Source organism: Australozyma saopauloensis, chromosome 2, assembly GCF_035610405.1.
Source record: "Australozyma saopauloensis chromosome 2, complete sequence".
NCBI lineage: Eukaryota > Fungi > Ascomycota > Pichiomycetes > Serinales > Metschnikowiaceae > Australozyma > Australozyma saopauloensis.
This window is the reverse complement of record NC_086132.1, coordinates 412,132-1,492,640: the sequence shown is the minus strand read 5'-3', so window position 1 is coordinate 1,492,640 and position 1,080,509 is coordinate 412,132. Positions and strand designations below refer to the sequence as shown.

The window sequence follows — 1,080,509 nt, the reverse complement described above, 5'->3', positions numbered from 1 at the left end:
GAATTCGGCAAGAGCATTGGCCTTCAAGGCTTCCGTGATGATTGGCGCCAAACTGTCAAGATATGCTTCTGAATCGAGGGAGCTCAGAAAGAGATCTGACTCCTGAAGCAACAAGTTTTTTAAGTCTACAGTGTCATTTTCTTCGTTCTCATCATTTGTGCGACCATTGGATCCGTTTGCCGAAACCTTTACTGGAGCCATTCTGCCGCAGAGTAGGTGTTGGTACTGTTTTGGTATTAGGTGGAAAACTCGGGGGTATAACCATGCACCGAGAAAATGAACATCGTACCAAAAAAAGCTGCGATTGCGAAATCACGCAAGTGGGAAAATCCGCCCCTATTTATATATTTTTCTTCCTTAAACCCCGCAATTGCTTTCCCCCAGTATTCCTCCTGCTGCCACTGTTTCCCTCCGTTCCTCCTGGCTATATAGCTGCTCCCTCCCCACTTATCTCACACTCCCTACTACTCCCACTAGGATTCGCTGACTTACCATCATGGGCAACAACGTGTTGATAGTTGGGCCTCCTATGACCGGGAAAGTCGCAATTGCGCAATTGATCACCAAAGACCTCGACTCCTCCACCATTTCCTCCGATTCCCACAGCGGTTTGGTGTACAAACATACTGTCACCACCAAGTACTTCAAAGCCGAGGTGAACATTCTCATCGAGGAGTATCCCGATAAGAGAACCCCAGAAACTACCCCCGAGCAACTTCTCGCTGATCTCGACTCGTTCCGCAAGGAGTTTAGCAAGGATGAGTACAAAACACTCAGAGACGAGTTGGAGGGCATTCTTTTCACGTTGAACTTGGAGCAGTGGAAGGGGAAGGATTTGCAGCATGCCCTTGATCTGTTTGAGTCAATTCGGAACTTGTTCGATGAGCATGACCTCTTCTATGCGGTGGTAGGCAACGGCAAGAACTTGACCCAGGAGGAGTTGGACGAGGTGGAAGACGAGGCGGTGCAGTTCGGGTTCGAGTTTGTGGACACGGGACTCAGCGGCGAAAACGAGTACCGCGAGAAGATTGGACAGGACAGACTTGTGGACTTGTTTGAGTGCCATGAGTGGTCCGATATCGTCAGCGACCCCGCACGGAACTTGCAGCCTGACGATGCAAGCCAAATGGGTGAGAGTCTTTTGGGTGAGAAACAGGTTGCACTTGACGAGTTGCTTGAGAAGGTCAAGTCGCAGCGCGAGAAGGTAAAGGATCTTGAGCCAGCAGAGAAACAACAAGTGGTTCAGGCTTTTGTCAATGACATCATGGAGCACATCTAGGCGCCTCCTTTCTTTCTCGATGCTGCAAGGCACAAGTCGCGCAAGCCCTGGAAATGAAGCTATGATTTACGAGCTACGAATAACGTTTATACTTTTTATGTACTGCCAATGACACGATACTTCCTTTGATGATTACTATATACACTAGCGGCCTCTGAACATCATATACTCAGGACGCTTGGACTCTTGGATGTTGGTCCATTTCTTGGTGGGTCTCTTTTTCATGACATCCAAGTAGTTGATGGGCTCGGGCTTGTCAATGACAGCTGTTGGCGACACACGCACCTGCGACTGCTTGTTGACAATCTCAAATGTTCCGGGCAATCTTCTGGCAGCAGCAACGAAGGCCATCTTGGAGACATGGTCATGCACATCTCCTTTGATCTCGAACAACACCTTACCAGTAGGAACACGACAGGCCCAGTACTCGAACGCACCTTTACCCTTACCCATTCTGGTCTGGTTACCCTTGACACACACAGCAATGTTACAGATGAAACGGGTCACCAAGGAGGCACCAGTACCTCTGAGCACACGGGTGATTGTTTTGTCTGCTTCTTTTAGTTGGAGAGCCGACATTCTAACACCGTTGGACTTCAAACGCAAGCCAACCTCACCGAATTCTACAGAGTTTCCCTTGATGGAGCCACCGGTACGCACGCTCACTCTACCCTTGAATTGCTTTCTTATTCTCTTGTATCTTGGAGCATATTCGTGAGTGTATCTTTTGGCGATGGTAGGGATCGCAGATTGGAAGGGAGAAGATGGGAGCAGCAGGAAAAGCGACGGGCGCGCTTGTGCAAGGGGCATGGGCCCTCTCAAGCCGTTGAATAGCGTTCTGGCCCACATTTCAGCAGAAGAAGAGAAGTAGGTTGGAGCTAGGTAGTAGTGGGTTACTTGTGGACAGGAAAAGTGAAAAATGTATCTGGGGGTGGATCAATATGTGTGTCGTCTCAGTTATGGCGAAGGTAGCAAGAATTACTTTAGGAGTTTATTAATCTGTATGTTTTTATTTTCCTTGTAATTGAATTTTGGGTCCACATCTTCGTTCAAACCTTAGTTATGGAGTTCTGATTGTATGTCTTCCACAAAGGACGCTTCTGGACCCAACTAACTGTTTACCTGAAGTTGACAAAAATGAACTGAATGAAACGGTTTTTTGCTATCAAAAATTAGATTTAAGTGTCTCCACTTCGATTGACAAAGGAGGCTTTCGGCAATACAAGGGTGCAAGAAAGAGTATTTGTAAATTCCATCTAACGTCAAAGAGAAAGAGGATTCGCTTTAATTTAATCATTTTCATTTATTTTGATTTATTATCAGTTCTCGAGAGACTAACGCTAGCGCTTAGCGAATCTCCACTTGGAATGTATTTACAAGGTCTCCCTCCACATTGGAGTGGATTTTATTAATTTCAGCATTGGTCAAGGTTCTCTCCATCGACTGGTAGTGGATACTGTAGCATTGCGATTTCTTGCCTGTCTTTGGATGTTCAAACTCGTCCTTGAGAACGACGCTTTCAATAAGGTCTCCTCCATGAGCACGAACGATTTCCATCAAGTCATTAGTGTGCAAAGCATTATCTCCATTTACCCAGTAACTCACGTCTCTTCTGACTCCAGGATACTTAGAAAAAGGTTGGAAGGTTGAAATCTGGCCCTCCAGGAACTGCTTGCCGAATCTCTCGTCGCGGGACCAGAAAAGACGAATGTCAGGAATGCCAAAGAGCAACATAGCGATTCTATCAAGACCAATACCAAACGCCCATCCTAATCTATCCTCAGGAAGACCTGAGTTGAGCAAAACTTGTTGCTGTACTAAACCACATCCACAACATTCGAGCCATTCGCCCTTCCACCAAACCTCAATTTCCCATGATGGCGACGTCCAAGGAAAGTATGCCTCCACCCAACGCACCTTTAAAGGCTCGTTCAAGTACTCTTCGGTTGAGCCAGCCTTGATGGCTGATTTCTTAGCCTCTTCGAAAACCAAATTGACCAAATACTCTAGAGTTTTCTTCAAGTGCGTGGAGATCAATCTAACTTCGTTGTCCGACATGTAAGTTTGTTTAGGGTTCTCGACGTTGAATGGAGCATCTCTGAACGGATCCTCTACAATGATTTCCGTAGGGGGAATTGCCGCAATGTCGTTTTCTAGTTGTTTCTCTAAGTCCTTTGTGTTTTTAGACCAAAGTCTGGCACCTTCCATTTGATGGAAAGCCGGATAGTGTGTTCTATCGATTTCGTCTCTTCTATAGACATCCGCCGTGATGAAGTATCCCGGAGTCTCACATTCTTGGAAACACTCATGCTCGTGTGCAGACGTGTGTGTTCTCAAAAGGTGCTCTTTGTTCAAGTAGTACGTGTCCAGCTTGGACCGGCCAGGGTGATCTTGTGGGAACCCAAGAACATCAAAGTTCTGGAAAGTAGTCACAGTTGGACGGAAGTTGTTGTAGAAAGTATAGCCCAAACCTCGGAAGTTCTTCTCTATTAGGTCACGGAGAATTCCGATTGGATGGTTTGGATCTTGGTGAAGCTGTCTTTCGGTAAGACTCAAGATCTGAGGTGGAACATTGGTCCATTCGTCTGTTTTGTACAGCTTTCCGTCCAAATCGATGGTCGGTGGATACTTGGACACGTGCCTGACAAAGTTGAAGGCTGTCCGCCGTGTTAGACCAAACACACGTTGGGATTGCGTGAGCATTGGTTAGGTTGAATGAGTGTGGTATTGGTGTAGTATGTACTAGTGCGGTGATAGTGTGGTACTAGTGCGCCGGAAATAAGGGAGATAAGTTTGGTGATCAATTGGAGATTATTCAAATGTTAAAATTTTTGGTGGATCAAACAGCTTTGTTAATTTCTGTCGATGTTGATCGATTTCCTGTTCATTTCCACCTAGACTCGTTGTTGAGAGATACCATTGTGTTAGTGTCTATTCTATAATTATATCACCATGTCTCTTGTATGTAGCGGCCGCCATTTTCCATGTCTAGCAAGTATTGTTCTGGATCTGTAACACTGCCTCTGAGGATCTCTACAAGTGTAATCCTGACTTGTCGAGGCATGTTTCCACTGGACCCACAAACAAACACTATTGCTTTTTCATCAACAATGAGTGAGCGCACTAAATCCTTCTCAGCGAACAAGCGATCTTGAACGTATTTGTGTTTCGCTCCAGCTTCTCTTGATACAGCGTTGTAAACTTGTAACGTAGACAGCTGTACTAAAGGCTCCCACACTGACTGAAACAAGTAGTCTTTTTGTGTCTCCCTGAACCCCTGGAATAAAACCAAAGAGCGATTGCCTGCCTCTTTTTCAATTAATGACTTCATAGGTGCAATGCCTGTTCCGGGCGCTATCATTAGGACTGGTGGTTTCTCCAGCAAGTCGTCCCCAAAAGAAATGTTTGATAAATGCACGGAAAAGACCAATGGAGTTCCAGGTTGCAACTGCTTTAGCCACTTGGTGCACAATCCCCGTCTTATTCTGCGTAGCATTGTCTTGTATTCTACAATTGCAACAGCGATTTCTACAGAGTTCGGGCTGGGCTTGGAGGCAATCAGAAATAAGCGCACCTTGATAAGAGGAATGAGATCCACAATGTACTCGACCGGGATCTTAAGATTGGTCTCAAACTCCATTATGGTTTCCAAGATCAGTCGTCTTGGCCTGTTAGCATAATCATATAAGTCCTCGCTTTCTTCCAATTTACTGAAGTCGTACAATTTTTCTTTTTCACGCTTGCCATCGTCAGTTGAATCATCAACAAAGTGGAACAAAAGGCCGAAGAATGTTCTTCGAGGAATGGAACTCACATCCAAATGGTACTTGATGAGGTTCCGAAGAGTCATGTGCTCTTGTGATATAAGGCCTCCCTCCACTTCAACATCCGAGGAGATTTTCAAGGGTTTATCGGCTACAGCAAGCCAGTGTGGCTGCAGTTGCAACAAAAGCTCCACACTACGGTCATCGTTGGGAGGGTACAATGCAAGGGTGTCACCGGGAGAATACAGCAAAACGGAGTCTGATTCGATCACAATGTGTCTTACGTCCTGGAAATGGTCTGCCGCCGTGATTCTGTGGTTTTCAAGGACTCTTCCTCTGTGTAGATTCAGAGAGCGAGTCAATGCAAGATCTTCGCCGGAGGCGACATCGGCCGAGTCCGGAGAAACGTCAATTTTGTATTCCGGAGGGAGAAGTGTATGGTCATCTATTTGAAAGAGTCTTGGGAACTGGCCGGTGAGCGCAGGGACCAACTTCTCGACCCACTCGGCAAAGTAGCCGTCAATGCCCTCGGGAGACATCTCGTCACTCTCGCATCTAGCGCTGAGTTCTGTACATCCCAATTGAAGAAGTCTCGTGTGAATTTTCTTGATTGCAAAGTTAAATTTCGGGTATGATGAGTCACCAAGGCCAAACGTTGTAAATTTGACATGGTTCAAAAGATCCTTTGGCAAGCGCTTCCGCAAAAGAAACTTGATGAATTTCTGCAGGTTTCTAGGAAACTCGCCCTGGCCCGTCGTTGAGCAGAGAACAATCAAGTATCGGGTCTCTGTAACGAGCTTTCTGGGGTCATATTCGTCTAATGAAGAGACCGTTGGTCTGAGGGAGTAGTACCGTAGCTTTCTGCCAAGGTAGTGGGCAAAATCCTGTGCATTTCCTGTTTCGCTTCCATACAAGATGGTGACACTGTTGGGAGGTGGGTTCGTGTCAGACATACTCTTTGGTGGAAATTGTGGAGTCTGTAGTGAGATATTTCATACGAGCAAGGGTAGAGGTAGAACAGAGTCATCTGGCATAGATGAGAGAAATGTTCTAGGGAAATTTAAATCTTTTGAATGTTTTGCTTTAGAAAGTCTTAGCTATTTATTAGTTGGGTGTGATACTAATTGATTTGATGTTTCCTCGACCTTTGGATCTGACTACTGAACGATACCTATCCGGTACCATAAACGCATATTATATAAATTTTGAAGATTTGATTAACAAAAAAATATCACTCAGATTCGAGATCTTTCAGAATTACTCTTTCTGTTTGATGAAGTCACCTATTCTCCATACTAATTCACCATCACCTACAATAATGGTACAGTCATATCGCATACTTACTAGAACAATACACAACCACTACGTAAAACTACTTGAAAATGAAAATTTATTGATTTTTCCAAAAACTTATATTCTCATTTCACTTTTCGAAATTATCACTCAATCTCCAATCTACCCCATACATCTCCTCCCATCCTCTTGTTCCTCCACACAAGACCATCAACAACGAACACTATCATGGTAAGGGTCAAGCGTGCAGCCTCCGAAATGGACCAAACAGGCAAGTCTGGCCTAGACGCCATGTTGCGCAATGTGCTCGACCGTGTCCAGGAGTTGTCCACCGAAGACGAGTCGAGACTCCTCTCGTCTGCATTCATAAAGCTTCCACCCAAGAAGGTGTATCCTGATTACTATGCGTTGATAGAGCAGCCGATCTCGCTCTTTGAGATTCTGCGCAAAGTCACAAAGGGCGGCTATCGAGACGCGGCGCTGTTTGTTGCGGACTTCACACTTATGTATGAGAATGCCCTTCGGTATAACGACCCGACCTCCTGGATTGTCCAGGACGCGCGTCAAATCTTAGATTATGTAGAGGCCAATGTGGACACTGCTGCGCTTGCTGTGGGAGCTGCTTCTTCGGAGCCTGATCTCAACGAGTTGCGTCAGATGTGTTTGGGCATATTGGAGGAAGTGATTGAGCACCTGTTCCCAGACGACGGAGTGCTCAGTGGGCCGTTTATGTATAATGTCGATCCTGAGGAGTACCCCGAATACTACACCATCATCGAGCATCCAACATCTTTTGAGCAGGTGAAAGAAGAGGTCAATGGACTGTTGTTCTCTGCCAGTGCTACGCTCGCTGATAACTTGTCCGCCTTCTACAACGAAGTGGACCTCATTTTCGTAAATGCGCAAACGTACAACGATCCATCTGCCTTAATTTTCGAGGATCTGAGAAAATTGCTGCAGGTGTTCAACGAGAAGTACGCTGCTTTGGAACTCAGCTTGCTTGGTGAACTGCACCCTGCTTTGAAGTTCAGAGGAAAGGGCCCCAAAGAACCTACAACGAAACTCAAATTGACATTCAAGGGAAAAACTGAGTCGCCCGGCCCTGAAGACTTCTCGTATGGTGATGATGCTCCAAAGAAGAAGAGGGGCAGGAAACCTAAGAAAGTGGTCGAAGAAGAACAAAGACAAGCTGCGCTCGAGGCTCAGCTCAAAAGAGAAGCCGAGGGTGGATACGACTCCGAAGATGAGTATGACAACGGCCTGTTTGGCGCTTTCGAAGCGCACGCCATGGGTAAGCATTTTACCATACCACCAAAAGAGAGTGTGTTCATCAGGAAAGTTGGCTTCAGTTCGAACCAAAATGTCACTAATCAAATTTTGAGCGCAGTTGGTTCCCAACCATACGCTGCCCCCAGCAAAGCTGAGATCACTAGAAGACAGTTCTTCCCAAAAGCACCTGTTTCCAATGCTGCAACTTTCTTCGATTACCAATTTGAAACCCTTGGGTTCTCTTCCAAAGCCTATTCTATTACGCTACCTCAGGATGCTACTCCAATTGTTTCAATGAAGGTTGCATTGCATGAGTTCATATACAACTTGAAGAAAAATGATTTAGTGGATGGCCAAGGCTATCTCAAGGGTAGGGCAGAAGAAGATTTTATGGCCTCTCTTTTTGTGAATGATGAAGAAGTTGGGGGAGGAGTCGAAGTCAATGAAGAGATTGATCCAACTGACAATCGCACAAAGCTTCTCAGCTTGTCATATGATCTTAAGCTCAGCTATGGTCTCAATATCGTCAACTTTGAGTTGAGGCTTTCCCCAACTTTGGCCAAAACTCTAAGAAAACGGAAGGGCAATCTGGAGTCCACGGAGCTTGCCGGTCGCCATACCAGACATCAATTGCAACAACTAAAACTCCATTGGGAAATGGAAAAGTTCACACTCTACGTCATCTCTCTCAGTCCCTAGGGCCCTAATATCGCTCATTAAAATGTACATTACTTACCAATACAAAAACTGGAAAACACCACACCAAGTATCTCTTCTACGCCCACAGCGTCTCCTGTGATTTTGCCAATGCCTTCAACAGCGCCGCGTAGACATTCGGCAGCAAGAACAACATCGTCTGAATCGCTCCACTGGCGAAACTCTTCCAAGCTATAAATAACGTCATTCTGTAGCAAGTCTAACGCTCTTGCCGAAATGACAACTGGATCACTTTCTGTTGACAACGAGAGCTCCTTGAATCGGGCTACAAGCTGATCACGCAATGCGTCTAAACCTGTTCCCGAAAGACACGATATTGGGTAGATACAATTAGGGTCTACTGAGAGATCTGCAGCAAATTTGCTCTGTATCTCAGTAGTGTCGATATTTTCCCACAAATCTATTTTGTTCACCACTATTAGAATTGGTTTTCCCGTCTCTTGTAGCAAAGAAATATGTTTTCGGAACTCATCGTTAATTTCTTCGGGACCAGAGAGAACAGCCACAATCAAGTCTCGCAGCACAGCATGGAGCTTTGCCCTCCGGATACCTTCTTGTTCGATGGCGCTGGCTTCCAGTAGATCACGAATGCCCGCTGTATCGCCAACAATCACTTTATACCCGGATATGTCCATAGCGACATCAATGATATCCCTGGTTGTACCGGCCTCGTCTGAGACAATTGCAAGGTCACTACTACCTAGCTCATTGAGTAACGACAGCTTGCCAGCATTGGGAGGTCCTGTCAAACAGACACCTATTCCACTCCGCAAAATTTCGGAGCCCTTAACCCTCTTGCAGTAATCTTTAATCTCGAGTATTAGGGATTCAATGTTCAGGTCTACCTGTTTGATAAGTTGCGAGGTTTCCTCCAAATCGTGTTCCTCCCCAAAATCAATAACTGTCGTGATAAGCGCCACATTGTTGACAATATCGGAGCGCCATCTCTGCATGAGTTTTTTGGTATTTCCCGAGAGAGAATCCATCGCGCCCAAACGCTGCGTCTCGGTTTCTGCATCTATTAGCTCTCGTATTCCCTCAACTTCTGTCAAATCTAGTCTTCCGTTCATGAAAGCTCTCCTCGAGAATTCACCTTGTTCGGCATATCGGATCAATACGCCATCCTTGGGGCTATGTAGTTTACCGATTGCATCTAATACAGCTTTGACAATGGCAGTTCCACCATGGAGGTGAAGCTCCAAAGAATCCTCGCCAGTATAAGATTTAGGGCCATTGAAGTAAAGAGTAACAGCGTGATCTAAAACACCTTGTTTGCCATAGAGCTTGCGCAAACTGGCCTGTCTGGGTACTGGCGGCAATCGGCTTTTTGTCAAGTTATGATAAATGTGCTTACTGTGAGAGCCCAGTATCCGAACCACACCAATTGCCGCTCTACCCGGTTTAGTAGAAAGGGCAAAAATGGTCGACGACATCTGTTTCTGCGTGCTGAAGCTTTTTCAGGATCTTTGATCTGGTTTATTCGATTTTATGTGGGGTAGAGATGAGCATCGCGCACTATCGTTATCGTGAGACTCTACTACATTAGAATTGAAGACGACTTTGATTTAAATTTCGCATTACTTTGTTTCTACTAATTATTCACTGGCAAGTCTAAGTAATTAAAATGTTCAGGCTGCGTCAATTCCATACATGTCTGTTTCTCAGGCATGAGAATCCATTAGGCTTGCCTAAAACGGGTAAACCTCCAACGATGCCTCGGGCTTCATTGGGGTTGCCGACTCGCCAGAAAATACAAAATGTCAAAAAGGTTATTCTTGTTTCTTCTGCCAAGGGCGGCGTTGGCAAATCAACTGTGGCAGTCAACACCGCTTTGGCTCTACAGCGCCTAGGGAAACCAACAGGTATCCTCGATGTTGACATCTTTGGTCCCTCTATACCACGGCTTTTGAAATTGAGCGGCGAACCACGTCTTAGTGATTCGGGAAAGCTCCTTCCATTAACAAACTATGGTCTTCCATCCATGTCCATGGGCTTTTTGGTCCCCGCTGAAAATGCAGTAGTGTGGAGAGGACTTATGGTAATGAAGGCACTACAACAACTCTTGTTTGAGGTTGAGTGGCCCCAGCTAGAATATCTAGTCATTGATATGCCTCCAGGTACCGGAGACACCCAACTCACCATTGGACAACAGCTCAAAGTTGACGGTGCAGTCATCGTTTCGACACCTCAAGACATAGCTTTGATCGATGCCGTCAAAGGCATTGCCATGTTTGAAAAAGTCAAGATTCCAATATTGGGCTTGGTTCAAAACATGAACTACTTCATATGTCCAAATTGTCTGCATGAGTCTCACATTTTCGGAAATGAAGGAGCAAGGAAGGAAGCCGAGAAACATGGGCTTTCTGTTTTGGGCTCAATCCCTCTCAACGAAAAAATTTGCATGAACTCTGATGCTGGCAAACCTATTGTTGTGTCCGAACCGGATTCCCAATTGGCGGAGTCTTATATCAACATTGCCAAGTCCATTGATGCCTCTTTTTCGGGCTAGATGTTTGAGGCCCAGCGATTCTCAAAGCCAATTCCTCAACATATTGAGTCATCATTTCATGAAATGAGCACTATCACTATGACAACAGCTCCTACGATAGATGAGAGCTCTTTTCGAGGTATGGCTCCGTTGTTCTCTGCGGTTTCTGCTCCATAGTTGAATATTGTTCCGTTCCATGCGCTTCCAAATAGCAGGCGGTGTGCTTTTACCTCATCGTCACGGCTGTCTGCATGATTATGAAAAACGCCATCAAATACCTTCAGAAAGAATCCGGTATTCTTGGTCTGTTCTTGCCTTTCTGTTTCCAGGTCTCCCTCCATCAAATACCTGAGACGAGGATATACCCTTTGTATGTATTTAGCCGTATCCTCGTCGCTTTGTCTCTCGAATGTAGGATCCGACATTAGAATAGCATCAAGTGAGTCAATACTCGTGGAACTATTGGTGAGACCTGTGGTTTCATTTGATTTAGAGTGCTCTGGGTTGAGTGGTAACTCCTTTGGAACCTTGAGGCTGGAAGCCAGAACAACTTCTTTTCTGCTATTAGTCTTCCTTGCCTTACTCTTCAGGTGAAGTTTCTTTTGTAGTGATGTAATGATACCTTTGTCGTCAATATAGTTTGTAACATAGTCGACTTTCTTGTTCAGGATGTTTTCAAGTATAGGTTCTTCAATAGCGTTCTTCGAGACCTGAGGAGTTTTCTGATGTTCTTTGTCGGCCGATTCTACCCAAGGTCTCAATGGTCCTCTAGAAGAACTCTTTGCAGAGTCCTTATTCAGCTCTTCAGTCCCCTTTTGAATTGGATCCTCCTCTTCACCTCCTGACACTACCAGAAAACTAGCACTAGGATCGCGATACTCATTGTAATTCTTTTCTATTTTTTTCTTGATCGCAGGCCTTCGATACTGTATTTTCATAGAATTGATTTCACGTAGTCCTCGGTGCTTAGGTCTCTGAGTTTCAACCTCCTCATCTTGATTATCTGGCAATTGAGCCGGTGTATTGGTTGCAGAGGCTTCTTCCTTACCTTTGGGACCCTGAAGTTGACCATCGAGGAAGTCAGACTGAATGGAAGCTAATTTCGTTAAACCTGGGATTGCTTCCATGGAAGGTATATTCAAGCTTTCATCCCGATCACGATCTGAAGTATTTGAAATCGAATCTTCATAAGGATTGCTTTCAGAGATTATGTCAATAATACTGTCATTAGGAAATTTGTCTGTATCTTCTGCCTCATCTGTGTCGATATTGGTAGGTTCTACAGCCAAAGGAACCTCTGGATCCTCAACGCTTGCATCAGAGGATTGAAAAAGGGAGGACACTTTTACTGTATCTTTTAAATCAAATTCTTCATCATCAATGCTTGCCTCGGTGCACGGTATCTCCGATCCATCTTCATCAATGGTTGGGAAGTCATTTGTGTCACTAGAATCAGGTATTATCCCTTCAGAGTGTCTGAGAACGTCTTTAAAAATTTGCAAATGGTCACGAAAACGGGCTTGAGAATCCGAATTCGCGACTGCTTGACTGACAGCCATCATGGATATTAATATTGTTGATGTCTTCATCAATAAGCAAGAGTATGGACTAGTGCACAAAAAGGGGACCAAAGCAGATTCATCATCTCAGCACCGTGCATGCATACACCAAAAGCATCAAAAGGTTTCTTGATAAGAAAAGAAATCATATTTAGTACTGTCAATCTCTACGCAATCTCATAAAACCTACTTATTACTTCCTAAACCCCGAATTTGCAGCCAAGATCTGAGACATCAATGACACCCAGAGATCCACTCACAGGAAGCGGCTGATATGTGATTTCAAGGCAAGAATGTACTCAATCCAAGAGACCGCTCCAATGGATAGCTCAAATTCCGCCAATAAATTGTTTCCGATCTCTTGGCTCGAAATTCATAACCCCAGTGACTGCTTAAGTAATCTGCGTGTGCTTAAAATAAATACCCCTGAGTGAAACACTGCATGAGTTCTCCACAGGGGCTCCTGAATTAAAAATAGCGATTCCACCAAATGCGACTAGCTGCATGGAACTTTCAGAATTAATTTCCATCTTTTCAATTTTGCCTCGTAATTCTTTTTTCTAGTACGTCATCGCTGTTTTTTGGGGGAGTGCCATTATCACGTGGCACTCTCCATACTATCAACGTAATCATCATAACAATTCGAATCACCCATGACTTCGGTTGCAGAACGTATTCCTCCGCAGGAAACGAGCCTTCATAACGCTGCAGACATCACCTATGACGAGAAAGACGATGCTTCATACGTAATGTCCGAGAGTGAAGCAGAGATTTCTCTGGTTTCTGACTACGATATGACCGAAGATTACGACAAACTGGCCTTTTTACATGTTGACGACGAGTTGGCAGAGGACCACGCACTCCTAACAGAAACACACGGTGAGTCCGGTGGCGAAAACACCGAGAATGAACTGAAAAAAAATGATTCGGGAGCTGCCAGTGGCATTGTAGATTTCCTAATAAGACACGAAATCCCAAGAAAGGTTTTCCATTCCTTACATGGCTTCGAGACTCTTGGGCTCTACATTCTCGGCTGGACGAAGTTCGATGCTGCCAGAGTGGTCTGGTCTCTCTTCGCGTTGGTGTTTGCAAATGATGTGATCAGACTCAACTTTCCAAGCTTCAATGAGAGTGTGTTGCCGTTTTTCCGCCATTTTATGAGAGATCACGAGGCTAAGCTGTGGAACGGTGTTGTTTTCTACTTGGCCGGTGCCGGTCTCGTTCTTTCTTTTGCCCCTAAAGATATTGCCGTCATGAGTATTATGCTCTTGAGTTGGGCAGACACTGCCGCCTCCACGGTTGGTAGGGCTTTTGGCAAATATACCCCATCTGTCGGTAAGGGCAAGTCTTTGGCCGGCTGCTTGGCCAGCGCTTTGACCGGATTGTGTGTGTGCTACTTCTTCTATGGCTACGTGGTTCCTACATACCCTGATGTGAATCGTCCTGATGAGTTGTTGTGGAGCGCTGAGACTTCGCGCTTGAACATTCATGTTTACGCCTTGATCACCGCCATCATCACATCCTTTTCCGAGCTGGTCAATATTGGTGAGATTGACGACAACTTCACCATCCCTGTGTTATGTGCGCTTGGTCTCTCTGCCGTCGCATACGCCGCCAAGTTTTAATATTATTATTGCCACGAGGCGAAATATGTCTCAAATTTTTGCACTTGGTTGGCCGTTCGTTTAGTAACTAGGACTTTCATAGATTGGGCTCTGTCTGGCCCAAGCCATACCGAATATACATCATACCCAGTAATTCAGGCAATTCTGAAGTTTCTACAATTAAAATTTAATTATTCACTAGAACTCACCCAAGTTTTGGGGGACTAGAATGGTATTTAGTCCTCGTATAGTTGAATGCCGTTGGGTGATGGTAGCCGCATAGAATTGGACAACACACTTTTGGAGCAGCAGTAGCTGGTAAACGCTTGAATTTTAAGACTTCATTGTTATGAGGAGCCTTGGAGCTCTTGGTTGCAATAGTTTTGTGGTAATTCCAGAGAAATACAGTGATTGAAAGGACAGAGCTATAGAATCACCAAGGTTCATCCACTACGAAGTGATCCAAATAAATTGGAAGATCGTTTTGTGCCGATGTCTAGCTTTACTATCGAAGACTCGCACTGCAATACTACCGGCTCCGGGCTAAAATTGATACGTTCTAGTAATACCAAAGAAACTGCTTTTCTATTTGGAATTAGTCTGAAGATCCTCCAATGGTAATGGCTGCAAATTTTGACTTTGGCCATGGTTGACCGTAACTACCTTGGTCTACATCCATGGCCTAACCGCCAGGGTTTGGACAAAGATATTTAAAGACATAATAGCTGCGCCAATGAACATGAAAATAAATCGGTATTGATTAGCCAATTAATTTCATCAGTCTTCGGCATGACAATTAATGAGAGTACCAATTGACAAACTACAAATGATCCCAACAGAGAGAAAAACAACGCGATCAAAACGAAAAAAAGTAAAAGCGCTCTGTTTCCGATTTTTCTGTAACACTTACATGCGCCATGTCTACGGGTGCGATGCGCAATGGTGAAGGGCAACAATTCCGTCTTGTCTTCTTTGGTCCTGCTTACGTCAGCTTGACACAAAGTGGCCCACCCACGAATTCAGAAAGCAAAACACCGCCGAAACACAATTTTATATAACAATAAAAAATCTCAGGTAGTAAAAGCGAATTGTCACTCTCGAAAAGATCCCATACCCCACTTTCCAGAAACCCCAGGGATCTTCTTTATCAATACTCGAACTGTACGCAGCCGCACCTAGAAGAGGCATTGCGTCTGACTCAGCACTGTATGCTGAGCCCCATCCGCTCGGGTCGGAGACGGAGATTATGGTTTCCGAGGGGCGCCTAGTGAATAAAATCAATACGTTCAGGCACCGCGAGAGACGCTGACTAATTTTGACAGCGGAAATTCCGTCGCCTCCCAGAAATTCCATCCCGTCCAAGAAATTACCCACTGGACCGCCCTTCATAGTGTCGCACTACATGCCTGTTGTATGGAGATCTCGCAATGATCATCGCAGTAGGTCCAGTCCACACCCAAAGACATGGAAGCATTTTTGCAATGACATTTACACAAATTAACAAACCACCAAAATATTTGAATCTACCAACCATTTCTGGAAGGCGAACGCAGGAGTGCACCCGCGCACGAGTACGGAGCTACACTCATATCGGGCTTTGATCCGCCAGACAATTCTCTCCGCTATGTCCGCGCATGAATTTTGCAAGGCTCACACTGACACATATAAGCAGGCTGTTGCCCCCATAGAATAGCAGCAAGCTAATTCCAGTGAGACCACTTTTTTTTTACGCCCTCCAAATTAATACAAATACACCTGTGGCCGCACCCCAATTCGCTGCCACATTAATTAATCTCCTTTGCTGCTTTAGAGACTCACTACTGCTACTCATCCTATATAAGCCTAGACTATACAGTTACGATGAACAACGTCAAACCGCAGAAACGTCTTCTAACGCCGTTTCTCCTGAAAAAGGTCCCGCCCGTGCCTGAAGAAAATGAGCGGCGCCAATTCCCCCGCAGAGTGAACATCTTCTCCAAGGTCTTCTTCTGGTGGGTGCTTCCCGTCATGAGTGTCGGATATAAGCGGACGGTGGTCGAACAGGATATGTTCGTGCTCACCGACGACTTGAAGGTCGAAACAATCGCTGCGCGGTTCGAGGCGAACTTGGCGGCAATGGTGCTGAAGTACCGCGCGAAACATATCGCTCTCAAGGCCAAACAGAGAGCTGCATTGGAAGCGACCGGTGCTCATGCTGCTCCCGCCGTGAAGGCCGAAGGTAAGGATGCAAGCATTGAGCCCGAATCGAGTGCCAGCGACACTAGCAATCTCAGCTCCAAAGACAGGGACTTGATGGATCCTGAGAAAGACTTCGATGACTTCAAGCTTCCAAAGTACATCGTGGGATATGCTCTTCTACAGACGTTTGCGTTCCAGTATGGCCTTGCATGCTTCTTCTTGATGTTGTCAGGTGTCGCCTCGACTTGTACGCCTTTGCTTACGAGAAAATTGATCACTTATGTCGAGTTGAAAGCTCTTGGCCTCGAAGAGTCTGTAGGCCAGGGCGTTGGAATGGCCATTGGCTCTGCGCTCTTGGTCGGTACCATTGGTATTTTGTTTAATCACAGTTTCCAATTCTCGATGATGACTGGTGCTCAGGTGAAGGCTGTTTTGACCAAGGCTTTGCTAGACAAATCCTTCCGGTTGAGCGGCAAAGCCCGTCTTGAATTCCCAACATCCCGTATCACCTCTATCATGGGTACGGATTTGGCTAGAGTTGACATGGCGCTTGGCTTCCAACCCTTTATCCTCACATTTCCCGTTACGATGGCAATCTCCATCGGAATCTTGTGCCATTACATTGGTGCACCAGCCATGGTCGGTGTGGGCCTCGCCTTTGTGTTCTTGATTTTGACAATGCTTTTCACTGCAAAGCTATTCATGTACCGTAGATCGGCCAACTTCTTCACTGATGGCAGAGTCAAATACGTCAAGGAAGTCTTGAACAACTTGAAGATGATCAAGTACTACACTTGGGAAGAGCCTTACTTCGACCGCATCAAAGACTGTAGAGACAAGGAGATGAAGATCATTTACACCATGCAAGTTGCGAGAAACTTGATCATTGCAGTTTTTTCGTCGTTGACATCATTTGCTTCATTGTCTTCTTTCTTGGTCTTGTATGCAACAGGCGCTCGTAAAACTGAAAACCCAGCCACAATTTTTGCATCTCTTTCGTTGTTCAACGTTTTGTCTCAACAAGTTTTCATGTTGCCAATTGCCCTTGCTACCGCTTCTGATGCAATCATTGGTGTGGCCAGATCAGGCGAAGTTCTTTCAGCTGAAGAAATTGATCCAGAGGCGACTGCCACTGAAGCAAGCCCTGAAGTCAAGGCCTTGATGGATGCTGAAGGACTTGCCATTCGGGTCCAAAATGCTTCTTTTGCCTGGGAAGCAAAGAACCCGGTTGCTCTTGATACTTCATCAGCCGATAAAGTTGACAGTGCCGACCCTTCGACAGAAGAGAAAGTTGCAGAAAATGAAAGTCTCGAGGCAATTTCAATTTCTCAGTTGAAGTCCATCAGTTTATCCGTGAAGAAGGGTGAGTTTGTTGCAATTACTGGTCTCATCGGATCTGGTAAGTCTTCCTTGCTCAATGCTCTCGCAGGTTTCATGAAACGTACTAATGGAAATGTTAGTGTGAATGGAAATCTTCTTATGTGTGGAGCTCCATGGGTTCAGAACACTACCGTGAAAGATAACATTGTTTTCGGAAATGAGCTCCTCGAACAAAAATACAAAGATGTCATCTACGCCTGCTCGTTGGAAAGCGATGTCGAAATTCTTCCCGCTGGTGATCAGACCGAAATTGGAGAAAGAGGTATCACTCTCTCTGGTGGACAGAAAGCAAGAATTAATTTGGCGAGAGCTGTTTATGCTGACAATGACATCATCTTGTTGGATGATGTCTTGAGTGCTGTTGATGCTAGAGTTGGAAAGCATATAATGAAGTACTGTCTCATGGGTCTCTTGAAAGAAAAGACCAGAATTTTGGCCACTCACCAGTTATCACTCATCGGTACTGCTGACAGGGTCATCTTCATGAACGGCGACGGCACTATTGACTTCGGTACTATTACTGAGCTCAAGGAAAGAAGTGACGGTTTCAGAACTTTGATGGCCTACAACGCTGAACATGAGAAGAAGGAGAATGAGGATGCTGAGGAGACTGTTGAGGATACCGTCGAGGAGGATAGAGAGTTTATTGTCAAGCAGTTGAGCAGGCAACCTACTGTTCGAGACGAAGAGGAAGAGCATCATAACTACCAAGTCAACGAAGATCAGGATGGTAAGTTGATAGATGAAGAAAGAAAGGCTGAAAATAAGATCAAGTGGACCGTGTACAAGAACTTCATCAAATACGGTTCGGGAATTTTCAAGCACTATACGTCGGTTCCGATCATCGTGCTTATCACAATCCTTGCCGTGTTCTGTCAATTGTTCACTAATACTTGGTTGTCATTCTGGACCGAACGTAAATTTCCAGACCGTTCCAATGGTTTTTACATTGGTATTTACGTCATGTTCACTTTTATTGCCTTTTTCCTTTTGTGTGCTGAATTCTGGTTAGTTGCTTACATCGTCAACGAAGCTGCTGTATCATTGAACGTGAAAGCGGTCAAACGTGTTTTGCGTGTTCCAATGTCTTACATGGACACCACTCCAATGGGAAGAGTGCTCAATAGATTCACAAAAGACACCGATGTTATTGACAATGAAATTGGAACTCAGTTGAGAATGTTGATTTACTTCATTTCCACGATCATCGGTATCTTGGTATTGTGTGTTATTTACCTTCCATGGTTTGCATTGGCTATTCCACCTTTGGGGGCTATCTTCATTGCTGTTGCAAACTATTACCAAGCGTCTGCAAGAGAGGTGAAGCGTTTGGAAGCTACTCAAAGATCATTGGTGTACAACAACTTCAATGAGACTCTTAGTGGTATGGATACCCTTAAAGCTCTCAAAAAGGAAGACATGTTCCTTGACAAAAACTCTAGACTTATTAACAAGATGAACGAAGCTTACTACTTCACTATCGCAAACCAACGTTGGTTGGCCATCCAACTTGATATGGTTGCTTGTGTCATGGTCCTTTTGGTCGCATTTCTCTGTGTGTTCCGTGTCTTCCGTATCACTGCTGCATCTGTGGGTTTGCTTTTGTCTTATATTCTCCAGATCGCTTCTCAGTTGTCCATGGTTGTTCGTATGTACACTCAGGTCGAGAATGAGATGAATTCTGTCGAAAGAGTTTGTGAATATGCTTTCGATTTGCCTCAAGAAGCGCCTGAGGTGATCACTGAGACAACACCTCGCCCTACATGGCCAGAGCAAGGAATGATCAGGTTTGAGAATGCGTCGTTGGCATATAGACCCGGTTTACCTTTGGTTTTGAACAAGTTGAACATGGATGTCAGGCCAGCCGAAAAAATTGGTATCTGCGGACGTACCGGAGCAGGAAAATCATCGATCATGACAGCTCTCTTCCGTTTGGCCGAATTATCTGAGGGAACGATTGAAATTGATGGTGTTGATATTGCTACTCTTGGTTTGAAGAGTTTGCGCTCCCAGCTTTCAATTATTCCTCAGGATCCGGTTTTATTTGCGGGAACTGTTCGCAAAAATTTGGATCCTTTTGACAGCAGCACTGATGAGGAATTATGGAACGCCCTCGCTAGAGCAGGGTTGATTGAAAGGGAGCAACTCGAGTTTGTCAAGACTCAAGATCCTAATAGCGAAGATTTGCACAAATTCCACTTGAGCAGAACAGTTGAGGATGATGGTATTAATTTCTCATTGGGAGAGAGGCAACTTATCTCTTTTGCCCGTGCTCTTGTACGTGGCTCCAAAATCTTGATTCTTGATGAAGCAACCTCGTCGGTGGACTACGAGACGGATAGCAAAATCCAGGATACAATTGTGAGAGAGTTCTCTCACTGCACCATTTTGTGCATTGCTCACAGATTAAAAACAATCATTAATTACGATCGTATCGTTGTTTTGGACAAGGGTAAGATTGTGGAGTTTGACACTCCATTGAACTTGTTTAAATCTCGCGGATCGATTTTCCAACAAATGTGTGAGAAATCTAACATAGCTGAAAGTGATTTCCGCCTTCATTGATGGCGTATCAAGATATACTTTATAGATTGGTCTCGGTAATATAAATTCGAAGGAAGGAATGGAACACAATTTCGTAGTTTGGTCATAAATCTATAAGTTATTAAATATATACTTCTTGGAGTTTAGTTTTACTTCATTTTCTTCTTGTAGTCTGCAAAAGAGAGCTTTTTCACCACCAGTGGCTTATGCTCTGTAATAGAAGCTTCTTTCTGTTCCGATTGCGTGGCCAACGGAGAATTTTCCTTTGAATGAGCTGGTTTTGATACAAGAGGTGTTGTGATTTCATGAGCTGGCTTACTATCAGTCTGAATTTTGGGCGAGCGATCATTCTGTGACGGCTCTTTTGCTGGTCTAAGGACTTGCATAACTTGCTCTCGGATACTTGCAAGAACATCATTCGTTAGCGGCACTGAAATTTTTGAAGAATCCAAAACAATTTCTGGTCCTATTTCTGATTGAGAACCAGGCACTACTTTCGGACTGTTTACTCCGAACTTCTTGCTTTGGGTCAATATCTTCACACGAGGTGGGATCTTCGTTTCCCGCGTATTAACGCTCAAATGCCCTTCTTTCACTTCGTTCAGAGTTTCAGAGTCAACAGCATCATCTTGAATAAGGTCATCTTCGTTCTTCTCCTGTATGCCAAAATACTGAACCAGAAGAGCGTTCTCTCGCTGTTTCAATCTTTCTTGCCATGATACAAATTGTCGTCTGTTTGTTGGAAGCACCAAGTCGTCTTTAGACTTGTTTGAAGACGTGTTGATGAGACTGGATGCCTTGCGAGTAGATCGTAATAGGTACGAGGTGGCTTTTTTGACCTTGAAAATTGGACACTGAGAATTGACAGCAGTAGTATTACAAGCACATTCAACAAAGTTTAACATTGTGTTGACCCCAGTCACAAGAATGTTCTTTTCTTCTTCATTGAAATCATCGAACTTTTTGTTTTCTTTAACATCGCCGTCTATTCCTGTTTTGAGCATGTCTTTTATGGGATGGGAATCATCCCATTCCCAGTTGAGTCTTAGCTCTTCCTCAAGATCTTCTCCCTTAAGCTCAATGGGACGAGTCGTGACGATCAAAAATCTGAATGTGTTAAGGTCAGAGATATACACGGGTTTGATCTCACAGTTGGCCGTTCTGGAACACGATTTGCGAATGAACCGAGACTCGTTACCTTCATATCGAGAGTCAATCACAATCGAAACAGATTCATTATCTGAGGACAGGGCTAGGTCAATTCTCACAACCTTGGGTTTCATAGTACCCCAAACCGAGTACTGGTTGACTCTATTTCTCATGTACAGCTCGAGAAAATCTAGTTCTCCCAAGTACTCAATGATTGGAGTACCCACTGGCACGACATTTTCGCCTCCTCGAAGCGGGTTCATATCTGTAATATAAAGACTCTCTTTGGAAATGCCCGCAAACTTTTGCTTCGGATTCTCGCTGTAAGGTTTAACTCTGAGAGAAAATTTATTGAAGCCCTTACCCCGTCTGTAATCACCTTTCTCTTGAGCCTGTTTCTGAAGATTTGGAAGAATCATATAACATAGCCTGATTGTTTCAAATTGGGAACTTGACATCTTTTCAATGGGACTGGAGTTACTTAACAACTCCAGTACAGATGACCCAAATTTTTGCAATTCAAGTTTGACATCAGTGGTCTTGAAATCATTTTCAGTGAGTTTATAGTAAATACTCTGGTATGATTCAGCAGTGACACCATCCTCCAAAAGCGGATTGTCCTTATTATTGATCTCAAATGCAATGACAGCACTAGTGTTAGGGGATGCAGTAGATAATAAATTTGCAGTGGATTTGCGCTTTTCGTTGGCTACTCGTTCAGCAGGAACCTTGGCATCTTTTTCAGAACGACGGCGCTTTCTGGAATCATCATTTCCTCCATTCAGAGTTTTGCGTTTAGGTGTCGGTGGCTCAGGTTCATTCTGATTTTCGCTCTCAAGCCTGCGGGCTGTCTCCGCTCTGCAAATTGAGGCATCGAATTTGTTCCACTTATTCTTGTCACAGTAATAGCACTTATACTCATCCTCTGGAACTTCGTCACTTGTCTTAAACCCCATGCAAGAGCAATGTTGCCATCTGAAGCAAATATCGCACTGGATTGTAAATCCATCATCTTCGTTGATTTCGCAAATGCATCCGATGATACCAGCATCAGGTTCAACTTTGTAAGAAGCTAAGGGAGGACATATGAAAGAATCCGGAGAATCTTTTGACGCCTTCGCAGACGTCCTGCCTGTACTTTTCCGTCCGCCCAGCTTTTGTGTTTTGGTTTCGAGACTGATGTGAGGCGGAAGAGGCTCGTTTTTCACAGACTCTCCGGTCTCGGATTCGGGTTCGATATCAGTTTTATTCTCATCCAATTCAACATCTGTGGCGGATGGGTCTTCCTTTTTGATATCATGAAGTTCCAAATCTGTCTTTTTCAGATCAGAATTTCTTCTCAAAGGTAAAGGAATGTCTGCCGCTGCTGCTAATGCTGCTGCCGCAATCTTGGCATTGTCTGTTCTTCTCTCTCGAGACTCTACGTTGATGCCACGCGCTAGGGCGACGTTTAGGCTAGCAGGAGGGCTGTGGTTTGAGACAGGCTGGTGCCGGTACTGGTGGGACCCCTCGGAAGAAGTTCTCTTGTGTATCAGGTGAAATGTTCCTTGTACTGGTACATTTGCATACCTTGGTGATAAATTCAACTTTTGGGCTGGGTCTGAGGCCGAGCTGACATCCTTGGGCGAGAGAGTGCGGTACCTAGTTCTGAATGTGGCTTCAGGAGGACCATACTCAGGGGCAACAACAGGCATTTGTTGGTGACCCTCTGGCAATTGCGGATGTTGGCGCACTACGCCATACGGATACTGTGGATGGATGGGTGGCATCTTATACTCCACATTAGGTCCTGGATACATTTGCTGCGCCGGTGCGTTTGCAGGAACATGGCCAGGAAAGGCGTGCTGGGAAACATATGGAGGATGAAGTCCCTGCTCTGGGTACGGTTGTAGCCGGGTTGTCGGAACGGCTGCTTCAGCATGCATAGGCGGGAGAAGAGGTTGAGGCTCAGTCGCCAGCAGAGACAGTGTTACAAATGTAGATGCCACAGGATACGCCAGCATTGCCGAATTGGCCGAGCCAGCACTGTGGAGAGGAGTTCGCTCAGAAACCAGGCTCGTTCGTTTCTCAGAAGTTACAGCAGCAGGCGAATCAGCAACAGCAGCAGAGGGCTGCGACTCCGAGGCTGAGCCAGGCAGACCCGTTCCCGGAGATGCCTGCCGCGCCGCTGCTGTGGCAAACATGAGAAGAGTGGAGGCATCCGCTAGAAGCTGTTGATCTTCATTTTTTTCGCTCATGAGGAACAGGCAGGGTGTAGAGGCCGGGGTCCGGAGTATGACTGTATCAGCAGGTTGTGCCGTGAAGATTGCTTTTGTTTTTGGCTATGAAGGAGCGTGGAGTAAGGATGATTTTGGGTAGTTTCTGGTATGCTTGGTGTCGTAAAGAGTAGGTGTATTGTAGTAGGTGCAGGTCTCCTAACTCACTAAACGAGAGACAAACAACGATCTAAGAATAGGTGAACGTGAATATATGCAGAGCGGATTTATGGGGCTGAAGGCGATGAGTTTTTGTTGGCTGTTTGAGGTTGTTTATTTGTGTTTATGCTTTGGTTTGTTGTATTTTCTAATGGTAAGCCAGCCGTGTTTCTAACTTTGGAATGAAATTGAGACCGTTGGCCGAATTGGCTGCGCTATACGAAAAAAGACTGCCTGGATATTTTTCAGAAAACTTTTTAAGACAATAGAACAGCGATAAATTCTTTGAACTAATTACAAATAATAGGTGAAAAATTCTGGATTGGAAGGTTCTCTGTGACTTTTGCTTCCCAACTGGAACTACTGCTAGGAACATAAGAATTTTTTTGTGGGACACAGATTTAAGACCAAGAATATTGGTTTTCTTTTTGTTTTGGAAAAACAAACCCAGGTGGTTTAAACGTGCCATCAGATGTCACAAACACTGTCTCTAACACAGTTGGGTCTACAAGACTACCAGGCTCTGAACATAGCCATTTCTGAAATAAGAATATGAAATAGAGATTAATAAGGACAAACATTTACTCAGAAATGCTTCACTGGGAAGTTCTCCTCCAAACCTCGTACAATCAATCATCCAGGCAATTGAGACACTGTTCACCACTAACGCCCTCAAAGCAACAACAACCATCACATTTCCCTACAAACCGTACCCTAGTGGCACACATAGCTACGTGATTCTCTTCATTATGTGTATTCGTGTATCCTAGCTATCCTAGTCCCGTCCTTATATATGTACATGAACAGATGAATTTACCGACGGGCCTGCGGCACAGCACCTATGCCGACGGTTTCTCCTCAGTTTCGCTGAGTTTCTGTAGGTATTCGAGCTCCTTCTTCAACAGATCCATCGCATAGTAGACCTTCGACTGCAAGTAAAACGAGTTACCTTGCTCCTTTGAGTTGACCTCAAAGAGATATTTGTACTTTTTGTCGATCTCCTCCATATTCAACTTGGAACGGTCGATATCCAAGATCTTGAGGGCCTCGTCTACGGGGATTCCTCCTACAGATCTTTGTTTCGAAGCACCAGTGGCTTGAGCAGCAGCACTGGCCTTGGCAGCTTCCTTGTAAGCCAGAGTAAAGGCGCGGCCGAAGACGGTGGCACCGGTAATCAACACTCTGGTGATTAATCTGTAAGCCATAGCGGATGTGATGGAGATATGTCACAGTTGTGGATTGGAGATGAAGGGCGAGAGGAGATCTATGAGCAGGTCACGTGACCTGGGGTGAATTTTTCAGATTTGCCAGTTTCACATCATATATCTTCAGATAGCATTCTGACGACCTTGTGCTAGGGACTCTGTGCTGGGACAGAACAAATAACTTAGTTTATGTATAGCGATTAATCTCTAGTATCTGCTTCCATCGCTTTCGCGAATGAACTCAGAACACTTAAGAGGATCAACACTCCAGAATTAAATACAATGAACCTACGAAGGAATGTAGCATCGGGTATTAATCTAAAGCCACAACTGGACAGAGTCCAATGATCATTAGAACTAATCTAATACCCTAAAAATGCAAAGCTCTAAAAGACCGAAACGAAGTGTATACTGTGGCCATTCTGTTAAAAAGGTCAGGATACGCTTAGCTGAACGTCAAACCCAAGTCACACAATCACTAACGTGGTGCAGTTAAGGTAGGACTAAGGTCTCTATGTAGTGTGCCAAAGGCACAAGTTATACTTAATAAAGTTTAGTATAACCACTACTGATGTGGTTAAGAAAACCCTGGAGCTGGGACTCGCGCCTTACTTATACTTTTTCAGCTGTGGTCGGGTAATCGGCATTGTGTACAGGAACTGTCAGGGCAAAATCAACTGAATTTGCAGCCATTGAATGGAGATTTGACTGAGTACATTAGAGTATTCATCCACTGAGTATTACTTTTGATGGTGTAATTTTGCTTTAAGGAGAGGATAAACTCTTTTAAAACTCTATGAATTGTGTGCTACTACAATGATATGTAAATGAAATTTGAGGTCGAAATTCGATGAGTCGAGTTGTTTCTGCGATAATCTTCTCGAGTATTCATGACCATTGGATTGGAATTACACTTTTTTCTGTTTGTTCGTCGTTTTGGTCGGTGGGTTATCTCTATCGACAGTTATTGTAAGCTAACAACCAGATTCATGGGCCTGCAAATCCGGTGAATTATTCTCGAAGATCAAAACGTCAGACTTTAGTAAATTACTTTGAAGAACTTGAGCTAACGGTTCAAATTGATTATACTGAAGGACTGGGGTTAAGCAACTCTTTCCTGGTTTCTTCATGTCCAAATTATGATAGGTGATCGACTAAAAAAGGTTCATTGTGTCTGAACCATGAAAATTTTATTATACATAATTATAACAACATAAATCTATCCATCTTTATTGTTTCATTTGTTGGATACCATTTGTTGATTTGAGTTTCAAAGTGTGCACTCCCGATGCTCATCACATCGATTTCAGCAGTCAAGTAAAACTACCAAATGTCATCAAGCAAGCCTGAGAGTGTGGAAGGCCTTTTACTGTGGCTCAGCGAAAATGCATTTTGGAATTCAGACCTTTTGGAGATAAAGGAGTCCAAATTTGGCGGTGTGGGTGTGTTTTGGGCCTTGGGACCGGATCAAGATCCTGAAAATGACAATCTTCTTCTAAGAATACCAAAGCTGGCAGTGTTGTCGCCTAAAAACTCGTTTCTTTATACTCTCTTAATTGACTACGAGCCAAAAACAACTGAGATTGACTTGAGTGAGGGGATGCATTCATTGGTTCTCACCTTCATCTACGAGAAGTCATTGCGCGAGCAATCACCTTGGCATTCATATTTTGAATCTTTTTCTGATGATGCAACCGCTGTTCCAGTGTGTTTGTGGACGGAAGCTGAAAAATCAGCCCTCTATAACTCAGAGTGTGACCTTCTAGGCATGCTAGATGCCGCAGAATTGGCCAACTTCTATCTCGAGTGTGTAGCATTTGCAAAAGAAAATCAAGCCTTTGTGCCAATTCCTGATATTTTGAAATCTTCGCGGGACGGAGTGGAGGAATTATCGAAGGAGGAACTTCAGGCTGGCCTCTTGAAGTTTGGCGCTTGTGTTCAGAGTGTGATCTCTAGGGCATTCACGATAGATAGGTTCTACGGACTCTCATTAGTTCCGGGAGCTGATCTCTTTAATCATCTCTCTCCAATCATGGTGGGTGATTCTGCAATCACAAGGGAGAACGTTCATTTTGTATGTGATGACGCCGACGATCTATGCCCCGAATGTGGTGAGCATGGTTGTCTGCACCTAGAAGCGGATGATGAAAGTGATTCTGAAGACATTGAGGGCGAGGAACTACCAGAGGAAGATGGAGACGATGAGGAAAGCGAGCACGAACAAGAAGACGAACAAGAAGATGAACACGAACACGAACACAAAATACCTAGTCACAAAGACAAATCGAATGGCTCTCATAAGCATCCTGTTGAGCACGAAGTAGATGCGCCTTCCTTGACGGAAATCACAATGGCTTTCGTTGAGGAATTAGAGAATGGCGAGAAATCGGAAACTGATTTGGACGACGAAGAGGTGTCTACACTTTCCTTGAGCGAGAATGAGGAATTTGACGACGAGGAAAGGCCAACTGTTGAATCTGTCAAACATGAATTGGCCGCCGAACTCGAGGACGGCTCGAAATGTTGCGACATTGCACTCATGAAACCGGCAGAAGAATCATATGGCTATGAGCTCTTCAATACTTACGGTAACAATTTGTCCAACCCTTACTTGTTGCAAAGGTATGGTTTTATCTGTCCAGATAATGTGAACGTCTCATGCAACTTGAGCATTCCCATGTTCGCTCATCTCAAGAAGGAGCGTGCAAGTGCAAAGAAGAAAAAGCAATTGAAAGCAAAGCTTGACTGGTATGAAGAAGTTGGTTTTGATCTCTGCAATGATGCTTGCGCTAAAATAATTATGCTGGAGTCTCGCGATCACGACCACGACCACGACCACGATCATGATCATGATGAGGAGGACGGCGATTGTTGCAGTGAAGAGCCCGAAATTGACTTGGCCGATACATGGCAGCTTTCGCCTCGGATTGGTTCAGACGCAAAGCCGACGTTGCAGACTGTGGCCCTTGTACATCTCTTGACGCTCCCATTCAAAGAGTTTGAGCTGCAGCTAGTAGAGTGCAGCAGTCAACGGAAACTCGAGAAAAGAGTGGAAAGTATGTTGGTAGCCAAGCCCTTGAACAAAGCAGAGGAGGCAATCATAAAAACATGGATTATAGAGAGATTGCGTCGGTACAAGTCTTCTCAAGAATTGGCTGGCCCTAGAGGTGAGATGATCTCAGCCATGATCCAAGAGGAGAAAAAACTTCTCCTCAATGCATCTTCTAAACTCAAATGAATGGATTTTACATAGACATATTCCAAAGTTTGGTAAATTAACGTATTACACACATACATTATCAGATCTACTCTAGTAATCTCTAATACAGTGACGTTTTCAGACCGGATAAGCACTAAAAGACATCTGATAAAATTTAAATGAATGCTCTGGAAATGTTTTGGTGTCAAATCCCCTTTTTTTTTATTAGTTTTGTTTCGCCATCGATTCCCATTTTCCAGTACTATATCTATAGTGGCAATGCGCTACTTGCAGCCACTAGATACCCCAAGTTTCATTCATGAGTGACGAATACGACAGCTATGAATCAGATCTCAGCTTCGAGTTTGAAGAGGAGGGATATTCAAGTGAAGAGACAGAATCCCAGGACTCGCCCGGCTCCAATGGATCTCCGGCCTCGGAATCGACCTCTCCCAATGCTCTTTGTAAGTTGACTTATAGGTCATTTCCTATGCTGTCATTCATAGAGGAAAATTTCATCGCAAAGGCACAGGATCTCCGATCGCTGTTCCTCCCGGATTTTTCTGTAGATCAGCTTCTCATCATGCTCCAATATAAGAATTGGCTGAAGCTGGAGGTGTTAAGTGACTACTACGACAACTGGCCCAAGTTCCGCGAGGCTTGCGGTCTCTGTGAAGAATCAGGCCATGAACGTTTCAAAACAGTCAAGGACTTTATGTGTCCTGTTTGTTGTGAATCTGGCGATCTTCAGGTCTTCTCGTTGCAGTGCAATCATGAGTATTGCAGCACCTGCTACCGCACCTATGTAGAGACAACGGCACTTCATGGTGCAATTGTGCGATGTATAGAGCCGCTGTGCAATCTCGCCGTTCTACATCTGGATATCGTGTCTTTAATTAACATGCTGCCCACCGGCGTGTCACTAACAGAGGAGTTACAGAAACTTGATCTCAAAAAGAACGATGAAACCGATGGAGATGAGAAAGAAGACTCTGATACGGATCTGCTGTCGCTGGAGAGTTCCGAAACGAATAGAAATGATCCATCTCCTTTTCATGTGACGGCAGACCTGTACTTCGATGTTTTCGACTTCTCAAAGACATTGACTTCAACTGATGGCCTAGATCATCTGAACGATGTCAATCCCCTTTTGAACTCACCAGCATTGTTACAGGCAGCTCGTATCTCTGTCGATTCCAGATTCAAGAAGTTTTCTTGGTGTCCTGCGCTGGACTGCCCTAGCGTGGTTCAATTAGAAACGTTCGTCAACAAAACTGATTCAAACCAAAAGCAAGAGTCTCGTCTCTCAAAGGTTCCTATCGTGGCTTGTTTCAAATCTCACGAGTTTTGTTTTAATTGCCGCTTTGAAAACCATCTCCCGAGTCCTTGTTGGCTTGCCGAGAAGTGGATCAAGAAATGCTCAGATGACTCGGAAACGCTCAACTGGCTCCAGGCACATACACAAGGTTGTCCTGAATGTCTGGCTTTGATTGAAAAAAATGGTGGCTGTAATCATGTTGTTTGTCGCAAATGCCAATACGAATTTTGCTGGATTTGTTTCGGCCCATGGTCTGAGCACAAATCGAGTTTTTGGCAATGCAACCGTTTCGTTCCAGAAGAAGTCAAAGAAACCGAGCTGAACAAGTCAAAGCATCTACTCTCCCTAAGCCGTTATCTACATTACTATCAGAGATTTGCCGCCCACCAGATCTCGATGGCTGGTGACTATAAGACGCTCGGCACTATCCATGCACACATGCTTAATTACATGAAATACACCTCTTTCACAGAGAGAAACAGCATATCATGGAATGACATACAATACCTCTCAGACTCCTACAAGGGCCTATGTGCTGGTAGAAAAACGCTTATGTGGTCTTATGCGTTTGCATTTTACTTGTGTCCAAATAATTTCTCAACAATTTTTGAGTCAATGCAAGATTTTCTCAATGACACAGTTGAAAAGCTATCGCAACTCTTAGAACAATTGAAGCTGATGCAACCATCTAAGACTCTGCGGGTTTTGATCGCTAATAAGCGAGAGAAATTTGTCGAGCTTACAGCCTTGGTTCTTCAAAGACGTCGTATGTTAATTGACTGCGCCAATTCGGGAATTGAAAAGGGAGATCTTGTGTTCTTGCAAACATCATAAATGCAGAACGCTACATGAGAATCTGTCGTTGTGTATTATTTCCTTATAGATCAGACCATATAATGGTTTCGTCTTCGTGCAGTTCGGTCAAAAACAACCATAATGTGGCAAAAAAAAATATATGCTGAGATTGATTGACCGATGCACATTGCCGAGTTTGTCAAGGCATTTTGACAACCTTGTGGATTACACAGGGCTCACATTTAACTGGTGCAGTCTCAGCCTGCAGGCCATACATGATAAGAGCGATACTGGTGTTCGCTTCTACACACAGGACGATATCGGAGAGATTTAAACTACTTATTTCATCGACGATCACACACCAACACCTCGCTACTCCCAGCTTCTTCTGCTTCCCATAGTATTTCGCAAATCTCATGTTGGTGCACTCGGAAGAACGTGGCAGGTCCGCGTCTCGACCAGGAATCGTACACCAACATTCTGGCACACCGACAATACACCGCAGTTTTTCTGAACGACCTGCCACGTCTATCGCTTCTAACTCAACCGTGGATAGCAGAAACCCAGATACTCTCAGATTATCCGTGCTTCGAAATGAGCATCGGAGAGGGAGTTCGCGTGCTACTGTTGATATCGGTAGATCAAATGCTCATGCCAATCCCCCGAACAAGAATATACCCATGGTATCCGACCACGTGAAGGCGGTCCATTGGAACTCATTTGCGATGAATAAACCGAAGGAAAAGACTGATTCGATTACATGTGATTCGCCGCCGAAGGAGCCTAAGCAGAACATCAAGTGGAGTATTTCTCCCTTGACGAAACTAGAAAAGATGCATGGAGCTCTGGCCACACTTCCTGCGGCACATGATACACTCACAAATTCCATGGACAGTACAGACAATCGATTTGTCGACTTGAATCGTGGAAACCATTCCTTCAAGAGTTCCTTACATCTGAAAGGGGCTCAAGATGAGGCTCAAAGCAGTCTCAATGACTCCTTGAGTAGTCTATCGCAAGAAAGTGAGAACAGTATTGACGAGGAGCGTGCTGCTACTGACGATTTGGACACATCCGCCAGATTCACTCCCGATGAGATAGACACCGCTGCAACAGACATTGAGGCACCCTCGTCTGTGATTGACTTCATGAAGGAGATAACAGAAACACTGTCCACCCGATATATACCCGACATAGTGCCAGCCGCGACACGATTCACCTCAACCAGAACACAGCAAAAATTGCTAGATTTGAAGCACCTCATGCAAGAGGAAGAGCCGCAGAGTAGCTCGCCATTTGCCAATCTGCTTGACTATGCGACAAAAATACAGAACGAAGCTATTCTCGCTGAGTGGAATCAGATCAGGCATCGATTTTCAAGCTACGTCTCTACTAATTCAAAAAAGACCATTACGTGCCAGGCCGGTGTGTTGGGATCTCTACGTCGATGTCGAGATAACGGATTCTATGGGAACAACAATGAACACTGTATAAAGAGCGAAGAAAAGGATCTTTTCTTGAAGAAGCTATGGTTCAAAGAGCAATTCCCTAGTCCCGATTTCCAATCCGAAACAACGCCGGAGCCATCCACAGAGCCACCGCTGGTAAACTCACCCGGCAACTATTCCCTCATGGCTAAGAGCGTGATGTTCAACAGACAGCGCACAGAGTATGACACTTAACTAATGAATAACCTAGTGAGTGTGGTCTCTCCATAAAATTCGACAATCAAACAAAACACAGCATAGTTAACGAGCATCTCATATAGACCAACCTACTATAAATTAATATAACTACGATCATAGAATAAACGGTGACCAAAGTGGTAACTTCAATGCATAATTCTAAAGTTAGTATAAGTTAAAGACCTTCAGTATTTTCTACTATCAATTAGACAACTCTTCACGCCCGGAGGTCAGTTGTCCCTATCTGTAAATTCATCATTTTGGTCGGTTTACATACGGTTTTGGAAGGAAAAGATGGTACTGTTTGAAAAAAATTCATGTCTCGCAAATATATAGTCCCGGTGCACGGGTGTGTAGATTAGGGCTACTACAAAAGTATCTTAGTTAAGATAAACGATAGAGATTTGAAAAGCCGTGTATATCGCGAAAAACGGCATTTGCTGCAGATTCAAAGTTTGATCAATTATTAGATTCATTCATTCCTAGTGTGACTGTTACCATACACTGATTGTTTTGTTCAAGGCCAGAACGAGAACTCTGAACAAATGAAAATTCTGTTGCAAACATTGCTCAAATCTCAAGAACACATATGCATTTTTGTTGTCAATTTATATTGAGAGATTTTGTCTCACCGATGTCTTGCACAGCGTTGAGTATCTCATTCCTTGATCCGTACTCTTCGCCCGATTCGGCATATGGACCAGTTATCTATATTATCTTTCACAGTGCACTCAAATATCCACAAAAAGCATAGTGGCCCGGACCCCAAGACCACTTCTATATATATATTCAATTTCTCGTAAGCGCCGTATACCCCATGTTTCATCTAGCTCTGTCGCTATACAATCAGTACACAAGGCGAGAGCAGTACAACGTCTTGATTCTAGGACTCGACAATGCGGGAAAGACCACATTTCTAGAGCATTTGAGATTACTCTATCCGCAGCCCAACGAGTCCTCCGACAGCCGAAAGAAACGGGTTCTTTCTAGCTCTGTTGGAGCCGAGGAAGATACTTCAAGTATTATCAAATCGAAACGGATACTCCCCACTGTGGGCCAAAACACAACCACCATTCGCTTCAAACACAGTACCGAGTCTCTGTCGTCAGCGAACAAACTCAATTTGAAATTTTGGGATTTGGGGGGCCAGAAATCACTCCGGTCGATGTGGTCCAGATACTACCGGTCATGCCACGGAATTATATTTATAATCGATTCTACAGACACGGAGCGGTTCCAGGAATGTTATGAAACGCTCATGGAAATCGCCAATGATTCGACTTGGGCCATGGACGGAAATTCCAGTGTACCGATTCTCATGTTGGCCAACAAGCAGGACTTGCCACAAGCGGTGGATCTCGTAGCTTTGAAAACTGGAGTGTTTATTGAAGTTGTCAGTAGTCTCGAGGCCACAGACCTGAAGTTATTGCCAGTTTCGGTCCTTGAGAACCAGGGACTACGGGAGAGTTTGGAATGGCTAGTGACTAGGCTCATGTATAACAAGGGCAATCGACCCCCAGAGTACCGGTAAGATCAGGCAAATGCTTTTTTACTTCACTTTTTCTTTTTTCGATAGAAATTTGGTGCATACCTTCAATTAATCTGTTTGCAGGAACTGATCGAATCTACTAAATTGGGATTCCTTAGGATGATTCGATAAAAGCATGCATCGCCACTCTGACTGATTTATTGCTGTCTCATCTTGCAATCATTAAAACCTCATTGCAGAAATTTTGGCAGTTTTGATTGTTGATTGGTAGATTCTGCTTTAAAATGTCCCTTTTTCACTCTCCTTTAATATGCATATCTGGGGCTAATTAGTCCATAAAAGGGTTGGGCCTGGCACTCGTACACGACTATCCCCCTATGTCTCTAAAGTAACACGGCTGATTCAATTCACCTCCAATTTTCAGCAACTCTGTTGGCCGTTCCACACTTTTGTCATTACTAACCTTGCATTACACTGATGACGTACCTCATTACTCATGAATCTCTACCACCACAATCCCTACATAGAATGTGAAACATCTACCACAGATGTTCCATGTGCCGTAATTCTGCGTTTCACCTGTGATTATTACCCCTGGGGTAGCAATCAGTTCTATTTTTGCAGGGTTCCATACATGATGTGCCTGCAGGAATGGGTGCAATTGCTCGGAGATCTAATGTATAAAGATGGTCAGATTGCCGCCAACATCGATATGCTAAACCAAGATCTTTTTTTGATTTAATTCAACAATACATTATGGTAATGACATCCACAGCCCATCAATCTAGCCTGTCTAGTGGCTTTGCCGCCAATGCTACACAGCCAGTTGTAGATGCCATGTATAAGCTAGGCTACAAGGATGCTCAATCGGACAGTGCAAAACATGCCAAAGAAAGCAAAAACGAGAAAAATGACAAAATTGCAAAAGATGATGGAGCCTCGATTTCCAGTGATGAGGCTGTAAAAAACAAATCTTTGCTTCCATTCGGAAGAAAAAAGAGCAAGAAAAAGGACAAGCATGGCGAAAAAGCAAGCCCAGAGGGTAAAACAAGTGCTGACGCTTTGAAAGGAAGCCATATTGATGCTACCCAGATTCATGCAAGCTCCAATGGTCGTGTCGTTTCTTCCCCACCCAAGGTATCTAGAATACCCATTTCCAAATCTTACGGTGGAGATTTTTCAAACGGCAAGGACCCTGTTGACTTGACTCAAGGCGGCACTCCAATTGAGAATTCTGATCCACAATACAGCAATGTGTCTAAGACTGTTGATGGAGAAGGCGCCTTTTTTGATCCAAGAGACACACAAGGTGGTGTGTACAAGGAACATAGGCCATCGTCTGAGCATCAGGATGATACGCTCGTCAAATCGAGCCACAAAGATCCCCAAACCATTGTACCCGGTGGTGTTGCCATAGGTGAGTACGGGAAGCATTCTGAGGCCACCCAAGCAGAGCTCAAGAACAAGTACACCAATGAACCTGCCACCTCACTGGCCGGAATTGGCCTGTTCTCGAAGGAGGACCAAAAAGAATTGGAAACTGAACTTTACAACGCTGGGCGTCGTCAAGGTGCGGAGGATTCTAAGTCTAAGAACGATGGAAGTTCGAACAAGAAGTTGCTTGGTATTAAGAAGTTGTTTGGTGCTGGTCACAGTAAAGAGGAGAACGCTGAGCCTAAATCGAATGAGAGCAACCACAACCGTGGTACGGCCTCCACTCGCGATGAAAACCATCACGCTGTAGGCTCCGATTTGTCCGCGACCCACGGAAAATCTACTAGCCCCACAAGTACTTCTCAATCCTCGAGCACAAAGCAAACTTTGGGCCAAAAGCTTTATGATACAGGTTTGGAGCATGGAATCAAAGATAAGAAAAGATATCTTGACGGAACAGGAGAGACTAGCACAAACACTTTGGGATCTCAATCTCACTCTTCCGACAGAAAAGGTGAGGATTCAACTAACCGTGCTATCGCCGACTCTTCGAATGTTCTGAAGCAAAACGAGCTCGGTCTGTCTTCGGTTGCCAGAACCACTGGAGAGCCCAAGACCCTGAATGCTGTTCAAGTTGACACCCAAAAATTCTATGATGCAGGGGTCGCTCATGGTAAGAAGGATCAAAAGAGCTCTACAAGCCGTAGCGCTGACTCTTCATCTCCCAGTTCCTCTTCGGACGATTCTCGCGGGAAGGGACGCAGTCTTGGTCAGAAACTTTACGATACCGGATTAATTCACGGTATTAAGGAGGCTAAGAAGCAAGAGGCTACAAGCTCCAGTGTCAGTGGCTCAAAGAAATCTGACGACACCCACTCCAAAGAGAACAAAAGCTTTTACGAGGCTGGTCTTCAACAGGGATTGAAAGACGGCTGCCATCAGCATACAGCCAGTGGAGCTTCCACTTCAGGAGTTACCGACAGCGCAAAGCCTTCTAGCCAAAAGCAAACTGGAAGTGATGATGTTGTCTCCTCTCGAAACTTGCATGACAATAAGGAAAAGCAGTTCTCCACGCCTCAACATTCTACTTCCACCAATGATAATAGAACTGAGGGCTCAGTTCTTTCCGCTGTAGAGAAATCAGCTCTTTACGAAGCTGGTGTTGCTCAAGCGATCAAAGACTCGCAGAAGTCACCAACTCACAAGTCGGTAGACGATGCCACAAAGAGAAACAAGAATTTGCACGACATCGAGACTCCTCAACTCTCTGAGCCACATGATTCTACACATGAAAAGACTTGGACCGAGCTGATCTTGTCTGCTGTCGGTGTGACTGGTCTTGGTGGCGCCCACGATGCCAACGATTCGTTGTCTCAGTCCCAGCAATCAGCAATTCCTACCAGTAGAGAGAAGACTGATGCTGTTGGCGTGAAATCTGCCGAGCAATATAGCACGGATGACTCAGCTCAAGGTAAGACCTGGACCGAACTGATTTTGTCTGCTGTTGGTGTGGGAGGAACCGGTACAGGTGCAGCAGCGGTTGGTGGTGCTCAAGTGCCCAAAAGCTCTCAAGCTCAAGACCAGAAGTTGTACGATGCTGGGCTTGCGCAAGGTGTCAAAGACCAAATGAATCATATCAATTCTCAGGGAGCTGCTTCTGCTTCCCGCACAGGTGTTACTCAAGACACTCGTGGAAATTCCGATAGTATCCAAAACGTAAGCCACAGTGCTACTTCTGGCAATGCAAAGGATCAGATTCAAGCACTTGGCACTTTGGACCCTGCTGCCCAGCCTACAACTGTAAAGTCTCACACCCATGAGTCTACCACTCAAGGTGCACCTACAGGAACTGTATTTGATGAGAAGTTCTACGAAGCAGGACATGCCAAGGGTCAACAAGAAAAGCGCGCTGTTGAGGACCATGCTGGACTCGCTTCTAAGACTCATGAAAGCAACGCTGGCTCCTCTGACTTCAATAAGGGTCATAGTTCCAGAGGTACGGAGGGACAAAATCAATCTCTGACCATCAATGCTTCTGAGAGCAAGGCACATAAGGAGGACCACGAGGTTAACAAATCTGTTTACAACCCAGCTGGAATTCAAGGTGCCATTGAGGAGTTGACTAAAGGCAATGCTTCAAGCCACATGCCTGGCGCTTATGGTGCTGAGAAGTAAATGCCGAATATCTTTATGATTCTCTACTTTTGTTTTTATGAAATGTTTTTTCTATTCTGAAGGACCAATTTTATAAGTTTATAAATGCCATATTAAGTCAAGTGTTTGTTCGTAGCTATACACCAAGCAAGAACAGAACTAAGAAAATCTATAGAGAAATACAATAGCCTTTCGATCACCCTCTTACGACTACCTCAAAAAATTAAAATTCACATTCCTTTTCGAAGGACATTTGGTTGGCTGCAAATTGCATAGCAAACACCCGTGCCCCCCACATCTATACGTGTCTCCTACAGATCCACACCTCCAACCACACTTCTCATAGAAACACATACACACACAATGGCAGAAGAAGAAAAGGTGGAGCAGATTGTCAGAATCTCCCTTTACACGCCGCTCATCTACGTGGCTGTTATGGTCACCGCATTCGTCATCTTTTCGGTCCAATACAAGCGCCACAGATTCCAGAAGTTAATACAAACAGAGTCTCTTTTCGGGCACAACTACACAACAGACTTATACTTGACCCTCAAGGACAAATACTATGACAAGTCATTGGCCAAAGATGAACGCCCTCCTGAGAAAGCAGTCAAGGCTGCCTTGTTGAGAAGAGCCGTGGAGGCCATTCGTAGATCATTGAAGTTGAAGGAGAACGAGACCGTGTTCAATAAGTTGTACCAAGACGGACTCATTGGAGATGACATTTTCAAGCAGTACGAGCTACAGAACAAGATCCAGCAGGTGGAGTTGAACGAGATTGTGGCTGAATGCCAACAGTTCAGCAAAGAGTGGCCGGAGAAGTTTTTCCCTGTTGCGCAAGAGATTTGTTTCAATGAAGCTTTGAGAAGAAGACTCAATTCCATGGATGCTCGCGGTGAGAAATTGGTGGAGATGTGGAGCTACTACGTTGACCAGACCGAAGCAAAGTAGAGGGGTTCGGCCGAAAGCTCCCCTGGGCGTGGATGCGATGCATTGGAATGATGACATAGATAATGAAAGAGCAAAGAATATGTACTGGTTAAAAGCTTCGCTGCCTCTTTCAGTGTCGGGTTCTTGGAAATGTAATATACATATACATAGAGTACCGAGTATGCGGTGTAGCCTCTACGTAACAGATAGAAAACAATACTGTATTTTCAGAATCCCTCGCTCGACAATCGAATTCTTCACTAAAAAAAGTATCTCATAATATCGTTCGTATTTTTCGTTTGGGTTTGTTTGATTTTCCAAATCTCCTGCTTCCATGCCTACACATCTACGCATCTACACACTACTTCACACATACCATACCTCGTAGTAGGAGAAATACTGTTTCCAAAAACCTCACACCCCATTGTCCATACCACATCCCATCACATCGTATCGCATCTCATCGCTCATCCTACGTCACCCTTAAACTGCATCCCAACAATTAACCACCAATTGACTCATTCCACATGTTCCACAGGCATTCTCGCAATAAACTGGGCAGTTCTCCCATTCCAAAAGACGCCCTGCCCCGCCAACCGAAACTGGGGTCTGCGTCGCCCAACCCCATGAATGCAATGCCCCGTCAAAACACAAATCAGCCGCCCGTAGACCCGCGGCGGATCATCGTAGATCACATCATCAAAGACTGCTACTCCAAGTACGAAACTATCAACGGCGAGCGGGTTCCCGAAATCAAATATAACACCCACTTAAATGCGCGCGAGTATTCGCAATATCCGCAGCGGCCTCCTCCAGATGGCTTGTCTCCGGCCCAGATCGGCCAGGTGAAGAGTCGTATTCTTGTAGTGTGCACCAAGCATTCAGGCAGAGTTCTTCTACAGAAGGGTAAATACAACGATGATAAGCGCATTTACCAGATTGGCCGCACGTGGGACCTAGAGGAGCTTAAATGCATCAATAGATTGGGGCCCGACTCCTTGATCTTGCTGTTGAACAAGGACTACTACTGGCGTTCTGGTGAGGGCCGTGAACGTATGCATACTTTTATTCATCATTTGGTGCTCATATACCACAAATTCACTGGGCGGTATCCCGAACTTCGCGGGATCACGTTGGCCGAACTCGGTATGGGCGGTAGCCTGAAGAGCCCGCCGAAACAATCTGTAGAACATAGGCCTCCTCCTCCACCTCCGCAGCCAAAGGTCCGGGACCAGGCTGCGATCTATCGCGACTTGGATTTCACAGCCAACGGCAAACTCCCGATGAAGCCAATGCAGGTAATGGACGTTGACCGTCCACTGAAGACTGCAGCTCAGGCAGTCGTAGCCCAACATGAAATCACCACCATAAGCTCGCCAAACCGCAGCAAGTTTCTACAGGATGCTTTTTTCAACTCGCCCTCTGCTGAAACTCGCGAGCTGCAACAACAATCGCTGGTACCCGTGGTAGCAGCTGCCACGGCTGCAACTACCGCTGCTGCAACTGCCGCTGCTTTGGGTACTGCGGCCGTCATTTCAAAATCCGCGCAGCCACCATCGAGCCAAACGATGCCAAAAGTTAGATCTTCCGAGTCAGCGTCGGCTATTCCATTCCCAAAAGCAAGATCCAAACCTTCTTCCCCGGAACGTCCTATGGCCAAGGCAATAACGGTTGAGACTACACAAGAGACCTCTACTTCTGCTACAGGAGCTGATGGATCTGAAACAGATCTTACGTTTACGCGAAACAAGTCAATCGGGCCAACTCCAAACCTTGCTCATTCTCCTTCGAAGTCAGTCAACCCTCTTGAGAGACAGTTGACTCAAGAGAATGCCATAGAGAGGCGTGGTATCCTGCTGCCACTTAGAAAATCCACTACCATAGAAGACTACCAAGCAGAAGAAGCAACACTTCTGGATGCATCCTCGGGTGAGAAGCCTCTTGCTAATTTGAGGCTGGGCCGCGAGTCAATGAGAAGTTCAAGGCCTCCGAGCACAATTAATGATTCTGCTATTGATTCATCGATTAGAGAGATTGAGGATTTTATGGACTCACAATTTGGCTCTCAAAGGAAATTTGAACCCGGTCACAGAAAGAATGTGCTGCTGCAATTCCGGGCGGAGGATTTTGAAGATGCTGCAAGCAGCTTCTCGGCCGGATCTAGCTTGATGGAGAAGGCTGCTACTCCTGTTTCAGAAGTCGAATCTGTATCAGCTTCATCATACAAGTTACAAACTGATCCTGAAGTTGACGAGCTACTTGATGAGATTGGCTGGAAGGTGACCGAAAGCAGTGAAGTGCTCTCTAACCAATTGACAAAAGAGCTCTCACGAATGAAACGTAAGAATGTGGCAGAGCTCATTAACATGGATTACGGAAAAGACAAGTTATCGAATGAAGGAAAAGTTTCTGCGGATGAAGTTTCAAATTTGATCTATGTTTTCAAAAAGATGGAGGTCGGCTTTCAAAAAATTGCTCCTCAAATAAGTGACTTAGAAAGAAATTCAAAGGGATTGCAAGTTGAGGCTGTCAATAACAAAATTCTCTTTAACGACCTTAATGAGATTTTGAACAAGGTCAAAGTCAATACCTCAGATCTACAGCTTGTTTCAAATTACAATGACTTTGATGATTTGTCTCAAATTCCTCTTCTTGAATTGAAACTAGTCGCTTTATTCGATGCTTTGAGAGCCATCGCACCTAAAGACTCTGGTGATGGCCTTGGCCAAATGAAAGCATTGAAGCAATATCAAGAAAGGTATGAAATGGTCTCGTCCTCGTTCATTTCAAGATTTGCGGCTTTCATTCATGAAAAATTTTCTGCTTGCATCGCCCTTCTCAGCAAGGACATCGACAACCTTTTCCCTCGCACGATACTCACTTCTCTCTCGGAATTGACTTACTACATCGGAGTCGGTTTTTTTGTCAAGAATATTTCTGAGACAGATGCTCAAACCCTAAATGACAATTTCAACCTGCTTCTCATTGACTTTTTGTCCAAATATTTCGTGTCGCGACTTAAACTTGCAAAGGATAGTCAGAAGTCAAAGGCGTCGAACAGATTGTCGCAGGGATTCGAGTCCATTGATGGCCTTGGAAAGAGAAGATCTTCTCGTTTCGGTTCCACCAGGTTGATCTCACGATTATCTACTGGAACAGAGGAGCAGGTGAAAACTAAGGCCCCACCTGTTGTGGAACTGGGCAAAGAGACAACTTACGACCCTCGTACAATCATGCGCATGGTACAAGAGAATCGTGAGTTAATTTTGGTGTTGCAATTTTTCTGCTGCAACTTCTTTCATTCAAATTTCACCGACGAGTTTTCGGAGTTTATTAAGAGCAATACCTTCGATGATCGAGTGGCATACTTCAAATCTCCTGATGTATACCTGATTGACTACAAGATCAACTCCAATGAATTACTTCAGAACATGACCGCTGTGTTTGGAAGTTACATAAACAAGTTTGTCAAGACATTTACGCCAGCCGATTTGCAGGTGCCTCAGTTATTGATTGAACTTTATAAATTATTGTCAGACGCAAGGGCTCAGTATCAGGACTTTGTGGCATACAGTTTCTTGAGAAAATTGATTGATCGTTATAAGAACATCTGGCTCAAATTCGTGGCCAACAATGTTTCTGTTTTACAGAATTCGGATATTAGGGCCAAGAGCCTGCTCTTGCCTGGAGTCAAAAACTTGAATGTGATCATTTTAACCACAGAAACCACGCTACAGGATAATAATGTGGACGCAGAGGATGAAAATACCAGTGAAGTGTTGCAGATGATCAGCGACTCCTACAGACAATTGACCGATGCCATTGTTGATCTTTTTGGACGGGAGGATCCATTGCTCAAGTACAATTCTCACGACGAAAAGGAGAGAGCCCATCGGAATGTTGCAATCCTTCAAAACTTATTCTCGGTGTTGCAGCAATTGGAGGGGTTCAATAGTACCCCAACCACTCTTGCCATGCGTGAGAGTTTGGATCCGGTGTTCCAGAGGGTACAGAACGAGTACATCAAGTATTTGCTTCATCGTTTCTTTGGCAAAATGTTGGATTTTGTGACCACCAATACTGAAGCCGACGTCAATGCAAAGAAAAAAGATAGCAAGATTCTCATCAAAGCTCTAGCATCTTCCCATTCCCAGAAGGAGATGACCGCCAAGGTGTCCGAAATACACCATAAACTCGAAAGACACTTCCTCACCTCCAACACCGTCTCAGAGCACGATCTCTTAGCATTGATGTGGAAGAGCACCGAGAGCCAGGTAGTAGAGTTATTCCTGAAATTTTTGGGCTATGCCAGAGCCATTGACAGGGATGTCGATGAATGTGTAACGGTTCCTGCTATACGAAACCTATTCAAGAGCACCCGATGAGCACAGAGCCCGGGATTCTAATCATATACCGCATGCATAAGAGCGTATTTAGTGATTATGTAATAAATACCATTAAATTCTAAATTTTAAGTATTCCAATTTCTACTCTACAACAATTTCCCTGAATAAAGCATGTCACCTAATACCCATAAGCCCAGAGAAGAATAAAAATCAGAGAAAGCGAATTGCCTCATGGGACCAAAAAAAACAAAAACTTCAAAATATTAATACAGCCCACAGCCAATTAGAACAGACCATTTTTCCCCATATTCCTCCCATTCCTGTTTCCTTCAGTTACAAATGACAGACCACAGGCGTGCCCCCACCATGCGCGCCCACCAATCACCGCCCGCGCTTCTCGCTATGGGAATGGCCCCATGGCTCCCAGCCCGGCAGGCAGATAAAGAGGAAAAATCTCATCTACCAAACACTCCCTTAACAGCTAGACTGAGTGCATAACACCACGTAGATTCTCCCTCCTGACCCAAAACAGCAACGCAAGGGACTATTATTGTGTGAACAGTGCTCGCAACCTCAAAAAAAAACATATATATACGCCATGCTTCGCCAAACTTTCGCCAGATCTATTCGCTTCAACTCCACCGTGGCCAAGACCGCTCCTAGAGCTTTGTCCAACGCCTACGTCAACCAATTGGAGGCCAGATGGGAGACTTTGCCTCAGGCCGACCAATCTGCTTTGATAAATGACTTGAAGGAGAGAATGAAGATCTCTTGGGGTGAGTTGACCCCAGCCGAGAAGAAGGCTGCTTACTACATCTCTTACGGTGAGTGGGGCCCACGTGCTCCATTGTACTCTCCAGGTGACAAGTCCAAGGTTTTCTGGGGTACCATGATTGGTATGTTCGCTGGTTTGGTCATCTTCGTTGGTCTTAAAACTTTCGCAGGCTCTAAGTCCGTGACGATGAACAGAGAGTGGCACGAGAAGTCCGACGAGTACTTGAAGTCTCAAAACGCCAACCCCTTCACTGGTTACTCGCAAGTGCAGTAAGCGGCCGGCTTGGGCGTCAGATATTCATCTTCAATCTAGCATTCGTCCCTTTTGGGGCATAAATTTTCAAATCGAATGAACAAATTGGTATACTTTGTAGACTAGACGGCTTTGTGCGTCATAATCTAGGGGAATTTGTCCTTGCTAGTTTGATCTGGTGGACATTCTCGATGACTGAGGTAGAAAGTAGCAATTGTAGATGAGACGTGTCTGAGGAAGCCTGCGACAGATGACGGACGAAATCTGGGTAATTAGTTGATTATGTATGAATTAGATTGCTAAGGATGTTTGTAAAATTTCGTTTGCGTGCTTTGATACGATTGTGAGGATTCGTCGCCGTACTTAACTGTTACAACTAATGCAAATGACATCACAAAAGGTCCCAATTCAGATCAACCGATTTTTGAAGTCAATAAATACACATCATTTTCCCGTATTTTGGGCTTCTCAGTCATATGAAGATAAACTGCAAGCTACGAAGCTAGACCTATAACCTGAGATCACTGATACATGACATCTTTATATAATTGGCACGATAACGCTTATAATCGCAAGTCTACAGTTGCTAAGTTGCATTTCTTATTGTTCTCATTATTTATACATGTCAATGGCGCCTCACCAGGAGACACCACGACCACAAGAATCACATTAAACGTCTAGGTCATCTTTATCACGTTGTGAGAGGATCCAACTCTTCGTCATTGGGTCCAAACTCTCCTTCAAAAATGGTTGCTCCTGCCTTTCGTCTTGTTTCAATCTCAACGCACTCGGGTCGAGAAAGAATCTCGCTTGCAGTAAGTCGTTCGAAAGGATTGGGCTTCAACATCAACGCCACCAAACTATCCAAGTTTCGTGAGTTGTCGACGAGGAATTCAGGGGCGCCTTTTGGAATGATATCCCGCAAATTCTCAATGGGTTTGTTGCCTCCAGCCGTGGCCATGCCCGCTGAAAGCGTCTCACTCGTTGTTCCTTGTTTGCTCGAGGGATTTGAGTTACTCTTGCCCATGTTGAAGATGCTATTAGGATGCAAAGAATTTAGAGATGAGGTATATGAAGTGAGCGAGGAGAAGTTACGATGATGTAAGAAGTCGCTGATATTGTCGCTAGACAATTTTCCAGCATCACTTAAATCTCCGCTTCGAAGCTTTCTCCATGGCGTTCCATTTCCTGGCAAGACAATGTTTGTTGCAATTTCCAATATGATCAAACCGACACTGAAAATATCTGCAAATGGTGTGTAGATCTTCTCGTTAATGAGTTCAGGTGCAATGTAATTACGGTCTCCCTCCAAATCAAAGTCTTTCTCCAAAATTGGAAGCTTTGTTGAAAGTCCAAAGTCTCCTATCTTCAAGCTTCCCTCGAATGTGATGAAAATATTAGCGGGCTTTAAGTCGAGATGTAAGTAGTTCTTCAGGTGAATGAATTTGAGACCAGATATAATCTCAATGAGGATTTTCCAAACTCGGAACTCATCCATTTTATAGCTCTTGTGCTCTTCCAAAAAGTCATACAAGGACCCGCCCTCGCAAAATTCGGTCATGATGTAGTAGTAGTTATTGTAATTCCAAGCCTCAATAAAGATCACCAAATTCTCTTTACCTCCCTCGATTTCCATTTCTTCATCTTTAATGGAGGTAAGGACTTTCAAGGCTTCTATTTCCCGCAAGATTGCTTTGCGCTCGTGGCTTCCAGCGACAGGTTTTTTTGTCCTTTTGATAGCAAATTTTTCATTACCAAAATTGCACTCAAAAGCTACCGAGAATTGGCCACATCCAATGTAAGAGATGTTTTGTTTCCCGAACTTCTCCATTAAATACTCATCCACTTGGTCTTTAGAAGTTACCAATTTGGAACTCGCCTCCTTTGCCAATTTCTCCTCTGTATTGATGCGGCCGGTATTAAGAAGATTAAGTGTTGCCTGCAGCGAGATCAAGGTATCAGAAGGGGCATGCAGAATTGGGGTGCAAGGTTCATCTTTCTCCCTGGGAAGTAGAGTATCCGAGTGGTTAGTTGAACGAGTACGGTAAATGAGTGGATGTGCTCCTCTGGAGCTCAGCTTCGTTGGTGTTTCGGGCACAGGGTCCTCGCACTCAACGTCAGACAGAATTAGCAAATTATAGTCTGGATCTTTTTGCGCAGATGAAACTGTTGGAAATTTGAAAAAGGAGGAGTTTGAATCATTTGAGTGTGTATAATTTGCGTTTCTACCAACCTCAATAGAATGATCATGACTCAAAAAGCTATCCTCATCAAAATCAAATGGCCTCATTTTTTCTTTCTTCATCATAAGAAGGGGGTTCTTCTTCATTGGAGTCTCCGGTGGTAGCTTTTTTGTAGTTCCTGCGAATGAACTCTTCTTGACAAGGCCAGTCGACTCAAAGGCAATTTGTAGTGGCTTCACAGACTTGTAAGAAGGCTTTTTAGTGGGTTGACTATTGGAGCGAGGAGTGTTTTCCTTGTCATCATACGGCTCAAAACTAGGGATTATAGCCGACGCGGAATTGTTACGCTGTTTCTTTGCAGTTGTAGGCTCAAGCGAGTTGCTATCCTGATGGATCTGAAACGTATGAGAAGACTTTCTCACGCGCAGCGGCGATTCATCCATTAAGATCGAGTTGTATGGATCGTAGACATGATTCTTCAATGGTGACGAGGATCCCTTGAATTTCAAATTTGGACTCTTGAAGATCTTGCGGAAGTTGAAGTCTCTCTTGCGTGACGGAGAGTCTGCGGACTGTGATCGTAGAGGAGAAGTCACGCGAATCTTATTCGAGTTTTTGAACAATTTTTTTTCGTTTTTGACCGGCGAGATAGCATCGAGGACAGCTTTGAACTTACCGTTTTGGCTGGGCGAAGGCGATTGACTAACGAGTTTGTGCGGACGCTTGAACTTGTTGAATGGAGTTGTTCGCAGCGACAGCGATGCAGATGATGACGTTTGTTTGCCCTCTACTGTTACTTCTCCAGGAGACAAGTTGGAGTCGATCGACAAGTTGAAGTACTTGAAAGACCGTTTGAGAAGAGGCTTTGTAGCTAGTTTAGGAGGTTCATTCACGACCTGCTCAGATTGTGTTGGGAGTTGGTCCTCTACAGGCTCTACATCCGACAAGTCGTCGAAGTCTTCGTGGAGTTCGAGCGGGTCATCGGCATCGTCGATCACTAGGGTGCTGGTGCGCAAGGCGAAGGGCGGGCTCTTGTTGTGCAGCTTCTTCAGTTTGAACTCCTCGGTGTCGTCCAAAATCAACGAGTTGAACGAACGCGAGAAGTGCTCGTTTGTGAAGTAGTCCAACTCGTTGTGATGGAACGTCTTGTGGGACGAGATGCGCTCGATAACCGGGGACGAGTCGCCACCGGCCGACGGAGAATGCAGAGGCGTCTCGCGGGTGGCACTACGGGTGGATTGCTGTGAGCGTCGCTTCATGGTGTGTGTGTTTTGATGCTAAGGGGAACAGAGGGTATAATGACGAGAGATGCAAGGGTCTAGCAGGGATCAGGGGCAAAGAATGAAGAGAGAAAAAAAGAACGGAAGACAGTTGATGTGTAAACGGCGATCTTCTAACAGAATCACGGGCTGTTTGTCGCTTCTATGTGTAGTAAAGACGGGCCGTAGAAAAGGAACCAGAAAACAGAAGACAGAAAACAGGAGTCGGAAGTCGGAAACCAGACGGGCCGCAGCGAGGCACAAGACAGCAACAGGTGCGTGTGTGCGAATAGAAGTGTGCGGGAGGTGTCCTCTTTTCCGGCGCTAACCTATGCCAGCGGATGTGGATGTTGTTTTCTGTTGGAGGTGCGTAGTTACTTGGAGCAGGTAAACAGGGAGTAGGTAGTAGGATGCGTCCGGAGGAGCGACCAGACAGGACCAAGGGAGCCAACAGAACAAGCAGGTGCGGGTTTAGGAGGGAGAAGATAAATTGGCAATGAAGCTACTGTTTTTTTAGGGTAAAAAAAAAAAATTCGAAACCTTTGTTTTGGAAATTGGGGTCCAACTCCACTATCTCTCTGTTCCTACTGTTCTGGGGAGGTACCTCAGCTGGTTGGGTGGGCCCTGAGAAGTGTCCTGCAGGCAGCACCGGGCGCGAGGGTAAACACAGGGGTATAAACAAACGCGGCCGCGGCAGCCTGCAGACAGACGGTTGTCTGGGAAATGCATCTGAGTCTGAGTATGTGAGTGTGGGCGAAAATGGAAGCAGTGGTCTGGCGAAGATCGTTGGGAGAAAAAAAAGAAAGAGGGGTTGAGAACCTTCTTTTCTGTGTGTTCGCCAAATTTACTGATCTTTTATACTTTATTTTCGTGGTGGTGTTTGTGATTCTCTCTCATCCGTGTGTCTTGCCGTAGGCTCTTGAACACATTCCCGAATCTCCAAATACACACTCGATGTCGCGATTCTGTCTATGGACTGCCGATCCTCATCAATGGGGAAGGTTTAGGTAGCTTGTGGTGGCAGAACGGCCAAGATAGACTGGGAGCGAAATTCGGCAGAAAAGCTGTCTGCCGTATTGCGTTTCGCTGTGCGCGTCAACGTCGGTTTCGGCCAATGGATGTTTCTGGATGGTCGTGGTTCGTTTCGAGAACAATAGAAAACAGACACACGGGCAAGGATTTGAGTTTGACTTTCGAGTTCCAGTTTCGAGATAGACTTTCAAGATTAGGTTTCGAGAATCAGATTGAAGTTTCATTTCGGCAACTCCAACAAAATCTGTTTCTGTTTCTGTTTCTGTTTCTGTTTCACTTGTGGAACATATTTCAAGGCTGCCTCTGGGTGCAAATTGTATCCTCCATTGAATGTCTCACAAAGGGATCGGGTATCATAAACAAATCATCCCTCTGTCTTGAGTCTCTCATGCGTGTCTCAATTTTTTCTTCATTCGTCAGCTAGAAACCCTCAGAAACCGAAAACGTCTCCAAAGTGTATGCTGGGACAAGTGTCAAGCACTTGAAACAAATTTGTCCATATTGATGGCACAACGTCAAGCCCTACACAGGCCCGCCGTTGACCACCTACTGAATTACTGCATTGAGAAATTACTCCTAAAGCCGCCCCATAGAACTCTGCGACCATAACTCCGACACAAAACGCCCCGATTTCGGAGACAGCCACAATTGCCGCCCATCCAAAATGGCGCATCCGCTCTCAGCCGCGCGCCACTTTGGCGCGGCAGGACGGGTACATCGTTGCTGACTTTCGCGCGGCCTCCCATTGGCCAGATCTGGGAATCTGGAGATGGCCCAAGTTTGGGTGCGCTTGCGCTACATCTTTGCGGTGATGATTTTTGGTGAGTGCGATCAACTGAAAATTGTTCTACCTCGTCCTCTTCATTGTCTCGCCGCCATCATTGACCTTTGTTGCATAGATTTCCCGTCTTTTCCACGCTTCGTATTCAGGTATTTAGAATAGCATCCGATCCAGGTCCGCGGCCTGTGTGCAGAGCACTAATACACTTATACATCCATCGAGGTGCTACCCCAGTACTTTTACATATACAGCCACCCACACTAATTAATTAAATTCCAGCGTCGGTGAACCATAGCATCTCATAGAGTATCGTCTCGAACCTGGACTTTTCACATTTTGCAACGATATTCATCCCTCTTTGCCTCGCTTGTTGCCCTCTTTCTCTCTCTCTTAGAGTCTCACCACCCCTAACCCTACTGCTCTTCTGCGTCATCCCTTTCTTGCTAAGCTCACTCACATCTTCGTAAATCTCCATCTGCGGGAATGAATGCAAAACTACAATTCTAATGTCTCCAGTTGCTCCCCCTGAATCCCTGCTGGAACACATTTCCGCTAGCATCACTCATACTGCAACCTCACAGATACATCTGGCAGACCCGCCACCGGCCATGGAACAATCTCCGCCTCAAAGTATAAAAAGAGAGCCGTCGCCGCTACGAGAACACGAGGAATTGCCGCCTCAGAGTGCGCTGGTGAATGCTCTCGGCGACCACAAGACGGCCATGGATGAAGAAATGGCGGTCGTAGAAGACAGCGACCAGAATGTCTGCTCGAACTGTACTACCACCACCACCCCATTATGGCGCAGGGCGCCCGATGGCACCCTCATATGTAATGCGTGCGGTCTCTACCTACGATCCAACCACCATCACAGACCGGTCAACTTGAAGCGACCGCCCAACACTGTTGCAGTGAAAGCTCAGGGTGGCTCGTGTAAAGGTGATGGTTCGTGTAATGGAATGGGTGGCTCGCCGGCGTGCGAGGGCTGTCCTGCTTTCGATAATCGCATGTTTACGCGCTGCCAGGGCAGCTCAACCTCCAAGCCCACTGTCGGTGAGACATCCAAAGTAAAAGGAGATCTGGATGGACAGTTGGCGGTGGCCTGCTTCAACTGCCACAGCACCATCACTCCGTTGTGGCGCCGAGACGATATCGGCAATACAATTTGCAATGCCTGTGGCTTGTACTTCAAGTTGCATGGCAAACACCGTCCCATTAAAATGAAAAGGGACACTATTAAACGTAGAAAGAGAACACCTAACCTATACAAGAAGCTGGACCCCTCGACGGGATCCCATTCAAGAAGCAATTCCAACGAAAAATTGTCGGGAAGTGAGACTGCCGATCTGTCTGTCATTGACAGTGAAAGCTCTCCTAGCCGGGCGCTGCATTTCGATAAAGGGCATCATTCGCGTCCTTCTTCGACCACTCCAACTCAATCAAACTCTCCGTACTACCATATTTCTCCACCAGGCCAGGGCCAATACACCAACGTCTATTCTCCTCCTCAAACTCGTCCTATTGGAAACGGACCAGCCTCCACGAATTTGGTAGCAGCCCAAACACCTTTAATCCAGTACAATGCTAGTGGTCAGCCCCTCTCCTCGTACTATCCACCATACATTGGCCATGGAAGGATGCCGAACGGTCCTGGTCCTCTTCCTGGTCCTCCACCCTCTAGACCATACGTATCGCTGACACAGAGTCTCGCCATGCCACGCGCAATTAGCCCTCAATTTCTTGATCAGTCAGGAAGGCATTTACCGAGAGCTGCTTTGGAATCTGAGAAGAAGCAGACTATATCACGCGAAGCTGCATCTCAAATGCAGCCAACACTCAAAAATTCCGATCAGGCAGATACCACACGCAGAGTTCCGATTTCGCATTATTTATCCAGTCAGACAATGGATTCTTCCAGCGAGATCAAAGGTGCTCAAAATGTCGGTATTGAACCCAAGTCTGGCTTGTCGTTCTCAGTTTCACCATCTCCTCCAGTCTCTGTGACTTCCACACCTTCTAGACTAGCAGACACCTCTGAACTGAAGAATTCGGAGACAGAGCAAAACAACGAAAGTAACAAAGGTAATATCGCCCCTATTGCAGTCGATTTCACGTCAGCATTCCAGATCAAAAAGCCGAAAGTGAGGTCTATAGATGACTTGCTTAATTAGGTAGCTTGGCTGCAAATTTATGTACATCTTTTCCTGCATGTGGATCACGTGCCCTTGAACAATCCCTATGTGTTTGAAGAATCGATAAGAGATGCAATTGAGGCTTACTCATCTATTTATTCTCTAACTATGACGGTTGATGATTCGTTTTCAAGAAAAATAAAGGATGTTGCAGCTGGCTTCATTGGTGGCATGACGCAAGTGCTCATTGGCCAACCAGCTGACCTTGTTAAGATCCGTCTTCAGACTTCTCCTACACCTACGACATCAAGTGAAGTAATTAAGCTGGTTTTGAAAAAAGAGGGTCCTTTGGCCTTTTATAAAGGAACCCTCGCGCCACTCTTTGGAGTTGGAGCTTGTGTGTCTTTGCAATTTTATGGCTTCCATGAAACAAAACGTCAGCTCTTAAAACATTCCGGAACCAGTCAACTTCTGCTCTGGCCGCAGACATATATTGCAGGAGCTATGGCCGGAATTGTCAATACACCCATTACTGCGCCAGTGGAACAATTGCGTATTTTGAGTCAAGCAAACACGAAATCTCTTTCCTTAGTCGAAACTGTGAGAGGCATTTATAAAGCACAGGGATTTAAGGGGATTTACCGTGGTAGCGCAATTACTCTCCTCCGTGAAAGTCAGGCCTACGGAGTCTGGTTCCTTACTTATGAGACGCTTATTGCATACATTCAACGCACAAGAGGATACAATCGGAGAGAGGATATCACCACCCCAGAACTTCTTTTAGCTGGAGCGTTGTCCGGAAACGCATTATGGCTTAGTAGTTATCCATTGGACGTCATAAAGAGTAATATTCAAAGTGATGGCTTTGGTGCTGAGTCTAAATACAAGGGCCGTATTTCCTTAGCGACTAAGGCTATTTGGGCCAGTGGAGGCGCTCGAGGTTTTTGGAAGGGAATCGTGCCATGTTTGATCAGAGCATTTCCTTGCAGCGCTGGTACGTTTGCAGCTGTGGAGACCGCTTTGAGGGTGATGGGTTAATAGACTTGAATATTTAATTTACGAGATAGATGAGTTTTTTCACAGAAAAGTTGTGCTGCGCAAATTATAAATGCTGAGACGGGATATATAGAATTTTAGCTTCAGCTAAGGCCTATGTTGGTAGAATGGTTTTGTACTTTGTGTTTGTTCTTTTTTCTTCTTTTGAAGATTAATAGCAGAATTCGAAAACGTATGGCATCCACTTGGTTTCAACCAAGAACAAACAAAAATAATTCCCTTTTCTATTGTCTCTCACAAATTCAATTGATATACCTCTGCCAACACTATGACCAAGCTACCTAATTTAAGGATCAACACCTGCCTTGTGTTCTTATTAAAATCCAAAAACAAAGAGAAGAGAAAGAGAGAGAGACATAAAAATTCACCAAGAGCCCAATCTTCTAAAATTTGATTGACACTTATATACTTCAAATTGAAAATTCAAAGTCCAAAGATCTTGAATTTCTGCATCATCATCTTTATCTAATCACTGTATACCGTTCTAGATTGCTATCAAACCACTAAGCTGAACAATGATGGCATCTAGAAACATTGGCTTGAGAGCCCTTCAGCAAAAAAGGACCATTTTCGGATGGTTGTCACAGAATAAAATGATCTATCCTCCAAGTCCCAGTCAAATCTCAACGAAAAATAGATTATTCCCAACATACATTGATCACCCCACCGAATTAGGCACAATTGTGTTGGACAAGGATCCATTGATTCTTAATTTTACCATCCCAGGTGACAAGAAGTGCAATGAGGTTACACAGGCACTATACGACATTCTCGGGGACTCGAAACGGTACCCCTTCGACGGAGCAAAACCAGTCAGTATGGCTTCAATTGCATGCGACTCTCCTGGCGGCAAGGAGCTCCAGTTGCAATATGTGGTCAATAACATTCCAACATTAGTGCTTTTGAAGAAGCAGATGGTCATGGACTCGTACGTTCCCAAGCCGGGTCCCGATGTGCACAAAGAGGTGATGAAGTTCGTGAAAAGTATATACTAGTAGGCGAAAATGAATGAATGAATGAGAATCTATGGTACAAAGATATTTACAGGGTACTCTCACACAGACCTATGCGTCGGGAATTCTATAACTCGTTAGCGACTGAACTACTCCCAACCATCCTTCCAGCGCTTTTTCCATAAATCGCAGTCAAACTTTGGTTTTCCAAGCTTCACATTAACCTCATTGTGTGCATTGCACAACCACTTTCCGAATTTGTCTTGAGTGGTGGTATCTGGCTCATTCGTCTGAACATAGCCTCTAAAATCCTCAGCGCAAAACCAGCAAGGATAGAAGTTGCCAAATAATTTGACAAACTGCTTCAAGTCCGCTTGCTCCTTGCTGGTAGGTTCCTCGGGATACGTAGCGGCTATCAGGTGGAGAAGGGTCCATGTCGATTTGCCGAGTTGTTCTACATCAGGAGGGTCAGTTTGTTCATACGGAGCGGACAGAGGCTCTTCCAGGACCGCAGGAGTTTTAGTATGGGGTACTGCCTCTGTCTTTTTGGCGGGTGTGGGCTTCGGATGCTTACCAGTGGCCATCTGAAAGTCTAGGAGAGTATTACATGAACGACATCTGATAGATTAGTATCCGTCAATGAGTAATTCTTCGAGAAAAGTGTACATACGGTTTACCATCTTTGTCCAAAATGATTTTGCGGCCTGTGATTGGAGATATCAGCAGCGATTGTTGTTCAACTGTCATTTCCCGAGGTATCGAACTTGATTACTAGTGGCAAGATCAGAGGGTGGTGATAAGAAATAGAGGCAATAAATGCCGTGATCAAAAAGGAAGGAAAAAAAAACTAGAATGCGAGTGAGTGATGTGATTTGCTACTTCAGTACTTAATTAAAATTTTGTTCTATTATTTAAAGTCCTATAAGTTGTTCTTTGAATATGCGGTACCTAATTCAAGGTATGTGATCAGTGTAATCTAATTCTGACCACACAGAGGGAATCGTAAAGGCCAAGCGAGAAACGTCAAGTTTTTTTTTCTAGGCAACAGCTCCTTCGCATCCTGTCGTCATATCTCACTGTTGTAGGCTCTCGATGTATGCTGTTCTCTGCTTCACCAACTCATCACACAAGTCCCCCACGATCTTGGTCTCGATTCCATTGCGAGACTTGTAGAACTCGCTCAAATCGTACTGGATTCCGTAGTCCTGCTCGTAGTCCCATGCCTGCGCAATCATCTCAAATTTATCGATGTCTTTCACGTATCTGGCCTCGGGACACAGAATGTTCTCGTAAGCCAACCAGAGCTCTTTCATCTCGCGGGCAAAACGCGGGCTGTAACCTTCGATCAATGCCACCAAATAGTCAATGGTTTCCTCCTCCCGACGATGTTTCTCGGCCTTGGTGACGCCTCCGAATGGAGTGATGTCTCCAACCAAACTCTCAGCGATGTCATGAACCAAGGCTATTTTCACACATTTGTCGATGGAAACCTCTTCTGCTGGTAACGCCATGGCAATCAAGGACATTCTGTACATGTGGTCGGAAATGCTCTCGACCTTGGCGACTGGAATCCCCTTATCGACCCATCCAGTTCTGGGCTGAGTCTTCAAAAGACGCAAGATTTGGGTAAATGCGAGCATGCTGTTGATGGGCTGCTGGGACCGAATGAGGGCCTGGACCCGTTCCGGGATGTGGTCGGCGGGTTTCCAGACGTGTTGTGTCATTTGTGGTTTGTTTACGTGATTGATGTGGAGGAAACAATGAGAAGAAGTGCAGAATGAGCGGCCGGTGATACAAGCAGGATGCGGCTTGAAAATCCGCCACTTTAATAATGAATGTCTCGCAGCAGATAGCATGACTTCTGCAACTTTTTCGTAGAGCCCAATTACTTAAAACTATCAGTGTTTCCGGGTCGGTACTATCTCATCGCTGTAATAAACTACTTCCATCGATGAACGATGGACAAACAAGAATTCGAGCCAGCGGCCTCAAATGTGCTTACAGAAGTCTACAACGCATTATACAGATGAACGTGGATTATAGTGACTATTAAAACAGGAGTTGAAGGCCACTTAAGCAATCAATTCAACAACACCACCAACGGCTCTAATCTTCTCCTCAGCCAACTTGGAGACAAATCTGGCCTTGACAATGATTGGGACGTTTGGCAATTGACCCTTACCCAAAACCTTACCGTAACCGTGGGCCAAGGTGTCGATGACTGGGGCAGCAGAAGCGTTAGAGGACTTGAGGTACTCGTCTCTCTTCTCCTCCTCAACCAAAGACCACAACTTGTCCAAGTTGACTTGTGGCTTCCAGAAGTGGTTTCTTTGCTTGTGGAAGTATCTCATACCGACCTTACCGAAGAAACCAGGGTGGAACTTGTCCATGTTGGATCTGTGGTGTTGCAAACCACCGGCCTTACCACGACCACCGGGGTGCTTTCTGTGCTTACCGACTCTACCCTTACCGGCTGTTTGTTAGTATAATGATCTTTTTATGTTTGGGGTTGGATGGTCTCAAAGAAGGGGGGAACGGTGGTCAACTGAAAAATCTTCAGTGCCAATGACATATGCGGTAAAAAAGCATTCGTGATTACAGTGATATCAATGAAGGTCAAGTATTTCGAATATGCTGCTTTGTCTGCTTCTCATAGGACGTTTGCAGTCAAAACATTATTGTGCTTGATATTTTTCAGTCATCTCATTTGATCTGGTCAACCGGTGAAAAGCCACCGTTTCTTACATTGAGTATTATCATCAGCTGTTGTTTAAAACATACCGGAAACGTTTCCTCTGTGCTTTCTGGTCTTGGTTAATCTGGTTGGCATTGCTGGAGTAGATTAAACTTCGATGATGAGAGTGTCAATTTTTTCTCGCACACTTGGGAGGGACCATCCGGGAGGGTGTGCTGTCTGCAGGCAACTGGTGTGATGGCAGTCGCATTGGACAGGCAGTATAGGGGTTGAGCCCTAGCCATGGTCACGTGCAGAGTATAGAATTGGCTGCAAATGAAGTTTCAAGCAAAGGAGCTTGTTTTTCAGATGGCTTGATTTTCAAGATTAGACCGAGTATGTCTTCAAGGTTAATTAAGTGAAGTTGTTTGCTGCGATATTGGAGTGTCTTTAGTTAGCCTTGATCATTGAACTTTGGTTGAATTGACTTACACAATTCAGACCACTGAAGAAGGATGAATTAAAACCCAGCCCTGTTCTGTTGACACTTTATTAGACGATTATTAAGATTGATTTAGTTTGTTCTGTTCGTCATGCAACGGATGCATATGCTCTAGAAGATCACTATTCCGAAGCAGCAGACATACTCATGATAATCAGTTTACATAAAATTAATTTCTTGCTATCTTGCTGCCTTAATAACTTATTTTGATACATGTCTTGATGTTGAAAAATTGAAAAATAGATAATGACTGCAAAGTGACTGCAAAGCATAAGTAGAGACGGAAGAGAGTAAGTGGCATAGAGCAATACCAAGACGCCGGCAAATAAATCTGATCGAATCATAGTCATCAGTTTAGGTTTCTCCCTTACTGACTCTATCGCTTCTATCTATGATTAAGTTCGACACAACGTAAAACAATCAATGAGGGCCTTGAGCCCAAACCTCTTCGTAACTGTGCTTACCCTTCGTTTCTGGGACAAATCTTTGCACGAATAAAAATGTGAGGATACACATTACAGCAAAGATGTAATAGACGCCAGCGCCTATCCAGGAATTCTTGAGAATTGGGAACAAGAAACCCACGACAAAGGTGGCCACCCAGTTCATGGTCACACCCCAACTTTGCGCTGGAGCCTTTGCCTTCTGTTGAGTGACTTCACCGACTAAAAGGAATGGAATAGGGCCAAGTCCGACAGCAAAAAAGGTGATGTACACGAAGGTTCCCACCACCGAAAATAAGGCATTCTTGGTGCTGATTCCATAACCAAGTAAAACTGCGGAAATGCCCATCATCAGCACTGAAGTCTTAAGTAGTGGTTTCCTTCCTAATCTGTCGATCAATGGGGCTGAAGCGAAGGTCACAACAGCATTGACGATAGAGATCAAGCAATTAATGAAGATAGCAGCGTCCGGGAAAATGCTGATTAATACCGAGACACCATAGAATATAATTGAATTGATACCACAAAACTGTTGGAATACCAAGATTCCCGTGGCGACCAAACGAGAATTCTTGTACTCCAGCAGGCGGAGATATTCAGTCAACGTTACTGTTGAAGAGCCAGATGTAGCACGAGAACTCTCATCTGAGAGCAAAGATTCCTCGTCTCCTACTCCTCCACTCTTCCAACTATTGACTTCATTTCTGGAGTCCGAGTACTCACCACCACGAAGGGAATGAAGGACCTTGAAGGCATCCACGGCCTTTCCATTGTTGTACAACCATACCGGAGATTCATCCATGTACGAGAGAATGAGGCAAAAGTTGATGGCGGCAATGACCGATCCAGTCAATAAAAGGTACCTCCAGGAATTGTTTGTGCAAAGCCACAAGGCCAACACCTGAGTGAGTAGAATTCCAACGTTGATTGAGACTTGGTTCATCAGACCAAGAAAGCCCTTGTACTGGTCTGGTGCAATTTCGTTGATCATCAACAGGGTGACCACAATAGCAGATCCTGCGCCTATTCCGGCTATGAAACGGCCAGCAAGAAGAACCGCAAAGGAATTGGCCGTTGCGTTCAAAAACGAGCCAACAAAAAATATCACATTGTGGAACAAGGTTGTTCTTTTGCGTCCGATCTTATCTGCTATGGTTCCCACATAGAAGGACCCGATAAGGCCTCCAATACTGAAGATAGAGGTGACCAAGCCGATTTGTTCACTAGATAAAGTAATGCATTTCTTAAAACCATGTGAGCCAAAGAACGTTTTCTTGTACTTAGTGTTTCCAGGCACTGAAAGGGCGCAGGAGAGAATGGCCTGGGGAGAGTTCAATTCCGCCATATGGTAGCCAAATTGAAGGGATCCAAGGGCCACAATTGCAACTGTTGCAATGAGCTTGGCGGTGAGAGCCCCTTTAACCATGATTGTAGGTGGTGAAAGGTGCAATTGAGTGGAGAAGTGTGGGGTTTTGCGATAAGCGGTGAGAGATAGTGAGAGGTAGGAGGTGGACTTGCCGATGTGTATCTTCGATGATCACGCTTACCGGAGGAAACAATGTCAAAATCACAGATTTTTTTGCTTTTAATTGATTATGAAGTATCGATTTTTTTTTCAATTATCGCAGGATTTACTTTCCAAATGCAAATGGGTTGAGTAAGTTTGCATTCGAGCTAGTCTAAGGTTAGTAGAACCGGATTCGCCAACAAGAAAATATATAATCATATTAACTTCCCTTTTTTTTTCTTGATCAATGGAAACCTACAGAATCCAATAATTACATATTCTGAGTGTCTGGTGGCGTTTCTGTCTTGAAAGCACTGGCAACACACTTTCTGGTCTACATCGATCTCTAGAGAGAGAGTCTTTTTTCCCCCTTATAAACGCGATTCTTCATATTAATTTCCCTTCAATTCTGTTGGTCTATTCCAATTCCTTCTAATTTTTACCCATTTTCACTTTCTGCCCATCCCCAGTCTTCACTTGATTTCTCTTCCTGCCTGTGACCAGTACTCACTAAAACTACCTGGCGTAAAGTCAAATATATATCATCAAGGGCCCTTCAAGCACCGATTCATAATCAGCAACTTCCACTACAGACTAGTCTCGCAGCTGAAGTACAAATTGTCTCCAGATAGAGTTTAATCGCGTATCCTAGTCATTCCTATATCTTCCATAACTTTCGTTCCTTCAAACAACAGCACGAACATCAAACACACACACAATGAGCAAGCGAGGAACTCTCCCCTACTCCTACCAAGATCTTTTTCCCCAGTCTGGATCGAATTCCAAAGAGCAGGGCGCTCCGAGCTCAATTGCCGGTAGTTCCTTCTCGGAAGTGATACGGAATAACAACCAATTCACCCCTGCAAGGAACTCTCAATCAGGGGCAGATGGCAGATCTACCAATTGGAAACGGATGCTCAGACGTCTATTCCGTCCTCGTACGCTTGACTTCGAGAATGCCGTCTGGGAGATCTACTACCTTGTGGTCAACCCTAAGAAAATGTTCCGCAACAATTACACCTACAAAAGTAATGGACGCAACTCGTATCTGCGGGACGATCCATCCTTTCTCATTCTTCTTACAGCATTGCTTTTTGTGAGTGCCATAGCATGGGGTGCTACCTATAAAAGTACCTTCTGGGAGGTTATCAAGGTCATATTCAACATGGTGGTGTTCGACTTTTTCGTGCTGGGAATCATTTTTGCGACCATTCTGTGGTTTGTAGCTAACAAACTATTCAACCCTCAATTTTCCTGGAGGAATGTGTTTGCAAACACGGCCAAGTACAGTGTCAATTACATTGATTGGGCCTTCTGCTTTGACATCCACTGCAACTCCTTCTTCATAATCATGTGTTTGCTCTACGCTTTGCAGTTTTTCTTGCTTCCTGTTCTCATGCACGAAAAATCCTTCTTGGCCGTTCTTTTCGGAAACACGTTATACTTTGGTGCAATCGGACACTACTTTGTCATCACCTTCTATGGTTTCAACTCTTTGCCCATGATCGGCAACTCCTATTACACTCGATCTGCCACCGGATCAACTCCTGCTAAAATTCTACAGCTCACGATTTTAGCTGGTGTCTTGCCCGTCATTGCCCTCATCTGGCTCTTGAGCATTATTTTGAGGTATAACATTTGCTACATAATGGTCACTAAATATTTTAAGTAGTAATAACGATACACCACCCTCATTCAATTAGAAAAGTCAGAGCCTATTAGAATCTGTCTAACTACACTTTAGATGAAGTAAGTCTCATCCTATTGCTATATCACAAAAGTTCTCCGACTTGTTCTAATCTTTCCGATGCTGCTTTGATTCTCATGCTGGTTCTGTTACTCAATTCGTAATCCCCAATATCACTGACAGTCTCAGCCTTCTTAAGCCAAGAAAGACTCTCTTGTATGGCATGAGCGCTATTTGTTTGGTAGTCTTGCTTCCAAGCAAAAATTGCACGCTCATACAATGCAGTTGGGTACAAGTATGGTGAGTATGTCATTTTGGTAAACTTGAGAGGAGTGCCTGGGACATCTTGAGTGATATATTTGGACATCACTTCCGTCTCCAAAAGATCGATACCGGCTTGAACGTTTCCGAGCTTGCCAAGACAAACACTCTGGAAAAAGATTCTTGTCATTGCTTCATCCATCGTTTCTTCAAACTTTGCATGTGGACCTGCCGAGAACTTCAACATACGATTCGACAACTCCACGTCTTTAGTTGGCATTCTGTTGTACCCGTTCCAGAAGTAAACGAGTTCATGAATCAATGAAGTTCCCACACATTCTATGTACAGAAGTTTCGTGGTCTGCTGGCGAGTCTCAATTTGCTTCGTCTTTCTCAATACGAACTTATCAAAAGGCATCTGCTTATTGCTTCCGCCTATACCTCCTTTTTTAGGAGCATTGTCGCCGTGTCCAGCGACATATGTTGGAGCTAACTTCAAGTAATGGTCCGCCTTTTCTGCGTAAAACTCAAGCTGGGTATGTTTCTCATCTTCAGATGCATATTGAATGACATCGCTTTTGATCATTCTCCATTTCTCCAAATAGCAAGAACCTGCCATGAACAAGTAAACGGCAGGGGACCAAGAACTGATTTCCAATAATCTGCAAAAATCACGGGCAGCGTTGTCATAGTCGTGGATGAATGCATAAAACATAGCTCTGTCAAAAGTAAGCAAAGATTCAACTTGTTCCATTCTAATCTCAGTCGAAGGGTCATCAGTAAAAGACTGCATTGACTTCACGGCCTCTTCCATCTGCCCTTGTGCAGCTAACATACGGCCCTCTTGAAGTAGCCATAATGCGTTGTGTGGAAAGAGCATCCGAGCCTTTCTGAGTAGTTGTGGAGTATACAAGCTGGGATTTTTCACGACAATCTCGAGCTGAGCCTCAGAAATAGTGGAACGATCTGAGATGTCTAAGATACTTGAAACAGAGGCATCGTCATGACCGGGCAATTGGAAACCGGTATCAATGAATTGCATTGGACCATCGTAAAACACCAAGAGACAAAGCAATGCTAAATCTCCATGGATATTTCTAGCGGTAATACTGGTACGCCAAAGCATCTTCAACCCGACCATTCTGTTGCCTTTGAAGCCAACAATTGACAAGACTCTACCAATAGTAGGAGGAATGAGGGACAAGACAACCTGCAAGATTCCAAAGCAGAGCTGAACACCGGAATGAATGAACTCATCAATAGTTGATACATGCAAATGCGAGTCTGCAGCCACGGAGTGGCTGGTGCTGGTCTCGGAGGAGACAATGGATTCGGAGTAGCCCTCTTTCAAGGGAGTTCCAGCTCTAGAGATATTAATTTTGATTGAAGCTTCGTCAATTCCACTCGTCTTGTGAAAATCAGTCTTTTCATTTTCGGCGGACTCAAAACTATCATTCGCGTCTGAGAAATCTTCATCTGCTTCTGGTTCGGAAGATTTTAGCTCTGGCGGAGTGTTCTGGATGATGGTTTTCTCATTAGCAAAAGAAGCGTTTGCAGATGGGTTCGTTGCAGTTCGAGAAATATTCGAAGCAGGGTTTAATGAGCTTACCAGGCGAGCGTTGGCGTTGTATGAAGACAGATCGTCCCTGAAAAAATTCACCTGGGATCCAGCCTGGCTCGCGCTGATGCCTTCAATACGTCTCTTACGCATTTGGTAGACCTGCTCCAAATTCTTCATGAGACTGATTTCCTCAGGAAGAGAGGTTGACGAAGCACTGGTCGGAAGCTCGAATCCAGGAAGGTCGACCGAGCTGACAGACGAGTTGAGCGCCTGTTTTCTGAACTTGGCCAAATTCTTATTGAAAAGAGGCTCCAGCTCCTTGATTTTGCGGTATGTCGAATCGAGGATCTGATACGCACGACGCAACTTCATGAGTGCCTTAGCTTGCTCGACCATTCCATTATTCTCTTGTAAGAGCATAATCAATGCATTGAGAAGAGTCAGCTCAGCATATGTCACCTGGAACTCTGTGCCGGGCGGATATATGTGCGACGTGCTGATGTTTTTTTTTTGGTTGTGTTTTGAGTGCGACAACGACGCTTCCTCAGCGTCGGAGAGAGTCTTATGAGCCCTGCTCATGACCTCCGTTTCGAAGCCCAAGGTGGCTTCGATAAATTGCATCACACCCATTGCCAAAGGGAAAATGGCGCCGGGATCATCGCAGTTCTGCGAGTGCTCTTTGTGCTTTGACTTCAAGAGTTCTGTTCCCTCCTGGTTCCTGTCGTCAAGCAACAAGTCCATTGCCTGGAGCGCAATTTCGAAATCATGGACTTGCAGAAGAACCTTTTGATGCGTTTTTGGGTCGGACGCCGGTGGTGCGGGCAGCGACGAAATGGAGAGAAGCAGTGCTTTATTCCTCAAGCTCTTGAGCATGGTGTATAGTTGCGAATGCCAATTTGCCAGAGAGTTAGGATGCAGCCAGGATGGTCAAGGGGAAGTTTTATGGGACTTTGGTACAAAAACAATCAATTAAACAGTATTACCTTGGTAACGTGAAGTGTGAGGAAAAATAGAAGTGTGAAAGATAGGGGATCCACATGCATCAGCTGACCCTTATCAGCTGACAGTGTGCGACAAGTGGACCAACTGGGATACGAGAGCGTGTGGGGAAAGGGAGGCATGGATGGGGTATAGGGTATTGATGAGATGACTTAAATTGTGTATTTTTTTTTCTCTTAGAAATCATTAAGAATGGATTAGTTCTCTGTATTTTTTTTATTTTCTTATTTTTTCGTTATGTTGCAATGGAAGATTGAATACGCTTACGTGTACGGCATTAATGATGAGAAGTAACCTGTGAAATAGAATCGAATCTAAATAGAAAAAGTTCGATCTTCAGATCTGTTGGATTTAGACTAATTCGTGGGCTAAATCTCAAATAAGGATGATGTGATGACTCAGATCGAGGATAAGCAATTTTTTCCAGATTCAGATCCATCTCCTGGGATTCACGTCAACGATAAATGCAAGATGTTCTGTGTGCTACCTTGAAGCATCGCTACTGCCATGAAAAAATAGTTGATGCCTCAGTAAATGAGCTACCAAATGGGTTTTGTTGTGGTTAATATTTGCTGATCCACAAGCTTAAGACGTCATCCAAAGACTCGAACTGAAACATGATGTCCTGTCATTAAAGTGTTTGAAGCCTGTCATTTCAAAGGTCAATCCTCGTGTATTTAGGACGTGCTACCTCATTCATGCGAAAGACGCGATTAATTCAGCCGCTTCCATTTAGGCGCCAGGGTTAGACGCGTGCGAAAAGACGTTATGACCCAAACAAACAACCTTCGTAGGCGCGGCAAAAAATGCTAGGCACCCTAACCGACGAAGATTTCCTTTATTGAGGTGGGCAGATTTTCTGAAGGGGTTATGAAATATCGAGTGGAATGTTGGGGAAATTGATGAGGGAATAGGTTGCCATGGTTGCGAAACAGAATGAAATAGGGGAGTATGAGAATCGGTGGTAGGAGGTAGGGGGTATGAGAATCGGTGGTAGGAGGTAGGGGGTATGAGAGAAACAGGTTCATAGTAATCATTGTGATGCAACGTATAAAAGTTGCGAAAGGTAAAGACAAATTTTTTTGCTTGGAATGAATCGTCTCACTTTTATTTACTTTTACGTTTAATTATTGGTTTGTCTTTTCTTTTGAAGCTATCCATGGCAATTCCTAGCGAGAGTGTCCTGTCAAGCCATTCCCAACCTCTCTGTAGCCTAATTATTCCGGATGGTGGTCCCTTACATAACTGTGCATGAAGTATGAGGTGTGTAGAGTGGACCCATTGAGTAAACTAAATCACTCGACGAATGAAATGTATACCTGCATTGCTTTTGGAAAAAAAAAGGCAATTTAAACTACGAATATTAGCTAACATGTGTTTCTTTTCATTTTTAATTGCGTTCGCATAAGCTAATTCCAAACGAGCCTTTCACTGTGCCTATGCCTCACCATGCCTCACAATGCCTGTCCTGTTGCAGGTGTCAACTAGCGCAGGTACCACTGACACCGGGTCGCGGGTGACACTAGGTCCCAGGTAGACCTTCAAATATATTGATCGTAGATTTTATTTAATGAAAAATAATGCAGCGGTGAGGTATTCTTATGATTGTTGTCAAAAATTAGAGTTCTCGTATCTGGTTAGAATATTTGTAGATGCATATGCGACCTTCTCCCAAACAAGAATTATTGGGTCCGTTGTGAGCGCAAACTAACCTAACTACCTTGGCCCCAATTTCGTCACGAGCCATGATGTACGTACAAGGTGCCCCATCGATGAGAGGCGAGCACGTTGATCCAGGTAGTGTTACTATGCAATTTAGTCGTGAATTATCTAGTTTATACACCAGAGAATCAATCACGATTCCCAATCTAGCAGAAGACGCGTCTTTGATTTAGCCAAAACCGTGACTTCTTGTCGTCATCTTGATTGATTTCACGCCTCAGCTCAATTCCCAAACCCATGTTATGCAGATGCAGCCCTGCGCACACTGGTCGCGCTGAAGCGTGTTTGTAACTGTCCCACTCCATAGACCCTGAAAGAGTCCCTCCGCGAAAAAGTAAAACGATCAAAAAAACGGCGAGCAAGTGGCAGAAGCTAATCAACCCCAGACTCCCCCGTCCTGCGCTTGTCAAACCGAATCAGACCCTACCAAGCATGCTGGTTTCCTTTCAGGGCCCATGCCAGCACTTTCAGGGCCCTGGGCATCATGCAGTAAAGGGTGCCACCACTCAATCTGTAACAAATACCCGCCGCGCGCCTGCACTGGCTACGGTTAGCAAGATCACAAACCGATTGGGAATAACTCAGTTCAGGGGGGTTTATAGTGGAGGAAATAGTATATAAAGGGCGGTTTTCCTCCCCGATCTAGAGGATTTTTAAAATCACTAAACCTTTCTTGATCTCATTTCCAACTCTCCTACTCTCTTTTCACAATGAAGCTCTCGTTTTCTCTCCTTGTGTCCTTGGCTGCAGTGATTGATGCTGCTGCCATCAGTTATGCACTGACTACCACCGACGTCGTATACATCACTCATTACACTACCGAGTCATATTTTACTGAGCCTCCAAGCACCTCGGATTTGTCTCTGGTTGCAACGCTGGACGTTCCAACTACCACCTCGACCACTCCTGATGCTGCTACCACTCCTTCTACCACAGACGCTACTACTCCTACGTCTCAGGCTCCTACCACTTCTGCTGCTCCAACTACTTCTGCTGCTCCAACTACCCCTGCTGCTCCTACAACAACCTCCACTTCGTCTACGTCGACCACTCCTCCTGCTACTCCAGCAGCCTCTCCTTCCCCAATTCCTAGAGACAACAATTTGAACACTTTCCAATCCGACATTTTGAATGAGCACAATGCTAAGAGAGCCTTGCATGGTGTTGCTCCATTGACTTGGAACCCAACTTTGGCTCAATACGCTGCTGACTACGCTGCTAACCACTTTAGTTGTGACAATGTTCAATTGATCCACTCTGGTGGCCCTTACGGTGAGAACTTGGCTGCCGGTTACGTTGGCGGCAAGTCTCCAGTCGATGCTTGGTACGGTGAGATCTCTCAATATGACTACAACCACCCCGACTTTTCGCCAGCCACTGGTCACTTTACTCAAGTCGTCTGGAAGGGTACTTCTGAGCTCGGATGCGCCTATGTCACTTGTAACAACGCTTGGAGACAATACACCATCTGTGAGTACCAAGAACCAGGTAACTGGCTCGGAGAGTTCGCAGAGAATGTCTTGCCTTTGGTCTAATCCTCAGCATGATAAGTATATAAAATTATGGGTAATTAACATCGGGTTCGTTTTTTTGAGTATATCTGTAGCTACTGGCATATAATCGCTTCAAATTAATGTACTGTATATCGAGTACCATCCTCCATCACCCGATGCATACACCATCCCAATGTGGCATGCCAGCTTCTACCTGCACTCCTGCCAAAGTACCCTGCTACCAAAACGGGAAAATAACCTGCCAAAACTAGACGAAACCGTTAAATACCAGATGACTAGCCGATTTAGTAATGTTTATTCCTGATATTTTAGTCAAAGTGCTGGTTAATTAGAAAAGCTTGCTTTCAAATTATTTCGTCACTTAACACACCTTATTTCGACTTGGAGTTGTATCTAAATTGATGTAGCCAGCCCTCAGATGAGATTTGAATCTCCGTAAGAAGTGATAATCCACTTCCAGACGATTCCAGATCAGCGCATGCAGCAAATCAAAACAACTCCTATTAAATAACTTCTACGACATAATCATTAGAATGCATGTATTTCATATTCTGCCATGAATTATAATAAATTTATAAATGTTCGCTTCAATCAGATTTGAGTGACGAAAGCATTTACTGCTTCAAGAGAGCTTGGAAAGCACCCTTGGATGGCTTAGCCTTGGACTTCTCGACCTTGATGGAACCGAGCTTTTGCTCAGAGTAGATCTTGGCGTAAGGGTTCAATCTCAACAAGACTTGCTTGTTCTTCAATGGGTTTTTCTTCAAGACGTGAGGTCTCTTGGTGTCCTTTGGACCAGCGGCGGAGACAACAGCTTGAATCTCAGCGGAGTTGATCAAAGTACCAACATCGGTGGTAGCAACGATGTTAGATGGCAAAGAGTAACCAGACTTAGAAGACTTGGTGTTCTCGGAACCGTAGACAGAGTCCAAAGCCTCGAAAGCACCTTGGGTCCAGATAACGAATCTACCCAAGTGAGCACCAGGAGCCAATTGCAAAAGACCCAATCTGGAGACGTGAGCAGCATCAACACCTGGGATGTTTCTCAAAGCCTTGGTGATACCGTTGTCGTTAGCGTAGACAACCAATGGACCCTTCTTTTGGGTGAATCTTCTGTTTCTCAACTTACCCTTACCAGCTCTCAACTTCTTAGACTTGAGGACTCTGACAATGTCCTTGTTGGCACCGACAGCCTTCAAGACAGCAACAGCGTCCTTAGTCTTGGTGACAGACTCGAAGTCGTTGGAGACAACCAATGGCAACTCCTCGACTTGCTCGACTCTGTGACCTCTAGCCAAAACCAAAGAGGTGACACCAGAAGCAGCGATAGCAGAAGCGGTAGCGTAACGCTTCTCGTTCTGGTTCACCTTGACGTGCCATCTTCTCCAGACCTTGGTTGGAGCGAACATACGACCACCTCTACACATGTTACCGAAAGCAGCTTGGCCGGCACGGTGGGTACCACCACCACCAACTCTTGGAATTCTGGCAACAGCACGACCAGTACCCCAGGACTCAGCGGAGGTTTGGTGACCAGCCTTCTCGGAGACAGCGTAAGCTTGTCTCTTGTTCTTGTTAACTCTGGTGAAAACAGATTGAACAATGTCAGCTCTGATTGGAGCAGCGAAAACAGCTGGGGTAGACAACTGGGTGTTGGTCTTCTCACCAGTGGCGGAAATGACGGAAACTTGAGGACGGGACATTTGTAAAAAAGGTGTAGTTGGGGAAGTAGTGAAGAGTGAAAAATTTTTTGAGGATGTAGGAGAGTGCGATATTGTCACGTGATGTAGTTCTCTTCTATATGCCGGGTTGTTAGGGCTGTTGGTGAACCTAGCTTAAGCTGATGCCAAAATAAAGGTGGGAAATAAATCCTAGAGAAGCGGAACAAAAAAAGGTAAAAGTCATTCAACTATGCTTTTAAAAAAAATCGAGAGATGTGTTAGATCGTTGAGATGGGGTCACTGATTTGTAGAGTTCATTTGTTTTTTTGTATGTTGTTGCCAGTTTGTTTGAAATGTTAGAAACAAGAATTGTTAGTGACAATACCATTATTCTCGAGATTAGAAAATTGAGCTTATCGAGCAAAACCCGGCAATAGAGGTAAAGAATAATACGAAATCAAGAAAGCTAATGAATACAAAGGCTTAAGGCGCTACTTGCTTGGATACGACTTATTTTCGAGATCTGTAGCTGCCCCAAGAAACCTTGAAGTCAGGATCTCTAATCAAAAAATTATACAGAACAAATTCAAAGTAAAAAGGGCAATTGTATTTACAAAGTCAAAAATTCAAATGCATACCGCATGAAACAATCTCGTCCAGCCAAAAGATCTGGAACAGGTGTTCTGCAGACCTACATTCTAATTCTTACTCGGGCCAGGTATTCTTATTGACCATCTCTGAGAGCAGAAGCCTCTGCCACAGTTGCCCATTTCTTGGTATGAGCCACATTCTTACAGACAACAGAGACATCAAAGACACTCCAATAGATCAGACAACAATCCGCTGCAAGGCGATTAAAATAAATTACGTCAAACGTGAAGAGATTTCTTTTTACAGGCTATTCCTACTCGCTGGGTCAAATTATTATTACAGTTTCCTGCAGAATAGCCAGTTCATCAGTGATGTCATGGGGAAAATCACTACCATGAAGGAACTCCTCTACATAATACCAAACCTCCTATTGTGTGGTTCAGGCTAGACATTTGTTGAGTTGCTTACATCAGATAAGCTTCGTTTGTTTCAGGCCGCGGACGCAATCTTTTGGCCGAGTTTATTTTGTGTTGTCGAACCACAACTATTTTAAGTCGTTATCGTTGAGACAATTGTATTCTGCATGTAGCTAGAGAACTTCTCAGACCTATTTTCCTCCATGATTTCGCAGTGCAATGGCGTACAGGCTCTCCTTGAAAGTCGACCTACTCTGATATCAAATACCCAAAGGCGGCAGCCGGCGAATTGCGGGCCGTTGCGCGCAGCGCGTATGCTCTGTCAGTGTATGCACCGAAGCAGTCCTCTTGAGTCAATAGCTGAGTCAAGGTGATTACAGGTAGCATGCATGGCTATTGGACTGATATTGGGCCATGAGAAATGACGTAGTGGTGGATAACTGGATAGTTGGGTAAGGTGAGACAATATCTTTGCGCGAACCTAGGAAGACATGAGCCCATGCAAATACGTCTGAAATGGTGACGGGAACGAGAAATCAAATTCATCTACAAATATATCAGTAAATATTATGCATTGAATCATTATCACTGCTCTGGATATTGCAATTTTGAAAATCGGCATCTCATCTCCTATGCCCCACCATGCCCCTCTACTTATTAGGTACCAACTGCGCACAGCAAATTACTCACCTCCATACATATTTGAAAAAGAAGAAAAATGCCCAGCATAGTTTACGAACAAATCAAAGAACAAAAATAGCCAAAGAGAACAAACCCTTTATTCCGGTCTCGTTCATGTACGAGCGACCTCGAAGCTGAAACCGTTGAAGAACTAGCCCTGCACCGACCTCTGCCCGCCCTGCAGTGGCCCTATCGCTACTGCACCCACCAGCTGCATCACCACCGACGTAATCACTGTAGTCTCTATCCTTACCAACGTTTCGCCGATGCAGGCGGTGACACAAATCCAGTCGGTCCCCAAGATTTTTGCATGGCCTAATCACATATAAGACCGACTGTTCCGCCCGTAGTGGTTTGATGCCTCTTCTTCTCTTTTCATCTAACACACTCAGACACCCGCGCTTCTCGAAGTTACACACGAAGTCGTTCGCCTCCAGCTTGTATCATTTTTCGTTCAAGTTGTCGTCTACACTCATCACCAATCGTGCCCTTTCGCCGTCGTCGCCACTGTCCTCTTTGGCGTCTTTCCTAGGTTCTTCTCCTCTCCGTCCTCTCAGTCTTACACGTTCAGCCATGGGTCGTGAAAACATTATGCAATATCAGTTGGAACATGACCACGAAACGGACATTCCGCAGGTCTCCACTGAAACTTTGGTTCCACCAAAGACCCCTGTCAAGCCAGCCACTAGTCACAACAATGGTCCTTTCACCTTGCTGAAAGAGTCCACAATGCAAGACTTTTTGGCTAACAACAGATACTTCGTGGACTCTGTGCGTCACAACCACTCCAACCAGATCTTTGATCTCAACGGAAAGGGCCAATCGCCTCACACTTTGTGGCTCGGATGCTCCGACTCTCGCGCTGGTGAGCTGTGCTTGGCCACCTTGCCTGGTGAGATCTTCACACACAGAAACATTGCCAACATTGTCAATGCCAACGACTTGTCACTGCAGGGTGCTATTCAGTTCGCTGTCGATGTCCTCAAGGTTAGAAAAATCATTGTTTGCGGTCACACTGACTGTGGTGGTGTCTGGGCTTCTTTGTCCAACAAACGTATCGGAGGTGTCCTCGACTTGTGGCTCAACCCAATTCGTCACATCCGTGCCGCCAACAGAGAGATCTTAGACAAACTCAAGGACAATCCAAAGGAGCGTGCCAAGAAGCTTGCCGAGCTCAATGTCATTGCCTCTGTTTTGGCTTTGAAGCGTCACCCTAGTGCTCTGAACGCTTTGAAGAAGGGCGAGATCGAGGTCTGGGGTATGATGTACGATGTAGGTACTGGCTACCTTTCCGAACTCGAGATCCCAGCTGATGAGTTTGAGGATCTTTTCCACGTGTCCGACGACCACGAGGATGAGCACAACCCTCACTAAATGTGTTAGGGAACCTTAACAAGGGAAGAATCATGGAAATTGCACGGCGAAATAGGGGCCAGGACTCGATCAGTCATTCGTGACTTCAGTTCCTAACTACTATTGATTTAACTTTCTGGGTAGAAAGTTCGGAGAACCATAGATGGGGTATTATTTAATCAGCATGTATATACGCAAAGAAATGCAGCTATATTCGGAACAAAATTTTAATAACTAGTAAAATCTACAAGTAGCTTTGTTAAAAATATCGATTGCCATTTGATCCATGTTTATGAAATCCTATTTACGTGGTATCCCACTTCAAGTTGAATCTGCCCTCAGACACTTCATAGTCCTCAATAGCCTGGATAACCTCCTCCACGGTATTGGCAACCTTGATAATTTCTCCGTTTTTAGTTGAAACGAACTCCGAATCGATAGAGTCTTGAATGAACTTCAAGAAGTTGTCGTAGAAGCCATTCATGTTGTAGATCACGATTGGCTTGCTGTGAATGTTCAACTGGTGCCAAGTGACCACTTCCATCAATTCCTCCATGGTTCCGTACCCACCAGGCAAGGCCACAAATGCATCAGCTTCCTGACCCATCATCCTCTTACGTGTGTGCATGTCCTTGACCAAAGTGGTCTTTCCATAAGCACTCGAGTCAGGAATGGGAGTAGATCCATCGTGGTTGTTGATGCCCTTTTTCAATTTTTCGTTGACCTCTTCGTCCGTAGTTCTCTCTCTGCTGATAAGGGCATCAGGTATGATACCATGAACGTAGCCGCCATTGGAGGCGCAACCTCTAGCAACGGCACCCATAAGGCCGGTAGTACCACCTCCATATACCAATCCCCAATTTTTTTTAGCAAGAAGGTGTCCGAGCTTGTATGAGTCTTCGGCAAAGGCCGGTTTGTTGCCAAAAGAAGATCCACAGAAGACACAGAGTTTCTTTTCAGGAGTTTGAGTCATGATGAAAATGCAATTGGTAAGATGAATTAAATATGCTTGTTGAAGTTTGTTTGTGTATGTTTTTTTCACTTCAGTTGCTTAGTAGTAGTGTTAAACAAAAAAAGAATGTGTTGTCGATCTGAAACTAGGTCGTGGGGTACATGCACTTAATAAATGGATGGCGAGGGCGAGTATGCAAGGTGAGTGAGTCAGTTGGACGACGACGCGGGGCAAATAAATGATTTTGTGGTGACGAGAGTCGTACAATTGAGCAAATTGTTTTTGTCGCAGAAACTTCTTTTTAAGAAAACTCCCGAAATGTTGCAGATTCTGTCTCAACTTATACCCTGAGAACTCCGCGGATGGCCCGTCTTATCAGTGGTAGATAAGAGATGCCCCGCAGCAAGAAGATGAGATGCGGAGGCTTGATGTCACAAGATAACCGAATTGACTATTTGCGAGATATTTCCAACCAAATCTGTCGAGTGTTTGCGTTAAATTGAGCCTTTGAGGTTGGAGTGCAATCATAGATCGATCCAGCTTACTGATAAGGATAAGAGTATTAAGGTAAGATAGGAGCATGCCATTTTTAATACAAGAAATCAAAAGAATAAAGAGGACATTTAAGTGTTGAAGAAATTCAATTCTCCAGAAAATTGAATCGAACTGAATGAATGTTCTTAGACTTAGCTCAAGGGTAATACTTATCCTGGAAAGACTCCAATGGGACCTCATGCAAACACGATAGAGACTTCCGCCAACGCCAACACTAATACGCCAATTTTTCAGGGTTTAAAATTGAAGGGGCCCGATTCTTCCATAATGTCTCACTTTTGTCGCCCGTCCCTTCTAAATCACGTCCTGTCGTTATCTTGACGCATAGACACGCATCTCTGTACATGCAGCCCTGGGCGCACCTAGGAAACTTTAACGTCCAGCGGTAGATGGGACATAGATTTCCGGCAGCAGATCTATTCATTTCTTCTGTATTTTTTCTTATTCCTTTCTTTGTGATAATGAGAAGCTACAAATTGCGGCCAGTGTCGATGGCTTCTGTGCCCTCTCTGAACACAGATACACCCAAAACCTCTATGGAATTTGACTCCAACGCGCTGGACGCGGAGTCTTTGAGCACAATTCATACTGAGGTCACCTCTCTCGCGTCAAAAGAAGGTTTGAAGACAAGCGACCTTGAAAGGGAGGCTCGTGCATTGAAATTGGCCATATCTTACTCCTCCCAGGTCCTCCATTGTGTGAAAGATATGTCTCATCAAGAGGACGAGGAGATTCTATTAATGTTGGAGTCACTTGTTGGAGACATCGAGCGGAGTGTTCCTTATAACACGTACAAAGTACCCATACGACGTCTTTTACAAGCGCCACGATGAAATTGCGGCCCATGAAAGCCATAATTCCGAATCATTAAACGGAGCCGGTCTCCTTTAATTGTCAGTATATATTTCACATATGTAGCCCCCCTAATTTAACGTATTAATGCACGTATCAATGTGAGATGCAACACGGTGCAAGATAGGAACGAAGACAAAGTGATTGAAATCTTCTGCTGAGCAACCTTCAATTTTAGAAAAGGCTACATTTCTCGAAGATGAAGTGCTTTGGTCTGTTCTACCACTATTCAATGTCAAGCTATCCATAACCTAAAAATACTTTCACCACAAATGACCAACTCACGGCAAAACATAAAATAGAAGAAACTAAAGAAATTCCAAATTTAACATAGCCGCCTACATTCTCCAATGTTTTTCGTAATCTATACTTACTCTCTTTAATCGCCACTACCCTTATCTCGCCACAGTGCGAGTGACCCAGCTACTATCTTAAATCATGCCCGTTTCTGCTAAAGACATTCAGACAAACCTCAACAATGTCTCATCATATCTAGAACAGCTCCGCGACAATATCGAAGATAGAAGCAGACTCACTAAGCTCAAGCTAACGCCGTCGCAGGCAGATAACTTAGAAATCGTTGAGGTGCTATCCCGAATCAAACGTACTCTCACGTTCCTCAATGAAGACATCGCTGGCGACAACATCAAGAGGTTCGGTCCCGAGTATTCCGAATTGGTGGAGGAATTCCGCCAGTTGATGGCCGAGTTGGCTTCGGATGCCTATCTCGATGCTAGTGAGTATGAATATTCAAAGCCATTGAAGAGCGAGGACACCGTGAGGAAAAGCGTCCGCTTCAAAGATTACGATGCAGAGGATGATGAAAATACCCAAATGCGCAACGAGCTCATGGGCACTGCGACCAACAACTTCAAGCCATATCGAGATGAAGAGGACCGCAACACCCTTCTGTCTGTAGATACCACCAACCAGGAGCTTTTTGCACAGCATCAACAGCAGATGTTGGAACAGGACCAGAACTTGGATCTGCTCCACCGTTCCATTGTCAATCAGCACTCAATGGGAGTAGGAATAGGACAGGAACTTGATGAGCATCTTATAGTGCTTGGTGATCTAGAAAGAGGAGCAGACCAATCTTTGTCAAGGGTTCAGCGCGCCACGACCGGAGTCAATGAATTCCGCAGAAAAGTTGCTGAAAATGGTAGCTTGACCACTATCATTGTCTTGACAGTTATTCTCATATTGTTATTGGTGGTGTTGAACTGAGGATCTGCTCATATCAGACCCATAAAGTGCCAAAGAGTAGTCACTTATTAAACTGCGATCATGGTTCGATGTCCTTGACCTTACAATTATATGGCCCAAGAAGTATCATTCAGTTCTCCTCGTAAACAAATGCTATAATATTAATACATAAATGAAAAGCAACACATATATCCATTGGGCAAAATTGCACCGATTGCGAGTTAGCGAAGATTAGAAGCTCGGTTGTATCTAAAGAGCTACAGTGCGTTTTGGTAAAAAGAAGGTGCTCGGCGGACGATGACTGATGAAGCCTGATTTCATTCATGTCACAAAAATTTCAGATCCAGTTTCTCCATTCCATCACATATCGAATATGTTTTTGCCTGAGGTAAGGTTTCGAGTACTGCGTCGACGCATACAGAAAACCAGCACTATGGTTTGGTTCACGCTAATGGCAGAGGATTTCAAATAGAATATCAGTCGGCTAAAAAAGAAAGCTTCATCAATTGAACCAAAGAGACTTGTCTCTCTGAAATTCAGTATTGGGCCACGACTGTTTCTGGAGGTAAAAGCTGCATACATGAGCTTAGAAGTTGAAGTCATCATTTTCCTCCTCTGATTCACTGAAAAACCAGATGAAGACACAAATGTCCGAGTACACAATCAAACCACCAGTGATACTCATGACCAACGAGCCCAAATCTATCAACCAGCAGTGGTACAACATCAAAGGAAGAGCCACACCACTCACGATCAAGAGCCCAGTGAAGAACTTTGCAAACTCCTGTAATGGCAGAGGAGTGTTGGCATGATCATTACTGAATGTCAAGAAGTCGTCTCTATTATTCTCAATGGATGACAGAATAATGTTAGGCAAAGGGGCCACCAAAAAGACGGCTATGACCCAGAGAGGAAGCCAATTGTTGTAGAGAGCACAGGAAAGGAGGATTAGAAGAAAGCCGAATGCGAGAAATGCCGAGAGAAAGATGATTTTGTTGAGCGGATTCATGATGGATGTGAGACTATTATGTGAGACTACTATGTGAGATTGATAATGAGGAGATAAACGAGGTTGTCCCTGGAGTAGGTGCCAGACAATTTTAGAAAAGAAAAAATTGCAATAATTCCGTTCAACGCCATCCATGATTTTCTTGAATGCGGCGCATTTTTTGATTTTAGTATTTTGGTGGATGGAGGTGAGTTACTACCTAGCCTTTGTACAATATAAACTGATATCTCAGATGCTCTGACTGAATGATCTGCAATAAAGAAATTAATTCGTAACTATATACTCGTAAAAATAAATCAAACTGGAGGCGCTGCGCCAAAGACGCGAACCTTAAGACCAGAACCAGCCCTTCTTGTCATCACCTCTTTGTGACTTCTCCTCAACAGTCTCCCAAGTAGAAGCGCCAATAGCTTTTTTCTTGGTGACTGTGTTGGTCACAGACAGACCATCAGGGAAGTACTCAGTCTTGTGCTCAGTCATGATTATTTGATTAGTCTCTGGATCGGTGGTGGTAGTGCTTCCAGAGCTCCAACTGATTGGCTTATCATCCCGTGGCAATTCTGAGGCAGAAGCGATGTTTAAATTAGTTTCGGGGGACTTTCTCTCAAAACGTCTTTGGAAACGTTGTTTTCTCTCCTCGCGAGCCTCCTCACGACGTTGACGTTCAGCCTCAAAGGCGATGTTCTTCCATCTCATCAAATCATCGAATTGCTTGAAAAAAATACCCTTCTCACCAAGATCAATGGCCCCACTAGAATCGGCGCGGACGTTACTGGAGGCTCTTTCGAAGTCTTCCTTGGTAAGGAGCTGGTTGGCTAAGTTGGCCTGCTTGTAATCCAAGAACTTGGGTGGCACTGCACTATTGGGGAACAAACATCTCCAAGTGCCCCTAGAGTCCCATAAAGATAATCCGTTGTTGTTCATACACTTGTTGTATTCACGAGCTGTTGGAGTGCTATGGGAGTAGAGACCATAAGGTGTCTCAGCACCGCCATCATTAAAGACATCGAGGAAGGAGAAGGGACGCACCAATTGAGGTTCTGCAGAGTCAACACCGCTCGAGCCTGTTCTCGTTTGGTAGGGCTTGTTGAAATAGGTGCCGACCTCTTTCTGCATGGAGTTTACCATATCAGACCAGTTGTCCTTCTCTGCAGCAGTGAATTCTCTGGTGTGGGCCATCATTCTTTTTGTCTTCTCGGCGAGATGGTCAGAGACATGGTTGACTTTGTTGAAAAAGTTGTCAATTTGCTCGTCGTACGAAGAGTTGAGAGACTGGTCTTCAGATTCCTTATCTTTTCTGAAGCGACACATTGTGGGAATTGCGAGCGCGGGTAGGATGTTTATATGGACAATCTATTGAGTTGAGTAATGGCCAATTGTGCAATTGCAATTTAGTCTGTGGTTAGCTTATCTTCTTGTAGGTGTGATTTATGGATATATCTGAGAGTGACTTGGGCTGGGGTAGGGTTTATATATGTGCGTGTGTGTGTAAGAGGCAGGGAGTGTGTGGCGGCGAAGGCAAACCAAAAGTGACAGGTACAAACGGACCCGTTCAAACGGAAAAATCCGGAACACAAGATATGCGTCGCAATTAAAGAAAGGGATATTTCGATTGTTTGAATATTTTTAAGAATGCTCAAAATGCTTCAATGGCTATGAGTTCATCCAGTGATCTGTCGAATCGAGTTTTATCGAATACTGTGAGAGATCGGTATCAGGTACATCGAAGGATTTAGGCACTGCGACCTGAATAGTTAGAATTGTTCCGGAACAAGATGGGCGGTGGCAAAAGGCGACCAGAAAAACACAATTCGGGCAAAAGACGCAGCAAGATTTTGCAAATTATTGGAGAAAAAAATGGAAATTTAGATGTTTAAATGTTCTAAAATTGCTTGGATGAACGGGATCAATTCTGTGGAAAGTGAGTATTCTACAGTATCCTGCTCCAATTCTACAACTCTCAAATCCGATATAAAATAAGTGGTAGGTGCTCTATGAGACAGCGCCGACGGACATATAACCGATTTGGGTTGATGACCTTCGGAACCGACACTAGGCCATTCAGTTGCGGAAGCAGAATTCATGCGCGGCCCCTTGAAAGGATTTACGGCACAAGTATTCTGGCTGATTTCGAGCCGTATTCGTTAATAATTTTGACTTGTTCCACTTGTATCTTGGGCTGTACTCTGACCCTTCTGATCAACTAACGACTACAGAAATAATACATGCCCGAAAGAAGGCAGTTTCGGGGAAATTGAGCCAGAAAGTTCATGGCCTGGATTGATGACTTAAAATAAATTGATAAACTGAATAAGTGACTATAAATCGATATGCAAAGCGCTGCCAAATGAAGGAATTAGTTTTGGAAATTGATGATAGCGACAATATGATGATCCTTAATGAACAAAGAAATGAGTGTGAAAAAGAAAATAATGTAAAAAAAAGCAAGCGAGAAACCTTCGCTTTCCGTCCCCGCCCGGATTCGTGAGTATCGAGATAAATAAACTAATGCAATTGTGTCCACGGCAACATTGGGGAGGCAGCTCAATTAACTTTGCAGATTCTGCTTATACTGGGAGTATTCCTGGCGTTTTCCTCCAAATAAATGTTGCTGCAAAAACTGGCCTCCCATCCTCTTGTTCTGGCCATTCTCATACTGTCCCTGTTGTCTGGAGAATGTATTCTGGAGGTGATTTTGGGCATGGCCTAACCCATTCTGCGCGTAAGAATTATATCCTAATTTCTCATCTCCCATGGGCTTCACGTTATTGTAAGTATGTAGATTGTCCATCTTGTGACTGGCCATGTTAGGAGACATTCCAAGATTGAGATTTTTGTTCATGTCCGGATATTTGTTATAAGTAGTTTGAGGGGCACCGGGGATGAGCGGCAAAAATTCCGCATCTGAGATACTGTCAAACAGCTTGTGAAGATAGAACTGCTGGAGCTGTCTTCTATGGATGTTAGCCTTGGACTGAGGGCCTTGCGGTTGTCCGTTCATGGCCTGGGAATTATGAAGGTGCAGTAAATTCTGCAGAATTTGTCTCGTTTGCGAGTGGATGCCAGATGGAGTGCGAGTTTGTCTGTTAAGTTGAGCCATGGGAGGTGTAGTTGAAAAATTTGCGGCCATTCCTTGGGTGTGCATGAGTACCTGATCTGCAAAACGGTTTTGGCGACGGAGAGGGAAAAAGAAACGAGGGAGAGGACTTGGTATAAAACACTCAGCGGAATGAATTCAGCAAATACTTTCCGGAATAATTGATATATGAATGAGATTGGAATTATGGTATTACTTTAAATTGGGTAACATTGAGTGAAACCCATTGTTCCCACTATCTCAGATGGATGGTGACAGGTGAAGAAAGCGAGAACGCAGAAGCACCGACATCTTCAGTTTTGCCGCCCGCTTATATTTTATTTCTTCACACAGCATGAATCAAAACTAAAAATTCGGATTGGACTCTAAAAAATTGGGAACGCAGACCTTTCCTGCGCTTAGATCCACTTCACTCTTTATACTTGTATCTATAAGCGTAGATCTCAATGATTGTCTCATCTTCGCTACGATGTATAGTGAAAAATATCAAATTCAGCACGAGAAATGATACCAGAGGATATGCCCATACGTTTCTAAAAGGCAGATCACCTCTTAGTCCAAGCAAGAATACCATTCATCCCCGCAAACCTGTCAGAACAAGATTTGCGCCATCTCCAACGGGACTGCTACACTTAGGTTCTCTTCGAACTGCACTTTACAACTTCCTACTAGCCAAACAAACAAAGGGACAATTCGTGCTCCGATTGGAGGACACAGATCAAACTAGAGTAGTTCCTGGCGCAGAAGAGAACGTCTACGAGGCTTTGAAATGGGCGGGAATTGATGCGGACGAGTCTCCTGTTGTTGGCGGACCGTATGGTCCATATAAGCAGTCTGAAAGAGCGGCTATTTACAAGGAGTACGTGGATATTTTGCTCAGTAAGGGCCTAGCATACAAGTGCTACTGTTCAAAAGACCGCTTGATCAGCCTTCGAGAATCTGCGCACAAACTTCAGCCACCAACTACCGTGACCTATGACCGTAAATGTCTTCACGACCAATCACAAGGGCTCGAAAGTTCCGATTACGTGGTGAGATTCAAGTCACCGGACGTTTATCCAATCACTGAGGATCTTAAGCGCGGTAAGCTAGACATTCAACCGCAATACAACCAACAAGATCGTAGATTCGATGACTTCGTCATCATGAAGCTGGATGGCTTGCCAACTTATCACTTTGCCAATGTCATTGATGACCATCTCATGAAGATAGACTACGTAATCCGAGGCGAGGAATGGCTTACATCTACCCCCAAGCACTTAGCTTTATACCAGGCGTTTGGATGGGAGCCTCCAAAGTTCGTGCATGTGCCTCTTTTGACCAGTTTGGATGAGAAAAAGCTTTCGAAAAGACACGGCGACGTTGGTGTGTTTGCCTTTAGAGATAAAGGAGTAGTGCCTCAAGCACTTGTCAACTTCGTTGCGTTGTTTGGCTGGTCTCCTAAAAGAGCCACGAACAAGGCCATGAAAGAGGTCTTGACCCTACCTGAAATGATAGAGAGATTCAGACTTGACGATATGACAAAGGGTAACACGAAGGTGAGTGACTCAAAGCTCTGGTTTTTCAACAGATCACACCTCCGGTCTTTTCCTGTACTGTCAAGTCAATTGCAAGAATTGACAGAATTGACTTTTGATGATTTTGCAGAGCAGGTCAGTGGATCATTTGACAAAGACTACTACAAAAAATGTCTTGCTGCTACCTTCGGTCATATAGACAAACCCTCTGATGTTGTAAAAGAGCACCCTTACTTTTTTGAGGATGTCGATTACAGTGGAATTGACGTCTCGCAAAATCAATATATGTTGAAAATTCTCGAGGCCGCCAGAAATGAACTTATTCTAGAAAGAAAACCAGCAAGTGTTCCAGCATTGAAAGAACTCCTACCTGGTCAATCTGCTAAAGAAATTAATGAGAGTTTACGATTCGCACTCACTGGCCCAGTCCACGGCGTTAAGATTCATGATATTGTGGAGATCATTGGCAATGAAAAGTATTTACAACGGTTGGAAAATGCTATTGGATATCTTGAAAGTCACAAAGGTAAATAGAGTACAAGCTTGTATATATTAAAAGATAAAGGCTTCACAAGCCCTTACGCTTCCACAGAATATTTTTTGTGCATGTCTAGATATTCACCACCAGAACTGGAATCACTTTGGAGGAAGGGGCCAGTGAAAATACAGTGCACAGCCATATCTGGGTGGTAGTACAACCCCGTCAACAACTTCGGAGTAACCAAAAAGTACTGAGAGCTATCAGAGGTGCAAGCAGTCTTGACCAAATACTTATGGGTCTGTTTCTCATTTTTCGGATCCATACCTTGGTTTATCTCGTCCACAATTCTGATTGGCGCGTTGGTAAGTCCCTGCAATGACATGATAAAGAAAATTGTCGAAACAGCTCTCTCTCCACCAGACTGAGACTGGTGATCCAAGACTTTGAGTTCCGAATTCTCCCTGAATTTCACAAGAATCTCTAACTTCCAGTCTTTGAATCGATCGGCTTTCACCAATTCAACTTGACCATCACTAGCAACAGCAACAAATCTCTTCTGGAAAGAGCGGGAGATCTGCTCCACAATTTGAGCAAGCTCTTCCGCCCACGGAATGCATATTTTTTGAACTCTAGCTTCTATATCTGACTTCTTTCTTTGCATAATTGGTAATTGAGTTTCGGCATTCTCCAAATCGATTTTCTTGGACAGCAAAAGTGCAAGGGTTCCATGGTCAATATTAGGAAGAACAGATATTTCGTCCTCCAAACGTTCGATTGTTTGTAGAACAAATTGCTCGGTAAGTGTTCCTTGCGAATTATACTTTTCAGCAAACTCTCTCACAGCCTCCCTTTCCTCTCCAACGAGATTCTGCTCTCGAATCTCATTTGCAGCACTTCCTTTCTTGTGCTCATCATACTTACTTTTTGCTTCAAGATACTGCCGCTGAAGCAATTCTTCTTTTTTGTCTAACTCTTTACGGATACTTTGGTAGGTCAATGCCTTGTTCTCCAGCTGTTGACGAAGAAGCTCAGTTTTTTTCACCTCTATTTTGTGTTGAGAGAGTTCTTCGACCTGTTTGGCGATATCTGCAACTAGACGGGCAGATTCGAGGTACTTTTGAATGAGGCTTCCTTCCGCCTGCGAAATTTGGTCGCCATAATCCTCGTTCGTTTTTCTTTGAAGAGTCAGAATTCTAGACTCTTTATGGCTGAGAGTATCTTCAAGTTTCAATTTAGTCTCTTTCTGTTTCTTCAAGGCTCTAACCAGTTTGTCGAGATCTTTGAGTTCGCTATCAGCCACATTGATTCTTGCGGCCAAACCCTCTTGCGAGGAAAGCAATTGCTTTCGTTGTTCTGTCAATGATACAACGTTTTCTCGCAAAGTTTGAATGCGCTTGCTAATCTCTTTTTTTAGCTCCTCAGTCAAACCATCGGCGGCCATAAGTTGCGCCTCCGCGATATTCTCTGTGTTGTAGAAGATCTGCCGAGAGCCATGTTTCGAACGACCTACCAGAAACAAGCTATTCTCGATTGCAAATCGAGCGTTCTTCATACCTGGTAACAGTGTAACAAAGTCAAGATACTCTCGAGTCAGTTCTTCGCTAATGGGCTTCAGAGCGACGGGGATTATGTGAATGAAGCACCTTTGTTTCAAACAGCGGATTACTGATTCTGGCCCCGTTATAAAATCAGAAAGACACCCATCAAACCCTAGTCTTGCGAGCAAGTCCTTTGGAATTCTTGCCTCTGGATTTTTTTTGGTAACAACTCTCATGGGAACATTCGCGTCTGTAGGAAGGATCTTAGACACTGCCTGATAATCTTCGTTGTTGTCAAAAAACAAGGCAAACAAAGACATGTTGTCAACAATCTTCTCAAAGTACTTAGCGTATCTGCTATCAGTGACATGACACGAAATGACTGGCGCTTCATAATATCGGAGACCCAATTTTTGTTTCTCTTTTCGAAGCAAAGAATGCGCCTTGTACGACATTTCCATTATCTCTCGACGGTATCTTGTTCCTGTAGATCTCAAGACCTCTAACCTCTCATTGCTCGTTAGCTTTTTGTGCTCCTCTCTCATGCGATTTTCCCGAGATTCGATTTCCCTGCCGAGTGCGTTTGATTGAAATTTCACTGTATCCAATTCCTCTGCAAGGCTTGATTTTTCATTGTACTTTTCCAGCCGCTGAAGCTCCAAGGACGACAACTCCTCTTCATCTACCACCTTGATGCCATTTAAGTCTCGTAGTATCTTATCTCGTTCTTCAAGCGTATTACTCAATTCAAGTTTCTCGTTCTCTGTGCGAAACCGTAGATTATTAATTGTGTTCTTGCACTCGCCAATCTGAGTTTTGATCTCAGAAAGCTGGGATGTAGAGGTGGAAGTTTTCTGCGTCATCAAAAAAACTTGGTGGTTCAATTCTGACAATTGCTCATCCAAAGCCTTAGTGCATTCAACTGCATCACGAGCAAGAGAGGCGAGCGGTTTGACATTGTGGTTGAACTCTAGTAGAGTGTTCTTTGCGTTGTCACGTACTAGTTTCAAATTAGCCATCAGATTCCTCAAGTCCTGAAGCTTTGCATAGGGAAGAAGTTTTTTGTGGAGGCCAATCTCTCGGGACTTGACTTCATACTCTCTGAATCTTTCTGCCTCACGAGCATATTTGTCAACGTCGTCTTTCAAGCCATTAATGTACTCTTCAGCCGAATCAAGTTTTTCAGTGACCTCGACTAGAGACTTGTCTAAATCTATAAGGAGCTCGTGTTTCTGTATTAGGGTGTTATCACCGATTGTACGCTCCATCTCGAGAAGAAGCTTCTCTGGCGAGAGTGATGCAAATTCTGCAACACGTTCTTGTGGCAAGAAATGACACAAATTGTCTAGTTGGATGTTTAAGCTCTTCACAAGTCTAGATACCAGGGCCAACTCCGAAGAAACACCGTCGATCTCCCATTTGGACTTTGTCAGTTTAAGCGTGAGAGTTCGTTCGATGACGACGGGCTGCTTATCCGGGCCAGCTGATAAAGTGATTTCGATTCTGCTTTCCTTCTCTCCAGACTTGATCATTGAATCAAGCGATTTCCGGCGGATCAATTCCAACTTTCCTCCCAAACCCAAACAAACCGCTGCAACAAACGTTGACTTTCCCGAGCCATTGGGTCCTATGATCATATTCAAAGATGGTGATAGATTAAAGACTCCATAGTTGTATGTGGTGAAGTTCCAGACTCGTAGTCTGATGATATTTCCAGCCTTGAAATTGTGCGCCATGTTAGAAAGCGTAGGACCATTGGGCTTTCGCCTTTTGGCCGATGGCGGTTGTAGAGACAGGGTCATGGTGTTGTATTAGGAGCACATTAGTTATGTAAATACAGAGGTGCGTGTATGGTATATATAGAGAAGAGGTTGGGAAGCGAGATGAGATAAGATCAAGAGAAGAGAATTTCGAAGATACTCAATTTACGAATGCTCATGACAAATACTAAGGTTAAGTACTTGTGCTGTTTTAAATTATGAAATTTGCTGTTGAATTATTAGAGTTAATGGATCCAGCTTGACAATTGAGAGGAAAGTAAGGGTGTTAACCACTATGTCCGCATGGGAAGGCAAGAAAAGCGACCCATAAATTAGATCAAGTGGAAAGAAATCTAAGAAAACGAAGATTAATTATCGATGAGGTATCAGAAAAACAAAAAAAGATTGCAGCACCACAATTTCACACATGGTCTCCCACTGCATTACTCAGTGTGGCTCTAAGTGGCTTGACTAACGTTGATCGGACGGGAAACAGTATTTTCCACTTGATATGGCCGCAACCGAAAGTTGATTATCTTTGTTAACTATGATCAGATAAAGTATGAGTAGTACCTCTTCAAGCTTAGCTCTCTCTTGTCATCTTTTAAATTGAGTGTATTCTGCTCTTAACTTGTCCTGCTCAAATAATCATATCTCACAAGCTTTATGGAATGTGTACTGACTACCATTTGGCAAAAATCTACACTTGGCTCAAATCCAAGAAAACCAAGGTAAAATTAATATAGTTTGAGAGTTCAGAGCATATTACTTAATTTCCTTATTCGGATACACTCATCGATTATCTACCATTTCGATCCCAGGCCTCTGTGTTGTGGAACACTGCATACGGCGCGCCCTTGTTTACAGAATTGTATCTGTTCAGTACAGCTACTACTCTCTAAATGGTACGTAAACGGCCCAAAAGAACGTATTTGAAGGATGATCTATGTCAAATATGACGTCACAAACGCAAACACATTCGTCCTTCAAGAAATCACTTTGTACTCCTACTAACCTCAGTCGAACAACAAAACATACAAAGACGCTTTTGCTCTCTTCGACAAGAAAGCCACCGGCAAGATCCCAATCGAGCACTTGGGTGACTTGTTGAGAGCCATTGGCCAAAACCCAACCTTGGCTGAGATCGCTGAGTTACAAGAATCTGTTGGCCTGAACGAATTTGACTTTGAGACCTACGAGAAGATCATCAACAGACCAGATGGCTTCAAGCCCTTGGGCCTTCCTGAGGACTTTGTCAAGGGCTTCCAGGTTTTTGACAAGGAGCACACCGGCTTCATTGGTGTTGGTGAGTTGCGTTATGTGTTGACCACTGTGGGCGAGAAGTTGACCGATGCCGAGTTCGACGAGTTGTTGAAGGGCGTTAATGTGACTGCTGAGGGCGAGATTGACTATGTTGCTTTCGTCAAGTCGATCTTGGATCAATAAACTAATACCCGTCAATACTATAAATGAATATGAGGACAAGAGGTGGTGTAAGTAAGCGAAATGAGCTTGTTAAACTCGTAGAAGGAACTAAGTTCTACAAAGGTAGTATAAATTTACAGTGGTTTTTGATATGGGTTTGTCAGATTTACAGAGTCAATTCATACTGGTGATCTTGTCTCATGAATTGTTATTTACCATCAATAGCCCAAATATCCCAACGTTCATCAATTCAGTAAGAAAGCGTCTCTCAAATAAATCGACCTCTGCTGTAGTTGGATAAATTAATAATTTATTTCATTATTTGGTCAAACTTGTCAACCACCACTTAACTCACCTCTTTGACCTCACCTTTATCTATCCCACAATCTCAACTGAAATATTCGTTAAATACAACCAAAGCGTGTCTACTCGAACCACGTTCATAATAATACCTATATTGACAGCTCATAGCAGTCGTTAGCATTAATATGTCTGATCCAGAGCTCATAAACGAGAGGCTTCATCTCAAACCAAAAGATAGAATTGCCGTCATTGCAACTGTGGGGGGAATGATCGGAGCAGCCCTGGGGCTATATGACGGCATCAAGCTAACTTCTCTTCGATACCTCACTGAAAATGCCCATAGATTACCGAAAACAGTGGGTGGATGGTACTTCTACCACAAGAAAAAGAACTATGTGATGATCTTCGGTGGGTGCCGAGAGGCAGTGCGGACAGGAATCAAGTACTCTGCATTTGTGACATCTTTTTTTGGCTTCGAAGCTGGGTTGGATTATGTGAGAGGAACTACTGACTTTCTCAATACCACTGTCTCTGGACTAACGTTGACGTATTTGTACGGGAGCTATATGAAAATGAGCCGAGTGCAGAAAGCAAAATTTGTAAAGAAGGGCACAGGGATGGCTTGCGCTCTAGGTTTGATGCAAGACTTCTTGATTTATAAGCGTGGTGGGCAGAAGTGGTACTACAACTGGAAAGACTTGGCCTTGTAAACGACTGAGCAAATTGGCATGTACATATTAATACAATTAAAGATAATCGAGCACTTTGGAGGACTATTCCTCGTCCTCGTCATCATCTTCGAGGTTCATTGGATATTTTAGAAGCACGGCAGCACCAGTGAGACGCTCCAACTGCTCTCCCGACTCATGAAGGGTAGAGAACACGAAAACCTCGCCACCCAGATTTTTAACCTCCTCACTGAGCGCAATGTAATGTTTTCGGGCTGCAATGTCATCGCTGCGGAATAAGGAGTCGGTCAACATCAAGTACTTGACAGCCCCAAGCTCCACCGCCTTGGCAACCTCTTTGGGACCGTACCACGCCCTATCATCGTCCTCGTTCAAATTCCTTTGGAAATCCTCGAAAACCGCAGCCTCGCGAGCAAATTTGGTATCATTGAGGTTCTTCTGCACCAGTGGGTCTTTGAGGACCTCCTCAAGGCCTTGTAGATACCCAGTAGAAGAATGCACCACCAAAAGCTTGGACTTGTTTTTTAGGATGACCTTGTTGTCTTCTTTCACGGCCGCATCCAAAATGGCCTTCTGCAATGCCGCAGCGGTGAAGCCAGGCGACGCAAGAATGATCACCTTCAATTTTTCAAAGTCGAAGTTTCTGGAGACAGTGGCCTGAACCATGTCCAAAAACTTGGCAATTGATTTATCATGCGCGCTTCCACCCGCATCTCGACTCTTCCGTGGGATCGCCTTCTCGATCTTGTTCCTAAGAACCGTCATTGTGTCTGTGACCAAGCACAAGTGAGCAACACCTTCTTGGAGGACCACAGCTCCAACCTCTGCCTTCTTTTCGACAGAAGATGCAGCCAAGACAATCCCATAACTGATGTCATCCCATTCCGCCTTGTTGATCTTCAATTTCTTGTTCAATTGCACTTCTGCAGTGTGGTAACTCTGGTTGGGCACGTACTCGTTCTGTTCGACCGTCTTACCTCTTATGCGCATCACCTCATCGGACGGAACGTAGTCAACGCTCTCTACAGCGAGCTTCAAATGGACATGGACACGTTCGGCCTTGCCTCCTTCTGTTTTCTTGACGTTTCTGACTGTCAGAAGCTCGACCATGTCTCCCTTTTGGATAAGATTGTAGAGTTGCCACAAGTCTTCCTTGTCCTGGGGGATGAGGGAGAGCGAGCCACTCTTGTCTTTTTCTAGGGCTATTGTTTTATCGAGGAGTTTCATTTGTGGATTTGTGTGTGAATGTATGTAGTTCTCTTCGATGAGGTTACTTGAGTAAGATGATCTCACAGTGGTAACCAGTAACAAGATAGGTAAAATAATACGAGGATAAATTGCTATTTTTACGGATAAACTTTTTTCAACTAGAGTTGTCTGATTGTAATTTCTTCTAAATTTTATACTAATTTTATTCTGCGTTGATGTCTTTTCTGAAGCTGTTCTCTACACTTATGTAGACTTGTATTCGTCCTTCTTTCGTTTATTATATACTATGGACAACACCTTTTGTTGCCTCAAATGAACTTCTCTATAACTACTTGACATCGGCCTTGACAATGGTGCTGTTCTTACAAAGCTCGCCCTTGGCGTTGACCAACTTAGCAGGTGCCTTACCCTCCTCGGTGTAAGTGACCTCGAAGTTTTCAGTGGTGGAGAAACCTGGTTGGACGGTCTCCCATACCTTCTTCTTAGGGTTCAATTGCTTCTCTGGCTCCGAGTTGAAGCCCTCAAAGAAGATCTTGTCACCTGGCTTGGAGCCGGCTGGTGGGTTAACGAACTCAACAGTCTCCTCGTTAGAAGCACACAAGACCATGGCACAGGACTTCACACCTCTCATGGTGACTGGCTTCAAGTTAGCTACACAGACAACGTATCTTTCTTGCATGTCCTCCAATGGAATGTACTTGACCAAACCAGAACAAACAGTTCTTGGGCCCTCTTCATCACCCATGTCAATGGTGGACATGTACAAAGAGTCGGCGTTAGGGTGCTTAACAGCTTTTTGAATGAAACCAACTCTGAAGTCGATCATACCTGGGGTTGGGGGAGCAGCTGGAGCCTGCTTGGCCTGTTGTTCAGCCTTAGCCTTAGCCTTAGCCTCCTTCTTAGCCTTAGCAGCCTCGGCCTTGGCCTTCTTCTCCTCCTCAGTTGGAGCTTGGCCCTTTCCAGCAGCCTTCTTGGACTCGTCGGCGGCTACTTCCTTCTTGGAAGCAGGCTCAGCGGCCTTACCACCAGCGGCAGCAGCAGCGGCAGCAGCAGGCTTCTTCTTCTCCTTGATTTCTCTTGGAACCTCAGCATCCAAGTTGACTTTCAAAGACTCTTCTGCTGGAACCTCAACAAGGACGTTTTGGACAAGGTCAGTCCATCTCAATATGTGTCTGAACTTGGCAAGCTCCTCGGCAGATTTCCATTGGGAGGCGATAGGAAGAACGTTAACGAAAACGTCCAAGTCAGCCTTGGCTGGAGTGTTACCGGTGACAAAGGTCTTGTTCTTCAAGTTTGTGTTCAAGGTCTCCAAAGACTCAGGTTCACTGAAACGAGTGGAAAGAGTTTGGAACTGGGAGGCCAAGGCCTTTCCCTCATTGGACAATTCTGGGAAAGCCGAGTCGAGTGCCTTGGAGACGTCTTTGAGAGGAAGCTTCGTAAATTTGGAGAGGAATGAAGCCATTTTGTGTGGTGGTGGTTGAGGGTTATGACGGTTTGATCTATGCTACGAAAATTTGGTAGCGCTGGTCACGTGAGCCGGCTGCAAAACGAGTGTCTTGTAATTTGAGGGGCAGATATTGAATAATTAAAAGGGAAAAGGTATTGTCTGGAAGGAGCTTATAAATGATTAAATGAAATCGAACTTTTTTTTTGATATTTTCATTTATGTATTGACTGATGCAGCGCCAATGGCTGAGAACCTGACGAAACCTAGTCAACTGGGAAACAATGGTTCGCCGATGGAAATTCTTACACAAGCAGTAGTTAAAATTCACTGAAGAGATCAATTAACGAAGTACACCATTGGATGTTTGCATTCGTCCTCAAAACACTTGTCGAAGTAGATGGTCAATTTCACGCATTCATCGTAGACATCAAGTATCACAAATATTGTATAACACTATGCCCTGGGATTTAGTTTCCAACAACTAAATCGAATTTCAAAAGAATCAGAGGCATACATAGTAGTGTCTCTTAGTGTGTGTCAGAATCAGTCCTAAGGACGGAAAGAAAGGTACCACTCAAAGTAGAGCCCAAACAAAATTGGGATAAAATTTATCCATACATTATTGTCTAATAGGATGAAACAAAATTTCATCATCATCAGCATCATCATCATCCCCTCAACTTGTTCTATTCCAATACACCCTGTACCCCAGTATCTGACGGCACACTGGTTTAGTAATCTCCGAGACTAGTCGCACGACTCACATAACTCAACCAGTCTACAAATTGTTGCCATGGCGCCGGAAAGACTGGCTGCAAAGCCCGTATGTATACCTGTTGCTGGAGTTTCATTGCTCGGTGGTATCTGTGCTCCGCTGTTATCCGAACTATCCACCTAAAGTCCGACTTGACTGAGTCTATGCTGCTACAATACAATAGAAATCATCAAGAAGGCCTCGCGACAAGATATTAAAACAGAAACCTTGGATTTGTGCGATGCAAGATTGTTTCTTGCTTGTCTTTGTATTGTCTATTCCTGATTCCATCTTGTTAGAGTGGCCTTCATCTCATTTCAGAACCAGTTTGGACCCCACTTTAATAGCAGATCACTTTGTTTTCAGTGCAATTGATATCATTTTTGCATGATACTAACTACAGAAAAGGAAGAAAATAGCCTGGGCTTGCAATCATTGCCATAAGGCTCATATGACATGCGATGCTTCTCGTCCCTGTCAACGATGCGTTCAGAAGGGCCTCGCCGACTCGTGCGAAGATGCACCCCGTAAAAAGAAAAAATACATGCTTGATATACCGCCCGAGCTTCTACTGCGACTGCGTTCGAATGAAAGTGAACAGCCTGAAGACATGTATAACATGGGCCTTTCCCAAAGCTACAACGCAGATATAAAGGACCAGAAAAAACAATTGGAAACACTGGAAACAACAGACTTCCCTCAGGCTACTATGTTTCAACACAGCGACTCGCTCCCGAACTACCTACTACATAACCCTCAGCCGTTATTCCAAAGCAATAGAAACATCCCGGTTGAAGGATACATCCATCAGCCTGAGTACACACCAAATACCAATCTAGCGGTCAAATCGGAAGACCAAGCTTTGGCACCCCCAATGACAATCCAAGATCAGCTGGTAAATCAGATCCAAGCCCGCACAAAGCCACATAAACATGCGCAGCCGCAGCAGGAGAAGAAACGAACCAATTTTCTTTCATCCGCGGCAGATTTAGAGTACTCTACCTTGTCCAGCATTCTTCAGGAAAATGTACTCGGGTTCAATGCAAACCACTCGGCAACCTCTACAGAGGGCACACCGAACTCGATGATAATGTCTCCTGCGATATCACCACATGGTTATAACATGACTAAACACTCCCCATCTACTCTTGCAAATAACAACTACACTGCGGATACAAACCAGCATCATGAAAATGGTCGCAATGCCTCAGATGCATTCCCGACCGATGACACGCCCTCCTTCGATCCGAAAATCAATCAATTTCAGCTTGGATTTACATACAGACACCCAAATGTCTTATTTCCCCGCGTTGTTGACCTTTTGTTAAAATCGGCTGACATGTTTCGCCCCTCGCATCCGAATCTGCATCCGTCATTTACCATCGGAGTATCTCAAAGCGATCACATCAATGACCGCAGCGAAGGACTTCAGTTCAAAGAACCAGAGGAAATCTATGCTCGCGTCACAAAGCCATTTCTGTACACACCCGGCTTCCACAAGTTAATCGCATATCTACGGAGTCGGTTCTCAAAAGATAAATTGGTGAAAATGGCTGAATCTATGGCTGTCTATAGACCGTCATTCATTGCATGTATCAACTCCCTCCGTGAGTCTGATTTAATTTTTATGGAGCAGTGTTTTCAGAGGACCCTATTGACATACGATAATTTCATCAAAATCAGTGGCACACCCACGATTGTGTGGCGTAGAACCGGTGAGATTGTCTATGTTGGAAAGGAATTTACCATCTTAACTGGCTGGACTCAGCAACAACTCTTGGGTCCAAAGCCGACCTTCATAGTTGAATTGTTGGATGACCAATCCGTGGTGGAATACTTCCAATTATTCTCGAAAATCGCTTTCGGAGACTTCTTGGGAGCAACTATGACTGAATGCACCCTACTCACTCCTAACAGCGATGTTAAGATCAGAACAGGCTGTATATGGACCCTTAAGCGAGATGTTTTCGGGATTCCAATGATGATTATTGGTAACTTCTTGCCGATTGTTTAAAAAATTTACGATAAGAAATGACGAGTTTGGAATATTTTTATAGATTGAATGAATACTTAGAAAATACTTTGGTGGCCCTTCGTCATTGCAAATTTGGACTTCAGGGTCCAAAACCAAGGAAAGGAGCCAGGAGTCCCGCTACTTGACGATACAAATGAAGCTCCAGAAAATTAGACAAAAATTGGTCTAATTCAAAACTCAAACTCTATCATTCCACAACTTGACTTCTATTTTTACCCATTCATTCCAGAATAATCAGATACACTATTCCTCACCCCACACACAGGGCTGGTACATTCCGTATTCCTACTACAACCACAATGTCTTTCTCATTTCCCAAAATCAATTTCCAGGCAATCCAGGAATCGATTGGCAAGGTTGACTTGGACGCCATCTCCAAGTCTATCCAGAACTCGAACCCTGGTAAAGCCGTCTCAGAGTACTCTGAACATTTGATGGAGTCTATTCAACCACTCACAGCCAAAACACAAACCCTTATCTCGACCCAGGTGGCCCAGATCCAACAATTGGCTACTGCACACGCGGAGTCTGGCGTAGAGATTAGCGAATTGCCAGAAGATTACGTGCTTTTGGAGAAGAACTGCGACATTCTTTTGAAATTGTACACGGACTTGATCCACTACACTGACGAGACATATGCTACACCCAGCTACGACTTTCCACCAGGAAACTCTGCTTTTTCCAAGTTGAAGGAGACCAATGTCAGCCTGATGTTCACAAACAAGTTGAATCAATTGAAGAACGTTGCCACTCCGCAGGACATGGAGAAGGTGCTTTTGGGTCAACAGGTCGACACTCCAGCCGAGTCTGACTCTGCTCAAATACAGGTGACACCAGCCGTTCTTCCTAAGACATTGTATGGCCGTCTTGCCCACATCACTTCCGAACATAGCCGCGAGCTTTCTGAATCCGGTAGCGCTTTGGGATTTGCCTTGTTGCAAGTTTCATCCGCATATGTTGAAATTGCTTCTGCCCGCTTGGATCAGGACAAGGCTATCATGACTGGTTTCAACTCTCAATTGGTGGCTGTCTTGAACGACCAGTTCATCAAAGTCAATGAGTTGCGCAAGAAGGTCTACGCAGCCCGCTCTGAATTCGATGTGTACAGAGCCAGTGCTCAGGAAGAAGAGGAGGATGAGAAGCTCATTGAGAAGGAAGATGAGTTTGTGAGCGCCATTGAAGTAGCTGTGGTTGAGATGAGAAAGCTTTTGACTCCTTCCACGAATGTCAATCTTCTCAAAGTTTTCGCACAGGCACAGAAGGACTTCTTCGACATGGCCAGTGCTAGACTTGGTGGCTTGATCACTGAGTTGGGAAAGGTCGAGTTGAAGGAGGATGAGTAGTAGAAGTTTATTATTTTGAATAATTTGATACAATTTAAATTGGATATGTGTAAATCTGGGTTTGATTGCACGATCCAAGTCCCGGAAACTAGATGAATTGCATTCGCATGGTCAATTTGTCGTTTCTTGAAGCAATTACACAGAGTTTAAGAACATGACTTTTATGTTAATGAAAAATTAAACAACGTAAAGTTTGTCGATTATCTTCCTGTTTCTTAGTACTGTACATTTTTTTTTTAATTTAGTATTATGTTTTTATGGTCTCCACCATTTTCGCTGTAAACTGCGATTCATCTTGAATATTAAAATAATACGTCAATGAATTGAATGACAAAGGCAATCCCGAATACACTCAATGGATAAACGAAATGTTTCTAACAAGGCCAGTCTAGTCGAGCCAATCATCCGTCACCGAGTCCAGGACTCATTGTTTTACAAGCAATATCTACATCTCACAAACGAACAAACCATCCTATCAGTGATTGCGGAGCACGTACATTTCATCGGAGGTACAGATTCAAACAACAGACCTAGTCCCTTTTTATGCTCATTAGTGAGGCTTTTGGAAATTGAACCTTCTAAAGAAATATTGGAGTTATATCTTACGCAGAATGGATACAATGAGTTTAAGTACTTAACCGCCATGACGCTTCTATATTGCCGAATGGTCACGGGCAGCACGTTTTTCAGTTTCTTCGATCGATACATAACGGATTATCGCAAACTACGCTTTCAAGACAAAAGCTTTCGCCTTGTTGATGGAGTGCCAATACACTACTCTATCAAATGCATGGACGAATGGGTTGACGATCTTGTGGAACAAGAACGCATAGTCGACATCAAAATTCCGTATTTGGCACCTCGACTGTTCTATGTTGAGCGAGGAGAGGTCTCAGAGAGGGTGTATGGTGTCGCTGACGAGGATTCGAATCCACCAGAAAATGAAAGCGCAGCCAGTAGCGAGTACGAGAGTGACAGTGATTAGGAGATGGATTTGGCATTCAAGCTCATTCCTATATTCATGATAGTTTTTGAGTTCAGCGCTTACAAGCTTACGCCTTCATTCATGATAGTATTCGAGCCCAGCGCTGAGTCTCTGCGATCCTAAGCTAAACGCGTCGAAACACGTAACTCTAAGCGAATAATTCATTATAGAATAACGGAAGAACAACTGTTGGTTGAACTTTGATTTCTACTAATAATCATAAATTTCATCTCATCAGGTACGTACCAATTCACATACAGCATAGACCACACATCCCTTCAAACCTTTTCAGAAAAAAAATAAAAAAAACCGTACACATACTAGAGCAACTCATCTTACAATTAAGGCGTACTTAATAATTTCAAACACCAAAAAGATCCTTGTTCCCGCAGGCCCTTTCCATGGCAGGGTCCTAATTACACTTTCTATACTTGGCACACCCACACGATCTCATTTCAGACCACTATTGGACCTTGCTAATCCAATCATTCCCCGTCTATTCTCCCCAAATAGGTATATGGCCAGATACACAAGTACATATTGCCTGCCGTTCCAGTCATTCTTTCCACAGTTCCCCTTCCACTCTGGTTCCTTTCGTTGATCGACCTAAACTCCCTCTTTTATTGAATAAGCATACACACATACTATGGCCATCACAGAACTCAACCTGCAAAGCAATGCCTCCGTGCGTTCAGTTCAAGGCGCTTCCCGCACAAAAATCATCTCTGTGGTTTTGCTTTTCCTACTCTCAGTAGCAAGCTTTGTTGCACAAACCGAGTTCACCAGTCAAGCTTATTTGTTGGGATTTGAAGAGCCAATCATAATGTTGACGGCAACTCACGGGTCCTGGTGGGTTTTGTGGCCATTGCAGGTGCTTACCGTGGCCATTTACCGGACCATTCAGAAAGCAAGAAACCCTCTGAGTTCCCGCAAGGCTCCCACCGACGCCAACGCGCTCTTGCTGGACTTTGAGCAGCTTGTTGAGCAGACGAATGCCCTGGCTAGAGATATGCGGAACCCTACCGCCTCGTTTGAGATGTCAAGACGTCCAGAGGAACAACCCACATCTCTCTACAAGTACTTCAAGAAGTCGATTGTGAAACAGATTCACAATGTATACCACACAAGCATTTTGATTTATGAGGCCAATGTCAACCAGGACACTTCGACCCATAACTTGGATGTCTTGGTGTCTAAGAATAATCGTATCTCCAACTCTTCAGCTATCTGGAAGTGCGTCTCCCAATTTATTTCTACACCTGCCTTTAGATATGTCTTCATCAAATCTGCAATCGTGTCTTTTGTCGTCAACATTGCAGGATTTATGTGGCACGCAGCCATGTCATTAACTTACGCTTCGGATGTCACCGCCATTTACAACTGTTCTGCATTCACAGCCTATGCGTTCGCAATTCCTATTCTCAATGAGAAGTTCTCTTGGTTGAAAGCATCTTCTGTCGTCATTGCTGTGTCGGGTGTGTTCATTGTTGCTTATTCTGGAGCTGATAGCGAAGACCTGAATGACCAATACCCATACAGACTCTGGGGTAATATCTTCATCACCATTGGCGCTATTCTCTACGGTTACTACGAGGTGATCTACAAAAAATACGTCTGTATTGCTGATCATTTGTCTAAGGTCATCACCGCTCGTAGACAGGTGACTTTTGCAAATTTTGCGATGGGATTGATCAGTATCATCACATTTATTACACTTGTACCTCTCTTATTTCTTTTGGATATCACCAAAGTTAAAACGTTCAACTTGTTTGGATATGGTGAACATACCAAGGAAATTTGGATTTACATACTCTGCTCTATGCTCTGCAACCTTCTTTTCTCTGTCCTGTTTTTATCATTGATGGCTCTTACGAATCCAGTCTTATCCTCTGTGAGTTCCCTTGTTACAATCTTTGTAACTGGTATTGTCGAATGGATCCTTTTTGACAATGCATTGGGACCAAAACAAATATTAGGTAATTCATTGGTGATTGTCGGATTTGTTGTTTTAACCATTGCATCTTGGAATGAAATTAGTGAGGGTAAAGACGAGGATGAGATGGAGACAGCAAGTTTGTACTCTTTCGCTGCAAGTGAAAACACCATTCAAGCTTAATTAATTGGCCCCCTAAAAGAACGGAAGCTAATTTGTACAACAACTGATTTTTAAAAAGAATGCACACTATGTATTGGAAAACACAGGTAGTCATTATAAAGTTCTATTAATTCATCTAAACGTTATTTATGCATCATTTAATTTGACGCCTCCTCGCAATGGCTTCACAATCCGTAAATTAAGTCCCATCTTTGGTGACCCGGGTGATCCCTGAACAAAATTTGCCCGATGGCCAGTATTTTTCTCTGGAGTTCTATGGAAAATGTCGTCGTGTTCAATCGAATCCTGCGTCAGATCCATATCAAAAGAATCTTCCGCAAAACCCTTCGAAGTCTCATGGAACTTCTGAGCATCAAACTTATCCTTGAGAATTTTAAGTTTATTCTCAAAATGATAACTTTCTCGATTGACCTGCTCTTGCTGCTCTGATACCAACTCACGAAGCTTATCGATCTTTACTCCACGAGTTTTTATTATTTTTTCACTGATCTGCAAATGCTTTCGAAGATTAGTATTGATGAGCTCAACATCACTGAGTTTGTCATTGAGTTTGTAGAGCGCACATTCTAGCTTGAAGAGTTTCAGATCTTCATTGTGCTGGGAAGTGAGGCTAGCCATTTTGAGTTGGAGAAGCTCTTGTTCGAGCAGAGATATCTTTTCGTCCTTTCGCTTTAATTCATCTTGAAAAGACACCATGTTTTCATTACTGCGCATCGGCAGCATCGAGTATCGCAGGCCATTGAAGCTTGAGTTGGATGATTTGTGTCTAACGTGCAGAGGAGTTACCGCGCCAGTACTTTGTAAGCTATTGGCATCTTCGACTGTGAGTTTGCCTTTTGACTGATATTGTTCAAGTTGTTCTTCGAGGTATTTGTTTCTTTTTTCGAGTAAAGAAATGCGACCTTTTAGCTGATCAACGCTGAGCTCAGTATTTATGTGGACAGAATTCCTGATTTTCTTCGCGCGACTTCCAAAACGAAGAGTGGAAAGCGTTTCATAATAAGAGCCGGAAGCCGGCGATATGTTTATGATTAAAGTTGTTCGTGAGTTTCCTCCAAGTGACTCTTGAAGGATTCTGGTGAGCTTGGAGTCGCGGTATGGAACGTGATTGACCTTAGGGTCCGTTAAAGAGTTGATCACAAGCCCGAGGACGGAAAGTGACAAGTTAATTTTCTTTGTCTCCTCTAGCGTGATGCCAGTGGCACCTGAGCGATCGACCTTTTCGGAGCCAGCCAAGTCAACCAAAAACAAGCTGCTACGACGAATTTCACCGCTCGTGACATCTTTTTGTGTAAGGATAATCTGCAGAATAGCATGCGAGCGGGAAGAGTCTGTGTTCATATTGGTAGAGGCCGTTCTTCTATTCTTGCAACCTTGTTTGAGAACAGAGGCCATTTCAGACGAGGACGACACAAAAGCTTGTGATAGACCACGTACATGGATACCGTTCAATTTGTCCTCGTGAATTAAGAAATCTTTTGGTTGGGGGTCGAGCAAATCGAAAATGTGTTCCTTATACACTTCCATCATAGAGAGTCCTACGGTATACTCCACTTCATCGGAGCTTTGAAGAATGTGCGTGAATATGTTTTCGGCTACTCGAGGTATAATACCCCTATCGAGATCATTGCCATCACCTGGCCCCATCATTGTATGTGATTTGCCAGCTCCGGTTTGGCCATACGCTAGAATGGTTCCATTGAACCCCTTGAACAAATCGGCCAAGGTCTTTTGTCCCACCGACGCATAAATATCTTCCTGTGTTGCATGTTCATCGAATACCGAGTCATAAGTAAAAACATTGGGCGTCTCTTTCTCTTGTAGACATACTGTCTTATCATCCACAGCTTCTATGAGTCGAGTTTCTCTTAGCGCTTCAGTTTCTGTGAGTGGTCTCACGCGGCAAACAACACGGACTCTTGTCGCTAGACTCACCTCTGAAGCAGGAGCTGCGATTGTGAACGGATCTGTTTTTGGAGTTTGGGGAGACGAGGCAATGGAGGTATCCATGGCGAAGATCTTGGGAAAATAGTGGAAAGAAGTGAATTAGTCAGAGAAAAGGATTAGTGAAGAAGGGAAATTAGTATGATATATATGAGATTGGTCTAAACTGGTTGGAATTATGCACACATGTGTGCTCCTTATAGGGGATGCTAGGGGACTGTGTATGTATGGATGTTTACATGAGATGATGCATGTACACAGAGGAGATAAAGAAATACAAGCGATTTTTATTTTGAGATCAGATATCTTAAATTGAACAGTATTAATTTAGGCGATTTGGCGTGAAGATACAATCTATACTCTCGTATTTGTCCCTTCTATAGATTGGGTTCTTGGCTGATGCCATGAACATGAACCAAAAAGGAACTTAAGGAAATGAAGGGCAGATATCCTTAGAGCTCAATAGAAGTTACAAAGGGTTTTCTGAAGCACTGAGGGTCCAAAAAAGGAAGCCCGATGCGGGGCTCGAACCCGCAACCTTTTGATTGACCTTATGATGTTTAAGAGTCAAATGCTCTACCGATTGAGCTAACCAGGCATTTCTTGTTGAGTGGAAAACACTAGTTTAATTAGACCAATTAGAAGTAAAATGTCTTAACACTTAAAAAAAAAATCAAGACTGCACTTTCTTACCAAGCTATATCGATCTCTGTTGCTTCTACAATCAATCTAAAAAGATTTTTATTAGCTAGAAAAGACGTTGAAATAATTCTATAATATTATAGGGTTGAAACAAATGGCATGAAAGAACTCAATACAACAAACGGGTGGCAATTTTGTATGGAGTTTGTTCTAGCTGCTCATACAAAGACTTGATGTCAGAGATGTCGACATCGGAAATGTCGGTCATCAAGTATGCAACGTCACCACGAGAGTCGGTAAATTGTTTCTCAATGTTGTGGTTCGACAAAATGTTGTTGACAGTCTTCAAGACACCTGGAACGTTCTGGTGAATGTACAACACTCTGACAGAGTTGGCTTGGTCCAAGTCCAAGTCTCTCAAAGCAACCTCTGGGAAGTTAACAGCACCAATGGAGTTACCCTCGTTGATGTACTTGGTCAAGGCGCTACTGACCTCGATACCGATGGCAGATTGAGCCTCCTCAGTGGAACCACCAATGTGAGGAGTCAAGATGACGTTTCTCAAGGAGCACAACTCCTCAGCGAAGCCGTTCAATTCGTTGGAGAAAAGACCCTCACCGTTCTTAGCTGGTTCGTGTGGGTAGACGTCGAGGGCAGCACCAGCAATCTTGCCGGCCTTCATGGCCTCAACCAAAGCAGGGATGTCGACAACGGTACCTCTGGAAGCGTTGATGACGTAAGCACCATCCTTCATGGCAGCGAATTGTGGAGTGGACAACAAGTTCTTTGTCTCAGCGGTGGCAGGAACGTGCAAGGTGACGAAGTCAGCTCTTTGCAACAACTCGTCCAAAGTGTCGACTTGCTTGGAGTTACCCAAAGCCATGATCATGGTGACGTCGTAGTAGATGACGTTCATACCCATAGCCTCAGCCAACACAGACAATTGGGAACCAATGTGACCGTAACCCACAATACCCAAAGTCTTACCACGGATCTCCCAACACTTGGCCGAGACCTTGTTCCAGGTACCAGTGTGCAACTCAATGGATCTATCACCCAATTGTCTGGCCAAAGTGATGATTTCAGCAATGACCAACTCAGCCACGGATCTGGAGTTGGAGAATGGCGAGTTGAAGACAGCAATACCAGACTTGGCGGCGTACTCCAAGTCAACCTGGTTGGTACCGATACAGAAACATCCAACAACAACCAAGTTCTTGGCGTGCTTCAAGATCTTCTCGGTCAACTTGGTCTTCGAACGAATACCCACGGCGTGAACGTCTCTGATCTTCTCGATCAACTCCTCCTCAGGCAAAGAGGACTTGTAGAACTCGACCTGGTAACCCTGGTTCTTGAAGACGTCGATGGCAGTGGCGTTGACGTTCTCCAACAACAAGATCTTGATATCTCCGGTGGAGAATGGCTTCAAGGCCTTGGAAGTCTTGTGGGACAAGGTGTTGTACTGGCTCAAGTAAGATTGAGTGGGAGAGGTCGAAACAGCGTTCTGAGAACCGCTCTCGTTGAAGCTCATGGCTCTCTTGAAGGTGGAGGCGATGTCTTGAGGATTGGACATTGTGAAGTGTTTTTTTGGTGGTAGTAACAAGGACTTGCCAAAGGATATATATGTGTAATTGGGTTACTCACAATTTTCATTGACGCTAGTCACGTGCAGTTTGCCAAAAAATGAGCAGACATCTAGGGGAACCCCTGAGAATTGCCTCGGGACGGAATTTTCCGGAAAGCTTTTTTCATTTCTGTTTGGATTGAGGTTTTTAGTTTGTGAATTTTTGATTTCTGCTAATTGTAGGTGTTTTATAGTGGGGTTGGCGCTCTGCTTTGTGTGTTTAGTGTGGACTACTAATTAATTAGATGAAGGATCTCAGTCAGATTCGGACAGGCTCACCGAGCCGGAATCTGGTGTGCGGGACGACTAATTTGATGTAGGGGTAATCTTGACTCGTGTAAGTGAAAGAAGGTTATGAGCAAAATTGGGCGATTGACGCTTATACTTGACACATCTAAATTGTTCATGCTTCACAGAAGACTTCTGAACCAGGTAGGTCAGAGAGCAAAACGTAGAAGCAACAAAGGGAATTATGAATTGGTCTAGAAACATTTGAACAAAATCAAGTCCTCTTGAAATTCACTGAAAGTTCAAAATTGTGATGAGAATAAGGTCAGTCTTACAGCGGTGCGTTTAGAGAATGACTACAAGAACAAGAATCAGAATTTGAGATTTTGCGAAGAACAAAAAATTAAATAGACGTCGACATCGTCGTTTTCGATCTTGGGCCAAAGACGACGAAAAAGCTCCATAGTCCACAGAATCGGGAACCCTCCACCTCAAAGCCAGTGCAACAACCAGTAGCAGTAATGATGCTACCCTTCTCAAACCAATATAGATACCGTATGAACTACGCAGTTGTGCAACTACCGTTACTTCCGTTGAAAAAGAGACTGCACTGAATAGCACAATTGCGCCGACTATTTAACTTCAATCAAAAAAATATAATATTGAAAAAAACTTACATAGTAAAGACGAACAATTCCCTTTTTCATGTGTCCTCAGATCTCACTCGGGGTCCACACCCGTGCACCAATCTCTCTCTCCCCGTACTTAGTGGCGGCGAGCAAAAACCACCTCCCAACTCCACTTATCCAATACATACTCAATGGCATTGGTAACCGCAGCCCCGTACCTCGCGTTGCTCTCAGAGCATGACCCGAGCTTAAAGTCCCATGCCCTCACCTCGCTCAATGGCGTTGCTCACCAGCTTTGGGCGGAAATCGCCAACAACTTGGTAGACCTCGAGGAACTCTCCGAGGACGACGCCTTCGCCAACCACAACTTGGCTGCGCTTGTCATTTCCAAGGTGTACTACAACTTGGGCGATTTCGAGTCTGCAGTCAAATACGCGCTTCGCTCTGGCCCCGAGTTTGACGTCGAGGAGAAGAGTCAGTATGTGGAAACCATTGTTTCTCACTGCATTGACTTGTACATCGTAGAGTCCAGCAAGGCCTATATTCTGCAAAACGCTGCCGAGCCTGATAAGAGACTCTTGGCTGTGTTCGAGCATATGGTCCACAAGTGCCTCAAAGCAGGAGATGTGAAGCTTGCCTTGGGCATTGCCTTGGAGAGTTATCGGTTGGACATTGTGGGCAGTATTCTCAGCTCTGAGTTGGCCAAAGATGAGGAGGTTGGCAGCCTGCTAATTACTTATGTGTTGCTGAGTGCCAAGCAAGTTCTTCCAAATGCCTCGTTCCGCACTGAAGTGTTGCAAGCTTTGTTTGCGCAGTTGGAAGCACAAGAAAACCCCGACTTCTTCACAATCTTCCGCATTCTTGTCCAATTGAATGATGCACAATTGGCCGCCCGCGTGTTCCGTACTCTCGTCCACGAGGGTAAGTCTTTGGTAGCTTACCAGGGTGCTTTTGACTTGGTCAATTCCGCCTCCCAGGAACTTCTTGTGAATGTCACTGAGACCCTCTCCAAAGACGAGAAGTTCGACTCCACTGATCCTGTGGCCAAGCGTTTGCTACATATATTGTCAGGTGTGCCAACTTGCGACTTGAACATCACATTTCTTCACAACAACAAGAGCATTGATGTGTCCATTTTGAACACGAGTAAAAGCTTGTTGGATGGTCGCAATTCTATTTTCCACTCCGCAATCACCTTCTCCAACGCATACATGCACATGGGTACCACTGACGACTCATTCTTCCGCAAGAACTTGGAGTGGTTGAACAAAGCATGCAACTGGTCCAAGTTTTCTGCCACCGCTGCATTGGGTGTCATTCACAAGGGTAACTTGTCCCAAGGCTTGAGCATTTTGAAACCATACTTGCCAGAAACAACTGGTTCTCCATACACGAAGGGTGGTTCATTGTTTGCTCTTGGCCTCATTTTTGCCGGCCATGGCAGAAGTACGCTTGACTACCTTAAGAAGTTTGTTCTCGAACATGGCAATGCTGCTGGAAGCATGGACTCAGATGTCATGTTGCATGGTGCCTGTCTCGGGTGCGGTGTTGCTGGTATGGGCTGCAATAGCGAGAGCCTCTACGAAGCTTTGAAGGTCGTCCTTTACTCGGACTCTGCTGTCTCTGGTCAGGCAGCTGGTTTGGCTATGGGATTAGTCATGCTCGGATCCGGTAATGCCGAGGCAATCAATGATATGTTCACATATGCTCAAGAGACTCAACACGAGCACATCATTCGCGGCTTGGCCGTGGGTATTGCTTTACTCAATTTCGGTAGAGAAGATGAGGCAATGGGCATCATTGATAAACTCTTGGACCAAGAACACCCAATTTTGAGATATGGTGGTGTATTCACTCTCTCGTTGGCTTACGCCGGTACAGGAAACAATGAAGCCATCAAAAAATTGTTGCACTTTGCTGTCTCTGATCCATCTGATGATGTTCGTAGAGCATCTGTCCTCGGTCTTGGATTCTTGTTGATTCGCGACCACACCGCTGCTCCTCAAATCGTCGAATTGTTGTCTCAATCTCACAACCCGCATGTTCGTTATGGTACGGCCATGGCCTTGGGAATTGCTTGTGGTGGAAGAGCTCTCCCAGCTGCATTGGAGGTTTTGGAGCCATTGACTAAAGATTCCGTCGACTTTGTTCGTCAAGGTGCTTTGCAAGCTTCGGCAATGATTTTGATCCAGCAAAACGAGACAGTCTATCCTAAGGTAAAGGATTTCCACAAGTTGTACCTGGATACCATCAAGAACAAGCACGAAGACGCTTTAGCCAAATTCGGAGCCACTCTTGCCCAAGGTATCATCGATGCTGGTGGCAGAAATGTGACCATCAACTTGGAGAACCCAACTACCAACACATTAAATGTCAAAGCTGTCGTCGGACTTGCGATTTTTGCCCAATCATGGTTCTGGTATCCATTTGCTCATTTCCTCTCGCTCTCATTCACACCAACTGCCATCATTGGTGTTAATTCCGACCTCAAAGTGCCAAAGTTTGACTTGAATGTCCAGAGTAAGCCAGAATATTTCCAATACCCTCCCAAGGTTGAGGAGGCTAAGGAGAAGCAACCAGACAAAATCACAAAGGCTGTCTTGTCGACTACAATCAGGGCTAAAGCCAGAGCCAAGAAGCAACAGGCTAAGAAATCCAAGGATGAGAAAGAAGATGCAATGGAGGTTGACGCACCAAAAGCGGATGAAAACAAAAGTAAAACATCTACAGGAAAGGATGAAGCTTCGAGCAAGCCCGAGGAAAAGGACGAGAAATCTAATGCACCAAAAGTTACTTCATTTGAGCCTAACACCATCAGATACCTGAAAGTGCCATACAAGATCAGTAATTTTTCGAGGGTCTTGCCAAACCAAGCTAATTTTGTATCATTCTCAAAGGATGAAAGGTTTGTGCCAATTAGAAAGTTCCGGGGTGCCGGAGGTATAATTGTACTCGCTGATACAAAGCCTGGAGAGCCAGTGGAGATTATCAAGACTGTCAGACAAATGAACATCACCGAGGCTCCTCTTCCAGAACCGTTTACCTTGAGCGGTGAGGATTTGGTAGATGATATTGAGTAATGCGCTACATTTGAATGATATATATAAAACGAATTTGCAATAGAAAAAAAAAGGTCTATGAATCACGAGCAGGACAGGTAAGATTCAATCCGAGTTCTAAACTCTAGTTTGTAGCACATTTTCCACGGCATTAAACCTACCATAATCTCCTTAAAAGAATTATAAAAGCACGAGACACGAAACAACACAACATACATGACTGATCTCAGAATGGTATACTCTGGAAATTTCAGAAACCATATGCATTCAAAAGTTCGGAATTCGTTAAGTTCCGGAATTTCGCATTTCGAAAGCAGAACACAGACAACTTAACAGGACCAGAAACAAAAATTGCAAACAAAAAAAATCCACGAAATAATAAGCACACACTTCGTACGTATTATCCCAACACTGCAATAATTTCTGTAGCAACATCCCAGGATCACTGCCAAATCACAATTCCGTCGCATCTCAGATCCAAGACCCTGGACCACAACTTGCCAAGGTATGCCACGCGCAACTTATGCACACCGGGATGGCGCTCGAATCCAAGGAAAGCTTATCTGCCTTATCCCCCAATATTCTCCAATGCATACCAGCAACGCACATTCTAGCTAAGAAATCCGGCCGATTTTTCGTTCTTTTGTTTCTCAATCGTTGTGTTTCCAAGCGCCTGCTAATTGCTACCCGATCTGTCAAGTCCCACGGTGTTGATCTGATATTCATCTAAGAGAAGATCCACCAGCTATTAAGCTATTTACTAGTCATTCAACTTCCAAAAATGCCATCCGAATCTCTCCTACCAAATGCCATAGGAGCATTGGTCGACGATGGTATCCATATCACCTGGCGCTTGTCCAATGAAACGACGTCTCTGTCGTATATCTGCTGGCCGGCTGCAACGGAAGAGGTGTCTCATATTCCATACCACAGCATAGTGTGGTGCTCGCCAGTGGCGGACACAGAAGACGTGTTCGAGATCAGCTATGTGACGCTCATCAGCAAACTCCACAAAATGAAACTGATCTTCGTCCAGCTCTCAGAGGCAGGCTACCAGAGCAGCGAACGGTGTGCTTCTCAGATACTCAGTGCCGCGTATACTGGTAGTTTCCACCAGCCGCGGATTCTTCTTTTGCTCAATACGAAGGGTGGAAAGGGCGATGGTGCGGCTATTTACAAGAGCCAGATAGAACCTATATTGCGTGCTGCTCGCACCCAGTTCACTTGCATCGAAACAACCCATTCCAAGCATGCCATGCAGATCGGACAGGAGGTGGACATTTCCAAATACGACATTGTCGCGTGCTGCTCAGGTGATGGTATACCGCACGAATTTATCAATGGTTTGTACAAACGTCAAGATAGCGCCGACGCATTCAACAAACTTGCTGTGACCCAACTCCCTTGCGGGTCTGGTAACGCGTTCTCCTTGAGCACATATGGAACATGCGATTCCGGATTGGCTACGCTTGAAATGCTCAAGCTGTCAACAATGAAGATGGACGTCATGTTGTTACAACAAAGAGACAACACTTTCCTTTCCTTTTTGTCCCAGGCGTACGGCGCCATCGCAGATTCCGACATTGGAACCGAGCATCTCCGGTGGATGGGCCCGGTACGCTTCGAGTTGGGCCTTGCCTACAAAGTGTTCACCAAGGCAAGGTATCCGTGCGACTTGTACGTGAAGTACGCTATTGAGAACAAGCAGCAGATCAAGGACCACTTCAGGCTGTACAATAAGTATCAGGATTCCAAAGTCACCACAGAAGTCTTAGAGGTGACGTCTGAAGAATTGCGCTCCAAGTATCCATCAATCACTTCGTCGATTCCAGATGATTGGAAGGCTCTTCCCTCCCAAGAAATGGACAACTTGAGCATTTTTTACGTCGGAAACATGCCCTATGTCCTGACAGATGCACAGTTCTTTCCTGCTGCGATTCCCGACGATGGGTGCATGGATCTATTACTATTCAACAGTAAGATGTCTGTTCTAGACTATACCAACCTTCTTCTCAACGTGTCGAATGGTGGCCATGTCCACCACGATGAGGTGCGTCACGCAAAGGTCACTGCTTATCGTTTAGTTCCTCGTGTAGATCCAAAACACCATTACATTTCGATTGATGGAGAGTCTTTTCCTGTGGAACCTATACAAGTCGAGGTGCTCCCCAAGGTACTCACAGTGCTTCTGAAAGATAAATCGTACGTCGAAACGCGATTCGGAGAACACTAACGAAAATTCTCATCGTGGCGGAGTTCAGCCTCATCATCTCTTCAAACCAAGATGCGTCTCAAGAATTGCCTAAGCCTTCACACTTATTAGCTCGTCCTAGATGCAAACCCGGAACATGTACTACAAAGAGTGACGATTTTGAGCCTTGTATGGTGTCCAACAATGGGTATCTCTTGAGAATGGGTTTTCGCCATGATTACCAGATTGGGTTCAATGGCTGCAAAATTATAGTTCGTATTCTCCTTGCGGCTCATTCTACGACGAAAGTAGCCGCCATTCCGCCATATTCCGCAGTCCTTACCTTATTTGAGCACCCACCTGTGTCTAGACTGGTGTCTCGTTCCTCCAGGCGCACTACTGCATTTTCGGCAGAGCTTCCTGACTCCGAGGGGAAGCACCGTCATGATTGACGGATACATCAGCAGAGAAAAAAGGGGCGGTTCGGTAGTCTGGTCCCAAGCCAATTTGTTTTTTCTCCGCCCAGGCTGCAATTGGTCGACCTCAACGTTTCCATGACTTACTAACCAAACCGGTTTTCTGAGTCCCATTCTTGCTGCAGGACCTGCAGGATGCTTGCTTTCCGGAGACTACCTGCCATGCTTCTCTTAACAAAAATTAATTGCACCCACTGCCCCACATAGTAATACACAGGATATGCACAGGATGTAAAGCGAACAAGATTCGAAGCTCCAGCAATTGTCAGACATTATTCTTGGTCCACGACCTCTTTTTTCTTCAACTTTATATTGGCTTTTCCCGGCGCAACCCCCTTTATATACCGCCAGTGTTCCTCCACATTTTCCCCCATTTTTCCCCAGAATACCCTTCGTATCTACTCCGATCGGAACAACTTACTCTTTAGTGCATCCTATCGCATCCTGACTCATTCGTAGCTAGGATCCCCCTCCCCAACCCGAATTCTCGGTGGCAAAACTAATTTTGATTCCGGGACCAAATTATCCTCGTGTATATATTTAGGACGCATCCTGTTCACAGAATCCAGTTCGTTTTTTATATCTACACATCATCATGGGTAGTTTTTCACTATATAAGCTCAAAGATAGCTTTATGCGTAGACTGTCAGAGCCACTGCTGTCTCTGATACTGCCGACGGGCCAGTTCCTGTCGACACCCGTAGAAAGACGAAATTCCAATGCTGCGATCTTTTCCGTTGACTCAGTTAACTCCGGCAGTTTGAGTGCGGTCATGAGACGGGCTGAGCTGGTAGATCGGATGCTGAGCCGACTGAGGTCGCGCAGCGTATCGAAGAAAGAAGCGAAGAAACTTATACGACAGGAAACATCATATGTCATTCTCCGAAAACTCATGCATATTCTAGAGGACTCGGGGGTCCACATGCCGATATCCTTGGATACCACCGTGACTGGAACCTCAGCCTCGTCCTCTCTAAAAGTCCACATTGCCAACTCCAGCGACTGCGTGTATTTGCCGGCGGCACGTTCTAATGTATCCATTTTGGATGAAGGCGAGCCGGAGCCGGACGAGAATCTGTCTGCCGACCTCCAAGATACGGAGACAATTGTACCGGAGGGCGGCTCGGGAGCCAATTTGCAAGAAAGAAGTAGAGATTTTGCCTCCTCGAACTATCTTATCAGTGATATTGATGCAGAATCCCTGATCCCTCATCTATTCGCTGTGATTATAGAGGTGGAAAATGAGAACTTGCAGTTGGGCTCCGTACGCGTGGAGCTTCTGTCCCAAGTTGAAACTGAGTGGACTGACCAAGCCAACGGCAGCATTTTCCCACAGAGAGAGATCTACAGCATTGCCTCGCATACATGGAATTTGAACCTTGACGAGGCAGACTACTTCATCAGCAATGTCAATTCGAACGACCGCAGCGATAAACGTACAACATCTGAAGACCTAGCTAAGCGCAACGTGTTCTATCGCTTGAACGAACCGTTGGATCTTAGAAATGGCCCAGAGATTGCCCCAAACTCTGTTGTTCATGATCATAAAGCTGGTCTTTATCTTTTTTTACTTCCCATAATTCTTCCCAGCAACATACCCGCCACCGTTAGATCGATTCATGGCTCACTTAAACATCAATTATCAATTGAAACACCAATTGAAAATCCTCACCTGTTGCGCAAAGGTGCAGCCAAAGCCACCTACGAATTGCCAATGGTGAGAACTCCACCTTCGCTTGCAAATTCTATTTCTGATAAACCCATTCATATCAGCAGAGTGTGGAACGACGCTTTGCATTACACCATCACTTTCCCTCGCAAATATATTTCTTTGGGATCAGAGCATATCATTAATGTCAAACTTATTCCGATGGCGAAAAACGTTGTATTGAAACGAGTCAAATTCAATATCTTGGAGCGCACAACATATTTGTCACTGGACTCTAGAGAAGCCTACGAGTATGACGGTGAATCCAATTGTGTATCCAAGATGAGAGGATTGAAGCCAAAAGATAGAGTGATTCCCTTGTGTGAATTGAGAACCAAGGAGAAGAAACCAAACTATACAATTGCGGAACCTTTTAAATCAGAGGTCATTAAGTGTAAAGACAACAATTTACTCAATGCGTGTTACGAAACAAGTTCCAAATCTCAAGATTCGGATGAAGTCTTCATTTCTTCACCTGTTGACGTCAATGTCGCTTTGCCCTTCCTCACTTCCACTGCGGATAAGGTGCTATTGACTTCTTCTTCTGATTTGGAAAGATCAAGATCGATTGATATGACTTCACGGAATAATTCTGTTTCGAAGGCTGACTTAGACTTGAACCCGGATGTTATCTCCTCTCCTGTAATAGGGTCTTTGGAGACTCAAGTGATTCATCAAGGAAGCCCAACTGCTACCTCGAAGAGAAGCAACATTAAGGTTAATTCATCCTCTTTTGCCTCCGCGACGGATATCAACATCAGCGAGGGCTCAACGGTGGCTTCAAAGGCACTTTCTCCCGACTCCAATTTTAAGCATATTCAAATTAGTCATCGTTTGCAAGTGGCATTTAGGGTTTCTAAGCCTGACATGAAAGACCGTGGTAGGATTCATCACTACGAGATTGTCGTCGATACCCCTCTTGTTTTGCTCAGTTCAAAATGCAATGAAGCGTCGGTGCAGTTGCCACATTACGAGGCCCAAAGTGCGGCTTTGGAAACAATGCCAATGGCAGACAGAGATGTTAGCTTCCGCATCCCTCAGTATAACAACAACGGAGTTTCCATTCGACAATTGAGTTTCGAGGACGAAGAGCGTCTTCCTTCATTTGAAGAGGCCGTGTCAGGCACACCTTCACCACGTCGCAAGCTTTCGGTTTCATCAGACAACCAAGTTCCCTCTTTCAATCTTGATACGTTTAAGGATCCAGCGCCTGCTTACAACTCAAGGGCACCATCGTATAGGGCAAGACCATCGCTTTCACCATTGTCCTATGATAGAGTAGGTGCAAACGAGCGGGCAATGCACTCTAGGCAGCAGTCCTCGACTTCCAGCTCTGACCTGTCCAGCTTTGAATTATCTGGGATGAGTCGTGGCGGGACGCTGTCTAGCCTAGAATCCTTGCTGGAGCAACCTGTGAACAAGGTGAGCATTGACACCGCTCTTTGTGAGAATTTCCAAGGAATGAATTGCCATACTTAGATTTTAAATGCATAATAGATTCGATTCTAAATCAAATTTTGAAGTTAAGCACTAGAACCAATTGTAGCCCTCGTTTCTCGTACCAGAAAGTAGTTTAGTGAATCTTGTCATGGGTAGTAATCGAAATTCCAGCAAGAACAATTCATAGTCGATTTAACTAAAACCATCAATATCATATTTCTCTCAGACTCTCAGAGTTTTTGTATTTACGATAAAACACTCGTCACAAGTCAATCTTCAAACCTCAGATTTCGCAACCGTTGTATGTGCATACCAGTCAACCCTGTATACCTTGCTTGCATATTTCGTTTACCTACTTAGAACCACTTATTAATTTCTGAAACCTGATTGGCATGTCGCTCGTTCCAAAAAATGGAAAAGTGGCCGTTGTTGGTGCTGGTATCTCCGGGCTCTGTTACAGTTACTTCTTGCGCAAACTCCGACCTGATGTACATGTTCTGATCTTCGAAAGCGCTCTGGAGCCTGGAGGATGGATTAAAACACTCCAATTGCAAGATAAGCAAGATGTTGTTCGTTTGGAGAAGGGACCCCGTACTTTGAGGGGAGTGAGTGATGGTACGCTTCTCATTGTGGATATAATGAGACAATTGCAGCTTGAGAAAGAGGTGGAAGTAATGAAGGCTTCGTCAAATGCAAATAGGAAGTGGTTGCTAGATGGGTCCAACAAATTGGTCCAGGTGCCTAATTCGATTCCCCTGTTCTTGAAGTTTCTCGCGAGCGATGTGACTGATGGAGCGGTGACAGGTACCATTACAGAGCCATTTAGAAAACCTTCGAAGGAAGGTGGTGACGAGTCCATCGAATCATTTATTCTGAGAAGATTTGGCTCTCCTCAAATGGCCAACAATATCATAAGTGCTATTATGCATGGAATTTATAGTGGTGACGTAGCTAAGCTAAGTGTCAACACAACATTGCCAGCTTTAGCCGAGCTCGAAAAAACCCATGGCCTGGTTGTCAAAGCAGGTTTATCAAAAATGTTCGGTAAGAAAGTTCCAAAAGTATTGAATCCGGTGTTGCGTGAGTATGAGGAATGGGTTTCTCCGGGTGCTAATCTTGAACAAATGTCTGCGGACCTAAAGAAATTCCCAATCTTGAGACTTCGTAGTGGTCTACAGACATTTCCAAAGGCTTTAGCCGAATATCTCAGTCATGATACTGGAGTCACATTACATTTCAACACTAAAGTTACAGCCGTTGATCTTAAGAACTGCGCCTTAGATCATACTGGTGATGGATCCAGAGCGCAGTTTGACCACATAAGATTCAATGCCGGATTCAAAACACTACAAAGTATCACAAATGTTGCAGACGAAACAGCTATGAAAGGATTCCAAGATGTTGAGTATTCCACGATCTTCCTTGCGAACATTTACACGAAACTGAAAAAGTTGATTCCAAAAGAACTTGAAGGCTTTGGATTCTTGGTCCCAAAGAAAAACAAAAACCCCGAAGGTCTTTTAGGCGTTATTTACGACTCTTGTACAGAGACAGATGGCCAGAATTTCTTCGACGAAAGCTCCAAGCCCGCAGAATCATATACAAAGCTTACTCTCATGATGGGCGGTCATTTCTACAATGAGCGGGGAATTCCCTCTACGAGCGGAAGCTTGAGAGCAGCCAAGTCAGTGTTGGAGAACATTCTAGGTTTTGACACCAGCAAGTTCAATATAATTCTACGTGACGAGGCTAACACGGAAGACAAGACTATTTCATTGAATGATGATGATCTTCTCATCTCGTACAACCTCCACAGAGACTGTATACCTCTCTACAATGTGGGTTTCTCTGAAAACGTCTCTAGTGTCGTTAATTGGGTTGGTATGGAATCACACGGGAAAGTCACTTTGGGCGGACCAAACATGGGCAAGCTAGGAATCCCTGACTGCGTTGTCAACGAATTCGAAGCTGCCTTTAGAGCTAAATAATCCTTTACGAATAATGTCACGAACAATATCACAAATAGTCCGTAGTATCAATGAGCCACTAGCTATCTTCAGTTTCAGCTATTGCCTTCTCCGCAACCTCTATTATTTTCGACTTGCTTTTCGCATATTCTATTATGATCTTCTTTCCACAGATAGTGTGTTCGTTAAGTGCCTTTATTGCGTAAGCAGCAGCCTGCTTGCTTTCAAGAATTACATGTGCCTGGCCTTTGAGTTTCATGTTGATATCGAATACTTCTCCATAGGTGGAGAATAGGAGATATAGTGTATGTTTTAGGATTCTTCTGTTGACTTTATCGCTGAGATTGCGTATATAGAGTGTCTGCTGAACTTCCAGCCTTGGTTTTTTGTTTGCAGACACACCGTCTTCTGCTGGCCGTTTGAGTGGTTTAGTCGGTAGGTTTTCCATGGCTTGGTGTGGTTATAATGAATGACTATGTATTGTAGTTGTGAAGAGGATGTATGTGAGATATCTTGCATAATCCAACAATACAGTAAAAGTTGAATATAATATTGGCATTAATTACAGAAAATTTAGAACATTTTGGACTTTAAATTTTCAACTACACACAATTATTTTCAAAGTAGTTTATTCAGTTGTATTTGTTGAGCATTTCAGTATAGGGAATTGAAACATGTAAAGACTACCTTAACTCCTATTTCTGATGCTCTATTTACAGTTTTCTTGAGCAATGAGATTTTGTAGGCGATCTTCAAATTCTGTTTCCTCTAGTCTCTCCACCAACTCGGCAAACTTAGTTCCAGCCATGAATCCGGGAAGATCATGAATCAGATGACCGCAGCGATGATCGGTGACACGATTCTGCGAGTAATTATAGGTCCTGATTTTGTCGGACCGATCAGTCGTTGTCACTTGATCCGTTCGAAGCTTCTTCTGTTCGGCGACCTCTTTCTCTCTCTCGAGTTGAGCGAGACGGGCCCTCAAAATCGAAAAAGCTTTCGCTTTGTTCCGCGGCTGAGATCTCTCGTCCTGTTGCATGACCGTGATACCTGTGGGCAAATGCACGATTCTGACAGCAGAGTCTGTAGTGTTAACGTGCTGCCCTCCTTTTCCACCAGCACGCATTGTATCAATTCTAATCTCGCTGGGAGAAAACTGTCTTTCATCATCAGCGAGCGATTGCTCTGTACCCTCAGAGATCTTAGGTAAGACCACCACAGCAGCGGTAGATGTATGGATCCGTCCCTTAACCTCTGTTGCAGGCACTCTCTGTACTCTATGGACACCACTTTCATGACGGAGTATATTATAAGCGCCTGGCGCATCAATACTGATGATCGCCTCATTCATGAAGCCGGCACTATTTTCTCCCTCGCTAACTATCGTATGTGGCCACCGATTGAAATGGGCAATTGCAATGTACATGTTAAGTAAATCTTTAGTGAAGATGGCCGCCTCACTACCTCCAACACCTGGTCTGAGTTCTAGTATTGCGGGTTTATCACTGTGCTTGAGAACAGGGAGAAGACGTTTCTGAACGTTTTGACTACATGCTTGAAGCAGAGGCACAAGGGTTTCGATTTCTGACTCTGCCTCGCTAATAAGCTCCGCGTCTGTCTCCTCATTTACAATATCGACCAATCCCTTGAGGTTCTCCAAGTCTCTAACGTAGCTGTTGTATAGGTCTAGAACTATGGAAACGTTCGAGAATTTGATGGAGGTTTCCTGGTCAAAAGCACCCAGGCTCATTTGCTTCTCCAAATCTTCAAATTCGTTACTGAGATTCTCTGCTCTTTTCAATAGAAGAGGATGCATTGGCTCGAAATACTGATCTACAGTGACAGTCGCATTATAGCGATGAGCGATGATTTGTGGCATCTTGACCACTAGATTTGTGACCCTTGCAGGCGATCTAGATTTCTGCAACTGAGATAGAAGGCGGATCATGGTATTGGTTCTTCAGGCTCTCAAAAGAGTGGACTTTTCTGATTGAAACCAGAAATTTGCGAAGCAATATATACAAGAAAAGAAACGAGATTTCAGCAAAAAACCAGAATATAAAAATCAAACGGCCTCTTATCGTCTATGTACAAAAATGGTCAATGGCAGATGTGGTTGATACTCATTTTTCAGTGCGAGTACTGACTACTGCACTCCACTTATCAGTAACCATGTCTGCACTGGCCATTCCCATCTCCAAAGACGACTTTGAGCAGGCCATTTCCGAATTGCCCGATGATGCGCTCTTCACTGTGAAACTGGAATTGGAGACGGCTTTGCTGAAGTTGTCAGAAACGAATGATTTGCTAGAGGCAGAACTTCCCGAGGCCAATGCTGATGATCGAGTGATATACACGGAGGCAATTGAGGAGAATTTGCCGGTGATCAAGAGTAAGAATGAGCGGTTGGAGATTTTGAAATTTGAGATGAAAGTGAGGGGGCTTTTGAAGTAGAGTTTAGTCAGCGATAACTACGGAACACACTACGCCAAAATTGGGTAGGCTAAATTACAAATAGCTTGATGAGAGTTGAATCGAGAGATCAATTGATTAAATTTGATAGCAAAAGGTGCCTTTTTTCGAATATATACAAGTTTGGGTCGTTGCAAATTAGGTACCGGTACACTATTTGTCGCCTCTGTCAACGGTGTTCATCTTTGATCCCAAAAGTTTTTTGAGGAACGGCTTCTCATCAAGTCGCATTGGATCCTCTGGCCGCTTGCATATCAACATCCATGTTGAGCCAAAATGGGCGTGCTTCTCGTAGGTAATGTCCAAGCCAGCATCCTCAACAATCTCACCAATGTCTAGGTTCCATCTGCAACCCCATGTTTTCATTCTTTTCTCCGATCTGAAGTCCAAATGATTGTTCAAGAAGTCGTAGTGGGTTCTTCCGTGCTCTAGGAGGATCAATCTTCCGCCAGGCTTCAAAACCCTTGTCATGTTGCGTAAAGCTTTTACGGGATCTTCGTATGCACAGAGTCCGAAGGCTTCAATCACAGTATCATACTGATGCGGATTGAGCGTATCCATGTTTTCGGCCTTTCCCACAGCAAATGCGGCTTTTCTGTAGTTTGGATATTTTTCTCTAAACTTCTTCTGACAAATCTCAACCATTCGAGGTGCTGAGTCCATGTACGTAATCGAGTCTATTTTTCCCAGCGGATTAAAGTATGGAATGTTTCTTCCTGTACCACATGCAACTTCCAAGACATGACCTTCTGCCTTGTTCATAAGCCATTTTCTTCTCATACCCATGAGGATACCCCGTTCTTCCCACTTCAATGAGTCGTCATACTCGGCAGCGATATCATCGAATAGATCAGTGGTGTCCAGAGCGGGTTGGATTTTAGGATTAGTCAGGTTTGTGAGAGGTCCCTCGGGTGTCTCCTCCATGAGCATTTCGATAGTGCTCGTCTTTACTGCAGCCTTGCCAGACAAACCATCACTGGAATCCTCCGAAACACCAGCAATGACTACTTTTTTAACCTCTTGCTTCGAGTACCATTCCTCTAAGTCCTCCGGGGTAGGGTCATATAATTCTAGGGTCTCTAAAGTTCCATTCTTCAAGAGCTCTCTGCGCATCTTTGTGTAAAGCTCGAACTTCTTCTCCTCTCTAGGCTTCAATTTAATTCCTGAAGTCAATTTGAGTTTCAAAAACTCGTACTCCGACAAGCTTGAGCGGTCTTCATGATACTTGCGGCGGATCTTCTTCAAGTGTTTCTCTTCTTTGTACTTATCATTCATGTAGTAATACAACGCTATCAACAACACAGCGAACATTCCGACGTAGTACTTGGTCATCATTTTTTTGAACTCGGTGGTTTGGAAGTACTGGGCCCATTGTTGAGTCTTAGGAAGCGATTTGAGACGACGAGCTTCTAGGTTCTCAGCCTTATTGATATCAAAGCGATCAGCGTAAGTTCTGAGAGGCACAAGGTTGATTCCGGAACGGCCTAGGACACGAGCAGTGGATCTCGGCACTAGAGTCCTGGCAACTTTACTTCCCAATAATGCCTGACGAAACATAATGGGAGATCGGTTGGTGGTGTAATTTCGCACCCAATACACTTATATGGAGTAATGTAAGTGTGAGCTCACGAACGGCTAAAGAAAGTGGAATTGACAAAATGAAAATAGTTTTTTTTCGGAGTTTTCTCCTTAAAATCAGATTTTCAATTCATAGATTCGGATGGTGGCTTTTTGTGTCCTGAAGGTATGGCAGCATGAAGTGATGAGGGGTCAGTTCTGTATTGAGATTTAGACAGAAGGCCAACTTGTATAATCTGGATTTTTTGATTGACAAAAAATTTAACGTAGCATTGTTTGAGGCGGTCGTGTCTGTTTTCGCCATGAGTGGATCCGTTAAAAGACGTTACGGACCAAGGAGTATGGCAATTGTGAGCAGTGAGTCTAAGCAATATCGATACAAAAAGCAGAACCAATTTTTCGTAGCCTTCCTTGATAAATGGAGCCCGGACTTCTTTTGTCCTCTAACGTTTCGATCTACGCCCTGATCTTCTTACAAAGTAACCAACAAAACCATTGTTGCAGTACCTTGTTAGTTCTAGATAAAATCAATTAGTTCTTTTTCTCTAAGGCAGAATGTGATAGTGAACAAAAAATATCCATTGTGTATGAACTGAAATGGAGCATGGTCATATCAGATTCGACTCAATGTCACTACTCTCAAACGCAATTGATCCTAAAATTCAAAAAATAAATCGTAATCAAACTTCAAAATATATATGTCTCTTTTAGTCCCTCCTCATCTTCTCAAAAATTTACATGTCTTACCTTCCCCCACAGATCTCTATAACCCATATTCGCACACCTACAAAGGCAAAGTCCACCTACCACCATGTCCAAATCAATTGAAATAATAGAGGCCGCCCGCGTCGCCGAGGCCCAAAAACGCTATGACGAAGCAGAGGAGAAATACTACACTGTCATCAATAGCAAGCTTGAGCTGGAGGAACAAACACAGAAGAACCGATTCTTGCAAGACCAAGAGACTGCAATCCTCGAATTGGGACAAGTGTTCCAGACCCAAAAGTCCGCTGACAAGTTGAAGCAATTAATAGACAATAGTAGAGCAGCCCTCGGCCATTTTGCCAAGTCGAAAACGGCGAAGATCGTCAAGACATTGGTGGAGTATTTCGACGAGATCCCAGACTCCTTGGATGCTCAGATTGCTGCCATTCGCGAGTCAATTGAGTGGGCCGTGAACAGCAAGTTGTCGTTCTTGAGACAGCAGTTGCAGCTCAAGTTGTCGGCAAAGTTGTATGAGCGTGGTTTGTACCAGGAGGGTTTGAAGATCATTACTGGTTTGTTGAGAGAATACAAAAAGTTGGATGACAAATCGTCCTTGTTGGAGGTGCAGTTGGTGGAGTCACAGATATATCATGCATTGCGCAACATTCCGAAGTCGAAGGCTGCTTTGACTAGTGCTAGAACTTCTGCCAACTCTATCTTCTGTCCCACCTTGTTGCAGGCAGAGCTTGACTGTCAGAGTGGTATTTTGAACGCTGAGGATAAGGACTACAAGACGGCATTTTCTTACTTTTACGAATCGTTCGAGGGTTACAACTCCCAGAATGACCCCCGTGCTATTGTCGTCTTGAAGTACATGTTGTTGACAAAAATCATGTTGAACTTGATCGACGACGTGAACGTGCTTTTGAATAACAAAAATGTCGTCAAGTACCAATCCCGCGATATCGACGCCATGCGTGCCATCTCAACTGCCTACGCAAACCGCTCCTTGAAGGAGTTTGAGGCTGCCTTGTTGACCTACGCAACTGAATTGAGATCGGACCAGATCATTAAGAACCACTTCAATGCTTTGTACGACAACTTGTTGGAGCAAAATTTGTTAAAGATTATCGAGTCTTACAGCGTCGTGGAATTGTCTCATATTTCGAAGGTTATCGGCTTGAACGTTCAACAGGTTGAAGGCAAGTTGTCCCAAATGATTCTAGATAAGGTCTTTTACGGTGTTCTTGACCAAGGAAACGGATGGTTGGTGATCTATGATCAGCCAAGAAAGGATGCTTCTTACGAGGCTGCTTTGGACCTCGTTAAAAATATGTCTGGTGTGGTGGACTTGTTGTACGAAAAGGCATCTGCTTTAAATTAGAATACACACTTAGGTAAAAATCCCCTTGGTTCCTTTTTCCAATGCTACCATTGCAACTTCGCCAGCTAGAGAGACAAACTCACTGATCCGACCACAGCTAATGAAACAGTGGAGGAAATCATTGTCTCTGTCATTTGCAACCTCATTGACCAATGAGAGTGCTTGTTGCATGTATTTCCAGTCACGAATTCTGCACTGCTGTAACACTTGTAAGAGTTCGATCAACATGTATGGCACGTATAGCGAGCGCATTTCTCTGTACATTTGAACACGTCCATCGTCAGCGCAGTGTTTGATAGCATCCTGTAACCAACTCAGGATGAAAGCGCGCAAGTTCAGAGTGATTTTCTCGATTGAGTTTTCAACATCCTTAGACATCCAGAAATTGTCGTTTTTAGAACTAATAAACTCTTTCCATTCGTCAAGGTAGTTCAAACATTGGCCAAACTTATCATATTGGAGAAGTTCCTCTTTGTCAGCATCAGTCACTAATGTTGGAACTTCGCCTCCCTCAATAGACTGTAATTGAATGGTTGAATCGTAGCTCTTTAATAATGCTTTGAAATTTTTGCCCTTGGCGAATTCTTTAATTGCTCTTAAGCGACCGGTTTGAAGAAATCTCTGAAAGATGGTGCGCGTGGCTATTATTCCATCTTCGTACATTTGATTTTCGTAGAACCATTCAACAGATTGAGAAAGCTTACGGTCCACATCATCAATCTCATCGGAGTTCAATTGGATATCCTGCAAAGGCTCGTAATGTGCCAGAGTATCAGTCATTACTCTTTCAACAGTCCTCTTCAAGACATTATGGATTTTAGATTCATATTGGTCACCCACATCTTCTGTGGTAGAACTGAAGGGTGTTCCATTTTCGTTGAAAGCAGAAATCCCAAGTTTTCTGAGAATATCAAGCTGTCTGTTACGCTTCTCTGAGTCAACAATTGTGGTGAGGAAAATTGAGTAGCATTCGCGAACATCCTTTTCGTCTGGAATGAAAGAAAGGTAGATTGGGACAAGGTCATCAAGGCCAGATTCTGACAATTTTGATATGTACTTGGTGATAATTTTTGTTGGTGCCTTTGAACCTTCATCGATGCCCAAGGTAACTGATACGACAGCCAAGTGTGCCAATACTCGTAGTATGTGCTTATCATCAACAATGTGCGAGTCGGTGGACTTGAATGAGTTGTGAAGGAAGAGAATCAATTGATCTATGATCACGCTTCCCATAATTACACGAAATGGGTTTTTGCTCTTCGCAGTTATAGAAGTTGAACTCTGCAACGTATTCAAGATACTGTTGACATCTTGATGTTGTGGAACAGGGAACGTGATGCTTGGTATGGAAGGGTCAAGATCGCTCGAGGACTTGGAGGAACTTTTCAACAATCCGCGTAAATGAAAGTTTAGAAGCTGGTTGACATAAAGAAGCATGTGTGTCTCCCAAGTTGTGGATTCTTTGATATTCCTCGAGATATCGCTGCCACTAAGGTATGTATAGATGAGCGCTTCATTAGGAGAAATTCTGGGATCTTTGGCAAGCTTTGCAACTGTTTGATACCACAAGTACTTGTGCTTGATACCAGAAGGTTCTGAGACGACGATTGATTCGTCCTCATCGATATCCATGCCAGAATCGCCAACATCATCAATTACAGGGTCAATGAAGTCTTGGAACGCACCAATGAGGATGATAGACAAGGTAAAGTTTCCAGACTTGGCTGCATAGTCGATAGCCTCTTGGTTTCTTCCACTGAGAAGAAGGTCGTAGATCACCGCAAAATTAGTGTCATCTTTATGAGCGTCTTGATTAGTGATCTTTCCATTTGAGCGTAAGGGAGCGTCCGAGTCCAAATGCTCTACCAAGTCTGCTTGGTTCGTAGACGCAAGTGAAGCCAATGCCCTATTCTCTATCGCAACTTTAGTGCTTGTCCACTTCAGCTCTTGGATGGGTTCCAGAGTGACGACAACATCTGGGGAGTTTTCCTGTAGCCACTGAAGTATAAGAACGAGTTCTTGGATCTTTGGGTTGTTCTTCAAGTATGCGTCGCGTTTGGAAGCAAATGAAGCATATTGTGGTTGGCTAGCAACATCGCTTGGCGGAGAGAGTCTATACGAGTAAAGTATGTTTACAAGATGCCACAACTTAGTTTCTAAATCCCAGCTCTCGAATTCTTGCAACTCGTTCGGGTGTTCTTGGTTAATTGCCAACGCTCTCTCAGCAGAAATGGAAATGAAGTTCTGGATCACATCAAAGGGACTGGCTGCAGCACCCGAGAGTTGGTAGTTTTCCAAAACCTTGGCGAATTGAGCCTCTGGCGATTCTAGAAGGACCCCAGCATTGGATGTTGTGTCGTTCATTGGAGATGCTGGTGTATGGTTTGTGTGGATGAAGAGTAAATAAGATACGACACCCGTGCCTCCGATGTTGGGGAGACTGATTGGAAGTGTACAAAAGTATATAGTTGATAAATTGAAATTAGTTGATTAGTTTTGGATTGTCAATATTTTGGTAAATTTATCTTGGTATTGGTATCGGATAGAACTACACTATGATCACTCTTTGAGTACTGTTCCATACTCAGTGAGGGCCATCTGCCAAACTTCTAGTTGAAAGATACAGAAAACAAAATTTGGAAAGTGGTAAGGTTAAGAGACATTCATCTATCCAAATGTGGTTGACTCATTTTCCGTATGAAAAGCTCAATCATATATATGCAAAGGATATTTCAACCCACCTTTAAACACAACAAAGTGTATCACAAACTGAAAGAGTGAAATTTTTTTGACCTGTTCTATTCTATTATTTCTCCTCAACTATTCAATTCTTTCTACTTTTCGGGAAAGTCACATTGGCTTTTTCATCTGACATCACAAAGGTCAAGTGACCACTTACCCATAAGACACTAAGAAAGAGAGAGAGCATACGCAAAACTTGGAACAAACCATACTGTCTATAATAGTGTAAATCAGAAAAATTTCCTGAGAATTCATTAAGATCTTCTTTATTTTCGCCTATTGTTTCCGCACTTCAACAACACTTACCAGTTCTACCTGTCAGTTATCTTATCGCGCCCCCTCATAATCTCCACTGTTATCTCCATACTTGCCTCTTCAGTCAAACACATCAATTAGGGTTTGCTGATACTCTGTAGCTAATTGAAACACACTGCGATTGATACTGTTCTGTTGCGGTTCTCACTCCTAATTTCCATCAATATTCCACTGATATTTCTGGTTCTCGGAGCGCTGAACATTCTATAGGATCAAGCCATAATTCTCAGCGCAAACGATAGCCTACAATTGACTGATCCAACAATCGCAATTTCGTGAACACAAGCGAGGCTAGATAAATCTCAGACCACGCTCATCTTCTTTACGACCATTCACAAGCAATGTCTCAACAAGGCTCCAGACGAGGATCCGCAATATTCGAGGAGGAGGACAATAGTCCTTTCCCGCAAACACAAATTTCGGAACTCATCAAAAGCCCCAACTTTCCTGAAGCTAATGCGTCCGCAGAGGCTGGGTCCAATAGTTCGGTTTCGGGAGCCGGGGTGGATCAGCGTGAAGCTTCTGGACTTATCCAGTCATTGAGCGCACAATCTGATTTGAGGGATTCTGAGGATAAGTCAGACGAGCCCGACGATCAGGATCTTATATTGTTCAATAGTGAGCGCGACAATTATAACGCAGTGAATATAAACCACGAAAGCAGAGTGGTCAAGATTCTTTCTTCTGAAAGTCCGGTGGAGATACAAATAAGTGAGGCTGGTAAGTCAAACGAAGGGATGGCCAACTCCCTGAAAAAGTATATTGTCTACACAATCAAACTAATACAGTCTGACGGCATCAAAGAGGAGATCCAGACCCGCAGGCGCTATTCTGACTTTGAAAGCCTACGAGACATACTTAACAAAATCTTTCCGTTGATTGTAATACCTCCCATACCTCCTAAGAACTACTTTGCGCTCAACGTATGGAATGGATTGGTGGGAAGCAATGGTGCAGCTTCCCCTACAGGCCCTCCAGAGAATCTGAATACTGAAGGAACTCTGATTGCTGGAGGCCTCAATGCCTACTCCTATATTAATTCAAAGTACTTGAACAAAGGACGTCTAGTTGAGCACAGGAAGCGCCTTCTTGCAAACTTTCTCAACAATTGCCTACGCATCAGACAGATCCGCAATTTGGGGTTTTTTGCTAAATTTTTAGACCCCACTGCAAACTGGTCTGATGAGGTTTCTCTTATTCTGGGTCAGCTACCTAAGCTGATCTATCAACTGAACCCCGAGAATGGCCTCAAGACAGAGGCAATTTATAAGGATCTTCCTCTTCCCGTTTCTCAGAACGCTTTGGGGTTGTCGTTTCTGAAGGCAAGCAAATTTGCACAAAAAACGTCTCAGATGCTCGGTAATGCTACCTCAGATATTGTGAACGCTGCTAGTGCTTCAACTACGGAATCAACGCAATCTAAAGAATCTTCTCCTGACTCAGTTGTACCGACTGACCAGGTAATGCGGCCATCTGATTTAGATGAAATCAACAAGAAAATTATGGGCAATCTTTTGGGGCTATCCAACGATTATGTTGAACTCGGTGTGGTTTTGAATCTGATATCCCTAGGTGTTGTTGAATCCTCCAAGGCTAAAGACGTAAAAGACTCCGATCTGGAAGATACTACTAAATTGGACTTTATCTTTGACAAAATTGGAATGGCCTTTGATAGGTCTTACCTCACACTCAACTCACTAATGAGTGAGCTTGAGACGAAGTTCTCGGAACCATTGGGCGAGGCGGTTCAATATAGTTCAGTCCTCAATTCCGTTAAGAAATTCAAGGAAAAGAAATTAAAGCAACAGAGCCTAATTGAGGTTGAGCTCAAAGATAAACGGAAGGATCTTTCTGATAAGATGAGATCAGAATTAGACGCTACCAAGCGTGACCAAGAAAACACTCCAACAAATAAGGGCGAAAGAGAGAGTTGGTCAAAAGGCGGATTTATGTCGAAGATGAGCTCTTTGAAGAAAATTACAGATTATGTTTCAACTATGATCGATCAAACTCCTGAATTGACACGGAAGGAGAAAATCACTCAGCTTCAGAAGCGAATTGTGGTTCTAGAGAAATGTCAAAACATCATGATGGAAGATCTCGCGTACATCACTTGTGAGCTTGATAGAAACCAGGGTATCTTCAAACAAAAGGAGTTAATAACAATTCTCCTGATACTACGAAGCTACAACCAGGTATTTGTTTCCTGGGCTCGCAAAAATCTAGAGATCTGGGAAGAGATCAGAGAAGAGATTGAAAAAACTGAGTTTTAATCGAAATAATTTATAAATGAGTATCCCAAACACCCTTTTTGTGTGACGTACTTATGCTTTGGATATTTCGCTCAAATATCTCAAAACTGCAGGCCGTGGCTGCACGATGTTCTTATATCTGGCCATATCATCTGGAAACTTCAGCAAAGTTCCACTTAAACGAGCCGCGACCTCAGGGTCCTCTTTGAGTTGGCTCAATGGGTGCAAATACGTTCTGATTGTGAAAACTGTCGCTTTTGTCTTGGGCATTTTGATGAGCACCTGTCTCTCACTTCTGTAATGGACCTGATTGTCAAAGTCTAGATCTTCATAAGGAATAGGGCGATCAAGCTCTTCCTGCGTCAAGTGATAACCCTTGTTGGCATCATCAACATACAACTTTTTGTGTGTTTGAATTGAGAAATTCGATCTGCTCACAAATTCACCGGGCTTGAGTCTGTCGAAGAACCTATTCATGGATGTTTTGAGCTTCTCTTCATAGCCAGGAATTGGGCCGTGTATGCAAGTTAAAGGTTGATTGAATTTTTCGATTGGATCGAACCCAGCAGCAAAGGCAAACACACCGGCCTTAAAAAAGTATTCTGTTCCATATGGTTCGTCTTTCTTGGTGGGATCAGGCAAAAGAATGATGAAATCTTCCTCAATGGTTCTAGTCAAAGCAATCAATAGTGACTCTGGATCGTCGACGCCCTCCGATGTGGCAGGGATATACTCCTCTGTAATTTTGTTGTAAATTTGATCTTCCGATTTGATGAAATACATGGGATACTTGTCGCACATGTACTTCGTAACTATGTCATAGAACTCGCGTATGGCAGAGTTTCCCTCTTCACTGGTGAAGACAGTACTTCTGCGTAAGTCTTTATCAGGAGCGTAGTCAGGATGCGAGTTTGTCACAATCCTTGTTTTTTCATTGATTCTGTCGAGATAAGTATCCTCAATGAGGAGCCAGTCCTTAGCTTCAAGAAACTTGATACCCATTGTCAATTTGTACTCGCTATCCTTGAAGGGATATGACTTCAATGGCTTTTCAGTCAGCCAATCAAAATCTTCTCTGACTGCTTCCACATTGATTTTGTCAGATTTTCCTTTTGTCTTAAATTCGGACTTTTCTTTAATATTAATTTTGACCTTTTCTGATCCGCCATCGTTTGACTTTGCTTTGTTGCTCTTGATGAGATATCCACTCAAGACAAGGAAAGCAACCACGAGGCCCACATCCTTCAAGTCCAAAGAATTGAAAAAATCCATTTCGGATCCGCAGTGTCTAAAACAAAGCGGAATCTAATCAATATATGTCTATGAGATAACCTGCATACACCAGAAGGATAACAGCGGGGCCTGCAGCCAATCGCCGGGTTGCCTATTCGGGGCTGATTAAGAGCACCCTTGGTCGGGGATGAATACCAAATAGAGTGTGTATCGGAGAGTTGATTCCATCAATGGATGATGAAACACAATTTTTTCTAGTCGAAAAAAAGACCTCTGTGCCACCATTGGACCTAAGTTGTGCAATGGCTTTTTCCGGTTTTTATTAGGGTGTTTGTGTGCTCATTAAGCAAGTTTCTCTTGTATGAGGTGGAATCGTCGTTCCGAGAAAATTGCCTGAGGCGGCCAAGAAATGGTGCATATTTGTGTCTCCGATTATTCGAATCCGCAGCTGTCGCCATCTTCGAGTTCCGATACTGTATGACCATCTTGTTAGTTGTTATCTCTGACCATTGGATGGCGGCTCATTTCAGTTTGTTTTGTGACTCTCGGTTCCATCACATTCAAAATTAATGTGCTCGGTATTTCTGACCATATTGGTTTCCCATTGTGGGAGTTTGGAATGCTCAAAAAGTACCGTAGAGCCGAAATTGCGTAATTGATCCCTAAATGATACCATAATCCACACAGGGACCATTGTCTAGGTCATTAAACTCGGCCAAAATTCAGAAACACAAAAATCTGGATGCTGATCTTAAAAATTTGTAGGAAAAAAGTTGTTTATTATTGTATTTCGACTATCTCTCCATATTTGTATAATGCATTCATCTCATCGAGCTCATCGCGCATCTCACTAGTCAATCATGTCAGCCGCTGTACTTAGATGCCTCGATAAGGAGCAGCTTCGTACTGTAGCTCTCAGTCTGGTTGACGGAATTTACAAATCAGCTGAAAGTTTGGAGGTCCTATGTCTGATCGTGTCTCTCTTGGATGACAAGGATAGGAACGAGATCAAACCAAAGTTGATCGAATTCTTGCTTTTGGCGTCCACAGAAGGAAACCAAGTTTGGACTGAATCCTCTCTCTTGTTTATTCAGGACACTCCCTCGCTTTTGAAGCCTGTAATTGCTCACATTGCCGCTCTTTTAGAGGTAGAGACAACCTTCAAGTTCAACTTTGTCCAAAAGATCTCACTTGAAAGCAACAACAATGCCAATCGTGGAGACGATGCGTTGGAAACGGATCAGATTTTACACATCTTTCTGTTCTTGTCTCAATTGTTCACCGCTGAGATCATCAACAAGTCCCCGGATATCAATCAGCTTGACCGAATCCTCTCCAATTTCCTAGGACACAAGGATGAGTCAATTGCCCTAGAGTGCTCCAAACTTTTGAGGTGGAGAATTGATTCAATATGTCAAGAGAGCCTTGCGGATGAGACATCTGAGGAGTATTATTGGAGCTTAATTTGGGCATTGAAGGATTCGGCATCCAGTAAAATTCACGAATCCAATGCTGCGATTATGTGGCTCCGAATTCTCGCAAATTCGCATATGATGCTTCGCGCCGACAAATTCTTTCAAGAAAACATTATCAATCAGGAGTTTTACTGGCAACTTTTGCAGGATGGCTTGGCGAGCACTTCCCATGAGCATCGGAAATTCAGCTTGTCAATTCTCCAATACTCGGTCAAGCTGATTGACTCTTGCATTTCAACAGAGATTTTCACATGGGACACTCTGAAATCCGATCAATTGTTGCGTGAATGGAGTAGGTACACCACCTTGTATGAAATTCTTGGTGTCGATACCTCGCTTCATCAATTACAAGCTGCTACAAATGACATTTTGTACCTTATGAGCCCCGAATCTTTGGTGCATGCTTCGTGGGGATACTGTCTATTGTCCACAGGCTTTCAAGCATCTATGGACTCTGTCCGCAAAGCCACGGCAGCAATCTTGTTGGACTTAGATGAGTCAAGCTTTCAGTCCCTCAAATATGGCCTTCCTTTTTACGAAAAGCAATTCTTGCCCTATATGATGCTTTCGCGTCATTTCAGTGTCAGACGTGTCCATTCTTCTACTAACTCCATTCATTGTGAGTATGGAGCGAGGTTTTCTGAGTTTCTCTCTTCGGTTATCAAAAGTATTGAAAGTTTAGACGAAAAGGCCAGCTTTGTCCGCTCGACATTAAGGGTCCTCATCGCGACAAAGGACTCCTTTGATGCAGTTAAGATTTACACCACTTGGGGTGTTGTAAAGGGCCTAGACAGTCTTCGGGCACTAAAACCCGGTTTTGATGATTCACTCTTGATCGAACTATTCGATAGTCCCACTGAAGGTGAACTTTATCAAAAAGTGATCCAAAGTTTGAATTTGAGACTTGTACTCGCTCTCGATGTCAGCAATGCTAACCAAGCTGTTGATATTTTGCTGAAGTTCGTCAATCACAACGGATACCAAATTTTCTGTGATAATATTCCGCGCATCAAACAGTATCTTGAATCACAACAAATTGCAGATGAGGCCCTACTCGAAGTGTTAGAGTCAGAAATCTCTTTGACCGAAGCGATAGTCTCGTTGAAGTTGATGACATCTCCAAATAACGCATTGCCATCAATGTTAAACGATTTAAAATTACGATATGGTGATTTGATAGTTACGAGAATGGTCGAAGTCGGGTTCAAATCAAATGAATTAAAGAATCTTTGGTGCTCGATTCTTTCTTCCGCATTGAACGGCTCGGTTTCCATCGATGTCTACGAGTCTTTGGTCGAGGGTATGAAATACTGCTCTCCCACGGAATCTTTATCTTTGGGATCCTTGTGGTCAAACATAGTCTCATCATTACATGCTCCATCTGCCTCCAATGTTATCCAAGTGCTTGCCAGACAACGTTTGTTTAATGCTGTGCTTCAGGCGACCGGTCCTCAGGATGTCCTGATAACCATAGATGAGATCACTGACCTATTACAATCCTCTTTTAAAAATACATCAGAGTTGGCGCAGGCTATAGCTGGCTTCTATAAGCTCAAAAAGAACATTTTTGGGGAACTTCACCACTCGCTTTTCCTCTTGGTTTCTGAATCAGGCATTCCTAGGTCCGATGTTGCGGGTATCTTGTCCGCGTTGCATTTCGAATCAACACATACATTAACTTTGACTTCAATTTGCTCAATCATAAAGCAAATGTTCGACAAAGAAGTCACTAACCCGGAACAAATCGTAAGTATCGCTGAACAACTTCTTTGCACTGTTCAAAGTTTGAACGAAGATCGGTTCAAGCTTGAGGATCGGAAAGCTCATAATCTCCTCATTGAGGTTTTTCTTCACCCATTCTTATTAAGCAGAATAGAATATGTTCCCGAGTTAAACCACTGCGAATTACAATTTGCAAACATCATAATTGAAAATGCATATGCAAGACGAGGATTGCTTCCTAGGTATTTTGAATGTCTCATACAATTTCAAACTTCATCTCAGGCTTGTTTTGAAGCTTTACCATTTATTGTCGAAGTTTTGATGAAGGCCATGACACTCCGTCAGTTGAGTAATAGTGTATTCAACATTGAAGGTATCATTGGCAAATTGTTCGACGAGAACTTATCTGCAAGTGAATCAAATGATCTCTATTTTGACATTTATGGACCAGAGGAGGTAGCTTACAATGCTAATTTGTATGCAATTGTTAACTCGTTCAAGTCTCAGGCGACTGCTCAGAGAATGATGGAAGCATGCTTAACAGAGCCATCTCCACTTATTATTTCTGATACAGTCAGCTCAAATGATGGAAATGAGGAATACTCCCGTTGTCAAATTGCAAAAATTATCGTTTCAGTCTTGAATACTCTCGACCTAGAATCATCAAGTACCACAAACCTTCCGAAATTATTTGATCTTGTTGAAAATGAACCAAGTCCTTTGGTCCGAATTTATCTAGAGTGGGCTATTGCATATCATTTGGTACACTATCCACAACTTGTTGAAATGGTATTTGATAAACTATTGGCGCTACTCAAAAGACATGAGCTGCGACCTGTCGTTGTTACCATCTATGAAAAGATTCTCTTTTTGGCTATACAATCAATGGAGCCCGACAATGAGCTGATTTACATCTCCAAATTAATTAGCGTTGTTATTCCCGCTGCAGCTACAAATAAGGCAGTGACAAGACATTTTTCAATGTCTTTGGCTATATCAATCTATGAAGAAATTAACAAAAAGAAGCTCAATCTCAACCCTGAGCTTTTGGCTATTGTTGAGAATATGTACTCCAATGCAATTGCAACAAACGCGTTCTCTCAATTTCGCAGTGGCAGCTCTTGTCTCTGGGATGTTATTGGCGATCTTGATCTTGTCCATGTCTCAGGTGGTTTGTTAGTTGAGCTCAATAATCGTGAGGTTGAGCATGTTACTTGTGAAGAATTTGAAAAATATCTTAGCAGCAGTGCTATCAACAATCTGAATATCCCAATCGGCAAACCAAGAGATTCTCAATGGTCTGCAAGCAAAACAGAATCTGAGGAACCAGCTTTCAGTGAACAGAGCCAGAAGAAACTGTCGCCTCTACAAACAAAAAGTGGAGCTTGGAGCACTGTCATGGATGTTGACAAGAAGACGGAGCTCGCAGATATTGTTAGAAGTGATTTGATCGTGGTCGCTTCCCTTGTCGACAAACCACCGAACTTGGGCGGTATTTGCAGACTTTGCGATGTTCTAGGAGCTGGTCTACTTACACTCCATGATAAGAAGGTAAAAGAGCATCCACAATTCAAGAATGTGGCAGTCACTGCTGACCACTGGATGCCAATGACTGAAGTTAAACCAGAGCAGATTGTCACTTATTTACGAGAGAAAAAGGCAGAAGGCTACACTTTAATGGGGTTGGAACAAACTGACAAGTCAGTTGTGCTCGACAGCAAACTTGAATTTCCGAAGAAGACGTTGATTTTGTTGGGCCGTGAGAAGGAAGGAATTCCGGGAGAACTATTAGCTGAATTGGATTTATGCGTGGAAATTAAACAGGTGGGTGTGATTCGGTCTATGAATATCCAAACCGCCACTGCAGTGATCGTGCATGCATACTCATCGCAAAACTGCTAGCTATGAAGTAAAATCTAGAAAATGGATTGGGTTCTGTCTTCCTTATCTTGCTTGTCCAAAGTATCCAAGGCATCCACAATAGAGGAAAGATGTCCCTTCAAAAGGTCAACAGTAGATATGAGCAAGGCAGGGGTAAAGCCTTTGAAGTTAGAATTGTTGGAGTTTGTAGCAAGATTGAGGTTAGTGATAGGGGCAATGCATTTCTTTTCAGAGTAGCCAATTAAGAGGCCATTTTCGAGGACTTGTTCCTCAGTTTCTGATGGGTCAACAAACACATTCTCGCCAACGATACCAACAGTAATGTACAAAGGAGGAGAGAAACTCTCGGTTTTAAAGAATTCAGCGAGGTACTGCGCTTTTTCCCAGTCGTCTGAAAATGTAGGCTGTTCTTCTACCTGCGAATCGTCTACCTCACTCACGAGCAAAGGTAATCTGGTTGATTTGAGAGCCAAGTATGAAGCCATCGTAGCAAGAGTCAAGGGATATGATGAATGACTAACAATGATACAGTCAAGAAATAGCTTGTAAGAATATTTGGCGGTAAGCTTCAATTTCTCACAGGGGAAGTTCTTCATGTACAAGTCCGTCAAACTGAACTTCAAGTTAGAAACAAAATTTGAGTCATCTCTGTAGCCGCTCACATCCACATCCCATTCAATGAGATTGGCTTCCTTTTCCGAAAGAACAACCTTTGACTTCACACTCACAATACATTCACTGCCATCTGCAATTCTGATTCTTGCAGATCCATTGGATCCAGGTAAGAAGTCCGTGGTAGCTTCTAGTGGACGGAACTGTAAGGGCGTACGACCATCTGGCCGTATAGGGTCCTTTTGACACAAGGAGTCGTATATGTATGAACGTTCAGCTGGAGATAATAGCATTGGAGTTGTAGATGAGATGGAGATGAGGGATGAGTAGTGAAGGCTATCGGAAGATGGAGAGATGATAGGAATATATAGTTAAGAGAAAAACAAATGAATTTCTTTTTAGTTTTTTAAATCTCTCAATTCATTGTTCAGAAAATAATTTCCATTTTGTTCTGTTGTTTCCTATGAGTTCCTTTGAAGTAACAACACAGATGATTCAGCAATGGAATTCTTGGAGTCTTGATATACTCATTGTGATTTTTAGCTTGAATTTCACAAAGTGGGTCTAATTTACCTTCAAATATTTTACAACATATTCTAGTGACTATATTTCTTCGAGATACAATAGTTTCACGACTGGAGACCATTGTTTTCACTAGAGTTAAAATTCATTTATAACGCCGAGCAAGCAAGTTCTCTGTTCTATTTTGTAGAGGTTTCGCTACTCTCTTTTTTTTGTTTGTCGTTGCTGCTCATCTCCATTTCCATCTCCTCCTTCTATCTTGATTTCCATGTATCTATCCTGCACTCACAACTACTAGAACACTAAACATAATGACCTCTTTGGCCCAAAATGGTACCGAATCGTCGGACCCGGCTTGGTTCCAGACCACTAACAAAAAGGTTGTCTCAAACCACCTTTCGCTGAAGAAAAGACTCGGGTTTCAGCTCAGTGCTGTTGCTGGAAAGAAAGATTCGAAGACAAACAACAGTGACCCCACAAAAAGCGTGAGTCAATCGGAATTCAACGTTGTATCTTTTGGAACAAAATCTCACAAAAACTCCATCGCGGGCGCTGACACCCTGTTGATGCTCCAGAACGGAGACGATACCGTCTTGGAAACTGACGACATTCCTCTTTATAACAACAGCGAGGATCTCCCGCCCGCCAGATCATTGTACGACTTGAATGATGAAGTCATGATATCATTGAATAGACCAGTTCAGCACACCGAATCTTTCATCAATAAGGATCCTCGCAAGTATGTAAACGTATTCTCGAAAGAGGAGTTGCCTACAAAACTGGAGGAGGAGAAGAATAGTTTGAAGAACTCACTTCTGAACAGTGAAGCTGCAGTTTTGGTGTTTGGGTACCCAGAACACATGGCCAACCAAGTCATCGCCCGTTTTCTGGAGTTGGGAACTGTTTTGGAGAAGTTCGAGGCCGCTAAAGAATCTGGATCCACTACTAGACATACTCTCTCCACATTTGCCGGCTCCTTCCCACAAGCAATGGAGGCATCCAAGAATGATTCGCGCGTGGTACCAATTTTCAGTGGTCATTCATGGGTCAAAATAACCTACGATAATCCAGCATCTGCTCTTGATGCATTGCAAGAATCTGGTTCTGTTTTCAATGGCGTTCTTATAGGAGTTATTCCATACACAAAAGAAGCTGTCGAGAAATTACTGAAAAGAAAATTAGCGTTGCTGGAGGATATCGGTAGTGGTGTCTCCGCTTTCTCTAATACTGCTAACCCAAAGGGTGACAACGGCATTCTTGGTGACAAAAGCGAATTACAATCTGCATACTCGAAACGACTTGATATCAAGGATGGTAGTGGCTTGTTTTTGACTTCTCAAAACAACAACACAACTGCCGCTAAAGGAGATCCTAAAGCAAATCAAAACTTGGGCTTGTGGGGTTCTATTTCTAACTACCTATTCGGATTCCACGACCTTTAATGTATTAATATATAACTAACAGACAATATAGAGTTCTTTCTCAGAATTGTTTTTTGTTCAATGCCACGGCCTTTTCGATGGTGACGGACTTCTTTGTGGTGACAGCTGTCTACTAGACCTGCTTGGAGAAAGCTGCGTTCTCTGGTCGAAAGATAAATTTGTTCCATATGGGAATCTGGTGGGCGAACGTAGTGGAGACTGCATTTGTGATGATTGTCTTGAGAAAGAGTCGTAGCCTTTTGAAAAGGTATCATAGCCCCGCGAAAAGGTATCATTTCTGTAGGACTCGTTGTGTTTCCTATATGGAGTTGATTGTGCGATCTTGACGTAAGGTGTTAGGCTGTCGTTATACATCATATGACTATTATCCGCTGGATATCTTCTGGGCAATGGGCCAGATGCAAAAGAGTCTGTTCTCTTTGATGGCGAAGGAGATCTGTTCTCGATGTTGGCTCTGGCGAGGATGTCAGCCCGAACAGTTTTATGGCGCCTGCCGTTAAGATCATGAGTCACAAAAACATTTTCGTCTTGCAAATGTCCGACCACATCATCGTGCACAATATCTTCAGGAAGAGCCATTGGTCCACAGGTTGCGTCAACGATAGCATTCTTTTGTAAGACACAAGTCTTTGGTATGACATACTTGCGGTTGTACTCATTGAATGTTTCTTGGTAAACAATTTGCTTATCCGAAACGAGTTGGAAGAACTTGTGAACCACGTAAAAAGCGGAGAGATTGAACAAGGTGACAATAACAATGATCTTCCAAAAGGATACAGAGGACGATATGAGCCAAATAGCAGCCAAAACAACGGGAGAAAGCGAGCACGAGAGGTATAGCGAGAAGGGACTCGGGTCCCATACTTTGAGAACCCAAATAGGCTTTTCTATGTATTGGTCGGGAGAAGGGTCCAAGTGAGAATCCTCTGTTTCCAGCTCAGTTTCGTAAAACAGGTGCTCCTCGAAATAAGCAAGAATGCCCAGGAAAATGCCTTTTTGTGGCCCATGCGCCAAGTTTTGTTTCACCACATTGGATCCTTTGGGCTTAGGAAGTCTGGTGGACAGATTGAGCAAAGAGTAGCTTCTCACAGAGTACACTACAGTGACTACATTGATGATAGAAAACATCACAATGGCCCCCAACAAGAAATTGAGCACCCACAACAAGTTTCCGCTGGCAGCACGCTTGGGCATGAATGACCCTGTGAAGTCATTTGCTGTGCTGGAGTCGCTAGCACCAAAGTTGCCATGAACTGCTCGAGCCATGACCAGCTGGTAGGTAAGAAGATCAGTTTTGAAAACAGAATTGTCACGTCTATTATTTGACGACTGGTAATGGTTCGAGACTTTACAAAGAACCATAAAAAAGTAACATACAGCTGTTCCTATGGGAAGAGACTGTGGTACATAGCTATCCCAGTCAATTGAGAGTCTTGCTTCGTTGATGGAAAGGAGAAGATCAAAGGGATATGAAGTTATGCGTTCCCATAGCGGCTGCTTTCTTATTAGTCTGCGGCGAGCCATATCGGAATGATATTAGAGGAATACAGTGTAAGTATGTTATTGTAGATATCTGCAGGTTGTCTATTTAGATTTAATTTGGGGTTAAGTTGAGGATCAAAAAATGTGAGAGACCAAAATCTAAAATGCGTTTAACAATTATGGACTTACAAATTATCTTTTGGTTCAGAAACAGAGCCAGATTTGGAATTAATATTCTGAATGGTCGCCTCGCAAAGTGTGTGTTGGAGATTGTTTGTACCTAAGATACTGGCTACAGCAGAGATAAGTTTTTTATAATTGCGTTCCTGGATCACTGAATGTTATCTAATAGATTTGAATTTCTTCAATATTTTTGTTTAATTTACCTTTTGTTGCCTCACTATATAGCTCTCACTTCACCATTGTCATCATCAGTACTGACTAGACGTGCATACTTCTAAAGGTAAACATTACCCAAACTATCTTATATCACATCCAAACCGGGCCCAATTTGGGGACTAGACTATTCACTTCACTGATTTGACTCCTAGGACTATTAAAGAGTCTACTGTTACTTTAAGCAATTCTATCTTCCTGCCACTCAATCACTCTACTATATGATATATGACAGACTACACCTTTAGTGAAGCAAGAAGGCAGAACCAGGTCCTAAAAGATCAAGCATATTCTCTCATGAATAATCTGAATTTCGGGAAGTCGCCGCCAAAGTCGCGTTCGCAGATAAAACTATCTCCTTCAAAGCGAAGTCCAAGAAAAGCTCCAAAATTGCCCTACGAAGACACATTGGATCCTCATGGGAGCACGTCACCGCCAAGAAAACCTCATCTGGAATCTCCCACTCGCAATCAATTACGGTCTGTCTCCCAATCCAACTTCTTCGACGAGTTCAAGGAGAAAGTCTACGAGATCAGAAATACTCAGTATAGCCCTCAAAAGATACGTGATAATGAAAGAAGAGATGCATTTGCTCCAAGTAAACGGAGCGAGGACCTCTTTCTTCTGAAGATTGAGCGCCAAAATGAGCGCGTCGACGAATTGGAGGCTACAGTGAGGCAACTCAAACTACAGAACTTACAACTTGAGCTATCAAATGAGTCCTTGAGGGCGAGGGCAGATGGTGACAAGGGAGATCTTAGAAGATTGAAACAAGAACTTGAACAAAAAGAAAGTCAATTGAGGCATGACTACGAGGTAAAAGAACGTCATCTCAGACAGGAATTTGACCAGAGAGAACGAAAAATGAGGCAACAGTGGGAGATTCTGCAACAAGCTCAAAGTTCGGGCAGAGATTTTCTGGTCTATCTGCCACAGCAGCAGCCCCTTCTCCCTCGCCAAACGGCCAAGCCACAAACAGTGGCCAATGGGCTGCAGCTGAGTTTCGCGCAGAAAAATCGTTCAGGACAACTCGAATTGGAGAATGAGATCTTACGTAAGGATGTCCGGCAGCTCAATGCACGCCTTGATGCATCAAATGCGCTACGCACGAACCACACATTGAAACTACGTGCGAAACTCGCAACAAGCATGGACATAATTCGATATTATGTGAACAAGGATGAGGAACCAAACGAATGGTATGATTTTGGTGACTCTACGCAAGAGCTACTATTAGGCGAAACATCACAGACAATGGAACTACTAAAAGAACTTGCTCCACGCCGCACGGAGAAACGCAAAAGTCTCCGAGCATACTGTACTGCAGTACTATTCATAGTTCGTATGAAAAAGGATGCGTCTGGCCGGAACCTTTCAGACCAAATATCGGAAACAAGATAGGGTTATGTTCTCGTGTCAAGCCTGAATGTAATAAGCTGATGTCTGCTTGTTCGTTACATGCATGATTAGTGCTTTTACTCAAAATGATCTCATCTTTGAGGTTGTGCATTGGAGAATCCGGAGCACCGAAGATTTAATACGTCATAGAGAAGGTGAGGCTGGCTTGGTTCTGTAGTGGAGCATTTTCACAATCAACTTGCAGTGATACCACATACTTTTTTGCAGCTATTTAATACATAGTCATCCATAAAGTCATCCTAAACCGAAAGTAGAAACTGTTATATAGTTTGGAGAATTGAGACTCGTTTCAATGGAGGGACTCCACCAGACGAAATCAAACTTTCCACAAATTAATCTTTCCATGGAGTAGCATGCAATGGAACATGGGGTGGATTGCGCGAACATTTGATCCAATGCATCTGCATTGCCAAGTGCTGTAGTATTTCTTCGGAAAGATTTTTTTTGAACATTCCACCAAGAGAACACCGTTTAAGTATTGCATGTTGACGCATCAGTGACGTCGTAATGCATGATCAAAGAATATCGTGACTGTCCAAAATTGGCGAAAGATCTGGATCCCAAGATGCTGTCGCGTGATTTCGCAAGTTGATATTGAGAAATGACCCAAAAATCAACACTTCGTCATTTCTAAGTAGTCAAAGCAATCTTGGAATATTGTAGACATGGGTAATAGCGCTTTCTATTTTGTGGGGGTATAAGGCTACACTATACTGCAGAATGAGCTGTGTACCTGCATTGGCGAGGAAGTGCCACTTTAAGCGCGCATGCATACTTTCCACCAGTTCTCAATTCGAGAGGTCATCTAGGCCAGAGCCATTTGACAGGGCCTAGAATTGACCGGAGCGGAAAACGCAAACCAACCAACCGATTTTGCGTGTGAATAGTTTGTCGTTTCAATTGTGTACGTTTTCCGTACTTGTGATTAGTTGGGATTGTTTGTTTCACGGATTTTTTGACCATTCTTGAGCTAAGAATAGGTCAGTAGGGGAATTGCAACCATATTCCAGAGGCTCCGATGGACAGACTCGGTGTGTTCAAGGATAACTCCGAGTATAAGTCCGGAAATGACAAATCAAAAAAAAAAATTGAGAGGACATTTTCTAAATTCCGCGACTATCATGTCACATTTCAAAAGTTGGTTTTGCAGAACCGCCTCTTATATCTGAGCCCCTGAGCATTCATCAGGGAAAATCTATTCCTCAGGGACCACAACCGAGTTGCGACTTTTGTCTCCACCCATAGTTTTCAACTCGACACCTATCTACGTCATAGTAACGATACCTGACATATGCATTAAGAATTTGGTCCGGGTTGACCTAGCCAGATTTCACAACCATCTCCTAAAAAAATTTGTTATATCCGTCTACGTAACCCCGAGTTAAATCTTCATATGCTTCATCACTGGTTCCTGTGACCTGCACCGGCGGTTGCATGCCCTGTGCCAAGTTTAGAGCTGGTGACCTGCCGGTAAGAACGGCTATATGATGTGCTACCGATATATATATATATATATCGGTGTGATGGTCCTTGCCACCACTCTTCGATAATTTAAGTTCGGACGCTTTACAAAGATAAGAATTCCGAAAACGCTGGATTCTCTGTCCTCAGCCCCTGTCATTTCTTCAGCAGTTCATACCCCCCTCCCCTACACACACTCTGATTATTCCCGTATTTCTAGCATGATCAAGCCTCCATACCCAAGTATATCCACCACCAACAACACATCCGAACAAGTCAACTCCTCATCCATTCATTATTCCGAATCGCCTCGTACGCTGAACAGTACATTCGATGCACCCACCGCAGAAGAATTCATAAAGTTCCAAAATACGCTTCGATCCACTTCGTGCCGCAAGACCAGCTTAGACCGTTCCGTCAGTCCCAAACTGGACAGAAGACCTTTCAAAGGGGCCCCTGTCGTCATTTCCAAGGACACGAAACCACGTTTTCCACGCTCGCCAATGTCGGCTTCGATTTCTCTGATACCGTTGCCGGTCACTGTGCTGCCTGTGGATGCTACAGATACAGAAGCAGTGTTGCAATTCATAAATGCTACAGATACCCTTGTAGTAGACGTGCGTCCGTTCAATGCCTACTCAACACTGCGCTTGGCTGAAGCAATCAATATTTGCCTTCCTAGCACGTTGCTCAAAAGAGCGAGCTTTGATTTGGCCCATGTAGTGAACGCTAGCACAATTTCGCAAACACTCAAAGACACACTTCTTTCAAAGGGAATGCATTTTAAAATTCTTGTCTATGATCAAGCCAGCGCTGCGCAAAAGATATCATTGCAACTTTACCATACCGTCCTGAAATTTCTTGAGGGCGACTCCTTCCTGGTTGCCTACCTAGATGGCGGCTTTGAGGCTGTCGATGATTCTTTGAAAGAAACCATGCCCACACTGCCTGTCAAGTCTCCTGTATACCCTCGGTCTACTCTGCCACGAAGCGACCAATTTTCAGACTCAAGTGACGGAATGGAAAACATTCCTTTTTTGACTGGTTTCACCCTTCCAACTGCTACCAACTCGGATGTTAAGTTACTCGATTCGATTAAAAAAACCTTGCCTCGCATTGACACGAACGTCAAATACACTCATCACTTCAAGTTCCCTGAAAACTTTGCCGAAAAAAAAGATAAGTTGCCCGGATGGCTTCGATTCATTGCAGAAAGCTACGGCAAAGAAAATTGCAACCAGGAAATTGTTAATCATTTGAATGAGCGGTTTAATCGCTTGGAGGCATCTGAGCAAGTTCGTTTATCGCTTGCGATTAATAACACCGATGGAATTGCTCAGCGCTCAAGTTGCACTTCTCTCCATGATTCTTCAGGGTACGGAACTCCTTCAGAGTTGTGTCCTTGTTGTGATGACATTACCTACACAATTCCAAAAGGAGTGGAGTACGGTTACAAAAACAGATACAAGAATGTCTGGCCTTATGAGCACTCCCGTGTTCGTTTGAAGCATTCGCCATCCTGTAGAACTACGACACATGATGACTACTTTAACGCAAACTACATTCACTTCGACGAGTTATCCGACAACAGGTACATTGCCACACAAAACCCTTTGGAAGCTACCAACGAAGACTTCTGGAACGCTGTCTGGTCCAATGGCGTCCAAGCAATTGTATGCTTGGATAACTCAAAATCTTTGCACACCACTAAGTACTACGAGGAGGATAGTCAATACCAGAACCTCTCAATCCATATTGAGCTGGCTGAGGAGCACACTGGGTTTACCTTTCGTAAAATTAGCATAAAGAAGCACGAAGAGGTACGTACGTTGTATCACTTTGCATACACCGACTGGCCCGACTTCGGCACTCCAGATGATTTGAACACCGTTGTGAACATGATGAAGTTGAAAGACGAGGTCTTGAGCCAGGAACGTATTGAAAACGATCAGATCAGATCTTGGGAGGTGCTTGTCCACTGCTCCGCGGGCTGTGGTAGAACTGGATGCTTTATCACACTTGATATGGTGGCAAGTCTGTTTGAGAACCTGAGCGATAAGGCGCTTGATCCGTGGGGCAGCGAAGATTTAATTTACAAGTCTGTTCAATTCCAAAGACAACAGAGAATCTCCATGGTTCAAAACTTAGGGCAATTTATTTTCTGTTACGAAAGTGTCTTGAGCTATATATTGGAGGATATGGTATAACGCTGGTTCGTTTACCATTGTCCCAAAAAAAATGATATGTATATCACTAAAGCATTTTATGTAAGTCATAGATTTAACAATAATTAAGACAAAAGACACGGATTGGCTGTGATTGAGTTTTATTAGGAGTGCCAGATCAGGATTCACCGTGTATACAACGCACCCTAAAACGATCTACAATTGAAAGCTTCTAGGTACAGCCAAAGAAGAGGCAAATACAATATCTCATTATTTCGCGCAGTCGAAGCCTCATCACTCTCCATCCTAAAAAATTACGAGAAGACAGATTGCATGACTTGTATATAGATCGGTCCCTACCACTCAATTACTCTTCTGCGTCCCAATTAGGTCACCACTTACATGGACCTGAAACTCAAGGCTTTACTATATATATCGCGTATAATGTCCGCTCGACGTCAATCTTCTGCATCCAGCTACGAAAGCTTACTACGACCAGACATAACCAAAAGTCTTCAGACAATGCTAGCCACAACCCCAATCGCAGAAGACTTCTATCTTTGTGACACCACCGTATCTCAAAAAGAGACAGAGGAGGAAATTAAGGAAATCTATTTGAGCATTCTCAACTCCTCCGAGGAAAGCATCGTTGAGACTAAATCAAAGACCTCCAAATTGCTCGATGCAATTGCAAATGAGCCCATTACCGAAAATGGCGAACCATCTTCTGATGAGCTATCGCATTTTGACCAGACCCTTCATGTGGATTTGCATCTCCGCTACATTGAACATTTTCTAAACAATCCACTTCCAGAGGGCTTTTTCTCGTTGGATTGCAACCATGGCTGGATGATTTACTGGCTTCTAAATGCCTATAGCGTGTTACTGGATGGTGAAGTTCCAGAGCACCTCAAAAAGCCCATATCTGCCAAAATTATGCTGCTTGTGATTGATGAAGGCCGCGGTGGTATTGCTGGTGGACCCCAGGGTCAAATTGGCCATGCAGCCTCTACATATGCATCCGTGTTGGCATTGGTGCTCATTGGCGATTTCGACTCGTTGGCCTTGATCAAAAAAGGCCTTCACCAGTGGTTCCTTTCATTGAAAGCTCCGAATGGCTCATTTGTAATGCACAAGGGCGGCGAAAGCGACGCCCGTTCTACATACTGTGTGCTCTCCGTAGCCGCGCTACTCAATATCCTCACAAACGAGCTCTTGGAAGGAGCCTCTGGCTTCCTTCTCTCATGTCAATCTTATGAGGGTGGTTTTGCTGGCGTACCCAATACCGAAGCTCATGGTGGATATACCTTCTGCGCTTTGGCAGCCCTTTACTTAACACCGGATGGTTTTAGGGACATAAATATGGAGTCTCTTCTTCGGTGGTTATCAGCACGCCAACTTTCATTAGAAGGTGGCTTTTCAGGAAGAACGAATAAGTTGGTCGATTCGTGCTACAGTTTCTGGGTCGGAGGCTCATTCGCGCTTCTTGAGGCATATCTTGACCAGGCCACTTTGTTTAATAGACCTGCCCTTACATCATATATCTTGAACTGTTGCCAGGATGATAAGCGTGGTGGTCTCCGTGACAAGCCTAGTACGAGAGCTGATTTCTACCACACCAATTATGCTCTCTGCGGCTTGAGCATTGCTGAGCATCAATTTGTTCGAGACGGACTATATAACTTTGTAACTAAGGATTGTTTGGAAGGTTCTGTTCTGACGATTGGAGTCAACCCTATCTTTGGCATTCCCACTATGCTGGTGTCTCATTGTCTCGCATACTTCAACGCAACCGCCAACTAAGAATCTACCTCTTACCTAATAAAACTCTAATCCCTCAATTCAAACCAAAAAAAAAAATTAGAATCAAAAATGAATGCGATTTCTGTGGATCGAACACAGGACCTCCAGATCTTCAGTCTGACGCTCTCCCAACTGAGCTAAAACCGCTTAGAACCCATGCCGGGACTCGAACCCGGAATCTTTTGATTAGAAGTCAAATGCGCTAACCATTACGCCACACAGGCGGTTCTTGACAGTGAATTTTTGATGCTTTATACAACAGCTAAACTTAAATTTTCTCTTCAGGTTTAGATTTATTTATGTTATTTTCTATTTCTTGTCACCTATGAATAACTCGTATCAGTCACCCTCTTTGGCTTTCGATTGAATCTAACCATTTTCAAACCCTCTAAGATTTGCTAGATGAGAGTAGCTTACTCTAAGTCAGGAAGAGTTCCCATCGACTGGGCAATGGCTCTCATGAAACTAATGTATCTCTCAATATCTTCTTTAGTTTTCAAGTAGTCTTTAATTGGGCGGATTCTGAGTTGCTCTCTCTTTTCCTTTTTTGGCTTGTTGTGGGACATCTGACACATTTCTTTCGGTACGTCAATGCCCATCAAGCTATACAAGAAGATGAATTTGTCGGTATCCTTGACGAGGACATCACTATCACCACCATGTTTTAACATTTCGGTAGCGTACTTGGGCTCACCACAGAAGCAGGCTTCAATATCAAATCCATGAGCTTCTAATTTGCCGAAAATTTCTTCGATGATACCTGTGAAGTACTTCTTTGGAAAATCGGTCTCGATCACTTCAGGAATATCATCAAGGTCATACTCTCTGAGTTGCGAAGGAGTAAGTGATTGAGTTGCGGCCAATCTCCCGGTCTGGGTTGTTGGCTCGGTTGGAAGGGCTGCTGCAACGGCAAAGGTAGTCAAAAGCACTGGAAAGAGTTTCATCTTGATATATGTTAATGTCAATTTTGTAGGTCTTCAAAGCAATATTCAGAACTCGGGCCTTTATAGGTGCTGGCTGATGTCGATCCTGGCGATCTTTGAGACTAAGCCCGTGATTTCAGGCATCAGCGCAATTCGGATTTACAACGGGACTGCTAATCCATCCTCAAGATGAATTCAATGAGAGCTGGAATGTTTCTGTATCGAATCTATACATCAAGCATGGCACATGCTTTTTTAGGGAACGAAAACCAATGAGGCTAGACGAATAAAATCTACGAATTTATACCCTGATGAATTTGATCTCCTGACTTCTTTTGCAGATCTGTCAATTGCAATGTCAAACAACTTCTTGTACTTGCAGATTAGAGTGTGATCTGCCACGACACATTGTTGTGAAAGAAAGATCTTCATTATCCCTCGAATTTTGAAAAAAAAAAGAAGAATTCGCTCAATTTCAATACGGGTCTTTTGCCGTGGTATGATAGGACCTTAACTCACATCGTGTGACAACCTCTGTTTCACTCTCCACTTTCTCGACTGCATTCAGGTCTGAAATTATTCAACTCTAACTCAAACACAGAAATGCCTAGACTCAGCAACAAAGAGTTTTTGACCAAACTTGAAAGTGACTTGAAAGAAAACGCTGGGTCGTCTTCCATTTATCTTACTCAAAAACGTCTTGTTGCGTCCCTAGAGTCTGCACCCAAAGATCAATTGACAGACTTGTCTTCCAATGTGGTTCAACATCCAGATACGTACAGCAAGAACACTCGCCTGTACTCGGTATTGATAAGATGCACAAGAGGTACAAGTGATTCCAAAATCTCAACCGTGGTCGAGCCCGAAAACCTAAGTATGTTCTGGAATGACTACACCACAGTATTAAAAGCTGGCTTCGGGGGATTGAGAAAGAAGGATAAGAAGAAGAAGCAAAAGGTTACAAAGGCTTAAATATCGGGACATATGATGTAATGATATACTCTATCTCCTTTAGTTGTCTTCCATGCTTTCAACCATAAGCAAACCGCTCGGAGTAATGAAAGGGACATCTTTAACTAGAGTTGTAAGTGGATACTCATTCAATGAAGACCTAGGTGGAACAGACGAAGTGAGCCGGCACTTGTAGTCCCGAGCCTGCTTGTTAAAGAGGGACTGTGCTTCTTCATCGGAGAGAAGCACCTCATAATGAGAATTCAACATATTTCTAATCGACAACTCCACGTAGGTAAATAAATCCTCTATGCTCGACTCCTGAGAGAAGTTAAGTGTAACTCGCTGGCCATTCTCAAATTTGAACGCAACACGCAGTGTAGGTGAAGTCGCCTCTCCAGCAACGATCCGAAGTATATGAGGCTGGCGCCATTTCAAATATTTCACTAGTAGCTCTTCTTTCTCTTTCCGCATCTTCTTGAGCTTATCCTGTTGAAGCGACTTTTGGAAGTTTTCTTGTTGTGTGCGGCGCAACTGTTCCTCAGCTAGCCGCTCCCGTAGCTCAGCACGGATGAGAGCCAATTCAGGCTCGTACCTCATCATTTTCTTGACAAATTTGCTGTGAATCAAAGCCCCCACGTCTGCAGAGTCACGGATCCCTCCTTGTATTTTCAGAACCAATGAAATTCTGGCTGCTTCCTTTGTTGGACCCTCTGGTGTCATTTTTGTTGCTCTCGTCAAGCAAAGGAGGCCTAACATGGGGAATTTGCTGATGTTGAGATTTGTGGCAAGCTGGTAAGCCTCTGCCTGTGCAACATCACCACCCCAGATAATGGTTTTTTCGGTATCCGATACGAGTTCATTGAATTTCTTGTTGGTGATAACCTTTTCAAAAAGCGATTTGGAACCCTCCGTGTGCGAATTGGTCAAGTATACAAAGAGAAACTTTGCCCTTGTGTTGGCCATGTACAACGCCAGGCTGTAGCTACCTTGGAAAAACGGCGGGAGGTTTGTAACAGCCTGGCCTGGAAAACTTGGCTGTTGCTGTTGTGTAATTGGGAGGTTTTCTTCGAGTTCCGCTACAAATTGCTCTGCTCTCCTTATGGGATCGTTCAATAATGCAGAAGTGGCTCTCACATCAGAGCTACTTTCGCGAGGTTTATCAAGCACATAGAGTGTCTTGAATAAAAGAGAGAGAACGGACATTAGTGCTCTTACACAAAGAGCTAGTGGTGTGATAAGAATGTAGTTGACTTGTTTAGATACTTGCACATACCACGACAGCTCTTGTCTAGGAGATGAAGGGTAATTGCCTGGCATCTGTTGTGGTTGCGGCAGTGACTGCCGAAGTCGAGAGAATTGAGATCTCAACAAATCCATTATGGAGTTAGGAGAAGTCGTTTGGTATACTGATAGTCGGTAGATACGAAGTTGTGGGGTGTGTAGTAGAATATGGAGATACTCGTTCAATCAAATTTTCTAGCAAGATCAAGAGAATTAATGTTTTTATGGTTGAGGGGTGATTTTTTTCCTCCAATTAATTTTCGTCAATCAAGTGTTTTGATTCAGCTGATATACGTGAATGGCTAGTGAAACAAAGAAGATGACTGATAAGAAATCGAGTAGCGACCGAAAAGGCATGTTCTAATCAATTCTAAAAAAGCAACCTCAGCTATTGTGTTGAACAGATTTCTGGTTTAAAGTTAAGTTTTTGAGTCCGTGTGATTTGTATTTCACAAGCAACTACTCGAATTCCACGATAAATCACAAATTGGTTGTTGTTCATGAAATTGAAAGCTTAGAGTAAAATCACGATTAAAAAGATTACTATTGATAAGAAAAAGCAGATACTCAAAACCTTAACAAATAATGAAATCTTTGAACCCTTGCCCTAACTAGCTTTGTTGCTTATCGGCCTATCTAAGTCTATCTACTTCAAAAATAATCCTTAAATCCGAATAACTGATGAGATCCAAACGAAAGCAAAAAAAATAAAAATAACTCTCTCTCTACAGCACCACGTTGTTTTTTAAATTAATCTTGATGAACTTATTTTTAGCTCTTCAACGTGTACCATGATACGCTCCCTTTATCTTATCAATGCTCGCTTTCTCGAAATACAACATACAATTAACTACTATAGACACTCGTTTCCCAAAGGCAATAGAGACCAATTAAGAGACTATCGAGCGACAGAAACCGATAAAGACCAGAAATCCGAGAATTAAAATCATCTGGACCTTGTGTTCTCTCCATTCTCTCTCTTTTTCCTCTGTCTTTGGGTATGGCCGACGATCATAAAGCCGCAAGACTCGTGGCTCTCATTGCGTCTGTATTCATTTCGCTTGTAGCGGGAACACCATATCTCTACGGTGTTTATTCGCCTCAATTGGTTCAGAAAGTGGGTCTTCTGGCTTCAGATGCAGCAACTATATCAGTGGCAGTGAACATAGGTTCAGGCACAGGCGGACTTCCAGCAGGAATTTTGATAGACCGCGCGGGCCCGCAGATTGCCATTCTTGTGGGCTCTACATGTATCTTCCTAGGCTACTTCTCGTTGAATTACATCTACGTGCATGAGATTGGTAGTCTCTTGCTCATTTGCATCCTGATGGTATTCATGGGATTTGGTTCGGTGACGAGTTTTTTTGCTGGACTCAAAGCTGCACAAGCAAACTTTCCAGATAATAGGGGTACCGCTGGTGCTTTGCCAATAGGCGCGTATGGCTTGTCTGCTACGGTGTTCTCCATTGTTGCAGCGCGGTTCTTTGATGGACAATCCGGCAAATTGCTCGCGTTCTTAGCCTTTTTCAATGGTTCTGTAGCCTTTGTTGGCTCTTTCTTTGTGCATGTCTACCCTATGTCCCCATTAGTGACTCTGACCTCTGCGTTATGTCTTTCAGAGATGAACGAAGATACCCCCCGAAGTGTAAAAAGAAAAGCTTCATTGGCCGGCTCTTTTTCTTTTTGGGGTATAGGAACTCGCCTGCGGGAACCATCTTTTGTCCAGCTTCCATCTGGAGACACCTCGGCCGAGGCAGCTAGAAAGCCCAATAGCCAAGGACTCTCCTTGTATTCGTCTGCGAATGATCTGAAAGCCATCATTGATAGTGAAGAAGAATCAAGTGCGTCTGAATTAACCGTCGCTGACACGAGCTCACGAAGCTTGCCGATTGCTCCAACCCCAGTGATGCTGCCTGGGCCTAGCGATCCTAAGGGTACCTTGGAGGTCATTCAAGACTTATTGCGCGACAAAACATACATGATTCATTTCTGCATTCTCTCCTTAAGCAGCGGCATCTGTCAAATGTACATTTATACAGTTGGTTTTATCGTGACGGCTCAATTTGAACACAACCATCTACAAGGTTCACCGGCGACCTTGCAAGCTCTTCAAGTCTCTACCATATCATTGGCATCCTTTGGAGGAAGGGTCACTGGTGGTCTTTTCTCAGACTTTCTTCACAAAAATCTCAGGGCACAACGTCAATGGGTAGTCGTGGGTGCAATCACTTTGACCTTTCTTACTCAGTTCCTAGTAATGACATCCAACACAATTCACCTTGTCACACTTGCATCTCTATTCACCGGAGGAGCCTACGGCTTGCTCTATGGATGTTATCCTGCCATCATCGCCGACCATTGTGGAACCGAGTATTTCACAACTGCTTGGGGATTAGGATGTTGTGGCCCCCTTCTTATTCTTTTCAGTTTGGAAAAGGTCTTTGGCAGCATCTATGATAGCCACTCTCAAAATGGTGTTTGCGCAGTCGGTAATAAATGTTATGAAGGTGCGTTCCAGGTGAGCTCGTTTCTATGTGTTGCTGCTGCATTAGTCACAGGGACAATGATGTATAAAAAGAGAAGTGATAGCGGGTGAAAGACAAATATTCAGATAATGCAAAGATAGATAGTGATTATGTACAGAAACTATAAAGCTTAATAATGATTGTTTAAATGTGTCATGGAGTTCAAGAAAGAAGAGCCTGTCAACTTTACTCCACAGAATAAATACTCTCGAGGTCGATCTCTTCCACGAAGCTGACTCTGATATTGATTTTTTCGAGCATGTCACTGAAATATTTCGAGCTAAGCTCGGCATTTTTCATTTCCTTCTCTAGGTTTTCTTTCTCCACACTTCTCTTGTCAAGACTCGTCTGGAAATTGTTCATAACTTGTCTGGAGGGGTAGTTCAAGACCAGACGGCATTCTCTAGAAATTCTGTCTGCATTGACATGAGCATAGTCCAACTTCATGACCTGCTTCTTCAATTTGCGTGCTTGCTTCCTTGGATAGGCATTTGGAATATCGCTGATTAAGTACAAGAGGGTAAAGCCACCAGCACCCAAAATGATAGGCATGATAGCATGTTTGGCAACACTGGGTTTGACAATAGTCGATAATGAATATGCTTTACTCAATAAAGCACCCGTTGTTATAACTTTAGTTGACGCATAGACAGTTTGTAATGTGAGCTGTTGAGGAACAACTTCTCTGATAGAATTAACGGAAGTGGGAATATGGCTGATAAGTCCAGCTGGAGAGATGAATGACAACTGGTCTGAGACTCCGGATATAAAGTCTTTCGGAATACCGAGCCACATAAGAACAGACTCAAGAGATGGATCGAAAAAATCCATGAAATCAACCAGGTCATCCAAGCTTCTTTTAATGTGATCCCTTTTTCTGGTGAACATGAGATCTGGCTTAAACGTCTTATCCGTGAGGAATTCATCGCCTAAGGTAGACTTGCCCAACTTGATGATGTCATTCACTGCTTCTTCCGTAGAGATTTTTGCACGCTCTTCGCTCATTTGGACTGACAGAACAATGGTATCGATCATCTTCCTCTGCGTTTCTTTGGCATACTCGTAAGCATATTGCAATCCAGAGTAAGGAACAACTTGCTCGGAACCGAAGTTTTCCACTGTGTCCAAAATTTCTGTTCTGGTATTGTCATAAACCAGAGTGGCAGTCTTCTCGATCATTCGATGAATTCTATCTCCAACAGAAAGCGACTCCTGAACCATTCTATCGAACTTTGGACCAATCGTTTTGTTGAGCACGCCTTTCATGCGGTCTTGCTCCTGAACATAAATTCTCTTGTTCACCTCTGACAAGGATTTTAGATCTCCTAGCAAATTTAAAAGATAGTTCTTGGCTGGAAGAAGCTTTGAAATGGATCTTTTATCCAAAATGAATCGGCGAAGAGCTGCATCCAAATGGTCGAAATTTGGATCAGCAAACTCGGGGTAGTTGCCATCAGGATCGTTATCGCCTGGACCGTCACCGCCTCCTGGATGCAGAAGTGCATCAGAGGAACTAACAAAGTGAACAAAGTCGGCCGCGTTCTTGTGCGTGTCAGGAGATAGATTTTTCACTTGGGCAAGAATCTTGGCTTTGCATTTCTCCTTGTCACGAATGTTGTCAAAACGGTTCACAACAATAAAGACATATCTCTTCTCTGCAGCAGCAGCAGCAATGAATTCTTTTGCTGACAAAGTAAAATGGTTTTCAGCATTGACAACGAAAACCACCAAATCAATCTCTTCTTGGCGTGAAAACACTTGTGTTGTTTGATAAGAGTCCATGTTTAAACCAGGCGCATCGATAAGGCGAATGTCAATTACCCCATTTCCTAGTAAGCTTTGCTCGGCGCTACGATAATCTAGCACATAGACCTTGAGAAGGCTATATTTATCGCACTCGTAGACAAGGTCTTCAAGTTTACTGATAGGGTGTCTCTCATAGGAGGACTCATCACGCTGATTGTACTCACAACCAATAGGAATAGCATGTACCTCTTCGATTCCTTTATTTTCGGTTTTGGCATCAATGACCTCGCAGAAGATAGATGTGCATGGTTGCTGATCTTCAGGAAGCACCTTGCGTCTTAACAATGCATTGCAGAACGTAGATTTACCTGCATTCAAATCTCCAGTTACAAAAACTTTGGAGGAGGTATCATCGACCCTATCCTTCAAGTTCATTAGGTATTTGATTTGCAGGGAGAGTTTTTGGTCGAGCAAAGTCGAGATGGTCTTCTTGTCCAATGATGTAAGAATGTCCTTGTTGTGACCCATCTGCAAGCCTAATTTCAACACTTTGAAGTCCAGTGGGGCTAGAAGCGAGTCGAGCGGAGCCTTTTCTACAGTCTTCTGGACAACTTTGCGGTCCAGCAGCTTATTTCTTACGAGCGCCAAGTGGGCCTGTGGAGAATTGAGCAAGACATTCTCAGCGTCACCACTTTCGGTAGGGAAAAAAATCGGCCTGACCTTGTTCTCCTGAACGAGCTCACACAAAAGATCAATGGTATGGTGGATTGCCTGGTCCAAGGACGCTCTGTTCTCATTGAAGTACATCTGTTTGAGCGATGCCTGGAAAGCTGGGCTGCTCATACTCGATTGACGAGGCTTGCGCAGTTTCGAAGAGCTACCAGAACCTGAAGACAGACTGTTGCCTAGATCACCATCGAAGAGAGTGTTCGCATTTGTAGTAAGCAGACCCTCTTGTGGCACATACATCATCGAAGGGACGTTGTCCGGAGAATAGAGGGTTGCAGCGTCACTATCATCGTTTGAGTAGTCATCTGGCGACTTTTTAGGTCCAGGTTTATCTAGGGGAGACATTTTATTTGTGGTCTTTGAGTTGTGGAGTAGTGCAAATAGTAGTAGAGGCACAGATGCAGTGCGAGGATATAGTGGCAAGGCAACAACAAGATGAGGGCAAGTGGCGTGAGGTCAAAAATTAGTCGCTGTAGAAATCGAATTATAGTGAATAGATTTAATTCTCAAATGATTGGATTTGCAACGTGAGCAGTATTTTTGTTTGTAAACTGGGAGTTGGGTTACACAAGAGGAACGCCATGGGTAAATTGCCAAGCAAAGATAATCCGAAACTGACAATTGAAAGTATTTACATATCAAGTTTCGGGAAATCGGTTTATATTGTCTCCGGAATTGTTGTGCATTTCGAAGAGACAGAATATTTCCACCAAATGCCATAAAGCAGAGAGACACGATGAGGCATGACAGAAAAAGAATTATCGAGATGCAAATGCCGTGGTGTTTTCAAAATAGTGATGAAGAATCTCATGTAACGTTTTGGCGTTAGAAATTGATCGTAAGCAGCTGTGTTTGGCATTTTCCTTGTCGTTTGTTTGTATAGTCGGAAGAGAACTTTTTGAAGAATGCAAAGTGATCGACCTCAATTGCCAAGATAAACTATTTTACTCAAAATGGCTGTCTGTTTTGAAAATTCCAGCTGTCCTTCTTACCGACTCCCCAAATTTTCGAATGAATTTGTCGATCTCCAACGTATTCCAAAGAAATTTAATTGCACCCATCTACTCGAAAAGTTTTTCAGCGAAAAGCTGTCTAAATCTTCATAGAATTTCGAATATTACGTGTCCGGACCTGAGATATGGTCGCCAAACTTCGAAAGATGAAGCAGGTAATACACACTATAATAATTCTCCTAGCGTGGATTTAATCCGCATTCTCTTTTACTCAAACGCTTAAAGAATCGGTGCCACTCTGACTCCCTGATTTTAATCATGACCATCGCTAAGATTAACGTAGTAAATACATTTGTGATTCTCATCAATCCTCGCTATCAATCAACTAAGCCCTGCGCATAAAGCTGTCAAATCATTTGATTTCCTGCACACCGTTCATTTAGAATCTTGAAAGTGAATGAGGTACCCAAGCACTAGGTTAAAAGTGAATTTTTTTCATCAAATGTGAGACACCCTTTAAAAATGTTAATTTGGTCTAGCTTGGAATGGCAGCTCAAACAATTCTTTCGGTTTTACCAATAGCCATGAATCACATAATAACTGAACCATAACACCAGTACACCATGTAGATACCACTTTCTGATCTCCGACCTAATAAACGACAGTCAGCAAGACAAATAGCCATTTCATTTAAACCCAATGGCAAAAAAGTAAAGCTTACCTGAAACATACTCACTAGAAGATACCTCTGTCCAATATACTGAAGAAATGGCTCTGGATAACTCTCTGAAGCTCATTGCTCACGCTCTAGCCAGTTTCAAGAAGGTGATCGAAGCCGATACAGATGTATCGACAATAGACCTCGGTCTCTTGGAAAACCTCAATACGAATCAATTTCTCAATTACATCAAGTTAGAGCAAGACATCACCAATATTGAAACGGAGTCTGAACGGGCAGACCTTCTACAGGCAGAATTCAATTCACTATTAGAAGATCTAGCGCAAATAGAGAAGCAAGCCGAAACATTAGATCGTATCGGACAAGAAGCGCTTGTTATGCTAGATCTGTTGGAGGAGAAGCAGGGTATAAAGTGACCGAATAATTTGTTAATCGGAGCGTGATGAATACTACGGCTGTAAAACTTAATGATGTTTAATCCTAAAATGCTTCCTGTCTATCTGATCAATTGTGTTGTCTTCCACATAACGGTCCATTCAGATATGAACAGAAATTGGCAAAAGTATTGGAAGCAATATTAATCTAGTTTCTGAAGACTTGAATTTCCGATACTTTATGCGGCTTTGTGGTATGCTGACCCAGGATATTTTAGTATGGCCATAATTGATATGGCCGACCTAAAATCGGATCTTATATGACTGAGATCGAATTCTTCGTCTAAAATGATTTTTTAAACTACTTCTGGAATCAAGGATGCAATTTCTTCTCCCTCAACCAATTCTTCATGCGATTGCTGTTGCACTTGTTGCAGCAGACCTCGCACAGGGTCATCCTGTGACTTCTGTCAATTCAAGGGGCAAAGAACGTTCTGTAAACACAATGTCTACAGAAGTTATGAGTCAACCTTTGATGCCAGATACCGCAGCCTATGCCAATGTAAACTTAGCACAGAATGAGGTCGTTTCTGTGGGAAGCCAAAACGTGCCAAGTGATGCTCTTGAAGTCAAGAGCCCCCTTAGCGATAAAGCAGAAGCTCAATTCTTTGGTGGGTTTTTGCGGAAGATCTTCAAAAAGAAGAAAAAGCCGGAGCCAGTGCCAGAATATGGTACCGAAGAAGATACAGAATGGGAGACCGATGCTGAATCTATTGGAGCAGAAGGGCCTGCTTATTCTGAGTCGGACACATTTGGGCTCGACTTCGGCGCCGACTTTGACTTTTCTCTTGAAGATCCACAAGATATGAGAGAATACTTCGAAAAGGCATACTATGAAAAGCAAAAAGCATCGGACGATGAGTATCATGACTACTTTAATGTTCTTGACGACATTTCTCAGTATGCTGACGATGAATATGATGACGAAGGACTCAAGGCTCAGGATGAAGAGGAAACATTCTCTCACCTGGTAGGGGAAAGGGCTGTTGCCGGACTGACAAGAAACCGTGCTGAGAATGCAGTTCCCAACAAAGCAATGATGGCCGACTCTGAAATTGAATCGAAAAAGTTCATTCAATTTCCGGAGACGAATGCAGAAAAGATTGCCGCAACACTTACATCTGACATTGTCGAGGATAGCCAACCAAAGGAAAAACTATGCAGAGTTCGAATGGCGCTAAGGCAGAACGCAAATTGAGAAAACTGTTACCACTGAACCGTAAATTGCGAGCAACAAGATCTACCGAGGGCGATAGTAGCGACAGTGAAGATAGCGACGATGAAGGAGACGGTCAAATTAAAAACTCACCTACGACTGTATCGGTCGCGCGTCCTAGTATCCATCCCAACCCAACAAACATACCTCAAGAGAGAGTAATTGGTCATCCAATTGACCGGACTCCTGCAATTCCAACGCAGCCTGCCTCACTCTCTCCAGCACAGCCCACTGGACTGTCTGGGACACATTCAATTCAGAACTCCACATCTACGTTATTTTTCAGGTCTTCTGATGCACAAGAGTTGATGAGACCCTCAATTTTGTGTTTAGTGGCCTTGGTTGGAGTCACTCTCCTTTGAGGATTTGAAAAATGCTCAAGGTTCCAGAGTCAATCGAAATAAAATTGAATAAAATAAATTTTTTAATGGGCTACTTCATGATCCATATTAAAACTCTAAACTATTTAGCAATTATGCATTTTGGACTTTGTTATCGCTCACCTGTGTGTATTGATCTGGCCTTCGGCTACTATGAAAGTGTATTCACCTGATAACACAAAAGGCAAAAACAACGAGAGTCACCGTCGTGTCACGATTCATAAAGGGAGCCGATTTTGGGAGTTTTTCATCTAAAATGAAGCCATTTTTCATTCTCTTTTTCCTACTTACCTTGTGCAATGGGATGCAAAGAATGCCTAGGTTGTCCCACAAAGATGCCAAAAATCAGAGTGAAGAAATTCAGAGTCTAGACTTTGGTAAAGATTTATTGAATTTCATACAAAGCTACCAGAAAGTCAATAAAAATGTATCAATCGCTTCACAGGATCCAACAATTGCACATAAAAGCTCCAAAGACAGAGTCAATGAACTAGATAGGTCCGTATCTGCCGCAGGAGTAGGAGAATCGTCATACATTTATGGAGGTGGACAAAAATACGACAATTACGGTCGGCGCTTAAGTGAAACCTCAGAATTTAAGATCAACACAGGCTTCAATATTGGGCTTCGTTGGCGGCCAATTCGGACGAAGCAAAAGATCAAAAAAGTACTCTTTTTTTTGCCTAAGCAGTTTCTTAGTAAAACGAAACACTATTTGGATAAGATCGGAAGTACGAAAGGAGACGGAGAGTATTATGAGAGCTTCGAAGAAGACTACAAAGAAAATTATGACTACGACGATGATTATGAAGAATATGAAAGCTATTCTGGCTATGAACGCTATGAGGATGACAGCACTGAGGCGCACACTGTCAAGATTCAGCGCCTCAACATTGGGACAATACCAACTCAAAAAACGCCAAATTTCCGGGACTCGTTGATTGCGAGATTGGAAGACCATGCGTTTTTTCCACAAAGCCTTGAGTATTCCTCGCCAAGGGGAACACTTCTCTCTCCCACAGAGCACAGTCAAGAAGATGCTTTTCAATCGCTGAGCGTCCCCTCAGATCCTAGGACGTTTGAAAATGATGTGACATACGTGCCCAAACCTGAATCGGGATCATCACGGAACAGTGAAAATAGGGACGATAACGCTAGCTTTGATTCCGAACACAGTGCTGGAGACGGGACCGATGATACAATGCATGCCCCAATACCACTTACATCAACAGATGGCGCTATATCGATGCTCGAGACCCTTGAGCCTGACTATGTTCTTGTCGCCACGTCCATTCTTGTGAACAAGATTTGCGACCATATGCCTAACCATTTCCGTAGTGATCCTCAGGAAATCGGGAAAATGGAGGAGATTCTGGTGGTGGTGTTCGATGATCCCGTGCAAGCGCCCAAGGGTAGGTTTACAAGTCGAATAGATCAACATGTCTTCTTTCCAGGAGACCCATTGTTTTCTTCGGCGCACCGTCAAACTTGGGCAACAGTTGGCGTGCTCATTTGGCCATTTCTTGCTGCCACACTCTTGAATTGAAATCTAGGACTCTTGGAGAGCATTGAGACGTTGCTGCATCTCGAGTAACAACTCCTCATCCTCTCCCTCTGATACAGGCTCGGGCTCTTGTTGAGGCAACTCCGCCGAGGGAACCTCCGTTTCGATCTTAGAAAACTTGTCTTCTGTCAAGCTCTGGATAATCTTGTTGACCTCTTCCTGGGACTCTTCCTCCAATTCCTCGTCTATGTCTAGGTCAACCATGTCATCCATCATCTCATTTATAATTCCTGCTTTCATTAATTCTTTACCCAACTCTTGCATTGTGCCGGTAATCATTCCCAATTGAATGACCAGGTTAACCTCCTTCATGATGACAGTCGATGTTTGAAGAGAGTTGGTCAACTTTCTCATTTGCCATTGTTCATTGATAGCCATTGTGATGGATTCAAGTCGTGTTTTTGACAAATGAAGTTTCTGATGTTGACGAGTGATATTAATGAGCTCACGAGCATACAACTTCGCACTCTTCAAGTCGCCGCTTTTGGCAGCCTTCTTCACCATGCCTTCTGTTTTGCGTTTCAACGGCTGAAGCTGGTTCAAGGAACGTTCGAGTTCTCGTTTGTTTTTACGAAGCAACGAGTTAATCTTTCTCATCTGGAGTTAGTATATACGCTCATTGGTCAGCAGTGGCTCATATCGATGACTGTGTCTACGTACTTGTTCTTTGGGATCAGGGCCCCATATGGCCTTTTTGATATAATCCATGTCTACTATGGGGTATGTGAAGAAGGTGAAAGCACAGGCAATTCGGAATTAGACGCAATTGTGTATTGTGGAGGTAGAGAGCGAATACCGTTAGGGTGTGATAGCCGTTGTGAAGTGTATGAGTTCTATGGAGATAAGCATACACTGCGCGAATGTCATTTTCGACCAATACTGGAGAACAACAGCAGGGGAAAAAGTCGGCGAAGTTGCGATTCCGCAGAATGTATTTTTTCTAATAAGTTTAGATATAAGAAAGTCATTATTTGAAGATTTTGGCAATTTGCGTTTACAAACCTTTCCAGTCAAACGTAGAAAACGTAGTATGTCACATATCCGCCTGGGCCTCTAGAAATCAGAGTATGAGACTAATTTAGAGGGTTCAATTGTTTTGTTAGGAAAATTTCACTATGTGAGATCTGCACTCAAACTTTTCAAAGTGTATATATTATTCCGCGGGTATCATCAGAACCAAAACCACTACGAAGGCTGTCTTCAGAGCATACGGCTAGCATTTTGCAGCAAAAGAAAACCTGAATTATTTTGCAATCTCCAAAATGCTCTTTACTTCTTTCTTGTAAATCTCCATCCATTCTGATGCGGGAAGTTACTAATTATAGACACCGATGGTGGCGCATCTAAGTCACTGCCTCCTCTCCTATATAAAGTGGCTGAATTCCACCCCAACTGATAACAGAGTTACTACACCAACTATTTCTCAAAATATGATTTCTGTGGCCTTTAAGGATGCGGCTATGCCCAGCACCACCTCCAAGGTGCTTTTGTGTCTTCTTGCCCTCTTCATTCCGCCATTACCCATCTATCTTATGACCTTTCCAAAGAGTAAGGTCAACACCAGGGAGTTCTGGATCTCGCTCATTTTTACCGTGCTTTTATTCGGTGTGGGCGCTTTGTACACCATCTATTTTATTTTGGTGATGTTTCCTGATGCTCGTCTTACGCACTCGTACTATAATGCATCAGACGTTGAAAACCAGGAGGAGGAGAATGGCGACAGTCGTAACTGCCAATGTAACGAGGCCACTCCAGTTTCTCCCTCAACCGCCACTCCTCAATTTTCTGAAGATGCTGCCCATGAGGAAGCTGAGCCTTTGCTTCCCGCGTACAACGAAATCGCTCCTAATTCGACTCAGTACAAGGCTGACTCTAAGAGTAGCGACAACAAGGTACAACGCTAGATAAAGCTGTGGTCCTATTTTTTCTATTCTTCTTTTGTTTTTACCTTTAGTTATGATAAATGCTATTAAACCGCCACAGTATTGGATGCCGATGCTGAGACATCTGTTACATCAAGTGTGATTGTATTCACGGCAGAAGCAACCAAATCTATTCATTATTTTCAATCCTTAAATATCTCGATAATACAACTTTGCGTTACGACATTATGACCATGGCCTTGGCGGCAAAACCCTCAAGGTGGAAGATAGCCTTCAGTCCCAAACTCAAACGTTCGTCAAAAACGGCCGCGGTTTCCATAAGCTCTCTGCAGTGGCTAGTCTCAGATGACGCCAACTCTAGAGCAAGTGTTTTTAGTATGAGACGCGAGGGAATACAATGTGAGAGAAGCTCGTAGAAAGTCACTCTCAACTTGGCCAAGTTGGCAACGCTCTTATCGCGACGCAATGACAGCGCGATGTTTTGAATAATCACCTCCCAATCTAACACAATAGTGGCAGAGCTCAAGTTGTCCACGTTTAACAGCTCCAGCTGCATGGATATCGTCTCGAAGGTCAACATACTACGGCGCAAGTTTTGAGCTGATCCACGGGCGACAGCATCAACATACTTCCTCAATTTCTCAGGATCATTGGAAGAAAATTTGACCGATTCTTTCAGGGCAATGTGCAACAATATGTCCCCGATCTCTTTCACAGATGGCGCAGGTACCCGCACCAACAATGTTCTGGACTTGATGGGAGCAATGATATTGGAGATATTGTTACAAACCATAATAAGTCGAATATTGGCCGAGTACTTTTCCATGGTTCTTCTCAATGCAGCCTGCGCATCTCGACTCAAGGAATCGGCTTCGTTGATGATCACAACCTTGAACCGATGTTTTACTCCGTTTTTGCCAGGATTGGAGAAGTCCACCTGTTCTGTTGACGCAACGTCCTTCAACAAATCCTGGATAACAACTCTATCGTTGTTTCCCATGTCAGAGGGTGTGATCTCCAAATGGTATGGTGAACTGAGCACATTGAATTCTAGCTTCTTGCTGCTGGCATTGGTGAACGTTTTTACGTCGATCTTCAACTTTTCCACCGAAGCTCCAAACAATTCGTTGAGAGTAGCATAGATTCTGGTTTTCTTGCCTGCTCCGCTAGGCCCATATACAAGAAGATGGGGGAAATCTCCGGTTGCAGCTAGAGATTTGAGCGAGTCTGTAATTTGTGGATGAAATGTGAGTTGTCCGAATTTTTTGGGACGGTATTTGTCGACCCACAAGGACATTGTATCGTATTGATGATGGTTTGTAGGTGAGTGGTGAGAGTAGGTCTTTTCGGTGGGACGCGTAGTTTCGATTGGAAATTTAGTCGAGTATGAAGATGAATTAAACGGTGGTGATTTTGAAATGTTTAAAATTACAACGCAGATTTTAAAACCAAGTTCTTTCTTGGCTCGTGTTTATTTTATTTCCTTCTTAACATCTGGGACGAATCTTTTCTACTCTGTTGAACAGTGTAGGTAGACTCTTTAAAGTAGAACACGAAAAGTTGTAATTATGAAATATACTGATTAATACAATCTTAAACCCATGCCATTTTTATCACTCATTTTCATTCATTGCTTCCTATTTATTGAAGTACTTTCTTGGCTTCTTCTAGCCTACTGTCTCTTGCAATGTTTTGTCGAACCAAAAGAATCTGATCAATATCTTATCACGCTAGCTCAATTGAGTCATAGCTCATATTGAACTTGATTGCGTGCGCATTTAAAAGGAAAAAGGAGCTCTCACTTTGAACGCAATATGGTTTGTAACAAAGATAACCAGTCTCTCCTTCAAACCTTTGGCTTCAGTCTGAGGAAATGAGTTGGGCACTCGTATCCGCCAGGGTTCTTATCCAAGTATTGCTGATGGTAGTCCTCGGCATCAAACCATTTGGCTAATGGCTCAATTTCGGTGACGATCGGCAGATTTGGATACCACTCCTTTTGAAAGTAGTCTCTCACTTCCTTTGCAACAGCAAGGTCTTCATCAGAACTAGTGTAGATTCCGGATCTATATTGTGTGCCAACATCTGGTCCTTGTGCATTAACAGTGGTTGGGTCATGAATTCTAAAGAAAATCTCGATGATCTCCTTGATGTTCAAAACGCTTGGGTCGTATGTGAGCTGAACGGCCTCAGTAAAGCCGGTTGAGCCACTACATACCTTTTTGTAGTCCACGCTATCGTAAGATGGAGACCCATTGGCATATCCCACCTTTGCTCCAACTAATCCTTTTCCTTGGAAATGTCTAGCAAATACTCTTTCGACACCCCAGAAACAGCCTGCAGCCAAGGTAATTACTTTTGTTGAAGCCATTGTAAACTTTCTATGAGAAGAACCTAGTGGTGTTAATTACTTGCTTAGTGACCTCCCCAGGTTTGCCATTCAAATCATGGCACGTCACGTGATTTTGCAGCCAAAAGATGAATTTCCCGGTTGCAGCGACCACACCAATGAGAGAATGCGAGGAATTGAAGAAAACAAAATTAGCTCCTTCTTTTGAATCCAAAAATGCTGCTCATTCTCCGTGGCTTTTCTGGTGCGTCTTCTGTTCCAGTGGTGGCGGTGCTGGCCTCTGTTCTGATGCTACTCACGGAGGCCTTTCTATCAATTTTTGGAGGGTCGGTCTTTCCTTCCCTCCTTTTAAGTCCAGTGACCCAGGATTTCTTTTCTGATTTTGGAGTCTCTGGATGAATGTCTTTTGTACCCCTTGTGGACGAGCGAGAAACTGTATCGCCAATAGGATCAATATGGTCAGGAGCATTGCTTTTCTTGGGATAGCTTTCACCCTTCGTTGCAAGTGTATCCGATTGATCCTGGAAATGGCTATGGGAGTGGACTGTATCTGGTGTGCCAACTGATACGGGGTTGATACTGTTCGAAAATACTCCTGGAGTAGCTTCTGTGGCAACAGAGTAGTCGTCACCATTGTACAAGCCATTTACATCTATGCCGAAATCGAGGCCATCTTCTTGCATAGCTGTGTCAAGCTTCTCGTAGAATAACATGTAAGCGGTGGCCAAGCCAGGGCCATTGCCAAAGAATCGAAGAACGTACCACTCATCCACAAGCTCAACAGTCTCATCATCAAACAAAAACCAAAGGCCAGCTTCGTTTTTGCACAACGCAACGTAGTGACCGTGCGTGGGGCCGCCTCCAATATGAATCACCAATGCGTAGAGACCATACAAAGAAAACCCATCACTTTTTGAGGCATTGTTACCACTCGTCGTAGTGTTGAAGAGTCGAAGACGCATAGGATACAGAATAGAGTCGAAGAGTTTGACCATGCTGTCAATTTTGTCGTCATACTTAAAACGCTTAAAATTGATGACAAGTACCTCTGGCGTTTTCTTCAATTTGATAGTTTTGACAGCCTCTTGTAATGATCTGCATGTATTACAGTAGAACTTGTTCTGGTGATTGAGCGTCTCCAGTTTTGAGAAATTGTTCAAAGAGAATGTGAGGGAGTACGCGCTCTCACCGGATGGTACATCAATTGATAAGTCGAGAAAGGTCTCGTCTTTTGAGGTAACAGTCTCACAATACAAGCATTTTGTTTCGTTGGTAATGAGTCCCTGAAATATATCGGTACACCAATTCTGTTTCTGAGAGGTTTCGATATTCAATGTTTCTATAATTTCGTTGATCATGTAGTTGCAGAACTCGTGTGCATCGTGATGCATATTCGCTTGTCTGAAGAGGTAATTACGCTCCTTGAGTTTGTTCACGAAGAACAGAGGTGAAACAACACCAATTTGCGAATCGCTTTCTACCATCCCTGCAAACATATCTTGCAATGCGTACAAGAAGGCCAGTTCGCTCAGAGTACCCGAGTTGGGAGAGATCAGACTATCTAAATTAACGATTGGGCCGTTCACCAAAGCAGACCGTTTGCGCTGGTCCACGGAAGGATTTGGCAGGAATGGGTTTATCGGCAATGCCAATCCAGGTTCGGGATGCGGAATACCAACGGCAATGTAGTTGGATCTAGTGGTAACTGGTCCAGGATCCAATGGGCTAGACATTTGAGCCACATTCAGATCTAAAAGCGCTGTTGCAGCGGTCGAGTTATCGCTTGAATTAGCAGGTGTAGCTGCAATTGATGGTCTGGTAACGAGCAATTCTAGACCATGGAAGTCCTTGTTCTTTTTGATGATAAGCTGCTGCTCGATCGTCAAGGAGGGACACTGCGCTGCCTCGAGAATATATCCAAGTTTTCGATATGTTGTGTTAAGGATGTGATCCTCGGAATGGATGTTTTGAGTTGAGTTGCCGAACTTTCCAAAGAGTGAGTTCCGTAGCGAGGGTCTTACTGGGCCAGTGGCGCCAGTGCCGCCATTTTCAGCCGGGACTAGCGGCTTACCTTGCTCCTTAAGTCTTTTGGCCAACAATTGTTCGTACTTTGTTGTATACACATGTGGATTTGCCCCGGGGACGGAAGTGTATGGTTCGTGGGAAACAACGTTATACGAAAGAAGCAGATGGCGGAATTTTTTCGTATAGAAGAGACATTGAAGAATAGAGTTACAGTAGCACGTGTTACCAAAATTTTCCATGCCGAAAAGCTTCAGACTCCCGGCATTTGGTGAGAGTTCTGTCATGGCAGTGGTGTTGGTAATACAGTAGAGGTGATTAATTACCCAGATTAGGAGACTCACCTTGATAAGGAAAACCAGTAGATGGGAAAAAAAGTGAATTCATAAGTTGAAGTTCAACAGAAGAAATTCAAAATAAGATTTTCGCGAATAGCTGTACTTTAGCTTTTTCAACAAGATAGTCCTCCTGTCTTTGAGATTACTTTGCATGGTTTCAAATGATGTAAATGTAGTATTGTTTTGTCTGACATTAATATGCCAGATTCGATATGCTAATTCTATAAAATGAAATCCTTCCATGGATATGATTCTAGGCCCACTTTCCGACAAGTGCCATGAATACAGTTCCCAACAAAAACATACCATATGCGAGAACCAACCACCCAAGCTTCGCCTCTCTTAAGTCGGCATCTATCAAGAAGTCTCTGGCCATAAATTCAATCAAACAACTGTAAATAAGTAAACCAGAGCAAAAGCCATCAAAAACACCAACTACGATCAAAGAAGTTCCATCGTTGTTGGAGTAGAGATGACGAACACCCAAGCCAGCAGCAATTCCGATAGGTGTCGTCAAACTGTAAGCGAGTGAGAGGTACCAAGGGAAGCGACGCATCTTGTGCGGCCATTTGGCTGTTGCAAACCTTGCACCGAGTCCAAGACCTTCAAAGAATTGATGGAAGGAGATGGCTATGAAAAGAGTAATGAATTGCTCTCCAGCAACTGCCAACGAGAGTCCCACAAAAACAGAGTGGAAGATGATACCAAATTCAAGAAGAAAAATGTTGAAGATTTTTTGGAAGGCAGTCTGTTCTTCTGCGGTGGTGGGTTGATCAATGGTAGACTCGAGAACTGAGGCCAGGTCTTTTCTGGGCAATGTGCCTGCTTCTTTGTTATGTCTGGAGACAACTGATACGTCCGAAAGATCTTCCTCGATCTCTTGTTGCAAGTCGTTTGCACCAGAGGCATGACTGCCCAGAGGATGTAGTCCAGCTTCGAGGTCGTTTGAACGAGGAGCGGCAGTCTCCAGCGACATACTGTTTCTCAAAGAGCCATTTTTCGTTCTATCGTAGCAAATGATTCCATTCTCGCATTCCCCATCATCAGATGAATTTTCGGCCAAAAGAGCGTCTTTTCTAGTCTTTATATCCATGAGTCTCTGAGTAATTACTTCGATAGAGAACATCGTGAAAGCGCCCATTAAGGCAAGTGCCGAACCCCACAGATATTCTTTAAAGAATTCACTGATACATGGACTGGCAAAACTGTCATTGGACTCTCCTAGAAGATGGATGAAAGCTGTGGCTAGAATGACTCCACTACCGAAGTAGCGGGCCACGAAGATGATCCAACTGGGCACACCAATACGCTGGTATTTGATGGCAAGAATGGGTGAAAACGACCCGGCAGCAGAAACGACAAGAAGTACGAAAATCGACGCTATACGAGCCTTCATATTCTGACCATCGAAGGTCTTTTCACAGTCCGTGGTGATCATTTTCTATAGTTATAGAGCTATATTGGCGAAATTATAATGAGCAAAAATGCTTTTCGAAAAGAAGAACCAACCAAAAACTATCTTGTAAAATGTGTCTCAGTTTCACCCTATGAGTCTAATGGTTGAAACGGCTGGGTGTTAGGATAGACGTGAGACTTTTGAGTTCAGCGCAATCAAACAATGGCAATTCTTTTTGTTTTCTATTGATTTTCTTTCAAATGAAAAGTTCTGCTTTTGAATCTTGATTTTCTCCGAACTTAAACTCCAAAAAAGAAGTGTAGTTACGTATAATTAGCGAAACGCAGAAATATGTAGTCTTCCGGGTTAGGAGCACCTGAAAGTCTTGGCTTTCTATTCCGTGAACCCGGGGGTAATGTGGATGGGAGATGCGATGAGGTTCGGGTTGGCGGCGGTTTTTCCGTTCCCACACATTAAAAGCAAAAAAATTCCCGATTTATTGGACTTTGAGTTGATATAACGGCTGTGCTCTATTCATGGGCGTCTGCATAGAATTAAGAGGATTTGCATTCTCGATGCGAGCAAAAATAAAACCAAAAAAAGATGCGCAAGCCCGGAATCGAACCGGGGGCCCAACGATGGCAACGTTGGATTTTACCACTAAACCACTTGCGCTTCCTTGAAAATTGAAAGCTGGTACTTTTACAATCTCTACATATTTTGTAACTCTTCTCGTAACTACCATCAAACATGAAATCTACAAGGTGCACGTATTCATTGGCAAGTTTGAATTGTATAAATGCTGCAATATAATCATGCAGTCGGCAGAACTTTATTTGAATTAGTGGAGGCCAGCTAGACACCAATTGAGTTAAACATCATGAAAAACATACTCATGCAATCATGCGGCCTGTGAATACTTGTGTCTAAAATCGGCATATTCTTCATATGTAGCGCCGACCTTGACACCTTCATAACGGACAAGCCTCATTGAATGTATCTCGAGCGCGGACTCGTAGAACTCAATCGTTTTCTCGAGAGGAACACCACGATACCCAGCCTTTTGCAACAAGTTCCACAACGTCTCAACGTGATCCCATTCCTGCTCCTCCGCAACCAGAGGCAAAAACGTACCCAGATGTGTCCGGTTCTCTATCTTGAACAGGACCTTCAATCCATGTGTGCCAATTGTCCAATCTTGCGGATCATTAATGGCCACGAAATTATCCAAAATTGTAATTCCTACCGACAATTGGGAGATCTCCAGCACAGAAATCGGCTGAAACCGCTCGTCATCAAATGCGCTAATGAGAGCATACTTGGAAACTCCCTCTTCGAGTGGTAAAGCCGAGAATGTACCGATACAACCTCTGAGCTTTCCGTTTTTATTCCATGTAACAAACAAGGGGGCATCAACTGGGTACGCACCTTTTTTTGTGCCCAAAAACTTATTGATCTCGGCAATTTTGAGTGGACGAGTTTCGGTTAGCTTATTGACAATAGACTCGAAGGCCAAAAATGCGAGAGAAGACGACATGATGTCAATGGCCGGGATGGGTATAGGGTTTTGTTGAATAATTCCAGATCCAAGTTTGTAAATGGAAATAAAGGCGGTCTTGAAGGACTAGAACTGTGGATGTAGACTGAAAGTGAATACTTATCGGTCACTCCTAGGGCCTATCTACAGGCAAAAATGGGGTGACTAGAATTACTGACATAATTGAATTTTTTGAATTATGGCCGAACAGACCTAAATAGAATTCAAGAGAAGATCAAATCTGTATCATATTGAGTTATTTTGGCAGAGAGTAACGAAGGCCTTTTCTGTGAGGTATTAGGAGTGCAATATTCCAGAACGATGCATCTATAAAATCTGGCACAAATGAAATTGCTCTTCCGTATTTCAGGCCATTAAAGTAGATCGCAGGCAAGAGTGCCGCAGATGTACAATTCTTTGAGCTCTGGTGTCAGGCCGCCTTCCAAGAGAGCTGTGGTCAAATTCAGAACCGTTGATGACGTGTCGTTCGTTCTGCTTATGAAGCCACTTACTTTGAGGGTCTCAAGTCTTGGCGGAAATGCTTTGACAAGGGATTCGGTAGGAAAAGTAAAGTAGTTTCCGGTGAGGTCAAGGACTCTGACACTGGCGGGAAATGGTGTCAAAACCTCCAACAAGTTGCGTGACAAATCTAATTCAGCGACATTTTGAAATAACCGACTTTCATCAAGAAATTCATAGCTAGCCAAAAGATTTCCAGAGAGATTGACCTGTTTCAATTTGTAACTTTGGTGTGTATTGGAGACAGGGAGAGTGAGACTCATAAGATTGTTGTTTGAGAGGTCTAGAGAGCGCAATGACGTCAAGTTTTCATAAATGAAAGAATGCTTGGTGAGGTTCTGAAGCAGGTTGTTCGAAAGATTGAGTTGCTCGAGTCCGTCTGGGAATCTCACTGTAGCCAAATGCATATCCGTCAAGTGATTGTAGGATAGATTCAAGACTCTTAATCCTTGGCAGCAAAAGCAGCCGTTGTCTTCCACAAAGTGCTTTAGAAGATTGTTGGAGTTGAATAAATGTAACAGTAAGCTCTCGACGGCTATCTCAGAGTTGACACTCAAAAACTCAGCCATACCTAGCTCCAACTCGTTTCCCCTTCTTTTTGGTGAATTGAGTTTTATTCCAGGAGCATACTTAATTGTAAAGCGGACATTAAGGTGAGCCATGCAAAGAGGCTGAAAAATAGACTTGAGGAAGTCATTTTCGAGAGCTACGTTCTCCACTAGAATCAACCGGATATTAAAGTTCCTGGTAAAACACTGGAGGACACCCAAGTAGCGCTGGAATAGAAACGATGTGAAAGCCAAAGTTTGCTGATAATTCGTAAAATCGAAAAATGCTACCGTGATCTCGGCGGGACAGATGCTTATGTTGTGTTCCAACAAGTAGTCAAGCTCGGAAAATGATATTGACGCCAACTGTGCATTATTACTGAGAATCACCTGGCGGTCATAGTACTTAGCAGTGAGCGCCAAATGTTGAATTTTGAGAAATTCAGCGTTGGAAGTCTCACTTAATGGCTGCAAATTCTGAAGAGAGAAGAGGTAATCTAAGTCGCTGGGCTCTAGAAACGTGAGCGTGTGCTTTTGCAACTCCGTTGGTAGGGAAAAGAAAACCTCCATGATATCACTGTGGAATGGAAAAAAAAAAATGGTTGAGTTGCACTGATTGTGGTTGTGCGTTGTGCGTCTTGTGATAACTACCACAGTCACTGAACTGTGGTCTATTCTGCTGAGGGTGGTTAATGAGACGTGCAAGCAAAAATATGCAATTGAATAATGACTGATATTTCACGGACTATGTATTGGGATCATGATTGCCTCCCCTCAACATTATTCCTGTGTTGCTTATCTTATCCGTATGTGCGGCTAAAGTGAGACAGCGCATGAAAAAGAAAGAAAAGGGGAAGGATGGATCCCTCGGAGTAGAAGCCACCGATACAAGACGCGGAGTAGTAGCGAAGGCGAGCAAACGATTTTGGAATTTGGCTCCGAAATTTTAAGATGGATTAACCTAAATATTTCATATTCGTCGTTTCTGCCTTGTGAGGATTGATGCTATACTAATTCTAACCTCTTCAAAGTGTCACAAAGATTTTGTGGTAGATTGTATTGAAGTCTAAGATTTAGAATAATTGGAACAATTCTAATTACATCCCTCCTCAGTTTCTCGATACTAGGCAGTCAGCTCGCTGTCAGTCAAGTGATCTAAACCAGTCACGAAAAGAAGTAGACCATCATAGCTGCGATTAATTGCTCCTGGACAAAATCGCTTGTTCCTTCAATTTTCTCTTTCTATTACGGCTTCTGTTTTATTCCAGGAAAATGGCCTCAGTCAATTTCCGTGCCCCCACGCTAATGCATACTCTATTCAGTACCTGAACTATCAACAACCAGCGCTCACTTCCAAACAATGGGACTCTGTTTGTCTTGTCTAAAGCCAGAAGTCGATGACGGAGGCTATGACGAACGCACGTCCTTGCTAAACGACAGTCGCTACGCGGACGAGGAGTACCAGAATGCACTCTTGAGACAACAACAGCGCCAAAGCGAGCTCTCAGTCATTGTCAATGACTTGAGCGAAAACTTGATTGATGTTTCTACATTCCTTACATCTAATGGCGATGGTAGCCGTGCTGCCACGCCTCAGGTGATCGAAAACTTTGCTAGTGAAGAGGACTTCGATCAAACCTCGCCCGCTCTTCCTTCAGCAGGTCTGGAGACAAAAGAGAAACACTATCCGAAGGTTTGGAGTGTGGAGGAGAAAATACAACTCTTGCGGGATGTTGCTGAGGAGAATCTCAAGTGTGAACTTGTGGCTCCTAAGGATGCCTTATACGTAGAACTTTAAGCCTATCAGCGACATTCTAATGGCAATGCATAGATACTGAGAACTTCTGAATTGAAATCCAGTTAAAAACTGGGGTCTTGAAGATTTCAAAGGGGCTCTGTGTTAGATTTTGGCTCTTTTACGACCCAAACCTCCTACGATGGGCATTCTCTGGAAGCGTAAGCAGATTTTCCAAAATATTTCCGGGTGCTTGTGTGTATTTGATTGAGCTGTAATCGCCCAGCTTCCATCGTTTTGCTTGTTGGCTTTGATACGATCAAATGCAATCTGGCAAAAAATCAGATCAATACATAGATTTAAACATTACAAACGAAGTTGGACTTCTAATAAATCTGCTACATTTTTCATTATTTTTCTTACATCTTCTTCTCGGGGATCATTTGTATTTTGGTTCCTCTCCGCGTATCGGTCCACTTTATCGACCTATACAGGCTCACTTAGTTGCAAATTGATCACCTAAAATGGATCACGTTGATCGAATTACCTCTAGATTGCAAGCCCTAGATTCCTGGTTTGAAGCCAGACTCTCTCAGTACGAGTTTGGCCAGGTATTGGTTCACAATTCTGTGTCGAAGTACATCACAGCCGTTTTGTTTTTCCTAGTTATTGCCATAGTCTCTTATGAAACCTTCTACTGGTCAGGAATATATCTTGGACTTTGGGAATACCACGCACAGGAGATATTCAAAGAAGTTCCCATTCATTGTGCACATGTTTATGTCAGGGTCAACTTCACCAAGAGTGAGAACGAGGACAAAGTCAGAGAGCTCTATCAGATCAAAAAGAAAAATAGGTACAATGTCATGGAATGGACCGTACCAAAGAGCACCGAGAGGGAAATGTTTCTCTTGAAAGACTTTGTCAAGTATCATTTTGAATTCAGTCCAGAGGACTTCGAAGAAAACCCGGATCCGGAGTTTGGATCCACAATTGAGCATCTCAGAAAACGAGTTTTGACGACGGTGACCACTTCGCCTGTTTATGAAAAGTATTTGAAGGATCTGACTGTTACTCACAACGACGTAGTGGTCTTCAATAACAAGTATGATGAGGTCAAAAAGGAGTTAGACAAAGCATACTTGAGCAAAATCCATATCGAGACAGGAAACGTCATTGACTGTGTCGTCTTAATATAGGGAGAGTGTAGTAATAAAGTTGAAAGCACCAGTATTTGTTTATTCTGGCCAACGAAACACAATAGGCAGGTGAACACCAGTGGGAGAAGCGTCGGCATTGTGCAGCCTATGCTCCTTCACTTTACGTTCAGTTGCGAGCCAGAGAACAGCGATTCGTTCCAATTGTGATCTGAGTATCTGTTTTTTTGTGACTGTCACCTGTTCAGCGTCTGTCTCGCGGACGTCTGTTGAAAGCGTATCTACCTCCTCACCTTGCAAGCCGGGAATTTGCAATGCATCGCTTTTCAACTGAAAGGGTTCGTCGTCATCGCTGGAATCCATGTCAACATCATCCCCAGCTAGCGTTGCCTCGCGCAAATTCTTGAGATTAGACACAGAGTACTCAGTGGATACACCATTGTAATTAATACCCACCAGGTTATCATTTAGATCCAAAATAGCACGATTAACCTCTCTGTAGCATTGCCGACGTAGAGATAAATCAAAGAGCTGTCTGAGTTTAGGCGGAAGCTCCACAAGCTCGTCTAATGGCTTTTCAGGATCGAAGTCAAAGCATAAGAGACTCATGGTAGTCTCTAGATCCTTCAAGAGCGATACAGAATAGAGGACTTTGCTTATCATGTTCTCGCGTACAAAACTGAGAATGTCGCTTAGAAATTTCTTCTCAATCTCAGGATTGTTAGCATCTGGCAGGCATTTGTGTTTCCGAATCATCTCAATGAGATTTAGCCGAAGAAGCAGAAAGAAGAGAAGAGGCTGTGAGTCCAATGTTGCAGGAAAGTTCTCTGCTATCAATCGTATGGCCTGTGAGATATTTCCCTCCAATATAAGGTACTTAATCTCTCTCCGCTTCACTATGGTGCTAAAGCCCAGAGACGACCCGCAATTCTCAGAGCTTCTTCTGCCCCCTATCCGAAATGTATCCAAGGAGATATCTGCTTCTTCTGCTAGCGATTGGGCTGCTGAGTGGAAGCCTTCTTGGATGAAGTAATCAAGGACGATTCTGTCAATGCTGCGTTTTGTGAGTTGTTCCTCCAAGAAGGATCTCTTGTGAGGACCTTGCTCATTTTCAGGTAGCCGCCACCAAAGGGCGCTTTGTTCTGGTTGGTCAATGCTCATTTCAGTGGAGTTCGTTATCACCAACTCAATAAGTATGGGGTAGATATAGATAAGATAGGAGATGTATTTTTTGAAGTCCAGATTTTACTTGCACAATTCTAAATATCATCGAGAAAACATTTTGAAATCTACTTCTATACTATTTTAAGAAATATTTATGGTCCTCTTATTGCTTGCATTAATTGAGTAAAACGCTATACATGTCGGTGTATAGAATAAGACATTATTTGATGGGCTACATCAACTTCTCCGGCATCTCTATAGCAAGCAAAATCAAGCTGCTCCAGCCCAAGAAATTTTTGGCGCCCTTGGGTTCACCGGTTATGTCGTCATATTGTTCCCACACGAAACCGGTTGTCATCCATTGACGCTTCACATTGGTGATCAATTGCTTTCTGAGAGTACTGTAGACATCAGCAATCTTTTCTTTTAATTCTCCAGCATCTTCATCTTTGAGAGAGTGGTGATAGTAAGTTAAGCTGTCCAAAACCAAATAGTTGATGTTGATCCAGATTGGCGACCGCCAGTAGTTCTCTCCGGTTCTATAAAACTCGCTTGATTTTGAGATAGAACGAATACCGTAGTCACTTGCCAATTCTTCAGGGTCAGAGAGAAGATCAACAATATGCCCAAGCTTGTCAACTTGGTCAAGTGGGATGAACCTTGTTAAGAATGGGAAGAGGGAAATATAACCCTTGTAGCAACCAAAAACTTTTTCGTCATCATCGTCTACTGACACATCGCAGTATGTTTTATGCTCCTCGGACCAATGCATTGACTCGATGCTCTCCGTTATGTCCGTTTCTATCTTGTCGTATCTAGCGACATCCAGAGGCAACTCCAAAATTTCAGCAATGTTCTTCATAGACCTGGTCATAACTCCAATCCAACAGAGAAGATCAACGTTCAATTCCGCTATGTCAATTGGAAGAATTCTTGGGTAGTCATCCAAGCCTGAAGCCAAACTATGAGTAGTGCTTCTTCCTCTCCATCGGTACACCTCCTTATTTGGGCCCCTGTTGAAATCATCAAATTCACCTTGCTGACTGGCGCGGAAGCTATCATAGTGCAATTTGAGTCTTGGGTAAATTTCTTTGGTGTAATTAGCCAAAAGGTGTGGATGACTCATTACCACAGAGCTGAGATCCTCAATAGCAATGTCGGTATCTAAATTGATAGCTTTTTGGTTTTCTGAATATACGTTCTTCTTAGATGTTTCTGCTTGTTTGGCCATCTCTAAAAGATTGTTGAAGGCAAGCAAGAGGGTTGGCGGATTCACAATACTATCGCTTTGTACAACAAATTCAGCAGGCACTCTTGATCTCGCCTCTGCGCCGAGGATTTGTTCTCTAGCAATCCAACCCTTGTTATCAATGAGCTCGAACCATGACTTCAAGATTTCAAGAACTAAATCAGAGTCATACTTTAATAATGGAAGCAAATGAAAGCCTTCATCCCAGTAGAATCCTCTAGGAAAGAATGGACGAGAAGGTACCAAACTGAATAGTTCATGTGGACCTTCACTTTTGCCGGTCAACTTCGGGAGGTGTACATCACCATTTATGTTAACCGGAAGATCTTCGTCATCCAAAGAAGTCTCTCTATCGACCAATTGATCACCTTGGGAGTAAGAAAGACCGCCGAGCAAACCAGATAAGAGCTCTTTAGCCAATTTCTGCTCCTTTTTCGGCTTGGATGCGAGGTGGAAGCACTCATCAAACTTCTTCTTGAATTTTTGGGAAGTAACCTCTATTTGTGATTTTAAGTTTTCAAAAGTGATTTTTTGCGAGTCATCAGCGTCGACCAAGTTATATGTTATATCGAATTCAGCAGCTCCCTGGTAAGTCTTTTGGACAAGGTGTAAGTTACCTTCGTAGTGGTGCATGTCACGCATCATGAGACCCGCATATGGGGGAACTTCATTTAATTTGTCGCCCATTGTCTTCATTAAATCATTAATTGAGTCCTCGAGTAATGTGAGGAAGATGTCTTTCCCCCGCCAAACGTTTCCATCTGGAACACGGAGACTCAAATGATGAGTAAGGCTAGGGTCTAAATTTTTGGGCAAAGATGAAATTGGCTTAGGATGCTTGTTTTTTGTGTCTTTGCCGCCATCATTGATCTTCATTTCGAAGAGACCTAACTCCTTGGAAAAACCTGAGAACTCGAGGGTATCTTTGTAGCCATACTCATTGAATTCGTTGTCAAGCTTCAAGAAGCCAGAGACTGACAAACCTTGATCGGTCATAGCTTCGCCCTCCAAACCAGTATACCACACAAAAGAAGTTGTAACGTGTTCATATCCTTTGTGCGGGACAGCCTTCACCTTAAGTGCCCAATTGAGGCCATTTTCACTTTTCACGAAGTCAATGATGATATTTATGTGACAATCTTTGTCAACGATTTCTTGTCTTCCGCCAAATCTTGGGTCATATTGAACCCAGTTGGCTTTCCGCATATTGTGATGTTGATCATACTCATGCCTGATATTCTGCAACCCATTGTGGTCATCGGCATTGAACCAAAGAAGGCCTGAAGTGAGTGAAAGGGGAATACGTGGCTTGATACCGAGGTAATAGCCACTTCTGTAAGGACCCCAGAGCAACGAATTTTGGGAGAGTTGTTCATACAGAGTCAGCGAAGCATTGAAAGTAACAAAGTCAACAGCATCATCCACAACAAAGTCAAAGTCCGCAGATCTTGCAAGAACTAGGAAAAGCAACAGACATACCAATTGGTATGTAGAAAGAAGCTTCATGTCCTTGATTTAGGAGTGTGTAGAACGTGGAAATTTCAGATAAGGGGAACAAGTGTAAAAGGGGCAAGTACAAGAAGAAATTGTAAAAGGTAGGTTTCGTCTGTCAATTTAAATGAGGATTATCTAGCGATCTCCGAGTGCTCTAAGATTTCATTACGTAATTCATACAAAGTGACCGCTACTTACACCTGAGAGAAGCTCCGCGTTGATCTAGATCGACAAAGTCAATATAATCAGGACATCGTACAAGTTTGATTATATTCATGTTGTTGTTTTTATTTTTTGTTGATTCAAAAGTATCTCCTGAGTGTAATCCTGTAGCACACCAAAACACAGTAGAGGTCTAATTAGTTAGCACCAATGGACACTGACGGTCACAGTTAAATACAATCCCACAAAATCTATCAATTTTTTACAAATACTTGTGCTCACCAGCCCTAGAATCTTCAATTGTATCATAGGATTTAGGTAGATCTGCTTGTAATGTATGCCTTCAAAACCTACTTATCTTGACCAACAATTGATCATCATAAAAAAAAAACGCAATATCAGTGAAAGATTTCGTTGCCATTCAAAATAGAACAATTCACTGATCCAATGTCTTCTATGAGTCAATTCATCATTTCTTTTATGTACATATGCACCTTCTCCATACTTTACCCCTACCATGCGGTTTGCTACTAGATCAAAACTTCAATTGCGTCCATTGTGCAACTTCAAGACCCAATTACGTCCCCTCCTGTTCACACAAACACGTAAAATGCAAATTCTTCCCATTCCCTGCTCATGGGGTGAGTCCAATAACTACGCTTACCTCCTAATCGATGAACCTTCTCAGCATGCCTGGTTAATTGATGCAGCATTCCCCAACGATGTTTCTAAATACATAGAAGAAGAAAAGCCTAAGTTTGAATTGAAGGCCATTGTCAATACCCACCATCATTGGGATCATGCTGGTGGCAACCCAACCTACCACAAGAAATATCCAGACTTACCTGTGATAGGTGGCGTCAATTCCGAATTGGTCACATATACACCGTCGCACCAAGAAGTTATAGATTTGGGCGACAATATTTCGATTAAGGCATTGCACACGCCATGTCATACTCAGGATTCGATCTGCTATTACGCCAAGGACACAAAGATAGGAGACCGTGCTGTGTTTACGGGAGACACATTGTTCATTAGCGGCTGTGGAAGATTTTTTGAGGGCACAGCGGCACAGATGGATGCTGCATTGAATGGCATCTTGGCCAAATTGCCTTCTAATACCAAAGTCTATCCCGGCCACGAGTACACAAAGTCCAACGTCAAATTCAGTAAAACTGTTCTTCAGAACGACGCCATGGATTCTCTTATAGATTTTGTGTCTAAGAATGAGCACACGGTAGGAAAGTATACCATTGGCGACGAGCTCAACTTCAACCCCTTTATGCGACTCTCAGATCCACAAGTGCTTAAGGCCACAGGCAAATCGGAACCTACCGAAGTTATGGCCGAGTTGAGAAATATGAAGAACAATCTGTAGTCAGCGCCTCTCAACAGACGCATACACGTCTGGTGCCTAAATGAGGGCAATCTCTGTACATGAATGAATTTCACTTTATCTTCAGCAAACTTGACTTTCAGACATTGATCGAGTAGATTGTGAAATTTGCGTAGATTTTTGGCTAATGCTAATACATTAATAGGTTGGGTTCCTCCTCAATAGTCGATGAAACTTGTCTCATAGACGGACAAAGTCTGGGATATTCTTGGGATCATAAACGAGGTCAGGCTGCCAAAGCTCAATGAATTCTAAGTCGTATTCAGATTTGCCCATTGCAAACTTCTCATACTCCTCGAAGATTCCACTCATGCACCAGCCCTGGAATATCTTTCTCATGATCCCTATTAAAACTCCGACACGGTGTTTTCCTTTATTGGAGTGAATGAGCATTGGGAAGTTTCGTCTATCTAGCATCAAATTAAGCGCCTCGACATAGGAGGCCTGTGCTTCTTCTTGCGTATTCAGAGTAAAGGGTTCTTGTGACGATTGGACCACCAAATGATGGAATTTGATATCCGTAGACAAAATCCAAGACTTGTAATTCTCCAAAATCTCGATTGTGCCATGCTTATCTTTCTTCGGTTTATGTTCCTTGGCCTCGGGCTCATTCTCATCGTCTATGGTCGAGTCGCCGTTCACTCCACGTTTCTGGTCTGCACACTCCAGATTCTCCTTTGCCTTCGCTTTTTTTTCCTTGTCTTTATCCTTTTTATCTTTCTTATCTTTCTTCTTAGGCTTCTCAGCTCCCAAATCACCAAGATAGATAATGGTCTTCAAATTCAATTGTTCTAGAAAGGGTCTGTTCACCGGCATAGGAAACCCGCTCCGATAAATACCATCCTCAACCAATGAGAAGTTGAGTGGAGGTACGTAATTGGGTTTCGTCAGCATGAGTCGCTGAAGCTGTGGTGTTTCTGTTTCTAGGATATCGGCACTCATTGGTTGAAATGACTGAGATCAAACTCCGAATGGACTGAAATTCGTACAAAGGCAAACTTTCCGAAGTTGTGTCAAAGAGTGTAGCTACAGTCGATATGTTCCTGTCCGCAAATTGTGGATAATGCTAATAATTGTGTAGAGCACTGAGATAAATGTATGGAGAAGCGAGACAGCTAAGTGTGAGTGAAACAATTTGGAACGATAATTTGGGAAACAAAAAGATTTGGAGAAATGATAAATGAAGTGGCTTTCATGGTCATCTAAATTTGCTAAGTTTTGTTCATAGACTCTTGTGATTTATTAATGTTGAGTTTGTGTGCGATCGTTTGTATGACAGAGCCTTTATACCAACAAGAGCGGATCCTAAGGAACTAGAACCATATTTCACTATTAATGGGAAAAAATATAGAGAGGCATCATTGCCAAAACGTGGTCGAAAAAAGAAAGCCCGACGCGGGGGTCGAACCCGCAACCTTGAGATTAAAAGTCTCACGCTCTAGCCATTGAGCTAGCCAGGCACTTTAATGTGCAGATTCTTTATCAAAAGATATGTGCCAGAACTTTGAAATTTTTCGTCTTCCAGTATAGCTTTGTATCATGTCACTACAGTTACTCAGAATTTAGTTTTTGAATCGATTTATTATGATATTTAAAGGAGCGGTTGGAACTTAGGTTGGTTGGGTGCACGGTAAACAGAGATCGGTTGTTTGATGCTTGTGGCCACCACTGGTGGGCTCGCCAGTTTGACTGGAGGCGGTAATATTATTCTAGATTTCTCTTCAGATGGAGTTATGGTAGAGGTGAGCTCGTAAATTGGAATGGCTTGAAACCCTTGCGAGTACAATTCAAGATCGACAAACGATTCTTTGTAGAAGATTTTCTCCAATTCAAAATCCGACAGAATGATAGATCCTGTTTTCGTGTTTTTGAGACCATACAATTGGTTTTCATTCAATTTGAACGCCTCTTTAGCGTTATCCATAAGCTCCACAAACCTGGGAGGTGCACAGCTTCGGATCGGATAAAAAAAATTGAAAGTGGTGGAAAGAAACCTGAGAGTGACTGACTTCCGTTCCTCAGCTGGAGTGATACAAGGAGGCGCGTTTTCTTGTATGGGAGCGTCAAGAGAACTTCCAGTTTTGCTCATTTGAGCATTTGACATTGAAACTGGTTTGAAGTTTTGCATTTCAGAGGCTATAGTTGCTAAATTTGTCAAAGAGTTGCCGCTATTGTATGGTTGGGGCGTTTGTATGTTGTTGTATTCCCTGTGTGAAAAAGGTTTCGCGTAGAATTGGGTTGAAGACTTCAGAACTAATGGGTACTCAACCAAAATCAGATAGTACATTGCTTCGCCGACTTGATAGACGACGCTGTCGAATCCAAAGTCAATGATACAGCATCCGATAAGGATATCTAAAGTGGTAACTGCAGTTTCCTCCTCTAAATTACTGGTAGCTTCTTGATCTAGGCCGCGATAGAATTTAGCCAAGAAGTCACGTTGTGTCACCTTTACCTTTAAGTACTCTACCGAAGTTTGGTTTAAATTTTGAAAAGAGGTCTCAAACATTAGGGCAGTGACTGCGTTGAACGCCGAACGACCCAATTCGCAGAGGTGGTCATTATTAGGCCGCAGGGCGACCATCAAGCACAGCTTAGACCGCTTTATTAGCTGAAGAAGCGAGTTTTGGGTGATTCGGAGCTTCTGTTCATACTCAGCCTGCCGCTGGTTGGTCTGTAGTTTCAGAAGCGATGGAAGCGACGGTTTCGCTGCATTTGCTAATGTTGGCCGAATTATCGAGTCAATTGCATTGCGCGATTCGTCTTTGTGTGTGATAACCTTCATGGTGGAGTAACTCATGTCATAGACAGAATCATTGGCATCAGTGTTCAAATGGGCAATCTCAGACAAGAAGCTACTGGGCTCTGTTGGAGTGTTGATGCCAGTGGATGCCTCACGTTTAATTCCATCACTATCCTGACCCAGATCACTATGCATATGTTGTCTTTTCGCATTTCCCCGATTGGTTTTCAGGCCTCTCTTCCTATTACGACGAACACTCTGTACAGCCGCACGAACAAGTTTATCGAAGTCGGAATAGTACAGTTGACCATATAAGAACTCCACTCGTAGTATGTCTGCAACTTTACGGATTTCGTCCTCCTGCTCGCTTGCCTTTTTCGAGCTCAAATCCATTGCATCGATTAGTTCTAATCTACGGGCCGAGAATCGCTTCCAGAGCCGATCATCCTGAAAATTCAATCTTTCTCGTATTAGGCGTGTAACTCCCACTTTCTTCTCCTCGTGGAGATCGTCTGGAGCGGAGATGTTCATTGTAGATCTGAAACTACTGGATGATTCATGGTCATAGTGACTACTATCCTGCAGGGCCTGCCAGATCCAGTGACTAAGAGTCATCGTGACTCGTGTTGGGATCTTGAAACGAATAAAACTGTAAAAGTTGGGTCGCGTTTCAATTTTTGTTTTTTTGCTTTGTTTTTTTCCTTATGTTGTTTGAATCTTGAGTGTTCGTGGTCAGCTTTGGTACCACGATGTCAAGTGAAAAGCGTACGGCTTCGATGGTGGTTTGTATAACTCTTCGGAGATCTACGGACTAGCGGTGAGTTAGAGTTTCAGAAGAAATTTTTAAAAAAAACGAAGTGATCTCTTTCTGGCTTGACAACTCGCTTGAGGGCACAGCGTGATGTCTGCGAAAAGCGGAAAATGTGGAAAGAGCGGAATGTACCCCCAATTACCGGACATATGAGTCCGCGTTGTATTTGGCACATTCAAGAATGAGATCAGTCAAACGACTTGGGGAAGACAGATTTCCAACGAATATCATTTGCCGAAAAGCTTTATTCTGAACGCTTGAATCGTGACCGGTTTAATGTAATCCCTTAATTGCATATGTTTCGATTCATCCATAGAAGTTTTGGTTTTCTTCAGATGCATCCATGAGATCTACTAGAAACAAGTCTTGATAAACAGAAGATAGGCCTATTTGCATGAGTACATTATTGAGGAACTTCTTTTTGTCTAAGCTTACCTTTTGAATTTTCATGCTAATGGAGTTGTGAGGCTTACAAAGGTAATTTGTGGAGCATTATAGAATATAATTTGTTTGATCGCTCTAATTCTTTAATGGTCCGTGTATTGGGTTCGTCTTTTGCACTTACCAGCAAGTTTTGGCAACGGTCTCGCTTCAAATTGAAGAAGGTATAGTTCAATCCTGGTACATTTATTGGCAGATAGATACCGAACATAATGAGAACAATTTATCGCAATCAGATCAAAATGCTTGCCGTCGTTCCGCTCAATTCAAGTGAAGTCTACTACTCATCTGCGCTACAATTCCGTTTATACGGTCAATAGCAAGACCTAAAGCGGCTCGACTTAAGAGAGAACTCAGTAAAAACATGTGTTACAATATTGACTCTGTAGATATTTTAATCTCGGTGATCTACAACCTTTACATTTGTGCATGCCTCATAACGCTGCTTAGTGTGAGCCGTAACATTAATTTCTCCTTTGCCAAATCCACTGACTCAAGACGCAAATTTTATCGAAACCCAATCTTTGGAACTTTGACTATTTCAAACCAGTACAAACTAGATGTAAATATCAAAGACAACTTTTTGGCTGGTATTGCCCGTTTCTTTTTTGCACCCCCAAACGCCGTTTCACCCTAATTTCCATCCCCTTATCTACTACACACGATCTTGGCCCATACTGCAGGTGGTCCCGTGAATTACCGTCTTGATATTTCCAAGGAAATCAGCCATTTCGATCAAAATCTGATAAAATCATATTTAAGATTTAGAATAAATGACTTCCCTGAGTACTTTCGAACCTCTCAAAATTGAATCAAGACATCTAAAGACATCTACGGTCTAAAATCACTCACCCACTAACCTCTGATGAGTCATCTTGTCTGCAGTACCCCGCCCAATCCGGTAAGAGAAAAATTTGCCGCGGTCGACAATCAGTATAAATACTAGTCCCAATCACCTCTTCCTTTCTTTTCTTCACACAACACATCACTACAAACATCACACTAAAATGTCTAAAGGAAAAGTTTGTTTGGCCTACTCCGGCGGTTTGGACACCTCCGTCATTCTCGCTTGGTTGCTCGAAGAGGGCTACGAGGTTATCGCTTTCTTAGCCAACATTGGACAAGAAGAGGACTTCGAGGCTGCTGAGAAGAAGGCCTTGGCCATTGGTGCCACCAAGTTTGTCGTCGTTGATGTCAGAAAGGAGTTCGTTGAGAACGTCTGTTTCCCTGCCATCCAGGCCAACGCCATCTACGAGAACGTCTACCTTTTGGGTACTTCTTTGGCTAGACCAGTCATCGCTCAGGCTCAAATTAAGGTCGCTGAGGAGGAGGGATGTTTCGCTGTTTCCCACGGTTGTACCGGTAAGGGTAATGACCAAGTTCGTTTCGAGTTGTCTTTCTACGCATTGAAGCCTGATGTGGTCGTCATTGCTCCATGGAGAGACCCAGCTTTCTTCAACAGATTTGCTGGTAGAAAGGATTTGTTGGAATACGCTGCTTCCAAGGACATTCCTGTTGCTCAAACTAAGGCCAAGCCATGGTCTACCGACGAGAACTTGGCTCACATTTCCTTCGAGGCTGGTATCTTGGAGGACCCAAACACCACTCCTCCAAAGGACATGTGGAAGTTGACTGTGGACCCAACCGATGCTCCTGAGACTCCTGAGGACTTCTCGATCGAGTTCGAGAAGGGTTTGCCAACCAAGTTGATTCTTGACGGTGGTAAGAAGGTTGTCACTGACCCAGTTGAGTTGTTCATCGAGGCTAACTCTTTGGCCAGAAGAAACGGTGTCGGCAGAATTGATATCGTTGAGAACAGATTCATTGGTATCAAGTCCAGAGGTTGTTACGAGACTCCAGGTTTGACCATCTTGAGAACTGCCCACGTTGACTTGGAGGGTTTGACCTTGGACAGAGAGGTCAGAGCTTTGAGAGATCAATTTGTCACCGTCACCTACTCTAAGTTGTTGTACAACGGTATGTACTTCACTCCAGAGTGTGAGTACGTTAGAGCCATGATTCCTCCATCTCAAATCACTGTTAACGGTACCGTCAGAGCTAGAGCCTACAAGGGAAGTGTATCGGTTTTGGGTAGATTCTCAGAGACTGAGAAGTTGTACGATGAGACTGAGTCTTCCATGGATGAGTTGACCGGTTTCTCCCCTGAGGACACCTCTGGTTTCATTGCTGTGCAATCTATCAGAATTAAGAAGTTCGGTGAGTCTGCCAGAGATGCTGGTAGAAAGTTGGAGTTGTAAGTATACAGAAACATATAAAACCTGCACTATAAATTAATACATTGAGATAACGAACGATTATGTAGTGGGAAGTTTCAAAGAGAGTCTAGAAAGCTCTGGAGTTTGTTTAAATATAGCCCGACGTTTCGGCCTATGAGTTTTGTTGGTATGCTCTTCTTTGCGATCTGTGAGTCCTTACTCAATTCGTAATGATTCCGTAAGTGTGGAATCAATGAGCAAAGAATGTTTCTGGTGCACTCTAGTTTCAGGTCTTGTGAGTTGTTAGAGTCTAGCGAAGCCGCTTTTGCAATACTAAGGTCGTCTTTTCCTGAAAGATTTTCCTGTTTCACACAAATACTATCTCCAGATTGTTCTGTTTTGATTGACACTTCTGGCTTCTCAACTTGCGAGATGAAGTTGTTGGTGTTGTGGAGCAAATACCAGCTCGCTAACCACAATACCTTGTTAAATTTTGGGAACCGATAGCGTGACGGAACGCCTGTACGCCGCTCAAGATCATAGATTTTTATGTGCATGGGAATGTCCATGAATGTCAAATAATTACCACCCACAACAACTGTATCGCTAGGGGTGAAAACGGAGTGAATCCAACCACTTGGAATAATAAATAGATCGCCCTTCTGTAAGTGTACTTTAAAGCCGTCGGTTGCACGACACATCTTTCCATCGATGCGTTTTTCATAATCGCAGAACCATATATGATTCTGCTCCTCTTCTAGACACCATTGCTCGTACAACTCAAGGTTCAGATGTGTGGGTGGAAACATTACAAACTCCTTGCTACCCTCACACACTGTGTAATAGACGGGAGTTCCAGAAAAATCAATATGAAAATCTGTATAGGAATCTTTCACGGACATGAGACAATACGTAGTCACTTTAGGACGCTCCTCAGTATCGACTTGGTCTTTGAGCTCGTTGAGAGGCCAAACTAAATCAACCATATCCATTTCTCTCACCATTGCCGGACGTATGAAACTGGAGCCTAATTCTTCCACCTGCGACACTTCTAGAGAGATTACATTTCGTATGCGGTCTCTTCTATCAGCAGGAGTGTAGAAGTATTGACACCACTTTTCAAGCGTCCACGATGGCGATTCGCTCTGCTGCGAGAGCACATCCATGACTTCAACTGTCTCGTTGCCACCAGTCTTTTGTGTGATATATTCGACAGTGAGTTTATCGCGTGTTACAGGTAGTTTCATGCCGCTCTCTTCAGTGACTGAGGGGACCAAAATTGGCTTTGTGAGACGGGAATTGAGAACATGCTTGACATCAAGTTGTTCGCTTTCCAAGACCTCGATGTATAGTTGTTTCTTCCGGTCGACAGACGGCTCAAACGACTGCAATTTCCTTACATGGGGGTGTTCAGACTTATTTACAGCAAACAAGTCCCCCTGATTTAATGCAACATAGTCTATATGGATCTTAGCGCGCTTCAGCTGCCGCCGTAGCTCCGATGGCCCATGCTCAGTTTCGCACGAAGAACAATGGAACGAACAAATCCGATTCACATCAAATGGTGAGAGAGATATACAAGTGGGGTGGAACCATTGGGAGCATATGTCGCAACATATCCATGAATCTTTGTCGTTATCTAGTTCTTCATTATCTGAATTGACCTCTGCATCTGTTTTGGAAATGCAGATGGGACATGTATTTGTATCTAGTTTCATTTCATAGTGGTACCTAAGTGCATGGCCGGAGCTACCCCAGAAAAACAATAAAATGAGGAAAAGCAAGAGCAATATCAAAATTGAGTGTTTCAATGTGGTATACTCTTCTTATTAAATTTAATGCTTTGTCTCAATTCATGACGACTCTTTGTTTGGGATGGTGGTTTGACCTGATCTTCTTAGTAGATACACAAGGAGAATCACAGTGAAAAAAGGAGGATAAATGAACTTAATAATTGTTATAATGCTTTTGTCAATAGATTGCGATAAAGATTCTGTTGGGCTTATTTATGATCAGTAAGGGTATTGACGCAAATACAAGAATCTAAGCAATACCAATTGTGGATTCAACGCAGTCTTGATACAAAGAGAATTCACAATTCAAACAAAGTTCGACAAATAGAAAGAACACTCCCTGCAATAACCTAGGCTCCTAGAATTATTTTAAGGGATAAGTCAAAGTACTAACGAAGTAAGTGTAGGTCATTCTTACCATTATCTTTCGAGCTATTAGGCAACAAGCATTTACAAACAACCAGCAAATATTTTCAAATCAGACGTTTCACGGAATCAAATCTCAAAACCGCTGTTTCTCATCTTCCAGATTCTGACTGTGGCACCAGACTTTTTGACATTTTCTGGTCAAACAACACCATTTCACAATCCCGAAGATTGTAGCTCAACCGAACCCCAAATGACGTCAGGCGAAATTTAAATCATGATATCTAAGACAATAATCTCAACAATAATATTACACATATTATTTTTAAGTGCTTGGTTATCCTTGCTATCGATTGTCACCATAATATCATAGACTCAGATTACTCCCATACATCCCAGATAGGCCCACCACACCTTCTGCTTAATCTCTCAAAAGAACACCATCCGCACACTAATCACTCATTAGATCTGGCATTTGTACTGACATAACCTTCACCATAATGATAAGACTCTCTCGTAATTTGAAATTGAGCCGATCTCTCAGGAACGTCAACTTTGTCAAATGCTACTCCACGGAGTTTAGCGATCAGCAGCGAGAGTTTTTACAAGAATACAAAATTAGACTGTCTCTTGAGAGACTCATTTATCATTATGCCAGCCAGCCGTTGAGCAAGTTCTCGATGCTGGCACTCTATGAACAATCTAGAAAGCTTAACAATACCACCATCTTGCAGATCGCACAGGAGACAGTAGAGTCGCTTTTGGCTTATAATGCCCGTCGTCTTCGAAAGTTCCGGAATTTGCCTTACTTGGTGATGTTGAATCCCGCCATTTCAGAGCTGTACAATATGTATCTCCAGAGTATGTCGATTTTGCTCCGAGCATCCTTGTATCCACCAACGACGCTAGAAGAGAACGATCGTTTCAGCGAGGAAGTTCTTTCGGAATTCATTGCCATCCATGCCGACGCACTCCCAACCTTGTCGAAGGGCTTCGGTGAGGTCATGCATCTTCTTACGGAGACTCAAGTGAAACAGTTTTTGGATCAACATCTATCAGAGCGAATCAGTATGCGCTTGATTGCACACCAACATATTCTGCTCTCCAATTCGCTTCGCTCCACGGATTTTGAGAAAGGCGGAAACTACAATGGAGTGATCAAACTCTTGAATATTAGGGATGTAATCAAGAAGAATAGAGACTTTGTCAACGATATCTGCCAGATGAAATATGACCAGATCTGTCGTGTGAAGATTGACACTAACCTCAAGAGTGGTGGCTTTTGGAATCTGCGTGATGATTTTCCAGACTCGGTGCCCATGACCAACGACGATCCTATAATTTTTCCTTACATCGAGTATCATTTGGATTACATTTTCCAAGAATTGTTTAAGAATTCGTTCAGAGCCCATATTGAGAACGAGGTAGCAGAGCCTGTCCAGGTTACAATTTCCACCAGCTCTTCCCCCTCGTATATGGAGCTTCGAATTAGAGACAGGGGTAAGGGTATTCCTCCTAAGATTGTCAAGCACATCTTTGACTATTCGTACACAACATACGAATCAGGAGAGGGTGACAGTTACAAAACACTCAATGTACCCCCAGGGCTTGGCGGTAACACTGTTGCTGGAATGGGTTATGGACTCCCATTACTGAAGAGCTACATTGAAATATTCAACGACACCTTGAGCTATGATCCGGAAGATGAATCCCCAAAAATGAAGGGCCTGTTGAGTGTTCAATCTTATTGGGGCTGGGGTACAGATGTGTACTTGAAAACCGTTGGGCAGTGAGCAATCCAGACAAATTTCTGCTGTATAGTTATAAAATCAGCATTGAGGAAGCGACTTTGGACCTGAACTATTTACAGTCTCTTTCCGGTCTACTAGTCTTCTCTTTTAGCATAGCATTACCAAATAAAGTCCACGAAACCAGAAGTTCCAAATGTAGATCTCGTTTTTTTTGTCAAACAGAATTGAGAAACGAGCTTTATCCACCATTTGCTTCCATGCCCTGTGAAAGCAATTCCAAAAACCATTTTCTTGGCCAGCCCCACTCACCTTATCGAATTCTCGATACCCCAGACTTTGCTAAGAGCATATACCAAGACCTGTCCGCCAAACATTCAAAAGACATTCCTTTATCCATCCACTAATTTTAACACTTACTGAACTGTTTTATCTACATACTAAAGACATTATTGGCCGTTCAGTTCTATGTTCTCAGGAACACCCTTGACGACGTTTCCAACTCATTCCCGCAACGATGCACAGTCACAAAAAGAGCTGTACCGTCTTCTATGCGAGGAGCTTAGTCCAATTATCATCATCAGTGATCCGGCTGAGTGTAATGAGAACTTCCTGATTGTTCTCAAGACAATTGTTGACTTCTTGGAAGAACAAAACCACCTGTACCATCTATGTTCCAAACTAGCGTTTCGAGTCTTGAGACTGAATTTATTCGTGAAGAACTATAAACTTTGCATTGGCAAGCTCCTAGGCTTATTCGAGTTTGTCAGTCAACCAGTTGCAGGCAACTGTGATTCCTCACAGACATTAGAAGAGTTCATCCTGGTGATGATACTCTTGATGCTTAAGCTTCTCTCGGAAAACGAGTCACAAGATAGTTTTGTAAAGCCGGAAAAGATCATGCGCACTTTGCGTCAATTGGGCTTTTTCATGATCATGGCTAAGTCTATTTCTGCCAAAGCCCATACTAGAGAGCATACAAGGTCAAGCTATTTTTTGATCAAATTTGATTGTGACATTATTTTCCAGTACTTGTATGAGGTAGGAATGCTTGCAGAGGAGCAGTTTGACTTTTTGTGCTCCAACGACCTCATTCCCAGTGTTCTTCAGAATCTACTATCAATGGGCAACTTTGATGATTACACGGACTCAGTGGAAGACTCTGAAAATGTGAAAACTTTGGTTTCTTACGAGCAGTTTAAATTGATTCTCCTACTCAACGAACAATTCATGATGAGACTCTTGACTACAAGTTCCCATGCAAATAAAGTGTTTGAAAGTCTCTGTGTTGGGGAAACAAACACGACTAATGGAATCTGTGCTTTTGTGAACATTCTTGTTTATCATATGAACAGAGAGGAATCTCATGTATTGAAAATATTGATGCTCAAATTCTTGTATCTTGTTTTCACTTCCTCATACTCAGCTAGACTTCCTTACTTGAACGACGTAAAAATCATTATCGACATCATTGTTCGTGAGCTAAACGACTTGAATTATTGCTCCGATGACGACGACAGCTCTTTGTTAGCGTTGACCTATGTCAAGGTTTTATTTACAATGCTCCTGTTTTCTCAACTCAGTGATTTGACGCCAGTTTATAAACCGGCTGAAATTACAGATGTGCTTTCGAACATAATTCTCAACTGTGAAAGTGCTCTGAATAAGCAATCCGAATCTAGCTCCGAACTTAGGGCGCAGGCAATCGTTAAAACAGCAATGAAATGCCTCAAAATTCCTTGTCTCAAGTGTACAAAGCCCGTTGCAAAAGTTAATCACCTCATGTATCATCAAAATGACAGCGCAGATAGCGTAGGACTGCTTTCTTCTCACAACTCTCGCGTCCATCAACTTCGAACAAACTCAATCGATTCATCAAACTCGGTTGAGTCGTTTTCGTTAGCCCGTGTGTCATCTGTCCGCGCAACTAATGTTAATGATTACAATCTTTCCAATGTCAATCCAGTCACAAAGAGCCTTGAGCGATCATTGAAGAAAGAAGAGTTTGATAGCATGTCAGACTTAGAGACTTCTATTGATTGTTTGACAGTACAGGATACTGCAACCAAATTAGATTCAAGATCAATCTTGTCCGAGTCTTCTCCAAAGAAGTCAAGTTCTATAAAGACCTCGATTCTGGAGAAAGCGAAATTGAAAAAGGCTCCACCTCCACCCCCACCCCCGCCTCGTCAAAGACGTTATGTATAATATCTATCTCGCATTCACATTAATACACGGCAAAAGCTGTCAAATGGAACTAGGTTCTATGAGCAGGGCCGGAACATTAAACATCATTGCATGTAGTTGATGGTAATGCTTAAATTTGGGATAACGACAGGAAATGTCAATAATCCAGAAAAAGCAATAGACATGGCCCCGATGGGCCTGAAGTATTTTGGGCTATTTTTGCAACCGAGAGCTGAGTCAGTTTGATATTATTGAACTAAAATATCTTGTTGAATAGAAGGGATGTATTTTTTATGCAGCTGATGGAATATTTAAGGACTTGAGGTGGCTATAGAGGCGTTAGGTCATCAATTTACAATCTTAAACAGAATTGCCTCCTTCAAAAGCAAGCTCCAAAAAGAAACCGCAATTACAAAATCGGGAGAGTTGATAGATAACATTCGAGGATGCTAGATCTCATCCTTGCCAGAAACTTGAAATGAAAAAGGCTTTGAAGGCTGGGTCTTCGAGTCTCAATTCGGTTCCAGGGCATTCTTTATTCCTCTCAAGACCAAAAAATCGGGCATCGGGCCAAATTGTTCGTCAGGCCAAAATTCAATTTCCTCCACAGTTGCTGTAAGAGACTTAACAATGCATTTGGCAAACGGATCCTCACTGTAATCCCACGAGTCTGCGGATTCCCAAGTATCCGTAATTTCTTCTTGTACCGATCGTAGGGACCCTTCAGAATGGGCGGTGGAAATACTGATTTTGAAATGGGATTCACTCAGGTTTGAACTCGTCGAAGTATATGCGACACTTCTTTCTCCAACCTCTATATTCTCAACCGACGTGAGTATAATCTTCAAAACCCCAAACCAAAAACACACGCACCATCTTTTTGCAAGATTGATTAAAGCTCGGACTTTCTGAGCTAGATAAAGTCTCCACAACCAAGAGAAAGCGTACTGGAATTCTAATGAAAAGAACAGAGCCTGATTCTCGATTTCAGACTTGATTTGGTAAACGACATCATTGATTTCTTTCGTCCGAATATCTGGAGCATACTCCCCGTGCTCTTCTAAACGGGAGACCATGTAAACCATGGATTTACCTATCTTAATCATGAGCACCCGAAGATTCTTTTTCCAAGAATGTGGCGAAGAGAATGATAGAAACACGTTTTCCTTCCTCGCAGACCTGAACTGTCCGAGGTATTCCTTTTGACGTGCTTGGTATTCATCTAAAGTCAATTCCATGCTATCAATCCAATTGTCAAGAATTGCCTTGATCCTCTTTCGAGATCTGGATCCGGAATTAGCGTAAACTTTGTTCAAGAGGTTCGCCCTTAGCCTATAAGAAGCTCGAAGAATTCTTCCTCGTAAATCACTGTCAAACCGCCTTTTCTGATTGTTTTCGGCTATTGTAATCAAAGCTGTCGAAATTTTGGGACGTTTGTTCGTTAATGTCAGCGACTCTGGATTGAGGCGACTGACTCGTCTATTGTTCTTAGACGACAGGCTCTCCAATTCTTTGCGCTTAGACCTTGTGATGGCCATTTTGATTTTTTATGATTGACTTCTAAACAGAGTGGATGAAGAAATATCTTCGACATAGGTTGTGACATATGTGTTCTTTTATTGTGCCACTTGAAACTGCATAATATCGGCTGCAAATTTCAAAGGGTGTATCCTGTGTGAAAGACGGGTATATACAAGAATGAATAGTCTAAAACTGTACCAACCCATTATTCTGTTCGCTAAGTAAGAAAGACAAACTTAAAACTCTCCGTTCAAGTAAAAATGATTTGTTTCATTTGTATAAAAGTACTTACAATTGATATCAAACCACACTGCTCGAGTCTTTGAAGCTGAGTATGTCATCGAACCTCAACCCATTGATCTCCGTTTTCGTGTAAGTATCCAACTCCTTGTAGGAGAAGTCATCGCCATCTCTCGTATCAAAGTAGTCATTCGAAGCTACTAAAATCAACCCTCTTGATCGAATCAATGGTATCAATTTAGGTACCAAATTGAGCAAATGGATTGAGGCAATTATACCGATGAGATTATTATCAATGGTAAAATTGGTGGCTTCTTTTATAGAGCGAATTGTAAGTTCTTGGTCATTTGCCAGGAGCTTATGTTTCTTGTCAATGTAGTGTGATTTGATCTGGAGAGTCGTATCACTGGGCTTGCCCATGGAAGCCAAGTCTTCCATAAGTAGACCGTTTGCAGTCCTTGCCTCGAAAGCAGACTTTTTGTTGTTGTAAACGATACCGTTCATAATTAAAAAGACAGGAAAGTTCGGCTGCTTCCAGTTAAGGATCTTGCACACATTCGAGTTTGAAGAGAGGAAAATAATCGAACGACCCTGAGAAATTTTGCGTTTCTTCATCGCTCTGATATGGTTAAAAACGTTATTCAATGTCAAATCAATGAAACTATTGAGGTTCAGTTGAATGTTTCCCGCAAAAGGCAAATGCTCCATCTCGAACAACGAGGGGAAAACAAGCTCAATGCTGAGATTGATGCTCGAATCCAAAAGATCCAAAAGCGTATTCAATGGTAGGTAAATGATCTTCAAAAGTTTCTTTACAAAATTAAGATCTTTGGACGTCATTTGGGCCAAATCAGCCATAACTTTTGAATAATCAAACAAATTTGTTGTCATAGAGGTCAATTGTTGGAGAGATAAATTGGGCAAATAAAGTTCGATATTTTCCGCCACTGCAATAGCCCAATGAGGGCATACGACTGGTGTACCATCATTGAGGAGGCAAACTTTTATACGAAGATACTCTCCTGACAAGGAAGTCGCTGTCACAAACGAAGAAGTCAAGAGGTTGTTGGAGTCACTTGGCGAAGTGAGATTGCCGTTTGCATTGTGAGCCAATGTTGACTTTGATTTGTTCAAATTGATGCTGTTAGGAGACAAAAAGTTGTTTGGAGATAAACCGCCGGCGGCATTAAATTTTACAGCAGCTTTATTTTTGACGAAGCTGGTGGACGATTTCCAGTAGGTATCGTATTTTGTGGTCTCCAAGAGGGTACCAGAGAATGGAAAAATGATCTGGTAATTGAATTTCAACTCTCCAATGTTTCTGAGTCTAATGTCGAAGAGAGGTAATCTGATACTCTTCACTTCAGGTGAGGATGTATCGATTTGCGAAAAGTCTAGAGCAGTAGTTTTGGCAATAAGACGGGTTCCAAATTTTGGAAATATTTCAAAATCAATTCTGAACTCATTGAGGGAGTCGATCTCAGTTTGGAACATACAGTTCATTGATCCCTTCTCACCTTCAGAACTTGGAAGGAGGATATTACGAGGAACAATGTCAGAAATATTGGAAGTGATAGTAATTCTTCCGGGCCTCAATTCCGTGTTTGAGTTGAAAATATTGATGCAACTTCCTTCAGTCGAGAAAAGAAGTTCAATCAAAACCTTCTGTTCTAAGAAACTGTGACCATATCTTCTGAGTGGAAGAATTGGAGGTGGAAGTTGCAAGTGAGGGATTGCATCAACATTCTTTTCAGCTTCGCCACTGTCCTCCAGGTCCTCGTCCTCATCCAATATGGTTGGAGCATCTTGATGACTGAAGCCTGAGGTTGGCAGGCTCTGGGATGCCACAGCACTGTTGTTATCAGTCAAGGGGAACTCCGTTTTGTAAGACAAGAGATGATTCAAAGCCTTGATATGACCTTCAATAACGCTATAATATAAGACATTGTACCCGTCTTCGTCGACAATATCCAAACGAGCTCCATACTTGATGAGCTCGTGTGTTGTGTTTGCGTGACCTTCCAGTGCAGCGTAAAAAATTGGAGGCCATTTATGAAGACCGTCTAACTGATTCACATCAGCGCCGTATTGCACAAGTAGCTTTATGAGCTTGTAATTACCAGACCTCGCAAGAACATGGAGAGGCAAAAGCCCTTCAACATCCTGTTGATTCACCATAGAAGGGGTAGCATTGCCGCTTAGTAATAAATACTCGACTGTTTTGTAGTCACCGAATTTACATGCATAATTGATGGGAAGATATTGCAATCTGGAGTCATTCACTTGTGGACATAATTTGCTTCCACTGCTAAAGAGTAATGTGATGACATTAAAATGCCCGTGATTGATAGCCAAAAGAAGTGCCGACATGGAATATTTGTCTAAGTCATCGATATGATTTTTTGGAAATGATGGAAGCAAGACTTCAAGGATGTCCAAACGATTGTTTTGTGCGGCATAGTGAAGACAAGTCCTGCCATTAAAATCAGGGCGCACTAGAAGATCTTCCCACGCTTTTGAGGGAAATTTTTCTTTGATATAGTTGACGATAAACAAACGCAGGTGATTGATGCTGTCATCTGAGTTGAACACCTTGACACCATTGTTGATTGTAAAATTTTGTTGATTCTCTGGAGTTGAAGCTGGAGGAATGGAGCAACATTCATGGATGATGGGTTTGTTGTTGTAAACATCAGTGGTCAATTCGAAGTCGATATCGTAGTTAACTTGCTTCAAGAAAGCCTCTAAAAAGGTGTCTGAGATCTTCAAATTGCTGACAGAAAGCAAGAAAATTTCAGAAAGCGTTTGGCGAGTTGACTCCGCAGATCTACGGGAAGATTGCACCTTTTCGATCCAGCTTTGGAGCATGGCCAAATCAAGAACCTTGGAAGTGGCCACATTGACAAAACTAGAATAGAGCTCATCGATCTCATTTGTCTGGCCTCCAGTGTAGGAGTTTCGGTGAAGAACTTTGAAGTTATCGCGCGCACCAGAATTCTCTACACTGCTGGTGTCCATTGGCTCAGGCCCCGTAGAACTAGGACCCTCAAGTTTTAGATCAGCAACATTGACATTTTTTAAAGCTGAATAGTCTCCATCCATAATAGACTCCAAGTCAAAAAGCGACAGGGTCACCATGTCACTCAATTCATTAATTTCATTACGATGGAACACGGGCTGAACACTTACAGCAGTCTGTATGAACAATTCCTTAGTGTGGGATTTCGAGCGTTTATCCCATTTCTTGACTACTTTCAGGAAGCCTGCCTCGTTCAATTCGATAAATTGCTGCAAGCGAAGTAGGTCCTGATGGAGCTTCTTGAAGCTATGGTACAAGTTAAGGTAAAGAATGGAATTTTTGAATTTGACCAGAGAATAGTCCAGTGACTCAGAAGCAGAGAAAGCACTGTTTGCCAAAAGCTCGTTTTTCTTCATGCGCAAAAGGTCCAAATTGACTGCCAAATTGGCCTGTTTCTCCAAATAGAATGAGTTGACTTTGTCCAATTCACGCTCCACCTTGAAGAAAAAAGATGCCTTATTTTCCTTGAGTCTTTGTTGGATCTGTGCCTGGTTGGGTGTCCCGGGAATTGCACCGAATTCTAAAGAGGAACCAGGCATTCCAAGCTGCTTTATGAGCTTCTTGAGAGCCTTATAGTCGATGAAATGGCCCGAATACTCCGGGAGCTCCAATTGGCGAGACGCCAAATATTTACCAAACTTCATTCTTGTGTGGTCGAAGAGATGAGGTCAAAAATAATGGCAGCGCTGAGGTGAGAGGAGTAATTGAAGAAGAGTATCTGGGACTATAAATGTCAGTATGGTATATTGATCCACGTGGAGAGGCAGCGTGGGGGCGATGAAATTGGTCTGAGCCAATATTAGCAGAGATGCAATGTGAAAAAAGCAATGGATCTCGTAGAAATCTAGTGAAATTTTAAGATTAGACAATTCTCGTTTTGCGGATTCTGTTGTTTTCCATGTTCATCTTCAGTCTCTTTTCCTAAGCCAATATGTGGTACTGTAGATAACAGTTTAGATACTTGATTTAACACTGTGAGTGCACACGATGGATAATGAGAATCGGGATCAGAAAATGTGAACTCTGTCTACACATATTGATTATTGGGTATGCATACGGCAACAGAAAACTAATCTCATGCATGAGTTTGATGTTCGGAGATATTTGGAATTTTGGGTACATCGATGTTGTTCTTGTAGTTCTTTTGTCACGTACCTACTTCTCATTATTCGTTCTTCTGGTAATTGAGAAAACTACCTAAATTTCTTCCATAAATCACGTTTGTAATGAAATGCATCGTTTGGCCAAAACCAACTGTATTTACTGTGAATACACATTTTCGCCATCACGTCTGATATTTGATTGAGCCGCCTTTTCGAGTTGGTATCAGACTGTCAATCAAAAGCTTCACCTGATCAGTATTTAATGAGCGAACTCTTCAAAAAAGTAGAGACAAAACATAGCATTGCAAAAACAATTCCAACTCAACACCAAACCATTTGAATTTTCATCTAAAATAGACTTTCTAAGCCTGTTCTCTAAATCCTCTCCTTGTATTTCATTATGTACTAAAGAATTCAGATCAACAAGCCCCTACGCACAGCTGGGCCATCACTCGCAGAACAGCACGAGTCACACTTGTTTTACTTACTTACCCTCCTTGGCCTTGTCAAAGTACTCCTTGAACTTGTCAGCATTCTCCTTGTTACCGAAACGAATGGCCAAGGTCTGGGCCTCAGGCTCACCCTCGGAAATATCAGCAGTCACACTGTACACCCAAGATCTGTCGGAACCGATATTTGGCTTCAATTCGTAGTCTGGTTGCACCAAGTGGTTGGCACAAATCTTCAAGGTCTTGTCTCTTCTCATCAAGATTCTGGTCTTGCCCGAGGTCTTGTGCTTCAAGAACTTGACGTCACCAGTTCCACGCTCTTTCCACTCCTTGGAGTCGCTGTGGAAACGGAACAACTTGGCTCTGATTTTAAACAACACCTCCTCCTCTTCTTCGTTGGTCTTCACGTCGACTTTCTCCAAGTGAACCAATGGCTCGAAGTGGACATCGGCCTCCTCCTCGACAGCCTTCTCCTCGTCGGCATCGGCAGCCTCCTTGGTGTCCTTTGGTGCTTCTTTCTCTTCTTCGGCCTCAGGCTTCTTCTCCTTCTTGGCGCCGAACATCAGAAAGACGTTGGCGGTAGGAGGCTTGAGAGCATCACCTGCAGTGACCTCGGCGTCTTTGGTTGGTTTGGTATCTTCGGCAGACATGTTCTTTGAAGTGAGAAGAATGGGATGGTTCTTTTCTCGAATCCAAGGACGACTGAGTGTGTGCACTACCGAGATCAGTAAGGGCAATACAATGTGAAAAGACACTCGAGATGTTCTTTAAAATGCAATTAATTCTTTGCATATGAGAAACAAAATAAATTTTTTTTCTTCAGTACACGATTCTTTCGTTGAGCATTGGCGCATTGCTGATATAGATAGGCTACTTAGGTGAAGGCTTAAGCATGATACAAAGCAGAAGTTAGTTTGAGTTTCGGACTACGTGTTATAGTTTTGAGGGAATTCCTTCAATGATTAAATATTCCAAGCAGAATTTATTTTGAAATCTTTGAAGGAGTAAGCTAACAGCATCCACGGATGTGTCCACTTGAGCGCTGAATTCCTATCAAAAGCACGCGTCAGGGTGTAATAAACAACACATTCAACTTTTTAGAAGAAATACTCGAGGATTTTTGAAATCTTATGAAGGTGTTTCCAACTGTCAAGTATAGCATTTGGCAATGGGCCCTTACTAAGGGACTTACAACATTCGTAGCTCAATCAAAAGGAGAAAAAAACCATCGGAAAAAAAATCAAAAAAAAAACAAAATCAAGAACCCACCAAAAATTTCTCCTCTTGCAATCCTATATTTACGTCCACATTCTGTCTATAGTCCTCACCAGATCCAATTTCCATTGGTCTGTGCCTCGCACGCCAGTGTGTTGTTCAGTCTCCAAAGTCGACCTACTCACTCTCGTCTATCTCTCCACGAAACACCTCACCCTCCGGTAGTCTCACAAATATCAATAGACGCGCGTCTGCTTCTACCTTCTCTTTCAACTTCTCAATCCTATAAGCGACGTCAGCGGAAGAATCGTATCAATGGAAGACCCACGAGACTACTTCAACGCTAGAGAGGATGTGGATGGTGTCCGCTTTGCCTGGAATACCTTCCCATCATGCAAAGCGGATGCTGCTAAATTGGTGGTTCCAACTGGTTGTATGTACACCCCGCTCAAACAATACGAGTCCCTCCAGAAGTGCTCGTACGACCCAGTATTGTGCCACCAGTGTAAATCTGTGTTGAACAAGTTTTGTCATGTGGACGTGCAATCTGGCGTATGGAACTGTTGCATTTGTACACATAGAAACAACCTTCCTGCTCACTATCGTGGCCGTGAACAAGAGGTGCCAGAATTGGGACTCACCACCGTAGAGTACATTACAAACAGAACAGTCAAGCTGCCTCCAATTTTCTTTTTCGTAGTGGACTTGTGTCAAGACGAGGACAACTTGAACGCTTTGAAAAAGGCTTTGGCTGACTCCTTGCCATACATGCCTGAGAACGTCCTCGTTGGTTTGATCACATTCGGCCAATTGGTTCAAGTGCATGACTTGACCACTCCAGGTGCTAGAAAGTCGTACGTTTTCCGTGCCGGAAAAGATTACACAGAGAAGGAGGTTGTCGATATGCTCCATACTCCTATCGCTGCGCAACCAGGACAACCTCCCATTCAAAATTCATTGCACAGATTCTTGCTACCACTCTCCGCGGTCGAGGAGGAGCTCACCGATATCTTGTTGAATCTCTCTCCTGACCCATGGCCTGTAGCTCACGGAAACAGATCTGTTAGATGTACAGGCTCGGCCATCAACATTGCCACTGCTATTTTGGGTCAGACCTTTGCTGGGTTCGGCGCCAGAGTCTTCTTGTTTGTCGGTGGATCATGTACTACTGAACCGGGTCTTATCGTTAAGACTCCACTCAAGGAGCCTATCAGATCTCATTCTGACATCGACAAAGATAACGCACAAGCTAAATACTACAAAAAAGCTGTCAAGTTCTATGACAGCATTGCTCAGAGAGCTGCCAAAAACTGCCATGCAATCGATTTGTTTGGTGGATGTCTTGACCAGGTCGGATTTTTCGAGATGAAGTCCATGCCTTCTAAAACCAACGGTGTCTTGCTTCTAACCGATGCGTTCACTACCACAATCTTCTACAATTCTTTCTTGAGTTTATTTGAGAAAGATGAAGAAGATAACTTGCTCATGGGCTTCAATGCCACGCTCGATCTCAGATGTTCAAGAGAACTTAAAGTTGGAGGCATGATTGGTCACGCTTCTTCTACCAATGTTAAAACAAATGTTTCTGATATCGAAACTGGTGTGGGTGGCTCTTCGCAATTTCGCATGTGCACTATTGCTCCAAACAGCTCTTACGCAATCTTTTTCGATGTGTCAAACCCACAACCAGCTCCGCCCAATACTCCTCTGTATTTGCAATTTATTACGCACTACCAGCATTCCTCTGGCTATTACAGAACCCGTGTCACTACCGTTTGCAACTTCATGACACCCGATGAAAGTATCTTAGCAGGTTCTTTTGATCAGGAAGCCGCAACTGCATTGATGGCTCGTTTGGCACTCTTCAAGTCTGATCAAGATGACGGCGCTGATGTCTTGAGATGGATCGACCGTAGATTGATCAGTTTGTGCCAAAGATTCACAGATTACCGTAAAGATGATGAAAACTCATTTGTGTTGCACCCCAATTTTGCGTTGTATCCTCAATTCATCTACCATTTGAGAAGATCCCAATTTTTGCAAGTGTTCAACAATTCTCCGGACGAGACTGCTTTCTACAGACATATTTTAATGACTGAGGACACATACAATTCGATGACAATGATTTCACCAACATTGTTGTCATTCTCAATGGAACTGCCTGAGCCAGAGTCGGTGTTGTTGGACTCTGTCTCCATTAAAGAGGACCGCATCTTACTTTTGGACACATTCTTCCATATTTTGATCTTCCATGGTAAAACTGTTGCTCTGTGGCGTAAACAGGGTTATCAAGACCAAGAGGATTACGCTTACTTCAAGGAGTTCTTACAGGCGCCTAGAGTGGAAGCCAGTGCATTGCTCACTGGAAGATTTCCATTGCCTAGATTCATTGACACAGAGCAAAATGGATCGCAAGCTAGATTCTTGTTCTCTAAGTTGAACCCAAGTACAACATATAACTCCGATAGCGCTGTGCTGGGCGCTGAGCTGGGCGCTGTTGTGATGACTGATGATATCTCGTTACAGGCTTTCATGTCTCATTTGAGAAAGATTGTTGTGGCTGGATCTACCTAGAAGGCTAGGCTCTACGCAAAACCAAAATAGAAACTTTAACTAAATGCAATGTATTTAGATTACTATGATCTTCGTGGGTTGGTAGATATTGAGATTGCCCATAGTTGTCCATAAACTGGTCAGAGTTTAAAAGCAAGTACGAGAATAAAAAACATCGATAATTTTTCATCCTACCGAAGTATTTTCTTCTCTGAATTTTGCTGGTTTCCTGAAAAGACTTAGCATTTAGCGCATACTGTACCCCACACATTTTTCATCAGTCTCACCACATTAAAAACACATAAATTCATCCAAAACCGGGCATCCGTTGGCCCTATCGTACAACTCCTTACCATAATGACCTCAGATCAGAAACTTTCTGCCGGTATGTTAGCCAGCAATTGTCCCTTCTGAATAAAGAATTTCTCACTAACAAAACAGATGAACTTGCCCTCTACGATCGTCAAATTCGGCTCTGGGGCCAGGATACACAGCTCCGCCTTCGTTCGACGAATATCTTGGTCATAAATTTAGGAGCGGTGGCTACCGAGACCGTGAAAAATCTCGTGCTTGGAGGAATCCACTCTATCGAGATTCTTGATTCATCCAATGTCAAAGAAGAAGACTTTGCTGCACAATTTTTCCTACCCAAAGATGCTAGACCCGGAGAGAAGAAGCTTCCGTTAGTTGAAGCGGCAATTCGTAAGCTAAATCCAAGAGTAAACTTATCGATCTGTACTGATCAATTGGACAGTAAGGACGAACAATACTTCAAGAAGTTTGACTTAGTTATCGCAACTGAGCTTCCACAACAATCCTTTTTGAAAATTAACGAGTATACACGTAAGTTGTCCTTGCCGTTGTATGTTTCAGGAATGCATGGAATGTTCTCATACATTTTCACTGACCTTATCGAACACAAGTCGGCGAAAGAGCACGAGACCGGTAATCAGCCTCGTGTAGCAGGCACAGCTATCAATGGAGTTAAAACAATCGTCGATGTCAAACTCAACCTGGAGGAGACCAAAGAACTTGTGACGGTTGTGGACAAATATTCCCCTCTTGCAGCCATTTTCAACTCAGGAAAGCTCAAGAGTCAATTGAATCGGAGACAGCTCAAGAAACTTTCTAGCTGTCTTCCATTAATTTTCGCACTTTTCCATATAGAGCGCCCCGTTGATCCAGAGGTTTGCATTGATATTGAGCTCTTAAAAAAGCACGCCACAATAGCCTGTGAAACCCTAGATCTTTCTCCTGATATCATCACAGACGAGTATTTAGCCTTGTTCTCGAGAAACGCTTATGCTGAATTCGCTCCCACTGCAGCTATTATTGGTGGTATTCTTGCTCAAGACGTTATTCAATACTTGGGCGGAAAAGATAGTCCTATAAATAATTGTGTGGTTTTCGATGCCCATCGTTCCGAAATCCCAATTTATTATTTGTAAATATACAATACTATACCTTTCACCTGCCGCTTGGGGTTAATCCTCTACCCTTGCGTTTTTTGATGTGTGAGGTTTCCCTGAGAAACTTGAGGGTCGAAGCAAAATTGCTCTTCAAATTATCGTTTGTTGTCCGAGCAGATTCAATTTCCGATAGTTTCAGAGCTCTGAGTTTCTTAAACTCACGCGCTTCGGATTCTTCCATTTCTGATGCCTCATTGATTTTATTTTTGAGAACCTTGCATTCCTCTGTTGCGGTGTGGATTTGTGCTTTGGACTTTTCAATAGAATCTTTGCATGACGCGAGCTCGGTTTCCATGTAGCTTTTTTCTTCCTCTTTTGACTTAGTTTTGGCGACAAGAGCCTTGATGTCATTTTGCAATTCCCAGATACGCAATTGTTGATTTGCAAATTTTTCCTTAGCTGAGCCACTTTCAAATTTTTTATCTTCGACGAACGATGTAAGTTGTTTGTTCAAATCAGAGATATTCTTCGAGAGTACTTCGTTCTCCTCACCTTTCTTGGATATTTTCTTTTGTGTCACCAGTAGCCTTTGCTCAGCATGATCACAATCCTCAATTATAGAGGTGAGAGCGCGCTTTATTTCATCCAATCTTCTGCCGAATGAGCGTTGTTTTTCTGCTGTGTTGAAATTAATGTACGAGTCAAATTCTTCCTTGATTAGAGAAAGGTCAGAATATCCTGCGTTAAGCTTCAATAAAAGCATATGTGTCATGATATAAGGATCTTTTGCGGATTTGAGTGTCGACAGGTGATGGTTGTGAATACCACTCAATGAAGCGTAATTGTGTTTCAATGGATTCGTGACATAATCCAGCTGAAGTCTTTTGCTCTCATAGTACGATTTCTTCGTTTTGTAAGCCGTGTCCCCCAGAAGCTCATTGGAATCATATGGCGTGTAGTGGTAGACGACTTCAGTTAACAACGAGCGTTCAACATCGGTGGCGGAAAAGCTAGAAATGTTGGGAAGTTCTGGAAGAGGCCACTTTGGAAAAGATCTTAGCTCACGACGAAAAACATGGTCAAAAAATGTGTGTGATAGGTAAGTTAAATTGTGATTGTAGATCGGAACTAGGTCCGGCAGCAAGTTGCCCACTTGATCACGGAGACAGACAATTGAGGATATGAGCTTGTATAAGAATGAAGCAGTATTTTTTTCGCTGGAGTAGTGCTCAAGACAGTGCTCTATAGAGAACATAGGGATGAGCTTTAAAATGACTGCAGCGTCATTACCCCGGCACCCTTGTACCTTTAAACGACTAACGAAGTCCCCCTTTGTATCTACTGTACCGTCTAATGCTATGAGGATATCGAACTTGACACCAGGTAGTTCGGAAGAGAAGCGAGTGATCTCCCCATCACTAGGAAGTAAATGAAGGTTCGTAATACGAGAGTCTCGAGCACTGGTACGACCGCTCTTGTTTGATTCGCGCTTAACACTATTTCCAACATAGCGGTAGATCTGTTTCTGGCCATGGGTGCCCAAAAGTAGCGCTTCTGTTAGGTCTAGAGTCTTTTGGTCATTTCTCATAATGATCCCCACATTTTTCGCCAGAGGCAGCATCAGATTCAGCAGGATCACATTGATCACATTCCTCAACACGCTGAATTTACCGCTGGTCTCCGCTAGCTTTGCAGGAAGATCGCGCACATTGAAGTTCTTGGGCATGTAGTGTTTTATTAGTAGATAAGGGTGGGAGGCCACCAACATGCAATTCTCTACACAAATCTCGAGCGACTTGATAATGAGTTCCGTAGTGTCATTGGTCTCGCAATACTTGAGAATATCGGGGTAATGAAGTGACACTATTTGGTCTGTGAGTTCCTTCTGGAAGTCAAACATTGGAGTGGCTAGATCATATTCTCCGGAAATATTATCTATGTCCAAGTGGAGATCTACTATGGGAGGCTCGGGGGTGCCGTCCAAAATACTGAATAAATCCATCTGTGTGTTTCGTGCGGAATGTATTCACGATAACTAGATATGGGACAGGATAAGGTGGAGGTGCTGTGTCTGTAACTGCTGTGTGAAGGACACGGACTTTAGAAACTCAGAATTCAGAATTCGCAAAGAGAGAGGATTTCTTGTTAGCAGAATTTTAGTGGCAAAATTAGCTTTCGTTTTTCTTCTTCTGCTATCTTCCGGCTCGCCTGAAGCTAACTATATTTCCGTACTTCATTTGGATCTCTCATAAACGAGAGGTGATAGCATGTACGTCGATTTTAATGATCTACATAGATTAGGATATGCAAAATCGGGGCGCGTATGGGCGAAGTCGAACAAATTCAAAGCTGCAGAAAAGCCTTGGTACTATTGTGTTTAAGAAGAAGGATTCGTATAGAAATTAGCTCTGATCTTGAGCAATAATGGAAGCTGAAGGTCTAGAAAACTAGTTACATCGTTTGACTAAATATTTGGCCATATACATTTGACTCATGTTGACCTGCCGTGAAAGGAATCTTTCCTTTTTGGTGCCAGTAGATTTCCGGCCATAACTGGACAAATACAAAATGAACGAGAGCCAAGCACTACATGCGAAACATTCAACAAAAATATAAAGAATAGAAGTTAAAAAATACAAATGATGCTTACACTTGTGGCTCTCAGAACATTGTGCCCCACTCATCAACATGATCTTCTTTGCTAGACACTCATTCACGGGTTAATTTAACGATGCCATGGGCATTTGTTTATGATCTTAAAGCCACTAGACAATGCATCCGTTGTATTACTTGGATCTTGGCCAGCAGCTCCAGTATCGCCAGAGGTTTTTGCAAGAACGCGGACTCATTTGATATAGACACCCATCATAGTCCTTCTTTGTTCGACAAACAAGATCCCCCCTGCCATAAGCCGAACGCTTTCCTGCCCTTCACGCAAGTAATTCTCCAAGGCGCCTCTTACAATAGAATAGAAAATTTTCAAACTTGACAAAATTTCTTTAATGGAGCTCCATGTGCCATCAATCTGGGGATGTAAACTTTCAAGGTGAGCGATGTGATACTCAAAAGAGTTCACGCACTGTAAAGCAGACTCTTTGATTTTCGCGTAATCTAACCGATCAGGGAGCTCGATGTTTTGGTCTTTATAAGCCTTACTGAGCTGCTCCATAAAATTCGATAAGTGCAGATGAAATGAATCAACACCATTGTCGAATTCCATAGACATATTCCTCAATGTCTCACTGACGTTTTCGAAATATTCGGCTGAATCCTCGGTGTTAAGTATACTCTTACCAATTCTGGTGAGTTCTTGACTGATTTGTTCCAAGATTTCATCCTTCATAAGGTGATTGAGGTCAGTAATCTTTTGTTTTCGGCTATTCAAACCTGCTCGGGAGATTGGGGAAACACTTTGATGAGAGGTTTGACTATTTTTCAAACTTCTCATGAAGAGGTCATAAGCTGCAGGGCACACGTCTTCAGCAGCTTTGAATCTCTGTGAGAGAGATCTCGGTTTGAGGTTTTCCAAATCTGTATTTTTGGGCACACATATCTCGCGAATAAGACCCCTGCCAAAATCTGAGACTAACGCTTCCACTGTCATGGGGACATCACTTCCGCAAATGAACTCATTATCTGAAAACTTTTGATCTTTAAGGAATCTTTCGAGTATGTCCTTTTTCTTTTCCAGTTTGTCGTCCATGAGCAACATGCGAAGTAACAACACATCCATGTGATCATATCTAGTCCTGAGAAGATTGAGTATTGATGATCCTATCTGAGATCCAAAGACCTTAGCGACGACTTCTTTCTCCGGTGTGTACGCAGTTTGCTGAACTCTGGCGGAAATTGCTTGGTTTGAGGCATGTTCGGATGCCATAGAGCAGATCTCCACAAAAACCTCGCATAAGGCTATTTGTTCAGGGGTTCTGGATATCGATGACAAGGCGCACACAAGTAAACAACCCTCTAAAGTCCCAAGTGTACTAAGAATCCTCATCAAATCTTCGCGGCTAACCCTTCTCTCGAGACCACGGGAGGAGTATTCCTTATTGATAAGGATTTCAAACTTTCGAACCTTTTCCAGAAATTTCCACTTCGTCCCCTTTGAATGACGAATCTCATCAAGAAAGTGAGTGCACGATATAAAATTCTTAGGGTTGTCTCTAATCGTACTCAATGCTATGATTAAAGACAGTCCATCGACATCAACCAAGATGTTAACAATATGTTTGATGTTTGAGTTCGTTTTTGGGTGCAGCATACTAAAAAATATTCCTCCCAGAATCATAAATTTGACTATTGCTTTAAGCATTTGTTCCAACACATCTTTGGCTGAGGGTAGATCAAACTGCAAGCTAATTGAACTTGGAGACTTTCTCCAAAACCTGGAAACTCTGATGACCTTCGGTGAAGCTGTTTCAGCTCCAGTAGCAGCGACTTGATCGCCAGACATTAGTTGCGTGTCGATAGGAGATTCAGTTCCCTGCGGCACAACATTGCTCAGACTTTGGCCATCTTTTGCTGGAATCTCTTGAAGCGGCAGTGCTATGAGAGTATGTCTCGCGTCAATCTTGATATCCTCCGATTGACTCTGGTTGAGACTTTCTTCCAAAATTGGTGACGAGTCAAGGATTAAAGTATCTCCAAACACTTCATCTCCATCGACAGTTTGACTCAAATTGAGTGGACTATCAGAGCTGAGTAAAGGTTGATTTGTACGCTCTGCTAAACTGTCTGGAGCTTCAGCCACTGTTGATCTCCTAATTTCATGCGCTGAAGTGCTTTCGTTAGGCTGGTCTTTGGAATCATTTTGACTAGTCGTCTCACTTGGATATCCTTTGTAAGCCTCCAGCACCAATTGTGCATCTTGACCCTTGATTGAATCTCCAGAGCTTGGTAATGCCATCGACAAAATGGGCTTCTTATCAATTGAAGTATCTCGTTGTACCATCCCAATTCGAGAAAAAGGCTGCTTCCTGAGGCAATTCGGATCAAATTCTCACTAGAAAAAAAGACACGAGCAAATCAGAGTATGAGGAAGGAACAAGTCAATATGTTATGGCATGACAGTATTAGGGAAGGATTCATCTTGAGAGATTGTCAAGATAGGTGATCTAGTATATTGCAAAGACTTAATAGGGTATATGTGCAATTATAAGTCAACACAATCCTTTCTAGCAGCTATTTAATAATCGGCCAGAAACCCGTGCGACCTTTGGCTGGAACTCAAATATCTTTTACCAGGTTTAGGAGGTACCTGAGCTTCGCATATCAAATAAGCATTTCATCCGCTCGTGTGGCACTTAGGCTAATTCTTGAATATGAGACCACGTGTATTACCGAATTACCATTGATTTATCATTATGACCTTCCCTCCTTTGTTAGAGGACAGAGAAGTGTCTTTTCTTCAATATAACACACGCCGATAGTTAGAATAACCTTAGCTGCGAGTCTCATGCTGCCCACCATGCAGGACGTGCATGATACAAACCCTCACTAAGTTATCCAACATTCTGTAACGATCAGTTTACTCATTTATTACTTTAGTTAAAATTACCGTATAACTTGCTCTATATGATCGACCGTGGCTAGTCCTACTCATTTCCAGATCGGATCTACGGGTCATATCTTAGCCAGGCCGATGGACCTCTCATCAAGCTATCGAAGAATCATCAATGGGTCACCTCAGGTCCCAGGTCCGTCGACAGGCCACAAGACTTCTGTGCTGTCCTAACGTCGTTATCCAGAGCTTCTCATTCGATGTGTCTTATCTGTGTGTCGTTCTTCCGGACATCTCATATGATGTCTCCAATCCCAGCATCAACATCCAACTAGATAGTCTTGATTCGGTAATCTAGCAGTGGTACTCGATGAGTGACCAAACAGTGATGCATCCGATGTATCACTTAAATCTTGCACTGCGGCCCCAGAATTACCGGAGAGTGATACGGGATTGTGGGCCCCCTCGATAAAGACACCGCTCATGATTCTTCTTTGTTCGACGAACATGATTCCTTCCTGCCATAAGCCGAGCGCTTTCCTGTTCTTCGCGTAAGTAATTCTCCAAGGAAACTCTCATGAAAGAATAGAACAAGTTCAAACTTGACAAAATTTCTTCGAAAGAATTGCATGTGCTGTCAATTTGGGGAGGTCGACTTTCAAGGCGAGCGATGTGATACTCAAAGGAGTTAACGCATTGTAAAGCAATGATTTCTGCGTGATGTAACCGATCAAGGAGCTCGATTTTATGGTCTCCACAAGCCTTACCGAGCAGGTACATACAATTCGATAAGCGCGGATGAAATAACTCAATACCATCGTCAATTTCCAAAGAGATATTCCTCAAAGTTTCACTGACGTTGTCGAGAACTTTGGCTGAATCCTCGCTGTTAAAGCAACTCCCACCGATTTTTGCGAATTGATGATTGATTCGTCGCAAATACATATCCATGATAGTGCGATTGAAGTCAGAAATCTTTTCTTTTCGCCTATTCAAATCTGTTCGAGGGATCCGGAAAATAGTTCTATAGTCGATTTGACTCTTATCTGAACTTGCCTCGAAGAAACTATAAAGATGAAGACACTTTGATTCAGCACTTTTAAACTTTGCAATGAGAGATATCGGTTGGAGGCCCTCCAACTTCGTGTTTTTGGGCACACATATCTCACGAATAAGACCCCTACCAAACTCTGAGACTAATGCTTGCACAGTCATGGGGATGTCACTTTCACAAATGAGTTTTCGTGTAGGAAAGCTGTGATATCCTAAGAAACCTGCGAGTATATTCTTTTTCACTTTCTGATCGCCGTTCGTGAGCAATACACGAAGTAGCATTACATCCTCGTGAGTATATCTATCCTTGAGAAGATTAAGTATTGATGAGCCTATCTGTGATCCAAAGACCTTAGCTACCACTTCTTTTTCCGATGTGGACGCATTTTGCTGGTCCTGGGCGGGAATTGCTTGGTTCGAGGCATGTTTGAGTACCATAGCGCAGATCTCCACAAAAACCTCAACCAATGCTGTTTGTTCAGGGGTTTTGAACTCGAATGATAAGGCGCACACAAGGAAATAACCCTCCCGAGTACCAAGGCTACCGAGAATTCTCATCAAATCTCGACGGCTAACCCTTTTCACGATACCAAGGGAGGTGTATTCTGTATTGATAAATTTTTCGAATTTTTGAACCATTGGCAGATCCTTCCACCCCGATCCGCTTGATTTATGGATAGAATCAAGACATCTAACATACGAGAAGGATGCTATCAGGTCAATTGTATTCAACGCTCTGATTAAATTCAGTCCGTCGATAGTAAGCAAGACATTGACAATATGCTTGATGTGCGATTTTTCTTTCAAGTGTATCTTATCCAACAATTTTTCATTTTTTGGCTTCATAAAGTTGACTATTGCTTTTAACATTTTTTCCAACACATCTTTGGCTGAGGATAAATTAAACTGCAAGCTCATTAAACTTGGAGACTTCCTCCAAAACCTGGAAACTCTGGTGACCTTCGGTGAAGCTGTTTTGTCTTTAGGAGCAGCGAGTTTATTGCCGGACATTAGTTGCGTGTCGATAGGAGATTCAGTTCCCTGCGGCACAACATTGTTCAGACTTTGGCCATCTTTTGGTAGAATCTCTTGAAAAGGCAGTGCTATGAGAGTATGTCTCGCATCAATCTCTAAATCCTCCGATTGACTCTGGTTGAGAAGTTTTTCCGACATTGGTGACGAGTCGAGAATTAAGATATCTCCAAACACTTCATCTCCATCGACAGTTTGACTCAAATTGAGTGGAGTATCAGAGCTGAGCGAGGATTGATTTGTACTCTGTGCTAAACTGTCTGGAGCTTCAGCCTCTGTTGATCTCCTAGTTTTATGTGCTGGAGTGCTTTCGTTATGCTGGTCTTTGGACTCATTTTGACTAGTCGTTTCACTTGGATATCTTTTGTAAGCCTCCAGCACCAATTGTGCATCTTGATCCTTGATTGAATCTTTGAAGCTTCGCAATGCCATCGACAAAATGAGCTTTTTATCAATTGAAGTATTTCGTTGCACTCTTATTTAATTTCAATCAATTCGTAGCTAGGAAAACAAGAGCTCGTAATTCTGAATTTTGCTGGTAGCGCAATTTCCCAATTCGAGAATAAGGCTGCTTCCTGGGGCAACTCGAATCAAATTCTCATTAGAAAAAAAGACACTCGCAAATCAGGGTTAGAGGAAGGAACAAGACAATATGTTATGGCATGACAATTGTTAGGTAACTCATAGAGTACTACGGCTAGATTACTGAGTTGGGAATATAGAGATAGCTGTCGACGCTAGGATAAGAGACATCACATGAGATGTCCGGGAGAACGACACACAGATAAGACACATCGAATGAGAAGCTCTGGATAACGACGATTGGGCAGCACAGAGCCTTCGGGCCGTCGATAAGCCTTCTATAGCCTGTCTCGGATGAGCTAGGTCATATTCGGGTATAAGTAGAGCTAGCTACGGTCGATCACGTAAAGCAACAAATACAGGTTTTTTAACTATAGTATTAATTGAGTATACAGATTATGTAGAACCTGTAAAGCTACCTTGTTTAGAAGGTGTGGGAGTCCTGAGCCTCACGTACCAATTAAGCATTCCATCCGTTCGAGTGGCACTTGGGATAAAGATTAAAATTGGACTACACATATTTATATAATTAACACTCATTAATTAATATGACCTTTCGCTTTGATTTTAGAAGACAGAGATGTGTAATTCTCTTAATGTAATACACCTCTAGTTTGGTACCATGACTGATGTCCTGCAAGTAAATTATCTTTATCTCCCATTGTGGGAACCCACTTGATTACTTGTAAATTGACTTATTGACCTATTTTATTGTGTTTCTGAAGTAGACATGAGGAAGTTTGTAGATAGTATTTATATCCCTCAAAGTAGGGTTGTTAGGATGTAACGCCTAGGATACACGCGATAAGACACTCAGGTGAAGTAATATAACCTATTCTGGTTAGATTACACCCGTACCTCGGGTATGGTTACAACATGCACAGCACACTGCACACTCACTGATCAACCTAACAAAAACTATATGCGAAACATTTAACAAAACTAAAAAGAATAGAACCTAAAAAGTACAAATGACGCTTACACTTGTGGTTCCCAGAATTCGGTGTCTCAATTTCTCACCATGACGATCTCTCAATGACTAGTTCGATGTTTGGAGAAGTTGATGAGGTGTGAAGGTGTTGATTCAAAGTGGTCTTCGGGCCAGGCAGTGATAAAACTTTGAACTGCGCTCCATTTCGCGACGTGCTCATCTTTGCTTGACAGTCGCTCACGGATTAATTTGACGATGTCATGGGCTTTCTTTATGACCTTAACGTATTGAACAAATGCACCCAATGACTTTTTTGGATGTTTGGCAGCAGCAACAACCTCTTTGGGTGTTCTTGCAAAATTCTTGGCTCATTTGATAAAAACACCCATCATAGTTCTTCTTTGTTCGACAAACAAGATCCCCCCTGCCATAAGCCGAACGCTTTCCTGCCCTTCGCACAAGTAATTGATCAAAGTGCCTCTCGTATAAAAATAGTACACCTTCAAACATGACACGACTCTTTCAATGGATTTCCATGTGCTATCAATCTGGGGATGTAAACTTTCAAGGTGAGCGATGTGATACTCAAAAGAGTTCACGCACTGTAAAGCAGACTCTTTGATTTTCGCGTAATCTAACCGATCAGGGAGCTCGATGTTTTGGTCTTTATAAGCCTTACTGAGCTGGTCCATAAAATTCGATAAGTGCAGATGAAATGAATCAACACCATTGTCGAATTCCATAGACATATTCCTCAATGTCTCACTGACGTTTTCGAAATATTTGTCTAATACCTCGCGGTTAAATCTACTCCCACCGATTCTAGTTAGTTGTTGATTGATTTGCTTCAAGAGTTCATCCTTGTTATTGTGAATGAGGTCAGAAATCTTTTGTTTTCGGCTATTCAAACCTGCTCGAGAGATTGGGGAGATAGCTTGATAGTCGCCTCGATAGTCATTTTGACTACTTTTTAAACTCTTTAAGAAGAAAAGATAAGCACATGGGTCTTCATCCTGAGCTTTTATGAATCTCAGTTTGAGAGATTTTGGTTTGAGGCTTTCCAAATCTGTAATTTTGGACACACATGTCTCGCGGATAAGACCCCTGCCAAAATCTGAGACTAATGCTTCCACTGTCATGGGGACATCACTTCCGCAAATGAACTTATTATGTGAGAACTGTTGATCTTTAAGGAAACTTTCGAGTATGTTCTTTTTCATTTTCAGTTTGTCGTCCATGAGCAACATGCGAAGTAGCAAGACATCACTATGATCATTTCTACCTTCTAGACGACTGAGTATTGATGATCCTATCTGTGATCCAAAGACCTTAGCGACCACTTCTTTCTCCGATGTGGATGCAGCTTGCTGAATCTGGGCGGGAATTGCTTGGTTTGAGGCATGTTCGGATGCCATAGAGCAGATCTCCACAAAAACCTTGCACAAGGCTATTTGTTCAGGGGTTTTGGATTTCGATGACAAGGCGCACACAAGTAAACAACCCTCTAGAGTCCCAAGTGTACTAAGAATCCTCATCAAGTCTTCGCGGCTAACCCTTCTCTCGAGACCACGGAAGGAGTGTTCTTCATTTAAAAGCATTTCAAACTTTCGAACCGTTGGCCAGAGTCTCCAATCCTCCTTCTTTGAATGACTGATAAAATCAAAAAAGAGAATGTATGATGGGGAATCCTCGTGAGTATCTCTAATCGTAGTCAATGCTCTGATTAAAGACAGTCCATCGACACCGACTAAGATATTGACAATATTATTGATGCGTGTCTTTCTTTTTTGATTTAATTTACTGAACCGACTTACTTTCAGCTGCATAAATTTAATTATTGCTTTTAACAATTTCCTCAACACAATTTTGGCTGAGGCTAAATCAAACTGCAAGCTAATTGTGGAGCTTGCAAGCTTTGTAGCAACACTGGTATTCTCCAATGTAGCTGTTTCAGCTCCAGTGGCAGCGACTTGATCGCCAGACACTCGTTGCGTATTGATAGACGTTTCAGTTCTCTGCGGCACAACATTGCTCAGACTTTGGCCACCTTCTGCCAGGATCTCTTGAAGTGGCAGTGTTACGAGAATGTGTCTCGCGTCAATCTTGATATCCTCCGATTGACTCTGGTTAAGAAATTCTTCTAACATTGGTGACGAGTCAAGGATTAAAATATCGTCAAACTTTTTTTCTCCGTCGACAGTTTGATTCAAATTGAGTGGACTATCAGAGCTGAGCGAAGGTTGATTTCTACTCTGTGCCAAACTGTCTGGAGCTTCAGCCACTGTTGATCTCCTAGTTTCATGTGCTGAAGTGCTTTCGTTAGGCTGATCTTTGGACTCGTTTTGACTAGTCGTTTCACTTGGATATCTTTCGTAAGCCTCCAGCACCAATTGTGCATCTTGATCCTTGATTGAATCTCTGGAGCTTCGCAATGCCATCGACAAAATCGGCTTTTTATCAATTGAAGTATCGCGTTGTACTAATATTTCGTTTCAATCAATTCTTAGCTAGGAAAAACAAGAGCCCGTAATTCTGAATTTCGCTTCTAGTTCTCAACCAATTTCCCAATTCGAGAAAAAGGCTGCTTCGTTGGGCAACTCGAATCAAATTCTCATTAGGAAAAAAGACACTCGCAAATCAGGGTAAGAGGAAGGAATAAGACAATATGTTATGGCATGACAATTGTTAGGTAACTCATTGAGTATAACGGCTACATTACCGAATTAGGAATATTGAGATAGCTGTCGACGCTAGGATAAGAGACATCGAATGAAAAGCTCTTGATAACGACGATTGGGCAGCACAGAGCCTTCGGGCCGTCGATAAGCCTTCTATAGCCTGTCTCGGACAAGCTAGGTCATCTTCAGGTATAAGTGGGGCTAGCTACGGTCGATTATATAAAGCAACAAATACAGGTTTTTTTTACTACAGTAATAATTGAGTATAAAGATCATGTAGAACCTGTAAAGATACCTTGTTTAGAAGGTACCGAGGTCCTGAACCTCACGTACCAATTAAGCACTCCATCCATTCATGTGGCACTTGGGCTAAAGAATAAAATTAGACTACGTATATTCACATAATTATCAGTGATTTATATTTATGTCCTTTCCTTTTACAGCTAAAAAAGTGTTCCTTCCTTCAATGTAAGACACTTTTAGTTGGGTATCCTCGCTATGAGCCTGATCCATCCTGACATGCAGGATGCGCAAGTAGGCGATGTATACAACATGGTCCAACAGATCTCACATTGAAAGAATCCACTTGATTACTAGTAACTTGATATATTGGCCTACTTCTATTCACTTTTAAAGAAGACATGGTAAAGTATTCAAATAGTGATTTAGGGTGTAACGCCTAGGATACACTCGATTACACACTCAGGTGAACCAACACCTATTCGAAAACACCCGTACCTCGGGAATAGTCTCAACGTGATCAACCTAACAAAAACTACATGCGAAACATTTAACAAAACTAAAAAGAATAGAACCTAAAAAGTACAAATGACGCTTGCACTTGTGGTTTCCAGAATTTGGTGCCACGATTTATTACCATGATGATCTCTCATTGATCAGATCTTTTCTTTGAGCGCATAAGGACTTTTGGAGGCTTTGAGTCGAAGTAGTCTCCTGGCCATGCAGTGATGAACCGTTCAATTGCCCTCCATTTATCAACAAGCTCCTCGTTGCTTGACCGTAGTTCTTGGATTATTTTAAGGATGTCATGGATATTTTTCATGATCTTAAGGCCTCGAGGCAATACATCCGTTACTTTACTTGGATCTTGGACAGCAGCTCCAACCTCAATAGGAAGCTGTACGAGATTGACAACCCCCTCGATAAAGACACCCATCATAGTTCTTCTTTGTTCGACAAACAAGATCCCCCCTGCCATAAGTCTAACGCATTCCTGCCCGTCGCGCAAGTAATCGCCCAAGGCTAATTTGATGAAAGAATAGAACATATTCAAACTTGACAAAATTTCTTTGATAGCATTACACGAGCTATCAATCTGAGGAGGTAAATTTTCAAAGTTAGCGACGTGATACTCAAAAGAGTTTACGCATTGGAAAGCAGACTCTTTAATTTCCGCGTGATCTAAACGATCAGGGAGCTCGATTTTATGGTCTTTATAAGCCTCACTGAGCAGAGTCATGAATTTTGATAAGCACAGGTGGAATTTTTCAATAGCATTATCAATTTCCGAAGAGATATTTCCCAAAGTCTCACTGATGTGGTTCTGAACTTTAGTTGAATCCTCGCTGCTAAATGAACTCCCATCCTTTTCTGTGAATCGTAAAATGATCCTTTTCAAGAATCTATCCTTGTTAGTGTGATTGAGGTCAGAAATCTCTTCTTTCTTTCTATTCAAACCTGCTCGGGAGATAAGGGAAACACCTTGATACTTTTTTTGTCTACTTTCTGGACTTTCTTTCAAGTATGCATGAAACAGGAGCCAATCTGACTCACCACTTGTGGCTTTCAGAACGAGAGATTTGGGTTCAAGGGTCTTCAAATCTGTATCTTTGGGCACACATATTTCGCGAATAAGACCCCTACCAAAATGTGAGACTAATACTTGCACAGTCATGGGGATATCATTATCACGGATGAATTTTTTTTTAGGAAACTCCTGAGATTCAAGGAAGTTTGCAAGCATCCGCTTTTTCACTTTCAGATTGCCGTCCATGAGCACCGTGCGAAGTAGCAATACATCTCCGTGATAGTATCTACTCTTCAAAAACTTGAGTATTGATGACCCTATCTGTGATCCAAAGACCTTAGCTACCACCTCTTTTTCCGGTGTGGACGCATTTTGCTGAATCTGGGCGGGAATTGCTTGGTTCAAGGCATGTTGGGGTACCATAGAGCAGATCTCCACAAAAACCTCAACCAATGCTGTTTGTTCAGGGGTTTTGAACTCGAATGATAAGGCGCACACAAGGAAATAACCCTCCCGAGTACCAAGGCTACCGAGAATCCTCATCAAATCCCGACGGCTTACCCTTCTCTCGATACCAAGGGAGGTGTATTCCGTATTGATGAATTTTTCGAATTTTTGAACCATTGGCAGATCCTTCCACCCCGTTCCGCTTGATTTATGGATAGAATCAAGAAATCTAACATACGAGAAGGAAGCTATCAGGTCAATTGTATTCAACGCTCTGATTAAATACAGTCCGTCGATAGTAAGCAAGACATTGACAATATGATTGATGTGCGATTTGTCTTTCAAGTGTATCTTATCCAACAATTTTTCATTTTTTGGCTTCATAAAGTTGACTATTGCTTTTAACATTTTTTCCAACACATCTTTGGCTGAGGATCGATCAAACTGCAAACTAATTGTGGAATTGGCAGACCTTCTCAAAAACCTGGATGTTCTGGTGACCTTCGGTGTAGTTGTTTCGTCTGCAGTAGCAGTGAGTCGATCGCCAGACACTTGTTGGGTATCGGTAGAAGATTCAGTTTCCTCAGGCAGAACATTTATCAGACTTTGGCCACCTTCTGCTAGAATCTCTTGAAGTGGCAGTGTTATGAGAATTTGATTCGCATCAAGCTCAAGCCCCTCTGATTGAAATTGGTTAAGATGAGCTTCTAACAGTATTGGCGTGTCAAGAATTATAAACTCTTCAAGAATTTCATCTTCATTGACGGTTCGACTCAAATTGGGTGGACTATCAGAGTTGGGCGAAGACTGATTTGGATCCCGTGCTATTCTATCTGGAACGTCACCCACTGTTGAACTGCTTTCATCATGTCCTGAAATGTTGTCGTCAAGCTGGTCTTTGTAATCAACATAGATATCAAAAGCCCTCCTAGTGATTTCAACCGGGTCAATTTTGAGAGCTTCAACCAATAATTGTGTATCTAAACTGTTTATTGAATCTCGGGAGCTTGGTAAAGCCACCGACAGAATAGGCCTTATATCTTCTGAAATACTCTCTAGTAATAATTCTTCGATCTGATCGATTTCTGGCTTGGTGCAAAGATGATCAAGGTCAGGGAAGACAAGAGCTCGTAGTTCTGAACTTTGCTTGAAGTCTTCGACAAATTTGCCAAGAAACGTTGGAAAGCATAGCAGCGACTCTGGATGTTGATTAGCATCAGTGGCGCTTGCAATTTCCGGTGGATCTGACATATGTTTTTGAATCAAATAAAGAAACTGGCTGGTAGACCCGTCAAATCCTAGACCAACCTAGCATCACAAGATAAAGAGACTCTTCAAATTTGATAAAAAAAAACAAATATAGTTAGAAAACGGTTAATACTTGAATTGGTTGATTTGTAGTGTCGATGATTCTTTTGATTCATTGGTTTTGCTTTAGAAGGCTGGCAATCGTAGCGCCAAATTGAGAAATGCCTCAAATGAGCTAAAGCAAGAGCATGATTTGCACGTCGAGTCAAATATTTGCGAATTAGTCTCAGTTTGTGTAAATTTTTCTCCTGTTCGCTGATTGTGCTTTGTTCTCTTGAAGTCTCAAGGGCGAGTAAAATAGTCGTTGAAAGAAACAATTGATTCTTCCTAGCTCACTAAATGATTTCTTGACTGGAATTCACACGAGTTTATATGAACAAGAAGAAATCCCGGGTAGGTTTTTCAAGCTAAACTAACATGAACGATACAAGAAAAACGAGAAACTCCTAAATTGCATGTTCAGAACATATACACCTTTAAAAGACCTCCCAGCTATGGACTATGAAGATCTCGCTTATTCTCATTTGAATTTTAGCTCGGTATCCACGTCTTTAGTGTACGATCCCAACCTGTGCTGATTATGCTATCACCGTCTGTACTCATATCACAACTCATTACTTTATCATTGTGCCCACGTAACGTCTTCAAGCAAACCCAATTATCCGCAGACCATACTTTCACAGTTCCATCAAACGACGAGGTGATAAGCACTGTTCCGTTGACCTCTAGAACACGTTCGTCGTTCTCATTTTCGTCGCGAACAGGTTTTGTGATGATGTTACGAGTGCAATTCCGAAGAAATCTCACTCCACTCACCAATTTGGTATGGGCTGGAATAGAAAACAAGGCCTGGTCCTGAGATTTACGCAAATCCCAAATTTGGACCGAGTTGTCTCCGCTAGCTGATGCTAAATGGTAGCCATTTGGTGACCAATCCATGCTATAGATTCCTTTCGCGTGTTTGCTCAAAACAGCAATAGATCTTCCGCTTCTTAGGTCCCACACACGTCCAATCGCATCGAGACCACCGGTCGCTAGAAGACTCCCGTCCGGATGAAAAGATGCAGCATACACCTCTTTGGAATGTCCCTCTTGTTCCAATAACTCGATTTCAGGTCTTTGCACATCCCATAGCTTCCATGTTTGGTCAAACGAAGTCGTTGCGAAGTACTCCCCACTTGGATGATATGTTATGTGTGCAATACGATTTGAGTGCGCACGTTTTAATGTTTCTGTGGGTTTCATAATCTCCAGATCATCCACCTTCCAAAAATTCACGCTACCCTCAGCACCACCCGAGATCAAGAACAGGCTGTCAGATGGGCTCCACTCAACGACCGCCTTCTCGGTATGAAAACCTGGGCTCAGCCGCAGCACCTGATTTAATACAGTGTCTTTGCGATCCAAAATGAATATGCTACCGTCCCAGGATGCGCATGCCACACGAGTGCTGTCCTTATTGAATCTAGCCATGCCAAGTGCCCTGGTATTTCCCTTCATAGTATACGAGGCATCGAGCTCCAACAGCTCCATGTACAGAGCTATGATGTGGCGATGCCTGAGAGTTCGTGCCATGTTGAATTCTTTTGCCAATTGGGTCTGCTTCTCTATTCGTTCTGCCGCTTTGGAAACCGAAGACGCTAGAAGCTTTTTCCTTGCCTCGAAGAGCTCATTCGAGCCAGGGGTATAGAATTCTTCATCTTCCTCTTCATCTTCCTGATCCTCCTCGGAAATAATCTTACCTATGTCTCTGCTGTTCATATTAGCGACTTGATCTGTCGTTTGTAGTGTGCTTGTGCTTGGAGACTGTAGAGCCGACATTGCGAAATTTTTGTAGCGTAGGAATTGAGAATTGTCAATGTAGCGAAACTGTTTATATTTAAAGCGCGCGAAATATTATCTTCTATGAGATATGTTCGGTATTGGGCTACCAGTACATGTCATTAAACTGTACTGAGGATGACATCAGTATGTAGTCCTGGGAGTACATCTAAGATGGAAATTCAGTGAACGATTCCACATTAGCAAGCACCAAACGGCCAATTTTGTACCCGATCTATACCAATTCTCGCAAAAAAATGTCCTCTCCCGCATCCACAAAAGCAATTGCTAGAGCCACTGCTGCAAGTATGTCCAATCACACCCTTTCACCATCCACAGACTAACCCAAGTTCAAAAGCTATACCCCCTTCATTTGGCGGACAAGTCCTGGGACAATACCGGGCTTCTAGTGGACGCATCTAGTTCTAGCGGTTCCGATAAATGCAAGATCCTTCTCACTATCGATTTGACCCGGAGCGTGGCTGCAGAAGCCATTGAGAAGCAGGCCAACTTGGTATTGGCATACCATCCGTTCATTTTCCGTGGCTTGAAATCGATCACTCCAAAAGATCCTCAGCAAAACTCTTTGCTCAATCTTATCAAGAATAGCATTAGTGTTTACTGCCCTCACACTGCTGTGGATAGTGCTAAAGGCGGTGTTAATGATTTCCTTGCTGACGAAATTGCAAAGCATTTTCCTCAGGAAAGTAGACTGGTCATTCAACCAGATGCGAAAGAAGAGGGTTGTGGTATGGGTAGAGTTGTAACGCTCAAAGAGGAGGCTCCTCTCTCTCTGGTGGTTGAGAAAATCAAGCAGTCTTTGGGCCTTGACCATGTTCAAGTTGCACCAGCAGCTGGCAGCTCCTCGGACCCTAAGATCAAAACCATTGCGATTTGTGCGGGCTCGGGAGGCTCTGTATTTAGGGGTGTTGACGCTGACCTCTTCTATACTGGAGAGCTTTCACACCACGAAGCATTGTACTTTGTTGAAACTGGCGCTTCTGTAGTCGCGTGCAACCATTCCAATACCGAGAGAGCATTTTTGAAGGTTCTTAGAGAGCAATTACTTTCTGAGCTCCCAGACGCTGAGATCGATATTTCGACCTGTGACCATGACCCATACCAAACTTGGTAGCTATAGGATCACAATTTCCGAATTTAGATTATCGATTAGTTCAGAGTAGTGGTCACCAAACTCATATCAATCTTCGAATTAAATTTTAGTTGAATATTAGATCTACTACATATACTACTAGCTAGACTCTGAGCCTGAGTTTCCAAGCCAGTCTCCCACAACACCATTGACATAATCGAGGCCGCTTTCTATTTCAGATCCGATTATTTCGAGTCCATCGTCAACAAAATCAATGCCCTCCCCCAATAACTCGCCTATTTCCCCGAATAGACCTGGTGCACTAGTCGAACTGGAAATAACTGTCGAGGTAGCAGGGTCACTTTGGGCAGGCAGGTACAATGAGATAAGTGTCAGACTGGAATAATCGGAAAGCTCCATTGTCGAAAAATTTTCGGCGCTTTCTGAACCTGCGGCGCCCACCTCTTGGGTGGCATCCGATGAAGCACCAATGTCGTGTTGTCGCCACAAGTTGTCGTACGTTGCGTTCGCAACCACATGCTCAACCTCAAAGGGTAGATTTGGGTACAGTGTGCTGTCACCCCAAGTGGTCGGAAGTAAATTTTCCGAACTGAGTGGGAATTCGGAACTTGAGACAGAACTGCCGTTGTTTGGACTTGGCTGAAGATCGAGACCATCACAAATGATGTTGTACACATTCAAGTTAGTAAATGGCAAGACCTTCTTGCTCTGGCCAAGCTTCTCTTTGAAGTAAGGGCCTTGTCCGAGGAAAATAGCCCGCATCAACACATGCGTATTGTTGTACCCATGAACCCCAGCAGGCTTGACCTGCTCATTATTATTTTTGAAGATTTCACGCGTTGTCATTAGGTAACCAACATCAGGAATGATCCACAAAGGCGCAAGTCTGTAATTAAATCGAAACTCATCCTTGTCTCCTCCGAAGTGCCATTCTTTGGGAAGGTCACCAACCCTGTATAGTTTAAAACTATCACGCATGTTTTCTGGCTGTTTCAGTAGATTATGCTGAATCTCTTCGAAGATCTCATCATCAGAATAGCCCTCGCGTGGTCGAATACCCATGAGTGGCCAGCCATCCAATGGTGCTATTTTATCGAGGTCTATCAAGTCATCAATAAACATGAGACGATCTTTGGAGGTAGGTGCCATACCATGGTCACTGACGATGACTAGATTCACGATATCATCAAGATTTCTTTCGGTCAATCGTTGCCGCATGAGCGCGACAAAGTCATCGACATTACGGATTGCTTCTGTTAACTCCTCGCCACTGATGCCAAACTTGTGACCGAAGGTATCAACAGTAGGAACGTAAGTTAATATAAGCTCAGGGCGCTCAGAAATGTCCTCTACATCTAACCATTGCATGGTGCGGTCTACTTTGTTCGAAAGAACCTCAGACTTGTTGAACTTATCAACAAAGAGGGGCTTGTGCTCAGTCGCGAGGGGCACTTCACTTCCAGGCCACATGTGCACCGCCGAATTTACGCCCTGCTTGGCAGCTGTAAGCCAGATGGGTTCACCGCCCTCCCAAAATTTAGGATTTAAGCCCAGCTTCGGGTCAACATTTATAAATCTGGACTTCAACTTTGGATCGTAGAATGTGTTTCCAACAATTCCATGTTCAGATGGGTATAGACCTGTGACAAGTGTCCAGTGATTAGGGAAGGTGGATGAAGGAAACAGAGGGGTCATGTAAGGAGCAGCAAAGCCATCGGAAAGCATCTCGTGCATGGAGGGACAGTTGCTTGAATTGATATAGTGTGGATGAAATCCATCTAGTGACACTATGATCGTAGTTGGGTGGAAATTATGAGTGCTGTTTGATAGAATACGTTTGGAGACCAGGCTGGTGTAACCCGAATCGTCTCCGTTATCCCTAGCAGAACGAGGAATGAACAAAAGAAGGATTACGGCTGAGAAAGTACAAACAAGTATTATCACAGTTGTGTAAAGACGCTGGTTGAGTCTTCGGATTGTATACTCTCTCAATTGAACATTAGGAGTCAAGTCGCTGTCCTCGTCATCAGAGAAAAATTGAGGGTCCGAGCTTGCGGAGCTAATGTTCTGGTATTTATTTGTGGTGTTTGCAGGGCTGAATTTACTCCACACTGATTGCACAAGGCCCTTTACACCTTGGTCGAAGCGATGAGGCAGATCTTCCTCTGAGATGTCGAGCGGGTCATTGATTTCGTCCAAACTTGGCCAGCCATCTTCAGATTCACGGAAGTTATCATCCCTGGCATCTAGATCTGTGATCGGAACGTCTACTTCATGAGGGCCCACAGACATCACGATAAGGACATGTAAATATGCTGCAAGTGGGGGTATGTAGGTGGTAATAGATTTGAGTATTTGAGTCAGTGAACAATTGGAATAAATTATTGATTTTAGATTGAATTCATGGAAGAAATGTCGTGTTTTTGAGGAAATTATGGCCACTCTTTTGAGGCTTGTTCATTTTGTTGCAGCTTCGGTTTTGGAAATTCCATCCATAGCTCATGTCCTTCCCTTAGGAAACTTACAGAAATCATCTCGAATATTTTGGGGCATTTTATCAAAGAACACCTCTCATGACGTTACAGCTTATTTATTGCAATCTTGTTGCCCTGCTTTGACTTTTGTTCTTCTCCCTGGCCTTATGAACACGAACACGTAATTGCATGAGGAGATCTGGACGTAGATCTTTCTTCGTAAGTTCTGCAACACAGCCAGTGATGGGGCATTTGGTCCGCGGCGAGTCTCGAAACTCGCCCATGATGTGCTCCTTCTCAAACACATGTTTGCACGAAATCGCCATCAACGGCTCCACGAAATAGTTGAGTGAGAATGGGTCCTTGAGCGAGATCTTGCCTCCCTCGACTGCCAATTCTTCGTCTACTTGGTCATCAGGCAAGGGATCCTCTGGATGCTCTAGAACGAAGTAGCAGTTTCGAATGTACTGGTACCACGAATCTGCTTTGAGTATAGTACTACAGCCCTGTTCGCTATAAATTTTTGTTTCTACGTCCGCAATAATGGCATCTGCGAAATTCTCCTTCGTCAGCTCACAGTATTGGATGTAATTCTCCAACGTCAAGTCATCCTCCAGACGTCGCGTATCGACCACAGACGAGTGTGCGTGTCTCAAGGCTGTTTGTAGAGTCTGAAGGCGAAATTTGGTCTCGACGAGTTTGGTGTATGATTCCGTTTGGCTCTCAAGAAACTCACGGCACAATTCTAGCAGAGGGATTGGGCTCATGTCTGCGATCTCGTTGATGAAGTCATCACTGAGCTGTTTTGTTTTTGAAATTTTGTCGTCTATGTCTCTTTGTAGTTGTGTGTGTGTGAAATCGGTGTTCACTCGTAGACTCGAATATATCGGAAAGTATGAAAGCACATTCTCTTGAAAGTCAGGGATCACCTGAGTCTCTTGCGGCACTTCTTCCATCTGATTTGAATTGCCGTATTTGAGATGTTTATACCCCTCTTTTGGGCAGTTTGAATTATGTCGTGTTCTGAACAGAAGTATTGTCTGAATGATCTGGGGTAAATACGTAGACAAGCATATATGAAAGTCAATACTGCTAAAAGTGCAGTCAATACTATATACAAGCTACAGAGATGATTTTCTATAACCCTCTATTTTATTACAAAAACACTCAATATTTACCCATTATCTAGAAAACGTCACCTTGGTGGAACATAGCGTCGGCAACCTTGATGAAACCAGCAATGTTAGCACCCTTCAACAAAGATGGCAAACCAGCATCCTTGTCAACAGAGTACTTGACGGCAGTGTCGTAACAGTTCTCGAAACAAGTGTACATGATGTTCTTCAACTTGTTGTCAACCTCCTCCTCGGTCCATTGAACTCTCTGGGAGTTTTGGGCCATCTCCAAACCAGAAACGGCAACACCACCACAGTTGGCGGCCTTACCTGGGGCGTACCAGACACCTTGAGCTCTGCTGGCCTCGAAAACATCGATGGCCTCCTTGGTGGAACCCATGTTGGATCCCTCGGCGATGAACTTACAGCCAGCCTCAACAAGAGCCTTGGCCTCCTCACCGGAAACCTCGTTTTGGGTAGCAGATGGCAAGGCAACGTCAACTTGGCCAACGTGGACCCATGGACGAGCACCAGCGATGTACTCAACCTTCTTGCCAGAGAAAGCAGAAGCGGAGCCAATGATCTGCTCCAAAGTCTGGAACTTGACCTTAGCGTCTTGGACTTGAGCGATTTGCTCTGGGGTAATACCCTCTTGAACAATAATGGCACCCTTGGAGTCGGACAAAGAGACGACGGTACCGCCGAGCTCGATAACCTTCAAGGCAGCGTATTGGGCAACGTTACCGGAACCAGAGATGGCAACTCTCTTACCCTTGAAGGTCTCCTTACCTTGGGTAGCCTTCTCGATCATCTTCTCGACGTAGTAGACACAACCGTAACCGGTGGCCTCAGGTCTGATCAAAGAACCACCCCAAGTCAAACCCTTACCGGTCAAAACACCGGTGAAGTTGTTTTGCATGGACTTGTAAGCACCGAAGAGGAAACCGATCTCACGGCCACCAACACCAATGTCACCAGCTGGGACATCGGTGTCAGCACCAATGTATCTGGCCAATTGTCTCATGAAAGCGACACAGAATCTTCTGATCTCAGAGTCGGATCTGTTCTTTGGGTTGAAGTCAGAACCACCCTTACCACCACCCATGGTCAAACCGGTCAAAGCGTTCTTGAAAATTTGCTCGTAACCCAAGAATTTCAAGATGGACAAGTTGACACTTGGGTGGAATCTCAAACCACCCTTGTATGGACCAAGGGCAGAGTTGAATTGCACTCTGAAACCGTTGTTAACCTCGATTCCACCTTGGTCGTTCTCCCAAGCGACACGGAATTGGATGATTCTCTCTGGGACAGACACAACAGGAATAACCTTCTTGTACTCTGGCTTCTCAGTGAAGAGAGTGGAGTCTTCAAGGGCAGACAACAACTCGTTGTAAGCTTGTTGGAACTCGGGTTCGTGAGGCAAGACCATTGTGATGTGTATTAAATATGTTTGTTATAGAGAAAAAGAAGAGCTGGCAGAGGTGAGGTGAAATATGTCTGCTTTATAGTTGAGCAGAGATGACTCCAGCCCTGCACAATTACAGGTAATTGCGTGCTGCAATGCGGCTAACGAGGGTTTCTATGTCGGCATCTAACGGTCATTGCCTGCACATCGCCCACTTACGATAATCTCTGGCCAATCACGCGCATGATCGCACATCTCATCTGCGGCCCGAAACAGGTCCGGTCTCGTACTGTCTGTCCTGTTGGCCTAGCATTTATCACTGGCAAATCATTCATCAGGAGCTGAACCTCACCTCTAGCGATGGCGAACTCCGGGCTCGGACAGGATAGCACCTTTCATTGGCGAGCCAGTTATCGCCGGCGGGGCAGTAAAAGAAATCGTGTTTATGTTGTGGGATCTGTCTCAGTGGTGAAAACGATATGGTGGGGATAGGATCAGGTCTCATAGGTTTTGGTCTATCGGATAGGAAGGAAATGAAGAGCGATGCATACTAGTGGAACATTGCGAGAGAAAAAGAAAAAAAGGCTCAGAGCGCAAAACGTAGAATTAAGGGAATGTGTGATGCGGATTGCTAATCAATATGTTGTTGTTTTTTTAGATTTTTGTTGTATTTTAAAGTACTTTGTTGACTGATTTCGTGTGTTTTGTGTGTTTGTTGGTTTTGCTAGAGAAGGTGTTTCGCTGTACAATTTTAATAATTGCGGTGAACTGCTGACAATTCTGATAACTTCAAATTTCGAAAATACGATAAAAAGGGAAGATCGCTAATCAATTAGTTCCACATACCTTCAAAACAAACTTTTACTTTGTTTTTTGTCTCTTATTGGGAAAAGTTCATGTAATATGAAGCATTCCTGTCAATATACCATGCCTAGTCTATCATTGCAGATTTAAAAGATAAAATAATTCTTCTACACAAATGCTCTATTTAAGCAGAACAAATCTACATGATCTCTAACAATTTTCAGAATGGCCTTAGTTAGCTCCAAACTATGCCTCTAGGCTATCAAGCATCAGATACATTCAAACCTGACTAAATTCCACATACAGAACCAAAACCGGCTGCCAGCACTCTACCACTTTGTTATTTTCGTTTTCAAAGAGATCCACCTATAATTGTTCAGCACTCAATCAATGAAGCTTCTACACAAGACTCAAAAATTTCTTTTGTGTGGATTGCCGTTTCAGGGATGGCGGCAAATTACTGCACAAAAGCTTCTCTTATCGAGCCTACCAATTGCGAGGGGAAGGTGGGGCAAAAAGAAACCACTATTGACAGAATTCTAGGAAGCTCGGATTTAGCCAAAATGAGAAAAATCACAAAAATCAAAAAATTTCGAAACAAAATGAAAAAAATGACAAGTAAAAAATTCGTTTAAAATAATAAGACATTAAAAAAGAAAACGACAAAAAGATTGCAGCACCACAATTTCACACATGGTCTCCCACTGCATTACTCAGTGTGGCTCTAAGTGGCTTGACTAACGTTGATCGGACGGGAAACAGTATTTTCCACTTGATATGGCCGCAACCGAAAGTTGATTTTCTACGATTTACTTAACTATGTTTGTAATAGTCAGAACATAACACCTTCTGAGCCATCTTTTTTACTCGAAATTGTTTCTTTATGGCTTCCAATATCAGGCTGGGTGCATTCCTCTCGAATCTTAATTGTAGCTCTGTTCGTATTTTGAAGTGTCTCATGCACGAGGAATGTTTTAAGAGGGTCATCAAAATCAATATATCTGTATAGTATGCACACATGGTATATGATTTCATCTGAATCCCGCTAGGAAGCCATGAATATGATTCATCACCGTAGCTTGCATCTCATCTAATGCAACCAGAAGGTAGTGTATTTAGAAGACAATGATTGAGACAAATTTAAAGAGAGTTTAGTGTCAGATACATGGCTAGCAAATGATTCTTCAGCGATCTTCCTGTTGAACTCCTTCAAGGCTACAAGTGGGCTCTTGTCCTAGTTGCGTTCATCATTACTATGTACATTTACTTTTCGAAGACACGGAGACGATTGGTGACTCGTTCATCAACCTCAAGGTCTTGCACCCATTCGCTGTTCTTCTTCTTGCCCTTCTCCACCCAGCCCTTTGGCCAGTCAAGCTCCTCCTCTCCAGCCAAGAACTTATCCTTGTACTCGAAATCCCTACTCTTTCCATCAACTACGACCATGACCTTGGAGGAAACGTTTTCAGCAAGATTTCTAGCCGTGAAGTAGTTGTAGATCTTTTCGGGCATTCTCATAAACCCACTGATTTTAGGGACTGGGAACACATAGATTGGCTGCTCGAATATGACAGGGACACCTTTAGAGTTGAGAATCGTCTTGGAGAAATCAAGCTCTGGTGCCAACTGACCTTGACTATAGTCAGTAATGTATGGCGCAGGAACGGGAGGCTGTTTGTCTTTTGAGTCGTCTTCCTCAGTATCAGGCTGAATATCGTCTTGTTGTTCCGGAACAGGTTCCTTCATAGGCTCTGCACTCTGGGTTTCGCTCTCGCTCTCTGCAACCTCCGCAATCTTCTCGACAACAGGCTCTGGCTTCTCCAATGGGCCAAGGAGACCCTCGTGAATACCATTGATGTATTCCTTGTACGACCCTCTTCCAATACAGATCACACCACCGCAAAGCTTTGCATCATCCTCATTATCTCTCTTGGGCGTCTGGGGCTGAAGAACACGGTAAAGGCCGAGCACGTCTTTGGTTTCATACAAGTCATGTCTAGACACCAACTCCTCTGGCTCATCACTCTTTCTCTTAAACACTGAAGTGAAACGAGACGAAGTCTCATTTGCGAATTTCGTCCATGAGCGGTTGTATGCCTCGGCACCATCCTTCTGTTCCTGTAGTTTCTGGTCTTCGATCAGACTTCTTCTCATCTGTCTAATCTTCTCTGCCACCTGCGCCCGGATGTCTCCTTGTCTGGTCTCGGTGTACACTTCATAGTCAATGGCGGCGGAGTTCAAAATAGGCTTGACGTATTTACGGAAGTGACGCAAAGATTCTTCGAGGAAGTCGTTTGGAGGAGGGGCGATGAATACTGTGAGCTTCCGCGGAAGACGGTCGGCAGTATACACCTCTTGGGCCAAATGTTCGACCTGCTTGCAGTACTTCTCTCTGATCTTCTTCTGTTGAGTTTTGTCGTAGTAGATGCCTCCTCCAATTGAGGCTAGAACAGTCCAGAAGATCATCCAGTTTCTGGACGGCAAAGAGACCTTAGGAATTCCCATTGCACGAAGCGCGGGGTTGGACCATGATTTCTTTTTGGGCACCTCCACCTTTGGCTTGGTTTCTGGAGTTTTCTGCTCCTCGGTCATTTGGTTATTCTGAAATCTAGTATCTGATGGGGCATCGTGTGTATAGGGAGGCTGCAAAATGAGGGAGACCACAGATGAAGAATTCCTACGAGATTAGTTGTGATATATAGTGTGATTTGAATTTGCAATTGTGAATGTGACTTGATCATTTTTTCGCTGCGTTTATTCTACGTTCTTACGAGTCAGATGTATGGTCATTTGTAGCTTGGCTCTATATTCTACTTCCACTAACTCATCCACCACACACAAAAGACCCTAACTAATTTAGTGTAATAATAAAAACTTCATGATGTTCGTAAAATGCTCTTTGTTTTGACAAGGGGTTTGTGCAAACTCTGTACGTAGTTTGCTACACCTCTGGCAAGACGAATGGATTGACACCTTCAATAGGCCCAGAATTTCTTTAATTCGATTTCCATTGCTTCGCGGTTCAACAGTTTGCCGATGAAAACAAGCTTGTTGCTCGAGATATCAGGATGAAGGGTGCCATTCTCTATTATGTCATACGTATCACGAACACCCTGAATGATACGTACGTCGCTTCCATGTACGAGGATACCTTTTAGTCTATGGGTCTCTATAGTCTCGTCGTTTGCAGTGTGCTCCCATAGAACTTTTTGTAAGAAAGCCTCCACTCTTTCAAATCCGTCTCCGCTTTCAAAAAACGGGAAGTCGAGGGTGACAGTTCTTACACTATCATCATGAAAGACATTCCCGTCACGCAGAACAAGTTGTGTCAATAACGAATCGGATTTAGCCTCAAATGCATGGAGATCAAGAATCTTGTCTAGAGCAATGTCTCCGTATAATGTTGTGTAGATCGGACTAGATGCGTTGATGCTTCGAAGTCTATCAGTCAAAGTGTCGATTTCGTCTTCGCAAGCTAGTTTGTCGATCTTGTTCAAGAGAATGGTGTCTGCTAGAGCTACCTGTAGATGAGCTGTTGTGATGCCCTCCTGGAGCAAGTTCTGCTCCTTGGCCAAATCTTTATCAGATGCATCGAATCCGCTCTGTAGCAAAAGATGGTTATTTGATTTGTGCCAATGTCCACCCACATCATTCAAGCAGGTGAGAATGCTGCTCGAGTCTACGACTGTCACTACACCATCTATGTATACGCTTGATGCCAATGCTTCATCAAGCCAGAACATTTGTGCAATTGGCGCAGGATCTGCTACACCCGTTGTCTCTAGCAAGATGTAGTCTATGCGATCCTTCGACTTTTCGATCAAGTTCTCAATAGCCACAACTCCGTTATCCTTTACAGTACAGCAAAGACAGCCATTCCCAAGGTCGAGCCATTCCTCGACAGCCTCTTTGTCCGAGTCCTGGATTGTCACTGATTTTTCAATGGCAGCAGTGTCGCCAAACTCATTGAGGATGATTGCGAGTCTCTTGTTGCTTGTTTTGCCAATTTTTTCGAGGAGAGTGGATTTGCCGGACCCCAAGTATCCTGTGATGATTGTGATTGGGATCTTGGAGTCTTTTTTTGGAGGCTCGTTGTATTCTGAGGTATCCTTTACTGTTGCTAAATACAGCTCCTTGAACTCGAAGTCAGATGGGAGTTCCTCGACCAAATCAGGAATGTCGTCCATGATTCAATTCTGATTTGTTTTTATTATTGAAGCAATAGAAACCGGGCTGGGAATGGATCGGTGCAAGTGTAACTAAGAGTGTAGATAGTAAGTAATTTCCAGGCACCAGTAAATCTCCAAAGAAGGCAGGTAGTACATGACAGAACAATAGCAAAATTGCAAGGATATATAGTTTTGCAGAAATTGCGAACAGCATTCGCCAAATCAGAAATTTTAAGAAATGTTTTTGTCCCTAAATTATGTCTTCCCTTTACTGTATGTTCTGCGGTCTCTCTTCACAGAAGGTCCAGTGATCCATTCATTATATCCAATTCAAATCAAAAATTGGTTGTTATTCAACAAACAGGACATCTCAAACATTCATTAATTCTGCTCCTTTTTTCCAAAACCATTTATTTCTCTGTCTTCTAACCCCAACTCAACGCTTATCTGCACTATTTTGCACCCACTACGCTCCACTTTGAAGCCGCACGATAAATACTACAGTAGACTCCAGAGCTAAATCCACATCAATGTTTACCAAAACTTTGGAGTTTGTCCTCGTGGGCCTAATATTGTTCCACTTGCTTTTGTCGCCGTACACCAAAGTCGAGGAGTCGTTCAATGTTCAGGCGATTCACGATATCCTCAACTATGGAGTTTACCCCAGAGAAGTGTTGCAGAACTACGACCACGTTGAGTTCCCTGGCGTGGTGCCTCGGACGTTTGTCGGAAGTTTGGTCGTAGCTGGATTTGTGAAATTGACCGATTTGGTGTACTCCTTATTTGCTCAAACATCCTTCGTTGCAGATATGAACCAGGGCCAATTGCATGTTCAGGTGATTGCAAGAGCCGTTCTTGGTCTCGCCAATGTGTTTGGCATTGTGTCGCTTAGAAGGAGTCTCGATAAGATTTCGGGGCGCTCGAAGCTTTTGGGTTTCGTCTATACCCTCATGTTCTTGTCCCAGTTCCATATCCTATTTTATGCCACTAGAACATTGCCAAACTTCATCGCGTTGCCTATGGTCAATTATGCTTTGAGCAAGATCTTGCTTGGAGACATGTCTGGTTTGAGTTGGCTCGCTTTCTGTGGAGTTGTGTTTCGCTTGGAGGTCGGCATCTTCGCTGTAGTAATTGCCTTGGTGTCTTCATTAATTTTCGGCCAGTCCAACATTTTCAGCAACTTCATGTATTTGGCCGTTTCTTCATGTGTGGGCGCCGTTGTTTCGGGTAGCATCGACTCTTATTTCTGGGGTCACTCCGTCTTGCCAGAATTGTCTGCGTTCTTGTTCAACGTAGTGGAGGGTAAGCTGGTCGAGTGGGGCATCGAACCCTACACTGCCTACTTTGTCAAGTATATTCCCAATTTTTTCCGCCCTCCTCATGTCTTGTTCTTGTGTCTTTTCGGGTTAATGTCTGACCCTGCCCGGGCTGTTTCTACGGAATCAAAGCAAAAAAACAAAGAGTCGCCCCGCCAAACCCACAATTCTTTGCGAATCTTGTCCGTATCTGCCCTTCTTTATGTGGCAACAATGTCGTTCCAGCCTCACAAGGAATGGAGATTCATCGTTTACACAATCCCAATCTTCAATGCCTTAGCTGGTAATGGTTTGTTACATTTGTGGAATGGACTCACCAAACTGAATGCTCATAAGATATTGTTTGTTTTGATGATTGCAAGCACGGTTGTCGCATTCGCTATCTCGTCTTTCATGAGCTTTGCTTCAAGCTACAACTATCCAGGTGGTCAAGCTATTAATTGGGTTAACAACTACGTTTCGCCAAAGCTTGAAAAGCAGAACATTATTGTCCATATGGACGTCCCTGCTTGTATGACTGGTATCACAAGATTCACTCAATTGGGCGATGAAAGAATTACTTATGACAAAACAGAGACAGATGCTGCTTTGGCACTGATCTGGAAGGATGTAAACATTCTCATCACGCACAAAAACTTAGATGTTGCTAATACTGTATCTTATGATGCTTCCAAGTGGCAAAAAGTCAAAGAGATCCCTGCGTTCTCGTCAGTTAGAGGCTTAAGGTTTGTGAAAGATGTAGTTGATACTGTCAAAAACCTGGACACAAGAACTCATCTCATAACTGCAATTCTTTCAGAACTCAAAGAAGCGAGATTTGACAGCTTTCAGGCCTTCATCGAGAAATCCATTACACTTCAAACATATCTCAGAGTCTACGAGAGAGTTGCACCAGAAGACAAAAGGTTTGAAAATTCGAAAGTTATCAATGATTCTCTGCCTGAAAATGGTAAGGATGACCTTGTAATCGGTGACATTGATCCAAATTTGATTGAGGCTGAACTCAACAATCAAATCGACCTGTTGGAAAATGACGAAGTCACTCGTTTCATAGATGAGTTGTAATTTTTATTAGAAAATCTGTTATTTAATTCATTATCTTATACTTGTGGCCAGAGCCAAGAACCTAAAAGTTATTTTGCTTGGATCTTCTAATCGGAGATGACTGCGCAGACTGTAGCCTTTCTTTCAAGGTACTCAACGAGGAATACGACAATTCTTTCGGTGATTCGTCTGACGGAATAACAATTGGCTTAATCCGTTGCAGGCTCTTTGCGAGATCCACGAAGGAACTGCTACCAATTTCAGTGGTAGAGTCTAGTCTTTCAGTTGAGTCCGATCCAGCGCCATTAGTTTCGTTCGCATCAGTCTTTAAAGTGTTGAAGTTGGGTGCTGGAGGAGGACCTGCTACCGTCTCCGATCTCACCTGTTTCTTAGGGGGCGAGAGCCTCGGGATAGAACTTGTTTTAAGTGCACTTCCTTTCCGATCTTCTAGTGTATTGGCCCGCCTGAAATGTTGGGTCAAAGCATCCATTCTATTGAGCTTTATCCTCTGATTTGTTTCCTGAAGTCTTGTGGGACTAGCCCTGTTTTTCACAGGAGTAAACGGAGATGGTGAGCTTGTCTCCATTGGAGAAAAATAATATGTTTCGTTTGCGAAATAGGAGCTGCTTTTGTTTGATTTCACATTCTTTCTTGCCAAAGGAGAGGAGTTACTCCCGAATGACAGCTCAGCTTCTTCGTAATCTTCTTCCAAAATATCCCTGTGCTTCGCTTGCAACTTATGTACCCATAGCTCGAACATTATTTTGAGGTTGAGCCTCTTTTTTTTGTCGAGAAACTTGTTGCAGATGTTCTCTGTTGCACTCACGATAGTGGCGTGCTTGTAGTACCATTTCCGCAATATTGCCACCGCAGACTCGTAATCTTTCCGATCCGAGATGTTCTCAGCTTGTAAATTCATGTAGTTCACGATTCGGGCGTATTTCGAAAACCAAGCTCTCCAAATCTTGCCATAAACGCCTACTGCGTAGAATTCATCCGCTTGCTCAGCAAGTTCATACCTGCGACTCGTTGAATTAACCCAGGAAAGAAACGAGGATTGCACGTTCAAACTCGATCGCTGGAATTTCTTCAATGCATTTTCGAGATGGACTTCATTCTGTTGTATCTGCCTCATGCGCAGCAACCAAAACTTGAACACCACTTTGTTGATGCGCCGATCTGTGAACGCGGATTGAAAATTTTGTATACGATTTTCGGCCTCTTTTTCGAAGTTCTCGTGGTGTATAGACAACCAAAAGTCGAATACCTTTCGTTTTAGCGAAGACTTCTGAGATTCTTGAAGCAATTTATAGTGGGCGTCGGCTTTAAATTTCTGGTTTTGGTGTTTCTGAAAAGTTCGGGAGATTCTGTTTAGTATATTTCTCTGGAAATTAAGATCTGCGACTTCTCTCAGGTTGTCGATAAACGTTAGTGAATCTAACCAGTAATACAATATACGACTCCGAAGTTTAGAATCATAAACCACAACAGCTTTCGACTTATTTTGCTGCTGCTTCTGGTACTTTTCTGCCCAGTTATCAAGGATGCCCTTATTCTTGGATGTATGCGCGGCCCTTGATTTACTTTTTAGTTGCCAGATTTTCATTGAGAGTCGAAGGGAATTTAATTTGTGCCTTTTATCGAAGTTACACTCGAGTTTGTGCAACTTGAACAGACGGAGGCTCCGAGATAGAAGCGTTTGACGCTCCATTTGGGCTGCGGCAACAACACTTTTCCAGTCGGTATACCAATGTGTGAAGAAGATTTGCTTGAGCAGGTGATTGTGCCGAAGAATATGTTCGTTTTTTATTTTGATGATCTTAGAATATGAAACCCATTTTGAGAAAACAGACCTCAATAGCAGTTCTTTCCGCTTTAAGAAAAACTCATAGGAGAGGTTGCGTAAATTTGACTTCTTTTGCCAAATTGAAAATGGTTTTCGTAAAGCCAATGACCGTCCGAGAGCATCAAGCTGCTGGAAACGATTAGATATTAGTTGTGAATCTCTGTTTTCTGGATACAGTGCTTGCCATTCATTGCGCCAAATCTCGAGAATTTGGACCAATAAATTCTTATTTTTGATTCTCAAAGATTCATCATGAAATTGAAGTGCCGTGTTGACATTGTACTTCCTTTGAAGACATAGCTGATGCATTTTCGTCAAATTGATTCTCAAGATTCTTTGAGTATAGTGTGCAATGGCCTCTTTGTCTCTCTGGTGTAGCAAAATGGTCTTAAAGGACCACGCTTTGAAAAATCGTTTCAACACAAATTCCCTTGCTAGGTTTTCCTTAGCTGCAATCTGAATTTGTGGCTTGATGAAGAACTCATTAAGAAAACGTGTTAGAAGGCGCGTATCACTGTAAAATGCAGCATGCTTAAGCAATTCCCGGGACTTAACCCTTCTATTATACCATCTCGAAAAGCACTTCTTTAGAGACTTCCGTTCATTGCTAGTTCCAAACCGCTCTTCAAGCAAGAGGTCCATTTGGCGAACGGCCAACAACTTCATATTCCAATCACGAAGGCACTTCGATAAGAACAGACTCAGTCTGAGATACTCTAACAAAGACGCCCGCATCAAAAGAGTTTGTTGTGAATTTCCCATCATGAGTCTATCCTGGGCCAGGTGGAGCTTTTCCACTATTAAAAAGAGGCGGGAATCCTCATCGGAGTTTGTTGCTTCGAAATTGATGATTTCATGAGTAATATCCCTCACTAATTTGATAAAAGAGAAATCAAGAGCGCCAGCACTCTCTGGAAATTGCTCCAACACAAGGATGAGATAATAACGAAAGCATTTCGGGAAATTTGAATTCAATTGTATACCTGACTCTATCAGACTTTCAAACACAGCCAGAACGTCAGAGATGAGGCCAAGCGCCTCACTTGGCAGCAATTGGACTCCGGTCTCGCGAGAAAAATCTGATTCTAGAATCTTTTGCGTTGATGCGCTAGTTGGAATCGGCAGTTTGATCTCATTTTGGAGAATTTTTACGATAAAGTCTTTATACGACATCGGTAGAATCGCAGACTCATCAGAGCAGATAAAATCAACTAAAAGCAAAATTTTTGAGTACTGGGACGACTCATCAACCTCCAAAAACTCAGCGCGGAGAGACTTCATGTAAAGATTTAGCATCACCTTGAGGTAGGCAGATGAATGCTCTTGAAAGTCCTCCGACAGCTTGAGCAAAGAGAGTTGTAGGAATTTGGAGTAAAAGCTATTCAAAGATGAATCTGAGCTTCGGAAGCCCACCTCCTCTGCTGATGCTTTCTGCTGCATTTCTTCGTAACTAAACATGCTCTCAAGCAGTTGTGTGGTGATTTCAGCCTGAGGTTTGTCAATAAAGCTGTCTAAGGCATTAATTATTTTCTCTGTATCCAGATCCGGATATACATCGATGCGAGATCTAAGATTTGAGTAGTACGATTGTTCTAAGGTAAAGCATTTAGAGAGGAACAGCAAGAACTCTGCTTCAGCCGAGCTATGAAGTTGAGTAAACCGATAAACTAATGTCGAGAATTGCGAAACAAGACGAGAGTACGTTTCTTTGATGCGAACTGGTCGAGGCTCGGGCCCAGTCTCTTCTGCCAATACAACCAAAAGCTGATGGTACATGGTGTCTGGAGTTAGTGACTCAACACGATCATGCAAGAAATGGCAGACATTCGTAGAAAGAGACTCATTAGAAGAGAAGAAAGTTGCTTCGAATGGCAGAAACACGCTCGTTTCTATGGTAACTTTGTGACTCTTTTGTCTATCACTTTCGAGAAGAAGTAGGAGGTGACGCACAACTCGGACCGAATACTCTCGTAGCTCATCTTCGTTTTTATCTCGAAACTCACTGAGATGATGGAGATCTTTTATAGTATCATGCAAAAGCGTTGGGATAGACACCATTGCATTTTGAATGAAAAGAATAGTAGATGCAAGGGAGTGGGTGAGTGTGTTCTAGTGGAAAAGTAGATTTAGTCAAAACTGAAGTTGACCAAAGAACAATTATTGCATCAATTACAACTAGGAATTCCGCAAGAGAGAGTATTCTCGTATTTAGTTGATTTGTGTGGTAGATAAAAGCGGTATATGTAGGAGCATACATCAGCTTTGCAGTTAGGTGAAATGAGTATCTGAATTGAAGTATAAAATCTTCAAATGGGAAATCAATTGGCCTCAAAAACAATACATTCTATTATTTCAATAAATCGAGAACGGCTTTATCCATTGCTTTAAAGCATATTCTTCATCGACGTCAAAGTTATTGTTAGGTCAAAGCCTTACAAGCCTTTCCTAAAGATCTTTCAGACCAATCGACAGCTAGATAAAAAAAAGAAGAGAATCATTCATATTTCATTTACAAAAAATCAACTAGCACTTGTATCTCATCTATATATAACCCACCAGTTGCACCTTCCCTCCAATTACAGAACCAAACAGGACTCGAATGGCTAAATGCGTCAAATCAAATTTATTTTAAGAACTCCACCAACACAAGTACAAAATAATTCGCGCAAGCTCCCAGTTTCCGTCTCCAATCAGTCCCCCACATTTAGCCTGCCATAAATAGAACATACGGATTCTCCATCTATATATATACCTCCCAGCAATGCAGCCCCGGTCGGCTAGCCAAGACATGCTGCGAAGCGGGCCCTTTCGCAAGGAACAGTTTCTCCATGAAGACAGAACGAGAATAGTCTCAGACGATGTTCTTCTACGACAGAGACGACAGTCAGAAAAGAACGAACAAAGGGCCAACAACCCTCCGTATCCCCTCGACTCAATCCTGCCTCACCTATTAGAGCTTGAGAAGTTTGACCCTGAGCCTGGCACTGGATTTGACTCTGCAAATACCCTGATTGGAAGTGCAAATTGGGACGTCTATAATGACTCGGAAACGTCAGGCAACAGCATGAACGGGCCAATGGTGGCTCTGTCTTCAGCGTCAACGCTTCGCATTGACACGACGCATCTTTCAAATCAACATAACGGCGTAGAATTATCTGCTTCGGGACCCTATGACAGTAGACAGTTCAGGTCAAAAAGCGAACAGCACTTGCATGATGGTCATCGGAAACTGGATAGTAGCCTACCTAAAGTGAGCCAGTATAAGAAACATGCTGCGCTGGATCTGTTCAGCTTCTCTGAGACACAGGATCTGATCATTCATGTATCTCCTGTCTTGGATAAACTGTTCCAATTACCAAGACCCATGCTCGCCACAACGAACGAAACGCTGCCTCAGTCATCGAGTCATTCTGTAATCTCTTCTCAACGTAACGCACCGGCTCCGTTGTCGGCGCTGCCCCCGAAATCCGAGGCTAGCTCTATCAATTCAAACGCTATAGGTCTGATACTAAGTACCTACGACTACAGTACGAGCTCGTTGGCGCTCGCAAGCCCACGATCCGGAGAGGCTAAAAGTAATCCTTTAACCGAAACCCCACCGCTACACAACATTGTTCTCGAAAAACGATCTCTGCGAACCAGCATTGGTGGCGGAAAGCCTCAAGATCACAGCAGAAATGACTCGGCTTCCTCTAACGTATCAACCACATCCACATTGACTGCTAAGAACTCAAATCAGCAGAGGTTTGTGCGTTATGCGATGAGAACACAAGAAGATGGACAAGTTCATAATTTCAATCGCTGGTCGATGGACAATGTGCTACATTGGCTAGAACTAAATGGCTTCAATGAATCGTGGAAGGAGACCTTCAGAAGAAATGAGCTTTCAAATACAAGATTCTTAGAACTAAGCAATTATGAGCCCAATTCTCTCATCTGGAGACAGTTTAGCAATCGCCTTGACATCAATGACAACAATTCTCAAGTTGCTCGCTTTATCAATTTATTGAGAGCCGAGCTTGAGGACAATCCGTCGAACTCATCTGCTGCCAGTACACTTATAGAGTATGACACCCCCAACAAAGCGGAGTATCGGAAATCTTCTTCAACATTGTGGGCCCAAACCACACCAACTTCTGCGACCAAGCCGCGACCCTATTCCTATGTGGATCCCGCTACAATTAAGTCTAAGGAACATAGCCATAAGTTCTTTCGCAAACACAGCAGAACATCCTCGAATGACTCCAGTAAGGAGACCTCTCTATTATCTCCCACAATAAGCAGGACTCCCGATGTTGCCGTACCAAGCACTTCAAAAAAGAGCAGCTTGTTTAGCACTTTGAGAAAATATGGTGGAGAAAAGGCAGCCGAGATTGTAAAACAAGTTCAATCAAATCAAACATCTTCCAAGAACCTGTCGAATCGAATGAGTTTGTCTTCATTCTCCCATAAAAAGACCGATTCCGGGAAAAAGTTATCTTCATTCGCAGATGCAACACCGTCTCATGTGATTGAAGATACGGATTCTCCGCAATCAGTGAAGAGTTTTTTTAGTTCACATTTTGACGACTATGCCACCTCTGTGGATATAGAGCCTGTCAAGTCATCATACGTGTCAAGCAGCTTGATCGATCACAAGTATTTTCCTGTTTCTATCGAGTCTTCTGATCCAACAACAAAGTTCATATTGTTGACAAAAGATGGGAGAAATTTTGTCTCTAGTCAGTTTACCCTGGAAGAATTGAATGATATCTCTGTATTCAAAAGAAAAGCTTATGAGTTGCTTGAGCTTCTTGACTTTGGCACAATTACCTTCCACCTCACTGACTTTAATTGTGATCCTGGAGAGGAAATTCCAGATGAGGTTCTTCCAGTTGTGCTCAAGCAGGAGTTTTGCCTTAAATTTAAAGTGACTCAAGATGTTCTGTCGGTAGGAGCATCCAGCACTCTTTCAAGTACATCTTCCGGAACTTATTCATTCATCAGTGGCGATACCAGCGGTCAAAATTATCCAGCAACTCCCCAGTATATGTTGCAAGAGATCAAAGACAAAACGGTCGATTATTTGTCTGTAAAAGAACGCAAAGAGGATAGCAGAGAAGAGCAAGGAACGACCGCTGAACCAACGGCACCACACTTTAAGCCTCGCTCAGCTGGACCTCCCATGAAGCTATCCATGGCTCATATAAAGAGAGCACAACTCAAGAATGCGGGTGTGCCAGGTATGGGAACCACTCGTCAAATCAACTTAAATTCTAAACCTTCACGTGAATTCATCCCTGAAGATTTACCCCGAACTGAGGAAAAAGAGATTGATTTTGACAAGCGTCGTTTGGTAGGTCCTGGTGGCAAAGCGCCCCGTCTTATTCCAAATATTTATTCGTCATCTTTGGCAACGGCAGCGCAATCGCCAGTGACAGCAACTACCGTCAATGACTTCAAAGATGAACCTGCTCAAACCATAAAGCAACTCAGGGGAAGAAAAGATTCTTCCTCAGAATTGAAGGATGGCTCTGGTTTAGTTGCCAGAAGAAAGGCTCCTCCACCGCCTACCAGAAATTCCTCACTCAAACTCAAGAAGAAAATTAGTATGAGTAGTCTTAACCAACTGCCAATGTCCAATCGCTCAAATGACTACTCACTATCTACAGATAGTCTCGATTCATTCCGGAGCTCGCAAATTCATGGCACCAAGTATCAGCAGACACCGCGCTTTGAGCCTGAGGCGAAATTTGAGTTTTTAGATGCCCCTAAGTTTGAATTTGGAAGAGTCAGCTCACACAGTGAACTCGATGAAAATGACGAAAACGACGATGATGATGAGTTTTTCGCTCGCCCAATTCACGATCAATCTCCAAAACCATCAGATCCAAAAGATAACGAAAAGGGTTCAGTTACTAAGAGTAATGAAGTACCTCAGGAGAAGAGTAAGAAGCCTGGGCTGGACGAGGACGGGGATGAAGATGACTTTTTCATGAAACCAATGAAACCCAAGAAAGCGATGTCACCACAAGCGAAGATGAATGTTAGACCACCGGTCGAAGAGCTTTACGAAAATCTTGAGAAATATTTCCCTCACTCAGTTCTCGACAAACCGATTATCGATGCTTCACCTTCTTCTCCTTCTGCCCTATCTCATATGAATCCAATCGGCATCAAGCCAATAAAGCCTTCTTCTCGAAAAGAATCAATTTCCAGAACATTCTCCAATGCCAATAAATCTCCTGCAAATACTCCAATCGAGGGAGGAGATGATGTGTTTTATGGTGTTGGCCCAGGAGATTCTAAATTCCTTCGGGGTCGAATGAAAACCATTAGAGCTGTCGCCAATGAAGCAAGGATCAAAAGGTTGGAAAGCAAAAAGGGATCTGAATCCAAATTGCCAGGTCGCAACAAGGTCAAAACAGCAGAGAAGACGCTGCCTTCACTTTTGAGAGCCAACACTAAACTTTGGGGACAGAAGACTGTTGAAGTCACACCTGATCAAATTGAAAAGGGTATTGTGGGAAGAATAAAAAACAGTAGTTCTGGCAATCTGGAAGAATTTGCATGGGTGAAGGGAGAACTAATTGGCCGAGGTTCTTACGGTTCTGTGTATTTGGCGCTCAATGTGACTACAGGAGAAATGTTGGCAGTCAAACAAGTTTCCCTCCATGCGCTGGCGCTGTCGTCTGAGGGAATTGATGCATTGATTAAAGAGGTTCAAACGATGAAGGATCTTGATCACCTTAACATTGTGCAATATCTTGGTTTTGAGCAAAAAGAACAAACATACAGTTTATTCTTAGAGTATGTTGCTGGAGGATCAATATCGTCATGTTTAAAGTCATACGGAAAATTTGACGAACAATTGGTGAGATTCATTACCAGGCAAGTTCTTTTGGGCTTGAAGTACCTCCATCAGAACGGCATTCTTCACCGTGATTTGAAGGCTGATAATCTTTTGCTAGAATTAGATGGAACATGCAAAATCTCAGACTTTGGAATTTCCAAAAAGTCTCACGATATTTATAGCAACAATGCCGAGTTATCGATGCAAGGTACCATATTCTGGATGGCTCCGGAAGTCATCCACAGTATGGTGGAGGAGAAAAAACAAGGATACAGTGCAAAAGTGGACATTTGGTCATTGGGATGTGTCGTGCTTGAAATGTTTGCGGGCCAGCGGCCATGGTCCAACGAGGCCGTCATCAGCGCCATTTACAAGATTGGAAAGACCAAGTTGGCGCCACCGATTCCTGACGACATCAGCGCGGACGCCAAAGACTTCTTAGACAAATGTTTTACTATTAACTCTGAAGACAGGCCCACCGCCACGCAGTTGTTGCAGCACAACTTCATGAAGCCAGATGCCTCGTTCGACTTCTGCAAGACCCGGCTCAATGGGATGATTAAGTTCAACTCACGCAAGAGCGTAGCCATGAAATAATGCCGCCCACTACATCGCTTAATTTAATGTTGTTTCTATTATACATGCTATTTACAGACTTAGAGGAGCTTGAACTCATCAATAGTCAAGTGGGTCTGGAATGGCTCCACCTCCACGGTTTTGAGTCTCCTACATCTAGGCTTCTTCTTGTATACGTAGTACTTGGGCTCCTTGGTGATTTCGGTCAAAGTGGCTGTCAACTGGAACGCAGAGGCTGGGATCCCGTCCTGTTTGTTGTAGGTGAAGTTTCTCGAACCAATGGTCACTACGTTGTTCAAGTTCAATTTCTCGCCCACATCGTGGTTCTTGATCTTGTAGGGCAAGACGATCTTGTCGCCCTTGGTGACCAAAAAGGGAATGTTGTTGATTTTGGCAATGGCATATAAGTCCTTTTGTCCATTTGAGTCGAACTTGAGGAGCTTCAAGTCTGGAACCTCGGTGGAAACGGGCGCAACAGGTTTGGGGAGCGAGTAGGCGCTGCGCATGACGCTGGCCTGTGATAGGGCTCGCACGTTGGTCTTGAATATGGACTTCAACATGGTTGTGTAGTTGGAGTAGGAGAAGAATTATTTTTCAGAGCGGTGGGTACTGTACAGAGCAGGGAAAATGGGGGAAGGATAGGAATTGGTAAGTGTATGGGAATTTTTTGGAGGAGTGTGGTGATTTACTTTGTTTAATTGGTTTTGATTTGGATTTTCTATTTTTTGTTGCATTGATTGGTGAGTGTTGGTTTATGAGTATAGTTGTTGGAAGGTGTGGAGCCAGAGCAGACAACAATTGTTATGAAAAGCAGTAGACGAACATTTTCGCGCTACATTTTATGGAAGGAATATCTTGTAAAAATATTCTTTTTCTCGATACAGAAATTACAGCAGTCCCACAGTTGTAGGGCTACATAATAGTCTATATCAGTGGATAGAGTACTTTATGACATGGCAAGTGGGTCCGTTTCCATGATAAATTATAGTGCTAATTTTCAAATTACTATTGAAATGAGAGAAATGTTTTGATATGCTTGGTGTGGTAAGATTGTATTGACAACCTGCGCTGTGATGTCCCGGAGCCGACATACACAAGTACTAATAACATCAAATAATTGGGAATTCTTAAAATAGTAAAACATACGTCTTTCAAATTAATTCATGATGGGCTTCATTCAGCGATTCACCTACACTGTAATGCTCTAGGACAGAACATCCAGACCAAATGCGAAAATAGACATTCTTCCGTATCAAAAAGCAACCAACAAGCAAAATCTCAAAACAATTTTCAAAAACGAGGCAACATTCCCGCTTCAAAATTCAAAATGCCCACTGGTACCTTAAATCACCACCTCCAAAATCCATCCATCAGTCCTCTATTTGAACCTGCACATGCCACACTAAAGAATCCATAGAGCACACGACACTAACGCCAGAAATAGAAAAAAAAAGTCCTTTAAAAGAAAAAATAAAATCACATTATCCAATTATCAAGAATATTTTCCTCACAAACTCTCTCGATCCTACATCCAGATATGTCGATGGACCAGTCACAGATCGAAAGGGTCTATCCTGAACCATCAGTCCGCGACAGCTTCCAGAACTCGACCATGGAAGCCCACCACCAAGGCCCCAAAACAGAACAGGCCAATTGACCTAAATTAAATCCCGCAAAAATATAAATACGACCCTTCTGCCCCCAAAAATTCCCCGCCAAAAAATTTCCCAAATCCGTGTCCGCAGCTCCCCTGGTGCACCCTGCCCGCGTACGTCTCGGCACTTCGTGCCTCACCCATTCCTAGCCAAAGTGGTGAGCAAAAATTTGGACTTCCTCAAGTAACCACAAGAAAAAGGCCCGACCGCACCACATATTCGGGCACTTGTGTATTCGTTTTTCTTCATATAGTACGGCCAGCCGTCGCTCCATCGTCTTCCGCACATCCGGCCCCAAACCTCCAGCCGTCGCTGCGCTGCTTCTTCTTTGCTTTTTGTCCAGCCAACCAGGGAAGCCTTGAAGGATAGTGACTCGTGCGGCCATCAGACACTTGATCCCAGTTTTTTTTTTTTGTTCGTCTGGCGGAATTTGCTCATATAATTGCATCTGTATTCTCACTCCGTATATTCCCATCCGTGGTCATTGCAACCGTTCCCGTACCCACCTTACTGGCCTAACTGAAGCATAAAGCTTAGGCGCCCATATATCTCCGCATCACCGAACGTATTGCCGATCGCACTCTCAGTGGTCCTGCCCTTATTCTTCGTTTTCCCATTGTCTTATTCGCTCTTTAAACCCGCTGCATCATGTCTGGCTCGTTTTGGAAGCTTAGCAATGGATTCACATCCTTGTCCAATGTGTCCGCCATCCTAGAGTCGTACGACATGCCTGTCGAGGGCGACGAGTCTTCGTCCATCGCAGAAACACTCATTAAGCTCTTGGACGAGAGCGACTTGCTCCAGGAATTGATGTCCAACAACTCCCTGTTGTTGGAATTCTTGAGAGACCATCGTGTCTTGACTCTACTCGTGGACTTGCTCATCCAGGAGTCTCTCACTGGCATTCAGCTCGAAGAGAGCTTGAAGCGGTTGACGCTAGAAGCGGTCTCAGCCGAGAAGAGCCTGTCTAAATCCTCCGCAGACGATGACGTGGATGTCGATGATGATGCAAAGTCCTCCGAGTCAGAGCTGTCTCCTTTGGAATCTAACGAAATTAAGGAAGAGACGGAGTCTTCTGCTGACGATAATGCAGCCTCCTCTTCCGATTCTCCTTCTGAGACCTTGGAGGAACGTAGCACTCGATACGCTGCTCTCGCCGCTGAAATACTCTCTGCCGACGTTTGGTCCTTGACGGATACCGTCATGGACTCCACACAAAACCTCAACAAATTGTGGTCTATCCTTGATATTGATCCACCATTGTCAATTAACCTTGCGACGTACTTCATGAAAATTATGGAGCACTTGCTCGATATGAAGTGCGAGGAAATGGTCACATACTTGATTGATAACCAGCCCTGTTTGGTGGAAAAGTTCATCAAGCACTTGGCTAACCCTCCATTGATGGACTTCTTGCTCAAGCTCATATCCACCGACAAACCCGACAACTCCACTGGAATCATCGACTTCTTGCAAGAACAGAACCTAATTGACCACCTCATAAAAGCTTTGGATGCCGCTGAAGCTTCAGAAATCGATGCAGAAACTCTTTTGGCCAGACAATCTTCGGCCGCAGATTTTTTGAAAGCGCTCATTACCATCTCGGCAAACTCCACAACCGACAACTCCACCATTGGCCCCAATGAATTAACTAGAGAATTGGTATCTCGCGATATCATGTCCAGCCTTTGCGACATCATGTTGCAAGGTGGCTTTGCTTTGGGTAATGGTGTTGGAATCATCATAGAGATAATCAGAAAAAACAACTCTGATTATGACATCCTTCCGGTGCTTTATATCACTCTAGAGAGCCATCCTCCAACAGGCCGTGATCCTATCTATCTCGGCCATTTATTGTCTATTTTTGGTAATCGTATCGATGAGTTCAATAAACTTTTGATGCGTCCAAACCCGACGGGCCCGTTGAAGACTACATTCGGAGAGATTGAGCCTTTAGGTTTTGAAAGATTCAAAATTTGTGAGTTGATAGCTGAGCTCCTCCACTGTTCCAATATGGCTCTTCTTAATGACAACAAGGGCTTTGATGTTGTGAGAATTCGCGATGAGCTCAGAAAGAAGATGAAGGCCATTGATCCTGTCAGTTTCAAGTATAACGAGATCATCGAAATGTCACAAAGCGATTTGGAGCCAAGTCTTGAAGAAGAGAAGGAAATCAACAAAAAGTTTGAGGGTCAGATTAAGCGCCTGTCTAAATCTAGCAACAACGACACATTTGAGGATACTATCGACTCTTTCAATTCCAAAATTCAAGGTAGACAGAGCGATGATGAGGAGGAAGAAATCCATGCAAACGCCAATCTTACAGAGGAGCAAATCAGAGGCAACCCAGTTATTGGTGACTACCTCAAGATTGCTTTGTACGATACCCAGATTATAACTAACATTTTGTCCATGTTCTTCAAGTTTCCTTGGAACAACTTTTTGCATAATGTCGTTTTTGATATCGTGCAACAGGTGCTCAATGGATCCATGGACATTGGCTTCAACAAATTCTTGGCTATCAATACTTTCTCTTCCGGAGATATCACGCATAGAATAACTGAGGGCCAAAGATTGTGCTCAGAATACGAAGAAGAGCATGGTGGCCTTAGATTGGGTTACATGGGTCATTTGACTCTCATTGCCGAAGAGGTTGTCAAATTCATTCAGCTTTATCCAGTCAACACTGTCAGTCCTCTAATTGACGAGAAGATTGAGGGCGAAACTTGGCAGGAATATGTCAACAGAGTCCTTTATGATACCCGAAAGAAATATAATGCCATCTTGGGAGGCAGTGATGTTGATGAAGATGATGCATCCAACACCTTCGACGAAAGCAACGGAGAGATAATTGAAGAAAGCGATTTAGATGGCAACATACATCTCGATCCCATCATCGACCATGATCTCATGGGTGGAGAGTACGAGGATCATGACAAGGAAGAAGAGTTCAGAGAAGATATTGACGACAGCAGACTTGACGTTCACAAAGATGACGTGAAGTTTAGCTCAAGCGATGAATCCGAATCTGAAGACGATGACGACCATTTCGCCAGCTACATGTCTCTGCAATTGACTAATTCCGCTGCCGGAGGCTTTGTTGGCAGTCATAGCAAGAACAAGGCCTTCAGTGATAAGAAGTCATTTGACAACATTTACGATCGTGTGGACTACAGAGATTTAGATGGTGGTGATGACGAGGATGATGACTACATTGACCCAAACGATGACGGTATGTCTTATAAAAAAGCGAATTCGCTATACGATCCCCTGGGTCTCTTGATGAATGATCTGCTCAGAAGATTCGGTGGAGATAGGGATGTTCTGAGTGAGGATTCCACCAGCAGCTCTGACAGTGACGATGAAGGACAATTGGAAGACAATGTCATGGAATCCCAACAAAACAAACTTACTAGAGCTGCCAGTAAAGGTTCCTAATTGGAGAAGAGATCTGGGGAAGACGTAGTACAAGTCAGAGATAGTAATCTTTGTTCAAACTCTACGTGCTTACGAAATCATGCTAATGAAAACATTATTTGATCATGATCATGAATTGTAGATTACTTTTTTTTGTGTAAATTGATGTACGATCCTAATAATATGAACTATACATTAACAGGTACCGTAGAATTAATTTTATGCTGATGTGAATGCGAACGGAAATGCGAATGTCTAACAGACTTCATGGGTCTTGCGGCCTTCGCGGTCAAGAGGAGGAAGTTGGGACAAAGAAGAAGACAAGTCTTCAACACCGGCCTCGGATTTGCTCTTTGGAACGCTTCCCATTAAGCCCTTGCTCATAGCGAAGCCCGAGGATCTTTCTGGCATGGAGTCGTCCCAGAACTCGTCGATGATGGGGTGCATCAAGACAGTGCCACAATCGGTGATGGAAATGACGGTATTGGTTGGAACACATGTCCAATCTCCCCTCTCGAACGTGAGAGGCTCGCTGGCCACGAAAATGACATCCTGGGATCTGTTCAAGCGCTCCATCTTGAAGAGGCCCGGCTCATACTCAAAGAAGCGAGACCCAGTCGAGAAATGAAGCGATGCAGCCTCGTCTGTTCTCAGTGTGATATATCTGGACACGACCACCAGGTGGCCATCGGTGACGGCAAGATTAAGGAACGAAGGCTCGTCGGTGACTGCAGTTTGCCAATTCTTGATCAACTCCAAGGTTTTGAGAAGCGCGTCACGCAAAACCTTGTGCGAGAGCTGGATCTCGGTGTTTTCCGGGTCGTAGCCCATCTTGTACAACGTATCGAGAAACAAAGCGCAGCAGCACTCACTGTCGGTAGACCCCTGGATGAACAAGAAGAACTTGTCGTCCAAATGGTCCAAAAGCTTTCTCTTGATTTTGACAAACGCAGAAACTCCACCGTTGTGCATAAACAAGATTTTGCCATACTGGAACGGATGGCAGTTGGTCTCGGCCAATACACCTTGGGTAGATGCCCTTACATGGGCAAAAACGAGATCGGACTCAGTACCGTTTGAGAGCGAATTTAGATTTACGTTGTTCCACGCAGGCGTGATGGCTTTGAAAACACATGGTTCTTCCTTTTCGCCGTAGAACCCGACTCCAAAGCCATCGCCGTTGATTGGGTTTCTCATATCAAGTCTGAGTCTGGAATCGAAGGATTGGTTGATGATCGAGTGTGCAGGACGCGTGAGGAGGTCTGAGAGCATCATCGACTGCTTGCCTTTGTAGATCATGAACCTGCACATCTTGTTGTGTTTTGTTTCGTTGGGGTTTGTGTTCGGAAGTGATGTGGGGACAGTGGCATGAACTGTTATCTATATATGTGTGGTTTTTCCTGCAGACAGTGCTTGGCTGCGAAATGGTGGAATGACGTGGACCAAATCATAGGAGGTGAAATTGATGGAATATTTGATGGACTTTTTTTTTGGGAATTTCTTGGGTAAGATTTAGAATTTTGGTTTCGCAAATCATTTTTTGCATGCAGAATTATTTTCCAGTCGATATGATGGTTAATGCTCTGTCACTTGAGCACTGGTGTCACACAATACATACAAATGAGATACACCAATACAGGAGATACATCAGTGTATGTGTATTGCGTACATGGCTAAAATGAGTTTACACTCGCGTGTGTATCCAGTAGTCTGTGATTGAGTAGTTTCTTAGGCGCCGTGGAAAGAGAACCAACCAATTAGAAGCTTGAGTCCAATCGTTTCCGTTAAGCAGTCGTTAGTTATAGAGTCTTCTCACCTCCATGATCTACTCTACATCAATATCTGTGCCGTAGTCATCCTCAAATTCAGACACCTCCTCGATCTCCTCTTCCAAATCCTCGTTGTCGCTGTACTCGTCTTCAATATTGTCATCAAGCTCCACTTGATCATCAACATTCTCATCAGCAGTGTCGCTCTGTTCCTCGTCAATTTGGTTAACTTGCCCATTCTCTTGATATTCCACAACTATGGACGCTAAGCGGTCGCTCTCGCTATCATCACTACCGTATTCCTGAAACGACGTGATTCTCAAATTACACCTCGGGCACAGCTCCGCCTGGTCGCTTCCATTCTCCATTGCGTTCTTTCTTGTAGCCAAGCAAATGTAGCAGAATATATGGCCGCAGTTTGTTACGTACGGATTGGTTATTTGAGTGCTTGCTGCCTTGATTCCGTTTGCCTCCGACATCTCAATGCAAATTGCGCATTGAGAAATAGGAAGCGTGGAATACTTTGTTTGTGTTTTCTCGTTTGTGCTAACTGCTCCTTGGCCTCTTCTGGAGAGCATTGAATGTACCAACCGTCTCCATTTCTGGACCTGCAACAAGGGAATGACAAAAACCAAGAACTCAGTCATGACATTCCAAACGAGCTGTCTGTTCTGAAACTCAAAGCTGACATTATCTCCGTTGAACTTGAGAAGGTCGGCGTTCAGAGGAGTTATTACTATGCCTAAAACCCTATGAAGAAGGCTCGAATACTTGCCCTGCACCAAGAATAATACAAAATTAATGAGACCAGCAATCTTTATGAAATCGTCGCTCACCCGAAGCAATTGAGGTCTAAAGCGATAAAGAGCCTGCTTCAATCGCTGGAGCCATATCTTGCGGTGGCGGATCAGAGACTCCTCCATGTTGTACAAATACGATTTGGCCTTTTCGAAGGCGTACTGTCCAAATATCGCAGCAAGAAGAACATATCGGAGTCTTTGGCCAATGACCTTGCCAGTCTTGTGGTCAGACAACTTGAGATTCTGGAGGGTGAATCCATAAGATGAGCCAGTCTTAAGAGTGGTCACGCGGAACAAGAGAAGCTTAAGAAGTAACGAATACAATTCTGGATGCAGATTGTACGAGAACGCTTTTGGACTGAGAAGCTGAAATGCATCTGATAGTTGTTGTTTGAGAAGAGAGAAAAGCTCGCCGTCTAGGATGCCCGCATCTAGCTGCAGAACCCTTGGGGATGAATACCAGACCTTGCCGTCAAACATAGATATCAATTGTGGAAATGGAAGGTTCTTTGAGGTAAGGTTGTAGATACAACTGTTTCTCCACAAAATGTGAGCCTCGGGTTCGTTCTTATCTGCACGTCCTGGATAAGATCATGATACGCTTGGCCAAATCAGAGGCCAAAAGTGAAGAGTCGTTGGAGTCGGCGATAGGATGCATGGCTGCCGAAATTTCTTGCAATATTTTCTGTTCTAGAAGCTTGGCGTCTTCGTTGAACTCCATGAGTTTGTGGAGTATTTTGAGGAGGGTCACCCTGACGGCGGCAGATCTGCTCAATGAGACCAATTTTGACAAAATGCTGCGTATGATTTTTTGTTTTGTCATGTATTTTACCAACTGGGCGTGGTGGTTCATGACTTTGAAATAGATCTCTAGAAACGCCTCGAGGTTCAGAATCTCATTCAGCAAGAAGACATTAGTCACCGTCTGAAGAGCTTGTTTCGTATCCAACCACCTAAAAGATTTGTCTTGTGTTCCCCAGTGCAAGAGGGAATCCATGGCGTTGTAGCTCCAGTACGGATCTTCAAGAAGTGAGAAGTAGGTCGACGGAACATTGTACTTTAATAGATAATGGCGCACAGATGCATCGCAGTAGGCAAACTCAAAAAAGACCGGAAGAATAAATTGGCGGATTTGAAGATCAACCTGACAAAGATCTCGCAAGTATGGAACCGCTCCTAGCTTGACAAACCTAGTCTGCCTTTCATGATTGAGATAACAGCATTGATAGATTGACGGACAAATCACATTGAGAACCTCTTTGTAGTTCGGAGACCCCACCCGATGTTTGCTCAAAAGAGACACATAGAACTTCAAGATGTGCGCAGATGTCAATTGACGGACGATCTCCGGCACCGAGCTCATTGACCGGAAGTACTTCAATAGTATGATCTGCTGGGGAAATGAAAGGCACTCATAGACGTTTATGAGGATTTTGAATGATTCAGGATTTGATACTAATCGTTGGACCTTTGCTCCTGCCAGACCGAAGCAGTTGATAATGTCAAGGTTCATTGCAATTGTCAAATTTTTGCGATGAGACGATATATCGCTGAAGATTGCTGTAGTAGGTTTTAACAAGGCTTCGAGTAGTCTAACACATGAGGACATGATTCCAAACTTCAAAAGAGTGCGACACAAATCGGACTTGGCGCAGCCCAAGTCCCTAGATAGGATATCGTGAACAGTCCGAATAGAAACTACGTGAAATTCCAGATTGCTACTGAAGCTTTCATGGAAGAATCTCAGCAAGATTTGTAACCCACCCGAGGCAACGAAGGTTTTTAGAACCAGGTCAGATTTGCCAGCAAATTTTGTGAACTTTGCAACCTGGAGCCTCAATTTAACGCTGAAAGTATGTTTAGAAAATCGTATGATCTTGGGTATGCCACCAAGAGTCGAGAAACTCTCGACTTGGGACAAGTATCTAGAGAATAGACAGTTGAGTGATCCTAGACAATTGTACCAAAGTCGTTCTTCCTGAGGAAAGTCGGAGGCAAAATCAAGAAGCTCCATGAAGCTAATCATACTGTGATCCTTCTGTAAAGCATTGACGCAAATGGGATATTTCTTTGCAAGGTGGTAGATCCTAGATGTGGTTAATGTAAGAGGCTTAATTAAGGTGTCTCCTTGAGAATAGAGTTCTGATATTTGTTCCACAAGCAGAGCTAACAATTGTATCATTTCCTCTTCTTTTTCAACTTCCTGCGAATTGTAATCGACAATATCCAATTTGGAGAACCTGTCATGATCGTCTTCTTGTTCATCTTCAACAAGATCATCACGAAGCTCATTCCAATTTTGAGTCTCATCAGCTAGTACTAGGGGAGCCTGACGATTTGGAATTTCACTTTGAATGGAGGCGGGATCCGGAAAGTCAATGGAGCCAAAGGACAAATGTTCATCGGTACCTTCTCTGAATTTCAGGAGAAGTTCGGCACGAGTGTATTTAGGTTCAATCTTTCCCCCGTCTTCGTCTAGCAGAGTCTTCAAGCCAGCCCATCTAGGTCTAGTGGAACGCAGTTCGATCTGTGATTGAGAGTTAAGATCTGAGTTTTCGCTCAGAACCTTCCTATGACCACTGAGCCAGTGGTGCAGTAAGAGTAGAGCGGCACTCTTTCTAAGAGCAGGCGTCTTTTGGAAACATTCTAACAAGAAATCTTGGCCATAAGCTGATAAGGCATGAGGAAGTATTGGATGTTCATTGTTGACAATCGCATGAATGGCAGCCATCGGAACCAAATCATGGTACGGCGGATTCATTGTAAAGAGCTCAATAATCGTTGCACCCAAAGACCAGATATCCGAGACCGTGCACGAGCCGTCACCTCCCATCACCGTCTCAGGAGCCATCCAATGGGGCGTGCCAACACATGTGTTGTGCAGTGCAGCTACCGTTGTTGCAACTCCAAAGTCCGCTAGTTTTACTTCTCCGGACTCAGTTAACAACACATTCGCAGCTTTGACGTCTCTATGAACCACACCTTGCACATGCAAGTAGTTGAGGCCCTCTAGAATCTGCTTGACATATGACTTTATTTGAGCCTCTGGAATCCCGTGTCCAAGCCGTTTGTACAATTGCCGTAGAGATCCACCACTACAGTACTCTAGTAGCACATTCAATGTCTCGGAGGTCTTTACAAAGCCATGGTATTTGACGATATTGGGATGCTTGAGGATTTTGAGCAAGTCAATTTCGCCCATGAGACCAGCTAGTTCTTCCTTGTCAGCTCGTAGAACTTTGACTGCCAAGAGCTGGCCAGTCTCTTTGTTCAATGCCTTGTAGACGATACCATGGGCTCCACGGCCAATCTGCTCCCGGATGTCCAAGCTATCTAGCGCGTTGCTCGACCCCATACCGCGATGTTTTTCTATGCGTTGCGCCGGAGTCATTGCGACCACAACAGACAGTTTACGCTGATTGTGTTCCGCATCATCATTAACAGGGACACTCAGTGCGGTTTTAGCTGCATTGTTCTTACTTATTTTACGATTAGCCGATTCTTTAAGAGCTTCGGAGCTGGCAGCTGTAGAGTTCACATTGTGCGATCTAACTTTCTTTGCATGAATCACTTGTTTCTGTTTAACGGGAACATCTCCCTCTGCATCAGAATTGACGCCGTCCAGACCCGCTGGACCGAACGGAAGCGTATCTTCCCATGATGCATCGTGTGTCCCCTGGAAGATATCGACCTGAACCTCGCCTATGTTTCTACGGATATTGTTGAGGAACGGTTGGTCGTCCAAAGTGGGCCTATCCTCGCTCGGCAGACGCTTAGACTCCGGAAGAAACTGGATGTTGTGGTTGAGTTTGGAAACTACAGCTTTGTTGATGGCAGAGAGTCCTGGATCGGCTTCTAGCTCGTCGAGTTCGCCTTCCTTGAATCTTTCGAGAAAGGCCGTTTTTCCGTGCGCAAGCGAGGCCATGGCTGCATTGAAGAAGCTGGGTCTATCTATTTTGCAATTGATTACTTGTTGATCCAATTTCTGGAGGAAAATTGCTGCGTGTTAGTGGTTTAGAAATTGGTACTTGAAAGGTAAACACTAAGATGGCTATGCAGGTATGTATAGTTCTGATCCACAAAACTGAATATACAAGTTACTTTTTTATATGTTGATGATTTTACTCGAGAGTTCAAAGCTCCTTTTACATACATCGCTAAGGGGTGTCACCAAAATGTTGTGTATTGTCCTTGAATGTATATATAAATCTACCAAGCTATTCTTCCTTTTCGGCCGCCTTGAAAGCTTCCCTGTTCCAACTGAGCAAGTTGGGGTCTCCGCTCTTTCTGGGCCTGACTATCTTCATGATCAACACGAAAATACCCAAAAGAAGACACACGCCTCCTGTTGCTATCCAGACATAGCCCAAAAATGGGTTTTTGCCGCCAATGACGCTTGACTGTGACAACAAGAAGTACTTTTCTCCCTTGTAAGGAAGGACAGGAAAGTGCAATCCAATATCCACCTGGTAGATTCCAGCTGGCATGTTGTCTTGTGTGTTCTGCAACGCCAATTTGCGGAAGTCTGGGAAGGCAGAGGTGTACATCCAGTTCTGGAACTCTTCCCAGGTCAGAATATCGGGGATGTTTGTTTCATTGTAACCGTCGGGGAACATCTTGGCCCAGTTTGGCGGCGGCACGATCTGCGTGTGGTTATACTTTGTTTTTCTGAATCTGTTGCTATTGGATGTCCATGCAATGTTTTGGGCACTCATTTGGAAGTCATCGCTGGTCCCGTTGACTCCCAAAAAGGTTGGGTTGAATGTATCATTGAACAACGAATTGGCGATGAGACCACAAGGGTAGATGATTTTTCCGGCTGCATCGGTCGAAATAGGCTCACAGTTGATTCCTGCAGTATCCTTGACTACGCTGACAGATGCTGCTTTTCCCAACATCTGGTCGTCCGAGAACGACTTAGCATATCTTCTGTGGTTCTGGTAGAAGTTCTTCAACCGGTAGAAAAATCGAAGCGGACCATCCAAGTCGTCCACGAGCACGAACTGAATCTCGCACACGTTTTGCTCCTCAGGCCATGGGAACGAAGTGTCTCTACGCAACTTCCACATGGCAGAAGGAATAGCTGAAGTGTTCCTTACATTGTAAGTCACGTATTCTTGTGGAATAGGGGTCCAGTAATCTCCGTTGGCTTGGATCTCACACTGGGTGTATTCAATCTGGAGGTCCTGCGTTTTCTCCGAGGCATACCACATTGCAACGCCTAGTGGCACCAAGATAATACCCAACGCCAAGAGCAACGGGATGACGGTTTTCGCACCAAAAACAGGGTTCACGGCAGCCAATCGTTGCTGCGAAAAGCTGTTCTCGGGAGGACGTTTGCTCTTCACTTCTGGCTCTTCCGTCTCAGAATCCAGGTCTGTTTCCGATGCTTCATCATTGGACAAGAGCGCCTGCGGCGACGTCTCATCGCTAAAGGGCAGCTCCGCATTGGACACGGCCGAGGTGGCTCGACCCCGGGGTTCAGTGACTTGCATGTTGTTGGCGCTGGTTGAGGTGGGTGGGTCTGAAGGATTGTTTATGTAATAGAGAGCGGTTTATCATCCGGGGACCGAGAGCCGCTCACGTGACCCGGCTCTTCTGTGCGCGCACTAAGTTAAGACATTGACTGTTATTGTGTGCACTGTTATTGTGTGCGGAAATTGCAGCCAAAGGAGGTGCGGCTATAAATAAATTAGTCTATTGACTAAAATTAATTTACGGCGGCGTTTCGATGGTGCTGATTTTCTCGAGGATTTTGTGGCTGGCCTTTTTCTGGCAAATGGCATCGCGGAGTTCCCGCTCCGTGGTGGTTCCTTTCGACTTGAGTACCTTGGCTGTCACCAGTACAGCCGACTGGTAATTTAATATTCTGGAGAGTGGTATACTGACATGGTAGTCGACTTTAAGTCCGGTCTCGAAAGAATAGTACTGTATTACGAAATGGATCATCTCTTCGCTAAATGACCCAATTTCGATTGGATAATAGGCAGAAAGGGCATGCACTTGTTCGTCAATTGCAAGCAATTGAAGCCATTTGGACCGAAATACAGATAGTGTTTCGAATATGTTCAGAAATGGGGTCGTTTCGGCGAGCGCTTGACAATATCTCTCGAGGCTCTCGTTGTGTAGTGTCTTTGTGTCGCTTTCAATTGGATGGAACACCAAGCCGTCCGCGGAATCAGTTTTGCTCATGTCCACCGTAATTCCCATCTTTGGATAGAACTCAAACTCATAGGTGTATGCCGAGGTTCGTTCGATGAATTTGAGTCCAGCGCAAGCTTGAATGATCTGAGACTTTGTGTGGATAATCTCGAGCTCTTCGTTTCCAAAGTGCTTATGTTTCAACAACTCTGCCCGCTCATCCTCGAGCTTTTGGTTCAATTCTTGTAGTCTACGATTCTGTTCTGTAATCATTTCGTTCACAGCGTCTAGTTTGCCCGATTCTAGAGCCATATCCTCCTTGTGCTCGAGCAATTTCGACTCAAGAGTTGAGAGTTTGGTTTTAATTGTTCTAATCTCTTCAGCATCGAGACTTTTGTGCTGCTCTTTGATTTGCTTGAACCGAGTAATGTCTTGCTTAATCATTTCTAAACGATTTTGGATCACCTCATATTCAGCCAATGTCTCTTTAATACTGTCTTCCAAAACAATCTTGTCGTCTTTGAGGATTTCAAGATTAGAATTCACGACCTCGATGACATTTTTGAAGAGCTTTGTTCGCCATTCATACCAAACTTCCTTGGCTTGTTCACGGGTATAGTCCCTAATGATTTGAAACTTGGACTTCATCGCCATCTGTTCGTAGTATGATGAACTGTAGTATTTGCGGAACAAATCCGGCACCTCTTGGGCCGAAGTCTCTTGTAGCTCCTTGTAAAGGTTTTTGCCTTGTCCAATTTTTCCCGTAAGCTCTTTGCAGCTGAGCTCGTAAACCTCGAGCAAGGGGATTTGGATATTTGCCTTATAGAAATCTTCTCGTGAAAACTTTCCAGGGTCAACATCACCTCGGCTCATTGGTATTGGTAGCTCGTTTGCAAACTCTAGATCATCAAAAAACTTCACCTCAGTTTCATCCAAGAACTCCGTCAAAGAGACCAGGGGGAATCGTTCTTTCTCTGTGTCCTCTATTGGTGAGTCGATTGTATTTCGACGTTTCGAGGGATTGCTCTGATTGAGCTCTATGGCAGGGTCAAGCGCTCTTTTCGCAGACAGTCTTGATTGATGAACCTCGTAAGATGCATCATATTGGCTATCGCTCAACCTTCTATTGCGAGATTGCATCGATTCTAGCGCCGAGTCGTTTGCGGCAGTCGATTGAGGCGGTAAATCTTTGAAAGATTGAGATGATACACGGACTGGAGTGCCAAGACCGCCGAGAGACACGTTTGCTCGTGGTATTGGGGGTGTTGCCTCTTCAAGGTAGCGGTTGAGCTCTTGTTGGGAGGCCATTAAGGCGGGGGTGTCGACTATACTATTAGACTCAAGTCTCTCGGCAAAAGTTTCTTCCACAGTCTTGTTTTCGGTAAGGAAGAGCTCTCGCGCGACGTCTGTTTCATTGTGAGGTGTTGTGTACTTGGCCTCGCGAGGATTTGGGGTCTTTGTTGCGTCTGCGACTGCGGCAGTGGTAGGAGCTACTGGTTGTGTAAGCTCCATCGGAGTATCTTCGGGTTCTTCTTCCTCCTCAACTATAGAAAGTTGATGTGCTTCTTGAGGTTCGTGCACAGCTGTGATGTCCATAGTTGACTCGTGGATTTCTTGAGACAGGTCTTGAGACATGTTCTGACTTGTGATTGAACTTTGATTTTGCGTGGGACTCTGCTCTGGTGTAATGATTTTGGCAGATGAAGCCGTAGCGGAAGAAGCGTGGCCGTCTGCGGGTGTCTGAACAGGTTCCAGGAGCAGCGACACAGGCTGTGTCAACTCCATCGTCACTTCATTGTTTTGTGACAGTTCTAGTATCTTGGCGGGTTTGGCTTGCGAGAACTGAGTCGTGAGATCCATCGTGACTTCCTCAGTATTGACCTGGTCACCTGTCCTTGCTGCATGCTCTGTCAATTCCATATCATCTTCATCATCATCATTATCGTCATTAGGTTCATTTCTTTCCATGGTTGGGACTTGAATGGAGGGGAGATCTTGGTCGTCCTCTTCAGCTACAAACGAGTTACCTGTATCGTTAAAGAGCGAGTCTCGCAGAGAGTCTGCATAATCTTGAAGCGCCTCGATCGGTTTGAACAACGAATGACTATCGACGGCGGCTACAGCTGGCCGAGGCAGGCTATGGTTCGACCCAGCTTTCGGGCTAGCATCTGCCATGGTGGGAAGGTATAATACATGTCTCTCTTGGGAAGGACTGTGAGTGAAGCTGATATTCGTTGCGTCGTCATGTTCGTTGCGTAGTATGGACGATCTATCTGATTTCGCAGTTTCGTGGCGTGGTTTTAAATGACTAATTGGCAAATGTTCTTGTTCGTCTAGCAGCTCCTGAGGTTGTTCTTTGTTATTTGCCAGGATCGAATCCAGCTCAGTCCTTGGCTCAGTCCTCTCGGCGTTTTCATTACTCTGGCCACCATTACTTTGACCACCATTACTTTGACCACCATTACTCAATTGACCGGTAAGTTCCATGCTCTCGTCGTCGTTTTCCATTTCTTCAGAATGCGTATCCCTCCCTGTTTGGACCGGATTCTCATCGAATTCAGACAGAAGATATTCCGCCGGATCGGTGTGGCCCTCGGCATCGTCGCTGCTCAACGAGCGGGACGTGAACTCGAATTGTCGAAGCTCTACTTGGCTATAGAACGAGACTCGTCTTTCTATCTGAGACGAGGAGAGGGGCAACGTCACGTTTTCCCGTTGCTTGAGAATGCTTTTTGGTTTCTGCAGGTATCCCTCGGTGACATTGTCTCTGTCCGCGTGTTCTGGCGACGCGGTGGTATTGTCTTGGGTCATCTGTGGTTGTTTGTTTGTGTGAGGCCTGCGTCTAAGCGGTGAATCTGGGGGACAAGAGGTGAGATGGGAAGAAGATCTATAAAATGGAGGAAAGATAATTGATCAACTTTGTTTTGTCTATTTTTGTTTGTATACTTGGTTGAGTTTTGTTATGTTCCAGTTTGTTGTGTTTTAGTTGGATTCTTTTCTTTCAATGTCGACTAGTGTCTTTGTTGGTCTATGCTTCCTGAATCTATTAGACCATTGGAGAGTCTCAATACTGTCCATGACTATCTGAGAAGACAACTGAGGAGAAATTTCAGATTAGAGATATGTAGTTTTTCTGTCTGTGTTTGATTGTCTTGAAAAAAAACAATTTGACGTGCAACTAGAAAGATTGTATACCCATTGAGACACTAATGGGACACAACTACTGCACCAAACGAAAAGGCCATAATTAAAACCAACAATTGTTGAATTCCAATAATTCCAAAACTAACAAAATTCATTTTGTATCTCCACGTCAATTCACGTCAAAATTCTAAATTCTGCATCATTCACGTCTTCTATCACTACTGTTTCCCTATCCCACACTCCCATATTACCTACTACCTACTACCTACTATCATACTGTACCATCAAACTCTCTACCACCATCGACAACCAGGTCCATCTGCGTGTGCACCACAATTTCACCACAAAAATACCCCCCCACAAACCATAAATGTCGTATAAAACACAACAACAGGCCAGCCTGAACGGCTCATCGTCATCGCCAAAACCACTGGCCGGTCCAGTGGGATATACGCTCCCCGGTGTCATCAGCTACTTGACCTCGGAATTCACCAACTTGGAGCGGTACAAGATCGTCAACAACATCGAAAAGTCCGAGATGAAGTTCAAGATCCAGCTGTTGGTCAGCGAGGTCAACAGCCTCAAGTTTCTCAACAACAAACAGGCGCTACGCATTAAGGAGCTTGAAGAGAAATTGAAACTGAGCCAGAGCGGAGAAGCAAAGACGCAGGATACAAAGGAATCGTCATTGAGGTTGGAGGAGATCCCGCCCGTGGATTTGCAGGTGCTTCGTGACTCCAGACTGAGATTGAACAAAGCCATCAAGGATGCGCTCGAGCTTCTCAAACCGCCCAGCGCCGGCGATCTTTTGAACGAGTTCAATATCAACGACCATCTGGACTTGGATAAATTGCTAGATTCGACCGATAGCGATACGCCGGTGGAGCCCTCGAAGGAGAAGGACCTCCAGCTGCACAAGGAATCGATCTTTTCGCTATACACGCTCAACAGCGACGACATTTCGGCGCACCTGCGGAATTCGCTGCATCACGAGGCTGACGTCGAGAAGCTGGCCGGTTCTGCGCTTGACGATGCTGTGGCTACCCAGAGAGAGGCTGCTGTTGAGAGCGGTGTTGTGGGCGAGGAGAGCGAGACCGAGACTGTGATTGTCGACGAGCCCGATGTGGCGCGCCTTCTCATTTCTGAGGATGTTGATGTGCCGCAAGCGCTTTCCCCTGTAGATATGAGCCAGACGGTTGCACCCAGTAAGTGAGTCTAAAGAAACGGAATTGTATTACTTTAGTCAAAGAAGTTACAAATGATCCCAAAGATTCTTTGGCAAAACTGCCTGCTGTTCTTTAATATTATCGGCTGCATTTAATCTTGCATTGACCTATGTATACTATCTATACCACCACCAATACTACACTCACCAGTCACTTGCAATTGACAAAAGCCGGAAAAAAATACACAAGTACGAAACCCAAGCCAACATCCAAAAACTGTAAAACAATTTTGAAAAAAAAAAAAAAAGAAAGCAATGCCGTGGTGTCTCACTTCCTAATATTAGTATTATTAGGTCCCGGCAGTCCTTTATCTAACGCGATGACATCCGCGATGCGCATGCACCTAGGAGGCACGGATGCCAGATATAATTTTCGAAAACGCTCCATCCTATCTATTAAGTATCCACCACCATGTCCAAGAAAATCTCCTTCGACGATTTCTTGAAGCAGCAGCAGCCATCGCAGCCGCGTGGGTACGGCTACCAGAACAATGCTCTGGACGGCCCCAACAATTACCAGAACCAGTACCAGAACCAGTACCAGAACCAGTACCAGAACCAATACGGAGCACAAGGATTCCAGAATGTCCAGTCGTTTGTTCCTTCCGGCATGATTCCAAGCAGAGGAGGCACTCCGGGCCCAGAATCTTTCGTTGCCAGTGGAAGTGTGACACCTTCTGCCAATGCCTCGACCACATCTCTTTCTTCTCTCAATACCGCATTGAAGAAGCTTTCTGTAGAAGGACCCATTCTCGAGGACTTGGCCCAGATCCAGGTCGCTACCAAGTCGTCCGAGGCCAAAAAACACGCCGAGGAGATCGCCAACAAGATCTTGGCTGCTCCCACCATGTCTGTAGTCGAAGAGTGGAAGATCATCGAGGTGCTCAAGTCTTTGTCCAAGCCTAAGAATTCGCCCATCGTGAGAGAGTCTGCGCTTCTTATTGTGCAGCAATTGGCGCTCAAGTGTGGCGGCCAAACCCCCAAGGAATGCCACTTGCTCCAGTTTCTTCCTGCTGTGTTGGAGTTCTTCTCTGACAAGGACAACAGCATCATCAGAAGCGCCAAACAGACCCTCGACGCCATGTACGGCACCTTCCCTGTCGAGGCGCTTGGCTCGCTTGTCATTGACGAGTTCTTGACCTACCTCAATTCGTCCGCCAAATGGAACTCCAAGGTCGCTGCCTTGTCCATCTTCGACAAGTTGATCGACGATGTCCCAGCCGACTTGCTCGAGATGAAGTTCATCACTGCGGTCCCAATCTTGACCGACTTGGCAACCGACTTCAAGCCAGAGTTGGCCTCGATCGGTTTGAAGACCTTGAAGAAGTTCGTCAAGGTCTTGGATAACTTGGACTTGCAAAACAAGTACGACTTGATTGTCGAGACCTTGGCCAACCCAAAGATGGTCACCGAGTGTATCAAGAACTTGTCCTCCGTCACTTTCGTTGCTGAGGTTACTGAGCCAGTTTTGTCCTTGTTGGTTCCTATCCTTGACAAGTCCTTGAAGATGTCTTCCTCTTCCAACGATCAACTCAGACAAACCGTCACTGTCACTGAGAACTTGACCAGATTGGTCAATGTCAAGAGAGAAATCGAATCGTACATCCCAATCTTGATGCCTGGTGTCGAGAAGGTGGTCAACAACGCCTCGTTGCCTGAAGTCAGAGACTTGGGTTCCAAGGCTTTGAAGGTTTTGCAGGATGCTAAGGATGAGCAAACCGATGGCCACTTCCATGGCAGAATCTCTTTGGAGCAAGCTACCGACTTCTTGCAGAAGGATCTTTCCGAAGATGTTCAACCTGTCGTTCAATTGCTTCTTTCTGGTCCAGAGGAGAAGTCCTACGTTGGCACTGTCTTGATGACTGATGCCAATGTCAACGACTGGAAACGTTTGACCGAGTACTTGGACTTGGCTATCGAGACTTCCGATGAAATCTCTGCCGAAATCAAGAACAGCTACATTGAGCAAGTGCTCAAGAACGTCAGAGCCTTGTTCGAAAGCAATCAGCTTAAGTCTGATGAGGACGATGATGGAGCTATTGAGGTTGTCAATGCCGACTTCTCTTTGGCATACGGTTCCCGTATGTTGTTGAACAAGACGAAATTGAGATTGTTGAAGGGTCACAGATACGGTTTGTGTGGTAGAAACGGTGCCGGTAAGTCTACTTTGATGAGAGCCATCTCCAAGGGTCAATTGGAAGGATTCCCAAGCCCAGAGGAGGTCAGAACTTGTTTTGTGGAGCACAGATTGCAAGGTGAGGAAGGTGACATGGACTTGGTCAGTTTCATTGCATCCGACCCTGAGTTGAAGCACGTCAGCCGCGCCGACATTTCTGCTGCCTTGCTGACAGTTGGATTCCCAGACGAGCGTTTGGAGCAGAATGTTGGTTCCTTGTCGGGTGGTTGGAAGATGAAGTTGGAGCTTGCCAGAGCCATGTTGATGAAGGCTGATGTTTTGCTTTTGGATGAGCCTACTAACCACTTGGATGTTGCTAATGTCCAATGGCTTCAAAACTATTTGGTTGAGAACACCCAGATCACTTCTTTGATTGTGTCGCACGACTCTGGTTTCTTGGACCACGTCTGTACCGACATTATTCACTACGAGAACAAGAAATTGGCCTACTACAAGGGTAACTTGTCTGAGTTTGTCAAGGTCAAGCCCGAAGGTAAGTCCTACTACACCTTGTCTGACTCCTTGGTGAAGATGGCCTTCCCTCCTCCAGGTATCTTGTCTGGTGTCAAATCGAATACCAGAGCCATCGCCCGTTTGTCCAACGTGACTTTCTCCTACCCAGGTGCTCCAAAGCCCTCTTTGCGTGACGTGTCGTGCAGTTTGTGTTTGTCGTCTCGTGTTGCTGTTTTGGGTCCAAATGGTGCAGGTAAGTCTACTTTGATCAAGTTGTTGACAGGTGAAACTATTCCTCAAGAAGGTAAGGTGGAGAAGCACCCTAACTTGAGAATTGGTTACATTGCTCAACATGCCTTGCAACACGTTGAGCAGCACAAGGAGAAGACCGCTAACCAATACTTGCAATGGCGTTACCGTTTCGGTGATGATCGTGAGGTGTTGTTGAAGGAGTCGCGTAAAATCTCTGACGAAGAGAAGGAGATCATGGCCAAGCAAATCACCCTCGAGGATGGCAAGGGTCCTAGACAGATCGAAGCCCTTGTTGGTAGACAAAAGTTGAAGAAGTCGTTCCAGTACGAAATTAAATGGAAGAACTTCTTGCCAAAGTACAACACTTGGTTGCCAAGAGAGTTTTTGTTGGAGCAAGGTTTCGACAAATTGATTCAGAAGTTCGATGACCACGAAGCCTCTAGAGAAGGTTTGGGATACAGAGAGTTGATTCCAAGTGTGATCAGAAAGCACTTTGAGGACGTCGGATTGGATGGTGACATTGCTGACCACACTCCAATGGGCTCTTTGTCCGGTGGTCAATTGGTGAAGGTTGTCATTGCCGGTGCCATGTGGAACAACCCACATTTGCTTGTTCTTGATGAGCCTACTAACTACTTGGACAGAGACTCCTTGGGAGGATTGGCCGTTGCCATTAGAGACTGGAGTGGAGGTGTGGTGATGATTTCGCACAACAACGAGTTTGTTGGTGCCTTGTGTCCTGAACAATGGCATGTCGAGAACGGAGAGGTCGTTCAAAGAGGTACTGTGAACGTCGATGCATCTCGTTTCGCAGATGAAGCGCAGTCCACAGAGGGATCTCCTGCTCCAGAGCCAGTCAAGAAGAGAGCTGACGACGATGACTCTCCAGCCAACATCAAGGTCAGAACCAGAAAAAAGAAGATGACCAGAAATGACAAGAAGTTGCAGGCTGAGAGAAGACGTTTGCGTCACATTGAATGGTTGAGCAGTCCAAAGGGCACACCAAAGCCACCAGACACCGATGATGAAGAGGAGTAAATGGAGACTGGTCTCATTGAATTTTTTATAGAGGCGTTTGCAACGGCCATCTTTTTCTTGAATAGAACAGGGTTTAATACAAGTTTTGATATTTAGTTGGGTTAGTAGAGCACAGAGGTAGAGAAGTATATCACAGAGCACAACGGTGCGAATTTTTGGAATTTTGAAAATTTGATAATTCGAAAATTCAACTGAACAGCGAAATTAATTGAAATTCTGCAGCAATAAGATTACAGCGCTGAAAGAGTGTTTTTGGTTCAGAAGATACACTGTACTGGAACACCAGTCGACACAAACCTCCCCTGACTCGACATACAAAAATCGCTCAATAAATAAATTCAAAACAATAATAATTCATCATTACCACCACTCAATCCCCCATTCCAACCCAATTTCCACCGCTTGTTCTGTTCGGTGCTGTCCACGTGACCCAGATCCTCGCCCCCATACATACGTCCCTCCCAGAGGCAAACACCATACACCTCCAGAACAAAGAATATGGCTGACCGGTATTCTTTTTCGTTGACTACGTTCTCGCCCAGGTATGTACCGCCCCCTAACACCCGACATTCCCCTCAATTCTAACCACCAGCGGCAAATTGGTCCAAATCGAGTATGCCTTAAACGCAGTGAAACAAGGTGTCACCACTATCGGCATCAAGTCCGCCAGCGGAGTGGTTCTTGCCACCGAGCGGAAGTCCAATTCCACGTTATTGAAAAACGACTGCAACTCCAAAGTGGAAATGCTCACCCCAGACATCGCCATGACCTATTCGGGCATGGGCCCCGACTTTAGAGTGTTGGTAGACAGAGCCAGAAAGCTTGCGCACACCAACTACAAGCGCATTTACAACGAGTATCCGCCCATCCGGATCATGGTCCAAGAACTTGCCAAAGTGATGCAGGCGTCCACGCAGTCGGGAGGTATTCGTCCCTTCGGTGTCTCATTGTTGGTCGGTGGATACGACGAGCATTCAGACAGCTTCCAGTTGTACCAGGTTGATCCGTCTGGAAGTTACTTCCCATGGAAGGCCACTGCTATTGGAAAGACTGCGGTCTCTGCGAAGACGTTTTTGGAGAAGAGATGGAACGAGGACTTGGAGTTGGAGGACGTCATCCACGTGGCTCTTTTGGCGTTGAAGGAGTCTGTGGACGGCGAATTGACCGGTGAGAACTTGGACATATCGGTGATCAGCGAGCCACAAGAACATTTGTTGGGATTCAAGGGCACAGATATGACGGGTCCTCGAGTGAAGAAGTTGTCTGCCGAGGAGATTAATGATAGACTAGATGCGTTGTAGATGGGTGCGTCTTGTCGCCATGTGTACAGAATGAAAATGAAATTAGAGATTTGGTACTGTAAGAGCAGGGGGGATGTCCATGCGAAATGTCTTGCGATTCGAAAGAATGGAAGCACTTCTAGATGATACTTAGAGCTATTAATGTGTTGATTTAGAGTTTCGTGGAATGAAAGTGTTGAAAAGAAGTTTTGAGGATCCGAATTGTAGAGTTAGAGTTTCCGGAAAATTCTACCATAGCTCGAGCTGTACAATGTGTATTTGTGTTTTCAGCCGCACAATGACCAAAATGACCAATAATGAAAAATCAACAATACACAAGTTTAGTTGCACATCATGAGATTACATTGACAATTTAGATTCCATTTTCAAAATCGAGATTCAAAGATCCTTTTTCAGTCCCGTCAAGTAATCATGCAATCACGGCTGAATCTACCGCTAGGATTGGAAATCTTCTTTAAACCGAAATGCACTGTCAGCTTATCGAGCAAACACAACAACCGAATTTCTGCTAAATTTATCCATGAACCACTATTCAATCTCTGTGCCAGTTCGATCACTACATCTTCTGAATAAACACGACGACAGATAAAATAATAAAAATTTTACTCAAACTACTTAATTCTGAAAAACGCACCCTCCTGTCCTCAGCCTTTCTCGTCGTCTTCTCGTACTTTTCTTCGCACACTTACCAATCATTTTCACAGACAACCATGTGAGTCTGTCCCACCATAGCACACCGAAGAAATCGAATCTCCCGAAACAAAATGTTCCCTCACAATTGCGGTACAAAATAAAAAAAAAAATGCAAAAAAAATCAATCCTAAATACATTCAATTTTCTTTCCATACCCTTCTGTTTCCCATGTTCCCTGTCTCGGACCCTGGTTCCACTTGCCCGAATAGTGTTGAAATTCCGCGACCCGCGGTTCACAGGAACCTCCACAAACAGGACCGTTTACCCCATATTTCGGCCAGTATATAAGCTCCCCCATTTCCCTTGTGACTGGTGGTAGAAATTTTTGGATCAGGTTCCCTTGAAAGTTCCAGCACTCTAATTTATTGCCGCCGCAGCATCCTCGCCCATCAGAAATCCCGCCTGTGTCTGTGATTTTCCATTCCTAAACTGGGTTCCTTTTCTGTTTATAGTATCAAAGAAACACATAACGCTCCCACCTCAATCCACTGCAGAAACTCAAAATGGTTGCCGACACTCTTATCTACCACCCTACACTTTCAAAATTCATCAAGTTTATAGATAGTACCCCTAAGCGTGAGAAATGTTTCCGTTTGGTGGCATATCTTTCTCGCTTCTTATCATACTACTTACAGAGACAGGGCTTCCCCTTGGAGCTTGTGAAGAAGTTCGCGGACTTGAAACAGCACGCCACATTCATCCGTAAGGGTTTGCGTTTCTTGAAGCCATTGAACCATTTACAGGCTGCCTCCAAGGCCTACGACGATAAGGTGGGTGACTGTGTCTTGAACACTACCACGGTCATCAAGAACTTGGCCTTGGCCGGATACTTGACCTTGGACTCCATTTCTTGGTTCAAGATGATGGGCCTCATAGACAGCAAGAAGTACAAGCTGGTTCCAGTGTGGTCCGCCCGGTTCTGGTTGACTGCTTTGGTCGCCGGTGTGTTTAACTCCGTCCGTACCTACAGAATCAACACTGCCAAATTGGCCGACAGCGAAAAGACCGACGCAAACGTTTTGCACAAGAAGATCTTCGACGCCAAGCGCAAGTTGGTCTGGGACGGCTTGGACATCTTCATCTGTCTCAACCTCTTGAACTACTTGCACTTCTCTGAAGGTGACATTGGCTTTGCAGGAACAATTACCTCTATCATGGGCTTACGTGACTTATGGAATGCTACCCCAGTGTAATTTAGCGTATGTGCGTGTGCGCAGTCCTTGTGTATTAATGTAAGTTATGTTTAGATAAACGCTTTTCTTGAATTTGTTTTCCGGGTCAAATCCTTCTTGCGCTGTTTGCAGAATTTGTTCGCGTCCGATCTCTTGGCCCAAAACCATGCCTCGTAGTCATCGTTGTTTTCGCCCTTGTCATACTTTCCGATTTCCTCTGCTCCCTCTCCCGGCAAAACTACCCTCTCGTCAACGGATCCGAGCTTGGAAAGCTGGGTTTGCTGTTGCAAGAATGGTGAGTCCAAATGTGTCCAGAACAATCCCATGTCTTTCTTTTGTTTGAGTTGAGCGGTCTGTAAGGCACTTTGATACTCCTTTTTCTTGACCTCGATTTGAGTTTGCAATTTGATCCGCTCTTCTTCTTCTTCATCCAATCTTTCTTGATCAACATCTTCCTCATCCAATTCGATAGCTAAACCCTCCTTCTCTTCTGTGTCTTTGCTGAACAAAGAACGCAAGTTTTCAGTTGTGCTTGTGGGCGCTGGGCCAAAAGTAGGAATAAGATCCTCTTCCTCGCTATCACTTTCTTTCTCATCAAGCTCACTATCTTCAGATTTGTTTTCTTCTTCTTCCTCGTCCAGCTCACTATCTTCAGATTTGTTCTCTTCTTCTTCCTCGTCCAGCTCACTATCTTCAGATTTGCTTTCTTCTTCTTCCTCGCCCAGCTCACTATCTGCAGATTTGTTTTCCTCTTCTTCAACCTGAGCGTTTGAGGTAGCGCTCTCATACTGTGAGTTTGACAGAGAAGATTCACCTTCACTTTCTTTGGTGTTCTTCTCTGGACTCTCGGCATCTTGATGTTCGCCATCATATTGCGCCTTTATAGATTCTGTAGTGTAATGTTGAGCCAATTCGTCCACATCCATGTCGTTGCCCTCGTCATCCTCTGAGTAGTATGTGAATTCGGAAGGACGTTCGTGCGACGTTTTGTAAGAGTCCACCAATTCCATTCCTGCCTCCCCAACCGGCTCTTCATCACTATCAACATTGACAGCTGTGCCTTGAGTCTCGAAATCGAAGCGCTTGACAGTTTTTCTACCCTTCGAGTCATAAGATACATCCTCTTCGTCTTCCAGGGCCTCCTCCACGTCGACTTTCTTGTCAAAGTCAAACGTATTGAATAATTTTGCGAGAACAGTTTTGTTCTTCGATTGCTCAGTACTAGTAGTATCACTGCTCTCGGCAACTTCCGCAGTTGTTGCAATGCTTTCAGCTCCGTAGTTCACTGCATCAGCACCGGATATGGCACATCGGGTTGGACCAAGGCTCTCGACCCTAGCTCTTTTGACCTCAACACGCTCCACCGCATGTCCATCACCACTTTTCCATGTTCCGTCTTCGTACTCAAATGTGAGATCTCTCGCAGTCTTGTTCTTTTCCACTCCCCACAACTTCGTTTTGTGAAACTTATAGCTCTTCAACTCGCCGTTGACCAAAATCCGTAGAGATTGTTCCTTTCTTGCAAAGTAGGCAGCTGGACGAACAGTCTTCCGGAGACGGCCCTTCACAACTTCTCCTCCTCCTGAGAGATGTGCGTATTGTTGTCTGAACGGCCCTTTCGGTATCAATGTGCTTCCATACGACTTCATGCCTACGAGAGATTGCGAGGGCGCATCGTTTTTGGTGTTGCCGCTCAAGTTGTTGGTTGTGTGGGCCGAAATGCGATAGCCCATGGATGAATTGTTGGCGCCAATGAGCGACGTTTTGTAAAGTGGGCCACGAGAGTGAGAGTTCGAGCCAAAAGAGGTGTCAGTCTCGGCAATTCGAAGCTCTCTCGCACGCGCAATCCCCTCATGCTTCGCTAGAACTTTCTTTCCTGTTTCTGGCCGATGGAGGTCCTTCTGTAGGGCCACCTCAAACGCCGGCTTGGCGACGGCAATGGTGAGTTTTCTGCCCATGAACGTGATTCCGTGGAATGCAGCCTTGAGTTTTTCGAACTCTTTATCTGTCAAGTCCATGTCAGCAAATGCAAAGAAGAAGTCATTGACTGGCTTTGTGTGGAGCTCCAAAGGCTTGACGATGTCGCCGAATTTCAGTAGACGAGTGGTCAACATGGCCTCTTTCTCCGCGAGCTGCGGCGAGATATTGCCGATGTGGAGTCTCCTTCTTGTTCTGGCGTCAGACATTGGAGAGGTTAGATCGATCTGAAATGATGGAGATGCGATGAGTGCGATGAGTGCGATGAGGAAGTATGGGAAGAGATGAGAATAAGTTTGTGGGGGAAATCCGTGTGGGTAAGTGAGTGGATTTTCGCAAATGAATCGAATTGAGTCAAATTGTTTGCGGATTAATATCTTGAACGGAGACAAGGCTATTCTCGTTCTGTGCTTTCACCGATTTGGACTCTTCATGGAATCGAGAAGTGACTCTGAGACATATGACTTGAGACTATATTTCAATTCCCAGCTCCACCGCGGTGTTTTTTTTTTTTTTTTTTTTGCTCAAATTACGCTTCGATGCGCAATTTCAAGAGTTTTGTCGTCACAATGTTTGTGGTCTAACCTAGGTTGTGTGGATCTGGCCAACAGACCAAAAGAGCAGTGAAGAGAACGTCACAACGAAGAGAATGTGCCGAGAACCATACTCAATTGGTTAAGTTGAAATATCACGAAATTAATACTCTTGCTTTCCGAAGTATCTCCCCCCGCCCATGTCCCATTACCTTCCAAACATACATTCTCACTATCACGTCTCTAATTAACTACCCATGCTGGAAGTTAAAGAGAACAAACCCGAGAAGGAGATCCCTCCACTCACAGCCAAAAACATCTTGACGGATATATACAATGGCATCTTCGCCCTTCTAAACAACAGCGCCACCAACAGCTTTGCCGTTCTTATAACCGTGTGTTTGTCTTCAATTGCATGTAAGATCATCATCAGTAAAGTCAAGTACACAGAGATTGATTTCTCGACATACATGCAGCAGATCCAGATGGTGAACGATGGTGCTCTAGACTACTCCATCATTGGCGGCGACACGGGTCCCATAGTGTATCCGGCGGGATATGTGCAAATCTACCAGGGATTGCATTGGTTGACTGGCGGCGGCGAGGACTTGGAAATTGCACAATTTGCATTTGGATACTTGTTCACATTTACTGTTTTCCTCTCAGGAATCGTTTACGCCACCTCGGCGGCTCCTCCATGGACTATCTACCTCTTACTTGCAAGTAAGAGGTTATACTCCATCTACGTGTTGAGATTATTCAACGATTGTTTCACCACTGCGGGTGTCATTGCGGTGGTGATGTTGCTCCAACAGGCTGCAAATTGGTCCGGTGTGTTGTCTGACTCCATGATGTTCTTGCTTTGCGCTGCCGCCGCCGATCTTTACAGCATGGCTCTTAGTGTGAAGATGAACGCTTTGTTGTATCTCCCAGCTTTTGCATATATAGTCTACTTTCTTCTCGGTGAACAACTCCATAAGCTTGTTGCCGTTTTGTTGGTTATCCCAGCCGTCCAGGTCATGGTGGGGTGGCACTTCCTTCTTCCAATGTTCTGGGACGAAGAGGCGTGTCGTCTCCGAAACAACTACTTGAAGAATGCGTTTGACTTTTCAAGACAATTCATGTATAAATGGACGGTCAACTGGCGCTTTGTTCCTGAAGACGTCTTCCTTTCAAAGGAGTTCTCGACACTGTTACTTGTTGGCCACATCAGTGTCTTGTGCATATTTCTTTTGACGCGATTCGCTTCACCTAAACTTACTGGTAAATCCATATCGGCTCTCTTCAAAGACGCATTCCTTCGTCCTTTTGCTGCAACGAGATCCAAGCAGAACAAGATCGTCAACCCAACCACTGGACCTCGCACCATTCTACTCATATTTTCCGTTACAAATTTGATTGGTATCCTATTTGCAAGATCCTTACATTATCAATTTCTTTCATGGTACTGTTGGCTGCTTCCGTTCTTGCTTCATGCTGCTGGATTCAATGTCTTCTTCGGAAGCGCTATATTCTTAGCACATGAATGGTGTTGGAATGTATTCCCGTCCACAGAAAACAGTTCTAAGCTCTTGATTCTGATTCTCTCGATTATCTTGGTTGCCACTTGGAACAACTCGTCTTTTTGGTTCCAGGACAACGAGAGCCAGGCTCAAAAACCAAAGGCACCAAAGCTGGATTGATTATCCATATATATTTGAGAGGAGAGGCAGACCAGGGCATATATAAAAAGGTTTATTATAGTACAAATTAGAATGCGTATGAGGGTAAATAAAAGGGGTCTCGAGTAGAGAGAAAACGTGTACAAACAAAAACATTTCCATATTAGAATAGGCTCGTTATTGGTGTATTGGGAATGAATTTGAGCAACAGCTTGATTATAGTTTGCCAGATGTTTAGTCATTGCCTTCAATTGGATTTCCCCAATTGAAGCCAGTTAAATCGTCATTGAGTCCAACGTCTCCGCCATCCAAAAACAGATTGAATCCGAAGTCCACATCATCGATGCTCGAATTGCCTCCTGTTCCGAAAAAGTTGCCTTCAGATGGATTGCCACCGCTGCCCAAAATATCAACATTCATCACCTTCTCGTTGCCGATATTTTGGTAGAAGGATCCGCCAGGAGGAGGAGGAGGCATCTTAGAAGAATCCGAGGAATCCAGCTTTTTCTCTGTCGAATCGTTAGTTTCGGCGTCTCCCTTCTCGACGGCCTTCTTCAACTTTGGTGTAGCTTTCTCCTTCTTCACAGCAGGCTTAGCAGCTTTCTTTGTCGTAGCCTCACCTCCAGTATTCTTGCGCTTCTTTTTGGAATCAGACTCTGCTGCTGGAGTGAGGGGCGAAACATACTCTTTCTTAGGAGCATTAGATGCAGCTCTGCTGTTGGATCCGTTGTTTGGACCGTCTGAGGGAGCAGATGTGTGGGGTGAGGCTGCGTTCGAGGAAGCGCTCAACTTGCGATTTCTCTTGACTGGTTTTTTGGTACTGGCAAGGGAGTTAGGATTAGGCGACGATTTTGTGTTCAGACTTGGCGATGGTACAGGAGATGCTTTCATGTGCGGTGGTTGTCCGACAGGTATACTCATTTGTATTCCATTTCCGTCAGTACCTCCTGTCACGCGGGCAATATCCAAGCGTTTTTTATTTTGCTTTTCCAACAACATGAGCTGCATTTGGTAATCCTGAAGTGCGTTCAGATTGCTAGCTGGCAGCATTGATTGACCCATCTGCGCCATGTTTAGATTAACATTGGCTCCGTTCATGGTGCCGTTACCGTTAGGGATACTATTAGGATTATTGGACATGTGCACTAAATTCTGGCCAACTGGCTGTTGTGCGAAAAGTGTATTGTCAGTTTCCATATTTTGTTGTGGAAACTGTAGTTGAACTCCTTGCAGGGAAACCATCCTGCTTCGAGCACCATTCATGCGAGGATTGGTAATGGGCGAGCCTTCGCTGTCTCTACCATTGACACCAGGATTGGAAACGATTACTCCTGTTGGCGCCATTCCTTGCATGGGTTGCTGCAGGGCAGCTACTTGCTGTCGCAAATTGTTCATCTGTGATTGTGCTTGTTGTTGTATTCTGTTTTGCGGATCATGTTGTTGCATATACATTGGTTGCAGCAGCATGTTTCCGTTCATACCCATGGTGTTCATTTGTTGCTCCGAACCCTGTTGCATAAGGCCGGGCTGATTTTGTTGCTGGAAATTCAGCATAGGACGTTGTTGTTGGGATTGATGTAGAGGTTGCTGCATACCTTGCTGCTGATTGAGGGATTGGTTCATGGGCTGAGATTGTTGTTGAGATTGTTGTTGAGATTGTTGGATTTGTTGCAGCTGTTGTGGTTGTTGGGGCTGCAGCTGTTGGTTTGGATGCTGTTGAAGGTTGAGGGACTGCAGCAGCAGAGGTTGAAGTTGAGACCCCTGGGGGATCTGGCCCGATTGCTGGGTTTGCTGGACCTGTTGCGCCTGTTGAGCTTGCTGATGGGCCTGTTGAGCTTGTTGCTGCTTCATCATCATCTGCATCATGTACCGCTGTCTGGAGTCGAGCTGCTGCATTTGTTGTTGCTGCTGTTGCTGACTGGGCTGGTTGGGCTGATTAGGCTGGTTGGGCTGGCTTCCTTGTTGTTGCGGCTGTTGTGAAAGCTGTTGAGGTTGAGGCTGCTGCTGGAGCGGCTGCTGTTGTGGAGGACGTTGGAATTGTTGTTGTTGCTGCATTGGAATGGGGCCCGGGTTTGCGATAAGGGGCATTGGGCCTTGCAAGTGGGTTGGGATCTGGACGTGCTGTTGGGTCAGAATCAACGAAGCCATATTCGCCATGTTTTGAGCGCTTTCCATCTGTTGGAGCTCGAGCTGTCTCTGTTTGAACGACTGCATTTGATGGTATTGGGTAGCCACGTTGGAGGCTCTGCGGCCATTGGAGGCCTGGAAAATGTCCCAGAAGACATGCCACCACTCGTACAAAAAGCCCTGGGGCGACTCCATGCTCACGGCCAAGTTGGGAATATTGTGGTCCTCCAGAAGCTGGTTGACAGACACCGCAGGCGTCTGAGGTGTACCAGACACATCTTTTTCGCCGCCCGCGAGAAGGGGAGAAGTCCGGGTCAGCAGGTGGCTCAGGTCGTACGGCACGGAGGGCACGTCGGCCTCGGACACGAAACACTTGGCCGTTTGCGGCAACGTGTTCTTGATCAAGAACTCGTAGATGTAGGCGTTCAACAACTGCTTGGCCGACGCCGCCAGCGTATCGCACACGCTACGCGACGAGTTGAGCACGGGCCGCGCGGCCTCGCTGAATGTGGAGCTGTTCATCTGGCCGGGGGTGTCTGAGGCCAGTCGGCCAGGGGTACGTTTGTTATTTAGGTGGGGTGTGCTTTGATGGCTCATTTGGGAGACAGTCACGGAGAGGGTTCTACAAAGAAAGTCTTCAGATGGCTGTGCGTGGGTTTCAATGTTTCGGAGTGTCTTGTGGATAAGGTCCGCACAAAGTTTCTGTGATTGTTGATGGTATCGACACTGTGTGATAGGGCCAACAACGGAAAGCGAACAGCGGCTCGGCGACGACAGAGATAGAAATTAATAGATACAATGCCCGACACAAAAGCAAAAGACCAGAGGAGAGCTTGCGAAAGGAACAGATGTCGACTACCGATGGAACCACAATGGACAAGGTCTCCGTCTACGGAACTCAGATGGGGAACAGCAGGGAAAGAAGGGACCGGGACACGGCAAAAGCGGGCTCGGCACGGAACAAGAACAGGGGACTAGCGGCAATGCGCACAGAAAAAAAAAACGCAGTGGAACGGGCGTGGGAACTGGGATGTGTGGCACCGTCTGTGGAGTTGGTTTTCTCACTGGCGACAAACGGGATCTGTGGTGCAGTGCAGGAGTGATCCTTTGCACCCACGGAGCGCCCAGCATTAGGGGTGGTGCAGATAGGGACCGGCTGAGGTTCCGAAAGAGGGCCCAGTTGGGGTGGTTGTTTGGGTTGATTTTTTTCGCTGTTGTAGGGGGGATGGGTGTGGTGGTGTAAATTTTTACAATTAGTGGCGATATTTGTTTATGGAGGAAAATTGGTGGATGTTTTTGGGTCTTCTGGAGTGTGCTTCAGTGGCCTTGGGTGCAACTAGGGCACAGTCACCACCGGTATACAGCGGGCGCACTGTCGCAGAGGCAGCTCCCATAATGAGACACCTGGGTCACTGGAGAGTCTAGCGAACGGTGGTTGCGGCGTCTGGGGCGAAACGCCTGCGGCAATAAAACAGCTGGCGGGAGCCGCCGGGCGACGTGCGGATTCTTTTACGTTTTACGTTTTGTCTGTTCTACGTTTTTTATTTTAGCGCTGGGTGTGGGTTTTGACACCGCCGCCGGAATGAGACACCATGTGCCAGAACCAGAACCAGAACCCAGATGGCTTCCATCGCTGGAATCTGACTACTGGGCGCTATCTCCGAGGGGAAACCAGACCGCAGCCACACTGCGCGGAATCTGGCCGGAATACGGCGACACACGAATTTTGGCAGCCGAAACCCTGCTTGGTCCAATCTATCCCAGTCAAGCCTTGTTCTTCTTCTGCCAAAAACATGCCAAAAATACGCCAAATTGGTTCCCTATTGGTACCCTTTCCTTAATTGCGTGGTGCATACAGCTCCATGTAGCAGTTCGCAGCCGCTCCACTGGAAGATAGAGAGCGCGCAGAGGTAGTCCGAACCGCACGAGAACGGGTCAAAGTGTTTAGTTCCAGAACCCACAAATTCCACCCGACTGTCGCCTTCCTAAAACCCACTTTTTTTTCAAATCTTTTCCATCTACAATTTTTCCCTTCCGCAATCTCTTCGCTTTATCTGTGCCATGGACCCCTGGGCCTGCAGCGGGCCGGCGGGGGGCGCCATGGAGCTTCCCCATTGGACCCAGTTCTAGTGATGGGTTTTTATCAGGAGAGGAGTATTCCTGTGATGGGAGGCGGGTTGCGGGACGAAAAGTGGCTCAGAAAATTGGAGATTCGGGGAAGTGGCGGGAGTCTTTGTGGATGTTGTGACAGCTCTTGATGTTTCCGTTGTTTGGGGCTTTCTTGCGTTGGTGCATCTCGCGGAGATTATGTGTGGCCGCCGTTTCTTGCCTACCAGCTGCTGCACGTAGGCCTGTTTAAGGTTAAGTCCAGGCATCGCGGCTTTTTGCGCTGTGGCCGCAACGTTTTTTGCACGCGGCTGATGTATTGTTCTTTTCCACGGGTCGTTGCGGATTTGCCAGTCGCAAAGTTTTACGATGAAAGAGAGTGCTAATTAAGCTTCTGCGAATGTTCGATCGGGCGAACCTGTTTTGGCACAACTGCTTTTCTGTGCTTTGTGGTGTACATGACATATCCGACATGGGTGTGCTGGATGCAGTAGCAACTGAACACAGCTCACTTGAACAATCGGTGAAGATCGGAAAAGAGGCTTCCATTCGCAATAAGTCAAAATCGGGAAAAGGTACGCATTCATGACGGACTTTATTTTGTCCGAAACCGAATCCTTGGCCAAATGCGGTAAAATCGATTCATGCAGCTAATTCATCAACAATACCTCTACCACTGCATCTACCTCTACCACCGCACGTGACAAGCCATCCATCACCAATGATGCTCTTTACTGCAACTCATTTCACTTAAACTCATCAAACTCATTACAAACCTAGGCGCTTCAGTTTAAACAAACATAAAAGTACATTTTCATACTACCAATACATACCAGACGACAATATTACTGCCGGCTCAGCCAGCTTCGTCCTATGTCCCGAAGTCCACCTGTAAATAAAAAACAACCAGCTCACGCTAAGGCGCGAGAGCACGTCTTGCGACTCCCTATTAACGAATATTCGCTCTTTTTTTTTTCTTTTTCTTTTTCTTTTTCAATTATGACATCCATCCTCGCAGTGGTGGATGAGACTATGGTCACTGCATGCAAACCCATTTGCAACCATTCATCCCCACCAATACAACACCTGGAGAGCATCCAATGAGTGTTCTCCTTTAAATCCAATAAGTAATTACCGTTCCGCGTGCTCGAAAAGGATCGACGAAAATTACATCCGATCGAGCAAATGGCCCTCACGCGGGCCCTGTAGAAAAAAAATTTGTAGTGTGTCTGTCCAATCTACCCCCACACAGCGGCATCAGAGATACCCTTGTTGGAGTTCCCCCAAATGTTCGACGACGTGGAGGTGAAGTTGGAGCCCAAAATGTTGCTGGAGGAATTAAAAAGTGGCAGCTGGAAAAGCGTGCCCGACGTGTCGTTGAACGGGTCGAACGTGGAAAACGTCTCTGGAGACGACGACATCTTGCCAAAAACCTCCGGGATCTGCGCCACGTTGGACACCGGCGACATGCTGTTGCCGCTGCCGAGACGGTCGCTCATGAGAGCAGGCGGCTTGTTGAGTGGCTTGGCTCCAAGGCCATTGGGAGACACTCCCCCATTACTGCCTCCCATACTGTTCATGCCATTGGCAGCACCGCCAACAGAGAGACCAGAGCCAGGGTTGACGCCCATGCCGGGCATTCCCGAAATGCCCCCCATGTTGCCCATGTTGGCCATCCCGTTGATGGTGTTCGAAGCCGCGTTGACGCTGGCGTTGGTGTTGGTGTTGGGCCGATAGTTCCCATAGTATTCCTGCTGGCCAGAGTAGTAGTACTTGTTGTAGTTGGACGAGGGCGCCAAGGTGGGGCTCTGGTGGGCGTTGATGTTTCCGTTCCCGTTGAGCGCGCGGTTGTTTCGACGGGGAAAATACGTCGATGGCTGATTCTGGACCTCAATCCAGGTTTTGTCGATGGTTTCGATCTGTCCGACAAACGGCTCCGAGACTAGCGGCCGACTGGGATAAGACATGGCGACGCGATTGGTGGAAGGCGGCGGTGTGAAGCGTGGTTTGGAAGCGGGTACTGGGGCTTTCCAAAAAGAACGGTAGACGTAATAAGTGATAGTGTGAAAAGAAACTACCCGCGAATGAAAGCGTCGGGAGTGGGTACACTGGCGGTGTGCACAGACAGATGCATGCTGGTGTACGGGGGCACGTCTGATGAGGTTGCGGATAAGAGGGTGGAGGTTATGTGGTGGTGGTTGCGGGGGAGAAAGTGGGAAATTTGTGGTTTTGGGTGTTTGTGTGTTTGTGTTTATTCAAATTTTGCGTTTGGGTATTTCTGTTTGGCGTGGTGGCGGCTGCTTTGTCGTCTATGCTTTGCAGATATCCATCCTGGCTACAATTGTGTCTGGTGAGGGTAATCGCTTCTATGTCCATTTCGCTCCTGCAGACAGGGCGCTGGTTGCAGGACCCTAATTTATGAGAAGACTCCGAATCTTAGTGGTGGTTTGGGTAGAATGGTGTAGTTTGGTACACTTGTGGATTTTTATGTACTTGGTGATTACATGGTGCGCTGGGGCGTGTTGCGGCTCGGACATTTTTCGCCCACTATTCGTTGTTTGAATCGTTTCGTTGCGTCTTTGGCCCGCAAGCCCCAACTGGAAAGCTTCCATTGATGAATACTTCTCCAATTATCTGAATATCGGAAAGATTCCATTTACGGATGGGGTTCCAATTTTTAAAATAGCCATATGCACAAAAAAAAATATTGTCTCTCTGTTATTTTTGTGATCCCTTATGCATGTTGACGTTTCCGGTCTCCAAAGTTCTACAACTAACGCTTTGTGACCTTCTTTTGTTTGATCTCGTCATCCTTCAGTGCATGCAATTTGACATCGGTAGGAATGTCTTGTCTGTTTCCCTGGTATCCAAGAGACCAGTCGTAGCCCCTAGCATAGGCAAATATTGTTCCATTGCGGTTGAATGCAGTGGCAGTGATGGGCGCGCCGACGTTGGGGAAGTTCTTCAACCGTTGTCTGGCGTCCTTGTCCCAGAAGCAGAATGTTCCGTCGGAGCCAGCCGTAGAGAAGGTTCCATGAATCGGATGGAAAGAGATGCAATTGAGGGGATAGATGAGGAACTCGGAGTTGGCAGCGGTCGTGGTGCGTGTGGCATTGATGCCGTTGCTTGTTTTCCGGTGACAACGGAACGAGAACCCCTTCTTCTGCTGCTCTGCATCGTCAATGTATTGGATGGCACATCTGGCCTCGATGGAACCGATCGCAAACCCGTCTCCCGCAGGATAGCAGGACACACAACGGGTCTGGTACTTCAATGGCGACATGGCCGATTTGTAGATCTGCTGTGGATTGGTCAAGTCAATGATGGAGATGTGTCTCTCAGCACAACCCACCACCAAAAGCTTCTGGGACGAGTCCATGCAATATACCTTCTCCGGAAGCTGGATCACCGAGATGGGCTGCGGCAGTCTCATGTCCCAGTATTTCAATGTCTTATCCCAAGAGCCAGAGACAACCACTTCGGTGTTGGTGGGTCCGCACTGAACAGAACGAACAGCCCTCACTGGCGCATCGTGCACACCGATCTGTTGCGCCTGCTGCGAGGCCAAATCAAAGAGCTTTACCTTGTTATCGGCGCCTCCACTACACACCCTCGTTCCGTCAGTCAGCCATCTCGCGCTGAACACCGGTCCATCATGCTCGAAGAGGGCACGGCCCTGGTTGTTTCCGGTGTTGGGGTCAATGTCGTAGATGCGAACCTTCTTGTCCCAGGAGGCGACCGCCAAAAGGTCCTGCTGGGGCGAAAAGGACAAGTCTGTGATGGTATCTTCGGGGCCATTGTTGAGGGTTATGTCATTGACCAATTCCTGGCCGGTGGCCGCGCTGGTCTGTGCTGAAAGCAGCGATGTGGAGCTAACGAAGGACATTCTTCCACTGTGCGTGTATGGGTATCGAAGGAGATGTGGAGGAGAATGTGTTGTTTGGTGTGAGAGTAGTGTTGAGACTTTTCATTGGGGAGTGTGCAGGTGTAGAATTGGAATAGTAGCGGGTCCGTCTTTGTGTGCGAGGGTGTTAGTAATTTGCATTTTTAGTTTTTGGATTGAGAAGTAATTTGGGCGCTTTTGTCGGTTTCAGTAAATTTCATCTTATACTATTGTGAAGGCTTCGTGTTGTGTGTTGTGTGTTGTGCATATGTATGTGAGTGTCCTAAAAAGTGTATGGCTGCGAAAAGTTCGCTATGCCTTGACTGGTATTTCCAGCCAAAGAGCTCTACTATTTGTTGTAGTGAAAACATTCCATATTCAATTTTGTAATCATTTTGCATCATCAACCTAGTATCTCTCAAAACATTATTTCTAAACTCAGTGCCATTTTCTTGTTAGTTGGTCTTTTGATGGATAGTCTGTACTGGAGATAAGTACCCTTCCGGCTTGAACCACAGCTGCCGCATACTCTTCCACAAGAATCCCACAACTGAAAAAAGCAATTCAAAGAAAATCACATATATAATCGCAACTTCCCACATTTCCCCCAATATCAAAATTTCCCCCAATTTCCCCCAAATTCCCCCAAACCATCCGTCCACTTTTCACACTCCAGACCGCGGATCGCACCCCCACGATTCAACGATAACCACCACATTTCATGCCCAGAGCCCCCTCTCTTTTGGCTAAAATTCCCTGGTACATCCGCCTCGTCAAACCTCCCCACCGCTTGCATTCCATGAAAAACTCCTACACCATCCTTGCCGACGGCAGCGCCATCCAAAAACCGATCTTGGACGAGCGCAGCTACCGTTTCTTGAAGCTCAACAATAATCTACATGTATTGGCCATCCATGACCCCGCCGCAGACCGTTCGGGCGCTGCGCTAGATGTTCACGTCGGCTCCTTTGCAGATAAAAAGTACGGGGTGCCTGGATTGGCGCATTTCTGCGAGCATCTTCTCTTTATGGGTACGGCCAAGTATCCGGAAGAGAACGAGTATTCGAGCTATCTCTCCAAACACTCGGGCCATTCCAATGCATACACAGCTGCAGAGCACACCAATTATTATTTCGAGGTTGGTTCGGACCACTTGGAGGGTGCATTGGACCGCTTTGCGCAGTTCTTCATCAGCCCGTTATTCAGCACTAGTTGTAAGGATAGAGAGATCCGCGCCGTAGACTCCGAGAACAAGAAGAATTTGCAGAACGATCTTTGGCGCATGTACCAGCTCGATAAACTGACCAGTAACCCTGAACATCCGTACAATGGCTTCTCCACTGGTAATTTTACCACCTTGAACGACGAGCCGGTCAGCCGTGGCGTCAACGTGAGAGACGTTTTGCTCCAGTTTTACAAGGAACAATACTCGGCCAACATCATGAGCTTGGTCATTCTCGGCAAAGAGTCTCTTGACGACCTTACCGAATGGGCCATTACCAAGTTTTCTGACGTTCCAGACAATTCTCTTCCGCGCCCATCGTACGACGGTCAGCTTATCTATGGTCCTGAACAAATGGGGAAACTCACAAAGGCAAAGCCCATCATGGTGGCCAACAAATTGGAAATGTCCTTTTTGTTGCCTAGTGATATGGAAGAGCACTGGAAGTCCAAACCAGCACAGTATTTCTCTCATCTTTTGGGCCACGAAAGTAAGGGCTCGCTCCTATACTATCTCAAGAGTTTGAATTGGGTGAACGAACTCTCCGCCGGTAACATGAAGGTCTGTCAGGGTTGCTCGCTTTTCATGGTTGAGCTCGAATTGACACCTGAGGGTCTTTCAAACTGGGAGGCCATTGTTGTTCACCTCTTCGAATACTTGAAAATGGCAAAAGGAACCGATCCTCAGCATTGGCTCTGGAAAGAGATCAGTGACATGTCTAAAATTGACTTTCGCTTCCGTCAAAAAGCTGGCACTTCTTCAACTGTGTCGAAAATCAGTAATAGCTTGTACAAATTCACAGAGGATTACCACATTCCTCCTGAAAACTTATTAGATTATACCATTCTCCAAGATTTCGACCCAGCCGAAATCACAAAATATGGCAGCTATCTCGTACCATCCAATTTCCGCATGACTCTTTCTTCTCAAAGTCTTGACGGGCTTACTGAAAAAGAGAAATGGTACGGAACAGAGTACTCCTTCGATGACATCCCATCGAGTCTCATGGAAAAATTGAAGCAAGTCTCCAGCAATGAGGGATTGCACTTACCTGTTCCAAACACATTTATTCCCGAGGACTTCACTGTACATGGAGAGAAGTCATCAACGCCTCTCCGCCATCCATATCTCATCACTGATAATAGCAAATTCGAGACATGGTTTAAAAAAGACGACACATTCCGTGTGCCTAAGGGCTACATCAATCTTACTATACATGCTCCACCACTAGGTGACTCAGTCAAAACAGCAGTTATGGGTACATTGTTGTGCGAACTCTTTGATGATGAATTGTCTGACTTAAAGTACTACGCCAGTATTGTCGGTTTGTCTTCGAGTATGTTCCAATACAGAGATGCATTCTCCATGAAATTTGGCGGCTACAATGACAAGCTACCTGTGCTTCTTAAGGAGGTACTTAGCAAATTGATCAACTTCGAACCTCTGAAGGACCGTTTTGAGCCAATAAAGTACAAAGTTGCCAAGGAGCTAGTCAATGCTGGCTTTGACACTCCGTACTCCCAGATTGGTGGTCATTTTTTGCAGCTTGTTAATGAGAAGACATACACTGACATCGAGAAACAACAAGCAATCGAGAGCCTCACATTTGATGAAATCTCTGAGTTTGCCAAGTCAACCCTTTGGTCCAAAGGTGTTTTCGTGCAGAGTTTGATTCATGGAAACTTCGAGTACTCCACTGCGGCGCAAGTAGATAAACTCATCAAAGATATTTGCGCACCTCTTGATGCAATTGCTGACCTGAAGGAAGAGGTCAATAATATTGTCAAGTTCCAGAGTCACAAATTTGAAATTGGCGAACAAGCAAGATATGAGCTTGACTTACCTGACCCTAACAACGTTAATTCGTGTATTGAGTACTTCGTGCAGATTGGCCAGCTCAAGAATGAGAACAATAAGTTGCGTGTCTTGACTGATTTATTGTGTGTCATTCTCCATGAGCCGTGCTTCAATCAGTTGAGAACAAAAGAACAATTGGGGTACGTCGTGTTCTCTGGATACAGACTGAACAGATCGTACTTTGGTCTTCGCATTTTGATTCAATCAGAGAGGCCTTGCGAATACCTTGAGTTCCGAATTGAGAAATTCTTGGAGAAGTTCAGAACAAAACATCTTGGTGAGGCACTTTCGGAGGAAGCATTTGCGAAATTCAAGCAAGCGCTCAAGATGAAGAAGCTCACTAAATTGAAAAACTTGCATGACGAGTGTTCCGCTTATTGGAACCATATCAACGATGGGTACTATGACTTCGAGCAGAAACAAAACGATGTTGACATACTCGAGACAATCACAAAGGAAGAGTTTTTGACCTTCTTCACTGAATACATTGCTCTTGATACTAAGTCCAAGTCTGCTACAGTGGCCGTTTGTTTGAAATCACAGAAAGACCCTGAATTTAGCGAGAGCAAAAACTTATCTACAGCCATCCACAACTACATCTACGAGAATGATTATGACTTGAACTCCGATGTCTTGGATAAAATTATCGAGCAAAAGGAGCACAATTTGGAAACCATTGCCAAGGAGATCCTGCAGAAATTGAAAGATTCGGGAGCCGTTCAAGATCCTAACTCTTTTGAACAGCAGTTCATCAAACAGGTCCTGGAAAGATCCAAGTTGCCAACTCCTGCAGTATACCATAAGGGAAGACTCTACACACTGGATGTTCAATTCAAACAGGAACATACTTTGGGTGGAAGACCTACTGCGGTCACCGAACTCGAGAAGTTCCATATTCCACGGGAAGAAGCGCATTTATAGAAGTATAGACGTGAATCAAGTTGAATTTATATGGTATCCTTTGTAATTTGAAGCAAATGCGACTACAGGTGATCTATTGGATGCAGTAGAAATGAGCTGAAGTCAAATAGAGCGGCGGGGACGGTTTACATTTTTGAAGTGGATTACATTAACATCACGATTTGTTTCACTCCTTTCATAGATTTCTGGTTCGTCAGTTTTTCAAGTCAGATTAGATGTTCCCTACTAAATTTATTGCGCTCAGTTCACAGATTGACCTCCGACTGCAGACTTGATTTTCTGCACTCTAGTTGATCATCGTTAACAAACTGGTTATTCCCAGATCGCTCTCGCCCGAAAAGAACAATATAACAGTGATTCGACTACAATGAGAATGGGATCCGAAAATTCCGGTGTAGTACTGGCTGCAAATGCTTCAGAGTTAGACCTGCATGTCGAACTGGTACCTGATGAAACACATCGCTAAAAAGATGCCATTAAATGCATATAAGAGACCAGCCAAATTCAATTTAGGAGTCTCGAAAACAGAATCATGAAAAACTCTCTCAAAAACGGTATTTGCTCTTTTCTTTTGCCGAAGCGGTCACGCAGCATGATGTTGGTTTGACCAATGGTTCTAGTCAACAATGGGTTTGCGACGTATTTCTCCTATCTGTGATATTCATCTCCCTCTTTGGACATTGGTATGAAAAAAATAGGTCAATACAAGTCTTTGTTTGCGAAACTCGGGCCACAGAAACCAACTACATTGTACGACTCGAACAATAACGGTCCTAGCGATTGACGGGGCAGCTTTCTATTCGCGGAGTTCATTCAAACATTTGCAAAGTTTACACTGATGATAAGGTTTACCCTGAAAAGTTTTTTTTGACATATGAGCAGATGGCCAATACGTCCATCAATCGAAAGCACTAGAGTAGTAACTACTTTAGCTGCCATAAATAAAAAAAAGCAAGAAGTCCATTAAAAGGTGATATTTTTAGGTTCGCAATCTATCTTCAAAATGGCTTCTCTATTTTCTAAATTTTTCCCAGCTAGTAAGCCTCCACTCAATCTATGGGGTACTTATCTCTCAGTACAGTACAACCTCTTACAGTTCTTTCAAGCATGGTCCAAAACAACCCATTGAGCCTAAACCAGGTGACACTGCAGTATTTCGATAAGCTCTTTGTTGTCAAAAACAACACCGCGCTCTCGGCGCCCACAAAGGGCAAAGTGTTGCTTGTTGACCAATACACCATGCCAATTATCTCCATGAGTTATACCCAATCGCAACTCCTCCAGCAAGACGTGATTTTGGTCGAGATGCTTGGGAGTTTCAAGAAGTTATCGAACATGAAGCATTTGAATTGTGTTGTCTATATCCGCCCTTGTCGCGAGTCAATTGCGTTTCTTTGTGAGGAATTGAACTCGCCTCATTACGGCCATTACCAATTGTTTTTCAGTAATACGGTTTCCAAAAACGAGCTTGAAAAGATTGCTGGCGCTGATGAATACGAAGTGATCAACCAGGTCGTTGAGATCTTCCAAGAATACTCTGTAGTGAACGACAACTTGTATAGCTTATCCAATTCAACAGAAAAGAACAGCGGCAAACTCTCCAATGCAGCCGTTGAAGAGTCGTCGCACATAATGAGTTTGTTGTTGTCATTGAAGAAGTGCCCTGTCATCAAGTACGACTCCACATCTGTGGACCTGAAGAGATTGGCATCAGAGGTATTGTATGGTATCAATTCAAACTCCAACAACAATTTATTCGATGATTTGAACAGATCCACTTCAAATGCACCTATCCTTTTAATTCTCGATAGAAAACTGGATCCTATCTCGCCTCTCGTCACTCCCTGGACGTATCAGTCTATGATTCACGAACTCATAGGGATCGACCGTAATATTGTCAAATTGCCTGAAACAGATGAACAATTGACGCTCTCTGAAACACAGGATGTATTCTACCTGGAATCCATGTATCTTAATTACGGTGACCTCACCGAAAAGTTCCAGCGATATGTTGATGACTACAAAAAGCAAACAAAACAGTCCTCGATTCAAAACCTAAAAACTCAGGATCTCTCCGAATTGAAGCGTATCCTTACAAGATTTCCCGAGTTCAAAAAACTCTCAAACAATATCTTGAAACATCTCAATATCATCAGTGAGATCGACAAGCAAATTCTGTCTCAAAACCTTTGGGCTGTGGGTGAGCTCCAGCAAACTATTGTATGCAATCTAGAAAATCATCAAGCTGTCAAAACAAAATTGATGGACCTCATTGCAGATTCAACGATAACTTGTGAGACTAAGATCAAGTTGTTGTTGCTCTACGCTAGCAAACATCCACAAAATACTACAGACTTCAACGCCTTTGTCAGCAAATTACAAGATCCATTCACGACGAATCCACCTCCTACTGCAATGCAGTTGAACTTGCTTAAGCAGTTTGGTCGTTTGTTCAAGCAATCGCTTCAAAACAGCTCTCATAGTGATCATACAAATGACAACAACAACTTTGGTCAGTTGTTTAGCCAAAACCGTATCAAGATCCAGCAGTTGTTCAATTCAAACAATAATTCCAGAAACACACCAAAAAATGATAATATTTACATGCAATACGTTCCAAAACTCGAATCCATACTCTACGAGTTGATTAATCCCCATGATACACATAGTCAGGAACTCTCGCGAGCTTCGAAACTTGCAACTATGGTACCAGACGTTTTGGGAGGAGATATTGCTGGTGCTGTACAATCTGTGCAAGACATCATCGTGTATTTCAAGGGCGGAGTCACTTACGAGGAGGCACGCCTTGCTCACGAAATCTCAATTGCAAATCCTAGCATCAACATTGTCATTGGAAGCGATCGTATATTGAACAGCACGCAATGGCTTGATAAAATGACTGATCTTGCTAACAGTTCGAATGAGACCTCGGCTCCAGCGCCAGACAGAAAGGCACAGCTTAGGGATATATTGTAAAATGTCGAGTTCAATTAGATATTTAGATTAATACATTGCAATGAAGTGAAAATGCTGGGTGGTAGGCTCGGGTCTTTGACGACAGAAATAACTATGGGGCATATTTGCCAAATTTTTGTTCCCAGAGCAATATTTTCTCCGTAAGACTCTCCATGAGTTTCAAATTCTCGTCGAACGGAGACACCCAAGGCATTCCTTCAATGCGTGCTTCTTTGAATTGTGCTGTTTTAAGGTCTTTCTCCTGTTCTAGCTCCATTTGTGTCCTTCCAAGCCACTCTAATATCGCTCCTGTGCGCTTTCGCAACTCGTATATACTTGACTTGTCATTTACGAAGCGAGGCTTGGAGGGCTGATTTAGAAGCTCCTCTTTGGAGATGTTGGCATTTCCATTCGATGCAGATCCTGACGCGGCCAGTCCAGTAGCTTTGCCATTTCTGGATTTTGGACGGGGCCTGGCCTTTGCGCGAGGTTTGGGTTCGCGCTTCGGAGCTTTTGGCTCGGTGTCCTCTTCTATGTTTGATTCGTCAACGTCCACACCCAGATCCTCGGAGTGGAACCTCTTTTCTTCAGAGACCTGCTCGGAATCTCCCAGCCGCTTGCCTCCCGAGGCAGCCTTCGCACTTTCACGAAGTGCTCTCTGGAGGTCTTCCTCGAATGCCTCGTCACCGTGGCGGCGGTCCTTGCGGCTTTGTCTACGCGAAACAGAGGATACGGATCCATCGCCCGGGGCTTCAGCGTTCCCTGTGGGACTGCGCCGGCTCCGCAGTCGCGAAGGCTTAGCGTCTTTTGTGTCTATCTTGTCTGCATTATCGGACGCCGACTTGTGGTCCATTTCGCGAAGGAGCGCTTTTCTGGCCTCGTTAACAGGCAAATATAGCGTTCTCTCTCCGGCATCGGTATTGCTGGTCACCTTGAGATGGTACTCGGGCATACACTCTTCACAGTAGTACTTATCGGGGACATCGTCGTTCGTGAACAAACCTACACAGTATCCATGTTGCCAGACCAGACACTTCTCACATTGAATAAAAAGCCCCGTATCGACTTTGATGTGATATTCGTGCAGGAGAAACCGCAGAAGCGACGGGTTGACCGAGGCCAACTCGTCATTTCCACAGACACATCTGGTGACTTCATCTTGTTCGTCGGTCTCGGAGGAGGGTTCTGTTTTGGCGGTCTTGGATTCTGGTTCTGAGCCCAGACCTTTGGAACGGCCGGAGCGTCGGGACATTGGGTCTAGGGGAGCAATTGGGTAGTTGGGGGTGTAAGTTGAGTATAGTATGGAGTTCACCAAGGGCCAGGACGGAGGGAGTGCACACACGGGGGATGAGACGTGGGGACCGCTCCAAGTAGATGAATGGATACAATTGCAAGATACTTGTGTTGTTGTTGATTTATTATGGAAATTCTTGCGTGGTTGCTTTTTAGGTCCTGTATTTCTTTTCCTTTTTTTTCTTTTTTTCCTTTTAATCTCGTTTTGGCTCTTATGTAAGGATATAATTTGTTCAATCCGTCCATTAATTGGGCATGAGGGGCATGTACCTGAAATTTCTATGGGAAGAGTAAATAATAATTCGCATGAACTTCAAGATTCAGAAAACGGTATAGTTTTCCCGATCAAATGTTTCAATATAAGATCAAAATTTGTCGTGTGAGTTGACCGGCAATGGGCTGACTTCCACTGCCGATGGCCATTTTTGCATTCCCTCACGGATTCGACCAAGAATGGAAGATCCCGATTTACATCCAAGCAACTGAAAGAAGACTCATTCCACAAAACACGTCTATGTACAAAAATACAAAACACATAACCAAATAATGCAGAAGCCGAATCACAAACATGCCCAAAAAATATTCTCCTTCCTCATTTTGTCTATTCCTCTGCCTTCAATGACTACATCAGACTATCTCTGCTCGCTAGACATTTCGCAGCCACCAGCTTTCCTCTGTGCAACCCAAGCGAGATCGGCGCCTTCCTTTAGCAATCTGGCGGCTGTCAAGACCAATCAAGCAATCTTCCGATGCGCTCAGAACATTCCGCTGCAATATATAAGTGTCTATTTCCGCTCGTTGCAGAATTAAGAAACGTTCTCTTTTTTTTCTGCTCCCACTCAGTCACGCTTTGTACCGTGATCCTGGTGTCTATCGTTTCTGTGGTGCCACCTGCCAGACCAATTTCCAGAGATACCCTCTCGCGCTGTATTGCCTTCACACTAGCGCTACACCCATAGACCCGACCAACCGCGTAATTGCACAATTGCACAATTTCACAAGTGAGGATTGTGTTCACGATGTCAATCCCCGAATCTCTCAATGCGTTCCGCACCGCCAAGGTGTTCCACAGAACGTGGGCGGGAACGTTCCACTGTAAGCCACAGGCCATTTTCCAGCCATCCAATGTGTCGCAAATCCAGGAATTGGTCAACCAGGCTCGCGTCCACAAGAAGACCATCATGACGGTCGGCTCGGGCCACTCGCCCTCGGACTTGACCATGACCAACGACTGGTTGTGTAACTTGGACAAGTTCGACCGTGTGCTCAAGAAAGAGGAATTCTACGGCCCAGCAAAGACCGGCGGCAAGGAAGTCAAGTATGTGGATTTGACCGTCGAGGCCGGTATGAGAGTGTACCAGTTGAACGACTACTTGAAGGAACACAAGTTGGCGATTCAGAACTTGGGCTCCATCAGTGACCAGTCCATCGCAGGCCTTATTTCCACTGGTACCCACGGTTCTTCGCAGTACCATGGACTTGTCTCGCAACAGGTTGTAGCCATTACTATTGTCAACAGCGAGGGCCAGCTTGTGGAATGTTCGTCTGTGGAAAAGCCCAAGCTCTTCCGTGCTGCGCTCTTGTCCTTGGGCAAGATCGGTATCATTTCTCAGGTGACTTTGAGAGCTGTGCCTATGTACACCATTAAATCGAAGCAGGAGATCATCAAATTCTCGACTTTGTTGCGCGAATGGGATAACATTTGGCTCGAGTCGGAGTTCATCCGTATTTGGTGGTTCCCCTACTCTGGCAACTGTGTTCTTTGGCGTGCTTCTAAGTCTGACGATGAGTTGAGTCCTCCAAGACCATCCTGGTACGGTACTACTCTCGGCCGTTTCTTCTATGAGTCCTTGTTGTGGGTTTCTGTAAATATTGCCCCAAGAATCACTCCTTGGATTGAAAAATTTGTGTTTGCTCAACAATACGGTAAGAGAGAGACTTTGGGTGAAGGTGACATTGCTGTCCAAAACTCCGTTGAAGGCTTGAACATGGACTGTTTGTTTTCCCAATTTGTTGATGAGTGGTCTGCTCCTTTGAAGACCGGTACCGAGGTATTGACAACTTTGAATAATCACATTCAAGATGCCGCCAAGAAGGGCGAGTTCTACGTCCATGCCCCTATTGAGGTCAGATGCTCCAATGTTACCAACTCCGATACTGCATTCGTTGACGCCGATGGAAAGGAAAGTATCCATCCTCCTCAAGAGTGGTTGGCAAAGAGAGACAGATTGAGCGCCGGCCCTGTTCCTGGAAACAACTTCCGTCCATTCCTTGACAACTCTCCATTCCAAGAGCACCAGCCAGACCAATCTAAGATTTCCAACGATCAATTGACGATGTTCATCAACGCCACTATGTATAGACCATTTGGCTTCAACGTTGACATTCATCAATGGTTCCAGATTTTCGAGGATGTCATGACTAAGGCCGGTGGTAAACCCCATTGGGCAAAGAATTTCATTGGTGTTCCCGGTGACCACGAGACTCCAAGTGACATCAAGAGTCAATTGAGCTTCGGTGGTAAGAAGTTCTACACCATGATTGGTTTTGATCCCGTCATGAAGGACTGGTTTGGACAAAACTTGGTTGCTTACAACGAAGTTAGAAAAGAGATGGACCCACATGGAGTGTTCATGAGCGGTAAGAACTGGGCCAAGAGAAACGGTATTCTCATTGAGTAAATATTCTCATATCATATAGAACAATTAGAATCTTAATATTTAACATCACAAAATCCAAAACAAACTCGGTAAAGTTCTTCACTATATTATAGTCCTAATTATTGTACATATGCTATTATTTGAAAGGAGCCTTCAATGGGTCAACCACAACACCTTGTTTGACGACAACACGAGGCTGGGTAGCCTTCTTATGAGTTGCCTTAGTAGTCCACTCCTCACCAAGAGGCATTCTGAGCGCTCTTTCGTATTGTTCTCTGGACTCATAAGGATATGGCACACTCGAAGATTGGTATTTCAAGTTGTGCTTACCCAATGTCTCGTTGATGATCACATTCTTCAAGTTCTTGTCCTTTCTCTTGTCCTTTTGAACGACTCCGTCAATCTTTCTCACAAATTTCTTCTTTGGCGCCGCCGTTATCTCAGCACCACCCCAACCACCCCAACCAGGCAACGTCAAGTCCTCGGTTTTGTCGTCTTCCTCCTCAGCAATTCTTCTCTTTTCTTCTTGGAACTCAGAAACCACATCGTCACCAGCAAATGCTTCCTGAATGAGATTCTTTTGGAGAAACATTCTAGTCTCGGGACCTTCTTCATCGTCGTCCTCGTCTTCGCTATGCTGCACATTGCCAGCAATGCTCATTGCATTGTTCAAGTCAATGTATGTATCTGGAGTCTTGCCCTTTGTTTGTCTCTTGCTAGCTACCTTCTGAATTTTATTGGCAGCCTTGGATAAACGTGAAGAGTCTTCGGTTATAGCGACATATTTCTTGGATTTTTCAGTGCTTTCGCCCATTCCAGTCAACCAAGGATTTTCTTCAGGGTCTAAATCTCCATCGTTGTGAGAGCTCAAAGGATTCTTTGAATTCTTTGCCCTTGAGTTCTTCTTGGAGTCTGCTTCTTTGTCCGAATCTTCATCATCGAATCCAGCAAATTCTTCCTCAACAACTTTGTGCTTCTTAGCCGGAGGCTGCTCATTCTCATCAGTATCCTGCTCGGGCTGGCGATCTCTGCCACGCATTTGCTTCTCTAAGCTTCGTGCCTCATCATCTCTGTAATCATGAAGTGCTTCCTCCTCAGCTTCCTCAGCTTCTTCCTGTGCAATCTTGGCCGATGGTGTGTAGACTCTTCTTCCTTGGTTCTTGGTTTGATTAATCGAGTTCTTCGATGATTCATCTAATGCTTCAGTTCCATTGCTTTCTCTCATGTTTTTGAGGAACTCAATGTCCTTGAGGTTTTCCTTTCTCTTTCTTTCCTCAGCGGCTTTCATGAAATCCATTGCAAGAACACCTTTTCCGAGTTTAGCTCTCTCTTGGTTTTCAGCTTCTTCATCATCGTTTTCATAATCTCTCTCAACATCGGAAATATTGCCGTCGCTTCTCTCACCATCATTGTAGCCGAGTTGTTTCGATCTCAAACGCTCACCGGATCTGAGCATCTCTTCCAATTCAGCTCTGGTGGATGCATCCTTGGTAATACCGGATTTAATGACAGATTTAGCCCATTTGGATTGAGTTTTGTGACGAAGGGACATACGTTCTTCGGCACGTTTACGATCGTGATCCTCCTCATCGGACTCAGCATCTGAACCTTCGACGAGAGCAGCATCACGCAAAGTCTCACGCTTTCTGATCTTGCGGAATTGCTTCGACTTAATCTTCTTGATTCTCTTCGCTCTTTGCTCATCCCTGAACATGAGCTCTCTCATTCTTCTAAGTTCCTGAGTTCTCTTAAACATATCCTCTTTTGAGAGTTTTGCAGCTGCAATCTGTTCAAAAGTTGCCTCCTTAGATTCATCAAGAAGTGCACCAGCACGCAAGACCGCATCGATTTTACTCTGGAGATCAGATTTGGTATCATTTTCAGGGACAATACGAAGAGAGTCGTACTCTCTTTCGGCATCAACTTCTTCCTGCTCTTCAGTTGCTGGTGGAGCCATTGGGAACTGAAGTTGATCAGCATCTCTAATGGTTCTAACAGTCTCTTCCCACTTGCTGACCTCCTCTTTGGTGATCTCATAAGCAACTTTTCTGTCATTTCTCTCCTGGATACGCTTCGGGAGTGGCACAGCGAGCGCATTCAGATCATCAGCTAAGTCTCTGCTAATGAGTGTAGTTTCAGGAGCTTCACTGCTGCCTAACATGTCTGCCAATGAAAGTTTGACTCCACCTGTAGGAATACCATACTCGTTTTCCTTCACAGTTTCATTGATGAGACGCTTGTGCTCTGGATCTTTTTTAAGGTGCGAGTTAATGGTCGAAAGAGTCTTGCTCATGTCGATCTCATCCTCATCGTCCGAGCCTCGAAGCATCTTATCTTCATCCTCAGATTCAGACTCCTCGGAGCTGCTGTCATCATCACTACCATCACTGTCGTCTTCACTGTCGGAGCCTTCTCCAGCGCTTTGGTCTTTGTTGTCCTCAGAGTCAGACTCAGAGTCAGACTCAGCACTATCGCTTTCCCAGTCATCATTGAGAACCACTTCCAGCGATTTCAGTTGAGACAGGGATTTCGCCTTCTTGGCGGAGTTATATTTGTCGTCTAAATCCCAAGCTTCAGACAAAGTCACGAGCTGAGACTCATCAACACTGTCGTATTCGCTGTCACTCTCATCGGCGTTCTTGTTCTTCCTCTTATCTCTAATGGTTTGAGAAAACTTGGAGTTCAAGACATCGTAGTCGTCATCAGAGCCAAGGGCTTCATCTGAATCGAGTTCTTCATCTTCAAATTCATCGTCATCCTGGTTTTTCATGAATTTACGTGCGTCCATGATACCATCACGGACTTGCAATTCTTCCCCATCGGAGTCAGAGCCGTCGGAGCCATTTTGGCCACGTTCAGCAAGATGGAAAGCATCCAAAATCTTTCTTTCGGATCTCCGTTTCTGGGATCTTTGCTGCTTCTTTTTGGCCATTTTGGTTCTTGGATCTGAGTATGGAGAGTTGAGATGCTCATCGCATATATGGAGAGTCACGTGATGATAACCTTGTGGGAAGAGCCTTTGATTCAGAAGAGAGATGTTGATTATATTAATTAATGTATTTTTCAATTTGTAGATACGAGAGTATGTGGTTTCATGTTGAATACTTATTTTTATGGATGGTCCTGTAGTGATTTGGCACTGGCGGAGAGCAACTCGTTCATTAAAGTACAGATGAACTCAATAGATTAAAATACAAGGAGAGAAAAAGATATTTCAATGAAATAAAGCACACTGTCTTCTCAGAAGAATATCATGAGTCCACTCATTCAAATCTACACCGCCCAAACACAATTGTCTTTTCTATATACCGATGAGAATGCAACCGCCTAGTTTCCAGAGGCCCAGTCGTTCAAGCCATGTCTATTTCTAGCAATCTCGATGGCGTAGAACTGGATACGCACAGCAAAGATAGTGTTTTCCTCGGAGTACTCGCCGTCAGCTCTGGTTCTCAACAAAGTACCAAAGTTGTAGTCATCGATCTCCTTGAACTTCTCACAGAAGGCTCTCCAGCGGGCCTTACCAGCTGCAGACTTCATCTCGTCCTCGTTGATAACAGCAACCTTCTCCTTCTCCTTGAACTCTGGGAAGTCTTCCAACAAAGCTTCGTAGATGTCGTCATCGTGCACGGTCAACTTGAAGGAAGAGGCCTTGACCTTGGAGATCAAGTTCCAGTATGTTTCAGCCTGCACAACGGCCTTGACGGCGAATTGCTTCTCGATGTCCTCGAGGTTGTCGGCGTTTTCTGCGTCGAATTGAGTAGCCATGATGGTGGTAGTCAATGGAAGCTTCGATCCTGCAAGTGAGGATTTATATCCATCTAGTCCATCGAGGCAATCGTGGGGAAAATGATGAGTTCCACTTTTGTGAATGTTATTTTCTAGGAATTTTTAACTCTTTTCGAGTGATTGTGAATAATTTTTGAACTTGGTTTGGGGGAGAGAGTACGAGCTTTGCAGGGGTGCTTGACTGACTCTGCTCTCGAAAACAAAGAATGTTGAGAATCAGGGAAAGTGATTCAGTCGTGATGACATATATTTTTTTTTGCTCCCATTTTTGAACTCTAATTGTATCTCATTTGCACATAATCAAGACTCAGGCTGCTTCAGTCAAGACTTCTCATGGAAATTGTAGTTTTCCTTTGGTATTGCGACTTTCTCATTTGACGTGAAAAACTCTAGAGCATGAATGACAGTTCTTGCAACATTAATTTGAAGAGATTGAAATAAATAAAAGAAATCAAAGGGCGCCACTATCAAACACTCTACGCATACTAGCTATAGTCGCCGTTATTTTGAACGTCGGGGGCAGTGAAAAAGAAACGGATCACTGACAAATCAGATGTTAGAATATTTCATTGCTTAAGATCTACTGATAGACAAACTGCTGACTCTAGAATCCAGAACACTTCACGGCTTTCGAACTGCAACTGAATTTAAGAAGTCTTGGATCTAATTCAATTGCCAAAATGCTATTGCCAGTCACAATCTATTCGACCTCAGATTTTTCTGCAGCTTTATAAAACTCTAAGATATTTCAAAAATTCCTCGTTATAACCAAAATATACATTGATTTCTCTTATAGAAATACATAAATCATCAAACCCAATACAAAACACTTACAACTTGGTGACCAACTTTCCCTTTGGCTTCTCGTCAGTGAACAACTTGAACCAAGTCTTTGGCACTGCCTTCCAGTCACCATGAATATCAATGACAGTTGCACCCTCAGAAGCCTTCACCAGACCATTCTTGACTGCAGCGCTGAGCTCACCGATAGCCTGTGGAAACTCATTGGCGAAGTCAAAGACAATGAAACCTTGCACATTGAGTCTGTTCATGATAATTTCAGGCCAAGCTTTGACAATCAACTTGGAGTTATCGTTGTAGCCGGCGATAGCACCACAGGCCACAATACGACCGTATCTCTTGACGTGAGTCAAACCAAAGTCCAATTGCTCGCCACCGACATTGTCGAAGTAAATGTCCACATAGTCTTCGCCGATGTACTCGTCCAACTTCTTCAAATAGTCTGGCTCTCTGTAGTTAGCGCAGTAGTCAGCACCCAAAGACTTGACCCACTCGACCTTTTCGGCGGAACCGGCAATACCAATGACTTTAGAGGCCTTGAAAAGATGCTTAGCAAGTTGAACAGCCATGGAACCTGTTGCACCAGAAGCAGCAGAGATTAAGACGGTCTGGCCTTCCTTAATCTGACCAACGTTCTTCAAACCGAAGTAGGCAGTCAAACCAGTCATACCAAGAGAGGACAAATACAATTCAGGAGCCAAGCTCTTATCGACCTTAGCGGAAATGGCAGCCTCCGAAACAATAATCTCGCTAGCCCAACCCATGAGGCCCACAACTACATCGCCTTTGGCATACTTGTCAGAGCGAGATTCGAGAACCTCACCGAGGCCAATGGAACGAATAATATCGCCCTTAAGGATAGGAGCGATATATTGTCTGGACTCCTTTTGGTTTGCAGCCATCCAAGTACGCTGAGTAGGGTCATTAGAGAGATAGTTCAATTTAACGCGAAGCTCGCCTTCCTTCAAGGACTTGCTCTCAATTTCCCTCAAACTGAAAGTGGAAGTGGGTTCTTCCCAGTTCAAGTTGACGTCCTTTTTAGGTGGGTTTTCGAGGTGAATGGCGACCATTGTTTAATTCGAGATGGAGATGGAATGTTATAAGGTTGCGAATTAGAAAGGTAGTATTGCTTTCTGTGAATTCAGAGGAATGTTGGGACTAAAGTGTCTTGATATATTCTGTTGAATCAATTGAAGACTTTTCTTGTATAAGAGAAACTTTAAACTTTCCAGAAAATGTCAATTGAGTTGATATTGTTAGGTTTGTAATCGAGCCGTGGGATTAAGTGCGCTTATATACCTTAACAGAGAGGGGGGTGCACATTGATGGAAAATGAAGTCCACCAGTTGGCTTACTAACAAAAAGGGAAAATACCGCCGCATGATTAGAAATGCAGAGGTGAGCTCAGAGATTGCGAAATTAGAACCGGGAATTCTGTGTGTCAGATTCCTTTTTAGTTTATCTTTGGTCTTACAAATACTAGGTGGTGCGCATAACTCTGGTTACATAATTATAGTGTGCTCACCACAGTTAATGAGCTCATAGGCAGGTTATAATGGGACAAGTTTGCAAATTCTTTTGAATGAAAGATTGAGTTCATTGATTGAAATGATAAAACCTATTTTGGGCTTTGCCGGCTACGATATGGAGTACGCTGCCGCCATCAATAGCCGAGGGTGCAAAACGTTATTGTGCCGAAGCCGACTCCACTTGATCCTGCAAGAACATTCCACGATGAAACATCTGTGTGCAGGGGTTGCAGTTTGCTATCTCTGATTTGCACCCAAATGAAACTAGCTTAGTACTGATCATAGATGGATAGAAATGAGAAGAACAATTCATCATAGTTTGGAGTAATGGTGAGAATATAGCTGCGTATTAAAAATTTGGTAGATTTCTGAGCTATGCTCTCTGGACGAATTCCGAAATCCCAATATGGAAAGAATTCGGGGTTATCCGAAGTGGAACTTGGAATCATTTATTCGACAACAAGAAATTGATTTTCTTCTTTTTACATTGCATAGTTGAGAAGGACAAGTCAAAGAATATCAGCTCAGGCAGAATTAGGTATATTTCTATTGAATGTTTTTTTCTTAAGATGAACGATTGAATGACGTGAAAATAATCGAGGATACACCACCGAATCAGGGTTCGCACTATTAGCTTTGTGCAAGGTCAAAGGAAGGTAAGTTTTAGAGCGCCGAATTGTAGAAAGCTATGCAACCTCAATCAGCTTTTCTCAGAAGCTACTTGCGACGGTCATGTAAGTCAAAAATTCATGCACTTCTTCGCTAAATTTTTGAGAAACACCTTTCAATGATCAAGCTTCATAAAGGCCATTCTCATGCACTGGCATGACCAGTAAGAGAACTTTGTATCATTGCGCTATCTCAAGACATGGAAACCTTGAAACAATTTTCAATGACTCAATCATTGGTTTAACCGAACAATAGTATGCAATTTGACCTTACAATGTATTTGCAACAGAACATAAGATCTGAGACAGAGTTTGGGCGCAAGTGATAAGAAATCGCTCTCTACCAGATAACGACTGAACGGAAAAGACAGCACCCAGTACAGATTAGCTTCACTCAGAATTGCTTAGAACTCTTTTGTGGAGAATGACGCAATACCTCTCTTTAACACGATACGTCCCGTTACAAAAACAACAACAAATCCAATGCTTAGTAAGTATAGAATCAATTGTTCCTTGCAACTGGGCAGTTTTTCCGAGTTTAAGCATAAACTCAAGTTACCTTCGTAGAGGAGTGCACACAAATGAAAAAACTCGGAAGGGTTACCTCATTAGGAGCATCCCATACCAATGCCACAATTTCAGGTTCACAATAGCTTCACAACAGGGAGCAGTTCTCATGAAAAGGGAATTCTAAAGAAATTGTCCTAGAGGCACATTAACACGTAGACAAAAGTGTCACCTCAATATGTTTGCTTGCTTTTTGGAGTTCCGTGTCTCACCTCTATGCGGCACTACCGACCCATATGTGAGATGACGCAGGAATGAAACGTGTGGCATATTGTGCGATAACGTCCTTCGGATAAACTGGCCATGGGATTCAAGTTGCAAAGATTACGTTCGATTGAACTGTGTCAATGTACTCAATTGAATATATGATTGAAATTCTTATAAATCCGAATCCGAATGTCGTTCTCTGTACGATTTTTACCTCTGCTGATATCAGCCGTTGGACAATTTGGCACCCTGATCCAGGTGTACACAGATCTATGAAATGTTGCAGCAACTGTGCGCGATTAGTAACCCAAAAAGTATATAAAGCCATTCATATTCCCACCCTCGTTTCCTCAACATTACATATTTTTTCAACTAGCATCGACTAGCTACTTAACTCAACACAACTAAATTACTTACACATCGCAATGTCTTTGACCGTTGACACCAACACAGTCACTTTGAACAACAAAACTACAATTCCAGCTGTCGCTCTTGGTACTTGGCAAGCATCCACTGGTGAAGCCAAAGAGGCCGTAAAGGTTGCTCTTCAAAACCACTACAGACACATTGACACAGCAGCTTTGTACAAGAACGAAGCTGAGGTCGGAGAGGGTATCATCGAGTCTGGAATTCCAAGAGAGGAGATTTATCTTACCACCAAGTTGGCCGTGACAGACTTTTTCAACGTCCAGGAGGCATTCGAGGAGTCTTTGAAAAAATTGAAGGTCGACTATGTGGACTTGTACTTGATGCACTGGCCATACGCTGTCAACCAGGAAACCCAAGAGCGTATTCCATGCGACTTCGTCGACGTCTACAAGGAGATGCAGAAGTTGTTGAAGACCGGAAAGGTCAAGTCGATTGGTGTGTCGAACTTCACCAAGAAGAAGATGGAGAGACTTTTGGCTGATCCAGAGGTCACTGTCAAGCCTGTCGTCAACCAGATCGAGTTGCACCCATTGTTGCCTCAAGACGAGTTCATTGCATGGCTCAAGGAGAACGACATCCAGGTCGAGGCCTACTGTCCATTGGGTTCGTCTCAAGCCAACTTGATTGACAATGAGACCATCAAGACCGTTGCCGAGAAGTACCACGCCGACCCAGGTCAGATCTTGGTCTCTTGGGCCGTCCAGAGGGGTACTATCGTGTTGCCTAAATCTGTCACTGAGCACAGAATCATCTCCAACTTGAAGACTGTTGTCTTGAGCGACGAAGATTTCGAGACCATCAACAACCTACACAAGAAAGAGGGCATCAAGAGAGTTGTCAACCCTAAGTGGAACGATTTCGACGACTAGATATGAGTTGTTTCTATAACGTATGCGTATTAATAAAAGGCGGATTTGAGCAAATCTCCCATATTACCTGAACCACTTGTAGTATCTTCAGTGGGACTATTTCCAGGAAAATGGCTAGAATTAACAGTAGTGGCGGTGGAGGTCTCATGCTGCAAGATCCAATTAGCTGCGCGAGTGCCGCTGTCATAGGCTCCATGAACACAACCGGCACCATCAGCGGCGGTGTGTTCACCAGCAAAACGGATTGTGGAACCAGCTCCCAAACCACACACATCGTGTTCACCAGAGAGCTGGATAAGCTCATCTATGGGATCGTCATCTACGTGCAAAGCACAGTAAGAGCCACGGATATAGGGATTCTGTGTCCAGTCTGTGACGATCACATTGAGTGGTTCAATGTTGTGTTCAATCAGAAAAACTGCCATGCCATCTTGGGTGGGCCGTGAATCAACGTGAATAGTTTGCAATAGTGGCTGTAGATAATTCCATGCTTCGTGCGGGTTTTGTTCTAAGTATTCAGTCACTGGAGATTGAGTAAGAACAATCAAACTATTTGAACCAGGATGGATTTTGGCATGATTCACCACATAAATAGGGTATTCGAATGGCTGTGGCTTGAGATCATCTATGTGATAATTGTTAAAGCCTTCAGAACGGTCGTGAGCTAGAACCGTAAAGCGTTCTTCATTCATATCCCACCATACTTGGTCGAATTCAATGATTACCTTGCCGAGAGCACCGAAGTGAATGGACTGAAAGCTTTCGGTCATGTGCTTTGGAAGAGGAGGTTGCCAAACAAGACTGTATTCATGAGATTCTTCGAGGACTAATATTGAGTGAGGTACGGTCACCACCAAGTAATCCGCTTCGATCTGAGTTCCATCGGTAGTTATGACAGTATGAAAGCTATCACGCTTCCCGCTTTTTCGCCTGATACACTTCACTGGCTTCGATTTCATAATCCGGCTATGAAGAGGCCTAGCTAAGTGATCTATCAAATACGAGTAACCCTTCTTGTTGAATAGATTACGGCCCTGGTGCCTCATAACAGCATACTTGCCGCTAATTTTCTCGTAGTCAATTCCATACCAGAGCTCCATGTACCGCATCATACGGCCACAGTACTCCTTTTGTTCACCAGTCAATAGTTTATCTTGCGTCTTCATGTAGACTTCTACGATGCTTTTAAGGGACATGTCTACAGCGTCCAATCTAGCATAGTAGAGCTCAATGAATGATTCAATATCATCCATGACTTGCTTCAACTTCAAATCGTAAATTTCGAGTTTCCCTAGTTTTTCGAGAACGTGATATGCTGTAGGTTTATCATCGAAGTATCCATCACGGCTGGGATCGAATAATCCCATGGCCATACTGTCTCGAAGCACCGAATTTGTCAAAACATCATGAAACCAAGAAGCGCCCAAATCATAGGAGGCATTGCATTTCGACAGAGTCTTATCTGTTTTGATTCTACCTCCGATTCTATCTTGTGCTTCCAAAATGAGCACGTCTTCGGCAGAAAACGGGGTATTTCTACTGCTGACAAGAGTATGTGCCGCCTTGAGGCCCGATACGCCTGCTCCTATCACACAGACTTTGACTTTGTGGGCCATTCGAGAAAGAAGTAGTGGCACAGATGTGAGTAGAGGAGATGGACTTGAAAATAGACTATTTCGTGGGAGCAAACAAAGTACGAAGAAGACGGGAATTACAGAATTAGAATTTTTAGTTCAAATTTATGTTGTTTCATTTGAAAATTGCTAGGGAGAGAATTGGTTCCTAAGAAAGTGTCTAATGGACCGTCGATCGAAACAGAACTCCGTCATGCCTGAACCGTGGGGAGATTCCGAAATAGGATAGCAGCAGCCAAATTCTCGATTGAGGGAATAGAAGTTGGTCAGTCGTCTAATATCGTCAAAGCAAGCCCAAGGCCTTCAAGGCTTGGACCCGTACTTGTCTACAGAATGCGTCCCTATCGTCACGCCATAACTTACACGCATCAATGTTGGCACCGCTCTCGGGATTGGGCTCAGCAAGCATTGAAACCACACTCAACAAGATCTTCTCCACGCTCTGGATTGGAGACCATCTCTCCTCAGGACGTTCGTACTGGTTCGGATCCTCGCCCGGCGGATGCAATATACTTATACAGACCGTGCCGTCCTCATAAATGTTTGGGTGAAGCAAGGGTGGATCGAAGGTGAGCAGCGGAGGACTTAGTGGGTAGTCAGTGGGGAACTTCAACACGGCACGAAACACTCCGTTCTCGTAGGGTGTATCTTCGGGACCCTCCAACAAGCAGTCCCATTCGAACAAGTTGTCGTCGGAAATAGGGCCGGCCACGATTCCGGGCGGCAGATCTCGTGCTAGCTGTTGGTATTCTTTCAAGAGTCTCTTCTGAGCAGTGGATCGCGGTTTCATTCTATCTGGAGAATTAGAATAAAGTGGATGATTTTACTGAGTCGGTAATGGCAAAACTGGTCTTATTTATAGTTTTCTGGTCTAATGATCTAGCCTAGAAAGGTGTTGGGTGTTGAAATGTAGTAGGTTGGGGAGGTCTTGCGAGTGATTATGTGTCAAGTGCATATAGCCAGACGATCTTCGGATAAGCCAGAGGCAAGGGAACAGAAGAAAAGAGGGGTTGAGAAAAAAAAGAAGGAGAACAAATCGAGGGAAATTGTGTCTATATTTATATTGCAAATTCTGGAACGCCTGCATCCATCGACAGCTCCCATCTGTACTGTGTTTCTTCGATCTTCTGCTTTGCCTGGTCTACTGTAATACCTCCAGGCTATACAGATCTGGAGATCAGATATCCACTTTGATAATTTTATAACGAAATTCAAATCACGAACAGAATAACGAAATTTCCTCAAATTTATAAATTTCCCCAAATTTCAACCCCAATGCGATTACATGTTCCCCACGATTCCTACTGACCACCTCGCCCTTATCTTCAGGACCACCGATTTTTCACCAATCCTCAATCCCACCCCTCATAACCCACACACAAAATTATACAAAGCCCCCATAATGTCCAAAGTTTTTTCGGGAAAAGTTAAAAACGTTTTGAGTGGCGACACCTTGGTGTTGGTGCCCCCCTCGTCTACGCAGGTGCCTGTTCCTGAAAGAGTCCTTACGCTTCAGTACGTGAGAGGTGATTCGTACGAGGCCCGCGAGTTTTTGCGCCAATTGGTGATTGGAAAGGTCGTCAAATTCAAGGTTTTGTTCCAGCTTCCAACGACGGGCAAAGAGTTCGGTGATGTCCAGGCTCCCATCTTCAATTCGTTGATCGAGTTGATGGTCCAAAAGGGTTGGGTCAAACTTAAGGACAACATCAAAACCGACTCCGACGACGAAGACACGTTTGTGCAGAAATTGAGAGATTTGGAGCAAACAGCGCAGAAAAACGGCCTCGGAGTGTGGGCCGCTTCGTTCGCGGAGCCTCAGATCGTTCCTTTGGACGAGTCTGTGAGAGATGCCTCTAAACAGAAGCCATTGAGCCTCATCGTAGAGAAAGTAATCAGTGGTGATCGTATTGTAGGCCGTATTTTGGTCGACGCCGCTCACCACGTCCTGCAACCTTTGATCTTGGCGGGTTTGAAGGCTCCTAGAACCGATGACCTGGAATCGTCCGTTGTCAAGGTGGCTCACCAGGCTAAGCAGTATGTTGAAGATCACCTTTTGACCACCAAGGCTGCCTTGACGGCTGTCATTGTGGGCGAGAGCAACAACGGCGTGCCTTTGGTCCAGGTCGAGCATCCCTCTGGAAACAGCATTCATGAAAAGCTTCTTGAAAATGGCTTTGCTGAAATCGTGGACTGGCAATCTTCTTTGATTGGCTCGTCTGTCATGAGCGGCTACAGAAAAGCCGAGCAGACTGCTAAGGCACTTGGAAAAGGCATCTATGCATCCATTACAGCTAAACCAGTGTCCACCTCTACAAGTGGAGCAGCCACAGGTGGTGTTTCCGCCAAAAACTTGCGTCCTGGTTTGACAGTCGATGGTGTTGTTGTCTCTAAAGTTATAAACGTGGACCTGGTCAATGTTCGTTTGCCTTCCGGTGAGGAGATTACTGTTCAGTTGTCTTCTCTCAGAGGCCCAAGACCAAATGACACTACCGTTACTACGAACTCGAACGACCAACAGGCACTCGTTCAAATGGCTAGAGAGTATTCGAGACATCTTATGATCGGCAAAACTGCCTCGATGTACATCGATGGCTTCAGAGCTGCCAATAAGGACTTGAACCTCGATGAAAGGTTTTTGGTCAGTCTTAAAATCAACAACAAAGATGTTTCGGAATCTATTGTTTCGAATGGTTTCGCTTCTGTCATCAGACACAACAAGCAGACAGCTGGTGAGAGATCCATGAACTGGGATAGATTGATCGAGATTGAAGAAGAGCAGAAAAAGCTTGGAAAAAAAGGAATCTTTTTCAATGGTGATATCTCTAAGATCTTGACTATCGGAACCAGAGTAGTCAATGCCTCTGAGAACGCAACAAAGGCCAAGACGTTTTTCTCTGGGTTCAGCAAAAAGGGTAGAATTTCTGGTTACTACGTGGAATACATTCCTTCTGCTAACAGAGTTCGTTTGTATAATCCAAAGGAATCTACTAAGTTGACTTTGGTCTTGGGTGGCTTGTCCAACGACAGAGGCAGCGAAACCGGAGCTGAGGGTCTTGATTACATGAACAAAAAGTATTTGCAGAGAAATGCTGAGTTTGAGGTTTATGACACCGATAAGGTTGGTGGTTTTATTGGAAATTTGTTTGCAAACGCGCAAGCCACCAAGCCAGTCCAAGAGGAGCTCTTGAGTGCTGGATTGGCTTCCGTGCATGAAATTGCTGTTTCTTCGAACTCTTTTGGAGCAGATTTCGAGAGTGCTGAAGCGTCCGCCAAGGCTGCCAAAAGAGGTATCTGGAAGAACTATGATGCTCAAGCAGAGCTGAAAGCTGCTGCTGATGCCGCTGAAAAATTGAACCAACTCAACTTGGAAAATGTCAAGCCTAAGTTCTTTGATATCGAGGTTGTTGATATCGACAATGAGGGTATTTTCTCATTCCATATGGCTGATGCTCAGACATCTTCCAAATTTGCTAAGTTCAAGCAAGATTTTAATGCATTCCATGCCCAAAATCCAAGTGCTAGTACTTCTTCCGTTGACTTGCCTATCAAATTGACTAAGGGTCCCAAGAAGGGAGAGTATGTCTCAGCTAAATATGGCGAGTCTGGTAAATTCTACCGTGCCAGAGTACAGAACTTTGACAGAAATACCGGAAGATACTATGTGAAGCATGTTGATTTTGGAAATGTCGATAGGGTGACTTTGAGCGAGCTCCGGGTTTTGCCACAGAAGTTCTCCGTCACTACCATTCCATCATTTGCTCACTCATTCAGATTGAAGGCTATCAAGTTGCCACCTACCGTTCCATCGGACTACTTGAGCGAGGCTTTGGAAATCTTGGAAGACTTAACTTTCGATCGTAAATTGGTTCTCAGTGGATATCCATCTAGCAGCGGTGTTGAGTATGATGCTGTTTTGTACGATTCAGAGAAGTCCTTGGTTGATGCCGATTACACGATTAACAACGAGATTGTTTCTTTGGGCTTTGGAATTGTTGACCAAAAGGCAAGTGGCGCAGAGACTGCCAAGTTGTTGCAGACAGAGGAGGAGGCCAGAAGAAGCAGATTGGGATGTTGGGAGTTTGGAGACATTCGTCCGGAAGAGGATTAGAGAATCTTCTGAGAATACAAAAAAATGGCTATAGATAGTTATCACATAACACATTTTACGGTTTGAAACGTTGTTTGATTTTGAATATTCGGGGTTCCGAAAAACTGGAGGTGCTTTCACATTCATGTAGAAAATTTGCTCCCATAAATACTTTTGATTCGGGAAGGAGGAACTGTTTTAGTGCTTCACGATGACTACTTTTGAATGTTGGCAAATGATTCGATTTTGAGATTGATTGTAATTGAAACTCTGGAACACCCTTTCAAAATACAAATGATATCTATTTCGAAACAATATAATGTATTCGATGAAGCTTTGCTAAAATTAGTCTTTCCAGATCTTCGAACCACAAGTGCTCTGTGTCCTTAGGTTTGGGTGCTCTCAAGATTCGAGGTGCTGCTTGGAATCAAGAAATAGCCAGCGGTTTCTAGCACTGCGCCAATACTGAGCGATATCCACCTAATCTTCTAAACATTTCACATTTTCGAAATCACAAAGATCACTTTGAGTACTGTGACCTCCTACTGTAATACAAAGAAACTACCACAGAACAAGAGAATAAGCGACTCAAAAGCATCAACAAACAAACAGTGAGAAACAGAAACAAATAGAAACAAACTCGAATATCCAAAATAATAAAATGTAAAATAATAGAATAAAAACACACGTAACACTCCATCAAACATATTCCCCTTATCTCCTACCGCACTGCCTACCGAGTGGCCCCGGAGATAACAGCAGGCACTGGAGATTTGGTCCAGCGAGTCCTATGGCCCCAGACAACAGTCAGAACAGTACAATGCACAGCCCCATACATACCACCAAAACAAAAAAAAAAAACACAGAAAATTAAGCAAACAACCCAAATAATAAAAATGAATAAAAAAAATAATCTGCTCCCAAAATGACCCACCCCCCGCCACTTAACACCTGTTCTTATCGCGTCCACCCAGCCCACTAGAACCTTCTACTGCACCCGACCGGGTAACCCGCCAGATTATGCTCCGCGAAATTTCAGGCGCCTCTCCACAACGAATATACTACATTTCACATCAACAACTTCCACCATGAATCCAGCCGTCACCAACTTGGGACTCATGTTAATCATGATGCAGGTCCTGCGTCGTTTGGATCTCGAGGATCCAGATATCTTGTTCTACGTCCGTGTGGGCTATGCTGCTTGTCAGTTGATCTCGTTCGCTGTGTGTATGTACGTCAAGTACCAAATCAACAAGAAGAACGACTTGACCACCATCAAGTACGTGGAGCCAGCCAACCCCATGTCGGGCCAATCCGAGGCCAAGGCTGTGGTGACCACCGTCAAGGAGTACGACTTGAAGCAGATTGACTCTCAGATCAAGAGTATCTTCACTAGTTTGGCCATGATGGGCTTCATGCACTTGTACATGAAGTACACCAACCCATTGGTGATGCAGTCTGTGTCTTCCGTCAAGTCTGCATTGGAGACCAACATTGTAAAGATTCACTTCTGGGGCCAACCTGCTGCTGGTGAGTTGAAGAGACCTTTCAAGGCTGCCCCTGGCTTTTTGCTGGCTTTCACTGGTGGTGCTGGCGAGGTCAAGACCGATAAGGCTTCTGTGGAGGCTGCCGAGACTGCCGGTGCTGGTGGTATTAAGGAGGACTAGTTTGGATGTTGTTCGGCCTGGACAGTGCCGTGTATACAAATTTAGGCATGGTTTTTGTGATTTGTAGACTTGATGGAAGTCCATCTGTACTTGTAGACGCGAAAGAGTGCTGAGTATGAGAGTATTCTCTTTTGTTGCACTGATAAAACACTTGAAATTTGCCAATCCGATTGAATAATTACAGTTGGGAATTTACTCAAAACTAGAAGTTCTTTGCCATTTTATATACGAATGCATGTTCATCACCTAACGTTAACGTCAACTTTGCGCTAGAATCTCATACCTTTCACCGCTCAGTAAAGTCATCAACCAAAAGACATTCTTGCTTCTTGCCCCGAACAAAACCGATTGTGTCGAGAAGTTTTGTACTGACAACGAGCTCACGCACAGTCCATTTGCCGACATTATAGATCTCGGGAACGGCTTGGTTGATCGGAAGAATCAAATTCTCGTAAATCTCACGGAACTGCAAAACATCTTGAGCACTAACCTCAGTTTCCTTGTCCATCCGCACAAAACAATCGTGAATCCAATCAGGAAGGTATTGCTCGCTTGGATCTTCATCCTTGTATTGATCCTTGTTGAAGCATCTGATCAAGTATACGAGCCAAATTTGATCCATGAGTTCTTGCTCAAGAATATCATTATAACTGGTTACACCCATTGTAACCAATAGGGATTGTGCAAATCTGGTGTCCTTTTTGTAAACAGATTTGAGACTCAACACCTCCGGCTTATGCTCCGATAAAAGGTTGTTCTCCAAACGCTTGATTTGGGTCACAGCTGCTCGTAGAATGTTCTTTTGGCCTGTGAGATATACAGCAACCGCTTCAGCGTTCGCAGAACCGGTAGCGTTAGGAACATTTATCAAGGCCGCTTTGGAGTCGACTGCTTGACGGAGGTGATTGAGGCCACTCAATTGCATACGAAGAGTGAGTTTGGTCTCCCATTTACTTCTCACTAGCCATTGAAAGACACTGATGAGAGATTCTGGAATAACATCCTTGTTGATGAAGTAGACAAGACCGTCCTTGTATTGTTCATACAGCTCCAAACTGAGCTTTCCAACCTTCTCGGTCACCGTTGCATCATTGACTACAGAAGTTGTGTAGTCAGATATCTTTGGAAGAACAACGCCTTTTGCCTCGAGCTCGGGCAACATCTCCAAAGGAACCTTAATCTTGAGCGCCACGGAGTCGGCTGCATTATCAGCTAAGCAGAAGCCATATGCAAGAAGGAGTTCCTCGTTACCTTTGCGGCCATAATTGTTGTAGAGTTGACCTCCAGCGTGACTCGAGGTTTCGAAGACAAACGAGTTGTCCTTGACACTCCAAGTAACATCCGACTTTGGGTTGTGGTTGAGTAGATCAACGACTGGGATCAACATGGCAACATCCTCCTGGAGGAAATTAATTTCGGCCACCTCCGAACTTCCCTCGAGGAGCTTACATGGAAACGAGCGAGACTTATAGATCATCAGTGCCCACAAGTAGGCCGGAAAAGAGGTCCAGTTATCGTGCTGGTCGTCACAAAGATACTCGAACAACTGTTGCGGCTCGTAGAATTTGTGTTCGTAGTAGAATTTCATGTTCATAAAATGCGATTGCGGCTTTGCTGCGTCTTCGGGCATCAATGAGATCACCGACCACCACTCCTCCACCAAGCCAAAGAGGTTTTCACGGAGCGAGCTGCCCAAATTGGAGCCACTGAGCAATTTCTGATCTTCTGGCAGCCACAAATAAGGGCTGTTGATGGCCTGGGCCGAGGGAAGAGCATCTATGTAGGCTGCAAAAAACGACTTGTGCAAGTACTCGGGCGCACGCTCACGAGCCAAGAAAAGTTTTGCAAAAGCGTTGATGTTTCTGGTCTTCTTGACTAGCGCAGCTGCATCAAAGTCAAAAGATTCAAGCGCATCAGAGAGTTTGACGATGGTTTTGACAGGAACAGTGATGGCAACAGAACCAGATGATTCTGCCTCGGCGCCGATATTTCCAGGCGCAAGCTGGACGAAGTTTACTGTGGAGGGGATGGCGGCGCCATTGCTTTTGGCCCAATTGAGCAAGGCTTCTATTTTGTCCATTATGATAGAAGTCCTTAGAAACAGTACTAGTAATGAGTACAGTAATGAGTACAGTAATGAGTAGATACTAGGAAGACCCTGAAATTTAGGTAATAGGCGAGATCCAGTACGTTTTGACAGAACAAATCGTAATTTTTTTGGAAGGGAAAACTTTCACAAACACATACGATGTATGATCATAATTATTAATTCTCTAAATACATACTTTTCACTCTACTATGTCTTGTCTTTGCCTGTGGTTTGGAAAACAAAGTGCAATTCTTACAGCCAAGCAAGTAAGAGAAAAAGAAATAAACATTCGTATAAATACATCAGCTCGTGCCCCTCTTTTCTAAAAAAAATTTACTCCCATTTCATCCTCTTTTTCCTCGCCGTTACTATCAGCCCCCAGATTTCTCAAAGTATAACACCACTTTAGTAACCACCATGCTTTCAGCACTTAGAGCCCAAACAAGAGCCTGTGCGCTATTACCGCGCAGAACTCTCCACGCCTCATACAGAGCATTCAACGAGACCCCTAAAAAAACTCCCGAGCCCGAAAACAGCCCGAAACAAGATGACCTACAGCCCAAGAAAAGACCGCTCAGCAGAGTGCTGATCGGCGGCTCCAAGGACCAAAACAAGAAGTTCTCGTCCAGCGGCTCCATCGAGTTTGCGTCCTGGAAATCCATTCTCGTGTTGTTGGGTGTTGGTGGTGCATTCACCTATTGGTTCACTCAAGAGAAGGAAAGATTGAGGCTCCAAAAGGAGGCAGAAAGTAAGCGTGGTGTGGGAAAGCCCCATATCGGAGGCCCCTTCAGTTTGATCGACACCAAGTCGCAGCCATTTACCCAGGAGAACTTGAAGAACGACAAGAAGATGTTCTCCATCATCTACTTTGGCTTCACCCATTGTCCCGATGTTTGTCCTGACGAGTTGGATAAATTGGGTGAGATTCTCGACGAGTTAAAGCAGAAAAACGACATCACGTTGCAGCCCATCTTCATCACCTGTGATCCTGCTAGAGACAGCCCCGAGATCGTGGAACAGTACTTGCAAGACTTCCACCCCACCATTGTAGGATTGACCGGTACTTATGAGGCCGTCAAGAACGTTTGCAAGAGGTTCCGTGTGTATTTCTCCACGCCACCAGATGTCAAGCCGGGTCAGGATTACTTGGTGGACCACTCCATCTTTTTCTACCTCATGGACGCAGAGGGCAACTTTGTGGATGTGATTGGACGTGAGGTGACTGCGTCACAGGGCGCTGAGCGTATCAGAAAGCATGTCGATGCGTTTGTGCCTGCTTCGGAGCGCGAAGCCCGTAAATCCTCTTGGTTGGGCTTCCTCTACAAGTAAGCCGGTCCCTATTCAATGTACATAGATTTAAAAGGCACTATATATATTTAAGTTGACAGACAATACATGATTTCCAACTGGTTCCTTGTGATCGCCGTCTTGGTAAAGGAACGAGAAAGTGGGACTGCTCCGGGCATCTTGCTGAATTCCATGATAATGATGACTTTCTGAGTTCTAGCCAATTTCTGAAGACTGGGCTTCTCGACAAGAAAAATTTGATTTGAAGCAAATCTCAAAAATTGACGATGAGCATTTCATAACGTGAACTAGACATCACCAAGTCCCAATTAAGAAATGGTCATCTTACGAGTGGGTTGTACAGTCAGACGAGATTTAGAGTGCACACCCTGAACCGCCCAAACGCATCGTCATGACCGCTCCTGTCAGATCCAACTCACCCGTTCCAATGATCTCCATCTCATATCCTCCCCGCCGACATATGCTCCTCATTGGTACTTAAGTGAGGTTGATTTATGGTGCATCGAACAGGCAGACTTAGTGTTTTAGCCGTTCGTGCGTCCTATCTGCAGGCCATGCGATTACAAGAACTCAATCTGCGACAATATAGCAGGGCTTTAGATGGACATAGATCAGCATTTAAGGTGGCCAAGCGGCTGATATAATTTGCGGTCCATATCCGAAAATGGAAATCAATAATTCTCATGACAATGATGCAGTCCCAGGAACGAAATTCGTTCCTCCTCGCTACCTAGCATGGATGTATGCTGTGGACCGTATAGGTGTTGAGGGAAGAGGGATTGAGCGTGTGGAGCCAGAAGAAAGACAAGATAATGTTTGCATGAAGCAGTTTATTTCTGTCATTGGCCTTTGGTTTGCTGGCTGCGGAGGTATCACCACCATGTCTTCCTTCTTCTTGCCTACTATCTTGTTCGGACTTAACATGAAGCAGTCGATGATTTCTGGTTTGATTGGTATGAACTTGGGATGTCTTGTTCCGGCTTACTGTTCTGTGATGGGTCCTAAGTCCGGCTGTCGTCAGATGGTCACTGCCCGTTTTCTTTTTGGCCATTGGGGTGTGAAGTTTGTCTCGATTATAGTCATTTTGGGTGGTATTGGATGGTCCGTCGTCAACTGTGTGGTTGGTGGACAAATGCTCCAGGCTGTATCTGGAAACACTGTCAGTCTTGCTTTGGGTATTGTCATTGTTTTCCTTGGAAGTCTCATTGTTGGAATCTTTGGTATTAGAGTCCTTCTCAGATTCCAAGGTATCGTCGCCATTCCTACCAACATCGCTATTTTGCTCTATTACATTGTCGTTTGCAAGCAAACAAAGTGGATTCCCGAGTCAAACAAGGCTGTTGCTGAGCTCGGTTACAACCCATTGACTGTCACTGGCCATTGGCTCTCATATTTCACAATTGCATACTCTTGTACCGCCACCTGGGGAAGCTGTGCTTCTGACTACTACATCTTGTTTCCAGCCCACACTTCCGGCAAGAAGGTCTTCTGGGTCACCTTTTTCGGTATTGCTATTCCTTCCAACTTCGCTGCCATCGTTGGTATCATCGCCGGAAACATTTCGTATTCTTATGGTCCCTGGACTGAGGCCTACAACGATTTCGGTATCGGTGGTTTGATCAACGTTGCTTTCAAGCCATGGGGAGGTTTCGGAAAGTTTGTGGTGGTTTTGCTTTACATCTCTGTTATTTGCAATACTCTCATGAACACATACTCCGCTGCCTTTGAGGTTCAACTTATTTCTACGAAGCTCGCAATTGTGCCACGTTGGATCTGGGCTACTTTGATCTCTGTAATCTACTTGGTTCTCTCTCTTGCCGGTCAATCTCATTTGTCCACTGTTATCGGAAATGTTCTTCCGATGTTGGGTTACTGGATCACCATCTACATCACTTTGCTATTGGAAGAGAACTTGATTTTCAGAAATACGGTGACCAAGAAGCTTCACTTCAAGGAGTTTGAAGGACAGGCCGATTTTGCATCCTTGGAGGATGACATAGAAAAAATAAGCCCTACGTTGACCAATACTAAATCAGTTGACTCATCAGAGTCCGTTACTCTGTCGTTGTACAACTGGAGCAATTGGGATCAACCCAAAAAGATTTCCGCTGGTTATGCCGCCGCTATTGCTTTTGTTGCAGGAGCTGTCGGTGCTGCTATGGGAATGAACCAAGTCTACTACATTGGACCTATTTCCAAGAAGATTGGTGATAGCGGGGGTGACATTGGAATGTGGCTTTGTGCTGCTTTCTCTGGTGTCGTGTATCCTGTTCTCCGTTACTTCGAGCTCAAGAGATGGGGTCGCTAATCGTCCTTCACAACTTAATGGTGAGAATGCTCGAGGTTATTCTTGCCGCAGCATTTGTGCTGTTAATTTGACACTATACACTAATATATTACAACTAATTTAACTTGAACAAAGCAGGTATGGAACGAACATATGGTATTATTGTTTGACTTGCAAAGCAGAAGCATATTTTCACTGTAAGTTTAGCTCTCACATTTAATGAATTTAATTCAAAATTAGTTTCTGTAGGTAAAGGGTTTCAAGAAATTTCAGTCAAATAGAGCAAATGGAAAGAATTCGTGAAACCAAAACTGCCTCGACAGAAGGAAAATCTCATGCAATTAAAACGATATTCTATGCGAAGGCTAAATGACATCATTTGCTATCCCTGCTCGAATTCTGCAATCTTCTTTTAACTGAGACCAAATCTGAGAGATTTCAAATTGACAAAAGACAAATTCATTAAATAATTGAAGGTTCTTTGACAAATGCTCAATTCGAAAATTATTCAAAACAATTATCCCAAAAATGAACTCATTTATCAAATTCACACCGCTTATCTAAGGACTGTACCTTATCTATACCAAGTACTACTAAGCTCTTCTCAATGACTGGACTCACGAAGACACAATTGGACGATTTCGCAAGTGAGGGAATGATCTGTATCCCAGAATTCCTCTCTTCGAGCGAAGTTGAAAATCTCCGCCTGGAAGCACGGAAATTGCTTCTGCAATTGGACATTGAATCTCATCCCAAGACACTATTCGAAACTGGAGACGGGGACCATGTAGGCGATAAATATTTTCTCGACTCTTCGGATCAGATTTCTTATTTCTTTGATACGGATGCTTTTGGCACGGACGGTAAGCTCCGCTTTCTGCCGGAGATAGCAGTGAACAAAATCGGTCACGGGTTGCACATGAAGAACCAATTGTATCATCAGATTACGTTTAGTGATCGCGTTAAAGACATTGTTAGAGACCTAGGGTATAAGGATCCGCGGGTCTTGCAAAGTATGCTCATTTTCAAGAATCCCACTGAGTCCGAACTGGAGACTGCTAGGGACAACGAGGTTCCGTCACATTCGGATGGGACTTTTTTGTTCACCAAACCTCAATCTGCAGTGGGATTTTGGATTGCTCTAGAAGATTGCACTACGGAAAATGGTTGTTTATCGTATAGTCCAGGTACTCACAAAACGGTGCCTATTTCAAAGAGGTTTGTTAGATTAGAGGGCGGTAAAAAGGGTTGCGGCTTTGAGGATGTTCCTATAAATGTAGATGTTCCAGTGGACGATCCAGAGAGTTACAGGAATGTTGAATGTCCGGCAGGCTCGTTGATTCTTATCCACAATGCGGTTCTTCATAAATCGGAGAAAAATAGGCTGGAAAAGTCAAGATGGGCTTATGCATTTCACGCTATTGATGGAACGGATGGATATGATGAGAAGAACTGGCTACAAGTTCCTTCCTCTGGCGGCACCAACTTCCTGAAGTTGTATGAGGAGTAAGCGGGACGAAAAAGACTATTCAATTTCAGGCTTCCAGCTGGGCTGGGTTTTCGTCTTGACACCACGATTTGGGGAGAATTCTGGTTCTAATTGATTTCATGGTGCCCTTGTAAGTCCGTGTTGCGACCTTGAAGATGCCCCTTCCCGCTAACTGTTTACTCTTGAAGACAACTTTTATCTCAAATCTGACTTTCCGCCGCTTTGCCCTGAAGACTTTCTTGACGCCCCTTTTGGCGTACCGTAGCACTCGTCTCGTTTTCGAAAGCTTGATCTTCATTTTTTTGGGGGGAACCTGGAGACTTTTCGGAACTGTAAATTGTTTTTGGGTCACAGCTAGTCCTCCGGTATCGATTACGACTCTACTTTTCAGCAGATCATCTTCGTTTTTGGGGACTTGTAGGTCTGATCTGGTACGAGCTTTTCTCAGGTCAAGCGTGACAATTAAAGAGTTGAGGGAATACCTCTTTCGGTAGCTCACGCCCATGCCTTCTTTCTTTTCAGTAGCAAAATTTGAAGCTATGAGCTAGACTCGATTAAGCGACACCCAGGTCAGGTGCGTTTGAACTGTAGTCTCTTTGTGTAACTTACATTTGTGAGGTGCAACAGCAGCACTTTTTGCATGTATTATGAAATCTAGAGGAATTTTGAAAAATTTTGTTGAGACTTCTTCATCTGTAACGTTTTTTTTTTTTAATTACTAAAGTTCAGGTAACTACCCATTGACCACCCAAAAGAACATGGCAGTATTCCTCAGAGGCCAAAGCCGGCGAAAAACTTTTATAGATTTGATCCAAAATTCTCAGAGCCACCATTTTGATTTATTCAATTCAAGTGTTTCTATCTGATGTTTACTATGAATAAAGGTCACAAGAGATAGTGTTTTTCCTGCAGGCGGAGATAAGGCTTATCGCCAGCACCTAATACATCAACACATAAGGAGGGCCATGTCTAACAAATAACAATATCCAATACGTTTTCTGGATTTTAAATGCCCAAAATAAACAAATCTGGCCAAAAAAAAGTATCTCTACCCACCCCCTTCAAAGAGGATCACCTAATCATACCTCCAGATAGTGGTTCTTTTCTGCAGGACCAGCATATAACAGTGTGGTCTTGCCACATAAAAATGATCTCCACCTTTTCTTCTGCTTCCAAAACACATTCTGTTCACACCGAATATTCCCCATTCCAACTGATTTATAAGCTTTCCACACAGACCAATTCCCCAAACCTAACTCTGTACCCAAATCAATTTAGGCCATACTAAATGACAGTTCCTAAAGATTCTCGAACGTCTATACCCCAATTGAAGTATAGACACGTCCAATTCAGCCACCTGGAGATTATCGGCCGGGCGTCGCTCACGGAGCCGCTGCGCCAAGAAAAGAACGACAATCTTTTGTTTGAAAATGGCCATATGCTGAAACGTCACGCCGAATTGCGTTGGCGTAAGCGTGACATCTACTTGATGGATCTGTCCTCTCTAGGAACCATGCTCAACAACGAGTTGCTTGTGCCGGGACTGGCGGTGAAAGTTGCTGTTGGCGACACCATTGGGTTTGCTGTGTCCATGCCGCTTGAGAATTTAAAGAAGTTAGTTGTAGATGCTCAGATTAGCCGTAGGGAGACTATACCTTTGAAGAATGCTCGCACGCAGTTTGAAGTCGTGGTGACAGAGATCAACTCGAAGAAGTTTTGTGTGAGTGTCTCGTACTTGAGCAAGGATCCAGATACACCTGGACGTAAAACGGTCGACCTTCCCCTCGATACTCTGGCTGTAGATCACCAGGAGAACGAGGAAGCCGCCGAGCAAGACAATGAGCTTGATGATGAAGACAATGAGCTTGCTGATGAAGACACTGAGCTTGCTGATAACAACTGGTCTCTTGGCAGTCTTCTGGCCATTCAGACTCAATGTTTGTGTGACGACTCCTCTTGTCATTTCACTAGGCCCGGATCGCATGTATTGTTAGACTTCTACGATTCCCCTGACGGCCAAGACTTTTTGCTGGCCATAGACGAGATTCATTTGGACGAGCCGGATCTCTATATGAAGATCATTGATCTAATGCAGGTTTTTGGCACCGACCCTCTTTGCCTCCGTACTCTCTCTCTCATGTTCCCACCCTTTCAAGAATTGGTTGCAGAAAAACTCATCGGAACACCAGTTTGGTCCTCTTTAGCTCCTCGCAGCGCCATTTTCAAAAGTTTATTCCATTATATCAAAGATTTGTGCTCGAAAACTGACGATCCTGTTAATCTGCTGGCCTGCAATTCCGAATCCTTTGAGACTGAGTCGGCTTCTGATCCTGAATGCTTTGATATTGAACTGGTTCCAGTGCCACATTCTTCATGTTTGTATCAACATAATTGTTCTGATACTACTGAAAGTGATAAAGAACATAGCGAGCTTCTCAGATTGCCATGTGATGAGGATGAGGACACTGACGCCTGTGGTGCCTACCTGAGCGACTTGGAGGGCGAAACTGATGTTGCATCAGGTAGCAATAATCTAGATGATTCTGATCTAGACTTGGAATTTGACTTGGAATTTGATATTGAGCTGGGTAGCAGTGATTCAAGTGCTTCTACCAATGCAGAACTGGATGTTGACACATTTTCAATTGTCGATACTTCTTTATCACAAGATTCTTCAGGTCATGACATGTTTTCTGATAAGTTTGAGGCTTCTTGTCAAGATTTTGCCTTAGTTGACTGTCAGTCTCCTAAACTTTGCTCCGCAGCGAGCCATCAGACTCCTCAGTCTCGCGATAGGGTTCTGAGTCAGTCAGATCACGATGAGTATAAGGCTGCAATGAAAGATTACGTGAATGCCGTTGCGATGGCATTAAAGAAAGATTGTCCTGGCTCGGATAAGTCTGTGGAAGTAATCGAGATCGAGGATGAAGATGAGCCCGTGGAGAAGTCGCTCAAACGCAGGCGTGATAATGATGGCAACAATGAAGAATCACTCAGCAAGAAAGCAAAGCATGTAGCATCTTCAATTGGAAAAGGTGCTGCTAAGGGTGCTTGTGTTGCGGTCGGCACATTTCTTGCTCTTGCAGCTTATGGCAATTATTTGGAGAAGAACGGCAAATTTTGAGCACACATCATCTTTTCTAGATGTGTTACCTTCTTAATGTGTTTTCGCGATATCTGTGATGTCTAATTCAATTCTCTTGGTTCAATTCTTCTGCCGACACAAATGCAAATATTTTGGTTTTAAGATATAGTACATTTATTATATTTGGATATTATTTTTAGTAACGCTCTTGTGAGTCCCAGGCGACTAATTTCCAGGGCCTTGCGGCATGCCGTTGTTAAGTTGAGACATCATTGGCAGACCGATTACTTGATCTGGCAAAGCAGGCAGATTCATGCCCATCCCATTGTTTTGCAGAGAATACATTGAATTGTCGCTCATTTGGTTTTGTTGCATTTGGATTTGTTGCCTTTGCATCTGTTGCTGACGCTGCTGCTGCATAACTTGAAGCTGTCTAAGCTTTTGAAAGTAGGCACTGAACTTTTGAATCATTTGCTGCTGTAAAGCTTTTCCTTGTTGCATTGCGCGCTGTTGCTGCTCAGGTGTCAATCTAGTTCTATTTGGTGTAAGACCAGTGTTACCCATTTGAACAAGTGCACTTACTCTGGTTTGCATTTGACGGAATAATTGTTGCTCTTGCGGAGACAACATCATTTGGAATATCTGCTGTTGCTGCAGTTGAGTTGCTGATTGGGGTCCAGATCTTCCAGCACCGGGCTGTGTGTTTGGCCTTCCACTCAGTTGTTGAGTCGAATTATTAGGATTCTTCATGGGTTGTTGAACAGTCGCACCATGAGACATCAGTGGAGAAGAGAGAGTTCCAGCATTATTCATTCTACCACTTTGCATTGAATTGTTTGGCATTGAATTGCCTATGAGGCCGTTATTTGGCATCTGTTGTGGTCTATTTCCAACCATGTTGTATTGGTTTTGCTGTGGAATCTGGCCTCCTGCATTGTTTTGCATTTTTTGCCTTTTAGCTGCTTGTGCTTGTGCAGATTGATCGAAGTCGTTTTGTTGTGATAAGTATCGTTCTTGCATGTTTCGCTGCGAATTATTTGTTTTGGCCAATTGAGGATTCTGTCCACCTCTTGGAATCTGTCCTTGCTGCATAACGCCTTGATTCGGCATCGTGTTCATTGGACGTTGCACTCCCGACTGGATTCTAGCATTTGCTCCAACAGGCGAGCCAATGTAGTTGGGTGAGTTCGCCGAGGACATCTGTTGTGGCATATGTGGTTGGTGCATAGGTCCTCTCGATCCGGCTTGTGAGCGTTGTGCTTGGGTTGGTGCCCCTTGTCTCGGCATGGATCCTTGCAGATTCATATTGTTATATGACTGAGCAAGCTGTGGTTGTACTGACTGCTGCAGGCCACTGAGGGGTGCTCTCGGCATAGGTGGCTGTTGGGTTTGCATTCTTTGGGTATTCATCAGATTCATTGAAGCTGCGGGTTCTCTTGCACCCATTTGAGACTGTGGAGGTGCTTGTGGGCGACGGTTTACAGGCTGTGCGGATGTGCCGTTGGATTCAATACCACCTGGACGTGCTTGACTGGAGGGGAAAGCACTTTGTGTCAGAGCAGCGACCGCGGCGCCCGCCTGAGCCTTTTGTGATTCCTTGCGCTTTCTGATTTCTTCAATGAATCTCAATCTCATAAACTGGTTGGAAGTAATATTGCTCGAAGGTATGACTGGAGCGGCTGCCGTGTTCTCAGTTCTTTTGTTATCGCTCGCACCATACAAGCCAGTGTTGAGCGGAGTACTTTCGAGACTTACAGGGTCTGATGAAAGCGAGAGTGTTGGTCCAACGATCACGAGTTTCTTATCCGAGGTCATATCCAGTGAGCTAGAATACTTGCTTGAAAGCAAGAGCATCAATTCTTCATACTCAGAAGACTTGTGCATAGTCATTTGCTCCTCGTGCAACTTGCGGATTTCCTGAGGAGTCTCCTTACGATAAAGATGGAGCAATTTGTCCTCTTTTTTGTCCTTGTCATACACCTTCTTCGGAAATTCATGCTCTGGTTTTAAGTGTTCATGCTGAAGGTATGGGTTTAGAGGGACAGAAAGATCTAGGTTGCGATTGGTGAGGGTAAGGAGCTCAGATTCCATCTGGAGCGCAAAATGGTCTGTGAAGCGAGTAAGCGCAGAGTCTGTATGATATAGCAAGTCGAAGTAAAGCGATTGAGGAGTGGGTCTCAAGAGCGCCCTATACTTACGAGGTTTAAGCGCCGGCTCTGGAGGCTTTTGTTCCTTATCCTTAGCATCAGAAGTAGCGGAGGCATCCTCGCTTTTTGCATCCGTCAGTTTGGCATCTTCACTTGCCGCGCCCGACTCCTCGCCCTTCTTCTTCCGGTGGTCATACACTTGCACCACCAAACACCCATCATAGAATTTAATCGATAAATCTCGCAAAAGCTCCATCATCTCCGCAGGGATCTCCTCCTTGATGAGGTGTTTCATGAAACTCTTGATCATGGGACTCTCCTTGGGTATTATATTCGAATCCTGAGTATTGTTAAACCGAAAATGGGTCTCGTATATGTGAAATGTGAGAGACGGAGGATACCGCTGATATTTACGAAGTATTTCCTGCAGTGTCATTGTAAACTGATAGTTCTGCGCTCTCTTCTGCTGCGTCTGCTGGCCCAGTGCTTGTCCATTCTTTCCCTGAGCTCTCTGGAGCTGTTGGAGCTGTTGTTGGACGGCCGCTTGCAGTAATTGGCCTGCAGCCAGTCTGGTCCCGTTTGCTGCCTCGGCCATTGTCTGACTTGCGGGATAGAATGTGTGAGAAGGGCTGATTCGATGATTCGATCTAGTAAAGTTGGAATCCAGAAAATATGGTGGAATTGACGTGTGGGAATAAAAAAAAATATGGATGCAAGAAGAGTCACCGGTTTTCTATCGGCCAGATATGCGTCCGGGTCAATTTAAAACGAGTCTGTGTAGAGCTGGAATAGAGCTTTTTGTGTTGTAGTTAGAAGGTGGATTGGAACTTGGGGTCTGGGTCACGTGACTTCATCTAAAGGGAATAGTATGATTTCGGGGACTAATTAAGTGAGCTATTGTGGCATTTACTCAGAAGTACATTGTAGACTAATTTGTTCTAGGTATTCTTCTGTTTAGAGTAGTATACAAGTTGGAGTCGAAGAGTAGAGTGAGGAGTCGGATTGGAAGAAGTGGTAAATTGATCTTGCTTATCCTCTTCAGTAAATTTTATGAATCGAAGTCTTGATCTCAGTTTAATTCTGCGACTCGTGAAATAATGGTTCGATGAAAATCTTGTTAAGGGAAGTGAATTATGATAAGGTTGTCCAAGTGAGGCAAAACTCCCCGTTGAAGAAGCGCGTAAGCGAGTGGCCATATAAAATGAACTAGAACATTAACAGACTGAAAAATGTTTTCCACACACAGCAAAGTCTCAGAAGTCATCTGTCATATCAATGTTCCTCAATCAGGACAAACACCCAATCATAAGTGACCGAATCAGAAGCCTTACGAACATATTGTCATGTCCAGCGATTTACAGATTACCGTTCAAACAGAACTTCAACAACTGGAAGAGCTTTTGTCTCTCTTCCTCGTCGAAGACCCACAACCCATAGATATCACCAACCAAGTTCTTAAGAATGATCAAGTTGGCATTTATCTCCACATCCATCTGCAACACACCATTTCCATTAACTCCGTGTGGATAAAAAACACGACTGGCGCTGTTAGGTAGGAGTCCTATCGAAAAGTTTTGTGGAGAAAGTCTATTGAGAAGAATCAACCCATAACAGAACACATCCTGCAAATCTGCCTCACCCAACTGTCTCTGTGGAACATCACTCACAAAGTGTCTCAAGTATAGGGCTAGCGTGCCTTGGAATTCTTTCTTTTCCCATTCTCCAGCGTTGAATTTGTAGAGAACACAATGAGATGCGGTGTAGAGGAGTTGTTTGATTCGAGGGTCGTATCTGGAGATGACGTTGAAGTTGAGGGTGTTTTTGTATAGTTCGAGTGCCTTTTCTGGCGAGAGTTGTTGTGTTTCAGTTGCCATATTGGGGTGAGTTTGTAGTAAGTGGAGGTAATAACTGGTGGAAGTATTGGTGGTGAGTGAATAAAAGCTGATAAATTGGGGTACGAATGGATGCGAACTTTCTACGATTGAAAGTTGGAGATAAATGAGAGTGGAAATATTGCGATTTTTTAATTAGTATCTTGTATTCCTTTTTCCAGGCTTGGTCTTCTCGTTATGCTTGTAGTTGGTTTTGTTTAGGGAACATACTTGACAACTTGAGATTATCTAAAGAATAGTATCTCGAACGGTTGTAGTATAAGTTGCATCTGGCAATCGATTCTCGGGCTTCCTGCAATCAGAGAAGTGTTTGGAGCCTGACTGAACTCGCTGATGGTGGTAGTCTTGGCTTCCAACACTGACATTGACAAAAAAAAGATATGGAATTTAAGTATCTGTGATGTTCGCATTGAACGCTTCTTCAAAACTTGCTCCAGGTTATTGTTAGTGCTATTTGACTCCGTGTCCGAATATAAGTCAAGCATCCGTTTGCAATCGGAAAATATGAAATTCAGGATCTCATATGATATCTGTTGGCAAATTGTTTTGTGGTTTCGTTGGATTAATTGTCAATTATAATAGTTCAATTGTAGAAAAGGTGTCGCCATTCTAGTCTCCGAGAACTCACCAACTCTATAAATGCTACAACAGAAAGTATCATGTGAAGCACCGGGTATTTTCAGTCAATTTTGCTGCTTCAACTGTTGGCGGTCGTCCTAACCAGCTTTTGGTGATTCGGAGACTATAGGATTTTCAGATTACACTCAGCAAGTATCAGCAAAATGAGGTGAAAATGCGAGAAGAATCTCGTTCGAGCAACCATTATAAGAATCGGGCTATCGAGGTATCCGGCTTTTTCAAGGTTTTGGGGTCTATTGTCCCTGAAGACAGATATCTGGATGACCAGACTGAACTCAACTACAGTTTCCACATCGAAGAAACAGTTCACCGATGTCCATTGCCGTAGTAAAGCACGAAATCTCTAAACATCGAAAATTAGCGACTACGATTAGACTAGCAACTCTTCAACATCAGTCATACCCTCAGATCTGAGTAAGACAAATCTCTGTCAATGTTCAACACCACTATAAGTCTAGAGTATGCATTCTGCAGATTTACAAAGCCATAGTGATTCACTAACATGGAACTGTTAGAACTTCAGTTCAGACGTAATGAATGGCAGACTTCTGTCACTTTTCAATCATTCAACATCTCATTCAATTTCCATTGAGCCACGATCGATGACAGCGCATTATCAACAAAAATCTCTGACTAATCAAACAAATAGCAAGACAACGAATTGCGCATATCCAAGATTCGGAAAACACCGGAAGTTGGTCTCTATTAGTATCTGACTAGTCCAGTGTTGTACCTGCAACCAGGTGCATGCATCTAAAAACACATCAACAAAGAGACTGCAGAGATATGGTCGGTAGATGCAGCTAATGCATGGAACGATGGCCAACTGCAGGAGCTCTAAGGGAAGTGACTACCAAATACGAACAGCTTGGAATTGAATTGGCGGTTATAGTTACATTTCTAATTCGCTTGAACTTGAGTCGGTCTTCACTACAGAACCAAGACACTGGGCTAAATTACCTCAGTGTGCTAAACTTCCACAATGTGCTTAACTACTACACTAATTTCGACTATGCAAAATCTACGCTGTTGTCATATCCACACCATAGATTCACTGAACTGCAATATGAATTACACTGTAGCACGTACAACAGTAAAGCACCGCTCTGATATACCTGCTGCAGTTGAATGTAACCAATATGGTTAGTAAATCATTGTACCACTTGTAATTTACAACACTTATCTTTACTACAGGATTGAACATACCAACTGATGATAGCACACTGTGCAACCTAACACCCTGTAACCACACTGTAGTCGATCCGCCGTAAATTCCTAGATTACAATACACTTCACTCTAACATAATTTCTACTCATTGGAGTACACGATAACGTCTCTTTTCCTCCTTCATCTCCCTAGTATTACTTCTTCTCAACCCTAGACAATTCGTCTCTCTAAGATTCTCACACCTATACCAACACTCTCAAGAATACATGACCACAAGCACATATTCCCCTCCCGTCAATCATCGAAACTGACACTGCAACGAAATTAAACCTCACACTTGTCTTTCTCTCCACCATCTACTCAAACTCCGTAGCCCTGGTTTGTTTGTTTGCAGCCAACCTGAAACATGCAATGTCGGTCTCTCTGCAGGCCGCTGCATGGATGTGCATGAATACACATGATGCATACCGAGCTGCAAATACACCAACGCACTTTACAACAACGCCCATTCGACAATGCCCTACTAAAACAGATCTCAGAAACACACACAAAAATCCACACGTCCCGTCCAGCTCCCCATCCTCCAAACCCAAAAAGCTCCAAAACCCATACCTCCTGCACGACCCCCATCCATTGACATTCGCAGCCCCCATCTCTCACATCAACACAAACTGCAGCGTCCTGCAGGCGAGCGCGACCTAAACAAACACCGAGCGTAGGCTAGGACCCTACCACCACACGCTCCTCGTAAATGCACACAAGCCCTGGCACACAAACACCGGCAGCACCGAATTCCACCGGAAAATAACAAAGCGGCTGCAACCCTCACCCACCAGGTACCGGATTTCAGCCAGTCACCGTAACCAAACCAGACCCCCCTTTGCAGTTCCCTCCCAGGCTGCACCCGTACACCAGACGCCTTGGGCTCAGAGAGTCTCACCTACACCCACTGCAGTACCTACTAAACATCACTGTCACAAACTGTTGTTTTCCTCCCACTCGCTCTTTCCCGTCCGGACTTTGTCAGTGGTGCCTTCCCTCGTTTCTTCCCGCCGAGCATTCCTTCGTTCTCCGCTCGTGCTGTCCCAGACCCTGTTTTTGCGGTCTTTCTGGCGTTCCATAGTTGGTTCTGTAAAAAGTAGCGACACAAGACATTCCGTTCTCCAGCCGGTGTTTCTGCGGTCCCTCGTTCATACCGCCTTCGCCAACCGTTGCTGAAATCTGCGCTGCTCTGATTTCGTGTTTCACGCTCGTTTTTTCGCCGGACATTCCTGTCTTTCCACTCCCTTCGTTGTGTCTCTCCCTACCACAAACACTCGGATCATTTCCCACGCTCTAGCCTCCACACTCCCTCCACATCCTTCGTTTTTCGTAGTTTTTCCTAATGGCACACACAGACTCTCACAACAGGTCCTCCTCGGAGGGCGTCGCCAAGATCTCGGGCCAACAGCGCCGTGCTCTTGCCAACTTATCCACAAACTTGGCTGGGCCCACCCGCATCAGCAAACGTGAGGATGTCAAGCGCAGACGGCACGATCCTCGCGAGCCGGGCCAGGAAAACGGCCCGGCCGTGCCTTCGTCGGTCACCTCCTCGGACCCTCGTGTTTTGTACTCTGATGACCTTACCGTCAGAGAACACTTTGAGTCCATAGCGGTGGGCTCCAGCCGCCTCGATCATTTCGACTCGGACTCCAACACTCCCCACTCGGTGGTTTCGCAAAAGCTCGCCGAAGAACACCACCACCACGTTGACGCACATTCTGATGACAGTGATGTGCACAACGAACACAAACTCGTAGAAGAGAATTTTGAAGAAGCCGACGACGACGATGACGACGCTGATGAAGAAGAAACATACTACGAGCGTCAACAGGCTCCGGCCCTGTGTGAGCCGCAAGAACCTCGTTGGAACAGACACATCTTCAGCGAGTTGCAACGCATCATGCAGAAATACTCTCGCACAACCTTGGACGCAGACGATGAAGACACATATGATGTGACCATGGTAGCCGAGTATGCGCCCGAAATCTTCAACTACTTGCATGAGCTCGAACACAAATTGGCGCCCGATCCCAACTACATGAAGAACCAGAGCGAGTTGAAGTGGGAGATGCGTGCTGTGTTGATCGACTGGGTTGTCCAAGTCCACCAGCGCTTCAACCTTCTCCCCGAGACCTTGTTTCTTACCGTCAACTATATCGACAGATTTCTCAGTCGAAGAAGAGTCTCTTTGGCCCGCTTTCAGTTAGTCGGCGCTGTAGCGTTATTCATCGCCGCCAAATACGAAGAAATCAACTGCCCAACCGTTCAGGAAGTCGCCTACATGGCTGATAATGCCTACACGGTTGACGATTTCTTCAAGGCAGAGCTGTTCATGATTGACGTGTTGGAGTTCGATATGGGCTGGCCCGGACCAATGTCATTTTTGCGCCGTACATCCAAGGCAGATGATTACGACTACGAAACGCGCACGTTGGCCAAGTACTTCCTTGAAGTTACGATCATGGACGAACGATTCGTCGCCTCGCAGCCTTCTTGGCTTGCTGCTGGCGCACACTATTTGCTGCGTAAGATCCTCAACAAGGGGCCATGGACAGAACTTCACGTCTTTTACTCTGGCTACACAGAAGAACAATTGAGACCATTGGCTAAAATCTACTTGGAGGTTTGCCTGGATGCAGAAAATCACCACAAGGCCATCTTTGAAAAGTACCAAGAACGTAGATACAGACGTCTGTCTCTCTTCGTTCAGGAATTTCTCACAGCCATGCGTTAAGGCTTCTACCCCTGACAGTTTGATTCAGAGGTTCTATGATCCACGAACACTCTCGTTTAACACCCCATTCTTGCATGTACATTCATCCGATGAATTCAAACAGTCACTCACTCACAAACTCACCATCGACATTCGCTATCAGAAACATGCATGAACCAAATGACCCGTTTGCACTTATTTCTTTCTCTACTCATCTTTATCTTCAAAGTTTGACGGTCTGAGCCCCACACTCAGGTTTGGGAGCTCCCACCCGGGTCCAGCCACATAACTGGGATCCAAAGTTTCAATCAAGACATAATGATATAATATTTTTGTTTAGTTCTCGTAGCTTTTTTTTATTTCTCGCCGAATATTTTAGATTTTGCTTCAATTCTGTGTTTTAAGACAAATCAAGATTGCCCAATTACGTGGCCACCTCATGGAATGTGACTTTGACAAATTTCAAGCTCTTCGTTTGGCGATAATTTATTAAGGCAGCTTTCAGTCTTGCTGAACATATGGGTGGCGATAGTTCAGAAAATTTGACTAACAGCTCCACTTTAGAAGCCTGAGAGACAGAGCTAAATGCGCTTCAAACCTTAGAGACCAGAAGTCTAATTAGCGATATCGAGTTTCTTCGCGATAAGTTACGGGCTCTACAACCTCCTTTCAGACCTGAATCATAGAACTCCCTGAGCATTCAATATGTTCTGTATATAAATGTTTCAGGTTCCATTGCCCTTTGTTCTGTTACTGGTGAAGAGTATAATAAAGAAATACGCATAGTATGCGATTCTGAAAATTCATTACATGGGTCTAATTCAGAATTTTTGGATGGGACTTGCTATTATAGTCTTAGCCACTATAATTGATCTATTTGTTTTTTTCAAACTCCAAAAGCCATATTCGCAAGATCGAGACATTGAGGACCATGTATTTTTGGTTGTAGGAGCAAGAACTACTCTCGGAGAATCTATTGTTCGAGAATTAGCCGGTCGGGGTGCCGAAGTCAGAGTATTGTGTGATTCCGCAGATAATAAGGAGAACGATGAGTTTCTCGAAGGAATGCGCCGTGACACAAGATCCAATAAAATTGTCAAGGAAGAGTGTTCCTTGAAGCTGTATGCTTCTATTTACAATTTTGTGAGTAATTGGAATGAGAACAACGACTTCATCCTAGATAGCGTTGTGTTTTGTGCCTTTGAAGACGAGCAAAAGGCCAGGAGCCATGACGAGTGCCTCGATCTGGTAAGAGTCAATTTCTACTCGTACATTCTCTTGTTTGAACTTCTTTTTTCAGAAAGCATACCGCTAGAGATGTGGCCCCGTTTCGTTTTTGGATCCACGCGATTTGCTGCAAATAGAATTGAAGTTAGAGAACATTTGACAAAAGTGACTACCTGGTGGCAGGAAAAGATCAACAGAGGGCCGGTTGACGGTATGCCATCATTGATTCTTGCCGAGCCCGACCACCACAGATGTTCGTTATTCGAAAAGCTTTGTAGCAAGTCGACGATGATGGAATCGTTATTCATGAGAGTTTTCATTCAGAAGGATATCAAAAATTTACTCTTTGCTTTGCTTAATCCTGACATACCGAATAGTCAAGAGGTACTGTTAGTTGGAAATCACAAGTGGATGAGACCTGTTCAGCCCAATGCAATTCAAATAAGAGAATGTGGCGCTTATTATGAAGAGCGGCTCAGATTGATACTGTGGTGGCAGGATAATGTGTTTTTCGAGTTTTCTCAGAATAATTCACCCTTCAATACAATCCTGTGGAACCCTAAAATTGTTTGCAATGATATCATTGGAAAGACTGATACTAGAACAATTGGAAGTTTGCCTCAACAATTCTCTCCCGATGGGGATGATGATACTCTTGTGAGTAATAGTTCATCTGAACAGGGATCTGAGACTCAGGTACGAAAATCGGACGAATTTAGTATCGATGCGAAACATTTCTTGTTCAAGAGATTAAATTGGAAAATTACTTTTAAGAGAGACAAGTAAGTCTCCAATGGAGAATACTATTTAGTATATTTTGACAGAGATGTCTCGGAACACTCAAATCTACAATCCAAAGGGATACAAGTATAAAAAAGGCAATTACAAAAAAATACAATTTACATTCAATTCAAGGACATTACAAATACATTTCCCACAAATTTTTCAATCACCATCACTGTTCTTTATGAGTGGCGATCCCTATCCATGTCGATGCCCGCCACGTGACCCACCATTGTACTGGAACTTTCCTCTCCACATCTAATAAATACCTCTACCACCTCTACCACTTCCACAATAATCACCATGTTCAAGCTTGCCCAACGCTCTCTTGCCAGACAATCCCTCGTGCAGGTTGCCAGAAAGGCCACTGTCCCAATTGTCGCCAGAACCTTGACCACCACTCCAATCCTCAGAAACACAGCCAAACAGGTTCTTGACGTTGTCAAGTCCGAGTACAAGATTGCCGTTGCCGAGGACAACGAGTTGGACCCATCGCAAGTGGAGTACTTGAAGCAGAGCAAGTTCCAGACCATTGAGCAGCCATCGACCTCGAACGTTCAGTTGTACAAGGAGTTGCCTAACGGAGAAGAGCTCCGGGTATTCTTCGACATCGACGAGGTTTCCGATGTGAGCTTCCCAGCTCCTGAGGCTGAGCTCGAAGATGGTGCTGCTGAGGCTGCTTTCGAGAACGAGGTCGATGACTTCGAGGCCTCGTTCGCCAACGTCAAGGTGCTTGTCTCCAAGCCAAAGTCCAACGATGGACTTTTCTTCAACTTGATCTTGCAGGACTCTGCTGAGGGATTCCAAGTTGACTACTTCAACTACAAGCCAAACGTGAGTGAGTTCTTGGCACATGTCGAGAAGGAGAACACCTTCTTGACCAACTTCGAGTACCAGGGTCCTAGATTCTCCAACTTGGATGAGAGCTTGCAGATCACCATGGAGAGCTTCTTGGAGGAGAAGGGTATCGACACCGAGTTGGCCGACTTCGTCTTCTCTTACGCCGAGGTCAAGGAGGAGAACTCTTACAGACAGTTGTTGGACGACGTCGCCAAGTACTTGGAGCAGTAAGCATTCTGTTTCTCTACGCCCGTTATTTTCTTTGTTTATAGTATCCTTGCCGACACGTCTTCGGCGACGCCTGTTTTTTTCCTTGCAACTGACGTTGCAGTAGAACAACAATAAAATTACATAGTTGGAATCATCCCGAATAAAAAGTGTCAATATTTTGTATATGCATGATTATATCTGGTCAAATGGATCCTCGGACTCTTCCAATTGCATTTTGCCAACACCGACGGACTTGACTGCGGCAAACTCTCTCGACGCAGCTTGTTTGCGGACCTTTTGTGTCATCTTCTCAATCTCGTCTTCAGCGTTCTCTGAGACCTTCTCAGCATATTGCATCACCAATCTTCTTCCTAACAAATGGACACCTTCCAATTGGTTCATAGCATCCTCAGCCTCCTTAAGTAATGTAAACTCCACGAAAGCAAAACCTCTGGCAGACTTGTCGAATTTCTTGGGGACACGAACGGATTTGACTTGACCATACGTTCCAAACAACTCCAACACATCCTTTCTAGTAGCTTCGAATGGCAAGTTCTTGATGATGATTTTGTTGGTCTTCTCAGATGCCGATCTGTCAGTCTTGCTGGTACCAGACTTTCTGTGAGATAATTTCAATTGCATGCGGTGACCGTTGAGAACATGGTTGTCGAATGTACGGATAGCGACCTCAGCATTGTCCTTTGTTCTGAATTCAACGAAACCAAAACCCATACTGAGAGTCTTTTGGGCGTCCTTAGGATCTGGCTTAGTCTTAATGACTGCAACAACGAAACCTGGCAAATCCTTGAACACGTCCGAGAGCTGAGCGCTTGTCGTGGTGAAGTTCAAGTTCTTGACGAATATAGACACGGTAGGACCATCTTCAATGACCTTGTTTTCAGCGTCCGAATCATCGTCCATGACATCGTTCGCAGTGATCTTAGCAGCAACTGCATCCTCCTCATCTTCATCATCGTTGACAATATCAACCGTCTCACCAAGTCTTGGCTCACGAGTGAACAAGTCTTTAGGACCTTTCTCCAAATAAAGGATTGCCTTCTTGAACATACGGTATGCCAATTTTGTGAACGCGGCTCTAGCGCCGGGCGAGTCTCTGAATTCAACAATTGCCATAGTTCCGACCGAAGGCATAAGCACACGTTTGAGCTCTCCATACTCGGCGAAAAGCTCTCCGATTTCTTCACTTGTGGTGCCGAAAGCAAGATTCTTGACGAGGATAATCTTATCATCACGCTCCTTTCCTCCAAATGTAGTCAAATCAACACCGTGCTCTTCAAAGTATTTACGAACATCGCCAATAACGTGAGCTTCAGCCAAGGCTTGTTTGACGGCAGAACTGGAGCTCTGAGGATCAATCAATTGTGCTTTGCTTATACCCATTTTCAGTGCGACAGTATCCAAAACGGCATCGTTGTTGAGGAAAAGAGAGTTCCAGTTGAATTGCTGTTTACCAGCCTGTGCCTTCTTTTTCAACTCTCTTTGCTTCTTCAAAGGCAAATTTTTGATAGCAAACTCATCAAGTTTGTGGTCTTTTTTAGCTTCACCAGGAAGAATGTGTAGTAAACGACCTTGAAAAATCTGCTTGTCAAGAGCACGGTAAGCCAGAACTGCGTCTTCGTTGTTTGAGAATTGTACATACACAAAACCCTTCGATTTACCTGTTCTAGTATCGATGGCAATGTGTACTTCAGTGAGAGGGCCAAATTTTGAGAAAAGCTCTTTGAACTCTTCTTCAGTTGAGTCGTAAAGAATGTTTCTAATGAAAAGACGGCCGGTCTCTGTGATTTTGTTGACAATAACCTGTTCCGGATCTACCGCAGGTTTAGGCTCCGATCTCACACGACTTTTTGGTTTCTCTGACGCGACAGGCTTATCCGATTGTGTTTGGGTTTCGGTGATTTGAGCCTCAGAGGAGGTGGCCACTTCACCGTTCTCCTTGATTCTAACACGCTTCTCTTGAAGCCAGTCGAAGTCCGACACGGCCGGATTTTTTGCAGCGGCATTTGACTCTTCGTCGACTTCTTCATTTTCAGCTGCTTCATCGAAAACTGGCTCTTCTGGCTTGGAGAGAGGAATCATCTCCTCCTCGTCGCTCTCCTCATTCTTGTTGAAAGCCTCATACTCATCATCACTGGCGGCATCTTCAACAGTGGCCATTGTGTATTTATCTTCGTCAATTTTGGCGGCAGACAGACCGTCCTGTTGAGCAAGGGCCTCTTCCAAAGCCTTAGCTGAGGGAGCACCTGAACCATCTGCAAGGGAGTCATTTTTCCAGGATTGAGTTTGGGAAGATGGCTTCATTGTTTCAATGAATTCCTTCAACTTTGGATTGGCAGAGATCTCGTCGTCAAGTTTCGATCTGTGGTCGTGTCTCTGTCTCTTTCTTTCCTGTTGCTCCTCCTGCTCACGCACAAGTCTCTCTTCTTTTTCTATTAGATTCTGTTCCATGATCTTGCGCTTCTCGCGAATTGCCTTGGGCACAGTTGGGTCCGAAAAGGTCTTTGCAAGCAGCACCTCGATTCTGGCAGTGTCGATGTATGAACGGTTGAAAAACGAAACAGCCTTGTCGGCGTCCGCAGCGGACTTGTATCCAATGAAAGCAAACTGACGAGACTCGCCGTTTCTCTTCTTCATAAGCTTGACATCGGTAACATTGCCCTCTTTGGCAAAGTGAGACTTGAGCTTATCTTCAGTAAGGTACTTCGGAAGCCCTTTGACAATCAAACGAGACATTCTGCGATGTAGATGTTAAATGAAATTGGCTTAAGAGATGATTAAAATTAAATTGGAGTCAATGGAGAATCTCCCCTTGTATTTATAGAGGTTGGGGTAGTAGGCGATGAGTGCGATGAGTGCGATGAGATGAGGACTGTGGTAAGTGTCTGTAGATCTGCGCACTGCATATAAACAACAGTGCGAGTGGATTCAATTCAGGTTTCACGAGCTAATCAGTATTATAGACCTCATGGAATTAATTAGTCACATAGGGTTATTGCCTGGTCCGGCTCCTAGCGCCGGCAGAGTTTTGCGGAAAATCGGCGCGTTTTTCTCGCTTGCATTGCTCTTTGCATTTGCTATTGCAAACCAAATCTTCAGCTTTTGGTGCCATTTTGCAGCCATTGCCTGGCCCCGAAGAATAAGCAAGTTACAGCGCACGATTTCTCAATTTTTCTGGGCGGTCGCAATTGCTTTGGCCCAATATAATAAGGTTGAAATCAGAATTACTGGCGAGCGCATTACGGCAGACTCGGCGGTGATTATCTCGAATCATCAGTCACTTGCAGACCACATAGTATTAGCACACTTGGCGCAAAGCGCCAGCATCAATTATGTTCCGCGTGTGAATTTTTTCACATGGTTTTCGCTCTGGAACATTCCATCAATTCGACTCATGCTCAATATGATCGCCTGCGACGAGAACTGGGAGCTCACCAAATCCATGGCGCTGGCGCTCTTTAAAAAAATCTCCCTCTCAGACATCCCGGAGTGGATCGTTGTCTTCCCGGAAGTTAATATTTGGACTCCGACAAGTGCATACCTCCAAAGGCTACAGAGTCTGAAGTACTACCTTCCCCAATTTGACCATTTGTTATACCCTCGCTTTTCGGCGATCAACAGTGCGGTAAGCATGGCGAAAACAACTGGGCGCCATAAATTTCTTAATGTGTATGACGTGACAATCAGCTACCCTCAAGCAAGTGCTCCAACACTTGCGAGGTTTTTCTGCTCTGCCGAGCCAATTCGCGTGTTCGTCCATGTTCGAATCAGTCCCATCTCATCAATTCCGTCGAAACGATCCAAAATTGAGGCTTGGCTTGAAAGGCGTTGGCTGGAAAAGGACAAGAGACTTGCACGCATGAGACCTGGCTACAATAAGTTTGACACAGATGACACCCACGACACAAACAATCTTAATGATCTGAGTAAGACAGGAAATCTGAGCGGTAATGCGAATGGCTGATTCAATCATATTGCATGAGATGAATAGGCAAGCTTTTGATGACAGAATGCTGGTTTTGATCTCTTTCAATACGGTAAAAGTTATCAGTGAATCTGTCACCATCGATATGACTAAGGAATTTCTCGTCGTGAGTGATGACAATAAGCTGGAAATTCTTTTGGTTTTTTCTCATAGCAATAATATTGTTCAAGGCATGTGCAAGAGATTCAGCATTCTCTGTATCCAAGTTAGTTGTAGGTTCATCCAAAGCAATCATTCCACAATTTGTTCCAAAACATTCAGCAAGAGCTAGCCTGATAAGAATACTAGTCAAAACCTTTTGTCCAGCTGAGCATCTTCCTCTCATGTCCAATTCAGAGCTCTTCTTATACATGACGACTCGGTAATTGTAAGACCTAGCCTTATTCTGAGTGCTCACTTCACACTTGATCTCTATGCTGTCAATATCAGTTCCCTTGTATGTCAGATTCCAAAGTTCTCTCAAGATGCGATTGATCTCATTCATTTTCATACTGTGGTATTTCATGATCGCGCTATCTAAAGCTTGCGAGTAGGTTTGCAAGTCTGTTGAAACGAGCATGTTGGTCTGTAAATTAACCCATTCGGTATGATATCGCTCCTCAACATCTTTGAACTCAGTTGTCAATTCCTTTTGCAAGGACTCAATTTGGTCCTTTATTTGCTTTACCTCTCCGACTTTTCCGTAGTGTTGTGAGTTGAGTGAAGAGATTTCTTCACGCAACTCCTTGGATTTGCTTTGATACACCTTCTGTTCTCTCTCAGCATTTTCGATATCGAGTGCTTCGAATGCTTCTTGTAGAGACTGAAGCTGAGTGGTGGTCTGGCGATACTCTATATTGTCTCTGATATTCCGCTCAAAGTTTAAAGACCCATTGATATCATTCTGTAGACTCTTGATCTTGACCTCCATCTCCGATTTCTCGCTCTCCATTGTTGACATCTTTGTTTTAAGATCCTTCCTATTCAGTTCATTTGCAAGTAACAATGGTGCATCCAAAGTTTCGAATTCTTTGAGAGAGTCCTTCACTTGACTTATCTTTTGAGTGGCCGAGTCGATATCAGCTATCTTAGATTTGAAGGCTTCGTCTCGTTCAGCGCACTCCTCAAAGATTTTTCTCACATTCTCTTCTGTTTCCTCCAACTTCTTCAGAATGGCTTCTAGAGAATCTTTGCTGCCTATTTGCTCATGCTCGCTATTCTTTAGGCTAGTCTCGAGATCTTTAATCTTGATTTCGATAGCTCTTACATCACTGACAGCCAACTCGAGCTTCGCAATGAAAATCTCTTTATCTTTGACTTCATTTCCTAACTTTGAGAGATCTTTCAGAGTCAAGTCCCTTTCATCAATAGCATCCTCAATCTCTTGCCGCAAGTATTTTAGATCGTGACTTTTCTTTTGTTGTAACTTTTGTAATTCACTAACCGATTGCCGACTGGAGCCCGCTTCGCCGATTTCAGTCTCAAGAGAATCAATCTGTTTCTTGAAGGAGGTGTTCTCCTCTAATAGCGAAGCCAACTTGGCAACAGGTTTCAGCAAAGTCTTGAGTTCATCTAGGTTAGAGATAGCTTCGTCTCTATCTCTGAGTGCTTTTTTGAGGTTTTTATCCTCTGATTGCAATAATTCATTGTTGTTCACGATCTCTTGTTCAATATCCACGATTCGCCTACTCAAATTTTGAAGCTCATGTATATCAAATTGGATTGATTTCAAGTCAGAGAGATCTTTCTGAGTAGTATCTAAATCCTCTTTGAGCTTTTCGAGAGTAGCAGACAGGATACTAATTTCGATGTCTGCAATGAACTTGTCCTTCTCAGATGTGTTCATGCCCCTATTGCACAATGCGCAGCAGTTATTTTCTTTTGCCAAAGATATAGCTTTTGTCTTGTAACTTTTTGTAACCTCAAATGTGTTACAATTATATTGAGCAGACTTATAGTCTTCTTCTGCCTCATTCAAAAGATCATCATATTGCAGAACTTCATCAGGTTCGATAACACCATGAATTTTGGATAAATGACCGGATTTTTTCGCTTTCAAGTCTTGAAGTAGTTTTTGCTGTGAATCCAAATTCATAGAGGCCTTGTCACGGGCCGACTTGACCTCAGCTAGACTTGTCTCCAAGCTCTTGATCAGATCACTGGATTTTTTCATCAGAAGTTCCAAATCTTTTTCGGCAGTATCGTGGTTCAACTTGGCACCAACAAGACGCTCAAAGGTAGAGTTATGAAGGCTAGAATATCTCTCGATTTTGGTTTTGTTCTCCAGTAAGGATTCTTTCAAGAGTTCAAGTTTGCTGTACAACTCCAGTTTTTTGCTGACGATATTAATGTTTCGCATGAGCTCTTCGAGCTCTCTTTCAAGACTGACGACTTTTGCTTTGTCTTCATCAATCTTTATCTGCATTTTCAGCACATTATGCGACTCTTCGAGTTTTTGGTGCTTTGCGCGAATATTTTCGAGCTCTATTTTATGAATTTTGAGAGACTCTTCCTTTTCCAGAAGATCTAGTAGAGCAGCCTTCAAGTCTTTCAATCCGACCTTGGCGGATTGAATGTCGTTCTCATACCGTGCGAGTCGCTCGGACTCTTTGAACTGCTCGTCTTTTAAGGATTGGACCTTGCTTTGTGCATCATTTCTAATTTTCTCATTCGAGGCAAGAACGTTCGAGGAAAGCAAGTTGCTCTTGAACAGGGAGAGAGCCTCTTCTATTTCAAACCCAGGGGCAGTATAATCTCCAAATTCAAATTGCTCTGAGGTTTTGCTAGTGATAGTGCGTAGTAAATCTCTATTGCGCTCGTATTGGTTTTGCTTTCCAAAAAGGGTTCCCTCTTCCCTGACCAACTTTTGATGGTCAGCCTCTAAATTCTTAAGTGAAAGCTCCTTCTCTTTGAATATCTGCTCTGAGTTCAGAAGTTCGGTATTTTTCTGTGCCTGGATTTGCTCAAAATTCGCTAACATTTGAGATAATTCCTCTTCGGTTTCAGAAAGCATCTGAGCACTCTCTTCGATACGTTTCAACGTCGACCCAGTGTTTTCGATCATAAGCCGGAGTCTTTCATGCTCACTAAGAGTCCGCTGAAAGGCCTGGTTGGAATGAAATAGCAGCTCAGCCTTCTTCTCGAGATCTTCGATCTGAACCGTCAAGGTTGCGATTTCCGCCGAGTACTCTTCAGCCTGCTGAGTGCTGGCCTGGAGCCGTTCTCTGATTCTCTGAGCACGAGCTTGGTCCACTTTGGAATGCTGGACGCTCTGTTCTATGAACTTAATGTTGGTAGCCATTTCTTTCCTGATCAGCTTCAAATTGTCGAGGGCTTTAGTGAATTTCAGAGCCTCAAATATCTCGTCAAAACGCTTCTTGAGCAAACCAGCCTCACTGAGTGGCCACAAACTATCATCCTGATGGCAGAAGATCACATACTCTAGCACCGCTTTAGATGCACCCAAGTAGAGCGGCACTCTTGTGTCGAGCTCCAGGTTCTTGGTGCTATAAGATGTCTTGTTACCATTGGAAATCACCGCCAATTGGCCCTCCAAGGACTTGAATGTGTTTCCTGCCAGCACGGACCCCCGTGCCGCTCTTTTACGATTTAGTTGCATGTTTCGGGTCACCGTCATCAGCTTCCCGTCTACAGATATAAAACCCAACTTGATTTCGGCATTCACCAACAGCCGATCGGCGATGGCCGGATCATTTACAAACGCTCCACCCTTGGAGTTTGGCGGAAGATCGCCGGTGGTTACATACTTGAGAGACTCGATGATTGTGGTCTTTCCACATCCGTTCTGGCCACAAATGAGGGTCAACGGGGATCCAAACTGGATCGTTTCGTGGTCTTTTGGTGAGAAGGATCGGATTCCCGATATTGAGAGTTTATATAGAGAAGACATTATTTAGATTTGGAGGAGGAATTGAGGCGCCCGAGTGTGAAAAATTAGTATCTGTTGATTGAGAGAGCGGAGTTTGATAGAATTGCAAGTTCAGATATAAATAATTATCCCTGCTGTGGTTGTGATCTGATGTCCTTTGTGGTTTTACCCCAGGATTAGGATCTCTGATCTGGATGAGATAATGAAAAATCAATTGGTATAGAAATAGGACTTTTCGTCTGGAATTAAATGATTCTACTAATATTAAATCAATTATCTTTTATGGCATTTTTTCATTGCACTCTTTTGCATCTAAATTCGTGTATTCATGGCATCGTAATATTCAAAATGATTCTAGTGATCTAAGTGAGAAGAAAGTTCGTGACATCATCATGGGTCTCCATAGGAAGACCCGAGTTCGTGATTAAAAGACTGGTTGTATCCAGCGGGACTTCCCTGCGTACTTCCAGCCATCGATGGCAGTGTTTCGGCACCACCTTCGTTGATTTTTAACACCCCTGTACCTTTTCCTCTTCCTCTGATACCTTTGTTTGAGTTCTTGTATAGCTTGGCAAAATATTCCAAAAGCTCTTGTTCCTCTTTCGGGAGTCGCCCAATGGCATCACCTGTCAAGTTTGCAAACTTGTGTGTCATCAGTGTGAGAGTCGGAAGATGAAATTTATTCTGGTGGGACTTCAAGTTGCCCAATTGTGTGAAGGATTTGTCACAATTGTCGAGCTTACAATGGAAGGGCTTTTCCTTGTTGTGCGTCAACATGTGGGCTGCCAAATTTCCCTTTCTACTGAAAGAGCGATCGCAAACGCTGCAAGAAAATGGCTTCTCTCCCGTATGGAGACGCATATGAGTTCTCAAATTGCCTCCCTGAGTAAATCTCTTCAAACAGACAGTGCATTGATAAGGCTTGTATCCAATATGTGACCGCACATGCACATCCAAATGGGTTGATTGATTAAAGGTCTTCAAGCAATACGGACACTCTTGTAATTTACCTTTGCGTCTCTTTCGGTCACCCTCTCCCAATCCAGGCTCCTCCTTCACTGGTTTTTCGATTCCTCCAACCAAGTCAACCGGAAGCGGCAAGACAGAGTCATGACTTTGTCCCTGAGCTGCTGGTGCAAGGACGCTTCCATCAGGACCCTGCTTGATCGGTGCGGTGTTTCCTTTTTCACGAGCCTGGATCACCAACATAAGCTGATCAACTTTTGTGGCGCCTAACAATGGCCGTCCATCTTCAGCGCGAGCATACTGTTGAGCTGGGACCAATTGCGACTTATCATCCACTTGATTAGTGTTGTGATCTACTAAGTTAGGCGCAAGAGCTTGTGGGTGGGTGGATACGTCTGTGCCTTTAAACAATTGCGTGAAATTAGGAGATCCAACATTATGGAGACTTTGCGAGTTGGTGTGCTGTGGAGGATAGAAGTTGTTTTGCTTGAGGCTCGGATCAATGGTCTCCTTTTTAATTGAAATAGGAACATTGCTGTTGTTGGACATAGTGTTCTGAATTGAAGTAGCGTCGTTGGGAGCATGCGGTGGAGGTGCATAGTTTGGAGAGAGCTGCGACTGTTTGTTGAACTGATCCAGAGGATAAGGATATGCATGATTGAGAGGCATTGATGCTTTTTGAGCTGCTTTTGGAGATTGAGGCTCATCATAGTTCCTTCTAGAAGTCTTCGATGACAACGAAGAAGTTGGCGACAATGGTTTGTCACCCAGCACACTGGCGTTACGGCTTTGTTTCGTGGAGCGAACGGACCGTTTGTCGTCAAAGATGTCTTCACGCAATGAGGTCCTAGGCTGAGAGCTCACCGAAGGACGCATGCTTTGGTCCAGGATATATTTCATGATGGAATCATTTCTCTGGTCATTCCGGATGTGCAGAAGATCCACACTTCCAGTGTTTTGCATTGTAGCAAGGAAATTATTTAGATTGTCGCTGTTGATGCTGGCGACAGATCCGCCCATTCCACGATTTATCTGATCCCAAACGGCCAAGCTACTCTCGAATGCTTTCGTGCCACGACGCGAGCCCAGAAAGCTAGACATGGAAGGCTTGTAGTCGGGACGCCAATTGAACGAAGAACCGAAGTGGTCTTTGGGACCCATGTCATAATCAATGAACGCTACCAGTGGCCTTTTGCCATCAATCTGAGTGGGCAAACGGGAGTTTTCCTTCGAAGATTGCCCGCTAACAGAATTGTGAGTGGAAGGGGGAAGTTGTACTAAGGAACTGAAGATGCTAGTTGATCTCAGAGGCTCATGACCCCAAGAAGCAGACTTAGAAGAATTACTCAGGTTAGCGATATCACCATCACTAGTTTTGCCGAAGGGCGGCGGGAGACTAATTGAATCTCCTCTAATCTTACTATAGGATTCAGGACCTCCAACAAAGCCAGAGATGCTGTCGCGATAGCCAGGGATCATATTGACCGTGGAGAGTCCTCTGAATGCATTATTACCAGCGGAATAGGTTGCGGTTGGAGATAAGCCCATAGGGTAGTAGCCCCTGGAGGAGACCAGGTCTCGGCGATAGTCGAGGGGAGCAATAGGCGAGAGTTGACCCATGTTACGATTGAAAGGACTGGCCGAGGGCGTGTTGTTCTGATGGTGCGCCACGTCCACATACTGGCCCGGAGGCCCGATGTCCTTCAAATGAATGCCGTTGGGCTGGATATCCGGGTGTTGCGAAGGATCGTTATATGTGTCAAACTTCCGCGGGAGCGTGCTGGGGGCCAGAACCTGCTGGCTTTGATTGGGCGTCGACAGCATGGCTGTGGATTGGGGTGTTAAAGAATCTATGGGGTAATCGGCTAGACTGATGTTAGGATGATGCATGGAAGGCTGTACTGTGCCAACAAGAGCAAGGTCTGAGGGCGCGCGGCGGTGGCAGCAAAGAACGACGTCACCAGCTGAAAGTTAGAGAAGAATACGCGCAAAGAAAACTTACGATGGCGCAGACTCCTACAATATTAGTTCACGGAGTTGTGTTGGTTGTGTCGGCCGGATCTGGTGCGAGCCACACACAACACTATACTATACCAAAAGCAAGCGAGATTGCTGTCTCTTTTATAGGAAAGAAAAAGAGCAGAGTCGAATCAAATATTACAGAAAAGCTTAAATGGAAACGATTCGCCCGCGCAAGTGCCAGCACTGGTCGACTATTCAGGGAGGGGAGCCACCACTGAAATCCGATAAGAGAAATATGGGGAAGGGGAATACAAGGCCCTTTTATATTCGCAGGGGAGGGTCCGGGTACAGGCCAGGGATGGTGGAGGGAACAGTCCGTCTGCAGGAACCAGTTGGCGATATTTCGAAAATGCTAGAGCTGTTTGGTGATGTTTTCGGTGAGGTGTATGTTGTTGTAGGGAGAAGAATGGGTGGTAGTAGGTTGTGTGGAGTAGAGGTAGGTGTGACGACGCACGTGACGAGATCTGTAGTTGTCTGCAGGCATGGGGGTCTTAAATCCGGGGCAAGTTTTGGGTGGGTGCCAAAAATAGAGGAGTGATAAGATAAGAGCATGGTTTTGGGAATTGCAGGTTTTTCGGTGTAATTTGTTCTCAATTTCTTTGATTTGTTTTGTTTCTTTTCGGGTGGTGTCCTTGTATTTTTGGCACATTCAATTGTGTAGTTCGGCTTCTTACAGTGGTGCTAGTACTCTGATGGAGTTGTAGTCCGAAAGGAAAGATTATATGTAATTTTGCTCGGTGAATTCGAAAGTTCACCGCATATGTAATTTATTAACACCGCAACGATATTGACTATTGCCAGAATAATCAAGATCGTTTGCGCATCCGCAACATCAACTCCAACATTTGCGTTTCGAGAATGCGCTGATTGGACTCGCTGAGGTCGACAATGTCTGCGTCACCCACTTCGCTCATTAATTTGGAGAGCTTTCCCAAAAGTCCAGAGGCCTCGCAGACTACCGCCGAGTTCACATCAAGCGCATTACTTTTCTCCAGCTCGAGGCTATTTTGAACCAACACAAGCGACAGCTCTTCCTCAGAGGTTTTCTTCTCCTCAGAAGAATCGATTTTTTCGGTTTCGTCGTCCTGAATCTCTGGACTGGGCTTGATAATCGCTACCTGAAGCTGGGAAGGGGTCAATTCCCTACAGGCCTCTTGATTCCCTTGATGACTCGACTCAATTTCAGACTTGGTTTGCAGATCAGATTTTTCAAAGGACTCATCAACACTTGAATCAGCGGAATTAGCCACCACGTCCCTAGAGTTCATATCCAACGAACTTTCGTCGGAGGACGAAATCACTATCTGATTGACATTCACTGCATTCAAGTCCCCATGAGAGGATTCGGCCAGAGAGTTGGTTGAGTCAATATCTTCGGTGCGTTCAGAACTCTCATGTCCGCTGGCTTCTGCGTTGACGATTTCATCATGCTCCTCCGCCTTCTCTATCTCTGGCTGCAGAGTCAAAGTGTTCAGAAACTCTTTCTCAAGCATGTTGTCAAGCTTTTCTGCAGCAATAGGATAGGCACCTGATGTGGAACTTTCTGAACAATCCAGTCCAATCTTAGCCGCCCATTCCGCCCTGAACTCTGGGAGTTGATCCCACCTGTCATTAATCAAATCCTCCACAGCTACGTTTTGACGAAGTGCACTAACAAGAATTTTGTCTAAACTTGTCATGTCTCCAGAATACTCCTTAACATACGAAGACCACAATTGCTTGAGTGCTTCATGACTTGGAAGAAGCGGCTTGAGCTTAGTAATGACTAGATCCTTGAGGTTCAAAATTTCACTAGTCGCCTTTTGCTCTAGCAAATACACCAAAATTGGTTCTACCATTTCCGGCTCTTGTAGCCTCTTTTCGATCAATGATAAGATAGCTCTTTTCAAATGATCGTATGGTGCATCATACATGAGATTGAGGAAAAAAATAAAGATTTGCGATGACCACATTGCAACATGTAGCTGCTGGATGAGAGACTCGAATTCTTCAGGCTTTGTAAGAACTATTTGTTGTATAAGCCTCTTGGCCACCCCGGCATAATTCTGGTCCAAAGTTTTGAAGATATTGCTGACTATCATCATTTCCTGAAGAGTAAATTTTGCGTTCTTGCGGTTGTTCAAGCATTCACCAATGTAAGAAGCTACATCTTCTCGTTTTATCTCAACGTTCACATCATTCAACAAACGCAAAAAAAGAAGACTCTTCTTCTCCCCCACAGCGCCATAGAGCATACTCAAAATTGCATTCATCTGGTGATCCGAGAAGCTTTTGGAAGATTGCCTCAATACAACGTCGAATACACTTTTCGTAGATGCATCGCTTGGTACCAAGTTTGCTGCTCCAAAAGCGTCAATTAGGTTTAAAATGAGCTTGAAGGTCACTTCATAAGTCATTTCATGCGTGTCAAAAATCAGCTGCAAGGGGATATGAAGGCTCTCAATAAGATCAAATGTAGCATTCGAGGGTTGCACCTCTTTCTTGAGTATCAGCTTGATTGAGTTCAAAAATGAACACAACCCAGTCAACTTTGTATCAATAGGGATATGCTCCAGCTCAAAGAGTAGTTGTAGGACTGGGAACACCTTCTCGAAGCCCGAGTGTAGCCATCTTGGATTGAAAGGATGTACCTCCGCAATTCTGATAGGTTCATTGGACAAGCACCGAATACTGTTGGGAACTTTTTCACTTGAATTGGCGGGAGCGCTCAACAAGCCGAGCACCACATCACTTCCTAGAAGGTGCATGTATTCAGTTGAAGATTTCGACTTGAAATAGAAATTCATCATCACAGGTACAACAATCCTTAGCCAACAAACCTGAAAGAATCTAGAGTTAGATTTCTGATGGAAATTAAATAGGTTGTAAAGAATAGACACGAAGACTCTGTGGAAAGAATCCACTATCTCATTTCTGATCTCCGTTGTATTGATGCACAAGAAAGGATGAATGAGAAGCTTGATTTTTGGCCGCAAGGCAAGCTCCCAATTCGGAGTGTGCCTCGAAGCACTTCCGGGGTTCAGTTTGACGGGGGAATTTACGGAGATTGGTATCAATGCTTTGATATCCCTCAATTCGTGGAAACAAATTTTGTAGATTATGACTTTCCAGGAAGTGAGGGCTGTCTCTTTCGCCAGGAACGACTTTTCATTGAAGCAGTCTTTGTGAACTTGTAGCCACTCATTGAGATGCTTCCAGTTCTCCAATCCGCCCGGTATATTCCCTATGAGTAGTGTCAAACCTACCCAAATGTCCATGGCGTATTTATGATGGCCATGCCATATGAGCTCTTTGAGATTCTCTGCCACATAGTCTATTGTCAATGTCTGGGGATAGGAATTGATGGACAATAGATTTTCCGATATCCAAGACTTGGATTCCATGGGTATAGGAGATTCAAGTACCCTTCTTGTAACAGAGCAGACATCTTGCACATCTAGGTATGTTCTTGCAACCTCGAGCAAGGTTGTGACTCCAGTTCCTATGACTTTGGCATACAAGACAAAAGACAAGTCGCAAAGATTGAGCAAAAACCCAGGAAACCAAAGGTGGAAATTTTTGGCAAGAACATTGGGGAAATTTTGAACGAGGTTTCGAAGGGCAATAAATTTTTCGTTTATAAGAGAAGAACTAACAAAGTTTCTCATGTTGAGCAACGCAAATAAAAGCTTCTCCAGAAGGGGGTCGGCAGTTGCCTCGAAGACAAGTTTGCGTCTCTTAGAAGAAATGTTGCAGTCCTTTATGATGCTGAGATAGGGCGCAACTAGGGACTTGGGAATGTTGGGCTTGACAAGAATGTCACAGGTGTGTGAGTAAAATGAGCGGATATCCTCAACAGAAATAGCAGCGTTTAACGTTGGCAAGGCCAATAGATTGGCAATCAACTTCAAAACCTGGTTCAAAATCCTGGAATCAAATGGGTTGTTAGAGGGAGCGGTCAATCGAGGAGCTTCGCTTTTGACGAATAGACTGGACTCCAAAAGACCGATGTCTCGCTGAGCGTAAGCACAAAGCAGCTTCATGTATTGCGTCGGATTGCTCCGCTTGAACTCAGTGTTTGCTTCAACATGCGCTATCCACACCGAGTCCTCTCCAAGAAGAAGCTCCTTGAGCGTTGTTACATCATTCGTTTTACAAATAAGATTCAAGGTGGCATAGACCTCGAACTTCTTATCAAAAGCCGCATCTTCAAGAACGTCAAGACACCCCTCAAGGAGCTGAGGAAGATCCTGCGACTTACACAGTAGTTGTATTATGGTGCCCGGCTGCCAGAACTGGGGATTACTAGGAGAGTGGACCTGGGCTCGTTGAGGCGACTTCACCCACATCGACGAGTTGCATGGGTCAAGTGGAGACACGAGTTCAATTTGCGTAGCCTTGAGAATGGAGCGTCTCGGAGTATTAAGCTGCGGTTCTACATCCATATTAGAGTACTCTTCAATGATATCGCTGGCGATGGTGTCAGAGAAAGCCACAGACTTGCGCTTCTTCGTCGGAGAGGACAGGATGTTCGAGTGCACAGACTTCTTTTTGCCCAGGCGAGGGATCATCTCCGTCTGGATCTTTTTGATTGGCGACGAATTGAGCTCAAATGGTACATCGCCATGAGGTGGCTCCCGCGCAGCAGGTTTGAGCTGCGGCGTATCCTCAAGACTCACGAGTTCCGAGAGCCTGCCTCTTCCCTTCGAGTTTCGTAGTTTCTGATTCGTTGGATCTACATCGTGTGGAGCTGGCTTCTCGGGAGTAGAAATAGCGGAAACATCAGCGCTTTTATATTCTTCAGGGCCAGGTTTCGAGCCCTGCTCAAATGAACAGTCGAACGAGCTCTCGTCCACGGTCAAGTCGATCACCGGCAGTTCCTCTCTCCCTCGGCTCTTGGCCGTTTTGGGATTCTTGTTCTTCTTCCGTTTTGGAGCCACAGAAGCAGCGGCAGAATTATCCTCCAGGGATCGTAGCAGCGACGACCTTGTGCGGGGTCGTTTCTGGCCCTTGCTGGGCAGAAGAGTCAAAATTACTGGTTTGGGATCCTCATTGGGTGGAGCTTGGGTATTGGCTGGTGGTTGCAGTGCAAGAGCTTTACGTCTTGCCATGGTCGAAAAAGCCACAGAACCAAGTGGGATATATTAGTGATGGCTCTATTGTGCAGTTTTTGTAATTATTTTTTTGGTTCTGGGGGTGGAACGTATGTAGATCTATGAAAAATGTGGAGGCCGCGTCTTCCCGATACTGCAATGCGATGGCATCGATTAAGCGGGCGCGCGTACTGGGATGCGATGATCTGAGCATAGAGCATATATGTTTTGGGGCCGGCGATCTGAGAAAGACGAGGCTGGAAGAAATTTGAAATTTGAAAATTATTTTGGACTTGTCGCTTGTCGTTTTGGATTTTCTTGTCCGTCGGCTGGTTCTTCTGGCGCTGCTCTTTTGGCTGGTGTTTGTGTGGTTTCTGGCCCGGGTTCAGCTGAGAGAGCATGTACAGGGTCATCTTCATTTGCAGCCAGTGCTTCAGTGTTCACACTCTCGAGAGGTGTAGGAATCGTAGAATCTTTATCGATCGTGTTTACTCTTGTATCGTTTCCATAGAGCCCAACAAGCTCAGATGGAATCTTAGGAGAGGTGGTCAACGGACTCTCTGACGATAAGGCGGCAGTGGTGTTGGGCGCAAGGTCCTCAGAAGGTGTCAATTCGTTTGTGGTTTGTTCTGTGATTGTGTCATTAGAGTCTTTGTTTTCTTGAAAAGCCTCCACTTGTGCGGGCTCTGTAGCTTTCTCGTCATCGACGTCCATGTCAGCAGAATCGACTGGGTCTTTCTTTTCGTCGTCCACGTCCATGTCAGCAGGATCGGCTTGGTCTTTCTTCCGGTCATCTAGTGTCACTCTTTCGTCAGTGAGGTCAGCAGGATCCAATACGGAGTTCAACAGTAGCCAATCCCTCGAACGTGCGTCCTTGATCTTTTTCCAGACAAGTATATCTTTCTGATCTATGAGATGCTGGCGCAAATTCTCGTCCTCTGTGTTTACAATTTGGCTCTTGAGGCCCTCGATCTCAGTAGAAGGATCTAGAGGTTCTGCGTGGCTTGTTTCGAGTAGGGCTAGTCCAGTCTGGACTTTCATACGTCTTGAAAGCTGTGGAGTAGCGTAAGTATTGAAGTAGCGCTTTGTTTTGTACGGAGCGGCTGCATCAAATTTCTGCTGCGTTTCAGCTATGTCCTTTTCCGTAAAATCATCAAAAGACACAAGAGTTGAGCCACCTTTCTGCTTTCCATCAATAAGCCAGGACCACCAATACTCCTCGGAGTGGCTCAGGTGCTGGAGAATGAACAGCAACAGGGTGTTGCAAGACCTTATTTGGTGCAATATATCGCGCTTCATCTTTTGAAACTTGACGGCCAAGTGCTCCGGGGTAGTCTCATCAATTATGTGTTTGGCGCTAGCGGGGATGTCTGTACTTTTGAGCATGGTCAGCTTCCTGGAAGCCTGTAACTCCAGAAAGAAACAAGACACCATGAACAATTGGACCAAGAGGAGTTTCCTGAATTTGCTCTGATCGAATCTCTTTGTAGCGTATTTTTCATCCTGGTTTTTGATGGCCTCTAGTTCTTCAGAAGTGGCAGTTTGTGCGAACGCAGAGAGCCAGTATTGTTCGGGAGAGAAAATCAAATCTGTCTTCTGGTCGCCTTGGGTAGATGCGGATGTTTCAGGCTTCACCGCAAAAAGATCTCTTGGCGGATGGATTTTGGCGTACCGCCCTTCTTCGTCTAGAAAATACGCAGATAATCGGGACATGGCATCCACCTGCGACGAGAGAAGACGTGGGTTTTTAAGAAAGGTGTACGGATCGCGAAGGAGGCGCTGGAAGGACAAGATGTCACGTAGGAGATGGCCGTCGCTTGTTTTCGAGGGGCCAAGATGGGGCTCCTTGTTGGTTCTTCGAGCCAACATGAGAAGCTTATTGAGGCCTGTAGCATCGTCGAAGTTAAAGATGGAAGTCACAAATGCGCGCACCCTCGCCTGGAATACATCGCTGAAAGTATCTTTTTCGTACGAGTCATACTTCCCGCTGCTATTTCTTTCGTAGTACATATCGGTCAAGCCATTACATATCTTCAACAACGCTATTCTATCCAGCGGAGAGTTTGCATCGAAGAACCCAGAAGACATGATATCCCTCCGAGACTCCATGTAATTCCAGAAAACACCAATTGCATCTGTAGATACAAGAAGTAGCGTCTCCAGTACTGTCTGAAGAATAGAGTAGAAGCTATTCTTTACTGCCGGAAGACCCCCAGCCTTGTAGAGATGCAAAATTGTATCGAAAAGAAGCGAGAGCTTTTCGACGGCACAGAGCAGCTCCTTATCGATTTCAGTGCCTTGGAAGTCTGTTTTCTCGAGGCTTTCGTTCGACAAGTTAAGTCGTATTTCATTAAGATACACGTCTGCAACAAGAGAAAGACCCATATCCAAACAGAAGATTTTGGCCAGGGTATTTGCCGAGGACAAGAAGTCGTCGGCTTGTGTTTTGACATCGGTATCAGACTCGGAGATGTCTAGTTTTGGCAGTATATGGATCTTGTCGATGATAGACACTAACTCGGTGGAATCGAGGTCAATTGCGGCGGGAGAAAGCAAGATGTTTTCCTGTTTATCCGCTTCATTGGATTTTTTTTTTATATACTGTTGGACCAACGTCTTGGTGCTTTCAATCGAATCTGCAAGCAGCATTATGTGGTACCAACTAAGAGAGGCTACTAATTAGTGGGGGAGAATGTACTTGTATTGAAAGAAGAATTGGAGGGCTAAGAATTTTGGAGAAAATAGGATGGAGCTACATCAGAAATTTACAGGTTGGCCCGAGAACTCATGTGTCGAAGATCCATGTGTATGTTTCTCTAAGGTAAGGTTATGTGGACTAGCAGAAACGCACCACAAAGCAGTGAATCTTGAAAAAAAGAGGAAATTCTTCAATCTTCAGTATCTATTGCGCGCATCCCAATACCAAATTGTCAATTTTTCAGTCTTACTCAGCGAATCTAGAGACTCTTCAACACTGCCTCGGCAGCAGAAACCTCCACCGACACGTTATCTGGCTCCACAAAAGTCTGAGTGACCTTTCCATCCTTGGTGACAACTGCATATCTCTTCGATCTAGCATTGCCGAAGAACTTGGCCGCATCGAAAAGCACGTCCCAAGCGTCAGAGAACTCACCCTTAGGGTCGGCCAAGAACCGCACACTGCCAGCATTGTCGATGGACTCACCCCATGCCTTCATCACAAAGGCGTCGTTGACACCAACCACATAAACAGAGTCAATGCCCTTCTCCTTGAACGCAGCCAAGTGCTTCAAGTAGCCAGGAACGTGCGAGGCCAGACAGGCAGGAGAAAAGGCACCTGGAATGCCCACGATGATAGAAGATCCAGATTTGGCCTCGTCGGCCAAGTTGACATCGTTGCCTGGAGAACCCTCGAACAAAGTGGCAGAAGGAATCTTGTCACCAACAGCAACGAATCTAGCAGCCGAGGAGGTGAAGGTACGGGCGAATCTTGGGAGAGTGGATGATCTGAGAGAAAGCATTATTTGAGTTTTGTGGTTTGGTGTCTTTTGGGTTCAATTGGCTACAGAAAGAAGAAGAAGTAGCTAGTTGCTAATAATTGGAGGTACCTACTAAGTGAGTGGAATTTGTGAAGGGTGGTTGTTAACACCGAGACCCAGATTGAGGGGAAGCTAAACACGTTTTGTGGTCAATGGTTGGGGGAGTAAATATTTGAAATGAGTTGGATTGTGTAATGGTCTTGGATTTATTTTAGAGCGTGTATTTGGGGAGGAAGGTAGGCCTCTGTGTGGTTTTTGCAGCCAATAGAGATACAGAAGAACAAGCAAAACAGAAGGGCCAGACAAACCTGGAATTGATGTTGGAGAGACAACAGTCACATTGAAAGCGAAATATAAATAAAGAGAGAAAGAACGCGAGTAGTTTTGTTTTGATTACAATGTAGATAAATCTGATCTGGGGAAGAGATTGCTAGGTACACTAATTTCTCAGAGAACAGACTGAACTAAATTCGTTTAAATAAATTTGAAGTAATTCTAAATGTGACAGCGGATGGCGTGTCTTCAAAAATATTATGCATTTTGGGTTCTTTCGTTAAGTTCATCTATTCCAGTATTAATCAAAGGCTCTATTGAGCTTGATACGAGCAATCTACTAGAAAATTGATAGCCAGACTTCCTTCTCAGATTCTGTTGATTATTTTTTATTCACTTAACTGCGAGCTTTAATTCAAGGCTGTCCTAAACTTTCAGATTCCAACTTCAACCTATAACCAACGCGAACACAAATTTATCTATAAGACTCAGCTCAAGCACAATTTCATAAAGTGAAATTTCCTCGTAAAAATATCATACCCCAAAACCCTCAATTCTAATCCGAAAAGACCCTATCTTCCAGATCATCTTGCAGGATGACTCTGAGTCACATTGGTATACCCGAATCTTTCTACCCGAATCCCCAATTTCCCACCACAATGCCATTAGTTCACGGACAAACTGTCGACAAACACACCCGATGCACGCACTACCACCTGGATCTCGATGTTATTGCGATTAAATTCTCATGTTGTAGCCTCTATTATCCATGCTATAAATGCCACCAGGAAGATCAAAGCCACGAGGTGAGTCCCTGGAACCCGAACTGTTTTGACACCGAGAAGGTCATTCTATGTGGAATGTGTCAAAGTGAATGGACGTTCAATCAGTACAAAAAACAGCCGTGGTGTTTGAATTGCCTGGCAAAATTCAATCCGGGATGTGCTAATCACTATCATATCTACTTCGACACGAAATGTACAACTAAGAGTTTACTGGATTCTAAGGACTAAAATATAGATGAAGGGATGTCTCATAATGCTATGGAATCTTGTCGAGACTGCGTTTCTTCTTGAAAGTTTGATTGAGTTTTCCCGGAGACTGCAAGAGATAAACGCTGGTCGATAGTTTCCTCTGTGTTTTTGAAACCATTCATAGGTGTTTTAGAATTTTGAATTATCCCACGAATGGACCGAAATCATGTTACGTGACAGTGGCATCATCCAACCAAGCTAAAGTCAATGACGCCTTCATGAAGTCTATGTTTTAGAGATGACCTGGTCGTAAGAAGAGCCGAATAACACTTCATTTACTATTTTTCAATTGTTAAAGTCACTGATTGGGAGGCTTCTCGTTTTCATTATCATCGCTGCAAGCACTCAAACTCAAGAGGCCCGACAATTGTACGTATGATCTCATACTCTCCGAAATTGAAGCCAATTCGTAAGTCAGGTATTTTTTTTCTCGGTCAAGTCTGAGTACATTTTTTTGCCCATATCTGCATCGATTCCCGCCATGCATCTCGTATATTATCATTTAGAGCCGTTTTTCCGTCATAGAGCGCAATTGCAATTCGTAGCACAGGGCCAAGAAGCCTTCGGAGCAGTAGTATTTTTTGTTTTGAATGCGTCACCTTTTTTTCCAAGAGTTCTAAAATGTCAAGGAAAAGACGGTCGCTGGACGTATCGCCCTTTTCCCATCCATGGACAGATGACTTTTGGTCATGTCACCCACCCAAATGTCTTGATGAATGGTTGATTCTCGATATTAGTAGAGCTATCCGCAATAAAAATGGTTGGGAACACAAGCTTAATGATCCGGAGATCGTTGCCAAATGGAAGGCCGAGATCGAAGAGCAAAAACCACAATCGCATAGCTTCGAAGAAGTATTTGAGTATGTCCTTCAAGAGCTCGATTGGTATAGAGCTCAACAAGAAGGCGATCTAAGCAAAAGTGGCTTTAGATACTCGATTAATACCTATATTCTCTACAGCGACAGGGCAGTATCAGAAAGTACCAATCAAAGATTGAGAATACTCGAGCTGAAATTAGAAGCTTCAACCGCCAAAGATTATCATCCGAATTCCAATGATCTTGTTGTGGATGTTGTACACCCGTCCTTATATCCAGTTGTATATGGACAAACAGAGGAGTACAAAAATGGGGTTTTGTCTAAGATTGAGTACACTGAAAATATTAAATGCGTCAAGCGCCGAGTTTTGGATTTTGGCGTATCGCAGAATTTCCAGTGGCTTCCTGCTAAGTTGGTGTATGACAAGGACGCTGGCGGCTTTTGTTTTTCATCTTACATCAATAATCTACACCCAATAGATTTTGCAGATCTATATCATGAAATAGAAAATGTTTTCAACTCGTGCTTGTCAGGATTAACCAGATGTTTGTCTCATTGCGCTTCTGATGAATACATCAGAGTGGAAGTGCCTACCTATGACGATGCCTATGACGAGAAGTATCATGAAAAAAGGGAGGAAATAGACGAGCTTGATCTAACACTTGACCAAGAGCTAGAGTACGATCTCTTGTTGGAGCAAATGAAGCCTGAGTTCGTCAAAATAACAATCCCGCTATGGAAAGGGGGTCCAGCCATTACGCCGTTCGACTTGACATCTTTCGATCACTTGAAAGTCATTGTGAAGCTTGCAAATATTGAGTTGACCCCTGAAAAGCCCAGATATGACGGCGGGTCCTGGCACGTAGAGGGTACCATCAATAAGGACATCGTTGCCACCATCCTATACTACTACGATGTTGAGAATATTCAGGATTCCAGATTGTCATTTGGAGAATCGATCGATGATCCTAAGGCTGATCAGGGCGACGAGTTCTACTGCCAGTACTATCATGGTATCAATAACGAAGATCTAATGTTCAAGGCCGCTGGCTCAGAGGAGACAAAAAACGGCCGTGTAATTGTTTTTCCAAATGTATTTCAGCACCATGTCGATGCATTTGAATTGGCAGATAAAAATAAGCCTGGCCACAGGAAAGTATTGTGCTTCTTCGTGGTGGACCCATACAATCAACTAGTGAAAACAAGCGAGACAGTTCCGCCCCAACAAGAAGAGTGGATCCAAGATGAAAGAATTATTGAGAAGTATTTTCCCGGAGCTAGTGGTCTCAAATCCGTATCGAGAGATGAGGCGTTGAAGAACAGAGAGAAGCTAATGGCCGAACGAAGTCTCGCCGTTAGCACTGAGATTGAGGAGGGCTACGCTGCATTTTACCGAAAGTTTGCTCTTTGCGAGCATTAATTTTGGGATCGATTGCAATGATCGATTTCACGAGATTGACTCTGATCCTCACCAATGTAATAATTCTACATCAAATGCTGCTCGGTACTCAATATCAAAATAAGGACGGTGCTTAGTATTCAAAGCAATCGAATTTTTCCAAAATAACACCTTCTTCCGTATGTATCGTGGACAGAAATGCCGGTGGACAGAAATGACGTCTATAACTACAAATCACAAACTACAACCACAGAACAAAACACAAACCACATACCAAACAATCCAACTAGTCATAAAATTAATTAGATCTTAATTCCTCTCCACTCAATAAATTCCTCCATCACACTACCATTCCCTCCCGAGATCTCGTAATTCGACCAAGCCACACAAACACACCAACCGCCCCAAACATGACGCAAACAAATCAGCAAAAACAAATTACGCAATATTCCGCTCGCAAAAACCCCGGATCACCAGAAGCCAAGATCGAGCTCTCACTTCTTCCCCAGCTTATCGTAACCATGCGTCCTGTCTGCACTGCCTCCTTGATAAAGCCGCTTACTTTCCCAAACCAAACGACGCCCATTCTAATTGATCCGTTGGACTATAAATACAGCCGTTCGCGCCCTCTTTTTTTCTTCAACAAAACAGAGTCAGATCACAATTGTTGACTCGTCCACTACCTGTAGCTGTAACCATAGCGCTGTGCAAGTGGTAGTAATTGATGTGCTTTAAGCATTGGTCGTTTAATTAACAGAGAATTTGAGTGATATTGCTCTGAAAAAAGGGGAATATATAAACACTGCGATTCAGAACATTGATTCTGACACTTTTTTTTTTTGGAATACGGTTCTTTGTTGCTATATTCCTTGAGCTTAGCCTATTCAGATCTACTCTGTACTAATCACAATTCATGAGTCGCTCGCCACAATTGGGTCTGTCGGAACAGACCACCGTCATCATTTCGCACTTGAGCAAGGGCGATTTTGTTGCGTCGCCCGGAAAACAGCTCTCGTTGGCTAACCAGATCAAGTTGGCCCTTCTCAACTTGGCCACCGACATCACGGGCCACGAGTTGTACCAGGATATCATCAACTGGTCCAACTTGCCCTTTTTAAATCGTATTATTGTGATTTTCAACAACGGAGCGTCTGCGGCGCTCGCATACGACTACTTGGAGAAACTGTATCGTCAAGAGAAGCCATTCACATTGCCGGCAACAGCCAAGTTGTCGCTCCAGGAGAATCTTTTGCGCCGGTCGAAGCTGTCGGACGCTTTGACCGAGAACAACGCCTTGGAGTTGGTGCAAAACTTGAAGAAGTTCAAGAGCACCTATGGCGAGGAAGACTACAAGGAACCAGAACCCAAGCATTTCGACACCTACGAGGACCTTATGAAGCTCGGAATCGACGTCACAAAACTCAACTCAACAGAGCTGTTCACGGCCCCGGCGCTCAGCCGTTCGGCCTCGGCCACCAAGACGTTGTTCCGGCCCAAGTTGGAGCTCTCCACTGCTGGCATGGGTGGCTCCATCCCACCGGCGTCACCCACCATCACCCTCGATGAGCTGGCCTAAAGTATAAAAAAGAAATCAAGGCGTGGGAGGCATTTTTTTAATCTGTTGGTGGAAACGAACAGTGACCACAGGAACATGGCCACCGCAACACGCTCAAAAAGTTAGAGCACAAAATTACGTAAATTAGGCATCCGAACATGTGACCATGCAAATCTCTCACTGCGTTTGTAAATGTAAAAATCCCGCCGTTGGTCTATCTCGGCCCTGGACCCTTTGCAGATCTGTAACTGCATACATCAACCCCCAGTTACATAATACTGCAACTAATACTACATTTGCTTCTTCCAACAGACATTATGGCAGTTAAGGGTTTGGGTCAAATTGACCAACAATACGATGGTATGTACTAGTGGTTCTGGATATAACGCAGAGATCTGCCTTTTCTGGATCGATTTAGGGATCCAATTCGCTTTATAGCAGCACTCCCAATTTGGAGTATCAATCACACATTTAAAGCCTACAGAACGCAATGAATACAAGTAATATCTTCAATAAAAAGGTCGTGTCGTCACCGCGTCCCCAAAAATATAAATACTCGACCAATTCCCGTTCTTTTTCGTTAAATGTTCCCCACAGACGTCAACTAACCACACCAGGCCAAAACTTGAGAATCGGTATTCTTCATGCAAGATGGAACGCTAAGATCATCGACAGCCTCGTCGACGGATGTATCAGAAGATTGAAGGAGCTCGGCGTTAAGGAGGAGAACATCATTGTGGAGAGTATTCCTGGCTCGTTCGAGTTGCCTTACGGAAGCAAGTTGTTTGTAGACAAGCAGGCCAAATTGGGCCAGCCTTTGGACGCTGTCATTCCAATTGGTGTGTTGATCAAGGGCTCCACCATGCATTTCGAGTACATCTGTGACTCGGTCACACATCAATTGATGAAGCTCAACTTCGAGCTTGGTCTTCCGGTGATTTTCGGTGTTTTGACCTGTCTCACTGATGAGCAAGCCGAGGCCCGTGCTGGTCTTATTGAGGGTAAGATGCACAATCACGGAGAGGACTGGGGAGCAGCTGCAGTGGAGATGGCATTGAAGTTTAGAGTATGAGCGATGCTGGCGCGTAGTACATAACAATGAGAATTTTAAGAGAAATTTGTTTTGCTTTCTCTGGACGGAATTGTGGTTTGGAGAGTTTGTAGGTGTATTCTCAGCTTTAGATAGTTATGATGCTCTGAATATGATTTATGAAGTGGTGGTATTCTTTTGCAATACAAAGCAATTTTATTTCTCCTTGAATTTATGAATTTTGAAATACTAATTTTACAAAAGCATATTCTGAAAAATATTCTATGATGTTATTGAAATTGTAGTGCTCATATCCTTCTGCTGGTCAGTTCACATCACTCACCAGCCCTCTTTTCCTACAAATCCATCTAGTACAATATCAAATAATTCTGTAGAGTACTTCTAAAATAATTGAGTCATACTAAAATATATCAATATATGACCCGTACGTTGAGTCCCCCAAATCTACTCAGGCGTACTGTCTCTATGCCACAGAATCACACAAGATACAACAAACGAAATACGAAAGAACAGAATATCAACAAAATCGAATTCAAAACTCTTCACTTTATTCTTCTAAATTAATTATTCACCGCTGATGCCACGTTAAATGTTCTGCCCCAGATTCCACGTCACGTGACTCCCCACCGCTCCCACCTCGAATTTTCAAAGTGTCCACCAATTCTCCCCCACCTCAACTAACTACACCATGAGTGGATGTATGTACACAAATTGCATTCGAGCAGATTCCTAAATAGACGGTTATGAGCATTTGTCTCTCCCCGCTTCCCCGCACCCCCTGCCCCGCTCCCAAAACTATATAAGTACTAACAATCCCCCCAGTCCGACTTCTCGACTTGGTGAAGATATTCTTGCCTGTATTGCCCGAAATCGAACTTGCCGATGAAAGACTCACCGTGGATGAAAAGGTAGTCTACACCGTCGCCAGTGGATTGGTGTTTGTGATCTCCCAGCTCCCAATCTATGGATTGGTAAAGGACGCTCCATTGAAGATGGCAGACCCCTTTTTCGCATGGAGACCGCTTTTTGCTATGGAGCAAGGTACGTTGTTGGAGTTGGGTTTGTTGCCCGTGTTGGTTTCCGCCTTTTTGTGGCAGATCGCTGCCTCCGCTAAACTCTTGAAGGTCAACTTGGCCTACTCGTACGATAGAGAGTTGTTCCAGACCGCGCAGAAGTTGACTTCGCTCTTTTTGGGCGCCGTTTTCGGTGTCAGTTTGATTGCTTCGGGCTACTACGACTCTGTTGTGCGTGGCTCCGCCGACTCCAGCGCCTTTGGCTGGTACGCCTTGATTTTCATGCAGATTTTCGGATGGAATGTTCTCTTGACCTTGGTCGTGGAGATTTTGGACAAGGGCTACGGTTTTGGTTCCGGTGTCATGTCTCTCATTGCTTTGAACGCCGCCACCAGACTCGTCAGAGACGTTGCAGGTGTTGAGCTTGTGTCTGCCACTCCAGACGGCGAGCCAGAGACCTACGGTGTGGTCACTTTGTTGCTCAAGGCCTTGCTCAGCATGGACTTTTCCGCCATTAAGGACGCCGTTGTTGGTATGTTCTTCCGTTCTGGCTTCCCTACCATCGGTATGGTTCTCGTTGTTGTCGCATCTGGCCTCGCCACCATCGTTTTGCAAAACTTTAGAGTTGAGTTGCCAATCAGATCCAACAAGGCCAGAGGTACTGCTAACGTGTACCCCATCAGAATGTTGTACACCGGCGCCATGCCAGTTCTTTTTGCATTCACCATGGTTGCAGCTGCCCAGATCTCCCTCCACTTTGTTGCCGTTGCTCTTGAGGCTGTCAACCCAAGCTTGGCTGCCATTGTTGAGACTCGTTCCGAGAGCGGTGCTGCTACTGGCGGAATCTCGTTCTACTTGAGTCCACCAACGTCTTTGACTGGATCTCTCCTTTCTCCTATCAGAGCCGTGACCTTTGTTTCTGCCATTGTCAGTTTGGCTGTTGCTTTCGCCAGCTTCTGGTGCAACGTCACTGGATCTGCTCCTAAGGACATTGCCAAGCAATTCAAGGACCAGAGCATTGTTATTGCTGGTAAGAGAGAAGTTTCCGTCACCAAGGAGCTCGGCAAGATCATCCCACAAGCCTCTGCCACTGGTGCCGCTGTCTTGTCTGTTGTTGCATTGGTCGGTGAGATGGTAGGTGCTAGCGGTAAGGCTGTGTCCGTTGTGATTGGTGTTTGTGCATCTTTCGCCATTTTGGAGGAGTTCATGATGGAGGTGCAACAGAATGGAGGCGGTTCTCAATTGATGAGTCAATTGGGTATGAAGTAGAGGAGACTGTTGTAGTTCCATTGAAGGTAGGTGTAAGACAGTTGAGGATGTCTGTTTAGTTTCGGTATATTTGAAGGATAGTCAGGACACTAAATGTATTAATTATGAGAGATTTGTAGTCGAAATACTTTCTTCATTAGAGATCGTATAGATGAGTAAGTTTGAGGGAATAGTAGTCACTGTTCAATTGGGGCATACCAAGCGACAATAAAATATTAAGCCAAAAGTGAAATCTTCAAGTAATTGTATTGTTTAAAAAAATAGCTTCTTATCGATACTTCCCCGAAATACCATCAAATACAGTGAGCCCTTGCTTTTATCGAGCGAGTTCAACAAATACACAACCAACAACTCCCAAAATCTCAAGCCTTCCAAAAACAATCCCCCAACGAAACAGTCACAAAATTGCTCTCTTTCTTTTCTTCTCTATCTAATTGCACAGATATTTACTCAGTTCAATCACTCGCACCTAGTATATACTATCACAGTCTCACTTACAACCTACTACTACACATTATATAGCACTATATAGTAGTATATAGGTGACCATACTACATCTACCACACACCACAAACCATGCCTCTACCCTATAAAGTCGTCCTTCTAGGTGACTCATCGGTTGGCAAAACATCCCTCGTCCACCGCTTCATCGCCGACGCCTTCAATCCGCATCTGGCCAACACAATTGGCGCTGCTTTCATTTCGAAAGATTACACCCACAACGAACGCACCGTCAAGTTCGAAATCTGGGACACCGCGGGCCAGGAACGGTACAAGTCGTTGACGCCCATGTACTACCGCAACGCGCTGGTGGCGCTTGTGTGTTTTGATCTCGGAGTGCCGGAAGCTTCGTTTGAGAGGGCAAAGTACTGGATCGAGCAGCTTCTAACGTTGGGGCCGGCGGACATCAAGATCCGTGTTGTCGGGAACAAGATGGATTTGGAGCTGGAGGAGGCGGGGCTGCTCCTGTTGATCGAGGAGTTCTGTAGGGAGAGACAGTTGGCTGTACTGAAGACGAGTGCGAAACGGGGCGAGGGTGTAGGCGAGTTGTTTGATTCGATCGTGCTGGAGATTCCGCAGGCGGAGTTTGATAGTTATAGTCTGGAGCAGGCGCAGGAGGGCCAGACGGACGATGCGCTTCTCTTGAACTTGCGTAACCGAAGGACTGGCTGTTGCTAGATAGTGTGGACCTTTAGACAGGGTGGACTTCTAGACAGTGTGTTAGACAGTGTGATAGTAAGTGTGGGTTTTTAGAAATAGCGCTAGCTAGAGTGCGTGGAGTCGCTATTGTTGCCCTAGCTTTTCAGTGCTGAACGTATGAGTTGAGAAACTGGTGTTTGCGCCCGTGTGTGCTTGGAAACATTTGCACACATGTCATTGCATTTTGGTGGTTGCCGAAGAGTATGCATGCTTTTGACAATTGAGTTGTTTGGAAGCTGCAGATCATGTTAAGCTTCAGTCCAGAAGAACTAGAACCAGAGGTCATGCTTTATCTGACACCATAAATCTCTCACACCCACCTCGGTGCTTTTCATTATTGCATGCGTTGGGCCCGAAAATAAACCGTTCTGAGTTACTCTCATCCTCACTCGTTTCTTCGTTTAAATGCGTTGTATTTGCTGATCACTATCAATGGCTCAATTGATGACATTGAAACCTTTCAGCCAACACACCAGAGACCTGGTAGATCAACCTGGTCTTTTTCTATGTTTCTGCCTATCGAGTTCTCTCAACTTTTTCCATTCTCTCTTGGTAAATAGAGTCTCTCAGCTACCACTCGCCAATCTCACACCCAAACTCCTCAGCGCTGACCCCAATTGAACACAAAAAATTCAGTCTTCATTCTCACCACCTGCTACTTCTTTTAAACTCACTATTGGGGTTCTGCCAAAATTTGGACCTGTATGTTGTTTCTATCCTGGCGCTGTTTCAGAATTCCTTACCACTTTTGAATTCCTGAAACACACTTTGTTTATTTGCATCGAAATGAATTTGACCAACATCTGGAGAAAAATTGTGGGATTCGTGCTTACAGACTATTCTAGCGTCGAGCAGGAGACGTCTACAGATCTGTTCACTAACAATCAGTTGCTTGCAGGCGATTTTGGCTACGAAAAGTTGACTCAGGAGTTGCAAAATGATCTTGAAGCCGTCAAACAAACTGCCGAGTTTCAAGCATTATCCGAGCCTGGTAAAGTAGTCTTCTGTCAATACTTGAACGACATGGCGCAGCATTTCGGAACCCATATTGGGCGCCACAATTTCCTAGCCTCCGCTCGAGTCCAGTCTTGGCGCCAGAATTTCGGTGATTATTATTGTAATTGTCCACGTGGAGTTCTTCCACAGATAGACCTGTTTCAACCAATTCACATCGTAGACTTACAAGCTTTGAAGTGCCTGGAGTCACTTTATGAACTGTTCAACGATAGCGGTCCTCAGCGCGAGTCTTTCTTCTCAAATGTATCGTCGAAAGACATTAAAGGTATGGAATTTCTTGCGGATTCAGTGCTGGTGACCAAGACTAAGGCTTTTGATGGGCTAGATGGTATACACTGTAAACTCGACGCAACACACGAGCGCTTGTTTCAGCACATTGAAAAAGCCAAGAATGCGCACTATACCTATGCCTATCAAGCCCAGTTAATCAAAGATAATTTGGTAATCATACATTACGGGATTGGTATATTTTTATTGGATGCATTGATCGATGTGATTAGGCAGCGTTTCCAAGGACACTTCCTTTGGAATATTTTGGTGTTCTTCATCAATGTTACTGCTGTGTTACTTTTCTTGCCTCCCCGAGTATTGCTGTTTTGCTGGCTGTTTCGACAACATAGACATTCTGTTGCCATTGTTTCGAACGCTGTCGAGACTTTGAAATATGGTAATTTTTCCAAGCACTATCAATGTGCTTTGAAGTGCTACCTCGGTTTCCATTGCGTCGATATCCAATCGATTTGTCGAGAACTTCCTTACGAGCTCACTAGAAAAATGTCCAGAAAGGAGATCAAGAGCATCCGGGAAAAGCAGATTATTCTCTCTGATATTTTGAAAGATACCATCAAAGAAATGTCCAACACCTGTTCGATGATCACATTCAGGATTGAGCTAGGAGGTATTTTTGTGACCTTGATGTCCTCAGAAGACGAGACATACACCAAAAACTTGACAAAAAATTTGGATCTAATGCGAGACAGCATTAGCGCGGTGCGGAACAGAGCCAAAGAACTTTGTGCCTGTAATCTTTCTCAGTCTAGTGTATGGAGTGAGGCTTACCGAAACGAACTCAAGCGTTTGGAACTGTTTTGCGTTGTAATTGCAGCAAAATTAGATATTTTTGTCCTCGGCTGCCAACCCGAAATGATGAGAGTTGGCAACAATTTGGAAACGGCTTTTCTTGCTGATCTTCGAAGACTGGGGATATTCTATGCGTGTTTCACAGTCCTGATATATGTAAAGTTTCATGCCTTCATGTCCAGTCTCTTCCCGGACACGGACTTAACTTCAGTCTTAATGGAATGGAATCCTTTTTCCCGCTTTTTTTCCAGATTGGGATTGGGTTTATTCCTATGAACAGAGAGGCCACAACGTCTCCTGAATATCTGGAGCCAAAGCGCAGTTCAGATTCGATTCTAACCTGCCGATTTCTCTGTGAATCGAAATCCTATTTTTTTATATCTTGCGCCAGCATGTTAATACCTTCTTAAACTTCATTGATTCTTGCTTGAAGCGAACCTGTTTTTGCTTTCGGATGCTAGAAATTGGGTTTTGAGTGCATACATGCTTTACTATTTCTTTAATATTTCATATAATCCATATAAAAATTCAATTATTCATTTAGTCCATTCTTTGTCTCATATGAAATATAGTTTCACTTAGAATTAGAAGAGCTTTCTCAGTTTTTCGCCGAGAAATAATATAAAGTGAATCTTCAGGAGTCATTCTCCCGCATTGATGATGGACCTGTCAGTTACCTCGAGAAGATTCCAGTTTCTAGTCACTTCATTCTGCTACCTTAAGTGTTCTTTGAAAGTTGGACAGATGAACCCTTTAAAATCTTTCTCACTTTGGGATATATTGTGACTGAAATAATTCATTTAACGACTAAAATACTCAAGTAGTTGCCTAGTTTGGTTTGGGAGGTGAATGTATGCTGGCATTAAAAGAAAGGACACTTAAAGGGTGAATCATGGCTCTGTTTAAATCTAGAAGGAAGACTATTTCATGTCTGAATTAAACGTAGTGTTGTTTTAGATCGAGATTACTTAGTGGATAATCCTAAAATTTAGTGACTGCATTGATAATCATCCGCAAAGAGATGTCTATTTTGTGAATTGAGTATGAATTAGATCGGTGCAAAAGCATTTGCTATATTAATACAAGGAAACTTTTTGGGATTCGTCAAAGCCACTGCAAAGCATAAGCGGAGGTTATATAGGTTGGTTGGCTGGATGGAGACCTTTCAGTTTCCAAAACTCACGCTTTGTATCTTTCTCGAGCAAGCTTTGGGACTTTTGAGGTTTTTGCGCGCCACCGTCATTCTCTTCTGCGTCGGAGTTTTGTCCTAAGCTCATGAAGTCTTCGACCTTTTTACCATCTGCGCGTGGCTTGGAAGTGAGCTGTGGAGCAGGCGACAGTGCTTTGGATGGGGCCTTGGAAGAGGCTTTCGATGGGGCTTTCGAAGATGCTCTTGATGCGGCTTTGGAAGATGGTTTTGATGCGGCATCCGATTTGTGTTTCGAAGAGGCGTCAAAGAAAGGTGCGCCATCATCTGCACTCTCCTCGGTCATATCTGAGAAGTAATACTTGTCATTTCCGTCAGCGCCGTCGCTCTCACTATCCTCATAACCATGATCGATCAATGCATCGTTAATCACTTTGTCTCTGTCGTCATTGAAATCTCTATCTTTACCATTGAACTTGATAATGTCACCCAAAATCAGCGCGCCGACCCGCTCCTTGAACGATGCTGCGTGCAACTCGAAGCATTTACCAACTAGGAGATGATATGCTCCCACGAATGCCTTCTTTATTCCGTTTAAGTTGTATGATGAACGAGTGATGTTATTCTGTGGGTCGGAGGGATCTTGGATCACGATTGCAAACAGACCCTTAAAGGATCTATGCTGTGGACATGCGCTTTTGAGCATGTATTTTGGAGTATCATTGACCGGGTCGATTGCAAACAAGAGCCTGTCGTAGGAGAAGTTGAGACCGTAAAGTTCGAAGAATTCTATTAGCAAGGTTCCCAAATTCTCCATCGCAGACACGTTGCCGGTCGAAAGACGCGGATGTAGCTTCAAGAAGTGGTACACCATGATGATTGTGGAATAGCCTCCAAGGCCACCGACGTGGACGTCGTTGAGCCATCTGGAACGAAGGAACTGTTTGATTATGAGTACCAATTCACGAAGACCTGGCGTCAGAGAGAGCCATTTACGAATTCTGCGCGCAGCATCGAGACCATTTGACCTTTCAAAGGAGATATCGACATGCACGTTGTGTGTGGGATCCACAAATTTGATGATGGGCACCTTTGCATTGGCAATGACCTGGAGGTTCTTCGCGAGGCCATTTTTTCGAAGATATGATGAGAGCTGGTAGAGACGAGATCTCTCTTCATAGTCTCCAGTGGTGGAAATGACCACCATGTCGATATCGGAGCCCGGGAGGTACAAGTCGGTAGCAGAGGAGCCAAACACGTGCGCCTGCGTTGAGGGCCAAAAATGGGAGATGTTGGCCTTCAAGTTGTTGATGATATCATTACGGGTGGTGATTTCCTCCTTCGAGGGCGAGATGTAGTTGACAAAATCCTTGATTTCGAGCGTGAGCCAATCGGCGATCTCCTTCTGTTTGGAATGATCTTGGCCCTTCACCCATGGGTACGCCGATGTGCTCAATGCTTGCACATACGAGGCGCCGGAGCCGTCGTCACTTAGGTATCCATCATCGGAGTTATGGCCATCGTTTTCGGCCCCGTTTGGATCTGCCTCATCTTCGCTGGATGTGAAGCCAAAACCAATAAAGTCATTATTTCCTGCGACCTCGTTTTCAGCCTCTGAGTACCGTCTCTTCCTTGGATTGGAGCCTGCTATTGGTTCTGCTACTTGAGCCAGCTCCAGCTCTGAGGCGCCGTTTTCTTCCGCAGATACCACATCGTCCTCATTCTCGGAAACAACAACAACATCGTCCATATCTCCATCTTCGTCCTGCAGATCCACAAGGACGATTTCTGTGTCCATCGGTGGTTGTGGTTTCTCGGTATCGCTGACGACAACGGGCTTCGCATTTCTATTTCTCCGCAGCGCCGTTTGCGTGACCGCCTTCTCCTTCAGCCGCCGGGCCTTTTTAGAGGCCGGTCCACCTTGTTTTGCGCGAGCCATTGTGGTCTTTGGTTCTTTTGAGTAGGAGATGAGTAGCGATGAGGTGGGGTAGGTGAAATTTCACGCTAACGTGGGGTAGGGACGAGAAATTCCGTTTTAGTTTTTTTAGTGGCGGGACAATCTTTTTTGCGGATTTTGGAGAGTGTTTGTTGCGCGAAAATGTGTTTCGGTGAGTTTGGATTATGGATTTTAGTGGTAGAGGTGGGTTTTACGCGTTATAATGGGTGGATGTTTTGCTGTTTCGTTAGATTTTGAGTGGGATTTCATTGCTTGAGAAAGTTTGCTTTGGGATTTTTGGTCGTTTGAAGTTCACCGGTGTTCTCTAGAATGGGTGTATCTTCAATTGCAGTTGACATACGTCATGGTTGATTCTGAGAGAAGAAATTTTGAATAGTTGAAATCTCTCTTTTCATTTCAGTCAAATGTTTTACATGCTTTTAGCAATTCTTCTGTGATATCCATTCACATTATTCATTCACTCCATCTACTCATACCACCTACCTATACCACACATAACAAACGTTTTCAAAGGAACTACAATAAATAAAAAAGTAGCAAAACTTCCACTTTTATGTATCACTCCAAACTCTAGAATCACAATTTCTACACTTTTCTATTCTTAGCCTTCTTTAAAACCCAGCTTCCATAGACCTGCACACCGACCACACTTCAGATCATTCTACACTGACAGGTATAAATACACCACGTTTCGCCAATTTCTCGAATCTGCCGCCCGCTGTTTTTTTCTGAATACTCACAAGAATACAGCCCTCAGTCTAGATACGCCCAATACCATCTGTAGCCCCCATTCACCCCTCATTCCTACGTAATCCTAATCTTATCAAAATGTTGGAAAACTACACCCAAGCAGGCCAGAACCACATTGTCAAAGCCTACGATGCTTTGAAAGATCCGCAGCAACAGCAACAATTCGCTGCCCAACTTTCCGCTATCGAGGACCCCGTACACTTGGTGAAAACAGTCCAACAGGCAATCCAACATTCCAGTGAGGCAGCAGCATCCAAGGAGTTGGCCCAGCTTCCCGGCGAATGCACGGCCTCGGTCTTGGATCAGGACCAGAACGAATTGGCGCAGTGGCGCGCCTTGGGCTTGGACGCGATCGCCAAAAACCAGGTAGCGGTGCTTCTCTTGGCTGGTGGACAGGGCACGCGTTTGGGCTCGCTGGATCCTAAGGGCTGCTACGACATTGGCTTGCCTTCCGGAAAGTCGCTTTTCCAAATCCAAGCAGAGAAAATCTTGCGCATCCAGCGTCTTTCTGGAGAGAACGCTACTGTGCAGTGGTACATCATGACCTCTGGTCCTACTAGGGCCGCCACAGAGGCGTTTTTCGTGAAGAATGACTACTTTGGCTTGAAGAAGGACCAAATTATGTTTTTCAACCAAGGCACGCTTCCGTGCTTCGATCTTGAGGGCCGCAAGATTTTGTTGGAGAGCGAATCGTCCATCTGCGAGTCTCCGGACGGAAACGGTGGTTTATACAAGGCCATCCAGACCGCCGGCGTCCTCGACGATATGAAGAGTAAAGGCATCAAGCACGTTCACATGTACTGTGTTGACAACTGTCTTGTGCGTGTGGCAGACCCTGTGTTCCTTGGCTTTGCCATGCAAAGAGGTTTCGACTTGGCTACAAAGGTGGTTCGCAAGAGAGACGCTACTGAGTCTGTGGGGTTGATTGTCATGGACAAGGTATCTAACAAGCCTTGCGTGATCGAGTATAGTGAGATTTCTAAGGAATTGGCCGAGAAGGCTGACCCAGAGGACTCCTCGAAGTTGTACCTCCGCGCCGCCAACATTGTCAATCATTACTACTCTGTTGAGTTGTTGGACAGAATGCTTGCCAAGTGGACGTCGTCGCAAGAGTTCCTTCCTTTCCACATTGCCAAGAAGAAGATTCCATGCTTGGACTTGGAGACTGGCGAGTATGTTAAGCCCACCGAGCCCAACGGCATCAAATTGGAGCAGTTCATTTTCGACGTCTTCCTGTCGGTCGAGCTCGAGAAGTTTGGCTGTTTGGAGGTTGACCGTGCAGAGGAATTTAGTCCGTTGAAGAACTCCAACGCTGCCACCAATGACAACCCCGACTCGTGTAGAAAGCATTACTTGGAGTTGGGTACCAAATGGATTCACGCACAGGGCGCAATTGTATCCGAAGGTGATTTGGTGGAAGTTTCATCTCTCGCAAGTTATGCGGGCGAAGGCTTGGAGTATCTCCAAGACCGTGCTGTTCTGGGAGAAGTTACTGGAGCCTAAGAGACGAAACTACGAGCACAATAATAAAAACACAGCGTCCTTACAGAAACAAGAAAAACCAAAACCTCCAAAAAATCTCCTCGGTTGACACAAAAACCGTCTTCCCCTGACCAACGCTTCTACCCCGGATTTCCTGGTTGCAGGTCCGAAGCCGGTATCCCTGTGCCAGATCACGGGGTAGCGGGTCGGCGCAAGTATAAATAGAGCCTGATTTCCCGCCGTTTTGGAGATCAATACCAACGACTTTTTCCCACCGATTCCGCCCTATTCTTCTCAAAGGGTGTCCCCACTGCATATCCTCCGTAGTTGCAGTACTCCATATTAGTATATTAGTGTGGATAGTACCCCTGGCTGACGCATTGAAGCCATATAGACCCTTAGTAGATGCAGTGAAGCGCAAGTAAAAAATCATCACACCGGGCCTTTCTCGCACCGATCTCCCCCTGTTTTTCGGTATCTCTCATTGGCGCGACAAGTGTTCTTTTCGTGCCCCGCAATCTGCCCCACCTTTTTTTTCACCGCGCTCGTGCGTAATTGAGGTTCTTTGGGTTTCTTTCCAACCACTCTTTTCTTAGATCCGACCACGACCCAGGAGTCACATAGTAGAATCCGTATTTATTGACGACTAGCTATTCCCGCAGACTATGCCTCGTCGTTCCTCCACCTCGCCCTCGATTCCTGTGGTGGCCTCCATTGATATTGGCACCACATCCACTCGAGTGATTCTTTTCGATCAAAGCGGAGGAGAACTCGCCAAGCACCAGATCGAATACTCGACGTCTGCGTCCGAGGCGCCGCAGGAGTCGCAGAACACCGACCAGTTCCGTCGTAGAAGTTCGCTTGCTCGCCATGGCCAGCCCATTTTCTCGGCCAAAGGTGTGGCCATTCTGATTGGCGACGATATCGAAATTGAAAATAACGCTGCTTCGGTCGGCCCAACGTTGCGTTTCCCTCGTCCTGGTTGGGTAGAATGTATGCCCGTTCATATTTTGGCCAATGCGGTGCAGTGCTTGGTGGCCTGTCTCATTACGCTCCAGAAATTGAACCAGAACCCAGACTTGAAGGTGAAATATAGAGTGAAATGTATTGGTATTGCCAACATGCGTGAAACCACGCTCGTTTGGAGTAAAAAAACCGGCCGTCCGTTGTGTAACGGTATCACCTGGACCGATACTCGTACTGCTGAAATCGTCCAGCACTTGGAGAGAATGACCGACGAGGAGACCAAACGGTCAATGAAAGAGAAAACCGGCTTGCCGCTTTCTACATACTTTTCCGCTGCCAAGTTGCGCTGGCTCTTGGATAACGACGACGATATCCGGGAAGAGTACGAGCGCGGCCAGGATTTGATGTTCGGAACGGTCGACACATGGCTCATCTATCATTTGACCAAAGAGAAGTCGTTTGTTACCGATGTGACAAACGCATCGCGGACCTCGTTCATGAACTTGGAGACCCGTGACTATGACGACGAGCTCCTTGAATTCTGGGGAATCGATCCATCCAAGATCCTGATGCCTAAAATTGTCTCCTCCTCTGAATTCTACGGCTCTTTTGCTGCACCCAATTTGTCTCATTTGGGTTTCCACAACAAAATCACAGACCAGGCTTATGAGATTCTTAGAACAATCTACAATGTGCCTATCAGTGGCTGTTTGGGTGACCAATCTGCATCTTTGGTGGGTCAATTGGCTTTGAAGCCCGGCTCGGCAAAGTGCACGTATGGTACGGGTTGTTTCCTTTTGTACAACACCGGTAAGAGGAAGTTGATTTCTGAAAACGGTACTCTTACCACGCTAGGTTTCTGGTTCCCCTCTTTAGACGGCGACGATGGAGACCCACACTATGCGTTGGAAGGATCCATTGCTGTGGCTGGTTCCATCATTCAGTGGCTTCGTGACAACTTGAAATTGATTGAGAATGCTCAAGACATTGGGCCATTGGCCTCTCAAGTTGATAATTCTGGAGGTGTTTTGTTTATTCCTGCCTTCTCGGGATTGTATGCCCCTTACTGGGATAGAGGCGCAACTGGTACAATTTTTGGTATGACCCAATATACCTCGTCCTCTCACATTGCTCGTGCTGCATTGGAGGGAGTTTGCTTTCAAGTGAGAGCCATTCTTAAGGCTATGGCGGAAGATGCGGGAGGATCCAAAGACTTCCTAGAGGAGGCATCCACCGACCAATCCAAATTGTTGTCGACTTTGGCAGTCGATGGTGGTATGTCCAAAGCAGACGAGATTCTTCGTATTCAGGCCGATATTTTGGGACCGTGCGTCACTGTTAAAAGAGCAGCCGTCGCTGAATGTACAGCACTTGGTGCTGCTATTGCCGCCGGCTTGGGTCTCAAAGACAAGAACGACCGGATCTGGAAGAGTTTTGATGAGGTCACCGAGGCCATTAAGGGCAACGACTCTGCAGACAACCAGTTCAAGGCCACGCTTCCTGACTCCGAGAGACGTAAGAACTGGAAAAGATGGGAACGTGGTGTGGATCGTGCCAAGGGATGGCTCGATGAAGAGTAGGCTACTAATATCCAGAACTTACTCTTTTCAATATATTCACAATACAAACTATTCTATAAAAATCAGTCCTCCGGGGGCCTTGTAGGAAACAAAAACAAAAATATAAACGAAATGAGGGCCAAATGCAAATCCACATGAGCTAGTCGCTCTCGTAGTCATCGATATCTACCACCGAGTCATCACTCAAAATGATGGATGTGTTAATCAAACTCAAGTCTCCCAAATGGTCCAAGGAGTAAGAAGTGTCGCCCACCAAGCTTGGTTCCTTCTTTTTCGGGGAAAACGAGGATATAATATTTTTGGCAAGATCGGCTCCCTTTTTAGATATGATTTCGAGTTCCGTTTGCTGCTCTTCGAGTTTCTCCTTCATGTCTGGAATAAGCCTGTTGTTGAAGTAATTCAGCGCCTTTCTTTGCAAAGAATTGAAGGGATCCTCGATCTTCTTTGGGCTGACAAGAGTTCTTTGTGAAGATGCTGGGGTGAGAATGGTGGAGCCAGCCAAGAAGAGCTTGCTGACTTTTCTGGAGAGCGCTTTGCCGGACCCTAGAAGCGAGTCCAGGCTTTGGCGGCTTGGTGCATTGACGTTTTCGGAGTGTGAGATTTTGCTTTCTAGCTCGAGAATCTCGAATTCCACGGTCTCCATCTCTCTTTTCAACTGCTCAAGCTGTAACTTCTTCTGAGCCAATTCCGAATAGTAATCCGATTTAATTGGCGACTGCGTCACTTGAGACGATAAACGGGCCGGTTTTAATGGCGGCCGAGGCGTCTGCTTTGCGTCGGTGAACACAGACAGCTCATTGAATCTGTTCTGAGATGAGATGGCATCGGGATGAGATGAGGTGAGTCCAGCACCAGCAGAGCGGAACTGAGTGGGACGGAAGGGAGATTGGAAGTCCATTTTGGTGATTCTTGTTCCCTTTTTGAGCCAGGAAGATGGTCTTAGTGTTCTTGGTTGAACTACATCGAGGGTCCATGGTTGGCAATTACTATTCCTAATCGGGACGAATTGTCAACAAAGCATAGATGGAAAAGAAATATGATTTTAGATGCGCTAAGGACATTGGAAATGATTACCATCGTAAATTATATCTTTGAATGTTCATTGAATGATGAATTCGTGATCTGACTTATGTGATGTGCTTTGCTAGTAAAAGACAGTACCGATGTACTTCCATGTTCAAGCATTGATGTAATGGATTACATGAGTGTTTTCTAAAAAATACCGATTCTATTATCTATAAAACTAATGTACACTTGGAATGACTGAATGAATGAGGGCCAATTAGGCGGAGTTCTGCAAGAACTCGTCGTTGGCGTAGTGGTACTTGGAAACCTGGACGGTGATCTCGTCGGTCTCCTTGTTGTAACCAAGGATCTTGAAAGAGGTCAAGTCGTCGACGACAATGTCGGCACCGGACTTTCTGACCTTCTCAGCGTCGTAGGTGGAACAGATACCAACGACCATGGCGCCAGCACCCTTACCAGCGGTGATACCAGCTGGGGCATCCTCGAAAACGACAACCTTCTTGGATGGATCTTGGTAACCCAAAGTGTCTCTGGCGTTTTGGTAGCCCATTGGATGTGGCTTACCCTTGGTGACCTTTTCGGCAGTGATGAAGGTGTCTGGTCTCTCGATGGTCAACAACTTCAACCATTTGGTGGCCAATGGCAAGGTACCAGATGTAACAATAGCCCAACGTTGCTTGTGGTCTGGGGTATCCTCCTTGGAGACCTTGTCGAAAGACTTGACAAGCTCAACGGCACCTGGGATGGCCTTAGCGTAGTGACCGAAAGTGTCAGGAATAGCGGCTTCCCAAGCAGTCACCTGTTCCTCAATGGCGTCCTCTGGAGACCACTTGGCGATAACGTCAAAGGTTCTGCATCCGTGGGAAGTTCTGATGATCTCATCTGGGTTGACGTGAGGTCTGGTGGAACCGAAGTTTCTCCAGAACTCGGAGATGGCACCGGTAGAGTTGACAAGGGTACCGTCACAGTCGAAAAGAGCAGCGTTAACCTTGAAGATAGCTGGTTGTTGTTCGACGGTCATGTTGTTGGATGGAGTAGTAGCGGAAGTAATTGTGAAAGGAATACTGTTTAAGTATGTAGACTAGATCAGACCGAGAGGGGGGAATCTCATGGGTTTATATATTCCTCGAGATGATGTGTTTTAGCCAGGAAGCCTTGTTGATGCATGCATCGCCATCATCATGCCTGCAGATACAGATCTAGACACTATAGAGAGTGATAGCAGCAGGTTATCTTTTCTTTTTCTGAAAGAAGAAACAGCGAGGTGTATGCGTTTAGAGGTCCGGCATCTGATGGGATGAGATGGTGCGTACTTTGGTATTGTATTCGTTAGATTTTTACGATGGTTCTTTTAAGATCAACAATTCAATTCAGTAGATCACAGGCCAACTCAAACTACTTTGGCCTCTCTGGCTTTTAGTCTGCCATTGTTCCGCTCTACGTCATAGCAGCGTAGTCCTGGTAATAGAGTAGGCGGTACAAAGTGGCATTACATCATGGCTGCAGTCCGGTCCTGCGTATGCGCGTACCAGGCTGCCGATGAGCATCACTTCCCAAGTCGAATCAGGTGACCGCCACACCATCTCTGACGTGTGCACAGAATCCCGTGGCGGAACACGAGCTTTTGAGGTGCTTTCCTTTTTGGACCTGATGTCATGGTACAGGGGCTTAAAACTTCCTGTGTGTTTGTGCAGGATATAAGCATCTAAAACACCACGGGGCCAATCATGATCGATACTTTAGGTGCTTTTCAGGTCTAGCCGAGTGTCTTTGTAAACAAAAGGATGGTGCAGCCGTTGGCGTTGCCGAAAAGAAGTAATAAACCGTTGAGGTATTAGATAGTAAGGTAGTGGTGGCTGCTCTTGTCTGCAGTACCTAATAGAAGTGAGAGATAGGAAAGGTAGTAGCAACCAAAAGGGGTGTCAAGAAAAGTTTGTATGACGATATCATTTATTAGGAATGCTCAATAGCATCTGGCATCCAAAGCATGCTTCTTTTGGGTAGGGGCTCGTTTCTGGGATGAATAGAGGAAGACAGAGTCTGTATAGTACCGGATTAATTGGTATACATTAGAGACAGTAGAGGTAGAACTGGGATTGTAGTAATTGCAAACATTCAAGACAAATTCTTTTCCTATTAACAGCTCTCTGAATATTTGTGCAAACGATAACACGCTAATCTACCCCTAGTCGTAGTACTCCGTCCTATTTCCAGTGTGCACCTGAAACACCTCTGAAACACATCTGAAACAGTCAACCCAGAAGGCCCGCCAACATGTCCGATCACACCCATGACCACTCGCACAGCCATTCACATGGCCATAGTCACGAGCCTCCGGCAGAAACCTATTCTGCGCAGCTGGTTAATCTGAAAATCGACACCACTCAGGTTGTGGGGCTAAATGTACAGAATGAGCCACAGGAGGTTGCGAAACTCTTCAAAGATTCCTCTCTGAGATATCAATTGAAGCCTGTGATCAAGTCGGATGCCGATGAGCAGCTCATTTTGCATATTCCGTTCTTGAATGGAAGCGTCAAGTTGCACAGTATGATTCTACGCACCAACGGCGGCAGCTATTGCCCCAGAACAATCAAGTTGTGGAAGAACGCACGTCATCTTGACTTTGACAACATCAATGAGAGTTCCTCTGCATTCACGGTCACACATCCGCAGGTCGGCGTTCCCTACGATGAGGACGACGAAATTCCAGATGAGTTGGTGACGGAGTCTGATTTCGTGGAGCACCATTTGCCAAAACACACCTTCAGCGGTGTGCGGTGTCTCACGATCTTTATTGAGAACATCTACGGTGATGAGGAGGAGTGCCATCTCCATTCAATTGAGCTACGAGGCGAGTTCACTGAGCTCACCAGGGATCCAGTGATTACTCTCTACGAGCTGGCGCCTAATCCAGCAGATCATAAGGTTCACGATCAGGTCAAGTATCGCGTTGATTATTGAGAATACAGTGGCATTTAGTTCAGCAGATTGTCGTTCAGGAATAAAAAGGATTCGATTTTTGGAGGGTGAAAAAGTAGAAGTGAGACGAGCCAGTATTGGCTTTATCTTGATTTTATGGATATGTTGTAGAAAGGTAGGTTGTAGAATTGGTCGTAGCGCTTGGTTTCTCTATCACGCATGTCCAACATACCTTGACCAACTATATTCTCGCTGTGTTCTTATTCTGAAGCTACTGCCTATGCTAAATTTGTCATTCAACCCCATACCTCCAAGGATTCCATAACAATTCACAAAACAAATTTGTCGTCTGGAATTGTATAAATCACTCAATCATATGGCTTTCCCAAATCGAGAGTCGAACTCAGTATCTCACGAACTGGTTCAACAGTACCTCTGAAGAGCGATGGGCACACGAAATCACACTGCAGACCATTTTAGTCCCTGGCCATATGCAACACATGCAATCCAGCATGTTTCAACGCTTCTATGTGCTTAGCGACTGTGCTGTCCAATTTATGCTAATACGGACCAGCGTCCATGTTAGCGCATTGGTCCATACTGTCAACCATGCTGCTACATGCACCAACACCAAAACCGAAGAAGGACAGGTAACGAGGAACGAACATTACGGAAGCAAACAAATTTACAAAACTGTGAATGTTCGAGAATTGGCCAAACTCGCAAATCCCAAAACTACAACCGCAGTGCCCGGTTTCTGCGCGTTCCCGCTCAACCGCATATTTTCCTCCGAGAAGTCCAAGTTTCAGACCCGGCCAAAAGCCACAGCTTCATCCTCAGTGAACCTGACAAAACACACAGAACACACAGAAAAATAATCGCCAAATCGACAATTCCATAAAAACTCCCAAATTGTCTTTGAAAAAAATCCCAAAATTCTCAATCGCACTCTTTCTTCCGCCCAACACTCTACCACCCATGTCGCCTGATGGTGTAACGTGCTCGGAGTTCATTCCTCCACAGAATGCAAAAAATATATAAAGCGCGCCAATTTCCCACCACCACTGGCCCCCATTATTTTTCACACACACCACCAAATATGCCAAAGCTTGTTTTAGTCAGACACGGACAATCCGAATGGAACGAGAAGAACTTGTTCACCGGTTGGGTGGATGTCAGATTGTCGGAGGTTGGCCAAAAGGAGGCCAAGAGAGCCGGTGAATTGATCAAGGAGGCCGGCATCAACGTCGACATCTTGCACACCTCCAAGTTGTCGCGTGCCATCCAGACCGCCAACTTGGCCTTGGACGCTGCCGACCAATTGTATGTTCCTGTCAAGAGATCCTGGAGATTGAACGAGAGACACTACGGTGCTTTGCAAGGTAAGGACAAGGCCCAGACCTTGGAGCAGTACGGTGCTGAGAAGTTCCAGATCTGGAGAAGATCTTTTGATGTTCCACCTCCAGTGATCGAGGAGGACTCTGCCTACACCCAGGTCGGCGACATCCGTTACAAGGACATCGACCCAGCTGTTGTGCCAAAGACCGAGTCCTTGAAGTTGGTCATCGACAGAATGTTGCCATACTTCCACGACGATATTGCCGGCGACTTGTTGGCTGGCAAGACTGTTCTTGTTGCTGCCCACGGTAACTCTTTGAGAGCCTTGGTCAAGTACTTGGACAACATTTCCGACGAAGACATTGCTGGTTTGAACATTCCTACCGGTATTCCTTTGGTTTACGAGTTGGACGCCAACTTGAGACCAACCAAGGAGGCCTACTACTTGGACCCAGAGGCTGCTGCTGCCGGTGCTGCTGCTGTTGCCGCTCAAGGTTCTAAGAAATAGATACTATGAATAAAGAATAAGAGAGATGATTTGTAGGAGTGTTACTGGATTAATGAATACTAGTGCTACTAGGTTGATTTATTGGGTTGGTCGGTTTTGTATTGCCTTGTATGTAGAACTTCCCTTGTATCTCGATAACGGAAGGAGTCAATGCCGTGAAATTTTGTAGACTACATAAGCGAATACGACTGAACGAACTGAAATGGAAACATATCGTGGAAATGTCTTTTTGGCCTAGGGATCACACCCCAAACTAAGCTGGTGCACGGGTGTTTTGGCTGCAAATTTGGGACCATTGTACAACCCAAATCCACCAAAGCAGACCATACGCAGTGATACAGAAGATAAGATACAATTCAAAAAGAGCGAAGGAAATTATTGATTGTCGTTTATCTCTGATGCTCGAGGTATTGCTGCCATTGCAGTCAGTGTCAGCAATAGAGGTAGCACAATCACACTTTTCTGAGACTTCTTGCACCAAACAAACTCCTTCTCGCCATTCTTCTTGGTTGTCCATCTCAATATCTATTTGAATTTATTCAATATTTGTCACAATTCACTAGTGTATGGGGAATAGCCCCTCAACACACCCATCCACCTAAACAGTAAATCAGACAAATGGGCTCCAAACCACTTCGAAAAATAGAAATGCCGCAAAACTACAACTATAAATACTGCCCTTATTTCCCTTAAAATCCCCGCACTCCGTTTTTTCAGATCATACACTGTTCTCCAAATGTCGTTCCTGCAGACTGCACACACCTAGTTTACATCCCACACATTGAACTCTTCACTACAACACCAGTCTCGTTTCCGTGCCATTCTCCCATGAACCAAGGCGCAAACTCCACTGGGTTCGGAACCCTGAACTCGGCATTTTCCGGATTCGGCAACGCATCCGCCTCGGGCACTCCTGCTGCCGCAAACACCGGATCATCTTCCATGTTTGGCCAAAACACAAATTCGGCCTCCAACGCCCAGCCGGCCTTCAATTTCGGCGGAAATTCACAGCTGGCCACACAGCCGAACTCCGGCTCCAGTGTGTTTGGTTCAGGCCAAAATTCCGGCTCCTCCGGCCTCTTTGGAGCTGCCAAACCAGCTGCAACGCAAAACTCTTCAGGAACACAAAGCGTTTTCGGCCAAAACAGCAATAGCAACGCTGCAGGAACACCTTTTGGCTCGAACGCCGGAGGCTCGTCTTTGTTTGGGTCCAATACCGCTTCTGGTGCTGCACCTGGTGCTGCCTCTACTCTGAGTGTCTTTGGTGCCTCCAACACTTCCTCAAACAATGCGAGCGGCGCTAGCACTCCCTTTGGCGCTAAGCCCGATGCCGGGTCTGCGCCAGCGTTCAGTTTTGGTGCGTCTTCGACGGCCAGCAAGCCAGCTTTCGGTGCAGCAGCTCCAGCCTCCACTTCTGCGTTCGGTGCCTCCGCTCAGCCTGCTGCTTCTACGGGAATGTTTGGTGCTAAGCCTGCCGAGACTCCCAAGTCCGGCTCTCCAGCACCCGCTTTTAGCTTTGGTGGTGCCAATGCTGCGCCAAAGCCAGCTGGTACCCTTTTTGGTGCTAGTGCTAGTGCTGCTCCTACATCGTCTGCTGCTCCTGCTGGCAGCTTGTTCGGCGGTGCCAGCAACGGTGCTTCGACCAGTACGTCGGCTTTCGGTCAGAAACCGGCTGCAAGCTCATTGACTCTGTCCACTACTGCCAACCCACAGGAAGCCGCTAAACCCGCATCTTCAAGTCTCTTCGGTGCCAAACCAGAGGGTGATAAGCCTGCCGCAGCTCCACTATTCGGGGCTTCCTCGGCTTCCAAACCAGCTTCTACTGGCCTCTTTGGCGCTAGTTCTGAATCGAAGCCATCGGGTACCCTTTTCGGTAGCACTGATGCCAGCAAACCTGCCTCAACCTTCTCTTTCGGCAAACCGGAAGCTTCTAAAGAGTCCCTGACTCCTCTTTTCGGCGCTAAGCCCGAAGCTAAAACCGAATCTGCTCTGGCACTGGCTCCTGCTTTTTCTTTTGGTAAACCTGCTGAGAGTAAACCAGCTGCCCAGGCTGAAACCAAACCGGCATTTTCCTTTGGCAAGCCTGCTGAAACCAAGTCTTCTGCCTCAACACCAGCTGCTGCACCAACCTCTTTGTTTGGCAAGCCCGCTGGCGACAAGACTGAAACCAAACCTGCGGCTGCGCCATCGTTCTCCTTTGGCAAACCTGCTGAAGGCACAGCCGCTGCAAAGACTGATGCTGCTGCCCCGGCTTTCTCTTTTGGAAAACCAAGCGAGACCAAGCCTGCTGCAAAGACTGATGCTGCTCCAGCTTTCTCCTTCGGAAAACCATCTGACGAAAAGGTCGCTACCAAAACTGATGCCGCTCCATCCTTCTCTTTCGGCAAGCCTTCTGATGACAAGGCTGCTCCTAAGGCTGATGCTGCACCATCCTTCTCTTTTGGCAAACCTTCTGATGACAAAACTGCTTCTAAAAGCGATGCTGCAACACCTTCATTTTCTCTTGGAAAGCCTGCCGAGAAACCTGCCACTTCCGGTAGTACCTTCTCGTTTGGCGCTAAACCTGCTGAAGCAGGTGCTGCTCCTAAAACCAGTACGACCACTACCGCTCCTGCTCCTGCTTCTGGTGCTGCTCCCGCTGACACCAAAACGACTGCCAAGCCTGCTGAGACAGCTGCTCAAGCTGCAAAGGACCAGCCCAATCTCAAGCCCACTGAGGTCAAGCCTATCCCTGTGTCTTTGGACAACAAGACTATTGATGACTTGATAATGCAATGGTCAAGAAAACTTACACAAGCTGAAAACATCTTTGGCGACTACACAAACAAAGTACGTGTGTGGGACGAGAAGCTTGCTGCCACTGGTCAGGATATCATGGACTTGCATCGCGACTCTGTTAAGGTTGAGGGTATGCAACAAAGAATAGATCAGCAATTGTTATTTGTTGAGAGTCAGCAGGACGAGCTTGATAAGATTTTGGACAACTACGAACAGCAAGCTGACATTTTGCTAGCGAACATTGACTCTAGTGGGTTCGAGAGTGCTTTGGTGCCCTCTGGCAACCGCAGCGGAGCAGGAACATCCAACATATACGTCACCGACGACCTACGCGAGAAAGCCTACCACAACGCCGAAGTCATTGATGACAAGCTCAGCACATTGGGTGACAACTTATCGACTTTGATCGAGAACATCAACTCTGTCAGTGACGCCTTCAACAAGGAACTGTTGAAGGGCATCAAGACCGAGGAAGGTGAAAACGGATCTGGCCAGAACATCGTCGACGGTACTGTGAAGCTCATCAATCTCCACTTGGACAGCTTGAAGTATATCGAGAGCAAGAAAAACGAATTGGAGGAGAAGGTCAAAATCTTGAACAAAGGTCACTAAGGATGCCAGTTTGCACCCACTATGAATTCCACTCTACGCACGAAACCTACACCATACAACATTCATAGAGAAACCGTCGGCGCCAGAATAGTTGGCTTTGCCGATTTCATTTTTTCCGCACCTTTTGAAATTCACCAAGTAGGGAAAATATCACAGTGAACCCCACAGCGGAGTGCACACAGCGGCTGCCACTATCAGCCTCTCCCAGTACCACGGATAAGAAATAATTTGCAACCACTTTTTTTTCTTCCTTCAGCACCCCCGGAGCAGCTCTAGCCATAGACTCTCGATCTGTAAGCAACGAAAAATAACACCATAAGTTCAACTCTACTCTCTACTGTCAAATCTAAATCCATATCGTTCTGTAAAATGTCGTCACCTCTTCTTATGATCATTAATCTTATCAAAGATCCAGAAATCTCAAACAAGGTGATCTTGAAATTTGCGTTTCGCCAGGTCAAGGCCATTGGCTACGCCAAGGTTCTTTCGATGCTTCTTGGGGCACTTATTGTGGCAGCATCTTCGGTAATCAAGATTCCTCAGATCAAGAAGATCACGGCTCCGCCAACAACGCAACAACGGGCGGCATTGGCTGCCGGCGTTCCACAGAGTTCCGTACGTCTCGAGGCATTGGCGCAGCTCATCCATGTGACGTACAACCAGCAGAACAGGAAGTCGTTTGTGCTGTATGGAGAGTCACTTTTATTGGGCGTCCAGAACGCGGTTCTCCTTTTGATACTTCAATATTATAAATTGCGTAGACAGAGCGAGGATGTGCAGTCGCTCAGCGAGAAGGAGAAGACGGCGCAGGCATTGAAGGCCTTGGCCAAGCCGGTGGCTGCCATTGTGGCCGCGGTGGTAGTGATCAATAAGGTTCTTCCGCGCCGCGCTGTGCTGACGTTGCAGGTGCTCTGTATTCCGTTGGCCATTGCGGCCAAGATCCCGCAGATCCAGCGCAACGAGCAGTTGCAGTCGACGGCGCACTTGTCGCTGGTGACCATTGGCGCCAACCTTGCGGGGCTGCTTATCCGGGTGTTCACCACGGTGTCCAACTTCAAGCGGGGCCGCACCACTGATTTGGTGTTGCTTGGCGGATACTTTACTTCTTTCGCGCTCAACTCGGTGCTCATGGGCCAGATTGTGAAGTACAGCCATTAGATGACAGTGGTTTTGACACAGACTTGCCGCTGATGAACAAAGAAGTTTTTTTCAGTGCTGACGCTTCTGTGCAAAAAAAAAAAAACCAACATCGTTGCATTAGGATGCAACAGGGCGAAACCATCTCTCCCATACTCTTATATGACCATTCTATTCTCACACAAAACTCTACAACTCTACAATTTTTCAATTCTACAATTCTCAATTCTCCAATTCCAAAACTCTAAATTACTTCAATTCTCTAATTCTCCAATCCTCCAAATATATCATCTCCATCTCTCTTTCTCTTTCTCTCTCCTTCTTATCTCACTTTCAGCTCACATTGCCTCTTGCGCGCATTCACTACTGCACTCTATGTATCCTTGGGTAACGCTACCCCATATTTCAACGATCTACCACTTCTTTTCCACCCATGACTCACAAAGCCACCTACCTCCCACCAACAGGCACAGACCTCTCCTCCGTCTTGCAAGGTGGCTACAACCATCCGCTCGCCCGCGAATGGCAGAGCGAAAGACAGCTTCTCAAGCTGATGTTCATCTTCCCACTTTTCATCTCCGACATCGACGACGAGGAGTCGATCATTCCCTCGCTTCCAAACATCAAGCGCCACGGCATCAACAAGCTAGCCGCCTACTTGGAGCCTCTTGTTGCGAAGGGGTTGCGCTCGGTGATTTTGTTCGGAGTGATCTTGAAGGACGGCGTGAAGGACGAGGTGGGCACGGCAGCCGATGATCCCGACGGGCCGGTCATCCGCGCCATCAAACTTATTCGCGAGCGTTTCCCGCAACTTTATGTCATTTGCGATGTGTGTTTGTGCGAGTATACTAGCCATGCGCACTGTGGAGTGTTGCATGAGGATGGGTCACTTAAAAGAGAAGAGTCAGTTCTTAGGATTGGCGCTGTAGCTGTAAACTATGCCCGTGCGGGCGCTCACTGTGTAGCTCCTTCCGATATGATGGATGGCCGCATTAAGGATATCAAGAGAGGCTTGGTCGATGCTCAGCTCGAGAACAAGGTGCTTGTGATGAGCTACTCGGCCAAGTTTTCGGGCTCCTTGTATGGACCTTTCAGAGATATTGCTGGCAGTTGTCCTGGAAAAGGCGACCGCAAGCTGTACCAGTTGCCTGTAGGTGGAGCTGGCTTGGCCAGACGGGCGTTGGTGAGAGATATCGAGGAGGGTGCAGATGCGTTGATCGTGAAGCCATCCACTTTCTACCTCGACATCGTCAGCGAGGCTTCCAAGATCTGTAAAGACTACCCGCTCTGTGTGTACCACGTTAGTGGAGAGTATGCCATGTTGCACGCGGCTGCCGAGAAGGGTGTTGTGGACTTGAAAGCCATTGCGTTTGAGTCCCACCAGGGATTCCTCCGTGCGGGCGCACGTATGATCATCTCCTACTTCACCCCGGAATTCTTGGACTGGTTGGATGTCTAGACCACTGCGAGCAGGATAACACATTTTTCGGTTTTCCCAGCCAAGCTCAATTAATAGAATAATATTACATGTACATATGCTCTTCCCTCAAGTATTTATGCAGCCAAAGGCTCATGGGCTTCTGCCCTACGCGGCGTATTCTCAACCACGGGCTGAGTGTTTGGTACCAGGGGCAATTTATCATCCACGGGCTCGGTATTGGGTACCTGTGGCATTGTAGGAACCTTCTCGATGGGCACCTTTCCAGAAACCTCATTCTCCAAGGCCTGCAATTCATCGTCAAGCTCCAGCTCCTGAAGGTCTGAAAGGCGACCACCCAATAGTTCGGAGATTTCATCTACACGCACAACTTCCTCCTCGATATCCTCCATCACCTTATCGATCTTCTCGATGCTCATCTCCGAGTTCAACATCTTCAAGACCTTGTTACCTTCCGAAAGTCCATTGACGACATCCTTCTCGATGAGCTTGAACTCGATGGTCCCGATGAGCTGTTCCAAGTTCGCAAGTTGCTCGTATGTCGAATTGACCACTGTTTGTTGTTGTTTCTTTAATTTAAGGTATAGTTTGGCCTTTTCTGGCTTGCCGTCTCGAAGCGCCTCTTTGGCAGCGTCTGTCTGTTTATCGATGACCAAGTAGATCTTTTTCTGGTACTGTTTCAACGCATCACGTTGCTTTTTGAGCTGGAAGATGGCTTTGTCTTGTGCTGTGAGGGTGTCTTTGGAGTTTGTGTTTCCCATTGTACTTCTGGACTGTGCGGCTGAATGTTTGTGTTTGTGTGATAATCAATTGGTTTCTATGGTGGTGCTGCTCCTGTACGGTACTCTTTTTTACTATTTACGATGTTCGGGGCAAAGAGTGGGTTTGGAGAATGTAGTTGATAAGTGGCAGATAAGAACTGTATAGGATGGAAGCAGAAAAGATTTTGAGATTTCAATAGAAATTTTATTGGTTTATTTGAAGAATTAATAGCGGAATTTTGGCAATGGGAGATCATGTTCGTGTGTTTTTTGTAAACTCACGATTCTGACTTTTGTGTGAATCTGGGTAATCACAACCAGTTTACAAATGAGATAAGGAACAACGTAGGTCATTTTTACTGTGAAATTCAAAAACCAAAACATGTACCTGAAAAGAGAAAATATTTTGGAAAAGAAGGTTCGTTGATCATTTAGATGTCTACATAGAATTTTTACAGCTACTAAAGCTTGGAGCAGAGACCTGCCCATTCCAGTCCCATGAATTGTTCCCTACCGCAGTACTTCTCTTAATCAAAAAGATTATGAATTAGTTGAAATATTGGCTGAGGCACTCTGTAAATGGGTAGAACTTCTGGGTGGGTATTTGACTAGTAACTGCCAAACAGGGCCGTCTATCCCACGCACAAAATCTCTTTAGACGTTGCCCAAATCAGATTCAAATCAAAAATGCCTTTATTTCCTGAGAAAATCTGTAGACACTCTGTTATCTTGAGCAAGTCTGTTTTGCTTGCTCTGGAGATCCTCAAAGATGTTGCTCCAAGAATGCACAAGACGACAAACTTTAAAGACGAACTAAATTCAAATTTTGCCACAAATACAGTTGAAGCATTTGCGTAGGGTCATAATGGGTACTGAAACTATAGGCCCTACACTTACGCCATACTTCCACTAACTATTCCCAAAGCCCAGGTCAAATACACAAAACGTCGGCATCAAGAATTGCACAAGAAAACTTTCACCAACTAATATTTACATTCTTCACACCTGGAGATACCCGGTGGCCTGACGTCATTCTGTGTCCATTCCAACCTATTGTGGAACCCTGAAACACGATTCCTAGCACAACATTGCGGCACCAATAAATACAAATAAAAAAATGCGACTGAAGTTATCTAAGATACACCGCTGTAAGTCTACCACACCCACGCTTGTGACCCACACCATATAGCCAACCATAAACCATAGAGAAATTAACTAAACTAACACAGAAAAATATAAGCGCCGATTCAACATCAATATCTCACCAAAACCCTCTTTTATTTTTCCGCTTTTAGTCAAACCCTGCACTCCGCCAACCTTTATTTGTGCGCCATCACTTACACTTCCCTTTTGGGCCAAGTCCACAACACCATTCACGCTTCCACTTAGGGTATAGTAATTGACCGTTGCGATCCATCGACGCCGAGCGACTTTCTTCCTGGTATTGGTAGCAGGATTATCTTCCGGATCAGCGCTTGAAAACCGTCTTTAGGCTTACATTTGGCTACCTTTTGTCGTGCTTTACACCGCAGACCTAAAACACGAACAGCTCGCTTTTGTTCGCAATTGTGTCGCTGGTATCCCATAGGAACAGAACGGTGCTCTAGCTACATAGAGAAAGAGGCAGATTGAGTTCTTGCTGTTGTGCAAATCCTTCTTCTACTGTCTTATATTGTCTTTTACTGTGATATTCTGCTGAGGCACTAATCCAGTATATCGTCGCCTATTTCCCCCTCCTGAAGACATTCTGACACACGCAATTGATTCTGAAATGACGGCACTTTTGGAATCTCCCACAAGGCCGCCCAGAACGCCGTTCCACGACTCCACGCTCCTATCGATCACCTCCGACAACCTACGTCCGTCGATGGGTTCCAAACGGTCGGGCGACGAGGCTCCCAAGTCGCCGAAACGAGTCGATCTCGGCGCGCGCAAGACACCGTTTCTTCTGGCTGTTAGCCGCTCGAAATCGTCCATGGCGGACTTCGCCAGACCCACGCTCGAGATGCCTCCGTCTCTCCAGCGCAGAGTGACCATGTCTCCACCGAAGCCGCCCATGCTCCGCCGCCTGTCGTCTCTCCTCACGGCGCCCGAGCTTTCGACTGCGGACCGCTTTATTCCAAGCCACAGAAACTCTACCTCGGGGAGACTCAAGCCTGCCCTGGCCAAACCGCTCCCCAATGCACTGCCACAAAGTCACATAAAGGCACACACATCGAAAATATACCAGCACCATGTTGCTGAGGCTTGCGGGCTCGATGTCAACTCCAGAATATTGTCCTATAGTGTTCTTCCCCCGGAGCGTAGTAAGCCCTTGGACTTGTTCAGCCATGTTGGCCATAGAACGTCGGCTACTAGTCTAAGTAAATCTCTCCGGCCCTCATTAGCCTCTGAGAGAGCTAAGAAAATCCCATCCGCTCCCGAGCGTGTCTTGGATGCTCCTAATATTGTAGACGACTTCTACTTAAACCTTGTCTCTTGGTCCCTGACCAACCTCATTGTCATTGGCCTAGAAGATGCTGTCTATGTATGGAATGCGTCTACTGGCCTGGTAGGTCTTCTCTGCGAAACAGCAGGGAAACTTGTGTCGTCGCTCCGATGGTCTGAAGACGGGTCTTACATCTCCATCGGAAAAGACGATGGCACAATTGAAATCTGGGACATCGAAACAAACTCTCGGTTGCGTACAATCTACAATGGGTCCGTGAGCCGCGTGGCTTCGCACTGCTGGCTGCTGCATCTTTTAACACTGGGCTCGAAAGAAGGAACAATTTATCACAGTGACGTGCGAGTATCGAGCCATCAGGTTGGCAAAAGAGAACGGACCCACGCTGCAGAAATCTGTGGGATCGAGTACCGCTCCGACGGACAACAATTCGCCTCTGGAGGCAACGACAACTTGTTGGCCGTTTGGGATGTTCGCAACATGAACAGCGAGCCAATATTCAAAAAGACAAACCATCGAGCAGCAGTCAAGGCTATGGCTTGGTGCCCATACCAAAGCCTGCTTCTCTGCTCCGGTGGTGGCACAAGTGATAAAAAGATTCACTTTTGGAACACCAGCACGGGTTCGAGAGTGAACCTGATAGAAACCGAGTCACAAATTTCTTCTTTAAATTGGGGTTACGCCAAGGGTACCGGCTTTGAAGTTGTAGCTACCCATGGATTCCCCTCCAACAGCATTTCTCTCTATAATTATCCCACACTACAGAAGACCGGAGAAATTGTCAAAGCACACGATTCAAGAGTCCTTAATGGCTGTATGAGTCCAGATGGAACCACGTTAGCGACTGTAGCAGGCGATGAAAACTTGAAGTTCTGGTCACTCTTTGACTTATACAAGCCAGGCCGGATAGAGCTGGCCACGCAGTTGGGCTCAGAACATGGCAAACAAATGGACAAGCTCATGAACATTCGATAAATCCTCTTTCAAAGTTGGTCTGCATCTCTCTCAAGATTGCACTGAGATGCCTGACTCCTACACTTTGCAATAACACTTTTTGCATTATGGACACGACTCCATTGAACATTTAAGTCACTAAACAAAAACAAGCTCAATAATTAAATCAATGTAGAAGTAATTGTCGATCCGTCTCATTTCACAAGTAGTGCCTGTTTTATGATGTGTGGACTGAGAGTGTTGAAGATTTTTCGCTCTGAGCGAAACCTGAGCAAGTCAATTTATCCTTTTACTCATTTTTTTCTTGAACTCTTGCACTGGGCAAAGTCCTATTATTTTCGACTCCTTTTCGAAGATAGACACCAGACTTCTTTTTGCAGCCACATCAACACCAGGAGTGCATATATATGTGTCATGTTTCGTATATTTATTTATGTTGAGCAGTACAGCAGAACAGATAATGTATTGTTATGTGCATTGTTTTTGCAAGTCATGTATGTTCATAAGATTCCTTTTTCGGCGAGTTTGTCAAAGATAACCGGTGCAATCATACACGAGTCTGCTCTTAAAACAAGCGATCTGCATACTGATGTGTCAGATATCAAATATGTCCTTTCATTCACAGTGAGCGAAAAAGGTCTATTCAAGGTAAAATACAATATTGAAAAGCAATAATGGTTTGGAGAAATGAATGAAGCACTTCTGCTTTGTCGCAATTTTTCTTAAGACCTCGCCCTTGTATTCAGTCAACGTCGAACTGGGTTCGTCTAGACCCACCGCTCGGCCACAAGCAGCGTCTTCAACTATAAAAAGCCTCCCCCGACCATCGCTCCAGAATTAGATCATTTTACAAAGGCTTTTTTTTACTTGATTTTTTTCAGTTCTTGAGAGTCGATTTTTTCGCTGAGACTCGCATTACCTTGACTACATTTTTGATATGCCATAAAATTTTTTGATATATTATGCAACTTCAGCCCATAAAAGCATTTGATACTTATTTAATATATCCATTATCTTGCGCTTCACTACCAGAATGGGTTGGAAAGAATTTTGCTACGGGGTTGGTTTTCACCTTTTGGCGCTGGCGTTCATGGTTGGAATTTATACCTGGTATATTCTGGATATGAAAAAAGGTCTCATCATAGGCTTGGCTAGAATTGTCGCTAGCATAAATATTATAATGCTGGCCGGTTTGAGTTGTTTCACTTCTTTTGCTGCAGTGACCGCATGGGATATGTTTGGACTGCCTTCAATAACAGACATCATACGTCACGCAACCAGAAAGAAATGAACATGCTCGGATTGTGTAATTTTAAAAATTTATTACCACATTTTAGTCGGTATTACTATGCATCAAGTTCCAAGCAAAGATACCTTTGAATCCGTATTTCTTCTGTTTGCAGCCCGAGAAGCGTGACAGAAAAAAAAAGAAAAAGACACGGCTTAATTAGATCAAAGATGAAAAGCATCTTTTCGAACTAACTTTCGAAATTACATAAATAATACAGCATACCCAGCTTCCATTATCGCATGCATCGTTCTTCTTCCTGCAGCCAGAGCAATCTAGCTAAATACTCTAAACGATCAGCTTTCTTCCTCCAAAACACGAACACGGTTTTTTTTTCTTTCCACAGAGCAATTCGCCGCCCATAACGAACCCGCCGAAACTGCCGTATCGGGAAATCACACCCGCCAATTGCTCATAACCCTGCAATTATGGCCTCGCCTCTACTCCACAAAAGCAGTCACCAGCTCCGAATTGGCCAAATCTTTCGCTTTGACATTGCCTACAAGCCATGCAGCTCAGCTGAAGACTACGCCAAACTGCCGCCGCGCAGTCTCTGGCTCCGGGTTCGTAATTTGGAGCCGTTGGCGCTTCGAGCAGCCTATTTGGCGGGCCCATACTCGATCTACGTTGATTGTCGTCCTCTGGATTATGAGCGCAATAAGAAAACGTTCATCACGGCGGAACAGCCTCTGTTTGAGCCCCAATTGCATCCGGGCCAGACGTTCTGGGTGGAATTGCCATGCCATGTGTTTAAAGAAGAATACCACTGGTCAGTGGATGTAGTGTCGCAAATAATATTTAATACGTCGCAACTGGTCAATTTTGATGTGTGCATTTCCGAGAGTCGTGATATGTCTGAAGTGGTTGCCAAAGCTAATGATCTCGTGGTATCTGTCCATGACACCCTCGATTTGTGGAACCTTCCCGTACCCGATACTAGTAAACCCATTCATTTAGTCATACTATCCCATGGACTCCACTCGAATGTGTCAGCGGATATGCTTTTTTTAAAAGAAGCCATCGATAATTCCCGCGAAAATGTGGTGGTGAAGGGCTTCTTTGGGAATATCTGTAAGACTGAGCGCGGAATCAAGTACTTGGGCAGCCGGGTTGCCGAGTACGTTGTTGGCCTCTTGCAAAACGAGGCTTTTGAAAACGCAAACAAGATCTCCTTCGTGGGCCACTCGTTGGGCGGGCCAGTGCAGACATTTGCCATTGCATACCTTGAAGCGAACTACCCATGGGTGTTCCAAAAGCTTCAACCCACAAACTTCATAACTTTAGCATCACCTATGCTCGGTGTTGCCCACGATAACCCGGCATATGTAAAAATGGCGCTTCTGGCGGGTATAGCTGGTCGTACCGGCCACGAGCTTGGTCTTCAGTTCACAGAAAAGGGCAATAAACCACTTCTTCTTTTGCTCCCATCCGGACCCACTCATAGGGTGCTCAAACGTTTCGTTCGTCGCACAGTCTATGCCAATGCCTTCAACGATGGCATCGTTCCCCTAAGAACATCTGCCTTACTCTACTTGGATTATCAGGGTCTCTCAACCTTGCTAGGGCCTCAAACAGGCCAACCAGGCGATGACCCAAAGCTGAGTGCCAAAATTCCTCGCGATCTTCCGGACGCTCAAGATTCCCAGAGCCTGGTGTTACTGGCCGTTATGTCATACTTCATGCCGCAGAAACACAGTCATGATGAATCGGAGCGGAAACTGAAGAATGAAGATGAGGAAGCCCTGGTAGAAGAGCGTTACCTCAAACTTCCTAAGCCGCTGATGCTTGAAAGTGCTGCATCACTCCTTCTTCCTCCGTTACCCTCCAAGAAGTATTTAACAGATCCGGAGTCTAGAGAAAATGTTATATTTCATGACAAGGTTTATACAGAGAACGATCTTCCAAAAGCCGAAAAGAGTGTTAAGGAGGTGGAAGATGAGGCGGCCCTTATCTCATCACTGAATGGCGTCAAGAGAAGAAGCAGTCTGCAAAGCGTAGGTGATGCAGAAAGAAAGGGAATGATCAAAATGATTGCCTCGAAAGGCGAGGAAATCAGACTGGTGATATTAGGGAATATGACCGAGCAATTGGAAGAAGCTATTGCTCGAGAGTATCATAAACTGATGCTGTGGAGAAAGGTTTTAGTACGGCTCAAACCAGATGCTCACAACAACATTGTTGTACGTCGACGTTTCTCCAACGCTTATGGCTGGCCCATAGTAGATCATTTGGTTGAGAATCATTTCGATGTTGATCTTCCCGATGAACTCCAACTAACAAAGGAAGATAGTTTGGACACGGGCCCAGATGGCGCTGAACTATCAAAGATCTTGTCAGTGGATGTTATTAGACGAGAGAACGAGGAATTAGACAAAGTGCCCGTTGAAAATGCCGAGGATACTTGGACTCAGTTCAACGACAAAGTTGATACGTTTGATGGGCCTGCTGGAATCTTCTGTGATATTAGCGAGCGAGTTCTCAAGATGAAAAACGACTGGAATACAGTAGGTCTCAAAGCATTCCTGCCACAATACAAGGAAGAGCAAGTCACAGAGAGCCCGACCACGGAAGAAGCGCCCAAAGGCTTAATGGGCGATTTCATTTAATAGAAGTAGTGTCATGTAATCATGGCGCGCCAATGCATGTGTATATATTATTATAATGATATCCGTTTAGTCAACCTCCATTTTGATCTCTTCAGAAACCTCTTCAGTTTCAGCAGCATCTGCACCAGCAACTGCCTCTTCAACAGCTTCCTCCTCAGCTTCAGCCTCTTCTTCCTCAGCCTCTTCTTCTTCAGGAAGGGGAACCAACTCATTTACCTTCTCTAGTAGAGCTTCACATGTAGCCTCATCGAAGCGCTGGTCACATTCTTCCACTAGGCCGTACAAGTGAACCATTGATCTGGGTAAGGAATTGACAATTTGGAGCTTTTCGATCTTCATTAGATCTAGCGTGTTCAAGTATGTCATCAACTCCAGTAACACCAGCTTCGAGGTAATATTTGCCGCAGAGCGCAGTTCAGTGTACAGAAGAACATCCCTCGTCATAACCTCTAGTCCTAAGCCAGCGCCTGTGAAGCGCTTCTTGCGTCCTTTGAACTTTGCGTCGTCCTCTGCAGAAAACAGCCAATTGTACTTCTCTTTGTAATCTTTGAGATGCTGCAGAACTTCGAAATCCAGCAAAAAAGCTTCTCGTTCGTTAAGTATCTTCATTTTGTTGTTTATGTGTTCTGTGGAAGATTGTTGTCTTGTCTGGGGTCAGTTCTCTGTATAGAGTGAAGTGATGCGATGCGGGAGGTTGATGAACTAGATGAGATGCGATGAGATGAGATAAGATGAGATGACACGAGATAAGCCCAAAATCACTCACTTTTTAAATCGTTATATAAATACGATGTGCTTGTGTTTTGATCGAGGAATACAATTATTGAAGCCCTTGGTTCGAGTGTACACAAATCCTCCTCCACATAAATTCAGGTCCGAAACTCAACAAATACCTGATATCTCCTGGTTTTTAGAAAAAGAAAGTTTTTTTTTATTTTTCATACAAAATTCGATGTAAACTTCGATTAAAATTCAACAACCCCAGGCCCTCTTCTGTTTCTATACCCAAGAATCCAAGAAGGTTTTATAGCAGCACTTCTTGCAAGGTAAATATCCGTTGATACCCACTGCACTTTCAATACCCGATTTCTGTTTCGAGGCAAACAGCTTTTATTGAAGGAAACGCTCTTTTGTGTTGCAGGTCGCCAATTATGCTCAATTATTAGTCGGCACTGACAATTGCAATATGAAAAATACCAATACTCCTCAATTCTTGGAGTAATATCTATTCATTGTGTTTAAACATTGACAAATTGCCTCAAATCTTATGCCAGTTCATTTCGAGGAACTAGCAGGAATCTAAACGTGCGCTGCAATTGAAGGCTAATTGAGCAGCCCAAGTACAAACGGAGTCAAAGGTGTCAGCAAGCCCTGTGTTTGCGTCAATTTCAAAGAAGATGTTCTGGCATATGCTTGAGGGGCAAGATCCTTGGGCGGTTTAGGTGGAACGACTGGCTCCAAACAATTGAAAGGTCCTGTTCATAGCTTTCTGAATTTCTTTCTTATACTGACCGGGATACCAATTCAAGAGAGGTGGTCTTCTATCTCGCAATCGAGGAGAGGGAGGGATTAAATCTCTTCGAAGAGTTCATGTTGAAAACAGGCTTCCCTTGACTTAGAATAAACGAGCAAAGGTCGCGACGTTGAAATTGTATGATCAGCAGCTGATTGAAATGCTTTGACAGTGCTTACGGGTCTTCGACCACCATAAAGGGAAGGGTCCGGAACTCAGCTGTCATTTATAAAAGAGGCCGCTCTCAGAAATCAAGAATAAAAAAGACGTGTCATAATCCGATCCATATCACTCAATTCGAGGGATTCATTCATTGGTAATTCCTTGAACATTAGGATGTTGTTTTTGGCTGATTTTTCTTTGGGACTCAACTTCGGCTCCTCTCCGAAGTATTTCACCATTGACGAACCACGTAGAGCATCTCCTTCAGGTTTTGTGTTTGGTATGTAGTTTAAAATCTTCTTGCCGTATTCGCCTAATCTTTCAAATTGGGGCGCTTTACACCACTCGCTATCATTCACAAAGTATATGCCACACACATTCTCCTTTTCTTTCAGTAGTAGTGCAAACAAAACAGAATGTTCTTCTTGTTGGCACGGCATTCTCACGTTGATCTTGTGGCAGAGCCAATGGACGATAAACGCGAAGGAAGATTCTGAGCCATTCCAGATACATCCTGTGTTCGCAAAAGTGACTTGAGGGTAAGAAGCAGTACAATAAAAACCAAAATAGCGCTTAGTGTCTTGCCAGTGTTCCAAACAAGTCAAGGCTCTATCCCACCTTTGATCTCGGGAGAAGGGACTTGCGCCTAAATTTGAGGCAAAAACGACACGAGGTCTTGGCATATCTGGACGATAGAATATAAACCGCCGGATTCTATTCATCAAATGGAAGACTTCCGAAACACTCGAGTCCGAAGAATTGCTCTCTGTGGTGAAATACAAGAAGCCAGTAAATTTGCCTTGCAACTTGGACATGATCCTGCTTGCAAAAAAGTCAATGCTTTTTTGCAGCAGCAAATCGCAAGTTTTTAGGGTCACTGTGCAATGTTTGGCTCTTCGTCTCAAATTGGATGCTAATTTCTTATACATCTTCTTCTCCTCTGAAGAATGCATCAAATACAAATGTGCACCTCTTTCTGCCAAAACAAGCAATACCTTTCTTCCAACCCTAGAGCTTCCATTGGCTACAAGATACCAAGAGTTAGTCAAATCGCAGTCATAATTAGGTTTCCGTGGTGTTTTATTGATGAGTGTGAATAGCTCGTTTAATCTGCGGGCGAGACTAAAGGAGAGAATCAAAGCACCACAACAAAAGAGAGCTGATATAGCTACAACCAAAAGCATCGGGGAAAGAATTTTATCTGTACAAAATGACGGAAATGAAGTAGGAAAATGTCTTAATTAATCCTTTAGGTCTTAATTTGCACATAATATATTCCTGCCTCCAATTGTTTCATACCTGTATGTTATGCCTGAAAACTGCTTTGATGCAATGCAGCTGATCATTGTCAGAAATCTTTCAGTTGCGGATTAAAGGAAACGAGAAGGATTGGTAAATGAAGTTTCAGAACTCTCGAAAATTTTAGGCAATTCTGTTAAAGGGAAGAGCCTATACACAACTTGTATCGTTACTACAAGCAAAGGAAATGAGTAATGTTGCGCAGAAATGGACTGCAACAATCCTCATTTCACTAATTCAGGGTATTTCTTACTATCTTCGTACAAAAATTTCAATGCAATGTTCTATTATAATACAATACCCCTAGGCCCTTCTTTGTTTCTTGTGCTTCTTCTCAATGGACTTGCCGCTAGCACCAATGGTGATATTAACCTTTGGTGGAATGTCAAAACCGAAAGACTTAGCAACCTTCACCAAATCCAACTTGTCGATCTGATACACGGTCTTCAAGTGATGAGACGAGTATGCTTGTAGATACGAGCGGTATCCATCTTTGGCGCTTTGATGGAGCCAATAGTTAGACTTGATGAGCTTAGTCAATTGACTCTGGACGTTGGCAATCTTGTTGGTTGGGAACTCGTACTCGTTAAGAGGAACGTTGGCAGCCTTCAAATAACGCAAGAAGCCCAACTCTGACGGCGTCAAGAACATCAATGACTTACCCTTTCCAGAAGTACCACGAGCAGTACGTCCAACTCTATGAATGTAGTCTCTAGGATCATCTGGTGGATCGAACTGGACAATCCAGTCCACGGCAGGGATGTCCAAACCTCTGGCGGCCACATCGGTACAGATCAAAATACCTTGCTTGGCGTTACAGAACTCGAAGAAAGTGCTAGTTCTCTTGGCTTGCTTTTGCTTTCCGTGCAAGTCCAAGACTGGAAGGTCGATGTAGTTGAGGAGCTCTCCGAAATACTTGACACAGTTACAAGATGAGAGGAAGACAATGATCTTCTTCTTGGCGTTACGCTTAAGGAAAGAGAACAAAAGAAGGAAACGCTTGTCACTTTCACAGACAACGTAACCTTGCTCCAAACCGTCAGCAGTGGAAACGTCGGACTCTGGGACGACATTGATGTACAATGGGCCTGGTCTCAAAGACATACGGGCTAAATCCTCAACCTTGGTTGTTTGAGTGGCAGAGAACAACATGGATTGTCTGTCTTCGTTAGGCAAAATCTTGATAATTTGCTTCATTTCTTCCTCGAAACCGATCTCCAAAATACGGTCAGCCTCATCAATGACCAAGGCCTTCAAGTTCTTGAACACAAAACCTGGAGTGTTTTGCAAGTGATCCAAAAGACGACCAGGAGTAGCAATTAAAAGGTTGACACCCTTAGCCAATTTTTCAGCCTCAGTACGACGGTTGGCACCTCCAATAACAATACCAAAGGTTTGAGAGTGATGAGCCATCAATTCACGGGCCACGCCGAAAATCTGAAGGGCCAACTCACGAGTGGGCGAAATAACAATGACACCAGTTCCATTTCTTGGCTTGAACTTCAATGAGTAGAGGAGCTCGACGGCGGGAAGCAAAAAGGCTAATGTCTTACCAGAACCAGTCTTGGCAGCACCCAATACATCACGACCAGCCAACAATGGAGGAATAGTCTTGGCCTGGACAGCAGTCATCTTGGAAAATCCCATTTCGCGGATAGCAGCCATGGTGGGCCCAGAAAAGCCTGCTTTCTCGAATTCGTAGTTGTCGGTGTCGTCGGCGTCCTTCAGCACCTCAGGAGCAACAACAGCGGGACGGATGGCGGCATCTTGAGCCTCTGATTGCTTTTGCAATTTCTCCAACTTCTTCTGGTCCTTGATAGCCTTCTTTTTGTCTTCTGGGTCTTGAACGTTTTCACCCAAGAGCTGTGCAACTTCGTCAAAATCCTCATCCAATTCCTGGACCAAATTTTCTGTGTCAGATACATCATCACCGGAGTCGTGACTGCGCTTTTTCAGCGGAGCAGGTGCTTTTTGCTGCTTCTGGACCTTACTTTTTTTGGCCATTGTGAGTAGGTGTTGGAAATTTTGAGTGCGAAGAGATGAGATGTGATGAGATGAGATGTGATGAGACAGGAAAGTGTGGAGTAGAGAAAGAAGACACAAAAGAGTGGTCTGTTTGTTTTTTTTTTAAATCAAGAGAATCAATATTTTGCACCAATTGGGGGAGATTTAATTTTGGTTTGATTTAATTTGAGGTTGACTTAGTTTGAACTTTGAGTTGTAGAGTTAGCCAATTTGCAGCCACTCAAAGTGAACAAAGCACAATAAATCTTGGTAAGTTGTAGACTTCTCGAAAATTCTGCTATGACATTTCCACTCTGTTCTTGAACAAGACCCCATCCATTCATGTCCTAGCTTAATATGTTCAGTGATGCTATACTTGGATAGATACGTACTGGCTTTACGAACAGAGTTTCGAACTTTTGTAATTTTGATGATAGATCTAATCATTACTAGCCTATCGGCAGCACAGCTCAAGCATCCCCTCCTCTGGAGTCAATTCTTGGGACCTGACAACCACCAACGGTCCCAATTATTGCCGTAGAAATCCTGAAATACTAGAATCAATATTTCTAAGAATACAAACCTCAATTTTCTCCAGTCTCATCACTTTGCGCCTCTCTCGTAAGTCTTCCCAGTGTACTCTCTGCTCGATTTGCCACCAGATAAAAACCACCTTCAGCGCCAACACAAACCGCAATTGCAGAATCACAATCGGATTATAAATACCACCAAAATCCCTATCAATTTCAAATTTCACCACTTCCTGTTTTTCTTTATCATTGGTACCCCAACTTTTCACCGCAAGTGTCTCACTTCAATTTAGCAAACTACAACTACTTCCAATTCTACAATGGCGTACTCAGCTTCGTCGACGAGCTCGTACATGCTGGCCATGGCGCCAATGATGGACATATTAGCGACAATGCGTTCTGAAACCGCACAGAAGACGCCAAAAGTGGATACTGAACAGCCGCTAGCCATGGACCTAGATTCGCTCTTTGCTACCTTTGCAGAGCTCTCTTTGGACAAAGTTGCATCTCTCAATGCTGTTTCTGAAATAGGAGCTATCGAAAATACTGCTGTTGTGGCCAAAATCGGTGCAGAATGTAGCAGAGTCAGTCTAGCTAGAGGTCAACCAGAAAACGAGGTGCTACAACTCGTAAAACAGACACTTGTCGAGCAGAATTCCGACGAGGAGGTGCAATCGCATCTCTTTGACATTTTGGGTTTCGACGAGTTCGAGCTCATCCTGCTGATCCTTCAAAATCGTGCCGCTTTGCTTTCAGAGGAGAACGCAACAAACGATGAACCTGACAAAGATCCGCTGCTTCTTACGCCGCAGGAACGTGTGGAGCAGCTCATTGCCAACCGTGAGAAAAGGAAAAACCAGAAGTTATCCACGACGGGTGCTGTCGGCGGCAAAAATGGGCAATATGCCCATGTCTTCAAGAAACCAGACGTAGGAAATGTAATTGCCATAACCGGGAAACTGTATCTGTTGCCGGCGGGAACTACGCGTGCTAGCTATCCGACGCACGAAGAATTGATTATACCATATCCTGAAAATGTCACTGGACATTATATTAAAGACTCTCAGTTGGTACGAATGTCCCAGCTCGATAATCTATGTCAGGGCACTTTCACCAAATACCAGACTTTGAACAAAATGCAGAGTTTGGTGTTTCCAGTGGCTTACAACACCAACGAGAACATGCTCGTTTGTGCTCCCACTGGTGCCGGTAAAACGGACGTTGCTTTATTGACTATCTTACACACAATTGATCAATTTTCGACCGAGCGCGAGCCCGCTTCCTTTGATATCGACTACGATCTTTTCAAAATTGTTTATGTGGCTCCTCTTAAGGCTTTGGCCGCAGAAATTGTAGAGAAATACTCGGAGAAACTCAAATGGCTCGGAATCCGAGTTAGAGAACTCACAGGTGATATGCAATTGACTCGAGCGGAAATTACTACTACCCAGATTATCGTGACTACCCCTGAGAAATGGGATGTCATTACTCGTAAGCAGAGCGGCGACAACGATCTCGTGTCGAAAGTGAAATTACTCATTATTGATGAGGTCCATCTTCTTCATGAAGACAGAGGTTCTGTCATTGAGACTCTTGTTGCGCGTACCTTAAGACAGGTTGAAAGTACACAACTGATGATTCGTGTTGTCGGTCTCTCTGCCACTCTACCGAACTACATGGATGTTGCCGACTTCTTGGGTGTTAACAGAAACATAGGAATGTTCTACTTTGACCAGCTGTTCCGGCCATGTCCTCTTAAACAAGAACTCATTGGAGCCCGAGGCAAAGCGGGCTCCAAAACAGCTCGTGAAAATATCGACAGGGTCTCATACGATCGCTTGATAGAAAACCTCCGACAAGGCTACCAAGTGATGGTGTTTGTTCATTCGAGAAAAGATACCGTCAAAACAGCACAAACCTTCATCAATATGGCTCAAGCAAACGGACATAGTGATTTGTTCGATGCTTCAGAAACTTGTGGTAACTATGATTACTTCAAAAAGGAAGCCGCCGGAAAGAAGCGAAGCAAAGACTTGCGCGAACTCTTTCCTCGCGGTTTTGGTATGCATCACGCTGGTATGTTCCGTTCCGACAGAAACCTCGTTGAAAAGATGTTTTTGAACGGAGCCATCAAGGTTTTGTGTTGTACCGCTACCTTGGCTTGGGGTGTCAACTTGCCAGCAGCCGTGGTCATCGTCAAGGGCACCCAGGTGTATGATGCCAAACAAGGTGGTTTTGTGGACCTTGGAATCTCAGATGTCATTCAAATTTTCGGTCGTGCTGGTAGACCTCAATTCGAGAAATTCGGTACCGGTATTCTCTGTACCACAAGTGACAGACTCGATCATTATGTGTCTCTCATTACTCAGCAGCATCCAATCGAGTCTAAGCTTCTGGCCAAGCTTATTGACAACCTCAATGCTGAAATTTCGTTAGGCACAGTCACAAATATCGACGAAGGAGTCCAATGGTTGGGTTATACGTATATGATGGTGCGTATGCGTCAAAACCCTTTCGCTTACGGTATAGAGTGGAAAGAGCTTCAAGAAGATCCGTCGCTCCACAATAGACGCCGCAAGCTCATTGTTGACTCTGCCAGAAGACTTCACGCTCTTCAAATGATTGTTTTTGACGAACAAAGTGGCGCGTTACTTGCAAAAGACTTGGGACGTATTGCATCTGACTTCTATTTGCTCAACAATTCCGTTGAAATCTTTAACAATATGCTCAACCCTGCCGCTACCGAAGCCGACTTATTAGCCATGATCAGTATGAGTAGCGAGTTCGACAACATCAAGTTCCGCGAGGAAGAAGGTGTTGAATTGAAAAAACTTGAAGATGAACAACTTCCATGCCAAGTTTCGGGGGAGAAGGAGTCAAACCAGTGGAAGACGAATGTCTTGTTACAAGCCTATGTCTCGAACTGTGCTTTCAAGGATTCTTCTTTAGTCTCTGACTGCAATTATGTTGCCCAAAATTCGGCGCGTATTTGCCGTGCACTCTTTCTCATCGGTATTAATCGTCGTTGGGGTCATTTTGCAAAGATCATGCTCTCGCTTTGTAAGTCTGTCGATAAGAGAATCTGGGCATTTGACCATCCCCTCGCCCAGTTCGATTTAAACGAACAGATTTTGAAGTACCTTAGAAACTCTAACTTCACTATGCAAGAGCTTCGAAACACTCCAGCTTATGAACTTGGTGATTTGGTGCACAACTCTGGAATGGGTGGACGTATCTATAGCTACATCCACAGGTTTCCATATGTCACAATTAAGGCGGAAATATTTCCAATTACAACACAAGTTGTGCGCATGCTGATTTCTCTCATTCCCGATTTCTTATGGGATGATCAGTTCCACGGAAAGACACAGTTCTTCTGGGTCTTTGTTGAGGATTCCGAAGACACTAAAATTCTACATGTTGAGAAGTTCATTCTCCGCAAGGGTCAAATGGGCTCGCCTCATCAACTCGATGTAATGATTCCAGTCTCAGACCCACCTCCAGCCCAGCTAGTGATTCGAGTCCTTTCAGACACATGGTTGGGTGCAGAAAATGTGCACCCTGTATCTTTTCAACATCTCATCACTCCCAAAAACGAGACTATCAGAACAAACTTACTTCGCTTGCAACCTCTTCCCATATCGGCATTGCATGACCCTGTGGTTGAAGGTATTTACAAGCCTCGCTTCAAGTACTTCAATCCAATGCAGACCATGACGTTCCACTCTTTATACAACACCAACTCTAATATTTTTGTGGGGTCTCCGACGGGTTCGGGTAAAACTGTTGTTGCCGAACTCGCGATTTGGCATGCTTTCAAGGAATTTCCAAAGTCCAAGGTCGTCTACATCGCCCCAATGAAAGCTTTGGTGCGCGAGAGAGTCGACGACTGGCGCCAACGAATTTGCAAGAACACAAAGCACAAATTGGTCGAGCTTACTGGTGACTCTTTGCCTGAAGCAAGGGAGGTGAGAGAGGCCAGTATTATCATTACAACGCCAGAGAAGTTCGACGGTATATCCCGTAATTGGCAAACAAGAAAGTTTGTCCAAGAGGTCTCCTTGGTCATCATGGATGAGATTCATTTGTTGGCCAGTGATCGTGGTCCAATTTTGGAAATGATTGTCAGTCGTATGAACTATATCTCAATGCAGACGAATAAACCTATTCGACTCTTGGGTATGTCTACTGCGGTATCGAATGCCTTCGATATGGCTGGATGGCTCCGTGTGAGAGAAGGGCTCTTCAATTTCTCTCAGTCGGTTCGTCCGGTCCCATTGCAAATGTATATTGATGGATTCCCAGACAACTTGGCTTTCTGTCCCTTGATGAAGACTATGAACAAGCCCGCATTCATGGCCATCAAGCAGCATTCGCCACTGAAGCCCGTGTTGATTTTCGTTGCTTCTAGACGTCAAACAAGACTCACAGCCCTTGATCTTATTCACCTCTGTGGGTTGGAGCTGAACCCAAGAAGATTCTTGAAAATGGACGAGCTGGAGCTCCAAACCGTATTGGAGAAAGTGAAAGACGAGACTCTCAGGCTCCTGTTGCAATTCGGTATGGGCTTGCATCACGCCGGTTTGGTGGAAGCCGATAGACAGTTGTCTCATAAGCTATTTGAGGCCGGCAAGATTCAGATCTTGATTGCGACTTCCACCTTGGCCTGGGGTGTCAATTTGCCTGCTCATCTTGTTATTATAAAGGGAACTCAGTTCTTTGACTCCAAAATTGAGGACTACAGAGACATGGATTTGACAGATATTTTGCAAATGATGGGTAGAGCAGGACGTCCAGCTTTTGACACCAGCGGTATTGCAATTGTCTACACCCGTGAGTCAAAGAAAGTGTTCTATAAGCATTTCTTGAATATTGGATTCCCTGTCGAATCGTCTTTACACAAAGTGTTGGATGATCACATTGGTGCAGAGATTGCCAGTGGTACCATAAGCTCCAGACAAGAGGCCTTAGACTTTTTGACCTGGACATTTTTGTACCGGAGAGCTCATAATAACCCGATGTATTATGGTATTGAAGACACTTCGCCCTCTGGAGTTTCAGAATTCCTCAGCGGCCTTGTCAACGCAACAATCGAAAATCTTCAGGAGTCTCTGTGTGTACGGTTAGGAGACCGCGATCTGCTCGTTCCTACTCCATACTTGCAGATCTCTTCATTCTATTACTTGTCGCATAAAACAATTCGTAAAGCCCTTTCGCGCCTGAATCCCTCTATGGACTTCCAGCAGTGTTTGCAAGTCTTATGTATGGCAACGGAGTACGATGAATTGGCTACTCGTCATGGAGAGGAGCTCATTAACATGGAATTGTCTCAATCCATGAGGTTTCCCGCGGAGGATCTCGAGTGCGAGTTCATCTGGGATCCTCATGTGAAGGCATACTTGTTGATCCAGGCCTACATGGAACATATCGACCTTCCAATTGTGGATTACGTTCAAGATACGGTATCTGTTTTGGACCAAGCTTTGCGTATTTTGCAAGCACTTGTTGAGGTTGCCGCTGAGCTCGGCTATTTGAGTGTTGCATTGCAATACGTCGAAGTGATGCAGTGTTTGAAGCAGAGGCTATGGTTTGACGAGAATCCTCTATGTGCATTGGTTGATGGGCCAGGATCTGTACCAAATGATATGCCCATCACTCTTGCTGAGGTTGGAGCTATGAAGCCGCCCGCGGTTCTCAAATTGGCCGATGAACTCTTTGCCGGTAGCAGTAGCGCTCAGAAAAAGAAAAATTTCATTCGAGTAGCATCGCACCTTCCAAGTGGTGACTTGCTGGCAACTCAGACAGACAGACTGTCCGTTTCAGTAGAGTTGCGTCGACACAACGAACCATCCTCCAAGGAGTTCAGAGTCCACGCACCTTATTTCCCAAAGCAACAGAAAGAATCGTGGTTTGTCATTCTTTGCGATAAGTCGCAAAGAGAGCTCTACTCTTTGCGCAGAGCTTCTCCTGAAATGTCAGGTAAACGAGGAAGAGTACACTGCAAAGTGGAGGTTGATGAAAAACTCTGTGGAAAAGAAATTGTTGTTTTGTGTGTCAACGATGCAATGAAGATTTCTTATAAACAGACCCTCAAGCTCATGAGCTAGCCAACATTTTAATGAGCTCTAAAATAGTAACAATAAAATGTACACACGACGGCTTCAGTAGTAGAGTAGTCAATTACTTGAGAGGAGGGAAATTGAATAAATGTAGCTTCAAAGCAATGTCCTCTTTTCCTCTCCTCTGACCGAAAGAGTGAATTGTGATGTAAGTTCTTCAATAACCCTAAAAAGAGAAAAGCCCAAAATCAAATATGAATTTTCACCTCATGCAGATCTTGTACTAATTTCACGAATTATTTTACTCTTCTGTGCTGATAGGGTGAACTCCCGTGAACACCCAGTATTTGATCCTCCACTGCCCGTTAATATCTCATCCAAGAGATCGGATCCATCAAATCCAAGTCAATCTGTTGAAGTGAAATAAGTCCCCTCTTTGTCATTTGGGTAAGTCCTTAATATGAAAGTGGCTGCAAAATCATCGAGTTAAGTCTCATTGCCCTGCAGTCTTGACAGCAGTATACGAAGACAAATTGGCAGCTCTGCAGAACTAGACACATCAAGTTTATAAATCCAGAAAGAACATTTGAAGCAATGAAGAATAAAATATTTTGAAAATCTAATTAGCTTATTATATTTCGTCGTTCTATAGTGATATGTATAGGTGTTTTTTTGAAGTCTCCGTGGCACTTAGGAATCAGAGTACGAGTCCCAACAAAATCGATTTCAAAATGATGTTGTGGCAGAAGCTTTCGCTGGATCTCTCTAATGTTCAGCTAGTTGGGTTGGTCAATCAGAATGGCGGGTTTGCAACTGCACTGTTCCAAAATAGGTGTTCTTCCTCCTCCTCCCAACGACCAAAATTGGAGTGATATCAGGAAGCTCTGATAACATTTCTTGGAGATTTTGTGAAGTGAGAGCTTCAAAGAATAGGTCTGTGGCCATATAAATGCTGAGGTGTGCTCCTCAAATGAGTCATAGTGACTCTGCAACATTACACATCAACCTAAGTGAACCCGATGTAGAAGACAAACATCGGGTCATGGGTCAATCTTTGGTCCAATATATGCGATGCTCATGCAAGTTAAATATGAAAAATATGATGACACAAGGCAGAAGGAGCTTACTCGAAGAAATCATCTTCTTCAACGACAGCTTCAGCAACCGCAGTTGGAGCATCAATCTCCTTCGTTTGCTCAGGCCATTTAATATTGTCAACAATAATCGTCTTACCATCCAAGGCATCCTCGAATGTGAACGGAAGTCTATCAGACTCAATGAGTTCCTCGACCTTCTTCTTAAACTCAAGACGTTTCTCGTCGGTGAGTAGCTTTCCCTTTTTCTCATTATCGTCTAACTCGCTGTTCTCAGCTGGATAGAGCGAAATGTACTTCTCAGATTTTGGGAACATGAACACATATGCGACGTCCACCTGACAGTGGTGCATGGCACGTCTTGCCTTTTTAATGTCTTTCTTTACAGCAGTCTCAGTGGCCTCGTCTAGAGCTTTTTTGGCTTGTTTTAACTTCCGAAGAGCCTTCTTACGCTCAAAAAAGCGCACCATGTGATACTTTTTGGCACGCTTTTGTGTCTTCAATTTGAAAAGAGTATTTTTAAGATCGGCCTGTAAGGCTTTGAGAGCTCTTTCCTTCTCGATCCGGACATCAGCAGGAAGGTTATCTCTCTGAAGAAGACCCTCAATGGATTTTATTTTCTTACGGGCACGGGCTGAAGAACCTAGAACATCGGATAGATCTGTTCCCGAGCGGTCGATTCTTCTGTCTGTTTTAGGCATGCTGATGATATGTGATGCGATGAGATGTGATGAGCTGCGATGCGATGGTTAGGTGGATGCGATGAGTGCGATGAGGGTACGGTTCTGTATAGGTAGTCTGGGGAAATCAACAGTATTGGAATAGGGAAAGGTAGTGAAGATAGTCGATGAGTGAATAGTTTAGCCAAACCAAATCTTGTTTTCATTTCTTAATAATATTTACTTTTTATGGATCTCATTTTCTTGCAATTGGTGCAAAATGTGGATACTACTGCCAAAACGAGAACCGAAATCAAGCACATACTCGATTTTGCAAAGCATCACCAAAATAACTAACTTTGTCAATTTTTTGGAGTGTGAATGAAGTTAAAGCCCTATTCCGATTACGTACTAGCACCCATCTATTTACTTTCGTCCAGTGTACTGACTGTACTACTACCCACTACTCAGTCCCTGCACGAATCTACAGTTCATCTCCAACAATCACCTTTCATTGCAAGCAAACATGGGTATTCTTGAGAAGATCGCACAGATCCAAGAAGAGCTTGCTCGTACCCAAAAGAACAAAGCCACAGAGTACCATATTGGACTCTTAAAGGGTAAATTAGCCCGGTACAGAAGAGAACTCTTGGAACCCCAACCAGGCCAGGGATCGTCGGGAGGTGGACAGGGATTCGAAATTGCCAAGGCAGGAGATGCCCGTGTGTCGCTTATTGGATTTCCGTCCGTGGGTAAGTCGTCGTTCCTTCTGAAAGTCACAAACACCAAATCTGAAGCAGCTTCATATGAGTTCACGACATTGACATCTGTGGGTGGTATTCTAGAGTACAACGGAGCCGAGGTCCAAATTGTTGATTTGCCCGGTATCATTAAGGCGGCTTCTCAAGGTAAAGGTCGTGGTAGACAGGTCATTGCTGTCTCTCGTACATCAGACCTTATTCTCATGATCCTCGATGCCACAAAGGGCGGTGAGCAGCGACAAATCTTGGAGAATGAGTTGGAGTCCATGGGAATCCGTCTCAACAAAGAGAGACCCAACATTCTGTTGAAAATCAAGAAGACTGGTGGAGTTAAGTTAAACCTGATCACGCCGCCAAAATACTTGGACGAAAAGATGATTTCAGCAATCCTCAAAGATTACAAGATCCACAACGCTGATGTGCTTATACGAGATGAGAACTGTACCATCGATGACTTCATTGATGTGATCAATGAGCAACACATGTCTTACATCAAATGTCTCTATGTGTACAACAAGGCAGATGCGGTATCGTTGGAGGAATGCGACCGTTTGGCTCGTGAGCCCAACACAATGGTGATTTCCTGTGAGATGGAGCTCGGAATCGACGAGTTGAAGGAAGAGATCTGGCGCCAGCTCGGCTTGGTGCGTCTTTACACGAAGAGAAGAGGTATCATGCCTAATTTCGACGACCCAATGGTGGTGCGCGCTGATTCTTCTATATTGCAGGTTTGTGACGCCATTCACAGAGAAATGAAGAACCAGTTTAAGTATGCATTGGTGTGGGGGTCCAGCGCCAAGCACTCGCCGCAGAAATGTGGTTTGCAGCATCCTGTCAATGACGAGGATGTGGTGCAGATTGTGACGAAGTAAGATCGAGGTGATATTGGGGGAGCATTCCGACTTTGTACGTTGACTGTGTATGAGTACAGAAAAGGCTTCATGTATAAGGTCAGTAAATATTGAAAGACTTGAAAAGACGTGGATCATATCAAACGACATTTTCTCAACTTCTTAGATTCATTTTAGCTTTTTTTGCAATTCCAATTAAATATGAAATTACCCCAGATTACATCAACTACTGTTTACGTTAGCGAAACACAGAGAACCTCTCCATTTTACTGGATTAAAATTATTAATTTCACAACTAGTGAGTTCAAATAGTAGTAATGCTTGATCTGGACTCCGAACACGGCCCAGAAGTCTTCGAAACTTCAAGTATTGAGTCCATTGAAGATCTTCCCTCAAACGAGGTCATTTCAAACTTAAAAACTGAAGATCTCATACAGATCACTGCCGAAGGGTTTGATGCTGCGGCCACAAGAAATCGGCTTCAAAAATACGCCATTTTGGACGAAAACACCGACTTTTCAGGTTCAATTAATGCAAAAACACTAGGAAACTCAGGTATCACGGTTGTGCAGTGGGCCGAAACCAAGGCACAGAAACTTGCGAGGCTAAAAAAGGAAATTGAGGGTCTCGAGGCGGAAAACGACGCAGAGCAGGCGGAACTAGATACGTATCTATCCTCGCTCCAATCGATGATCCAAAGTGCTGGCACAGAGGGTTATTATTACCAGAGAATCAAACAGTCTCTCTCAGAAATTGATGAAGTGGTAGAAAATCAGATTGAAAATCAGATTGGGGAAATAAGTGATGCCAACGAACCAGCCCAAGAACTAAAAAAGCTGTCTACTACGAGTAAACCTACAAGTGAGTCACTGGATAGAAAGAGTGAATTTTCGGCCATCTGTGCGTTGGAAGCGCGACTTGCAAGAATCGAGGCTGCCATTGGGACTCCCAATACAGATCCTACAGTGGAACACAACTTTCGGACACATCTCAATGAAATCAGTCGGAGAGTTGCCGTTCTCAGTAGCCCAGAAACGAGTCTCGAGCCTGTTTCCCAAGCAGTGGCACATCTCAATAAAGAATTGGAGCTATTGGTTGCCAACAGAAGAAAGGTCGAATTGCACTTGGGCGACCGTCCACAAGCCACAACACAGGCCAATAGCACGCCCTTTGAAGCCCGAATCGATCGGATTTTCTCGAAACTTCCAGATATAGAAACGTCCAGCCGCATTTTGCCGGCTCTCATGACTAGATTACGCACACTACACGAGGTGAATTCATCTTTGGCTACTTCGGTGGGAGTGACCGAGAGTATAGATAAAACCCTCGGTCTGCTTCTGAGAGAGTTGGAGGACTGGCTGAAGAACTTGGAGAGCATCAATGGAGCCTTGGACGCGAGCGAGGCCAGATTTGCAGCCAATGCAAAGGTGGTGGATGAAAAGATCCGCGCCATGGAAAACAGAATGAGAAAACTGATCCAGAATTATAAAACTGATCCAGAATGATAAAAACTGATACAGAAAGAAAAGTAAAGTGACCCAGAAAAGAAATTGGTACTCTTTGGCTCAATTCTCTTACGACGACACTATATCCCAGTCAGTCCAACACCAATGACTGAGCAGTGCGCTACAACACCTACATCATCTACGACATTGAATTCTAAAGCGGATCAATTAGAACAATTAATTCTCCAGTTTCGAATCGGTGTCATGAGAAATTACGATATCAACTCTATTCCTATTCTCTCTACGACCCCAGCCAACAAACACCAATTTAATAACAATCAAACATGATAACCTCGCCAATTCCGACACGAACACAAATCTCCAAAAGAAAAACAAATTATTCACCGCCTCGGCTGCCGTTTCTCTGCCACCAAACCATCCACCCACGGCACCTCGCGGATACCTGCCCACTGCCACTATCGTCCACTATCGTCCTCGCCAATCTGAAACGGCCCTATATACACTCCGCCCGTCGCTGTGCCCTGCCCACACCACCTCCCCCACCTTTCACCAACATATAAATACGGGGTGTCCCCCTCTGATCCGCCAGTGATTTTTTTCACAAACAACTTCCATATACACACTCGCCGCCATGTTGAGACTCTCCCGTGCCGCTTTGGCCCTCCGCACACGCACGCTCCGCCCACAATTGCGTCCCGTTGTGGCCGTTTCCCGTTTCAGCCAACTTGCCCATGTAAAAGTGCCTCCAACGCTCACCAATGAACCAGTGAAGGAATTCAATGCCACACAGCAGAAGGACTGGGATCTTCTACGTGCTTCCATCACCAAATATTCCGACGACGTGTTGGATATTCCGTTGGTGATCAATGGCGAGAGAATCTACAAGAGAAGCTCCAAAACGCAGGTGAACCCGGCAAAACACTCGCACGTGTTGGCCAACGTTGCACAGGCTACCCCAGAAGATGTGGAGGCTGCAATTAAGGCCTCCGGCGCCGCTAAGGCCAAGTGGGCCTCGATGCCCTGGACTGACCGTGCTGCCATCTTTCTTAAGGCTGCAGACTTGATCAGTACCAAATATAGATACGACATGTTGGCCGCCACGATGCTTGGCCAAGGTAAGAACGTGTACCAGGCCGAGATCGACTCTGTGGCCGAGTTGGCCGACTTTTTCCGCTTCAACGTCAAGTACGCTGAGGAATTGTACTCGCAACAGCCCATCGAGTCTTCGCCAGGGGTGTGGAACAGAGCCGAATACCGCCCTCTTGAGGGTTTCGTGTACGCCGTGACGCCATTCAATTTCACCGCCATTGCCGGTAACTTGGTCGGCGCTCCAGCCTTGATGGGTAACACTGTGGTGTGGAAACCTTCCGACACCGCCGTGCTCTCCAACTATCTTCTTCTCACCATCTTGGAGGAGGCTGGTCTCCCCGCTGGTGTTGTCAACTTCGTCCCTGGTAACCCGGTCGAGGTGACAGATGTGGTCACAGGCCACAAGGACTTCTCTTCTTTGCACTTCACTGGTTCGACCAAGGTGTTCAAATCATTGTATGGCCGTATCGCCGGAAACTTGGCCAACGACGTCTACAGAGACTATCCCCGTATTGTGGGTGAAACCGGTGGAAAGAACTTCCACTTGGTGCACGAGTCCGCTGCTGTGGACCACGCTGTGTTGTCCACCTTGAGAGGCGCCTTCGAATTCCAGGGACAGAAGTGTTCTGCCACATCCCGTGTCTATGTTCCTCAATCCATGTGGCCTGAGTTCAAGCAAAAGCTCTCTAGCGCCATGCAATCCATCACTGTCGGCAACACCACGGATCCAGACTTGTTGAACAACTTCATGGGTCCAGTGATTCACGAGCAATCTTTTGAGAAGTTGCTGTCTGTACTTGAGCAAGCCAAGAACGACCCAGAGTTGACTATCGTACAAGGTGGTAATACCGACAAATCGGTTGGCTTCTATGTCCAGCCAACTTTGATCGAGGCTTCTTCTCCAGACCATGAGTTCTTCTCCACCGAGTTCTTCGGACCTATTTTGACCGCATATGCTTATCCTGATGCTGAGTTCGCCTCCATCATGGAAAAGATCGACACTGCCAGTCAGTATGGTTTGACTGGCTCAATCTTTGCCCGTGACCGTACTGCTGTGAGATTGGCAGAGGAGAAGTTGCGTTACAGCGCAGGTAATTTCTACATCAATGACAAGTCTACCGGAGCCGTAGTTGGCCAGCAATGGTTCGGTGGTGGAAGAATGTCTGGTACTAACGACAAGGCTGGTTCCGGTAACATTTTGACTAGATTTGTATCTATCAGAAGCGTCAAAGAGAACTTCTACGAGTTGACCGACTACAAGTACCCATCCAACTACAACTAAATTGAAAAAAAAAACATCTGGGAGGTTTTGGAAAAACGTTTATATATAAGGTATTTAAAATGATTGAATTTTCATTCAATTCCACTTAGGCAGCACCACATAGATGGTTACAGCTCAAAAAAATGTACAATGTAATACAATGTATAAATGTAGAAGGTGAAAAAATTTACACAATGTCAGTGAAATGATGTAACTTCATCATAGAGTTAGCGTCCTAGCTTTATCTGAAGCACTTTCCTATATAGATCAATGCTCCTTCGAGATGACTATTTATCCTTCCAAAGAGGGACTTTTCAGTACCCAATTCGTCGAATCGCGAAGAAATCAATAGTAGCCGCTCAGCTGGGCGCCCATCATCACTCTACCAAGACCACCACACACAGAGCATATGTCATGGTCCAAAAAGAACGTGATTTGTCCTGAGCCATGACAGTTTCCACAGACAATTCCGCCCAAACGAGGATCACCAGGTAATAGACGCACCGGGGGTCCACCCATGAATCCAGGCCCGCCTGGCGCCATTATGTTCTGAGGTCCCCAATTTGTGTACGAAACTGGTACTCTCTGCGGCTTGAGTTTGTAACGTATCAAGCAGTCCAGACAGCTGTGTTTGTTTTTCCATTTTAATCCCGTGTTGGCACACTTTTCGCAAATGAATCCCTTGGGATAACGAAATCCCATCTCTGGTCTCGGATTATACACGGTGTTACGATGAAACTTATCCCAGCACTTACTGCAAGGTTTACCTTTATCTCTAAACCCTGTATTGCGACACTTCTGACAGAAGTGGCCCCTTGGATACTCGAAGGGTAATGAAGTATTGTTGGTGTAGAGGTTGGCCGTTGACGACAGACTCTGCGCCAGGCTCGAATGCTGTCCACTGGGTATGTTTTGAGCAGGTCTGGGCGGCTGTGGAGGTTGTGCTGGCCGCTGCACCGGCCTTTGTGGCGGCGGAGCATACTGTGATGAATGATTCTGAGATTGTGCTGGTCTGTTCGGCAATTGGGGCTGTGACGAGCCCGTGTTGGAGAGAGAATCCTCGTACGAAGGAGGAGGTTCCGAATTGATGAAGTCGTCCTCAGGAGGAAGTTTGTGGGCCATTGTTTCTAGCTCTTAATTTGAGTTTCTGTGGTTTCGATACTTCTGCTAAGAATTGGCTTAAAGTCCGATCTTTTTGACAAAATATTGAGCAATTCTATAGTCTGAAATGATCTAGAGATGAATTTTTCGCAATCTTTACTTTGGCAAAGAGCTGACGGCTTTATTGTAAGAAGAAAGCACCTCAATTGTAACGTTTCGAGTACGAATTGAATGCTTCGAATAAGTCGGCCGTGGGTAGTTGGTGAATATCAAAAGTTTCCGATCGATGTAATTGACTGCCAAGACAACTGTGGATCTTTAGTTCAATCTGGAGATTTCTGATGGTCAATAGCAGGTGACTTAGGTAGTGGGGGTAAAGTCCGAAAGTTCTAGATTGGAATTTTCCAAGAAATTATTGTGGAAAAATAACGAGCTTGATAGAGCTGAAGTGGTGTGATCGATTTTTTTTTCCGCCCGCTGTATCCTCGGAGCCATGTCATTAATGCTGGATCTATTTCGGGCTGTGCTCTCATGCTACCTGATTACGTAATCGGGAAGCATTTCAAAGGCAGTTGAGCGTACTCGATTAAAGTATTATTGTTCGGTAATACTCGAGATTAGTGGGAATATGTTTAAGCGCTTCTTTTGATGAGATGACCCCGATGAGATGATCTTGATGAGATGACCCCGATGACCTCGATGAGGGTGATGAGGTTGATGATTATGACCTAGACGCATTCAATGACCTCGAGAAAATAGCTTAAAAGTCAAATGGTATCAAATTTGCTACTGGGCAGATACCAATAGTATCTCGCTTCTTGGTAAATTTCTCCTTTTCAAGCATAATCTAAAAGATGGAATACTTCCATAAAGCGGTCATTAGCCTGGAGGCTAGGGTCAACGAAAACTGACGTTCCTAGTGGAATTAGAGCCATCCTGTTAGTATACGGTTTGACCAAAATTCCCTTCATTTTTTTTGAGCCATTTCTCATTTTCGTTCCCCATGTTTACGCGTTCGTATGTTTAATGACACCTATAGTTATACTCCAAATATCATATGCTCTTCGACACCACACTATGGCTCACCAGCCGTCAAAGTATGTTCTTCAAAACGTAGTCCCTTCAATACCTCAATACTAACTGTCCAGAGTATGGCGTAGGCTCTACTGCCGCAGGAGTGGTGTTCTTTATGCTTGGAATCTTTGCCTTCTTTGACTCGGCATTGCTAGCGATGGGTAACCTTTTATTCGTCATCGGAGTTGTTCTCATTATTGGCCCAGCTCGAGCAGTATACTTTTTCGCTCGCCCAAACAAAATCAAGCCCACACTCTTCTTTTTTGGTGGAATCGTGTTGATCCTAATGAAGCGCTCGTTCATTGGATTTGCCGTTGAATCGGTAGGAATCTTGTATTTGTTTGGTGACTTCTTTGGCACGTTGGTTCAATTTTTGCGTAATTTCCCTGTGATCGGCTCCATCTTGCGTCATCCTATGGTGGAACCATACGTGAACAGAGCTGCTGGCTTGGATACGCTTCCTGTTTGAGAGCCGAGGCTCTAGTGATGACAAAATGGTGTTTTAAATTCGCCGAGGAGGTGGCGATATAGTCATATATTGTGTAAATGCATTTAATAGTTTGTGATTCGTAGAAGCACCTCAAAGCTTAGGCTCCAGTGACATGGTTTTCAGCCGCTGAAGCGACGCTCCACATACTGTCAATGCCCACATGAGGTCAGAGCGGGCGATTGCTGTATAATTGTAAAGATGGTTTACTGATCCAGTGGTGTCGTTTTCACCGCATTGAGGTAGATTATCGCCAGATCCCATTTGAAAAATTCTTGCTAACGGAAACCAGATAAAATTCCTAATTTCAAATGCTGAATGTGATGACGGCCATGGTGTGTTCTGACTCAACTGGATTCTTGCAGAGCAGGTATTTGCCATTGGAAATGGGGCCGTGCTAAGACCATGGCCGCCAAAGTCGTCGAATTCCATCCATACAGAGTCAGGACCAAATTGTCGATCTAAATTCTGTTTCAAGATCTGAATTGGAAGCCTCGATCCTGAGAGAAACGTATTTGGTGAATTGAGCAAGAACTGCCGAAGCGTATCCAAAACCACATGAACGTCATAAATTATGCCAAAGTATGATCCTCGCGTAGACTCTACAGCCTCCACCGTGTCTCTCTGTCCTGAAGACCGACCCGTTCTTACGTGTATGGAATCTACAAACACCAACGCTGGCCGAAGCACCTGGAGGAGGATTTGCAGCTGCAAAAACGTCCAATTGGGGACCCTTTCATGCGAGATGGTACTCACGCCGCACCACAACCCAGGCACTACGTATTCTACTTCTAGTTCAATTACATGGATTGGCGTCGCTCGGCCGTGCAAAAGCCGGAGCGATGTCGCTACCAAGTAGGCTACAAGCTTGGAGTGGTGGCATACTACAAATGTAGACATACCGGTGATTTTTGTCGATGTTTCTTCGATTTGGAATGGGTAAGTTGGAAGTGAGACGTCTGAATACAGTGGGAGATGTCACTGACATTTGGACATCAAAATTTAAAATTGAGATTTAATTGGAATTGAAAGATTTTGGCCATGTGATCATGTAAGTCTTCGAGGAAAATTGCTTCGATAAGGTTTGGCCAAATACGTTCTATGTTCCCACTGAAGATAGTGCGGCGAGAGAATAAAATTGAAAAGATAATAATGAGAAAAAAACCAGTGTTTCCATATTTGCTCCACAATTGAAGAAACATATGTAGAACCGTTGTCTATCGACTCTCTGGGTGTCTAACTAGCTCTTCATACCCTCGATTTACATGAAAACAGAACTCATCTCGATAAAATTCTCAAAATGTTCAAAACAATTGCATTTGCATAGAAAATACAAAGAAATAATAACCAAGATCACACAAATTCATCATATGGCACTACAAAAACAAATTACCATCGAGCGCGCAAGTGGTTTAGTGGTAAAATCCAACGTTGCCATCGTTGGGCCCCCGGTTCGATTCCGGGCTTGCGCACTGCTTTTTTTCTATTTTTGTGTTTCTCGCTTCTCCACATTTCACCTCATCTCGTCCCCTGATTTCCCATCCACATGTCCAAAGTCAGCAAAAGACAGGAAATCAAGGAAAAGGAAGCCTTGCAGGCCAGGTTCCAGCTAGCGTTTAAGCAGCAAAGCGCAAAAGTTCTGTCGTGGCTACCGACAGAAACACAAACGAACAAAACAGACGCGAGTGAAAAGAGCGAGTCGAGACTCGCAGAACGAGCCGAGTTTCTCAATCTTCCGATCATTCTGCAGGGAAGCGGCCTTTTCGAGCTCGAAAACGAAGAAAACTCGGGCAAAACCGGAGCAAGTACCATTGGATCATTCATTTCGTCAGAGGAAACGAAGAAAATTGCGCCGCCAGAAAGGAAGGGTGCGCCCGCATCGAAGGCGATGAGCTCGTTGATGAACAAGATGCGCGGAGATACGAGACGGCAGATCCATGAACGTGAACGCGAGAAGAGTCGGTTCAAAATGAAGGAGCCGCAGCGGGCGGTCGTGGAGCCGGAAAGCGATGAGGAGCTGAAGCTGGCGCAGATCCAGCGGAAGGTGTTCAAGCCGGCGGTGGGCGGGAAGAAGAAGGCGCGGCCGTTTTAGAGGAGATAGATCTTTGGAAGAGAGGGTTAGGGTCAATTGAACATTGAGGTGGTCCAATTTGGTGGGAACATCTTCGTTTGTGAGCGCAGCATTCAGGATCTGTATCAGATGGCGCTAGCTTGCACCGAATCTCACCAAATTGCACCAAATTGTATGGCGCTGGTGGTATCGCTTGTCTCGATTTCGGTGTATTTGTTATTCTTTCAAACTGGCGCCCTTTCGCCTTCACATCGGTTGTAGTACTGTTACTACTGAGAAATCAAAACGTCAGCGCTCCTCGACTTTAAATAGACTCGATTTTCACGCGATTTTGCTTTTGCGGACGGTTGCCTTCTCATTGAAGCACTATAGCTCTTACCCTCGATAGCCCATCCGAGGTTAGGAAGGCAGACATCAATTAAAGTCACATCACCTACGACATCTCTCTATGTGAGCGCTATGTGCGCTTGATTCTATCAAATTACTTTACAAAATTTCCTAAATCAATACATCATCAGCTAGCATTCAAACAACACTCAAACAACATCCAGTCGAGCTCAAACCAAAATTCGACCATGTTCAAACGACATTCAAAAAAAATCAAACCATACCAAAGTTCATACCACATTCATCCGAATAGACTCGGATTAAATCAAGTTGAAATAACACTCAATCAGCATTCTTGTCGTCGCACCGTTGTTTCTTGCGGTACTCAGAATCATCATCATCGAGAAGATGCTCGACCTTGGCAACTCTGACTCGTGCTGTTTCGCTTTTAGCGTGTTCATCGGAGCTTTTGGACACACCTTGGATTTCCTCCTCTTTTGTTTTTTTCAAACTCTCAGAGGAGTTGTTTGCTCCCTGCGAGGTCTGCAAGTCAGCGGCTCCGCTTTCTGGAGGTTGGTCATCATTGAGTAGCTGAACGGCTACCCCTTTGCCCTGAAACATCCTTGGTGTTGGAATGTGAGGTTGCGATACGAGGGGCAGCGAAGTCAGGGAAGTCGTGGGAACAATGGCAGAAGTATTTACTCCTGTGGAATCATGCTTATGTCCGGGCAGTCTGGGGATCTGGGCATCCGATGGAAACAGCATCGAAATAGAAGAGCTTGGTTCTGAAGAATTAAACGGGTGAATTATTCGTGATGCCAGCGTGTCAGAGCTGACGCTGATATCTGCCTGTGGGGCTGAGTACATTGTTGGCGCTCTTTGAAACATGTTTTCCGAGATCGGAGGTAAGGGAACCTGTTTCATTAGCATCTTGGGCGACTCGAGTTTCAAGCTGTCCTTCATCATTGCTGGACGGGGGTCAAGTGGTCTCGTGCTGAAACTTTCTCCGGTCTTCACGTCACGAGGAGGATTAAGCATATAACTGATAGGAGTAGCCGATTCCAGCAGCAGTTCGGTTTGTTTTCCATTAGAACTTGGTCTTGACGTCAATGACGGCATTCTGTTTTGTTCCCGATTCATTTGCGCTCTATCCTCGTACGATTGTGTGGAAGAGTTATCCTGATCCAAACTCTGGCGGCTCGAAACAGACAATAAAGACGCTTGTGATAGAGAATCGGACTGCGATTGATCTCTTACAAGCGGTCTCGCAAGTGATGGAGGATTTGCACTTGGACTTTCATATTTTACAGGACAAGCACTATCGGACGCAGCAGCATCCAAATTCGTTGTTGTCGGGCTCTGCTCTGCAGCACCAGAGACGGTCTTAATACTATTGCCATTGCCAATGGGTGCCAAAATCGGGGGAGGATCACGACTGCGCTGCTGGAGTTGCTGTTGCTGGAGTTGCTGTTGATGGAGTTGTTGTTGATGGAGCTGCTGTTGCTGCTGCTGCTGCTGCTGCTCCTGTGGCGGTGATGGTTGGTGTTGTGCAAATACATGGTTTGCAGTCATGGCGCCTTGGTTGGCGTAATGTTGTTGATACAAAGACGCGCCAGGCAACATGATCTGCAGTGGGGGTCCAACATTTGTCGGGCCAGAGGAAAAACCCGGTTGCTGGCCTTGCGGCAGTTGATGAGGCAAGAGCTGGTGTCCCGTGGCTGACGGCACAGGAAACTGCACCATGCCAGGTGGAGGATAAAATGCATAACCTGGGTAGGGTGAAGAAGGTAGCTGTCTGGCCATAGAGCCAGGCTGGCCAGGATAGATAGCAGGGTTCAGTTGTGGGTGGATCAGCATTGGTCTACCAAACTGGGCCTCTGCGCCCATAGGGTAATATTGTACAGCGTATTGTTGGTACCCGTTTGGGTTATAAAGGTATTGTCCATGTGCATTTGGAGGCAAGTGATTCACTTCGTAATGGGGATGACCATTCGGATGGCTGGTGGCATTGTTCGGAACTGGCGGTTCGGCTTGCGACAGCGAGCTCAGCTGCAGGCGTCTCTTGATGAAAACAAGGGAGCCTTCGTCGTTTTTGCGAAAGCGGCCTGAGGAATGGCGGAACTCCCATATGGCGGAGCCTTTATCGGCGCCCGGGGTAGGATCACTAACCTTGTGAAAGCCGTACATGTGCAACTGGCGCACAAAACTGGCGACGTTTTCGTGTTTGAAATAACTACTCAAAGCCTCGGCAAACTCCTTATTCGGGCAAAGTAAGAAGGTGTTGGCTTCCGGCGTGTCGGCCCACCAGATCAAATGGGCAATCAGCTTGTTGCTGAGCATATCGTAAAGTTTGTGCACAAAGGCGTTCTTTTTCACCGGGAGTTCGGACTGTTTGGAGTTGTTTTGAGTCATGGTATGCAAGGATTGGCTGGATGAAGATAAATAAAATAATACAAATCAGGAGAGGATGGGAAAGGAAAGGGGATGCTGCGGTCCAACACGGGCGGCAGGGGTGGCGATGGGATAAAGTGATTGAGAATTCGGTTCTCCAGACAAATTTTTGATCCAACGGATACGCAATTCACGTTTCAAGGTTCTGTTCTAGGAAGACTACACCAACAACAGAAGTACGAGAGACACAGCGGCGACGCAAAAACAAGACCTATCCGCTTCGTGACAATTGGAACGCACCACAGCAATAAATGGCTTCGCGGCGCGGGTCAGCAACGGAGATCTGGAAATAGCTTTTGTGGAGTTGCAACACACTCAAACAGGCACAAAAAACACAGACAGGTTCAGCCAATTGAGCGACTACGAGCAGACGCAACTTGCAACTACTGAGAGAGCGCTAACTAAAAGCAACACACACAATGGCAGGAGCACAAACCAAAATACAGCGCACTCCACAAAATAACTTTCACTAGGGTAAGTCGAATGGGGGAAAGAATATCGGGACCAAAGGGCAAGGGGAAACACACGCTGCAGAAGCGTTTTTGGTGGCAGCGCCAGGGCCAGGGCAGGAAAGAAAAATGGAAAACAGGGAGAAGAAGCAAAAGAAGCAGAAGAAGAAGTAGTTGGCGAAGTGATGAAACCGGGGCCAGCTCCCGCGATGGTAGGGAGCCGAAGCACGAGTTGAAAGAGGTGAATTATGTATGCGGTGGGCTCGCAACCAGTGCATATTTAGCCCTGTGGCTGCGCAGGATTGCGCAGGACGTTGAGAGTCCGTCACTGTGTGCCGGACCAAAGTGCGTGGCATCTCCGCTACGGGGTGCGTTTGTGTGCCGGGTTAGCGTGTTTAGGCAGGCGTCCTGGCGTGCTGAGAGAGTGTACTGTATATATTCGATGGTATGCGATTGTGTGCACCAGTTGACGCACCATTGTGAGCCCCAGCGCTGCCTGTATCTGTATTGACGCACCATAGCCGTCCGTGCACATTGATCTTTTAGACAAAACCGCAAAGGGGTGGGTGGTGGATCTACCAACAGCTCCCAATGAGGATAAGGGAAGCAGGTGCATCTGAGTTGGGATCCTGCGTTTTGCTGGCAACCTCTCGAGTGGAACATCAGGGCTCATGACCTCAAGAAAAAAAAAAGCAGGTCGCTGACAATTTGATCTCGTCCAACCTGTCGCCCTCCATACAGGCCCTAGTCATTTCATGTGACACACAGACGACATGCAACTATATATAACCAATGAAAGTGGGGGCTATAGTGATGAAAAATATTAAGAGTAACAAAACGGAGATTTTTAGTCTGGAGCGCAAGCGCGAGCACAAATGATGCGAGTTTTCATCCGTAGGGCAATTTTGGTCGGCGGTAGTGTTGTTGACATTTTCCCACCTCGTTACACATTAGCACCGCCTACTCCAACATTTCCGAATCCAGAAAATCACTCTCCACTACTAAGGGATTTGACGGGGCTTGAACACCACGTCCGGCCTGTAGACAATCAGCCGTCACTGCATTATGCATCTGCCGGCATTAGTCCTGTGCCCAATCGTTGAACCGACGCCAGTTGGACATCTACGTGCCGTACCCGGCTTTCAACGGTTCTCGCAAAGCAAACAGAAGTAGCGTTGATGGCTGAACAGAACCTTCCATGATGGTATGGCGCTGGCAGAGATCTGAGGCACAACTGCACCCTCGTCTGTTTAGAAAAGATTTAAAAAAAATGTCTGTGTGGGTTTTGATCCCTGCAAAAGGGCTACCGAACACAGCTACTCGTGGCATGGATATGCAAGATGATGCAACTGTTACAGAGACAGAGTGAGTTTTTCGTTGTCTGGCCGCTACTTCTATACTTAGAGATTGAGCTTGGCTCTACAGCCGTCCTCCGAAATACAAAATGAAAAGCTGTCGTCGTGCCCTATCAGATCACGGCTCAGCGTCGGCATGGCTCGTAAATTGGAAAAAGGGTATGTGAAAGAAGAGCCACTCGGCTAGCACTGCAGCATGGCCGGTGGGCCTGCAGATGCATTGCGCTTGTGTTCCGGACGGTTTTGTGCTTCCTGCGCGGCGCCTAAATGTCTCCCCCATTTTACCCAGTTCCGTTACCACAAAGCCCGGCCTCTGGCTTCGATTTCAATCTGCCGTTTTCTTCGAGAGTCCACGCTGACACAATTCCGTGGTTCCACGTAGACCTCCGAACGAACGGCTCTGTGCGGCCATCGCCGGCATTCTGTTGGAAGGCGACAGAAGGTCCCTTGAATACGCTGATTGGCTACCTCCTCTCGTCTAGAATTGGGAATGTTATAGAATTGGGGTTTTCCTACACAGATGTTAGAGGGCCGGATACTTCTTGATCAGTCCGGATCTATGGATAGTTCAACAGGCGACGCATCGCCCCAGGAAAACTCCGACTTTAAGATGATCTTCTTTGGAGTCGCTACTGCCAGGCTCGTATAGGCGCATTGAGGCCTATTCACGATTGCGCTTTTCCCATTTCCTCGATCGACCTCTCCTAACTTACGGAAAAATTTGGGGCCGGCATGTGCTGCTGGAGGCAGTGGTCGCAACCCATGCATGGCCACCAATTTCACGGGTCTTATTTCATGGCTGCCAAAACAGTCGCTACACGTCCTGTGGTGAATTAGGCTACCGACACCAGAGGTGTGGTGAATTTTTAGTTTTAAATACATAAACTTATTTGACTTTGGAACTGGTTGAGATGGTCATGATGGCGTTCAAACTGCACAAAGCCCGCTGTTTGCATTGTCACTGGCAGGGCATGTTAGACTGGATAGTCTAAATGGTGTCAAACCTTGCCAAAGAGCATTACAAGTCGAATCCAGATTTCATAATGGATTTTTTGGTACGGATCAGATGTAGTGTCTGTGGAACAATGACGTGCCACTGGAATCACCGAAGAAGTCCTAGAAAAGCAACAGCCGGCATAATCTGAAACATGCACCTGGTGGAAAATGTTTGGAGAAAAGATGGACCGCAATGCGCAGGTGTTCTGGTGCAAAATATTCTCCATTTGGGTTATGTTCTACCGCTCTTTGAATTGTTCCTCATGCTAACGGACTTCCGTCTAGATTCGATTCAGCATTGCGCTAAGTCCCTCACTCAGATGTCTCACTTTTAGCATCTTGTTGATGTACATGTATTTGCTGAAGATGTTTAAGACGAATTGGTGTGAGTGCTTCATGGGTAGCAAACTTAAGACTCACTGCTCGTCGCCGTCCTGGCCGCCCCCAACTAGAGATACAGGGAAATGAGTTAGCCGGGTGATTTCATTGCAGCTTGCACACAGGCTCCTAACTATGTGAGACCTTGTTGCATCTCGCTTGGGCATTACCTAGGCTATTCCTGCCGAAGTGTAGCCGCTTCGATCTTAGATCAAATGCGAGCCTAAGCAGCAAATCAAATTTTCCTACTCAATACTAAATATTTCCTTCATGGTTACAGAAACCTTTTTTTGAAGTTGTATGCACGTATGCTGTTTCATTGCGTTGACTCATTCGACTAACGGGCGCCTCTGCATAATCGCTGGGATTCTATTCGTTGTTAGTTGAATTAAAGTTGGTTGCACGGGGATTTCGATTCGTCATAGCTATAGTTTGGAACGGCTCGGAACTAGTTACAAGCCGCTCGTCCCAACTTTCACATTTGTTGGAAGTATTCGTGAAACTGTACGTATTTCGTACTCACATTGTATTCATGTAGCTTCCAGCCTCAAAGTTCACACGTTGTCCATTACGATTACGCAATAATGTGGGAATATGTCGACACCCATTTGTGTCCGGCGCTGGAGATTGTAATTTGATGGCTTTCAAGTCTGCACAAAATTCTAAATTCTGAGTTCATTGGCTCCCGGGAGTTGGCTCGGAGGTGTTTCATGCTTCAGTTTCTCATACTTTTGTTCCCTGTCTCGTGATATATTTTCCAAATTCGATCAAATAAGTTTCATCAAATTCGAAATCATCGGGGACTCTTGCTACAGAAACGCCGGTGAGATCCCTCTCGCCGATTGGCCTCGAATTCTATCGATAGAAGCATTGTTTTTTTTTTTCCAAAGCGATTTCTCGTTCCGGCTGAAATATTCAAAGAGGTCTTTGCAAACCTGTATAAATCACGGCTGGGCAATTTGAGCACCTGACCGTCGAGAACTATGACGTTTTGGCCCCGCGTAAATCACCTCAAATATGCATGAACTGCAAATGGTGAAGGAATCTTACAAGTTGATGTTGAGTACGTGCGACACAAATCGACATCGAAGCCAAATCTTCGAAGCAAGAGCATGCTAGACTTGAAAATACCTTTCTCAATTTCGATCCCACCAAATTGTGTTTTGCAGCTCGCTTAGCTTTAAAGGGAGTAGCTCTTTGACATTACATTTCTTCCTGCGTAACAGCGTAAAGAAAGCCCAAATCCATATAAGCGGCCGCGCAGCGGCTATAGTTGCAGCTACAGTGCCGGCCAAGCCACCCCCAATGCGGACGCCTATAGGTATTTGGCGTGATAAGCGCTAGCAACCTTGCATCATGCGTCAAGCACTATGTCGGGGGGCGTCAAGTTCAGTTTTTGGCGGGATTGCTTCCTAAACTAGCCGGAATTGACAAGAAAATAAACTACAGCAAAGATGGTCGATTTTGCAAAGGATGGTAATGCAAGTTTTTGAAATGAGGGCACAAATCTAGATCGCTGGAGCACAGCTAAACTATGTACTTTGCACCAGTTCGGTTCGCGAATTTCGTGGTGTTCGTCGTTGCTTTTGGTAGACAAAAATAGACGAGGCTACAATTGCGGGTCAGCGTCCACCGTCTCTAGATGGTTAATTTTGTAGATGGCCGCAATTGAGCAATTTTAAAGTGTTTCATTATTTGTCTGTAAAAATTTGATCTCCTTCAGAAGTGATCTGAAAACAGAGAAACGATTGCCGCCAACGTCTCGAGGCAGGCATTGTTTGAATATCTCATTTGGCCAGCCGTAGAACTTCAAAACGATATATTCCTTGAGGCTGGATGGCCCTCGATCCGGGCTTTCAACCGCGCTGGCCGTCGGGCTTCGTTGTGGGTTTTTACCAGGGGAAGCGGAGATTTCAATGCCTTTCCGGCCGGGACAGCTTGACTTTTCGGAGAAGGTAATTTATTGGCGACATACATTACGTGTCCTTTGGGCCTCTGGTCGAAATTCTATTCGTTCTTTACCATTTTCTGGAGTGGGTTTTTGCGATGGGTATCAAGCATCGGACTTCGGAAAAGACACCATTGGCATGGAATTGATGAAAAGAATGGTCTAGATTGGTGAATTTTGAATACCCATAGTTTGGCATCTAAACTTGTTTCTTTTAACTTCCGAGTCAGTGGTAAAATCGTCCCTGAAAACTGCGCCCAAGAACTAGTCCATCTGTAGTCACAACCAAGTGAGCGCTCCAAACATAAGAAAGATGTAACTGTGGCCAAAGACGCAAATAGAGTGATTTTATATTCGACGGAACTCCGGTACGAGTGAAGATGGCCTATTATCTTGGTTCAAACTGAGCCATTGATCGCGCCGGAAACTCGACTTGAAAGAAAAAGTGATGAAAACCTAAGCCACCGTGGATTCCAAAATTTAAATGAGCTACAGTGTAATCAAAACTTTTACTAACATACCCGGCGAGTTATCCGTTCTATTCAAGCGTTCTCGAAATTTTACATTTAATGATACTTAGATATGTCGTGATAGATATACATGCTTATTGCTTCTTTGCTTCCTCGTGCTCCCTTCTACGGTCTCTCAAACGCGAGCGCCCACTCAAGATGTCGCCGACCTCCGACAAATTCTCCCAGTGAACGGTCTTACCCTTTCTCAAGCGCATGTCGGCATCGTCCTGGTACAAAGCCTTGATGTCGGAGAAAACCAACAGCGCGTTTTGTATACCGATAACGACGGAATTGTGTGGATGAGTTCTCATGACGTCAAGCATCTTCAAGTTGTTGACAGCATGGTGTGACGATCCCTGATGAAGGGTCTCGTATGCTTTATGACTCCATTGTTCAATGAATTTGACCGATTGTACGGCAAAACGGACAGCCATGACTCTATCCATGGAACTTGGGGTGTAACCTTGTTGCACATGACCTGGAATGGCGGTACGTGTCTCGAAACGGCCCTTTGCAGCTTCAGAGAAGATATCAGATAAAAGCTCTGATGTGTACACCTTTGAGGCGTGCTCGTTACGAATGACAACCTTACCGTTCTTATCTTCACCACGGTCTCCATCGAAAACGTCTACCAACAAGTCAATGTCCTCGCGGATGGTCTGCAAGTTGATCTTCAGTTCTGGGGTGTAGACGGCCATGGCACCTGTGACCAAACCGGCGTAACATGCAACGTATCCACTGTTTCCACCTTGAACTTCAACAACGAAAACTCTTCTACGAGTGGACGAAGCGGATTGCTTGATGGCGTCACAGTAGTTGACCAATTGGTTCAAACAGGTGTCGGAACCCAAGGAGTACTCGGTACCTGGCACATTGTTAGACACCGTGGCTGGAACTACAACCTTTGGAATGTTAAACACTGGATAGAGCTCCTTTTGAGACTCCAACTGGTGCAATGCAGTGAAAGCTTCGAAACCACCAACAATTAAAAGACCGTTTAAGTTATATCTTTGCAAGTAGTAGGCAACATCACCGTAGTGCTCAGCAGGCAAGGATCTGTTGGTTCCGATTTCCGAACCACCCTTGTTGTGCCATCCGTCGACGTCTAACCAAGACAATTCCTTGATGACACCGTCTTTTATGAGGCCAGAGAAACCGTTTTGAATGGCAAACAATTTGTGGCCCTTAGACAAACAGTACAAAGCGGCAGCACGTGTGGTAGCGTTCAAAGCCGACAGCGATGCTCCGACATGGACAATACCGATGTTCAATCTCTCAGTCTCTGGCAAGAGTTGAGAGCCATCATCATGGAGAGCTGTAGACAAGTAAGCTTCGTAAGCCTCAGCGAAGGTCGAGTCACGCAAGCTCATGGCCTTGTCAAAGTCCTTTGCCTCAATGGCTGTTGCAACCATCTTGGTGTCGCGAACAGAGTCCACTAAAGGTTGACGCACAATCTGGTTCTCGGCAATTCCGATAACAGGAGATGGGATGTCTGGTGTGCTCTCCAAAACAGCCTTGACGGCCTCCACACCTTGCAAGGTGGAAAGCATTCTATCGTAGGCCACAGCGGTACCACCTCTTTGAACGTGGCCCAAAGTGGTGATACGGGTGTCGAGACCCAACTCCACAAGAACGTCCTTGACGGTTTCTGCGGTGATTGGCTGCAACTCATCGTCGATGGCACCTTCGGCCACGATGACGGTGGTGTTTCTCTTACCATAGCCTCTGTGGCGAGAACAGATCTCCTTCAACTCGTCCTGCCATTTGCCATGCTTTGGAGGTCTCTCGGGAATGAAGATGTAGTCTGCGCCGGTAGACAAACCGGACATCAAGCCGAGCCAGCCACAGTGACGGCCCATAACTTCAACCACGAAGGCTCTAGAGTGGGAGTTGGCGGTCTCGTCGATGTAGTCAACCATCTCGGAGATACGCTCCAAGGCAGAGTAAGCACCAATGGTAGCGTCGGTGCCGGCCATATCGTTATCGATGGAGCCCACAAGACCCACAATGGTGAGGTGACGGTGGGGCTCGGCTTCGGCGGCGGTCAAACGGCCAGTTTGGACCAACTCCTCGATCAATGAAGGCCACTCGGAACGGAACAAATCAGCACCGGTCAAAGAACCGTCACCACCGCAGACAACTAAAGCATCAATGCCGTTGACCACCATGTTGTAGGCACCCTGCAAACGGCCCTTGCGTTCTCTGAACTCGGCGCATCTGGCGGTTCCAATGTCGGTACCACCGTGGGAGAGGAAACCACGCACGTCCTCCCACTCCATTTTCTTCAACAAGTCGCCACCGCGCACCAAGCCCTCGTAGCCCTCGTAAACGGCAAACATGTCGCAGCCAAAGTAGATACCCGAACGGACCACGGCACGCACCGCAGGCGACATACCAGGCGAGTCACCGCCGGAGGTCATGACGGCGATTTTCTTCTTCTTGGGCTGGTCCGCGGCGCCGTCCGAGTCCGAGTCCGAGTCCACGGCAGGCAACGCCTTCATGAGCTGGTCGGTCTGGAAAGCCCAGAACTCTTCAGGCAGAGAGAAGCTCTGCGTCGAGGAAGAGAACGGACGATTACTGATATACACCGTGTTTCCAAGCGGGTCGGCCGCGGTCAAGCAGCCCTGCTCGTCCTTGGAAACACCTACATTTAACGACTTCAACGCCGCTTCGGTCTCGCCCAACTTGCACGAGAACAACCGCACGTCCTGCAACGACACCGCGGACGTCTGCGCGGCCACAAGGCGCAACTTGATCAACACGCCCTGGAAAAGCGACTTGGTGCTGTCTCCATTATAAAACGGCATATCCTGCCACGGAATGCGATTGCCCAGTTCGTCTGTTTGCTGCATTGGCACCGTCTGCAACCACACCTCGCGGAGCAGATCATGTGAAATTCCGCGCAAGTGCTCGGCCTTCTGTTCGGAGGCCACCTGCGAGTATTTGCTGTAGGTTTTCACCAAGGAAAAGCCCAAATGGACGTAGAACTTGGACGCTTCGAGGAAGCGCAGTTCGTCGGTGGTATTGAGCGAGATCGAACTAACGCCCAGTACGCTCATGCTGGATTGTGATTGGACGGTTCGGCGGGAAAAAATAAGATGTGGGGTGTGGAAAATAAGGATGTGCTTTTACGTTTTCGGGGCTACTGCTGCTATTATATGGGGCCCGCTGTCTGCAGGAATCAGTCGATGTAGTGATATAGTGGGTCGGCTTCACTATGTCCGACGTGAGGTTGCGTAAGCGCATGAGTAATTATTCTCTAACGGAGGGTGGAAATTTTGAGTTGGGGGATTTTGGTGAAAACGGTGTTTTGGCGGCAGATTTACATCTAAATTCGTGATGAAATTATTTTCTGTGATGTGTGCGTGCAATTGACCAGTTATGTGCTTTCTCTGTTTTGGTGTTTCTGTTCGGAACAGCGCTTCGCAGAATGACGTCTTGGCTGATACTCCCTGTACGTCTTGCTTCTAAATTCTGCAGAGGAGAGCTCACTGCGTCATGTACAATCCGTGCGCGATCCGTGTGCGATCCGGGTTTATGAGCATTGAATTGTTGCACTGGTAGGTGGAGGTGTAGTTGTAGATTAGGTAAATCGGGCTAGGTTTGTCTATTCGATGATAGTGTATTTGGGTTTATTTGTTTATTTCGGCGTGTTTTTATTCAGTAGAGCGTTTTGTTTTGGCTCTGGTCAGGTAGTTTTGTGGCTACGCAGGGTTCACCAAAGGGGAAGCTGGGGTGGATCGTGTGTCACCATGTGTAAAACAGTTTGTTTGTTTGAATTTCGTATTCCTTTTCTGTCTCTTTACAATTGTCGTCGACTTGCAAAATCCGGCAATTGATATTGTCAATCACATCTCCCTTGAACCCACGCTCAGTCACGCATATTTACACCCATAATTAGTCAAACTTGCATTTCAATATCTCATGTGAACAGTCTCACACAAACCTTCATTCAGCACTTGGTCCGCGGCCAGACGCCTCCTGGCGCTACATACTGACGAACACCACCATCAAAAGCCAATACCACGCCCACTGGATCCCGCTCACTCCGCCAGCTTCCAGCGATAACCGCGCGATCGTCGCCAGGCCGTTGAAGAATAAGTCCTCTCCAACACCATGAACGACCAAGGCCTGGTCATTGCTATATATGTACTCAGTCCCGCCGCCAGCATTGTCAATCCGTATATTCCGCACAAACATTCGAAAGGGCGCTTCTGCAAAGTCGGTGATTCCTCCGGACCAAGTGATTGTTCCGGCTTCGTTTGCCGGGTCTCCTCCTATCCACAAGCTGAAGCGCACTCTCATCGGCGAATTGGGAAACCCTTCACCGGGCTCCTTCCTGACATGCCTCACAACGGCGCCATCCACAGTCCATTCTATTTCTTCAGCAGTCCAGCGCACGCCATACTTGTGGAAATTGTACAAAGGCGACAGGTCGAGGCCCACGTATATGCCCTTGCCATTGGTAGTAACGTCACCCTTGGAAAAGTAGTTGGTTTGGAACAACAAGTGGTTTCCTCCAAAGATCTCGGCAATATCAATCTCGTCCTTATCGTCGCTCTGCAAGTAGAACGACAGAATGACGCCCACTCCGGGAGCACCCAAGATCTCGGCCTCCACAGAGCCATGCAAAAGATATCCAAGCAGCTGAACCTGAGGATTTTCGAAGCGATGGCTGATTTCAAATTGCGCGCCCGTGTCGTTGTAGCATACCAAGGGACAGGCGTCGGATTCCCGAAAATTTGGGTCCGATTGGGTCATGGCGGCGAAAATGGTGGGAGGTAGTGCCTTATTTCTAGCGACACAGCCATTGAGCCGAGCATCGCAGGGTTCGGGGATTTCAGCAGAAATGCACTGCACTGCAAATAACGCGAGAAATACGAACAATGGTTGCATTTTGAGAATTGCAGCCAGGGCCGAATTTGTGTAAATTGGCATAATTCAAATATGTGGTCGCACGTGACGCGTCACGTGACATTTCCACCGAGTGCTCACTCGCTATATATCGAACCGGTATTTACCATTTGTAAATCAGTCACAAAATCCATGGACCAGTACGGCGAGATCCATCGAATTTTGGTCACGTATGTCCGCGCCGTCCGCACGGTTCCGGCAGACGTGTTGACGCGAAAGGCCGAGATCCTCGGCGCCAAATTCGGGCTCGAAACGGAACCGCAAGTGCTCTTGCGAGACCTCATCTCCACCATAAACGTCAACATCGAAAAGTTGGGCTTCAAAATCGATGTGGTGCGTGACCAGGACACCAGTGTGGTGCGCTATGTCTTTGTCAACACTCGATTTGACGAGTTTATCCAAGGGTGTACCGCTTACACGCCTGCGGAGCTAGACGCCATCAAACACCTTATAGATAGCATTGTAGAGTCGCGCGAGTATGCGTATAGTGTTCTGTATGCCATGGCGAAACAGCAGACCACCGCTGTGTTGAAGCAACGGACCAGCGATGCGGTAGTGCTCTTGAGACGGCTTGTAGAGGATGGCTGGTTCGAAATGACGGATCTGGACCGCATGGTGCTCTCGCTGTTGTGTCTTGCCGAGTTGCGCACGTATCTAGATGACAAGTACGGGGTTTTGACGGACTCCGACGCCCAGGGGAAGCTTTTGCGGTGCAATGTCTGTGAAGAGTTGGCGACCATGGGCCGGAAATGTCGCGGGTGTCATGTGGCTTTCCATCACAAGTGTTACACTGTTTATGAGCGCGGTCATGACCAGTGTCCGAATGGACAATGTAGGGAAAGCATACGGGAGACGGTTGTGGTTGGACCCAACTAACTGGAAGCTGGCTTCCATAAGTTGATGAGGAATAAATTATAAAAGAACTTGATGTGATTGCAGTATCAACAGGATTTGTAGACACCATCGACAAGAGCATCCTCTGCGAATACTCATGTGTTTTAGTCAGTAGTTGTAGTCAGTGGTTGTAGTCAGTGGTTGTAGTCAGTACGAAAAGAAATGGAATGTCAAGTTCAGTCAAAGCTATCGAGGTACTCTGCCTCAACTTCATCAATTATGTCCCAAAGCCATTCCTCGGTCACTTGGTTATCGTACTGCTCGCATAGAGGAGTGGCCCCCTCGGGAACAGCGTACTTGAAGTCTGGCCCGGCATTGATGCCAACCACACCGTTCTGAAACACAGACATCATGGGATAATAGCCCAAGGATAAATCGTCGGTGTTCCTGTATGACTGGTTTTGCTGCTGCTTTGTGTTGGATTCCGTGGCCTGGGCATCATCGCTAATATTGAGCGGCAAGAAGGAGTAGAGGTCGTTAAACATCTCTCCCACAAGCTCGCCGTTCTTGTACACTACGATTTGTGAGTTTGGTATCACGGGAAGTGGGGCCTTTGAGTCCTTTTCCTGTTCCAAGACCGCCTTTTCGCCTAGCACGGTGACTGGGTTGAGCAAATGGTCCATCTGTTTCGTTCGTGTGTACTCGAACTGTTCAAAGTAGAGTCCGCTCTTGTATTTGATCGGAATCTGGTCCCGGACAATGTTGCCCGGTTGGCTGAGGGCTCTTTCCTCAGAATCCACGGCCATAGCAGCGGCCTTGCGTTTCCTTGGCTGTGATTGCTGATAGCTTTGGGCAAACGCCGCATTGCTTGCCCTATGGTCTGCAAGCAGGGGAAGTTTTACTACAATGCCAATGGTGTCGCCAGTCCCAAAACCAGCCTCCATGAATGCATGCGGGCGGCTCAAGGTGATCTTTTGTCCTGTCTTGTCGCGAAGCCCATATCCATACCCGTCGAATCCTACAGGCGCCTCGAGCGCAGCCTCTTTACGGCCTATGCCGAGACGAACATGGGCCTTTCCGGACCCTTCATTGGCGTGGATTACGTCGAACTCAAAGTAGTGTGTTCCCTCGCGCATACCTACGTTTGCTCGTGCCAGGAGCCATCCCAGCGACGTTGTTACTGCCGAAGCATCCTCACTACAAGATACTCCACTGGCACGGTCGAAATAACATGCCCGCACACGGAACGGAGGCATATCCGTCGTCAGATAAAGATTAGAAGCGAAGTTCGCGTTCGGACGACACGCGCGGTATTTGTAGCCCCTTCTGTTAAGCGGAAGATCATCGTGTAGATTGTACACTTCTCCATTTACTGTATGTGTGCCAGTAACGGCCGGCTCGAGCGCCGAAAGCGCATCGTGCGCTAAAGCCGAGGGCTTCAACCGCGAATGGACCACCACATTGGCTGCACGCTGCTTCAATTGCGAAGGCGTGAGCGATTCGTTCCTTGTTCTTGACCGGGTATGATTCGACGAGTTGTCGGTCTTTGCGTCGGCCTCTGGCTTCGCCAGAACTTCCAGAACCTTCTCCGGCGACTCTTCTTTAAGTAGAACCTCTGTTTTGGCCGGCGCCGGTTCGGTGGGAGTCAATTGGATCTCCATTTTTGGAAAGAAATGTAGTATGGGGTGAAAAGTGGGGGAAAGAGTCGTGTGAATAGGGAAAACTGGCTGGAGACTGGTATTTGATTTTTGTTTGGAGGTTTTTGGAAGCTACGGGAGAGAGAATTTTAAATTATGCAGCGTGTTTTTTTGTGTTTCTACGCTGTTATGTGAGTGACAGTATATGGTGTAGATGTAGAGTGCACCCGTACACCAGGTTGCAAAAACAGAGATTGAAGAAATTAACAGATTGGGATAAGCTTTTAGGTCAGAATTTTTCAGACAATTTACTTACTTCGCTTCTCTCGAGTGACTCTGATTCAAATTGTTCGTTTAAACATACATCCAGTGCTAGTTATAAAATGTTCTTGTCTAGATATGTAGAATTATACGTGGTAAAGTAAAGGAACCGGCCCAGCCGATATGAACGCGCATGCATAAAACGTTCATCAATGACTTTTTGTTAGTCGATCTAAGTCACCCTAACTCTTCTTAAGGCCAATGCGCAGGAGAAACGACCGTTTCTTGGGCGTTTTCTTTTCCTCAGTCTTGGCTGAGGAGCTGGAAACGACAGACGAACGAGAAACAGACTTGCGGAGCTTCTTCTCCGTCAAGATTTTCTCGTTCTTCTTTTCCTCTTCCTCAGAGTACAGAATAAGACTCTTGACACGGTACGCGCTGCCGCTTGCTCCCGACGAGGTCTTCAGGAGCAACGAGCCGCTTTTACCTTGCGAGGAGCTAATGTACGCCTGGTGAACCCTGCTGGATGTCACATCACGACTGAGGCGGTCAACGGAGTCGTCTTTGATCAAAGCGAGGTACAGGTTCAGGTCTTGCAAAGACGACAGCGAGATCGCCAGGACCATCGCTGCGAACCTGTTCTCGTCTGTAGTGGTGAGAAGGTCATTGACCTCAGTCTTGAGTTCACTCAAAGAGTTTCCATTTTCGGAGCGTTGGTCATTGGAGGAGGCACCTCCAGTAAAGGACTCAATGGAGTTGTCCGAGACCGCAGAATTCTTGCGAAAGTTGACCGGTGGCACATCAAGAATACTCTTGGAGGGCTGCGTGGTCCCGTAAAATTTTACGCTTTGCAGTTGTTTGCGCTCAACTCTCTTGTGGAAGATGGTTGCATTGCCTACCAAGATCACAGGAACAGTCGAGTATTTGACCATGTAGGAGGAGATCTTGATGAGAAACTCTTTGTTTTCTCTCTCTGCTTTGAGCCCGGATGCAGAAGAAATGGAGCCCTTTCCTCCTGATGGACCACTAATGCTACTTTTCAATCTGAGAGGATACTTGAAGTTCAAGTTGGTCGAGCGATTGCCCAAGATTACCAATGAAGGATTGTACTGTTTGAACAAATGAGAGATCATAAACTTGGTGCCAAATTTGGCTGAATTCTTGCTAACATTGCCATTTGGGTTGTAGGGAGGGACATCCATGATCAATTCAACAGTTATCCGCAATTTGAGCAGGGCGTCGGGCAAGTTGTCAACAATGTATCGAAGAATCAGATCACATTTTTTGTACAACGTGTCTTCCAAATTCTTCTTCTTCAGGTGAGTTTTGCCCTCGGATTCCAAGTATTTATAAGGAACGAGCGCTGCCACCACTAGATAATCGCCATCTTGCAAGAAGCCGGTGGAAGCTTGACCGCCGCCATGAGTTAACAAAAGCCAGTCAAGAGAATTCCAGGTATGCTTTCTTCCAGAAATGACGGACAAGAGTGTTCTATTGCACGCATCTTGGTAATCGTAATCTTGATGTTTCAAGGTGAGGGAAATGCTTTTATAGTTGTTCTCGTTCAGCGAGGGATATGCAACCAGTTTAGCCGCGGCCGCAGACGCAGCCTGGGCGTTGGCGCTTCCAGTAGACGCTCTTCTAGCGGGCGAGTAGTACGTTGTCACCGAGTCAAATTTGAAATTGTCCAAGTTGGAAGAGTTGGGCTTCGAGAATTGCGGGTCAAGGGCCATGAGCTCCTCGTCGGTAAGCTGAGAAAGCAGCTTTCTGCGCGCCGAGGGTGGAGCTGGCACTTCCTCTTCCTCCTCATCCTCAGACAGACTATCTTCCACGGCATTTTCGTTACCGTTAGTGAACTGGAGAGCTGTAGGGGAGAGATCAATACCCATTGAGGCCGCATTTGCAATATTGTATTGGAGTTGTGCGGGGGTCAATTTATTCTTGAGAATCAGCTTGGAGGGCGGCTCTGGAAGGCGGAGTTTTTTACGATATGTAGGTGTCGGCGTGTAGCCACCACTCATGGAGTAGTTTCCAAAGAACTTATTTACTTCCAACTCTCTAGGCGCATGGCTTGTGTTATCCGGACTGGAAGAATAAGGAGCGTAGCTGAGACCATTGGAGGCCTCAGAGTCGTCGATCTCGATATTGTTGAACGAGACACGTCTCGTGTAGACATCAAGGGGCGACAGAACAGCGGTCATGTTGTTTAGTTATGAGATTTATACGTGTGATATGCTCAACGACAATGGGGAAATCTGACAGAAATGCAGGGGAAACAATGGGCAGGAATTGGTCGCAGACCGAACAATCCGTTTCCAAAATGCTGGTTCTGGTGTTTGTTCCGACTATTTATATGTGTGAGCGTGGGTTCTGCGAGTTCCTGGTTTCGTATACTGACAGCAACAAAAACAACGCCAACTGACGATCCAAAAGCGCTATCGACACCGGAAAACCACGTGTGCACTGAGAATCGGCCGCTGCGTCGAATGAATCCAAAATCAACCCCAAGTTCGGACCTGGCGCTGCTTCGAATGTGGTGTGGTTTTAACTATGGTGGCTTGGTCTCAGTATGAGGACGACGAGGGGTCGGATTTGGGGGAATTGCGGAGGGAAAAGGGACGAGTTATATACGACGATTATGAGCTTTGCACGACCCGGACGGATAGAACACGGTACGGGGATGTCTGCTCAAGACTACGAGAAAGAAAAGGTGTTTGTGGGATCGTTCGGATTCGTGACTGAATGGGTGGGAATCAAGGCTGGGCAAGTGGTCTGCACAGAGCGTTCCCCACGAGGTATATAGGCGAACAATATGAATGCGCATGCAAGTCATTTATTTAGGCGCTATGCATGGCTTGGGACAGTTCCGATGAGCTATTTCTTGCGATGCATGAGCTTATTCTAGCAATTAAAGGAATTTTTGCATTTTGACTATTTGAGTGTTACTTCGCAGTAAAAAAAAATAATACATTTCTATCCATTTAGACGGCTGAAAGCAGAAAAGGCGTGACAAATAGGATCTGTGGTCCTGTACAAAGACCGTGACGACGGCGGATTTCGCGGCCTCCCATGCAGTCCGATACCTTCCATTTACGGTCTATGTGCCGTCATCAGGTTTCCAGAAGTGACCTACCAATGATAAGAAACATGGATGCAAATGAAAAAATTAGAGGCTGTGAGTCGGCACTGTTTTCACTCTGGGATTCCCTGTTACAGTTTGTGAGGAAGTAGGCTGGAAGAAGGCTGTGTTCGGTGGCTTAGGGGGCTGTGGAACAAGCTTCCTGAATAAGCTTTTCGGTTTTTCGCGGCGCACTCAACAAAGATATGAGTTTTAGGCAATTGAATTGTATTTGGTTTTGTGAGAATTGAATTTTTGGGCGGTGCTTATCTTTATCAGTGAGAATATGCTAGTTGCACTTGAATCATAATTCATGTGTCTTGTTCGTTGGTATTGTATTCCACACTATCTTGATTGTTGTTATCGTATTCTATACTGTCTTGTGTAGTGTGAGAGCTGGTATAAACACTAGAAGGACTCGAAGAATTTACGATTTCCGATAGACGAAGAGTTCAATTTTTCGTCAAATTCCTCGGATCTTGGCAGTCACCTCAAAATTGGAGGCAGGCATTGGCATTTCTCTACGAATAATGGTCCTAGTTAAGCGAGGGTCATGTCATTTCACAAAAAGCATACATTTTCTTTTGTGTCAAATCGCTACTTTCATGATTTCCGCTTTCACATTTGGAGGACCCTCCTCAGCATCCGACGCCATCATTCATGACAAGCTGAGAAATAGTCACTTTTCGAAAAAAATTAGAATCATTACAGTCAATTTTGAGCTATAATCAAACCTTAATACTACATCGAATCAAATAAAAAGCAATCTCATTTGACATAACTCATAAATCTACCTATAGTAATAGACTAGACATTCAGCACATTGATGTTCACTGGAAGACAGTTGGAACCGGGAGGTGTCATGTTGTCCTTCTCAGTCAACAAAATGTTTCTGTTGCTTGCAGAGTAGTTGTACGTGTCGTGGGTGTCGTAACATGCCCAGAAGTTCCAGTTCTGGATCGACGTAACTCCCAATGCGTTCTCGGCAATTTCGAGCTTTGCAGGAGTAACGGCAGGCCCAACCGCAAAACGGCCCTCGAAGTTTCCAACATTGAATGGGTAATCGGATGCGGGATTGGTGAGAGTTGCATCGCCACTGTCGGCAATGTTGTATTGTAGAACTTGGTCGAAAACGCCAACATAGTAGAAGTTGAAACCAGCGCCGGCGTGGATGTTGTTGAGAGTTCCGAGGTTGTTGTTTCTTTCGTCCACGACTGAGAATGTCACCAATTGGGCGGAAGCGCCCAAGGCAGCAGCGAGAGAGGAAACTATGAATGAGGTCTTCATTGAGGTTTAAATTTGGTTGGATTGGCTTGGTTGGAGGGACTTGTGTTTGGTTTGAAGGCAGATGCTTTCTGATGAACTAGTTCTGGTGTCAAAGCGATGCTCTTTTATACGTTTGAGCCTGCTAAAATTAGGTTGAAGATAGCAGTGTCATCGCTATCAGTCACGAATATTCAATTTATCGAATGCCAAATATAGTTGGACCTTTGTGCTACACTACGGTACCCCAATAACTCCATTTGCAGCTCTCGTATTTTGGAGTATTAGCGTGTATGCATGGAAGTGTTAGCCGTTCCCTTCTTATCTCCGAGGGTAAAAACTGCGATAACAGAGTCCGCAAAACTGGGCAAAAAAGCTCTTGTGTGTAAAGTGAATCTATTCAATCACGTTGATTCTTCCATTGAATATTTCAAGTTGTTTTAATTGTGTTTGTGGATCTCTCCCCTCTAGTCACAATGCACCGTCACGCTGCACATGTATGGCGCGTAACCACACCGTATGCGGCCAACCTTAATTACGAGTTGACACAATAAATGTATTTTTGTCGTTCTTCACGAAGATTCAGCTAATTTCATTGGTCCAATAAATGCATCCGCTGCTCCGTACATCAAACGTAGGGTCCAGTGCTCAATCTTTCATCGGCGAAAAAGACGTCTCTGAGAACCAATGACGAGAAAATGACTGGAAAATGAGCAAATACTTCATAAACAGCTTTGAGTGTAGTCATTACGGGATTATTAGGAGTGCTTGGGTGGCCTCGTGAAAATAGCAAGAACTCCTTTGGCAATGACTCGTCGAACAGTACGTCTAGAACTATCATCGAAACCCCCATTAAAGTATCACTTCTTGAAAAACCTTTGCTTGGTAAATGAATTTGTTTCTAAAACTAAGCCTCGTGTAGAAAGAAAATCAATATTTTCGTTCTAGTATCATTAGACAGTGTACCCAACGCAAGAGTTAGTTTTACCACAAACACAAGCAAACTCAGGAAATCGAACGACCCGAAAAAACAAATAATTCCAAAATTCTCCATATTGACCACCTTCTCTTTCTCTCTTTCTTTCTCCCCCTCTATCCCCTCCACCACTGTACCCTGCCATTATTTCTCCACGATTCATCATACACTCCCACCACTACCTACTACAAAACATGAGTTCCCGAAAACTACAGCAGGAATTCGACAAGCTCCAAAAAAAGGTCACCGAGGGCTTGACCCAGTTCGACCAGACGCACGAGAAAATTTACGCCACCGACAACGCCAGTTTGAAGGAGAAATTGGAGGGTGAACTCCGAAAAGAAATCAAGAAGTTACAACGATCCAGAGACCAGGTCAAGCAATGGCTGAGCGATAGCTCCAACAAGCTCGACCGCGAGCAGCTCCAGGATATCCGCGGGCTCATTGAAAACGCCATGGAGCGCTTCAAGGAGGTGGAAAAGGTGCTGAAAATGAAGCAGTTTTCAAACGAAGGCTTGGAGATGCAGACCAAGTTGGGCGCGCGGGGGTTGGACGAGGCCAAGAAGTTGGAGGCCCTGAAATATGTGACCGACGTTTTGGACGAGTTGAATCGTCAAACGGAGTTGTTACTGGCGGAGATGGACCAGTACGCACACAAGAAAAAACTGGCGGCCATCCAAGCGTCCGTGGACGAATTGAACGAGAAGATCGACCGGAACAACAGTCACGTGGAACGCTTGGAGTTGGTTCTCCGGAACTTGGAGAACGATCGCTTGGAGCCCTCGAAAATAGACGACATCCGCGACGACTTGGACTACTACTTGGAGAATAACCAGGCGGACGACTTCGTTGAATATGACGACTTTTACGATGCACTTGAACTTGATGAGTCGTTGGAAGTGACACCCGCTTTCCCAGCTGCTCCTGCGGAGCAGAGTAGTGCTACACCCAGTCCGAAGAAAGCTTCTTCTGCAAATCCAGTTACGCCTTCTGTTGAGAGACCCGTCTACGCTGCTGCGCCTGCGACCGCACCAGCTGCTACTCCCGCTACTGTCACTATTGCCAATGGCTCTGGTTCTTCTGGAACCCTGGCGGCTGGTCCCTCTACTCCATTATCGGCTCCCCTCAGTCAAAGCAAAGCGCCTCCACCGGGGCTCACTTCGCTCGGCTCGAAGCCCACAACTCCTCTTCCTACTCACCGTTTGACTGTGGCAGAAGAGCTCAAGAAAAAGGCTCTAACTCAAGCAGCCGTAGCTGCCAATTCTACTCCAAACTCACAAGCGCAAATCCCAGAGTCCGCGCATGCAGCACAAGCCGCTTCCCTTTCAGCAACGCTTGCGCGCTCTATCAGTAACGACAGCACAAATATGGGCTCGCTGGTTCACTCCGCTTCGGCTGGAGGTGCTGGATCTGTAGCGCTGCCATCGCCGCTGCCAGCATTGAGCCATGATGGTAGAAAACAGGAACTCACCTGTCAGCTCCCGTCGGTGGTCGACTCGAGACTCAAAAACCCATTGCCGTTCCTGGCTGTTGTGCATCAGTTGGAAGCCTCGCTAGTCAACTGTCCAGACTCATTTGACCTGGAGGTCCCTCGCCAATACAACCCGATCAACGTGCATCCTTCGTCGGTAGACTATCCACAAGAACCTATGTACGAGTTGAATTCGGCTACGATCATGAAGAAGTTCGACACCCACACTTTGTTCTTCTGTTTCTACTACAATGAGGGCGTCGACAACTTGTCTAAATACAACGCTGCCAGAGAGCTCAGCGCCCGTGGCTGGATCTTCAACGCAGAAACAAAGCAATGGTTCAGCGAAGACGACAGCAACAAGCCCCGCAAGGCTTCTCTGGTGGCTCCCGAAGGTGCAGCCACCAGCGGGCATAGTTATAAGTACTTTGACTACCAGAGCAGCTGGCTAGTGAGGAGAAAGGAGAATTTCGAACTCAAGCCGGAGGTTCAGCAGACGTTTTAGTGTACGATAAAGAGGATATAGATGAGCCGTGTGAATTGATGTATGGACAAAACGAATAATATTGCGAAAGCGAGACTATTGTAGAGAATTGTGATTTCAAATCAAAGATAAAAAAAAAGAGAATTTCTAACATTTGTCTGTATTGAACTCAGTGAAACAACAATTGACCTCTCGCTATTTAGAGTAACATTCAAGGCAATTCGTCCAGAATAAGTTCAATCGTTAAACTTTTTTTTTTTTTTTGCCATTACTCTTCTTCTTTTTTCAAAAAATCTTATTTTTTCGGTCCATTCTATTTAAAGTATAGTTATCGGGATCAGGGGTTAGCCGCAGGAGGTCGAAAACACGATGATCTGCGAGCATTCCGCGCTACAAGAAATAAAGTTCGTAAATTAATAATTAAGGATGGCCATACTATGTATTGCGGCTAATTTACGAACCTTATTTCGCAACGGTTTCCCGTATTTGCTCGTATTTTTCTCCTTTTGGTGCCATCTCCTTCCCCAAAGCTGCAGCTCTATCTGCAGGACCTGCGGTCTAGAAACTCGCTTCACAGCTTTCAGAGTTGAACGGCTACTCATCGATATTCTTCCTCGAGTTAAAGATTATTACTATTGTACTTTTAAACATTCGGATTTAAGCACTAGTTCGTACATAACGCCGAACACTTAACCCCGTATACTGCCTCTGTTCCGGAGTTAGACGCTACCTCTCTTTTCTGGTCTCCCACTATCTCCCACAGAAACCATAGTGAAACTTGCGCAAAGTCTTGATCTTGCTGTCACGATTGAAGACCCTTGAATTCTGAATCGTTTGGTTGTTTTTGCTGCCAAAAAGACCCATTTTCCGCTGAGTTATCGGTGATTTTGATAGGTGACAAACCTACATTCGTCTGTTTTCCAGAAATGCTGCACTTGACATTCGTCAAAAGGGACAAGGAATCTCCCACAACCACCAAAACCTACCCCACGGGCCTGGATGGGTGCGTTATCTGTCCAAGTGCTGCCGCTGTGTGTCCCAAATGTCCCTCGGGTCAAGTGTGTAACCAATTGACACGGACATGCTCTACGTGTCCGGAATTTGTTTGTGTGAAAGGAGACGGTGCTGTTCCTGGGTCAAAGCCCATTGGTGCGATTGTAGGAGGCGTAGTTGGAGGTGTGGGCGGTCTAGCTGTGATAGCCATGGTGTGCTTTTTCTTGTACTACAAGCTCATCTACCGCAAGAAGAACCCGCGGAATTCGAGCATTGAGCTTGATGATGAGGCCGAAGGCTCGGAGGCCAAGTACCAGGACTCCGAGAGCTCATACGACCGTGGCGGCTCAAAGGCTCCTCGCAGCCGTCGTCTCTCGTCGTATGAGTCGTTCATGCGGCCTCCAAGATACAACAAACGAGGCCAGGGGTCTGCTGCAGGAAGCGGGTCGCAGCTGTATGAAGAGCGGAGCAGCGGCGCCCGCGGTCTGAACCAAGACGTGTCCAAGAGAAACTCCATGGCCACCACGGTGTCTACCTCCAACGCGTCGAACATCTTGCCGATCGCATACATTCCTGGTGTGACCATCCGGCCCACGAAAAACAACACACGCTCCATATACCTGTACGAGGCCGAGTCGATCAACTCCGAGGCGCCAGACACATCGCTGGTTCTACAGCACCTGATTGTGTCGCTGGGCAATATGATGACTGCTGTCAAAGCACAGCCCAAACTCATTAATGTGGCCCGCATCGAAGAGGACGAAGAGCCTGAAGATTCTGAGGACGACTCTACAAATGTCAACGGTAGCGCCGATGGTGCAGACGAGCCTGGCCCTGTCGATCCATTTGCCGGCCTGCCGAAACAGGAACTTCACCGCCTTGATACCTTGGTCGAAACAGACGGAGAGTCGGACTCGGATGTTGATTCCGATATTGGAGAGATCCGCCGCGCCAACTCTACGAGAAGACATGCCAACCAGTTGGAGGGAGACGAACAGTATGACGAAGACGCGGAGGACACTGGGTCGTTTATCATTCCTATCATGCGAGAGTAGATACTAGCAGGTCATGAGAGTAAATATTGGCGGATTGTTGAAAGAGTGAATATTAGCAGATCATGAGAAGGTGAATATCAGCAGAGAAGATACTATTAACTACGAGCTACGACTTTTTTGATGGTCCGATGGAGATGGATCGAGAGGTGGCAATGTGAAAATCCACCAATTGAACGAGATTGTGGTCACTCACGTTTTTGGTGTGGATGATTTTCCGAGTCAACTGCCAGTCAATTCCAGAAATGGGCCTGGCGAAAACTCAGGTATGGCCATATCGAGCCAATGAACAACAAAGCATAGGCAAACTCAAAAAAAAAGTCGTTTTCATTCTACAGAAATTACAAATCAGCGGTTGATACACCAATACATCTGAATTTGCAGCCACCACCAAACATCCTACGAAACAGTCGACTACTGAACTATCGACAATAATCGTGCACCCAAAAACCAAGGATCCAAATTCCTTTTTCTCTACGGTTCTTTGTTTGCGCTGCCAATTCCTTTTTCTTAAGTCCTGGGTCAACTCTGCATATGCGGTACCACTTCTTCTGTCAACCTGCGCTTACACTACACATCATCATACAGCAAATCGAGAAGCACATCTGAAACCGCAATGCATGAATGGGAACGTTATGGGAGATGGGCGTCACGTGACCTTCACTACATTAAAATTCAAAACTTACTTCAAAATCCAAAAACGCATCAGATCTCGATCCACTCTTCCTGACTAATTTCCTAATTTCCCACTTTCCGGCCCTCGGAAAGGTACTGTCCATCCCAGCCCAAGACACACACCGCCAAAAGAAATTACCACGACATTTCAGGTGCAGACCTGCAGACAGGCACGATCCACACGTCTCATTGGTCAGCAGCCCCTACCCTCGGCGCGCCCGGCCCACCCAACGCAACCTCGGACTTCCTCGCCGCATGCACGCCAGCAAAGTCCGGCCGGCCACCCAACGGGATCGGGACCCCCACCACACGTATAAATACCTCTCGATCCCCCCTCGCCCAATTTTTCTCTACCGAACACAATTCTCCGGACATAGCCCGCCACAAGAATTGCCTCTGTCCCCAAACAACACAACCACAACCACAAAAACGTAAACTTTGAGGATTTGTCAATTGCCGTAATTGCAACTTTTGTATTCCTCGTTTCCCGTTTCCCAATCCCCTAATTTATTACTAAAACCATGTCCGATATCAACCAGTTGGCCATTGCCACCATCCGTCTCTTGGCCGTCGACGCCGTCGCCCAAGCCAACTCCGGTCACCCCGGTGCCCCCCTTGGTTTGGCTCCTGCTGCCCACGCCGTGTGGAAGGAGATGAAGTTCAACCCTAAGAACCCTAGCTGGATCAACAGAGACCGTTTCGTGTTGTCCAACGGCCACGCCTGCGCGCTCTTGTACGCCATGTTGCACTTGTACGGCTTCGACTTGTCGCTCGAGGACTTGAAGCAGTTCCGTCAGTTGAACTCCAAGACCCCTGGCCACCCTGAAGCTCACGAGATCCCCGGTGTGGAGGTTACTACTGGTCCTTTGGGTCAGGGTATCTCCAACGCCGTCGGTTTGGCGCTCGCCCAGAAGCAGTTTGCTGCCACTTACAACAAGGACGACATCACCGTGTCCGACAACTACACGTACGTGTTCTTGGGAGACGGCTGTCTCCAGGAGGGTGTTGCCTCCGAGGCCTCTTCCTTGGCCGGCCACTTGCAGTTGAACAACTTGATTGCCTTCTGGGACGACAACAAGATCTCCATCGACGGTAACACCAACGTGGCCTTCACCGAGGACGTCATCGAGCGTTACCAGGCCTACGGCTGGCACACCATCGAGGTTGCCGACGGCGACCACGACTTGGACGCCATCTCGCGCGCCATCAAGGAGGCCAAGTCTGTCAACAAGCCTACCTTGGTCCGTTTGACCACCATCATCGGTTACGGTTCTTTGGCCCAGGGCACCCACGGTGTCCACGGTGCTCCATTGAAGGCCGACGACATCAAGCAGTTGAAGGAGAAGAACGGCTTCGACCCATCCAAGACCTTCCACGTTCCACAAGAGGTCTACGACTACTACAACTCGCTCGCCGCCAAGAACCAGGAGCTCGAGAAGGAGTGGAACGCTTCTTTGGAGCAATACAAGTCCAAGTACCCAGAGCAAGGTGCCGAGTTGGCCCGTAGACTCAACGGTGAGTTGCCAAAGGACTGGGAGTCCGCTTTGCCAACCTACACCCCTGCTGACAAGCCATTGGCCACCAGAAAGTTGTCCGAGATGCTTTTGAGCAAGGTCATCCCAGTTGTTCCAGAGATCATCGGTGGTTCCGCCGACTTGACCGGTTCCAACTTGACCAGAACCACCGACATGGTCGACTTCCAGAACCCATCCACTGGCTTGGGTGACTACTCTGGTCGTTACATCAGATACGGTGTCAGAGAGCACGGTATGGGTGCCATCATGAACGGTATTGCTGCCTTCGGTGCTAACTACAAGAACTACGGTGGTACTTTCTTGAACTTCGTTTCCTACGCTGCTGGTGCCGTCAGATTGTCTGCCTTGTCCCACATGCCTGTCACCTGGGTTGCTACCCACGACTCCATTGGTTTGGGTGAGGACGGTCCAACCCATCAACCTATTGAGACCTTGGCTCACTTCAGAGCCACTCCAAACTTGTCTGTTTGGAGACCAGCCGACGGTAACGAGGTTTCTGCCGCTTACAAGTCTGCCATCGAGTCCAAGACCACTCCTCACATCATTGCCTTGACCAGACAAAACTTGCCTCAATTGGAGGGCTCTTCCATCGAGGCTGCCGGTAAGGGTGGTTACACCTTGGTTTCCAAGGACTCTCCAGATGTGATCATTGTCGCTTCTGGTTCCGAGGTTTCTCTTGCCGTCGACGCCTCCAAGAAGTTGGAGTCCGAGGGCTTCAAGGCCGGTGTTGTCTCCTTGCCAGACTTCTTGACCTTCGACCAGCAACCACAAGACTACAGATTGTCTGTCTTGCCAGACGGTGTGCCAATTGTTTCCGTTGAGGTCATGTCCTCTTTCGGATGGAGCAACTACTCTCACCAGCAATTCGGTTTGAACAGATTCGGAGCTTCTGGTAAGGCCGAGGATCTTTACAAGTTCTTTGAGTTCACTCCAGAGGGTGTTGCTGAGAGAGCCGTCAAGACTATCCAGTTCTACAAGGGCAAGCCAATCACTTCCCCATTGAACAGAGCTTTCTAAGTTTTATAGATGACTTCTAATAGTATGATATAGTAGAGACAACTGGTGTAGATAAAATATCTTCTTTTTCCAAAGGAAATCCAAATCAACGGAAGAAAACTGTGATTATTGAGTTAAGCTCAATTCTTCAAATGCAATTGGTTGTTTGGATAGAGTAACGCAAAAGCTATCAGATTCTGTTTTGCAATTGTGTGGAACTACAAGAGGTAAATAAACGCATTCATTGGCTCATAAATAGAGGACGGATCAACCAGTCCTATTTTTGTCTCTGGGAATAAATTACTTGGAGGTGTCAACAACGTATCTACCCAAGATCTTACCTTGCTCCATCAACTCGTAGACCTCTGGCAACTCGGACAAGCCGACGATCTTGATAGGACACTTGATCAAGCCTCTGGAGAAGAAGTCGATGGCCTCGGCAGAGTCGGCTCTGTTACCGACGTAAGAACCTCTGATGTTGACGGACTTGACAACGGACTCGAACACAGGTGCGACAACCTTGGCGCCAGCTGGCAATCCGACCAAAACGACGGTACCGGTGGATCTGACGTACTCGACGGATTGTTGCATGGCTCTCTCGGAGACAGAGACGTTGACAACACCGTGAGGACCACCGTTGGTGATGTCCTGGACAGCCTTGACGACGTCCTTGGTGGTGAGGAAGTCGACGAAAGCCTCGGCACCCAAGCTCTTGGCGAAGTCGGCCTTGTCAGCACCACCATCGATACCGACGACTCTGTAGCCCATGGCCTTGGCGTATTGGACAGCCAAGGAACCCAAACCACCGGCGGCACCGGAAATGGCAACCCATTGGCCGGCCTTCAAGTTGGCGGTCTTCAAGGCCTTGTAGACGGTGATACCAGCACACAAGATAGGAGAGATCTCGGCCAAGTCGGTGCCTTGAGGAATTCTAGCGGCGTGGATGGCGTCGGCAGTGGCGTACTGCTGGAAAGAACCATCGTGGGTGTAACCAGACAAGTCTGCGTCAGCACAGTTTGGCTCGCAGGTGGTCTGACAGAACTCACAGGAGTTACAAGAAGAGTTCAACCACTTAACTCCGGCGTAATCGCCGACCTTCCAGCCCTTGACGTTCTCACCCATGGCAACAACAACACCAGCACCCTCGTGGCCACCGACCAATGGCAACTTGGTAGCCAATGGCCAGTCACCCTTCCAGGCGTGCAAGTCGGTGTGACAAACACCGGAGTACTTGACGTTGATCAACAACTCGTTGGCCTTTGGCTTTGGGACTGGGATGTCCTTGTAGAGCAAAGGACCGCCGTTGGTCTCGAAAATGACAGCTTTTTGGGTCTCTGGGATGGACATTTTGTGGAAGTAGGTTAGGATTTGTTGGAGTATGTTGGGAAAAGTAGAGAGGAAAGGCTAGAGGATGGGTGCGGATGTGCCTGTATTTATAGTGCTGGGCACCCCAGATGGCGATGGGTGGTTTGGGCCGATGGGATGGTGTTTTTGTGGGGGAGGAGGGGTGTGGAGTTTAGGGATCGGGAGATGGATGTATGTGTTCGATGGGCGTACTGCAGGAGGCGCCGCTGGGGATGTCGAAGGTGTCGGGAGAAACTGCGGGTATTTGTGTGAGTTTTTGGTTTTAAAGGGTACAAACAGGTACAGATTTTCTGGAGCAGTGTCCATATATCAACCACAGTTTTTTGCATTTGTCTGCTTTTCTGATTTCTCGAGTTCTCGCGGTTTCTCTCAGTTGTGCTCTCAATTGTACTCCGATGGGTGGGGCCATTCTGCAGGACTCGGGGCTAAGCGCATGCCCACATGCACGCCGTCGCCTGTTATCGGCCTGTGTGACGTCTACGCTTCTGTTCGGACTTGGTCGGTGGTGGTCGAGAGACGCAGTCGGGCTTGTTGGTCGGGCCCGGCGTTTGTGGCTTCCATTTGCTGGCGTTTAGGTCCTCTGGTTGTTGGGACTTGGGCACTGCGTTTCGGCGCTTGGAGCATGGATCTGGGAGGTTTTGCAGCCATCCCCAGTACGCCTCTTCTTGAGCTGGGATATTTCTGACGGTTTTTTTTTTCACTGCGGCCAACCTGAGATTCATGACGAATTGGGCCTTATGTTTTGAGAATGTTTCCTAAAAAAACGTGCTGGTTCATTAAAGTTCTGTGTTCTTCAGCCTACCTAAACTTTCCAGGCGCTTATCCCCGTAGCCCCGCTGCTGCCAAAGTCCGGCCCCAGAATGCCCGGACACTTACCTCAATGGAATTCAGGGGCATACGATGGTGCGAAACGCCTAAGGCCGCTGGAATTGAAACGTGTGTCTGTGGGGTGGTTGGTGGTACTGGCTGTGTTGGGACCAAGTAGCGAAGAAATGGGACTCATCTGAGATTCGATCAATGAGGTGAGTTTTTAGATTTTGATCTTTTTCTCCTTTTCTTATTCTTCTTCCTTTTTTGACTTTCCCTTTTTCGTTCTGACCGCGTTGTCTTTCACTATTGCTTATTCATGTAGTTTGTCAATTAGTGCTCTCTACCTAATAGTCAGGTCAAAGACCGATGACATTTCCTGACTATTCAATATCAATTTATTTTCCATATCCAATAGCGTAGCTATATTGTCTTTATATATCTTAGTGTCTTAGCCAAACCCTGGTGGTTAGGCCATGGACGTAGACCACAGTGGTTACCTGTCAACCATGGCCAAAGTCAGAATTTGCAGCCAAAACAATGTCCTGTAGGCTGTAGGAACGTCAGACCAACTCCAGGTCAAAAAGCAATTCCCGTGGTGGTGTTTGTTGTTGGTGCTGTTGGGCGCACTTCGCTATCCAGCCTTGACAGGTCGGTCTCTTGGCAATAGCACCGCAATTGGACCTATTTCCTAAATGCAATCTGCAAGTCGGGACTACTGTAATAGACCGGAGCCGTAAATGTTCATGTCTCAGTTGAAGATCCATTGGACCAGCAACTGGCGACTGTGGCTGAACCTAAACTCCGCCCAAACTACACACACACCCCAATGTGCTCTTTCTTCGTTCAGTAGTATGTGTTTCTGGGCTCCCACCGCTCGTTCTGAATAAAGTCCACCAACGTAGGCAGTCCTGTTTGCAACAATGGATGGCCGCTCACAATGGTCAAGAACTTCTCGAGCCCCTGGCGCCGGCTCTCGATATTCAAGTCGTTAAATTTGTTCAGACTGAGAAGAATCTTTCCGGGAAGAGGCGGGATCACCACCCGGTTCAGTTCCTGTTCCAACATCTTCCGAAATGCGACAAAGTCGCTATACCGACGCCGCACGGCACTTTCCCTTTTCTTGAAAGCAGGGATGTTGGTGCGACAGACAATCTTGTAGTCCGTATATTGTTCTCTACCGCCCATATGGGTAAGGGGATTCGTTACCTATGGTTAGTACCATTTGAGCTGCCGAAGCCGGCTAAACGATGAAAAAAATATTATAAAAGGTTGAATTTTTGATACAATCAGTTCCTGAATCCGAAAAACCGCCCTTTTTTGCCCAAATTTGAGCTCCTCGTGCCGAAATTGCCAGATTTATGTACCTAGAGTATATCTGAATAAAATGAACATACCTCGATTTCTAGAAAGTTTTCAGGCTCGCCGTAGATATCATTGAACGACTGCTGCTTCTTCTTGGACAGAAGCACCTCCGATACCGGCTGGAAGGCCTTCGACATGGATGTGTGATGGGTTAATTGGAGATCCGAAAGATGGATCTGGGGAAACGCCGAATATGTGGTTACCATGATTTGCAGGAATGGGATCCCGGAAATTTGTTTTTAAAATCAATTAATGCTTTTACACTGTTTATGGTGAGCTTTCTGCAGATGGGTATGTTTGGTGTAGGTAATGGTGTTTGGTTTGAGAACAGCTGAGCGTACAGAGTGGGACTCGACGGAATTGTGTATGGCTGTGATTATATATTTCCAGGCTGTTTCTGAATCTTTTGACGATTGTGGTGATTGTTTGGGTGTTTGTGATGATTCACCGTAGCATTGTAGTTTTTCGTGAGAGTCGAGCGAAGAGATCTGGATCAAATGTGTGGGAAAGAGAGGCAGGCGTTCTAGATTGGATGTTTTTTCCGAGAAGTTCATTATGTTTGTTCTGCTCTTCAAGGGGAAATGGGATCACTTCTGTCCCTATTACGGCAGTGACTATCTTGATGTGAGCTACAACCAACACTAAACCATTAAATACTACACAAATCCATATTTATATCCTACGTCAACCATTGCTGGACCATAAAAACATATCCCATTGGTTTGTTCTTAATGTCGTACAATTTACCGCTTTCATGTTGATTCTGGTCCTCAGTTCATCAAATTCATGCTTTCGATACTACGGTCTCCTCAATTAATTGATGAAAGTTCGATTTAAGGACTCACAATTCTCCAGGTCAAACATGCTTCAGTGGTCAATCCATCAGAGATACACCGTTACGATGTGTCACAAATCTGTAGAATGAACCAACATCGCAAAAAAAGGTTACTCTGCTTCATCTCAAACGAAGACGTTGGTCTAGATAATTACTCAATCTGAACTTGATCTAGACTCGATCTACAATCATTCCATGGCAAAACATCATGGCATAATTTTCTGACATAATATTTGTAGCCATGTAATTTCTAAACGACACAAAGCTGGATCAATTTTCAGGTATGCCGGGATGACGTCCTCGCAGAATATCCGGTCGTGCTTTCGTTTCTGTGGAACATAAAAGGAGCCAATCTCGCACTAAGTTTTCTGTTTTTGTACTACTTATTCATCCTACCAACACCTCAATTCTACAGCCATCTTACAGACAGCAAATAGATTGAGACACTTGAATGTTTCTTCCTCAGAGATCTAAACAATCCCTTATAAATCAAACTTCAAAATCCCACATTGGATTCTTTTAAGCTGATAGGGACGTCATGGACACAGCCTGACTAGGTACCGCCTGACGTGACCATACAAGATCAGAAGCGATAGTTCAGATTAAGTCAAAACTCGAGTTATGAGTTTTCTTAAGAACCATGTATGCAAAGATGAATAGAGCCGAGCGCCGATTCGGTTTCTATCCAGTCGATGCAACATTAGACCAACGGCAAAAAAACTCGTCGGCTGGCAAATCAATACTCCGTAAAAAAGAATCATAAAGGGTTTTGATCCGTCAAAATGTCGAGACAGTGATTGAGTCGAAGCTTTATTAGTTTCAACTCCACAACGATCTCCACTACAATCATCAAACATTCCAAGAAACAATAGATAATCAATAATCATTACATACATATATATAATTACATTTGCAATTTACTTTCTGTATCATACTTTCTCTCTGTTCCATTGTCATTTGATCCATTTCCTTATTTCTGATAAGCATGGAGTAGTTGGACCTGCACAGTGTGTGTTTCATCCTATTGATTGGCTCTTTTAAGTGGTCAGCTTCCACATTTTTCTAGAAATTGAGATATAGTATCACTCTCCTAGTTTGATTAAGGGTAGCATGTTGTAAATATCAATACATTATCGCTGGGATCTATCTGCCATGGGTCAAATTCTGTTATTCCTGCAGGTAAGCAGTATAATCGAACTACCATTGTCAAAGAATCAATTATAGTTGAGTCTTGAATCTGTCAAAACAAAAGAGATAGTGAAATATTGTGAAACTATTCTGACGAATTCTTTGGGTGTTATGGAAATTCTGATGTTGGAGAATTTGAGTATATAGAGTAGTACCTCCTGTTTCTATATTTTGAGAGCATAGCAACAGAGCTGAAAAAAGAATGATTGTACAAAAAAAATAAGTGTCTGCCGAGATATAATAAAAGAATGAATTCCAATAAAAGATAGGACTATCAATCGAACATGAACTGCCTCGAGAGAGTGAAACAAATGTGGTTGACGTATCAAGCTCTAATACTTCACCGATCCTTGTGATCGAACAGATTTGGCACGGCAATCAGTGAAGAGACAAGCGAAATATCAAAGGATTGAACAAACTCTTCAGATTAATCAACAGTTTAAAACCACCATAGTTTTAGAGCTCGGCTCGAATTTTCAATCAACTCATTAAGGGCAGTTCTCAAAGCACAAACACAAAGCAGCGCTGCCACAATAAATCACTACCAACAAACAAAAAACGACAAAATAACAAACAGCCAAGACAAACAACTCTAAGAGTATCCTACACGCCAAACTACACTCGTTTCGCTAATAAATATATTTGTATGACCGGATAAAATTAAAACACTCAGTGGAAGTGGGAGAAGTTAGTAGTAGGAACAGAGTTGATTCTGTCAGAGGCCTCAGCCCAGATGTGGGGCCAGCCCAAAAAGAATCCAACACTGCTACCCCAGATCAAGAGCGAAGGCACTCTTCTGGCAATCAATTGGGTGTAACCGACTCTAGCTAAAGACATTGTAAGGGGATGATCGTATAGAATATTTTTGGGTTGATATCAGTGAAGATAACAGAGATTGAATAATGAATATTCGACCACAATGGGCAGAAATGCATATTCTTTTATAGGGCCGCACATGGGTGGGGTGCTTATTTTGGCTGCAAATGGTGGTACCACTAGTGGCACAACCAGCGGCAGAGTTCGGAATGGGCCCGATAAGGAAGGACGAGAGAAGTAGTGAAGAAATGTTCTGTTTCGAATTTTTTTTTTTTGCGCCGGCGTTGTTTGGATTTGACTTTCATTTTTTCTTTCATTACCCAAAGATCGAGTCCTTTCTTCGCATGTATTTGTTCATGTATGGCTCGTTTCGCTCTAGGGTGTAGGTGGTGTGATGGGTCAGACCACAGCGGGAAAATACGTAGATGGGGGGAAAACAGACAGAAAAGTGGGTTTTTCGGGATTACTCGTAATTGCAGTTTTGTTCAGATCAGTCGGCTTGTCATGTGTAGTGTATGGTGTGATCGGCGCAAAATTGCTGTGGTTGTGTTTTGACAAGATTGGTTGTCGTTTTGTCGTTTTGTCGTTCTCAGTTGTGTCTTTTTAGTTTAATCGTTCATTATCTTTTATAATTTTTGGTGGGATCTTGGGCCAGCCTCTCGTCTGAGTAATCGTTCCTGTTCCCGGCTACTTTGTGGCCGTGGACTTGATTACGTGAAAGCCGTGGCTAGACCAAGACATTTTGACAGGAAACGGTCCGTGCGTAATCGAGTCTGGGCGGCAGAGCGCCTAAATAGTTTTTCATATCTTACTCCTCGAAAAATTCCTAGTGTCTGTTTGAACTTGATGTATGTTCGTTGGCCTCATTGACATTGACATTGTACTAGTTCTTCGACAACGGGCCGGCGGTCTGTTTCATCAGGAGAAAAAACGACCTCATTCTAAGCTACAAAATGAGGTAAAACTATCACGGCTTTTTGGTTTCTCTGGTGGAAAACTCTCTCTGGTTCTAGATAGATTCAAGACAAGAACAACTTCCAATTCGCCATGGCCGTGAAAATTTCAACTCGCTTCCTGGAAATCTGAACAATTAATATCGCCAAAATTATTTTCTCCTCTCCCAAAAAATAGTTTTCCCCACTCCTTTCCTACACCACTTACCCTTATCAGCATCTATCTATAGAAACTGTAGATCTCAAACCACACAGTACGTATATTCCGTAGATAGTCAGAATTGGCAAAATTTAGGCAATAAGATGTTGGACCTCCTCGAAACTTCTCCAAAAGACTGGCATTTCTTCGCAAAAGGAAACGCAAATGCTCTCTTCCAGTATCAAGGAGACAACACCGACTTCCAGCGGTTTTTGCTCCGATTGAGGCTCGAGAAAAACACACAGCAGTATGTCTCTGTGGCAGAACTCGACGCGTTCATCAAAAACACTTGCGAGCCTCTCTTTCCTCGCCAAATCGTAGATACACAGATGATCGAAGTTCCGGAACAGTTCCGCACCCAATTGGCTACACCGGGCTTCACGTTGATGTCGACCGAGCCTCACGGCTTCTTGACATTCAACGTTCGTGCTGGCGGCAACTTCCAATCGTACAAGCTTCTGAAGTATTGTGCACTTCACGTTGGAAGCACCCGAAAAGGGTCAGAATCAGGAAACGAAATCGAATCTGTACTCTTCGAGTTCAAGCCAAAATGGCTCTATGAGCCCAAAGAAAAGTACTGTAGAACATGTCTGCTTAAACAATCTAAGGGTCACAAGCGGCACTTCTGTTGTCTAGATCTACTCCGAGAGGATAGACAGGAACAGGGGGTGCATGACTTACTTTCCGAGGTGCCAAAGGAGGTGCTTGATCAGCTTGACCGGGAGGAGATTCCTTTGGCGCAGGTGATTCTCGAGTTTGTTCGCGAGAAGGGAAATGTGCTCCAACAACTCAAATTGAACGAGGCTGTAGGCGAGGAAGACTCGATTCTAGCATTGAACTCCGAAAAGGATGTCCTGGAAAAGCTCTCGTTGGTGATGACTCTTCGAGATGTTGGATTGTTTCTCAAGGTGATGCGTTTTGACGACAATTACTCACGCGAGAGCGACTACTATTACTACAAACACAACGACAAGACGTACGAACTCTCGTCGTGCCTCTACGACTTGGATCTCAAGTCCAGCGCCCGATTTACACATTGGAAGGCTATTGAAGAGGAGCTCCAAAGTTACTACAACTCTGATACATCAGATTGGCCTCAGTGCAGAATGAACTCGTAATGTAATCATTTGATTAATCCAATATATATATAATAATTCCTTAAACCTACCCTACGTAAACTGTCAACGAAATCAAGCTCACGTAATGCATACGAAAGCGCCGAAATGGCTCCAGTCGCTAATAAACTTAGATAGCCTTCTTGGCCATCATTTCCTCCTGCAAGTCGAAGGTGTTGCTCTCCACAGCAGAGTCCTTGATAACGGCAACTCTCATGGTGGCCAACAAGTTGTGAGCAGCATTAGAGTGCTGGTAAACAGCACCGTTGAAAGCCTTGGTGGCGTCCTTACCCAAAGAGGCGTTGACCAAAGCAGCTCCACCAGGGTGTTCCTTGATGAAGTTCTTGACGTTGTGGACAATACCGGCGATGATAATGAGACCCTCCTTCTTGGCGATCTCGTTGAAGTAAGAACGGTCCCAGACTGGCAACTCCTGGACGGAGGTACCCCAGTTCAACTTCTCCTTCATTCTGTTCAACTTCTTTTGTTGTTGTTGGTACAAACCTTGCTCGATAGCGTTCTGGGAGAAGGTCTTCAAGTTCCAGGCCAAGCCGAACTTGGACAAGATCCAGATGCAGACCTTGGTTGGGTCGTATTGGTACCACTTCAAGGCGTTTCTGTAGTCGGATGGGAACTCGTGGTGGAAGTTGTGGTAACCCTCACCGAAGGTAACGAAGGCGGTGAGCACGTGGTCTCTTGGGGTTCTTCTGTCGTCGAATGGTTGAGTACCGATCCAGTGAGCCAAGGAGTTAACACAGAAGGTGGCCTGTTGGATGCAGAAGAATCTCAAGATACCACCGTAGATGAAGCCACCCTTCCAGTCACCCCAACCGAGACCGGCAACGACACAAGGCAAGACAACACTGGAGAGAACCATGACGGCCAAGTAGTGACGATGTTGGAAGACAACGATGGGGTCAGAGGTCAAGTCGGAGATATCAGCTCTGGCTCTGTTCTTTGGGTTGGCCTTGGTCAACATCCAGCCCATGTGGGAGTACCAGAAACCCTCTCTGGCGTCGTAGGGGTCTCTGTTGGTGTCTGTGTATCTGTGGTGGATTCTGTGGGAGTGGGCCCACCACTTGACGGAACCCTGCACGGCACCAGCACCGAAGAAGGCAAAGAAGGCTCTGACGGACCAGTGGGCATCGTAGGCCTTGTGGGCAAAACATCTATGGTAACCGGCGGTGATGGAAACACCACACAACACGTACAAGAACACGGCAAGCGCCACGGTCTTCATTTGCGGAGCAGTGGTGAAGGCGTGGTAGAAGCCAATGGCAGGCACAAACACCACCAACACGGAGTTCAACCAGTTGATGTGCTGGTGCCAGTTGGACAACGTCCACGGCTTTTCCGAAATGTGCATCTGCTTTCTGTACTTCTGTCTCTCTCTCTCGTCCTTCTCGTAGAAGGTCTCGGAGTCCTTGGCCATCTGCTCAGCAGTGACGTCGACAATGGACTTGGTACCCATCAACTTACCGCCCAAACCGGCGGCAACCACTCTGGGGTTTTTCTTGTTGGCGCCGGCGGCCAAAGCGTTGAGCGACGTGATGTCCACGCTTTCCAACAGTTCTGGTTGAGACATGGTGAGACGAATGGATATGAGAATTGGGATTAGGGAGGGAATGTCGGGGGGTATATATATGTTGGGGCGCGTCTGCAGGACCGCATCTGGATGAGATTGGCCTACAGTGGCGGGAGGCACGGGTGCCGCGAAACGTTGGGTAAATGGAAAAAAAAAAAAGTCAGGTGGTGCAGGAGCGCCGAAAAAGAAATGATAAGGCCATCCCATACGGATATAAGGTCCAGTGCGGAATATGACGCTACACGGCTACAGTCGATTGGGCTTCAAGTTGTAATTTTTTTTGTTGGAATAGGTAGCGCAATTGCACTTTCTGCAAAATATTGTTTTTGTTTTTTTGGGTCGTTTGGCTGTGTCTCTTTGGTTGTGTCTGGGCGCAGTTGCGTGGTCCTTCAGATTGCAGTCGACCCTGTGAAAAAGAAAGAAACACCGGTTGGGCGGAACAACAGGCAATTTCCACGATAGGAGAAGGGGCTGAACTGGGTGATTTCGGAGTTCGGCCACGCCGGGCCACATTTAATATGGAAGATTCTCGACGGTTGCGGTTGGTGTATGACGGGTCTAGTTCAATCTGTGCAATCTGGATCATGAACCACGGTGCGATTGTGCCATGTAGTGCCAGTGACAGTGCTAATGATAGTGGGTGATAGTGCAATTGATAGTGTAATTGGTAAAAGTTACTGGACTTTTTTTGTTAGTTTCATTTTTTTTTTTCGTTTTTCTCTTCAATTGTCGTTCCTCAATTCCTCAATTCTTTTCAATTCCAATTCCCTCCCTCCAATGCTGTTTCGCTGCGCACCTTGCTTCGGTTTCGCTGCGCAGTGTCAGTTGGCCCTGTCTCATCGTGCATCGCATCCGTGCCCCGTCGGATTGGGAAATTTCTGTGGCTCAACTATTGCCGTCACGAGCCCTGGCCCCAATTACATGTCCAAATCCTGTTATCTCCTAGAGCCTCGGTTCTTCAGTTGTTGGGCCTGTATCGTCTTATGCATTAATAAAGCAATCTGAGACGTCTATCTGCAGGCCCGATCTGGCTGCAAAAAAAAAATCACTTCTCAGTATTGCCCCATAGGCGGCTGAACGCCCATGGACTTATCGGGACACAGTGGTATCCGTTTACTGGAATCAGGAAATTGGACCATTGTCGAGGTATTCTCCTAGGATGTCTTGTTTGTGTTGTTAGCTAAGTGGTTGGATGTGATTGTGTTATTCCCACCAAATTGTAGTATCGTGAGATGTGGCTGCAAATCAGGGACAGGTGAATTGGGATAGATGTCGGTGGTTTGAAGCAGACGTCGTCCTGTTTGGCGTCGATAACACTCTCGTGACCGTCGAAATCTGGCCTCCCTTAAACTGAACAGTGATCAACAGATAAACTACACTAGAAGCATGGCCCGCTACTCACCCTCAGATACTTTACTTCCTTCGTGATTCCGACACTGTTTCTTGACGAATCAAATCGCGTCGCAGGTCGGTTTCCCCTTTGCTGCAATTGAATATTTCATTCCATCGTCTTATTCGGTATCCGTTTCTACATTATCACTACAACTGTTGCGGTGGTCCATTGCTGCGCTTTGATTGTTCACAGAATCGTAATTTTCCTGGTTTTCACTGGTTGAACATCTGCACTGGATCTTTATTCTGCGGTTGATCCATTTGGGTCCGTTTCAACTCATCTGTCTATGCTCCACTCTCCTATCCCCGATTACTCATCAGTACCAACTACCCACCTACGCTAATTTCAACCACAAAGTATTCACGTTGCCTCCAATAACATTGTCGCCCACACCTGCAATACAGACCTACAATAAATCCTCCAGCTCAACCACCACCAGTTCATTTTTTTTTCACTTCTTCCCCACCATTTCACCCTGGTCACGTGACACAGCCATTACTCATACCAATCCCCCCTGATCTCACTCTATTCTGATCCATAAATCTATAAAATTCGGCGAAATTTGCTCAATTGCACTTCACCGACCAAACAATTTCCCCCAAACCTCTTATCACTCGTATTTTGCGCCAATCTGATCCCTCATTCACTCCTTTCCACTTTCTTCGTATACCGTACTGCAGACAAGACGGTCACCGCACCGTCTCCAACCTTCAACCTATCACCGACTCTCCACCAATTGCTCTCCTAACAGAATTGTCCGCCACTGGCCGCTTGAATTCCGTTTAGCTCTACCCAATTGTGTTCTCCTGATTTCCAGCTCCACGCCCGTTTTCTCCGCATCGTCGTACCGTCGAAATTGGCCAACTTATTGCCACTCAAAGTTCGGTCATACATTATCTAAAGAAGCAACAACAGCCGCCGGTTCTGCTTTCGGAAAAAGCACACACTCACGCTTTTGCTCATAACCTCTCTAGTTAGTAACTGGAATTTTTGTAGTAGCGCTGCTATTGGCCGAATTAGATACCCTCTCTCCAAACACAATGTCCCACAATCCCTCGTTTCTGCGTGCGCCCCAGCTGCCCACCGCCAACCACCAACAGCTCCATTCACACCACCTGTCGGTGTCTAGAAAGCCATCCATTGTGGAGATGTTGTCGTCTCCTCCGCCATTACCTGTAGACCACCAACACAACCCCAACGACGACTTCAGCTTGTCGCGGAACACATCGATATCATCGCGTGCGTCGTCCATTTTGCAGCAGACGATGGGCGGCTCTGATTGGACCGATGTGTTGCTTGCAGACTTGGCGGAGTCCAACAAGTTGGTATGCATTAACTCGCTGTACTCGATCCAGAAAGCGTTCGAGACCTTGGTGGCCCACGACTTGACGTCTTTGCCTGTAGCGTTGTCCAAAAAGGACTACGATTTGTCAAATTGCTTGTCGTTCGACTGCTCGGACTTGAACACCTATCTCTTGTTGGTGATGAATAAAATCAACCTTAACGAATTGTCCACGGGGGCGCTTTTCGACGACGAGGGGAAATCTTTGACCAACGAACAGAAACAGGAAAGGCTCTTGCAGATGATCAGCAGGGCCAAGAAGGGCGAGGAGGTTCCCGTGGACTTCATCGTGAAGTTGCACCCCAAGAACCCGTTGTTGAAGTTCAAAGAGTCCGATTCCTTGTTCAGAGCAGTTGAGGCTTTCGGCAATGGTGTCCACAGAGTGGCCATCACTAACAACGAAAACAGAATCACCGGTATTCTTTCGCAGAGAAGAATGATTCGTTTCTTCTGGGAAAATGCGCGCCGTTTCCCATCTCTTGAGTTCTTGCTCAACTCCACATTGCAAGACCTCAAGATTGGCTCGACGCACCCAATGACCATTTTCGGCGACCAGCCTTTGATCGAGGCCTTGCAGAAGATGTTTGACGAGAGAGTTTCGTCTCTTGCCGTTGTTGACCGCAATAAGTTCTTGGTGGGCAACATCTCCATTGTTGATGTGAAAAACGTTTCCTCGACAAAAAACTCCCACTACTTGTTTAAACCAGTAACAACCTTCATCCTGTACAACTTGTCGCAAAAGGGTATCGAGAAGGGCCAGGACCAGTACCCTATCTTCCATGTCAGCAAACAGTCGTCTTTGAACAGAGTGATTGCCAAGCTCGTGGCCACGCAGTCGCACCGTTTGTGGATTGTAGAATCTCGCAACTCGTCTGTAATCTCCACTGGAAACTCTGGCTCGGGTGTCGCTGGTGCTGCCTCAACCGTGGATGGCCTGCTTCCCGACAGTAACCCACAGGATGCGGGTCGTGTCGGCAAATTGATGGGTGTTGTCACGTTGACTGACATCCTTGGCTTATTTGCTCAGCACAAGTCTGGAGTTAAGATTGACCCTCAGAGCGCCCGCAAGAACCGAAGAAGATCCTCGACCTCCACGACTAGATCGTCATTTGAGGGAAACGCCACACACTCGCCTGCCACAAGCTTGACAGCGCCTGCCACTCCTCAAACGGCGGCATCTGCACAGATGCAACCCAACCAAGATATGTTCAGGAAATCATATCAAAACGACGAGGGGCTGCTTTCTGCCAAGGCCATGCCCAGACAATAGGATATATATCGGTAAATGCATGAATGAAGAATCTTTAGCAGCTCCTAGTTCCATTTGAAATTCATAACGAACAGTCTACTGTATTTGTGAATTGAATTGCCCAATAACCAAACAAAGGAAGATTCAACGAAGCTGGCATGAATGAATTTTAGATTACAAAGATGGATATGGGAGAACGCTCCAACGCCTTTCTGTAGCCCCAGTATGTCCGGCCAAACTTTACGTCTATAAAATAAAGTCTAGGGTTTCAATTTCTTGAAAAACACTTAAGAGATCTTCACATAATCAGAGCCTCTATAAGTTCCTATTACACACTAAGAGTTTTGGTATTCAAGTTCGCCCCACATAATTGACCTAATAGGGCTGCACTTTGCCAAATTTTCGAAACCACTTTCAGCCCTAATTGCATTACGTCCTGTAGTAGGCTTCTGGCAAGCCTCACAACTATTAATATCCTAGCAGCACCTCAAAACCATGCCCTGAGAAAACGAGAGAACTCAAAGAATAAATTGCAAACAATTCCATTCAAATGTATCAATTACCGAATTGTATCCTACAAAAGTGTTTCTATGGTTGAGTATGAGTCCCCTCATTGGACACTCTGCCGCCGGGACCTCACACACCACTGGTGAGCCAAATAAATACAGAAATCAGCAATTTCGAGCTTTACAAAGGTAAATTTCCCAATTGAGTGGGAATGGACTTCGGGAAGTTGTGAAGCAAGGGGCAATTTAGGGCTTCAGCCCTAATCACGTGACCTACCAAAACCTTACCTCTCCCGCTCCACGCTTCGCCAGCAATTCCAAACGAATTTCGTGCAAATATCCAGCGTCACAGATCGACACCATCCGCCCCAAACCCATCCATTTTGTCCACTCTGAAGGGCTGCCCCAGAGAACAGATGGAAGGCCACCGAAGGTTACCCGGCGCTGTCACCTGCACAGACGCCCCGCGCCAGCAGGCAGTAATACCCACCTCGTCAAAAAATTTTCTCTTCTCTTTTTTCCTACAACTTTACATCACTAAACAAAAATGGGTAAGGAGAAGCTTCACGTCAACGTCGTTGTTATCGGTCACGTCGATTCCGGTAAGTCCACTACCACCGGTCACTTGATTTTCAAGTGTGGTGGTATTGACAAGAGAACCATCGAGAAGTTCGAGAAGGAGGCCGCCGAGTTGGGTAAGGGTTCCTTCAAGTACGCTTGGGTTTTGGACAAGTTGAAGGCTGAGAGAGAGAGAGGTATCACTATCGACATTGCCTTGTGGAAGTTCGAGACTCCAAAGTACCACGTCACTGTCATTGACGCCCCAGGTCACAGAGATTTCATCAAGAACATGATCACTGGTACCTCCCAGGCTGACTGTGCTATCTTGATCATTGCCGGTGGTGTCGGTGAGTTCGAGGCTGGTATCTCCAAGGACGGTCAAACCAGAGAGCACGCTTTGTTGGCTTTCACCTTGGGTGTTAGACAATTGATTGTTGCTGTCAACAAGATGGACTCCGTCAAGTGGGACAAGAACAGATTCGAGGAGATCATCAAGGAGACCTCTAACTTCGTCAAGAAGGTCGGTTACAACCCTAAGACTGTTCCATTCGTCCCAATCTCTGGTTGGAACGGTGACAACATGATTGAGCCATCCACCAACTGCCCATGGTACAAGGGTTGGGAGAAGGAGACCAAGGCCGGTAAGTCCACCGGTAAGACCTTGTTGGAGGCCATTGACGCCATTGAGCCACCTTCGAGACCAACCGACAAGCCATTGAGATTGCCATTGCAAGATGTCTACAAGATCGGTGGTATCGGAACGGTGCCAGTCGGTCGTGTTGAGACCGGTGTCATCAAGCCAGGTATGGTTGTCACTTTCGCCCCAGCTGGTGTCACCACTGAGGTCAAGTCCGTCGAGATGCACCACGAGCAATTGGAGGAGGGTGTCCCAGGTGACAACGTTGGTTTCAACGTCAAGAACGTCTCTGTTAAGGAGATCAGAAGAGGTAACGTCTGTGGTGACTCCAAGAACGACCCACCAAAGGGTGCTGAGTCTTTCACCGCTCAAGTTATTGTCTTGAACCACCCAGGTCAAATCGCCTCTGGTTACTCTCCAGTTTTGGACTGTCACACTGCTCACATTGCTTGTAAGTTCGACACCTTGCTCGAGAAGATCGACAGAAGAACCGGTAAGTCTTTGGAGGACCTTCCAAAGTTCGTCAAGTCTGGTGACGCTGCTATCGTCAAGATGGTCCCAACCAAGCCAATGTGTGTTGAGGCTTTCACCGACTACCCACCTTTGGGAAGATTCGCTGTCAGAGACATGAGACAAACCGTCGCTGTCGGTGTCATCAAGGCTGTTGAGAAGTCTGACAAGGCCGGTAAGGTCACCAAGGCTGCTCAAAAGGCTGCCAAGAAGTAAGTTATCTAACGATTAACTTTATGTATGGCATATAGCTGTGAATTTGAAGCTTTAGATGAGTATTAATGTAGACCGAGAGGGTGTAGTTAGTAGATTTAGATGGAGCGAAGCTTCCTTCTGTGACTCTGCGAAGAGATGTTTTGCAATCTGACGCGATAAGACTTCCGACTCTGATTTCGTAATGAGGCGTTTGACCGAGCGGAACTCTGATCGATGAGTACATGTACTCTACAATAAGAGTATCTATATACTAACTATATTTGTATCTTCATATTGAGAAATAAAGAAAGAAAAAACGAAAGAAAAAACGAAAGAAAAAACGAAAGAAAGAAAGAAAGAAAGAAAGAAAGAAAGAAAGAAAGAAACAAAAAGTCAATCATCAAAAATGTATTACACTTATCTACTTACACGTTGTGAGGCGCCAATCTATAGCCAGAATCACTGTCTCAATATCACCAAAAAGCAGCACTAACAAATATTAAAACCAGCGATTCTCCTAATTCTCCCAAAACAAATTCTCCCAAACCAAAACATTCCAAAATTCCATCCGCGCGGAGTCTCATCGTGTCTCCCCGATATACCCGGTCTAATAATTATTCGCAGTCAACGGCTCACATGTCATATAGCCTCTCAACCGGTGCGCCGAAATCAGAAACACCCTTGGGGCCATCGCTACCAATAACCACACACACCAACACCAGAGCAGGGCTCATAACCCAGAAAAAAAAACACATATAAGGAGCAGATCCCGCCCCCCAATTTCCCCGTAATCAAAAATTCTCCAACACATATCCCCCTATAAATTACTCCCCCCCCCCATCGCACACGCATCCATCCGCTCGTCTGGAGACTCGGAGTACCTGCAGACACACTATCGCGCTTCCGAGTCAAGAGTGCCTCTAACCTCATGGCTCTGACTCCGTCTGTTGTAGATAAAAGGAACCGATGCCGCCAGCATCCCAGCGCTGATTTTTTTCCCCATTCTGCTCCAGACTTCGCTAGTGTAGATCCGCCGCTATTGTTCTCGACCACTCGCCCCGCCGCCAGCCGTCCAGATCATAGATTTCGCTTATCATGTTGCAGGCTTTGAGAGTGTTCAGAAACACATCTGCCGCCAGATGCGCTTCCAGAATTTCCAGAAACGGCAGAATTTCTGCAACTTCTGCTGCCACATTTTCTGTCCGTAGATCCGCCACCACAAAGGCCGACACGCTGAGCCCCCACTACACGCAAGTGTACAACCCAGCCCAGACCGTGGGATACGATAAGCTCGACACGTTTGCCAGACGCCATTTCGGCCCCTCGCCCGACAACGTGCAGCTCATGCTCCTGAAGCTCGGCTACAAGGACTTCGACGAGTTTTTGAGCGCCACGGTGCCCGCACACGTTCTCATCAAGAGAAAGCTTGCCGTTCTGCCGGAGAACGGATACACCGAGCTGCAGATGCTTGAGCACTTGGAGAAGTTGGCCGGAAAGAACAAGATCGTGCGCTCGTTCATCGGTAAAGGCTACTACGGAACGCATGTTCCTCCGGTGATCCAGCGTAACTTGTTGGAGAGCCCAGAGTGGTACACCTCCTACACACCATACCAGCCCGAAATCTCCCAGGGCCGTTTGGAATCGCTTCTCAACTACCAGACCATGGTTTCGTCCTTGACGGGCTTGCCTATGGCCAATGCGTCGCTTTTGGACGAGGGTACAGCTGCCGCCGAGGCCATGGCCATGTCTTTCCACAACTTGCGCGGAAAGAAGGCCAAGTACGTGGTGGACTCGCAGGTGCACCCCCAGACGATCGACGTCATCCAATCCAGAGCCTCCAAGCTTGGCGTGGAATTGGTTTTCCTCCAATTGAACACCAACGAGGGAGTTGCCGAGTTGGAGAACATCGCCGCCGAGACCTGTGGTGCTTTGGTCCAATACCCTGCCACCAACGGTCAGCTCAGCGACTACGAGCGTGTCGGTGAGATTGTGCACGCAAACAAGGGTTTGTTTGCCGTCGCCACCGACTTGCTTGCATTGACTCTCTTGAAGTCTCCCGCCGACTTCGGCGCTGACATTGCCTTGGGTAACTCGCAAAGATTCGGTGTGCCCTTTGGCTATGGTGGTCCTCATGCCGCCTTCTTTGCAAGCACTGACAAGTTCTCCCGTAAAATGCCGGGCAGAATCGTCGGTGTCTCCAAGGACAGATTGGGCAACCAGGCGTTGCGTTTGGCCTTGCAAACCAGAGAGCAGCACATCAAGCGTGAGAAAGCCACTTCCAACATCTGTACAGCCCAAGCATTGCTTGCCAACATGGCAGCCATGTATGCCGTCTGGCACGGACCTCAGGGCTTGAAGAACATTGCATCTAGAGTATATGGATACACTGCTGTCCTCGCCGCACAAATCGCTGACAACTCCGCCCACAAGATCCAAAACTCCGCTTTCTTCGACACCATCACCATTGAATTGAGTGGTGTCTCCGCCGATGAAGTACTCCAAACCGCTTTGGAGAAGCATAACATCAACATTTTCAAGGTCGACGATTCTTCTGTCTCTGTTTCATTTGACGAGACAGTGACCAAAGAGGAGCTTGCTGGCTTGGTTGAGGTGTTTACTGGCAAGCAAGCCGATTTGCCAGCAGAGCTTCCTCGTATTCCATCCGAGTGGCTCAGATCTGACGAGATCCTTACAAATGAGGTTTTCAACACCCACCATTCCGAGACCGCCATGTTACGTTACTTGCACTTGTTGCAAAGCAAGGACTTGTCCTTGGCCAACTCAATGATCCCATTGGGTTCATGCACCATGAAGTTGAATGCCACCGTTGAAATGCAGCTGTTGTCGTTGCCAGGTTTTGCCTACATTCACCCATTTGCCCCAGTCAACCAAGCTGAAGGTTACAAGGAGATGGTCGACGAGTTCGAGAAGGACTTGAGTGACATCACTGGTTTTGCTGCCACCACTTTGATGCCAAACTCTGGTGCTCAAGGTGAGTACACCGGATTGGCTTTGATCAGACAATACTTCAAGGCTCGTGGTGAGTTTGAGAAGAGAAACATTTGTTTGATTCCAGTGTCTGCCCACGGAACTAACCCCGCTTCCGCCGCCATGTGTGGTCTCAAGGTTGTTCCTGTCAAGTGTTTGGAGGATGGTCTGATTGATTTGGTTGACATGCAAGCCAAGGCTGAGAAGCACAAGGACAACCTCTGTGCTATCATGATCACCTACCCATCCACCTATGGTTTGTTCGAGCCTGGCGTGCGCCAAGTGATCGACACTATCCACAATGCCGGTGGTTTAGTCTACTTGGATGGTGCCAACATGAACGCCCAAGTTGGATTGACCTCTCCTGGCGATTTGGGAGCTGATGTTTGTCACTTGAATATTCACAAGACCTTTGCCTTGTCTCACGGTGGAGGTGGACCTGGCCAAGGCCCTGTCTGTGTTGCTAAGCACTTGGTACCATACTTGCCAAAGCATCACTTTATTGACGTTCCTCATGTTACCGAGGAGTCGATCAAGGCTGTCAACTCTGCACCATTCGGTTCTGCCGCTGTGATTCCTGTTTCTTACTCTTACATCAAAATGCTTGGATCTACCGGTTTGCCATACGCTTCTGCCTTGGCAATTTTGAACGCAAACTACATGTTGTACAGACTTAAGGATGTTTTCAACATCATGTTTGTGGACCACTCCGAGGGCAAGGGTATCAAGCACTGTGCGCACGAGTTCATCATTGACTTGAGAGAGTTCAAGGCTGCCGGCATCGAGGCCATCGATGTTGCCAAGCGTTTGCAGGATTACGGCTTCCATGCACCAACCATGTCCTTCCCAGTCGCTGGAACCTTGATGATTGAGCCTACCGAGTCCGAGAACTTGGAGGAGTTGGACCGTTTTGTTGAAGCCATGTTGTCGATCCGTAAAGAAATTGACGCACACGCCAACGGTGAGGCCTGGGGCCAGGTGTTGAAGAACGCTCCACACCCTCTCAATGACATCATCTCGTCGTCGCAAGAGGACTGGGCCGCTCGTGGCTACACCCGTGAGCAAGCTGCCTTCCCACTTCCATACTTGAAGACCTCGAAATGTTGGCCAACAGTTGCACGTGTGGACGACAGTTACGGAGACATCAACTTGATGTGCACCTGTCCTTCTGTTGAAGAGGTCGCTGGCGAGGCATAATTGGGAAGGATATTTATATACAAAAGGAAATGATACAGTAATATAGGTAATACAATAAAGATAGAGATGGAAAGATAGAATCTTGAGCGACACAAAAGAATAGAGATAGAACAATTGGTGATAGAATAATAATCGATGTAGTGTTTTGCATTTGAAATTCAAGTCAAATTCATAGCCCAATCTCCAATTTCAATCTGTATGGAAGTACCTCTAAGCCCACACCCTGAAAAAAATGCCCTTGTATATAAACACTTAACCAAAAAAAGCAAAAGCACATCCATAGGTCTAAAGAAATTTCACCGCATTCTTATTTTTCGTAGCCTCGTCTTTTTGCCCCACGTACAGCTAAGACCCAAGATACGCCATCCTGCACAGAACCACAGAGGTCTCCACTACTATTTTGTATCTATTCCACCAACACCCCAATAAACGCCCCCATTTGGCCGTTTTGCTACAAAATAAAAGCTGCAGGAAAGTCCATAGGCAGATACAAAAACCCGTACACCTTCACCCCGCTCTCACTGAACTATAAATACCGCCCCAAATCCCCCTCCCCCCTCCCACAAAAATGGACTGGAACAATGTCCGAAATAAACGCTCCTCGGTCGGCGCCTTGCTGAATTACCAAAACTACAACCCCCAGACTTCGCCCCAGCGGTACCCCGTGTCCGCCTACTTCGCTGAAAACGACTCTTTCTACTCGCATGGACCAAACGGAAACAGAACCTCATATTTCGAGTCCCAGCATCCGCTCTACTGCGCAGACTGGCAGACTGCAAGCGGCAGAGACTTGGTGGCCCTCAGTTCCTTTCGCGAGGGATACCAGAACCGAATTCAGGTGGTTCTGGGCGCAGCTTACCACAGACGGAATACCGACGATGAAGATCCAGCAGCAGCAGGAGCGACAGATGAACTCGACGCGGCAGCACAGTATCTGTGCGCGTTTGATTTCTCGCTAGCGGCCGAGGCGCCCGTGGATTATCCCGTGACGCATTTGCAGTGGGATCCACTGGGATATACCCGCATCGCAGCCTCGTCCGAGGTGCTTCGACTCTATCTGCTTGACTGCGAAACACAGCCGGAGCCGACGCTTGTGCAGACGCATTTGTTGGCCAACAATTCGACTGTGCACGGCAGTGGGCCCGACCTGTATGACATCAACACCTTCCCGCCAGTAACGTCATTTGACTGGAACAAAACAGACCCCAGCCTCATCATCACACTGTCTGTAGACACCACATGTACTGTGTGGGATCTTAATCGGTCTGCGGCCACGGGAAAGCACAAGAACTCCGCACAGGTGAAGACACAGCTCATCGCGCACGACTCCGAGGTTTTCGACGTAAAGTTCATCCATAGCAGCACCAACGTGTTTGCCAGTGTGTCCAATGATGGCTCCATGCGCGTGTTCGATCTTCGGTCGCTTGAACACTCTACTATCATCTACGAACCTACGCAAACGGTGGCTTCAGATACACTCGGACAGTCTTTGGGCGCGCCCTACAATCCACAGGCGCTTCTACGGTTGCTGACTTCGAACGTGGACCAGCACCACTTGGCCACTGTCGGCGTCAATCTGAACCAGGTGCTAGTGATTGACATGCGCATGCCTGGCGTGCCCATAGCCACCCTCGACGGTCTGTTTGGAGGCGTCAGCCATACCGCCATCAATCTGATTGCTTGGAATCCGACATCAAATCTTCTTCTTACCGGAGGTGACGACTGCCAGGCCCTCGTTTGGGACTTCACTCGGGGTTCATCTGTGTCGACCCTGTCTATGAATTCTCACGACGGCTCGGTTGTGATAGATACCCCAGAGCTTGCGTTCCCGGAGGATTTGGAGGTGAACAACGTCTGTTGGCGTGAAGGCGATCCTGGAAACTGGATGGGTGTTGTCAGTGGAAAGGGCTTCCAGGCAGTACAGGCGTGGTAGATCTCGTAGTCGTTCAATTAGCACAGATGTGGTTGTGATCCATAGTCTAGCAGCGCAGATGTGATTACGATCAATACTCAATTAATTAGCACAGGTGTGAGTATGATCAATCGACCATAAGCACAATAGATGTGGGTATGATCAACTAGCCAAAAGCAGCGCAAATGTGGGTATGATCAATTATCCAAAAACAGCACAAATGTGGAGATTTGTTATCTGTCAAAATTGCAGCCGAGCCAAAAATAGACCCGACCTCTTATTTTTCGATTTCGGACTGCCGCAAAAAGGGCCATTACACCATACACCATTCAATGCAAGGTGCACATGCTGCAGTAGCGCATATTGCAAGAATGGTCGCGAGATCTGCCGAACCGTGCAACACAACCATCCAAATGTGAAACCACGACTGAACAGAATTTGCGCACAGTCCATTTGAAAACGTCCTATCAGATTGAAGGGCACTGATTAAGGTTCGTAAAATGGCACGCGTCCTGTGTACGGGCCCAACCCTAATAAACGAGCCCTACTGAGGCGAAACGAAAACAAAGCAAAAGGCCACAAAACACAACAAAGGGAACACTTTTCCAAAAAATCATTCAAAACAGACATTTTCGCAGCCCCAGACGCCTCGTCCGCCAACCTTCCCATCGACAGCCAGCAGCCCCTTCACCCTTCGCAGCTCCTGCGCATCCCTGTCGCATGGTAACACTGACCCCAATTAATGCACCCCTTCAGGGAATATAACCAAGGGAATTTTTGGAACCGCAAGCGCTATTTTGAACCACGTACGACCGCCGCGTAATCCGCACCCATATATATACATATATAGACTCTTCGCTTTCCATCGAGTGTCCCTACGTAATTCTCGATTGTGGTTCCATCCATTGACCACACCACCAGTGAACAACAGCCATATCGGACACCGGCATTGGAGACTCTGCGAGGAAACTGAACACAATATAATATTCCTTTCAGTTCTGTGCCCACTATCCACATTAATTATTTGGTCTCATCTCGTAAATTGGATCCATCGCATCGTATAAACTGGACCCATCTCATCGCATACTCTGCCACTTTGCCAATTGAACCACCCAAACCAGTGTCCCAACCCCGCCGAAACCCGTCTATCCAGCGTCGATCTATTTTCGTCGCATCGGTGATTCGCATTTCTTTTCAGATCATCCCTTCGTTCTATTCTTAGCGAAGGAGGTCTCACCTCTAAACATTCACGACACCCTGCAGTCCCGGCACTGCACACAGAGCGCCTATTCCTGTCAGCTGCACGTAATTTAGGGATAATCTATCTAATTCGACCAAGAGTCCTGCAGAATATCCCACATTATATACAGGACACAACCATCCAATTTTCTTCCATTCCCAAAACCTCAAAAATGTCATCCTCCACGTCTATTTCTGTTCTTGCAACCGAATCCGTGCACCCAGAATTTCCGGCTGCTCAAACCCTTCCGTTTCTCTGGCCCGCCGCTTCCGCACCCCTCGAAGCTCCCGATTTGCCGCTGCTAGTGCTCATCAAACGGGCTACCGAAAACAACGTTTCGTCCTCTGCGCTTCCGACGTCGCTCGAAAGTGCATCATCGCGTCCGCCGGAACTTTCTCTTTCCAGCAGCGCAACTCCCACGTCGCTAGCGTCTCTGACGGCCCTTCTGTCGACCATTTCCACACCTAGGGAAAGTAGCCAGAACACAAACACTGGCGCACTTACGAGCACCAGCTCTTCGAAATCCGCTTCTCCAAGCACAACTTCGTCGTCCGCATCTTCCATGTCTACCAATAGTCTGTCGCTGGCTGTGCTGTTGTCCAGCCTGAGCAGTTGGCTGCTGGCCACCCTTCTGCTGTCCAGCGAGCGTCTGAGCTCCGCTTTGCTGAGTTCTGCGACGCTGCTGCTGGTGAGCTCATCACTGTCATCTTCGTCGTCGTTTTCGTCATCGTCGTCGGCCGTTTCGTCGTCTTCTTCTGCATCGAGCAGCGCGCTGCTGTCTCTGTCGCTGGCCGCATCGTCCAGCTCCTCTGTGTCGTCGAGCTCTTCGCTTTTGCTGAGCTCGTCGTCCTCTTCGTCCTCTTCGTCCTTTTTTTCGTCTTCCTCGACGTTTTCGTCCATAAGTTCTTCCTCTACTGTAACTTCTCTGGAGACACTGCTGTCCACGTTCAGCTCCTCGTCGCTTTTCCCCAGCTCCACGTCGACGTTCCCGCTGTCGACCTCTAGTTCTCTGTTTTCGTCCACTAAAACGACGCCTTCTCTGTCGGCACCATCGACCACTGTTCCACCATCCTCTAGCTCCATGCGCTCGTACTATTCCACGATTGTGCTGCCAGACACCACGATCACAACCTTGATCACTGTGCCCACAGCTGCAGAGACCAATAATAATAATAACCCAGGTAGTGGAGGCAGCCAGACAGGAAAACTTGTAGGTGGCATTGTGGGCGCCATTGGTGGATGTCTCATCATCGGTGTGTTTGCATTTTTATTTCTTCTCTGGCGCCGTAGAGGCAGAATAACCAACCAGCTGCCGGACTTTGCTGACGACAACCTGGAAGAAAACCAAGAGAAATTTGGTTTCAAGAAGTTGTTTGGCGCTAAGTCGACCCCTCCTTCGGGAACCCGCGGTGTGTCCGGATACAATGACTTGGAAAACCAGCTTAACGTTAAGTCTGCTGCTTTAGGCGGTGCAGCTGGTGCCCAATATGGATCTCATGATACAGACACAGATTTCGAGTACAGAGGTGTTAGCAACAGCAACAACTTGGGCTCCGTGTTCCGCTCCAGTGGCAACAACACCGGTCTGAATAGTGGTGGCATGAATTCGAGCTCGGCAAGTACTCGTCAAAACCACTCTCGATATAATTCTGTGGCGGGACCGCCAATGGAAACAATGGACGAGGGTGACCATGCACAAGATATCTTTGATTTCAACACCGACAATACTGTCGAGCTGAGTGAAGACCGTCTGTCTGAGTTTGATTTCGATGACGATGTTTTGCGACCTGAACGACAGCCGGTATTCCCTAGTGGCGATTATCACAGCAACACATCCAAGCTGCGATTCACAGAGGAGATATAGTATGTCGATTTTGGAGCCGCTCTTATTTAATCAATCTAATAATTAATTCATTAGAACGTCGTAGGATCGTAGAGATGAGGCGATCAGAGTACTTAAGAATAGATTGAGACCTTATGAATAACAGTTTAATGGATTCTAGCCCATGCAGCATTATGTAAATGCTCTTAGTGACACTTGATACATTATTTATTAATGGGATTTGAATGAGATGATATATTTCAATATAGTGTTTCAAGAGGCTTTGTAGCTTTTCTAGATCTGTGAACTTACAAGATATAAAGCGCTGCGTTCCACAAGACTAACATTAATACTTTAGATGCAACAATTGAAGATTGCAGATATATAGAATTATACTGAGGCAAGTTTTACTCGTATACGGAAGTGAGCTGCTTCAATACCGCTGTTTGACGAGTAAATCTATACCATCAAGAAGGGACTCATGTCATAACTGATCGACCAAATCGCGGCAATTTTTTCCATTCAATATTATTTAAATAAGAGTCGTTCTTTCTCAATCGAAAAAGATAAGAAATTCACTGAGCGGGACTTTCTCAGTCGCAGATCCCATACCACAAGCCAATAGCACATTAAATTGACACAACAAAAACAATTCCACCCCCAAACTAATCAAAAAACAATAAAGACAGATTTAAAATTGAAATACTTCCCCCAAATTTACACTCTTCTCACCACCAAATGCTACCACTTCACCTCCAGTCCACACACACTATACCCATGAACAGAACCCACTCACTCACCCACCCCACGACAATAAATGCCGCAACTCCCAATCCAAAAAATATAAAAGGACCCCGCATCCCCCCATCAAAAAATCCCAGCCCCAAAAATTCATCCGTGCACCCTCCCCCCACCACACCTCCCATACTCCCTCTACTACACATTAGCATACAGGCCCCAAAATTTTCACCACCACTCCACTCCACATGTCCGCCAAAAACGTCCTCATCAAGCTCATTGTGGGTGCGGGCCAGGCCGCTCCAGCGCCTCCCGTCGGTCCGGCGCTCGGTTCAAAGGGTGTCAAGGCCATCGACTTCTGTAAAGAGTTCAATGCCAGAACCGCCAACTACGCTCCCGGCATTCCAATTCCGATTCTCATGACCGTGAAACCCGATAGATCGTTCCTGTTCGAGATGAAGTCGCCCCCTACGTCGTGGCTCATCTTGAAGGCTGCAAATGCTCCCAAGGGAAGCGATAAGCCGGGACACAAGTCTGTGGGCACCATTTCGTTGAAGCACGTGTACGAGATTGCCAAGATCAAGAAGACCGACGAGAGACATAAGGACGTGGAGATGCGTGCGATTTGTAGCTCTGTGATTCTGACGGCTGCTGCTGTCGGTGTCGATGTGGTAGCATAGACCAAAGCTTGTATATATATATAATGGGAGGAAACTTAGTGGTGATTGTAGAGAAGTTTTTCTTTTAAGAATTGTGGTTTTAATGAATTTAGGCTGTTTTGATTGTTCTGATAGTTTGTGTAAGTCTGTTTGTTCGTCTGGCGTATTGCTTTAGTGTGTATCAAACTGCATTCTATATCAACGTTTAAGGAGTGCTTAGTGCATGTGTCTGTTTATTTGTGTCCGCTACGTCTTCTTTTTCTTCTCAAAGGCAGCAATGTGTGCCTTCGACTGGTCCACCGTCGTATGTTCGTGGTCCTCTCCCTTGTCCACCTGGTAATTCACCGCGCCGTCAAAATGGATCTTTTCATCCACAGTACACATCTGGATGCTTTTGAGCCACCCGTCTTCAAAACACTCTTCAACAGAGATACGGCATGCGGGCGCAAGCTCCACCATGCGCCCAATCAACGGCCTACAATCTTCGGGTAATGCGCACAACAACCGGCCCACTCCGGTCTCATTGGACGTGTGGGGACTTCCCTCGATGTCGGCGTCTTGTGGTTTGCCGTCAACCTCGAAAATAGCACTCTTCAAGTCGCTCATGCCTCCAAGAGCACCGTCCTTGTCGGGCTCCCGAATGAGACTGTCGTTGAGTGAAACACCATCTTCGCGAGTAGCAAACAATTTGAAACTGTTGTCAATCAACTTAGGGACCTTCCATGGAAACTTCTTCAACATCATGCAACAGAAGATGATGGCAACAGACCACACATCGACTGGTCTCGGATCATACTTGTTGAACACACAAACCTCAGGCGCCAAGTATGGGTCCGATCCAACAATTCCGTGTGCCTCAATTAATGTCTTTGTGAATGGGTACGAGAACACCACAGCGGAACCAAAGTCGATGATCTTGACAACTCCCCGAGCGTCTACCACACAGTTATCAAGTTTCAAGTCTCTGTGGGCCAATCCCATTGAGTGCAAGTAGTTCACACCCGTGAGAATTTGCTTGAAGCAGCAGTTGATCTCCTCGCGAGACATTTGGTTCGACATCACAATAGCGAAGAGATCGAAATCACAGTACTCCATAACTTGCAAGATGCGCTCGTTTTCGTAGCAGATTTCAACGGTTTCGATGATGTTGGGGTGTTTCAAAGTCGAGCCAATACAATATTCACCAGTGATTTTTTTGGCATACTCTCTTTTCGATTCGTTTTGGTGCTTTGCTCTGAACTCCTTGACAGCAAAGACCTTTTTGTCTGATAATCTGTTCACTAACCGAACAGATCCACCAGCACCAGCACCCAAGTTCTCTTGATATTTACTGTATCTCTTTGAGAAGGGCAATTGTTGTTGATTTTGATTGATAATTCCCAGAACAGAACCCTTACGGTCGGCTGAGGTGCGGAAGGATGGGGTTCGACTCATGGAGTTGACACTGTAACCATCATATCCGCCGGGAGATTGAGAAATCGAGGTTTCAGAGTTCATTGAAGTATAGGACTGATTTGTCAAGGAGGTATTAAAATTAGGAGTTTGGGGCGTTCCGACCGACCCATTCAAATTGTTTGAACGTAATGAGTTAGACAAATTGTTAATCGCAGACGACAGCGGGGAGCTGCCGGATTTTTTGAAAAAACGCTTCAAGTTAGCCATGGAATTGTGTCTAGAGCCAACCACGGGAGGAGGCATAGCTACATCGATGGATCCCAGACCCGAAGATGAGGGAGACATGCCAAAGACTTGAGGCTCGGCTTGAGCGTTGTTGTAAAGCAGGCCTAAGTCGGTAGAAGACTGGTTTTGTTTTGGTGCCTTCTTCGAGGAGAACATAAATGACAAACTCGAGTGGGAGCCCAGGCGAGCACTGGTAGATAAGCCGTTTTGAGCCTGCGCTTGAGCCTGGGCCTGCGCAACTCGCTGTTTCGAAATGACAAAACGAGGCTCGATTGAATGTGAGCCAACCTGAGGAGACAGGAAGTGGATCGACGAAATAGGCTGTCCGTTTGGAAGATTTGGAACATGATCCTGCGGCGTTTGGGAGGACATGCGCAACGCATTTGAAAGGTTCGAGGAGCTGAAGCTTCCAGCGCCAGCAGACTTACCTAAAGACGCGCCCACGGTAGATGAGGATCTACCACCTGGAACAGCATATGGAATAGATGAAGACAAACTCTCACTTCCATATCCACCAGTGGAGAAGAAGGATGTGTGAGAAACCGAGTTGGTTCTGTTGACTCGCGGACTAACACCACTCAAAGGACCTCTGGCAGGAATCAGTCCCAAGTAGGAATTGTCGAACGTGCGGCCACTGGAAACATCACGCGGAGAAGAATCGAAACCCCCAGTCACCACCACGGGGCCCTTACCTCGCTGCGACGAGGATAAGTTCAGCACGTCGGTCGGCGAGCCGCCCAACGAGATGGCATCTTGGGCAATTACGCCATCGAGCGTCTGCGGAGTGGGGATGGATTGCTCCGGATCAATCTGGACTGGAATATTGGACCCGGACTCGACGGGCGTGGCATTTAATGACATGTCCGGATGTTCCGGGATCGCCGAGTCGATGGTCGGAGGATTGGCCGCAATGGCCCCCGAAGAAGAACCCTCGCTGAGAAGCTTGGTCAACGTGCTGACCGGCTGCTTGGCGGCAGCGGGGCGGGATGCCAGCGGATGGTCCATTCTTGGGTTTTTCAAGTGGTATGGCGGGTAGAGCGGAATTTTCGGCGGGCTGCGGTTTCAATCGGGGCACGCCGGATGGTCTAACGGTTCAAACAATCTTTTGGCAGAGCAAGCAGGGGCAAAATTCCGTCCGACTAGCCAAAAAGGGTGTGATTGATTGAGATACGTGCTGAATCTGGATTCCACGAACAGAAGAGCAGCAAGTGGGGTAAATGGTGGTATGGATAATACAAGCGTGAACCGGATATCAAGAAAATTCTTTTGGCAGTCTCGTTTCCTGGAACAGAGTGTGTTTCTGGCGGAGATCAGTTGGTGACTAATACCTCAAAAAAAAAGCAGTAGATCTGCGAAAAATGATGTCTGGCGGACGCAGAAAAAAGCAAACTATTCGGAGCGAGGCGGCGGTTCGGCTGAGATGCAAAGAATTGGCCCAATGTCGCAGACTCTGGTCTTGGGAAGTTGGATTACTCTATGGGAACGTCAAGTCAATGGGTGTAGTGCAAATTACGCCACGAGCACGAAACAAAAGAGGAAATGGACAGGGGAAGAGCGGTTAGGAGCACACGCGCAATTTGATTGGACAGCAGCAAAGATCCGTGTAGAAGTGCAATCCGATTCTTTTCCTCTAGTATTGGTCTACCTTCGACAAGCAAGTGTGGGTGTGCGTGCACGGTGCCGGATACCGTGGCCCGGTATAGGAGGCGAGATAGCGATAGGACAGGACGGGAAACAGATAAGGTTTCTGCGGGCACGGTTAGGAGCGAGGACGGCGGAAATGGGTGCGGGTGTAGGAAATTTGGATCATTTTTCCCGATGCGGGTGTGGTTGCGAGCTTTTGGCCGAATGTGTGGGCTGTGATTGGAGGGCGCCTAGTGGTGTTGTAGGATAGGATGGGGGGCATAAAAAATTGGGATTGGGGGTGGCATGGGGGAAAAGGCTTCCTTATATGTTATTTTATATTTCTTTTTTGAAAATGGTGTTGTGGTTGTGTTGAAGTGTGGTGTTTCTGGAATGTAGTGTTTTAGCATTGTGTGGTACTATGGTGGACTAATAGACTGTGTTAGATGTAAATTACAGTAGACCATATTAGACTGTAGTAAATTATAGTAAAGAACAGCAGATTACAATAGATTAAAGTTGAACATGGGAGATTAAAGTAGACTACAGTAGATTTATTTAAATTGTGATAGACTATAATTTACTATAGTAGATTATATCAGACTATGGTGGAGTGTAGTAGACTATGGTGAACTAAGGTGTGGTAGACTCTAGAAGATTACATTAGACTGTAGTAAACTATGGTAAATTATAGTAGATTATAGTGGATTACATTGGGCAATATGAACTTTTAGTTAACTATGGTGGACTATGGTGGACTATAGACTATGGTAGATTATAGTAAACTATAGTAGACCATATTAGACTGTAGTAAATTATAGTATAGAAAAGTAGAGAATAATAGATTCTGGTTGAACATGGGAGATTAAAGTAGACTAGACAACATTTAATGAAATTGTACTAGACTATAATTTACTATGGTAGATTATATCAGACTATGGGATGGTATAGTGGACGATGGAAGACCATGTTAGACTGCGGTAAATTATAGTAAAGAATAGCTTATTAGAGTATGGCTGAATGTGACAGATCAAAGTAGACTAGAGTAGATTGTACTAGACTACAGTTTAAATTTGTACTAGACTATAGTGGACTCTGGTGGACCATGGTAGACCATAGTATTCTATAGTAGATTATACTAGACTATGGTAGACTATAGAAGAAGATAGCAGATTGCATACGATTATGGTAAATTATGGTAGGTCATATTAGACTATGGTAAACTATAACAGATTATAGTAGACTATGGTAGATTGTAGTAGACTATGGTAGATTGTAGTAGACTATGGTAGATTGTAGTAGACTATGGTAAACTATGGCACATTATAATAGATTCTGTAGATTATGGTTGACCATGATAGACTATAGTAGACTATACTTAATTATATCAAATTAAAGTAAACCATAGTAGACTATGATAGACTGGTAGACTATCGTAGATTATTTTAGACTGTAGTAAACTATAGTTGACCATATTAAGCTATGGTAAATAAGTCGATTACAGTCGAATAAATCAGATTTGATTAGACTATAGCGAACTATATACATTTATTAGATTATGGTGGACCATGGTAGACCATAGTAAACTATAGTAGATTGTATTAGACTATGGTGTGCTCTGATTAACTATGGTCGATTATAGTAGACTACAGTAAATTATACTAGATTATGGGGGATTGTATTAGTTCATGATTTACTCTGGTAGATTATATATGATTATGATAGACTATGGTAAAGCACACTGGACTACAGTAGACTATAGTAGCGTATAGTAGACTGTAGAAAACTAAAATAGATATTCTTAAATTATGGTAGACTATGGTAAACAATGGTAGACAATGGAAGACTATAGTAGATTATATCAGTCTATAGTCGGCTAGTATTAACTTAGACTGTGGTAGACTGAATCATCTCCCTCCAGTACTAGCCTATATCGCTAAAACATACTTTTCCTAGACGTACACTTACCTAGTCGACTATTAATCCAGCAAATAAACCTGGATTCTATAAATTTGCCTATGACTTCCAAAATCGTCCGGGCTACGTTCTTATATGGTGTTCGTGGCGGCGTATAAATATGAGTGTATTGATCAAATGTCCTAACATCCCCCCAATAATTTTTGACACTGCCTTGCAAATCTCAGCGGCAGTGGTGCTTGATGAATTAGTTTAAATAAACGGGGCTGATATGTAATGAATAGTCATGTCCGTCGAACGCTATGTCCGTTACTCATCGGAGTCGGAGTCGCTCGGTGGATTATCGTAGAATGGAACAGCAATTATTTTCATGTTGCCGTTTTTGCTCAATTGAATTGAATCGCTTAAATAATTGGTGGCGGACGCGTACGAGTCTGTGTGTGACAACGAATTGCCGTTGTGTGACTGACTCTTCTCGTCGCTTTTACTAACTGTGGTCTTAGATGTGCCTCCAGGGCCTCGAAGAATAGATGTTGATGTGAACGATGTCAGTGGGTGTCTGCCGGAATCAGACGTGCTCTTCTGGAGACTCTGTAGATATCGTTGGTAGTCAGAAGCCAGGTGTGCAGATGCAGTAGACGCTGCTGATGATTCGTCCGAAGTGTTGCTGAGAGTTGGCAGGAGAATGTTCTTGTGGTTGACCATCTTCATGGCGTGGTTGGTGGTCGAACGCTTAGGCTCTAGAATTTCCTCGTGCTGGTAATCCTGTTCACGGTCCTTCTCATTGAGTTCGTTTTCAATCTCCTCAGATGTGCCCTCTTTGACGGACGCTAGACCGCGAGATGCTATGGTGGCATTGGCTGCTGCATCGGCTGCTCCTGGAGAAGAGGACGAATTGGATACATCTTTGTCGTGGCCAATATATCCAATCATCCACTCATTTGGAGGCGTGTTGACGAAAGCCTGGATGGTGTCGTCACCATTGGCGAGGTTCGAATAGAACTTTCTACTCTTAAACTTGGTTGAGTCACGAGAGTTTGAGCAGTTTTGGTACATCAAGTCCACTTCTTCCAATTTCAAGCCCTTTGTCTCATAAACGATGAAGTAGACAAAGATGAACCCTGCAGTATTGCAACCTCCCCAAATGAAGAAAATTTTGTTTCCTAGAGCAGCAGTGTGGGAGCCCGTGTCGATCAAGTACGGCGTTATGTAGGCGAAAGTAAAATTGACCAACCAGTTAGTCGCTGCTGTAATAGAAACAGCCTTTTGACGGATACTGATACCAAAGATATCTGAGCACACGGCCCACGTGCATCCACCCCAAGAAGAGGCAAAACAGGCGATGAAACAGCACGAGAATACGATACTCACGATCGACTTGATCTCTTTCGAAGAGATTGAGACTCCGACTATGGCAATGATGAAGTTGGAAAGGGCCATTCCGAACCCGCCAATGAGAAGAAGTTTTCGTCTACCGATAATATCAATGAAAAAGATACCCGGCACAGTAAAGACTACATTCACCAAATATGTCACGAACGACATGAGGTAGTAGTTCGTAATTCCTGTTGATGCAAAGAAGTTGACACCATAGTAGAAGATGAAGTTGATACCGGAGCACTGCTGGAATAACTGGACACCTATACCTGTGATGATTCTCAAACCTTGTTTGTGGCGACCACCGCCCAGGCGGAAGCAGTCTATATACTTTGTTTTGCCAAAAGACATCTCGTAGTCGTAGTTGGCCTTGATCTCGACCAACTCCTCCAAAAGATCGCAATCATCACTGGGTAAGCGTCGTAGCTTGCACAAGCTCTCCAACGCGGCATGAATATTATTTTTTTGCACGTAGTAGCGCGGGCTCTCGGGAAGAAAGAGCATACCCACGCAGAGGGTCAGAGACCACAAGAACTGAACGCCGATCGGAATTCTGTACGATGCGCTCAGGTTGATTTTCCGTGTGCCCTGACAGATGGCAGACGCTATAAGAAGACCCCATGTGATGGCCCACTGGTATGTGAACACAATGGAACCACGGACCCACTTGGGAGATGCCTCGGCCTGGTACAAGGGCACAATGGCCGACAAGATACCCACGGCCAAACCGGAGATGGCACGACCGGCGCATAGAAGAGCCGCATTTGTGGCAGCAACCTGGAGAATGTTTCCGGTGTTAAATATGATTGCCGCGGTGGCAATAATGGAAGATTTTCTTCCGTAGGAGTCAGACATGAGCGGCGCTATAAGCGCACCTACAAACGTTCCGAGCGACAAAATGGCCGTTATTAGCGCCCGCTCGTGCACGTTGAAGTTCTGCCGGTTGGCCGGAATGTGTTCTTTCACGTATTGCATCTCCATTATGTCATTGATGAGTCCCGTATCGTAACCATAAAGGAAGCCACCCACGGCGGCTACCAAACCTACAATGATGGCGCTATTGGACGACGACTTCTGGCGCAATTTCCGGTAGTGTTCCTCCTCCACATTGGTGTCGTAGAGGAGGCCCTCGATCTGACGCATCAACTTATCGAATATCATCATCCACGAGTGCGGGAAAGTTCGACCAGCGAAGTGTAATAGGTGGCACTGACGGCGAAGATGCGGCCAGCAAGAAAAATTAAAATTGTTTCTGTGGGAGAAGAAGAAAAAGGGTCAGACTAGATCCAGAAACGAATCTGGCAGTGGAAAGGGAGAAAAACGGCCCCGGAGAAAAAAAAAAAGCTGAAATATGGGCCACCCTTGCGACTTATATATCTGCGGATAGACGGTTATGAGCCCGGAGACAGTGGGCGTTGAAATCTGCTTGTTCAAGATGAAAAAGCAGGTGTATCAGCAGTCTTTGCGAGTATAGTGGAGAGAAGATCGGGGACTGAGCTGCGGAATTGTTTGAAGCGTCTGTCTGCAGGAGGATGGTGGGGAAAACGCCGATGGCAGTGGTGAATGGGGGTGGAATGGGTTTTCGGGGTGGGAGAATTGGGGGAATTTTATTTGGTGGTGGGATCGTGCGATGGGCGGATATCTGTTGTGAAGTTGCGAAAAATCCGGCGAAATTCTGGCGCGTTTGGTCCATTTGAAGTGATGTTTCAGATTGAGATGGGTACGTGCAGGCGCCATTGTATGGATTAGGGGCCCGGAGTCGGGAACCACCGGCGAAAGTCCGAAATTGAAATGTTTGAGGGTGATGGTTTGGTCGGGTGGATCTGTTTTCTTTATATACTTTTGTTTTTGGAGGTTTGGAGCCCGGGCGTGGATTTTGGGACATTGGTTGGAGTGAGAATAGGACTCAACGAGGGTATAGATGGATGTGTATAATTGTGGTGTTGAATCTTGATGGTTTATGTGATTTTGTATTTGTTTTTAGAGCTTGATCTTGAAATTGGGTCGTTTTTCGGTCGCTGAAATTGAGCTGAGCTGGAGAGTCTGGTGGATGTTTCTGTATAGGTTTCTGGAGGGTAGTACGGAGATGTACATGAGATTTAGTATTGGAGCTGAATTGGACCAACAGAATTATGCAAATTTAAGTGTGATTGTTTGCGGCTAGCTATAAGGAATTGCTTACAATGTCCGATATCATAGAATGAAATACGTCTAATCAAACTGTACAGCGATACTCCGGAAAGAGAATTTGGAATGAGAATTTGCATTTGGATTCAAACCTTTGCCCGCTTTTCTTTTCTGTAATCAATTGGCTGCTAAGAAGTATTGGTTGGACCAACCTTGATCTCACATTAGTACAAAAGCCCCAGCTTGAGCCAGGAATGCAAGACCATTCGCTCTGATTTTCAATCAAACACCTCGTAGAGTAATTTTTATTCCGTTAATCGATCTCTCAAGGAAAAATACCCAGTCTCATTCCTTGGCGCTGTCTCAAGTACTGAAGCCCTCTAAACAACCACCGTCCCACTTCGAAAAACATAACATTTACCGCATGAAAATACTACCACATTTCAATTTGGAAACATTTAACACATTGAAGCTCATCGCCTCGAGCCCCCTACTACTGTGCCGCCACAATTCCTTCCTTCAATCTATTTCTCAACAAACTCAACCATACACCAACCACGCACGCATTGAGAAAAATCCAGATCTTCTGCACATCGAAAATCTTTCAAAATATCATTACCAAAATACCAACCCCTCTTATTCCAAAAAAATTCCAACCTATTTACCCCAGATCAGTCTCCACAATTTCCAGCCCACTACCTACTACTCTCTCATTACACATGACGACAACGCACCCCCGTGGAAACATGGTCGCCTTCCATTTCCGGCATGCGATTCTCCTCGTGGTGTTCTTTGTCATGTCCATTGCGAGAAACGTCCAGTACGTCTACAACAAGTTGTGTCTTAGAATCTTTTCTATGACTTACTATCCCAATAAGTCGCCGCAAATCATCCGCGATGACGTCAGCAAGCTCGGCAAGCTTCCCAAAAGGATAAGCTGTATTGTGAGTTTGCGCAGCGACGACGATGAGAATGGCGGATGCGATGGTGTCATGGGAGACGTAGCCGAACTAGCCGCCTGGTGTCTAAGTGCGGGTGTTCCGTCGCTCACGGTGTATGAATATAACGGCTGTGTGAAGAGCTGCGTGGCGGAGCTTCAGAATGCGGTCACGAAAAACTTGCGTGCATATTTCGGGTTGCAGACGCCGTCGTTCACCATCAAGGTTCCTCACACGAACGAGGTGGTGAGCACAGAAGCCAATAGCGGCGACGCCGACTTGGAAATCGCAGTGCTTCTGCGCGTGGACGGGAAGCCCACCATTGTGGAGCTTGCGCGTACCATTGGCGAGCTTACGGCCAGTAAAGAGCTTCTGCCCGACGACATCACCGTGAAACTAATTGACGGAGAGCTCACCGAGTTGGTCGGCCCCGAGCCGGACTTGCTTATCTGCTTTGGGCCCGTTTTGGACTTGCAAGACTATCCGCCATGGCACCTCCGTCTAACAGAGATGTACTGGGAGCCCGACAACAACAGCGTCAACTATGCCGTGTTCATCCGTGCGTTGAAGAAGTTTGCACAGTCGCGCGTCAACTTGGGGAAGTAGGTTTAGCATGAGGGTGGTTTCTTTGGCATATCTGCATATTTTTGTATTCAACTGCAGACTTCACTCTCATTCAGGGGAAGAATTGGGCGGCAAAAGCTTCGGGTAGTTTTGCGTCCTCTGTTCTTTGCTTGCTGGGATGGGCTGGGTCTGTACTTCATTTTGGTTGTAATAAAAGTTTAATTCATGAACATAGGGTGAATTGGAAGGCGCCATGCGGACCGGAAGCAGTTTCGATCGATATGCGATACGGAACGTGGTGCTCTTGTAGTATGATGATCAAAAAAGCCTTTTACTCAATTTTTGCTCCTTGATCATTCATTGTTGAATATGGTATAGGCCCATGGGACAACACAATAACATAGTAATATAACAATAAAACAGAACATGACAAAGTGGTAATAACAATACAACTTTGTAGAATTTTTTTGAAGAGACTAGATCACAAAAACGTATAGCGTACTTATCAAAGTCTCCAATGACACCTCTGGCTACTTTCACTCTTCCACCACACATAACTACACCAGAGTCAAAACACGAAACCAAAACAGAAACAGAACCCAAAACCATAAAATTTCAAATAGAATACAAAGAAAAAAAAAAGTTAAAAAAATAAAAATCACCCCAATCCTCCACCTTCCTTTCCTATCTGCCCTACTCTCACACGCATACAACATGAGCATTTGCAGCCAATTCTGGGTGGCACTGCCCCATCACCAATACACCACAACACCACCCAAGTCCGGGCTCATAACCCAAAGAAAAAAACTATAAAAGGACCCAATTCCCGCCTCCTCCATACCCCATTATTTTCCCTCAAATACCCCGCACCCCAGTCCAATCATACCCTCCACTGGAGTAATTATACGTTCGCTGCGGCCCATACCCTCCTCAGAGGCGCGCAACCTGCACACAGCGCGGTGTACCGGGTCGCGATTTGCTGTTCAATTCCCACTCGACGAACTCCACCTAACAACACCCTTTTTCTATCAACCACCCTTCCGCCCACCGTACCCGTTCGAGTTCGTGAGCGACACTTGTTGATCTGATTACATCGCCTAGACCCCGTATCCGTGTGATCTATCTGCAGGCCGTGTCTTCCCGTGTACAAGAAAACATCTCCTGTTTCGGAAAAAGTCACGCCTAAAAATTTTTCCCATCCCCTTCACCTTTGCCAAAGAACATTCTGGGTTGTGTGGAGCCGGTATTCATTAAATAGCAGGTCTTTATATTAGTCACCTCTGTTTCTCTTTTGTTAGCACCTGAAATCGCGTCGCAATGGGTTTGTCTATCTCTAAATTGTTCAACTTCTTCGGCCAGAAGGAAATGAGAATATTGATGGTTGGTTTGGATGCCGCCGGTAAGACCACCATCTTGTACAAGTTGAAGCTTGGTGAGATTGTCACCACCATTCCTACCATTGGTTTCAACGTCGAGACTGTCGAGTACAAGAATATCTCCTTCACCGTGTGGGATGTCGGTGGACAGGACAAGATTAGACCATTGTGGAGATACTACTTCCAAAACACCCAGGGTATCATTTTCGTGGTCGACTCCAACGACAGAGACCGTATTTCTGAGGCCAGAGAGGAGTTGCAACAGATGCTTAACGTGGACGAGTTGAAGAACGCTTTGGTTTTGGTCTTTGCCAACAAGCAGGACTTGCCAAACGCCATGAACGCTGCCGAGGTCACCGACAAGTTGGGCTTGCATTCCATGAGACAAAGATCCTGGTACATCCAGGCCACCTGTGCTACCACCGGTGACGGTTTGTACGAGGGTTTGGAGTGGTTGTCCAACAAGTTGAAGAACACCAACTAAGCGGGTCCACTTTGCTGGCGCCCTATGTTGTTGTATTGGACCTGAGGCATGGTAATCATTGTTGTGCCATGCAGTGTCTTGTTAATTATTTAGTTCCTGTAAGGAGATCGAATGCATGCCCCTGACTGACATGTGGACGCCACCGGGCCTCCAATATATTTTTGTATTCTATTCTATTGATGTGTAGTGATTATTAGATTGTTGACATTGGGTTGTATTAGTGTCGGGTGATAGATACGACACTGTGTTGTACAGTGATTCAGGCAGCACACTTGGTATCGAACAGTTTGGAGAAACAAAGTAGGTGAGGAGAAATGATTTTTCTTTAATTCGTTGTCTATTTCAACCATGTAAGATTCGATTATGCTTGAAGTTTGAGCGCAGAACCCACGAAAGGGTCAATTGACATTAGATTCTTGTTTTTCGTGTCTCTATGCAAATAATTGGTCGAGAAGTTTCCGTTTTTTTCTCTTTTTGAGGACTCTACAGAGATGACATTTATTTCCCAGAGCTTCTTTCGGACTATTAATAGCTTCTGACAACAATCTCTAAAAGATATCAGATATCACACAAGAAGTCAACAGAAGGCTATCAAAATATTGAATTTCAAATTGCCAGTATTTTAGATATACCCTCCTGCAACCATCTTTCTAAAATCTTCACTTGTTCATTATAGAAACGACTCCAATACCATCACTCTGTCAATGCAACCGCTAAAATTTCAAAAATTGTAATTAAAGGTAAGAAACACATCCTAAATTTGTCCAATTCCGATTCTATTTTACCAATTTCCAGCCACCATCGGTTCCATAGTGTGGCCCATACAAAAGAGCACAGGGTGGCTGCAACGGCACCTAGAGTCCCCGAAACTGCACCAAACTCAAACTACATCCCAAACAAACCACTCCAAACAATCTACGCCGGAAAAACCCAAAACTTGTTCCGTTTTTGGAGGGGGTGAAGTAGGGGAGGTAGGCTAGGGCTTGTGCCCTTGCATCACGTGTGCAGCTTTCGCACCCGTGCCTCCTCTCCCACCGCCATCTCTGCAGGCCCCGCGCTCTTCCTCAATCACAAAATTTTTCGCTACCAACAAACCTATCTCTTCATCACTATACGAAATGGTATGTGCTGTCACAAATGAGAACCCCGTAGTCGGAAGGAGACCATAGAGAAACGAGAAAACGACAACCGTGACATGATAGCAGAGTCCTGAACAGCGTATCCCGTGAACCATGCAATAGTAACAGAATCGTCAAAGTACACCCAATCACCGAAAAGTTGAAATCAAAGTACTTCAGAATCTTCAGAATGATATGACGTTAGTGCTTCTTAATCCCCTATGTTTTGAATGTGCAACTTGGCTCGATCAATCACAGGCTATCATTTGTCGAAACTGAAAATTTAAAGAACATCTAAGAAATCCTAATCCAGGCGATCCGTGGCCGCCCACATGTTCAGATCGTCTTTTCTATATGCCGCGGTAATTGTCAAACACCTATTTGACTTAATCTGATTGGATTCTGTTCCTCTATTTTTGTCTCTGTCTCTCTCTGTCTCTTTGCTCTCTGTATTTCTATCTATTTCTACCTCATCTCGATTATAATCCCCCACATCATACTAACAACAGGCCGGTGTTAACGTTCCAGAATTGAGAGCTCAATCCAAGGAGCAATTGGAGACCAAGTTGGTCGAGTTGAAGCAAGAATTGGCTTCCCTCAAGGTCCAAAAGTTGACCAAGCCAGCTGTCCCACAAATCGCCATTGTCAGAAAGAACATCGCCAGAGTTTTGACTGTCATCACCGCCAACCAAAGAGCTAACGTCAGAGCTTTGTACGCCGGTAAGAAGTACATTCCAAAGGACTTGAGAGAGAAGAAGACCAGAGCTTTGAGAAGAGCTTTGTCTGCTGAGGATGCCGCTAGATTGACCGTCAAGGCCAGAAAGCAAAGAAAGGCTTTCCCAAAGAGAATCTACGCTATCAAGGCTTAAGTGTTTACATGGTGTTAATATAATTGTACGATCTGGAGTGATCTGTGTAGAGCATATATATCTTCGAAATTTCTTGTAGAACCAATTTTTCGTGGTTGGACTTGTGTTCGTTGTTTATTCATTCACTTACTGTACACTGCGTTTGCCCTTTTTGAACTCGGCGATTTTCTGTTTCATGTCCACGTCGTCAATCACGTCCTCGAGGTTCAATGGCATACGATTGAATGGATCCGTGGGGTCGCTGAGCAAATGCGCTTTGATGGTAGATCTATCGATCGTAACTTTGGATCCGGGAAGAATCACTGGGTCCTCCATGAGCGTGTACATCAAGGGGTCCAAGAACTCGTCGGGCACGTCTCCCAACTCCATTTCTTCTTGCTCCACCAAAAGTCGCTGGTTCTCTGCAGCTTCTCCGAATTCATAGAATTTGGTGATCGTCTCGGGGAGCGTGCTGGTTCTCTTGGACAAGATGTCTTTGGCGCGGGCGAAAAGCTTGAAGTCGAACGATCTTCCGTCTCTGGCCACCGCATCGACGAATTTCTGCTGCTTGCTCAAGTTGGCGTAGACTTGGCATATATCCGAAAGCATTTTTCTGGGGTCAAAACCATACTTCTCGGGCTCCTTGACCTTCAAATTGGAACATTTGGGGCCCACCATCAAGGTCAAGTTGTAATCCAACATACCGGCCAAACGGTCCACAAGCTCCAGAATCGTGAAGCCTTCAGGAACCTGTTCCGTGAAGAGTTTGAACAACATCATTGTTTGGTTTGCAAGCCCCATCTCGGATTTGGCACGCTGCTCCGATGTCTGCAACAGCGATTGCAATTCTTCCGTCGTGCCGTGAGTTTCCTCGTCTGCTTCTTGGCCAGCCTCGCGCCGATTCAACTCTTCTTGCATGCTGTGGATTTTGTTTAGTTCGTTGAACGCCTCATCGAATAAGTATGTTGTGTCGTTTAACATTCTTGCCACGAAACGAATGAAGAAGTCAACTTTGCTTCTCGAATAGCTGCTCAATTGCGTTTTGTAAAAGTTTGATTGCCACAATTGCTCTATAATCCTGGAAATGTAGAATCTGCTGTTGAATTTGTCGTAGAACTGAGACGAGGCGCCTGTCTTTTCAACTGTCACGTAGACATCCAACAAAGAATAAAGCAAATTGTTTTGGATCAACGGATCTTCGAACAAAAGCTTGTTGAACACGCCCGGTCTAGAGTTGCCGTCGTTGATGCTTCCGAAAAACAAAATTTCGACAATGGAGCCTTTCATGTGTGGGTTTCCAACTAATTCAGGACATCTCAACAAAGTGACTAGGAAATCTGCTAGACATGAAACCTTTTGATCGTTTTCGAGCGAGTTGTATTGGAATTCAAACAAGAATTTTGAATAATTGATGATTCCCTCCAAGCAAAACTCTGGCAAGTACTTCCATGGCAAAGGAGCCTTGGACTTTAAGAATTCAAAGTCGTCCAACTGACTTACTTTGTCCACCTCAAAGATGGGAATTTGCAATTTTGGAGATGGATGTTTGTGCGCTGGATCTATAATTCTGGTGAAGAATTGTGTGGCTCCAACAACAAAATCAAAGATGTCTCCGTTGATACTTTGATCGACCGCAAATGCTGTAATGGCCCACCAACAGCACTTACTGGTATTGAGTGCGGTTACAAGGGTCTGCAACAAAGGGTGCTGTGGTCCCAAACGCTTTTTCTGTGCTTCGAGTTGCTGACTGTAATGTTGCTGCTGCTTTTTGAGTTTCTTGTAGTTGGAAATAGTCCCGCCAATACCATAGTGCAAGTATGCCAAAGACACATAGAAACATTCAGTGATGAAGTTGGCATCCTGTGCCATTGCGTCTTCGTAGTACTCTTCAGCCTCTTTGGACGACGCATAGACTCTGGCCTCGTCAGTAATTTCCAATAGTTTGTTCAGTGGGCCAAAGAAGTCTTGGTTGATCTTGTCAAGCTTTGTGTATCCAGGATAATCTAAGAACGGCATGCTTAGACGCACAAATATATAAGAGATGTTGAACATGAATGCATCGGACGGAAGCTTGCGCAGATCAGCGTAGGTACCCGTACGTAAGTGAGAGAGATTCACAAGCTCGGCAAACCATTTCATCATGTCCAGTCTCGTTCTTGCACCTCCACGAACAAGCTTGTCAACGATAAACCACAATCTATCGAAAAGTGCTCTATACTCGCTTTTGATCGACATGAAAATTGGCGAAAGCTGGCTGTTCGACAATTGAAGCTCCTCGGTCATTTGAGGGTTTGAGTTGAAGTATGCCACGGCCGAAGCGCTGCTTAGAGGAGACAATTTGAGGAAGGATCCGAGCAAAGTCTCATGTTCAAAGGCTAGAGCCTTCTTGCGGTCACTTGGGTTGAAGCCTGGGATTTGCGAGAAATTAGCACAGACTGGCTTCATGGCGGCAAGGGATTCCCAGAGAGAAAGATATTTAGAGTACTCTGGTTGGTGGAGCGAGACCAGATGAAGTTTGACAGCAAGACCTGGTACAAGTACCTCCAAAACATCCATCAATGAGTCTTGCTCGTCGGCTTTGGCTATGAGATCTGCTAGAAACACATGTGCGTCTTGGCGGTCGGCGAAGAACTGGATGCTGGCTGCCACATCGGTGTTAAGGATCATATCCGGCACCTGGAAGCAAATTATACCGTAAGCCGCACAGAACGATATGACAGAGTTCAAAACGGCGATTTTGGCGCCATGAATGGCATCCTTGGCTGGAAGCGTTCTCTTGATAGAATGTGCTCTTTTGTACACATCGCACAAGTACAGCATGGGCATTTGGACTCCTGTCACCGTGAGAACCTCCACGAAGATGTCGTCCATGGAGTTTTCATCAAAGTATGTTCCATCAGGCTGGACATCGGGAAAGCTGTTTAACGCAAACCAATGGAGCACCTCCGATCTGATCCATTTATCCAAGCGAACCTCGGGCGCAATTGGTGCGGGAGCAGCGGCTGGAGTAGCAGCTTTGGCTGTATCACTTGATTTATCTATCGTTTTACTAGTTTTACTCTCTGCTACAGATGAGACATGATTCGACGAATTGGCACCCGCTGAACGGTTTGCGCTCGAATTTTTTGGCAAAGTGGAGCCTTTTGTATCCTCCGATTGCGTAGTTGCCTCCGATTGGGCCGTTTTCGACTTCTTGGCCGAGGTAGTCTTCGAATCATCCTTGGATGACAAATCGGAAGCCAGCGAGTTCTGCTGGCTGAGCACAGCTAGCCTGGCCAAACGTTTGGCACGGATCTGGGGTTAGTCACGAGCAGATGGGCTTGAAAAATCGTACATACGTCGTCGTGGTCAGACATTTCGGGGAAGAAAGTGTGGAGTAATTTGGGGATACACGATGTCTAGGGTGTGATGGGCTACATGGTGCAGGACCGGTGATGCAATTAAAAAAATAGAAAGGGTGTTTTTCGGGGGAAAATGCGGTCCTTTTATAGTTTTGCGGGATTATTTCCGTGGGATCTGTGTTCTTTGGTGCCGCCATGGAGACGGAAACCAAGCAATTGGATGGACTGTGAATTGAGCAATCGGACTTTTTGCATGGATCAGACAAAAGGTTTATTCTTCTAATTTCAGCTACTCTTGAATGTTTTGCGCTTTTCTCTCTGAATGGTTTAGGTTCTACTTTTTAAGGAGCGCTCAGTTGATCAAAGTATTTGAACACATTGTAAGATAAAATCGAGCAGTAAAATTGAATTGAATATAAAAATTAAGACAGAAGACCACTAAAATGATCTCCATTTCCACAATGACTGGCCTGGGTTGACAAACTCATTGTCGTCTGTCTCCAAATAAACATACCCATTTCCGATGAGAACTTGTGAGTAGTGGAAGAACTTTTCAAACTGGAAGCCATTCTCGGCCCAATCCTTTTTGGCTTCCTCTAATGCAACTCCAGCGGGAATTGGAGTCTTCACGTCAAGCTTAGTATCATGTCTGGTCTCCCACAGCTTGGCTACCTCAGCAGGCGTAAGTACTCCAGACTGGACCAGTAATTTATCTGGAAGCTCAGATGGATCTCTTACCGCCACAGCAGCGATAACGCGGCCGACATCATCCAAGTGAGTGAAGGATACCTTCGCATCGGGCGAGCCAATGTAAGTGACGGACTTGGACTCAGTATCAATGCCAAAATGAGCATTGATTTCGTAGATCCAAGGTCCGCCGGCAAATACGTTGGTGAGGATGTCGACGACCTTAATACCCTTTGATCTCAAGCCTTCACTGTGGAGATCCTTCTCGACCAAGAACCCAGGAAAGATATCTTGCAATTTCGAAATGTCACCGCCAAATTGTGAGGGAATATACACCTTTGGTTTCACCAAGGAAACTACCTTTTCGGCGGCAATTGCAACCTCTGGACTGAAAGTCAACAAAGAGACAATTACATCGACGCCTTTCACGATTTCTGCGATATTTTCGGGATCAGCAACAAGGTCGCCGGATACATACCGAATGAATTCGGTATCCTTTTTACCAGAAGCGTCTCTGGTGATAAGAATAGCCGGCTTTTCGTACTTGTCGTTGAAGAGAGGACTTTCCAAAGCTGCCAAGAGAGGAGCTCCTAAAGCGCCGTTGGCACCGAAAATAGCAATTGAGTTTTTAGTCATTGTTTTGGTTTTGGTTTTGGTTTCTTCGTTCAATGTGTATTTAGTTTGTTTCGTTCAAGGTGAAAGAAGAGGTGATTGGGATAATGATAATTAGTTTCTTCAGCGAGTTTTCAGCCCTTTTTATATTCTTCTGTCTGAGTAATCTTAGTATGTGCTACGGTTGCATATGTAATTGCCATTTTGATTGATTAGAAATCCCAGACAAATGTCCTGCAGACAGAACAAAATACGAGCTTGATAGTATTCATGAGTATAGGAGGGCGTGTTGACTAAGCAACGGAAGAAGATAGAGTGGATTCGTCATTTTGTGTATGATCAACGTAAACTAAGCTGAGCTAATTGGATGTGAGATCAGTTACTAATCAGTGTCGAATTATCAGCATTAGGAAGAGAAGTAGTGCAGAATTGAATCAAAATTGAAAGAGGTTTTGGAAGTGGACCATAAAACTTTCAGTCTTTTCTTTCTTTTACCTTGTGGCTTCGACTGAGCCAGTGAATCTGAACCTATATCTAGGCACAAATGGTAGATAGAGATTATCGATTGTGGTAGATGTCAATTATTTTTTATCAGATCGATTCATACTTTTTTGTGAAATTTCAAAAGAATTCTTTTTCCGAATACATTTTAAAAATCAGCAGTCCACTACGGCTGGTATCCAGCAGTTTGCGCCGAAGAATCAGAGCTGTCTCGAAGAGCACCTTTTTGTTGTGGACGAGTATATCTCGGGCAATTTCTATTACGCCAAAGTGTCCGATCCTACCGTTTTGGTGCGGCTAGCTGATGAAGAGTCACTGATCTATACCCTACCGTGAAGTGTTGTTCAGCCTTTCACCTTCAATCAGAGTATTTGCGTGTAGGGCTTTGTTTTATGTGTATGACTTGTAGCTCGTATTTTGCTTATATTTTGGCAGATCATTCTGTCACTGGCCGAGAAACAGTATAGAAGTCTGAACTGGCTTCAGCACCTTAGCTTCAACAATTCCCATTATACCTGTCTCCTCCAGCAAGAATGAAGCCCAATATTGGACAGTTCAAATTGTATTTGATGAATACAAAATGACTAAGTAAATAATTACAACATAGTGACCCAAAAAAATAAGCTTACGGTTGCGGCCATATCAAGTGGAAAATACTGTTTCCCGTCCGATCAACGTTAGTCAAGCCACTTAGAGCCACACTGAGTAATGCAGTGGGAGACCATGTGTGAAATTGTGGTGCTGCAATCTTTTTTTTTCCTAGTTGTGTGGCTTCCTTTTTGTTTAAGGTCATATTGAAAGCTTCGCGAGAAATTGACAGCAAATGTGAGGTTGATCTTTCATGAACACTGATACGTATTCCCGGTCCTACTTCAGTTCTAAGACTTGTCGTGATGTCTTGATTTTTAGGAAACTAGACATTGCCATTAAATGAGAAGGGGAATCTTACCGGCCAGAATCTTGAAATTTCTATACTATACGTGTATTGCAAACGCAATATTCTATGTGTATTGCAAATGCCACTTCATCATGCGATGGAGCCCATCAATACTGGCAATGAGAAGAGAAGCGGTAACCAGCTATATAAACCAGAAAAGAATTGGTTGAGATTATGGAAGACGTTTTTTTTCCTTACTCAATGAAATTCGATTCCACTGCCCAGTATAGACGCTTGTACCACAAATGCGACCCTCAATGTCCACGAACTAGCACAAAGCCTAGAACATTGAACCAGAATTTTTGGCCACTACCAAAAGACAAATTATCACTTTCTCGTCGCACGTTTTCTCGTCGTTTTCTAGAATCCATAATCCTTCTCTAGTGGCTGCAAATCCTGCACAAAGTCGCGTCCCCTTGATCTGAACGAGGCCCCTACCACAAATACACATTTCTACCACTCAACAATTGACAACCCAACCATCACCTCTTCTTTCACCGTAATTTCACCGAATCAGTGAATCGCGCCCGTACACCAACCAATTCCAACCCCAAAAAAAACGAAAAAATGGCTCAAGACGACGATTTGCTTCCTGAAAACGTCGAAGGATACCACGTCACCGAAAAGAAAACAATCGACGAGTACACCAAACTCGATGCCGAGGATGAGAGCTTGGCCAAGTGGAAGGCCTCGCTTGGTTTGACCGCAAACGGTACCCCATACCCCATCAAAGCCGGAGATAAGAGAACTGTAGTCATTGTAGAAATGGCCTTGATCTTTCCCGAAGATCCCAATTTGGCGGATGTCGTGATCCCATTGGAGGACAAGGATGGCTCCACACTCGAGAAGAACCAGATCAAGTTTGCCGTCAAGGAGAAATCCGTGTATGACATCAAGATCAAATTCCGCGTGCAACACGAAATCATCACCGGGTTGCGCTATTTGCACTCGGTGAAACGTGCCGGGATTCCTGTCGAGAAGGCAGATGAGCCCATGGGCTCGTATGTGCCCAACACGTTGGAAAAGCCTTACTATGAGAAGTCCTTGGGTGCCACGGAGGCTCCCAGCGGGATCATCTCTCGCGGTCTGTACTCTGCCACAACCAAGTTCATGGATGACGACAAGACCGTGCACTTGGAGTTCCCATGGTCGCTCCAGATCACTAAGTAGTTGCTTATGCGCGTAGACGCTTCTCTGTATGCTTCTCCGAATGTATAGTGCAATGTATCTGCCGTCTATCTGGTGCCTAGTCTGCGTTTGTGCTTGGCTCTCGCTGGAATGTATGCTGGAGCCCGCAGTATATTTGTAGAAGTTGTGCTCAGTGCGGTGGTGCTGTTGATACAATTTGTTGGTGCTGTTGCCTTCGCGGTTGGAATCTGGTTTTCCACTGGCGCTAGCCTGACAACTGGTTTGAATGGGGCACAAGTTGCACGTTTCGGGACATATTTTGGTGCTTTATTGTCGTGGGGCGCTAGGCGCTTGGCACTTTTGGTGGCCTTCTGCAACAGAGTCAATCTCGAAATATCTGTTCCTGTCACGAAACCTGGTCGGTTGTCATGATCGTCCGTGGTTTGCTTGACATATAAATTATAATCTCTGAGATATTTTTTCTGTAGCTTTTCATAGTCGAGGTCCTGGGGAGGTATGGTTCCTGTCAACGTGTAAAGCTTTTTCATACTTTGTTCGTTCTCGAATGGCATTTGCGCCAACATTGGGTCTAGTCCAGTGAGGAATCGAGACTGCTTCTCGACAGGCTTTCGGCCCCAGTTCAGTGATCCGGCTTTCTCTGTATAGGTAGACAAATACAAGAGTGTCTTCGCTCTTGTTGAGGCTACGTAGAAGCACCGGCGTTCTTCGTTTATGGCGTCTTCTGTTCCATCAAGCGCAAAAGACGCGGGAAGCAATCCTTCCCCAAGTCCAGGAATAAACACCACTGGCCATTCGAGACCTTTCGCTCCATGAATTGTAGAGATCGACACTTTGGGGTGGTTTATATGGTCTTTCGAAGAATTCTCTGTCTCGTACAAAACAACCAGGCTGAGAAACGATCGAAGGAACTCAAAAGCGTCATTTGTCTCACCTTTTGTTTGTTCTCCCGAGAGATTCAGCAATTCGATCACTTCATCTTCTCCCTCAGAATCGCCAATTACTTCAATATCTGGAATCTCAAACTGGTGTTCTGCAAAGTCCGGTAGGCTATCCTCTTGCGATGGTTTCTCAAACAGAATCAATTGAGCCTTGACTTCCTCTATGTTGAGCCGCTTGTTCTCGTCATCACCCAACTCTCGTTTCAATCCTGAGGTTTCGTACAAATAATCAAAAGCAGCGGCCAATGCCTCTGGGTTTGATTCTGTACCGTTCAGCGCTTCTTTGATTAATTTCCGGGTTCCATCAATGACAGCGATAAATTTATTGAGAGACTCCAATAGCTTTGCCCCGAAACTAGACTTGAGCTCTTTCCTAGAAACAGAGCGCAACGTCTGTAGAGCCAGAGAAGCATTCAGTTGTGGAGAATCACTCAGTTTCAATCTGATTTGTTCGCGGATATCGGTGCTTGGTTTTGCTGTCTGAGAAAATAGTTTCTCGATCTCTGCGATGGCTACTGGTCCGAAACCTCTTTTTGGGTAATTGATACACCTTAAGAAAGCTAGTTGATCATTTTCATTAGCGACGCAGCGAAGATAATCAACCATTGCTAAGACTTCTTTTCTTTCCCAAAATGCCCTGCCTTTGACAATTGTATAGGGCACTCTATGCTTCACAAATTCGCTCTCCAACACTCTAGTCTGATAGGCAGACCTGACCAAGACCGCTATATCCGAATGTTCAAAGGGACTTTGCGGTAGCGATACAAGATGAGTTATGTGATATGCAACCCAACGAGCTTCTTCATCCAGCGACTCCAACGTGGCCCTTACCGGTTTGAGAGAGCTTTGCAATTGTGAAACTAGATTCTTTTGTGTTCTTTTCATTTGCTGGCGCATGACATGTTCTGAAAAGGCTAGAATATCGGAGGTTGATCTATAGTTTTGAGACAAAGTTACGACCAAGCATTGTAATGAGTGGATTCGAGAGAAATGATCCAGCATTTTCTCGAAATTTCCGACCTGAGCATCCCGAAATGCGTAGATACTCTGATCCAGGTCACCGACAATTGTCACACTGCATTTTGTTTCGGATTCAACCTTCTTGACCTTTGCGAACTCAAACATCAATTGGAGCTGGATTTCATTTGTGTCCTGGAATTCGTCCACTAGAGTGTGTTGCACGAAACTCAAAACCGGGCGTCTGGAAATGATTTTGTGGCAGTAGAGTAGACAATCGTCGAAGTCGAGGAGTCTGTTTTCAAACAACCGGCGCTGATACAGGCTATAGATGAGAGAAAGCAAGAACATGGCATCCCTTTGCTTGGCATACTCGTCGGCAAAGATTGCATGCGCTTTGAGCTTCGATATCTGTCTCAAAATCTTTTTCTTGTCGAGCTTAGGTCGTGTTCCACTATCAGTATCTCCGGAACCATCACTGTCAACGGCTCCTGCAACAAATGGCGCCAAAGCCGCATCTGGCAAAGATTGTATTAAGGCCCAGTCTTTGTCAGAAATGTCGCTGTCTAGAACGTTCTCGAGTACTTGAGCGGCGTCTTTCTCCGTGGCCACTGTGAATCCTGTGAGTCCTTCTGCAGCGCCATACTTTTGGATGATGCGATAACTGATACTGTGGAATGTTCCAATAAGAAGCTTCGTAGTGGGGATTCCCGAGCCCTGTAGTAGCTTGTCAAGTCTTTCGATCATTTCCTTGGCAGCTTTCTTGGTGAAGGTCGTCACGATGATGTTTTGAGGAGGAATGCGATGCTTCAAGAGCAAATATGCGACACGGGCAACCAAAACCTTGGTTTTGCCTGTTCCAGGCCCTGCCTTGATCTGCAACGGTGTAGATGTGCAAGCAGTCACTGCTCTGCGCTGGTCTTCATTGAGAGTATCGAGAATTGGCTCGATTGGGATCTTCTCATCCGAAGTCATCTGCTGTGTGGCGTCTTTTAGGGTGCTGCTGTTGTTTTTAGACGTGTTATGTTCTCGATGTGAAAGGTAAACAGAGCCAAAATGAGTATTGGGGCTCTGTTAGAGAATGCAGACCAACTCCAGTCGATACTGTAGGAAGTTCTCTTTATAAAACCCGTTTTTTATAGGGTAAATGAATCGATTTGTGTGTGGTTTTTTATGAGTTATTGTAGTAGTATGAGAGGAGCGAAAGATGGAGACCGAGGAGTCGTTGCAATCCGGAAAACTGAATTTTGCAGATTTCGTGGTTTTAGGTCGTGATTTCCTCTTTCAAAAAGTGTTTTGAATAGGATGGTCTCGCTGTTGGTGTTGCTTGTGTTGCAGTACGTAGAGCTTCCAGAGTTCTGATAGTGAAACGCGGCAATAAGAGGGAAATATTTCGCCAATGACGGTTTCTGTGAATTTGTGATGCTGGCAATTATGTTTGGGTATGGGCGTCGTGCTGTTGCCGTCTAGAACACTCTACATAGCACTACAATTTGGGAAAAGAGTCTGACAAAGAGAAATTTGAAAGAAAAGAATTGAAGTAGTGGAAATAGTAGAGTTTACGGAGCGAAATGTATTTTTTGGGTTGTAAAGTGTCGGCAAATCCAATTCTGTAGCTATTGGGCCTATCTATCGATCTATGCTGCGAGGCTAGGTACAACATGGTTATATCTAGGGCCGAAACAATCTTTAGAAATTCTTTATTCCTTGAGAATGAATAATATGAAAAGGTTATGGTGCACATTCGAATTAGAATTGAGAATTGTATCTACATGGATGTTGTCGGTAACTCATAAAGCATTACGGCTAGAGTTCCGAAATAGGAAAATCGAGATGGACACATCGATTGAGAAGCTCTGGATAACGACGTAGACGATCTCGGCCAAGTGATCGTCTAGTAAATAATCTCGGAATATAAAATGGGCTAGCTACAGTCAATTTAAGAGGTCAGCAATACAGGTTTCTTAGCTAAAGTATCAACTGGGCTATCTAGATATAGATATACGGTCGTTCGGAACAAACACTTTCGATATCATAGTGAAAAGAACATTTTTTAACTTTGTATTCCATTCAGAAACGATATTCATTTTTTGAAACTTGTCATCAATCTGGCTGCAACTTTCCATTTTGCAAGTTCAATCCGATACAACCATCCAAGTGCAAATATTCAAACAGAACCATAAATTCGAAAACACAAAATACACATTCAAAATGTCCAAAACATAAACACTTTGCGATTAAATTACAATCTCCAAAAATCCACAGTTCCCCTCCTTCTTTCTATCTCTTCTATCATGTCTCCCACTATTACTACTACTACTACTACTACTACTACTACTGATAGTTACTACCACTACCACCACTAATACCACACATGGCCAATGGACCCCCTCTACTACCTCAAAATCCTCCTTCTCCTATCACATGTCCACGCATTGACCCACACAAACTGGTCCCAGCTGTCGTATGCCTGGACCGATGCACTACTACCCCAAAGAGATCTAGCCAGTAGTGTTCCTGTCAACCAGCTCACGCGGGTCGGGGTTTCGTTGAATCGGGTGGTGTTCGATAGGCTTGGCTATTCGCGGCCCGCGCTCGCGCTCCTCCTGTCGTTTTTGTCCCAGTCCATCGGCGTCTACAGCTTGGATGTCTACTGGAACGAATACACTAATAAATGGCAACTCTGCCCTGCGCCGATCCCGCTCAATGTGACCTGGGATAGTCTGAACGTGGCCAATCTCACGTGGGGCGGCCTGTCCTACTTGTGCCAGGTGGACATGCTGCCGGCGGAGGTGTTCACCACCATCTCATCGTACATCAGTCAGACCAATACGGAGCGCGAGGCCAATGTGTTGCAGGTGGCGTTGATGCCGAAAACGATTGCGAAAATCAATGGTTCCAATAGCTCCGTGCCGCAGGGCGCGGACTTTAACACCAGCATGAATGCGGCGGGAAACTCATCGCTTGGAGACTTTGCATCGTCGTGCCTTCTGTATATGTACATGCCTGCGATGCTCAACATAACGACGAACGCCAACACGAATAATTACACGGCGTTGTATGGGTCGCGGTATCCGTCGCAGCTCACGTTTTTGAGTAAGTTGTCGCAGCGGCTCATGGTGTTTGTGCTCAATACGCCGCAGATGCCGACCGGAAACGGGTTCAAGTTTGACGAGTTCGAGTCGGATATCTTCTTCATCGAGGAGTCCAACCCGCAGTTCACGCCGCAGGTCGCGCTGCTGGCCAACCTCACGCTCGCCCGCACGCTTGAACGAGCCTACCGCGAGCCCTACGACAGCAGTTTTTTCTGGGATATGGCCCACACCACCGAGTTTCGGATGGTGTTCGACTCCGACGCGGTACCGTTCACCAACAAGTCGCTTCTGTTCTACGCCAAGAGCGGGTTCACGCCGGTCGTGAACTCGTCGGCGTTCTACTTCGGCGATCTGCCAGGAGTTGCTCCGAACGCAGCTGCAGCAAACTCCATCAATTACATCGTGCCCAACTCGTTCTGGTCCTGGGCGCCGGGCCAGCCCGTGATCAATTATACCAATACCACGGACGTGACGCGGAAGGAGAACAGTGACAACGACAATCCTCAGTGGGCAATCTTCTCGGACGCGCAATTGTCCTATCTGTGCGTGTCTGTCGAAACAGCGGGCTGGAGCGTCGACAATTGCTACAACCGGTACCGGTACGCATGTAAAAACGACACCGATCCCTTTTCGTGGGTGATTTCGGACCGCCTCAAAACCTACTTTGCGTCTGTCAGCGAGGATGGGTGTCCCGACGGGACGTCGTTCAATCCTCCGCGCCTGGCGCTCGAACAATATTCACTTCTAGCGCTTCTTCAAAGCAACAACGTTCTGTATCCGGTCTGGATCGACTTGAACGACGTCTACTTGAGTGGATGCTTTGTGAGCGGTGGTCCCTACGCCGAATGTCCGTACCAAAAGGTTTTAACCACCACTAGTCTTATCAAAAGAATTGCGCCCAGCTTGGTCGTCTCGCTTTTTTTGATTGTTTTAATTCTCTCGGAACATGTCTTCACAAGAACGCCCATTCAAACCAACCGGACCCGCCATTGGAAGAAGACCCTAGCGCAGTACTACAAGGAGAACGATTTCGAGGGCGTGCCCTCATAGACAAGTAATGAACAAAAAAAACAAAAGAAGAGAAAGATAAAGAAACTATACTTCAAAAAAAATCAATTTGTTTCTGGCTTACTTCTATTTTTTTTTGCAATTGTAACTAGAGGTGCCACTCAATTCTTCCCTGCACACACCACACCCTCAACCTCACAAGAACCAAGTACTACTACTCACTTTTACGTTCTCCACCCAAAAAATCACACACAATGAGCGACCCTAATTGGCAGAAATTGTCTCAGGAATTGAGACGCAGAGCCGCCAAAGCCCGCACCGGCGGCGGCTCCCCTCCCAAGAACGTCGGCGGCATGTTCGCTGGATTGGGCGGCCTTCTTCTTTTGGGAGGCGTTGCCGTTGCAGCCCAAAACGCACTCTTCAACGTCGACGGTGGTCAGCGTGCCATTGTGTACTCTCGGTTGAACGGAATCCAGCCCCGGATTTATCCGGAAGGTACCCATTTCATTGTTCCCTGGTTCCAGAGACCAATTGTGTACGATGTTAGAGCCAAGCCCAGAAACGTCTCCTCATTGACAGGAACCAAGGACTTGCAGATGGTCAACATCACGTGCAGAGTGTTGTTCAAGCCGGATCTTTTCCAATTGCCCACGATCTTCCGTACGTTGGGCCAAGACTACGATGAGAAGGTGTTGCCCTCGATTGTCAACGAGGTGTTGAAGTCTGTGATTGCGCAGTTCAACGCCGCACAGCTCATCACACAGAGAGAGAAGGTGTCGCGGTTGGTGCGCGAGAACTTGGTGCGCCGTGCGTCCAAGTTCAACATCTTGTTGGACGATGTTTCGTTGACGTACATGGCCTTCTCGCCTGAGTTCAGTGCTGCTGTTGAGGCCAAGCAGATTGCACAGCAAGACGCACAGAAGGCTGCTTTCATTGTCGATAAGGCCGTGCAGGAGAAACAGCAGGCGGTTGTGAAGGCTGCTGGTGAAGCCAAGTCTGCCGAGTTGATTGGTGAGGCCATCAAGAAGTCCAAGGATTACGTGGAGTTGAAGAGATTGGAGACTGCTAGAGAGATTGCAGGCATCTTGGCCAACTCGCCCAACAGAATCATGTTGGACAACGACACCTTGTTGTTGAACACCGTTGTTGACTCCAGAAAGTAATGAACCATGTATATACCGCAATTGATATTCAATGAATGAACAAATTAAGATACTTTATTTGATGATGCCCGTGACACATAGATTAATGAAGACTATTACAAGGCCATGGTCGGTAGGCGACATTAATATTCCAAATCGAACATAACTGACCGACTAACTTGCAAACATACTATATTAAACTATACGAAGCAAAGAGACGCAAGTGCGACTTGTAAAGGAAAAACAACCCAAATGAAAAGAGAAGAAAATGCTGGCGAGGTTGGGTTTCATGCGATGAGTGGATGGTTGGCAACTAGAAAATCAGATTCACAATGTTTCCTCCGATAGTGGCACCGGCTCCGAAAATAGCCGCATTACCAAGCTTACCACCAAACTTAGACATGTGTGGGTGCGACTCCTTGAAACCCAGACCCAGGGACTGAGGCTGTTCTTGGCTTGGAGGCGCCGAGTATTGTGGCTGCATGGGCTGCATGGGCTGCATTGGACCATAATTGACTGGCGGAGGAGGGAATTGTGCATATCCGCCATAGGAAGGCTGCTGCTGCAATGGCTGATTGTACTGTTGCACTGGAGCAGGTTGTTGGTAGGGGCTGCCTACCGGTTTGGGAACGTCTACCAAAGGTCTTGAGAGAGCAGTGTCGTTGAAGTCGCTCTCAGAGATCTTGGTGACGTAGTTCGAAGGGAAAATACCTGCGGCACTAGCCAGCTGGCCCTGTTTGTAGCCTCTCCACCAATCGGCCGACAACTCCTCTACAACGGCCAACTTGTCATCTTTCTTGAGCGAAAGATCGCCCATCTCGCGAGCATCGTAAGCATACATCGAGCGGTAGTAGCCCAACACCTTTTCGGCGGGCTCTGGAGCGGCTGCAGGGGGATAGCTTGGAGGAGGCACATCCACCAACGAAGCCTTGGACAATGCCGCGGTGGCGTCATCGACAGCAGGCAGACTCTTTCCGTTTTGTGGAGCCCCCAGCAGCTTCATCTTGTCGAGACCCCATTTGCGGTCATCTTTGGCAAAGCGGCGAGGAAGCGAAGCCATCAACGCATCGTACAATGGCTCATCGATGACCTCGGAGTCTAGCAAGAACTCGAGTTCCGTGCGGATATTGGTGAGAGAACGATTGATCTGAGCGGTGGCCATGGTCGGGGACAATGGGGTGACTACAGGTAATGGTTATCTATATAAGAAGGTAAGAAGGTAAATAGGTAAGAAATGGGTCAAGGAGACGAAATTTCGGTTTCTGTAAAAGAGTACGGGGAATTGCAGCGGTATTTATAGTGGTTTGATTGGCGGGGACACGACCAACAGCGTTATGAGCACTTTCCGTGAAATGAAAGGTGGTAGTAAGGAATTGGTCAGGGGTAAGATGTTACATTGGGGCCAGATGTGGGGCGTAGCCGCGAAGGCCCGAGAAGTGACCGAGAAGCGAGCGATGGATGGCGGCGGAATATTTTCTATGGAGGAACACGGAATTTAGTTTTTTTTTGATTTTGTGAATTTTGTGAATTTTTGTTCTTTTGTTTTTTGTCTTTATATTTGTATTTATGGGTGTGAGGAGGTCGATGATGTATGGTTGTATTTGGTTATCTAGGCTGAGCGATGCGATGTAGCCAAGAATTGGGAATTACAAGGAGAAAGAGGCACAGTTAGAGCGAGATTTTTATGATTTATAAAAAATTGACTGGGAGATTTAGAGAAATTTCGGGGGGCATAAACTGAAAGAAATGGTTTTGAAGCTTATGTCTAGTGTACACTGTTTGGGAGTAAATAGAGAACAGAGAGAGAATATAGAGAATAGAGAAAACACAGGAAAGGACCCAGAGAAGACAGAGAAAACAGAAAGGATCGCAAATCTTCTGTGGCGGCGATTCTACAAAATTCGTCTCGATCATTGAATTCATTGTTCATTATTGTGAGGGGCGGCGTTTCGGCGCCGTTGGCGCTTCTCCGGCCGGTTCCGCTCTGGGCTATTGATCACTGGCTGCAAATTTACCCTAGAACCGTGAGTCCCAGGCGCATAGAGATGATTAATTAGGGAATTCGCTTTTTTCTGGCAACAAGACGCTGTTAGTTTTGGCTCTGCGAGTTCACTTTTTGGAAAACCCGATTCTGAGACGTTCATTGCTACCCTGTGTTCTAGCACTCACCTCCAACAGTCAAACCAGAGCAAAACGAAACTAAACACAAACAAAACACAAATACAAACCAATCACAGACCAAAAACAAATGAAACACAAGAAAAAAAATTCGAGGCACAAGTTTGCACCAGATAATTCCACCAAATCCTCCAATACTTTTGGCGATCCATTGTCGCATGGTTCCCACCTAAGCACTAGTGACCATTAAGTATCCCTTGAACACCACCACCAACAAAAACCACAAAAAGAAAACCGCACTAGATAAAACTACACGAAAATCGGATTTTGAAGTCCGCTCCCCCAAAACTATATAAAGCCCCCCATCCCCCCACTGTCTTTTCGCTCTCCAGTTCCTCGTCCCTGCACACACCCACCGTCTGTCCTATGTGACTCTTCCCATTTTCCACCAACTCACTAACCGCCGTTCTTACTCCACATCCTTCCACATCCATCCCCCCTATCCCCTGAAGATGTTGGCTCCCATCCGGTCGTCCATCTCCCGCCAGGTGAGAATGAAATCCTCGTCCACCTCGGCTTTGGCCTACAAAACCATGCACAGAAACCAAAAGCGTCCTCCTTTGCCTACCTTCGAGGCTCCCTCCTGGAGCGCCGACTCTGCCGTGTGCTCCATCTTGTACGAGACCCCACCTCCGCTGAAAGCGCCCAGAACGCAGCACGTGTTGAACTGTTTGGTCCAGAACGAGCCCGGTGTGTTGTCCTCGGTTTCTGGAACCTTGGCCGCCAGAGGCTTCAACATCGACTCTTTGGTCGTGTGCAACACCGCCGTCAAGGACTTGTCTCGTATGACCATTGTCTTGGGAGGCCAGGATGCCGTCGTTGAACAGGCTCGTAGACAGATCGAAGACTTGGTCCCTGTGTACGCAGTGTTGGACTACACCAACGCCGAGATCGTGCAGAGAGAGTTGTTGTTGGCCCGTGTGTCGTTGTTGGGTCCCGAGTACTTCCTGGAGTTGATTGCTTCGCACAACAACTACTCGTCCGAGGCTCTGTCCCTCCCTGACTTGACTGCCGCCGAGAGCGAGTACCACCCAAGCAACTTGGCCCCTTCGGAGGCCTTGAGACACAAGAACACCCACTTGCAACAGATATCGCACGTGACGCAGCAGTTTGGCGGTAAGGTCGTGGACATTTCCGAGAGAAACGTCATTGTGGAGTTGAGCGCCAAGCCCTCGAGAATCTCTGCATTCATCCAGTTGTTGCACCCATTCGGTATCTTGGAGATTGCCAGATCCGGTATGATGGCCTTGCCTCGTACTCCTTTGGGCAGAGGCCAAGCGGAGGACGAGGATCCTGTTGCCAATGCTAGCGACATTGTGGATGCTTCCCAATTGCCTCCTGGTTAAGCAGTAAATAGATTATGAGACTGACTGCGGTCACAATAGTACGACGTATGTTTGAGAATGTGTAGAATTGTTTCGGGAGAGTGTGATGGATACAAAGACGAGAGAAGGATAGTCCTTATTGAGTATGCGACAATCTTTGGTAGTCGTTGTATCTTTTTCTGTGTTAAATATTGGAATTTTGATTATTGATGGGATTTTCAGAAATGATTTAGGTCAAGTTCTGCCTCGTCTGGTCCTCGAACCTCTTCAACTTAATACAGATGAAAGTCAGACGACAGTTCCAATTAATCTCAATTATATCACAATTCCAAATTCCATTAAAGAAATTCATATTCTCTTTTGTAAAATTGAACACTACATCATATTTTTACACATGCCACCCTTACTGTTGCCCTCACTACTGCCCTACTTCCCTACTGCCTTACTGCCCTAGAGTACCCAACATAGACAACCACACTCAAACACAACACAAAGGAAACGAAAATAAAAACACAAGAGAAAAAGAAATTAAAATTATAGCAGCCGTTCTCTGTACAGGAGACGAATATAAATACAGCCCTTCCCGCCCCCCAATACCCCCTCCAAATATTCTCGGTTCCTGGTCTGCCCTGTACCCTCACACCCATATGATCCCTACCCCAGATCTACTTGCAACCACCTACCCCACCAACGCCACTTCCTTGCCACCCATTGAAGTGTCCTAGCCCCCCATTTATAGCCCCAAGACTGTAGCAAACGCAAGCTCATCCGAATCAGCTTCTTTTTTTTTCCGATTCGTCTGCCAGCTCTACTTAACTAGATATGACGTCCCGTACACCATTGGCCCCCAAAGCGCAGAAGCCAAAGTGGACCACGTCGGCGTTTTCACAGGACGAATTGAGGTCGTTCACGCCCAACACCGTCAAGTCGGTCAGTTCCCGCCGCAGACCCTCCTATGGCACATTGCAGGCAGACAGAGAACTGTGCTACCACTTAGACTATCCAGACGATGCACAGCAATTGGAGGCACAGCAATTGGACCCTCAGTCGCGGTTCTTTGCTCGGCTCAGACCGCGCAGCTTGGACCTCCCCAAAATGCTTCCCTACGAGATCGAGACTCCGCGTGAGAGAGCACGCTTCTTGGCCCACATCGTGGCCCACTTGTACATAGCCGTAAAATCATTAGACATCCAGGGTGTGCTTTCGGTGACGGCCAAGGATTTGGCCGAGCTCAAAGACTTCCCGGGACTTACAGATGTAGACGTTGCCTTGGAAACGAACATGTTCGAGCTTGCGAAAGACCAGCAGCAGGCCTCGAATGCCGCCGAGGACTTGGCCGCTGAAGACTTGGATTTGGCTGAGGAGGACGATCCGTGCGGCGACGAAAATGATCTAGACGATGACGATTTGGCCGACGACGACTCTGACTCCGATGCAGACGCAGATGGCCGTGAAGACTACGATATCATGGAGACAGGCGAGTCTGCGACGCAGCACCGCCGCTCGCCCAAGCTGGCTGCGGGCGTCAGTGTCCGTGTCTGGACCCAGGAGCTTCTCGTGTGGCTCAAGATGAAGTACGAGATGCCGGTCTCTTTGCGCATGGCGTTGGCCAAGGTCTACTATGCCATTTGCTGTTGCCGCGGCCAGCACATAAACATTAAGGTATACTTGAAGATGTTCCTCGTGCTCACGAAAGACACCGATTTGATGCGCCTGGCTGGTTTCCGCTTGCCGTGGGGACCAATCTACAACGAGGTCTCAGTGCACTTCCCGCTGGCCGATTCCATGCAAGAGAATTTCGAAAAGAAAGACTTGGCTCAATTGCTCAAGTTGGCAGAATGCGCATCCGAGTTCTTCGACCCAAGCGCTCTTCCAATCTTATTCGAGAAGCTTGGCTCGCAGTTTTCCATTCCAAATGCTGCAGTGGTTCTCTGGAGTATGCGTCTTCTTCCGCAAACATTCGTTGATGATTACGGCTCTGGCCACCAAGACCAACTAGATACACGTTACTATATCCAGCCCTTGATCTACATGTGGAAGAAGTTGAGTAAAAGTGCCGGCGTGGACACCCATTTGACTTTCGCTTTGGGTAGAGTGGCAATGTGCTACCTCTCGTACCTAAATGAGCACCACAACGATCTCGACAAATTCGGCAAATTCGGAATCTTTCCTGAAGAAACATTCGTGTATACGATCAACTCCCTCTCGAACTCCCTCAGCATTAACAATCAGAAATTTGCCTCCATGAAGGCAAAGTTTTTCCATGGCTATGCCAGTGCCATTGTGTTCTCCATCAATGGTGATACTGCTTTGGAGCCAAATGGTATCATGTTCTATATTCAAAACTTGATCAACGCCATCGAGAGTTTCGTTCATCCTTCCAACAGTGGCGAATGGTCCAAGCCCATTTCAAAACTCATTCTCAGCATCATTTACCAGTTCCACAAACGTTTCAACATGGAGAGGGAGAAAGATGGAGGCTTGAAGGACCTACCCGAAAATGTCAAGCTCTCAGACAAATTGGTGCTGAAATTCGTCAAAACCATGTTGGAAATCGTCAAGATCGGTCTTCAGTCCAAAAAAAGTAGTGTCATGGAACAGTACTTGGTTGCAATTGAGTTTTTGGCTCATTTGGACGCCAAGCAAACGTTGAGCGGTGTTTTACCGGACATTTACGAGTCTTTAGATGGAGTCATCTCAACACATAGAGTTATTACAGCTATGAGATGTATGGAACAGCTCATTCGTTATTTCGCTGCGACGCCGTGCTTTAGAGTTCATCTTGCCCGAATTTTGACGCTACTATTGCCCGGTATTGACTCGAACGATTTGGTCAAAACTACTCACGCACTCAACATCTTTGCTGCTATCTCTAATTATGTGCCATTCGTTGATTTAACAGAAGGTGAGGGTGAGCCATCTTTGGCAATGGAGTTCACGACCTCACAATTGGAATTTCTCGAAAACAAACGAATCAGTGGCGACGACTCAGAAGAGTTTGTTGTGGAACCAGAGCTTGAAATTGAAGCTTTGAGATCTTCGACCACAACTTTCAAGTTTTTGATTAAAAGTTTTGCTGGAAGGGTTTTCAATTTGTTAGAGAATATCCCAGACCCTTCCAAGAGCAACGGTATTGAGAAGGATCTCTGTGACACCTTGCCCAAGCTTATCTTCATGATGCTTGAGTCTATGTCAGACGATATTTTCTCAACTTTCAGATCCGAGATGGAATCATTTATTTTCGAAACGGTTCTCCATTACATTGCTGATGAAGTGGGTGAAACATTTGGAGGTGTCATAAAAAGAGACCCACCATATTTCAAAAAGGTCATTCCTTTGTTGATTGCCAGAGTCAAGGAAGAAGTTGTTGAAAACGGCGCTGGTAAACAGAGGTCTGGAGGCGACATCGCACCACGAGATCAAGCCTTGTACTGGTATCTTTCGATTCTCAACGAAGCGGTCGGTAATGGAGGAGAGTATATTGTTGATCTAGGTGACCAGTTGAACGAATTGTCATTATTCTTGATGGACAATGTCAAGGGCAGAATTGGATTCAGTACCACCCACCTCGTGAATCAAATACTGCAAGGTGCCACTGAAATTCGCTTAAAAGAATCTCGATTGATCAATCCTCGTTATCTTGAACATCTGAAGGTGGATGAGAAATGCTGGGGTGGATTTCAGTTCGACGATTATCGTTTCTCAGAGGAGAACCTTACTTTCGAGTGGTTTATTCCAACCAACAGAGAAATTGAATTTGCTGTGAAAACTTTCAAAACACACATTACCAGGTCACTCAAAAACATTCTGAAAACGTTGAAAGAAGTCACGCGCCGTAAATCTGACAAGAAGTTTATGCTTGGAGTTTCCGACGACTTGGGACCATCAATTTTATACTTGGGTTTCGGCCTCAGTGGTATGTCGTATTTGCTCGATCCATCCTTTGATGAGGATATTCCCAAATTGAGTGACCACAATTCCGAACCCATCCAGAATCGACTCCGTCTCCTCAACCAGATTCGAGAAATGAAGTCGAAGAAGACTTTGCAGAAAGATGACATTATCGTGGACAATGTCCATGAGAACTTAGAACAGATTGTTCACGACATTGAGCTGTCAGACGATGCCGTTGAAATTGATAACGCACAACATGAGCAGTTTGTGGAGAATTTCGGTGAAGAATCAAAATCAGGTTCTAAAGAAAGTCTTGACGTGGATGCTCTGCATCGCGCTGATTTGCATGCTTTAAGAATGTCCGATTCTCCCAGTGAGGTATCTTCTGCTGTTCACAGTCCTCAGATGTATGGAGTTGACCTGGTCAACCCTGCAATTACCTTTAGAGAGCGCAAATTGTATACCAGCCGGTACTTCTTTGGTGATGATATTGAGACAAGAAGAGCAAATGATCTTTACTTGGAAGTGCATCGCTTGAGACATTTGGTGGGAAGAAGTTTGCATTACATTTGCAAGTTCATGATGGCTCATATTTCAGATGGTACCAAGCTCCACAAACACTTGCTTTACGCTTTGGACGTTTGGTTCAACGATGTCGGAAAAGAAAGAAACTTAACTCATAGCCATGCTCGTATTCCCTACTCTTACGACAATGAGCTTCAACAAATTAACCGTGTGAGAAAGCCCTATTCAAGAATCACTTTTGGCAGCCGGATCGAATCATACCATTTGTTCAGAAGCAGTCTTCACGCTGCTTCTAGAACTATGTCTGATCTTGACAAGTTGCTTATCCAGGATGTAACTAAATTATCGTGTTCGACATACCGAGCCATTAGCGACCCAGCACAGTCGACGATCGTTGATGTTATGAAGCGAGTCAACGGCGCCTATGGAGTTATCGTCCGCTCGACCATTCGTCATCTCACGAAAGGAATCCAGGAGAAGAACTATAGACAAATAGAAAGTGCATTGAGTGTTTTCGAACTCAAGAAAATCAATCTGAAATTACATGGTGACTACATGGTCTTGAAGAAGTTCATGGAGCTTCTTCAATCGTGTCTTGCCATCGATGACGAGGATGTACGTGATGTTGCACAAGGCTTGTATAAAGATATGTGCTCTGCCATTTATCCTCCTCGCAAGTGCTGTATCATCGATCACGAACTCGTGGACGCTATCAAGCCACCAGATGAGCTCATTGACCTAGAGGTTCAAGCTGTTACTATGGCTAAAGAAAAGAAGCGCGGACTCTACTTGAGCAAAATCGACAAGGTTCAAAATGCAGTCGTTGGCTATGAAAAAGAAAACTCACACTGGAAAACAAGCTACTACAACTTAATGTTTTTGACTGAGCTACAACTCGAGTATGAACTAGACACCAATCCGGAAGTATTTCAGCTTGTCACGGAAGCTATTTCTTCTGATCATCCATTGATCTCAAAATTGGCGGTGAAAAGTATGACAAAATTATTTCACAAGCTCAAGATCCTTTCAACCTATGATTACAACCTCAGCAATGCTTACGACGTGTCTTACATTACCAGAGATCAGAAGATTATTGACACACAGCCAGTGGACGGTAAATCCTTCTACGATACGTGGATGAAGGAAGTACAAAGCTCCAAACCCTTCTACTACTGGGATAACAAATTCAACCAAGGTTGGTTGTTCTGGGGTGAGAGTATGGTCATGGTGAACAGTAATGGACATAACAATTTGACTTTGAAGAAAAAAGATGAAGCAATTTTGCACTCTTTTGCAGAATCTGTGAGCAGAGATTGGCTTTTGGAAATCGTTGACCTGTGGATTGATGACAACGAAGCCAATTCAGCATTCCAAGGTGCTGACGTCTCGTTCACAACTGGACTCATTATGTTGATTTACGAAGGATACATCACAAACCTATCATTTGAAGAGATTTTGGAGGTTGTTAAAGAGGTTTATGAGCCGGAAGACAAGAGTAGTCATATTGTCGTTTGCGAGTTGATCTCTGGTATTTTGAATGCCTCAAAATATATGCGCGACGAGTGGATCGCATCTCGCGATGATTTCATTGTTACCTTTTTGAAAGGCTTATTGGCCCGTGATATTACTCCTGAGACAAGACATGTGTGGAACATTCTTTTCTGGTATGTGCCTTCACATGTCGATAGCCGCAGATACCCTAAGGTTCGCGACATTCTCTTTGACTTTCCAATCAACGGGGACTCTGACTCGGCTATCCTAGAGGCAACAGTGTTATCCTATATTAGATCGATGACTTCTGCAATCTCATGGGGATTACCAAATGCAGAGCAGATTTTGAACTTGTGCTTTGGTAATTTTAACAACAGATACCAAACAATAAGGGAGCAAATCGGCTCACTATTAGCTGTCGTATCTTTCACGTTCTACGGCGATACGTATAAGGACTCCCAGGCCTTCATTGATGCTTGCGTGGACCAAAAGTCCATGCGTTCGAGCTGTACCAACGAGGCATTCTTTGGAAGATTGACCGAAATGTTTGCAACAATTGAAAGCCACAGATTGGTCGTAAAAGATGACCTGGCTCAACAGATTTTGCAGTCTGAATACTTTTATTGTGCTACTACAATGATGAGCTTCTTGACTCAAGCTTTAAACACAAGTATTGCAGTCCAATTTCAAGCAATGGTGTCTAAAGACATTGTTCCGTTTCTTCTCAACATCATTGCTATGAAGGAGGTTTGCATGTTGGGTACAATTGATCCATACTCGATCCTTAAGCAAGCCTCCCAGATTACTTTCGAGACAGGCGCTCTTGAAGATATCATCCAAATGTTTGAGTTCTATTCGTCGAAAGATTTGCTTTTGATGCAATACTTTGCTATGGGTGAGTTTGTGGAGGTTGTCTATTTCAAGAATCTTTTCACTTTGACAAAGCTTCAAAGAAAACGGATCTTGAATATTGTCAGCTCCATGTTCTTCCACAAGAGTGTAGAAATCCGGGAAGCGCTGTCCTTCACATTCTCTGGATTGATCCATGCAACACCACCAAGTGAGATTGAAGAAATAATCAACTTCTACAGAAAGAAGTTCTCCTCGGATTTGGATCGTATCAGAAAGGCGAATAAGAAGACGGGACTCAAGAACATTCCGCAAAAAGATACAGTGATACTTCATGGCGCCACGTTGGGATTAGGAGCATTGGTTCACGCTTTCTCATTCACGTCGCCACCTCCAAAGTGGATTCCCAACATCCTCACAATTTTGTCCAACAAAGCTTCAGGAATCCCGGGTATTGTTGGAAAATCTGCTAAAGAGACTCTAGGCAAATTCAAAAAGACTAGACAAGACTCGTGGCATATCGACAGTAAAGTGTTCTCCGAAGAACAGATGCAGGCTCTTGAGGGTGTTCTTTGGAAGAGTTACTTCATCTAGATTCGTCGAGCTAGATGGTTAAATAAAATACAATTAATTAATATTCATTTGTTCTATCGATGTAATGAAGTGTCCACAGTAGCCGTTCTAGTATGGAGAATGAAATGATGCAAGTGATGATGCTAGTGACTTTAGTTCAGAACGCTAAATATGTCGATGAAAATTTGTCTCTCCTCTTCAGCAAGGCCGTTGAACACAGCGCCATATAATGCCGGATTATTGACCTGTAAAGTGGTGGAAAACTCCTTGAAAATGGCAAATGGGTCGACAGTATCAAGTGGCGAGACACCCAAAAAGTCTTCATGAATAGCTTCTTCCTCATCATCAAATGACGAGAAGTATCCGCTTTCTTGCTTGAGCATTTCAAGTGCCTTCTCCTTGGAAACATCATTCGACTCTGCTGTGGCATCAGCGGATGGAGCCTCGTCCTCAAAATCACTGTCCTCTTCATCATATGAAGGACCCGAGCCGAACATCGCATTGTCGTACTCAAACTGATCAGTGCTGAACTCTTTTCTCTGCTTGTCAAGGTTGCGGATCGCAGCTGGCAACTCCTTGAACAAAATGGAGAGACTGGATCCAACAGCATTGGCCCCGCCAGGAACAACTTGCATGGACTCAGGGTTGTTCACCAAACTCACAAGACCAAGAATGGAAAGCTTTATGTCGTAGACCTTCTTAAACTTAGGAATCAATGCGAACCACAGATTGAAGAAAGTAGGCAAATATTGCAACTCTTCAAGCATGGCGAATGTGTTGTTGAGTCCATAGACAAGACAGGACACAACGAAGTTGATCGAGTGGACAACCATAGCACTCATTTTGATATGAGATGGGTCCGAAACTGTTTGTACAAGAAGAGGCAAGAAGCTTTGGCAGAGTTGGCCAACGTAAGGAGTGGAGTTGTGCTGCAAACTGAGAATCAATGTTTGGGCAAGCTCAAGACCCTGAGTCACAGCTTCGTAGCTTTCAGTGTCATCTTCTTCACCTTTAGCAATGAGCTCAATAATGTTGATGAACGAAGCAACGAGCTCTGGGTGGGCAGCCAAATGGTCTGAGCCGTACACCATATAGTTCTTCAAACATGGGAAGAGCTCATCTGCGTACATTAAGCCAAAACCGTTGGTGAAGACTTTGTTAAGTTGAGCAAAGTGTCCCCACATCACTGGAGTGACACTACGCAAAAGGAAGATGGAATTTTCAATCAACTCTCCAATTTCCGTGAAGAACTCGTCAATCTCGTTGGTGAGTGCGAACTCTATGGCAGGAGAGAAAGTCTCTTCGAGATGGATACAGACCTCGCGAGAGTTCTCGAACGACAAGAGAACAGTGATCATAGTGTTGAGCAAACCGATGGCGGCAGTCGTTTTGTCGGCCGTCTCATCGTTGTAGACGTCGAATTCTTCATTGTCAGTTGCCTCCTTCAACTCAGAGCACAAACGCAAAAACTGGTCGACCAAATTCTTCATCAAGTCAGCACCGAAAGGCTGGAGTTGTTGAGAGAAGTTTTCCACGCATTCTTGCATCACAACAGACACAGACTCGTTATCAATCTCGTTAGAAAGCTCAAGAAGCTTCAGCATCGTTGGCAAAATGACGTTTGAAAGAATTTGTTGGAATTGAGGATGGTGAATGTATGCCTGGATGCCCAATGCACTTTGCAAAAGGACTGGAAGACTGACATTGCTGCTGTCAGACGTGAATGGCTGCAAAATACCATTGAACAACAAAGACAAAGTCTCTGGGTCCTCGATTGGCGCATCAGCAAAGAGACCACAAACATCTAGAGAACGAGCCACAAGAAACTCGTGTTTGGAAGCCAAGTTTGGAAGGACCATCTCCTTCAAGAAGCCGGCGCTCTGGGTGTAGAATGGCGAGTCAGTTTGGGTCAAGAGGTGAGAAATACCACCAATCAACCGCAAAGCACCATCCTTCTTTCTAGCCACTTCCAAGTCCTCTGGTTGCAGGCAAAGAGTGGTAAGTTGGTTGTATGCAAATGCAACCATTGGCTGTAAAGTGGACTTCTTTCTCTTGGTAGCCAAGGTGACAAGCAAGCCCAATGCAGCCACATCTGGTTCTGAGTCATCGAAGTTGTCCAATTTGGAGTTGATGTAATCAGCTGGATCGGTCTCGAATAGTTCGAGGGTCTCATTTGATGGGCACAAGAGAGGGTAAATGAAGTGTGTGACAATGCTCTCGAAGAACGGCTTGATGGTCTTCCAGGACTCCTTTTGTGTGACACAGTGACTCAAGAATTCCAAAAGATGGTACAACGCCGATTTTGGAAGCCATCTCTCTCCGCGACACCACTTCTCCATGAGTCCCAAGTAGATAGACATGACGTGAGGAAGAACGTCGCTGACGAACATGGTCTTGAAGTTCTCGTACAGGAACCGCGACGATAAACTCTTGGAGGCGTATCTACGGAAGAGACGCTCGATATTGGCAACAGACCACTTGTAACTTCTAGAAACCTGGGTCTGCGACGACTCCAGATCGGAGGTGCTAGAAGCAACGTACGCAGGGGGCTCGGTGCTGATGACACGGCAGTGGAATTCACCCCACGCAACGAGCGCCTCCTTGGTTTGGAGAACGGCGGGCAAGTCATGGTAAGTGACGAACTTGTAGCACTTCAAGATGTGTTTCAAGACATCGGCAGACACCTCTGTGATCTCGCCATCCAAGATGGCGTTTCCTACGCTGAGCAAGTGGGGGAAAACCTGCACGATGATCGGGTCCAAGGACTCCAGACGCTCGTGGTTTTCCACCCATCTATACGATCTACATACCTCTGCAAAGCACACAATACCGGTGTACAACTCGTGCACGTTGTCGTTTTTCTGCAAAAGTACACCCACATCATTGAGGAGCTGCGGCCACTGCGCCGGATAGTCGCTGCTGACAATTGCCCTCAACACAGGAAGCAATTGATGTTTATTGGGCCAGTCCACACCGCACATTACAGGCAATAACCGCTCTCTAAGCACCGGTTTTTCGCCCTCGTCGATTCTGTCGGCCTCGCGCCAATACCGCACCACGCGGTTCTTGAAGTACACCGCCGCAGCCTTGCGACAGTGCGATGGAGCATCGTTGGCGGCGATTATATCAAGACAGGCGCCTAAAAACCCCGGAGAATCCGCGAGCTGGCGAAGTTGGGCCTCGGCCTGTTCACGGACAGCCTGCTGGACCTCTAGGGTGCTTGCAAAGCACTGGAGGAGGGTATTTGGGTCCATTTGGGGAGGAGAAGGGGAGATGATAGGCGATAAGTCGATTGGTGGTATAGAGTGATGGAGATGCGGTTGTCTGCAGGTCCTGATGAGACAACGAGATGGAGATGGAGATGGAGCAGGATGAGCTGGGAATTGAGAAATGTGATGGTGATAAAGGATAATTGGAGAGGTTTTATGTTTTCAATTTTGAGTTTACATTCTTTTGTAGCGACGCGCTTGTGTTTTTTGGTGATGTGGTTGGCACTGAGGTAGTGAGAGTGGTAATGAGTATGTGAGGGTAGTGGAATTTCGCCGGATATTTTGAGTTTCTGTGTACATGTGATTTTTGCTATTTTTGTTGTTTTCTTTTGGATTTTGTCTTTTGTTTTTTGGCTATTGTTCTGGGCTAATCCTTCTGATTGTCTCGATCTATGGTCTCGTGTGACACGTAAGGATTAGCTGTATCTACCGTTGTTGTTGTGCAGAATGCTGTGAATGATTCAAAAGATGTTCTGTTGAAAATAGACGACAAATTACGTCTATGACTTTTGAATCTGTCCGAGAACGTCTCCTTTGGGATATGATCAGTCACAGAACCACGAGTAACAGAATGTTCTAAGAGACAATACTCACATCATTGCAAATTGACTTCTGATTTTTTGCTTCATATTGCCGAGTCATATGTAATTAATTAGTCAAGAAGATTCTAACATTCGAAATACCGATCATTGTTTCTGGCACCGGTGTTCGGATATTGATTAGCTAGCAGTACCAGCTCTTACTAGACTCAGACACTCTACAAATTCAAGAACATGCAAATCTCTCTCTAGTAAAATCTATCAATATCTCCACTCAACCCATGCTTTTTCTCAATATTGTCCAATTCGAACTTCTACAAGCTTTAACTGAAACAGATTCACTAGACTACTTACATTAGCTAAAACCAAAAGACTTGAGGCATCTCCAAAGAATTAGCAGATCAGAGCCTGATTCTATTCTCTCAAATAGACTCGCTGCTTTCGATTTCCAAGACAGGGAAAGCTGCCTCACGCTGGGAGGGCTGCTTTCTCCTTTGTTTCCACTCGTCCAAAAGCATCGCCCAATGGCGTTCCTTTGGCATCGCAAAGAAAACTCTTTCATTCCAATTCTCTTCGGCAAGCCGAGCCAGACCGCAGAACCGGTCCAAACACAACTTTTCCTCGTTGTAAGCCCATATGCGAACCTTCCAATACAACACCTGAAGCAAAATGAAAACACAAAAGGACACCATCATAATAATGAATGCGACGTGCACACCTTTTGCCTCGGCAAATGGAACTTTGAATAATTTTGCTCGATTTGGCAGGCCAATCAAGGCCCCTATGGCACCGATGAATAAGGCTATCATATATTCAGTGCTCACTCCAATCATGTGAATTATGTGAATCGCTTTCCTTTGAGTGAAGAAAATAACCCATACTGGCTGCAAATAGGATTTATAATACCAAGTCGTTTGTTCGCACCAGTGAATGTGGTACAGCTTGATTTGGCTAAAGGCATTTTGAAGAGCCGCCTTTGCGCTAGGATCTTCCACGCGATCAATGTTGGCATCGATTTCTGTCTTCTTTCTATTGAATTCCTCATTGTATTCCTCAATAACATAGGCCCATTTTACTGGGTGCCCCTCCAAAGTTCCCAGTGACAGATATCTCATCCTTGACAATGAATCAAGATGAGACGCATGTGCCAATCTAAGTGGTTGAAATCCGAAATAACAGCTTCTTGAATTTCTACCCTGTGACCCTGGAAACATTCCATTGAGTCAGACTCGAGACCCTCGCTGGCCAGATCGAATATCACCTGCCACTTGTTGCACCAGGACTCATCTGGGTAGTGATCCAATTGAAATTCATATGGTATTACACCTTTACGTTCCATTCGCTTCTTCTCGATATCTTCTACTAGGTCGGACCAGTGAACACCACCCACGCCATAACATCCATGGATGTCCGGGCCGAATCCAAAGTTTAATCTGTAAGGTTGGATTGAATGTGTCATTTAGGAGAGTAATTTTACAGGAACTATTTACTTGAACTCAATTTTTTGCCGATCAAATGGCACTTGAGTTTATGGATATGGTACTTCTCAAATATCTACAAACCTATGAATGAAAGTTGATGTAACTGAAAATCCCAGAAGAGAGAGAAGAATGGTCTTCTCTTATAGACGAAATTTTTCCTCCAACTCCGTTCAGCCACCTCCGTTCAGCCACCTCCGTTCCTTCATGTGGGTGTTTCAGGTTTTGCGCAACTTCCTATCCCAAGTTCAGACACCCGGGTGGGAATTTTAGCTTATTAAAATTATAGCAGACACTCTGTGATTTTTCTAGCAGGTAAAAGTAGACTTCAGCTGCGATAGCAGGAACACAAATGATGCTCCGAGTTGGTGCAATTTTCTTGCGAAAACAGCTGTTTGTACTAAATGAATGTCGAATTTTAAAAGGTATCAAATCGAAAGAAAGGAGTCACATTGTTCGGGCTTAAGCAATCAGCCCATATTAGAAGAGAATAAGGATTCGAAATTGCAGCACAGAGCATTGAAGAAGATTATAGATAGAAATTTTGAGAAACAGTTGATGAGAAAAAGGTATTTGTGTAACACTTTAATTCAATATACATTGGTACGATGTACGATCAGATCTTTTCTGGAAACGATCTATCAGGCGAAGAGTCCTCCTTTAAAGCCAAGTCACTTGGCAACATCATGTATTCCTTGGTCTCAACGTCCTCGCACTTGCCGAAAACGTTTCTAATATGGGATGTGCCCTGGGAAGCATCTGGCAATTTGCCGTTGGCTGGCACCTTATACTCTTCGGTAGCATTGACACGGCCTGTTCCTCATGTAATCTTTTGGCCGCCGGCCTCTTGCACACTAACAACACCACTCAAGGTCTACAAGTCGCCTCTACTAATTCATGAGTACTTGAATTGTATCTAGGCCAAAAAGTCTCTTCCGACCTCCAGACCGGCGTTGGCACTATTGGTGGAGTCAGGGAGTAGATCATGGTAACACCATACGAGCCTCCAGAGTTCTCCTTCTTGATGTAAGTACAAAAGTCACAAGTTTCTGATGATGAATAAAATTCGTTTTTTATAAAAATCACCTGCGCTTTCTCTCATTTATGGCTCGGTTGATGTTTCTGAAAGATGAAACACGAAGATGCAGGCAAAATATGCCAAATACAGCCTTCCATTTGCAGCCAAGAAAATTCCGTCGATCATCTTGAGATTCTTTATAGAAAGTATTGATATATTTCAGCCCACTTTGTAATTATTTCTCAGCCCCAATGTGTTTTTCACAAATAAAGTAAGTGCAGCGAGTGGGTGACGTTTCCAGATCAGATCTGCAGATCAGAATAGAATTGAACTTTTTGGAAGGATTGAAGTTCTGGACCAATTGACATGCGAAACTCGGTCTCTTATCATCGTGGCTTTCCTCGTTGTGAAAGCCCACTTCTTGAGCAAGTTCCTTACTTCGGTTTACGAAGACTCGCTGTACAAATAACACCACTGTTCTACTTTCTGTTCGCATGTTCTAGAATCTCTTTTCTCTTAGATATTCTCTGTCGTGGAGAAACTTTGAAAGATCTGCAACTGATACACAACTTGCACTTTTGACCCAGAGATCCGTCAACGAGTATCCACTTTTATACCAAAAGTAATATAAAAGGACCCAAGAACTCCTTAGAATTTGAACTTTACACCGATCGTTCCCTATGAGAATTTCAATCATCATCGCTACCGTTGCCGCCGTCGCTTCCGCCTCTCCTATTCAAAAGAGAGCCCGTTATGACTGGGAAGATTATGCAAGCATGGATCAGCAGACTCTCCTTAATGCTGTGGATTTCGAAACTGGCTTGACTATTCCAAAGTTCCACGAGATGAGACAAGCCATCTTGGAATTAGGCATGAACCCAAAACAGGTGTTGTGCAACTCCGGCAAAAACATCGCTGTACAAAGCGAGGTTGAAGCCACTGAGTCTCTTAGATCTGGCCAGAACCATGAGCAAATTGCACCTAAGAGTGGTGAAGACGTTGAATCCACTGAGGAGGTTCAACAAGACGCCAAGCAAACCGAGGACCAAGAAGATGAAAATCAGAATGACGAGAATGCCCAAAAGAGACTGCAAGCCGCTCCAAGAGGAAAAGGCTCGAAGCAGAAGGCCAGAGAGGTTGCTAAGAAAATCCAGGACTACCACAGACTTACTGAAGGCTCTTTTATGAACATTGAAAACTTTTACTGTAAGTCCAACTTCTGGCAACATGACTGAGTGTTTAAAGTGTTTAGATTCCTGAAAATAATTGATATTCAGCTATTAAAGCTTGCCGTAGTGTCTATATTATGAGTTTTGTCGTGTCATTATATGCGAAAGATCAAAACTGTTCTTTATGCTTCATCTTCTTCCATTGCTGTGGTCTCGTCCATCTCGTCAGCCTCTCCATTCTCGTACACAATGGTGCCGTTGATTGTGTTGTCGCCCTCAAACTCGTCGTTCTCGCCGTTGGCGTACATGACGGAATCTTCAAACACTGTGGTATTGTTGGTAGTATCATTACCAAAATCGTTGTCTACAGCGTTGAACGCATCCACTTCGTCGTCTTCGTCGAGGTTGAGAAGGCTTGTTTTGCTTCGAAGATCAGCCTGTGATTTGAGCAATTGCAAACGTCCCTGCAAAGCCAAGAGCTTTGGCATCATACCCATTCCTTGTACAAGGCTCTCTTTGAGGGCCCTCAAGTTGTCCTCTTGTTCTGGCTGCTTCGAGATGAAACCACCATGTGCCAAAAGGATCCATTTTAGCCAGAGAGCAAATGGAGTCTTGCGCGTAGGATCCTTTGAAACCTCACGAATGACGAGTTGGAAAAGATTAATGACCATGGTGGAGCACTGCTCGCTCTGCGAGAAGTGACGGATGGTTTCACGAATCACAACTTCCTCACTGTTTCTGGAGCACAACGTAAGAACCTTTTTGCGGGAAACATTATTGACGGTAAGCAAGTCTCGAAGGAAAAAATAGAGCTCTGTTGGAGTCGCGATTTTGTCGCTTGCGCCATCGTGCTCGAACTCGTCTTCGGCGTCAGCAACAAATGTGATTTCAGGAGCATTCTCTTCAACGTGGTCATCAGCCACGGCTTGGTAGTGAATGTTGATCTTCATGTCGCCTTCGAAAGAAGGATCGCTGGAAACACGCTCGAAACGAGGCTCATTTTCATCGTACCAAATACCCACTACGCCGTGAGAATCGCTGGAAATCATGTCTGAGAAGAAAATATGCTTGAAGTTGGTACGGATGGTACTGACTCTACTATCAAGAACATCGTCCTTGATTGTGAGGATCTCTGTTCCGACATCGGTGAAGACAGCGACGAGGTTTTCTGTGAGAGAACGGAGGCCGCTGATGTTACGAGATTTGCAGTCCCAGGTGGACGGTTTTTGGGCAGGATCTTCGAGATCATAGAGGGCAACAGTGCTTGAGCCTTCGCGACACACAAGAATGGCCAGGTCGTCGGATTCGAGCGCCAGAACGTGGGAAATGCTGCCAGCACGTTCGTCGTCATCTGCATCGGCGTACTGCGCCACGAACGACTTCTTACTTTTGGTGCCATCAAAGAGGTATAAATGGGCGGATGCTGCAAGAATAGACTCGGACGATTTACTCTTGTGAGAGGTGGTTTTGACCTTGAATGGACTATAGTGGATAGTGTGTAAATCCTTGTCGACTTTTCCCAAGCGAGCGGTACGTTTGACAGTGCCGTCAAAGGCATTGAATTCCATTGCTCGGGCATCAGTGAGTGCCCAGAAGCAGTTTTCGTTACTGGACTGGGTAAGAGATACCACCGTAGCAGGGGCCTGAACGGTAGCTACTGCGGAATCGGAAAATGGAGAATACACCTGAACCTCCCCGGATTCAAAAGCAACCGCTAGAAGGGCAGGAGGGCTCTTGGTGCCGTTTCCAGCCACAGTCTTGTTGGAAGACGACTCGACCTCGGAAGCTCTCCGTTTGGGAGCCTTTCGAAGCGGAACAACGACGTCTTTATCATTCAACCAGCATGCACAAACGATTGCATGGTCCTTCTCGAAGCGCTTTGTTTGGGACTCGTCGATTATGGGGTCCGATGAGCTCGATGAGCTTGATCTGGGTGAAAAATGATAGATCTGCACCTCGTTTCTGCCGTTTTTCAGGATGATGTTGGCCACAAATGCCTCGGCGGCGTCGACGAGACTGTACGGCGAAGGCATTGCAGGGGTTTTTGGGGAGGGAATGGGGTGGAGGATCTCTGGAGAAGTAGTGTTAAATTTATTTCTCGATGGGGTGCTGTATGTAGGCATGGCTGCAAAAAGCGACTTGATGGGAGAGGAGTGGGGAGTCACAAAGGCGGTAGTTTGTGGATTATTTTTTGTGATTCTAGGAATAGATGGAGGATTTTGTGTTTTGTGTTTTGGATTGGCGTTGGGTTGGTGGGAGAGTGGAAAGATGAGAGCACAGAGGGAAGGTAGAAACGACAATGATGAGAAGGAATGAGATGAAATCGTATCTACAAAGTTTTTAATTAGAAAGTAGTATGTTGAAATTGGTTGGGGAACGAGAGACATTAATTCTGCCAGTTCTGCTAGCGGAAGATGTTTAGGTGTACATTCTTTCACCGCATCAGATCATTGCTTGAACTCCCACATCTACCAATGATTCCAACCTCCAGACGAAAATCAGAATAGAACAGAAAAGAATAAAAAATTAAAAAATAATCACAATTTCCCGGAGTTCCAAAATCTCCTTTTTCCACGGTCATCGCCCGTCACCTTCCATCCTCCAATAGAAGACACAATCCCAGCACACGAAACGAAAAACAAAAACAAAAAACAGAAAACAAAAATTCCCACCAATACAAAACACTTCAAACGAAACCATCCACCTCCCACGCACCCACTTGTCCCATCATTCAACATGACATCACAACCATCGATTGCGCCTGCAGACAGCCGAAAAAAAAGTCGAGATGAACCCAAGTCCACCAACTCACCTCTTTTTCCTCCATCCCCAAGATGTCCATTTCCGCCTCCAAAGCCAAAAGAGAACAGAAGCGTGCCGAGAGAGAGGCCGCCAAGTCCGCCGCCGGCAAGTCGACCAAAAAGACCAAGAAACAGGTCGCCAAAGACTCCGAAGAAAAGGAAGAAGACGATGCTGCCGCCCAGATCGCCAAGTTGAAGTTGCAGACCGACGAGCACGGATTGTCCGACAGAGTCACCACCGGTGTGCTCGACTCCTTGGAAACGTCCAAGGATATCAAGATCTCGTCGCTTTCGTTGTTGTTCCACGGTAAGGTGCTTATCCAGGACTCCGTGTTGGAATTGAACTACGGCAGAAGATACGGTTTGTTGGGAGAGAACGGATGTGGTAAGTCGACGCTTTTGAAGTCGCTTGCTGCGCGTGAGTACCCCATCCCGGAGGCCATTGATGTGTACTTGTTGAACGAGCCCGCAGAGCCTTCCGAGTGGTCTGCGTTGGAGTACGTTGTGCGTGAGGCCGAGGCTGAGTTGAAGCGTTTGGAGGACTTGGTCGAGGATATCATCATCAAGGAGGGCCCCGAGCATCCATCTTTGGAGGGTCTCTACGAGCGTATCGACTCCATGGACCCCTCCACCTTCGAGTCCCGCGCCGCCGTCATCTTGCACGGTTTGGGTTTCAACGGTGTCACCATCAACAAGAAGACCAAGGACATGTCTGGTGGTTGGAAGATGCGTGTGGCGCTCGGTAAGGCGCTTTTCGTCAAGCCCACCCTTTTGCTTTTGGACGACCCCACTGCGCACTTGGACTTGGCCGCCTGTGTGTGGTTGGAAGAGTACTTGAAGCGTTGGGACAGAACCTTGATTCTTGTTTCCCACTCCCAGGATTTCTTGAACGGTGTGTGTACCAACATGATCGACATGAGAATGAAGGTCCTTATGCAATACGGTGGTAACTACGACTCCTACGTCAAGACCAGAGCTGAGTTGGAGACCAACCAGATGAAGCAATACAACAAGCAGCAAGAAGAAATTGCCCACATCAAGAAGTTTATTGCTTCGGCCGGTACCTACGCCAACTTGGTCAGACAAGCCAAGTCCAGACAAAAGATCTTGGACAAGATGGAGGCCGACGGTTTGATCCAGGCTGTGGTTCCAGACAAGGTGTTCTCCTTCCGTTTCCCAGATGTCGAGAAGTTGCCTCCTCCAGTGTTGGCCTTCGACAACATGTCTTTCTCCTATTCCGGCAAAGACGAAGACAACTTGTACGAAAACTTGGACATTGGTATCGATATGGACTCGCGTGTTGCCCTTGTTGGTCCTAACGGTGTGGGTAAGTCCACCTTGTTGAAGTTGTTCCAAGGTCAATTGATTCCTCAAAAGGGTAGAGTGATCCAGCACACCCACATCAAATTGGGTGTCTACTCCCAACACTCGCAGGACCAATTGGACTTGACCAAGACGCCCTTGGAGTTTATCAGAGACAGGTTCCCAGAGATCTCCCAGGACTTCCAGTACTGGAGACAACAATTGGGTCGTTACGGTTTGACCGGTGAGGGCCAAACCTCCCAGATGGCTACTTTGTCCGAGGGTCAAAGATCCAGAGTTGTTTTTGCATTGTTGGCCATTGAGTCACCTAACTTGATTTTGTTGGATGAGCCTACTAACGGTTTGGACTTGTCCACCATCGATTCCTTGGCTGAGGCCATCAACGCTTTCAACGGTGGTGTTGTCGTCGTGTCGCACGATTTCAGATTGTTGGACAAGGTTGCCAAGGACATTTACGTCATCGAGAACAAGACTGCCACCAGATGGGAGGGTGGTATCTTGTCCTACAAGAAGAAGTTGGCCGAGGCTGTTGTGCTTTAAGTGGATGATAGATTTCAATATTTAAATGGGTTTAATATAATAACTGATGTGAAAGAGTGTATTTTGGTTAAATAGCTTGATTTCGAGCTCTCTCTCTGTGTGTGTTTGAGCCTGATTCTATATTCATCTAGTAGATCAATTCCTACCGCCTGAAAATCAATGAAAGTAGCAAAAATAAAAATAAAGTAAACGACAAAAAACAAAAAAGAATGGACGAGTCCGGAGTCGAACCGGAGACCTTTCGCATGCTAAGCGAACGCGCTACCAACTACGCCACACGCCCGTGTGAGGAATGGTCCCTAGCAGGATCGAACTGCTGATCTTGGCGTTATTAGCACCACGCCTTAACCAACTGGGCCAAGGGACCTTTCTTGTTGATTTGAAAGTGACAGAAAATCATGACTCATTAGGGCCATTGAGACAACACTAATAATGATTGTCTATTGGAAAAGGCAAGTCTAATACATATTTTGGGAGGTTTAATCAGCATGCTCGCGTGCATACTCGAGAATGGACTCTTCAATGTTATCACTGTCCATGGCATCGTATGCTGGGAAATACATCGGCAAATTTTCGGCGACGAGCTCCGGATAATTCTTAGCGATGACCTTGAGGAGCTCATCATACATGATTCTATAAGCCTGCGGCGAGAAATGAATTCCGTCGGGAAGAAGCTCCTTCAACACAACCTTACCCTGGAGCAAGTCTTCAGCAGACCAGCCGCCAAATTTCTGGAACGAGTTCCACAAGTCTACGAACGGGACACCGTTGGATGCAGCCACACTGGCGGCCGCATCCGCATACTTCCTGGTGGCCACGGTGTCGGAGAAATTGGGCTCCAAACCCTGGGCCTCGGACGCAGCCAAGCATTCAGCACGGCCATGTAATGCGGGGCCTACGATAATGAGCTTAATATTGTACAGTTGGGCAAGACGGACCATTTCCTGAAGGTTGGCCTTGTATGCGTCGATGGGCACACCCTGGAAATTGAACGCAGCATCATTGGTTCCCATGAAAATAGACATGAGTTTGATGGCTCCGGTTTCGGCGTGGTCCGCCTTGAGTGTCTCTCGAAGCACCACTTTCGTCTGGTTTGTGTTGTAGCCTGAAAAGCCACGAGTGACTATATCCAACTTCCGAGCGTAAAGACTCTGCAATGCCGGGGCGAGAACGAAGCCGTTTCCGGATTCGGGAAGATCGCTGGAATGTTGGGTGATCGAGTCGCCAAAAAGGACGAACTTTCCAATTGTGTACATTCTGATGTTGAAGGAAGAAAGAGAAACAGAACAGACAGACGAAGAGACAGAAGAACAGAGAAAAGTACTACAGGTCCAATTGGTTCAAGTGTTTCCTCTCAACAACGGAAAACTCTCAATTGGTATTTCTTTCCTGGAGACGTACCAAAAAAGATGTGGTGGGAAAACGTGAGGAAATGGGCCTCTTATATAGGGGCAGATATCAGCCGCACCAACGCACGAACCCCACATCCACAAACACGCGGAAAGATGCAAGGAGAGTAGATATGTGGTGATTTGATTCCGGAAATTGCGGCGGGTATATTGGATCGGGTATGTTTCCTATTCCGGCTAAATTGATGGGAGTAGATGCAACGTTGAATAAGTAATGATACTAAGTATTAGGTATTGAAGTGAGGATTGTCATCGTTTTGATCATTTACAGTAGTAGTACTGGTATTGGCCAGAAGTTTTACTGATAGTGGACAGTGTGACGTATTGGTAGTACTGGTATGGTCAGTGATAGTGAGTAGTAATACTGGTGATAAGTAGAGTTACTGGTGATGAGGATTCTTAGGGGGCTGGGATGAAAATAATTACAACCATGTTTCGTTAATAGAAGAAAGGATTAACAAACGAGAGTTTGAGCTTATACTAAGAGACGAACGTGGTACTGATAGAGGTGTTGGTCACAATATCAGCGGTAGTGTTAGTGCAAGTGGTGCTAGTATTGATTCTGGTCTTAATCTTTGTATTGGCATTATTGGCTGCATTCGATAGCAGCAGTATAGCACAAGCACCACTGTTGGTAGTAGTAGCACTGTTAGTATTAATACTTAGTAGTAATGGTCGTATTGAAGGTACTATCATTATACATCATTCTACAGATGCCTATTATTTTGTGTGAATAAGAAATGTGTTTCAAACCACCTGGTGTGATCTGCCATTGAATATCTAGAAATTCCAAATTTTAATTGCAATTTGTATGTTTTCTTGAATGACGGCAGAGCCTGTAGAATCTAGTAACTGCTATACACTTCTCGGATTCACCACAAAACACAAAAATTCTTTCACCCAAACAAAATAAATCCCCAAAGTAACAAATACAAAGTCACCAAATCCATCTTACTCACTTTCAATCCACAACTTCCATCAAGGGTCCCAAATCGTCCCATATCACCCTCTCCACTATATACAGATTTGCACCCATCTGCTACTACTATTATTCACTACTACTGCTAATACTACTACTGCTACTACCACAAATACTACACAAATCTAATAGAGTTACATAAATTATAGACAATCTCCACTATTACACCTCTCCAGAGTATAATACCGCCATTACATAATGATAGAACATCCCCCAAATACCTACACCATCGTCATCAAACTAGGTACCTCTTCTCTCGTCGATGAGGTCACCCGCGAGCCAAGAATCGCCAACATGTCCAATATCGTGGAGACGGTAGTGAAACTCCGCCGCGCAGGCCACCGCATCGTCTTGGTTTCGTCGGGTGCAATTGCCGTGGGAATGAAGAGAGTGGGATGGTCGGAAAAACCAACAAAGTTGGCTGCAGTGCAGGCATTGGCCTCGATCGGCCAAGGGCGCTTGATTGGACTCTTCGATGATTTGTTCCGTCAATTGAACCAGACAATTGCTCAGATTCTCATCACCAGAAACGATATCATCGACTATACCCAGTACCAAAATGCCACCAACACCCTCAACGAGCTCTTGGAGATGGGCGTGATTCCCATTGTCAACGAGAACGATACGTTGAGTGTGGCGGAAATCAAGTTCGGCGATAACGATACGCTTTCGGCCATCACGGCGGGCATGATCCATGCCAACTATCTCTTCTTGATGACCGATGTGGAGTGTCTCTACACTGATAATCCACGGACAAACCCTGAGGCCCGCCCAATTCTTTTGGTCGACAGCATCGACGACTTGGCCGTGAAAACCGACTCGGAGGATGCGGGCGCGGGCTCCAAGGTCGGCACCGGCGGCATGACCACCAAGTTAATCGCCGCCGAGCTTGCCACCAACGCGGGCGTCACCACCATCATCACTTTGTCGGCACAGCCACAATGTATTCTTGACATTGTTGCCAACATCCAGCGTTCTGACACCACTTTGCCTGCGGCAGACCAAGCCCTTCATATCGAGCAGGAGATCGCTGCAGGCAAAATCCCTCTTCATACTCGCTTCTTGGGCCTCCCAAGAGATACGCAAATCCGTTCCGATAGACGGTTCTGGCTCTTGCATGGCCTCAAAACAAAGGGTGTGATCTACATTGACCTGGGCTGTTTCGAGGCGCTCACCCGTAAAAACAGAGCTGGCCTACTACCAGCCGGCATCATTGCCGTGGAGGGCTTGTTCCACGAGAGTGAATGTGTTTCTGTGCGCGTGTTGCCCACTAAAAACTCTGCATTGCATGAAGCCGCCGAGGTGGGCCACTGTCGTGTGAACTACAGTTCTGTTGAGATCAACTTGATCAAGGGCCACAAGAGTAGCGAAATCGCCTCGATTCTCGGCTTTGCAGACTCAGAGTATGTTGCTCACAGAGACAACTTGGCGTTCCCTCCCAGCTTGCCCCCTCTGACTGACGACCTCACTGCCTTGAAGTACATTCCATGATTGGATACTCATGCATTTCGTAATGACAGCAGATGATATAGAACACGATTTATGGAGACTGCTCCAGAATTTGCATTGACAGGTGTGATACCACAATTCTAATACTACGTTAACTAGCGCTAGCGTGTTTCATATATGTCGCAATAGAAGCTAATTCGAATGTTACACATGGATTAAATTATAAGTTGCCTATATACCAATTCATTCCGCTTTCACAGCGCTACCATGCCGATGAAGAGAAAGAGGAACACTGCGAGGATGCCAAAAGCCATCCCACCAGATTCCTGTTGCGCTTTTGGAGACGCCTTTTTGCGCTGAGAGGGATGTCTAATTCCTTCGAAATTCAAGGGACGCATTCTTTTGTATTTGTAGTTTGGTAAAGAGAAAGTCTGGGTGGCTGCAACCTCTGTTTCAGATTTGTGCTCCTACAGACAGGCTGTTTCAGATTTCACGACAGGGGAGCCTGGGCACGATTGCAGATATTTGCGGAATTTCGGCCGAAAAAGAGTATCTTATGATTCAAATTATGCCAATTGACTATTTCTGACATTTTTTGGCTCAAGAATTTGGGTGTCGGAGTACCTCTTTAGGTTTAGTACGTGGAGATAAGCACCCACGGGATAAACAATTGTTTTTGAGTGGATAAAGAGAGGCCAATTACTGATTCCTCTGTATGGATGAGCTTCTATCTTTCGATGCTGATTTGGCCCATGAACTCCGGCACTTACCAGTGTGAGTACCTAAGTTCCATGGGATATCATAGAAAGGCTTGTGGAAAAGGCTCAGATTTTCTTGGCTGAGAAACAGTATCTTTAAATAAATCAAGTCTTTCATTGTACTTGCTCAAAAGTCTTTCCAAAAGTCATTCCACTTGTTGGATTATCACTAACGTAAATACTAAGAAGGTACTCAGGTAAAGCAGAACTAAATAATCACAGCAGCACTAAATGACCAAAACTCGTGCCAAGCAGGTGGCACTAATTTCTCCAAAATTCAACTTTCACCCATTTTCACCTCGACTCCACACATTTCTCTTACCCCGGATTATCTTCTACTCATCATAGATCAATGGACTCTGAGCTACCGAAGGCGCCGAAAATTACCAAAGGTGAGACTTCCGATAAGACAGAGGCGGCACAAGATACCGAAAATTCCAACTCAGCGGGTTCTGAGTGTGGAGATTCGGAAGTTATCAAGCATGATCCAGTAGAACCAGAAGTGGAAAATGAAGACAACACGGAGGGAAAGACGGAGTCAGAAATGCCAGAGATTAATGAGGTAAAGTCCGAGGATGTGTCCGAGAATTTTGAAGCTGAAAGCACTGCAATTGCGCTGGAAACCGGTGCTTTTTCGTCTCAAGATCAAACGCAGATCCCTACGGAGATAGAGTCTCAAGAACCACAGAAACTGCTTTTGCCCGATGGCTACTGCATCAAGAAGTTGGATCTTCAGCTCGAGCTTGGAAGTTCCGAGTCCATCTGTGCAATTGCGGCCCATGAGAGTAACCTATATCTCGGTCTGACCAACGGTCGCTTGTTTCATTTGTACCTCTTTGAGGATGCTGACGACTACATAGCGATTACCCAATTGAGTATATCCAAAGGTTCGCCGGTAAAAAAAATTCTTCTTTTGCCTGACGAAGAGCTCTGTCTTGTGTTATGTAACAAAGTGATATATACCTACCAACTACCGGAACTCAGCCCGTGCAACGTGGGAAAACTCAAGGATGTGGAGGATATTCTGATGCTCAGCCAGGTCAAAAACCCTAAGGTCAAGAGCAAGCTCAACAAAATCGTCGCATTTACCTCTACTAAAATACGACTCATTCAATTCTCCAAAGATGCCGTCAAGTTGCTCAAAGACATCCCGTACCTGGGCTCCGTGTCGGGGATTTCTTCTGCCTCTGGAACTCTGGCCAACTATAGCAACATCTGCTTTGTCGCCAACGATAAGAACTACGACGTGGTGGATATACAGCAGACAAGACGGATTCCGTTGTCGGAATACAATCCCACAAACGTCGAATTTGCAAATCAGAAAGTTACACCATATATAATACCGTTTCATGCGGAAGATAAAGAAGATAAACCGGAGGAATACCTTCTTCTGATCTGTTCCGATGTATCGGGCTCCATGGCTTCCTTTGTAAACCCGGAGGGTGACGTGATTCGAGGAACACTCATATGGCTACAAGAGGGATATCCGACCGGAGGGCTAGCGGTTGAGTGGCCTCATGTGTTTGGTCTTTTCTGGAACGAAGCAGACCAGATATTCCGCCTATGTGTGAACTCGTTAGTCACCCTCGAGTCTGAGTATGTGAACTCTGCCTCTCAGATTTTTGATAATGGTTTGGATAGAATCGAGGATTTGCGCATTAGAGCAGTCGAACCAGGATTTGCAGTCCTTGATTCCGAACTTCTGGATCAGCTCCAGTTGCAGTCTTGTTTGGACAGAAGAATTATACCGTCCTCAAAACACTACAAAATAGCCAGCATCGCATTCATAGGAGGTCATGATTTGTTGCTTCTTGACAAGCCCAGTGCCCTAGCTCTAGCTTTACGAGAAACAGTTGATAGATTCGACAAAGCATCGAGCGAAGCCGAAGTGAAACAGTACGCATCTAAACTCAAGAAATTAGCAAAGAAATGTGAGCAAATATGGTCACTCTACATTGCCTCTCTCTTTTTGGCGGGCCAATATGAGGAGGTGAAAAGCTTTGTACGAGGCCAACATCAAGGAAGACGCAAGGTTGACCCGAGATTGGTTCTCTTCTTATCTTGGAAAGTGAATGATTCCGCGGCGAAGTTTTGGTCCGAATTTTGTCTACCAAAGTTGACCTTGGATCTAATTGATCTTCAAACCAAGAGGCAAGATTCGCCATCGACCGAGGAAATGAAAACATGGATCATCGAAGAGATATTCCATAACAAAGAGCACTATGATCAAGAAACGAATGCCAATTTCCGCTATTATATGTACACTGAAACGAGGAGAGATACAGGTGCTCTTTTGGAATTGATAGACACAGAGAAAGAGATGTGGATCGCTCAAAATGAAATCAGTGATCGTCTCATTGAATATTTCAAGAAAGAAAACCGAAATCTCGTTCTCATTCACGTATATCTTCTCAAGCAAAAAGAAGGCAACAAGTTTGACGATTGGGAGCTCCGAATTATTGAACTTGGCCTCAGTGTTTTATCGAATTATGAACAGCAAACTGAATCTGAGAAAAAGATCCTCGTACAGGATCGTCGCTTTGATATAGTCGCCATAGTTTTCACTCAGTTGCATCAACATATCGAGGACGAAAACTATTTTGCCAAAAAACTATTGGAATTATTGAAGTTGCGACCTGAAGAGGGATTGACTCTCTTAAAGAAAAACAAGAGCGGCAAATTCCAATCGTGCATCAAGACTATTCTCACAGAGCTATCTAAACTGGTGGAATTGGACAGCCAATTCCGATCTTTAAAGCTAGACTATGCCGAACAAGCGTTCGTGACTAGTCTAAACTGTGAAACAGATTCTGGGTCCCAGGCGCAAGATTTTGCAGCCGAACTCTCGAGTTTCATCAACGAGGAAATTTCGGATGACGAGTTTCAGAATCTCAACATTCTCTACCAAACCTACCAGGTTGAGAATGATTTGAAGGATAGTTCCTGGCCCAAAATCACTTGGATCGAATTCTTACACCTTCATTTTAAGAGCAGCGAGTGCAAAGAGCTATCACAAATGTATTTGAAGTTGTACGAGGTGTCTCTTATTCTCTCAACCAAGGGATTGGAAGTTGACTCAACTCTTAACTACAAAAATCCTCCTTTGCAGTATCTAGAGCTTCTATGGAATAGTGACAGCACAATTCCCTCTCTACTTGCACTCCGTGATTATTCAACTGCAGAATGGGTTGCCATCTACAAAACATTTCCTCTCCCACGGACTACGATTTACTCAAAACGTGAATTATTTCGCTTGATTTCCCCAAGAAAATTGAGCTCTGAGGAAGTTCACACAAACATCAAAAGCATTCTTAACTTCTATCTAGACCTGCCCGATGAGGAGGTCCGGAAGGCCACTGCAACGCATGTCATTAATTCTTACGCAATGGAGCATTTCAGTTTCCTGGAAATCTTAAATTTGATCCCAGAGAGCCTTTCTCTCTGGTGTGTTCAGGACTATATAGCCGAAAAGCTCATTTCCTTGAAAAAAGAACAGGCTGATACATCAATGAGGAAGATCCTCTCTAGACTGGATGCTAAATTTTCCAAGTCGTTGCTACAAAGTTTCACCAAAAGCCATGCCGAAATTCTACAATAGTATATAGAACTGATAAAGAAGAACTGTGACCGTAGTTCATATGCATAGGTAAGTATTGAGTTAAAGAAGTCCAGCCGCTTGCAAGAGGTAGTCAGCCAAGATTCCAAACCAAAATATCCACCCAGTCTTAATGTTACCAGTGAATGTTGCCCAGCAACTGGCTGGATCATCTAAATCGACCTTTTTAATCTGAGAAAACCAACGGGTAAAACCAACAGCAGCCCCCAAATAAAAGAAAGGCCCCATCGAGTTCATGATACCGGCGCCTAAAAAGGAAAGGACTTGCATAGAATACAATCCATACAAAATAGGTTTAGTTTTGTCGCCCCAGGCCAAGGCTGTGGATTTGATTCCTGCTTTGATATCGTACTTTTTATCTTGGTGAGCATAAATAGAATCGTAGATCATGCTCCAGAAAAAGTTGGCCAAAAACAATGGTCCAGCTACAGCCAAGTTCAAGGGAGCACCAACGGCCGGGAAACCGAGAAGACAACCCCAAGAAAACGTCACCGAAATCATTGCCTGTGGATAATAGGTAAATCTCTTGAATAGAGGATACAAGAACACGAAGGGCAATGATAAAGCGCCCAAATAGAAGCATTCCCAAGGCAACGAGAGAAGGACACCCAATCCCAAGAAGCACTGCGCACCCAAGAAGGCTACCGCCTGCGGCACACTTACTCTTCCACTGGCAATTGGCCGCTCAACGGTCCGGGCTACTTTGTTATCTAGATCGCGGTCCCAGATATCGTTGATAGTACATCCTGCTCCTCTCATGACAAGCGCGCCTACGGTAAATAAAGCAATTGCATATGCAGTGGTGGCCAAGGGCGCAGCTATTCCATACGCAGCCATTGTGATTGCCCAGAACGAGGGAAGTAGAAGGAGGAACGTTCCCACTGGTTTTTCCAAGCGCATGAGCTCTGCGTAAGGAATCCACTTTTCCGGCAACTTTCCGAGCCATCCAAGATTGGCCAATCTGGCGAGTCGAGCAGCTTCGACTTCCTCAGGAGTAAACACGGGCCTAGATTGGGTTTGGATGGTTTTGGGGTCAATGGCCTTGGATTCGGTCGAATTCACCTCAATTTTTTTATGGAGATGTTCTTTCGTAGCATTGGTTTCATTCCGAGGGGAATTGACTCCATTTTGAGTCGTGTAAGCTTTAGAAATAGAAGCTTTTGTTGATTTAGCAAAGAGAATTGGCTGCTCCTTGAAAGTCGACCGACAAGCAGGAAATCGGCTAAAAAGACGATTGGAAGCGAAGGTTGCACGTGAACTTAGAGCGAAAGTTGCCGGTTTTGTAATAAATAGACGGATCATGGCTGACAGTATGTTCCTATCAGATGGTATCTCAGGAATGAAAATTGTGGAGAAGTGATGAGAAAAAAGAGGCGCGGATAATGTCAAAAGCGAGACGAGTATGGTTAGATGACGACGAGAATCAAGTAGATCGGTCTCTCTTTTTTTATTGTCCCGCTCTTTAGACTATTGGGCACTGTTCGGTTTCAGAATATGACCATTGGAAAGATTTGGGGACGTGTGTTGCAGCAGAAGCCCACAAGAATCTTCGAATAGACATAGTTGATTGAAATTGAAGTTCAGATCACTTCAAATGAATCTCGGGGCCAGTGATCGTTTACATTATAGGCAATCAATACGCCAGATCAAGGGTCTGGACTTGCCAAACGATGTTCAGCTTCAATCATGGGTAAAGATTGTAATAGATATTCCAGTGTTGGACTGAATACATGCCGCCATGAGTCACTTTCCTTACTTAACTGGAAACGCCCGTTTACACCAAGACTGCAATAACACCAGACAGACCCGACAACACGCCCAATACACCAATTCTACAATCACTCACAGCACATCATTAGGAAGCTCATACGCATCGCCGACCTCCGCCTGTTCGCGCGCTACACGGTGACTATTCTCCAACTCCTGGAGCTGTGCAATCTCATCTGGAGCCCCCACACCCTCCAACACCGTGGCAGTGAAGATCTGCCGACACATAGGACAGAGGCCCTTGGACGAACTCTGCTCAAGCCACTTGAGGATACAATGAAGGTGGAAATTGTGCGAACAGCCCTTACCCAATATAAGCGGACATGTATCGCCAGGATACCGGCAACTGGGGCAATGTCCATCGAAGGGAACCCTGCAGATACCACAGAGCTCATCGTTTTGAGTCTGCCAATGCCAGGTGGCCACGCCGTGCCAGTGTTTGATGTTGACCTTCATTGTGGATGGAAAAGAAGAGCTGACAAAGGAAGCTGCAATGGAGAAAATTAAAAAATTAGTTTGGGGAATTTGGACGGGTATTTATATTCCAGCGGCGGATGCAGGTGTCAGCTACCGTGGCCTATTGTGGAGGGGAATGTTTTAGAATTATGTCAGTTCTTGGATTTGAGTAGTACATAAAGTGGTAGGAAAGGTAAATAGAGGAAGGGAGCGCCGAATCGGAAGCAGAATTGGACGTAAATTTTGGTCAGATTGAAATTTCGTATTTGAAGTTTTGGAATTTTTCATTGATTTTATTTGTACCAAATACTGGGGCTTCTACGATGATGAGTTTTGGTTTTGGTTTGATAGATATCTATGAGACACTAGAATCCACGCTGGAATCCATGGTTGTGATTTTTTCAGTCTCAAATAGGTTTGTATATTTTCAATATTGCTGAAGTTATGCGTGCTGAGTTCGCGGAGAAGCCACCGATGGTGCCCCTATAGCATTAGAGTCTGTTATATCATAGAGTCTTTTGTCTATTCTTAATGAGCATTCCCTCGTTATTGATGATCAATTGTGGATACTATTGTCAAAGTATGTGTATCTATTAATATGGTCACTACCCTATCCACTATTGTCTTTTCTTGTAAACCAATCCGTTGAAGATATCAAACGAATTTCCATCTGGCTGAAGCTCCAAAACCTCGCGCGTGTTAACGTCCTCAGCAAGCAACAATCCATACTCTCCATCGATGCCTTTGATCACACAGTCACGCATTCTACCGTCGCCAGCAGCATCAAGCTTAACTCTCTGGTTCGAATGGAACCATCTCTTGTAGTAAAGGGGTAAGAATGGCTTCAAACCAGCATGCTTGAACACATCGAAGAACTGACCCATGGTGTAGACGACCTTTGCGAGAAGAACTTCATGCTTGTAGTATGGCAAGGGCATCATACCCGATTGTGCCCTAATCTCATTGAGCTTGTCAAGAACCAAGTTCAAAGATGTAGTAGGCGCTTCGTTCGAGACGTTGACACCACCACCCCACACGAGGTAGTATTCGCCATTGATGAATTGCGAGTTGACAAGAGCACCGGAGATCTTTGCCCACTTCTGGTCGTCTCCTTCAACAGTGTCACTAAGGTTATCCTTGTCGGAGATTTTATGGTAGTATTCTGGCTTCAAAGCATACATGTCATTGGGCCACTTAAGACGGACTGGCATGTCGTCGTAGCCGACGCCCTGGCCTTGGACATCGCTACCGTAGCCCAAAATAGACTCGATGAGTGCTAAAGAACACAAATATTGCAATGTGATGATCGAGCTACTGTTTGTCGAGTTCACAGGCACACGGAACAAAATGGACGTGGCCATGACACCCTTTGGGTTGATCCAGACGTTGCCTCCACGGCCTCTACCAGCAATTTGAGTGGTAGCCGTAAACGTGAAACCGGTTGGCAAGTACCTAAGCCAGTTAGCGTTTGCGTCCATGAGAGTGTTGGTGGAAGTGACAACTTCACCGTAACAAAGAATGCTGCCGAAATTACGGTTATCGTAGCCAATGTTGTTGGCAACGTAGAGCGCCTTCAAGTTCTCGAAGTAAGCGTTCATGTCGAAATACGGAGTCAGCTTGGAGTCGGGCAAACGATGCGAGGTGAGCATCTTGATGTGTTTGGGAGCGCAGATAATGTCGTCAAACGAGTCGCCCATGTGGTCGTCGTTGTGTTCCAGCTCCGCATACTGATGCTCATCCTCTTCGTCGGTGTGGAGAACAAAAGTGTCGTTGTTATCCTCGAAAGTGTTTTTGCCCACGAACTCCATGTTTTGGGTGAGATCATCGTACACCTTGATCACCCTCAGAGGGTCGAGATACGACGACATGTAGATGGGAGAAAGCCTCGGAAAGCTGGTGGCAGCATCGTAATTGACGCGCATCTGCAACTTGGACAAGCATGCAGCCAAGAACTGTTTACGGCCCAAGTCGTTGGCGCGAATCTTCTCCACGGCGTTCTTGAACTTGATATCTTCGGGAGAAGGCTTCATAAGCGCTGGAGTGAACTCTGGGTGAACACCACTGAGCACCACATCTCCAGAACCGACTTTACAGTAAATGACGGCAGCCATATCGGGATCTGGCGCAAGGTCTGTCTTTCCAGTGTACCGTGCAAGCACCTCTACACCACGGTACAGCGAAGCGTTGAGGAACATTCCTCCACCATTGTAGTACGAAACCACCTTCTCAGGACATGGCGCGTTTCCATCGGGGCCTACGGGGAGATTAGCTAGGTTTACATCCAAATCTGCGGCCACTACTCCATCGTGCGAATCGTACACGAATCCCTTGTAAACACAGCCCTTGGTGGTACCTGGGAAAAAGCCGAGTTCGCGGGGTCCACTCACTTCCATTTCCAAATTTCCAACCTCAAATTCACACCGCGAAGAGGCATAGTAGCCTCCCGCACAGAGTCCCAAGTACTTTCCTCCACCACGAACGAAGCGGGTGATGCGCTCGTTTCCTGCGCCGTTCAACGCAGCACAGTAGGGCAAATCTGCGCCTCCGGGAATCACCAAAAGCGAAGATTTATTCATCCAGGGGTCTTTTAAGAGGGCCTGTTCTGAAATAGTCACCACAGCATAGTATGGCGATAAGCATTGACGGAGCGAGTCCACGGTGTGTTTCACACTTTCGGTGGTGGTACCGCGGCCCAGGTAGACGAGGACGTTCATTATTCGGGAGATGAGAGTGGTGGGAAGGGGCGGAATTTTGGGTTATAAGTAGTTGAAAAAGTTGAAATGTGGGGGACAGAGGGATGCACGGGTGCGTGTTTTTCACTTGTGTCGATTAATTGAGGGATTGAGCTGGGAATATTTTTATTTTGAAATAGGAAGGGCACTGACGGCTGAAGGTCTAGTTCTATGTAAAAATTTATTTGATTTCGGTGTGTTCTGGTGCAAAAGACCGGGGATCAAGTATTCGTTTCGGAGTGACTCGCATGACTCAGAGTCATGGACAGATCCACAAACGGAAACATGCATTGATGTGCGCCAATGAGATGCGCACAGAAGGTTAATCTGCGAAATTTCAGATTGCATATGGCAGACGTGGAATCATTTGAATCTTGGCTGCAAAAGGCCGAATGGGGACTTCCACGGATAAGTGAAGCTGTGAAATGTCAGGGCTGTAGAGGCTGAAGAATGAATGAGAAATAGAGTGAGAGCGGACTGATAATTGAGTATTGAAAAGTGACGACAACATCGTAGATATGGATGGATATTTTCACTAACGCCTTCATCTACCAATTGAAATCACCCAAACGAAATCATCCAAACGAATTCACGCAATTCATGAATCTATCATTTCTCCAGTGATGTTACCAATTGTGATGTCTTGGGTAAGACACCCTTGTTGGTGTATTTGGTTGGAATACCAGCCCTGTCAGATCTGAAACATCCCTCTGCACTCTTGAAACAAAAGAAGCCTTTGAGGAAATCTGGTGTTCGGATGTGGTAAATGATACCCGAAAATCATCAGTTATTTAATATTTCATTAATTTTCATAGGTTTATTCCAAACGCAATCACTGGTTCGTTGATGCTGAATCATGGCAATCAATAAAAACCTGAGAAGAGGTCAGATAGGCCACCAAACAGGCCTATCCACTGTAGTATCCTCCGTAGAAGAAAAATCTGTGCTTAAATTTATTACTCCTCGGAAATTGTTCGTATATCATACCCCACAGTGAATTTTTCACCACTACTGATTCTTATGGCTGCAATCTTCGAACACTCCGAACCCGTTCAATTGAGGCCGAAGCCTGGGTTTGTGGTGAAAACCAAGATTTTGGAAGGTCTGGGCGACCACACATTTGGCAAGAAAGTCTTCATCAACGTGTGCCATGATGACCAGGTGCCCAAACCAGCTGGAGAGTTTGAGGTGGAGGCGATATTCGCCAAAATCGTGAAGAACGAATGGGAAATCCCAATCGTGGTGTCATTGGAAAAGACCGCGGTCGACAAAAAGGGCGTGCCGTCATATGTGTATGACTGCTGTATCAATTCTCAGTGTTTCCTATGGATTCAGCTTAACAATGATCTTCGCCTAATATTAATTGAGTGGGCCATCGAGTCCGTCGAAACCATGCACGATTTGGTGTTGGAAAGAGAGTATTCGATTCCGAAAATGTTGAGCAAGGGCGAGTTGAGCGAAACAGAAATCACGCAAGACGACTTGAAAAACGGGCTTCAGAACAGGTTGCGCGAGTTGCGCGACAACGAAACGGCCGCGTTGGTCCAGCAGCTCATGCCGGACGATGTAGAGAGCTCGGAATCGCTCCCAGACTTGATGAATATTGGTGGCGGAAAGAAGGCGTTGATTGAAGAGATCGAGGAACTATCAATCGAGGAAAAGAAAGCCAAGAGAACCGAAACCGCAGAGAAAAAGCCTGAGGCTACTCTGGAATCGTCCATCCGTCTTACTCGTCATGACAGTGACGAGCTCATGCAAGTGCACACGACCACCTTTACAGAAACTACAAAAAGGCTTTCGGATGGCGACAAGGGTGATTTCAAGATTATTAGTGAACCAAAAGGAGAAATGCCACAAACAAACGGTTCCCTGCTGAATACAGTAGAGGACTACACATTCACTCTTTCGCAGAAGATCGATAGAGACAACTTCCACCTAATTTTCCATTCCCCCCAACTCACGTCTCTTCTAGAAGTGTCCTACAGTCAAACCTCGCACACTCTCCGCATAAACAATCTCGATACTACACGGCGCTTGGGCAAGCTGGACATGGTTGACTTTCCATTACCTCCCAATGTCCAGCCTGAAAGGGCATTTGCGGTGCTACCTGAGAACAAACTCTACGTGTTTGGAAAAGTGAGAACAGTGTAAACGTCCCATTGATAGTTTCCTTTTGAAAAATTTCTTGTCCGACTCAATTTCCATCTAACCCATTTCTGATCTGACTCACCGAAGAGTCAACTAGTAACGGAATGTCGCTATCTTCCATACGCTACCGAAAATTCAGTCAAGAAATTTAGAAACACATATGGCGCCAATGAGCTCTGGCGGCTCACAGCTTCTGACGTTTCTTTGCATCTGTCAATTTCCGAAATTCCGTATACACCTTCCGCATCCGGCATGTATTTCCCTAGCGCGTTGATCTACACAGGTATATCTACTACTGATTGTCTCCACAAAAGAAAAAAAGTTACGGCAACTACTTTTTTTTTCAGCTAAGAACTCTCTTTTCTCATATTCAATCATGAATACGGAGGAAGGCTTGCTAGCGGGTGCTTACGACAGTCATACTTATGACTCTGTGGCTGCAAAAGATGACATATTCGAGCCAGAGGTAACTACAAAAGAAGAATTGGCATTTATCACAAAATCATCAGCTCCTTTGGTGCTCACGTTTGGCCTCCAATACTTGCTATCGTGTTTTTCCGTGTACGCATGTGGAAAGCTAGGCGCCGCCGAGTTGGCAGCAGCGTCGTTAGCGATCTGCTCCTTCAATATTACTGCATTGGCGGTTTATCAGGGAATGGCGACCTGCTTGGATCTGTTCTGTTCGCAGGCGTATGGCGCTGGTCGCTTTCACATGGTAGGTGTCTATTTCCAGAGATGTTCACTCATGTTGCTTGCATTGACGGTGTTTCCATTGGCACCGCTCTGGTGGTGGTCCGGTACGCTTTTGAAATACTTGGTTCCCGACCCGGAGCTTGCAGAGATGACACAGCAGTTTTTGCGGGTTCTCATCGTTGGCGCTCCCGGCCTTATGCTCTTTGAGACAGGAAAACGGTTTCTCCAAGCACAACATCTATTTAACGCGGGAACTTATGTTCTATGCATTGCTACGCCCGTCACTTTCATCCTCAATTGGATTTTGGTTTGGCATCCAACGTATGGAATGGGACTTCCTGGCGCAGGCTGGGCCATGTCGATCAGCTACTGGTTGATCTGTTTGCTCATGTTGGCTTATGTGATCTTCGTTGATGGAAAGAAATGTTGGGGCGGTCTCGATTTGCAGAAGGCATGCCAAAATTGGGGCAAAATGCTCCAATTGGCTTTGCCAGGTGTGATTATGGTGGAAGCCGAATATTTGGCCTTTGAGGTCTTGACCATTTTAGCTGCTTCTTTCGGCACAACTGCGTTGGCTGCACAATCAATTGCTTCCAATGTTGGAAGCATGATCTTCCAGCTTCCATTTGCTGTGGCTGTAGCGGTCAGCACCCGGATTGGCCATTTCGTAGGTAAAAAGGACATTGCCGCTGCACGGACTGCCACTAGAGTCTCATACATTTTGGCGTTTGGAATCTCGTTCTTTAATTTCCTGCTCGTTTTCTTTGGAAAAGGTGTCTTGATTGGCATGTTCACCAAAGACGCCGATGTGATCAAATTGGCGAGAGTAGTGATGACAATCGTCGCCGTTAACCAGCTTGCAGACTCTGTGAATGTTATCGAGGCAGGTGTTTTGAGAGGACAGGGGCGCCAGAAGTTGGGCTCATACCTCAACCTTGTCTCATATTATTGTATTGCATTACCCCTTGCATTCTTCTTCGCCTTCCACTTGGACTTTGGACTTGCCGGTCTTCTCTCTGGCCTCATTGTTGGCGTTGTTTTCTTGACCCTTTCTGAATTTGTGTGCATTTTGAAGAGTGATTGGAACTATATTTTGAGATCATCTGAAGCTAGACATGACCACTAGTGATTAACTCGAATAATCCCTTTTTATTGAAAGAGTGTGATGCTTCCTGAGACAAATGGCTGGGTATCTAAGATAAGATAGACCTATAAGCACAGTGACACTAGTCTGTGGGCACCAATACCCATTAAATAAAATAATTTAATGTTTTGAAACTCCATTCCAGTCCTATTCTACTTAGTATTCTCCTATTTTGGTTCAGATTTCATTAGATTGTTGACCTTAATACTGACAGATAGTAGCATCACCACAGCCAAATACACAAAGTATGGAACAGAATGAATCCACCGAATAGATTTTCCTCCCAAAATTGGATCACAAAATTTAACCGATATTTATTGTATTACTATTCTACCTTGTTTTCCCCATAACCTCTCTTATCTTATCGACCTCATCGCATCTCATCGCATCTCATCTCCTCTCATCACTAACTATGGGTAAAGGGAAACGCTTCGACAAAAAGTCGGCCACCACCTATTCGGTGGTACACAGATCACACGAAGACTCTTTGTACTACGACAATGACGCATCCAGACACGTTTTGCTTGAGCTTCCCAATAGACAGAGCAAATCGCAGGTTTCGGCGAAACCCACATTGAACCTCAACGAGGCTGCCGCAGCAAAATCGGACGTCCAGCTCCGCGAGAATGAAGGTTTTGCTGCCCAATATGGTATTTTCTACGACGATTCGAAATACGACTACTTGCAGCACTTGAAACCCATGGGTCAAGAAGGTGGTGTGTTCATCGAGGCAGTCAAGCCAAAACCAACCGGCAAAAAGAACATTGAGAACATTTTGAAGGATCATCTTCCATCGAAGGAGACTCGTGTTGTGACTCTTGACGAGACAGAGAATATTCCAGAGGATCTTCGAGGCTTCAATCCTGATATGGATCCCCGTTTGAGAGAGGTTCTCGAGGCCCTTGAAGATGAAGCGTATCTTGAAGAGGGCGACGAGGAAGCCGATGAAGAGGGTGATTTTTTCGCTGATTTGCTTCGGTCCGGAGAGGCGGGCGAGGGCGATTTCCTGGATGACGAAGAATACGACGAATGGGACATGGACAACCACCAGGATGAGTTTGACCACTACGACCAATACGATCTGGACCAGTATTCTGAAGCTGGCGAAAATGTTGCCTTGGAGAACCCTTACAACGAGGGAGAAGCCCCAGAGGGTTTGGAGGAAGATGTAACTGGCGGCGCTGCCAATGTCGGAGTCGTCAATAGTGCGTGGGAGAAGGATTTTAAGAGATTTGCTCAAAGTAGCAAGTCTCGTGCTAACGACTGGGACTCTGACAACGAGTTCGAGGATGAGGATGAAGAGGCAGAGGAGGCCGATAATTTGGGCGAGCTCCCCTCTATTCAAGGCAAGAAAAAGAAAAAGAACGTCGTCAGAAAAAAGATGGGTGCAATGACCGACACCAGTTCTTTCTCCATGTCTTCGAGTGCAAACTTCCGTACCCAGGGATTGATGTTGCTTGACGACCGTTATGAGCAGATGGCCAACAAGTTTGACCAGCCGTCTATGAGAAACACGCAAGAATTCTCATACGACAAGGAGCGTCCAGATCTCGAAAACATGTTGGACGATTTTTTAGACACATATGAATTTGACCGTGGTGGACGGAGACTCATGAAGAAGGATGCCAAACTAGATGCCATCAAGCAAGCTGCCGATAGCGTTTCCAAGTCGAAACTAGCGGCAAAAAGACGGAAGGAGCAACAGCTGGCTGTAGGAAGTTTGGGAAGTTCGTTCGGGAACTTGACGCTCTGAGTGGATTTGGTTCATCTGGGCGGGAGCATCGCATATAGTAAGACATAGACCTATCAGATTCCGATAGAATTGAAGAAAACAATGTAAAGTATGTGATTTCCAATGTTGATCATGGGTTTGACTGCTATTTCATATCCTCAATCCAGTTTTATCTCGGTGCTAGCCTGGTTAAGAGAAATAATGTCTTGGGACGCCTACCGGACCAGAAATGAGAATATTTGTTGATTAATATAAAGTCTATAATTTTGGTTGAAGCTCATTCACCTCGTATGCCACCGAGTACCCTGGCTCGAAGTAGCATTCTTGACAGTCTTCCTCGGCCACTCCATTCTCATGGATGAACACTGCAAAGTCTATGTGAGGAATCTGCTCGTCTACAACCACCATAGGGGCATGCCACGTTCCAGCACCATATGTAATGGACTGATTACCTTTGCAGATAAACGCCTTCAAAGTGGTTGGATCAGGAAGAAGTTGATCGGAGGAGTAGTCCGTTTGTGCTACAATCACTACATACGAATCCTTCTCACGGGCCTGGCCCATTGGAATGAACGTTTGCGTACTATAAGGATGTCTTTCCAAAACCTTGGCGGTGTACGTTTTGGTTTTACCACTCTTGACGTTTATGAGATGTTTCGGCGCCGAGCAGCGGAATATGTTCCATCTGGGCGTAGCAGGAGCTCCAGATTTACATTTGCTGAAGTGGTTTTCTACAGGTGCTACGCGGTGGATTTTGGTGGCCGTTCCATAGTTGGCAGAAGAGGATTCGGCGTTTTTGATCTGGTGGTCTGCGCTGATGATGCCTCCGTAGGGCGCAAATGCCTCCGGCGTAAGGTTTTGAGCCCGGACTTCAGGGAGCAGTCTTGTGTCGAATGTTTTAAGTGCCATTAGGGGAGGTACGTACGAGTGATAGGAGGTGGAGTGAAAAATCAGATTCACTGATAAGAGATAATGCACGTCATAAAAAAAAGTAGAAAAGGTGAAGAAAATGGGTAATGAAGAAGAAGTCGAAGAATTTATGATAGAATATGCTTTTTTGGTTTTTTTCTATTTTTATTTACCTTTTCTTGGTTACTTTTACTACTTGTGTAATGGCAGTGACAGGGTGCAATGGAAGAGTCACAGAAATGTGAAATTTGCGCAAAGGCGCGACTCGAGTCGTTTTCATGAAACTAAAAATTTGAGGTATCAGAATTTTTTTGGCGATTTCTGGCGGCGAGATGAGGTTCCGTGGCTGAAGCTCCACAGTCCAACCAGAAACTCTGAAAATAGACCCCATACAGTCATATCTCAAGTCAATTAGAATTTTTTTCTTCCTACTTTGTGAAATTAATGGGCCGCCTTTGGCCAGATTAGGAAGTCTTTCCCGTTTCGTGCAGATAACAGAGTGAGACACTGCCAGACCAAATAATTAGGCGTCCATGCATGAGTCAATTCGGGCAAAACCCACTACAATTTCTTGGAAAGTGAAAATCCGCCTCCGAGAAATCAAAATTGGCTCATTTTTTTCAGAAAACGATCTATTATGAACGTATGGCGAGACAGAAAGTAGAGAGCTCAGAGCACAGAGCCAACTCCGAGCTGGAAAATCTTAAACTCCGAAAAAATGGCGCCAAACAAAATCTAGTAAAACATTGTAGATTGGAATATCTTTGACCAGGAGCCATGATGGTGGAGTCCCGTCGCAACCGGAACTCCACGGAGGCGAAGGTTTCACTGTGGATAGACGGAAGAGTCGCCGGAATTTTGGTGGCAATGACTCTGAACTATTTCTTTTTCTCTTAAATCTGCCGAATGCAAAAATTAAACCTGACTTAAAATTTGAGGCACCAAGAGCGTCGAGAACAGCTATTACAACGCCGGCGCCACGAACAATAGGAAACAACGACAAAGTAAATCAATTCGATATTGAATCAAGTCAAAGTTAAATTCGATCCTTTCTCAAAAACTCATCTTCGTAAATTCCTCCCTTCCTCCGTTCAACGGCTTAGTCGTGCCCCTACCACGTCTCCCCTACCATCTCCCCCATCTCTCCTAACAAATCCTCCATCCTCCCCTACAACGCTGTTTCGCCGCAGCCTTCTCTATCCCTGCGCCTTTCTTCTCGTCGCCGCCCTTGCGTTACGAGCACTGCTCCATCCCTCGATTTTCCCGCACCCCAATAGCCCCAAAATGGAGGTTTCTTCGGTCTCCAAAGTCTATACCGACGTATTGGCCTACAAGCCGCAGGCATACTGGGATTACGAGAACGTCAACATACGCTGGAACAGCCAGGACAAATATGAGGTCATCAAAAAGTTGGGCCGCGGAAAGTACTCGGAGGTGTTTTTGGGCGTGGACTTGTCCAGCGGCGCCAAATGCGTCATCAAGGTGTTGAAGCCCGTCAAGCGCAAGAAGATCAAGCGCGAGATTCTGATTTTGCAGAACTTGGTCGGCGGCCCCAACATTGTCGGGTTGTTGGATGTTGTGCGCGAGCCGCAGCTGAAGACGCCCGCGTTGATCTTCGAGCACGTCAACAACATCGACTTCCGGCAATTGTATCCGACGTTCACGGACATGGACATCCGGTTCTACATGTACGAGCTTTTGCGGGCGTTGGACTTCTCCCACTCCATGGGCATCATGCACAGAGACGTCAAGCCGCACAACGTGATGATAGACCACACCTCCAAGACATTGCGCCTTATCGACTGGGGGTTGGCCGAGTACTACCACCCGGGAACCGAGTATAACGTGCGGGTGGCATCGCGGTACTTCAAGGGCCCGGAGCTTTTGGTGGACTTCCGCTTGTACGACTACTCGCTAGACTTGTGGTCGTTCGGATGCATGCTTGCGTCGATCGTGTTCAAGAAAGAGCCGTTTTTCCACGGCAAGTCCAACACCGACCAGCTCGTGCAGATTGTGCGCGTGTTGGGTCTGGACGACCTCCACACGTATCTCCAGAAGTATAGTCTTACGTTGACCGAGGAGTACGAAGACTTGGGCTACTACAACCGCCGGCCCTGGAAGCGGTTTGTCAACGAGAACAACCAGCATTTGGTCACCGACGAGTTGATTGACTTCATTGACAAGCTCTTGCGCTACGACCACCAGGAGCGTCTCACGGCGCAGGAGGCCATGGCACATCCGTACTTCGATCCTGTTCGGCCTCAATCATAGACTGGCCGTGCATAGACTTTCTTCCGATCATATAGGTAATTAATAGATTCGGTTCCGGGTGGGACGGATCCTAACGACATACTCGACAGACTAGATGAGATGCAAGTATAGAAAACGGGTGGAAAAATGCGTGGTATGTATTATAGTATGGGATTATCACTGGCTCCTGTTATACTTCCCTATAAAGTAGTTGTACCGCGCTAAACTTGCAGATTGATTATCTGAACGATTCTCAAAGTTTTACAAAAAAATTTCAACATTGTCTCGCCATTGTCTTATTTTTACCGATCCTACAATTGAGTTTCGATCGGGTTCCACCTGCAGGACGTATCTTCCCCAGGAAATATATAAGAACCAATATCTCCACCCATTATTCCCCAATTCTCCCCACCAAACCATGACCAAAACCTACTTCGACTTGTCCTGTGCCGGAAAGCCAAAAGGCCGCATTGTATTCCAACTCTTCGACGACGTTGTGCCCCGCACGGCGGACAATTTCCGTGCTTTGTGTACTGGAGAAAAGGGAACCTCTGAAAAGTCCGGAAAGCCGCTCACTTATAAAGGCAGTCTTTTCCACCGTGTGATCAAAGGGTTCATGTGTCAAGGTGGAGACTTCACCCACGGCTCTGGCATTGGCGGAGAGTCCATTTACGGCGAAAAGTTCGAGGACGAGAACTTCAAATTGACGCACGATAAGCCATTTTTGTTGTCCATGGCCAACGCCGGCCCCAACACCAATGGCTCGCAATTTTTCATAACCACGGTTCCGACCCCACACTTGAACGGGAAGCACGTTGTGTTTGGTGAGGTGATCCAGGGTAAAGGCCTTGTGAGAGAGCTCGAGAGATGCGAGAAGGGCGAGAGCGATAGACCTGTAGACGATTGGGTGATTGCCGACTGTGGCCAGTTGCCCGACGATTATGTGCCTGAGGCACACGTAGTAGCTGACGACGGCACCGGTGATATTTATGAGGCTGTGCTTGAAGACGACGAGAAAGTCGATCTTTCCAAGCCGGAGACTGTTTTTGAGGCTGTCAACTTTTTGAAGGATTTGGGTACCAAATTGTTGAAGGAAAGTAAGCTTGAGAAGTCGTTGGAGAAGTACTCCAAAGCCGCCGGCTTCATGAGAGACGTTCCAGATTCGGTTCTTTCAGAGTCGCAAACGGATGAGAAGGCCAAGCTCTGCATCTCCTTGGATTTGAACGCCGCTTTGGTGGCCTTGAAATTGAAGGAACCCAAAAAGGCACTTGCTGCAGTCGAGTCTGTTCTCTCCAACACCCATGCGGATGAAAAACAACAGGCAAAGGCCTGGTACAGAAAGGGATCTGCCTTCCTCCTCACGAAGAATGAGGACAGCGCTCTCGAGGCTTTCAACGCGGCTTTGATTTTATCTCCCAACGATGCCGCTGTGTTGAAGGGTATTAAGGATGCTAAAACGCAGGCTCAGACCCGTAAGAGTCAACAGAAGAAGGCCATGTCCAAGTTTTTCAGCTAATTATGCATCCATGAATGAGTGACTCAATCACTGGTCTTAGAGTGGAATTTTGGTCATCTACGGAATATCTCAATTGTGGCTCATCTCAGAGAGAAACAAGAATTATTTCGAAAAATAATTTATCATAGCTGTGTCGCTATTCTGCTGAGTTTGGCTCGTCGCCACAGTTGAAATGCTTTGGGAAGGTCTAGGCGACCTGCGCCGAAAGCGATATTTTCAAGAAATTTTGTTGAGACTCTTTAATGAAGAATTTGGCTCTGTGAAAGAATAATTCTGATCTTGAATAGAAAAGCCGGAACTTAATACACTGGTGCACTTGTAACAATCTGTGTTCTCATAATGAGCCAACGGATTCTGACAAAAAATCACCCGAAATGAGAAGGTTCCAAATACTGGATCAATTTCCTGGTTTTAAACAAATTCAATTTCATAGTAGGGTAGTTCTATGCTTTTGGCATTGCTTTTGGCCACGATTTCGTAGTTACCACCACAATAATGATAATACCAAAGTCAACAATTGTAGAGAGTAATTATGTCTCATTCTAATTTTCGGGCTCTTTTTTTTTTGTATTTGTTTTTTTTTTTTCGGGATTTGTCTCCGAGACATTCCTTTTCTGCTTTCTTGATCGGCTATTGGCGGACCCCATATTCCGCTTCCCCAGATTATATAGTTCGGTATAGATCCCTATATTTCCGGTTTTCGTAGAAGTATTTTTGAAGAAAACACAAATATGGGTTTTCGCATTGCTATAGATGTATGTATCTTACTCTTGCTGCAAAGCTGGCTTTTTTTCGCCCGTTTTTGACCCTTTTTTGACCAAGTTCTGAATCGGATTACTAAAAGCGGTATATGCGAGATAAGCAATGAGGTATCTGTATTTATGGCAAAATATTGGTATCATTGGAATGAGCAGAAGCAATTGTACCTACTTGGATCAATTTTTCACTCCAAATCTCTTCTTGAATGTCGTTTTAGCTTCTTTTATTTCCAGCATGTACACTAACAGCAGCGAGGCGGAACATTCACCGATTGTGTAGGAAATCGCGGCTCGGGCAAACCAGAGGACGATGTGGTCCTCAAGCTCTTGTCGGTAGATCCCGCCAACTATCCAGATGCGCCCTTGGAGGGAATTCGTAGGCTTTTAGAGAAACTCACCGATACAGAAATCCCCAGAGGCGAGCCTTTGGACACTTCTCAGATCGAGTACCTTCGTATGGGCACCACTGTGGCCACCAATGCGTTACTCGAACGGAAAGGCGAGAAATGTGCTTTAGTAACCACGAAAGGTTTCAAAGATGTGTTGGTTATTGGAAACCAGAGCAGACCGCATATTTTCGACTTGTCGATCTCAAAACCAGAAGTTTTGTATGATCTGGTGGTTGAAATCGATGAGCGTGTGACCCTCGAGGATTTCGTAGAGGATCCTCTGAACAAGTTCACACAACCACATGGAGAGGACTTAGTCCAGGGTTTATCTTCGGAAACAGTGCGTATTTTGAAACGACCAGATCCTGAGAGTATACGCTCGACGTTGCAATTGCTTTATGAGAAGGGCATCCGTTCCATTGGTGTTTGCTTGATGCACGCCTATACATTTCCAGACCACGAGAGAATAGTTGGAGAAATCGCTGCCGAGATTGGTTTCATCCACATTTCGCTATCAAGCAGTTTGAGTCCCATGATCAAGTTTGTGTCTCGTGCGAACTCCTCTATTGTGGATGCCTATCTCACTCCTGAAATCAAAAAGTATTTGCTGAGCTTCGAGGCGGGCTTGAGACACGGATACTTTGCAAAGAACAATTCAGACGGTGTAAGATGCCATTTCATGCAATCTGATGGCGGTCTAGTGGATGCCCTCTCCTTCTCAGGTTTGCGAGCTATTCTCTCTGGACCCGCTGGCGGGGTGGTAGGCTTCTCGGCCACCTGCTATAATCCAGAAAACAAAATTCCACTTATCGGGTTTGATATGGGTGGAACTTCGACTGATGTATCTAGATACGGTGAGGGAAAACTCTACCATGTTTTCGAAACAGTGACAGCGGGTGTAACCATTCAGAGTCCTCAATTGGATATTAATACTGTGGCTGCTGGCGGTGGATCCATTTTATCTTACAAAAATGGCTTGTTTTTCGTTGGGCCCGAGTCAGCCTCATCGGAGCCTGGCCCTGCTTGCTACAGAAAGGGTGGTCCACTAACAGTCACAGATGCAAACCTCTATTTAGGAAGATTACTTCCTGAATATTTCCCAAAGATTTTCGGTCCAAAAGAAAACGAAAGTCTTGACTACGAGGCTTCGGCATCTAAGTTTGTGGCTTTGACTGAAGAGATCAACAAGGCAAATCCAGGTATGCCTGCCATGACACCAAAACAGGTTGCCTATGGCTTTATCAAAGTTGCCAATGAGACTATGGCTCGTCCTATCCGACAATTGGCAGAGGCAAAGGGCCATGTCACTTCAGCTCACAGATTAGTATCCTTTGGTGGAGCTGGCGGCCAGCATGCCGTCGCCATTGCCGAATCTTTGGGTATTAGCACTGTCTTGATTCATAGATACTCCTCGGTGCTCTCAGCTTATGGTATGGCATTAGCAGATGTTGTTGAAGACGTTCAAGAGCCTTGCTCCGTAGTATTGCTGGATGACAATACTTCAACCTTAGAGAAGAGGCTTTCTGATTTGAGAGCCAAGGCTCGATCAGCTTTGGTAGACCAGGATTTTGATGATAATTCTATTGTCTACGAAGAATACCTTAACGCTCGTTTCAGTGGCACAGAGTCAGCTATCATGGTGCCAAAAGGTGAAACTTGGGACTTTAAGGAAAGATTCTGTGAGATGCACAGAAGAGAGTTCGGCTTTATTTTCGACAAGGACATTCTTGTTGATGATGTCAGAGTTAGAGGTATCGGCAAGTCAACAAGAGAACAAGAAGAGTACATTGATGATCAAATCTCTTGCTTGGAGGCTGAAGGCGGTATTTCTGCTCCATCTGCAGACCTTAAAAGATTTACTAAATCTGTCTTCTTTGACGATTTAGAAGTCGATACTCCTGTCTTCAGATTGGAGGATCTATCTCCAGGACATCAAGTTGATGGACCTGCTATCATTGCTGACGGTACACAAACAAATGTGATTCCACCCGGGTCCTCGGCTCTTGTCTTACGTAGCCATATCTTTGTTACCATTTCCGCTAAGAAGTCATTAGTGTCCCAATCTGGCGCTGATGAAGAAGTGGTTGATCCTGTTCTTCTCTCTATTTTTGGCCACAGGTTCATGGACATTGCTGAACAAATGGGCTCATCTTTGCAGAAAACATCTGTTTCTGTTAATGTCAAAGAGAGACTAGACTTCTCTTGTGCTCTTTTTGATGCTTCTGGAAATTTGGTAGCCAATGCCCCTCATGTACCTGTTCACTTGGGCTCAATGTCCACTTGCATTAAATTCCAAGCCGAGCATTGGAAGGGTAGATTGAAACCAGGTGATGTTCTTGTCACGAATCACCCAATGGCTGGAGGTACGCATTTGCCTGATATCACAGTCATATCGCCTGCCTTCCAAGGTGATCAAATTATTTTCTATGTTGCATCCAGAGCACATCACTCGGATATCGGCGGTCTTTTGCCAGGTTCTATGCCTCCAAACTCTAAATTCCTAGAGCATGAGGGAGCTGCAATCCATTCAGAATTACTCGTGGAAAATGGGGAGTTCCAAGAAGCAAAGATGACTGAACTTCTACTTGTGCGCCCAGCAAAGACTCCGGGTTGCTCGGGTACTAGACGCTTGAGTGATAACATCAGTGATATGAAAGCTCAGATTGCAGCCAACCAGAAGGGAATTCAACTCATTGACAAACTTGTTGCAGAATTCACCTTACCGACTATATTGAAGTATATGGGAGCCATTCAAGACAATGCCGCAGAGACCGTTACAAAGATGCTTGATTCCATTCTTGCAAAGCACGGAAACAGTTTGCAATGCACTGACTACATGGATGATGGCTCAAAAATTGCATTGTCTGTGAAGAAAGATTCAGAAGGTAAGGTTGTATTTGACTTCACCGGAACCGGAATCCAAGCATATGGAAACAATAACGCTCCCGTGGCAATCACATATTCTGCCATCATCTATTGCTTGAGATGTTTGGTTGACGAGGCCATTCCTCTTAATCAAGGCTGCTTGAGACCAATCAAGGTCATTATTCCAGAGCACTCTCTCCTCAATCCAGACGATGGATGTGCTGTTGTAGCGGGAAATGTCTGTACTTCTCAAGTCATTACCAGTGTCATTCTCAGCGCTTTCAATGCCTCTGCTAATTCTCAGTCTTGCTGTAATAACTTCACATTTGGTGTTGGAGGAAATGATGCTGACGGGAACTACGTTCAAGGGTTTGGCTATTACGAGACAATTGCCGGCGGTCACGGTGCTGGTCCTTCTTGGAATGGAGTAAGTGGCGTTCATACCCATATGACCAACACTCGAATCACTGACTCTGAGGTCTTTGAGAAGCGTTATCCAGTTTTGATTCGTGAGTTCTCAATCCGAGAGAATTCTGGTGGAGCTGGTGCTCATGCGGGAGGGTGTGGTGTCGTCAGAGACATCGAATTTAGAGTTCCGGTCACTGCCTCGATCTTGTCAGAGAGAAGGGTCATACCACCCCATGGACTTGCAGGTGGCGAAGATGGTGCTAAGGGTGTCAATATCTGGATCAGACAGATCAAAAATGAAAAAGGCGAAGTTGTTTCTCTTAGAGAGATCAACGTTGGAGGTAAAGGGACGATCTCCGCTGAAGCTGGCGACAGATTTGTGATCAAAACTCCTGGAGGTGGTGGTTATGGATCAGTGAACGATCAGGCATCGATTCAAAAGAAATTGCATGGCAGCGATAAGTTTGCAGGGACGGGCCTGGTTGCCTTACGAAGCGAAGCGCAATTGACGAATTAGTTATTTATAAGCCATGATTTATCTTTTATTAATAGAGATTTTGACACGCATTGAAGCATCTACGATGATCCAAAATTATTAACTCAAGGATTAAATATTACATTACATTCTAAATGATCAATTTCGCAATCAAGCACTCGAATAGTGAGTTTCTCCATCTAGTTCCTGCAATCTTGCTGCAGCTTGTTCACTAGTTAGATCTCTCTGTGCCTCGCCCAACATCTCAAATCCAACACAAAACTTTTTCACTGTTGCTGAACGTAACAATGGAGGATAAAAATGCATATGGAACCATGCGTTTTTCTTCTCTTCTTCAGTAGCGCCCAACTTGGCCTGATGCAATCCCATAGAATATGGGAACGATGTTTTGAATAAGTTATCGTACTTAGTAGTCAAACACTTTAAAATCAGCGCCAAATCCTCCTTATTTTTCTCAGAGAAATCCTCAATAGATGCAATATGGTTTTTTGCAATGACTAAAGTCTCAAAAGGCCAGAGGGCCCAAAAGGGCACCACAGCCACGAACGAGTCGTTGGCAACGACGACTCTTTTTTTCTCGGCAAGCTCTAGGGCAACGTAGTCTCCGAGCAAATGGGACCCATTTTTTTTGGTGTATGCTGCCATATTGTCGAATTCATGTTGAACCTCTGTTGGCACTACGTCCAAACACCAAGCCTGTCCATGGGGGTGAGGGTTTGAGCATCCCATTGCCAGACCCTTATTCTCAAAAATCTGGAGATACGAGTATGGTGCTTTCTCTTGCACGGCTTTTCTCTGTGTTTCAATGTACAAATCCTTCCATGCCTGAACCACTTCGACTATCTCGGCCCTTGTCATGAGCGGAAGTGTCAAGGAATGATTAGGACTGAAGCATATCACATAGCAATTTCCTTGCACACTCCGGACGCGCATGAGTTTTTTCTTGAGCAGTCTCACCAGCTCTTCCTCTCCCTCTTCAAAAAGCAGGTCTTCGGCCAATTCTGGTTGAGACAATTGAACAGCAGGAAAGTCATTTTCGAAAATATAAGTGGATTGATACTTTGGGTTGGAGTGACCACCCGCAGCGCGTTCGTTACCAGGGCATAAGTAGCACTTGGGGTCGTACATCGGCATCTCGATTTTCCCCGCCAGCTCTTCAGCACCTTGCCATGGTCTTTTCGCTCTGTGGGGAGAGCATAGAACATAGTTGTTCGTCAATGGGTTGTAGCGTCTGTGGGAATGGTCGGAGAAGCTGAAAGACATTTTTTTGGACCCTGACCTGCTAAGAAATTCTGAACGGAAAAACTGCGCCCTTTATGAGATGGGCGGATAAACAAGGACACGGGAATTGAGGTGGGAAATCCATATAGATGCGATGATGTATGGGTGAATGTGGAGCATGGAGTCTGGATACGGGTTATGAGCTTCGGATAGCAGGGGTGTGCTCGTATGCCGGATTGCATACTGCAAGAACGTTGCGGCGCGTGGCGGTTATACGGCCGCGGCACCACTTCCCCATGTACTCCATCCTGTCATCACAGAGGTGTCTGGTTTAGGTGTCTGACATCATAGGTCAGATGGTCCAAGTTACTACTATTTTTCATTGACCCACCATTGACACAGAGCCGAAGTCGAATTGTCGCTGGAAAATGCATTTCATCGTAACCGGCGGGGCAGGATTCATAGGATCTCACATGGTCTGTTATCTCCTAGATGAGTATCCTCATTGCCATGTTACTTGTATAGATCGGCTCAGCTACGCAACAAAGTATCTGAGCAAAAATTTGGCAATGTGGTGCGATCTGCCCAGATACAACTTCAAGGAAATGGATCTCGCAGATGGTGCAGACGAGACGATTTTCAGCGAGTGCAAGGACGAAGAGGATGTGACGATACTACATTTTGCAGCCGAGAGTTGTGTTGACCGGTCATACATAGACCCGTTGTTTTTCACGCGAAATAATATCTTTGCAATGCAAAATGTTTTGGAGGCATACCGCAAAAGAGTTGAGGGACATCCTGATCGACAGAAGACTCATTGTATGGTGCACATTTCGACTGATGAAGTCTATGGAGAGCAGAAGCATACAGATACTGTTACAGAAGACTCGCTTCTCTTTCCTTCAAACCCGTACTCTGCTACAAAAGCGGCTTGTGATTTGATATTGCACTCGTACATAAAGTCCTTCAATGATCTACGCATTTCCATTATTCGATCCAACAATGTATATGGTCCGGGACAGTACCCTGAAAAGCTCATCTCAAAGACTCTTGAAGCGCTCAAGCATGTGGATAGAGACGGGTTCTTGCCGGAATCCTGGAAGGTTCCTATACATGGCACCGGAGACTGCCAGCGAAGTTACCTTCATGTGAGAGATTTCGTGGCAGCAGTAATACTAATAGAAAGAAACGCGCGAGATACAGAGGCATTCGGCCAGATATTCAATGTGGGTGTCAAAGAAGAAATCAAAAACAGGGATTTGGTGTATTCGATCTGCTCAATGTACATGAAACTACGCTTCGAGAAGGAGCAGATATCTGAGCAGGAATTCGTCACTTTTGTCAAAGATCGTTGTTACAATGATGCCAGATACTCTCTAGACCTCGAGAAAATTCACAGTCTTGGCTGGGCTCCTCGCATCACGTTTGAAGAAGGAATATCTGAACTCGTTCAGAGCATTATACCATAGGTAATTAAGCGAATTAATAGACAACATGTTTTAGAGCTAAAAAAATTCTTGGTTTGTATTGTTTTTTATAAAGCGTCTAAGTGAACGAATACTCTATGATGGAACCATACACTTCACCTTTCCTCAAAATGACCTGCGATTTCCATTTCTCACTGTTAATTGCGTCAATAAATCTGCCAGGCTCTACACAAAAACCGGACCGAGGTCCAAAAGCTTCAGTATTGACCCCATCTCCAGTGTAAAATTGGAAGCAAGGCTCGGTTGAAGCTACTTCCAATTTGACATCTTTGGTTGATGAAAGAGCTTCCAAATGCTTCATCAATGGTTGTTTGCGTGTGTCCAATTGACATCCGTTTTTCTCGACGACAAAGCAGTTGTCGTAGGCTTGATCAGCGAGAATGACTCCTTCCAACAACAAATCCGACACTTTTTCTGTCAGACCAGTTGGGAGTAGCTCGCCATCAACACTGAGGATCTCGTTCGTTTCTGTTTGCACGTGCACTTTCGATATTTCTGCATCACCGAGCAGAAAGTATGTGTGATTAGTCAAGTTGACGATAGTAGAATCAGACTTTGAGCTAGATGGGATTTCTGCTGAATACTCTATCTTGACCTTACCAGCGCTTATTTTGTACTTGACTTTGCAGACCAAGTCGGAGGGGAAACCATTATTTCCATCTTGGTCCATGAGAATGAACTCTAGCAGAAACTCCTTATCAGCCTCGCTGAATGTCACGACTGGACCCAAAAACATCTGTTTGTCGAAACCATTAATACCGCCATGTAGACAAGTTCGGTTGTTTTCATTTACACTCAACTTGTATTCAGAACCATCAAGAGAGAATCTGCTGCTGCCAATTCTGTTGGCAAACCGACCGATAGTGGCACCAAAAAAAGGATTGGAGCTCTGTTGGTACTCTTCTAAAGAGTCGAAACCAAGAACCATGCTCTTTCCTTTCATAGATATATCCTGGATGGTGGCGCCATAGTTGGCAACAGAAACCAGGAATTCACTTTCGGGAAAGCTCACAGTATGAAGTCTACTTGCATAACTGGACTTTCCATTTTCCTCGAAAATTTTCCAACCGTAATTTTTGAGTTGGAACCCGAATGGATTCAGAGTGGTCCAGTTCCACAAGTCAGTGCAAGCTTGTTCTACAGATAGCTTTGCAGACCACTCTAACTCACTGTTTGCTCTTGTGGGACGCGCAGTCAAGTTGAGGACATCTCCGTCTCTTCTACCGACTACCTCAAAAGGCAATTCCCTGCCAATGCTCTTGCAGAAGGCGTTGTATACATCGAAAACGGTCGAGCCCATGCCCGTGCCCAAATTCCACTCCCGATAGAGACCATTTCCTGACTCAAGCTTGCTCAAGTATGCTAAGGCTGCAATATGGCCCTTGGCCAAATCGACCACATGAACATAGTCTCTGATGGGAGTACCGTCATGGCTGTCATAATCGTTACCAAACACATTCAACTTTTCTCTTCTTCCTACAGCCACCTGGGCAAGATAAGGAAGAAGGTTATTTGGAATTCCAAGTGGATCCTCGCCCAAGAGTCCAGAAGGATGGGCACCCATTGGATTGAAGTATCTCAAAATGGCCGCGCGCCACGAGCGATCAGCCTTTTGAACATCGCACAAGATCTGTTCAATCATAAGCTTGGTGCGGCCATACGGATTCGTGGGCCCGGTGGGACATTCCTCAGGGATCGGAATCATGTTCTCGAAGCGGGTAGCGTCACCGTACACGGTAGCAGAGGAGCTGAACACAATAGTTTTCACGTCGTGCTCCTTCATCACCCTCACCAAATTGATAGTTCCCGTAATATTGTTGGTGTAGTACTCCAATGGGATCTTTGTAGATTCTCCAACTGCTTTCAAGGCTGCAAAATGGATCACGCCGCCGATGTCGTACTCTCTGAACACCTGGCTGAGAGCCTCGTAGTCCATGATATCCACATTGAAAAAGGGCACTTTCTGCTGGCAAATGTACTCAATTCGGGCTACCGCATCATAGCTCGAGTTCACTAAGTTGTCCACAATCACCACCTTATATCCATTGGCAAGAAGCTCCACCACCGTGTGCGAGCCGATGTACCCGGCGCCTCCAGTGACGAGGATGTATTTGTTCATTTTAGTTTTGAAGACAAAAAAAAAAGGGTTAGTTTGGAAAAAAAATCCGGATTTCAAGGAACATCTGCCAAATGAGGCAGTTGGCCCGAACCAACACGGCCTCCACAAAAGTGCCCCACCACTTCAATGACCCCATGCACCAGTTCCGTTCTGTACCAGAATGTTCCCTGGTTAGGCACGTTTTTTCATGAGGTGACCCATCCAAACCGGATAAATCCCCACGGCACATCCAATAGCATGCATGACAGATCCTGTAGCTAAGGTGCGTCAAACCGTTGCAATTACTTATATGTGGAGAAGGCGCTCCGCTGCAGGACAGCTGCATTCGAGACAAGTGACAACGTAAAATGCTCCAAACGGACGTATTGTATTTAGGTGGTGCCTTGGGTGGTGTTACTTGTGCCGATTGTTTTCAACTTTACTTTTCGGCATCCTTTCCCCGATTGTGTGGCCATATCTTCGCAGGTTCACGCGATCCCCCATCTTTTGACCAGTCTCTCTATTTTTCATCCCTTTTCTTCTAAAACTATTAAATTTGGAAACGATGTCTTTGGTACCTACAGTCAATGATCTCTCATTCTACTCCGACGAAAAGCGTCACTTGGCGCGATACCAGACTCTCTCGAAGAGCTTCGCTAGACGCTATGGAAGTGAACCACAGTTTTTTGCTCGGGCGCCAGGAAGAGTCAATTTAATTGGTGAACATATTGACTATTGCCATTTTCCAGTATTGCCTATGGCTATAGAAGTCGATGTGGTGGCTGCAGTGGCAGAGTGTGCTGGCACGACTATCAATATTTCCAATACGGACGAGACATTTGCAGAGGAACACATTCAAATTCCCCAAGACGGATCGACAGTCTCGATCGACTTATCTACGGCACTGTGGGGAAACTACTTCAAGTGTGGTTTGATTGTGGCACACAAGTTCATCCGCGAATCGAACCCACAACACAAATTGAAAGCATTCAATGCTCTTTTCGATGGTACGGTTCCTACCGGAGGCGGTCTCTCGTCTTCTGCTGCCTTTTGCATTGCGGCCACACTCGCTTGCTTGAAGGTGAATGGAGTTAATGAAATTTCTAAGTCAGACTTGACAAGAATTACGGTGGTTTGTGAACATTACGTCGGCCTCAGCAACGGTGGAATGGACCAGAGTGCTTCGGTCAATGGAGAGGACTCAAAAGTCCTTTTGATCTCATTTAAGCCAAAGCTTGAAGCCACTCCATTCAAACTTCCTGCTACCCAACCAGAGACGGTATTTTTGATCTCTAATTCACTCATTGTTGCAAACAAAACAGAAACGGCCCCCACAAACTATAATTTAAGAGTTGTGGAAGTGGCTATTGCTGCGGACATCATTGCGAAGAAATTCAGTTTGAAGGCAGCTCATGACTCAAATTTGGGTACTGCCACTCTACGTGGAGTTCTCGACTCCTATTCTACTCAAATTTTAGGACAGACTGTTTGGGACGGCAAGAATCCCGAAGTTGGTGTTGAGAGACTCCAAACTATGTTGGACCTCATTGAGATCATCTACACAGAAGAAGAAAAGAACGGTATCAGTACTAAACAAGCTGCAGATTTATTGGGATTGAGTATTTCTGACTTCACAAAGAAATACTTGTCCAAGTTCGAAGTGCGCTACAATACTCTAAACGTTTACCGAAGAAGTAAACACGTCTACGGCGATGCTTTGCGAGTGATGCAGACTCTCCGTATCGCCAATGATTTTGATGGAGATTCGGAGAAATTCCTCAGGAATTTGGGGTCTTTGATGGATGAGTCTCAAGTCTCAACCCGTGAGAACAATAATGCCTCAACCCCTGATTGCGATGAACTCTGTCGCTTGGGCCGCCAAAACGGAGCATATGGCTCTCGCGTAACCGGCGCTGGGTTTGGAGGTTGTATTGTACACTTGACTGACGTTGACAAACTCACGGCGCTTCGCGAGGCTCTTGTCGAACAATACTATCGCAAAAACTTTCCCAATCTCTCTGACAATGAGATAGATGAGGCCATTGTTATCTCGAAGCCAGCTATAGGAGCATGTATATACGAGCAGAAATAAGAGCTTAATACAATATAGATAGGAGACTGATTTAGTACAATGCAAAATGAAGATCTGTTTACCCACCAACAATAAATAAACACACCTCTTTCGTACAATATGTGCACACAACTTACTAAAAGGAGAAGTATTAAAAGATTCGAAGTATGACTCAGAGTATGTGGTTGGTTCTCATAGTAAAAAATTACTAATTCTTGCACTTCCACACACTTTTCCATAAACCCAAAAAAGACGATTATAGTAATTCAACGCTCGAAACACCAAATCCAAAATACCTCATCTCTCCCCATAATTTGATTGAAGAGCCGCATGCTCCGCAGATGGTCGCAGTTTCGGGGTATTCGTTCATGGGCTACAGTCCTCTGGGGCCACCCAAAGAGGAAATGGTTAGTTTAGATGACTTTTTCAGTTCCGTAGATGTTCGGCCGAGCACCGGGATATTTCTGCTGATTAATCCTTCCACATCTGTTCGGGCCGATAGTGACCGCAGACAATGCCGCAGATCCAGTAGCCACTCGTTAGATTTTCCGCTTTTTGTTGTTTTGCAACCAACTGCATGACGTAGGTCTGCAGGTAATGGGTCTGAGGATCAATTTCGCCGTCACTTCCAAGTATTTTCCGCCAGAGCCAGCCAGGTCATTGGTTCAAAGCCCACAAAAATCTCGCACGCAACATAGAAATATCGAATTCTCCGTGACGCGGAAAAAGCGGCACGCTAGATTTTCCGCCGGCGGAAGAGACCTGCATCGCATCTCTCAAGTATGTTCTTGGGAGACATGAACAAAACCATTGCAAAATGAAATTCGCATTAAGGAAGAGACTGGATTCTTTCTGTGCCTGAGCTTAATTTTCTCGATGTTGCTTACATCTTCTTTGTGCAATTTAATCATTTGGATTAAAGTAAAATCTTTGTTTGTCTCATTTCACCATCACCTGTGTAGAGAATTAGTAAACGGTCTCGGCTTGCATTGAGCTTTACTAGTGGCTACAATACGGTGGTGCATGTGGGGAAAATGTGGGGATGCAAGTCACCTTAGTTTGATGCACCCTTCTTATTCGGATACATCTCTATGTTATGACAGCAACTACATCGCACAATAGGCGCACTGGCTTAAATTTGGGTGAAGAGTTCGCGCCGTGCAGTGTCCTTGGCCCCTCATGAGTGGCGTGGTCTGGCATCAATCCAAGCAAAATTTTGAATTACAACATGATCAATTAATAGATGTACAGGCAATTTTGCACCCGCATCTGTCTGTCCTTGCCCAAACTGCCAGCCTCACTCTTTGGCTTGGCTGCAATGCCATCTGCCGCTTCAATCGCATTCGGTACCTTCCTGCAGTCAAAGCGCGCAGATGGCAAATCTTTCGTTTAAAACCCCAGACCTGCAGCCGGAGCGCCAGCTGTGCCGGATCATGCGCACCTCTTACTCTGGGCTGCAACCTCTGCTGAGTTCTCGACTTGGCTGCAAAAACTATAAAAGGCAATCATTTCCAACTTCCATGACCAGTTCTCCTCCGCATCTGCTAATTGTGTAGCTACTTCTCCGAATCTGCTAATTGTGTAGCTACTTCTCCGAATCTGCTATTTAATCCTTTGTCTTAAAAATGGGCTACGAAAAGAAACTCGTCGCTCCGGCTTTGAAGTTTAGGAACTTCTTAGACAAGACTCCTAATCTTTACAATGTATACTTCATTGCCTCGATTTCCTGTCTTTCAGGTATGATGTTCGGTTTTGATATCTCCTCGATGTCAGTGTTCATCGGTCAAGAGCCTTACTTAAAGATGTTCAATAACCCTAACTCCACGATGCAAGGTTTCATCACTGCGTCAATGTCTTTGGGATCGTTCTTCGGTTCTCTTACCTCTACTTTCATTTCTGAACCATTTGGAAGACGTGCCTCGTTGTTTATCTGTGGTATTCTTTGGGTTGTTGGTGCTGCCATTCAGTGCTCCGCCATGAACAGAGGTCAATTAATTGCCGGCCGTATCATCTCTGGATGGGGTATTGGTTTTGGTTCTTCCGTTGCCCCAGTTTACGGTTCCGAATTGGCACCTAGAAAAATCAGAGGTTTCATTGGAGGAATGTTCCAATTCTCCGTCACTTTGGGTATCTTCATTATGTTCTTGGTCGGTTATGGCTGCTCGCACATCGATGGTAAAGCCTCTTTTAGAGTTCCATGGGGCTTCCAAATGCTCCCAGGTCTCTTGTTGTTGTTTGGTCTCTTCTTCATCCCCGAATCTCCTAGATGGTTGGCCAAGCAGGGCTATTGGGACGACGCCGAATTGATCGTCTCCAAGATTCAAGCTAGAGGAAATGTTGAGGATCCAGATGTGCAAATTGAGATGTCTGAGATCAAAGAGCAATTATTGATTGACGAGCATGCAAAGAACTTCACTTATGGTGATCTTTTCTCCAAGAAGTACAGGGCCAGAACCGTCACTGCCGTCTTTGCTCAGATCTGGCAACAATTGACCGGTATGAATGTCATGATGTACTATATTGTGTACATTTTCGAGATGGCTGGCTTCACTGGTAACACCAACTTGATTCCCTCTCTTATTCAGTACATTCTTAACTGTGCAGTGACAGTTCCTTCCTTGTGGTTGTTGGATAAGGTCGGTAGACGTTTTATTTTGTTGACTGGTGCTGCCTTAATGATGGCCTTCCAGTTTGGTGTCGCCGGAATTTTGGCCACTTACTCAGAGCCGAACGCTATCTCCGACACTGTTCGTATCTCCATTCCTGACAACCACAAGGCTGCCGCCAAGGGTGTCATTGCTTGTTGCTACTTGTTCGTTTGTTCCTTTGCCTCTTCTTGGGGTGTCGGTATCTGGGTCTATTGTTCTGAGGTTTGGGGTGACTCTCTTTCTAGACAAAGAGGTGCTGCCCTTTCGACCTCTGCTAACTGGATCTTCAACTTTGCCATTGCTATGTTCACTCCATCCTCTTTCAAGAACATCACATGGAAGACTTATATCATCTACGCAGTGTTCTGTATCTGTATGTTCATCCATGTCTTCTTCTTCTTCCCCGAGACTAAAGGCAAGAGATTGGAGGAAATTGCTCAAATCTGGGAAGAAAAGATTCCAGCTTGGAAGACTGCAAACTGGCAACCACATATTCCTATTGCTACTGATGCAGACCTTGCCGCAAAGCTTTCTACTCAACATGCTGAACATGCCAATGGTGGTGAGTTGATATCCTCAGGAACTCCATCAGAAAAGAGTCAAGGTGTTTAACAACTTAATTATCAAGCACTCGCCTCAAATTAAATTTTGTCGTTGACGGATATCATTTATTCACACCATTCGGTTACGATTCCACGAACTAGTTAGCTTTTAATAATTCAAATTTTAAAGAAACGATGAAGTTATTTACTCTGCGTAAGTAGCATATCTGAATTACTCCATGATTTGGGTAGCTTTTAACATGTCCAAATAACACCCACTGTTGTCTAAGCTAGCAATAGGATTCTTATTTTCTCGGGAGTTCCCAACTCAATAAAAATAGGTAAGCTTTTTTTACTTTAACCATACCAGGTATTGATAGACTAAAATGCCGATCATGTTTAGACATTAGGTGACTCTTGGACCGGGCATAGCGAATCAAATCGGACTTCCATCGGAATTCCGACCCTAGTTTAGATTCCTTTGGTGCAAGAAATCGACTGTATATGTTTTTACTGATTTGTTATCTCCGACTTGAGAGGAACTTGGCAAAGAGTTCATTTAGCAGTGAAGAATAACTAAAGGAATAAGCTACCAATAATCATATGAATATTCGATATAAATTCAATGCCTGGTCTCAATAGATAAGTTTGCTTTTCGAATTTGATTAAATCGTCAGATTTTGGGAATCTAGGTTAGCGTGTGTGATTTGTAAATTACATGAGATTGTCATAACGACAAGAAATAATAAAATGTGTGTTCAAAAATCGAGCAAGAATCTTTTGCGAATTTAGCTTATAATTAGTATCTCTTTAACAAAAACTCTTCAATGTCATACAAAAATAAGCCCTTCTTCAAGGGTGGCTTGTGTTTGATATTGTGTACATGCAATTCGCCTCTGCAAACTCATGTGCAACCTAGTAACCAGTAGTGAAAGATATAGAAAAAAAATACATTCTTATATACACACATCATATCATAAATTGGTTTACATTTTGGCTGAAACGTCGGTTCAGTGCTTGAAGAATTTGTCGTATCCAGTCATGGTGTATCTGAACTTGACGTCACCTCTCTCGGTCTTGTCCCAGGTCTCACCCAAGCTCTTTTCATTGATATCGACAGTCTGGACCCATGGTCTGATGTTCTCCTTGCTGGCCAATTCGAGCATGTACTCGATCTCATGGGGTGCACCAATGGCAGATCCGTGAACGGAGATGTTGTTCATGAGAAGCTTGAATGGTGGAAGGGTCAATTGCTCATGAGCTGGAGGAGCAGTGATGAAGTACAACTGACCTCTTGGTTTGAGCATAGACAAGTACTTGTCAAATGAAGATCCGGTGAAAGAACTGGTGGTGTTGACAAAGACATCGACGGTGTCCTTGAACTTCTTCTCGAAGTCGTCATCATCGGTCGCAGCGTAGTGGTCAGCACCGAGCTCCTTAGAGACTTGCTCCTTCTTAGTGTTTCTAGAAACAGCAGTCACCTCGGCCCCAAGAGCCTTGGCGAACAAAATAGTCATGTGTCCAATTCCTCCAATACCAGCAACGGCAACCTTGGTACCCTTTCCGACCTTGGCCTGCAACAAAGGAGAGAAACCGGTGATACCACCACAAAGAAGTGGGGCAGCCACTTCACTAGGGAGGTTGTCTGGAATCTTGAAGGCGAGCTTGGAGTTCACACGAATGTGCGAAGCGTTACCTCCATTGGTTTCAATTCCAGACTCCTTGTATTTACTTTGGTAGGTACCCACAGCGTTTCTACAGTTGTTCTCGTGACTCTCAACGCATGCAATACAAGTGCTGTCGCAATCACATTGAGCACCAACACCAACTCTGTCGCCCAACTTGAGACCCTCCTTAGCGTTAGGTCCAATTTTGACGATTTTACCCACAATCTCGTGTCCCACAGCAAGCGGGTTTTGGTGCTTACCCCAGTTACCACTGGCGGCATGAATGTCCGAGCCACAAACACCACAACACTCGATTTCAATATCAACATCGTAATCTCTGAAATCTTGGGGCTTATATTCAAATCTCTTTGGCTCCAACCACTTGTCGTAGTCGACGACACCAACGGCTTCAATAGTTTCAGGGTAGACCATTTTTAGTATTTAGGATTCTGGAATGAACAGATGTTCTTAGATGAGATGAAGTAAGTTGAAAGTGGATTTAGTTGCCTTATATAGTAGCTCACAGTTGCTTGAAGTATGAGATAACGGTCCTGCAGAATGAGAAACAATCCGGCTCTGTACAGGACGCTAATTAATCAGCAGAATGCACATTTCCGAGCCCTGCCGTGGTGGCAAACACATGAAAGGCAAATTTTCTGGATGGATGCGGCACAAGTCGATTTGGGCCGAATCAAACGCAGAAAGATGCCCGCAAGAGGCGGAGGATGGAGGTGTTCGCAGGTGTTGGACAGATGGACTGCAGGAATACGGCCAGAATACGAAAGAGTATGACGAACCATGCAGATAGAGCATATGATGTCAAAAGGTGAAGCTGATACTGAGGTGCAATTAGCGCCGCCAATTTTCGGAATAACATGTGTCTTTCCTAACTGATTCAGCCTGTGGGACGATGTCGCAATAACTGTCAGAGAAGGATTCCTGTCCAGGTTGACGTTCAGCCGTATCTTCGGCGCCTATGACGGAAGTCATCTTGAAGTGCGGAACATCTCTCCGGAAATTATACATGTTCCGAGTGAAGGCAATCGAAGATTCCAAACGCCCTCGAAAACATCTTTTACAATTATCCGAGCAATGTTTCTGGTTTGCAAAGCAAAATATTCCCTCTGCTTACAAATGTTGGCGGGAAACGGTCTCCGCTATAGAATATGGCAGGTTTCTGCACTGTAACGTCATGTTGCCATAGGAATGTAATAATAGAAAGTAGTGCGAATGTGTTTCAAATGTAACATAGGTAGCGCATGTGAGTTCAAATTTTGTCCGAATTCTAGTTTTTTTTTATCATGATGAATGGGATGAACAGTAAATGAATCGACAGACGATGAAGGCTAAGGAGACTCACTTGGCAATTGAGTTCATTCTACTCGAAATGAAAGGAACCCTTCTGTATCTTTTGGATTTCCAGCAACGCTTTTGTGTGTGATAAACTTCCTGAAGCCTCTACGATCTTCCAAGCATAGCTATCGGCGCCTCTTTGAATTTCAGGGATTTGTTGTTTAATGTATCAACTCATCATTCGTCCTAAGGATCAGCGTGTTTCTGATTAATGATTGGCAGCTTTGCTCAATAACTTGTCTCTTCTCTTGGTCACTAACGGGGATTTGACGGGGATTTCAAGGCAAATCCCTCTTTTTGGAAGATCTGGAGGACACAAATGATGATTCTATCAATCTACTTGTGAGATTCACTCGTTTGAAGTAGAGATCGATTCGGTGCCATGTGTCTTGAGTTCGTACTACTTATACTCAGATTTGAAAATCAAAATGAGAATCAACAACTCTTATGGAGTTATAAGATTATTCCACAGTGAAAATGATGACCGTCCTCATTGAATAAAGTTGGATGCACAAGGGCGGCAATAAGGTGGTCTAGTAAGAAGCTCACTTTCTGAATTCGCTGAAATCTCTCTTCATCAGTAAATCTGATACTGATACGGACTGTGAAATTCACTCAGGCTGCTTTGATTATAGTTACATTTAATTTGTCTTTGTGTCAATTTGAAACAAATTTCAAATCAACAAACTGTCAGGAGATGCATAGTTGAAGGATGAAAAATCGAACCAAGTGCGACAAGAATATCTCAAAGCTGAGGATCACATAGTCTTCATCTTGTTAAGAATATTTAGTGTCTAGCACTTTTGTGTTTAGGAGCGATTTTCAGATTGCGGTGAATTTTGACATTTCACTCTCTGCCAAAAACGAATACCTTCGGTGGAGCAGGAATACCACCAGTTTGTTGAAACATTGTGGTTTCAAATGTTGTCGATTATTTCTGTAAGCTCAATTTGCATCCCTTACCAAAAGTTCCTATTGCAAATAATCCGGGAACTCTCAATCACACCACCGCTAGAGATACATCCCAAAGCCAGACCATCCAGGAAAATAAAAAAATAACCCCACATCCAAGGCTAGATTCAGTTGTGGAGAAAAGGAATTTAAATCACGTTATACCAGAGATGGTTGGGCCATATTTCAAGATTTCGCCGGTCTAGGGCTGCGTTCACGAAAGGTCGATTCCAGATTGGACCAAAGTAGAAAATTATCCGGAAGTCTCACCCCACCCCAGCGGATCAAAGTGTCCGAGCAACGTTTTACCATACAATCGGATTAAAAGATCCTTTGAACAGACGCCTCCTCCCCTCTCATTCCGATTTCACTACTGTACATGAAACCGGGGAAAACACTGGTCCTATGTCTGAGATGCCAATTGTACACTACCGTAAAAACTTGCGGCTGTCATTGGTCCATTCCACTTTAACTTGGTTTGAATTTTCAAGAAGTTAAGGTGCTGAAAGTTCAGAAAGGTTTGGAGAAAAAGACTCATAGTGTCACACATTGGTTTGAGACATGAAATTGAGCATTAAAATTTAACAAAAGTGATGGGAGCTTTTCCTTTCAACTCTTGGTGGAATTGCTCCTTGCAACCACCACGGAAAATTTCGATCTTCCACCTTCCCAATTGGGGAAACATAGCCAAAGGTGTCGGGACCGTGTACCGGCACCAAGGATTTACAATACCGCAAAAAGAAAGACGACGCTCAGTTGATCCTGTCCATCTAGGCCCAAGCTATTTCCCCGTTGAGTGTATTCTGTGGGCAACAAACGTGCCATTGGAGAGGATAACCCGAAGGATTCACCGGCGGAGACGATGCCTGCAGTCACGCGTCAGCACCAAGCAAAGCGGCTGTCCTGAGTATTTCCGGGGCGTTTTATTTTTTCTCCGCTGAGCAGAGATGATTGGCAAGATCTCGCATTGGATTCATCGCGATCGGATTAATTTCTACATCAATGGTTGAGTTTATCTCGGAGTTGTCTCCACAAATGTGGAGTGCGGTGCGTCACTTTTCGATAACGTCAGTGGTTGGGAAGCGCGTGGTTTCTCCATTAAGGATGAAAGGCTGGCTGACCTGGGATGACCCCGCAAACATGCGCAGCGGCTAACTGCACAAACATAGGTGTGTCGGATTTACTTGGCTCGGGATGTCCAATGAGCTCAGCCTTCTCGGACACCGATGCCTCTTAGCTGCAGGTGCTCCTGCAACCACTTGCAAGGCTGCGTGCGACAGGCTGGAGACCAACCTGCATCGTTGCATACTGCTGCGGCTTTTATTTATCCGTGAATTGCTTTGATCGAGTAAGAGCAAAAAAGCAATACGAAGTGATGCACCCCACTCTCCCATTTTGCTGCGAGATTTAATCTAATTTTTTAATCCGGTGTCGAAATGGTTGGCCAACAAAATTCCGGTCGAGTCGTTCTCTACGGCTCAAACAGAGCGGGTTAGCTGCAGGATAGCGGTATTAGATGTTCACCGATTTGTCTGCAGGAGCTCCGATTTGTATGAGGCTGCAACTGTTGCATTATTCTCTATTGTTGCACGATTGACACGGCGATCTGATTGGCGCCCGAAAACGGGAAAGAACAGTGGATAATTTTCCATCTGAGACAAGTGTTTTCTGAGACGATCGTCAATCTCATTTCTGAGCAAAAGCAAAGGCTGTGTTTCTCCGGACGTGGGGAATATCCTGCAGGACGCGGAAAAATCGCGGTGTCCCCAACTGAAATACAAAGTAACGGCAGGCTAGACAGGAGCAAATGTTTTGTGATTGGCCAGGCCCTGCAGGGAAGCCGGCGAAATGGCATCCGCCTTTTTTTTTGCACGAAAATTTTCTCCGTAAGGGATCCTGATTTTCCCCATATGCCCCATACTTTACCCCAGGAAGAGCTGCAGGAACAGAAAAATCCGGGCGTGCATGCAACGCGCCTTTCGGAGTCCCACTGCGCCAAACTCGCGCTCAGCAACTGACGCTGTACATATACGGCTCACCGTCTGCAGTACGGGAAGCGGGGGATTGTATGATGCCGGATTAACTAGCTGGGGAAGTGGGTAATCTGCAGTCCCCACGCCTCGCACCCCCGCCTGTTGTTCCGGATTGGTAGTGACTGCAAAAGGCCAAAAAAAACCGCTGCAGCTAAGAATATTGGCCCTGTGGGGATCCAACAGTCAAAGACAGGCAAAAAAGTATATAAGGACCCGCTCCCGCCGCCCTGGTGTTCATTTTTTTCTCATCAGTTCTCTATCTTCTACAACTAAAACAACTAATACAAAATGGGTTTGGAGGACAGCCGCATTGTGCGGAAATTCGTGAACGTCGGTGAAAAGAAAGCCGGTTCCACCGCTATGGGTATCTTCGTCGGTGTCTTCGCCGCCTTCGGTGGTATTCTTTTCGGTTACGACACCGGTACCATTTCCGGTGTCATGGCCATGCCTTACGTTAAGGCCCACTTCCCAAAGAACAAGGAAAACTTCACTTCCAACGAATCTTCTTTGCTTGTCTCCATCTTGTCTGCCGGTACCTTGGTTGGTGCTCTTTGTGCTCCTTTCATCAACGATACCTTGGGTAGAAGATGGTGTTTGATTATCTCCTCTCTTGTCGTCTTCAACTTGGGTGCTGCTTTGCAAACTGCTTCTCACTCTCTTCCTTTGCTTATTGTCGGTAGAGTTGTTGCTGGTTTGGGTGTTGGTTTGATTTCCTCCACCATTCCTTTGTACCAATCCGAGACCGCTCCTAAGTGGATCAGAGGTGCCGTTGTCTCTTGTTACCAATGGGCTATCACCATCGGTATTTTCTTGGCTGCTTGTATCAACCAGGGTACCCACAAGATCAACGGTCCTGCTTCTTACAGAATCCCATTGGCCATCCAAATCTTGTGGGGTCTTATCTTGGGTTTCGGTATGTACTTGTTGCCTGAGACTCCTAGATTCTTCATTTCTAAGGGTAAACACGCTGAGGCCGCTGACTCTCTTGCTAGATTGAGAAAGCTTCCAAACGACCACCCAGACTTGCTTGAGGAGTTGGAGGACATCAAGGCTGCTTACGAGTTCGAGATTGAGTACGGTAAGTCCTCTTGGGGCCAAGTCTTCTCCAGAAAGAACCACCAATTGAAGAGATTGTCCACCGGTGTCTTCATCCAAGCTTTCCAACAATTGACTGGTGTCAACTTCATTTTCTACTTCGGTACTACCTTCTTCGAGTCTGCTGGTGTTAACGGTTTCACCATCGCTTTGGCCACCAACATTGTTAACGTCGGTTCCACTATTCCTGGTATTCTTTTGATGGAAATTGTCGGTAGAAGAAACATCTTGTTGACTGGTGCTGCAGGTATGTCTGTCTCCCAATTGATTGTTGCCATCACTGGTATTACTACCCACACCGAGGCCTCCAAGAACGTGCTTGTCGCCTTCTGCTGTATCTTCATTGCCTTCTTCGCTGCCACTTGGGGTCCTACCGCTTGGGTCGTTGTTGGTGAGTTGTTCCCATTGAGAACCAGAGCCAAGTCTGTCGCTTTGTGTACCGCTTCTAACTGGTTGTGGAACTGGGCCATTGCTTACTCTACTCCATACATGGTTGACCCAGACAAGGGTAACTTGGGTACCAACGTTTTCTTCATCTGGGGTGGTTTCAACTTCTTCTGTTTCCTCTTTGCTTTCATGACCATCTACGAGACCAAGGGTCTTTCTTTGGAGCAAGTCGACGAGCTTTACGAGAATGTTTCCCAAGCCTGGAAGTCCAAGTCTTTCGTTCCTTCCGAGCACGCTTTCAGAAACACTGCTGTTCCTGTCTCCGAGTCCAAGGCCGACGGCTACTCCGTGGAGGTTTCTTCCGCTTAAATTTAATAGTATCAGAATTACGAATATTACGATGTATCTGGAACTTTACTTGTAGAACTGCCTGATCTTTCTAGTCTTTAAAATGGCTAAAACCAGAGTAAATGATCACTTTATTCCTGAAAGCAAAGCATATGAAATTAGGTCCAAAATTGAAAAGGATCATTTAGGTCTAAACATCTCTCATTGTTGCAGCCTTTCCTATTATCATTGCATGTTGGTTTTCGCATTGTTCTGTACAGCCACTAATCTATTCATGGCGCCTAAAAGATTCTTGCTCCTGGAACAACTAGCAAGCGTTTCATGTATATAATCATCGGAAAAACGATTTTGTAATTCCTCCGGGGGATATCAGACATTTGTGGATTCACTTCTATACTGACACAGTGAGTTTAACAGATAGATTAAAGGGTCGGGAGGTCAAATACTGAGAAATAGAGCATCAAGTTTATTTCAAGGCTTGTTTACAACTTCGATTTTTGCGTTCTTGCGTTTGGGTGATTTCTGAAAATGAACTTGTCAGGGATTCAAACAAACAGGAAATTCCAAACCAGCAAAAAAAATCAATTTGTTAATGGCTTAGATGAACTCTGTGATTAAAAAAGACAAAAAAGAAAGCCCGATGCGGGGCTCGAACCCGCAACCTTTTGATTGACCTTATGATGTTTAAGAGTCAAATGCTCTACCGATTGAGCTAACCAGGCTTCTTGTTTCTTTCCAATTTAGTTGATTAATATAGCAATAATTATTTAACGAAACACGATTCTAGGGGCAAAACAATACCTTTTTCTATTTCTTAGTGGGAGCTGAACTCTGCAGGAGTTATGTTATGTACATGTATGAGCTCTTTTCAATCGTTTTAGTAAATTTGAATGTTCGTCACTATTCAGATTCATTCCAACGCAATCTCAACAAAAAATCACAAAGAATCGGATAGAACTTATTTGAATTCTCCCAATCAAATGGAAATACCTCCGGTGACTTTATCTTCCCTTCTAAACTAAACACACCAACGCTGCCGAATCAAAAAAAACTCCTCGTGAAGCATATTCGCAACTTACTAATAACAGTCATTTGAAAATTCTCCATTATTTTATTATTTCTTGTTCCATTAGCTTTCCGTTTGTTTTAAGAAAAGTCAATTCAGGTGCACCCACCACTGAGCCAAGACCTGGGCTCACAACCAAAGAACATAAATAGAGCCAATTTCCCCCAGATTCTGATCCGTAATCTTTCTCCAAAATTTCTTGGCAATCTCCATTGTTCTTGTCTATGCTTCGTTTGGCACTGCTTTTGATCTGGGCTGTCTGCACTCCCTGGTCCCTTCATAGATAGATAGCACATTTTATTAATTGCAAACTAAAGACTCCTTCCACCGACGATATTTCCCTTAGAACAACACCAATCCAACCAATCATAGCGCACACATACCCCGCTGATTCAGCCGAAAAATGCGTCTCATTCATTGGTCGTTTCTCCCCCTAATACTGGCCCTAGTGGTCCCGCCAACAACCCCAGATAATCCGACCCCGGAACCCTCTCCGCCGCCCGAAATCCCTCCTCCAAATACAATTATCGATTTTCTTTCGGCAAATGTTGAGTACCTGTACTTCCTCCGTCATATCCAGCGATTAGGGCTTGTGCCTAAAATCAACCGAATGCAGAACGTGACGCTCTTTGCACCCATAAATCTGGCATTTGTGGACCTGGAGCTTTTCGAAGACGATACTGCCGATTCGGCCCTACGGTACTTTGCCGGTGAAAAGTTCCGTGTCGGTGCTGTGGACCGAATGGTGGTGGTATTAGATTCTATGTATGTAGTGAAGAATGGAGAGAGTGTGAAGGGGCGTCAAAGCTTGGCTGAGAAAAGAGAGAATGCAGAAATTGATGATTCTGGTATAGAGGATGCAGATGGTGCTGAAGTCGTCTCAGATAAAGAGACTCTAGGCTCAAATGAGAAGGATCAAGAAGAGTATTTCGATGCAGAAGACATTTTCTTCGATGAAGATGATGAGTTTGTCTGGGCCGAAGACGGAGATTTTGACATAGAAGACCATGTACAAGATCCTGTTTCGGAAACAACGAGTTCTTCCGATCTCGAAATCACGTTTAAGGACCCAAAGAAAGCAGCCCCTCTATCTCCTAAATACTTCCCGCTCCTGATATCGCACCAAAAGAATGTCCACGACGGCCAGAATCTTCGGATCAACAGCGTCGCGGAAATCGTAGAGGCAGACAATTACGTCAAACACCAACGCTCTTATGTTCATGCCATCGACAGACTCCTCCCGACAAAGCCCTCCATGTGTGGACTTCTCATGAGCGAGAACATAGAGCTGATTGAAAACCATTCCATCACATTTATAAGTGAGATGTTTAGGCTGCTCTTTCTTCTCAAGCACCCAGTCAAGCCAGAACAGCAGAAAATTCCTGATGATCCATTTCCACACACATGCGATGAATTTCTTGCAAATGCCTCCACGCTTCTTCTTCCAACAGATGCATACATCAATTCTTCCCTTCTGGAGATCGAGCGTAAATACTACACTGCCATCTTGCATGGATTGAACAACCCAGAGTTGTATCCAACAAGGGAAGCCGTATACGAGATGAAGAAAGATGCTTTGGCTCTACTTCTGAAGATTCTCTTGCCAGACCAGGTGCTGGAATATTCTACTCGTCGCAACCACTCCTACACCTCTCTTGATTCACTTCTCACATACAGCATATCTGGAAATTCCACCACCGGCCAAATTTCCATAAACAAGAAGCTTAAGAGTGTTGCTGGCTTGTCATCATTAGCCGTAGCTGATGGCTTGGTCCATGTTTTTGACGCGCCAGGTAACCTATCTTCATCCCAAAACCCATCCGACTTCTTTTCTGCCTTAAACATAGAACGAGCAGTGATGGTGCCACGTAAGGCACTCTATGCCATGCATTTCTCGCAACTCGTCAGTGAAATCAACTTCCGGAAACTCGCAAAGTTCATCGGCCACAAAGCTGTCAACCAAACAATCTTGATTGACATGTCCGACAGGGATGACGTCAAAGAAGATGATGATATTGATGTGAAGGGAGACTTCGGCATAGTGTCATTTACGAACAGACAACAACTCCTGTATAGGTTCTTAGATTCGTTTGTCGACATGAGCGCTGAGGTCAGTTTGGAGAAGCCATCTTACCACAAAATCTTGGATTCCAAGTTGTGTCTGAAAAAGAGAATCGGTTCCTGTTACAAAGTTAAAGTCTGGGGTGAGATGAACAAAAACAACCAGGTCACTGCTTCGTTCAATGACGAGTTTGAGGCAGGCAAACCCGTTTTGGCCGCCAACAATAATGCGATCTATTTCTCCAACAATGATTTCGAAGCTCCTGTGTCTTTCAAAAAAGTCATGGCAAAACTCATCTCGGATGGTAGAATCGGAAGACATCATGAACATTACTCAGTCAACAAAGATGCCTGTTTACAGACACTCAAATTCCTAGACTCCTTCAACCTCATTCTGCTTGACGACAATCACCATGGATACACGGCTTTCCTTCCTTGTGGTGAGCTTGCTACAAATGAACGTGCTGACAATGCTATACGGGAGAATACATGGGACCACTTGGGTCTTGTTTTGAGATACCTTCAATCGCATCCAGACAAATTCAAGAAGGTGCTAGAGGGAATGTTTTTGCAAGATCTTGTGTACACACATCCCGAGAAAATGAAACATCCTATTGACCGTGAAATTAAATTATTGAGCGGAGACAAAATTCATGTCAAGCAGTCATTCTCTGATGCAAACAAGAAAGTTCACTTCCAATTGAATAACACACAACTCACTATGGCCATGAACTCTGATGTATTGTTCAACCAAGGCATCATCCATATCACTGACCAACTCATGCTTCCAAGCAACTTTCGCATCACTCTCAAGGAGTTGATCGAGACAACCGAAGAGCTGGATTTCCCAGAGACATCCTTCTTCAAGCTCTTGGAGCGGTTTCCCGCCGTGGAAGACAAATTGAATCTTAATGAGGACAAGGCAGCGTATTCTCTTTTCGTCCCAACACCCGACCTGTTGCACTGGAAAAACATCACCGCCAATTACCGCCGACTCGATCAACTCTTGCAGATGCATATGATTCCCAACAGCGAGTTGCAGCCGCTTCTTGATTGTATATCTGATCTGGCACCACACGCGCAAATGGCTAACTACACTTTCAGGACAAACAGAACCAACGCATTGTTTCGTTGCCAGATTAATCCGTCTTCCGGCAAAGCGTATCTTACCTTTCAAAAACCCCTGAATTCCGGTTCTTCTGTTTCCAAGGCGCAACGAGTAACGATTCTCAGTCACGGGTGCACTGAGGGGACCAAGAATGGAAGTTGCGTTTTCCTTATCGACAACCCTCTTAGTCCCAGCTGGTTCGACGTTCCAGATAATTTCTTGTATGTCCACATTGGATGGATCAGTGTTGGTATCGGTATTATCATTGGAGTTATCCTCTTTGGATTCTGCACCACGACACTCGTCCTTTGTCTCTCCACTACTGGCAAAGACCGGAAACAGACCAGCCTTGCGCCCTCGCAATCATCTTTACGAGCACCCACGGAATCCAGCTATATGCGTATCACATCAGATGAGGATGTAGACCAAAACAACTACGATTATGGATATGAAACAGACAACGATATGATGGCAGATGAAGAACAAGGTCTTCTTCCAAAGAGAAAAAAGAAATCTCGGAAGGGCGCGTATGGATCGTTTTCACCAATGGGCACACCTTCGGCTCCGCTCATGATTGATCGCGAAAACCTCAAAAAAGCCTTCAACAGAGACAGAAACCTTCCGTCTCTTCAAATTTAGCTCTGTGATGGGTTTGACTGAACAGAGACAGATACCTACACCCTCTTTTCCCTAAAAGCGTCTTTGACATGATAATAAAAAATGTTCACTTCTTCAACCATGTCGTAGAGATAGGCAAGATAAACAGTCAATAGTATAGTATCGATTATCATTCTCAAAAAGATTATTAGCATAGAAATAGTTATAAATTATAAATAGTTGGGAATGAGCTCTACCGTTGTGTTGCCCAGTCTACAAGCCTTCGTTGGCGTTCTTCACGTACTCGCTCAAAACCTCCTTTCCGTCGGAAGCCAAACCGGCAATCACACCGTCGACATTCTCGCGAGTCTCTTTCTGTTCGAACTTGTACTTGCACTTTGTGTCGACGATCTCGATTTCCAAGCCGGTGATGGCCTTCTGCATGATTTTCAAGTAGTTTTCCGGCGCATCATCCACCTTCCATTTGTCCTCTCTTTCGGCCTCGTTCTGGTCGGTGAAATGGTTGAGTTGTGCTCTGACAAAGTCAAAATCGTCGATGATCCGCAGCTTGCCGGTGATATGGAGCGACGCAAAGTCCCACGTAGGCACAAACTTGTGCGTTCTTGCCTTCTCCGGATAGTACGAAGGCAGAATGTACGTGCTTGGACTCTGGAAAATCACCAAAACGTTGTCGTTGGCGGTGAGCGACGGAATCTGGTGGTTTCTCTTGGCCACGTGCGCGTGCAAGTACTTCTTACCCGACTGTTCATCCACATGGAGGAAAAACGGGAAATGGTTGGCAATTGGTGCTCCGTTCTCGTCGATGGTCACGATTGTGCCCAACGGATACGACTTGATCAAGTGTTCCTGGGCGGACCAATCATCTACGTTGAATTTCTGAGGAATATACATACTGCAGTATACAATTGAGCAGTTGGATAATGATTACGGCGCTACTGGAGGGATCACCGGCGGTATTTATACTACAGCCAATGACTCAAGTGGTATTTGTAAATTCCCGAAGTGGAAGCCAGGTGCGCGATAAGAGTCAGACCAAAAAACGAACAGAGGAAATATGTGACTCTGGATTTTGGGCAAGGGAATTCTGACTCTGATGATAAATTTGGAAATGCGAAAAATTGCCATGGTCAATTGTGAAATTGTGGATTAATTGGGTGAGTTTTGGGTTATGGGCGATTTCCAGATCGTATGTACGAGCGGGTATTTAGTAAGTAACAAGGGATTAGTGCACTAAATGAAAACCGATAAGGAGAAGAAAAAAATTGATGAGTTTTGGAAAAAACTAGAGAGTTGAAAATGTGGAAAATTTGAAAACATGTAGAATTCCGAAGTTGTAGCGATTTATTTGGTAGAGGTTAGTCGGTGATGTCCTAAAATTGGCAGAGATTGAAGAATCGAGAGAATCGACAGAATTGCTAAAGATCGGCCCGTTTTGCGTCACAGATTCATGAGATTTTATTGCGCGCGTGATTTCTGTCTAAAAAATTGACTTTGACGAGACAAAGCTCGGGTTTTGACTCTGATGGGGGTGATTTGTCAGTAGTATTTGATGCTTGGCTTGGTTCGTCTAGTGGCCGAGTATGAGTGCCCAGAAAACGTTCAATATTTATTATGTGAATTAGTCTTCAGGCAACACTTGACTCAATTCCAAGAATAGAGTGACTTCTTTGTCTTCGTCCATTCTGACTCGTTCGAAGGAAGAAACTACACAGAAAACTTTCAATGAACAAAAAATCAAATTCAAAATGAAATACCACCTGAAAAGTTCATTGTGATTATCTCTTAGGACCTCATTATCACTTCAATCACACTTCCAACAAGTGGTAAAGAACCACACCGCCAGAATCCAAAATCCAAAAAAAAACTGAGTTAAATCTGAGATAAAATTAGCCACACCAACCTCAGTACTGATTCATTTCCAGATTTTCCCCAATTGTTCCCTCTTTTCTCTTATCTACCACTACTGTGTAAGCCATCTCCATCTCTCGTCCCAATTAGGCAACTCGATCCTGACAAGCGCTATAAAACTCCAACGAGAGAACCAAGAAACCTCTTCTGAACATTTTTCACAACTCAATTCCTCACAATTATCATGGCTGTGCTCGTAACCGGTTCTACTGGGTTCATAGCCCAACATATCGTCAAGCTCCTCCTTTCCAAAGGCTACGATGTCATTGGAACGGTCCGTCTGGACGCCAAAGGCGAGAAATTGTTGAAAAATACGGCTGCTGTTGGTCCCGGCAAATTCTCATACGAAATCGTGCCCGATATGGTGCAAAAAGGCGCATTTGATGCGGTGTTCAGAAACCACCCTGAGATCTCAGTTGTTCTCCACACTGCTTCGCCTTTTTTGCTCGACACAACAGACTATGAAAAAGATTTGATTATTCCTGCGGTTGAGGGAACTTCCAATATTTTGGGCGCTATCAAGGCCCATGTTGATGCTGGCGCTACCAACATCAAAAGAGTAGTGGTTACATCCAGTGATGCGGCCATATACTCGTGCAAAGATGAGGGAGATCCAAGCCTCTCCTTTGATGAATCTCTGTGGAATAATACGACCCATGAAGAGGCACTTTCAGGAGACGCCATGAACGCATACTACTATAGCAAGGCCTGTGCAGAAAAACTCGCCTGGACGTTTGCTGAGAAGCCAAATTTTCCTCCAATGACAGTTGTGAATCCCGTGTTTGTGTTCGGCCCTCAAGCATTTGATGCCGATGTCTCTCTGACACTCAATTTGTCCAACGAGACCCTCAACCAAGTTCTCAAGGCTGGCCCCGACGGAGAGTGGGAAAACGACATGGGCGGATTTATTGACGTTCGTGATATTGCGCGCGCTCATTTGGCTGCGTTTGAGCAGGAAAATACCGTTGGAAAAAGACTCTACATGACGAACGGCCAGTTCAGTGTTCAGATGGTGCTAGACATCCTCAACAGCCAGGTGCCGCAATTGAAAGGACAGATTCCTGTTGGAAAGCCTGGTCTGGGTCCCTCTGATATCTTGGCGTTGGCTAAAACGAACAATGACGCTACCCGTAACTTGTTGGGCTTTGAATTCGTTCCATTAGATCGGTGTGTGATTGATGTGGTTAACCAGGTGAAGGGATTCAAGACATATTCAAAGAGTGTCTTGTAGAGCAAATCACAGTCTTGGCTACACTCGGGACGGTTTGAATGATTATATATATTGAAGACATTCGATTTGTGACAGGCCAGACATCATTTCGAACCTGGATTGTTCGATAGTAAGATTAATGGACCTGAGTGTATAGTAAAATGCTATATTAAATATATTCAATTACTGGGAATCATGTTTCTCCGTTGAATCATCAGTTTTTGGTATCAAATGAGAGATTGAGCGATCCATGAAAATTTAAGTCCGAAGATGGCACAAGAGTATTTGCGCATGGCCAGAGCACTTAAGTTCATTTCTTTTACGCTTTCTTCTCTTCCTATAGAGACTGTAGCATCGACTGCTTCACTTCAATCTAGATCCAAGCCCTACTACCATCTCCGCCTACTTGTGCTGGAGACTATAGTTCTTCATTATTCAGAATATAAAAGGTTGATCTCAAGAACCTAGACACTGCATGAGAAGAACGAATTTCCGATCGAAATACAAATATTACTCTTGCAGATCGCAAAAAAACATGACCAGATACGCAAAAGGGCTCAAATCAACTCTCTTTTTAACCTGAGAATCCATCTGAGCTATAGCAATTTGATGTCACAAGTTTTCCTTCTTCATCTTAACTTCCAATCCATTTGTAACACTTCTTGTCTGTTTTTGCAGCCAAATGCAGCACAATCAAGATAATGCCGGCTGATTACATCAGCAGCACCCTGATCGACCAATCAGAGGATAGGAAAATGTAAGCAAATCGCTTGGATGCAGGAAGATTGTCTTTTCCACCGTTTTTTCTACATCTTCGATTTACTCAAACTAGCCCCATTAATCTCTTAATTTATAACGTTTACACTGATTGTTCCCATCAAGCACCAAGTCTAGGTCCCTTACATAAGTCATCGAGGTCTCCGCGTCGGTACTGCAGACAAACCCCGGGGCGGCTTACATCTCCATCTTATATAATTTACAAAGTACCACCGTTAATTTTCACCAGAACTCTTTTCCTTACCGTGAAGAACTAAACGTGGAATCTGACATATTCCTGTAGACACACATCTATAGAATTTCCCACTTTAAACCTCAATTCGACCGTTTCCCCGCTTGAATTGTGATTTGTTGCTAGTACACGTTTTTGACGCTACAGCACTTATTTGACCAGCTACGGCAGAATAAGCTGCACCACGTGAAAGAGCAGAGTCTGTTTCAATAGTTTGGAGAAAAATCGCTCTTAAAAACCGAGTTTTCGTCGAGTTTCTATCGTTTTCCGTTTCCGACCTCTAAACTGCGTGTGAATTACAGAGTTTTGGATCCAAAACAACAATTGCGCATTTTCTAGACGTCATTCGAAACCCCAATTCCGCCATATATTCATTCTAAGTATGTTGGTGCTGATCAAAAATGCCGTTGTGCATCTCTTTAAAACATCCGATAAATCGGATGAAGATTTGGCCCGCGCCGAGAGTCTCCTCGAATCTGGCCAAGCCCAATATGGTGCATCGCCCCAAGATAGCCGTTCCCATGCCGTTGCCGTCGAAGAAGCCGTGATTGCTGCCAAAAACAACAGTGGCTCTGATACCGAAGATGACGAACAACAGAGATTGTTCGGCAACTTTGACCCTAGAGTAATGAGTGACATCATTATCGGACTCTCGGACGGATTGACCGTGCCTTTTGCATTGACCGCCGGTCTTTCATCGCTTGGCTCCTCCAAGCTTGTGATCACAGGTGGTATGGCCGAATTGGTCTCCGGTGCCATTTCTATGGGATTGGGAGGTTATTTGGCCGCCAAGAGTGAGATCGATTACTATCAGAGTGAAGTGAAGAAGGAGAAGTTGCAATTTTTCCGCAACCCAGAACTCATCAACCAGGACGCCGCCGAGATCATGTTTGACTTGGGAGCCAGCGAACTGACCATTGCATCGTTTTTGAAGGACTTGGACCTGTCGCCCAAGAACCTCATTGACTTCGTCATCCGCTTTGGCAAGGGCTTGGAGGAGCCTCCTGCTGGCCGTGAGATCACCTCTGCATTGACCATTGGAAGCGGATACTTTGTGGGAGGATTCGTTCCATTGCTTCCGTACTTTTTCTGTGACACTGTCAAGACAGGTCTTGTTATTTCTGTAGCTGTGATGATCATCACGCTTTTCATTTTTGGTTTCGTGAAGACTTCTGTTTCTTTGGGTGACGACTGTGGAACACAGAGAAAGGTGTTGGAGGGTCTTCAGATGGTGGTCATTGGATCTGTGGCCGCCGGTTCCGCATGGACACTTGTGTACCTAATCGAGTAGGTGCGACGTATGCAATAGAGGAAGGGGATTCTAGTTTCAGAGAATTTATATAATATTCGTTTCAATAAACATGATTGGAAAAGTCTGTGGAGGAAATGGAGATGTTGATTGAAATTGCGAGATGGATGTGTTTTTGAGTTATAATGAAAGTCGAATAAATTGTCGAATCTAGCCGGATTCTGGTCGGTCTTTTCACAATCTCTTTTAATTTCTTCCAATTAGCCCGATAAAATTGCTTTCTCTAATTTGAAGTGTCATTTGTCTCTTGGCGGCGATACCACTGTTTTGGAAAGACATAACCCAAGACTCTAAGGGCTTAAACGCAAAGAACAAACGGGAAAAAGAAAGGAAAAGAAACGAATAATAACACAAAAAAATGACAACCAAGCCGTCTCTACAATTGATCAAATTCTTTATCGCCTCACTCATTGACCATCAGACACTATAACACACCACCACATCGTAAAACAAACACACCACAAAACACATAAAACAAAAAACACATCCCCCAATTAAATCGCGCAACATCTACACACTCCAGCAATAAAAAAAAACTATAAATACGACCCCTCCCCCCCTCCACTTTTTTCCAGATCCTGTCCCCAGTGCGCCTGCACTCAGACCTCCACTTAGTACATATTGCCACCCCAAACCCTTCCTCCTCCACAAAACCACACCATGTCCTTCAAACCCCTTGATATTCTCTCACGACTCGCCGTCCCCGTAGGTGTAGCCATCACGCTAGGCCAATCGGCCATGTACGACGTGGAGGGCGGAAAAAGAGCGGTCATTTTCGACAGATTGAAGGGTGTTCAATCAACCGTAATTGGTGAAGGTACCCACTTCAAGATCCCCTGGTTGCAGAAAGCAATCATCTACGATGTCCGCACAAAGCCGAAAACCATCGCCACCACCACCGGCTCCAAAGATTTGCAGAGTGTGCTGTTGACGCTTAGAGTGTTGCACAGACCAGAGGTCCAGAACTTGCCCACTATTTACCAGACTCTTGGCTTGGACTATGACGAGAGAGTGTTGCCCGCCATCGGTAACGAGATTCTCAAGAGTATTGTGGCTCAATTCGATGCGCTGGAGCTCATCACACAAAGAGAAGTGGTCTCCGCGCGGATCCGCCAGGAACTCTCGCGCAGAGCGGGCGAGTTCAACATCCGTTTGGAGGACGTCTCTATCACACACATGACCTTCGGTAAGGAGTTCACCAAGGCCGTTGAGCAGAAGAAAATCGCCCAACAAGACGCCGAGAGAGCCAAGTACTTGGTCGAGAGAGCAGAGCAGTACCGTCGTGCTGCTGTCATTCGTGCTGAAGGTGAGGCCGAGGCTGCTGAGACCGTCTCCAAGGCTTTGGCCAAGGCTGGTGATGGCTTGTTGATGATTAGACGTTTGGAAGCTTCCAAGGATATTGCACAGACTCTTGCCGGTGCTCCTAACGTGTCGTACGTGCCCTCTGGCCAGGGCGGAGACAGCAAGACCAACTTGCTTTTGAATGTAGGTCGTTAAGACGATGTTGCAGCGGCCATTGCGGTGGGCTTCTTGTGTATAGCGCTGGTTTTTCGGCAGTAATGAACTATAAAGACAACTAGGATTGTACATCTCTACAAATGTAGTGCGAATGGGTCGGAGGTTCCATCGATTTCATTAAACTCTTTGCAATTTCCGTTTATATATACAGATTCCCGGTTAGATTTCGATTTCAACAGCTTCATCGTAAACTCCAGGCGTCGTCACTTTTCCTGACCGAATTAGCGCCTCGATATCCTCCACCTCCTTCACACACAAGCTAGTCAAGTTCAAGACATCGCTGCTGGTTCTACCAACAGCTATGTCGTCCTCAACACGGACACCAATTCCTCTGAAGTGCTTGGGCCATTTCTCAGCCATTGGCACGTACAAACCTGGCTCAATAGTCACCACATTTCCCTTTCTCAATGCGTTCATGCGCGACACACTGGGCACATCATGCAAGTCCAAGCCCAAGTGGTGACCGATATAGTGAGGGAAGAGCTCTGTACTCACCTCTGAACGCAGGACAGTTTTGAAGCCGGGTAATTGACGAAGACCAGATGTCAAGGTTGTCACAGCGAGCTCATGCAAGCTCTGGAGAGACGTCGAACCAGTTTCGTAGCATTCTTCAATACAGACCTTATTGGCGTTTAGGACTACAGAGTATATGTCTCTTTGCGCATCCGAAAAGCCTTGAGGCGAGTTGGGCCAAGCGCGCGAGATATCAGCGCAATACCCGCCCAACTTTCCACCAGCATCCACGAAAACAGTTTCATCCTTGAAAAGTAGATCATCATTTCTTGTGTAATGGATCGTGAGCGCATTTTCACCGCTGGCGACGACAGGAATATATGCCTGGCGATCACAGCCGCCACGAACGAAGGCGTACTCCAAGTATTGGGCCAACACCTTCTCTGTCTGGAAAGGTTGATCCAGACCAACCTTAGCGATAGCGGTATTGATAGCACGGCTGGAAATCTTACCCGCCTTGTGCATTACTGAGACTTCAGCCTTGGACTTAATCAGCCGATGGTGTGCAAGAATTGATTTGAGCAGTTTGGAGGACTTTTTCGAGGCAGGAAGAATATCCATAATGGAGCCATGCGAGGACAATTGAGACCGGCCACCAAAACCGAAAAACAGGGCAAGTTTCCCACTCGCACCATGACCGCCACGTCCCTTGCTCTTATCATCATAGAAGATCGTTTCGTTTCTGCCGATGATCTTTTTGAGAACTGAGTCTACACAGTTCAATTCGTGCACTTCGTCCGCATTGAAGTAGTCATATGCGCCCTCAAGACCATTTTTATCGCCTTCCCAGAGATCCGTGGCGGCGTTTTTAGGAGGCACAATCAAGTGAAACACCACATCCTCGTCGTTCAGGTTATCTGCCACTTTCTCCACCACTGCAACAGCATCTGGCCCTAGCCACCCAGTCAAATAGTAGAAATCGTTATCTTGTTGGAATGGATAGAATACCGCGCCGGACGCAAATTGAACCTGGTTTCCTACGAGAATTGCTGCTGAGTTCTTCGGCATTTCCTTTGTCAATGCCATTCTACGCTCGTAGTACTCCAACGCACTGATCCCAGGTGTAACCTGGCCTGCGGTCGGTATTATATGTCTCCTCGTTTCATGCAATGGCTGTCCCGTTTTGTAGGGGACCGACAATGGTGGTCTTGATTGAAGATGAAGAAAGGAGAATTGGAGGCGGGAAGCCGCCCCTTTTATAGTAATTTTGGGAGTGACTGCAGAAAACATCGTCACAAGCACTTTTGCCGCTGGATCCAAGGGTGAAGCGGGCTGCTTATGGAGTGTGGAGTATCGAATTGAAGTCCGATGGTATCAAATCGGATAAGTGAAGAGTCCTGCATCAGGAACAGAATCGGATCTGTAGAGTTTGCACTGAAACAGATTCAAGAAAGAAATCGAGAGAAAACCTGGAAAGTACCAAATTCTTATTCTTTCGAATTCTTCTCCATTCTTGGTTTTGCGGTTCGAAGCATTCTTTGTTTGAGCTAAAACGGGGAATCGTAATCTAACGAAACGAATTTAGTCAGATAAAAGACGTTCTGCACAATTTTGATCAAGTTCCAAAATATTTCTCCGTGTAATAACCAAATGAATGGTTCAAAATTTTAAAATGTACTGGAGTCTTAAACGTCTCAGCATTCGACATATCAATTGCCATTCGTCCATCAATCCAGACCTCGTCAAAGTAAAAGTTCACATTAAACATTCTGGATCAAGCGAGATTTGATCAACTGGGCTACCGCTTCGGCTTCAATGGAATGGTCCATGTGTTCAATCTCTTCCTGGAGAACGAGTCTCTTCTGGAGATCTGTCACTGGTCTGCGAGTGAACATTTTCGTGGATTGATCATACGTCACATTTGATTGTCCCAAGCCTAACGCGCTTGAAACAAGTACCATAGTAGCTGTGACATCAATTCTCTGTTCACTAGATGCATCCTTGTAGCCTAATTTATCCAAGAGCTTATCACGAGAAATGACCAGAGCACACGACATTATTAGTAGAAACACTTTCAGATCCACGACCACTGTCAAATATCTCCAGAACGACCCCGCCAGCTTTTTCGGGAAGATGTAGCCCATATTGGCATCTAGAAGACTTGTGAGGTCCAGACTCATGTCTCTTTTGGCACCTGCAAAATCTGCAACCGCCAATTTGCTGATTACAGAGAACATACCGACTTCGATATCCGACGAACCCGATTGGAGCTCCATGGTAACCTCACACTCGTCAGCGACAAGCTCGCAAAACGGTTTAGTAGCGAGCGATGCAATCTCGTACATAATTGCAAGCTCCTGGGACAAATGTAGCTCCGACACACAGTCAATGTGGTCCTTCAAAGCCTTGAAATCACTCATGAAGTCTACAAAGTTGTTGTCCTTGAATCTTGCAAAGGCACAAAGCCATCGAATCAAGTAGAAATACCGATACTCAGCCTTAAATGCTTCCACAACATCCTCTCGTTTGTACGTGAGCGCGCTGACCAAGAAGTGTACGTTGTTGTAGTACATCCATGCCTTCTTTTCAAGCGCCCGCCAATTCCTTGTCTCTGCCGCCAGCTTGTCCACGCGCAGTTCCTCCTCCAGAACACAGTACTTCTGGAACCAGAGCTCGCCATAAACGATGGCCGCCACGTGGTAGAACAAGAACTCGAAGTACCGATTGTGGATCACCTGTTCATGGTCATTACAGTGGAGGCGGAACATTTCCGAGGCTGCCAACCGATTGATATGCAGAAAGAGCCCTGAAGATTCGCCTGTGACATACAGTTGCCAGAACTTCGGTCTCAATCCGCTTAATTTGTCTGTTTCTGTCCCACAGTAATTCTCCAGTTTCTCTTCCAATTGCGCAGCGATTTGACGATCTTTGATTGCAGCTGCCCACTGGGGACCATACTGCATCAAAATATCGTTTGTAAGAGCTTCGTGCTCTTGCAAAAACGCTAGAATTTTGGGGTACAACGGATGAAGTGCTTGTGCCAGATCCATGATCTGGAGCGCCATCTGCGCAAAATTTATACGATCTTCGACATTGAACTCTGGCGCAAATAACTTATGAACCAACGAATGGACCCGTAGAAAGTCTAGGGACTCGTTCATTGAGTAGTTGATTTGAGACAGAATCCGGGGTAAAGATAACAAGAAATGGGAGACAATTTAGACTAGAAAAAGTTTACATTTGGAATAATTAAAGGAATTTTGCATTTAAGACTTACTCCAGCCAGCTGCGGATTGAGCAGATTGATTGTTGATTAATGTGGATATTAGAATTAGAAGTCCTGGAGTTCAAGGAGTGAAATAAATATGCGAGGTGCTCAGTAAACAGTTCAACTTTAGGCGGTTTAAATTTACCAATAGTATATCTGATGGAGGGAAAAGAGTCACGAATTCTTCTTGATTTGAGAGATTGACGTGATCATTTGATTGACTGCGCAATAATGTACGACCATAGAGGTCATTTGCAGAGTCATCTCAACGCGGTAAGCGACATCAAAAAAATCATCAAATCTTGTTTGAGAAAAGAGATCCCTTTTTACATGATCGACAGACTGGTGCTGTAGCTGGAACAGATATGGTACAAAATAGAGGCCATCCCCCAACAGAAAGGAATCCATGTACTCATTGCAAGAGAACCAGCCTTGTAAATGAGCATTAGAATTAACCCGACCAACGCACCACTCAGGAGACCCTGTATACTTCCGATCACGAAGTAGGTCGGAACAATGAAAAACGGTCTCCAGCCTAATGTCCGTTTCCGAGCACCAACACGCACCTGACGATAACTTTGAACAAACATCGTGAGACCAGACCATACTCCAGCCATGAAATACGCACTTCCAAAGAATATCATGGACCACCAAACGGTGAAAGTCCACATGTCACTTGAGTAGTAGAGATATGCACTTTGGAACCGAGATGTAAAGGCACCAGCGGGCCAAAATAGCGAAGGGAAGGGTGGTGCCTCATACCCCATCGGTAGATTTTGCGAAGAAACGAAGAAATACATTGTGGAATGTGTTCTTTTGTGTGTTTTGTATTGTGTATCTTGTGAGAGGCACTAATGCGACAGAGCCATCAATAGTTCTAGGCCAAAAGGCTTTAGAGAAAGAGGAGGATTGTAGTCTTGGTTTTTTGGTGCCGGTTTTCTGGTTTTGCTGCAATTACCTCGTTTTTTGATCTGTGTTCTTGCTCTCTACAAATCTTTGGTCAAAGCTGAGAGAAAAGCGAATAACGAGAAAGAGCAAGCTTTAATATTAGAGGTATGATGGAGAATATGCCCTTAACCTATACCCAGTCTTCTTCTTTGGACTGTTCTGTTCGTCTTGAAGAAGAAAGCAGTACTGAGTGAAATCTGGGGTAAACTGCCTGATAAGATAGATGATAAATTTGTCCAACTAAAATTGATTCCAAAATTTTATAAGAAAGTTTAATCGCCTTTGAATAATTTCCAGTTTCTTGGAATGTAGAATGCTTCTGGTAATGGAACAGAGCCCTATATAGCCTGATCAGGAACCGAAATTTTTAGAGGCGAAACCATATCTGTGAATTGATTGAAATCGAGCCTCTTGTTTTCGTGCCAATCCATACCATGATATCAGTTTCAATTATGCGTGCTGTCTATTTCTGTTTCGCGAAGGAACTACAGTTTCAAAGATGAGAGAACAGAGAGACACAGAATTTCATTCTGATTGTATTAACTATATAATGGCAGAAAGAAGTTTTGATAGTGTGTATCGAAGCAACACTGAAGTCACTGCCAGCTAAAAACTTGTAAGACCCATCTGTCCACTTCTGCACACTATATTATGCGATCGAGCGATCTAACACAGCTTCTAGTATAAGGGATGTCTCGAATTATGTTATTTCTACCAATCCAATCGATTGTGTCCTGCCCATTGCAAGTGATAGGTGTTCGAGAGAACGCCGCCAAGAACTCAAACAAGCAGTAAGAATGCAATCACAAATGAATCCAAACAAAATGAATGAAAATCATAATCAGAATCAATATGATAAAATATAGTGAACGATTGGCTCGCTTTTTACATCATCTATACATCTCCAATTAATCACCTCAACACACTAACAAGTATTCTTCCCTCAATTTCAAATCTCAACCAAGTCCAAATTCACTTCCATTTTTTCGTCTCCAAAATTGCTTATTCTACATATCTCATTTTCCTATAAAATAGATTCATGAACATCGCCTTGCCTTCTATACTTCCCTCCCAATAGTACCACCTCTACAACTTGTCATCGCCAACAAAACCAGAAAATCTGCACAAAATCGCGCAACTAAAAAAAATATAAATACCCCCATTCCGCCCTCCAAGAATTTCAGCCCAATTTCCCTACTTTCCTTCCCCATACTCTTCACGTGACCCACCCTCCATCCATCTTTCTCAATCCCCATACTGATCCTCCACGCCACCAACAAATGTCAAGAAGATACGATTCCAGAACAACAATCTTCTCCCCGGAGGGACGCCTATACCAAGTGGAATATGCACAAGAAGCCATTGCCAATGCAGGAACCGCCATCGGCATCCTTGCGGCCGACGGTGTTGTTCTTGCTTGTGAAAAGAAAGTCACCTCCAAACTCTTGGATAAAGACGGCTCCGCGGAGAAATTGTATCACATCAACGACCAGATGATGTGCGCAGTCGCAGGAATGACCGCCGATGCGCTGATTCTTGTCAACAACGCCCGTGTGACGGCGCAGACACATTTGAAGACATACAACGAGGAGATTCCGTGCGAATTACTCATCAAGCGGTTGTGTGACGTGAAGCAGGGCTACACACAGCATGGAGGTTTGCGTCCGTTCGGTGTGAGTTTCCTTTATGCCGGCTACGACGACAGATACCAGTTCCAATTGTACACGTCCAATCCTTCCGGCAATTACAGTGGATGGAAGGCTACCGCGATTGGCGCCAACAATTCTGCCGCTCAAACACTCCTCAAAAAAGACTATGCTAGCGATATGTCGTTGCGCGGCGCGTGCGAGTTGGCCATCAAGGTGCTCTCCAAGACCGTGGACAGCAGCAACTTGAACAGCGACAAGTTGGAGTTTGCTACGCTTAGTTTGGGCGCTGATGGACGCGTTGTGCGTAAGATTTGGAGCGAGCTGGACGTGGACCTTTTGATTAAGGAGCTGGGCGTTTTGGAGAAGGCCGACGAGGAGTAAGGGCCAGATTTGCAGAGGAGAAAGACACCGGCCCATGGGGTAGCGTAGATCGTACCTCTTGGGTTCGGCATCTCTTGCATTGGACATCACATCATACATACACGAATCTGATCCGAACGCCCTTGGGCACCAATGGATCAAATGAAATAGAGATCTATGTGGGAACGAGTCCCGACCAATATCTTAAAGAAGAAATAGAAAAATCTAACCGGGAAAAAAAATAATTAGAGAATGCTTTTATCGAGAAAACAAATGCGAGCATTAGTTCAAGTTCCGCAACCCCACATTTCAATCGCAACCTCTACTACATCTTCCAAAAGAACAAGAAATACGATAGCACAACCTCAGATTTCACCGACAACATCCAATTCGAGACTATACTATACAAGCGCTCATTACCATTCTGTCTATATATTCTGCCATGTTTTTCTTCAATCCCGGCCTCAATAATCTGGAACTCCGCCAGATCAAAACCTCCAATACCATCTCGGCCCGCGTGGTGGAGCAGCTTCGGTGCATGAATGCACGCACAAACGTAACTTTGGCCTCGTTTCCGGAGATTGAAAGCTCGACCGATGGCGAGAAAGCCGATTCTTCGGATCCTGTGCGGAAAATCTTCACAGATTTCTATTACGACGCCGAAATCGGGAACGATAAGCTCCATTCTGTTCCTGGAATTACAATTGATAACTTACTAAAGTATCGTGCCCGTTTGAGTGCTGTTTCGGCAACTGGAGAAGAGCAAGGGGTGCTCATTTCCATCGTAGACCAATACACACGCATGATCGTGCTCCACCATTTGGCCAATACGATCATTCACAAGACTTTGGTGGCTAAGACGCAGGTTGGGTATTGGCGCGACGTGAAGAGCTCGACCAGAGCCAAATTGGTGTATGGAGTGCAGAGCTTACCGTACAGAACGTATTGTGTTGTGTCCAATGTATTTGCAGAGGTGGCTGCGGCCTCCAATAGTCTGTGGTCTGTGCGAAGATTGTACAATTTGATCATTGAGGCTTTTGGCAACGTTTTGGGCAAGACTGTTGACGGGTTTAGTGGTAACTTCATTATACAAAACTCGAAGCTCAAGTTCTTCAAGGTTCCTCTCGGAGCATTGAATGAGGAAATTAAAGAAAAAATAGAGGGACTCAATACTTTATTGGACGACTATTACCGCGATCTTGGGCTCATTCTCAACAACATCACCGAGGACTCGAACATTGTGAGTCAAATCTTGACCTCCTGTGGATCTGACATCGGCTGCCAGCTTGAATCGATAAAGAAGCTCGAGAAAGATAATTCGAAGATCTACCAGTATGCGCCGCCCAGCTTTTTTGCCCGTTACTGGCCAATTTTGCTACTTCTTGTTAACTACGGGCCATCCACCACAGTCAATATATGGAAAAATCGTTTTGAAATAGCTGAGTGGTTCAAACTTAATTTCTTTGATACTGTGGTGGGATTCTGGAACAACTGGATTGTGAAACCTATTGGAGACATGCTCAGTATTCTTAGAAACGACAACACCATGACTATCGCATCTAAGGAGTCGCTTCAGTCAGATCTCGACTCGCTTGAGCGTATGGTCGAAGAGTTTATGAAAGACAACCATGTCCAAGTGTCGCCAGAGGAAGTTCACGCAGCAGTCTCCAAGGGCGACCTTACCATGATGATGTCACAGTACGAGAATGAGATCCGCACCCCATACAAGTCCATTATCAAAGGGCTGTTGATTCGTTCGATGTTGATTCAGGTTCAAAAGACTAAGGTGGATGGTGGAATTGCCATCAATGGTATCGACAAACTTCTCAAACTGCAGCAGCTTCTTTTTGGAGTGTTGTCTATCTCTCCATCGTTGTTCATCTTGTGGCAGGGCAACAAGGCTCTCAACAACAAGAGCTCGCTTCAAGCAGACTTGGAGTCCAAACGGATCGACTGCTTGCGTAGTCTCAACCAGATCGAGAAGCTAGTGAACCGTGAGCAGACGGAAGATAAACTCATCGGCGACGGTAAGCTCTTTGTTGAAATCATAAACTTGACACTTTTGGCGAGAAGTATAATTCCAACGAAATTGCGGTCTGAGTTCCACCATGATTTGAATGAGCTTGCAATGGCTAGCTCTGACGAGAACCTGAGCTCGACCAAGGGTATGATCAATCGGATTTGGAACATGTACTCACCATATTTCCGGCGCTAATGAGGTGAAGGTGATGAAATCGCAAGCTGAGTGTAATTTTAAAGAAGATTGATGGTGTTCGATATTGCATGCAAATGGATCTATTTTTAACGAATGAAACTAAATGAAACTATTTCAACGACCGAAAACAATTTGGATCTGTTTCCAAAGAATGAAATCAAATGGATCCGTTGCCAACGAATAAAAACAGGGCGGATCTGAATCTTAAAAATTGCCTTTTGCAATAATTCCCGTACTTCTGTCAAAACAACGTGTGCATCAGAGTAAGGGCTACAAGCACAGAACTTCCATAGCGGCAAACACGGCCGAAGCAACGACAGCAGCTCCAACCGCACTACGCTCACGATGTTGTCATATCACCTAATTCTTGGCCTACTCCTACCTCCACCGAGCCCGCTCGGACTTAGACCCGGGATATTATAGAGCAACCTGCCATCTACACAAAACTTGCAGGACAAAAGCTCCAACGAACAACCTTTGCGGCCCAAGTCTCAGCCCAGAAATCTATCCACATGCGCACCCATGGCCCAATTCACCAACTCTAACACTCACCAACTCACACCCCAATTTTACTCACACCCCTACTCACACCTACTCACACCCACACACCTACTTCCACGCACATCCACACATCCACAATTTGCAGCCATTCGCAGTCGCCCCATTCGACTGCAGAAATCATCCCACATCCGAACTCTAAACTGGCCCCGAATACAGGAGACGAAACCCCTCTGCAACCAACGCTCCCAACGCTTCATTCCATCACGCAGACCATATAAAGAACCGTCATTTCCATCTCCCCTCCGGTGTTCCCACCCCCGCCATCGAATAGGGCGTGCCATCACCGCTGCGGGGAACATCCTTTGACATATATATGCGATGACAGGTCGTACTCGGGGATGGTAATAGATGGCCAATTTTGTGTGAAATAGACGTTGAATTTAGGTCTGTTTTTTCCTCCATATTTGTGTTTCAATTTGCAGCCACCATCCAGTCTGTTGGTGTCGCTGTTCCCGTGGTACATCTACACACATTTTCGCGTCAAATCGTTGATTTTGGATTCCCGTTTCCGTTTTTGGAAATACACAGAGACCTGACTTTTCCTGTTGCAAGTTTAATTCACTCTGTTGTCGCACGGCGTTTTTGTGTGACTTACCCCTCGAATACTCCGATCGGTGAAAGTGTGCTTGGCTGCAGGTCCGACCATTGAAACGGCTTATCGCTCCTGCAGAAAAACCCCTCTCGTTTTAGAATTGTGGGGTGTGCAACGATAATAAGTGAAAAAGAAAAAAAAACAAAAGTTCTTTTATATCCGAATGGCTGATATACCCGATCCTTACGCGCCGGGTAATCATGGTGCATACCTCTATACCTATGCCAAAAAGGTGGATCTGGTGCCTCTCCCAGTATCCAACATAACCCAATGTTTAAACTACGCTGGACTGCCCCGAGCTATAGCTACCGCTGGCGCTGAGGAAGAAGAAGAGTTTTACTATGGCAATTCTCTCACCAACAATGGCACGTATGGGACCAAAACGGCCACCGGAAACTCGCGCATCTTCAACTGTAAGCATTGCCAGCGTGCGTTTACTCGCGAGGAACACTTGACACGCCATATTTTACTGACCCACAACAAATTGAAACCGTATGTGTGTGGCATCTGTACGCGCCCATTCTCGCGCCGCGACTTGCTTCTACGGCACGCAAAGAACCTTCACGACGGGTCCGAAGTGGCGGTGCTGCGGATCCGGAAGCTGTATAAGAAATTAGAGAAGGACGATTCCGAGCTGGGCTCCGGCGGTTCTGATCAGCTGCATGGCGACCTGCAAAAGATGAAGATGTCTGTCAATATGTTGGTCAGCTAGGAGGTCGAGGAAGATTAGGCGCTGGACGTCAAGGGCCTGGAAGAAAACCCCTAAAAAAAAGGAAAAAGTGAACAGATTAAACGAAATCGTATATGATGATGGCCTCCCCTCACAAGCAGTATCGAACGAGGTGGAGAATATGCCGTCAAAGACACCATTGAAGTGTGTACCAGATAACACAATGCATCACATGAAAATAAATTGAAAATACAATTCTAAGAAAGTATTACACATGTAAACAAACCGAAATCGCAAAATCGCAAAATTGTAGAATCACAGAACTTCAAAAATTCAATTCTTCACTTTTCTTTGGTGTTTCCTCTTCTTTTGGAAGGTGATTGCGTGCTGCCTGCAGTACTCTCCGATAAAGAAATTCTACTAACCCCAGACTAAATCTACCACCTACTTCTTCTTGCGCCAACGCAGCAAAAGTCACTGGTCACTACTATTCCATCCAAATTCCAGCCAATCATACCGCTCCATTCTGCTACTATGCACCCCACCAAATCGGCGCATCTCGAGCGAAATCCGGATCAGGCCGTATCATCCCCCAGAATCAGAGCACAGGAAGTAGCCACCACGATTCTCCTGAATGTTCTGGAGGTAATTGATCTCATCAACGAACAAGAAAAAAGCAATTTCCGTTTGGGGGTCATTTTTCTCGTGATATCCATCGTTTCGTGGCTCATAGGACTAGAACTCGTAAACGCAGTCTTGAAAACCAATGACTACCATAAGCCGTTCTTCTTGCTGTTTTTGACCGGGCTGTGCTTTCTGTTGTACTTGTTGCCGGAGTTGATGGCGACTGTCTATGCGGCCGGATGTGCTTGTTTAGGTGTAGTAAGACGCCAACTGACGGCCCATCATCACCAACAGTCTGATTCTCCGCTTCTTTCTTTTTCTGATTTGGACTTGGTTTCAAGTACCGGCGATTTGACCAACAAAGATCGCCTGGATTCTGCCTATGATGCTGCGATACCGCTTTCAAGGAGAGAGGTGCTCCTGCTCGCACTACAGATAGCCATTGTGTACTATATCTATAACGCTTTGGTGATGTCTGCACTATTGTATACCTCTGCCTCCAACCAGACCATTCTTGGCTCAACCACAGCCATGTTTACGCTCTTCATGGGTGTCTCCCTAGGCATTGATAAGTTCACCTCGAAGAAGGTTGTCTGTGTGGTATCTAGTCTCATGGGCGTTATATTCATCAGCTTGGGCGAAAAGCTGGCCTCTGGAAACAACGATAGTAAATTTGAACCAAAAAACCCGGCTTTGGGCAACCTCTTAGCACTTCTTGGCGCTTTCTCGTACGGAGTTTACCTTTTAGTGATGAAGGTGCGATGCGGGATGGGTAATAAGACCACTGATGAGCGGAAACTCTTCGGTTGGGTTGGTGTCTTTACTTTTGTGTTGGGTCTCCCTGTGCTTGTAGTGGCGCACTCGCTAGGATTCGAGCCGTTCGAGCTTCCTGAAAGCAACACTGCGTTCGCCATGATTATGATCAATTCCGTGCTCTCAGTGATCTCGGACTATTTTACGATCCTTGCCATGCTTTTGACCAGTCCTCTTGTTACGTCGTTAGCGTTGACCTCTTCTATTCCCATCACCATTCTCGCCGACTTCATCATCTTGCATTTAACGGGCCATCAAAAGCCATCTTCATCATCCAGTGCCCTTGTTTACGGCTTTGGTGTATTCTGCATTCTTATCTCTGTTTTGTTGATTAACGTTAATTTGAACACCCAAAACGAGCTTATCGAAAACGTCATCGAGGATACTCTTGAAGGCGCCGTGAGACACGACGAAGTCTTGTCGCCAGTTCTCTCGCCTTATTTGGAGCATTCGTCTCCTACCTTACGCAATCACGACATTGGTATTCCACATCTTTCTCCTCAATTCAATCTCACAAGAAGAAAAAATACCCAACGCTCTCCATTATCACGGGAGGTGAGCGGATTCTCCCTCAATTTGGGCACATCATCTTCAGATCAGGCACCTTTGAAGAATGCCAATCATCTGCTGAACTTGTACACTATTGACTCTGCCATAGACACACACGAGCCTCAACCTACGTCCGAACCGGCTGCCCTCATGGTCTACGGAGGTGTTAATCATAATTTCTTCATCAAGAGTGTTGATCCTTCAGCATCTAAATCTTCAGATATCCTACCTGAGAATGTTTAGTTTATCTGTGCATAATCTATCAAAGTCTATAATCTATATGAAATGAACGAGCATGTCTGTAAAACTATTCAGTTTCATCTCTTTCAATGCTTTTGTGAAGAACGTGCTCTCTCATAAAGAGCGATGACACGAATCCCAAGGTTAATGAAATGGCACCGAAAACAAAGGCAGCAATACAAGCTTGGTTATAAGAGTTCTTGATGGCGTGTTGCACAATTTCCGGGGCGTGTTTGACATATGTAGTCGTCTCAAGAGCTTTTCTGATAATCTTCTCAGCCTTTTCGAAGTCGGGAATAGCCTCATGGATCAGTCCCCGGAGTTTTTCACGGAGGACCTTCTCAAAAATGGCACTAGCCAAAGAGACACCAATCGTAGATCCTGTGGCTCTGAAGGTGTACTGAATAGAAGTCGTGCAAGCCTGATACTTTTGAGGGACAGAAGCAATCAATGCAAGTAAAGTGATGGTCAAGGCAGAAGAGTAACCCAAACCTTGAGGCACGAGAATGGTGTATTGTTGCCACAAGGTGGCATTTTCATCGAGATAAAATAATCTCAACATTCCCAATGTAGAAATTAAGCCGATCACAACACACAAGGTATAATAACGGCCTGTCTTCAGCATGTAGAGACCAGTCAAAAGAGAACCCAAGGAGAGAGCAAAGAAATTGGGGATGATACGCTCACCACTTTGAGTAGCGCTGAGTCCGATGACGGTCTGGAAGAAAACAGGAACGTAGAAGAGGTTGGTGAACACACCCATGGTATAGAACCAGTTGGCCAACGATGCAGACAACACGGTTCTCTCGGCCATGACTGCCATTGGAATGATGGGTTCATCTGCAACGTAAGTTTCCACGTAAATGAAAGTAACTATAAGTGCAAGAGACAAAAGAAGCATTCCAATGAAAGTCTTCAGCGAGTAGGCAAATTCCTTTCCTCCCATCGAGGTGGCAGCAAGCAAAAGCATGAGCGCAGAGACAAGGGAGAAAGCGCCCATAAAGTCCACACGCTTCAATTTCTCAGAGAACTCAGTTCCCGCAGCCCCAAGACCAGGAGAACCCTCAGGCAACACCAAGTACATATGAATAGCCAAACCTACAAGCACGGCAAGAGGCACTTGAAGTGCAAATACGTACTTCCAGCCCAAGAGGTCGGAAACCACACCGCCCACAATACCTCCTGAGGCAGCCCCCAAGCCGAAAAAGATATTGGCCATTCCCTGGTACAAACCACGCTGTCTGAGAGGGATCAAATCAGACAAAGTGATAGTTCCCAAAGTGGTGAGACCGGAACCACCACATCCGGTGACAAAGCGTCCAAACACAAGCCATGGAAGCAGGTTTGTGACACAGATACAGCATCCTACAGCGAACAAAGCACAGCAGATCACAAGCAACAGTTTCCGGCCGAAAATGTCCAGGAGCTTTCCAAAAAGCGGCTGGAACGCCGAACATGACAACAAGTACGAAGTGGCGATCCAACTGATTCTCTCGACCGATTTTAGGTCCGATGCTATCACCGTAAGTAACGTGGTGACCACAGTGGTGTCGAGCGCAGCCAAAAAAGCGGCCATGAACAAACTGGCCACAAGAAGACGAAGCTGGGCCTTGGGAAGGACGGCTTTGTCGTCTTCATCGTCTTCAGCGTCATTGCTGGCGGAGTTGGAGCCATAATTGTGAGATTTGAGCGCCGATTGAGATATGAGCCCATCGCTTTCGGCAGCGACTTCACACGCAACAATTCCCGCGGTTCCAGTCGACGAATCCTTGATTGTTTCTGGCTGCAAAGGTGGCATTTTGCTGGCAGACATGGTTGAGAAGTGAAATTTTTCAGACGATTGAAAACCGTTATCTATCGGTCAAAGTGCGGTACTGCAGGCGGTGGCGGGTGATTATCATGATAGCGACCAATAAGCCGGTGAAAAGGGAGATTGGCCGAAGTGGGATGAGCCGTACGGTTTCCAAGCGAGAATTTATCCGGTTAGGAGGTCACAGCAGGTGATTTTTTTTAACGGAATTTAGCATGGAATTGTGTTGCTGTTTTTGGTGATGAAAGTTTATTTTCTGGCGGTGGAGTTTTGGTAAACTTTGAGTAACTTTCTGGAGGAAGAAATGGACTTCAATTTTAATTCAAATCAGAGCCAACTTTTGACGAAGATTCAAGATGGAAATTCTTGTTCTAAATTTTTTTCCCAGTTGATTATGTAGATCGCCGAAAGCCTTGATCTCACAGTTGGGGAGCCACAGTCGCTCTACTGGTTCACCGGTTTCAGTTCATGCAATAATTGTTCCGTATTTTGAGAAGAAAAATTCAGTAGCAATCTCATAGGGCTCCACAGGAACATCCTGGAGGCCCCCTGTGTCCTGATGTAGAACAATCGGCAGTTTGTAGTGTCGGTTCTGATCCCCATAGATTGCATCGAGAATGTACCACCGTACAATATTCAGCCAACCAACACTCTTCTCTATAGTCCCTAACACGATCAGCTGTAGTATTATGCCAATTTCAAACGCTTTTCTCTTGGCGGCGGTCGCCACACGCACCCATGACAAAAGCGGACCAAAACGGATGATACCGGGCTGTGTGTTCCGTTCACACATCCATTTAAACATATCAAATTAAACAAACACACAAATTATAGTCATTTCTGTTTCTATAGGTTCATATCCACGTACCGGAAAACATTCCCCAAGACCTTATTTAGTTGCAGCCACTCAACACAGCAAAAAAACACTTACAAAACCTATTATCCAGAGGCTTGTCCAGAACCATGTTTTCTAGCTTCGTGCATTGACTTCCGTGTGTACGGTTTCTCAGATGCGATGCATTGTCTATGCGCATAACCATTACGTCAAAATCTTGGACCATCCAACCAGATCCTGTGCTCACGTACGGCGCGATCCCCGATGCGGACACGGCAGTTTCTGTTTCGGGTAGCACCGCTTCAGATTGTGTGTTTTGCGCTGCGGAAAAAGCTAAAGTGTTTCAGATACGCCATCCAGTTCCTGCGGTACCTGTCCTTACTTCGGGGAGTTGTTGGTTTGGGTTAGTAGTCCGGTTTGGAGATGATGATTTAGTGTGAACAAAGAAAAATTTACAAAAAGTTTTGAATGTGAAATTTCGATGCTTTTGCGGCTCTTTTTTCTTTTTTTGCCACTGTTCAGTTCCGGCGCAGTTGTGTTCTTCCCTTCTTTATTGCTCCCTCTGTTTTCATTTGCAGCCTTATTCCTGTTGCTAAGCCTTTGCCACTGATACCTACAGAACCAAACTCTGGGGTATATATTTGCGCTTTTCTGCACGGCTTTTCCTTAAAAAAATTCGTAGATTCTCCCGAGAACAGCTTTGATCAATCTGTAGATTTGCTGCCGTGGTGCATTTAAGGGTGGACCATAGGGAATACTCAGTGAATCCTTGAGACAGATAATACAATCAGACAACAAGTTAGAATCAGTTACAATCAGACACTCAATTATCTGAATCAGATACAACCAGACAATCAGTTCTCAAAATCATATACAGCTAATATCCAATCAGAACCAGTCCAGGGTGCAATCAATTCAAAGAACAAGCAAATACAGATCAAGTCACCGACAGATACTATTCGGGACAAAGTAAAACAGATCCACAACTAATCAGAGTTATTGCCAGTGACAGATACATTCAGGATAAGGCACAATTGAGAGTTATTGTTAAAAGTACAATCAAGATCAAATACAACAGTTCCGATACAAACTGATATATCATAACCAGATTTATTCCGAGTTACCCCCAATTCAGATCAATAAGAGATTCTCTCCGAAACAACACAAGATAAGAAATCTATCCATAATCTCATCACTCCCTAAGATCCCAGATGAGCTCTTCTTCTGTAGATAAACATCTCCTGAAAACTGGCCCCTCGGCCCAAGAACTGCTCGAAGATGAGACCATGGTCCTCCAGCGACGCTTGTTTACGCCGTTCTTGCTGAAATCTGTGCCTCCAATCCCGTTGGAGGAAGAACGAGTCACCTATCCCGACTATCCAAAGTACTCCAAACCCATCGAGTTCGTTTTTTTCACCTGGTTGTTGCCCGTGTTAAAGTCGGGATATAAAAGAACACTTACACCGGCTGACTTGTTCCGTTTGAACGAGCATGTGAAGGTGCAGCCATTGGCCGAGAAGTTTAACAAGAACTTCCAAAAGAGATTTGCTCAATTCAAGGCAAAACACATCAAGAATAAAGTGTACCTTCGTGGCGAAACCCCGGAAACTTCCTCTCTACTGGAGGCTGAAGATATGCTCGATTTCGAGCCGGGTCCTTGGTTGACTGTTCTTGCCACCCTCGACACTTTCCGTTTGGACTATCTTTCCGCAATGGCCTTTATGGCATCTGCATTGGCGGTACAAACCACAGAACCGCTCTTGAGTAAACGTCTTATCAATTACGTCACATTGAAAACCTTAGGTCTCGAGCTGAATAACGGAAAAGGCGTTGGCTTTGCCATCGGTGTCTCTGCCATGACCTTGTTTTCTGGTATTTGTCTTAATCACGCATTTTACTTGTCTACCTTTACTGGTGCAAGAATGCGTGGTGTTTTGACCAAAATGATCTTGGACAAATCGTTCAAACTCAGCGCTCGTTCTCGCAAAAAGTACTCAGCCTCCAAAATTACCTCTATTATGAGTACAGATGTTTCAAGAATCGACTTAGGTCTTGGATTCTCTCTTTGGACTGTTGCATTTCCTATCCCTGTTTGCATCGCCATCGGTCTTCTTTTATACAATATCCATGTTCCTGCGTTAGTGGGTGTGGGGCTTATGGTTGCGTACTTGGCATTTGCTGGTGGAATGGGTATGTTGCTTTTCAACTATAGAACAGAAGCTTTGAAGCAAACAGACTCGCGTGTCCGCTTGGTTAAGGAAGTGCTCAATAACTTGAAGATTATTAAGCTTTACTCATGGGAATTGCCTTACTTTGACATGATTTTTAAAACCAGAACTACCGAAATGAGCTTTCTTTTGAAAATGGAGATCGTCAGAAGTGTCATTATCTCCGTGGCTAGTAGTTTGACAGGTGTGTCTTCATGGGCTGCATTCTTGGTACTTTACGCTATTGCAACTCCTGCAAGACGTAATCCTGCAACTATCTTCTCTTCGGTCGCTTTGTTCGCTCTTTTAAGTAATGTCTTGATTGTTCTTCCTCTCTCTTTGGCATCGGTGGTTGACGCCATGATCAGTATGGGTCGTGTCGGCAGCTACCTCTCTGCTGAGGAAGACTCTGCCATTGAATCTCTCCCTGGATTATCATCTTCCAGCAATAGCTCACAAGAATCCAAACACGCTTTGACGTTTTCCAATGTCTCTTATGAGTGGGAGGTTTTTGACGATGAGTCTGAGGACGAGGATGAGGAAGGCAAGTCAAATGAAGAAAAGAAAGCAATAAAGAAGAGAAAATCTGAAAAAGTCAAGGCAAAGAAGTTGGCTATCAAGAACCAAAAGAAAGCTTTGAAACAGAGAGCAAAGGATCCCTCGACCCCTCTTCCTGGTATTGAGCTCATTGGCTTGAATGAGAAAGAAGGAAGTCCAAAGCAAGAAAAGAAGACCTTTCGTCTTGGACCGCTCAATTTTGATGTCGCCCATGGTGAGTTTCTTGCTATTACGGGCCAAATTGGCTCAGGTAAATCATCTTTGTTGCAAGCAATTGCAGGAAACATGAAACTTACTAGTGGCTCCATCAACATTGATGGCGATCTAGTTTTGTGTGGAACTCCATGGGTACAAAATGCTACAGTTCAAGATAATATTCTATTCGGACTTCCCTATGACGATGAGTGGTACCAGAAGGTTATCTTTAGTACCTGTTTGCAAGCCGATCTAGCCATTCTTCCCGCTGGTGATCAAACAGAAGTTGGCGAACGTGGTATTACCTTATCCGGTGGTCAAAAAGCGCGTTTGTGTTTGGCCAGAGCAGTGTATGCTAAACCTAGTATCATCTTGTTGGACGATGTTCTCAGTGCTGTTGACGCCAAAGTGGGCCAGCACATCATGGACCACTGTATAACTGGTCTTTTGAAAGACAAGACTCGTATCCTTGCTACACATCAACTTTCCTTGATTTCTTCAGCTAACCGTGTTGCTTTTATGGATTCGGATGGAGTTGTTTGTCTTGGTCTGTTGAGCGAACTCGTTCAAAATAACAAAGCTTTTGGCGACCTCATGCAGCACAATACTCACGCCAGCTCTAATTCTGATGAAGATGACGATCCAATGGCTGTTCAAAACGACCCTCAAGGCGAGCCCGCCCGAGTATTCAAAAAAGAAGATGGTGTACTTGTCAGTGAGGAAGAGAAATCCGTCAATGCTATTGGACTTGATGTCATTGGTCGTTACATTGGAGCCGGTGCCCGCGGGTTCAAGTTCAACTGGATTCTTCCAGGCTCTGTTATCTTGACGATATTGTATGTCTTTTTTGAATTATTTCAGAATACTTGGTTGTCTTTTTGGATTGAGTACAAATTCGGAGGCAAAAGCAATGGATGGTACATTGGAATCTATACGTGCTTTGTCGTACTTGCCGTGGCCTTTAACATTATTTCTTTCGCAACGGTGGTCTTTATTATGAACAGAGCATCCCGTATTCTTAACATCGAGGCATGCCGTCGTGTGTTCTATGTCCCCATGGCATACATGGACATCACTCCTATGGGAAGAATTATCAACAGATTCACAAAAGACACCGATGTTTTAGACAGTGAGATGGGTGATAAAGTTGCGCTCGTATCTCTCTTCTCCATCTTCTTGTCTGGAATTTTGATCTTGTGTATCATTTACCTTCCTTGGATTGCGATCGCAGTGCCAGGTCTTATTTTCGTATTCCTCCTCGTTGCCGGGTTCTATCAAGCCTCTGGTAGAGAAATCAAACGTTTGGAAGCTATTCAGAGATCGAAGGTGTACAACAATTTCAATGAGGCCCTTACCGGAATGGAGACAATCAAAATTTATCGTAGGAGTGAACAATTTCTCCAGAAAAACTCGGAGCTCATTAACAACATGAACGAAGCTTATTATCTCACTGTGGCCAATCAGAGATGGTTAGACATTGCAGTCACTTGTATGATGGTCGCATTTGTGCTTTTGATCTCGCTTTTGTGTGTATTCAAGGTGTTCTCAATCTCGCCTGCTTCCGTTGGTTTGATTTTATCATACATTTTTCTGGCTGCTGGTTTGGTTTCGATGCTTGTGGTGATCTTCACTCAAGTCGAACAGGATATGAACTCAGCCGAGCGTATTCTCGAGTACGTCCACGATCTCCCACAAGAAGCCCCATACATAATTTCTGACACGGCTCCTCTGCCTACCTGGCCTGAGAAGGGTACTATTGAGTTTCAAGACGTGGAGATGGCATATAGACCAGGTTTGCCTCTTGTTCTCAACAGATTCACTGCTAACATTCGTGCTAATGAAAAGATTGGTATTTGTGGTCGTACTGGTGCCGGAAAATCGTCCATTATGGTAGCTTTGTACAGACTTACAGAGATGACTGGTGGTAGCATTCATATAGATGGAGTTGACATTTCAACCCTTGGACTCAATAATCTCCGTTCAAAATTGTCTATCATTCCACAAGATTCGGTTCTCTTTGATGGAACTATCCGGAAGAACCTCGATCCTTTTGGCGAGAAAACAGATGATCAGTTGTGGAATGTCTTGCGCCGCACAAATATTGTTGATGCCAGCGAAATAGAGGCAGTTAAACTTCAAAACATTAATGACCCAGATCTCCATCGTTTCCATTTGGATCGTGTTGTCGAGAACGAGGGAGCCAACTTGGAGAGAGACAATTAGTTTCCTTCGCTAGAGCCTTGGTTCGCGAGAGCAAAATTTTGGTCTTGGACGAGGCAACATCCAGTGTGGACTATGCCACTGACAAGAAAATTCAAGATGCCATTGTGTCTGAGTTTGGACACTGCACAATCTTGTGTATCGCTCATCGCTTAAAGACGATTTTAAATTATGACAGAGTAATTGTCATGGAAAAGGGACAGATTGTCGAGTTCGACACCCCCAAAACACTTTTCCACCAGAACGGAACCTTCCGCCAAATGTGCAATAAAACAGGTATCAACGCAGAGGACTTCTAAGATTTGAAGACTCCCTTCTCGTGTCCAGATGTGACTTTTCTCTCACAATATTAAATTAATTATGTAATATAAAAATTCAGGTTTCGATATCAAATGATTTTTCTCTCATGTTTTATGTAAATTTATAAGATTAGCCTCCATCTCATTGTCGTTCGAACTACAATGAACGATGAGACAATGCGTCAAAATCCGGATTGAAGGAGCACGGACTCAAATACATCATATTTTATTAATACCTTTTGATACTTTTAGTGTGTGTTTAACGCACGGACACAAAAACTGTTGGGGAAGCTATCATCGAATCAAGGAACATCACGAATATTCACATCAAGTATAGAAATATCGATTTGGATGCATTTTCTCCATTTTTTTTCTTAATTTGTTCAAACACCTTTGATGTTTCTGAACCAAGGCTTACCCCAGATTTCAGTTACAATGGGTCCTCCAAATGGAACCTTGATATTTCATTACCCAGAAGATCTCGGACCGGATGCTGTGATCGGAATTGATACGCAGTTCTTAACTGCTCAAGGCATTCTAAAAGGAATAAAGCTTATACCTCCAGGGCTTCATTTATTCCATTTTTCCAGATCGATATCACAAGGAGACTGTTTGCGCTACGGATGGTGGTTTTTTATAGAAGAAGGTCAGGTCTTATCTGTTGACTGGAGCGAGGAGCAGTCTGTTTTTACTATAATACCGGCGGATAATTCTGTAGGCGAACTCTACCCTCTTATGATCGAGTATCCAGAAACCCACGCATTGTGGAACGAGTTGACAAAATTTGTAGATACAGAGGCATTAGAGGAGTATATCCCTACACCTCCGGAGCCAATTAGTACTGCAACACCGCTGTTGGAGGAAAACATGGTGTTGGCAGAACTACTAAAGAAGCGCCAACCGACTTTGAAGCTAGAAAGCCAAGAACACAAGGAATTGAAATATACCATACTACAGGAGAAACAGCAAGCTCCGCAAAAAATGGGAGAGGAGCTCACACGGAGCGCTTTGGATCGCTCGTGGCAGTTTGAACAACTCTTTGGCCATGATAAAGATCTCTTTCTCGCTGAGCTACAGCTTACACTTATACATTTCGTCGTGTTGGGGAATCTTTGCTCTTGTACACAATGGTCGACGCTTTTGTACCTGATTCTGCGCTGCGAGTCCTTTTTGAGGGCTAACCCATTGTTCACAAGTGACCTTCTCTCACTCATGAGCACTCAGTTGACGCTAATACCAACAGAATACATCGATGAGCTGCTGGTATCTCAAATCGTAGATGTGAGCAAATGCCGGCTTGCTATTGAATACTTGGCCGACTTTGTACCTCAACTACCAAGCCTATATGCGCCGTGGCAGAAATTGAAGTTTGTAGCTCAAAGGAAACTCTCGATGGAGAAAGTCGGCTCAATTTTTGACAAGAACAATTTTGAGATCTACGATTTAGGTCAACATGACGCTGACGATGAAGATGCTCCTGCAATTGTGTATTAAAACCTCCTGGACATTACCTTCACTTCAGGCTGAGCTCATTATAAACGTTTAAAATTTCTCTTAAGTCTGTAGATTCCTCATGGAAAATATATATGTACATTGCAAAGTGAACTTTTGTGTTTCATTATTAACGAATGGTTGCCCTCTACTCTTGTTGGTATGTCTCCATCTGCAGCTCAAGCTGCTTCTGCTTTTTCAAATGTGCCGCAGTCTTAGCTCGTTTGATTCTCTCATTCGCCTTTAATTTAGTGGCTGCATCCACAATCTTGCCCAGCAAAATGTCCTTTCCCTGTGCCTTCAATTGGCGGTATTCCTCCTGATACTTCTCCTTCTCCTCTGGATACATATTGCGCCAAAGTAAGCCCACTTTCGCGCGTGCCTCCTTTTTCAGAAGATGTTTGTATTCGGGATATTTCATGGCCATGAAGTAATTCCATGCTTGAACGGCAGACACCTCCTCACTCAATTCACTTGAGTCGGTTCTTTTCCCTCTGGATTTGCCCGTAGCCGATTCCTCTTTCAGCTGTTCTCGGAATAATTGCATCTCTGCTGACTTTTTCAAGTGGTCATTGGTGACTTTCCGAGTTTTTGGTATCTGGGATATAGTCACGTTTTGCTGCCACAAGTCGGCAATTTTCTGTATTTCAAACTTGTCAGCTTCTGAAGCTCGGTTTCCTAGTCGACTCTCGACCTCATGCTCGATCTCTTGTGCGGTCCAATGCCTCGAAACGTAGGCTTGTTTCACCAAAACCCATGCATACTTCGTGTAGACACCCAACAAACGCTGAGACTTCGTTACACGTGTACTTTTGGTTGAAGAGCACCTCGAAAAAGCTTTCAAAAGACCCAGCTGTTGGAATGGTCGTAGTAGAAGCTTAGTGAACATGTAGTTTGGATTTAGTATGTGAAAAAGTCACGTGAAGATAGGAAGAGGATCGATAAGAGTATGAATATACGGGTATATTTTGTAAAACAGTGGCAATTTTTTTCCAACTGGAGAGATAATCTGTCGTGCAAATGTGTATTAGAGTTTAATTATCTAGGTACGCCTGAATCTGATACATGAGTCGAGAGGCGATTCGAAGGTTCATTCAAACATTAATTTTAAAAGAAACGATCTCGTGAACCTAATTCATAGGATCAGAACACACGCTTTCCACGCTTAGTCTTGCTGAGTCGCTCTAGTATCTCGTTTCTCTGAAGCTTCTGTCTGTAACCCACCATATTCTGCACCACCGACTCGAACATCTCCTGACTGTTCCGAAGCTCCTTGATTTGGGCCAGCCAAATAGCGGTGAGCTCGACCAACCGGGCGTGATTGCTTTGCATTTGTCGAAGTTTCTCGTCTACTACATGCTCTGCACTCTGTAGCAAAAACAGCTCTGTGGTGTTATTGAGATTGTCGTCTTCAATGGCTGAAAGAATTTGATGTGTTTCCTCCATGAGCTGAAGCTTCCGTTCAGCAGAAATGTCTAATGCGTCTATGTCTGGAATGTTGAAGTCACCCCACTGAATGTCGTTTTCGGTGATGGACCTCCGTTTGGCGGCCACGATCTTGGCGCTCAGACCAGAGCTATGCGCAGAGTCAAGCTCATCTAAGTTGATAGGAACACCAAGCGAGAGAAGAAGCTCATGGCGCATCTTCAGCTTGGTCCAGTTTGGAGGATTGAGTCTCGGGAGAGTTGAGAATTTATGAAGGCGTTCGAGGGCAGTCTCATTGAGAAGAGGTTCTTTAGCAGCGTTTGTGATTGTCTCTTCAATTGGAAGGATTCTCTCTAAGACCGCTTCGAGGTTCTTTTGGAACACCTCTGTGTTCTCTAAAACAGCAGTGCTGAATTCAGCATGCAGCGGTTGGGCTGGCTCAGGCTCAGTGAATTCTAGCTCCTCAAATGAAGCTTCATCAAATGAACCGAAATCATCATCATCATCATCTTCTTCTGGGAGTTCATTGTGATCGTTGTCATTAGAGTCTTCGTTTTTATAATGCTCGTCCTCATTGAGTTCCTCAACTGCAGCGTCTGTACTGGTTTCTACAACAAGTTGTTTGCTCTCAGTGGCATGCGACGCCTGAATTATGTCGACATCGTCACTTTCATCTTTCGAAGGTTCACGATCCATGGCTATTTCTGGTGCAGAATCGGGATTCAACTCAGAACCATCTTCTATAGAATCTTCTGGTACAGGCGGTATTGACCCTATCAAATCTGGAGTGTCTTCATTTCCCAATTGTGCGTCTTCTTCAGATATCTTGGCCTTTGATAAATTGGCCTCCACAGCTGCCATTTCAGCGCTATCTTCAACATTTCCCTGCGATTCGGTTCCTTTCACTTCCTCATTATCATCGTTGAGCTCAATTTGTTCAAATGGCTTTTCAGTTAGGGATTCTTCGTTTTCCACTGTATCGTCATTGCCATTATTTTCGCCGACAGCTGCCGTTTGCGGCTTCAGATCCTTCGCGTTGGGAGCCCGCGCTCCTTGCTTTTTGGCCTTGCCCGATTTCTTGCCCATTGCAACACAAATCGAGTCCACAAAGAGGTGTGATTGTTGATTGTAGTTGATAGTTGTGGTATGTTACTGCAGACTATCTCTGTGTGCTGTACTGTATACTAGCCGAACTTTTCAGATTTCCCGATTCGATTTGAAGCTGCAAATTCGCACAAATATACTACTTTTCTTCTATAAAACCTGGCAATGACTATAGTGTTTTTCTCGATAGGGAATCCGGGACCGATGAACAGGCACTCAGCGGGACACTGGGTCTTGCAGCGGCTCATTTCTGCATTTGGTGCCAAACAGCTAATAAAGAAGCCGAAATATAGCTCGACATCGATGGATGATGTGTATTTTGTAAAGTCCAATGTGTACATGAACGAGTCTGGAATACTGTTGAAACAGTTTTTGAAGGCAGAAAAAATCGGCGTGTGTAAGATTTTCGTATTGTTCGATGATTTTGAGATCAATCTTCCCAAGGTTAGACTCCGACAGTTGCGAGAGAAAGATTCTCATAATGGTATCAAATCGGTGGCACGAGCGGTGAAAGAGCAGGCCTTAGATGGATTTCAGTTGGGGGTAGGAATTGGGCCAAAACCTTCAAATGCTTCCAGAGATACGATGGCTAGCTGGGTGCTACTGCCGTTCACACAGGATGAGTCTATGAAACTAGACCAGTCAATGGAGGCACTTTATAAGTTCGCGGATATAATCATTTCGAGCGACGGTGAAGTGGGAGACTGCAACAAGGTCACTGCGAGAGTGACAAAGGCAGTGGCGGCTGCCAACGAGAACGATTAGAGAACGGAAAAAAATAGTCAATTTGTCAAGAAGAAAAACAACCTGGAGAAACCTTGCTAGCGCATATGTTGCCCAATACTCTATGAAACATATTACAACTCTATATGCATCGCTTTTAAGGCTAATAAACTCAACCGAAGTTAGAACTTGAATATTCTATTAATAAAGATATTTAAAAAATAGTGTTTCTGCGCGGCTTGCCCTCATAGTCAGACTCTTCTTGGTCACTGCCTTCAGAGTCAACATCATCTGTGCTGACGATGAGCCCTCGGTCGATTGACTGGTCCGAAAACCGGCCAAAATCACCATCATCGGAAGATTCCGAACTGTCAGCGAGTATATCGTTGATTCTGTCAATGCTTCCAATGATTGGTGCCATTGTCTCATCCGATAAAACAGGTGATGGTGTCAGCTCCAAGGACTTGATGGCAGCATTCGTTGCTGAGAAAGCGTCCATCTTTGTTTCTTTCTTGCTTATCTCGCGACCTCTATCAATCGCACGTTCTATGCTGAGTCTATGCTTTATGAACAGGATCTTAGGAAAAACACTGCGCTGTCCTTTCTCAAGATACTCCGCCATCCGCTCTTCATTGGGGTCCAGAAGAATATACAAGAAATCTTTGAATCGATTACGTGGCCAAATAGTTATTGTACCAGTGAACTTTTGCAAAAAGACGCTCAGCCAATCTTGAGCCAGCCAACGAGGTAAGAGATCCAAAAGTTTAATGACCTGCAACCACTTTTTGATTTCAAGCTTAATCAAGTGTTCTAAAGCGGTAGCCACAAACCCACCTCTTAACGAAGCAAATTCATGTTTGCGTATTTTTCTCCGAGCAGCTGCTACGGGCCGCCCCACGGTTCCTTTTGGCGCATAGAAGAACAAAGAAATATGGGGATTGACCTGCGATACAATTGAAAAGTTGACATTGTAGTATGTGTTCAAAGCGTCGACAGGGATATCTGTACGAAGAGATCCGTCGCGCCACTTGTTTCCCAAACTAAATGGAACAGCGCGGTCTGTCCTTCTATCCTTCATCATGAGAACTACAGGATTGAGAATATAAGGAACGGCTGAGGTGGCCAAAAGTGATGACCAAATGATACAGTCTGGCGAAGTGACAGTGTTGCACAAAATAACAGGTGAATAAGGTTCAGCGGGGATCGTTGAAATATTGAGTTTGCGTCCTGTGAGTTTATATGCTTCCTTGAAAGTAGTTGAGCCCTTTGTGAAGAAATTGGACTTACGTGCCCATGAAACAGCATCGAACCTTGCTCCTGTCCGCCAAAACCTAGGTAGCCACACATGCCATGGGTCCTCGCATGCTGTGATTTTGCGTGCTAGCTGAGGAACCAAGAGTTTCTTTAATTCCTCATCTGTGCGAGTACAAGCTAAGGCGGCAATGAGACCACCTCCAGAGGTGCCCGAGATGATGCTGGGAAGAAGGTCGTTGTCTAAGAGCGCTTTAACGATTCCAAAATGAGTGTATGCAAAACAAGCGCCTCCACTAAGACATAAGGCAGACTTTCCGTAGTTCTTCAGCACAGTCTTGAAGAACTTTTTCTTCGTCTTTGGTGATACCTGGTCCTTTGAGTCTGCGACGCAGTCTATGCATTTGACAACTTCCTCAATATAGTCATTGACAAGATTTTTGGTGCCGTAGTAGCGGTGGGAATAGAGTTGTCTATTTTCAATGCCAGCAAAGTTTTTCTTGAGGCAGCCCTGCAAAAACACCATAAGGTCTGGAACATTGTTTTGAATTCTAAGACTGCGCAATCTACGAATGGTCTTCTGGATGGTTTTGTGATCGTAGTAGGAGAACGATGGGATCTCGGACCATTTGTCAAGTCCTAGGAACTTGTCTAAAATGATGGCATTCTCAACCCATTCATCGTATGTTTTACATTGACGTAGTTTATCACGGAGTCTTTTCCGCTCGCCTGTCCATGTGAACAAATATTCCAGGAGAGCCACGTAGGCCCGCACAAAGACATACACCAAGGCTAGGAATGAGACCCAGAGTCCAACCAAAAGTAGAAGCGGCCAGCGGAAGAAAAAGTACGACAGCGACAGTCTGAATTCGTTGCTGAGCTTCTCGGTGGTCAGCACCTTGGCCGATGACAGCTTCCGAGCGCTGCTCTTACTCTTACTCTTTATCTCCACCTCCGATTCCTTTCCCAAAGGAAACCAGTCGCTTTTGGAGGTGATTTTATGTGGTCTAACGGGTAATGCAGCATTTCCATCCTCGGAATATCTATGTTCGCTTGGAACTTCGACTGGCGACAATACAGCCGAGTTCAATTGGAGGTTTGCTCTTTCCAAGACCTCGGCTTCGTTCTCGGCAACCTCGTCCCCATTGGCTAAACTCAGCGCCGCCGGCAGCTTGGGCAGCAGGTATCCAGTGGAATATCCGCTCGGGAGTTCCAGATCGTCTTCATCCCAGATGAGGGCCTTCGAGAATTCATGGATATGGTCTTCGTTTATGTAGTCGTGGTTTTCGTCATATAGCGGTACATAGGGAGCCTCGGTCATGTGTATATAGAGATGGTGTATATTGTTGCCTTTTTATATTATTTGTGGGTGAAATTGGGATCAGATGTGTGTGTTTGGGTTGTAGTGTTGATTGTATTTTTAGTAGGTAGTAGTAGTGACTAGGGAGTGTACAGGAGATAAGATAAGGAGGAATGTGGGGTGCAGAAAGAGGAAAGGAGCAGTAGATTTTTTTTGTTTTAATTGTAAGAATTTGTTGTTTGTATCTATTGTTATTGCTTTTATTTTAGTGGTTCTAATGGAGTGGGCATATGGCTAGTGCTATGTTGTATGCTTGGAGAGAAGCAACCTAGAACTGAAGAATGTGGACCATCTTTTGAAGATGTTTCCGATTTTTTGAATTCAGTTTCATTTTGGCTAGAATTGTGTTTATTTGTTGTTTCCGTGACGTTATATGGCATTCATGTATTGATATTCGTGTTATACTTGAAGTTTGGCTTATCAAAGCTCGACTAATTGATTTTACCAGGTGAACGCTTCTGAAGTTTAATGTTAGTATCAACCACGGTAGCGACAAATTGCCAAAACTGTGTCTTATTGGCTGTCTAGTATGGTCAGAAAGGATACCTTCTCACAATCAGTCCAGTGTTGAGCAATTGACCTCCAAATATTAAAACCAGATGATATTTGTCAAGATCGGATTTCCTCGAGTCTAATTTACCTCAAACCAAGTCCGACTCTTCTGAATCAGCGATCAGCAAATTATAAGAACTCAACGAGTACTCAAAGCAATCAACACAAATCAATTGTTCAAGCAAAATTGAAAAAATCATCCATATTTTATACCTTTTTGTCTTATAACTCTACACAGTCAAAAAATATCATATCTCATACACCCACATGGCCTACCCCATATATCTCTACCCTACTACAACTTCTTGGTCAATGATTCACCTTCTCGATATAGAGGGCACAGTATGTTCAATCACCTTTGTCAAGGATGTTTTGTATCCATATTTTCTTGAAAATTATAGCGAATTTGTAGGCTCAACTCCCTTTCCTGTAGATCCACTGGCGGATGAACTTTCGTCAATCTTGGCCGGATTTCCCGCCGAAGTTACACAATCGGCCGAAACTTTGACACAGCACGTTCTGTACTTGGTTTCCAACGATATCAAGGACCCTGTTCTCAAAGCATTTCAGGGTATCGTATGGGAGAAAGGGTACATGAAGGGAGACTTGAAAGCACCAATCTATAAAGATGCAATTGAGTTCTTAAATAGCGGAAAGACGTTGTATATCTACTCCTCGGGAAGTGTGTATGCCCAGAAACTTCTCTTTCTGCACGTAGACGTAGACGGAAAGCTGGAGGACTTGACTGGACGTCTCTCTGGGTACTTCGACATCACCACCTCCGGATACAAGCAGCAGAAAACTTCATATGAGAATATCATTGCGTCTATTGGCTGCAGTGCCTCGGATGTCACGTTCTATTCTGATAACGTTTTGGAGGTGAAGGCTGCGCTAGAGGCGGGAATGGCTGCCAAAGTAGTGGTGAGACCTGGGAATGCCCCTATCAGCAGCGAAGATCAGGAGAAACTAGATATTATTTATTCTTTTTGAGCCTTGGAATATCATTTGTCGTTGATATAGCTTCAAAATACACGAGTTAAACTTATCGTTATTATTCAGCGCCCAGAAACCACAGGCCCTGGACGCGGTGCGTATGAGGTATACTATTTACCTTGATCAAGGGATCTATTCTTAGTTGTCACGGAACAAAATGTCAGCGGCAACCTCCTCGTTCTTGTCACATGCCATGTAGATTTGAATGACCCAGTTTCTCTCAAAGCCCATCTCACACAATCTATTGATGGCATCTTGGTCCTGCTCAGTGAGGTCAAGGGTGATGGCACCTTCAATGCCCTCTCCACTTTCAAGCTCGGCGCCTTCCTCCTCAATCTCAAAGTCGTTGTCCATCAATCTTTGAACGAATCCATCAGGGTCCTGTGCAATGAGTTGCGCGATCTGTGGGTTGGTTGCAGCAAGTCTCTGGAGAAGAGGTTGAAGCAATTCAGGATTAGATGTGATGGCCTCATTGAGCAAAGCCAACTCGTTGTCAAGTCTACCAGATTCGGCGCCACCAGCAGTGCCACGGTCAATTGCTGCGGCAGCATCGAACATATTACCATGGGGCTCGGAGTCGTCACCTTCAGCCTCAAAGTCAGCAGCAGCAGCACCCAGTGCTGCGCCGGTGACTGCACCAGCAGCTGGAGCTTCAGTGGAGCTTGTATTGTGCTCGGGCGAGCTGCGGTTACCTTCAGCGCGGTTACCGAGAGGAACGCCCGAAAGCAAATATTCTACAGCTCTTTGTGGGTTGTTGTATGCTTCGCGCATGGCGGCCTCGATGTCCAGACGAGGGAAGCCAAGCTCCAACATGTATTGGATGGCCTGTTCTCTCTCCTCTCCAACAACAAAATCAGAGCTAGCGGAAGCAGCACTGGCAGGCTGTTCTGAGGCAGCTGCAGGGGCCGAAGTAGCAGGTGCTTCGGAAGCTTCAGTTTCTACGTTTGTGTTCTGGGAGGCTTGTTCAGGCTCAGGAGCGGCAACTGGCGCAGCTGGGATGACTGGTGCAGCAGGTGTAGCAGCAGGTGCAGCAGTAACAGCCTTTTTGTTGGAGACCATGTAAATGACCGAATCGCCATCCTTCATTTTATAATCCTGGAGTGTTTTCTCATCCTGAAGAACTTTACCCGAGTAAACAAACTTCAATTGGGACGCATCAACATCCTTGGCAGCAGCCACCTTCTGTCTGACAATAGAAACCTTTCAAGTTAGTACGGGCGTGAGAATGGTGGTGTTTGTGTGTGTTTCAGAAAACCATCAGTTCCAGACGAATTGGGAAGGTTTTAGTGTGGAAACTTCGGCCATCGTTTCCTTAGAAATATACATACATTGTCAGACGGTTCGGCTTCGACCTCAACAAGTTCCTTCTTCAAGTTTTTAAAGACTAACTTCATTATGGGTGTATCAACCTGCAGATGTCGAGGGCTGATCTGGTAAACAGTGGGGCGAAAAGGCTAAACAGCGAAAAGAAACTTTTGAGGATTTTTGTTTTTTAATGGATAAAACAACACTTTTTCACGATATCGATGGTGTAATTCTGTAATTATTGTTTGCTTTATGAATTGTATTAAATAATGAATGAATTGTGAAATTTAGCAAACATTTAGATTGTGAGCGTAACATTATAATTGCCGAAAACTTCTGACTTTTTTGAAAATTTCGAATACGTAAACGAACAGAAATAAATAGAGAAACGAGGCACATTGTGTTTCTTGTGCAAGGGCTTCTGCCAGATAGGAGTTAAACATTTTTTTTGACCAGTATTGAGGAGAGGTTCTACAGCGTATAGGGTGTTTATCAAAGAAGAAATCAGTATTTGAAAGACAATTCTTGGTCCGTGTGTGATCAGTTCCTCAAGATTCTCAACCTTACCCATTCGGGTGAGTGGTATTACATGTTTTACAGTCTTTATTGATCAGTACTCTTTTCAAATGTGGGTTTGTTCCGCTTTTACCCACCCTTTTTAACAAGTCTTCAATGATACTAATATTCAAATAAGTATGAAATACTTTTAGCGCAACATTTTGGTAATTCGTTTACTCCAGGACTCCCACATGTAAGTGCTGTACACTTCGCTCGAAGACGCGAAATGAGCCACCCATTTCATCGAATCATTAATCACGATAACGAGCTTCAATTTTAAAAGCTTCAATTGGGTATCATCTATGTATATTAAAAAGAGTCAACACACACAAATAGCAGTAGGTTCAGTCAATTCAGAGGGATATGATGGGTCTTTTCAGCAATATGTTTTTACTTTTTTGGGCTAATTCATACTCACAAAGTGTTCTATGTCCATGGCCATTAATCCACTCCTCAATGCTTCGACTTAAGGTTGCTTCGACTCAAGGTTGAACCACAGGAGTGTAATCCACAATCCAAACTCCCCTGTGAGTTTACTTTCTAGAAACGGAGCACTTTTGGAACTAGATATTAATTTCCAACTGATAGCCATCGAATCTTGATTCTAACTCGACAAAATTGCATGTGAACTAGGGGTTTTACGACTGAGTCTAAGGCTCAGGCAAAGGGGAACGGCGCAAGATGTGTACAGATAGAACGGCAAAACAATGCGTTAATGACATAGTATTCGCTTTGAAATCGAGTAATTGAAGCCTTATCTTAAAAACTACCTTGTGTAGTGAAACAGGAAGTCAGGAATTTCGCCCACTGAAATGGGCAGCTGCTTCAATGCAAATCTTCCTAGAGCTTTTCAAAGCAAAAAGATGTAACATGAAAAAATGATGATACATATTGGTGCTCTTTTCCTCATTTTGGCCGCAAAGTTCTTGTAAGTCTTCCACTCCAAATAGAATGGATCAAATGGCCACTTTAGGACAAGTTGCTCAATTTGAGTTCGTTTATAATTTTATTTTCGAAATCCGGTCCTCAGAGAATTGCCTACGAAGAACAACTGGCGCCCTTTCGTCAAATTCTCAGATTCTTTCGAGATGACATAGATTGTGCGTCTTCTACGGATGACAGTTCAAATGAAATACTTTATCTGACAGTAGAGAGAGTCAAGAATTATTGGAAAATTAACATCAATGTAAAGAACCAGTAAGAAAACGTATTGGAGTCATGAAAATATTCTTGCATACAATTGTTTCATACCTGCATCTTATACGTAGGCGCTTTCTTCTCTTGAGGCCTGAGAATACCAGAACATGTGACTTTTTAATGGTATTCGGATAAAAAAGAAAACTTTTGGTATCGTTGAAAATAAACACCTCTAATTTCAATGACCATTTGAGATCTCGGAATACTGGATTTGCATATCCTGAAATGGTAAAAAGTTCTAAACAAACTATCAGAATCCAAAAAAGATTGCAGCACCACAATTTCACACATGGTCTCCCACTGCATTACTCAGTGTGGCTCTAAGTGGCTTGACTAACGTTGATCGGACGGGAAACAGTATTTTCCACTTGATATGGCCGCAACCGGAAGATCAACTTTTTTGAATAACATCATTGCATTCTAGAATCTGTGTAATTTATGGAGCCAATCCAGTTCCTAAAGTCTCGCGCACTATGTAGTACGCACCAAAATTCAGAAATTTTTTGAAATTGAGCTTTGAAGGTGTCAATTCTATTTCGGTTCACAGTAAATTACAAGTATGGCTGAGCGATTCTTGAATAGCACATATTCCAGTTGATTTTCAAACAGATATGAAATGTATCTGCTTATCGCACAAATTTTAGTTGTCTGAAAAACCTAGAATCAAACGTGCCGTCCTAACAAAACATCAAATGACATTCCTCACTTGTCGTACCCAATGTGGTGCAGCAGTAGCCAATAACCAAAATGAATACGCCAAGATTCCCATAGTCACTAGAAACAAAGAAGAAAAATTGATTATATACAAAATCCCGAAATTCGAACTCCTGAAATGCACATTCTTAGATCTCGTCCAACTCTGATTAGATAGGACTGCATATAATCACAGAGTACCCTCATCGACATCTCAAACTACAAAAAAACAGTCACAAAGCCCTTGTGACAGCTTATCTTATCAGTGGAATTTGCAGCCAAAGATGGACTCTGGCCATCGAGAACAACATCAACACGAGGAGATCCTGCAAAATCTGAATGCGGCCAATGGATCACTGCCGGTGCTGCAAAATTCAAATTCTGCGGATTTCCCAATTGTTAAGGTCGAACAAGAACAAACGGATGACTTAGAAAATGCCATTGGAGCCGCTTTGGGGCTGTTGGGATTTTTGACCCAGCAACCGTCCAAGGAGGGAAGTGGCGATGGAGATATGGACGTCGACGCGCAATTGGCGCAGGTGGTAGGTGATGTTTGTCTGTCGTTGGAAAGCCAAATAGATAATGAACCTGTAGAGGATGCCACGGTGCGCGAAGAATCAGCTAGAAATGAGGACCTCGAACATGAGCTCAAAGAAGAGAATCCGGAGTTTGCAGATGACGTTGCGCCACTGAAAGCTAGTACTGGCACTGAAGAACCAAGTGGTGAGACTGGAGACGCACAGGAATCACAAGCTGAAGCGGCAATAGAGAGAGAGACTGTAGATGACGATGGGCGCAAGCAGGACCAGACTAACGAAGATATTCAAGCAGAAACTGCTGCTGAAGATGATGAGTTTGCACTCGCGTTTGCCGAGATCGCTCAAAAGGTATCAGAAGACCATGCTCAAGTTGGTAACGCTCCTGACCTGGCGGAGCTGGAATCACATTCAAACCATGCCGAAAATGAAAATGACGAAAGAGGACCGGAGACTGCAGGTCCCAATGACGACACTAATGTTGATCTTGAATCTGCCATCAATGATGTGTTCAAGAATTTATCAAGTGCAATCGGCATGGAAGCAACAGCAGGTGCAAGCCAAGAATTGACGGAGCCTCAGTTGCTGGAAGCGCTACGTTCAACTGAAATGAGTGCTGAACCGCAGCAGAGCGAAAACCCTTCAAAGCCCTCCGAAAATGACGAGGATCACAATGAGATCGAAGCTGATACCAGTACCGAAATCAACTTGGAAGATGTAATTGGTCAAGCCTTCAAGTCTATCATTAATACGTCTGAAGGCGGCACCACAACCGAACCCTTATCGGCTCAAAAGCAGGCAGAAGCTGAACCAAATCAAGCTCCAAAGACAGGAATACAAGATGTCGCCTTTGATCTAGAAGGTATTGTTAACAATGTCGTCCAGCAAATGGCTCGCGAAAATGCAAAAGCTTCGTCAGAAGCTACTTCCCCTGACCCAAGCCGCCTTACAGAACCGTCTTCATCTACTGGCGAGTCTTCTGGCCACCATCTGGTGCCTACTCTTGCCGAAAACGTTTTGCAACACTTTCAATTGAACACTTCTCTGCAAGTGCTACACTCAGAGGCCTCCAAAAACACGAATCTTCCGGAACACTCAAATGATTCTGCCAGCGCACATTCTGCTCAAGACACAAATGACCGGGAATCAGAACTTGAAAAGTTGCAAATGAATGAGATTCTCCAGAACGCGTTCAACATGGCAATGCTGAACCCGCAAGAGCTTCTTGCCAGCGAAATCGATGACCACCAAAACCAAACAGAAAGCGGTTCTAGTCATGCGTCCACTGCAGCTGCTATTGCAGCACTTTCGGCCTCGACTGCTACTTCTGCCAGACGCACAAGTTCTGTACTGGAGAAAAGCAACAAGCCAATGTCCATTGCGGAAACACTTGCGCTTCACCGTTCCACAATGGCAAATGAAAATCGCGAAGCCTTGGATCTACAATCGCTAAGAGCCAATTTGCAAAACGATGGGAGCAGCCCCATTCATCCTCAATTGTCTAACATCCTCTCGTCGTTGTCCCTGCACATCCAATCCGGAACTCAATCTCAAAATCTTATGCTGGTGATCCGTCAAATGACAAATTCTCTCATGTTGAACAAAAATTTTACACTCAATGTGAACACAGCGGTTCTGAAATTGTTAATGGAAGTGAGCAGTTCGCCTGAGGAGAAAGCCTTCGTTGTTGATAGTTTAAAGCGGACAAAACAACTTTTAGGTCGAAGATCGGGAGAGGAAGAGTCTCAAAGAGCACTGACGTTGATCGGCAATGTTCTTTATCTCCTAAATCCGACTGCAATTTCAAAACCCAATGATGGTATTGACATACCTATAGACAACATGAATGATGCTCGAACTGATTCTTTTTTCAGTCATGCATATTCTACGCTTGCTTCATTCAGTAGTTCCCGACTTAAAAGCGCATTGCTCGGAGTGAAACCCGATTACGAATCGGAAGAGTATAAGGAAAGAATCCGCATTGAGAATAGGGAACGTAAAAAGAAATGGCGAGAAGAAAATGCAGAGCGAAACAAAGACAATGACCTCCGAGCCCGTGTAATAAAAAGAGCTAGTCTCATGTATGGAGATGATCAGCTGCCAGAGAAACGGGCCTGGATTGAGGAAGAATTTGCCAGACGTCGTGAAAAGCGTTTGTCTAGACGAAAACAAGAAGAGAGCAAAGCTGAAAGTCCCAGCATGGTTCCGCGACTGCCCTCTGGTGATAATAAGATATGCTCTCAGACCATGTTGAATGATGCTTCCTTGGTTCGCCGTATAACAGACATTTATAATCTTGTGGCAGAATGCGGATCTGAAAGGGACCCTGAAGCCGTAATGTCTGCAGCTTCTGCAGCAGTTGCAGTTGTGGCAACCTGCCATACGGGTGACAATGAATTCGTTGATGCGAAGCCGGCTCAGGCAGCCATGTCACTGATCTTGAACTCTATCTTGGAGGCGAATGTAAGATCGGGTAGCTATAAAAGAATTCCTTTCATCACTAAAGATTCAAACAAGATAGGATCTTTGAGAAGTGGCCAATCGCATATGGATGAAAAATCATTTTCAGCTGACAATGCGCCTGCTTTTACGCTGGTCGAGAATTCTAAAGATCAGAAACGATTTGATACTGAATTTTATGCTTCCGAGATCAAACGATTCAAACTGAATGATCAAGAGAATTTACAGAAACCTGGGCATGCAGATGTTACTCCACTTTTGCAATACTCCAAACAATCTTATCTCGCTTCCAATTCTCCACCTGTCTGGAACTCTGTTTCTGGGCTAAAGATGCCTCAATACATGAAGCAAAACAACAACAGTACAGCTCTTCACAAGCAACAAGAACCGGGCAGCGTTTACACAAAATCATTACCAAGAGGCACTTCACCTTTCTTGTCGAACAAGAATAGCTATGACCCCAAATTAGGTGTCACAGGAGGTTTGAAGCGCCCTGGCTCATATCAAAAGCCTGCAATGAAAACCGGAGACAAATCTGGAAAATCTTATTCATTTCCGACCTTTTACTCTCCTTCATTTCTGCGACAATAAGTTGACTGCTCGTGAAGTGAGTTTCAATGTTTTATTTCTTTACCTTCGATTCTTCTATGTATTAATAATTGAATAATAGATTTCTAGCTACTATCAAATTGTACAGAGATAAGACTAGAGTTGAGTCTCAATGTTTTCAATTGAACAATATCATTAAGCATCATGCGGAATAATTTCAACTCTCATACTAGTTATTCAGTTCAAATTGGCTTTGTTTCCTTCATGAGCCAATGATAAGCTTTCTTTTCACCCATTTGCAACAATTTTGGACCAAACTCAGACTTTATGCTAGAGTGATAGTCATTGATCCATTTTCTTTCAGCACGAGTAAGGTAATTTATATCGATTAAGTTGGAACAAAATGGCACCTTTGTAAGATACTCAAACCCAAGATAACGATTTCCACCACGAGTTTTGCCGAAAGACTTTTCGCATTCACAGATGGCTAGCTCGCTTTCGACTCTGAATCCATATTTGCCATCAACATAGTATCCTGGCTCGTCAGTCAAAATCGCGCCTCTTTTGAAGTAGTCTTGCTTGCTTACCCCGCCAGCGGTGGTCAGAATGTATAAAGGTCCTTCGTGGACATTGCCAAAGCTTCCGACTCCATGGCCAGTTCCATGATTAAAATCCAATCCCTCGTTCCAGAGCGGTTGGCGAGCATAAGAGTCTAGAATCGTGCCAGTGGCTCCATTGTTTTCAGGAAACTTGGCCAAGGCCACACCTAGATGTCCCTTGAGAACGAGCGTGTAGAGCTTTCTATAAAGGTCCATTGGTCCACTACTGCCAAACTTGTAGGTACGCGTAATGTCCGTTGTTCCTTCCAAAAAGTGAGCGCCTGAGTCCAACAAGAAAGGTGTTTTGACATCGATGACGGACGACTCTGTTTCTGAAGGTGCATAATGTATCACAGCGGCATTGGGGCCGGTCGAGGCAATGGTCTCGTACGAAAGCCCCTTGAAGTTTGGAAATCTCTCTCTAATTTGGAAGATCTTTTGAGCAACTTGATATTCGGTAACACTTTTTTTGTTGTGAATCAATTGATGTTCAAGCCATGAACCCAAGAGAATAAACACAAGAGAATCTTTGGCTTGAGCCACTTTTGCGTTGAACAACTCTGCACGGTTTTTTGTGAGTTTCATGACAGAGATGGCAGACTCATAGATGATTGTTTGGCGGGCCACTGAGACAGGAAGCGAGCTTAAAAGAGCGTAATTGCATGCATACTTGCTGGGAAGGACAAGCCGTATATCTTTGTTGTGGATAGTGGCTTTCAAATTAGCAAGATCACCGTAGAATTCGTCGTAAGATTTTCCAATGAAGCCAGGGATCTTGGATAAATATGACTTGACATTGACGAGCTTCTCGGCGTTCGCATAGAGAGTCACAGACTTCGGAGCTACAATTGCATATGCAAAGAAAAAAGGCGAGAAAGGAATATCGGTATCAGCTCTTAAGTTGAAGAGCCAGCCAATGTCATCTAAGGCAGTGACAATGATATGAGAAGCCTCATTTTCCTTGAGATATTGGCGTACTCTGGAGATTTTGGACAGCGCAGTTTCACCTGAGTATTGCAAGCCAAACTCATAAACTGGGTCAGAGGATCTTGATGGTCTCTCATCGCCCCAGACTTCGTCCACCAAATTGCATTGAGCCAAAGGAGCGAACTTAAAGCCACGAATGGATTGGGCCAGTTCGAAGTACTGACCGAGCCCCAAACTCAAGAATTTAGGGTCGCATGAAATGACGTTACTAAATTTGCTATCATTTGCTTTCTGGATTGAAAATTCTTGCCAGGAAGGATACCCAACAGTGCCTTGTTTGAGTAGGCGCCAGAGCTTCGAGTCGAGCTGCTGTTCTGCCTGGAGAAAGTATCTACCATCGGTGGACAAGGCAGCTTCGCCCGATAATTTTTCGGCATCATCTAATGTCACTACACATATTCCGGCGCTTCCAGTGAAGCCGCACATATACTCCCGTCTCTTATCGGCACAAGCAGTATATTCAGATTGATGTTCATCCTCACTGGGGACTATATAGACTGCAATACCAAATTTTTTCATGAGCAGTCTGATCTTATGAAGTTTCTCACTTCCATTTAAGCTACATTGACCAACTGGCGGGTTTACTGGAGGTATAGGGCCAAGACTTTCGTCTTCTAACGGTTCGGCATCATACAACAGAGCAGGGTCCGAATCAAGGGTATTTTTGGATGAACTCCAAAACGGCGGGATACATGATAAGAATCGGCTTGAAATGGATGCACGCAGGGCATTTTCGTTGGGGGAAGTCAGAAGAAGTGGTTCTTTTTCGGACATTTCGGAGACTACAACCTAATGAAAACGAATGACGTATCTGTTTTAGTGAGAATCAAGTTATATGTTGCAATTGAGGTATGTCGATACTCGGAAGTGGTCAAAGTGGTAGAACAATCGAGTCTTTTGAAAGAATTATATAGTATGTAATGTGGGGTTTCTTATCAGTGCCGCACATCGATATGGCCATGGAAAATAGGGTATATGAATTTTTAGAGAGTTATGAGCAAAATTGACGAGAGTTCTAATAATTGTATAACTTTGAGGCAAAATTCTCACTATTTATTTCCGGTCCTATTTCCTTTCGTATAGATTGTAGTGTTGCCTTTGGTGATAAGCAAAAAATCCAAATACTATTGAAAGAACCCGCAAATAAAAGATAAAAGGAACTTTTTTTTTCAGGTTAACTGAAATCATGTGAAAGCAGATTATTCAGTCTCAATACATATACTCATTTCATGCCATCAAACTCCCTTCTGATATCAGCTGTTTGTCCAAGAGTGATGTACCTCGTTATTCGCCGATTGCCTCTAAATAGTTTCCCAGAATGTTATCATGACTTTTCAGAAGGTTGTTGCGTGCTGATGGTCGCGGAATCGGTTGCGGGTGTATCTTTTTTGACGACAGTCTCACTTGAAGGACCAAATATCATGTTCGAAGCCTTGATGATTCGATTCGCAACAATGTTCAAATCCTCCCCGACACAACGAGCCGTGTAACATGTCTTGCGTAGCTTATAAGATTTTTTTAACACTGGGTTTTTTGACCCAAGATAGCATTTCATGCCAGATGAGGCAAAAGCTTCGTCATATGATCTCATATCATCTAAGAGCACGTTGAACCAAGATGTTGCATTTTTTCGGAGAGATTTGATAATCTTGGAGTCTCTCTCGATCATTTCAATGTGGGTTCTGGTGGAGCTTGATTCGGGATCCGAGCCGAAATTCTTCTTAAGCTGAGTCACTTTGGCAACAATTTTGTCCACTTTTGCCAAATTTTTAATTGCGGTATCTCTTGTTATTGTAGCATTTTTTATGATCTGTACATCTTTCAGTAGCAAGGCATCCATATTCGTGTTCGTTCTCGTATATAAATCAAATACTTTGTACTTGTCCAACACTAAATGCTCCTTAAGCAGTGTGACCGCGAAATCAATCTTAGTGAATTCATTGTTGAATTCATCTAGCGATTCGTTTTTCTGGGACATCGCTTAGGTGAAAGCAGGCCCTTTTCGAATTGGTTGTGGCTCTGTCTTCTTTATATATTTACCCAGTGCTTCCAAGAAAATGGTGTATATTGTATAAGTAATTATTATGCTGTGCATTTATTCTGACATAAAATACGAAGAATTGTTTCTAGCGTGAAAAGAGTTTGTAATGAGCGGCAATTTGAAAGAAATGCACGAGTTGCTTAATTGTCACCTATTTTGCTCGCCAGATAAGCCAAGAAAAAGAATTCTTCCAGAAGGGAGCAATTGACTAAACGTCTTGGAAAGAATGTACAGTAAGCATGCATTTTGAATTGATCGAATTGATCTCAAGTTCTAGAACAAAAATGATTGAATTTATAGAAATAAATGAAGTTTTATAAAAAGAAACAACATCGTTACTCCAAAGAATCTCTGGTTTCGTCAAAAATGTAATTTGTGTACCATTGAGTACATGATCTATATACGATCTAGCAGCCACACAGAAGAGAAGAATCCTTAGAAAAAGCTCTTATAAATTGACCACAGAAGTTGCGAATTAAACCTTTGACCCTAACTAATCTTTTTTTGCCAGGCTGACCCACACCTCCTCTTCTTAAAATCAAATCAACCAGTGCGTTTTAGGTATTCCAATGGCATGTCCCTCACACATCAGCCAGAAGTACAATTCAGGACAGGACCTCATGCAGCCAATGTCTTCGAATCCTGAAGATAATTCCGTGCCGTGGATCCGGCGGAGAATGGAAGACTGTTAAGATTGTTTGATGACTAATAATTCTTGTTCGTTTCTGGTTAAAGCTTGTAAATTGGGAAAGAAAAGATAGATTAGCCTTTTATTTTTGTATGAGGCTTTTCGAAGATTTCGGAGGAGCGGAACCATGAGAAATCGTTTTAGAAGAGATTCGTTAGATTAAACGATCGAGCCATAGTTCGAGCCACAAGATAAGGCTCTTCTAAGTTTCAGTAGAAATTTAAAAAGTCATTTTGAGTCTCTAATTTCCCAGATTTATTTTATTCGAGAATAACAATAGGTAGTCCGAGAACTATATATCAACATTTCCGTAGAAGAACGATCAATAAGCACGAAGATGTCAGAAACTCGGAAAAGTCTCCAACAATACAAAAATAGAAAGCCCAGGAAAAGCAAAGGGTTTTTGTGGATAAATTTATGCTGCATGCAAAACATATTTTCTATTCAATCGGCGGACATAGTACTTACAATATAACTATCTTGAATTAAGCAACAGCGAAGAAAGCAAAAAAAAAAAAGAAAATTCTTCCCTAGTTTTGGAATCAAGATTTTCTTCTTTGACTATCTTTTTCGCTATTTCCTTCCAATGCACTTGATCTTGATTTGTTTCACATCGCGTCTATATCACTATAGTACACACTATAGACCCAGATCAGACATCACTTCAATCACAAATTACGACAACATATCGTAAATCCCCGTTCATCGTCGTATATCCTCGTATATTGACGTACATTCCCATCAAATCCTGCGTGACAGTCTCGTGTATTGCCGTACAACCCCCGTAATTCCCTTCGTTATTCATTCTACTCGTATTTCACTATGGGACGGTTGGCTGGACTAGAACTCCACAATTTCAAGTCGTATCGCGGCACAGCATCCGTCGGCTTCGGTGACGCGTCTTTCACATCCATCATCGGCCCAAATGGTGCCGGAAAATCCAACATGTTGGACGCAATCTCGTTCGTTTTGGGTGTTCAATCGGCCCAACTTAGGTCCCACCAACTACGCGATTTGATATATAGAGGACGCGTTGAAAGCACTGAAAACGATGAAGAATCGTCGGGATCTGACGTGCTGCTGCAGGATCCAACCTCTGCTTACGTGTGTGCGTTCTATGAGAAGGACAATGGAGAGCTCATGAAACTTAAAAGAACTATAAATACAAACGGATCCTCGGACTATAGTATCAACGGAAAGATTGTCACATCACTCCAATACTCCATTGCTCTCAAAGCAGAGAATATTCTCATCAAAGCAAAGAACTTCTTGGTGTTCCAGGGAGACATTGAAAATGTAGCTGCACAGTCGCCAAAAGACTTGGCTCGCATGTTAGAAACCATAAGTGGCTCTGCAGAGTACGTTGCCGAGTATGAAAAATTGAAGGAGGAGTTTGAACGCACTAGAGATTTGGCCGCAGAGGTGTTTTCTCGTAAGAGAAACTTGAACTCTGAGCTGAAACAGTACAAGGAGCAGATGCGCGAACGAGAGATCTTCGAGGCAAAATTGAATGAGAAGTATACCCTCATCAAGAAATATCATCTCTACAAAATATTCCACAACCAAAAGCGCCACTTCCAGTTGGTTGCAGAGAACAGAGCCTTGCAAGAACAGCTTCAAACCGCCAAAACCAAACTTAAAGAATTGGAGGCTGACCACGGAACACAGAGTGCAGAAGCGTCAAGAGCGTCTCTCGATGTAAAAAGATTAGAAGCTTCGATCCTCGAAACCAAAACTAATCTCGAGTCAATTCGTAGAGCCATGCTTCCAGTCAACACATCTCAAAAATCTTTACAGACGCGCATAGAAGTTAGTGAGGCGAAACTCGCGGACTTAAACCGTGATTTGGAGAACCAATTGGAAATGGCTTCTATTCTGCATTCAAAACTAGTGTCTGTCGAGGAACAGCTCGAGGAGTTGGATGAAAGGGTAGAAGAGCTCCGAAAGAAGTCACAACTTCCTGAAGAAGGCGTTTTGGAATACCAACAATTGAGAAAGCAGTTCTTGGCTAACTCTGGTTCCCAACTAGAGGAGAAGCTTTCTATTCTAGATGCGGATCGGGACGCGTTTGTGTCCTCTGTACGCAACTATCAATCTCAGCAGGAAAATGCCGAATCAAGAATTCAGAACCTCGAGGACAGCATTCGTTCCACATATCAGCCAAGATTGAACATTACCCTGTCGAAGATGAACGATATGTTGGGCACAAAGGCTGAAAAAATTGCTTTAAAGGAATCTTTGATGAAAAACAATGAAGATCTCGCTCTTAAAGAAGTTGAGTTAGCTGCTGAACTTAGGCAAACACTCTCAAAGCTAGACGATCTTTCTCTTGAGCAGAAGGAGACAAAAAAGCAGAAAAGGTTGCGCGACAATGTCAATATGTTGAAAAGCATTCTCAAAGAAGGATCAATTAAAGGTATTCTTCATGAATTGGTTCGCTCTACTCAACAGAAGTATGACTTGGCTCTACAAACAGCCCTTGGCGCCAATTTGGACGCAATTGTGGTAGAGAGCACCGAGGTTGCCTACAAATGTGTCGATTTATTGAAAGAACGTCGCGCTGGCACGGCGACTTTCATCCCAGTGGATTCTGTGGTGACGGATCCTGTCAATCTATACTATTTGCGTACCTTAAGCGAAAATGCTTGTCCTGCTATTGATGTGGTAACTTATGATGATGTATCCATTGAAAGAGCGGTGATGTTTGCTTTGGGCGACACTCTTGTGGTTGACTCCGTCGACGCTGCTCGGGACCTCAAATGGAACCATCCGCAGGCCATCAACAACAAGATGGTGACTTTAGACGGTGCTGTGATTCATAAACTGGGTCTTATGACTGGTGGTCAGGAGATACAAAAAACAAGCGCATCATTGATGTGGACCAAGCAGGATTTGGCCAATTTGAGCAGCAAAAAGGATGAGTTGAATGCGGAATTATCGAAGTTACAAGCTGATAAGAGCAACACTATTGATATCAACAGTTTGACAGAAGAACTTGCGGCTTTGGATGAGAACATCCAGCAATGCCGGGCCAAGATCAGCAGCCTTGAAAGAGATGTTGATGAAAGACGCCAAGAGGTTGAATTCCACCAAAGCCAACTAAGCACTTTCAAATCCTTGTGTGAAGTGAAAGAGAGTCAGCTTGCTGCCATAGATGCCGAAATTCTTGATGCTAAGAGCCAAATCACCACAATCCAGGCGTCCGTATACAGTGAATTTTGTGAAAAGTACAATCTTCAAAGTATCAATGATTATGAGATGGTCAGTGGACCTGGAATGCGGGCTCGGGCAAGAGAGCGCTCCGAGCTTGAAAGAGCTATCTCCTCTCTCAGAAATCAACATAAAATGCACAAAGAGAGCTCTGAGGAAACAATGGGACGTATTCTGCGTATCTCCAAGGACCTCGCTCAATTCAATGAGGATCTTTTAGCTGTAACATGTCAGTGGGATGACTTGGACGCCGAGTTCCTGGGAATGGAAGAAAAGTTGAATGACTTGAACAATGAGAAAAAGGAAGCTGGGCTCTTGTATAAAGCTCTATTGAAAGCCATTAAAGTGCTAGAGGTAGAAATTTCTGACCTTAAATCTGATGTGAGAAGCATGACAAAAGACTTGTTAATCAGAGAGGAGTCTCTTTTAAAGGTGGATTCTAGCAGACTCAATCTTTTGAAGAACTGTAAGATTGAAAATGTTGATCTTCCTCTTGAAAATGGCTTCTTGGATTCTATTTCTCTCGACTCCAGTTCCGACATTTCAGCCGTAGCCTACCTGGTTTACGTCGATTATTCGCTACTAGACCTAAGCCTCCAGGACAGACATTCAGTTAAGGCAGAAGCCGAATTGAAGGTTAAAATTGAAGATGTGATAAGCGACTTGCAAGCGCTCACGCCTAACGCGAAGGCAATGGAGCGGTTAAAGGAGGTGGATACCAAGATCAAGAACTTTGATCGTGAGTTCACGAAAGCTAGACAAGACGAAAAGCGCGCTACGACCAGATTTAACGAGGTCAAGCAGCTTCGGACAGAACTCTTCATGACTGCCTTCAGCCATATTTCGGATCGTATCGATGGTGTTTACAAAGAATTAACCAAGTCTACGTCGACAGTTGGAGGATCTGCATACTTGACTTTGGAGGACGAAGATGAACCTTATGCTGGCGGTATTCGGTACCATGCCATGCCTCCCATGAAGCGGTTCAGAGACATGGACCTCCTCTCTGGAGGAGAGAAGACCATGGCGGCTTTGGCACTTTTGTTTGCAGTCCACTCATTCCATCCCTCGCCATTTTTTGTACTTGATGAGATTGATGCTGCCCTTGATAATTCCAATGTCGCCAAAATTGCGTCGTACATGAAGCGTCATTCGGGTGTGGGGCTCCAATTTATCGTCATCTCTTTGAAAAGTTCGCTTTTCGAGAATTCCGATGCTTTGGTAGGCATCTACAGAGAACAGCGGGAAAATTCTTCCAAGACTGTGACTCTTGATTTAAGAAATTACCAGACTGCCAGTGCTGAGGTCACTAGGAAAGAGGATGTAACACCTGCGGTTCCTGTTTAGCTCTTGGCGACATACTTGCCATAGTCTTTATTTTCATGCGTCGTATCTTTTTTTCAGTCATATAACTCCATTTTCCAAATTGAAGATTGTCCTAGCTTCTATATTGAACGCAGCTCCGAGTTCGGGTGGTATGCTAAGCATTGCATGTAGTATCACTGCTCAATAACTGAATCAAGAATATGGAGATAGGTTAGACAGCACTCTAGCGGTAAGATATCAAGAGGAATTTAACATTGTCGTATTCAATTGTGCACTAGCAAATGCATGCATACTAGAAATAACGTAATGAACCAAATAGCGCCGGAGCAGCAAGTAACTATAATACAGAAAGTGAAATGATAATAACATTTAATTGATGACTATTGAATATCTATTGTTTTCTTACTAGAGATCGTTGTAGAGTTGGAACCAGCTAAGCTTCGAACTCAATCACTGTCTTGACTCTAAGACGGATTTAAAATCCTTCCTTTATGAATTTTATCTGTGGAAAATATTTTACCAGCTGACGGGTTTTTTCGCCATTGGCATGATGATGTATCAATTGAATAGAAACCAAATCGGCATTCGGCTCTGTTCATCATTACATACATGGTTCTTAAGAAAACTCCGAAAAAAGAAGAGTTTTGACTTAATCTGAACTATTGCTTCTGATCTTGTATGGTCACGTCAGGCGGTACCTAGTCAGGCTGTGTCCATGACGTCCCTATCAGCTTGAAAGAATCTAATATGAGATTATGGAAGATGATTTTCGAGAGATATGTTCAAATCTCTCAAGAAGAAACAATTCAGAGCTTTAAATAATTGTTGTCTGTAAAATGGTTCTAGAAGTGAGGTATTGGTAAGATGAATAAGTAGTACAAAACAGAGAACTGGGTGCGAGATTGGCTCCTTTTATGTTCCACAGAAGTGAATGCATGACCAAAGATTTTGCGGGGATGTCATCTCGGCATACCTGAAAATAGATCCGGATTTGTGTCAATTAGATCTATCATGGCTACATATGTTATGCCAGAATATCATGCCATAATGTTTTGCCATGGAATGATTGTAGATCGAGCCTAGATCGACGAAAGACTAATCCATAGGCTTGGAGAATGGTCTCCACTGCCTTGAATGGTAGAATTGTGTATGCTGTAGGAGCTAAGCTAGTTGCAGACTTGCATTTGGTGAACAAGTTGGGCGACGGGAAGGTTGCCTTTACCTATGGGAACGCCTTGAACAACTTCGGCGGGAAGATGGTGAAATTCGCCGATCCAATTGAGAAGAGCTAACTAAATTAAATTAAATTGGAAACTGTTGTCGAAGTGTATTTTCAAATTACAAGTAGTTTTCCCCGTTTTAGCCATGAGGAGAATCGTCCATAAAAACGCGGTAATGACACTTAAAACCACCAAATGATTTGAACTCTACATTAATTTTATAAATATTAGATTACCTTCAATATCTGTTAGATGACCTGCAAAGGCGATTCCCGTTTTGAGTCTCAGTGTACATTTTTTACACAAGTTTGAGCAATGTCAGATGGGCCCAGCAATACTGTTTTTGATCTCTAAACCAGCGGGCCCCTTTTTAAGCTAGAGGGGAAACTCAATAATATGTTAATCTCACTTTTTCAGAGATATTGTTGAGAAGACTACTCATAAATCCCATAGATATTGTAGCATACCCTAAGGCAAGGTTGTATCAAGACACGCGACATATCATAAACATAGACTAGAAATAATTCATACTCTTCACGAAATCTTGCGATTCTCTTAAATTTCAAATATCCTGATTATCTATAGCTCTGATTGTCTTACATTTGTGTGCACACTATTGGCTGCAAATGCCAGTGTGCACTCGCGATGCCAGGAAATCTGGGGTACCATGTTTCACTTTTCTAGACCGAAATTAATCGTGAATACAAAACCAATTTTCGCATTTGAGAGATGGGCGCATACCACACTAAGACGTAGAACGAAACGTGGAACCACTGATGCGACCTCACGAGACCATATCCTTCACAGGGAGATAGTTGAGCTTATTTCGCTGAAGAATATCGATTCTGGCCGTGTGCGTGTTTCTGAAGACATAATCAATCAATTCCTCAACAAAAGCAATAGCAGAAATGTGACTTTGCGGAATGTGGAGATCGTAGCTCAAACTTCTGAGGCCGAGGGATTGGCCATTGTTCCTAGATTGTACGAAACAGAGACAGCCGCAATCGAAAACGATGGAGACTATCGTGCTGGTGAAACTTTTGATGTTGCTGAAACTACTTTGTCGAAGAAAAAGAACCACAAACTTACAGTATTGAAGGTTCCTAAGACTGTACCTGGAGACATCGTGGACGTCACTCTCCGACGCCACTACTTGAATTATGCGGAAGCTGACTTGAATTACATTGTACTGGTGAAATCACCGAAACTACGTCATGACAAGCTCGTGGTTTGCAAACACTTCGACCTGTGCCAAGGATGCCAGCTTCAGATGGTCACCTATGATGAGCAACTTGCATTCAAACAGAATGTTATTAATAAAGCATATAAGTACTTCTATCCGGAACTCGATCGTGAGTCGTTGTGTGACTTTGGACATGTTATTGACTCTCCAATGCAATACGGATACAGAACGAAACTCACGCCGCATGCAAAAATCCCAAGAAAAATTCATGAGGATTACTTGCCTTTGCCATTGGGGTTTGAAAACGTAAAGATCGGTAGCCCAGTGGTGGATGTCGACTTTTGTCCCATAGCGGTGCCAAGTATAAATGAGAAACTTCCTTTTGTCAGAAAATCATTTCAAAAAAATGCCATGGCTCAAGCAAAGGGTGAAATTAAGGGCCAGCTACCCTCAACGCTTCTCTTAAGAGACTCTGTCAGAGAATTGGGTTCTGCAAACACTGAATGTTTGACAAATCCAAAACATGTCGTTACGGAAACAGTCGGCAACAAGGTGTTTCAGTTCCCTGCGAACGATTTTTTCCAGAATAATCGATCGATATTGCCCATCTTTTTGGACTTCCTCCGCTACAAAATATCAGACATTGAAGGGCTGTTCAAGCATATTGTGGATGCCTATTGTGGATGTGGCTTCTTGAGCATTTCCCTAAGCGATGCGGTGCCAAAAGGGGGAAAAGTCTTTGGAATCGAGCTTGCTGCGCCTTCCGTTGAGCATGCTCAGCACAACGCACGCTTGAATGGGCTCTCGAAAGAGGATGCTGTTTTTGTACAAGGGAATTCGGATGATATGTTCACGCATTCAGAATTTCTTTCCTCCAAGGTCACTGGCGAGGAGTCAATACTACTCATGAACCCATCGCGCAAGGGTTCCTCGACGGTGTTTCTAAAGCAGGTCCTTCAGTTCAAGCCAAAAATGATCATTTACGTGAGTTGCAATGTCTTCTCCCAGGCCAGAGATTTGAAACATCTTGAGAAGCTTCTGGAAAGCACTGATGTGAAATATGATGTAGAGAGCATAACGGGTTTCGATTTCTATCCACAAACAAAACATGTGGAATCTGTTGCAATATTGAAATTGAGGGTTTAATTTAAGAACCAGATGAGGATGCCATTTAAATCACTACAGGAATGACTGCGCTTAATGCACTAATTCTCTATTAAAATTTGTAGGTTTCTTTTAGTACTCTTTTACAAACTCATCAATGATGTCTGTGGCAGACTTGACACCCCATTCGACCCTCTTTCTTTGCTTTTTGCCCAGGATGAAGTCACTTTTCAACAACCTTTTTGACATGAAAAGACTTAATCCCTTCAACAATGCCGGCTCCTCTTTAGCCTTGAGGAGACGCTCAATTAATGTTCTGTCGTCAAATTTTTGTTCGGACATGCCCTTCTTTCCACGTCCTACACCAATGGAGTGAACTTGTGATTTCTTGGCAACTTGGTCCAAGAAGGCCACCAACAAAACCTCCAAGAAGAGCTTGATATCAGACGATGTAGCCACAAAATTGACGGTACGCAAAAGATGGAGCGCCAACGAACCTTCTGCGAAGAGATGGCCAAAAAGACGTCCCAAATTCATGATTTTCTTGAGCTTTTCATCGTCACTCTCGCCATCATCGTCGAAACCTGCAAAAGTGTCTACTCCGCCGTCAGAGTCCTCGGAGTCATATCCACCAGAGGCAGTGTCGAAGCTTTTAACGAGGTCCCACAACAAAAACTGGAACGTTTTACGATAGGAATGTGAATCGCACATCTTTGCGGCAAGGATACCGTAGTATGGATTCCATGCTGGCTCCACAACAGCACAATGTACCAAGATTCGAGGAATCTCACGCTCTTGTGCCTTTTTCAAGGCTAATTTATCCAATTTTGTCATCGCGTCGACGTAATCATTTGCTGACATGATCGAGATAAAAATCGCACGTCTGATGTCGGTGTTCATTCTTTGAGCGCGTGCGAGCTCCAACCAGTTGGGCTCTGCGTTATCAAGAATATCGTTCACAGCCACAGTATCTACCAAAACTTCTTCTGTGTTTCCCTGGCCCTTCCAGGCGGATCCGACTAGCCACCACTTTCCTCTTGTGTCGACACTTCTAATATCATCAAGGGAGACTTGAAGGGGGTCGACCGCTTTGCTAGCAACGGCAGTACCAAGAAATTTCTTTAAACGAACAATCGTTTGGATACTCTCATCGTTGGCGGCAGTCAACTTGTTGTTCTTCAAGGATGTAATGGTCTCGACCATGAATTGCATCCTTGGAGTTACTTTCTCCTTCGCAAGCGCAGCATTTTGAGTTGTCACAAGTAAAACAATCTCCTTGAGAGCAGCTGGATCTTCTGCACGCATTTGATTACCGGAGTTACGCACAATCTTCAATAAGATCTCGGCATTCGACTCTGTCAAGTCGTTAATGAGCTCTCTAATAATATCATACAAGAGCTTGGAGGACACAAGTTGGAATGTAAACACTGACGAAAGAAGCGAAGCACTATTTAATGCTTCCTTGCTCATTCTTGGTTCGTGACGATAAGACTCAAACTTTTCGATTAGAGTCTGAACGAAATATGCACCAGAGTCCACACCTTGTAGACGATAGATGGCCACGATCAACGCAGCATGCAAGAGGACGAAGTTATCGAGCAACCGGCCTTGCTGAGTAACGCTGTCCAAGAGGATTTTGGTTAAATTTTCGGTGACGGCTTGTCTAGGGTGGTTCAAGTACAAGCCATTGATCTCGCCGATGATAGAACCGAGATTGCTTTCTGAAAGTTTGTTGAGAGGACCCTTGATCGCTCTTTGAAGAGCAATTATGTCTTCTGATTCACCCTCGGCCTCCATGGCAAGTTTTCTTCGAAGGGCTGGTGGAATGTACTTTGATGGTTGGCTTTCCTCTTCACTGTTTGGTACTTCATCATCTGACTCATTGGTAGGGGCAACAAACGGGTTTTCTTTTTGTTTGGACTCTCCAAAGTCTTCGGAATTCTCGCTGTCGTAGTCTTCTGATCCTAAGTCCTCGTCTCCTTCACTCTCGTCGAGATAATCGAAGTCCAATCCATCTAGAAGACCTCCAACAACATCGTCATCATCGGTTTTGGAAAGTTTAGATTTCTTTCCATCTTTGAGGCCTAGTTTCTTGGCGTAGAACTCTAGGTCATTTTCGAAAGGGTCAACAAAGGTGGCCTCTATCACCTTTTCAGGTTTTTTACTCTTCTTCTCTTTTGTTTCTATAGCGCCGCTATTTTGCAGTTCGCTTTTTTTGGCCATTTTTGCTTCCTTGAGCTTTCTAAGTGCTGCCATAGGATCTTCCTCTTCCTCACCTGAAATTTCTCCGAAATCTTCAGAGTCATCAAAGTCGTTCTCTAAATCGCTGCCAGCATCATTTTGGAGATCCTCGTCGATATCAGAGTGGTCGAAGTCATCTGACTCGCCTGAGAAGTCATCGTCAAGCTCGTCCTCTTTGACAATCTTGAGTCCGTTGTCGGAAGGATTGGCAGAAGCACCGTTCTTCTTGGCTTTGAGTGCCTTCAAAGCCGCTAGAGGGTCTGAAGGGGCATCTTCTTCGTCGTCCTCCATATCTTCAGAATCATCGAAGTCGTCAAGTTCCTCGGCCTCGGCATCGGAAAACTCTCCAAACTCTTCCAGTCCAGAGATGTCATCATCATTCAAATCATCCTCCTTGACGATTCTGACACCATCGCTCTTCTGCTTCGCAGGAACTTTTTCACTCTTGACGTTTTGGGCTTTTGCAGCTTTGGCAGCTTTAAGAGCCTTAAGCTGTGCCAATGGATCGGTCTCATCAGAGTCATGGTTCTGGACTCGCTGGCCAGGCTTTTCGAATGCCTGTTTCTTCGAAAATGACTTTGGCTGGCTTTTGTCGGGCATTGGTGTTTTCAGCCTCTTGTGCTTTTTTGCCAAACGCTCCTCCTTTCTTTTCTCTTTACGTGATGGGACATTCTTTTCGGCCTTCCTCTTGCGGTTGAACCGGGCGTCTTTGCCATACTCGCCCTCGTCGTCTTTGGTTCTGATCTGGTCTAGAACCTGCCCAGGGATCCGGATTCTGTGAGGCTCCGGCATATCTAGATTGAAGTATGATTAAAATTGAATGTCGAAGTCTTTGGATGTTCCACGGCGGCGAGATCACAGTTATAAGGTAGTGTCACCAGATCTGGGGAAGCGATGGGCATCGCATTATCTGCAGAAGGACATAAAGAAGGATGGGGATTTGAGCTTCAATAATCTATTGAATTTAATTTTTGATATTTATTTTATGGGTTTATTTTCAAAATAGGTTTTGCGAGGGTGACGTGATTTGTATTTTGACATGGCATGTTTTTTTGTATCACTTGTGTTTTGGTAAGAATATGGTATTGAAAAGTTCATGGGCGAAAACCGAATTTCGAACATTGAGAATAAAACGTGAGAGATGATGTTTAACATATCATAATTACAAATACAGTTTTTCTTGTGGATTCAGATTGATTGTGCGAACGAGACTATCCATATAGGTCTACAAGATTGGAAGGGTATACGTATTCTCCTGTTCTTAGACAAAATAAATAGTAAATCTTCGAAATTCTTGTTATATTGTAAGCCAGGAATTATGGGAAAGGTTTTGAAAAGCATCGGTATAGCATTCATTCATTGCTAAATACGTAGACAAACCTATCTAATCACTCACACAACTACTCATACAAGATTGGACTGGAAAAACGACATTCCGCAAAATTTATTCAAAGATATTTCAGTCAAGTATGTTCATATCTCCATTCGAAGAAATTTCTCATTTGTTTGACTTTGTTTCACCGTTCTATATCTCCCCAGATTAATCTCTATTCTTCGAAACTACACCGGTCACTCGGAAAACATACAGAAAGCCTGATCCCGTTTCAACTCAGTGGGATTTGTTAATTCGAGGATACACCTATTGAATTTTCTCGAACAATTTTGTTACTGAAGACTTGCTCTCAGTAGTTTTCTGTCTAATCTAGAAACACCCAATAATCGCTAACAGCATACCTTTGCAGGCCAAATACCCACTTCAGAAATGGATGACGCAGAACTTAATGCCATTCGTGCCGCTCGTTTGGCCGAACTCCAAAAATCAACCTCTTCTTCGGCTCCCTCGCCCCAGGAAGAACGGACAGGAACACTTCTTTCACAGCTCTTGGAGCCTAGCGCCAGAGAAAGACTCGCTAGGGTTCGTATTGTGAGACCTGATCGTGCAGAGCAGGTGGAACAGTATTTGATCAAGATGGCCAGTAGTGGAGCGCTCAACCGCAAAGTTGGCGAGAAGGATATTGTTGAGATTCTTGATTCATTGTCGCGCGACGAGAAAAAGCAGACGAAGATTGTGTTTGAGCGTAGAGGAGCGGAAGACGACGACGAGGACGACTTCTTTGATTAGGCTGGCTGAGAGATTATGTGGATGTGTGGGTGAACAAGTGAGACAATAGGTTATCTTGAAAGCGTCTGGATGAATGTGGATATAGAATAAAGGAAAAATCTACTTGCAAGGTGAATCCAATTTGCTGTCTGACTCGTCATTAATCTTCGAAGAGTTCAGACTAAATAGATGCTCTGTTTGAGCGGGAGCATTGCTGTATGAATAAGCAGAATGAATATTGTATATTTTTCATATTGAAACTGCTCTAGGAGATCAATTCTGCGTTGTCTCCGGGGCTCTGTATTCTCCTTTGTTGGTTCAGGCACCCACAATAGACCAATTGATTTCGAAGCACAATAATAGTCTACAAATTTGAGACTCTTCCAATTGATGGTGCTGAGAACTTGACTTGCGGTCGAAACATCAATCGTGTTTCCTTTAAGGGTATATATGAGTCATGGGACCATCAATAAAGCCACGAAATGAGGCCAAGCCATAAACAGAATAGAGCGATTTTATTGTATTCAAATGAGAACAGAAAGGCTTGCTGGCAGGAAATTATCTCTCACTTCTATCTCCATTGGTTCCTGTCAAACGATACTCAGGACTTACAACTAAAGCACTCGAAAATAAAATAAAAAGAGGTACATTTTCTCGTATCAGTATGAACTATTATTCCAATTGAAAGTTTTGTTTCAAAATTGTGTTTATAAAAACATTGCTGATAGCATTGTTTCTGTCACCTGCATCCTGCAACCCCATATTTACCTTTCATATACAACAATAACAACACTTCAATGTCTGATAACATCCAAGTTGTCGTCCGATGTCGAGCCAGAAACGACAAAGAGGTTGCTGCACGCTCTCCTGCCATCCTAGAACTTCCAGACCCCGTCTATGCGGGCGGCTCATCGTATATTCACGTCAATCTAAACTCAGACTCAAACAGTCATAACTCTGCATACTCCCATGGTTCAACCTCTCAAAAGGGTCAAAAACGTTTTAAAGTTGATCAAGTATACGGCCCTGGTGCGGATCAGGCGCTTCTTTTCGAAAACGTTGCAGCGCCGCTCTTTCTAGATTTTGTGCAAGGGTCCAACGTCACCATTTTGGCATATGGCCAGACGGGACTGGGAAAAACGCATACCATGTGTGGAGATTTTTATGGGGATGGCTCTGGAATTATTCCGCGAGTGCTATCACGACTTTTTGCCGAGTTGGTGGGAAGTGATTACATGGTCAAAATGTCATGTATAGAATTGTACAAAGAAGAATTGCGAGACCTTATTGACGACGATTTGAGTCTTGCTTCTGTACGTGCGAAGCTTCGATTGGTGCCTGATCTGGGTAGAGACTCTGCTGCTGCTGCACCACCCAAGATTCAAAACTTATGCGAGTTGCCTATAGATACCGCGGATATGGCACTTCGAGTCGTAGAGAGATGCTTGGGGAAGCGTCGTGTAGGCGCGACAAAACTTAATGACTTCTCCTCTCGATCTCACACTATTCTCTCCATCAACTTGTACAAAGAGGTGGCCTCTTCTTCGGGTAATCCTCAGTATCGTGTGTCGCGGATGAACCTTGTAGACTTGGCTGGCTCCGAGGATATTAACAAATCTGGTGCTGTCAACGAGCGGGCTCGTGAGGCGGGCTCCATTAATCAAAGCTTGTTAGCCCTTGGAAAGGTGATCAATTGTCTCAGTGAAGGCAAAGATCCAAAGCATGTGCCCTATAGAGAGAGCAAGCTTACTAGGCTTCTACAGGGTCTGTTAGGAGGCAAGACCAAAACTGCTCTAATTGCCACTGTCTCCCCTGCCCAGATCAATATTTCAGAGACCTTAAGCACTTTGAACTATGCGCTGAAGGCCAAAAATATCAAGAATATCCCACAAAGCATTCATGATAGTGAGACTATGCTCAAGCGTGTTCTTGTGAGCGATTTGTCTGCTCAAGTCGCAAGACTCACGCGAGATATGCTAGCGTCCAAAGACAAGGAAGATTTTGTCAAAATCAGTCAAGAAAACTACACGGAGTATACCTCGAATGTTAATCACTTGCAATCCCATCTAGAAGAGAAGAAAACCCGTGTATCATCGCTTGAACTGGCACTAGACACAAAGAATGCTGAGATTGGTTCCCTCAAAAGTCAACTTGCAAATGTTGAGCGGAGAATCGTTGATTTTACAGCCGAAATGGCCACAAAAGATAAAGAAATTATGCGGCTCAATCAGAACTTTTTCAAATTGCAAGAGAAGCATCTGCGTCAAAACCAAAAGTTGGGTCAAATTATGGAGAACAACATCGCTGACATCAACCAGAACTTGAAAAACATGATCACAGGTATCGCAAGTAATCGTGACAAGATTTCCCACAGTTTAGAATCTTCGAAGCGCAAGCTAATCGATGATTTGATCTCGAGTCAAACAAAATTAGCGCAAGGTATCGAAGAGCTTCAGAAGGTGCTTGATATTCGTGATTTTACAAATTCTGTGGTTGAAAACAATTTTGATGTGTCCTTGTTCCGTCAAGAATTTGACAAATACGATGTTGCTAGTGAGTTCCATCACTTAGGCTCAGCACAAGGGAAACTCAGGCAAGACACTGGCGAGTTGCTTCGAGCAGAAGCACACCAGCCACTCGTGGATGAATTTGTAAGGCAAAGTCATGATGAGGCAAATATAGCAAAGCAGAGACTACTTTCCGAAATCACGGGAACAATAGACACAATGTTCAGCGCACACCAAGGCAAGCTCGAGCGGGCTCTCGGGCAGATAGCGCTGAATGTTCTCAGCAGCACGGAAGATAAACTCGTGACCAAATTCGATGAGTTCGATCGTGAAACACGGATTGTCACAGGGAAAATTGAGGACAAAACTGCACATCTCAAACGTAACATCTCGGCACTTGAGGAAGGATTTGATACCAACAAGGCCATAGTCAGAGATCAAATTGTCACGATGGTCGAGCAAAGACTCAGCAAGGGTGTCACCGCGTTGACTGGGACTGCTCTTTCCGAAACAGACGGTGCGGAGAACGGTATTCTACAAACTTTTGAGCGACTCTCTCACGAAATCAGTCACTCGGGCGAAAGCTTTCAAGGAAATATCGTTGCTGCCTCTGCTGATCTCTCAAATTTTGCGCAAACATTATCGACCATAAGTCCAGGACAAGCATCGCCGGAGCGGCCCGGCCACTTGGCTGTGAGACTGGTGAATACGTTGGGTAGTCCCAAGGAAAAGAAACGGAAGTTTTCGCCAATGAAGGTAGAAGAAAAGCTTCAGCACAGTCGAATTCCGCAATTGAGTCCTGTAATCAAGAGATAGGTCTGTTTCCATTCAACTTTGTATTAGTATAGATATTGATAAGTAGATCCGGATGAGATAAATTATATCTCAGAGAATACAATGAATTATCCCAGCAGGTTTCAACATCAATTGTTTTTGCTAATGTTCTTTCGTATCGTGGCGGCAGCTCAAATTCAAGGAATCCACACATAATCAACACAAAAAAATTAAAAAAATATAAAATATCGATCTTCAAAGACAACTCTCCCATGAAGAACATTATTCCAAATTTTCCCCTTCTTTTCATAATTTCCACCCTGGCCCTTATCCACCTACTCAAACCCCAGATTTCAAACCCCAAATTCTGAAACATACTTCTCCAAATGTGGACTAGAGGACACGTGTACATGGCGGCTTACGCTGTCACCAGTACCGCCATGTTCGCCGCATCGCTCATAACCTCAATGGCCAAACTGTACGACTTTTTGACGCTTATCCAGGAACTTACCTTTGATATAAGATTAATAGTGCTACTCAATTTCATAGTGTGTTTCTATTTAGTATGGATGTTGGTTAGTATACGAGTAGTGTTTGGCGAGATCCGCGTGATCGAGATGGAACACATTGCTGACCGGATCCCCTTTCTGATGCTTACACTTCTCTTCCTTTTGTTAGATGACGAGAACCTCATTTTGGACTGGATCTGGTTCGGGCTCACGCTCTGTATGAAGGTGTACCATACAATATTGTATGATCGGATCGACTATTTGCAGGTTCGGATTGTGAACCGGCTTCTGGAGGGCACCGGCGGACGCTGGGCGGTGTTCAAGATGTATGTGACCGAGGTAAGTGTAGTACTTCTTGCCGCGCTCATGGTTGTAGATGTGGTGATGGCCAAAGTGTTGGCGTACGATGTTTTCCAAGGTCTTAGTGCAATCGAAAGTCTTCTATTTGGCATCCAGTTTGGTGTGATGGGCATTGAGGGCTACACCTACTTGGGCAAGTTGACCTTGAACATGTACGAGGTGATCTTCTACCGGTTGCCATCGAGACAGGAGGAGCGGGAAGAAGAGCCAGTAAATCTTGGATCTACAACCTTAATTGACGAGGAGGATGGCGACTACAATGCAGATGTTGGAGAAGACGAAGACGACGATGATGATGAGTTCGACGAGCAGATCTGGGAGAACAAGGCGTTCTACGTCCAAACATTTACTATTTTCCTGTCCACCCTCCGTGCATCTTTCTACATGGTCTTTCTTTACATGCTCTCCTTTCACACAAACTTGGCGTTGCCTGGCACAATCATACAGGGCTGTATCACCTCTTTGTATCAGTTGTGTAAGCAGATCATTCTGTTCCGCATCTTCCTTTTGCACTCGCGCCGCTTGGACAACCATCTATTCACTGCTAGTGAGTCCGAATTAGCTGCCGCTGATCATATGTGCATCATCTGCCGCGAGAATATGCATTGCCCCTCCACGTTCCAGAGAACCCGTGGCCGGCTGCTCAACGCGCGCAAGTACCCCAAGAAATTGCGCTGTGGTCATATCCTTCATCTAGCATGTCTTAAGGATTGGCTTGAGCGCTCCGACAGCTGTCCACTCTGCCGCCAGAAGGTGTTCGCGACACTTTCTGGTCTGGCTGCAACAACCTCGTCACAACCTGTCACACCAGCACGCCCACAGGCGCCAGCTGAACAGGTTCCACGAACTGCAACGCCTGTCGCCCCAACTCCAGCTGCAACTGCAACTACAACTGCAACTGCCAATGTTGTTGCTACAGAAATCAATGACGCCCTGGAGGCATCTGACATCCCTGTGGTCCCAATGACAAACACCGCTGGCGGTGACATTAGCGAAAATGTTGTTTCGTGCCCCGATCGTCTCACCCCTGCTGGTTCAGGGGGCTCGGCTCTTTCGGCAGTTTCTTCTAGCTCGGCTATATCCTCGTTCCTGAGAATCTGCACTGGATCGAATTCTCGTTTCTTTGTTCCACGAGACTGGTCTTGTCACGCTATAGACCCTACAGACTCGCCAAACCGGTACTCGGTCAGGCTCTCCGATTCATGTGTTGCAAGTATGGAGATTAGCCATAAATAAAGAAGGTACCTACGGGGTTGAGGAACATAAATACCTGTGTATATATCACATCATACCCAATCTATAAAATTTCATTAATCAAAGTCAAAATCAAAGTCCATCTCCAATGGTTGACTCTTTTGCTTCTTCTTTTTTGGCTTAAACTCATCATTGTCTCCCTCACTATCACTCAAGTCGGGGTAGATAGTCCTCTGCGATTCAAGTGCATCCTCAAATCTCGTGGAGCCGTCATCACTTAGCTCCTCTCCTGCGTTGTTGTCGGCAGTCACCCATTCTTCTTCACCGAAAAACTTCAAGCTGTCTGTGTTGTCATTCCTCTGCTGTGTGTAATCCTTCAAGGTTGAGATGTTTTGAGTATCCTGAGTCGGAAGAGAGGATGTAGGGCTGAAAAAACCTTTCTTGTTTGTGTGCTCGTCTGAATCATCCTCTTCCTCTGAACCTGGTGTTGCGACCAGCAGGTTTTCGGGACTCGAAATCCTGGAATTAGCTTCAGACGAATCTGATTGTTCTGATTGATCTGACTTTTCTGCTCCAAGAGTACTGGGTCCCGCAGATTGTTGCGGCAGTTCTTCACTTTCTGAAGCAGACAGAGAAGATTCTTGACCAGCAATACTTGTGTCTGCATTTTCAACTATTGCAGGAGCTTCAGGTAACAGGTTCCCGTTCTGACAGTTCTCTAACTCAGCTAAGAGTGTCGGATCTTGCTCTTTCACCATCTCAGCCATTGTGACTGGAGACGGGCCATACTGATTCCAATTTATCTCTGAAACACCGTGCGTTTTTAAATGACTCACAAGCTCATTTTCAGTAGCCGAGGCTTCGAGAACGGCATCTCCGCATACACGGCAAGAGAATTTGCCCAGGTTAGATTTAGTGTATAGCTCATTAAACCATTTCGGATCGAAGACAGTTGCCGCCTTAACAAATCTGTAGAGAAACTTCTCAGGAATGACGTTGACTGAATCGTTAGCTTGTGTTATGAGGCCACTCTTGAGCGACCATTCGTTATTGTGTGATTTTTCGGTATCGAGAGTGTCCCTCGTTATTTCTGGAGGCTCTAGATCAGTTTGAAGACCAAGGAGCTGCCAGGCCTCGATCAATTGAGCCTCTATTTTTTGTTTAGGAACTTCGAATTTCAATTTTTCGCATTGCTCCAACATCTTGCGTACTTGTGCATTGTTGTTGAGGATTCGAGTTTTCAATGTCTCTTTCGACGACGTGAGTCCTGGTTCGTTAGCTAGGTCTCCAACTAGCTGGGAGTCGTCAAAGAAGCCACCGCACTCGTCGAATTTTTTATATAATGAAATGAGTGCATTGTTTTCTGCCAAGCAGCACATGGCTAGCAATAACAGAAACGCACCATCCGATGAATAAGGGGGATGAAGGAGTAAATCATCTAAATCCTCGCGCACTCGTGTAAATCGTTGATCAACCAAGAGATTCCATAAACCAGTTATGATACTCATGGGCGCATGTGTTCGAGATCCAGTTCTATACACTGGACCTAGATAAGAGCGCAGCTGGAAAAACGGCACTTTGCCGATAGGAAAGCAAAGCAGAATCCATTCCAAGAACTGCGTTTCCTTGTTCATTTCTGTTTTGGGTAACTTGCGTTGTTTCAAAAGCTCCAGTTTTCTCTGAAGGATGATTTCAAGCGCAAGTGGCCAGATGGCCCTCTTGTCTACAAATTCAAAGCGAAGGAGCACTGTGAGTACTTTGTATGCAGCTTGCCATCTTCTTTGAAGAATCAGTGAGTGCATGAGTAATCTGAGAGACCGCACATGCAGCTTCAAGAGCGAATAGTCAGAAGCATCCAGCCATGCACCAGGAACATCCCATCCCAAGGACATCGCCACATAGCGGTCAACCGCCCATTGACGACGCGGATGTTGCGCTGTGCTCAAAACCCCTGACTGTAGCTGTGCAAGCTTTTTGCGAGCGTATGCCGCATCAGGATGTAAGCCCAGATCTGAGTCTGAATCCAGTTCCGATCCAGAGCCCGTCTTTGAATTTGGGTTCGTTTTAGACTTGGACTTCAGTTTGGAGTTCTTTTTTCGTCTTGAGTTGGAATCCAGCTCCGAATTGGAGTCCAGCTCCGAGTTGGAGTCCAGGTCTGAGCTCGAATCGGAATCCAGATCGGAGTCAGAATCCAGGTCTGACGATGCATCGGGCAGCGACAGCTCGTTTCGAGAATTATCTTCATTTTCAGGCGTCGGCTCTGGATTGGGCTCCGCTTGCGAGCCCTGATCACTTTCTAAGATCTCCTTTACTAGCTTCTGTTTGACATATAGATCAAAATCGCCGCCCTTATACCCCGTATTCTCCAGCAAAATTTCTTTCTTTTTGGATCTGCGTTTCCGCTTCCGGCCAGAATTTTCATCCTCATCTTCCAACTCAGGGCGAGCGACCAATTTGGAATCGCCTTCTAGGCCACTATGCCAGGTCTCAAAAGTTGCCTCTGGCAATGGTCGTTCGGAGTATTCTTGGGCAATTTGCCGTCGTAATTTTGACCGCTGGGCGTTGGTTAGGAGCACTGCCGGAGCTAGTTCCTGTTCGATGGCCTTCAATACATTAGCATAGATTTGTTCTAGTATGAGAAACTTGAGCTGACTTCTTTTCGAAGCTGTCGTTAGTAGCGCACGATGATCTAGAAGCTCTTCGAACATGCGTCGCAGGTTAAATTTCGAAGTTCGGATATCCCGATTTGGGTTTTGGTCCTGTAACCAAGTGTTTCAGGTTGGATCAAACGCGATGCCATCGCACATACCCCACAAATGGATGCATAGGACAATGATTCATGATGGAACACGAAGAGAGATGAACTGCGATTACGTGGTTTTGTTGAATAAATAAAGGAGTCGTTTAATTCTTAAGATTTTTCGTTACTATGTACTATTATCGTCTGAAGTCACTGGTCAGGTTGGGTCAGGTCGGGTCGATATCGTCTGGCATCGCTATTTACATTTAGAAACCCATGCCTGGCATGCCGCCCATGCCGCCCATGCCGCCAGCTGGAGCAGCTGGAGCAGCCTTTGGCTCTGGTGCGTCAACAATGGCACACTCGGTAGTAGCCAACAAGGAAGCAACACCAGCAGCGTCCATGAGACCGTTCTTGACGACCTTGAATGGGTCGATGATACCAGCGGAGATCATGTCGGTGAATTGGCCGTTGGCAGAGTCGTAACCGTAGTTGAACTCGGCGTTGTCGTAGACCTTACCAACAATGACAGCACCTTCCTCACCAGCGTTCTCGATGATTCTGCGAGCTGGCTTGGTGATGGCAGCCTTGATGATGTCAACACCCAACTTCTGGTCGAAGTTAGGAGCGTTGTCTCTGACGGCGTCCAAAACACGGGTGGCCTTGATGAGAGCGGTACCTCCACCTGGCAAGATACCTTCCTGGACAGCGGCTCTGGTAGCGTTAAGCGCATCGTCGTAACGGTCCTTCTTCTCGCCAACCTCAACCTCGGAAGCACCACCGACCTTGACGACGGCAACACCACCAGACAACTTGGCCAAACGCTCTTGCAACTTCTCGCGCTCGTACTCGGTAGTCTTGATGTCCTCGACGGATTGTCTGATCTGGACACAACGGTCTTGGATGTTGGACTTCTCACCGGAACCGTTAAGGATGACAGTGTCCTCCTTGGTGATGGTGATGGAGCCGGCACCACCCAATTGCTCGATGGTGACGTTCTCAGGCTTCAAGTCCAACTCCTCGGTGAAAACAGTACCGCCGGAGAGAATGGCAATGTCGCCCAAAGTGTTCTTACGGTTGTCACCGAAGCCTGGAGCCTTGACGGCACAGACCTGGACCTGGCCACGCAACTTGTTCAAGATACAAGCAGCAAGAGCCTCACCCTCGATATCCTCGGCCAAGATCAAAAGTGGTCTACGGTGTTGGTTGGACAACTCCAAGGATGGCAAGATGTCTTGCATGGAAGAGAGCTTCTTCTCCAGCAACAAGATCAATGGGTTGTTGAATTCAACCTTACCACTCTTGGTGTCGGTGATGAAGTATGGGGAAATGAAACCACGGTCGAACTTCATACCCTCGGTGACCTCAAGTTCGTCCTCCAAGGTCTTACCCTCCTTGACGGTGATCACACCCTCCTTTCCGACCTTCTCCATGGCAGAGGCCAACAAGTTACCGATGTGAGCATCGCCGTTAGCGGAGATAGTGGCAACCTGGGCGATTTCAGCAGAGGTGGTGATCTCCTTCTTGTTTTCTTGCAAGTAGTTGACCACGGCTTCCACAGCAGCCTGAGTACCTCTTCTCAAGTCCATAGGGTTACAGCCGGCAGCTACATTTTTAACACTCTCGGTGAAAATACTACGTCCCAAAACAGTGGCACTGGTGGTACCATCTCCAGCACTTTCGTTGGTTTTGGAGGCAACTTCTTGCAACAACTTGGCACCCATGTCCTCGAACTTGTCCTGCAAGGTGATCGAACGAGCAACAGTAACACCGTCCTTGGTGATTTTGGGGCTTCCGAATTGTTGCTCGATGAGCACATTTCTACCCTTTGGACCCAAAGTGACGGAAACAGCGTCGGCCAAAAGGTTGACACCTTTAAGAAGGGCAGCACGGCCCTCGACGCCGAACTTGAGGTCCTTGTGGGCAAAACGGACGAATTGTTTGCTGGCAGCACGTGCTCTCAACATTTTTAATTGGTGGTTTGGGGTTTTGGTTGGGGTTGAGAATGGTGGGGGAAGTAGGGGTTTATATGTGGTGAAAAATTCTGGAATCTTCGAGGTGTGTGCAGGATGAAAGGTCCGGGGAGAAATTAATGGTAGGGAAAGACACTCTAGGGAGTTCGGATTTTATTGATGGATTCCGATTCGTATCGATTGTACTTTCATTTATGCTTTTATTTGTCTTTTATTTCTGATAGTGTGTTCGGTGGAGATTAGTGTGGTGATGTTAGGTGTTGGATTCCGTGGATATAGGACAGAAACGAGTTCACTTTACAAAGGGATCAAACTGACTTTCCGGTTAATTTTTTTCTTTTTGTAAAATTTTGTGAGATTCTAGGAGCGAATTGTATGTGGTGAACTAGCTCCTCATGCGCTAAGTAACGTAGTTTATCCGGAGTGAGTAGAACAGAAACATGGTCGAATTTCCTCTTTGTTTGCCCTCTCAATTTGCTCTTAGCATTTTTGTTTTTTGCTTTCGAGGGCTTAGGTTTCAGTCGTAATTCAGTTCTAATCATCTGGTCGATAACATACCACATAACAGTTGCAATCGTATTCCACCTCAATCGAAAAAAGGCTCTTTCTCGTATACAAATCAATTCAATTCTCTACACATGTTCTATGAACTTCTCCATTATCAATACCATTTACCACTTGAATTAAACAAAAACAAAAGAACTTTTCCTTATGTGGTGAACAAACCATCCCAGTTCACACGTTCTTTCTCCAACATAAACTCGTCGCCGCCATTGCTGAACATCGTTCCAACCATCTTATGGTATGGAGTGTCAAGAACACTGTGACCATATGTGAAGTTGGTGCCGTCGATAGCCGCTGGCATTCTGTAGTCGATTCCAAATTGGTCTGAGTCGGCAGCGTTGAGCTGGGCACCAGTTGGTCCCATCGCAAAATGAGAGGCAGGATTCCATTCTTGGTTGACTCCAGTTTGGCCGATACCATTCATGTGGGGATTGAAATGTTGTGGCACTTGATTCATTTGGTTCAATTGTTGGTTCATGAGGTGATTCATCTGAGGAAGGGCACCCATCTGGCCCATCTGGACAGGCAGACCTTGCTGTCCATTACCTTGTACATTCAAAACTCCTGTTGCAAGAGCGGTTTGAGCGGCAGCTTGAGCGGCTGGTTGTCCAAGATTGGAATTGATTTGCCCAGAGAATTGATCCTGATACATGTTAAACATGTTGATCTGCTGGTGCAATGACAATGGATCGTACTGATTGCTTTGATTGGCCATATATCCTGAAGCCAGTCTATTTGTTCCTACAGAGGGTTGTCCTTGTTGTGGATCATTCGTAGGCTCTGTGTTGACAAATTGCATTTCCTGAATTTCTGGAGGCGCTGTTGCTTTGTGAGTCTTTGTTAACATAGGAGCTCTATTATTGTCTGATCTCTGTTTCTGTCCGTCCGTGTCTCGGCCTGGGCTACCGCCCTGCTTGTGTGAGTATTCCTCGGATGTTGCGGGAGACGAGTGCAGCTGGCTGCTGGATGAAGAGTTCTCGAGTTTAGAGAGAGCATCGCGTTTCATCTCCTTTTTGAAAGATGCTAGAATTCCATGCAAGCGTGAGATAGGATTATTGTTAGCCTTATACTTACGAGGACACTTCAACTGCAAGTATCTTGCAAAGATCTTGAAATGGCGTTCCAAGTACAAATATTCCTCTGGCTGTGTTGTGATAAGAGTAACAAGAACATGGCACAAAAGCGTTAATACACACAAGTCCATGTTGGCGCCATTATACATATCGTGTTCAGAGTACAGTGACATGTTGGATATGTGTGCCACGTCACCAGCATCTGGAATTTCGAAGCCGGCCTCTCCCAATTTCTGTAGCTTTTGGACTACAATCAAAAGCATCTCCTTTGCAATCTCTTCGAAAATGTACACAGTCAGGTGCTGCTTAGGAACATGCAAGAAAGGCTTGTTCAAGAACAAAAGCAAATAGTAGTAGAAATACTTGAGCGTGTGATTCTCGTTAACCAAATCTGTCGACGCTTTCATCAGGGAGTATTGCCAGGTGCAGCATGGCTCAAGAGACAGTTTCCATTTCAACAACTTGACATTGAAAGCCTTAGAGCGGTTGAACTTGAGCAAGTAATTGACTCGTGGGTCTTCATCGTAAAGAACAGGTTTGTATGTTGCTTGAAGCATAGGGGAGGTCATTTGCACCAACTCAACACAATACTTCAAAGTGTAGTAGTCAGTGTCGTTCTCAGAGGGGAGGCGAAGGACAGGAAGGAAATTTGGCAGGATTGTGGGCTTACGGCCGAGGGACATGCAAATATATGTGTCGATCAAAACGGTGGCCATAAAACATCTATTCGTAGCCAGCGGCAGATCGGCATCTTTCTCAATATCGAATCCGACTTCAAGTCCAGCACGGATACCAAGTCCGGCAAGAAGCCAGCCCTTCAGCATCTGACCCTTACTAAGAGTATGAACGGCAAGCATTGTGTAGCATTGCGAGACGGCGACGCAGGACTTGGCAGTGTTTGTGAACATCAGGTCAAGCACCAAGGAGCAGTATGCATCCGCCTGGGCATAGGTGAGAGCTTCACAGTTACAACAAATGGCGTAGATGAGCAGTTCGTCCAAGTATGGGCCGGAAAGGTCGTGGGCGTCGAGAGCTGCTAAGATGAGGTCCCGGTCAAACAAGTATTTGAACAAATCGGGCGTTTGCTGCTCGAAGTAGCCATGTACCAAGCCGGCCACGTAGTCCCAGTCGTCTTGCAATGTGACGGCGCTGGTCCTATTTTCAGGTGAATTTCTGGTATTTATGATGGGTTCTTTGTCTGGACGCAGAAACTGCGAGTAGTGGTAGATGCTACCTGGACCGAAGTACTGGTAGGGCTCGGCGGGCAGCGGGCTGACAGTTCCTTCGTCATCAGAGTTGGGAGGCCGTATTTCCTCGTCCAAATCGGAGGCAATGTCTCCTAAGCGCTCGGAGGGAGGAAACGATGTAGTCAAAGCCTCCAATTTGGCTATGAGTTCGTCAGGGTCATTACGAAGCAGCACCAAGTTGGAAAGGGTGCTTTCATATACCTCGTTGTTGGTTTCCAAGCTCTTGATGTATCCGATGGAGTATCTTTGTGTTCTACGGTCCATCTGACTATACTCACAGGGAACGTTTTTCTTCACGCAATTCTTGCATGGCTGGCCACCGCCACACTTACGTTTGATACGACGGCAGTGGACACACGAAACCTTCTTCTTGTCCTTTGCATCATCTTTCTTAGCCGAAGCGTTTGTAGTTGGAGGCAGCGACAGGGCGCTCATTTCGATGGAAGTTTAGGGGTGCTAATGCTAAATCTAATTATGTGTCCTGAAATGATCAGCACTTATGTTCTGTTTGTGGCTGTATCGACTGGGTTGCCCGTTTAATATAGTGTCGTTTGCCGGGATTTCTTGGCCAACGTATTCACCAATAACGTAAATATCAGTATCTCTCGAGTCTTCTCGAATCTATAAGCTTAGAATGGATCGCTTTTTCACTGATGGCACCAAATGTTCGCTCAGCGGGGGGAATCAGTGTATCAGCACCGATGTCTTTAATCTCTTTAGTGAGCTTTTTGAAAGGTCTTTTGAATCTAAACGACGTAGGATCGCAACGTGTGTTTCTATTCGATAAAAATCTGCACAAACCAAACCTTTCACTATAGCTTGACTTATGGCAAGTATGGAAACTTAGTTCTAGTAGTTGAAGTAGTACAGAAACGATGAGAAGATGTACCTTGGTTGGGGTACAGAGAAAGGCGAGGTATAGCCGCCGTACAGGGTCCGAGTCTGGACGAAGTGGGTGGATCACGCGTGGTAGACAATACCAACAGGATTGGAGATTGTGCAACCTTCATGTATGACATTCATGTATATATGTATAGTGGTTTTGTGCAGGCCCAGTCCATTTTCGGGGCGCGAGGAGATGGAATTGGGTGTCCTTTGGAGTTATTTCCCTGAATCAAATTGAAAATGTTCTCTCTGAGACAACGTTCTGGTACCTCGCCGCTTTTTAGACTGTATAGTCGCTCATTCACCTCGCTTGCACGACCTCTCTACATCGTGCTGAGGAAGTGGCACTGCAGACACGACCCGCTTAAATTGGCGACAATACGACAAAAGTGAGTAAGAAAAAAAAAAGCAAAAACGTACTTTAGCCGCGGTGCGTCAGTCACCTTCTACCCCAATTTTCTTCGCCTCCACAGCCTAAACCGCCGACTTCGAAACTTTTCTATTGAGCCTCGGTCACTTTAGCCCCTGCATCGCTGCCCATAAATCGCCGTTGAGATACTTCTGTCGCAAATCTGCGGCGTTGCAAGCGGCACCATAGACTGCGGTGCGGCGGCAATTAGTCATCTTACTAATTAAGTTCATGCTGCGGGTTCGGTGCAGCTTGCAGAGATGGAGAAGGCTTTCCAACGTTTAAGATAGCTTAACTACACACTTTAGAGCATACAACGGGTGGTGTCATTTTGGGCACATTTCATTTAGAAAGGGGTGATCCAATTTTAGAAATGTAGATATGGTGGGACATTACAGGAAGAGTGACATTCACGAAGTGACTTCTAAATAGTTTGCTCGCTGCCTACTTTTTTTGCATTAATTTCTGTTCTCCTTTAATTAACGCGATCTGATGTTCGAAATTGCCTAGTCAGCTGTTTTCTTAGGGAACAAATTGATTAAATTTCACAGAAATACGTACCAAAACTCGGTTTGAGACAGCAAACAGTACCCCGATGGATTTTTTCACAGATTCTCGTTCTTGTGCCCTATAATTTAAATTCTTCTTTCTGAGCATTTTTTTCTTTCGACTTTCGTCTGCGTGCAAATCTATGCCTACCTCATGTGGTGCCCATTGTAGTTTTCACGCTCGAGTTTTTTATTAGACGCCTCGCCAGGTCAATTATGGCTTGACACTCGCCTGGCTTTCAATTTCTCTCCCTAAAATTTTTCCGATTATTGGTTCAGCCTTCTCTGCATGGTTACGAGCTGACACTTCATCGGCGGCACCGTTGTCTCGGCCAATCGTTGCCGCCTCCGATGAGCTCAATTACATCTTTCGCTGCAGACAGAGTCAGAAAAATAGCCACAAGTGTTGTGAAATATCACCCTTGCGTACAAAACTGCGGCTGTTTTGTTCTTGGCCGTGGCACAGGTCCCCTGATTTAATCATGTCAGTGTTTGTGCCATCTGAAAAGCCGTGATAGGCTTCTTGCTTTAGTTAAGAGTCTCATCTTGATATTATGGTGGCATTTGTATTGACATCACTCGTGAGTCATCTCCAGGTTTAAGTTAGGTACTATCTTTTTCGTTTTTACAAATTTTATGGGTAGACTTAATCACTCCAGTCCTTTGATCCATAAAATTATTGCGTTTGTTGAGGTATCTAGATTTCAGGCTGTTTTCTAGTCTGTTGCATCTTATTGAAATTTTTGAGTGTTTGTTAGAAATTTATGTTGCTACATTGACAAGTCTCACTGACATCATCTGGAAATCTCTTTCATGAAAATTAACTGGGTAAGAGGTAAATACTGCCTTCAATGCATCGATGGATTGCTTTAATTGTTGGCTGAAGTAGTCTGATTCTTGAGCATTACATTATTACTGGCTCGAAACCAGCATGTACTCTTGGATTGTTGCATTCAGTCCATTCCATTCCGTAAATAAGAAGCATGCCAGGAATTCCGAGCAAATTGTAAACCCGAACACATTTATTCGGCTGCTTATGAAAGTACAGATTCGATTGTGTCGGCTGTCTAAAATACAGATCCACAGGCATCAAGACAAAACTTGCTCTCATTGTTTTAAAGCATTATCGATGAACATATTAGTCTCTACATGTTTTATATTCCGCTTTCTTTGTCACTTTCTTATGGCTATATCGTACCGACTTTTTTGGTCAAGCTCCAGGTGGCTACTGCCTATACACCACATTCCTAACAAGCACAAATAACGCCCTTCTAAACAAACTATGATCCAGAGGTAATATTGTTTTGAAACAGAGAGTATACCAGTTTAACTGAAAATTCGTACAGCATTGTCTTCGAATGAATTGAACGTATTTCAAAAAAATAATACGAGGTATTTCACTTAAAAGGAAACCTCTCCACTTTATCAAAGAAACAAACAAAATTAAAGCGTAAGATCTCAGAGGGTTTTGCAACCTCTATCAATCTCTTCTCAATTCTCTGCTTCTTGTAACCTGTATATAGTTTGTACAGTTTTTCAGATTTCCGAGTATCACGAAAAGAGACAAAAGATGCAAACTCACTCAATTAGAGAAATCACTTTGCTATTTTGTATTCAAGTAGCTGATCACGAAAGCATCGAAGTCCGAGATAGTTTAGTGGCTAGAATCTCCGCTTGTCGCGCGGAGGACCGGGGTTCAATTCCCCGTCTCGGAGAATATTTTTGTTCTCAAACTTTTTGATCCGTAAATAATTAGTTATAAGAAAAAGTCGACCCTCAAAAGCATCGGAGTCCGAGATAGTTTAGTGGCTAGAATCTCCGCTTGTCGCGCGGAGGACCGGGGTTCAATTCCCCGTCTCGGAGTGTCTTTTTTGTTCTCATTTGAACAACATTTTTTCCTGCTTACCCCAGATATACGATTTGTTCCTGTCTGAGACAACATTGTCATGAAGACCAATGACGGTTTTGTACCCATCACCGCCATCTTCTACGCCGTTTTTCATCCTATTCAGGGTACTAAGATAGTACATCAAGTACCTGAAGATGCGATTGGAGGACTGACAGAAATAGAGCAAGATAAAGATGTTCTTTTTAACTTTGACACGGTCAAGAACTATATTATTCCGAAACCTCATCTCTGCAACAGACTTGTGTCTTTCAAAATCAAGGAACATAAGGTGGTTGGCTTCCCCGTCAATATTGAAGGAAGCCGGTACGCGCGAAATTCATTTAATTTCAATTTTGGGTTTGTCTTTCCATATAGCGCCAACACCATGCCCTATGAGGCTGCCATTGCTCGAATGGGTAAGATGTTCCAGGCACTAGAAGAACAAAGCAATCTCTTGAGTCGACTCGACAAGGAGCAAATCTTTTTTAGTGGTGAACATGAAAATTTGGCCCTGGGTTCTGCGATTGAATATACTCCAGGACATGAACGCATTCAAAAGATACTGATGCTGTCTATTGAGTCACTTATTCATCAGGTCTATCAGGATCTAAACAACTACTCGGAATGTTGTATACCAATCGATTCGGCCACCAGTGTCGATATCAAGCTCTTTCCTGTTCTCCCGCCACCAGTGGACTTGCATGCATATCAGGTACCAGTTCTGACAGTCAAGTTGCATCTGTTTGTTGACGTAGCGTGTGATCCTACCATGATCCGGATTTTGCCCTATATTAACGGCGTCAACTCTGTGCGCCGCATCAGTGAACTAGCAGATGCAGATTACTCACTAACAAAACAATGTATTCAACACTTGATGCATTACCAATGTATTATCTTGGTAGACATCTTCCAGTTCAGCAACATTTACGCGCCCACTAATAGAATCGGTGAGTTTCTCCGAGCAAAGGGAATGGCTGAGGACTGTCAGGCGTATGTTGTTTCTGCAAACTCGCTGGCCGACTTCAACTCCCTTTTACTCTCTTCCCTGACACCCCAATCAGCAGCAACCCCAGTTCATGACGCACCGTCCGGACTGGCAGCACTGCACTCGCGCGATAATCTTTATAAGTCCAATCCGATTTCTAACAGCACGTCGGCACAGACACCTGCGTCCTCAAGTCCATACTTGAGAAGCGCTATAGGAAGTGCTGGAGGTGGCAGAGGTCGATTAGAGATTAAAATACCTTCTAAAGCATCTCTTTTTTTTCTCTTTAGACTGCTTAGTCAAGGTCAGACGCTTAAAGAATGGTACATCCAGCATCAGAAACAGCTCCAAAATATCGATATCCGTCGATTCATAAATTTTGGAGTAATCCGGGGCATTATTTATCGCGTGCATACATACCCGATTCTCGAGAGTACAACACGTTCTTTAGAGAATCATGAGCCCGCAAAAAATGATGTCAATCGCTTGATAGCTCACCTTGAGCGGGGACTTCGGAGAAGCAAAGATCAAAGCGAGAATAGTGGCGCAATCAAAACAATTTTAATCGATAATGGAGATGGGACAGGTGTCAAGGAGAAACGTACTGTGAGTTTCAACTATCATGTGGGCACTTCACGGAGAGCCAGCGATCTAATTAGTGAGTCATCTTTGCGAACGGAAAATGTCGATCTGGATGTGTTCGAGAGTGAATCTGACGAATCAGATACTGGAGAACATTTTAATACTGGGCGTGGGATCGTGTTGAGCGGTCCCAAGGGCGAGAAACTCACGGAGAGTGAACAGTTGGAAGACTTAGAGGATCTTCGGAAATTGGCAGAACTATTGAAGAATTTTCAGCATTTTGATTCTATATGCACAGAGCTTCAGAAACCTAGGGGAGATGTTGAGCGCCTTTTGGACCGAATGGGTGAGTACTCAATCATCAATGCATGAGGCTAGCGCATGTTTATTTTGAAAAATGGATCAAAAGGGTCAAACTCTGATTTCATCGGGATTCGCTCCAATGCTCGTGATAAGCCCACATTTTGGCTATTTATTTTGAAGCGTGTAGACTATCCTCGCCAACGAGTTGCTGTGGTGACAATTCTTAGTTAAATTTTCAATATCACGTAAGGTTCTCGAACAAAACTGATTCATTTAATCGCACAATATTGTTCAAGATCCGGATCATCTCTCATTTGGCTATAAAAATTACATTGGCTTGGTATTGGTGCGACTGCGGTCTATTTCAAAAGATGGCGACTGCTTCGAAATTACTCTACAAATTTTATACACGAAAAGCAAAAAAAATCTGACCAAATTATGTCTGTATCTGAAACGTCATGAGAAGTTACATAGACACCGCGCATGACGCATTATCAGTAATATCTACAAGGCCACGTCAGCTGGTAAAATCAAAAAAGTCGAAAAGCTACAAATTCTAATTTTCCACAAGCTGCATTGCAATAAATAATGTTCTATTTGTCTATATGTCTATTTGCGTACCGCCTCCCACACAGGTAGATAAGCCAGCCACTGTGGTGATACAGGCGGGTAACCCCCTAACCCGCGTCACCCGTGTGCAATCCAACAACACAACAGTAAACAACACCATACTACACCGTTTTTCCTTCTCTGAATACAATCATGTCTGGCAAAGGAAAAGTTCATGGCGGCAAAGGCAAGTCGTCCGAAAGCAGCAAAGCCGCATTGTCGCACTCAGCCCGTGCTGGGTTGCAATTTCCCGTGGGAAGAGTCAAGAGATATTTGAAGAGAAACGCTCAAAACAAAATCAGAATTGGATCCAAATCGGCCATCTACTTGACGGCAGTGTTGGAGTACTTAACAGCCGAAGTTTTGGAGTTGGCTGGTAATGCAGCCAAGGATTTGAAGGTTAAGAGAATCACCCCTCGTCACTTGCAGTTGGCCATTCGTGGAGATGAAGAATTGGACAACTTGATCAAGGCTACCATTGCATACGGTGGTGTTTTGCCTCATATTAACAAGGCGTTGTTGTTGAAGGTGGAACGCAAGAAGGGCCCAGGTGAGAAGTAGACCCACTGTATCGGGTGGATTTTTTTGTCAGTTGCGCCATACCATGCGCAACCCTGTACTATATATATGTATAATAAAATGACCAGTGTGATGAAGCCATGATATCATGTTGGAATGGAATATAATCGTAGGCTTTTGAGACTAAGCCGAGGTGTTTGGGTCCGTGGAGTTAGAAAGAACAGAGCCACTGCCGATAGAAGAGAGAGTTTCATTGGAAGCAACAGGACTAAGCAAAGAGGAAGAGCTCTGCAAGGTAGCATTGGTTGGAGAGTTTGAGTCCTCATTGAGGGTAGGCGACATTGGAGACTCTGACATCATCCTCTCCAAATCATCCGTCAACCGCTCCAACAACGCCTTCATTTGCGTAATGTCATCTTGCAATTCCAGAATGTCGTTTTTCACAGTAGCCTTTTCATTATTGGCCTTCACTCTACTCCGATAGCTCTCATACAAAATAAGCAGACCCGCCACCAGGAAAATAAAGAACTCCAGGAGAAAGTTGGCACCATTTTCCACGGCTTTCTTGTCGTTGAGAGGACGTACCTTGATCTTGTTTTCACCCAAGAGTCGCATTCGCATCTTGATATCTGCGGAATGGAGTGTTTGGGCAAGCAGAATACATGCCTGTTTGAAAACATCGTGTTCTTTGGCTTGGGCCTTTAGCGCGCCAGCCAAGGGTTTTGCGACGGTACGAACCACGAGAGACGTGAATTTAAGCGCGATTCCACTCATGGGGAGGTCGGTTTTGGGATGGTTATTTGTGCAAAGGGATCACGACGACAAAAGTCAGATGTAGCAATAAGCTATTGGAGGATGAACAACGTAAGCTTATGCGGCGGAGTGTTGCAAAGAAAAAGATGTGTTTGGTTTAGAGTCACTTCCAATGTTTGCAGTAGATTTTGGGAATGGCTATTGATGATACTATATGATAGTGACCATAGTGTGGCCACACAGGGTGGTAGCGACGAAGTAATGGGAAATGAAGGGATTTTTAATTTTTGAAGCAGCGAATATGCAATAACCATAAAAAGAGATCAAATTAACAGATCTGATTCTTTTTTTGAAGAAAACCGCAACTGAGTAGACGATACTTAGCGGCGTTTTCGTTTGAAGTACACTTTGACGAGACAGAACTATGGCCTGACTTTATTTTCGAGGAGAGCGTTCTTGGTTTCAGAAATGAAAATGGAAATGGTTTTTGATTCTTTCTATTCGTGAAAATATATTTTTGTTTTCGAATTTGTTGTATGATTCTTGTGAGGGTTCGGAAATTATGTGAGAAAGACGAGTAATGCCACAATTCAAGAAGTCTGTTGCAAAACTAAAAAAAAATGAGGAATTGCTAAAGTAATTAGCTGTCGCTAAGGGAGTTACGAGACCCCTCAGCTCGGCAATAGCACAGACAATTTGGTTTCTTAGCTTCCCTTATATCTTTCCGATGCTTATGTGACCGCGACATGAGCTTGCTCAATCTTCGAAAATCCATTATTTCGCAAATATATAATTGCAAACCCAGTATTTAATCGTATCATTCTTGGTACCATTGCAGCCGCCAATGTGTGAAAGAGAAACAATAATTAAGAGACCTTAAAACGAAACTCGTAGCGGGTCCGAGATAGGTCAGAACAATATGAAGCTGGCAAAATATTTTTTCTTGTTACAGTCCTCGCTGAGTTCAATTGCTTATGACTCTGGTCCATGTCCTTTCTTCAAGGCATATGTCTCTCTTGGTTATATTGCCAGGGTGAACAACATTGTATACTTTACCGACAGGACGAATTAATATACCTGAAGAATTCATCAAAGTAGCATATGATCTGTGTGTGAAATCTTGAATCAATGCTTTCACTGTTGGCGGTAGAACATCGCGGTCGTCCGGCTCTTCGACCAGCTGGTGTGTATAAGCTCTGGTGGTAAAAATCAAAATCTCTCAGGGCGATAGAAGAAAATATGTCTCTAAACTCTTATCCAAGCGTATCATTTATCATACATATTTCATTAGCAATGTATTCTTCGTGGATTGTACCTAATAAATCTTTTTTCAAAGAAATACGAAGCATGATAGTATAAATGAAGGGATCTATGGATATTCTATTCCAAGTTTACAAGTATTAAAACCGTTTACTCTGAAGTTAGCACAGGATATGGAACACACGCATAGCAATGGCGGTGCCTCAATGTGTTCAGCAGAGCAATATCGCTGCCATTAATACTTTCAAGTAGAGGAGAACGATCTCCGAGTAGATCTTCGGACCATGTCATAAGGAATTCATCGATGAGCCGTTTCTTTGATATAGGATGATACACTAAATCCCTCGTTGAACAACGGAAAATCTCCTGCAATATCAGATCGTGATCGTTGTCTCTAGACTTTGAATCGCTAGTGGAAGAAACCTTCTTGATTGAATTTGCAGCCTCTCCAAACGTTTTGAACCTCACTCTTTCTTGCTTTTCGGAACGTAGACGTCCACCTTCAAGAATAAGGGCAATGTAGCTGGAACGCTTTAAAAACCTCGCGAATTGTCCTTGTGTCAATGTATTTAACAAGGAAAGCTCTTGATACGCTTTGAGATTTGATTGCCTAATCATGACCAAAGACCCGTGTTTCGTCTCTAGACGAACAATATTTGGTTTGACTAGTTCGATGTAATCCTCCTCTAACTTTTTAGCAAGATTTAAGAATTCTCTGGGTGTAGAGGGATCGGTATCGCCATTTATTGAAGAGACGAGAGCTCTGCAGTTTTTTTGGATAAATTTATGAAGTTCGGAATGCTTTGCTCTGAGATCTTCCGATTGAGATTTGATACTTGAAGCAACGTCATCTAAAAGTATAAATGTGGCCTCGCGTGCTCGAAAATCACGAATATTCCTAACGGTTTTGAGCTCATTGTATATCCTATTGGTATGACTGTGTGTGTCGAGGTCAAGATCTTTCAACCCTAACTGGAAGAATTCCTGTTGCCATTCTGGGCAAAGAGGCGATGTTCGTCTGAACTCATGTGATCTAAAAGTCCGAAACTGAGTTTCAACACGACATTTTATATTGAATATCGGAGTCCGATAATTCGTAATGCTGGATCTATAGACACGCTTGCGCCAAATTTTTGGAATTTCGTCTCGATTAGTACAGGCAAGAACGAAATACAAACCTGGCGTAGTCCATAATGCGTCAAATATAGCATCTTTAGAGCCCGAATCCGAGTTAATTGCCACAGAGAAGGCTTGCTTTGACAACAACTTAGACTTGAGGTAGTCTTTAAGGAATTTACCCATGATAGTATAATGGTTAGAATAGAGTAATTTTTTGAATTCTTCGAACCACGTTTCCGATGCAAAAGCTCTCACGAGCTATTGAACCAAGGGCTCAGTGTAATTCCAGAAACAGAGCGAAACTTTCCCTATTTCGTACTGCGAAGCGCACAAAAGAGCACACTCCAGCTTGAGCATGTCGAACCAAACACGCTTTATCAGAAAAATAGTGACCTCCGACAACCCTCTGAGAAATGCTCGTCCCTCAGGGGTCTTTAATACATCAACAAGGTTCAAAGCCACATCATCATTAGGAATCTGGCCTGGTCTTGCAATGAGTACTTTGACCAAGTTTACAGCAGACTCTTGATTTTCTTCAGATAATTATTCTTTAGATTTCTTCTTCTCAACGCTTTTATCCAAGATAGTGATGAGATTTTCTGCTTTGTTTTCAAATGTGCCATCGTAAATCGATTGGAGAAACAATCTACCGGTATTACCAGTTAAAGCACGGTGTAGTGCTTCAGATTTGGTTTTCTTCAGTAAAATACCTGAATTTAAGTTTGCAATCCTCTCTATTAGTAATTTGACAACCATGCTCAAATTATTCTTGTCCTCATCACCAATTGGTGTAATCTCAATTGGCTCGTTTTACGGAACAACCATTGGAGCAATTGTGTACGGTAGCTGACTAGACTGCTGAGTGGTCGGAATAAGATGCCTGACAAGCGGTAGAAAGAGGTACTTGCGACAATTGTTGAGCAGTCAAGGAAGAAATATTGAGAGATTACCTTCTGAGCATCTCTCACCGTTGACTCCATTTCCATTAAATTCACGCTCTCAGCTTTAGTAGCTTGAACATGTTTGCTTGAAACCACGGGCTCGATTGATTTTTGCTCAAGTTGTAGAGGACACATTGAGAATACGAAGAGAGGCTCTGATAAACAATTCGTACAGAGACTGACAAATGCAGAAAAGGCCGGCTCACTAGAGAACAATGATTAAGTTCAAGTAGATCTGGGTGGAAAGTGCAGCTAATATAGACCTTTTTTTGGCACTCGGATTTTGGTTTTGCCATGGTTGCAAAAATCATGCTGGCCCTGCACATTATATTCATGTGCAGTCTACGACTGAGGACAGAAATGTGACTGTCATCGTCAAATTAAAATATTTTCTCAAAGTCTCCGTAAAAATACAAATATAATCTCTTATTTGAACTTTCAGCCGGTCTAAGCGCTAAAATTGTGCGTCTTCGTTGCTATTCTCTGACATATATGAGAAGTACAACTGACAGCTCTACATGTCGGAGAATACAAACTCGCAGTCCTGTCGTGGATGTGTTGCATTAAATAGGAGGATGTGTTGTATGTCAATTGTCATAAATCTTGTACTTTGTTGTGTTTGTAACATATAACACCCCACAGCGATATGCACAGCGTCACATTTGAAATCTAACTCTTGAGATCTCGATGGCCGATTTAAAATAGCGAGCCCATGAGCAAGTTTCATAACGCAAATTGTTGTTAAGCACATGTTATCGAAGAGAGTATATTTTTCAGGCTGATCTTTTATGATTCCTACTTGATTGATGACCAGCTTGCTTAGCCACTACTTTGGTCTTGGAGCTTGTGTTCTTTGGTCTTTAATTAACCGTAGAAATCTCTATTTATACCTCAACCTGGCCTCCTAGCCGAACATCTACTGGTGTATTGTCATAGCGTCGCTTCAGAAGCTTCCGACTCGATAATCTCAATTCGGTTTTACAGCGGAAATACTCTACAAGATTTCTAATATTGTTGTAAATCACTGATATAAAATAACGGATTGTTTGCTAGTATTGAACCGATTTTCATTCCAAAAGCTCTCGGTCTAGTTTTAATGATGAAGCTTCTTGAAGAAAAGCTAAAGGAAGCATGATAGATACGTCAGGAATAAGGAACCCATTTCCAGAGTGTTTATAAGCAAATGTTTTCTTCCAAGCCCACATGTTTATCATATCCACTCAGCTTGAGTCAGTTCGTGCTTCTGTCAACCCATTCGGGATTCCTATTTCCAAAACCGAAAGTCAGACTCAAAGGTGTTTTAAATCCAGATTGACCAAAAATTGACCCAGAATAAACTTACTTGCAAGGATACACTTGCGTCTGTTTTTGAGAAGGTATTTTGTAGATACGCGGCACCAGATTGCCCTGAACGCCCCTGCACAATGCGATTTCGCTTTTGTAGCACAGGACCTAAACGGCTTATGCACATCAGTATACGAAAATTTGGCTTACTGTTCAACATAAAGACCAAGCGTGCATATATATAATCCTACATATTGCGATCCCACTTCAACGTCTTGCCTTCATAACTAAACAATAGTTTGATCTCAATACCGCATTGAAGAGGTCAGTCATCTCACGAACAGAAAGCAATTACCTCAAGTATCTTAGTTAGTTCAAGAATCTCTTTTTTCTGGAGCTGCATACTAGCGCTACCTTGTATTTAGGTTGAGTGGGCTCTTATCTCCTGCAGGTAAAAGCTTCAAACTGCACATGCGGCGTCAAATATCTGTAGCTATAAAAGAAGGCGGAAAGAATCTAAAGTTATTTAGACTACAAAGCCAAAAGAACATAGGTTTCGGTATTCTGTAGTCGAGAGTATTGCGCAAGTTTATGGTGGTAGGACGCTAAAAATGCTATGATATCTATTTCCCCACCTGCACATCGAACTTGAGATCTGTGTTGGGATCTGAAGGCCTGCACTTAACGTTACAGGCAGGAGTGTTTCATATTCACGAAGTCACAATTCCTCGGTGCGCCTTATAAATAGTAGGTAGCCACCCTTTCGTTCTGAATTTTCTTCACACTTTTCATCGCCTTCTAGTAGACCTCCCAGTTCTGCTTTTCTAATCACCTTAAAGTTTCTTGTATCAGAGCCTTTCTTCGAAACACTCCCAATGGATCCTCCTCAACTAGTTGAAGGATCTGGAGAGCGGGGAGTTTCGAGAATTCATTTTCGAAATGAGGAAGCTCAAACTCCTGATGCTGTGGAAGAAGCGCCACGAGTGAGTGCCGCATATCAAGTCCCTCAAGCACCAACTTCGACCGCTCAGCAGATCGTTGACCAAACTACTCCGAAGGTTGATCCGCAAAAAGATCCAATTGGGATCCATTCGGAACTAATTACAGATGAAAACAAAGAACACTTGAAACAAATTGTGGAATTGTTGATAGACAAAATCTCAAACGTTGGTTCAGGTAGTTTACCAAAAAGTAACGATTTGGGACCTGTGTACCATACTTTGGCTGGATGCAATGGTGTATTACTTCTTCAATCGGTAGTCAAAACTAATTTCGATCGGGAAGTGATGCGTCTCTCCGAATGCTTGCTGAAAATCGATCTGCGGAATATCTTCAACAAAGGTTCATCTGGAGAAAATCTAGAGCTGGCTGTAGACTTGGTCAAAAAACTCATTGCGAGACCAGGCCAGGTTCCTACAGATGCCGAGGCTTTGAGTGTTGTTGATGGATTGAAGACCTCTAAAGGCCGAGCATTTCTCAGAGAATCCCTAAAGGTCTCTCGACACATTGTAAAGAGAGTTTGGTTCGACATGCTCATGCTGGCGTGTGAATTCTTGTGCGCTTCGCGGTTCGTAATAGAGACAGTTTCGCTCAGAACCTGGGAATATACTGTCCCCTTGGTTCAACAACTCGTGAAAGTTTTTGCATCGGTACATGGATTCAAGGCATTCAAGTTCATTTTCTTATTTGACCAGTTTGTTGAAAACATAGGTCTGTTCCTCGAACACTACCTCAAGTCTAAGGTGCTGTCAGAATTTATGTTCTCTGTGGCAATGGAGTCGAAACTAGAATCAAGAGATGCTATATTCGACGCATTATGGACTAGGCCAGGTTTGTGTTTTGTTCTTGCCTGTACTAATCGGGAAAATGTACCCAAGGCTTGGTCAACACGTTTCGATGGACCCTGTATTCCAGAAGTTCAGACGCATGACGTGATAACTACGAGCGGCAATTGCCTCAAAACTCAGTATTTGACATACGATCCTCTTAAGGTCATGCGATCATCGCCTCTTTGTCCAGGTTTGCAGAAGCAATTTTTCAGGGTAGCAAAAAGCGATGTTGACATCAACACACTCAGCCATATCAAAAAGATATACAACAGACTCACTTATCTTTCTTTTATGAAAAACTGCCGAGCCCGTGAACTCCCAGCTGCACATTTGTATGAAGTTATGTCAATCATCAAAACTCAAGGGGAATATCTCAGTGAAAAATATACCGAAACTCAAAATTTCATCGAGAAAAACTGCAGAGCTCTTGTCTCCATGAAGAATGGCAATAAAGTTACCTTTAAACCTGGAAAATTCTTCGAACTTGCTAAAATGTTGGAACAGGGTTACACGGAGTTAGTCAAACAAAATATTGCTTCTCTAGTGAAAAAATTCGCACTTGGCGATTTTGATAAAATAACTCCAGAGGCGCAACAAGAACTTACCCAATTTAATTTTGAGACAGAAACGCGTCTCTCAAGGTTTTTAGAGGAAACAAGGTATATTGTACATGTTTTCGAAGGTGGACGTCTCTATTTCGAAAAGCGAAGAAATGCAGGGCACGAAACCAGTATTGGAGACGCGATTTTCTTGATGAATGGTGCTAGCTCTGGTAAGAATATCAAGTCCACGGTTGCTTCTGTTCAAAACAATCTACTGATATATGAGGACAATATCCGTCATTCCACGAGGGATCTGAAGTTTAGTAGGTATCTGAACGAAAGGCTCATAAATGAATTTCTCATGACATGGTCCGAAGAACTACTCGGAGAAACCTCTCCTCTTTTAGATTGGGTCGGTGATGCAGAAATTGCTCAGCTGAGAACAATGGTGTTTTCGCCTGGCCATGTTAATATTCCGTTATCGAGGCCAATTGACAGATCGCGTTCATGAATGGGGTCAATCATCAACGAATCTATGCTGCGTGACGAGTTTTAATGCTAGTTTTCAATTATTTGTCGTTAAGGTATACATATTCTACTCACTCGAATAACAAGACAGAAAATGGTTCTGTATCGTTTTCGTTGTCACTACCTTCTCGTGTCGTAATCAAGTGGTATGCGTGCCTACTGCCTTACTTAGATGGGGTAGCCGTTTCTCAGACTTCCCCCTCCAACCCTAAATCCTCGCCGTTGAAGCAAAGGTGGGCCACTCTCCTGCCATCTTTTCAAAAGATATCGGAATCCTAAACCAAATAAATAAAAGAGATAAAAAAAGAAAAAAAAAAGAAAAAAAAAAGAAAATAAAAAAAAAAGAAAAGAGATTGTATACATTGATTATGCTAGTATATTTCCGGGTGTAAGGGGAAATACAAACACTACGAATTGTTAGAGGAAATACGGAGCACGTCCGGAATAGGAAATAGTAGGATCCGCATGAAAGAATATGTTCAATAGCAGGAAAAATTAAGATATGGAGTAGGGCAGAGTAAAACCTGAGACAGAACAGAATAGCTGTCGAGAACATAACATATCGGAAGAATATTCGAGTAGGCTAGAGAGACAGCCAAATGAAGGGGCTAATAACCTTTAAGTAATCTTACGAATATACAATTCGCAAGTATAACATATTACTAGTCATCGAAACCCTTCTTGGTCACGATCAGATATTTATATTACTTTATTCGGAATACACCCGAATGACTACTGAACCGTTTACCAAGAGGGATCACGAGACTACTTAATAGTTTAAAAAATAATCTTAAATATTATCCTAAAATATGCTTGCCAGTTTAGGAGTATCTCAACGGCCTCCTTATATATTCGTGAGCCGTATTGTAAGCGGCTCCTCTTTAGGCACAACCTCGCCTCTCGATCAAAATACGCGGACCGTATTTCAATGGTTTCCTCTTTAAGCGTAGCCGCACCTGTTTTACGAATTACGAGATCCTAATTGGGATCGTCTTAGACCGGTTTCCTGTTTGGGCCGAAGCCCCGAAACTCTTCTCTTTATACTAATTGCGGCTCCTCTAGTACCCTCACACTAAAATAGAACTAAAATCGTGGAATACACATCTACAAATTAAAACACCCCGGTGAACAGATCTTCAGGTAGCGCATAGATTATTACGACTAGATTACTGAATTAAGAGTACTGAGATAGCTATTGACGATGGAATAAGTCATATCGAATGAGAAGCTCTAGATAACGGCACTTGAACAGCACGGAGCCTTCGGACAACCCTCGACGTGGATCTCCGACTAAGTCATTGGACCAAGTCCTGTGAAACTCATCGATGAGACGTTTGTCTGATATACGATGATATACTAAATCCCTTGGTGAAATACGGAGAACTTCGTGCATTATTAGATTGTGATTGATGTCTCTAGACTTTGAATCGCTAAAACCGGATACCTTCTTGTCTGAATCTACAGCCTTTCCAATCAATTTCAGCCATTTGTTTTTCCTTTCCTAGATAGAGACCTCCGGTTTCGAAATAACGGGCAATGTAACTTGTTACCAGTAAAACCCTTGCAAGGTACGTTTGTGTCTCCGTATTAAATTTGTTGAGTTCTTGACGCGCCTCCGGTGATTCAATTTTAGGAATATTATTATACGCTTCCCGAAAAAATTGCTTCTGCCAATCTGGACAAAGAGGCGATATTTGCACGATTTCACGAGAATCATATGTTCAATACTCAGCTTCGAGACAAATACTTCTTTCGATCAACAGGAAAAGTGTCTGAATTTCTCATATTCAGAGTCGAGACGTATTGACCAAGGCTTTGGTATTTTTTTCCTATTAGTACAGGCAAGAACAAACCACAAACCTGGTCTGGTCCATAGAGCGTCAAAAACAGCAGCTCCAGATCCTGAACACGGGTCTGAGTCAATTTCCACAGATAAGAAACACCTTGACCCGAAGCCAGACCTGAGGTAGTATTTGAGGAAGTGTCTTATATGGCTAGCATACCGGTCGGGAAAGAGCATGAACTTGAATGCTTTGAATCCCTTACCGGATGCAAAAACTTTTACGAGCTGTTGAATCAAGGGGACAGCCAGTACCCAGGGTCTCAACCAACCTCTTTCTATTTCGAACCGGGAAGCACCCAAAAATTCACACGCGAACCGGAGTAATTTGATCCAAATTGACTTGAAAAGGATTCGAGAGGCCTTCCGGAATCCTCTGAAAAATGCTCGTCCTTCAGGTGTCTTTAATCCGTCAACAATAGGTAAAGCAATGGCGTCTGTAGGAACCTGGCCTGGCCTTGCAATGAGTCGTTTGATCAAGTCAACAATTAACTCCAGATTTTCATCAGGTGAACCTTTGTTGAAAATATTCCACAGATCGATTTTCTGCAAGCATTCAGAGAGTTGCTCCACCTCCTGCTCGAATTCATATCTGCACGCTGATTGAAGAAACAATACACCGGTTTGTCCAGTCAAAGCACGGTGAAGTGCTTCAAAATTGTATTTCCTCCGTGGAATTCCCGAACTCAAAGTCGAGATCTTCTCTATAAGCAACTCCACAATCATTTTCAAGTTGAGTTTGTTTTCATCTGTAATTGGTTCCGAAGTTATATTTGGTTTATCTCGAGGATAACCCCCCCGAGTGGCTGAGCACGATGTCTTTACAAAGCACGGATCTTTCTCTGTATTAATATTAGAAGTATCATTCGGGAATTGGCGACCAATCCGCCGAGCGATCGAAGTTGGTGCTTGATTTGCCTGACAAGCGGTAAAAGGAGGTACTTGCGATACTTGTTGACCAGTCATGGAAGAAACACGACACAGCTTCCCAGTGTCACACTGAAATTGGTGGATTGGCTTTTGAGCAGTTCCCACAGTTGATGCTGCTTCCATGGAACTTACTTTGTGAGCTTGGTTAGTTTGAACATGTTTGCTCGAAACCTCGGGCTCAATTGATATTTGCTCAAGTTGTGGAGGACTCATTGAGAATACGAAGAAAGGCTCTGGTAAACGATTTGTAAAGAGGCTGACAAATGCAGAAAAGACCGGCTCAATAGAGAACAATGATTAAGTTCAAGTATATCTGGGCGGAAGGTGCAGCTTATATAGACTTTTTTTTACTCGGATTTTGGTTTTGCCATGGTTGCAAAAATCATGCTGGCCCTGCACATTATATTCATGTGCAGTCTACGACTGAAGTCAAAAATGTGTGTGTCCATAGTACATATACTACAACCTTTTGAAATCCTCTCAGAGTATCCGTGAAAATACAAATAAATTGTCTTATTTGAACCTTTAGCCGGTCTTAGAACTGAATTTGCGCGTCTTTGGTGCTATACTCTGACAATTATGAAGTACCAGTGACTGTTAGGTAGACATTAGAATGCTTACGTCAGCTGACCAGATTAGGAAGCCTCGATCTGGAGCACGGTTGTTAGGTGTACCAGGATGGTGTAAAATGACCTGTGACGCCTAGCTGAAAAGCCACAGGTTGGGATGCTAGAAATTCTCGTATATAAAAGGGAGGCTTCGTGCGCCCGTTTGTGTTAAAAGGTCAATCACAATATACTCTTTTCTAAGTACTAAATCACTTAAACTATCAGTAATCTAACACGCACAGAGTATTTCAACAAGACTACCGAATTAAGAATATAGAGATTGCTCTTGACGCTAGTATATGTACTGAGTGAAAATGAATAGATAATTACGAAAGAGCAGCACGGAGTTATGGGACCGCCACAGACGGACATCTCCGAATTGGTCTTTGGGCCATGTCATGACAAACTCATTGATGAGACGCTTGTTTGGAAAATGATGATTTGAACCACGGAGAACATCGTATTATATCAGATCGTGATTGACGTCTCTAGACTTCCAATCACTAAAAGAGGGTAAGTTTTTGATCAAATCTGCAGCCTTTTCAATCAATTTCAGCCATTTGTTTTTTTCCTTTCCTAAATAGAGACCTCCGCCTTCGAAATTAAGGGAAATGTAACTTGTTTCCCGTAAATACCTTGCAAGGTACGTTTGTGTCTCCGTATTAAATTTGTTGAGTTCTTGACGCGCCTCCGGTAATTCAATTTTAGGAATATCAAGCAGCATGAGTTTTCCCTTTAGACGAACAATATTTTGTTTGACTAACCCCTTGAAACCCTCTTTCCACTTATCAGCAAGTTCGAAGAACTTTAGAATTCGAAAAGTTTGAATTCGCAATATTTGAATTGGAAAAAGTTTCTCCAATTTTTCTCGATGAAATTTTGAGCTACGATAGTTTTTGTTTCTGAGGTATTCCGATTGAGATTTGACAATTGACATAATTTCATACAAATGTGTAGCTGGGACCTCACGGGCTCGAAAATTATGTCGTATCGTGAGAAATGCGAGCCTGTCGTAAATCAGTTTGAATTGACTGGATTTGTCGATTTCAATATCATTATACGTTTCCCGAAAAAATTGCTTCTGCCAATCTGGACAGAGAGGCGATGTTTGCACGATTTCTCGAGAACCGTATGTTAAATACTCAGCTTCGAGACAAATACCTCTTCAGAGCAACGGGAGAAATGTCTTTATTTCTATTCTTCAGATTCGAGACGTTCAAACCAAGGCTTTGGGACATTTTTCCGATTAGTACAGGCAAGAACGAAATACAAACCTGAACTGGTCCATAGTGCGTCAAAAATAGCATCTCTAGTACCCGAGTCTAAGCAAATTGCCGCAGGTAAGGCTTGCTTTGACAGCAACTCATTCTTGAGATAGTCTTTGACAAATCGACCTATAAGGCTGGCATACTGTTCGGATAAGAGTATGAACTTGAATGCTTTGAACCCATCATTCGATGCAAAAACCTTCACGAGTTGTTGTCTTTGGGATTCAATCAATGTCCAGCGTTCCAGCGAACGTTTCTGTACTTCGAACCGCGAAACGCACAAAAAATGACACGCAAAGTTTAGCATGTTGATCCAAGAATCCTTGAATAAGTTTTGAGAGTCCTTCCGGAATTCTCTGAAAAATGCTCGTCCTTCAGGGGTCTTTAATCCATCAACAATAGTCAAAGCAGCGGCGTATGTAGGTATCTGGCCTGATCTTGCAATGATTATTTCGACCGAGTCAACAGCCAACTCTAGATTTTCTCCAGATGAACCTTTATTGAAGATATTGTACAGATCGATTTTCAGCAAGCATTCAGAGAGTTGCTCCACCTCCTCCTCGAAGCGGAATCTGCACACTGATCGAAGAAACAATACACCGGTATTTCCAGTCAAAGCACGGTGAAGTGCTTCAAAATTGTACTTCCTCCGTAAAATTCCCGAATTCAAGTTCGAGATCTTCTCTATGAGCAACTTAACAATCAATTCCAAATACTCTTTGTTTTCATCCGTAATTGGTTCCGTAGTCATATCAATTGATTTTTCTCGGGGAGTAACCCTCGGAGTGGCTGAGCAAGACGGCTTTACCGACCTCGGAGCTTTCTCTATGTAGTTTAGATTATCTTTTGGAGCATCATTCGGATATTGACGAATGATTTGCCGAGCGGTCGAAGTTGGTGCTCGAGATACCTGACAAGCGGTAGAAGGAGGGATCTGCGATACTTGTTGACCAGTCAAGGAAGAAAGACGACACAGCTTCTCAGTGTCATACTGATATTGGTAGATTACCTTCTGAGCAGCTCCCACAGTTGATGCTGCTTCCATAGAATATACTTCCTGTGCTTGATGAGTTTGAACATGTTTGCTCGAAACCTCGGGCTCAATCGATTTTTGCATGAGTTGTGGAGGACACATTGAGAATACGAAGAAAGGCTCTGATAAACGATTTGTGAAGAGACTGACAAATACAGAAAAGGCCGGCTCACTAGAGAACAATGATTAAGTTCAAGTAGATCTGGGTGGAAAGTGCAGCTTATATAGACCTTTTTTTTAACTCGGATTTTGGTTTTGCCATGGTTGCAAAAATCATGCTGGCCCTGCACATTATATTCATGTGCAGTCTACAATTGAAGACAGAAATGTGACAGTAATCGTCAATTTTCAATATCTTCTCAGGGGTTCCGTAAAAATTCAAATCAAATCTCTTATTTGAACTTTCAACCGGTCTAAGCGCTAAAATTGTGACAGTTCTACATGTCGGAAAATACAAACTCGCAGTCCTGTCGTGGATGTGTTGCATTCGATGGGAGGACGTGTTGTGTTCCAGTTGTCATAAGTCTTGCACTTTGTTGTGTTTGTAATATATAACACCCCACAGCGATATACACATCGTCACATTTGAAATCTAGCTCTTGAGATCTCGATGGCAGATATACACTAGCGAGCTCATGAGTAAGTTTGATGGAACGAATTGTTGTTGAGCACATGTTATCGAAGAATTTATATTTATCAGGCTGATCTTTGATGAATCCTGCTTGTTTGATGACTAGCTTGCTTAGCCACTACATTGGTTTTAAGACTTGTGTTCTTTGGTCTTTAATTAACCGTAGAAATCTCTATTTATACCTCAACCTGGCCTCCTAGCCGAACATCTACTGGTGTATTGTCATAGCGTCGCTTCAGAAGCTTCCAACTCGATAATCTCAATTCGGGTTTACAGCGAAAATACTTTACAAGATACCTAACATTGTTGTAAATCACTGATATAAAAAAACGGATTGTTTGCTAGTATTGAATCGATTTTCATTCCAAAAGCTTTCGGTCTAGTTTTAATGATGAAGCTTCTTGAAGAAAAGCTAATGGAAGCATGATAGATACGTTAGGAATAAGGAACCCATTTCCAGAGTGGTTATAAGCAAATGTTTTCTTCCAAGCCCACATGTTTATCATATCCACTCAGCTTGAGTCAGTTCGTGCTTCTGTCAACCCATTCGGGATTTCTATTTCCATACCGAAAGTCAGATCAAAGGTGTTTCAAATCCAAATTGACCAAAGATTGACCCAGAATATGTTGGAACCTGTATAAGTTCAGTACCAGGTTTAGGAGATACGGGAGTCTTGAGCCTCACGTACCAACATTATGCATTCTTTCCGCTCGTATGGACTATGAACTAACATGATGATGTTAGATCACGTGTAATTTCATAATTATTCATTACCATATAATTATGACCTTTTTCTCCTTTTAGAGGGCAGAGAAGTGTCTACCCATCAATATAAGACACACCTATAGTTTGATATCCTAGCTATGAGTCTGATCCATCCTGATATGCAGGCTGCGCTAGTAGGCGATGTATATAGTATAGTCCAACAAATAAAACTAAAATCGTGGAACACTAATCTACAAATTAAAACACCCCGGTGAACAGATCTTCAGGTAGCGCATAGATTATTACGACTTGATTACTGAATTAAGAGTACTGAGATAGCTATTGACGATGGAATAAGTCATATCGAATGAGAAGCTCTAGATAACGGCACTTGAACAGCACGGAGCCTTCGGACAACCCTCGACGTGGATCTCCGACTAAGTCATTGGACCAAGTCCTGTGAAACTCATCGATGAGACGTTTGTCTGATATACGATGATATACTAAATCCCTTGGTGAAATACGGAGAACTTCGTGCATTATTAGATTGTGATTGATGTCTCTAGACTTTGAATCGCTAAAACCGGATACCTTCTTGTCTGAATCTACAGCCTTTCCAATCAATTTCAGCCATTTAATTTCCTTTCCTAGATAAAGACCTCCGCCTCCGAAATTAAGGGCAATGTATTTTGTTACCAATAAGTACCTTGCAAGGTACGTTTATGTCTCCGTATTAAATTTGTTGAGTTCTTGACACGCCTCCGGTGATTCAATTTTAGGAATATATTATACGCTTCCCGAGAAAATTGCTTCTGCCAATTTGGACAAAGGCACGATACCACGAGGATCGTATGTTCAATACTCAGCTTCGAGACAAATACCTCTTTGGATCAACAAGAAAAAGGTCTCAATCTCTAAATCCAGATAGGAGACGTTTTGACCAAGGCTTTGGTATTTTTTTCCGATTAGTACATGCAAGAACAAACTGCAAACCTGGTCTGGTCCATAATGCGTCAAAAATAGCATCTCTGGTTCCAGAATTCAAGCAAATTGCCGCAGGTAAGGCTTGCTTTGACAGCAACTTAGACTTGAGGTAGTATTTAAGAAATCGACCTATGAGGCTGGCATACTGGTCGGAGAAAAGTATGAACTTGAATGCTTTGAACCCATCACTCGATGCAAAAACTTTCACGAGTCGTCGGCGCAGAGATTCAACTTGTGACCAGCCTCTGAGCGAACCTTCCTTTACTTCGAACCGCGAAGTACATAAAAAATGACACGCAACCTTGAGCATGTCGATCCAAGTATATTTAAAATAGCCTCGAGAGTCCTTCTGTAATTCTCTGAGAAATGCTCGTCCTTCAGGGGTCCTTAATCCATCAGCGATAGTCAAAGCAGCGGCGTATGTATGTATATGGCCTGGTCTTGCAATGACTTTTTTGACCAAATCAACAGCCAACTCTAAATTTTCTCCAGATGAACCTTTGTTGAAGATATTCCACAGATCGATTTTCAGCAAGCACACAGAGAGTTGCTCCACCTCCTGCTCGAATTCATTTCTGCACACTGATTGAAGAAACAATACACCGGTGTTTCCAGTCAAAGCACGGTGAAGTGCTTCAAAATTGTATTTCTTCCGTGAATTTCCCGAGCTCAATTTCGAGATCTTCTCTATGAGCAACTTAACAATCAATTCCAAATACTCTTTGTTTTCATCCGTAATTGGTTCCGTGGTAATATCAATTGGTTTTTTTTGGGGATTAATCCTCGTAGTGGCTGAGCAAGACGGCTTTACCGACCTCGGAGCTTTCTCTATATAATTTAGAGTATCTTTTGGAGCATCATTCAAATATTTGCTAACGATCTGTTGAGCAGTCGGAGTAGGTATGTGAGGCACCTCCAAAGAACTTTTCGAATATTGGTTGGGAACTTGCCGAGCGGCTGAAATTTGTGCTTGAGGCACCTCCAAAGAGCCATCCGGATATTGATTGGGAACTTGCCGAGCGGTCGAAGTTGGTGCTTGAGATACCTGACAAGCGGTAGAAGGAGGGATCTGCGATACTTGTTGAGAAGTCAAGGAAGAAATAGGACACAGCTTCCCAGTGTCATACTGAAATTGGTGGATTACCTTTTGAGCAGCTCCCACAGTTGCCGCTGCTTCCATGGAACTTACTTTGTGAGCTTGGTTAGTTTGAACATGTTTGCTCGAAACCTCGGGCTCAATTGATATTTGCTCAAGTTGTGGAGGACTCATTGAGAATACGAAGAAAGGCTCTGGTAAACGATTTGTAAAGAGGCTGACAAATGCAGAAAAGGCCGGCTCACTAGAGAACAATGATTAAGTTCGAGTAGATCTGGGTGGAAAGTGCAGCTTATATAGACCTTTTTTTTAACTCGGATTTTGGTTTTGCCATGGTTGCAAAAATCATGCTGGCCCTGCACATTATATTCATGTGCAGTCTACAATTGAAGACAGAAATGTGACAGTAATCGTCAATTTTCAATATCTTCTCAGGGGTTCCGTAAAAATTCAAATCAAATCTCTTATTTGAACTTTCAACCGGTCTAAGCGCTAAAATTGTGACAGTTCTACATGTCGGAAAATACAAACTCGCAGTCCTGTCGTGGATGTGTTGCATTCGATGGGAGGACGTGTTGTGTTCCAGTTGTCATAAGTCTTGCACTTTGTGGTGCTTGTATCGTATATCACTCCACAGCGATACACATAGTGCCACATATGAAATCTAGCTCTTGAGATCTCGATGGCAGATTTACACTAGCGAGCTCATGAGTAAGTTTGATGGAACGAATTGTTGTTGAGCACATGTAATCGAAGAGAGTATATTTTTCAGGCTGATCTTTTATAATTCCTACTTGATTGATGACTAGCTTGCTTAGCCACTACATTGGTTTTAAGACTTGTGTTCTGTGATCTCTGATCAACCGTAGGCATCTCTATTTATACCTCGATCTAGCCTCCTGGCCAGCCGTATACCTGAGTATTGTCAAAGCGACGCTTCTGGAACTTGCATCTGTTTTCGAAGGCGCACGTTGTAGGTATGCTGGTCCATCTAATGTGCCCTGCACAATGCGATTTCGCTTTTGCAACACAACACGTTAACGGCTTATGCACATCAATATACGACAATTTGGGCTGCTGTTGCACATAACATTCATTTCACTTTTATCGGCATGTTGTATTGAATAAGAATATCAATCTGAGAACCTCATTTCATGGAAACAAGACTGTTCAAAAATTTAAGTACGCAAGCAGCCCTTATCTCCTGTACGTAAAAGCGTCAACTAGAGGTGCGGCGCCTAATCTTCGTGATCTGGAAACGCTGTCACGCAAATAAAAATACTCTGCGGTTTCAAAAAACAGTCTGCATACCTGAAATACACTATAAAAGTGCCACATTGGTCAACTTCTGCCAATACCCATTCACCAATTTTTAGTAGACATCACTTCCCAACGTGAAACAAGAGCGTTCCTCAAAAATCAAATAAGCTCTCTGCAACTTATTCAAGATTCCAAAAATCTGATTCTGGTAGCTGTGCCACTCATGGATTCTCCTTCGCAGATTGCACAGTCAGCCCCAGTCACCCAACGAAAAAAACGGAAACAAAAAAGGAGAAGAGGGGGAAAAAAGGATATTTCACCTGCTTCTCCTCTTGCGGTCCAACCAAATACATTGACTACTCCTGATAATGTTCAACCACCTCCATCACCAAAAAAAAGAAAGGGGAGGAAAAAGGGAACAAAACATCGTCGCAACTCATCAACTGGATTGCAGGTCGAACAGCCATCTCCATTGACTGCTCAGCAGAACACTGAGCCATCTTCATTGACTGCTCGACAGACCAATGAGCCACCTTCGTCTTCTAAACGAGGAAATGCAAGGGGGAGGGGCGGAAAACATTATAGCACTAGTTCGACTGGTCTAGAGGCTCAAACAACTCTGTTGACTACTCCATTACTGAAAAAGAGAAAAGGGAAAAAGGGCAAAAAGGGAAAAAAGCACCGTTGCAATACTTCGGCTGCTCAGCAGAACGTCCAACCATCTCCATCGACTCTTGAGCAGGCCGCCCAACCAGGTCAATTGACAGCTTTGCAAGTGGGTCGAGTACCACATGTGACTTTTAACTCTCATGAAGCATCATTCGTTGAGTCAAATTGGGCAACTACAGATCCTGATATGGAATCAAAACATTCTTGCTCCATGGAAATTCCGATAGACGAAAGACTCAGCTTGGAATTACTCCTTTATGGATTTGTGCTATCTCTTGTGACTAAACCAAGATTGCGCAGACGGAAGATAAACCTTGACTCACTCTGCGTAGTTTTGAGGGGGAAAAACGGCGCGTCATTACTTGCGTCAATTACAACACCCTGCCTTGCAAATCAGTTGGATAGTCTCTGCTCTCATCTCAAATACACTGAGTTGAAGACGGCAGGACTACCATTACCTGAACTTCATCGAAAAAAGGCTTTGACTTTGATCAAACAACTCATCACGAGACCAGGCAGGGTTCCTACAGATGCCGATGCTCTGATACTTCTTGACGACTTGAAGACACGTGAAGGTCAATTGTTTCTCAAAGCTTTCTTGGATGCCTTCAATCAACCTGCTAAGAAGGATGCTTTTGACATGATCGTGGTTGCATGTGAAATTTTGAGTAGTTCACTGTATGAACCGGTTGAAGATTACTCTGATTGTCGGCAGAAGGCCCGTTTTGTTGTGAAGTCTTTTGTAACATATGGAGGTGCCAAAATTCTCATGGTATTTCTTGGATGTGCACTGCACCCCAAGCTCAAAAAAACCATAGATGCCTTTCTCCTGGGAAAAAAGGGCGAGGTAAAAGTCGCATTTGAAGCTCTTACTTATTCTCTTATGTACGATACGTTTTACAGAGAAGTCTTATTCGAGACATTATGGAGCCGAGTGGGTTTATCTTTTATGCTTTTGACATCGCATCGGAACTCAGTGCCCAAAGCGTGGGAAATGATCTTAGCCCCGGAAGGGTATTCGCCATCAACCACATCGAAACGCTTCTCTCGTTGGTGGCATTCCTATTTTCCTAGATCCAAGTTGTTCCGATTCTTGTAAGAGAAATCAATTTGTTTTCCTTTGTTATCTGGCAACTTCCTTTCGCGAAACGATTGGCCGTATGGCCCACCTCGGTGCAAGCTGGTCTATAATGCAAGTAAATTCTCCATGCTGTTTTGAAGATAAAAAAAAATTACTTAAATGAATATACATACAAATCATGTTTGCTTGAGTGTTCTCGGGTGTTGCCTAGGAATTGGAATAGAAATCGATTGTTTATCAATAGGACTTTTTTATGCGTATCATTGACATATCTGCTAAACAAATTCTAATCTCAATGAGGGCTCATACTTCACCATCACCATTATGGGAAGCCGATTTTCGACCGATCTGTTAGTCCTCGTTCATAATGAAGTGTACCAGCTAATTGGTGATAATGCAATCGTTGGATACTTATTAATGCAAACCTTACAAATATATACATACTCCTGCAAAAATAAATTCGCAAATGATATCTTTGTGACGAAGAAATGATTCGTTTTCTTGATCAGAATAGGCAGGTTTATTTGATCTTCAATTGTGAGCCCGAACACCAAAATCAGCTAGCGTGCCTCACTATAATTGAGGATCGAAACATCGGCAACCATCAAATACTATTACAGACCCTGCAGAATTGTACTGATCAAAAACAATATCATCTGTTAGTGGTTCAACAAATGTGTCAGTATCAATTTATAGCGGGTGATTGTGGTGCAAGACCTAGCTCTAGAATTATCCCCAATTCAAATACCCAATCTAAGGCATTGTGAATTAGATACTTCCGATCCGGAATCAAAACAATCTAACCAGTTCTCCCGCCCGGTCTTTTTATGTAGCTCCCCACAAAAGATCAAGCGTGCATCTAGATAAGCCTACATAACGCGATCCTACTTTGACGTCTTGCCTTCATAACCAAACAACAATTTGATTTCATCACCTCATTAAAAAGGTCAGTCTTCTCATGAACAGAGAGAGCTTACCTCAAGTATCTGATTATGTCCAAGAGATTCTTTTTTCTAGAGCCGGATCGTTGTGCTATGTTGTATTGTAGTTAAGTGAGCTCTTATCTCCTGCATGTAATTGCTTCAAACTGTACATGCGGCGTCAAGCATCCGAATCTATTAGAAAAGGCGGAAAGAATCTTCAAAAAATTGGGCTACGAAGCGGAAAAAATACTGGTTTTGGATTCCCGTAGTCTAGAGTATTGCGCAAGTTTATGGTGGTTGAACGGTATAAATGCTATGATATCTAGTTCCCCATCTGCACATCAATTTGAGACCTGTGTAGAGATCTAGAGTTCTGCACTAAATATTACAGACAGGAGTCAATTCCTCCGTGTACCTTATAAATAGTAAAACAGCCACCATTTCTTTATAAGTTTTCTTAAAACTATTAATCACCTCCTGAAATAAACTCACACATCTGCGTTTTAACCTCTTCTACAGTTTCTTGTATCAGAGCCTTCTTTGAAACCCTCCCGATGAAATTTCCTCAACCGATTGAAGGGTCTGGAGAGCCGGGAGTTTCGAGAATTCATTTTCGAAATGAGGAAGCTCAAACTCCTGATGCTGCGGAAGAAGCGCCACGAGTAAGTGCCGCACATCAAGTCCCTCATGCACCAACTTCGACCGCTCAGCAGATCGTTGATCAAACCTCTCCGGGGGTTGATCCGCAAAAAGAACAAATTGAAACTCAATTGGAATTAATTACAGATGAAAACAAAAAATACTTGAAGAAGATTGTGGAATTGTTGATAGAAAAAATCTTAAACGATGGTTCAGGTAATACACCAAAGAGTATCGATTTGGGACCTGTGTACCATGCTTTGGCTGGATGGAACGGTGTATTGCTTCTTCGATCAGTACAAAGTCAAAATTTCAAGGAGGAGGTGGAGAATCTCTCCGATTGCTTGCAGAAAACTGATCTGAGGGTTATCTTCAAAAAGAATTCATCCAAAAATAATCAAGAGTTGGCTGTAAACTTGGTCAGAGAACTCATTGCAAGACCAGGCCAGGTTCCTACAGATGCCGAGGCTTTGACTCTTGTTGATGGATTGAAGGCCTCGGAAGGACCCAAATTCCTCAGACAATGCTCAAAGCTTTCTGTAGCTGTTGTAAAGAGTATTTGGGTCGACATGCTCATGCGGGCGTGTGAATTTTTGTGCGCTTCGCGGTTCGAGATAGAGGAACTTTCGCTCAGACCCTGGGATTACACTGATTCCTTGGTTCAACAGCTCATAAAAGCTTTTGCATCGCAGCCTGGGTTCAAAGCATTCAACTTCATACTCTTTTCCGACCAGTATGCTGGTCTCATAGGTCCATTCCTTAAAGGATACCTCAAGTCGGAGTTGCTCTCAAAAGAAGCCCTATCTGAGGCAATTTACTCGGGTTCGGGATCTGGAGATACTGTTTTTGATGCCCTATGGACCAGCCCAGGTTTATGTTTTGTTCTTGCCTGTACCAACCATCACGACCTACCAATGCCTTGGTTGACACGTTTCAGGGAAGCCTGCGTTCGAGAAATGGAGATCAATGATTCGAATACTACAAGCGGTGATTGTCCCGAACCTCAGTATTTGACATCCGATCCTCATATGGTCCTGAGAACATCGCCTCTTTGTCCACATTGGCAGAAGTATATTTGTTGGATAACGTCTTATCAAATTGATATCGTCACATCCAGAGCTATCAATACCATATCCCGCAGATTGCTCTTTTTGTCATTAATACAAGAGTCTCGAGCCCGTGAAGTCTCAGCTGCACATTTGATTGAAGTTATGTCAGTCATCAAATCTCAATCGAAATATCTCAAAGCAGAACATACCAAAATTCAAGATTTCATCGAGAAAAACTGCGAAGCTCTCGTTTCTACGAAGAATGGCGATATAATTACCTTTGAGCCTGGAGATTACTTCGATCTTGCCACAAAGTGGGAACAGGGTTACAGGAAATTAGTCGAACAAAATATCGCTTGTCTTGTAAAAAAATTCGTGCTTGGTGATTTGAGAAATATGACTCCACAGGCGCTTCGAGAACTTACCGAATTTAATACTGAGACACAAACGCGTTTTTCATTGTTTTTGAAGAATACAAGGTACATTGTACATGTTCTCGAAGGTGGACGTCTTTATTTTGAATGGCGAAGAAATGCAGGACCAAAAACCATTCTTGAAGGCCCAATTTTCTTGATGGATGATGCCAGTTCTACTAAGAATGTCAAGTCTACTGTTGCTTCTATTCAAAATGGCCTACTGATAATTGAGGACAATGACCGTCATTCCACGTGGGAACTGAAGTTTAGTAGATATCTGAACGAAAGGCTCATAAATGAATTTCTCATGACATGGTCCGAAGAACTACTCGGAGAACCCTCTCCTCTTTTAGCTTGGGTCGGTGATGCAGAAATTGCTCAGCTGGGAAGATTGTTGTTTCTGCCTGGCCATGTGAATATTCCATTTTTTACGCCAATTGACTGATCGCGCCCTGTACCTGGTTAAGGGAATTGCATTTTACTCATTCCAACAATAAGACAGGAATTGGCCCTGAATCGTTTTGATGTCACTAGCTTCTCTTGTCGGAATTGAGTAACTTGCATATTTACTGCCATATTTAGATGTGGTAGCCCTTTCTCAGGCTCCCTCTTCCCAACCCTTGTTCCTCGTTACCTTTTGAAGCAATGATTGGCTTTATTCCTACCATCTTTTCAAAAGATGTCGGAATTTGAAAAGAATAAAGAAAAAAAATATAGAAAAGAAAAGAAATAGATAAAAAAATTATATATATACTTATAAATAAATATATAGAACATACATACATATTCATTGAAATTAATCATAAATCGATGGCCAATAGTAACATCACTTGGACACCATTTTGTGTGAGGGTAAAGGAGGAGCTGTAGAAACAAAAAAACTCTCGCAGTGCGCTAATGTGCTTTCCGAGAGGAGTGTGTACCTATAAAGGAATATTACGGCTCCTGGGCCCTTAATAAATAGGAGACTATAGGGAAGAGAATACCCAAATTTAAAACGGATCTACGTTCTGCGAGAGTCTGCGTCTCAAAATTTGCCATAAGATAATTCTGAATCACAATGACCTTTAGGATTGCTCATCCAAGATTGACAGGATTCTCAGCGTCGTCTTAAGCCGACTTGATTGATCATAGACTGATGTGGTATACCCCCTAGCAATTTCATCACCGAGTGATCGCGTTTAAATGCGTTAATTGATTTAAAGGCTCTGGCGTTTTCAAATTGTTTTATGTTTTACGTTTGATTTTCTTTCAATATGTCATGTTGGTCTTTCATATCTAATTATCTGTCTACTCATTCAATAATTTTGTTAGAAAATCTGTATTAGTTGCTCTATGATTTTGCCCTTACCTAGCCATACTTATAGTCAAATCTGACCAGAATGTCAGATCTTGGCTAAGCCGGTAAACCCCTCGTCTGGTTGTCGAAGACCCATCATTGGGTCATTCAAGGCTCATCGACGGGCCGATATAGCAGCCTGAACCTTCTGTGGCATCTCATCGTCGTTATCCAGAGTATCTCATTTGATGCTTCTTATCTACGGTTCGTTGTCCAGAGCACCTCATTCGATGTCTGGGATCCTAGCGTCAAAAGCTATTTAGATATTCTTAATTCGGTGATCTAGTCTTAATACTCTATGAACTGCCTATCTCTTTTCCACGATTCAGCATCGATTGTATCACTACATCATTTGACTGAATCTAATTTAACATGCATTTCCTGACAATATGGAGTGATCATTCCCGGATTGAGTCATTTCAAATTTGTCTTGACTATGACTGGAATGTTGCTCTCAATCAATATTACTCGAAAGTCCAAATTCAATCGTAAAGCTTCGAAACGCTATCCCTTAATTGGCAGGAGCAGCAAAAAGGCAATTGGTATTTGTCTCCAATTGACATCTAGTTACATAGCTACAACTCACCGGATAAGGCGTCCATGAAGTTCTTTGTGAAGGTGCCGGGACCCTTGGACAATAATCCTGCCTTCGCACCAGCCTCATTGTAGTATTTGACAGCGGCAGCAACAGCCAGAGTCATATCCTTTCCAGTATTCTGGGCAATGGCCAAATATGCACAAATGACGCTTCCAAGAGAGCAACCAGTACCCGTCACAGAACCCATGAGTTCATGGCCGCCAGCAATTCTATATGTGTTTACTTCGCTGCTGCCAAATGCATTGACAACAAAGTTTTCCTTTCCTGTAATGACAACAATGCTCTTAAATTCAGCAGACACTCGTTTCGCAAGGGCAAGTACATCACTTGCCAGAAGTGTAGCCAAAGAATCCACACCCTGCATTGTAGGTTCGGCGCTTTCAGATGCAATATATTCGCTTGTAAGTTTATCAAGAGCCATTATCTCACCAACATTGCCCTTGATTACGGTGAATTGGCCCGCATTAAGAAGAGCCTTACTAGCCTCCAAACGCTGCAGGGTAGCACCAGCAGCTACAGGATCAAATAATGTGGGTTTTCCAGCGCCATTGTATGCAGATAAGCCAGCTAAGAAAACCTCCATAGTTGCCGGAGAAGGTGTTCCTAAGTTAATTAGGAGACTGACGGGGAGGCGCAAGCCCGACAATTCGCCGAATTCCGGAGCGAATTCAGACATGATAGGAGAGGCGCCGATCGAGAGGGTCACATTAGCACTGAAATTTTTGACCACATTATTCGTGATGTGGTGAACCATAGGTTTCTGAGGGAATTCTGAGTAGTTATACTCGGAGTCCAAAGTCTTTACCTCCAACGGAGACGATGTTTGAATAGCTTTCAACAAATTCACAGACGCAACAGCAGCATCCTTTGCAGCCATTATGCATGAAACGACAGCCACACCATCCACACCGTATTTCTCGTTGAAGTTTCCCAAGCTGCATTGTAGGAGCACCTTGGCCACGTTGGTGTGATTGATGCCACCAATAGCAACACTTTCAATGCGTTTATTGTTTTGCGAGTGGTCTCTCAAGACTTGAAGCGATTTACGGATTCCAATCGGACCAACAACACTCTTCACGTCCTTGGTATTGGTAGGATAACATGTTCCAAGTCCAACATAATCAGCTACCCCCTCTTCACACACAGCCCGAGTCTCTTCTGGGCTACAACAAGAAACACCCAAGATCTTGTTTGGTCCGATAAGCTCTCTCACTACTGCAGCTGGCATATCATCCTGGCCCACATGAACTCCATCTGCATCTACTGCCAATGCGACATCCACCCTATCGTTAATGATTAGAGGAATGCCCCGCGGCCTGGTGATCTCTAGCACTTTCTGTGCACGTTGAACAAAGTCACGAGTCAGAAGTTTCTTTTCGCGGAGCTGGATAATTGTAGCTCCGTTCTCTGCGGCAAGCTTTACCTGGTCAAGGAACGTCGAGGTGTCTGGGACCATGGTGGAGTCTGTGACCAAATAAAATGTGAGATCCATAACTGGCGCCATTACGAATGTAGTTGTGACGGAAGTTACCGACAAGAGTGGAGACTTGCTAGCCTTAATATGTATCTGTAAATTTCCGCATTGGGGAGACCTCTATGCGCGTATGCGCTTAAACGGGTATGTATGGGTTTTGGCCGATAAGAGAGTGAATGAAGTAAATTGAGCAGATGTTCCCGAACAATTTGATGGTATGAAGTGTTCATAAAGTAAGTGTCGTCTCTGAATGATAAGCTTTGACTAGCGCTTACAAACGAAACCGCATACACCTTCCTGTTTGGGCGTCTCCGTGTATATATAGATACTTGTTGATTCGTGATGATTGAACTCAATGACGGCTTTTCGTAAACCTGGCTTCAATGAAGCCTGGTTCATAGCTAAGAGTGAGGAATCATTTTACTCTAACTTCAATATCACTGTTGTATTTGATCAGGATGTTGCTTTAGGAGAGCTTTCTCATGCATTGAAAAGGTGTATCGATGCCAACAGATGGTTAACCGTCAACTTTTTTCGGGAATCTCAAAACAAGAACCCAGACTACCGTAATGACTATAATCTACTGTATGTCACCCGGATTGCCTTTCGGACTATACTTCAATTGAGCTCAATTCAGTCCGACGAAGAATACTTGAAATTTCTCAATCTGACTCCGATACCAATGAATCGGAAAGATTTACCACTTTGGCGAGTTACATTGAGAAATCTGAACACATTGAGTGTATGTTTCTGTCATAGTATTTTCGATGGAACATGTGGTCTTCAGATAATTCGTGATTTGGTGGCAGAACTTAACGAAAATGGTCCAAAAGAGGAAATCACCGAATTATTCAATTTGCAACTGAATCAAAACAAAGATTGGACGGAGATCGTGCCTGCTGTAGAAAGCAGCTACGATCTATACATCCCACCACTACCACAACGTCTCAGTATGCTTCTTCTGCATTATATTCCTTTCTTTAGAGGCAAAACTCCTTCTCCAGATCCTCCTCTATTCACCTCTTTCCCAGTAGAGAAGACTTTGGAATCGAATTACAAAATTCTACGCTTTGACCACGAGTTTACCTCACAGCTTGTCGCTTTCAGTAGAGAGAATGGTTTTACTCTCACATCACTCATTAACGTGATCGGTATTCGCTGCATTGAAAAATTCATCTATCCAACCTATGGTCCTTCGTTCTGTTCAAGCCACTTTCTTGCAGTCAATGGAAGACGCTATTACCGTCTGAAACCAGGCGAGTCCTACCAATATGGAATGATGGTATGCGGTGCCCCAATAATATTTCATCCTTTATCAGATAATTTTATCAATGACTGTAAAGAGTTTCATCTGTTAATGCAAGCTGAAATAGTATCTCGGCGCGGATTCAAAAACTACTGGGCAAATACCTACATTGACTTCACCTACGAGCAGAATAAAAAAATTGGTACGATGGACCGATACACTACAATGGTGTCTAATCTTGGAAAATTTGTGAACCCTGTCGGTGCAATGACCAGAGTCACTGACGCTTACTTTGGACTGACCACGGCTATGGGATATCATTTTATTTTTAACATGTTGACCACAGATGAAAGTGGGCTTACGCTAGTGATTCCTTATAATCCAAAATACCTGGAAAGCGAGATGAGCAAATTTCTGGAGGAATTCGAGAAGTTCTGCCTTTCCCTCATCACTAATGAAATGCAAGAGACTACTGAGGATATGTCTATGTAATATTTCCCAGCTTATCATATGCATGAACGTCAGTTTAATAGTTTGTCATTATCAATTGAATATTTACATCATCAGTCTAATTAGTCTCTATGTAGAAACATAGCTGGTTTAGTCCTTTGGACCAATCATCTTTTCTGGTCTGACCCACTCATCGAACTCGTCAGCAGTCAAAACACCCAACTCCAAGGTGGACTCCTTCAAGGTCAAGCCCTTCTTGTGAGCGTTCTTAGCGACCTTGGAGGCAGAGTCGTAACCGATCTTTGGGTTCAAAGCGGTTACCAACATCAAAGACTCGTGCAAAACCTTCTCAATCTTGTCTCTGTTGGCTTGGATGCCCTCAACACAGTTAGTTCTGAAGGATCTACAGCCGTCAGCAACCAATCTGATGGAAGACAACAAGTTGGAGATCATGACTGGCTTGAAAACGTTCAACTCGAATTGGCCGCTGGCGCCAGCGAAGGTAATAGCGGTGTTGTTACCCATAACTTGGCAAGCGACCATGGTCAAGGCCTCGTTTTGGGTAGGGTTGACCTTACCAGGCATGATGGACGAACCTGGCTCGTTCTCAGGCAAGGACAACTCGCCGTAACCACATCTTGGACCGGAGCCCAAGTATCTGATGTCGTTGGCGATCTTGTACAAAGAGACAGCGACAGTGTTCAAGGCACCGGAAGCTTCAACAATGGCGTCGTGAGCAGCCAAAGCCTCGAACTTGTTAGGAGCAGTCTTGAATTGCAAGCCAGTTAATTTAGAAACCTCCTCGGCAATTCTAGAGTCCCAACCCTTCTTGGTGTTCAAACCAGTACCGACGGCAGTGCCACCTTGAGCCAAAAGAGACAAGTGAGGCAAGACGGCCTCAACGCGCGCGATACCGTTAGTAAGCTGCTGCACGTAACCGGAGAATTCTTGACCCAAAGTCAAAGGAGTAGCATCTTGCAAGTGAGTTCTTCCAATCTTGATGATGTCCTTGAACTCCTCAGCCTTGACTTGCAATGCATCGCGCAACTTGGTCAACTCTGGAATCAAAGTGTTGGAGATCTCAGTCACAGCCGCAATGTGCATAACAGTAGGGAAAGTGTCGTTGGAGGACTGAGACATGTTACAGTGGTCATTTGGATGAACAGGCTTCTTGGAACCCAACTCTCCACCCAAGATCTCAATGGCACGGTTAGAAATAACCTCGTTAGCGTTCATGTTAGACTGGGTACCAGAACCAGTTTGGAAAACAACCAATGGGAAGTGATCGTCCAACTTACCATCGGCAACCTCAGTAGCAGCCTGCTTAATAGCCTCGGCCAACTTTGGGTCCAAAGCACCGTAGCTCTCGTTGACGATGGCAGCAGACTTCTTTAAAATACCGAACGCGCGAACGACTGGGATCGGCATTTTAGCAGCTGGTCCACCAATGTCGAAGTTCATCTTCGATCTAGCGGTCTGAGCTCCGTAATATTTGGACGAATCGACCTGGATCTCGCCAAAGGCGTCGGACTCGGTACGGGTGTTCATTGCACGTGCAGAAAGTGAGAAGTTTCTGATGGTGGAGGGCTTGGTTAAGCGTAACATTGGTGGGTACCAGGATTGGGGAAAAGGATGCGGTATATATATTCCTGGAGAAATTGGATACTGCACATAGAGAGGACCCAATCAAAAGCCCGGGTAGGTTCGGAACCGATTCTGTTTTTGTGGGGGAGAAACCGACCTAAACATGTTTTCGCAAAGAGAAGTTGTTTTCGAGGAAAAGCTATCTCTTTATTGTTATGTATGGTCTTGTGAGATTTTGGTGGAGGGCATTCGGGTATGGATGTGAGAAGTGATGGGGAGGATGCAAAAGTTGGAGATGAGAAAATTTTGACAATTAGTGGGAACTTAATCAATAAAAAGTGTGGAATTTTGAAAAGGAATCTATGGTCGAGTTAGTTGGAGAGCCTGAGCTGCTTTTTTTGAGTTTTGCTGGACAACGATTCGATTAGTTAGAGGACAGGGTTTCTTGATTCCATCCAATGAATTGAAGTGAAAAATTGAAATTGTGTATGTCTGTTTGTGTACATTCCGCAGCTGTTTTTGGTGAGTAGATACTCTCTTCAAAACACCAGATTTGGAATCCTGCAGATTGATGTTTCAGAATGGCTGCATCAAAATGAAAGCGAAAAACCGTTTGATTGGAATAACAAGAACTTAAGAGGCTTGTAGGCTAATACAATAACTCTGCACTATAAATGTACTGCAATCTAGTGAGCCATGACGAATTCCAGCAATGCACTTCTAAACGAGAGCCTGTCGTCATATTTTCGAGCCAAAACAACCTTAATTGGCCATGGATCTTCGACAGTGAGCAAAAAAAAAGATTCTGGGAGCATTTTTTTGGCTTGATCTTTCTTGTCACAGATTCCGCATGGTTTCGTATTTGAATCATTATCGTGAATGTAAACGGATTCGGTAGGTCCATGCCAGGACGATCATTGATTCTGAATAACTTGTTTACTCGGTTATTTATTCATTGAGAAAATCTGTATTAGTTGCTTTGTATAATCGACAATAGCTAGCCCTACTTATAGCCAGATCTGACCAGGAGGTCAGATCTTGGCCAAGCCAAAGAACGCTAGCTTTGGATATCTAAGGTCCATCATTGGTTCATCTAAAACTTGTCAATGCATCTCAAATGGCCCGACGCTTCTGTTCTGTAGTTACGTATCGTTATACAGAGTGTATCGTTATACAGAGTGTATCGTTATACAGAGTGTATCGTTATATAGAGTGTCTTATTCGATGTTTCTTATCCTAGCTTCAAAAAGCCATCTCGATACTCTCAATTCAATAATCTAGTCTTAGTTCTCTATGAGCTACCCAACTAGTTGCCTGATAGTCCACCATCCTGGTACTCGATTAGTACAAGTACGATCATTTACAACGAGTCAGTTCTACTCAAGGTTGTTATTCTTTATCAGAATTGACTCCTTTCAAATAATTGTTGCAATAAATTTTTAGAGATTGACTTCCTTTTGCATGACCTCTCACTCTTCCCAATCCTTAGGTAGTTCTATTAAGAGCAAGAAAACAACACAGTTAATAGGGGGCACTCAATGAAAAAAAAAACAAGAGGATAAGTCATAAACTATACTAAAAAATCTTAATTATCGAGTGCGTAGCAAATGTACTTCATTTCGCAATCATGTTGGTCTACGTTTGTCAGCGTAGCACATAAGCATGAAATATAGACCAATTCTAGTATAAAGAAAGCCAGCTGCCCGCTATAAAATGATTCGCATATCCATATCTTTTTTCTCCTCATTTTGCTACCATTGATTTATATTAGTCTGTCTCTGGTAAAAACAATTCCCTTTAAAGTTGTGATTTGATACACGGCCAAATGGAGTCAGTGAAGACATTGAAAACAAACGTGGAACAGGCAGTGTGGGAAGTTCAATCAAAATATTCTACGCATCCTGTACAACGACACTATTCTGCATATTCCATCCGTCGACACCATACCCTTCGCCTGACCCTGCAACCTTATGCAATTAATCCGTTCAAGCGAAAGCGCTCAGCTTGCTCAGCACCTCCTAGTGCAAAGTACTCAGAAAAACTCAGTAAAAGAGTCCGCCTGATTACCTTGGTCCAAGAAGTTGAAGAGTGTCCCCCTGAACCCTTGAAATCAATACAATGCGACGAGACGCTCCCGACTGATACATCTGAAAAACGAATTCATTACACCAGGAAGATTGTCACTTGTTTGGTGAAAAGAATCGTGTCACAACAAATTCGGGACGGAACACAGTTTGACTTCAATTCACTAATCGAAGCATTACTTGAGCCAGATGGCTATTTGTTTCTCCAGTCTATCTCAGAGAACCGGTTTAATCATGAACTCGCTAATCTTTCTCTACATTTGGGATTTGAACTGAAGTATTATCCAACAGTGTGTATGGATCGGACCTTGGCGGAAATAGTCAAAACGCTTGTCCGAAGACCTGGCAGAAACGTAACGAAAATTGATCCTTCAAAAATTGTTCATGAGTTAACGACACCCTGTGGAGCAACATTCCTCGAGAAGTTCGTGGAAATTCGAGAGCATCGTCTGAAGCGAACATACATCGACATGCTCGTGGCAGCGTGTGGACTTCTAAATACACCATCGATAGAGCCAGTATCATATGGCTTATCTAGTGGTATTCGATTTCGTGCAGAGGCTCAATCTCTTGTTGAAGCTTTTCTGACAAAAGGAGGTTTTTTTGTCTTCGAAGGGATTCTTAATTTATCACAGGATTCTACTTTCGAAAAATTTGCGCAAGATCTACTTAGGCGCAGAGGTCTGACAGAAGAATTACTTCAAAGCACAGTCAGCAGAAATGGGCACGATATGGGTGGAATTCGGAACATTCTCGACGTTTTGCGTGGCCCTAGCGGTCGCAATTTCGTCATGTCTTCACTCAAAAATAATAGGTGATACATCTTATTTATTGAATTAGATGCATTAGTCATATGATTTGGATTAAAATATTGTTTGGCGAGTCTTATGTGTTTCGGCTTCTAATGTGGGCGATGTTAGCTTTGAACACTCGTTTCTTTCTCAAAACTTATGATGTAATTCTACTCAAAATAAATCAATCCTTCTTCTTCTTTGATCAGTAAATGTGTGCCGGAATGGACACATAGAAGAAGAACTTCGTGTCCGTTGGCTTCCAAGTGTTATCCTACGGTATTCGCTTTTTATTGTATACAGAGCGCCTTCAAACCCAATATTTGTATTCATCTTATGTTTTGCGTAAATCTGTGTGTTCTTAAGATATTGACTCGAGTTCTCGTTCAACCTCCACATGACGGGCTACGCTTCTGCAATGGGCATGATTAGTTAAGATCAAGCGAGGGAAAAGGCGTGTTGTCTTAGCAGAAGTCATACCACTTGAATACTCGAATAAAAGTGGTTATGAAATATCTACTAGTTTGCCGAGAAGTTATCAATTATTCACAAGCTCTCAGTATTATTGCCAAGGACATTTGGCAAACGACCAGAGTATGGAATGGTATGAGAATTCTCTTTAATACAGTTTGGATATTGATACCAATCAGTGATATTTTCCGTCCGAGCGGATTTCAGATCAGAATTTGCTGTTAAAGCACCAGTTTTGGCACTTGAATACTGGACGGATAGTCGGGTACCTTATCAATGGAAGTAATACCAAAAGGTATCGCAAAAATTTAAATCCTAATTCCTGAACACAAACGGCTTCTTGAAACTTGTTTACTATGTTGTGGCACGTTGCGCACTGAAGTGCCCGAGTGCTATTGGCACATTTCCTGTGTATTGTTGTTTCAGATTACTATGTCCAAAATGTTAGTCGGTTCTACTTAATTCTATTAATGCGGACTGGAATATACGCAATTGGAGATTTCGACCTTTTGAAGCGTCTGGACTATTTATCGTTTTTTATAGTACAGCATTGTAGAACAATACAGAAAACATTAGGCCTGACTTTTAAATAGAATGGCCTGCTGCTTCTGGTAACTCTTGACTTTCTCTACGGATGGCCATGGCCAGGGGTTATCCCCGGCAGATACAGCCATGGCATGTTGAATGTGTCTTTCTGAGACCTCCGCTGGAAGCATCAGCAATAAGACAGTAAGTGTTTCCTGTTCGGGTATGAAACGGATAGACTCCCACCATCTTATCACGTCTGCGAGTTCTAAAATGTATCCAGCGTGGTGTAGAGCATAAAGATATATGCACCACAGTTTGTTAGACGGATAAATGCATGGAGTGTTTGGATGTGACGCACTAGTACAGACATACTTCTTGAACTCATGCACAGCCACTTGCAGAGCAAAAAGCTTTCCCCACCGAAGCAGCGCTCCGGTAGCTTTTGTGCTTGCTCTAAGAAGTGCCACGAGACAGCCCTCACTCGGAAGAACAGGTAGTTGGCTCAGTGGGGAGCAGAAAGGATCAAATATCTCGTCTCTTTGAAAATTTTCATCTAAGATTCCCGCCTTGCATTGACCTCTACTAAGCGAAGTCAATTCTTGACGGTAGAGCTTGTACAAGTTTTCAGGTTGGTGGTCTACCTCACCATTGAGCATTATACTGATACATGAAGTGGTCTTCCAAGTACTTATAGAGTACAAATACCGCGCACATGCTATGTTGGAGGAGTTGCGATAAATGCGGTCCATGTGGGGCTTGTGAATACTCACATCCAGTCCATATTTGAATAAAAGGGCCATGTATTTTTTCATGATAGAAACTTCAAAGCTCACAAAAAGATCATATTCCTTGAGAGTAGCAATGAATTTCTCGATTCCACTCACAGTATCAATTGGACCCAAGAGAAGAAGGATTAAATCCTTTGAAATGAGAAGTTTATCTTTGCGGCTAAGGACTTCACGAAGAAGCTTCTGACTCCTCTTTTCGGTCAAGAGATGAAAACCCAGAAGCTTTCGCGCAAAAATGTACCACAAAGATGCCAGCGCAGGATACTGCGCCGCTGCAATGTTGAATGCTTGAAAGAGTAGCTCAGGAGTTGTCGCTAGGTAAATGTTAACAAAATGAAATTCAGTGGTATGTTCTGGGTGATGTTTCTGTGCGATTTCAAAAAGTTTTTTGGCCTTGGCTGTGTTCTCGTTGGCCACGGCTACTACAATACCCATATATCCTCTCTGAGTCAAGCCATGTTGTCCGACTAGGTATTTGGTGATATTTTCTTGAGCACCTACAACACCACCAAAGCTAGAACTGCTCAAATTGTCAGGTGTGTTGACGGCTGGAGGTAAAGTCTCAGTTGGTCCAAGTGAATATAGGTCATGGGATCTCCCACCGTCGTGCCCGTGACGAAGAGCAAAAGTTGCCATGTTGTAAATAACAGAGTTGAGATATGACGGTGTCAACACCAGAAATTTGTATCCAAGGCTAGTGGATGTGAGAAGGGAAAGGGTGCTATTTACAAGGGGAGCCAACAGCGCCAGATCGAAATGGACGGTGTAGAACAAGATATTGTCAAGAATATTGCGCACGTGCGAGGGCTGGTGAAAGTAGGCTACAGCAATGGATGCCATTTGACTCTGCCAAAGATCCAATTGGAGTCGTAGCTCTTGAGTGGTGAGAGGAGTACGTAAGAGAATGTCAGCACTAACAAAGGCCGGGATATCTAGCAAGTTGGAGAGGGCCAAACAGGCACCCGTCACGTTTTCAGCCTTCAAAGAGCGGATCCATGGCAAAAAATGGTCTAAGTTGGGCTGCAGCTGTACCGCCTGCGATAAGCTGCTGAGAGCATCCAATAAGAGTGGACCTGAGGCATCTGATACAGTGAATCCTGCTTTTCTGGCAAATTCTATGCAATCTTTTGAATCAAATTTCACACACTGACGCCTCAGCCGCTTCTTAAGTGCTTGAAATTTCTGAAAGTATGCTGTTTGGCGCTGAAGCCATTTAACGTCCTCAGAGCCGTACAAACACGCTAAAACATGGAACATCGCACCCTCAGCATATATATCATTATTTATTGGCCGCTTGCCGCTCGGTAGCCCGATTTTTGTCTCATCAAGATTCCCTTCGTTCTTCCTTCGGAGCCAGATCAAAAAGTGGTCAACAGACGGACGTAGAATCCAGACACGGTTCTTTCTATAGCGTTTGTATTCGGTTTCAAGACTCCGGAACGTGCTTCTGTGGTATTTGTCTGCAAATCGTCGCAAGATCGGTTCCGTTTGAGTGGATATGCTTCGTGAAAGAAAACACCACGGTCGGAGACGAGCACGCATCGCATAGAGCTAAAAATTTCTAGGATGGTATATCTAGCCAGTAGCTTCTCGGAATGCCAATGTTTCACTCAAAAAATATGTTTAGTTGGTTTTGTATCTGATCAGTATGGCTCACTAACCATGCCAAATCCTCATCGCACTACCCCATATCTGCACATTACCTTATTGCCAGGGACCGATTCAACTTCGGAGGAGACAATTAGCCGACTTCGGCAAAAAAATTGTTTTAAACCATTGTATTCATTTTTGCATTACATACCCTAGCTCTTTCTGTACTCAATTGGAAGTGAGACTTCGTGTTTTAGCCACTACACATGCTGCTTGCCCCGAACCACAAGAAGCTTCTCCGGCAGCAACTCCGACTGGTCGACGCTGGCGAGTCAACACAACGTAAAAAACGACGCACTGCGCGTAATGCTGTTTCAAACTCTAAAAAAGAACTCGAATTGATCGAGATCGACGCCTCCACACTGTCATCCGATGAATTCGAAGATGTGGATCTTGAACTAAATCAGACTCCGAGAAATAAGGTCGAAATAAGCAAACTGGAGATTTCGGATCCGTTTGTCAAAGCCGGTCTGAATCTGGACGGAATTGAGGAAGATGTAGATGAGTTTGATGACTTGGAAGATGTAGATCTAGATCAAATGTTTCTGAATGCAGCAGATAACAGTCATGATAGCCTGGAAACTCTTACATTTACTTTGGCTGCACCTGCATCGTCAGATTCCGCAAAGAATAAGCGAAAACGGGCGTTCACTCCAATTCCAAAAGAAGAACGAGTAAACCGTAAGATGATGCACAAACTCCTTTTAATGGGATTTATGTGCCATGGAGCGATTCGGAATCGCTGGTGTAGTGATAAGAAACTCATGCAGCTGTTGAAGAACACATTACCACAGCAAGTAGTGCTGATGTTTCATCAGGATAAAGAAAACGTACTAGATGTGGTGAAGGCAAGAAAATTCATTGATGGCCTTCGTACAGTCATGCTGGTTTATGCGAAGAAATTCAAGGTATCCTTTGCAGGCATTACTCGGCCCGACTGGAAGCTCGCTGAAATAACTCAAGAAAAATCCGATAGGGCTGTTTCATTGAATCGCTTCCGGAGACTAGCCCGTGCGTTACAAGGCTCGCGTGATATACAAGCGCAAGGGTTGGTGGCACTCTTACGGTCAATCAGCGTTCATGCTCGATTGGTTTTTTCAATCCAGGTGCCTGATCACAAATCACTTCGACCTGCAATTGAAGAAAAAAAGCTGACGGAGGAGAATGTAGATCTCAAGGAATCAAAGCCTCTGTCTGAGTTTGAGCCTGTATTTATTCCCAATGGCCGCCTGGCGCTATTGTCGGGAATTCGCTCAAAGCTGTCATCTGAATTGACTAAGAAATCAAGCGATGCCCAACCTGTTAAGTTTCCTGTCTTTTGGGTAGAAGTCTGGAACAAGTACTCCAAGAAATGGATTACGGTCGACCCTGCTGTATTCAAAGTGGTTGAGGTGCAGCCCATGCGTCGAAAAAGTAAATTCGAAGCGCCAATGTCAGAAGAGGGACATCAAACATGGTATGTTCTAGCATACGATCATCGCGGAGTAGTACGAGATGTTACGAGAAGATACACACAGTACTACAATGCTAAGACAGTGAAAAAGCGCGTTGGGTTTGATTCAGATGACGACCAACACTGGTATGAACAGGCCCTCAGGGTAGTAAGTTGCAAAAGCGCATCTTTGACGGAGGCAGAGGCATATGAAATGAAGGAATTTCGAGATCGTCATGTCTGCGAGGGCATCCCAAACAACATGGCGGATTTCAAGAATCATCCGGTTTATGCTTTAGAGTCGCAACTCCGACAGGATGAAATTATATACCCCAAAGATGACAGCAGCAAGTGTGGAACATTTCGTTCTTCCAACAAGAACTCTACGATCCCAATTTACAAGCGCTCCCATGTGTATCACTTGAAGACACCAAAAGCATGGCACATGAAGGGTCGAGTCTTAAAAGTTGGTGTGCGTCCTCTCAAAACTAAACCCCTCAAAACAGGAGGTCTTTATGCTGAAGGAAGTGACGATTTGGATGATGAAATTCGGTTATATGCTGAGTTTCAAACTGAGATGTTCATTCCACCTCCCATTATTAATGGACAAATCGAGAAGAATGCTTATGGCAATGTGGAAATTTTTGTTCCTACTATGTTGCCGGAGAATGGCTATTTGGCGCGTGTTTCGTCAACTGTAACCATTAAGATGTTGGAAAAGGCCGCGAAATATATATTAAAGGTCGACTACGCTAAAGCTATTGTTTCTTTTGACTTCGGAAACTCGCTGAAAAGTAAACGCACGCCCACAGCAACAGAGGGAGGTATTCTTATTGACAAACAGTACAGGGAAGCACTTGAGGTAGTATTAGAGGCTCTAGAAGAAGAAGAGGAAAATCAGAAGAGAATTGAAAGGGAAATCTCAGCACTTAAATACTGGAACTTCTTTCTCAAGAAACTCCAAATCATGCGGAGATTGGATAAGCAACATGGGGTGCTTGCATCTGACGGTGAATCTCTGTTGGAACGTGTAGCGCCCGGCCCTGAGGTAGAAGTGGATGTTGCTAAGAATGCCAGTGCTAGCGAAGAAGAAGATTACTACAGCGTTGGAAGCGAGAATGAAAATTCTGAGAACGAACATTATGTGCCACGCCCTTCCAGGAGACGACAGGCACAAGACCGCTCTTTAAAGGCAGTGAAACAAGGTGACTCAGAAAGCTACGATAATGGTGGCTTTTTTGTTGACAGTTCTACAGACAAAAGAGACATCAGTCCTGGCATTGAGGGAGGCTTTCTGGATCAAGATGAAAAAGATGAAAAAGATGTGGTTTCTGAAAAGGCCGACTTGAGTTCTCTTAATATGTTCGGAGAAGGCGGGTTTCTTGTATCTTCTTCCCCAAGTGAAGTCCCCCACAACAACTCTGATGAACAATCAGACCACACGGGCGGTTTTTTCACTACGGAAGACTCGCACTTCGAACCGAAAAAAGAATTCAATGATTCAAATGAGGAAACTGATGCCCTAGCGATTGTCGATCCACGCGGAAAGATGGCTACAAATAGTCCCGTCATGAGCACTAACTCCGATCAGCTGCAAATATCCGCAGACACGACCAAACTGCAAATAAAGCGGAAACCCGATCGGGACAATCGAAGCACCAAAGTGGTGCTGACAATGGACCCTAATTCCGTAGAGGAAGACTCATCTTCTACGGAATTTGAGTCTGCACCATTGGGAGAAACGCCCAAAGAGGTGCCAAGAGAAATTTCAAGCCAAAGAAAAAATCAAAAAGCTGCGGGACGGCTAGAAAATATTGATTATGTTGCAGCCGTTCAAACTGGCATTAAACATCGTCCAACATGTAGCCCCAGATCAAAAACAAAGCCTCACCACGGAATCTCCCTCTCGAAGGAAGCTGCGTCTCTGCAGGGAGAGCCCTGCCATGCGCAATTGGCACATACAGGCGATGCCGGGACTGCAGATCAAGCCTCCGTCTCCCAGCTGCCACACATGGTACTGGTATCCAGTGCGGAAGACTCCGATCAGCCAATTATCGTCCTGAGCCAGGAAAAAATTGATTTGCAAAAAATCGAAGCAGAAGAATCGGAATTGGGCATTCAATACAGTGACTCTGAGTAGCCCACTGTATCGCCAAACTAGGAATGAATTACCACCTTCGCGACGTATATGCACGACCGCCATCATCACTAAGCGCCATGCGTCTTTTGCGCTTTCTAACCTGATGCCCTGTATCGGTTATAAAATGTATAAAGATGCACACGATCCCAGATCGAGCCGACTACTTATCCACTGAAGAACAACTTCTCAAATACACATACACATTGTCTCCTGCCGATCACCCAATAATCAATTGTCAATATCGTCTATGGTCAACGAAGTCGCTGTCAATGTGCTTGGCACAATAGGCACCATCCTATGGTGTGTCCAATTGGTGCCTCAAATCATTAGAAATTATCGTGTAAAAGATTGCACCGGACTCCCACAAGTAATGATGTTTTTGTGGGCTGCATGTGGTGTGCCGTTCTCTATTTATTTTATGGGAACCGATGCGCTGATCCCACTTAAGATTCAGCCACAATTATTCACATTCTTCTGCACCATCTCGTGGATCCAGACGCTATATTATCCTCCGGTGCAATTGCCATTTCGCCGGCTTGCGCTTTATGTGGGGTCATTTTTGGCCGTTGCTGTTGGCTGCGAGGTGGGCTTCATTTTGTGGTTGCGCCCATTGTACCAACGCGATATCAAATGGCCGATGCTTCTAATGGGAATCGCCGCATCCATTCTTCTCGTTTTGGGTCTTATCCCACCTTATTTTGAGATGGCCAAGCGAAATGGACGTGTGGTTGGCATTAACTTCGTCTTTTTGGCAATGGATGCGTCGGGTGCCTTGTTTTCTATGTTGAGTGTGGTGATTGGAAACATGGACATTATGAGTCTAATTTTATACGCGCTCGTGCTAGCCATGGAGCTCGGAATATTCTCTGGGTCGTTGTACTGGTACTTGACTGGCGGGCGCGAGATCATTCGTCAAGAAAAGCTAGAGGAACAACGGAAGTCTGAAAATGGGAGTCTGAGTGATTCCTTTGTGGATTCACAAATTTCTGTGGCTGCTACTGAGAAGAGTTGAGCGGGTTCTCACTTGCATTAGCGACAATGGTCTGAAGTAATTGAAGGCTGGACAATTAATCAGCAATGAGCTGAAATAGGATATAGATTTGGATATGTAATTAATTAGATTCTTGTAAAATGAGAATTTCTATTTGTACCTAATAAGGTCTGTGACTTAGTCCTAGCAGAATCTTTGAATAGTTCCTAGAGTGAGTGGGAAGTCTGCAGAAGGTCGTGAAAAATCAATTCAAAGAGCCTCAAATGATGGATTTTTGAGACTTCCCCTCGTTTCCCATGTCACTTATATTGTATAGCGAGTGCAGTTCATACTAGCACTGACCAGCGTCAGTGGCCTACCACAAACTCCTTCACGAACCAATGGTGAAAACTGCAATCATCCGCAAGCTCGGGATGAAAAGAGGTTCCAAGTTTATTTCCTTGACGAACTGCTACAACCAACCCATTTGGTAATGAGTGAAGAACCTCTACTGGCGCCGTGTTCTCACACTCTGCCTTGACCACCAGGTCAAATGACGTCAGAGTCTTTTCACCTTCTTGAAAAGAGCAGACATTTGGCCGGTGCATTTTCTTTGGACCCACAGAAACAAAGTCAGCGCCTTTTCTCACGGCAGAAACCACAGGTGCCCTGATAAAGACGGTCTTAAAGGCTGTAACTCCTGGTGCAAAGTCGGAAAAGTCGCAGGCTTCCTCAAATGACTCCAACTGGCGACCAAAAGCATTCCGTGCCACACAAATATCCATTCCTCCCAATGCCTTTTGGTGCGGACGGGCGTTGTGGATCTCAGAAGCCAAGAGAATAAGACCAGCACAGGTACCCCAAGCAGGCTTAGATGCAACAAACTCACGGAGCGGTTCGAGCATACCGGTTCTTTCTGCAATGAGTGACATACTGGTAGACTCTCCACCAGGAACAACAAGAGCCGAGCATTGGGCAAGTTGCTCGGGCGTTTTAACCTCGAGCAATGAAAACGAGTACGCAGCTAGATCAGCAGCTGCGACCGCACGTTGCAAGTGTTCTAAATGCTCTCTGAAAGCGCCCTGAAGGGCCAAAACTCCAATGGTATATGACAGAGTGGTCATACTACTTAGACTGGCGAATAATCGGTTCTCGAAGGCAACCGGAGATATTTCAGAGGCCAATTTATCTACTGACCAGAATTGGCTCAATGAAATGTATGGGATCACTGATTTTTCGGAGGTGTCTCAATAGGACGAATGTCGAGGAGGTGGGGGAAGTCGACCAAGACCAGAACTAAAAAAAAATGAAGAAGCGTTTCAGGATGCTGAAAGTACAAATATGACACCAAAGTGAATCATTGATCTCCTTTACATTATTATCTTACGAGGCTTTTTTCCGAAGTGGCAATGACTCGGAGTCACCGCCCATGGCAAGTCGAACCGAGCCCATGCTTTAGCTGACTCGGATCACACATCAAAGCTACAGATACAATTCTCCCCCGCCTTTCTCCCACGTCCATGCCGTATCCGCCCCGGAAAAACGAACACTCGTCATGTAAGGCGGCAACTGATGAGTTGTTGGAGGTGAAGAATGTGGTACAGCGCGGCGTTTTGGAATGCAGATTTTTCAGCGGTGAGAAGTTAAATGCGCAATAGGCAAAAGGGCATTTCGCACCAAAATGAGAAAATGCTACCTTGATTATGAAAAAGTCTTGGTATTCTGACTCGGGCGTCTGTATCCCTAGTTGCCTTGCTCACCAATATGGATCTAGAGAGATCTGATAAGTGTGCCAAAGATGTGACCGGAACCGAGTCAAAAAAAAAAAAAAAAAATCACCTGAGAAAGAATGAGAGGTCTCGTTTACCTATCTTCAATTGACTCATTTCCTTTTTTTCCATGACTCGTGTATCTTACCCCTGACTCAAATCTATAACTAGTCACCTAGTCGCACAGGAATTTTTCAGTCCCCACTAACTACTACCTAGAAAACCATACCCAATACAATGAGCACAAACGTCAAGGCAGGATTGGCCCAAATGTTGAAGGGCGGTGTCATCATGGATGTTGTCAATGTTGAGCAGGCTCAAATCGCCGAGAGAGCCGGTGCTTGTGCCGTCATGGCTTTGGAGAGAATCCCAGCTGACATGAGAGCCTCAGGCCAGGTCTGCAGAATGTCGGATCCACAAATGATTCGCGATATTATGGCTGCTGTTTCTATTCCTGTGATGGCCAAGTGTAGAATTGGCCACTTTGTGGAAGCCCAGGTGTTGCAACAGTTGGGTGTTGATTACATTGACGAGAGTGAGGTGTTGACACCTGCTGACTGGAGCAACCACATTGAGAAGGAGAACTTCAAGGTTCCTTTTGTTTGTGGTGCTAAGGACTTGGGTGAGGCTTTGCGCAGAATCCATGAGGGTGCTGCCATGATCAGAACCAAGGGTGAGGCTGGTACTGGTGACATTTCTGAGGCCATCAAGCATGTCCACCAAATTAAGAAGGAGATTCGCGAGGTCTTGGCTTCTGCTGGAAACCCAGACAAGATTGCTGAGTTGGCCCAAAAGTACCGTGTTCCTGAGTCTTCTTTGATGGACTTGATTGAGAACAAGGGTAAGTTGCCCGTGGTCAACTTCGCTGCTGGTGGTGTTGCCACTCCTAGTGATGCTGCTATCTGCATGCAGCTCGGTTGTGACGGTGTTTTTGTTGGTTCTGGTATCTTCAAGTCCAACAACCCTGAGAAGTTGGCCAAAGCCGTGGTGGATGCTGTTACCCATTACAACGACCCACAAAAGATTTTGGAGGCCTCCACCGATTTGGGTGAGTTGATGTTCGGTGTTAGCATTGACTCTATTGCTGCCGAGAAGAGACTTGCTGGCAGATAAGTGTATAGCCTTGAGCAAGAATAAAACTTTTGGTGGTTTCACTTCCATCCTACCGTACTGAGCCAGGAAGCCTCTGTGTTACCGTCTTCGATAAGTCATTTCGAGAAGAGCCTATCTGACAAAGAGAAATCTATCTCTGATGGTCACAATGTGAGTACCTCAATCTACACACCCACAAAAGGTCTTATGGAAATAAAGGGTGATACATTATCAAAGAGAGTGTGCTCATAATGAACAGCTCTCCCGATTCGAGAATTAAATTTACATGTGATATAGCGTAGCCGTCACTCAACGGATGAACACCTTCGACAACACAGACTGAACACTGTTCTTGTTCTGGTCCAATGTCACAATTTCTTTCACGAAACGATTTAAATCCTGAGGCACCAGGCGCGAAATCCCTAAATCGTCAGAGCAAACGTAGAGCAAATCGGGCTTCAAGTTTTTGAGGAGATGGAAATACCCCTGAATGTTGGAGCACTTGAGGAGCTTATAGTTTCTGAGAAGTGTTTGCGGCAAAACGTACGCATGTGTCTCCCCCTCCTGTTCTCCTTGGATTTGACCCAAGAGGTCGTCTACAGAGAGATGAGGAGGGAGAATGAACGTTACGTTTTCGGAGGAAAGAAGAATATCATTGAGCGGTAAGTCCGAGCTCAACACTGAGTGCAGCAATGTCACCGCTATGGATTTCTTTCCCGCGCCAGATATGGCCGGATTTTCAACTTGTCTCTCTGTTTCTTCTTCCTCCGAAGTTAGAATAGAATACAATTTGTAACCCAATGCTGCCACAGACGTAGCGACAAGCGCAGCAGCTACGTATTTGGGGCTTCTTCTGCGCGACATGGATGTGAGCTTCCTTGGGTTTTAGTTATTTATCTGTTTGGATCACGATACACACCTGGACCGAGGCTCGGACTAGCGGTGCAAAATTGTCCTTTTATGTGAATAGCAACAATGATCGAGTCAAAGGGTAGCTTTTACTTTCTCACTTATTCGTCGAGAAATCTGTTTGAGGCCTGTCGATTCTGTGTCTTTCGTATTAGGGTCTGGTAAATTTAAAACGTTTTGAACGATCCGGGAGCTCAAAACTTGATCTGAAGATAATTGCTGGTGCCTTGATTGGCCGTATGTCCTTAAATCGAATCTGCGCCGTATATCTGCGGTTTAAACAAAAGAATCAAGTTCAGATGTGTGAAATTGGGTGAGTTGGGTATAGATAGACTGCAGATGGTGTATACTGCAGACAGTCTGACTATGTTGCAATAATATCACCCAAAATGGCAATATCTGAAAAGATAATTTGGAAGAAATTTCGTTTACTTGAAAAGAATTTGCTTTGATACGACAATATGTTATATTAAACGTCCTAAGTATTGTTTTGTGAGGTGGCTTGGTGAGGGGTAGAGCTCCACGGAACAAACCATTTGTTGGCCCAAAAAACAGGTATGGGATTTTCACCAAGGTGCAGATGTGTGACTTGTATAAGTCTGGCAATTAAATGTTTGTTTAAATCTTGTTTGGTGGTATTGTTGGCAGCTATCAGAATTGGAACCATTCTTGAGTGTACTCGTTACGACAATCAAGAAATCTGGCTACTGTATGATCTGTGCGAATTGGCGAAATCGATGAATGCGATCAAGCGGTTAGAAGAAGATCTCAAAAGACTTTTGTAAGGCAGATATCAGTTGCTAAAGACAAAGCAGGTATGATGTCTCATCATGGGCTGCTGAACTAGTGATTTCTCTCGTTCAGTATGTTTTATTCTGATCTTGTAATGGAGGCAGCTCCTTTTTGTAGCGCGTCTATGCATCTGTTTCTGTCTCGGTGCTCGTTTTCGAGTGTATTTCGGTACACTTTTTCATCTCATCTTCGTCCAAAGATTTGATGTATAGACACTTTCTTAGTAGCTCATCATCGACCAAGAAGTCATACTGACTAGCCCATTCGATGGACTGGGACAATGATTTCACGATGTGCACTGAAGTTCTGAACCTTGAGAAATTGATCATCCTCTCATCTTCACCTACAATTTCACCACTCAAGTCGCCTACTGTGCCCATTGAATCGTCATTGCCAGATGTGTTTGGCGCGGTTTGTTTTGATTTCGCGAATTTTGGTCTTTCAGCGTTGAACACAAGATCTGATAGATAGAGACCCACAAATGGAATGCATCCGCGCGAGGGGACAATCTCATTCGTGCACAAGCGGATGTTGTAGAAATTCTTGACTGGCGAAGCCAACTGTTCAAGGTTTTTTAATGTCAAAATGTCTCCCGGTGCTAGCTTGTTCCATGTACTACGCAATTTGTTGAGCCTTTCACTGGTGAGTGCCAAAATAATTTGCATGAGTGTTGCAAAGTTTTGCATGTTGAAACAGTGATGCGCCGTATGAATAAATCGTGAGATTACATCTATTCTCTCGCTCTCATCTTTAGTGAGAAGAATCTCCGAAATAATCCAATTTACCATGAGGTTGAAACGCGCAATCACCAAATTCACTCCCTTGTTGTTATTGTAGTAGCTCTCATTTGCAATAATCTCTAACCAGCTGTTCACAGGTGTCAAATCCTTGTTCCACTGTAGCTCAATGAGCTCCTTCCAGTCAATTTCTTGCAACATATCCTTCTCAATGATGGTGAAGTGTTCTGCTAAGTTCCGAGAGCTGAAACTCAATATAAATGGGACATGTGTACCCGATTCCAAGATGTTTTCCACTTTGAGTTTGTCAGATACAATGGTGTATTCTTCCAAAACGAATTTTGGATTAAGAAGGCCTGTAGATGCTCTGTTTTCGGCGGCAGTTCCCAACAAGTATGAGTTAATATTGGAGGCGGAGAGAGAGACTTTGATCATACTTTTTGGACGAGTTTTTATTGGTGTAAGAGGTTTCTTTGCGAGTGCTTCCTCTATATCAGAAGAATACTCTATAGCATCTTCTGTATCTGCATTCTCAATTTCATCCAAAATCTGTCTTGTTTCTGTGTCCATTCCATTTGAATTCGTTTCCTGTACCACTTGCAAAGATTGCAGTCTTTGAGCTTTTTCAAACACGGCAGGAGAACTAATATTGAACATTGAATCATGGCTTGCAAGTGAAGTATTTGTTTTGGAGTTCAGGCCGCTAATTCCCTCCAATTTGTACAAAGCACTCTTGATTGGGTTTCTTGCAGAAAAGGATTCGTCTGGAATAGCAGCCAATTCCTTGAGTACATGTGTGTTAATACCTGGAACTGTTGCCGATGTTGTTGAAGAAGCGTCAAACGATACGCATTCTTCCTTGCAAGAATTGTTTCTGACGCTGACCGATTGAGAAAAAATTGAATTCACGGTGGCCAAGTCGGATAAACGAAGCTGCATCTTGCGCTGTGATGACCCCATGCTTGTGTCATAGTCATTAAAAGGAAGTTCGTTCAAATCGTGTAGTGTACTGAACCTAACACTGCGGCGAAGAGACAGGTTTTTCGACACATGCGACACTATTGAGTTTCTTCGTATAGACGGAGTCTTTTCCGCAGATTTACCGGTGATTTCCGGTGCATCATCTTTAGCTGTGTCTTGCAACATTTTACGGAGGTCATGACAGCCAACTTTCTTCTTGAGACTGGGTCCTGTGGGAGAATTCTCCGGACCATCAACAGGGAAAGACAAAGCTGAATCATACGTCATGTAAGACTTGAGCGAATCTCTCCTCGAGTGATTTGAAGAGAGCGAATATTTGGAGTACCGGCGGGTACTCAGAGCATCTGCAAAGTGATTAACCTTCAGGAGGACTGGCTTTCTTTTCATTGACTGAGGACTCATTGCTATTGACAAGTCGTGAATCTCATCATTGAGTCTATCTAAATCACTGGACCGATATCCGGAGGACTGTGAGGAACGATTCTTTGGAAAATCGTCGCTTTTCGGTGTGTCGAAATCTGGAGTGAGGGGACTCAGGAAGGTGAGATCCCTTGCGGTGATTTCACCGGAGTTCTCGAATTTTAGATCTTCATCATTCCAGTCTATACTTGTAACTCTTCCGTGAAATGATGAGTCTCTAGATTGTCCAGAAGCTTCTGAACCTCCTTGAACAAAATCAGAAGAGCTGATACGAGATGATTTTTGCTCAATGTTATCAAGATTCTGCTCTTCTGTGGCTGATTGATTCAAAATCTGTGAATTATTTTTCTCTAGAATGTTTTGGAGATGTGCCTCAGACCTGCTTTCATGGTTATGTATCAAAACACTTCCTGAAGAGCTTATCCTGGTATTACCATTGTTTTTGCTCAACCGCGAGTATGCGACAGTAGCTCTTTTCATTGCGCTTTCATGGCCACTTCCGGTTTCATTAACATAACATCTGATGAGAAACTCGAGCTCATCAATAATACGAGCACTGAGCACATCGGATCGAAGCGACATTTTTCCAGAGCTCATAGCCGTATTGATATCATGTACCTCTGCTGGGACATGAGACTCGCCTTCTTGGGGATCTGGATAGATAAAAGGATTATCCGAAGAAACCATTTTTGAGTCATTCTGAAATGATTTTTTCCAACCATCCATCATTTTCTTAAATGAATCCTTGCGAGCGAGACTGTCCGTCCTGAAAATTGAATGACTAAAGCCTTGAGTGTTTCTTCTAGGTGAGCCTAGATAATCATCTCTCAACTCAATCTCCATTTTTTTAACAGGAGATGAGGGCACAATTCTGAAAATTCTAGATGTGGGAAGCTTGATATTACCGTTTGTGGAAAAGCCTGGGTCGAGTTTGCTTTGGCTGAGGGTCACTTGATTGTCATTAGGGCGAGCAGTCCGTTTGAGCGCAAGGGAAGAGTTATTGATGTTCATATAGTTATTTTTTGGGGTCAATTGCTTGCTCAGTAGAGGCTTGCGTGAAGAAATGTTCTGTTTGTGGATTCGTGATGATCTGAACTCCTGAAGGCGGTCGTTCAAAGAGACTCTGGACGATTTATGGTGACATATAAGATTTTGGATGGATAGCTGTGGATTTTCTTCCTCAGAATCGCCTTCGAAAACAAGGCATTTGTGGTGGGTTCGAAGATCGTATAACGATAACATTGCCAGCCTCCGGAAGGATGGGTTTGTATGAATTGAAGACTCTGTATGGGACTTCTGGAGCTTGTTCTGATTTCTATTATCGGTAGAGAGTGGAAGCAACATCTTGTAGACCTCTTGCTTATCATCAACTTTATAGTTGGTGCCAAAGAATTGGTTGAGTTGAGTTAAGTAATGCGTTTTGAGATCTGTGATAATTTTGAGCTCAAACACGTTTTCCTGCGAAATGAACAGCGACTCGCTAGTGATACTATTCATATTCAGGGCAAAGCGATCGCGTAATTTGTCATCGGGTTCAAAGTCATCTACGAAGTAATTTAGAAGCCAGTGCCGCATTACCACAAATGTGCGTAGAAGGACAAGTTTTCCAATCTTCTCCGTATCTTCAGATCCCGAATTTACGTATTGCAATGCCCAAACGAGCCTTATGAGGAGTAAGTTCATTACCGTGTGAGCATTCGAGAACGTACGGTACGTGAGGAAAAAGTCACATAAAAGATTGTAATCTATGACATCAGGCGATGTCATATGTACCAAAAGCGCCTGTAGAGTGGCTCTATTAATATAGCTTGGAGTTGCTTCGTCAAACTTCACCACAGACTCATCTGCACCGCTCAAACTCGGGAAATACCGAGCATCATCAAAAATGCTTTCGTGATGGTTATTGTACGCAAATATTTCTGTACGCTGGGATTGTTCTGGGCCCAGCAGCGTATTATTCGGGCTCTTTCGAGTGTTCAGCCCTATCAGTGTTGTATCCATGTAGGGTCGGGTCCGAATGAGAAATAGAAGGCGCTTAAACGAGCACGGAAAGAATTTCTATGTTAGAAAAGCAATTGAAATAGTCGAGATGACGCGAAGGATACGTGAATTCGTGGTTGGCGATGGTTGATGGAGTATTGTGAAGTTGTTAATGAGAAGATATGTTTTCCTGCAGAACTGCAGTTTGTTTGTTGTGGGTCCAAGGACTACAGTGGATAAATGCAGTACGCGCGCGCAACTTCTTAAAGAACCAAACGGTGTCAAGACCTAATAATTTGGGGGTTCTAGATATCAGTAGATATAACAATCAAATATAATGTCAAAAATTATTATGAAAAATACAGTATCATATCAAGTCGCCAACGAAAAAATGGCTCAACTTCTGGGTATTCGCCAAAAATAATTGAAAGAATCAAGAGAACAAGAAACAGAGTGTCAATGCTAGAGCAATTCAAAGGAATAATGACTCCAAATGCAATCGAATGGCAATGAAATTGCTAGGGGGGAGTACCGCATAAGTTCATTATTAGTCAAATCTGTAGCAGTTCGAGGCAAAGCTTAAGACGACCCTGAGAATCCTATCAGTCTTATATGAAGAATCCCAATAGTCATTGTGATTTAGAAGTATCGCAAGGTCAATTTCAAGATTGCAGACTCTCACAGAATACAGATCCGTTTTAAGGGGTTTGGGTTATCTCCATCCTACTCACTGCTCGAGGGCTGACAAAATGGGGCTCAAATGAAATTACTGTAGTACATTGATTTATGAGTAATCCTATTGATATTCTTATATAGTATTCTTATATTTTGAATTCCGATATCTATTGAAAAGATGGTAGGAAACAGGCCAACTATTGCTTCAACGGGTACCGAGGAATAAAGTTGGGGAGAGGGAGCCTGAGACACGGCTATCACATCTAAGGAAGCAGTAAGTACGCAAACTACCCAATTTTGACACGGGAAGGTTGTGAAAACAAAAACGATACAGGGCCATTTCCTGTCATGTTATTGGAATGAGTAGAATGCAAATACCTTCACCGGGAATAGTTGAAGATTAGCATCCAAACTCATCTCGCGGTTCAGACTCATTGTTGATTGACCCCATTTATGAATGCAATCAATCAGTTGGCGTCAAAAATGGAATATTCACATGGCCAGGCCGAAACAACAATGTTCCCAGCTGAGCAATTTCAGCATCACCAACCCAATCAAGAAGAGGAGAGGGTTCTTCGAGTAGTTCTTCGGACCATGTCATGAGAAACTCATTCATGAGCCTTTCGTCCAGAAATCTACTAAACTTCAGTTCCCACGCGGAACTACCGTCATTGTCCTTAAATATCAGTAGGCCATTTTGAATAGAAGCAACAGTAGACTTGACATTCTTAGTAGAATTGGCATCATCCATCAAGAAAATTGGACCTTCATGAATGGTTTTTCGTCCTGCATTTCTTCGCCATTCAAAATAAAGACGTCCACCTTCGAGAACATGTACAATGTACCTTGTATTCTTCAAAAACAATGAAAAACGCGTTTGTGTCTCAGTATTAAATTCGGTAAGTTCTCGAAGCGCCTGTGAAGTCATACTTCTCAAATCATCAAGAACGAATTTTTCTACAAGAGAAGCAATATTCTGTTCGACTAAGCTCGTGTAACCCTGCTCCCACTCTTCAGCAAGATCCAAGAATTCTGCGGGTTTAAAGGTAACTATATCGCCATTCTTCATAGCAACGAGGGCTTCGCAGTTTTCTTCGATGAAACCTTCAGTTTTTGTATACATTGCTTTGAGGAATTCCGATTGACATTCGATGATTGAAATAACTTCAGTCAAATGAGCAGCTGAGACTTGAAGGTCTTTGCGAGTACTTTCAATTAACACAATTGTGGAGTGGTTGCGTATCCTTACGATATGACTGGCTGTTAGGAGGTCAGTATCATTACGCGCTACGTGAAAAAACTGCTTCTGCCAATCTGGACAAAGAGACGATCTTCGTGGAACGTTACGCGATTCGTATGCCTGATACCGAGTTCTGAGACAACCACCGTCTGTAACAATCACGCCATGAGCCGGAGTTTCTAGAATGTTGGGTCTACGGAAACGTCTAATCCAAGGCTTTGGTACTTGGTCCTGTTTATTACAGGCACAAACAAAAAACACACCTGGCTTAGTCCATAGTGCGTCAAAAACAGCATTTAGGGATCGTGTATCCGAGCTAATTGCCGCAAAGAAGGCTAGGTTTGACTGAATCTCAGACTCGAGGAAGTCTTCGAGGAACGGACCTAAGAGTTCAGCATACTGGTCGTATAAGAGTAAACGCTTGAATGCTTTGAATCCAGATTGCGATGCAAAAACTTTAACGAGTTGTTGAATCAAGGGATCAGTGTAATCCCAAGTTCTGCGCGGAATTTTCTCTATTTCGAACCGCGAAGCGCATAAGAATTCACTCGCAAAGTTGAGCATGTGGAACCAAACTTTCTTTGTACAGGAATCGTCGAGGAGCTTTGGGGAATTTCTGAGAAATGCACGTCCTTCTGGAGTCTTTAATCCATCGACAAGAGTCAAAGCCTCGGCATCTGTGGGAACCTTGCCTGGTCTTGCAATGAGCTGTTTGACCAAATCTACAGCAGACTCTTGATTCTCTTTTCGTGAACCTTCAGTATGGAATTTGCTCAGATCGATTTTCTGAAGGCATTTACAAAGACTCTCCAACTTCGTGCGCAATCCTTGATCCAACATTGATTGAAGAAAATAAACACCATTGCATCCAGCCAAAGCACGGTAAACAGGTTTGCAGTTGAAACTCTTCGATAATCGGCCTAAATCATACTCAGAGATTTTCCGTATCAACAATTTCACAATATTTCTTAAATTTTTTTCGTTTTCATCTGTAATGTGTTCCGATTGGGTCCCAATTGAATCTTCTTGCGGATCAATCTCCAGAGTCTTTGAACGGGACGATCCCACCGACCTCGAAGCACTATCTGTGAAGTTCGGATCAACTTCTGGAGCACCATTCAGGCGTTGGCGAAAGATCTGCTGAGCAATCGCAGTAGGTGTTTGAGGCACCGTCGAATAGCCATGCAAATATTGGTAGGAGACTTGCCGAGCGGTTGAAGCTCGTGCTTGAGGCATCGTCGAATGACCATCCGAATATTGGTAGGGAAGATGCCGAGCGGTTGAAGCTCGTGCTTGAGGCATCGTCGAATGACCATCCGAATATTGGTTGGGAACACGCCGAGGGGTTGAAGTTGGTGCTCGCCGAGCGGCCGAAGTTCGTGCTTGAGGCACCTCCAAAGAACCATCCAAATACTGGTCGGGAACTTGCCGAGCGGTTGGAACTCGTGCTTGCCGGCCAGTCGAAGTTCGTGCTTGAGGCACCTCCAAAGAGTCATCCAAACACTGGTCGGGAACTTGCCGAGCGGTTGGAACTCATGCTTGCCGAGCAGTCGAGGTTCGTGCTTGAGGCACCTCCAAAGAACCATCCAAATACTGGTCGGGAACTTGCCGAACAGTCGAAGTTCGTGCTTGAGGCACCTCCAAAGAGTCATCCAAATACTGGTCGGGAACTTGCCGAGCGGTTGGAACTCGTGCTTGAGGCACCTCCAAAGAGTCATCCAAATACTGGTCGGGAACTTGCCGAACAGTCGAAGTTCGTGCTTGAGGCACCTGGTGTGCGTCACTTACTCGTGGCGCTTCTTCCAAAGCATCAGAAGTCTGAGCTGGGACATTCCTAAAGTGTGTTCCCAGAACTTCTGGCTCTCCAGATCCTTCAATTGGTTGAGGAGGTTTCATTGGGAGGGTTTCAAAGGAAGGCTCTGATACAAGAAACTGTAGAAGAGACTGAGATAGGCAGGAAAGTGATGGTCTGCCGGAAGGTGATTAATAGCTTTTGATAAACTCAGATAGGAGGGGTTGTTTTTTTATAAGGAGCACGAAGAAATTGTGTCTTCGTGAAGATGAAACACACTCTTGCCTGCAATGTTTAGTGCAGGACTCCAGATCTCACACAGGTCTCAAGTTCGATGTGCAGGTGGGGAATTAGATATCATAGCATTTTTAGAGTTCAATCACCATAAACCTGCGCAATACTCTCGACTACAGAAAAACGAAACCTATGTTCTTTCGGCTTTGTAGTCTAAATAACCTTAAATTCTTTCCGCCTTCTTTAATAGCTACAGATATTTGACGCCGCATGTGCAGTTTGAAGCTATTACCTGCAGGAGATAAGAGCCCACTCAACCTAAATACAAGGTAGCGCTAGTATGCAGCTCCAGAAAAAAGAGATTCTTGAACTAACTAAGATACTTGAGGTAATTGCTTTCTGTTCGTGAGATGACTGACCTCTTCAATGCGGTATTGAGATCAAACTATTGTTTAGTTATGAAGGCAAGACGTTGAAGTGGGATCGCAATATGTAGGATTATATATATGCACGCTTGGTCTTTATGTTGAACAGTAAGCCAAATTTTCGTATACTGATGTGCATAAGCCGTTTAGGTCCTGTGCTACAAAAGCGAAATCGCATTGTGCAGGGGCGTTCAGGGCAATCTGGTGCCGCGTATCTACAAAATACCTTCTCAAAAACAGACGCAAGTGTATCCTTGCAAGTAAGTTTATTCTGGGTCAATTTTTGGTCAATCTGGATTTAAAACACCTTTGAGTCTGACTTTCGGTTTTGGAAATAGGAATCCCGAATGGGTTGACAGAAGCACGAACTGACTCAAGCTGAGTGGATATGATAATCATGTGGGCTTGGAAGAAAACAATTGCTTATAACCACTCTGGAAATGGGTTCCTTATTCCTGACGTATCTATCATGCTTCCTTTCGCTTTTCTTCAAGAAGCTTCATCATTAAAATTAAACCGAGAGCTTTTGGAATGAAGATCGATTCAATACTAGCAAACAATCCGTTTTTTTTTATCAGTGGTTTCGACAATATTAGAAATCTTGTAGAGTATTTCCGCTGTAAAACCGAATTGAGATTATCGAGTTGGAAGCTTCTGAAGCGACGCTATGACAATACACCAGTAGATGTTCGGCTAGGTGGCCAGGTTGAGGTATAAATAGAGATTTCTACGGTTAATTAAAGACCAAAGAACACAAGCTTCAAGACCAAAGTAGTGGCTAAGCAAGCTGGTCATCAATCAAGTAGGAATCATAAAAGATCAGCCTGAAAAATATACTCTCTTCGATAACATGTGCTTAACAACAATTCGCGTTATGAAACTTGCTCATGGGCTCGCTATTTTAAATCGGCCATCGAGATCTCAAGAGTTAGATTTCAAATGTGACGCTGTGTATATCGCTGTGGGGTGTTATATGTTACAAACACAACAAAGTACAAGATTTATGACAATTGACATACAACACATCCTCCTATTTAATGCAACACATCCTCCTATTCAATGCAACACATCCACGACAGGACTGCGAGTTTGTATTCTCCGACATGTAGAGCTGTTGTACTTCTCATATATGTCAGAGAATAGCAACAAAGACGCACAATTTTAGCGCTTAGACCGGTCGAAAGTTCAAATAAGAGATTATATTTGTATTTTCACGGAGGTTTTGAGAAAATATTTAAATTTGACGATGACAGTCACATTTCTGTCTTCGGTCGTAGACTGCACATGAATATAATGTGCAGGGCCAGCATGATTTTTGCAACCATGGCAAAACCAAAATCCGAGTGCCAAAAAAAGGTCTATATTAGCTGCACTTTCCACCCAGGTCTACTTGAACTTAATCATTGTTCTCTAGTGAGCCGGCCTTTTCTGCATTTGTCAGTCTCTTTACAAATCGTTTATCAGAGCCTTTCTTGGTATTCTCAATGTGTCCTCCACAACTTGAGCAAATATCAATTGAGCCCAAGGTTTCGAGCAAACATGTTCAAACTATCCAAGCTCACAAATTAAGTTCCATGGAAGCAGCGCCAACGGTGGGAACTGCTCAAAAGCCAATCCACCGATTTCAGTATGACACTGGGAAGCTGTGTCGTGTTTCTTCCATGACTGGTCAACAAGTATCGCAAGTACCTCCTTTTACCACTTGTCAGGTATTTCAAGCACGAGCTTCAAATGCTGGACAAATACCCTACCAATATTTGAATGGTTCTTTGGAGGTGCCTCAAGCACGAACTTCGACTGTTCGGCAAGTTCCCAACCAGTATTTGGATGGCTCTTTGGAGGTGCCTCAAGCACGAACTTCGGCCGCTCGGCGAGCACCAACTTCAACCCCTCGGCGTGTTCCCAACCAATATTTGGATAGTTCTTTGGAGGTGCCTCAAATACCTCATTCGACTGCTCAACAGATCGTTAACAAATATCTGAATGATGCTCCAGAAATTAATTTGAACTACACAGATAGTGCTCCGTGGTTGGTGGAACCATCTCGCTTTATTTCTCCAGAGGTTGAACCACAAGAAGAACCAATCGAGACAATTTCGGAACCCATTACAGAGGAAAACAAAGAAAATTTGGAATTGATTGTGAAATTGCTCGTAGAGAAGATCTCGAACTTGGGCTCGGGAATTCTACGGAAGAAATACAATTTTGAAGCACTTCACCGTGCTTTGACTGGAAATACCGGTGTATTGTTTCTTGAATCAGTGTGCAGTTTCCAATTCAAGCAGGAGGTGAAGAAACTCTCTGTGTGCTTGCTAAAAATCGATCTGTGGAGAATCTTCAACAAAGGTTCATCTGGAGAAAATCTAGAGTTGGCTGTTGACTTGGTCAAAAAATTCATTGCAAGACCAGGCCATATACCTACATACGCCGTTGCTTTGACTATTGTTGATGGATTAAAGACCCCTGAAGGACGAGCATTTCTCAGAGAATTACAGAAGGTCTCTCGAGGCAATATTAAATATACTTGGATCGACATGCTCAAGGTTGCGTGTCATTTTTTGTGTACTTCGCGGTTTGAAGTAGAGGAATGTCTGTGCCGACAACTCGTGAAAGTTTTTGCATCGAGTGATGGGTTCAAAGCATTCAAGTTCATACTCTTCTCCGACCAGTATACCAGCCTCATAGGTCGATTTCTCAAATACTACCTCAAGTCTAAGTTGCTGTCAAAGCAAGCCTTACCGGCGGCAATTTGCTTAGACTCGGGTACTAGAGATGCTATTTTTGACGCATTATGGACCATCCCGGGTTTGTATTTCGTTCTTGCCTGTACTAATCGGAAAATAACACCAAAGCCTTGGTTAAAACGTGTCGACTTTATGTTATAGAAATTTTGACACTTTTCCTGTTGATCAAAAGAGGTATTTGTCTCGAAGCTGAGTATTGAACATACGATTCTCATGAAATCGTGCAAACCATGCCTCTTTGTCCAGATTGGCGGAAGCAATTTTTTCGGGAAGCGTACAATCATATTGAAATCGACAAATCCAGTCATTTCAAACTGATTTACGACAGACACGCATTTGTTACGATACGACATAATTCTCGAGCCCGTGAGGTCCCAGCAGCACATTTGTATAAAGTTATGTCAATTGTCAAATCTCAATCGGAATACCTCAAAAACAAAAACTACCGTAGCTCAAAATTTCATCAAAAGAAACCGGAGAGACTTCGTTCATTTCAAATATGGCGAATAATAATTTTTTGAACCTGGAAAATTCTTCGAACCTGCTGATAAGTGGTAAGAGGGTTTCACGGGGTGAGTCAAACAACATATTGTTTGTCTGGAGGGAAAACTCATGCTGCTTGATATTCCTAAAATTGAATTACCGGAGGCGTGTCAAGAACTCAACAAATTTAATACGGAGACACAAACGTACCTTGCAAGGGTTTTACTGGTAACAAGTTACATTGCCCATTATTTCGAAACCGGAGGTCTCTATCTAGGAAAGGAAAAACAAATGGCTGAAATTGATTGGAAAGGCTGTAGATTCAGACAAGAAGGGATCCGGTTTTAGCGATTCAAAGTCTAGAGACATCAATCACAATCTAATAATGCACGAAGTTCTCCGTATTTCACCAAGGGATTTAGTATATCATCGTATATCAGACAAACGTCTCATCGATGAGTTTCACAGGACTTGGTCCAATGACTTAGTTGGAGATCCACGTCGAGGGTTGTCCGAAGGCTCCGTGCTGTTCAAGTGCCGTTATCTAGAGCTTCTCATTCGATATGACTTATTCCAGCGTCAATAGCTATCTCAGTACTCTTAATTCAGTAATCTAGTCGTAATACTCTATGCGCTACCTGACGATCTGTTCACCGGGGTGTTTTAATTTGTAGATGAGTATTCCACGATTTTAGCTCTATTTTGGTATTTTTCCCATGTTAAAAATCCTCATAAGGTATGAGATGTTAGGGTATTTTCGGGTTGTTGGGTAAATACAAATATGGCGAATCGTTTACCAAGAAAGGTCACGACACTATTTGATGGTTTGAAAGTATAATCTAAAATATTATTCTACAATATGCTTGTCTGTGTAGATACTTCTAAGCGGCCTGGTTATATAGTCCTAAATCTAAATATAAGAGATTCCTCTTTGGGCACAATCTCTGCTCCTTATGGATATATGGGAACCATATTGAGATAATTCCCTCTTTAAGCGTAGCCGCACCCGTTTAGAGACTTACGGGATCCGTATTGAAATTGTATTGGAACGGTTTCCTATTTGGGGTGAAATTCTTCTTTTTGTGGTAATTGCGGCTCCTCTAAAATCCTCACAATTGCGGCTCCTCGAATATCCTCATATGAGATCTTTGCAAATTTGGTGGCATTGCGAAAATTCTTGAAATGGCTGGCCCGCCTGTGTGAGTGAGGATTTACAATTTTCATGGCATTTGAGAAAAGGGATGAAATACAAAAAATTGACTAATAATTCCAAAATTCCGACTAAAATCAAAAAAAATAAGAAGAGAGATAAAAATAAATGACAGCAATACACTATATGAAACAAAATGAGAAATCATCTGCTTCATTGATTTAATGATATCTTGAAAATTCTAGCAAGAGCTGTTCATATCCGCGCACATCGAAGAAACACAACAATTCCAAAATTGATAAATTCACTTCAGAGCACACTTAAAATTTGCGTATTTCGGCAACCTCTGAGTCATGATTCGTTTCTTGTATTTGCATACAGACAGAGCATCTCCTGGCGATCGAAGGATTTACTCTCCACGGTGAAATAGTTTCTTCGCAGAGATCATCTCCGGGATTAAGAGTTTGACTGTATATTTATTTTTATGAACGAGTTCTCAGGTACATCCCCATGTTTCTCCTCACGTTTTGCGAGGTGAAACATTTGGACCACTGCTGAGTCTCTTTTGCAAAGCCATAGGATTAAGTGCAATGAGGATTTATGATTTCGGCGTTCTTGCCATGAAACAGGGCTGCACATGCGTTGGTTAGATTATTTAAGGCGTGCGATTCGTCGACTTCGCTAGATGAGGTCATTTACTCAAGTCCTCTCACTTTCCCTTCAAACAAAGCTATTTTAAAAAATGAAGTTAAATTTTGTTATGTTTCGCCTCACGCGAGACTGACCCCGAGATATCTAGAATGTTGCTTGTGGTTGAAGTCTATACACGTTCAATAATTGAACGACAAGAAAGCGATAACAGAGATCTATTCATGGAAAACATAGCTTAAGAGTTCTTGTTAACCTTGATTTTTGTTATACTTCTTACCTGAAGCTGTAGCTTTAAAAACAACAATACATTTGGGTATAATCGCTTAACTTTGATGATTAATGAATGTACCCCGAAAAAAGTAACTAACTCAGTGTATCCGACGAAATACTTTTGATGAAATATAGAATACACCAGAGCACGTAAATAACGGCCGGATCTATAAAGATGTACTAGTCTTACAGGACAACCTACAAAACCAACATGTCATCATAAACAATGGGGAACCGTAACTTCAAAGAAACAATGTGACTTGTTTGAAAGCGTCGATGCTCAGTTCATATCCTTATTTCTCTCCCTAAAAGAAACTAGACCATTAAAAAAAAGAAAAGGAAAAGAAGTATTAGCGAAGATAGGCTGGCCCCTTGAGAAGCTTCATCCTTTGGTTCACCATGTCTTCGCAGCGACTACAGAAACCATTGAACCAGAGCACTACACCTAAAATTAACTGCAAAATGAACACATTCCGGAAACAGTAGAATTTGAAACACACCATTTGAGAGGGCCACCACAAATTCGAACTGCGAGTGGCAGCGAGCGGAATGTCAAAAGGGGCCAGGGCGACCGGGCCATCAGTCCTAAATCCGAGTCACGGAGAACAAACCGAAACATCAGGTGAAAAAAAGAGAAAGAGAGAGACAAGACTCCTAAATGCAAAACGATAACAAAGAAGAAGAAAGAAAGGAAATGTCGGAAGGAAGAAACGGATATCTCGAAGTTCCTTTCAACGAAGAACTGACACCAAATCTCAGATCTCACTTTAGCCCACTTATATCTCCCACGACCACAGATTCCCACCCACAATCCTTTAACCCGCAACCAACTCCAAGAAAAAATCAGAAAAAAGGAAATCGTGCAGTTAATACAGGAACAACATCTACAATAACCAATCACATTCCAAGAATTTAACGGGCAGATACTGTTTCCAGTGCCCCGAAACCAGGAAATGTCAACCGTCCCATTGCCCCCTGTACAGGTGCAACCACCACCCCGGACTGTGGGGCCGATCCTGCGCGACCCAAAAAGTTTTGTGGGGTCGCACAAACTCCGAGCCCGGCACTATATAAAGTGGGCCGGAATCCTCCAATTGGAGAGTATATCTTTCCGATAGCTGGAACTGAACTGAGCATAGCGTTTGTAAGCTTCAATTGGTTTTGATATCTGTGCTCTGAAGGTCTACTGCTATACTCAAATATTGTCAATTCCTCACTCGGGTTGAAACTTTTCACTGTCAATTGTTGAGCTTTTCAATTGTCTTTTTACAGAAACCAAAATAATTTGAGCCAAGAACAGAAAATATTTATTATGCCTGAACAATTGTCTATGGACCATGAGAAGGCTTCGGTCCCTCCCCAGGGCTTCTTTGACCGCTCATTACTGGCCCCAAACTTATCCTCATTGGACGAGTACAAGAAATTGTACAAACAGTCCATTGAGGATCCTGGAACTTTCTTCGGCAACCAAGCAAAGGAGCTTTTGTCTTGGGATAGACCCTTCGACGTAGCTCGTTTCCCACATGACCCTAAGGACGATTTCAAGGATGGAGATTTGCCTGCTTGGTTTCTTGGTGGTCAATTGAACGCCTGTTACAATGCCGTTGATAGATGGGCCATCGAGACTCCAGACAAGGCCGCTATCATTTACGAGGGTGACGAGCCAGACACTGGCCGCATCATTACTTACGCAGAATTGTTGAAGGATGTGTGCAAATTGGCACAGGCGTTGCTGAAGTTGGGTGTCAAGAAAGGCGACACCGTCGCAGTTTACTTGCCTATGATCCCTGAGGCTTTGGTAACCTTGTTGGCCATTGCACGTATCGGTGCCGTTCACTCGGTTGTCTTTGCGGGTTTCTCGTCAACCTCATTGAAAGACCGTATTGTTGACGCTGACTCTCGGATTGTCATAACTGCAGATGAGTCTAAGCGTGGTGGTAAGACCATTGAGACAAAGAAGATCGTTGACGATGCCTTGAAGGACTTGCCTCAAGTTCGTAACGTTTTGGTTTTCAAGCGCACCGGCAACCTGCACGTTCCTTTCAACGCTGGCCGTGACTTGTGGTGGCACGACGAGCTTGCCAAGTACGGCAACTACTACCCTCCAACTCCTACTAACGCTGAGGACCCATTGTTCTTGTTGTACACCTCTGGCTCTACAGGTAAACCCAAGGGTGTCCAACACAACGTGGCAGGATACTTGCTTGGCGCCTTATTGACCACCAAGTACACCTTCGATGTGCACAAAGAGGATGTTCTCTTCACTGCCGGTGACATTGGTTGGATCACCGGTCACACTTACTGTGTCTATGGTCCATTGCTCAACGGTGCTACTACTGTTTGCTTTGAGGGTACTCCCGCTTACCCTGACTTCTCGCGTTACTGGCAAATTGTCGACAAGTACAAGGTTAATCAGTTCTACGTGGCCCCTACTGCTTTGCGTTTGTTGAAAAGGGCAGGTACCTCTTTCATCGAAAAGTACAGCTTAGAATCCTTGCGTGTTCTCGGCTCTGTTGGTGAGCCTATTGCCGCCGAGGTCTGGCATTGGTACAATGACAACATCGGCCGTGGTAAAGCCCACATTGTCGACACCTACTGGCAAACTGAGTCCGGCTCCCACTTGTTAACTCCACTTGCTGGTGTGACTCCTACAAAGCCTGGTTCGGCATCCTTGCCTTTCTTTGGTATCGATGCTCACATCTTGGACCCAGTCACCGGTGAAGAATACACTGAAGACGGTGTTGAAGGTGTTTTAGCCATCAAGAATGCTTGGCCATCCATTGCTAGAGGCATTTTCAACGATTACAATCGTTTCATTGACACTTACCTCGGAGCTTATTCCGGCTACTACTTTACCGGTGATGGTGCTGCTCGTGACAAGGATGGTTTCTACTGGATTCTTGGCCGTGTTGACGATGTTGTTAATGTGTCTGGTCATCGTTTGTCTACTGCCGAAATTGAGGCTGCTTTGATTGAGCACGATTTGGTAGCTGAGAGCGCCGTCGTCGGATACGCTGACGAGTTGACTGGTCAAGCCGTGGCTGCATATGTTTCGTTGAAGTCTAGCTTCAAGGCTGACGACAAAGAGACTATTGAGGCCGTTAAGAAGGAGTTGATCTTGACTGTCAGAAAGGAAATTGGTCCATTCGCCGCACCAAAGATGATTTTATTGGTTGATGACTTGCCAAAGACTCGTTCCGGAAAGATTATGAGAAGAATCTTGCGTAAGGTATTGGCTGGCGAGGAGGATCAATTGGGAGACATTTCGACTTTGTCCAATCCTGGTGTAGTGCTGCAAATCATTGACATTGTCAAGGCCACCCGCAAGTAAGCCGCACCGTCATCTTAACGAACGATTATATTATTTAACAACAACGTAAAAGACCATTTAAGAGATATGTAGCATTCTATGATATGTGTATTCTCGAAGCGATTAGCATTTTGATTCAAAGAATGTTGTTCTCAACAATTGAAATTTATTTACAGCTATAATTGTTTCGTCATCCATTCGGCGATTCCGTTGTATAGGCTTGCAGCAGTGGGCTTTGCAGCGACGACGTGTGGCTGAATTCCCTTCAGAAGAAGATATTCCTCTGTAGTAGGGCCAATGCTTGCAATGAGCACAGTTGGTGCTGTGTCGTACATATGTTGCACAATATCCTCTGTTCCTTGTGGACTGAAAAAAACTACCCAGTCTACTGGAGCCTCGCAGCATTGTAAGAAATTTTCAATGATCCCATCCTTGGGTTCAGTCTTATAAATTACTACCTCTTTGATGGCAACACCATTTGCCTTGAGTTTTACTGGAATGATGTCTTTCCGTATAACTCCGGTGAAAAATATGATAGGTTTCTCGTTGGCGCCATTATCCGCAAGTTCGTCGAGAATGATATCTGCTAATTTCAGTCCATTTCCAGCGTGCGATCCTCCTCGAACATCGACAAAGCCGTTTTCGACCAAAACCTGTTCGGTAGCTGGCCCTACTGTGTACCCCATCTTCAGCCGAATTTGAGCAGCGTTTGCCGGGTTTGTACGAGAAATATGCGCAAGGCATTCATGAAATACCTCAACTGCGCGCTGTGACGTGATGATAAATCGTTCAGTAGCCATGAACTCTGGCGATTCCAAGTATTCTATCGTTTGCGAGATATTCACAGGAGAGTGTTCGAGAAGCGGAACGAACACTGGCTCATGTCCGGAGATAGTAAATGTCTCGTGATACGCATCTGACGGCTGGGTTTTGTTCTTGAGCAAGAGAAGTCGGAGCTTCGATAAGCACATCGGGTAGTAGACAATGGATGAGTTGAAATATTGGGGATGGGGCAATAATATAGAAAATCTTAGGGGCCGTCAAATTTGAAGCAAACAAAAATTAGCGACCAGAAGAATGTTAGGATTTGAAAATTTCAAGTCAAATACAGCTTGTGTCTTGATCCATGTTTTGTAATGAGTAAGGTGAAGAGTATAATGTGCGAGACAGAATGCAGAACTCGGCGACAAGAAGGGAAAGTGAACAAATTGCCAATTGGAAAGAAATGAATGAATAGAAGATACTAAGTTTAGTCATCAGTTTTGCCGAGCCGTGATTGGCCACTTAGTCAGTTGTCAGATTAAGAGAGAGAGCGTCAGATTTGAAGATCTGTAATTAGACAAGAAGCGGAACATTTAAGACAATGAATGTTAGGTAATGCATAGAGTACTACGACTAGATTACCGATTTAAGAATATCGAGATAGCTATGGACACTAGGACAAGACATATCGAATGAGAAGCTCGGATTAGGCCGAAAGGACATCACCGAAGCCTTAGATGACCGTCGGCTGATCCGATGCTTGATAGCTGGATAGCCCGCGGTTGATACGACGGTGAGCCTTAAATGGCCTCGGGTTCGTCCGAGGCCATCGTTGCCTCTGAGCTCGGGAGATAAAAAGGGCTAGTCAGGCTCGATTAAATACAACAACTAATACAGGTTTTCTAACTAAAGTAATAACCGAGTAAGCAGATCATTCAGGATGAATGATCAACCTAACAATGAAAAGGACATCCAAAAGGACTAAAGAGAAAAGTCGCCCGTCAGATCCGTGAAAACTTGGTTCGGTGTGTTATTAGAGCCTTCATAGAATAAAACAACCGTGTATACGAGAGAATCATCGCAAGAAAAGGGCCAAACCTACAACAGAGAATTGACAACCAGGCATCAAATAGCCACACCACATCCCATTGTATACCTTTCCCTATTCAGCCGTTGAAGACCCTGAAATGCACGTATAAGCCTGTGTGCATTACATGAGACCTCATAACCGAAATAAAAACAAACAAACGCCGACGGCAAAATTTCAAAAAGTGTCAAGGTACCCTGGAATTTTTAACGAGAAAGACAAGCGGAAGTGATTTTGCACGTAGGACGTGTCATACAGATTGTATTATAGTATTATGGTTTGAAGAAGAAGGCTCTGATACTGTCATGACAAAACATGTTTTGTTTCCCATCTATACTGCACCAAATTGGACTGTCAAACCATATGAACACTGTGTTGAACATGTCAGTTTAATGTATCATTCTATCTTCTTGGAAATTTGATAATACACGGCACTCATCAGAGAATTCTAATTTTTTTTTGTACATCGACAATCCATTCTATATCTCGTCTAACCAAATTGATTAACGAGGATTCCTACTGTTTCGTGTCAGTAAAATTCACTTTTCTTGATAAATTCACTTTGGGCACAAAAACTAGGCGCCATTGCATATTCATTTCTGCAGATAAAGTGGCTATCTTCAGGTGGTGTAGTAGTCCGGGCAAAAACTGACCCACATCACAAATGAGTTGCCAAAGTAACACTAAAGCGAGGTAAGTTTAATACAAGAACAAATTTACTGCTAGAATATTGCATTCTATAAATAACGTTTTTTTGCAGCCGAATTTCGACCAAACCCAATTACAATCAAATTCTGCATTTAAACGCCATGCATATCGTCAAACAAAACAAGAGATTTCTCATAAAGCCCACCCCTTTAAAAAAAAAACTAAATTCCTTCTTTTGATTAGAAAAAATCTGAGAACATCACCTTTTTTTTTTGCTCCTTTGCTGCCAGTTTTATTCCTCTTGAATCGATTTACCCCAACCCTCTCTTCATATACACGCTCTCCTTACAAACAACACTTTCTTACAATAACAATCTACTATCCTCCTCTACATCCGGCAAACTGGAGCTAAGCAGATCGAATTTTGCTCTCTAAACTAATCAAAAACAACTTTTATTGATTGGTTCAAGCGCAGTCGCGAAATTGTCATTATTTGTTCTTTGATTATCAAACCACATCGACTCATTTCTACGTGAACCAATTGGAATTATACGAGTAAAATTGCTCCGGACAACTTATCCATCCTCAAATCATATACTGAAGCATTTTGACGAGAGTTTTAGTGATAATTTGAACAGTTTTTGCTAGTTTTGTTTTGGCCATCGAAACAGACAAAAACACACACCATATATCCTTGCAAACCGTGAATATTAGGCACATTTAGGTACAGCAACGGTTCACAACGCCAAAGAATTATTTTAATTAGTGTCTTTCTTTCCTTCACGCCTACCATAGCCGGTTTCCACCTCCTTCGCTAGATTCCTCATAGGGTAGGATTGTACCTCAGCACACGCTCGTTTTCAACCAAAGACTTTTGTTTACTTCGACTTCCCTCCTCAAATTCCCACAATTCATTTGTATGAACATAATAATGTCGTCACCCGCCCGTAATGTTATCGACCCATTGATCTGCTCCTACTCAGACCAAAATGATGCCTCCAAAACCAAAACCGCATCTACGCCAAATAACTTATTACCCAAAACTCGTCTTTTGCTGTCGGAAAAACAGACTCAAGCGGTGAATATGATATCAACTTCATCTATTTCCAACAATATTGTTGGAAACAGTGGCGGGAATAGCATTGGTACATCATTTATGGGGGCATCTGGCTGGACTCCGTTTTTATCACGCACTTCTCAACCAGAAGGAATTCTCTCACATGTATCTACACCTAGCTCGAAAATGTTTGGCAATCTTTACAAACAGAATCACAATCTCCTTCCGCTGGACTTCGACTGTGGCAGCTTAAACCTCACACCCTTCTTGGCACATAATGTCAATTTGAATAATCAGCCAGGTGGTCCTAGTTCGGCCCAACAAAACGTCAATTTCACTCCTCTATGTGATAAATCACTCCACCTAGCCGACTTTTTCATGGACTCTCCTATTAGACAAACGCCACATAAAGTCGGGGCAATAACACCAAGTAAATTTACCATAGTCTCGGATAACCGCAATGGGAAGAACGACAATCAACTCTTGTCGGAGCTCTCTCTGAAGAGATCCATTACTCTTCTAGATACCCCAGCCAGACAACCTTTCAAGAAAATGGAGCAAAGCATTCAAGACGCCGAACAACAAGATTCTGGAGATTTCGAACAAGAGTCGAGCGCCAGAGCTGCCATGCGTGAGATTACAGCTAACGCCATGAATAAAACCCCTTTTCGAATGGGATCTATTTCGAAAAGCAGCAAGATTCAAACTCCAGCTCATCCTGTTTCATCTCCTTCCACTGTAATTATGTCAAGTGTTACAAAATCACCAGGAAAAGGGAAGATTCTGGCTCCTCCAAGCCCGACCCCCAAGAAGGAGATCAAGATTGACAAGGCAGAGCCTGTGATGGGTATTTTCTCAGAAAGGAAGTCAGTTCCTGCTCCATTCTCGGATTCTAAATCGAGCCAAAATGCTGGTAAAAAATCACAACGGAAGCAAGCAAGCGGTATGAATAGGTTCCAAATTGTATTTACCGATGTTCACACTCTAATGAACAACAAGAAAAAGAAAGGTGGCAATAGTGGGAGCTCACTGAAAGAAAAGTTCGATCCGAAATTGGATAGGAAACAAAAGAAAAGAGGCAAGGAGGACCCAGCGCCAGCTTCTTCGACTAGGGGAGACTTTTCGCCAAAACCGCATCAAAGTGGTGGCTTGTCTGCGAATACTTATTCTTCTTCCCAAGCTCACAACTTCAATACTTCTATGAACACTTCTCGTGAGTTCAGCATGATGACCAACTCCACGTTGAACACGACAGCATCAAACCTAACAGCTTCGGACCACAGTTCTTTTGAGCTAATGCAGGGCGGTCTCATATCGACACCAAATGGCAAGTATTTACACGATTTGCTGTTTGATAAGTTTTCTCCAGGGACGTGTCAAAATTCAGGTAATTTCATACACACGAGCGAACAAGACCAAACCCTCCAACAAGGCCAGCAAAAGCCATTCATGCCACCACCGAAGACACTAACTTTACAACAAGCTGCCCAGAACGCCCTCCGCAATAGGCATCAGTTCATGGAATCTAGTGGCAGCGTTGAACTATCTCAACAATGTATTGGACAACCGCAGATGCAGCAACAACATCTTCAACAACAACAGCTTCAGCAGCAACTGCATCAGATGTCTATGATTCATCCAGATCTTCAAAATGCGCATCCAGGGATGCAAAGCACCCAAGTCAAACCACTTGGGGGCTCGTTTCAGATGAGCACACCACAGCAACACAATCGGAACGTTCCCATGCAGCAATATGGCCCGGAAAACCAATCTCTGCCCCCAAACAAAGAGCAGATGACATATCTCTATCAGCAGATGGAGCAGTACCAGCAGGTGAATGTCTCGAATGGAGGAGCGTACAATACATCGCCAACGCAGATCTCGCGGACAGTGAAGGGTAGAAGGGGCCGCAAGCAGAAGAAGTAGAATATCAATGTTTATTTTTATATGCCAAAATCAATACAAATGCATTTGGATTTGGGAAAGAATATGTACAGCAGCAACACCTAAGCATTTGGCGGAAGGAGTAAGGCACCAATAACACCTGGACGTTCAGTTGCCAACACATCGAAAAGACGAGCAGCATTTCGAGAGTCACCAACTTCTAATTGGATCCCGAGGTCCGAGAAGTAGCGACGATTGGCCTCCAGAAGCACTCGCGACTTCTTTCCAAGTCCCACAACTAAAATCTCGGGTTTAGGATGGACCTTTTCGAAGATTGCTAGAACCAGTTTTGAATTGAAGTCGACCTGGAATCCATTTATAATTTTATAACCGCCATGAGAAAGATTCACCTCGAAACTTTCTCCCTCGAGCAAAAGTGTGCCAATTTCCTCTCCGTTATCATTTGGAGATGTGATTAGAATATCGTTAGAGAGATGGAATCCATTTTGCTTGATTGACTCGATGTAATTGATTGGCTTCTGCAGATACATGAGAACATCATTCTTCTTTAATAAATCGGCCGGACTTGAGGCCGTCTGCAGTTGAGGAGTATCAGCCTTAAAGTCCGGCGTGCCACCAAAGAGATTTGCGCAACGTGGAGACATAGAAAGTCGTCTTAATTGGGTTCTTGTAGCTAGCCTGCGATACAACATCTTAGGCACCATCAAAAGGATGAAATTTCAAGGTAGTTGAACGTTAAAATCTATTAGCTAGTCGGGCTTACTCTCTCGAATCTTCTAACCTGAATCCTGTCGTGCAATGATTCGGCAGGATATGAGCTTTAGAGTAGCGTCAGCTTTTCTGAGATGAAATCAATCACTTTAAGCGGTGATTCTCGAGTTAGTATTTCAAGGAACCCAAAGCCAATCAAACAGATGTTCCAAATACGCAAATACGATTGTATTCCACTATCTACTGATGTCCAGATGAGATAAGAGATGAGATGTGGGGGAAGCAAAGACAACGGTATGAAGAATTTTCACAAAAACTACAATCAAGTTTTCTTTACAGAATAGTCCGCTTCAAAATTGCTCCTTGTTTTAATTCAGTTAAGTCATGGAGCGACTCTTGATTTCGGGGGCAAACTGGAGTTTTGAATTCAAAAGTCTTGGTTGGAACAAAAAGATGACAAGAAACTGAAACTACCATTTGATTTACCATGCGGTCTCTCTACCTTCCCAAACCTCTTTACCAACTTACTGCTTTAAGGGTTCAATTCCGTTGAAACCACTACGCATATACCAAATGAATCATTTATCACAAAAACAATTTGCCAAAGTAGATACAAAACCACTCTCCCCCCGATGAATCTTTCATTTTTCTGCAAAATTTCCTATCTGAGTTCCCCAGGTTAGATATTGTCCTCCATACTAGCTTATTGTGAATTTACACACAAACAAAATGTCTTCCCGATCAGGCATCACTGCATCGCCAGAAGTGGTGGACGCTTTCAATTTGAATAAAACATCAGCGATCGTAGTGACTCTTTCGTCCGATGCAACGCAATTGGTCCACGATGACGACTTTTTACCACCTAAAGTTGCAGATTCAGAATCCATACTCGAACTGCTTCAGTCGCACTTGAAAGCGATATATCCAGAGCCAAGATATGTGATTGTTGATCATCTGAGCTCCGGTGAACGAGTTTTTGTGAGTTTCGTGCCAGACGATGCCCCAGTCCGCCAAAAGATGCTTTTCGCATCAACAAAAAATACGTTCCTCCAGCAATTGGGCTCGGCAATCGCAAACAAAAATATCTTGAGCTTCACTGAACTTGCGGAATGGGAATATGCTGCCTTTTCTGCCGCACTACGCATGCCAGAAGCCGAGGTTTCCTTGACAGACAAGGAAAAGAGTCTCCAGGTGCTCGACAGCTTACTGAGCTTGTCAATGAGCGGCCTGGGCAATCAGTTGCCTTCAATGTCCACAGTGTCATCAACAGCTCTATTCTTCAGGATTGATTCGGCGTTGGACGCAGTTCTCAAACTGGACTTGAGACATAAACTTGTAGTGATGTCCATCGACACAGAAAAGGAGGTGCTTTGTTTGCACGCTGAAGAAAGCGGAGTTTCGGTAAATGATTTGATTACTGCCGCTTCGAAGCTTGTGCCGCTGGATCCGGTACCTGTATACCTATTGTATGGCTACACTCAGTCCCATATAGCTTTCATTTATTCGTGTGCTTCTGGCTGTAAAGTCAAAGCGCGGATGCTTTATGCGGCCAACAAGCAGGGCTTGCTCAGCCACTTGAAAAGCGACTATTTTTCAGCAAACCAATTAGACCAGGTGATCGAGGTAGGCGATCTTGACGAATTAGAGCTCTCGCAATTCCAGTTCGTAGAGAAACAAAATCTGGAGCCCACAACTCAGTTGAAGTTTTCCAAGCCTAAGGGCCCACGGAGAAAATAGCTCCAAAGAGAAGAAACCGAGTGACTCTTGTGATTTCATTGAAGTGTAGCTACTCGTTCATTTTGCTCTGTTCCCACTTGCCGACTCGCTCAAGAACCATGCCTTCAAGTTGCTGGTCATGGTGAGAGAAAAAGTTTTGAAGCAATTCATCGGAGTTGAACTGGGCCATGATTTCTTGGTAGACGCCTCTGGAAATCACTTTGTTAATCTCGATATACTGCAATTCTGTTTTAATCCAGTGATTTTTGGATTCTTCGCCATTGTAGTATCGTAGAAGTGCTTTTCGCACATGCTTTTGGACTCTACGCTTTTGTCCGAGCGAAAGTCCAGTTGTAGGGTCAAGAGTAGGATGTTTGGCTCTCTGGTCCCCCAGATCCACAACAATAATCGGCGAATCTGGAGTGTTGGCTCCCACGCCATTGGCTTTAGACTTTATTTGGCTCATTAGAGAAGTAATTCTGCTGGTAGAGCCTTTGGGGCCAACTAGGATCGGAACTTTCACATTGCTGTTGGGGCTCAAAGATGTAATTTTCGGTCGTCTCTTTCGCCGTGGAAACTGCTCAGTGTTCAAAGATTGGGACAACAGTTCAGTTTTGCCGCCAGTTCGAGCCTGCTCGAACAAGTCCCAGGACTTGGCCTCATCTGGCGTTAAGTTTCGCCGAGCACGCTCCTCCCGTCTAAGTAATACGCCACCATTGATAACATTCGAACCGCGCACAAGCGGTGCCAGTTCTTCAAAATCATCCAAATTATCTAGGAAGGAGATAGAAGATTGGCTGGGCCTTGGTGGCACCACAGATTCATGGATGGAACCAGAGCCATCTCTAGCACAAAAGGGAAACTCCTGATAACAGTCACACACGGGACAAAACCAATTGGACTCATCCGTTCGACCCAAACAATTATGATGAAAGTTGGCATCGCACCCGATGCATACCGCCATTTTCATCAACACCCGGCTATACTGGGCACTGGAACAAATGAGACAAACACCCGAAGAAGAATTTTCCAACCTCTCGTGTTCCCGCTCGGACAACTGCCGCATCTGTTCCTGGTATGCGACTGGAGTGATGATGTACTCCAGGGGAATATTGTCGATTGCGTCGTTTTCGTTCAAGCGATTCTGCACCGCAACAGTTGAAATTATCACATGAGGAAGGTTCTGGGCAAAAATATCAATCCCATTAAATAGTTTGCGGCATGTTGGACAAAGATTGGATCTTCCTGACCATGCAACTATGCATTTTTCGTGGTATACATGGTTGCAATGATGTACCCGTCCGACTACGGAGTGCAGAGCAAGAGGATCGAGACAAATGGGGCATTCCATGTTTGAATATGCAATTGGCTCGCCGTTGTAGCCGATCTCGATTCGGAAGATGAATAATCCTTATTACGATGAGATGAGCGATAAAAATGGCACGCAGCAGCGCCAAAAATACGGAGTTTGGATCTCGAATATCCAGAGAAAGTCGCAAATTTAATTTTCTGATTCTTTTCACCAATGTACCTATTTTTGTGAGAGTTTCTTATTTACAGCAGAGTCTCCGCATTTCCTCGGTACAACTACAAAGTAAAACACTAAAACTCAAGCTTTGGAGTATATAAGAGACAAGAGCTTCCGGTCTAAAGCTCGAATCCAAAAAAGCAATTACTATAATTTGAATCAGGATTAGGTTAGTTGAGAGAGTTCTAGATCTTTATCACTTCACATACTCTTGCGGTTTAACAAAGATAACTCAAAGCTTTTGTAAATGTCGCGGCATCAATATGATCTTGTGCAATGCATGAAGCAGCCGGGCACCAAAGTCGGTCTTTTGTGCCTGCTGTGCGATGGAAAATGTCCCATCTGTGATCTGATGGTGAATCCTACAAGAAAAGTACGAGTTTGCGATTCATGCTCATTCGGTCATTTGGCACATCGATGTATATTATGCAGCGCCCATTTGGGCGACAATCTAGATCTGGCGGCGGCGGCGTATTATTGCCTGGAATGTGTCTTAGAGGAGAAACACAGGGAAGGATGCCCGCGAATTTTAAACGTGGGAAGTCTGCGTGCTGATCAAAGACTTCGACAGATCAAATCGTAGATAAACAATATTGGATTGTTTGCATTACAGAGCGATGGGTATAGGGTACATAATTTATACAATAGGAAGGCTTTTTCCTCAGATTCTGAATATCATTTTGGGAAGTTGAGCACATTGTAGAAAAACAGATTCCAATATTCTAACTACAAGAGGCAAAGTCGGGAGAATATTCAATTATCCAAACTAAAAAGACTGAATAGGCCGCGACTGGGAGCATTGGCTGTAAGACACGAAATTAAAAAGTAAGAGAGCGGTGGTCACCGGTGTCAGAAATCAGCAACCTATGGTCCAACGAGAACAGCAATCACGATGGCAGCTTCCAAATAATGCAAGTTTGGAAATTGATGAAAAATACCAAGCTCGAAATATTTAGAACATATTCGCCCCAGAACACTTACTCAGCCAAAGCATCCAAACTTGAAATTCCCAGATCAACCAAATTGTGAAGACCTGCCTGCCACCGCTGCTCCAAGTAGCCCGCCACAGGCTGGAACTGCGCCTGTTTTCGCAGTCGTTCCACTGCCACTTCATCGATTTGAGCCCGCTTCCGCAGCGATCCATCTACGTACGCCCGATTTAGCTCTTCTGTTGCGTCACGGGCCGCCCGCTCCCGTTCTATAACCAACGCTATGTTGTTTCCCATCATTCGGGCGTTTCTTTCACGCAAGACACTGTACGACAAAGCTGTATACATGCGCTGTGACTCGCGTCCATCAATATCGAATTCAACGTATCTATCCATGTCAATCGCCAGCGAATAGACATGGTCAGGAGCCATACTAGCGGAGTCCGGTTCTTGCATCTGCGCTTCCAATCTCATTACATCGGCCAATAAAAGAGGCTGCGGCAAGTCTGTGGATAATGGAACAAGCTCTAAGGCACGCGGATGCACGGAAGAATCTTGTGCTTGCCGAAGTTCCTGTTGGACTTGATCGTTGACCGCTTCTAGATCAATTGGAGAGAATACATCGTCTAAATCTGGATAGTTAGTTGATGCAGAGGAAAGAGATTGGGGGGACAAAAAAAATCACATACAGGGAAGGTAGTCTGCAAATGCCAGATCATTTACCACCATTGGAATGAAGAAGGTGGAAAAAGAAGTGGTATACTAATTCTGAGATGAGTCTGGGGAGGGCGGCTATCTACAGGTTGTTGTGGGGTCGTGAATTAGTCAGAATAGGTATTTGAATGTGCGTGACAAAATTTCATCAAGACAAATTGAAGAAAAACCATTGTAAATCAACTTCATTCAAATAATCCATATTAAATTTTCATGGAACGATGCGCTCGAGTGTGGCTGTCTTAATGTGACAGAGTTGAGTTATAGAGGATTGGGGATATAAAATTGTCAAGTCAGTGAACACTAGAAAATTCTCCAAGGTAGTAATTTTCGCAGATCAATCTTCATTTGCATTACATTTCCTGTTTGTGATATTGACGTCTGATACTTCTGTGATTCTGTCTGCTTAATGAGTATGAATCACATCAAATTGATTGTTCGAATGTTGAAAATAAGGTTTGACAGAGGGTACTTTTCGATACACCTGTATTCTTTCCTGAACAATGGAGAATTGTCGATTTCGAAATTGTATGTGCTCTAGGATAATCAGGAACAAATGGAATGAACAGACTCAAATCGTCAAAAAGGTTTACAGCCCAGACGATCGAGAAGATCATAAGATAATTGAAGTTGGAATGAAAAGATATGCGAACTGGGATGTAGGTCCCGCCAGACTCAAGGCACAAACGTTTTTCATTCGGTAAAATCGCGAGATCATATCCTATGAGCGTAGCATCAGTTGGACGGATCACAGAAGCGACACTAGCCATTCTCTTCATGTAAAATAATCCGTCAATGCAAGCCAGGTACTCGATAAGCCCAAACAAAATCTATCCTTCATACGTCCTACATTTCAAGATTCTCTTTCCGTAGTTGTATATTCCTACATAGACAACGTCTCCGTTACACTTACTTCTCCAAAACATCAGCATCGTACTTCTGCTTGAACCAAGTGATGGACTCATCCTGGTTGGTTCTGTGGGAGTTACCAACAACACCTCTGGCTCTCTTTCTTCTGGCAACTCTAGCACCGTGTCTACCCATGACAACGTAGAAGTCCATACCGTAGATACCGATACCTGGGTCATACTTGATACCCAAGTCAATGTGCTCGTCAATACCGAAACCGAAGTTACCAGTGGCAGAAAAGTTTCTTCTCTTCAATTGGAACTCCTTGACTCTCAAACCTCTCTCCAAGATCTCCTCGGCCTTTGGACCTCTGATGGTGACGTGGACAGCGATCTTCTCGTTTCTTCTGATACCAAAAGTTCTGACGGTGTATCTAGCCTTGGATTGAACTGGGGTTTGACCAGACAATTGCTCCAAGACCTTGGAGGCACGGGTCAATCTGTCACCGGACTCACCGACACAGATGTTCAAGACCAACTTCTCGATACGCAACTCGCGCATAGGGTTTTGAGCGGACATTATGTTGTTGTATAGAGTTTGAGATTTGAGTAGTTTTTTTTTTCACTTCCGCAGTGTGGGATGCGATTGTGCGGGACACGTTATGGTGGTCCATCTGCAGGTTGAAATGATTAGGGCCCGAGCCCTATCCTACGGTACCATATTGAATCCCTTGAACATCAACATTGACCCTTTCCGGTATTTACGAACATTTTTTATTTTTATTATTTTCGGGGCTGGATAAATTCAGATCGGGTAGCGTTTTGACAGGGTATTTGGGTGTAGCTGCAAATGAGAGACCACGGGAGGCCTTATTAGGTGGGAAAGGAGAGTAGAATATCGTTTGAGAGCAGTACAAAATGCTCTGCTTTGATTATACTTGAAATATCCCTCAATTCATGTATATGATTATTTGACAATTTGTTCTCGTACTAGATGTAAAGGTGACATTATGGGGTGTACGAGCTAGATGGTATACATGCGTCGACACGTCAATTTCCAAATTGCTTAGGAAGAAAACTCGACATATTTTGCTTTGATTTTTTTAGCTCTCCAGTGTTATCCCATGTTTTGCACGATGTTGAAGTCGTTCCAAACCAACAATTCCGTTAATATCTCATTAGCTACCGATTCAGCTCGAAATGACTCGAGTTGGGTAAAGCTTGAACTCTTTTGTCTTTGACACAGGCGAGAAGAATTAGTTTGAATTTTGACTGTCTTAGTCTTAGGTACTACTTTTGGTGTCATATGCGACCAAAGACATCAAACTCTCAAAAACTATAGCATCCCTATTACTTACTCGAGGAAGATTTCAAATCAGAAGAATGAGCAATGCTGCTAAGAACTTGGGTCAGATGTCAGTACAATGAGAAGAAATCCAATTTTGACCACCAGTAGTTCGACGGTTGAGTTACAATCCAAAAGTCGGGAACAAAAGAAATGAATTCTCAAATTCCGTCAACTTAGAACCAAGCTTGCTTCCTCTTTCGATGAATCTTCTGATAGATATATCAGGGTTCGCAACTTAATTCTGGAAGAAAGTAACAGTGCCAATCAAGACATGAACTTTGATGAATGTCTTTACGTAAGGATTTTGACGTGACCAGACAACTAATCACATACAAACGGAAGTAGCAAATCAAGAGCTTGCAGGACGATATTTGAAGAAAACCTGTAGTTTGAGTTTACATGTGTACATAAACTAATAGGAACCTTTTGGTGTCTGAGATATGACATGTATCTTGCCATAACATCCAAGCTCTGAGCTCCAATGTACATACAGACAATCTTCAGAATGAGACCAATTTGCTTAATTTCTTCAAGGTATCTAATTGTGAATGCTCATTTTCGAACCCATCAGCTGGGCTCATTACCCATGTACTTCACTTTCTGCTATACATTCTAACGTAGCAAAATTTTACATTATTGCAATTGTGTATCTACAGACCTTGATGCTAAGAGGATTGTGTACCACCCATCGGACTTGCACTATCTCTTAATGTGGACGGTGCTGCGGTCCTGCGTCAGCTCCCAAACCATTGAACCTAGGCGTCAACATTGTTAAATGACTGCTCCTTCTCCTTGATGTCATAGAAAATGTCGCCAACGTTGTGGTTTCCATGATAGATCCAACCGTTCTCTGTGACATGGTACAAATTGATTGAACCACCAGAGTATGCATCTCTATGAGTAGCGGCCAAAATGGATCTCTTACCCAAATACAAAGCTTCCTCAACAGAGAGGTCCCACTTATACTCAGAGTCTAAGACACCATAGGCAAATGTCTGACCCGAGCCAACACAGAACAAGTCACCCTTCATACGAGTACCATCAGAATCCACATAATAGATTGCTGGGCCCTCCTTTTTAGTGTAACCACACACCATTGTACCCATTGACAAGCCCATACCCTTGTATTGGTATACCAAGTTACCTAGGATCTTGGAAGCTGCTGCAACAGAAATACGCTCCTTTTCGCGCAACTCATGCAATCTACACTGTGTTCCCAACCAAGTCTCCCAATACTGACAATCAGCGGCGCCTCCAGCCATGGTTCCCAAAAGAAATGGGTTGATTCTGATGACTTTATTGACTGTCTGCGAGGCAATCCAATTGCCGGCCGTAGCTCTGGAATCGACAGCGACAACAATCCCGCCTTGGAAACGGAATGCCAAGGTAGTCGTACCGTGTGCAATCTTAATCTTACAGTCTGGATTCGAAGCATCATCAGTGTGGGCTCTCAAGAACTCAGTGGGTTGAGAAATCGGCGGCAATTCGATGGTGGGCGCTAAGTTCAATTGGGGAGCGTTCGAAAAATCACGTTGTGCATCTGCATATTCACTTTGAAGACGAGAGCTGGCACTTTGTGTGAATTGAGAGGCGATTGTGTTCATTTTGAGGACCTTGATCGTTCTTTCGCAGTTTAATCGCTATATTATCGTCAAGTAGAATTAAAATGATCACAGTGTGCTATATCAAAAGGTGTTTAATCAATTGGGTTTATTGAAGAATAAATCGGTACACTTCTGTAAGTGGTAGTTGTGGTGACAGTTCGGACCGCCACCATCTTGAGTGCAGGAATTATCAAAAAAGAATCTAAAAATTTCGAATTAAAATGATAGCATTCCAGGCAGAAACTCATTTTCGTTCTTAATTTTAACAAATTTCCCTTTTACGTAGTCCCTAAACAGTTGCCGTCTATTATTTCATGGGTTTTGGTTGTGTTCTCAAAAATCAGAGGAAAAAAGTCATGTGGGCACAACTACTTTTCGAGATAATTGTTCAGTGTAAAATATCTATGCTTTGAGTTACTGAACTATTAGCTAGGCAAGTTTGGTTCCTGCAAATACTATAAAGACCATAGAACTGTGGAACTTATAATCACCAAAATTAAGGGATTGAATTAATACATAGAAAGCGAGGAGATATGGTAACAAAACAAAGAATTTAAGAATTGGCATGTTCTTATAAACTATGTTGAAGTATGAAGGTGAGTATCTAAAATTGTATTCGCTACTAAGTACTTTTGAGACGCTTCAAAGATCAATTCATGATAATGTATTCCTCTTTATATCCCTGTGTTTAAATTTTCCATTATTTAGACGACTCACAATTCAGCTCTATTAATCCTCGAGCTTTATTGCCTTCGCCACGTTGCTTTGCTCAGATTCACTCAGTCTTTTTTCCGGCGCCAAGGGTTTGTTTGAATAAAATTGGGGTGGCCTAATGCCTCCACTCTTCTGAGTAACAGAATCCTTGGGTCCACCAAAAGATGGTCTTCCTAGCCCACCACCAACACCTAGAGGCTTCCCCAAACTAGGGACAGAACTCATCTTTGCATCTTCTTTGGTATTTCGGGATATATCCGGCGAGCTGACTGCAGGTGATGCCGCGCGGGAGGCTTGCGTCAGGGCAGTGGCCTGGTACTCTTTGATTGACTTCGTGAGAGCAATATCAAGGATTTTGCTGACCTGCTGGGGTGCCTTGTCCACAAGGAAACTTAGAGCATTATCTCCGCAACCAGCTTTGGCTCCAATAATGTTGACTTGGGCAATGGTAGTGGCGAGAGCCTTGGTAATGATCTCAGTTGTGATGGCAGTGTTGTAGGACAATTCACGGGCCTTGTAAAGTGTGAAGAGCTCTTTTTGAAGGTATGTCAATGACTTTTTGGTGTCTTGGTTCATCGTAGGCAAGGAAGCGCCCAATGTAGCTTTGGCAGGGGTAGCATGTGTAACCTTTGAGACCTGCGCAACCGGCACAGCAGGAGATACTCGAGCCCGATTTGCCGCGAGCTGATCTTTAATGCTGCCCTCGGATTTTTCCAGCTTCTGATAGACCATGTCTTGAACTGGCTTCAACATCAGCGTAGGTGACGTAACGTAGGAATGCAGACCTCCCTTTCCAGTATCTGAGGCATGCGCATATTCTCCAGGTCTCTGACCTTGGAAACCAGGCGCTGTGGTCTGCGACATTTGGCTAGCTGCCGTAGGAATTCCCGGTCGACCCATACTCGAGTAAGGTGAAAAATTTTGCCTTTGACGATACTCAACAGCGCGCAAAGCAGACTCTTTAGCCTTTGCCACTGCCAATTCTTGCAGCTTTTTACGACGTGATTCACGTTCTTCAATGTACTTCTCATCGAGAGCCCAGATCCACTCAGAGTCTGGGCCGTTCCTCAGAAGAGATACGAACATTGGGTTAAACTTAATTCCATGAGACACTGCGAACTGCCAGCCATCGGGACAATACTTGTAGTATGGAAATAGTTCGCGGATGTTATCGAGTATATCATTAAAACTTTGGCCGTTCGAAGAATTTGGTTTGTTTCTCAAAACAACTGATACCATTGCCAGAACGGATAAAGCAGGTTTTGTTTTGAATTGATCGGGAATCTCCTTGTAATTTTGTACCTTGGCTGGTCTTCGATACACACTATCCTTCCTCCTTCGAGGTATTTTTGGCGTGCTGGATATTATATCTGTAGTTTTAAACACGCAAATGGGCGCCTTTTCGAAATCACTCACTTCTATGGTGATAGCTTTGAATGGAACGATGGGGCGCCTTATGGGAACTGAAGTAATTGTATCAACTGCGACTTCTAATTTGGGTGGGGGCGGTCTCATCATCGAATTGTATCCACCATAAGAGCCATACGATGGGGCAGGCAGACCATAGCTAGACATTTGAGCAGTAGCAGTGGCGCTGCCCATATGGGTAATCGCCGGCCTACCATAGACGGGCGGAGGTATTGGCGCGGGTTTTCCCATCCGCGGACCAACTGGTTTGCCCATGAGCGGACCAGAACGTAAAGCTTCCCCAAAACCTGATTTTGCAACAGGGTATACTGGAGGGATGGTTTGGAATTTGTTATCTGTGTCTTTTTGCATCAAAGTCTGATTCTGCGATTGTTGTGCATCGATCAACGGTGCCAACGATGCAACTTCTTGATCCAAAACATCGAGGTCCGCGTTTTTGGAAAAGCTTGAGTCGCTATCTAGATCAACTCCTTGTGTAAGATTGTGTTGTTTCACTAAACGGTCTATCTCGTCCTCTTGTTTTTGAATCTGCTGATAAGTTAAGTCACTAGAAGTCAGAGGGTCTCTTGACCCATCAGCAACAAGATCTGGATCAAAAATTGCATCTTCTACTATGTCCTCGTCGCGAAAAGCTTCTAACTCCTTGAGAAGGGCGGATATTTCATCATTTGATGACGAAGCTAATGACTTCTGACGTGCGACTGAGAGTCTTCGCACAATATCTGCCTTGGAGCTTCGGCGGCCAGTCAAGCTTTTTGATTTGTCCTTTGATTCAACTTTCGGGCCGACAGAAAATGCAATCAGTTTCTTTTTGTTAGATGGAGGCAGGTGGGAGGACAGGTACAAATTTGTGCGAAGATTTAGAGCTTCTGTAGGATTGAAAAATTTTGTCGACGAAGGTCGTTTGTCTTCAGAATCTGTGGGTTCAATAGATGGTAGAACAAATGTGAATGGAATATCGCCAATCTGGATCCTGGTTCCGTCTACTAAATGCACCGTGATGCCCTTTTCGATAAACAGATCGTCTACAAAAGCACCATTGCGGCCCAATACGGAAATCTCGAATCTCTGAGTGCCGAAATTGTAGAAAATTTTGGCATGGCGTCGTGATATCGCTTTCCTAGAACTTAAGTGCACGTCGACTGAATGATGAGCTGACGTTAGAAGTTCATCATTGGCCTTTCTACCTAAAACAACCTGTAGAGTTTGGACGAAGAATGTGTAATTATCAAAATCAAGTCGTGCATAAGCGGAGATTTTATGGCTTCCAGAGCTGTCTTCGGGTCCACCAGAGAGATCTAAAGGCTGCAGACCATCTGGAACCTTTCGTAGGATAGGGCTGGCAATAGAACTGACCGGTCTACTTGTTGATGCGCTCAAAGCACCACTCTGCGGCCTGGTTAGTGGCAGCGAGCTCATGTTTTATTGGCACCAAAGAGGGCGTGTCAAGGGATACAATGGCCCTAATTCCAATCAAGAAGAGCCTAGGACGTGACAAAAAAACCTGAAGATAGACTGAGTTGAAATGGTATCGTCTTACCTTTTCGGGAAAAAGCAAATGAGGTCTATTGAAGTATTTTGTCCAACAGCCCAGGAAAGTAGTCAAATTCGGGCTCCTCCTTCTTTGAGTATAATATCAAGATTTTTTCAGACCAAGGAAACACAATGACGGAGGATCAGGGTCAGAATCGTTACCACAAAAGTAACAGCACGGATTTGGTGTGAAACCACGAATTAATTAGGTGTGTTACCGGCTCATCTCACAAAGTACAGGAGAAGCATATCTGGTAGTTCGTAGAAGTGAAATTCAGCACAATGCCTCATAAAATTATAATTTGTAAAAAAAAAATGGCTTATCTGTGCTACATCCGGAGCGATTGCTTTGTGTAGCGGTTAGACTCTTGGTCGGACTTGAAAATCTGTTGGATGAGAAACTCTACACTAGTAATGGAAGGCCAATAAAAGGAGATTCTGAGAATGTACCTTAGTATTCCCCGAATATTTATCTACAAATTGGATAAAAACCATTTCTGGTCTCTACTCCGTTTGTGCACTGTACCTGGGTTGCCTCAATCAAGTAGACTGACTTTCAAAGAAACGTAAAACAATCGCGCAGTCGGACGAATGAGTTCTACAAATATCTAAAGTGTTTGAACCCATCAATGTGTTGTTTTTTTTTTCAATTATTTTGCTTTCTCAAATTACGAACAATATATCTTACCTCATCTCATCTCGTCTCATCTCATCTCGTCTCATCTATCAAATCCATCACATCGAATCGCATCACATTGCACATTAAAGTCATCTAGAGAAGTGATACACAAGCATTAGATCACATAGAGTCCTGTGCCTATAGAAATACATAAAACGTTTGAATTATCGCTCAATCATCATGGTATGTGTTTCTAGATTTCTGAATCCACTATGTACTAACACCAGGCATTGAAGAAGAAAATTGGACTCAGATCCAAAGCAGCAAAACCTTCGCTAGCAGCCAAGATTGCCGCGCACAAACAGGAATTGGCTGCTGAGCCCGACTACCATGATAATCCACTTTTGAAGCTCTCAAAGTCGACGAAGAAGGAGAAACAGCAGGTTAAAACGAAAGCGTTCAACGAGAAGTTACTTCAAAAAGTTACATTCAACCTTTCCGGCAACGTGTCAAAGTCTGCCCGTCGTAGAAGGGCACGGAAGGAGAGGGAGCACTTAAAACCAAAAATGAACGATTTACTCTCTAGTCTACCGCAGGAAACCGTCAACGTTATCAGCAGATCAGATCGCACAAAGAAGCAGTACGTTGCAACCGATGACAGGCCCAATAATCACGAATTAAATCCTAGGAAACAGAGCGGGCATCAAAAACTTATGAGGGCAGAAAAAACTCGGTTCACTCAGGTACTTTCGAACCTGGAATTCAATAAGTCGCCTTTTTCCGCTTTGAAGCAAGCAATTGGCTCGAACATGAAGAGCCGGTAGTTTGCCATGCGAGTTGCTATCCACATACATATGTAAGGCTAAACCAATTGCCCTTCTCATGGCAGTCTGAAGTAAGAACGATTACAAAGCATAGGAGTCATGCGCCAGCCATTTCTTAAATATGTAGTCAATCAAATACCAAACAGCTATAAAGTAGATATTTGGCAAACTAGCGTCAAAATCGGCCGCTTACTTGTCGATTGACGCCATCCGTGGGAGGAACCTGTCAATTGAAGTAAGAAATGGAATATTCACATGATCAGGCAGAAATTCCAATGTTCCCAGCCAAGCAATATCAGCATCATTGATACGTTCTGAAAGTGGAGAGGGTTCTCCGAGTAATTGATCGGACCATACCGTGAGAAATTCAGCTCTGAGATGTTCACATGGAACATCCAAAAGTCCCACTTTTTGCGCAGTATATCTAAAAATTTCCTCAATAACCAGTGTGTTCTCTCGAGCAGTCTTGGCAGGGTCCTTGGTAGAGATGGCAAACTTTAAAGCTAAAATTGCGGACTGGATCAAGACTTTCCGCCCTTTGGGCTGTTGGAAATAGTGACGTCCACCTTCGAGAACATTTGCGATGTAGCTTAGTACCAATGAAAACCTTTCAAAATGCAACTTTGTCTTATTATTAAATTCAGTAAGTTCTTGACGCGCCTCCGGAGATTCAAGAGTATCCAATGGCTCGAATTTTTTCTCTAGACAGGCAATGTTTTGGTTGACTAACTTTGTGTAATCCTCTACCTGTTCATTAACAAAATCGAAGATTTCCTTGGGGTTGAAGGTTTTTATTTCGCCATTCTTCAAAGAGACGAGCTCCCTGACCTTTCTCTCGATGATCTGTTGAATTTCGGTATATTTTATTCTGAGAATTTCCGATTGAGATTTGATGATTGACATGACTTCATACAAACGTGCAGCTTGGACCTCACGAGCTTGAGAATCATGGCGTATCGAAAGACATGCGAGTCTGTTCTTTATCATAATGACATGACTGGATCTTTCGATTTCAATGTCATTGTACGCTACCCGAAAGAATTGCTCCTGCCAATTTGGACAAAGAGGCGATGTTCGCATGACGATACGAGGATTGTATGTCCAATACTCAGTTTCGAGGCAATTATCTTCTTGAATACTCAGACCATGGACCTGAATGTCTATTTCTGGATTGCGGGTTCCATCGACACGTTTTCCCCAAGGCTTTGGGTAAGATTTCCGATGAGTGCAGGCAAGAACGAAGAGCAAACCTGGAGAAGTCCATAATGCTTCAAAAATAGCATCTGTAAATCTTGAACTCAGGCAAAGTCCTGTAGATAATTCCTCCTTTGACAGCCACTGAGACTTGAGGAATGCTTTGAGGAATGGACTTATGATGCCATTACGTTTGTGATGAAGTAGGTAATTAAATGCTTTAAACCCGAGTTCCGTTGCAAAAATTTTCACGAGTTTTTGAACCAAGATCTCATCATGATCCCAGGCTTTGAGCGAACGTTCCTCTATTTCGAACCGCGAAGCGCACAAAAATTCACTCGCCAGCTGGAGCATGTAGGCCCAAACTCTCTTTGCAAAGCTTTGCAAGACCTTTGCGTATTCTGTGAGAAATATTCGTCCTTCAGGGGTCTTCAATCCATCAACAAGAGTCATAGCCACGGCGTCTGTTGGAACCTGGCCTGGTCTTGCAATGAGTTCTTTGACCAACTTTACAGCCAATTCTTGATTTTTATCAGAAAGAAAATTTTTAACTTTCTTGTTCTTAACGCTGCCATTCAAGATATTAATGAGATTCTTTATCTCGTCTTCAAACTTGACATCGCGCATTGATTGGAGAAACAATTTACCGGCGTTTCCAGTCAAAGCACGATGAAGTGCTTTAGGATTGTATTTCGTCTGTGAAACACCTGAACTTTTCTTTGAGATTTTCTCTGTTAGCAACTCCTTGATCAATCTCAAATACTCTTTGTTTTCATCTGTGATTGGTTCAGAATTCGTTTTCATTGGTTCTTCTTGTGGATCAACCTCCGGATTAGTTGAACGGGATTGTTCCACCAACCTCGGGTCACTACCTGTGCAATTCAAATCAACTTCTGGAGCACTATCCAGGCACTGTCGAACGATATGCTGAGCGGTTGAAGTTGGTGTTTGAGGCGCCGTCGAAGAACCATGCGGAAATTGATAGGGCGCTTGTTGAGTGGTAGGAGAGGATGCGCGAGACACCTCCGAGGAGTCATCCAGGCACTGTCGAACGATCTGCTGAGCGGTTGAAGTTGGTGTTTGAGGCGCCGTCGAAGAACCATGCGGAAATTGATAGGGCGCTTGCTGAGTGGTCAAAGAGGATACACGAGGCAGCCCGAAAGATGCCCAAGGCAGCCCCAAAGACGAATTGGTAAAAGAAGATACACGAGACAGCTCAAGATGATTATTCAGACACTGGGGAACGATCTGCTGAACGGTCGCAGTGGGTGCTTGAGGGACCGTCGGAGAGTATGCGAGATACAAGTTCATAGAGGAGCTAAGAGACATGTCCGAAGAGTCATTCAGACATTGGCGAACTCTCTGCTGAGCGGTCGAAGTTGGTGCTTGAGGCACTTCCGAAGAGTCATTCAGACATTGCGGAACGATCTGCTGAGTGGTCGGAGAGGACGCACGAGGCAGCCCCAAAGACGCACTGGTCAAGGAGGATACACGAGACAGCTCAAAATGATTGTTCAGATATTGGGGAACGATCTGCTGAGCGGTCGGAGTTGGTGCTTGAGGCACCTCCAAAGAACCATGTGAATCTTGATGGGGAGCTTGCTGAGCGGTCGGAGTGGGTGACTGAGGCACCGCCGAGGGGTATGCGAGATACAAGTTCATAGAGGAGCTGAGAGACAAGTCCGAAGAGTCATTCAGACATTGGCGAACAATCTGCTGGGTGGTCGAAGTTGGTGCTTGAGGGACTTGATGTGCAGCACTTACTCGTGGCGCTTCTTCCGGAGCATCAGGAGTTTGAGCTTGCTCATTTCGAAAATGAATTTTCGAAGCTCTCGGCTCTCCCGATCCTTCAACCGGTTGAGGAGAATCCATTGGGAGTGTTTCAAAGAAAGGCTCTGATACAAGAAACTGTAAAAATGATTGAAAAAGCAGAACTGTGAGGTTTTGCCAGAAGATAATGAAAAGTGTGAAGAAAATTGAGAACGAAAGGGTGGCTACCTACTATTTATAAGGCGCACTGAGGAATTGTGTCTTCGTGAATATGAAACACTCCTGCCTGTAACGTTAAGTGCAGGCCTCCACATCCCAACACAGGTCTCAAATTCGATGTGCAGGTGGGGAAATAGTTTTCATAGCACTTTTAGCATCCAACCACCATAAACTTGCGCAATGCTCTCGACTGTAGAAAACCGAAACCTTTGTTCTTTCGGCTTTGTAGTCTAAATAACTTTAGTCTCTTTCCGCCCTCTTTTATAGCTACAGATATTCGACGCCGCATGTGCAGTTTGATGCCATTACCTGCAGGAGATAAGAGCCCACTCAACTTAAATACAAGCTAGCGCTAGTATCTAGCTCCAGAAAAAAGAGATTTTGGACTAACCAAGATACTTGAGGTAATCGCTTTCTGTTCGTGAGACGACTGACCTCTTCAATGAGGTAATGAGATCAACTGTTGTTTAGTTATCAAGACTAGACGTTGAAGTGGGATCGAACTATGTAGGATTATCTATATGCACGCTTGGTCTTTATGTTGAACAGTAGGCCAAATTTTCGTATACTGATGTGCATAAGCCGTTATCGAATTGTGTTGCAAAACCGAAATCGCATTGTGCAGGGCACATTAGATGATCCAGCATACCTACAACGTGCGCCTTCGAAAACAGATGCAAGTTCCAGAAGCGTCGCTTTGACAATACTCAGGTATACGGCTGGCCAGGAGGCTAGATCGAGGTATAAATAGAGATGCCTACGGTTGATCAGAGATCACAGAACACAAGTCTTAAAACCAATGTAGTGGCTAAGCAAGCTGGTCATCAATCAAGCAGGAATCATAAAAGATCAGCCTGGAAAATATACTCTCTTCGATTACATGTGCTCAGCAACAATTCGTTCCATCAAACTTGCTCATGGGCTCGCTAGTGTATATCTGCCATCGAGATCTCAAGAGCTAGATTTCATATGTGGCGCTGTGTATATCGCTGTGGGGTGTTATATGTTGCAAATACAACAAAGTACAAGATTTATGACAATTGACATACAACACATCCTCCTATCCAATGCAACACATCCACGACAGGACTGCGAGTTTGTATTCTCCGACATGTAGAGCTGTCAGTTGTACTTCTCATATATGTCAGAGAATAGCAACGAAGACGCACAATTTTAGCGCTTAGACCGGCTGAAAGTTCAAATAAGAAATTATATTTGTATTTTTACGGAGACTTTGAGAAAAGATTTAAATTTGACGGTGACAGTCACGTTTCTGTCCTCAGTCGTAGACTGCACATGAATATAATGTGCAGGGCCAGCATGATTTTTGCAACCATGGCAAAACCAAGATCCGAGTGCCAAAGAAAGGTCTATATAAGCTGCACTTTCCACCCAGATCTACTTCAACTTAATCATTGATCTCTAGTGAGCCGGTCTTTTCTGCATTTGTCAGTCTCTTCACAAATCGTTTATCAGAGCCTTTCTTCGTATTCTCAATGTGTCCCCCACAACTCACGCAAAAATCGATTGAGCCCGAGGTTTCGAGCAAACATGTTCAAACTCATCAAGCACAGGAAGTATATTCTATGGAAGCAGCATCAACGGTGAGAGCTGCTCAGAAGGGAATCTCCCAATGTCAGTATGAAACTGGGAAGCTGTGTCCTCTTACTTCCATGACTGGTAAACAAGTATCGCAAGTACCTCCATTTACCACTTGTCAGGTATTTCAAGCACGAGCTTCAAATGCTGGACAAATACCCTACCAATATTCGGATGGTTCTTTGGAGGTGCCTCAAGCACGAGTTCCAACCGCTCGGCAAGTTCCCGACCAGTATTTGGATGACTCTTTGGAGGTGCCTCAAGCACGAACCCCGACCGCTCGGCAAGTTCCCAACCAGTTTTTGGATGGCTCTTTGGAGGTGCCTCAAGCACGAACCCCGACCGCTCGGCAAGTTCCCAACCAGTTTTTGGATGGCTCTTTGGAGGTGCCTCAAGCACGAACTTCGGCCGCTCGGCGAGCACCAACTTCAACCCCTCGGCGTGTTCCCAACCAATATTTGGATAGTTCTTTGGAGGTGCCTCAAATACCTCATTCGACTGCTCAACAGATCGTTAACAAATATCTGAATGATGCTCCAGAAATTAATTTGAACTACACAGATAGTGCTCCGTGGTTGGTGGAACCATCTCGCTTTATTTCTCCAGAGGTTGAACCACAAGAAGAACCAATCGAGACAATTTCGGAACCCATTACAGAGGAAAACAAAGAAAATTTGGAATTGATTGTGAAATTGCTCGTAGAGAAGATCTCGAACTTGGGCTCGGGAATTCTACGGAAGAAATACAATTTTGAAGCACTTCACCGTGCTTTGACTGGAAATACCGGTGTATTGTTTCTTGAATCAGTGTGCAGTTTCCGCTGCGAGGACGAGGTGGAGCAACTCTCTGAATGCTTGCTGAAAATCGATCTGTACAATATCTTCAACAAAGGTTCATCTGGAGAAAACCTAGAGTTGGCTGTTGACTCGGTTAGAACAATCATTGCAAGATCAGGCCAGATACCTACATACGCCGCTGCTTTGACTATTGTTGATGGATTAAAGACCCCTGAAGGACAGGCATTTCTCAGAGAAATCCGGAAGGACTTTCAAGACTTTTGCAAGGATTCTTGGATCTATATCCTCTACTATGCGTGTCATTTTTTGTGCGTTTCGCGAATCGAAGTAGACAAATCGCTGGGACGCTGGTCACGGGTTGAATCCCAGGCACAACAACTCGTGAAGGTTTTTGCATCGAATGATGGGTTTAAAGCATTCAAGTTCATACTCTTATCCGAACAGTATGCCAACCTTATAGGTCGATTTGTCAAAGGCTATCTCAAGTATGAGTTGCTGTCAAAGCAAGCCTTACCTGCGGCAATTTGCTTAGACTCGGGTACTAGAGATGCTATTTTTGACGCATTATGGACCATCCCGGGTTTGTATTTCGTTCTTGCCTGTACTAATCGGAAAAAAACACCAAAGCCTTGGTTGGAACGTGTCAACTCTATGTTATAGAAATTTAAACACTTTTCCTGTTGATCAAAAGAGGTATTTGTCTCGAAGCTGAGTATTGAACATACGATCCTCGTGGTATCATGCAAACATCGCCTTTTTGTCCAGATTGGCAGAAGCAATTTTTTCGGGAAACGTATGACGATTTTCAAATCATCAAATCCAGTCATTTCAAATTGTTTTGCGACAGACTCGCATTTCCTACGATACGACGTAATTTTCGAGCCCGTCTTCCCAGCTGCACAGTCGTATGAAGTCATGTCAATTGTCAAATCTCAATCGGAGTACCTCAAAATTCTTAATTCAGTAATGTTAAGGGATATTCGGGTTTCTACCGAATTAAGGAATATAATTATCAGATCGTGACCAAGAAGGGTTACGATGGCTTATAGCGTGTTATGTTTCTGAATGTATATTCCGTTAGGTCTTACCTATATTCTCTGATTAACTAGGTTTGCTGCCTCTCCAGCTTCTTTAAAAATTCTTCTGAATTTACAAATCTGGATATCTTTCCTCTAAGATCATGCAACGTATCTTTTCCTAATTTGGATATTACTCTTTCTTTCCCAATCCGGATATGATCCGGATATCCTCTAACCAGTAATCTAGTCGTAATACTCTATGCGCTACATAACAATCTGTTCAACTGTGTATTTAATTTGTAGAGAAGTAATCAACGGTTTTTGTTCTTTTTTGCTATTTTTCCCTTGCCAGCAATCCTCATAATACAATAGCATTTTGCAAATTTGGCAGCATTGCGAGAACTCTTGAAATGGCCATGTGAGGATATTAGAGGAGCCGCAATTACCATAAAGAGAAGAGTTTCGGGGCTCCAGCCCAATGAGGAAACCGTTTCAATACGATCCCGATTAGGATCTCGTAATTCGTAAATCAGGTGCGGCTACGCTTAAAGAGGAAACCAGCGAAGTACGGCCAACGTAGTTCGGCCAAGAGACGAGGTTGTGCCTAAAGAGGAGCCGCTCACAGTACGGCTCATGAATATATAACTAGACCGTTTAGAAGTATCTAAACGGACAAGCATATTTTAGAGTAATATTTTAGATTATACTTTCAAACTATTAAGTAGTCTCGTGATCCCTCTTGGTAAACGATTCGTAATATGTGTATTTCCCCTTACATCCGGAAGTACCCTAACAGGCCACTGCGACTGCGCGAGTGAGGATTTGTAGTTTTTATGGCTTTCGAGAAAAGGGATGGAATATAAAAAATTGATTAATAATTCCAAAATTCAAAGATTAGAATTCAAAGAGAGTAGAAGACAAATGACAGCAACACACAATATGAAACAAATTGAGAAATTATCTGCTTCATTGATTTTATGATATCTTGACAATGCTAGCAAGAGCTCATCATATCCGCGCACATCCAAGAAACACAACAATTACAAAATTGACAAATTCGCTTCAGAGCACACTTAAAATTTGCTTATTTCGGCAACCTCTGAATCATGATTCATTTCTGGTATTTTGCATAGAGACAGAATATCTCCTGGGTATCGAATCCATTGTCAGGTAACTCATAGAGTATTAACACTAGATTACCAAATTAAGAATATCGAGATAGCTGTTGACGCTAGGATAAGAGATGACGAATGAGAAGATCTGGATAACGACACCAAGGTAAGACACATCGAATGAGAAGCTTACGATAGGATAGCACAGAAGCTTCTGGCCGCTATGAAGGCCAATTGATGAGCCTCGGATAAGCCAATAATGGTTCTTCGATACCCAAATGAGGGGCCCATCGGCTTGGCCAAGATCTGGGAGGTAGGTTAGATAAGTAGGGCTAGCTACAGTCGATTATATAGAGCAACAAATAAAGGTTCTATAGCTTTAAAAAAGACTCAGGAAACAGATCATTAGACATGAATGACCAACTTAACATAAAGATTTGAACCATGATAGATGTCTTTCAATTCAATTAAGAGGAACACGAATCTCAATTGAGCTGAATTTCTCGGAGAAATCGATTCCTTCTCCGTTTACTAAAAGAGTCTCTTTTCTTCCAGTCTCATACTCTTACCCACTATTCTGACCAAATCCATACTTATCCCTCACCACTTACCTTTATCAACTTGAAAAAAAAAAACACTCATTACTTTAACAAAATCATCCTCCATTGTGGGTTTCGTTACTTCTCCTAAAATCTGGGGTAATAAACTAAATACATGGTCATACAAGGAAAAGGAAAGGCGCCTAAGGCTCCGAACCAAAATCGACCATCGCCAGTTTCTAAAATTGGTAAGATAGCGTCGCTCAAAAAGTTTGCTGATTCGGCAGTGGCGCTTGATCTCATGCATGACTTGGCAAAAGCGGTAGCACCAATTATCAACGATCGTAGGTTTCTGGTAGGCCTCCTCAGTGAAATGGATCCTAAGAATGCGAATTTACTAGGGTTGAACGTCAACTACGGACAAAAGATTCTCATCCGGCTTCGACCAGCCTACAACAAGGCAACTTTTTTGCCTACAAGCGACTTAATTGGTACTTTTCTCCATGAGCTTTGTCATAACGTACATGGACCTCATAATGGCGCGTTTTATGCACTTTTAGAATCTCTAAAAAATCAGTTTATGGCGGCTTCGTACCTGAAGCAGTACTTTGTAGAGGAAACCAGACTCGGTGGGAACTCCGTTTTTTTGGGAAGTCAATCTATTAGAGATGCAAGAATTAAAAAGCTTGGAGCAGGAATTCACAAAGCCGAAACACGCCGTTTAGGTGGTGTAGCTGTGCCTCTAAATGACCGGAGAAGGATTATGCTCGAGGCGGCAGAAAGAAGACAGAAAGATAACCGATGGTGTTTGCAAGGCTCAACTTTAGATGTTCCATCATCTACTGAGCTAAATATAGAGGTGGTCGACTTGACTGGTGAAGAAAATGAGCCAGATTTAGAGATCGCTAGAAGACCTAAAACATCGGAAGATTATACAGTGGATAAGCGAGAAACGAAAATTAAAGTAGTCGATTTGACCGATGATTGAAGAGCATCTGGTATATATCGAAGATTATCATATGTGTGGTACTATGGCAGAGGCTGAGACACTCTGAAGGGACCTCTACTTCTAGAGAATCATGTTTAACTCTATAATCGAACAGTTGTTAAGATTTCTAATTTCAAGGCAATCGCTACAGTGATAGGTATAGTCCGGGGAAGGTTCTGTCTCATGGAAGATCCGATTTATCTCTACGAAGATCCAACATGACACAACTACTCAATATTCGCGACTATTTCTCAAATCAGTGAATTCCGTTATGATGAGGCTTTCTCGGACTCCCAAAATTCCAAGCCTCAAATCAAGGATGTGCAATTCAACTCTGTAAAATGCTGTGTCTCTCGAATGCATACATATTCTCACATTGAATACGCTTGAATTTTCCTAAAAGACCGCCCACTGATCCGGAAACATTTGCTTTTACTTCTTCAAGTAAAGTTCATCCGTCCAATTGATCACATAACAAAACCCAACAAAACCCAACAACACCTCTCCGGATCGAAGAAAATCTGCAAAAACCAACAGGCTTTTCACATCCTTATATTATTAATTTTTTTCTATTTGTTTTGAAAGTGCACTCATATCTCCATTCCCCAAATTCTAAGATTTTATCTCCCCAGATTATGCTCACCCCATAACATTCCATCTACACATTTTTCTCCCTAACACCACACTCATTGACAATGGAAAAAACAGACTCAGTGCTCAATCTCACCAAACCTTCTCTTTTTGGAATCTACAATTCTTCCACCTCCGATCTCAACCAGGAAAATGACCAGGTTGAGGAATACTTAGATGGTTCCGAACTACACATCAACGTGAAGGATGCAAACTTTGCACGTTCCCGCAGTGGACTTCGGGAGTCATATACTGCCAGTCAGATTGGAGACGCTGAAAAAAGTGCGCCGGGAACGTCGTTTTTCGGCATCATTGGTCGTACGACCCTTATGGCATTAGCTGCTTTGGCCTACAATGAAGTCACACGCAACATTCATAGCACACATGCGGATGGGCGTGGAGCAGACATCAATGCGTACTTATTGCGGTTTTTGTACCTGTTGCAGCCGTCGCAAGCGCTCGTAGACAAGTATAACTTGGATATTAGTGAAGCCAAGTATGTGGCCTACGCTGACTATGCATTTGCTATGATACTTGAGGGCGTGGCTCTTAGTATTGTTGTGCCACTTTTGGACAATATTATGCCCTTGAGTTGCACTAGACGTTTGTTGTCATCAAACCCAACCCCAACTAAGCGTGGAAACTTAGCTACCGACATCGTACGGTCTCTGATTGCATTTTTGGGAATCTCATATGCTATTCGTAATGTTGCCTGGAAGTCATCGCTTCAAATGGCATTGACCTGGTCTCTCATTAATCCAGGGTTGTGGTTGTTGCTCGACGGAACCATCAATGGTTTCGTAGCATCAGTGCTTGTTGCAGGGGGTGGTAGCGCCATCATCTACGCGCAGAACTTTGCTCTGGCTACCATGGACACTGAAAATTTGGTGACTGTGTTCCTCTTTATTGGAAGTTTCTTTTTCTGTGGTGTGATTATCTTTGGCAAATTGGGACGTTATTTGTTTGCCTAATTTGGCTACACTGCCGAAAGGCATGAGATCTGGTTCAGCGCAGTGTCTCTGATGTTGAATTTAGGGGGCAATAGCAAAGAAGGACTGGGTTTGTAAACGGAGCTTACATTCTCATGTATTTATGAATAAATTGCGATTCACTGGATGTCGAGAGACTTTTTGGTGTTTAGAGTAAATGATGAGAGTACGATTTTCTTATTAAAAGACGGAATTCAATTTATTCGGCATTCATATACGCGTTTTGATCCGAATTTCATTTCAGTGGAATTCATGCTGTGCCGTCGATCCTTCGAAGGCTCAATCGCAAAGCTTTGCTATTTATTTGGAGCTAGGATATTGAGTGATGCAAACTTTTACTCTTTAAGGATGACTATGTCTCTAAGCTGGCAATTTGGTCTTGGGTTCTTGTATTTGTATATTGAGTGAGTTCCAAGAGACCATTCATGGGTTCCTCCTGCCATGATAAGAGAATGAATCCATACAATTCTCGATACTGTTTAAAATGAAAGGAAGTACTACGAAGAACAGATGGCCATGCCACAAGTTTGGTGGAAAAGGTCTTGTACTTCTCGCACAACGATACGAGAATGAAGTGGTTGAGCAACAACAAATTCTTGTAGGGCATATGGATTTTTTAACTGGAAAAGATTTCAGAATCAAGTCTCTGATATCACCTTCCGGTTGCATGCTTTTAGATATATAGTGTTGTTGTGTATCTGCTCTGTGACGTAGAAACGTATTCACTAAAAGATAATTTCCGCATGCACAAATTTTAAATTATGATGCTTGCTTTATTGAAAATTGTCCCTTTAAAAGTTCGATACCTTGTCGAGCATTTGTTCCAGACTCAATAATGATGTCACTGCGAGTAGCTCGGGAGTATTTGGGAGGAAGGAAGGGGGGTTTCGTGTTGATGTTCCCAATAATGAAGACTGATTCAAGTTTGTCGAGGAAAGATCTGCGACTTTGCTAGCAAAACATCAATCCGTACCACACTTAGATTTCCATAGAGGTGCCCATACAACCCCGGCTCTGCTACGACACATAATGTTTCTCCATTATTTTCGATAGCATTCTTCTGATAAAAAAAAGTTTTCCAGGAATCATGGATAAAAGCTATGTAATCATCAATGCATTTCATCTTCTATCTTTCCAAACACGCGCCAGACTACCAAGCACCTCGAACATTCAAAAAAGGGAAGATAAAACAGAGCAAAGACGTTTCATAATTTTGAGGAAGAATATCAACCCCAGAGAATATATTTTTTTCCTTCCTTCAAGGGCCAACATCAATAGCTTCAACCCTTCAAATACAAACTATATCTCATATCAAATCCACAAAAAATCATTCCAAAAAATCTAAAAAAAAAAAACAACAACAGTTGATTATTCCGAATTCAAGGAGCTTCGCTGCTTTTTAGTCAAAAATACTGCTTTCATACTTCATCTCTCCCACTGACTCCTACATATTCCTCCTCATCCAATCACTACTTCTCCATAACCAAACCAACCCACAATGTCTGGTGGCCCCGTCCCTGTGTGGAAAAAATATACATCCCGTCCTACTGGTATCTGGGAGAAAATCAGACAAGCGCTTGTTCTTGTTCCCAACCGTTCATCGGGTAATCCCCTTGTTCAATACTTCAGAGCTATTCCTCCAGGATCTAGAATTAAACAAGCAAACGAATACAAGGATCCTGTGACCTTGCCTACCGGTGACATTAAAGGAAACCCTTACTATAAGCGCGACTACCGTCGCAACTATCCACAAGTGCATGGTTTCGACCAGACTAAAGTTTCTGGTTTGTTAAAGGTGGGATCTGCTGAGAAGCCACGTATTCTGATTGGTGACAAAGGTACGAACGAGTTGGCTGCCTTCGGCGCAGGACAACGTGTTGGATTGGCGTCCACTTTGGCGCTGGTAGATGTGGGTGTTCTTAAGGGTGAAGTTTTGGGTGCACAAGGTGAGCCTGTGGTTGCACCATCGATGCACAAGTTCATGTGGAAGATTTTGGAGGAGCCTCAGCATGGTATGTACACCGATGAGTATCCATGTCGTACGTTCACTAGTGAGAGGGTCTAGATTTAGTGGTAAATATTCAGTAAACAATTGAGAAAGTTGGTGTAGATCTGGTGGGTGAGGAGATGCTGATGGGTGGGATTGTTACGCATTCATTTTTTACATTGAAGCTACGATTGAAGCTTGGGAAACATTGATCATCTGGTTTTGAATGACGACCAAGGGGTTGTACTGATGCTAGAAAAATGATAGTAGTGGTGGGTAATTATTTGGCATAAATCAATGTTAACATGAAAGTCTTGCTAGCAATCAACTTTTTACACATTCATGTCGGTAATTTTTGTATTTGTCGGTATCATCCTCACCACTGGCACTAATAAACTTACCAACAATCATTCTTAGTTGAGCAATTTTAGTCTTGAAATTTATTCAGGTTTGAGTTTAAGGACTTTTGATTCAAAGCGCCCGCAAGATTGTGTTTCTTCTGAGTAAATCCTTTTTGAGTTCATGCTTCTTGAGTTCATGCTTATTGAGATCTTGTCCTGAACATTTACTCTGGTTTTTGCATTGGCACAACACAGAGCGACCAGTAGTGATAATTTTCGAATTTCAGAACACAACAGCTTGTGATATCCAGTGCCAAATTTGTAATAGCAGTTCCTAAGCTCAGTACGGAATGATTCCACAAGCGTTCACTAAACTTCATCAACTTCCTTTCAAATTTAGACGTAACCACAAGCAGACATTCGAAAAACATTTCTTCTGAATTCGAGCTACGCTAGCAATTTATGTTCGAAACCACTAGTGACTCAATCAGTATAAACACAGAGTATCCCAGGAGGAAGAGGCACAATACTCAAGCTACTAGATGTGAAAACCTTACACCAAAACAGATCTGTCATAAATTGTAATATTCTATTGCATACTGGAAGTACCACAGACACTATCCACCACAACACTCCCCAACCTGGCATACAATTTCGGTAGCATCTCTCTTTCTAGAATAAACAATGCGTATGCTTCCTCTTTTGTTTGATATCATTGCACTATATACCTCATTTGAATATCCGGTAGAACCATCAGAAACACCATCCCAATCCATTTTACCAAGTAGTCCACATCATCGGTCCACCCAATTCCATCCATAGTCGAGCTTGTCTCACATGGATGCATGTAAATCCATGGATTTTGGAGAATTGGGTGGATATCGATAGCACAGTACGAGTTTGAGTCGACCAACAGCAGATCGAGACGAAACGAGAAAAGCGGCACGCGATAGAAGTTATCATAATGTATCGTGAATTCTGCTGACAACCAACTCCAGCTTGATTTGTTCAATGGATTTGTATTTATTGTATCGACACGTTTCGGGGCTCGCTCTATTCGAGTATATGAGTATGGCGAAATCAGACTGTTTCTGATATAATTTTTGAATATTGGAGCAGATAGATGTTCTAAGAGAAGCGAATTGAACTTCGGGAGAGCTTCTTCGAACTGATTTATGTCCATTTCGAATATACTAAGACCAGTCCAAGAAGAACCTCTAGATGGTAAGTAATTAGATTCAATGGAGACACCCATGACCGTAAGAGCGAACACTAAAAATAAATAGCACAAAACAAAACATTTCACAGCTACAATCGAGCAGTTTCTGAATTGCAACCCACTTCTCTCTTCCCTATAGCAAGTGAGAGACTACTTAAAAGCACGCTAGATTCACTACAGTCATTCATTTCACAAACTCAATTGACACTATAAAATTCCGCCCATCTCGCTGCAACCTAGTTCTCCTTCCGCTCTTCCTCTTCTGGCTTCAGCTCGCTCAACAACCCCAGCTTTCCATTGAACAATATCCCCAGATTACTGGCACTAATGGAATTACGATTGTACATCTCTTTGACCTTTTCCGCATTCGGATGACGCATCAGAACACCGGCGATGCCCAGCTTGGGACCACCGAGTTGTTTTTGCATGGCATAGTCTCCACTATCGAAGTACTTCTTGTCTTGGAATCGGGAGGCAAGAACTTGCTGCGTGGTGGGGAGTTTGCCATAAAGTTTGAATACGCGTAATTCTTGGGGCGAGAGCTTTGAGAGGTCTAGGCCTTGTTCGTTTTTTGGGGGTCCCAAAGGGTCTTCGTCTGACATTATTGGAGAGGAGGTGAATGTGGGGAGGTTTGAGATAAGAGAGCGACGAAGTATTAATTGATGGCGGAGATGAATTGGGGTAGCCGAGAACAAATTTAGAATTTGTGCTTGTCAATTTAAAAATGTTGTTTTCTTTTTTTTTTTTTTTCAATACACTGTTTTCTATTTATTATCTTTCTCGAGGTTTAATGGTGTTTTATTGATACTAAGAACATATTTGCAGCCACCAGTTTCGGAGTAGAGAAAGCCCAGACATTAAGTCAAACACTTCGCTCTCCTTGTTTTTTGATTGGTCTTCAAATTTTTTGTGCCTCTTCTTATTTTTTTCTTCTCTTTATCGTGGGCACTTTTGGCGTTTCTAATCTGAAACGTACTGAAACACCTTGGTCCATCTTGAATAATCCGCTGCACCATTTTTTTTTACACAGAAAAAGACTCATACTTATCCTCGTAAGAGATGAATCGATCAACGGCTCTTTTGCTGCAATTCGAAAGGGAGTTGAACATGGCGCTAAGCAAAACTGTCGCCAACAAAAAACACAAAAAGCGGGCCATTGATGAGCTTTTCTCTAGGCAGACATGCATAAATGTATCTAATACAGTTATAAATGAGATATTTATCGGTTTGGATGAGCTCATTCTGGGAATGCACGATCGGTATGTGCTCTTGGGCGATTTGTTTCACATGCACCATATGGGGCCGGAACTGATAGAGGTAGTCAAGAGAAAAGTCGACGCCGCTGTTTCACAAGCTCGTTTGCGTATCATGTATTGCGGAACTGCGCTCAGCGTTGCATTTTTCGGCTACTATGATGCATTGTCGACCGCATACTACAACAACAACTTGGGTGCCCTCTGGGATGTGAATTTCTCCATTAACCTGGGCGTACGTACCGCGAAAGTCATGCGGAAGGTTCTCCGTCGTTTGAGAGGCGAAATTAGGGAGATCATGTCCCAGCACCTGCTTCAGCCTTCGAATGCTTTCATTCAGTACAGATGCCACGACCGCGTTGCTGACTCTATCACAAAGTGGTGGGTTAGGGGCTTGAGAAGCATCATTCGAGGAGTGAAAGAGATTGTATTTGATGTCTCTTTTGCTGTTGAAGAGTTGCAAGAATTGAGGGAGATTCTTAAAGAGGAGCTCGTGGGAAGTAACGAGGTGAAAATTGAAAGCAATGCCGTGACAAAAGTTGGAAAGAAAGTCATAAGAAAACTGAGGAAAACCTAGTATTGTCATTTGTGTACATCCGCATCTTCTCTTCGAGGTGTTCTTGCCTGGTCTTTAAATATTGAAATGCCAAGTCATCAGTCGCTTAGAAGCTCCCAACTCAACTAACTCCTCCACCTTCGGAACTTGTGCCGGATTTAGGTGGCTTTCCGGGAACTTAGAAGTATCAAACCTCACTCTCTGAGGCCAATCATCTTACTAAACCATACTCCACATTGATAACCCTGCGCGGTGACGAATCGCAAAGTGGGCTTGGCCAAGATCAAAATCATCGCCCATGTGAAACCGTCTACCAACGGACGAAGCACTACATCCCTAAGAACAGCGTAAATGACGATTCCTGGCGTTATTGGAGCCAAAGCCGGCAATTCTTCCGTTTCTGCATTTAGAACTTCACCGTTTGTACGTTTATGACGAGCTACGTCTACCGCAGCACTCTCGATGGAGTTTGGGGCGGATTTCGATGATTTGGAGGATGATTTCGTCGATTTCTGAGCAATATTGGCGTAGTTCTGTAGCGACTTGAGGAATGTCTGCTCGAAGCGCATGTCTGGGATTGGGATTTGCGAAGCCATTTTTTCTATAAATCTGGTGAGGCTTGTAATTTATTCTTGATTTGGAAGTGCTTTGTTTTGACGAAAGTTGGTGGTATAGAATGGAGCTAATCTGGGGTACGGTAGACAGGATGAAAATCTGAATGAAGATGAAAATTAAATCAATTGAGTAAAATTGTCGCTTGTTATTTATTTAAGGCATCATAATTGCACTTTACAAGATTTAGAAGGGAGTTCATGGTGAACGATAGATTTCAACGGACTTGACGTATGAAAACTGCAATGAGACGACGAGAACACAAATATGCAAGCCGGGTTGCACTTTCAATTGTTTCATGAGACTACTTTGTCATTTTTGCTTCTAGTTCTTCTCTGAGAGTAGTTCATACGATCGAAAGGTCCTCGATCATGCAGACATTCACTCATTGATGGGAATTCTGAGACCTTCGTCAATAATTGTAAAGGATTCCATTGAAAATGGCGAAAATTATCAAGGAGATCATTTTGGAGGCGACCGATTCAGCACTCTGGAATTATGGAGCTTCTTGATTACAAAAAAAAAGCTAAAAACTACAAATGTCAAGTTCATAAAACGGAGTAAGTTCAACGCTATACTCGACACATTGACAAAGTAGAAGATTATGGTTCTTGGTCTGGGTTCAGACAATACTTCAACCATGTACGACAAGTGCCACATCAAACAAAACGGTAAAGCGAGTCTGTCATCTAATAAGTAGTTTCTTCATTTTGGAGGTATCTTTTTTAGCTCTTGATTCATCCATCTGATACATCATTTCATTTCCGTCTTTCACTAATTTGATCCATTCAAGCCAACATGTTCCAAAAACTCCAATGAAACAAAAGTCAAGGTAGAATCCGTTAGATTTTTTCTAAATTATATCTAAAGCCCCGGGTACCCCCTTTCATCCATCTAATGTCATTTTTTACCTACACCCGTACCTCCTGAAAAAGTTCCCTCCAACCACCACTATCTCACTCACTACTCATTCACTTCACCAACAACATCCAAAAACAGCCTCAAAAAATGGATATTGACGCGGACCTGGGCCCGCGCGTGACGATCCGTCAGACTGAGCAGGACCACGTGGACTTCATCTTACGTGGTGTTGATCTCTCCGTCGCAAACTCCATTCGTAGAATCATGTTAGCAGAAGTGCCTACTTTGGCCATCGATTTGGTCGAAATTGATACTAATACCTCCGTTCTTGCAGATGAATTGCTCCTGCACAGGTTGGGGTTGATTCCTCTCATTTCGGAGGGTATCGAGAACCTCTCTTACTCACGAGATTGTACTTGTGACCAATACTGTCCCAATTGCTCGGTGAAACTCGAGCTTGCTGCGCGTTGTGACTCGGACAGCACCATGAATGTATACGCGTCGGATCTCGCCAAGTTTCACAACGGTCTGCGGTTGGGTGACCCCGTTATTCGCGATGCACAACAGCGCGGGCCGTTGATCTGTAAGTTGAGAAAACATCAAGAGCTTCGGCTTACGTGTATTGCCAAGAAGGGAATTGCGAAGGAGCATGCTAAGTGGCTGCCTTGTGCGGCCATCGGCTTTGAGTATGACCCATGGAATAAGCTCAAACATACTGATTATTGGTACGAGGTGGATGCAGATGCAGAGTGGCCGAAGCTGGCCAATTGTGAATGGGAGGAGGCCCCTGATCCCGATGCAAACTTTGACTACACTGCAGTTCCCTCTAATTACTATGTTGATTTGGAAACTGTGGGCAATTTGCCGCCCAATGAGGTGGTTGTGCGTGGAATTGAAACATTGCAATTAAAGCTTGCGGGTATTGCTGTAGAGCTTAACAAGGACTCTGTGGAGGCCAATGATGCCGCCGCTGGTGCGCTTACCACATACGGTCGCTCGCCTGCTCGCGACGGTGATTCTCCAAACAATGGATATGCATACGGCGAAGGCTTCGGTAGCTCTGGGTGGTAAATAATTGTATAATAGAAAGACGGACCTCATATTGACGAGGATTCCCATATAATAATCATGTGATAGTATGTATTATTGATTTTGGTGATTTTGTCTCTGCAAATGAGTCTGTCGGACGTGTGCAAAGGTCTTAGGTTTAGGAACGTTGAGCTTACAATGGGAATTGACAAAACTGTTTCTGCTTATGATTGTATGTGTTTGGCCTATTTTTGAATCTTTTGATGATTATGTGATTGAATGGGTGTTTGGGAAAATTCACCGTTGCATTCGTAGTGAGAGTGAGCGAAGAGATCAGGATCAAATGTGTAGGAAAGAGGGGCTATTCAGATTGATTGATTTTCTAAAAGCAGTTCTCCTAAGGGAAAATGATTGCTTCTGTCCCTATAAAGGCGGTGACTATTTTCATGTGAGCTACAGCAACCACTTAAGCATCAAAGGCTACTCAAATTCGATTTCATATCTTACGCCAACCACCACTGAACCATAAAACAAATCGTGTTGGTGAACTTTTTAGTTTGTACAATTTACCGGCTTCATTTCGATTACGATCCTTAGTTTATCAAAATCGAGCTTATAACCTGAAATCAAAGAACTATGATTTCCCCAATTTGTTGATAAATGTTCGAATTGAGGACTTACAATTCTAACTTTAGCTTAAACGTGCTTTAGTGGTCAATGCATCGAAAATATGCCATTTCTGCAATCTACCACGAGTCTGTCGAATCTGTAGAATGAACAAACATTGCAAACTAAATGTTTCTGCTTTTTCTCAATAGGTAACGTCAATTTAACTATGAGCTTAATTTTAACTTGATCTAGACTCAATCTACAATCGCTCCACGGTATATCACTATGGCATAATATTCTGGCATATTTTTTGTAGCTATGACGGATCTAATTGACACAAATCCGGATCAATTTTCAGATATGCCGAGATGACGTCCCCACGAAATCTTTGGTCATGCATTCACTTCTGTGGAACATAAAAGGAGCCAATCTCGCACCCAGTTCTCTGTTTTTGTACTACTTGTTCATCCTACGAATATCTAATTTCTACAACCATTTTACAGATAACAATAATTCAAAATACTGAATTATTCTCTCCTCAAAGACTTAAACACGTCTATGAAAGATTACATTTCAAAATCCCATATTGGATTCTTTTCAAGCTGATAGGAACGTTATGGACACAGCCTGACTAGGTACCGCCTGACGTGACCATACAAGATCAGAAGCGAGTTCAGATTAAGTCAAAACTTTAATGATGAGTTTTCTTAAGAACCATGTATGCAATGATGAACAGAGCCGAATGCCGGTTTGGTTTCTATTCAATTGATACATCATCAGGCCAATGGCGAAAAAACTCGTCAGCTGGCAAATCAGTTCTTCACAAATAAAAACCATGAAGGATTCTGAATCCGTCAAAAAGTCGAGACAGTGTTTGAGTTCGAAGCTTAGCTGGTTTCAACTCCACAACATCTCTACTACATCATCAAGCATTCCACGAAACAATTAATTTTCAATAGTCATTATAATTAAATAATTGTATTTTACTTTTCTGTATCATAGTCACTCTCTGTTACAGTCTCATTTGATCTGTTTCCTTGTTTCTGACACATGGATTTGATTGTGCACAATGGATGGTCTATCATGCATTATCTATGGGGTTTTATGAGTGGTCTGCTTCCACAATCTCTCTACAAAATTGAGATCATATAGCATAGAAACACTTTTATAGGTCGATTCAGGTTGAAGATCAAGACAGTATTGCTGGGGATTATTTGACATGGCTCGAACTTGTGTAGAAACTGAACAGTAAGGCTCAATAGGGCAATAGCTCTGTCGATCCGTCTTCCAAATAGTAATCGTGATCCATTATTCCCTAATAAATGTATATTTTACGTATTTTTGTGGTTTCTCATGTCATTACTGCGTCTATATGTTTGATTCTCCTCAAGGCTAAAATGAGGAGCTTATAATTCGAGAATCGACTTCGACCACGTTTTCAAATTCTACTCAATGCGTCTTGTTCCACTCAACAACATCGGCGAATTTCACCATCTTTCCGCCGAAAATGTCCAAAGCGCTTCCATAGGTAAGGTCGACCTTCCCGTCGCTCAACTTGTTCACCAATTCCAAGTCTGCAACCAGCTTGGCTCCTCCAGCATACACGATTCTGCCATTCAAAGCAGCGGGACACCATTCTCCGAGCTTTTGGACTAACGCTTCGTCGATTCCATTGCACAAACCTTCCACATCAGCTGCGTGAACCAAAATTTCGCCACAGTACTTAGCCACACGGGCTAAAAGGTCTGCAGAAAGCTCACTGTCAGTAAGTGTCTGCCACTTGTTGATTGCGACTGCCCAGCGCCCGTTTGAAGTCTGTGAGTCGGCCATTTTAACTCTCCTACAGCTTAAGTCCACAACAAGCCTATCCTTACCCACAAGCGTCAGGATTTTCTCCAAACGAGTCCAGTCCAAAACTGTGCATCCGTGTGTATCTTTTGTGAAAAGCCAACTGGTCACAATGATCTGTGAAGCCTGGTGAACATCCAACCATTCCAAAGCATTTGTGTCATTGATTCCTCCTCCAACTTGAAGTTTTTCAGGCCAAGTTTGACACGCCAATTTGGCAGCCTCATCATTGGCGGGGTTTGATCCCAATTTGATCACATGGCAGCCCTGAACATCATTTTCCTGGTATAATTTGGCGTAAAATGAGGACGGCTGTGTGGAGACGAAGTTCTCTTTCGTTTCACTCGTAGGAGCAACATCATCTGAATTGAGGGATCCACCCACGATCTGCTTTACTTGCCCAGCGTGAATATCGATGCAGCCTCTAAATTTGGTCATTCTCTACGTATTAGGTACTGCAGAACGGAAAGAGAAGGATGTGGGGAGCTCAACCGGGATTTGAGGTTCATAAGAAACCAACATAAGCAAAATTCCTCGATTGCGTTTGCTTTGGAGCTATTGAATAATATGGTGTATTTTAATCTTGAAGATGTTACTTTTTATCAACTTGAACTGTTAGGTAGACCTTAGACTGCTTACGTCAGCTGACCAAACTAGGAAGTCTCGATCTGGAGCACGGTTGTTAGGTGTACAGGTAGGTGTAAACCGACCTGCGACGCCTAGCTGAAGGGTCACAGACTGGGATGCTATTAATTTTTGGATTTAAAAAGGCAGGCTTGGCCCGCCCGTTTGTGTTAAGAGATCAATCACTATCTACTCTTTTCTAAGTAATAAATCAGTTAAACTATTAGTAACCTAACAAACTGGATTCAATATGATCAAGCTCGTGCATAACAAATTCCTAAAGAATATGTTTTTCATTAACAGATTTGGAACTATGAATTTCCAGAAGCCTTAGTTCTATTGATATTGAAGGAACACACATGATTATTTGGTCTCCTTCCTTCCAAGATCAGAACGCATTCTTCAAAATTAATACTATAACAATGTATATTCTACTAATAATGATTCTCATTTTCGGAATTTATTGAGCCTTTGGCCTCACCTCATGTTTGTTTCTTGGTTTGTCAGAAAGTTTCTCAGTTTTATACTACCCCAGATTCTGTCACTTGCCTATCAGATACTTATCAGAGTTCTACTCACTTGTATTCTGCTAATCTGATTCAAAGAGAATTCCCTTGCCGAGAACCTGTCGTTCACTATTCTCATTGCATGGGTCATCGCATCTGACTTCATCTCATCTCTCATTACCTCATCGCATCTTATCGCATCTCATCGCATCGCATCGCATCTCATCGCATCTGATCTTCAACAAATGAAAGACGACTATTCCGACGCCCTTGAAATCCAGCGTCGCAATTTCGAACGCCAGTTTGGCTCTCTTGCGTCCCTAGGCTTTGAAGACAAAACTCAAGCTGGAGAAAGCGAGGAAAGTGAAGATTTCGGTGGCTTTTCTGGTCAAGACAGTGAAAGCGACAGCAGTGAAAGCGAACTTGGTGAAGGCAGTGAATCTGGCAGTAAAAGCGATGAAGACGAAGCTATTGATCAGATTTTCACGGTCAAAAAAAGCCAACTGGTGACTCCTAGAAAGGTCACAGAACCAAAGGTGGTACGTCTAGGCGGTGAGCCCAGCCAGCTGCACACATTTAACAAAAGAGATAAAAACTTGGCTCGTTCGGGGCGAGCGCCAACGATTTTAGAATTACAGGCCAAACAAGAACGAATCGATAAACTTACCCGCAAACAGAGACAGCAGGCAGCTGCTGAAGATGCTGAAAACGTCGACAACGACCTCAAGCTTCAGCGTCTCTTGAGCGAATCGCATATTTTGGCCCATCATGCTGAGAACTCGGGTGCAGACCTCACTCTTCAAACATTAGACTATGAAGCACCAATCGGAAATGCTCGTAGACGAATCTTGGACCACCGAATCCGTACAGTCCTGGCCACAAACTCAGGCACTGGTGGCCTCCCGAAGACATTGGAAAAGATGCCCATGAGTATCCGTAAAGGAATGATCCAAGCTAGAGATCGGCGTGTGGCAGATTATGAGAAAGAAGCCAAGGAAGCAGGCATTGTTTTGTCCAAAGTCAAGAAAGGTGAAACCAGAGTCTTGGACCAAGGTCGTGGTGCTACTCTTGCGAGCGATAGACTTGGTTCTGGTAAAAAGAGAACAAACAAGATGCGTGATAGAGGACTTCGGATCAATAGTGTCGGAAAGAACACCAGAAACGGAATCCGCATATCTCAAGATGAGATTGATAGGATTAACAATCAGGGAAAGAAGAGACGGAAGAAGTAGTGTGGTTGATTTGTTTCTGTCACGTTGCTCACCTTACTTGAAAACGAGAAGCCTTGTATTCTTGCACTTATGACATTGTCACCTTATCGGGAGTTCCACTTCCAAAGAGCTGTCTCATTTTAGCATCGCATTTTTGAGGACTTTCTGATCGGTCATGATTATGCCAGTCCTTTGGTTCAGAAATGGTCCTCTCTTGCACCCATTGCACCTGGTAGGTTCCCATATTTATGATTTCTAACACTTCCATAGCTGCTGTAACGTGATAATCCAATATTTTCTAAGATATCTTGACTGTTAAAGGTTTGATTGGGTCCATCTAACAATTAACTCTCTGCTGAGGATTTGCGAATTTTCACACAATTAATACATACCATATAAACAAAAAAATTGAAACCGCGTGTTTCTGATTTATAATGAGCTTCATTGATTATGCATGCTCTTGGCTGAGAAAACCATTGATTAAGCTTGACTTACTATACTTAATAACCAAAACGCAAATGATTTTCGTAACATAGAGTGCAGCGAAATTGAATTGTTCATTTTTTCAATTTTATCGGTCTATTGATTTCTCGCAAATTTGGTCCCGCTCTCCACAATTTCATCAGATCAACAGTAAACACTACAACAACACCAGAATTCGACTCCAAAAATCTTTTTTTGGCAATTGGATACCACAAAATCTCAGCCTTTCTCAATAACAGACTTCTGTCAACACTGGGCGCTCTAATTACTCGTTTCTGAGGTAAAATTGTTGTTCTTCACAAACAATAACATTGGCTCCAACAACGGCTACAACATAAATTCGCTCTATTTAAAGCTACAAACGCGTACTTTGATTGATTTTACTTATACTGTCGAAAACTCGGTTGGTCCAGAGCAACTTTAGTGCTTTTATTTTGTTGTTTTGTGTCATCGCTGTATTGACTCTGAAAGCATCCCACCCATACCCGGTTTTTGCCAATACTGGCATTTAATCTTAATAAAGAGATCTTACTGAGTGGTTTTATGGAATGTCATCACTCCTTCCCAAAAAACGGTCGGGTCAGCAACCATCACATAATACAGCATCGTATCTCCATGATCTATCGCACAAAGGACGGCTGATCTCCGGCAGAGCGCCATCAGCATCGAAAAGAAAGCCTTCGGGAGCTCGCCATGTTAGCCGAGGTGAAATGTTCGTCCAGAGGAATGAGGACGTCGCCAACTCTTCATTCGGAGAAGATGCCATTCATTTCCATGAGAACAAGTCTACAATTATGTCTAATTTCGAGGAATGGATCAAACTATCGACTGATAACAAGATTACGCTGAAAAATTCATGGCAATTTGCTTTAATCGACTATTTCCATGACTTGAATGTGATCAAAGATGGCGAGAATATCAATTTCCAGCGAGCCTCTGCAACTCTAGATGGATGTGTAAAAATTTACTCTAGTCGTGTTGAATCGGCTGCCTCCGAAACTGGTAAATTGTTGAGTGGTTTAGCTACTAAAAAAGGGCAACTACAACTAGAGAATGCAGATGGAAATGGATCGGATCAGGAAGAAGACGAAGAGGGCAATGCCACTGGAAAAAAAAAGGAGCGTAGAATCAACAGGATTGTCGAGTCAACTCTTGTACCTTTCGAATCTATCCAAATCCAAAAGTTAGACCAAGAACTTGCAATAGATCCATTGTTTAAAAAGGCGCTTGCAGACTTCGATGAAGGTGGAGCTAAAAGCTTGCTTCTCAATACGCTCAATATTGACTCATCTGGTCGTGTTGTTTTCGATGCTACAACAAATTCTAATACTAATACCTCTTCACTCCGGTTGGAGCAAGACAATGCACCCAAAGAAATGGAAATAGATCAGCCCATAGTCGATTGTTCCAAACTCCAAAGTATGCTTTTTGGAATCTCGCAAGATTTGAGCGAGTTTTCCCTTTGCCCATCTATAAAGGAACTAAAAGAGGTATTGAACGATGTCAATAAAGCGAAGGCTGTGCTTGGAGACGTAAACAGTAAGTTTCTGGCCCAGGCAGAGAAAGAAGCCGAAACACCTGCCATTGATACACCTGGTGGAGACTATGATTTAGGGGACGACATTGACTTAAACTTAGGTCTAGATCCTGATCTCGATTTCGGCACTGAGAACGAGAACGGAGAGGTAAATGGGAATCAATATCTCAATGAGCCTTCCGGAATTGATGGCCCGATCGCACAAGCCTTAGATTTTGCCAATTTGTCACTCGAAGACAGCGTCACAACTGAAAAGGTCATGGACCAAGATCTTATGGCCTATTTCGATGACAAGATGAAAACGAATTGGCGAGGCCCCGAGCATTGGAAAATTTCTATGTTGAAACAGGCAAAGAAAATAGATGAACCGAAGAATGCATCGCGTGCAACAACCCCCCTGGCTGAAACAACAAAGAAGAAAAAGAAAGAAGCTGTGACCATTGACTTTTTCTCGGACGATGATCCAGATTTCATCGAGAACATGTTTGTGAAACCACGAAATCAGTTTCTTATCACTAGAAAGCCTGAGGAGAGGAAGAGCACAGATCTTCATATCTTGCCCGATGATATCCAGTTCAACTCGCAACGTCTTGTGAACCTATTTATTAAGCCTTCCAAGACCATCGTCACCTTTTCTAGGAAAAAGAAATTCATGGGCGATAGGAATGACGCTGAAGCAAACAGAACATACACAGACGAGAAATACTTTGCAGAGAAGTATGTAGAAAGAGAGAAGGAAAGGGAAGAAGAGGAACGACAAGAGAAGCTCGCTGTATCGTTTCACATGGCAGAAATGGACGACTATGACAACGATAACTTCGGCGGCATTGACTTCAACGACGCCCTAGGAGACGCCAATGCTTCATTGATACATGATGAAGACAAAAAGGATGATTTTGAAGGTCAACTTGTAACTGGCGCCAAGAAGATGCGGCCTGAATATGTCAATTTCTCCAGGGTTGCAAAACGAGTGGATGTGAAGCTTCTCAAAGATAATCTCTGGAAAACAATCAAGGAAGACGAACAAGAGCCTGTTGAAGATCTAAGCACTGCGCTTGTTCCTGTTCGGGAGAAGACTTTTAAAGATGTGGTGGGATCCATTGGCGGGTTGTACCGCCCAGAAGAGAAAAAAGACTTGTCCACCAGTTTCTGCTTCATTTGTTTGTTACATTTGGCGAACGAGCATGGATTGTCGATCGAGGCTAACACAAGGCATGATGACTTATTCATCAAGGGCTTTTGAGCCAGCGATACCTTCAACTGCAACATCTGATATGCACCTCCTTTTGAATCGGGGTTTGGTATCCTTTTATTTAAAAAAATCATCTTGAGCTTAGAGAAGTTTTGGGGTGGCTGTGACGTTGGCGCTAAAACGGGCAAGTAATCATATCTACAACAGCCAGACGAATAACATCCGACAGTGACGAACCACGATTTACTTCAAAGAATTTTGCGAGAAACTGAATCTCAACTTCCAAAAACAACTTTGATTTCTCACTGTTCAAACTCCGTTCTTTGCCACCAGATAAATCTACACTGATGCTGAATGCCACACATGTCGACCGAATCCTAGCCAAATCACCATTGAAAATCAACAATTTCAATTTCGAAACAAATCGAAGAACAACTCCCACAAGAAGATTCCCAGATCTGTCTATTGTTCTTTTCTTCAGGTTGTCCTGCAGGCAGCGCCACACTTTATCCCATACTTCTACCACCATATAACAACTACTACAACAACCAATTCCAATCACATTCTGCAGCGACGAAATCCTCCCGAGGTAACCACACAATTGTTACCCCGCACTTGAAAACTCTATAAAGCTCCGTCTGCTCCCTATTCGCGCTCCGAGAAAAAAAATGGAAGAACTCGGAATCCTCCCCACACCAGCGTTGGCCCTCCCCCATACCAAATCATCCAAGGACACGCCGTACTCAACCACCGCAGGTTTGCATGACGACGATGTGTTCTTGAAATTGAAGAGATTGCAGAAAGACTTGGATCTTCTCCGGTTACAGGAAAATTACGTCAAAGATGAACAACGCCACTTGAAGCGGGAATTGGCACTTGCACAGGAAGAGGTGAAACGGATTCGGTCTGTTCCGCTTGTCATTGGCCAATTTTTGGAGCCAATCGATGAGAATTCGGGCATTGTGTCCAGCACTACGGGATCCAACTATGCGGTCCGTATTCTCTCCACGTTGGATCGCGAATTATTGAAACCATCTTCTTCGGTGGCTTTGCATCGTCACTCGAACGCTTTGGTCGATATCTTGCCTCCGGAGGCTGATTCGTCCATTGCAATTGTAGGAGATAACCAGAAGCCAGACGTCACCTATGCAGACGTGGGTGGTTTGGACATGCAGAAACAGGAGATCAGAGAGGCTGTGGAGTTGCCCTTGACCCAGGGTGATTTGTACTCGCAAATCGGTATTGATCCTCCTCGTGGTGTGTTGCTTTATGGCCCTCCAGGTACTGGTAAAACCATGTTGGTGAAGGCTGTTGCAAACTCGACCACTGCATCATTCATTCGTATCAATGGTTCAGAGTTCGTCCAGAAGTACTTGGGTGAGGGTCCTAGAATGGTCCGTGACGTGTTCCGCTTGGCCAGAGAAAACTCTCCTGCTATCATTTTCATCGATGAGATCGACGCCATTGCCACCAAGAGATTCGATGCTCAGACCGGTGCTGATAGAGAGGTTCAGAGAATCTTGTTGGAGTTGTTGAATCAAATGGACGGTTTTGACCAGACCTCTACCGTGAAGGTCATAATGGCTACTAATAGAGCAGATACATTGGATCCAGCCTTGTTGAGACCAGGTCGTTTGGACAGAAAAATCGAATTCCCCTCGTTGAAGGACCGTAGAGAGAGACGGTTGATTTTCTCCACAGTTGCATCCAAGATGTCGTTGGCGCCGGAAGTCGACTTAGACTCATTGATCGTCCGTAATGATCCACTCTCCGGTGCTGTCATTGCTGCCATCATGCAAGAAGCCGGTTTGCGCGCCGTCAGAAAGAACAGATACATGATTTTGCAGAGTGATTTAGATGAGGCCTACGCCTCGCAAGTGAAGACAGGAACCGAGCACGACAAGTTCGATTTCTATAAGTAGTCATGGCATTCGCCAATGTATATTATTATTACAAAAGAGATCTATATATCCCGAGCCCTGGTTGTAGGCTACCCAAGTTGCTGAAGTCAAGGTGGTCTAAGTCCATGTGGTATCTATAACTCCAAACCAATTCGTATTGCTTTTCGCTGAATAGCTCTGAGAATGACGCTATAGGCATCACTACATAAAGCTCCTTCAGCGCCTGCTTCGATTGATTGAGAACATCTTGTAGCGTCTCAAACAGCATTCCCATTGTATCCACAAGTGTGTACAATTTAGACTTGTCTAAGACAAGCAGTGCGCTATCATCGTTAATTACAGCAAATTGCGTAGAGTTGTTTGTGTCACCAAGCATCCAAGTAGGTGCCATGTATGTTCTCCAAAAGACAATGGAGGCAGGCTGTGAGTCCATATGGTGGAAGTAGTCCATCGCTGGGACAACACCACCCTGGTGAAACACGCCCATGAGAACTGCGAGAGCTGCGTTAAATAAAAGCCACAAATTCAAGGTCCAGCTAACAAGAGATACATTGAGTTTTGTGAACCGTTCAAAAACTGTCAAATCGAAACAGGCGCAGAGCAATGGCACGGTAGGCACCAAGAATCTAAGTTCCTGATGAGGAATTAGCGATAAAAAGAGCGCACCGCCGGCTGCAGAAAGAAACGGGGTGGTTTTCCAGTAGACATTTTTTCCTTTGGCAAAGAGAAAGAGTAACCCCGGACCCAAGAGTTGGGGTAAATTGATCAAAACATGAGTATAGTATGGATGAAGACCATGCGTTGATAAATTATCGACCAGAGTGTTGTATACGAGGTTGTTTAGTGGAGTAATGGTGTAGCCAATCCATGAACGCTTTCCTAACTCATGTAATACCGTCATTACTGGAATATTCTGATAAAATGCGGTATCTACAATCACACAGCAAAAAGTCATGAAGGAAAATGCACCAAATAGGCACGGAATAAGGACCGGCCATTGGAGAGCGGCGCCGACCAAGAATATGGCTGGAAGAAGCACAAAAGCCGGGAAACTGACGCGATTGAATATACCAAACGCACTCAAGGCACCTATCAGTAGTCCCGCGTATGCTACCTCGGCCACAGAATATTGTTCCTTCGGTATAGATCTCAAGAACCGTAGCTCATTAATCAAGTACACTACGGCCATCACCAACACGGTCTCGACAGAATTTGAAAACGTGTGCGACTGATAAACCAACAGAACATACGAAGTCAGGACAAAAAATATGGCCTTGATCCGTTCCTGCTTCGTGGGAAGCATCTTGTACAAAACCCAGTCTGTCACCATCCACGACACTACCATCAACGTCAACCGCACCAAATACCATGTCTGCATGGGCCCAAGTCCAGCCAAGCAGGCGAGCAGCATCATCGGATAATATACGATGAACAATGGCGCCATACTTCTGGCGGGATAAGCATCGGTAAATTCCCACGGAAGATGGGTGTTGTAGCCGAAAATTAGAGCCGCCAAGGGCTCAAATGCTTGAAAGTGCTCATCTGGATGTATGTATGAGTTTGCAAGGGCGAAGAAAAATCGGAGGCCGATGCTACAGATGTAGATGTTTCTCCAGTTCAGAAGAAACATGGTAGAGAGATAAAAGCTGGGGCAGGCGCCAGAAAAAGGCAGAAAAGATTTACAAGTTGTTTTTGTTCAATCCTCAAAATGTTAATAAATATTGATTTCTTGCGAATTTGCTACTCAATTGGTGCTTCTTTGTGTGTTTTCAGATTATTAAAGGTCTATAGATGAAGAGGTATATAGTGGGTAATGCAACAAATATGAATCCAAATACGAATGCGGGTGTATTGTGAGAGACAGGATTTGGTCAATTGATTCGGAATTCGGGAGATGTGGAAAAGTATTTACTCTTCGTCCTCCTCAACGTCACTCATGTCAAAGTCATCAACACCATTTTCATCAATCTCGTCATCGTCATCGTCCTCATCCTCTTCTTCCTCCAAAACGCCAGCTTCAACGGCGTCGTCGATCTCTTCGATGTATTCAACATCGTCCTCGGCGCTATCTTCGCCTTGAAGATCGACACCACGAAGAATCTCCTTCTTCAAGCTGTTTTGCTGCTCCAACATGCTCATTCTACCCTGGAGCTCCAACAAACGAGGCAATTTGCTGGCCTTCTTGTTGAGCACAGAGTGCAAGTTGGCCAACTTGTGGCTGACGTTAGGCAACGAGGACAAGACACCACCATGAATAATGATGATCCACTTGAGCCAAAAGTTCATTTGGTCAAATCTCTGCTGTTGACGCGTGAGCTTCTCGGCCAAACGGTCGATCAAAATCACTGCAAGAGACGAGTCCAAACGAGAAATGGTGCTTTGAACAATCGTGGGGTCTCTGTTGATCAAGACTGTTTCTAGCAATGCATTGTCATTGTTACGCAACGCCTGCGAGAGCACCACGGTTAATGATCCTGCGGTGTGCTTTTGGAGCCTCTTTTTAGACACGCCGTTTTTTCGGGTACTTTCGCCTGTAATCTTCTCTAGTCTTTCGGCAAGTGTCTCGTCGTCGTCATCTCCCAAATTCTCGAGCTCATCCTGGAACATTCCTCCATCAGTAATGACAGTGTGCTGTTCGCTGTAAAGTCTAGGAGCAGCAACATCGTGGCCCTGGACGGTATGTGTAGCGGCCATTATATTTTGTTTGGCCTTGGTGATGGTCTTGTGGCCCAGAAGTGTGAAAGAGTCACCATCGGTCCAGGCAACGGCGTCGAAACGACAGAGGGAGTCGTTTTCCAACCAGGTGACATGCAAATGAGTATGTGTGGCAGTAACAGCACAAATGAACAAACTCTGATCCGCTGGATTGCGGATTTCATCGGCAGGACGCGCATATTGAATGGTGGCATCGCAGTGTTTCGACTTAGCGCCTGCAAGCTGTTTCCGTTTCTTCTTAGACGAGACTTCCAGAGGTTGGACATCGAACGACAATGGATCCTTAAAAATTTCAAGTGAGCCTGTTTCGGTGACAATAGCCACTACAGACAGGTCAGCGGAGCCTGCCAAAGTCATCTGGCGAATAGATGACGAGGCTACCAAAACGGAACGGGTAGCATTTTTAGAAATGGAGTAGACATTGATGAAGCGGTCACCCTCAGCCGCAGTCAAGAACAAGTCGGCGTCATATTTGGCCGGTTCAATGGCAATCACAGGCTGCACATGGCCTGGGAATTGGGCTACTACCTGGCGGCCTACTACATCCACCAAGTAAACGCTATGAGTACCTACCAAAAGAGCAGGCTCGGAATTATGGAGCACAGTAGACAACTTGGTCACGGACTCAGTTGTGTCGAGTAACTCCGAAAGTGAAAATTGCTGGATCAAAGTATATGAGTGCACATCCCACTCACACAAAGTTCCGTTGGTGTCCACACACCACGCCGTGTGTGTGACACTGGAGAAATGCAAGTCAGCAATTGCCATGCTTGTTGTCAGCTGCAACTCACGAACAATTTGGTTCTCGGCCGGGCTGTAGATTAGCACGACTCCAGAAGTAAGTGCAAGGGCTAATAGCAGGTCCGAAAACCATTCGATGGCGGCCACTTTTTGGCCCTTTTTCAACTGAAACAGCGTATTGAGCGAGTCTTGTGCAACCACCAAAGCTTGCACGCGGACCTGGTGGCTGTCCAATGCCTGAATCACCAGGGCCAAGTTTGTTAGCGATGGATCGAATTTGGCGAAAAGGAGCGGCGGAGACATCGGAGAAAAGCAGATTTATAGGATTATAGGGTGATAGAAATGGTTTGGTTAGACTGGAATGTTGGATATAGACGTGCTCGTTGTGTGTGATGGAGGTATGTGGGATTCTGGAGATATACGGTAGTGGAAAATTTGGGTTATGCGCAGGACGTGATGCCGGTGATGAGGATCAATGGTGTTGATGTGGGAATGAGATGTGGGGCTCATTTTTTTTTTAAGAAAACAATGAATCTGGTATCATGATTGTAGAAAGCCATGGATCTGCCTTTTGCTTTGGGATTCTGCCTTCTTTCGATGACTTGTGGTGTCTATATGTTTGTCTGAAAGAATATGGAGTTGAATTGCAGAAGTGGTCTAAAGGGTGATTTATAATTTCTGGATTTGAATTTTTGGATTTGAATTTGTGATTTTGATTTTTTGATTTTGATTATCTAACACTGTCTACAAGGGGTTCAAATGTTAAGGCTGTCCACGGACGGTGGAAAGGAAGTGGTAGAGTTGCAGTAAGAATAAACCAAATATACTCATTGAAATTCTAAAGCATTTTCTTTCTAAGTATGGTTTCATATTTCTAAGACTTCAATTAAAAGACACCAAGCAAATCCATAATGACAAGACAGGCTTTCACGTAGTATGTACGTACAAAACGCATCGCAAATTCAGAGCATCAGATAAACTCACTGGAAAATGAGTTGGCGAACAATTGATTTATTGTCCTCGATCTGACCCCGTGTTATGTTTTTAACTTTATTCTAAGAAACATAGCCTACATCAAAGCACCTGCACTCTCTGCGCAAAATCCATCATCTTTCAAGATTTTTTGAAGTACACATTTTCTGTTCAAGAATTTCACTAATTATGATCCTTTTTGTTTTCTGGCTGCAAAAACTGAAATCGCCGTTTGGGCAATCTGCAGGTCTCACCAACCACCTGAAATAATCACCACAAACTCAGGAGACACGAGGCCCTCTTATTGTTCTGACATCTTTAAATTGGAAAGAGAATGTTAGAGAAAAATCGGTTGAAACTTCAGTTGAAATGAGCCTTTCAAGAGCGAAAAGATGAGGGAGTCTGTAGTTGCACACAACTGGATGAAATAGGAATCTCAGAGATAATTACTTGGAATATTAAAGTAGTCATTTTCTTATGGCTGTTTCCTAGTTATTGGCTGGTGCTTATTGGCTTGTGGTTGACTTGTGGTTCGCTTGTGGCTCTCATATTGTTCGCTAGTTCTTGCAAGATTCTTGACCGCTTCTTCTGTGAATCAAAATGTAGCAAAAAATAATTGTAAATTTTTTGAAAGTGATCGTGACTGTTGCGGATGGGAGAGAATTCTCCAGAAGATGAACTTCAGAATCGTGATATTGAGCGATGGCAGTTTAAGCGATTTTTGTCATTGATCTCGCCAAATATAAAATTACTGCCTCGAGCAAGAAGCTTTTTTGCCCCTATTTACGTACTAAAGTGTTTGTGTTCAGTTCAGGAGTTTGCCTGACGGGTGCTGGTTTGTGAATTATCAGGTCCAGATACCCTAGCTGATAAATAGTAATCGCGCGATAGAAATTCGAAAAATAAAGAAATACATTCAACAAAAAAATAAATCCCTCGGCAGCCATAAAAGGCCTCATTTACTACACCTATTACAGCTTTACATCAATAGACCCCACACCAAGTCCTACAGCTCATACCTCATACATACCTCATAATCTCATGCAAGATCTTTACTTTTACTACTATACAGCTAATATACATCGCCCAGTCTCTAGTTCTTAGCAGACTGGTATTTGGAAACCACATCCACCAAGAAGTCGAACTGCTCAGTGTTCTCGACGGCAGCACGGATGTGCAGCGCAGCAATACGACGAACGCCGGCCTTTTTGGCCTCAACAATCGCATGGTCCACGAGATTGGCCATGAAAATCTCAAGCGCTCTTCCTACAACCACTGGAGTCACCTGGGCTACCTTACCGATATCCTCATCGGATTGCATGATTTTCTTGATACGTGCTGCAGGAAAATGGGTCTTTATTTTGTCAAACGAGCTCAAGGAGTCGTCGGCAGCAACTGCCGTTTCTGGCTCTGGTTCAGTTTTGATTTCCTCGGTTTTGATTCCATTTCCGGCCACAGAGCCGCTCCGTCCGTCATCCGAAGGCAAGTATTCATCTTCTTCTTCCGTAGGAGGGTTTATGAGAGAATTTATGTCGGCCATAAAGTGCGTTGTGTTTGATTTTGGGTTTCTTTACAAGACGTATTGAAAATGGTCCTGCAGATAAGAGAGTGGCTGCAAAAAACCCACCGGATTTTGGCTGGGCTTTATATACCTTGAGTCTCATCATTCACTGAGAGCCGGTCCTGCAGGAAAACTTATCCATCTAAAGTAGCTTATTCAAGGCTTAAGACGCGTGGGAGCGAGATAGAAAAATGAAAAGAAAAATCAGGCTTTTTTTTTCGGTTAGGAGAATATTGGCCCTGCTCATTTTTGGATAACTCCACAATTCAAGTTGATAAATGAAGTCTCTGAAGATGAGACTGTACGGCGCAATGAGCACCACCTGCAGGACAACCAACTTTTTTTTGCAGCCAATTTATCATCAAATCTTGGAGCTCAATACTGGAGAGAAAGAATTGGGTAAAAGAAGAGCAAAAAACGTTTTAGGACTTACTTCAACCAAAGACTCTATATTTCAGTCGCGCGTTCGGCTCGGAGACCATCTTTTGTAAACCACCTCTGTCACCTTGTACCTCAGGAACAACCTAGACAAGGCACATCGATCGAGCTCACTCAGAAGAATTTCATCGAACTCTTCTTGCGTAGGGCATTCAACAAAAACCAAAACGAGTGTCTTGCGGACGCCACCCACGACACGTGCTAGCGCCATGAAATCGGGCCAATCGGTCCATCCACAGTCTCCATCACGAACAACCAAAACAGCATACTCGGCATGCAGCATGGGCGGTCCGCGTTTGTAGAGAATCATGTCACATCCGAATTTGAGCCCACTCCGTGCGCAATAGCCCAAGCTTCGGAAGTGATGGTATACCACATAGTCCAATAGGAATTTGTTATCAGGGCTATGGCTTGAGCCCAAACAAGCGTAGAAGAGCTCTTGGAGCAGAAGCGACGAGTCATTTTTGAAAACCTTTACTGCATCAAGGGCAAACAGAAGGAAGAACACCTCTGTTTTCTGAAGCTGGAGCGCTTCAAGATTGGCGCGAAGGGTATTGGTTTCAGGATCAATAAGTGTCCTGTCTTCTTCTCGAAGTTCTGAGACGGGAAAATTATCATCTTCCTCGACCAAAGATATCTTGAGCGATTCTTGGACCTTTCTTCCAATGTCCTCAGGCTCTCCCTTATCAGTGGCAACAGATTCATCTTTCAGAGCACTCTCGCTCTCGGCTGTCTCCTTGCCCAATCTCATGGCGTCCATTTGATCAACAAGGCTCTTGTACCTGGCCTGTTCATCCTCATTGAGGACTCTCAGTCGGCCTAGCTGCTCCAACTTTTGAGCCTCTTGCCGTAGTCCCTTGAACGCTTTTCTCTCGCCTCTTCTCACGGCAGTCACATCTTCACTTGCGATGTTTTCCGCATTTGTGAGTCCCAAGCGCTGTTCTACACGAGCTTTCCACGAAGGTTCCGACCGTGAAAGCGTTCCCTTGCCAAAAAAACCCTGGCGCCAAAGACGCATGCTTCCCTGGTCATCCGCTACGGAAAACGTCAAGCCGTCTTCATCGGAAATTACTTTTGTGAGCTCTTCTCGTGGCGGCAAATGGCTATAGATGTAGAGTAAGCGACATGCCAAAGAAATCCATGAAACAGGATTTGCTAGCGACGTCGGCGGGATCTGGCCATATTTGTCCACGGAGAGTGTCACTGGGAGCGGATTACGGTATATCTGATTGAAGTTCTTGCCCCTACGTTTCAGCATTTTTGGCAAGACAAGAACACTGATGAGCGCTACGGATACTAGGCTACTACACTACGTGTTGTCCAGCAAAAATTACAGGCAGAAACTGGAATACTTGACTCTAAAGCCTGTGATAACGCCTCTGGGATTTATTTAGGAGCTGTGGTTTCAACAAGCCACAGTTGAAGCCGCCAAAAAGACGTTTTAGGCGATATTTTTTACTGCTTTATCCTGAAAGTTCAGAATTCAATCCTAAAGGTTAGCATTTTACGTTTTTTGCAATATTTTCAGATACCGTTGTAGTCTTATTGTGGCTTACATCGAAACTTCAAGCAACACGATTAGGTTTGTCATCACTAAAAAATGGATCTCACATACTTCTGAAGGTAGTTGTTGGAAAAAAAATACGAGGACGCTGTTTGAGAATGGTATGTATGGGTTGAGCGGGTAACCCCAGGGCAATGATAGGAGCCAAAAAAAGCAGGTCATTTTCAGGACAAAAAAGAAGTGCTGGTCCCAGGAATCGAACCTGGGTTTGTTCGGCCACAACGAACTGTACTAACCACTATACGAGACCAGCTTCCGATGGAAATAAATTTGTTGCTAGCAAGATAACCTCAAAGTGTTTCTTTCTCTGTTAACCGTCTTACTCTCATTCCTTAAGGTAGTTATGACGGAAAGTTTACGATTATATTCTATATTTACATCTCCTCAAGTTCATTTACATTCATTATACACCACTTACTGGAAGCTCTCAAATACCTTGATCAACTCTTCGGTTGTGCTAGCGCTGGACAACAGATCGGCAACAATGCCATTGACACTCACGGTTGGTGTGATGTGAACACCCACACCTCTCAAGTACCGGGTGAAGTACTTGACGTCCGCAATGGCGGCATTTCCAGCGTTGGAGGCATTGGCCAAGTCTGTGGCTGCAATCTCTAATTTGCCCAAGACGTCGGTTTTGGTAATGGGAAGCTCGAGCTTATCAAACACCACGTCGTTGATGAGCTTGTAGTAGTCGTTTCTGCCAACATTGGAGGTCACACTGTCGAAAAACTTGTCCTTGTTGGCGAACAATTCGTACGATACGTTCCAGAACAATTCATTGGATTTCTCGGGAGCCTTTTCGCGAAGCAATTGGGCAACCACAAGCGCGTACTCATTGAGTAACACCGATTGTGGATGCCATGGCTGCACCACGTTCACAAACACAAATTGGAACACATCTGGATGCTTTTTCTGGACCTGTGGAATCGTCTTGAATAACGTGAAGTACATTTTGGCCGAAAATGGACAGTTGTAGTCCAAGTATAAGTTGACCACATGTGGGTTTGTCAATCCCTTGAAATAGTAATGTGACAAGGCGTACTTTGGAGAAATCATCTTTTGTTTCCTGGGTTGCTTGGATGCTGTTATTGCTTTTGGGGTTCTGCGCGCGCTATGATTGCCCGGACCTCAATTGGTTAATTTGTTCAATGGTTGACCAGAGTCTGATAAATCTCTGAGCTTATATACTACACCGCAATTACTCACTGTGGCTGTCTGGAACACATCCAATTTGACGTCGGACTGCAGGAAGCGTTCGGCCGGGGTGGCTGGGAATTAGCCGAGATGAGAATCTCAAAGAACGGCTGACAAATGGGCAAACAAATTTCCGGGAGAATTCGGTCTTCTTCAATTGCTTGGTGAATTGGAATTCATATCTTGAATATTCTCAGTTCGTCCTTATTGGTTGGAGCATCCTGAGCTAGAAGTTGCCAAACCGAAATAGGAAAAATTATTTCTTAATTTTCCTCTGCACAGGCGGCCTGAAGTTTCGATCGTGAGGAGGTGGATCTTCTGCTGAACTATTGATTTCTTGTGACTGGATGCCAGTTTCTATCATGGATTTCTGAGGGTGCCGCGAGGATTGGGAAGAATTGGGGATCACAATCTCTGACGCGGAATTGTTGGGTTGGATATTATCTGAGGGCCACTCCGAGAGACTGGTAATGTTTTGTCTGGAGGAGCTAGCGGTAGATGTAACGTTCTCATGTAGATCTGTGGCGGGATTTGTGGAGGATAATTGTGTGGATGTTTCGAGAAATGTTGACGTTCCCGCCAGTGGCTCCTTGGTTAGCACATTGGAATTCGCAGAATCTTGGCTGCAGACTGGGCTAGTAGTCTCTTCGCGTTTGAAGACATACTGAGAAGGCGATGGGGATGGGGTGTTCTGTGGTTCTTGTTGCTTTAACCGAGTTTGAGACGCTGGTTTGTTTGAATTCAGATCTGCTTCCTCTTCTGAGGACTCGGGATCAGATTCAGAACCCATTAAAGGATCAAGATGAGGCTTAACAAGGTTCAAGATAGGCGCGCAACTCAGGGATACTATTGGCGCAGTCTGATGAAGATCGGATTCGACTTGTCTGGTACCTCTTCGAGAACTCGTCTGCGAAAGCTCGACCTTAACTCCCGGTTCTAATTCATTCGGGCGGGATACTGCTATCACTTGATCTGTGCTCGTTTCATGATGCCTGAGCTCATAGGGTTGTTGTGTTGTTTGATTGGTACGATTAATAAATTCATCAAGGCTGCGTTGTTTGTTTTGAACAATTTTGGTGTTCATGGCGGATTGTTCGATATCTGAAGCTCGTCTGAGTGGTTCTGACCCAGTTGTAGATGATTGCTCTCTTTCTGGAGCCCGTGTGAGTGGTTCTGACCCAATTGTGGATGACTCCTCCCTCTCGGCCTCAATCACAGCAGATTCCTGTTGCGCCCGCTGAAGTGTGACTTTGGCCGAGCTTTTAGCTTTTGATGTGCCATTCTTTTTTCTTCTCTTAGAAGGGACGGGAGACCCGGTGGCCGTGTCTTTGGATGACTGGTTTAATGCGGGTAAAGGCGGTTCAAAAACCCGATTGACATAGTTCCAAGGCAGCTGATGCAACGGATGTATAGGCTTTGCATCGTGGAGAGCTTGATCCATTTCTCTGCAAGCAGGTGGAATGATGTACTTCAGTTGCACAATTGGTTCTCTTTCTTGCTGAGTTTCAGATTCTTCTGCTTTAGATTCAGGCTCATATTCGGATCCTGATGCTTTTCCATCGGCCGCTACTTCAGTTTTGGCTTTTCTTCGTTGTCGGAGCCTCTCGGCTCTTGATGAATTCGACGCAGACGGTTTCTGTGACAGACCACCGGTTGGAGTTTGCGGTGCAGAATAGAATATAATATCGTCAAGGTCCTCAAGAGGTTCCATTGCATTAATCATTTCCTGCTCTTGATCCCTAACCTCCTCTGTTTCGCCAGTTGTATGATCATCTGCAATTTGCCGATCAGTAGAAGCGCCTCGGGCGGTGTCCCTACTCTTTTGTCGATTGAGTTTTCTTTCTGAACCTTTTTGACGCTTCTTATTGAGTTTCGAACGTTTTGCAGAAGGTTCTCGCAAGTATTCGTCATCTTGGACAGCTGTATCAGATTCATCGACTCCATAAGCGACCAGATCCTTGGAGACTCGTAGCACAGCTTCGGAAAGTCTCTCTTCCATCGATTGTAGTTTCTCCTTCACAAGCTTGAGTTCTTGCCTATAGGCAAGATTTTTTTCTTCGGCAAGCAACAATTTATCAATAAGTTCTGCTTGCCGTGTTTCCTCATCACATCGACGTTTTGGGTCATCGATGTTTGTATGTCGGTGCTTCTTTGTGTTGCGTGGTCCTTGCAGAGAAGAACCGTTAAAATTTGAAATCACATCAGAGCTTAAGCGCTGACGATCATTAATATGTTTTGCAGATGCCGATGGCGCAGACTCTGCCAAAGAGTCTATTGGTTGAGAAATTGAAAACGAATCGGATTTACTTGGCAAAGCTTCGGATGATAATTGCGATTCGTTTATATTCCTGATATTGAACTCAATTGAGTCCGAAGTATCTTTCGAACGCTGCAATTCTTCGATGTCGTCAACTACATTCACACCATCCTCATTTGAATCAACGAAGAGCAGAGTAGCTGGCTGGGCGGAAAAAAACTGTGTTTCTGCCAAAACGGGAGATACAGACTCGTTTGAATTTGACTCCGCTGAATTCGGGGGCGGCTGTCTATCCAAAGACAGTTCAGACAGCTTTATGGCCACTTGAGATTCATTCTCGACAATGTTAGCATTCTCATGGTTTTGCAAACTAGACCGTAGAATTCCTGGTTTATGATCATCTGTCTCAACATCAACAGAATATTTCAGATGAGTAATTTTCGACTCCGATGATACCGATGGTTCCTCAATGACTTCCAGGTTTTCGATAAAGCTTTGTTGGCCCATCAACTCATTCATCATCTTTGTGTTATATGATTCAAATATTTTACTTCCATCCTCTAACAATTCGGCAACCTGCGGCTTATTCTTTGGCGAACCTCCAGCCAGAGACCTCTCATGCTCGCTTTCCTCTGTGTCGGAAGGCGAGGATGGGTTAATACTAAGTCGCTTGTTCGTTCTAAGGTATTTCTTGTAGGCTCTTCTCTTCTGGACAATTTTCTTGTCCTTATTGTCAGGCGTGTCAGATTGTTTCGTGGGAGTTGATGTCAGAGTCCTTCTTGGAGTTAATGTTCTAGCTATTGACTGCAGTGTGGCATCTTGCGGCATAGAATTCGTAGATGGTGCATCGATAACCCTTTCTGAAGTTTCTCGTGAAACGTCCTTCAAGGAGCCAGGCCTCCGTGGTGGGCTAGATGCCCCAATATCCTCACCGGAAGAGAGTGAAACGAATTCTTCGGCTGCAAGCTTTATTCCAGAGCCTATTTTAACAGCATTAGAGCCAGCAGCTCTCCTCAGAGGCGTCTCGGGGTCCCTGCTTGTGGACGTTCCTTCAAAGGTCTGAAATTTTCTCTTAATTACAGAAGCACTACGATTTTGCGCGGAATTTTTTGAAGTTCTCCTTCTTGAGTTTGGAGTGGCTACCGCAGGTGACACAGTACCGCCCTCCAGCCTATTCTTCTTGTTTTGGAGCCGTTCAGCTCTCAGATGCGCTCTGGTCTGCTTACTGACCCGCAGCGACCGCCGCAAGCGCATGACACTCGTATCTGGTGTTTCTGGTGCCTCTATCTCAACTATAGCATCGTCATCAATGTATTCTTCCGTCTGTATTGGCGTTTGTTCATCCTCTTTTGCTGATTCTTCCTGTTCACCTGTCTCATGGAAGTCTACATCCAGCAGAAGCGGTGTCGGCTCGGAAAAGTAATCACCGCCCAAGGGCCGCGTGACCAATCCAATAATTTTGCGGATTGTCAAGCCCAAGCCCTGTGGAGGCGTTTTGGACCGGGGTATTTTGGAGCCTCTTTTAGCCAGAACACGTTGTTGCGCAGCTTTTGCTGGAGACATGGCCCGGGATTTATGGTTTTCTGGATGCGTTTATGAGATTGGAAAGATCGTGATTCGTCAAATTTTGTTATTGCGGCTACAATGTGTTTTGCATGCCTTTTTGGTGTTTATTTACCTGTCGCTAATACGCGCTATATGCCATCTTAGATCAGAGTAAGACTGGGGTAGGAAAGCGGGATTATTACGAAATTGGAAAATGAAAAATCTTATTTGAAATTGTTTTCCTATTTCACTTTTTTGGGCTGCGTGTTCCAGCGTTCATGGGTTATGTTGCAACGGTGCTTACAGTGCATTCTCGAAATGGAGCGGAAACAAAATTCAGCCAAGGAACAGTTTTGGATATTTATCCTTCATGTTTGTCCATTCTCTTCGTAGTATGCCAAAAGTATTGTCTTTGATCTACATGGTATTGGCTCATTCGTTGATGACAATCGAATTACTCTATTATGCGATTTTCGCAACTTAATCGGTCAAAATTACAACCTTGCTCTTGTCCACCAAAATCTGCTGAAACTTCATGTCATCGTCTACCACAAGTTGGAAGAGACGCTCGCGTTGGTCGCTTGTGAGGGAGTCTGTGTTGATGCCATTCAAATCCATGAATTCGTCGTAATCGCGCTTAATAAAAAGATGCACACCAAGCTCGCCGGCATCAATATCGAGTCTACGCGCTAGCTTCGTTCGCAAGTCAGCAAGCCTGAGGTTGGCGGGTAGAAGAAGCACAAAGATATCATCCTCATAGTAGAACTTGACCTTGATCTTGCTGGACTTCTCGCCGCTGCCTCCGCCCATGGCAGACTGGTGTGATGTGTTCATGCTAGTGTTGTTGGCTGATAGATTATTCAATACGTTGGTAGACAGAGAAGAGCGAGAGCGCTGAATTGGTGAGTCCAGCGAAGGTGTCAACGAGTTGCGTTGCATGTGCGACTGTAAGTTGGAATATTGTGACAACCGGTCTTGTTGGTAGTTGGATTTCTGCATGACAGGCTTGGAAGTTCTATCGCCGCGAGTGTCGACTTCTCTATCGTAGCCATTTTCTAGAACGTCAAAAAGCGCCAACACGTCATCAGAGCGCGAGATATGAGCGGGCAAGGAAATCAAGCCTCTGAGGTAGAGGTCGAGCTTCTCACGTCTCAACTTGGAAATGGAGTCGTTGACGTTGATCAACGGACCGGGGATTGAAGGAATGATGCGTCGGCTGTTCTCCATTTTGCCGGCTTCGACCGGGAACATTTCCAAAAGTTTCACTTGCAAGTCGTAGAAGTCCTGGTAGTATCTATACAAGTGGCGCGTCTTCCCGTTGGAGAGTCGAGCCACCACGGAGTATTGATACCGGCCATGTTCTAGCTGGTAGGAGTCAACGCCTGCCTCCAAAAGATACGTTCTGGAGGAGCTGAGCGACAGCCGGTTGGACCCAGGGCCGTCTCTATTGAAAAATTGCGAGTTGGCTGTCAGTGAAGGTTCGCTTTGGGAAATCTGTCCCAAGGGAATACTCAGCGCCTGATACCTGGCAGTCTGCACCTTCCACTGCTCAACCGTGGGCACCTGGAAGAGATTGATAATCCCGACGGTGTCGTCAGGAGAAACATTATTCAAGCCCGTGGAGCCGGCCATGTCAATGATTTTGACGTACAGCACCGGCACCAACCCCGGGCCTCCCAAGCGAGTGATGGGCTTTGCAATAAACCACTCATAATCATGATGCGCACAAATGATCAAGCTTTCGCCGTTCTTGAGATCCAACTCATCCGACCGTTCGGCCTTGAAATCAAACATGGCCACGGCATACAAGGCCTGATTCAGCTGTTTGGAACCCAGACCACGGCCACCAGGGAGCTTGCTGTTGATAGGATTCCCCTGATCAATGACATTGTCGTTTTTCTGCGACTGGCGTGTTCTACTAAACGCCTCGAAGTAAGATATGGGCACCATGCCTCGTTGCTGGGTCACAGGATTGGTGGCCTCGTACCAGCCGTTGGCCTCGTGTCCTGAAGCGCCTTCCTCCTGCAAAACATGGAAGAAGTCACCGCACTTGAAGCGGAGCTCGCCAGGACCCTGTGGCTCATAATCGTAAAGTGCTTTTATGACTTTCAGTGGAGTTTCGTGGACCTGATGTAAATCGGCCGCCGTGAGCTGTCCCGACGTGACACGTGATATCAGATGTTTGGACAGACCCAGCGAATTGGACAGCCGCTTGGATTTGCGGAAGGACTTGATCATTGGGTTTTGTAATGGTACTGTGGAGTAGATAGGGGTTTCGGACAGGCAGGAAGGGGGACGGGGCAACTGGTTATTAGGGAGTGCTTCGAAGGCAGTGGATAGGGAAGATATGGGTTGTGAGGTACGGACGGCGAGAAGAAGGTAAAGTCAAGTCTAACAGGTAAATTGGAGGAATCGATCCAGATGGAGTGTGCGGTGCACGGGTGTGCGGTGTGAGTTGACAGAAGGAAAAAAATAACAGGGCTATAACGGAGATGTACGAGTGGCAAAAGCGCTAGTGAAAAGCGGATGCTTGGACTAGACTACGATTTACTTAATGGATGTTGACTTGAATTTAATGAATCTCGTGTGCTCCGCCCGCTACGTGGCCTATACTACTGACTCCTGTTATTGGCAGAAGGTACTCATTTCGCACTCATTCACGAAAAGAATTGTTAGGTTTGAGAGCGGAAGCTAAAGGCCGCCTGCAGAAAAAAAACAGGGGAGATTGGATCGTTTTGGAAATTCGTACTCCCATATCTTTTCTGAAATTGCTCCGGGTAACGTCCGCTTTGGTCCAGCCAGGGTCCTTGACATGCACTAGTTCGTATTTCTTCGTAATTGACAGGACTGGGTATATTTATAGGTATGGGGATGGAGAAGGGTTTTGGTCGCGCGAATAGTGGAAACTGGATGAATAAACTGGAGCCTTGTTTTTTTTTTTGGAATTGAAGTGGTCGCTTTGAGCGTTGTGTGTTTTGATGAGTGAGGTATGTTGGGTATTGTATGCGCCGGTGGGTGGAGGTGTGAAAAGTAGAGATATGAAATCTCTTTGACGGTTATTCTTCGAATCCTGGACTCTTTTTTTTTGTCGTGAGATCTTGTTCTCTTTCAATTTCTCAATCTTTAGGCCTAGAAGTGAGTCGGTTGTGTTTTTGATCCATGGGTAGCGAGATGAGAAACATAAAAAATGATTGCGGATAATTGTGCCACTTGCGGAATCGTCAATAAATGGGAATTTGCGTTATACGTTTGTTGTATTCATCAGTCTCAGAAACGTGATGGATTCGCTATCACTCAAATAACAGAAAACACAAAGTCAATAGAGCCAACAGAGACTTCGGGATAAATCGTTCCGATCAAATTAGTTTCATTTTCATAGAGAATGACCTGCGCCCTTTAATCGGCCCATTTGAAGCACAGAATGGAAACCCTCAATGCCGAAACTTGCGAATGTATAATCGGATCATTCCAAACAGAGCACATACAATCATCCGCTTAATCAAGCTGCAAATCAATTTGCTCGGCAACCAGCTAGATCAACTTGCTGATATATCTACACGGAGATCTAGTCATCTCTAGTCATCTCTGCTCATCAATTCCTCAAGCAATAGACTCATTTCCAAATTCCGCAAAGTCACCAAATTCCAGCTCACCAAATTCAAGCTCGTCCAACATCTCCGACTCGCTCTGCTCATTGAAGATCACCTCCGGCGACAGCTTGCCACGCTTCTGCTGCTCCATCTGCTGCTCCATCTGCCGATATTTGGCCAAATAAATCTTGAGCAATTCCGAATAATGCTCAAAGCCAAGGCTGAACATCGCATGCAACAAGTCCTCACCATTTAGCGTTTTGCGCTTTTCTAATAGACACCGGTCCATCGCCTGCGACGTAACAAATGAGATAAACTCAGACGCACATTCCTGGACACATTCGCGTGCCTCTTTGGAAAGTTTGGCGCTTGGAGGTAGCGCTTTCTTCATTACTCGGGTGACGTTGGCAATGGGCAAGTATCGGTCTTGCTCTTTGATTTCATAGTCGCAGTTTCGGAGCTCGCCCATTTCGTTGACAGAAAGCATTTTACGATTCTAGCTACAGTTTCGACGAGGCATTCTCTATATAATATATATGACTACTATACCACTGCAGAGTGGTTGCGAAATGCGAACTCGGCTTTTGGCCATCTACCAATTGAGGGCCTAAAAAGTGGAGAATGGAATTTTTTTGGACGGGGGTGGGAGTTGTTTTGGGGGAGATTATGAGCGGAATTTCGCGGTGGGAATTTTTTTGATATTTGTTTGGCTGTGTTGTTGACGTTGAGGTGTGGGACGATGGGAAAAATGTGGCAGAAAAGGACTAGCATTTCATTGATGGTCTGGTGTTATATTTAGCGGTTCTTTATAGAAATTGAAAGAGATATTGCGCACGGCTATTTCAACAGTGAAGATGGACTGTAGTCAATTAGATGTAGAGTATGGACGAAGGACTTTCTTTGACTGGTGAGCTATTTCGTCAAGCTCCAAAAGATGTTTTCAAGCCATTTTGTGAATTTTCAGGTGTTCCGTTTTACATTGAAGTTGGGAGGAAGAAGCCGCTTGCTTTTGGCATCGACTCTGTCTGAACAAGAAAGTAGTGTGTAAGATCAGGGATTCGGAAGAATTGACATAAAGGGTTCTAATTCATGTTTTGCTCAAACAAATTTTCGAAACTATTGAGAAACTTTTACAATATTATTGGTTCTAACTCGGTTCTGATGGCACAATTGACGAGATATATCCTTGTAGACGTATTGTTGGAAGACTTTTCCAGACTCAAATAAATTTGGTGTTCCACTAAGCAATTGTATTTAAGATGAATGCGGTCAAGGAATTTTCTTTTCAGTGCAATGAAGGGCTATTCGGTTCAATGAGGGCTTATTGGCTAGCAGAGTCTTGTCACTAGATTACCGAATGAAGAATATCGAGATACCCCTTGACGCTAGGACAAGGAAGTATAAAAACAGAAGCTCTTCAGAACGATGGTAGTACAGCACAGAAGCTTTGCGCCGCTATGGCGGCCCGTGAGCCTTAGAGAGCCCAATGATAAGTCTTCGATAGCTAGATGGAAGTTCATCGGCTTGTCCGAGATTTGACCATTGGGCCAGCTTGGGCTATAAGTAGGGCTTCGATTATATAGGGCAACCAATACAGGTTGTTAACTTGAGTAATATATGAGTAAACAGATAATTAGATAGGAATTATCAACTAAGATATTAAAAGACAAAACAATACAACAAACAATGAGTAAAAGCTAGAGCCTCCAAATGAATTAACGCTTTCAAACGCGATCAATCGACAACGAAATTGCTAGGGGGAAGTACGAGATCAGTCCATGATCAGTCAAGACTGTAGCAATTCGAGGCAAATCTTGAATCGACGCTGAGAATTCTGTCAGTCTTGTACAAGGCGTCCAGAAGTCATTGTGATTGAGCATTATCTCCTGATAATTATCGAGATGCAGACTCTCACATAATACAGTTTTGGTTGGCCACCCTCCTATACCCTGTGCTCGAGGGTCTGACAAAATGGGGCTCAAGTGAAATTACTGTTGAACATCTATTATGAGTAATTTTATTAAATTGATTTTTTCGTGTTCCGATGTCTCTTGAAAAGATGATAGGAAAGAGATGAACCATTGCTATACCGGGCAATGAGGAATTGGATTTAGGAGAGGGAGCCTGAGAAAGGGCTACCACATCTAAGTAAGGCAGTAGATACGCAAGGCACCCAATTCCGACACGCGAAGTTAGTGACATCAAAAAGATACAAGGCCATTTCCTGTCTTATTGTTGGAATGAGAATAATGCAAATCCCTTAACCAGGAACAGGGCCGCGATCAGTCAAATGGCAACGTATATGGATAACACACACGGCCAGGCCAAAACACCCATGTTCTTAGCTGAGCAATTTCTGCATCACCGACCCAATCTAAAAGAGGAGAGGTTTCTCCGAGTAGTTCTTCGGACCATGTCATGAGAAATTCATTTATGAGCCTTTCGTTCAGATACCTACTAAACTTCAGATCCCTCGTGGAATGACGGATATTGTCCTCATATATCAGTAGATTGTTTTGAACAGAAGCAACCGTGGACTTGATATTCTTAGCAGAGCTAGCACCATTCATCAAGAAAATTGCGTCTCCAATACTGGTTTCGTGCCCTGCATTTCTTTGTACTTCAAAGTAAAGACGTCCACCTTCGAGAACATGTACCATGTACCTTGTAGTCTTCAAAAAGCTTAAAAGACTCGTTTCTGTCTTAGTATTGAATGCGGTAAGTTCTTGATGCGCCTCTGGAGTCATTTCTTTCAAATCACCAAGCCAGGTATTGTTTACTAGACAAGCAATATTTTGTTCGACTAATTTCCTGTAACCCTGTTCCCACTTCTCAGCAAGTTCGAAGAATTGTCTAGGTTGAAAAGCAACATTGTCGCCATTCTTCATTGATACAAGAGCTCTGCAGCTGTTCTTGATGAAATTTTGAGTTTTGGTAAGTGTTGCTTTGAGATAATCCGATTGAGATTTGATGATTGACATAACTTCATTCAAATGTGCGGCTAGGACTGCACGGGATCGAGAATCTGGTGTTATCGAATGATATGTGAAGTTGTTGTATATCGTATTGACATGTCCGGATGTGACTAAATCAATATCATTATACGCTATCTGAAAAAACTGCTCTTGCCAACCTGGGCAAAGAGGGGATGCTCGCATGTAACGAGCAAAGTATGGATGATACCGAGTTTTGAGACAATCACCGCTTGTAGTAATCACGTCTAGAATGCAGGGTTCATTGAGACGCTTTAACCAAGGCTTTGGTACATTTTTCTGATTAGTACAGGCAAGAATAAAATACAAACCCGGCTTGGTCCATAATGCATCAAAAATAGCATCTGTAGTACCTGAATTCGAGCAAATTGCCATAGAAAATGCCTGCTTTGACAGCAACTTAGACTTGAGGTAGTCTTTGAGGAATCGACCTTTGACGCCGGCATACTGGTCGGAAAAGAAAAAGAACTTGAACGCTTTAAACCCATCGTTTGATGCAAAAGCTTTCACGAGTCGTTGAACTAAGGGCTCGTTATAATTCCAGGATTTGCGCGAGACCTCCTCTATCTCGAACTGCGAAGCGCACAAGAATTCACACGCCAGCTTGAGCATGTCGAACCAAACACGGTTTATCGGAGGAACTGTGACCTTCGACAATTCTCTAAGAAATGCTCGTCCTTCAGGGGTCTTCAATTCATTAACAAGGGTCAAAGCCACGGCATTTGTAGGAACCTGGCCTGGCCTTGCAATGAGTTTCTTGACCAAGTCTACAGCTAACTCTAGATTTTCTCCAGATGAACCTTTGTTAAAGATATTCCACAGTTCAATTTTCTGCAAGCATTCAAAGAGATGCTCCACCTCCTCCTCGAATTCGTCTTCGCGCACCGATTGAAGAAACAATACACCGGTTTGTCCAGTCAAAGCACGGTGAAGTGCCTCAAAATTGTATTTCTTCCGTAGCCTTCTCGAGCCCAAGTTAGAAATCTTCTCTATCAGCAATTCCACAATCAGTTTCAAATTTTCTTTGTTTTCATTTGTAATTGATTCTGAAGTCGTGTCAATTGGTTCTTTTTGTGGATTCACCCCAGGAGTATTGGAGCAGGATGGTTTAGTCGACCTCGAAGCTTTCTCTGCATAATTCAGATTATCTTCTGAAGCACCATTCGGACATTGGCGAACCATCCGCCTAGCGGTTGAGATTGGTGCTTCAGGCACTTGATGAGCGGCACTTGCTCGTGGCTTTTCTTTCAAAGCATCAGAAGCCTGAGCTTGTTTATTTCGAAAATTTATTGGAATAACTCCTGGCTCTCCTGATTCCCCTTCCTCAACGGTGTGCTTGGATAGACGTTCCATTGGAAAGTTTTTGGATGGGGACAAAGAGCTTTGAAGAAAAGCGTCATGAGTTGAAACACAAGAAAGCAGAGAGATGGAGGATGAGTTAAAGTTGTCTCTATATATTATTCCGGAAAACAGAGTATTTTGTTCAACTGGTTGAGAAGGATTCATTGGGAGGGTTTCAAAGGAAGGCTCTGATGCAAGAAACTACAAGACACTGTAGAAGAGATTGTAAGAGCAGAAGTGTGAGTTTCTGCCAGGAGGTGATGAATAGTTTCAAGAAAAGTTTTAGAGAAAGGGTGGCATTCCTACCATTTATAATGTCAACAAAGGAATTGTATAATTGTGCATAAAAATCTCCTGGCTGCAATGCTGGGCGCAGGACTTTAGATCTCAACACAGGTCTCAGGTTCGATGTGCAGGTAGAGAAATAGATGATATGAACATTTTAGCGTTTAACCATCATATGCTTGCGCACTACTGTCGAACACAGAAAAACGAATTCATTATTCTTTCGGCTCTGTAGCCTATCATAACTTTAGATTCTTGATGCCTTGTTCAATAGCTACGGATGTTTGACATCACATGTACAGTTTGAAGCTATTACTTGCAGGAGATAAGAGCGCACTCAATTAAATCGAGTAATGGCATCTCGATCTAGGTCCAGAAAAAAGAGGTTCTTGAACTAAATCAGGTACTTGAGGTCAGCTCTCTCTGTTCATGAGAAGGCTGACCTCTTCAATGACGTAATGAGAACAAATTGTTGTTTGGTTAGAAGCAAGATGTCAAAGTAAGATCGCACCATGTAGGATTTTCTTGGTGCACTCTTGGTCTTTCGTGGGGAGCTACATGATAAAACCAGGCGAGAGAACTTGTTCCTCAATCTGTGAGATGGCATCTGATTCCGGATTAAGAGAATTTGGTTCATATTGCCTCATATTTTGACTGAAAGGATTGCTTGCAGCGCCCGGAAGTAGGAAAAATCCTAGATCTTGCACCACAATCACCCGCTATAAATTGATACTGATACATTTGTTGAACTCCTGACAGGTGATATTGTTTTTGATCAGTATAATTCTGCATGATTCGTAATATTATGTGATGGTTGCCGATGTTTCGATCCTTAATTATAGTGAGGCACGCTAGCTGATTTTGGTGTTCGGGCTCACAATTGAAGATCAAATAAACCTGCCTATTCTGATCAAGAAAACGAATCATTTCTTCGTCACAAAGATATCATCTGCAAATTTATTTTTGCAGGAGTATGTATATATATGTAAGGTTTGCATTTATAAGTATCCAATGATAGCTTCATCACGAATTAGCTGGTACACTTCATTATGAACGAGGACTAACAGATCGATCGGAAACCGGCCTTTCATAATGGTGATGGTGAGGGATGAGCCCTCATTGAGATTAGAATTAGTTTAGCAGATATGTCAATGACACGCATAAAAAAGTCCTATTGATAAACAATCGGTTTCTACTCAAATTCTTAGGCAACGCCCGAGAACACTCAAGCAAACACGATTTGTATGTATATTCATTTAAGTTAAATTTTTTGATCTTCAAAACAGCATGGAGAATTTACTTGCATTATAGACCAGCTTGCACCGAGGTATACCGCCAATCGTTTCGCGAAAGGAAGTTGCCAGATAACATAGGAAAACAAATTGTTTTCTCTTACAAGAATCGGAACAACTTGGATCTAGGAAAATAGGAATGCCACCAACGAGAGAAGCGTTTCGATGTGGTTGATGGCGAATACCCTTCCGGGGCTAAGATCATTTCCCACGCTTTGGGCACTGAGTTCCGATGCGATGTCAAAAGCATAAAAGATAAACCCACTCGGCTCCATAATGTCTCAAATAAGACTTCTCTGTAAAACGTATCGTACATAAGAGAATAAGTAAGAGCTTCAAATGCGACTTTTACCTCGCCCTTTTTTCCCAGGAGAAAGGCATCTATGGTTTTTTTAAGCTTGGGGTGCAGTGCACATCCAAGAAATACCATGAGGATTTTGGCACCTCCATATGTTACAAAAGACTTCACAACAAAACGGGCCTTCTGCCGACAATCAGAGTAATCTTCAACCGGTTCATACAGTGAACTACTCAAAATTTCACATGCTACCACGATCATGTCAAAAGCATCCTTCTTAGCAGGTTGATTGAAGGCATCCAAGAAAGCTTTGAGAAACAATTGACCTTCACGTGTCTTCAATTCGTCAAGAAGTATCAGAGCATCGGCATCTGTAGGAACCCTGCCTGGTCTCGTGATGAGTTGTTTGATCAAAGTCAAAGCCTTTTTTCGATGAAGTTCAGGTAATGGTAGTTCTGCCGTCTTCAACTCAGTGTATTTTAGATGAGAGCAGAGACTATCCAACTGATTTGCAAGGCAGGGTGTTGTAATTGACGCAAGTAATGACGCGCCGTTTTTCCCCCTCAAAACTACGCAGAGTGAGTCAAGGTTTATCTTCCGTCTGCGCAATCTTGGTTTAGTCACAAGAGATAGCACAAATCCATAAAGGAGTAATTCCAAGCTGAGTCTTTCGTCTATCGGAATTTCCATGGAGCAAGAATGTTTTGATTCCATATCAGGATCTGTAGTTGCCCAATTTGACTCAACGAATGATGCTTCATGAGAGTTAAAAGTCACATGTGGTACTCGACCCACTTGCAAAGCTGTCAATTGACCTGGTTGGGCGGCCTGCTCAAGAGTCGATGGAGATGGTTGGACGTTCTGCTGAGCAGCCGAAGTATTGCAACGGTGCTTTTTTCCCTTTTTGCCCTTTTTCCCTTTTCTCTTTTTCAGTAATGGAGTAGTCAACAGAGTTGTTTGAGCCTCTAGACCAGTCGAACTAGTGCTATAATGTTTTCCGCCCCTCCCCCTTGCATTTCCTCGTTTAGAAGACGAAGGTGGCTCATTGGTCTGTCGAGCAGTCAATGAAGATGGCTCAGTGTTCTGCTGAGCAGTCAATGGAGATGGCTGTTCGACCTGCAATCCAGTTGATGAGTTGCGACGATGTTTTGTTCCCTTTTTCCTCCCCTTTCTTTTTTTTGGTGATGGAGGTGGTTGAACATTATCAGGAGTAGTCAATGTATTTGGTTGGACCGCAAGAGGAGAAGCAGGTGAAATATCTACCTTTTTTCCCCCTCTTCTCCTTTTTTGTTTCCGTTTTTTTCGTTGGGTGACTGGGGCTGACTGTGCAATCTGCAAAGGAGTTTCCATGAGTGGCACAGCTACCAGAATCAGATTTTTGGAATCTTGAATAAGTTGCAGAGAGCTCATTTGATTTTTAGAGAACGCTCTTGTTTCACGTTGGGAAGTGATATCTACTAGAAAGTAGTGAATGGGTATTGGCAGAAGTTGACCAATGTGGCACTTTTATGGTTTATTTTAGGTATGCAGACTGTTTTTTGAAACCGCAGAGTATTTTTATTTGCGTGACAGCGTTTCGAGATCACGAAGATTAGGCGCCGCACCTCTAGTTGACGCTTTTACGTACAGGAGATAAGGGCTGCTTGCGTACTTAAATTTTTGAACAGTCTTGTTTCCATGAAATGAGGTTCTCAGATTGATATTCTTATTCAATACAACATGCCGATAAAAGTGAAATGAATGTTATGTGCAACAGCAGCCCAAATTGTCGTATATTGATGTGCATAAGCCGTTAACGTGTTGTGTTGCAAAAGCGAAATCGCATTGTGCAGGGCACATTAGATGGACCAGCATACCTACAACGTGCGCCTTCGAAAACAGATGCAAGTTCCAGAAGCGTCGCTTTGACAATACTCAGGTATACGGCTGGCCAGGAGGCTAGATCGAGGTATAAATAGAGATGCCTACGGTTGATCAGAGATCACAGAACACAAGTCTTAAAACCAATGTAGTGGCTAAGCAAGCTAGTCATCAATCAAGTAGGAATTATAAAAGATCAGCCTGAAAAATATACTCTCTTCGATTACATGTGCTCAACAACAATTCGTTCCATCAAACTTACTCATGAGCTCGCTAGTGTAAATCTGCCATCGAGATCTCAAGAGCTAGATTTCATATGTGGCACTATGTGTATCGCTGTGGAGTGATATACGATACAAGCACCACAAAGTGCAAGACTTATGACAACTGGAACAAAACACGTCCTCCTATCGAATGCAACACATGCGAGTCTGTATTTTCCGACATGTAGAACTGTCACAATTTTAGCGCTTAGACCGGTTGAAAGTTCAAATAAGAGATTTGATTTGAATTTTTACGGAACCCCTGAGAAGATGTTGAAAATTGACGATTACTGTCACATTTCTGTCTTCAATTGTAGACTGCACATGAATATAATGTGCAGGGCCAGCATGATTTTTGCAACCATGGCAAAACCAAAATCCGAGTAAAAAAAAGTCTATATAAGCTGCACCTTCCGCCCAGATATACTTGAACTTAATCATTGTTCTCTATTGAGCCGGTCTTTTCTGCATTTGTCAGCCTCTTTACAAATCGTTTACCAGAGCCTTTCTTCGTATTCTCAATGAGTCCTCCACAACTCATGCAAAAATCGATTGAGCCGGAGGTTTCGAGCAAACATGTTCAAACTCATCAAGCACAGGAAGTATATTCTATGGAAGCAGCATCAACGGTGGGAGCTGCTCAGAAGGGAATCTCTCAATGTCAGTATGAAACTGGGAAGCTGTGTCCTCTTTCTTCCTTGACTGGTCAACAAGTATCGCAGATCCCTCCTTCTACCGCTTGTCAGGTATCTCGAGCACCAACTTCGACCGCTCGGCAAATCATTCGTCAATATCCGAATGATGCTCCAAAAGATAATCTAAACTACATAGAGAAAGCTCCGAGGTCGGTAAAGCCGTCTTGCTCAGCCACTCCGAGGGTTACTCCCCGAGAAAAATCAATTGATATGACTACGGAACCAATTACGGATGAAAACAAAGAGTATTTGGAATTGATTGTTAAGTTGCTCATAGAGAAGATCTCGAACTTGAATTCGGGAATTTTACGGAGGAAGTACAATTTTGAAGCACTTCACCGTGCTTTGACTGGAAATACCGGTGTATTGTTTCTTCGATCAGTGTGCAGATTCCGCTTCGAGGAGGAGGTGGAGCAACTCTCTGAATGCTTGCTGAAAATCGATCTGTACAATATCTTCAATAAAGGTTCATCTGGAGAAAATCTAGAGTTGGCTGTTGACTCGGTCGAAATAATCATTGCAAGATCAGGCCAGATACCTACATACGCCGCTGCTTTGACTATTGTTGATGGATTAAAGACCCCTGAAGGACGAGCATTTTTCAGAGAATTCCGGAAGGACTCTCAAAACTTATTCAAGGATTCTTGGATCAACATGCTAAACTTTGCGTGTCATTTTTTGTGCGTTTCGCGGTTCGAAGTACAGAAACGTTCGCTGGAACGCTGGACATTGATTGAATCCCAAAGACAACAACTCGTGAAGGTTTTTGCATCGAATGATGGGTTCAAAGCATTCAAGTTCATACTCTTATCCGAACAGTATGCCAGCCTTATAGGTCGATTTGTCAAAGACTATCTCAAGAATGAGTTGCTGTCAAAGCAAGCCTTACCTGCGGCAATTTGCTTAGACTCGGGTACTAGAGATGCTATTTTTGACGCACTATGGACCAGTTCAGGTTTGTATTTCGTTCTTGCCTGTACTAATCGGAAAAATGTCCCAAAGCCTTGGTTTGAACGTCTCGAATCTGAAGAATAGAAATAAAGACATTTCTCCCGTTGCTCTGAAGAGGTATTTGTCTCGAAGCTGAGTATTTAACATACGGTTCTCGAGAAATCGTGCAAACATCGCCTCTCTGTCCAGATTGGCAGAAGCAATTTTTTCGGGAAACGTATAATGATATTGAAATCGACAAATCCAGTCAATTCAAACTGATTTACGACAGGCTCGCATTTCTCACGATACGACATAATTTTCGAGCCCGTGAGGTCCCAGCTACACATTTGTATGAAATTATGTCAATTGTCAAATCTCAATCGGAATACCTCAGAAACAAAAACTATCGTAGCTCAAAATTTCATCGAGAAAAATTGGAGAAACTTTTTCCAATTCAAATATTGCGAATTCAAACTTTTCGAATTCTAAAGTTCTTCGAACTTGCTGATAAGTGGAAAGAGGGTTTCAAGGGGTTAGTCAAACAAAATATTGTTCGTCTAAAGGGAAAACTCATGCTGCTTGATATTCCTAAAATTGAATTACCGGAGGCGCGTCAAGAACTCAACAAATTTAATACGGAGACACAAACGTACCTTGCAAGGTATTTACGGGAAACAAGTTACATTTCCCTTAATTTCGAAGGCGGAGGTCTCTATTTAGGAAAGGAAAAAAACAAATGGCTGAAATTGATTGAAAAGGCTGCAGATTTGATCAAAAACTTACCCTCTTTTAGTGATTGGAAGTCTAGAGACGTCAATCACGATCTGATATAATACGATGTTCTCCGTGGTTCAAATCATCATTTTCCAAACAAGCGTCTCATCAATGAGTTTGTCATGACATGGCCCAAAGACCAATTCGGAGATGTCCGTCTGTGGCGGTCCCATAACTCCGTGCTGCTCTTTCGTAATTATCTATTCATTTTCACTCAGTACATATACTAGCGTCAAGAGCAATCTCTATATTCTTAATTCGGTAGTCTTGTTGAAATACTCTGTGCGTGTTAGATTACTGATAGTTTAAGTGATTTAGTACTTAGAAAAGAGTATATTGTGATTGACCTTTTAACACAAACGGGCGCACGAAGCCTCCCTTTTATATACGAGAATTTCTAGCATCCCAACCTGTGGCTTTTCAGCTAGGCGTCACAGGTCATTTTACACCATCCTGGTACACCTAACAACCGTGCTCCAGATCGAGGCTTCCTAATCTGGTCAGCTGACGTAAGCATTCTAATGTCTACCTAACAGTCACTGGTACTTCATAATTGTCAGAGTATAGCACCAAAGACGCGCAAATTCAGTTCTAAGACCGGCTAAAGGTTCAAATAAGACAATTTATTTGTATTTTCACGGATACTCTGAGAGGATTTCAAAAGGTTGTAGTATATGTACTATGGACACACACATTTTTGACTTCAGTCGTAGACTGCACATGAATATAATGTGCAGGGCCAGCATGATTTTTGCAACCATGGCAAAACCAAAATCCGAGTAAAAAAAAGTCTATATAAGCTGCACCTTCCGCCCAGATATACTTGAACTTAATCATTGTTCTCTATTGAGCCGGTCTTTTCTGCATTTGTCAGCCTCTTTACAAATCGTTTACCAGAGCCTTTCTTCGTATTCTCAATGAGTCCTCCACAACTTGAGCAAATATCAATTGAGCCCGAGGTTTCGAGCAAACATGTTCAAACTAACCAAGCTCACGAAGTAAGTTCCATGGAAGCAGCATCAACGGTGGGAGCTGCTCAGAAGGGAATCTCTCAATATCAGTATGACACTGAGAAGCTGTGTCGTCTTTCTTCCTTGACTGGTCATCAAATATCGCAAGTACCTCCTTCTACCGCTTTTCAGGCAACTCAAGCACCAACTTCGACCGCTCGGCAAGTTCCCTACCAATATTCGCATGGTTCTTCGACGGTACCTCAGCCAACAACTTCGGCCCCTCAGCAAGCACGAACTCCGACTGCTCAGCAAGGTCCCAACCAATATTCGAATGATTCTTTGGAAGTGCCTCAAGCACGAACTTCGACCGCTCGGCAAGCACGAACTTTGAAACCGATCAAGACGAATTCGGCGCCATTTACTGAGGAAAACAAAAAGAATTTAAGAAAGATTGTGGAATTGTTGATGAGCAAAATCTCAGAGTATAGTTCAGGTCGATCATCCAACAAAACCAAATTCGAACCTGTTTTCCATGCTTTGGCTGAAAGCAACGGTGTTTATTTTCTTCAATCAATGTTCAATCAGAAATTGGAAGCGAACTTGGAGGTTCTTTATAAATGCCTTCAGAAAATAGATCTGAGGAAATTCCTTAGCAAAGTTTCAGCTAAAGAAAATTTAGAGTTGGCTGTAGACTTGGTCAAAAAACTCATTGCAATACCAGGCCAGATTCCTACAGACGCCGTTGCATTGACTATTGTTGATGGGTTAAAGACCCCTGAGGGACGAGCATTTCTCAGAGAATACCCAAAGGTCTCTCGAGACTTTGTAAAGAGTATTTGGACCCACATGCTCAAGCTGGCGTGTGGATTCTTGTGCGCTTCGCGATTTGAGATAGAGAAAGATTCGCCCGGACAGTGGGATTTAACCTATTCCAGGGTTCAACAACTCGTGAAAGTTTTTGCATCGAATGATGGGTTTAAAGTATTTAAGTTCATTTACTTTCCCGGCTCGGATTACCGCTTCAGGGATGATTTCCGCGAGTGCTACCTCAAGGCTCAGTTTCTGTCAAACAGATCCCTCTTCCTGGGATGTAGCTGTGACTCACGGTCTCAAGATGCTATTTTTAACGAATTGTGGACTATGCCGGGTTTGTATTTTGTTCTTGCCTCTACTAATCAGGACAATATACCATGGCCTTGGTCAAGACTTATCAATGAACTGCGCACTCCAGGATCTCAGACTTGGTTGCTGATGTTTGAGAGAGGGAATTGTCTCGAAACTGAGTATTGGACATACAATCCTTGTGACATCATGCAAAGATCGCCTCTTTGTCCATATTGGCAGAAGCAATTTTTTCGGGTAGCGTATAATGATATTGAAATCAAAACATCCATACATGTCAATTTGATAACGAATAGACTCGGATGTCTTATGATAGGACATGATTCTCGAGCCCGTGAGACTCCAGCAGCACATTTGCATGAAGTTAAGATGATCATTGAGGAACAATCAAGATTTCTCGAAAAAACAACTTGCGAAATTCAATTATTCATCGAGAAAAACTGCAGAGAACTTGAAAGTTTCAAATATGACGAAAAAATTGCTCTTGAACCTCGAAAATTCCTAGAACTTGCTCATAAATGGGAACTGGATTACACGGAATTAGTCGAACAAAATATTGTTCGTCTAAACAAAAAATTCATGCTGTTCGATGATCTCAAATGTAAAAATCCGGAGGCGCATCGAGAACTCACCGAGTTCAATTTAGAGACACAAAGGGATCTTGCAAGGTATGTACTGATAACAAGCTACATTGCTCTTGTTCTTGAGGGCGGACGTCTCTATTTAGAAGAACGAAAAAGCAAATGGCTGTGAATGATTGGAAAGGCTGCAGATTTAATCAAAAAAGTATCCTCTACTAGCGATTCAAAGTCTGGAGACTGCAATCACGATCTGATATTGTACGATGTTCTCCGTGGTTCAAATCATCATTTTCCAAACAATCGTCTCATCAATGAGTTTGTCATGACATGGCCCAAAGACCAATTCGGAGATGTCCGTCTGTGGCGGTCCCATAACTCCGTGCTGCTCTTTCGTAATTATCTATTCATTTTCACTCAGTACATATACTAGCGTCAAGAGCAATCTCTATATTCTTAATTCGGTAGTCTTGTTGAAATACTCTGTGCGTGTTAGATTACTGATAGTTTAAGTGATTTAGTACTTAGAAAAGAGTATATTGTGATTGACCTTTTAACACAAACGGGCGCACGAAGCCTCCCTTTTATATACGAATATTCCTAGCATCCCAACCTGTGACCTTTCAGCTAAGCGTCACAGGTCATTTTACACCATCCTGGTACACCTAACAACCGTGCTCCAGATCGAGACTTCCTAATCCGGTCGGCTGACGTAAGCATTCTAACGTCTACCTAACAGGGCCTAAATATCTGGATTAGTGACACCGACAAAGAACATAAGTCAAGTCATATCAATGTTTCTCTTTTGTTATCGAGAACTGTGATATCGCCTTTGATCGAATGTTTTTTTGGCATCTTTCTCAAGCTGAACGATTCGACTCTCCAAAAGCGGCCAACCTTAAATTCTACACAGTAAAAAACCGGGTTACTTCATTATCATCTCCAATTTTATTCAAGATTGGATTGGTTTGTAACAGATTTAGCCTTAGTGTCATAGGAATTATTTACTACAAACAGCGCCGACATACTCTGAAAAAGATTAAATATATATTACCATTCGATTGTTCAAAAAAGATTCTTAGGCGTCCATAACCCCTTCTCTCTCCAAAACCTTCTTGATTTCCTTGAAAAGTGTCTGAGAAGTGGTCTTTGATCCCCTAACATGAGCACAAATCAATTCCGACTTCTGATCTCTGTCATTTGGAGAGATCTTGATTCTAAACTTACAGCCCTTCATATGAAACGAGTTGCCATTGGACACAGCTCCGGTAATATTGAATCCCTCCATGTCCTTCTTCAATTCCTTGATACCAAAATTGTTCCACGAGTTCAACAAAGCATAAAGAGCAGTCATGATTTCTCTCTTTGGAAGAATGGTGATGTAGCGCTGCACCACGGGCTTTTCGTTGCCTGAAAAAATTCTCGAGAATAAGTTTCCTTTCTTCTCTTCAACAGAATTCAGTCCCGAATGGGCCGGAGAGGGCAAATCCTGAGGATTCTGTTCCAACGATTTCTTGGCTCCCCATGACATCTTTCTGAAGATGGAGCGACTGCGTTTTTCCTCGCGTGGAGGATTTGCAGCCGTCTTTTGAGTCTGTTGTGCTGGCTTCTGGGTTCCGTTGTTGCTAGGTTGGCCAGCTGGCTTTGCAGCTACTACCGTCGAGGCTCCGAAAGAAGAATCCGAGCCCGCAACAGACACATCTGTCATACTGTTTTGCGCATTGCGTGAATTCGAAAGCTCGCCATAGGTCTTACTTTTGTAGCCACCGTCCTTGACATCAAGCTTGCCAATCTTGTTCACATTGGGCACAAGCATGGCTGAGGCGCTTGGCTGATGAGCACTCACACGATGGGAAGTAGACTTGCGGGTATCCTTACCGGATTCAGGAAGCTTGATATTGTCAAAGACATTCGTGGAACCGGAAGCATGGCGGGGCTCGTGGTCTTCCTCCGAGAAGGTATAGTCGGCATCAGCAGCGGCAGCAGCAGTAGTCTTGGAGGCCGTTTTGCCTGACTGCTCACTAATGCTTTTCTTACTATACTTAGAGTTTCTGCGAGCACCGTAGCCTTTCAGCTTCTGGGCATCCTTGTCATCTGGGAGCAACATTGACTTTGGATTAGCTAAGGAGGAGCCCTTGGCACCGCCATAGTAAGAGGAGCGCTTGTTGGCCAAGTGCTCGTCAAAGTCCATGACAGAAGCAATATCCACACGATCGTCATCGACGTCGTCTGCCTCGGCCCGATCGAGTCTATCAGCGAAGCTTGTACGTAATTTCGGCATGTTCTGTTGGTTGAGTTGCTCTTCCTCAGCTAATTCTGCCTCGTCCAAGTCTTCCCTGTGTGTATCGAGGAAACTATTGAGGTCCCGGTACAGCTCCTTGGTAGAACGGAAACTGATGAGTGACAATCTCTTTGAGTTTGCAAGTCCAGAAGCTTTGTCAAATTGGCCACTCTTGCGAGTGACCTTTGGGATTTCAACCTCGCCAATAAGTGTTCTGCGGTTGACGGACGAACGTTTTGACTTGGCGACAGAAACACGTTTCGCACCCTCCAAGTCCAATTGATGTTGGAGGTCATACTGCGAGTTAAGAAGACGCAGCTTTCTGATTTCGCTCATGTATTCTTCGCTTAAGTTGGCTCCTTCTGAGTGATGTTCAGGAAGCTCATAGTTGTCGCCAACCTCGAGTTCTGCATCTCCAGGATACGATACTGAGACCATCAGCTCACGGTTTGCCTGCTTGCGAGCTCTCTCGCGATTGAGATCTTCAAACTCAGCTTCTAAGGCATCTTGGGCACGAGTGATTTCTTTGTTCTCAAATGCAATCCATAACGGATCCAAACGTGAAACAGGGCGACGGGCTAGCACTGGTGTCAGTCGACGGTGAGGCACAGGCTGGGTAGCTGAGCGACGTTTGAGGTTCTCCAAATCGGCGGGAGTGAGGTCCTTTTGATCACTGGCAGCTTGCTCAGAAACTGAGCGCATTGCATTGGCCTTTTGGCCACGTTTTGGCTGTGTGATGCCGCCGAGGTCTGAATTTCTTGCAGCTTCACCTTCCTCCATCTCTTTTGCGTTTACTCCATCATCTTCAGTAACAGTGATGTGGAGCTTTCTCAGAGACAAGATAGAACGACGACTTTGACGCTTTTTCTGTTTTGCGAGTTCTCGGCGCGCTTTGAACTCTGCCTCGTGCTTCTTCCGCTCCAATTCCATGAGTGCTTCGTATTCTTTTGCCTTCTGTTCTTCTTCGTCTATAAGCTTCTCATCTTCCTCGTTGTAGGCCTCGTGATTGAAGATCTTATCACACAAGGTAGCAAATGTGGCGGAAGTCCTCTTTGTTTGCTTATCCATGTACTCCCAGTCAGTTTCACTGGAGAGCTTGGCGTAGGTAGACAAAAGCTTGATGGTTATGGAATTACGTTTGAGTCCAGTGGTCAAGGATTGACGGATCGATTTTCTCTTGTGGTTTTTGGAGTTGACTGCACTACCGGGGCCCTTACTGATCATCAGGGAACGCTTTCCAGCCTTTCCTGCGTTGGGCACCAACTTTGGAGCATCTGAGAGCTTGGCACCGTCTTTTGCGCCAAGTCCAGCTTTGGCCGCGAGATCCATAGTTGTCGTATCAGGGGTGCCTGTTGCCGCGTAAATCGAGTCCTTGGAAGGTAGAGTTGGGGGGATGGAGATGAGCAGAGAATCTGCCACATTGCCTCCGGCAGCAGCGGAGACAATGTCGTTATAAATATTACGTGGAAGAGGATCGTCTTGACCGCGATAGCTCTGGTGCTTCGACTTTCTGGGCAGCGCCCTGGCGTTACGAGTTGGGGATCTATAAGGAGAGTTGTGAACGCTGGAGGGAGCCGATTCGCGGCCTGTAGGGCCAGTCTTGACGCCATAACGGCGCTGGAAGGATACTGGTCTATTGCGAGAGTTAGATGCATTGATTTGACTCTGTCTGTTCTTTCGTGGGGTGTTTGAGAGATTGGAGCTTGACCGAGTCATCTTCTTCCTTGGAGAGGCAGAGCCACCAGGGACAGCGATTCCCAAGCCTTGGTTTTCATCTTGATTGTGTCTGTACCTGAGTAAAAGGGCATAGAAGGTCTTCTCTGGGTTGGAGCCGTCGGCTAGGAGGCACTTGACAATATCTTCTTCTGGGCGCTTGTTCCACAAAATGGATAAGTTCTCTAAGATTTGAGGGTCGATGTTTTTGCGAGAACCCAAGGAACGATGCGCAGTATCAGGATGAGGCAAGGACTTGACGCTGATGAGATCCTCATTGGGAACAGTGTACTTGTTCAAGAGACGGTGGCTCAAGACCAGGGAAGTGGAAATACGGTCGCTGGGATCGACGGTAAGCATGCGCCAAATCAAGTCCTGGGCCTCCGGACTCAAATCAGCGGGCATCTCGAAATTTCCCGCCTGGACTTTGAGCAAGAGGTTTCTGATATTCTCGTCGTCGAACGGCAAGCGGCCTGTCAAGAGAGCAAAGAGAATGACACCGCAGGACCACACGTCGGAGGCTGCACCGTGATACTTGAGACCCAGCACGATTTCTGGAGCCGCGTAATGGGGCAGGCCGCACGAGGTTTCAAGAAGCTTACCATTACTTTCCAAGGCGGCCATTCCGAAATCGGCGAGCTTGACGTTGAGTGACGCATCGAGTAGCAAGTTCTCTGGTTTCAAGTCTCTATGGCAGATGCCTAGCGCATGGCAGTAGGCTGTTCCCAAGATGATCTGGCGGAAATACTTGACGGCCTCTTGCTCGTGCAAGGGCCCGCGCTCTACAAGCAAGTCGAACAACTCGCCGCCTTCTACGTATTCTAGAACTAAGTACAAAGCCTTGGAGGTCTCCCACACATCATACAAGCGCAAGACATTGGGGTGCGTTAAGAGCTTCATGATGATGATCTCGCGCTCAATTCCATAGGGAAGACCGCCGTCTTGCCCCAACCGCTGGGCGCCATGGTCGTCGCCCAACTCGGACTTACTGACCACCTTGACGGCGGCTTTTTGGCCTGTTGTCTGGTGGACACCGAGCAAAACACGGCCTGTTGCGCCGCGGCCAAGCGTTTTCCCGAGCTTCCAGGGCCCGATTTTCTGTGGATGACTATGCGACTGTGATGCGGTCGACATGAGCGAAGGGTTTCTAGAAAGCATGGTTTCTAGGGGTTATTGAAGGAATGACAGACTGATTAAGGATAGAAGTAAGGGCTATAGTATGCAATTCAGACCAATGACACTCGAACACAAAACTGGGACGTGCGATTGGAGGTATCAGGTATAGCAGGACGAATCAGTATAGGGATAGGGTGGTTGAGGATTCTTTTTAGGTTTGAAGATCTCTCCAGTTTTCGGCCAATGGAAGCGCCAGAAAAAAGGTCAGGTGGTATAAGGTGAGCGAGTGAAAAACGGAGAGCTTCGGTTTCGACAGAAGACGAGTACGAGACCAGACGTGACGGAAAAAGAGGTGGTAGTCGATATTGTCACGTATGGAGATGGGACGGATCGATGTCTGCAGGTTGGAAACGCGACGCGCGCCAGGCACCCTACTACCAACAACAAGAAGTCGGGGAAAATTGGAGAGGAGTGTATTTTTTTTTTTTGTGGTTTCTGAATTTCTCTGTTGGTATTGCTGACGACGTTTTTTTCTTAAAAAACTGAGTGCTTGTCATGGTTCCTTGCCGTTTCTGGTCCCCAAGATCGTAAAAAAGGTTGGTTAGTCGCGTGGTGTGTGCAGTGGTGGCCCAGAACAGACACCGCCGTGCCTATTTGGGTAGGCCGTTGAATGTGTCAGCAATTAAGGTTGTTCCATGTGCCAGCGCGAAATTGGGGTTTTCATGTGTAGGAGCTTTAGTCTGGAATTGGATTGCGTTACGTGTTGAAATGGCGACTGGTGTTTGGACAGTGCGGAGGTGTAGAGAACGGACCACTTACGAATAAATGGAGTGGAAGTGGAAAATAGTGCTGAAGAGGTAAACTTATCAATGGAGAAGCATTGATAATATGAATTGACAATGTGTTAATTGACAATTCGAACTGACTGTGTGTGATTTGATCATGTTTTAATTGACAATTCGAACTGACTGTGTGTGAATTGAGTGTGTGTGAATTGAGTGTGCGTGAATTGAGTGTATGTGAATCGACTGTGTGTGTGAATTCAGCGATATGGAGTTGTACTTTGGAAGTCAGTCAATTGAGACAATGCCAGCTATGACTCTGTGCTTGCTCTGTCTCCTTCAATTGCCGCTCGAGATCATCTTTTGGATAATTTATTGTATCGAGTTTTGTTTTTTGAATCACGTGTTATGTGTTTTGTAGTCATCATGGTGACTCTAATGCTTCTAGAATTTGCAGCCAATACTCATTTCACATACTATACTCTGTACAAAATCACACGTCACACGTTAAGCCGTACCTCAGCCGGATCTCTGGCCATATTTCTGCCTTTGCAAAAACCCTCGCAAAAACTCTTTCGATCTCAAAGTCCAATTAAATTTTCCAATCTCTTACTGTCTCAACCTTGATTCATCGTTAAGCTTCCCTTCAACAGACCATCTGTCTACACTAACACATCCACACACCTCTCTAAATCAAATACTACCTCTAAAATCACATTCTCTTCTGCAGAAGCTCCACAAAAAAAAAACAATTCCCAAATAATTCCCCATTCTCCCCATTTCCTCTTCCCCATTGTCTCACCTTCCACTACACAGGTCTATCCCCAGAACTACCCACTATTCCTCCGAAATATACCCCAAAATGTCCGAATGGGTCTCTACTTTCCCCGGATATAGTCTGCTCATGTCGCGGATCAAAAAAGTCATCGGCAGCGTCAGCCGCACGGGCCCTGTCCCCCGTCACATTGGACTCATTATGGATGGCAACAGAAGATTCGCCAAAAACCACCAGATCGAACTCAAAGAGGGCCACAACATGGGGTTTGACAGTATGGCGGCCGTTCTCGAGCTCTTGTACGAGTCCGGCGTTAGTTGCGCGACCGTTTATGCATTTCTGATTGAGAACTTCAAAAGACTGAAGACTGAGGTGGACTGGTTGATGGATTTGGCGAAATCCAAGCTCATGCAGATCAGCCAGAACGGCGAGCTTTGCGATAAGTACGGTATCCGTGTGCGGATCTTGGGCAACTTTGCCTTTCTTCCTGATGATGTCAACGTAGTCCTAAAAGACATCATGCATACCACACGCAAGAACACGAGGGCCACCCTCAACGTATGTTTTCCGTATACTTCTCGTGACGAGATGGCCCATGCCATAAGGACAACCGCAGAGGATGCGAATAAGGACTCTGGCTTGGATGTAGATGAGCACACTCTAACAGACCATATGTACACTGCCGGGCTGCCTCCGCTAGATCTTCTCATCCGTACCAGTGGAACGTATCGTCTCTCTGACTTTTTGTTGTGGCAGTGCGTGCCGTCACTGTGTGCCATTGTCTTTAGCGATAGGCTTTGGCCCGAGTTTACACCATGGGACATGACCAAGATCCTATTCATGTGGAGCTTCAACAAATATTGGTACGGCCATGGAAACGGGCAGACAATGCGCCGCGTTGTGGACGAGCCCCTGGTGCGTGCCATGGACCGGACCGACCTGGCTCAGTCGCTGTGGGATTCCGACGCATCAGCCTCGCCCACTGCTACATCTACAGGATACAAAGTGTATGCGTCTTCGCCCAGCGACGCCAGTGATATCACTGCAGCTTCTGTTGTCTCCTAGAGCGTAATAGTCGTGCCTTAGGAACCCTAAGACAGATAATGAATCATCATAAGATGATGCACAGTTAAGAGGTATGGCGATATTGATTTGTTTTGATGAACTTCTGTCTGAGCTACAAATTATGCAAGGGTCGATTATCACTCGGCACCCACAGTTTCTCTCTGTCCATCACATTCTTCGGCAACAAAAAAATACCAGCATTCTGCTTCCGACAGAATGCAGCAGCAATGCCTCAATTCCAATTTTAAGTATCCGGACATTTTCGTGTCTAATATCCGCATCCTACCATATCCCCAGGACCCACATGGGAGTCCACCATGCATATATCATCGGCCCCCGAACGCTCACAGAGAAAGAAAAAAATAATCAACACCAAACACAAAGACACAAACGCAAAATATAAACATTCGTCATCCTGCCAAATTTCCAAATTGGGCCGCTTCTGAAGAAAACGGTCCCAACTCCGAATTTTTCAGCCGGACCGCGCCTGCACACAGCCGGGTTGACTCACTATCAATTTAACCGTTGTAATCTTACCCTTCCCACACCATCATCCCAAAACCATGGATTTAGTCAACCACCTCCCCGACCGTCTATTATTTGCTGTCCCCAAGAGTATGTGTCAATTCCGCCTGCAGACGGCCGTTTTGCCCGTGCAAAATTCGTAGTTCTGGCTGCAATATGCGATGGGCAGGTGAAAAATCGCCGAATCTCCGCCAAAACCCATCCAATTCGTCCCAGATTTGAACCCCATACTAACTCGCCAGAGGGAAGATTGTACGAGAAGTGCTGCGGCTTGCTCGCCGGCGTGGACATCCAGTTCCGCCGCTCCAACCGTTTGGACATCGCTTTGTCCACCAACATGCCTGTGGCCCTCATTTTCTTGCCAGCCGCCGATATCCCCACCTTTGTCGGCGAGGGTAAGTGTGACTTGGGTATTACTGGCTTGGACCAGGTCATGGAGGCCAACATGTTCGACAGTGTTCTGGACTTGTTGGACTTGCAGTTCGGCAAGTGTAAATTGCAGGTGCAAGTTCCTGAGGAGGGCGAGTACAACGAGCCAGCGCAATTGATTGGCAAGAAGATCGTCACTTCGTTCACCAAGCTTGCTGCCGACTATTTCGAAGACTTGGAGAAGACCTGCGGTGCTTCCACTGGAAACACCACCATCAAGTACGTGGGGGGCTCTGTGGAGGCCTCTGTTGCTCTTGGTGTCGGTGATGCCATTGTCGACTTGGTGGAGTCCGGTGAGACCATGAAGGCTGCTGGCTTGAAGGCCATCTCGACCGTCTTGACCACCTCTGCACACTTGATTTCTTCCAAGCAGCCGCGTTTCCCCGAGTTGGTGGAGACCATTTTCAGCCGTTTCCAAGGTATCATGGCTGCCAACAGCTACGTGTTGTGTAACTACAATGCGCCTAGATCGATTGTTCCAGATGTGTTGAAGATCACGCCCGGCCGCCGTTCTGCCACGATTTCCTCGTTGGAGAAGCAGCCTGGCGACACCGAGGAGTGGGTTGCCATTTCGTCGATGGTTGAGAAGTCGCGCATTGGCCACGTCATGGATGAGTTGAAGAAGGCTGGCGCCAGCGATGTCTTGGTGTTTGACATCAACAACTGTAGAGTTTGAGGGTATGGAGAAGAGGCAGAACACGGACCAGTATAGAGCGCAATATAATAAAAACTGTGCATTGCATCATCGAACGACATAGTACGAGTCGGATGTTTAAACTCTGTAGAGTAATGAGACAGAAGCAACAAAGCACATAACCAAGAAACAAACCAATAAGCAAAGCCCTTTAAGAAAGCTTCACATAAATCATTACTAGTTATATTTCCCTAATCACTTTTCTGTTTCGCAATTTCCGGCACCTTCAATCCTTAGTTCTAGATCCACCTCAATCCCATCAAATACAACCTCTCCATCAAACCCATCACAATTCACAAAAAGAATCCATTCTTCCAAAATTAATAAAATCACATGCATTTCCTCCCCTAGGTCAAAAAAAAAAAAACTATATAAGGACCCGCTCTCGCCCCTCGATACCCACACCCCCATATTTCACATTACACACTCCCACTCCCAATCCCACCACCAACAATGTCCAGAGAAGACCCCCTCAAAGCAGAAAAGGACTTCTCCGCCACTCTCGACGAGCAGCTTCCCCTCCTCGAACAGCTCCCGGACTACAAGGAAGCCCTCGACAAGTACCTCGTGCTCGAGAAACAGATCCGCCAGTCGTCAGATTTGCCCTCCAGCAAACGCATCATTGGCCGTATTGTAGACACTCTTGTAGACCATGCGGACTGGGAACACTTGGAGGAGCTCGTGACGTCGCTCTCGAAGAAGCACGGCCAGATGAAGACGGCGATCCAGGTGATGATTCAGCAGGTGATCAAGCACCTCTCCAAGTTGAAGGACAGCGACGAGAAGCAGTTGAAACAGAAAATCTCGCTCATCGAGACCATCCGTACAATCACCGACAAGAAGATCTTCGTGGAGGTCGAAAGAGCGGAGGTTTCTCGCATGTTGTCGGACATCTACTTGGCCCAGGGCGACTTGGACAAGGCCACCGAGATCTTGTGCGACTTGCAGGTGGAGACGTACTCGATGATGCCGTTTGATACCAAGGTCGAGTACATCTTGCAGCAGATGGCGTTGACGTTGCAGAAGCACGACTTTGCACAGGCCAAGGTGTTGAGTAGGAAGATTTTATTGAAAACGCTACAGAACTTTGCCAAGGCAGAGGAATACAAGGCCACATACTTGCGCTATCTCTTACAGATCAACGCTTACGAGAAAGACTACATCACCAGCGTCAAGAACTCCTTGCTTCTCATGGAGCTTCCAGCCGTCAAAGACTCGGCTGACTACAAGGACTTGTTAATCTCCATCGTATACACCATCATCTTGTCTCCTTATGACAACTATCAATCCGACTTGATCCATAAAATCAAGGCCAACACTGTCTTCTCCAAGAATGTCAGTGCCAAAATCTTCCGGTTGTTGGAGATCTTCACCACCAACGAGATCATCCGTTGGGGCCAGCTTGAGGCTGACTACAGTGACTTGTTTTCTCAGTCTCCAATGTTCCTGGAGAACGATGAGAACACCAAGAACTTGCAGAAGAGAGTCATTGAACACAACTTGAGAATCATCAGCAAATACTACTCGTTCATCGAGTTGAAGCGCGTGGCAACCTTGTTGCAGTTGGATGTGGCCGACGCCGAGACACACATCAGTGCTTTGGTCAATCTGGGCATGATTTCTGGTAAGATCAACAGACCCCAGGGAATCGTGAAGTTTGAAAAGCACGGCGTTGCATCCTCTGGCCTCTCGGCCAACAACAGCGAGGACATGAACGAATTGTTGAACAATTGGGTTTATGACATCGATAAGTTGTTGGAAGAGGTGGACAGCATTGGTCACTTGATCAACAAGGAGGAGATGATGTATGGAATCAAACAGAAGCTGTGAGGCTATGTATAGTGATAAATTTAGAAAAGATTAAACGAATTGTAACTTATATTTTGGTGATTATAAGAGGAAAGCCATAATCAAAGCCACCATGGAAGCCATACCAGAGGCAACCTCCAAAGTTGGACCGTCATTCTTACGGGTAGAGGTCGAACTGGAGCTGCCTTGGCTAGTTCCGGAGGAAGTGCCTGAAGAGGAAGATCTACTGCTGGTTCTGGTGCTTGCAGAACCGGAACTGCTGTTGTCGGAGTTGTTTCCGTCGGCGACACAAGCCCATTGGGTGTTAGCATCGAAGCCATGTCCCTCGGGCTCAACATCACCTCTAATGTATTTAAGTGCACCCAAAGGAGTGGAAGGAAGGTCATTCGAGGCCTGCCAAGTTTCAGACTGAGGAGGACAGTTGGAGTGAGGCAAGCCGGTCTGGTAGCCACCATTGTTAGGGATACTAGAAACCAGAGCGTATTGCTTTTTCAAGTTGTCAAAGTCGGAGTTGGTGGTGACGGTCTGGTTGTCGGAGGAGATCTGGACCAAGCCGTAGTTGTTGTCCTCTTGGGAGTATTCATAGACGAGACCACCCGAGAACACACTGCTCATTTGGGACGAGAAGATGGCGCCAACCTCGGTGAATGGTCTAGGTCTCACCTTGTTGCAGCCAAACTCAGACAAGAACAATGGGACGGAGTAGTTTCCATACGCCTGCACTTTCTGGCTGTAGCCCGACAACTGGAAAGAAGACTGGCCACACCACGAGTAGTCATTGAAGCCAAACATGTCCACACGGGCCATTTCATCGTCGCCACAGTTGAAGTAGTGGGCGGTATCCAAACGGTTCTGCTCCACATCGGCGGCCGAGTAACCCACAGGGATTCTTCTCAAGCCGGTATTTTTCTGGAAGTTCTTGATGTCACGGACCACAGCCTTCACCACGGTAGCTGCCGGAGTGGTCGTCTCGTCGTTGATGACCTCGTTGGCGGCGAAAAAGCCCAAGGTGTTGTTATACTTCGACATCAACTTGACCGAGGCAAACACCTCGTTCAAGTACATGGTGTTGTAGGAACAGTTGGCACCGCTATCGCGCGCAATGGATGCACGGGGAATGTTGGTGTCCAAAATAAGATAGATTCCAGCATCGTCCAACATCTGCATGCACTCGTCGTGGTCTCCGGTATTGTCGATGGAGTAGATTCTAACGGTGTTCACGCCCAACTGCTTAAAGTACGCAATGTCTCTTTTGCAGGTGTCCGGGCTGCTGAGCGGATCGAACAATTTCGACGATCCTCCGGGCTGGTAATCAAGACCTTTCATGTAGAAACGGGTATTTGTACCACTGATGAAGAAGGCATTGCCTCTGACCTCGATGGTGGGTAGCGCCGCGGCGAAGACGGGCAAAAGTAGAAGAAACCAGAGCATTTTATGGTGAACTGTTTTTCCAGGCTAGGTTGTTTTTGTGTTGTATTTGTGTTCTTATCGGAAATTGTCTAATTAACGAGGGTCACTAGCCAAACTGTCGAATATAGGAAATCTTCGTAATTCAACAGGAAATTGGGGGACTTTGTATTTGTATACAGTCTCTGGCTCTTTTAAACGAAGGGATTCGGTGAAAATGTGCTGACCTGGGGTATGGTGGAGATAAAGTACTATTTATATGTTTACAATGCAAGTCATTTAGGTGAAAAATACGGCATATAGTGGTGTGGGTACTGCAGGCACAGGGTCCGGCCGCAATACTAAAACCCAGGGAACATTTCTTGTGAAAACATTGAGGATGGAGTAGAGGTCGGAGTTTTCTGTGGAGGTGGTTTTGGACAGGTTTTGATGGCTCTCCAGCGGGTGTGAGATGCAGCGCGGCAAAACGCAGCATTGTGCATCGTATATGGGTGCCAACTAAAATAAGGTTCGTAAATTCTGTTTCATTCTTTAGGTGGGACTATTCCCTTGTGGCTGTAGGAGTTTCCGTGCGGTCGTTATCTGCCAAGGCACGAGCGAGTATGAGTCTTGGCCGGCTAAAAATAAGGCTGAGCAAGAAATCAGAAATCATTGGCGATTCAGAAGATCCTTTTTTTTGTTTTTGTTGGCGGTGACGTAGGAAAAGTCGACCGTGTCTTTGAGTTTTGTAATGTGTAGTAGCCTTGGCTGCAAATAGAGAAAACGGAAATGTGTGTCAAAAATTCGATCTAAAGAAATTTACTAGAGAAATTAAAGTTAAAGATTATTCAAATAAAATGCTCAATATTCGTATACTTCTCTGACATCATAATTCACCACATTCTGCCATGGTCGTGTTTTGTATTGATGTACAACAAAAACACACCAACAAACAAGAGACAATATTCGAAAAAATCAACCATACACCAAAACCTCTCGCACCAAATTTGCTTCTAGGTTTTTCAAATTTCCCATCAACAAAACCCACCACCCTCAACCCATTTTTCACCCCATAATACCACCTAGTAACTACCCCCATACTAAAACCACACTAAGCCACTATACCCCCCACCCACAGCACCCAATGGCCTCGCAAATACATTTCCTCGACATCAAGGGAAAACCGCTCTTGTCGCGGAACTACAAGGGCGACATCGAGCCCTCGGCCATCGAGCAATTCCCGCTTCTTCTTCTTGAGTTGGAAAACGGCGACGAAGATCTGCAATACCGCCCGTTTGTGACCAGCAAAGGCATCAACTACGTGTTCATCAACCACAACAACATCTACGTCTGCGCGTTGACCCGCAAAAACGACAACGTGATGACCATGGTGGTGTTTCTACTGAGACTTATAGAGGTGCTCACACAGTACTTCAAGAGCTTGGAGGAGGAGTCCATCCGCGACAACTTTGTGGTGATCTACGAGCTCTTGGACGAAATGATGGATTTCGGCGTTCCGCAGATCACAGACACAAAGATCTTGAAGGAGTACATCACCCAGGACTACTACAAGTTGATCCGCAAAACAAGACAGGTGCAGCCGCCAAACGCGGTGACAAACGCCGTCAGTTGGCGTAAGGAGGGTATTGCTTACAAGAAAAACGAAGCCTTTTTGGACGTGGTGGAGTCCATCAACATGCTTATCAACGCCAACGGACAGGTGCTTAACAGCGAGATTTTGGGTGAGATCAAGATGAAATCCAAGCTCAGTGGAATGCCCGACCTCCGCTTGGGCCTCAATGACAAGGGCATCTTCTCCAGTAGCACAAATGACGACGACACGCCTTCGGAGCTGGGCGCCTCTGGCTCTCGCAAAATCGAAATGGAGGACATCAAATTCCATCAATGTGTGCGCTTATCCAAGTTTGAGAACGAGCGCATCATCACCTTCATTCCTCCCGATGGTGAGTTCACCGTCATGTCATACCGTTTGCTGTCCACACAATTCTTGATGAAGCCCTTAATCTTGGTCAACTGCAAGACCGTGGTGCACAAGCATTCGCGTATCGAGATCTTGTGCTCTGTCAAGGCGCAGATCAAAAAGAAGTCCACTGCAAACAATGTAGAGATCATCATCCCGCTACCAGAAGATGCAGACACGCCCAAGTTCACAAGCGAGTACGGCTCAACCAAATGGGTTCCTGAAAAGTCATGCATGATCTGGAAGCTCAAGACATTCCCAGGAGGCAAACAATACCATATGCGTGCAGAGTTGGGCTTGCCCGCTGTTGTTGACCAGGAGATGGAGTTGCTGAAGAAGCCCATCAAGGTCAACTTTTCCATTCCCTACTTCACCACCTCTGGCATCCAGGTGCGCTACTTACGAATCAACGAGCCCAAGCTCCAGTACCAATCCTATCCATGGGTGCGGTACATCACAAAGTCAGGAGAAGACTACACCATCAGAACCAAGCAGTGAGAAAGACAAAAAGGAATACAAGAGACATAGAAAAGGTAGAACTGACTGTATAATAGAATAGTATTTGTGCACATGCCGTCCGTGGATGTAATGCGTAACTATAGACTTCTTTGTAGAGAAAACGTCCCGACTTGAGTATTGTCTCACACCAGCGATTGTAGTAGTTCAAGGACAAACACTTTATTCTCTGCTGCCGTTTCTTCTACTGTCGAGAAAAATGGAACTCCCAACGATCGAAGCGTCCGCTCCGATTCTTCCGACAATTCTTGCTGGCGCTTCGAAACACGTCCATACAAATCTTGCAATGCCTCAGTCTTTGCCTGATTCAGACGGTTTTCCAGATCAGCATTCATCAGGTTCAATTTGGCGAGGCCCTTGTACGCCAGACCCTGCAGTTTCTTTTCCTGTATTTGCTCCAAGTCGCACTTCCATTGCTTTTGTAGTTCTGTATGTTTTTTAATTAATGTTTTTATCGAAGCCACCTTATGACGGTCTCTGAGAATCCGTTTTCGGATGTAATGCTCTGCCTCGGCCCGATCGACTATGAGTGCCGGATTCTCTTGTTCTCCTGCCGAATTGAGCAATTCGAAGATCTTGGAATTGTACTGGTCGCGTTTTTTGAGAAGCTCAAGTAGTTTTTTGTCATTGCCTTGTTTGACCACGGCTTCGGCTATGATCTTGCCGTTTTCGGGCTTGAGCCGCCGATGCTGTTTCAGCCTTGATGTGAGCTGGTAATTGTGGATTGTGTGGGTGACGATGTGCTCAAAATTCATGGTCTAGATGTGGTTGGAGGCTATTGGAGGGAACATGGGTGCGGAGATGGGGTTCGAATTGAAAAATTAAGGAACAGTAAAAGATTATAACAGCTTGAAAGTAACGATTTTTTGGTATAAGCAAGTATTTTCTTCCAGTCGTTGTCTGTTTGTTTGGATATAATGCGATTAGCGAACACCTTGCTGGAAACTTCTCATGGAATACCCATTTGCTATCTAAGATATCAATTGTTGAATCTTTTTGGATTCAATTAAAATAGGTATGTTTAAGTTTGGAAAGACTCCCGTGATTTCTTATTGTTAATGGCAATGGTAATCCTCCTCTCGTAGCATCTATCAAACCTAAGACACAATTAATTCGGGCAATAGGCTGCAACTTGAATGTTTAAAATTCGTTGCCTATTACGCATCAAACTTGAGAATTGGTTTTGATTCTAATGAAGAAGCACCATTCACCTCAAGCGCAGAATTGTGAATCCCCTCAAACTGAGCTGGCGTTGACCGTAGAAAAGGGAATTTAGTTGAATTTGAAACAAAATTAAACCAAGTTTGTGATATCAGCTTTTTTATTCCCGTCGGAGTTCTGCTCCCGTTAAAATCCAATGACGCATAATTCAGAAATGATTCGAGTCTCTACAGTGTGTTACAGCCTCATTAGTTTCGGGTTCTTAGTTCAAATTAATTATAAGCTGTTCCTAATTCTTGTTCGAAATTATAATTCTAAAATTAAGTCACAATTTGCGCACTTGGTTTGACAAGACATTCAGGCAGTCCACAAAGCTCATTGATCATGCAAGCTGTCTTGGCGCCTCGCTAGTGCGGTCATTTCTAGCAAAGAACCGAAAGCTCTGTTTACTCTCGCTACTCACTGATGCATCTTATAGATTTAAATCTTGATGAAGGTCGTTTAGTATAAAAGAAGGATCGACCTAACCAAGGACGTTCGAATTTGTACATGAATTGTTCCTTTCTTCGATGAAATGTCAGATAAAGTTTTCACCAATATTGATTTCATATTGAGGGCATGATCTCTCACATGATTCATAAACGAGTTTCTATGAAATCAATTAGAAGAAATATCCACCCCCACCTATAAATAGTTCAGTTCTAATTTCCCTTACAAATACATGAGATGTGATCGTATCTGGTAATAAACTTAGTAAAAATGAACAAAAGTTAGTTTGGTACTTGCTATTAAGGACTTATGTTTTAGCCAATGCCAAAGAACTCTTTGAACTTGTATTAGAGAATCGAGCATTAAAAGGAGTCAAATTTGATCAATGACTAATAAATCTAGAAACACTGAAGTGTAGTTCTACCCGCTTCGATTACTTCTTCGATGAAGGTTAGGAGAGTCGCATTCCAAGAAAACCATGCTAAAAATACCAATATCATCATAGAAAATATCTTCTGAATGAGCTCAACTCAGGCGACAATCTGTCTGTTCACCCCTGTCTCAGTCAATTGGTTTCGCCGCTCTCGCTGAAAGACCTCTCCTAATACTTCTCATAATTAAACTTCTACAATGAAAGAGCGGACTCATGAGTCTACGGACCATCTGATCTACGGTTAGATAACAGGGCTCATAACCTTCTATTTGATTGGTCTATAACAGATCAAATTGATCGAAGCGACATGAAGCCTAGAATGCAGAGGCAAAGTCTAGAGCTCATCGTTGCGCGGGAAATACTCACAAGCAAAATAGGGCCATAATTCTTTTCTATCGTGACAGGTCTACGACCGGCTTGAGTCTCTCTACTCAAAAAGCTGATAATTAAACAGAATACCAAACCGGGGCAAGTGTTTGCCAAGTTTGTAGGTGAATTGAAAATTTTTGTAACTGCAACGGAGTCACAATCGAGCAGTTGCTCTAGCTGCCAGCCAAAGAGTGATGAATGCCGACTGTTTCCAGAACCACACCGCAGTACTCTTGCAAAAAGGATAAAACGACCCACCAGTGACGAAACGTGGTGTTCAGAACCATGGAGGCTCGCTCGTTTTGCGTGTGGAAAATATACTTCATGATTTGGTTAGACGTTAACAGGAGATAACTGTTAATGATTGCAACAGTGAAGCGACCTACCAAGATTTCGTCAAAACAACTGTCATGACAGAACGTTATACATAAACGCAGATATTCAAATCGAGTCGTTTTCAATTCGATGTTGTTTTCATACCGCTCTTGTACCGCATCCACTCTCTTGACCAAGTCACGAAGACCATGAACAATGGCCATTTTCATGCGCTCCGAGACGGTGTTCACCAACTGAATCACCTGATTTTCGCTAGCGACGCCGTGTTCCATCATAGGAACAAACTTATAGGCGTTCAAGCAGTCAACCAAGCCATACGTGAACAAGCGCTCCAAAACACTGGTGTTCTCATCCTCCACAGACAGCTGTTCCAAACCCTCGATATCATCGAACATATCATCGATGACAGCAGGAGCACGTTTCGCTTTGAAAAGCGAGTTGGCAACGTCGTCAAGATTGAGAATCTTATTGAGAATACCAACGAAGGATTTCAAGTGCGAGGCGCTCACGTATGGGTTATTGAGACACTTTTCTTCGAAATTCAACACGAGATTATGGATATTGGCACGGAGATGAAATACGAACGCATCACTTTTGGACACATCAAGGCACAACATCATAGGGAACACCCATACGATCACGAACAAGAACAAGTGCAAGTAGTGGTTCTGGTGGAAGTGTGGAGACAAGGCAAGCTTATCAATCAGCAGAAGAATATTGGTAATCAACCACTCCTGACTATCTTCTAACGCGTCGCCATCCGTGAAGGCTGAGGTAAAAGGCGTCATATCTAAATTGAGTTTGATTAATGATTCATAGGATTCCTGGCGGACCGAGTAGAACCAACTTGTTTCGTCTTTCAGAGATTGCGGAGTGTCAAAACAGTAAACTGGAGACAATTGTGTCACAGGGAACATGCACGTTGGCTTGATGAAACTGTAAAGCGGACTGCGAGCAACTGTGGTGTCTAAGAATGTGGCTGTGAGGTCGCGGAACTGGAATGATCGAGCCTGAGTCTCGGAATGCATACTTTGTGGTTGTTGGTGCGATTGCTGTTGGTGTGAGAGCTGAGGATGCGAGTCTCTCGTGACTGTTTTGAACATCGATGTTAATTCACCAATCTCATGCTGACACAAATCTGCAATCTCGTCACTGATTAGGTCTTTGCTCAAGATCAATCCCATGTAATGATATTTGGAACAGCCACGGCGACCAAGACGTTTGGCCGTGAGATTCGGATACACTGCTTTGATGAGTTTTCCTAGTTTGGAAGGCCCAAGAATTAGTTTCTGGTCTGCGCTCCCATTAAGGACAGACGGATATTTGAGAAAGAGTTTTTGGCAGAGAATATAGTACACTTTATAGATAGTGAGTCGTGGAGTTGTGGGACAATCTTTGACTTTGTCGTCTGACAAAACGAGCGAATCCATTATGATTTTGAGCGCCAAAAACGACCGGAGAAGCTCATGGAAATTGACAGAGCCTAGCTTTGTCTCTTCGTAATTCGCATTTGGCATGGCATTGACCAGGGCCTTTGGATCTTTGAATACCTCCAAGATCCTATAGCACACGTTCATGGCCTCTGCCGTGCCATCTTCACTGCTCTTCTTATCGAGTTTATCTGGCTCCGTACCCGGAGAAATTGGGTTGAGGAAGGGGTTGGCAGATTCGTTATATAGGAGCTTGAAGAAGTCATCTAATGGAATATGAGCTTCACAGAGTCGAAGCATACGCACAAGAAATGCATAGAAATTGAACGCGTTGACATCCAAAACCTCATCGAGGAGCTGTTTGAACACACTTTTACCATTCGACAGGAGCTCGGTGTCGTCAAAGAGGGCCTGCTTGTCACTATGATAATTATCGGTACCAGAGAGGGAAGAGCGCGAGGCAGCAGACAGTTTCTTATTGTAATCGCCACGTTGTGCTATTGGCGTTGCTCGCGACAGTGGATGGGTTCGACTGGAGGCATAGGCAGCCTCAGGCAGTGCATGACGGAGGGGATGTTGAGAAGAGGGAGAAGGAATGACCAAGTTGGAAGTTGAGGACGAGGCAGGCTGCTGCGGCACCGAAAAGAACAGCAGTTGAGTTGCAGAGGCCTGGTCCTGGGGTTGATGTTGAAGCTGTTGCGGCTGTGCTTGTGAAGTTGTAAGTTGGTGAGTTTGGAGAGTCAGCGGTAGAAGCAGCAACAGTTGTTGATGAAACGGCTGTGGGGCCAGCATGCTTTGAGCCTGGAACGGCAGCGGCTGATACATAGAAGCCAGGAGCTTTTGCAGCGTCGTCTGGCTGTACAACGGCGGCTGAGGATGCATGTACATGCCAGTGGAAGTGATGTAGGGCATGGCAGGAGCGCCTTGTAGCGGGTTTTCGGCAACAACACGGTCGTCCATATCGACACGCAGCCTGACGCTCGTTTCGGAAAAGCCGCGGCGATGGTTGTGGTGGCCCACGGCAGATGGCCGGCGCAGGGGCGGGACGTCGGGCGTCTTATCATGGAGTGAGAACATGTCGAGGTGAGACGCGATGGAGATGTTTTTACCATGCGAAGACGCACCGTACGCGGGTCGCGAGTCGTACGTCAGGGACTTCATCAACTGGGCCAGACCCATTGACAGATCACCGCCGGACCCCGAAGACACCGGAGGACGATACACCGAAGACGACGAAGACGAATGCATGTCCACCTGCGACTGTTGGTGTCTGTGTTGCTGATGTTGATGCTGCTGCTGCTGCTGCTGCTGCTGATGTTGAGGTTGTTGTTGATGTTGCTGCTGCTGCTGATGTTGTTGGTGTTGGTGATGCTGCTGTAGTAGATGCTGCTGTTGCTGTTGCTGCTGATGCAGCAGCTGTGCATCTCCGTAATGATAGCCAGTGTATCCACCCGCCACATACTGAGACGTGTACAAGTTGACAGCCGGAACGGTCTGTGGATGCGATGGAGGCGGCGGCGGCGGAAGCGGCGGCGCATAATGAAGCGAATCCAGCGCAGACTCTCCCTCATGCTGCGGCGGCGGCATCGGCGCATACAGCCCGGTGGCAGAGTAGGGAAGGTGGTTTGGAGGATACAGGTAGCCAGCCATCGACGACACACCGCCAGAGGGAAGCAATGGAAGAGCACCGTCAAGCGGTTTTGCATGCTGGCCATAGGGCGCGGAAAGCATCACCTGGGCAGCATTGACAGGCATATAGTGCAGATTCATCGGAGAGGTCGCATCGAGGAGTTCCTGATCGGTGGACGCAGTCGCGCCGGTGGTAGCAGTGCCCACTATAGACGACCCGCCACCTCCTGCGGTGGCATTCGCACCAGCAATGGGGCCGCCGCTATTGCCGCTGCCTCCAGCACCGCCGGTGCCCGCAGTGCCCGCAGAGCCAGCAGTACCAGCAGAGCTCCCCGAGACATTGGCACTGCCAGAAATGCCCGAGATGCCCGCAATGCCCGAGAGGCCGGAAACGCCAGAAAGCCCCGCGACGCCCGGTGTCCGGCGCTCGCTCAAACCGCTCGAACTATGAACAGACAGCCCTGCTGCCACATGCACCGGCAGCGACTGCTGATGCGACGGTCTACGATACGGCCACTGCGGCAGAAGATGTAGCGGAGCAGCAGGCAGAAACGTCGGGCCGCCAGGGTGCGCCGACTCAGGCTTGTATCCAGAAAACGCCGAGCCACCGCCCGCCGTTCGGAGCCTTTTATGTTTGTTGGATGGAGATGGCGGCATCGGATGGCCGCAGCATATATCGGACGGAGCTTCGGGTGGGAAGTGACACTAGGGAAGGAAAACAGAGCGCAGCAGTGGGATTCACAGCGAGACTGCGGTTGCAAGGGCAAGGTAGAGGGCAAGATAGAGGGCAAGGTTGAGTGCAAGATTGAGTGCAAGCTTGAGTGCAAGCTTAAGTGCAAGTGCAAGTGCAAGATTGGGCACGGAAACGGGAGACGAGAGATTTGTTGCCGGGAGTGCGGAGATCGGATTGAGGATCTGTAATTTTTTCGACGAAGATGTTGTTTCTGGGTGTTGTGGAAAAGGAGAGGGCGGAGGTGTTTTTGGAGAGGTTGACCCAAACAGAGACTCCCACACCGTACGTCTGATCCAGGTGAAGAATGTTCTGAAGTGAAGGACCGCACGCCTCCATGCAAAAAAAAAAATAATATATATATTTCGTACTGCTTAGCCGCCGCACACGCTCCCATACATTACTATTCCCATTTGCCAACTTTCGGACGGCACACAGGAAGACCGCACCAACAACCCCCATCTGGCACACTCACCTCCGGCACGGCGGCTATTGCGGCACATTACCTTGTGGTATCGAATGTGGGTGCGTTGCAGTGTTGGTGTCATTTCCTGATGGGGTTGGGGGCTTGCATCCGGTCGCAACAAACAACCTGCTGGTTTGGGTTCGATGCTGCTCATGGGCGGTGCATGTTCTCCGTCGCTGCTGTTTCAGCACCAGGTCTACGGCTTGGAAACAAGGCCCGTATATTGGTCAATTAAGGTTCGCATCTGGGCAGCCTTGAATAAGAGGTCCCGCAGGTGCGCGGGCTCTGGACGGCTGGGATTATCTGTTCGAGCGCGTGTGCTCTCGCACCGAAATCCATTTTTTTTTAATCCTTCAGTTTCTGTTTTTGTCCCTATGTTTTGCTCTTTCCTTTTCCATGCCCCATTAAGTCGTTGCCTCAACGGGCTCAGCCGTATTCACACAAAACACTCTGGCAAAAGATTGATCTGGTGCGTGCGGCTGATGCAGGGCGCCTGCAGGGCGGCCGCAGACCGCGTCAACCCAAGTACAGGACGTTTGCTGCCAGATCGTCGTCTAACCAAGCACACTTCGGGCCAAAACCATCAACTGCTGCGGACTGGGCTCGTAACGCGCCAGAAAACGTTTTTCCGGAAACGTTTCCATTAGGTCCTCCTTTCACTTGCACCCTCAAAACGGTGCTGCTTGCTTAGGTCCCTACGTGTCAGTTCGGTGCCCGCCGAAATCCCAACTCCGTTCCATCGTGTGTCTTGCTGGGCGGACTGTGTCAAAAAGGCCCAAATCACAACATCCGGCATTAGCTTCTTTAAGCACAGGGGCACCTACACAAGACGAGACCGCTCTGGATGCATGTAATATAGACAATTGAGCCGCAACCGAAAGGGCTTAATTAGCTGTGCCCGCTCTACGATACTATTTTTGGGTGAGTTATTTGTTTCCGAATGTTACCAATAAAGTCGAGAGACACTTCATAAAGCAAGATCTCCAGTTCTCAGTGATACGTAATTTTGACGCCATGGTGCTCCATTGGGTTTTGCAAGTCCCAGAAGGTCATATTCTCCAAAATGGGAAGCGAGTGGTGCGCCTCTTCCCGGGCGTCGGAAGGCTTTCCTAAAAAAAAAAACAACCCCTACGTTTATCTTGCTGCCATTTGTCTTCGATGCCACACTTGACTAGGTCCTATTGCGTAAGAATGCATTTGCGTCTACCATGATGATGCCCTCTGCTTGGCAAGAAGACACGAGTTTTTTCATTGTACTTCAGTTTACACATAAAAAAAAAAAAGGAATTGACCGCCGGAACTTAGGATCCTGAGCTCTAATGTCAATGCTCTGCAGGCCCGAATTACTTCAAAGCAGGATGGGTAAATAGAACAGTTTCAGAATTTGAAGCGGCAACCGAACTAGAAGAAAAGCCACGTATTTCCAGATCGAGCGAGCCATGAGTCTGCTCATGGCCAATGCAAAGAACCATAATTTATCCTCTACACACCTTGTTTCGTAATTAAGCTTCGCATTTGGTTGACCTTTCAACCTTAAATAAACGGACACGACATGTACAGTGTCTTGTCAACCACGTACAGGCTCCCACACAGTGAAACAAAACGAAGAGAGAAAAATGAGAGGGCAACAAAAAATCAACAGAAAAGAAAAAGACTGGAGTGATGATTACTCAGTTAAGCGAATCTATAAACAAATGCGAGACCTGAACCGATGCCACTGTGCAAAACCCCCACCGTCCACATTCCGGTTGCTGGCAGCACGCAGGGGCCCCGCGATTAGAGTTCGTATTTTACCAATTGAGCCGCCTGTTGTTTCGAATTGGCCGTCCTTTTTTAGTCCAATCAGCATGAAGAATGGGTGCTAACTTCTTGGACATCTCCCGACAAACATTCCGTCCCCAATCCAACCGAAACAATAACATGGAACATACACCTTCCACCACCGTTCTCGAACCGGCCCCGGCCTTACGACTGACTCCCGGCCTTTGGAGCTGCCGGACCTTATCGAGTATTCGGGTAAAGAAACCGGATTCTGTTAAGGTTTAGACTCGAACCTTGAATACGCTCATGCACCTGCAGGGGGCCGATAGCCTAATTATATGTGTAATTGCCAAAAAACACACCATGATAGCACCAATCGCTTCAACCCAGATGGTTTTGCTACGATTTTTGGCCAATGACTATTGTTCCAAAGAAGTCGGCACACGGACCGGTCTCTCTTCCTCGGCAATTGACGTATGGGAAAGCGATTATTCCGAGTGATGAGGCCACATGCACGGCCGCTTATAGTGCGTTGGCATTGTTTACAATCTGTACCATTACTGCAAGTGAGGCCAAATCGGGATTGAGAAACGGTGAAACGTTATTATTCGCTCCTAGCGACGATATGCATGGGCGTTGCGTAGACATCCCAGATCATGCTTCCGTGCAGCAAGTGCTCTTCAGCCAAAGCGGGAATGTCGGTGTTTGATGGGTGCAAATAAGGAAGAGCGAAACAAAACTTTTCGAGGATATTGTCGGATTCTCGTGCTTGTTGTTGCAACCGAAACCAGCCTCCCAAAAAGCATTACGACGCTTTGCATGCGGCCTTTTGGCCTTTAGAGAGGTGACGTAGTCCCAGGCGCTGGATCCGTTGCAAACCTCAACCGCCGTTGACCGTTGAACACTCGCCAATAGCCTATCTTCGATCAGCGGTATGCGGTCGAGCATTGGGATGTAGTCGTGGAAGGCCGCAGTGGTTGCGGTTACAATCAGGTAGCCAAGATGGCCCTTAGCCAGGGATATAAGGTGTTCTAGAGAGGTACGGTTGGAACGAATCCATCGGGGGTTCTAATTACTTGTATATTGAAACAATCCGAGTTTACATGAATATCTGCGTTGGATTTCTCGTCCTGCAGTTCCTTCTGGTCCGGTAGCCATAGCTATAGGTCCACTATAGCTAGAGCCATTTGAGCGCAATGAAGCTATCTTCTAATTAGCACCCGAGGGAAGCCCCCATTGTAACCAACTCGCTGTCGTTGCATTTGTTGCCATGCGCGGCTCGCTTAGTCATCCTCATCGAACTTAGGGGCCAAGTAGAAGCGCAAGTAGCCGCCAGCATCCAACTTGTACTCGAACAAGGCAGGAGTCTTGTCAGCCAACTTGATGGTGATGGTGCTCGACAAAGCGGTAGCACGGATGATGTCGTTCAAGTACTTCAAGCCAAAGGTCAAGTCAACAGCGTTCTCCAAGTTGACCGACACAGACTCCTCGGGACGCTCCATGTCTGTGTATGGCTTCAACACAACAGAGCCAGTGCCCGACTCGCCCTCTGCGCTGAATTTCACCAGATCCTTGGTCACAGTGATGTTGAGCGACTCACTGAGGTTCTTCAAGTCACGCACAATCTTGGAGAACTCGGTACTTGGCATGTTGATCACAGACTCGTACTCCATATCGTCAATACGCAAAAACTCGGAGTCGATGTCCATCAACTTCAAGGAGTATTCCGAGACTCTCTCCTTCTTCTTGTCTTCGAAAATGGTCATCACGTTGTCTGGAGAGTCCTCGGCCAACAACGTCAAGTAGTCCTCGTTGTTACCACACTTGATGATTTTGGAGAACGAGTCCAAGTCAATTCCCAAGGTGATGTCACGGTCACATCTGTATTCGGAGAAGGCCGACAGTCCCACCAAAAGAGAGACCAACAACACTCTGGAGTCGTCCACTGCTTGAACGGTGATTCCGTGTTCTGTGCAATTGAAGTTGCAGAGTTTCACACAGTCCTTGATGGACTCAACAATTTTTTTGAGGAGACTGGCCTCGTCGAATTTACCTTCAAGCATGATTAGGGGAGAGAATGGAGCAAGTAGTTGGTGGAAAATTTGGGTCGCGTCTGGGGAGCAGAAGTAGGTCGGGCCGCGGTCACGTGGGCGTCGATGGGGGTTAATTAAGTCCAAAAAGGGCAAGTGAGATTTGGAAAAGAAAAAAAAAAGATGGAAAGGCAATCACAATTGTGTACATTGCCGGCATTTCTTTTAAAATTTGTTTTGTAGTTTTCAATCATGACTTGTGGCGATAGGTTGATCTGATCACTGAGGTACCAAAAAAAGTGTTCCATCAGACAAAACAATACAATTCCAGCATGCTTTGTCAATGCTACTTCTTCTCACTCAATTCCTTGCCCCATTTGTAGAGATCTCGTTTATACTTGTCTGCCTTGACTATGCCATTACGAATGGTGGTGAGGTTCTTGATGCATTCGTGTTGTCGCTGGATGCTGACCTGCAAGTAATTGCGCAAGTCTTGCTTCAAGACTTCTAGTGGATCGTCGTCCTTCTCGTCATCTTCCTCCAACTGTTTCTGTTGCTGGCGCTCGAAAATGGCCAAGGATTTGGGGAGCGCGAAGAACGGGTCTGTGATTCTAATTTTCTCTTCTGCAATGGCACCACGTGTGATCCGCTTGTATGTCAGAGAATCGTCCTCCGTCTTGGCTTGTGTGGCTACAGTACCGTTTTGTGCGGATGCTTGTCCGTTCTGGACAGTAGTAGTGACAGCTGCATCGGTGGGAACTTGAGCATCAGAGTTAGGGTTCTGGTTGAGATCTTCGCCCAACCCCTGGCCAGTTGCATGGTTTTGATTTTGGTTCTGGTTTTGGAGTGCCGCTTGACTTTGGTGTGAACTTTGGCCCTGGCTTTGACTCTGACCGTTTACACCTGGAGCCTGCTGACCATTGAGTCTCACGTCCTTCTCATCGAAGATTCCAGATACATTGCAGTTGAGAGATTCGTCTAAACCGTGATCATACACCGGAAGATCCATATTATCCTCTACTTGGTAGAACCAGTCCTCTCCATCCAACACCTGCAACAACTTGTTGAATTGATTGAGCGTCTTCTGCTCGATCTCAATGGAATGAATGAGATCCAGCGCCAAGGTTGCCAAACACGGCAGCTTGTAGGTTTTCGAAATGGCAGGATGGGTAGCCACTTCACTGGGATGGGCCAACGGAGCCAAAATCTCCGACAATCGTAATTTTTTCAACGGATTCTCGTCCGCATCAGCATCGTCTTGCTCGTCAGAAACGTTCCGCTCATCCGAACTGTCCATATCGTCTTCCAGAGACACATCGTTTCCGTTTTTAGCATTGTAGTAGTCCAGCCAGCGGCGTTTGTTCCTGAAATTGGTTCTCTCGATGACGTCATTGGTGAGAACGAGGTGGGTATTGCCGCCGTAGTCGACGATTTTGGACGTGAGCGCAGTGGAGCCCGAGTTTGTGTTGTGGAGTTTTTGGCCACGATTTGACTCGGGAAGCTCGGTCCGGGCAGCGGGTTTTTCGGCCCGCGTGAGAAGGGCCAGCTTGAACTTGGCAATGACGTCAAGTGAGCGGCCGTCGAGCATTTGGGTGTGGGTTTGTGGGGGGTGTTGATGTATTGGTGAATTTGTGTGATGGGGGGTTACTATGTGTGGGAGGCGGTCACGTGATGAGGCACGTGACGGCTCCGATAAGAACTGAAGAGTATATTTCTGGGTTTTGTCTACAGTGAGGGGGTGAAATTTTATAGATTTGCGTATTGAGGAGGTGCTGATGATGGCTCTCTTGTTTCCGAGTCAATTTGACTGCGCGAGTGAGTTTGACTGTGCGAGTGAGTTCAAGCTTAAGATTGGTGTATTTCATACACACGCTCAGAATTATTTATGACAGTCAAATCTATCAGAAGAAGTCGGTGAAGAATTTTAGCTCTAAGTTTGTGGATCCCGGATTTCTAGCCAATCGCATAGACAAGCTTGTGGTATGCCATGATACTGATCTCGTTATAGAGAGCCCACAAAATGCAATTGGCCCGAACAGGTTCAAGGAGAGGCTTGAATGGATCATAGAGATGTGCTTCTTCAAAAGCCGATACTCAAAACCCGACATCAATGCCTGTGTATGTATCCCCGATAGTTTTGGTCAATGGTCATGATAGAGCACATCAAGACTTGACGATATCCGTAATTCTTCAGAACAGAAAATGAAAAGTCAGATCTTCGTAAAGGCCAGAATTCTTGCTTCTCATTGTGACACAGTGGTCAAATGGCATCGAGAAATTGTCTAGTGCAGCACATATCTAGAACACTCTTGTCAGGACATGCACAGAAAGACAATTTTTGGACACGTTTTATCAGAAGAAACAGGGCAAGCCGTCCTGGCTCAGTCTAAACCTCGTTGGAAACCTGTTCCATCAACTATCCTATACCACACCGGCGGGCACATCTACAATACGGTCCAAGAAGCCAATACGCGTGGCCAGGCGATCCAGAACAGGCAAAATTAAGCGATACGCATCGCTACCGTTCAAATAGTATCTATGCATACGTTTAGTTCGAAGAAAACCAAACAGCTCATAGAGCTGCAAAGCGGCAGCATTGGAGGTCTCGGTCTCCAACATGATCTCATCCACATGATCCCATTCCATCATTTTCTCGATGGAGAGCTTCACTAGCTTCTTGGCTATTCCTCTTCCCCTATACTCTGGCTCGATTACCAACATGCCGATGTATCCACGCATACGGACGTCTCTATGCGGTCCAACTTTACAGATGATCACCCCCAAAATCTTCTCGGACGATTTTTCACTCACCAAGAAGCAGTATTGCGGCCATTGGTGGAAGAAGTACCAGTAGACATAGATCGAGTACGGCTCGGACAAATTGGCCGAAATGAGCTCGCTGATTTGGTCGAGCTGGTCCTTCGAGGCCGGATTGTACGAGTAATATCGAAGATCGCCATCGATGAGGTCGACGTTGGCGACTGGCATGGTTTTGGAGAGTAGTCCGAAGTAGAAGGAGTGAAAAATCGGGAAAGCGGGGGAAATTCGGGGTGCAAACGAAATTTGTGGAAAAGGGCGGATAGTGCAGAAATCGGAAATGGCTGCAAAAACAGAATAATCGGGGATGCTTGGACGAGGGCAGAATTAATGAGAGCTGAGCTCTGGATTCGGTAAGACATGAACAACGATACGCCAACGCAATTGGAAAAATCGACAGTCGTCAGTTCATTCTAAATGAGAAGAGAGAAATTACAAGTTTTGAAAAATATCTCAGTAAATGCAGACCTCCGAGTTCTACAATTCTACAGTTCTAAGTTGTACAGCTATAAGTACCAGAGATCTACAGTTCTAAAGTTGTAACGGCTAGACGGCACCCTTAAATAGCACCAAAGAATTGAAAATAGAATTGTTTGAAGTCACTGCAAAAAAAGTCTTTTGGGCAATTGAACTGGAATCAAAAAAAAAACAATCTTTATCTCCAAGTGTCCGAATCCAAGCTAATAATTGTGAACGTGTGGTGAAACCTCCGGGCACCAGTGTTTCGGGCCTAGGGAATCTGAGCCAGAGCCCCGGAAGGAATCGGTCGGCGTTAGACCCCAACCACAACGACCAGAGCGAACAAAGCTGCAAAAAAATCGATAATGGCCAAACTCAAAATCCAACCAAAATAAATTTCTCACGCCAATCTCATGCGGGCCACGCAAACGCATTGGTTATCTATCTTATCCGGCTATGCGACTACGGACCTGGGCCATGTAACCGAATGGAACGAGGAACACCAGAATGCGAAAGGAACGGGACAAATATGGGAAAAACGGTGATCTGGGACATGGGCCAATCATGTAGCCGCAAAATAGCCGCCGCCGGAAAATGCGCAGAAATTCCAGCCGATAGCTGCATTCTCAGCCTTTGGCCATTGCTTCGCAGAGGTTTCCACGCATGGATGGTTCCACCAGGCCACTTACCGCGTGAAAGATAGACGAATGTGAGCACACATAGGAAGAGACGCGAGAAATTGCAAGGCTGTTCTGAAACAGTAACTATAGTAACAATAGTAAGAATTGTAGAACGAATTATAGATTTAATCACAGAAAGACTTTGAGTAGGATTGAAAAAAAAAAAATGGCCGCTCAGTTCCATTTATCGGTGTTTATTCACTTAAATTAGGGTCTCACCACCTACCACCTCCACCACCAAAACACCACCCCCAAAACACCACCCCCCCAAAAAAAACTCCACCAAAACAGAAATTTCCCGCCAAAACCAGCACGCCAAAAATCATAATTCCCACCCCCAGTCGCCCTCGCACCCATCCTCGCACCCAATCATCGCCCTCCTACAACCCATTACCTCAACTTGCATACCCTCCCACCCCATTGCTCATGCGCTAACACCTCCATGCATGTATACCGGCGGCCCCGGAGCGGAGTGCTCCCTGCCAGACCCACCAGGTGCAACCCCGCGAAAAGTATATAAAGTGGCAGATTCGCACCGGATTGAAATTTTTCTCTCCAGGTTATTCCCAACCAAACACATCTACACAAACACTAATTATCTACAATGGCTGAGATTTTGAACAAGTCCGGTGTCATCTACGGTGACGACGTCAGAAAGCTTTTCGACTACGCTCAACAAAAGGGTTTCGCTATTCCTGCCATCAACGTCACCTCTTCTTCCACCGTCGTTGCTTCTTTGGAGGCTGCCCGTGACAACAAGTCCCCAATCATCTTGCAAACTTCCCAAGGTGGTGCTGCTTACTTCGCCGGTAAGGGTGTTTCCAACACCGACCAGAACGCTTCCATCGCTGGTTCCGTTGCTGCTGCTCACTACATTAGATCCATTGCCCCAGCCTACGGCATCCCAGTTGTGTTGCACACCGACCACTGTGCCAAGAAGTTGTTGCCTTGGTTCGACGGTATGTTGGCTGCCGACGAGGCCCACTTTGCTGAGCACGGTGTCCCATTGTTCTCCTCCCACATGTTGGACTTGTCCGAGGAGACCGACGACGAGAACATCGCCACCTGTGTCAAGTACTTCACCAGAATGGCCAAGATGAACCAATGGCTCGAGATGGAGATCGGTATCACCGGTGGTGAGGAGGACGGTGTCAACAACGAGCACGTCGACAAGGAGTCCTTGTACACTTCCCCAGAGACCGTCTTCGCTGTCCACGAGGCCTTGGCTCCAATCTCTCCAAACTTCTCCATTGCCGCTGCCTTCGGTAACGTCCACGGTGTCTACAAGCCAGGTAACGTTGTTTTGAGACCACAAATCTTGGGTGACCACCAATCCTTCGCTCAAAAGAAGCTCGGTGGTGACAACGCCAAGCCATTGTACTTGGTCTTCCACGGTGGTTCCGGTTCTACTCAACAAGAGTTCGACACTGCCATCACCAACGGTGTTGTCAAGGTCAACTTGGACACTGACTGTCAATACGCTTACTTGGAGGGTATCCGTGACTACATGCTCACCAAGAAGGACTACGTTTCCTCCCAAGTTGGTAACCCAGACGGTGAGGACAAGCCAAACAAGAAGTACTTCGACCCAAGAGTCTGGGTTAGAGAGGGTGAGAAGACCATGTCCAAGAGAATCGCCGAGGCCTTGGCCATCTTCCACACCAAGAACCAATTGCCATAAATGTTTTAATAGCGAATGAAAATAGTTACGATTGAGAACATGATGTAGACATCTAGGAATCTAGGCCTCACATTTCAAGTGTATTAATGTCTCTAGTCTATCGTTTGTATGTGTAAAAATGAATTTAGACGGACACTCCAAAGTATTCATTGTAACAGTCGCTGTTTAGTGATTGTTTGATATGTCAAATCGCTCTCTTTCATTCCTCGAATATAGCGTAATTTTCGTCCATTATCTACACCCTTCAAAACACTCGTTTCGTTCATTACATATCTATTTACAGTCTCTCATCATGGCCTCCACTTTCTTATACTCCGGCATCTGATCCGGCAGCATCATAAACTGAACATGCTGCGCTATGTTGGCGTTGGCCTTGACGTATTTGGCCACACATCTGTCTACACATGACTGTTCGCCCGTAGCAAGGTCTCCTTCGCCGTACTCGGGAACAATACACTTTTCTCGGCATCTGGACAACACGGAGTTGAACGTGGATGCCATCACGGTGAACTGGACCTCGGCGAGCTTGATTTTCTCCGGGTTGACCTCGACGTGAGCATATTGTCCGGTGCTACCTAGGAAATACGACATTTGTGTGCTAAGAGGAGAAAGAGTTGGGAGAAGAGAACGTACCTGAGAAAGAATTCTATATAGAGTATTAGTGGTGGTGCTAATTCCACCAGAGAATGTACTTAGTTGTAGTAGTGAAGGAAGAGATGAGATGGGTGTGGGGAGAAACGACGAGAGTGGAGACGGTGGGATTTTGGAGAGAATGGAAAATTTGGCGATTTTTTGTGGTGTATGTCTCGCCGTCACTTTCCGAAAAAATCGGGCAGTTTGCGTAGTTGTAGTGTATCTTTTGTGGAAGCGTATCAGTGGAATAGAAGCAATGATGTAGAGGTAATCGAGGTGGGTTAGAAGACTTTTAGATTTGATCTTAATTTTGTTTCAAATATTTCTCACATTTATTTCTTTGTGTGATCAAGTCTCTTCATTTGATGCAGTTTCCAGTCTCTCTGTTCTGAAGGAATCACTTCATCAAAATCTACCGCCAATTTTCTGTGTACAGTAAGTCGGTTCAAGAAACGAAAATTCTCTCCAAAGTTATTTTTCTTCTTGCAGTGATCTTAAATTTCGCACGGCCAAGTATTCTCCATCCTTTGTTACTTACTACCTAGAAGAACACTACTCTACCGTTCATTCTCCCAAAAAGGAAACTGAGGAAGTTTACATTTCTCAAATATTTACTTCTCAAGTACAATTTACTGAACCACCCCCTTTTGCTCCAAAAATCGACCTCCTGGCACTTCAAAAATGCATGTTCTTTTAACAAACGACGACGGTCCCTTGGACGACAAGCTGTGTCCCTACATGAAATATTTCGTTGACGAAATCAAGCGCGCTACGGACTGGAAGGTCTCTATTGTTGTTCCGGACCAGCAGCGGTCCTGGATCGGAAAAGCTCACTTTGCTGGAAAGCAACTTACTACTACGTACATTTACACGCAAGACTCGACCGAAACACCCAATTCGGAAATCAACAAATTCGAGGGTCCCTTCGAGAAGCGCCAGGCTCATTTGGAGTCGCAGGGCTTCCAGGAATGGTGCTTGGTGGATAGCACACCAGCGGCTTGTGCAGATATCGGTATTCATCACTTAGACAGCTCCTATGGACCCGTAGACTTGGTAATCAGTGGGCCTAACTTTGGTAAGAACTCGGGAAATCTCTACATGTTGGCCAGTGGAACCATTGGCGCAGCAATGGAGGCCGTGACCCATGGAACCAAAGCCATTGCCCTTTCCTATGAATTCCGTAGTCTCAAACATAGCTTCGACGTTCTTAAAGAAGCAAGCAAGATATCCGTCAAGCTTGTTGCCCACTTAGCGCAGCGCTTGGACGAGTTCCCCGAGATCGACTTGTTTTCCGTCAATGTGCCGCTCATTTCAAGTCTCAACCTCGAAACGACCAAAATCAAGTACGCGCCGATTCTTGAAAATCGCTGGACTTCCATCTACAAGCCCATGGGCGACGGCAAGTATGCGTGGGCACCGCGCTTTGACCATGTAGCAGAACACGGCCTCCAGAGCGAGATCCATACCGATTCAAGAGTCCTCATCGAGGATGGCATCAGTGTGACGCCACTTAAAGCAGCCTTTAGAAGCATTGAGCCTTTCAGTGGCGAGATTGTATTGAACAATACTGTTCTGCAGCCTACACACGGAAATGTTCTTCTCATCACCATCCCCGAAGATTCTTACATCTATAAACCAGTGTCCGAGGCCTTTAAAAGATTGGGATTCACTGTCGAAACGGACAAAAGTCTTTTGGACAACTTCTCTGCCAACAAGCTGTTGAAAGTGTTTCACTTCTGCGACTACGAAGATGTTGATCTCGACTTGATTCAAGCGCATCCACCTAGATACTTTGTGCCTACATACATCTACAGAAAGGCGTTGATCCGCAAGCATTTCTTGTCGAACACCATTCAGCATTTCATTGCCAAGAATCCCCAGTCGGCGCTCGTCAACGCTTTCCCTCCCAGTTATCACCTCCAAGTAGACTACGCCGAGTTCTTAGACGATTCTTTGGACGAAGCCTATGAGCTCCGCGGCGAGATTGAGCTGGGCGAGAAAACCTGGATCTTGAAGCCCAGTATGAGTGACAAGGGCCAGGGCATTCGGATCTTCAACACAGTTGACCAACTCCAAGCCATTTTTGATGCCTTCGACGAAGGCGTTGACACAGACGACGAGGAAGATGACCACGAAGATAACAATGGTGTGATTGTGTCGCAGCTCAGACATTTCATTGTACAAGAGTACCAGAGCAATCCTCTTCTTCTCTCAGAATACAACAACCGCAAATTCCACCTTCGCGTTTACGTGCTCAGTGTCGGCGATTTGAAGGTATTTGTTTATGAAAATATCTTGACCTTGTTTGCGGGCGACAGCTACGTTTCACCCAGCGCCGATGATGATGCAGCAATTTTGTCTTTAGCTGGTCATTTGACAAACACATGCCTTCAGGATGGTACAAACCCATTGGTGGTACCATTTTGGGATCTTGAGGGACTTACCACCGAGAAGAAGGCAGCTATCTTCGAGCAGATCAAAGAAGTTACCGGCGCCTTATTCAAGGCTGCCTCAACAGTGGACAAGATCAATTTCCAGCCAATGGTCAATTCTGCCGAGATATTTGGAGTGGACTTCCTTGTTAACGAGGACTACTCTGTGAAGCTCTTGGAGGTCAATTCATATCCTGACTTCAAACAGACCGGCGCTGAACTCAAGCAGATCATTTATGATTTATTCACCAGTGTGGCTGAATCTGTTGCTGAGAAGTTCGAGATAGAAAGCGATAACTCGAAGCTTATGCATCAAGTTTTGTAATCTGCTTTGAATTGATCTGCTGCTTCGATGCACTTCTGGATGTCACTCACACAGTTGGCGATGATTTTCTCCAAGAGCATTATTGAAATTTTGGAGAGTCTTTTCAAAATTTGAGAGGATATCTTCTCTTATTTCCCGCCTGCTTTTGCACCTAGAGAATTGAGACGGCGTCATTGAAAGATTCCCGAACCGTATTTCTGTTCAGCGACAAAAAACATGGAATCATAAACTCTTTTGATTTAATGAGGACGCGAATTAATTTCCTTTCCAACGAAATTCCTCAATTGTGTTCCGTGTCTCTACCTCTACCACATGCTCTTTCTCTAGCAAAAGACACTCCCATTTCAACATACTACACTCGAATTTAATATTGATTAACGAAAGAAATTTCTTACAATAAAATGAAATCAAAAGATATACCGAAAGTGTAGATTGTAAACTTTGCAGTTGTTCAATGCTAGGGTCACGTGACCGGTTGACCCCCAGGCGTGCGCGCACCACTCCTCCTCACTGCTGAAAAAGACTCGAAAAAATGCCACATATAGCAAGACTAAAGCACCGTCGCCAAATCCGCCCCTGTGCCCGTTTTTTTTTGCCCGCCACCGTATCCGCCTGCGCGAGCTAACACTACTGCGAAAAAATCCCGCTTGACGAGCTCACGTGACCGTTTTTCCAGCCGATTGTTCTGAATCCTTAATTGGAAAACCCTTGCCAGAAGAAAACTCGAGAGTTTAAACCCTTTCCGTTTCGTCCGAAGTAAGAGTTTCCGTCAGTCTGTTGTTTCTTAATCCTGGTGCCCCCTCTCAATTGTTGAACACGGACCCAGAACCATAGAACATCTAATTGACTGAATACTCAGGCACATATCCGCAAACAAACGTACAAAAGATACACATTCGTGCGAGTACCATGTCACAACGAAAATCCTATAGAAAGAAGACTGCCGGCGGCGCAGCAGCCACATCTTCGTCAACGTCTGCCTCTTCGGAGCAGGTGTCCACATTGAACGAGATGTTCCCAGATTGGGAGGCCGACGAGTTGGAGGCGTTGTTAGCCGAGCACCACAACGACTTGGAAATTGTCATTGACTTGATTGTCAACCAGAAGGTTTCAAAATGGGAACCCATCAAGAAGGAACCTAAGACTAAAAGAAGAGAAGAAGCTGTGGAGCAGACACATGCCAACGCCTCGCAACATATACATAGTCACCTGGATTCTCAGGCCAAGGGCAAGCATCCAAGAGAGAAGCACAGCAAGCCTGACAGAGTCGAGAGAACCGACAGAACCGACAGAAATGATAGAGGTGACAAGAGACGCGAGAAGAAATCAGCATCTTCCACTGCCACCAAGAAGGATGCTTCTGCACCAAACGCTGCCTCTTCTGCTGCCGCTCCTGCTGCCTCTACTTCTACTACTGCATCTACATCCACCGCTGCCTCTAGCACCAATACCAGCAGCGCCTCTGCTGCTCCAGCCGGTTCTTGGGCCTCTGCATTGTCCAAGGACGCTCAGAAGCCTAAGCCTAAGCGCGTAGTTGAAGCCGAGTCCTCCGAGCCTGTCGAGTCAACTTCCACCTCCACCACCCAAGAATCTGCATCCACCAAGCCTGCTGCCAGCGAGGCCGTTGAACCTACTCCTGTTTCTGAAAAGCAAGAGTCTACACCTGCTTCCTCCAAGGTCGCTCCTGTCGCCGCCCCAGCTGCTACCTCTTGGGCATCTGCCATCAAGCCTAAGGCCAAGCCCCAACCACAAGTAAAGAAAGCTCAAGCCGAGCCTGTGAAGGAGGTCACCGTTGAAGAGCCTGTTGAGCAAGAAGCCGTTCTTGTCGTTCCAGAGGGTGCTACTGAAACCCTTGCTCCAGATGTGGAGGCTGTCGTTGTCCCAGTTGCCGCTGAAGAGGTCACCGAGACCGTTGTCGAGGCCGCTGAGGACGTTCCAGCCGTCTCTGTAATTGAGTCTGAGGTCGTTTTGCCTCAACAAGTCAGCAATGTTGGTGTTTCTTTCGGCTCTTTGTCCATCCAAGCTCAAGAGCCTGTTTCTGAGGAACCTAAGGCCGAACAAGCCACCGAGCAAGCTGCCACCGAGCAACAAGCCCAAGCTCCTGCCGCTGAATATGCCAGCAAGACTAGCGCTGCTGCCCCATCCCAACCTCAACAACCTCAACAACCACAACAACCTCAACAACCACAGCAACCACAACAGCCACAACAACCACAACAAGGCTACCCTTACGACCAACAACAAAAGAACACTGCTGCTGCTAACCAAGCTTATGACTACTACTCTCATTTCCAATCTCAGCAACAGTTCCCACAACAAGTTGCTGCTGGAACCATGCCAAACCAATTTGGTTACCCATCTTTCGACTACTCGGCTGCTTATGGCCAAGCTGCTCAAGGTGGTTTGGACACTATGACCAACAGTGCCTACTACCAGAACAACGTTGCCAACGGTTCTAGTGGTGAGACTGGCGCTCCAAACACTGAAGGTGCCAAGAACGGTGTTGATATTGCTCAATCTCCATTGGTCACCCACCCAATGAGCCAGGGCTTGCAAAACCCACAACAGTCGCAACAAATCCCCGGCGCTGCCCCATTTGCATACCCTAACTACTACAACTACTACTACAACACACCATTCTACGGCAATGGTGCTGGCATGGCTGCTGCCACCAACAACGCTTATGGTATGCAACAACCTCAACAGGCCCAGCAACAGGCCCGTCAAGGTAGCGAGAACGGCTCGGCACCAGAGGGCGAGCACTCTGGAGCACAAAACGCTGCATCTCTCCAAGCTGCACAAGCAGCCAGTCAATTTTACGCTGCCCAGTATTACGGTAACCCCAACCAGTTTGGATCTAGAGGCGCTTATCCATACAGTGGATACCCAACCAGCCAGCCATACCCACAAAACGGCCAAACTGGCGAGCAGGGTGAGCAACCTCAGCAACCACAACAGCAAGGACACCAAGGTAGCCAACAGGGCCCAGGTCCTAACGGAGCACCTCAGTACCCACAACAGAGCGGCCAATACGGTGGATACCAACAGTACCCACAATATGGTAGCTACCAGGACAGCAACCAGTTCCGTGGGTGGTACTAGGAGAATCAGCTCACTTAATGGATTATGTTTGTATGAGTAACGTGCGATCTTCGGTTTGGAAACTGTAGATGTAGGATGTTAGCTTGACAGATGACGGAGGCATTGATGGCCTAGGAACTGTATAGTTTAAAAGTTATTGATTTAATATTCATTGATTTGTAGGAGGCAGTGCTATATTCATTTTTTGAATTGAAGGAGATCTTGGGAAAGCGGTGATTCTTTGAACTAAAAGCCAATCATTCTTGTTCGGTTGACGTCAGGTGGTCCAAAAATAAATTCACGAATTTCAGAATGCGTTCAATTTATATGAGAGATCTAAAAGTCATTTTGAATTGAGCTTTGATGGACCTTTCCAGAGTCTAGTAGCTCGAATTTTCATAGTATATGAGGATGAGAAATTCATGTGACGTATCAGAGTAACAGAGTATAGAGAAGACCAATTGATTGGCATTTGTAAATCTCGAGATTTCTTGAGAATCGTGTCGAATGTGCTTTTCTTGATTGTCTATGTTGCTCGTGGGTACAGAACAGATGAATAAATCATGGCGCCTAGATGAATGTAAAACGATGCACATAAAAACAAATTTCAGTATGTACATTTTGTGTTACTGATAAAATTTAGTGCAAGGGTAGTCTAGTAGATACCTCTTTGATTGACAATAAAATGGAATGCTAGCAGTCAGTTTGCGAGTATTTCATTGTAAGATCATTATCAATGGATCAAATTAAAATTTAGGATGAATTCAAAATTCACGAAAAATTTCCGGACAATATCAATCCTCACGAACAATGACCGACTTATCTTATTCTTACCCACGATAAGGGCCTAGTAAAGAGTAGTGAAATCCCAATGGAAATACAATTGAAAACTCCGTAGCACTGCAAAATCACAAAATCCTAAAAAGGGACAGTGACACAACAAAATCTACAGAAATATACCACCCAACAATAAAGGATCAGCCCTAATGATGAAAAGAATCAACCAGACCAATTCCTCCAATACATACAAATACAGGGGCTCATATGAGACCAAATAACGTACCAAACAAACCCCTAAATATAGACACGAAGCGCTTCCAAAAACAAAAAAAAAACAAAAAAAAACATACATGAACTTCAAAAAAAGAACTTAAAAAAGTTCTTCAAAAAAAAATTCCAGAAATACATTCAAAAAAACACCTATGAAAAACTCCCCAAATTCTTCTCCAATTCTTCTCAAAAGTCTCCCAAACACCACTGCAAATTGCCCCAAACCACGCAGCCAAACGAAAAAACGGCCCAGGCCAAAACGCGGTGGCCCACCTATTCCCCCCCAAATTCTCCCGCGCCAGTGCGCTTTTCCTCCCCAGAAAGGATGCTGGCTGCCGGCCCCACATTTACGCCCGCTGCGCGCACTTCCCATCCCGCACACCGCACCCGCACTATATAGTGCCTTCCGCCCACCGCCCACCCAACTACTGTTAACAATTTTTTCCTAACAAAAATTACCAGTATGTATGCGCGCGCAGCTAAAACTTGCACGCAGAATCGGGTCGCGCCGGCGCCAAACGGGCTGCGCTGCCATTGCCTTGGGTGTGCGATCGTGGGATTATATATGGCGATGACTTGAGTTGACGGCGGTCAGTGGACGTTGTCGACGAAAAGTTTGATGGGGGTGAACACGGGTGGACGAGAACCGTGGGGAGTTGTTGGGGGGTAGTCACTGTGTCGCGTTGTCAGTTTGTCAGATTGTCACTTTACTGCGTTTCTTCATATTCCCAAATTTTCTTTCTGTTGTTTTTGCAGCTCGCCGGTTTTGCAATTGCCCGTTTTTTCCCACTTCGTAGCAACGTTTTCCGGGCCCTATCTGGCCCCTCGTTTCACCTCCTCCAGGGTGTGTATGGAAGCGTTTCAGATTCTCTACAGTTATTAGCTAGCCTCCGTAGAAGCCCTCTCCTATGTAATTGTACTAACTCTCTCCAGTGTCGACCGAGAAAAAGAAAACAAACAGAAAGAAGAAGGACCCCGATGCCCCTAAGAGATCCCTCTCCGCATACATGTTCTTCGCCAACGAGAACAGAGACGTCGTCAGAGCTGAGAACCCCGGTATCAGTTTCGGCCAGGTCGGTAAGTTGTTGGGTGAGAAGTGGAAGGCTTTGGAGGGCGACGAAAAGACCCCTTACGAGGCCAAGGCTGCTGCCGACAAGAAGCGTTACGAAAAAGAGAAGGCTGAGTATGCCAAGAGACAGTAGGTCCGTATCCCGGAAGGTTTATATTTCTTTGTATAGCCGCAAGCTCGGTTTCTTGTTATGAATGTATTATTGTCTGTTTGGATCTGGTAGTGTAGTGATTGGTAGTGGTGGTTGACTAAGTGTGAAGACGGTTTTCTGTTAGTGTAGGCGAGTGTTTGTTATGGGAGTTAATTTTCTGTAATACTATCTGTGAGAGTTGATTTCATTCCTATTTTGTATATTTGCTAGAGTTATCGCATCTTTTGTTGTGTATTTGGATTTGGTAGGATGTGTATCGAGGTAGAAACACATGTAGCCGTACTTCGAGCAATTTGGTCGTGACATCTGATCCAAATCAGGTACAACACAATCGCTGAAATCATAAGGGGAATATCTGAGGCCGGATCCAGCTCTAAAAAACTGATCCATTCAATTGAGGACTATGATTGCCCACACAAATTGACAATCGTTTTGGAAGCAAATTGAGCCAGGATTGCTCCATTCGAATCGATTTCGACAATTCAATTACCTTGTCTGCTCCTGGCTGCAATATGCTTTCCCACCTGCAAAGCGTACACCATTGTTGAATACAATAGACTACATCAAATGGTTACTGAGACAAAATCCCAACTCAAGTCGGGATTCTAAATTACATTTGGAATATAAATAGCAAAAAAAAAAACATCAGCACATCGACTATGAATGTTAGTACATTTCGAAACAATTCCAGCTCAGACTGACATGCAAATCGAATAAAGTTTTTGGAGTTTCATGGAATATCAAACCGCTGTGTGACATCATTGGTGGTTGGAGAAAATTTACATACCTATTGGTTAGTTTCTAAGTTCGTCAAAATTACTGAGTTTTCAGGAACCACGGCCGGTCAAGGCCGAGAATATCATCAAAGCTGGCAATTACAAGTTGCCAGAACAGAAGACCGTCGTGATAAATGTGGTAAAGTCATCATATACTGCAGTGCAATAAAACAATAGAAAGTAAAATAAACATACCTTTAACAAATTGGACTGTGTTTGTTTGTTGGCTCGCTAGAGGCAACAAGGAACACTCAGCCCTCCTTGCTTCCATTTTCTATGTGGACAATATCAGACAGGAAATATTTCTCTTCTTTTAATAGAATCGGACATATGCTTGTCTACTTATTTCAGTCTCATCTTTTATTGTCCGCACGGAAAACAGTAGCAAGGAAAAGGCGAATGTGCCAGTCAATAACTCAGAACTCCATGTATGGAATTCAAGTTGACATATTTCTTCGATGGGAAGACAACTTTGGATGTTAGTACTCCAGATATAGGGGTTTAACTCAGAAAGGCATGAATGGTATTGAAAAAAAGGTTGTCGTCAACGGGAATCCCGATTCTGACTCGTCATCTAGGAGATCATCATAAAATAGTCATAGGCGGTGCGTGTACATACATCTAGAATGGTTAGAGAAGTTCCGTAGTGGAGAGGTTGTTCTCAGTCACGAAGGGTTTCTGAGGCCCATCTTTAATGCGTTGTCACTCACAAAGTATTCAGTGCCCAGTGCAATAATTCCTCCTTGAACATATTTTGCGGTCGATTAGACTTACCTAGAGAGTTAGTAAACTTCCCAAATAGAGAAATATAATAGCACGGGACTCGATAAAGATCAGTAATTATGCAAAAACTTATCAATCCTAGAGTTTCAGTTGGTAATTCCAGCTTTGTTTTTGGTGTATCATCACAAAAATCAAGCTCCCGTACAAATCATATGAGATTCAATAATAAACATACACTAGAAGTTAGTAAACCAGTTTCGGAACGTAATATAAGTGGTAATCCTCAGCAAGCCATGCATAATAATGTTGTGATCATTCTGAAAAGTCACAAACTCTAGTTTGAATTGATTATTTTTGATCATCATAGATTAATTGGGGTAGACATACATTTAGACAAAAGTGTAATTGGTGGTGGAAAATTTTGCAGGAACTGGCTGCTTATATATGGGACCGTTGTGAGGCGGGTAACCCCTACTGGTTGAAATTGTAGGTATTGATGGGACAGTTCAGTTTTTTACAAGAAGAGAAATGACTGTGATAATTAATTCAATTTTGTTATTTTTATTTTCATGCATTCTGGTAGACTGCTTTCTGTATTATTTTGAACTATATTAATGATATGAACCGCAAGCCCTAACCAACACCAGACATGAAATGACGGGAATGAAGTGCGAGTGTATTTATGGCTTTGGCGGCATACCCGGCATGAACATCGGCGGCATGCCCATCATAGGCATCATGGGGAACGGCATGCCTGGAGGAAGCATGGGATTGGTTTCAAGATGGGGCTTCTTCAGGTCTGGACCATCGGCTTCATCTGCACTTCTTTTAGCCGAAGATGGATCTGCGAGACCCAGAGCTTCCGTAAATTCACGGATTTCACTTTCAAGTTCCTCGCAACGGAGAAGCAGGTCCAAGAAAATGTCGCCCTTTCCACAGTTCGGACAGTGGAAGTCGTTCTCGATCAAAAGCTGTTCTAGCTCAGTCTGGTTGTAGTAGAAGTTTTTCATGTTTTTAAGTGCTTGTAGGTCTTGGCAGCACGGCGTCTTGTAAATTGGCAGCTTCAATACCTGCGGGTCTGTAGAAAGAGGATTCAAGTACTGAGTTTTCCCCTCGGCGGTGGCTTTTCCAGCAAGTTCCTTGTCGAACGCTTTCTGCGCTTGGAGCGCTGCACTCTGCTGTTTCTCCTGGAACAGCGCCCATGTCTTGGAGTCGGCAAATGTCATCACGTAGTTACCGTCCTCTGTGATCATATAAGTATTACCCTGAGCATCAATCAAATCACCGTTTTCTGTGGTTTGGATGCCACTTTCATTACTTTCGGGGTTCTGAAGCCTATACTCGACCGTTTCCTTGGAAATGGTCTTCATGTAACTCTTAGGAATACCAGTAGTCTTCTTGATCTTCTTACCCTCGAAGTTTGGATCCAGGTTTGTCGGACAGTTTTTGATCCAATGGTCTTTCCCTCCGCAGCGATAACACACATAACCTGGCGGCGGTAGATCCTCTGTTCCGGGCTTATAATGGACCATCTTATGGGTCAGCAATTCGTCCTGTGTTTGAGCCCACGCCGTCGACTGACTCTCGAACATCTTCTTGATACGATCTTCTTCGCTGATGTTCTCATCCACCACCGCCTCGGGCTTGGCTGCAGCCAAGGGGGCAATCACTGGTTGGTTCTTGAATTTGGTGATTCGAGGTCTTCCGGAGACGTATCGGGCCGCAGATTGCGTGCGCGCATTGAAAACTGTGACTGGAGAGCGTTTTGCTAACACGTATGTAGACCGTGGGATCACATCCTGGTCATTATCGTATTCTAGGTCTGGTTGTTCCAGATGGAAAATACGAAGCATGAAGTCGTTTCCCTGGCCGAGGTTATTCTGTGCAATGATCTCATGTTTGAGGTCAAAGACGTTTATGCCCGTGCCATCGAAATGGATGGTTGACTGTTCCTTTTGGTGGAAAAATCGATAAAAGAGAGTAGAAGACATGAGGTGGGATGAAATTGTGGGGGACGATAGATAAGTAGGTATGAGAATGGCGAAAATGACAAATTTTCCTTGAATCTTTTTTTTTTTCGAGAAATTTGAAATTTGATATTTGATAATTGCTTTTAAATTGTGTTTCTGGATTTAGATGGGTTCTTTATTTGAGGTTTAGTTGTTACAGCTAGTATGTGTTCAGTATCGCTTTTCTGTGAGCTAAACGTCAATTTGATAAATTTATTGTTGCCGTGGCGATGATACATTTGACGAAATATTTTCACGATTTGGCTTTTGCCTCTTGATACTTCTGAATGGACTTCCGGGTACTACCAATCAATGGACTGAACATGGTTCAGGCCTTCCAGCAATCTGCTCACACTTCCTATAAACAGAAAGTGATTTCTTCTCAATTTTGTTCGGATTTTACAAATAATTCTCGGTTGTGCCAGTTTCACTGTACCACTATTGGTCCATTGACAACACCAATTCCCTACTGAACAGGAATCTCAACTAACTTTAAGAAACTTGATACGTACAACTATTCTTCAAATAATATGTAGTTTGTTTCCGTTTGAATACTCCTAATCTCACTCATACTTCAAAGAGTTGCTAGGCAATCTACTCCAATACAAGTTTCACATTACAACCAAACAAAGCACAAATCTCCAAATGATCTATCAAATTCCCTGAAATTACCTGAGATTTTAATTTTCAAACACTCTCCCACATTTTTGTGCTCTTCCTATCACTGTATACAACCTTCTGTAGTGTAAACACACGCGTCTAAAGAATCACATCTACAGCACAAAAATGCATAGAAATGCCATGGACGATTTGATAGAGAGGCATATTCGACACAGCCTGCCGGACGGGTCAATGAGCGACTATCGAGACGAGTTTGTAGCCTCGTATCTGAAAAAATCGGAACAGAAGCATCTTTCCTCGCCGATTACCTCCAAAAATGATCTTTTGGACTTTCAGGATGCGACTTTAGATCAAGCTTTTTCGCGCATTGACAGGCCTGCTCCGAATAATGCTGACTATGGGATCATTGTTGAACTTGCAGAAACAAAGCGGATTCTCCTGCAGTTGGAGAGACAAAAGGATGAATATTTCGCAAGAATGAACGACGAAGTATCGAAGAACGCTCAATTGTTGAAGCAGAATCAAATCTTGCAGACTCAGCTCGAGGAGGCACGAAGAATAGCCGAGGAGCCCAAATATGACTTACAAAGAGAAATGTCCCACGTCAGCTTGCTAGATGAGTATCGGAAGGATCTAGAGAGAAGCCAAGAAAAAGCGGCCTCGCTTGAATTAGATAAATTGCGATTGAGTGAGGAGATTTCTCGCTTGAACAGAGAGAGGGAAGAGAGAGCCTACATTTCCGAGAAAGAGCTTTCTGAAAGAAATCAGAGAGAAACAGAATTCACGGAACTCGCACGTAGACTCCGCGAGAAGTTAGCAAAGTATAAAGGACTCTACGATGAGAAGGTGAAGCTGTGTTCGTGTGGAGTCGTAAGAGATTATCAAACACGGCCTGAGAGCAGACATGGTAGTAGCACTCTCCCGGAAAAACCAGAAAGTTTGAAGGTTTTCCCGGAAGAACCGGAGTGTGTAAAGGAAGAACCAGTTTCCCTGACGCCGTTGACTTGTGACACTTCAAGTCGTCAACCTCTTAGACCAGTCAACACCACTCTTCGAGCGGAGGAGCCTAAGAAACTGGCGGTCTGCGGGAGTTGTTCCAGAGCACTGACAAAGGCGACCGAAAAGCCGGTTTCTCTGTTCAGATGGCCCACGAGCACGGCTCACACAAATCCAGAGGAGCTGGCTTCTCTAGGAAATACCAGTGGCCAGTGATATGTCCTGTCGAACTGCATTACGTTTCTAGTTCGGAAGCTATTCTAAAACTACCAATTTGATCGTTCTCATTACTGAATAAAGTCTATTCGGCTGTTGGCCTCTCTTTCGAACCCCTTCAAAATACGCTATGGCAATTTTTGTGATCATGCTATTCAGCTAACTTGGGCCCTTGAAAGTGTTTCAAAAATCTCAAACATTTCTTGGTCTTCCATTAGCATTAGCCGATGTTTGAACGCATTACTTGTGGATGAGATTGCGTTGCAAAACTAAAAGACCAAGAAGAGATGATTACGATTAGATCCTTGAACAAGAGAATGTCAAGTGATCGCGAAAGAACTCATCCTAATTAGTAGCGCGTTATGACTCCATGAGGCTGTGTCTCGACTACTAGACCTAGTGTTTCCTCTACCGTCTTTCACTTGCAAATTTGTTGAATTGACGTTCTGCTAATATAAGGCTACATTTTCAAGTTTGCGGGCTAAACTTTTGTTATCATACCACTAGAGTTTTGTGAGAAGACCATACAATTGCGTTGAAGGTCCTTTCTTTGGAACTTCCCTCGACTCTTGTTCAGATTTTCCTCTGAATCGACTTTAGTCAAGGTCTTTGTGTAATCTTTCTTTCCTCTGACGAAACTTATAATTCGATGACTTTCGATAGATGTAAAGTCCTGTTTAGTAGTCTTGAACGACACAACTTGCCACCCTTGGCTAGTTTCATGAAATGGAATCAAATAATATGGACATGTATTGAGTCACATGAAGTCGATGCAATTTTTGTCACTGGTGGTGCTTTTGTCGCTTAGAATTTAGTAGATTTCTTCTTAAAGTTGACAAACTGAAAGGCAGATCAAGTTGTGGTAGACGAGAAAACAGGGGAATACTTAATTTGTTTATTTTTCAATTGAATCAAGATTTTAAAGAGTGAATTAAATGTTGGTATGGCGAGAAAAGACTACAAAACAAACCCAATATATAATAGAAACCAAAAAATCCACTTCTAAAAGCTTCCACGCGATTATTGTCACTCTTTATTCATATATTGATTCTTTGGTTAGCCAAATTCAAGCATTCCTGTAGTTCCACGGTCTGGCTCGAACCCTGGACCATCAAGCAGAGCTGACTTTTTAAGCGAGAGTGCACACCGCTCGGCCATGAGGCATATTTCGGAAAGTTTTACAAATGATGGGGCCGGGCCTCCTAGAAGACATATTTCAATTATTTAACTGTTTCAATAAATTGTGTGAGATTGTTTCTATCTTCCGGTTTGTTTTTGTCTCTTTTTGCTGTGTCGGGCAGGTAATAAGTAGCACCTGAAATATTATGTTAGTATAAAGGAGAGACAACCCTCTATTTGACAGCACAGTCTTCTACATCAATGTTAATATTTCACAAATAATGTAGGGCAAGCTTGAACTATCCTGTAGAGTTTAAGAAGATTGGACTTTTCACCAAGAGTAGTAGCACGCCTATATTCACTGTCTATCCACCACCGAATCACAAACAAGTGAATGCTATTTCAAATTAAGATTATTGACTCATACTAATATCCTCACTTGCATTTTCCACGAAATATCTCCGCTCTATCGTCCACAATGGTCTCCAATTCAAAAACCCAAACAACAAACCAAAAGTCTTCAAACGCCCATTCCAACACCAGATTTACCGAAACAATCAGCCGCCAATAAAAAAAAAGAATACTGTAAACCCTTCAATCATAAATAAACTCCCCCTTCTCCCAAATTATACCCACTATCCATCCACCTTTCTTCCACCCGTACACCCGCCCACACTACACATTCACCTACTACTCCAAAACACATCTCTCTCCCAAAAATGGCCGCCTACAGCGTGTCCAACATCGTCGGCTATGCGGTACATCTACCTACCAAAGTGGTACGGCTCCCGCTCAAATACTCGCCGCCAACGAGGCCCGAAGACGTCTCGGAGAAGTTCAGAAACGGATGTTTGGGCAGTTCGGAAATAGTCGATCTCTCGCTGCAAAGAGGGACGTTTTTCCCCGCGGCCCAGGTGGGCGTCACCAACGACATGCGCGTTTTGCGGTTGCTGCCGCTTTTGGTGGACGAAACGACGCTTTTGGGGTTGCAGTTCCAGAACCTAAACATCGAGCTCCCTCATCCTGTGGTGAGCAACAGAACGGTTGCGTGTCAGTTTGTGGCCGATAACGGCAACGGCGAGCCCTTCTTGTTGCTCGATATCATTGACCAGAGCTTCCTCTTTCTTACGCTACGAATTGAGCTTAGTGACTTTATAGTGGGTAACACCAACCGACTCAGCGTAGATAATTTTTCTGAGTGGGTGAACATTTCGGTGCCGTATTCGTTCGAGTTGAGATCGCTGCCTTTCTGTATGCGCGCGTTGGACCCGGCGAACTTGGTGGTCTCGATGCGTGATGGGGGGCTTCTACACTTCTGCAGAGATGAGCCTTTGGGTGCGTTCAACATCTACGACTTCTCCGAGAATGCGCCGCTCATGTCGTTGAACATTGTCAACTATTTGTTCCGCAGCTCCGAGCCTGCCGATTCGTCCTTGAATGGTGTTCTGTCCAATGCGGCGGTCGATATCGTTGCCCTCTCCAGCGATGAGTTCGTGACTTTGTCCGCCACGAAAACACTTTCTTTCTGGAGCTTATCCAGCCACCAGCAATCGAGACCGAAGATCCAGGCTGCTCCTTCAAAAGACTCTGTTTCTTGGCTCAGTACGGTCCCAAACCGGTTCCTTGTGGCCACTTCTACTGGCTCCGAATCTCATGTAACAAGGTTGTCTGTCTGTCTTCCTAGCGGCACAGCACTGGCCAACACTGCGGGCTCCAGTTTTGAAATCTCCAGCTGGGCTATTTCTGAATCTGCACTTGAGAAGGATTGGTCTTTTGCTATCCAAGAAACTGCGGACTCGCTACTCGAAAGAGGCCTCGACTCCAATGTGATGACAGTACAAGACTTCTACGTGCAATCCGCCCCAGAAACATTGAAATATCACATTTTGTGGAAGTGCTACACATACAGCTCTGTCGTATCTTATGTTGTCAGTCCTGAATCAGGCTCCATTGAAAACACTACACACAGTCACATCCTGAACATTTCTCCTATAGAAGAGCTCATGTCCATGCGTGGCGATGGTGAAATCATTGATGCCATCTTCAATTCCGGAAACTATGACGAGGACATAGTCACTACCGCTTTGGAGGTATTTGAGCAAAATCTGGGTATAGCAACACCTATGTTCACTGACGGATATTTACGCAAACACGTCACCAATGTGATCAATTCTGTGAGCGAGTCTCACGGTGTAAATCCTAATTCCTTGTGGTACAAGTTTGCACTCATTTGTGATGAGTTCAAGAAAACAAGTCAGGAATCGTTGGCTTTGCTGTCCACAACCGACTACATCATAACATCTCAGGTGAACGGTGTTGGTGTCTTCAGGCTCGCACACTACTATGAAGAACAAAATTGGAATCTCAAATCTAGTGCCTTGGCGGCTCTTCTCAACTCTGTTGCGTCTAGATTTTCTTTGAAAGTTTTCAAACAAGTGCTTGGAGAAATCAAGAAGGGAAAGCCAATCAATGCAAATGACGCTACAAATTATGCCACTGATTTCTTATCTAGCAGAATAAGCGACGAGGAAACAGAGGACTTGATGAACAGCCTAGCATCGATTCCCGATGTCTTGGAGGAGATTCAGTCCCTTGTTACTGACCCCCATGCCAAGGATATTCTTGTGCCAGGTGTTTCTGCTCCGTTTACAGGTGAGGGATGTGGACTCCTTTCCAAAATTGTGGCCATTGACACATTCAAGAACATCAAGAAGAATCACGAACAAATCCTCCTTAATCTTTTTGTCCTTCTACTCTTATCCGAGGTCAACGACACAATTCTCGAGATATTTAATGCTATCATCCAAAAGTTCAACAATTACGCTCTCATGACCCAAGTGTTTGAGCTCTCTTTCAAGGACTCTAGATCCAAAAGCCCGATCGAAACACATTCCATCTCAAAATCCGAAAATTCACTCTTTTGGAAATGTGCAGTCGCCAGAAATGATTCTCTCCTTCAATTGATACTGAGAAAAGAGTACAATTTGGCATTCGACTACTATTGCGATGTTATCCTTTCGCAAAACCATGAATCCTTCTTGTTGGATATCTTCCTCGAATTGCTTAATAGAAACGAGGTCAAGATCATTTTGGAGGATCTTGTCAAAAAGATTGATACCTCACTACCGATCATCAAGTTTCTCCTTGGTCTTGTGTATCTTTTCAACAATCAATTCGAAGAGTTCTATACCACCTTTATCGATTACCTGGTATACTCCATGGTGAAAGACCAAACCACGAAAGAAAAGCTTGTTGAACGTTTGAACAGTCAAAAGATCATTAAGCTGTTCTTATCATCTGTGTTCACCGCGCATAGTCTGGATTTCGCAACCAAAGCAAACTATTATCACAGCTTGGGAAATCTCTGTGTAGCATACGCAGGCAACTTGAAAACAAGAGCAGAATTTGGTGGTATCGATCTCAAGTTGGAACTTCTCCAGAAATCTGTCTTGTTCGAGAAGAAGGCAATCGAAGCACTCGAAAGTGGTTCAAATCAGTCCAGCCATGATCCATTAAAAATGACTTACTTGCGCAATCTTTACAGCAATGCTGTTGAGATAAAAAATTACGATGATGCCGTTAGCGCCTTAAATGATATTAATGGGCATGTCTCCCCGTCTGAAATGAAGACTCTTCTTTCCAAGTTGATCAGAGCGTTGTTGGTAAACAACAAACTTGAACTACTCTTCAAGAAAAACAGCAGTGATTTGTTCAAACAAAACTACCTCCAGGTGGACTCCATTATATTAGAGATCGCCAACGAAGACTTGATTCTTTCCAATGCTTTAAGATGCTACGAGTACTTGTATTCTTGGAGACTTTTGGGATGTGTGAACACTGCAGCTTCTGGTAAATTCGGTGACGTTAGAGGTGCTGCTGAGGCTTTGTACATCTTCATCACTCGCTTCAACTTAGAGAAAGATATTTTGGTGTCAGAAAGCACAGAGTTCGAGGACTACAAACAGTTCAAATTGAGGATTCTCGAGCTCTACAAGATCATCATCAACTGCTTGAAGACGTTCAAGGAAGTGGATGATAGGTGGATTATCAAACGAGACACCTCAAACCGTCTGGTTATTGCAACCGTTGATGAATTGACCTTGGAGTACTACAAATGGCTCCAAGAGCTCGAGAAAGAGCTTTCTTAAATCCGTTGAGTATATACCCACCCATCACATGCATTATTATATATTGATACTTGATGTAGATCAGCCCAAGTTGGCCTTCATATTGCCACTTCCCTTCGGGTTGTCATCCTTCCAATCGTCCCACTCTCGTTTACGTAATTCTTCGTCGCTGTCGTCACTCTCATCACTATCCTCGGCGCCAGGAGCCTCGCCCTTGAGCATCTTTCCGTTTGCAAGCTCGTAGTCCAAGTATTCCTCGACTGACATGCTGGGAAGCACCTGGCCGGTTCCGAAAACCTGTTTGCGGAGCTCTTCTCTTTTATTAGTGATGACGAACGGCTGGAGGACCCGTCCTTGTTTGTTGATGAGTTCCGAGACTGCGGTAGCCTTTGTTGGGTCTCTTTCCACCCTCGACGTGTAGTCAAAAGCGTCTAGTTTTGACAGAACTCTTGAATCGGCAGCTTCCTTCTGTTCGGAAGAGTGTGTGGGGCGATTGGCGAGAACCTGGGCCTCCATCGAAACGGCCTCCATAAGGCCAAATGCACGGATTGCCTGGAGCTTTAACTGGTCAAGGTATATCTGACGCACCACCTCCTCATCCATGGATTCAAATAGGTCTCCTTCTTCCGGATTGGTATCATTATAGTAGTCATCCAAAATGGCAAGTTTTTTGTTGAGCGCAGACTCTTCCTTAAACTCACTGATCTTCTGTGCCCTACGTGATGCGGGATCACCCATCAGCCGCGAAAGCTCCTCGGGCGATGGATCATATGCATTTGAAAATGAATTGAGACGCTTCGATTGAGACTCCGACAAGATGCCGCCGATTGCATGGAGCGACATGAGGAAAGAAGCAGCCACTTGTTTTGCGCGCACCAAATTGTCCCCCTTCCACGTCCATTTCCTCTCGTCATCCACGGAATACTCTCCGTTTTCGTTCCCCTGAAACTTCGAGAGAAGCTCTGCCAGATAGAACGGCACCGAGAGAAACGGGAGATATGCAGAATTGATTTCCCGGAGCAGCTCGCTGCTACTGAAGAGGGAAAGGCTATCGACAATGCTTTGCAAGGTGGAAAACTCCTCGATCTGGGTTTTGAGTAGTTTCTGGAATTGCGCCAGATCCTGCCGCTGGGGCGACGCAAGCACTGCATGGTAGCCCTGGATGGCCTTTTTGAGTCGTTGACGAACGGTGAGCTGTTCCAAATCGGCCATTTTCCTCTATTTTAGTGTAGTGTAACCTCTTCCGTATTATAGTTGAGCACTCCACACTATTAAATGGAAAATCGAGCGTACTGCAGACAAGCCCGCACTGATACATACAGCAATACATCCCGCAACACATTGTACATCGTAATCAGCCAGTATCAACCATTAATACTCCTTAATTTCCGTCCATTGCAATCGGCAAACCCCTTTTTTTTGGTCGATATGAGTGCCCCTGCATACTACGAGCTCTATAGACGTTCTGCCGTCGGCAGTGCCCTCGCAGATGCGCTCGATTCGCTCATCTCCGACGAAAAGATCCAACCACAACTAGCCATGCGTGTGCTCAACAACTTCGATCGCATTGTGGCCGAGAGCTTGAAGGCCGAGCGGAGTATGTGCAAGTCCAAGATTTCGTTCAAGGGCGACTTGCATACGTATCGGTTCTGTGACGATGTGTGGACATTTATCATCAAGAATGTGTCGATCAAAATGACGGATATGTCCAATAACGATGTCAACGATAGCGATATAGTGGTGGATAAGTTTAAGATTGTAGCATGTAACTCGCGCAAGTCTGGCGAGCCTTAGGTAGGTTAATATAATGAAGTAACGAAGGGCTGTAGAGATGGAGTAAAAAAGTCGTAGAGATGAATTTCCAAAGTGACGTAGGGGTGAAGTAACAGAGAACTTAGATGAAGAATTTATGTGGTAGAGAGAATTTTGTACTCCTTCTTTTAAATTTTAATTTATTTATATGATGATGACCATGTCTAAGTTGTAGGGAGATTATTTTCACAAACAGACTCGAAGTCCTTCGCTCTAGGATTAAATTGCGTTACATATGTTACAGTTTCATTATTCGGCTTTCGGCTTCTAATCTACCAGTGTAGCATCTATTGCATTCAGCTTTGATACCCGGTATCCCTCTCTACTGTTGACCGGAACAAAAACTCACCACGGCCCACTTACCCAGAGCCTTCCAGTGCTCACCAATCTCATTTCCCATCTCCTTGTAAGTTTCAATCAACTTTTCATTGACTCCAGCTGGTAAGCCAACTACCACATCAGCCTTGCATGTTCTCAAGGCCAAAATTGGAAGCTTCAGAGAGGCCAACTGTTGGATTGCCACGCTGAAAGGTGTGGTGGTGTCCCAGTCCAAGTCGCCAGTCAACTTTCTGTAGTTGAGGTCGCCCTTAAAAATAACCAAGTCCGACTTCTTCAACTCGGTGTACAAGTCTGCTTGTTGTGGGAGCGCCCAGAACTCCTGGCAAGATGTCCAGAACGGATGGTGTTGGGTGGAGATTTGACCACTGGAAACGTACGATTTCAACTTGGACACCAAATAGTCGATGGACTGCTTGTCGGCTTCAGTCTCGTGGATGTCGCTGAAGAAGGAAGGATCCTGGAGCTGTTCCAACAAGGCATCGAAATCCTTGGGCATCGTGTCACTCACAAACCATGGAATTTCCTTACAGTGCAACACGACGTTCTTGACGAGACCAGCGTCGAGAACAAACAATGCCATACACAAGTCGGCAAAGAGTTCGAAGCCAGAATTGTCCAAGACGAAATCGATACGCGACGACGACGAAGACACCACCTGCAGCCAGGCCTGCTCGATATCGTTCACCAAGATTTTCTCCTCGTTCTTTTTTCTCACCTCGGCGCCTTGAACGCTCTTGATGTCCTCCAATGTGACATTGCCCGCAAGCAACGACAAGTCGGTGGCATTTCCCCACAAGGAAATGTCAGCAAACTCGACAAACAAAAGCTTGAGGGTTTCTTTGTCGACGGACTCGGCGGCCAATTGTTGGCCGAGTGTCTGGTACCGCTTGCAGAGTTCAAGAACACCGAACGAGGACTGCTTGAAGGTCTGGTTTTTCAACGACTCGAAAACATCGAACGTCTTCAATTCGCGCGTCTCCTTGAACCACACCTCCATCAATTGGTACAAGTAGCACTCGGAGAAGAGCCACGGTGCCGAGAGCCATGTCATCTGCTTCTGCGACAATTGGTCATTGTACACCTTGAGATATGCGAATTTGTCCACCTCGGACTCGCTGAAAGGCGTGAGAGCGGCGTCCTTTTTGAAATCCTCCAAAAGCGCTCTGATTTTGCCGGTGACATGGTCTCCACACTCTTTGGCAGCCGGGGTCTGGGCCACGTGAGCGGCGATATCGGCAATTGCACCCTCCAAGATGGTTGGCCATCTCTTGCGGACGGTAGGATATGCGAAGGAGATGGGGTCGTTGTTGTAGGCTGGTGGAGGAAGAGACATGGTGTTGGAGTAGGTAGATCTAAATTGGGGGAGTGAAAAATGGCGGTAATTAAGGCAGAAACGCTGAAAATTGCGGAAAATGTAGACAAGAAAAATGAATTTGGGAGAATTTGATGGAGGTTTTCGGAAAATTTATTCTTTTATAGGTTTTACATTGATACACGTTTTATATTCGTCAATGTGTGTTCTGTAGTGTGGACCAATTCTTTCCTAAAAGTTGCGAATTCTCTGTCCCAAGTAGGAAATCGACCCGAGCACTTACCAGCAAACGGGAAACACGCAAAAACGAAGGAAATACGCAGAAAATGACCGAAATTGAAGAGAAAACATAAATTATAACTTTCATTAATGTCATCAACCCGCAATTCCCGCACGAAAGCTTATTTCCCCTGACCTCTTCTCGCTTATCTCTCTATCGGCTATTTACCTACTACTACACACTACCACTTATACCTACTTAGACTACCACCACCAGAACCCTCCACAATTCCACTTTTTCCGACCATGCCTGATGCAAACGGGCTCCCATCGGACCCTCCGACGTACGATAGTGTCGCGCTGAGTCCTGCTCCCATTGTTTCGGGGCTCAGCAGCGCAGAGCTGTCTCGGCGGCCATCGTCAGTCAATTTGGCTGAAAAATCCAAGCCAAAACCGAAGAACGTGCCTTATCGTCCCGCACGCCATCTACAGGCCCAGATCGATAAGTTGGGCGAACCGCTGGCCAGTCTTTCGCCGCTCTCTTCGGGCACAAAAACCGAGTATTTCGACATCCTTCCGCTGTTCCAAATGTTCCAGTCCATTTTGAAGAGAAACGACTTTGAGTTCGATGAAGACAACTTGGGAAACCCTCCCATCTATACCGACGCTTCCGCCGAGGCCCTGTCGCTTCTGCTTCCGGTGCCACAGAGCAGTGGAGCCGAGATTGATCAGCTTCTTCACAATGCATCTAACCCCGACTTGCAACTTGACGACAGCGACGAGTACGACGACGAGGTGGAGGGCCAGTACCTCTTCTCGGACACAGCGTCGGAGGAAGGTCTCCAGCTCCGTTCACGTTCTCCACGCCGGCGCGATGCTCCCCCTAGTGCACCGCCATCTCGAGGTGCTAGTCCGCCTGCAGCGGGACACAATGCTGGCCATGCCAATATCATGACGCATGAGAGCTATGGCAATTCTGTTCTTGATAATATTGATACGCTTCCGCATGCCAAATCGTCTCCGCTCCTGATCGAAATCATAGTCACCAAAGATATCCCCGTCCCGCACCAGCTCAATGCGCTCGAGACAAAGCTCAAAGAGTACAGCTGTGGCGACGTGGTGAATGGCTATGTGGTCATCACCAACAATCTGGACGAAGATGTGGACTTTGGCTTGTTCACGGTGAGTCTTCAAGGAACCATCAAGATGATCAATGCCACCAAAGATGAGCGCGGTATCATGCGCACACACTCCATTGTGCAGAAAAAGGTCTTGAAGATGTATGATCTCAATGCCAGTTACAATGAGACGGCGATTCCCAGCTCCGCCGGAATCGAATACGAGGCATTCTCCAGAGACCAGTTTGATGGCTGCGTCATGGGACTTCCTGACAACCGTATTCTCAAAGCTAAAGAGAAATATAAAAAGTTCATCACATTTAAATTTCCCGATATGCTTCTCGATGTCGTATGTCCGCATGGCGTCATGCGTCATACCATGGCTCCGCCATCGTTCGGTATTGATGAAACGGCATTTTATAAGAGAGCCGCTACCATTGAGACCAACAAGGCTTTGGGATATGGATGCTTATCTTCTAAAGGTACTCCCATCAAAGTAACCGACTACTGCTTCGATAATACTAGTGTCTCCTATTCTATTAGAGCTGAATTTATTGACAAACAACATACTGAAGACCAGAGGCTGCCTGTTTTCACAGAGGATATCAACGATCCCAAGAACAAATCGAAGTACATCATTTCGAAAAGTGCGGAGTTTTTCTTGCGGCTCTTGCCAAACGTCAAATCCCAAGTTGAATGCTATAGTCGTGCTTATAGCTTGTTTGGAGTTGAAACTTTTGACACCGTGGGCATCGATGGTGTTCTATATGGCCGTCTTGCTAAGCGTGAGACCTGGCATTTTATCAAAAGAATGAATTTGACCATCGAACAGGAGATACAAACCGCTCTTGACAAACTCGAGTATTCACAAGATGATCTCAAGAGAAAACACATTGCTGCACGGCCACCACTTCATCATGTCAGTAGCAAGATTAACCTCACTGTTACGCCCGAATTCCATGACTTTTTGCCTGAGTTCAAGGTTCGAGAGTTTGAGAAGAACAGAATTTTGTTTACACACAGACCGGTCAAGGTCACCGGCAAGAAGAAAAAACTTCTCATTCTGGCTTCAGAAAAGATTGGAGAGTGTATTCTTGCCGTTAAGGTTCCGAACAAGCTTATTCCATATGGGTCACCTCGACTTATCCAGAAGTACAACAGCGGTAGAGGTGAATCTTCAAACTCTCTCTCAGCGGTGTCTTCTCGAGAAAATGGCAATTTTTTGCTGCCTGTCTCTTCTAATAACGTCATGGAGCTTTACAACCGTGACGATGACACCGTAATCAAGCATATTGAATTGGAACTTTGGTTCAAAAGCACAACCGAGAAAGCGACGCTTCCCGACATTTCACTGGTTGAATTCAAAGTGGTTGCATGGTCTTATAAGACAGATTACCCAATTCCAGTGTCTTTTGACCATGACTTTTTCTACACACGAGCCGATGTGAGTGGAGCAGTGATTCAGCACGACGATGTTGAAAACACCAAAGAAAACTTGCAACAGCTCAAGGAAACCATCAACGAGTACATTTCATTTTTACGTCACAGCAAAACCTACATTCTGCAGAACACCTTCTCCTACTTAAAAGGTGTCAGTAAGCTCGGTGTCAAGAAGGATGTCCTCAAGGATTACTTCCAAACGATTCCGATACAACACAACGAGGCCTACAATGAGAGTGTGTGGAAATCGCAGACATTTGCCAACCAAGAAACGCTCTGGATGAAAAAACTCAGCGTTCCTTTGGTGACCATCAACAAAAACAATGTCACGCTTCCCCCAAGTTTCCAGTCATGTTTGGTGGGCCGGCTCTACTCACTTCAAGTGAAGGTTAAATTCAAGGGCCACGATGAGCATCACAACTTTGCCGTGATGGATGTTCCTGTGATTATCGGTTAATTTACAAATGAAGCTATTGGCACACGACGCACCCATGTCAACGTTCTAGAACGAATTAAGGAGCGAGTACATACAGACGCAGCTCAGAATCATTTTGTGAGGAGATCGCCAGGATCTGCGGCGATGTTCGTGCACGCGGTTGCAGGTGGACCATCTCCCATTCTTGTGTCTGAATGCGCACGCAGCCGCACAAAAAAATGGAATTTCGCCTGAGGATGGTAATTGGCAGTTGCAAATGCCTACGCTGGCGCCCAGAAGTATCCACGAGTCGTTTGCCGTTCATGAGCGTCCAGTGCAAAGCAGCTACCTTATACAGGTAAATTGTGGATTTTGACGGTATTAGCCAAGGAAACAACACAACAGGGCGCCTCGAATTGACAGTATGCGTCAGGGACCAACAAAACACGAGAAAGTACGAATTGAGATACGGTTCGCGCCTGTACCTGACAGTTGACAAGGCATTATGTGCAACATCTTAATTCCTGCGTTGAATGGCAGTGCTGCATGCATGAGAGAAAAAAATAAGCATCGTGAAGTAAGTCACAATGCGGATCCCACTAAAAATGCGGACCCTTCAATGAGCCGTGCACCCATCCATTTGTAATTATGGCAAAGGAATCCGACTGATTTGGCTACATCAGAGCCAATGCCGTCCCTCATCCGTCCATTTTTGGGGTTTTCGGGTCTGGATTGTTGTATGTGCCAACCGTATACAGGACCACGCACCACCACCAAATGGGTATCTCGAAACAAAAGCAGATCGTACGCGATAATCCGAGTCCCAGCATCAGATTTTAGATTTTATAAGCATTCTCAGTCCTTTAGGGACACAGTTCCGTGAATAGACAATTATATATGGAAACTCCAAACCAGCGACAAATTCCGATCTGGCATCAGTTATTTACAGTTGTCCTAGTCCTGCAACGGAAACGAGTGTTATGAGCCGCGGTGCAGCAGAAAAGGGAAAAAAAATAAAAGTGACAAACCAAACCATCTGCACGATACCAGTGGGCATGATTTATACAATTAAATAGCGCACCACAATTTTCTGTCTCTTGCAATACTGCTTTTTCCTTCTCTTCCATATCGAACTTTAACTTTTTCTTGCCGCTGGACCATAATGTCGGGTTACCCCTCAGAGTCTGCTTTGGACCACACCATGCCCTCTAAATTCAACAGCATTCTCAACAAGAGTCGCCTCAGAACGTTGGCGTTTGCCTTGGTCGGCTCGCTCATCTGTTTGTTGGTGCTTTTCGCATCCAACCGTGCTCCGACACACCTCAACTATAGTTCTGTTTTGCTCAGTAACAGCGATGCTTCTCAACAAGCCCCAATAGTCCCCGCCGAAAAAGAAGAAGTCAAAGTCGCTTCGCCGTTGGCTCAAGATGTCACCCAGAAGCCGAAAGTCATTCGTACACAGTTGATTGACGACGAAGCGCGTTACGAGAAGACCGTGTACGTCAACCAACAGGCTTCCAGCGCCAACGATGAGGCAACCGTGCTCATTGTTTCGTCCATCGGAAGTGAACACGCGTTTGGAGACGGCAGAACTATCCGCGACTTTGTGCACACGCTCAACACGTTCGAGTACGAGAAGAACGCCATCAGTCTTGGGTTCCTCTGTGGTACCGAGGCGGTGAAGCTTCAGGCATTGAAATACTTTGACTATTTGATGAAAGACAAACCGAGCGAGTTCAACTGGGCCCGTGTGACCGTTTTCCGCGAGAGTTTCTTGGGTGCCAACTTCGGCAGACATGCTGATGGTAGCTCTATCCAGCGTGCCAGACGGAGAATGATCGCCCGGTCCAGAAATCTTGCTCTCCTCAAATCCTTGAACGACGAGCGCTACACTTTGTTCTTGGACGCGGACATGTACGTTATTCGTAATACCGACATGTTGCAGCTTTTCATTGAATCGGGCCACGATATCATTGTTCCCCGTGTCGAGAAACACGGAGATCGTGATTACGACAGAAACACTTGGAAGGGTCGCAGAGTGCACCCTTCGGAGGAGGTTTTGCAACTCATGAATGAAGACAAATGGGAAGAGGCCAACTGGGAGCCAAATGATGGGCCAGATATGCTTCATTTGGGCGCTGAGATCGAGCGTTTGGACAAGTTCCCAGAGGGCGCTCCTGAACGTTCGCCTAAATATGCTTTCGAGGTCGACTCCGTCGGAGGCGCCATTCTCTTCGCAAAATCCATCATTTACGAGCAAGGTGTAATCTTCCCGCCAATCTACATTGTGGGTACAGACTGGGACAGAGTTGAAGGTTACGACGGGATCGAAACCGAAGGAATCTGTTACGTGGCCACCTTATTAGGCTACAAATGCTGGGCCATGCCTAACTTGGTTGCAGACCATGTCTGATTTTGACTCAACTCGCTACTAATTTAACTAAACACGCTTCTATTTTATCTGCTCTTTATGTGTTCTCCCTTTCCGCGTTTGCTTGGGTTCTGGGGAGACATTCTGTAATCAATATATTCATCGCTAAAAAGTGAATTAAACTGCTAGTATATATTTCCAATGTATTCAATAGCAATTGGTGAGTTCTGCCGCTTTGATCAGCCAGTTACAATGCCTGTATGATCTGGTGAAAAATTACAGGTCCAAATTGATTGCATCACCGTTTCCTGCAGGAGCGTTATAAAACAATACTTCAGCAAAAGAACAAAACAAGGAGAAGAATCTAAACAAAAAACTAGGAAAGTTTTGAGGAATACTTTCGGGATCAAAATTTTTCAAAAAAAAATCCAATTTCGCACCAAGTTCCACCACATGAGTCACATATTGCAATCCCCCGTCCCAATTAGGCAACTGATGGTCGATGCCGCGGTGGGTTATCTTTGACTCACGAAAAATTCTTACCACTACTTTTTCTACAACCTTCAACCACACAAAAATAATGTTGAGCAATTTCTCAAAGAAAGCTGCTTCTTGTAAGCGTTTCTTGGCCACTGCCGCCAATTCGTTTTCAAAAACGTCGTCTTTGGACAGAGCTACCTTGACCATAAAGAATGGACCAGTTTTCAATGGCTACTCTTTTGGTGCAAACAAAAATATCAGTGGAGAAGCTGTCTTCACCACCTCTTTGGTCGGATACCCTGAGTCGATGACGGATCCTTCCTACAAGGGCCAGATCTTGTGTTTCACACAGCCCTTGATCGGAAACTACGGTGTTCCCTCATCCACCGCAAAGGACGAATTTAATTTGTTGAAGTACATGGAATCGCCCACCGTGCAATGCATTGGTATTGTGGTTGCAGATGTGGCTTTGGAGCACTCCCATTGGACTGCAGTGGAGTCTCTCCAACAGTGGTGTCAAAGAACCGGTGTGGCTGCCATCACTGGTGTTGACACCAGACAATTGGTGACATACTTGAGAGACAAGGGTTCTTCGTTGGCTAAGATTACCATTGGTGAGGAATACGATGCCGATGAAGATGCCGCTTTCGAGGACCCTGGTTCCGTCAATTTGGTACACAAGGTGACCACCAAGGCGCCATTCCACGTCTCTTGCCCTGATAAATATGACAAAGGCTACCACGTGGCTGTGCTTGATTGCGGTGCCAAGGAGAACATCTTGAGATGTCTTGTGCAAAGAGGCGCTTCATTAACAGTGTTCCCATACAACTATCCTATTGACAAGATTGCCAACAAGTTCGATGGTGTGTTCATTTCTAACGGCCCTGGTGACCCAACTCACTGTTCCGAGACCATCAGCAACTTGAGAAAGACCGTCAAGAACAACGAACAGTTGCCTATTTTCGGTATTTGCTTGGGCCACCAGCTTCTTGCATTGGCTGCCGGCGCTAAGACCGTCAAGTTGAAGTACGGTAACAGAGCCCACAACATTCCAGCTTTGGACTTGGAGTCTGGAAGATGTCACATCACCTCGCAGAACCACGGATACGCCGTGGACGCAGAGACCTTGCCAGCAGAATGGCTTCCATATTTCACCAACTTGAACGATTTGTCCAACGAGGGCATGCAACATGCCACCAAGCCTATTTTCTCCACGCAATTCCACCCAGAGGCCAAGGGAGGTCCTTTGGACACCGCCTTTTTGTTCGATAAATTCTTCGACAACATTAAGGCTTACAAGGAGAAGAACGGCTTGGAGCTGTACAACATCAAGAACTCCTTAATCGTTGACATTTTGCCTAAGGAGAGAGTCATTTAAATCATACAGAACCATAGTTTACATTTACGAAGAATACATTAGGATTCGAAATACTTACTAGAATTTAAAAGATACGAGATAAATCTTTTGAGTGTAAAGGGTAGAAAGAGAAAAGAGGCATTTGTCCTGGATGCGATAGTACATTAGGAAGCAAGAGGTGAAGAAGTAGATAGATATGAAGCAATATTCCGGAACGGGTATTCGTGCATCTTGTATAAAAATCACTTTGTCTTGTAACGAACAGTCGGAACCGAACAAGCTGGCACAAATAAACTATGAATAATTAAACCTACGCCTCCAATATTCCTACAATTCATCATCATACAGTCGCCCTCAGACCAATTCTCACCCTAAACGATACACCTTCGATCTGTCCTGTGCCAACGGCTATGCGCATACACGTAAAACATGAAACAGCACCTGAAACGTCAAGATACACACCCAACCCAGACCAAGTCTAAGGTGGAAATTGAGCCATACGACCCCTAAACGACGATAACCCCGAACAGACCACCTCAAAACAACCCATGTCCACTATACACACGTCGTTTAATCGTATAGTTCCTCCATAGATTTGTCGCACCCATACTGATCTGATATGGCGTGGCTGCAAAATTATCACGCCATAAGCGGTACAGAGTGTCCGATGGGTCTATATAAAAATAATTGGCAATCCGCGATTGTAGACCACACGGTAATGACTGTTTCGTCTCTCAACCATATTCTTGAAGGCAGCGTTGGGGCCAACGCCTCGTCGTATGCTGGCATCTATAACCAATTAACCACTTTGGCGGAGAATCCGTTATCGCATGCGGCCAGTCTCAATTTCGTCGAGAAGGCCTGGGCCAGTTGGTATTTGTGGATGAACAACGATGTGCTTGCCACCGGGCTTTTGTTCTTTTTGGTCCATGAGTTGACCTACTTTGGCCGCTGCTTGCCATGGGCCATAATAGACCAGATCCCATTTTTCAACAAATGGAAGCTACAACCCGATAAGATCCCATCCACCAAGGAGCAATGGGAGTGTTTCAAGGCGGTGTTGAAGTCCCATTTCTTGGTGGAAGCTCTTCCCATTTGGCTCTTCCACCCACTCTGCTCCACCTTGAAAATTTCCATCGACGTTCCTTTCCCTTCGTTGAAGGTGATGTGTGCACAGGTTGCATTCTTCTTCTTCATGGAAGACATGTGGCACTATTGGTTCCACAGACTCTTCCACATTGGCTGGTTCTACAAGAACATCCACAAGGTGCACCACAAGTACGCAGCTCCATTCGGATTCACTGCTGAATATGCTCACCCTGCCGAGGTTATGGCTTTGGGCATTGGAACTGTCGGCTTCCCAATTGCATACTCTTACGTCGCCAAGGAATACGTTGGCTTGGGTCTCCCAGCATTGCACTTGTTCACCATCACCTGCTGGATTGTGATGAGATTGTTCCAGGCGGTAGACTCCCACTCGGGATACGACTTCCCATGGTCGTTGCAACACTTCTTGCCATTCTGGGCTGGTGCTGCTCACCATGACTTGCACCACCACTACTTCATTGGAAACTACGCCAGTTCGTTCAGATGGTTTGACTTTGCATTGGGCACGGAGTCCGGTCCAAAGGGCAGACACTTCAGAGAGTCCAGAAGTAAGGAGCAGGCAGAGATTGCTGCCAAAAAGTCCATCTAGTTGCATTCGTTTGGTTACGTATAGAGGGATGCACTAATACATAGGTGGCCATCCCGGTGAAGAATCACAACACATTTATTTTTATATCTTTATGGTTTATAACAACATTTTTATTATTTGACAATCCTTTTTATCATTGTAGCTCTTCGCTTAGGTAGTGTTTGTGCTTCTGTAGTATTGGGTGCAAAATACTGCATCCAGACACTGTAGGATCAACCACCAACGGGTAGTTTTGGAGTGGTGCAAAGACAAACTGAGAAAACAAACCAGCCTTTAATAATATCCAATCGCCCAAGTTATCAAATCCACATAAAACCAATAAAAATATCTGAAATCCAACCCCACGAAACAGCCCAATAAGGCTAGGGCTTAAGCCCCTCATCACGTGGACAGCTCCATCCGCACCCATGCCGGTCCCCATAAAATTTTTCTGTGCCTGCGTGCGACACACCCAAGACGCTCTATACTTGAGAAACTCTCCTTCTTTCTTTTGTACAAGCCAACAACAAAAGTATGTTCCCCGATTTCAGCGACCTCAGTCGTGATGTGGAGGTAGACGGCGTCAGTCAGAAAAGCTAATCTCATCGCCAACGAACTGCTCTCGTCAGTTTTACATTGGCAGATGGCACCAAATGAAAAATTTACAAGAACCCATAAAAAGTCGATGAGCTGGTGGTTGGCCGTTCTTGAGCCAAAGATTCGCGAGAAAGGAATCCGTAGAAGCATACCACAGCCTGACCCTAGCCATTTGGCCACCTTTGATTCGTCTTCGTTGACATTAGCCAGACTTACACAAGATCAACCACAAATCCTCCAACCACACGTTTTGAAACCGTACTAACCAACGCAGATGTCTAGATTGAACGAGTATCAGATCATTGGCCGTCGTCTCCCTACCGAGAACGTCCCAGAGCCAAAGTTGTTCAGAATGAGAATCTTCGCTCCTAACACCGTTGTTGCCAAGTCTCGTTACTGGTACTTCTTGCAAAAGTTGTACAAGGCCAAGAAGGCTTCCGGTGAGATTGTCTCCGTTAACCTCATCTCCGAGGCTACCCCAACCAAGGTCAAGACCTTCGGTGTCTGGCTCAGATACGAGTCCAGATCTGGTATCCACAACATGTACAAGGAGTACAGAGATGTTTCCAGAGTCGGTGCTGTTGAGACCATGTACCAGGACTTGGCTGCTAGACACAGAGCTAGATTTAGAAACATCCACATCTTGAAGGTTGTTGAGTTGGCCAAGACCGACGACGTCAAGAGACAATACGTCAAGCAGTTCATGACCAAGGACTTGAAGTTCCCATTGCCTCACAGAGTCCAAAAGGCCAAGAACTTGTACCAATACTCCCGCCCATCTACCTTCAACTAATCGGGGTGCATATATTTTTAGTACATGTTGAAATCAGAAATGTTGTCGATGTAGTTGATTAATTCCTGTTGAGTGTAGGTTGTATACGTTTGTATGTTTGTAAATTGTGAGACCTTTGAAAAGAGCTGAAAAATGTTTCAAAAAAGGTAATATTTGTAGGGTTGCTGTTTAATTAGATAGATATTGCGGTGACATTATATTCTGTGTTCAGAGTGTGCTACATTGAATGTATAAACGATATAGAAGGTTCAAATTAACTTGACACTATATAAATTTTTGCGTCATCAAAATGAAAATCTGTTTCCAGAAAATAATTCCGCGCTCAATCCGCCATTTTTCAGAGCTATCTTGGATGTGTCATACTGATAACCCTGCACAATGGGAAACATATATAATCCCCCGTTGGTCCTCGATTTTGAAGCCACACAATGTCGTACGGAGGAAAAGCGGCTGAAAGAATCGCCAACAAAACAGTGTTGATCACTGGAGCCTCGGCCGGAATCGGAAAGGCCACCGCTCTCGAATTGGCTGCTGCCGCCAACGGAAAGTTGAAATTGGTGCTTTCTGCAAGAAGAACAGACAAGCTCGAGGAATTGAGACAGGAGTTGGAGCAGACGTATCCCGATATCTCCGTGTTGACCCAGCAATTGGATGTTTCTGACCTTTCGGCCATCAAGCCCTTCGTTGCCAATATCCCAGAAGAATTCAGAGACATTGATATTTTGGTCAACAACGCTGGAAAGGCGCTTGGCCGTGAAGAAGTGGGCGAGATTGCAACCAAAGACATCCGTGAAATGTTCGACACCAACGTTTTGGCGCTCATTACATTGACACAGGAGATCTTGCCCATCTTCAAGGCTAAGGATTCAGGAGACATTATCAACTTGGGATCCATTGCAGGAAGAGACCCATACCCAGGAGGAGGTATTTATTGTCCTACCAAGGCCGCCGTCAAGTCCTTTTCCCATGCATTGCGTAAGGAATTGATCAACACCAAGATTCGTGTGATTGAGGTGGACCCTGGCAATGTAGAGACAGAGTTTTCCAACGTCCGGTTCCGTGGAGATCTCGAGAAGGCCAAGGCCGTTTATGCTGGAACGGAGCCATTGGTGGCCGAGGACATTGCAGAGATCATCACTTTTGCAGTCACCAGAAAGCAGAACACAGTTCTTGCAGAGACCTTGGTATTTTCCACCAACCAGGCCTCGGCTACCCATTTGTACCGTTCAAGTTAATTCTGTGAAAATGCGAGGAGCCGAAGAATAGGATCCAATCTGGGTGTTCTTCAGCTCATTCGCTTATTAGTATACTAGACGAAAATACATTCCACGATACAGCCAGTCCCTATTATGGTGAAAAGTTCTTTCAAAAAATAGTATGTAACTTATCATCTCTTGATCACTCATCTTTTCCTTTTAATTTTTCTCCCCAAATTCTTTCACCATCGCTACTTCTTCTGGCCTTCTCCACAATATCTTTAAATCGCCAAATGGAGAACCAAAACGACTGGCAGGGCGTCTCGCTAGCTCTTCTAAAGGATCCTCACAACTTCAAACTTTGGCAACAGTTTGTTTACACTGTTGAGCATCAAAATGGCACCCGTTTGGACGTGACCTCTTCGGAAGCACAAAAGACGCTTTTGCGCCAGGTCTACGAGTCCTTTCTTCGCAAATATCCATACATCTGCAAGTACTGGATCAGTTTCGCCGGTTGGGAACGCAAACTTGATGGTGTAGACCGCGCAGAAGCAGTGTTTCAACAGGGGCTACGGTTCCTATCTCTGGACCTCCATTATTGGGTCGCTTACCTCAATTTCCTCGTGGAGACAATCAGCAGCAATGTAGAGGAGGTGGCTGACTTGTTTGAGCGGGCCCGTGAGAAAATCGGGTTCAATTACTATGCATACGAGTTCTATTCGTTGTACATCGAATTCCTTAAAACATACCACACATCAGAGAATAAGTTTTTGGACAAATTGGCACTTCTCTTCCGTTTAACAATGGAAATCCCACTCTACGACTATTCGAGCCTCTACAAGGAACTCATTCTGTTCGTCCAGCCCCAGAAACAATCGTTATCTCATCTCACCTCATTCTTAGGCGAGGCCAACCTCAAAACTATGCGCAAAGAATGTAACAACAACAACAATCTTATCCTACAGAAGTTGAACAAGATTATTACCGATGCATACATCGTGGTGCAGTCTCAAAGCTTCGAGATCTATGCCTTCGAGAAGGAAATCCCAAGTCCTGTCAGCTACACCCCTGAGCGGCTTCTGGCTGCAACTAGAGAGCTGTGGCATCGATATCTATCATTTGCTGAGTACAACTTCCCCTTCTCATATGTAGCACAGCTTTTCGACAGATGTGTCTATCTCACTTCTGACTACACCGAGTTCTACGAAAGTTACGTTGATTATTTGATCAAATTTGACAAGCTCAGCTTGGCGAAAAGCGTTTTAAATACCGGGTGTGCGTCTGTCTCCAGCATTGGAGGCACTGTTCTTCTTCTCAGGCTTGTGGACCTAGAAATTTACGAGGGAAACGTCATCAGGGCACGAGACTTACTTGCGTCATTCATCGCTCACAACAAGTCCACGCCGCTTTGCATCTACGATAAGCTTCTTGAGGTGGAGGCGCTTTTGAGCCGCAACGACGAGCAGCACCTCTGTCTATTGGCCAAGGAGCTCATCAAAGCCACCAAGTCAACCACATATTTCCGCAAAATCGCCCAGTTTGACATCTCGAATAAGACACTTGCGGAGTTCTTTCTTCTGTTTATATCCGACCCTCAAGAGCTCAAACTCGAAGAGTCTAAGAGCTTTTGGGAGCAGCTCCAGAAATGTGCAGACAACAGCCAGCTTGAATCCGTTACAATCCCCGAATCTTTTGCAAAGCTTTCAGCAACAACATAATGCTATCATGAACAAGTGTATTATCTATCCAACATGTGCGAAAAGCAAGCGCCCAGGGCCAACTTACACCTTCTTACTCTTGCTTTTGTTCTGCACCATCAAAGTATCCTGGAACTTCCGATATTCTGGCGTGGCAAGGGTCTCTTCCGCCGTCTTGATATCTAAACGGATATCCTCAATCAAAGCCTCTTTGGTGGTGTAGTTCAACTCGGGACGAATGTAGCCCAAAATCACCACACTGACATCGGCACCATAAAACGTGTCCTTGAATTCCTTCATGATATGCACTTCAGCGGCTTTCTCCTGGTTGTGATAGAATGGGTTCCAGCCCACAGACATCACCATGGGCAAACACGTGAGCTCATCGTCTGTGAGATTGTGTCCATAGTTGAAGTTGACTTCCCGCTCATGATCCGTCTTCTCTACGTGTTCCGAGCAGTCTGCTGGCGAAAGAAGACACCATCCGAAGTAGATGCCGGTATCTAGGTTGTCGAAGACTCTGTCTACAGGTACGTTTGCGGTAGGAATTCCCAATTCGGCGGAACCTCTTCCGAAACCGGCAATGATGCGGTTTGAGTAGTAGATGGGATATGGATGCTGGACTTTTGGGGTGATTGGTGGTCTAGTCATATGTGTAGTTGGAGTAGGAGATAAGGTGTGAGATAGTGCGGATATAGTGCTAGGAAAAAGAAATGCACGAAAAGTTGAACTGCTGAATAATGGATAAATAAAAAAAAATGATAACAAAAATAGTAACAACACAACTAGGAATTGAATAATTAGAAAAAAATAAGAACGTAATACGTTGCTTAGTTAATTATACTTTAATACTTGTTTTTCTGTTATCAGTAATACTGTTTCAAAAACCACGGTACATATCTCATCGTTGTCTGATTAATACTATACACTTAGAATCTGGACTCCAACTCGGCCAACAAAGTGTCAGTGTCCTTGGCGAAACCACGGATACCTTGAGCCAACTTCTCGGTGGCCATAGCATCCTCGTTGAACAAGAATCTGAACTCAGACTCGTTGTCAATGTAAGAAACCTTCTCGGCGTCGGAAGAAGAAGCGGAAGCAGCGTCCAAGACCTTTGGAACCTCCTCGGAAGAGTTCATCAACTCCTCCAACAACTTAGGGCTGACGGTCAAGAAGTCACAACCAGCCAAAGCCTTGATCTCACCGGTGTTTCTGAAAGAAGCACCCATGACAATGGTCTTGTAGCCGAACTTCTTGTAGTAGTTGAAGATGGATCTGACAGAAAGAACACCTGGGTCAGACTCAGCGTCGTACTCCTTACCGGTGGAAGCCTTGAACCAGTCCAAGATTCTACCGACGAAAGGAGAGATCAAAGTGACCTTGGCCTCAGCACAGGCAACGGCCTGAACGAAAGAGAACAACAAGGTCAAGTTACAGTGGATACCGTGCTTCTCCTCCAACTCCTTAGCGGCCTGGATACCCTCCCAGGTGGAAGCAATCTTGATCAAGATTCTGTCCTTGTTGATGCCAATGGACTCGTACAAGGCAATGATGTCAAGAGCCTTTTGCACGGTGCCCTCCTTGTCGAAAGACAATCTAGCATCGACCTCGGTCGAGACTCTGCCGGGCACAATGGCCAAGATCTCCTTACCGAACTCAACCAACAATCTGTCCAAGGCAATGACGGCCTTCTCCTTAGGGTTGGAGCCCTTCTCCTCGGCGTACTTGATGGCCACGTCAATGACCTTGGAGTACTCTGGCTTCTTAGCGGCGGCCAAAATCAACGAAGGGTTGGTGGTGGCGTCTTGAGGAGTGTACTTGGCAATTGAGTCGAACTCACCGGTGTCGGTGACGATGACGGTGCCGGAGGCTTTCAAGGATTCCAAAGAGTTAGACATTGTGTGATTATTGGGATTGGGAAATTAAGGGAGCGTGGGGGGGCAGCGTTGGGTGCTTATATAGGTGTGTCAGATACGGGTCACGTGACATGGGCAATTTACAATAGCGAGTTACGGAGTAATGTTGGGAGGTGGGGGGTTAGATCTATGATTCAGGGGAGTGACAAAAAAAAAAGGAGGACGCGTACTAGTGTTGAAAAATTTATTGGTCTATTAATTTTTACGTTTCGCTGTTGTTGGTTTGATCTGGCTTTGTTTGTGTGTGCAAATCGGAGCGTAGTTCACAGCAAAGGTTTTGAACAAGGCTGCTCGTGAATCACTGTGCATATACATCTGAAACGTTCGGAGAATGACAGGTTGCAGCAATTTCGGCCTTCGGAGTTTGGGAGAAATTATGTGTTGTTTTGTTTTAATTTTAGTAATTCAAATGCAGTCGGGCTTTTCTTGTAGTTGTATAGTAAATTGGGTGTTCTTGGCTAGGTCTTTTGGTTTGGTAATCCATTAGTCATGGTACGTCTGGTCCATGTGGTCTGCAGTAGTGAGACACTCTCGACCGGTTGTTAGGGGGAAGGAATAGGAAAAATAAAGAAAAAGAAAATTATACGTGAGTTTGAGAGAGGTGATTTTGGTCGGAAATAGGGTGGAGTTTCTATTCGGATGTTGCCGGAGTTTTGTGTCGGAGTGAACTGGGCCACATTTTGCAACCATTATAGATCTTGAGGCAGCACATGCACTAGGTCACAAACTTTCTTAATTTTTGAAACTTCTTCTTTCTTGGATTGAACTCGAGTCGGAGAAACTGATTAAGGTAATAAGTTGCATGGTATGCGATCATTGATGGGCTTCTTTGGATAGCTACAAGCTTCACACAGAGCAGATAGTTTATTTCGTTGGCACTTATTGAAATGAATACTTCTTTTTTGTTATCGACAATTCTGTCGATCTGAACCTGTCGGGGTTGGCTCTGTACAACCTGTGCTACCTAAAAAGTCTCTCAATCCATAAGTATGAAGGCTTGAAAGTCTCCAAAACTTAGCGTCTTTTTTGTTTTAAGGCCAAATCAGATGAAATAGATATCAACTTAGAGATCGGATTTGTTTCTGGATTTCCGAAGTTATGTGGTTACGGTCCCTTGAAAAAGATGCAATATCAACCCCAGAATTTGTATAATGGGAGGTAATCAGTTAAATATTCAACTTTCTGGCATTTTAGAGCTTTGCAGAAGTCACACTGAGTCCATAGTCATCTTTTTAGCTGTCATTCAAGCAAGCCAACTTCCAGAATGAAAGCGTCAACCAAGTGAAACCAAGTAGCTAAAGAAACAAACCAATCTCCGGCATGATTTTATCAATAGGAGTGAAAAAAAAAGAAATAATTTTTTTTAGACCTCTCGAGTGGAACTGAACAGCATTTTGGTCGATCCTTGATTGCCCATTCAGATTCCAATGAGCAATACTGAATTCTTGAGCTGTATAGATTCGGAATCTTAACTTCTAAAGTTTACAAATATCTTCAATTATTCAAAGTATAGAATACTCTCAGTGTTTGTCAAATGCATTTGGTGTTCAGGCCATATGACCAACATGTACCTACGGCATATCTCAGAGACATCCCCTAGTCGAATAATGGCTACGAACGAAATCTTTATTGTGGCCTACTAAATTATTAATCCTGTTGTGAGGTGTTAGCAAAAGCTCGTTTGTCTGGCAAGCTTCAATTTAGATGGATCATTCATTGGCATTCACTGATTCATTATATTCAATCTATTCAGTATTACATATTGCGGCTCATTATACCTCGGCAAATCTGACATATTGTATTTCAGTGAAACTCTGACAATTTTGAATTTCATTCATCTGGACCCGCAGCTATCAAAAAGGCAACACCAACTGGCGTTATCAATGCCCTGAAGATCTCGTCACATTCTTTGCGCGCCTGAAAATCTTTTGATAATTCGCCTTCCTCTTGAACGAGTGGCATATCTTGCAAAATTGCACAACCGGCCAGAATCATGCGAACAAAGCTATCATTTTCTTTGTGAAGGAGACTGAAATGAAGCGACCTGATAAAGATTTGTCCTAACTCCGTCTTAAATTGTAAGACTAGAAACATCGCATCAGCGTCCACTACCTTTCTGCCTGGTTTTTGAATACGAGCTTTGATGATGCTACATGCTTCTCTCTGGTGAACTGCGGGCATCGCTAAATGCTTATCTTTTAAGTTCGTGTGTCCAAGATGACGCAAAAGGGCCTCCATGTCCTTGATGAAATTGGGCTTCCAGATAGATTGAACAAACCAGTTTCCGATACGCCCGGCAATGACCTGAACTATGGGCCTATAAGCTTCGGCGGCCCTTTGGCCGATCATGAACCTAGAAAGCATAAATGCAATGACCGGAAGTATGTAACGTTTTTCCAGCTCCAGGAGGATTTGGTTTGCTTGATTAGACATTGCTTGACCTGGTCTATTTGGCAGACTATTCAAATGTTATTCTCAAAAACAAAACAATAACTAAAAGACAGTGGGAAGGGAACTACAAAAGGGATTCTTACGGCAAAGATAGTTACTTAAACACTGACTAGTATTGCGAACAGTCGGATGGAAATCTTACTCAATGTTTCGAAGATGTGAACCTCAAGTTGATCTGGAAGACTCAGACAAAATCCAATACTTGACGAATCAGAAGAAAATAAGTTGGCATAAATTTGTGGAATAGAGAATTTGACGCCCCTTTTTATATCTCAGTTAGGGTTTCAGTTGAGTTTGGCATCTGAAGGCGTCAGGCGAAAACATGCTAATTTTAGGTATTTTTTCAGAAAATTATGATATCGGACGCACCATTTACAACTTTTGAAGCTGAAACAGCAATGTTTTGATAATTTGACCAATCACAACTCCGAAACTGCACGAACGCTTTCTTGTACTACTAAATATACGAGCTAAAACGAGGTTGACACATTTATCTGCAGGAATAGAACAATGTCGGATTTGGTTAGTGATAGACTAAAGTTTGGGCCTTAGAGTTGTAAAAAATGGATATTTTTGCGAGAAATAAAATGTGAATATCATTGCTTACTAGCAAAAGTAGTTTTGTATCCAGTCGACTGAGAGTCCAGAGCGAATGGCAAGATTACATTGCGACCAAAAGATCTTGACACAGGGAAACACACACCACAATTTCAATTTTGATTTAATTAAGTTGCATATTCAAGAGTCTGTGGTTAAAATAACGGAAAAGCTCATCATGTGATAGGAGAAATCAATTCTTGAAGTCCAGGATACCAGAAACCTCCTACATATTCTAAAGATCTACGACGCAATTTTAATAACAAAATTTCTGAATCTGCCGTGAAGTAGCTTCTCAACTAAGATAAAATCTAGCAGGTAATCCACCGGACACTTACAATGAAGCTTCTATATTAACGGATAAATCACTCGTCTTCAAATGTTCCACAAAAGTATACAAATCGATCATGAGTTTTGCTCCTATGATTAGCGCTAAACTTCTTATTCAACATTCGAAATAGCCTCTTCTGATCCGCCGGCAGGATATCTTGTAGTCACCAATTCAATTGATTGATTTACTTGAAATGCTGCTTCAGACATGCGCACTTCGAACGTTCGCCGCAAAAATTAAACTGAAAATCATGAATGCGAAGTCTTTTCTGACGCCGGAGAGATCCAAGCTACTCGGGGTTCTAGTACTATCATATAGGAGAAAGCACTGATTCCACATACTCTGAAAGCGAGTTATAGATTTACAACCAAATTGCACTCAATCACCTTGCATTGTTCGTCCCGATCCGTTTCAGTGACTTCTATGCGTGGCAGGAAGGCTTGGGCGCATTAGTACGGTGTATCTCATTAATCCCATAAACTGCCATCTGGTATCAATGAAGCAACAAGAATTGGCATGTCTTGTCTTGGCTATATTCGGATATCTAATAATAATTGTTAGTGAGATGATTAGGACTAACTATTCGGTAGGATGAAGAGATCGTGTTAGCTGACGGCCAAAAACACCGAGGATCCCAACAACAAGCTGTTTCACCGCACTTCAATGGACCCAAACTCTCACATATAAAAATACACAGCTCTTATCAGGAAATTCAAAATCGTTTACAGACAGTTGCCCTTTCTTCAAAATTTTCAAGAAGAAAGACATACAAATACACAAAAAGGTCGGTAAGTCCTTCTGAATGTAAATAAAATATGACAACTTATTTTTCTTCATATTGTACAATCCTATTTCTTTAACTTTTTCCAGAAGTCACCCCCGCCAATCCCTCTGTTTATCTTATCGTGCACCCGTGCACCAGTCCGGGGTGCTTAATCATATGACAATTCCAAACTCAAGAACTCCACAATTCACATCAATTTCCCACACGCTCTTCTGAGAAATTGCAACTATGCCTGATGAGGACCTTCCTCCACCAGTGCCAAGTATAAAAAAAGAGACCCGCCGGAAACGAAGACGGAATCGGAAAAAGAACCCCACAAATCAAACCACACTAGACAAACCAACTATGGTGACAATGCCGCACGAACCGCCTCCAATCTTGAGCCAGACTCAGAGTCTTCACGGCAACATGAGTCCGCGTAAACAGGCGTTGAAGCGTCACGAAGATATCATCAAACAGGAAGCCCAATCGATATTCAATGAGGCTAAACGTAACATGAAACCCACCAGCTGTTCTTCTGCAGGTACGGACGTCAGCTTGGGCAATGGCACTCTGCTATCGAGTCTGAAATTCGAGGAGAAAACCATGTTGACCGAGATTGCACACTCACATATCTTGGTGTATCACGATCTGCACCAGAAATCCCTGGAAAAGACCATATCGGGTAATCTTTTGGCAAGAGGCGCTTTAAAAATATTCCAGCTCCATAACGGCGACGTAACTTACATGTCGTGTGGTGAGTCTTTCGTTTATCCACTCATGCCGAAACTAAACCTTTTGCGCACAGACAAAAATACATTCATTTTGCCGCTTGCAAATCCGCGCCGGTACTGGAAAATTGTCTTGGAGAATACAGACCATTCTCATCTTTTGGAGCTTGAGGCGGTCCTCCAGAACGTAGTGAAGTACACCAACTTATGGTCAGACAACCTATCTTTGCAGCTGCTGCGGCATGACGAACATCCGAGTACTCCTGATTCTAGAACCGCGGCAGATAAGCTCTTGTCTCTGATCTTTAACGAGCTACCGCCTTCGCCTCCTTCTGTTTCTGCCTCTCCACCTTGTAGTCCAAAGAACATGCACCCAATTGCGCTTGATAGCAAAATGATGATCCCTCCGCCCGAGTTCCTTTCGAATGTTTTTGGATCTCCGCATCACGAAAACTTTTATCCTCCAAATCTCAATACTTACGAGTCTCATTTGTCGAATCAAAAGGTTGTCAACGATGCCGGTGACGATTCTTCTATGGATTCTCTCTTGGATGAATATGAAGAAACACTCTCTGTGACAAAGACCATGAGCCGGCAAAATTCAATTTCCCATTTTCCGTCACTGGTACATGGGAACGACCAATTCGAATCGCTCAACTACAGAACTATTCACCCCATTCCATCACACAAATTCAGAAGCGATGCTCAATCAGTTGACCACGGCTGGTCAAACTCTCAGAGACTCAATGAAAATCTCTTGGCGCGCAGAATGAATATGAGCCAGGGTGCAAGGTCCCGGAAATCTTCCACCAGTGACCTATACACTTCAGTTTCGAATTGGATGGAACCTGGGCGACAACCCAACAACAACAAAGTTCCCCATTCCAAGTCCATGCGCTCAATGGCCAGTAGGCAAAGTTTAGCAGTGTCGAATACGTTACTCGACGCATACCGCGAAATTCCAGCAGCTGAAAAGCACTCTTCCGTGCCATCCACTCATTTGCATGGCACAAAACATAAGAACTACCATGTTCAAACCTCAAAAGCGCTGGCCGCAATGACCCCCAAGGTTGAGACAGTATCTCATCCGCACAAAAATGATGGACTTACCCCCTCAGAGGTTTATGACCTTATTAGAAATCGAGACAACACGACGCGGCCCAAAACGTCAGGCATCCGGAGTTTTTTCGGGTGGTGATGAAGATGGACGCGATGATTTTTTATGACATAACTAATATTTGTATTGTAATATATTCGTACAAAGGTTTTATGAGGAACATCGAGTCCTGAAAATGTACACTATTAGTCATCAATATATACAGAAATCATGAATTTTGCAGGAGAGCGTTTTACATTTGAGGAGCGCCAGGAACTGGGTTTCCGTTGGCATCAACCAAACCCTGTTGCATCAACATCAATTGCTCGTTACCGGCAGACTCGAACTGCAAACCAACACCCAACTTGGAAGAGTTTTTGAGGTGGTCGATCTCACCAGAGAACAAGATGGACACGGTGGGCAAGACTCTCTTCTCCATGAAGACAGCGACCTTACCGGCGGAGTTCAATTGACCTCTGAACACGGATTGACGGTATTCGTATTTGGCACCGATGGTGGTTTGGCCCTCGACAACAGGCTCGTAGCCAATAGGAGTGCCCATCATGGAGTCTGTGATTGGCTTGACGGAGGCAACCAATTGAGTCTCCAAACCGGCCTCGACTCTGTCGGTGACCTTTCTCCAGAAAGAACCAACCAAAGCACCCTGGGCTTGCAATTGTGCGGTGGCAATCCAGTTTCCGGCGTTGTAACGAGCGAAGTAGTTGACAGCAGAGTCAGGAGGAAGGGAGAGAGCTTGTCTAGAGTACATGGATTCAATACCAACAGCGAACTTGGAAGTGAAGGACTGCAACAACGAGGCCACAGCAACACCGGTGAAACCACCGTTCAACAAGGTAGGGTTCAAAGCCTTGACGTTGATGGAGAAGTCGTTGGCCTGGTAGTCCTGCTCCAACTGGCACATGACCGGCTGGTTGTGGGCAATCTGCAAAGTGACCTTGGAGATGTTGTGTTCATCCCAGCCGTAGTTGACCTTACCACTGAAGGACAAGTCGTTGTCGACGTTACCCTGCACAAAGAAGTCCTCTTTGGCGTACAAGGCACTGAAGGCGTAAGGAGGCAAGTTCTCGGAGCCAATGGACAAGGTGTGGGAGGTCTGGAAAGCTGGGTTCAAGGAGAAGGCCTTGTTCAAGTCGGCTCTCAAACCAGTGAAAAAGTACTGGTTGGCAAACACGTCACGGGTCACCTCCTTGCTGAGGTTCTCGACGGTGCCGGGGTTGGTCAAGCCCAACGATTTTCTGTGTTCGGCGATGTTAGTGTAGACATCGTTCAAGTAGGAGAACACGGGGTTGGACGACCACAAACCGTTTTGTTTTGGCACTTGGGGGGACAATGAGGGGATGGTGGGGATGGCCATTTTGCTGACGTCCTGCAAGGGCTGTTGTTCCGACATTGGAGAGGATATGGGGGAGGTTAGTGAATGGAGATCGACGAAAAAATTTGGCAGTATGGAGGATACGCCTGGGAGGTTGCGGGTGCGTGGTGGGCGCTGCGTAATGTTCAGCACGGTTTGCTTTGGGGGTGGATGGGGGCCGTTTGGGCCGTGGCGATTTATTTTAGAGGTTATGATGGGGGGATTGGGATAATTTGGTGGTTTTTTGTTTTGGGTCTTGGTCAGTTTTGGGAAATTAGGGTTGGCCGGGCTCTTTTGGTCTGGGTAGTTGTACGCACAGTATGGGGTCTAGAGTTGGGAGGATTCATGTTGAGAATAAAAGACATTTATGTGTTTTAGTGCATTTTGATACTTTTAATGCTTTGGCTTGTTTTTATTTATTCCGTAGTTGATTTTGCGTTCTTGGTCGATCGCATGGCAGATGAGTGGTCTATTGTATGAGACCATTCACTTTGAAATGTTTCAGTGTGAATATAGAGTGCAGACCAAAACTGCAGTGACATAATACTCGAATCAATTAGTATGGGAATTCTTCAAGACTTTGCTGCCAAACATTCAGGTAAGTCTCCACTCTTTGACTCTCCCGGAGCTCAGTTCGACTCGTCTAAAACCATCCGCACCATAGAAACACCTCTCGAAATTTTCCGTCCATTCAATACTTCTCCAAACATTAATTTTTACAAATTTCTACAAATTCCAAAAAAAAATCGTATTCCATGTGGTACTCCCAGTCACTCTTATCTCCTATCCCCAGGTCATAGTCTTCTAAGAGAATAGTGGACTTGATCCTCGGCTTCGTAGATCCACGCCGAAATTCATACCTTCTTTGCAGAAACTCTACTATAAATTCTCGTGTGAAACTTTTGGTGGCATCAATTCCTCAATTTTCATCGCCGATCTCACATTACCGTACAATCTGCTCCCTATCAGAACACACCCTTGATCTAGACCGATGGCGGAAAACGGCGACGTGGATGTCAAGCTGAATTGGCTCTTGGTGGTTATAGACACGTTCGGCGAAGCGGTCAATGCGCAGAGCCAGTATGCGGAGTCTCGCGGGATCTCATGGGATCGGTTCGGAAGCATGGCTGCATATGTCTTTTCGTCCTATGGAATCGCCACGTTTTTGGTGGCTGTTCTTCTAAACAGAACCATGCTTCTTGCAGCCGCAACGAATCCGGATGGCCGTGCTGCTGTGGTCAACAATGGACTCATTACCTTGATCCGGAAACGGCCTCGTTCTCAGGCGCTAGTGTTGGGGATGTTGCGTCTTCTGGCGCTCTATGTATTGGCAATGAGGGCATACAGCATATTTGTCGCTTTGTCGGTCGTTGCCCTCAATGAAAAGCCTGGTGCGGTGTGCCAATTGACTAGATGGGTGGGCCAGTACATGCACTATGATCCTCAGGCTTGGGCTGACGATAAGTTCATGCGAATGCCTCGAAATGAAGTCCGCTTTGGTCCTACGTCCAGTATGCTTTGGCCTATTTTTACTGGTGTAAGTTATTCGCTCTTTGTGGAGAGCTTCTCCTCTGCCATTCTCAACACGAAACCATTTCTCGAAGGAGGTATTTCCCTTTTTGAGCTTTCCTTAGCCATTCAAGAAATGAGCTCGGGTTTCTTTTTCTTGCGGGAGTTCAGTATCGCAAAGCGTCCGCTGGAACAGGTATTGATTGTTTGCTTATTTCTGATCTGCGACCAATTCTGCAACCAGATTGGCTCTCTCGTATTCAAAAACCAGTACCGTCTTATATCTCTGACGGCGCTTAATCTTTGCTTCATTTGGTATTATGTGTCCAACGTCCTTGCCGGTAAATTGTTCATGTTTCCGATAAACATCTCAGTGACATACTTGACGTTGATTTTCGTATTGGTGACTTCGCTAGTCTGTCTTGCGATCCTTGCGCTAGCTATAATCACCAAGGGCTTTGATCTTGCAGCGCTCAATTTCACAAACTACTTCGCTGAAGACCACAGAGAACGTGAGTTTTTCACACAACATCTCGGGATTCGATTGAGTCAGGACTTCCATTTGGCTGTTCTCAACTTGGGAATCTTTGCCGTCACTCTGGCCGGAAAATCCAGCTATAGCACCGAGTACAGCTTCGTACCTCTTCCTCAGCAGACTTGGATAGAGGCCAGTTTGTTTACCAAAATGAAGATGATCATCAAATCTATGAACTCTGCTCAAATCAAAAAGCTTGGAGCTGAAGAATTGGAGGCGCTCTTCAAATGTGAACCACAACAGGGCTACGGGAAAATCATTGCAAAACCCACCTCCAGGGCGTTGAGCAGTATCGGTTTGGTTCGCAACAACAAATCAAGTAGCACTACCAAAATCCGTGCTAAGTATCTTACGGAAATCTTTTTGAGAGGCTTCCAGGTTTGCAAGTATTGGTTTGCCTCTCTGTTTGTCCTTGTGAAGCGCACACTAGGCTTCAAGAACGTTGAGGCACCCTGGCCACCGGCATTTCTACTCAATGACTTCCATTCTGAACGTATGAGTGCGGAGTATTCCCAAGCCATCAGAGAAGATTCCGAAAAGCCTACTGGGTACTTGACAAGTTTGGATGACGACGAATTATCTGATTTGGACTACACAGGTGACATGACCGATGATGAGGATCTTTCGCAGGCAGAAAGTGATTCAGAAGACGAGATTACCTTGAATATGACAGTTCTTAATGAGGATGATGAGCAAGAAGAAGACGATAACAACTATCAGTCGGCGTTTTCGGAGCTTCTAAGCGCGGATGACTATGTCGAGTTGATCGAGAATCAGGAGATGGTAAGCCAACATTGGAGATATCTGAAAGAACATGATGGCATTATGACGAGATCTCGGTACCATCGTGCTCCGAATGTCTCTACAGCCAACGCTGGTAATTCTGGCGATCTCCTCAGTCTTATAAATTCGATACGAAACAAGGAAGCGGAGTCGAAGAGGGAGCTAATTAGCGAAGAGTCTGAGGATGTTTCGGGAGATGCCTCTAGACTATTGTGCGTCATTTGTCAGTACAACCCGCGAGAGATCATTACATGGCCATGCAAGTGTTTTGCGATCTGCGAAGAATGTCGGATTCGTCTTGCAAGCAACAGTATGGAGGGATGTGTTTGTTGTCGTCGAGATGTGGAAGGAGTGAGCCGCATTTATATCCCATAGGCAATCCCAATGACATTTTTGTGGTTCTGATGGGTGGTGTTTCATAGTCTGTAACGAAATGAAAAAGAAGTAGCTTTGTCTGCGATGATTCAATTGACAAGATGTAGTGTTTGTAGCTAATTTCATTCACATGAATTTGCCTCTTCTTTCTCTTTTTCTGTCTCTTTCTTTTCCCCTTATTGCACCATACCACTTCTACAAGGCCACGTTTCGAGTGCAACAAAAAATAGAAAAATATGTCAATCTCATTAACACCACTACTGTTCGAAAAATTAATTTATTCCGAAATACTATTTCCAATCCTTTTTCTCACCCACTAATTTCTCTTCCAACAATGGAACCACCCAGCCTCTTTCACTACCAAACAAAGACAAAAAAAGACAAAAAAAAAACATTCCAAAATCAAACCCACAAATTTCCTAATAAAGAACAAAATTACCTCCATATTCCAGATTTTCCCTCTTCAGCCCTCTCCCGTTTCGGCCCTCCCAGCCACATTCCCTTTCCTCTTTTGCAACCAGACATGGCTCCTGCACCCTCGGCTGGCGGCGCGGTCCCTTATATTGTATATATCTCCAAAACCAGTACTAGCCAATCTTTTCCTCACCCATGTCCACCGTCACCACCGTAATAACCTCGTATCCGCCAACGGCGGACTTGCTAGAAGCGCGCTTGAGCGTCAGTTTCACCTACTACCTCAACATGCTCGAAAGAATCCCCGGAGGCCTGATCATTTTGAGATACATCCGGTCCTCCTATAAAAACGACCCCATCCGCTCTGTGCTCGAGTTGATACTTTTCCTCTTTGCAGTGCATTACTTTCTTTCCTCCAAACGTAAGGAGAACAAGTCGGACCTTGTGAAGTTCTCCGGGCGTGAAGTAGATGAGCTTAATGAGGAATGGCAGCCCGCTCCGATCGTAGAACCTGTGGGGCCATTGGAGCACTGGCGCCTCAACGAGTACCACGTGAAGGGCCACAGCGGCTCGCACGTGGAGATTGAGCAGAAGCCGGAACTTGGAACCGTAGTGAACTTGTCCTCGTTAGACTTCCTTGATCTCAGCGGAGACTCGCGGATGAAGGCCGCTGCCATGGACGTCATTTCGAACGCCGGTGTAGGTTCTTGTGGTCCTCCCAATTTCTACGGCACTCAGGACGTGCACGTTCGTTTGGAGGAGGACTTGACCCGTTTCTTGGACGCTGAGAACGCCATCTTGTACGGACAGGACTTTGTGGTCGCGGGGTCTGTGATTCCTGCCTTTTTGAAGAGAGGCGATCTTGCCGTGGTCGATTCCGGCGTCAACGTGGCCCTTCAGAAGGCCCTTGTAGTCAGTAGATGTGACATAGAATGGTACGACCACAACGATATGGAACACTTGGAGCAGATCTTGGAGGAACTCGATCCCATTCTCTCGAAGAAAAAACCGCTCAAGAGACGTTTTATCATCACAGAGGGTTTGTTTTCCTACTCGGGTGCCTTGCTTGATTTGCCTAAAATGGTCGAGTTGAAGAATAAGTACAAGTACAGACTTTTCATCGACGAGTCTCTCTCGATCGGTACCCTTGGTGATACTGGAAGAGGTGTTTGCGAGCACTTTGGTATCCCGCGCTCCGAGGTTGCCATTACCATTGGTTCTTTGGCCACCACCTTTGCCTCCTCCGGTGGTTTCTGTGTGGGTGTCGCTCCAATGGTGCAACATCAAAGAATCAACTCGTACGCTTATGTGTTCAGTGCTTCTCTTCCTCCATATTCCTCTAAGGTCGCCTCTGAGGCCATCAAAATCATCACCGAGAGTGTTGATGCCTCCGGCAAATCCAAACTTATTAAGTCTTTACACCAAAAGGTGGCTCATAGTTATTCCAAGCTTCAGAAAAAATTCGCAAACTCGCAATACTTCGAGGTTGTTTCTGATGGAAATGGGCCCATTATTCATTTGGCTTTGAAACCAGCTTTCCGTGCTTCTTTGGATCTCCCGGACTACTATGGTAACACAGTCTTGCTCACCACTGGTAAACCTTCGCGGAAGTTGAACCAATTTAGCGAGGAGTATAATTTGGAGTGCTACATCCTTCAACAGATTGTTGATAACGTTCTTGGCGCCTACCGTGCATGGATTAACAGAGAGAAGATTGTTTACGAGCAAGAGAGCTTGCCAGTTCAAAACCCTAGACTTTGGTTTCATGTCAACAACGGAGTTCTGGTTGCTGAGCTTGACGCGGCTATTGGCGCCTTGTTTGATGTTTCCAACAAGGTTTGCTCGCGTCTTCGCAGCCCTAACGACTTGACCAAATTGCGGGAGGAATTGATGAGAGCTTAGAGCTAAGTAGTTGGACCCTCTCTCTCTTTTTCCTCTCTTTCTTTGCATGATTTCGGCCAGCATCAGCAAGTTCGTTATTCACTTAATACTCTATTCTCTACTAATTAACCGAACGTTACAATGTCGCATGTTATTAATTTATGGGCTCTCGTACGAAACTCACTTAATCATGCGACTTCTAGCTTCCTTTGCGATAGCCCGCGCCTCCTCCACACTATTTGCATTAGTTAAGTGGAACTCTTTTGCCAATTCATATGCCTCCTCGAACCGTTTGCTTTCCAAAGCGTGGCGAGCCAACCAAAGACGAGCTTTGGATATTTCATCTGTAATGCCCCACTCCAGCTCTTGCTCAAAACAAAGGCGCATGTATTTATAAGTCTCTCGTTGGCGACCCAACTTATCGGAAATGACAGCAAGTTTGTAGCATATATGAGGTTCCGCACTTAGAGCCACAGAACCGTCATTGAGCTTGTTACTGTTGTCAATTGCCAAAGCTTTTTCAAACGACTGTATAGCCTCCTCTAATTTATCGATCTTTTCAAAACAATTTCCGATTGCCTGCCACATTCGTTTATCAGTTGGTTGTAGATTGGTGGCTTTTTGATAGAAGTACAATGCATACAAATGCATATCGAGAACCTCGTACGCTTGTCCGAGGCCATACCATGCCCGGAAATCTTTGGGGTTGATGTCAACAGCTCTTCGATAAGACTCGATAGCAGCATGGGAATTTTTTATCTCGACAAACTCATGGCCCATGAGCGTCCAGGCACTGAGACAATTCTTGTTGAGCGTCAACGCTCTTATGTAGTACATGATAGACTTATCGTGCTCTCCTTTCATGGAGTGATAATTTGCAATGACACAACACGTTTCACTCCGAAACTTGTCGATATGAGAGGCATATTGAGCCAAATAGGAGAGTTTGGATTTCTTCTCCATGACATACAACATGTTTGAGTACGTGTCTAAGTCGTCTAGTCGCATTGGGTCGTTGAGGAGAATGTCATCGAAAATCGACTCCGCCAGGTAGTAGTCAAGGCGATGATATGCGACTAAAAACTTTTGAACATCAAGAAATGAAAACTTGGGAAATATGGTCGATAGTTGTGTGAGTTTCTCCTCGAACACGGGCTGTTGTTGGTAGAACTCCTGTAGGGCCACGAGCTCGAACATCTGGAACATGACAGATGACGCTAGTATTGACGAAGAGTTTCTTATCAATTCGGAAAACTCAGTCACATCGTTGTAGGAAGTAAACGTAGAAAACAACTCTTGCCAGCAGCTCCAATTATATGGGAAGAGTTCCAACGAGCGGGCTAGATTCTTCTGTGCCTCCTGAGGGCAAGACTTACGATTATAGATGATACCAAGAAGATACAAAAGAAAACTATTTTCTTGACCGTGTTCCTTCATGAAATTTTCCGCATCCAGAATGATGGAGACGTACGTCTTCTTCACCTCTCCCGAGACCTCCAGCGATTTCCGAGCAAAATCCTCGCCGTCGCCATCTTGCACAACCGACTTGGGGTTCAAGTGGAGGATTCCGTCCAGCTCCTCAGACACCTGTTTGTCTAGGCTGATGTACAACGAGTAGAGCTTGAAGAAGTACCCATTGCCGCTCCGACAGTTCTGCAACGCGCGCGACGCACGCAAGAACTCCTTGCAGTTGAAGTAATTTTTCGCCAATAGTAGCTGGAACTGGTCTGCCTGTTCGTCCTCCAGAAGCGGCGGCGGCAGGAAATCGAATGGTTCGGTGGTGGAAACGAGACCATTGAGCGCCTCGGAACACCATTTCGCCGCGTGGAACAAATTGAGGTTCGTGAGCGTGAGCGACGCCAAATATAGGTCCCGCCGGATTTGCGTCGTTTCGACCATGTGTGTTATGAAATGAGTGTAAGTGTTGGTTTCCCCAGGATTGGAGTATCGCGAACTGCATTTCAATCAGCGGAAAGTAAATAGACCGTTTTTCTTCAGAAACCGCAAACGGGAACGGAAATTCTGGAAATGGTCGAGACACTCAATGATAAAGAGCAGCTTGTGGCTGCGCTCAATCGGTGTAAGGCGAGTTTGGCGTCGGTCGATGAGATGCTAGATCGAGCTGGTGGACCACAACTTGACCGCACAACACAACTTGTCGCGAAAAAGAAGTTCATTCTAGATTCTGTTGCGGTCAACGCGGCACACTATACAGTTCAGTCTGCAAAGCTGGCGCAAAAGGGGGAGTTTGTGGAGCTGACGGTGATCCCATACAATCAGAAGTTGGCCCATTTGACGAGACTCGATTCTCAGGTCCAAGCGCTCAACAAACAGTTGCAGTCGCTCAAGAAAAACATGTCCCTTCCTGGTTTGGTACTCTCGCCACGGACACTTCTGCAAGTTTCGGAGCGCTTCGTGTCAGAGGATACGCCCAAAGAGTCATTGCTGCTCGAAGAGATCTACTCGCTCTCGCCAGATCTGGAGCTCCCACACGTAAACTACTCTGAATTTAAGCAGCTCGTAGACCTTGAGGCTCGCAAGAGGCTCTTGCTCCAGATCAAGTACGAGCTCCTACTTCGAGTCAAGAGCCAAGCACAGCGGGACCAACGTCATTGGTCGCAGCTCAACTCGCGCATCACCGCGTTTGTTCAGGGCGAATTGGGCGGCATGTTGCGAGAAATCGGCCAGGTCCGAAGAGACGAGTCGCAGAAAGATCTGAAGTTTGAGGGACAAGAACAAGACGATACCAGCCGCGGCGGAAGCCGAAGCGGAAGCCCAGAAGAGGAGGCGAAAGCAGGACATGAAGCCGCCGTTGACGAGGATAGTACGATGGTCTACTAGGTTACATTAAGGACATGGATCACTGGAATGCATCAAGGCATGGTCCACTAGATTGCTCAAGGACATGGTCTACGATGGTAAAAAAAAACACTACAATAGCTTACGCAAGTTACAAATGGAAAATGCATTAATCAGCTGGCTCTACACAAAAAGGCATCATAAGTAGCAAGAGCACGATTTCGACAGACCTCCTAAAACAAGGCCGTTCCCCGAGTGACGTCTAGCTACGCCTTCGTGACACCCCGACGCCTAACCGCTCTTGAATAAATACTGGAAAACCTGTGCTGGACTGTCGCCCTGGTCTCTTCTGTACTTGACTACTCTCGATAGTTGGTAGCCGGCCACACCGCCCAAAAAGAAGTTGACACTGGCCAACAAGTAGTTTCTAGGAGTGATGGCAAAGGCGGCCCATCTGGTCCAGATGGCACCGGTACAGAACAATGCAAGCTGTTGGGTTCCGGAGATTTTCTCGACGGGTCTCTGGATGTCGTTGAGGCCGGCGATGACCAAGCTCCACTTCAAGACTGGCGCCCAGAAGTGGACGGTTCTTGGGCCTGTTTCCGAATTGAGGAAGCGCGTGAACTTGGAGACGTGTGGTGGTGCGGCAGCCATGGTAGTGGAGGTTTAAAGAATGAGTATTGGGAGTGGAGTACACTCATCCATAGACGGGGGGTTGTAGACAGGAAGTGCGGAGTAGGTGTTGGACCAGGAGAGTTAGTGAGAGAAGAAGGGAGAGAAAAATGGGGGAAATTTTGGAAATTGAAGAGAAGTTGTGATTGGATTGATTCTCCTTTTTTTTATTATTATTTTTCTTTTTTTTCTCTCTCTTCTTTGTTTCTCGATGCGTGGAACCGTTAGCTGTGACTGGCTTTGAGTGGTATACAGAGACGGGTCGGACTATTACTTCGCTGCAGTTTGAATTATTTGTGTCTCACATTGGAAACTGAAACAATATAGAAGCAAGGAAATAGAATATGAAAGAAAATGAATAAAATGAAAATGAGAAAATTGAAAAAAAAAAAGAAGCCGTTTCCTAATTCAGACAGATCACCTGAAAACTCCGATTTGTGGGGACCGATCTGGAGCTGTTGTTCAGATCGCAGTTTCAAGAAACTTCATGATATACATTCAAAACGGACAGATATAGAAAACTTCAAAAAAATTATCAACCCACCATTTCCATGCCATCGGTGCTAAATTTATGTGGGGACTCCCTGGATCTCATCTACTGATGCACCCTCGGAAATCGCGTCCCGGGAGTCGGAGCCGACGAACTGCAGCCAATCACCCGGTAATTATTCACGGTTCGGAGTTGAAAATCTGGAGAAGCTCCGAGGGAGGCCACGCACATGCTGAACCCACGCCAAACCTCCCAATTCCACCAAACCAAACAATTGTAGCTAAATCCACTACCCCTGCCCTTCTGACCGTCTCTGAAAAAAAAAATCAGCCCGTTTTCCCGCGTCCAAAGCCCAGCAATTTGTACCTTTAGGCGGCTTGAACAAGGTGCGTCCTGCAGTGAGACCCGCACCCTCGGATCGCCGGTTACAAATTTCTTCGCTCCAATTGGCTATTTTTCGTCTCCCAATTAAATCCGATCGCCTATATAATCCTCCGGCGCTGCCCCGAACGAAAACCCTCCTTTTCTCCATTGTTTTTCCAGAACACATCCACCCCCAACCCACACAATGTTGTCTGCCTCTAGAAGAACATTGAAGTCCGTTCCACGTAGTGTTCGTGGCCTCGCTTCTCTTTCCAGAGATTCGAAGGTCCACCAAAACTTGTTGGAGGACTTCTCCTACATCCAATACAAGAAGAACTTGGAGAACGTCAACATCGTCAAGGAGAGATTGAACAGACCTTTGACCTACGCCGAGAAGTTGTTGTACGGTCACTTGGACAACCCTCACGAGCAAGACATCGAGAGAGGTGTTTCTTACTTGAAGTTGAGACCAGACAGAGTTGCCTGTCAAGATGCCACCGCCCAGATGGCCATTTTGCAGTTCATGTCTGCCGGTATGCCTCAGGTTGCCACCCCATCCACCGTCCACTGTGACCACTTGATCCAAGCTCAAGTTGGTGGTGCCAAGGACTTGAAGAGAGCCATTGACTTGAACAAGGAGGTTTTCGACTTCTTGGCCTCTGCCTGTGCCAAGTACAACTTGGGTTTCTGGAAGCCAGGTTCCGGTATCATCCACCAGATCGTCTTGGAGAACTACGCTTTCCCAGGTGCTTTGTTGATTGGTACTGACTCTCACACTCCAAACGCTGGTGGTTTGGGTCAATTGGCCATCGGTGTCGGTGGTGCTGACGCTGTCGATGTCATGGCTAACTTGCCATGGGAGTTGAAGGCTCCAAAGATCATTGGTGTTAAGTTGACCGGTAAGATGTCTGGTTGGACTTCTCCAAAGGATATCATCTTGAAGTTGGCTGGTATCACCACTGTCAAGGGTGGTACCGGTGCTATTGTCGAGTACTTCGGTGACGGTGTCGACACCTTCTCTTGTACCGGTATGGGTACCATCTGTAACATGGGTGCTGAGATTGGTGCCACCACCTCTGTTTTCCCATTCAACAAGTCCATGACTGAGTACTTGGACGCTACTGGAAGAAGCGAGATTGCTCAATTCGCCCAGCTCTACCAAAAGGACTTCTTGTCTGCCGATGAGGGTTGTGAGTACGACCAAGTCATCGAGATCGACTTGAACACTTTGGAGCCACACATCAACGGTCCATTCACCCCAGATTTGGCTACCCCAGTTTCCAAGATGAAGGAGACCGCCATTGCCAACGACTGGCCATTGGAGGTTAAGGTCGGTTTGATTGGTTCTTGTACCAACTCCTCTTACGAGGACATGACCAGATCTGCTTCCATCATCAAGGACGCTGCTGCTCACGGTTTGAAGTCTAAGTCTATCTTCACCATCTCCCCAGGTTCCGAGCAAGTTAGAGCCACTATTGCCAGAGACGGTCAATTGCAAACCTTCGAGGACTTCGGTGGTGTTGTCATGGCCAACGCTTGTGGTCCATGTATCGGTCAATGGGACAGACAAGACGTCAAGAAGGGTGACAAGAACACCATTGTCTCTTCTTTCAACAGAAACTTCACTGCCAGAAACGACGGTAACCCAGCTACCCACGCTTTCGTCGCTTCTCCAGACATGGTCACCGCTTACGCCATCTCTGGTGACTTGGGTTTCAACCCAATCACTGACACCTTGAAGGACTCTGAGGGTAACGAGTTCAAGTTGGCTGAGCCAAAGGGTGTTGGTTTGCCACCAAACGGTTACGACAAGGGTGAGAACACTTACCAAGCTCCACCAGCTGACAGAGCCTCTGTCAATGTTGTCATTGAGCCAACCTCCGACAGATTGCAAAAGTTGACTCCATTCAAGCCATGGGATGGTAAGGATGCCGAGAGATTGCCAATCTTGATCAAGGCTGTTGGTAAGACCACCACTGACCACATTTCGATGGCTGGTCCATGGTTGAAGTACCGTGGACACTTGGAGAACATCTCCAACAACTACATGATCGGTGCTATCAACGCCGAGAACGGTGAGGCTAACAACGTCAAGAACCACTACACTGGTGAGTACAAGGGTGTTCCAGACACTGCTGCCGACTACAGAGACGCTGGTCGCAAGTGGGTTGTCATCGGTGACGAGAACTTCGGTGAGGGTTCTTCCAGAGAGCACGCTGCTTTGGAGCCAAGATTCTTGGGTGGTTTCGCTATCATTACCAAGTCTTTCGCTCGTATCCACGAGACCAACTTGAAGAAGCAAGGTTTGTTGCCATTGAACTTCGTCAACGTTGCTGACTACGACAAGATCAACCCAGACGATGAGATTGACATTGTTGGTTTGACCGAGCTTACCCCAGGTAAGAACCTCGTCATGAGAGTTCACCCTAAGAACGGTGACGCTTGGGAGACCGAGTTGTCCCACACTTACAACTCCGAGCAAATCGAGTGGTTCAAGTACGGTTCCGCCTTGAACAAGATGGCCGCTAACTAAGCAGCTCACGATTTATGGCAATCATTATCTGATGGAGGTGTTTAATACCGAATCAAATTTGTAATTCGATTATATTGTAGATTCTTAGAGGTTTTTGTAAGACTTTGAGTTAAGATTTATTGAAAAGACTCTGAGCGTTGTAGAGACTTTGATGAATTAGTAGTCTTGATTCAATTGGAGAGACATCTAGCAATTAGCAAAATTGCGTAGAAGACCTTAATGCAACAGATGTGAAATGTAGATGGAGTATCAAGATCCAGCCATGTAGTCAGAAAAAAAATGGATACATTCAAAATTCTTCACAACATTATATGCGCTGATCAAACGAACCAACAGATGATTAAATCCACTCAAAATGAACAATCCATCATATTCCCATAAGCGCATAGTTTGTTGCCTGGCTATATGCAATACCCGGTCATACTAAATTGGAGAGAGCTAATTCTGACCCCGATCTGCAAATTCGAACGGGCCCCTAAATTGTATTCGCTATAGAAATAAATTCCAGCGACAACAAATTATCTCTCGAATGAATAGACCCATCTTCTCCCTCTTTTGTAGAACTGCCTGAATCCTATTAGCGGACAAACCTTATCCGTCCATCAGGTGATGATGTACAGTGCGCGAGCACCCTAAGAGACTGCAACTCGCATATATAACTTTCCCGTTATCCGACCCTCAGACACAGACGTCTTTTTACAAACATCAATTTACAAAATAAAACAAAACTTGTCTGACAATGCCTGGTCCTTTGGTGAATACCTCTACCGGGTTCAGCATTGGCGTGGCCGACACCACGTTAATGACTAAAGCCGAAGATTTTTACAAGAACTTGGTTGGCATGAAGGCCCAATCTAGCGCAAACAGCGAAAAAATTCTTGTCTCCGAAGATGATAAGTTCAGCTTGACGCTCAAGTTGAGCAAGGATGCATTGAGTCCTGCCGAGGTCGATGGGTTGAAGTCCAAGATGGAGACCAGCTACAAGAACGCCGACTGGAGATCTCTTGCTTCGCATATCAGTTTGAAAACTGCCAACTTGAATACTCTCGTTCAATCCTTCAGAGCCAACGGATTCCCTGTCCAGTTGTTCCCCAACGAGTTGTACCCAACGGAAGCCTACACATTTGACCCTGTGGGAAACTTGATTGGTTTCACTTGCGGTCAGAATGCAATGACATTGAAGCCCAAGGCCACCAAGCTTGAGAAGCCTGAAGTGTTCCAGCTTCCACCTGGTGCTCTCTCTGTGTCACCTTCCCAGTCTGCTCCAATTCCAGAGGGTCAAGCCAAGAGAAACATTGCCGTTATGACCTCCGGAGGTGATGCCCCTGGTATGAACGCATGTGTCAGAGCTGTTGTTAGAGCTGCTATTTACAAGGGCTGTAACGCTTTCGCTGTCATGGAAGGTTACGAAGGTTTAGTCAGAGGTGGTCCCGAGTACATCAAGAAGATGGCGTGGCAAGACGTTGAGGGCTATCTTACAGACGGTGGTACCAACATTGGTACTGCAAGATGTATGGCATTCCGTGAAAGAGCTGGTAGATTGAAGGGCTGTAAACACATGATTGATGCAGGTATCGATGCTTTAATTGTCTGTGGTGGTGACGGTTCGTTGACCGGTGCTGATTTGTTCAGAGCTGAGTGGCCTTCCTTGATCCAGGACTTGAAAGAAAGCGGCGATATTACCCCTGAACAATACGAAAGACATAAACATTTGAACATTTGTGGTACTGTTGGTTCCATCGACAATGACATGGCAACGACAGATGCCACTATCGGTGCCTACTCCTCTCTTGATAGAATCTGTAAGGCCATTGATTACATTGATGCTACTGCCAACTCTCACTCTAGAGCCTTCGTTGTCGAAGTCATGGGAAGACATTGTGGATGGCTCGCCTTGATGGCCGGTATTGCTTGTAATGCCGATTACATCTTGATTCCTGAAAAGCCATCTTCTTCCAAGGATTGGAAGGAACAAATGTGCGAGATTGTAGGTAAGCACAGATCCTCTGGAAAGAGAAAGACTATTGTCATCGTTGCAGAAGGTGCAATTACCAATGATTTGGAGCACATTAGCGCAAAAGAGGTGAAAGATGTCTTAGTTGACCGCTTGGGATTGGACACTAGAGTGACTACCCTTGGACATGTTCAAAGAGGTGGTACTGCTGTCGCTTTCGACAGAGTGTTGGCCACATTGCAGGGTGTAGAGGCTGTCAATGCAATTTTGGAATCGACTCCAGACACTCCTTCTCCTCTCATTGGAATTGAGGAAAACCAGATTGTTAGATTACCTCTTGTTGAAGCTGTCAGAATCACGAAGTCTGTGGCAGATGCAATTGAAAAGAAAGACTTTGATGGTGCCATGGCTTTGAGAGATGCTGATTTCACTGAGCACTTGAACAACTTCATGGCTATCAATACTGCTATTCATGAAAAGCCAACCCTCCCACTCGAGAAGAGAAAGCGCATAGCTATCATTAACGTTGGTGCTCCAGCCGGTGGTATGAACAGTGCCATCTACTCTATGGCCACCTACTGTATGTCCCGCGGTCACACCCCTTACGCTATTCACAATGGTTTCTCTGGTTTGGCAAGACATGAGTCTGTGCGCTCCATTGACTGGTTAAACATTCAAGGATGGACTTCTATGGGAGGTTCTGAAGTGGGTACGAACAGAGCCACTCCAGAAGAAACCGATCTTGGAATGATTGCCTACTACTTCGAGAAGTACCAATTCGATGGTCTTATCTTGGTTGGAGGTTTCGAGGCTTTTACCTCTTTGCATCAACTTGAAAGGGCACGTGCTATGTACCCAAGTTTCAGAATTCCTATGGTATTAATTCCAGCCACTATCTCTAACAATGTTCCTGGAACTGACTACTCTCTTGGATCTGATACTTGTTTGAACTCATTGATGGACTATTGTGACATCGTTAAACAATCTGCCTCGGCTACCAGAAACAGAGCATTCATCATCGAGGTTCAAGGTGGTAACTCGGGCTACATTGCAACTTTTGCTTCTTTGGCCTGTGGTGCTTTGGCATCGTATGTCCCAGAAGAAGGCATTGACTTGGCTCAATTGGAGCTCGATGTAGAAGCATTGAAAAAGGAGTTCTCCACATCGGAGAATTTGAGCAAGAGTGGAAAGCTTATCTTGAAGAGCACAAATGCTTCTAAATCTTTGACCACACAGGTCCTTGCAGACATCATGAAGCTGGAAGGAGATCATGAGTTTGACACGAAGACTGCAATTCCAGGTCATGTTCAACAAGGTGGCTTGCCTTCTCCAATTGACAGAACAAGAGCCTCAAGATTTGCAGTAAAGGCTGTTCAATTCATTGAAAACACCTTTGAGACAATAAACTCCTCGAGAAACAGTTTTGATTTTTCAAATGAGTCTCCTGAACTTTCTGAAACTGCTGCTGTTCTTGGTGTTAACAGATCACACTTGAAATTTACATCTATCAGACAATTGTATGACTACGAGACTGAGCACGGCAGAAGAATGCCCAAGAAGATCTCATGGCTCAAAACGAGAACAGTCTGTGATCAATTGGTTGGCAGAGTCAAACTACAATCGTGATAACGATTTCATCCCACATTTTATATCTCATAGTTATTATTTACAAATACAAAACGATCAGTATTTTTTGTGTTTTCGAATGACCGGCAAGCAAACTCTTCAACAAGTATACATCCAATGCTACTCGTTTATTATCTGAAGTGTTTACCTCCTGCATAAAGCCTTATCAACAAAGATTTAAAGGCAAAGTGATGAATTTCAAGCAAAAGGAACCCTAATACAATGCCAGTATAGTTTTTCTATGGTGCTGCCTAGTTCTGATATTTGGTCTGGAAGCACTTCTGAAGTCATCAGTGCTGGAAGGGCGAGATTGCGTGCAAATTTATCCCAACCCTTCCAGTTTACAGGCAACCCTTCCGAGAATACACTTTCAACATCCGAATTGAAACCTCAGCATCTGTTTGGCTTCATCGGGAAACAGAACTCGCTCGTTCTAGAGAATCTTACAGATCAGGCTTACATCGAAACACATGTTCGGGAAGATCAAGTGTCAATAAAGTCAATTAAAGGTTGCGTCATTTATCTTGGCTGTTCTTTCTCTTCAAGCTCAATTCCGTGTCAAATTGAAAATGTACATTCATCAATTATCCTAGTCAAGGGAAGTATGACAGGTTCTTTAAGTTGCATAAAAAACCTGGTAATCATCGCAGATTGTCATCAATTGCGGTTGAATAATGTGACGCACTGTAGTGTTCTAGGTCGAGTCGTTGGCAAAGAAATCATTCTAGAAAAATGTGCCGAAATCAAGTTCGGGTCTTGGACCGAAGGGAAGATCTTGAGGCCTGGATATTCAGTCAATGATATTGACCGACCCGGATCGTACGCAAAAGACTCCTTTAATTATTTCGAAGATAATAGTTTATCCATCGAGGAGCTCATCGTAGATTCTTTCTCCTCACCCAGCATTTTCGCCTTGTGGAGGGACACAACTGATACGATCAGAACCGATCTATCCTTGTGATACCTCGATTAGCAGTGATAGAATTCTAAGTTCCTGTTTGAGGTATTGCCTCATCATGAGGATTGAGTCTTTTGTCACACGGAAATAATCATTTAAGGTTGATGAGTGCTGGAATCATTTTTATTGAATAACAACTTTTGAGAGAGATTTCCAGGTCTCTAAAGGACTGTTTCTTCCATAGCCACCCAACATGTCTAGTTATACCGAGAATTGTAGTTTGTCGTTACATAACTAAGCTTGCAAACCAAGTACGGGATATATTATCTGGTAAAACGCAATGCATTCAATTGTCTTATCCTTTCGGCCTGCTTCAAAGTTTGAAGAGTTTTCGATATGATTCAGCTTTTTACACAGTTTATCGTTTTTTGTCTGACATACATGATTTAGACATGATTCTAGAAACAGATACCACCTCGTGATCTTAGCGAAAAGTCCAATCAAAAACATTTCACAATCCTAGAGAATTTGGGTCAAACAATTCTGTTTCATGAACAGTTGCCGCGCTTATCCCTTGGTACGCATTTTTAATGGTATTTTGATCTGCCAGATTGGAACAAGGCACAAATGAAGGGAGTAAGAAGTCTTGCGCTTTGCCAAAAATTCACAATAAATTCAATCCTAGGCTGAATAACCAGCGTTTTTGTTCATTTCGAAGTCGTAAAATGATGAATTCTCTACGTTCAAGGTATTGACGAATTCTTAAGCTCTGCAGAACAATGAACACTTATCGAACCGCAAAAATAGAAGTGAGAGTATAAGTACGGCTCTGAGCTTACATTCTTCACATCAAAAACTTGGCTTAGTATTATGTAGTATATGGAGATTTGCTAGCTTTTGTATGGACACTGAGGTTGAAGAATGTGATTAAAGAATGGTGATGAAAGAGGAACAGTCGTGGTGTTAATTATGAGCAATGTTCGTTGGTACACTCTTGATTCTTTCATCAGTCTTGTTTTTGTTTTTTAATGATTCAAGAATAAACGATAATAACTGAATCTGTTTCTAATTTCGTAAAGTATGAAGCAACTGAAATTCAAGCCAGATAGAGTCTTAGAATTTTGGGAAGCGGAGGATGATCCAGTTTTTGACCTGGAATTTTTTAATTTAGCTTGTTCGCTATAAAGATATGAATTTTGACTCATAGAAACTGGTCTTTGAGATATCGGTGATGGAATTATGAGAGATTTTAGCAAAGAAATTCTCAATTGCACAATCGAATGAATGGTTTCACATCTTGATCGATATCAAATTAATAATTGTCTCTTTTAACAAGTTCTATAAGAGATTGTTTTGAACCCAAACAGATCAAGGAATACCAACAACTATTTAATTGTCTACTATTTCCATCCCGCGTCTACTATAGAATGACCAAGAAATTTAAGCAAATTTATACGCACATGTTTTCGAAAAATATCACAAGATCAATACTGCCCTATTACGAATTGTACGATCACAACCAGAACTGATTTTTTGTGGCTAACAAATAGCTTGCAAGTCTGAAATTTCGTAAAAAGAAAAAAACAAGTTTTGAGGGATAACAGTAAGCCTTAAGATCATCAATTAATCTTGCTACGTATTGATAAACAATCTCTTTTAAACATTTAATTGGGTGACCAATTACAAAATATTATATAAACTAAAATTATTTGACGATCTTCCAAAAAAGCATTTGTACACAGCGATTTTCTTAAGATGAAAAAATCTTTAATGCGAGCCCAATCACTATATGTCCTCTCGAACTAATCAGTGAGTGAACTAATCATGAAAAATATCAAAGCGCAGAAGTTCAATATCTATTAAATGCAAAAAAGGCAACAAGTGCACTAATCAATTGATAAGTTTCAAAAGAGCTCCAAATTTTTTTACTGCTAATTCTATTGTATCTCTGCAAATGTAACTTAGTTACATGAATTTTAATACGTATAAAATTGTCCAAAACATTTGAAAACGTATTCTGTCTGACGCTCGTATTTAGATTATGAAACTTATCAACTGAGAATATTGTTTGACATGTAGTCGGCGGATAATACTGTTAATTCTAGGTTGTCTTAACCCATGAGAGTGCAACGAAATACAAAAAATGGCTCCTCAATTTTCATGGCGCTTGTTTAATATCAGGATTTTACTTTAAACCAATATTAAAACGTACCGATTTTAGATTTATATGAAATTATCACTTTCATGAATTCAAAATCTTTATATTTGCAACATGCCATTTTAAAACTCTTGCAAGTAGCCACATAGGATTGTAGCTTCGAAATATTTAGAATCAGTCGTATTAATCTAAAAGTCGACTCTATAAATATCAATATCTTTACCTAGATCAGTGAAAAATTTAATTGTTTCATAAAGGACGCCCTGTATAATTAAACAAGTGGGAAGAAAGTCCATTTGTAAAATACATTCAGACAAACATTTCTAGCTTCTACAAACCTGCTTACAAAGGATATGGCGTACATCTTAAAGATATGAAACGAGCCCGTTATCTTGATGAACGATGCTGAAAGCTCAGTAACGAAAAAACTAACGAACAATCCTACAGCATGACTTACTGAACAGTCGTGGTGATATTTTATTTAGGCCGGTACGTCGAATAATAGCACATATTGTATGGTTTTGGGGAGAAGCATGCGGATGTAATTAAAAGTTGAGAGAATGTTAACGATAATAAACATGGTGTCAAAGACATGAGTTTTGTGTCTCAGTTTTAATTTGATAAATACTAACAACATAAACTAAGGTATCATTTAATTGGCCCATTTGAAAATCAATTTGTTTTTGAATACTTAAAAAGAAAAGATTTCTTCCCAGAAAAGTGTTCAAAAACATGGTTTCTCTCAAAATACTTTTCAAAATCTAGATCTTCTGAAGTAAAACAATCATTGCACATTGCCGAACGATATTCTCAAATGTACTGGATGATAGATACAATTCACTTTATTACTATTTAGTAGTATCAACTCAATACTCTTAACAAAAGCTATAATCGTAATCAATAAAGTTCATATCGGACATCATAACCAGGCGAACTTGAAGATGTTAGGAGTATAATTATCAATTATAAATAATGTTATACCTACTCACTGAAATCAAACATTCGATAACAAATATCTGATTTCCAATTTTATTTAATAATTCATGTACTCAATTTTAGTTGGTAAACAAATAAAGTGAACTAGTATACTTCAGAACTTCATTATCAATTGTTTATTTCGAGTTTTAATTATGAAGTATATTTATTCATTCACAGAACAGAATATCAGTATTGTTCTTCATCATAAAGATCCTTGTTGAATCTTTAATATTTGATATGGTGATCAAAAGGATAATTCTGTTGTGTATTTACAATACCATTCGTTTATGACTTGATCATTGGAAACATGTACTACTCGACAAGCATTGTTTGTGGGCTTCGAATGCTTGTGAATTGTGTATGTCATTCAATGTGTAAATAACGAAAAAAATTGTTTAGAACAATAAGTAGTTCTTTGGAGCTAGTTTAGAAATCTGAATATGGTTGGCCGTTAAATTGAGTGGGGAAACAAAAATGCATTCTCATCAATTAGTATGGCCTATCAGTCTATTAAAATTCTTGTTCTACGACAAAGTGATTTAAAATGATCAAAGTTCTATTTAATAGAATAGAGTTCTTCATTTTTCATTTCTATGCTTTAATTGGATCAATACAGGAGAAGTTAGTTTCAAGAGATTTAATATTCAGAATTTAATTATTTACCAATCATGTTCATTCAGAAAAATACATTCATATGTTTTCAAGAGGTATTCAATCACATATGTTATAGTATTATCTGCTATATTTTTGTGGTATTTTGCTTTGTTGTATTCCAGTTCATTTAAGCATCTGATATGACATACCCGTAATACGTTCTTTAAACCCAGTAGTCTAGCGATTTGGATATTAATCAGGTAAAATAGTGGATCCTCAAACACTATAAGCATGTAAACGTCATAATGATACATTGTTGTGCATAGGTACTCAATCAGATCAGATTGAGCATTTTTTGTATTCATATTTTTGATTGAGATAGAAATTTTTTACAATCTGTATGCTCCTTATAGATACAATTTGTAAAGACTTCCAGGAAATGTTTTTTTTTTGTAGCTCGGTTCATTGATAGAAACAGTATTTGAGGAGGGAAATTGATTTTTTGGGCAATATTGGACAGTATAAATACATTGTTTTTATCATGAACATCGTTCATGACGGTGACTATTACATCATGTACTGACAAATCTTTTGATAAACTAAATATATGAACATAATGAAGGTTTCACTGGATGAAGGAACACATCATGACGTTGCGAAAGTTAACAGTTTGTTCCTCCAAATACTTTATTAAGGAAGGACTTCGTGCTTCGCTGTTTCACGTACTTCTATTAATTTAATTAAATCTAAGTAAAACGAGTGAATGGAAGCAACATTCGTTCTCTGCGAAATGATGCTGTCAATTTTTTTGCCGTGTTTCAATTTTTTATGTGTTAAAATTTTAGGAATTCTCCTATCTTATGTGAATCAAATGATGAGCAGTCATAGACTGGATGATTTTCCTTATTCCGTTAGCCCTAAGGAACTAATTTGAATCCGATAAATATTGGTTTGGGCAGATCATTCAACTAAAAAAAATATTAAAAATTTTAGTCCTATTCTACTTAGATGAAGTTATGTTAAATTTGCAGGCCCAATATTGCAGAATTTATGTGAGCCTCTTTATGATTTCGTATGATCCATCTTTATCTGCAAGATAAATTGAGGCTTCGAATCAATTTGAGAGAACCATACTTTTTTTTCTAAATTTGATATAGGTACTATGTGATCTCTCCAGGACCAGGTCTTCTTTTTCAAAGGAATTCGACAAAATTGGGTTTAGGTATCATTGCATGTTAAAAAGCATTTGAGTTAATAGAGGATTGAATTAGTTGTCACAAAATTCTTGCTGGAAATTTTGAGTGACCATGCAATCACTAAGGTTCAATCTGAAGCTAGGATCTCTTTTCGCTTTGAGGTAATTGATATATAAATAGTTTGATCAAGGTAAAATAATGTCAAGAGAATCGAGCACTGACGAATGACCACTCACTTTGAGATCACAAGTGAAGCTATAGAGTTCATTGTGATGGAAAATACTACTTTGTCTTTGTTCCGAGTGGCAGATTCGGGAGTAGCATCATAAGGCCATGGAAGGTGGTTATCAATTAAACGAACGGAATAGCGACATTGTGAATTAGAGACATTACGACATTTTCATGAGATTGATTCTGCTGGCCTCGTTCATTAATGATATCTTTTTTGTGCTCTCGCTCTATGCTAAATCCACTCTTAGCACTTTTGACAAAGATACGACAGGCGCATGTATCTGAAAGGTCAGCATGACCTGACCTGTCGGTGTATTACTTTGAAACAAATCTGCTATCATAGAAGTTCAATTCCACGTTTCTTGTATGCGATGTGGAGAGCACTTCCTCTTTTTTCTCTTTTGCTGTGAGGAAATCGCCAGGAGTGTCAAGATCCCAAGCTCCGCTGAAATGGAGAATTGATGAAAGAAGTTTGATCCAAACGCTATATTATCTTACTGTGAACTATGATCGATAAATGGACGATTGTCAAATATTATGTGAAGATCCTTTACGATGGTAAAGATGAAAGTCAATTTCGAATGACAGTATCGACGGACATATCAATGATATGCTTCTACAAAGTAATACTTATTGTTAAATCAATTTGTCAAATTTCACATTTCCGTGCTGTGGCCGTAAATACTTTTTTTCGCTTTTTCCATTTTCAAGTACCACTACATCAAATCTGACGTAAACTACAATTTTTAAATGAAAATCCCCTTCAAGTCTTAAATATGAATATACTCAAAAAAAGACAAAGGATTTCCGCCGTATTCCCTATAGTAAAAAAGTCATAAACCATAATCGAAATGAATCAAAGAGACCGGACAGCTTGTGCCTCAGTTTTTGGGCCACATCTCAAGGTGGCAGAGTCTCCTAAGGATGACACCATGGACAAATTTTTGAAAAGAGAGACTTAAAACTACACATGAAATTAAGTATGAAAAATATTGGTCAACCATGATCGGATATCTGCAAACGAACCTACGCTCCTACTCCATGTTTTCATGTTGATTGTTTCAAAATGAGTTCCACGACAGAAATGAGCAAAGCAAACAACAACTAACGACAATTAATGGATAGCACTCGAATAACGGATCCATGAAGACTCTTTCTCGCAGACGAGTAATACTTGAATAATGACAATCGTTTTGTAATCTTTTCGCACCTGCACATGATTGCTTCAAACTGGCCCCTGAAATCGCACATACCTTAGACCATATCAGTACCCCACAATTCGGAAAAGATAAGGAAATAAATATGAATATCATTGACTTGGGAGAGGATATCCTATGCGAAGTATGTACATACCTTTCGTTGCCCGACATCATGGCATTTTCACTCACTTGTGCCACCATACACGATTGGGTTTGCTCGAATGATGTATTCCACAAGTTATTTTTGAGGCGATTTGGTCATATAACGCCACTCGACCCGAAAAAATACAAATGGAGCGAGTTACTCAAGATAAGAAGCTCTAAAGATTTGCAATTTTATACTTGGGGAAGTGGAACACTCGGCCGCTTGGGTTATTCTCCTAGAGATGTTTCCAACGATAGAAGAGCCAGGCACTCGTTCGGCATCCACACACCAACGATTGTATCCAACTTCAAGGATATCATTATAGAAAGCATCCTGAGTGGCGGTTTTAGCTTTCAATTGCTCATTGACGGAGCCATTTACTCCACAGGGATGGGATACAATGATGGAAGCGGTAGAATGGCACGGCCGGGTCCACAAGAACCTGATTACGCTCCTCACCTCGATTTTCTGACAGAGCAAATCGGTGTTCATGTAGGTGTTGGCCTAAGACACCCGATTATGCTTGTTCCGCAACTGACTACCAGAGAAAACGAAGATAATTGGAATGAACGAATCAAGAAAAGCTCATTTCTAACTCTCTTGAGGATCCCGTCTGCTAAAAGTAGCTCTCAAAGAAAAATACGAAGGATTAGCAGTGGACGTATGCACATACTCGCCCTTGACAATCATGGCGTGCTTTATTCCTGGGACAGTGGAAATCACGATCCGGAATTAGCAGTACAAATAATTCTTCCCGATATTGACGGATCAATTCAAGATATATCAGCTGGTTGGGACATGTCTGCCTGTAATGTTCGTGGCACAGGCTTACTATACTGGCACTCGAGAGAGCCTGTTTCCAAAGAAAAATGCGAGGATAAAAGCTTTGAGAGCGCCGCATTTTATTCAATAGTCCCACAACTGCAACTGGCCATTAATTTCACTTGTTTGAGTGATACGATCGTCTACATAGCTCTGGATGGACTCCTCTATGCTTATGATGCTCCAGAGACACATGATCCACAGAGTATTCCCAAACCTGTTTCTCTATTTAACAGATGGCTTATGGAACACACAAAAAACTTAACTGAGCCACTGTTTACAAAAATAAGTGGGTCTTTCAAATCTTTTAGTGTCTTCACCTCCAACGGGCTGGTCCTCTTAGGAAATATAGATGGTGATTGCGAAAACTGGATTCCAGAACTTCTTCCAGAAATACAAAACACCGGAGTAATTGACATTGTCAATGGCGACTACCACAAATTGGCTTTGACGGACGATGGTGAATTGTGGAGTTGGGGAATTGAACTGCAAAGAAACGGATGTTTGGGCTTGGGAGATCTTAGTTCCAGCACTGATGACACAATTATCAATGAGGGGCTCAATGCTCGTGTAACAGTTCCTAAGAAAGTTCCAAAACCATCGAAGGGTAGATGGCTAGCAGTGACAGCTGGTGGTTGGCATTCGGGTGGATTATTTATAGCCGGAATATAGGAGAAATTGCAAATTATTTCAATAAAGTAACATTCTGTAAAACGACATGCTTCTATATCTGAAGAATCTAATCGAATGTGGTCGCGATAGAAGCTTGATCCAAGGGACTGAGATACATCCCGCAAAAGATGCTCCCGGTCAAATCGACTCTTTCGAAAAAAAAAAAAGTCCTGTCAGAAGTTTTAGAAACTAAAAAGATCACAGCTTACGTTTCAGTTAGGAATTCTCAATCTGTCCTTTTCTTAGTCACGTGACTACAATCTAAAGTCACTCCTGACCCACACATTGCCGCATTCACCTTGTACCATAACACAAGTAGACTTTTCCTGAGATACACCGGTCTCATATAGCATTCGATACTTTGAATCTTTCACACCTCACAAGTATCTCTCGAACTCTTTAATTTCACTGCACCATGACAATGGCAAGTCCGAAGAGGTCCCAATCTTTTACGAAAGAGGGGCTACTCACACCTACGTCGTCTCATGCGCCACCACCAAGACAGAGACGTTCATCGTCGATTCTTCAACATCTTGAACCTGATACTTTGGACACTAAAATTGACCAAGCTCTCAATCCCAACTTGAACGCTGAGTGGGTCAACTACAAGGGAGGATGGGCAATCCATCTCGTTATCATTGTCATTCTCAAGCTATTCTTCAACTTTTTCACTGGTCTTGATAACGACTGGAGTTGGACTTTGACCAATGTTACTTACAACATCGGGCTGTATATCATGTTCCACCAGGTGAAAGGAACGCCTTTCGAATTCAATTCCGGAGCATACGATAACCTTACAATGTGGGAACAAATTGACAATGGAGACCAATACACCCCAACGAAAAAGTTTTTGATGATAGTGCCTATTGGCTTGTTCTTGGTCAGCACACATTATACAAAATACAATTTGCCTCTGTTCACTCTCAGTGGATTGAGTTGTTTGTGTGTCGTTCTTCCAAAGTTAGCAGTTGCTCACAGATTACGTTTCACGTTTTGCTAAAGGACTGAGTCCCGTTTTTTTTTTCAAGTTTAGTCCAGCGCTCGTTCATTACCTTGATGCGACTATTCGTTTGGTCAGATGTGTCAAAGATGACAGGTGAGTCTCCCTAACGAGTTCATGTATAACCAGAAACTATATTCCTGTCCTTCTTAGTGCGCATATTTATATAGCTGTGTAAATCGTTGATAGGACTCTTCTTCTGCTCAGACTCTCCTAGAGGTGAGTAAGACGAGTTTTGTTTGAATAAATAAAAAGATCAAAATGCTTTAGGGTGCTAAAACCACCATAACAGAGTCGTTAATTTTCCCAAAACTATCTATATTCTACGACACATTTTGCCGTATCTGCTCTTCGGACCTTCCTATCGGAATCCAGCGTTTGCATCACACAGGTCTTGCAGCCCCTCATGTCAAATCTTAGACATATATTTCACAAATTGTACATCTCTCAGACTACGACAGCACCTGAAAATCCAACAATGAAAAAAATGATTCAAAAATGTTTGCCATGATTTCTCAAATTCTAAATTGATCAAGCCAGCGGGATTACTGGCACGTCATCTTCATTTTTCTCCTATTAATCAGAGTCATCTCACGTGCGCTTGGGTAGTACATATATAAGCTACCCCCAGGTCATTAAGTGTTCTTTTCCATTGAAACTCACATTTCGATTAAAAATGGCTTACGCTTTACCTGAGGCACACAAACAATTGGTTGAAGGCCGTTTGGCTGACACTGACCCAGAGGTCGATGCTATCATCACTGCTGAGGTCGACAGACAAAAGCACTCCATTGTGTTGATTGCCAGTGAGAACTTCACCACCAAGGCCGTCTTCGACGCTTTGGGAACCCCCATGTGTAACAAGTACTCCGAGGGTTACCCAGGCGCCAGATACTACGGTGGTAACGAGCAAATCGACAAGATGGAGATTTTGTGTCAAGAGAGAGCCTTGAAGGCTTTTAACGTCACTGCCGACAAGTGGGGTGTTAACGTCCAAACCTTGTCTGGTTCTCCAGCTAACTTGCAAGTTTACCAAGCCATCATGAAGCCTCACGAGAGATTGATGGGTTTGGACTTGCCTCACGGTGGTCACTTGTCTCACGGTTACCAAACCGACTCCAGAAAGATCTCTGCTGTCTCTACTTACTTCGAGACCATGCCATACAGAGTTGACTTGGAGACTGGTATCATTGACTACGACATGTTGGAGAAGACCGCTATCTTGTACCGTCCAAAGGTCCTTGTTGCTGGTACCTCTGCTTACTGTCGTTTGATCGACTACAAGAGAATGCGTGAAATCGCCGACAAGGTTGGTGCCTACTTGGTCGTTGACATGGCTCACATTTCTGGTTTGGTTGCCGCTGGTGTCATCCCATCCCCATTCGAGTACGCTGACATTGTCACCACCACCACTCACAAGTCTTTGAGAGGTCCAAGAGGTGCCATGATCTTCTTCAGAAGAGGTGTCAGATCCATCAACCCAAAGACCGGTCAAGAGGTCAAGTACGACTTGGAGAACCCAATCAACTTCTCCGTTTTCCCAGGTCACCAGGGTGGTCCACACAACCACACCATCGCTGCCTTGGCCACCGCTTTGAAGCAAGCTGCTACTCCTGAGTTCAAGCAATACCAAGAGCAAGTTTTGAAGAACGCTAAGGTCTTGGAGGAAGAGTTCAACAAGAAGGGTTACAACTTGGTTTCCAACGGTACTGACTCCCACATGGTCTTGGTTTCTTTGAGAGACAAGCAAATTGATGGTGCCAGAGTTGAGACCATCTGTGAGAGAATCAACATTGCTCTTAACAAGAACTCCATCCCAGGTGACAAGTCCGCTTTGGTTCCAGGTGGTGTTAGAATTGGTGCTCCAGCCATGACCACCAGAGGTTTGGGTGAGGCTGACTTCAGAAAGATCGTTGAGTACATTGACTTTGCTGTCAACTACGCTAAGGAGATCCAGAACAACTTGCCAAAGGAGGCCAACAAGTTGAAGGACTTCAAGCAACAAGTCTTGCACGGTGAGGACGCCAAGTTGGACGCTGTCAAGGCTGAGATTTCCCAATGGGCTGGTGAGTTCCCATTGTCTGTCTAATCGGACGAATCATGTCTTGTCTGATTTAAATACTACATTAACGATAAAATATAATTCCTGTACAACCTCAGTGTAAGCACTTAACTCAATTGATGTATTCATTGTTTATTCCAGCGAGTCTATAAATGGCACGTTCATATAAACTATTGCAACTCCGATTTAAACTTGAGTAAGCTTCTGCAATTCTTCTGCTAGGACTCCATCTTTCTCCCATTGTCTGAAGTGACGGTCAGTCTTGATCGCGTCAGAGGCTCTAAAGAAAATCGTAGGCACCCAATGTTCACCTGAAATTGCAGCAAACTCGTTTTCCAAAGCTAAAGCATAGTCTTTGTCCTCGATTTTGTCCAATTCTACAATGTGTGCTCGGTCCTCCAAACCGAAGTCCTTCCAGATCTTCTGCATGTAGTGACAGTCAGGACACCAAGATTTCGAAACCATGAGGATTTCGTATTCTTGGCGTAATTTTGCAGCATCAGTATGGGCAATATTCAGCATTGGTTCGTTGAAGTAAGGAGAAAAATGAGTGGATGTGGGGCCGGAGCCGTACCACCAGAGGACAGCCACACCTAGCTTTTTTTCAAAAACCACTTCCTTACATACATTATCAATTCATCATTTCATCAAATATGATAACTCTTATCGCCGCACTAAAAAGCTTCAAAATAAACTATTAGCGGGAACCATCCGATAAACTGGTTATGGTCTCCGGGTAGAGTAATGCATACTACAACTTTAAATTAGAGAAACATTTAAGCATCGGGCCGAAGCCGGTCCAAGCTCCCGAGTTTTCGTAGTGCATCATACGCATTGAGTCATAAGTTGATGAATTTCGAATTTAATTAACCGATTGAGGTTCTGGAAAGTGAACCGATCACACAACTGGGCTGCGAAAGTGCTTAACAGATTGCATGCATGAAATCTCCAGACACCACTAGAGGGGATGCGGTGCTGTGGTGCCAGCAGATAACGGGGTCACGTGACCTCCCCTGATCCTGTAGAGATTGTTTAATGGACGGAATAGTTTGAGCATAAATGGATCTATTGGTCTGGGGGACTCATAAATCTAGTGACGAAGAGATTTTCAGCTCAAACAATCAAATTGCGCCACCTGTGGAAGACAGATTTGAAGGCATACCTTTGCTATCCCCACTGGGCATTGTGCAGGCTGGCATATATAGTGTTGCGAGCGCTAGTCTGAGTGCTCAGAATTAGAACATTTAGTTTTTTTAAGAACCAATTCGTAATATGAATAGCGAACTCACCAGTGCGCTAGAAGAAATTGCCAATGCTTTTGCAGTCGACAAGGCATTCCTTGCTAAGGCCACAAACCATTTCTTGGTGTCTATGGATGTAGGTTTGGCTAACGAAGTGTCTACCAGAGGGTACATGCCTATGATTCCGACGTATGTCACTTCGATTCCAACAGGCAAGGAGCACGGATTATATTTGGCTGCGGATCTCGGAGGCACCAATTTCCGTGTGTGTTCGATCAATCTTCGTGGCGACAATACCTTCGATTTGAAGCAGTCTAAGTTCCCCGTCCCTGTCGAGTTGATGAAAGGAAACACCTCCGATGCTTTGTTTTCGTTTGTTGCTAGCAAAATCGAAATCTTTTTGAATGACCATCATGACGATTTGGACGAGTCTGTGACTTTGAAAATGGGTCTTACGTTTTCGTTCCCTGTTGAGCAGACAGCCATTGACAGAGGAAAATTAATTCGTTGGACCAAGGGGTTCGACTTGCCTGATTGCGTCGGTCGCGATGTCGTGGATATCTTCCAGAGACATTTAGATGCTTTGAAGCTTCCTGTTGCTGTCATTGCTTTGGCCAATGACACAGTGGGAACATTATTGTCTCGTTCGTACTCCAATGACAGCTCCAAAACAAACTCGAATACTGTCATCGGCGCAATTTTTGGTACTGGTACCAATGGCGCATACTTGGAAACAATCGAGAATATCCCCAAAATTGAACATAAGTTCTTGCCCAAGAATACCACTGGAATGGTAATCAACACTGAATGGGGCTCTTTCGATAACACATTGGAGGTGTTGCATGCAACGAAATGGGACGCTGCAGTCGATAAGGAAACATCCAACAAAGGGTACCATTTGTTCGAAAAGAGAATTAGTGGTATGTTCCTTGGTGAATTGTTGCGCGTCATTTTGATGGACTTCTTCAATCGTGGCTTGGTTTTCCAAGACTTGTACAAGTCTCGTGACAATACTTTACCCCACAGATTGACAGAGCCATTCTTGTTATCTTCTAAGATCTTATCGTACTTGGAAATCGACGACTCGACCGAATTGAAGATGTCTGAATTGTTGATGGAAAACGAATTGAGATTGCCCACAACCTACGAAGAGAGACAAGCAATTCAAAGACTCACAAGAATCATTTCGTCGAGAGCAGCTTCTTTGTCTGCTATTCCAATCGCGGCCATTGTCACCCGTGTTAAGGACCAATATGCCGATGACGATAAAGACTTCGAGGTCGGATGTGATGGGTCTTTGATTGAGTTTTATCCAGGCTTCAAGCAGAAAGTATTGGATGCTTTTGAAGTCATTAACCCCTTGCAGGGAACCAACAAAAAATTGCATTTGAGAATCGCAAAGGATGGTAGTGGTGTTGGAGCAGCATTGTGTGCTTGCATGGTATAATTTGCTTTCATCATGAATAATGGTATCTATTTCAAAATAAAAAAACGTGAAGTTTGTGTGAAATTAGCATTCTAGGCTATGTGTATTCAATCATCCTCGTCTACGACACCAAAATTTATGACAAGGCCATATTCTCCCTCCAAAACACCGTCCATACCGCCTTGCTTCACTGTCCAGTTAAAATTATTGAGATTTTCATCCGAGAATCGGAGGACATCTACGTCAATGGTCTTGTCGCCAAAGGTTGGAATTTTGACGTGATACTTGGAATCGCCTATACTGATGAAGCTAGTCTCGAACATCAAAAAATAGGTTTCGCCCTTCTGGAACTCAAATTTTTCGCAGTTCTTCACTTTGCAGAAATAACTTTGGCGTTTGCTTGGATCTGTGGGAATCGATTCATCTGTCAGAAAGCGTTCTTCTTTCAGGGTCAAAAATTCATCGACTCCGATTAAATCCTCGGATCCCAACTTGGTAAAGCTATTGAGAGCATACCCGTACAAGTATGGCATATCTCCGTACATGTCGGAGTTTATGGTTGGGTTCATAAACCATTTGAAAAATCTCAAACCAGTTGAGATGAGTGAGGTTGGAACGTTCTTGGTGATGGAGACCAAGCCATCATTTCCAAACAAGAGTTCTGTGCCTGGAATATTGTGCGAAGGGGTGAACTTCGCTAAGATCCGAAGATTGGGTGTTTTGGGGGCCAGGGACTCATCCAACCCATTTGTCGAGCGATTGTAGGCGCTATTCTCCTTATGAGGCTCACTGCTATCGAAATTGACTATATCGATGATAACAGAAAAGAGTCCGATTTTTGAGTCTATGTCAACAAAATTTCCTGTGTTTATAGGAATGGTCGTCTTCTCGTCTTCATGGGTGGACCCTGCCAGTATGTATAGTCTTTTAGTCATGATGAGCAGTGGGCTTTTTTGGACGATTGGAAAAGGAATATAATTGGAGAAATTGACGCAATTGATACGGTTGATGCGATTGATGCAATAAGAGAGACTGATATCTAAATGTATCTAGCTGAGCAAGCTCAACTAGTGAGTGTCAATGTGACTTGCTGCGAAAAGACTAATTAAGTGCAGTTTTTTGATCTCGCTTATCAGAAATCAAATCACAAGATGAAAATGACAAACATATGTCATGCAGATTTCAATTGAGTGTGTAATTTATTAAAAATATGCCGTCATATCCACAATGCCAGATCGTTCTATATTGGTGGTAACTAAGCTAAATCAGGAGTTTCGGAAACTCTTGGTGAGGACAAATCAAGTAGATAGTTCAAATTTCATTGTTTGTCCCATTTCAAGTTCCTAAACGTCTCTCAAAGGATTCGTAGGTTTGGGGTTCACTGGCAGGAGCTTCTATATCATTAGTGAACATAGGCGAGTAGGCGTTTCCTCGTAAGACAACCGCATCGTCCTCGGAAACAAAATCCACGAGCAATTTCAACTTGGCAATACCTGGAGCGAGCTTCTTCTCGATAAACAAAATTACCTTCAGGGGCGGGTACAACACCTCGATGTAGCCGAAAGCCAACAAGTATCCGGCGCCGATTCCTGCCAAGTGACCAAAGAATGACGTCGAGGGAATGAGCACGGCCGTCAAAAATAATGCTACGAATTGGAAATATTCTGTTGGGATGGACACATCGCGGCCAGCCACTTTGAACAGAAGAATCACAGGGGTCACCGCGTGCTCCTTCTGACAGAAGTATGTCAACAAGGAGAAAACAATACCCAGAAGTCCGGCAACGCCAGCCTTAGGATAGAGTAGTAAACCCGGAATACAGTACATGAGAGCAGTCACAACAGCCAAGAGGTTCAATGTGACACCAGTTCTGACTGTTCCGTTTGCCTTTTCAAACGCCGACAAAAGAGGGAACAAGGAGAACAAATTGACGAGCAAGTGAATCCAGTTCACATGTGGGAAAATGTAGAACGAGAGAGCATTTAGGTTCAACTTGAGAGGTGAATCCGGGTAAAGCACCAAAGCAGTAGAATCTTTCGGTAAGAGCGCGTTAAATAACACGGCAAAGATAAGAATCCCGACCGAAAGTGCCGGGGTCTGGAGTAATCGCTCTTTGAGCTCCGAATATGTAGGCGCTTTCCACATTTTGTTCTCGTGGGCTGCTATGTACTCGTTGATGTAGTGAAAAATTGAGATGTCAATAATGGGAGCACGATACTTTGGATTTCTGCGCGAGACCACAAACGGAGTATGCTTCTGAGTTACGCCTAACGTTTTCATATATACGGTGTATTTTATTAAATCTTTAAATCTGCAAACACTCGAGCTCTATTCAAAAGGCATTTGCAGCATTTGCAGCCATCTTCGGGTACATCATACCCAAAGCCCAGCCTTCAACAGCACAACTACGAACCGAGCTTCAGAAAAACCTGCTCTCTGAACTGCTGGATATTTTTCGTCTTCGCGCTCTTGCTCTCCACCAAAGTCTGGATCTGCTCCTCCTGGTCCTTGATCGAATCACAGATGCCGTCCAAGTTTTGAAGACGCTGTATGAGGGTATTGATTTTTAGTCTTGTCGTGCCCAAGTTGTTGTAAAAATCCTTGGCTTGCATCTCGCCCAGCTCTATATCCAGAAGAAGCTCAAAGAGCTCCGGCAAAAGCTCCATCTGGCGGACCTTCTCGAGCGCAGACGCCTCGGCAGCGTCTTTTTTCGTTGTGTCGGTTGTTTCGGCCGCATTCGCTGCGATGCCTGGTGCGGTATCTAGATCACCCATTGAGGTGTCTTTTGGTGATAAGAAATGGTAGTTCCGCGCCCCACATATGAGAGTCCATTTGGTAACTACTTGAGAACTTCACGGAGCATCAAGAAAACCTTTGTCTTGAAGTCTTTGAGATCATAAAAGCGGCGATTTGTATTGGCCGTCGTCAATTCCAGAGAAGCAATCTTTTTCTAAGGCGCAGTTCGGTCCGATAAGAAAACGTGCCATAATGGATGTTTTAGTCAACTTCCTTATCAAATGCTTGCCGTGTTTCCCAAGCCTCCAGAATCCCACGGTATCTGTCAATGGCGTGAGGTTCCGGATAGTTCGCCTTTTGGGCCAAGGCGGCTTCTCGTATGTGTACTTGGTCTATCCTACCAACAATCCTAGTCTAATGTACGCTATGAAGAAAATCAGCTGCCCGTATGGTAGCCACGATGCCACTTTTGCCAATGCCATGCGGGAGGTCAATTGCTACAATCGTTTTGCGGCCGCAAATTCTCCGTTTGTCGTTAAAAGTGTCGATGCTGCCATCATAAGCGATCCCTCCGGAGCCAAAACTTTCTATATTCTTCTTCCATATTTTGAGAAATCGTTGCAGGATGTGATCAATTATAATATTCTCAACAATATTGCTATGGATGAAAAGGAACTCATACAGATCTTCATAGGAGTCCTCAGGGGAGTTCGCGTCTTGCACAAGTACAAAAATAGCGGTTCGGCTGAAAGCGGGGAGAGTTTAGGCGAGAATGATGCTGAAACAATGCTTCTCGCTGATGCTGACGAGGATGGTTCGCCAATGGGGGGTACAGAGCTTCAGGAACTGTGTCCCTATGCGCACAGAGATTTGAAGCCAGCCAATGTGATGCTCTCCGCTGAAGGTCTCCCTGTTCTTGTCGATTTCGGCTCCTGTCAAAGAGCTCGAGTATCAGTAAAATCTCGCCAGCAAGCCTTGACTCTCACAGACTTCGCTCTGGAACACTGTACTCTACCTCACCGGGCACCTGAACTCTTGGACGTGGCCACCAACGCCGAAATTACAGAGGCTACAGATATTTGGTCCCTCGGATGTGTCCTTTACGCCTGTTGCTTCGGTTTTTCCCCATTTGAAAAAATGGAATTGGACCAGGGTGCCAATCTCAACTTGGCCATTTCGCGTGGACAATACGAAATCCCCGAGGATAGAAAAGGATACTCTGTCGAATTAATGGAAGTAATAAAACTGTGTTTGAATGTCGATCCGCTTCAAAGACCAGACATAGACCAAATCCTTGACACTTGTTTGCAGCTAGCTCCCAATTGAGCTTCCCGGTACTGCAGACAGACGCATGTCTCTAATTCTCCCTTTGGTCCACCGGTATCAATTACATCCGGGCCCCTATTCACAGCTCTAGTGTGATTTCACCCAACATTTGCGAATCTTTGCCAGTGTTGCTCTAATCATGACGAAATATCAAAGAGGAGAGGCCATGGAGGGGTGGAATGACTGCCCCTTGCCGATGCTTTCGAAAGGAACAGCTCCAAGATCAAGAAAGCGAACCCTCAGAACAGGGATGCCTGGCCAGGCTAATACGCTGAATTCGGATCTTGCGAATGAAAGTCTGGAGAGTATCACTCCTGCTCCAGTGCAGAGAACCAACAACAATACACCTGAAGTTAATCTACGAGAAATCGAGTCGATCTATGGTTTGGCAGGTCAAGAAGGCGGTTCCATAGTCGCGAATTTGATTGAGATCCTGGCCACTCTTGAAGAACCACACAAAGCTTTTTTGAACGAGATTTTGACTCCTATTGTCGCAAAGGAGCCTGCGACCGGATTGAAGGGACAGATTGTCAAGTACATGATGATGAATAGTGGTGCTAGTCTGTGGTGCATGGATCTTCAGCGTTTGATTGATACCATTCAAGTTTGATACAGACATTCATTCTTCTAAGACACTTCACTTCAAAATCAGCAGGGCATTCCAGATCGTCGAGATAATCATGAGTCGTAGAATTCAGCGATTGCCCATTTTTCTCTTTCTATAAAATCTAATAAAGTGCGTTCCTTTTAGTACTTGTATTGTAGAGCATTGTTAACATCTAAAAACGTAAGAAACTCTGTCCGGAACTTGTAATATCTTGAAACCTTTATTTAGTATACATAAGGGGTAAGCCGTTGGCAAAGGAGCGATTTCCATAATAAATGCAGTAACAGTTGGATGGACAAATATTGAAGCCACGAACTGAAGAAATCGCCCGCCATCAAACGGCAGTTTGGGGAAAATGTGCGCTTGTTTAACCAACAAGTGCAACTAGTTTCTCTTTCTACGACCAATTTGGGCTTGGAAACCGGTCTTAATACTGGACACAGATCTGGTGGAACCACAGGCGTTACAGCTCAAGAAGTGCAATCTGTTGGAGGACTCTCTCTTCAACTCAGTGTTGATAGACTTACAGGTTCGACAGATGACGTACTCCAAAATGTATCTTTTGATGACCGTCATGATCTGGTTAGGCTGGAACTTACCCTTCAACACCAATCTCTTCTCACCATCAATGGAACCAGAAGTACCCAACTCGGCGAAGAGGTACAGGATCAAGTGCTCGGGGTTTCTTTGCAAAACAGTAGCGATAGCTTGCACGTTGGAGAACAAGGTCTTCTTGGAACCTTCTCTCTGACAGATTGGAGGAGGAATCTTGAACTTGGATCCGCCTCTGTCGTCGGCCAAATCTGGGTTGTTCTTCTTCAAAATCTCGAAGAATCTGGACAAAAGGAACTCGTATGGCAACACGGTGTTAATCGACGACTCGCGGTTCTGGGTGGAGGTTGTGGCCACTACTTCGTCAATGCCTGCTTCTTCCAAAGCCTGCTCGAACTCGTTGGCATCCAAGGCCTTGGACTTCTTCTTTTTCTTTTTCAACCCCATCTCATCAAGAGACTTGGACAAGTCCTCTGCGGCCAAAGCATCGGCGGCGGCCTCGGAGTCGACCTTCTTGGACTTCTTCTTCTTCTTCAAACCTGCTAACATATCGTCCATGTCTGCGGATGCGCTAGGGGCGGGGGAGGCGTCGCCTTCCTCGACCTTCTTGGACTTCTTTTTCTTCTTCAAGGTAGGATCGAAACCTAAATCACTCATTGTTGGTGTTGGATGTGGGATGGTAAGACTGAGGGCACGACTTTTTGATGGAAATTTTCAGAGTGTCTTCCTGCAGGACTGATTTGAGACTGAGAGGAACCATGACTCAAATTGTAGCATAAAATGGTGATACAGAATAAAATCGGTGGAGTTGGAATTACAGCAGCTATACAAAAATCTAAATACGGTTTGTGTGGTGTCCGTTCCTGGCTCCACGAGTGTCCGGTGCTGTGAGGCTTCTACTGTCACAACCAACCAATGCAATTCGAAGCGGGGCCACCGCGCTTGCAAAAAACCCAGTTCATCAAAAATTTCGTTGAGCTGGGTGTTTTAAATTATGGTATTGTCGCACTAAACGACCTAGGAGTGCGAAGGCGGCGAGGATGAAATGAAAACGAGCAGTTAGCCAACTACTCCAAAGTCAACGACTCCGTCTTCTTCTCCACGTCGTCAACGGATCCCTGGGTCTGTCTCAATGCATTAATGTTCTTAGGCATCTCCTTGTCGACCGCATACGACTCATTACCTGGTGTATATGTGATCTTGGTATTCTCACCAGACTCGTCTACAGACACCTCTTCCTCCACAGCAAACTTCAGCAAGAGCCAATTCTCCACCTCTGTCTGGCCGTTATGCTCGGCCTCGAAAAGCGCATCGTGGCTCGAGGAGTTCTTCGCATACACATCGGCGCCAAACTCCTCCACAAGCAATTGGACGATTTTCAAGTGGCCTCGGTAACAGGCCCAATGCAAAGGTGTGTTTCCGCTGTCGTTCTTGGCGTTGGCCAACTCCACGGCTGTGTCGCGGTCAACCAACGACAACAAGTACTGGAGAACCTCCAAGTGGCCGTTGGCAGCAGCCATGTGGATGGGTGTGCTCAATGTGTTCTCATCTCTGATGGTCGGGAGAAGCAGCGCGGGAACCATCTCTGTGAAGACCTCCTTGAGGAAGTCGAGGTCTCCCTCTCTGCAGTCGTAGAGGACTGCGTCCATTTCTTCTTGCGAAAGGGATGTGACGGCCATTGTGGGGGTATTAGTGTTCTTGGTCTGTCTAATCGTTTGGTAGTCTCATCTCTTCAGAGATGACATGGCAGACATCCGTGCACCAGAGTATGGGGTTCAGATCGAATCGGTGGAAGATTGCGGATCTCCAAGTGTGAGGACAAAAAATGTCGGAACTGAAGACCGGCGGTGGTAATTCGGACGCAAGGAACCCATTCGAGCCCAGGCAGCAAACCACGGTTCGCAGGGCGACGCACGAGGTGTATCCACAGGGAACAGATCTCTCGAAGCCGCAGTTTCTAGGAGACTCGCCCCTCGATAAATTGTTTCAGAAGCTCGAACGGGATCTCGAGGGCAATCTTGATGACATCACTCTTTCTCAATTGGAGAGGGTGTTTTTGAACACCAAGACAGCTGGAGCTAGGCCCGAGAATGAGGTGAGATATGGTGTAGTAGAGGCGCTCTTCCATCAATTGCAACAAATAAGTGAGCTTTCTCTCTTGACAAATGAAGATCACAAGGAAAAGAACTTGATAAGCATTTCCCTTCATGATATGAAAACATTCAGCAAGGTTGTCAATCTCATCATAATGTACGGTGTCTATCCTGCGACATCTGCATTTGGAATAGGGATAGCCATCGAGAAACGAAGAATGGGCGCAAAGGGCGGTGCCAATTTTAAGACTAAAGATATTAAGCCAATACCTCCTGCTTCGGTGGGCGACAAATGGAGCTTTCATCTACGTCTCTTAGAGCTCATTTACAACAGATTCTCAGCTGTTTTCAGCATAGAGTCGGATGTGCGCTCGCTTCTCCTCAAAGGAACCGGGTTTTCTGATTTTCTTGTCACAACTCTTACTCTCGCAACGGTGCCTGAATTCAGTGACGAGACACGGGCGAAGTATCTGAATTGCGTAAAGACAGTTACTACTATACCGAGTACCTTCGAATTATATCAAGTTTATTCTGTGCTTCTTTCCTCCCCTTGTCCGCCATTTTTCCGTTCCTTCGTTCTAAAACAACTTCAAGATCTTCCAAGCCAGGCGCTGAAGGGAGATGGCGTTCTTTCGTTGATAGAATTTGTCATGGGGCTCCGAGACAGTGAGTCAATAAGCATGGAGAAGATAGATCAAGTTTCTGATATTCTCATACTGAAGCCAAAAGATATTCCAAGTGTCCAATACTTCAGCAGCATTGGCTCTCAGTGCTATGATTTGCTCATCAATATCAATCGTCCAATAATCACAAGCGCTGTTACTCACTTCATAAACAGACTTTGGTTCAAAAACAGCCGGATTGTGCAAGACTTCATTTTTAAGAAGATTCAAATGTGCTTTTCTCCAGTTTTGAGCTCTGAGGACACTGTTTTGGTCTCAGAAACAGCACTTAATAATGCCGTGAACATTCTTGTCAGTATTTCGAGACTGACCATTTCCAGCGAGGCCCTTTCTTCCCTTTTTGCTCCAATTTGGCTAGATATGTGGTCGTACTACACATTTTTGAAGCAAAGTAGCAGACCCTCAGGTGTATTCGAAGACGTTTTGATAAACGTGATCGAGAGTTTAGGACTGGACAGCCAACAAGCTTGCGAGATGATCAGCAGGATTGGTCAGAATTTATCTTACGATAATGGCAACAATCTCAAGTATCGGCTTGGCCCAAACCAGCTTGTTGAAATTGCTAGAGCTGAAAAAGACATTTTCAAGAAGGAATCTCCCGAAAATAGGGTCCTTCGTTTCGTGACTAACCTTGAAACGGGTGTTGATAGTTTCATCGGTCTATTGAAACGCTTGAATTTCGATTTCACACAGAAATTGTTCATTACGCTTCTCTCGAAATGGGCCTCTCCTGACGCTTCAGCTTCACTCGAGGTCGATCCTTTTATTAAGCTCACCGATCTCAAGCTCTTGGAGAGAATAGCTACGGAGTTTAATGAAGAACTTTCAAAAACGCCTTTTGACACCTTAGTGATGATGCATTCAATTATCAGGCAGCTTCCTACTACTCTGACTTCTGACGAAAAATCCTCCATACCTCACATCATATCTGAGCCCGATCAAATGGATGTCGATAGTGATGATGAGGATGAAGCAGAAGCAGTAGCATCAGGAAATGGTCAGAATGGCGAGGTTCAGAGTGTTGTCTTCGATTTGCTTGCGGCTATTGTTCTGGAAATATCAAGCGCACTGTTAGATGCAAGGACTAAGGCTGAACTCGAATCTATTTGCACCAGTCTACAGAACAATCCAAGCTCCAAGGCAGCGACTCTTGTCACACAGATTATGGAAACCATTAACGGTCAGAATGTCGTCGACGATGAACGTGCTTCTCAACGACATAAGTTGAACCGCGCCCTTGCAAACATCAATGACCCTCTAGTCCCAGTGAAAGCACAAGGCCTTTCTATGTTACGTGAGTTGATTGAAGATGAGGCAAAGGTAATTTCCGTTGATTTTGTGATCAAAACTCACATCACCCAATTAAGCGATCCCGATCCCTTCGTATATATGAACGCGATCAGGGGAATCGAGTCGCTTTTGGCAGTTCATAGTGATGACGTCCTACCACTTATTTTGCAAGCTTATTCAGGAAGAGATAAAAACTTTTCCTCTATTGATGATCGACTCAAATTGGGAGAAGCTTTATTGCGGTACATCCAAATACAAGGAAAAGCGCTCTCTGGAGCATCAGCTAATGAATTAGCACAGTGTTTACTCAAAATGGTACGAGTTTCTTCACTGGATGAGGAAAAGACAGATGACCATTTGAGAATGTCTGCCATGTCTCTTTTAGGTATGTGTTTCAAAACAAACACCATTGGAGTTTTATCGAGCATGCGGGAAGGATTAGATTGTGCAATCGGAATTTTGCAATTTGAAACAAGCGAAAAGCAAGCAATTATGAGACGCTCTGCTTTGGTGTTGATTCATGACATGATTATGGGAACATCTATGTCTGACAAAACACCATTCCCTACAGATTACCAACAAAAAACATTCAACATTGTTTCGTACGTGAAAGAACATGACAAAGATATTTTGACTCGTGAGCAAGCAGCATCAGTCCTATCTTACATCGAGGAATTAGCAAAACTTGGTTTAGCGCAAGACTAAGCGTACATAGCTTTACAGAAAAAAAACAATCATCTGAAACAGTAACACAATTCGTTTGTATTTGATTTTACAATTCCAAAATTTAAAAACTTTGATAATGAAATTTTAAGAGTGTTTTGACATTTTGACTACATTCTTGTAACTCTCTCACAACTTAAGAACACAAGTTACAGAGGGAGATTCGACTAGAACTACGAAAATTGAAAGAACAAATTTCAACCAATGTTTGGTAAGACAATTGATGTTTCAAAGCATAAAAAGATAACCTCTCACCTATATCGTTTTAAGTAACTACCAACGACATTCACTCGAGGCATGCTAATCATCGAATCCACAACATGTGCTACACGAAGAAAAGCTTCTACAAAGATATTTCTGATTCAAATTTATTAAATAAACCCCCAGTTTTTCTAGTGCGGGCATCGCTAAGAAAATTACGTAAATTCGTTTAGTCAACCTCCTCCATGGCAGACTCGACAACAGCCTCCTCAGCAGCACCAGTGGCAGCAGCATCAGCCTCGGCCTCGGCCTCTTCCTCCTCCTCGATGTTCAATCCCAAAGAGATCAATCTGTTGATTCTACCAGCGAATGAAGATGGCTCCTCCAAAGTGAAACCAGAGGTGAGCAAAGCGGTCTCGTACAACAAGGTGGTCAAGTCCTTGACAGTCTTGTCCTCAGCACCGTCAGCCTCAACCTTCTTTCTCAACTCCTTAATGATAGAGGACTTTGGAGAGATCTCGAAAGTCTTCTTAGAGGACATGTAAGAGGACATGGTGGTGTCTCTCAAAGCTTGAGCCTTCATGATTCTCTCCATGTTAGCGGACCAGCCGAATTGACCGGTTCTGATAGCAGCTGGAGCGTCAACCAACTTGTGGGACACAACAACCTTCTCAACCTGGTCACCCAAGATCTCCTTCAAGGCCTTGGTCAATGGCTCAAACTCAGCAACCTCCTTCTCTCTCTCAGCCTTCTCCTCCTCGGTCTCCTCCAACTCGAAGTCCTTGGTGATGTCAACCAACTTCTTGTCCTCGAACTCCTTCAATTGGGTCATGGCGTACTCATCAATTGGGTCAACAAGGAACAAGACCTCGAAGTTCTTGGCCTTCAAAGCGTCCAAGAATGGAGACTTCTCGACAGCCTTGATGGACTCACCAGTGATGTAGTAGATGTTCTTTTGGTGCTCAGGCATTCTGAGGACGTAGTCAGATAAGGAGGTGTTCTCGTCAGTGGACTTGGTGGAGTTGTATCTCAACAACTTGGCCAAGGCTTGTCTGTTTTGTTGGTCCTCGTGGATACCCAACTTGATGTTCTTGGAGAAAGCAGAGTAGAACTTGTCGAATTGCTCTTGGTCCTCAGCAATCTCGTTGAAGGTCTCGATCAACTTCTTGACGATGTTCTTCTTGATGACCTTCATGATCTTGTTTTGTTGCAACATTTCTCTGGACAAGTTCAATGGCAAGTCCTCGGAGTCGACAACACCCTTGATGAAAGACAACCACTCAGGAATCAACTCCTCAGCGTCATCGGTGATGAAGACACGACGAACGTACAACTTGATGTTGTTCTTCTTCTTCTTGGACTCGAAAGCATCGAATGGAGCTCTCTTAGGAACGAACAAGATAGCCTTGAACTCCAATTGACCCTCAACAGAGAAGTGCTTGACAGCCAATGGGTCCTCCCAGTCGTTGGAGATGGACTTGTAGAAGGCGTTGTACTCGTCTTGGGTGACCTCAGATGGAGGTCTGGTCCACAAAGGCTTGGTCTTGTTCAACTCCTCGGTCTCGGTGACGGTCTCCTTGACCTTTTTGGTCTTCTCCTTCTTCTCACCATCCTCATCCTCGACCTCCTCCAACTTAGGGTTTTTGTCCTCAGAGTCGTCCTTGGACTCCTCCTCAACAGGAACATCCTTCTCGACCTCCTTGGTGACAACCAATTGGATTGGGTAGGAAACGAACTCGGAGTGTCTCTTGACAACCTCCTTGATTCTCTTCTCCTCCAAGTACTCCAATTGGTCCTCCTTCAAGAACAATCTGAGAACGGTACCACGGGAGATTCTCTCGTTGGTCTCGTCCAAGGTGATGGTGAACTTACCACCGGCGTTGGACTCCCAGACGTATTGCTCGTCGTCGTTGTGCTTAGAGATAACCTGGACGTGGTCGGCAACCAAGAACAAGGAGTAGAAACCGACACCGAATTGACCAATCATGGACACATCGGCACCAGCAGAAAGAGCCTCCATGAAAGCCTTGGTACCGGACTTGGCAATGGTACCCAAGTTGTTGATCAAGTCGGCCTTGGTCATACCAATACCGGAATCTCTGATCTCCAAGATCTTGCCCTCTGGCTTAGGAGTGATTCTGATGAACAACTCAGGCTCGGTGTCCAACTTGGATGGGTCGGCCAAAGCCTCGTATCTGATCTTGTCCAAAGCATCACTGGCGTTGGAAATCAACTCTCTCAAGAAAATCTCCTTGTTGGAGTAGACGGTGTTAATGATCAAGGACATCAACTGAGAGATCTCAGCTGTGAACTCGTGGGTTTCGATCTTAGCGTCGGACATTTTTTGTGTGTGCTACGAATGGAGATTGAAAAATTGGCCAGAGGTGGGGGGTGCCGGTATTTAAATAGTTGCAAAATTTCCGGCCGCGTTAACGGTGGAAAGTTTCTATGAGCTTCCATGGGGCCTGCAGGCAGCCCCCACCCTCCGTTTAGAATATGGAAGAACCCAATTAGTGAGTGAATGGAGGGGTGAGATTTGGGCATAGCATAATATTTTTGATTAAGTGTTTTTGAGTGTCAAGTTGAAAATGGCGATTTTGTGGTGTTTGGTTCGGAGATTGACATGTGGTGTTGGGTAGTGGTTTTAGTGGTACTATCCTTTAATTTGTGCGCAGGGTATTTCTAGGTACCGATTGTGAAGTCATTTCTGAACCATATTGAATTGTAGTTTGAATGTAATTTTGGCTTTCAAAGTGGAATCTTAAATCAGACATGACTTCGGATCTATTACACTAGTAGCTTTATCGATGACGACTTGCATGTTCTGTAGTTGAGTATAAAGAACCTAAACGTATCTGTATAATTATGACTTGTGCTATAAGAAATTTAACATTAATCTGTAGCATGCAGTTAACCAAAAGCTCTGATTGCGGTATGAATGAATTCCACAAGTTTCACATCTCCCTGCAATACTCCAAGTGATAACTTTAGTGGCTATATCACCACCTCTTCTGTCTCGATTCCACAGTCAATACACCGCCGCTTGATCATGTTCTCAGACCCCTTGATGGCCATTGGCGCAGACCACAGATGTTCGTGTCGCTCGTTGATCAGCTGTCCGTTTCTCAACTTTCGAGTGTACTCCTCAGCACGAGTCCGTTTCCGCATTTCTTTGAGCTTGGTCTGGTATCGCTTTTCCTTCCGGTCGAGACGCGCACGTTCTCTCTTCTCCCATTCTTGGTCCAAGCCCTCAGCCGAGCCCCATTTCTTCCACGCATACTCTTCCACCTGCATTCGTAGAAACAATTGCATCCGCAGAAATCCGTGAGGATTGGGCTTCTCAATACGATTCAAAAGATTGGTGTCTCGGAGCTCCGGGTCGGTTAGTAGATAGTCCTCGCGACACTCGGTTTTCGTTAGAAGCGAGTATTTATCTGGATTCTCCTTCTTACAGCGCCGACACACAGACACCTTAAAGTTCGTATAAAAGTTTGGGTCCACTTCGAGCGATTCGCATTCCGCACACTTGGGTGCGTTTTCTAGGTCGAGCGGCGGCGCAAGGTCCTTGACTACCTGTTCCTTCTTCTGCTTCTCTTTCCATTCCTGGAGACTGAGAGGCTCCTCATCGGGCTTCCCGAAACCGGTCGAGTCTGTCTGGTCAAGAAAACCTCCTCGGCTATCCTTCATGGTCGAAAAATCGTACTCAATGTAATCTTTCGAGCGAATGCTGGGCATTTTCTGTTCGGTTTTGAACCGTTTCCGGTCAGATTCGTTGACTTCGGGCACCGTATGGCTCGAGGCATCGCGGAAACTATTGTTTTGACCCAAAAGTAGCGAAGTAGCTCCACTTTTGCTGTTTGTGCCGGCGGTTGACGTTTCAGATGTGGGTGGCGGCGAAACTTTGCCCTTGTTCTTTATCTGGTGCAACCTCTCCAAAGCCTTTTTCCGATTGGCCTCCTGGATACGTTAGTGGGGACGGGAGATTAGAGATTTGAAACATACAATTCGTTTTTTCTGTTCATCAGTAAGAGCCATGATAAGAAAGTAGTTGCGGTTGCAAAATATCCGGGGAGACGGTCACGTGAAGCTCTAATTTCCTGGAGTAACGATACAAGAAAAAGAAAAAAAAAGAAACAAAAACAGAAAACGAATAGGAAGTGAGAATTTGAATTTGATCGCTGCTACAATTGCTACAATTGGTCAAAGCACAACAGTGTATTGAAAGACACCCCTAAAGATCCTTGTTCAACTTCTTGTCGGCCCATTGAGGCAACACAAACGAGGCCTCGTGCACTCTGGAGTTGTAGTACTTCAAGTTCTCGGCCTCAAAGTCCTCGTCGAACTTTCTCAATGGCTTCTTGACGTTGGCGGAGCCGTCCTTGCTGCACACCATGAACCCAATGGTACCAGAAGGATAAGTTGGAATGGAGGTGTAAGCGTACTCAGCAACAGGGAAGATCTGCTTACAGTCCTGCTTCAACTTGGAGATGATGTCCATGTGCAACCAGATGGACTCGGCCTGGGTGGTGATGACACCCTTCTCGGTCAAAGCACCCTTCAACAACTCGAAGTATGGCTTCTGGAAGAGACTCTCGGCGGGACCCTCCGGGTCCGAGGAGTCGGTGATGATCACGTCGAAAGTGTTCTGGTAGTCGGCCAAAAACTTGAAGCCGTCTCCAATGTGAACCTTGGTTCTAGGGTCCTGGTAAGACTTGGACATCTCTGGCAAGTACTTCTTGGACACCTCAATGACAGCCTCGTCGATGTCACACAACCAAGCCTCCTCAATGGAAGAGTGCTTCAAAATCTCTCTCAACACACCTCCATCTCCACCGCCAATCACCAACGCCTTCTTTGGGTTAGGGTGCAGGTTCATGGCCAAGTGGGTGATCATCTCCTGGTACGAGTACTCATCGCGCTCGGTACATTGGATGCAGTTGTCCAACACCAACACATTTCCCCAGTTGGTGGACTTGAACACCAAGACGTCTTGGTACTTGGACTTGCCGGAGTACAAGACCTCCTCGACTTTCAACGACATGGCCGAGCCGGGCCACATGGTGTCGGAGATCTCGGCAAACCAGCCGTCTTTGATGGAGGGATGGGTCAACTGTTGAGACATTTTGGAAAAAAAAGTAGTTGTTGGTGGAGCAAGAATTGGATTCGGAACAAGCCTTTCCTATGGGGTAGTGCCTGCAGGACACATCTCTGCAAAATGGAGATGACAGATATTATTGGGCAGGATCGGGGTCAAATAAGGGGAACTTTGGAATACAATGTGGAAAGATGATTTGAGATTGGAATTGGTTGGATCTTCGTCCTTATTTTTCATTTTTTTTTGTAAAATTTGGTCTTTTTTTGGCCGCTTTCTTGGCGCCAACGGGACATTTGACTGGTGTTTCACATCGATGCAGATGCAATAGATTATGCAAGATTCGCATCTTCACGAATCGGCTGCCCGTGTCAAAAACAGAAATTGATTCCACTGGATGGAAATTCCAGGTAAAAAAACACGTCTTTGATTGGTCAGTTGGTTGGCGGTCAACCAATGAGACTTGAGCCATTGGCGGCATTGACACATCCACTTGATCAATGCGATTTGGAGAAGTCAACGAGCCGCAAATGCAGTCAAACCGAGGGTGGTGATTGACTGAATTCTCTAGTTTGTCCGTTTGTCTGGCTGAACCTTTGGTCTTCATTGAGTCAAGATATTTTAAGTCAAGCTATCGCAATTCCACACAGAAACCTTCTTTTCGAAAATGTGCCCGACTAAAATTATACTACCAATCCATAATTGAACCAAAATGCAAAAGTGCTGTCATACAAAACACACCGATTCTTTCACCACGGTTCAGCGCCGTGGCGCAGTGGAAGCGCGCAGGGCTCATAACCCTGATGTCCCTGGATCGAAACCAGGCGGCGCTAGATTTTTTTGGTTGCCTTTAATGCGGTCACGTGACCTCCCCCAGATCAGTAGCCCATTCCAACACAATCAACCCCATTATTCAACCAAACAAACATGGGCTGGTTTTCTCGTACACCTGCACGCGTCTCCACGGCCAAAGAGGTCACGCCCGAAGAGGCCAAGGGCCGCACGCAACTTCTAGAAGATTTGGAGCCCAAGTTCGAAGACGGCCCTCAATCTAGACAACCACCAACGGTCACGGAGGCAGTCAAGCTGCTCCAGTGGTCGGACATATCGCTCGATAGATATTTCGGGATGCCCTGTTTCCGCGAGGCCATGTTGACGGGATTCCAGGCGATGGGAGTGTTGGGAGTAGTCACATTGGTGATCCACAAGAATCCAAGTCGATCGGTGAAGTGGGGCTTGGGTGGTTTTTTTTTGGGTAGTGTTGTGGGCTGGGAGCAGTGCCGCTCGCTACGGAGACGGTCGTTTGCGACGGTGGAGGCTGCGAGACGGAAGAATCAGGAGGTGGTCAGACAGAAGTTGGAGGAGGAGGGAACAAAGTGAGCACCAAAGTGAGTGAATGAGGATGTAGAGAGATCTTTGGAGAGTGAGAGCTTTGGCGAGTGGGGAGGGTGTGCTGTCATTGATAGAAAATTACTGGATTGTATCAATTTAGTGATGTTTGAGAGACCAATTAATAGTGCCCAAAAAACAAATAAGTGGTGTTTGAGCGACAAACAAGACCATCAACTAATCTCTCGACTAGTGGAGTATCTTAGCTTTACTGAGGTCGCTCATTTATTTGAGATGGTTTGTTAAAGCAGATGCTCCAGATGTATATAGTGCCAATGTAAAATGAATCGTGAGAAAGCATCTTAGACAGCTTCAGGCAAGAAGACCATATCATTTTCCAAGAGATATGATTTAAATAAGTTGTACATCTTTATCTGAATATCTATTTGTCTATATCTGAATATCTAATTGTCTATTGTCTTTATCTGAATATCTACTTACCTTTATCTGAATACCCATGTATCTATAATTGCGTACAAGTGACCTTTCTCCACAATCTTCCTCATATAAACAAATTTTCAACCATGAAAAACAAGAAAAAAACAAAAATCTATCTCTTTTTCCCACTCCCACTTACTCCCAGACCCTCTGTTTCATATGCGTTTCAGATCACCTATCGGTCCTGCACACCCCAGGCGCTATTTCCTATTCGGGTCCTCGGTTCTTCCCCAGATTCTACCAGACCCATAAAGCGTCGCTTTCCCCAACTCAACCCTATTTCTTTCTCCAAAATGGAAAACGTCGCCGGAAACATCGCCATCCGGCCCTCGTGGAATAACTTGGTCGACCTTCCTGCGTCCGTCGCCAGTCTCCTTTACAATGCCAATATTTCACCGCAAGAAGTGATAGTGGAATTGGTGCTGCAGACCCAGCAGAAAAGCTATGTGGGGTGGTCGGGGATGAACTCGGGCGGAGCGCGAAACGTAGGCATCGATCCGATTTTCGCGCAATCGCTTAGGCTTGCCGATAAACAGGCCGTGGTGGTGAATGTGAAGATCAGAAACCATAAGAGTAGCTCTGTATTTTTGGAGCCGGAACATCTGCTGGACTGGGAGCTTGTGGAGCTCCATGCGGCTTATATCGAGTCCAAATTGATCGAGCAGTCTCGTTGTGTGGCTGTTGGCCAGGTGTTGGTGGTATATCCTACGAAAACGTCGTCTGTGCGGTTACAGGTGACCGATATTGGCACCTCTGCCGTTAAATATGCGTTGATTGATCCTTTTGCTGAGATAAGTATTGCGCCCAAACTCAGACAACCGAAAAAACCGGCGCCTGCGTCTGAAAAATCTGCTAAATCCTCTAGATCTACCTCCGACGATACCGGACATGGACCCTCTGTTCTCAAAAGAGGCATTTCTCTTCCACATCCTTTGTTCGATGGCGGCGAACTGCGCGGAGAGATCACATATGAGCTATTCGTGAATAGAAGCGAGTTCATACATGTGTTTCTGCGCCATGACTATGTGTCGGTCTCAATAGTTCTCGGCCCGCTGAGCAAACAGAATCGGGCGCCAACTGACAGCTCCGAGTCGGCTGCCATCGATGGCGAGAAATCGAAAGACTCGCCCACCCCTCTTCTGGAATGTAAGCAGGTTGTGGCCAGGCTCCGAAACAGCCCCAACGTTCCAGACAACAACGTTGGTCTCAGTCTGGGACTTGCTATAGCACTCGGAGTTGAGAACAAAATCGGATACAAGGTTCTAGTTCGTCAAGCATCAAAACATCTGAGCAAGCGCCCTTCTACTTTCGTCGTACACCCATATGTCACTCAAACAAAGTCCTCCAAGCAGTTGAATCTCAATTCTGCCTCGTCAAAGGAGGAGAACGCCAACCTCTGTAGAAGACTCTCCGAGCAATTGTTTCGCGAGCGCCGCTTGTGCGATTCGCCTCTCACAAATTATCTCAAACTTCCAATAATCCCTGGATTACTTCCGCACGGAGGCCTCTTGGTGTTTAAGAGACGCACAGAAAAGCATGTCTGGATCAAACCATTTGAGGCTACTCCTAAAGCTTTGCCAAAAGTTGAGGTCGAGGCGGATTTGTTGCGTAGTGAATCTTTTGTGCAAGAGACCCAATCAAGTACGTCTTTAGATGCTGCATACGAAATGGAGAGCACTATTGACGATATTTTGGATCAAATCGCGATGTTCAAGAACTCCGGAGTGATGATTCACGGATCATCGGGCAGCGGAAAATCGCTTATTCTGAAATGGGCAGCTAGAAAATGTCATGATACATTTGGCTACCACATCAAACAGATTCAGTGCGAAAAGCTCATGAACGAAAGCCAGGAGCTGTTGATTTCCACATTGTCTAAAGCCTTCAACGAAGCAGTGTGGCACGAGCCTTCTTTAATCGTATTGGACAACCTAGACAAGATCCTTTCTGCTGAAACAGAAAATGGTGATTCCCGCATGTCCAATCAAATAACAGAACTATTCATTTCGCAGCAACGTAAAATTGCTGCTCAAGCAATTACGAAGGTCTCAATTCTTGTCACTGGTGCCTCGAAGGAATCCTTCAACAAGCAACTTCTACAATCACACCTTTTCGACTTGTATGTCCACTTACGTGCCCCAGACAAAAAAACAAGGGCAACAATCTTGGAAAAGTATACTGCTGAGCATTTGAATAGCACATTCGAGTTTGACGTCATGGATGTTGTTCAAGAAACAGAGGGTTATTTGCCTAATGACCTCAAAGTATTGAGTGAGCGGATGTACTTCCAAAGCCTACACAGCGCTCGGAACAAGAATAGCTCCGAGATGCTCATTTCCAAAACAGCATTCGAAAAGGCTCACGCAGGTTACACTCCCTCGAATCTCCGTGGTGTGAAGCTAGAAAAGTCAGGAACTAGCTGGCTGGATATCGGAGGACTCACAGATGCTAAGCGTGTTCTCTTGGAGACATTGGAATGGCCAACGAAGTATGCGCCAATCTTTGCTAGCTGTCCTCTCCGTCTTCGGTCTGGTATTCTTCTCTATGGATATCCTGGTTGCGGAAAGACTTTATTGGCCAGCGCTATTGCAGCTCAGTGTGGTCTCAACTTCATTTCAATTAAAGGTCCAGAAATTTTGAATAAGTACATAGGTGCCTCAGAACAATCTGTCCGAGACCTCTTTGACAGAGCACAGGCAGCCAAGCCATGCGTACTATTCTTTGACGAATTTGATTCAATTGCTCCAAAGAGAGGCCATGACTCTACTGGTGTCACAGATAGAGTGGTCAATCAAATGTTGACACAGATGGATGGAGCTGAGGGTTTGGACGGTGTGTACGTATTAGCTGCTACTAGTCGGCCCGATTTGATCGACTCTGCATTGCTTAGACCTGGACGTTTGGACAAGAGCATTATATGTGACATGCCCAACTTCGACGATCGTCTCCTGATTTTGAAGTGTATTTGTGAAAAGATGGACCTCGAGCCGAATGTCGACCTCGACAAGATTGCCACATTGACAGCCGGATTCAGTGGTGCCGACATGCAAGGAATTTGCTACAATGCCTATTTGAAGGCAGTGCATGATAAATTGAATTTGGAGGAACAGGAGTCCTCTGGAACCAACAAGGAGCAGGCGCCAACTCACGACTTCTTCCAAGTGAGCACCGAAAAACTTGCGAAGCTTCGGCCTATTGAACAGGCCGCCCTCCGGAAACAGATCGAAAAGATTTTTGATAATGATAGTGACAATTCCAAAAAGGATGAAGCTACACCTGCCAAATCGTCAGCGCCAACAGTTCCTATCAACCAGACACATTTTGAAATTAGTTTGAAGGAGACCAAGCCTTCGATTTCTGCATCTGAGAAACAAAAGCTCAATAGAATTTACTCTGAGTTCTTAACTGGCCGGGATGGGAATATGCCAGATGGAAGCGCCAGCAATGAAATAGGAGGTAGAACCACCCTCATGTGATGGAATTAAAATAGTGGCTTGAAGTATCAGGTCAGATATAGTAGTTGACTGGGACGAGATGGGTGTTGTTGTTTCGTTTTGTGTGAGAGTTGGATTCTGTTTAGAGTAATGTGAAGCAATTATGAATGTATTTGCTGGTCATTATTCCAGAAGTTCTGATAATTTAGGAACTGGTTTGGTAGTGCTACGCGAATGATACTTGAGAACCCCTTGGTTGGGGTTGGTTGAAGCTACAATGGAGAAGAAGAATGTGGAGATTGAACAAAGACGAGAAAACAAAGACCCAAAAAGGAAATTCCATAGTAACATAATGAACACGCACTGAGTCTATCTTGATAATAGGAAGGTATGGTACCGCTATAGATACTTTAAATTGGAGTGCAATGCGTTCTACTAAACTCTTAAAGTAGTGGAATATTAGAAAAGATGGAATTGAGAAATCGCTTAAATTCTTCCATCTATGTAGAAATACAGAATGAACTGTAAGAATAATACTAGACGAATACTACTACTTCTGAGCTATGAGTACCTAATGTATCCTACCACTATACGATGAATAACACAATCATGACGATACAATTGAAATCACACCATAATTTAGTGCGATCATATGTCTTAGTAATGCCAACACTAAACTCATATTATCTAGAGGTACTTGGTACTATTACTACGACTACACCATCCAATACCCACATCAATTGCACCATATCAGTCTAAACGAAGCCAAAAAGCCTCATCAATATAAACAGAAACAAAAACAACCCCAAAAAAATGAAATCAAAAACAAAAGATCCCCAGATTATCCCCAGATCACCTGTACTTCACTTCCACTATAAAAATGCACCTGCATATAGCTCGGCAAAAACAGTCACCATCGACTGCGTAGTCCCGAGCACGCTGCGGGCGTAAACGTCAGCACATCCACTCCCGTCACGTGACCAAGTCTCAACCTCTCTTCTTCAAAAATTTCTCACTCAATTTTTTTTCATTCCACCACACACACAAAATGGCTAGCAAAGAAGTTTTGGTTTTGAGAGGCACCCTTGAGGGCCACAACGGTTGGGTCACTTCCTTGGCCACCACCCAGTCCAAGCCAGACCTCCTTTTGTCCGGTTCCAGAGACAAGACCTTGATCGCCTGGAAATTGACTGGTGGTGAGAACAACCAATACGGTGTTCCAAAGAAGTCCTTCGTTGGCCACTCCCACATCGTCCAAGACGTCACCATCTCCGCCGACGGTGCTTACGCTTTGTCCGGTTCTTGGGACAAGACCTTGAGATTGTGGGACTTGGAGACCGGTGAGTCCACCATGAGATTCACTGGCCACACCGGTGACGTTTTGTCTGTGTCCATCTCCCAAAACTTGAGACAGATTGTTTCTGCTTCTCGTGACAAGACCGTCAAGGTCTGGAACTCCATTGGTCACTGTGTCAACACTTTGCCAGCCCACAAGGACTGGGTCTCTGCTGTTAGATTCTCTCCAGGTGCCAACTCTTCCACCGTTATCTCTGCTTCTTGGGATAAGACTGTTAAGGTATGTTTATTTTTAGCTCTTTGAGCTGGGAAGTTTTTTTTTTTTTGGCAGCTCTTCGAGCTGTACTCCCTTTCTTTTTCTTTTTTATTGGCAGCTCTGCGAGCTGTACTCCCTTCTTTTTCTTTTTTATCAGCTCCTCGAGCTGTGCATCCTTCACTTCTCCCTCTTCTTCTCTCCACCGTGCTAAATGATGCTACTTATATTTGCTACTTCAGACGTGGCCCGCCAGCTGCGAATGAGACATATTTTTATCACCAAGATCTCTGATATGCACACATCCTTCCCTCCCATCTCCTCTCCATATTCTCCGTACTAACATCAGTCTTGGGACTTGACCGACTACAAGCTTAACGCTGACTTCATCGGCCACACCGGTTACGTCTCCTGCATCGTCATCTCCCCAGATGGATCCTTGAACGCTTCCGCTGGTAAGGACGGTGTCATCATCTTGTGGGACTTGAACACCAACGAGACCTTGTACACCTTGAACGCCTCTTCTGAGGTCTACGCCTTGGCCTTCTCTCCATCCAGATACTGGTTGGCTGCTGCCACCGCTTCTGGTATCAAGATCTTCGACTTGCAAGAGAGAAAGTTGTTGGACGAGTTGAAGCCTGAGTTCACCGTCTCTGCTAAGGCTAAGGAGCCTGAGGCTATCTCTTTGACCTGGTCTGCTGACGGTCAAAACTTGTTTGCTGGTTACACTGACAACGTCATCAGAGTCTGGCAAGTCATGACCTCTATTGCTTAAGCGATGGGGTCCTCGTAATAAACAGTAATGATTTAATCATTGTAGGTCCGTTCTCGGACAAAAGTAGATGTAGCACTACTTGGTTTTTTGCTGGATGTTAGTTCTACAACATGGTCATTGTCCAGAAAACTATATTAATTCTATAAATGTGACTCGAGTTCTCTCCTAACCCGACTAAAAGTCAGGTAACCCTAATCTCTCTCAATCTACTCAAACAAGAACACTTTTCCGCTGGAAGAGCCTCCAACAATCCAATTCTCTGTAGGATGAAATGCAACAACCGCAGGTACGGCCGTCATGAGATCTGGATCAGATAAAGTCACGAGTCGGTCTCCATCCTCATTGAACAAATCAATACTCCGCTTCATGTTGGCAATGGCAAATTTCTGATAGCCGTCGGCGGGCCGCTTCTGCCACCTAGCCTTCAAGATCGAGACCCAGCGCCCCGTTTGACAGTTGTGGTTTATGCTTTTGAAGCTCTCAAGGTTCTCGGGAACAATACCGTCCGTTTTCGTCTTCTCATCAGGTTGATATGTATCACTCCAGCTGGTAATGACCTTCAATTTGTTGCTGGCACCACTGTAGTCGAAAATTTGGATTTTATCGTCGTAGCCGTTGCACACCAATCTGTTGCTTTGACTCCAATCAACAGTCGAGATGGAAAGTCGAGAGGGAAAGGATCCATACAAGTGCGGCGCTTTAAGGCCATCCTCCAACTCAGAGACTGTGTTTTTCTTTTTGATATTGCGCAAATCCCATATTCTCATTGAGCGGTCAAGACTGGCGGTGGCTATCTGATAATCTGCATTAGGGTTGACCGCAAACCCTCCGATTTTCTTGTCATGCAATCGAAGATATTCCGAGCCTTTGCGTTCACGAAGATCTCTCCGGAGGAATCGTCCGTCCAATGTGGTAGCGTAGATTTGGTTTTGGTCAATGACACTAATATCTGAGATTCCAGCCGGCTCCTCAGCGCTGCCGGTAACAAATTGCTCTGTCGATACGAACTTGGCAAGGTCGACCATTCTGCAAGAGCCGTCGTACGACGCAGTAACGAGTTTGTGAGCGTTCAGCGGCAACTCGGCGATACGACTGATTGTTCTACCATGTGGCTTGAACAAAGCCACCACTGGCTCCGAGTCATGCAGAGCATCTACGGCCCACAAGCCCAAGTTTCCGTTTGTATCGCCCGCAGCCACGAGACGATCGGAAGTGGCCAGATGGAGAAACATCGAGGTGATTCTGTTGTAGGTGAGTTTGAAGTCCCGAGGGTCGGCGTTCTTAGTGAGAGCCAACTTCAGCAATTTCAGACGCATATCTTTGAGCGATGCTGAACTGGATTCCACAGCTTCAGATGTGTTTTCCAACAGAGTGTATTTTGGACCAAGCTCTTTCAATGTCGTCAAGTATGGTACTTCGGCAGTCACTTCTTCCTCATTGTCCTCAGTGTCTTCAGCTTTGACGTTTGTCTTTACCGCATCGTCGTTCTCTTCCTTGACATTGCTCTGACTTGGCTTCTTTTTCTTTTCATCCTTCTGGCCCTCTTTGTCTTCTTCATCTTCGTCATCGTGCTCTTCCTTCTGAACGTCTTCACCCTGGTCACCCTCATCCTTGATACCCTGCTCCTTCTTCATTTTCTCCAACTCAGCGGCCAACTTCTTGCCCAAGATCTTGTCCTCGTCTATGAGGCTCCCCAGCCGTAGGTCTGCCACCAAGTCGTCCATCGCAAAATCTCCATCCAACCTCATCGACCGCATATCCTTGAGCCGCTGCTGCCGGAGACGCTCCATCTCTGCCCGCTGCTCCTCAATACGATCTTCCTCCTGACTTTCCGGCGAATTGGCCAAACGACGAGACCGACGCGTGGGCATGACGCGTTGCGGCTCTTTCTTTGGAGCACGCTTCGCACGTTTGGGTTTAGGCTCGGGACGCGCCTCGCGGCCGATGTTCTTGTGGAGCGAGTCCAAGTTCAATTGCCGAAGCAAGTCTTGGTTCCGCTGGATATTTTTCAGTCTAAGCTCTTCGATATCCATTTTGAAAGAGGCCCGGATCTGGATTCAGTGATTGTTAATGTCGACCAAGTATCAAACAAAACAAGGATTTGCAAGTTAAAGAAAAAAAAAGTGTGTGGTCGCAACTTTGCGGTTGCTGTAGCCTTAGTGACCAGTAGTAGTACTACCCATAGAGGAATGGGTTGCGGCATCACCCAAGGTGCGAAGAATATCGGAACACAAATAAAGACTGCCGCAAATGACAATGGAACGGTGGTCGCCAGCAAGTCGATTTGCCTGTAGCTGCGTAAAAATTTCTCGGACGGTGGTCGGCGCGATCCGGACATCGGTAACGTAGTTTTGGGCGATGGAAGCAAGCTTCTCCGCCGTGTAGCATTTGACAGTAGGCATGTTCAGCGGCGGCGTGAACGTGGCCGCGTAGACGGTGTCGGTGTTTCGCTGGGTGACGTGCAGAAAGATTTTGTCTGCGGCCTTTCCGTTGGTCATGGCCACAACGAAGATGAGGCCATTGGTGTTGGACGTGGAATCCACAGAAGATGAGTCTTTTGGCACGCTTGCATGGCTGCCGTTTTTGTTTTCTGCCCGTATTTGTGTCAAATATTGGCCGAGCTCAATGGCTGCGCTTTCGTTGTGGGCTCCATCCAAGAGCACCGATAAGCCAGTCTCGGGATCTACAAGCGTCTGAAGACGACCCGGCCACTTCGTGGCACCAACGCCCTCGGAAACAGCGCCGTCGGGAATCGCAAACGAATGCTTTCGCAAGATCTGCACGAGATTGAGCGCAACAGAGAGGTTCTGCGCCTGGTAGCTACCCACAAGCTTCGAAAGCGAAAGGTATTCAAAGAGCCCTGGCGTTTTGGCCGCCTCGGCCTCCACCAACAGACACTTCTCCCGGAGCGCCTTCTCTCGCACCACCGCCAACACTTCCGGAGCGTTTGTTCCATCGACCACTACGGGTACACCTGGCTTGATGATGCCCGCCTTCTTCAGCGCTATTTCCAGCAACGTCGAGCCCAAAAAGCTCTCGTGATCAATGCCGATCTTGGTGATGCCGCAGGCAACCACGCCGCCCGGAAACTCGTCTGTGGCCGGCTCAAGCACGTTGGTAGCGTCCAAGGTGCCGCCGAGGCCCACCTCCACCAATGCCAACTGGACGTTCTCCAACTCGAAGATCTTGTATGCGGTGGCCGTCAACAACTCGAATTCCGTGCATCCCAACGCCCATTTCGTGTTTTCCCGCTCCACCATCTGATGCACCTGCTCAAACTGTTGCATTGGATAGGTCTCGTTATTGATGGCCACACAGTCATTGTACGCAATGAGATGTGGTGAAGTGAACTTTCCCGTTCGGATACGGGCTGCGGTCAAGATCGCAGAAAGATAGGCGAGCGTTGAACCCTTTCCGTTGGTTCCGGCTACATGGACCGAATGATACTTTGTCCGATGCGGGTTTCCTAATTTGGCAAGAAGGCGCGCGATGCGGCCGAGCGAGAGATCGATGGCCATTGTACAGGGATATTTGCGAGCTGTTTTCCGTGCTGCGCTTCGGTTTGTGTTTCTCCCGTCTGAGATGAGTACCCCGGATTTTCTTCAGATACACCTTTTGTTTCTGGAAGCAAGAGGAATTAGGCAGTCCGGACGCGATTGAAAAGATTATTTCGAGGATTTGCGAAGAAGCGCAACTGCAGGTAATTTGAAAATAGCGGCTGCCTGGATTTTGACGCTATATTTGCTCTGGTCGTTTTCTAAACTTGGTTTCTGATAAACGACAGAAAAAAGGGACCCGAAATTCAATTTGACCTGTACACCATGCCTGACTTCATCCAGACCCGGCTCGAGGCTCTTGGCCTGATCGACGACGATATCGTCAGCCTTCTTGAGAACATCGGCACAGTTTTCGAGACATACTCGGAACCCAGCCGCCGCGAAAATGCAGAAATCAAAGAGAAGTTTGAAAATGGGGTCAAGGACGTCTATTCGTCGCTCAGCTCGATTGCCATTGGCTTGCGTAACGAGATCAAGATCATGGATGAGAACATAGGCGTGTTCGATAAGAATGAGGACCTGGTGATGATTCTTCCCATCAGTGTTGAGCAGAAGAATACCACGCTTGGCGTCCAGAAACAGAAGCTGGAGCTCCTGAAGTTGAAGGATGCCTGAGTGGCTGCTCATTTGCTTGTGTGCTGGGTTTACATGGATTCCGTCAGGATACGGGTCTATGGAGCTGAGAGTAAGTCAGAACAGTGCGCTTATTACGAGCATGAGCTCGAACTAGCAGAGACGGTGTGTTGTTATTGTAAGTTCAGGCGACAGATGAACTTGCCTGGACCACCTTCAATCAAGCCAACGGTGGTACTTTACCTCGCTGAAGTCGGTCTGTGATCGTTTTCTACTATCTTGAGTCAATTCTGTGTTTGTGAGTTGTGACAGTGAGTCAAGTTTGGGAAAGCGGTTTGTGTTTTTGGGTTAATTCCGTGGTATTGATCTGCGTCATTGCACTCACAATGCTGTTGCGCTCAAGTTGTAGAAATTACCCATCACAACAGAAGATTCATGCTGCATTTATTCTATGGCGTTTTGAAATGAAACACACTAAAGCTTTCAATTTGAGCGAGTTACTTCTTGCCATACATAGGCATCCCTACTTAATATACAACTCTATTCTAAGTCATTTCCATTCTCTGCAACTTATTTTTTCTATGCACTGAATGCCTTGATCTTCTTCTTCAAAAGCTTCTGCGGGCTCAATATGAAAAAGCACCGCTCGTCGATCTTGGCGCTTTCCTCTCTTGATGTCGGCAATTCTTGTTTAGCCACAACAATGCACCTTTTTAGTGTCTTCACAAGAATATCATACTGCTCTTTTTGCGTCTGTTTGTGCTTGGATACAGCAGGATCCTCCTCTTCTTCTGCAATCGTTTCCATCGAGTCTGGCCCCTCCGAAAGGTACTTCAGACGTAAATACCGATCAGTGATACGTTTGTCGCAATCATAGAATGCCGCCAAGGCAATTTGAGGAGGCGTGAACATGAACGGAGCGTCTGAGAGCAACGCATACTCGTTTAGCCACGTTTTCGCTTGGTCGTAGAGCTTGCCGATCGTATCTACCGAAACATCATACATAACTGGCGATGGATGGAGAAGCGCCAGCTGGAAGTCCAAGAAAAAGCCCCATAATGGCCGGAATGGATGATGCACTAGGAGGGTGAATTGAAGTGTCTGCAATACTTCAAACTCTAGACCCAAGATATCGGCAGCCTTTGTTTTCGGGATCCGTGTGCAGAAAGACTCAATCAGGATGAAGTAATTCTCCAGCTTGGCCGCTAGAAAGACAATCGTGTAGGCTACATTCTTGGGTCTATACTCCATCACAGAATGGACTAGGTAAAACTTGCGGAAGAACGACATTGCTGTGGCACGCACTTGTGTAGGCATATTGAAATGTGCACAAATCTGAATGATTTGCAGACATATGAATCGGAGGAAAACCTGTTCTTCTTCGTACGTTATAAGTTCTAACATGTTGGAGGTCAATTCTTCGCCATGAGCCGCAAAAACAGCGGGATTTTCAGCTTCTGCGGAGCTCCGGGCTGCTTCAAAGCGTTGCAATGCAGCTTTTCGTCCTTTTTCGTTGGCAGCACGGCGCATTTCGTCCAACTGTGCTTGAGTAAAGGACCAGAGATTATACTGAGATGAGTGCCGGTACAAGTCATCTGACGAGACATATTTCTTCTCTGACGGCGTGAGCGAGCCATCTTTAGAGGATTTGCCGGATTCTGAGGCCTTGGGCCGAGTTGTAGCTGGAATTGTCATACCTAATCGGTTCAGATGGCAGATTGATGGATGAGATGAAACTTTGCCTCAGAAAAGGTCAAAAAGTTGTAGAACCAATCAACACAATTATGTTATGATGCTTTTATTGGCGCAAATAACCGCTGGTTTGTGAAAAATCGGCTAGGCCTTTGAGAGCAGTTCGTAGTCAGTTTTTGGGCTCAAAACCGGTGGCGAAAGTGTTCCTGAAAGTGCTGCGCGATGATTAAGATCCAAATTTGTCAAAATCTTGTCTTTTGAAGTGCAACTGCCCGCTGTTCGCCCTCTTTAGTGTCTAAAAGCAAGTACGTAGATGTGAAATGTGGAGAAGATGGAAACCTCTAAATTTAAAAAGAAGTTAGGATTCTCAATTAAGAAAAGAGAATTAAAAACAAAATACAATTGCTTTTTCAATTTGTCTACTCAATGTAAGGAGCTTCCTTCAAGATTCTCATAGTTGGTCAAATCAATTGGTATTAGGTAGAAGCTACGAAAAGAAACCAAAGGCCCTCAAAAAATTCCGCTCTTTTCTCGTATCGTCCATTAAACTATCTATCTTACATAATTCCCCATACGTCTTCACAGCCATGGCAGAATTTACTACAGGCCACAGATGCAGACAATGGGTAGTTTGAAAGACCAATTTTCTCGTCCACAAACTCATCGGCAAATGTATCCTGACCACGAGCCATGGCACCCACGAAAACACAGATGCTCTCGTCGTCATCCAAGGTCGAGACGTAGTCCTGGACCCGGCGGATCTCGGCGTCAAACGACAACGTCACCTTGCGACATTTCGTGGGTAGATGGTCCGAGATAGGGTTCTTGATCACCTTCAAAAGCTTCTCCTCGGAATTGACCGACCGGATACTGAGACGGTGCAACAATTGAACCATCAACCCCGAAAATCTCTTGAATGTACGAGGAATACGCACACTAGGATTGACCTCAATGAGCACACCACGAGCAGTATGGATGAAAACCTGCAACTTGCCCTCCTTATTAATTGGCAGGTCCAAGAGTGTGAGAAGACACTGATGGGTGATGTCTGGACGAGCCTCAGCAATGTCACGACCCATCTTCCTCAACAAACCCTGATGGTCGTCACAGTTCAAAAGTGCATACTTGTCGCCGCCGGGCCCGCCAGTTCCGATCTTGTGTGTCTCCAAGCAGGCTTGTGAGAGAACCACCACAAGTCTACGAGTGTCCTTGTCTTTCGAGCTGAGCACGGAGGGACGTGCAGGAACAAACGATGCTGGTGCCGGAGAAGCATCGTTTGCGGTGTCTTTTTGGGTGGAATCCAGCGATTCTTGTGTTTCTTGTTTGACAGATGCCGACGATGAGCCCAGCTCGGCGCTTTTGGCAGCGCTGCTGCTTGTGCTGCTAGAATAGTCCTTGGAGCTGCTTCTTGCCTTGGAACCGGCCATTTTAGTCGTTGTGCGAGAAGATCCGATGAGAGATGAGGGATGGAGGTCTGAAATTTTGAATTTTCTAATCGCAGTTTTCCACCCTCGGAACTGCCTGCGCGATGTGGTCAATGTGTAGGTCAACATGTATGGCGTTTAAATTCCAGTCCCCATCATTTGGCCGGTACCGGGGAGACCTAACATATTCAGAGGACATATCCTGCAGAGATTAGAATGACATATACAGGACTCTCGAGGGTAAACCTATTTACACTTAATCAACCGTTTAACAGCGCTGATTTAAAGGACATAGAGATGTCCGACTCTGATTTTGACGACGATGACGATGAGGCCGTTCTTCAGCTCATGCGGGCAACACAATCAGCCCCAAAAGCGGCTTCAAACGGCGCAATTCCCGTCGTGAACGGAGCACTACTGCAAGACTTGTTCAGAGCACAAGGTGAAATTGCAATTTTACGCGCACAGCTCGAATCGATGCAACGACTGAAGGCGGAGGAAGCTGCACGACTCAATGCGCAGCTTGACGGCTCGAGGGACTCGGCGAAAGACCAGATCGATGCACTTAAACTGTCTGTAGATAAGCTAGAAGACGAGAAGCGATTTTTGAGAAATGAAGTGATGTCACTTTCAGCAACAAAGCGGCGGAAGGTATCTGGCGCGGAGGTTTCTGCGGTTAAAAGGTCTGTAGTCAGTGAACCTATTCCTACTGAAGCACCTATTCAGATTAAGGACGACTGGCTGCAACTTTGTCATCATTTGTGGCATTATACAATCAATGGAAGTGACCGCACGTCGATGGAGCTCCTTTCGCGGGTCTGCTTGCGAACAGGGTTAGAAGTTGGGCCTAATTTCAGAATCGAGGCGGAATCGCTGCTTCTGGACCAGATCTGGGCCTACTTCATGACCCTTAACCATTTGCGCCTTGATGGCGTCGTTTCTGCATTTTGCGAGCTGGTTCTCGCTCTCGTCTGCAAATTACTTGAGGGTTTTCACGGCAGCAGACTGGATCTGCTATTAGGTGTACCCTTTCTCTTATCTCTCGTTTATGCTGCGCTAAGTTTCAAACCTCTGGCAGTATCGGAAACTTTGGCGTCGCACATACTCGTTGAAATGGGTCAAATCACCCAGCGATTTGTGTTCGTACTCCAGCTCAATGACGAGGAGGAAGAAACCCTTATGGGTCACGAGAATGTCACTTATCAGCAACGACTACTTGAGAATTTTACACTCGTGGTATGTCTTGATGTCATAGAATATACCATGGTTTTATCCACGCAATTTGGAATGGGGTCGGTTAGGGGTGTTTGGCAAAAGCGAGTATTTGACCCAGACCTTCTTCAGAAAGTTCTTCCTGACAATACCGAACGGTTCGTGAACACATTTCAAATAAACGCCGTCTTCAATGTTGTGGAGATTATATTTCTGTCACTAAGTGAAGATGGCTTTGCTACTGGTGATGAAGATGCGAACAGGGGTTTGGTGAAGTCGCTTATCAAAGCCTTCCTAATAGACATAGACATAAAAGAGGACTTTCTTTTCTATGGCCTCAACCGAATGGTTGGAAACAACACTAACTTTGAGTCTTTCGTCGACATTATCCCGCACCGACTTCCAGCGTTCTTAAACAGTTCCTTCACCTCTATTCCTTGTCCTGCAAAACCTAAACCGCGGTCGGAAAAAGAGGCGTTTGACATTCTCTTGAAACATGACCATCATTTGCTCAGCTTGAAAATACGCATAGCCACATTGTTGGAGTCTGTGATTGTTTCTGGAATGAGCGGTATAATCAATCTGCGTGAGAACATCAAGCTGATTGTGCGGGTGATGGGATTTGAACAGAATCTTATTATGCAACAGCCTAGATATCAATATGTGTACATGAGGATACAAATCATAGCTATCTTGGTGCGTATGCTATACTACATTATAGACGAGAACAAGAACATCAATACGCTAATTTACCCCGAAACACTCTACGAGATCTTGGTGGTATTGATGAGAATTGCTTTCGGATCGGATTCGCTCTCTTTGGAGGCACACAAACTCTTAGCGGCGGTGAGGGCTCGAGGCGCACTCAACATTGAAGTGTTCAATCGACACTGCGAGCTCCGTAGCCGTGAAATTGCCCATTTAAATATTTACAATCCACAGACATCCAGTTCGGGTGAATTGGCTGACGTCGAAGGAGATTTCGCGAACGGACTCGAGTTTCCTTATGATTCAGAGACAATCGAAATTGCACGAGAAATCTTGGGTGTTTGTCTCAATCACGACGAGGCAGACAACTTGTATTTCAACATGACGAGCCAGATGCCATAACATGGCTGCAAAGGTACGAACTGGCTGTGTTTGCAATGGGTTTGAGAGCCAATACATAGTAAAAGAACCACAAAATGTAAATGCTACAACAATAAGTGACAAAAGATTCTAAGATTCGCCTAGCGCAGAATACAAAGCCTTAGTTAGAGGAGAGCAGCTTCACCAACAAACATATTCAAACTCTTCAATCACTTCAATACACATTCTACAGTCAGTTACATTCAAATTGTATTAGTACAGATAGACCTAAGCGGAAGCCTCAATGCTGGTTTGGAAACCGTTTTGGAATCTTCTGGAGACGTGCTTCAAGTAAGCCATTCTACCGGTACCGGTAGTTCTTCTTCTCTTAGCCTTCAAAGCCCAGTTGTGAGATCTCATCTTAGCAGCTGGGTAGCCACAAGAAGAACAGGTCTTCTTTTGGGCGTGGAAGGAACGACGGCCACATCTCTTACACAAAACGTGAGACTTGTTGTGTCTCTTACCCATAGATGGAGTACCCTCTGTTTGTTAGTAAATGAAGAGTTAAGGAGAGGAACGAGAAAAATGAACGAAGGAAGAACCCTGGACGAAGAATTCAAATATGTCGAGAAAGATTTGAATAAGTTTTGGGAAGCACAAACGGCAAAAGAAATGATACCAGATGAGATGAGGAGTCGAGTGAAAAATTACTCGGGTCAATGTCATCTCGAAATGTGACAGGACAGAAGACGACAAAAACCCACAATAGATGCAACAACCTTGGAGTTGTCAATAATAGATACAGCTCGCCCACATTCGCTTGCTCTTTGTTGCACCACTTGATTTATACCCACTCATGACTTTTCTATATCTGGATGGATGATCTCTAACTTGACCAGTATTCAAACGGAATTCACATTGATTCATCCAATCATCTCTTTCTGTGTTATGAGCAGTGACAATTTCTTCTTTTTCCCTCGCATCGTAGCTCAAAAGTCACAACTTCGAATCTGAAGTTTCTGAAAAATATCTGAATCTGGACCGGACGTGGTCGTTTCGACGGGATCTTCTCTTGTTCATCTCGTTATATGACAGCAATCGTGCTGTTTCTAGTGGCCTTACATACTACCCATGTTGACTGATGATTATTGTAGAAGTTGAAAAGAAGTTTGGAGAAGTGGTGGGAAAAATTTGAGGGCCTGCAGTGGGAGGGCCGCAGGCGGGATGCGCATCACGTGGGGCGTAGGGCTTGTGCCCTGGATACAGGTAGGGGTCGCAAAAAATATAGAAGGACAATGAGAAAGTGAGAAACACAAAAAGTAATGCGCAAGCCCGGAATCGAACCGGGGGCCCAACGATGGCAACGTTGGATTTTACCACTAAACCACTTGCGCTTCTTGTGTTTTGTTGTGCTTGGATGAAAACAACAATCAACTTTGAAAAGGAGGTAGTTTTTGAGGTTGTCTGGCCGAGAAATGTATTTTGAAACATATTGTCTGAATATTTTCGTGATTCAAGTGGTTTCAGCACTGTTGCACCGATGTGTAGTAGATAGTATTGTAGTAGATAGTATTGGACGTGAGTATAGATCTACAGTGTTTGGTGCTATTAAGAGATTTAGAAAATATTTTAAGAGTTAGATTGCGTATGAATTGCGTCAAAATTGGGATCGTCCTTGAAACATGGTGAAACTACTTAGGTTTGTCAGATCCGAGAGAAATCGATACGTTCCTATAGAATCAGCCGGCACAACATATCCTGATAATTTAACACCAGTTTTAACATGTAAGCTTGGCCAAATCTTCAAATGTCAATAGTTATCATTTGGTCAACTAGAAAATCATGGCCCTTAGCTCATTAGATTACACATTCGGAAAGACATAGATATAGCCGAGCAAATCCATACGATGTTACTTTTCCCGCTTTCTGAATTCGAACAAATTGAAAAGGCATTCAGGAGCTAGTACTCACTTATTGTTTCCGAGAGTAAAACCTCGTGTTCGTCTCTTTGGTCAAGTTCTGTACAAATCTCTACAGTGACCACAGCCAATAATAATATTAATAAATCCACCGGAACTAAACAAACACCACCAATTCTCTCTAGAACGCCTGCAAATGCTAGAATGCCTGCAAATGCTAGAATGCCTGCAAATGCTAGAATGCCTGCAAATGCTAGAATGCCTGCAAATGCTCAATATTTCGTAATTGAGCTAATTGTCCAATCTCAAGAGCTTCTATCACGAAAACCCACCGAAATTTCACACTCGAGCAAAAACTTGAATCAAACAAACCCCCGAAGACGACGAGCCAACTGCATATCCCTTGGCATTATCGTCACACGTCCACAATGAAGCGCACAGAGGTTTGTGTGCTCAAAGAGTCCCACAAGAAACGCCTCGGCAGCCTCTTGCAAACACAAAAGGGCTTGCGACTGCCAACGGACTACGTAATGCTGTCCTAGCATTGAAATAGCGATTTCTCGAATGAGCCGTGCGAATGGAAGCCTTCGAAGAAGAAGATCGGTACTCTTTTGATACTGGCGGATTTCTTTGAGTGCCTTCGTTCCTGGACGGTAACGCCTTCTTTTGGGGGCCGTTTCCGTTATTCCAATTAGCCTTTTTCCGGCGCTCAATGGCCGGGCACTTTGTTTGTTTCTCACCATACCGAGAATAGAGGCTAGAGTGGTGAAATTTGAGTTGTTGAATTGAGAATTCAAGGATCTTGTTGTCCAGAGAATATAAATACACTAACAGAGATTGTGTGTCTGCGTTAAGTGGGATAGCTTGAAGAAGTAAAGGTGTTGGAACCAATGTAATTACATTTCCTAATCGGGAGGAGATCAATAGACAAGCCTACTGTTTATGTGCCATGTACAGGAACCAAACATTAAGATGAAAAAACACGAAATGTCAAGAGCTAAATGAAAATTTGTGAAATATTTATTCAAAATTTGCAAAATTTCGAGCGTGATATTCGAGTTTCAGTGTGGAGCCAATGAAATTGTTGATTTTCTAAGGATTGTACTTTAATACCCAACCTCTACTCTGAGTACTTTGTAATCTCGGAGAAATATATTATTGCATGGAAAAATAAAAAAGTTCACTAAGTTCGACTTTTTTCGGAAATTGCAAAAATCCCCAGTGTCGTCGGACAAAATGCAATTGATTGTCCTCGAACAATCTGGGAGGAATTAAACCAGGGTTCTGCCAAACAGGACTTTTCTAATCAGCAAGCCCTTGTGAATATTTATCCATCTCAGTTCCATCGAAATACTCAGGCTGTGCGTCTTTACTGAGATTTTCGTCGTAGCTGGAAAGTCCTTCGGCTCTATCATCAGAAGAGAGATAATCGCTCGCGCGAAACTTTCTCTTTTTGTGTCTCCTTCGAAAGTTTGCCATCTGATCCATGATTTGACTCTTCCGTAGAGCTTTAAACGATTTGTATTCTTGTTCTTCTTTTTCCGCTGCCTCATACTCACTCTTATCGACATTGTCATCCACATTTAGGCCCAAATGGGTCTCTTCTACTAGATGGAGATCTTTGACCTCAGGCGGAAGAAAGTTTTGTTTTGCCAATCCATGTTGAAAGTTCGGATTGTACTTGTACAGCTCACCATAGCCTAACTCTTTCATAAGGGCAGTTGGAGCGTTGCGAAGGTGGATTGGAACTGGCAATTGAGCTATTTGAGGATTTTCTTTGAGTAGCGCCTGCGCATTTCGAAGTGCTCGGTACAGTTTCGTTGATTTGGGGGCTCGAGCTAGCTTTACCGCACAATGCGCCAAGATGATTTCTCCCTCTGGCATTCCCACAAATTGAAGGGCCTCAAGTGCTGCAATGGCAAAAGGGAGACATGTCAGGTCGCGAAGTCCGATATCTTCGCTTGCAATGACTATCATTCGGCGTATGATGAAAAGGGGATCCTCACCGCCGTGTAACATTTTAACAAGATAAAACAATGCAGCGTCTGCATCAGAGCCGCGAACAGATTTGTGAAAGGCACTTATTGTATCGTAGTGATTGTCGCCTTTACGATCGTAGGATTGTTGGAAGTTTCTAGTCTTGAGTAATGGTTTAAGCTTATCTAATGAGACCTTGATGATTCCAGTTTTGGGTGGGATTTCAAAAGTTTCATTGCTTTCATCCTGAATATCAATGGACTTGAACTGAAGCCCCGAGAGATACGCATTTACAGATTCCAATAAATTAAGGGCTACCCGTGAATCACCTGTGCTCAACTGGGCTATGTAGTCAAGCGATTCTTTGCTGAAAGCCATAAGGTGGAGCTTGTAAACGATTTTTCGGGATTTGTTGAGAAGAAGAAGTCCCTTACTCAATATTCGGACTAAAGCCTCATGAGAGAGAGGCTCCATAACAAACGTATGCATTCTGGACAAGAGGGCATTGTTCAACGAAAACGAGGGATTTTCAGTAGTGGCTCCAATCACAGTCACGACTCCCTTCTCAATTGCAGGGAGAAGAAGGTCTTGGACAGCTCTGTTGAATCTATGGATCTCATCAAGAAATAGAATCGTCTTCGTCCCCGACCGCAGCTTTTCATTCTGAGCCGTTTCAAAAGTCTCACGAAGTTTCTTAGCATTGCTGTCGGTACCAGAGAGCTCCACAAAACGATGTTTGGATGAAGAGGCTACAATTCGTGCCAATGAAGTCTTCCCAACTCCTGGAACACCCCATAATATAAATGAGGGAATATTCTGCGCGGCAATGAAGTTGCGCAAAATGCCATTCTCGCCCGCGAGCTTTTCCTGACCGAAGAAGTCATCGAGAGACGTGGGCCTGAGTCTATGGGCCAATGGATACTCTGACTCTCGTTTTAGCTTGCTATACTCTTCGTGAGGCAGCAAAACTTTCTGAGGTAAAAGTGCTGATGCAGATGCAAGCAGTGCCGATTGATCTTCTTCGTCTTCCTGATCTAAGTCCATCGATTCTTGTGTTTGAGTCTTGTGCTGAGAACTGACAGGTGTTATCTCGGCTGCAGCAATATTTGTAGGCACAGAACTCAGCAATTGATCATTTTCAGACTTTGGCTCCACATCAATGCTATCAACAAGATCAATCACATGTCTCTCCGGCAACTTTTCAGCATTCAGTTCAGAACTGATGCGCCGTTCGAGGTCTTCCTGCTTCTTTTTCAATCGCTTTTCGGCCAACAAGATACTGGTCAATGTTGCACCTCCTTTCTTATTCTTATCGGCGGCTTTTTTCGAATCTGAACGGAGTCCAAGTGCTGTGAATGCGTTTTGTCTCTCTTTCTCCGCCTCAGGGCTCTTCCGCGTCTCTTCTTTTTCGGTGCCGACCGTATCTAGACAGGAATTGACATGCCGCTCAAGAAATTTGAGCGGAAAGCTTTTAAAACAGAGCGGGCACGCCTCTTCCATTCGACAATTGGTCCACTTCAGTAGTGGAAATTTGGTCTGGTTAGTCTGCAGGTATTGATACCTGATATAGAAAGACAATCGAGATTTTTTTAGCGAAAAAAGAAGGTTTTTACGAGCTTTAACAAACAAATCGTTTCTCTTCATTTAAAATCTAGATTCATATTGAGATCTGTTTATCGGAGGTGCTGATTTGGGGAAGAGGTCCTGCATCTTCATTGGTGATGGGATCAATTACTATTCCTAATCGGGACGCGTCTTCTTTCTAGGGAAATGACAGTAGATATCGTATGGAGAACGCTTCCGCTTTCTATCAAGGAAGTTTCATTGGCGCGAGTACTCCGCTGTGGCCAGACGTTTCGCTGGAAGAATATGAACAACGTTTGGCGGTTTACAACCAAGGATAAGATCGTTTTGCTCAGACAGGACGACACCAAAATCGAATATGGATGCGGCGGAGTCATAAATGACCAGAGCGGAACGCTTGCCTCGAGCGATGCTGTTTTGGACGCAGTTTTGGCGTTCGTGACAGACTATTTCAATCTTGCAGTGAAGCTAGAGGAACTCTACGAGGAGTGGGGTGCGGTAGAGAAGAAATATGTCAAAAACTCCGAGATGGCCTCTTTTTCGTTTTTTCCGGGTATCCGCATGCTCAGACAGGATCCCTGGGAGACTGTTGTGCTGTTCATCTGTCTGTCCAACAATAATGTGAAAAGAATCTCCAAAATGTGCGATTCGCTATGTGATGAATTCGGCGATTTCGTGTGTGATTTCGAGGGAATGCCTTACCATAATTTCCCGGGGCCAGAGAAGCTCTGTGACCCCAGCGTGGAGGGTCGTTTGCGGGAACTTGGTTTCGGGTACAGAGCCAAATACATCCAACAGACAGCAGCCATGTTCATGAGCCCGGAATATCCCGATATAACCCTTGAGAGCCTCGCTGCATTGCGTGAGGAATCTTACGACACGGCACATGAGTATTTGCTTCAACTCGTGGGTGTTGGACCAAAGGTAGCTGATTGTATCTGTCTCATGGCACTCGATAAACACGATGTCGTTCCTGTCGATACTCATGTTCTTCAGATTGCTGTGCGTGATTATAAGTTCAAAAAACCAAAGATCATGAACGCTAAGTCATACCATGAGGTTCGTGTGCACTTGCAAAACTTGTTCGGTGAGTATGCTGGATGGGCGCAGCTGGTTATGTTCGCAGCTGATCTTGTGGACCTCAACAATGGAGTCAACCAGGTTGACGGAGCAAAAATCAAGCATGAAGTGGCAGTTTCTGAAGAGTCAGAGGTTCAAGTGTCCAAGTCTGGGAAGCGCACCATTGTAGCTAAACAGACAGTGAAGCGTATCAAAGTGGAAGCTTAGGTATCTTTTTCTATGGGGTGTTTTTTATTAGTTTTAGTTTTATTAGGTTTCAGGGTGTCAGAAAGACACATATCAGCGTACATAGGATAATGATATGCATATACATACATGCGGATGTTTTACGATGTTCAAGATTCGGTCTGGTCAAAAATCTTGAAACAGCACACAAAACCAATTTAGATTAGAAATTTGCAGTCCAAAAGACAGCTACAGTAAAGAGCATCTACGTTTAAACGTTACTTGCACTTGCACAGCACTTGCGTACACAAAATCAATCTGTATTCGTAAATTCAATATTCCTTAAAACCCTATTTCTTAGCAGCTGGCTTCTTCCAGTAGTACTGCTTGTGTGTCTTTCTACACGCCCGGAGACCGCCATGTCCCTTAATCAGCGAAAGCAACTGTATGCGCTCAGAATCTTTATCCTTCTCTGGCTCATAGAAATACTCTTCTTCTAATGGCTTTCCTGCAGCATCCTTACCTTGTCTGTAGATCACACCAATGCAAGCGGCGTTGTGGAGAACAGTTCTGAGCTGTCTGATGGACAACTTGGCCACAGTGGCCAGAATTGCATTGAGAACCGAAGCTGGCGTGGATGATAACCGAGAGAAGGCCAAATGATTGACCAAAATGTTCTCAATTTCGCGGACATTCTTGACGTCATGGATGCATTCTTGGCTGATGATGAGTTTACCCTGAGCATCATGCACGAGTTCCTTCTTTGCCTTCTTTGGAAGTGTAGGCTCTTCGCTAGCAGCCCTTCTCTTCAAGTTCACTTGCTTGGCGTTGTTCATAGATTTGTTAGCCAATGGCGTGGTAGCTCTGTTGGGAACACCGACGGCAGAATACTGGGAAACAGGCTCCAGAGGCGCTCTGTTTTCTTTGTCGTCATCCAATTTGGTAGGAAGTTTGTGTCTCCGGACAGAAGGGGTGGTTTGGTCGGCATACTTTGTCGAGAAAGAGCCCTTGGATGGAGTCATTGGAGCCACGCTCTCTGTGCGTTGGGGTGTCGAGAAAGCCGCGCTAGTGCTCTTCACAGCTGGTGCTACGACAGGCTCCTTCACCTCAGTAGGCTTAGGCTCAACGTTAGATGCTCTGATGCTAAAAGGTTTAGGTTCAATAGTGGGAGGCTTCGAGTCGATCAATTTCTTCTTTGGAGTTTGGATCGATACGGGCTCGGGCACAGGAGCAATTTGCTCCAACTCCTCCTCATCGGTCAACTCTTCATCCTGATCTTCGGGATTCACAAGCACCACATTATCACGGATTTGCAAGAGCACATTGGCATAACGGGGCATCTCCACGGACTCATTGCGCATCACATGGAACTCGGTGTGGTCATTATCTAAGCAGATGGTCTTGGAGCCGTCCGAGTCTTCGAGTGGCTTTTCAGTCTCTACAAGTGTATAGGCATGCTCGTCAGCGCCCTCTTTCCGCACCACTCCGCAGACTCTAGGAATCATCATCGTGAAGCCGTTGTGGCCCAAGCACCGGAATGTGATTTTCTTGTCATTGTGTTGGATAAGCACATGTCTACGACTAATGGTTTTGTCCAACTTTCCACCAGAACCGCCATTCTGACGAAGATGGAAATCGCATGCCTTCGAACTACGGCCCAATACGACCAGCGGACGGCCAGACATCAACGGCACACGCAAGACGTTTTTGTCTGGGTTCAAGACGTTGAAGTCCCGATTGATTTGTACTACGGGTTTAGTAGGTTTCGAGGAGAGTGAAAAGTCGTCCTTGACATCTTCTTCCTCCTGTCTCGAAGGCGACGATGACCGTCCGATGGTCGACGAAGGGTTTGGCGTCGGATATTCTCTAACAGCTCTTCCTCTTGAATCGTCACCCTTATTTTTCAGTGTGAATGGATCATACAGATCTGCCGCGTGCAACACGGGCGATGATGGAGGGAATTGTGTTTCCGACATCGTGATGGGGATCGAAGTGGAGAATCGATTGAAAGTGGAGGTGCGAGAATTGGATGGTTGCGGTGCGTCAAGATAGGTGCTTGTCGCGTAGGGTGAGGATGACCAAAACAACGCGGTACGCGGTGACACGGGTGTCGCGTGAGAAGCCCTAGAAGGTCACGCGTTTGCTGGGCACGGGGGTATAATGGAATCCAAATCTTTATTTGAATGTATTGGTTTTGGTTTTGTCAAAGTTGATAGTGAATTTACCATGAGTTTCGTATGTTTAGTTGTGGTATTATAGGTTATATTCGATAGAGATGGGATGCCTGCAGAATGGCATGCGGCAGCGCCTATTGAGCGAACCTTAATGGAACGGTTATAACTTTCGAAATGATTCGCTTTTTGGTTTTTGTGGTTTTCATGAATGGGTTTAAGGTATGTTTTTGAGTCGTCCAATTTTCATCTGTTAGTTGGAAGCTGTTTCGCGTCGTAGGGTAGAGTATTTGGGTTCAATTCGAGGAGGAACCTAACAAAAGATGTATTTTGTACGATAGATCAAGAACAGTTAATTCTGTTAGTTTTCTTTTCTCTTATTTTTGACCCTTTATACTCTGTGTTTCCAGTTTTAGGGGCGTATTCTGGGCTAAACGGACTAGGAGAAAGGCTAGAATGTATTGGATTTGAAGAAATTCGTGGTGATTCTATAATTATTACAAGAACTTCATCCCTTCCGATAAAATGAACAAGTACTGACGCCTTCTTAGCTCTCTGTTTAGAATTACAATGATCTATTAAATATACCAGCGCTAAATGGCTTCGCTATATGACGAAGAAGCAGTGTGAGGCAAACGGTCCAAACTGAGAAAGTCTCGGGGTCCAGAAAAATCATGTCGCTTTGGCCAGCTAATCTCCTTCTCGACAACAACTTTTTTACCTCTCTGTCTGAAATACACGATACAGCCACCTATCGCTGCAAAGAGGATCCAGATGCCCATGAAAATGCTACAAGTTATGAGCTCAGCTCTGATGCCCGAGCGAATTTGTTTTTCTGCTTTGTCATAACTCTCCCCTATGTTTGCAATCATATTCAGTGCCATCAACGAAGGATTTCCTGCCCATTTCGAGGAATTGCTCGATCCTAAAATCGACTTTAAACCTAACAGGATTTGCGGCGAGGGAATATTGAGATTTTGTGTTACCCAAGTTAGCCCGTCTTCAACAGCCTCAATCTTGCGTCCTACTGTGCAATACACAATGGTTCGTATCGGAGCAGCAAAAGGTGTATTGTTGAAGACTGAAGACAAAGTCGAATTTGTTGTTTCTTGGAATGTTTGCATGTTGAGAAGAAGCTCCGATGATGTGTTTTTACATGAGGCGAATAGGGCACTGTTGAGCGAAAGGACCAGTCCATTCACAGAGGTTTGCAATACATCCAAGAAGGTTGAGAATTGACCCTGCATAATCTCTTGCATTTCTGGTGAATTCAAGAGCCCTCTTCCTCTGGATACCTCTCGGCTCACTGCTCTGAGTACAGACCATTGGAAGCCCACCGATATGTAGCCCATCACAGCTATTACCAAGCAATTGAGCATGTTGTCGCTAAGAGAGTAATTGAGCCACCATTGTATATTTTCGTTGAGCTTCAAAGCAAATATGCGCATCAATCCCGATTCAAATTGCATTATTTTGTTTCCAACATGACATGGATCATCTTCGGCGGCCAAACAACGATAGAAATTGGTTTTCTTTTTGCATTTGTAGTAGACAATGAAAAAAGTTGCAGCTGTGAGAATCAATAATGCCACCGCAAGAAGTATACTTGCTATTCTCGACCCAGACACAGCCAGTGCCCGCGCTTTGGTGAATACATCTTCCAATTTTGTGCATAGAGGCAAAAGAGTATCTCTTGACGAAACCAGAATGTTTTTCTTTGAGCTTGCTTCATTCCAAGTTGGAACGGGTAGCTGCTCGACATTTATAGCCAAACGATGAAGGGGCCGTGTAAGCAACGAAGAAACGTTTGAAAGGACAATGTCGAAATTTGGGATCTCTTCTGAGAAATTCCCAATTTTGTCAATGTACAGAGTTGGAATCGCAACGTTTTTCAAGGACGAAATGGTGAGGTTCACCTTCAGGACCGTTTTCAGAAACGTTCCAGTATCCGGCAGATTTTTCGAACCAAAAATGGAGTTGAGTGCATCCACACCCAGAACCACAGTGTTAATTGCTGTAGAAATAACTCCCATGGCTTTGTTGAAGTCGGCCAAAACAGCGTTCACGGCCTCCTCGAGAGCACTGGAGACAAGACGCAAAAGTTGAGCGGCAAATTCGATGGTAGCTTGAACCAACGCAAAAGAGAGACACGTAATTGTTCCTAAGTAAATTTCCAAGGCGAAGGAAATTAGGGATGCCGCTATAGCTATGGAGATAGATACCAATAGCTTGACTAAGCGGAGGGTATACACCATCCAATCTTTCACCGCAGCCTCCACTGCAGTTTGAAAGAGTTCCACAAACGAAAGAGATTCATTGAAAAAATTGTTTGATTCGAGACAAGAGGTGTTAGCGGAATTTTGTAGAGAAGAGAGGGTTCCCAAAAGAGAGGATGTGAAGAACTGGATTTTGATGAGGGCAAGAGAAACAATCAATATTGGAGGAGAAATCCAAGCCTGCGAAAGGCATTCTTCTGTAGAGAGAAAGACTCTCATGAGAAGTTGTTAATGGATTCAATCTACTGACACTCTAAGACAGTCGAACAAGTGAGTCTAAATTCAACGCTTCAAAACCGAGAGATTAAAAAAGAAATTCGGATTATCCGAAAGAAATTATTAAGAACTACGGCTACAGAAGTGAAAGCTTAGAGAAGAGGTATAGCAGACAACAGAACTAAATCAGAGCCCTTCTTCAGTCAAGATACAGGAAATATTGACCAAATCTACAGTGAAGCTCAAAATAAGATAAAAAACGAAAAAAGTAAGAGTAGGGGCAGAATTAACAGAGTATAACAAAGAGAATAGTGTCTGAAAAAAGACGTTGGTTTCACCTCAGTCGCAATGTTTCAGATTCATTACCAGGACCAAAACGGCCCGCAAGAACTCAAAACAAAAACAAAAATAAAAAATAAAAAATTGAAGCACCATCAAATCTTTAAAAAAAAAATCCGAATCTCAATTCTCGAACGTTCTCCTTCCCGTCCCACATTACGCCCCCCACACACCTCTATCGCAGTTCCAAAACCTGCACTCTTCCCATAACAACAACAACATGTCCGAACAACCAAAGGAAGAAAAGTCCGACACCCACATCAACTTGAAGGTCAGCGACGGCTCCGCCGAGATCTTCTTCAAAATCAAAAAGACCACGCCCATGAAGCGGTTGATGGAGGCCTTCTGCAAGCGTCAAGGTAAGTCTATGGATTCGTTGCGTTTTTTGATTGACGGCACGCGGTTGTCGCCAGATAACACTCCCGAGGACTTGGACTTGGAGGACGGTGACGTTATTGAGGCTCACAGAGAGCAGGTTGGCGGCTGTATGTAGAAATGTATGACTGCGATTGGTTGGTGTAGGAGAAGTGTAGGAGAGAGATAGTAGAAGGTGGTGGGGATAGCGGGAGATAGTTGGAGACGTAGTTAGAGACAGTTTGGGGGATTTAAAAGTAATCGAGTGTATAAAAGGTCGAGATTTATATGTGATGTGACTTATCAATGGAGTAGAGGTGGTAGGACTGCCATACAGGGAGAAATGACTGAACTGGTGTGGTGTTCTGTTCTTGAAAGTGGACCATTGATAATATGGCAGACAATAATTCCTTCTCGTTTGTTTGGCAAGGGACACACCTCAATCTTTTGCAGACTTCTACTCTGTTGTAGCCTCTATTCAAAGGAATACTAGAATTGGAGGATGCTACACAATAGGAGAAACAAATTTTCAAAATTTGCGTCTTGGTCACACATATTCTAGATTATACCTGAAACCGTCTTTTTCGATTTATTCTCGAATCGTGGTAATCTTTCCTTGCATTCGAATGTAACGGGCCTCTTTAAGAACTTATCTTATAGGCCTAGATATTCCCATTGCATTCTTGAGTCTGTTCCATGAGCTTTATTCGATAGGAGACTCATTCTTGTTCGATGACCAACATCTAATCGAATTGAGTGCATGTCACATGTACATGTCTTTTCCAAATGCATGGTTCTCGTATTCTACGATGTTTGAGTCTCTGCAATGACACCGCCAATAAGAAATTTTGAACAATTGTACGATCTCACTCTTTTGCGATTTGGATTCTTTCTAATTGCAAATAGAATGTGTAGTAGTACTATGAGTTCACTAGCTCGTGCTCCCTTGTCAAAGGCTAATTACTACTGGCCAACACTTCATTTCAAAACTCCTAAATCCTCAAACAATGAAAAACGAAAAAGTTGGGAGAGAGAAAATCGTTCTAGAAGATTCAATCTCTAAGGACCTTGAAGTATTACTGATCCACAGCACACTCAATCCGCAACAGGATCAATTAAGTTAGAATAATATCAACATTAGTTTACTTTACACTATCGTTCTGGCCTACCACATTTGTCAATTTTTCACCTGGATTCGCCAACGGCGCCGTCGGCTATCGGCTCGGTCAATCATCCCAAAACGTGTCCCACCAAACCATCAACTAAATCCGACACTTCAAAATACGCCCGGTCAAATTTGACCAAAATGGAAATTTTTCGGCCCCCACAATCGCCGATTGTATTCGGCTTAGTAAGGTAAGGACTAGGTTCGGGTCGGTGCGTTGGGTGCAGTCCCTTGGCTGACACGGTGTGTCAACGTCTGTTCTTGTCTGCACTCCCTGCCTTAGTATATAAGAGGAGCCAATTTGCACCCATTCCTGAAATCATCAACAAAAGAAAAACAAAGCAATCAATTAACAATATGTGTAGACCTGTCAACTGTGGTGTTTGTAAGCAAAAGTCCTGGACTGGCTGCGGCCAACATATCCCAAGTGTCATGGACTACATTGAGAAGTCTGAATGGTGCACTTGCATTCCTGCTGACGGAGTTGCAGGTCAATATCCTCCAAAGGCTGGTACTGGAAAGGCCGCTTAAGGTTGAAATAAAATGATTTTTTTACGAAGTTTGGGGTTTAAAGGGGTTATGGATGGTGTTTGTGTGTTGCTAAATAGAAATCAATACCTTAAGGGAGTATCTTGTAGTGTATTTTCTTTTTGTTTTTGAGATTTAAAAGGCCTTCTTATGTTATAGTATAGATGATTGACTTGTCATTTGAATTGGGATCCATTTGATTTGGGAATGGAGGGTTTTGTCGAGTGTAGCGATAAAGAAGGAAAGGTTTGAATACAGAAGGATAAACACTCCGTATTGTACCTACATAAAAAGAATAATTTACAGATGTATCAAATGTCTTTTGGTTCGAGTCAAAATGACGTAATCTCCTTCCAGACAGTGGTAGCATATACCCGATACCAAAGTACCTCCCTTTACAAGCTTCATAAAGTAGCTTAATTTTCTCCGCTTATCGATATTCTCCTAATGTTTTCTGTCAATCTAGTGATCCACCTGTAAATGTGTGTCGTTCAACAACTCTACAATACTCGCACAGTCCTTAGCAAACCCATAGCACTACTCATGACTCTTCTCTCGAAAGTAAAGAAGGCTTTGTCCCATACTGCTAAAACTTTTGGCTCGGGCAGTCCTGCCGGAGTCTCAGTGCCAATCTTCAATTTTGTCGGCTCTTCTTCACCCACCAAAGCTAGATGCTCTCCAGAATATCGCAGAGAGAGAGAACCAGCATCCGAGCCGTTGATCCTGGATGTGAGCTTTACATCAATAGATTTGAATGCTCCAGAATTGTCATTCAATGATGAGAGTCTCTTCGTGGCACCTGAGGTTGAGTTGGAGAGGATATATCCAAAACCGAGGGCTTGGCTCCCTCAGTTGCAGAATCATCGGTCACACGATATGAAGTCTGATTCTGGCCCATATTTAACCAGTCTGAGCTTGTGGTGTCAGTCTAAATTTATTTCAGAGCCCGAGATTCTGAACCGTTGCCTCGTTTCGCAGGACGAAAAGGCGCCAAGTCAGCGATCCGAGAAAACATCCGATAAAGACAGAAAATCTCCTTCAAGAGACCTTCCTCCTTGCAATCTATCAAAGGCAGAAAGTACGAGCAATTCAAGCATTCATACAGATCGTTTAGTTGGTCTGAGAGTATGCAGCAAGGTCACTATATGTACGGATAAGGAGGTAAAGCCCGAAAATGCGCATCAGAAACAATTTCATGAGTCTTTTGAAAGCAAATTAATGAAGCTTGGCGGGAAACTGGAGCTCCGTGATGTTGAGATCGATCTACTTCTTCAAAAAGAGTTGGACTCTCTCATGCTGCAGCACTGGACTTTCAATCCGCGTCCCTTCAAAATTAAATCTCATTCTTTCCAGACGCAAGCACCGGTCGTCATCTTCTCGTGATACCTTTGAATCTCTACCTTAGGTTAGATCTGATGAGGGCTCGGGTTACTTGGAGCAATGGAACACGACTATGCACAGAGAGTCAAAAGCGTCCCTTCAATTCTCATTTGAAAAGTCACATTCTTGGCTTCACACAAATAATTCCATCACTTGCTGCATATGTATGGAGATTTCTCCCATCGAATACCACCTCAATCAAATACCAGTAGATTCTTCACTACCTCAATCGTGCCCGCAACAAGATTATCCATCAGATCATCAAAATCAAAATCAGAAAATCACATCTATGACCAATTTCCACTCTAGTTCTGGCCACTGACACGACTCGCTCCCATCTAAACCTTTCCCACTGCAAGCACAGCCAACCCAGAAAATCCTAAAATTTCGAATCAAATAGATTTCCAACATTGATTCCTCAAAAAAAAAATCATTCTACTAGTCTCACGCCCAATGGTTCTATTCTAAGTAGTCTCCCCACTAAAAATCGTTCCCCATAGTTTCCTGTACATAAAACGCCGCACCTACTCACCACCGCCATTCTCACCACCACGTACACCTGCTCCACCACTTCTTCTCCAATCGTAGCATTTTTTCACGAGTATTAGACGAGAAAGTGGGGTTTTCTGTATCTGACCGACACCACTGCATCTGCGCTTAATTTACGACGTTCTCTGTTCCGGCACCCAAGCGTATAGACAATAAGCACTAGACCCATTCATGGACTTGAACTATCCCGATTTCTTGGGGCAACCGTCCAAGAGTCGCTCCCACTCTGTCGGCGGACCAACGGATCCGAACTCGGCCGCTCCAGGCGATCCGTTGGCCCGGCCGTCGGCAATGTCTCCCGATACGCAACCTTTATCGCCCAATCTTCCAACATCCGACTTTGACCTTCTTTTGAGCTCCAAGTTGGCGTCTTTGGACGCGGCACGCACCTTCCATAGCCCGTTCTCTCCGTCGGCCTCCAATCTGGGCCATTTTGCGCCCACAACTGCCGGATTTGGCACCACAACCTTTGATCCGTTCAATCTCCCTACAGAGCTCCAGGGAGGCGTGGGAAACATTTCGTCGAGAAGACCGAGTTATGCGGCCGAATCTTTTACCCGGTCTCTGTCCAATTTTCGTAGTCCCTTTGGTGCCCCCACTTCCAAGAACTCGTTGGCATCATTTGCTGCTGCCAACAACTATACCTTGAACAGCGCCCAACGCAATGCGTTCACGCAGATGACAAACTCTTTCGAGAACTTCTCCTTGAATCTGAATTTCAGCGACTTCCAGGCACGTAGACCGTCACAGATAGCCGCTCCAAATACCTCCTACTATCCGGAGAGACACGGTCAGGATATGTATGCGGGACATTACACACCTGGAGCGTTACACGCACCTCAGGTTTTTCCTCCTGTATCGCAGAGCCATAGTCAGTACAACGTGAATGTACCTCTAAATGCCCCAATTCCAGAACAAAACTTTGGTGTGCCCGGCCACAACCCGGGCTTCCAGCCCTCAACCAAGCTCGATGATGGACTCATGCTCCGCGATCAGCAGTTAGTGGCGCTGCCCGAGTTGCGCTCGCTCTATGCTGCGGTGCACAACTACTTCATAAGCCAGCCTTTATGTGGAGCTGTGCTCTCGCAACTCAGCAAGTTGCTCACCAGCCCGGTCGTTCAGCGACTTGTCGCATTCATTAAGAATCTTAATAATCTTTCATTCAACCACAAGATGCTTTGTCTTGTGGCAAACAAAAATGGTAAGCTCGACCTTCTCTCGTACCCTGCCAACACCAATCTCTGTCTCCAAAAAGATGATCTAGTGATCGTGGATGGCGATAGAGGCAAGGACATGGTGATGATTCTTGACCCGGCTGTGCCTCTCAACACCGCGATTCTCTTCAACTTCCTCAAGAAATTGGAACACTTGAAGTCGCTCACCATCACAGACTCGGCGGGTGGTAGCACAGTCAAAGGGCTTCGCAGAAACTCTGTGGGCATGGATTTTGACAAAAACTCCTCCGACGACAATGAGTTCGTGATCTCTCTTCCAACAAAGCAGGTGCTCCGCTTTGCCACACCCAAAGAGGTGTACCGTTTGAACTCCAAGTTTTTGGAGGAGAAGAAAGCATTCTACACATGTTTCTCCAAGATCCAAGATCTTGGATTGAGCTCTGACTTGGAATTGATCAACGTTGAATACCAGAGCGACTTCAAGAAGTTGATCTTCTACTACTACGCGAACTTCAAACGTATTGACTTCCGTGTGTTAATCAAGGAGCTCTTCAAGGTGTACAAAACCCGGATCTGGTTGTGCGCCGTGTTGCCCAGCAACGGGCGCCTTCTCTATGCGGGAGACGTCGTGAAGAGCGAGCAAAACTGGCGGCCTGCCAGCCAATCCGACAAGACACTGGCACAGAGCGGCAGCCAAAACCAGAAAAAATATGCCAATGGCAACATCGGCACCAAGGACGGGGTGACTCTGCAGGACGGGATCCCGCCCGAATACAAAATATCCAACGACCAGCTAGTGAACTTCAATGTGCAAGGTTTCAAGGCATTGCCGGAACCAACATACTTCCATCTGCAGAACATGCTCAACTTGATGGCTAACTTGGGACAGGACATTGAGGGCAACTTTTATGGATTCAATCCGGGCTCAAAACCTGATCGTTTATAGACAATAGATTTGATTTACCTTACCTTCTGTAGCCTGGCCCACTTTCCTCAGGTGTACGGGTGTGTCTCCCCCTCCCCCACATTTTCCACGATTGTATGACCTAACCAAATCGCAAGTACAACATGCTTCTTTTGCTGTATTTCGAACTGAAACGGTTTCAGCGGCTACTTCCCGATTGGTTGACCGCGTGCGGGCTTACTGCCTATTTCATCCTTATTGCCGAGCACAGTAGGCCGTTTCTGAGGCAGTTCAAACTCAATGATCCCAGAATACAGCATCCATTTGCGGAAATCGAGCGCGTCTCAGGGCTCATGTGCTTGGTTTTAGCTGCAGTTGTTCCGCTGGTCGTAATTGCTTTTGTTTGTTCGTATAAGCACTCCTCTAGAGATCAAGCATGGCATGTGCTTAACGTTTCTGTATTGGGTCTTTTTCTATGTATTGCCATTGACGGCGTGGTGACCGATGTGCTCAAAGCATGGATTGGAATCCCCCGTCCTGATTTTCTTGCTCGGTGTGGACCTGCTCTCAAAACCCCATTAGATCAATTTGTAGATGTATCGGTGTGCACTGCACCATTGGGCCAGAGATTGTTGCAAGACGGCATGCGATCGATGCCTTCGGGCCATTCGCTGATTTCGTTTGCTGCGTTTGGATATCTCTGCATGTGGTTGTTTGGCCAGGGAAAGTTGGCGCTTCTGCCCACAACGAAACCGCTCTACTTGTACTTGGGAGCGTTTTCGCCGCTCATGGTGGCCACGTATATTGCGCTTTCTCGTGTCCAGGATTACAGACACAGCTTTATGGATATCACTGTCGGTTCACTTCTAGGATGCGTGGTGGCTCTATTGGTTCATGGGAAATATTTTCATTCTTTTTGGGCTGAGAGGAGCGGCGAGCTCTTGGATAGTGACGCTGAGCCTATCCTTCCAATTTAATCCGAACTTATAGTTCTGTTCACCGAAAAAAGTGAGGTTTGCTTGACACCTTGTAGACTCTGTGTGTCAGTATAGAGGGGCCTAAGTATACACGATATCAATTACGAAATGAATGCATGCAATCATAATTCAATTATTTTACTCAATAAAATTATAGAAATAGCTCCGTTAAGGTGCTGGCTGGCTCGTGTTTACTATCCTTCATATTTATGTTTCAGAAGTGCACACACTGGTTGCAAAGATGTTTCAGCTTTGGTGGCAACTATAAAAGGCCCTGAACTCCCAGTTCACTACTTCTTTCTTGTAAAAGTATTTTTTTAGAATTCTTCTAGTAGTCTCTTGTAAATTTCTTACCGTCTGCACGAAACACTATGTACATTGGTCCTATAAGCCTCTGGCTTAGAGATGTAGTACCGACTGTAATAATCTATGTAACAAAGGATTCTGCGTCGTCGATGGTGTCGAGTGCTCCAGCTACGACCACAAGCACCTTGTTTTTGACTGCTCTTGTGGGCACCCAGGGTCCCACAAACAACCCGGTGCTCAATCTTTCTCCGGTCTACTTCACAAAGGACGTGTCGACGGTTCTGGCTCTGATTCTGGCCTTGAATCCTTCGAACTCAGCCAACTCTGTAGCAGCAACTACAACTTCTGTGGGTGCATCTAGTGCTGTTTCTGCTAAAACCTCGTCCGTCTCTATTAGTCCTTCAATCCTGTCTGCTGGGGCAGCCGTAACGAGTCCTATTTTGAGCAGCGATGTTTCAGGTAGTACTCGGCTTGGATTAGCTATTGGGATTCCGATTGCTGTAATTTGTGCACTCGGGATAGTAGTGTTTGGCTTAGTGTTCTTTAAGAAGAGACGGCTTTCGGCTCATCTGAACAACGGAATGAAAGCCGGATTTGAAGTGTGCTCGCGCGGAAAACCATCTATTATAGGGAAAGATTGGAAGAAAAATCCAGAAAATATTCATACCTATGAACTCGGTGTTTCTGACTCTTCTAAAGACTCAACGGCTACCAAAACCGAGCCTGCAGTGCAAAAAGAGCGACCCGGATTATTATCTCGTCTCAGCAGAATCATCACTGTTCCAGATTCACCGCTTGAGTTACGGTCTCCGATGTTCTTGCGGCGCTTCAACTTGCTTTCTGGTGAGAGGGGTGTGAAATCGTACAACAACGGATCTTCTACAAATCTATCAAACAAAGTGTTGCCTCAAGTCCCTCCCGTTGGTTACCCCTATGATTCTTCGGGTATTCCGGATGACATGGCTCAGCACCAGGATGGTACCTACTCTATCATAAAACCATATGTGAAGAGATTGGGCGACGAGCTCACGGTTTGTGTTGGCGAGACGGTCAAAGTCGTCAAATTCCACTCGGACGGATGGGCTACAGTCAAGAACATTGCCAGCTCGGAGGTCGGAGTGATTCCGGTAATGACACTCAAAAAGGAATCGCTGTCCAGAATCAATGAGATATCCAAGTAGTTCAGACTTCTAATACATTACTTTCCAAATCTCTAGTCCTGAAGGATGTTTATAGTGTACATATCATACAAGAATATACAGGTTGACAAAGCAAACTATGATACAAAGGCTCACTACTGATAGCGTGAGTTACTACCCAGTCCATAGGCGCCGTCGCCCGGACCGGGATATGCTCCTTGATTTGGCTTCCGTCTGGGAGCCATGTTGGGATTGACCTGGTACTGGTATTGCTCCTGGTCATCCGAGCGCATGCTCAGCGAAGATTGTTGAGCATATGGATTGGGCCTTGGAGGCTGTCCATGATTCAGCATGTTACTGCTCTGGCTAGGATACTGCCCTCCGTATCCTGGCCGAGCTTGTTGCATGGGTGCTGGGGCCTGCTGGGGTCTGTTGGGGATCTGCATGCCTGGGTTGGCGCCATGGCCGTATTGATATTGATTTGGGGCTGGGCGATATCCGCCCTTTTGGCTATTGGGCCCTGGTCCGTTAGGCCCCGGCCCGTAGCTCTGTCCATTTGGTGGTGGTCCATAACCGGGGCTACCGTATTGGCCGTGAGGCTGAGCGTGGCTAGGGGCTCCGTAGCCCTGTTGAAATACACCTTGGCCATGCAGACCTTGTTGAGGACGGGGTGGCAACGATTGGTTCTGCTGGGGAGGTCTTTGTTGCATGTATTGGCCACGCTGCTGAGGACTACCAGGTTGTGGATGTTGTGCCTGGTAAGCTGGGCGTTGCTGCTGGTATTGCATGTTATACGATTGTTGACCGTTTGGACCCGGTCCTGTTGGCAGAGAGGCCGAGGGCCCCTGCAGATATTGGGATCTACCATAAGGATTACCCTGAGGAGCCATCTGTTGCTCGTATCCCCTGGGGTCAATTGAGGTGTTCTGGAACTTGTTCTGCATTGATTGCATGCTTGATTGGTTGTTAGGGCTGTTCTGAGGGTACTGGTTTTGCTGCTGGTACTGGTGAGACTGTTGTTGCTGGTTAGGTGGGCGAATATGTTTGGGACCCTGCGTAAATCTCTCCTCTGCGGGCGTAAGCGGTTGGCCCTGTTTTACCTCATGGGATGGACCTGGCTTGTATCCACCAGATGCATCACTGCCGCGCCTTTCATCCAGAGAAGGAGTAGGCGGTTGGTGCTGAATGCTGGGGTATGATTGTTGAACGCCTTGCGAACGAGTCTCGATCAGAGGATAGCTTAGCTTTCTGGCTGCGGAGTTGCTGCCATGGGCTGGTGGAAGAGGGGCATCCCTTTCGTTGTCGCTGCCATAGTCCGAGTTGTTCAAATTGACAGAATCTTGCATTGGGTTCTTGAAGCTCTTTGAAAACTGCTTGTTGAACTCCTGATATTGCGTATTGGGCGATTGAACAGATGAGTAGCTCAGGTTCCGTTCCTCATACTGCTTTGGAGCTAAGAACTGCGCAGAGGGTCTCTCAGGAGATCTCGAGTTGAGGCGTTCTTCACCACGTGGACTGTAGCTCTCTTGATATGAATCATCTTCGTCACTGTATTCAGACTCTTCTTCGCTTTCATCTAACTCGTCCTCGCTCTCTCCAATGAATTTGTCTTTCGTAGGGTATGGGCCGTGCATGAGCGATTTCTTGCGCATCAAGGTTGGTAACTTGGTCTCGTCGATTTCTTCCTCTGAGCCATTCAAAATCTTGTTTCTGTCATTGAATTGGTCGGTTGGTGCCTGTAACTTTGTGTAGTTTTGGTAGATCTCAGCGAGGTCGTTCTTGCGTCTAGGAGCTTGACCATGCGAAGCTGCGACACCGATAGCTGCTCCAGCAGCTGCTCCAGCTACAGCCATACCAGGCATGGCGCCATTGCGTGGCGCCTTGGATGGAGAGCCGGCCATTGGGTATCCACCTTGCTTCGAAGGAACAGATGGGAGCTTATGCTCGCCTGCAGAAGAAAATGCGCCGGGGTTCAATCCACTGGAGGTGGCTGGGCTAGCACCCAAGCTTGCCTTCCGATCGGAAGCGATAGCTTTGAGGTCGGAATTGGTTGGTGAAGGAGACAATGCTGTAGGGAAGCGTCCTGTAAGCGGACTCATGATTCTAGGAGTAGAGCCGCCACTGATCTGTCCTTGTAAATGAAGAGATCTGGCAGAGCCACAGCCATTGTAGCCTTGTGCCAATTTGCGAGACAACAAGCTCTTGATGTATGAGCGCCACTGTGGAGCGTCCCATTCAATATACTGACTTGATGGCATTCCTCCCAAAAGATCTTGAACTTCCAAGTAGTGTACACATGGCAAGGTAGGGAGACCAAACAACAACGATTCGGGGTCCATGCGGTCAGCCTTCAACCTCTTGGGACGTCCGTATTGACCGAACGCGTCCATGAGTGGAACAAGGAAACGAATCAATGTGTCGTATCCAGGCACAGATTGATGCTCTTCGGGCATGATGAACAAGGAAGCGTCATTTTCCATTGGCTCGGAGCTTCCGCGTTTCAGGCGGGAACTGCCGCCTTGACGGAAATTGATTTTTCCTTCCAACTTCATCATGGTAGATTTATCAATGAAGAAATGCAGTTGTGGATACACGGCGCACAACGAAGTCACCGCGGAGATTTCGCCAATCATGTCCTTCTTTTTGCATGTGTCGTTCTCGTATATGAGCACACGGCCGAACACAAGGCCCTTCTTTAGCTTTTTCGAAGTCAGCGGCTGGATGACCATGTAGCAGCGCTTCCAGGCCGTACCACTGCCGTAACGAATCTTGACCCACTCGGCGTGGTCATAACGTGTTGCAGTCAAAATAGTACGAATGTCAGAGAGCTGCAGCCCACGAGCAGACAACAATGCACCGGTGTAAGCTTCCTGCAATGCTTGATATTCATACGCAGAAAGCCTAAGCGCAACGAGCATTTCCTGCAACTGGGCCTGGGTACGTAACTGTATAATGAATCTATTCTTGAGGGTGGTCAGCACCACGATGACGTTCTCGAGCTGCAGTTTTGCCGTGGGAAGCACGGCCATGGCGTTGAATACAGCATCCGAGAAATTGAGGTACTGAGGACGGCAGCTGGTCTCCAACAACTTCTCGGGCATGTCTCTACACAGCGCCAAGTCCTTGGCATCCCAGTACGCCAACTGATTACCGGTCAAAATACCATACACCTCCTTCCAGACACGGTCGCCGGACTTGCCGTCGGTGCCCAAGTCGTAGTAGAACATGAAGACGCCCTCGTAGTAACGGCGGTGGTTTTGGGCCGTGAGAAGGGTCACGATCGGGACGAGTTCTGGCGAGAGCGGGGCCGCATCTGGTATATCAGGCGTCGCCGGGACTTGCGGAGCAGAATTGGACCGTTTGCCGTCCTTTTTCGGCGACAAGAGGTTGAAGCGGACCATGGTGAAAAAGTGTCAAAAACACGTCAAAAAACCGTCAAAAAACCGGGTAAAAAAGGACCCGGACAAATCTCAACAAATGCGACACCACAATATATATCCAAATTGGCTTTCTACGGGTGGTGTTCCGGCTACTTATCCGGTGCTTCTCTTCAGTTATAGCTAGGTTTACTATAGATACACCTCTAAGGAGACTCAATACGCAAGCTTTCGGGTAGAAAAAAGGAACGACTGTGACCTTGCAGTAAAGGCTACGAAACCCGAGTGTGCGTGAATACGATTGGTCCGATTCCAGGGACGGGGGGCTGGATCTAGGGCCTTGGAGGCTGTGGTATTGCTAACTTTCCAGAGTTCGGTTGTGACAGCCAATCAGCACCTGGGAAAACACAGGTGGGTTAGGAGCAATGGGAGGGGGATGGTTGTGAGCAATGTTCAAGAGCCGCTCCAGAAAAATCGCTTTTGGTGGTCGGTGTTGTTGGTATAGTTGAAAAAACCGAATGGGGAAGATAACCAGGAGGGCGTGCGCGAATCGAGATTTGGCACCAAGAATCAAGACAAGAAAAATCGAGATTTTTGTAGGGATTGCGTGGGAGAGATTTTTTCTTTTCAAATTTTTTTTCTATCTTGGAGATTGTTTTTTGTTTTTGATTCGGGTCGCTTTTGTGCTCTTGCTGTTGTGTTCTCGTTATTGTTATTGTTTCTTGGTTGGAACAGTTCCGGGGCTCGGTATAGTTTACGGAAAATATAGCCGGCGAGGGCAAGTCAGTTTGTTCATTTTGAGGTGTTTGAGTTTGAGTATTTTGGGGTTCATTTGCAAATTTTGGCCTCGGTTGGTTCATTTCTTGAGCCTCTTCTTACAAGATTGAAGGGCCTGGAATCACGTCCTTGCGTAAATTGAAGGACGAAATTTCTGATATTGAGTAAACAATTAAATCACTTTTTGATATTGCCGATGCTACTCCCTCGAAGCGGTTCATTTATGACTTCTAGAAGACCACTAGACAACAACCCATGCCAAGTAGACCTAGAAATTACATACATCGTAGCTTAGTTTTTGAACACTCTACAGCTCACCTCTCTACTTTCCATATTCTCATTATAATCCATTTGTTCAAGAACCCTATAGAACCTACCCAAGATATACCCACCGATCCTCTTTATCCACCACTTGGCGCCCGTTGCACCAAACCTTGACACAATTTCTGTCGTCGCCGCAGAAAATCCACCGATGAACCAACTGCCGAACCTTGTCGACCATATCCGTGTCGTCAAGCGCCGGCTCCTGGAAATCAAACACATCGATGTTCAGATCTGGGCTCATCACATCTATAAGCTGAGCATCAAACCATTTGTTCACTTCGAACGAGCCCAATTCCGATCCCATATCGCATGCCACCGCTCCTCCCATCGTGGCCATGTAGAGCGCATCTGCTACTGTGACAAGTCCATTGTCTGGCGCTGTGTCGACCAGTTGCTGCTTATCTTTGCCCTTATCCATTTTGAGGTGGTGCAGCACCATGATCAGCTCTTTCATAGCTGAGAGAATGGAATAGTCGCAGCCACCGGAGATGTCTGTGCCCAAAGCCACATTGATCTTGTCTTCGTACAAGTACCTCTTGACTGGAGCAGTGCCGCTCGTAAGAAAGGTGTTCAGAGAAGGACAATGCAGAATCGAGCAGTTCTTTTGCAGAATCTTTTTGCACTCGTGCTTGGTCAAATGCACCGCATGGGCCAAAATTGTCAGAGCGCCCAAAAGGCCATGGTCATCATACACGCCGGTATAATCACTGCACTCTGGGAAAAGATCCGCCACAAGCTTGATCTCATCCTTATTTTCAGATATGTGTGTCTGAACAGGAGCATTGTATTTCGATGCAAGAGCACCAAGACGTTTCATGAGCTCGCCCAGACACAGAGGAGCAAACCGCGGCGTCACGATACCCTGGACCATTTTGGGGCCGCCCAGAGATTGTACAGAAACATTGAGACCAGCACAATGCTCGAGAACCTCGACCGTCCCGCGGACCAGCGCTTCGGCGTCGGGCTCTACATACTCCGGGTAGGTGGGATTACAGTCCATGCAAACCTTGCCAACAAGAGCTCTTTGGCCATGCTGCACGGCCAAATCGGCCAAGACGTTGGTTGTATCGGTGTCTATGGTTGCGAAATACGAGGCAGTGGTCGTTCCAGCGGCCAAAGTACGATTGATTACTCTCGAGTATATGGTGTTAGCCATCTGCAAGCGCCGTTTGCGGGCGCTAGGCAGCTCTTCGCCGTCCGGAGCCCGGAAACGGTTCTCTAAGGAAAATGTGTACTTTTCAAGCCAGTCCAAGAGCGGAAGCTCGCTTCCCAACCCGGCGTTGGGAAACTGCGATGCATGGATATGGGTATCGAAAAACCCCGGCACCAAGAACTTGGACGGATGTTTCGAAAAGTCTACGTAGTCGTACCCATACCGTCTTGACCGATCATTTCCACCATTCCCTCTTCCAGGAATATAGTGTTCCCAACGGTTTCGATCAGAGGTAGGTTGAGGCGGACCATAGCCGCGCTGATCACACAGCCACTGGAAAAACGCCTGCGGCGTCTTGTGCAAGGCATGTTCTTGTTCGCCATAGTGGCTAAAATAGTCGATTTTGCCCTCTTGCGTTACTCCGATAAGCATCTTTGGTTGTATGAGCAACTGGCCCAAGCTCGGGGTGTGCACCACCGTGCCGTGATACAACGTGTAGGATACACGGGTCCTTTCTGAATGCATTCGTTATCTATTATCAAATATTGACAGAATTTAAATAAGTTATGGGATGGGAGAGGTCAATTATATATATATGGGTGCAACGGGATGTCCCGCGGGACGTGCAGATAAGACCGGAGATATGGGGAAAGGTTGATAGTTTTCTTCTGCAGGACGTTGCTTTCAGTTGTTTCAGGATTGCAGGTGCAAGTTTCAGATTGGGACGGGGTGGAAGCTGGAGAGAAATGAGAACGGAGCGGGATTTTTTGGAGTTCGTGGCGTGTTCTGGCTGGGGAGATTTATTGGTAGAGATTTTTCACAGGGTTTGTCCCCTTGGAGCTTTGATTGTTCTGCGTTGCTTTCCTGCAGCATATATGCATGATAGGGTCGGATCATTTGAAGCAAAGATGGAAGAAACGGCTATTTGCGGGGTCAGCAAATCACACGAAAATATTTTGCAACTCGGAGATCTCCGAAATGGATATTATAAGGGTCAGTTTGGTGTATCACTGTCAGTATGACTGTGTACTGTAGCTCCTTTATTGGGTGCAAACAATAAAAGGAATGACTGCTAAACTTACTGAATTGGGAATAAGTTTTGTTGCTGTGTGTTTACTTGTCGTTTTCTCTTTGATCTTCTGTTCCACTGCTATTGATGTTTTACTGAACAGATGATGGCCAATGTTGTAGTATAGTAGTGTGGTAGGATGAGTTGATTGTCTGCTTCGGCAACTATGATTGTGGTGCTTAAGCAATGATGAAGTGAATTTATTGTTCTGCTTCTAAGTAATTCTCACAATGGCAGAACGACTCTAGCATTGTGATTTGTTCCTGGATGACTTCTATACCACTCTGGTTCTAACAGTCATACTAGAGGTACTGAATGACATATTAGTGAAGTAATTTTGTAGACTATGGTGGAGTTTCATTTCAGTTTAAATGCTCTCAACAGCTGCGTATTGAATGTCCACAGTATTGTGCTGAATTCTAATTGAGTGTATTGTCATACTTCGTACAGTGTAGAAGTCCACTATTTGCAGAAGTGCAATCATAACTAATTGTTTATGTCATCCTATCGCTCCGAAACTTACTCCAATCAGTCTTCTACCTCTATGGTTGTAGTATTATGAATCTATAATGTAGCACCTAGCACTGTGGTAACTTGGCACCGCTGGCAGACTTTCTGAATCTAGCTTTTCGCCCCTTAGGCAATGCAACGGTCAAATTCTTAACCCTTATTTACTTTGAATCTTTGGATCATAGTATGAAAGCATTTGACTGTACCACAATACCCTAGCACTTCAACACTGTATCACATTACAATAATATTACTGCATCAGTCAAGAACACATTCCTTTATACTAATATACATTAAATTTCCGTCAGAGAATCACTGTACTAAGACAATACTTCACCATCATATGAATGTGCTCTATAGCACTTCAATGTAGAACAATTGCAAATTCGACAGAGACTCTGAGATTACATGGCTGTGTGAGAATACAAGGCTGTAAATTACAAGGCTGTGTATTGCCATTGCAGCAATAGAAAACCATTCGTCTTTATTTCAAAACTATCCATGAACACCTACAACCCTTAATGAATCTAAAAAAACATTTTATTGAACGAATAATCTAATTGTCTACAACAAAGCGATGACACCGGCAGCGAATGCGGCACCCACACCCAATTGGTTGGCACCAGCAGTGTGAGTAATGGAAGGAGCGGCGGAGGAAGACGAAGCGGAAGAAGCGCTACGGGACGAAACGACGGTCGAGCTGCTGGCAGCAGAAGTAATGGCTGGAGCAGAAGAGGATGGAGCTGCCGAAGAGGAAGGAGCGGCAGAAGAGGATGGAGCAGCAGAGCTAGAGGCTGGAGCAGAAGAGGAAGCAGCTGCGGAGCTGGAAGCAGCAGACGAAGAGGCAGCAGCGGAGGAAGAAGCTGAAGAAGAAGAAGAAGCAGCAGCAGAGCTGGACGAAGCAGCAGAAGAGCTGGAAGAAGCAGCAGAAGAGCTGGAAGAAGCAGAGCTGGAAGCAGAACTAGAACCAGAGCTGGAAGCAGAACCAGAAGAGAAGTTGGAGCCACACTGGGACTTGAATGCGCTCTGGGCAGAAGAAGCATCTCCGCTAGGACAAATGCTACTCAAACACTTTTGCATGGCACTGCTTTGGCTGGAGCAAAGACAAGACAAGTCGTTCATAGAAGAACATTGAGAGTTCTTTTGAACCTGGGAAACACAAGCAAGGAGACATGCAGGTGGGGCAGCAGCAGCGAATGGAAGAGCAGCGGCCAAAACGAGCACGGTGGCGGTGTTGAAAGAAAGCATGGTGTTGGTGGTGTAATTGAATGTGTTGTGGAAAATATGGGTTGTAGAGGGTCGTGGTGGGCGCACGACGTCGGGAGGTTAGCGATCTTTTTTTAGACGTCACGTGAGTTGGCCAATACAAGATGTCATTTTTTGATGCCTTAGGCATTGGTTTTGGTCAATTTTAGTGGAGATTCTATCTTATTTTTCCTACATTTTGGCTTTTCCGGTCTTAGTTTGTTAGAAAAATCCCTGCTTCATGGCGTTTTGGGAGCTGGCTGCAAACGGTCTGGACCTCTGTTTTCCTGCAGACAGTACTCTTCTCAGTTTAGTAGTTTTAGGTTAAACGAGATGAGATGGGATGACCGGCATTTTGGAGGTTTTTGGAAATGTATTTTGGCATTTTTAATGTTCGATTTCTCTTTTGCCTTTTTCCTTTTTCCTTTTTTCTTTTCCTTCTGGTCTTGCTTTGATTGGTGATATCTGATTGATGAAACGCCTCGGTGCAGGTTGTTTGTTATCATCCTTTATCTATGGGTCTACTACTAATGATAGTGATAAATGATTAAATGACACTGATGTCTTGGGCTGCTAAAAGCTGTATTTGACAAAGAATAAATAGATATGTAGTTTTTTTGGATTTGTTTCGTTTTGCAAAGAAGTTGAATACTGTAATAAGTAGCCTGTCTCTATCACACATTTCACTTCGATCTCGTACAACATGGAAGTGGCCTTGTAGACTCTGGTTTTGAAAAGTGTGCTTTTGAAGACTTCCGTTTTCAACTAAGTTCCAAAGGATCATAAATTCCAATCACGCTTGTAGACCCTCATCGTCATTTTGAAATATTTTATGATATTGTGAACGACCCCTCTCGTGAATCAGAACAGGAGAGACACAACTACATGTATGCTGATGTTGAACCTATTTGGAAAGAGTACGAAGATCCCACCGAATTGTATTTACAGAGAAGACGCAAAGATGAGATACATTTTTTTGATAGCGCTTTGTGGAAGAAAAAGGAGAAGGTCGTCATCACCTTAATGCTCATCATCGTTTCTCTATTTGTGTTCAACTTGAGCCTCTCATGTCCAATGAGCTATCGTAGATTTCCATGCCTTGAAGTAAGACTCAGATTCACAGTAGCTTGTAAACTACCATGTACAAATGAGCTCTCTTGAGTTTAACTACAACCGCACAGTGGCTGTGAGACCTTGTCCGTGATACATAATTTCCAGCGAAAACCGTGCAACAAAGACCTCCAACTCAGCAAAGACCTCTACCTGAAGCTCACCATTGATAGCCTTCCGCAAGATGTCCGCACCTATTCCCTTAGAAATCTGCACTGGTATTCTAGGCGTCTTGTAGATACCTGGGGGAATCAATATTAATTCAGACTCCTCAACATGTGCCAAGAGCTCATCCTCGTAGAGCGCCTGGCAGTTCTCAATTTTGACGGCAATCTCGGCATTCACGAGTGGATTATAAACCATCAATTCAATTTCAGACGTCCATATATGGATGGTGGTTGAAATGAGAAATGGACTGTGTGCCTCGCCATTCTCCTTATCTTCCACTTTTTCATCTTCAGGCCTGCTGAAAGAGAGCAGTGGAACTTTGACATTCTGAACTCCGATATTTCCCATCATACGCCCAAATCCCAGTTCCCTCTTTTTGCCTTTCAAGTCCACTGTAAGAGGCAATCCAGAGACGATTCGACTTAAGAACTCACTCACAAACACGGGCTGCTTGGAATCGATCTGAATATTTGCTTCAATAGTTTGTCTGGTGTTATTCCCACTAATGTTTTTGGCGTGCATGCTGACAGTTCCAATTTGAGTTTGGTTGTAGTGATATTCAACTTCGATGACATCCCCAATGTTCATAGATACATTGGTAGGGTTTGTCATCTCTAACTCAACCAATAAATCGAGCTTTTCTGGACTCGAGCCCACATAAACAACCTCGCCAATTGTGATATTAGCATTTGCAAAAAGCCATTCAATAAACAGACTGGACCTATTCTTGTTGAAATTTTCCATGGGTGTATAAATATTGCTACCTGAGAGCGAAATATTCCGTAAGGTTGTCGAGAAAAGCTCCAGGTCCACATTTACCAGATCTATATCAGCACCAAATGACAATGGGGAGTGGAACTTTCCATTCAAGATTTGTGATATGGCTTTCCCCATTCTCTCGGGATCGACAACAGTCACATTCAAGTCTCTGAAGTCACATTGCACAGAATTCAGACATGACTTCGCGCACGAAGTGACGATCAGTGCATTAGAGTTTATCGTGGAACCCAAAAAGACACTGTGGTCCTCGACTGAGAGTGTGAAGTTGGATAAAATTCTAGAAGCAGCAATGCTGAAGCCATTTTTGGCGGGTATATTTGCCACAGCTGACATTCTCGAATCGGCAAAGAAATAGAACGAATCGTCCTCAAGCAGAGGAGGAATTCTCAAGTCCATGTGGTCTAAAGTGAAACTTGATAAAGGGTTGCTTAGTAAGTCATTCTGAGGTGGAATTGGCGCTTCAACTTCAACAACGGCCAGCGTTAGGACCTTGTAGAGCCATGGCATTAAGTTTTTGGAGTTCAAATCACTTTTTGTGGCAGAAACCCAGACATGAACCAAGTTTTGCTCAAATAGCTCTTGTGTAAACCTGTTGAAAGGACTGAATCCATCAGAACACACCTTAAGTAGCTCTGGAGGTACATGGGAAACGGATCCTATCAAATTTACATCTGTTGGTACACTGGGCTTGAAGAATACACTATTGCTGGTCCACACCCCAAGCAACGATGGCTTTCCGTCGCAATCCAATAGAGAGATGTCCCATTCTGCGGGCTTGAGAGAAAACTCAACCGGTAAAGGCTCGATGGTTGCAGATACCGAAAGGCTCAAGTAGTCTTTGCCAAACTCCGTGTTAATGTCATTGACATTGACAGGAAGCTGGGTATTATCTGGCAGGACCACGAGGTTATGTGTGAGCTCAAGAGGGCCTCCATTATAATGTAGCCAGCGTGTAGACACTTTCGGGCTAAGCAAAAGGTCGAAATCCAAGGACACGTTCTCGTTCTTGTGGGATAGGATGTAATTGACGACCGTTTGGAGTCCTGAATCCACCAATTTTGTGTCTGAAATGAAGTCGATAGGAGAGGTTCGGCCATTGACTAAATCTACGACCATTTCTGGCGGCAAAACGTCGAGTGTATGTGCTTCATTGAAGCCTGGCCCTGACACCGATACTCTAACAGTCTCACTGGAAGTGACCGTAACTGGACCTGCAAGTACTCCGGAGACCTTGAGCACAGACCTCTGTAGCCAGTTGTCTATGTTATCGTACGAGACCGTGACATTTCCAACTACGTGGGCAGACACACCCAGGTCAGTAATGTTGAGCACAGATACAGCATCGATCTGTGGTATCACTGCGACATTCAATAGCGATTCTATATCACGTAAAGTTAGGCCAATGGCGCAAATAACAAGTAGTAGGAGCACAAGAGGAAAGGCAAAGATCGACCAGCGCTTAAGATTGCCCCTCTTGGGTCTAAAGTCCAACTCTGTTTCTTCAAGTCTTGCGTTTTCAAGATCCGGAACGGGATCCGGCAAGAGAGGAGTCAATTCCAGCGTTTGACGAGTTCCCCCATGTTCATTCTGACTACTACCTACATCCAGTCTGTACGAATTTTCTACTGACGCCGCGAGTCCGTTCGATGCGTTGTTAATGCCGGTCGACGGAACTCTTTCCTGGCCCTCAAGATCACTTTCCGTTCCCAGTTTTGGCGTCGATGTCTCAATTGGACCGAATTCTTCTCGCAGAGGCGAAGCCACATCGTTGGGCTGATTCTTTGGTTTGTTCATTTTTTTCTCAAAATTCTTGGCACGAGTGCTTTTCAGATTAGCCAAACGCCTTATTGTTTCTCTGTTCCGATCTTTTGGAAGAGATGAGCTTCAGTTCCAACAGCAATTGTTCTATTCTGAAGCTTGATGAAGGGGTTACGAGATAAAACGAACTGCTATTGGTCAATACTTGTAGAACTAAAGGGCTCGCAATCTCCAGCTTCCGTGTGCTCGATTTCGTTACTCTTTTGTTGCACTAATTTAAATTAGCGATGGAGTATGTGGGGAGATAGAGAATCCTGCAGAATTGCCTGTTAAAGATAAGGACTATAAAGATAGAGAAGGAATTTGAACAGAATTTTTGGTTCATTCTACAATCCTCTAAATTCGTTGGGGAAATATTCTCTTTTGCTTCTTTAATTGATCAGTTTCGTATCTTTAATGGCTACACAGCTTAGAAGGTATACCTTTATTAATATACATAGAAAATCACAACACGTAATTAGAATACAACATAATAGTACAAAAAAGAAAAGAATCAGCACCCATTAGTGCACGTGGCCGTGGGCATGGTCGTGCTGTTGCACGCTAGGGTCCACATTAGGATCCACATTAGGATCGATACTTGGGTCCACAGGAGGGTTTTGCATGGAATTGTTTCCTGGCGCAGCCTCCATGGCAGCAATCACTGCCACATCCTGGACAGAGGGATGGGTCTCATCGTGGTGTCCGTGATGTTGGTGGTGATGTTGTGGGTGTTGCATGTGCGAGTGGAGTTGCTGTTGGTGCTGGTGCTGCAAGTGTTGGAACTGGTGGGCCAGCAAGTTGTGGTGGTCAAGAAGGTCTTGTTGGTATCCCACAGCTGCGGCAGCAGCAGAGGCAGTCAGAGAACTTTGAGAGCGGTGCAATGGCTTCTCAACCAAGGTACGGGTATACTTTGCTCTCTTCTTCTTGCCGCCAATCATGGCGAAGTTGGGCTCTGGAGCGTGGTTGTGGGCTGGATGGATCATGCGCAAGATCCACATCTCACCATCCTTCTTGTCGTCCACATCGTAGCCATCGAACTCGTTGGGCTCCTTCTTCATCTTCTTGGCCTTATCCTTCTCTGGAGGATACAAGTTGGCCACCAAACGGTAGCCACACTTGGATCTCTTGGTGTAAGCCACTCTCTGTCTCTTGGTGGCATCCTTGACGGTGGTTCTGAAGGATCCAGAACGCTCGCACTGGAAGTACACTGCCTTGGGCTTGGACGAGTTGATGACAATTTTACACTGCTCCTCCTCGTTGAGCACGGTCTTGACGTACTTGACCAACTCCTGCTTGGACGAGAACGTCTTGATGATGTCGCCCTCGCCGTGTCTCAGCACCAAGTAGCCACCGGCCTCGTAGTCGAGCGCGTTGGAGGGCATGCCCATGGGGTGTTGTTGGTGGGGAGGAGGCTGCATCTGCTGGTGCAAGGGCTGCATCTGCTGGTGCATCTGGTGATGAGGCTGCATCTGATGATGAGGCTGCATCTGTTGGTGCTGCAACGGATGGTGCTGCAATTGATGGTGTGGTTGCATGTAATGTGTCTGCATGTGGTGCTGGGGAATCTGCTGCATCTGTTGTTGTTGGTGTTGCAGAGCGGCCACGTTCAACACGTTCCGGTGGTACTGCGACTCGTCGTCGTGGTGGCCCATCACGTTGGGGTTGGTGAAGTCATGGTGGGCCAAGGCCATGGCTGCGGCCGCATTGTGGTCCAATTGTTGGTGGTGTTGGAGGTGTTGCTGCATCTGGTGCTGTTGGTGCTGCTGATGCTGCTGGTGTTGTTGGTGTTGCTGGTGTTGCTGGAGGTGCTGAAGATGTTGGCCGTTGAGTCTATCGTTGGAGTTCGATCCAGACATTGACTTACACTCGGGGCCACGTAGTAGTGATGTTGTTTTGCAAAGAAAAAAAAAAGAGTTTCTTCTTTGTTGTTGTTGTGGAGGGGGCGGTTGCGGTTTGGCTGTTACTTCGTTTCACAGGGCAAAGTCTACAACAATCAGTACGATAGTCCAGGATCAAAACAGTCTAGGATGGTATTCTGCAGGCGAGTCGACGACGCGTTTCTTGTGTTTTAGTTATACAGAACACTCCTGAACATAAAAGTAGGAAAAATTTTGGAGGGAGGACGAGCGCCCGACCCTATGTAGGTCGCGGGTCGTGCGCGCACCACCGGGGCCCGACCAATCACTGCATTTGCTGCTCCGTTCTCGCTTCCTATTTGTCGGTGCCACGTGCCTGCTGCTCATCCACACCACATGACCCCCACTCCATATTAAAAAAAAATATATGTGGTGGTGGGTGCTTCATGGGCCTTCAAAGAACGGTGTGTTCTATGGAGTGTGGAAACGGCTCTTCTATGTGTGCACACCGCGCCTGTAGTTAACCACCACTTTGTAGTTCGTATAACCGCTGTCATTCTTGTATTTAGGTGTTTTTTGTGTAGTCACTATTGCTATGTGTAGTTCCGCACTGCTGGGTGAAGGAGAGGATTGGGGTGGGAAGAGGGTGTGGGTGCGAATTTGGGGGAGATTGGGGAATTTGGCGAGGCTTTGGTTGAATTGAATTGTTTTGGGGGGTCTGGTTTGCACGGGTGTTTTTTTTTTTCGTTCTCTTCGTGCTGTTCTGGTGTCTTTTGGTGATGTTGTACGTTCTCATGAGGCTCAAACGTACGGTACCCCAGAATTTGCAGCCACTGCATGGTTTGGTGTGTTTGAACCTGAGGAGATATGGTGGTGAACTCTGAATTTATTTTTCAACGAGCTTTTGACTTCGAGGGTTTCATGTTTGGGGTTGGAGGTGATCTAGAAGTCAAACATATGGAAGGGTTGGTGTAGCTACAAGTGTGCGTGTGGGCGTAGAAGTGATCGGAGTACTAGAAGTGGTAGAAGTGATAGAAGAAAAAGAAGTAAGTAGTAGAACTCTGAATGGTAGTGTTCATGAGGCTGAACTTCACAACTGAACAACGATTATTCGTTGCAGTCGCTACGTCGAAGCTTAACTAAAGAAAGTCTATGGTGAAGAACCCGAAAATGGTATGCCGAAAATTGATCGAGGAAAGAAAGGCGTTTTGTGTGATTAGATGTTCACTTCTTCGGTGGACTCTCTCTGGCTTACTTCTCTTACAGCATTCATTGTACGACTCACTAGATTGCTATCTGGGCGTTTGCGGTATCTGGCTCTCCAACTTTTTCGTTGCTTGAACTGCCCATATATTCAGTCATCGGTTGCAAAAAAAGATTGCAGCACCACAATTTCACACATGGTCTCCCACTGCATTACTCAGTGTGGCTCTAAGTGGCTTGACTAACGTTGATCGGACGGGAAACAGTATTTTCCACTTGATATGGCCGCAACCGGAAGATTTTCTTCGCGGTTTTTTATATCGTTTGACTTTACATTATGTTTAGTTTAGTGGATTGACTGCTATTCTCTTCAACTTTAGAGCCAGTGTTTAAATGAGAAGAATTTGAATTCAAAGCTAAGGTAGATATACAGATGAATCTAATCAATAGCTGAATTACTGGGCCGCCGAATCGACTTACTAGGCAACCGTAAACGTAGATGTATTCACTGGTGACAAACGAGGACGGGTCCAATTCATAGACAGTATTTCATGACGTTCTAGTCTCGCTCACTTTTTTTCTTGGGGTCAGTATTCCAACAACTAATTGTATTTTGTACATTTCTACAGCTCCAACACCGATGACGGAAAACTCGAAAACCTCAACAAAATTCCAAATCAACTCTGACTTTGCCGAAATAATTTCAAGACTAATCTTGGACCATGCTGCCAACAAGATTAGGTATTGCCATTTATTTCGAGTTATCACTTACTAACAAGCCTATCCCCTTCCGTTAGACTAGGTCAATGCACCACGACATAATGTAGTCGTGTCAAGAGACAATAAACACGGCAAGTAAAATTCCATTTCAAGAATCGCCTAAATGGTAAGTGTAATAGCAAGAATGTGAACTGAGAAATACTGTAACATCTCGAGCCTGAATCACTCAACAATCATTGGAGAACCAGAATCCCGAATAAAAAAAACAATTTGTGTTCTCCGTGCCAAATCGAAATCTTTATTCTCTTCAAAAGAACACTTAACAATCACATCTTATAAGCATTCTACGCATACCTATCTCTTCTACTTCGACTCCAAAAGCCTTCAAAGACTCAAACGAACTGACAAAAAATCTTCCTCAACAATCTATAGGTATTGCAAAATTATAGTTGAATTTTGCTCATTTTGGTTCCCAAGCTATAATCACCACCCATTTCACTCCAATACAACTCTTATCACTTCTAGAAAGAACATCAAATACACAGCCCTTAAAGCTATTATAAAACCCAATTGCGCGCCCAATCGTCTCAAATAGCGTACATTATCATATATCCTCCACCCAATACTCTCTCAAACCTCTTGCTGTACTCCGAAAGCACTTTCCCAAATAATGACGGTATATCTGGAAGTCCAGGCACACAGTCGACACAAGGAACTCCATTGGCTTGTGGAGGAGATTGTCAAGCCCATGTTTCCTCGGCTCATCGAAACTCTTCACCTTTGTTCAAACCTTCTTCTCTATAATTCGCCGGAACATCCAGACCCAAATTCCCATATAAAACGAGGACCAAGCATCACGCTAGCCGTCAGTTCCGGCAAACTGGAGGAATTGAAAGGCATACTTGTCCGTGACGGCGCACATGTGACCAAAATCAATGTTGTTTTGAAGGAGAAGCACTTCAATCGTTTGGTGAACAGAGTCCAACTTGCAAAGCCATTTTTGCTTCCGCAAATCATTCAGGCAAAACGCAGCATTGACAATGCTGTGGAGCTCATAGTACGTGCGTTGTCGTTGTTGGACGCTCCGCCGGGAGAGCGTGGAGATACAGCTTCTTCATGCAATCTAGATGTAGAGTCCGAAACGGCTGCAGATGTGAAATACGCACAACAAGCACACATAATGCTAATGTCTGTGTTTACTGATCTTTTGCACGAGCTTCAGATTGCGAAAAATAGCTTACAGCTTCCTACAGAGCCGGCGCTTGTCTTCCCCAAACATGTCACACCAGCAGGGATGTTTGAGCCCGACATTTCGAGTTCGGTGGCTGTGGATGTCTACATTAGCCAGGCAGAGGTCTGTGTTGACTTGAAAGATCTACATGTGGTTACAGAGAAACCCTGGTGTGAAATTGACGAGACCACCGGAAAATCATACGCCGACCAGGTCCGCGAGCAAATTCTGCGCAAAAAAGAGGTCGAAACAGAGCAGGATGTCCGAGCAGCAGACGCCGGAGTGTTGGGTCTTTTCAAACAGCTTCTGCGGAAGCCTCGCTACGAGACTCAAGACTACATTGCCCGATGTGTCACCTTCAACAAGCAGGTGGTGATTGTGAACAAGAAGATCGAGGTGCTGACGGCAGATCCTATACTTGTGAGTGCATTTACAAAGCTTGATTCGGTGGAACACATGGTCAGCAGCTTCTTGGAAAATATCAAGAAGCTCATCTGATGTTGTGTTGTAGCTCAACATACAGATAGTCCCGAAATCCTTACTACAATCAATTTACTAAAGATCTCAAAGAGTATTGAATACCGTTTACGATACATTGTTTTTTGGAACATCGTTATCAACCGTTAAAAATGGAACACTGCCAGTTCGGAACAGTGCCAATTTTCCCGTTTGTTAAGGAATGAAGATCCAATCAGAATCGCACAAGGCTTCTTTCTGCAGGCACAAGACTAAAATAGAACGTAATTTTGTTCAAGCACTGTGACCGAATCTGTTTCCATTGGGCGCGGCTGGACTTTCGTCATCTGTGAGGTGTGATTTTTCACACGCAGTGGTGTTGGTCCCCCGCCGTACAGATATGGATGGTTCCCCTGGTTCGGGAGTGCATACGGAGGAGAACGAATGAGATCTGAACGCGGAAACATCGAGATATATGCAGTGCCACATTCCTCATCGGGGAAATGGAGCCTGAGTTTGGAGAGTAATTTGAGGTAGATTTCCCGTAAAAAACTAGTGGAAGGCAGTCAAAACGTCAGTATTATTGTCTCATCAAGAAACTCCCTAAAACCTAGTTTCGTTGGCCATTAACCCCAATCCCAGAGTGAAACCCATGGAAGCAGCCTGCAGATATGATGCCCGACGCTTGCATACCTACCCAGATTAGGCTTGCTGCCACTGCACACAGCGGCGGGAATTCTGCAGGCCGCCAGTCCATGAGTCTGAATTTCTGCACGCATTGCAGCCTTTGCTCAGATTCCACAGACGTTGCTGTTGACGTCGAAAACCACCTAAGTTATATAAGGCAAGAATATCACCACCTCCTTCACCTCCACACTTTCCCCTTCCCATCCCTCAGCCGAAACCTCGACGTTTCCGCCCAAAATCCTCAAATCTGTGGTTCGCGTTTTACCCGCCAGACGTCTAGAACACCTCCCATCACAACAACAACAGAGCGTGCACTACGTCATTCACACCACAACAGCATCGCCGTATTAAATAGAGTTTATAAGCCACGCAGCGAACGATTCAACTTCGCACCGGCTGTATTTTCTTCTGCACAGAAGCTCAATCTGAAACACATTAGCTTCGTATACTAGCTTCGTATATTGGCAGCCATGTCATCCACCGACCTGAAGCCCTCGTCGCTATCACAATTATACTCGGCCGCACTCCCAAATGCTGTGGTGTTTGCGGTCTTCATCACTGGCTTTCTTCTCGTGAGAAAGAAGCAGCCCCGGGTTTATGAGCCTCGGTCCAGCGTTGAGACGCTTCCCAAAGATCTCCAAACAGAGCCTAGTTCGTCCGGTGTGACGCAATGGCTTCTGAACATCATTCGCAAACCGCACTCGTGGATGGTGCTTAAGACAGGCCCCGATGGGTTCTTCTATCTTAGATTCATCGTAGTGTTCGTGATCTTGGCCATTGTGGGATGTATGTTGTGCTTGCCGATCTTGCTTCCCATCAACATCACCAACGGTAACGGATTGACCGGTTTGGACATGTTGGCACTTGGTAATGTGGCCAACACCAACAGATACATTGCCCATGCGCTTGTTTCCGCTGTCTTTTTCGGAATGGTGGTGTATGCCATCTACCATGAGCTTGTCTACTACACCACATTCCGTCATGCATTGCAGACCACGCCCTTGTATGACTCCATTATCTCCTCGCGTACTTTGCTCTTGACCGATATCCCTAAGGATCTTTTGGAGGAGAACGAATTGAGAGCCCTTTTCCCGGCTACTGCTAACCTCTGGTACTCTCGCGACTACAAGAAATTGACCAAGAAGGTCGAGGAGCGTACTAAGTTGGCTTCCAAGTACGAGGGCGCTTTGAACAAGGCTTTGACTACTGCTGTGAAGGTCCGCGGCAAGGCCATCAAGAAGAACGAGCCTGTTCCAGAGCCAGAGGACGACTTGAACAAGTACTTGAAAGATGGAAAGAAAAGACCTACTCACAGACTCAAGTTCCTTATTGGCAAGAAAGTGGACACTTTGGACTACGGTGCCGAGCGTCTTGGTGAATTGAACAGAGAAATCAAGCAAGAGCAGGTGCAATTTGCCTCCGCCAGCCAGACCACCTCTGTGTTCATGGAGTTCCCAACACAATTGGACGCCCAAAAGGCCTATCAATCTATTCCGTTCAACAAGTCTCTTCGTGGAACCGACCGCTTCATTGGCTTGGCTCCGGATGATATCATTTGGGCCAATCTTTCTTCCAGCAAGATGGTGAGAAGATTGAAGAAGGTCGCTGCCTCCACTGTTTTGACGCTCATGATCATTTTCTGGTGTATCCCTGTCGCTGTTGTTGGTGCCATCTCTAACATCAACATGCTTATCGAGAAGCTTCCATGGCTTGGCTTCCTTAACAAGTTGCCTAGTTCGATTATGGGTGTTGTAACCTCTCTTTTGCCTACCGTTGCCTTGGCCATTTTGATGTCTTTGATTCCTCCATTCATCAAGAAGATGGGTAAGATCAGTGGTTGCATCACTGTTCCTCAGGTCGAGAGATACTGTCAACAATGGTTCTACGCATTCCAGGTTGTTAACTCCTTTTTGGTCGTGACTCTTGCTTCCGCTGCTGCTGGTGTTGTTACCGAGGCCATTAAAGACCCTGACTCGGCTGTTCGTTTGGTTGCTGAGAAGATTCCTACTGCTTCCAATTTCTACATTGCCTACCTCATCTTGTTTGGTTTGTCGTTCTCATCTGCCCTGCTTTTGCAACTTGTGGCTTTGATTTTGGCTCAATTCTTGGGTAAGCTCTTGGACAAGACTCCAAAGGCCAAGTGGAACCGTTACACCACTTTGGGCCAACCCTTCTTCTCTGTTCTTTACCCCAACTTCCAAATGTTGATTCTTATCACCATTATCTACGCTATTATTGCTCCAATCATCTTGGGTTTCGCTACTCTCGCATTCCTTTTGGTTGGTTCTGCTTTCGTGTACATCTTCGTGTACGTCTTGCGCCCTAACTTTTCCGATGCTCGCGGAAGAAGCTATCCATTGGCTCTCTTTGCTACATTTACTGCTCTTTACTTCGCTGAGGTTCTTCTTGCCATCATCTTTGGTCTTGCCAAGGGTTGGGCCGGTATGGGTATCGAGATCGCTGTGGTGGCTTGCACAATTGCTTGTCACCTCTACTTCAAGTACACATTTGTAGCATTGTTTGATGCTGTTCCCATTTCTGCCATCAAGGTCGCATCCGGTGATCTGGCTTTCAAGTACCCTGACAACGATTCTGGCCTCAAGGAAATCAAGCACGAAGGTAAGAACTTCTGGGAAGGTGGTAACCAATTGGAGCTCACCAACCCAGCCAACGTTCAAGTCTTGGCTGAGAGAAACCATTCCGATGGATTTACTGCCGACAGTAGTTCCGAGAAAGCCTCTGTCCCAGCTGGTAGTGTTTCCATGGGTGAGAAGAGCTCCGTTGTTGCCAACACTCCAGGTACTGTCCCAACTCCAGGTTTCTTCCAACGCATGTTCAATCCTCGCGCTCAAACTTTCGAGTTCCTTCGTTCTCAAATGCCTGTGGAGTACTTCAACTACATCGAGTACAACACTGACTTCGTGAGAACCGCTTACGCTGACCCAGCTGTTAGAGATGACGAGCCTCACATCTGGATTCCTAGAGATGCTATGGGTCTTTCTGAGATTGAGAAAAATAAGGCATTGGAGAATGAGGTTGACTGTTCGAACGACAATGCCGGTTTCGACGAGAAGGGAAGCGTGCAATTCCTTGGTCCTCCCCCTACCTACGAGGAGTCCATCAAGTATTAGTTTGTTTTCGTTGTATGGTATAATTTAATCGTGTAATAATTTGTTTTAAGGAGATGTGTGATGTAACATGAGTTGCGAATGTAGTGTGATGTGTTGATTGGGGAACTTCCAGAAGGATTTTTTCCGCAACATCTTTCGAGAATATGAACGTTTGTTCTGTTTTAAACTCAGTTTAAGCTTCTATGAGTGATATTCAATGATATGGTTGTATACCATGCCGTATTTGCTTGTCAGCAGAATGAAAGCTACCGTTCTTGGTTGTTTACTTAAACAAAGGAAGAATTTATCTCCATTTCCACCTTACCAAAAGGGTATCTCTATAGTTTCAGGCTCCTTTGAGGTCATATTGGTATTGATCTATTGTCAATGCTTTGACATATTGGAAACTTCACAACACTAAGTTCCATAACCATCCTACGCGAGATCTTTGAGCCAATTTTTTATATTTTTTCTATTAAGATCTGGAGCAACTACTTCCATGTTGCAGTCAGTAATTCCAGGTGTTTTACTAGGCTCATGAAGGTTTAGGATATTCAGGGACAGCTACGAAAGCTACGATCAACGAACTGAGGATTTGCGTCCTTCGTCCCACTTGTAAGATGCCACAATCTCTGCCAATGGAACATTATCAAAAGACGCAGGTGCATCAGTTCTAGCTCTAGGACTGCAATCATGATCCCGAAAGAAGGGAGTGCTCAAAGGAGCTCCACGAATGTAACTCCACAAGGCAGTTCTTCTCCAGAGGCACCACGTGGGATTTGTGCCAAAAACAGACGAGAGCCAGTTTCTTTTAGCATGATTAGCGAGCTTCATATTGATCTTGAATTTCATTCTCCTGGGTCTTGTGATTCTCGAGCATAAGTAGTAGACAATCAGACCCGTCGAATGCCCCAACATAAAGAGCACAAAAAGAATTCCCAGAAGCCAACAAAGCACTCTAACACAGGGAATTGGACTTGTTTGAATGAACTCGGTCTCTTCCCATACAAAAGCGCCAACAGCAGCACACGCGGCAAGAATGAAACCACCAAATACATAGTTGTTCAACTTTCTAATTGTAGAAAACCCGTACGTGTTTCTTATCGCAAACGTCAACCAAGTACCCTGGTATAAGTTGGTATACATTGAAACGAGGTCTGAGATCCGAGCATCAGTCATACGGAACAACGCTTTGATGAACCTCTGGAAGTCAGGGGTAGCAGATTCTGGAATGCCGGGATACCAATCTTCCAAAGACAGGTGGCGAATTTCATCGAGGCGTTCTTGCAACATCTTAACGTCACTCATCCAGAATCTTGGTTCCGCTACCAAGTCGTCGCCTTTGACTCCATCCCTCATTTGGAGCATCCAGTATATTTTCGAATTCTCACCCAGTTGATGTTGAGCAATTTCGGTCAAAAACTGAATAGCGATAAGATGTGTCACCTGGCACAAAGCTTGACAGGTCTCAGCATTGAATCCCCCAAACTGAGTAAGCGACGAATTTGTCTCGAAGACCAATCGGTTAACGTCATTTCTCCAAGTTTGATAGAAAGGATTCTTGCTTTTCTCAAGACGTACATTCACAGCGCCAAGTTTTGTCTCGCCTGCGACCAGCGGCAAGGAATCCAAAGTAATTTCGCCTGCGCTAAAACAATCCGCAATAAACCTGAAAGGATTCATTTTAATTGCGTTTTTGTACTCTTTTTGCTTGTGTAGAAAGAAAAGAGGTGTAGTAGGTGTGGTTCTCAAAACGTTTCAGATCTGAAACAGCTGTTAGCAAGGCCGACGTACAGAAACTAGTCAATAAAATTTATAGTGTTTTTCTCAGCACATGAGCTTGTTGGAAAGAGAGTCAATTTAAGTACTGGTTCTATATTGTGCTCTTATCCTTTCTCCATATACTTATTCACTGATGGGGGACTCTGATTCTGAAACACTCACCTGCAGGACGATGACAGTAACACAACGGGACCTTTTCGAGAAATATCGAAGAAGCCCAAGAGTTCATCTCAGGGAAGGCATCAGAGTATTCAATTCTGAACTATGCCACGTAGAGGAATGATCTCGAATTCGTTGCGGTTTTGATGCTTTAAATCGGCGTCAATCACCAGTTCAAACCTTTAAAATAGTCAATGGATAGAATATTCCAGAGAGAGTCTTTTAGATAAAATCTATGGTGCTGTAATGTTCTGTCCTTGTACATTTTCCGACCCGATGTGACTGAACCAAACAGACAGGCAGCCTTCAATCAAAGGGGACATCGATCCAACTGCGAACATTTACAATAGGACCTGTAGTAGATCCTCGTGCCCATGGACCCCACTCCATTCGTCTCACTCTCTTCCACCAACGATACTTGGTGGACTATATAGGACCAGAGAAATCTGAGGAGGAGGCCAGTCCACTGAATCACCTTAATTGCTTTTGTGGCTCATTTTTAAAACTCTCTTCTCAAAAGGATAGAAAGAGCATAATCAATAGACAAATTGTCCAGACTGTTGACCATGAGATGATACGAAGAACGATTATAAAGGCGACAACACCTAAAACACATTCGAAAGAGTTGTCGCGCCGCTCATGAGACAAGTGAGGATATAAGTCAGAGGCGCAAACAATTAAGCGATTCTCTGATATTTCATACCTCCGTGAATGCGTACTCTTGGTTGATCTTGACTGACCTTGACGATTTACGATACGCCTGCGAGATGAGTAGCGTCACACAGTACGTACTTTCAGCCAGACATGGAAAAAGCAAGCCAAGTTCTCAATGGCACTTTTGTGAGTAGTACGCAAGTATGGAAATCTGAGCATTTTCACCCCTTCTTCTGAACCCCAGAGTCTCGTAAGAGCATAAACAAGCGAGCCAATATGTACTCCCAGTAACAAGTCTCCACTCAACTTGAAATTGAAAGTTGGAATACGTAACAACCAAAGCCAAAAGAAATCGGGTGGTCCTTTGCTTTGGATCTCTCTAACCACCAATCCTCACAGAAGAAACCCGAACAAAAGAGACCAAGCACGATGGAACCAGACAGAAAAGAACAAGAAAAGTTAATTTAAAAAGCCAAAATCCAAAATCCAATAATCTCACATCTACCTCCTCTCTTACTGGATAGTCCCCACCCCCACAAAATGTCACCTGACTTTCCCCCGTGAGTCATGAATTTTTCAAATGACTCAACATCCAAAACTATATAAGAAACAACCCCACAAGCCATAAAATCAACCAGAATAACACATCCGCCATGCCTATGCTCGAAGATCCTTCCGTCAAATACGACGCCTTTCCTCCAATCCATCTCCCCAACAGACAGTGGCCATCCAAGGTTTTGAAAAAAGCACCCAGATGGCTTTCCACAGACTTGAGAGACGGCAACCAGTCGCTTCCGGACCCCATGACGTTTGAAGAGAAGAAAGCATACTTCCACAAGCTTGTGGATATCGGATATAAGGAAATCGAGGTTGCATTCCCTTCCGCTTCCCAAGTGGACTTTGATTTCACCAGATACGCAGTTGAGAACGCACCCGAGGACGTCACGATCCAGGTTTTGTCGCAATGTCGTGAGGAACTTATTCGCCGTACAGTGGAGTCTTTGAAAGGTGCCCACTCGGCCACGGTTCACCTCTATTTGGCCACTTCTGACTGTTTCAGAAACGTCGTCTTTGGCCTTTCTCAAGAAGAAAGTAAGCAAGTCGCAGTAAAAATGACGAAACTCGTGCGTGAGTTGACCAAAAATGACCCATCTCAATCCGCAACCAACTGGCACTACGAGTTCTCTCCTGAAACCTTCTCTGACACGAATCCAGACTATGTCTTGGAGGTGTGTGAGGCAGTCAAGGCTGCATGGGAGCCATCCGTCGAAAACCCCATCATTTTCAACTTGCCTGCCACTGTGGAGATGTCCACGCCGAATGTGTACGCAGACCAGATCGAGTACTTCGCTACTCACATCTCTGAAAGAGAGAAGGTGTGCATCTCCCTCCATCCACACAACGATAGAGGCTGCGCTGTTGCCGCTTCCGAGCTCGGGCAGCTTGCTGGCGCCGACAGAATCGAGGGCTGTCTTTTCGGTAACGGAGAACGTACTGGTAACGTAGACTTGGTGACATTGGGCCTCAATTTGTACTCACAAGGAATCAGCCCGAAGATCGACTTCCTGGACTTGAACAGCATCATTGACATTGTTGAGCGTTGTAACAAGATCCGTGTTCCTGAAAGAGCACCATATGGAGGTTCTCTTGTGGTGTGTGCCTTCTCCGGTTCGCATCAAGATGCCATCAAGAAGGGTTTCAACAACTACAGCAACCAGTTGGCCGAGTCAGGCAACAAAAATGTCAAGTGGAAGTTGCCATACTTGCCCATTGATCCGACCGATATTGGCCGTACCTACGAGGCCATCATCCGTATTAATTCTCAATCTGGTAAGGGTGGCTCCGCTTGGGTGATTTTGAAGAACATGGGCCTCGACCTTCCTCGTCCTTTGCAAGTGGATTATTCCAAGGCGGTGCAAGCACAAGCCGAAGAGAAGGGACTGGAGTTGACCAATGCCGAACTTTGTGTGTTATTTGAGAAGACTTACTATGTTGGCTCCGAGACACCTTACGCATACGAGTTGGTTGACTACTCAGTTACTAGCGCCAAGGCTGGTGTCAGATCCATTTCGGTCGACTTGAGAATCGAGGGCCAGGCCAAAACCATTGCTGGTGCAGGTAATGGTCCCATCTCTGCGTTCTCGAATGCAGTGGAAAAGGACTTGGGTATCTCGATTGATGTGAAGCATTACCATGAACATTCGCTTGGAGAGGACTCAAACTCTAAGGCTGCCACTTACATTGGAGCTGTTCTCAAAGACGGCCTGACTGTGTGGGGTGTAGGAATCCACGAGGATGTGTCGCAGGCGTCATTCTTGTCGTTGATTTCTATTCTCAACAACTTGCACTATAAGAAATAAGCATTCTGTAAAAGAATTCGCGAAACTTAATAAGAACAATGAATAGGCTCGAGTCTATTTTTTTGGTCTTGTACAAAATTCACGCCAATTGTGTATCACACTAATAAATCATGTATTCATTTAAAGCATGGAATTCTAATCTATACTAGCTAAAAATTCGCCTTTTTTTTCCTCGATGATTGAAATTCAATTTCCATTTTTCAAGAATTTCTCTGTATGAACTCCTTATCGCACCTGTTTCTGGGGAACCTCTATCTCACTTCATTACTACTTCTTCCTTACCAATGTCACAAGACGCCAACTTTGCCGAAACTTACAAAAGCATAGTCGATGCCGAAAAACAGGCACTGATGCTTGAGGCCATGTTGGATCGTTTAGATGGAAAACTCGACCATTTGCTCGAGGAGATTGGAGAGACCAACGGTACTCAAGAGTCAGGTGAAAAAGCAGAGAATGCTGAAAATGACGCTCAAACCAAGTAACTCACATTCGAATGACGAGCAGACCTTGACTTTCAATGTGTCAGCGACGCTCTTTATTGTAGCTAGTCAGTGGCTTGCGATGGCAATAAGAACCCATCAAATTGCCAGATTGGCTTGTTGGCCATTTAGAATATAAATCTGGCGGAACACGATCTTGTATTTTCGGCCTTCTCTATGATTCCAGAGCTTCAAGCATCTGTAGAAGTTCGTTTCTCTTGATAAACTCGGGAACGTAGCTCTCGTGAAATGGGTTCACCGGAAGTTCTGGATTGATAAGATATGCTTCCGGGTCAGTTGGAACCTGGCTTTGGAGCTCAGGAATTGTGACTTTGGCCAGTTTTCCGGCCTCGAGCCACCATTTATAGGTATCGGAGCTCGGCGCCTGTTTGTGGTCAGTTCCCATGTCGTAAACAAAACGACTCACATCTGGCGCATTCAATAGATCATTGATATCATCAGTAGCTTTTGTGTAGTTTTCATAGATACCCTGGATAATCTCCTTCTTAGCCTTTTCATTAACGACACTGACAGAGGCATTAAACACCGAATACACTGGCCGATGGTCTGAAAACAAGATCTCATGGTCACTATCATAAATTTCTTGCTTCAAAGTGTTTTGTCGCGATAAACTTAAAATGCGATCTGTCCATGCGGGCGTTCTTTGCTTCTCGGAAGTGTCATATGTCTTCGTATTATTGTCAAACTTGTACGTGGGCGCGAACGTGATTTCCTTTTCGTCGAAAAAAGGAAATGTCTCACCACTGGCCATTTGCTTGCTCAACTGGTCGTGTTCGATAAGACGTTGGTAGTCTCCTTGCTCGATGAAAGACTTCACTCTATCATTGCTCATATCAATGCGAAAGTTAAAATCCCCGAGCCAAATCACAGCATCATGCTGACGGATCTTTTTGTTCTTTGAAAATTTGATTTTCGCAATGCTCTTATAGTTTTGGTGTCGTTCATCCACATTTCCCTGACCAGCAGCTAAATGTGAGCAAATAAAACACAACAGGGTTTTAGAGTAGTTGAAGCTTACTGCAATTGCACCTTTGTTAGCACTCATTCCTCCAAGACCTGTCTTTTTCAAAACACCCTCTGTGTTTGAGATGTATTCAACTTGGCTCTCGTTCACGAAAACCAACATGGCAAGGCCACCCATTTGACAGCCCCAGAATGAGACGTATTTTTCATGCTTCTCTCCATGAGACTCTAACAACTTCTTGACCGTTTTCTCCCAAGCTATGAAATTGTCAGACTTTACGTTCATCATCTTTCCTGGGGTGAGTTCAATGACCTCTTGCAATCCAATGAAGACGAGGTCGTAGTTTTGACTATTCTCATATTTTGAAGGATACAAAAGCTCATCTAGCTGCTCCTCTGACCCCACGGTGCCATTCACATTGAATGTAGCAGCATAGATACGAATGTCACGTTGGAATTTGAATTCATTCGACCGTTTATCTAGCTCAATACTGATATGACGGTGCAAAGGATTGTAAATTTTGACTGCGATTTGGTTTTGAAGCCTTCCCAACAATTTCTGAATAGCTGATTCTGTAGCTGAAGGATCTCTCATGACATTGAAGTACTTGTTGGTGAATCGCAGCTTGATTGAGCTCTTGGGCGCAGCCTTCAAGTCTGTCAGATGATGAATTGTAGTGAGTTTCTTCATCGCAGCCTCATTTCTTTCCCAAAGGATCGCATGTTGTTTGTAGAGATCACTCGAGGTGGTATATCCCATATCCCTGAAAGCTAAAGTGATGACTTCTTGACTGATGACTTTTGATATGAAGTTGGCCTTGCTGGAGCTGTCGAAAGAATTGACTCTGAAAACGCCGAGCTGTTTGCCGATGTACGTGTTTCTCTGGAAATCAAAAAACATAGCACCAAATTCAACCATTTGCTTACCAAGGGGATTGACAATCTCTCCTGGATTTGACGTAGAGTATCCTACCTTCTTAACGAAAGAGCTAGAGAGTGGAACATGTGAATATGAGACCCTGTAGTTATTATTGACAGCCTTATTGGATGTCACAGCATCTTCTGTTCTGAGATCGAGCTCGGAAGTTTCTCGAGTTTTAATGAACTGATCGAGATGCGAGGTAAATTCAGCGTTGAGTTTTCCCTTGTATGTCTTTTCATCTTCTGGGAGACAACTTACCACATGAATGTCACCAAAATGACGACCTAATGTGTCGAGATGACGAATAAGAGCATGGTGAGATGCCTCGTAGGAGCGCGGGAACTTGATGGTTTTGCTTAACTTTGTGGATACAATACTTTTCTTGGTAAAGTTGGCATGCATTTCCCAAAATCCAGGAACGTTACCGCGCACAACAACATAAGAAAAACTGAAACTTTTTGACGAGACAATCATCTCAGTTTCAACATAATTCGGAACTTCTCCGTTTTCATCAGAGCCGCCTTCACCGAAAAGCGCACCTTGTCTCAGACAAGACTGCTTTGCTATGAGGGTCATGGTAACAGAATCGTCTCCCAAAAGAGTCGTACGAACGGTTTTCGTGTACCCGCGAGTAATGACCGTGAGGAAACCTATCTCATCAAACTTATGCTTTTCTGTGGTGTTGAGCGCCGCACGAAACTCTGCAAGTTCCAGAGACATAAAATGATTCCATGCAAAACGCTGGAAGTACGGGTGGTCTACATCGGTATACTGTGATTGTGCAGCTATACCTCTATCTTGTAGGGTGCAAGTGACATCAAAATCCCGAGAGAAATAAAAGCTCCCATGCAGCAATAAGCGCTTTACCGAACCAGCAGGATAAGTATTTCCCAGCAGTTCAGCACCAGGCGTAGAAGCAGCATCATCAGTGGTAATACCAGAGTCCAGCTCGGGTTCGTTTTTGTTGATCCAACTATCGAAGATATCACTATTCAAGCAGTAAAAGTCCACATCTTCGATTATATGAATCCTCTCATCCGCTTGTGGCGCTGCGACTGGACGAGACCGAGTGATAAAACCCAAGTGAATATGCCCTTTGAGGTTCAAAAACCCCAAAAACCCCTGTAATTCCTTCTGATGCCGCATCTGGCTCGGAGTGATATCAATGAACGCAGATAAGTTGAGCATATCTGTCTTGAGGAATTCTACAATGACTTTATTTTCTGTTTCCGTAGCTGTGCGCAGTTTGCGGCCATCCTTGACTTTGGATCTATCATGATGCCTTTTTGACGACTCCGCGACCGTGTAATGGGGATTAGGGTGACGAATAATAAGCGCATATGAGGACTCTGTGACTACGAACGTACGAGGATATTCGTTGAGGTAGAGGCGCATTGAGATTGGAAAAGAACGTTGGTGTAGGTAGATTTGTTCCTGCAGAGGACTATATCGTGGAATTGATCTAGGGGAACGAGATAATAATAGATTTTGGAAGGAACAAGGGGTTATGTCAAATTTATTGCAGAAATTTGTGAATTTTTGATTTTCCGAAGGTTGAAGACAGAAATAAACACTGAAAGGCGACATTGTTGTGTTACGCTTAGAAGGATGATAATTATTACCACTACCACAACTACTACTACTACTACTACTTTACTCGCTGTCTCTATACTGAACTTGCCAAAAACTTTGTTTTAAAATGTAATTATCCGAATGAACCGTTCGCTTTTGCTAACATGGAAATGCGCTGTTGAGAAACCTAGAAATTATTTGACAACTTCTCCATCTCTAATCAATCTTCTTAAAAACTGAAATAATTTGAATCTGCCTACTTCAGGCCAACGTGAAATGAAACTTGAGGTTTCAAAGCTGTCAATATCTCATCTTTTGGTCATACCTGCACCAACAATGCATCGTCTTTTATGTAGCCTGATACAGTTATCTAAGGTCTTGACCAGCGAGTTCGACAATTAGTAATTAATTTATGAACCTCCAAGGATCATTGCTACTTTTTAAAGGAACGACTCCGATTATTCTGATTTGTATGCTTTGTAGCTTCGGTATTTTCCGTTGGTGCAGCTCATCAATGCTGTATGGCATGATCCCTCTAACTTTTTCCACTGCGTTTCACCGTTGAGCTCGCTGTAGTGCTGAGAATCCAAATGAAAGGAATCGCTACAAAAGATTGAATGCGGTATAGTCTATTAATACTTAAGAAATTTGAAATCCAAATAGGTGAGTGAACAAGTGTGAAAGGCGAAAGAGTAATATAAAGGGGAGAAAGTTATGAAACCGGGGTAGTTATGTGTTGAGAAATTCATTACAACAACATCAATGCAGAAAGGAGAGTCAATCCAAAGTTGAGGGACATATTGGTACCGGAGTTGGCAACTGAAGCAGTGAATGTGCTAGAGGCCTTAGCTGATGCTGAGGAAGAAGCAGCTGACGATGTGCTTAAAGCAGAATCAGATGCATGTTCAAGAGCTGACTCCGCGCTAGGAGCTGGAGCAGCACTGGCGGTAGCAACAGGAACATCAGAGTTAGCGGTAGTGGTGATAGTCACGACAGGCTTCTTGGAGGAAGCAGATTCGATTGAGCCAGTTGGTTGGACAACATTAGTCACAGTAGTTTCATAACAAGATTCATTAGAGGGACAAACAGTGTGAGTTTCAGTTTTGGTTACAGCTGTGGCAGAAGTAGATTGCTCAGCAGCATGTGTAATAGTAGTTTCGAAGCAAGGCTCACTGGCTGGGCAAACGGTACGCACCTCGGTTGTAATCACGGTAGAAGCAGGAATGGTATCAGAAGGCTCAGCACCACGAGTGACTGTAGTTTCGTAACAGGACTCGCTAGTTGGGCACACGGTTTTAATCTCTGTGGTAGCCAAAGTTATAGAAGTCAAAGATGGGTAGGCTTGAGTTGGCTTCACAATAGTGGCTGTGCTCTCAGAACAAACATTTTCCTCACAAGAGGTGATGGTGATAAGAGTAGTATAAACCAGGGACGACAGCACAGTGGAAGTGGTGCACGAGGAGTCAACAGCAGAAGAGCTTGGTGCAATAGCAGAAGAGCTTGGTGCGACAACAGAAGAGCTCTGAACAACGGCCGAAGAGCTTGGTGCAATAGCAGAGGAGCTTGGTGCGACAGCAGAGGAGCTTGGTGCGACAGCAGAGGAGCTCTGAACAACGGCCGAAGAGCTTGGTGCAATAGCAGAGGAGCTTGGTGCGACAACAGAAGAGCTTGGTGCGACAACAGAAGAGCTTGGTGCAATAGCAGAGGAGCTTGGTGCAATAGCAGAAGAGCTTGGTGCGACAACAGAAGAGCTCTGAACAACGGCCGAAGAGCTTGGTGCAATAGCAGAGGAGCTTGGTGCGACAGCAGAGGAGCTTGGTGCAATAGCAGAAGAGCTTGGTGCGACAACAGAGGAGCTTGGTGCGACAACAGAAGAGCTTGGTGCGACAACAGAAGAGCTTGGTGCGACAGCAGAGGAGCTTGGTGCAATAGCAGAGGAGCTTGGTGCGACAGCAGAGGAGCTTGGTGCAATAGCAGAGGAGCTTGGTGCGACAGCAGAGGAGCTCTGAACAACGGCCGAAGAGCTTGGTGCAATAGCAGAGGAGCTTGGTGCAATAGCAGAAGAGCTTGGTGCGACAACAGAGGAGCTTGGTGCGACAACAGAAGAGCTTGGTGCGACAACAGAAGAGCTAGTCAACAAAGTAGTTTGTTTCGAAGATTGACTCAAGACTGGCGTGATCACAGAGGAGGATGGCCTTTGAGAAGTCGACCATGCATTCGAAGTTGTATTCGAGTACTTACTGAAGCTGCTCTGAGTTTGCTTGGAAGAGATTCTGGTCGAACTTGACTCAAATGGAATGGAAGATGAGGCTTTAGAAGATATGACAGAAGAGCTTGACTGTGTGTTCACTGTTGAGGAAACCTCAGAAGAAGCCTTGGAGGAAAGTTTAGAGGGAGATGGTACAATTGAGACAGAAGAAGAGACTCTCAAAGAGCTCGAAGCAACCCAATTAGAAGAACTTGGTTTAGCTTGGGAAGACGATGAACTTTTCAAGGGAATCTTTGAGGAAATCACGGAAGATGAAGGTCCCTTGGATGAGCTCGAAGTGACAAATTTCGCAGATGTAATCTTTGAAGATGATTTGGAAGAGCTTGGCACAATTTGCTTGGAAGAAGATGCCTTGGAAGATTTTGGTATGGAAGACGAAGAAACCCTATAAGAACTTGAAATAATAGGGGCTGATGAGGAAGATTTAGATGTTTTTGATACGCCTGGAGTGGAAGAAGGAGTTCTTGAAGTGGTCGAAACAACTGGGGAAGAGGGCTTCGAAGATATCTTGGAGGAGCTTTGGGCGATAGGAATTGAGGATGACAATTTAGACGAGCTTGAATTGATTGGAGCGGATGAACTTACCTTCGTAGAGGATGGTATGATAGATACCGAGGTCGAAGATTTGGAAGAACTTGAAGAATGAAACTTCGATGAAGAGAGCTTTGAAAAACTCGATACTCTAGAGGAGCTCAGAACAATGGATGAAGAAGGCTTAGGCGTGTCCGAGACAGAGCTTGACTCTGATTTTGGCTTGGGAGCCTCAGAGGATGCCGTAGGCTTGGGCTTGGGAGCCTCTGTAGTTGGCTTTGGTGGGATGGGCTGGGTGGTAGTACGTGGTCTAGGAGTGTAAGTTGGTGGTAAAGCTGTCAGAGAAGTAGTAGATCTAGACGAATAGCTTGGAACATTCTCTGGGGTGTTTGGTTTCTCCTTGTCGCAGACACACAAGCCAGGAACGTCAAATTTTTCGATCTTCTTGCTGTACACAATCTTGTTTCCTGCCTTACCAAAATATTGAGACTCGTACTGAGTACCAACATCAAGGTGGATTATCGGCCTCTTGTTGTTGTCTACTGTGACCTCTAAGACACCCGATTCCTTTTTGTATTGGAGCTCTGCAATATCGAAGTTGAAAGATATCACATTGCCGTTGCCAAAACCCCTGACCTTGTAATAATTGGGAATAGAAGTTTTCTTTCTCAAGAAACCGGGATCCTGCTCTGGAATACAGTCACAGTCCTTGACATTAAAATGCAAGGTAGAAGTGTCTGTTGCAAGGTAAGTTGTCTGTGAAGAGTCAAAAGATGGCAAAGGAGTATCTTTGTCCTCCTGGTTAATGCTGACGACGGCGTTCTCGCCGACATAAAGACATCCCCATCCGTCAACTCTCTTTACAGGGCTCCAAACGGTGTTGATCATGCAAATAGAACCTTGATTCAAGACACCATTGTCACCTGAAAGTCCTATTGTGACTCTGCGCTTGGATTCGTCACAGTCAATTGTCATTTTTCCTGTGTTCTTCCACGAGTTTTTGGCATTAACCTTGATAGATCCAGACTTGCCAATGGTCAACATATATTTTCCACTGTTGTCAAACAGCTGAGTGTCAGATTCGAATGTAAAAAACTTGTTGCTAGATCCATAGACAATAGTATTACCGGAATTCTTGAATGACGCACCGTATATAGAAGCATTGGTCTCAGTATCCTTACTGGAAATAAACCAATCTCCTGGGATTTCAGCATTCTCTACCAGTACAGTTGCTGGTTCAAGGACAGAGAGAAAAACATCCTTGCTGACCTTAAGATTTTTGTCAGAAAAGGAGCCTTTCTGGACTTGATTCTGGGTGATAGTCATTGCATTAGCAATGGCTAAGAGTGTCAATAACGGAAGAGTGAATTTCATGACTGACCTGCTGATCAAACATAAATTTGGAGAGTTCCATGGCTTATTTATACTTAAAATTTGTTGGCCGAAAATCAAGTTTTGTCCGACACAGGCATAAACACATAATGTTTGCACAATTTCATTATAGAAGAAATAGTCCGTTGTGCATTGGTCCTGTACAGAAATACGACGCTTATTTCTTAAACTGCATATTTGTTCAACGGTATTTCAAAGAAAAAACTGCATTTCAAACCAATTTCATGAAATTCCAAAAAAAGTCATTCAACTGTGAATCTCCAAATAGTAGCCTTGAAGAAATGACTTGCTACTGCTTGTCTATCAACGCTCACTTCAATTACCAATAATTATCAACTTGCTGCAAGGGATGTGAACTTGAACTTTATTAAAGCTTCTATAACGCGAGGTGCAGTTTCGCCGTTTGTTCATGTATAATTCCCACATGAAGCTATGCGAAAAAGTCTATTTCACCGAAGCAACGCTACGTCTGTTCCTGTGCAGTTTAGCCGTTTCTGACCTAAGTATACCCGCGTACATACATACATGTTTTCGGTCAGAATTTCGAAACAAACAGAGAAATTATTCTACGCGAAGCGCATAAATTATCCGTGCAGCTATTTGTTGAGGTTCTCATTGGCGTAAGCAGTCTTGCGTGAACATGTCCAAGTGCATCAACTGAGAGCTCGAGCAAACAAAATTGTACCCTAGAAAACAGGTTTTGAGACTAGAATTCACTTAGTATCTAGGTAGATTTAGCCCTTAAATCAAGTATGAATTTAATCTGTCCTCGAAGACATAAGTAAATTTTTCTTACATGTTCGGCAACACTCGATCGTGCGAATATGTCTATATGGCTTTCAACCATTAATCTATATGAGTTGATATTGGTCCCGCCTATCGGGATCCAAACAACATTTAAACCAGATTTAATTGTAATTCGTTTGACTTTCAAATGATGAGTTCCAATGAACCGATCTGTAAAAATCATTTTTGCATAGTTTCGAGTGATAAATCGTGTAGTTTATAGCGTCGCCAAAGAGACACTGTAGAAATAATATTCTATTTTGTCAAGCATTCCTTGAAATCTCCTTTTAAGGTTTAGCTCATCAGACATTAGATTAAATCTTTTTTGTGAACTTTGAAAGTCGAACTTTGGCTATGGTTGGTTGCACGATTGTATTTTTCAATAACGCCACAAACAATCCAAATGAAATACTACATATCAAAAGCTCAGCTCAATTGAATAGTCGTATATAACATTCAAATTAAGTGACAGTTAAGCTCTTTTTATGGGTCAACAGTCTTGCTGAAAAGCTACACTTAATTCGTCGGGCGTCTTCTTGCCTGACCCAGTGTGGTCGAAAACTTGAAACTTTTGTTCTCTAAGACACTGGTTTCACTATAATTACAATATTTTTTGCTTTTCAACAACTACCTTGCTTTGTTCGTACATTTTCTGGCAATTCGTATCACTCGCGAGCGGTTCTTTCTCAGCATGTCCCATCTCCATACCAGTGATGCAAGTGTAGCCGAAAGATTGATTGATGCCGGACCAATTCACATAAAGTGCATGACAGAAGCATTAAACGGGCAAGACGGCCAAGTCATTTGGCTAGCTGTATGGCTGGTGGAGGTAATAGTTCGAAGATAGTTTTGGTGTTGAGAGACTGCACAAGGGATCACCGAAACGCTAAAACATGTCGCATAGAATTCTAAATGCACATAATCGCGATTGTTTCCGCTTCTTGATGCATCATAATAGCTTAAACAACGTCACTCTACGTTTTCCAGGGGTAAAGGGTTTCGCACCTTAGACCCTGGCACCAAGTAAATCTTGACATATGTCTATCTATTACTATTTTGTGAGCATAAGGCCGCTCATTCAGAGGTAAATTTGGCTCAGTATTATTGAATATGCGAACTTCGTGGTGGGGTGCTCAAGCCTCAAGTTTTGTGTAAACTGTTAGAGGGAATCTGCAAGGAAGTAGCTCAGATCGGTTAAACCTGTTTTCCGTGGAATAGCCGTACTTTAGTGCAGTCTTTTGCGCATTCATCCAAATGTTACCCCAAAACGCCATGAACAGTTCTCGAACCAGGCATCCAGGTACGCGACTTGCATGCGTTTTTCTTGGCGCATTATCCCTCCTTGGTGGATAGAAAAAAGCAACAATCTGAGTAGAAAGGCTTCTCTTGTGCTTGAACAAATCCCATATTAGTGCAGTACCCTTGGTTATTGAAGATATTGAGTATTGCACTAACACGAGTGTGGTAAAACCATGCTAGAGGGCTTCCTTCAACGTTTATCTTGAGCAAGAAGTGAGTGTTCAGATTCTGTGACTGCAAAAATGAATTATGGCAAATCGCATAAGCATTGTTCGTCTTCGATGATACAAGATCAGTTTGAAAAATACTGCGCATATCTCATGTTGTCCAACTAATTGTTCAGGTGCTCCAAAATGGAAGCTGCTTTCATTTGTTTAACAAAACAATTTGTGCTGGCTCATATGATGTTGTTCGCTAATCAAAACGCCTCCTTCACCTCAGGACTTGTCAATATCGGAATTAGAGTACATGGAGTTTCCAGCTTACCTGAAGTGACTGCTGCTTTAGAAGAGGCTACTTTGAGGGCTGCGAAGAGTTTCGTTCCTTTGCAGGTGCACTTTCTAGCGATGCCCTTTGTGGCCTTTATTATTTCAAGAATACGAAGCGGAGATACAAATGAAATTTTAAGTTCTGAGATCATTTGCTATTTTAAACTTCCAGAAGGCTCTTCTAGTTAATACGGCAACCTTTTCGCAGTTGGTGTGTTTTGATGTCCCTCGACAGATTCTGCATTCTCTTTGTAAGATTCCTATGCAGTTCGGTAGACTGGAAATACTCATTGACTAGCTTACATTACTGAAAGATTTTTTTTCATACTTGTTAGATTTCTATGTTGATTCTTGTGCCAGGAAAGACGAACCGAATGTGAGACAATACCCCTGTATGTATGACCTCTTCTGCATGATGGCCAAAATCAACTGCACTAGCGCTTATTAAGTTGATATCTCTAGATCTACTGAATTCTGAAACTCCTACATTCAGCATCATGCATTTCATACTCGGAGTCTATAAATTTGGCCCCTTCAGATTCATGAACAGTTGAGCAATCCGGGCTGTAAGGAATTAAATGATCCAATTTAGGAATCGTTGATTGGACTTCAAAAACAACCAATAAATCTATGACGGGATAGCAAAAAGATTGCAACACCACAATTTCACACATGGTCTCCCACTGCATTACTCAGTGTGGCTCTAAGTGGCTTGACTAACGTTGATCGGACGGGAAACAGTATTTTCCACTTGATATGGCCGCAACCAAAAAAGAAAGTTTTATGTTATCCCAGACTTGAATTTACAAAGTCAATTCCGTAGAGTTGTTCCCTTTCGTTGCTTTACAACATATTTGGACTCATCAAAAAACCGACACGAAATCAGTCGTGTGGGGCTGGAATCATGAAGACAATTTTGGGTACTTCGAGAAGGCACATACTCCCTAACTCCTTGCTGCTGTAATTTTCATTGTCTAAGTAACGGATTGTCCTAGCAAAAACTGTAGTTGATCTAACATTGTTAGTGGCTCGGCAATAGTGAGTCTGTTAACTCTAGACAAATAAGTGAAGAGAGATTGAGAGCTAAGAATGTTCTTATGATCCGACTTTTAGCAAGCCTGATCTTTTAGAGAGCATTATTAGGCCAAGTGATCATGACTTTCATCGAATGAATATGTATCGTAGGCAATCGCAACTAATGTATGGAGCTTCTAAGAAAATGAGACTCTTTCCAATTGGAAAAAAGATAAATCCATTTTTTATATATTTGTTTGTCCCATTTAACCTATTTATTGTTGCGATATCGATGACATGTCGGCAATACCAAGCAACACCTTTGTTTTGCTCTGTGGCCCTTACTTCACATTAATTGAGAAAATGCTATATGAAATTACGCTTCCTTAGGACCCATCAGATCTCAAGCTCAATTTTTTTTCTCATTCAACTTTGGGTACACCACCTAGAAATTGGACTTGACGTAGGCAACAACGTACGCAGAGCTTGCGGGATAGACCAGGAGGTAATTGTTTGAAGGAGAATGATTTATGCAACAATTTGTGCTAAAAGGATGTTTCAATTTCCACCTTTAATGGTTTTTTCTATTTTTTATGGTCATTTACAATTCGTTCGTGTATGACAAAGTACCCACGTTTTATGAACACAGAGCTCCATAAGTGATAGCTGGAGAAACTTTAGAAAAAACATTTACTATATTTATCAAAATTTATTGGCAAAGCGACTCATTTTTTTTTGGGATGCTGGCTGCTTGTTTTTCGACTTCAGGTTCATTGAGAACAAAAGAATAGCCTTCGCTGAAGACTCCTCCATCTTGCACGTACTTCAATTCATTGCATTGCATTGCATTGTTGGATCAGAATTTTTTTTACAAAGCTTCAAAGCCTGTTACTCTTGAGGCTCAAGACATTGAAGATGCGATTTCAATTATTCACGAGGGCTCTCACCTTCCTAGCCCTCTTAAGTGCCTATGGAAAAGGAATTGACTTACTAATTCAATTATTCTGCCATTCCCGATTTCATCTCGAAGCTCATGATCTTTAATGTTAAAAGAAGCAGTTTTCTTGCTATTTGGTCATAATAATAGGTTGCTGCACCCGAAAGAGCCGACTAAACTGAAACAATTTTGTGATTCTCAAGGTATGGAATTTAGTATCAAATATTGAATTCGAATTAAAACCTTTCCCGTTGACTGCCAAATTTACAAGGTTATCTTGACTCTTGTTTTTTTGAGAGTTCCATCATAGCACCTAGAACTACTGTAATAGTCGATTCGTGTTCCATACTCGAATACCACAAGTCTAAATGGCCACTATTACCTGATTAAGATTATATTATCACTAAATTCTCAAGATTGTGAGCCTGAAAATAGAGAAAGGCCGTTTCGATCCGCCAAAAACCTGTATTTAACTCTTGAAATATAAGATCTCCTACGGAAGAACCAGATCTCAGTGAGCTGGGGCCTAGCAAATTTGAAGAGTTCGGAGAGGTTTGTAAAATTCGATTATATTCAGAGTTTCTCCCATTTATTCAAACTTGCGACACTACACACATTGAACACAAATTCACTGGGTGTCAATTCCTTCTACGAAAAATAATCATATTAGAAAGCCACAAAAGCGTGATTGAGATCAAAGCTCAAAGTTATCGAATTTTTGAATGCTTTTCAGTTGAAAGTAAATGACCGACCTGTGCGCCCAAAAGAGCCCTCACTCAAAAAAACGAAGAAGATGACCCTTCAACGCAAATCTTATATAGCGTGTCTGGACTTTCCAGATGCGCATACCATATATGAATTCATATCTACTATTTACCTCTCAATTGAACTGCGGATCGTATCTCTGCGCCCAAAAAGGCCGATGTGACCCTGTGACCTCCTCGACGACCAAACGGCTCTTTTGGGCACAGCCCTTTCACCTATCAATATTTTATTGATTATCAGCTAAAATATAATAGGATTTGACCCGGAGTTTTTAAAATTTACGATCACGCACCCCCTTCTTTTACAAAATTGGCGCGTAATTGTCCCTATGGCTTCTTAGTGCTCAAATCAAGACTCGAGATTTCTTTCGTCTCGAAGTTTCGAGCGGCGCCTTACAGACTATCACGAGAATCCAATTGATTTTATTATTTTGTGATGTTTTCCGATACATAAGCGTCCGAATGGCAGCCTTCAGAACAGAAAAGGCCGTTTGGATCCTGAAACGTCCAGTGTATAAGAATGGGAACTTGTTACAGGAGGAATCGATTAATTTCATCACCAATAGAGAAATAGTCGAAGTTAAAAAATGGCAGTGAATTCATAGCAATGTGATAGAGAGAAAACACGTTCCTTATATTGATTCAGATGAAGCAGGCAGTAGTTGCATCATCCAACAGGACATTTACACCATGGCCGGGACAACAAAAAGGGTATCTCCTAAAAGCACGGTAAATCAGGAGGCACACAAGAGTGGAGTCCTTAATCGATGAGGAAGCTAGGTTTTTACATAGAGTGAGATCTGAAGCCTGTGCGCCCTAAAAGGCCGCTCTGCAACAAAGCACTGAACCGAAGATTCATAAATCAATTTCATACAGCACCTTAGGGTGCACGAAACTTGCGCCACTTCGAAGAATAATTTGGTACCAAAATGTCTCCAATAAAGTCTCCGAGCGTACATGTGCGCTCAAAAAAGCCGCCGCGACCCTGCGATCCACCCCCAGTACCCAACGGCTCTTTTGGGCGCAGTAGTCGTCAAATTAAATTTTGAGCGGCGACTTGGAGTGAAGAGGATGGAGATTTAACCAAAGTTTTGAAACTTTGATTGTGAGCACCCTCCTCACTGCCAAAATTGTTTCGGAAACTACGTTTAAGCTGTGCTCAGCTCCAAGTTGCAGTTCATTGAAGACCACTAAACTGAGCGAGAATCGTTCTTGTTTCAATTCCTTAGTATCATTAAAAGTTGAGCGTATAAACTGAGCCGATTAGAAGTTTGATTTTCTAAAAAAGTCTCCTATTGGAGACTGGAGGACAAAAAAGGCCGTTTGGAACTCTGACAGTCCTGTATACAAGCGAATTGGACTGGCAAGAGACAAGATAGAGTTGTAGATCACCAAAGTTCTCGCAATAATGGAAAAAATAAGTCTAGAATATCCGAAACTATGTCATATTGAAGCTCGCTGCTCCTTGGTTGCGATACATAAGTGATTCAGTGCTTAATTGGGTCGTAACAGAAATTGGGAAAAAGCCTGTAAAGCGAGACAGTATGGAGTTTTGAGCATGTTATCGCAGGATTCTCGAAACAGAAGATGATTTCATAAATTATTGGCTTTAAAAATTGAGATAGATGCAAAACTGATTGTCGTGCGCCCTAAAAGGCGGCTTAGAAACAAAACTCAAAGAGTGACCCTCCAAGTATAGAATATTAAAGCGCCCAGGGGCATTTGACACAAGCCTTGTTGACAGTAATGGAATCATATCAAAATATCACCAATAATCGGCATGCCTGAGCTTGTGCGCCCAAAAAGGCCGATGCGACCCAGCGACTCGCCCCTACAACTCAAGGGCGCTTTTGGGCTCAGCCGATCTATTTTTCAAATTGATGCGGCGCGTTAGGGTGAAACACTAGGGCAAACCACAGTTTGTTAATTTTGAACCTATCGCGCACCCTAGTGCTTAGGGATCTTCGTTGCTTTTCGGAGCTGATGTGACTTTGACCTGAAGAAGGTAAACAGGGACGTGAGGTGACGACTGCCTTAGCGTCCGAGCTTGAGCGCCTTGAGGTGCAAAATGAAGCCGCACCCCTCAAGAAACATTGAGGATTATAAAATTTAATAATTATTACTGACTGCGTGCGTGAATCCAATAGAGGCCGCCCAAACCCTAGGTGAATGCCATAGTACTGGTCCAACCTCTCATTTATGCAGTGGAATATGCAACCAACCAACAAGATTTGTGAAAGGAAGATTCAATTTATGACACAATAGATCCCAAATAATTCATTCGAACAGTTAGATTGTGGAAATTCCTATTTTTCTGCTGAGTACGTGTGAGTTTTGGGGCTTGCATACCAAAAAAGTGAGAATGATCCTCGAAATTGTCAGATCCGGCCGAGTGGGGTAAAGGCAAGAATGAACTAAAACCGCAAAATATGCGAACACAAGGTGACTCGAGAGACAAGAAAAACTCGCTTTCTCATAATTTTCTGCTCAATTATGTAGTGAAACATGTCTACGCTTTCTTAGAGTTCGAATAGCTCTCATTCTTCGCGGGTTTATCCGTTTTTTTTCTGCCTGTGACAATCAAGCTTGTCCAATATCGAAGATATTAACTCCCGGACACTTTATTTCCAAGAAACCCAGCATTTTTGTCTACGCACACAAGTCTACAAAGAATTGGAGCTTTATTCGTACGGGAATGTATCTTTTTGTTTACCGGGTCTAAGCAGATGCCGTTACAAGGCTTCAGGTCCCAATGAACTGGCTGAAATTGAGGCTAAACCAATGAAGATTAGAATTGCACTAGTGATATACATTTTTGGCAAGGTTTCACGCGCTTGTGGAGGTTAGAATGGCCCATTTAGACACAACTCACAGGCCCCTTTAACTCAGAATCAGCCCATATTCTTGACAAGCAAGTATATTCTGTTGAAACTTACGGATAAGAGAGCTTTGAGACACAAAATTTTAGGATCGAATGCCAAAACTGGGCCAGTTATGTGCGCCAATAATGAGTGCTGAAAACCAAGCTCAGCTTTATGCACCCAAACTTGAATTCAATCATAGGAGAACGATATTCCCCATTACATTGAGACTAAAATTTTTTATACGAGACATTTTGATAGCAATCAGGCGCCTACAACATCTTCTAGACCAGAGTTTACACCTTATAGGATCACTTTCTTAGGGGCAACTCAGAGTTTGTTAGTAACTGGGCGATTATTGCACCCGTGCATCCGGTGACATTCACGATTTTCACATACATTGGTCGATTCCAATGTAGAATATTTTTCAATTTTGGCCTTAGAATGTATTCCAAAGACTGAGAAACATATTTTATTTCCATGAGACTATCTTTGGAATTTTGTTGATTTTTTGCTGAGAGTCTGCATGAGTTTGAATCGATTGTTAAAAACCCTTGTTGCAAGCTACGAGCCGATACGGCAAGAAAATATGTTGAGATTGGAGAATCTGAAAACTTTCAAGTTCAGCAAACTGGTTTGTGTTTAAAAGCATCACACAATATACCTCATCGATGCTCTGCAGTGCTTTCTATTTTGACCTAAATCGATGAACTCATCCTGTCGGATGCACAGAAGGTTTACATCTAATTCGAACAGCCAAATCCGTCAAATGCCACTCAAAGTATCCAAGATCGATATTTTTATGGATTTAATGCTCTTCCACGGTCATATTTCACATCACAAAAGTATGGTTTTTTTCCGGGTAGAAATCTCAACTCTACGAGACTAGAAGCAGTTTTCAATCACTATTATTATGCTCGATAGAAAACCAATGATTGATTCTGTGTAATTTTAGTGACGGCAATATATTTGAAGTCCGATTACGACTCCTGCGCCCTAAAAGGCCGTTTTGACAAAATCCAAAGAAGCTCTATTAAAATTGAGTATCTCATGGCGCCTTGTGTACCAAGAGACGGGCATGGATCCAATAAGTGAACTGCAACAAATGTTTCCTCATGAATCACAATAAGCAGGCCTTGATTCCAAAAAAGGCCGATGTGACCCTCTGATCTCCTCGGCTACCGAACGGCTCTTTTGGGCGCAGCGCTTTCACGAATCAATATTTTATTAATTATAAGCAAAACTTTGATAAAACTTTGAGCGAGGTTTCCAAAACTTATGACCGCGCACCCTCTTCCCTCACAAAATTGGCGCACAATTGCCCTCAACGTTTTATCCAGCATGAATGGAGACTAGAAACCTCTTTCAATTCAATCTTTCGAGAGGCGCCTCAGGCACCAATGGAACAATTTACCCCATTCTATTCATCTACAGTGAATCTTGCTCCTTTATCGCCCAAGGTCCGCTCTACACATCAAAAAAGGCCGTTTCGAACCTATAATATCCTGTGTATAGTATCCAGAATGTTGTCAATGAAAAAACGATTGACAGCATTGCCAAAAGTAGTTTAAATCTAGCCAACGAATTGCAGTGAATTAATATCCATGAGATAGAAGATTATCAAGTTTCTAGGCTAGATTTGGGTGAGGCAGGCAGTGGCTACATCATCCAACAGAAAATTAAGTTTGCGACCGACACACCGAGAAAGCAAATACCAAACAGCACGATGTAGCAGGATGTACAAACGACTGGAGTAAGCTCTTGATTTTTCTTTGAGATATTTCCATAAAATCCAATCTGAAGCCTGTGCGCCCTAAAAGGCCGCTTCGCAACAAAGCACAGAACCAAAGACTCAGATATCGATATCTTGCGGCGCCTTAGGGCGTGCGAAACGGGCGTTGCTTCAAGGATTCATTTGATACCAGAATCACTCCAATCTGGTCACTGGGCGCACCTGTGCGCCCAAAAAGGCCGCCGCGACCCTGCGACTCACCTCTAGAACCCAACGGCCTTTTTGGGCGTAGCCACCGGGGATTTGCGAGAAAGAAGGCGCCTTTGGCCGCAAAAAACGGGCACCGCCATGAAAAATCGAATGGCACTAACCGCGCACCCGCCTATGGTGCGCCGTTTGCCGCAATTCCTCCAAAACCACCGATGTGGTATATGATTCTGATACTAAGAGACACATTGGTAATTTAGATATATACTTCCATGTGATGCTACAGTGCGTTGTGTGTAGCTTCACTACCAAGAGGCTGAAGTGTCATAATTACATGCGTCATTCTGTCTGGTTGCGTGAGGGGCATGAAAAATCTTATGACTTGTTGACGAGAATTCGATGAGTCGATTACATATATGCCGGAGTTGCAATGGTATGAATTTGGTGGAACCAATAAATATCTTTTTTTTATTTTATATTACTAGGTTTGAATTCGAGTCCTTGCTTTCGTTGTGTTAACGATGATATCTTTGTCTTCCTTGTCTCTTTTTGTATTCAGCACGATTTAAGTTTATAGGAAATGGTCTCCCATTGCACTATTCAGTTCATTCTATGTTCGCGCACCCTAGTTTTATACTGCAAAAACAATGGGACCGGTAAAAAGCACGATTTTGTTAATTTGCGCGCAAGAATTTCGTTTTATGTTCCGTTTTAAAATTTTAGACGTATGAGATTTTTTGAAAAAATCTCAATTTTGAATTCGCTCTACAAGCCTGAATTTATTCATTTTTAAAATTTTTTTTCGATAGTTGATATCTCCTCAAGATGTGCTACATATTTAGAGCTGGGAATGCTTCATACCTGTCATGGAAATGGGTTGTTTTCAGCTCTCTTTGTTTTTGTACCTCATTGAACTGAATTGATGTAGTGTAAGTGCCCTGATCATTTTTGAGTTCAAAAATTTGTATGCAAGGGTGTAAAATTATCTTTACTAAACAGTTATAAAATTCTTTTGCCATGAACTAGCTTGTGTTACGATTTATTGTGTGTTTTCTAACAATTATATGAATTGTCTAATAATCACTGTAGAGCACGATTGTGTGAGGTGGAACAATGCGAAAAATGTGCCAGCTTTCATGACTGAATATCGGCTTTGAAGTGTAGTATGGTTTTGGTACATGTTTGTGCTTGGTTTGTACATTTTTGTGTGCTTTTCTATCGCTGTAAGGGGACTCTCCCTGTATAGCTCGTTCACTTCAATTGTTGTTCTTCAAGTAAGAATGCTAGTGTAATATTCGGATGGTCCGGGGTTGGAATTTGACCTTTGATGTACTCAAATCACTTCTAAATGCCGAGTATTGCACCGCTCATTTTTGGTTCTAGAGGGCGACCCCTTGTACACTGCTTCGAGGTGAGAAGTTTTTACAAAAATTTCGGTCCAGATTGCCTAAGCAGTTTGATTAAATGCTTTATAAGGTTGGTTCACGCTACTTTATGTACTGACTTCAGTCAGATATTGCCCTGTTAGTCTTGCAAAATCGGAACTTACACAAGTTTAGAGGTGAAGAAATAAGAACTCCATCTTGGCACGTGTATCAGACCTCATTGCGTTTCGAACTATTCATTCGTTCATAAGAATCCTAATTTGGGCTTAAATTCCGAATTACCTAAGTCAATATAGCAAGCCGGATCAAGCTGAATGTCGTTGGGTGAAACTCCTGCTAATAGAAAAGGTTACATTCTCAAGAGAAAGAAGAGATAGAATCACTTGGAGATGTTTCGCATTTTTTAATAATTTTTTGTTGTGTATACTGCTCTGATTTCGAAGACAAATCTCCAACAACTGACTAGCTGAGAGTCGAATAAAGTTTCGTGAGTCATAACTGAAGTAATAAAAGAGTTTTGTTCTCAATGTACTCGAGATTGTCCCTGGTTGAATTATAGGTATAGGGTACATGCCCCATTTTCACTTATGGATTGTAGAACAGTTAGTTGCAAACGAGAGGGGGGTGCTATGGGAATCCCTGATACAATCCACCAAGAAAGATAAACCACTTGAGTCATATTTGAGAATCTTATTGCGAATATCATTTGCGCCAGTACGAACAATGATGGGATTGAAACAAGGAAATGTTACATCGGATACAATGTACAGCAACTTTTTGCCCGTTTAAAAAATCTTAACTAAGAAAAGCAGGTATAGAATTTTAATAAAACCTCTTGTGTTGTGTATCAGTCAGTGAGTTCAAAAGAACCTCTTGTGTTGTATATCTTAAAGCAGGTCGGTTAATTCACCATCACTTGAAGTCAGCTACGAAGATTAGCTAAGTATAGTTTTAGAGATTTGAGTTCTTGACCCATCTGCTTCTTTAATTGAGATACACGACATATTTCTCAAATACTGCTCGAAGAACGATACTAGAGGAGAAAGAAATTTGCATGAACTTATTTATAAGCTGAAATTAGAACCAGGTTGTGATTCGTTTATACCCATTAAGAGAACCCGCGGGGTATCTTGTAATCGACTCTGGTAGCTATTTGCGATTTCTGAAGTGATCACTACACGGCCTGCAAATCTCTGGATGAGATCATCCCAGAAGCAGGAGGTTACGATTTTTAGGGACATGTCGTGCAACATGGACACAAAATGGTGGACTCGATTTGAAACACCAATGTTCAGAATGTCACCCGTAGAATCAAACTGCCGAGCAAAATTCAATCTTGTCGAAATTCTTTCAAAATTCGTTTAGTGCAGAGTTTATTATTTCTTTTGCTTGATCTTTGATTGTTTGTTCATGGGCTATGAAACCATTTTTGTTTCTATTTTTTCATGTCTCTATGAAACTAATACGAAGAATTTAAGAACCGGGTGGAGATTTAATCACTACAAACACAAAGATGTACTTAGTGAAATGGGTTTTATAGTATTTCTGCAAGATTTTCTTCTAATTGAAACCATTTTAAGCCAAATCAACAAGTGTTCTGTTGTATTGAGTCCATTGTTTGTTTTTCGGGCCAAGAAACGCCAAAAATTTTCGAGCGCGCATCAAATCTTACAACTCACAAAATTTTTCTTCTTGATGCATAGCACCTGCTTTTGAATGGATGCCACCAAAGGGAACATGAAGATTATACAAGGACTTCATCGCAACCGAAGGGATCATACAAAGAGTGTTTGTTTGAAAGTCAGTTTTGAATGGGATATTCTTTAGTTTGGGAAATCGGGATTTTGGCAGGAGGAGCTTTGGGAGCAGAACTGAACTGGCAATTGGTTTGAATAAGAGCTAAGACTTTGCGGCATGAATTACCAAACCAACTCTCAAGGGACAAGCATTGTCATCTAATTGAGATGATGCTGTTCTAAACTATGAAATGGGCATTTGGCTAATAAGGGTTTTTTATGGGTTCGCGAGGAGTATGAGAATACATTGTGGGAGTCATGAGCATTGCGAAATAGAGTCTTACACTAGCAAATCGGGCATGAGAAGTGCATTGGGAGAAAATATTACTAAATCACAAAAAGGTTGAAATTAACGTATATGGCATTATTCAAAGGGGGGAGGCAGGTTCTAAGTATCTTATTATGGGACAGGGGAAGGGGGATGGGGGGACGGTATTTCAAAAAAGGCTCTTGCTATTCGGGATTTTTCCTATAGAGGCTTTGTCAAACTCTTGGGTCTGTGGTTTGACGTGGTTGGCTTCATGATTTGAGTGAATGCATGCGGTGAGCCGAGGAGAAGGAGTTAAAAGGAATGATGAGTTTTGATAATAGCAGTATTGCTCGCAAAACTGTAACATTTCTGACTCAAGTTGATTTTGTCTTCGAAGGTCCTCAAGCTTATCTCGGTGATATCCCGATCTCAATTATCAGTGCTGAGTTATTTGAAGTGGAACAGTATTCATTGAAGCTGTAACTACTAATCGAGAAATTTCGGAAACTTCTTGCCTTATCAAAATTTGCTATAAACAAGAAGATTTGGGTTGAAAAGGAGGCACAAAGACTAATGGCAAAAAGAGAACTTGAGTGACACAAATTACCAAGGAAGCATTTTCGAGCAATACAAGGGTCGACTAAAAAGATTAAAGACTTCCTTGCATTCTAGAATTGTAAAATCGGGCTTTGGATCCTCTTGAGTATGAGCATACGTAGAAATGGATACTGAAGAGAGAGATTATATCGAGTCATTTTGCGACAGCTTGAATTCCGAGAGTTGAACAAGAAAATCAAACGGAGTTTTTTGCTAGATTGATATAAGTCTCGATTTAGCATTGGCCCGAATAATAGCATTCCGATGCTAACATTTGAAAAATAGAAATTTTACATCGGTTCTCAAACTCTTGCCTTTCTAAGAATAATACTCAGTGAAATGTTCCAAGTGGCCCCATAATCTCAACTATAGAGCATTGAGTGACGCACTTTTGGTCTCAACCCAAAATGAGCAGAATCTAGCTGGCGAATATTGACAAATAAAATCACATCATTGAGGTTAAGCCAAAGAAACAAACAAGGTGGTTAATAGGAGTGAAAGATGGATTTACAATAGATCATGCACATATGGAAGACTAAAGTGAGTCCGTTGTTTCATTTTTTGCCTGTGTTCTTCATCAGTTTTGTGGTACAATATTCTCCTAAGCCTTCCAAATGGCCCCTGAGTTCTTGAAGTTGACAAGGGAAAAAGAAGCGGCCTTTAATCTCTGATTGAATCATGAAAAGCAATCAAGATTGTCGTTTAAATCTGATACTATGTCACATTCGTTTCGTAATGATGGCCATTCCTCAAAAGCTTTTGTTTCTTCATTTGGTCCGAGTTCTTTCGGTGTTATTTCAACGAGGGTTTTGTAGGGCTGAAGAAATAACATGAGTTTCCCCCTCGCATGTGGAACTTTAAATCTTTATCGCAGACTATTTTCTTGTGTTAAAAAGTAATCATTCCACCTTTTTAGAGTGCAGTCGACTTGTCGAAAGCCCTAAAGAACCTTGCATTGATTAGCTCATACTTTTGATGAAGCGACGAGTACTTAAGCAGGGCTGTTTAGGCATGTTCGTCACCTTATCAAAAGAAAGTGCTCACGACCGCCCTCATTCCTTCGACGGAATTACTGGTTTGGCGAGAAAGAAATAGCTAAAATCCTCATGTGTTGCCCTTCAATTCTGTCTTGCCTCAACTTTTCAAGATCGCTCATGAGGTGGTCATGTCAAATTCTTGAGCTAAATGATCTTGGAAACGCCAAAATCAATCTCGTGGGTCGATACTCGAAAATCATCCCCGATCTACCAATACCATTCTAGAGTTCGATGTACTGAATTCTGACATTTTCTTTGTTTTTTGTTGTGACTTCATAAAAACTGAGCAAGGTTGTCGTCTTTCTAGAACTTATAACTACTAGAGGTCCCAGCCCTGTGTTGCGGTAGGCCTCCGGAAGCTCGTTTGTATGAATGCTGACTGAAATGTTTCATATTTTCTCTAGACTACGAGCGAGAAAATTTTTATTTCGGCAAACCATAGGAGACCATCGATTTGAGGCATACAGATGTGATACACTCCTGAAGCAAGAAATTATGAAAACAATTTACTTCATAAATATGGCATAAAGATTGCAGCAACATGATTTCCAGATGATATCTCAAGGCAGTATTCAGTGTGGCTCTGATGGATTTGGCTAGAGTTGATCGGACGAAAAAGAGTATTTTCCACTTGATATGGCCACAATCGCAGGATGTAACTTCGAAATACATGAAAAGCTAAAGACCAAGCATGAGGTAATGGCTTCATTACTCTGAAGTCGTCCGGTGCTTATGGTACTGTTGCAACAACCCTTGATACGGGTATCCTATACTCATATTTGTTTAAGGTCCGATTATTGCTTTTATTATCACTGGGGATAGCAGCTTCGTTCATTTGTTTACTGAACTTACTTGGTTTTCGCCAGTAGCTTCTGTCTTTCAAAAACGTAGTGATATTTCCTCGGTTCAGTAGAATTTGAACTTTCAAACGACAGATTGGTTCCTCATTCCTTCGAATTTGTGCATGAGGATTTTCTAAGAATCATTTCAGGTCCATTTGTAATATTCTCTCACCCTCGATCTCTGGAGAAATGAAAAAAGTGTCTGAACATAGCAATTGATTGAGTAATTGGCTCCAGAAGATACATAAATGGTTCAGTGTAAAGAATGAAGAGCCCGCTCGGATTTATGAATGGGTGGATACGAAGCCACTTTAAAAATTGTACGTGAAGCTTGGCCTCATTCAAGTCAGTAGTGTTGCTTATCTGGATTACTCTGCTTTCAAAAATCGTGCTTTTATGATTTTTGCTTCCATAATACCTAACAATGAGGCACAAGAAAAGTTTCTCTAATGAACCGGGCCAAATACCTGAATATGAATTGACTGGTACAGAGTATCCTCCGTCATCATCTACAATTGTGATTCGACCTCTTAACCGCAGTAAGTGTTACTGATAAGATGGCTCGTCAAAAGGTGAAACTTTTTTTCATCAAAAAAGTCAGCTATTTCGAGCAAAATTTCGGTTTCTGCGATTAGCTATATTTTCGACGCTCCACAACCTTCAGCACGTCAGAGGAGGGCACCTAAAATATAAAGGCTGCACGAGCGAAAATCTAATGTAAGAACCCTATTAGACGAGTATGAATTTTAAAAGGAAGAACATCGTCTTTTTGGCCCCAGTATTCTCTCTTGCGCCAACCTTCAACCAAAACTCATATATCCATCCGCATTTTGCTCTACTTACACCTCTATTTGAGATCAAAGTATTATTATACATGAATTCTAGAAGTCAATAACAGATTACTGATACTAAAGAAGAACCTTTTATTATGCCCATTCATGTAATTACTCGAAACTACAGCATCCAGTATGTGTGGGATTTGAAACCAGGCCCCGGCCCGGAATAAAAACTTCACCAATAATGTGTCTTCCTGAGATTTCATTTATTCTATAGTTCTTCGTTCCATGCTCCGTCATTCACGCTTCGTTTTTATTCTCTGAGAAATGCACCAGTTGTTTCAAATGCGGCATTATGCAGGTCCTTCATCTCCTAAAAAAACACCACCAACATCCTCTTTCTCTCCCGCCAAAATGAGAAAGATCAAATCCCTCATAAAGTCCATTCTCCTGGTATACTATCTAGCCCTTGTTGTGCTCACGCTTCCCTTGGCGTTTGATGTGGGTGGTGTGCAATGTGGGTTAGCATATTCGTTCACACTTATGGCCACATATTTCTGTCTTACAACGCTTCGCTTAGTCAGTCGCCGGTTCTCTATTCTTCGTGTAATTTCTGGGTTATACTATGCCCAGCACCTATTCATTCCGAGTGTGTTGATGGTTTTTTTGTCCATGTATGCCCCAGACGAAAATGAACCACTCCCAGTGGTGCTCACGGTGTGGCGGTATGTGTTAATCCATCTGACGCTGGTATTTACTATTGCCGAGGGGTTCTGCCTGCTTTTATTGATCCAGGCGGCCAGTCAAACGCTTACCTGGCTCACTAGGTATAAGTCTGACAGTTGGCTCTTTGTATCACTTATTGGAAGCGGAACTATCATCACTGGTGCTCTCTACTTCTTGTATCGGATTTATGTTAATCCATTCACGCTTGAGCTCGGAAATGCATCCCTTTTGGGCTCCTTTTTGACTCTTACTGTGAGTCTTGGCCTTTATGGCATTGTCTCGGGCAAAGGATCGATGATAGAATCTTCCTTGCTCTTTGCATACATTGTCCGCTGTATTTACGAGACATTTCCGCTTTTCTCAGAGGACGCCACGCAGACAATTGCACATCTTTTTACTCAAACAACCCTCAACCTTCGTAAAGAGATTACGCGCCTTCCTCAGCCCGTCAGCGAAACCATTCTGAGTGCCATTCTTTTGTTGGCGTCAAATATTCCCAAGTCGTTTCTTACCATCTGGAAGTTTTTTATCCAGGCCATCCAAGTGCTCTCGTTGACACTTATATTCAACTTGGCCTACAGAATCGGTGTATTCTACGCGGCCACAAAGATCATTCCACTGTTATACCAGGGCCTTCCGTTTCTGCCCCCAAGAACGCCTCAGGTAGTCTCTCGCCAGGTGTCGTCATCGTCAGTCTCTACGTTACAAATTAATGACCTACGAAGCGACTTGACTAGCTCTAGGCGTCCATCGGGACGTATCCCACTCCAAACAAAATCCAAGCCCCCTTCTACAGTTATTAGGCTTATCTATGCCTACTCGCCCTGTATCATTATCGCAGTGTATACACACTTGATGCTACTGTACAGCGGAGAACTTGGTACTGAACTCAAGCTCTGGGGATGGTGGGCCGGTGCTTCGCCAGAGAGTGTGGTGGTTGTGCACCCTTGGCAGTTCTGGAACTGGGTCAATATGTTGACGACGCTTGTTCTCTACATTTCGGAACTCGTAGAGAATGCAGATTCCAATTCCGCCATGACTAGTCATTGGAAAGTGGATTGAGTTTCTTCACGCATGGCGACAGAGGTTCGCCAACACTAATTGTTTATGTATTATGGGATGTATCATATTTTAATTCAACGATTTTACGAGCAAAAGAATATCTGAATAGTTTCATCGGCGAGCGTCACTTGAAATACAGTGCATAATTCACCAAATGTCACCAAGAGTTTCTTGATTGACTATGAATCCTCAGTTTCCCTAGATACTCTGCAAGCATACATGAGCTACAAAGTAGTCAATCACGTTGACAGAGAGACAAGCTAGAATCTCTTACTACAAGTACACCAATCATTCCTAATCTGATATACTAAAGGGGCCATTTAAGCGATGCGATCTCGTAGGTCTTCAGAAAAATTTGCAACTCTCGTCCAGGTCCAAGCCCGGCCATCATTCCAGACCGTGACTCTTCTCAGAGCTTGACTCTATGTTTGCTTAGATGTTTCATCATATGAATTACGAGACCGCAGCTCCTAAATGGCACGTTTAATATAAAAACCCGGCGCATTTGACTACGCGTATATCCTGATGACAACGGGTTTGTATGAGGACGTTCTTAGACAAGAGTGAGCTCCATTGTGTTAGCCAGATCTCAATCTGGCCGTCTGTTATACCTGTCGTTTAGGATGTAACACCCCATTGCCGAAAGAAACTCAATCCCCACAAGGAAAACTGAGGACCACCACTCAAGTTTATCAAGGTCGCTGCCAGTACTGACTCACTCCTTTGAATGGACACAACTTGTCAACACAGAGCATAAGAAGATCCAACAATCACTACCAAAAGCAAAACTTTCAAGGCCCAAGAGGGGCTGGCAAGACCAAGAGAATTTGTTCTTTAACTCAATGCAAACCGTTCTTTATCCGAAGTTAGCAGAATTCTGGAGCTAACCAAAACGAACAGGGTGTGGAAACGGTCTGAAGGACCGCTACGTTTCCGTTGTCATGGCCGGAGACTTTCCCCGAAACATTGGCCGGAGCCGGGGCACGGGGCCCTTTGAAAGCTTCGTTAACAAACCTTTGCCTAAGAACGTGAAGTGAAAAAATTTGAGGAGATGCGGTCCTTATATACCTGGAATATATGTTGTACTGTATATAGTGTTAGGGTTGGTGGTGGAAGAATTTTGCAGCCAGTAATATTGTTGAGTAATACAGTAGTTAAGTCTAATTAAATATAATTTCAGAACGGGATCCTCTTCTAAAACTGTACTCTTGACGGTGTGTTTGTCATAATAAGAAGCGTTTGTATTGGAAAAAACCTCAAATCTCTACAGTACATGGAATACATGTTTGTTAATACAATTATTTTATTATTTGCCAAATATATGTCCCATTGTATCTATGTGTCATGTAGAATTGTTTATGAGCCAAAGACACTCGGATATCATGAAAGAGATGACAAGGCCTACAAAGAGAAAGACCATAATCCAAACCCAATGGCTCCAATTCTTAAATCTTGCGAGACGCATACGTTCTATATACAACCACTATAATAATCGTCAAAGTTGAATGCGCTCAAGCTCTCGATTCCTTTACCACGGTCAATCTCCTTTCGTTAGCTCTGACCTTCAATAGATTCACCCTTCCATCATGAATCTGCTCCATCTAAATTCTTTTGTTGTTACACAAAAATTCGCAAAACCAGCTGTGGTACAAGCGCAGAAAGACGCTCATACATACGAGCGCCTGATCCATAGTAAACGACTGCTGGGTTCAATCCCTCCCGGAAAATCATGTCGAATAACAAATAGTGAAGACCGGCAAGCAGATTCAGCGACGACAAGTTGGATGATGCCGGTGCAGTTTTGGCTTGCTGATTCAGAAACTGAGCGCCATAAAGGTCTTGGAGTTCACTATTCCAGCTCCGGATCTCTGCTTCTACCATAGCCGAGACTCGAGACCTAGATGTCTGTGCCGAAAGATGGAGGTTCCCGAGACGTACTTGTGACACAGAGACTCCTTGAGGCGCCAATTCCTTGGATAGAACAGCAAATAAGTTTTTGACACCACCTTGGAATACTGCCTCGGGCCCATGGTATGCGAGCAGAAGCGAATTGACGATGTTTGGCACAATGACAATCACTTTGCTCTGTTGATCCCGCACGAGCGGCAAGAAGCCCAGTGTGAGGAGTCGAGTGTATAGGTTCATCCGAGACATGACTCTATCCCACGAAGCGGGAGAGAAGTTTTCAAGTGGCCCCAATGGAAAGTACAAATTGGGTGCAAATACCACGGCAGAAAGCTTGAGGTGGTGTTCCTCTGCCCCTTTGATAGGCACCACTGGCGTCTGGAGTAACAGATGGAATTTAGCCAACAGATACACCAAATCCTGATTTCCGGCAAGGTTCAAGTAATTTATATCATCAGTAATTGGATTAGACTGTGTGTACCGAAGATCCTTATCATCTAGTATGGTCAAGTAAACTATGAAGCCACGCTTCTCGAAATCAAGCGCCAACAAGCGTGTAAAGGGCTCTGTCGGTGATCCAACCACAAGAACCACATCTTTCCGAGCACCGTTTGCCAATTTGGGCACCCTACGTTTGCGGCGGCTAAGTCTGCGTCTTTTTGCAGCCAATTCACTAGACTGATACAATGAATAAGCACCTATGCCGACAGCAGTGCTCAAAGCCGTGCCCAAAACGGCAACTGCGTACTTATGGGCTCGTATCCGATCAATTAAGCGCTCCGAACCCGACTGGAAGGCGTTGTTCTCAGCGATTTGTGGTTGGGATCCGAACAAATTGGGCGTCCATTGGGAAACAAGATCCACAGCTTTATACAGCTGGGTCAGCACGGCATCAGTGACATTATCGTAGCTTTTCTGTAAAAAATTGAGCGCTGCTCCCACCGGTTCTGCTACCATTGTGAGTGGCAAGAAAAAAAAATAGATTGGGGTTAAGGACTAGATCCGGGGTAAAAAAGAACTGCTGGTCCCAGGAATCGAACCTGGGTTTGTTCGGCCACAACGAACTGTACTAACCACTATACGAGACCAGCTAGTTGATATCAGGAAATGCTTGGTGATTTATATGATGCGTTTATTTTGTCTGTTTTCTTTGAAAGGATTTGGAGCAGATTTAGTTTTTACTTGCAGAGGGGGGAAGACCTTATAATTCTCTCTGGAAATTGGTTTTCGCCGAAAAGCAAAAACTAGGAAAATCCTTCTGTTTGGTTCTATGAGTAACTATTTAGCTTTATGGAGTCTTTTAACAGCATTGAGATCATCACTTTCGTCGATCTGTAGCAGAAATTTTGGTGGTACCAAGTCTATTTCAGCTTCTTTCTTGTATACTTCAGATCACGTAGAATGCTTCTAGCAACTCAAGTGGTCAGTATTGTTAAGACAGGAGCGTTCTCTGCATTTGTCACTGCACGATTGAACAAAGAAGCAAGCTTTACGTTCATGTGAAAAGATTATTATTTATGCCTGCCTTCATCTGCGTATAGTTATTAAGATTGCCTCTGCTGGATACTGATGTAACATCTTGAAACCCTGTTCAAATACTTTTGAAAGAAGCATTCTATCAACAACAAGTAGATATATTTAGGACTCACAATGTGTCAATAACAAAAAAATCTCTCAAAGAATCTACAATACATCAATCTATCCTTTACACAATATTATAGGTTCATGTTCCAACTATCTTAGAAGACGCTGAAGAATGTGCATTTGTGACGTTACAGCAGTAACATATCAATGAATTTCTATCACAACAAAGGAATAAAAGAAGCAAGAAGATTAAGAGCTCTTTGCTTTCTCAAAAAGCCTGCAATCTTCAGTGATAGCCTGCAGTGATGACCTTCGACGACAGGTGCAATCAGAGCCTTGAGAAAACATAACCTCAAACTTCCTATCAACCAATGAATCATTTCGCTATCAATCCAATTAGATGCGTCCACCACGTTGTCAATTGACGCAGTTTAGGTAATCAATTGGTCTGGACTGGACCTCCAGGCTTCAACAAGACAACATGATAAGATAACCGATAAGAAGATAGATTGATAAGACGAAATCAGATAAGGAAACAGATACAAGCAGATAAGGATTTGATGAAGCACTGATTAAGCAAATTCAATTGATTCGAACAATTGGAACAGGCTTAGAAAAAGACTACAATGAGATTCACATTTTTAAAATACCATTACTATTAATACAATTAATTACTTTTTTAGAATTACTCGGTCTCTCTGGCAAACTCCTTGCACATGTCAGCATCTGGAATAGCACCACAAATGGTCTCAACCATGATACCGGTGACCAAGTATGGGTCGATGTTAGAAGCAGGTCTTCTGTCCTCGAAGTAACCGAAACCCTCCTTGGCAACGGATCTTGGGATTCTGACAGAAGCACCTCTGTTGGCAACACCAGAAGAGAAGGCGTCCATGGAGGCAGTCTCGTGACGACCAGTCAATCTCATGTCGTTGTCAGCACCATACAAAGCCAAGTGCTCCTTGTGTCTCTTTGCAAGCTTGGACAAAGCGTCCTCGATGTATTTCATACCACCAGCCTCTCTCATGTTCTTGGTCGAGACGTTGGTGTGGCAGCCAGCACCGTTCCAGTCGCCCTTCAATGGCTTAGGGTGGAAAGAGATCTTGACAGCGAACTCCTCGGCCACTCTTTGCAAAAGATAACGAGCCATCCACAACTCGTCACCCATGGCAATACCCTCACATGGACCAACTTGGAACTCCCATTGAGAAGGCATAACCTCAGCGTTGATACCAGAAATGGCGACGCCAGCGTACAAACAAGCTCTGTAGTGAGCCTCGATGACATCTCTGGCGTAGACCTTACCGGTACCGACACCACAGTAGTATGGACCCTGAGGAGCTGGGAAACCACCCTGTGGCCAAGCGTAAACGTTGTCGTATTGGTCGAACAAGGTGTACTCTTGCTCCAAACCGAACCAGACAACCTCGTCAGAGTGAGCAGCCATCAACTTGGCACACTCGTGTCTGTGGTTGAACTTGTTTGGAGTACCGTCGTTGTTCCAACACTCGGTCAAAACAATGACGTTGTCACCCTTTCTGAAAGGATCTTGGTAGAAGGCAACAGGACGAAGGTAAACGTCGGAGTCGTGGCCTGGCGCCTGGCCAGTGGAAGAACCGTCGAAGTTCCATTCAGGCAAGTCCTCAACGGCAGTTGGCTTCTTAGCAAGGGTTCTGCACTTAGAACGGGTGTTACCCTCAGCGTCAATCCAGACGTATTCGGCGAGGACCTTACCTCTTTGATCCAAGTCCAAGTATTTGGCGAGGATAGCAGTTTGTTCCGTAATTCCAACCATTGTGATATGTATGTGTGGGAGGGATATGTATGTATAGGAGTGTTTTTTTGTTTTGTTTCAGTATCGATCAACGAATGAAAGATAAATCTATTAGAATAAAAAGGTTCGAACGAAGTTCGGAGTGAAAAGAAGAGGAGTGTTTATGGAGTAGAGAATTGGGATATTGGGAGAGGGATTGGAAGGTTTATATATGGGATTCGGATAGTGGGAGAGTTGGAAAAGCAATTTCGGTGTGCGCACGCCCCCGAAATCCGGATACTGCGAGTGTCTGTCCCGATAACAGGAGGGTGCGCCTTATAAATGGGGGTGACCCATTGGTCAAGATAAGAGGCACTGCACACAGGCGCCTGTGATAGCGAATACCCCCTACAGTATCATTCCGGCCCAGTGGGACCATGTTGTCTGCAGGACCGGTGGAATTTTCTACTGCCATGCTATATTGGGATTTTATGGGCTGTGGGCGACACCTGTGCTATCCGGACGCCGCCTTAGCTCCTATAACGGTCTAATGTCAAAGGGGAACAGGTATCGATTAGGCAATGAGTCCCGTGTGGGAAGACATTGTGTTAGCGAGGTTGGGAGCCCTATTATGCGTCTTTAGGAAAATGTTTGATTTGTTCTTATTCTTCGGTGGAAGTGTAGATTGCGTAGAACCTTAACACCGGGGAGGCCTGACCGTTGTAGATCGGGCGTAAGGCGAAACCGGGGGGGAAACCATAATGGTATTGGGGGCGGCTGAGCATGAGCGATATAGGTAAAATTGGGGGACGAAAAGAAATTGGGCCAAGTGAGGTAAATTGCTATGATTTGGTTTTTGGTGGTGTTTGGGCAGTAGGTGTTTTGGTGGTCGGTTTTGGTTGGAATGAGCGATTTTGGGAGCTATTTTGGGAGTGAGTGTATTGGTTTTTTGGGTGAATTGGGGGGAACGACTTTGGAACAATTGAGGGATTTTAATATGCTTATATCTGATGTAGTTGTTTTTGTTTGTATTTGGTATCGTTCATTAGTGATTTGTTGATGGTAGTGGTGGTGGTCCACTTCTTGGGCATAGGTAATGGGTTGGATGTGAGGGATATAGGCAATTGCACTGTGAAAATGGAAAAGTGCTCAATTCCCTCAATTCTATCATTTGATCGAGATTCTGATCCATTTTACTTGGGTGTGAGTGGTGGTAGCCTGGAGAATGGGTTTAATAACTGACATTATGAGCACTTGGTCAGTGACTCCCTGAGTTGGCATAATAGATCACACTTGAATGCAAGTGTTGATGAAAAATTCATTTTTTAGAGAAGGCAATTGTCAAACTGTCACCCAGAACACTACTACTAGATCACTACAACCAAAATACTACGTATGGACTGATCAACTGGTGTTCACTAGAAGCAATAGGGTCTAGCTGTGCCGAGCAAATAATGATCATTTCCTATTTTTATCACTATTCTTGTCTGAGCAACTGATCTTTTTCACCGACTCACCACCTACGTCAATTCATGTGTTCATTCGCTGCTTACATGTGACTGTAAAGGTCATCATCCATATTAATAGCCCCACCAATTTTCAAGCACATTAATCTTCTAATACCCGGAGAATTAAACTAACCTCATTTTTGTCGATAAAGATGTTCCAGTGTGCGTACCACCCAATCGCTAAGTGAGCCTAACTCCAATAACCTGAATTGGCTACTGGCCATTCAAACTTTCAATGGAGATAAATTCCAATTAAATAGTCAATAACAGATCCTAAACCGACCTAAACTTTACCTACAGAAACTACAAGAATCATTCGAGTAAACCCCAGATCCTTCTCCCTTATCTCCATTTCGGATCTTTCTTATCTGCATTTCTTCTCCACCCAAATTCTCGAATCCAGCCCGATACACACTTGAGGGGTTCGATTTTCGTATCGCACCAATCGTTCGCTTCGAAAAAGAAATTCCGGCCGTTGACGCACGGCTGCCTATAAATTCCCCTGGTCCGTTGCCCGAATTGCAAATCTTGATTTCTTTTGTTCGCTTTTATGTTTCTTTTGACACATTTATCCGAGCTCATGGTCTTCTGATGGCTCCCTGTCAAACCCATTTTTAAGACCAATGACCAGGGCTCAACATCCAAGCGTCCAATGAACCTATAATGCTTAGCACTTTGAATACTGTTTTTTTTTTCGTTTTTCTCGTTATTCGCTTTTTCCGTTTTTTTTTTCATCTCCAAAGCTCTCACCTCTCAACTCACTATGTAGATCCTTCACATTCCTTTCTTAAATCCTTACAATCAGTCAATTTGTCGCTTTTAGTACGTATTGAATCGATCCTTCTCAACTTGCAATCTCTAGAATTCCATATCCGTATACCTTTCTGTATCTTGTAGTTCTTCTGTATAATGTCTCACCACCTATCGCCCCTGGCGGTATCAATGCTAGCCATTGGAGGCACAATTGGAACGGGGCTCTTTTTTTCGGTGTCAACGCTCCTAGCTAGAGGTCCTCTCACTACTTTGGCCTCGATGTTGTATGTGGCCTTGATTGTGGTCGTGGTTCTTCAGACTGCTGGTGAATTGGCTGCAAAATTCCCTGAAACGGGTCTGATCTGTAGATTCCAATACATGTTTTTGGGCAGAGCTGCAGGTTTGGCCAACAGCATTGTCTATTGGATCAGTTGGGGGCTCACTTTTGCGCTTGAGCTCTCGTTGGTGGTCTCAATTGTCAGGTTTTGGTTTCCACATTCGGACTCGCAGAACTTGACCATTGTGTTTGTTGTCTGGGCCACCCTTACCGCATTTAATCTCCTTCCGGTGGACATATATGGTCAGATTGAGTATTGGATGGCTCTCGTCAAGGTATTGGCGATTCTAGTGTGGATCGTGGTGGTGATGGTGTCGCTTGTGGCTCAAAATCGATTTTTCTCCGTCTGGACTGATCATTGGCCGCAGAGCTTCATTGGTGGACAGACTTCTGGCACGCGCTTTGTGGTGGACTTGGTCAATTCGTTGGTGTTCCTGTCTTTCCTCTTCCAATCGGTAGAATCGGTGGCCATTTCCATGCGGGATATCGATAATCCTCGCAAACTGGTCCGCCAGATTATGCGTGTGGTCTTTGTGCGCATTGTCGTGTTTTATCTTGTGTCTGTGTTTCTTCTCTCGCTCAGTATCCCATACCTGGACCCTAAACTCAAGCTGCCGGAGCTACAAAACTTGCTTTCGTCCCCCTTTCTAATTGCGCTCCAAAATTTGGGATATCAAGAGAATTGGGACCTACTTTCGCTCTTCAACTTTGTGATTTTGACGGCCATTCTTCTGGCCGCAAACTCCAATGTATACTTTGGATCGAGGTACCTCCAATCGATGGTCGAAACAGAGGCAAACACTACTCGATTTGCGTTTCTTGCTAGGACAAATTCAAAAAACGTTCCAGTTGCGGCTGTGCTTTCTACGGCGGCATTTGGTGCTGTAGCACTCCTCCTCAAGTTCCACTCCATTTCGGTCGTTTTCAACTTCCTCTTAACATGTTGTGCGCTGGCAGGCATGCTTATGTGGTGTTTGCTCAGTATTCTGTACGTTCGCTATAGCTATGCGTTGGAGAAGCAGTGTCTCCCATGGAATAGATACCGCAGATATGGGGCTATGTGGGCTCTGGCCAGCATGATTGTCATTCTTGGTTGCTGTGGTCTCGAAACATTTTATCTGTTCAGTGTTTTGTCTCTTGTTGGCGCCTACATGACTGTTGCAGTGTTTTTGGTAGCGTATGCCTGTTTGGGTGGAGGGTATGTTCCACTAGAAGAGATTGATTTGGGAGAATTGATTTTCACAGACGCTGAATATGGGTCTGTATGTGAACGGTAGTCCGAATCCGTCAGTGATTTTCAATAAATGTCAATTTTGAGAGGATATTCAAGAGACAACACGCCACTGCAATCAAGACGATGCCATACATGGACAAACGAACAGTACCAGTTCAGAGTTAATGCTCCAGAAATATCATGTCTTTGCGATACTCTCTGTAATTGGCATTGACGTCGCTTACATGTGTGTTTGTCTCACTGAGCACTCGACCATTCACAGATTTCTATCAAGCTGCTTAAAAGACAGCAGCAACTGTGAGAAGTTCGAAGACTGGCCAATTTTTGCTGTAGAGTTCAGGAACCACAACTCATTTGTAACACAGCTTCTCTTCCTGGACACTTTCATCGGCTTACCAAGCGTAAAGCTTTGACACACCAATGCTCAATGAGAGGGTAAATCTCTCCAAAATCAACTCATAAATTAAATCAGACTCCTATAGCCAAATCGAAGACATGATAATTTTGTCCCTTGACGATTTTGCTTTACTCTTTATACAAAGAAGCATCGTTCTAAGGCAATTGAATACAGAAAATGCAAAAATAATTAAAGTTTTAAAATCTTACACACGCCATTTCCCGAATTTTTTTTCTTTCCTCTCCCTCAAATCCGCCAATTCACTTATTTCTTTCATTTCTCTCGATTCCCAATAATTGGCACTGCATACACCCATCCAACTAATTACTACCTCTCCACTTTCACCAAGGTACTCCCACATTCATCTCCACCATCGACAACCAACGGCGGTCACCACCTCCAATTTGCGCTAGATTCCCCAATTAGGCAGCGCCAAGCACATTGAACCCCTTCTTCCGCTCATCCGACCACTCGAGAGCTCACAATCTCCATCACCCCTCAACCGATGAGTTTCTTAAGAAGAGACAGATCGCGCTCACAATTGTTTGGTAGCGATGCGGCCGCCGCAGGCTCTGCAGGCCAGGGCTCTGAACCCAAAGCTTCCGCCGATGCGGGCCTGAGAAGGACCCCCATTTCTCCCTTGACGAACCATCATCCACAAACAAACCCCAGTGCTCAGTCCCATTTGGGCGGAAATAAGCCTCGATCGGGCCTTAGTGCCGTGACTTCGGCGCCCTCTTCAAGTTCGACCAGTACCTCTGGTCCTCTGAACCAACAGGAAGACCTTCTGTACGTCTCCCTCAATAGACAACCGATATTCCGTAGAAACACTGGCACTCAGGCAGGGGCAGGGCTCGAAACCATTCCTGATGCGGCCGTGCTGCCTCATACGAGAGAATTCCCACCCTCTTCAACCTTAGAAAACCCAGAATATCAGTCCGCAGGTGCGCCAGCACCCGCAGGTCCAGGAAGACTTGTGCACCGGGCTAGCGAGAGTTACAGTCCTAGACTGTCGTATTCAAATCTCCAGGAAGCTGCTAAAGTTGGCCGAGGAGACAGTAGAGAGACGATCTTGAAGGATGACTATCAGGGATTCCATCGTAACCCAGCACATGCTGGAACAGGCAATGTGCCGCCATTGGCTCATCCTATTAAGCCGAGATTCCGTAAAAAGGGTTCGCTCTTGGGTAAACTCATCCACTCTAATCGTAAAGATCTGGAAGGTCTGATTGATGCTAGCGATGCTAGCGATTATGCATCTGGTTCCACCAGTGGAGGCGGTATGTCTCATGGAGGCCATGGATTATCGTCAATATCTCGTAAACTGCATGCGGGCTTATCGAACTCGTCACATTCTTTGGCCGCTGCTGTAGCTCCTGCGCCACTGTCTGCAACAAAGCACAAGTTCCGTATTCCTCTGATCTCGCTGCACCATCATGCTGCACTCACAGACGCTTCAAGAGCGGCATCTCTCTCTGAGGACCTGAGTGATAAGTACTCTGAGAAGCTGTCAGGCCCACCCTCCAAGAACAGCAGTGTATCTGGTCCCGCGGGTAGTCCCTCGAAGCTATTTGATCTCAATCTTAGTATCGAGGAGTTACTGACCATCTTGAAGCAACCAGAGGCAACCATTGTTGCCAGAATGGGTTCAACATCCGAGCAAAACGCTCACTTACACACTCCTGTAGAAGAAGTTCTGCTGAATCCAATGCAACCCAGTCATAGTGTTGGCAGCGAGCTCATCGGTGACGGCACACATACTCATACATCGCCTCAACATCAGGATGGAAGCGATGTAGCCAGCACTGGTGGAACCGCTTCACGTCCAACCTACCTCACCAGGCTCTCCCTGGAGCATGTTGCGCCCGACCATACTGACGATGCTCCCCGCCACTCAGCGTGGAAAGCACCTGACTCTTGGGATGTTACCGAAGCTGGACTCCAGGAGACATGGGACTCGGAAAGTAGCGATCTGTCTCCTAGCGATGAGGACATTCTGCAAGGAGACCCTATTAACCTGCTGTACGATCTGCGTAACTCTGCCAGTGCTGCAGGATCTAAGCCTGCTTTAACTGTCAGCCTAAATCGTCTGCTCAGTGGTTCTTCTCTGGCGGGTCCAGAGAAGTCTCAGCGCCGAGCCAAACGCATAGATGCGAATCCTCAAGTGCCTGAAAAAAAAATCGCAACTGTTTTCGGGATTGAGAAAAACCCGGCTCAAAATATGCCCATTACTCGTGGACCCAATCACATCATTCGTATATTCAAGGAGGATAATACCTTCACAACCATTTTATGCCCTGTTGAAACTACCACCTCTGAGCTTCTCATAATCATCCAGAAAAAGCTCTTCCTCGAATCGATTAACAATTTCCAATTGACATTGTACTATGGTCTGCATACCAAAGTTCTTGATCTGCAAGAAAAGCCTCTTAAGATTCAACTTGGCCTCCTTACCTTGCAGGGATACGGTAACAAGGACAATTTACCAGCGTTGGGTCGTGGAGATATGCTGAGCATTTATCGTTTCGTCATTGAAAACATTTCGTTGAGAAGTCTTGGCCATGAGGAACAAACTACAAATGCCAAGAACTACGTCGATGTTCACATCAGCGGACTTGGTCTCAAAACAATTCCAATCGTGTTCCACCAACACACATTTGAGATTGAGAAGTTGGATGTTTCCCATAACCCAGCTATCTACATCCCGCTTGATTTCATCCAGTCGTGTAGCAATTTGTCGTCCATCAACTTTCTGTACAATGGATGCCTGCGGTTTCCTCACAATTTGCTAGAGGCCTCGGCTTCTTTGCTCAATTTAGAAATGTCGAACAATTTTCTTGCTGATATACCTGCCCGTTTTGCACACCTTCGCAATTTGAGAACCTTGAAGCTCAACTCTAACCAACTTCACTCACTCCACTCGAATTTCGGTAAATTGGAGAATCTCACAACACTTAACTTGTCCCTGAACTATTTCGAGCACTATCCTGAATGTATCAACGATATCACTGCTTTGCAAGACCTTGACTTATCTTACAATGATCTTGTTTCTATTCCATCCTCTATTGGAAAACTCACGAGGCTTACCAAGCTCAACTTGTGTAGTAACAAACTCCGTGGAGCACTTCCTCTGTCCGTTAGACGTTTGGCTGCACTCAAGAGACTCGATATCCGTTATAATCTTATCACAAACATCGATGTTCTCGGTCTGTTGCCCAATTTAGAGGTTTTGTACGCAAGCAAGAACGATATCTCACAGTTTAGTGACAAGATGGAGTCCCTTAGACTACTCAAATTTGACCGTAATCCTGTTACAACGCTTGAGTTTGAGATATTGTTACCCATGTTGACTGTTTTGGATTTGAGTAAGGCAAAAATTGCTGCAATTCCAGCAGAATTCGTGCTCAAGATCCCAAATATCGAGAACCTTGTCTTGGATAAGAATCACATCGTTACACTCCCCGATGAGATTGGTAAGTTGAAGAAATTGTCCCACTTGTCGGTTTACAATAACAACATCCAGAATTTGCCCGCGCTGATCGGCCAATTATCTGCGCTTCAGTACTTAGATTTGCATCTGAACAATATCGAAAAATTGCCAGCTGAGGTCTGGAACTTGGGACGCCTTGCATTCTTGAATGTGAGTAGCAATATCCTTGAGGAGTTTCCATTGGCTACCAAGACTCACAAATTGTCGGGAGCTGGCCTTAATCTGGTTTCCCAGGAGAGCGAGCGCGGTCTTGCTGAGGCACTCACAACTCTTTATGTCGCTGACAATAGACTCAAAGAGGAGGCTTTTGAGGCTATTTCTCGTCTCACTAACCTCAAGTATCTCAATGTTTCATATAATGACTTCCTTGAATTGCCAGAAGGAGCTCTCCTGCCCCTCGTCAATTTGACCGATTTACATCTCCTGGGAAATAATCTCACCAAGTTACCAGCAGACGATTTCGAACATTTGACTGAGTTGCGTTGTCTTTTTGTCAACAACAATAAGCTTCTCACCATCCCTCCTGAGATAAGTAATTGCAAGCAGCTTACTCACTTTGACGCTGGGCTGAATCAACTTCGCTACAACATTTCTAATTGGCCATACGACTGGAATTGGTGCCACAATAAGAATCTTAAGTACTTGAACTTTTCTGGTAACAAGCGTTTCGAGATTAAGCAAAGTTTCACTCTCAATTCCGAGAAGCCAGCAAACGACGGATACGATTCGTTGCTTGTCCTCAAACACTTGCGTGTGTTGGGTTTGATGGATGTCACACTCACCACTCCAAATGTGCCTGACCAAAGTGTCAATGTTCGAGTTAGAACTACAAGTTCGGAACTTAAAAATGTCGGGTACGGAGTTTCTGACTGTATGGGCGCCGCAGAGGTTGTGCTGTTCAGAGACAGTTTCCTGCAAAAATTCAGAGGAAATGAGGATGAGGTTCTCATTTGTAGTTTCAACGGATACGACACCTCGTTGGCAACCAAGAGAAGCAACTCCGGCCACATCATTCTGTTTATTTGTAAGCAACTCTTTCCCGGTCTTTTCAAGATCGAGCTTGAGCGTGACGAGAAGGACGTTCCTGATGCCCTTCGCAGAGCATTTTTGGCCCTCAATAGGGAAGTGAATCTGGTTTTCGCGGCCAAAAGAGCCGGAACCTATGCACTGAATGGTCAGAAAGAAGGTGACTTGCCTGAACTTCTGCAAATAGATTTAGCAACAGATCTCTACAAAGGTTGTTGTATGGCAGTGGTCTATATTCGAAAGCTGGTAGTATACACTGCCAACCTCGGTGATATTGAGATTATACTTCTGCGCAGTAACTCGGACTACACCGTGCTCTCTACTAAACATGACCCAACGCTGCGTGCTGAATTCGAAAGAATTCGCCTGTGTGGAGGTTATGTCACTGGTAACGGAGCTCTCGATCTGACGCTTCCAATTCTGCGTGGTATAGGTTTCTTTGGATATGTTCCACACACAAATGGTTGCCCAAGCACAGCAGAATATGATTTGGCTAGTACTGAGGGTGTGATCATTGTGGCTCTGCCAAAATTATGGGACTATGTTCTGCATGACCTCGCGGTTGATATTGTTCGCCAAGAGAAAGACGACCCTATTATTGCTGCAGAAAAGTTGCGTGACCATGCCCTCTGCTACGGTGCCAATGATCGTATTTCCGTAACCGTTGTGAGTCTTGGAATGTCAGGTGCAAATGCACCAGCGAAGAAAATACGGAGAGACCGTCCACTTCCTTCGGGTGACACCGCTCTTCGTCGTCTCAATGACGAAATCGAGCCGCCCGTTGGAAATATCGCCTTGGTCTTCACCGATATTAAAAACTCGACGTTGTTGTGGGACACGTATCCTGTGGCTATGCGCTCAGCAATTAAGTTGCATAACACGATCATGCGGAGACAATTGCGTATTGTTGGAGGCTACGAGGTGAAGACGGAAGGAGACTCATTCATGGTGTCATTTCCTAGTGCAGCCCTGGCTCTTTTGTGGTGTTTCAACATTCAAAGCCAGCTTCTTACAGAGGATTGGCCCACCGAAATTTTGACCACCAATGAGGGATGTGAGGTCACAGATAACAGCGGCAATATCATCTTCCGTGGTTTATCGGTGCGTATGGGAATCCATTGGGGTAGCCCAGTGTGTGAGTTGGACATGGTGACACGCCGTATGGATTATTTTGGACCTATGGTCAATCGTGCCAGTAGAATTGAGAGTTCTGCTGATGGTGGCCAGATTGCCGTCAGTTCAGACTTCTTGCGTGAAATGGAGCGGTTGGAATCTGTGCACGCACAAATTAGAGCCGAAGAGCTTCAGCCAGAAGCTGCCTACGAAAGTAAGGAGGTATACAACATAGCAGAGAACGAGTTGACCGCTTTGAATGCTGTCCCATACCTGTACGTTGTTCTCGGAGAGCGGAAGCTCAAGGGTTTGGAGGCGCCAGAAACGATTACACTTGTATTCCCAGACTCGCTCAAGATCCGGTACGACATCTTTAAGAAGCGTGCTCTGGAGCCTGAAGCCGTCAATCCAATCTATGGAGCATTGCCAGTAGAGTGTGTGTACACACTTCGGTCTCTCCTGCTTCGCTTGGAGAATGTATGCCTGGTGTTGAACACAGGATACAACGGCGACGACCTGTTCCTGCGGTTGGCAGGAGACATTTTCGTCAAGTCCCTTCTGAACAACTTCAGAGAGAAAGACATTGTTGGTTTATTCAACCATTTGGTGACCCGGTTGGAGAATTCCATTGCGAACCTTGAGTTGCGTATGACGCACAACAAAATGATGGGCGGCGACGGCCGCATTGATTTTACCGGGGCCTTGCCCATTTGGGATTTGTTGAAGGAGTTAAAGATGTCTTTTACAGACCAATTAGCGCTGGAGCTGAAGATAGAACCGGAGGCATGAGCGATAGAAACACTAGAACTACAGCAGCAATAGAAACGTAATACTTGCATCAATGCATTGATATGACGATGAGATTTAGAATTTCAATGGCCTGGTTGGGTTTTGGAAATTGGCACGTGACGTGTCACGTGACCAGCTTCCTTGGCCATTTCACAAACACAATTCCAACCCCCACAATTCAAATTGCACCATGGGCTCTTCCTCAATTGCCCCAGAAAAGAGCGTGCGGCCAGAGCGCTTCCGGCCGGCGCTCATAACATGTCCGTGGATCCGAGAAACGGTGTACGCCCACACCTTCCAGATCCGACTCAAGCATCTAGCGACATATCCCAACCTACCGTCCCTGGGACCCTCGGATCTCATCAATTGGGGCCGCCATTATGGAGAGCGCTCATCAAAGTTCACCCTGAACGAGTTTGGGGTAGATGCGGCTCCGGATGGCCTCAATAAGGATGCAGATGGGTATGTGGGATATTATCACTTCAGCAACGGCATTGACTACCTGGGCGGCGTTCTTAGCATGGAGCAGTATCTATTAGGTAGTGTAGGATTAGTGTATTCGGAAGGTTTGTATGTGCGCGGCAGCCAGTGTCTTGTGGGGCTGTCCGGAACCAGTCAGGAGAAACCTATGATCTTGACGCTCTGCGCATACAATGTGTTTTCGCGGGCGGAGTTGCGGATGCGGGCGAATGTTGCGGTGCCGAAGGGAACAAACCCGAGCTTCAAACTGCTGAAACCGGCGAAGGCGCTGGCCCTTCCTGTAGACGTAAGTGTTCTGTTCAGTGTCTACTATGTGGCCGAACAACGCACAGTAGACTATACCAAAGCCACGATTTCGGAGCTACCTCAAAGTTTCTGGGATGAGCTCGCAGCGCTGTCACTCATTCGGCTGTTTTTGTGCTCCGATGATCCCTCGAAACAGCTCTCTGGAACAGTGAACCTTCCCGATATGGTGGTTGACCGCGAAAGCTTGGCGGTCACACTGGCGCTTCTCGTCAATCTTCTTCCGAAGGGCCATATGGCAGGCACTCGCGAGTCATATGGGTCTGTGACCTTGGCTGGCCAGGGCCCTGGACTCCTTCTGAAGCTGACCACCTACCGCAATTATCTTGTAGACTCGCTTGTGCGGGTGGTCTCGCTCGACTCCTCGGGCAACGTAGCTGAAGACACCATATCTCTCATACAGGCGATGTTCGGCCACAACTTCGACTATGTGGTGTGTCAGCTTCTCAAAACTCAGCATACACGCAACAACACTGCACGATTCTTGAATCTTCTCCACGACTTTTTTGCATTTGAAACGCTGCTGTGTCAGGCAGCATTACTTCTTACTGAGCAAGCCCGCTTTCTCATAGGTCAAAACTCCATAGATCAAGCCAAGTATTTAGCTGCTCGCGCCGTTGCAATCTTACCACTTGATTTTGACAGTTGGTACCATCTAGCTCTCTGCTATGTCTTGGAACGAGACTTTGTGAGGGCCCTTGATACCATTAATTCGTTGTGTGTAGTGATTGGTCCTAGTGTTGGCAAGCCTTTTGACGTCAACGGCACCCCTGATACTTACGCCTCTCGCTTTGTTGAACATAGCGCCCGCGGCAAGGGTATCGATTTGCGTACTTTCGAGAATTATTTCAGACCACCTGTGGACGAGAAAAATGTTGAAATTGCCTCGATGGATCACATATGGCACCGGACCTTTCAATATGATCTGAGTAAACGGAGACCCATCACGGGACTGTTTTATACTTCGGCGCTCGATTTGGCCTCGCCCAAAGAAGCCTCAGTGGTCAGTTACGAAGTTCATGAGGTTTTAGGTCCAAATAGTACTAAACTCGCCACTGCAGCCAAATCTGCGAAACAGCAGCGAGCATCTGTTCTTGACTTTGAACGGCGCTCGACTTGGGGCCGCGTCTATGACCTTTTGACCACTCTTGTAGCTCTTATTGGGTGGGAGAACTTGGCGGAATCCCATTACCGTGCTTTTACCAGCCAAACACAAGATACAAAGAATTACGTGGTTGATCATGGAAGTGAGAACAAAAAGCCGATATCACCCTGGTTCCAACAACTCTTCACTGTCGTTTATGAAGATTTAAAAGCTATGGCATCACTCAACGGAGCTGAGCACAGATCTGTTCTTGCGTGGGAGATGACGGGCTTTTTAGGATGGGGTTGCAAATTCAATCTTCGAGAGACGATTTCGGCGCTCATAACCAGCTCTTCCACTGCTACCGAAGGTCACTTTCACTATTTCTCAACAGTGAAGCTATTGGAAATCTACAATGAGTTTGTCTTAAGCGACATTACAAGTTCGGCACTTGATACATACTCCAGTGCTTACGACGGATGCAATTATACCAACAAGCTTATCGTGAAGTACTTCTCGCCACAGGTGTACCAAGAGTTTGTACGACTGTTGGGGATGGGCAACTTTACCTTAGAGAACGTGCTCATGCACTTGGTTAAATTGTGCAGCTGGAATGTGCGGTGGTACGGCTACATGCCACCTTACATTGTAGTGGAAACCTTGCAGAAGCTCTGTATAAAATTCGAGATTGCCGTAGTGAGAGAGACATTGAGGATAATGTTCGTCAAGTACCACAAGGGTAAAGAAAAACAGAGCGGAGCGTTTACATTAAAAGAGATGTTTGCCCCTCCAAAACAAAATGAGGGCGCAAAGTACGAATTTGAAAGTGGCGATACGATTCCTAAATACATGGAGCTGTTAATCGACTGGGTTGAGGAGATGAGCGATCATGAGCGAAGCATGGCGCAGAATTAATATTAATGACCAGACATGTGTACATATCGCTTTCAATATAATGCATAGAATTCTTTACTATAAGAAACGTGAAATACAATGGCCAGAGTTGTTCTAGCTGAAAGGTACTTGTAAAGCATTAAATTGATGAAAAGCGCACTCACAGATACGTTTTATAGCTCTCACAATCGTTTCGTAGTTCTTCAACAAGGTCGACTTTTAGACCCTACTGGAGTAAATGCATAGATGTAGCCACATTCTCGATCCTTCGATAATTCATATATGATGCCAACGCTTCATAGCCTGTTTACTCCTTCTTGACAGTCTTGCCACCCAAGACCTTCCGACGTTGTCTCATCATATAAGTGTACAAGCTGTACAATCCCGGAGGATACGTGAACAAAATAGCAAACAACACCCACGAATAGAACTTTCCAACCACAAGCTCGGCCTCGCCCAAGCTCATCCAAATGATGGACATCTCCGAAGCCACACCGATCGGATACAACACATAGAACGCAGAGTATCTCAACCAGGTAAGCCAATAAGGCACGCCGCCAGCATCGGCCAAATTGGCCGCATAGTACGAGTATCTCACCACCTCAGTAAACGACCAGGCCAAGCACAAACTAATGTACGCCCAGTGGGTATTGGCAGGCGAATCAGGCAAAAGCTGGAAAATACCAAGCACAATGAGAAGACGCAGAAACACCTGGGCAACGGTGGTGCCCACCGGCAGACGCACCACTCCCGTCACTGCATTTACGATTTCAACAACGGCTCCGCACTGCACAACAGTGAGGAACAATTGTGTTTTGTCAAAGACATACGGTTGACCAAGCAACGGAGCTAAAAAGAGAACGTTTGCAAGGACAATTGCCCAGAGCGAGGCCGAGATTGAGTTATAGGCTACAAGCCAGCGATTAGGGGTAGACATAGTGGTCGCTCGAGTGTTTAGGTAGCCCAATTGAGTATAATTGGAGTAGCTTCTGAGCTTAGTAGCAGTAGCTACATAGATGGAGTGTGTAATGGATAAGTAGTGAAAAGTTCGGTTGGATAGATTTTGAAAAGCGGTGGAAATTGAGAATATATTGGCCTTTGGCATCTTTCATTTGATTGGCTAGTTTTTGAATTTTTTTGGGTTCTTCGTCTGTGGATTGGGTGTTGAAGAGTTGAGGTGGACGATAGGTGAATACAGTAGAGATGTGGTAGTGTTGTGATATATACAAGTTGTTAAATATTTCCTTCAATTACTATGGGGACAAAGATTTTGATTTGAATTTTATATTTCTTGTGTTGTGAGACTTGTAGTTTAGGAACAATATACGAGCTAAGAGCAAGATCAAAATACAGACCATTCATATGATAGAAGTCAACGACGTCAATGAAGAAAACTTTTCAATAGTATCATGTCGGCATTCCATCTGATAAAAGTACTTCCATGCTATGTTGTCTCACTGTGTAGAGCTCGTATCTACTCAAAAGACCATACAAACAATAATTAATAGGACTACGAATCAACGACTATTCAATTCCGATCCCCAATTTTTTTCTGCTCGTTTAGTTTCAGACAAGTTAGGCTAGCAATGAATGACAATGGATTGGTAGGTCAAATGGGCGGATCTAAAAACCAGATAATCACAATAAAATTGTACTCAATTGATGTCTTCGCAAGGAGATTCACATATGTGTGTGTTTTTTTCGAGTTGGACTTGAAGCTGAATTTTGGAGTCATTTCTACACATTGCGAAATAGATGCCAAACACATGAGAATTTGCAAAACAAAGTGATCCAGACAAAATCTTTGGATAACCTAGAACGTTTCATTATGACCAAGAATGCAAAAGTCCTGCTCAAGACAATCTAAGTACTAAAACTGATTCAAACAGAACAATTACGCTATTTCAAACACGCTACAATTCTACCCAAAAATAATCAAAATGTATCTTCATGCAAAAATCATTGTCATGAGAATCTAAAAAAATTAACTTTCGGTTGCGGCCATATCAAGTGGAAAATACTGTTTCCCGTCCGATCAACGTTAGTCAAGCCACTTAGAGCCACACTGAGTAATGCAGTGGGAGACCATGTGTGAAATTGTGGTGCTGCAATCTTTTTTGCTTCAAGATGCTCTTGGTAACGAAACCAGGATAACAAATATTAAAACAAATTTTCTGGGTAACAATGCTAGGTCAGGACAGTGCTGTCGGGCTGTCTTTGCGGCTCAATAGCTGAATAGCTGGTCCATAAATAGCCCGCTGGTATTTTTTACCTGAATAGAAGGCCCGATTGGGATATGAACAGTGCTAGCTATGTTCATTCCTATATGTCTCAAATTCAAGTCTTTAATTGAAGTAAAAATCTGATAATACTGACCATCGAAAACCATACTAGACTATTGTATGAGGTCGAGTGATAACATACAGGTATGAAACGATAATACGCAGAATCCACTTGCGTGTAAGAATTCGTAGCTAGTTCCTCCTGAAAATATTGAGTTCTTTCCAAAATTATTTTGGCGGCTCTCACTTTCTTTTTTGGCGGACACAGGCCCACATTTGCATATATTCGTTCTTCAGAGGAGGAGAGGATCTATAAATTATTGGAAGCCAAATTGAAGAATAAAGCCATGAAAAGTATCACACAATTGAGCGATGCAATTTCCAGCTGTCAAAATTCATCATTACATGGACCTTGATTTCGACGTTTGATGGTGAATTTCCTGGCCACTTATACATCACCACAGGCTGTGGTTCTTTATGTTCAAATCTAATGGCTTTGAGACTTTTCTTGTTGTAGAGGAAAATATTTTTGCCTTCTGATCTAAATAGATAAAAGGCTAGTATCGTTTTTCTTTCAGTAATCGGTGGAGGTCCTTTCGGCCGAGACAAATGATATGACAGATTCTTCGATAAGTTGGAAGGATGGCAAGACAATATTTACTACCTAAAGTATCCCTTTTTTGCGCCCAAGTGGTTTTTGAAAATATAGGGTGGATTTGGAATGGTTCAGAGCTTTCTTTCGCCCAGGCCCTTCATTGGCGCGGTCACTAGATGAACGTTCATATGCCATGCCATCAAACAGGACTCTATACTTTGCATGAAGAAAGAGGAATCAAGGGCTGATGGCCTCTCTTTCGTGAATTATAGCGTGTGTTGCATAGCGTCCCATTTTCGAATAGTGGACATCCAATCACCACCTACAAAACAAGTAAGATTATCGTAAATACATCTAGCTAATTATATTCTCATAATTCATAGTCCCAGTCTATGCTGGCGACAACTGCTCCGACAGCGCAGGCTCATACTTGGCCAAAATAGTAGCCAAACCCTCTTCATCGCACGCAATCAAGTTCTGGTCCCAGTCCACAATCAAGGGAGCACGGAAGAGCTGAGATGGGTCGATGTCGGGCTCGGAACTGTTCACTGACTCTTGGAAAGCCTCGCTAATGCGCTCATATTCATTAGGGGAAAAAACCTTGAAACCACGGTCGGTGTTGACACCCAAGGATTTCATGGTAACCAAGCTCTTGTTTTGAATCGAGAGCTTGTCGCTCAAAAGCGGATACACCTGTTTCAAGACCAGCTTGCAGGACTCGGAGTGGACGCAGTTGGAGTAGATCATCTTGAATTGGTCATAGGTAGGCATCTGTTTGGCCATCAAGTCGATCTGGAACAAGTCTTTTTTGTCGTTCAAACGGAAGTATGCCTTTTCCAAAGAGGCATACACGCGGGCCGATGTTGGAACGCGGGCATTGTGGAAGATGGAGATGGTGGCGGGAGAGTTCTGTAACGTTTTAAAGAGAGACATTGTTGTGCTTGTAGTTGTGGCTGTAGTTGTTTGTGTTCTCGTTCGAGGCTATTGTGCAATTGCGATCTGCTCAATAAACGTGGTCTGATGTTTTTGTTCACAATGGCTCAATCCAAAGTCAACGATCAAATATATAATGATTTCAGGAGTACTGTTCTTAAAAGCAGTAAACTCAATTAGAATTGCAGGATAAGACTTTACGGCACAAACTCAGAAAGTGTGCTCGTGATAAATACTGTTTGACTGATCGAAGTCCAATTAATTTTGGCCCCGTGGTCCCTCGGGAAATTCTCCTTTTTATATGTCTCTGATAAGGACTTATACCCCCGCGCGACTCACGGAGGTGACTCGCGGACGTAATCCGTCCCGCCGGAGGGGCAGGGCTGCGAACACATCAGATCCGGGGCTGGAAGAACCGACGAGATGGTTCGAGAAGAATGAAGTAAAACGTGGTCGATTTTTTTTTAACAGCTGCAAATGAGTATTTGGAATTGTTTGGCTTACGAGAAAAAAGCGGTTTCGTCTCTGCTTATCTTGTTTCGTTGTTGATCTCCCTCGGGACTCGGACTTGACGATAGCACTGCAGCTAAGCACCCGACGGACCGACGCTGTTTTGATGCCGTTGGTTCATTTCTACAAGGAGGAAGCCGTTTAGAAAGTGGCGCGAAGCCCCGGCGGCAATCGTGGGATGGCTTGCTAATTCTCGGGCTATTTGTTTGAGATTGGAATTTTGCTTGGAACAGATTTTGAGAAAAATGTGTTCGGGAATATTGACATGGTGTATCTGAGGACATGGGGTGGTTGGTTGACTGTGGGAAGTGGCTATCACGGAGAGAATAATGACATGTGCGTTAAGCTGAATGTTCGTTACTGATCTTCAAGTTGTTGGGAAAACTAATGTTCACTCAAATTTTTAGGATGTTTCTACTTGTACTGTTAATGGCCAGAGATACGATGGACAGGTCAAAGAACAGAACTGCCAACTAGAGAGAATACGAGAAAGAAATACATAAAATTTCTGGAGAGAAATGGATCTTGACTCGAAAGTTGGATACACCAGTATAGTCTTATATAGATGAAACGCACTGAATTACGTAAGAAAAGGTACTTTTGGAGGGTGCAAGAAACATAAGTAGCCGCAATCTTACATATATCGGCATCAAATAAATAAAAACGTCGAGTTTGAAATCTTCTCAGTCCGAGGCTCCCTATCCTTGACATCGTGCAATCGAAATGTCCTAATCAAATTAATAAACTCAACAAGGCTATCAATACACACTTATGGTGCTCTCGATTAGTCTACTAAAATAAACAGAAAGAACTCGACTGAAATGTACGAGCGACTCGGATTCCAAGGTCTTTCGATCTGATATCCTTCATGTCCTCTGCGTGATTACTTAATCAGTCCACCAATCCAATCCATTGAGACCCATGTCAAACACAAAATCGCTAATAGTTATAAAACTTCCGACTTAAGTGATTTCGTTCCAAACCTTTTCAAGTGAGATGCCACATGTTGTAATCAATGCGCCTTCCTCACCCAAGCAAATCAAACTGTTTATTCAAATCCGGCTCGGATTTCCACACCAGCTCAAAAAAGTTTAATTAGCTAAAATTTATCTGAGTCCCAAGCCTTTGCTTCCTTGGCTCGTAGGTACGATACCACAGAAGCCTCAGCAAGCCAACCGTTAATTGCTCATTAGTACTAATAATGCTCATTGAGTCAATTACGTAGGGCGCCTAAACGGAACCCATCTTGACCAAAAGTAGCAGGAGCTGCAGCAGTATATTTGCCCGATCTGATCTGCCCTAAATACTATTATTTCTATATTTATCCGTATGCATGTGTGTGTCTTAGGTTTGACACATGTCAACCTTATGCCAGAAAAGTGTCACTTTTTCCTGCCAAAAGCTATCCCACATAGACCGAATCCAGATGCACAGTCCGTGCGCTAGGGAAAGAAACTTTTACGCAATACCGTGTTTTTTTCCGTCGCACTTAGAGTCTATAATGCATCTTTTTCAGCACTAAACGCACTGTGTGCAGTAATTTGCAGCCAGTTTTGTAATGTGTTCAGCCTGGGAACATCGGAAAAGAATGATGCCAACAGAATATACGCGACAGCAGATCGCCATGCTTTAAAAGCAGTGGAATCTTGAAGTCTATTTTCTGGCAGCTCGATTTCGGTGTTTTTTTCAGATCCAATGGACAATACTAAGACACATACCTTGTACCATGATGGAAAACACTATCTCCCGGCAAGTAATCCGGAATATTCCAAAGATTTGATTTTCAACTTGAATTCAACTTCACTGGCAAGCTTAGGGAATGATCAGGTTCTCAGCTTGGACGACAATGGTGTCTTCGAGTCTTACGATGATCCAGAAATGCTTCCTCTGTTCTACACAAAGGATGTGCTGCTGTTTCTGGACCATGACATTGATTTGGGTCAGATTCATGATGGGAACGCCGAAAACGGTTCGAAAGAACTAATCACTGATTCGGGGCCTACCGACAATCTACTTGGGTTTAACAAGACGGACTTTCTGCCTAAGATTGAGTCCGACGAAGAAAATCAAAAAAACATTTCATCCAATGAATTAAATACCTCATCTTTCAAATCTTTTCGCAATTTGGATGCCAATGCCGATTTTTATTATGGCGACATAGCAGATGAGTACAAGATTGAACCAAATAACCATGACGCTAGGGAAACTTTCGATCAAAAACTGAAATCTCAAAACTATGTTGGCTCATCTTCCCCAGGCACTGCTCTCAAAAGTTCCGACAAGGACATTGCATCCAGTGGCTATTCGACGAACATTTCTACCAAATTGCTTAATGGACACTCTGCCCCGATCAAAATCCACAACAGTTCCATCGCAGATGCTAATCAGGTCTCGGAAATTGCAAATTTCACTAGCAATAGTGAATACACTAACTTTGATCTCGACCCAAACTGGCAGTACTTCAACAGTAGCCCCAAAAATTGCACGCTCGACGACGAATGGAAGTTCCTGATGGATACACAGAAAACTCTTGTGGGAAGCAGCAAGTCTATGGAAGCTCAGGAGATGTTTTCCAATACTAATTTCGAATTCGATTTGGACCGCCAAAATGACAGTCTCAAAAGCGACACTCCCGACGTATCCCTTGATATTCAAAATTTGTCAACACCAAAGAAAGAGATAGAGAAAAATGACTGTCTCAATTTGGGAGAAGTAGATCTCTTCCACAAGCTAAATTCGAGCGTGAACGGTGATTTTCACCCCGACTCATTGTCGCTGCTCAACAACGGCACATTTTTCGACATGTCTCACAAAGAAGAGGCTCAAATTGGAAGCACATGGAGGCAATTACGCAGTTTAGGGAATGGCGCAGTTAATGAACTGTCAAACGATAGCTTCAGAAGTCGATCTTCTAGTGGGTCAAATAGCCCCAATCGGCGCCGAAAGCAGCGCATCGAACCCAAAGCCATTCCTAAGCATTTCCAACTACTTCCATGCAGAGTAAATATTACCCTCAAAAATTCGGAGGTGAAATGCTTAGACGTAAACTTGGACTACCATGGATACGAGGGCAGGATACTTGAGGTGGTTCTCAATAATGCCATCACAAACTACTACCGCGATGCCTCGTTCAATCCTCAAATAATTCCTGAAGGAATGAGAGGACGCATCCACTTACCCTACGTTCTTGGTGATGGCGAAAGACTCGAGGGAGACAGTTGGTGTGAGCATCCAGACGGAAAGAGAACCGAAATACACTGCCACATGGGGGTTGTTGAAAGAAAGATATATTTGCGAGATATCTCAGAGATTTACAACCTGGTGACCCGGATCAAGTACGAGAAAAACGACAAGTTTAGTATCTACAACCCCTACGAGCCTCAATATACCAGGTACGAAACGAGCGACGAAAAGGGAGAAACATACAAGAATGAAACCAAGTGTGGATTGTGCGCGTTTTGTAGGGAGGTGCGGTTCCTTCCGTTCAAAAACTCCAGCTACTTGTCGCATATGACTTTGGAGCATGGGATCTTCTCGGATAATTTTATTGTCCCAGAGGGAGCCAATTTCGGTAAGTATGTTGTTTCAAAAGGCGATGATAATGAGCCGGAAAAGTCAAAGGAGATTGAGGGGCTTCAATGTCCTGCTTGTTTCGAGATTGTGGAAATGAACTGCTGGAGCACGAAGAAAAATCCATTGTTGAAGTATTTCCGGCACTACAAGAAAGAACACGTGAAAGACAACAAGAAGCGGAGTAACGTGCAAAGCAAATTCAATCCTTTGGACTTCAAGCGGGCTCGGGATGGTCGATGAAGTTCAAGACAGAGTTGGAAGCATAGGGTTGATTGACTTTGGTATCAGCGCGCCGGAAACAAACAATGAACAGAGAACGAAGTGACAGACGAGAGAATGGATTGAAGTATCTCTCGAGCAAATATGTTCAACTATTTAATATATTTCTACTATTCATATGGGTACTTATTAACCAGACTTAAGAATATGCCACTATTTAGAGCACAATACCATGGTTGAACCCGAGTCAACCGCAACAAAATAAAAAAAGAGCCACCAAACTTAAGTTGAGAATGCAATAAATATTATTTCCGCAATTATTTCATTCATCTCGTAACCGATCTCGTGCGTGGCTCCTTTATTAGGAAACTACCAAAAACACAACCTTCGCAAGAAGTAAGCCAAACGCACCACCAAAAAACCGCCGAAAAAAATAATTATCCAAAACACACACTAATTTACCTCAGAAACCCATTTCTACCCCCAAAACATCCTCTTTCTTCTTCTCCTCCGTGCACTCCCGCCATCCCGCCATGCAAAATTTTCAACCCACCACCACTTTTCTTTAACAACCCATAAAATGTTCCCCAGATCGTGTTACAAGTGCGGAGAAACCGGCCACATCGCCGACAACTGCCAACAGACCGAGCGTTTGTGCTACAACTGTCGTCAAGCCGGCCACGAGTCGTCTGCTTGCCCAGAACCAAAAACCACCAACTCTAAGCAATGCTACTCTTGTGGAGACGTTGGCCACGTCCAAGGTGACTGTCCAAACTCTGCCCAAGGCTCCAAATGTTACAACTGCTCCGAGTTCGGCCACATTTCCCGTCAATGTCCAAAGAACGAGGGTGCTTCCACCACCGCCGCTTCTACTGGCGCTGCTCCTCAAAGAAAGCCACGTTTCGGCGGTAACAACAAGAGTCCTTCGTGCTACAAGTGCGGTGGACCAAACCACTTTGCCAAGGATTGCCAGGCTGGCTCCGTCAAGTGTTACTCTTGTGGTAAGAGTGGCCACATCTCCAAGGACTGTAGTGTTCCAACTGATAAGGTTGCCAAGGCTTGTTACAGCTGCGGTAAGACTGGCCACATTTCCAAGGACTGTGTTCCTGTGGCTTAAGATGTTGAAGGGCCGAGGATGTGAGGTTTAGGTATGTACTATAGTGACTATGCCCCATAGCGTAATAAAACGGATCAAGATTTTGCTTTTGAGAGATTTTGTAGGATTTGGAAGAGATGATCAGACATTCAAGCAGCGAATTGCGGGCAGGAGCCACAACTGTGGTTCTGTGGCCTCAACACCTTGCATTTTGTAGAGTTGGAGTAATGCAGCGGATCAAGACGATTTGTTCACCGTATTGTACGAGTTGATTTCAAATGAGTACTCTGTGAGACTCATTCACATCATTATTGAACTCCATTGGGTGTGTTCACTTGAATCTCACGTTCATCTGCTCTAAATCAAAAACTCAATTCGCTTTTTTTTTGATATCATTTCATTTGTCACATGAGCTCTGGATCACGGCTTCATAAGATCTGGACCCATCGAATGTCTTAGGAATCGCTTTCATGCCCTATTGATCGAGACAGGAATTATGAATCATTGAAAAGAAAGAAGAATCTAATGTAAGTTTTATAAATCACGATTTCCGGAAGAGTTCATTTAAGTAGTGGTTATGGCAATAGTGGTTATTCGATCCAATGCAGGAAGATGTCTACGAAATCCAAGCAGGGACCCCTACACACAAAACAAAAGAAGCCAGAAACAGAAGATTTCGTCTGGATTAACTCTATTGATGTTTGCATCGGAAAAAAAAAAAACTTGCTTTTGCTTAGAAAGACAAAAAGAAATGCGATTTCTGTGGATCGAACACAGGACCTCCAGATCTTCAGTCTGACGCTCTCCCAACTGAGCTAAAACCGCTGATGTTGAAAGATGAAGTAAGGTTTAAATCCAGTCTAGGTTTGCGAACTTTTGTTTGGGTCAGGTCTGTGCTTCGAAAAGTTTCCTTGATGAGTTGTGTGGATATCAGATTGGACTACAATGATGATGAGCTTCTTATCAGATATTCTGACCAGTAGAACCCTTGAATTAGAGCAGTTATTTATTGCTAATCGTTAATCGTTAATCGTTGATCGTTGATTTTTGTTCTCTGGTCGATGTCGCTAATCGTAACGCTTAAATCTCTACATTCCAGTTCATCGATAGTTCAAATTGTTCTTGAGCTTTTTGTTTTTCAGTGGCACCTGATACGGAATTGTGTCAGCTGAGGTTGATTTGACTTTGTTCTATTCTTCTTTGAGTAATCAGAGCACATTTTCGTGACCCTGTACTGAATTTTGGGGTTCTGAATTCATGTACCTTCGAAAGAGCAAATATTCTATATCAGATCGGTATGTCTAATTCCTGATATGGCTTTTGGCACTTCGAGTACAGAGTGCATGGTTTCGCTAGTGTCAATTGACCTGGTGACACGAGGTGAAAACTGATTTATGAGAATATCGATAGTAAGAAAATTATTTGATCCCCGAGGTTGTTGAAAGAAAATTTAATTTACTGCCATGGTGATCGAGTAGGTGTCGTTTCTATAGTTTGAAGGAGTTACAATAGGACCTCCCGCCGAAAAACTTTACAATCTAGGAAATAGTAATTATATAAAAGCTTCATTTTATACAGGCGGAATTTTCTTTAATGATTGATTGCTTCGCTGGCAATAAGTGGTCAATATTACAAAACTCAACCAAATTCAACGGGGAACTAAAATTTGTTTTTCGGATATGTTTGAAATAAAATTCTTATATTATTTAGGTTAAAAAATTATAAGAATCGGAAGTATTCTGTCTGGTCTTTGGCGGACTCGAACATGAGATCTTGAAGAAAGTCAGGATTATCATGACCTCACCCACTATGCTATGGAGGTGTTCAACCGAAAATTTACTTCAGGTACCGAGTAGCAATCACTTTTGATACATTACTCCATCTACAGCCCACGTTCAATTCAGTTTGCCATGTGTTTCGACTTCCAATAATTTTTGCTTGGTTTGAATTTACTTTTAGCCTTTTGAAACTGAAGTGCGATCTCGAGAAACAACATATTCATCTTCTAGAGATAGGTGCTACAAACTTAAATTGGATGAAAATTGAGGAAAATTACTCAATCTAAGATGAACCCAAAGCCATACAGCTCACAATAAAATTTCTCCTCGTTTTGTCTAATAGGATTTAACTGAGTTATCAGTTTGGGACCTCTATTAGCTATTATTCTTCCAGAGTAACCTCTGAGTCTACAAACTTTCTGGAAGACAATCCGCGAGTCTATCAATTAATTTCTATACAAAATAGTCAATCCAAACAAAACAAATCTCTATAAATACATTCACGCCATTAAACAGAGCAGTAGCCACCATCAACTCTAATATCAGAACCAGTCGTGAAAGTCGACAAGTCACTGGCCAAGTACAAGTATGCACCCACCAATTCCTCTGGGAGAGCCTCACGGCCAAGAGGCGTCAAGCCCCACCATTTGGCTCTCTGCTCAGTAGGAACAAACGAGGACAAAGGTGTATCAGTGTAGCCCGGAGAAACGGTGTTCACACGGCAAAAGCCAGCAAACTCCACAGCCAAGGACTTAGACATGTGCAACACAGCAGCCTTGGAGGCGTTGTAACAGGTCTGGTAGTTTGGAACATTGACAATGTGGCCACTCATGGAAGCAGTCATGATCAACGAACCGTTACCCTTCTTTTGGAAAATCTCACCCACAACCTTAGCGCAGTTGAACACACCGTGGACGTTGACGTCAAAAAGACGTCTCCACAGCTCCACGGTACTCTCAGGCTTCAAGATGGAACCGGTGGTCCATGCCACACCGGCGTTAGCGATGAAAGTGTCGATGGTTCCGAAATCGGCCTCAATGGACTTGATGACATTTTCCACTTGCTCGTAGTCGGTAACATCCACAGGATATGACTTTGCTCTGATTCCGTATGTGCTCAGCAAATGCTTATCAAACGCAGGATCGAACTTGAAGTCCATGATGGCCACATCCGAGCCGGCCTGGGCAAAGCCTTCGGCAACAGCACCACCAATGGCACCGCCAGCACCAGTGATGACGGTGACTTTTCCTTTCATCTGGAAACGGTCAAGCACAGTTCCTTCAATCTTGGGAGGAATGGCAGGAACGGCCTCTGCCACGGGCTTGATGAGCGACGAGAATTGTGAGTTGGTCATTGTTTACAGAATACAGAGAGGAAAAAAAGTTGCAACCGCACGGGTTTTTATAGATCAGTTTCCCCGGAAAAAACCTACGAAAAAGAAACGAAGCTGCAAATTCGTAACCGTGCATAAAGTAGTGGGGCAAAGTTCGGAGCCCCGACGCATGGTGATGGCGGGTACCTGATGGGCGGTAGCAAGAAATTTTGGGGCCAAAAGTATGAGTTTGAAACGAAAAAAGTCCTCAATGAATAGATTTGGCCATGAATTTCTAACTTTGCTCTTTTTTTTCCACAAAAAATCCCGTCCGGGGTCGTTGCAGAGGACTCAGCGTTAAATTTGGGATTGATGGTCCTGCAGATGCGATACCCGCTGAAGTTTTTTTTGGCCGCACTGGCTGCAGGACTGCAACCTGGACAATGAAATCCAGGGCGGGTTTTTCGCTGGATTTCACCCTCAGGCTCCGGATAATGGCCGACTTTTCCGTGAAAATTATCGATTTTCATACATTGTTTGTCCAAACATGTGTGTCTGTCTGCAGGAGCGGCGATGTGATCCCCACATCTCCTTCCCCTAATCTCGCCAGGCGTGGCCTGTGGGTGTCGGTTATTGGCTGCAAATTTGGTGCAAAACACACGGAGCGACATGATTGGTCCGATGTCGCTGAAGATAGCCGCGGACACGGGCACATTTCCCAATCCGGTACAAGTTCCCTGTGGGTAATTTTTTGCAGATGTGGGGGACAGATTGGCGGGAAAGATAAGTGGATTGGTTGGGATAGGTGAGGCTAATAATACATTTGGGGTAAGACTGGGGTGGAATTCTTGGGACACGTCAAGTTTGATATGTTTTGTATGCAAAGAGGTCCATGAAACAATTCGTTCGGCATTTTGTTTTTTTTCGGTGGGCCGTGTTTGTGGACTGATTAGTCTCTGTATGTGGATGTTGGTTTAGTAATCGTGGACTCCATTTTCCGTTGATAAATTTCTAGTTGCCTTTTAGCGATTCCGTCATTTTTTGTATGGTTGGAGCTTTCTATGATTTGAGCTATGGCCTCCTATGGACATTGTTCACTAGCTGTAGTGGCCAGTGGGATACGAAATGACGGCATTATGGTTTGAGAACTTAGGAATCGTCGAAAGATTTCGTTAGAATCTGTCTACATCCTGAAAGGTTTTCTCAAGGTGTTCAATATCTCTTTGGGGTCCGGCACATCAATTCAAAAAAGATTGAATGAAGATATTTTCACGCCATTGGTTTGTGGTAAAGGGTATTTGGCACTGATTATCACTGAAGAGACACTCAACAAGTTCACGGCATGACACAGGCTGCAACCCATGATCACCCTCCTTTTTCAAAATAGACTACAAACAATGTTGGCCTACCTTAATCAGAGTGTTCCAGCATCATCTTCCAGTATCAAATCACACCAGTCTTCTAGCTGTGGTGGCATCGCCCAAACCTTCCCTGGGACAAAGCACCTATTTTACAGATACAACTAATACTGAAAACCCAAACACTATACTTCGCACTTTTTTCCTACTCGTTAAACCTGCAACCACCCACACATTTCATTAAACAAAACATATACAACCCTCAAAACATCACAGACCTTCTGAAGTCCATTCGTGTGACACGGATATAAGCCAGAGACCCGGATATATGCGAGACACCGCCCATTCCCACCGAATCTTCGACCGGTGGTTGCGAGCCCAAATCAACGTTGCCCTAGCACAACTCCAGTGCCTATGCTAAATTGCAGTGTTCATTTGTTTCCCCAACGGTTGGATGCCCCTCTTTTCTCCGAACCCATCGGACATGGAGAATCCATGGAACAATCCTGCAGCAAATCACTGTTCCATGCACAGAGCCCCGCTTGGACCACGGTTTCAAGCAACGGTTTTTGAACAAGTTTCCCAGCAATAATCGCCGGCCAAAAAAAGCAATTTGACACTTCTCGTATAATCCTTCGCGCCCTTGGCCCCCTTCGCCCCTAGAAAGTTATTCCATCTCTCCCAATAGCAAGTCGCAACCACTTGCCATTTTCCTTCGCGTGCAGTGCCCCACCCCGATACGAAACAGCTATGTACCGTCCGATACTGGAGCAATAGCGGGTTGCATACAGGACGCGGGTTTGCAGATATAAAGTGCCCAAAATTAACCAGATTCACCACCACACTTATTCTCTTTAGTTCGTCCGCCACCCACATAAAGAAAAAAAGCAATTGGTGAACACCACCCGAACTTCACCCTCGTCACAATTGCAACCATGTCAACGGACGAATTCCTCTCGATGCTCACGGCAGAAGAGAAAAGACTTTACGAGAACAAAAAACGCATCAAGTATCACCAGCGATGGGGATCTTACCTCAGTGAAAGACAGTGGGCAACTGTGCGCGAAGATTACTCTGCGCTGGGCAGTGCGTGGGACGATTTTTCGTTCGACGACTCTCGTTACAGAACGTATAGATGGGGAGAGGATGGTTTGGCCGGAACCTGTGACACGCATCAATTGGTGTGTATGCTGATGGCGTTGTGGAACGGCGAGGATGACTTCTTGAAGGAGAAGTTGTTTGGAGTCACCAATTCGCAAGGTAACCACGGTGAGGATGTCAAGGAGTTGTACTACTACTTGGACAACACTCCCACCCACTCGTATATGAAGTTTTTGTATAAGTATCCCCATGCCAAGTTTCCATATGAGCAATTGGTTGAGGAGAATGGGAAGCGCTCGCGGTTGGAGCAGGAGTATGAGATCACAGACACTGGCATTTTCGACGAAGGTCGCTATTTCGACGTAGTTCATGAGGTGGCCAAGTCCGACGATGATCCAGAGGAGTTGTTGTTCCGTATCACGGCCTACAACCGTGGTCCAGACGCTGCGCCTTTGCACATTGCACCCCATGTAGTATTTAGAAACACCTGGGCTTGGGGCGCAGACAAAGGCACCAAGCCTCATATGAAGGCCTTGGACGAGTACACCGTGGAGGTGGATCACCCCAAGTTTGGCCCACGCCAAATGGTGTTTGCACCTGCTCCTGGTGTCACCGATGGCAGTGCAGACGTTGAGCCTGTATTGTTGTTCACAGAAAACGAAACAAACAAAAAGCATTTGTATCTGCAAGAGAATGAGGCCGAGTACGTGAAAAATGCGTTCCATGACCGCATTGTGGATGGTGACAAGGACGCCGTCAACCCAGAAAAGCAAGGTACCAAGGCATGTGCCTGGTTCTCCTTTGACCAAGATGGTGGTGTTCCTCCTGGAGACTACGTCACCATCCGTTACAAATTCTCCCGTAAGGGTGGCGACATTGATGAGCTTGAGTTCGACAATGTGTTTGCTCGCCGTCAAGATGAGGCCGACGCTTTCTATTGGAAGGTCTCGCCCTTGCCTCTTACGAACCAATTGAGACAAGTCCAACGTCAAGCTTTTGCTGGTCTTTTGTGGACTAAGCAATTCTACTACTTCGTGCATAACTACTGGTCTGGTGGTGACCCCAATCATCCTCCACCTCCAGAGAACCGTGCCAATGGCCGTAACAAGGACTGGAAGCATTTGTTCATTGACGATGTTTTGTCCTTGCCTGACAAGTGGGAGTATCCATTCTTCGCTGCTTGGGATACCGCATTCCACTGCATTCCCTTCGCTATGATTGATCCGGAATTCGCCAAAAAACAGTTGGTGCTCCTCACTCGTGAGTGGTACATGCATCCTAACGGTCAGCTTCCAGCATACGAATGGAATTTCAGTGATGTCAACCCACCTGTGCATGCGTGGTCTTGTTACCGTGTGTTCAAAATTGAGCGTAAGATGTATGGTACCGAGGATTTGGATTTCTTGGAGGGTGTCTTCCAGAAGTTGCTCCTCAACTTCACCTGGTGGGTCAACCGTAAGGACGCTGGAGGTGACAATTTGTTCGAGGGTGGTTTCTTGGGACTTGACAACATTGGTGTATTCAATCGTTCCGAGCCTTTGCCAACAGGTGGTCGTTTGCAGCAGTCAGATTCTACTGGTTGGATGGCCTTCTACTGCTTGCAGATGTTGAACATTGCATTGGAGTTAGCCAAGACAAGACCAGTGTACGAGAACATTGCCTCAAAATTCTTTGAGCACTTCTTGCTCATCGCCGACGCAATGTCCTTCACTGGAGCAAAAGGAGATGAGTCCGAGCCCACTGAGCAATCCTTGTGGGACGATAAAGATAAGTTCTACTACGATGCCATTCACTTTGGCTCTCACACCACATCTTTGCCCATCCGCTCTCTTGTTGGTTTAATTCCTTTGTATGCTTCTTTGACCCTTGAGCCAGAACTTCTTAACAAGTTCCCATCTTTCAAAAAGAGATTGGACTGGTTCATTGAAAACAGAAAAGGAGTCGCTGAGCGTAATATTGCCTCCATGAGTAATAGAGGTGTAGGCGAGCGGTTATTGTTGTCTCTCGTCAACAAAGATCGTTTAGTCTCTATTTTGGAACGTATGTTGGATGAGGATGAGTTCCTTTCTGACTATGGTATCCGGTCTTTGTCCAAATATCATGACAAGAACCCATTCAAGCTCGATGTTCATGGTCAACATTACGAAGTTAAGTACTTGCCAGGTGAGTCTGATTCAGGAATGTTTGGTGGTAATTCCAACTGGAGAGGACCTATTTGGTTCCCAGTCAATTTCCTCCTTGTCGAGTCGTTGCAACGTTTCTACTTGTATTACGGAAGTGACTTGAAGGTCGAGTGCCCTAAGGGGTCTGGACAGTATCTCAATTTGGCGCAGTGCGCCCAAGAAATCCAGCATCGTTTGATTCACTTGTTCATTCCAGATGCTGACGGGAACAGAGCCTGCAATGGTGAAAATGATTTGGTCAATCAAGACCCACATTTCAAAGACTATGTTCCATTTTATGAATATTTCGATGGAGACACTGGACGTGGTTTAGGTGCGCTGCACCAGTGTGGTTGGACTGCTGTGGTTGCTAAATGGATTCACGACAATGGTTTGACGTGTAGAACACCCAAGACGCCAAAAACTCCAGTCCCAGAGCGCAAGCAATCCATTCACTCGTTCACTCTTGATTCGAGTGACTCTCACCGTGACGATGACATCAGTCTGTATGCACCAAAGGCTGGACCATTCCCTGGAAGTTTGATGAGAAGACGTAGTGGAAAGTCTCTCCTCAACTTGACCATTCATGCATTGGATGACGATAATGCTGATAGCGACGTAGCTTCTGTCGTTTCTGGTGAGAACGTCACTGCTAGACTTGCGGAGTTGGACTTGTGCCCCTCTGTTTCGCATACATCCACCGACCTGAGAGCGTTTGACGAGACGTTAGTGGACCAGATTCGTGCCGCTTTTGACAAGTATAAGCTGAGAACTGACGAGGACGAAGCCGATGAGTTTGAAACCAGGCACTAATACGAGCCTCTCGGCTCTCGGTTTACTTTAATTCATTAAACCTAGCTAGACATATATATGAGATTAATTGATTTCTATAATTCTATTCCGTCGGGACTATCTTCGAACGAATGTAATTGTTAGACTCTTGTGATACTAAATTTGATTAGCTTTGTAGCGATTTTCATTCATCCAACTTTTGAGAAGTAGTTCGCACTGGAACGTGGTATTCCGAGGACAGTTTCTTAACTTGGATCTTTCAGTTAAGCACTGAAGCGTGAAATTGCCTAATACCATTCTTAAGACTAATGCCTACGAAAGAGATGATGATAAAATTACCTTGTATTCGAAAAAATATTATCCGGGAGAACTAAAAAAGTGAAGTCGATAAAAAAAGGGTAGCGAATGGAGTCGTAATCGAACGACATGAAATGACAGACAGCGAAGGAAGTCATGGGTATCAGAAGCAGGATTATCAAAGCGAAGTCAACTTACAATAAGAGCAACGAACTGACAAGAGCCAAGGCAAAACTGTACTTGACAGTAGAACCTGAGTTACCGATTGGAACGGTTGGTGCACTTGATGGAGCTGGGCTGGAGCTTGGAGCACTTGGAGCACTTGAAGCACCTGGGGCACCTGGAGAACCAGAGCCAGAACCAGAGCCAGAACCAGAGCCAGAACCAGAGCCGGAACCAGAACCAGAGCCGGAACCAGAGCCAGAGCCGGAACCAGAGCCAGAGCCAGAGCCAGAACCAGAGCCAGAGCCAGAGCCGGAACCTGGAGCACCTGGAGCACCTGGAGCACCTGGAGCACCTGGAGAACCAGAGCCAGAACCGGAACCTGGAGCACCTGGAGCACCAGAGCCAGAACCAGAACCAGAGCCGGAACCGGAACCTGGAGCACCTGGAGCACCTGGAGCACCTGGAGTACCTGGAGTACCTGGAGTACCTGGAGTACCTGGAGTACCTGGAGTACCTGGAGTACCTGGAGTACCTGGAGTACCTGGAGTACCTGGAGTACCTGGAGTACCTGGAGTACCTGGAGTACCTGGAGTAATAGTGGTTGGAGTGGCAGTGGTAGTGTCACATGGGACAGTCACGGTAGTGGCGGTCTTAATGGTAAATGTGGAAGTAACTGGGGTACAGACCTTCTTCTCGCAAGAAGTGAGAGTCACAATAGTGGTGAACGAAGTGAAGGAAGTCACAACAGTTGAAGATGGACCTGGACCTTGAGTAGTTGGAACTGGACCTTGGGAGGTTGGACCTGGAATCTGGGTAGATGATTCACCGCTACCGCTTGGTACAATCGTGGAAGAGGTGTTGTGGTATCCAGTGAAACTCAGGGAAGACCGGTAAGTTGGCTCAAGAGACGAAGAAAAGACCTCTGAAGTCGAGGATGGAACGATAGAGGATGCTTCAGAAGTGGAGGATGGAACGATAGATGATTCAGAAGAGGATCCAGATGGAACACTAGAAGATCCAGATGGAACAGAAGAGGATCCAGATGGAACACTAGAAGATCCAGATGGAATAGAAGAGGATCCGGATGGAACACTAGAAGATCCAGATGGAACAGAAGAGGATCCAGATGGAACACTAGATGATCCAGATGGAACACTAGAAGATCCAGATGGAACAGAAGAGGATCCAGATGGAACACTAGAAGATCCAGATGGAACAGAAGAGGATCCAGATGGAACACTAGAAGATCCAGATGGAACAGAAGAGGATCCGGATGGAACACTAGAAGATCCAGATGGCTTAACAGAGCTGGAAGATGGAGCACTCGAGGATCCAGATGGCTTCACAGAGCTGGAAGATGGAGCACTAGACGATCCAGATGGCTTCACGGAACTAGAAGATGGCTTAGCAGAGCTGGAAGATGGCTTCACAGAGCTAGAAGATGGCTTAGCAGAACTGGAAGATGGCTTCACAGAACTAGACGATGGCTTAGCAGAGCTAGAGGATGGCTTCACGGAACTGGAAGATGGCTTAGCAGAGCTAGAGGAAGGCTTCACGGAACTAGAAGATGGCTTAGCAGAGCTGGAAGATGGCTTCACAGAACTAGACGATGGCTTAGCAGAGCTAGAGGAAGGCTTCACGGAACTGGAAGATGGCTTGACAGAGCTGGAAGATGGCTTAGCAGAGCTGGAAGATGGCTTAGCAGAGCTGGAAGATGGCTTAGCAGAACTGGAAGATGGCTTAACAGAGCTGGAAGATGGCTTAGCAGAGCTAGAGGATGGCTTCACAGAGCTGGAAGATGGCTTAGCAGAGCTGGAAGATGGCTTAGCAGAACTGGAAGATGGCTTGACAGAGCTGGAAGATGGCTTAGCAGAGCTGGAAGATGGCTTGACAGAGCTGGAAGATGGCTTAGCAGAGCTAGAGGAAGGCTTAGCAGAGCTAGAGGAAGGCTTCACGGAACTGGAAGATGGCTTCACAGAGCTAGAAGATGGCTTAGCAGAACTGGAAGATGGCTTGACAGAGCTGGAAGATGGCTTAGCAGAGCTAGAAGATGGCTTCACGGAACTGGAAGATGGCTTAGCAGAACTGGAAGATGGCTTCACGGAACTGGAAGATGGCTTAGCAGAGCTAGAAGATGGCTTCACGGAACTAGAAGATGGCTTCACAGAGCTGGAAGATGGCTTCACGGAACTGGAAGATGGCTTAGCAGAACTGGAAGATGGCTTGACAGAGCTAGAGGATGGCTTCACAGAACTGGAAGAAGAACAGGAAGGCTTTGGTGGCTTGGGGTGGCATCCAGGAGGCTTTGGGAAGACAGGTTTACATTTACAGACTGGAGGACAGCTGTGAGGTGGCTTAGGCTTGTAGCAAAGAGTATTTTGCCTCTTCTCGAAGCCAGAGAAGAAGTAGCCAATACCAATATCGACCTTAACAATGCACAGCTTGTTGATAATGACTTGCAAAATACCAGTGTTTTGGTCATAAGAGTGCTTATCATAGTTGCAGCCGAAACGCAATTCGTTACCATCACCGAAACCTCTGACTTTATATTCCTTTGCACCATATGAGTTCTGATCAAGGTTCTCCAAGTGCAAAACAGAGTCAGAACCGGAAAGATAAACGGTCTGGGCGAGGTCAATCAGAGAAGACGAATCTTGCATCTTGAAGGTGGAGGAACCACCAACGTAAATACATCCAGAACCCTTAATTTGTTGAGACAGAGACCAAACAGTGTTGTCCAAACAAATGGAACCGTGATTCTCAACTCCGCTTCCACAGCCAATCTTGGCGTAACAAGGCTCTTTGGATCTACTGCACATAGAAATCATACCAGTGTTAGACCAGTAGTCGCGAGACTTAAGAATGAATGGGTTGTAGAATGTACGAGCACTGATATCGGAACCATCATCACTGCCCTCTCCAACACCCAAATACAAATCACCTGTATTAACGAAAGTGTTTGGAGTAAGTTCGTAGGAAGATTGACCTTCAGTTTGGTTCAAGGAGTTGAAGGCAACAACACCGTCATTGAGGAAAACCTCACCGTCGTACTTAACACTGGCAGAAGAGTCACTACCAGTCACGTACCATTCACTTTTAATGTCAATGTCTCCCTCAGTTGAGACAACAGAGCCATCAATCACAGAGTAGTAAGCACCATCTGCAACGTTAAGACCGTTGAACTCGATGTTATCGCCGGAGTCCAAAATTGTGTTCTCAGTCACAGTCAAGGCATCAACAGCACCTACAAGGTAGTGGATGAAACCAAGACCAGTAATGAGTCCGTATTTCATGGCTTCAGATTGGTTTGATTAGAAAAAATTAAGCAGGGAAATCATCTGGCCTTTTATAACAATTTCGGGCGACTCAAAATATTGGTCTAAATCACAGTTAACTTGAATCCCTAGCCTTCTAATTTCGCAGCTCCTGCATGACACAGGAAGGTTAGAAGACTAAAACCTTAATTCATAAATTACTGCACATAATGGCAATATTACGGGCAAGACCTGTGCATAGGACACCTTATTGTCGGGTTTTTGCGTCTAAACATGACAGTGAACGGCCTGACTGTGTGCACGTCGCAGTCATCGGCAAAGACTTTGCACCGGGCAAGAGCTCGATGGTTTGGAAAGAGTCTGGTTTCTTGCAGGACTCGCCAAGTCAAGGTTTCGTAAAAACAAACATACACGAAATTGCGCTGAATTTCTTTGTGGGCCGTGTCTCACGTCGTCCAAAAACTGAAACTGTTGTTTACCCAGAATCGCGCTGATCCCTTGGTCCAAAATGAAGCTGCAACTCTGTTTTGGCTAGACTCCAAGTCCTTGGCTCTGAACTAGCTCTTGGATGAGGCTCAACCAAAATCACAACGAGGGTCCATTTACTGCACAAATACTCCAATGTGGCTCGGGCTGTACCCAAAGTAGAACGCCTCACCCCACCCCCCTCACAAATGTTCTCTAATGAGAAGACGCCAAAATTGAGGGAACAGAGCAGGTCAATTCCGAGTTGCAAACGACCCATCCAAGTCATTCGAAATCTTATCACAAACAATGTTCGAAGCAAAATAAGCTATCACTATGGGCGTGTTGACTTTGCATAATTAAGTCTCAAAATCTAGGCCGCCTGAGAAAAAAACTTTCTGCAGATTGTCTTAAACTTTGTAGCTTTCCACAGGGACATTGATTTCATATGAGAGAGACCGTTTCAGGCTGTGAGAACATTTGAACCTGTACAGGGCCCTGTTTTCGGCCAGTAGTCTCGTAATGTGCACGTTAATACTGCATGTAAAGGATTTAACCTTCGCATATTCGGGGAATCATACTCTAAATACGTTGGCCGCCTAACCTTATTTAGGGAGTAGTGTTGCAGAACTCGGATCACAGGGACAATTGTCATTGACGTAAGACTGGTAGCCCGAGCCGCATGGGACAATAGACACAATTGATTGTGCTCATGCATGTAAAATCACGTCTAAGCCATCGACCAAATTGGACCCCATGTAGAGCAGTCGCCCAATTTCATAATGGGTTAGGTTCCCTGTCGTTTTTGGGCAAAAACCGTTTAGGCCGTCGAATCCAGAATGGCACCTAATCATTGAAGTAGAATTCATTTTCTTCGTTTCAGACTTTAGGGTTATTGAAACTCTAGCTTTGTCAATTCATTCTTTTGAATTTTAATAAATTCTGACGCGAAATGAGATTCAGTCTTGATTCGCTTTTGACATCCTGAGATAAGTCTTTCTCACGAAAAAGCCTGGGTTCAGAACCTCAATTGTATGTCGGAAACCTTATAATAATCCTGAGTATTAGCCATTGATTCTGGCGTGAAAATGTCAAATTTTGTCTTCCAAATTTCATGTCTAGATCGAATTGCAACAGTTCTAGAAATGACGCACTGTTTTGACTACAGATAAGCTCAAAGGCCGAGACCATCATTGAGCAACCGCCGAACGTTAAGATACTCACACTTCGTGGAATAAGAATCAGAAACGCAACAATCAGTTGCATGTTGTTTTGATGGCTCTCTTTCGGGTGTGTTTCCTCAAAATTAGCGAATTCTTGGCTCCGATGCGCAAAATTGGATGCTCTAAGTGTTAAACTGATGAAATAAGCTTTTTTGACATGGATCTGTACCAGAAGTGACGCAATGCCTTCATTCAGCGATCTGAATTGTTTAATTGCCGAATAATTGCATGGCTCGTATGCTCAATGGGGTAACCGTGGGGTTTCTTTTTCATAAGGCTAGATCCAGTGTCGCATAAATAAAGTGTCAAGGCAACTGGCCAAATTTGGACTAGAAGAGCCCCAAAAGCATGTGGAGTATGCACAATGTCTTAATCGACCCTGTGGATGTGCCCCAAATGGATTTCTCGAAGCAGTTCAATATTGAATTTGGCACAACGCCACTGAAAGGAGGCATGTACTGTCTACTTCCGCATTTAATATGGTGTAACTTCAACTTGCCCGGATATGCATAGCTTAGTCTCCAAGCTGGTTAGAATTGGCATGAATTGCCGTCGGAAATCCAAGAAACCGAGAGCGTAGAAACAGAATCGCGTGATTAAAAGGCGATAAAATCTTGCAATAAGAAGCTAGCGCGTTTTTCAATGGTTTGCTATGTTTTGGTGTTTCTGTTTTAGATTGCTCTAGTGCTCTATTGAAAACCCTTCGATAACCAGCATCCAGTAAGGGAAATACTCGCATGTTAAAAGGATAGTCAGTACCAGCTATAGCGATGTAAGGGACTCTCATTCAGTATCAGTATTCGCTTCGAAGTACCTGGAATTCGAAGCGAAGAAACAACTGACATGTGACAAACGAAAAAGGAGTGGCATCGAAGAGATATTGCATTCCCGGGGATAGCTTACTCACTCGTAGATACTCGAGGTCGCATTGATAATTCTTTAAAGGGAATTGGACCTTTTCGTCGCGTCGTATTAAGTTCCGAGATCAAACTCACTTAAGTACAGAAAGAACCTCAGATTCATACTCACAAAGACTATTTTATTTTTTTTTGCGTCGAACATACCTCACAGAAAGCTTAAGGAGCCATTACCAATTCGAGATCATCGTTCAACTATCTTAAGAATCTTCTAGCTCAATTTATTAAGGGGAGTTTAATGATTTGAAATGTATAGAATGGAGAAGCCAGCAATGAGGTGTTTCCAGGCACATGAGGGAAAACCCTGTGAAAAATATTCATAAACTCAGTAAATGGGCTGTAATACAGAAGTGAGTTGGAACTCCAGATTGAGTGGTTTTTGGTCTGCTCTTTCTCTGATCCTGTTTCCCTGTTCAGGGTCCCATAAAACTAGGAACGTCAGATCAGCATGACCAGGAGATGAAGTTTCGCATTTGTGAAGATCTTGGTGAGGATATCTTGTCATTCGATTATTTATCATTTGTTGAACTCGGTTCTCTTAGAACTCTGGTGTGATGATTATGACAGTTGCAAAATGAAGACTTCGAGAATTATACGTTGTGAGCTAACCTTGATACTACCTTTAATTGAAAAAAGTTTGTTAGATCAATTGATAAAAAACTGGAAAAAATTTGAGGGAACTGAGTCAACTTTGGCTGTTAACAGTTGTTTCGTAAGTTCATGGAGATATGCGACTTCCATTCAATATCCTAAAAGTTCTTTTAAAAATCATGAATTGTACTCAAAGCTACAAAAGTAATCAGAATCATTTAAAAATCACAACAATAACCAATGAAGTTAAGTTTCATATGTCATATCGACAGGGATTGTATGTTTCTAACCAGATTCAGATTTTGATGGATTCCCCACCAACACAATTGAGCTGTTTGTCCTATTCCACAAAAAATCATCGCAAGCACCAAGGTGGTATAATGAATACCAAGTTGCAGTGAAAGTATTTGTCGTCAGCTTGTTTGTTTAGACCAAGATTATTGTAGTGTGTCCAGTTGGAAGACCTTCGGATTGAGAAATACTCTTGAATGCATCTTCTCTCTCCCAAAATTCCGAGCAGTCGAAGTCTCAAAAATTTGAGCGGAACCCAATTTGTCTTAACTCAATTTTCGGCACTTCGTGCGCGAAGTCTGAGGCTGCAGCATTCGTAACCACGGACCATTCATACTAAAGCACTCTAGTTGCTAGAAGAAAACACTTCAGTGACGAATATGTACTCTCTATTTCACTTCGGCCAGATTCGCCAAGAGATTAGAGAAGCATGTCGCCGGCCAGACTTCTTTGGGCATCCGAACCCATTTCAATTACATATGTGTTCGACTGAAAAGATGTTTATTTTTGGAAAAATGTGCTCCGATAATTGTATCCTGGCCATACCCACAAATGAAATGTGAAATACCAAAAGTTTTCTTCATGAATCATACTCATAAAAGACTTGGTTGTTAGAGATACTTCAACTGAGCCTTTCGTCAATTTCTAAAAATAGGTGACAAATTGGACTTGAAACCGCGATTTTAAACGCAGTTATGATTGATTACATTCGACATGTTTAGGGACAAGGTGCTTTCTCATGGGATGGTTATGAAACTAAATGTCCTGTTGCCAAGGTCTCGAACTGCTTCTTTCGAAAATGAAACATTCGCCGACTCCGTTTGCAAACCATAAATAATTGCTTTCTGGAAAGTCACGCAATTTGATTCAATGCAAACCATGAATCTTCCAAGATTCATAGAGTCGAATTGCGCTTTCGAGTTGCAAAAGACCACTTCGAGTGGCTGCTCTTCTCTTCGGAATGACCATTTTTGGCCGAGAAGATCATTTGGTGAGAACTGAAATTACAATGAATTCTCAGTTACTCGAGATAGGAGGTGCTTTGGCGATTCCCAATGTGAAAGAGAGTGCAAAATGCAAAAACTATGTAAATGATTGCAGGCCTGCATAAATAGATAGTTGAAAAATGATTTCAATTTTTGTATTCTAGCTCTTTCTCCTAGTCACATGGGCTATTTCATGTAAGAGCTGCTATCAAGGCCTACTGGAACTATGATACGCATCTCAACATAGCAGTTCAATTGCAAATAACTGAGGAAGTCTCTTTTTTGAAACGCAAGTCGACAATTTATGGTTGCACGTCTGTATCATCATGTTTTCAAGCTTTGAATTCGAGAAAAAAGAAGCTCTTTGGAAGCTTCACCACAATCCTTGCAGGCTATTCAAACATCGCCTTTCCTCATTCCCAACAATTATTGACTCCAAGCTCTGAGGGATTTCAGTTCGATAGAGAACATGAGAAGATTTTGAAAATAAAAACGCCAAAAACAAGCCCCGAGAGTAAACACTATATCCATAGATCCCTGAATTTCACGTGCCTTTCTACAGAGCATATGGTTCGAAGTCAAATAGAACGTTTTCCTGGACAACAATTTCAAACTTGGCACAGAACACAATAAACGATTTCGGATGAACAACCATGAGAAAGTATCAGAAGTGATCGACTGACACAGATAGCAGATTAATGTCAGAAGGAAGTTGAATTTTTATGATATCAATAGAAGCTCTGCCAGTTGTTTTTGGAAATGTGATTGAAAGGCTTGAGGTTCCTCAGATACCCTTCGGCACAACCCGACTATAAAAATGATGCTAAAAATGTAAAATTGATACAGTTATCTAAACTGAAGCATTTTGAATCGACTCTTCAGGCTTCTGATTGCTCGACCTTCAATGTTCTTTAGACACGGTGCAAACTCCTTCGACGAGACCTTGGAGGTAGATAGTTGAGAAACATTTTTTGATCAATACGATCTCAATGAATTGATATAAACTTAGATTTCCATTAGGAGACTTGGTCATATATTTTTTTCAGCGAGAGTACAGAAGGCTTTCTTCAGTGGACCCTACAATTTGGACTCGAGTTGCATTCAAAAATCTCTCGCCCCATTAAAATTACTTCGGGACACATTCTGAGAGGGCAAAGGCGCAAATGAAAGTGTAAGCATTTATATGATGAATGTTATCTCTGTCATTGGATCGACTCTACATTAGACACTACAGTAGAATACATGATGGGAAGAAAGGAATAAGGAGAAGTCGCGGAGAACCGAGGAACACAAAAAACAAACAAACAGTCAAAGAACTCATCGAGAAATGAAAAATTTTGAGTCATACAATGATAAGAACAATTTTCGTCGCCTGGCCAGTGACTCCCATCCTGCAGACATTCTACTACGGCTCTTTATCTTTCACAAACCAACGCCACTCAATTTCCAGTCAAAGGTATAAGAAGGCAGCCAAATTTTCTCTAATACAAAACAATACTATATAATAAACATGGTAAAGTTCTATCTTAAAGCCAAAGGTTATCTTGAACACCTTAATAACGTCCAACCACTCGACAACGCAGAATCTCCCTACGAGTACATTTTCATCATCGAATGTACCAAATGTAGAGAGGAGCACAACAAACCGGTTTCAATCAATCGGTTCGAGCAGCATGAAATCTCCGGTTCGCGAGGGGAGGCCAGCTTTGTGTTCAGATGTAAAGCATGTAAAAGCGAACATTCGGCACTGATTCTACGCACCGCCGAGAAAATCACCGCTGACAACAATGGTGAGTGGGCGCGGATCCTCGAGATCGATGCTCGTGGCATTGATTTCAAGCGCTTTGTGCCTGAGGGCCGCTGGGAAGGTTCTGGTTTAGAAACAGATACCAAATTCGACGAGATTGATCTCGAAGAGGGCGAATGGTTTGATTATGACGAGAAGGCCAAGGAAATGGCTGGAATCACTGAGGTGGAGTTCGACATTGCTCGTCTGTAGGCCTTACGAGAGGAGAGACATTGAGCGGGAGGAACTGCAGTTCGTTAATCCACACATGAGCACAAATACTTTGCATTGATATGGAGAGACAATCGTCTTAGAGCGATGGCTTCGCCGCTTCACAAGTTGTTCGTTTGCTTCCGTTGATCTTTATCGCTTTTATGCCTTAGCATCGGCACAAAGTCTCTAATTGTATTGGACATTTACACATCTAGCACTTCAGCTCCATTGCAGTATTGCGAAGATAGAGATGATGGAGACGCTGATTGAGTCACAACAACACATTTGTTGCAGACCACGAGGATGATGATTCTTGTAAGTCAATAAAATAGTACACAAATGCATCAAATTCTGACCTATAAGCAATTAAGCTAGGAAACGATAAACAAAAATAAACGTTACAACCCCTGGTCACATCGCCATATGCGACTTAGATAACCAGGTACTTAATCATTCTGTCATCGATTGATCTTGACAGAAGCAGCACGACGTATGTTTTCTGCACTAACACCCATCAGAATCTCTTTCATATCATTTCTCATAAATCAGATTAAAACGAATTCAATTCACATCCCAATCCAGATCAACTCACACGATCTCCCCCACACCAAAGCTCTACATCACTCTACAACAAACTCTCTCATAAACTTCCATTAGCGTCTAGAATATATACACGAACTATAAATATGACTTACTTGGTGGCGTTGACCAAGTAGGTGACCAAGTCGTTTCTGTCCTTTGGCTTCTTCAAACCACCGAAGGCCATCTTGGTACCTGGAATGTACTTCTTTGGGTTCTCCAAGTAGTCAGACATGGTCTGCTCACCCCAAGTGACACCCTTCTTCTTGTTGGCATCGGTGTAAGAGAAACCTGGAGCTTGACCAGACTTTCTGCCGAAAATACCGTGCAAGTTTGGACCGACCTTGTTTGGTCCGCCCTCCTCAACGGTGTGACATTGCAAACATCTGGTCTTGAAGAGAGTGGCACCCTTGGCCTCGTTACCTTTTTCGAATGGAGCTGGCATTTTTATGTGTATGTATGTGTAATTGGAAAAAAACGAGGGGTGCTGTGGAGCGGGACATCAGTGTCTTTATATACCTGGGGTCGCGATGGAAGAAACCGGCAGATTGGTTTTCGGAGGATGGCCATTGGCTGCTGCGGATCACGTGAGCAACCCTTCTGGAAGTTAAACAGTGGTATAAGCAGACGGAGAATGAATTTTAGCGAGAAATGAGACAGCAAATTTCGAGCGACAGGGTTGAATTGTCAGATGTTCCAAAAATCCGATCCATTTGGCTACTCTGGACGGAGAAATCGTGGGTTTTATCGGCGGCGATATCTCCGACAATAACAATTCACCCTGCTTCGGACACGTCACCTGCAGGAACAGACCTTGCACGAATTGCAGCCAACGCATACACAATCTGCAATCGGCAGGATATAAAAACGAGTTGGCCCATTTGAAAGAATGGAGGAATTGTTTTACGGAATACTGAAATATTTTGCGAAATTCTCGAGTCGATTCTCCAGGATTCCTTACCGTTCTTTCCGTGCTATATGGAGTTCCGCCGGCAGAATAACTCCGAGATCATAGATCTATGGAGTCGTAGATATTGCCAATGCGGGAATGCGATCACTGTTTGGTCCGGTGGCGTAGAGATGACCAGTACTTTGATTGGGATTGTGTGTAATATTCGATTCCACAGGAATAGCTCTATAGATTGATTAGTGTATCTGTTCAGCTCTATTGGGACAAATAGATTTTGAGAAATGAGCGACTAGCATTGAACACATAAGGTGAGACTTCAGTGTACAAACTCAGGATTTAAAGGAGGATGGTGACACCTAAATTTAGATGTAGATGTAGGGTGTTACCGCCTAGGTTTAGAATTAGAGTGTCCACATCTTAGCTAAAAAGTGAGTGTTTCCGCCCAGTGTCAAATTTAGGGCGCCCACATTTGATGTTGATTGCAGAGTGTTCGCATGGGATGTATCTCGTTGTTTAACCCGTAGATCCATCTCTGGAAGGAGATCTGGAAAAAGATCCTGAGTTTGATGGGGACCTCGAAAATGAGCCAGATCTCGATCTCGAGTACGAGCCAGACCTGGATCTCGAATAGGAACTTGACCTCGAATAAGAGCCCAGCGCCAGAGACCCCGAGCCTCTTCTGGACCGCTTACGACCTCGTGGCTCTTCGGGCAAATTCTTTAGCACCTCACGCATCTCTTCGGTCAACACACCCAATCCAATGGCTGTAAAATAGTTGATGGAAAACATGATATGGTCTTGGTCAGCAGTAGTCACGTTGGTGACAGGCAACAAGCCCCTGAGATGGCTACGGACGGCGGGATCATCAAGCACTTTTTGTACCTCTCCAACTCCCAATTCTTCTATCATTTCCTGAAAGATGAATTTGATGAACACACGGCCTGCGCTCGTCGTCTCACTCTCAGTCAAGGATATGTGACCCAATGTGTCTGGCAACGAGAGGACATCAGAAGCGAGCAAGTGGCCAAAAAACTTACCGATGTTGCGAAGCTGAGGGCCTTCAAATTGGAAGATGGTGTCGTATTTCTCACAGAACTGCTTCGAGACTGTTCTTTGCCATTTGGGACCCATGCGACATATTTTGTCGCCAATGACCCCAAAATACTTTGAATAAGTCTTATCTTGTGCACAGCACTTGACAATCATATCTATAAGCACTTCATCATCCAATTTCTCTCGGCGTTGCAACTTCATAAGCTTGTGCACCGCCTCATCGGCAGACATACTGGACATGATGGTGAGATAAATGGATTTCTGGTTTTGAATGAGTTGTGCATCAGTCATATCTGTGACTTTTTCCTCTACCTGTGGCTGCTCCTGGATCACTTCAACAGCGCTTTCTTCCTCAGGCCAAAACTCTGATTTCATCTCTTCATACTGCCTCTCGGTATCTTCAAACTCCGGGTCCTCTCTAAAATAATTGAGATGCGTTTGTGGATCTAGTTCTCCGGTAATGTCAACCAAGCAGCATGCTTTGTCTTCCTCTGGAACGACATCAAGTCTGGGGTCTAATTTCAGAGTCAACCCATCACGCCGCGAGCGCAAAAGTTCGCCGATCCGCCTCAAAGTAGCACCTTTAAATTTGCCCAATTGTAACAACATCCGAAGTCGATCAAAAACCACGTTCGCTGCCGCATTTGATGTCTCCAAAAGCCTTCCTCCGACACGAAGCAAGATCTGTTCCAGAACACGCACGGAGTCCGGAGATGGCTGCTTATCCAATAGAACTTGAAGTATTTGTAGCGTCAAAACCTCGCTTAATACATTTTGTAGTGTGAGTTCACAGATGAACGCAATAGATGAGGTTACTTTCAGATACTCATTGTCCACGTAGAACTTTTTAAAGAGAACAGCTAGACGGACCCCTAGAAGCTCTCCTATTTCTGGAAACTGTGAATTAATTACACTGACCAAAGAAGCGTATTCAGGGCATCTTTTTGGATTTGGAAGAGCCTTCTCGATGAGATACCGACAAAAAAGGCCTTGGCCGCGGAGAATGTTTACCAGGAGAAGTTCTTTGGAAACAACCTGTACGTTTTCGACTGTGAGGCTGTCGATTGACTTCTGGATCGAGCTTCGTAGCGTTTCCCAGTGTTCTTTTTGGTTCATCAGTAGTTGAGAGGTGGATAGCGAAATGCGGGGGAGATGAGGGAGGATGAACCGTAAAGAATTTGCGAGTTTCGGAGCAAAACGAATGTAAAACCAGTTTTTTTTTTTTCGTTCATTTAGGTCTTATCAATAAATTTATGAGAATACTTGGTCTCGGTTTCGTAGTCTACAGTAATGGACTACACCGAAAGAACGATAATTTGGTGTGATGAGGAAGCGGGGTTCTGAGCAAGGAAATCTACATAGAATTTTTTTATTAGTTGAGGGATTTTCACTTTCTATTCAGCCGTTTCTGTGCTGATCGGTCCACACATTTGCTTCCTATACCGCCAGGACATGAGCTTTTAAGAAAACTTATATAAGCATTTGTTTCTAATTCGGTTCTCTTTTTTGACTTACGATTCTCTGAGATACAAGACCTTAGTTAGCGTTGCTGACCTCTCAATCCCTATTCTTCTAAGCCTCATACAACATCAATACGAGATCAAATAATTTGGAGAAATAGCCATTTACGAATATAAAGCCATATCAATATTCAAAACAAAAACAAAATTTCAAATCTTTTCCAAAAAATCTCTGTATCTCGAAATGTGGGGTGCGATGAGATGAGATGCCTACCAGTATAAACCATATTCCCCATAACTATGCGAATACTGCGACTCTCAGGCCGAAACTTTTCCCAGACGATACTTCGTCCCGCACAAAACTCCCATATTCAATGGAAGCTCGAAAACTTCGTTGAGACTGGAGAAATCAAGAGATACTCTGATGATCAGATCAAGAGACGGAACCTACGCAAAACAGAAGTGGCAAAAAAGGCTGCGCGAGAAAACGGAATTGGTGTCCATAAAGCGCTTCTTCTTTTGCGTCTGAAGTATGACGCAGTGCCTCTTCAGACGAAGGATGGAGAACAAATCCAGGTTGGGAAGTTGAAGCCCAACGATATTGGCATGTACAAACAGACCTCGAAGCAGCTCTTCGAGGCGTTGTCAGGAGTCAAAGAAGTCACTCGCAAACGTATCGACGATCGTATATTGATGGTCTTGATGGGTGTCCTGCCTACCTCTATCAAGGATCTGTATTTTGTAACTCAGGACGTCATTAAGCTTCTACAGTTCGACAACGCTCCCGATAGAGCCATGGAGTTGTGCCGCATGGCAGGCGAAAATGGTGCCGTAGGTATGAATGCCATTTTGCAGTGGAGTTTGGAGAAGAAAGATATCAAGCTTGCCAACAAAATCATGAGCACACGCTCCAAATGGCGTATACCAACCACTCCTTATTCGCATGTCATCTATTTCAGCGGTTTGGCTGATCTGTATCAGGCTGGGCTGGTTCCCAAGGATGTGGCAGAGAAGGTCTTTGAGTCCGTGTCTTCAGAGAAGATGCCTAAAAGGACAGACATTTTCAATGCCGCGCTCAAGCTATTAGTGAAGTGCTACGATGAAAACCAGAAGTATGCATGGAGTTTCTTTGACCGCTATTTGCAGGTTGGCGTTAAGCCAGATACACACACATTTACAATCTTCCTTAATGGTACGAAAAAGTTATATGTCGATCGTGCCAACGAAATCCAAGCTGATCGTAAGCTCACCTCAAAAGCGCGTGTGATTAAGTTATACGAAATACAGGCTCAGATGGTGCAGATTGCCGAGACGGTTCTTTTGAAACTTGTCGAAGCAGCCCTTCCGCCTGTTCCTCCTAAAAAAGAGGACGTACAGCTCAACCCAGAATTATTGAAAAAGTACCGCACTGCTTCTTACTTCCACAAAGTGGAAATTGACCGTGTGTTCTTGTCAACTCTTGTCTCATGTTTCACTAATAATGCATTTGGCACAGGTGCCTCGGGTAAAAAGGGTCCAAACTACACATACTTGCAAAGAGCTTTGTTCTATCTTCAAGCTTGGGTACCCGAGACTCGTGATCTAACACTGTACGTCCTCACAGGGAAAGTTGAAGAAGACACAGTAGAAACTCCTAACTTGCACTCTATTCCGCCTCAACGTGAAGTCGAGTCCAAAACTCTTGAGCGCATGATGGCACCACCTGTTCCAAAGGAATTACAGCCAGGCTCAGTGTTGCAGGAATTGGCTTACGAGGACTTGAATCCCCAAGTAGTATTTCCTCCATGGCCATTCTCGAAGAATAAAACCGCTGCAACGTACTCGAATAAGACCAAGCCCCTTGTTGACTTCACCAGAGTTCCATTGGAAGTTATTAGGAAAGAGCAACAGCGCCGATTGTATGTGAAGACACAAGGCAAGGAAGGAGTAAAACATCCTCCACAAAACATCTCGAAAGACAAATATCACATCAACAAGTTTTTGCTCAGACATTTTCTCGAGAGTTTGATCAAAATGGGTCGCTTCAACGAATTTCATTTGGCGGTATGGTACGCCTTGAATAAGTGGGGAGGCGTTCCAATTGATCTAGCTCTGGTCCATAAAAATGGCTTCGAACACTATCCTTATGCTGAGAAGCACATTTTGGCCCCTCAATCAGGAACAGCAGTGAGATTTGTAAAGAACAACCAGGGCTGCCCTGACACCAGTGAACAGGCATCTTCTGACCTAATCGATGTGGTATTGTTAGAGGACTTCATCTACAAAATTGAAGATAATTTCCCCAAAGCCTCTAGTCCCACAAGATTTGCCCTCGAGCTCTTTGCAGCTGCATGCTATGGATCATCCAGTGCTATTGATGTTAGAGAAAAGACCTTTAACTCAATCTTCTCCATTTTGAATAGAGAGATTTACTCCTACAATGACCTTAACCGCGCCACATCACTTGCATCCAACGTTCAGCGCAATGTTTCTGACAACACCCCGAAGAAGTCACTTTCGGTCAAACAGCTCAAGGACCTTTCTGAAAATGTTGCTGTTCTCATAAAGTGTATTGTTGCATGGATAGGCATGAAGAGACCTGCTGCTGAGATTATCAAATCATTGGATAATCTCATGAATCGTATTTACGACGTGACATGGTTGGACGCTCCAGAGACACACCCTAATTGCTACAAAGTGCACGAACAAATGGTTTTCGCAGCCATTCCATTGTATATACCGAAAAAGCTTGTCAAGCCGGATAATACCGATTTACACGTGAAGGCGGTGACCAAATCGGTGGATTACGTTTACGATCAACTCAAACGTAAAGCAGAGCTCAACACCAAGGAAAAGAAACTTTTCGTCTACTTGCAGGACATTTTCAAGCTAGATGGCGATAAAGCGGGCGTTGAGGAGAAATTGAGGGCCTTGCAATGGAAAATCTACCGTTTGGGAGAGGGCAGGGATACCACTGCCGAGAACGTACTTACTGAAGAGGCAAAACTAGTCAAAAATGCGCAGAAAAAGCCAGATGCCGTCACTGATGCCACGAAAGACAAAGAGTCTCCCATCATGAGTGGATCTACTTCCACATCTGACTAAAGAACCAAGAATCGGGACTTCAGTTTGCGCTAATGTACATAGAAAAGCAAATTGAAGCCCAAAAAAGAAAGCGAAAACAGTAGATAGTCATTCAGGGCATTCTAGGCCGTCTTCGAATGGCTGCAAATTAGATAATCACAGACGAATGGATACTTAGAGAAAAAATCACACAGAAATATAATGAAGCAGACACACTGTGAAAACCAAAATCTTATTTTTTTGAGGTTTATTTATATACCTGAAAATCAATTTCTTTTCTTCTCCTACATATTTGTGTTTCATATTCGCACCTGAAACACCCCACATACTACTATGACGTATGTATTAATAGCACTCCAGGAAGCCCAAATCGGCAATTCGCAGCTCTACAATGACATCATAAAACAATGGTCCCAGGAATACACTGGATGTGACGTATTGGTCACGAGCCCGGTACACACATCGGCACAATTGGCGTCCATACTTCTGCAGATCTACTCGGAGTTACGAGTGCACATCCTGGATGCTGGATTTGACCATGAGTTCGATATCAATGTCTTGTTTAGGCCTCTAGATCGAAACTACGCCGCGAAATTCAAGCTTGCGGGGCATGTCGTGGAGGGAATCGACGATGGCTTCATAGAATTGCACACAAATCTAGAGAACATCTCGAAAACGGACGAGGGGCCGCTTCAATCGGATTCTTTGAAGAAAGCCGATCTGAACGATATCGCACTTGTCTCGGAATCTATCGATTTGGGCTCGGCGTCATGTGTAGCAGTTGGTGGCACTTTTGACCATCTCCATGATGGCCACAAGATCCTTTTGCTGCTCACAGCCTTATGCGCAGGCAGTAAAATCATTGTAGGTGTGACTGGGGATGAATTGTTGAAGCTGAAGAAGTATCGCGAGTTTTTGGAGCCTTTATCGGTGCGGATGAAGTCGGTATGTGACTTTCTTCAGATGATCATGTCACCTAGGCAACGATTTGAGATCTATCAAATCAACGATATTTGTGGCCCCACTGGTTACATCGACCATATCGATGCCCTAGTCATCAGCCAGGAAACAAGGCTGGGAGCGGAGTTTGTCAATGCCAGGAGAGGAGAGAGGGGGTACAGATTGCTTAAAGTCGTATGCGCTGATGTCGTGGGGGGAGAAGGCAATGCAGAGAACAATTGGAAGGGCAAATTGAGTTCTACAGATATGCGCGCAATGAAGGCAAAGCGACAGAAGGTGACTTGACCTGCTTGAGGAAAGCCAAAACAAGTAATATTCAGTTTCCACGTTATCGAAAGCCATGCGTAGATGCGCCGTCGAACATGGCTAATTCTTGACCTTGCATAGTCTCATTTCGACCTTTCTCTTTGACCATTTGTTCAACACGGCTATTGTCGTTGCTGCTATATTTAGGGTCGAATGTACAAGCAAACTAGCGGCACCTCATTGAGGTAAACCTTGGGTTCAGATTTATTCGAGACGATTTTACGATCTAACTAAGAAGGATTTACAAATGACGATACCTTGATCCAAATGTAGGCATTCATTAAAGTATGACTTAACTGGCATGATGTATCTTTCTCGCTACGTATTCACTTGACAGTCCAAGGTCTAAACCTTGAATGAGTCTCAACCAATGGAAATACCTTTCTCTTGCGCATATGAACGCCGAGGATTACGTTCACGATGATCTAAAGCCAAAGAAACCGAGGAGTCATGTCTTTTGATTTCGTCAAACAACACCATGTCGGTGTTCAATTCAAGATACCTGCCCTTGTCATTTTCATCGGCAAGAGCAACGCGCATTTTGTCAAAAGCGGTTTTGGGATCAAGCCCAAGCTTTTGACTCAATCTCCGAGCCGTCTCAGGCCATTTTTCTCCTGGGAAAACTATGAGTATGAATGGAGCACTGTGCACATATGTGGTCAGTTTTTGGAAGTGGAAAACAGGTATAAAATTGAGCGATTTCTCGTGCTGTTCACATTTTTTCACCTCATTAGCGTGCACAAAATCGAATTCTGGGCCAAGATTTTTGCTAACAGCTGCCGAGGTTCCATTCGAAGTATAGGGCTTGTACATGTTGTAATCGACGAGAATACTGACCTCAATCGGGAAGTAACCGCAGCACAAGTCTGCATTTGCCGGAATCTCCTCAATGCTCATGTCGAATTTCATGAGATCCCCGTACTTGAACATCACAGATGTCCATGCCAAAATACCACCCCAAAGCTCCTTCGGTAAGCTCAAGTCCTCGATAACCTTGCTTATCACATCACCAACAGTACTGGTCTTGGAAATGAACACTCTTATCAGCTGTGGATTCAAAACTGTAGATAGCCAATGAACATTTATGCTGCGCATGCTTTCATACTCTAGTAATGGAACTGAAAGCACTTCATATTCGAGGTGGGTAGTGCCAGCGGCATGTAACTTGGAGAATACTTGATGCAATTTCACAGTGCTGGGAAGAGGATACCGTTTTGCAATCTGACTCTCGCCGTCTTCAGAGTCTCCGTCAAGATCCTGCTCGACGAGGAAGAGACGTAAATGGTCGGGATTAACATTTTCGTGGAGTTGAGAAGCTACGCTTTTGGCAAGTTCTTCGTATGTCCAGGCGCTCGAAATCCACATTTCTATCGGTGCAGGTGGATCAGCGACTACAGGGGAACTAACAATAAAGTCATTCTCCTCGGTGATTTTGCTGGGACTGATGCTCACACGTACTCTAGTGTGTAGAAAAGTGTACTTCTCATGAACAGCATCGGTGAGTCCAGGCAAGCTCACCGTAATGATATCTCCTGTAACTAGCTCATTTTTTTCAACGGTCAAATCTGCTTGTAAGGGTTCGATACGAACATTTGAAACCTCCTCCAAAAGATCCAAATTTGATCCAGCTGGAAGATGCAAAGCAGCATTGACAAGAGGTAAAAGCTGTGAAAGCACAGTGTACTTCTTTGTAGAAACATAGGATAACCCAGTGATTTCATTTGTATCGGCATTGTAGTACTTGAGAAATAAAATCACATCCTCTTCGTTTGCAGACGAGGTTAGTTCATCTTTGGATCCAGCCATCAAATCTTTCTCTGGCTGATACACAAAAAGAACCATTTCTTCGCCACGTTTCTTGAAGTGTTTCAAATAAAAACTCATGACGGTTTCGTTCATAGCATCCTCCGAAATCAATGACTCAGGGCGAGAAGTTTTGTTTGCGCGTGGCTTCAATGGATACACGGAGAAAGGGAAATCCGCTTCTGAGTCGTAGCCATACTTATTTGCTATCAAGCGGAGCAAGTCTCGAATCTTGGCATCTTTCCGAACTTTGATCTGATCTGGATAGCTATCAGGATCGAAGTCAACTCTACCCAGGCTCCTCTTGAGACTTGGATCCGGGAAGATGTCAAAGCCGGAATATTTCTTGAAATTATCGACGGCTACTAAATTCACAGTTAAGTAATGGAGAGCTTCTATGCGCTGGCGGGATCGAGCAAGAGTAGCTTCCTTTTCTGCTTCGATCTGCGCTCTGACATGACTAGGAACAACAATTTCAGTGTTGGGTAAAATGGTTGGCAAAGCCTCCTCTCTATAGTATACCAACATGTACGCCGATGTAGCTCTACGAAGATAATACTCTTGTTGTTCTGAGCGAGACAGATTGCGCAAGACTTGCGGGGAGAGCTGGCGGGCTCCAAAGTTTTCGTGAAACACCTCAGTAGATGTGACTTTCCAAACCCTGTCATCGTCAAAACGGAACCAGCCGGTCTCTCCTTCTTTCGTTTCGCCAAAAGGCTTCAACATGGCATAGTAATGACCATTTGAGACAGTTCCCTGATGCACCAACACTCCATGCAATTTGTAAACCCAATTTTGATTGCGGATGGAATCAGGAACGTCTCCTAAGTAGGAGCTCAAATCAATCAGGTCTGGATACTCGTACAAATCATCAATCTTGACGAGATCATCTACCATGAAATCATACTCGAACCTTTTGAGCTGCAAGTGAAGGACAGGTGGGAACCACTGAAAGTGCACACCCTTCTTTGCATCTTGATAGCCGTGTTCTTCGCCAGCATCGTATTTGTTGTCACCGCTCAAGAGTTCGGGCTCCACATAATTCTTAAAGGATTCCTGCAAATTTTGCAAGCCTCGCACATTCAATTGAATATCCCAAAAGGGCTCGACACGCGAGGATTCATATTGGACATTGACACACTTTACGTAAGACTTCATAGCACCCACAAAAAGTGAGTTGAGCCTGTTTTGGACCGGAGAGCCGAGCATTGCCAGCTCAAGCTTATCCATGAGAATACGGTTGAGTTCTTGAACGTCGTGTTGAGTAAAGGCATCGGAAGAGTCCCATCCAAAGGATTTGGTGACCTCTAAAGTCGAAACAGGAGATGTTTCCAGTTGCATATGCGCGAAGGCACGTTGCATAGCTAATGCCACAATACGAGCGCGCTTTAAGGCAGCCTTGTCGGGGGAGGACTTTGCATTTTCCTCAGGAGGTTTTGCATTGCTCAATTGGGCTACCACATCAGTCACTGCATGTCCATCTATGATATTAAGATCACGAATAGCATTGACAATCGACCCATTGACAAGTGTGTCAGCATGTTTGTTCTGAGATGAATCCTCAGAATCAGTTGGGATTTCATAAACTAGCGCTCTGAACGCTCCCGTGACAAAGTACAGCTGCAAAAGCAGATTGAGGTAGCATGTGGCACCTTGATTGTTTAAACCAACAAATCCTGTGCTTGTTTTGGAATCATATCCTGCAAAATCACCCCATAACACTCCAGTACACGAGTCATCAAGGACTCGTACGCATGCAGATATGTTTACTTTGTTGTCCAGCATAATGCCTCGAGCTGTGAGCTCACGAGGAGAAATGAATGCTGAAAACCCCCAGTCTTGTTCCCTAGATGTGAATCGATGGTGGGCAGTATTGGGGATATGTGCGCTAGCATTCTCTGGGTTCCAAATGTCAAGTGCAAACTGAGCACAGACATACCATTTACTGTCCTCCTGTTTCTGGTCTGCATCCGCCGGTTCGACGTCTGTTTTGGTGCCCTTTACAGCTGCAGCCGCAAGTTCCACCTGTCTAAGCTTAGCGGGAGATTGAGGCTCAAGATACAAGGACACAGCTTCGGCGTTGGATCTGGGAAAAAGAGTAATGCGCCACTTACAGCCACCACACTCGAACATGGGACTCTGGACCTTTTGTGAGCGCCGCGTGGTATTCCAGTCGCTAATTTCCCACACATAGTGAGTTTGGTCGGCCACGGGAAAATCCGGAATGGGTTTTATGATCCGACTGGCAAAATCCGGATCGGTGGGAATAGCGCCACTGCGAATGCCTGTGGTAGTCTTCAGGCTTGCATCGCCGGCCCGATCATGGCTATTTTTGGGTATTTCGGGATTATCGTATCCATTCACACCTGTGCCATTTCTGTCGTTCTGTGCAGCTTGGCCGTGCAATACTGGACTTGCAACCTCTTGGATATCCATTTCTGCGTCCGAGACGTCCATTGTATATGGGGATGGGTGTTCTTATCGAGAGTTGGTTGCTTTACTTTAATAGGAAAAATATCAACGAAATTTGCCAAAGTTTCCCAGAAAAAAGCACCTATGCTTTTATCACAACTATCTTTGTTGAAATTGATAGACTTTTGCCGCAAGGGAGCCTAATTGTGGCAGATATCGCTGTCGAAGCAAATCAGTCTAGATAGCAGTCGATCTAGTTCCGCGAGTTCTGGTCCGATTTTCACAATTCTTGCGCGGATCAAATTCTACAGCACAATTGAGCAGATATGTGGTTTGTGAAGCCAAAAAATGTGGCAAAAATGTGGCTCTTGGAAAGAATTAGAGATTGGTAATAGCTACAAGGAGAGGAAGATTGATGATCGAGGAAGCACGTGACTACTCACGTGATGTTCTTTGATGCAAACTCACGAATACAAGATCACTGGGATGAAAATTGTCAAGGAATGAAAATTTATAATTTTTTGTGTTCAAGGTGATATCAGTATCAATTTTTTACACTAGAGTGAGTATGGATAAGAAGAAGGGAGGATGAGTTCACCTGTGCTATGACGAAATTAAGAACAAATTCTAATTTCACAATTTGAAAATGTGAATTAATTATGGAATATTTTTGTTGTCTATAATTTAGGCTACTATCGGAATCGCCAAGCTGGATCTCCAAGCCAGTAGCGCAAACATTATTGTAAGATCTGAATCTCAGAAACAGATCTTTGAGTCATATCGCTTTCGAAAGGGACTGATTTAACATATGGAAGAACGAATGACAAAGAACGGATCGATTTTGGTTTCAAAAGTGACACATTCAGCACACTGTGAATTTCAGTGGGAAGAAGGAGCTATGTTGGAAGCAGTTGGGATTGTTAACAAAGAGCTATCTAGGGATCTATTATGTTCAAACCATAGAAATGAGATCTATACAGCGATCTCCTCAACTCTCCCATTTTCGGCTTTCTTTATTTACGAGTATTCCGGTAAACTCTACAAATCACCATATCACATCAATAGACCCGATAAATTCAAATGAAGTCAAGGGATGCTATTCAGAGTGTAGAATAATGATTATATCTCTCGAAAAAAATTGAAAAGATTGCAGCACCACAATTTCACACATGGTCTCCCACTGCATTACTCAGTGTGGCTCTAAGTGGCTTGACTAACGTTGATCGGACGGGAAACAGTATTTTCCACTTGATATGGCCGCAACCGAAAGCTGATTTTTTTGGAACACTATCCCTACTACTTCTTTGCTATCAATTGCACTTGTTTGTGTTTCGATGTTGTGGTAATTCCACTAGGAATATCTGCTTCTCTAAAGAGCTTTATTTTGGCTACTAAATGCTCAGGTATACGTATTACCAGGGTTGATCAGTCGGAGTTTGAATGTGTTCACGAAAGAGATTGAGTATATCATGGCATGTAGCATTTAAAAGTTATTGAGAGTATTTTAAGAAGTGTTTTGACCTCATACAAGAGAAACTTCCAGGGTTTCTCGCTTGGGAAGCTTTACTGAGATAGCTGTATTATTCCTCGTGAACGTAGCTGCCCGTCTTTATTTTCCAGCCATACAAGTCTCTTGATCTTGTAACTTGAATTTCTAGGTCAGATTCGGGAAGTGCTTCCATATATTTTCGTTCCAGCCATCACATTTACCTTCTATGTATGGGGAACCAGACCAGGGTTATAGATACCTTAATCAAATATAGAGGTGCCAAGAGCAAGAACTTCAAGTTCTTGAGTTATAATAGTAGATTTGATCCATATCACTGATCTAAAAGACACCTTCGGCACAGACACCGATTTATTTCCTGGAACCAGTCGTGATGGTCCTGAGATTGTTGAAGAACCATGTAGTAGAAAAAATATTATTATTTTTTTGCTAGCTAGAGAGATGGTATTTTCAATATACAATGTTCCGTCTTCAGACTCGAGCTGTTTTCCTTGAGTCTCAACCAGACAAGTCGGAGAAAGGGCCAGTCCTGAATGTCTCAGTCCCAAGGATATGTACAAAATACAAACAATTTAAGAATTTCAAATTGTGAGCTGCGGTCTTTCGAGAATTGGCACCAATGATAATGTTCATGCGAAACTACGTCGGCGCTGACCATGGTGGATTCTGACACCTTTTTATGGAATGATGAGAATCAGGGAATTTCTCGACCCAATTTTTACTAGAGTCATACATAGTCATACATAGTCATACATAAATAAACATACACACCCTTTTTGTAGCTGTGGCTTTGTGAGTCTGTTCACCAAAATTCATGTACCTAGTATTTAGCGAGTCTACAGATTCTTGCAGATCTCAACTTGAGTCCACACATCTCATGAGTACAGACTTTGAAGAGTTCTTATTAAGAGTCAAATTCTTATTCATTTCCGAAACCTGCTCTTCTTCGGTCCTTGTATGGTTATGTTATACATAGTGTAGGCATCTCATACAGGGTCCGAGTCGGAACTTCTTCTCGCAGGTTTTCTTGCGTGAAAATAATCTAGGCATTGATGGAAAAATATATCCACTTCCGCCAATCAATCTACATTCACCCATAAATTTACACTCACCAATCACACCAATGTCTCCACATTGTGTTACTTAAAGTGTTTCTGTCAGGCACTCGAAATCGTAAACGCCAAAACCATTTCTCCTCCAAAATCTCAATCATACGCATATGAAACTTTCAGAATTTCCAGAGGTGCCGTCCATTATCCGGTGGCCCAACCCCCAAAACTTAGGCGCCGCCCGTGGCCTTGCACCGCATTAATTACTTGCATGGTGCAGATTTAAGGATAGGAGAAGACCCTTACTAAAAGACAAACTTTTTGCGCGTCTCAAAAAAACAAAGGAATGGAGATGGTTGTTTTGGATCTCTAAATCAACTTTATTTCCTTCAACATTCCAATCCGCGTCCTTCTGCCCCCTTTCGCTGCAACTAAGTGCATCTCTACGGAAGAACACTGCACACACCTTTCATCGATACTGTACTGTTTGAAAAATCCCTTCCGGCTCCTTCAAGGTGTCGTGAACCCCTTCAAACTAAATCTTGGGAGTGAACAACAAAGTCGGAATGTGGTGGGGAAACACGGGCAAACACACCGCCAACCTCGACACTTTGACAAGTCCACCAATATACGTTTGGGGAAAAAACGAGAGTGCGCATCAATATCTTTCCCGATTCTCTAAATTGGCGAAAGAATTACCTCATTAGTCGAAGAAAATGACACAATCTAGACTCCTGCGACTGCAGAGTGAACACTGATGACATGGTCCAGAACCATGGCTTGACAAGAGATGCGAGATTTGTGCAACTAAACGACGGTGTTCCTGCGATTTTTCTCCTGATTAAATGATCGCCTCCTTACTAGTTGATCGTCTCCTCACTAGTTGATCGTCTCCTCACTATTTTTCCCCGTGTCTACGATCCCTTCACGGTGCAGAGAATGGCCATCGACGCATGATACGTCCTGCAGGACCACCCCCCAACGGCCAATTTTACGAACTTTATCTTCTAACCGAAACCCATACGCTCATGGAGATATGCAAAAGGGAAAGTACTCAAAATGTGTGATTTGACCATATTGTTTCAATTCTCCAAATGCCCTCCAGAGACATGATTCAAAAATGTGCCCCGCATCTCCCACGCTCCACCTCTTGTGACAGCGCAAATCGTATCTCCATCTGCCTCCCATCTAACAAAACGCGAACATCACCATCACAACCACCATCAGCACCAAGACCGAAGAAGGGCTGTAATGGCAACATCCTCCAATCACCGTCGCCTCTACAACCTCTCCCATTGACAACATTTCTTAGCATTCCTCTTCCCACATTCCATCATCCTATCCCTGCAGACATACCCACACTGAGTCCACTTCCCAATACAGCCGCCATGTATTTGGTGAACTGTAAATTCGCGCCCTGCACCTGGCCGACGCATCGTGCTTCTGTGCAGTGAGCGGTCGGCGCATTCCTGCACGGGCCCTGCAGGCACCTCGCACGGTCTTACACGGCCTCTCCCCTTTAAATACCGCTCGTGTCCACCAATTTTTTCTTCCTCAAGCAACTACTTCCGTCACTCCTTTATCACCCTAAAGTTTGTTACTTCTCCAACTAAAACCGTTCTTTCTTTTGAATAGACACCTCCGCCGAGCCCCGTTCCTTATCGTCTCGCCCGTCCCTCACTGCTGTGTTTACATTACCTGAAACATGTTGTTTAAATCTGTTCTCGCTGCCACTTTGGCCGCCTCCGTCCTCGCTCAGCCAGTCGCTCACCAACACCATCAACACGAGAAGAAGGATGTTGTCCAGACTGTTGTAGTCACCGTTACACCTGGTGCCGCTGCTCCAACCGCCGCTGCTGCTCCAGCTGCTGCCACCAGTGCTGCCGCCGCCCCAGTCTCTGGTTCTTCTTCTGCTCCAGCTGCCGCTTCTTCCGGCTCTTCTGGTTCTTCTGGTTCCAGCGTCGGTTCTGGTGCCGCTGGTGCCAAGGGTATCACCTACTCTCCTTACAACGGTGATGGTTCCTGTAAGTCTGCCGGTCAAGTCAAGAGCGACTTGGCTCAACTCAAGGGCTTCAACCTCATCAGACTTTACGGTGTCGACTGTAACCAAGTCCCTAACGTCTTGGCTGCTTTGTCTCCTGGCCAAAAGATCTTCGCTGGTATCTTCAACGTCGGCAACATCGCCGGTGACATCGGTACCTTGGCCTCCGCCGTCTCTGCCGCTGGTGGTTGGTCCGTTGTTGACACCGTTTCCATCGGTAACGAGTTGGTCAACTCCGGTCAAGCCAACGTTGGTCAAATCCAATCTTACGTCGACCAAGGTAGATCTGCCTTGAAGGCTGCCGGTTACAACGGTCCAGTTGTCTCCGTCGACACCTTCATTGCTGTCATCAACAACCCTGGTTTGTGTGCTTGTTCCGACTACATTGCCGTCAACGCCCACGCTTTCTTCGATGGCCACGTTGTCGCCGAGAACGCCGGTGACTGGGTCTTGCAACAACTCCAAAGAGTCTCCTCTGCTTGTGGTGGTAAGAAGGTTGTCATCACCGAGTCTGGCTGGCCTAACAGAGGTAACGCCAACGGTCAATGTGTCCCTGGTGTCCAACAACAACAAGCTGCCATTGCCTCTATCAAGAGCAAGTGTGGTGACGCTACCATTTTGTTCAACGCCTTCGACGACTTGTGGAAGAGCGACAACGCCTACACCTTCGGTGCTGAGAAGTACTGGGGTATCTACGGTAACTAAGTGTTTCTGCGATACACCTTTCTTCGAGCTGATTCGACCAAAAGTTGGCACTGATTCTTTTCTTTCAAGCTTTGTATACCTATTTCTCTACAATCTATTTGAACTTTCACTAAGTCTAATTCCAACCGTTTGTAAATTCCATCTTGCTAGAGGTTCTCCTTTTCGGAGATGCCCTTCAATGTGGTGCCTTGACGCATGGACTGCACCCAGTGTTGGTTATGAGACCACCGTGTTTGTCAACATTAGGAAGGGGTAATTTGCAGCCAGGTAAACAAACCTTAAATTCTCTATACTTGGCAATCCCCGAAATAGCAAAATAAACTGAGTGGAATTATTTCGTTGAATTGTTACGAATGAATTTTTCTATAGGTCGTATTGAATAGTTTTGTCAAATCAAATTCATAATGTTCCACGGCAAAGAAAAAAGAAAGAAAATGAAGCCATAATAGCACACAGAAATAAGAGATGAAGTGTAAAGTGAAACAAAACCCTTCAAACTGTTATCGTTTTTCTATTCTTGGTATGGTTAGGGTCTTTGGCCAGAACAGAAGTTGTGAGATTCACTATAGGGGCAATAAATCAACACCGATCCCAATTTGTTTTCAGCAAGAACGAATTGGGTCGAAGTATCAATTTCAAAGTTCTTTTTTGTCTTCGGCGAAGTCTGGTGTTGTGTTTCAAATAGGGGTTTACTGAATCACTCACCTGTTTCTTTCTATGTATGGGATAGGGTCTGCTCTTGTTCTTAACAATTTTTTCTGTTTCTTTTCCATCTCTTCTTAATATTTGACCAGCCACAATTTCTTTCTATACCTCATTGCTTTAGTTTGCTGTTAGTACTTGCAGTGGATTGAAGCGTAATGGAAAATCAAAGTTTGGGTAAGCTCTCATGAATTGATTCGTGAAAGTCGCATTACGACTTTGAATCTTCAAGCATTGAATATTATAAATGCGCAACATGAGTATATTATTTATGGAGCTTTTCCAATGATCGTGTGACCTCATTATTGGAATTGGCATTAGTAGCTTCAAGCAAATGTAGCCTGAGAATGATTTTAAAAGAATAAAAAATAGCAAATTCCCTGGAGTGAATCAATGCTCTGAAATCACTCTTCGTGATAAAACCCACTTAGACATTGCTCACAAAGGGGCACCATTTCGAAGTTAATTTTGTCCGTTCAGTGAGCAATTGAATCTACAATCGCAACAAATCTAGTGTTATTTCTCGTATAGTCCATCAAAAAAACTCATCGGCGTTGAGGCATGTGGTCGATGAACCAAAATCATATAAAAGAATATTCAGTTAAAATACAAATCAATAAAATACACATAGTCAACATCTGCTGGCAACACCAAACAATACCCAACTATTCAAACCCAAGAAATTTTTGTCTAGCATTAATGCTTTCAGGCGACATGTATTGGAGAGAAGACTGGTGTCCAGTCGTCAATGCTTCATCGGCCTCGGGAGTCCAGAACCCGTCCTTTTCGTATAAGTACAATAACTGATCAAGATCCCGAGAGCCGCTCTCCTCAAGAACCTGGAACATGTGTTGAAAGAACTCGAGCAAACGACCTGCGTCACCGCCAGTAACGCAGAAAATATGCTTGACGTATCTGGAGGTAAATCCCAACTGCTCTAATTGCTGGGTGACCTTGTTTAAGTCTTCAGCAGTACTGCTCAAGAGAATCTCGTTGATGCTAGACAACACCTCACGCTGGTCGCTGGACGTGAACGTATGAGTGAAAAGGTCAGTTTCATTCACGCTGGAATCCATGAATTTGCAGTCGAAAGGATATGTCTGTGAAGACGAGTTGTGGCCGCCAACCTTTATGGCAATATCATTGAACGCACTATGGTCTAGGTCCAGATGTTGATGTAGGTGTGGGTGTTGGTGATGTTCGACATTGGTCAAAGATGGATCCAAACGGATATCTTCGTGTATATTGACCAGCCCAGCCTCGGCGTTGGCTTCGCGGAGCACCTCGTGGATGTTGGGATCGATCAGCATGGTGCTCTTGTCATTCATGCTGGCCACAGCCATATTTGCAACCGCCACTGCTGCTGCTGCACTATCATCCATGGGCGCGGACATAACGCCCATATGTGGATCCATGTGCATGGACTCGTGATGCTGGGAAGAGTTGAAGGATGGTTTGGCCCGGGAGCGCAGCACCTTCTTGATGTCGCGCGAAAGCCTGTCCTCGTTGGAAGAAGCGCTCATCTTGTTCGGACGTCTGGTCATGTTCTTCATCGGCAGCGGGCCGTCCTTCGAGTTGAGCTCGAACTTGTACTTCTCGATGTACTTCTGCACGCCAAACGGGCGGGCGAACTTCCGGTAGCGGTCACGCCAACTGCTCAGGGAGTGCTGAGGGTTTTGCAGGGCAAACCTATCGAAAAACGATATCAGCACCAGAAACTTCTCCTCGTTCATCGGATACTTGTGTCTCTCCAACAACTCTTCGTCGGTCTTGGCCGCGGTGTCGAACGTCACCAGCGTTTTGTTCTCTCGAACAAGATCAACGATCGCGCAGCACAAGTTGTAGTCATCCTCGGCGGTGTACTTCCTCTTCATGGTTTGGGACGCCTCTACGGGGATGGCGATGCGCAGTCTCGTCTCATCAAGGATGAGGTTATCATCCGTATCAGTCTTGTAGACATACCCCAACTTGTTTTCGAGCTGCAGCCGGTAGCGGCTTCTTACGGAGTTGCCAGTGTGGCCGCGTAGAATCTCCAGGTTGCGAGCCAACTTCTCGAAAAATAAATGCAGTGTTCTGTGGCGTGGTTTCATGCGCACCTCCTCCAAGATGAAGTGGTCCTGTTCGGGAGTGAACTTGGTGGTGGTTTTGCCCGTATTGCCGGACCGTTTCCTCTTGTCGCCCAGAAAATCGGCCATTTCCAATTCTCTTTTTTTCCCTTCATTTTCGCGATGTTCCGCGAACCCTTGCGGGTGGTTGGGAATGCGAGGCACCACTCCGGTTTTGATCGCATCATCAATGTAACTGAATGCCACCGTCATTCTGCGCGGCCAGTTTCTCGTGCTTAGGTGGATGATGTCGGGGAGATGCACCAACACTTCTGTGTTTGAGTGCACCACACCACCGTGGGCAAGAATCTGATTGGCGTAGTAGTTGAAGTCCGGTTCATCTTCGCCTATGAAAAATTCAAGTGGGTGGTTGTTGCTGTCCCGGAAAATGGCGGGGGGGATGTTTCTCGGGGGTGAGGGAGGTTGGGGTGGCATGAGAGGTTAGGGTGTTGTTGTGTTTGGTGGTGGATGAACGGGTTTTTCTGGGGCGCGAAGATTGGGAGAGGGAGAGATGGAGAAGAGAAAGGGAAAATTGGGGGATGGCGTTGAGGGGAAGGGTATAGGGTATTGAGAGATGGAGAATTTTGAGATGTTTTTTTTTTTTTTTTTGATGTTGTTTTCGTGTTTGTTTGCGTGGGTTATCGGTCATTCGGCGGTATATGGATGGGGATACGGAGATACAATGTGGAAAGAATTCATTCTGGAACTTGTAGAGAATTTGAAAGGGATCTTCAAAACGCTGAATGTATTTTCTTGCAGTGTGGAATGGTGGCTGAACCATGGGTTTTGGACACCCTCTTCGGATGAGAATTATAGACATGGAAGAAGCAGAATTGGAGTCGTAGAGAATGTTGTATTATGAAATTGGTCTTGATAAGGAAAGATTTGTTTAAATGGCCGATTTCTAGCGAGTTCGTTCAAGTTCCGTGGGTTGGTTGACATACAAGTGAACTGTAAAAAAAACAAGGGAGAGGTTGTAGAGAACATCTCAATTATCTGTTGCATTCCTATTTGTTCGAAGCCGAAATTTAAAATATTCTATCGTCAATGTCATAGATCTAGTCTTAGTAGTATAATCCACCTCTACAAACTCACAAACATCAAAATAGCCACCATAAAGTCATTGAATATATATCACTTACAAAACTCCAAATCAAACGCCCAATTAACACGATCCACATGGCACCTTAACCACCTGCTCCTTATAGAGTGGACCCTTGGCTGTCTTCTCCTTCCAGATCACAATAGCCGCCAAGTCGTCACCCTTGACACACCCGGCATCAAGACCCTTGGACCATGGCTTCAACTTCAAACCTCTCCGAGCATCATGTCCATAGTACACAACATACTCATCCTTCCGCAGGCTATCTTCATGTTTCTCGTTCCAAATCTTGGACCACGACACTGCGCCCTCTTCAGAGGGGTCATCGGTAGTCTCGTTATAATGAGGTCCAATGTAAGAGCGCATCTGGAGACATTCTAAAGGATCCTGGTCGTTGAGATCACGAGTCGAGTCCCATCTGAGCCCAGCATGCACGGCTACACCATTTCCGGTCTTTCGACTTCCAATGGTCTTCTTGGAGTGCACTGGCACCTTGCCAAAGCTGTACATCACAGGACAATTGTTGATGAACTCCACTTGCTGGGGTTGTAGTTTGCGGGCCAACTGGAACTCGGGATCTTGCTCGTAGCCATCAGCGAAGGCGTTATGAGGTCTCTTCTTCCCATCCTTGACAAAATGAGGATCATCCAAGCCATGATACTTTGCGTAGTATTGAAGAACATAGTACTCGTGGTTGCCCATTATACATTTGGCGCCCAAGTCGATAAGCTCATCAACGACACCCAAGGAGTCGGGACCCTTCGAGATAAAGTCACCCAACACAAGGAGATGGTCGCGTTTTTTGTTATACTTGACTTTTCTAAGAAGCGCCTGAAGTTCCTTCTTTTGGCCATGGATATCACCAATCAAAATATGTCTATCCTTATAGGTGTTGGCGGCCAGAAAAACCGACTGTACTTTAAATTGAGGACTTTTAAAGAATTTTGCAATCAAATTTCCTTCTTGTTCCTCTTTCAGCTCCTCGTAGTCTTCAATCTCAGCATCTTTGGTAGAAAGACCCCAAGCACGGACCTCTTTCGCCTCCACAGGACGTAATTCCACTCCAGCATCCTCCACCTTTTTGATACCAACGAGCTTATGTGTTTGGGGTAGATATCTTTGTGGCAAGTAGACACAAAGAAAATATGCCATTAAACCACTGGCTGCAAAAGTGCAACAAACCACCAAAATGCGTTTTAGAGCGATAAGAATGAGGCTCTTCTTGTCTGCAGTACTTCCAACACCATCTGGTGACAGCAGTAGCTGTTGTCTCTGTTTCGAAACCATTTCTGCTTAGCTAGTATCGAGTTGTTTCAGATTCAATTAAGGATTAATGAGTAGAAGACGTTAGGACCGTTTATCACGTCTATCTGCAGTATATCCTATCTATCTGCAGACCCGAATGTGGATATGAAACAATCTTGATGAGCGCGGGTGGCGGTAAACTATGTGATACTTGAGTGATTAACAAAAAATGGGATTTCTTGAATTAATATATGTTTTAAGAAACGAGAAATTTTCTTCGCTGAACACTCCACGTGTCGTGTCCCTGGTGGTTATGCGTGCAATACAACGAATAGGGTAATTTGAGAACGTGGGATACTGCAGGAAGGCCGCTGCAGGAAGGTCGTCTGCCTGATAACAATTTGCAGCCATCAAATCGAACAAACGTCGGACGCTTCTGCTTGACATGAGGTCGTGTGATCTGATATACTTGGATGTCGATTTTAACCTCCACCAACACCTTCGGGACGTTCCTCTTCCTTCTGAATAATCATCTTTCTCAGCAATAATTCACGAAGATCTGGATGAATCTGAACCTCGTACAATTCGCCTTGCTCTCTCTTAAGGGTGTTCTCACGATCAATGAGGTCAACCATCCGACGGAAACGGAGGAAAATAAGCTCAGCTCTGACCAACAAGTCATGGAGTTTCATCGTGCCCAGTAGCTCGTTCATGTACTTGAGCACCTCGTCAAATCGATTAAGATATCCCTTGATGGCGCTTTCTTGCGAGCTCAAGATTGCAAGGGCAAAAAAGAGATGATACTGGCTAGAGTAGTAGTCTGTCCAGAAAACTTCCCAAAGCGTGTTGACATCATCCCATTTGAACTCCCGCTTATACCACACCAAGAGCATTCTGAAAAAGAAGAACAAGTCTGTAGACTCACATTTCGCCAAATGTTTATACAAGTCGGGAAACATGAACTGAAGTAGTTCGTTCAACACTTGCATTTGGCGCTTCATTCCACTTTGATCCCGAACAAAATTCCGCTCCATTCTCTCCATGAATCCAGCAAATGCCCAAAAGGACATGACCTCATCTTGGAAAACAGCATAAATTGGCGAAAGGAGATCTGTCATGCCCTGAATATAGCCCAAGTTGACGTTATACTCATTGTAAGTCAAAAGAATCTCTCTGAGGCGGAATAAATGAACGTTATCAATACGAGCAAGATTCCAGTTATCATCGTCCTCGTCGGGTGTCTCAGGAGATGAAACACGCTCTAAGTTGTTGCTCAGAACCAGCGACTTTCTGCTCGTGTCACCCTTGCTGCCTTTTTTGGTCTTGTCGCTTTTGTATATATCGATGTTCCTGTCATTGCGGTGAACATCCTTCTCAATTCGAACTTTCTGATCCTTCCAGAATTCCTCTGTCCGCCTTTCATCATTGTCGGCCCACCTGCGCTTGAAATCACAGTAGCTCGATTGTAGACTCTTCTTTGTAATCTCGCGTTCGGCTGTATTTGAGTTCCAGGCATACACTCCAAGTAAAAAGGGCCAGGCTTCTTTTCTAGCATCTTGCGCAAGACCTCCATGGAAGATGCGGTTCTTGACTTCATCTGGAGTCATGACAAGGTGACCCTGGTCATCAAAGAAACCTTTCCATTCCACCAAATTGACAGGCTTCCTACGAGATGCGTTGCTAATCTCTTGTGGAGTCAAGAGCTGTTTGTCGTTCCCTAGCTGCTCATTGATGCGTGCGTAAACAGCATCTTCCATCATGAACTTTCGTTCCAGCTGTTCGGCCTCCTCCTTCACCTGCGCAGCCCACTTAGCCAAGTACACACGAGCACTCTCGAAGTCATTGCTGACCTTCTGCACCTCTGGCTTTGTCAAAATCAGTCTGACGACAGACTGCGGCACGTGCTCGTCTACAATATCTTTCACCAGACTCTTCGTGCGCAGAGTAAATGTAGCCACCGTTTCTAACACCTTCCACTTGGCAGACGCAAACATCTTATTGACATCGGGTAGCTTGAAAGGCTCTGCTTTCGGAGCAGAACCCGAGGAGGCAGAGCCTGCTCTGCCCTTCTTTGGAGGCCCGCCTCCGCCATAAGGCAGGAAGTTAACTAAATCTGCAGAAATCGGGTCGACGAGATACACGGAGGGCTCGACATTCAGTCTTTCCATGGTGATGAGCGCTGACAATGCACTGAGAAAGTCCTGGCCACCCCAGTACATAGTTCCGTCTTCACCGAACGGGTCGAAGCTCTGGTTCTTCACTTTTTGGCGGCTGATGGTCAGGGGAGACTCGTCATCGTGGAAGAATACTACTGGAAGGTTCTCCTCGGATTTGGGATGGATGATGACAGAGCCAAACCACCATCCGAGCGAGGGCTTGCGGATCAGAAGCAGGTAAACGTACAGCAAAGGGATCGAGAAAGCATACGACGTGGTCACCAGCACCGGGGGCTTCGACACAACATCTTTCTTCTTACCCTGATTGCCTGATTTAGCCTTATCATTCAACAGAAGGCCGCTCAAATTCTGCAAGAGGTCAGCGCGCAAATCTACACTATTATACACATCTAACTCTGCGCCCGAGAGCATGGACTCGGGCGTGAAACTCAATAGAATGTCCTTGCTACTTTTGGACGAACCTGGTCTGCTCAAGGAGAGAAACCCGGCCACGTTGTCCTTCTTGGACGACGTTGGATGGAGATATGCCTTCGATTTGACATAAAGAAGTTGTGTTTCGCTGTGCAGCACAGACATTGCGACTAGGTTGATTCTTGTTCACTACTTAATCTTCTTCTGAAATACTGTGGTTCTTGAATCCCAAAACAATTTTCGTCAATTCAGAAGAACAATTGCCCCTGGTAAAGTATGGAAGACGTCTCTTTTGCCTGTGGTCTGCTCTAAGAGGACTGATTTAGTGACTTGCTATTCTTAGAATTCGTACACAGCCGAATCGTCTCAATAGGACCGCAAAAGAATCAGGATTGCAAGAAAATGTTTTTTCTGTGCGAGAAAAGCGAATTTGGAGATATTTATGTTCTCCAGAGATAAAGGCGTAGTATAGTGGTTGTTCTTTCCTGAATTGTGGAGAGAGTGTTATCTATTGGTTCTGCAGATGGCAAAGGGGCGATGTGAGAAGTGATTCCAACAATGATCATTTATTTTTTTCTAGATAATGTTCTACTGGTTATTAGAAAACTTGTTTTGGCTCATTTTTTAATGACTCTTTTTGAGCGAATTTTTTGGACGTAATCTGGTCTTGGCGCTTACCCTAAACTTTGTGTAGTCAATCGGTGAAACTTCTAAATCACTCCTAAAGTCTGTATGACAAATCGATGATGCTTCAGGAATATTTCCAAGCTCGTTGTGGCTATTCTACAAAATTTTTCTGTTTGACGTCACATATCCTTCATTACCGCTCTATATTTCTATTTTACAAGTATAACGAGCCAGCAGACACAATGTCTCTGTGAACCAACTCGGCAGCCTTCTCCATCTTATCCTCAAGCTCCTGGTTTCCGATCGTTTTAGCGGCCAGAACCATCTGTCTGATCATCTCCTCCAAACGCTTGAACATACGAATAAGGGATCCCTCGTACACATCAGTCATCTTACAGATCTGGGTGAAAGAAGCGCCCTTACACCAAGCATAGGTAACCTCCATAAGCTCGGGGCGGAACTCCTCCACGTAGTCCTTCTCAACAATCTCGATCTTGCACTGCTTGTATGTCTTCGCAAGCTTGGTGGCCATATCTTGCATCTCCTTCAATGGCTCCTGGAGCTCTGGCTTGAGTCTAGGCACCTCTTTAGCCCTCTCTTGGAAAACGAAGCAGGAGAGAAGAGCTGCACACTGCTCAGGCGTGAGCTCGTTGAAAGTACCGTTGAAAATAAGCTCTGTAAGCAAAAGCTCGTCTCCTGTGGAGATCTCACACGCAACACGGCCCTTCAACTCAATGATGTCATTTTCTGTGGTGAATCCTAGCTTACGAAGAACACGCTTGCGGTGTCTCAAGTCGTCGAGCTGGATGACCGCCTGTGCCTGTAAGATGCTCTCCTTTTTCTCCTTGATCTGTCTGTCGATGTCCATTTTCTGGGAGAATTCCTCGTAAAGCTTCTCGATCCTGTCGGAGCCATGTAAGATGTTGGTGGAAAGCTTACTTTCCAACACGTCGATTTTGCGCAAAAGAACCTTGAATTCGGGGTCTTCAATCTTCATGCTTTCTACTGGGTTCATGAGTGGAATTCCATCGGGCAACTTCTTAGGCAAATCCCTAAGCGTGCGAACGAGGTTCCGCTTGGAGGCAGAGCTCTTCAAGTCCTCTGGAACCTTCAAACGAACGCTAGAGATAGACTTGATAGAGTCCAAGGTTATTGGGATGAACTCGGCACGGGATTTCTCCTCACCGATGCATGGGCGGATTCCCTCTGGGAATTCAGGATTGAATGGTTTGATCAAAGCCACTGGCGAGTCAACGAAGATCGTGTGAACAAACACACTCACAATGTATGACTCGTGGTCGGTGAATGTCTGGGAGGTATGACGCTTGTTTGTACGTTTGGTGAATGAGGCTACCATACCCCAGCCATAGTAATGATCTCCGATTTGGACCTCAACAACTCTTCCCGGTTGTAAAAAGGGTAGGATATGACCCGGGTGTGTGATGATGTGTCTCAAGTCTTTCTGATAGTTCTGCAATTGTTGTTTGAGATCATAGTACTCCTTGATGAGATATTCGTCATCAAAAGATGCAGCCTTGTATTTTTCGTTCAAAGCGGCAAGCTCCTGTTCCAAGAGCGGCACAGAGGCAGCATTTTGGAATTGATAGAATGAGCTCTCAAGCATGAATTCTGGGGAGATACCTTCCACGCGCATCAAGTTCAAAAGCATATTGTAGCCCAAGTGGAATGCCGAGTCCAATCTATCAGCTTGACCCTTGACCATACCCTTAGCAACTTGGGGTTCCATTTTTTCATCGATCATCATGATCACAATACCTCTGTCATCCAAGCCTCTTCTTCCAGCTCTTCCAGACATTTGAATGTACTCACCACCAGAGACCCAACGGAACCCTTTTCCGTCCCATTTACGCACAGAAGTGAAGACAACAGTCTTTGCAGGCATATTGAGACCAATGGAGAAGGTTTCAGTAGCAAACAAGACCTTAAGGAAGCCTTCTTGGAACAAAATCTCGATAATCTCCTTCAAGATTGGCAAGAGACCCGAGTGATGGATACCAATACCTCTACGCAACAATGGTAAAATGTTCTTGATTTGAGGAAGCTCCTTGTCTGCGTCCGGAAGCAAACTGATGGCATTGTCGAAAATTTTGGTGAGCGAAGCACGTTCTTCGTCGTTGTTGAAATCGAGTTTGGACATTTTCAATGCTAAAGACTCGCAGTCTCTCTTAGAGAAGGAGAAAACAATCACAGGATTGTATCTCTTTTGATAAATCATTTTGACAATTTTGTAGATGTCGCTCTTGCTGTCGGTGTTTCCACCCTTGAACGTTTGTCCCTTCTTGCCTCTGGACTCAAGAGCAGAAGGGTCATCACCCATGTTATTTGAGATAGAAGCCATGGCCTTTTGGAAGTTCTCTTCACGGAAGGTTCCCTTCTCGTCAACAACCAAATGGATACCATCACCAGCAGCAGGGAAAAGATAGTGCTGCAAAGGCGTTGGACGGAAATCGGTATACACGACGTGACATGGCTGATTATGGGTCTTGACGATCCACTCAGCAAATTCCATGGCGTTGGGGATAGTAGCAGACAAGAAGACGTGATGCACCTTGTCAGGGAGTAAAATGATGGTCTCTTCCCACACCACACCTCTGGATTTGTCTCTCATGTAATGGACCTCATCGAAAATGACCCAGGCAACCTCACGCATGATCTCGGAACCACGATAAAGCATACTTCTCAAAATCTCAGTGGTCATAACCAAACAGCCGGCGTCCGGGTTGATGGTAACATCTCCAGTCATGAGACCCACATCTCCAAACTCGGCCAAAAGCTCTCTGTATTTCTGATTACTCAATGCCTTGATGGGCGACGTATAGATAACTCTCTGCTTGTGGCCAAGTGATTGGGCAATAGCATATTCGGCCACCACTGTCTTACCAGCGGAGGTGTGTGCCGAGACTAGCACAGATTCGTTTCTGTCTATACAAGAGATGGCTGTGTCCTGGAACGGATCCAATGTGAAAGGGTATGTTCTGGCCTCATTTTCACGCTTGTGCTCACCAATAGGAATGTACGGATAGTCAGGAGGAATGGCAACCTGGTGTCTCACTTGATGCTTCAACTTCAATCCTGATTCCTGAGGTGCTGAAGCCAATAATCCGGCAGAAGCTGCGACCTCACGCAGAGCCTCGATTTCCAAGGCATCTTTGACAATAGGGTTCTTCTTTTTGGAAGGTTTCGTGGTATCCTGCTTCTTGGTTGGTGCAGAATCATCTTCCATGGGTCTCTTTTGTCCATTTTCGGTCGATTTCTGGTCCAAATTGGGCACCACAGACTCCTCAGCGGGCTTTTCAACGGCAATTTTCTCGGGCACCGCGGGCGTTTCCGAGAAAACGGCGAAAATGTCGTCTTCGTCCATTCTGTGGGTGTTGAATGTATGGGGTATTAAGTTCAGATGTGAGATGTGAGATGAGGTCGATGAGGTGAAACACCCGTACCTCCAATGGTTCAGTGGAGCGTTCAAATTGGAGTAGTTGTCTAATTCTCGTTCCGTTTTGTTTTTTGTTCTGTGATTTTCATGTAGCTTTTTTGTATAAGATTGAAGTTTGCTCAAATTTAGTAGTGTTTCGGTCATTTACATATGAGAACTGTGTTGAGATAGAGTAGTGTTGGGACTTGGAAATTCATGATTGGAATATCTGCTATCATTTTGTTTGAATTGATTTAAGCATTGTGAAGTTGTAGTACATTGTGTGTTCTCTTTTCCTGATGAGAATCTAAACAAGCTGAACCAATCACAAAGACACGGTTGCCAGGGAACAGAGGGACTTGAATGAATTTGATCATAAAACAAAAAAAGCGAAGTGAAAAATCTATACCTTACTATTAAATTTGAATTCGGAGAAGTTTATGATTTTTGCCAGTGGTTTCAAATTTGTGTGGTAACTTGTGATCTCTGTGAGAACCAAGTAACACCAAATCAACACAAGCAATGACAGGGGAATGCAAAAATTCTATATCGTTTTTTGAATTGGAATACGACGCTAACCGATTGAAAGTCTAATCTAAAGTTACTCTCAAATATACTCGTCCTTCTAGATTCCTCGATGAATAGTCGTGATCCTCTTCGGAAGTATATCCTAATTGGGCGCAATCCCTATACTACCAGTCCCTCTACATAAAACATATTGTCAATTGGCATATTCTGAACAATAGAATTTTTGAAATTGGGATAAACTAGCAATCGAAGCCAAAATTTGCAATGAATCAGATCAAAGTCTCCTATCAAATGCAAAGTTTTTATTCATATTATTGAATGATTCACTTTGAAGATCCCATTCTAGACAACCATTTCATCTGGAATAGTGAGTACACGAAAGAAAAGATCGGATTTCTGCAAAGTCTACTGTGAAAGAACATCTGAAGAAAAATTAATGCAATTACTATTTGGTATCAAATTATGAGCACAAAGAGACAGTTGGGTGTCTCTTTTGGCATGGGTAATCCCTAAAGGGAGGTCGAATTAATGCGAATACGAGTAAATCATGAAACGTCTCGCTGCTTCAATTCCTTTAATGTCCGCCATTTCTCGCGATCATATTCTCCAATCACTGCACTAGGAACACTGCTCACTCTGGAGCGATCCAGATTTTCCAACGTATCAGTCTCCCAGTCTTGAAAACGGAAGTTCAATGGAATCTTTGGTTTGGAATATATAAGCGGCTGTGGTTCTTTTTGTGGCGACATGCGTGGAGTCATGGCAAATGCAAACGAGGATCTGATTGGCTGCTCAGTCGAATGAGAGCGAGTAAAAAGATTTTTGATGGATTTCCGGGGCAGCCCAGACCGGCTGGACTTGCCTGTCGCGGAAGATACCATCGATGCTGTCACAGATTCTGAGTGTTTGTGTCCTGAGGTAGTGTTGGCTGTAGAACCGCCTCCGTAAGAGGCATTGGCTTCCAGAAGCAGGTCGCGCTTCATGAAGCTCATGATTTTTCTGATGGGGGATGTATTGACCGATGGAGCCTCCGACACCAGCGTTAGAGCGGGCGGAGTCTGTGTGCGATATAAAGCATAGCTATCATGATTTGGAAGAACAATTGTGTCGTCTAAAGCCAGAGCCTGCGAGCCTGACCTAGACTTACTGTCCGAAACTTGACGATATGTATGAAGAGATGGAGCACTGAATGAGCGCATCAGGATTCCATCTGTGGTAGCGTTTGTGAGTGTTGGGTCATGGTGCTTGCGACCAGGACTGACCTGACTTTCTACCGCCGAATGAGTATTCAGATAGAAAACGAGCGGCTTGATATCATGCTCACAAGCAAGCCAGCTATTTTTTTTCGTTTCCCATTCTTGAAGGGAGACATTTTGCATCAGCGCCGAGGGCTGTCTGAAATTCCATCTAGGCATGCCATGAGGAATCTCTTCAAGACCTTCCATGATGTCTCCCATGGAACTACCTGCAGAGTGCATTTTGGGGGATGTTTGTGGAGGAGCTGCAAAAAAATGGTTTCCGTCAGGGCTGTTGGGCATGGTACCGTCTGAAGTGGACCCAAGCTCAGGCGTGTGAAACACTTTAGACTGGACAGGCGCTTCGGAAAAGGAGAGCCGGGGAAGTGTGCATTGAGATCCGCGGCCATAATTGTGGCCAGTATATTGTGTAGTCGATTGGGAGGGGGATGCTTGGTGATGAGATTTGGACAAAAAGTGGAAGCCCGGGTCGATCGATTGGGACCGGTCATGCCTATGAGCAGATGGCGTTGTCAGGAGGTTGCGGCCAGACTGCAAAACATTCAGCTGGTCTCTTGTGATGAAGTTGCCGGCGGAGGTGTTGCTTCGATCTCTGCGAGCTTTCTTCATTGAGAGTTGGCCCGTGGTATTACTACGACCAAGACCAGAAGCACCTCTGCCGCTGTGAACACTCGAAAGCTCCGAAACATGCGGCAATCTACTCTCACTGCCTCCAAAGGTATAGTGCTGCCTGGAAGCCATCCAGTTTTCTCCTAGATGGTCGTCAAGCGCAGATGGAGCCATGGAAGCCTGAACGAGCCAATTGACCGATGCAAGATCGAATTCCTCGTCATTTTTTGGCACAAGCGGTGCGGTTTTGCCAACAAGCGTCCGCTCCGAATCTTTATTATTAAGAGGGTTCGATCCGAGAGGAGGGGAGGTCACTTGGTGCAGCTTGTTGAGGGAGAGCTGCTCGGAACAAGCAGCAGAAGAATTCCATTCTGCCGAAGCCAGTTCTGAGTCAAAATGCTTGCCGTTTTCGGCCTTTTCGGTGTCTTCCTCTCTTGGCGGCGTTTGCACTACGGTCGGAAACGAAAAACCCACCAAAAACAGCGAAATCATCGCCAATGCGACGATCAGCACGTAAATCGGACTCAAAGACCCCTGAGACTCTCTAAACGCATTGCTTTCCTTCACGAGAAAGTAAATCGTGGCCGCTAGAAGAAATGCTACCGACACCACATGTAGCAGATACCACCACCAGAGACAACGGGGGTTCCAGACCAATGCCGGAACCAGTCCAATTGCCACAATAAAAGATGCAATTAAAAAGACCAACTGCTCGTTTTGCCGGTGCCAAACATATAGAAGCGTGGCTAAAACACCTTGGCCCGTACTACTTCCAAATAGAAGCATCCTAACACACGCTAGGCGCCAGTCCATCGTGTGCGGAGAATTAATAGGAGAGATTCAGATGTTGAAGAGAAAAGAGACGTGTGTTGATTTATTTGTGTGGAGATTTCCAGGCGAAATTCACTGTGTTGGTTGCGTTGTTGATGATTAGGCCCAAATAGGCAATACCCAAATACCATCGCATGGTTTGCTATGTTTTGGACGTCACAAATGTGAATGCATGATGGCATAGATCTGATAAAAAGTTCAGTTTGCTTTTGTATTCGATGGGCCCCTTGGTTTTGTGCTGTGTGTTTTGCATTCTGCTGGTCAAGTTGGGATAAATGAAGGTATAGGATTAGACTCTCTCGCTCAAAAATCTCATTACTATTTGCCGATCTATGTTTTCATTTCTCTGATAAGCCGTATGGCTGCCCGGTTATCTAGCTGTGGTGTCGGCTATCCTACACAGAATACAGAAACTTCCTTAAGCAAAGCTACTAACCCTCAGACAGTAGGGCTGCATTTCGATCTACAGTAATCTTTATCATTTTCATCCATTCATTTCTATGGCGCTTTTGAATAGCCAAAATCTTAATAGGCGTAGTCACCTGCAATCCATCTGTTGACCATGTCCAACGAGTTCTCAGGTTGGTCAAATGGGACCATGTGGCCACCATCGTAGATACGCAAGAATGTGAAGTTTTCGTGGTTTTTAACTTCACCGGCAACCTTCTTGCCCACCTTCCATTTTCTGAGAGGGGCGTCAGCAAACTTCTTGTGGCCGGACCATGGCAAGCGCTCAGACCAAGCTTGGTTTCCAAGCCAGTTGCAAATGAAGTCCTTGTCACCAGCGTAAACGAGGACTGGCAAGCCGCTCTCCAACATGTCCACGACGTTCTTGTGGTATGGTTTCATCCAGTCACCTGCAAACAAGAAGTTTCTGTTGACATCGAAGTTGCAGGACTTGTACTCCTCGACCTCAACACCGAGCTTCTTTCTGACGTCTGGAAGGTTCAAGTAGTCATCAATGTATTGCAACTCCTCGTAACACAAGCTGGAGCCCTCACAGTCCTTACGGATGTCGTAAACGTTTCTTCCAGTTCTCTGGTATGGACCCATTTGTGCGTTGTTACAGTAGATACTGGCAGGGACACATGACCATACAGAGCCAGAGTTGTAACAGGACTCGATCATGGACAAACACTTGGGGATGTTGGCAGCCATGTTGTCACACTCTTCGGGGGACAAAACAGATGGCTCACCACCTTCACCACAAGCCATTGGTTGGTAGTATTCGTATTGAGTCAAAGGATCAGTCAAACCATTTCCGATCATGACAGAAGTCAAGTCAAACAGGCGGTCCTCGTGGCTCAAGATCTCCAGTGCGAACACGGGGATGTAGTGTCCTCCATAAGACTCACCAGCAATGTGGAAGTCAACATCCTTGTACTCGGGGAATTGTTTGAAGAACAATTCCAAGAAGGCGTACACATCCTTACCAGCAGCCACGGTGTTGGTGACAGACAGGGAGGAGTAGGAGAAGCCGACGTTGACAGGCTGGTCCAAGAAAATCACGGAAGCGTTGTTGTTCCAAGAGTATGGGTTGAAGCTAGGCTTCAAGTTCTTGTCGATCGAAGAGGGGCCCAACTCAAAGAACAAGCCAGTGAGAGAGGAGCAGCCAGGGCCACCGTTCAACCACAAAATGACGGGGTCCTTCTTTGGGTCATTTCTGGACTCGAAAAACCAGTAGAAGAAGTGCTTATCTTCATCCTCCACGTCCAAGTAACCAGTATATTGCTTCACCTTATCAATGCCCAAGTCTTCTGGAGTGGACTTCACTCTCAACTTGTGGTTAGGGAGCTTGTCGTCAGACACATGGAAATCAAACACGGCGGGCTCGGCGGTGGTCTTCAAAGGGGCGGAGCGGAAATTCATCCGTGCGATCTGGGCTGGGAACTTCAACAACATCTCCAGCCACACGCTACGGTCCTCGGCGGTCATTGGCGCAGATGGCTCGGCCATGAACAGCGAGAGACGCAGAAGAAGATCGCCTGTTTTCTCGTCCAACATCTCGACTGCAGACGCATACTGCGATTGCACTCTCTGTGCTACAGAGTCATACTGGCTCCCCAAGACTTTCTGCACAGAATCGTACGATGGCACATAAAGGGCGTTGGCGGCAGACACGGCCAAGGCGGCGGTGATTGCGGAGGAGGGTTTCATTT

General features: G+C 44.6%; 439 protein-coding genes and 16 non-coding genes across 455 annotated transcripts in view; 226 read left to right on the top strand and 229 right to left on the bottom strand.

Annotated features, from left to right (window-relative positions):
- The window catches only part of PUMCH_001882 (uncharacterized protein), a gene marked incomplete at both ends in the record, with an annotated part of 2,559 nt that extends 2,358 nt beyond the window's left edge, over positions 1-201 (bottom strand). The window contains one exon of the mRNA XM_063020916.1: positions 1-201. This exon is cut by the window's left edge and continues 2,358 nt beyond it. Within this exon, the coding sequence (XP_062876986.1) occupies positions 1-201 (201 nt within the window).
- Positions 202-496: 295 nt separating this feature from the next.
- On the top strand, positions 497-1,279 carry PUMCH_001881 (uncharacterized protein; the record flags this gene model as incomplete). The annotated part of the gene is made up of 1 exon (XM_063020915.1): positions 497-1,279. One exon carries the CDS (start codon positions 497-499, stop codon positions 1,277-1,279), a length of 783 nt encoding a protein of 260 aa, XP_062876985.1.
- Positions 1,280-1,423: 144 nt separating this feature from the next.
- Positions 1,424-2,128, bottom strand: PUMCH_001880 (uncharacterized protein; the record flags this gene model as incomplete). Its single annotated transcript, XM_063020914.1, has 1 exon — positions 1,424-2,128. One exon carries the CDS (start codon positions 2,126-2,128, stop codon positions 1,424-1,426), a length of 705 nt encoding a protein of 234 aa, XP_062876984.1.
- A 498-nt stretch (positions 2,129-2,626) lies between these two features.
- Positions 2,627-3,982, bottom strand: PUMCH_001879 (uncharacterized protein; the record flags this gene model as incomplete). The annotated part of the gene is made up of 1 exon (XM_063020913.1): positions 2,627-3,982. The coding sequence occupies one exon, from the start codon at positions 3,980-3,982 to the stop codon at positions 2,627-2,629; it is 1,356 nt and encodes a 451-aa protein (XP_062876983.1).
- Positions 3,983-4,226: 244 nt separating this feature from the next.
- On the bottom strand, positions 4,227-5,996 carry PUMCH_001878 (uncharacterized protein; the record flags this gene model as incomplete). Its single annotated transcript, XM_063020912.1, has 1 exon — positions 4,227-5,996. One exon carries the CDS (start codon positions 5,994-5,996, stop codon positions 4,227-4,229), a length of 1,770 nt encoding a protein of 589 aa, XP_062876982.1.
- Positions 5,997-6,564: 568 nt separating this feature from the next.
- PUMCH_001877 (uncharacterized protein) lies at positions 6,565-8,304 on the top strand (the record flags this gene model as incomplete). The annotated part of the gene is made up of 1 exon (XM_063020911.1): positions 6,565-8,304. One exon carries the CDS (start codon positions 6,565-6,567, stop codon positions 8,302-8,304), a length of 1,740 nt encoding a protein of 579 aa, XP_062876981.1.
- A 29-nt stretch (positions 8,305-8,333) lies between these two features.
- PUMCH_001876 (uncharacterized protein) lies at positions 8,334-9,755 on the bottom strand (the record flags this gene model as incomplete). The annotated part of the gene is made up of 1 exon (XM_063020910.1): positions 8,334-9,755. One exon carries the CDS (start codon positions 9,753-9,755, stop codon positions 8,334-8,336), a length of 1,422 nt encoding a protein of 473 aa, XP_062876980.1.
- A 1,132-nt stretch (positions 9,756-10,887) lies between these two features.
- On the bottom strand, positions 10,888-12,399 carry PUMCH_001875 (uncharacterized protein; the record flags this gene model as incomplete). The annotated part of the gene is made up of 1 exon (XM_063020909.1): positions 10,888-12,399. One exon carries the CDS (start codon positions 12,397-12,399, stop codon positions 10,888-10,890), a length of 1,512 nt encoding a protein of 503 aa, XP_062876979.1.
- A 623-nt stretch (positions 12,400-13,022) lies between these two features.
- Positions 13,023-13,994, top strand: PUMCH_001874 (uncharacterized protein; the record flags this gene model as incomplete). The annotated part of the gene is made up of 1 exon (XM_063020908.1): positions 13,023-13,994. The coding sequence occupies one exon, from the start codon at positions 13,023-13,025 to the stop codon at positions 13,992-13,994; it is 972 nt and encodes a 323-aa protein (XP_062876978.1).
- A 1,839-nt stretch (positions 13,995-15,833) lies between these two features.
- Positions 15,834-20,096, top strand: PUMCH_001873 (uncharacterized protein; the record flags this gene model as incomplete). The annotated part of the gene is made up of 1 exon (XM_063020907.1): positions 15,834-20,096. One exon carries the CDS (start codon positions 15,834-15,836, stop codon positions 20,094-20,096), a length of 4,263 nt encoding a protein of 1,420 aa, XP_062876977.1.
- Positions 20,097-20,224: 128 nt separating this feature from the next.
- PUMCH_001872 (uncharacterized protein) lies at positions 20,225-23,461 on the bottom strand (the record flags this gene model as incomplete). The annotated part of the gene is made up of 1 exon (XM_063020906.1): positions 20,225-23,461. One exon carries the CDS (start codon positions 23,459-23,461, stop codon positions 20,225-20,227), a length of 3,237 nt encoding a protein of 1,078 aa, XP_062876976.1.
- Positions 23,462-24,477: 1,016 nt separating this feature from the next.
- Positions 24,478-24,843, bottom strand: PUMCH_001871 (uncharacterized protein; the record flags this gene model as incomplete). The annotated part of the gene is made up of 1 exon (XM_063020905.1): positions 24,478-24,843. The coding sequence occupies one exon, from the start codon at positions 24,841-24,843 to the stop codon at positions 24,478-24,480; it is 366 nt and encodes a 121-aa protein (XP_062876975.1).
- Positions 24,844-26,173: 1,330 nt separating this feature from the next.
- PUMCH_001870 (uncharacterized protein) lies at positions 26,174-28,081 on the top strand (the record flags this gene model as incomplete). Its single annotated transcript, XM_063020904.1, has 1 exon — positions 26,174-28,081. One exon carries the CDS (start codon positions 26,174-26,176, stop codon positions 28,079-28,081), a length of 1,908 nt encoding a protein of 635 aa, XP_062876974.1.
- Positions 28,082-28,361: 280 nt separating this feature from the next.
- On the top strand, positions 28,362-30,194 carry PUMCH_001869 (uncharacterized protein; the record flags this gene model as incomplete). The annotated part of the gene is made up of 1 exon (XM_063020903.1): positions 28,362-30,194. The coding sequence occupies one exon, from the start codon at positions 28,362-28,364 to the stop codon at positions 30,192-30,194; it is 1,833 nt and encodes a 610-aa protein (XP_062876973.1).
- Positions 30,195-30,571: 377 nt separating this feature from the next.
- Positions 30,572-31,837, top strand: PUMCH_001868 (uncharacterized protein; the record flags this gene model as incomplete). The annotated part of the gene is made up of 1 exon (XM_063020902.1): positions 30,572-31,837. The coding sequence occupies one exon, from the start codon at positions 30,572-30,574 to the stop codon at positions 31,835-31,837; it is 1,266 nt and encodes a 421-aa protein (XP_062876972.1).
- Positions 31,838-32,657: 820 nt separating this feature from the next.
- Positions 32,658-33,371, top strand: PUMCH_001867 (uncharacterized protein; the record flags this gene model as incomplete). Its single annotated transcript, XM_063020901.1, has 1 exon — positions 32,658-33,371. The coding sequence occupies one exon, from the start codon at positions 32,658-32,660 to the stop codon at positions 33,369-33,371; it is 714 nt and encodes a 237-aa protein (XP_062876971.1).
- Positions 33,372-34,085: 714 nt separating this feature from the next.
- PUMCH_001866 (uncharacterized protein) lies at positions 34,086-36,938 on the top strand (the record flags this gene model as incomplete). Its single annotated transcript, XM_063020900.1, has 1 exon — positions 34,086-36,938. One exon carries the CDS (start codon positions 34,086-34,088, stop codon positions 36,936-36,938), a length of 2,853 nt encoding a protein of 950 aa, XP_062876970.1.
- Positions 36,939-37,280: 342 nt separating this feature from the next.
- PUMCH_001865 (uncharacterized protein) lies at positions 37,281-37,868 on the top strand (the record flags this gene model as incomplete). The annotated part of the gene is made up of 1 exon (XM_063020899.1): positions 37,281-37,868. One exon carries the CDS (start codon positions 37,281-37,283, stop codon positions 37,866-37,868), a length of 588 nt encoding a protein of 195 aa, XP_062876969.1.
- A 506-nt stretch (positions 37,869-38,374) lies between these two features.
- On the top strand, positions 38,375-42,232 carry PUMCH_001864 (uncharacterized protein; the record flags this gene model as incomplete). The annotated part of the gene is made up of 1 exon (XM_063020898.1): positions 38,375-42,232. The coding sequence occupies one exon, from the start codon at positions 38,375-38,377 to the stop codon at positions 42,230-42,232; it is 3,858 nt and encodes a 1,285-aa protein (XP_062876968.1).
- A 559-nt stretch (positions 42,233-42,791) lies between these two features.
- PUMCH_001863 (uncharacterized protein) lies at positions 42,792-43,241 on the top strand (the record flags this gene model as incomplete). The annotated part of the gene is made up of 1 exon (XM_063020897.1): positions 42,792-43,241. The coding sequence occupies one exon, from the start codon at positions 42,792-42,794 to the stop codon at positions 43,239-43,241; it is 450 nt and encodes a 149-aa protein (XP_062876967.1).
- Positions 43,242-43,911: 670 nt separating this feature from the next.
- Positions 43,912-46,662, bottom strand: PUMCH_001862 (uncharacterized protein; the record flags this gene model as incomplete). The annotated part of the gene is made up of 1 exon (XM_063020896.1): positions 43,912-46,662. The coding sequence occupies one exon, from the start codon at positions 46,660-46,662 to the stop codon at positions 43,912-43,914; it is 2,751 nt and encodes a 916-aa protein (XP_062876966.1).
- Positions 46,663-48,981: 2,319 nt separating this feature from the next.
- PUMCH_001861 (uncharacterized protein) lies at positions 48,982-50,646 on the top strand (the record flags this gene model as incomplete). The annotated part of the gene is made up of 1 exon (XM_063020895.1): positions 48,982-50,646. The coding sequence occupies one exon, from the start codon at positions 48,982-48,984 to the stop codon at positions 50,644-50,646; it is 1,665 nt and encodes a 554-aa protein (XP_062876965.1).
- Positions 50,647-50,775: 129 nt separating this feature from the next.
- Positions 50,776-51,645, top strand: PUMCH_001860 (uncharacterized protein; the record flags this gene model as incomplete). Its single annotated transcript, XM_063020894.1, has 1 exon — positions 50,776-51,645. The coding sequence occupies one exon, from the start codon at positions 50,776-50,778 to the stop codon at positions 51,643-51,645; it is 870 nt and encodes a 289-aa protein (XP_062876964.1).
- A 533-nt stretch (positions 51,646-52,178) lies between these two features.
- PUMCH_001859 (uncharacterized protein) lies at positions 52,179-52,658 on the top strand (the record flags this gene model as incomplete). Its single annotated transcript, XM_063020893.1, has 1 exon — positions 52,179-52,658. The coding sequence occupies one exon, from the start codon at positions 52,179-52,181 to the stop codon at positions 52,656-52,658; it is 480 nt and encodes a 159-aa protein (XP_062876963.1).
- A 107-nt stretch (positions 52,659-52,765) lies between these two features.
- On the bottom strand, positions 52,766-53,200 carry PUMCH_001858 (uncharacterized protein; the record flags this gene model as incomplete). The annotated part of the gene is made up of 1 exon (XM_063020892.1): positions 52,766-53,200. One exon carries the CDS (start codon positions 53,198-53,200, stop codon positions 52,766-52,768), a length of 435 nt encoding a protein of 144 aa, XP_062876962.1.
- A 489-nt stretch (positions 53,201-53,689) lies between these two features.
- Positions 53,690-54,472, bottom strand: PUMCH_001857 (uncharacterized protein; the record flags this gene model as incomplete). The annotated part of the gene is made up of 1 exon (XM_063020891.1): positions 53,690-54,472. One exon carries the CDS (start codon positions 54,470-54,472, stop codon positions 53,690-53,692), a length of 783 nt encoding a protein of 260 aa, XP_062876961.1.
- A 216-nt stretch (positions 54,473-54,688) lies between these two features.
- PUMCH_001856 (uncharacterized protein) lies at positions 54,689-55,446 on the bottom strand (the record flags this gene model as incomplete). Its single annotated transcript, XM_063020890.1, has 2 exons — positions 54,689-55,089; positions 55,398-55,446. 2 exons carry the CDS (start codon positions 55,444-55,446, stop codon positions 54,689-54,691), a joined length of 450 nt encoding a protein of 149 aa, XP_062876960.1.
- A 766-nt stretch (positions 55,447-56,212) lies between these two features.
- PUMCH_001855 (uncharacterized protein) lies at positions 56,213-57,661 on the bottom strand (the record flags this gene model as incomplete). Its single annotated transcript, XM_063020889.1, has 1 exon — positions 56,213-57,661. The coding sequence occupies one exon, from the start codon at positions 57,659-57,661 to the stop codon at positions 56,213-56,215; it is 1,449 nt and encodes a 482-aa protein (XP_062876959.1).
- Positions 57,662-58,460: 799 nt separating this feature from the next.
- Positions 58,461-59,414, top strand: PUMCH_001854 (uncharacterized protein; the record flags this gene model as incomplete). The annotated part of the gene is made up of 1 exon (XM_063020888.1): positions 58,461-59,414. One exon carries the CDS (start codon positions 58,461-58,463, stop codon positions 59,412-59,414), a length of 954 nt encoding a protein of 317 aa, XP_062876958.1.
- A 100-nt stretch (positions 59,415-59,514) lies between these two features.
- On the bottom strand, positions 59,515-62,124 carry PUMCH_001853 (uncharacterized protein; the record flags this gene model as incomplete). The annotated part of the gene is made up of 1 exon (XM_063020887.1): positions 59,515-62,124. The coding sequence occupies one exon, from the start codon at positions 62,122-62,124 to the stop codon at positions 59,515-59,517; it is 2,610 nt and encodes an 869-aa protein (XP_062876957.1).
- A 2,558-nt stretch (positions 62,125-64,682) lies between these two features.
- On the top strand, positions 64,683-65,507 carry PUMCH_001852 (uncharacterized protein; the record flags this gene model as incomplete). The annotated part of the gene is made up of 1 exon (XM_063020886.1): positions 64,683-65,507. The coding sequence occupies one exon, from the start codon at positions 64,683-64,685 to the stop codon at positions 65,505-65,507; it is 825 nt and encodes a 274-aa protein (XP_062876956.1).
- A 593-nt stretch (positions 65,508-66,100) lies between these two features.
- On the bottom strand, positions 66,101-67,189 carry PUMCH_001851 (uncharacterized protein; the record flags this gene model as incomplete). The annotated part of the gene is made up of 1 exon (XM_063020885.1): positions 66,101-67,189. One exon carries the CDS (start codon positions 67,187-67,189, stop codon positions 66,101-66,103), a length of 1,089 nt encoding a protein of 362 aa, XP_062876955.1.
- A 2,003-nt stretch (positions 67,190-69,192) lies between these two features.
- On the top strand, positions 69,193-70,209 carry PUMCH_001850 (uncharacterized protein; the record flags this gene model as incomplete). The annotated part of the gene is made up of 1 exon (XM_063020884.1): positions 69,193-70,209. One exon carries the CDS (start codon positions 69,193-69,195, stop codon positions 70,207-70,209), a length of 1,017 nt encoding a protein of 338 aa, XP_062876954.1.
- A 283-nt stretch (positions 70,210-70,492) lies between these two features.
- PUMCH_001849 (uncharacterized protein) lies at positions 70,493-71,161 on the bottom strand (the record flags this gene model as incomplete). Its single annotated transcript, XM_063020883.1, has 1 exon — positions 70,493-71,161. One exon carries the CDS (start codon positions 71,159-71,161, stop codon positions 70,493-70,495), a length of 669 nt encoding a protein of 222 aa, XP_062876953.1.
- Positions 71,162-72,985: 1,824 nt separating this feature from the next.
- On the top strand, positions 72,986-73,774 carry PUMCH_001848 (uncharacterized protein; the record flags this gene model as incomplete). Its single annotated transcript, XM_063020882.1, has 1 exon — positions 72,986-73,774. One exon carries the CDS (start codon positions 72,986-72,988, stop codon positions 73,772-73,774), a length of 789 nt encoding a protein of 262 aa, XP_062876952.1.
- A 565-nt stretch (positions 73,775-74,339) lies between these two features.
- On the bottom strand, positions 74,340-74,897 carry PUMCH_001847 (uncharacterized protein; the record flags this gene model as incomplete). Its single annotated transcript, XM_063020881.1, has 1 exon — positions 74,340-74,897. One exon carries the CDS (start codon positions 74,895-74,897, stop codon positions 74,340-74,342), a length of 558 nt encoding a protein of 185 aa, XP_062876951.1.
- Positions 74,898-75,092: 195 nt separating this feature from the next.
- On the bottom strand, positions 75,093-76,073 carry PUMCH_001846 (uncharacterized protein; the record flags this gene model as incomplete). The annotated part of the gene is made up of 1 exon (XM_063020880.1): positions 75,093-76,073. The coding sequence occupies one exon, from the start codon at positions 76,071-76,073 to the stop codon at positions 75,093-75,095; it is 981 nt and encodes a 326-aa protein (XP_062876950.1).
- Positions 76,074-77,310: 1,237 nt separating this feature from the next.
- PUMCH_001845 (uncharacterized protein) lies at positions 77,311-77,907 on the bottom strand (the record flags this gene model as incomplete). Its single annotated transcript, XM_063020879.1, has 1 exon — positions 77,311-77,907. One exon carries the CDS (start codon positions 77,905-77,907, stop codon positions 77,311-77,313), a length of 597 nt encoding a protein of 198 aa, XP_062876949.1.
- Positions 77,908-78,305: 398 nt separating this feature from the next.
- On the top strand, positions 78,306-79,910 carry PUMCH_001844 (uncharacterized protein; the record flags this gene model as incomplete). Its single annotated transcript, XM_063020878.1, has 1 exon — positions 78,306-79,910. The coding sequence occupies one exon, from the start codon at positions 78,306-78,308 to the stop codon at positions 79,908-79,910; it is 1,605 nt and encodes a 534-aa protein (XP_062876948.1).
- A 44-nt stretch (positions 79,911-79,954) lies between these two features.
- Positions 79,955-83,197, bottom strand: PUMCH_001843 (uncharacterized protein; the record flags this gene model as incomplete). Its single annotated transcript, XM_063020877.1, has 1 exon — positions 79,955-83,197. One exon carries the CDS (start codon positions 83,195-83,197, stop codon positions 79,955-79,957), a length of 3,243 nt encoding a protein of 1,080 aa, XP_062876947.1.
- A 1,871-nt stretch (positions 83,198-85,068) lies between these two features.
- PUMCH_001842 (uncharacterized protein) lies at positions 85,069-85,593 on the top strand (the record flags this gene model as incomplete). Its single annotated transcript, XM_063020876.1, has 1 exon — positions 85,069-85,593. One exon carries the CDS (start codon positions 85,069-85,071, stop codon positions 85,591-85,593), a length of 525 nt encoding a protein of 174 aa, XP_062876946.1.
- Positions 85,594-85,656: 63 nt separating this feature from the next.
- PUMCH_001841 (uncharacterized protein) lies at positions 85,657-86,799 on the bottom strand (the record flags this gene model as incomplete). Its single annotated transcript, XM_063020875.1, has 1 exon — positions 85,657-86,799. One exon carries the CDS (start codon positions 86,797-86,799, stop codon positions 85,657-85,659), a length of 1,143 nt encoding a protein of 380 aa, XP_062876945.1.
- A 310-nt stretch (positions 86,800-87,109) lies between these two features.
- PUMCH_001840 (uncharacterized protein) lies at positions 87,110-88,243 on the bottom strand (the record flags this gene model as incomplete). The annotated part of the gene is made up of 1 exon (XM_063020874.1): positions 87,110-88,243. One exon carries the CDS (start codon positions 88,241-88,243, stop codon positions 87,110-87,112), a length of 1,134 nt encoding a protein of 377 aa, XP_062876944.1.
- A 1,190-nt stretch (positions 88,244-89,433) lies between these two features.
- On the top strand, positions 89,434-90,996 carry PUMCH_001839 (uncharacterized protein; the record flags this gene model as incomplete). Its single annotated transcript, XM_063020873.1, has 1 exon — positions 89,434-90,996. The coding sequence occupies one exon, from the start codon at positions 89,434-89,436 to the stop codon at positions 90,994-90,996; it is 1,563 nt and encodes a 520-aa protein (XP_062876943.1).
- A 320-nt stretch (positions 90,997-91,316) lies between these two features.
- Positions 91,317-92,360, top strand: PUMCH_001838 (uncharacterized protein; the record flags this gene model as incomplete). Its single annotated transcript, XM_063020872.1, has 1 exon — positions 91,317-92,360. The coding sequence occupies one exon, from the start codon at positions 91,317-91,319 to the stop codon at positions 92,358-92,360; it is 1,044 nt and encodes a 347-aa protein (XP_062876942.1).
- A 355-nt stretch (positions 92,361-92,715) lies between these two features.
- PUMCH_001837 (uncharacterized protein) lies at positions 92,716-93,345 on the top strand (the record flags this gene model as incomplete). Its single annotated transcript, XM_063020871.1, has 1 exon — positions 92,716-93,345. One exon carries the CDS (start codon positions 92,716-92,718, stop codon positions 93,343-93,345), a length of 630 nt encoding a protein of 209 aa, XP_062876941.1.
- A 646-nt stretch (positions 93,346-93,991) lies between these two features.
- PUMCH_001836 (uncharacterized protein) lies at positions 93,992-95,461 on the top strand (the record flags this gene model as incomplete). Its single annotated transcript, XM_063020870.1, has 1 exon — positions 93,992-95,461. The coding sequence occupies one exon, from the start codon at positions 93,992-93,994 to the stop codon at positions 95,459-95,461; it is 1,470 nt and encodes a 489-aa protein (XP_062876940.1).
- Positions 95,462-95,587: 126 nt separating this feature from the next.
- Positions 95,588-97,471, bottom strand: PUMCH_001835 (uncharacterized protein; the record flags this gene model as incomplete). Its single annotated transcript, XM_063020869.1, has 1 exon — positions 95,588-97,471. The coding sequence occupies one exon, from the start codon at positions 97,469-97,471 to the stop codon at positions 95,588-95,590; it is 1,884 nt and encodes a 627-aa protein (XP_062876939.1).
- A 444-nt stretch (positions 97,472-97,915) lies between these two features.
- PUMCH_001834 lies at positions 97,916-98,003 on the bottom strand. Its single transcript has one exon. It is a non-coding gene; the product is annotated as a tRNA-Lys (tRNA).
- A 213-nt stretch (positions 98,004-98,216) lies between these two features.
- Positions 98,217-99,620, bottom strand: PUMCH_001833 (uncharacterized protein; the record flags this gene model as incomplete). The annotated part of the gene is made up of 1 exon (XM_063020868.1): positions 98,217-99,620. The coding sequence occupies one exon, from the start codon at positions 99,618-99,620 to the stop codon at positions 98,217-98,219; it is 1,404 nt and encodes a 467-aa protein (XP_062876938.1).
- Positions 99,621-100,719: 1,099 nt separating this feature from the next.
- On the top strand, positions 100,720-103,608 carry PUMCH_001832 (uncharacterized protein; the record flags this gene model as incomplete). Its single annotated transcript, XM_063020867.1, has 1 exon — positions 100,720-103,608. One exon carries the CDS (start codon positions 100,720-100,722, stop codon positions 103,606-103,608), a length of 2,889 nt encoding a protein of 962 aa, XP_062876937.1.
- Positions 103,609-104,368: 760 nt separating this feature from the next.
- On the top strand, positions 104,369-105,820 carry PUMCH_001831 (uncharacterized protein; the record flags this gene model as incomplete). The annotated part of the gene is made up of 1 exon (XM_063020866.1): positions 104,369-105,820. One exon carries the CDS (start codon positions 104,369-104,371, stop codon positions 105,818-105,820), a length of 1,452 nt encoding a protein of 483 aa, XP_062876936.1.
- Positions 105,821-106,849: 1,029 nt separating this feature from the next.
- PUMCH_001830 (uncharacterized protein) lies at positions 106,850-109,441 on the top strand (the record flags this gene model as incomplete). The annotated part of the gene is made up of 1 exon (XM_063020865.1): positions 106,850-109,441. One exon carries the CDS (start codon positions 106,850-106,852, stop codon positions 109,439-109,441), a length of 2,592 nt encoding a protein of 863 aa, XP_062876935.1.
- Positions 109,442-109,794: 353 nt separating this feature from the next.
- On the top strand, positions 109,795-111,390 carry PUMCH_001829 (uncharacterized protein; the record flags this gene model as incomplete). Its single annotated transcript, XM_063020864.1, has 1 exon — positions 109,795-111,390. The coding sequence occupies one exon, from the start codon at positions 109,795-109,797 to the stop codon at positions 111,388-111,390; it is 1,596 nt and encodes a 531-aa protein (XP_062876934.1).
- Positions 111,391-111,448: 58 nt separating this feature from the next.
- On the bottom strand, positions 111,449-111,817 carry PUMCH_001828 (uncharacterized protein; the record flags this gene model as incomplete). The annotated part of the gene is made up of 1 exon (XM_063020863.1): positions 111,449-111,817. The coding sequence occupies one exon, from the start codon at positions 111,815-111,817 to the stop codon at positions 111,449-111,451; it is 369 nt and encodes a 122-aa protein (XP_062876933.1).
- A 261-nt stretch (positions 111,818-112,078) lies between these two features.
- On the bottom strand, positions 112,079-113,317 carry PUMCH_001827 (uncharacterized protein; the record flags this gene model as incomplete). Its single annotated transcript, XM_063020862.1, has 1 exon — positions 112,079-113,317. The coding sequence occupies one exon, from the start codon at positions 113,315-113,317 to the stop codon at positions 112,079-112,081; it is 1,239 nt and encodes a 412-aa protein (XP_062876932.1).
- A 155-nt stretch (positions 113,318-113,472) lies between these two features.
- Positions 113,473-113,823, top strand: PUMCH_001826 (uncharacterized protein; the record flags this gene model as incomplete). Its single annotated transcript, XM_063020861.1, has 1 exon — positions 113,473-113,823. One exon carries the CDS (start codon positions 113,473-113,475, stop codon positions 113,821-113,823), a length of 351 nt encoding a protein of 116 aa, XP_062876931.1.
- A 171-nt stretch (positions 113,824-113,994) lies between these two features.
- PUMCH_001825 (uncharacterized protein) lies at positions 113,995-115,398 on the bottom strand (the record flags this gene model as incomplete). The annotated part of the gene is made up of 1 exon (XM_063020860.1): positions 113,995-115,398. One exon carries the CDS (start codon positions 115,396-115,398, stop codon positions 113,995-113,997), a length of 1,404 nt encoding a protein of 467 aa, XP_062876930.1.
- An 832-nt stretch (positions 115,399-116,230) lies between these two features.
- PUMCH_001824 (uncharacterized protein) lies at positions 116,231-117,508 on the top strand (the record flags this gene model as incomplete). Its single annotated transcript, XM_063020859.1, has 1 exon — positions 116,231-117,508. The coding sequence occupies one exon, from the start codon at positions 116,231-116,233 to the stop codon at positions 117,506-117,508; it is 1,278 nt and encodes a 425-aa protein (XP_062876929.1).
- Positions 117,509-117,517: 9 nt separating this feature from the next.
- On the bottom strand, positions 117,518-119,872 carry PUMCH_001823 (uncharacterized protein; the record flags this gene model as incomplete). Its single annotated transcript, XM_063020858.1, has 1 exon — positions 117,518-119,872. The coding sequence occupies one exon, from the start codon at positions 119,870-119,872 to the stop codon at positions 117,518-117,520; it is 2,355 nt and encodes a 784-aa protein (XP_062876928.1).
- Positions 119,873-120,906: 1,034 nt separating this feature from the next.
- PUMCH_001822 (uncharacterized protein) lies at positions 120,907-122,838 on the top strand (the record flags this gene model as incomplete). The annotated part of the gene is made up of 1 exon (XM_063020857.1): positions 120,907-122,838. One exon carries the CDS (start codon positions 120,907-120,909, stop codon positions 122,836-122,838), a length of 1,932 nt encoding a protein of 643 aa, XP_062876927.1.
- A 51-nt stretch (positions 122,839-122,889) lies between these two features.
- On the bottom strand, positions 122,890-124,089 carry PUMCH_001821 (uncharacterized protein; the record flags this gene model as incomplete). Its single annotated transcript, XM_063020856.1, has 1 exon — positions 122,890-124,089. One exon carries the CDS (start codon positions 124,087-124,089, stop codon positions 122,890-122,892), a length of 1,200 nt encoding a protein of 399 aa, XP_062876926.1.
- Positions 124,090-124,910: 821 nt separating this feature from the next.
- Positions 124,911-129,149, top strand: PUMCH_001820 (uncharacterized protein; the record flags this gene model as incomplete). The annotated part of the gene is made up of 1 exon (XM_063020855.1): positions 124,911-129,149. One exon carries the CDS (start codon positions 124,911-124,913, stop codon positions 129,147-129,149), a length of 4,239 nt encoding a protein of 1,412 aa, XP_062876925.1.
- A 14-nt stretch (positions 129,150-129,163) lies between these two features.
- Positions 129,164-130,033, bottom strand: PUMCH_001819 (uncharacterized protein; the record flags this gene model as incomplete). Its single annotated transcript, XM_063020854.1, has 1 exon — positions 129,164-130,033. The coding sequence occupies one exon, from the start codon at positions 130,031-130,033 to the stop codon at positions 129,164-129,166; it is 870 nt and encodes a 289-aa protein (XP_062876924.1).
- A 540-nt stretch (positions 130,034-130,573) lies between these two features.
- Positions 130,574-131,704, top strand: PUMCH_001818 (uncharacterized protein; the record flags this gene model as incomplete). The annotated part of the gene is made up of 1 exon (XM_063020853.1): positions 130,574-131,704. The coding sequence occupies one exon, from the start codon at positions 130,574-130,576 to the stop codon at positions 131,702-131,704; it is 1,131 nt and encodes a 376-aa protein (XP_062876923.1).
- A 57-nt stretch (positions 131,705-131,761) lies between these two features.
- On the bottom strand, positions 131,762-133,228 carry PUMCH_001817 (uncharacterized protein; the record flags this gene model as incomplete). The annotated part of the gene is made up of 1 exon (XM_063020852.1): positions 131,762-133,228. The coding sequence occupies one exon, from the start codon at positions 133,226-133,228 to the stop codon at positions 131,762-131,764; it is 1,467 nt and encodes a 488-aa protein (XP_062876922.1).
- A 582-nt stretch (positions 133,229-133,810) lies between these two features.
- On the top strand, positions 133,811-134,983 carry PUMCH_001816 (uncharacterized protein; the record flags this gene model as incomplete). Its single annotated transcript, XM_063020851.1, has 1 exon — positions 133,811-134,983. The coding sequence occupies one exon, from the start codon at positions 133,811-133,813 to the stop codon at positions 134,981-134,983; it is 1,173 nt and encodes a 390-aa protein (XP_062876921.1).
- A 1,700-nt stretch (positions 134,984-136,683) lies between these two features.
- PUMCH_001815 (uncharacterized protein) lies at positions 136,684-138,669 on the top strand (the record flags this gene model as incomplete). Its single annotated transcript, XM_063020850.1, has 1 exon — positions 136,684-138,669. One exon carries the CDS (start codon positions 136,684-136,686, stop codon positions 138,667-138,669), a length of 1,986 nt encoding a protein of 661 aa, XP_062876920.1.
- Positions 138,670-139,029: 360 nt separating this feature from the next.
- On the top strand, positions 139,030-140,430 carry PUMCH_001814 (uncharacterized protein; the record flags this gene model as incomplete). Its single annotated transcript, XM_063020849.1, has 1 exon — positions 139,030-140,430. One exon carries the CDS (start codon positions 139,030-139,032, stop codon positions 140,428-140,430), a length of 1,401 nt encoding a protein of 466 aa, XP_062876919.1.
- Positions 140,431-140,504: 74 nt separating this feature from the next.
- On the bottom strand, positions 140,505-140,577 carry PUMCH_001813. The gene has a single exon. It is a non-coding gene; the product is annotated as a tRNA-Phe (tRNA).
- A 4-nt stretch (positions 140,578-140,581) lies between these two features.
- Positions 140,582-140,654, bottom strand: PUMCH_001812. The gene has a single exon. It is a non-coding gene; the product is annotated as a tRNA-Arg (tRNA).
- A 189-nt stretch (positions 140,655-140,843) lies between these two features.
- PUMCH_001811 (uncharacterized protein) lies at positions 140,844-141,374 on the bottom strand (the record flags this gene model as incomplete). The annotated part of the gene is made up of 1 exon (XM_063020848.1): positions 140,844-141,374. The coding sequence occupies one exon, from the start codon at positions 141,372-141,374 to the stop codon at positions 140,844-140,846; it is 531 nt and encodes a 176-aa protein (XP_062876918.1).
- A 582-nt stretch (positions 141,375-141,956) lies between these two features.
- PUMCH_001810 (uncharacterized protein) lies at positions 141,957-142,325 on the top strand (the record flags this gene model as incomplete). Its single annotated transcript, XM_063020847.1, has 1 exon — positions 141,957-142,325. The coding sequence occupies one exon, from the start codon at positions 141,957-141,959 to the stop codon at positions 142,323-142,325; it is 369 nt and encodes a 122-aa protein (XP_062876917.1).
- A 39-nt stretch (positions 142,326-142,364) lies between these two features.
- On the bottom strand, positions 142,365-143,684 carry PUMCH_001809 (uncharacterized protein; the record flags this gene model as incomplete). The annotated part of the gene is made up of 1 exon (XM_063020846.1): positions 142,365-143,684. One exon carries the CDS (start codon positions 143,682-143,684, stop codon positions 142,365-142,367), a length of 1,320 nt encoding a protein of 439 aa, XP_062876916.1.
- Positions 143,685-144,588: 904 nt separating this feature from the next.
- Positions 144,589-146,184, top strand: PUMCH_001808 (uncharacterized protein; the record flags this gene model as incomplete). Its single annotated transcript, XM_063020845.1, has 1 exon — positions 144,589-146,184. The coding sequence occupies one exon, from the start codon at positions 144,589-144,591 to the stop codon at positions 146,182-146,184; it is 1,596 nt and encodes a 531-aa protein (XP_062876915.1).
- Positions 146,185-146,299: 115 nt separating this feature from the next.
- On the bottom strand, positions 146,300-148,933 carry PUMCH_001807 (uncharacterized protein; the record flags this gene model as incomplete). Its single annotated transcript, XM_063020844.1, has 1 exon — positions 146,300-148,933. The coding sequence occupies one exon, from the start codon at positions 148,931-148,933 to the stop codon at positions 146,300-146,302; it is 2,634 nt and encodes an 877-aa protein (XP_062876914.1).
- A 3,573-nt stretch (positions 148,934-152,506) lies between these two features.
- Positions 152,507-153,796, top strand: PUMCH_001806 (uncharacterized protein; the record flags this gene model as incomplete). Its single annotated transcript, XM_063020843.1, has 1 exon — positions 152,507-153,796. The coding sequence occupies one exon, from the start codon at positions 152,507-152,509 to the stop codon at positions 153,794-153,796; it is 1,290 nt and encodes a 429-aa protein (XP_062876913.1).
- A 3-nt stretch (positions 153,797-153,799) lies between these two features.
- PUMCH_001805 (uncharacterized protein) lies at positions 153,800-154,411 on the bottom strand (the record flags this gene model as incomplete). Its single annotated transcript, XM_063020842.1, has 1 exon — positions 153,800-154,411. The coding sequence occupies one exon, from the start codon at positions 154,409-154,411 to the stop codon at positions 153,800-153,802; it is 612 nt and encodes a 203-aa protein (XP_062876912.1).
- A 734-nt stretch (positions 154,412-155,145) lies between these two features.
- Positions 155,146-155,718, top strand: PUMCH_001804 (uncharacterized protein; the record flags this gene model as incomplete). The annotated part of the gene is made up of 1 exon (XM_063020841.1): positions 155,146-155,718. The coding sequence occupies one exon, from the start codon at positions 155,146-155,148 to the stop codon at positions 155,716-155,718; it is 573 nt and encodes a 190-aa protein (XP_062876911.1).
- Positions 155,719-155,914: 196 nt separating this feature from the next.
- PUMCH_001803 (uncharacterized protein) lies at positions 155,915-156,994 on the bottom strand (the record flags this gene model as incomplete). The annotated part of the gene is made up of 1 exon (XM_063020840.1): positions 155,915-156,994. The coding sequence occupies one exon, from the start codon at positions 156,992-156,994 to the stop codon at positions 155,915-155,917; it is 1,080 nt and encodes a 359-aa protein (XP_062876910.1).
- Positions 156,995-157,543: 549 nt separating this feature from the next.
- PUMCH_001802 (uncharacterized protein) lies at positions 157,544-158,068 on the bottom strand (the record flags this gene model as incomplete). Its single annotated transcript, XM_063020839.1, has 1 exon — positions 157,544-158,068. The coding sequence occupies one exon, from the start codon at positions 158,066-158,068 to the stop codon at positions 157,544-157,546; it is 525 nt and encodes a 174-aa protein (XP_062876909.1).
- A 170-nt stretch (positions 158,069-158,238) lies between these two features.
- On the bottom strand, positions 158,239-160,356 carry PUMCH_001801 (uncharacterized protein; the record flags this gene model as incomplete). The annotated part of the gene is made up of 1 exon (XM_063020838.1): positions 158,239-160,356. The coding sequence occupies one exon, from the start codon at positions 160,354-160,356 to the stop codon at positions 158,239-158,241; it is 2,118 nt and encodes a 705-aa protein (XP_062876908.1).
- Positions 160,357-160,660: 304 nt separating this feature from the next.
- PUMCH_001800 (uncharacterized protein) lies at positions 160,661-161,845 on the bottom strand (the record flags this gene model as incomplete). The annotated part of the gene is made up of 1 exon (XM_063020837.1): positions 160,661-161,845. The coding sequence occupies one exon, from the start codon at positions 161,843-161,845 to the stop codon at positions 160,661-160,663; it is 1,185 nt and encodes a 394-aa protein (XP_062876907.1).
- Positions 161,846-162,407: 562 nt separating this feature from the next.
- On the bottom strand, positions 162,408-162,478 carry PUMCH_001799. The gene has a single exon. It is a non-coding gene; the product is annotated as a tRNA-Gly (tRNA).
- Positions 162,479-162,704: 226 nt separating this feature from the next.
- Positions 162,705-163,340, bottom strand: PUMCH_001798 (uncharacterized protein; the record flags this gene model as incomplete). The annotated part of the gene is made up of 1 exon (XM_063020836.1): positions 162,705-163,340. One exon carries the CDS (start codon positions 163,338-163,340, stop codon positions 162,705-162,707), a length of 636 nt encoding a protein of 211 aa, XP_062876906.1.
- A 374-nt stretch (positions 163,341-163,714) lies between these two features.
- Positions 163,715-164,977, bottom strand: PUMCH_001797 (uncharacterized protein; the record flags this gene model as incomplete). The annotated part of the gene is made up of 1 exon (XM_063020835.1): positions 163,715-164,977. One exon carries the CDS (start codon positions 164,975-164,977, stop codon positions 163,715-163,717), a length of 1,263 nt encoding a protein of 420 aa, XP_062876905.1.
- Positions 164,978-166,666: 1,689 nt separating this feature from the next.
- Positions 166,667-167,341, top strand: PUMCH_001796 (uncharacterized protein; the record flags this gene model as incomplete). Its single annotated transcript, XM_063020834.1, has 1 exon — positions 166,667-167,341. The coding sequence occupies one exon, from the start codon at positions 166,667-166,669 to the stop codon at positions 167,339-167,341; it is 675 nt and encodes a 224-aa protein (XP_062876904.1).
- A 39-nt stretch (positions 167,342-167,380) lies between these two features.
- Positions 167,381-168,460, bottom strand: PUMCH_001795 (uncharacterized protein; the record flags this gene model as incomplete). Its single annotated transcript, XM_063020833.1, has 1 exon — positions 167,381-168,460. The coding sequence occupies one exon, from the start codon at positions 168,458-168,460 to the stop codon at positions 167,381-167,383; it is 1,080 nt and encodes a 359-aa protein (XP_062876903.1).
- Positions 168,461-168,695: 235 nt separating this feature from the next.
- On the bottom strand, positions 168,696-171,218 carry PUMCH_001794 (uncharacterized protein; the record flags this gene model as incomplete). Its single annotated transcript, XM_063020832.1, has 1 exon — positions 168,696-171,218. One exon carries the CDS (start codon positions 171,216-171,218, stop codon positions 168,696-168,698), a length of 2,523 nt encoding a protein of 840 aa, XP_062876902.1.
- A 667-nt stretch (positions 171,219-171,885) lies between these two features.
- Positions 171,886-172,746, top strand: PUMCH_001793 (uncharacterized protein; the record flags this gene model as incomplete). Its single annotated transcript, XM_063020831.1, has 1 exon — positions 171,886-172,746. The coding sequence occupies one exon, from the start codon at positions 171,886-171,888 to the stop codon at positions 172,744-172,746; it is 861 nt and encodes a 286-aa protein (XP_062876901.1).
- A 198-nt stretch (positions 172,747-172,944) lies between these two features.
- Positions 172,945-173,706, bottom strand: PUMCH_001792 (uncharacterized protein; the record flags this gene model as incomplete). Its single annotated transcript, XM_063020830.1, has 1 exon — positions 172,945-173,706. One exon carries the CDS (start codon positions 173,704-173,706, stop codon positions 172,945-172,947), a length of 762 nt encoding a protein of 253 aa, XP_062876900.1.
- A 445-nt stretch (positions 173,707-174,151) lies between these two features.
- Positions 174,152-174,224, bottom strand: PUMCH_001791. The gene has a single exon. It is a non-coding gene; the product is annotated as a tRNA-Lys (tRNA).
- A 131-nt stretch (positions 174,225-174,355) lies between these two features.
- Positions 174,356-176,122, bottom strand: PUMCH_001790 (uncharacterized protein; the record flags this gene model as incomplete). The annotated part of the gene is made up of 1 exon (XM_063020829.1): positions 174,356-176,122. One exon carries the CDS (start codon positions 176,120-176,122, stop codon positions 174,356-174,358), a length of 1,767 nt encoding a protein of 588 aa, XP_062876899.1.
- A 1,644-nt stretch (positions 176,123-177,766) lies between these two features.
- On the top strand, positions 177,767-179,017 carry PUMCH_001789 (uncharacterized protein; the record flags this gene model as incomplete). Its single annotated transcript, XM_063020828.1, has 1 exon — positions 177,767-179,017. One exon carries the CDS (start codon positions 177,767-177,769, stop codon positions 179,015-179,017), a length of 1,251 nt encoding a protein of 416 aa, XP_062876898.1.
- Positions 179,018-179,091: 74 nt separating this feature from the next.
- Positions 179,092-180,693, bottom strand: PUMCH_001788 (uncharacterized protein; the record flags this gene model as incomplete). The annotated part of the gene is made up of 1 exon (XM_063020827.1): positions 179,092-180,693. The coding sequence occupies one exon, from the start codon at positions 180,691-180,693 to the stop codon at positions 179,092-179,094; it is 1,602 nt and encodes a 533-aa protein (XP_062876897.1).
- Positions 180,694-181,634: 941 nt separating this feature from the next.
- On the top strand, positions 181,635-182,927 carry PUMCH_001787 (uncharacterized protein; the record flags this gene model as incomplete). Its single annotated transcript, XM_063020826.1, has 1 exon — positions 181,635-182,927. One exon carries the CDS (start codon positions 181,635-181,637, stop codon positions 182,925-182,927), a length of 1,293 nt encoding a protein of 430 aa, XP_062876896.1.
- A 423-nt stretch (positions 182,928-183,350) lies between these two features.
- PUMCH_001786 (uncharacterized protein) lies at positions 183,351-185,090 on the top strand (the record flags this gene model as incomplete). The annotated part of the gene is made up of 1 exon (XM_063020825.1): positions 183,351-185,090. The coding sequence occupies one exon, from the start codon at positions 183,351-183,353 to the stop codon at positions 185,088-185,090; it is 1,740 nt and encodes a 579-aa protein (XP_062876895.1).
- A 491-nt stretch (positions 185,091-185,581) lies between these two features.
- Positions 185,582-186,607, bottom strand: PUMCH_001785 (uncharacterized protein; the record flags this gene model as incomplete). The annotated part of the gene is made up of 1 exon (XM_063020824.1): positions 185,582-186,607. The coding sequence occupies one exon, from the start codon at positions 186,605-186,607 to the stop codon at positions 185,582-185,584; it is 1,026 nt and encodes a 341-aa protein (XP_062876894.1).
- A 283-nt stretch (positions 186,608-186,890) lies between these two features.
- On the bottom strand, positions 186,891-190,553 carry PUMCH_001784 (uncharacterized protein; the record flags this gene model as incomplete). The annotated part of the gene is made up of 1 exon (XM_063020823.1): positions 186,891-190,553. One exon carries the CDS (start codon positions 190,551-190,553, stop codon positions 186,891-186,893), a length of 3,663 nt encoding a protein of 1,220 aa, XP_062876893.1.
- A 943-nt stretch (positions 190,554-191,496) lies between these two features.
- On the bottom strand, positions 191,497-192,111 carry PUMCH_001783 (uncharacterized protein; the record flags this gene model as incomplete). Its single annotated transcript, XM_063020822.1, has 1 exon — positions 191,497-192,111. One exon carries the CDS (start codon positions 192,109-192,111, stop codon positions 191,497-191,499), a length of 615 nt encoding a protein of 204 aa, XP_062876892.1.
- An 880-nt stretch (positions 192,112-192,991) lies between these two features.
- PUMCH_001782 (uncharacterized protein) lies at positions 192,992-195,250 on the top strand (the record flags this gene model as incomplete). Its single annotated transcript, XM_063020821.1, has 1 exon — positions 192,992-195,250. The coding sequence occupies one exon, from the start codon at positions 192,992-192,994 to the stop codon at positions 195,248-195,250; it is 2,259 nt and encodes a 752-aa protein (XP_062876891.1).
- Positions 195,251-196,104: 854 nt separating this feature from the next.
- PUMCH_001781 (uncharacterized protein) lies at positions 196,105-196,677 on the top strand (the record flags this gene model as incomplete). Its single annotated transcript, XM_063020820.1, has 1 exon — positions 196,105-196,677. The coding sequence occupies one exon, from the start codon at positions 196,105-196,107 to the stop codon at positions 196,675-196,677; it is 573 nt and encodes a 190-aa protein (XP_062876890.1).
- A 19-nt stretch (positions 196,678-196,696) lies between these two features.
- On the bottom strand, positions 196,697-198,640 carry PUMCH_001780 (uncharacterized protein; the record flags this gene model as incomplete). The annotated part of the gene is made up of 1 exon (XM_063020819.1): positions 196,697-198,640. The coding sequence occupies one exon, from the start codon at positions 198,638-198,640 to the stop codon at positions 196,697-196,699; it is 1,944 nt and encodes a 647-aa protein (XP_062876889.1).
- An 843-nt stretch (positions 198,641-199,483) lies between these two features.
- PUMCH_001779 (uncharacterized protein) lies at positions 199,484-201,592 on the bottom strand (the record flags this gene model as incomplete). Its single annotated transcript, XM_063020818.1, has 1 exon — positions 199,484-201,592. One exon carries the CDS (start codon positions 201,590-201,592, stop codon positions 199,484-199,486), a length of 2,109 nt encoding a protein of 702 aa, XP_062876888.1.
- A 981-nt stretch (positions 201,593-202,573) lies between these two features.
- On the bottom strand, positions 202,574-204,658 carry PUMCH_001778 (uncharacterized protein; the record flags this gene model as incomplete). Its single annotated transcript, XM_063020817.1, has 1 exon — positions 202,574-204,658. The coding sequence occupies one exon, from the start codon at positions 204,656-204,658 to the stop codon at positions 202,574-202,576; it is 2,085 nt and encodes a 694-aa protein (XP_062876887.1).
- A 1,449-nt stretch (positions 204,659-206,107) lies between these two features.
- On the bottom strand, positions 206,108-208,177 carry PUMCH_001777 (uncharacterized protein; the record flags this gene model as incomplete). Its single annotated transcript, XM_063020816.1, has 1 exon — positions 206,108-208,177. The coding sequence occupies one exon, from the start codon at positions 208,175-208,177 to the stop codon at positions 206,108-206,110; it is 2,070 nt and encodes a 689-aa protein (XP_062876886.1).
- Positions 208,178-209,306: 1,129 nt separating this feature from the next.
- On the bottom strand, positions 209,307-211,883 carry PUMCH_001776 (uncharacterized protein; the record flags this gene model as incomplete). The annotated part of the gene is made up of 1 exon (XM_063020815.1): positions 209,307-211,883. The coding sequence occupies one exon, from the start codon at positions 211,881-211,883 to the stop codon at positions 209,307-209,309; it is 2,577 nt and encodes an 858-aa protein (XP_062876885.1).
- Positions 211,884-212,471: 588 nt separating this feature from the next.
- PUMCH_001775 (uncharacterized protein) lies at positions 212,472-213,761 on the bottom strand (the record flags this gene model as incomplete). The annotated part of the gene is made up of 1 exon (XM_063020814.1): positions 212,472-213,761. One exon carries the CDS (start codon positions 213,759-213,761, stop codon positions 212,472-212,474), a length of 1,290 nt encoding a protein of 429 aa, XP_062876884.1.
- Positions 213,762-214,512: 751 nt separating this feature from the next.
- Positions 214,513-214,896, top strand: PUMCH_001774 (uncharacterized protein; the record flags this gene model as incomplete). Its single annotated transcript, XM_063020813.1, has 1 exon — positions 214,513-214,896. One exon carries the CDS (start codon positions 214,513-214,515, stop codon positions 214,894-214,896), a length of 384 nt encoding a protein of 127 aa, XP_062876883.1.
- Positions 214,897-215,013: 117 nt separating this feature from the next.
- PUMCH_001773 (uncharacterized protein) lies at positions 215,014-217,167 on the bottom strand (the record flags this gene model as incomplete). Its single annotated transcript, XM_063020812.1, has 1 exon — positions 215,014-217,167. One exon carries the CDS (start codon positions 217,165-217,167, stop codon positions 215,014-215,016), a length of 2,154 nt encoding a protein of 717 aa, XP_062876882.1.
- Positions 217,168-217,465: 298 nt separating this feature from the next.
- Positions 217,466-218,305, bottom strand: PUMCH_001772 (uncharacterized protein; the record flags this gene model as incomplete). The annotated part of the gene is made up of 1 exon (XM_063020811.1): positions 217,466-218,305. The coding sequence occupies one exon, from the start codon at positions 218,303-218,305 to the stop codon at positions 217,466-217,468; it is 840 nt and encodes a 279-aa protein (XP_062876881.1).
- Positions 218,306-218,534: 229 nt separating this feature from the next.
- PUMCH_001771 (uncharacterized protein) lies at positions 218,535-219,893 on the bottom strand (the record flags this gene model as incomplete). The annotated part of the gene is made up of 1 exon (XM_063020810.1): positions 218,535-219,893. The coding sequence occupies one exon, from the start codon at positions 219,891-219,893 to the stop codon at positions 218,535-218,537; it is 1,359 nt and encodes a 452-aa protein (XP_062876880.1).
- A 2,043-nt stretch (positions 219,894-221,936) lies between these two features.
- On the bottom strand, positions 221,937-223,265 carry PUMCH_001770 (uncharacterized protein; the record flags this gene model as incomplete). Its single annotated transcript, XM_063020809.1, has 1 exon — positions 221,937-223,265. One exon carries the CDS (start codon positions 223,263-223,265, stop codon positions 221,937-221,939), a length of 1,329 nt encoding a protein of 442 aa, XP_062876879.1.
- Positions 223,266-223,648: 383 nt separating this feature from the next.
- On the bottom strand, positions 223,649-224,860 carry PUMCH_001769 (uncharacterized protein; the record flags this gene model as incomplete). Its single annotated transcript, XM_063020808.1, has 1 exon — positions 223,649-224,860. The coding sequence occupies one exon, from the start codon at positions 224,858-224,860 to the stop codon at positions 223,649-223,651; it is 1,212 nt and encodes a 403-aa protein (XP_062876878.1).
- Positions 224,861-225,372: 512 nt separating this feature from the next.
- Positions 225,373-227,223, top strand: PUMCH_001768 (uncharacterized protein; the record flags this gene model as incomplete). The annotated part of the gene is made up of 1 exon (XM_063020807.1): positions 225,373-227,223. The coding sequence occupies one exon, from the start codon at positions 225,373-225,375 to the stop codon at positions 227,221-227,223; it is 1,851 nt and encodes a 616-aa protein (XP_062876877.1).
- Positions 227,224-227,284: 61 nt separating this feature from the next.
- Positions 227,285-231,106, bottom strand: PUMCH_001767 (uncharacterized protein; the record flags this gene model as incomplete). Its single annotated transcript, XM_063020806.1, has 1 exon — positions 227,285-231,106. One exon carries the CDS (start codon positions 231,104-231,106, stop codon positions 227,285-227,287), a length of 3,822 nt encoding a protein of 1,273 aa, XP_062876876.1.
- A 703-nt stretch (positions 231,107-231,809) lies between these two features.
- On the top strand, positions 231,810-236,477 carry PUMCH_001766 (uncharacterized protein; the record flags this gene model as incomplete). The annotated part of the gene is made up of 1 exon (XM_063020805.1): positions 231,810-236,477. One exon carries the CDS (start codon positions 231,810-231,812, stop codon positions 236,475-236,477), a length of 4,668 nt encoding a protein of 1,555 aa, XP_062876875.1.
- A 59-nt stretch (positions 236,478-236,536) lies between these two features.
- On the bottom strand, positions 236,537-237,016 carry PUMCH_001765 (uncharacterized protein; the record flags this gene model as incomplete). Its single annotated transcript, XM_063020804.1, has 1 exon — positions 236,537-237,016. One exon carries the CDS (start codon positions 237,014-237,016, stop codon positions 236,537-236,539), a length of 480 nt encoding a protein of 159 aa, XP_062876874.1.
- Positions 237,017-238,759: 1,743 nt separating this feature from the next.
- On the top strand, positions 238,760-241,549 carry PUMCH_001764 (uncharacterized protein; the record flags this gene model as incomplete). The annotated part of the gene is made up of 1 exon (XM_063020803.1): positions 238,760-241,549. One exon carries the CDS (start codon positions 238,760-238,762, stop codon positions 241,547-241,549), a length of 2,790 nt encoding a protein of 929 aa, XP_062876873.1.
- A 234-nt stretch (positions 241,550-241,783) lies between these two features.
- PUMCH_001763 (uncharacterized protein) lies at positions 241,784-242,839 on the bottom strand (the record flags this gene model as incomplete). The annotated part of the gene is made up of 1 exon (XM_063020802.1): positions 241,784-242,839. One exon carries the CDS (start codon positions 242,837-242,839, stop codon positions 241,784-241,786), a length of 1,056 nt encoding a protein of 351 aa, XP_062876872.1.
- A 514-nt stretch (positions 242,840-243,353) lies between these two features.
- PUMCH_001762 (uncharacterized protein) lies at positions 243,354-244,577 on the bottom strand (the record flags this gene model as incomplete). The annotated part of the gene is made up of 1 exon (XM_063020801.1): positions 243,354-244,577. The coding sequence occupies one exon, from the start codon at positions 244,575-244,577 to the stop codon at positions 243,354-243,356; it is 1,224 nt and encodes a 407-aa protein (XP_062876871.1).
- An 88-nt stretch (positions 244,578-244,665) lies between these two features.
- Positions 244,666-248,022, bottom strand: PUMCH_001761 (uncharacterized protein; the record flags this gene model as incomplete). The annotated part of the gene is made up of 1 exon (XM_063020800.1): positions 244,666-248,022. The coding sequence occupies one exon, from the start codon at positions 248,020-248,022 to the stop codon at positions 244,666-244,668; it is 3,357 nt and encodes a 1,118-aa protein (XP_062876870.1).
- A 292-nt stretch (positions 248,023-248,314) lies between these two features.
- On the bottom strand, positions 248,315-249,592 carry PUMCH_001760 (uncharacterized protein; the record flags this gene model as incomplete). Its single annotated transcript, XM_063020799.1, has 1 exon — positions 248,315-249,592. One exon carries the CDS (start codon positions 249,590-249,592, stop codon positions 248,315-248,317), a length of 1,278 nt encoding a protein of 425 aa, XP_062876869.1.
- Positions 249,593-249,812: 220 nt separating this feature from the next.
- Positions 249,813-253,049, bottom strand: PUMCH_001759 (uncharacterized protein; the record flags this gene model as incomplete). The annotated part of the gene is made up of 1 exon (XM_063020798.1): positions 249,813-253,049. One exon carries the CDS (start codon positions 253,047-253,049, stop codon positions 249,813-249,815), a length of 3,237 nt encoding a protein of 1,078 aa, XP_062876868.1.
- A 703-nt stretch (positions 253,050-253,752) lies between these two features.
- On the top strand, positions 253,753-254,595 carry PUMCH_001758 (uncharacterized protein; the record flags this gene model as incomplete). Its single annotated transcript, XM_063020797.1, has 1 exon — positions 253,753-254,595. The coding sequence occupies one exon, from the start codon at positions 253,753-253,755 to the stop codon at positions 254,593-254,595; it is 843 nt and encodes a 280-aa protein (XP_062876867.1).
- Positions 254,596-255,019: 424 nt separating this feature from the next.
- PUMCH_001757 (uncharacterized protein) lies at positions 255,020-258,526 on the top strand (the record flags this gene model as incomplete). Its single annotated transcript, XM_063020796.1, has 1 exon — positions 255,020-258,526. One exon carries the CDS (start codon positions 255,020-255,022, stop codon positions 258,524-258,526), a length of 3,507 nt encoding a protein of 1,168 aa, XP_062876866.1.
- Positions 258,527-259,269: 743 nt separating this feature from the next.
- On the top strand, positions 259,270-259,827 carry PUMCH_001756 (uncharacterized protein; the record flags this gene model as incomplete). Its single annotated transcript, XM_063020795.1, has 1 exon — positions 259,270-259,827. The coding sequence occupies one exon, from the start codon at positions 259,270-259,272 to the stop codon at positions 259,825-259,827; it is 558 nt and encodes a 185-aa protein (XP_062876865.1).
- A 1,196-nt stretch (positions 259,828-261,023) lies between these two features.
- Positions 261,024-261,713, top strand: PUMCH_001755 (uncharacterized protein; the record flags this gene model as incomplete). Its single annotated transcript, XM_063020794.1, has 1 exon — positions 261,024-261,713. The coding sequence occupies one exon, from the start codon at positions 261,024-261,026 to the stop codon at positions 261,711-261,713; it is 690 nt and encodes a 229-aa protein (XP_062876864.1).
- Positions 261,714-261,763: 50 nt separating this feature from the next.
- On the bottom strand, positions 261,764-263,878 carry PUMCH_001754 (uncharacterized protein; the record flags this gene model as incomplete). The annotated part of the gene is made up of 1 exon (XM_063020793.1): positions 261,764-263,878. One exon carries the CDS (start codon positions 263,876-263,878, stop codon positions 261,764-261,766), a length of 2,115 nt encoding a protein of 704 aa, XP_062876863.1.
- A 581-nt stretch (positions 263,879-264,459) lies between these two features.
- PUMCH_001753 (uncharacterized protein) lies at positions 264,460-265,884 on the top strand (the record flags this gene model as incomplete). Its single annotated transcript, XM_063020792.1, has 1 exon — positions 264,460-265,884. One exon carries the CDS (start codon positions 264,460-264,462, stop codon positions 265,882-265,884), a length of 1,425 nt encoding a protein of 474 aa, XP_062876862.1.
- Positions 265,885-266,097: 213 nt separating this feature from the next.
- On the bottom strand, positions 266,098-268,587 carry PUMCH_001752 (uncharacterized protein; the record flags this gene model as incomplete). Its single annotated transcript, XM_063020791.1, has 1 exon — positions 266,098-268,587. One exon carries the CDS (start codon positions 268,585-268,587, stop codon positions 266,098-266,100), a length of 2,490 nt encoding a protein of 829 aa, XP_062876861.1.
- A 2,747-nt stretch (positions 268,588-271,334) lies between these two features.
- On the bottom strand, positions 271,335-272,063 carry PUMCH_001751 (uncharacterized protein; the record flags this gene model as incomplete). The annotated part of the gene is made up of 1 exon (XM_063020790.1): positions 271,335-272,063. One exon carries the CDS (start codon positions 272,061-272,063, stop codon positions 271,335-271,337), a length of 729 nt encoding a protein of 242 aa, XP_062876860.1.
- Positions 272,064-272,869: 806 nt separating this feature from the next.
- PUMCH_001750 (uncharacterized protein) lies at positions 272,870-273,982 on the bottom strand (the record flags this gene model as incomplete). The annotated part of the gene is made up of 1 exon (XM_063020789.1): positions 272,870-273,982. The coding sequence occupies one exon, from the start codon at positions 273,980-273,982 to the stop codon at positions 272,870-272,872; it is 1,113 nt and encodes a 370-aa protein (XP_062876859.1).
- Positions 273,983-274,700: 718 nt separating this feature from the next.
- PUMCH_001749 (uncharacterized protein) lies at positions 274,701-277,979 on the top strand (the record flags this gene model as incomplete). The annotated part of the gene is made up of 1 exon (XM_063020788.1): positions 274,701-277,979. One exon carries the CDS (start codon positions 274,701-274,703, stop codon positions 277,977-277,979), a length of 3,279 nt encoding a protein of 1,092 aa, XP_062876858.1.
- A 1,056-nt stretch (positions 277,980-279,035) lies between these two features.
- On the top strand, positions 279,036-280,955 carry PUMCH_001748 (uncharacterized protein; the record flags this gene model as incomplete). Its single annotated transcript, XM_063020787.1, has 1 exon — positions 279,036-280,955. The coding sequence occupies one exon, from the start codon at positions 279,036-279,038 to the stop codon at positions 280,953-280,955; it is 1,920 nt and encodes a 639-aa protein (XP_062876857.1).
- Positions 280,956-281,046: 91 nt separating this feature from the next.
- PUMCH_001747 (uncharacterized protein) lies at positions 281,047-282,186 on the bottom strand (the record flags this gene model as incomplete). Its single annotated transcript, XM_063020786.1, has 1 exon — positions 281,047-282,186. The coding sequence occupies one exon, from the start codon at positions 282,184-282,186 to the stop codon at positions 281,047-281,049; it is 1,140 nt and encodes a 379-aa protein (XP_062876856.1).
- Positions 282,187-283,246: 1,060 nt separating this feature from the next.
- Positions 283,247-284,908, top strand: PUMCH_001746 (uncharacterized protein; the record flags this gene model as incomplete). Its single annotated transcript, XM_063020785.1, has 1 exon — positions 283,247-284,908. The coding sequence occupies one exon, from the start codon at positions 283,247-283,249 to the stop codon at positions 284,906-284,908; it is 1,662 nt and encodes a 553-aa protein (XP_062876855.1).
- Positions 284,909-285,023: 115 nt separating this feature from the next.
- Positions 285,024-287,819, bottom strand: PUMCH_001745 (uncharacterized protein; the record flags this gene model as incomplete). The annotated part of the gene is made up of 1 exon (XM_063020784.1): positions 285,024-287,819. One exon carries the CDS (start codon positions 287,817-287,819, stop codon positions 285,024-285,026), a length of 2,796 nt encoding a protein of 931 aa, XP_062876854.1.
- A 395-nt stretch (positions 287,820-288,214) lies between these two features.
- PUMCH_001744 (uncharacterized protein) lies at positions 288,215-288,652 on the bottom strand (the record flags this gene model as incomplete). The annotated part of the gene is made up of 1 exon (XM_063020783.1): positions 288,215-288,652. One exon carries the CDS (start codon positions 288,650-288,652, stop codon positions 288,215-288,217), a length of 438 nt encoding a protein of 145 aa, XP_062876853.1.
- An 851-nt stretch (positions 288,653-289,503) lies between these two features.
- On the bottom strand, positions 289,504-290,544 carry PUMCH_001743 (uncharacterized protein; the record flags this gene model as incomplete). Its single annotated transcript, XM_063020782.1, has 1 exon — positions 289,504-290,544. One exon carries the CDS (start codon positions 290,542-290,544, stop codon positions 289,504-289,506), a length of 1,041 nt encoding a protein of 346 aa, XP_062876852.1.
- A 2,326-nt stretch (positions 290,545-292,870) lies between these two features.
- On the top strand, positions 292,871-293,743 carry PUMCH_001742 (uncharacterized protein; the record flags this gene model as incomplete). Its single annotated transcript, XM_063020781.1, has 1 exon — positions 292,871-293,743. The coding sequence occupies one exon, from the start codon at positions 292,871-292,873 to the stop codon at positions 293,741-293,743; it is 873 nt and encodes a 290-aa protein (XP_062876851.1).
- Positions 293,744-293,772: 29 nt separating this feature from the next.
- PUMCH_001741 (uncharacterized protein) lies at positions 293,773-295,359 on the bottom strand (the record flags this gene model as incomplete). The annotated part of the gene is made up of 1 exon (XM_063020780.1): positions 293,773-295,359. The coding sequence occupies one exon, from the start codon at positions 295,357-295,359 to the stop codon at positions 293,773-293,775; it is 1,587 nt and encodes a 528-aa protein (XP_062876850.1).
- A 301-nt stretch (positions 295,360-295,660) lies between these two features.
- Positions 295,661-296,167, bottom strand: PUMCH_001740 (uncharacterized protein; the record flags this gene model as incomplete). Its single annotated transcript, XM_063020779.1, has 1 exon — positions 295,661-296,167. One exon carries the CDS (start codon positions 296,165-296,167, stop codon positions 295,661-295,663), a length of 507 nt encoding a protein of 168 aa, XP_062876849.1.
- Positions 296,168-296,662: 495 nt separating this feature from the next.
- Positions 296,663-299,485, top strand: PUMCH_001739 (uncharacterized protein; the record flags this gene model as incomplete). The annotated part of the gene is made up of 1 exon (XM_063020778.1): positions 296,663-299,485. The coding sequence occupies one exon, from the start codon at positions 296,663-296,665 to the stop codon at positions 299,483-299,485; it is 2,823 nt and encodes a 940-aa protein (XP_062876848.1).
- Positions 299,486-300,552: 1,067 nt separating this feature from the next.
- Positions 300,553-301,131, top strand: PUMCH_001738 (uncharacterized protein; the record flags this gene model as incomplete). Its single annotated transcript, XM_063020777.1, has 1 exon — positions 300,553-301,131. The coding sequence occupies one exon, from the start codon at positions 300,553-300,555 to the stop codon at positions 301,129-301,131; it is 579 nt and encodes a 192-aa protein (XP_062876847.1).
- Positions 301,132-301,417: 286 nt separating this feature from the next.
- PUMCH_001737 (uncharacterized protein) lies at positions 301,418-303,211 on the bottom strand (the record flags this gene model as incomplete). The annotated part of the gene is made up of 1 exon (XM_063020776.1): positions 301,418-303,211. One exon carries the CDS (start codon positions 303,209-303,211, stop codon positions 301,418-301,420), a length of 1,794 nt encoding a protein of 597 aa, XP_062876846.1.
- A 426-nt stretch (positions 303,212-303,637) lies between these two features.
- Positions 303,638-304,549, top strand: PUMCH_001736 (uncharacterized protein; the record flags this gene model as incomplete). Its single annotated transcript, XM_063020775.1, has 1 exon — positions 303,638-304,549. One exon carries the CDS (start codon positions 303,638-303,640, stop codon positions 304,547-304,549), a length of 912 nt encoding a protein of 303 aa, XP_062876845.1.
- Positions 304,550-305,192: 643 nt separating this feature from the next.
- PUMCH_001735 (uncharacterized protein) lies at positions 305,193-306,836 on the top strand (the record flags this gene model as incomplete). Its single annotated transcript, XM_063020774.1, has 1 exon — positions 305,193-306,836. The coding sequence occupies one exon, from the start codon at positions 305,193-305,195 to the stop codon at positions 306,834-306,836; it is 1,644 nt and encodes a 547-aa protein (XP_062876844.1).
- A 586-nt stretch (positions 306,837-307,422) lies between these two features.
- Positions 307,423-308,325, top strand: PUMCH_001734 (uncharacterized protein; the record flags this gene model as incomplete). The annotated part of the gene is made up of 1 exon (XM_063020773.1): positions 307,423-308,325. The coding sequence occupies one exon, from the start codon at positions 307,423-307,425 to the stop codon at positions 308,323-308,325; it is 903 nt and encodes a 300-aa protein (XP_062876843.1).
- Positions 308,326-309,742: 1,417 nt separating this feature from the next.
- On the top strand, positions 309,743-311,428 carry PUMCH_001733 (uncharacterized protein; the record flags this gene model as incomplete). Its single annotated transcript, XM_063020772.1, has 1 exon — positions 309,743-311,428. One exon carries the CDS (start codon positions 309,743-309,745, stop codon positions 311,426-311,428), a length of 1,686 nt encoding a protein of 561 aa, XP_062876842.1.
- A 186-nt stretch (positions 311,429-311,614) lies between these two features.
- Positions 311,615-314,131, bottom strand: PUMCH_001732 (uncharacterized protein; the record flags this gene model as incomplete). Its single annotated transcript, XM_063020771.1, has 1 exon — positions 311,615-314,131. One exon carries the CDS (start codon positions 314,129-314,131, stop codon positions 311,615-311,617), a length of 2,517 nt encoding a protein of 838 aa, XP_062876841.1.
- A 760-nt stretch (positions 314,132-314,891) lies between these two features.
- PUMCH_001731 (uncharacterized protein) lies at positions 314,892-315,410 on the bottom strand (the record flags this gene model as incomplete). The annotated part of the gene is made up of 1 exon (XM_063020770.1): positions 314,892-315,410. One exon carries the CDS (start codon positions 315,408-315,410, stop codon positions 314,892-314,894), a length of 519 nt encoding a protein of 172 aa, XP_062876840.1.
- Positions 315,411-318,619: 3,209 nt separating this feature from the next.
- PUMCH_001730 (uncharacterized protein) lies at positions 318,620-320,011 on the top strand (the record flags this gene model as incomplete). The annotated part of the gene is made up of 1 exon (XM_063020769.1): positions 318,620-320,011. The coding sequence occupies one exon, from the start codon at positions 318,620-318,622 to the stop codon at positions 320,009-320,011; it is 1,392 nt and encodes a 463-aa protein (XP_062876839.1).
- A 789-nt stretch (positions 320,012-320,800) lies between these two features.
- PUMCH_001729 (uncharacterized protein) lies at positions 320,801-322,003 on the top strand (the record flags this gene model as incomplete). Its single annotated transcript, XM_063020768.1, has 1 exon — positions 320,801-322,003. One exon carries the CDS (start codon positions 320,801-320,803, stop codon positions 322,001-322,003), a length of 1,203 nt encoding a protein of 400 aa, XP_062876838.1.
- A 300-nt stretch (positions 322,004-322,303) lies between these two features.
- PUMCH_001728 (uncharacterized protein) lies at positions 322,304-323,071 on the top strand (the record flags this gene model as incomplete). The annotated part of the gene is made up of 1 exon (XM_063020767.1): positions 322,304-323,071. One exon carries the CDS (start codon positions 322,304-322,306, stop codon positions 323,069-323,071), a length of 768 nt encoding a protein of 255 aa, XP_062876837.1.
- Positions 323,072-323,242: 171 nt separating this feature from the next.
- On the bottom strand, positions 323,243-325,804 carry PUMCH_001727 (uncharacterized protein; the record flags this gene model as incomplete). The annotated part of the gene is made up of 1 exon (XM_063020766.1): positions 323,243-325,804. The coding sequence occupies one exon, from the start codon at positions 325,802-325,804 to the stop codon at positions 323,243-323,245; it is 2,562 nt and encodes an 853-aa protein (XP_062876836.1).
- A 232-nt stretch (positions 325,805-326,036) lies between these two features.
- Positions 326,037-327,032, top strand: PUMCH_001726 (uncharacterized protein; the record flags this gene model as incomplete). The annotated part of the gene is made up of 1 exon (XM_063020765.1): positions 326,037-327,032. One exon carries the CDS (start codon positions 326,037-326,039, stop codon positions 327,030-327,032), a length of 996 nt encoding a protein of 331 aa, XP_062876835.1.
- Position 327,033: 1 nt separating this feature from the next.
- Positions 327,034-330,942, bottom strand: PUMCH_001725 (uncharacterized protein; the record flags this gene model as incomplete). The annotated part of the gene is made up of 1 exon (XM_063020764.1): positions 327,034-330,942. One exon carries the CDS (start codon positions 330,940-330,942, stop codon positions 327,034-327,036), a length of 3,909 nt encoding a protein of 1,302 aa, XP_062876834.1.
- Positions 330,943-331,311: 369 nt separating this feature from the next.
- Positions 331,312-333,777, bottom strand: PUMCH_001724 (uncharacterized protein; the record flags this gene model as incomplete). The annotated part of the gene is made up of 1 exon (XM_063020763.1): positions 331,312-333,777. One exon carries the CDS (start codon positions 333,775-333,777, stop codon positions 331,312-331,314), a length of 2,466 nt encoding a protein of 821 aa, XP_062876833.1.
- Positions 333,778-334,715: 938 nt separating this feature from the next.
- On the bottom strand, positions 334,716-338,999 carry PUMCH_001723 (uncharacterized protein; the record flags this gene model as incomplete). Its single annotated transcript, XM_063020762.1, has 1 exon — positions 334,716-338,999. One exon carries the CDS (start codon positions 338,997-338,999, stop codon positions 334,716-334,718), a length of 4,284 nt encoding a protein of 1,427 aa, XP_062876832.1.
- A 264-nt stretch (positions 339,000-339,263) lies between these two features.
- On the bottom strand, positions 339,264-341,630 carry PUMCH_001722 (uncharacterized protein; the record flags this gene model as incomplete). The annotated part of the gene is made up of 1 exon (XM_063020761.1): positions 339,264-341,630. The coding sequence occupies one exon, from the start codon at positions 341,628-341,630 to the stop codon at positions 339,264-339,266; it is 2,367 nt and encodes a 788-aa protein (XP_062876831.1).
- Positions 341,631-341,938: 308 nt separating this feature from the next.
- On the bottom strand, positions 341,939-342,481 carry PUMCH_001721 (uncharacterized protein; the record flags this gene model as incomplete). The annotated part of the gene is made up of 1 exon (XM_063020760.1): positions 341,939-342,481. One exon carries the CDS (start codon positions 342,479-342,481, stop codon positions 341,939-341,941), a length of 543 nt encoding a protein of 180 aa, XP_062876830.1.
- An 887-nt stretch (positions 342,482-343,368) lies between these two features.
- Positions 343,369-343,785, top strand: PUMCH_001720 (uncharacterized protein; the record flags this gene model as incomplete). Its single annotated transcript, XM_063020759.1, has 1 exon — positions 343,369-343,785. The coding sequence occupies one exon, from the start codon at positions 343,369-343,371 to the stop codon at positions 343,783-343,785; it is 417 nt and encodes a 138-aa protein (XP_062876829.1).
- Positions 343,786-344,427: 642 nt separating this feature from the next.
- PUMCH_001719 (uncharacterized protein) lies at positions 344,428-346,044 on the top strand (the record flags this gene model as incomplete). Its single annotated transcript, XM_063020758.1, has 1 exon — positions 344,428-346,044. One exon carries the CDS (start codon positions 344,428-344,430, stop codon positions 346,042-346,044), a length of 1,617 nt encoding a protein of 538 aa, XP_062876828.1.
- A 2,024-nt stretch (positions 346,045-348,068) lies between these two features.
- Positions 348,069-348,650, top strand: PUMCH_001718 (uncharacterized protein; the record flags this gene model as incomplete). The annotated part of the gene is made up of 1 exon (XM_063020757.1): positions 348,069-348,650. One exon carries the CDS (start codon positions 348,069-348,071, stop codon positions 348,648-348,650), a length of 582 nt encoding a protein of 193 aa, XP_062876827.1.
- A 971-nt stretch (positions 348,651-349,621) lies between these two features.
- Positions 349,622-350,911, top strand: PUMCH_001717 (uncharacterized protein; the record flags this gene model as incomplete). The annotated part of the gene is made up of 1 exon (XM_063020756.1): positions 349,622-350,911. The coding sequence occupies one exon, from the start codon at positions 349,622-349,624 to the stop codon at positions 350,909-350,911; it is 1,290 nt and encodes a 429-aa protein (XP_062876826.1).
- A 576-nt stretch (positions 350,912-351,487) lies between these two features.
- PUMCH_001716 (uncharacterized protein) lies at positions 351,488-352,090 on the top strand (the record flags this gene model as incomplete). Its single annotated transcript, XM_063020755.1, has 1 exon — positions 351,488-352,090. One exon carries the CDS (start codon positions 351,488-351,490, stop codon positions 352,088-352,090), a length of 603 nt encoding a protein of 200 aa, XP_062876825.1.
- An 807-nt stretch (positions 352,091-352,897) lies between these two features.
- On the top strand, positions 352,898-354,484 carry PUMCH_001715 (uncharacterized protein; the record flags this gene model as incomplete). The annotated part of the gene is made up of 1 exon (XM_063020754.1): positions 352,898-354,484. One exon carries the CDS (start codon positions 352,898-352,900, stop codon positions 354,482-354,484), a length of 1,587 nt encoding a protein of 528 aa, XP_062876824.1.
- Positions 354,485-355,341: 857 nt separating this feature from the next.
- On the bottom strand, positions 355,342-357,294 carry PUMCH_001714 (uncharacterized protein; the record flags this gene model as incomplete). The annotated part of the gene is made up of 1 exon (XM_063020753.1): positions 355,342-357,294. The coding sequence occupies one exon, from the start codon at positions 357,292-357,294 to the stop codon at positions 355,342-355,344; it is 1,953 nt and encodes a 650-aa protein (XP_062876823.1).
- An 846-nt stretch (positions 357,295-358,140) lies between these two features.
- Positions 358,141-359,565, top strand: PUMCH_001713 (uncharacterized protein; the record flags this gene model as incomplete). Its single annotated transcript, XM_063020752.1, has 1 exon — positions 358,141-359,565. The coding sequence occupies one exon, from the start codon at positions 358,141-358,143 to the stop codon at positions 359,563-359,565; it is 1,425 nt and encodes a 474-aa protein (XP_062876822.1).
- Positions 359,566-360,209: 644 nt separating this feature from the next.
- On the top strand, positions 360,210-362,090 carry PUMCH_001712 (uncharacterized protein; the record flags this gene model as incomplete). The annotated part of the gene is made up of 1 exon (XM_063020751.1): positions 360,210-362,090. The coding sequence occupies one exon, from the start codon at positions 360,210-360,212 to the stop codon at positions 362,088-362,090; it is 1,881 nt and encodes a 626-aa protein (XP_062876821.1).
- A 139-nt stretch (positions 362,091-362,229) lies between these two features.
- Positions 362,230-362,988, bottom strand: PUMCH_001711 (uncharacterized protein; the record flags this gene model as incomplete). The annotated part of the gene is made up of 1 exon (XM_063020750.1): positions 362,230-362,988. The coding sequence occupies one exon, from the start codon at positions 362,986-362,988 to the stop codon at positions 362,230-362,232; it is 759 nt and encodes a 252-aa protein (XP_062876820.1).
- A 384-nt stretch (positions 362,989-363,372) lies between these two features.
- PUMCH_001710 (uncharacterized protein) lies at positions 363,373-364,137 on the bottom strand (the record flags this gene model as incomplete). Its single annotated transcript, XM_063020749.1, has 1 exon — positions 363,373-364,137. One exon carries the CDS (start codon positions 364,135-364,137, stop codon positions 363,373-363,375), a length of 765 nt encoding a protein of 254 aa, XP_062876819.1.
- A 1,253-nt stretch (positions 364,138-365,390) lies between these two features.
- PUMCH_001709 (uncharacterized protein) lies at positions 365,391-366,077 on the top strand (the record flags this gene model as incomplete). The annotated part of the gene is made up of 1 exon (XM_063020748.1): positions 365,391-366,077. One exon carries the CDS (start codon positions 365,391-365,393, stop codon positions 366,075-366,077), a length of 687 nt encoding a protein of 228 aa, XP_062876818.1.
- Positions 366,078-367,059: 982 nt separating this feature from the next.
- Positions 367,060-367,881, top strand: PUMCH_001708 (uncharacterized protein; the record flags this gene model as incomplete). Its single annotated transcript, XM_063020747.1, has 1 exon — positions 367,060-367,881. The coding sequence occupies one exon, from the start codon at positions 367,060-367,062 to the stop codon at positions 367,879-367,881; it is 822 nt and encodes a 273-aa protein (XP_062876817.1).
- Positions 367,882-368,709: 828 nt separating this feature from the next.
- On the top strand, positions 368,710-371,271 carry PUMCH_001707 (uncharacterized protein; the record flags this gene model as incomplete). Its single annotated transcript, XM_063020746.1, has 1 exon — positions 368,710-371,271. One exon carries the CDS (start codon positions 368,710-368,712, stop codon positions 371,269-371,271), a length of 2,562 nt encoding a protein of 853 aa, XP_062876816.1.
- Positions 371,272-371,640: 369 nt separating this feature from the next.
- PUMCH_001706 (uncharacterized protein) lies at positions 371,641-372,429 on the top strand (the record flags this gene model as incomplete). Its single annotated transcript, XM_063020745.1, has 1 exon — positions 371,641-372,429. One exon carries the CDS (start codon positions 371,641-371,643, stop codon positions 372,427-372,429), a length of 789 nt encoding a protein of 262 aa, XP_062876815.1.
- Positions 372,430-372,841: 412 nt separating this feature from the next.
- PUMCH_001705 (uncharacterized protein) lies at positions 372,842-373,867 on the top strand (the record flags this gene model as incomplete). Its single annotated transcript, XM_063020744.1, has 1 exon — positions 372,842-373,867. One exon carries the CDS (start codon positions 372,842-372,844, stop codon positions 373,865-373,867), a length of 1,026 nt encoding a protein of 341 aa, XP_062876814.1.
- A 95-nt stretch (positions 373,868-373,962) lies between these two features.
- On the bottom strand, positions 373,963-374,607 carry PUMCH_001704 (uncharacterized protein; the record flags this gene model as incomplete). Its single annotated transcript, XM_063020743.1, has 1 exon — positions 373,963-374,607. One exon carries the CDS (start codon positions 374,605-374,607, stop codon positions 373,963-373,965), a length of 645 nt encoding a protein of 214 aa, XP_062876813.1.
- A 1,771-nt stretch (positions 374,608-376,378) lies between these two features.
- PUMCH_001703 (uncharacterized protein) lies at positions 376,379-378,028 on the top strand (the record flags this gene model as incomplete). The annotated part of the gene is made up of 1 exon (XM_063020742.1): positions 376,379-378,028. One exon carries the CDS (start codon positions 376,379-376,381, stop codon positions 378,026-378,028), a length of 1,650 nt encoding a protein of 549 aa, XP_062876812.1.
- Positions 378,029-378,226: 198 nt separating this feature from the next.
- PUMCH_001702 (uncharacterized protein) lies at positions 378,227-378,682 on the top strand (the record flags this gene model as incomplete). Its single annotated transcript, XM_063020741.1, has 1 exon — positions 378,227-378,682. One exon carries the CDS (start codon positions 378,227-378,229, stop codon positions 378,680-378,682), a length of 456 nt encoding a protein of 151 aa, XP_062876811.1.
- Positions 378,683-379,723: 1,041 nt separating this feature from the next.
- PUMCH_001701 (uncharacterized protein) lies at positions 379,724-381,901 on the top strand (the record flags this gene model as incomplete). The annotated part of the gene is made up of 1 exon (XM_063020740.1): positions 379,724-381,901. The coding sequence occupies one exon, from the start codon at positions 379,724-379,726 to the stop codon at positions 381,899-381,901; it is 2,178 nt and encodes a 725-aa protein (XP_062876810.1).
- Positions 381,902-381,967: 66 nt separating this feature from the next.
- PUMCH_001700 (uncharacterized protein) lies at positions 381,968-382,510 on the bottom strand (the record flags this gene model as incomplete). The annotated part of the gene is made up of 1 exon (XM_063020739.1): positions 381,968-382,510. The coding sequence occupies one exon, from the start codon at positions 382,508-382,510 to the stop codon at positions 381,968-381,970; it is 543 nt and encodes a 180-aa protein (XP_062876809.1).
- A 1,155-nt stretch (positions 382,511-383,665) lies between these two features.
- PUMCH_001699 (uncharacterized protein) lies at positions 383,666-384,760 on the bottom strand (the record flags this gene model as incomplete). The annotated part of the gene is made up of 1 exon (XM_063020738.1): positions 383,666-384,760. One exon carries the CDS (start codon positions 384,758-384,760, stop codon positions 383,666-383,668), a length of 1,095 nt encoding a protein of 364 aa, XP_062876808.1.
- A 418-nt stretch (positions 384,761-385,178) lies between these two features.
- PUMCH_001698 (uncharacterized protein) lies at positions 385,179-386,879 on the bottom strand (the record flags this gene model as incomplete). Its single annotated transcript, XM_063020737.1, has 1 exon — positions 385,179-386,879. One exon carries the CDS (start codon positions 386,877-386,879, stop codon positions 385,179-385,181), a length of 1,701 nt encoding a protein of 566 aa, XP_062876807.1.
- Positions 386,880-387,729: 850 nt separating this feature from the next.
- Positions 387,730-393,516, top strand: PUMCH_001697 (uncharacterized protein; the record flags this gene model as incomplete). Its single annotated transcript, XM_063020736.1, has 1 exon — positions 387,730-393,516. The coding sequence occupies one exon, from the start codon at positions 387,730-387,732 to the stop codon at positions 393,514-393,516; it is 5,787 nt and encodes a 1,928-aa protein (XP_062876806.1).
- A 1,075-nt stretch (positions 393,517-394,591) lies between these two features.
- On the bottom strand, positions 394,592-395,263 carry PUMCH_001696 (uncharacterized protein; the record flags this gene model as incomplete). Its single annotated transcript, XM_063020735.1, has 1 exon — positions 394,592-395,263. One exon carries the CDS (start codon positions 395,261-395,263, stop codon positions 394,592-394,594), a length of 672 nt encoding a protein of 223 aa, XP_062876805.1.
- Positions 395,264-395,747: 484 nt separating this feature from the next.
- On the top strand, positions 395,748-396,854 carry PUMCH_001695 (uncharacterized protein; the record flags this gene model as incomplete). Its single annotated transcript, XM_063020734.1, has 1 exon — positions 395,748-396,854. One exon carries the CDS (start codon positions 395,748-395,750, stop codon positions 396,852-396,854), a length of 1,107 nt encoding a protein of 368 aa, XP_062876804.1.
- A 296-nt stretch (positions 396,855-397,150) lies between these two features.
- Positions 397,151-398,338, top strand: PUMCH_001694 (uncharacterized protein; the record flags this gene model as incomplete). The annotated part of the gene is made up of 1 exon (XM_063020733.1): positions 397,151-398,338. The coding sequence occupies one exon, from the start codon at positions 397,151-397,153 to the stop codon at positions 398,336-398,338; it is 1,188 nt and encodes a 395-aa protein (XP_062876803.1).
- A 592-nt stretch (positions 398,339-398,930) lies between these two features.
- Positions 398,931-400,670, top strand: PUMCH_001693 (uncharacterized protein; the record flags this gene model as incomplete). Its single annotated transcript, XM_063020732.1, has 1 exon — positions 398,931-400,670. The coding sequence occupies one exon, from the start codon at positions 398,931-398,933 to the stop codon at positions 400,668-400,670; it is 1,740 nt and encodes a 579-aa protein (XP_062876802.1).
- Positions 400,671-400,994: 324 nt separating this feature from the next.
- On the bottom strand, positions 400,995-401,771 carry PUMCH_001692 (uncharacterized protein; the record flags this gene model as incomplete). Its single annotated transcript, XM_063020731.1, has 1 exon — positions 400,995-401,771. One exon carries the CDS (start codon positions 401,769-401,771, stop codon positions 400,995-400,997), a length of 777 nt encoding a protein of 258 aa, XP_062876801.1.
- Positions 401,772-402,939: 1,168 nt separating this feature from the next.
- Positions 402,940-403,293, top strand: PUMCH_001691 (uncharacterized protein; the record flags this gene model as incomplete). The annotated part of the gene is made up of 1 exon (XM_063020730.1): positions 402,940-403,293. The coding sequence occupies one exon, from the start codon at positions 402,940-402,942 to the stop codon at positions 403,291-403,293; it is 354 nt and encodes a 117-aa protein (XP_062876800.1).
- A 111-nt stretch (positions 403,294-403,404) lies between these two features.
- On the bottom strand, positions 403,405-404,211 carry PUMCH_001690 (uncharacterized protein; the record flags this gene model as incomplete). The annotated part of the gene is made up of 1 exon (XM_063020729.1): positions 403,405-404,211. One exon carries the CDS (start codon positions 404,209-404,211, stop codon positions 403,405-403,407), a length of 807 nt encoding a protein of 268 aa, XP_062876799.1.
- Positions 404,212-404,712: 501 nt separating this feature from the next.
- Positions 404,713-404,783, top strand: PUMCH_001689. The gene has a single exon. It is a non-coding gene; the product is annotated as a tRNA-Gly (tRNA).
- A 74-nt stretch (positions 404,784-404,857) lies between these two features.
- PUMCH_001688 (uncharacterized protein) lies at positions 404,858-405,403 on the top strand (the record flags this gene model as incomplete). Its single annotated transcript, XM_063020728.1, has 1 exon — positions 404,858-405,403. One exon carries the CDS (start codon positions 404,858-404,860, stop codon positions 405,401-405,403), a length of 546 nt encoding a protein of 181 aa, XP_062876798.1.
- A 648-nt stretch (positions 405,404-406,051) lies between these two features.
- PUMCH_001687 (uncharacterized protein) lies at positions 406,052-408,121 on the bottom strand (the record flags this gene model as incomplete). The annotated part of the gene is made up of 1 exon (XM_063020727.1): positions 406,052-408,121. One exon carries the CDS (start codon positions 408,119-408,121, stop codon positions 406,052-406,054), a length of 2,070 nt encoding a protein of 689 aa, XP_062876797.1.
- Positions 408,122-408,643: 522 nt separating this feature from the next.
- PUMCH_001686 (uncharacterized protein) lies at positions 408,644-409,120 on the top strand (the record flags this gene model as incomplete). The annotated part of the gene is made up of 1 exon (XM_063020726.1): positions 408,644-409,120. One exon carries the CDS (start codon positions 408,644-408,646, stop codon positions 409,118-409,120), a length of 477 nt encoding a protein of 158 aa, XP_062876796.1.
- Positions 409,121-413,890: 4,770 nt separating this feature from the next.
- Positions 413,891-416,857, bottom strand: PUMCH_001685 (uncharacterized protein; the record flags this gene model as incomplete). Its single annotated transcript, XM_063020725.1, has 1 exon — positions 413,891-416,857. The coding sequence occupies one exon, from the start codon at positions 416,855-416,857 to the stop codon at positions 413,891-413,893; it is 2,967 nt and encodes a 988-aa protein (XP_062876795.1).
- Positions 416,858-417,785: 928 nt separating this feature from the next.
- Positions 417,786-418,736, bottom strand: PUMCH_001684 (uncharacterized protein; the record flags this gene model as incomplete). The annotated part of the gene is made up of 1 exon (XM_063020724.1): positions 417,786-418,736. One exon carries the CDS (start codon positions 418,734-418,736, stop codon positions 417,786-417,788), a length of 951 nt encoding a protein of 316 aa, XP_062876794.1.
- Positions 418,737-418,745: 9 nt separating this feature from the next.
- On the top strand, positions 418,746-419,588 carry PUMCH_001683 (uncharacterized protein; the record flags this gene model as incomplete). The annotated part of the gene is made up of 1 exon (XM_063020723.1): positions 418,746-419,588. One exon carries the CDS (start codon positions 418,746-418,748, stop codon positions 419,586-419,588), a length of 843 nt encoding a protein of 280 aa, XP_062876793.1.
- A 194-nt stretch (positions 419,589-419,782) lies between these two features.
- Positions 419,783-421,207, bottom strand: PUMCH_001682 (uncharacterized protein; the record flags this gene model as incomplete). Its single annotated transcript, XM_063020722.1, has 1 exon — positions 419,783-421,207. One exon carries the CDS (start codon positions 421,205-421,207, stop codon positions 419,783-419,785), a length of 1,425 nt encoding a protein of 474 aa, XP_062876792.1.
- A 479-nt stretch (positions 421,208-421,686) lies between these two features.
- On the bottom strand, positions 421,687-423,645 carry PUMCH_001681 (uncharacterized protein; the record flags this gene model as incomplete). The annotated part of the gene is made up of 1 exon (XM_063020721.1): positions 421,687-423,645. The coding sequence occupies one exon, from the start codon at positions 423,643-423,645 to the stop codon at positions 421,687-421,689; it is 1,959 nt and encodes a 652-aa protein (XP_062876791.1).
- Positions 423,646-425,369: 1,724 nt separating this feature from the next.
- On the bottom strand, positions 425,370-425,849 carry PUMCH_001680 (uncharacterized protein; the record flags this gene model as incomplete). Its single annotated transcript, XM_063020720.1, has 1 exon — positions 425,370-425,849. One exon carries the CDS (start codon positions 425,847-425,849, stop codon positions 425,370-425,372), a length of 480 nt encoding a protein of 159 aa, XP_062876790.1.
- Positions 425,850-426,995: 1,146 nt separating this feature from the next.
- PUMCH_001679 (uncharacterized protein) lies at positions 426,996-428,777 on the top strand (the record flags this gene model as incomplete). The annotated part of the gene is made up of 1 exon (XM_063020719.1): positions 426,996-428,777. The coding sequence occupies one exon, from the start codon at positions 426,996-426,998 to the stop codon at positions 428,775-428,777; it is 1,782 nt and encodes a 593-aa protein (XP_062876789.1).
- A 905-nt stretch (positions 428,778-429,682) lies between these two features.
- On the top strand, positions 429,683-430,804 carry PUMCH_001678 (uncharacterized protein; the record flags this gene model as incomplete). The annotated part of the gene is made up of 1 exon (XM_063020718.1): positions 429,683-430,804. The coding sequence occupies one exon, from the start codon at positions 429,683-429,685 to the stop codon at positions 430,802-430,804; it is 1,122 nt and encodes a 373-aa protein (XP_062876788.1).
- Positions 430,805-431,997: 1,193 nt separating this feature from the next.
- On the top strand, positions 431,998-434,028 carry PUMCH_001677 (uncharacterized protein; the record flags this gene model as incomplete). The annotated part of the gene is made up of 1 exon (XM_063020717.1): positions 431,998-434,028. The coding sequence occupies one exon, from the start codon at positions 431,998-432,000 to the stop codon at positions 434,026-434,028; it is 2,031 nt and encodes a 676-aa protein (XP_062876787.1).
- A 279-nt stretch (positions 434,029-434,307) lies between these two features.
- PUMCH_001676 (uncharacterized protein) lies at positions 434,308-435,354 on the bottom strand (the record flags this gene model as incomplete). The annotated part of the gene is made up of 1 exon (XM_063020716.1): positions 434,308-435,354. One exon carries the CDS (start codon positions 435,352-435,354, stop codon positions 434,308-434,310), a length of 1,047 nt encoding a protein of 348 aa, XP_062876786.1.
- Positions 435,355-435,418: 64 nt separating this feature from the next.
- On the top strand, positions 435,419-436,057 carry PUMCH_001675 (uncharacterized protein; the record flags this gene model as incomplete). Its single annotated transcript, XM_063020715.1, has 1 exon — positions 435,419-436,057. One exon carries the CDS (start codon positions 435,419-435,421, stop codon positions 436,055-436,057), a length of 639 nt encoding a protein of 212 aa, XP_062876785.1.
- Positions 436,058-437,025: 968 nt separating this feature from the next.
- PUMCH_001674 (uncharacterized protein) lies at positions 437,026-437,367 on the bottom strand (the record flags this gene model as incomplete). The annotated part of the gene is made up of 1 exon (XM_063020714.1): positions 437,026-437,367. One exon carries the CDS (start codon positions 437,365-437,367, stop codon positions 437,026-437,028), a length of 342 nt encoding a protein of 113 aa, XP_062876784.1.
- A 4,272-nt stretch (positions 437,368-441,639) lies between these two features.
- On the top strand, positions 441,640-442,653 carry PUMCH_001673 (uncharacterized protein; the record flags this gene model as incomplete). Its single annotated transcript, XM_063020713.1, has 1 exon — positions 441,640-442,653. The coding sequence occupies one exon, from the start codon at positions 441,640-441,642 to the stop codon at positions 442,651-442,653; it is 1,014 nt and encodes a 337-aa protein (XP_062876783.1).
- Positions 442,654-442,780: 127 nt separating this feature from the next.
- PUMCH_001672 (uncharacterized protein) lies at positions 442,781-444,442 on the bottom strand (the record flags this gene model as incomplete). Its single annotated transcript, XM_063020712.1, has 1 exon — positions 442,781-444,442. One exon carries the CDS (start codon positions 444,440-444,442, stop codon positions 442,781-442,783), a length of 1,662 nt encoding a protein of 553 aa, XP_062876782.1.
- Positions 444,443-446,668: 2,226 nt separating this feature from the next.
- On the top strand, positions 446,669-448,240 carry PUMCH_001671 (uncharacterized protein; the record flags this gene model as incomplete). The annotated part of the gene is made up of 1 exon (XM_063020711.1): positions 446,669-448,240. The coding sequence occupies one exon, from the start codon at positions 446,669-446,671 to the stop codon at positions 448,238-448,240; it is 1,572 nt and encodes a 523-aa protein (XP_062876781.1).
- Positions 448,241-449,272: 1,032 nt separating this feature from the next.
- Positions 449,273-450,649, top strand: PUMCH_001670 (translation elongation factor EF-1 alpha; the record flags this gene model as incomplete). The annotated part of the gene is made up of 1 exon (XM_063020710.1): positions 449,273-450,649. One exon carries the CDS (start codon positions 449,273-449,275, stop codon positions 450,647-450,649), a length of 1,377 nt encoding a protein of 458 aa, XP_062876780.1.
- A 1,074-nt stretch (positions 450,650-451,723) lies between these two features.
- Positions 451,724-454,813, top strand: PUMCH_001669 (uncharacterized protein; the record flags this gene model as incomplete). The annotated part of the gene is made up of 1 exon (XM_063020709.1): positions 451,724-454,813. One exon carries the CDS (start codon positions 451,724-451,726, stop codon positions 454,811-454,813), a length of 3,090 nt encoding a protein of 1,029 aa, XP_062876779.1.
- Positions 454,814-455,381: 568 nt separating this feature from the next.
- Positions 455,382-456,746, top strand: PUMCH_001668 (uncharacterized protein; the record flags this gene model as incomplete). Its single annotated transcript, XM_063020708.1, has 1 exon — positions 455,382-456,746. The coding sequence occupies one exon, from the start codon at positions 455,382-455,384 to the stop codon at positions 456,744-456,746; it is 1,365 nt and encodes a 454-aa protein (XP_062876778.1).
- Positions 456,747-458,137: 1,391 nt separating this feature from the next.
- Positions 458,138-459,829, top strand: PUMCH_001667 (uncharacterized protein; the record flags this gene model as incomplete). The annotated part of the gene is made up of 1 exon (XM_063020707.1): positions 458,138-459,829. One exon carries the CDS (start codon positions 458,138-458,140, stop codon positions 459,827-459,829), a length of 1,692 nt encoding a protein of 563 aa, XP_062876777.1.
- Positions 459,830-460,773: 944 nt separating this feature from the next.
- PUMCH_001666 (uncharacterized protein) lies at positions 460,774-461,205 on the top strand (the record flags this gene model as incomplete). Its single annotated transcript, XM_063020706.1, has 1 exon — positions 460,774-461,205. The coding sequence occupies one exon, from the start codon at positions 460,774-460,776 to the stop codon at positions 461,203-461,205; it is 432 nt and encodes a 143-aa protein (XP_062876776.1).
- A 225-nt stretch (positions 461,206-461,430) lies between these two features.
- Positions 461,431-463,869, bottom strand: PUMCH_001665 (uncharacterized protein; the record flags this gene model as incomplete). Its single annotated transcript, XM_063020705.1, has 1 exon — positions 461,431-463,869. The coding sequence occupies one exon, from the start codon at positions 463,867-463,869 to the stop codon at positions 461,431-461,433; it is 2,439 nt and encodes an 812-aa protein (XP_062876775.1).
- Positions 463,870-464,284: 415 nt separating this feature from the next.
- On the top strand, positions 464,285-464,758 carry PUMCH_001664 (uncharacterized protein; the record flags this gene model as incomplete). Its single annotated transcript, XM_063020704.1, has 1 exon — positions 464,285-464,758. The coding sequence occupies one exon, from the start codon at positions 464,285-464,287 to the stop codon at positions 464,756-464,758; it is 474 nt and encodes a 157-aa protein (XP_062876774.1).
- A 1,955-nt stretch (positions 464,759-466,713) lies between these two features.
- On the bottom strand, positions 466,714-468,945 carry PUMCH_001663 (uncharacterized protein; the record flags this gene model as incomplete). The annotated part of the gene is made up of 1 exon (XM_063020703.1): positions 466,714-468,945. One exon carries the CDS (start codon positions 468,943-468,945, stop codon positions 466,714-466,716), a length of 2,232 nt encoding a protein of 743 aa, XP_062876773.1.
- A 205-nt stretch (positions 468,946-469,150) lies between these two features.
- Positions 469,151-469,666, bottom strand: PUMCH_001662 (uncharacterized protein; the record flags this gene model as incomplete). The annotated part of the gene is made up of 1 exon (XM_063020702.1): positions 469,151-469,666. The coding sequence occupies one exon, from the start codon at positions 469,664-469,666 to the stop codon at positions 469,151-469,153; it is 516 nt and encodes a 171-aa protein (XP_062876772.1).
- Positions 469,667-470,627: 961 nt separating this feature from the next.
- On the top strand, positions 470,628-471,452 carry PUMCH_001661 (uncharacterized protein; the record flags this gene model as incomplete). The annotated part of the gene is made up of 1 exon (XM_063020701.1): positions 470,628-471,452. The coding sequence occupies one exon, from the start codon at positions 470,628-470,630 to the stop codon at positions 471,450-471,452; it is 825 nt and encodes a 274-aa protein (XP_062876771.1).
- Positions 471,453-472,684: 1,232 nt separating this feature from the next.
- On the bottom strand, positions 472,685-472,870 carry PUMCH_001660 (uncharacterized protein; the record flags this gene model as incomplete). Its single annotated transcript, XM_063020700.1, has 1 exon — positions 472,685-472,870. One exon carries the CDS (start codon positions 472,868-472,870, stop codon positions 472,685-472,687), a length of 186 nt encoding a protein of 61 aa, XP_062876770.1.
- Positions 472,871-475,383: 2,513 nt separating this feature from the next.
- PUMCH_001659 (uncharacterized protein) lies at positions 475,384-478,107 on the bottom strand (the record flags this gene model as incomplete). The annotated part of the gene is made up of 1 exon (XM_063020699.1): positions 475,384-478,107. The coding sequence occupies one exon, from the start codon at positions 478,105-478,107 to the stop codon at positions 475,384-475,386; it is 2,724 nt and encodes a 907-aa protein (XP_062876769.1).
- A 908-nt stretch (positions 478,108-479,015) lies between these two features.
- On the bottom strand, positions 479,016-479,900 carry PUMCH_001658 (uncharacterized protein; the record flags this gene model as incomplete). The annotated part of the gene is made up of 1 exon (XM_063020698.1): positions 479,016-479,900. One exon carries the CDS (start codon positions 479,898-479,900, stop codon positions 479,016-479,018), a length of 885 nt encoding a protein of 294 aa, XP_062876768.1.
- Positions 479,901-481,881: 1,981 nt separating this feature from the next.
- PUMCH_001657 (uncharacterized protein) lies at positions 481,882-482,484 on the top strand (the record flags this gene model as incomplete). The annotated part of the gene is made up of 1 exon (XM_063020697.1): positions 481,882-482,484. One exon carries the CDS (start codon positions 481,882-481,884, stop codon positions 482,482-482,484), a length of 603 nt encoding a protein of 200 aa, XP_062876767.1.
- A 65-nt stretch (positions 482,485-482,549) lies between these two features.
- PUMCH_001656 (uncharacterized protein) lies at positions 482,550-485,333 on the bottom strand (the record flags this gene model as incomplete). Its single annotated transcript, XM_063020696.1, has 1 exon — positions 482,550-485,333. The coding sequence occupies one exon, from the start codon at positions 485,331-485,333 to the stop codon at positions 482,550-482,552; it is 2,784 nt and encodes a 927-aa protein (XP_062876766.1).
- A 1,406-nt stretch (positions 485,334-486,739) lies between these two features.
- Positions 486,740-488,503, top strand: PUMCH_001655 (uncharacterized protein; the record flags this gene model as incomplete). Its single annotated transcript, XM_063020695.1, has 1 exon — positions 486,740-488,503. One exon carries the CDS (start codon positions 486,740-486,742, stop codon positions 488,501-488,503), a length of 1,764 nt encoding a protein of 587 aa, XP_062876765.1.
- A 212-nt stretch (positions 488,504-488,715) lies between these two features.
- PUMCH_001654 (uncharacterized protein) lies at positions 488,716-489,624 on the top strand (the record flags this gene model as incomplete). Its single annotated transcript, XM_063020694.1, has 1 exon — positions 488,716-489,624. The coding sequence occupies one exon, from the start codon at positions 488,716-488,718 to the stop codon at positions 489,622-489,624; it is 909 nt and encodes a 302-aa protein (XP_062876764.1).
- A 292-nt stretch (positions 489,625-489,916) lies between these two features.
- PUMCH_001653 (uncharacterized protein) lies at positions 489,917-490,765 on the bottom strand (the record flags this gene model as incomplete). The annotated part of the gene is made up of 1 exon (XM_063020693.1): positions 489,917-490,765. The coding sequence occupies one exon, from the start codon at positions 490,763-490,765 to the stop codon at positions 489,917-489,919; it is 849 nt and encodes a 282-aa protein (XP_062876763.1).
- Positions 490,766-492,233: 1,468 nt separating this feature from the next.
- PUMCH_001652 (uncharacterized protein) lies at positions 492,234-493,127 on the top strand (the record flags this gene model as incomplete). The annotated part of the gene is made up of 1 exon (XM_063020692.1): positions 492,234-493,127. The coding sequence occupies one exon, from the start codon at positions 492,234-492,236 to the stop codon at positions 493,125-493,127; it is 894 nt and encodes a 297-aa protein (XP_062876762.1).
- An 801-nt stretch (positions 493,128-493,928) lies between these two features.
- PUMCH_001651 (uncharacterized protein) lies at positions 493,929-500,459 on the top strand (the record flags this gene model as incomplete). Its single annotated transcript, XM_063020691.1, has 1 exon — positions 493,929-500,459. One exon carries the CDS (start codon positions 493,929-493,931, stop codon positions 500,457-500,459), a length of 6,531 nt encoding a protein of 2,176 aa, XP_062876761.1.
- Positions 500,460-500,590: 131 nt separating this feature from the next.
- Positions 500,591-503,692, bottom strand: PUMCH_001650 (uncharacterized protein; the record flags this gene model as incomplete). The annotated part of the gene is made up of 1 exon (XM_063020690.1): positions 500,591-503,692. One exon carries the CDS (start codon positions 503,690-503,692, stop codon positions 500,591-500,593), a length of 3,102 nt encoding a protein of 1,033 aa, XP_062876760.1.
- A 976-nt stretch (positions 503,693-504,668) lies between these two features.
- PUMCH_001649 (uncharacterized protein) lies at positions 504,669-505,460 on the bottom strand (the record flags this gene model as incomplete). Its single annotated transcript, XM_063020689.1, has 1 exon — positions 504,669-505,460. The coding sequence occupies one exon, from the start codon at positions 505,458-505,460 to the stop codon at positions 504,669-504,671; it is 792 nt and encodes a 263-aa protein (XP_062876759.1).
- A 2,633-nt stretch (positions 505,461-508,093) lies between these two features.
- Positions 508,094-510,298, bottom strand: PUMCH_001648 (uncharacterized protein; the record flags this gene model as incomplete). Its single annotated transcript, XM_063020688.1, has 1 exon — positions 508,094-510,298. One exon carries the CDS (start codon positions 510,296-510,298, stop codon positions 508,094-508,096), a length of 2,205 nt encoding a protein of 734 aa, XP_062876758.1.
- A 447-nt stretch (positions 510,299-510,745) lies between these two features.
- On the top strand, positions 510,746-512,575 carry PUMCH_001647 (uncharacterized protein; the record flags this gene model as incomplete). Its single annotated transcript, XM_063020687.1, has 1 exon — positions 510,746-512,575. The coding sequence occupies one exon, from the start codon at positions 510,746-510,748 to the stop codon at positions 512,573-512,575; it is 1,830 nt and encodes a 609-aa protein (XP_062876757.1).
- Positions 512,576-512,785: 210 nt separating this feature from the next.
- PUMCH_001646 lies at positions 512,786-512,858 on the bottom strand. The gene has a single exon. It is a non-coding gene; the product is annotated as a tRNA-Ala (tRNA).
- Positions 512,859-512,868: 10 nt separating this feature from the next.
- PUMCH_001645 lies at positions 512,869-512,942 on the bottom strand. Its single transcript has one exon. It is a non-coding gene; the product is annotated as a tRNA-Ile (tRNA).
- A 112-nt stretch (positions 512,943-513,054) lies between these two features.
- PUMCH_001644 (uncharacterized protein) lies at positions 513,055-513,831 on the bottom strand (the record flags this gene model as incomplete). Its single annotated transcript, XM_063020686.1, has 1 exon — positions 513,055-513,831. The coding sequence occupies one exon, from the start codon at positions 513,829-513,831 to the stop codon at positions 513,055-513,057; it is 777 nt and encodes a 258-aa protein (XP_062876756.1).
- A 1,330-nt stretch (positions 513,832-515,161) lies between these two features.
- On the top strand, positions 515,162-516,454 carry PUMCH_001643 (uncharacterized protein; the record flags this gene model as incomplete). Its single annotated transcript, XM_063020685.1, has 1 exon — positions 515,162-516,454. The coding sequence occupies one exon, from the start codon at positions 515,162-515,164 to the stop codon at positions 516,452-516,454; it is 1,293 nt and encodes a 430-aa protein (XP_062876755.1).
- A 1,068-nt stretch (positions 516,455-517,522) lies between these two features.
- Positions 517,523-520,768, top strand: PUMCH_001642 (uncharacterized protein; the record flags this gene model as incomplete). Its single annotated transcript, XM_063020684.1, has 1 exon — positions 517,523-520,768. One exon carries the CDS (start codon positions 517,523-517,525, stop codon positions 520,766-520,768), a length of 3,246 nt encoding a protein of 1,081 aa, XP_062876754.1.
- A 60-nt stretch (positions 520,769-520,828) lies between these two features.
- On the bottom strand, positions 520,829-522,088 carry PUMCH_001641 (uncharacterized protein; the record flags this gene model as incomplete). Its single annotated transcript, XM_063020683.1, has 1 exon — positions 520,829-522,088. The coding sequence occupies one exon, from the start codon at positions 522,086-522,088 to the stop codon at positions 520,829-520,831; it is 1,260 nt and encodes a 419-aa protein (XP_062876753.1).
- Positions 522,089-522,628: 540 nt separating this feature from the next.
- Positions 522,629-523,009, bottom strand: PUMCH_001640 (uncharacterized protein; the record flags this gene model as incomplete). The annotated part of the gene is made up of 1 exon (XM_063020682.1): positions 522,629-523,009. One exon carries the CDS (start codon positions 523,007-523,009, stop codon positions 522,629-522,631), a length of 381 nt encoding a protein of 126 aa, XP_062876752.1.
- Positions 523,010-523,626: 617 nt separating this feature from the next.
- On the bottom strand, positions 523,627-525,723 carry PUMCH_001639 (uncharacterized protein; the record flags this gene model as incomplete). Its single annotated transcript, XM_063020681.1, has 1 exon — positions 523,627-525,723. One exon carries the CDS (start codon positions 525,721-525,723, stop codon positions 523,627-523,629), a length of 2,097 nt encoding a protein of 698 aa, XP_062876751.1.
- Positions 525,724-526,761: 1,038 nt separating this feature from the next.
- On the top strand, positions 526,762-527,892 carry PUMCH_001638 (uncharacterized protein; the record flags this gene model as incomplete). The annotated part of the gene is made up of 1 exon (XM_063020680.1): positions 526,762-527,892. One exon carries the CDS (start codon positions 526,762-526,764, stop codon positions 527,890-527,892), a length of 1,131 nt encoding a protein of 376 aa, XP_062876750.1.
- Positions 527,893-528,265: 373 nt separating this feature from the next.
- PUMCH_001637 (uncharacterized protein) lies at positions 528,266-529,708 on the top strand (the record flags this gene model as incomplete). The annotated part of the gene is made up of 1 exon (XM_063020679.1): positions 528,266-529,708. One exon carries the CDS (start codon positions 528,266-528,268, stop codon positions 529,706-529,708), a length of 1,443 nt encoding a protein of 480 aa, XP_062876749.1.
- A 430-nt stretch (positions 529,709-530,138) lies between these two features.
- On the top strand, positions 530,139-531,479 carry PUMCH_001636 (uncharacterized protein; the record flags this gene model as incomplete). The annotated part of the gene is made up of 1 exon (XM_063020678.1): positions 530,139-531,479. The coding sequence occupies one exon, from the start codon at positions 530,139-530,141 to the stop codon at positions 531,477-531,479; it is 1,341 nt and encodes a 446-aa protein (XP_062876748.1).
- A 237-nt stretch (positions 531,480-531,716) lies between these two features.
- PUMCH_001635 (uncharacterized protein) lies at positions 531,717-532,367 on the bottom strand (the record flags this gene model as incomplete). The annotated part of the gene is made up of 1 exon (XM_063020677.1): positions 531,717-532,367. The coding sequence occupies one exon, from the start codon at positions 532,365-532,367 to the stop codon at positions 531,717-531,719; it is 651 nt and encodes a 216-aa protein (XP_062876747.1).
- A 1,284-nt stretch (positions 532,368-533,651) lies between these two features.
- On the top strand, positions 533,652-534,638 carry PUMCH_001634 (uncharacterized protein; the record flags this gene model as incomplete). Its single annotated transcript, XM_063020676.1, has 1 exon — positions 533,652-534,638. The coding sequence occupies one exon, from the start codon at positions 533,652-533,654 to the stop codon at positions 534,636-534,638; it is 987 nt and encodes a 328-aa protein (XP_062876746.1).
- Positions 534,639-535,035: 397 nt separating this feature from the next.
- On the top strand, positions 535,036-536,133 carry PUMCH_001633 (uncharacterized protein; the record flags this gene model as incomplete). Its single annotated transcript, XM_063020675.1, has 1 exon — positions 535,036-536,133. The coding sequence occupies one exon, from the start codon at positions 535,036-535,038 to the stop codon at positions 536,131-536,133; it is 1,098 nt and encodes a 365-aa protein (XP_062876745.1).
- A 1,214-nt stretch (positions 536,134-537,347) lies between these two features.
- PUMCH_001632 (uncharacterized protein) lies at positions 537,348-541,070 on the top strand (the record flags this gene model as incomplete). Its single annotated transcript, XM_063020674.1, has 1 exon — positions 537,348-541,070. One exon carries the CDS (start codon positions 537,348-537,350, stop codon positions 541,068-541,070), a length of 3,723 nt encoding a protein of 1,240 aa, XP_062876744.1.
- A 129-nt stretch (positions 541,071-541,199) lies between these two features.
- PUMCH_001631 (uncharacterized protein) lies at positions 541,200-542,312 on the bottom strand (the record flags this gene model as incomplete). The annotated part of the gene is made up of 1 exon (XM_063020673.1): positions 541,200-542,312. One exon carries the CDS (start codon positions 542,310-542,312, stop codon positions 541,200-541,202), a length of 1,113 nt encoding a protein of 370 aa, XP_062876743.1.
- Positions 542,313-542,698: 386 nt separating this feature from the next.
- PUMCH_001630 (uncharacterized protein) lies at positions 542,699-543,739 on the top strand (the record flags this gene model as incomplete). Its single annotated transcript, XM_063020672.1, has 1 exon — positions 542,699-543,739. One exon carries the CDS (start codon positions 542,699-542,701, stop codon positions 543,737-543,739), a length of 1,041 nt encoding a protein of 346 aa, XP_062876742.1.
- A 76-nt stretch (positions 543,740-543,815) lies between these two features.
- PUMCH_001629 (uncharacterized protein) lies at positions 543,816-545,876 on the bottom strand (the record flags this gene model as incomplete). The annotated part of the gene is made up of 1 exon (XM_063020671.1): positions 543,816-545,876. One exon carries the CDS (start codon positions 545,874-545,876, stop codon positions 543,816-543,818), a length of 2,061 nt encoding a protein of 686 aa, XP_062876741.1.
- A 544-nt stretch (positions 545,877-546,420) lies between these two features.
- PUMCH_001628 (uncharacterized protein) lies at positions 546,421-547,947 on the top strand (the record flags this gene model as incomplete). The annotated part of the gene is made up of 1 exon (XM_063020670.1): positions 546,421-547,947. One exon carries the CDS (start codon positions 546,421-546,423, stop codon positions 547,945-547,947), a length of 1,527 nt encoding a protein of 508 aa, XP_062876740.1.
- A 1,604-nt stretch (positions 547,948-549,551) lies between these two features.
- Positions 549,552-551,186, top strand: PUMCH_001627 (uncharacterized protein; the record flags this gene model as incomplete). Its single annotated transcript, XM_063020669.1, has 1 exon — positions 549,552-551,186. One exon carries the CDS (start codon positions 549,552-549,554, stop codon positions 551,184-551,186), a length of 1,635 nt encoding a protein of 544 aa, XP_062876739.1.
- A 940-nt stretch (positions 551,187-552,126) lies between these two features.
- PUMCH_001626 (uncharacterized protein) lies at positions 552,127-553,215 on the bottom strand (the record flags this gene model as incomplete). The annotated part of the gene is made up of 1 exon (XM_063020668.1): positions 552,127-553,215. One exon carries the CDS (start codon positions 553,213-553,215, stop codon positions 552,127-552,129), a length of 1,089 nt encoding a protein of 362 aa, XP_062876738.1.
- A 4,193-nt stretch (positions 553,216-557,408) lies between these two features.
- PUMCH_001625 (uncharacterized protein) lies at positions 557,409-558,971 on the top strand (the record flags this gene model as incomplete). Its single annotated transcript, XM_063020667.1, has 1 exon — positions 557,409-558,971. One exon carries the CDS (start codon positions 557,409-557,411, stop codon positions 558,969-558,971), a length of 1,563 nt encoding a protein of 520 aa, XP_062876737.1.
- A 613-nt stretch (positions 558,972-559,584) lies between these two features.
- PUMCH_001624 lies at positions 559,585-559,672 on the bottom strand. Its single transcript has one exon. It is a non-coding gene; the product is annotated as a tRNA-Lys (tRNA).
- Positions 559,673-560,419: 747 nt separating this feature from the next.
- On the top strand, positions 560,420-563,824 carry PUMCH_001623 (uncharacterized protein; the record flags this gene model as incomplete). Its single annotated transcript, XM_063020666.1, has 1 exon — positions 560,420-563,824. One exon carries the CDS (start codon positions 560,420-560,422, stop codon positions 563,822-563,824), a length of 3,405 nt encoding a protein of 1,134 aa, XP_062876736.1.
- A 231-nt stretch (positions 563,825-564,055) lies between these two features.
- PUMCH_001622 (uncharacterized protein) lies at positions 564,056-564,694 on the bottom strand (the record flags this gene model as incomplete). Its single annotated transcript, XM_063020665.1, has 1 exon — positions 564,056-564,694. The coding sequence occupies one exon, from the start codon at positions 564,692-564,694 to the stop codon at positions 564,056-564,058; it is 639 nt and encodes a 212-aa protein (XP_062876735.1).
- Positions 564,695-565,895: 1,201 nt separating this feature from the next.
- PUMCH_001621 (uncharacterized protein) lies at positions 565,896-566,942 on the top strand (the record flags this gene model as incomplete). Its single annotated transcript, XM_063020664.1, has 1 exon — positions 565,896-566,942. One exon carries the CDS (start codon positions 565,896-565,898, stop codon positions 566,940-566,942), a length of 1,047 nt encoding a protein of 348 aa, XP_062876734.1.
- Positions 566,943-568,312: 1,370 nt separating this feature from the next.
- On the top strand, positions 568,313-569,221 carry PUMCH_001620 (uncharacterized protein; the record flags this gene model as incomplete). The annotated part of the gene is made up of 1 exon (XM_063020663.1): positions 568,313-569,221. The coding sequence occupies one exon, from the start codon at positions 568,313-568,315 to the stop codon at positions 569,219-569,221; it is 909 nt and encodes a 302-aa protein (XP_062876733.1).
- A 678-nt stretch (positions 569,222-569,899) lies between these two features.
- PUMCH_001619 (uncharacterized protein) lies at positions 569,900-570,736 on the top strand (the record flags this gene model as incomplete). The annotated part of the gene is made up of 1 exon (XM_063020662.1): positions 569,900-570,736. The coding sequence occupies one exon, from the start codon at positions 569,900-569,902 to the stop codon at positions 570,734-570,736; it is 837 nt and encodes a 278-aa protein (XP_062876732.1).
- Positions 570,737-570,916: 180 nt separating this feature from the next.
- PUMCH_001618 (uncharacterized protein) lies at positions 570,917-572,500 on the bottom strand (the record flags this gene model as incomplete). The annotated part of the gene is made up of 1 exon (XM_063020661.1): positions 570,917-572,500. One exon carries the CDS (start codon positions 572,498-572,500, stop codon positions 570,917-570,919), a length of 1,584 nt encoding a protein of 527 aa, XP_062876731.1.
- A 470-nt stretch (positions 572,501-572,970) lies between these two features.
- On the bottom strand, positions 572,971-574,371 carry PUMCH_001617 (uncharacterized protein; the record flags this gene model as incomplete). Its single annotated transcript, XM_063020660.1, has 1 exon — positions 572,971-574,371. One exon carries the CDS (start codon positions 574,369-574,371, stop codon positions 572,971-572,973), a length of 1,401 nt encoding a protein of 466 aa, XP_062876730.1.
- Positions 574,372-574,804: 433 nt separating this feature from the next.
- PUMCH_001616 (uncharacterized protein) lies at positions 574,805-575,278 on the bottom strand (the record flags this gene model as incomplete). Its single annotated transcript, XM_063020659.1, has 1 exon — positions 574,805-575,278. One exon carries the CDS (start codon positions 575,276-575,278, stop codon positions 574,805-574,807), a length of 474 nt encoding a protein of 157 aa, XP_062876729.1.
- Positions 575,279-576,706: 1,428 nt separating this feature from the next.
- PUMCH_001615 (uncharacterized protein) lies at positions 576,707-577,456 on the top strand (the record flags this gene model as incomplete). Its single annotated transcript, XM_063020658.1, has 1 exon — positions 576,707-577,456. The coding sequence occupies one exon, from the start codon at positions 576,707-576,709 to the stop codon at positions 577,454-577,456; it is 750 nt and encodes a 249-aa protein (XP_062876728.1).
- Positions 577,457-577,877: 421 nt separating this feature from the next.
- On the top strand, positions 577,878-579,650 carry PUMCH_001614 (uncharacterized protein; the record flags this gene model as incomplete). The annotated part of the gene is made up of 1 exon (XM_063020657.1): positions 577,878-579,650. One exon carries the CDS (start codon positions 577,878-577,880, stop codon positions 579,648-579,650), a length of 1,773 nt encoding a protein of 590 aa, XP_062876727.1.
- Positions 579,651-580,966: 1,316 nt separating this feature from the next.
- On the top strand, positions 580,967-581,515 carry PUMCH_001613 (uncharacterized protein; the record flags this gene model as incomplete). Its single annotated transcript, XM_063020656.1, has 1 exon — positions 580,967-581,515. One exon carries the CDS (start codon positions 580,967-580,969, stop codon positions 581,513-581,515), a length of 549 nt encoding a protein of 182 aa, XP_062876726.1.
- Positions 581,516-582,007: 492 nt separating this feature from the next.
- On the top strand, positions 582,008-583,702 carry PUMCH_001612 (uncharacterized protein; the record flags this gene model as incomplete). Its single annotated transcript, XM_063020655.1, has 1 exon — positions 582,008-583,702. One exon carries the CDS (start codon positions 582,008-582,010, stop codon positions 583,700-583,702), a length of 1,695 nt encoding a protein of 564 aa, XP_062876725.1.
- Positions 583,703-583,766: 64 nt separating this feature from the next.
- On the bottom strand, positions 583,767-585,512 carry PUMCH_001611 (uncharacterized protein; the record flags this gene model as incomplete). Its single annotated transcript, XM_063020654.1, has 1 exon — positions 583,767-585,512. The coding sequence occupies one exon, from the start codon at positions 585,510-585,512 to the stop codon at positions 583,767-583,769; it is 1,746 nt and encodes a 581-aa protein (XP_062876724.1).
- A 2,043-nt stretch (positions 585,513-587,555) lies between these two features.
- On the top strand, positions 587,556-591,527 carry PUMCH_001610 (uncharacterized protein; the record flags this gene model as incomplete). The annotated part of the gene is made up of 1 exon (XM_063020653.1): positions 587,556-591,527. One exon carries the CDS (start codon positions 587,556-587,558, stop codon positions 591,525-591,527), a length of 3,972 nt encoding a protein of 1,323 aa, XP_062876723.1.
- A 692-nt stretch (positions 591,528-592,219) lies between these two features.
- On the top strand, positions 592,220-593,317 carry PUMCH_001609 (uncharacterized protein; the record flags this gene model as incomplete). The annotated part of the gene is made up of 1 exon (XM_063020652.1): positions 592,220-593,317. The coding sequence occupies one exon, from the start codon at positions 592,220-592,222 to the stop codon at positions 593,315-593,317; it is 1,098 nt and encodes a 365-aa protein (XP_062876722.1).
- Positions 593,318-596,780: 3,463 nt separating this feature from the next.
- PUMCH_001608 (uncharacterized protein) lies at positions 596,781-599,138 on the bottom strand (the record flags this gene model as incomplete). Its single annotated transcript, XM_063020651.1, has 1 exon — positions 596,781-599,138. One exon carries the CDS (start codon positions 599,136-599,138, stop codon positions 596,781-596,783), a length of 2,358 nt encoding a protein of 785 aa, XP_062876721.1.
- Positions 599,139-599,996: 858 nt separating this feature from the next.
- On the top strand, positions 599,997-600,719 carry PUMCH_001607 (uncharacterized protein; the record flags this gene model as incomplete). Its single annotated transcript, XM_063020650.1, has 1 exon — positions 599,997-600,719. One exon carries the CDS (start codon positions 599,997-599,999, stop codon positions 600,717-600,719), a length of 723 nt encoding a protein of 240 aa, XP_062876720.1.
- Positions 600,720-600,860: 141 nt separating this feature from the next.
- On the bottom strand, positions 600,861-601,808 carry PUMCH_001606 (uncharacterized protein; the record flags this gene model as incomplete). The annotated part of the gene is made up of 1 exon (XM_063020649.1): positions 600,861-601,808. The coding sequence occupies one exon, from the start codon at positions 601,806-601,808 to the stop codon at positions 600,861-600,863; it is 948 nt and encodes a 315-aa protein (XP_062876719.1).
- A 2,951-nt stretch (positions 601,809-604,759) lies between these two features.
- Positions 604,760-608,062, top strand: PUMCH_001605 (uncharacterized protein; the record flags this gene model as incomplete). Its single annotated transcript, XM_063020648.1, has 1 exon — positions 604,760-608,062. The coding sequence occupies one exon, from the start codon at positions 604,760-604,762 to the stop codon at positions 608,060-608,062; it is 3,303 nt and encodes a 1,100-aa protein (XP_062876718.1).
- A 200-nt stretch (positions 608,063-608,262) lies between these two features.
- PUMCH_001604 (uncharacterized protein) lies at positions 608,263-610,380 on the bottom strand (the record flags this gene model as incomplete). Its single annotated transcript, XM_063020647.1, has 1 exon — positions 608,263-610,380. One exon carries the CDS (start codon positions 610,378-610,380, stop codon positions 608,263-608,265), a length of 2,118 nt encoding a protein of 705 aa, XP_062876717.1.
- Positions 610,381-613,157: 2,777 nt separating this feature from the next.
- Positions 613,158-616,892, top strand: PUMCH_001603 (uncharacterized protein; the record flags this gene model as incomplete). Its single annotated transcript, XM_063020646.1, has 1 exon — positions 613,158-616,892. The coding sequence occupies one exon, from the start codon at positions 613,158-613,160 to the stop codon at positions 616,890-616,892; it is 3,735 nt and encodes a 1,244-aa protein (XP_062876716.1).
- Positions 616,893-618,758: 1,866 nt separating this feature from the next.
- PUMCH_001602 (uncharacterized protein) lies at positions 618,759-620,420 on the top strand (the record flags this gene model as incomplete). Its single annotated transcript, XM_063020645.1, has 1 exon — positions 618,759-620,420. One exon carries the CDS (start codon positions 618,759-618,761, stop codon positions 620,418-620,420), a length of 1,662 nt encoding a protein of 553 aa, XP_062876715.1.
- Positions 620,421-620,510: 90 nt separating this feature from the next.
- Positions 620,511-623,411, bottom strand: PUMCH_001601 (uncharacterized protein; the record flags this gene model as incomplete). The annotated part of the gene is made up of 1 exon (XM_063020644.1): positions 620,511-623,411. One exon carries the CDS (start codon positions 623,409-623,411, stop codon positions 620,511-620,513), a length of 2,901 nt encoding a protein of 966 aa, XP_062876714.1.
- A 970-nt stretch (positions 623,412-624,381) lies between these two features.
- PUMCH_001600 (uncharacterized protein) lies at positions 624,382-624,741 on the top strand (the record flags this gene model as incomplete). Its single annotated transcript, XM_063020643.1, has 1 exon — positions 624,382-624,741. One exon carries the CDS (start codon positions 624,382-624,384, stop codon positions 624,739-624,741), a length of 360 nt encoding a protein of 119 aa, XP_062876713.1.
- Positions 624,742-625,517: 776 nt separating this feature from the next.
- On the top strand, positions 625,518-628,043 carry PUMCH_001599 (uncharacterized protein; the record flags this gene model as incomplete). Its single annotated transcript, XM_063020642.1, has 1 exon — positions 625,518-628,043. One exon carries the CDS (start codon positions 625,518-625,520, stop codon positions 628,041-628,043), a length of 2,526 nt encoding a protein of 841 aa, XP_062876712.1.
- Positions 628,044-628,387: 344 nt separating this feature from the next.
- On the top strand, positions 628,388-630,106 carry PUMCH_001598 (uncharacterized protein; the record flags this gene model as incomplete). Its single annotated transcript, XM_063020641.1, has 1 exon — positions 628,388-630,106. The coding sequence occupies one exon, from the start codon at positions 628,388-628,390 to the stop codon at positions 630,104-630,106; it is 1,719 nt and encodes a 572-aa protein (XP_062876711.1).
- Positions 630,107-630,180: 74 nt separating this feature from the next.
- On the bottom strand, positions 630,181-632,772 carry PUMCH_001597 (uncharacterized protein; the record flags this gene model as incomplete). Its single annotated transcript, XM_063020640.1, has 1 exon — positions 630,181-632,772. One exon carries the CDS (start codon positions 632,770-632,772, stop codon positions 630,181-630,183), a length of 2,592 nt encoding a protein of 863 aa, XP_062876710.1.
- Positions 632,773-633,070: 298 nt separating this feature from the next.
- Positions 633,071-634,771, bottom strand: PUMCH_001596 (uncharacterized protein; the record flags this gene model as incomplete). The annotated part of the gene is made up of 1 exon (XM_063020639.1): positions 633,071-634,771. The coding sequence occupies one exon, from the start codon at positions 634,769-634,771 to the stop codon at positions 633,071-633,073; it is 1,701 nt and encodes a 566-aa protein (XP_062876709.1).
- Positions 634,772-635,486: 715 nt separating this feature from the next.
- PUMCH_001595 (uncharacterized protein) lies at positions 635,487-638,096 on the bottom strand (the record flags this gene model as incomplete). Its single annotated transcript, XM_063020638.1, has 1 exon — positions 635,487-638,096. The coding sequence occupies one exon, from the start codon at positions 638,094-638,096 to the stop codon at positions 635,487-635,489; it is 2,610 nt and encodes an 869-aa protein (XP_062876708.1).
- Positions 638,097-641,146: 3,050 nt separating this feature from the next.
- Positions 641,147-641,218, top strand: PUMCH_001594. Its single transcript has one exon. It is a non-coding gene; the product is annotated as a tRNA-Asp (tRNA).
- A 76-nt stretch (positions 641,219-641,294) lies between these two features.
- Positions 641,295-641,366, top strand: PUMCH_001593. The gene has a single exon. It is a non-coding gene; the product is annotated as a tRNA-Asp (tRNA).
- An 83-nt stretch (positions 641,367-641,449) lies between these two features.
- Positions 641,450-643,330, top strand: PUMCH_001592 (uncharacterized protein; the record flags this gene model as incomplete). Its single annotated transcript, XM_063020637.1, has 1 exon — positions 641,450-643,330. One exon carries the CDS (start codon positions 641,450-641,452, stop codon positions 643,328-643,330), a length of 1,881 nt encoding a protein of 626 aa, XP_062876707.1.
- A 693-nt stretch (positions 643,331-644,023) lies between these two features.
- PUMCH_001591 (uncharacterized protein) lies at positions 644,024-644,431 on the top strand (the record flags this gene model as incomplete). Its single annotated transcript, XM_063020636.1, has 1 exon — positions 644,024-644,431. One exon carries the CDS (start codon positions 644,024-644,026, stop codon positions 644,429-644,431), a length of 408 nt encoding a protein of 135 aa, XP_062876706.1.
- Positions 644,432-644,572: 141 nt separating this feature from the next.
- On the bottom strand, positions 644,573-645,163 carry PUMCH_001590 (uncharacterized protein; the record flags this gene model as incomplete). Its single annotated transcript, XM_063020635.1, has 1 exon — positions 644,573-645,163. The coding sequence occupies one exon, from the start codon at positions 645,161-645,163 to the stop codon at positions 644,573-644,575; it is 591 nt and encodes a 196-aa protein (XP_062876705.1).
- A 5,458-nt stretch (positions 645,164-650,621) lies between these two features.
- Positions 650,622-652,628, top strand: PUMCH_001589 (uncharacterized protein; the record flags this gene model as incomplete). The annotated part of the gene is made up of 1 exon (XM_063020634.1): positions 650,622-652,628. One exon carries the CDS (start codon positions 650,622-650,624, stop codon positions 652,626-652,628), a length of 2,007 nt encoding a protein of 668 aa, XP_062876704.1.
- A 13,600-nt stretch (positions 652,629-666,228) lies between these two features.
- On the top strand, positions 666,229-668,223 carry PUMCH_001588 (uncharacterized protein; the record flags this gene model as incomplete). The annotated part of the gene is made up of 1 exon (XM_063020633.1): positions 666,229-668,223. One exon carries the CDS (start codon positions 666,229-666,231, stop codon positions 668,221-668,223), a length of 1,995 nt encoding a protein of 664 aa, XP_062876703.1.
- Positions 668,224-669,692: 1,469 nt separating this feature from the next.
- Positions 669,693-671,219, bottom strand: PUMCH_001587 (uncharacterized protein; the record flags this gene model as incomplete). Its single annotated transcript, XM_063020632.1, has 1 exon — positions 669,693-671,219. One exon carries the CDS (start codon positions 671,217-671,219, stop codon positions 669,693-669,695), a length of 1,527 nt encoding a protein of 508 aa, XP_062876702.1.
- Positions 671,220-671,544: 325 nt separating this feature from the next.
- PUMCH_001586 (uncharacterized protein) lies at positions 671,545-672,927 on the top strand (the record flags this gene model as incomplete). Its single annotated transcript, XM_063020631.1, has 1 exon — positions 671,545-672,927. One exon carries the CDS (start codon positions 671,545-671,547, stop codon positions 672,925-672,927), a length of 1,383 nt encoding a protein of 460 aa, XP_062876701.1.
- A 108-nt stretch (positions 672,928-673,035) lies between these two features.
- PUMCH_001585 (uncharacterized protein) lies at positions 673,036-674,490 on the bottom strand (the record flags this gene model as incomplete). Its single annotated transcript, XM_063020630.1, has 1 exon — positions 673,036-674,490. One exon carries the CDS (start codon positions 674,488-674,490, stop codon positions 673,036-673,038), a length of 1,455 nt encoding a protein of 484 aa, XP_062876700.1.
- A 3,897-nt stretch (positions 674,491-678,387) lies between these two features.
- On the bottom strand, positions 678,388-680,673 carry PUMCH_001584 (uncharacterized protein; the record flags this gene model as incomplete). The annotated part of the gene is made up of 1 exon (XM_063020629.1): positions 678,388-680,673. The coding sequence occupies one exon, from the start codon at positions 680,671-680,673 to the stop codon at positions 678,388-678,390; it is 2,286 nt and encodes a 761-aa protein (XP_062876699.1).
- Positions 680,674-680,987: 314 nt separating this feature from the next.
- PUMCH_001583 (uncharacterized protein) lies at positions 680,988-684,353 on the top strand (the record flags this gene model as incomplete). Its single annotated transcript, XM_063020628.1, has 1 exon — positions 680,988-684,353. The coding sequence occupies one exon, from the start codon at positions 680,988-680,990 to the stop codon at positions 684,351-684,353; it is 3,366 nt and encodes a 1,121-aa protein (XP_062876698.1).
- A 247-nt stretch (positions 684,354-684,600) lies between these two features.
- PUMCH_001582 (uncharacterized protein) lies at positions 684,601-685,365 on the top strand (the record flags this gene model as incomplete). The annotated part of the gene is made up of 1 exon (XM_063020627.1): positions 684,601-685,365. The coding sequence occupies one exon, from the start codon at positions 684,601-684,603 to the stop codon at positions 685,363-685,365; it is 765 nt and encodes a 254-aa protein (XP_062876697.1).
- Positions 685,366-685,691: 326 nt separating this feature from the next.
- On the bottom strand, positions 685,692-686,447 carry PUMCH_001581 (uncharacterized protein; the record flags this gene model as incomplete). The annotated part of the gene is made up of 1 exon (XM_063020626.1): positions 685,692-686,447. The coding sequence occupies one exon, from the start codon at positions 686,445-686,447 to the stop codon at positions 685,692-685,694; it is 756 nt and encodes a 251-aa protein (XP_062876696.1).
- An 882-nt stretch (positions 686,448-687,329) lies between these two features.
- On the top strand, positions 687,330-688,205 carry PUMCH_001580 (uncharacterized protein; the record flags this gene model as incomplete). Its single annotated transcript, XM_063020625.1, has 1 exon — positions 687,330-688,205. The coding sequence occupies one exon, from the start codon at positions 687,330-687,332 to the stop codon at positions 688,203-688,205; it is 876 nt and encodes a 291-aa protein (XP_062876695.1).
- Positions 688,206-688,493: 288 nt separating this feature from the next.
- PUMCH_001579 (uncharacterized protein) lies at positions 688,494-689,048 on the bottom strand (the record flags this gene model as incomplete). The annotated part of the gene is made up of 1 exon (XM_063020624.1): positions 688,494-689,048. One exon carries the CDS (start codon positions 689,046-689,048, stop codon positions 688,494-688,496), a length of 555 nt encoding a protein of 184 aa, XP_062876694.1.
- Positions 689,049-690,007: 959 nt separating this feature from the next.
- Positions 690,008-694,024, bottom strand: PUMCH_001578 (uncharacterized protein; the record flags this gene model as incomplete). The annotated part of the gene is made up of 1 exon (XM_063020623.1): positions 690,008-694,024. The coding sequence occupies one exon, from the start codon at positions 694,022-694,024 to the stop codon at positions 690,008-690,010; it is 4,017 nt and encodes a 1,338-aa protein (XP_062876693.1).
- A 1,117-nt stretch (positions 694,025-695,141) lies between these two features.
- On the bottom strand, positions 695,142-697,220 carry PUMCH_001577 (uncharacterized protein; the record flags this gene model as incomplete). Its single annotated transcript, XM_063020622.1, has 1 exon — positions 695,142-697,220. The coding sequence occupies one exon, from the start codon at positions 697,218-697,220 to the stop codon at positions 695,142-695,144; it is 2,079 nt and encodes a 692-aa protein (XP_062876692.1).
- Positions 697,221-704,979: 7,759 nt separating this feature from the next.
- PUMCH_001576 (uncharacterized protein) lies at positions 704,980-706,998 on the top strand (the record flags this gene model as incomplete). Its single annotated transcript, XM_063020621.1, has 1 exon — positions 704,980-706,998. The coding sequence occupies one exon, from the start codon at positions 704,980-704,982 to the stop codon at positions 706,996-706,998; it is 2,019 nt and encodes a 672-aa protein (XP_062876691.1).
- Positions 706,999-707,153: 155 nt separating this feature from the next.
- Positions 707,154-707,948, bottom strand: PUMCH_001575 (uncharacterized protein; the record flags this gene model as incomplete). The annotated part of the gene is made up of 1 exon (XM_063020620.1): positions 707,154-707,948. One exon carries the CDS (start codon positions 707,946-707,948, stop codon positions 707,154-707,156), a length of 795 nt encoding a protein of 264 aa, XP_062876690.1.
- Positions 707,949-710,393: 2,445 nt separating this feature from the next.
- Positions 710,394-712,457, top strand: PUMCH_001574 (uncharacterized protein; the record flags this gene model as incomplete). The annotated part of the gene is made up of 1 exon (XM_063020619.1): positions 710,394-712,457. The coding sequence occupies one exon, from the start codon at positions 710,394-710,396 to the stop codon at positions 712,455-712,457; it is 2,064 nt and encodes a 687-aa protein (XP_062876689.1).
- A 1,419-nt stretch (positions 712,458-713,876) lies between these two features.
- On the top strand, positions 713,877-714,884 carry PUMCH_001573 (uncharacterized protein; the record flags this gene model as incomplete). The annotated part of the gene is made up of 1 exon (XM_063020618.1): positions 713,877-714,884. One exon carries the CDS (start codon positions 713,877-713,879, stop codon positions 714,882-714,884), a length of 1,008 nt encoding a protein of 335 aa, XP_062876688.1.
- A 49-nt stretch (positions 714,885-714,933) lies between these two features.
- Positions 714,934-716,214, bottom strand: PUMCH_001572 (uncharacterized protein; the record flags this gene model as incomplete). The annotated part of the gene is made up of 1 exon (XM_063020617.1): positions 714,934-716,214. One exon carries the CDS (start codon positions 716,212-716,214, stop codon positions 714,934-714,936), a length of 1,281 nt encoding a protein of 426 aa, XP_062876687.1.
- Positions 716,215-716,638: 424 nt separating this feature from the next.
- PUMCH_001571 (uncharacterized protein) lies at positions 716,639-716,974 on the top strand (the record flags this gene model as incomplete). The annotated part of the gene is made up of 1 exon (XM_063020616.1): positions 716,639-716,974. The coding sequence occupies one exon, from the start codon at positions 716,639-716,641 to the stop codon at positions 716,972-716,974; it is 336 nt and encodes a 111-aa protein (XP_062876686.1).
- Positions 716,975-718,943: 1,969 nt separating this feature from the next.
- Positions 718,944-719,462, bottom strand: PUMCH_001570 (uncharacterized protein; the record flags this gene model as incomplete). Its single annotated transcript, XM_063020615.1, has 1 exon — positions 718,944-719,462. The coding sequence occupies one exon, from the start codon at positions 719,460-719,462 to the stop codon at positions 718,944-718,946; it is 519 nt and encodes a 172-aa protein (XP_062876685.1).
- A 1,523-nt stretch (positions 719,463-720,985) lies between these two features.
- PUMCH_001569 (uncharacterized protein) lies at positions 720,986-721,834 on the bottom strand (the record flags this gene model as incomplete). Its single annotated transcript, XM_063020614.1, has 1 exon — positions 720,986-721,834. The coding sequence occupies one exon, from the start codon at positions 721,832-721,834 to the stop codon at positions 720,986-720,988; it is 849 nt and encodes a 282-aa protein (XP_062876684.1).
- A 729-nt stretch (positions 721,835-722,563) lies between these two features.
- PUMCH_001568 (uncharacterized protein) lies at positions 722,564-725,395 on the bottom strand (the record flags this gene model as incomplete). The annotated part of the gene is made up of 1 exon (XM_063020613.1): positions 722,564-725,395. The coding sequence occupies one exon, from the start codon at positions 725,393-725,395 to the stop codon at positions 722,564-722,566; it is 2,832 nt and encodes a 943-aa protein (XP_062876683.1).
- Positions 725,396-726,694: 1,299 nt separating this feature from the next.
- On the top strand, positions 726,695-726,952 carry PUMCH_001567 (uncharacterized protein; the record flags this gene model as incomplete). Its single annotated transcript, XM_063020612.1, has 1 exon — positions 726,695-726,952. One exon carries the CDS (start codon positions 726,695-726,697, stop codon positions 726,950-726,952), a length of 258 nt encoding a protein of 85 aa, XP_062876682.1.
- A 189-nt stretch (positions 726,953-727,141) lies between these two features.
- PUMCH_001566 (uncharacterized protein) lies at positions 727,142-730,018 on the bottom strand (the record flags this gene model as incomplete). Its single annotated transcript, XM_063020611.1, has 1 exon — positions 727,142-730,018. One exon carries the CDS (start codon positions 730,016-730,018, stop codon positions 727,142-727,144), a length of 2,877 nt encoding a protein of 958 aa, XP_062876681.1.
- Positions 730,019-735,376: 5,358 nt separating this feature from the next.
- PUMCH_001565 (uncharacterized protein) lies at positions 735,377-736,189 on the top strand (the record flags this gene model as incomplete). The annotated part of the gene is made up of 1 exon (XM_063020610.1): positions 735,377-736,189. One exon carries the CDS (start codon positions 735,377-735,379, stop codon positions 736,187-736,189), a length of 813 nt encoding a protein of 270 aa, XP_062876680.1.
- A 695-nt stretch (positions 736,190-736,884) lies between these two features.
- PUMCH_001564 (uncharacterized protein) lies at positions 736,885-737,790 on the top strand (the record flags this gene model as incomplete). The annotated part of the gene is made up of 1 exon (XM_063020609.1): positions 736,885-737,790. One exon carries the CDS (start codon positions 736,885-736,887, stop codon positions 737,788-737,790), a length of 906 nt encoding a protein of 301 aa, XP_062876679.1.
- Positions 737,791-739,306: 1,516 nt separating this feature from the next.
- On the top strand, positions 739,307-739,873 carry PUMCH_001563 (uncharacterized protein; the record flags this gene model as incomplete). The annotated part of the gene is made up of 1 exon (XM_063020608.1): positions 739,307-739,873. The coding sequence occupies one exon, from the start codon at positions 739,307-739,309 to the stop codon at positions 739,871-739,873; it is 567 nt and encodes a 188-aa protein (XP_062876678.1).
- Positions 739,874-740,848: 975 nt separating this feature from the next.
- On the bottom strand, positions 740,849-741,391 carry PUMCH_001562 (uncharacterized protein; the record flags this gene model as incomplete). The annotated part of the gene is made up of 1 exon (XM_063020607.1): positions 740,849-741,391. The coding sequence occupies one exon, from the start codon at positions 741,389-741,391 to the stop codon at positions 740,849-740,851; it is 543 nt and encodes a 180-aa protein (XP_062876677.1).
- Positions 741,392-741,591: 200 nt separating this feature from the next.
- PUMCH_001561 (uncharacterized protein) lies at positions 741,592-741,957 on the bottom strand (the record flags this gene model as incomplete). The annotated part of the gene is made up of 1 exon (XM_063020606.1): positions 741,592-741,957. The coding sequence occupies one exon, from the start codon at positions 741,955-741,957 to the stop codon at positions 741,592-741,594; it is 366 nt and encodes a 121-aa protein (XP_062876676.1).
- A 457-nt stretch (positions 741,958-742,414) lies between these two features.
- Positions 742,415-743,185, top strand: PUMCH_001560 (uncharacterized protein; the record flags this gene model as incomplete). Its single annotated transcript, XM_063020605.1, has 1 exon — positions 742,415-743,185. The coding sequence occupies one exon, from the start codon at positions 742,415-742,417 to the stop codon at positions 743,183-743,185; it is 771 nt and encodes a 256-aa protein (XP_062876675.1).
- A 173-nt stretch (positions 743,186-743,358) lies between these two features.
- On the bottom strand, positions 743,359-743,760 carry PUMCH_001559 (uncharacterized protein; the record flags this gene model as incomplete). Its single annotated transcript, XM_063020604.1, has 1 exon — positions 743,359-743,760. The coding sequence occupies one exon, from the start codon at positions 743,758-743,760 to the stop codon at positions 743,359-743,361; it is 402 nt and encodes a 133-aa protein (XP_062876674.1).
- Positions 743,761-744,784: 1,024 nt separating this feature from the next.
- On the top strand, positions 744,785-745,708 carry PUMCH_001558 (uncharacterized protein; the record flags this gene model as incomplete). Its single annotated transcript, XM_063020603.1, has 1 exon — positions 744,785-745,708. One exon carries the CDS (start codon positions 744,785-744,787, stop codon positions 745,706-745,708), a length of 924 nt encoding a protein of 307 aa, XP_062876673.1.
- Positions 745,709-747,724: 2,016 nt separating this feature from the next.
- On the bottom strand, positions 747,725-748,561 carry PUMCH_001557 (uncharacterized protein; the record flags this gene model as incomplete). The annotated part of the gene is made up of 1 exon (XM_063020602.1): positions 747,725-748,561. The coding sequence occupies one exon, from the start codon at positions 748,559-748,561 to the stop codon at positions 747,725-747,727; it is 837 nt and encodes a 278-aa protein (XP_062876672.1).
- Positions 748,562-749,498: 937 nt separating this feature from the next.
- PUMCH_001556 (uncharacterized protein) lies at positions 749,499-750,485 on the top strand (the record flags this gene model as incomplete). The annotated part of the gene is made up of 1 exon (XM_063020601.1): positions 749,499-750,485. One exon carries the CDS (start codon positions 749,499-749,501, stop codon positions 750,483-750,485), a length of 987 nt encoding a protein of 328 aa, XP_062876671.1.
- Positions 750,486-751,495: 1,010 nt separating this feature from the next.
- On the top strand, positions 751,496-753,727 carry PUMCH_001555 (uncharacterized protein; the record flags this gene model as incomplete). Its single annotated transcript, XM_063020600.1, has 1 exon — positions 751,496-753,727. One exon carries the CDS (start codon positions 751,496-751,498, stop codon positions 753,725-753,727), a length of 2,232 nt encoding a protein of 743 aa, XP_062876670.1.
- A 617-nt stretch (positions 753,728-754,344) lies between these two features.
- On the top strand, positions 754,345-755,598 carry PUMCH_001554 (uncharacterized protein; the record flags this gene model as incomplete). Its single annotated transcript, XM_063020599.1, has 1 exon — positions 754,345-755,598. One exon carries the CDS (start codon positions 754,345-754,347, stop codon positions 755,596-755,598), a length of 1,254 nt encoding a protein of 417 aa, XP_062876669.1.
- Positions 755,599-755,626: 28 nt separating this feature from the next.
- PUMCH_001553 (uncharacterized protein) lies at positions 755,627-757,207 on the bottom strand (the record flags this gene model as incomplete). Its single annotated transcript, XM_063020598.1, has 1 exon — positions 755,627-757,207. One exon carries the CDS (start codon positions 757,205-757,207, stop codon positions 755,627-755,629), a length of 1,581 nt encoding a protein of 526 aa, XP_062876668.1.
- Positions 757,208-757,485: 278 nt separating this feature from the next.
- Positions 757,486-759,336, bottom strand: PUMCH_001552 (uncharacterized protein; the record flags this gene model as incomplete). Its single annotated transcript, XM_063020597.1, has 1 exon — positions 757,486-759,336. The coding sequence occupies one exon, from the start codon at positions 759,334-759,336 to the stop codon at positions 757,486-757,488; it is 1,851 nt and encodes a 616-aa protein (XP_062876667.1).
- A 1,762-nt stretch (positions 759,337-761,098) lies between these two features.
- Positions 761,099-761,545, bottom strand: PUMCH_001551 (uncharacterized protein; the record flags this gene model as incomplete). Its single annotated transcript, XM_063020596.1, has 1 exon — positions 761,099-761,545. The coding sequence occupies one exon, from the start codon at positions 761,543-761,545 to the stop codon at positions 761,099-761,101; it is 447 nt and encodes a 148-aa protein (XP_062876666.1).
- A 475-nt stretch (positions 761,546-762,020) lies between these two features.
- Positions 762,021-763,262, bottom strand: PUMCH_001550 (uncharacterized protein; the record flags this gene model as incomplete). The annotated part of the gene is made up of 1 exon (XM_063020595.1): positions 762,021-763,262. One exon carries the CDS (start codon positions 763,260-763,262, stop codon positions 762,021-762,023), a length of 1,242 nt encoding a protein of 413 aa, XP_062876665.1.
- A 487-nt stretch (positions 763,263-763,749) lies between these two features.
- On the bottom strand, positions 763,750-763,821 carry PUMCH_001549. The gene has a single exon. It is a non-coding gene; the product is annotated as a tRNA-His (tRNA).
- Positions 763,822-763,982: 161 nt separating this feature from the next.
- On the bottom strand, positions 763,983-764,627 carry PUMCH_001548 (uncharacterized protein; the record flags this gene model as incomplete). Its single annotated transcript, XM_063020594.1, has 1 exon — positions 763,983-764,627. The coding sequence occupies one exon, from the start codon at positions 764,625-764,627 to the stop codon at positions 763,983-763,985; it is 645 nt and encodes a 214-aa protein (XP_062876664.1).
- A 394-nt stretch (positions 764,628-765,021) lies between these two features.
- PUMCH_001547 (uncharacterized protein) lies at positions 765,022-768,585 on the bottom strand (the record flags this gene model as incomplete). Its single annotated transcript, XM_063020593.1, has 1 exon — positions 765,022-768,585. The coding sequence occupies one exon, from the start codon at positions 768,583-768,585 to the stop codon at positions 765,022-765,024; it is 3,564 nt and encodes a 1,187-aa protein (XP_062876663.1).
- Positions 768,586-769,047: 462 nt separating this feature from the next.
- On the bottom strand, positions 769,048-770,805 carry PUMCH_001546 (uncharacterized protein; the record flags this gene model as incomplete). Its single annotated transcript, XM_063020592.1, has 1 exon — positions 769,048-770,805. One exon carries the CDS (start codon positions 770,803-770,805, stop codon positions 769,048-769,050), a length of 1,758 nt encoding a protein of 585 aa, XP_062876662.1.
- Positions 770,806-774,439: 3,634 nt separating this feature from the next.
- Positions 774,440-776,656, bottom strand: PUMCH_001545 (uncharacterized protein; the record flags this gene model as incomplete). Its single annotated transcript, XM_063020591.1, has 1 exon — positions 774,440-776,656. The coding sequence occupies one exon, from the start codon at positions 776,654-776,656 to the stop codon at positions 774,440-774,442; it is 2,217 nt and encodes a 738-aa protein (XP_062876661.1).
- A 9,966-nt stretch (positions 776,657-786,622) lies between these two features.
- Positions 786,623-790,696, bottom strand: PUMCH_001544 (uncharacterized protein; the record flags this gene model as incomplete). Its single annotated transcript, XM_063020590.1, has 1 exon — positions 786,623-790,696. One exon carries the CDS (start codon positions 790,694-790,696, stop codon positions 786,623-786,625), a length of 4,074 nt encoding a protein of 1,357 aa, XP_062876660.1.
- Positions 790,697-792,298: 1,602 nt separating this feature from the next.
- On the top strand, positions 792,299-793,276 carry PUMCH_001543 (uncharacterized protein; the record flags this gene model as incomplete). Its single annotated transcript, XM_063020589.1, has 1 exon — positions 792,299-793,276. One exon carries the CDS (start codon positions 792,299-792,301, stop codon positions 793,274-793,276), a length of 978 nt encoding a protein of 325 aa, XP_062876659.1.
- Positions 793,277-794,138: 862 nt separating this feature from the next.
- Positions 794,139-794,906, top strand: PUMCH_001542 (uncharacterized protein; the record flags this gene model as incomplete). Its single annotated transcript, XM_063020588.1, has 1 exon — positions 794,139-794,906. The coding sequence occupies one exon, from the start codon at positions 794,139-794,141 to the stop codon at positions 794,904-794,906; it is 768 nt and encodes a 255-aa protein (XP_062876658.1).
- Positions 794,907-795,377: 471 nt separating this feature from the next.
- PUMCH_001541 (uncharacterized protein) lies at positions 795,378-796,754 on the top strand (the record flags this gene model as incomplete). The annotated part of the gene is made up of 1 exon (XM_063020587.1): positions 795,378-796,754. The coding sequence occupies one exon, from the start codon at positions 795,378-795,380 to the stop codon at positions 796,752-796,754; it is 1,377 nt and encodes a 458-aa protein (XP_062876657.1).
- A 60-nt stretch (positions 796,755-796,814) lies between these two features.
- On the bottom strand, positions 796,815-798,164 carry PUMCH_001540 (uncharacterized protein; the record flags this gene model as incomplete). The annotated part of the gene is made up of 1 exon (XM_063020586.1): positions 796,815-798,164. One exon carries the CDS (start codon positions 798,162-798,164, stop codon positions 796,815-796,817), a length of 1,350 nt encoding a protein of 449 aa, XP_062876656.1.
- A 1,099-nt stretch (positions 798,165-799,263) lies between these two features.
- On the top strand, positions 799,264-800,598 carry PUMCH_001539 (uncharacterized protein; the record flags this gene model as incomplete). The annotated part of the gene is made up of 1 exon (XM_063020585.1): positions 799,264-800,598. One exon carries the CDS (start codon positions 799,264-799,266, stop codon positions 800,596-800,598), a length of 1,335 nt encoding a protein of 444 aa, XP_062876655.1.
- A 2,643-nt stretch (positions 800,599-803,241) lies between these two features.
- Positions 803,242-807,120, bottom strand: PUMCH_001538 (uncharacterized protein; the record flags this gene model as incomplete). Its single annotated transcript, XM_063020584.1, has 1 exon — positions 803,242-807,120. One exon carries the CDS (start codon positions 807,118-807,120, stop codon positions 803,242-803,244), a length of 3,879 nt encoding a protein of 1,292 aa, XP_062876654.1.
- Positions 807,121-810,703: 3,583 nt separating this feature from the next.
- PUMCH_001537 (uncharacterized protein) lies at positions 810,704-811,483 on the bottom strand (the record flags this gene model as incomplete). The annotated part of the gene is made up of 1 exon (XM_063020583.1): positions 810,704-811,483. The coding sequence occupies one exon, from the start codon at positions 811,481-811,483 to the stop codon at positions 810,704-810,706; it is 780 nt and encodes a 259-aa protein (XP_062876653.1).
- A 313-nt stretch (positions 811,484-811,796) lies between these two features.
- PUMCH_001536 (uncharacterized protein) lies at positions 811,797-813,038 on the bottom strand (the record flags this gene model as incomplete). The annotated part of the gene is made up of 1 exon (XM_063020582.1): positions 811,797-813,038. The coding sequence occupies one exon, from the start codon at positions 813,036-813,038 to the stop codon at positions 811,797-811,799; it is 1,242 nt and encodes a 413-aa protein (XP_062876652.1).
- Positions 813,039-813,871: 833 nt separating this feature from the next.
- On the bottom strand, positions 813,872-814,438 carry PUMCH_001535 (uncharacterized protein; the record flags this gene model as incomplete). The annotated part of the gene is made up of 1 exon (XM_063020581.1): positions 813,872-814,438. The coding sequence occupies one exon, from the start codon at positions 814,436-814,438 to the stop codon at positions 813,872-813,874; it is 567 nt and encodes a 188-aa protein (XP_062876651.1).
- Positions 814,439-816,010: 1,572 nt separating this feature from the next.
- PUMCH_001534 (uncharacterized protein) lies at positions 816,011-817,087 on the top strand (the record flags this gene model as incomplete). Its single annotated transcript, XM_063020580.1, has 1 exon — positions 816,011-817,087. The coding sequence occupies one exon, from the start codon at positions 816,011-816,013 to the stop codon at positions 817,085-817,087; it is 1,077 nt and encodes a 358-aa protein (XP_062876650.1).
- Positions 817,088-817,360: 273 nt separating this feature from the next.
- On the bottom strand, positions 817,361-817,678 carry PUMCH_001533 (uncharacterized protein; the record flags this gene model as incomplete). Its single annotated transcript, XM_063020579.1, has 1 exon — positions 817,361-817,678. The coding sequence occupies one exon, from the start codon at positions 817,676-817,678 to the stop codon at positions 817,361-817,363; it is 318 nt and encodes a 105-aa protein (XP_062876649.1).
- Positions 817,679-818,401: 723 nt separating this feature from the next.
- PUMCH_001532 (uncharacterized protein) lies at positions 818,402-820,477 on the top strand (the record flags this gene model as incomplete). The annotated part of the gene is made up of 1 exon (XM_063020578.1): positions 818,402-820,477. One exon carries the CDS (start codon positions 818,402-818,404, stop codon positions 820,475-820,477), a length of 2,076 nt encoding a protein of 691 aa, XP_062876648.1.
- A 909-nt stretch (positions 820,478-821,386) lies between these two features.
- On the top strand, positions 821,387-823,579 carry PUMCH_001531 (uncharacterized protein; the record flags this gene model as incomplete). Its single annotated transcript, XM_063020577.1, has 1 exon — positions 821,387-823,579. The coding sequence occupies one exon, from the start codon at positions 821,387-821,389 to the stop codon at positions 823,577-823,579; it is 2,193 nt and encodes a 730-aa protein (XP_062876647.1).
- A 2,036-nt stretch (positions 823,580-825,615) lies between these two features.
- Positions 825,616-825,810, top strand: PUMCH_001530 (uncharacterized protein; the record flags this gene model as incomplete). Its single annotated transcript, XM_063020576.1, has 1 exon — positions 825,616-825,810. One exon carries the CDS (start codon positions 825,616-825,618, stop codon positions 825,808-825,810), a length of 195 nt encoding a protein of 64 aa, XP_062876646.1.
- A 2,197-nt stretch (positions 825,811-828,007) lies between these two features.
- On the bottom strand, positions 828,008-829,318 carry PUMCH_001529 (uncharacterized protein; the record flags this gene model as incomplete). Its single annotated transcript, XM_063020575.1, has 1 exon — positions 828,008-829,318. One exon carries the CDS (start codon positions 829,316-829,318, stop codon positions 828,008-828,010), a length of 1,311 nt encoding a protein of 436 aa, XP_062876645.1.
- An 804-nt stretch (positions 829,319-830,122) lies between these two features.
- PUMCH_001528 (uncharacterized protein) lies at positions 830,123-831,169 on the top strand (the record flags this gene model as incomplete). The annotated part of the gene is made up of 1 exon (XM_063020574.1): positions 830,123-831,169. The coding sequence occupies one exon, from the start codon at positions 830,123-830,125 to the stop codon at positions 831,167-831,169; it is 1,047 nt and encodes a 348-aa protein (XP_062876644.1).
- A 1,838-nt stretch (positions 831,170-833,007) lies between these two features.
- On the top strand, positions 833,008-836,436 carry PUMCH_001527 (uncharacterized protein; the record flags this gene model as incomplete). The annotated part of the gene is made up of 1 exon (XM_063020573.1): positions 833,008-836,436. The coding sequence occupies one exon, from the start codon at positions 833,008-833,010 to the stop codon at positions 836,434-836,436; it is 3,429 nt and encodes a 1,142-aa protein (XP_062876643.1).
- A 60-nt stretch (positions 836,437-836,496) lies between these two features.
- On the bottom strand, positions 836,497-837,627 carry PUMCH_001526 (uncharacterized protein; the record flags this gene model as incomplete). The annotated part of the gene is made up of 1 exon (XM_063020572.1): positions 836,497-837,627. One exon carries the CDS (start codon positions 837,625-837,627, stop codon positions 836,497-836,499), a length of 1,131 nt encoding a protein of 376 aa, XP_062876642.1.
- A 63-nt stretch (positions 837,628-837,690) lies between these two features.
- On the top strand, positions 837,691-838,209 carry PUMCH_001525 (uncharacterized protein; the record flags this gene model as incomplete). The annotated part of the gene is made up of 1 exon (XM_063020571.1): positions 837,691-838,209. One exon carries the CDS (start codon positions 837,691-837,693, stop codon positions 838,207-838,209), a length of 519 nt encoding a protein of 172 aa, XP_062876641.1.
- Positions 838,210-838,549: 340 nt separating this feature from the next.
- Positions 838,550-839,899, bottom strand: PUMCH_001524 (uncharacterized protein; the record flags this gene model as incomplete). The annotated part of the gene is made up of 1 exon (XM_063020570.1): positions 838,550-839,899. One exon carries the CDS (start codon positions 839,897-839,899, stop codon positions 838,550-838,552), a length of 1,350 nt encoding a protein of 449 aa, XP_062876640.1.
- Positions 839,900-840,403: 504 nt separating this feature from the next.
- PUMCH_001523 (uncharacterized protein) lies at positions 840,404-843,112 on the top strand (the record flags this gene model as incomplete). Its single annotated transcript, XM_063020569.1, has 1 exon — positions 840,404-843,112. One exon carries the CDS (start codon positions 840,404-840,406, stop codon positions 843,110-843,112), a length of 2,709 nt encoding a protein of 902 aa, XP_062876639.1.
- Positions 843,113-844,232: 1,120 nt separating this feature from the next.
- On the top strand, positions 844,233-845,483 carry PUMCH_001522 (uncharacterized protein; the record flags this gene model as incomplete). The annotated part of the gene is made up of 1 exon (XM_063020568.1): positions 844,233-845,483. The coding sequence occupies one exon, from the start codon at positions 844,233-844,235 to the stop codon at positions 845,481-845,483; it is 1,251 nt and encodes a 416-aa protein (XP_062876638.1).
- A 460-nt stretch (positions 845,484-845,943) lies between these two features.
- Positions 845,944-847,299, top strand: PUMCH_001521 (uncharacterized protein; the record flags this gene model as incomplete). Its single annotated transcript, XM_063020567.1, has 1 exon — positions 845,944-847,299. One exon carries the CDS (start codon positions 845,944-845,946, stop codon positions 847,297-847,299), a length of 1,356 nt encoding a protein of 451 aa, XP_062876637.1.
- Positions 847,300-847,897: 598 nt separating this feature from the next.
- PUMCH_001520 (uncharacterized protein) lies at positions 847,898-848,974 on the top strand (the record flags this gene model as incomplete). The annotated part of the gene is made up of 1 exon (XM_063020566.1): positions 847,898-848,974. The coding sequence occupies one exon, from the start codon at positions 847,898-847,900 to the stop codon at positions 848,972-848,974; it is 1,077 nt and encodes a 358-aa protein (XP_062876636.1).
- A 1,797-nt stretch (positions 848,975-850,771) lies between these two features.
- Positions 850,772-851,578, top strand: PUMCH_001519 (uncharacterized protein; the record flags this gene model as incomplete). Its single annotated transcript, XM_063020565.1, has 1 exon — positions 850,772-851,578. One exon carries the CDS (start codon positions 850,772-850,774, stop codon positions 851,576-851,578), a length of 807 nt encoding a protein of 268 aa, XP_062876635.1.
- A 254-nt stretch (positions 851,579-851,832) lies between these two features.
- Positions 851,833-853,257, top strand: PUMCH_001518 (uncharacterized protein; the record flags this gene model as incomplete). The annotated part of the gene is made up of 1 exon (XM_063020564.1): positions 851,833-853,257. The coding sequence occupies one exon, from the start codon at positions 851,833-851,835 to the stop codon at positions 853,255-853,257; it is 1,425 nt and encodes a 474-aa protein (XP_062876634.1).
- A 63-nt stretch (positions 853,258-853,320) lies between these two features.
- On the bottom strand, positions 853,321-853,887 carry PUMCH_001517 (uncharacterized protein; the record flags this gene model as incomplete). Its single annotated transcript, XM_063020563.1, has 1 exon — positions 853,321-853,887. The coding sequence occupies one exon, from the start codon at positions 853,885-853,887 to the stop codon at positions 853,321-853,323; it is 567 nt and encodes a 188-aa protein (XP_062876633.1).
- Positions 853,888-854,165: 278 nt separating this feature from the next.
- Positions 854,166-855,134, bottom strand: PUMCH_001516 (uncharacterized protein; the record flags this gene model as incomplete). The annotated part of the gene is made up of 1 exon (XM_063020562.1): positions 854,166-855,134. The coding sequence occupies one exon, from the start codon at positions 855,132-855,134 to the stop codon at positions 854,166-854,168; it is 969 nt and encodes a 322-aa protein (XP_062876632.1).
- Positions 855,135-856,982: 1,848 nt separating this feature from the next.
- Positions 856,983-857,585, bottom strand: PUMCH_001515 (uncharacterized protein; the record flags this gene model as incomplete). Its single annotated transcript, XM_063020561.1, has 1 exon — positions 856,983-857,585. One exon carries the CDS (start codon positions 857,583-857,585, stop codon positions 856,983-856,985), a length of 603 nt encoding a protein of 200 aa, XP_062876631.1.
- A 1,958-nt stretch (positions 857,586-859,543) lies between these two features.
- Positions 859,544-861,223, top strand: PUMCH_001514 (uncharacterized protein; the record flags this gene model as incomplete). The annotated part of the gene is made up of 1 exon (XM_063020560.1): positions 859,544-861,223. One exon carries the CDS (start codon positions 859,544-859,546, stop codon positions 861,221-861,223), a length of 1,680 nt encoding a protein of 559 aa, XP_062876630.1.
- Positions 861,224-861,374: 151 nt separating this feature from the next.
- Positions 861,375-862,532, bottom strand: PUMCH_001513 (uncharacterized protein; the record flags this gene model as incomplete). Its single annotated transcript, XM_063020559.1, has 1 exon — positions 861,375-862,532. One exon carries the CDS (start codon positions 862,530-862,532, stop codon positions 861,375-861,377), a length of 1,158 nt encoding a protein of 385 aa, XP_062876629.1.
- A 952-nt stretch (positions 862,533-863,484) lies between these two features.
- PUMCH_001512 (uncharacterized protein) lies at positions 863,485-865,695 on the top strand (the record flags this gene model as incomplete). Its single annotated transcript, XM_063020558.1, has 1 exon — positions 863,485-865,695. The coding sequence occupies one exon, from the start codon at positions 863,485-863,487 to the stop codon at positions 865,693-865,695; it is 2,211 nt and encodes a 736-aa protein (XP_062876628.1).
- Positions 865,696-866,304: 609 nt separating this feature from the next.
- PUMCH_001511 (uncharacterized protein) lies at positions 866,305-868,011 on the top strand (the record flags this gene model as incomplete). The annotated part of the gene is made up of 1 exon (XM_063020557.1): positions 866,305-868,011. The coding sequence occupies one exon, from the start codon at positions 866,305-866,307 to the stop codon at positions 868,009-868,011; it is 1,707 nt and encodes a 568-aa protein (XP_062876627.1).
- Positions 868,012-868,170: 159 nt separating this feature from the next.
- Positions 868,171-869,889, bottom strand: PUMCH_001510 (uncharacterized protein; the record flags this gene model as incomplete). Its single annotated transcript, XM_063020556.1, has 1 exon — positions 868,171-869,889. One exon carries the CDS (start codon positions 869,887-869,889, stop codon positions 868,171-868,173), a length of 1,719 nt encoding a protein of 572 aa, XP_062876626.1.
- Positions 869,890-870,018: 129 nt separating this feature from the next.
- Positions 870,019-870,831, top strand: PUMCH_001509 (uncharacterized protein; the record flags this gene model as incomplete). The annotated part of the gene is made up of 1 exon (XM_063020555.1): positions 870,019-870,831. The coding sequence occupies one exon, from the start codon at positions 870,019-870,021 to the stop codon at positions 870,829-870,831; it is 813 nt and encodes a 270-aa protein (XP_062876625.1).
- Positions 870,832-871,080: 249 nt separating this feature from the next.
- Positions 871,081-871,443, bottom strand: PUMCH_001508 (uncharacterized protein; the record flags this gene model as incomplete). The annotated part of the gene is made up of 1 exon (XM_063020554.1): positions 871,081-871,443. One exon carries the CDS (start codon positions 871,441-871,443, stop codon positions 871,081-871,083), a length of 363 nt encoding a protein of 120 aa, XP_062876624.1.
- Positions 871,444-872,519: 1,076 nt separating this feature from the next.
- PUMCH_001507 (uncharacterized protein) lies at positions 872,520-874,847 on the top strand (the record flags this gene model as incomplete). The annotated part of the gene is made up of 1 exon (XM_063020553.1): positions 872,520-874,847. The coding sequence occupies one exon, from the start codon at positions 872,520-872,522 to the stop codon at positions 874,845-874,847; it is 2,328 nt and encodes a 775-aa protein (XP_062876623.1).
- Positions 874,848-875,586: 739 nt separating this feature from the next.
- On the top strand, positions 875,587-878,427 carry PUMCH_001506 (uncharacterized protein; the record flags this gene model as incomplete). Its single annotated transcript, XM_063020552.1, has 1 exon — positions 875,587-878,427. One exon carries the CDS (start codon positions 875,587-875,589, stop codon positions 878,425-878,427), a length of 2,841 nt encoding a protein of 946 aa, XP_062876622.1.
- Positions 878,428-878,668: 241 nt separating this feature from the next.
- Positions 878,669-879,388, top strand: PUMCH_001505 (uncharacterized protein; the record flags this gene model as incomplete). Its single annotated transcript, XM_063020551.1, has 1 exon — positions 878,669-879,388. The coding sequence occupies one exon, from the start codon at positions 878,669-878,671 to the stop codon at positions 879,386-879,388; it is 720 nt and encodes a 239-aa protein (XP_062876621.1).
- Positions 879,389-885,784: 6,396 nt separating this feature from the next.
- Positions 885,785-887,320, top strand: PUMCH_001504 (uncharacterized protein; the record flags this gene model as incomplete). The annotated part of the gene is made up of 1 exon (XM_063020550.1): positions 885,785-887,320. One exon carries the CDS (start codon positions 885,785-885,787, stop codon positions 887,318-887,320), a length of 1,536 nt encoding a protein of 511 aa, XP_062876620.1.
- A 415-nt stretch (positions 887,321-887,735) lies between these two features.
- PUMCH_001503 (uncharacterized protein) lies at positions 887,736-888,320 on the top strand (the record flags this gene model as incomplete). Its single annotated transcript, XM_063020549.1, has 1 exon — positions 887,736-888,320. The coding sequence occupies one exon, from the start codon at positions 887,736-887,738 to the stop codon at positions 888,318-888,320; it is 585 nt and encodes a 194-aa protein (XP_062876619.1).
- Positions 888,321-888,996: 676 nt separating this feature from the next.
- On the top strand, positions 888,997-890,409 carry PUMCH_001502 (uncharacterized protein; the record flags this gene model as incomplete). Its single annotated transcript, XM_063020548.1, has 1 exon — positions 888,997-890,409. The coding sequence occupies one exon, from the start codon at positions 888,997-888,999 to the stop codon at positions 890,407-890,409; it is 1,413 nt and encodes a 470-aa protein (XP_062876618.1).
- Positions 890,410-890,568: 159 nt separating this feature from the next.
- PUMCH_001501 (uncharacterized protein) lies at positions 890,569-890,904 on the bottom strand (the record flags this gene model as incomplete). The annotated part of the gene is made up of 1 exon (XM_063020547.1): positions 890,569-890,904. The coding sequence occupies one exon, from the start codon at positions 890,902-890,904 to the stop codon at positions 890,569-890,571; it is 336 nt and encodes a 111-aa protein (XP_062876617.1).
- Positions 890,905-891,654: 750 nt separating this feature from the next.
- PUMCH_001500 (uncharacterized protein) lies at positions 891,655-893,070 on the top strand (the record flags this gene model as incomplete). Its single annotated transcript, XM_063020546.1, has 1 exon — positions 891,655-893,070. The coding sequence occupies one exon, from the start codon at positions 891,655-891,657 to the stop codon at positions 893,068-893,070; it is 1,416 nt and encodes a 471-aa protein (XP_062876616.1).
- An 86-nt stretch (positions 893,071-893,156) lies between these two features.
- On the bottom strand, positions 893,157-893,984 carry PUMCH_001499 (uncharacterized protein; the record flags this gene model as incomplete). The annotated part of the gene is made up of 1 exon (XM_063020545.1): positions 893,157-893,984. The coding sequence occupies one exon, from the start codon at positions 893,982-893,984 to the stop codon at positions 893,157-893,159; it is 828 nt and encodes a 275-aa protein (XP_062876615.1).
- A 400-nt stretch (positions 893,985-894,384) lies between these two features.
- Positions 894,385-895,329, bottom strand: PUMCH_001498 (uncharacterized protein; the record flags this gene model as incomplete). Its single annotated transcript, XM_063020544.1, has 1 exon — positions 894,385-895,329. One exon carries the CDS (start codon positions 895,327-895,329, stop codon positions 894,385-894,387), a length of 945 nt encoding a protein of 314 aa, XP_062876614.1.
- Positions 895,330-896,037: 708 nt separating this feature from the next.
- On the top strand, positions 896,038-897,111 carry PUMCH_001497 (uncharacterized protein; the record flags this gene model as incomplete). Its single annotated transcript, XM_063020543.1, has 1 exon — positions 896,038-897,111. One exon carries the CDS (start codon positions 896,038-896,040, stop codon positions 897,109-897,111), a length of 1,074 nt encoding a protein of 357 aa, XP_062876613.1.
- Positions 897,112-897,250: 139 nt separating this feature from the next.
- PUMCH_001496 (uncharacterized protein) lies at positions 897,251-897,721 on the top strand (the record flags this gene model as incomplete). Its single annotated transcript, XM_063020542.1, has 1 exon — positions 897,251-897,721. The coding sequence occupies one exon, from the start codon at positions 897,251-897,253 to the stop codon at positions 897,719-897,721; it is 471 nt and encodes a 156-aa protein (XP_062876612.1).
- Positions 897,722-898,102: 381 nt separating this feature from the next.
- Positions 898,103-898,927, bottom strand: PUMCH_001495 (uncharacterized protein; the record flags this gene model as incomplete). The annotated part of the gene is made up of 1 exon (XM_063020541.1): positions 898,103-898,927. One exon carries the CDS (start codon positions 898,925-898,927, stop codon positions 898,103-898,105), a length of 825 nt encoding a protein of 274 aa, XP_062876611.1.
- Positions 898,928-899,337: 410 nt separating this feature from the next.
- On the bottom strand, positions 899,338-899,949 carry PUMCH_001494 (uncharacterized protein; the record flags this gene model as incomplete). The annotated part of the gene is made up of 1 exon (XM_063020540.1): positions 899,338-899,949. The coding sequence occupies one exon, from the start codon at positions 899,947-899,949 to the stop codon at positions 899,338-899,340; it is 612 nt and encodes a 203-aa protein (XP_062876610.1).
- Positions 899,950-900,095: 146 nt separating this feature from the next.
- On the top strand, positions 900,096-903,041 carry PUMCH_001493 (uncharacterized protein; the record flags this gene model as incomplete). Its single annotated transcript, XM_063020539.1, has 1 exon — positions 900,096-903,041. The coding sequence occupies one exon, from the start codon at positions 900,096-900,098 to the stop codon at positions 903,039-903,041; it is 2,946 nt and encodes a 981-aa protein (XP_062876609.1).
- Positions 903,042-903,489: 448 nt separating this feature from the next.
- On the bottom strand, positions 903,490-905,601 carry PUMCH_001492 (uncharacterized protein; the record flags this gene model as incomplete). Its single annotated transcript, XM_063020538.1, has 1 exon — positions 903,490-905,601. One exon carries the CDS (start codon positions 905,599-905,601, stop codon positions 903,490-903,492), a length of 2,112 nt encoding a protein of 703 aa, XP_062876608.1.
- Positions 905,602-906,254: 653 nt separating this feature from the next.
- On the bottom strand, positions 906,255-907,295 carry PUMCH_001491 (uncharacterized protein; the record flags this gene model as incomplete). The annotated part of the gene is made up of 2 exons (XM_063020537.1): positions 906,255-907,217; positions 907,263-907,295. The coding sequence occupies 2 exons, from the start codon at positions 907,293-907,295 to the stop codon at positions 906,255-906,257; spliced, it is 996 nt and encodes a 331-aa protein (XP_062876607.1).
- Positions 907,296-907,491: 196 nt separating this feature from the next.
- Positions 907,492-908,382, bottom strand: PUMCH_001490 (uncharacterized protein; the record flags this gene model as incomplete). Its single annotated transcript, XM_063020536.1, has 1 exon — positions 907,492-908,382. One exon carries the CDS (start codon positions 908,380-908,382, stop codon positions 907,492-907,494), a length of 891 nt encoding a protein of 296 aa, XP_062876606.1.
- Positions 908,383-909,113: 731 nt separating this feature from the next.
- On the top strand, positions 909,114-909,185 carry PUMCH_001489. Its single transcript has one exon. It is a non-coding gene; the product is annotated as a tRNA-Met (tRNA).
- A 94-nt stretch (positions 909,186-909,279) lies between these two features.
- On the top strand, positions 909,280-909,732 carry PUMCH_001488 (uncharacterized protein; the record flags this gene model as incomplete). Its single annotated transcript, XM_063020535.1, has 1 exon — positions 909,280-909,732. One exon carries the CDS (start codon positions 909,280-909,282, stop codon positions 909,730-909,732), a length of 453 nt encoding a protein of 150 aa, XP_062876605.1.
- Positions 909,733-910,265: 533 nt separating this feature from the next.
- Positions 910,266-913,655, top strand: PUMCH_001487 (uncharacterized protein; the record flags this gene model as incomplete). The annotated part of the gene is made up of 1 exon (XM_063020534.1): positions 910,266-913,655. The coding sequence occupies one exon, from the start codon at positions 910,266-910,268 to the stop codon at positions 913,653-913,655; it is 3,390 nt and encodes a 1,129-aa protein (XP_062876604.1).
- Positions 913,656-914,661: 1,006 nt separating this feature from the next.
- On the top strand, positions 914,662-915,213 carry PUMCH_001486 (uncharacterized protein; the record flags this gene model as incomplete). Its single annotated transcript, XM_063020533.1, has 1 exon — positions 914,662-915,213. The coding sequence occupies one exon, from the start codon at positions 914,662-914,664 to the stop codon at positions 915,211-915,213; it is 552 nt and encodes a 183-aa protein (XP_062876603.1).
- Positions 915,214-916,143: 930 nt separating this feature from the next.
- On the bottom strand, positions 916,144-917,970 carry PUMCH_001485 (uncharacterized protein; the record flags this gene model as incomplete). The annotated part of the gene is made up of 1 exon (XM_063020532.1): positions 916,144-917,970. The coding sequence occupies one exon, from the start codon at positions 917,968-917,970 to the stop codon at positions 916,144-916,146; it is 1,827 nt and encodes a 608-aa protein (XP_062876602.1).
- A 123-nt stretch (positions 917,971-918,093) lies between these two features.
- On the bottom strand, positions 918,094-919,455 carry PUMCH_001484 (uncharacterized protein; the record flags this gene model as incomplete). Its single annotated transcript, XM_063020531.1, has 1 exon — positions 918,094-919,455. The coding sequence occupies one exon, from the start codon at positions 919,453-919,455 to the stop codon at positions 918,094-918,096; it is 1,362 nt and encodes a 453-aa protein (XP_062876601.1).
- Positions 919,456-919,758: 303 nt separating this feature from the next.
- On the top strand, positions 919,759-920,109 carry PUMCH_001483 (uncharacterized protein; the record flags this gene model as incomplete). The annotated part of the gene is made up of 1 exon (XM_063020530.1): positions 919,759-920,109. One exon carries the CDS (start codon positions 919,759-919,761, stop codon positions 920,107-920,109), a length of 351 nt encoding a protein of 116 aa, XP_062876600.1.
- A 537-nt stretch (positions 920,110-920,646) lies between these two features.
- PUMCH_001482 (uncharacterized protein) lies at positions 920,647-921,762 on the bottom strand (the record flags this gene model as incomplete). The annotated part of the gene is made up of 1 exon (XM_063020529.1): positions 920,647-921,762. The coding sequence occupies one exon, from the start codon at positions 921,760-921,762 to the stop codon at positions 920,647-920,649; it is 1,116 nt and encodes a 371-aa protein (XP_062876599.1).
- Positions 921,763-922,316: 554 nt separating this feature from the next.
- On the bottom strand, positions 922,317-923,312 carry PUMCH_001481 (uncharacterized protein; the record flags this gene model as incomplete). The annotated part of the gene is made up of 1 exon (XM_063020528.1): positions 922,317-923,312. One exon carries the CDS (start codon positions 923,310-923,312, stop codon positions 922,317-922,319), a length of 996 nt encoding a protein of 331 aa, XP_062876598.1.
- Positions 923,313-923,399: 87 nt separating this feature from the next.
- PUMCH_001480 (uncharacterized protein) lies at positions 923,400-925,505 on the top strand (the record flags this gene model as incomplete). The annotated part of the gene is made up of 1 exon (XM_063020527.1): positions 923,400-925,505. The coding sequence occupies one exon, from the start codon at positions 923,400-923,402 to the stop codon at positions 925,503-925,505; it is 2,106 nt and encodes a 701-aa protein (XP_062876597.1).
- Positions 925,506-925,751: 246 nt separating this feature from the next.
- Positions 925,752-926,596, bottom strand: PUMCH_001479 (uncharacterized protein; the record flags this gene model as incomplete). Its single annotated transcript, XM_063020526.1, has 2 exons — positions 925,752-926,005; positions 926,590-926,596. 2 exons carry the CDS (start codon positions 926,594-926,596, stop codon positions 925,752-925,754), a joined length of 261 nt encoding a protein of 86 aa, XP_062876596.1.
- A 190-nt stretch (positions 926,597-926,786) lies between these two features.
- On the bottom strand, positions 926,787-926,857 carry PUMCH_001478. Its single transcript has one exon. It is a non-coding gene; the product is annotated as a tRNA-Gly (tRNA).
- An 887-nt stretch (positions 926,858-927,744) lies between these two features.
- On the bottom strand, positions 927,745-928,125 carry PUMCH_001477 (uncharacterized protein; the record flags this gene model as incomplete). Its single annotated transcript, XM_063020525.1, has 1 exon — positions 927,745-928,125. The coding sequence occupies one exon, from the start codon at positions 928,123-928,125 to the stop codon at positions 927,745-927,747; it is 381 nt and encodes a 126-aa protein (XP_062876595.1).
- A 559-nt stretch (positions 928,126-928,684) lies between these two features.
- PUMCH_001476 (uncharacterized protein) lies at positions 928,685-931,003 on the bottom strand (the record flags this gene model as incomplete). The annotated part of the gene is made up of 1 exon (XM_063020524.1): positions 928,685-931,003. The coding sequence occupies one exon, from the start codon at positions 931,001-931,003 to the stop codon at positions 928,685-928,687; it is 2,319 nt and encodes a 772-aa protein (XP_062876594.1).
- A 126-nt stretch (positions 931,004-931,129) lies between these two features.
- PUMCH_001475 (uncharacterized protein) lies at positions 931,130-932,230 on the top strand (the record flags this gene model as incomplete). Its single annotated transcript, XM_063020523.1, has 1 exon — positions 931,130-932,230. The coding sequence occupies one exon, from the start codon at positions 931,130-931,132 to the stop codon at positions 932,228-932,230; it is 1,101 nt and encodes a 366-aa protein (XP_062876593.1).
- Positions 932,231-932,538: 308 nt separating this feature from the next.
- On the bottom strand, positions 932,539-934,164 carry PUMCH_001474 (uncharacterized protein; the record flags this gene model as incomplete). Its single annotated transcript, XM_063020522.1, has 1 exon — positions 932,539-934,164. The coding sequence occupies one exon, from the start codon at positions 934,162-934,164 to the stop codon at positions 932,539-932,541; it is 1,626 nt and encodes a 541-aa protein (XP_062876592.1).
- Positions 934,165-934,952: 788 nt separating this feature from the next.
- Positions 934,953-936,854, bottom strand: PUMCH_001473 (uncharacterized protein; the record flags this gene model as incomplete). Its single annotated transcript, XM_063020521.1, has 1 exon — positions 934,953-936,854. One exon carries the CDS (start codon positions 936,852-936,854, stop codon positions 934,953-934,955), a length of 1,902 nt encoding a protein of 633 aa, XP_062876591.1.
- A 556-nt stretch (positions 936,855-937,410) lies between these two features.
- Positions 937,411-937,683, top strand: PUMCH_001472 (uncharacterized protein; the record flags this gene model as incomplete). The annotated part of the gene is made up of 1 exon (XM_063020520.1): positions 937,411-937,683. The coding sequence occupies one exon, from the start codon at positions 937,411-937,413 to the stop codon at positions 937,681-937,683; it is 273 nt and encodes a 90-aa protein (XP_062876590.1).
- Positions 937,684-939,780: 2,097 nt separating this feature from the next.
- PUMCH_001471 (uncharacterized protein) lies at positions 939,781-940,620 on the top strand (the record flags this gene model as incomplete). Its single annotated transcript, XM_063020519.1, has 1 exon — positions 939,781-940,620. One exon carries the CDS (start codon positions 939,781-939,783, stop codon positions 940,618-940,620), a length of 840 nt encoding a protein of 279 aa, XP_062876589.1.
- Positions 940,621-941,337: 717 nt separating this feature from the next.
- PUMCH_001470 (uncharacterized protein) lies at positions 941,338-943,287 on the top strand (the record flags this gene model as incomplete). Its single annotated transcript, XM_063020518.1, has 1 exon — positions 941,338-943,287. The coding sequence occupies one exon, from the start codon at positions 941,338-941,340 to the stop codon at positions 943,285-943,287; it is 1,950 nt and encodes a 649-aa protein (XP_062876588.1).
- A 122-nt stretch (positions 943,288-943,409) lies between these two features.
- On the top strand, positions 943,410-944,222 carry PUMCH_001469 (uncharacterized protein; the record flags this gene model as incomplete). The annotated part of the gene is made up of 1 exon (XM_063020517.1): positions 943,410-944,222. One exon carries the CDS (start codon positions 943,410-943,412, stop codon positions 944,220-944,222), a length of 813 nt encoding a protein of 270 aa, XP_062876587.1.
- A 371-nt stretch (positions 944,223-944,593) lies between these two features.
- On the top strand, positions 944,594-945,709 carry PUMCH_001468 (uncharacterized protein; the record flags this gene model as incomplete). The annotated part of the gene is made up of 1 exon (XM_063020516.1): positions 944,594-945,709. The coding sequence occupies one exon, from the start codon at positions 944,594-944,596 to the stop codon at positions 945,707-945,709; it is 1,116 nt and encodes a 371-aa protein (XP_062876586.1).
- A 113-nt stretch (positions 945,710-945,822) lies between these two features.
- On the bottom strand, positions 945,823-949,068 carry PUMCH_001467 (uncharacterized protein; the record flags this gene model as incomplete). The annotated part of the gene is made up of 1 exon (XM_063020515.1): positions 945,823-949,068. The coding sequence occupies one exon, from the start codon at positions 949,066-949,068 to the stop codon at positions 945,823-945,825; it is 3,246 nt and encodes a 1,081-aa protein (XP_062876585.1).
- A 1,126-nt stretch (positions 949,069-950,194) lies between these two features.
- On the bottom strand, positions 950,195-951,823 carry PUMCH_001466 (uncharacterized protein; the record flags this gene model as incomplete). The annotated part of the gene is made up of 1 exon (XM_063020514.1): positions 950,195-951,823. The coding sequence occupies one exon, from the start codon at positions 951,821-951,823 to the stop codon at positions 950,195-950,197; it is 1,629 nt and encodes a 542-aa protein (XP_062876584.1).
- Positions 951,824-951,864: 41 nt separating this feature from the next.
- On the top strand, positions 951,865-952,320 carry PUMCH_001465 (uncharacterized protein; the record flags this gene model as incomplete). Its single annotated transcript, XM_063020513.1, has 1 exon — positions 951,865-952,320. The coding sequence occupies one exon, from the start codon at positions 951,865-951,867 to the stop codon at positions 952,318-952,320; it is 456 nt and encodes a 151-aa protein (XP_062876583.1).
- Positions 952,321-953,441: 1,121 nt separating this feature from the next.
- Positions 953,442-954,125, bottom strand: PUMCH_001464 (uncharacterized protein; the record flags this gene model as incomplete). The annotated part of the gene is made up of 1 exon (XM_063020512.1): positions 953,442-954,125. One exon carries the CDS (start codon positions 954,123-954,125, stop codon positions 953,442-953,444), a length of 684 nt encoding a protein of 227 aa, XP_062876582.1.
- A 1,164-nt stretch (positions 954,126-955,289) lies between these two features.
- PUMCH_001463 (uncharacterized protein) lies at positions 955,290-957,974 on the bottom strand (the record flags this gene model as incomplete). The annotated part of the gene is made up of 1 exon (XM_063020511.1): positions 955,290-957,974. The coding sequence occupies one exon, from the start codon at positions 957,972-957,974 to the stop codon at positions 955,290-955,292; it is 2,685 nt and encodes an 894-aa protein (XP_062876581.1).
- A 4,455-nt stretch (positions 957,975-962,429) lies between these two features.
- PUMCH_001462 (uncharacterized protein) lies at positions 962,430-963,488 on the top strand (the record flags this gene model as incomplete). The annotated part of the gene is made up of 1 exon (XM_063020510.1): positions 962,430-963,488. One exon carries the CDS (start codon positions 962,430-962,432, stop codon positions 963,486-963,488), a length of 1,059 nt encoding a protein of 352 aa, XP_062876580.1.
- A 629-nt stretch (positions 963,489-964,117) lies between these two features.
- On the top strand, positions 964,118-964,585 carry PUMCH_001461 (uncharacterized protein; the record flags this gene model as incomplete). Its single annotated transcript, XM_063020509.1, has 1 exon — positions 964,118-964,585. One exon carries the CDS (start codon positions 964,118-964,120, stop codon positions 964,583-964,585), a length of 468 nt encoding a protein of 155 aa, XP_062876579.1.
- An 18-nt stretch (positions 964,586-964,603) lies between these two features.
- PUMCH_001460 (uncharacterized protein) lies at positions 964,604-967,264 on the top strand (the record flags this gene model as incomplete). The annotated part of the gene is made up of 1 exon (XM_063020508.1): positions 964,604-967,264. The coding sequence occupies one exon, from the start codon at positions 964,604-964,606 to the stop codon at positions 967,262-967,264; it is 2,661 nt and encodes an 886-aa protein (XP_062876578.1).
- Positions 967,265-967,822: 558 nt separating this feature from the next.
- On the bottom strand, positions 967,823-968,926 carry PUMCH_001459 (uncharacterized protein; the record flags this gene model as incomplete). Its single annotated transcript, XM_063020507.1, has 1 exon — positions 967,823-968,926. The coding sequence occupies one exon, from the start codon at positions 968,924-968,926 to the stop codon at positions 967,823-967,825; it is 1,104 nt and encodes a 367-aa protein (XP_062876577.1).
- A 1,565-nt stretch (positions 968,927-970,491) lies between these two features.
- Positions 970,492-972,198, top strand: PUMCH_001458 (uncharacterized protein; the record flags this gene model as incomplete). The annotated part of the gene is made up of 1 exon (XM_063020506.1): positions 970,492-972,198. One exon carries the CDS (start codon positions 970,492-970,494, stop codon positions 972,196-972,198), a length of 1,707 nt encoding a protein of 568 aa, XP_062876576.1.
- Positions 972,199-972,852: 654 nt separating this feature from the next.
- On the bottom strand, positions 972,853-976,170 carry PUMCH_001457 (uncharacterized protein; the record flags this gene model as incomplete). Its single annotated transcript, XM_063020505.1, has 1 exon — positions 972,853-976,170. The coding sequence occupies one exon, from the start codon at positions 976,168-976,170 to the stop codon at positions 972,853-972,855; it is 3,318 nt and encodes a 1,105-aa protein (XP_062876575.1).
- A 733-nt stretch (positions 976,171-976,903) lies between these two features.
- On the bottom strand, positions 976,904-980,329 carry PUMCH_001456 (uncharacterized protein; the record flags this gene model as incomplete). Its single annotated transcript, XM_063020504.1, has 1 exon — positions 976,904-980,329. One exon carries the CDS (start codon positions 980,327-980,329, stop codon positions 976,904-976,906), a length of 3,426 nt encoding a protein of 1,141 aa, XP_062876574.1.
- Positions 980,330-997,445: 17,116 nt separating this feature from the next.
- On the top strand, positions 997,446-998,906 carry PUMCH_001455 (uncharacterized protein; the record flags this gene model as incomplete). Its single annotated transcript, XM_063020503.1, has 1 exon — positions 997,446-998,906. The coding sequence occupies one exon, from the start codon at positions 997,446-997,448 to the stop codon at positions 998,904-998,906; it is 1,461 nt and encodes a 486-aa protein (XP_062876573.1).
- Positions 998,907-1,000,523: 1,617 nt separating this feature from the next.
- Positions 1,000,524-1,001,768, bottom strand: PUMCH_001454 (uncharacterized protein; the record flags this gene model as incomplete). Its single annotated transcript, XM_063020502.1, has 1 exon — positions 1,000,524-1,001,768. The coding sequence occupies one exon, from the start codon at positions 1,001,766-1,001,768 to the stop codon at positions 1,000,524-1,000,526; it is 1,245 nt and encodes a 414-aa protein (XP_062876572.1).
- Positions 1,001,769-1,001,830: 62 nt separating this feature from the next.
- On the bottom strand, positions 1,001,831-1,001,902 carry PUMCH_001453. Its single transcript has one exon. It is a non-coding gene; the product is annotated as a tRNA-His (tRNA).
- Positions 1,001,903-1,003,080: 1,178 nt separating this feature from the next.
- On the bottom strand, positions 1,003,081-1,004,190 carry PUMCH_001452 (uncharacterized protein; the record flags this gene model as incomplete). Its single annotated transcript, XM_063020501.1, has 1 exon — positions 1,003,081-1,004,190. The coding sequence occupies one exon, from the start codon at positions 1,004,188-1,004,190 to the stop codon at positions 1,003,081-1,003,083; it is 1,110 nt and encodes a 369-aa protein (XP_062876571.1).
- A 2,375-nt stretch (positions 1,004,191-1,006,565) lies between these two features.
- PUMCH_001451 (uncharacterized protein) lies at positions 1,006,566-1,008,023 on the top strand (the record flags this gene model as incomplete). The annotated part of the gene is made up of 1 exon (XM_063020500.1): positions 1,006,566-1,008,023. One exon carries the CDS (start codon positions 1,006,566-1,006,568, stop codon positions 1,008,021-1,008,023), a length of 1,458 nt encoding a protein of 485 aa, XP_062876570.1.
- An 859-nt stretch (positions 1,008,024-1,008,882) lies between these two features.
- Positions 1,008,883-1,014,795, top strand: PUMCH_001450 (uncharacterized protein; the record flags this gene model as incomplete). Its single annotated transcript, XM_063020499.1, has 1 exon — positions 1,008,883-1,014,795. One exon carries the CDS (start codon positions 1,008,883-1,008,885, stop codon positions 1,014,793-1,014,795), a length of 5,913 nt encoding a protein of 1,970 aa, XP_062876569.1.
- A 190-nt stretch (positions 1,014,796-1,014,985) lies between these two features.
- Positions 1,014,986-1,017,577, top strand: PUMCH_001449 (uncharacterized protein; the record flags this gene model as incomplete). The annotated part of the gene is made up of 1 exon (XM_063020498.1): positions 1,014,986-1,017,577. The coding sequence occupies one exon, from the start codon at positions 1,014,986-1,014,988 to the stop codon at positions 1,017,575-1,017,577; it is 2,592 nt and encodes an 863-aa protein (XP_062876568.1).
- A 286-nt stretch (positions 1,017,578-1,017,863) lies between these two features.
- PUMCH_001448 (uncharacterized protein) lies at positions 1,017,864-1,018,661 on the bottom strand (the record flags this gene model as incomplete). The annotated part of the gene is made up of 1 exon (XM_063020497.1): positions 1,017,864-1,018,661. The coding sequence occupies one exon, from the start codon at positions 1,018,659-1,018,661 to the stop codon at positions 1,017,864-1,017,866; it is 798 nt and encodes a 265-aa protein (XP_062876567.1).
- A 4,910-nt stretch (positions 1,018,662-1,023,571) lies between these two features.
- Positions 1,023,572-1,025,689, top strand: PUMCH_001447 (uncharacterized protein; the record flags this gene model as incomplete). The annotated part of the gene is made up of 1 exon (XM_063020496.1): positions 1,023,572-1,025,689. The coding sequence occupies one exon, from the start codon at positions 1,023,572-1,023,574 to the stop codon at positions 1,025,687-1,025,689; it is 2,118 nt and encodes a 705-aa protein (XP_062876566.1).
- Positions 1,025,690-1,026,248: 559 nt separating this feature from the next.
- On the top strand, positions 1,026,249-1,026,785 carry PUMCH_001446 (uncharacterized protein; the record flags this gene model as incomplete). The annotated part of the gene is made up of 1 exon (XM_063020495.1): positions 1,026,249-1,026,785. One exon carries the CDS (start codon positions 1,026,249-1,026,251, stop codon positions 1,026,783-1,026,785), a length of 537 nt encoding a protein of 178 aa, XP_062876565.1.
- Positions 1,026,786-1,027,516: 731 nt separating this feature from the next.
- PUMCH_001445 lies at positions 1,027,517-1,027,589 on the bottom strand. The gene has a single exon. It is a non-coding gene; the product is annotated as a tRNA-Phe (tRNA).
- Positions 1,027,590-1,029,050: 1,461 nt separating this feature from the next.
- On the bottom strand, positions 1,029,051-1,029,896 carry PUMCH_001444 (uncharacterized protein; the record flags this gene model as incomplete). Its single annotated transcript, XM_063020494.1, has 1 exon — positions 1,029,051-1,029,896. One exon carries the CDS (start codon positions 1,029,894-1,029,896, stop codon positions 1,029,051-1,029,053), a length of 846 nt encoding a protein of 281 aa, XP_062876564.1.
- A 74-nt stretch (positions 1,029,897-1,029,970) lies between these two features.
- PUMCH_001443 (uncharacterized protein) lies at positions 1,029,971-1,030,525 on the bottom strand (the record flags this gene model as incomplete). Its single annotated transcript, XM_063020493.1, has 1 exon — positions 1,029,971-1,030,525. One exon carries the CDS (start codon positions 1,030,523-1,030,525, stop codon positions 1,029,971-1,029,973), a length of 555 nt encoding a protein of 184 aa, XP_062876563.1.
- Positions 1,030,526-1,032,147: 1,622 nt separating this feature from the next.
- Positions 1,032,148-1,035,288, top strand: PUMCH_001442 (uncharacterized protein; the record flags this gene model as incomplete). The annotated part of the gene is made up of 1 exon (XM_063020492.1): positions 1,032,148-1,035,288. The coding sequence occupies one exon, from the start codon at positions 1,032,148-1,032,150 to the stop codon at positions 1,035,286-1,035,288; it is 3,141 nt and encodes a 1,046-aa protein (XP_062876562.1).
- A 470-nt stretch (positions 1,035,289-1,035,758) lies between these two features.
- On the bottom strand, positions 1,035,759-1,039,022 carry PUMCH_001441 (uncharacterized protein; the record flags this gene model as incomplete). The annotated part of the gene is made up of 1 exon (XM_063020491.1): positions 1,035,759-1,039,022. One exon carries the CDS (start codon positions 1,039,020-1,039,022, stop codon positions 1,035,759-1,035,761), a length of 3,264 nt encoding a protein of 1,087 aa, XP_062876561.1.
- A 5,965-nt stretch (positions 1,039,023-1,044,987) lies between these two features.
- Positions 1,044,988-1,045,476, top strand: PUMCH_001440 (uncharacterized protein; the record flags this gene model as incomplete). Its single annotated transcript, XM_063020490.1, has 1 exon — positions 1,044,988-1,045,476. One exon carries the CDS (start codon positions 1,044,988-1,044,990, stop codon positions 1,045,474-1,045,476), a length of 489 nt encoding a protein of 162 aa, XP_062876560.1.
- A 691-nt stretch (positions 1,045,477-1,046,167) lies between these two features.
- Positions 1,046,168-1,046,500, bottom strand: PUMCH_001439 (uncharacterized protein; the record flags this gene model as incomplete). The annotated part of the gene is made up of 1 exon (XM_063020489.1): positions 1,046,168-1,046,500. The coding sequence occupies one exon, from the start codon at positions 1,046,498-1,046,500 to the stop codon at positions 1,046,168-1,046,170; it is 333 nt and encodes a 110-aa protein (XP_062876559.1).
- Positions 1,046,501-1,047,478: 978 nt separating this feature from the next.
- PUMCH_001438 (uncharacterized protein) lies at positions 1,047,479-1,049,134 on the bottom strand (the record flags this gene model as incomplete). Its single annotated transcript, XM_063020488.1, has 1 exon — positions 1,047,479-1,049,134. The coding sequence occupies one exon, from the start codon at positions 1,049,132-1,049,134 to the stop codon at positions 1,047,479-1,047,481; it is 1,656 nt and encodes a 551-aa protein (XP_062876558.1).
- Positions 1,049,135-1,049,778: 644 nt separating this feature from the next.
- On the top strand, positions 1,049,779-1,052,562 carry PUMCH_001437 (uncharacterized protein; the record flags this gene model as incomplete). Its single annotated transcript, XM_063020487.1, has 1 exon — positions 1,049,779-1,052,562. The coding sequence occupies one exon, from the start codon at positions 1,049,779-1,049,781 to the stop codon at positions 1,052,560-1,052,562; it is 2,784 nt and encodes a 927-aa protein (XP_062876557.1).
- Positions 1,052,563-1,052,874: 312 nt separating this feature from the next.
- On the top strand, positions 1,052,875-1,053,786 carry PUMCH_001436 (uncharacterized protein; the record flags this gene model as incomplete). Its single annotated transcript, XM_063020486.1, has 1 exon — positions 1,052,875-1,053,786. One exon carries the CDS (start codon positions 1,052,875-1,052,877, stop codon positions 1,053,784-1,053,786), a length of 912 nt encoding a protein of 303 aa, XP_062876556.1.
- Positions 1,053,787-1,054,170: 384 nt separating this feature from the next.
- Positions 1,054,171-1,058,067, bottom strand: PUMCH_001435 (uncharacterized protein; the record flags this gene model as incomplete). The annotated part of the gene is made up of 1 exon (XM_063020485.1): positions 1,054,171-1,058,067. The coding sequence occupies one exon, from the start codon at positions 1,058,065-1,058,067 to the stop codon at positions 1,054,171-1,054,173; it is 3,897 nt and encodes a 1,298-aa protein (XP_062876555.1).
- A 4,216-nt stretch (positions 1,058,068-1,062,283) lies between these two features.
- Positions 1,062,284-1,063,324, top strand: PUMCH_001434 (uncharacterized protein; the record flags this gene model as incomplete). Its single annotated transcript, XM_063020484.1, has 1 exon — positions 1,062,284-1,063,324. One exon carries the CDS (start codon positions 1,062,284-1,062,286, stop codon positions 1,063,322-1,063,324), a length of 1,041 nt encoding a protein of 346 aa, XP_062876554.1.
- A 1,367-nt stretch (positions 1,063,325-1,064,691) lies between these two features.
- On the bottom strand, positions 1,064,692-1,066,566 carry PUMCH_001433 (uncharacterized protein; the record flags this gene model as incomplete). Its single annotated transcript, XM_063020483.1, has 1 exon — positions 1,064,692-1,066,566. One exon carries the CDS (start codon positions 1,066,564-1,066,566, stop codon positions 1,064,692-1,064,694), a length of 1,875 nt encoding a protein of 624 aa, XP_062876553.1.
- A 730-nt stretch (positions 1,066,567-1,067,296) lies between these two features.
- Positions 1,067,297-1,068,520, bottom strand: PUMCH_001432 (uncharacterized protein; the record flags this gene model as incomplete). The annotated part of the gene is made up of 1 exon (XM_063020482.1): positions 1,067,297-1,068,520. The coding sequence occupies one exon, from the start codon at positions 1,068,518-1,068,520 to the stop codon at positions 1,067,297-1,067,299; it is 1,224 nt and encodes a 407-aa protein (XP_062876552.1).
- A 440-nt stretch (positions 1,068,521-1,068,960) lies between these two features.
- PUMCH_001431 (uncharacterized protein) lies at positions 1,068,961-1,071,231 on the bottom strand (the record flags this gene model as incomplete). The annotated part of the gene is made up of 1 exon (XM_063020481.1): positions 1,068,961-1,071,231. The coding sequence occupies one exon, from the start codon at positions 1,071,229-1,071,231 to the stop codon at positions 1,068,961-1,068,963; it is 2,271 nt and encodes a 756-aa protein (XP_062876551.1).
- A 676-nt stretch (positions 1,071,232-1,071,907) lies between these two features.
- Positions 1,071,908-1,075,291, bottom strand: PUMCH_001430 (uncharacterized protein; the record flags this gene model as incomplete). Its single annotated transcript, XM_063020480.1, has 1 exon — positions 1,071,908-1,075,291. The coding sequence occupies one exon, from the start codon at positions 1,075,289-1,075,291 to the stop codon at positions 1,071,908-1,071,910; it is 3,384 nt and encodes a 1,127-aa protein (XP_062876550.1).
- A 908-nt stretch (positions 1,075,292-1,076,199) lies between these two features.
- PUMCH_001429 (uncharacterized protein) lies at positions 1,076,200-1,078,332 on the bottom strand (the record flags this gene model as incomplete). Its single annotated transcript, XM_063020479.1, has 1 exon — positions 1,076,200-1,078,332. One exon carries the CDS (start codon positions 1,078,330-1,078,332, stop codon positions 1,076,200-1,076,202), a length of 2,133 nt encoding a protein of 710 aa, XP_062876549.1.
- Positions 1,078,333-1,078,875: 543 nt separating this feature from the next.
- PUMCH_001428 (uncharacterized protein) lies at positions 1,078,876-1,080,507 on the bottom strand (the record flags this gene model as incomplete). Its single annotated transcript, XM_063020478.1, has 1 exon — positions 1,078,876-1,080,507. The coding sequence occupies one exon, from the start codon at positions 1,080,505-1,080,507 to the stop codon at positions 1,078,876-1,078,878; it is 1,632 nt and encodes a 543-aa protein (XP_062876548.1).
- Between the last annotated feature and the right edge of the window lie 2 nt (positions 1,080,508-1,080,509).